This window comes from Budorcas taxicolor, chromosome 6, assembly GCF_023091745.1.
Source record: "Budorcas taxicolor isolate Tak-1 chromosome 6, Takin1.1, whole genome shotgun sequence".
Classification (NCBI taxonomy): Eukaryota; Metazoa; Chordata; class Mammalia; order Artiodactyla; family Bovidae; genus Budorcas; species Budorcas taxicolor.
The window spans coordinates 77,126,277-78,279,709 of NC_068915.1; the positions used below are offsets into that span (position 1 = coordinate 77,126,277).

Consider the following 1,153,433-nt stretch of genomic DNA (forward strand, 5'->3'; position numbering starts at 1 on the left):
CTGTTGTCTGATTTCCAAACAAGCCAGGGAGTAGTACACTGTGCTGCCAGATCCCCTTTGGTATTCATTATAGCATCCTGACTGGGTCATAGGGGTGAGAGCCCAGAGAGTGAGAGGGGCCGAGGTTGTGACGTTTTGTTTATATGTTCAGTTCCACTCATACATGTATGTATTTATGACTTAGTATACTGTCACAGCCTTTTATAAATTCATAAATTAAAAAAATCATTGCTAAAAATTTTATGTACTTTATAATTAAAGTTAGCTTCAAATGCTTTGAGCTTTTACATATAAGTTAGTTAATTTATCTCTGTGAGGATTGAACCAGGTGATCTCCAAAGGCAGTTCTAAATCTCTATGTTTCTGTAATACTGGTTGTTTTTCTAAACTTTAGCCTCCAGTTTGATTTTTTTACCTTTGTTTAATTTTTGGCGTAACCATTATTCTGATCAAAGTGCTGTACAAGCAATCAAGGTGAATTATGAATATTATTGGTAAGAACAGGAAAGCTTTTTACCTTTAGCTTTTGCTGTTTTAACTACTTCTCAACCTCCTTGTGCGTTTTTTGTTTGCTTGTTTGTTTCATTTACAGGAGTTGATTTACATTCAGCATCTTCAGGTTTAGTCAAAGTGCATGGTTACTCTTCCATCCCGCTTATACCCTCCATCCTATAGAAGTATGTTTGTGGCTCAGTTCTTTGAAAGTTTGAAAATGGGATCATAAACTCAGAAGCTTCAAGATCTAAGCAGAAAGTCTTAATAAACTAGGCATATATTGTGTAAGCGCTGCCAGCTCCTCAGATTATTTTACTAGAAACTGGAAACCTAGATTTTTACTGTAATATATTTTACCTACTTGGTGCCATTTGAAATGATTTTAAAACTCTGAGGGAAAAAAGATAAAAGAAATTAAAAGTGATACGACTTTGGAAGACCAGGTCTACTAAGTCTTTTAACTTCTAAACCTTAAACCTTAAAAGGCACACTTTTCAGCTTTGTGCTGATTGCTACTCTGTTGTGAATCAACTCCCCAGTAGACCCCTCCTCTGGGGAATCTCCATTCCTGAGTGCTATGTTTTACAAGTGTGAACTTGCCCAGGAACTATAATTATCCCTGGACTTCAACATGGGTTCCTCAGTAGTAGTTGCCATGCTTAATAAGTTCCTGAAAAATGTCTGTCTCCTGAACTAACATCAATTTCACAGGCATCCAGGGTTGATGCTGATCCTTAGGTCATCCTCACACTCAAAGCTCTTCCTTTTTACTAGTCACTTGTCTTTCTGTCTACAATATTTTGCATGTTTTCTGATTTATTCTTCATTTTTCAGAGTCACTGCCACTCCTGACTCAGTGCTCATCTCAGCACCGGTGATTGCTTTCATTCTTGTTATCTTTTCACTTCTGTCATTGTGTACTCCTTCTTACTACTTTTTACACTCTTGAACTTTCTGCATGAATGGAGAAAATGGAAGGGATAATGACAATAAAGTAACTTAAGTTATAGCATAAATATAGCAACCACATGTTAGATTAAAGAAGGAAGGATGCTGTGGGTTAGTATTAGAATGACATTACCTGACCACTGAATGCATTTGTTGTTGGCAGTCAGGTTTGATATCCCATTGTTCTTCAACACAGACTTGCTCACTTTTGTGAAATTTTGAAAGTGCCAAGTTCTCAAGAAAAGAGCTTCTGTTCTGAAGTAGCTTTTACACACAAAAGTTAAAGTATACACGGGTATACTGTATATATATTCAGTATACATAGACTGGTGCATTAGTGGTCCTGAAATGATTCAGCTGGCCCTCTTATTAAATGCTTTTTGGGTTTCTCTTACTAAACTTGCAGCATGTCAACACTCAGCTAATTCACTTCAGTCATATCCAACTCCTTGTGACCCTGTGAACTGTAGCCCTCCAGGCTCCTCTGTCGATAGGATTCTCCCGGCAGGAATACTGGAATGGGTTGTCATTTCTTCCTCCAGGGGATCTTACTGACCCAGGAATCAAACCCATCTCTCTTCTGTCTTCTGCATTGGCAGGTGTATTCTTTACCACTAGCACTGCCTGAGAAGCCTTGGCTTGATTTTATTTCTGTACATCCCATTGTGAGGACAAGACTGTCATGAGTGATCTCGCCAATTGCCTTGTGTTGTTGTTTAGTCTCGAAGTCATGCCCGACTCTTGTTGTTTAGTTGCTAAGTTGTGTCTGTCTGTTTTGACACTCCTTGGAACCGTATTCTGCTAGACTCCTCTGTTCATGGGATTTCCCAGGGAGGAATACTGGAGTGGGTTGCCATTTCCTTCTCCAAGGAATCTTCCTGACCCAGGGATCCAACCCATGTCTCCTGTATTAGCAGGTGGGTTCTTTACTGCTATTTCACCAGGGATAGAACTGATTAAACTCAATCTTCTTTGCTTCCCTCTTTACACATCTGCTTTGTTTAGAAAGGATGATGTTGTAGTTAGAGATGCCATTTTAAATTATTTATGCTGAAGAAGACGTGCATTATTGTTTTATGTCATCACTATTAAATACATTTATTTTTCATAACTCTGTTATGAAGAGGTCCTATTATTACTGTTATATAAATAGGAAATCAAATTGTAGGGAGTGGAAATTACTTGCCTGGATCACACAGGTTGTACATAATTCCTAGGAGCTCTCACTGTTCACCATGGTTCTGTGCTGTCTGTGTCTCAGTACTTCATTTTTGATAACTCATGGTTAGGGTAGCCAGGTGGCCCCTGGTAAACAAGAAATCCTTTTCTAGCACCATACAAATCAATTCCTAATAAGTTGTTATGTAAGCTTTTAAAAGAATAATGTAAAATTCTTATGTCGATATCTTGAAGAATTTACTGTTCTCTTCTTTTGCAAACTGAAAATGCATTTGTCTGAGTCTGCCTGGTGACTCAGGCCCCTCTCCAATCTTTTAAGTTCCTGCAAAGATAACTGCGTTCATTGGATCTATTTTGCAAGTCCTTTCAAATAAGCTGCTCTTTAGTCAAATGGTCTAGGAGATTGGAATACTTTCCTAGCAATACAATATTTCTCAACACATTTTCACATTTTCTTACCTTTAGCGCTATTTTTCCTTCTGACCAGTTTTTCTTCTGCTCTTTACAGTCATGTGATCATTCTCTGATAGAGAATTCTGAGGCAACATGAACATTAGTTGTTTGGCTATCTTTTAATCATAACTATCCTTTATCATTTATATCATTAATTTAAAAATGTATGTCTCCCTTGTCCTCGTTTGTGGGTATTTGCTTATTGCTTTAAATTGTTGCAGCACATAGTTAGTATTTAGTTGTTAGAGAATTTAAAAGTAAATCAGAAGTTATTTTCCTGCCAAACTGAATAGAATTTACTAGAATTATGAGTCTTCTCTGAGATATTATCAATAATTACAGATATTTTTTTCCTCTGCATGAGTCAGTAAACGTACTTGACATTTTTAGGAACATCATATCTTTCAAGATAAATCTTCAAAGTTTAGCTTCTTTTGTTTATTTGTGTTGTATGAAGGAGTATTGTGAGTTAATCAACACTAAATCAACCTAAGAAAGCACATTTTTACTGTGCTTTGCTAGTGATTTACTTTCTATTAATTTTTACCTTTCATTAACTGTAATCTAGAACAAACCAAGTTTATAAACTCTAAAGATGATGAAGGACATCTAGGGTAGAATCACATTTTAAAAATGCAAAGCCAGCTAAGTGTGTCATGCATTTGACTATGTGTATTCTCACATCCTGTCATTTGTATTTATGGAAAAATATTTATATTTGAAAACTAACTTTAATAGGTGGTGCACTGTTAAAGAATCTACTTGCTAATGTAAGAGACACAAGAAATGTAGGTTTGATCCCTGGGTCAGTAATGCCCTCTGGAGTAGGAAGTGGCAACCCACACCAGTACTCTTGCCTGGGAAATCCTATGGACAGAGGAGCCTGGCAGGCTACAGTCCATGGGGTTGCAAAGAGTCAGACATGACTGACACAGCATATACATTAAAAATTCTAACATTTTTGTGATTACTTTTCTCATTTCTTCTGTTTATAGCTTTTTATACACACAATCAAATTTTAATATGAACTGAAATGTGAAAATTATAATATTTCCAGCTGTGCACAAAAGTACGGTGAAAAAGTCTTAACATGCTTAGAGTCAGTTTAATTGTAAAATATATTGAGTGCTTTTATTTCACCTTTCACTATTTTGAATTCTTTGGGATTGAAATCCAGTATTTCCATTAGGTCCATATTTCCAAGTCTATTCCTAACATGCTTGCCCTCCTATGAATAATATCATAGTAGTTTATGATAGATCACAGTGTCAAAAAAGATCATAAGATCACACTGATCTTGGTCTAATTTTTCGCTCGGTTGCAAGAAATAAGAAATTCAGTTTGCTTCCAGATTTTGGAGAGAGGATAATGTTATTCAAACCAGTGAAGTGGCTCAGCTGTGTCTGACTCTTTGCTATCCTATGGACTGTAGCCCACCAGGCTTCTCCATCCATGGAATTTTCCAGGCCAGAGAACTGGAGTGGATTGCCATTTCCTTCTCCAGGTGTTATTCAAAACAATAGTTTAAATATTTATTCATGATATCTAATTAGTGCTATTTATAATTGTTATTTTAAAACCATAATAATCCTTTGGTATCAAGTTTATATTGTGCGGACCAGTGAATCTATTTGTTTAAGGTCATAGACTAGGTATATGTTTAGACAGATCTGTGTTCTTTGAACTTAGTTTTAGACACACTGACTGGGATAGCTTAGGAATACTTTAAATCTATTCTCTGAGTACCAAATTTAAATAGTGGTGATAAATATTAAAATTAAGTTAGAAAGCCTCACTACTGAAGAAAACAGTCTTGAAATAAAAATCAAATAAAATATTGTAATGCTCTTATGTTGTCCTTGCTCTATAGTTATGTCATGTGAACTTATTAAAGATTATTTCATTTCATAATATTTTTGGATTCATTTTTCTCACTGAAGGTATGGATGTATGTGTGTGTGTGTGTGTACCTGTGTGTACATGTGCATGCACACTTTTGGGCAGAAGGCATAGTGGTTTGTGGGGAAAATGTGTATGTGGTTTCAATTGCCTGTTTTTCTCCAAAGTAGAAAGAGATGTATGAACAGGTACAGGTTAGAGTGCTTTAAGGTCTTCATTTTAGCTACCAACTGCCTTGGGACCCCCAGGACTAATATTTTTGTAAACCTGAGTGTTACAATTTCTACCCCACCAATACTAAAATATTGGTAATACCGAGAGATCTTGCTTATTAGCACTGAATGAACTAATGGACCAGGTCCCTTGATAAAATTTAGTCTTGGTTCCAGTAAAAAAAAAAAAAAGGAAAAAAAAGCCCTTATAACATCAGAGGATCCCCAGGTGAGGATATACTTTGCCCTATAAGCCTCCATGGTTTCGGTATTGATGATTTTTCCAACTGTAATGGAATCTGCATATTGCTCTTGCAATATTTAGGACCCGCCAGAACCCTGGGGTGTGTTAGCATGTGTGTTACATCATCCTAATGTGGTTCATGTGGCCTTTGGATCAAGTTTTTGATCTATTCTTCTGGGATGTGTGACATTGGGGGTATTATTTTACCTTCCTGATTTCTACCTTGTAGAAGGGGAATACAAATAGTAACTGCTTCTTGATTAGGTTAAATAACAGAATGCATATAAATTGATTAGTTCTGTATCAGGCACATAGTAAGTGCTCAGTATTATTGAAATCAACTAATTGTCATTGACACTCCTGAGATGTTGTCAGACTGCTTGAAGAGTAAACTTACAGTACTATTCCAAACTACTCGTTGTAGCCCCTAAACCTATAAAATTAGTGTGTCCATAAACAGCAGGTAAGGTGTTTACCTCAGGATTAATCACATATTGTTCTTATATGAATATATAATAAAAATAAAGTAATTCAGTTTTGAAATATAGATAGGTATGTTGGATATTACAAGTATTAAAGAAAAGCCCTCATATACTAATACTTTGCATTCTGAAATCCTATGTCCAAGATAAGAGGATACAAATTTGGCCTTTCTTTTCTGTCATGCCAAGATTTTTAAGCATTCCCATATTTGCCTGATTCGCTCCCAGTATCACTTCAGGCATGCTTCTTCATCAATTGAATTTATTTCAAAACTAATTAATGATATATTCCAATAAAATCTTTCACCAGCATCCTCCCATTCCCACCATATTTAATTATTTTAAAACCAAGACAAATAACATTTTGATATAAGATCATCACTATTCAGAACTGGTCAGCCTTCTTCCTCAATGTACGCAACTCAGCAAAGCAGTTTTCCTTACAGCCTGGAGTCTTGCAGTTTTATCCTCACAGTGTTTGTGTTGCATAAAGACTGACTGAAATGCAAGTTAGTCCTTGTGTCTCACTGACATGATGACATAAAGGAGAAAAATGGCATAATTAGCTTTTTGTATCTTTCTCTTGTACATTTTTTTCTTTGAACATATTTATGTTCTAAAACACTCACTTTCATTGGAAATATATGAGTTTCTGTTATAAAGCGATGCAAATCAATGCATACTCAAATAGGTTACCAAGATATATGCCATTGACACATACGATTTCCTCTTTTCTACAGTTTTAAAAATCATTATGATTCAATTTAGAAAACATTTAAATAAGTACTTAGTATCTAACATTGTGCTAGAGGCTTCAGGGATTTGCAAAGAAGTATAAAAATGCTTCTTGCAATCAAGGAACTTCCATAAGATGTGTATGATTAAATGTCAAAATATATGATGAGCATGAAAGTGAAGTCATTCACTCGTGTCTGACTGTTTGCAACCCTATGGACTGTAGCCTACCAGACTCCTCTGTCCATGCAATTTTCCAGGCAAGAGTGGGTTGCCATTTCCTTCTCCAGAGGATCTTCCCAACCCAGAAATCAAACCCGGATCTCCCACATTGCAGGCTGACACTTTACCTTCTGAGTCACCAGGGAAGGCCATGATGAGCATAGTAGAGATTAATACCACACAAGGTCAGAGTTGAAAGAGATCAGAATGATTTAGATATTTGAAGATGGTTTCATTGCATATTAAACCTGTAAATTTGTGCAGCTTATGAAGAATATTGGAAACCTGATAATGGTTTGGTTGTTTTATACTTTTTGGACAAGAGAGAGACTAGATAGAGCCTCAAATTTTATATCTCCTACCAAAACATTTAGCTAAAAGCTGTTTTTACTAGGAAACAAAATGTGCTTTTCTGTCTGTTATTTTCTCTGGGCATTTCTTGATCTACTTGTTAATAAATAATGAAGCCTAGAGACAGTCTAGCATAGTACATTTGATGGAGTTAATGGTAAGATCAAAGGCTTTGATGTAAACAGTGTGATTTTGGCTCTTAATTTTAATACTTACTACCTTTCCAATTTTGGAAAACTAATTAATATCATCATGTCTCTTTTTTCATACATAAATAGTATTTCGTGGTAGTTGTGAGAATTAAATAAGGTAAGTGAAAAGTACTTAGAGCAAAGTGTCTGACACACAACACACCTCAACACATACAAATTTAGCTCTATGTTAAACTAAGAGCCTGGTTTAAGATCTTTGTAATTGTATGAAACCAAATCTGGTTTTTTCATCTCTATGAAGAGGACAATAGCGATTTACCAAGGTGTTTGAAAGGATTGAATAGATTGGTATTTTGAAATTGGCCATGGAGTGTGTACGTATGTGCAGTGCTGGCAGGGAGAGAATGTTTTGCCATGGAAATTGATTAACACTGCAAATCAGAGATCCTTATTTGTTTCAAGAGTTGACTTACAAGCACACTGCTGGATAAAAGAAACATATGATTAAAGAATCACTGTAAAGACTATGATACAACTGTAATACAGTGTTTCAGTTTAGTATTTACAAGGATGTTGAAACCAGCCAGGAATGTCAAGGAAGAGTATCTCCTTTGAAAAAGAGTAACGTCTATATTGAATATTTGCCGTGTAATAAGTGAGGACAACAGTTTCTGAAACAGAAGGTAATAACCTATGTGAGGTTCTAAAGCTAAGAGAGAATTGTTCTTTCAAATAGCTGAGTTAAGTCGGGCTTAGACTTCTATGGAGATAGAGATGTTAGGAAAGGAGAGGTCGAAGAAGTAAAATAGAGATCAGGGAAGGACTTAGCCATGGTTAGAAGATTTGACTTTTAACATTATTCCATGTTAAAGTATAACAATCCAGCCTTATTCATGAGAATCATCTTTATAATAGTTATAAAATTTATTATTTGCAATTTTAAGCAGTTCCACAATCTGTAGTAATTCATAGCCATCTATGTGGTGTGGTCATTCAGCCATCTCTACATAATTATGTTTTTCATTCTTTTGTATTATGTGTTTTATTTTTTTAAATGGAAGACTTTATGAAATTAAATATATGCATATCTGAATTCTACCTGATAATATTAACTCTCAAAATTAGAAAATGAAGTTAGTTTGCTATGACTTTCCTAGGAACCTCTATAAGTGCTCATTCTATTTTATACCTGTTTCAGTTTTGCCAGGAAGAAATATTAACCTCAGAATTGTGTTATTTCTAGGCTTCACTCTGCTGAAAAAAACTCAACTAATGCTTCCTTTTACATTCACTAAACAGCATATTAGTGATCACCACTGTTAGATCTTTAACTAACCTGGCCTGCTTCTTGCCTGGCCAACCACCCTGAATTAAAAAAAAATAAAATAAAAGTGTGCCTTGGTTTCTTTTCATTATATTTTCAATTTGGAACACTAGTTTCTTCCTGATCATATTTATTTTATAATAGTTTTACAAGCATTTATCTTGTTATAGAAAGAAAAAAATAAAAGTGAAGGACTTCTGTCTCCTCTAATTTTGCCCTACTTCATACAATGCCACCTATACATCAAGAACTAGACTTGTTGTCTGTGTTATCTCGAATAATAAGGAACCAGTTCATTATTTTTGTCCTGTGATGCACTACCACTCTTAAAAACTTCTATGACTCAACCATAAAGGAGTGTATCTTTAAAAATATTTCTGGAAAAACTATCAGCATATCAGCTTTTAAATGGTAATGCTAGGGAAGATTTAAAAAATAGTATTAGGAACTGTGCATATTTAGATGAGTTTAAAATGTAAAAGTGGGGATTCCACATTTAAAGTTTCTGAAAATTGTTCAATACAATCTTGATATAAAGAGTCATTGGGTAAACAATGAATTCCTGGATGGCTCAGTGGTAAAGAATCCCCCTGCCAATGCAGGAGACTGTATTCCTGGGTCTGGACAGTTTCCTGGAGAAGGGAATGGGTACCCACTCCAGTATTCTTGTCTGGGAAATCCCATTGACAAAGGAGCCTGGCAGGCTACAGTCCATAGGATTGCAAAAGAGTTGACTTAAGACATGACTTAGCCACTGAGCAACAACAACAAACTGAAAAGTTAGGTAAATGTAAAATCATTGCAGAAACGATTCATAGACTGCTTTCTGCTGTGTTATTTTCCAAGTAAAGTATGTACCATTTTGTTAGCATTAAATGAAAATAATTGGAATGAAATCAACAGTATGCAATATATTATTTAATAGGAATTGAGCTTTGTAGTAAAGATATCCCTAATTTTCCCAGAAAGAAGGGATTTAAAATAGTTCATTAATTCACTTTGATATTTTGAAAAGTTAGGAAATTCTTAAGAGGAAGAACCTTGTGGTTGGGGTTTAATCTTTTTAATCTTAGCTGTAATTAAATATTAATTATAAAACACTTGTCTTTATATATAGTACCTTAAGGAACCTGGAAAAGCCTGATTTCCTTGAATTTTTATGTATAGTTCTAGCTCTTCATTTTGCAGGAAGAAAAAATACTTCTGAAACTTTCATATTTGGATGGAATATCTGTCTATTCTGAAATGCCAGAAAAAGCCTTAAGTGACGTGTAATGTGCTACTAGTCATCTAATGAGGCGTTCAGTGCAATGTGATTATGACTACCTTACATGGGTACTGTGGCTACTGGTTTCTCAAATGAATCAAAAAAGTTTCCAGGGACTGCAAGTACTGAAATAGTGCTGCTGCTAAGTCGCTTCAGTCATGTCTGACTCTGTGCAACCCCACAGATGGCAGCCCACCAGGCTCCCCCGTCCCTGGGATTCTCCAGGCAAGAACACTGGAGTGGGTTGCCATTTCCTTCTCCAATGCATGAAAGTGAAAAGCAAAAGTGAAGTCACTCAGTCGTGTCCGACTCTTCGCAACCTCATGGACTGCAGCCTACCCCTGTCCATGGGTATTCTCCTGGCAAAAATACCAGAGTGGGTTGCCATGCCCTCCCGGAGGGGATCTTCCTGACCCAGGGATTGACCCAGGTCACTGGCCAACAGCAAATGTAACAGAGAGAGCATTGTGATTGTGGATAAGATAGACTGTATTTGTCCATTTAGGGTGGACTTTTACTCATTTGCTTCAAGATAATTTTGACTTTCCTTGAAATAAATGGAAGTTATAGACTTGTTGGTATCTTTTATTATCCATGTGGTGTCTGCATGAAAGAAGAAGCAAGTAGATTTCAGGAAGTGTCCATAGCAGTAACAGATGCAATCAAACCGGCCAATATTGGGAATAATTGTTCCATAAGTAATTGTGGTTGGTTTCTAACTTTGATTTTATTCAGTCTAATAACAAGTATTGCTCTAAAGATAATTGTTGATGGTTGCAGACACTGATTTCATTCAATTAAGCTGGTAACCTTTTTAAGAAACTGCCTGGGAGAAAGCCAAGAATTCCAGTCAACTGATTTCTAGGGGAAGTGAATTGCAGTTGTGCTAGCCTAGAAAATGTTCCAGGTAGACACAGCTGTGTTAATTAACCTTTTCTTTAAACTACCTTCTTTATACAGAACTCCAGATGAGCAACATAGCTGAGGACCATGTTATCTGGATTCAGATTTTGCTCAGAGTGATTATAAAGTTGGTAAGACATTATAAAATATGTTTGAGACATATACTAAGAGTGTAAAGGATGGTCTGTCTTTGTAAATCACATCAAAATTCAGATTCTCCCTCCTTTCTTCCTTTCTAAAAATCACTGATGTGTGTATTCAACAAAAGCAGAACCAGTGTGTATTATACAAAGGTTTGCTTTCTTTATGTCAAATTATAAATCCATAATGATAGATAATATGGTTGGAAGACATTGGAAACTTGGTCTAACATACTTTTTCTTAATGAAATATAGAATTATTTGAGTAGTATGATTGGCCTATGACTAATATGGACAATACTGAAATTTTGCTGTTTATATCTTTTTTGTTTCCCAGAATGGGAGAGGAAAAAATAATTTGTGTTGAAAGTATACATTATATCTGGGGAAAAATGTTTCTTTAAATAAATGAAGCCTTTTGTGTAGGTACCAATGCAAACTAGGAAAGCAAAAGTCATAGGTCCCAGTGACCATGTGTGTCAATAAAGGGCATTTATTTGTCATAGCTACACCTAGTCATCTATGAAGTTGTATTGTCCATCGTACTAGTAAGAGGCAGGGAAATATTAATGGAATTCCACAACCATCCATCCTTGCCTAGGTAAGGAAGGAAGAAAAACTGATAAACTCTTCAAAATATACTCATTTGAGTGATCTTTTTATACAGAATCAGTTCAGTTCAGTTGCTCAGTTGTGTCCAACTCTTTGTGACCCCATGAATTGCAGCACGCCAGGCCTCCCTGTCCATCACCAGCTCCCGGAGATCACTCAGACTCATGTCCATCGAGTCGGTTTGAGCTAATTCTTAACTGTATCAACCTGATTAATATTTTTATATTTTTGAAAAAATAGAATCTACCAAAGAACAACTTGCTAAAAAATCCATTCCTGGCATTGCTATTGATACTGGGTTTTAGTACGTGAAGATTCATCATCTGCTGATGATATTCATGTTCACAATTAAAAAGATTATGTCCAAGGTGATTTTGATTGATTGACTTTTCCCTGGCTCATGGCGAGGGTTGCAGCATATGTGAATTTCTAGGTTGTATCTTTTAGGTTTTGATCTAACTCATGACAGCAGCAATTATTTCCTATCTTCCTGGGCTGAATAAAAGGAGGAGAGTAGTTAATAAGGTGACTTTGAACAGTGACAGAGGAATGTAGTGGGTATACCTTATGCTGTAAACAAGTTCTAATCTCTCTAAGAGCTGTAAGTAATATAAGATAAAAAATATAAATCAGGAGTTTTTACTTGGGGAGGGAAAAGTAAGATAATTGCCTAAAATGGACAAGTTTTGAAATTTACTAGCCTTAAACATGATGAGAAGTTTAATTCAAACTGGTTTTGGAATCAAAGCAATATAGCATACTGTGGGGGTCAGTCAGGTCCAGTAAGTGGGAGGTACTGGCACACATAGTAAGATAATGTAAAAAATTAACTACAACCCAAGATTTTTGACCTTCAGTGCAATTTCAAAGTTGGAAGAGATTAACTTAAAATAATGATCTTTTTAATTTGCATTTTGGAATTTATGTTTTCCTTAGTTCTTGCAAAAGCACACTGATGCACATAGATATTTGGGATATTATCTACAGTGGTATAAAATTAATAAGGAATTTTATCATATTACCTTTTTAATTTTACCTCTTTTAGTCTTTATGTGTTTCTAGAATTCTTCTTTGGGCAGTTACAACTTGATAACAAACCCAAAAGTAATTTGTACCATTTCAGGTTAGGCTTTTATTTTTGTAATGAGTCCATTTTCAGAAAGTTTGTCTGGTCTTCCTCCTTCATGCCTCTGCTAGCCGCCTGGCACAGCTATATCCTAAAGGGCTTGGACTTGATTCTCCACTTCATGTTTTTTCTGACTCAGGACTATTTTAGAAAGAGCTCTGTTTTCTAGGCTTTTCCTGTGCTTCACTACAATATTACCTTTAAAAAGTGCATTTAGGGATACTTTAGAAAGATTAAATTGTACTCATACATATTCAAAAGGCAGAATAAAGAGCTGACTCTTATTTGGGGAGACTTTAAGAGAGTAGGGATTCTAGGCTCTTAAGAAGATGCCATTCAATTTTAACATACTTTTGTAGGAAAGGAGATTTGTTATATATTGCTTTGATTCATTAAATCTTTACTGGATGTTTTTGGACATGTTTGAACAAGCATTCATGCCTGGAAAATCCCATGGGTGGAGGAACCTAATGGGTTACAGCCCATAGGGTCGAAAAGAGTCGGACACGACTGAGAGTCCCAACATATAGACTCGTGTGAACTAGGACAAGCATTTGTGGGCAGGGAATGTTCTACAGTGGATCTTATACTGCGATTTTTCTTACATACAATTTACAGACTGTTCTGAAAATATAGGGATAAAGATTCTCAGGAAGTAGTTTTTCTACTATAGTCACTCATTCTTATAGAATGAAATAGTTTTATATATAAGAATAATCATTCCAAAAATATTTTATGCTTGACAAAAATTCTTTTGATCTGAATTGGGGCTTCCCTGGTTGGCTCAGATGATAGAGAATTTGCCTGCAATGTGGGAGACCTAGGTTCAATCCCTGGGTTGGGAAGATTCCCTTGAGAAGGGAATGGCTACCCACTCTAGCATTCCTGCCTGGAGATTTGCTTGGACAGAAGAGTCTGGTGTGCTGCAGTCCATGGGGTCACAAAGAGTCAGCTATGATTGACACTTTCACTTTCATATAGTAGTCCACTAATTAAAGTAAGCCATAGGCAGTGTCAGTGCCTTTGTTTTTAATAATAGTCATAGAAACATTACTGCTGTAGAGCAATGGAGAGTTAGTGTTCAGAATTGTATGTTCAATGATGAAAATGTCCTGGACTATTGCTAATAAATGAATTCAGTTTAGTTTTGAATAGTATTTTTGTCAATATTCTTCATTTTGATGTATTGTATTTTGTCTAAGTATTATAATTCTGAGCTCAGTAGCAATTTTGATGTGTTGAATGCCATGTTTTTAAAAACATTTAAAAGATTGAAACAAACTCAAACAAGTTACATAAAAGCAATTGCAGTTCTTGTTTGAAAATTAAGCTTTCAACTCTGTTGGAATATATTTTTAATAACCTTTACTAAAAGCAAACACCCTATATAATAAATTACTGGCATGTGATATTTAAGAGACATCAATCAGGATTTCTTTTTTTTTTTTTTTCAGAGAGGGTCCCAGCTACAACTAGCATGAATAAAAATCTCTATCCCTTTCCCTCAGAGAGAGTTATATGGTTAAAATATGAGTTATATAGTGAGTTCTTATATCACCACTGATCATCATTGATCTCAGAGACTGGCCAACCTGTAGACTTCTTCCTCATTTCTGCTGTACAGTAGGCCTGAGAAGATGAGGCAGCCCAGATTTTATTCATTTGCACGTAGAGGATCAGTTTTCTTCTTTACCCTTCAGCATTCCAGTACAGACTAGAAAGAATATTTAAAGTGAGTTGCTGTCAGCTTGGTAAAAAAGAAAAATACTGTCCATCTACTATACCATGGTTCAATTAAAAAAAAAAAGGAGGAAAAGATGTTTTCTTTTCTCTGTCTCTCTCTTATATACTCACAGAAACTGAGAGCTACTCAATTAAAAGGCAGGCTATACATGGACTAAGTCTCTGGATCTGTTTCAGTAAAGCATTGTCCACCTCAAATTTGGATAGGGTGTAAAATATTTTAGTTGTCTTCACTTTTTATTTTGCTACTTTGTTTCAAGTATTGTAATTATATAATAAATAGTGTACTGGTATTTTTGGGGAGGTATTGAATGAAATTCTTTTGAAAATACAGAATATTAAGTAAGTTTTGTGGAAGTATATGAGCATGTTCTTGGTCCAAAATCTCGGCAAGAAAATATTGATAACTGATTTTTAAAATTATGAATATGTATAATTATTAGTGGCCAACATGCCATTTTTAATGAGCCCATGTAAATGATTGATTTCCTAAAACATGGGCTTCACTTTTTAGTCTATAAAATTTAGTTTGCTTTTGTTATGAATCCAATGTATTAACTGATCCAAATGGAAAAAATATAAGTAGTTTATGGAGAAGTTAATATTGCTTCAGTTCTTTTGAAAGTTATTCATATTTTGAGTGGACAGTGTCAACTTCTTAGTGTAAAAGTCACAGGCCTAATATTCTAATTCGAAATCACTGCAGGTATTCTCTCCTGAATTCAATTTTTCCCTCTTTGTAGATGCAGGGTAAAGAACTTCATCCCAAGATTAGCTATCTGTTTTTACTTGCTGATTAACCAAATTTATATCTTCCTACTATCAGGTATGTTTTAGTCTAGGGTCTAATAAAGTATATAAGAATGTATTGGACTGAGCTATTTTGAGGGAGGTAAATTCTATGATTTAAGGAAGATATTTGTATATCATAATCTCCTGTGGAAATGCCTTGTGAATTATTTAACATCAAGTTGCTAGCATACCTTTTTAGTACTTAGTACTAACAGCTTCCTCTAAAGAAAAAGAAATGGCCTTCCTTTTCTTTTTATTCTAGTTGTGTGTGATGTATTAAAATATGACACATATTTGGGAAAAAACATGTAAAATTAAATGTTAGACTTGTAGCATCATTTATTAATTGGCAAGATAATTTCTTGAGAAACACTGCTACAATACTATAGAAAGTGTGACCGAGTTTCTCAGATAGCAGAAACTATCTTAATTCTTTAAAACAAAGGACATTTATTTGGAGAGCACTCTTGGAAAAATGAATAATTTTGTCAGCTCATTCATTAGTTGCCCGTTATACTTAGGGCTTTAAGAAGTGAAAGGCAGGTGATAGTATATCCACTGTTTCTTGGTCATTCAGATGGTAACTTGTTCAATTAAAAATTCTTGTTAGGTCAGACATAATGGATTCTTGTTGTTACTTTAGTATTTATTCAATGAAAGGGATCAATATTTTGGGCCCGAGGGAGCTAGATGGATAAGAGACTCTGCAGTAAGTCTCTCTGTTCATTATAAACTTTTGGCTGGTTGGCTGGCAGGTGCAGTGTCTGCTGTAGGACTTATTTTAATTAGAAGATCAAGGTGGAATAAAAATTCGCATATTCTTTTTCTCCCTTTTTAATAGCACATAAGCTTTGTTATTGCATTTTACATTCTCCTCCCTGTTCTCTTCTGTGTGTGCTCTTTTTAGAAAGGATTTCTAAAAGAGAATTTGAGAACAATAGATCTGATTTTGAGAAATTTAACTATCGTGCACTTGAACTCTGTACAGAGCCCATTTGTTTCGAGTTTGAATAGATTAAATCTTATCGTGGTAATGTACACTCTGGTGGTACCTGATAGGTAGAGAAGTAATCATTCTTCATTAGCATAGTCACCTTTGCCAAGTTTTAAATGTATCTTTGTTTAAATTTAATGAAACTGATTTGTGATTTTTCTGAAGCATGGCATTAAATAAAGCTATAATAAATTCTATTTTGCTTTGCTAGTTGAAGTACTTTCCAAATATGGCCTAATGCTCTATTCAAGTAATAATGTCATTTGCAGAACAAGCTGTCAAGTTAGACTTGCTCTAAATTTGGCAAGAGCCAGTATTTAAAAAAATTAAACCAAAATGCAAGTCCTTGCCATTCTGCAGCAAAACCTTACTCAGACCATTACATTCAATCTAATAGATGATTTATTAACTTGCCATTTAATTCATCTGAGTAAAAGATTTAAATGAGATCATCGATCTGAGAGCTGGCACGAACCTTTCCAAATCCTTTAGTTCTGCTCCCTTGTTTTACAAATGGAGAAACTGAGACCAGGAGAAATTAAGTGGCATGCCTAAAATTACATAGCAAATGGTTGCCAAGAAAACCCGGTTCCCTCAACTGAGTCTTCTTTTCAAAACATCATGTCAAAGAGATTGGTTGCTGTCTATAATAAACAATAATGGTTTAAAATTTATTTATGTGAGGACTTCCTTGGTGGTCCACGGGGTTAAGACTTTCTCTTCTAATGCAGAGGGTGTGGGTTCGATCCCTGGCGGAGGTAAGGTCCCAAACGCCCTGTGGCCATATATAACCAAAACATAAAGCAGAAGCTTTGTAACAAATTCAGTAAAGATTAAAAATGGGCCACATCCAAAAAAAATATGTAAGCCAGTTTGTCTTCAGATCCCAATTTACTTAGAATTATCATAGTACAAATAATTTAGACATGTGCAGCTTGCAAAATCCATCATATTTAAGGGTCAGAATATGTAAAGAATAAATGTTAGAGGCCCAGAAATGTTAGGTATAGCCTATAAGACTAAATTTAAAATTATAGGCTCCTGAGTGCAGGGCCTCTTCCTGAGTGCAGGTTTACTTCCACGTCTTTATAAAAGAAAAGCTTTAGGGTTAAAATTCTAACAGGATGCTGTTGCATGACTGATTAAATTCCATAAAGGGTGAGAATTTGAGAAAATTTTACTTGTGACTAGCACCAATATTTCCCACATGGGAATCACATAATTTGTATCACTTTTCAGTTAATATTCTTAATAAGAAAAAAATTGTTTATCTGAGATTAAACATCCCTGGAAGCATATCTCTGTCTAATTGTGAAGGTCCTAAGCATCATAGGAGAGTGGCAGTCATAGTAGTTTAGATTTGCTTGTGAGATAACACTGCATCAGAGGAAAGAAGTTTGAAATGCAAAGGCAGTTGGAGAGGTTGTCAGGAAATTAATGTTATCCGAAGCGTGTTTTTATTATTGCTGCCAATAGGCAGATGAAATGTAAGAATGGCCAAGAAAATCAGAATGTCCTAAACACCTGCCATTTATAGCAGCTAATACAGTAAGAAAGCAAGCATTTCCTTAAATATGGAATTGAGCTCTTGCTATGCCATGAATATCTGATATTACTTGAATGACTTTTCTGATCACTTCCTTCATTGGCTACAGTTATGTTGAAACTTAATTTTGAAAGACTTGATGCTGGTAGATTCCAGATTCTTTTCATATCATGTGTATGGGAGATGATAATATTTGTATGGCATATGTAATTCTAGAAAACTCCATCTCTTAATAGACTGTCAAAACCTGGTAGTTAAAGGAAACAACAGAAAAGCAGTGGTGGTTATTGAGCATCTCTTATATGAGAGGAATATGAACCCTTTTCTTGGAAAGTGATAAAGATGTGTATCAGTGTTCTTTTCCTATAAAATTAATGCTCAGGAAATACAGCTAAGAAGTAATAGAACACTAATTCAAATCCAGGTGTTTAGTATCCAAGTCAGGGCTATATAAACTCAAATGTCTTTAGGATACAAGAATGTAAAATGAAACTGAAATTTATATATGTTGTAAATCTTTGCTCTTTACTATTGTATTATATTGATTGTCCAAGTCCTTGATCTTAGACAAAGATTTGACAGAATTGAATGTTGCCCAGTTTTACAGATATCTCAAATGAGGTCATACTATGGCATTAAGAAATATAATTATCCTAGAGCTTCTGGTTTCTCAGAGTAAGTATTGTTTAGGTTTTGTTATTATTTCAGATATTTAAATAAATGGGAAAAGTTTGTGAAATACAATCTATCTTATGTCCATATCACTTCCATATACACATCAGAGTGAAGCAGGTCTTTCTACAATTGATTTTGTGGCATTTAAGAAAAGAAAGTAAATTACTAAAATCAGAAATGGATAAGGAAACAGAGAAGCCTACTCTTCTCTGAACTCTTTGCTGAAGGCAGCTGCACTGCATCCCACAGCTAACTAATTTATGGGAGAGTATTCACTGCTTTTGAGCTTCAGATTATTCAGAAGCAGCAATCAAGGCCAGCCCAGAATTAATGTGCAAGTGACCTTTCTCAGAACTGGGACAGAGGAAAATGTCACTTATCATTGGAAGAGGTAGATTTTCAGATGTCATGAACTTCTCTTGCTTCTGTTTAAGCTAAATGGTAGAAGGGTTTCCTTTTCATAGATGTTCATTCTTAGTAGAGAATGAAAGGGTGATATAGATCCATCTAATTCTGAATTCTTGCTGTTCATTTGTGTGACGTTTAATGCAAAGCCATAGGGAAGAAAGTGATGTGTCCATTTAACAAAGGACTTTTCAGTGCATATTAAATTTACCATTAGAGGTGAAAATACATTGTTTTTTAAGTGCTTGATATTTGTGAGATCTTCAAATACAAGAACTAATTCAGTCAATTCCAGGTAATTTGAATATGTGGGAATTATTTGGAACATCTGATTTCTCTAAGTAACGGTGTCTCATAGGACACTGAAACATTTAATTTTCTCATATAAATTAGTGCTTATGCTAAAATAGAGCTTCTAGAGTTTTGAAAATGATATGGTTTTATGATACTAAGTTTAAAATTTTTGTGTTCATTTTTTTGATTTCTGTGACAAACTTAAAATGTTAATGAAAAAACTATGCCTAGAAGCAGAAGTATGTTCAGAAGTCATGATTTAAAAATAAGCAAAGAGAGTGAATCTAAAAAAAAGGGGGAGGTAGGGTAATAACTTACATTTTTCAAATGAAATTAAAGTAATTCATTGGTAAGATTAATGTTGCGTTCATGTGTATAAATCAAATATCTGTATAAGCCTTGTATTCTGTGTAATGAGGGCTTTGGATAGATTTTACTTTTGAACAGCCTTTTAAAATTAGAAAACAATGTAGTCATGATTTTCATGAAATAAAAACCAAAAAACCTGTTCTAACATTTCCCCAAACAGCTTGGGATACACAGCTAGTGAGAATACTACAGACTTTTAAGTCTGGCTTCTACAGACTTTTAAGATGAGATGGTAACTAAAACCAACATGGATATGGCTATGCTGCTGCTGCTGCTGCTGCTAAGTCGCTTCAGTTGTGTCTGACTCTGTGCGACCCCATAGACGGCAGCCCACCAGGCTCCCCCGTCCCTGGGATTCTCCAGGCAAGAACACTGGAGTGGGTTGCCATTTCCTTCTCCAATGCAGAAAAGAGAAAAGTGAAAGTGACATCACTCAGTCGTGTCCGACTCTTCGCGATCCCATGGACTGCAGCCTGCCAGGCTCCTCCATCTATGGGATTTTCCAGGCAAGAGTACTGGAGTGGGGTGCCACTGCTTTCTCCTAATAATAATCCTAATTAATACTTAGTATGAAAAGTAGGTTTTGAATAACTTTAACTGTCAGTCATATTGAATTTATTTTGCTATTATTAAGATAGGACTCTTCATTTAAAGTAAATTAGGGAAATTTTGTGTAATCAAATGCCCATTGAAGAGCATTCAGACTGCTGTATATGTATAAAGTATATTCTTCATAGACAGTAAGTTGAAAATAGATAAAACTTTGCTCTAAACTATTATGTAGTATTCTGGAGTGATTTTTTGGGTTGACAAAGAAGTTCCATAACATCTTATGGAAAAACCCAACCAAATTTTCTGGTCAATCCAATAATATATTTTGAATTCTATTGTCTGCTGTCTAGATTTGCTTCCTTCCCATACATGCTAGCTGTTTGAGTAAGTTACTGTCTCAAGTCTCAATATCCTCAGCAATATATAGGAGATAATGAGGAAAACTACTTTTGGCAGGACATGGGGCTGAAATGGAGAGGGGAATGGGAAACCACTGCAGTATTCTTGACTTGAGAACCCCATGAACAGTATGATAAGGGAAAAAGATAGGACACTGAAAGATGAACTCCCCAGGTTGGTAGGTGCCCCATATGCTACTGTAGATAAGTAGAGAAATAACTCCAGAAAGAATGAAGAGATGGAGCCAAAGGAAAAACAATACCCAGTTGTGGATGTGACTGCTGGCAGAATTAAAGTCCAATGCTGTAAAGAACAGTATTGCATAGGAACCTAGAATGTTAGGTCCATGAATGAAGGCAAAGTGGAAGTGGTCAAACAGGAGGTGGCAAGAGTGAACATCAACGTTTTAGGAATCAGTGAACTAAAATAGACTAGAATGGGTGAATTTAACTCAGATGACCATTATATCTACTACTGTAGGCAGGAATCCCTTAGAAGAAATGGAGTATCCATCATACTAAACAAAAGAGTCTGAAATTCAGTACTTGGATGCAATCTCAAAAATGACAGAATGATCTCTGTTCATTTCCAAGGCAAACCGTTCAATATCACAGTAATCCAAGTCTATGCCCCGACCAGTAATGCTGAAGAAGCTAAAGTTGAATGGTTCTATGAAGTCCTACAAGACCTTCTAGAAACTAACACCCCAAAAAGATGTCCTTTACATTATAGGGGACTGGAATGCAAAAGTAGGAAGTCAAGAAACACCTGGAGTGACAGGCAAATCTGGCCTTGGAGTACAGAATGAAGCAGGGCAAAGGATGATAGAGTTTTGCCAAGAGAACGCACTGGTCATAACAAACATCCTCTTCCAACAACACAAGAAACGATTCTACACATGGACATCACATGGACACTGAGCATGAGATGCTCAATACCGAAGTCTGACTGATTATATTCTCTGCATCCAAAGATGGAGAAATTCTATACAGTTAGCAAAAGCAAGACTAGGACCTGACTGTGGCACAGACCATGAACTCCTTATTGCCAAATTCATACTTAAATTGAAGAAAGTAGGGAAACCACTAGAGCATTCAGGTATGACCTAAATCAAATCCCCTATGATTATACAGTGGAAGTGAGAAATAGATTCAAGCGATTCAACCTGATAGACTGAGTGCCTGAAGAACTATTGTTGGAGGTTCCTGACATTGTACAGGAGGCAGGGATCAAGACCAACACCTAGGAAAGTAAACACAAAAAGGCACAATGGTTGCTGATGTGGCCTTACAAATAGCTGTGAATAGAAGAGAAGTGAAAGGCAAAGGAAAAAAGGAAAGATATACCCATTCGAATGCAGAGTTCCAAAGAATAGCAAGGAGAGATAAGAAAGCATTCCTCAATGGTAAGTGCAAAGAAATAGAGGAAAACAACAGAATGGGAGACTAGAGAACTCTTCAAGAAAATTAGAGATACCAAGGGAACTTTTCATGAAAAGATGGGCTCAATAAAGGATGGAAATGGTATGGACCTAACAGAAGCAGACAATATTAAGAAGAGGTGGCAATAATACACAGAAGAACTGTACAAAAAAGATCTTCATGACCCAGATGATCACGATGGATTGATCACTCACCTAGAGCCAGATATCCTGGAACGTGAAGTCAAGTGGGCCTTAGGAAGCATCACTATGAACAAAGCTCGTGGAGGTGATGAAATTCTAGTTGAGCTATTTCAAACTAAAAGATGATGCTGTGAAAGTGCTACACTCAATATGCCAGCAAATTTGGAAAACTCAGCAGTGGCCACAGGATTGGAAAGGTCAGTTTTCATTCCAATCCCAAAGAAAGGTAATGCCAAAGGATGCTCAAACTACCACACAATTGCACTCATCTCACACGCTAGTAGCTCAGAATTCTCCAAGCCAGGCTTCAGCAGTACATGAACCATGAACTTCCAGATGTTTAAGCAGATTTTAGAAAGGGTAGATGAGCCAGAGTTCAAATTGCCAGCATCGCTTGGATCATTGAAAAAGCAAGAGAGTTCCAGAAAAATGTGTACTTCTCCTTTATTGACGACACCAAAGCCTTTGACTGTGTGTACCACAACAAACTGTGACAAATTCTTTGAGAGCTGAGAATATCAGGCTACCTGACCAAGCAAAAGTTAGAACTGGACATGGAACAGCAGACTGGTTCCAAATAGGGAAAGGAGTATGTCAAGGCTGTACATTGTCACCCTGCTTATTTAACTTATATACCAGTACATCATGAGAAATGCTTGGCTGGATGAAGCACAAACTGGAATCAAGACTGTGGGAGAAATATCAATAACCTCAGATATGCAGATGACACCATCCTTACGGCAGATAGCGAAGAAGCAAAGACCCTCTTGATGAAAGTGAAAGAGGAGAGTGAAAATGTTGGTTTAGAACTCAACATTCAGAATATTATGATCATGACATCTGGTCCCATTCAGTTCAGTTCAGTCGCTCAGCCGTGTCTGACTCTTTGTGACCCCATGAATCGCAGCATGCCAGGCCTCCCTGTCCATCACCAACTCCCGGAGTTCACTCAGACTCACATCCATCGAGTCCGTGATACCATCCAGCCATCTCATCCTGGGTCGTCCCCTTCTCCTCCTGTCCCCAATCCCTCCCAGCATCAGAGTCTTTTCCAATGAGTCAACTCTTCGCATGAGGTGGCCAAAGTACTGGAGTTTCAGCTTTAGCATCATTCCTTCCAAAGAAATCCCAGGGCTGATCTCCTTCAGAATGGATTGGTTGGATTTTGCAGTCCAAGGGACTCTCAAGAGTCTTCTCCAACACCACAGTTCAAAAGCAGCAATTCTTCAGCACTCAGCCTTCTTCACAGTCCAACTCTCACATCCATACATGACCACAGGAAAAACCATAGCCTTGACTAGACGGACCTTTGTTGGCAAAGTAATGTCTCTGCTTTTGAATATGCTGTCTAGGTTCATCATAACTTTTCTTCCAAGGAGTAAGCGTCTTTTAATTTCATGGCTACAATCACCATTACTTCATGGGAAATAAATGGGGAAACAGTGGAAACAGTGACAGACTTTATTTTGGGGGCTCCAAAATCACTGCAGATGATATCTGCAGACATGAAATTAAAAGACGCTTGCTCCTTGTAAGAAAAGTTATGACCAACCTAGGCAGCTTCTTAAAAAGCAGAGACATTATTTTACCAACAAAGGCCCGTCTAGTCAAAGCTATGGTTTTTCCAGTAGTCATGTGTGAATGTGAGAGTTGGACTATAAAGAAAGCTGAGCACTGAAGAACCGATGCTTTTGAACTTTGGTGTTGGAGAAGACTCTTGAGAGTCCCTTGGACCACAATGAGATCAAAGCAGTCCATCCTTAAGGAAATCCGTCCTGAATATTCATTGGAAGGAGTGATGCTGAAGCTGAAACTTCAATACTTTGGCCACCTGATATGAAGAACTGACTCATTTGAAAAGACCCTGATGCTGGGAAAGATTGAAGGCAAGAGGAGAAGGGAACGACAGAGGATGAGATGGTTGTATAGCATCACCAACTCAATGGATATGAATTTGAATATACTCCGGGAGTTGGTGATGGACAGGGAGACCTGGCATGCTGCCGTCCATTGGGTCGCAGAGAGTCGGACATGACTGAGTGACTGAGCTTAATGCTAAAAAGTACTTTTGGGGGTGGGGTTGGGCTGAAATGAGGTAGATGGTGCATGTAAATGCTTAGTACAATTTCTGGTATAACTCACTTATTGTTTTGTTTGCTGAAGTTGTTTTTAATAGAGTAAGGACACATGTTGATGCACTCAGGGCCAGATTTCAGTTTCCTTTGTTGAATTTATTTAATTTGGAAAGGAACATAAATATTTAAGTATGACCACTGCCATTAGTCCAAACCTCTCTTTCCTAAGTATCATATTTGGAGGAAATTGTGCAGTACGTTGTCTTTCTACAATTGGCAGAGGCAAGGCAGCACTAAGACCCGTGTGCTGTGTATGGAGACAGCTGGAGTCATGACTTTGCCTCCATATGAGTGGCAGAGTTGCCACTTTTGCCTCCCATATGCCTGTCCACCCAGCTGTTTTTGCAGAATTATACAAAAGTCCTGTATTTGCTGAAAAATATGCTTGTATGGAAAAGACTTTGTGACATACTTTGTGTCTTTGAATTACTTCCATCTGTTTCTTAGTCAATGTTAAAAGACAAAGAAAAAAAAAGAGAAATGGTGTTAGAAAATGGAAGTGTAGTTTTATAAAAGCTGTGGTAAAATGTTTGTTTATGACCCATTCCCCACCCTTCACCATGAGGCATTTGAGAAGAGAATGGCTGCCACACTCACAATTTCAATTTTACCAATTCACAGCTGCATATAATAAAAGCATTTAGAGGTTTTAAAGAATACCTTTGCTGTTAACTAACGTCTGTTCCCCCAAATGGAATTTGTGGTGCAAGTCTTAAATGGTTCTTTGTTATTTACCTAATGTATATTTTAAATGTATTTCCTCCTACAAACATATCTGTTTCTAGGCATAAAGAATGCCATTTTAAGATAAACTGATGTAATATATTTTAGTGGTTTTAAAAATTGTGAAAACTGTAACTGTTTCCATATAATCTATTGTCTTCAGCAATCTTGACTACAATAAAAGATCCTAAAATAACCTTCATCTTTTTAGTAAAAGGAGAATCTACATGCAACATAATAAAGAGAAATTAAGAAACTTTAAAGTGCATATGTAGGGATATTAGAGGAAAGTTTCTATAATTTGGAAAGGTTTGGCAAAAAAAAGTTAAAGTGTGGAAGTCAGAAATATTTGATGACAGAGTTCTGGCAGGAGTGGTTTTCTCCTACCTTTCAACATGAAGAGTCTCTAGCAGTTTAATGAGCAAATATAAAAATGATAAATGCTGGCATTATTATATAAACCACAGGAGAGACTGCTATCTCCACTATGAAACTGAAGAGTTTTAAATTGTATCCCATTAGTGGAAGATGAGAAGGGACGAATATGTTACAAGCTTTCAACTACATTGGCTCCAAGTTGTAGACATCTAATTCCCCAGGGTACTGCCTTTCCATGAGGGCAGGACTGTTTATGTTGTGTTTAGCAACTTAAACCCAGGGTCTAGCCTAGAACTCCTCAGCAAATGTGTTGAATGAATGACTGTATTTATCAAAATGAATGATTTAAAAACTAACATGTTTAGGGTTCATAATCTGTCTTCTCTGTATGTTTATTTTGTTATCATAGGTACAGTGCTGTTTAGGGAAGAATGCAAGATGGACACTTAGAAATTGGTTCCTGGCTTTGTCTCTCACTTGTTTTGTGACTTTGAATAAGTCAGTTTCTTTTTCTGGGCTCTTTCCTGGAAGACATTGGTCTAGAATTAAAATTAGGACAATTTTAACCTTCAGACTTTTTTTTTTTCCTCCAGCTTTATTAAGATGTAATTTGCATAAAACATTATGGAATTTTAAGGTGTACACCATGTTGATTTGATTCATTGATAGACTGCAAGATCATTACTGCCACCCAAAGGAGGTTTTAAATAAGGGTCATTACATGGTTTAGGGCCACGTGTGTGACTGTATTCAACTTCACCCTGGTTCTTAGCCTTCAGAGGATAGGGTAAATCTATGTCCGTATTGTCCTACAAACTACATACTCTCCATACTGCTGGAACTGTTTATTCCTTTCTGTCAGTATTGGCTGCTGTACTACCTAAGCCTAAACTTCACTACCTTGCATTTTCAGATAACTATCTTCTCTGTGACACTACAAGTTTATCGGAAGGTAGGAGTTTTACCTTTATCAACTTTGAATGGTACCTCTGCTGTGTTATACCTAACAAAATACATTCTTCACTAACAACAAAAAGTACCTTTTAGTAATAACTATTTTTTTTCAAGAGCATCTGTACCAGCTGAAGGGTATTTGCTTCTAATTTCTCAGGATGTGCATATACAAGTTCATATTGATAAAGGGTCTGCTATCCTGTCACTGTGTTATCTGAAAGGGAATACCAGGTCTCTGGTTCTTTTCTTTTCTCCAGGCATCACAGAATGTCCTGCAGGGTCTACCCTGTCTGCAAAACTTGTCTCTAAGTGCTCTTTACAGATTTTAATGAGATCCCTGTTGAGGAGCATGTGGGCTTTAGTGTACTTGAGTTTTCACTACTTCTCTTTGCTTCTGCCCTGTCCACTTGACTCATTTAAACAACCTGCCTGGTTCCTGCAGGGCCTTGTGTTTGAACCATGTCTAGACAGATCAGGATGGGCATTCAGGTACTTATGTATCTAAAATAAAAGCGATGTCTGTTGGCCTCAGGGGACACTGTTGAATTTATTGATTCTCTTAAAAGTAGAAGTAGAAAACTAAATAAGGATTTAAGAAGTAGACATTTGTGTCTCTACATTTTTTCTTTAAGCAAAAGGTCTGAGACTGTTCCACAGGCCAAAGACAGATGTTAGGGAAAAGACAATAAGCTGCCATCAGAGTTCATGATAGAAGAGTGTGTGCCCAAAACAGAAAGATGGGAGTTATTCTGCTAAATGAGGAGTAGGTACCTGGGGGCAAAGACTGAGAAAAAAAGTTGATTATCTTATTCAGCAAAACAATCTATTTCAATAAAGGTCATGATGTTGGGCAGAAAGGAATATATGATTTTTAACATCTTCAAAATGTTACTGTCCACAACAGAGGGGTCTTTCCTTATCTTAAATTTAGAGCTTTCCTGACCAACTCCATTAAAGGCAAATCATCCATAAATTTAGACATTTTAAAGCCATTTATCATTTCAGTCCATACAACTTCTTGGGTTCACATTTAATGGTTTCAGTATAGAGAATGTCTTTTTGTTTGTTATGTATTTACCTCTTTCAAACTTAAAAGAATGGCACTCAGTTCTACAATATGTGGCTTTAGTAAATTCCATGTAGTCATGATTTTACAGGTCATATTTTGATTGTATTTATTTTTTTGTTTTTGGCTTTCTGGGCTATATGAAATAGTTCATTCTTTAGTGGAGTTTCCACATATGTGTTTAAAAGATTATTTTATATCATAGATTTTAGAATTCTTGCTGTTCATTTATAATTCCTTTTAATCAACTTAGATGGTAATGTATAACTAAGCTCTGAACTTTATTTTATGTTAATATGCCTATTTTTCTTATTTAGACAGTTTTCTCTATTCTTTTTTCAAGCTGATATGTTAGTAAGAAGATATCTCAAATTTAGAAAAAGCCTGCATTTAATTTTTTTCCTAAAAATTTTTAACCATCAAATCTTAAGCTTATTACTTAACTTTTTAAAATGACAGTGTACTCATCTATAAAATAGGGATAATATACATAATATTGGATTAGACAAAAAGTTCATCCAGATTTTTCTGTAAGACAACATAGATAAATGCAAATACAGTTTTTGGCCAACCCAGTAGATACTGGTATGCACATAATTTGCAATAATAGGTAATATATATAACAGATATAACCAATACACATGCTATACATAGTAGATACTGTTGTGAGAATCAAATGATTTGTGAAAGAAACTGGAAACTGAAGGACTAAATATTTGATATGCTTTTTTTTGTTTTTAATGTAGCTATTGTTAAAAAATAGTGTCTGGACTTTCAGCAAGTGTTTTTTGATCATTTCAGGCTTCCTATGGGTGGTGTTTATAACATATACATTTTATTTACTCAAACTTTACTAGAACCAGCAACCTGATTTCAGTTTCTGATATTGCCATATAATGGATGTGCAATTTTGGGAAAAATAAGTCATTTAACTTCTTGAGCCTCAAGTTCTATATTTTGTGGATGATATGATAGGAGTGACTGATATGGGTTAGAATTATGCCTGTGAATCTTAGAATAGCACATGGATTAAAGTAGTTCAGCAGGGGTTGATGTTGATTTATCTTGATGAATTTGGGTAACATATAAAGCACCTAGCATGTGACAAGATCTAGGTAGACACACATCAAAATTAATTCTGTTTCACTTTCTTGTTAAGTTATGGCATTTTTAAAAACTATGAATGCCATTTTGGTCAAATTTTCAGTTACTTAGATAAGAGCCAACATCTTGGCCTAGAATTTCAATAGAATCCAGAATCTAAAATCACAGGGATGTAGTGGAAAGAATCTTCAAACAGAGAGTCTCAAGATCTTAATTCCAGTCCCACAGCCACACCTTACCAGCTGTGTTGTTCAGAACAATTTACTTCACCTTCCTGAAATCCACTTCTCATTTACAAAAATAGGATAATAATATCTATCCTGCTGCTGCTGCTGCTAAGTCACTTCAGTCGTGTCCGACTCTGTGCGACCCCATAGATGGCAGCCCACCAGGCTCCCCAGTCCCTGGGATTCTCCAGGCAAGAACACTGGAGTGGGTTGCCATTTCCTTCTCCAATGCTTGAAAGTGAAAAGTGAAAGTGAAGTCGCTCAGTCGTATCCGACTCTTAAGCGACCCCATGGACTGCAGCCTACCAAGCTCCTCCGTCCATAGGATTGTCCAGGCAAAAGTACTGGAGTGGGGTGCCATTGCTTTCTCCGAATATGTATCCTATGTACCAGCAAAGATTGTTGTGAGAATTAAATGAAATAAATACATGTCAAAATGTTTCGTTAAGTTCCATTGCACTATAAATGATTCTGTTGTTCCTTTGGAATGCAAAAGTTAAGAGGGAACACTCAGAATAAAATAGGTATACCCTCAGACCTATAGAAGAAGCAGTGATGGGTTAATTCCATGAGGGAAGCCAGCCAAGAATTTATACCTGTGGGGTAAATTCTCAGTTGTAAGGGTTTGTGGCTGTGAGCAGTCAACAATTTTCAAGAGGCTGGTTAGGAAATTAAGAGAACAGATTAAAGTAAAATTGGGTGATGTTTCCCCTAGATCTTTATACTTGAAAATTTTCAACTGAGACACAGCTGATCCTTTCATTTATTTTTTAACGGTAGCTGAGTTTGGCTGCCTGGGGTTACACCATGAATCATGTTTATATTCTGAAAAAAATGGTCTCTTTCATCTGCCCTTTCTCTTGCTCCACAACATGCAACTAAGATCTAAAAGTATTTTTTTCTCAAGGGAATTTTTTTCGTCAGATCAAAACTCTGGAGTTCTGTGCAAAGATAATGAGCTAGTAGCAAATTGAATTTTAGCTTTTCTAAGACTATTGAAACATTTCTTATAGTATATCTGGTAGGGTTCAGAAGTGAAAATATGATATGTGACATAAAATTGCAAAATATCTTAGGAAACATTGCAGTGGTGTTTTGAAGGGAAAATGAAGCACTTCATTAGTAAGACATGGTTTTGAATCCATATACAAAAGGACCAGATATGAGCATGTACAGTATCATTCTGATATACCACAGGTTTTAGTTCATTTGTGTACAGACATGCCAACTCTTAATTCACATTGAACAAGACTCCTTTAATAATAAAGTCCTTATGTGGCTACAATTTAGTGCCTTAAGTTTGTTGCTGCTCCATGTCTGTTCATGATCATAAAAGAAAAATATTTGAGACTCCAGCAGATTCTGTTTGTCTAGACTGGTTTCAAAAAAAGTATTGCTTTATTTGATAATGGAAGTTGTAATATTTCAGCTTAGAGGCAGTTCTTTTTAAAATATAGATCTAGTTGGGCTGTCTTGAAGCCAAAAATGTATCACTTCTGAAACTTAGTTTACTGGTACACAAGTAAACTGCTGCATTGAAAACTGGGTATTCATTGACATTTCTGAGTGGGCTTTTGTTTTGTGTTTATTAAGTAAAAATATTTGTTTCCCTGAATTAGATCCTGTGTTTTGTATTAGCCAGCCGACTGTCTTCTGGTTCATCTGCTCAGAGTACATTTACTGAACACCTTATACAAATGGCATAATAGCAGAGGTTGTTGAGAGGGTGAGCAAGGAAAGCATCTTTAAAGGGATGACATTTAAGGTCAGGCCTAAAACATTAGAGCTGGCCCTTCATTTCTGTAAGGCTGAACTTAATGATATCTAAAGTCGTATCTGTGATTCTATGTGTGCCTGAGTAATAGAATTATCTGCTGTGACTGACTTTATCATGTCTCGTTATGGCCTTATATTCTGGTTTGAGAACTTAAGAGGTTTCTGCTGGTGTTTTTTGTTTGTTTTGTTTTTTGCCTCATTTTCCATCTATTATTTATTTTATCCCATCTTCCCTTTCTTCTTTACCTTGTGACAGAAGCTCTTGGCTTTACAAGATTAATATTAAATGTGTTGTTCTTATATTGGTTCTCTTAATAAATGTATGCTTATGGCCAAGTCACTTAACCTCTTTGGGACAAAGTTTCCTCATCTGGAAAATGAAGATAATTAAGCTTTGTAAACTACTTCAGAGTATTCGAAGGTTACTGATAGTTCAGTATTAAATGTACCTGTGAAGGATTCTGAGAAGTATAAAATATATGGGGAATATAATGTGTGTTGGTAATTTCACCCCAGGAGACACTAACACTATCAAAGAAAATTTAAATCATTTGATGTATTGCTCTCTAAAATATGTTTAAAGTATTATTTTTAAGAAAAAGGACAATTTAATGGAAGTAAAGTAGGTTTCTTGGAGAAGGCAATGGGAACCCAATCCAGTACTCTTGCCTGGAAAATGCCATGGATAGAGGAGCCTGGTAGGCTGCAGTCCATGGGGTCGCTAGGAGTTGGACATGACTGAGCGACTTCCCTTTCACTTTTCACTTTCATGCATTGGAGAAGGAAATGGCAGCCCACTCCAATGTTCTTGCCTGGAGAATCCCAGGGACTGGGGAGCCTGGTGGGCTGCCGTCTCTTGGGTCGCACAGAGTCGGACACGACTGAAGCGACTTAGCAGCAGCAGCAGCAAAGTAGTTTTCTACATAAGGTGCTGTTTGTTATCTCTAATCCATCTATATACAGTGTTGACCTTATAAACCACATGTAATTTTGGGAGATATTAATAGGGATTACATATTGGATATGTAAATTAAATGTTAACATTTTAATGTGAAATTAAAATCCCCTCTACAAAATAGGGCTTCCAGGTGGCACAGTGGTAAAGAATCCTGCCAACGTAGGAGATGCAAGAGACACAGGTTCATTCCCTGAGTTGGGAAGATCCCCTGTAGGAGGAAATGGCAACTCACTCCAGTACTCTTGCCAAGAGAATTCCATGGACAGAGGAGTGTGGAGGGTTATAGTTCATGGAGTTGTGAAGAGTTGGACACAACTGAGTGAGCATTCCAATGTATAGTTTCTTATTATCTGATATTATTTTTCCTGAGAAGATTATTTCAGAGTAGATAGGCTTTCTGAATTACAGCTTTGTTATTGTTTAATGATTCAAAAGGTATATCTTTTTTTAAAAGTAAAACACAGAAGTCCATGAAAAGATATATATTTTAATAGCAAATATCAGAATCAGTTTGTTTGCCTAACAAAAGAGCTTAATTAAATGTATTGTGAAACATTCACTTAGTGAAATGCTTTGCAGCAATTCAAACTTTTGATGTGAAATTTAAATATGTTGACCCAGAAAACAGCTTTTAGTTGATTGACAGATAAATGTAAAAAGAAGATCTGGTATATTGCACACACTCAATATTACTCAGCTTTAGTCCAGAAAAAAAAAAAAAAAAGAATGAAATAGTGCCATATGCAACAGCATGGATGGGCCTGGAGATTATCATACTAAATGAAATAAGCAAGACAAAGACAACGTCGCATGATATTGTTTATAGGTGAAATCTAAAAATATGATACAAATGAACTTATTTATAAAAATAGGCTCTAAGACATAGGAAACAGTATTCTGGTAAGGAAGAGGAAGACAGGGATACATTTGGAGTTTGGGATTAAAATATACATATGCGCTGTGCTTAGTTGCTCAGTTGTGTCTGACCCTTTGTGACTTCATGGACTGTAGCCCCCAAGGTTCCTCTGTCCATGGGATTCTCCAGGCAAGAATACTGGAGTGGGTTGCCATGCCCTCCTCCAGGGCATCTTCCCAAACCAGGGATTGAACCTAGGTCTCACACACTGCAGGCAGATTCTTTACCATCTGAGCCACCAGGGAAGCCTAAAATACGCATACTGCTGCTGCTGCTGCTGCTGCTGCTAAGTCACTTCAGTCGTATCTGAATCTGTGTGACCCCACAGACGGCAGCCCACCAGGCTCCCCTGTCCCTGGGATTCTCCAGGCAAGAACACTGGAGTGGGTTGCCATTGCCTTCTCCGAAATATACATACTACTATATATAAAACAGATAACTAACAGGGACCTACTGTATGACACAGGGAGCTATATTCAGTATCTTGGAATAACCTATAATGGAAGAGAATGTTAAAAATGAACATAGGTATTTATATATATGTATAATGGAATAACTTTATGGTAGATGTGAAACTAGCACCACATTGTAAATTAACTAATTTCTATAAAAATTAAAACAAAATATATTTTAAGAAAATTAAAAAAAGAATGATGAGTCTCATAATATGACCAACTTTGTAATAAGCATATTGATATATAGGATATTGAATATTTTTGAATATTGTATATCAAGTAGTATTTTAATTTGTACTTCTGGAAATTTCTGATAGTACTCATTTTTATATGTGACTTTATATATGTCTAATTTTTTGAAAGGTAGCAAATACTACTTTATTATCAGACAAAACAATAAAGCTGCTTTCTGTTTTTCTTTTTCGTGCTACATTTATTTTAAATGTAGCAGTATATGGATTGAAATGAGTTTGAGCAAACTCTGGGAGATAGTAAGGAACAGGGAATTCTGCTGTGCTCGTCTGTGAGGTGACAAAGAATTGGGCACAGCTTAGGACTGAACAACAGCAACAGTGTATACATGTCCATCCCAAATTCCCAAACAATCTCCCCACCCCTTCCCCCTTTGTAACTCTTAAGTTTGTTCTCTAAGTCTGTGAGTCTGTTTCTATTTGGTAAATGAGTTCATTGAATCATGGTTACAGTTTATTTGGAAAAAAAAAAATAAAAGATTGGACTGTTTGAATTACATTTCCTAAACGGGAATGTTATTCCAAAAACCAGTGAGATTATGATACTCTAAACCAGATTTTTGTTGTAATTATTGTAGCAAGTATTTTTTAAGCTTTTCACATGTAAAGCTCCTTGTGTTATGATTCTTGCAGTATTTCTCTGATCTAACCTTTTGGTACCTCAAGAATAGTATTTCTTGCACATTAAATTGCATTCTGATGAGAAGGTAATATTTTAAGATGATTTAACATACTTGGGAGTAGTTATATTTTTGCAATAAGGAATTGTTAATTGTTAAGAATATCTATAGAGATATGTTTCTTGGATGAAGCATTAAGAACAAGGTGTGGAAAAGAAGGCAGGATTTAGACTTTGGAATCTTCAGACTGATACACTCTTTACCTTTGATTTCTTCTAAATGCCTTAAGGCCAAGGGAGCAAAGGCAGGAGAGAATCCTGAGAAGCAATTCTATAGCATTGGATTTTTTATATCTGAGCAAGGTGGCTGACCTCTACTGAGCCTTGGTTGTTTTTCTGGTTACAGTTTTCTTGTACAGCATTCCATTTCTTTTATTTGACAAAACCATAATAATGGTTTGGGAAATGATTGGGAAAAAGCATTTTTAATGAGATATATTAAATGACAAAAGTAGGTATGTTTCAAAGTTTAGAAAATCTTTTCAGTTTGTTATTGTCAATATCTATCCAGAGTCACTGAAGTGAATGTGACTTTCAAAACACCTACTTAGTTTCTCTGTGTTGGTAAGGTACTTGGTCCTTATTCTCTGGGTCTTCCAATTCACAACTATATCCAACCTATTTTTTTATTTTGCTATCAAGATTCTAAATAGGGTAAGGTAGCTCCTTGTGTTGCCTCCAAAAGTGGAGCATTGCATAGAATCAGTTCAATTCAGTAGCTCAGTTGTGTCCGACTCTTTGTGACTCCATGGACTACAGCACGCCAGGCCTCCCTGTCCATCACCAACTCCCGGAGTTGACTCAAACTCATGTCCATTGAGTCGGTGATGCCATCCAACCTTCTCATCCTCTGTTGTCCCCTTCTCCTCCCACCTTTAATCTTTCCAAGCTTCAGGATCTTTTCAAATGAGTCATTTCTTTGCATCAGGTGACCAAAGTATTGGAGTTTCAGCTTCAGCATCAGTCCTTCCAATGAATATTCAGGATGGATTTCCTTTAGGATGGACTGGTAGGATCTCCTTGCAGTCCAAGGGACTCTCAAGAGCTTTCTCCAACACCATACTTCAAAAGCATCAATTCTTTGGCACTCAGCTTTCTTTATAGTCCAACTCTCACACTAACACATGACCACTGGAAAAACCATAGCTTTGACTAGACTGATCTTTGTTGGCAAAGTAATTTCTCTGCTTTTTTATAATCAGTCAATAGATTGATTATCGGAGAAGGCAATGGCAACCCACTCCAGTACTCTTGCCTGGAAAACCTCATGGACGGCAGAGCCTGGTGGGCTGCCATCTATGGGGTCGCACAGAGTTGGACACAATTGAAGTGACTTAACAGCAACAGTAGCAACAGGTTGATCATAGCTTTTCTTCCCAAGGAGCAAGTGTCTTTTAATTTCATGGCTGCAGTCACCATCTGCAGTGATTTTGGAGTGCCCCCAAATAAAGTCTGTCACTGCTTCCACTGTTATCTGATCTATTTACCATGAAGTGATGGGACCAAATGCCCTGATATTAGTATTCTGAATATTGAGTTTAAAGCCAACTTTTCACTCTCCTTTTTCAATTTCATCTAGAGACTCTTTAGTCCTTCTTTGCTTTCTGCCATAAGGTTAGTGTCATCTACATGTCTGAGGTTATTGATATTTCTGCCAGCAATCTTGATTCCAGCTTATGCTTCATCCAGCTCGGCATTTCTCATGGTGTACTCTGCATATAAGTTAAATAAGCAGGGTGACAATATACAGCCTGAAGTTCATCTGTAAGTTCACAGTTCACATACTGTTGAAGCCTGGCCTGGAGACTTTTGAGCATTACTTTACTAGCGTGTGTCGTGAGTGCAATTGTGCAGTAGTTTGAGCATTCTTTGGCATTGCCTTTCTTTGGGATTGGAATGAAAACTGACCTTTTTCAGTCCTATGCCCACTGCTGAGTTTTCTAAATTTGCTGGCATATTGAGTGCAGCACTTTCATAGTATCATCTTTTAGGGTTTGAAATAGCTCAACGGGAATTCCATCACCTCCACTAACTTTGTTTGTAGTAATGCTTCCTAAGGCCCACTTGACTTAGCATTCCAGGATGTCTCGCTCTGGGTTAGTGATAACATCATCGTGATTATCTGGGCCATGAAGATCTTTTTTGTATAGTTCTTCTGGGTATTCTTGCCACCTATTCCTAATATCTTCTGCTTCTGTTAGGTCCATACCATTTCTGTCCTTTATTGTGCCCAATTTTGCATGAAAAGTTCCCTTGGTATCTTTGATTTTCTTGAAGAGATCTCTAGACTTTCCCATTCTGTTGTTTTCCTGTATTTCTTTTCTTTGATCACTGAGGAAAGCTTTCTCATGTCTTCTTGCTATTGTTTGGAACTCTGCATTCAAATGGGTATATCTTTTCTTTTCTTCTTTGCCTTTCACTACTCTTCTTTTCATAACTGTTTGTAAGGCCTCCATTTGCCTTATTGCATTTCTTTTCCTCGGGGATGGTATTGATCCCTGCCTCCTGTATAGTGTCATGAACCTCGATCCATAGTTCTTCAGGGACTCTATCAAATCTAATCCCATGAATCTATTTGTCACTTCCACTGTATAGTCATAGGGATTTGATTTAGGTCATACTTGAATGGTCTTAAAGAGATGGGAATACCAGACTACCTGACCTGCCTCTTGAGAAATCTGTATGCAGGTCAGGAAGCAACAGTTAGAATTGAACATGGACCAGCAGACTAGTTCCAAATAGGAAAAGGAGTACATCAAAGCTATATATTTTCACGCTACTTACTTAACTAATATGCAGAGTACATCATGAGAAACACTGGGTTGGAGGAAGCACATGCTGGAATCAAGATTGCCAGGAGAAATCTCAATGACATCAGATATGCAGATGACACCACCCTTATGGCAGAAAGTGAAGAAGAACTAAAGAGCCTCTTGATGAAGGTGAAAGAGGAGAGTGAAAAAGTTGGCTTAAAGCTCAACATTCAGAAAACTAAGATCATGGAATCTGGTCTCTTCACTTCATGGGAAATAGATGGGGAAATAGTGGAAACAGTGGCTGACTTTAGTTTTCTGGGCTGCAAAATACTGCAGATGGTGATTGCAGCAATGAAATAAAAAGATGCTTACTCCTTGGAAGGCAAGTTATGACCAACCTAGATAGAATATTAAAAAGCAGAGATGAAACTTTGCCAACAAAGGTCTGTCTAGTCAAAGCTATGGTTTTTCCAGTAGTCATGTATAGATGTGAGAGTTGGACTATAAAGAAAGCTGAGGGGTGAATAATTGATGCTTTTGAACTGTGGTGTTGGAGAAGACTCTTGAGAGTCTCTTGGACTGCAAGGAGATCCAGCCAGTCCATCCTAAAGGAGGTCAGTCCTGGGTGTTCATTGGAAGGACTGATTTTGAAGCTGAAACTCCAATACTTTGGCCACCTGATGCGAAGAACTGACTCATTTGAAAAGACCCTGATGCTGAAAAGATTTAAGGCGAGAGGAGAAGGGGATGACAGAGAATGAGATGGTTGCATGGTATCACCAACTCAATGGACATGAGTTTGAGTACACTCCAGGAGTTGGTAATGGACAGGGAGGCCTGGCGTGCTGTAGTCCATGGGATTGCAAAGAGTTGGACACTACTGAGCGACTGACCTGACTGATGTTTAACAACTGCTCTCAGAAGATTGAATTCAAGACTGTATAATGAGGTTTTACATCACATTTAAAATCCACCTTTGGTTATTAAGTTCATTGGTAATATTTTAATTTCAATATAAGACAATTGTGTTAGAGTTTTTTGGAATGTGTGCTAGTGTAGCATAGTGTGAAGTTGGCTTTAAGAGTGAGGAAGTTAAATTCATAATGCTTTTAAATTCATAACATTTTAGGTGTTTTTTGGATATTTTGTGGATTCACTAAAGAGGTCCCACAACTTTTATTATAGTTAACATGATATATCCTTTGTAGTTCCTTTTTTAATAATCTCTTTATGTTATATCAGATGAACTGTTTATCAATGGTGAATACAGTTGATATAAATAAAATCTGAAATTCTACAGCAGCTGACATTCAAATTTGATCTTTAGACTCACAATTCAAGTTTACTGAATAGTTGGAACCTCTTGCCTGAAGTGTGACAACCAGTGGTTATTTCATTCATTCACAATTACTTGGCAAACCTAAAGTTTTTGTTATCCATTGAAAGTCTCTGAATGTGAAGGACTTCCTTATAATATGACATAAGTTTTCATATTTGAGATTATTTTATTTAATCATGGTCCAGCTAGTTTTCATAATGAAGAACACATCTTTTTTTTTTCCCCTTTGTTTAGTCATGGTTCAGCTATTAAAAAAAAAAAAAGATCTACACTATTGTTTGTAATATGTTCTCATGCCAAAAGAATCCTAATAGAAGGTTGCATTTAGCTTAGTAGCCAGTCACACATTGTAAATGTCTTCAACAAAGCCACCAATAATTCTATCACATACTGCCTATTATAATTTGGAAGAATGAAAGTATTCCTCTCTGATTCCTTTATGTTTATGTTTTTCTTGCAAATAAAGTAGTGAATGTATAACTTTGGTATATTGGAATTGGTTAGCCTTCCTGCTCTTCATAACTGTAGGTAGCACTGGCTTGATGGCTAAAACTTACTTTCCTCAGAAATGGCTAATTAGCAATTGAGATTTTTTTTCAGGGACCCCTTTTCAGTGGTAGTCATGAATAGGACTTTCAGGTCTTTTAATTCCATCTTTTTCTATTTTTTAACTTTTTCTTTCTATTTTTTTCCTTCTGCAGTAGCTGCCTCACTCAGGTGTTGATGACCTCAGTTAGACTTGCCCTAGTCTATTCCTTCAGCTCTGCTGGTTATAAATTCTGTTACCTTTTACCTAGGAATTCAGAGACACTGCTCTCTGTTAACTAACTTTCAGAAATGGTGCCGACTCTTCAGTTCTCCAAAGTATAGTAGAGAATCGACTCCAGTGGTTTAGACTTTACTGGTAAAGTTCAAGGATAACAAAGGAAAAATAACACACAGTTCAATACAGATGTTAAAGAAATTTCATATCTCAAAGGCTTACATTCATCCTAAGTCTTGTAGCTTCTTACCTGTTTCCAGAACCCTGGGGCAGCTTACTCTACCAAGTGGAGTACCTTATGCATCCACCTCACTGCCCTCTACATTTTGGTACAAATTTGTGAGGACCGTGTCCTGAGTCCTTAATCTCTCCGGATGTTGAAATGATTCATAGTGCTAAGGTCCACACTCCAGAGCATCCCCCTACAATTATGTAACTATATGCATTTAATCCATAATTACACAGTTGTGGTCCTGTCCCTAATACATGATCGAAGCCAGTGCATTCTGGATTGTTTATTCTTAATAACATATCATGACTATTTCAGTGTCTTTCCATGCATCTTAATTGATGTGAAGTGACACCGAATGATCTTTAATTCCAAATCTCCTACAAACAACTATTCAAATAAGCGGGAATTTCCATAGAGCCTTCTCCAGAAGGAACAAAACAGCATAACCTGTAACACATTTATACTTAAGACATGATTGCCTTTCTTTACCAGAGTCCACTGTCTCTCTTTCTAAAATATCTGTATCAAGTGATTCTATTGCTTTTAAGTCTCCTGTGAGAAATAATAGACAGTTGTTTGCTTTATATTAACCTAATAGGGCCATATTCTGCACCTAAATGTCCAGAAAAGTGTGTGGCAGATATAAATAAAAGCTCAGTACCTACTCTCTACCGAAGCATCTCACCACATATTATTTATGAGCTACATATGAATGATGGATCCAGAGATATATTTTTCCTCATTCTAAAAGTATGCAGCATTTTATCTATTAATTGGTGTTTTTTGATTATCAAAGAAATCAGTTCCCTATTTATAAAAATATTTTCATTGTATTACTATGGAAAGTTTAGAAATTATTATCAATTGCTCTTAAATTAACTTTATCTAGCTGTAAAAATAATTTAACTTTATCTAGCTGTAAAAATAATTGGTGGAACATATCCAAAGTTTTAGCATTGGAGTATTCACTTATATAATGGAAGAATTCATTGAAAGAATGTGTGTTTTCTTAAAATGTCTAAAGAAATAGTGAGATCTCATCATATTGATGTAGGCAGGAGATCAAACTGGAAAATATATCAGCATATGTGAATCGACAAGACACTGTCTGTGCTTCCTTTCCTCCCTTTCTTTCCTCCCTCCCGCTGTCCCTTCCTCTATTCTCCTTCAAGTTATCCTGAGTTCTCCTTATTTTATTGTCTTATTTTACCAATGGCTTTGTTTCATTATGCCATGTTAGCTTAATGATCTTAATGTTTAAAAATATGTATTTGTGAGATGGTTGGCCACAGGTAGATGGATATGGTTTCAGGCAATGAAAGAGAAACTACTTAATCTGTCAAGAAAGAAAGAAATATGACCCTGACTTTATTTAGTATAGTGCTTTAGCCAGCTGGAATACCATACATTAAAAAGAAAAAAAAAATGAAAAGAAAAAACCACATCTCCAGATGCTAATTACAACAGAACGGTTTACCACCTGCACTGATTAAATCAACCTTAAAAAACTATGCATTTATCTTACTGAGTAAAAATATAGAATATTTATCAAGTGGAAGAGCAGATATATGGGGATATATATATATATATATATATATATAGTTTTAGTTTTCATACCTGGAATACTGCTGAGTTTTAAGTTATATATATAAAATGAGGGGTATATTTCTTAAAATTTTCGTTGGTTGCTAGAAATAGTTAAGTAATTTTCTTGACGTTAAGCTTGACAAAATATAATTTCTAAAATATAAAGTGCGTATCAGTACCCTTTTTTAGTTTCCCTGGCTGTGTATCTAGACTGCCAAATAGTGCATGGATTGATCCTCATGTTGTCCCCTTGTCGAGCAGCCTTGTCCCTCAGTCCCACTTTGCAAATCCTAGTGTCAGTGTCTTGCTCAGTGCCTTTCGGTGCCACTAACTAAACATGCTTCAGGCTTATGAAACAGGCCAGTCATTCATTGTTGCAAACAAAAGAAAATGTCATCTCCAGACTCACTTTTTACTTATCCTTGCTTCAGTCAGAGGTTCAAAGGGATCCAGTCTGGAGCTCAGCATTATGTTAAAAATCATCTTAGGTTTTATGAAATACTTTCTCCTTTTGGTGCTTTCCCTGCGTTCCAGTGATCTTGAATCAATTAATATGGTACCATTAAGAACAGAGAGGGGGCTATTCCCTCTTAGGAATTTAAAAATCATTTTCTTTTACTTGGTGCTTCCACTTGGACTTTTAGTTTAACTTTCCTTATCTTTTTTTTTCTTTTTTTTTTTCCTGCAACTCATGCATAGGAGAACTGAAGAAGAGTGTTTAGTTCTCTTAAAATTTAAAAAAAAAAATTAAACATGATCTTAAATATATTAAAATACTTTGATTTATTCTGCTGTAAAATTAATTCTCTTTGTGGTCAGCTGTTTCACAGCATCTTGGCATGGGGATATATAGTGTGTTTTTAAAAATATAGTTATTTGAAACTTGATTTATCATTTTGGCTCAAATATGTGAACCCATCGAATATTTCACATGGATTGCAGTGCCAAATTCATGTCATCCCCCAGAACAAACACGAAGTTTGTTTTTTGATTGGACCTTGGAGTCACTTGTTTAGTATTTTTTTTTTTTTTCCCAACAGTTAAGATTTTTCACTTTGACATGAAAGCTGATTGCCCTTGGCAATGGAATTTTAAAATAATGTTTGACTTTTAACAATCCTCTTTTTGTGGAAGTAAAATTTAAAAGTTTTTTCTAGAATATTTTAAAGCATTTCAGATGGTGACAGAAGTCATAAAATGAGAGAAGATAAATTCAGTCTGACACTTTAAGATGGTATCTGTGTAACTAGGGCAAATTGGTGAGTTGTATGTAAATACCCAGTGAATTGGGAAACTGCAAATAGTTAAATATAATAATTCAGTCCGACATGAATTTTTCCCTCTTTTGTATACCCAGATGGACCCTGTGTATCTTTGTAAATTCTTTTGTAAATTCATCATATTCATTGAATTTTTTACCAGTATGTTTTTTCTAGAAGTCCTAATTTGAATAAGGTAAGAAAAGGAGGGGAAAAAATCCCCAAAATTCAGTACACACACATTCTTTCTCTCAATATAGAGTGTTAGAAATAATATTTCTTTCAAAGTTATAAAATCCACAATTTTTCTTTTTAAATATGGTCACCAGGTTTATGCACATTTCTTTTTTTCCCCCAAATTTTATCCTCTTGTTTTTGGTAAACAAGGTGTCTGTGAAGTGAAAGTTGCTCGGTTGTGTCTGACTCTCTGCGACCTCATGGTCTATACAGTCCATGGAATTCTGCAGGCCAGAATACTGGAGTGGGTAGCCTTTCCCTTCTCCAGGGGATCTCCCCAGCCCAGGGATCGGACCAAGGTCTCCTGCATTGCAGGCAGATTCTTTACCAGCTGAGTCACAAGGGAAGCCCAAGATGTCTGTATTCTTTTGTAATTACTAAAGGACTTAAATTGGAGAAGGAAATGGCAACCCACTCCAGTGTTCTTGCCTGGAGAATCCCAGGGATGGGGGAGCCTGGTGGGCTGCCGTCTGTGGAGTCACACAGAGTCGGACACGACTGAAGTGACTTAGCAGCAGCAAAGGACTTAAAATTACTAAAGTAATTTTGTAATTACTAAAGTCAAAGGACTGCTTAAATTTATAAGAAAAAAAGCAGTGTCCAGCTTTACTTTCACTCTTATTTAATGACTGAATATCAGCAATAATTATGGAGCTCTTTATAGTCATGATTTTGCATAGGTAGAAGAGACCAAGTTCTTAGTTCTTGAATAGAAGATACATTATAACACACCAAGGTAGAAACAGTCCAAGCACAAACTACTTGTGGATATTGTAGTTATATTGTAGAAGTGTAGCTATGTAGAAGGTGCACTGCAGTGATCATTTGCCCCCTTTAACATCTTAGTATTTTAATAATAGACCGTTACTAATGCAGTCTTCTGTACTGTGGTCTTGCACCAGAGTATAAATATGTTTGACGCTCTTGTTAAGGTGACACATCCTTTTCTTGTATATTGAGATTTTCATCTTAATGCATTATACCTGTCCGGTGAGGAAAACTTTAATGTGCTCTTCGGACGTGGGTTTGGGTGAACTCCGGGGGTTGGTGATAGACAGGGAGGCCTGGCGTGCTGCAATTCATGGGATCACAAGGAGTCAGACACGACTGAGCGACTAAACTGAACTGAACTGAAACATTAAAAAAAAACACAAAAAACCTGGAAAGTAAAAATGTCCACTCTAAGGGATTAGAGGTAATTTTACTGACTATTTTTTCTGTATTATAGAAAAATGATTGTTTGAATAAATGTTACTATTTTGTATAGATTTATTAAATTGTATAAGAATTCTGTAAGCAGCTTTCTCAGTAGTGATCAAAAGCATAAAAATATGGGCTACGCTTGTGTGATGCTTTTCAAAGGTACTGTTTATAGCTCTGCCTCTTTAGGAGAAATTGAAAATATAGGATGATGGACACAGATTTTTTGGTAACTTGAGAAAACTTATCTTTGAGGACAGATAGTACCTGTCTTTTGATATATAACTTTAGTAAGTTAAATTGTTTAATATGATTAATGGTTTTGAGGTTTTATAGTTGAAGTAGTGATAATGATTTTAGGAATAGGTAAAAATCTGACCTAGGTAACTTAATAAAATATGTGAATGTATTGATTTTACTAGTGAGTTGAAGGATATATCTGGCTTCAAGCAGTATGATCAGAACTAGCATTTCTCTTTCTCTATTTCTTGGTGCTTCTCCCTCACTGTTGACTGTGTGCTCTAGTGACCCAAAGATGGTGTGGCCACAAGCTGTAGGGCTACAGGATTGTTTTTTAAAATCCTGATCGAGAGGAGAAAAATCTGCTTCCCATGTTTTGTAAAAGTCCCAGGATCAATGCTATTGACTTCAACTGGCCTGACTGGGAGAAGAGACCTATCCCAGTCCATCTGTAGGTCAGTGAGGATGGCATGTACTAATTCACCTCAATCAATAAAGGGTTATGTTTCAATGAGTATGAGACCAGTTTCCTATTGCTGAGAAATTTGGGGTACTATTTAGAAAAGATAATGGATGCAGGGTTGACAACACAGATTTTCACTGTAGTCTTAATTGTTTTATTTTTGGAGCTCATGGACAGTGAGACTACTGATGGGTTGAGTATGGCTTAGCATACTTGTTTTTTTAATGTTTTGAACACTGACATTCACCTCTTTGTCCTTATTGTTATTTAGTCACTAAGTAGTACCTGACTCTTTGCAACTCCATGGACTATAGCCCACCAGGCTCCTCTGTCCATGGAATTCTCCAGGCATGGATACTGGAATGGGTTGCCACTCCCTTCTCCAGGGGATCTTCCTGACTCAGGGACTGAACCTGGGTGTCCTGCTTTGCAGACAAGTTCTTTGTGGTCTGAGCCACTAGGAAAGCCCAGAAGCAGACTATAACATAATTCTTTTAGACCTTACCCTAATGGGCTGCTGGAGAGGACCATTTTCTCAGTTCTATGCCATCAATAGTAATAGTATGCCATCAGAAGTTTTGGTGGGAGAAAAATGTTTCTCTGTGCTTTCTAGCTGCAATGTGCCTCCCTTCATAAATGGATTTTTTTAACCTAGTTCTTAAGATATCTCCTTGGTTTAGCAGCTTTTGGCTCTATATAACAGAAGATCAAGCTAGCAGTGGCCTTATCCAAAGGACACTTGCATACTTCAAAAGAATTCCGAAAGAAGGTGGTACCTGTGATGATTTGGTTTTTCAACTGAATCATCAAGAACCTTTTCCCTTCTCAGAGGCTTTGGTATATAATTTTGCTAGCTGTAGGTAGTAAAATGGCTTTCAGATATCTTGGCATCAGGTCCTGACATAACAGCATTCAAAAACAGAAGTATAATAGATTACACAAACATTTTTCTAAAGTCACCCAGTACTCCACCCATGCCCCCAATTCTATATCATTAACTAGAACAATAGACTGTAAATAAATGTTATCATTTTCTATATTCATAATAGAGACTGCCAGGTAGAGTGTGACTGAGAGCAGTTGTGTGGCTGATATCTCCCACAACTGCTCAAAGTAAAGAGGAGATAATTCCTTCGTTTTATGTAGAGTCATACAGAAGACTTTGTAATGAAAAGCACTTTTTTATCTGTTTTAGTTCTTGTGCTTTTTCAGTGGTTCTGAATCTTTAGAATAATGTCATTTTAACAAAGTATTTCACATAATAGAAGCAAGTTCTGCTAAACTTGTTATCCTCACCTGCTTCCTCCATCAAGATGCTAATGATGAAAACAGGATAGGTCAAAATAAACTAGGCAAAAAATTAAAATTATGCATATATGTGCATATATACACACAGAATGTTATATACACCTAGATATGTATATGTATTATCATGTATTTTGGAGGTGCGCATTGCCATGATGTAGCACAACTGAAGAATTCTAGTAATTTAAAATAGCCTTATCATGTTTTCCTTTCATTTGCTGATTTCCAAGCTTTTCTTCTTTCATAACCTCAGATACTGCTCTCTTTCCATTCAAAATCACCCACAGAAAGTATTAGCATCATCTTAGAGAAGTGTTTGCTTATTACACTTTGCACCATCTTTCTCTCTCACTTCATGTCTGACTAATAAGATACTTATCATTGCACCAGACGTAAATAATTATGAGGCAGATAATTTTGCTTCCCTGGTCACTTCCAACATTAGAAGACTACTGACATGTTGTGTACTAAATTATATAGATATAAATTCTGGCAATAGTCGTCTTTATGACATGGTCATGATTTATATTATAGAAGACATGTTTATAGGTAAGTTATAGCAGAAAGTGAAGAGGAACTAAAAAGCCTCTTGAGGAAAGTGAAAGAGGAGAGTGAAAAAGTTGGCTTAAAGCTCAACATTCAGAAAACTAAGGTCATGGCATCTGGTCCCATCACTTCATGGCAAATAGACGGGGAAATAGTGGAAACAGTGTCAGACTTCATTATTTTGTGCTCCTAAATCACTACAGATGGTGATTACAGCCTTGAAATTAAAAGACGCTTACTCCTTGGAAGGAAAGTTGTGACCAACCAAGATAGCATATTAAAAAGCAGAGACATTACTTTGCCAACAGAGGTCCATCTAGTCAAGGCTATGGTTTTTCCAGTAGTCATGTATGGATGTGAGAGTTGGACTGTGAAGAAAGCTGAGCGCCAAAGAATTGCTGCTTTTGAACTGTGGTGTTGGAGAAAACTCTTGAGAATCCCATGGACTGCAAGGAGATCCAACCAGTCCATGAGGTATGGCAAAACCAATACAATATTGTAAAATAATTAACCTCCAATTAAAATAAATAAATTTTTATTAAAAAAAAATAAAGGAGATCAGTCCTGGGTGTTCTTTGGAAGGAATGATGCTAAAGTTGAAACTCCAGTACTTTGGCCACCTCATGCGAAGAGTTGACTCATTGGAAAAGACTCTGATGCTGGGAGGGATTGGGGGCAGGAGGGAAACGGGATGGCAGAGAATGAGATGGCTGGTTGGCATCACCGACTTGATGGATGTGAGTTTGAGTGAACCCCGGGAATTGATGATGGACAGGGAGGCCTGGCATGCTGCGATTCATGGGGTGCAAAGAGTCGGACATGACTGAGCAACTGAACTGAACATAATAGTAATTTTTTCTCATGCTATCGATTCAGAACTTCTAAGTCAATTTTTTCAAACTTTTGAGTGAGCCAGATATTTAGATGTTGCTCTACCAAAATTTTTCTCCATGATTATTATCTTTGTTCAGGTGAGATATATTTTTAAAAAGAAAGAAAAGGCAAATTTAGTGATTCCAATATAATGTAAGGAGATAGTAATAGGATACTAAAGACAAAATGTTTTAATCAACATTAATTGTTAAGTCTAATCTGCCTGCAATGCAGGAGACATAGGTTCAGTCCCTGGGTAAAGAAGATGCCCTGGAGAAGGACATGGCAACCCACTTCAGTATTCTTGCCTGGAGAATCCCCAGGACAGAGGAGCCTGGCGGGCTACAGTCCATGGGCTCGCAAAGAATTGGACACAAGTTACCAACTAAACCACCACCTTCAATTTTTAAGTTATGCAACTAAGAAGGGAGAATCAAACAGTGCCCCCATTAGAGTAGAGTAAATGAGATGGAATTGGAGTTTCTCCAGTGTCCATTGACTGGTTTAGAGTTTGTAGGGTCAAAAGTATGGAGCCACAATTATAATGTAGTCAATATAAACCTCAATAAAAAATAGTTATAGAGTGTCCGTGATCTCTTCATAATTAAAACTACCTTATATATACTGAAATATACTTATTTTTCATTATGGCTCAAGTATAAAATATCATTCTGGATATTTAATCCAGTTTGTTTAGTTCAAAGAGAAAGTCTTCTAACTTTGATGAAAGAAAGCAAAGTAATAAAATAATCTCTGGGGGTTTGGGGACTATAGTTATAAAACTAGTAACATTTATTGTGGTTTATACAGAAAGTACCGATAGTGTTTGAAAATTAGATTATTGTTCAACTAGATGACGAGCTTGTACGTGTTTGTAATTACCTTTTGTTTATATGAAAACATCTTTGTGTATGTATGTGTAACTTTGTATCCATAATTTGAGCATTAAAAAAAAAAAAAAGGCAGTCTTAAGACTGCCAACAACATAGTTTTCATGACTCTGCTGTGCATCTAATGAGTGCTTGGTGGTATAGGAGTGAATCAGTCAAATAAAGAAGGTCTGCCCCAGGGCTTTTCTTTGTTAATAGCAAAGTAAGAGACCTGGAGTCTGAGAAAATCCTGAAAGCTAGAAGGAAGCTGGAAGGCAGGAAATAATCTAGCTGACAAAGGAGGAGAGTTTTAGGGACTCTGCTATGTTCTCTTAGATGCCTTTTCTCAAAATGCCCCTTCAGATTGCAGCACTGGGAAAGCAAATAGAACCTCCTTGACCAACAACCAAGATTCATTTTAACAAAATATCTGCCCAAGTGGCTTGACTATAATTTCCTGAGACCACCTGTCCTATTTGAGGCTCCAAGGGAACAGTAAGGAGAAATTTCACAGACTGTTCAGGTGAACCTCTTTTCCCTCTGTTTCAATTGCAAACACAGCTCGTTATCAGCACCAAGCACTTGCCTCAGCAAAGCCAGGATGTGCAGAAAACAGAGGTGGTGGATTGCTGAGATAGGTTATGTACCAGCTGGAGGTTTTGTGAAATGAAAGACACCAAGTCAAATCCAAGCACTGGTTATACTGGGGAAAAAACATGGAGCGGACTCATCAGAAGGAAGAGTGAAGGTATCTGGAGTGGCAGGAACAGTAGCATTCCCCTTCCTCTTTTGTCTTTTAAATGCTTATGACACCTAAGATATTCTACTAGGTTTATATTAAATATGATTGTTGAATAAAGCTTTCTTGATTCAACTTGCAAGTCATATGATTTAAAGCAGTTGCTCAGACATTTCCAAATGGATTTATTTTCATTTCCTCACAATGATATTGAAACTCTACCTTTTCCTGTAAATGGAAGTATTTAAATAGATGAGGTACTCAGAATTTAGACTTATGACTTATTTTACTTGTGATGATATATACTGCAGTACTGAATATGATGTTAGCAGATACCTTGCCTATCTGTGTACATCACAACTGCATTCATTAATCAGAAATTAATAAACTCAGATACGAATATTCTGGTTGGTGCTAAACTAGTTGATAATACTTAGAAGAAAGTGACAAAATACAGAAGCATAATCTATTGGCCCCAGGTATTTGTTTGCTCACTTTTTAATAAGTGAATCCAATTTCAAGTCTGTTGATGAGAATTCAGACCTAGCAAGCGTAGGAATTGAGGAAGGTTCAACCAATGTGGGACTAATTTAACATCCTAACTGTGACCTTCCTACTTGTTCTGTTAGAACAAGTAAGTAAATCTCCCTCTGCCAGTTTCTCTACTTCATAAGTATGGAATGCTCTCTTGTGGTTTTCAGGGATAAAACGGTAATGACCTTAAGAGTTTTGTACAGTGACTGGAACATACTATAATTTATCCACTCAAAGGCATACATTATATTCGTATTTTTGTGTATCTGAAAATGGATACCTTATAATATTTGATAGTCTATCAATGTAATTGGTAACATGCATTTCCCCTTAATGGTGCATAAACTTATGTTCTATCGTATAAACAGTGGCATCGTGTGTTTTTTGAAATATGAGTCATAAAATGCCTTCTAAAATAATACTTCACCCTATAATGAAAGGTGTCTTAATGTTTTACAAATTGGGAATAGATGTACCCAAACTGTTAGTTCCCGTTCCTTTTCCATAGAACTGTCATTTGATGTTAGCCACTGTTTAATACTAATGACTAATTTAAGCCTCAGTCTATGCTCCTTTTGTGATGTTTCAGATTATATATATATATATATATATATATATATGTGTGTGTGTGTGTGTGTGTGTGTGCGCGTGTGTGTGTGAATTATTCTCAATTAATATAGACATCACAAATATGAAGCAAGTAATAAAAATAGTTAAATTCTTGTAATTGCACTTGTTAGTAATAGCTGTGCTTTGATAAAGATATTTTCACACATCACCAAGTTTCTGATTAAACAGCTGATCTCTGCATAATACATGGGGGCTAGAAACAGAGTGGAGAATGGCGTGGCAAACCACTCTAATATTCTTGCCTGGAGAATCCCATGGACAGAAGAGCCTGGTGGGCTACAGTCCATAGGTCACAAAGAGTTGAACACTACTGAAGTGACCTAGCGCTCACACATGCATTAACAGAGACTCCATTCAGTATGGAATTGATAATATATGTTATGTGTTTTTAAGTGGACTTTGCCATGGTGTCTCATCTAAAGTAGACTGGTTTTTGTGACTGTGTTGTATGGATGTATGCAGTATGAAAAGGATGCTGTGAAATAGAGGCTATTGGATTTTTCTGATAAGAAATTAAACAAAGCTAGCTTAATAACACTTTTTTTTTTTTTTCCCTGCCACTTCAGCAGATGATGTGACGTAGGAAACTTGAGTGCAGTGATGAAATATCAGGACAAGAACATAAAAGGTTGAGTAATAGGAAATGAGACAGAAGGTAGACTGACTCTTTACCCAGAACAAATCTCAGGTTAACTGAAATTCTGGTGCTAGGAACAAAGAAAAACTCATTGCCTTTTCATGGTAAATGTCTGTAAACCCAGTCGTGAGGGAACTTCTGAGAAGCCCTGGTGTGCTTTTCAACAGATTTGTAAATTCAGTTGATACATGAAATAAAAATCAGCAGTTGGGAGTCAGTGTTTTGCCTTATATTTTGGTAGATCAATTGCTTAAGGATTTAAAATCCATCTGCAGTAAGGATGGTACATACTGGATTAGAATTAAGGGATTTATTTGGTCTTCTTTTCCCAGAAAACCAGGATTACTTCATGTCAAAACAGTGTCTTGAGAAAGTGCAAATTCAAAAGGCTTTACTTGAAACTCCATTTGGAGATGAAGACTTTTATTTCCAAAATATATTATCATTATATGATTTTGTGTACCTGTACTTTTGAAAGTAAGTAGCTTGCTTTATACAAAGCAAAGCTTGTTAAATTGTGTTTATAAAATGCTACTTGTGAAAGTAGCAGTGCTCAAATTCATAATTTATATCTCTCTTCTTTGGCTCCCTACTTTAAAGTTACATTAATTATACCTATGGAATTAAAAATGCTTTATTATGGTATATTTGACATATTGATATTATTTGAAAACTCTCACCAAAGTATTTTGCAAAGAGAACATGTTTTATAGCAGTTGATATTCTCCCTATACCTCCTTAAACTATGCCTGTGTGTGTTTGCATATTTGCTCAGTTGCTCAGTTGTGTCCAACTCTTTGCAACCCCATAGACTGTAGCCTATCAGGCTTTTCTGCTCATGAAAATTTCCAGGCAAGAACACTGAAGGGGTTGCCATTTCCTTCACCAGGGGATCTTCCCAACCCAGTTATCAAACCTGAGTTTCTTGTGTCTCCTCCATTGGCAGGCAGATTCTTCACCACTGTGTGTCCTTGGAAACCCTATAAATATTAATAACATGAAAACAATAGATCAGGTACCATAATTGATACTGTTTGTTGTGCTTTTTAATTGCATAGGTAGCTATTTATTTTTAAAGTGTTGTTTTATTTCCTGGATAAAATGGATAATTCTGATTTCTAAATAGGTACATTGAAAATCATTGCTGGATACCAGAGATGTTTCTGGGGTCCCTTTAATTGCATTGAATAGACTGTACCTAATCAGTTTTTGTATTTGGCCCTATGCCTTCCATAATATATGCCAAGTTACAGATTTCAAGTCTTTTGTCAACAGAATGGTGATGTTTATATGTACTTTGAAAACTGTAGGGAACACAAAAACACTGAAAGTTGATTTCTAATTTATTAGTAATGGTGATAAAAATTTGCTGCGTTTTTAAGTTTCTGCCTTGAATTTCTGTAAAGTATGAGACTGCAGATCTTATATACTAACATAAGATTAACAACAAAAGATTTTTCCCCTTCTGTTTTTTTTTAAAACAATTATTTATTTTTAATTGTAGGATGATTACTTCACAATACTGTGTTGGTTTCTGCCATGTGTGTGCATACGCGTGTGTGTGTTAGTCACTCAGTTGCGTCAGACTCTTTGTGACTCCATGAACTGTAGCCTGTTAGACTCTGCTGTCCATGGAATTCTCTAGGCAAGAATACTGGAGTGGGTTACGTATGTCCCCCTCCCTCTTGAACCTTCTTCTCACCTCCCACCCCATCCCACCCCACTAGGTTGACAAGGAGTACTGGGTTGAGCTCCCTGAGTCACATAAGCAAATTCCCAGTGGGTATCTACTTTATATATGGTAATGTATATGTTTCCATGCTATTCTCTCAATTCATCCCAGCCTCTCCCTCCCACACTCTGTCCCCAGGTTTGTTCTCTATGTCTGCATCTTCATTGCCACCCTACAGATAGGAGCTTATCAGGACCATCCTTCTAGATTCCATATACATCCATTAATATACGATATTTGTCTTTCTCTTTCTGACCTACTTCACTCTGTAGGTTCATCCATCTTATTAGAACTGAATCAAGTGTGTTCCATTTTATGGCTGAGTAATATTCCATTTTCTATACGTTCCATGACCTTTTTAATCCATTCATCTGTCCATGGACATCTAGGTTGCTTCCATGTCCTAGCTATTGTAAATACTGCTGTGATGAACATTGAGGTACATGTGTCTTTTCCAGTTATGGTTTTCTGAGTGTATATGCCCAGTAGTGGGATTATTGGGTCATATGGTAATTTTATTCCTAGTTTTTAAAAGAATCTCCGTATTATTCTCCGTAGAGGCTGTTATCAATTTGCATTGCAACAGTGCAGGAGGGTTCGCTTTTCTCCAAACCCTCTCTAGCACTGAATGTTTGTAGACTTTTTGGATGATGACCATTCTGACCCATGTGATGTGATAACTCATTTTAGTTTTTATTTTCATTTGTCTAATAATGAATGGTGTTGAGCATCTTTTCATGTGTTTATTAGGCATCTTTATGTCTTCTCTGGAAAAAATGTCTGTTTATGTCTTCTGTCCAGGTTTTGATTGGGTTGTTTGTTTCTCTGTTACTGAGCTGAGTGAACTGCTTGCATATTTTGGAGATTGATCCTTTGTCAGTTATTTCCTTTGCTATTTTTTTTATCCTATTCTGAGAGTTGTCTTTTCACCTTATTTATAGCTTCCTTCACTGTGCAAAAACTTTTCATTTTAATTTGGTCCCATTTGTTGATTTTTGTTTTTATTTCCATTACCCTAGGAGGTGGGTCATAGAAAATCTTGCTGTGATTTATGTCAAAGAGTGTTCTGCCTGTGTTTCTCTTAAGAGTTTTATAGTTTCTGGTTTTACATTTAGGACTTTAATACATTTTGAGTTTATCTTTGTGTATGGTGTTAGGTGGTGTCTTAATTTCATTCTTTGAAATGACAATGAAAATGAAAAATGCAGCAGATTGTTTTCATCATTACTAATAAAAGCTGTCTAGATTTTCCTGTACCACGTATTGAAGAGACTAATTTTTCTCCATTGTATATTTTTGCCTCCTTTGTCAAAGACAAGGTGCTCATTTGTATGTGATTTATCTCTGGACTTTCCATCTTGTTCCATTGGTCTGTATTTCTGCTTTTGTGCTAGCGCCAGACTGTCTTCATTATAACTTTGTCTGAAGCCTGAAGTCGGGCAGGTTGATTACTCCGGCTCCTTTCTTTTTCAAAATTTGTTTGGCTAACTGGGATCTTTTGTGTTTCCATATGAATCTTGAATTTTTTATTCTAGATCTGTGAAAAATATCATTGGTAGTTTGATAGGGATGGTATTTAATCTTTAGATTACTTTGGTCATTTTCACAATATTGATCCTTCCAATTTAGGAACACAGTATATCTCTCCATCTGTTTGTATCATCTTTGATTTCTTTCATTAGCATTTTATAGTATTTTCCATACAGGCCTTTTGACTTGTTAGGTAGGTTTATCCCTAGGTATTTTATTCTTTTTGTTGCAGTGGTGAATGGGATTGTTTCCATAATGTCTCTTTCTGATTTTTCATTGTTAGTATATAATAATGCAATGGATTTCTGTGTATTAATTTTATATTCTGCAACTTTGCTATATTCATTGATTAGTTTTAGTAATTTTCTGGTGGCATCTTTAGGGTTTTCTATGTATAGTATCATGTCATCTGCAAACAGTGAGGGTTTTACTTCCGCTTTTCCAATCTAGTTTCCTTTTATTTCTTTTTCTTCTCTGATTGCTCTAGCTACTACTTCTAAAACTATTTTGAATCATAATGGGCACTCTTGCCTTGTACCTGATTTTAGAGGAAACACTTTCATGATGGTGTGATCCCTCACACTCACCTAGAGCCAGACATCCTGGATTGTGAAGTCAAGCGGGCCTTAGGAAGCATCACTACAAACATCTAGTGGAGGTGATGGAATTGCAGTTGAGCTATTTCAAATCCTGAAAGATGATGCTGTGAAAGTGCTGCACTCAATATGTCAGCAAATTTAGAAAAGTCAGAAGTGGCCAGGACTGGAACTCAGGACTGGAAAAGGTTAGTTTTCATTCCAATCCAAAAGAAAGGCAATGCCAAAGAATGCTCAAACTACCACACAATTGCACTCATCTCACATGCTAGTAAAGTAATGCTCAAAATTCTCCAAGCCAGGCTTCAGCAATATGTGAACCATGGACTTCCAGATGTTCAAAATGGCTTTCGAAAAGGCAGAGGAACCAGAGATCAAATTGCCAACATCTGCTGGATCATGGAAAAAGCAAGAGAGTTCCAGGAAAACATCTATTTCTGCTTTATTGACTATGCCAAAGCCTTTGACTGTGTGGATCACAATAAACTGTGGAAATTTCTGAGAGAGATGGGAATACCAGACCACTTGACCTGCCTCTTGAGAAACCTGTATGCAGGCCAGGAAGCAGCAGTTAGAACTGGACCTGGAACAACAGATTGGTTCCAAATAGGAAAAGGAGTACATCTAGGATGTATATTGTCACCATGCTTATTTAAATATATGCAGAGTACATCATGAGAAACACTGGGCTGGATGAAGCGGAAGCTGGAATTAACATTGCCAGGAGAAATATCAACAAACTCAGATATGCAGATGACCCCACCCTTATGGCAGAAAGTGAGGAATAACTAAAGAGCCTCTTGATGAAAGTGAAAGAGGAGAGTGAAAAAGTTGGCTTTAAGCTTAACATTCAGAAAAGTAAGATCATGGCATCTGGTCCTATCACTTCATGGCAAATAGATGAGGAAACAGTGGAAACAGTGGCTGACTTTGTTTTCCTGGGCTCCAAAATCACTGCAGATGGTGACTGCAGCCATGAAATTAAAAGACGCTTACTCCTTGGAAGGAAAGCTATGACCAATTTATACAGCCTATTAAAAAGCTGAGACATTACTTTGTCAACAAAGGTCCATCTAGTCAAGGCTATGGTTTTTCCAGTGGTCATGTATGGATGTGAGAGGTGGATTATAAAGAAAGGTGAGCGCCAGAGAATTGATGCTTTTGAACTGTGGTGTTGGAGAAGACTCTTGAGAGTTGCTTGGACTGCAAGGAGATCCAACCAGTCCATCCTAAAGGAGATCAGTCCTGAGTGTTCATCGGAAAGACTGATGTTGAAGCTGAAACTCCAATACTTTGACCACCTGATGTGAAGAGCTGACTCGTTTGAAAAGACCTTGATGCTGGGAAAGTTTGAATGTGGGAGGAGAAGGGGGCGACCGAGGATGAGATGGTTGTATTGCATCACCGAGTCAATGGACATGGGTTTGTGTAGACTCCGGCAGTTCTTGTTGGACAAGGAGGCCTGGTGTGCTGCAGTTCATGGGGTTGCAAAGAGTCAGACACAACTGAGTGACTGAACTGAAGTGAACTGAACTGAACTTTCAGTTTTCACAACTGATAAGCATGTTTGCTGTGGGATTATTGCATTCAGTGTTTAATATGTTGAGGTATATTCCTTCTTTGCCTACTTTCTGCAGGGTTTTCATCATAAATGGTGTTGAATTTTATCAAAAGTTTTCTCTGCATCTATTGAGATGATCACATGAATTTTATCTTTCAATATGTTAATATGATGTATCTCACTGATTGATTTGCATATATTGAAGAATCCTTGCATCCCTGGGATAAAGCCCACTTGATTATGATGTATGATGCTTTAATGTCTTGTTGGATTCTTTTTGCTAGAATTTGGTTGAGGATTTTTGCATCTATGTTTATCTGTGATATTGCCTTGTTTTCTTGTTTTTGTGGCATCTTTTCATGGCTTTGATATTAGCATGATGGTGGCCTCATAGATTGTATTTGGGAGTTTTACTTCCTCTGCTATTTTCTGAAGACCTTGAATAGGATAGGTGTTAGCTTTCCTCTAAACTTTTGGTTGAATTCACCTGTGAAGCCATATGGCCCTGGGCTTTTGTTTGTTGTTAAATTTTCTATTAGTTTACATTTCTGTACTTGCGATTGGTCTGTTTATATTTTCTGTTTCTTTCTGGTTCAGTTTTGGAAGGTTGTACTTTTCTAAGAATTTGTCTATTTCTTCTAGGTTGTCCATTTTGTCATATAGTTACTTGTCATAGTCTCTTATGATCCTTAGTATTTCTCAATTGTCTATTATAAATCTTTTTCATGCAATTTTATTGATTTGGGTCTTCTTTTTCTTGATGGATCTGGATAATGATTTTTTAATTTTGTTTATCTTCTCAAAGAATTAGCTTTTATTTTTATTCATCTTTGCTATTGTCTCTTTCATTTCTTTTTGCACTGATCTTTACAATTTATTTCCTTCTACTGACTTTGGGGTTTTCTCTTTTCTTTTTCTAGTTGCTTTAGGTGTAAGGTTCAGTTGTTTGTTTGAAGTTTTTCTTGTTTCTTGAGACAGGTTTGTATTGCTATAAAATTCCTTGCTATAGACTTACCTCTTAACACTGCATTTATTGCATCCCATAGGTTTAGAGTTGTCGTGTGTTCATTGTCATTTGTTTCTTGGTATATTTTTGTTTCCTTTTTGATTTCTTCAGTGATCTGTTGGTTATTAAGCAACTCATTGTTTAGCATCTGTAAATTTTGTGGGTTTTTTGGTTGATTTCTAGTAGTTATATATTCTTATAGCATTGTGGTTAGAAAAGATTCTTGAAATAGTTTCAGTTTTTTAAAATTTACCAAGACTTGATTTATGACCCAAGAAGTGATCTATCCTGTAGGCATTTCTATATGCACTTGAGAAAAAAGAGGAATCTATAATTCTAGTATTGGCACACTTAATATTGTCCCAGAGATCTCTGAGATTGTACCTATTTCTTTTTATCCTTTTTTGCTGTATTCTGCCCTGCTTCAGTGTTTCCGCCATTCTTTCTTCCAGTTCACTTATTCGTTCTTCTGCCTCAGATAGACTACTATTAGTTTTATTAATCTCAGTTATTGTGTTGCTCTTTGCTGATTGTCTGTTCTTTAATTATTCTATGTTAATCATTTCTTGTATCTTTTCTGATCTGTGCCTCCCATCTATTTATCTGTTCCTCCATTTTATTTCCATGGTTTTGGATCACTTTTGCTATTGTTACTCTGAGTTCTTTTTTAGGTAGACTGCTTATTTCCTCTTCATTTGTTTGGTCTTGTGGATTTTTATCATTTTCCTCCATCTGTTGCATGTCGCTCTGTCTTTTCATGTTGTTTAATTTACTGTGTTTGGGGTCTCCTTTCTGCATGCGGGGTGGGGGGTCATAGTTCCTTTTAATTGTGGAGTCTTTCCCCTCATGGGTGAGGTTCGAACAGTGACTTGTGAAGGTTTCCTTGTTGGGAGTACTTGTTCTGTGTTCTGGTGGATGGAGCTGCATATTATCTTTCTGAGGAGCCTTGACATGTCCACTGGTATGTCTTGGGGTATCTATGTGCTCGGTATCACTTTGAGTAACCTTTCTGCTATGGGGGAGGGTTATGTTTCTGTTTTGCTAATGGTTTGGCATGAGGCATTCAGCACTGGAGATTTCTGGCCTTTGGGTGGGGCTTGGTTTTAATGTTGATATGGAGGCCTTTGGCAGAGGTTTCATCGATTAATGGTCCATGATGTCAGGAGTTCTCTGGTGGTCTAAAGTCCTAGACTCGGATCTCCCACATTGGGGATTCTGGCCTGTCACTTTATTGTAGTATGAAGACTTCACAGGCCTCACAGCACAGAAGACAAAACCCCGAGGGTAACAATGAAATCACCCCTCAATAGCCAAGGACACCCAAAGAAACTTGCGCACTTACAAAGGGAAAAGAATAAAAAAGAAGAAGAAGAAGAAGAAAAGGATAAAAACAAGAGCCAAAAAAGAAGAGATCAATACTGTAGAAATAAGGGAGAACAATTAATGAATTTATTTAGAAATAAGACTTCTAAAAATAGAAAAAGTAAGTCATAAAAAATAAAAATTAAAGGAATAATAAAGAACATGAACAATGTGAAAAAGAAAATACTAAAGGGAAAAAAGGAAGGAGAAGAATGTATATAAGTGGCAGCTCCACCTCCACCTCCCTAGAAGGCCCTCCAATACTGTACTATTCTCTGGACCTGCTGTGGGGACAACTTAGACTCTAATTTGACTCTGCTTCTATGTACTTGCCTTCAATGTCCACGGTTGCCAGAGCTAGGGCTTTTTCTTCTGTGTGACCACTCATTGTCCTCTTATATATTCCATGGATACAAAGTCTACTTAGTTGATCATGTGGATTTACTCTGCAGCTTGTACAGCTGGTGGAGTTTTTTGATCCTCTTCCTTAACTAGAGGACCCACATCCCTGTTGAGGTTTTGTAGGGCTGCAGTACAGATTTTCTGTATGGTTCTCACTCCACTCAGACTGTCACAGATCAGCTGCTTCACTCTCCAACAGCCCATATGCCTCCGCTCTGTCCCAAACTATTACTTTGATGTGGGAATCTCACCCCTGCTTCAGTTCCTCTATCCCCCAGGTACAGGTCAGGTCCTGCTCTCTCTCCTCTTTCTTTCTCCTCCTCATTTTCCCTTCCTTCCTTGGCTCTACCAAGTTTTGTGTGGATCCATATTCATTTCTGGTGGTTAGGGACTCCTGCCAGCTTTCAGCTGGTCCTCTGTGAGATCCTGTGCTTTTGAATATGTATTCCTAATGTATCCCTGGAGAGAGAAGTAGTCCATGTTCAGCTATTCCTCTGTCATCTTGATGTCTTATTCCTTTCTGTATTTTTCTTGAATCATGTTTCTATAACTGAAGGCACAGGGTATCCTGGGGAAAAGGAGGGTTTTTGAGGAGACAAAACTTACTGAAATTTACTACCTTATTTTTCACCTTAGTTAGAATACCCTCTTCTCTCCTTTCTGATGTGTGGGTATAAGGGAGGAAAAGTAATTTTCCCTCTACCCTTGTAAGTTCACAGCTGTGTCTCCTGTAATAAAAGACAGATAACAACAGAAAAACAAAAAGAAGTTTATTACCTTGTATAGCTCATGTGTATTTAGGAGATACCCAGAGAAAAATGAGTAGTAACTCCCTGAAGTGGCTTAGAATTCAGTCTTGAATGCCATCTTAATAGAGAAAGGGTAGGGGGATTTAGATCTATAAGTTGGAGAGAATAGATGATTTTAGGGAAGATGAATGGGCCCTTAGAAAAATAGATGTGGGGATGATAGTTTGGACAAACTTTGGTTTGTCTTGGTGTGGTGTCAACTTTTAGTCTCCTATCCTGTGACAAAAGTCAGTCTTTCTTGGGGATGAAGTTCCCAGGAAGTGATTTCTGATGTTGAGTTCCTCTTGGGAATTCTATCATTAGGCAGATGAGAGAAATTCAGGGAAAGCCTCTCCCTACATTTGCTGTTGTTCATATGCCTATAGCTGAAACTAATCAGTGTTTCAGAGCAGTATAATTTGTAGTAAGATATCTTGAACTCCTGTAGTCATATTTTGGGGTAGTATATTTTGATATTCTTCAAGGGTTTGTTTTAATTAAGTCAGGAGATTCTTTTTATTTTATTTATTTATTTATTTATTTTTTAGTCAGGAGATTCTTATGAACTTTAAATAAGATACCTTCTAGAATGGTCCTTAATACTCATATATCACTGTTACCACCACCACTCAGTTATTAAAACACTTACCATTTGCCAGGCTTTCTCTTATGTGTTTTATTTTTTATTTATTTATTTATTTATTTATTTTCCAAGACAATTTTTTTTTAAATCCAGACAAAACCGTCTCCAAACAGACACTGAAAAAAACAGTTGTGAGGGAGCACAAAAATAGGGGCAGTGTGCTACCTGAAGGGATGGGTGAGGTAGGGGCCAACTGGTGGCTTGGTCTTGCTCGTTGTCTGGGTGGGTGTCCCAGTGACTCCCCAGCAAACAGCACCCTCTTCTCTACCCTGGACTTTAGAGGCATTGAGAAATAAAAGAGGAAAGAAAAACATCCCCCTTCTTACAGAGAGGGGCCAGCTTGGAGGATAAAACTCTGTGTCAGGCATCTTGCTAATACTGAACTCCAGAAAGGGGCAGACTTTGGGAGCCTGCCTGGACCTGCATGGGTGTGGGAATAAGGGTGCCTCTGTCTCCTATGGGCAGGGGAGTAAAGGAGGAGGGAGAGGCCAGGACTGTGCTTGGAAAATCTTTCCCACCAGGAGTGAGGAAGAGTCCTTCCCTCTTAACATCAATGGTGGTGGGTTTGGGGGTGCTCGTGGGTTCCTGCATACTTGTAACCCCCAGTTTTTAATTAAGTAAGTATGAGGCATCTCTTATCCCTTCCTTCTTTTTGTTTGAAACATTGCCTATATGATACCATGAAAATGTTTCACTCAAGAAAAATGGTACTGATGAACCTATTTATTGGGCAGGAATAGAGATACAGACACAGAATGAGCATGTGGACATGTTTTATTTTTAGAATTTTGTATAATCTTCCAATTTGTCATTTTACATGCATGGAAAAAGGTTTGAGGAGAATCAGTTCCTCAAGATTACAGTTAGTACATATTATAACCAAGGATTTCAGCTATTTAAAAAACAAACAAACAAACAAAAACAAAAAAAATTTTTTAGTGATTTTTGACGTTTGTTGTAAACTAACTTGAGCATGTTTTAATTATTAAATGTTCTGGAATTCATTATAAACTTGTTCATGTGAAAGTTATTTAAATTGTTCCTATTTCTATGTGCTTCTTTTTTTTTTTTTGAGTAAAAGCATGAAGATATTAAGAAAGCTGTCATGAGAGTATCATAATAATATTAAGGGGATAGAATCAGATTAATACTATCTATGCTGTGTTAACTGGCCTACATTTGTGATCCATCTCCTTGGGCACACAAGCTGCTTGCTGTATTGTGCTGGTAAAGATAACCCTTAATTCCTCTGTATCCTGTTTTTGAATCATTTCATTAAACAAAAGCCTTTGAGTCTTCTTTTGTTGTGGAGAACAAATGGTTAGATTTCAGGAACTGTAGCTACTTTTGTTGTTAACAAATTCCGGAGCCTTTCAAAATTTATCATTCACATTCTCAACTCTGCACACAATCAGTCATTATGTCAGCAGCTGCCCAGGGAGCCTCACTTCAATTCATTCAGCCAAATAATAACCATCAGGACAACCATTGGTACATTAAAAATAATAATAAAATCAAATCCTTAAATAGCAGAGTTCTTTACTTCTGTAGCTAAAAAGCTTATATTGAGTAGAAAACCCATTGTACATTTTGACAGGAAGAGAAAAGTAATATCTGTTGAAAGTTAAATTGATTAGATTGATATGTTTTAATACTAAGAAAGGTTAGAAAGGGTTCCATTTCCAAATAAATGACTTCAAATGATTTATTACAGGCTACCATAACTTAATCAGATGTTGGCTTTGGTTTTTGTAGTCTAGAGAGTGAGCAAGCAAAAATCTGTAACCATCTGAATAATTATACATTTTGAAATAACTTCAGCGTAAACGGATATCTTTTTTACTTCATTAGCAGTAATGGACACATTGTATATCGAACATTTACCTTGTTTTTGAATATGTGATATAATCTATTTGTAATTAAATAATTAAGAAAATAATTTCTAAAATTATAACTTGAGTGTTTGTCTCCATCCTTCTTCCACCCTGTACACTCTCCTCATCTTTTTTCTCTGCTTTCCTGTGATGTGTCAATTCCTACATTCCGTGGCATATTGCTGTTTAGAACACTGAAGAAGCACTTCATATATTGCAGGCAAAGCATTAACATAAATATTAATTTATCAGCATCATTGTGAGGCTGTGTCAGGAACATGTTCGCTGAACTCTTTTGTGTAATGTCAGGTTCTCCTTATTTTAAATGTCCTTGATCATGTTCTTTACTGGTGTCTTAAAAGAAAACCTATGTTTTTGTCAGCATCTTCACTTAATTTCCTTCTTATGCTAGAAATAAAGAATGAGAGGTAAGTGCTGATTCAGATGATCAGTTTGCTGGCAACTTGCTTTTAAGTCACATGGAATTAGAGCCATTAATTTATGCACAATGTTTCCACCTTTTGCCTAAAACTTTACATCTTTGAAAAGATCTGTTTTACTTTCTGAGTTACTATTAATTTGAAAAAAAATGAGGTTTTATGTGAATCTAAATTCAGTTTTGGTTATATGAAAGTTAGATACATATGTCAGGTGATATGAAGACTTCTTTTTTTGGATATATATAAGGTCTATTGTTAAGAATCTGGATAATTTTCCTTAAAGATTAATGTTGTATATTTTCTCAGTTATAGGCAAAAACTTAGTAATTAACAATTTCACTGTTCATTAGCAAATCTGGTATAACAGATGTGATTTCTTAAAAGGTAACCAAGATAATTTTGGTGTTTATAGTAGAAAATCTATATGGTATCTTTTATTATTTATTACTATTATTATTATTACTCAAGAATTCAATGGGCAGAGAAGCTTGGTAGACTGCAGTCTGTGGGATTGCAAAGAATTGTACATGACCAAGAGACTGAGCCCCTGGAGAAGGAAATGGCAATGCACTCCTCTATTCTTGCCTGGGGAATCCCATGGACAGAGGAGCTTGGTGGGCTACAGTCTTTGGGGTCACGAGAGTTGGATACTACTTAGTGATTATACCACCACCACCAAGAGACTGAGCATAGCGCAGGACATTACTATTATTTTTACCTTGAATGTTTTTAGTTACTGTCTCATTTACCATCAAATTTGGGATCCAGTTTTCTATTTTAGACAAGCATAGCAGCTTGCTGAAAAGTGGCTTTTTAAATTTAAGAATTATTTAGTTTACGCTTATTAATACTGGATAATTCTAATATTTTCTTTCATTAATCTTGAAAGAAATAACTCATTTAGTTGAAATACAAGAACTTCTTAAGTTATATTTACCAAGTAAATCATTCTCATATATAATGCCAGTGTTTTATCTCCATTTAATCTCAGGTTACAGCTGTCATAGCCTTCATTCAGTGTTTCAATGCAAATGTTTCTAAAGGGTTGTTATGATTTTGCAAATACTTTAAAATCTGCCAAACAAATATAGATGCTCTAAATGCATAAATCTTCCAAACAGATCTGATATTAACATGAAACTGGAATAGACCAGACTAATGAATGCCAAACTTAATGTAAGTCTTTTTTGAATAAATTTTGCAGGAGAATTGCAGAGTTTGTAAATTACATAGCCGTCATAAATCAATACCCTTTAGATTGCTCTGCCTTAGATAAGGAGTTGCCCTGCAAACGGCCATGGCATACTTGAAAGTGAATGTGAAGAAAGCAGTTAAAAGGAGAGAGGAACACCCATTAAGGAAAAGGAATGCTTAGGAAATTATTATAAAAGTTGAGGACACAAATTACACATTCCTGGGCACTGGTTATCTTATGCAGAGTGCATGGATGGATGAAATGGCTCATGCTGGTTTTTACTCTAGACTGTTATAGGATTAAGATGTTTTTGAACTGTTCTTGTAAATTTGCCCTAATGCTTGAGAACGAGTCCTCAAATCTTAATGTTGTTAGTTTCTTAATAAAGATTTTGTACTTATTGATAAGGGGCTTCCCAGGTGACGCTAGTGTAAAGAACCTGCCTTTCAATGCAGGAGACGTAAGAGACAGGGGTTCTATCCTTGGGTTGGGGAGATCCACTGAAGGAGGGCATGGAGAATCCCATGGACAGAGGAACCTGGCGGACTATAGTCCACAGGGTTGCAAAGAATCAGAAACTACGGAATCAATTTAGCACACATGCAGTTATTGATAAAGCTGTAGACATAATCATTTTATTATAATAGCTTACTCTGCTATCCACTTTACAATTTTACTAAGTGAAAAGTATTAGCATAAAAAGATTGTGAGGTTAAAACACTATTTAAAATACTGTCTATAGTGGCAAAACAAGTTTTGTGAAGAGATGTGAACACTTTTTTTTTTTTTTTTTCTTAAAGCTTTTTCACAGGATCAAATTAACTGCCAGGAAGTTTTGCCAAACAGATTTTAAGGGGAAAATCAGGCTATCCTAACTGTCCAAATGTTTTCTCACGTTTCAAACAAGCAGCTGCCGGGAGTTCATGCCAGTAGTAAACCTTTCAGGCAGAATGTGAGCAGCTGTCAATCTTGTGTCAATATTTTAAATTCACTTACAACTATCTTAACTGGTGTAAAAATGTCTCTTTCCCCCAAAAGGACTAATAGATAATTCCTTTTCATACTTTGCCTCCTTTTACTCCCCTAGTGATGAAAGAGCCAAGTAAGCAGCTTTGGAAGAGAAAGAGAGATTTCTTTTGAGTATTAGGAATAAGAACAAATCTCAATTTGTCTCTTGATGAGGGTAAATCAAAAATACCAACAGCAACCAAAATATACTAACAATATGAAAAGTGTTAAAAATTATAAACTGTAAATAGTTTAGCAAATATTTGCATAATAAATTTTAGGGCTTATTGCTAGAGCTTTTTTATTTTTAGTTTTTTGTAAAGACAGTCTAGAATTTGACCTTCAGAAGCTTATATGTAAAGATTGACAGAAGCAAGAACAAAATGCTTAGAAATTAGTTTGAAGATATCTGGTGCATAATTATCACCTTGACTCTTAGATTATAATATAAAGATTATATTGTAATCCTTGGTCTTAAGAAGTTTTCTTTGAAATAGATAAGACTCAAAAGTGTCAGATATTATTGTGTATGTAAATTGAGAGGAAAATGTAAAAGATTGTGCTTGAGATATGATTGTATAAATTTTGTTTGTTAGAGTAGGAGGATTTTATTAAAAGCATGATGATGGATAATCATAGGGTGAGTAATGAGGGGAAAAGATGAAGAAACAGCAAACTGCAGCCACTTGTTTGCCTGGAGAGTGAAGATTTGTACAGAGCTAAATGGCAATCCACTCCAGTGCTATTGCCTGGAAAATCCCATGGACAGAGGAGCCTGGTAGGCTGCAATCCATGAGGTCACAAACTGAGCCACTGAGCCACTTCACTTACTTACTTCCCAGATAGGGAAGTGAAGGCTATCGATGGAGACACTGAAGCAAATGGTTAAATCTCATCCTGTTCTTGAATGTTTTTATCTAACAAGTAGGCATTGGGGGAGTTTTTTTTTATAAAAAGCTGAATGATTTATGAACTAAGCATTGTCTACTTCTCCTTGAACAACTTTTCACTTTCTGTGTTTTTTTTTCCCCCTGCTTAAAACTGAAAAAAATTCCTTTAGTCATGGAAAATTTTTATAAGATTTAATTTTACCTCTAATGTTACATTTTTGCTATCCAGGTTCAAAAGCTATTAACATACATTTGATGATGATTAAAAAATGGCCATAAAACAAAATCCTAACTCATTTTCATATTGGATTATGGGATTTAACTACAAAGTAATGATATTTAGAAAAAAAATTCAGAATTGCAACGATTAATGTAAATAAGACAATCTTTTAAAATAGTCATTTTGAGACACTATACTCTTATTCTAGGGATAAGGATATTGCTAACTCATTTTTGAACTTCTCACTGGAATTGTCTTTATAACTGGTAATAGATAAGAAAGTAAGAACCACTGTTTTGTCAATACTTATGAAATATTTCTGTCACATCATGATCTGACTTGGCTCAAAATATATTTAGCCTTTCAAATGTGAAATCTATTCCTTACAGTTACTATGAAATGTAATATGGACCTCATCAGCATCCCTGAAACTTTAGTGAGAAATGAATATGAAAATGAATTCTGTCAGAGCTGCTAAATTGAAAAAGAGATTCCAACATGTATCTTTTAAAATTAATGGAAAAGTTGCTGTATTATTGCATAAATTCTTAAGGTAAGTTATAAGGAATCATTCACATTCCTTATCATGTATACATTCTAAGAAACTGTTAAAATTTTCTTTTATAATATCAACTCATATGACTATTCAAATTTATAACTTTTCTTCATGGAGTTAAAACAACAAACATCTGCATCTTGAAAGAATAGTTATATACTAGTTGTGTGGTACTTAGGCTCTCAGAGCTTGTGAGATAGAATGGCTACAGCTTTTACTGATAAAAGCCACCTTGGCTTCCCAGGTGGTGCTAGTGGTAAAGAACCTGCCTGCAAATGCAGGAGATTCGATCTTCGATCCCTGGGTTAGGAAGATCCCCTGGAAGCGAGCATGGCAACCCACTCCAGTATTCTTGCGTGGAAAATCCTATGGACAGAGGAGCCTGGTAGGCTACAGTCCATAGTGTTGAAAAGAGTCAGACACAACTGAAGTGATTTAGCACGCAGCACACACACAGGTTTTACATGCTGTGTATTCTTAGGGGAAAAATATCACTTCTTCTTCCTGTAACTCCGATTCCTCATCTGTGTATTGGGAATAATAAGAGTGTCTCATAGGTTGTTTTAAAGATTAATAACAGTGTATGTGAAGTATTTAGAATGGTGCCTTGAACATGGGAAATGTTATCTAATGTTGACAGTTATTAATACTGATAAATTTGAATTTTTTTTCTTCACCAGCAAATTTAATATTAAATGATCCTATGTATGATTTTCATCTGAAAGTAGTTATGACAGAAACTCTTTCTGGAAGAGCACTGTTATAATGCCTAAATCTGTAATTTCCTTTTATTGTTAGGAGTCTTACACTTTTGTAGTAAAAAATTAATTAGATATTTATACATTTTTTGCATTTCAGGTGGCATCATTAAATGCCTATAATGTGAGATTTTTAAGTTTAGCATAGCTTTCTTTCTCAAGGTTTTAAAGTAAGTCATTCTGTGTTCATATACTACAGTAGTGAATTTTATGCATGGTTCCACAAACTACCTAGTATAGCTTGATTTCCTCATTTAATTTAGTAAATACTGAAAAGTGCATAGCAATCTTGGATGGCTACATAAAACATGGATATGATGAAAAATAAAGATATGTTAAACCTTGCAGAAATCAGTTTAACTGCAACACAGAATCTTTACTCTCTTCACAGGCATTATGTTCAGTATTAGCAGATGATAATAGATAGCTTGTTTTTTCGAGGGTGTGAACATGTTCATTTCTGTGCCTTGGGTAGCAGCTGTGGCTGCTGTGCACAGATGTGACAGACTCTCCAGGTAAATGAGAGCTACAATGTTGTTTGTGTAGCTGCTGCTGCTAATTGTAGAATATTTGTGCAGTAGCCCTGCTGCCTGACTCTTCTGCTGCTTTCATAGTGGTGAAGACCTCATTGTGTGATTGCTCTTGCCCTCATGTAATTGATTCACTTCTTGTTTTTTGTTTTGTAGTGAAATGCATTTGATTTTAGTCCAGTAGTTGTGCAACTCTCAAGGGAATAGACATTGTTCTGTTGTAGGTGAAATACTCCCTGTGCTCTTGAGGTCTTGGGACTTCCAGTTTGTTTGTTTATATTATTTGGTAAAGTGATTAAATAATTCACCCCTCCTTTAGGTTATGCCATTGAAAAACAAACTCCTGAATTGTAACAGGCAGTGAGGAGCCCTTATTTATTTATTTTTAAGTTTTATACCTGAGGTCACTGTGTGCATTCTTACATTTAGTAGCTTTGAATGTTTTTTGGCTTTTGTATACTAATTAGTGCTTTCCTCTTCTTGTGTTGGTTAAAATTTTCAGATTTTCATTTTAGAAGTTGTCTGTGTGTGTGTGTGTGTGTGGTGCACATGGTGGAAGGCAGAAGGGGGAGTGCTTCCTTGTAACAACATGTTTCTGATCATTTCTGTTTTAACAAGCTCCAAAGGACCTTGGTATAACGTTTCCTGGGTGTCTTATTGATTTAAATCTCAGTATTATTAATACAGAGAGTGTTTATGGAAAATCCCAGAGCAAAGTAATTTTGATAGGAAGGTTCTTCCATCTTAAAAATCACCTGAAATAATCCTGGTAGTCTTAGCAGTGAATCAGTTTCAACAGTGGAACAACAGTGCCTACCCTAGAATCCTTTGTCTTTGGCTCAAATTTCAGTCAAAAAAGCAGAGTTCTTGGTCATATGTATTAAGTTATGAGGCAAGATTAAATTGTTAAATTATGAAGTCATATTCTGTTATTCAAGATCAAACAGCTAGTGTTTGTTATCAGTCCTAAGCCTTATGCCTCACATGAACCATTCACTGGAATAATTTGAACCATTGATTTTTTTGAAACAGCAGATTTTACAAATAATTTTTTCCAACTATTTTACTTGAAGTCTATAATAAACAAGACATAGTGTCCATGCTTAGTCACTTCAGTTGTGTCCAGTGACTTTTTGTGACCCTATGAACTGTGGCCTGCCAGGCTCTTCTGTCCATGGGATTTTCCTGGCAAGAATCCTGGAGTGAGTTGCCATTTCCTTCTCCAAGGATTTTCTTGACCCAGGGATGGAACTTGTGTCTCCTGCATTGCAGGTGGATTCTTTACCACTGAACCACTAGGGAAGCCCCATACTTTAGTTCCAACACTTAAATTGTGAATATTTTTCCATGAAAAGTGAGTTTTAATCTACATTTGGAGCTTTGGTAGTAGGAAATACTAATGCTCATGTGTTAAAGTTTCTATATTATTATATCATTCCAGAACCTATAAAGCATCTCGTGCTCCTTCTGAGGAAAGTTCAAGTCTAAAGTAACAAAACAACTATATTATATATTGTTGTAGATTGTATTATAATATCAGTGAGAATTTGGTTCACAAAAGTATGGTATGTTGGTGTAGGAAATGCTAGAGTTGGTAGGGTCTGGGGAAACTCTAAAAGGTTCTCTTTTATTTGTCTTTCAGTTCAGTTAAGTTCAGTCGCTCAGTCGTGTCTGGCTCTTTGCAACCTCATGGACTGCAGCATGCCAGGCTTCCCTGTCCATCACCAGCTCCTGGAGCTTACTCAAACTTATGTCCATTGAGTCGGTGATGCCATCCAACCTTCTCATCCTCTGCCGTCCCCTTCTCTTCCTGCCCCCAGTCTTTCCCAGCATCAGGGTCTTTTCAAATGAGCCAGTTCTTTGCATCAGGTGGTCAAAGTATTGGTGTTTCAGCTTTAGCATCAGTCCTTCCAATGAATATTCAGGACTGATTTCCTTTAGGACTGATTTTAAAAGAAAAGTAGGGCATCTAGATTTCCAAGTAAATTTTCCTATTTTAAAAAAAAAATTGTTTAATAATATGTGGTTCATAGAAGAAAAGATGTATAGTATCTTTCCATAAAGTGTTTTGATTTTCTGAGTCTCAGATTAGCTTAAATTAAAAAAAATGGGATTGTAATTAACATGAAATATACATACCTCTTAAGCCATCTCTTTAATGACTTCTGACAGTATACATACAACTGGATAATCACCACTTAAAACCAGGTTCAGAACATTCTCACCACCCCAGGCAGTTCCCTGGTGCCCCTTTCCAGTCAATTCCCTATTCTCCAAGTGTGCAACCATTTTCTGGAACATTTTCATAAAGGACAAAGAAATTCTGTCTCTCCATCAATCTTTAAAGCCCAAGGGCTAAAACTTCCAATGGCCATTTTCTGCTATAAAGAAAACAAAATGAACTCAACGTGAACTTCCTTTGGTCAAGGGAAGGAGGGAAAGGAAGTAACATTTGTTTAATGCTTACTCTGTGCTGACCACTTTACATCCATTATTGAAGCCTTGTGTGCAAAATAATGCAGTTTTTAAAGCATCCAGATGCAGGGACTGATGCTTGCAATGAAACAATGACTTGCCCAGTGTCAAACAATTAGTAGGTAAGGTGAGAAAGAAAAACCAGAATCATAATATTAAGGATTTCTTTTTCCTCGTATAAACTTGGAAATGTGTTTTTGAAAATTAATATAATAATGAAAAATGGTTTTCTATGGTTAGATTGCCACATGGTGACAACAGCATCTAAAATGTTAATGTTGTTGTTCAGTTGCTCAGTCATGTCCAACTCTTTGCTGCCCCATGGACTGCTGCACGTCAGGTTTTCTTGTCCTTCACCATCTCCTGGAGTTTGCTCAAACTCACATCCTTTATGCTGATGATGGCATCCAACCCCCTCATGCTCTGTTGCTCTCTTCTTCTCTTGCTTTCAGTCTTTCCCAGCATCAGGGTCTTTTTCGAAGAGTCAGTTCTTCGCATTTAGGTGTCCAAAATATTGGAACTTCTGCTTCAGCATCAGTCCTTCCAATGAATATTGAGGGTTGATTTCCTTTAGGATTGACTGGTTTGATCTCCTTTCAGTCAAAGGGACTCTCAAGAGCCTTCTCCAACACTACAGTTTAAAAGCATCAATTCTTTGGCACTCAACTTTCTTTATGGTCCAACTGTCACATCCGTATATGACTACTGGAAAAAATGATAGATTTAGCTATATGGATCTTTGTAGGCAAAGTGATGTCTCTGCTTTTTAATAAACTATCTAGATTTGTCATAGCTTTTCTTCCAAGGAGCAAACATCTTTTAATTTCATGGCTGCAGTCACTATCTGCAGTGATTTTGGAGCCCAGGAATATAAAGTCTGTCACTGTTTCCAATGTTTTCCCATCTATTTGCCATGAAGTGATGGGACTGGATGCCATGATCTTAGTTTGTGGAATGATAAGTATTAAGCCAGCTTTTTTTCACCTTCACCTTCAATAAAATATTAATATGTTCATTTATTAATTGTCTGATGCTATTCTGACATACTATATTTGACCTCACAATCAAATTTAAGAGGTAGTATTTTTATTTGTGTTTCATAGATGAGGAAAATAAGGACTACAGAGTGTATGGTCAGGCCACTCAAAATGGCTGCTGTATGGCTTTCTGTATGTCTCCTTCCTGACCTGGGCCTTGCTTCACTTGTATCCTACATATATGACTGACCTTCTTAGATACTTGCCCCAGGACCTAGCTAGTGATTGTTCTCATCAAAGGGGCTGTGAGGGCATGTGCCCATCTACTGGTTTCCCTGGTAACTAGTGAGACCACCTGACATCAGTTCCCCTCTCTAACTGGTAATCTCACCCCCCCAGCATGCCCTATAGTGCCACCGTGTCCTTCCTGCCTTGGGATGCAGAAGATGGGGTGTCGCTCTAGGACTTTGCTTCATCCATCCAAGCTTCCCTCATTCATCTAAACAACTGACGTTTCTGTTGCTGACTCCAGTCTCTCTTATGTCTTAAATCTGGGCAAGTACAGATCTTGTAGGCCTGGGAGTGGTGGTGCAGCCCAACAGAGATATTAATTACCTTTTTCAAAATCACATATCAAATGAATCAATTAAACCAGAATTTAAACAGGGATCTTTCTAAGGATTGTACTTTTTATAAAACTATTTTGTTATTTGTTATATTTTAATAATTTAATATTACTGACTTTTACTTTGAAAGAAAACTTGACTTATTCTGTGACAAATGTTTATGGATTACAGATAACAATTTTAATGGGATATGAAGTGTGAAAGTAAGCAAACACTATAAATGTTTCTAAAAGTGTGGAAACAATATGGGTGAAAGATTATATATTTTATATATGTGTAATATAGTAAAAAGAAACTGTTTAAAGTACAATTAAGATGTATATCATAATTTACTGAATGGTGGTGTCTGTAGTCCAGATATTAAATAATTAGCAATTTAATGTTTTGTCTCATTGGTGGGGTTGAATAGTACACAAGTCCTGCCTTGGTTCTGTCTCATTTAGGAACTAACTGGCAAATTAAAATCAAACTATTTTTTGAATCATCAAGGCTAATTTAAGAGAAGGTAGCTTGACTAAAATGTGCTGTTTTAAACTATCCCCCTGAAATGGTCTCACCTACCTCTTTATAGAGGAAGAAGCTGGAGAACCATGATCTCCCTGAAAGCAAGCTCAAGACTTGTCCTAGTAATTCTCTTCCCAGTGGGAAGAAAAGGATGCTTAAGGGCATAGTGGCATGTGGAGAAGGGAAAGAGCCCAGGGACAGACCCACATAAAAGTGTTACCTTAACATTTTTACCACTGCTGAAATTGAGTACATGACGTACTTAAAGTTAGTGTCTTGCCAATTCTATTTCTCCTATTTGGGGAACAAATACAAGATGGAGACATAGTAGGATTTTCCAGTGATTCTGCCCCTGAGAGTGGAAGGGTGTTGGGGGAACGCAAGCACCTTCTTGCAAGGATGGAAGAGAACAAAGGGGCGGAGGGAGGGTGGCCCATTTTATTAGCTATTCATTATTGTTTTCATGTACCTTGAAGTTTCCCTGTGAATGACACTAAAATGCTTGTGTGTTTATAGTTTAGCGTTTTTAAGACTTCCTTCCGGGACACTTGCTGTGCTTCACCTGCTCATTCACTTCAGTCAGCTGCTAGTGTGTTAATTCACCCTGACACTATAAGTGCATTTGAAGTTCACAATAAAATAAAAACCATTAGTGAAGGTATCAGTCAGCAATAAAAATAAGATCTGCAAAACTTGTACTTTAATTAAAAATGGGGGCTGTTGAAATGAGAGATTAATGGAGCCATAAAGTAGAAAAATTAAAATGCATATGTAAAACTGAATGGAATAATAGTTCCTAAGATTTACCTTGTCTTAAAATGGTTTTTGAAACCTTACTCTCATTAGATTGTAATTCAGAAGGTCATGAAGCCACAGAGGCAGGAATTTGCACAATCATCATTATTGGATTGATGATAGGTATTATAGTTTACTGTCTTATTTAAAAAGGTAATAGTGGAAAAAAATACTATTTTGCCTTTGCATTTTATTTGTCTTAAAAACAAAGTAAAATATTTATTTGTTTGGGAAGTTCTTTAATTATATTTTTGTTGCACATATAGAGAAAAGACTCCTTCAAATTATATGGCCTCAAAGTATATCAAAATGTTTTGAGTCATTCAAATGTAAATCTTTAAATGATGCTCATTTCTAATTGATTTTCCAGAAGGGAGAATGATAGGAAGGAAGAAGAAAAGTCACATCTGTCAATTACTTCCCTGAAATCCATATGAATTTGGTAAATTAAGAGATGCCTTGGTTCTTTGTGTGGTTCAGTATCTGAGGTCAGGACATCTGGTGCCCTAATTTGGCTCTGTCATATTTGTAAGTGGAGATTTGAGTCAAACCATTTAAACTCTTTTTGTTTTGCCCTCTACCAAGCCTCTACAGATTTAACATGCTGGAGGGTAAAAGCTGGGGTATGATACTGGCATCTTATCTACTCCTTGTTTATGTCTGAAATTAATAAGACATTTACTTCCATCTTGATGCTTCCTTATTGCTATATAGCAATGATCACTTATCCTACTAAAGAATCTCTGATACATGTACACTACTCTAATAAATCATGTTTAGCATAACAGTGTCTTCAGATAAGAATAACAACCTTATTCTTTAAAGAGGTTCCTGCTGCTGCTGCTAAGTCCCTTCAGTCGTGTCCAACTCTGTGCGACCCCATAGCCGGCAGCCCACCAGACTCCCCCGTCCCTGGGATTCTCCAGGCAAGAACACTGGAGTGGGTTGCCATTTCCTTCTCCAGTGCATGAAAGTGAAAAGTAAAGAGGTTAGCAGGAAAAAAAAAAAAGACAGATTGCTGATAATTCACTGATTCGGAGTACTGGTTTTTAGGTATTTTCATCAGTGGACATTCTCCATAAAAACCTCCCTACAAAGTCTTCCACCCCTCAGAAATGAAAGATATGAGTTGGTTATCCAATAAATCATCTTTCCAAGAAAGCGAGCTGTTCTTGCAATAGGATGGCAGATGGAACAGCTTTTTACCAGTGGGGGTTTGTTCTCTGCTGCCAAGTATACTGAGGAAAGAAGGAATTATGTTAATTTGTCTGTTATTCTCCTTTGTAAGCAATTTTATATGTATAAGAAGCTCATTCATTTGGGGATCTAAGTTATTATTTTTGGCACTTTGTGTGCTGAATGTATATGCACTGGTTAACCTTTAAACAGATATAAATGCAATACACTATTAAAGAGTCTTCTGCTTGTTGAATTTCAAAAAGTCATGGGAGGTTAAAGTATAGAAAGCATTATAGGTAGTCTCTCTTGCTGCCCAGTTTCTCAAATGTGCAGAGTAGAACTCTTATGAGAGGAGAAGTTTTCTTTACCCTGGCTAAAGCCTAATGAAAAAAATAAATAAATAAAATGGTCCAACTCTTACTCTGATTAAGCATGCGAAGATTATTTTATTAAATGACCAGATTTATAGAGGAATAGAGTGCTTAGGCTCTTGGTAAACTTTATTCCTGGTATTGACTTTTGATATACATACAGATAGTTTTACTGTTTCTCCTGACTTTATACAATGACTACTTAAGTACAGAATCTGTTTTCTCTCTGTGAAGTACAATACCAATGTTCTATTCTTTGCCAAGGGCATGGGTTATTCCAGGGTGTACTCAAGTGAGCAGTCCATCAGGACATATAATTATATCCTGCTCTTTGGTGCCATCAAAGAGAATATTTTGAGAGAATTATTAGTTTTCTCAAACAGCCACACATGTATTGAAATAACAAGATCAAGTCCAAAATCCTATGAGCTCTTTTGCTAAAAAAGATAATATGTGAAATGCTGCACATCTTCATTATAGTTACTGCTTTCTAAGAAACCCCTTTTCCATGCTGTCTAAGATCAGCTTATTTTTTTAGAGTTCCTATTTTCTTTTCTCTTTCTTTTTTTCACTTGTCCCACTTGAGGGGAAGATAACTGAATCACCTCAGGCTCTGTGCTTGTGGACCCTATGAATTTAATGCCAATAAATAAATTATGCATGTTATATAGCAGTTAGAAAGAATGAAATGGGTATCTTCCAGTCTAGGTTGTGAGTAGTTAGTATCTTAGGTGTTTTGTGTTATTTGATAGGGAGAAGATAAAAAAGGATATCCAGATCTTAGGAAGGGACATTCTGCTTTGTTCCAGATTTTAACTTTAAGTAAAATACTGTGTTTTCAAATCGTATTTTAAAATACTCTCTTCAGTGTTCTGAATGCGTATAAGGTGATTTTCTTGAGTATTTCTCTAATATCTTATTTGTAGATCCAGGTTACTTCCATTGTGTTGTTATTCTTTCTGGAATATGTGGCTTCTAATATTGCTGTGGGGTTTCCCAGGTGGTTCAGTGGTAAAGAATCTGCCTGCCAAGCAGGAGATGAGGGTTCAATCCCTGGGTCGAGAAGATCCCCTGCAGAAGGAAATGGCAACCCGCTCCAGTGTTCTTCCTTGGGATATCCCATGAACAGAGGCGTGTGGTGTGCTACAGTCCATGGGGTTGCAAAGACTTGGGCATGACTTAGTGACTAAACAAGAGCAAGAACATTGCTATGGTAGTATAAAGAGAGCTAGAAGACCAAGAACTATATTTTGCGGGGCAGGTCTCACACATTTCATAATGCAGAACTTACTTATTCTGCAACCTCACTGCAAGGAGAACTGGGAATAGCCCTCTTTTGGTATGTCTAGGAAGAAGTAGCAACGGGTCGCTAGGCTTTATTGTCTCTGCCAATAGTTAGTGCTTTTATAAATTCATAACACAACCTATAATATTATCATCAGAGTCAATTTGAAATTATGTTACTCACACCTGGATACATTATGTATCTTAGTGTTCATAAAACTCTCTAAGAGAAAACTAGAACTTAAGACTGACACTACTCAACTTCAAGATTTAAGAAAGCTACAAGAGTTAAGGTAGTATGGTATTTGGTGAAGAGTGAACAGACTGTTTTTGTCAAGATTAATGGAACAGAAAAAGAATCCAGAAGTAGACCCACAGAAATACAGTTAACTCATCATTCATAAAAGAGCAAAGACAATTTAATGAAGAAAAGATAGCTTTCTAACAAATGGTAGTGCAGCAACTATATATCCACATGCAAAAAATATGAAATTAGAAACAGCCCTTAAACTTGTCACAAAAATTAACTCAAAAATGGATCAAAGACTTAAGTCTAAAACCAGAAAAAAACTCCTACTTGATCACATAGGATAAAGTCTAGGTGACCATGGGTTTGGTGAATAATTTATATACAACAACTAGAGCACAGTATATGAAAGAAAAATACTGACAAGTAAGGCTTCATGGAAATAAAACCTGCTCTGTGAAAGGCACAGTTAAGAGAAATGAAAAAAGATATTATGTCTGGTAGAAAAATCTGTAAAACCTATGGGTGACAAAACTGATATCCAGTATATGGAAAACTCTTAAAAATGCAATATTGAAACAAAAAATCCAGTTAAAAAGTGAGGAAGAGAACTGAACAGACTGCTCTGCGAAGATGATATGTAGTTGGTAAATAAGCCTATGAAAATATGCTGAGCATCATTTGTCATTAGAATATTCTAAATTAAAACAGTGAATTACTATTACACACCTTTTAGAATGATTAAAATCCAAACCACTGACAGCACCAGTTTGTTGACAAGGCAAAGGAGGAACAGGAACTCTAATTCATTGCTGATGGGACTGCAAAATGATACAACTATTTGGAAGACAGACAGTTTAACAATTTTTTTTAAACTGCATTATTACTGTATGATACAGCAGTCATGATCCTTGGTATATATTCAAATCAACTGAAAACACATGTTACACAAAAACCTGCTCACAAAAGTTTATAGAAGTTTCATTCATAATTGCTAAATCTTGGAAGATATCCTTTAATAGATGCATGTATAAACAAACTATGGTACATCCAGACAATTGAATATTATTCACAGATAACAAGAAATGAGCTATCAGTGTGGTTCACTGGTTGAAATTTCACCTTCCAATGCAGGGAGTGTGGGTTTGATCGCTGGCTGGGGAGAAAAGATACCACATGCCTCATGACCAAAAAACCAAAGTATAAAACAGAAGCAATATTGTAACAAAATCAATAAAGACTTTAAAAACTGGTCCACATCAAAAATAAAATCTTAAAAAAAAACAATGAAATGAGCTATCAAGGCACAAAAAGACATGGAGAATTTTAAACACATGTTGCCCAGGAAAGAAGCAGTTTAATTCCATACTGTATGATTCCAACAGTGTGGCATTTTTGAAAAGGCAAAACTTACCAGTAAAAAAAATCAATGAGTGATGTTGAGCATCTTTACATGTGTTTGTTAGCCATCTGTATGTCTTCTTTGGAGAAATGTGTGTTTAGTTCTTTGGCCCATTTTTTGATTGGGTCATTTGTTTTTCTGGAATTGAGCTGCAGGAGTTGCTTGTATATTTTTGAGATTAGTTCTTTGTTAGTTGTTTCATTTGCTATTATTTTCTCCCATTCTGAAGGCTGTCTTTTCACCTTGCTTAGAGTTTCCTTTGTTGTACAGAAGCTTTTAATTTTAATTAGGTCCCATTTATTTATTTTCGCTTTTATTTCCAGTATTCTGGGAGGTAGGTCATAGAGGATCCTGCTGTGATTTATGTCGGAGAGTGCTTTGCCTATGTTCTCCTCTAGGAGTTTTATAGTTTCTGGACTTATGTTTAGATCTTTAATCCATTTTGAGTTTATTTTTGTGTATGGTGTTAGAAAGTGTTCTAGTTTCATTCTTTTACAAGTGGTTGACCAGTTTTCCCAGCACCACTTGTTAAAGAGATCGTCTTTTCTCCATTGTATATTCTTGCCTCCTTTGTCAAAGATAAGGTGTCCAATAAATGCTGGAGAGGGTGTGGAGAAAAGGGAACCCTCTTACACTGTTGGTGAGCCACTATGGAGAACAGTGTGGAGATTCCTTAAAAAACTGGAAATAGAACTGCCTTATGACCCAGCAATCCCACTACTGGGCATACACACCGAGGAAACCAGAATTGAAAGAGACACATGTAACCCAATGTTCATCGCAGCACTGTTCATAATAGCCAGGACGTGGAAGCAACCTAGATGTCCATCAGCAGATGAATGGATAAGAAAGCTGTGGTACATATACACAATGAAATGTTACTCAGCCATTAAAAAGAATACATTTGAATCAGTTCTAATGAGGTGGATGAAACTGGAGTGAATTAAGCCAGAAAGAAAAACACCAATACAGTATACTAACACATATATATGGAATTTAGAAAGATGGTAACGATAACCCTGTATGCGAGAGAGCAAAAGAGGCACAGATGTATAGACAGTTTTTAGACTCTGTGGGAGAGGGAGAGGGTGGGATGATTTGGGAGAATGGCATTGAAACATGTATAATATCATATATGAAATGAATCGCCAGTCCAAGTTTGATGCAGAATACAGGATGCTTGGGGCTAGTGCACTGGGATGACCCAGAGGGATAGTACGGGGAGGGAGGTGGGTGGGGGGGTTCAGGATGGGGAGCACATGTACACTCGTGACAGATTCATGCTGATGTATGGCAAAACCAATACAACATTGTAAAGTAATTGGCCTCCAATTAAAATAAATACATTTATATTAAAAAAAAATCAGTGGTTGCCAAAGACTCAGGAAAATGGGACAGGATGAACAGGTAGAGCACCAGGGAGCTTCGGGCAGTGAAAATAGTCCATAGGACACTCTACTGTTGGATCCGTGTTATTATATATATTTAAAGTCTAAGAGTGAAAGTTCTAAATATGAGATGAGAAAGATTATGGTGGGCAAAGGGTATTCCAAGTGGAGCTCACATTCTCAGAGATTTGTAAAAATCAGGTTAGAGTTCTCAAGATGACGAAGTCTGCTCAATTCTTGCCCAAAATCTTAACTCACAGTTGCCTTGTCTCTGAATCCCCTCCCTTCCTTCTAATCTGAGATCTAAACCCTTGGTTGTCTATGGACAGTATGCGTTTGATCCTTTATCTCATTTCCACAACACAGAATTAATGACTATTCTTTTAACCCATTTATGGGAGTTGAGTGGAAGTTCTTTCTAACCTATATTAGCCACAAACACACTAGTGATCAGCCTTGGGATATTAGACAAAGGGTCTATATAACTAACACCTTCTTCCCAGGTGGTTCAGTTGGTAAAGAATCTGCCTGCAATGCAGGAGGCCTGGATTTGATCCCTAGGTTGGGAAGATCTCCTGGAAAAGGAAATGGCAACACACTCCAGTATTCTTGTCTTCAAAATCCCATGGACAGAGGAGCCTGGCATGCTACAGTCCATGGGGTTGAAAACTACAACCAGGCCAGAGACTAAGTCTCCAATGGTAGTGTTAAAGTGTAGTTCAAGTGATCTTGAAGGATGTGCTGCAGAGTCAAGGAATCAGGCTAGTCTTGATTTTAAGTCTTGGATATATAAATTAACAGGTACCTTTTGCCATCAACTTCTGGAAACCATGAATGATCAAGGTTAAGGACCAACAGTCATATAAATGTACTAGGAGTTAGACTAGGTTGGATTTCGTGCAGCTCTTGACTGCTGTAAACAATCATAAGACCATATTCAGATCTCAGTCTAGGTACTAGAGTCATCAAGATGACACTATTTTTTGGCAGCAAGTTAAATGAACCAACAGAATAAATGTGTCTCATTTTCTCTCTGTTTTCAAGATATGTACCATGTGTAAAAATAGTTTTGAAATATCATAATTTAGAGTTTTCACAGATATTAATTGAGTACTATGTAACAGATATGTTTAAGGCACTGGAATATTCTCGTTCAGTCACCCAGTTGTGTTCGACTTTTTGTGACCCCATGGACTACAGCATACCAGGTATCCCTGTCCTTCACCATCTTCCAGAGTTTCCCCTAGTTCATGTTCATTGCATCAGTGATACCATCCAGCCATCTCATCCTCTGTCACCCTCTTCTCCTTCTGCCTTCAATTTTTCCCAGCATCAGGGTCTTTTCCAATGAATTGGCTGTTCTCATCAGGTGACCATAATGTTGGAGCTTTAGCTTCAGGATCAGTCCTTCCAATGAGAATTCAGGTTTGATTTCCTTTAATATTGAATATAACAGTAAGTAAAATTTACCCTTGCTATCATAAAACTTCCTCTGTTTGAAGAAGACTGATTATGGAAAACGTTTATAAATAATCTAGTGAATAATTCCCGGAGAAGGCAATGGCAACCCACTCCAGTGTTCTTGCCTGGAGGATCCCAGGGACAGAGAAGCCAGATGGGCTGCCATCTATGGGGTTGCACAGAGTCGGATACGACTGAAGCAACTTAGCAGCAGCAGCTTCTTTTTTATATATTTTTGGAAACTACATAAATGGATGTAGAGAATTTTAGACCATTTTTAATGTCATTTTTCCAAGATGTGCTTTATTAAAAATATTAGGAAAATTATTGATAATGTAGAACTTGAGCAGTGTAAATTGATTTTTTTGAAGTTTTTTTCTTCAGGCTGAGGAAATGTTAAGCATTCACCCAGACTTACCTTTTGGGGGTATATATTTTATTATCCAGAAATTTATAAGAGGGACACAAACTCTGAAACTTGTAGAAATAAAAGCACTACTGAGAACTTTGGTCACGTTCTGATGCGTGACCATTGTGGAATAAACCATGAGGCTGGATTGTATGTGCTTTAAGAATGCTAGTACATTTTTGTGAGCTAAATCTGGGGGTGGATCTGGCAGACCAACACCCTAGTTTCTGATATCACTAAAGAAGTAGCAATTATTTTCAATTTTTAAAATATAAAGCAGATTTTTGCTGGAAGCATGTGCAAGTACCCAAGTAGATTGCAGAACAGTTTCGGCCCAAAGATTAATGGGACCATTACAAAGGCTTTCACCAGGTTGTAATTCTAAGGGTGGTTAGAGTACATTCATTATGTACTTCCAGGATACTTAAGGGGTTTTTGGGAGAGCTGGCAATGGATCTTTCTACATCAAAAGCTATTAACTTGTTTTTCCCTTCTTATGTAAGGCATACATTAGTGACTTTTTAAAAAATGCATTGAATTTGCTACATTTTTGAAGCACAGAGTAAAAATGAATTGTGAAATATGAGTACAGATTAGCGGAGAGCAAATTAACTTAGTTCCCAATCATATTTTATCACTGTGTAAAGAAATGCAAAACTGAGAAGTGTAGCTTCTATCTTTATAGAATAACGAGGGACTGTATTAGCTTTCCAGTCTGCCACACTGACAGTTTAAAAACTGAATATCTTCTTAATATCTTTTTTCCCCTCTTCTGTACCCTGATGTAACACTCAAAAAGAGAGCTATTATTTTCTGTACACTATAAGAATAGGATATTATTGTAAATAAATGATTTTTTCAAATTCAGTCCACTCAACTTTGGAAGAAGATTGTTACAAACACCACCACATGAGGAGACTCAAGATAAGGATTTTAGCTCTGGTTTTGCTCATGGGCCAGAGTATTACCTTCTTAGAAATCCAGTTCCCTTAGCAGCAAAAGGGCCATAGTATTAGGTTGCTGTGAACATAATTGTGGTTTCAGACCATGCATTTTAAATCATTATAACTATGCTCAAACAGATCTTTATTAATCAACATAGGAACTCTTACAATCAACACATTTTTGCCAATGAGAAAGAAGTTTGTTTATTCCTGTAGTGTAAAAAGCATGCTTCAGGATTCAACGAACCTTTGAAAGCATTTTCTGCCTCCTGCTGGCTGTGGAAGCATTTTCGCTAAAAAATGTCGAGATGCTTGCTGAAGTGGTCATTTGTCGGTGAGTGGTCAGAAGAATATGGCAGATGAGCAAATCTTTCTAGCCCAAACATTCAACTCTTGTAGCATTGGATGTGTGACATGTGGTTGGACGTTATCTTTGAGAAGAATTGTGCCCATTTTGTTGACGAATGCCAGCTGCAGCCCTTGAAGTTCTGGGGGCATCTCATCGACTTGCTGAGCATACTTCTCAGATGCAATGGTTTCACAGGAAATTAGAAAGCTGTAGAGTTTCAGACCAGCAGCAGATCACTAAACAGTGACCATCGCCTTTTTTTTGTGCAAGTTTGGCTTTGGGAAGTGCTTTGGAACTTCTATTCCATCCAGCCACTGAGCTGATCATTGCTGGTTGTCCCATGCAATTCACTTTTCATTGCAGTTCAAAATCCGATTGAGAAATGGTTTGTTGTTGTGTAGAATAAGATGACACTTCAAAACAGTGATATGTTTAAGTTTTTGATCAGCTCATGAGGCACCCACTTATCAAGATTTCACCTTTCTAATTTACTTCAAACTGCAAATGACCATAAAATGGTATGGGTTGAGTTCTTGGGCAACTTCTTCTGTAATTGTAAGAGGATCAGCTTCGGTGATGCTCTAAGTTGGTCATTATCAACTTCCAATCACTGGCCAGTATGCTTCTCTTCAAGGCTCTTGTTTCCTTGGCAAAACTTTCTGAACCACCACTGCACTGTACATTTGTTAACAATTCTTAGGCCAAATGTGTTGTTGCTGGTGCAAGGTGTCTCTGGTGGTATGACCCATTTTGAACTTGAATAAAAAACTTGCTTGAATTTGGCTTTTATCTAACATTATTTCCCTAGTCTAAAATAAATATAAAATACACAGCAAGTGATAAGTCATTAGCAAAACAAAATAAAGCGAGAAATGTACATAAAAATTATGTGTGACATAGCCATATTTATTTAAGAATGTATTCCAATATCAAAAGGCTAAGCTCAACAATGCAAAACTGCAGTTACTTTGGCAAAAGCCTAATATATGCCTTGCCTTCCTGTCAAGACATTTTGAGGATCAAATGAGGTAATTCTTGGACAAGTTTGTGAATTATGAAGTAGTATAATATCATTATAGTTTTCTTGATTTGAGTCAGCACTCCTTTTCAGAAGAATTAGCCACACACTGCTGCAGTTTTGTTCTGTGGAGTTAACCCCTGGTAGTCGACAGAATGACAGAGGCACTATGAATTAGTCTCCAGATAAGCATCAGATCTCTCATCAGTGTAACAGCTCTGTAATCACCCCAGGACACTGCAAGTACAGTTATAGTGCACAGTTTTGTCCAATTATAAACAGTTTCGTTTTGCAAATATGAAAACTCCCTCAGTTAAATTTTCTGTTTTTTTCTTGACAAATTTAATGTTCTAGAGAATTTGAAATATTTTAAATAGAATTATTATGTTGACAGTGACAATGCTAACTAAATGTCATATTTATTTAGTAATTATTGGTTGTCAGATATTTGACAAGTCCTGTAAATTCTCAAATTTAATCCTTACAACAACCTTGGATTATTATGCCCGTTTTAGCTAAAGGAAATCTGAATCTTTAAGATATTAAATAACTTGTGCAGTTTACAACTGGTTAAATGGTGTAATTAAGAACCAGACTGCCTGGTTTTAAAATATGCACTGAAATACTACCTTTTAATACCTTCCTAGAGTCATTTTCTGGTAAAAATATTTCAGAAAAAAATTAGATAGAAATGCAGCATTTTCATAAACTCAAAGAAAATACCACTTAAGAAAAACACATGACAGTTCTTCACTTTTATTTCGTTCTGGGGAGAGAAAATTTTAGTCCTCTCTACAAACACTTGGAATAAGTTATTAAGTCATTTGATAGAAATCTTCACATTAGTATTACTTTCAGTCCCATATGCCCAATATATTTAAAGTTTATCTTTTATTCTATTAAGAACTCGATAAATTTACATATTCATACTTGACTTAGGATACTCTGAGCTAAGAAATAAATGGGAAACTCTGAATAATTCTTGAAAATTGACTTTATTATGTTAGTCTCTATATTCTCCCACTTTCTCTCTTGTATCACAGTTGATGAGTATTTGTGAATATGCAGAGCCTATGGTATTTAGAAGCAATGCATGTAGGCTCAATTCCAGCTTGCTCTGTGTGAGACTATAGTATTGAGATTTAGTGTATCCCACTGAATTCTAATTTGATCATACATAACATGAGAATAACTATTAAATTTTTCCAAATCTGAGAGAATTTTATAAAGTTTTAATGCTATATAAATTATTATATTATATGATAAACCATAGGTTTATAAGCAGTTGATTAAGATAAGGTGTTCATATCTGTGTAACTGTCATAAATTTTAAGTATGAAAGCTACTAAAATATGTGCATGTGCTTTGAAGAACTGTTACTCCTCTGCTCTGGACTGAATTGTTCTCCATTCTTATGTTGAAGTCCTAACCCTAATAATGTGACTGCATTTGGAGTTAGAACCAATCGAAGAGTGATACAGGTTAAATGAGGCCATAAATGTGTGGCACTAATCAAATACTGTCAATACCACTGCCTTTATAAGAAGGGGGTTCCCCTGGTGGTTCAATGGTAAATAATCCGCCTGCCAATGCAGAGACGTGGGTTTGATCCTTGAGTCAGGAAGATTCCTTGGAGGAGGAAGTGGCTACCCACTCCAGTATTCTTGCCTGGTAAATGACATTGACAGACGAACCTGGTGGGCTACAGTCCATAGGGTTTCAAAGAATTGGACGCAACTGAGCACAGATGCATACACACATGTGTGTATCTATAAGAAGGTGAGAGACAGCACCTTCTTCTTCCATAAGAGGGCACAGTGGGAAGCCAGCTGTCTGCAAGCCAGGAAGAGAGTCTCACCAGGAACCAAGTTGGCTTGCACTTCAATTTTGGACTCCCTAACCTGTGAGATATAAATTTCTGGTCTTTAAACCACCCAATCTGTGGTGTTTTGTTATGGCAGCCCAAGCTCACTAATATACTTTCCTAAGTATACTAATAAACCTAAGGATAGTTGTAATACATAGGACTAGGAGCAAGTTACTAGTAGTAAGTTAAACATATAGTGTGAGATTGGGTGAGGGGGAGAGAAAGAGAGAGAGCGAGATTGACTTTAAGGAACTGGCTTAGTCTGGAGAGTCAGTCAGGTAAGAATTGGTGTTGAATTTTTAAATTGCAAGACAGGTCATCAGAATTTCTATGCTGCATCCTAGAGGTAGAATATTTTATTCTTTGAGAAAACATAGTGTGTGGTCCAAAGGCCTAAATCTTATTGTGTAAGACCCACCCATATTATGAAGAATATTCTGCTTTGCGTAGTTGCTGCTGCTGCTAAGTGGCTTCAGTCGTGTCCGACTCAATGCGACCCCATAGATGGCAGCCCACCAGGCTCCACCATTCCTGGGATCCTCCAGGCAAGAACACTGGGGTGGGTTGCCATTTCCTTCTCCAGTGTGTGAAAAGTGAAAGTGAACTCGCTCAGTCGTGTCTGACTCTTCGCGACCCCATGGACTGCAGCCCACTAGGCCCCTGCATCCATGGAATTTTCCAGGCAAGAGTACTGGAGCGGGTTTTGCATAGTTAACTGATTATAAATGTAAATCACATTTATAAAGCACCTTTACAGGAACATCTAGTCTAGTATTTGGCCAAACAATTGGTAAACCATTTGGTTAGCCAAGTTAACATACAAAATTAACCATTGTATTGCTGTAACAAATAAGTATAAATTTAGTAGCTTAACAGCACAAATTTATTATCCCACAGTCTGACAGTCAGAAGTCTGAAATGGTTCTCAGTTGCCTAACACAAAGATGTTAGCAAGACTCAACTTCTGGAGAATTTGTCTTTTTCAGCGTCTAGAGGCTGCCCCCATTTCTTAGCCCATGGCTTCATTCCTCTGTCTTCAAAACCAAGTATGTCTTACATTATCATCTCCCTATTTCTCTTTCTTCTGCCTTTTTTTCCATTTATAAGAATCTTTATGGCTACATTAGCCTTATACTGGTAATCTTAGATATTCTCTTAATCTAAAAGTCTGAAGAGTAACTTCCTTAATTCCATTTGTAATCTTAACTCCCCTTTGCCATGTAATTTAAGATATTCACAAATTTGAAGGGTTTGGAAGATGGATATCTTGTGGCAAGATGGGGTGGCTTCTTCTACTGACTTCACTACCTGACTTATGTGGCCTAAGAAGGGTATGGTAATTGTTGAAACCAGACATTTAAGCAAAAGCACCTAAATTGGTAGTTCTAGCTCTTCCTTTGAGTTCAACGGGCAGATGACTTTATTTTTTCCCAGGTTGAAGTGATAGTTGCTAAGTTATGTTTGACTCTTTGGGACCCTACGGACTGTAGTCTGCCAGGCTCCTCTGTCCATGGGATTCTCCAGGCAAGAATACTGGAATGGGTTGTCATTTCCTTCTCCCGGGGATCTTCCAAACCCAGGGGTTGAATCTGGGTCCCCTGCATTGCAGGCAGATTCTTTACCATCTGAACCAAGAGGTTTGCTCATCTCTAAACTGAACTGAAAGTGTTTGAAAGGATTAAGTGGTTTGATACTTGTAAAACATCTAGAAGACTGATTAACACATAATAAGAAATCAGCTCATTTATCTGTTATTATTTTGATTACATAGTTCATCTGTGTTTTTTTTAGAAAATTAAAAGTAATATAAATTGGTTAGGGGAAATGAGAGATACATAATTATTATCACTGTTCCATGACTTTTCTTTAGGTTTTATGCAGTCCAAGATAACTTACTTTTTCTGTTTTAAATTATCTTAAAATCTACAGACACAATGATACTTTATGCATATACATATGTATCTAGTAAATAAAAGATACTTCATGCCTGGCAATGGAAACAGAAAAACAAAGCATCACCAAAAATATTGAGCACATTAAAATAAGAATTTGAAAGAAAGATTGATTTTTTTCCCACCACTTTCTTCTGATTTGAAGCAGGTGGAAGTTTTAGGAAAAACTTAGACTGAGGCAGACTTGATTATTTTTAAGAATATATAACGTTATAATTAAATGTAAAATATTCTCAATAGAAAGTCTAAAGCAAAACCAGACTATATTACAAAATCAACTTTAGTCATACATATGTGTTTGTGTGTGATTTTTATTGTTAGAAATGAGACTTAATGTGCCAAATGTTTTACCTGTTAGGCCCTGGCAGCTCAACAGACAAATATGGAAGCCACAAAAATGATATATCTTTATTACATTGAATTTATAAATATTTACAGAACATTTTGATGTGCACTTTTTAGATTTAATATTTTTGACATCCGCGGCCACATATTGAACTTTTCTATATTTTTCTTTCTTGGCTTTGACAATTCCTATCTGTAATAAATTTTGTGAATTTAGTACTTGCTTTGACATAGCTAGGTACCTGGATAATGTAATCCATTAACACATACATGAAATAGAATGTTAAATTCTGAAAGCCTCAAGTAATAACCTTATTATCACAATCATAATAGAATTCTTCTGTGTGGACCTCTCACTTTAAAGAGTACTGAATGCGTTGCTTAAGAATAGTGTATGCAAAATCTATAACAGATTTTGTACTGATAATTTTGTTTATGTTGTAGTCCAGTATTTAGATATTGATATATGGTTATATACTAAGGTGGAAGTACTATTGAAATGTGAGTAGAAAAACATTTTTAGTAGCTTAATAGAATGCTATCACTTTGAAAGTTACGTATGAGTTCTCATTTTACAGGCTTTTTCTTTTAAATGTTTTTCATTTAACAAATATTTGTTGAGCATGTTCCAAAACAAATTCTAGTGGTTGCTGCTGCTGCTAAGTCGCTTCAGTTGTGTCCGTGTGTGCGACCCCATAGACGGCAGCCCACCAGGCTCCCCCGTCCTCTGGATTCTCCAGGCAAGAATACTGGAGTGGTTGCCATTTCCTTCTCCAATAAATGAAAGTGAAGTCACTCAGTCGTGTCCAACTCCTAGCAACCCCATGGACTGCAGCCTACCAGGCGCCTCCATCCATAGGATTTTCCAGGCAAGAGTACTGGAGTGGGTTGCCATTGCCTTCTCTTCTAGTGGTTGAGGAGAAGTTAACAAAATAGAAGATACACTTTTTCTATGCATCTTATATCCTAGCCTTTAAAAAAACCAATATGATGGCTTTTAACCTTTTCTGGTAATTTTATGGTAGTATTCCTCTGTTGTTGGATTAGAGGAGTAAACATATATTTAATATAATTCATTATATAAGAAGTTAATTTTGAACTAATAGGATTAAATAGATTGCTGTGAAATAGAGAAGGGCTTCCCAGGTGGTAGGTGGTAAAGAAACTGCCTGCTGAGGCAGAAAACATAGGGTTCGATCCCTCGATGGGGAACGTCCCCTGGTGGAGGAAGTACACTCCTGTATTCTTGCCTGGAAAATTACATGGACAGAAGAATCTGATGTGCTATATAGTCCATGAGGTCGCACAGAGTTGGAGATAACTGAGCATGCACAACCTCAAACACAAAAAGAGAAGGGGGTCATTGAGCAACTAGTTATTGATTACTTACATATTTAAAAGGATTATGTCCTTTAAGGAATACTAAAACCTATTATACTGAACAGTATAACTTCCTCATAGCAAACTAAGAAGTAGGGCCCATACAGAAGCTGGGACCTTAGAAACTGAATTATTTGCTGTGGTTGTACATTTGAAGAAGCTGAGTCCAGAAACCAAGTATGTTTTATTCCAGGATAGAATACTCTTGACCCAAGTGCAATGTGGTATCTAAGTTTGTAAGTTTTTTTTAAGTATTTTATTGAAATATCATTGATTTATAGTGTTATATTGATTTCTGCTGTGCAGCAAAATGATTTAGATATATATATATACACACACACATATATTATTTTTCATATTATTTACTATTATGGTTTGTCACAGGACATTGAATATAGTTCCCTGTGCTATGCAGTAGGACCTTGTTGTTTATCCATCCTGTATATAATAGTTTGTGCTTGATAATCTCAAATTCCCAGTCCTAAACTCCTGCACCCTCCTCCATGTTGGCAAGCATGATTCTATTCTCTATATCTGTGTCTGTTTCTGCTTCACTTATACATCCATTTGTGTTGTATCTTAGATTCCACATGTAGTGATATCATGTGGTTTTGGTCTTTCTGATTTATTTCACTTGGTATAATAATCTCTAAGTCCATCTATGTTGCTGCAAATAACATTGTTTCATTCCTTTATACGGCTGAGTAGTAGTCAGCTCTATGTATGTTTGTATACACGTGTGTGTGTGTATCATATATCTCATATCTTCTTCATCCATTCATCTGTCAGTGTACATTTAGGTTATTCCCATGACTTGGCTATGGTAAATAGTGGTTTTGCTAGAAACGTAGAAGTGTATGTATCTTTTGAAATTATAGTTTTGTCTGGATATCCCAGGAATGGGTTTGCTACAGCATATACTAAGTTGCTTTAGTCATGTCTGACTCTGTGGCCCTGTGGACTGTAGCCTGCCAGGCTCCTTTGTCTATGGGATACTTTAGACAAAATACTGGAGTGGGTTGCCATGCCCTCCTCCAGGGTTTTTTCCCAACAAAGGATTGAACCTGTGTCTTTCATGTGTCCTGAATTGGCAGGTGGTTCTTTACCACTAGTGCCACCTCTGAGGCCCACGTGCAGCATATGGCAACTCTGTTTTTACTATTTTGAGGAATTTCCATGCTGTTTTCTATAATGGCTGTACCAGTTTACATTCCTACCAACAGTTTGGTTTGTAAATAACTCATTCTCTTGAGTGAGATGTTTCTACTTGTTAATATGTGTTGTGTTACGAAGAATTTGGAAGTCTCTTTGGCCATGGTGCTTGTATGTATTATCATACAGAAGAAGTCCTCTGACTTCAAGCCATTACAACCTATTGGAATCCACATGCAGGGAATAAAATGGTCTCTTTTATCTACATGTCAACGGGAATTCTAGGAAATATATGATTGTATATAAATTTCAAGTGAGCACTTAAATATTTGAAAATTGTATAGAAAAATTACTATTTATTACTTGTCTAATTTGTAAGCTGTTTTTTCATCAACAAATTTAAATTTGAATTTCCATAAGCATGAACTTACTTTCTGTAGTTGAAATTTATTTCTAGTTTTTCTCTTTAATTTTTCATACATGGAAAATTTTTGTCAATGTAATAAAAAGTTACTTTGTTTATGTGAAGAATACTACATGTTTAATATGTTGTTAATGTAAAAAAACTGGAGAAGGAAATGGCAACCCCCTCCAGTATTCTTGCTGGAGAATTCCATGAACAGAGGAGCCTGGTAGGCTATAGTCCATGGGGTCGCAGAGTGGGAAATGACTGAGCTACTATCACTAATGTAAAAATAATATGTGTTTAATAAGATCTTCAGTTCAATTCAGTCACTCAGTCGTGTCCGACTCTTTGCGACCCCATGAATCGCAGCACGCCAGGCCTCCCTATCTATCACCATCTCCCGGAGTTCACTCAGACTCACGTCCATCGAGTCAGTGATGCCATCCAGCCATCTCATCCTGGGTCATCCCCTTCTCCTCCTGCCCCCAGTCTCTCCCAGCATCAGAGTCTTTTCCAATGAGTCAACCCTTTGCATGAGGTGTCCAAAGTACTGGAGTTTCAGCTTTAGCATCATTCCTTCCAAAGAAATCCCAGGGCTGATCTCCTTCAGAATGGATTGGTTGGATCTCCTTGCAGTCCAAGGGACTCTCAAGAGTCTTCTCCAACACCACAGTTCAAAAGCATCAGTTCTTTGGCACTCAGCCTTCTTCACAGTCCAACTCTCACATCCATACATGACCACTGGAAAAACCATAGCCTTGACTAGACGGACCTTAGTTGGCAAAGTAATGTCTCTGCTTTTGAATATACTATCTAGGTTGGTCATAACTTTCCTTCCAAGGAGTAAGCGCCTTTTAATTTCATGGCTGCAGTCATCATCTGCAGTGATTTTGGAGCCCCAAAAAATAAAGTCTGACACTGTTTCCACTGTTTCCCCATCTATTTCCCATGAAGTGATGGGACCAGATGCCATGATCTTCATTTTCTGAATGTTGAGCTTTAAGCCAACTTTTTCACTGTCCTCTTTCACTTTCATCAAGAGGCTTTTTAGTTCCTCTTCACTTTCTGCCATAAGGGTGGTGTCATCTGCATATCTGAGGTTATTGATATTTCTCCCGGCAATCTTGATTCCAGCTTGTGTTTCTTCCAGTCCAGCGTTTCTCATAATAAGCATTTCTTGGGTTATTACTATTTGGTCTTTGCTGGATGTGAGGAGGTGAATTTGCCAATCTCTTTCCTCAGGAGGGAAATATTTAGAAATACAGTCATTTCATTTAAATGCTGTCTGAGACACAAAAATACGTATCTGGTCATATGCTATATTTTATTAGAATTTTTACCAGAGAAAGTATTTATAGTCATAACTATTTTGCTGTTTTAAAACTACTATAAAAAATAGAAAAATTTAGGTAGCTATCTGATATTACTCCTGCTGCTGCTGCTGCTGCTAAGTCGCTTCAGTCGGGTCCGACTCTGTGTGACCCCATAGATGGCAGCCCACCAGGTTCCCCCATCCCTGGGATTCTCCAGGCAAGAACACTGGAGTGGGTTGCCATTTCCTTCTCCAGTGCGTGAAAGTGAAAAGTGAAAGTGAAGTCACTCAGTCATGTCTGACCCTCAGCGACCCAATGGACTGCAGCCTTCCAGGCTCCTCCATCCATGGGATTTTTCAGGCAAGAGTACTGGAGTGGGGTGCCATTGCCTTCTCCAATATTACTCCTAATAGTAGCCAAAATTAAGTTTAGTATGACAAAGTCTATGAAATTTTATTAAATTTTATTTAGAAGAATTATTTAATCATTTTTTTTCAGTGTTAATAATCTCCAGGTAGCAATTATTCCAGTTTAAGAATGTTATTACAAAAAAAGAATTTAAAATTTGATATTTAGAATATGTTTCACTAAGAATTATTGAGAATTATTACCATCTGAATATTTTTTGCCAAACTATTATCATAGGCAACAGAAAACCATTTAGTGAAAGTTGCATATTCTGGTAAGGACAAGATTACTAAGCCATCTAATTTTTGAGTGAAATCTCCAATTAAAATATTTGGAAGAGTTTCTCAATGAGATTAATCTTAATGGGGTACAGACCTATACTTATTAGAACTTGCTACTCCTTTATTTTCACTTTGAAAATTAAATGATTATTTTTACGGAGAAGAATTTATATTCTGAGTTCAAGAATGGTGAATTGTAGTTATATCAGAAAAAGATAGATTTGTGTTGGAAAATTTTAAATTTCTTTTGGGGAGCTTTTGTTTACATGCTTTGGGGTAAATTTTCAACACAGTGTGTGTTAAGATTGAACCATGCAGCTCTTACTGATGTTATTGGGAATCTCTAGGCTACATTTGGTCATGCTGTGCTGAAAATGTACCTCCTAATGTTTGAGTAGTTTTCTGGCTATCATAGATGCTAAAATAGAGTGATTATGGCCCACAGTATAAATATATACTTAGATAGTTTTAAAATATGTGTTTGATAAAGTGTTATGTGAATTGTTATATAGAGCTCCAATCTAATACACTACAACTTAACATTGAAAATAGTAGTGTTCAGTGAATTATAGCTTATATTTCACCAGGACCAGATGATATGCTTCATTTTGACTTCATTTTACTCCTTGCTATGATTCTGAACAGAAGCCACTATGGCACAAATGGAGAGCACCCCAATGGATTCATTTATGAAACGCCATATGCTAAGAGTATTCTTAGAGCTTCCCCCTCTTTCCCCTTGTCCTTATTTTTAATCGGTACATCCAAGGCTTCAAGAACAAGGCTTCTATGTAGTGTAAGCTACACAATGAATTTTGCTAATTTTTATTCTTCATTTTGCTTGTTGAGGCAAAGTACAGAAGTATTTTCTGGAAAGTGTGTCCCTAGATTACTTTCTTTTTCTATTTAAGTGCAAGTAGATGCTTTATCCAGAGAAGGCAATGGCACCCCACTCCAGTACTCTTGCCTGGAAAATCCCATGGATGGAGGAGCCTGGTAGGCTGCATGCAGTCCATGGGTTCGCTAGGAGTCGGACATGACTAGTGACTTCACTTTTACTTTTCACTTTTATGCATTGGAGAAGGAAATGGCAACCAACTCCAGTGTTCTTGCCTGGAGAATCCCAGGGACGGGGGAGCCTGGTGGGCTGCCGTCTCTGGGCTCGCACAGAGTCGGACACGACTGAAGAGACTTAGCAGCAGCAGCAGATGCTTTACCATTAACATCCTTCCCCATGATTGATTTAGAGAAATTAAAACTTATTGTAAAACTGATTTATCAGATACTTACTGTTTTTTGTGTGGTTTTTGAATGTTTTTTATACTTATAGAACTCTGTGACTCTTTAAATAATAAAGAGTCTATTATTTTGGTCATTGAGGAATAATTATAGAATGTTTCTTATCTAGTACTTTCGGGTTAGTAAGGTTCAAGTGAGAAGCATCCTAAGTTTTGCTTTGTTAGTGTTTAGCATTTACTCAAAGAAACATTGATATATGAAATTTTACAAGCAATATAAGAAAGAAATGTAATCTGAAAATATACCTATATTAAGCCATATGCATTTATCATTGTGATATATTAAATTAAGGAAAAGGAAATGGAGAAGATTGATGATTTTTTTTTTTTTGTTTGGAAGACAAATCAGACTAATTCCACAACATGTCTGATTTTAAGTGTTTGGCTTTCTCCATGTCAAAAATGTTTTCTCTTTTATACACTTTACTGAGGTTATTGAATATTACTATCCAGGACTAAAGTACCATTAGATACTCTCCAAGTTAGAAAGATGAATAAAGCCCTTGGAATTAGAGCAAGATTACACATTTAAGAGTGATGAAAATGAGTTTGAACTTCTTCAATTCATCAAGCCTCTTGATGCCATAAGGAAAATCTACCAGCCTGATTAAAACTGAATGTCTTGGATTTGGGGGGGAAAGTCAATTCAAGGGACAGATGTAGATGTCACAGAGTTGGTAGCTGAAATTCTGGGATTAGAGTAGATCACTCAAGAAAAGGAAGTAGAATAAGAAATGAAACATCTAGGGAAATCATACAAATAAAGAGAAAGAAAAACAGAGAAAAACAAGCAGAATTTGAAGAGTTAAGAGACTGTGAAAATGATAGACAAGAAAGAAGCAATTTTAAGAAAATGAAGAGCTCAAATATCTAATGTTTCATGTTGTTTTTGGCATATTGAGTGAGAAAGGGGAATTTAGTTAGTTAATTCATGGATATATTTAGTAGCTTTAAAGAGATATACCTTGAGCCCTAAAATATTGAAGCCTGAATGGAAAATAAAATGGAAACTGCAATTAAGACTGTCAAAAATTATTTCAATACATTGGCCAGTCCCTTAGACTGCAAGGAGACCAAACCAGTCAATTCCTAAAGGAAATCAACCCTGAATATGCATTGGAAGGACTGTTGCTGAAGCTGAAGCTCCAATACTTTGGCCACCTGATGCAAAACTCTAAGTCATTGGAAAAGACCCTAATGCTGGGAAAGATTGAAGGCAGGAGGAAAAGAAGGCTGCAGAGGGTGAGATGGTTTGATGGCATCATTGACTGAATGGACATGCGTTTGAGCAAATTCCAGGAGATAGTGAAAGACAGGGAAGCGTGGTATGCTGCAATTCATGGGGTCGCAATGAGCTGGACACAGCTTAGTGACTGAACAACATTGGCCATGAGAAGAAGGAATCAAGTATGATGGTGGTATGAAACAGAGCAGGAGTTGTGGGAGGATGTTTTGTTGTTGATTTGTTTCTTTTTCATGGGCAAGATTTGCACTAATTTTTCACTAGGAAGATGTGTTAATTTATAGTCCACTGTCACCTCTGACAGTGAAAAGGGGCTATTAGTATTTGTTTCAGGATGATAGGCATATACAGGAACTCTGAGTAGCAAACTAGGATATAATAGTTACCCTATTAGGTAGAAGAAATTAAGCCTAATAATTTTCAGTTCTAGACAGACTAAGGTAGCATAAAAAGCTTTTAGGTGTCTGGATGACATAGAGAGCAGAAACATTGCCACATTCATTCCGGAGATAATTGGATACAGTGACACTTTCCCAATGATTGACTGTAAAGTAGAGGCAAAACATATAAGGCCTATGCCAATTTTTTCATTATATATTTTAAGGAGTATCTTCTTTGCATGAAAGGGAAAGACAGAAACAGCATTTTACACTCTAAACAGTTGTTACAGAGGCATGTATACGCAACCCATAAACGAAAATGACAGAGATTATCATCCATTACAAAAGAAAGCAGACAGATTTGCAGTTTTGTTTTGTTTTGTTTTTTTTTTCATTTGTTTGTTTTTAAGTTCAGGTTAACTTTTTTGGATATATTAAAGGAAATTATATGAGATTTCAGTGAAACTTTATTTGCATATTTTAAGGTTTTTTTCCTAAGGCAAAATGTTTCTCTGTAAATATGGTAGGAATGTTAGGTGATACAAATGGCCTCTTTTTATACTAAGAGGATCACATTTGGTTTGTTTTGTTACACTATTGAATTCTCCTGGTCCTCCTCCTGCCTTATTGTGTGCTGTTCCCCTTAGTCCCTCAAGCTGAAAATTGATCTCCAGTCAATAGTGTGCATTTATTCAACCTGCTTCGTAATCGGTCCTGCTCTGTGAATGAAATTCATCGTGGGAGACTTGTTTACTATCTCTGTTAGGACTGACCTGGTTGAAAGCCCTGTCAAGCTGTCTGAATTTGGATGCGTTGGACATTTGCCGTAAGGAGTTCTTTGCTCACCAAAGGAGCTAAATTGAGCAGAGATGAAGGACTAGTGTTCATTGATTTTTTTCCTCCTTGCTTCTGAACAGCTTAGAGGACAGGATACAAATTTAAAAGCTGTACCATAAGCATTTAAATAAAATACTCTTCTATTCTTACAAGCCTGACTGATGTGGTTTCAAATAACTTTATAAAATAAAACAGGTTTATAATTGGGAAAGCATTTAGCTGGCTAATAGAAATTCAAAGAAATCTTTGGCAATATTGTATCATCTCTTGTACCTGCTCTTGAAAGCTGTTAGTAATGCCAGGGTTTCCTTCTTAGAGGGATCAAACCATCCTTTGTTTGAAATTAAAATTCAGTCCTTTGATGTTTCACTGGGCCGTTTCTTCCTCTTGCTCTTTTTTTTTTTCTTTTTTTTATTTTATTCTGATTTATTTTAAATGTAGAAATTCTATTTTTTCTGACATATAAAAAGATAAATGCTCAATGAAAAGCCAACAATACAGGATATTATAGAGGAGTTAAAGTCATCTGACATGTCTGAAAAATTAATTTTGTTAAGCTTAGGTCACTATCCCTCTGTGCACATATATTGAATTGATGGTGTTCTGTAATCTGCTGTTTTTTTTTTTTAAACTCAACAGTGTGTTGTGACCATTTTCTAGAACAATAAAGATAGGTCTGTGGTATCTTCCTATGACTTAAAGCATTCTGATTTACAGGATTCAGATATTTTACTGATTTTCTAAAGATGGACATTTCTAAAATCATAGAAGAATAACTTTGTGTTAATCCTTGTTTCATATCAGAAGAGAGCTATTCATGCTGTCTGAGCACAGGGGAATGTGTTAGCCAGGGACAGGTGCACCTCAGAGAACCTGAGGATATTCAGTACAGTTGGGTCTTCTTTAAATTCTGGAATCAAGGAATAAATTTGTAATACCTTTTTGGCACATTTCGTTGTCTTAGCTTCTTTTCTTGCATCTGCTCACAGTCTTTACATCTCTGTGGTTGTTCAGTTGCCCAGTCCTGTCTGACTCTACGTGACCCCATGGACTGTAGCATGACAGGCCTCCCTGTCCTTTATCATCTCCTAGAGTTTGCCCAAGTTCATGTCCATTGCATTGGTCATGGCATCCAGTCATCTCATCCTCTGACACCCTCTTCTGCCCTCAATCTTTCCCAGCATCAGGGTCTTTTCCAATTAATTGGCTCTTCACATCAGGTAACCAAAATATTGGAGCTTCAGCTTCAGCATTAGTCTTTCCAATGAATATTCAGGGTTGATTTCCTTTAAGATTTACTGGTTTGATCTCCTGCAGTTCAAGGGACTCTCAAGAGTCTTCTCCAGCACCACAGTTCAAAGGCATTAATTCTTTGGATGTCATGCTTTCTTTTCGGTCCTGCTCTCACAACCATACATGACACTGAAAAGACCATAGCCTTGACTATATGGACCTTTGTCAGCAAAGTGATGTATGTTTTTTTTTCAGCACACTGTCTAGGTTTGTCATAGCTTTCCTGCCAAGAACCAATCGTCTTCATGTCTGCTGTTACCATCCACGGTGATTTTAGAGCCTAAGAAGAGGAAATCTATCACTGCTTCCACCTTTTCCTCTTCTATTTGCCATTAAGTGATGGAGACAGATGCTATGATCTTAGCTTTCTTGTTTTTTAGTATTTAGTTTTAACCCAGCTCTTTCACTCTCCTCCTTCACCCTCATCAAGAAGCTCTTTAGTTCCACTTTGTTTTCTTCTATAAGAGTGGTATTATCCACTTACCTGAGGTTCTTGATGTTAATTCTGCCAGTCTTAATCCCAGCTTGTATCTCTTCTAGCCCAGCATTTCTCATGATGTGCTCAGCGTATAGGTTAAATAAACAGGATGACAACAAACAGCCTTGTTGTACTCCTGTCTTAATCCTGAACCAGTCAGTTGTTCCATACAGGGTTCTAATTGCTGCTTCTTGACCCACGTACAGGTTTCCCAGGAGACAAGTAAGATGGTCTGGTAATTCCATCTCACTAAGAGTTTTCCACAGTTTATTGTGATCCACACACTTGAAGGTTTTAGTGTAGTTGATGAAACAGAGGTAGATGGTTTTCTGGAATTCCTTTGCTTTCTCTATGATCCAGCGAATGTTGGCAATTATGTCTCTGGTTCCTCTGCCTTTTCTAAACCCAGCTTGGACATCTGGAAGTTCTTGATTCCTGTAATGCAGAAGCCAAGCATGCAAGATTTTGAGCATTACCTTACTAGCATGGGAGATGAGTGCAATTGTCTGGTGGTCTGAACATTCATTGGTACTGCCCTTCTTTGGAATTGGGATGAGGATTGATTTTTTCCAGGCCTGTGGCCATTGCTGGGTCTTCCAGATTTGCTGACATGAGTGCAGCACTTTGATAGTATCATCTTTTAGGGTTTTAAATAGCTTTACTGTAATTCCTGGAGAAGGAAATGGCAACCCACTCCAGTATTCTTGCCTGGAGAATCCCATGGATGGAGGAGCATGGTGGGCTACAGTCCACAGGTTGCAAAGAGTTGATTACAACTGAGTGGCTTCACTTTCACTTTCACTGTAATTCTATTGCATCCACTAGCTTTATTGACAGCAGTGCTTCCTAGGGCCCAGTTGACTTCATACTCCAGAATGTCTGGCTCTGGGTAACTGACCACATCATCATGTTTATCTGAATCATTAATATCTTTTTGTGTGTGTGTGTAGTTTTCCGTGTCTGTGTATTCTTTCCATCTCTTCTGCTTCTACTAGGTCTCTACCATTTCTGTCCTTTATTGTGTCCATCTTTGGGTGAAATGTTCCCTTGATATTTCCAATTTAACTAAAGAGATCTCTAGTCTTTCCCCTTCTGTTGTTTTCCTCAATATCTTAGCATTGTTCACTGAAGAAGGCCTTCTTGTCCCTCCTTGTTATTCTCTGCTGCTGCTGCTGCTAAGTCGCTTCAGTCGTGTCCGACTCTGTGTGACCCCATAGATGGCAGCCCACCAGGCTCCCCCGTCCCTGGGATTCTCCAGGCAAGAACACTGGAGTGGGGTGCCATTGCCTTCTCCGTGTTATTTTCTAGAACTCCACATTTAGTTGCGTGTACCGTTCCCTTTCCCCTTACTTTCTACTTCTCTTCTCTCTTCAGCTATTTGTAGAGCCCCCTCAGATAGTCAGTGTTTACAGATTTTCCCAGTGTTTCTTCCTTCTGTTTAAATTTCACAGATGAATTTCTGTATGATCATCTTTGGCTCAATTTGCAGGGCCTTTTTTGGTTAGCATTTGGGTTATTAATACAGTATCATTGATTAGAAATTATTTTCCCACTTAGACGTTCAGCCTTGTTTATAATAGCTTTGCTATATGGGCATCTAAATTTTTTTATTTCAAAAGTTTTTAAGCATGACAAAATTTTGGGTTAGAGGAATATATATTCCAAGTAAAATTACCTTTAGCTGTAAGTAGTAGTTTCTGTTGTTGCTATGTATAAGTTGCTAATGCCAATATAAAAGTGTATGTAATTACTTGCTGAATTTAGTCATTATTCTAACTTGAATGTACATTGCAATTCCAGACCAGTCTTTTCCTTTTTGATTTGGGGAAACAGGAGCACAAACTTAGAAGCTCGCTCATAGCACTGAGACTTAAAAAGGTGGGCACATTTACTGTGTTGAAAGTAGACGAATCTCTTAGATATCATGGGTTTCATTTCATCTGTTGTAAAGCAAGGCATTTGGAATTGTAATCTCTACAAATGTGTATTGAGCATCTATAATTTATTAGTCTATTTACATGTGGTCTTTATTTATTCATCATTTCAACTGTGTAAGATGAGTGTTTCTACCTGCTTCCCATGTGTTGAGAATCTAAGGTTCAGAGAAATGAATTAACCTTTCTTATCATCATATGTTTAACAAATGATAAAACTTAAATATGAATTTAGTTCTTTCAGAATTTAAAACCTGTTGTTTTCCTGATTATATCATCTATTTATATTAATTTGATATACTCCATGTGCTCCAGAAACTTAGTTTATAATTGACCAGAGGGAATATTGGGTTGGCCAAAAAGTTCATTTGGGTTCCCAGAGTAACTTTTTGACCAACCCAATATTTATTATTTGCCATCCAGACCAGTGATGCTTAACTAGAATGGTACCACCCCTGGAGCATTTGAGAATGTTGGAGAACATTTTCATTTGTTACATTGACTGGGAGTTGCCACTTGCATTTAGTGATTGAGACCACAGGAATATTAAACATTTTGCAGTGTCTACTTCAGGCTCCTGGAACAAAGAATTTCCCCCCACAATTGTGCCCTTGGTGGCCATGTTTAGAAACAGTATTTTTCTGTGAAATCTGTGAGGGCAGGAGACATTTCTTCTTGTTGTATTATTCTAGTAGAAGTATAATGCTTTAGTTTCTCATAATGTGTCCTGAAAACTTCCTGGAGTCATAGCCACAAATAGCAGTATCCATACCAGTAGGATACTACCACTTAACATACAACCCAGCATTTCAGTGCTGAACACATTTGTTTACTAAGAGATGATCCAAAGCCTTCATGATATTATGAATTTTACATCATAAACTCTCTTACAATATTAATTGTTCTCTGCCAGAGTATTTCACTGGTTATTTCCTTCACACTTATATTCTGTTTATAGTTATCTCCCAAAGAAATTGTTCTTTCAGGTTACCCTTTCTTGGGTCTTTTTCTATTCTATACTGGGAAGGGGAAGTGTAAGTTGTTCAGTTGTGCCTGACTCTTTGTGAGTACATGGAGTATAGCCCATCAGGCTACTCTGTCCGTGGGATTCTCCAGGCAAGAATACTGGGGTGGATGGCCATTTTATTCTTCAGGGAATCTTCCCGACTCAGAGATTGAACTTCGCTCTCTCACTTTGCAGGCATTCTTTACCATCTGAGCCAGATTCTCCCTTGGCATGCAGTTCCCATTTTTTATTACCTTGGTAGATCTAACTCACTTTTCCTTACCTAGTTTAGGTTCTTCTTGCACAATTCCAGAATACCCTGCTCATACTGCTATTAAGGTGTTTACCACAATACTGTGCTTTAGCTTTCTGATCTTGTTCTTCCTCTTGCCTGTAAGCTCCCTAAAGGTAAGGGATTGTGTTTACTTCAGTAGCTAAAAGACTATAGGTTACTTTCCCCATAACTTGAACTATTCCTGATGAGAGCAGTTTTATAACGAGTAGTCCTTCAGCCAGTTCAGACTATCCAAATTTTGTATTATGTCTTGGCATTCTTTTCATTGGAATGAGTTGTAAAAATCTGAGTATATATTCTCTTCACAGAAGATATATTTATACAGCTTTAAATCCATCACTGATTTTTAAGTCTGTCATCATTTGGCAGTAGACACATTTTTTTTTGGCTTAATAAGGCTAATTTTTCATTAAAATTTACTCTCTGTAAAGGCTCCATCCCAAAAATATTTAAATCATTTGCTTTAAATAAGCATTTAACCAGCATAGAAGATAACCGCATATACTTTGAAAGTAAAGTACGAACAGGAATTAACAACTGTGAATAGGAGCGAACACTTGAAAATTTATTATTTCTATTTTGTACTGCCATGACAAATTGACTTAAAAGCAAATTGTTTCTTGATTAAATCCTTAAAAGGAAATCTTTAGTGGGCCTGTGCCACTATTAAAAATGCAAATATTTTAAATTCAGACTTAAGAGAAACCACTTATAAACAGAATTCTTGGATAATTAACTGCTCTGACTTAAAGGATCTTCAAATTTATCACAATAAAGTATAAACCAGTTACCTCAATTTTTCAGTTGTATTAAAAATACTTCTATAATACTTTAGTCCATTAAATTAAGGATAGAACACTATAGAAATGATATATCCTCTTTGATTTAGGCTCTTACAGTATTTGATCAATTTTTGAAATATGAAGTTCTTAATTGTAATTATGGGTTATAAACAAAATTATGTTATACATTTCTTGAGTCTAGGATGTACTCTGGATGATAATGTTTTAAAAATAATAATTTATAATATACTTTCTTGTGATTTATCTTTTTCTTAAAAACTACATACAATAAGAAAGAGTTTATCTTATTGGGACTTTGTTGAAAATTAAGGTTTTAATATGTCTGTTAAATATAAGCTCATTTGCTGATGAGTGCTAATGACCAAAATGAACTATGGAAATATTAATTCAAATAAGTGGCTAGAGGATGAGAAAAATAGTAAAGTATCACTAAAATTAGTGAAATGTTCTTTCCTATTATGATATATATATATGTATGAGCTTATTTTATCTTAAAATTATGTATACTTACAGTAATGAAGGAAATCAAGCTATTCCATAATTCTCTTTAAAATGGTGTATTATTTTATTCTACTTTTTATAATTAAATTGAAATAATGTGTATAAACTGAACTTCAGTGAAAATAAAGTTTTCATCTCAAGCTTTGTGGATTTTGTCTCAAAAAAACACATGATTAAACATGTTAGATCAAGGTTAATGGATGTATTGTCTTTGAAGGCTCTGACAGTTGGGTTGCTGGCATGGTAAAAGAATTTGTATTCCATTAATGGGTGAACTTCTTACCCATGTAATAAATAATGTATTTTACAAAGAAGTAAAATAATGAGATTTATTTCCTTTGCTTCAGGAAGATGAGGCAAGGTGCATATGGCTATCTTGACTGACAAAGTTGTCTCCTTTTCAAGAAATGACAGGTAAAAAGGCTAAATTCCCAATCATGAGCACTTGAAAATATTTACATATTTACATATCTTATATGTAATAATACATATAAAAATAATACATTGTTAAATTTTAACTCTGATAAAAACAATACTGATATTGTTGACAGTATTAATAACTTTGTTATAAGTTAAGTAAATTCTATGTCTTTAGTACATAGAGCTGTGATAACTCAGGGAACATGATTTGAAATCTGGAACTTTTGCATCCTTATAAATATTAACTAATGGAATTTTACTTTATTTTTTGTTCTGTTTCTCAAAGTACAGTAAAACAGCATGAAATAAGTAATATAATAACTTGGGAATGTACTCAATTGGAAGCTGCACTGTTTTATTTTGGAATGTCACTTAAATGTGTTGTGTTTAATCTGGGTATGTTGAATTCTTACTTAACCTTTCAACTTTATTAAATGTCCTGATCTTCTTATTCTCAAAATATCCTTTAATATAAATTCTATTTGCAAAAAATTAAAATAGATTTCCATAGTTTGCAGATAATTTGAATTTATTTCTCTCTTCAAGGGTGGAATAGATTTTCTGGAGCACTGGGGAGAGAATGTCCACCCTCAGAACTAGTTGGTCTCCTTCCTCTGGTATGATCAGGAAAGAAGCTCTGAGAAAATTGTATTGTGAAGAGATATTAATTACATGTAGCAAAATGTAAAAGTGTGCATTTGGCATGAAGTGAAAGTGAAAGGAAACATTTCAAACTTTAGTTACCTAATGCATTCCAAGAAAAAAAACAAGAGATGTGACTATCAAGAACCATCAGTAAGTGTTGTCAGGGACAACCTTTTCTTCCTCATACAAACTGATCCTTCCCACAGATCTAGAAAATGTACCTCAGAAGCAAGGTTTTTCTAGTTACATTTTAGGACTCTAGGGAAGCTTCTGTAGATGTCTCCGCTTGCATTTTACTGTGTTAATCTCCCCCTCCCTTCCCCTTTTTCTGTTTTTGGTTAGGAATAACCAATATGAATAGAACGTTATACATTTTAAAAAGATTCCTAGACAAGACTACAAAGTATGTCTTTTTCAAATTCTGTTGAGTTAGACTTGTGACAGCTTTGGTTGAATTTTTCTATTTATCAAATTGGATTTAGAAAGAGATTTATCACTAATCTGTTAAATGAGGACAAAAATCTCATCTTAAGTTGTTTTCAATGAATAAAAGTTATCGAATTTATATAGTAGATACAACATTTGCTTCCTCATTGAAGAATTCTTATTATAATCCATATGAAAAATTCTTAACTCTTCCTTTTAATGGCACATTTATAAGCTATTCTTATGAAAAAAGTAGAATGATTTCTATCTTTTCTTGGTGGAGATTGCTTAAAGTAATGAAACTGGTTTGTTAATATACTAGTATAATGCTCAGTTAATAACCAATTATTGTGGTTTTTGTTTGAAGAGACATTTAGATGAACCTCATCTCTTTGTAGAGAATTTACCTCTGGGATATGACACTGGACTTTTCTCACATTTCCGGGTAATACCTAAAAAGCAGTGCCTAATGCATAGATTCCTTTTCATTCTGTTTTACTCTAAAAGTTATTCAGCTTTTAAAGGAATATCATTACTGCTTGAGATTATCCCTATAATGAGAAATCACAGCATGCATCTTGAAAAAATGGTCCCACTTCATCTTTTCTCATTCATCTCCTTGTGAAATTATAAATGCATGAGTGCAGTGTATGGCTATTCAGGTCAAATTCTCTTTCAGGACTGATGTTCCTGTTATACAATTTATCCATCTATTAGCATGCTGAAATGTCAAAAGCTTCATTTTTTTAAGAGTAGAATGTCAGTTCCTTTTTTCACTTAGAGCAATTTACCCAGGGAAAAAGCAAGAGATTTGACAGTTATAGCCATCAGGGCAAAGTCTGGCTGGTGATTTGAGAAAATAGGAGTAAATGTTCAGATACAGGGTGCTCTAAGTTAATATGTTTTCAGGATGGTGTATGAGGTAAAAAGGACAGTGCATGGGATAAAAAGTAAATAAAGATCAGAATAATCTGTGCCTGTGTATATAAAAAGCTGCATCTCATTCCTAAATTTCAGGTTTTGAGAACTATTTTTTTCACTCCTCTAAACTCTTGAGTTCAAACTCTTGAGTGACTTTTGAGTTGCAGCCAAGTGTATCATTTGGTTGCCTGAAAGTAAAGAAGTTTTCAGTCAACTGTTGTTTACATCTAAATATTTAAAACTGTGATTGAGAGCTTTTCATTGATAATTAGTTTTATTTATTGTAAAGATAGCATATGTATGTGTAAAAGAAATTGGATAGAGTACAAAGATTCTGCATATTAATGTAGAATATATAAGATGTATTCAACAAGTGCTTCATTAGAATATATAGTGTGAAATTATTTTAAAAGTACTATAAATATAAATATTAACTGAGTTGTATTGATCATTCGGCAGATAGTATTGGGATCAGTGAAAGATTACACAAGAGCACAGTTTTCAAGGTGCCAGTCAAAGCCAAACAATGAGCTTCCCCTCAAATTTCTGAAAATTCTCCCTTTGTGAGATAATGGATTGGGGTGGCTCTTTTTCTTTCCCATTTAAAAAGTCAGTTGGCACTGAGGAATGATGTGGTTGTTATCCACATTCCACATGGATTGAAAATCCCTTCCTGCATGCCCATGCTGTGGGATCTGTATGAGTCCACGAGATCCTGTACGGTCTGTGAGCCTCTGCTCCTTTCTTTTATGTTCTGTCTCTGGATGGGACTGTGCTGTCTTGAGAGGTCTATCTGTTGAGAGTATTTCCCCCATGAAAGGAAAATGAAGAGCTTGGAGGGTAGCAGGTTATTCTGCAAGCTTCTGAGCCTCAGTGTATAAGTGTGTGGGGAGGTGTTAGGGTGGAAATTAGGCTCATTATGCCTTTCAGTTTATTCGTTTGTTGGTTCCCTGTCAACCTGCCAGCCTCTCTGTGGGACAACTGCCCTTTGTATCATAATCTGCCAACATTCATGGTGGTTGCATTCACTGTACCCATTGTACTTTGGAACTCCATTACAACTGGGGTTTGAATGCAAAGCTTCATGATATCTGGGTATACAGACAGTGTGCTGAGCCACAAAGGCATCCTTTGTATTTCTTAGTCTTATAATCCTTTAAAACAAAACAAAACAGAAAAATGCCCAAGCCAGCTTTGAAGAAGTGATTTTCTGAGAATAGGAAGGAAAATATGCTTTCACCACGCTGTTCCATACTTTCATAAAACAGTGTTTGGGAAGAAGGGGAAATTTCTAATATTAAAGCTAGATTTGTTTCTTCGGCTACAGTTGGCTATGTCTAAGAGTAATTTTCTACTTGTGGAGATGTGGGTGACTTTGCACCTGTCTTCATCTGTTACCTTGCCTGGCAGGTGGCTATATTGATTATTTTTGGCATATGCTTTAGAAGTACCTCTGTGACCCTTGTGAGTTCCTGCATTGTCCACAGCAGTCCTGGACTATTCTTAACTTTGAACTCCCTTTTCAAAGGAAGATGTGTCTCTGACCTCTTTATGGCCACCTCCTCTGAGTCTCTTGTTTATCTTTTCTTTTCTGTGAGTGTGCAGTTTGGTTTTGAGAATAAAGAATGACAGAATCTTCAATCAGCAGACAGGTGACAATTACAAATGAAATAAAGAAGGCTTGTTTTTCTTTGTTCCACACCCCCTCCCATTACTTTAGAGACAGAATTCCAGTTCTGAGTTATGAGGAAAAGCGACACAATTGGGGTGCTACAGCAACCTCAGATAAATGCTATGCTCTGCTTCTGTCCTTCCTCCCTCTTCTGGGGGCTGACACAAGCTTTGTGAGGGTCAAGGTACTCTCTTCCTTTCTTCCTCCTTTCTGTTGAAATACTTGACATAATTGGAAATGTTATATTTACTCTTTTTGTTAAATATCAGTGTAAACTGATATTTAAGTTAGTGCATTAAGGCACTGAGCACTTGCCCAGTACTCTGGTTCACATGTACTTTTCTCATTTAACTGATAAGCTTACATAGGACCATGGAAGTCAGAGATTCCTTTAGAGATTCTTCAGCTTCTTAAGAATCCTAAGTCTGTTCATGCTGCTGTACCTTGTTGTTTTGGCAGACCATTGACTTTCATAAATTCATACAAATGCACGTGCACACATGCGTGCACACACACACACACACACACACACACAGAATACACTAGTTATAGTACCATCTATTACGGTCTTCATCAGTGCAGATGAATACAAGCAGATCCTAGGTCTTTTAGTTACTGTAATTAAAAGAAAAGAAAGTCCCTGTTACATGGTGGTCTCTCTAACATTGACTTTTACTACATCTTCAGAGTGGTATTTTCAGGACTTCAATGACAATATATAAAAGAAGGAAGGTGTCTTTCTGTTCTTCCTGTTTGTATGTGGTTCTCAAAATTTATTTATTTATTTTTTTTGTTTGTTTTTTTTCAGTCATTCTTTTTTTTGTTGTTTTTTATTTTTTTAATTTTAAAATCTTTAATTCTTACATGTGTTCCCAAACATGAACCCCCCTCCCACCTCCCTCCCCATAACATCTCTGTGGGTCATCTCCATGTACCAGCCCCAAGCATGCTGTATCCTGCGTCAGACATAGACTGGCGATTCAATTCTTACATGATAATATACATGATAGAATGCCATTCTCCCAAATCATCCCACCCTCTCCCTCTCCCTCTGAGTCCAAAAGTCCGTTATACACAGCTGTGTCTTTATTTAGTGTGCATTTAGTTCACTTGTGTTATGGTATGTGTGACAGAGATGAGACTGATCTGATTTAATAGCTATTAAATGGCACAGAGATATGTATATTAAATAAACATTCTAATTTTCAGACAAGAGGCTCAGAAGACATAGTTTGTGGACCACTGAGGAAAGCCTTCCTGTGTGGTCTCTAGTGTGTTATAAATGAATCATTCTGTGTGAGGCTTTGATCATCTAAGCTAGTTTAACTATCATTTCTAAGTTTGATCACTATAAGGGCCATTTAATCTATATATAGTCATTATATATATATAAATATATTTTAGATAACAGCCTATATTGGTTTGCATTCATAATTCAAAATTATTGACTAACTATTAAATGAATGTCAGTGTACAAATCATAATGAACATTTTATATGAATGTGGGTTGTTATAATCTGGTTGTTAGAATCTTCTGACATTGTAGGTAAACTAAACGAATAGTACATTATTATGAAATTGTCTTTTACATTAGGTAGAGCTTATCAAGTAACTCTATTTCCATGTGTCTACAACTTAACTCATGATCATTCCATTTCACACATATGTATGATTCCTAATCCATACCTCCTTGCTCATTAATGAGTACTGAAAGATTTTGCTCTTTGTAGGCCCACCAATAAAACATTTAAGTGCTTTCTCATCAGACTGACTCCAGCAGTGATTGATACAAACTCACTCTTTTCTAGTCTTTGCTTAAGATCCTTAACTTCTCAGTTGTTGCTGTTGTTCAGTTACCCAGTCATGTCCGACTCTTTGTGACCTGATGGACTCAGCACACCAGGCCTGTCTGTCCCTCTTCTTCTCCCGAAGTTTGCCCAAGCTCATATCTAGTAGCATCCAGCCATCTCATCATCTTATGCCCTCTTCCCCTTTGCCCTCAATCTTTCCCAGCATCAAGGACTTTTCCAGTGAGTCAGCTATTTGCATCAGATAACCAAAATACTGGAGTTTCAGCTTCAGCATCAGTCCTTCCAGTGATTCAGGGTTGATTTCCCTTAAAATTGACTGGTTTGATCTCTTGTTGACCAAGGGACTCTCAGGAGTCTTCTCCAGCACCATAGTTTGAAGACATCAATTCTTCAGACAACAGAGGGTGAGATGGTTGGGTGGCATCACTGACTCATTGGACATGAGCTTGAACAAGCTCTGGGACATGCTGATGGACAGGGAAGCCTGGCATGCGGCAGTCCATGGGGTCGCAAAGAATCAGACACGACTGAGCGACTGAACAACAAGAACTGTCCAGCTCTCACAACCATATGTGACCAATGGGAAAACCATAGCCCTGACTATATGGACCTTTGTCAGCCTTCTCAGTACTTGGCATTAAGAAACTATAAGAATAGTTCCAACTTAAAGGTTTATTTTGATGCTTGATGAAAATATATTTGCAGAACCCTTAGCACAGTGCTTCACACATATTGAACCTTCCATAAATGTTTAGTTAGGTGGTCAAGAGTGTCTAGGAAGCACATACTGTCTCTGGATTTTTTTTTTTCTTTTTGATTGTGGGTATTAGCAGTTTTGTTTTTTATTTAGGTATTTGTCAAACTCAAGAAAGCAGTTAGATTGGTTCACTTTATACTAAAATAGATCTTAGAGATGTTTATATGAACAGCCATGCCACCATTTTTCATTTCAGAAACTGAGGAACTTCATGTAGAATAGTTAATAAGCTGGCACTGGAACTGGTTTACTTGCTCCAGCAATGGAATACTCATCTCCTAGCCTAATTATACTTCTGAATATTTAAGTATGGTGTTCGATACATGATACAGGGTGCTCAGGGCTGGTGAACTGGGATGACCCAGAGGGATGGGATGAGGAGGGAAGTGGGAGGGGAGTTCAGGATGGGGACTACATGTACACCCATGGCAGATTCATGTCACTGTATGACAAACCCAATACAATATTGTAAAGTAATTAGCCTCCAAATAAATAAATAAATAAAGTGAAAAAAAAAAGTATGGTGCCTTAACTCACAGAAATTGGGCTATAATCACTTACACTGTATAAGATATTTTGTGGTAGTGGTTGGTGGTTTAATCATTCAGTCACGTCTGACTCTTTGTGACCCTATGGACCATAGCCTGCCAGGTTCCTGTTCATTGGATTCCTCAAGAATGCTGGAGTGGGTTGTCATTTCCTTTTCCAGGGGAACAAAGACATTTTGTATGTATTTTAAATATTTGCAGGAATATAAAACTGTTTTATACTAAATTTTTAACATTTTTCTCTTTGAGTTGGGTCTAATAACAGCATACAGCATTTATCAAACAGCCTTGTAACTACAGTTGTCTTGCGCTTTGTATATTAATCAAAATTGGAAGACCCGGTTCTATAGTTTGGCAGTGGTTTTGCATGATGATGGAGCCCAGGGGGACAGTCTTAAACCTCTTGGTCCTTGGGTTTGTGAAGCTCAGGTGTTTTGGAGCCAGTTTGCTGCCAGCTGGCTTATTCTCAGAGGCGGTGCTCTGGCAATAATTATTCAGACAGATAGAAGCAGTCAGATTGGTCAACAAAACAGAACCAAAGTTTTGGAATTCCTGTTCAGGATAATTCCTTTTCAGTTGACACTGGCTGCCATGTAAAGAAAAGTACAAAGTTGGAGGGGTATTGACAGAGCTTGTTCTGTACTTCATGACATAACTCCATCTGAAAATGCAGTGTTTTATTTTGGCAACTGTGATGTGGTGATTAGGCACATGTTTTAGACAGGACATGCATCAGAGCCACCGTCCCTCAGAATCAAACTAAATTGGGCATTTTGCTCTAGGGAGTAATTCTGCCCTACTCACATCTTACTACTTGCTGCTTATCAGAGAGTGGCCCGACTGGCCCCATTAATCCTCATTTTAAAGTCCAGACCAAAATATTACCTTCTTAGTAAACCCTTGTCCACTGTCCTCTTTTATACAATATCTGCCATGCTGCTCTCTATTTTAGCAATCACTGATTTCTTTGTCTCACTTTCGTCTCACAGTGTAAATGATTATGAGAAGGTTGTTATTTGATGACAAGTGTGAGATGGGCATTCTCACATTCCTACTGTACAGCTTAATTTTGGTTTTTCAAGTCCCCAGTGTAATGTCTGGTACATTCGCAGTGCTTAAAAACAGTGGAATGAATGAATGTGCCATTTGGATACTTCTTTGTAAGGTAGAATTTAATAGATATAGCTGATCTTGAGTGAACAGTGTTGCCATTGTACAGTGTAATTAAATGTACTTTATAATGTTCCATCTCAAACTTTCTTGCTCTGAAATAGTACAGATCATCTGGAAAATTTTGCTCAACTTTCTCCTTTAAAGACACTTTTACAAAGCTATTTTTCATGTTATTTAACAGTAAATCAACATTCACAAAGCTAAGATCATGGCATCTGGTCCCAACATTTTACGGCAAATAGATGGGGAAACAATGAAAAGAGGGACAGACTTTATTTTCTTGGGCTCCAAAATGACTGTGATTGTTGACTGCAGCCATGAAATTAAAAGACACTTGCTCCTTGTAAGAAAAGCTACAAAAACCTAGACAGTATATTAGAAAACAGAGACATTACATTACAGCAAAGGACCACGTAGTTGAACCTATGTTTTTTCTAGTAGTCATGTACGGATGTGAGAGTTGGACCATAAAGAAAGTTAAGAACTGAAGAATTGATGCTTTCTGAACTGCGGTGCTATAGAAGACTCTTGAGAGTCCCTTGGACTTCAAGGAGATCAAACCAGTCCATCCTAAATGAAATCAACCCTGATATTCTTTGGAAGGACTGATGCTGAAGCTCCAATACTTTGGCCACCTGATGTGAAGAACTGAGTTATTAGAAAAGACCCTGATGCTGGGAAAGATTGAAGGCAGGAGTAGAAGAGGATAGCAGAGGATGAGATGGTTGGATAGCATCACCAACTCAGTGGACATGAGTTTGAGCGAATTCTGGGAGATAGTGAAGGATAGGAAGCCTGGTGTGCTACAGTTCATGGGGTCATAAAGAGTTGGACAAGACTGTGTTGACTGAACAATTGAAAGACAACAGTAATAAATAATGATACACCAAGAGCCAAAGGACTTTCTTTAGGTTTTTTTGTTTTTATAGCTTTCTTTCTTTCTATTTTTAATGCAGTGTGTCTGTGTGCAAGGGGTCATGTGGTACGAACAGTGGCAAAAACTGCATTAGTTTGAGGAATAAAGACCATTTTGAAGTGAAAGATTTAATATCAGTTCTTTAAAGGGAGTTTGCTTTAAATGTACCCTTATATGAATTGTACCAAGGTAACACTGAGGTTTTTAAGATTTGTATTTGGTATAATGATTTGTGTGTATGTGTATTTTTGTTGTTCTTATATTTATTGCAAAGCTATTTTGTTTATAATCTATTGAAATTAGTACAATTCTGAGGAATAGCTACTTTCATATTTTCAAAGCAGTTAATCTAGGGAGATATTTGTTAACATTGTGATAGTAGTTACTATTTCCTTTGGGAAAATTTCATTTTAATATATTATAAAATAATTATGAAACTAATTTATAAATACTTCTAAAAATTAAGGATTAGAGAGGTGTATCAAGCTGAGTAAAAATTCCCAACTCCTCTTATTGGCCATAAGTAAATATGGTAAATGATTTAGTATGTATTTTCCTGGATTTTTCTTTATGCATACAGTCATATGTGTGCTCAGTTCAGTTCAGTTGCTCAGTCATGTCTGACTCTTTGCGACTCCATGAATTGCAGCACTCCAGGCCTCCCTGTCCATCACCAACTCCCAGACTTCACTCAGACTCATGGCCATCGAGTCAGTGATGCCATCCAGCCATCTCATCCTCTGTCGTCCCCTTCTCCTCCTGACCCCAATCCCTCCCAGCATCAGACTCTTTTCCAATAAGTCAACTCTTCACATGAGGTGGCCAAAGTACTGGAGTTTCAGCTTTAGCATCATTCCTTCCAAAGAAATCCCAGGGCTGATCTCCTTCAGAATGGACTGGTTGGATCTCCTTGCAGTCCAAGGGACTCTCAAGAGTCTTCTCCAACACCACAGTTCAAAAGCATCAATTCTTCGGCACTCAGCCTTCATAGTCCAACTCTCACATCCATACATGACCACAGGAAAAACCATAGCCTTGACTAGACGGACCTTAGTTGGCGAAGTAATGTCTCTGCTTTTGAATATGCTGTCTAGGTTGGTCATAACTTTTCCTCCAAGGAGTAAGCATCTTTCAGTTTCATGGCTGCAGTCACCATCTGCAGAGAGTGAAGCCCCAAAAAATAAAGTCTGACACTGTTTCCACTGTTTCCCCATCTATTTCCCATGAAGTGATGGGACTGGATACCATGATCTTCGTTTTCTGAATGTTGAGCTTTAAGCCAACTTTTTCACTCTCCATTTTCACTTTCATCAAGAGGTTCTTTAGTTCCTCTTCACTTTCTGCCATAAGGGTGGTGTCATCTGCATATCTGAGGTTATTGATATTTCTCCCGGCAATCTTGATTCCAGCTTGTGTTTCTTCCAGTCCAGTGTTTCTCATGATGTACTTTTGTGTCAGGTTTTATTTGCAGCAAGCAAGATCTTCAGTTATGGTGTGTGGGATCTAGTTCCCTGACCAGGGTTTGAACCTGGGCCCCCTGCATTGGAAGCTGAGACACTTAACCACTAGACTGCAGGGCAGTCCCTATGTGTGTGCTCAGTTGTGTCCAACTCTTTGTGACCCTTTATACTATATCCCACCAGGCTCCTCTGTCCATGAAATTTTTCAGGCAAGAATAAAGAAGTGGGTTGCATTTCCCTCCTTCAGGGGGTCTTCCCGACCCATTGATCAAACCTACCTTGCCTATGTCTCCCGCATTGCAGGCAGATTCTTTACCACGGAGGTATCAGGGAAGCCCTATATAGTCATATATAGGGTAGTGTATTTACATATGGACTTCCCAGGTGGCACAATGGTAAAGAATCCACCTGCCAATGCAGGAAATAGAAGAGATGTGGCCTCGATACCTGGATCAGGAAGATCTCTTGCAGTAGGAAATGGCAACCCACTTCAGTATTCTTGCTGGAAAATTCTTTGGACAGAAGAACTTTTCAGACTACAGTCCAAATGGTTGCAGAGTTGGACATTACTGAGCACACATGCACACAAACACATTCATATATGCAATATATGTTTATACATATATGTGGTATATACCTATAAAGCTAATAGAATATTCATTAAAATGGAAATGGTATTGTTATTCATAGCATTCTCAGATGTTTTTTTGCTTCAAAACTTACCTTAGAAATCTTTCTGTCTTAGTGTAGATAAATTTGTTTCTTTTCTTTTTATCAGCCTCTGAAAGTGAAAGTTGCTCAGTCGTGTCCGACTCTTTGCAACACCATGGACTGTATAGTCCATGGAATTCTCTAGGCCAGAATACTGGAGTGGGTAGCCTTTCCCTTCTCCAGGGGATCTTCCTTCCCAATCCAGATATTGAACCCAGGTCTCCTACATTTCAGGCAGATTCTTTACCAGCTGAGCCACAAGGGAAGCCCAAGAATCCTGGAGTGGGTAGCCTATCCCTTCTCCAGGGGATCTTCCTGACCCAGGAATTGAACTGGAGTCTCCTGCATTGCAGGCAGATTCTTTACCAATTGAGCTATGCTCTAGTGGTTCTTTATTTACCAGGTCCACAGTATAGTGATTCAGTCTCCTTTTCTTGGCCTTTTGCATTGTTTTCAGGTTTTTCCTACTTTGATTTCTGTTACAGCAGACATCATGGGCATATTTATTGGTGCAAGTATTTTGGGAGATTGTATTTGTAAAGTGGAATTATAGGGGAAATTATGAAATATATAATAAATGCTTTTGCTAAACATTGCCAAAACACAATGCAAATGCAGGAGTTCTTTCTTTCACATGGTCATTTTAATAACAGGATGTTGCTATTTTAGAGTAAGTACACTTTTTTCTAATTATAATATAATGTATATCCATTATAGAGAATTTAGAATTATAGAAATGTCAAGGGATAAAAAGAAAAGCTTTATAATCCTACCATCTAGAAATAAGCACTGTTGCTCTTTAGATACGTTTAGTTCCAGTCCATATTTTCCTATGCATAATTTTTACTGTATTTATACCTCAGATTTTCTTATTTATCATTATAGTGCATTTAACTCTGCATCATTAGAAATATTAAAACATTGATATACTGATTCCCTCATTGTTCAGTATATAGTACTAACATGATACTTAAACTATATTCCTCTGTTTTATATTGATACTTAATATGTCTCCATTTTCAGCAGTCATAGATAGTAAGAAGTATCTTTCATGTAAGCTTTCTCTGTGTTTCGTATTAGTCTCCTAGAACACATTAAAAGTCATGTAAATACTGGGTTAAATAGTAGTAATACTGTGACGTACTTAGATGCCAAATTATTTCCCCCAAAGACTGTATCAGTTGCAGTCTTTTTTGTACGGTTTAAGTATGCCTATTTCAGCATTCCCAGGCTGCTGCGGATGGGTTTTAATGATGTTTTGGAAGGCTACGATCCATTTCATTTTTAGCCTTAGAATATTATTTCTTATTTGTTTTAGGTACTCCTTTATAGTTTTGGCTTAAAGTTAAAACTTGTTTTAAACATCTTGAGCTTTGCCAGTTGGCCCCAATTATTAGACATTTCAGAACTATTTACTTATTGCGTAGTTTTACATGCATCATGTGTAGTGGGGTAATCAATGATGAACAATTCAGTAACATAAATGTTTAATAGTAATAATGAAAACCTAGAGTCCCCAGAGAAATTCAATATGCATGAAAGTTCCTTTCAACTTTATGTATTTCTTGGTGCTCCCTTCGGAGACCATGTCATCTGCATTCATTTGTCATATACACTGTGCACCTCAGAGAAGGAAAAAGTGTTAGTTTCTTTTTCTGTTGCCGTTTCCTCCTTCATATATGTCTTCTTTTTGTGGTAAGCCATATTCCCTGGTGGCTCAGATGGTTAACAATCTGCCTACAGTACGGGAGACCCTGGTTCAATCCCTGGTTCAGGACTATCCTCTGGAGTAGGAAATGGCTACCCACCCTGGTATTCTTGCCTGGAGAAGTCCATGGACAGAGGAGCCTGGTGGGCTACTGTCCATGGAGACGCAAGATTCAGACACGACTGAGCGACTAAAACTGTGTTTTTTTGAAGCTTTTGTCACTGAGCTTTACCACTTTCTTTCCTTTTATTGTTGACATGACTGAGCTCTTATCATTTTCTAATTCAAGGAACCTTCTAGGATTATTCTCATAGCTTTCATCTTACTGAACCTGTAACTTCAACAGCCGTGATTTCAATACAGCTCAGTTATCAAACTATCTCATATAAATTTACCCATCTACCATGATTATCATAAATCTTATCACCAGATTATTTCAGTTTTCAAAACCACAGAAATCAGACCTACCTCTGATTACAGTCTTCTCTTCTTCCAATTAACTTTCTCAGGTACAGTCATAATATCAGTACCATTAATATGTTGATTTTTGCCCTCACCATGTTCGATTCATTGATCATCATTTTTCTTACAGTCTTGCAAATACTGTCAAAACCCTTGTTGCTCTGTTTTCATCACACTAGTCTGGCAAGATGCCTTACCGTATGTCAAAAATGATGTGTTGGAAGGACCCTGGCCACATCAGAGTTTAGTCCTTGCTCTCTGTGCTGACTAGCAATATAAACTTGGCAAGTCACTACACTAATCTAGCCTGTATAAATTGTAGTGTTTAGACTAGATCATCATTTTCTAAAATATAATAGACACTAGATCCAGATGTTATATATAAAAAAATTCCATAGTCAAATACATTTGGTAACACAGCATATTATTCCCTCTTACAAACTCACTCTGCATAATAGCATTTTAAAGGTTCTGAGGAGTCCTATGGGGAGGAAAAAGCAACTTGACATTATTTATCCTACTATTTGACTATGGAGCCTCACACACTTAATTTCTATTTGCAGAACTTGACTCACATTGACCACACATTTGGGATTGCTGGGCCAGATTATCTTTGGCATTGTTTATTTCTGATCTTTAATTTCATGATTCTGTAATTTATGTGCTTGTTTTAGTCACTAAGCATATCTAGGATAGATACAATCCAGTGTGTCCATAATTCAGTGAGATGGATTTATACTACATATCACCCACAAATAGTGCTTGACAGTGGTCCTTCTTAGGAAGTATTTTTTTGAGATCAGTGATATTTTATATACTGTATTAGAGAGAAAGAGAAACAATGCCTATGACTTATTAACAACAGTGTGGCGAGTAATCTCTTATTCCACAGTCATCAGTCAGTGAATAAGAAGGTTTCTTTAAGACCTTCCTTCAAAGTCACTTAAATGAAGAAGTAGATGTGGGGGAGGCAATGCATATATGTGAGAATTGCCAATACTTGCTTTGCATAATGTAGTGATTCTGATAGGTTGCTGGAGTAAGTACAAGTTAAAGAGATGCATGAAAGTACAGGATTGTAAAGTTCAAACGAAATGGAAACTTGATTAACAGAAGTCACTGTCATAGACTAATTGTAATTCTGCAGCATATGAATCCTTGAAAAATGTCCCCTAAAAGGTCAGCCAAAAGTCCTGCTTCTGTCTACTGTTCCCCTGAAGAGAATTTTCAAACTTAGGTATTTCCTGGCATGGTAAAAAGCAAGGGACCTTTAAAATAATTTTTAAAATATGTATATAAGTTAAAACAACATGAGTTTGGTGGAAATGACAGTAGAGCCTTTCTGGTCATTAAATAATATGAGATTTAGCTTTCAATTTAGTTAACTAAATGTACTGTATGCAGGAGACCTGGGTTTGATCCCTGGGTCAGGAAGATCCCCTGGAGAAGGAAATGGCAACCCACTCCAGCATTCTTGCCTGGAAAATCCCATGGTCAGAGTAGCCTGATAGGTTACAGTCCATGGGGTCACAAAGAGTCAGACACAACTAAGAGATTTCACTTTCATTATATGTGAATGAGAGCTCTTTAAACTGTATATATCTCTTTATTTTTTGTTTCCATGTTTCGTTGTCTTTAATTTACTTTTTTGAGAAAATATTTCTAAATTTGTCCTTTTTCATGTATTAAGTTTGCATATAAAAGATTCATGTAAATGTTATTAGTTATGCATTTTAAAATAATTATGTTGGCTTTATTATAAATATGGGATATAATTCCCCAAGAGCATGGCAGAAATAATGAATTAGTACTTAGAGATTTTTCTAGTGCTAATGATTAAATGATTGCTTCAGTAGTGTAATTTTTCAACTCTACATAATTAATGACTCTGAGTAAGCAATTAAATTATGTTTAATTTTGATAACTGTTATGATTAAATAATTACATATTTTGTTATTTCTAAAAATTAATTGTTTTATTGGCTGTGATGTTGATTGAGTCCTCACTTAATTTATTGATTTTTGTTGTATGGGAAATGTTTTCTAAGTCAAACAAAATCCCATGATACAACTAGGCAAAATCTCTACACATTTACTACACAGGCAAGAATAAAAACTGTGGTTCAAATACAAGAGCAGTTCCATTTATTACTAACTGATTCACGAATTATACCAAGAGGATGGTCATTGATATTTTCTGAAAGGAAGTCCTTAAGTGGAATATTGCAATTTTCTGTCTCTTTTGTCCTCTTACAAAAAGTTCAACATTTTTTTAATGATTTGAAGAAAGACATCAAAGGGAATATTTTCAAGATTTGAGGAGGACATTTATTTGGTAGCAAAATGTCATGTTTCAGAAATAAATTCTAAAATTGGTCTCTATAGACTATAAAATTTGTTTGAGTTATACAAGAAGAGGCTTATGGCATCTTATTTCTTCAAGAAACCATCTGAGAAAATACTCTATCACAATGAAGTGAGTTAGGAGCTGCAAGGTGGGATAGGACTAAGGATTTTTTTTTATTCATTCATCAAACCTGATTGAGTGCTAACTACATGCTAGGTTCAGCTCTTCCCGAGCCCCCAAGAAACTCGTAGAACAGTTGAAATAGGTGTTCGCTAACTGGTGGTGTTAGTGAGAATAGATGCTCTTTCAGAAGTAGAAGGTCTGCGTAGACACAAAATTAAGATAGTTTTAATACGGACATTACTTAGGTTGTTTGAGGTTTCAATTACCATACCACATTTTGACCTTGTGGTGCTATCATTAATGACAATTATTAATATTATTCAGAATAAAACATTGTATTAAAAATTAAAAATTCAAAACTTAAGAATTAGGGCCATTATTACAAACCCTAAGTATGAGAAATATAGTGGTGTAGAAGGTCTAGACTGTATTAGATAAAGAAATATTGAAAGACTGCTTAGCCTAAGCAAGAGAATGTTTAGGGATATGAAAGCTTTGTACTGATGTGTGCAAATGCCATAATCCATGTTTTTACTATTCTTTGTGTCCTGAACTGTAAATGTCCTGAAGATGTGTGAGAGTTAAAACACTTTTCAGTTTAAAACTGTTTAAGTTATAAACAGTGAGGATAGTAGGAACCATAAGCTTCTCTATTGGTATGTGAAACTTTCTTTGAAATGATTGTGAGGAAAATTGCTTTAAACTCTTTATGTACCTTTCATTACACCAAAGTGAATATTTCCAACTGTAGGAAGAAAGTAAAGAGATATAAATATATATACTTCATGATATTGAGTAGGAAGACAGTATATTCAATCTGATTAATCCTTGTAACTAAGTCTCTTCCTATTGCTATCGGAAGGCATATTAGCTCTTTTAGGCCAGCAGGTATCATTCAATGCATTATTCAAATAATAGAGCCCATTGATTAATTCACCAATCTTGTTTTCAGTATATAACTCATAACTACTTAGAATGGTTCTTAGAACTACAGTCTTAGAGTATGATGACTGAGTTCACCAAAACAAACGAAAAAAAATCAGTGTATGCCTGGGTTAAACCTGATTCATGCTTAAAGTCTCAGGGAAGGCAATGACTTGAATCAGATCAAAGGACCTATCATAGGTACTTGAAAGTCTTGGATATTCTGGGAGGAAAATTGCTGAAGTTTTACACTTGCTCAAACCAAAATCAAGAGATGCTTTCACCAGTTTGAGCCATGCTGTATATCTTCATTAAGCCATATTTTTACATTTTATGTATCAAGAGTTTGTATTTGTTTAATCATGGTAAACATTCAACTGGAGATACTTGTTAAAATATTATTAGAACTTTTATATCTTTATACTTTCTATATCTATGTATATAAGCTCTATGAAGAATTTTTTCTTCTTATATCTTAAGAAGAGTCTGTTAGTGAATTATTGTATCCCTAATGGATCATTTGTCTATCATTTATTAAAATCAGACAAAATGACTTGTTAATATTTCTTCATCACCTGAAACCATTGTAGAGCACTCTTAGGGAATCTTAGCACATTTTCTAAGCTTGTAATAAAAGCAGATATTATTGGAAAAGCAGAAAACACGATTACCAAAGACAAGAAACCAAATCAAACCCCCAAACCCAAGGACAGACACTTTTTATTCTTAAATGTACATATGAATGTTTTAATCAAAATGATTACAAAGTGATTATTTTCCTATGTAATTGACTCTGTATTGTGTATATATTTATATCATAGAATTTAAAATACCTCAAGGGTAATTTTTGAATGTTCATTGAGATATTTGTTGATATTTTCATTTAAAACATAAGTCACAGTTGCTCATTCAACATTTTGTAATATTCTTCCAGGAGTACTTCAATGAGATCATGTAATAAACAGTCTTTATTATTGCAGAGCAGAGTTGTGGAGAAAGCATGGTATATTCAAATGAGTATCCTAGTAGTACTATCAGAATAAATCTATGTTCTTAAAAAACAAAACTTATGTTCTTTGGGACGTAGAAGCCTAATTCCTAAGTTAAATTTTTACAAGGCAGAATTAAGATTATTTAATTGGTGAAAATAAATTTCTGTAATACAGAAAGCTTAAATCTGAGAAAATGAATAGTCAAAGGTGTAAAATATGGTAGAAATAAAAATGAAATAAAAAATCATAGTAAGTCATGACTCTGCTATTTTATTAAACTTTGTTTCATAAACTGGAAGACTTGGCAATCTGATAAATTTGCCTTTTAATATTCAATGGTTAATTTTTTAAATAAATTATTCCTTTGTCTTCTACTGCAGTAGTTAGCTAAATCTGTCTTAAGGAATGTGGAAATCTGCAGTCTTGACTAAGTAATAATAGAGATAAAAGTAGAAAAGTTCTGGACTTAAATCCAAAACTGTTATTTTAACCATATTCTTGATATAATTTAAGAAGAGAATTTGAAATGAAGATGAATGAGTTGGACGGGTAGTTATTTAGGATATATGCATTTCATTTAACTGCCTTAAGGTATTTCTATAAGATCTGATTATGTTTGAGTGCAAAGAAAAAAGCTTGTATCACATTACTAGTTTCAAATACAAAGGTAGTGTTATTCTTAAAAAGTTACGGAACATTTTGAATCTTATAAAGTAGTGAAACTTGATAAACAGACTTTCAATTTTATATTTAGATATATGATCCAGATTCCCTGGTGGCTCAGAGGGTAAAGAGCTTGCCTGCAATGTGGGAAACCTGAGTTCAATCCCTGGGTTGGGCAGATACCCGAAGAAGAAAATGGCAACCCATTCTAGTATTCTTGCTTGGAAAAATCCAATGGATGAAGGAGGAGCCTGGTGGGCTACAGTCTGCAGGGTCTCAAAGAGTTGGACATGACTGAGCAACTTCACTTTCACTTTCCACTTTTGTATGTTGATTCCTTTCCTATATTCTCTGAATTGCAGAAAAGAATAACAATTTTTGAATATTTTCATTCTACTGAGAACCACTTATGATACATTTTTACTTTAAAGATAATTAAGTGTTTGGTTATTGCTTTTCTGTGATTATAGAAAATACAATGCAACAATAATACCCTATGATTATTTTAGAAATAAACCTCTTCCCTCTTCCTAAAATGCCACACCATAATTATCTATATTCTCTCTATTTGGGTCACCACACTATAATATAGAGTGTCCCTTTATAAACTTTGTTCATGTCCAGAATCCTGGCTGCATCATACACAATGCTATGACATACTTCTTTGATCATCTGTTAGACAGCACAGTATTAGTACTTGTCTTGTAGCTTGTAGAGGGAAACGATGAAATAAGGCTTCATAAATACTAGTACCTTTACATAAAGTAACCAGTCAAGAATGTTAGATGCCATTATTTTCCTTTAAATTATGGGTCCATGTGGCTTCATTTTCTGTAATATTTATCCATGACTTCCAAAAGTGTGCCTCCCTAGAGTCAATGATTTTTAAATGAATCAGAAAATAAATGAATGAGTGGTTCATAGATGGACTTTTCATACTATACCTCACTCCTACTCATTTTTGAGTTAGCCATTCAAAATTTAAAAACATGCTTTACTTCCTACATTTATTCTACAAATGCTTATTGAGTAATAACTTAGATCCATGACACAGTCTGAGGTTGTCTGTAAATTGGTGGTGGTGTTCAGTCGCTGAGTTGTGTCTTACTCTTTGAAACCCCATGAACTGCAACACACGAGGCTTCCCTGTTCTTTACTATCTCCCAGAGTTTGCTCAAACTCGTGTCCACTGAGTTGATGATACCATCCTACCATCTCCCATCTCACCCTGTCACCCCTTTTTCCTCCTTCCCTTAATTTTTTCCCAGCATCAGGGTCTTTTCCAATGATTCACATTGGGTAGCCAAAGTATTGGAGCTTCAGCTTCAGCATCAGTCTTTCCGATGAATATTCAGGGTTAATTTCTTTTAGGATTGACTGGTTTGATCTCCTAGCAATCCAAGGGACTCTCAAGTGTCTTCTCAATCACCACAGTACAAAAGCATCAATTCTTTGGTGTTCAGCCTACTTTATGGTCCAGCTCTCACATCAGTACATGACTACTGGACAAACCATAGCTTTGACTGAACAGACCTTTGTTGGAAAAATGATGTGTCTGCTTTTTAATATGCTGTCTAGCTTTGTCATAGCTTTTCTTCCAAGGAGCAAGTATCTTTTAATTTCATGGTGGCAGTCATCGTCTGTAGTGATTTTGGAACCCAAGAGATAAAATCTCTCATTGTTTCCATCCCCCCCCCCCCCACCCATCTATTTGCCATGAAGTGATGGAACTGAATTCCATAATCTTAGTGTTTTGAATATTGAGTTTTAAGCCAATTTTTTCACTCTCTTCTTTCACCTTCCTCAAGAAGCTCTTTAGTTCCTCTTCGCTTTCTGCCATTAGGGTGGCATCACCTGCATATATGAAGATATTGATATTTCTCCCAGCAATCTTGATTCCAGCTTGAGCTTCGTCTACCATGGCATTTTGGATTATACACTCTGAATATAAATTAAATGAAATAGTAGATTAGGATGTATTTATTTATTTTAAAGGTTCATTCATTTTATAAATGCAGATTGAGTATTACTGTCGGTTTGGGCCAGGTGTGGTAGAGAGTGTTTCAGAAGGGACTCAAACTGGAAACAGGGAAAAAAATTCAAACACAATGTTGATAAAAATTAGAGAACACTATTTGAGATCTGTTGTCAATGGAGCATGAATCCGTATCTGTAATATTTTCAGTTAATACAGACTTTATTTTCGTTTTTGTATTTTGAAATTTATACTGAAGAGTAATTGCGAAGAAGAGAGTGTATTTTTCCAAAAAAAGTATGCCTTCTCCCAAATATTCTCATGTAGAATATTTTCTTTCTGTTTAGGCAGATGTATACCTTTGTAAGAATTGTTCTGTCAGAACTATAAAATTAAAACCACTGAGGTGGTGCTCTTTCTGTTATTCATAATAACTACTTTAGTACATTCAGTCACCTAATGATTTAAGTTATGAATTGAAAGTACTTTTAAAGGTGGCTTAGAGGTGAAGAATCCACCTGCAATGCAGGAGATTTGGGTTTGATCCCTGGGTTAGGAAGATTCCGTGGAGAAGGAAATGGCAACCCACTCCAGTATTCTTACTTGGGAATTCCCATGAGCAAAGAAGCCTGGGAGGCTACAGTCCTTGCTATTGCTGAGTCGGACACAACTGAGCGTGCATGCATGAATTAAAATATTCAATGCATGTTAGTTTCCAGACATGTCATTTTGACATGACTGGAAAGGATCTGAGTCTATCCATCTCTTTAATTCATGGCTCAAAAGTCACAAGAGAGAAGTCTTTTCTGTCTAACTGCTATAGCTTAGGCTGGTCCTAGCATTTCCAAGGAGGAGTTTGGCGATGTTCTGGGCAAAGTGCTCCAAGTTTTCTAAATTGTCATTTATTTGTGTACAGGTTTTTTTTTTTTTTTTTTTAAAGCCACATCACAAGACTTGTGGGATCTTAGTTCCCAACCAGAGATCAGATCGACGCCCCGTGTAGTGGACTACCAGGGAATTCCTTTGTGTGCTGTTTTGAATAGGTGCTGCATGTACTTATATATACACACATTCAAATATATAAGTATATGTATATGTCTATGTGTGTATAGCTATATACATATATAAATTATGTTACACTGTGCCATTTTACAGAATTTCTGTTTCTTGTGCATTTTAAATTTATAAGTTCAGTTCAGTTCAGTTCAGTTGCTCAGTCATGTCCAACTCTTTGTGACCCCATGAACTGCAGCATGCCAGGGCTCCCTGTCCATCACCAACTGCCAGAGTGTACCCAAACCCATGTCCATTGAGTTGGTGATGCCATCCAACTATCTCATCCTCTACTGTCCCCTTCTCTTCCTGCCCTCAATCTTTCCCAGCATCAGGGTCTTTTCCAATGAGTCAGCTCTTCACATCAGGTGGCCAAAGTATTGGAGTTTCAGCTTCAGCATCAGTCCTTCCAATGAACACCCAGGATTGATCTCCTTTAGGGTGGACTGGTTGGATCTCCTTGCAGTCCAAGGGACTCTCAAGGGTCTTCGCCAACACCACAGTTCAAAAGCATCAATTCTTCTGTGCTCAGCTTTCTTTATAGTCCAACTCTCACATCCATACATGACCACTGGAAAAACCATAGCCTTGACTAGATGGAACTTTGTTGACAAAGTAATGTCTCTGCTTTTGAATATGCTATCTAGGTTGGTCATAACTTTTCTTCCAAAGAGTAAGCGTCTTTTAATTTCATGGCTGCAGTCACCATCTGCAGTGATTTTGGAGCCCCAAAACAGTTATTTCCATAAAAATCCTTGTTAAAGGCCCATTGCTTGCTCCATCACTTCAGTCGTGTCTGACTCTCTGCAACCCCATGGACCATGGCCCGCCAGGCTCCTGTGGCCATGGGATTCTACAGGCAAGAATGCCGGAGTGGACTGCCATTTCCTTCTCCAGTGATAAAGTATGAAGTGAGTGAAGTGACGTCGCTTAGTCGTGTCCGACTCTTTATGACCCCATGGACTGTAGCCTACCAGGCTCCTCTGTCCATGGGATTTTCCAGGCAAGAGTACTGGAGTGGGTTGCCATTTCCTTCTCCAAAAGCCCATTTGAAAGTGAAAGTAAAAATGAAGTCGCTCAGTCGTGTCCGACTCTTTACAACCTCATGGACTGGAGCCTATGGGACTTCTCCGTCCATGGGATTCTCCAGGCAAGAATACTGGAGTGGGTTGCCATTTCCTTCTCCAAAAGCCCATTTAGTAGTTTAAAAATGTTTATGAACAAGAATTGTGTGCTCAACCATGTCTGACTCTTTGTGACATCATGGACTGTAGCCTGCCATTCTCCTCTATAGACTTTTCCAGGCAAGAATACTGGAATGGGTTGCCATTTCCTTCTCCAGGGGATCTTCCCAACCCAAGGATCGAACATGTGTCTCTTGTCTCATGAATTAGCAGGTCGATTCTTTTACTGTTGTGCCACCTGGGAAGCCCAGAGAGAGAGAGAGATTTGTATTCATGTGGATTAAAAAAATTATATAAAATGACCATTAGTACCCCAAGGAGGCGCCTTAATAGGTACCTTTATCTTTCAAACTGTTTTCCTGAAAATATCTGTGTTAGTTTCTCTGGGCATTTTCTAGTCAATTTTGTATAATTTTCTAAGTTACTTACAACTTTGAGGATAAAAAGAAAACTATTTGGTTTTCTATTCATCATTTTAATGTTTATATTTAGGTTTTGATATTAAATTTGTTAATGGATAATAGAAAATGAGGAATTTGATATGTGACATTACTGAATATAATTAATGAGAGCTGTAAATGTTAAGTGATTGGTAAGAATGTGAAACAGTTGTTCTGATCCTGTTTTGGGAAGTTGTGCTTCTTTTGGTGGGTGTGTTGAGAGAATTGAAAAACTTGGAAAATTTTTGAAAAGTATTTTTGATTAGATTAATAAATCTGAAAAGAATGTTGTATAAGTCTAAAATAATTGGTGGTTGTGGAGTATTAATAAACTAGTTAAGATTAAATAGGAAAGATATAACATTAAAATGTACTACTGTGGGAGAAAGTCTCTTCTAGACTAAAAAATCATTAAAAGCCATATTTAAATATTAACTATAAACCGTTTTAAGATACTTTTTGGATAAATCAGCAGTAAAAAATAAATTAATAATGCATGATACTAAATAGTGATTGTTAAATCAGGTTTGAGAATAGAATGTTGGCTAAATAGAAAGTATTCTTGTTTTTTGATTATTGGGAATGAAAGGCATTCTGAATGTAGTTAAATTTAAAATAACCTCCAACCACCATTCTGAAAGAGATGAAGAGACAAGATACTTAGCAGTTTTCAATATGTAGATGATTTATATAAATTCATACTTAGCATTTTTCTCTATACTTCTCTAGCTGGAATTAATTTTTTGAAGTAATAATGTCTACCAGTATGATTTCCTACTTTTCTTTCTAATACCACAAATGGGTTAAAAGGACCATTTTCATTTTCTTGGTAGAACTTACCCCCAGCCATACTTAGTTTTAGAGTCTGTCTTTTTTTCTCTCAAAGACATACTATATAAATCATAACAAATACCAGCCATTTAATTGGTTGCCATTTGCCAGATATGGTTTAAGTGATTGACTTCTGTTAAATCTTTAAATCCTCATAACACCCCTATGAAATAAATAATGATATATTGCCTTTTCAAAGGGGAACACCTTGATATACAGACAATCAAGTGGCTTATTTTAGGTCACACATCTAGTCATTGGGGCATCAGGGATTGGAGTCATTAGGCATCTAACTACATTGATCATGCTATCAACCATTGAACTATTCTGCTTCTTATGAAATATTTTATTTCATCACAATATAAAATTTACATTACAATATAAAATTTGCATTACAATATAAAATTTACTTCCAGAAACAAAATTAAGAAAAAAAGATGTGTCAAGGGCAATGCAAATAATTGTAGAAATGAAGGAAAAGTTAATGGCCAAGATTATTTATTTGGGTATGAAAGCATGATGGCATATGTTACATACTTATATAAAGTTCTCTACTATTCACAGTGGATAAGACTTTTTTTTCCCAGTGCTTTACTGACTCAAATTAAATTCCGACTTTGAACTCTGACTCAATAAACTATTGTAATATATATAACATTTAAAAAATTATTAATCAGGAATGTGAATGATCTACCCATTACCTGTGGGTTCAGAGAGGCCAGGACAGTGGTTTCTGAAGAAATTAGCATGATTTATTAGTAGTTCCAAGTTGTATTCATTTCAATTTATCAGCATGACCTTGCTTAGACTCTTTAAAGAGCTTCTAGTTCACCTTGAGCCTCTGTTCTGCCTTGGTCTGAACAGTGGTATAGTTTTATGGCCTCTTTTCAGTTTATACTTGCTAGAGCAGGTCAGTCTCTGGTTTCAACATTTCCTTCTGTCATAGTCTGAATTGATCAGAATACTTAAGGTCAGTGGAGCAGAATAATTTGTCCTTGGCCCTTTCTTTAGTTCCTTAAAAGTAAAAATATAAAGGCTAGTTTCATTTTATAAAAATAGGAGTATAGAGATCTCCTTTCTCTTATCAATTCTTTAACTGCCTGATGGGTAATATTAGATGAGACACTTAACTAAGCAGGATTCATTCTCATCTGAAAGTCTGGTAAGATGAAAAGTTTACTGTTCAGAAATGTGAAACCCAAGTAAGATAAAACATATTCATCAGCTATAAACAAATCCCATATTGTATTATTATATTATTATTATAACTGATTTTTGTTCTTTTTTAAGCCTCTTCCAAAAAGACTTCCTCTAAGATACACATTTTACTTTTAGAATATATATATATTTACATATATGTGTGTGGATGTGTGTGCATAGTCTATCTTTTTTGATAATTTCTTAATCTTTTAATAATAGTAATGTATTATTTATGTAAATGAAGTTAATTCCTGTTATATAAGCACAGCTATTGTGCTTGGTTTAAATGCATTTCTAAGTTCTTGAATGAAGAAAGTACATATCCAACTATGGAAATCTCCTTTAGTAAACTAGAAAAGTAATAGATAATATCTTTCTAAGGTAAAGGAGTACCTGTCTAAGAAAGCTGATAGATAGATGATACTTTTCTAAAAGTGATAATTTGGCGATTAAATTGAGTGTTTTCAATTTGTGGAAGAAATGTAAATGACTCCTTTTTGGCCATGTTTGTTGACAAAATATGCCTTGGCATTCAGAGCAGACACTGACCCACTCTCTTTAAGTATATATGTACTTTTATTTGCTGATCATTTCATTTCTTAGCACAGCTATATGAACTTTCCTATGAGAGTAATGTATCTAGTAGAGAAGAAAAGGAATGAAAGATTTTCAATAAATGTTGCTTAAATGAATGAAGAGTAAATTCAAGTTGATGTTTCACTGGTAGTCTTGTGGCTTCAGATATAATTATCATGGTTATATTCAGATTTTGAAGTGTTATCCTAAATCTGTTACTTCATTTCAGTTCAGTTCAGTCACACAGTCCTGTCCCACTCTTTGTGACTCCATGAACTGCAGCACGCCAGGCCTCCCTTGTCAATCACCAACTGCCGGAATCTACCCAAACCCATGTCCACTGAGTTGGTGATGCCATCCAACCACTTCATCCTCTGCCGTATCCTTCTCCTCCTGCCCTCAATCTTTCCTAGCATCAGGGTCTTTTTCAGTGAGTCAGCTGTTTGAATCAGGTGGCCAAAGTATTGGAGTTTCAGCTTCAGTATCAGTCCTTCCAATGAACAGCCAGGACTAATCTCCCTTAGGATCGAGTGGTTGGATCTCCTTGCAGTCCAAGGGACTCTCAAGAGTCTTCTCCAACACCTAAGTTCAAAAGCATCAATTTTTTGGCACTTAGCATTATTTATAGGCCAACTCTCACATCCATACATGACTACTGGATAAACTATAGCCTTGACTAGATGGACCTTTGTTGGCAAAGTAATGTCTCTGCTTTTTAATATGCTGTCTAGGTTGATCATAACTTTCCATCCAGGCAGTAAGCATCTTTTAATTTCATGGCTGCAATCACCGTCTGCAGTGATTTTGGAGCCCCAATAAATAAAGTCAGCCACTGTTTCCCCTATTTCCCCATACTATTTGACATGAAGTCATGGGACCAGATGCCATGATGTTAGTTTTCTTAATGTTGAGCTTTAAGCCAACTTTTTCACTCTCCTCTTTCACTTTCATCAAGAGGCTCTTTAGTTCTTCACTTTCTGCCATAAGGGTGGTGTCATCTGCATATCTGAGGTTATTGAGATTTCTCCCGGCAATCTTGATTCCAGCTTGTGCTTCATCCAGCGCAGCATTTATCATGATGAACTCTGCATATAAGTTAAATAAGCAGAATGACAATATACAGGATTGACATACTCCTTTTCCTATTTGGAACCAGTCTGTTGTTCCATGTCCAGTTCCAGCTGTTGCTTCCTGACCTGCATACAGATTTCTCAAGGGGCAGGTCAGGTGGTCTGGTATTCCCATCTCTTCAAGAATTGTCCACAGTTTATTGTGATGCACACAGTCAAAGGCTTTGGCATAGTCAGTAAAGCAGAAATAGGTGTTTTCTAAAACTCTCTTGCTCTTTTGATGATCCAGTGGATGTTGGCATTTTGATCTCTGGTTCCTCTATGTTTTCTGAAACCAGCTTGAACATCTGGAAGTTCATGGTTCACGTATTGCTGAAGCCTGGCTTGGAGAATTTTGAGCATTACTTTACTAGTATGTGAGATGAGTGCAATTGTATGGTAGTTTGAGCATTCTTTGGCATTGCCTTTCTTTGGGATTGGAATGAAAACTGACGTTTTCCAGTCCTGTGACTATTCCTGAGTTTTCCAAATTTGCTCACGTATGGTATTCATTTGGTTCTTTTTAAAATTTACAATTATTGATGTTAATAATGTAATAATTTTTGATATACACACACACACACAGTTCATGGGGTCACAAAAATTCAGACACAACTGAGCAACTGAACTGAACTGAAGCCTTCAGAAATTTGTTAAGTGGAATTTTTTAATGCAAAACAGTTAAGATTCCACCAAATATACTGTGTTCTGGCACCTCACTAGTAAAATGGTACATTGTTTCTGTGAATACAGAAAAATTATTCCACATATTAAGAGGAGAAATCCAAGACTGTTTTTCTTCAAAGAGGAATAAACTTCAGTTATGTAACTAATGGCTATATACAGTAGCTTTTTTTCTTTTCCGTAATACTAATTATAGCTTTTAATTCATTTTGAAAGCATGTTTTAATACTCTCGTGAAGCAAATGCAACTCATTCCATGTGATATTTGACAAGGTCATTGCATTAAATGGCTTCTTTAGTTTTTGCTTCTTAATTTTCTTTGCTTGGTCTCATTTTAAATTAAAAGCAAACATTGAAATTTTCCTTGCAGCTTCTCTTCATAAACAAAATAGTTTGCAAATGCAAATGCATTTTATCATTACTCATAGGAATGGAAAAGATAAGTGTGAAAACATAACCAACTAAAATATCAGGACTGCAGAGTCCTACCCTGAAAAGGTCTATATTTTTCTGCAGAACACTACTGCTTTTTTTAAAAACTGGGCACTCCTTCCTACCTGAATACTGTAAACTGTAGTTCAACTTACTTATTGGTACTTCGTAACTTCCCATTACACTTTTGACAAAGTGTAGTGCCATATATATAGTTTTTCAATAAAATGTTGGTGAGATTAAATGTGCAAAGATGATTGAATTAGTCAATTAAAGTAGCATTGCTTTAAACCTTGTCATCGTATATTCAGTTCATTATCCACTGATGCTAGGGAATTTTAAGTTTTATTTTATTATGTTGCTCTGGGGAAGGTAAAGACCCATAGCTGCCTTTTATCAAATAATTATGTTTTTGATTTTATAATATGAATATAAAAATTAGCTGCTTAATGAAGATTAATATATGTTTCTTCATATATGATGTTAACTAGAATAATGATATGAAATAAGAAAATGTTGTTGGGTATGGATTTTGGTATAATTAGAATTAAATAATATGTTAGAATTTTTTGACTTAAACTGAATAATAGTAGAGCATGTTGATATTTTTCCAGTATAATATTAATGTATGTCTGCTGCTGCTGCTGTTTAGTCGCTAGGTCATGTCTGACTCTTTGCAACTCCATGAGCTCTCCCACTAGACTCCACTGTTCATGAGATTCCCCAGGCAAGAATACTGGTTTGGGTTGGCATTTCCTTCTCCAGGGTATCTTTCTGACCCATGGATCGAACTTGCATCTCCTGCTCAACAGGTATATTATTTTCCACTGAGCAACATGGGAAACCCAATGCATGTCTTTTAAAGAACAAATAGAGAAAAGAGGAAAATGAGAAATCTTCACTTTCAATATCACCAATTTTTAAAATATTTAATATATTCATTCTTTTCACAGCTATTTTTAAAGCATATTTTCAATAATTACAGAAAGAGCTGACTCATTGTAAAAGATCTTGATGCTAGGAAAGATTGAGGGCAGTAGGAGAAGGGGGTGACAGAGAGTGGGATGATTGGATGGTATCATCAACTCAATGGACTTGAATTTGGGTAAATTCCAGAAGATAGTGAAACACAGGGAAGCCTGTCATGGGATCACAAAGAATTGGACATAACTTAATGATTGAACAGCAACAATATCTACATTACATATGTGCTTTCTACTTTATTTGGTTCACATTGTATTATAAGCCTTATTAATTGTGAAGGTGTTTTAACATTTTTCATATTGAGAGTGGTTTCATTTAGGCATAGAGACCCACACTTTTGGCAGCAATTGGCACTAATAACTGGGGAGCATCTTGATAAATATCTAAAACTGTATTTTTACATATTTTCAGACATACATGAAAAGTTCTAAAACCCATAATGAGCTGTTTGGGGAAAAGCAAAAGATCACTTAAGAATCCATATTAATACATACCAATGGAACATTTCTATGGGAAAAAAAATTCTAATCAGAAGCAGTTACTTACAAATTATATGTGAAAGAAACTTCATGGCTTGAAAAGGAAGTATAGCAGTGTGGTTAAGATATAGACTTTAGAACCAGAATGGCTAATTATTGACAATTTGCTTAGCTTCAGTATTTCCACAGTGTTACAAGTAGTTATGGGGGTGAAAAGTACTAGTAGAACTTTCTTGCAGTCCAAAGGACTCTCAAGAGTCTTCTCCAGCACCACAATTAGAAAGCATCAATTCTTTGATTCTTATCTTTCTTTATGGTTGAACTGTCACATCTGTACATAACCACTGGAAAAAAAAAACTAACACATCTTTGACTATATGGACATTTGTCGGCAAAGCAGTATCTCTGCTTTTTAATACTGTGTCTACATTTGTCTTAGGTTTCCTTTCAAGGACCAAGTGTATTTTAATTTTATGGCTGTAGTCACTGTCTGCAGTGATTTTGGAGCCCAAGAAAACCTCTATCACTTTTTCTATTGTTTCCACATCTATTTGCATGAAATGATGGGACCAGATGTCGATGATCTTACTTTTTTGAATCTTGAGTTTCACATCAGCTTTTTCACTCTCCTCTTTCAGCTTCATCAAGAGGCTCTTTTATTTTTGCCATGAGGGTAGCAAAATCTGCATATTTCTGGTTTTTGATATTTCTCCCAGCAGTCTTGACTCCAGGTTGTGATTCATGCAGCCTGGCAATTTACATGCTGTGTTCTGCATAGAAATTAAATAAGCAAGGTGAGAGTATACAGCTTTGTTGTACTGCTTTTCAAATTTTGAACCAGTCTGTTGTTCCATGTCTGTTTCTAACTGTTGGTTCTTGACTGGCATAAAGGTCTCTCAGGAGACAGGTAAGGTGGTATGGTACTCCTATATGTTTAAGCATTTTCTGCAGTTTTTGTGATCCACACAGTCAAAGGCTTTCACGAAGTTTACAAAGCAGGCATAGTTGTTTTCTGGAATTGCCTTGCTTTCTTGATAATCCAATGGATATGGGCAACTTGAACCTTGGTTCCTCTGTCTTTTCTAAACCTATGTATATCTGGAAGTTCTCTGTTCATGTACATCTGAAACCTAGCTTGAAGGGTTTTGAGCATTACTTGACTAGCATGTGAAATGAGTGCAATTGTATGGTAGTGTGAACATTCTTTCACATTGCTCTTCTTTGAAATTGGAATGAAAATTGACCTTTTCCAGTCCTCTGGCCTCTGTTGAGAGAGGGCAATGGCAACCCACTCGAGCACTCTTGCCTGGAGAATCCCATGGATGGAGGAGCCTGGTAGGCTGCAGTTGAGAGTTCCAAATTTGCTGACATATTCAGTGCAGCACTTTAACATCATCATCTTTTAAATATCTCAGCTGGAATTCTGTTACCACCTTTAGGTTTGTTAGTTCTAATTTGTCCTAAGGCTCACTTCACTTCATACTCCTGGATGTCTGGCACTAGGTGAGTGACCATACCATCATGGTTATCCAGGTCATTAAGACTTTTTTTGTATAGTCCTTCTGTGTATTCTTGCCCCCTCTTCTTATTCTCTTCTGCTTCTGTTAGGTCCTTACAATTTCTGTCCTTTATCACGTCCATCCTTGGTGCCTCCAGTTTTCATTGGAGACATCTCTAGTTTTCTCCATTCTATTTTTTCTCTCCATTTCTTTGCGTTATTCATTTAAGAAGGCCTTCTCATCTCTTCTTGCTATTCTGTGGAACTCTGCATTCATTTGGGTAAGTATATCTTTCCCTTTTTCTCTTGGCTTTTGCTTCTCTACTTTCCTCAGATATTTGTAGAATCACCTTAGACATCCATTTCACTTTCTTACATTTCTTTTTCTTTGGGATAGTTTTGATCACTGCCTCCTGTAGGATATTATGAACCTCCATCCATAGTTCTTCAGGCATTCTGTCTACCCGATCTAATCCTTTGACTCTAGTCATCACCTCCACTGTATAATCATAAGTGAATTGATTTAGGTCATACCTGAATGACCTACTAGTTTTTCCTGTTTTCTTCAGTTTGAGGCTGAATTTTGCAATAATGCATTCATACTCTGAGCCACAGTCAGCTCCAGGTTTTTTTTTTTACTGACTGTGTAGAGTTTTTACATCTTTGACTGCAGAGAACATAATCAGTCTAATTTCACTGTTGACCTTCTGGTGATGTCCATGTGTAGAGTCACCTCTTGTGTTGTTGAAAGGAGGTGTTTGCTAGGACCAGTGTGTTTTCTTGAATAATATAGATTAATATATAGTAATATAGGTTAACATTGAACATTCTCTAAATTCTCATTTTTCCTGAATTTTATCTCTGGCCCAACCATTTACACCAAACTGACTCATATATATACTCCCTTTCCACATACCTAAGATCAGTTTGTCTGAAGCCTTTTCAGTTCAGTTCAGTTCAGTTCAGTCTCTCAGTCGTGTCTAACTTTGCGACCCCATGAACCGCAGCATGCCAGGCCTCCCTGTCCATCACCAACTCCCGGAGTCCACCCAAAACCATGTCCAGTGTGTCAGTGATGCCATCCAACCATCTGAAGCCTTTACAGTATCACAATTGCAACTGTTTGCTTTCCACTGCAATAGTGAAAAATAGATAAAAAGATTTTGCTATCTCTCACAGCATATATATAATTCACAGGCAAATCCTAATGGCTCTATCTTATATATGTATCAAAAATTCTACCACTTCTCATCTTTTCTGTCACCACCTTGCAACCAAGTCACTTTCCTCATTCATCTAGATTATCATCACTTTTCTGACTAGTGCCGCTGGCTTCCTGTAATCTGTTCTTAACACAGCAGCCAGAGTCATTGTTTTAAAATACAAGTTGTATTATTTTCTTCCTCTGCTCAGAATCTTACAATCAATGCCAGAGAATGAATAATACGCTACACAGTTCCATTTGAGTTAGGATTCTGTACCCCTTTCCCCTATTAGCTGTCTAATCTCTGCTACCATCTCCTCCTCACTCAGGATGCTTCAGACCTTTAGGCTTCTTGATGCTATTGAAACATCCTTTTCAGCTCTTGCCTGAGGGTCATTGTAGAAGTTCCCTCTGCGTAGCATGCTCTTGCTATTGACACCCAAGTAGCTTGCTACCTTGGTCCCTTCCTTTAGATCTTGTACTGAAATGTCACCTTCTCAGTGAAGGAGTCTTTCATTATATGATCTAAAAATTTATAAATCTATATGTACTTTTATTATCACTGTACTGTGTGAAACATGCAATATACTTTACTTATCACATTTTGTTATCTATGTTCCATGATAGGAATATAAGAAAAAATGTCAAGAAGACAGGAAAAGGTCAATATATTTATTGAAATAATCAGATATTTTTTGATGAATGCATTTAAAATCACTTAGTGCATATTCAGTTTCCACTGTGTATTATTATTGTGTTATTTTTTCATTATTATACATAATATTATATATAGTACAAATTAGCCTACATCTGAAGTATGGGTTTCCAACTGTTACTGCTTGGGACCAAGAATTTCATGTTGTGATTTTAAGGATTATAAATATTTCTAAGATAAATAGGAATACAGTTTATAATATTCAATCAATGTAAAAACGGACTTTTTTTTTAGACATAGGAATCCTAAAAATGACCAAAACCCTTAGGAAAGATGATACATGTTAAATTTGTAAAAAATTGAGATTATTAAGAAGAGAAATGTCATATGTATATGACAAAGGGTATGATGAAATGGTTTCTATAACTACCAAAAACAGAAAAAAGTAAGGTAAGAAATGATCTTTGGCCCCAATTGTATTACTTTCCTTTAAGATAGAATTGTTGAATATGAGGATATTAAAATAATAAAATTATCTATATAAGAAAATTATCTTTCCATGATCAGTTCAGTTCAGTAGTTCAGTCATGTCCAATTCTTTGTGGCCCCATGGACTGTAGCATGCCAGGCTTCACTGTTCATGACCAACTCCCTGCTGCTGCTGCTGCTGCTGCTGCTGCTAAGTTGCTTCAGTCGTGTCGGACCCTGTGCGACCCCGTGTGACCCCATAGACGGCAGCCCACCAGGCTCCCCTGTCCCTGGGATTTTCAAGACTAGAACACTGGAGTGGGTTGCCATTTCCTTCTCCAATGCATAAAAGTGAAAAGTGAAAGTGGAGTCGCTCAGTCGTGTCCAACTCTTAGCGACCCCATGAACTGCAGCCTACCAGGTTCTTCCATCCATAGAATTTTCCCCCACCCAGAGTACTAGAGTGGGTTGCCACTGCCTTCTCCTACCAACCCTCTAGCTTTCTCAAACTCATGTCCATTGAGTCAATGATGCCATCCAACCATCTCATCTGCTGTTGTCTCCTTCTCCTCCTGCCTTCAATCTTTCCCAGCATCAGGGTCTTTTCAATAGAGTCAGCTCTTGACATCAGGTGGCCAAAATTTTGGAGTTTCAGTTCCAACATCAGTCCTTCCAATGAATATTCAGGGCTGATTTCCTCTGCGATGGACTGGTTGGATCTCCTTGCAGTCCAAGGGACTCTTAAGAGTCTTCTTCAGCACCACAGTTCAAAAGTATCATTCTTTGGTGACCAGCTTTCTTTATGGGCCAACTCTCACATCCATACATGATTAAGGGGGGAAAAAAAAACATAGCTTTGACTAGAAAGATCTTTGTCGGCAAAGAAATGACTCTGCATTTAAATATGCTGTCTAGGTTGGTCATAGCTTTTCTTCCAAGGAGAAAGCGTCTTTTAATGTCAATGCTTCAGTCACCATCTATGGTAATTTTGGAGCCCAAGAAAATAAAGTCTGTCACTGTTTCCATTGTATCCCCATCTGTTAGCCATAAAGTGAAGGGACTGGGTGCCATGATCTTCATTTTTTGAATGTTGAGTTTGAAGCCAGCTTTTTCACTCTTTCACTTTCATCAAGAGGCTCTTCAGTTCTTCTTTGCTTTCTGCCATAAGGGTGGTGTCACCTGCATAACAGATTATGATACTTCTCCCGGCAATCTTGAGTTCAGCTTGTGGCATCCAGCCCAGCATTTAGCATGATGTACTCTGCATATAAGTTAAATAAGCAGGGTGACAGTATACGGCTTTGACGTACTCCTTTCCCAATTTGGAACCAGTTTGTTGTTCCATGTCTGGTTCTAACTGTTTTTTCTTGACCTAAATGCAGATTTCTCAGGAGGCAGGTAAGGTGGTATAGTATTCTACTCTCTTTAAGGATTCTCCACAACTTGTTGTGATCCACACAGTCAAAGAGTTTGGCATAGTCAATGAATCAGAAGTAGATGTTTTTCTGGAACTCTCTCACTTTTTCTGCTATTATTCAATGGATGTTGGCAATTTGATCTCTGGTTCCTCTGCCTTTTCTAAATCCATCTTTTACATCTACACATTCTCAGTTCATGAACTGTTGAAGCCTTGCTTGGGGAATTTTGTGCATTACTTTGCTAGCGTGTGAGATGAGTGCAATTGTGTGGTAGTTTGAACATTCTTTGGCATTGCCTTTCTTTGGGATTGGAATGAACCCTGACCTTTTAGTCCTGTGACCACTGCTGAGTATGCCATATTTGCTGGCATAGTAAGTGCAGCTCTTTAATAGCATTATCTTTAGGACTTGAAATAACTGAGCTGAAATTCTATCATCTTCACTCTTTTTGTTCTTAGCTACGCTTCCTAAGGCCTGCTTGACTTGAGACTCCAGGATGTATGGCTCTTGGTGAGTGATTACACCATTGTGGTTATCTGGGTCATGAAGATCTTTTTTGTATAGTTCTTATGTGTATTCTTGCCACCTCTTCCTAATAAATCTGCTTCTGTTAGGTCCATTCCGTTTCTGTCCTATATTGTGCCCATCTTTGCATGAGATGTTCTCTTGGTATCTCTAATTTTCTTATAGACATCTCTAGTCTTTCCCATTTTATTGTTTTTCTCTATTTCTTTGCATTGATCACTGAGGAAGGCTTTCTTATCTCTCCTTGGTATTCTTTGAAACTCTGCGTTCAGATGGCTATAACTTTCCTTTTCTCCTTTGTCTTTAGCTTCTCTTCTTTTCTCAGCTATTTGTAAGGCCCCGTCAGACAACCATTTTGCCTTTTCGCATTTCTTTTTTAGGAGATGGTCTTGATCACTGCCTTATGTACAATGTCAAGAACTTCTGTCCATAGTTCTTCAGGCACTCTGTCTATCAGATCTAATCTCTTGAATCTATTTTTCACTTTCACTGTATAATTGTAAGGGATTTGATTTTTGTCATACCTGAATGGTCTATTGTTTTCACTACTTTCTTCAATTTAAGTCTAAATTTTGCAATAAGGAGTTCATGATCTATGCCACAGTCAGCTCATGGTCTTGTTTTTGCTGAATGTATATAGAGCTTCTCCATCTTTGGCTGCAAAAAATATAATCAATCTGATGTCGACATTGGCCATCTGGTGATGTGCATGTGTGGAGTCGTCTCTTGTGTTGTAGGAAGGGGGTGTTTGCTATGACCAGTGCCGTCTCTTAGGAAAACTCTGTTAGCGTTTACCCTGCTTCATTTTGTACCCCAAGGCAAAATTTGCCTATTACTCCAGGTATCTCTTGACTTCCTACTTTTGCCTTCCAGTCACCTGTGATGAAAAGGACATCTTTTTTCATCTTTCCATGATAGGTTTTTTTTTTTTTTAATGAAAATCCTTTTCCTGAGATTGATCTATAAACTAAACTCTTAGAATGATTTGGCTTTTAGGTTATTAATAATAGTTGCTCAGTCGCAACATACTTAATTGGGCTTTCTCTCATAAAGTAAAAATAATGAAGACTAAAACCCTTCAGACATTTATCGAGATCTTTTCCTTGCATACTGAATACTGATATGCAACATTTTTGAGGAAATGAACTTTCAAGTAGCTATTTCCCTAGTAAATGACATTGTCATGTAAATAGCAATTATATTACTAATAATAGGTAAATTTTATGTATCAGGGTCTTTTAGGGAATATGTGCCTATGTTATTTCATTTTTTTTCTTCAAATAGTACTGTTAAGTAGATACTATTTTTATATTAATATTCATACCATTAAAGAAATTGAGGCTTAGAGGTACAACAATCCAGCAAAGGCTGTGGATATAGTAAGAGACCTAGATATAAGCCCAGAGTTTCTCATCCAGTTCTTTTCTTTCCAGTAGCAATGGAATATTGTGTGCTGTGTGTAATGTGGGAAGCACAGCTTTTTAGTTTGAATTTCTACCAGCTTACTGTGATCTTTTAAATGCCTTAGGTCTTCCTTTGTTACATTTATACAGTGGAGATGATTATATTACCTATATCATTTGTTAGGTGACTCATGTATAGAAATAGTGCCTAGAATATAATGAGTATTAATAAGCATAAGGGATCAGAGAACGGCTCCAATGGATAAGGGAGAGAAGCAAGCTTTGTTTTGACTGATTGCTTGATATTAAAAAATAATCTTTTGAAATATCTACTTTTGATTTGAGTCTTGATGTAATTGGAACAGTAAAGAAAGGAGAAAGCGAAATGAAATGGTTAAACGTGTAGGCATTGGGGTTAAATAGGCTTGATTTCTAGTCCAGGTCCTGACAATTACTAACGGATTTCTAGACCTCCATTGCTACATCTTAAAACCGGGACAGAAATGACAGCTTCCCTCATGTTGTTGAGGGGCTTCTGTCGTGGCTCAGATGGTAAAGAATCTGTCTGCAATGCAGGAGACCCGAGTTTGTTCCCTGGGTCAGGAAGACATCTTGGAGAAGGCCATGTCTACCCACTCCATCCAGTATTCTTGCCTGGAGAATCTCATGCACAGAGAAACCTGGTAGGCAACAGTGCATAGGTTACAAAGAGTCAGACATGACTGAGTGACTTAACACTTCACATGATGTTGAGACGATTAGATGAGTCCCTGCATGCAGAAAGGCTTAGTGCGTGGCCCAGCATATAATAAAGTTAGGCATTTTATTTAAAAATTTACCTGTATTTTAGAAAACATACTGTGGAAGCAATAAACAGTGTGAATCAGTAGAGAATGGGAGATATATTAGTTAAAAACTTTGATCATGCTAAGTCTCTCAGTTGTGTTCAACTCTGCGACCCCATGGACTATAGCCCGCCAGGCTCCTCTGTCAATGGGATTCTCCAGGTAAGAATGCTGGAGTGGGTTGCCATTTCCTACTCTAAATAAATAACTATGATAGATTTCTATAAATTAAATTTAGCAAAAATGTTATTAAAATACCATGGAGCTTATTTAATATTAAAAAAAAATAAACATAAATGGTGAAACATACACATTTGGTCATAAAATTGAAGACAAATATACAGAAACAATTAAAGGAGTTATGAAATCTTGTGTTAATGTAGAAAGTATTTTGAGGAAGGATGTATTTTCTTTTATGCTACAAGGATATATTTGAAAGTGCTATTTTTATTATATGTGTGTAAGCAAAAAAGGTTCAGTTCAGTCAGTTCAGTTCAGTCGCTCAGTCACTTTTTAGTATTTCTGTTGTAATATATCCCAGGGTCTATTGTTAGTGTCTATTTTTAAAGTTTGTTGAGACATTTACCAATGACAAGCTCATGTTCCTGTATTTTAATTCAGAGCATGACATTGACACCAGTGTCCAAGGGCTAGCCCTTAACTACTTTTTCTCTGATTTTAAATTCTGTATTGTTAATACAACTGCCTAGCATGAATAATTTAAAATATTTTTTTTGCTGCTGCTGCTGCTAAGTCACTTCAGGCGTTTCCAACTCCGTGCGAGCCCATAGATGGCAGCCTACCAGGCTTCTTTGTCCCTGGGATTCTCCAGGCAATAAACTGGAGTGGGTTACCATTTCCTTCTCCAATGCATGAAAGTGAAAAGTGAAAGTGAAGTCACTCAGTCGTGTCCTACTCTCAGTGACCCCATGGACTGCAGCCTACCAGGCTCCTCCATCCATGGGATTCTCCAGGCAAGAGTACCAGAGTGGGTCACCATTGCCTTCTCTGTACAATATTTCTTTTAGAACTTTATATTGGATGCATGTTAGAATTACAGTTTCTCTATTTAAACAATTTGTCAATAATATGCATTTTTATATCTAAATTTTATATGATATAGTCTTACTCCAAAAGACTGAAAGATATTAATATCAATTTAAATATTTTACAATAGGCATAACATAAAATATCAGAAGTGATTACTTAATGTTCTTGTTTGTTTACTAATAAAGAATGCAATGATATCTATATTTTGTCTAGATCCCTGAGACAAGAGTCCCAATCAAAAAAAATCTAAAGCTAATGGTATTTGAATATTCAGGATTTTTTTTTTAATGTTTGAAAAAGAATGTGTTCCTTTGTTTACTCTGGCAAGTTTTTTTTTTTTTTTCTTGTAGTGATACTCACTTATTTCTCGAAATTGCTAGAATTGTAAGCCCATAACTTATGATGCCTGGCATGATATAAGCATGTCATTTACTCTGTCCTTTTTGAATACTGTAGAGCTATATTATCTTTTGACTCTACCATTTAGTATTTATCTCAGGATTTGTAAGTTTTACATTCTCTATGTGGTACTCTTCTTTACTTTGTAAAATAAAATTTAAAAAAATAAAATAAAAACTTACACACATAAAACATGCAGTGTAACATTTATAGCCTTGATAGCAAAAATAATTGTGCCTATTATGTGCTGAAAAGGATTTCAGATTTTTCATATCTTTTTTTAAAAATCTTTTCAATAACACTTTAAGATACTCTAAAATAGCTCATTTTCCAAGTTTTACAGATGAACAGATAGGAACATAAACAACTTAAATTAATGCAATTATTGTCAGAGTCAGAATTTGTAACCAAGTAGGCTGGTTCCAGAGCATAACTTTGTTTCTTTATTTTTTTTTTTTTACTGTTATTACATAGATATTTTATATGTTGTATGTATAATTTATGATAGGTAATTGGGGGTGTAATAAATCACTCAGTAGTGATATATCGTATCTTCTATAGGTTTATCATGTGGTTCTTGAAATATGAAATAGAGTATACAGAACAAGACAATATTATGCTTATCTTATATAAAACCCTATTGTGCATCTTTGCTGCTTTCAGTTCTTTTTCTATAAAACAAGATATTTACCTTATGTTTTTGAATATTTATTTATACACGTTTCCTTGTTTCTTCCGTTGGGTGTGGAGCTTCTTAGTAAGCCAGGTTCTCATTTTTTAATTTTGTATCACACATTATAGCATAGTGAGTACCGCCCAGTAGATTTTGAATACATTTTGTAGGTTGAATGAGTGAACAAGGAAATGAAACCATTAGCATAAATGGAGAATTAGGAAAGGACAGTCTAAATATTTCTCATGATATGTATAATACAAACAGGTTGGAGTTTGAAATGGGGACATTTGCTAGATAACCAAAATGCAGTAATAATACTAATGGTTACTGTAATGTTACTTGCAGTAGTCTTTTCATTAATAAGTGCACCTTGATGTTATCAAGTTTTGAACAGCTGTATTTTGGGTAATGTTGTAGTAGATGTAATACACAGAAATTGTGCACTCATGTTCTTAAAATGATGAGATGGTTGAATGGCATCACTGACTCTATGGACATGAGACTGAGCAAGCTCTGGGGGTTGGTGAAGGACAGGGAAGCCTGGCATGCTGCAGTCCTTGGGGTTCCAAAGAGTTGGACATGACCGAGCGACTGAATGTTGTCATTCTTAAAACCATTGTAACAAATATGATAAGCCCTACTTTAGCCGTAGGTTGTATTTCTAGAGGGAACATTAAGCAGCAGAATATTCTCTAAATGACAAAAAAACCAAAAATTGTCTGGCAAAGGAAGTGAAAGATAAAATATAACCTGATATCATTATACCCAAGCCATTAAACAATGGTTATGATCTTATTTTCGTGCAGATGCCACTGCCTAGGTGTTCTAACTAAAGTTGGTTGTTCTAAACAGGAGAGAGGTGAAAAAGACACTTTTAGTCTTGAGTTTACTTGACAACTTGACTTTGGAGATGACAATGCCAAAAGCTACAAAACTTCAATCTACCACCTGAAGGTTGGCTGACTTTTCTAAAATGTAAAAATGTATATTTTAGCTCTAAAGAGACTGCTGAAAAGACTAGTACTCTGGGAATTAAACACTTATAGAGAGCCTCTCAGCAAAGACAGGCTAATTGATGTTCAAGACCATTTGAACTGAACTACATCAAAAGAAGAATTACACCCTCCATGTACTGAAGCCACTTACCATGTCCTCGGTGCCACTCTGCAGGGATAGTTTGCTGTCATCCTCTTGCATGTCAGAAACTCTCAGTTTTTGGATCAGCCAAAGTTTTGAAGGGGTATTTCATGGTAGCAAGTCTAAAATTGCTTCTGCTTCAGAACTAAGAGCAATTCCTAGAACTCCTCAGCTTCTGCACTACAATATTTTTTGTCTAAAGTATATGTGTGTATGTGTGCTTAGCTGTGCCTGACTCTGCAACCCCATGGGCTGTAGCCCCCCACACTCCTGTGTCCATGGGATTTTCCATGCAAGAATACTGGAGTGGGTTGTCATGTTCTTCTCCATAGTATCTTCCTGACCAGGGATTGAGTCTTGCATCCCCTGCATTGACAGGTGGATTCTTTGCCATTGTGCAACCTGGGAGGTGCCTAAAGTGTAAACTGTAGAACAACAGTTAGTATCCTTAGAAGTTGCAAATGTTAACCCCAAAATATTTTGCCTTCTCTTTCTCTCTTGCTCCCCAAAAAACATTAAAAAATGCTTATTTCTGTTTTGTAAGAATTCTATATAATGGCTGCAACAGTTTCAACACATGATGAATATAAATTCATGAGAATAATGATGAAGGGAGCTTTAGGAAAGCTATTATCCTAATTGTGTTATGAAGTTCAGTCAGTTTTTCAACAAAGTAGACTACTTATTGAATAACTGATTTGAATGGGAGTTTACAATTTACAATATAACGAAATGCCAGATAATTTTTCCTAAAAGTAGGGTAGTAATTTTAGGGGGAGAAAATTCATTTTATTTTATTTTTTAAAAAGAGATAATGGTACTTAATAACTTTATTTTAAAACAACTCTTCTCCTTCCAAATTGTATAATCACTAGAAATGCTGAAAATTTCAAGATTTCTATAAAGCCATAATTTTATGGAACATTTAAGTGTCAGTAGTTTGACTTGCTTTACCATTAGACACATAAACATCAGTGTCTGTTGACACACTGTAAAGGCACAAGTGGAATGTAGCCTGTCTTGGTGCTGTCTGTGCTGAGTTTTAATAGTGCATCTGCATCTATTTTTCCCAGTGGAAAATGACTGCATGTCACATTGTAGTTTTTTTTTTCTTTTTTATAACTACTGTATAATAAAATATAGCCACGATAAATAGCATATAAGCAAATAAAGCAGATTTGGACTGAATCCATTTTGCCTTCATCACTCAGGCTTTTAAGTAGTTGTGTATCCTAAATCGGTTTAATTGGGTCATATTGTATTTGCAGTGAAGTTGAGAAAGATTTTATTTTTATTTGTTGTCTAGGTAATGTTTTCAGTATAGTTTCCTCTGTACTCCACTGTGTTTGTCCAGATTGTAATGTAAATTGCCATTTAAGCTAATTGACCTCTTCAGCTATTTTCTTCTCTTTTTTGTTGTTACTATTATTTGTTATTCCTAATGAAGGAAAGAAAGTGAAGTTGCTCAGCAGTGTCTGCCTCTCTATGACCCCATGGACTGTTTGTTGCCTACCAGGCTGCTCCCTTCATGGGATTTTCCAGGCAAGAGTACTGGAGTGGCTTGCCAGTTCCTTCTCCAGGGGATCTTCCCGACCCAGGGATCGAACCCGGATCTCCCGCACTGTAGGCAGACGCTTTACCATCTGAGCCACCAGGGAAGATTCCTAGTGCTGGTAATTAAATAGCTCCAAATCAAGGTGTTGTACATTGTTAATAATTTGCAAAATTGCTCTGAGTGTCCTGGGAGCAGGAGTAATGTTTGATTGAATTTTGTAGCTGTTAGCTAACTCAGCATCAGATTTTCCGTGGTTTTGTATATTGGATTGATTATTGAATGAAAATGACTATGAATAGTTTTCTTAGTTAAAAATCTAAATATATAAATAGGTTTGCTTTATAATATATTTAAAATTTCCATACACTTTAATGTAAAATTACAAAGTGAGATATCTAATTTAATTTTGTGGGTGAAAAATGATTCCAGCCGTTTTTCAAACCCTTTCTTACTTACTCTTCCAAAAATACTTTATTCATCTTTGGTCTTGATTTTTAACTATAATAACCATAGCATGCTATGTTTGCAATTACAATAGGTATACAATAGTCATATAAGAGGGAATAGATATATGCCCGTGTTTTCTATAAGGCATGGTCTTTTAGCTCTAAATGCTATTTGAAGGAATGAGAAACATTACAAACTTTATTTTCACTTAATAGTTAAAGGTAAATTTATATTTGCATATTTTATCACATATAAATTTAAGAACTTAGCTTTTTTTGTTAAGAGGAAAATACAAAATTTTTGTTTGAACAGTTAGTATTAATATTTTCTGTATGTTTTGCCTCCCGAAAGCATAATTTACAGCAAATTGATTGTATTCAGTAACAATGGAGACTAAAATCAATTCCAAGTAAATTTTAAAAGCTCAATATTTGTATTTGGTGATTTTTTTGTGTGTTATAGTCTTTGATTTGTTAATCTGAAAAGTACGATTTTGGTTTGATCAACCTTACTTTTTAAAGATTTGTATTGATTGCTTGCAAGCAATATGTATTACTTTTAAAAGATCTGTGAATAAATATGCTTTCTGCCTGTCTCCTCCCAAAATTCCAACTAATTAAAAAAAAAAAATTTGCCTGGACAATATTTAGAAGGAGTGATATGAATTTCCCCCTTCATGGGTATGTGATATTTAAATAACTTAAAATGTGGGTTTATATGCTCTTCTTTTGATATACATAACATATATAAGTAAAATAGATATACTTAAAATCATGTCTTGAAAAGACATGGACAAAACACACTTACATATATACATATCCTTTAAACTTTATCAAGGGTGTTAACTTTTAATTGTATTTAATACCAGCATAATTTGACCTTACTGAATTGAACATGAATAAAAATGCAGTTGTATAGAATCGGGTTTGGGTATTGTGTACTTTGCAGAGAAAAGCTTCCGAAAATTGGAAGCAACCCCCACCTGATAAAAATGGCAAAACTCCAAATGGTTGATACTTTGAATAAAACCATTTCCAAACTTCTTTGTAGGTAGATTTCAGTTTTCCTTAGAGCTTTAGGTGTTTGTGGTGGTGGTTAGTCTGTCAGTGTCACAGTGCTGCCTCTTCTGATTTCTACTTGATAGGCCCTCTAGAAAATAAACAATAAGAGTTGACTGAAGTCAAGCTCACTGAGTTTTAGTGCACTGTATTTTCTTTTTACACCGTATTTCTTGATTAAGGACTGTATGTTAGATTGATCTGATTTCCAGATGGTGGAGTCTCAGATAAGGGATTTATTTCAGTGGCATATAATGTACATCATTGTAAAGATCTCAGTGCTCAAAATTTTCTGCTTGAAATCTTACACAAAGTGAGGAATAAAGCTATAGGCAGTGTAAGAATGGAACAGGAAAAAAAAAAAGGAGAAAGCAGAGCAGTGTGCTGCAATGGAAATCTGATATTTGATATGTTAGCTAATCTCTTTTGGTCCTGCAGCCAGATTTTTCTCTTTTTTTCTCTTGTGAGAAGAATTTCTTTATTTCTTTCTTTCTGCTTTTTGATCCCATACTCTGCCCCTTGCACAGTTGGAATGTCCCCAAAAGACTTTGGCAGAGGTCACTTCTCAGAAGCTTTTTAAACTTTAGTTAGAATACATTTATTGATTTTTTTAATGACCAGTGGAATGAGAATTTTTGGAAAAAAGCTCATCTGAGATTCAATGTCTGACTTGGCAGTCCGAACTCTTTTAAACCTTTGAGAACACTTCATTAGACGCCAGGTCTTCATCGTTAGTAAAACTCTGTGAGGATTCTGGCATATTGGATTTTCCTTGGGATTGATATCAGCTGACAATTTGGCCTCACAGACATTGGAGATAAAAAGCATTTTTCTGGAGCTAACAGTCAAAAACTGCATAAGTATGTGAAGTTCAGTAACAGTTGAAAAAAAATTCAATCATGTGCCTGTTGACATTATTTCGTAGAAAGAGTTGGCACAATAACTTGTTCTTAGACTCTTTTCCTTATTTATAATCATTTGAAATTAAGCTGTTTTGTTTGTCTAAATGAGCCATGTAGGGAAAGTACATTTTTGTCAACTAAGAATCGGATAATACTTAAAAAAATATATCTTTTTATATTTCAGGATTTCTGCTTCAGTGTACTTTAAAGTTTTTGTTAAAATTTTAAACATGAGATAAAACATGACAAAATTTTCTACACCAGTATTTCTGAGATAATTCTCATATGAATCCATGAGTGTACTAGCTAATTTATTCAAGTTAATACCATTCTAACACTCATGCTTCATGTTAGGCTCTAGTGTCTGCTTGACTGGTATCAAAGGTAATAAGATGTATTGATTGAAGGGTATTTAAATAATATACATTGAAAGTTGATTATTGTGCATTTTATTTAAATGTTATTTGGGGATCATTTAAATAGCAAGTATCTGTAATATATTCAAAATGAATGAATTCATATGCAGCCATTCAAAACTACCTATAAAGAATAAGGTGACTGTATTTTCTTTTTGTAATCTACCTTTAAAAGGACACATTATGAGCTTTAAAATGTATATTCAAAGAAGCAGTAGCAATCAGTATCACTTTATTGAGGTATGTATTTTGAAAATTAATTCTGTATAATTTAGGAATCAGTTTCATATTTTAAAAAGAATTCTGAGACCACATTTTTTGTAACTCCTCTATTTAAAAGAAAACATTTATTATTCAAAATTTGATATTATATATTGCTACTGAAGTTGAAGCAAATGGACATGGATCTAAATAATCCTCTTTTTAATAAAAATTCTTAGGTAATCAATTATTATATATTTCATTACTAATAATACAAACTGTTCAAATTATTTTCACTGCTCTGTTAAAAACCATATAAATATGTATATTTTTTTAACAGCTGATACTTCATGATATAAGTAATGAAGTGGATTTTAGTGTATTTTACCAGAAAATGATTATTTAAAAGTATATAGAGTAGGTACTTTTTACTATAAATGACAGAAGCTAGATAACACGTCTTATTATAGAACTTGCAAATCATGACTAGGAAGCAAATATGTGTTATTATGGTTAAAACATAACCATTTTTGAGGGTTAGAAAGAGATTAAATTGGATAATTGTTTTTTATATTGATAACTTGAAAGCTATTTCTCAAGCAGAGAATGCAAAAAACATTCATTGCTTAGGAAATTATCTTCCTAGAACTCCACCAACTCTTCTTAGGGTTAGAGCAATGAGCTGCTGACTACTTGTAATGCAGAAGTGTTAAAGGGAAAGCAGGAAACCCTTCAGACCTCAGCCATTAATCCATCTTCCCTACACAAAGTTTCTATTATGAACTGAGTCCTTTAAAGTATTGGTTCTACCCTTCAATAGTCACATCTGTTGTATATTTTACCAACTTTTCTGCCATCATAGGAACTTTCTCATTTTTCCTGTAAGCATTAGAGTGCTTGAACTCCTTTTGATGGTGAATTATTCACAGCGGGTCATGTTTTCTTCCTTATGCCATAGGGTGATAGCTGCAGAGCCTTACATAGGAACAAGCTAAAGCATCTGTGACTCAGTGCTAGGCCAAGCCATAAGAAGGAAGTACCTGTGGGTGTGAAAACTTGAGTGAGATTGATACTCTTGCCTTTTAGTATCATAATCAAGGCCAAAAGAATACAGTGAAAGCAGACCCCTGAAGGAATTCCCAGTCAAATGCAATGCCTTAACCAGGATGACAGTTTTGGTATTATATATGCCATGAACTTTTAATTAATCAGAAAATTACCATTTCTGTGGGGCAGAAACAATCTTTGTATGTAATTGAATTACAGACAAAGTAAAAGGCTTGTTCTTTGGGTTTATTTTTGATAAATAAAAATTGTTCTCTGTAAGAACTTTGTATACGTTGTTCTAATCCTTGATATTAACCACGGAGACTGGGTATACAGTGGACACTGATGATGAGCTTTTCCTTTTCCTTCCTTGTGTCTATTTATCCTATACTCTTCTACTTATCTAACAATCCTATTCTCTATGTGTAGGCAACCAATGTACTTGTCACCATAATATTTCTTCCCTTGTCTTGTTTTAGTTATAATTTACTTTTTATTCATCTAAACAAAATGTGAGAAATTCAGCATTTGATCAGTAAAAATGTTGGATAATATATTGATCTTTGAAGTCTATTCTCTATTTTGCATTATCTGTGTACTTGTCCCCTAATAAACTATGAGTTGTCATGTACTGTATATAATTTATATCCTTTGTAGGTCTGTTGACTGTTCCAAAAAATATGTTATTTTTTTTTTCATGGGGAAGAAATTTATGACTAATTTATTCTAATTTATTCACATTAAAAATGAAGACACTTTAGGTCTAAAAAAGACATGGAATTTTTTGTAACATAAAATATATAATTAGTGGGAGTGTGTTCATCTTAACATTGGTCTTTGGTCAACATTATCCCTTCTTTCCTTTATTATTCTCTCATTTTTGTTAAGCTTGCATTTAGTTTGCTCTTTTTTTCAAGATGTCAGCTTTAGTTATTGATTTAGAAACTTCTTTTGTAATATAGGTGTTTAAAACTATATATTTGCTTTTAAGCAGTACTTTAGCTGCAATCCATAAATTTTGTCATGTGTTTTAGTTTTCCTTAGTTGAAAATATTTTTAAATTTCTCTTGTGATTTATTCTTTGATGCACTGGATATTTAGAAAAATTTTTTAAATTTCCAAATATCAGGGATTTTCCAAACTTCTTTCTTTTTGATTTGATTTTAATTTTATTTTGGTTTGACAACTGACTTTGTATAGTTTTTAGTTCTTTTAAATTAGGAACGAGATGGTAAAATTCCCAGGTATAAATGCCACAGCATACCTACTGTTCTTACCAAAAGTAGGATAGTTTTTCTGACTTAAACACTTAATCTGTTGTATAACTAGTCAATTTCCATGCTCCTGAAATAGCTAATTTTTGACAGTGTTGTCTAGTTTTATAATTGATTTAGAAGCCTGTCTTAAGACACTCTCCTTTATATGTGCTAGGTCACTTCAGTTGTGTCTGACTCTGTGTGACCTTATGTACAGTAGCCCACCAGGCTCCTCCGTCCATGGCATTTTCCAGGCAAGAATACTGGAGTGGGTTGCCATTTCATATGTCAGGGGATCTTCCTGACCCAGGGATGGAACCCATGTCTTTTATGTCTCCTGCATTGGCAGGCGAGATCTTTACCACTAGCGCCACCTGGGAATTCTCCTTTTTACAATGGCATACATTCTTGAGTCCTTAAACTATCATGTGTGAAAAATATGGTGCATTTAGAACTAAACTTTGTACTCTCAGTTTCAAATGCACCATGAGTCAAATGCACCATGAGTTTAGAGATGTATTTGTACCCAAAGTATTCAGGCTAAATTCATGGGGTTTACATTAACAAGGTACTCTATCTTAGCTGTATTCTATCTGAGGAGCCAGCCAGCAACCCAATCTGGCTGATGGGAAAATTCTATTTAATGGTGTAGACAGTGTCAAAAAGACTCTATGGAGAATAATAGGGACATTTTTGGATTAGTGAGGAAAATGAGATCCTAGATTATTCTGGCAGATAGATTTAAGAGAGGGATAGATGGTACTCCAAGAATATCAAGGCCTATTGCAGTATGACAGATGGAGGGGCCACATGTAATAACAGGTGGCCAAAGTAAGTGTCCAGTGGTTTGGATTCCTATTTTGGCACTTTTACTTGAAAGCCATGATAATCTTTATGAGTTGCCTTTTCTAATCTGTAAAATAGGGATTTTCTTTTGTTTTTTTTTTTTGGTCTCTGCCTGCTTCACGTGACTAGGATGATTATGATACTGGAAATAGAGATGAAAAGCAAATCTAAACACTCCACAGAGAGAATAATATAGTGATACATAGTAATGCTCATCCATAAGGACTTAAAGTAGAAAATATTTGAAGATAACTCATAGACTAGTAGATTGAGAGACTGAAAGATGGTAGTTGGAAACTGATTTGAATAATACGATCTTATGGAGGTAGAATGTCAATAGTGTTGTTACCGTATCTATTTATAAAGCTTTATCTTATATTTTCTTAACTTTCAAACAATTTGAAATGATAGATATGAAGACTATATACTTCCTTTTACAGTAAGATAATAAATTGTGGTACCCAGTGTTTATTTGTTTAATTTAAAAATGAATTGAGCTCTAACTCTCATAGATAAAAATTTGCCTTATGATAATTTTTTTGATTCATTGTATTTTTATATGAATTTAAGTTCTCATTGATCTTTTAAAAATATCTTTCATCTTAGGCTGCAGATCATCTATTTACTGACATTAAAATGATCTTTTAATTATATGTTTGTACATGTCACTTCTTTATCGCTTCATGAACCTTTCCTGGACAGTTGACTAGGAGTTGTCAAATACTTTTGAATTAATGCCACACAAGGATATGGTGGTATTATAAAAAAATGTTATTTCATCTTAATTCTAGACTGATTTTTACTGAGATTTCCTGGGGAATCTCATTTAAATATCAGAATATGAGGGTATTTTCTAATAGTCATGAATCTTAGGAAATTCTGAGATGACTATTTCCTGAAAAATTCACTTAAGGAAGCTTGTTTTCTGTCTTCCATTGTAAATGTGCTCTTAACATATATCGACAGTAATAATCAGTATAATGCTATTTGAGTAGCTTGAGGGTTTAGACTCTGAATCTGGAATATTTGTGATCAGATTCTAATTTTACCATTCAGTGTTTCAGAATATTTATTTGTAAAATAAAGGAGATAACATTTATACCAACCTCAGAAAATTTTTCTAAAGATTAAACAGAAAATAAAATTTTACAGTATTTAAATATTTTTAAGTTCACTGAGAATATTAATTGTTCAGGAAATAGTGTTTAAAGTTTAAAAATGTTTTCAAAATGTGTGAAGAATATAAAGTCAAACTTACTCCCTTCCTCTTCCTTTCTTTTTCTCATTTTGTTCTTAGTTCCCATTGAGAACAAAGTCTAAACTCTGTAAGTGATATTTTTGTCTGTTTGGTTCATTTCTGAATCCATAGTACCTAGATCAGTGCCTTGACACAGGGTAAATAAATACTTAATTGCTGTTGGAAGGAAGGAAGGAAAGAAGGGAGAAAAAAAAGAAGCTAGTCTATTTTTTAAACTTGCTATCTCAGGATCAGAAGATTTATCTTCAACTTTCATGTCTTTATCTTGGTTTTTTTTTACATTAGACACTCAAACTTTATTGTTATGTTATTTTCCATTTTGATATATATGTGTTTGTTTACAGCTTATCAAGAGTGGGGTCTAATTTAAATTTATTTTTTAATTTAAGCAATCTAGTATTCATATCCAAAGTACTTCATCTAACTAACTCTTACAACTGGCAGTCAATTTCAATAATTGATCATGAATTGGTTTTTATGTAACTTTTATTTTTGGATAGGGAAACTTTTCATTTTTAATAATGTTTTCTGGTGAACAATGAGTTCCTATTTTAATGCTATCATATTTGCAAAATATTTACTTTAAAAATATACCTTCTTTTTACAGAAAAGAAAGACCTCAAAACAAATAGAACAGACCCCAAAAGTATATTTTTAAAGTAAAGAATGCTCAAACTACTGCACAATTGCACTCATCTCACACGCTAGTAACGTAATGCTCAAAATTCTCCAAGCCAGGCTTCAACAATACGTGAACCGTTAACTTCCTGATGTTCAAGCTGGTTTTAGAAAAGGCAGAGGAACCAGAGATCAAATTGCCAATATCCGCTGGATCATGGAAAAAGCAAGAGAGTTCCAGAAAAACATCTATTTCTGCTTTATTGATTATGCCAAAGCCTTTGACTGCGTGGATCACAATAAACTGTGGACAATTCTGAGAGAGATGGGAATACAAGACCACCTGACCTGCCGCTTGAGAAATCTGTATGCAGGTCAGTAAGCAACAATTAGAACTGGACATGGAACAACAGACTGGTTCCAAATAGGAAAAGGAGTACGTCAAGGCTGTATATTGTCACCCTGCTTTTTTAACTGATATGCAGAGTACATCATGAGAAATGCTGGACTGGAAGAAACACAAGCTGGAATCAAGATTGCTGGGAGAAATATCAGTAACCTCAGATATGCAGATGACACCACCCTTATGGCAGAAAGTGAAGAGGAGGTAAAAAGCCTCTTGATGAAAGAGGAGAGTGAAAAAGTTGGCTTAAAGCTCAACATTCAGAAAACGAAGATCATGGCATCCAGTCCCATCACTTCATGGGAAATAGATGGGGAAACAGTGGAAACAGTGTCAGACTTTATTTTGGCGGGGGGTGGGGGGGGGGGCTCTAAAATCACTGCAGATGGTGACTGCAGCCATGAATTAAAAGATGCTTACTCCTTGGAAGGAAAGTATGATCAACCTAGATAGCATATTCAAAAGCAGAGACATTCCTTTGCCAACTAAGGTCCGTCTAGTCAAGGCTATGGTTTTTCCAGTAGTCATGTATGGATGTGAGAGTTGGACTGTGAAGAAGGCTGAGCACCGAAGAATTGATGCTTTTGAACTGTGGTGTTGGGGAAGACTCTTGAGAGTCCCTTGGACTGCAAGGAGATCCAATCAGTCCATTCTGAAGGAGATCAGCCCTGGGATTTCTTTGGAAGGAATGATGCTAAAGCTGAAACTCCAGTACTTTGGCCACCTCATGCAAAGAGTTGACTCACTGGAAAAGACTCTGATGCTGGGAGGGATTGAGGGCAGGAGAAGAAGGAGACGACAGAGGATGAGATGGCTGGATGGCATCACTGACTCGATGGACGTGAGTCTGAATGATCTCCGGGAGTTGGTGATGGACAGGGAGGCCTGGCATGCTGCAGTTCATGGGGACATAAAGAGTTGGACATGACTGAGCGACTGAACTGAACTGAAAGTCAATATTTGGTGAATTTGATAGCATTAAAATAAGAATTCGATGTTCATCAGAAAATATTAAAATTAGTGAAACAATAGGCCACAAATAGAAGGTATTTGTACCATTTAACCAAAAAAAGATTGCTTTCAGAATTAGTATATAACCCTAAAAGTCAAAAAGGAAAGACAAAAGAAAGTTTATGGAAGTCATGAGTAGACACTTTATTAAGTGTAAAAGTGAAGTCGCTCAGTCATGTCTGACTCTTTGCAACCCCATGGACTGTAGCCTACCAGGCTCCTCTATCCATGGGATTTTCCAGGCAAGAGTACTGGAGTGGATTGCCATTTTGTGAAAGGGCAATGAAATATTGCAGTGATTCTCAGTTAATTGTATTTATATAAATTTTGAACACTAGTGAAAACATGTCAATATAAACACATTGAACTGTTATGTCCTCCATGAGTGTTTTCCTTCAAAGTAATCACTTTGATCAAAAATAATGCTAGCAACTCTTCTTTTAAAAATCCCTTTTAGACATGTTTACTAATTAGAAAAGAAATTCAGCCTTATTGCTCTATACTGATAGAACAGTGTTATTTGGTCTGGTATCTCTGTTTGCTTTTCTAGTCCCTTTATCAGGTCTGTTTCTTTCACTGCTTTGGTTCTGGTCTTATTACAGCAAAGATTTGAAATGATGGGCTAAAGGGTTTAAACCCACAGAGAAGCTACAGCTCAGTTGCAGCTCAAGCAGACAGAACTTTTGTTCAATAGACCCTACCAAGACATGGGAGCAGTCCAACCCTGAAGGAGTCATAAAGATCTCTCTTGGCTTCCTTTTTCATACTTCAAATCTCATTCTCTTGGTTGTGCACTGTGTAAAATGGGACTTGTACCCATCACCAGTCAGGAAAGGGAATGCAAATGGGCATATATATGACTGACTGACAGTTGCAAGTTATATAACAGGCTCTGTTGTGTAAGTCTTCTCAAAATTCAGTCTGTTATAATCAGATGTATGTATGTATATAATATTTATATATCCTTAATGGGCTCCTAGCTGCCTAAGGTTACTTGAGGAAGCACCCTTAGTTAGTTTGTATCTACTGTGTGCCTAGGGCCCAAATGCAATAGTTGGAAAAGTCTCTGTGTTTTGTTTTTTTTGTGTTTTTTTTGTAGCATTATCTGTGAGCTCTCCTGGGTGTGTCTGGGATGGGTTTTAAAGATCAGCTTGCAATCCTTTTCAGCTAGGCCACTCCTTGTTGCTCATGCCTAAAATGAGTTGATGTTCATGAAGAAAACAACCAGTCCCATTGCTTTAATGTTGTTAAATCCTGAAACAAAATATAATGCTTCTATTAGTGAATATTTTTCCACTAGTTGTTTTCATATATATCTGATGGTAATCAATAAAGTCTGTAAATAAAACCTCAATTTTAATTTTATGCTAATTGCTTTCTGCCTATAACTAGTTCTTAATCCATTTGAGGGACAAGATACTAGAATAGATAATAGATTTTGTCATTGTTTTGACATGTACATGATTACTTAACCTCTGCTAATAGCACAATACTAACAGCATAAAGAATACCAAATATCATAATTGATATAATTGATGCTTGTATAAAGCATTAAATGGATTCACTGTAAATTTCAGAAATTGAACTTGTTGCATGACACTGAAAACACTGAAATACCAAAGAAAATAACCTTGGAGGACATTATTCCTTTTTTTTTTTTTATTTCTTTTTTTTTTTTTAATTTTAAAATCTTTAATTCTTACATGTGTTCCCAAACATGAACCCCCCTCCCACCTCCCTCCCCATAACATCTCTGGTGGGAATGCAAACTAGTACAGCCACTATGGAGACATTATTCCTTTTAAAAATTTATATATACATGTGTGTGTGTGTTTATATTATTTCTTTTTTGATAAAATATCTGACATTGATAGTATTTCAATAATAAGATAAATAGAAACTATAGTAATTTACAGAAAATAAAGACTAAAATTTGCCATTTAAGGAAACTTTAATGTTATTGTTTATTCCTTCATAATATTCTTAAAGTCTGAATTTCTCTAAATTATTATAATCACATTCTGTGTGTGCTGTGCTGTGCTAAGTCACTTCAGTCATGTCCTACTCTTTGCAACCCTATGAACTGTAACCCATAGGCTCCTCTGTGGGATTCTCCAGGCAAGAATACTAGAGTAGATTGCCCTGCCCTTCTCCCTTCTTCCCAACCCAGGGATCAAACCCTGCTCTCTTATGTCTTCTGCATTGACAGGTGAGTTCTTTACCACTAGCGCCACCTGGAGAATCCCAGAGACGGGGGAGCCTGGTGGGCTGCCGTCTATGTGGTCGCACAGGCACAACTGAAGCGACTTAGCAGCAGCAGCAGCAGCGCTGCCTGGGAAGCCCCTAAACACTATCTATTTATTCAGAAATACACAGAGCATGCATATTTTGGGGGTTTGTGTGTATATGTCTGATAGAGTAGCAAGATATACTAAGGCCTTCCTCCAGTATTTTCTCACAATAGTTCTAGTAATAAAAGTGATTAAACATATCCCAGGATCTTAGCTAAAAGTCCCTATGGCAAGAAATAAGAAAGTTTCTTGGAAATCTCAGAATTTATTGTAAAACCCTGTGTGTTCATTTAATTAGGAAAATATTTAAGCTCCATACCTATCAAATTCATTCACTTTTCCCACTGAACATTATAGCAAATTAGATGGTACAGGAAGGTAAATCACATGTGAATTGAATTCTGTTTTTATATGTGGTTCTGCTGCTCTGGACAGAGAAGCCTGGAGGGCTACAGCCCATGGGATCGCAAAGAGTCAGACATGACTTTGTGACTAGCTGCTATACCCTAACCTTTGTTGGAGAAATACATTTGACAAACAATAAGAAATACATGTCTACTCAAATAGTCCTACACCTATAACTATAAAGTGTATCTTTTTTCTCATCATCTAATTAATTTCTTTTTTTGCAGAAATGTTTAAGTGTTCAGTAAATCGGAGGAAAAAAAACATGGAGTTTTAGCAACTGAAGCTCAAATTAAGGTAATTATTAGATTATTGCTGCCAATCATGATTGTTAGTAATTTCAAAGTATATTTAATATATTCAAGTTAGTATATGCTTTTATGTGTTTCACTGAAAATTGAACATATTGTTTGATGGGCTACTGAAATGCAATTTTACGTAGTCTTGGAAAATAAATTGACATCGGTGGTGAACAAATATGTAAATAATATACTACAAAGTACTTGTGAAGAATTGTACTCTAAATATTTGAACACTAAATGGGCTACTAAAAATAATTTTAGCAGTGTTCTACTTTTGAAAAGCATATGGCTATCTTACACTTCTAAGTAATATTGGATAACTATACAGAGTTTAAAAAAATTAGTACATGTATATGACAATTCATTAAAGTCACTTTTGCTTAATTTGTTCTATTTGCTCTCAATTACCTATCCATGATGGTGAAAATGAATATTAGGAAATAAAATGTATGCATGTTATAGACCAGACTATTTAATGTAAAGCACATTCTTTTCAAAAGTAATGTTTTTATTTATCATAAATATATGTATGCAGTACAACATAAGAGCCTTTAAGGAGTATGACAGTAGGTCAGTATATGTAGTTTGTTTTGCAACAAATCATTTGAAGACAAAATAATTAATCAATGGTAAAATTGGAATTTCCTTTCTTCTTAAAGTTACTAAGTTAAATTCCTTAAAGTGATTTTGAAATTTCTAAAATGTACACTATTATAAACATGTACCTTGAAAATAGAAATATTAACTTTATTTTCCTTATATTAAAATTGTATTAATCTACTTTTGAATTGAGGATATAATTGGTATGTATTATAAATCATTATAAGCCTGTTTCAAAGATTCTGTATTTTGCTTTTTACTCTAAGAATATTGAGTGACTTAAGACTGTAAAAGCACTGCACTCACCTTTGTAGATACTAAATTTTCCCCTTGATTTTCTTTCTTATAGATATTTCATTTCAGTTTCTTTGTCACTGTTCTCTTCTGCCCATTCCTTTACAAATGCAAGCAAATAACATTATCCCTCTTTTCCAGTATAGATATGATTGAATCTACTAGCTTATCTATACATTGACATATAAATTTCACAGAAGTTCTTTTATTGACGAGTAAAGTGGTTTTTCTGGCACTTAATGGAAGAAATAAATTTTAAAACAGTCTGAATCATTTTTTAAAAAATTAATCCAAGATAAACTTAGATGTGCTTGCTATAGAGAAATTAAGGCTAATGAGAAAGACATGAAGCTCTATAGAAATGATTATATATATTTTAAAAGCATCAGTAGCAAACTGCTAAGGAAACAGACTTGGGAGAGCTTACTTTTGCTGGAGGCCCTTGAAACCTTCATGCATGCTGTGAAACTCACTGAGAGGGGTTGCTGATACAGAGAAAGGGAGGCCATGTGGGAGGCCATGCATTCCAGATCAACACAATACCTTGTGAAGGAGTGCATAAAGGAGAAAGGGATGGCCACTGAAGGACTGAGGGATTACATATGTGATAGTACTATGTTAAGAGATGAGTCTGGAAAAGTAGATTTGGAGCAGCTCATGTACTATATCATGTTTACCAGACGAAAGCTTAATTTTCCATCTTAGCTGTCTCTAGAGAACTTAAGTATCCATAAGGTTGTAAGAAAAAATTTTCAGAATCTCTCCTGATGCCTATTTTCATTAAGAAATATAAGAAACAAAAAAACCTTATAATATTTAATATCATGATTGCTACTGGCCCCCAAAATATGAAATTTCTGGAAAATTTTTGAAATTTTTACAGTATTAAATAGTAGTATTTGCTTCCTGGTTTTTTAATTGACCTATAATACATATACCATAGGTTCACCCTTTTAAAGTGTATAATTCTGTGATTTTTAGTATATTTGCAGAGTTGTGTACCTGTTACCGCTATCTAATCTAGAATAATTTTCTCATTCCTAAAAGAAACACTGTACCCATAGCCAGTTACTCCCTTTCCTCCCTCATCTCATCTGCAGGAAGCCATTAACATAACTTCTGCTGCCGTGGATTTACCAAATAAAGGGAATCATACAATATTTTTGTATCTGCTCTTTTCACTTAACATAATGTTTTCAAGTTTCAACTCTTGTGTAAATTAGGACAGTTATTTTATGCATGGATAATAGTAATGAAATCACATTTTGTTTATCCATTTATCAGTTGATAGACTTGGGTTTGTTAACACTTTCTGGCTATTATCAATAATGATGCTATGAACATATATGTCCAAGTTTTTGCATAGACATATGTATTACTTTCTCTTGGATGGATAAGTGGGTTGGAATGGTAACTGTATGTTTTACCTTTTGAGGAATTTCCAAATTGCTTTCCAAATTGGAAGGATTTTACATTCCCACCAAAATTATGTGTGTTCTTATTTCATCATATTCTTGCCAAAAGTTTTTATTGTCATTTTGATTACAGCCATGGATATCAAGTGGCATCTCATTGGATTTTGATGGCAGTTGTATTTTTAAGAGTATTTTAGTATACTGATGTTACAAGTGTTTTGATATGTGTGTTAAATAGAATCATTGTCTGTTTTCAACTAGACTGATTCTCATATTTTGACAATAGTCTTTACAAAAGTAAAAGTGAAAGTCGCTCAGTCATGTCCAACTCTTTGCGACTCCATGGGCTATAGAGTCTGCAAAATTCTCCAGGCAAGAATATTGGAGTGGGTAGCCTTTCCCTTCTCTAGGGGATCATCCCAACCCATAGATCAAACCCAGGTCTCCCTCATTGTAAATGAATTCTTTACCAGGTGAGCTACAAGGAAAGCCCAAGAATACTGGAGTGGGTAGCTTATCCCTTTTCTAGTGGCTCTTCCCGTCCCAGAAATCAAACTGGGGTCTCGTGCCTTGCAGGTGATTCATTACCATCAGAGCCATCAGGGAATTTTGAGTTAAACTTACAAAATAAAGGTTATTTGATTAATCCCATGCATAAATCAACAACAAATGGTATAGCTGGCATCATTTTCTCTATTTTTATTAAAGGATATTTTCAGATTCATTATAAGCATTGATAATCACCTTAAATTTATTCCGGGTTTCAAAAACAACATAATCTCTTACATGTGATTAAACTTGGCCTAAGAGTGTATTTGTCTTGAGGTATAGGTTAGTGACAGTACACAGCATCATTAATACCAAGATTTTAATAATATCTGGAACACAACTGCACCCCTTTCTGGGTTTTTCAGCAATGTTTGAAGTCATGCTCAATCTAGCCATTTACAAATTTTCATTAAATTTATGATAAATGTTTGGAAGTTGTATTTGAGATTTCCTACAGGGAAGGAATGAAATCATTGGAGAAACCATAGTTCTTCCTGCTGTGGTAAAGATGGTTGAAATCACACAAGATAAATTACATGACAACAAATAAAATTATGTTAGTTTATCACTAAATATTCTTAGAAAATTACACGAGAAACATTGCTTTAACCAGAAAAAAAAAGTAATGTTAGAACAAATTATGTAGTATGAGAGATTTGTTTTGCCTTTGGACAAAACCTGTTTTTCCAGTATCAATCAGTTTATGGTATTTGCTAGATTTCTTTTAAAATTCCTATTTATTGATCTATAATTATGTATATTAAATGCATTATTTTTAATGTATTATATTTTGATGCATAAAGCTGTGTTAGAATGTACCACCAAAATCAAGATGTAGACTATATCCTTCACCACAAGTTCTCTTGTGCCTGTTTGTAGTCATCCCCTCCTGCCAGTATCATTCCTGGGAATCTCTAGATTGCTCTTTAGTAATGAAATACAACAAAACAAAAACAATAACCCCTGAGAGGAAGCTGACTGAAGAAGATGCTGACTAGTTTTGAAGAAGGATTCTATATATGACCTTTAAGGTGTTACTTATCTTCTCTCTGCTTCAATTTCTTTACTAGAAATACAGAGTTAACAACATCATCTACCACATATCATTTAGGGTAGAGCTAGGTATATTTAAACACTTCAGGACAGTCATGTTTTTAAAATTGTAATGTTTTGAATCTTGTACAAAAGATTTATTGGAGTATATTTTCCACCATAAATGACTTCTTAGTATCGATTCAGTCACAAAGAATCAAATCACATTTTTCAAAATAATACAAGTAATTCAGAAGCATCATGCTCACACAAGTTTTGGTTAATGGTTCCATTCTTCCAATTCCTTCAGTACAGATACTAAGAGTGACTCTTGAATTTTCTTTCAAATGCATTGTATATTCATCAGCATCTTTTGTTGAGCTACTGAGTGCCTCTTCTGCTACTGCCTTCATCCAATCACAATCCACTTGACTGGAGAATTGCAACAGTCTCCTGTTTTTCTTGCTCCACTGTTTTCTCTCTGCAACACTCAGTCTTTCTTGCTCTACCTTCAACCTTATCTAAACTCCAGCTGCCCTGGCACCATTTTCATTCACTGACCACAGTAGCCCTCTCTACCAAGGAGCCTTATCCCAAGATATCCCATGGCTTATTTCCTAGGCTTTAGATACCCTCTTCTCATGGCAGCCTTCCTTGAACAACCTATTTAATATTGAAACTGTCTGGGGGCATACCCTACCCTCCTCTCTTGCTTTCTTTTTCTCCAGATCATATAATACCACATTACACACAATTCTGTTTAATATTTGAAATATTTCCTCTTTATAGCCTCCTTTTAATTTTTACTTTAATGTGTCTTTTATATTGTACCACTGGCCTTGCTCATGACTTTGAATATTAGAAAATTAATTCTGGAGGCAGGCAGTGTGGGGCATTGTCTGACTTGAGGCAGGAGAATTGTCTGGGAAATATTTGCAATATCTTGTGTAAGAGATAATAAAGATTTGATTTAAGGTGACAACACTGGGGATTGAGTAGTAGTAATGGATTTGAGACTCTGTATTTAAAGAAAATTGACAAGTAATAGTGACTGATTATATCTGATTAGTGAGAGTTGAAGTCTCAGTGGGACAAATCTCAAGAAGCTTGAAACTGATGTCTCTCTCCGTGGATGGTGGCACCATTTACTGAGCTTTAGGGAGCAGGGTTCTAGAGAACCCTGTGTGTTTTTTACAGAAAAACAATTGTCTTCATAGGAATAATAGAGCTTGTTTTTTTACAGAAATTATTTCCAAAACTAGATGTTAATTTTTATATCTAGGTAGGAATGATCTCTGAAAATAGAACACTTTAAACTGAAGGTCAATTCATTAATTGTCCCAAATTATTTACCCATTTGTTTATAGAAATTGAGAAAAAAATGTTTTGGTATGCTCTGAAATTACATTTTCTAGTTTCAAAACCACAGTCAGAAAGTGTAAGATGTATAAACTGGCCATGGGCAGAGTAAAAACACATTAATTATTCAGACAGTCATCCTTACTTATTCCATTCTTGGAGATACAGTGGCTGTCAGAATCTGTCAGCTGTATAGTTAGTACCCTTCAGAATTTACATGCATAAATGGTGACCTTTGGAAATTTGCATAAAGATCAGTCTGGCATTGGAATGATAGCTGCCAGTCAGTTTTGCAAGGCAAAAGTTGTCAGCCACCATTTAAACCACAAAATGGGCAATGAAGCAGGGATAGCAAATGGAGTATATACAAAAACAGCAATAATACTTATTTGACCAAAACAAAAATATAGCTTGTTTATAACTAGAGCTTTATGAAGTTAAAAAAGTTATAACCAATTACTAGATATCTTTGGAACAGTATTTTTGTTTTTCTCATATTTATTCAAAGTTTTGTTTTAGAATATAAGAATTTAAAAATTTAATCATTTAATATGTTTACTAGATTTTGTATTATAAAATCAGTGTATAATTATCATAGACAATTTAGAAATATTGCAAAGAAAGCTAATAATTATCCATAGCCTCACACTCAGAGAAAGCCATAGTTAATGTTTTACTGTAAATTCTTATTTATCCCTTTAAATAGATAAATATACACATACATATTTATTTATTTAAATAGATAAGTATATTCATAGCCCCATAAATGGGCAAGTACTCTCTTACTGTCATTATACTATATTTTATTCACCATAAATATGACAGATAAACATGTATAAATCCTTTGATACATAGTGATTATTTTTTGAATAGATTTTTAGTGGTGGAATTATTTGATTTAATTTATAACTCTTTTTAAAACTTTTGATGTATAAAACTCCTAGAGGAGAACATAGGCAAAACACTCTCAGACATAAATCACAGCAGGATCCTCTATGATCCACCTCCCAGAATTCTGGAAATAAAAGCAAAAATAAACAAATGGGATCTAATTAAAATTAAAAGCTTCTGCACAACAAAGGAAAATATAAGCAAGGTGAAAAGACAGCCTTCTGAATGGGAGAAAATAATAGCAAATGAAGCAACTGACAAACAACTAATCTCAAAAATATACAAGCAACTTATGCAGCTCAATTCCAGAAAAATAAACGACCCAATCAAAAAATGGGCCAAAGAACTAAATAGACATTTCTCCAAAGAAGACATACGGATGGCTAACAAACACATGAAAAGATGCTCAACATCACTCATTATTAGAGAAATGCAAATCAAAACCACAATGAGGTACCACTTCACACCAGTCAGAATGGCTGCGATCCAAAAATCTGCAAGCAATAAATGCTGGAGAGGGTGTGGAGAAAAGGGAACCCTCCTACACTGTTGGTGGGAATGCAAACTAGTACAGCCACTATGGAGAACAGTGTGGAGAGTCCTTAAAAAATTGCAAATAGAACTATCTTATGACCCAGCAATCCCACTGCTGGGCATATACACCGAGGAAACCAGAACTGAAAGAGACACATGTACCCCAATGTTCATCGCAGCACTGTTTATAATAGCCAGGACATGGAAACAACCTAGATGTCCATCAGCAGATGAATGGATAAGAAAGCTTTGGTACATATACACAATGGAGTACTACTCAGCCGTTAAAAAGAATTCATTTGAATCAGTTCTGATGAGATGGATGAAACTGGAGCCGATTATACAGAGTGAAGTAATCCAGAAAGAAAAACACCAATACAGTATACTAACACGTATATATGGAATTTAGAAAGATGGCAATGACGACCCTGTATGCAAGACAGGAAAAAAGACACAGATGTGTATAACGGACTTTTGGACTCAGAGGGAGAGGGAGAGGGTGGGATGATTTGGGAGAATGGCATTCTATCATGTATACTATCATGTAAGAATTGAATCGCCAGTCTATGTCTGACGCAGGATACAGCATGCTTGGGGCTGGTACATGGGGATGACCCACAGAGATGTTATGGGGAGGGAGGTGGGAGGGGGGTTCATGTTTGGGAACACATGTAAGAATTAAAGATTTTAAAATTAAAAAAAATAAAATTAAAAAAAAATCTATTCTACAAACTTCAAGATTAAGAAAAAAAAAATTTCCTTACAGAAAGTCAATTTATTGAAATACCTTCTCCCTTTAATCATTTTCAGATGTTATATTTTAAATATCTGATTAAAGATTGCCATTTAGGGAATGTTGTACTAAAATAAAAATCTACATAATGCATAAAATCATTTTCAACTAAAAGTATCTTTTCTTTTATTATTGTTACTAATTTCAATTTCTATATTTCTATGTATGCATGTCACTTACTACTTAACATACTCATCACCCTAAACCTGAAACATTCATATTTCAGAACAGTGCTGAATACCTAAACCAAAGTAAAAAATAATGAGAAACAAAATTAAAAAACTTTATGCATTCAAAATAATTATATATAAATCGTGTGATTTTTAGAATGTCTAGAATATTGAGATTTGTCCCACTGAGACTTCAACTCTCACTAATCAAATACAACCAGTCACTAAGGCTTGTCAGTTTTACCCTTTAAATACAGAGTCTTAAATGCAGTACTGTCACTCAGTCCCCAGTGTTGTTGCCTGACACTAAATCTTTTTTATCCCTTACATGGGATATTGCAAATATTTCCCAGATAGTTCTCCTGCCTCAAGTCACACAACCCCTACACTGCCTGCATGATTTATGGCGTTGGAAATATTGTGATGGTTCAGAAAAGACTGGTCATTTCTGCCTGAATTAGAGATATTATGTGGAGTATAGAGAGGACTGCTCTAGAATATAAATATTTATAAGTTGGAGGGAATGGAATTTTTATTTTGTGCCATAGTGAAAAACTAAAAATAGTTTATTGCTGATGATTTTTATTTATTTTTTGCAGGAGAGGGATTTTTAAATGATTTTTAAATTGACTATATATATTTAAAATGTTTTCCTAAGTACATGTATTTCAAATTATGAAGTAATTTGAAAATACTGGAGGAATTTTATCAAATGTGTACACCCATGAAACTGTAACTGTTCCTTCCTCGTCTGTCTTTATATCTGTCTAGATATCTGACTATGTATCTATGCTTATAGTGTTTCTTTTGTTTTCTACATTCTATTCTGAGATTTAAGACTTGTATAGAACTATGTTTTTATCACCATAAGTAGGATACAAAGTAGTTATAGCACCTAAAAGTTTCTCCTTGCTGCCCATTTTTAGTCATTTTCTGCCTGTGTCTCTAATCCGTAACAACCACTATTCTGTTCTTCATTCCTACATTTTTAGGTTTTTTAGAATACCATATAAACGAATCATACAATAAGCAGCCGTTTGAAACTGACTTTTTTCACGCATAATGCCTTTGAGATTCATCCTTGTTTTTGAGTATATCAACAATTCATATGTTCTTTATTGCTGGCAGTATTCCAATGTATAGATGACTCACAGTTCATTTATCCATCTGTTCCCTTGTTGAAAACATTTGTGTTGTTCGTAGTCTTTGGTGAAATTAAAGTTCCTGTAAAAATTCATATGTATGTGTGTGTGCATAAATTTTCATTTCTTTAGTTTAAATACCTATGGATTGCAGTGTTGTGTCATGGTAAGTGTATTTTTTTTTTTTTTTTTTTATTTTTTCTGTTTTGTATTTCCAGGCTTATTTTCTTCCTGTTGCTATTTTATTTGTATCTTATGTGACTTTGTTGTTATATAAATTGGTGCTATGCAAAGATTTTAATATTCAAGTGCTAAGTTAACCTGTTACTTTTTTAATGCTAACTTCAAGACCTGCTTTTCTTTATCTCTGAATTTAAATAGAAAAAAATTCTATCATCCAAGTGGAAAATGCCGCTTTCATGATATTTCCTTCTATAATATTTTTCACTTTTCTTTAGGATATGTCTTGTTTCCTTTAGTAATTGATCCCCAAACAATTAACTATAGGAACTGCAGTTTAACTGTTTATCCACTAGGTACAATATTAGCTTGTATTCTAATTAAGCAAATTAGTTTTATTCTAACTAAAGCACTTTTTACATAGAAAAGATCCTCACTGAAAAAAAATACAATATATTCTAACAAATTTGGTCATTTAGCATCCAAGACTTAAGAAGTGAAAATTTTAAAAAACCACATATAAAACTTTAGAAATACTAAAAGCTAAATGTTAATCTGTTTATCAAATATGAGGCATGAATAGCCCTTGAAAGTCATCATAAAAAATCTTGTAAATGTAACACTCTATTATATTTCAGAGTAAAGTTTCCATATGTACCTAAGTGTCTCTGAATTATACATATTTTAGAAATATGGTTCCCATTAGGAACACCTCTGAATCAGGTTCTGTTCCCTCTAGGCTTGGTCTTGCCATTAACTTGCTATGAGACTCAGGGTACATCATATAATCTCTCTGGATTATAGTATTCTCCTTTGTCCAATTAGTGAGGGTAGTGCTAGATTATCCATAAAGGACCTACTTGCTCTTAAAAAAAAAATAGGATGCTGCAATTCTGTAGTGATCTTGGGTCATTAAGAAGAAAAGTTAGTTTGTATGTGTTTAATATACTTTGTCACAAGGCAAGGATATATACAGTATGTTGTAAAAGACTTAAAAATATGTATAACTTTGAAAAACAGTATTGGTACTTGGAAGAAATCCACTAACTATTCTAGGAACCTTGCTTATTATCAAATCATTAATTTTCTTACTGTTTTTCAAAAGTTAAGTAATTTTAAAAAATTCTAGAATTTCTAGAATTTGTTTTATATTAAGTATTTACTTGAGTAAATATAAATTGATAACTCCTTTTTTAGTACTGTAGAGCTTTATTGAAAATAGCATTTGATCATTTTTTCCAGAATTTCTGTCAATACAAATTTATTGAATTAGTACTTCTCCTTAATTATGAAACATAGACTTCATAATGATTTCTCAAATTTTTTCAGAGTAAATATGAAGTTTCTTTGAAACAATTTTCACTTATATAATCACAAGGAAAGGCGACTGATTAAAAACATCATCTTTGGTTATATTTACTTAATGCTGGGTAACTACTACCTCATTAATTAATATATTTCAAATGCTGAAGAATGTCATTGTGAATCTTGAAGAGAAATAAAGGTTGAAACATTAAATTTGTTTTTAAAAAGTGATTTAGTGGGTATTATGTTAATATCTGGGATACTTAAGACCTCTGGTGTGGTCTAGAGGGATTGTGTTGTCCTTGTCCTGACACAGAGGAAATCACAGCTCTAGCAGGGGATAAAGGATCATGTAAAACTAGCTACATTATAATGTCCTAAATACTATAATAGGAACATGAGAAAAAGGACATAATTAATTCTGAATAAAAGGCCTTAGGAAAGCTTTGCAAATTGCTAGCGTATGGGAAGGATTTTACTTTCTGAGAACAGAGAATGGACATTCTAAAAGAACAGATATTCTTTAGAAAATACTGTGTTCATTAGAAAATAGTGAATATTCTATTTGAGGGAATATAGTTTTCCTCAGTGATGGAGAATTAGATAAAGATACCTGAGGAAATTTAAGAATAATAAGAGATCCTTTTGATATGACTATATATTAAGTAGAGAACTAACTATATAGCTATATTGTCATGCCTTTTTTTTTTAAGAACTTCATGCCTTTTTTTTTTTAAGAACAACATCTCTTGGAAGTGTGGGAGTTGTATTAAAGGTGGGATGTAACCATCAGATAGGATCATTAACTAGAGGGCTAGAACTGATAGGTACTATCTTCTCTAAGCTGATCAGAAACACTAGTGTTTTCAGCATTGATGAATTCCAAGTGCTTAACTTCCTCCCTTGTATTTTTATATAAAACTTCGACATATATACCTTTAGAACATACCTAGTTGAGGAGGACTACAGTTTTTCTTCTTTAAAACACTATAAATTTTACACATAAATACAAATTTCTTTCATGTTTCCAATTCATCTCACGTACATTATATACATTTTGTTATTGAGTGCTAAAAATGTGTTAGTGGAGGAGAATTTAATTCTTTAAGAAAAAAGAATAAAGAAATTGAATTTCTTGGTTTGGCTTAGTGTTGCCTTCAATGTTCTGAGAACAATAATGCAATTAGATAAAATGTTTATCTACAAAATTTAATTCCTGGGGAGTAGCTTCTCAAATTGCCTCTTACAAGTGTAATGGAAGCAAGCAGTTGTTTGCTGGCTTTGTTGCCAAAAATTGTGAATGGCTAGATTTTTATAAAACATGGTGGTAATGCATATATAATCATGTAAACTCTCCATTGTCAATTTGAATGAAGAAACTGAATTTTGTAGACAAACACTTTTTGTTATATTGTCTCAGTGTTCTCAGCCATGAGTGAAGAAATCTTTGATGTTATTAATTATTCCACAAATGAAGTTCTTAATAGAGTTCTTTTTCATTTCAATTTAATTTCATCCCTGATTAAATACACTGAATTAGTACTATTTTGGATTGTTATTTTATGGATAATCTAGTGATAAGTAGTTGAAAATGAAAGTTTGATATTTATTCTGGAATATGTAAATATCCAAAGAAAACAAATGCTTCTTATCATTATACCTCTATCAATGAATATTGTAGCAGTAATTCCCTCCCATTGGCAGCTAATGATGACATAGCTGAATATATTTTAATTGGCATGAACTTCCATATAATGACAAGGAATAAATTTAATATAAAACAATTTGGGAAACATTGATACGGAGGGGAATAGCCCAACTGTTCATTTAGAAAGAGTGACAGTGAAAGTTGCTCAGTTGTGTCTGATTCTTTGAGACCCCATGGCTATACAGTTCATGGAATTCTCCAGGCTAGAATACTGCAGTAGGTAGCCTTTCCCTTCTCCAGGGAATATTCCCAACCCGGGGATCGAACCCAGGTCTCCCACATTATCACATTACTAGAGGATTCTTTGCCAGCTGAGAGACAAAGGGTAGCAGGGTTTTTAATCCCATCTTTAAGATTATCCTACCTTGGGCTAATGCTAATAGATCAACAAGGAATAATGAGCTAATGGAGTGTCCAACAAACTGTATTCATCATAAATTGAAGACAACATCTGAACTGAGATCATTTCCAAATTGCACTTACTATAGCTTTTGTTACCTAAAGGGGAAATGATGTGTTTCTGAAGTGCTATTATGTGTGTTTTTACTCAAATGCTTGATACATTTCCTGTACATACATGATGCCCACTGATAAAATTCTTTTAACTTTAATTACAGCAGAAAATAAACATGTAGCATAGTTTAAATTAATGAAATAATATTAGATTTTGTTATGATTATGTGTATTTGTCTTTAATACATTTAGAATGTAAACTCAAAGTTCTGGTCCATTTCTGCCATTAATGATGATAAAGTCTTAATTTTTATTTATGTATTGATATCTTTCATAATGTCATAGATCAACAAAACTTGGGTACTCTGAAACTTTTTAAAGAACATATATATATCAAGTTACATTAAAACACATTTTTTTTTTACCATTTTAAAATTTTTTTGAAGGATAACTGCTTTACAGAATTTTGTTGTTTTCTGTCAAAGCTCAACATAAATCAATCATAGGTATGCAAATACGCCCTCCCTTTTGAACCTCCCTCCCATCTCCCTGCCCATCCCACCCCTCTAGGTTGATGCAGAGCCCCTGTTTGAGTTTCCTGAGCCATACAGCAAATTCCCATTGGCTATCTATTTTACATACAGTATATAAGTTTCCATATTACTCTTTCCATACATCTCACCCTCTCTTCCCCTCTCCCTGTGTCTATAAGTCAGTTCTCAGTGTCTATTTTTCCATTGTCACCCTGTAAATATATTACTTTTGTTTTTATTTCCCTTACTCTAGGAGGTGGGTCATAGAGGATCTTGTTTGATCTTGCTCTGCCTATGTTTTCCTCTAAGAGTTTTATAGTTTCTGATCTTACATTTAGGTCTTTAATCCACTTTGAGTTTATCTTTGTGTATGGTGGTGGAAGTGTTCTAATTTCATTCTTTGATCAGTAGCTATCCAATTTTCCCAGCACCATTTATTGAAGAGGCTGTCTTTGCCCAATTGTATAATCTTGTCTCGTTTGTCAAAAATAAGGTACACATAGGTGCATGGGTTTATTTCTGGGCTTTCTGTCTTGTTCCATTGGTTTATATGTCTGTTTTTATGCCGGTACCATATTGTCTTGATGACTGTAGCTTTGTAGGATAATCTGAAGTCAGGAAGGTTGATCCCTCCAGCTCCATTGTTCTTTCTCAAGACTGCTTTGGCTGTTCCGGGTCTTTTGTGTTTCCATATGAATTGTGAAATTCTTTGCTGTAGTTCTGTGAAAAATGCTATTGGTAATTTGATAGGGATCACACTGAATCTGTAGATTGTATTTGGTAGTATAGTCATTTTCACAGTATTGATTCCTCCAACCCAGGCACATGGAATGTCTCTCCATCAGTTTATGTCATCTTTGATTTCTTTCATCGGTGTCTTATAAATTTCTATATACAGTTCTTTTGTCTTCTTAGGTAAGTTTATTCCTAGATATTTAATTCTTTTTGTTACAGTGGTGAATGGGATGATTCATTAATTTCTTTTTGTGGTTTTTCATTGTTGGTATATAGAAATGGAAGTGATTTCTGTGTATTGACTTTGTATTCCTGCAACTTTGCAAATTCACTGATTAGCTAATTTTCTGATACTATCTTTAGGGTTTTCTATGTACAATATAATGTCATCTGCAAACAGTAAGAGCTTTACTTCTTTTCTGATCTGGATTCCTTTTGTTTCGTTCTCTTTTCTGATTGCTGTAGCTAGGAATTCCAGAACTGTGTTGAATAATAGTGGCAAAAATGGCCACCCTTTTCTTGTTCCTGACCTTAGTGAGAGTGCTTTCAGTTTTTCACCGTTGAGAATAAAGTTTGCCATAGGCTTATCATATATGGCCTTTACTATGTTGAAGTAGGTTCCTTCTGTGTCCATGTTTTGAGGAATTTCAATCATAAATGGGTGCTGAAATTTGTCAGAGGCTTCTTCTGCATCTGTTGAGATTATCATACGGTTTTTGTCTTTCAATTTGTTAATATGGTGCATCACACTGTTTGATTTGCATATATTGAAGAATCCTTGCATCCCTGGAATAAACCCAGCTTATTCATGGTATGTGAACTTTTTGATGTATTGCTCAATTCTGTTTGCTGAAATTTTGTTGAAGATTTTTGAATCTATGTTCATCAGTGATATTGGCCTGTAGTTTTCTTTTTTGTGTTGTCTTTGCCTGGTTTTGGTATCAGAGTGATGGTGGCCTCATAGAGTGAGTTTGGTAGTGTTCCTTCCTCTGCAATTTGTTGAAAGAGTTTTAGAAGCATAGGCATTAGCTCTTCTCTAAATGTTTGATAGAATTCTCCTGCAAAGCCATCTGGTCCTGTGCTTTTGCCTTTTGGGAGATTTTTGATAACAGCTTCAATTTCAGTGCTTGTGATTGGGTTGTTCATAATTTTTATTTCTTCATGGTTCATTCTTGGAAGATTGAACTTTTCTAAGAATCTGTCCGTTTCTTCCAGGTTATCTATTATATTGTCATATACTTGTTCATAATAGCCTCTTAAAATCCTTTGTATTTGTGCATTGTCTATTGTAACCTCTCCTTTTTCATTTATAATTTTGTTGATTTGATTCTTCTCTCATTTTTTCTTAATGAGTCTGGCTAAAGGTTTGTCAATTTGTTTACCTTCTCAAAGAACCAGCTTTTAGTTTTATTAATTTTTACTGTTGTTTCTTTCATTTCTTTTCAGTTTATTTCCATTTGGATCTTTACGATTTATTTCCTTCTACTAATTTTGGGGTTTTATTGTTCTTTTTCCAGTTGTTTTAAGTGTAAAGTTAGGTTGCCTATTCAATGTTTTTCTTGTTTCTTGAGGTGGGATTATATTGCTATAAACTTCTTAGAACTGCTTTTTCTGCATCACATAGGTTTTGAGTTGTCGTGTTTTCATTGTCATTTGTTTCTAGAAATGTTTTGATTTCCCTTTTGATTTCTTTAGTAACCTGTTGGATATTTAGGAACATGTTTAATTTCCATGCGTTTGTGTTTTTTACAGGTTTTTTTTTTCTTTCTTGTAATTGATATCTAGTCTCATAGCATTGTGGTTGGAGAAGATGCTTGATACTATTTCAATTTTCTCAAATTTATTGAGATTTGATTTGTGACCCAAATTGTGCTCTATCCTGGATAATGTTCCATGTGCACTTGAGAAGAAGGTGTATTTTTCTGCATTTGGATGGAATGTCCTGAAGATGTCAATGAAATCCATCTCATCTAATGTATCATTTAAGACTTGTGTTTCCATATTAATTTTCTGTTTTGATGCTCTATCCGTTGGTGTGAGTGGGATTTTAATGTCTCCTACTATTATTGTGTTACTGTCAATTTTTCCTTTTTGTCTATTGGTGTTTGTCTTATGTATTGAAGTGCTCCTATGTTGGGTGCATAGAAATTTCTAATTGTTGCGTTTTCCTCTTGAATGATCCCTTAATTATTATGTAGTGTCCTTCCTTATCTCTTGTAATCTTCTTTAATTTAAGGACTATTTTGTCTGATATGAGGATTGCTACTCCAGCTTTCTTTTGCTTCCCTTTTCCATGGAATATATTTTTCCGTCCTCTCACTTTCAGTCTATATGTGTCTTGGAGTCTGAAGTGGTTTTCTTGTCAATAGCATTTATGTGGGTCCTATTTTTATATACATTCAGTTGCCTGTATCTTTTGATTGGAGCATTTAATCTATTTACATTTGAAGTAATTCATTTCAGTCCAGTTCAATCTCTCAGTCGTGTCTGACTCTTTGTGACCCCATGAACTGCAGCACACCAGGCCTCACTCTCCATCACCAACTCCCAGAGTCCACCCAAACCCATGTCCATAAAGTTGATGATGCCATCCAACCATCTCATCCTCTGTCATCCCCTTCCCCTCCTGCCCTCAATCTTTCCCAGCATCAGGGTCCTTTCCAGTGAGTCAACTCTTCACATCAGGTGGCCAAAGTATTGGAGTTTCAGCTTCAACATCAGTCCTTCCATTGAACACCCAGGACTGATCCCCTTTAGGATGGACTGGTTGCATTTCTTGCAGTCCAAGGGACTCGCAAGAGTCTTCTCCAATACCGCAGTTCAAAAGCATCAATTCTTCAGTGCTCAGTTTTCTTCACCGTCCAACTCTCACATCCATACATGACCACTGGAAAAACCATCTCCTTGACTAGGTGGACCTTTGTTGGCAAAGTAATGTCTCTGCTTTTCAATATGCTATCTAGGTTGGTCATAACTTTTCTTCCAAGGAGTAAGCATCTTTTAATTTCATGGCTTCAGTCACCATCTGCAGTGATTTTGGAGCCAGAAAAATCAAGTCAGCCACTGTTTCCACTGTTTCCCCATCTATCTGCCATGAAGTGATGGGACCAGATGCCAGGAACTTAGCTTTCTGAATGTTGAGCTTTAAGCCAACTTTTTCACGCTCCTCTTTCACTTTCATCAAGAGGCTCTTTAGCTCTTCACTTTCTGCCATAAGGGTGGTGTCATCTGCATATCTGAGGTTATTGATATTTCTCCCGGCAATCTTGATTCCAGCTTGTACTTCCTCTAGCCCAGTGTTTCTCATGTTGTACTTTGCATATACGTTAAATAAGCAGGGTGACAATATACAGCCTTGACGTACTCCTTTTCCTATTTGGAACCAGTCTGTTGTTCCATGTCTTGTTTTAACTGTTGCTTCCTGATGATATATATGTTCCTATTTCCATTTTCTTAATTTTGGGGGGTTGATTTTGTAGGTCTTTTTTATTCTCTTGTATTTCTTAACTGTATTAGTCCTGTTAACATTTGTTGTAAAACTGGTTTGATGATACTGAGTTCTCTTAACTTCCCCTTATCTGAAAAGTTTTTTATTCCTCCATCTATTTTGAGTAAGATCCTTGCTAGGTACAGTAATCTTGGTTGTAGATTTTTCCCTTTCAGTACTTTAAATATATCCTGCCATTCACTTCTTGCCTGCAGAGTTTCTGCTGAAAGACCAACTTAAGTGTATGTGGTTAAGTGTATGAGGTTTCCCTTGTATGTTACTTGTTGCTTCTCCCTTGCTTCTTTTAATATTCTTCCTTTGTGTTTAGTCTTTGTTAGTTTGACTAGTATGTATCTTGGCATGTTTCTCCTTGGGTTTATTCTGTATGGGGCACTTTGTGCCTCTTCAACTTGATTGGCTATCTCCTTTTCCATGTTGGGAAAATTTTCAATTATAATCTCTTCAAAAATTTTCTCATACCCTTTCTTTTTCTCTTCTTCTTCTGGGAGCCTTATACTTTGAATGTTGGTGCATTTGATATTGTCCCAGAGGTCTCTGAGACTATCCTCAGTTCTTTTCATTCTCTTTTCTTTATTCTGTTCTTCAGAAGTTATTGCCACCATTTTATCTTCCAGCTCACTGATTGTTCTTCTGCTTTAAATATTCTGCTATTAATTCCTTCTAGAGTATTTTTAATTTCAATAATTGTGTTGTTTGTCTCAGTTTGTTGATTCTTTAATTCTTCTAGGTCTTTGTTAATTGATTCTTGCATTTTCTCCATTTTGTTTTTAAGGTTTTTGTTCACCTTTACTATCATTATTCTGAATTCTTTTTCAGGTAGTTTGCCTATTTCCTCTTCATTTATTTGAATTTCTGTGTTTCTAGTTTGTTTTTTCATTTGTGTAGTATTTCTCCACCTTTTCACTTTTTGTTTTTATTTAACTTATTGTGTTTGAGGTCTCCTTTTCCCAGGTTTTAAGGAAAGTTGAATTCTTTCCTTGAAGAAGTTTGAATTCTTTCTTCCTCTTGGTTTCTGCCCTCCTAAGGTTGGTCTAGTGGTTTGTATAAGCTTTGAATAGGGTGAGATTTGTGTTGAGTTTTTGTCTGTTTGTTTTTCCTCTAATGGGCAAGGGTAAGTGAGGTGGTAATCCTGTCTGCTGATGATTGGGGTTTGCATTTCTGTTTTGTTTGTTGTTTAGCTGAGGCATCCTGCACAGAGTGCTACTGGTAGATGGGTGATGCTGGGTCTTGTATTCAAGCGGTTTCATTTGTATGAGTTCTCACTATTTCTTACACCCTAGGGTTAGTTCTCTAGTAGTCTAGGGTGTTGGAGTCAGTGCTCCCACTCCAAAGGATCAGGGCTTGTTCTCTTTTCTGTTTTCCAGTCTGTCTTGGACTCAGCCAGTGAGGCATGAAAGATTCCCAGTGAACAAATGAAAGACAATCACTTTCTCCTCAGGGTCAAGGGCCCCTCCCTTCTGTCCCTGTAAGTTCTAGATCTCTGGCTCATTACAAAAGATTAATCTCAGTAACAGCCACGTGGGAAAGGTGCAGTGTGGACAGGGTCTGAGAGGGGAGGACTCTTTGCAGGCTGCCGTTCTCCCCAAATCTCCACATGGTCACCTGAAAACATTTTTAATATTAATCTTGGAAGAGAGATTTTTGACATATATGAAAATTATTTCCATCATGACTCATTTGCACTGAATTTTTGAGTAGTTTATCATCTGAAAGTCTTTGATCTCTGACAACATATTGTGTAGTATAGGTAAAAATGGAGAGTAACCGAGACGCTTTGGCTTTCCGAGGCACTGCATTTTCTGTAATATCCAAGTTTAACTCATCTAACAAGAAAATTGTATTTGTTGTTTTATTAATGTATACTGTAGTTACTGTAAATTTATTCTAAATCTAGATTTTTTTCTAGATAATTAGTTTTTAAAGTGACATGATAGCATGTATTTGTGCCATGCTTTGGTGTTTCTGATGCTTTTCACATTCAAATTCATATCACTGAGTATCTATTATTTCCCAGATAGTAGGAAACATATTTTAATGAAATTTGTAGTAACTCATTACCTAGTAAAGAAGAGATTGTCACTCTAGACATTGCAAGGAATGGAAATTTGATTTAGTAGAATAACATTTGATATTTCATAATTAGTTTCCAATATAATAAAATTATATTAAAACTATAAAATAATACATAGCAATAATAATAATGCAGTTTCCAGCATTTATTTTTTATTATTATATTAAAAATTAATCAAATCATTACATCATCATTCACCAATTATTACAAAATTATATAAAGTTAGGAGTTTTAAGCAATGAACTTTTTCTTTGTTGCATGTTGGTATAACTTATGGTTTTTGTCCTATGACAAAGCCTTCTTGTTCTCACAGAACTTTCTCAATTTTAAATTTAAATGGTTTTACAAGATCAGTTAAGGAATAGAACCAATGTGACTGAAACAGAATTCCCCTTCATTTCTGTGATCTGGCCAGCATTAAACACTAAATGGTAAAAAAGATACCCAAAAAGGAAATGGAGCAAATGTGGGAATATGAAAATATGAATGTACATTTTGCCTTTTAAAACTTGTTTAGATACCGCCTTAACCCTCCAGAGATTTTTGAGTTTCATAGCATCTTCCTACCTCTTAGTGCCTAGTTAGCTATGTTCCCTATGTCTTCACCAACTTTTCTTCCCTCTTTTGTATCACAAAGTGGAACGCCAGTGTTTCTAAGATGCTCCTTAAAACTAATTCTATTCTATTCTTTATGTTTTCTGAGTGCCACATGTGAGTACTATCTTTAGAAAAATTAAGTAACTGCAGGAGTTTCTAAGCTGGAGTAAAAAAATTTTAAAAATAGTAAATGTTTTTTCAGGCTTCAGAGAAGTATACTGAATTTCTTATCTCTTAAGAATCATTTCTTTAAAGAAGGAATTTTAAAGCATAAAGATTCAACTTCTTCTCTGTATTGTACTCCAAGGATATTTTGAGTGTATATTTGTAGAAATAGAATGGATGAGTAATAAATTGTTCACTGGAGAACAATACTAAACCATATTTAGAACAGGTGAATAAATCTGGAACTGTTGAAAGCTCTACAGTGAATCATTTTTCATAATATTTTAGAAGACTTTATCACACCCAGCAGGTTAGACTCTCAATGATGAAATAATAAAGTTATGTTAGTTTTGATATATTTATTTTGCCTTGAGAAAAAATTTCAATAAACAACGTTTCACTAAACTATAATCCTGAAAATTTGTCAGTGCTCTTTGTGAAATGTCAAAAAATTAAAATTAAGTAAGTAGTTGAATGTGATAAAGTAATTATAAGAAATCAGCCTTTGTGAAGCTGAAATTCCATATAAAATTTGAGATTTTAACTTTGGATTTTGGGTTTTTATCAGTTGAAAATACACATTTAAGCAGACCTTTCATTAGATATCAGAAGGTGAGAAATTTTAGCCTCTGTAAATATATTGATGGTGAATAGCATCACAGTTCAACTTGAACCATATTTTTTTCATTGAAATAAATTACCTTATCTTTTTTCTTGTCTATTAGCATTTAAAGCATGGCAAAGAATATCATATTTAAAGTCATCATCTGAACTTGGTTAGCAAGTTCAATTCATGATAATCCTGTCCATCAACTTTATTCTGATTCAGTTAATACCTGGGAAAATAGTATCTCCTTTTCTACCTTTCCTGACTTCCCTAGGTTTGCTGACCAATCCACCTTTTTGGCTTCCTTTGTACTTTTGCCCTCTGACACCATATATGGAGCTGGTGGTACTAAAGACTTTCTACACATTCTTTAAAAACATGTTTTACTTTATTGGTATACTGCTGAAATATGAACCAACATATTCAAACGATCTGTCAAAATCTAATATTCAGTTAAAAAAGTGAATCAGATCTGATGTCTAGAACATTTAAATAAAGGAATCGTCTCTTTTTTTCCTTTTCTCCTCTTCTCTTTTGCATTGTGTTTTTCTCCTTTCATAACTGTCTCCCTAACACACACACACACACATATACACACCCAAGTGCTTTTTTACTTGTTTATTTTTTCTTACGGTAAAGAAAAGAATAATGTCTACTAGGGTTACTTGATTGGAGAAGGGAATGGCAACCCACTCCAGTGTTCTTGCCTGGAGAATCCCAGGGATGGCGGAGCCTGGTGGGCTGCCGTCTATGGGGTTGCACAGAGTCGGACCCGACTGAAGTGACTTAGCAGCAGCAGCAGCAGGGTTACTTGAATTTATTCACATATTCTAATTAAAAATAACAGCACTGAATGGACCATCTATAGGACAGGACAATTCCTTACTTGTAAGTAGGAAGTATATCAAAATAGAAATTGTCCACAGAATTGAACATTACTAAAATTATTCTTATTCAAATATCAACAGGATATTTGATATGAAAGTTTCTTAGTTCAGTTAGTATTCTGTTCTTCATTAATATATAAATAACATGAAATGAACTGTGTGAAACTCTCAGGAACAGAGATGATTTTTTTATGTGTTTCACAATAGAAATTAAGATTATTTGGAAAAGGCCACTGGTGACTAGTTGACATTGACTTTGAAAGTGTGTTTTCATGGCTAAAGATTTAATCTTTAAAGCAGATTATTTTCCATATGAAATCTAATTTTTAGATGATATAGATCATATATTAGACTACTTTATAGCAGAATTATTTATTCATTCTTGTTTCATCTTTTTGGCTAATTTGATTAAGTTTCAAGATCTATTTTAAAAATACTATATATACTTCATATTTTTAAAGTTTAAAGTTTTTAGGTTTGTAAGCAAGAGTAGCAAAAGGTATCAATTAATGATAAGATATTTAACTCTTCATAGTGAATAAAAACGCTAAATGAGTATTTAAAACTACTAATACTGATTCTTTCACTGTACGTATTAAAGACAGGGTTTCATTTCCATGGACGTGAGTTTCTGCTGTAAATTTGAGAGCACTGAACTTAATGACTGAGATATCTTTCTGATGTTAAATGTTTAATATTTAAATTTTCCTTTGTGCTCTACAAACTTAAACTCTTCCCTTTGGGAATTTAGAAGTGAGAAAGAATGTCATTTATGTTTGCTCTTATATATGATAAAGTAGACAAGAACTTCAGTCGGAATGGCAGGGTATAATTTCCAAATTTAAAATGTTGTATTGACAAATGCAATAAATTTATACTTAGTTAAAAGTAGAGGCAGTGAGTAGCAGGACACATGATAAGTGCAAATATGCTCCTGAGATAATATAATTTTCTATAGATCAAAATAATCAAGAGAGCATATATTTAATGGAATATGGAGAGTTTATCAGCTTCTATTAGAGTATTCATTAAAATAAATGAAGAAAAGGGGAAAGATCTAGTTGAATTTTTAAATCTCAGTTACTTAGAAAAATTTTGCATATATAGTATCTTAATGATTAACATATCTGGAAGGATGAATTCCATGTTGAAAGTAGTATAATAATGATAGAAATGAATATAATTATTAAAAAAAAGCTTTTCCTCCAGTGAAAGTCAACTGAAATATAAGAACTAAAGACTTACAGTATAAGAAGAAATATTATATATACATATATATTTTTTTGTAGAGGAGACTAGTGAGACAACTAGAAATGATTCCTGTTAAAACCTGGCATTTAGTAAAAGAAGACCATCACTATATATTGTCTATGAGATTCCTTGTGAATAACTGGCAATGTGAGGCTATAGTAGTCAGAGCTCTTTATTCCTTCCAAACCAGTTATTGTGCTGCTAATTAGAATTGGATATTGCTGGTAGTGGAAATGAGGGAGACTATCAATGTTACTTTGTGTTAAATTTTAATCACACAAGTTAGGACATTCAGAATTATGGTTTCCATGGTAACCACAACACTAAGCCCTGTGTGAAGGCATTACAGTGGGGGTCTTTGATTAAAAGAAAGTAAACCAGAAGTGAAACAAAATACTCCATATGTGCAGCTAAAATTACAAAAAAAAAAAAAAAAAAGTTCAGCTCCCTTGTCCTTAATTATATTTGTTTAATAGTATGTCACGTGTTTGTGCAGTATACTGAAAGGTCTGTTGTAATTCTCGTGTGGATGCTGTGTTTTCATTAGGTTTCAAATGATTATTTTTATAGCAGCTTTTGCATTTTTAAAATTTATTCAATTTATGATTTTCATTTTTAACATCTGCAGAATCTGACCCTAGGGAATTCATGATAATTCATGTGGAAGAGAAGTGTTTTTCAGTGAAAAATTTTTATCAAATGTGTAGATAGAATTGTGTGTTGTGTGCTAGTCGCTCAGTCATGTTCAACCATTTGTGACCACATGGACTGTAGCCCACCAAGCTCCTCTTGTCAATAGGATTTCCCAGACAAGAATATTGGAGTGGGTTGCCATTTCCTTCTCCAGGGGATCTTCCCAATCCAGGGACTGAACCCAGGTCTCCCACATTGCAGGCAGATTCTTTACTGGGTGAGCCACCTGAACTTTTGCTTATAAGGCTTTTATTTTTTTAAAAAAATATTTAGGTTGACAGCTATTTAAAGTTCCATTTTTAGTAAGTTAATTTTTACCATCAAAGTGAAAAGAGTCCCAAGGAAGAAATGAGATTGACTAATTAAAGGCATTGAAGAGCACTGGAACCATAAAGAGAATGTCCTGGTGGTCTAGTAGTTAGTAATCTGGGCCTTCACTTACAGGGGCTTGGGTTCAGTCCCATTGGCCCATTGGGTTCAATGGCCAGGGAACTAAGAACCTGCAAGCCAGGCATTGCAGCCAAAACAAAAAACCACAAAACAGTGAACCCATAAAGAGATTGGTATAGTTAAAAATTAGTTGAAGACACAGATCACTATAGATAAAATGTATTTACAGAAGAATTTATTTTTGAAGAATACATTTTGTTCAAGAATGGGGATAGAAATCACTAAACCATTGTGTCACATTCATGTCTCATTTTTACAGAATATAATATTTAGCATATACTGGAAAACAAATGTGTTTCATACAGTTGAATAAAAATACACATATATGTATAAGCATGACAGAGTAATGTTTGTGCTGTAAAAACAGAGGAGATATACTCTGATGAGGATTTTTCCCATTTACTATAGTGGTGATTTATTGAGCATCTATTATAGGGTTAATTATGCTAAATTTGTCATTATCAAAATTTAAGTGCTTTAAGAAACAAATGATATGGTGACATTTGACAACAATAAGTAAAAATAAGAAAAATATTTTTCTACATTTTCATCTGTAAATATAAAACATACTAATCATACTACTACTTCCCATAAATATCTCAAAATATAGACTATAACATATATTCAAATCAGTAACATAGATAAAGTACTTTTCTATGAATACCTAATCATGGAAGAAATGCCAATGGGTCAGACTTTGGCCCATTGTTATACAGACAGTTAGTCTGTTGCAGATATTAGCAAACTTTTTCTATAAGGGCCAGATAGTAAACATTTAAGTTTTTGCATGACATATGGTGTCTGTCCTAACTTCTGAGCTCTGCTGTAATAGTGCAATGGCACCTGAGTCAATATGTTAAAAAATAAGCATAGCTCTGTTCTAATAAAATTAAGTAGATGAAATTTGAGTTTCATCTAATTTTCACAACATGAAATCTTCTTCTTCTTTTAACTACTCTAAAATATATAAAGTAAATCTGAGTTTGTGAGATGTACAAAAACAGGAAACACGGCAGGTTAGTCATGTGGGCTGTAGTTTGCCAAACCCTTGTCTTTATTACATTCCGATTTTTGTTTTATTTTTATATTTGGAGAGGGTTTGTTTCTTGGTTTATCGAAATACAAATATAATTTAAATACAAATATACTATCTACCTGCATGACAAAAATTAGTACTAGAAACACTGGACACTAGACTAGACACTTCTGTATTCAAAATTCCTTTTTAAAATTCTACATCAATTTCTGTTGATGATGTGAATATTTTATGATCCATTCTATTTTGAAACAATGGTAATATCATCTACCTAGATTTAATAGTATCCCAAAATAACATATTTTTCCTCCACTTATGAAGTTTAATCAAGGTAAGAGCTGGGCAGATATTTGGGTAGGTGGAGATCAAAATGTGAATAAAGTGATTGGAGAAGGTAGTGTATACAAATAGGTGCAATGCGCATTGCAGCCCAGAATTAAGCAGATGAATACATATAGGCCTCCCCATGTAGATTGTTGCTGCTGTAAAATTTATTGAATGATACGCTAGAATCTGTGTTTCCAGTGTGTGTGTGGCTGCTCACAGATGGAATAGAGAGAAGAAACTAGTCAGGTATGTCATGTTCCTTTTCTGAACTCGTCAGATAAGTCTCAATGTTTTTTTCCCTATAGCAGAGTGAAGAAAAGCTGGCAAATGCCAGAAAATTACATTAATGCTATTCTTTGACTGAAAAAATACATTTAGAGGGAAGGCTTTTGTTTTTCCTATCTTTTATTCCTTCATTTATTCAATCCTTCAACACATCTTTTTAGTTACCTACTCTATTAGTTGTAGTTACCTACTCTATTAGCCTTACAAATAGCTGTGAAAAGAAGAGAAGCAAAAGGCAAAGGAGAAAAGGAAAGGTATACCCTTTTGAATTCAGAGTTCCAAAGAATAGCAAGGAGAGATAAGAAAGCTTTTCTCAATGATCAATGCAAAGAAATAGAGGAGAACAATAGAATGGGAAAGACTAGAGATCTTTTCAAGAAAATTAGAGATACCAAGGGAACTTTTCATACAAACATGGGCACAATGAAAGACAGAAATGGTATGGACCTAACAGAAGCAGAAGATATTAAGAATAGGTGGCAAGAATACATAGAAAAACTAACAAAAAGGATCTTCATGACCCAGATAACCATGATGGTGTGATCACTCACCTAGAGCCAGACATCTTGGAATGCAAAGTCAAGTGGGCCTTAGGAAGCTTAACTAGGAAAAAATCTAGCAGAGGTGATGAAATTCCAGTTGAGCTATTTCAAATCCAAACAAATGATGCTATGAAAGTGCTGCACTCAGTATGCCAGCAAATTTGGAACAGTCAGCAGTGGCCACAGAACTGGAAAAGGTCAGTTTTCATTCCAGTCCCTAAGAAAGGCAATTCCAAACAATGTTCAACTACTGCACAGTTGCACTCATCTCACACACTAGCAAAGTAATACTGACAGTTCTCCAAGCCAGGCTTCAACAATACATGAACTGTGAACTTCCTGATGTTCAAGCTGGATTTAGAAGAAGCAGAGGAACCAGAGATCAAATTGACAACATCTGCTGGGTCATCAAAAAAGCAATAGAGTTCTAGAAAAACATCTATTTCTGTTTTATTGATTACACCAAAGCCTTTGACCATGTGATTTACACCTAACTGTGGAAAATTCTTAAGGAGATAGGAACACCAGACCACCTTACCTGCCTCCTCAGAAATCTATATGCAGGTCAAGAAGCAACAGTTAGAACTGGACATGGAACAACAGACTGGTTCCAAATCACGAAAGAAATACATCAAAGCTATATATTGTCACCCTGCTTATTTAACTTATGTGCAAAGTACATCCTGAGAATGCTGGACTAGATGAAGCACAAGCTAGAATCACCATTGCCAGCAGAAATATCAATAACCTCAGATATGTAGATGACACCTCTCTTATGGCAGAAAGCGAAGAAGAACTAAAGAGTCTCTTGATGAAATAGAAAAAGAAGAGTGAAAAAGTTGGCTTAAAACACAATATTCAGAAAACTAAGATCATGGCATCTGATCCCATCACTTCATGGCAAATAAATGGGGAAACAATGGAAATAGTAATAAAGTTTATACAGTTTATTTTTTGGGGCTGCAGATCACTGTGGATGGTGACTCTAGATATGAAATTAAAAGACACTTTCTCCTTGGAAGAAAGTTATGACCAACCTAGGCAGCATATTAGAAAGCATAAACACTTTCTCAACAAAAGTCCATCTAGTCAAATCTATGATTTTTCCAGTAGTCATGTATGGATTTGACAGTTGGACTATAAAGAAATCTGGGTGCTGAAGAATTGATGCTTTTGAACTGTGGTGTTGGAGAAGACTCTTGAGAGTCCCTTGGACTGCAAGAAGATCCAACCAGTCCATCGTGAAGGAGATCAGTCCTGAGTGTTCATTGGAAGAACTGATGCTGAAGCTGAAGATCCAATACTTTGGCCACCTGTTGCAAAGAACTGACTCATTTGGAAAAGACCCTGATGCTGGGAGAGATTGAAGGCGTGAAGAGAAGCGGATGAGAGGATGAGATGTTTGGATGAAGTCACCAACTCAATGGACATGAGTTTGAGTAAGCTCTGGGAGTTGGTAATGGACAGGATAGCTTGGCGTGCTGCAGTCCGTGGTTTCGCAAATAGTCAGACATGACTGAGAGATTGAACTGAACTGAATGTTATTAGTTGACTCTAGCTGCCATAACAAAATATCATAGTCTGGGTGGGTTACACAGCAGCAATGTTATTTTTTCACAATGTTGGAGGCTAGAAATCCCATCTCACAGTGCCTGCTTATTTGGTCTCTAGTGTGTGCTTCTTCCTGGCTTGTGGCTGCTCTCTCACATGATCTTTCTCCATATGTGTTCATGGAAGGAGAGGGAAGAGGGCTCCCAGGTACTCTTTTTATAGTTATACTGTCCTATCAGATCACAACCTCATCCTCGTGTTCTTTACCTTAATTGTTTTTTTAGAGGCCCCATATCCACATACTATCATATATGATTTTTTAAAGGGGACAACTTATACCATAACAACTACTCTGTGCCTGGCTCTGTTATAGTTAATGTGCTTATATTAGTTAGCAAGTTTCAGTGCCATGATGTTTATAGTCTGTTGGCAGAGAGCGATACTACTCAAGTAATTTCACTAATTAATGTATAATAGAAAGTGAAATAACTTCTCTAAGGAAAAAAACCACTATTTTGAGATCATTATAATTATATAGAGTATATATATATAATAAAAATCCTAACCCAGATAGGTTCAGAGAAGGTCTCCTTGAGGATTGAAGAGGAATCTTCTAAAGAAAGAAAGCAGCTTGTGAAAAATAAAAAAAATCCTTGTTACAGTGGGGAGCATGCTCCTGTAGTCTTTCCTGTTCAGTTACTATGGGGAATAGTACCTTGCTTTTTTCCAATTGTAGCTTAATTTTTGATCTGTAGAAATAAAAAGAAATAAATCCATAGTCTGAAATATTTAGTTGCATTTGAAACAAATTATCTGAAGAAATTTAGAATCACATCATATGATATTTGTTTATCTTGGCTTTAATGCTTATTAACAGAGGATGCCTCAACTAGGTGTTGCTGCTATGAAGTAGAACATTCTTTCAAGTGATCCATTTTTTATTACCACTCGGAATGCAATATAAAAATCCTGATAGTGTATATAAGTAGTTTAGTCTAAGCTGATAGCGTATTTCCTCTTTTCATTAGCAAAAAAAGGAAAAAAGAAAGTCTGGTTAATATTAGTCAAAGGGAAAAATATATTATTATTTAAAAAATTCAAGTCAAAAATATCAGAATTTAATATTTTTGATCAGAATATCAAAATATCAGAATATCAGAATCATTAGATAATGTCTTAAATAAAAGCTTTGTTTTTTTTTTGAACTCTAGTGTATTAGTAGTCCTAATATTGCCAAAGAATATAAAATAATTGAAATATTCATGAAAATAACATAGAGAGTGATGATAAATACATATACCGACAACTGAGATATAACTAAAGATGTGGTGAAAGTGAAAGTGAAGTCGCTCAGTCCTGTCAGACTCTTTGCGACCCCATGGACTGTAGCCTACCAGGCTTCTCCGTCCATGGGATTCTCTGGGCAAGAATACTGGAGTGGGTTACCATTTCCTTCTCCAGGGGATCTTCCCCACCCAAGGATTGAACCCGCCGGGTCTCCCGCATTGGAAGCAGACGCTTTAACCTCTGAGCCACCAGGGAAGCCCATATACTTAAAATGTACTCCGTTTGACCAGTTCTTTGCTAGAGCTTGGATTGTTTTCATATAACTACTTAACATCTTTGAAAAGAGATGGGGTTATTTGAGGAGGGAAGATGTAGATGTCAAGAGTCTTTGGAAACACTGCTACTTGCTTATTATGGGGAATACTAAAGATTGGCAGACTAAAAAACAACATGATTTTATAGTGAATAAACAATTTCATTTGGAAAGGAAGCATAAAATTTCATATACTTTGATAAATTTTTCCATGTGTGACAGGAGCTCAGTCTTAACTGCACTTAGTATTGTAGTAACTATTTACATTGCTTATTACTATGTGTAAAAGGGCATAGTTCTGTAAGAGGTACAATTTGTAGACTCCTAGCCCTTAATCTTAATTGTATTAGTTATGACCTACCTAGTCCAGATACATATCTGAAGTAATACCCAAAGGAGCTCTTTAGCTTGAGATTTATGATGACAATAAAAAATTTGTTCAGAGTGATTTAAGCATTCCTATGGCGTGAGAACTATCCATGAAGCCCAATGAAACACCAGGTAATATTCTGGTATACATCACTTATTGTAGTTGATTCAAATTCCTCCTAATTGTGAAAAATATCTGATGTGAAATTACAAGTGAATATTAGTACTGACTATGAGACATAGATTGTTTTTTGAAATTTAGGGATGCCAAATGAAATTTAGATTTTATCCTGTCTTTACCAAATTCTTATGTTGAAAGGCTTCTTTATATTAAATGCAAAATATGTTTTTCAGATTGCCAAATGCTAACCTTTCTAAGTAATGAATGTTACCCTATGGTCAGCCACAACAGGAAAATAATGCATTTTGATCTGTATATTTCAACATCTGGTTGTCACTATGATGCTAAACCTATCAGAAATACTCTGCCAGATGTGACTTATGGTTACATTATATTTTATTTAGTTCAGCAAAATGTATTTGAAAAGAAATCAAAGATATTACAGGGAATAAGCAAACCTAAGCAGTTTATTCATTCATTAATTAAAACAGTAAAACATTCATAATGAAAACAGTTAACATTTATTGAGAAGGACCTACACACCTTCTATTTGTATGCATAACAATTGTTTAATTTTTAAATCAACTGTATGAGAGCAGATTCTATTTGTTCTTCATGGTATAGATGAGAAAACTAAAGAGAAAAAAGTTGTGGGTAGTCATATAGCTAATGTGGGCTTTCCCACATTATATGGCAAGCTTTAAATCTGAGCTGAGGCCAAAATGCTATACAATACAACCTCAATGTATGCTGCTTTAGTTTCTACTTGACTTTTGACCCTACCTAAAAAAGAACGAGTGGTTAAATTTTACAGGTCAAATGACTTTTTAATATTAATGAGGACTATAGGCTACTTTTATGAATAACTAATACATTTTAAAGATGGTACATATTGAGGGAGATAGAGAAGGCAATATTTTATTAAGGTATTTTTCTCTGATGAACATACACTTTTTTTCTGTATTTAAAATTATTTCTAAAATGTGTTGATAGATAATCCACTTGTATTTCTAAAATGTCATTTCTAGATTTGTATTATTTTAAGTTTAAGTCATTTTCTTTTCTTATTTATGAAAATACAACAGCATAAATAATGTGGCTGATAAATCATTGAAATTATTAAACCTTTTCAATATTACACATTCATGTTTGAAGAGGCAAAGGTAGTTCAAATATTTTAACTATAGTGTTTGTGGAGTAAAATATTCTGTGCAACTTATTCATCATGTCAATTTAGTAAAAATATAAAACACTATTAGTATTGTTCTTTAATAGGTGAGCTTATCTAGTGTAATGGCTGAATGATGTCATTGGTATTTCCTTTAGCTAAGAACAGTATGCGTTATGCCACAAATCATTCCATGGAACCAACTGTCATAAAATACTGTATAGGGTTTTACATTACAACTAAGGTTAAAAATAACAAAGTAGAATGTTATGAATTTGATTACTTTAGTCAGATTTGTATAGATTTTATTTCATTCCAATGGTATATGAGTTAGGCAAGTAATTGTATAAGTAATTCAACAGGACTTCTATACTTGGATTTCAGTGATAAAATTTATATTCAATGCCTAAGTCTGATACAATGAAATCTCATAGTACTTTATTGTATTTTTGCAGAATTAATAATAAAGATAATTTGAGGTAATATTTTTCTAACTGGAAGCCAAGATTTGAGCCATATGGAAAAAACTGTTGAAGAATTATACTAAAGAAATATGCTTTAAAATAATTTATTTTGATATTGCAAAAGAGGCTGTGTCATTAGTCTTTCACATATTAATTTTCTCTTTGCTCAAATCATGATAGAATAGTGCCAACCCTTTAAGATTTGGACTTTGTCTGACAGTGTAATTCAATAGCTATAGTAGTTAATCCTTTAATTTCCCTCCTTTATATCCTATGAAACCCTCAAACTTCTAGGTTTGAGGTTCTCATAACCTTTCTTTATTTGTAACATCTTGATTATGTCTTAGAGTTGCCCATAAGAAACAAAAGAAAACGCCAGCTGTGTAAACCAATTCTGAGTTTACATTGCATCTGGTTTTACCTTCCAAACAAAGATCTCTATAACAAGTTTCTCTGTCATCATCATAGCTTGAAGGATTGGGAAATAATAGAGAGTCGAATCCCAAGAGATGAAGGAGACTGGATTAGCTCATACATAATGTATATACTTTGCCATTAATTTCAGAAATGCCTGTACTTAAAGCTATAAAAATTATTGGGGGCTTCCCTGGTGGTCCAGTAGCTAAGACTTCAGGCTCCCAATACAGGGGGCCTGGGTTTGATGCCTGGTTAGGGAACTAGGTCCCACATGCTGCAACTAACACCTGGCATGGCCAAATATATAAATAAAAATATGAAAAATTCTTTTGACTTCCATTCTCATGTTTATATGTGTATAAATTATAACTGAATGAATGAATTCATTAGAGAATAACAATATATTAGTAAATGAAGGGACTCTTATAAATCATAAATCATAGACTCAAATTATAAATTAGTTTTCCATAACAAACATTTTATAGACTATATTCATAGAAATGCATCTGAAAAAAAAGAAAAAACATTTAAATACAGAAGATGGTGAGCCTACAGTGCATCATATTTTCTAACACAGAGGACAAAGGACAGAAGGGAGAAGAAAAGTAAAAAGATAAAACTTTAAAATGAGGAGTCTTAACTGCTGGTTCTAAGATGAATATGTGATTATCAAAGAAATTTTACAAAATTTAACATCCAGCAAAGTTCTTTTGAACATTGCACTAAATTGACTATTATACGCTTCTCTATTCTTACTCTTTTGGGTAAAGTTTCCCTGCTCTTTGCCTGCAATGGATTCCAAATGTGCTAGGCCTATTAGTTTGGCCCTTACTTTTCTTCTGGGCCCCAGTTAACCATTGAGAATGTTATTTTAAACTACTAAAGCTGCACCTGGGTGTTTGTAGCCCATGGAGATATTAGATCTTTCCCTTTCTTGCTTGCTTGTAAAGATTTGCCTGGGTGCATTAATAGACTATACAGAAATTAATTTGATCATTCCCTGCTTATGAGAATAGGTTACCAGAAGCTGCACATCAATTTTTCCAGCTCTTACTGATTTTTGACTGAATCGTGGTTTTGCCTCTTTAAGCCTTGTGCAAATGTCCCATGCATATCAGTATTTAACTTGGAATTTGCTTTTTAAATGTAGATTATTCAATTTATATAAGTTTCAAGATAATCAGTAATGATAAATCTCAAGAACACCAGAGTGGATTGCCATTCCCCCCTCCAGAAATATACTATTAAATTTACTTTTTTCTGAGTTTTATAAATTATTCTTATAGATTAATTTAGAAGAGTCATTAGTAATGCAGAGAGCTGCTGATCAGATTTACATATATTGACTTTTAAGTCTATGTAATGTAGTTTACTTATTAATTTTGTTTTCTTTTCTCTTAGTGTGTCAGAGCAATTATTTTGTGTATGGAACTCAGATACTGGCATTTGATGCCTCATGACTAGCTCTGCCTGGTTCATTAGTTTTTTTTTTTTCCCCCCAGTTTTTTATACCTTATACCAGTATTTTATATTTTATTATATTATATATTTATTTATATTATTTATTTATTATGTAACTATTTTATATTTATATATTATATTTTATATCTTATTCCAGTATTTTATATCTTATAAAAACAAAGATATGTTTAGAAAAGTCTCAAAAATTCTAATTTTGTTGAATAAATTTATGAAGATTATGTCTCTTCTCAAACTTTCCTTTTAATATTTATCAAGTCGCTAAATCATGTCTGACTTTGCAACCCCATGGATCCCTCCAGGCTCCTCCTTTTGTGGAATTTACCAAGCAAGAGTACTGGAGTGGTTTGCCATTTCCTTCTCTAGGGGATCTTCCTGACCCAGGAATCGAACTTGTATCTCCTGAATTGCAGACATTCTCCTGCATTGAAGGCAGATTCTTTCTCATCGAGCCACCCAGGAAGTCTGTACATCAAGAGTATACATACCATTTATTTTACTTTTTGATATGTCTTAAAATTAGGCATTGTGAAAATCTTATTAATTCATAATCCCAAAACTCTTGACCAGTTGAGCCAAAAAAAGGAAAAGCATTTTAAAAACAAAATTGTGTACAGAGGTCTAAATGTTTCAGTCATATACAAAGTAACCTCTTTTTATTCTTTTAAAGTAATATCTAAAAAAAATTAATAAAAAGCCATTTTAACCAAAATTTGAACCAGAAAAAATGTTATACTTTCTTTTTAAGGTGACTTGTAAACATGACATAATACCTTTACTGGGATTCAGAAAATGATTACACTTATTTTTATGCTTGATTTATATTCTTAAACTTTAGAATATTGATAATTTGATCTGTAAAGTTAATCAAAAGGAAGAATGGATTTTGTTGTGCCTTATTTTTAAAGAAGTGTTATTTCAACATTTTTAAGTGAACTTTTTGAATATTTATTCTTTCATAGGATTAAAACTTAATTCAGAGTTTAATTAAGGGATTAGGAAAAGGAATTTTAGGATAGAGGAAATGCATTACAGTTATATTTTTGTCTATGAGTATGTACCGCATGCTGCATCCACTTCAGTCATGTCCGACTCTTTGCAACCCCACTGACCATAGCCCACCAGGATCCTCTGTCCTTGGGATTCTTCAGGCAAGAATACAGGAATGGGTTGTCATGCCCTACTCCAGAGGATATTTCTAACCCAGGGATCGAACCTGTGTCTCTTACATCTCCTACGTTGGCAAGTGGGTTCTTTACCACTAGTGCGACCTGGAAAGCCCCAAGATATAAATATACTTGATTTTTATAATAATCAATCCATATTAAATTGTGTGTGCATGTATGTAATGTTCTTTTGGGGGGAAGAAAAGTGTCAATCAGCACCTTGGCAAATGAAAGGGAAGAAAAAACTCTGAAACTTATTTGTTTCCACTTATTCATTAAACAAATTGGTATTGGACATTTAAAAATAGCATATTTTTCCATAAATTTATATTTGTAATTCTTTAAACCTAAGCTATGAAAATGAAGTTTTGAGAGGTAAGCTGGAAAACATGATATTTTTTATTCTTTTAATTTGTCATATTTCAAGAATTATGCAAGAATTTCTGTATATTCTTCAACCACATTCCCCCAAATATTAAACTTTTACCTGTAACCACAGTTCCTAAAAAAAGAATAACTTTTTTTAACATAGTGACATACATGGTTTATCATTCTTTTCAGCTTCATGTGCAAACACAAATGCAAAGATAAAATTATGAAAAATTTCAAAATGATTTCTGAAGAGCATTTAGCCTAAAGTGCTGAGTGTTGAGTTCATGTGACTGCATTGGTTACATGTCCATGATGCCATCACTGTTTATAAACCTCAAATATTGTCCATTTTACCAGTAATCTCCATTATAGCAAGAGAAAAATCCCTAATCATGCATTATATTCAGTGATCATGCCCCTTTAGACTTTTTTCCTTTTTTTTTTTTTGGTGGTGTTTTCTCAGCCTTTCTTTGTATCTCATTAAGTAATATTTGTAGATTCTATAAGATAGTTCTTTTATAAATGCCCCTCAATCAGAGTTTTTCTTATTTTTTCTCATGATTAGATTTATGTTAGACATTTTTTACAAGAATACCACAAAAATCATATGATGTTCTCAGTACATCATATTAGGAGGCAAGTGATGTCAATAACAAAAGTTATTCCTTCCTCTGTTCAGTTCAGTTCAGTTCAGTTGCTCGGTAGTGTCTGACTCTTTGTGACCCCATGGACTACACAGTACACAAGGCTTCCCTGTCCATCACCAACTCCTGGAGCTTGCTCAAACTCACGTCCATTGAGTCGGTGATGCCATCCAACCATCTCATCCTCTGTCATCCCCTTCTCCTCCTGCCTTCAATCTTTCCCAGCATCAGGGTGTTTTCCAATGAGTTAGTTCCTTGCATCAGATAGCCAAAGTATTACAGTTTCTGCTTCAGCATCAATTCTTCCAATGAATATTCAGGACTGATTTCATTTACAGTTGACTGGGTTGATGTCTTTGCGGTCCAAGGAACTCCCAAGAGTATTCTCCAACACCACAGTTCAGAAACATCCATTCTTTGGTGATCAGCTTTCTTTATGGTCCAACTCTCACATCCATACCTGACTGCTGGAAAAACCATAGCTTTGACTAGATGTACCTTTGTTGGTAAAGTAATGTCTCTGCTTTTTTTTTTTTTTTTTAAGCTTTATCATAGCTTTTCTTCCAAGGAACAAGCACCTTTTAATTTCATGGCTGCAGTCACCATCTGCAGGGATTTTAGAGTCCAAGATAATAAAATCTGTTACTGTTTCCATGTTTCCATATCTACTTGCCATAAAGTGATAGGACTGGATGCCATGATCTTTGTTTTCTGAATTTTGAGTTTTAAGGCAGTTTTTTACTCTCCTATTTCATCAAGGTTTCATCAAGAGGCTCCTTAGTTCTTCTTCCCAACAATCAACAGAAAATTGGATTAAAGATTTACTGAACATGGCCCTCCCCATCAGAGCAAGAACCAGATTCCCTCACAGCCAGTCCCTCCCATCAAGAAGCTTCCAGAACCTCTTATCCATCAGAGGGCACACAAAATGTAAACCACAGTTGCAGAATATTATGCAAACTGATCACTTGGATCACAGCCTTGTCTAACTCAATGAAACCATGAGCCATGCCATATAGGACCACCCAAGACAGATAGGTAATGGTACAGAGTTCTGAGAAATCATAGTGCACTGGAGAAGGGATTGGCAAGCCACTTCAGTGCTGTTGCCTTAAGAATCCCATGAACAGATTGAAAAGGCAAAAAGATATGACACTGAAAGATGAGCTCCTCATGTTGGAAGGTGCCCAATGTGCTACCAGAGACAAGTCAAAATATAGCTCCAGAAAGAATGAAGAGATTGAGCCAAATGAGAACAACACCCAATTGTGGATGTGACTGGTGGTGTAAGTAAAGTCCGAAGCTGTAAAGAACAATATTGCATAGGGAGCTAAGATGTGAAGTCCATGAATCAAGGTAAATTGGAAGTGGTCAAACATGAGATGGCAAGAGTAAACATAGACATTTTAGGAATCATTGAACCAAAATGGACTGGAATGCACAAATTTAATTCAGATGACCATTATATCTAGTACTGTGGACAAGAATCCCTTCGAATAAATGCAGTAACCCTCATAGTAAAAAAAAGAGTCTAAAATGCAGTACTTGGGTGCAATCTCAAAAACAATAGAATGATGTCTGTTTCCAAGGAAAACCATTCATTATCACAGTAATCCAAGTCTATGCCCCAAAAACTAATGCCAAAGAAATTGAAGTCGAACGGTTCTATGAAAATGTACAAAACCTTCTAGAACTAACACCGAAAAAGGTGTCCTTTTCATTAGAGGAGCCTGAAATGCAAAAGTAGGAAGTCAAGTGATCCCTGGAGTAACAGGCAAGTTTGGCCTTGGAGTACAAGATGAAGCAGAACAAAGGCTAACAGAGTTTTGTGAGGAGAATGCACTAGTCATAGCAAACACCCTCTTCCAACAACACAAGGGATGACTCTACACATAATCATCACCAAATGGTCAATATCAAAATCAGATTGATTATATTCTTTGCAGCCGAAGATGGAGAAACTCTATACAGTCAGCAAAAACAGACTAGGACCTACAGTCAGCAAAAACAGACTGGGACCTGATTGGGGCTCAGATTTTGAACTCCTTATTGCAAAATTCCCTCTTCTGTAAAGATGATATTGGAAAAGCAGAATTCTTTCTTAAAAGTTTGCCACAGTTTTGTGCACTTCTTATGTGGATAACTGTCTGATTCACACTAATATAATACATATTAACACAAGACCAGTATTTAGCTTCAAGGTTTGAATCATTAATATTTCATTCTTTCAGATTACAATTTTAGCCAATACCTCTTTCAGTCTTTATCTTTTTTGGATGAGTGATCAATTCTCTTTATCTTATTTTGAAATTTTATTCTTTACACTTTTCTGACTTGTCAGAAATTGCAAGTATATCTTAAGCTGAACTGCTGAAATGACTCCTTATATGTTACTTACTGGACATCAGGATATACTTGGGAGATTTCAGAGATTTCCTGAACAGTTTCAAATGTAGTGATATTACTGAGAAAATCACTTTAACAATTCAGCTAATGGAGTGATAATTCTAAGATGAGAACCAATTATTGAAATGATTTAAATATAAAGTCATTAAAACTTTTCTTAGTTTTTAAATTAAATAATAAAAATGTGTTAATATGAATTCTAGCACTCATTTATTCATCTTAATACACACAAATTGAGTTCTGGGAATACGTCACCTCTCAAATGTCCCCGCTTGATGACTACGTGCTGTGATAGCTTGCTTCAAAAAGCTCACTATTTGGCTAGAGTCATAGAAAGGTAACTCAATAATTTTAGTTCAGTGGGGCTAATTCTTATGACAGGGGCAGTCAGAGGATGTTCCTGTGCACTGATATGGGTGCCTGACTCAGCTTAAAAGTGTACTGAAGTGTTATGTTTCCCAGTATGATTGCCTGAATATTTAATAAATTTTAAAGGATGACTAGAGGCTGGGGGCCGGAGAAGGCAACGGCAACCCACTCCATTACTCTTGCCTGGAAAATCCCATGGATGGAGGAGCCTGGTGAGCTCCAGTCCATGGGGTCGCTGGGAGCTGGACACGACTGAGCAACTTCACTTTCACTTTTCACTTTCATGTATTGGAGAAGGAAATGGCAACCCACTCCAGTGTTCTTGCCTGGAGAATCCCAGGGACGTGGGAGCCTGGTGGGCTGCCGTCTCTGGGGTTGCACAGAGTCGGACACGACTGAAGCAACTTAGCAGCAGGAGCAGAGGCTGGGGGCAGCACTCTAAATAGAGTAAATAAATTGGAGATCTCATTCTTTTATCATCTCTAATGGTTATTCACTTTATAACACTGGTTCTCCAAAAGAGGTTCCATAACTCTGTGAAAAATACTCCACCTACCCTATGCAGAAGCAGAAATTTATGATTAATAAATAATGTATGACCAACCAAGATAGCATATTAAAAAGCAGTGACATTACATTGCCAACAAAGGTCCATCTAGTTGAACCTTTGGTTTTTCCAGTAGTCATGTATGAATGTGAGAGTTGGACTATAAAGAAAACTGACACTGAAGAATTGATGCTTTTGAACTGTGGTGTTGGAGAAGACTCTCGAGAGTCCCTTCGACTGCAAGAAGATCCAACCAGTCCATCCTAAAGGAAATCAGTCCTGAATATTCATTGGAAGGATTGATGAAGTTGAAACTCCAATACTTTGGCCACCTGATGCAAAGAACTGACTCATTTGAAAAGACCCTGATGCTGGGAAAGATTGAAGGTGGGAGAAGGGGACAACAGAGGTTGAGATGGTTGGATGGCATCACCAACTCAATGGACATGAGTCTGAGTAAACTCCAGCAGTTCTTAATGGACAGGGAAGCCTGACTTGCTGCAGTCCATGGGGTCACAAAGAGTTGGACATGACTGAGTGACTGAACTGAACTGAATTGAGCTACACTGAATCTGTAACTAGTGCTACAGCAAATATGTGGATGTATATAACCTTTTAGAGTTAGGGTTTTTTTGTACTATTTGAATAAATAATCAATAATCCGAAGTATAATTGCTTGATTATATAATAGTTCTGTTCTTAATTTTTTTAGCAACAGTCTTCATTTTGTTTTCCATTGTGGCTGCACCAATTTACATTCCCATCCACAGTGCACAAGTATTCCCTTTCCTTCACATCCTTGTCAACACTTTTTTTTCCCTGTCTTTTTGGTAAGAACCATTCTAACAAGTGTGAGGTGATTATTCATTGCAGTTTTGATCTGATCATCCCTGTTGATTAGTGGGCTTTTACATTCTTACTTCACTCTACTATAGTTTAAAGTGAAAAGTTAGATTTTCTTTAAGGTAGTCTTTTTATTTACTTGTTAATCTCAATTGAAGTCTCCGAAATGTTTTGGGTTTTCAAGGAAACTGATTAAAAAGATGATGTGACATTATTGCAACTAAGCTTTGACACCAAGCTTGTGATATTCCAAATAAACTTCACCATCTTGGGGAAAATTTTCCATACACTTTAAAAGGTACATAAAATGTTTAATATAGTGAATAATTTAAAAAGTGTTGTCAGTTTAGTTCAGTTCAGTCGCTTAGTCATGTCTGACTCTTTGCGACCCCATGAACTGCAGCCCGCCAGGCCTCCCTGTCCATCACCAACTCCCGGAGTCCACCCAAACCCATGTCCATCGAGTTGGTGATGTCATCCAACCATCTCATCCTCTGTTGTTCCCTTCTCCTCCTGCCCTTGATCTTTTCCAGCATTGGGGTCTTTTCAAATGAGTCACCTCTTTGCATCAGGTGGCCAAAGTATTGGAGTTTCAGCTTCAACATTAGTCCTTCCAATGAACACCCAGGACTGATCTTTAGGATGGACTGGTTAGATATCCAGATTGCAGCCTATGACAGGAGGCTTAGGTTTGATAATGCTTTGTAAAGTAATAAAAATAAAAAATACTATAAAATTACCCACATTAAAACATTTCCACATATTAACTGAAAACTTTGGTTTATTGATTTCATACTAAGGAATTTCAAGTACATCAAATATATTCAATATATATATCATTGCTTAATATTTCCATAGCATACAGTGTTTGGCATCAACCATGTACTAAAAAATATAATTTTTTTTAGTAAATTACATCAATTTTATAATTTACATTTAATTTTAAGTAGTATGTAAACAGAAAGAGACAGACATAATTCCTGAAGTTATCCTTACATCTTTAGAAATGATACCAATACTTTTATTTTTGTGATTTAAGAAATAATTAATGATGTGAAATTTATTTTTAAAATAATACTAGAAGTAATTAAGTTGTCTAATAAATATATAATTACTTTTATTTAATTTAAAATTATGTATTGTAAATGTTTCTATTTTGAAATACTGTATGTTTTATGTATATAGCTATAACAGTTGAATATGTATGCACATTTTAGAAATTTAATTACACAATTTCCCTAGGATTTAACTTTACTAATCATTTTGGTGAATATTTGAGGATTTTATTACTTAGATCAAATTTTTGATGTCATTGTGAAAATTATTGGAAGAACTTAATATTTGTATTAATTTACAAATATGCATAATTATAGTGCCTCATTATTCCATATTACAGTTCCTATTGAAGGCCCTGTAGTAAAGTATCATAAGCAAACATTAATTTAAACAAATTTTAATATTAATTTTTATTTTATTTTTAATTAAAAACATACAAATTTTACAGATAGATGTAGGTTGACATGTAACAAATACTATGGAGAGACTTCCTTTACTAAGTTTTTCCCAATAGTGATACATGGCAGAACTACTGTAGACTATTATAGATTGGGTTTGACAATGGTTCAGTGAAATACTTTTGCTTTCTATATGCCTATCTGCTTATATCAATATTTGAAAAGAATATCTTAAAGATACCATATCTGCCAATCTTTGTATTTAATTTGGTTTAAATTTTCATAGTATAATTATTTAATATGTTAAGGCTTGCAACTTCACTGTTGTTGGTTTTGTGTTGGCTATACTGTACAACTTCTGGGATTTTAGTTTCTTGACCAGGGATTAAAACCTAGACTCTTGGCAGTAAGAGTGTAGAGTCCTAACCACTTGACCAACAGGAAAATGCCCTGTCTTTATTGTCTTTTATGTGTTTTTATATAGTTTCTTTCTTTAGGCATTATATTATATAAAAATGACATCATGGTGAACTGTTGTCAACTTTTTACCGGTACAAGTTTCTCCACCAAAATTGCCAAGACTTTATATCCCTTATCATCCCTTTACCCTCCCTCATGTATAAATAGTTGTCTTATTTTCTCTCCATACGTTCAGAACCATATCAGTGTCAAAATTGTGCTACTAAAGTCAAATATAATTTAAGAAGAAAAGGAAAATCTGTTTTATTAACACATTTTTATCTTACTGTTTTCCTTTATAATCAGTGATCCCTACTTTTATTATTTCCTTTCTATTTTGAGAACCACTTTCAGGCATTCTCTTAGAATAGTTTGTTTGGCAACACATTTCTTTAGGATACTTTTATTCCCTGTGGTTCCTGAAGGAAATGTTCATATGTTCCTTGATATATAGTGTAGTGTGTTCACAGGTTCCACTGATTAGTATTTTTGGGGGGTTGGGGGGGGAATTTTGTGTCTATCAAAATGAGGATAGTAGATCTTTTATTATAGTTTCTAAGATTTTTCAAATTTTTTTCATTTTTTTCTCCTCTGTGGTTTAAGTTTGATAATTATTTTGCTCTATATAAAATTATATATCAGTTCATTTCAGTCACTCAGTCATGTCTGACTCTTTGCGACCCCATGAATTGCAGCACGCCAGGCCTTCCTGCGGAGAAGGGAATGGCACCCCACTCCAGTACTCTTGCCTGGGAAATCCCATGGATGGGGGAGCCTGGTAGGCTGCAGGCCATGGGGTCATGAACATTTGGACACGACTGAGCGACTTCACTTTCACTTTTCACTTTCATGCATTGGAGAAGGAAATGGCAACCCACTCCAGTGTTCTTGCCTGGAGAATCCCAGGGACGGGGGAGCCTGTGGGCTGCCGTCTCTGAAGTCGCACAGAGTCGGACACGACTGAAGCGATTTAGCAGCAGCGGCAGGCCTTCCTGTCCATCACCAACTCCCGGAGTTCACTCAAACTCATGTCCATAGAGTCGATGATGCCATCCAGCTGTCTCATCCTCTGTCATCCCCTTCTTCTCTTGTCCCCAATCCCTCCCAGCATCAGAGTCTTTTCCAATGAGTCAACTCTTTGCACTGGAAAAACCATAGCTTTGACTAGACGGACCTTTGATGGCAAAGTAATGTCTCTGCTTTTGAATATGCTATCTAAGTTGGTCATAACTTTCCTTCCAAGGAGTAAGCATCTTTTAATTTCATGGCTGCAATCACCATCTTAAAAATCTCAAAGAAATTAAAAAAAAAAATCAGATGATGTCAATAAAGTGATGACATCTGACTAAGCTTTTAAGGTGACTATCACAAAAAATGTCCCAAGAGCAATTACAGAAACACCTGAACCAAGTAAAACAATCATAGCAAAGAAACAAAAAGTTTCAGTAAAGGAACATAAGATGTAAAGAAGAACCAAACAGAAAATTTAAAGCAGAAAAATACAGTAATCAAAATTTAAAAACTCAATGTATAACCCCAAGAGCCTAACAGATAATTTTCTTTTTTTATTTCTTTGAGATTTTATTGGTTATTCATATGATGAATAATTTTCTTTTAAACTTGAACATTTTGTGTATTATGTGATGAAGCTCTGGATTTTGTTTAAATCTTCTCTTTTAGCTGATTTCTTTGGTTACTGCCCCAACTGGGAAGATTGAGTACTGCTTTGTTATTTTATTACGGAGATAGAAGTTCTCATTTGGCCGTTGTTAAAACCTGAAGGGGGGCCCCTTATCACTGCTGGATGAGGCTGGAACATGCAGTTCCCAAGAGTCCTCTACTGATACCTCCCTGACTGGGAGGAAGAAGAGTGCTCCATTATTACTAGATATGTGGCTTCCACTTCCTGTGTGTACTGGTAAAAGTCTCGCTTGGCCTCTGCTCACGGACCTTATAAGAGGTATTTCATTACTCTTGTTGAGTGTGGATACCCAAGTTCCCCATGTAGCTTTTATTGATAACATGGAGTTAGGAGTTCTTATTATTGCCTAGAGGGGATGAAAGTGTGACCTCTCCACTATACCTTCTCTGATATCACCCTTGTGGGAAGAGTATTAAGCTATATTGTTATAATCTAGTAGGAGCTGAACTTCAGACATTTCTTGGTATTTGATGATATCAATGTTCATGGGGTACAATGAGTTCTATGTTGTTTGCCTTGGATAGAGTGTTTCTGTTAAGTTTCTGGCATTGCTGTGATATGTTTTTCCTTATTCCTTGGTTCAAGAGAGGAAGCTTTAGTTGAACAGTTTGTTGTCTGCATCTGTTCTGTTTTTAGGTTCCCAGGTTTTTGTGTTCCAAGCCTAAGTTCTATAAATCCAAGAGAAAACCCAAGGATTCACCACCATGTTATTCCTTGAATCTTGAGGACCCTCGCTTGTCTGCCTATTCTCTCCAGTTTTCAGGGTCTTCTTATATTTGTTTATGTATAATGTCCATGGTTTTACTTAACTGAAGAAATTAAAAAAAAAAAGGCAACAACAGCAAAAACTCATGTACCTTCTCCCTGGGATCAGAGTTCTCTTTACCTTGTTGTTAAGCAGATCAATCCCAGATACTGCTCTAATTTCCAAATATCTGTCCATTTGGATTTATTTAATATTCTGTGTGGACTCAGGATCAAGGAGAGTGAATTGGTTATTGCTAATTTTTTGACTATTAATGAAAAAATATTAAAATCATATCCCACTGATATGAAGTATCTTTGTGTATAAAGGCCAGATTAGTATGAAACTTTATATTTAATGGAATGCTTTCTTGTTACCAATCTACAACTTTACTCTTAGCTTCTAGCTTTATATTGTTTTAATTTTATTTTTGTTACCTTATTCCCTTTCTATGAGAGTATTTACTTTTGTGATTCATACTAATTCAGTCCTTTGACAAATTTTTCATTCTTAAGATATTTGTATGACCAAGTTTTTTTTTTTTAAATCCTTGCTATTAATGTACTAGCAGTTTAATGATGAATATGTTGAAGAATGAGAAATTATTGTGGTTTTTATTTTGGAAATATGAGAAAATATACATGTAAACTTAATTTCCTTCTATTTGCTTTATTTCTTTCCTTTGTATTAAGTCTTGGTACCTCAGATTAAGAAACCAAACAAGAGTCAAATGTTCACATGGCATGTCATAAATCTTATTGTTTATTAAAGATATGCACTTTCAAATAGTAAATGTACATTTGGCAGCTATGTGTGATTTTCCTGTATTTATTGGGAATATTTATGCCCCCAAATCCTATTTTTAATATTAAGTTAAACCATATTGTTGTGACTGAAATTCATCACTTTCTGGAAAACATTTCAGGAAATTATCCAGAAGACCCTCTTAGGCTGTCATAGATAATTGTGAAGAGACAAAAGCATTACATAGAAATAGGAGCCCAGAAGCTAACTCATCTGGAAAAGTGGAAAAAATAATATCAAAGGATTTCACTTTCATAACAAGTTTCATAACTAATGAAGTGAAAGTCATTCAGTCATGTCTGACTCTTTGGGACCCCATGGAATATACATCCATGGAATTCTCCAGGGCAGAATACTGGAGTGAATAGGCCTTCCCTTCTCCAGGGGATCTTCCCAACTCAGGGACTGAACCCAGGTCTCCTGCATTGCAGGTGGTTTCTTTACCAGCTGAGCTATGAGTGAGACAGACAAAGTTTTATCAACTCTTCAATAAAAATGCCTCACTAACTTAAGATACATCGTCCCTTGTATGTAATATAAAGAGGTACTGCCAAGACTATTCTTTCTACTACTCAGTGCATATTTATTATTTTGAACACTGGAGCTGATAATTAAAGATTTGAACATTTTATTTATTCTTTTATAAGTATATGTCACTCTTTTTCCAGAGAAGAATTTTATTGCTTGAATTTTCTTCTCTTCTGATAAAGGTAACATGATCCAAGTGAATATTTTCAAAAGTTTCTCTTATTATGTTTGATATTTTGCCTAACTCTTTGACTACTCTTCTATGCTCCATGTCAGTTTTTGCATTTTGTGAGGGTTTCCTTTTTATTTATTTTGTTCTTATTCCACCTATAAGTGAAATCATACAATATTTGTCTTTCTCCATCTGACTTATTTTATGTAGCATAACACACTCTAAATCCATCTGTGCTGTCGCAAATGGCAGATATATAGCACATGCTGTTTATCCATTTATCTATTGATGGGTACTTAGGTTGCTTCCATATATTTACAGTAAATGATGCTGTGATGAACATATACAGTGCTTTACAGTAAATGATGCTGTGATGAACATTTATCTTTTTCAATTAGTGTTTTCATATCCTTTGGATAAATAGCCAGAAATTGAAATATTAGATCATATGATAGTTTTATTTTTAATTTTTTGAGGAAACTCCATACTGATTTCCATATTGGCTGCAGCAGTTTACATTCCCACCAACAGTGTATGCTGCTGCTGCTAAGTTGCTTTAGTCGTGTCCAACTCTGTGTGACCCCAGGAATGGCAGCCCACCAGGCTCCCCCATCCCTGGGGTTCTCCAGGCAAGAACACTGGAGTGGGTTGCCATTTTCTTTTCCAATGCATGAAAGTGAAAAGTGAAAATGAAGTCGCTCAGTCATGTCCGACTGTTAGCGACCTCATGGACTGCAGCCTACCAGGCTCCTCTGTCCGTGGGATTTTCCAGGCAAGCGTACTGGAGTGGGGTGCCATATCGTCACCAGTGTGTATCATCTTGCCATTTTGATAGTAGCTATTTTAACAGGCATGAGGTGATACCTCATTTTGGTTTAGATTTGCATTTCCCTACTAATTAGTGATTTCAATATCTTTTCACATGCCTATTACCCCTCTATATGGCTTCTTTGAAAAAATGCCTATTTATCTCCTCTGCCCAATTTTGTTGTTGTTGAGTTACATGGATTCTTTATACATTTTGGATATTGGATATCCATTTTATTTGGATATATAATTTGCAAATATCATTTCCCATTCCATAGGTTGTCTCTTTGTTTTGTTAGTCATTGTTTAGTTCCTGGAAAGTTATTAGTTAACCTGTGCTTATGCAGTTATATTAAGGGAAATGGAGGAGAGGAGACAGCAACAAAGAAAATATGAGAATGGGTTTGTTTTTTGCTCAAGCTAGTGGGAAAGAATTTGCCTGCCAATGCAGGAGATACCAGACACGGGTTCAGTCCCTGGGTTGGAAAGATTCCCTGGAGAAGGAAATGTCTACCTACTCCAGTATTCTTGCTTAGAAAATATCATGAACAGAAGAGCCTGGTAAGGTATAGTCCATAAATTTGCAAAAAGTCAGACGTGACTGAACACACAAATACTTAACTTTGCAATAATATAGTAAATCCAAGAATTGTATTTATGGATTTTTCCTTTTGGTTTTTCTCTGCTTGTTACAGGAGTTGATATTTGTTATAAACTGTAAAAGTTTTTTTCACGTAATTTTTTGTAAAAGACATAAAAATTTTATTTTTCCAACTTTAGTCATCAAAATAATGATATGGAAGTTTTTCTGTTATCATTTCAGCTTAAATTCTCCAACCTTTCATGGCCATCTTAAGCAAATACAATATTTACTTGGACTTCCTAGATTGCTCAGTGGTAAAGAATCTACCTACCAATGCAGGAGACATGGGTTTGATCCCTGGGTCAGGAAGATACCCTGGAGAAGAAAATGGTAACCAACTCCAGTATTCTTGATTGTGAAATCCCATGGACAGGGGAGACTGTCAGGTTACAGCCCATGAGGTCACAAAAGAGTCAAACAAGACTTAGCAACAACAATAATAATGTTTACTTAATCTACCTTGTAGCTTTCTGGTTATCATAAAATAATTGGAAATGTGCAAACCAATATTCTAAAATTTCTAAATTTTACCTGAGTGGAAGGAGATGCTGTGTTTTTATTTCCAGCTATTTCTTTTTTTTTTTTTTTTTGCTTTGACTTTAAATAAAGTTCTATATGTCTTGAATAAAAAGATGAGAGCCATTAAAATAGGCTTTACTAAGATATATCTACTAAGATATATCATTAAATGCTAACTAAATTTATTGTGAAATACTTTAAAACAGTATTCTATGTCAATTATATAGTAAATTAATTAAAACTAGGAATTGATTAAATTACAACCTACTTGCTAGGAGTCACATAATAAGAAACTTATATTTATGTTTGTTTACCTTTGATGTATTGGTAATTCACTTTTGAAAATTTTATTTATTTGTAAATAGTTGCCTATTTTCATGAATTCTTTTTATTTTAGGCAGACTTTTTTAATGAGGAACTAATGAATTATTGAGAAAAGACAAAAATTTTTCTTTTTTTTCCCCAAAGTTGTGTATGTCAAGCAATTTTTGTAGAATGTTAATACTAACTAGTTAGGAAAACTTTAGAAATTTATATCCTGAAGGCAACAATAATTTAAATTTGTACCACCTAGTACATCATATACTCAGTTCAGTTCAGTCGCGCAGTCGTGTCCGACTCTTTGTGACCCCATGAATTGCAGCACACCAGGCCTCCCTGTCCATCACCAACTCCTGGAGTTCACTCAAACTCACGTCTATCGAGTCTGTGATGCCATCCAGCCATCTCATCCTCTGTCGTCCCCTTCTCCTCCTGCCCTCAATCCTCCCAGCATCAGAGTTGAGGTGCTATTTTTATAAAGATGATAAAATTCTAATGAGTACTAGTAACACATATAATTGACCATGTTAAGTTTATCTCATTTTCCTCTGTCTTTGTTTCTACTTTTTACCAATCTTTTCTTTTTCTACTTATTCCTCTTCTTCATCCCCATTAAAAAAAAACAAAAATAAAAACACACACCTCTATCTAAAGTACCTTTTTTTCCCCCAATATAGTATATATTTTCAGCTTTTCAAATAATCACTTTATAGAGCCAGGGACATACACTTCAATAATAGGGGTTGTGATATATCTCCGTGTAAGGAATCTAGATGAGGACATTTTTCCCATGTCCTGACACTAACTATTATTCTCATTTTTGAGCTATTCTCCAGCAGTGTTTCAGAAGTTAATAGTAGTCTATGCCTTTTAAAGGCAATTTTTCCCTTTCTTCTGTCTCTTTTGTGGTTTAGTTAGACATTCATCAATATTCCTCAGTCTCACTAATAAGAAGTTTAGGATATTATAGAAAGTAATTTTCAGAATATTAAAAAATACATCTTTCAGTTATGTGCTCATTTTTAGAATTGGTAAATTATGTAAAATATATTATAATATGTTATTTAATGTTATTGTTAGTATATATTCACAAGCATAATATTGACTTACATCAATCTCAATTTTGGCTGAAAACATAATTGGAGATAAGAAATTAGTATTTTTTCAGTAAAAGCTAAAATGTTGAGTATTTTTAATATTTATATACCTATTAGAAAAAATAAATAAATAACTTTAAACTTCTTTCAAAAGTCATTGAACTTCCTTTTATTCTTCATCCAAGCCTTCCCCAGATTCCTCAAAATGATGCTGCTTTATTCAGTTTCAACTTGTGATAAAGAAAAAAGGATAACTGAGTACTAAACTGGGTCAACGTATGTAAGAATCATGTTTAGAAAAATATTTTTGCTTATATTTTTGAATTCCAATACAAATGATTTTGAAAAATGGTATAGTAAGTATGGCTTTGGATCAATTCCAAAACGCTAATAACTGCTTATTTCTAGTGTGCAACAAAGCAAGAAAAAATTGAGATTAATTTTTGGGAAACTTGTATTGCACTTTGATATCTGTTGCAATCTCTAAACATATAATCAGTGGGTTTGTTTTGTTGAGAGGGATGTATTTCATAAAAGAATTGGTCTGTGACACATTGTATTGAAAAAAAGAAGTCCTTCACCACAGATAGTTTGTAAAACAATGGTTTATAAAAACAGTACTCTTGTCTAGTTTGAATGGCTATTTTTGAGAAAACAGAAACGTTTTCCTTAGTGGTAAATAGAATGATAACAGATGTTGTAGTTTAAGTTAAATTTTATTTTTTAGTTTAAATCAAATTTTATTTTTTCATTATAAGAGGAGTTATATAGAAATATAATTGAGAATGCAATTTTGTGCTTAAACTCTGTCTAACTCCATGACTGACTTACGGAGTTTGAACTTTGGTGAGGCAGATAGTTTTAGAGCAAAACCTTTGACTGCTGGAGTAATAGACCCAAAAGAATCAAATTGATTGCCTGATAGTAGAGAAGTGAAGATTTTCAGTAAAATATAATTTCATTTTTAATGAGATACACATTTTAGGCACAATTACTAGTTAGCAGTTGAACTTGGTCCAACTTAAGTAAAGATATAATTTTAATTTTTTTACTATGATGAATCATACAGACACAGGGAAACAATGTAATTTCCTAGGACTAAGCTTTTCTGTTGTCCTTAGTATGTAGCCTTCATTCTCATGATTGCAAACTGGTTACTATCTAGTGCCAATCACCATGTTCTGGCTGGAAAGGGAGAAGAGCAGGATGCAAAAGGCATATTTCATCTAAAGGTACCATTCATTTTGGAGATTTTCTAGATGTTGTGCTTAATGCTTAATAGCTTTTTTATTGTATCCTTTCATATCTGAAAGAGTTGAAAATATTTCTTTTTTTGGGTAGAACATAGCTTCTGCCACAAGAAATGAAGTTCTGTTAGTAAGGAGACAGTAGAGAAAGGATAAGGCAATGGCACCCGACTCCAATACTCTTGCCTGGAAAATGCCATGGATGGAGGAGCCTGGTAGGCTGTAGTCCATGGGGTCACTGAGGGTTGGACACGACTGAGCGATTTCCCTTTCACTTTTCGCTTTCCTGCATTGGAGAAGGAAATGGCAGCGCACTCCAGTGTTCTTGCCTGGAGAATCCCAGGGACGGGGGAGCCTGGTGAGCTGCCGTCTATAGGGTCGCATAGAGTCGGACACGACTGAAGTGACTTAGCAGCAGAGAAAAGATATCGGGTAATCATCTGGAAGTGTCTGCCATCACAATGGCTTGATATTCCCCAGTTCAACATATGTTGACCTCTGAACATCTGGCCTGCTTATGTCTTCAAAATGGCAAAGCAAATTGATATAAAATTTTGTTTAGGGCTATCTCTGTTCATTACTTCAGTATCTTGAGTAGTATTATTATTTTTTAATGTTCTTGCAGTACTTTATTCCTGACAGTCTTCCTGTTAACACTATATCTTTTTCACTTTTTGTTGGTCTTGGCAAGGGCTACGTTCTTTGATAAAATGATATGTATTGATACATTATATAAAAGAAAACACTTTAAATGAAAACAGACCACTTGAATAGGGAAATAACATCCTGCTCAGAAAATTCTCAGTAAGGCCCAACGTTTGTTTTGTTAATTTTCTCATAAAATGTTCTTTTCATATCAATATGCATTCATATAATATGCCTCAGTAGTAATTATATTAACTATGTTGAATATTCATGCTTCTATGAGTAGAGTTTAAGAGGAAATTCTTGATTGGATATACAGGTAGCATACAGTAAAATTTAAAGGCTATGTATTATTAATATATAGGAAGAAAAAGTATATGATTTAATTCAGATACTATCTACATGCATACTGATTATAAATTGAAATCCTTTGTCATATGTCTCAATAGTATACTTGATTTAGAGTGGTTTCCATGGTTTTATACTTTTATAAATTCATATATGATACTTATTTTATTAAAATGTATGTATAATACATGTATGATACATGCAGGTAGATTTTTAGAATTATACTACTATATTTTGATATTTTCAGAGAAGTAAAATATATTCAGATATGTTAAATATCTATGTTTTACAGCTTTATATAGATCTGACTGTTCATGACTACAAAGTTAAAATTTTAAGATACACCTTTCTATTTTCTTTATTTTTTTTTTTTTCTTTACATGATATCTTTTACGTTAGGGAGCCTGACTCTGTGAATGTGCTTAAGAGTTACTAATCAGGAATTTAAAACATTTTGGTCTCTGTAAATGCACACATGGGTTAATAAATCTTTAGACATATTTTTATCATGGTAAATTCTAATATAATAATAAAACATTTGCAGTGGATAAAAGTGTGGTGATTTATTCAAAGTCTCATTTCTATAGATGAAGAAACTAAAGCATAAAGTAATTCGGAGTCATACCCAAATTTATAAAAAGTGACTTATTGGGTGAGGTCAAATAAAATTTCATCCTCTCAATCTTTATTTTTCTATCACCTGTCTCAAAGAGGAAACTTGCATGCCAGATAAGAAATGCCACTCTGGTTGTTTTAGAATACTATTGGAAGACTTCAAGTTTTAGCTCTGGTTCTTAAGAACTGCATAACTTGGAGCAAAATACTTGTTATCAGTTTTCTGTGAAACTGGCAGATGCCATCTTAGTAACAAATTCACACAATTGCTGTGAAAATCAAATAAGATGTGTGTGAAAAGCGTTAGAAGTCTTATAATAGTATCCACAACAAGAGTAATTTATATCTCTGTGGCACTTTTAGAAAGTACTGTTTATTATTGCTCTCATGCCTAATTCATTTGATCTGCTTACTTATCTTTCACTTTATGGAATTGTCAGGTGAGCGTATTCTCCTTGGTTCTGTCTCTTCTCAACAAAAATTTGAAGCGAAGGACATTTAAGCCCTCAGTGCATCACAGCTCTTGGACAGACCGTGTTATAGCTCTTAGACAGATCAGTGTTACAGCTCCAGGTTATAGGTCAATTTTATTTAGAAAATAGCAGGAACATACATCCTTGAGGCGTGAGGGCATGCAGACCCAAAGACGGGAAGAGAAGAAAGGGCGAGCATGTGACTGCATGTGGTGGGGGGGTGGGGAGAGAATGATCACAGTAGAGAGAGAGACCCCCAGCTCTATGGTTCCTCTTTTTATATGTTTTTTTCCTTCCCCCGGGGCCTGCCGTATGTAAATTGGGCTAGCCAGGAGTGCTGTTTGTTCTACCTGAGATCCTCACTCCAGTCCTTGGACCTTCCTTTGACCTTCCTTTGTTCTATTTTTGTGGGCTTTTCCCTTCCTTGTCTTTTGGCCACCGCCATTTTGGACTCCAGTTTCTTATTTTAACTACCTAACAGATATATAACTGTTTTTATGCAAGTGTTAATTTTAGTATCGGTAAAAAGGTTGGGTAAACTCTGGAAGTTGGTGATGGACAGGGAGGCCTGGCGTGCTGCGATTCATAGGGTTGCAAAGAGTTGGGCACAACTGAGAGACTGAACTAAAAAAGGTTACCAACTAGGATATCTTGTTTAAAACATCTTCCTTAATACATTCTTAAAGATTTGGTTTTTCTAAATGTTAGTTTGATTTCTTCAGTTCAGTCGCTCAGTTGTGTTCAACTCTTTGTGACCAATGGACGGCAGCACGCCATGCCTCCCTATCCATCACCAACTCCCAGAGTTTACTCAAACTCATGTCCATTGAGTCAGTGATGCCATCCAACCATCTTATCCTCTGTTGTCCCCTTCTCCTCCCACCTTCAATCTTTCCCAGCATCAGGGTCTTTTCCAATGAGTCAGTTATTTGCATCAGGTGGCCAAAGGATTGGAGTTTCTGCTTCAGCATCAGTCCTTCCAATAAATATCCAGCACTGATTTCCTTAGTCTATTTGATTTCTTATCACGTATGTTCAGTTAAAATTTTAACAAACATATGTCATTATTATGCTTGTTAATATATGCAAATGTATTCACAAACATAACCTGTTTATGTATACACACAGATAAGCCTAAATGGTTTATGGTTAAATTATGGAGCATCTTTCTTTTTACTTGGTTATTAAGTACTAGGGCTTCACTAGTGGCTCAGTGTTAAAATATCCAACTGTGATACTGGAGACATAGATGATACAGGTTTGATCCCTGGGTTGGGAAGATCCCCTGGAGGAGAAAGTGACAACGCACTCCAGCATTCTTGGCTTGAAAATTCCATAGTTTGAGGAGCCTGCTGGGCTACAGTCCATGGGTTTGCAAAGATTCAGACATGACTAAGCTATAGAGCATATTGTGTACTAAGGATTCCAAGATATGTTTTAAAACATGATAAAATCAAAATTGATCCGAGAAATTTTTCTGTATAGTATATTCATATAAGAATTTTTGAGGCTAATATGAATGGTGCTGATTATCTAATTTATTGGTATTATAAATTTTGATTAAGTGGCATGGGGGTATTACATTGTCTAATTAATTAGTAAATTTTTGATTGTCATTGGTGGTTTTATTTTCTTATGAATAGTTTTAAGAACTTATATATCATTCATATATAAACTCTGCCCATATGATTATATATACTTAAGAATAGGTCATATGATTGAAAGAAAGAAATTAGAAGTCACTGTTTGGCTTTGGCCAAAAAGCATTTTGTTAAACAGATAATAGGAAAAGTAACAATTTTATTTGTGAAATTTTGATAAATATAAATATAGATGAAACATTAAAACTTAGCCTTAATATTATGAAGAGGTATTGCTAAAAGTTCTAAGGGGATTGTATTTTGTGATTTTTAGCATTATTTCTGGTGTGTGGGGAAGCATGCCTGAGACTTTTTAAAATTAAGAGCAACTAGATTTTGTTTTGAGTTAATATATAGTTTGTTTGTATTGGCTACATCTTGTTTACTCCCAAAGTTTTACACTTCTTTTAATCTGTTATGCATAATATTTGTATTGCACATAAACCTTGGAGTTGAGAGTCAACTGCTCAGAAAAAACAAGAAAGGCATTGATCATTTCACTAAAGAAACTGAGTTATTAAAATTCTGTTAGGTAGAGAAGTAACAGTGGGAACAGTAGGATAAAGCAGGAAGCCATGAACTTTCTTTGTATTCGGGGGAACGTTGAATCTGGTATGGAGCAGATTAGCAAGAGATGAGCTAGAAAGGTATACTGAGGTTGAATTTCAAGAGTTTTTGAATGTTATGGTGGGCAGTTTGGGTTTCATGCTACAGCAGTATGAAGTCATTCGAGACTTAATGAAGAGATAGGGAGAGACCTTTTCAAATAAGCCTGGCTGACAGCAATGTAGAAGATAAAAGTCAGACAAGAGTTCACAGGGCCCTGAACTTGTGGAATGATGGATTTGAATGAAGGAGATGTTGTTAAGAGGTATTCTGGATTTGGTTTAAAGGAATTCAGAGGCTTATATGTGGAGAAGAATGAGGAAGAGGGAAATCTCCACAATAATAGCAGGATTTGTAATGTGACTGACTAGAAGACCAGTGATGTTATTTTAATAGGTTGAAATCACAGGATGTGAAAGAGTTGGATTACTGGGAGAGGGTGATGATTGTGGGATGTTTCAGAATTGCTGAAGATCTTGGTTGTTTTGTTCCTTACATGGTTGGAAATGTGTTGTTTTGGAACTTAGAAACAAGGCCACAGTTAAATCAAGATATGAAGAATGGGATGCAGTGTTCATAGTAGCCATAAGCCAAGGATGAATTGTAGGGTAAAACCATGTTTAAAAATGGAACTTTGATGAAAACTTCCCTATAAAGATGAAATAGAGGATGAGGTGTTAAGTGAAAGAAGCTGAGAAGGGTTAATGTTAGAGATTCAGAAGGAAACACAGAAAGGGAGGACAATGTCACAGAGCTAATATTGAAGAAAGATTGAAGGAAAACAACCCACAGTGTCAAAGGTTACAAAAGATAGATCTGAAAAGATTCTATGGTCTGAAAATAGAGTTTGTATTTAGATATTGAGAAGAAATATAATAGCATATCAAGTGAGAGTTAGCTCAAAGTCCCAGGAAATAAAGGAGATTGGTTGTTGAAAATTTTAAAATGAAATTTGGCAAAGCAACTTTTGTTGCCTAAAAAAATACTTCCAGCAATGAATGGGGAAACAGTGGAAACAGTGTCAGACTTTGTTTTTTTGGGCTCCAAAATCACTGCAGATGGTGACTGCAGCCTTGAAATTAAAAGACACTTCCTCCTTGGAAGAAAAGTTATGACCAACCTAGATAGCATATTCAAAAGCAGAGACATTACTTTATCGACTAAGGTCCGTCTAGTCAAGGCTATGGTTTTTCCTGTGGTCATGTATGGATGTGAGAGTTGGATTGTGAAGAAGGCTGAGCGCCGAAGAATTGATGCTTTTGAACTGTGGTGTTGGAAAAGACTCTTGAGAGTCCCTTGGACTGCAAGGAGATCCAACCAGTCCATTCTGAAGGAGATCAGTCCTGGGTGTTCTTTGGAAGGAATGATGCTAAAGCTGAATCTCCAGTACTTTGGAGACCTCATGGGAAGAGTTGACTCATTGGAAAAGACTCTGATGCTGGGAGAGATTGGGGGCAGGAGGAGAAGGGGACGACCCAGGATGAGATGGCTGGATGGCATCATGGACTCAATGGACGTGAGTCTAAGTGAACTCCGGGAGATGGTGATGGACAGGGAGGCCTGGCGTGCTGTGATTCATGGGGTCGCAAAGAGTTGGACACGACTGAGCGACTGAACTAAACTGAACTGAATGGTAAAGTAGACACACAAGAGTATCTAATGAAATGTCACCTTCAAGATTGTTTCCATTGTGCCCTGTCACTCCAGAAAAGAGTGTGTAGGTAGAAAGCACGCTGAAAAATTAGAGGTGAAGGAAGATCAAGCATGTTAAGTAAATAGTTGGAGAAAGAAGACTCTTCAGACCATCATCTTTAGGAGTATGTGGGTTCATATATTATGTAAGATATATTATATTCTAAAATTGCATGTGGTCATTTTACATTCAATATAGTTGAACTGATTTTTACCCCAGTGCTCTTGTTTAGAGTTGGGGAAATGCTTATAGCTTTATCAGTTTTTCTGTGAACATAGGAGGAAGCTCTGTAAATTCTCATGTCTGCATTTCAAGAATGTCAATAAATGTTTTTTTAAAAAATTCCTGTTTGTAGGCATTATGAGTGAAGAAATCAGGGCATTAGCTTGCCTGAGTACTGGATATTCAGACTCTCAAGTTATTATCAATTACAGTTCAGAAATATGGATGGGAAATAGTCATTTTAATTAGGAAGAGACTCTTGGAAATGAAGTTATTTTTTAAGGTAATTTTCTTGGTGAATGATCACTTGAATTTATTTGTCACATGAACGTCACAATGAAATAGATATTTATTGGGTAGTTTTTAATTAGAAATAATGGCTTGTAGAGTTGAAGTGCTGAATCATTTTATCTGTATCATGGCTCAAGTGTCCCTAGTGAAAGATGATTCCATTGATAGCTTTGGAGTATGCTACCTGAATGCTTTGTCTTCTAAAACACAGAAAAATCAGTCTTATATTGATATTCAAAAACTCTACATCAACAGTGAAGTACAAAGATAATCAAATTATTAACCTGTACTTTGGAAGCAAACAGGTAATTTTGCCTTTCATCATAACTGAAGCACTTTATAAATTAATAGAAAAATAAGTTATATGGCTACCTATTTCTAAATGTAAATAGGATTGGAAGTGAATCAACCAACCTTGTCAAATTTATGAGCATGAGTGCAATAGTGTAACTGATGAGATGGCTTCACTGGTATGAAGGATGTGTCATTCGGAAGGACACATTGATTCAAGTTAGTTCTTTTCTGTTTGTTTGCATTTAATTATGTCCTAAAAAGATTGGTATAGAGAATAAAATATACATGAACTAGCACTTCTGATTTATAAAAGTATATCAATGACATTTCAATTTTGAATGCAACCTCTGTAAGGAGAATAGGACTGAACATGCAACTTGCATTAACAATATTGAATTCAAATGAAAATTTATTCCTATTTCTCATTCATCTTTTAGCCAAGATATTTCATCCATACTGAAATGTACATTTTAACATTGCTTGTACTTAAAACCCACAATCAATAAAACTGAGATATAAAAATAAATGAAATTGAAAAAATTATGTACTTAGTTTTATTATTTGTTCGTCCTTTATATAAATGTGGTGTTTCTCAGTGCCCTTTAGGAAATAATGGGATTAAGGAATTGAATCTGCCACTAACTGATTATGGATAGTTAAATTTTTTCTGTGAACACAGCATATATCTGATATGTTTATATCATATCAAAATATATCCAACCTAGTATTTTGATATTAAGGGTAGAAGAGGTTTAGTGGCAACATTAAAACCTCAAGCTCAGGAAAACCTCAGGGTGATTATAAAAAGAATAAGGAATGTTAAACAGTAGTTTCAATCATAATGTCTTAGATGTTTAAGTAGTCATTGAATGCTACTAACAGCCTTCTCCTTCCATAAGTCTTGGTTTGTTTCTCAAAAGTTTGAGCTGCACCAGGGTAAGATAAACTGGGTCTCTCTTTAATTTTAAATTATTTGCCTTTGTAATCATTATTATCATCACTTGAAAGCAAAGAAAAGAGGTGGATTGGGAATGCAGTCTCTCTATAGTTTCTGTCATTTTAATTGAAACAATCTGTCTTTGTGAGGAATCTAAGGTAAACTGTACGAACCATGAAATAGGATCTTTGAAGTGCTTAAACAATCCCTCTATAAAACAAAACCAATGGACGTGAGGGCCATCTGGCAGAAGCAGCTGTCCCCTGTCTCCCCTTCAATGGCTATTCTCATTCCACAGTAGGTACCATTCCTTTGTCCAGGGAAGCTGTTGTCTCTTTTGAGACTGAACACTCAACACAAGATGACCTACTGAGATAGACAGCTATTTGTTGTAGGAGTGTTCAGCCTCAAAGGGACTTGAGACTGATTCTGATGGCGCAGACAGTAAAGAATCTGCCTGTATTGCAGGACACCCGGGTGCTATCCCTAAGTGGGAAAGATCGCCTGGCAGAGGAAATGGCAACCCATTCCAGTATTCTTGCCTGGAGAATTCTATGGGTAGAGGAGCCTGTCAGGTTACAGTCCATGGGGCTGCAAAGATTCGGACACGAATGACTAACACTTTCAGTCTCAAGAGCCTGGACATTTTGTTACCTATAAGTTCTACTGATATTGAACTGTTCTAATTTGTGTGTGTGTGTGTGTGTGTGTGTTATACAGAGAGCAAACTAAATGTAGTTGACTGTGGAACAATACCAGTTTAAACTGTGTAGGTATACTTATAGGAGTTTATTTTTCAACAGTAGATACTCCAGGACTAAGTCCTTGATTGGTTTAAATTATATATGTAGGGGAATGGAGGTTACCTGCACTAAATACAAATTATAAGAGGACTAACCTCTGCATTGTTCATAGTTTATATGTATCAACAGAATGAATTGGAATAAACAAATGTCTATTGTAAATTCACCATGTAAGAAATGATTGGGAAAGAATGAAAGCAAGAAAACCTGAAAAGATTGATTTTAATATTAAAATCCTCAGGAAGGAAGATATTTTAAGTCATATTTTAAATGTCATAGTAGCTCATAATGTACTTTTCTCATAGAGTCAGTATTTTTAAAATAACTATAAGCTCTTGCCAACAAAGGTCCATCTAGTCAAGACTATGGTTTTTCCAGTGGTCATGTGTGGATGTGAGAGTTGGAATATAAAGAAAGCTGAGCACTGAAGAATTGATGCTTTTGAACAGTGGTGTTGGAGAAGACTCTTGAGAGTCCCTTGGACTGAAAGGAGATCGAACCAGTCCATCCTAAAGGAGATCAGTCCTGGGTGTTCATTGGAGGGACTGATGTTGAAGCTGAAACTCTGATACTTTGGCCACCTGATGCAAAGAGCTAACTCATTGGAAAAGACCCTGATACTGGGAAAGACTGAAGGTAGGAGGAGAAAGGGACCACAGAGGATGTGATGACTGGATGGCATCACTGACTCAATGGACATGGGTTTGAGTGGAATCTGAGAGTTGGTGATGGAAAGGGAGGCCTGGCATGCTGTGGTTCATGGAGTCGTGAAGAGTCAGACACAACTGAGCGATTGAACTGAACTGAACTGAATAAATTAATAGCAATGCTATCCTCTGTTTCAGTGACCATAGGTAAGGTAATTAATTTATCTCTGTTTCAGATTTCTCATAAGTAAGATAGGGTTAACAATAGGTACTTTATATTTTTGTCATGGCAATTGAGCCAGTATATGTTGAGTATTCAGAAGGGTTCTAGGGAAGTAAGTTAAATATTTGATATTATTTTTAAAAAGTAATAATAGCAGAATCACTTGTTTTGTTTGATGTATGTAAGCCAATTGATCTTTTCCCCTGAAAAACTAGTGTAAGACCAAGTTCTTGAAACTGTCTTATTTTAAAACATAACTGAAAATGTGCTGCCATTTTATGATTCTGTAAATGTAATAAATTTTTGCTTATAGTAACTGCACATATAAAAGTTGACTCTTTTAAATCAAGTTATTATGTCATGTTGGCCGGGTTATGACTATTCAGCTATGACGTATTTCATCAATGCTCATCCATTTTTAGTCCATTTCACATATCTAAATTACCTATTATGCAATAAGATTATAAGGCAGGCTTTAACTTTTAAAAGACAAGAGAAGCCTGATAAATAGCAGGTACATTAGACCTTGTCCTAATCCTAAATTAGTATTGCTAATGTCTCATTAATTATAATACTTTTCTTACTCAAGCTTGGTGTTTTTTGTGTTTCTAATGCTCCATTTAAGCAAGAAGTTACTAATTTCCTTAAGCAAAGGATCAGGGTATGCTACAAGACCAACAGCCTTATAAGGAGGGCTCTCTTAACATTTAGGAGTGGCATTTCTAGAATAAAAATATATAGAATAGAGATATGACATATTTTCCTGCATTCCAATGATCCCAGTACTTCGTTATGCACTGTTTCTATCTGGTATTTTCAGTGTTGCTTATGTATATTTTTTCATGATGTTTTGGGCTCATTATATGTAAGGATTGTATATTGTGTATTATCCCTCTGAGTTGCCATCTCACAGCAGATGACTTGTCAGTAGAAACTTAATAAAAGTTTGTTAAGTTTAATTTATGAATGTATACATGGTGGATAAGATATCTAGGTATCATATTAGTGAAATGTATACAAAGGCATGACATGATAATTTAGAGAGTCAAGATTGCGAGTGGCTTTTTCTTTTTTAAATTGACCTAGCAAGCCACCTAACTCAGCACAATACTGTAACTTCTGTGTTGCTAAATATGATGGATAATTTCCAGTCTCTTCTTAGTTAAGTGTCAGTAGTACTCAAAACACTTAATAACTCCCCTTATTTCTGACACCTTTTTTTTTATGCGATGAACTAAATCACATCTCTGGAATTCTGATATCAGTTTCAGGCACCACCATTCAGTATCCCCCTTTGCCTGTTTACTGAGTTCTTTCATTGAGTTTTTTTTATCCTCCTTGACTTCTTGCATTCCTACTCTGTAAATACTATTTCTGGCTCACAAATATATATATATATATATGGACTCTTGAGATTCCCTCGGACTGCAAGAAGATCCAACCAGTCCATTCTGAAGGAGATCAGCCCTGGGATTTCCTTGGAAGGAATGATGCTGAAACTGAAACTCCAGTACTTTGGCCACCTCATGTGAAGAGTTGACTCATTGGAAAAGACTCTGATGCTGGGAGGGACTGAGGGCAGGAGGAGAAGGGGACAACAGACGATGAGATGGCTGGATGGCATCACTGACTCGATGGACGTGAGTCTGAGTGAACTCCGGGAGTTGGTGATGGACAGGGAGGCCTGGCGTGCTGCAATTCACCGGATCGCAGAGTCGGACACGACTGAGCGACTGAACTGAACTGATATGGACTTCGTTCCAGACTCATATTTAGCTATCTCCTGACATCTTGATTTGGGTGTCTTATAGTCTTCAAGAGAAACTTTCATGCAAAGATGGGAATGATAAAGGACAGAAATGGTATGGACCTAACAGAAGCAGAAGATAAGAAGAGGTGGCAAGAATACACAGAAGAACTGTGCAAAAAAAATATCTTCACAACCCAGATAATCAGGATGGTGTGATTACTCACCTAGAGCCAGACATCCTGGAATGTGAAGTCAAGTGGGCCTTAGAAAGCATTACTACGAACAAAGCTAGTGGAGTTGATGGAATTCCAGTTGAGCTATTTCAAATGCTAAAAGATGATGCTTTAAAAGTGCTGCACTCAAAATGCCAGCAAATTTGGAAAACTCAGCAGTGGCCACAGGACTGGAAAAGGTCAGTTTTCATTCCAATCTCAAAGAAAGATAATGCCAAAGAATGCTCAAACTACCACACAATTGCAATCATCTCACACGCTAGTCAAGTAATGCTCAAATTCTCCAAGCCAAGCTTCAGCAGTACGTGAACTGTGAACTTCCAGGTGCTCAAGCTGGTTTTAGAAAAGGCAGAGGAACCAGAGATCAAACTGCCAACGTCTGCTGGATCATGGAAAAAGCAAGAGAGTTCCAGAAACACATCTATTTCTGCTTTATTGTTTATGCCAAAGACTTTGACTGTGTGGATCACAATAAACTGTGGACAATTCTGAAAGAGATGGGAATACCAAACCACCTGACCTGCCTCTTGAGAATAATCTATGCAGATCAGCAAGCAACAGTTAGTACTGGACATAGAACAACAGACTGGTTCCAAATAAGAAAAGGAGTATGTCAAGGCTGTATATTGTCACCCTGCTTATTTAACTTCTATGCAGAGTACGTCATGAGAAATGCTGGGCTGGAAGAAGCACAAGCTGGAATCAAGATTGCTGGGAGAAATATCAATAACCTCAGATATGCAGATGACACCACCCTTATGGCAGAAAGTGAAGAGGAACTAAAGATCCTCTTGATGAAAGTGAAAGAAGAGAGTGAAAAAAATGGCTTAAAGCTCAACATTCAGAAAACGAAGATCATGGCATCTGGTCCCATCACTTCATGGGAAATAGATGGGGAAACAGTGGAAACAGTGTCAGACTTTATTTTTGGGGGCTCCAAAATCACTGCAGATGGTGATTGCAGCCATGAAATTAAAAGATGCTTACTCTTTGGAAGGGAAGTTATAACCAACCTAGATAACATATTAAAAAGCAGAGATATTACTTTGCCAACCAAGGTCTGTCTAGTCAAGGCTATGGTTTTTCCAGTAGTCATGTATGGATGTAAGAGTTGGACTGTGAAGAAGGCTGAGTGCTGAAGAATTGATGCTTTTGAACTGTGGTGTTGGAGAAGACTCTTGAGAGTCCCTTGGACTGCAAGGAGATCCCACCAGTCCATTCTAAAGGAGATCAGCCCTGGGTGTTCATTGGAAGGACTGATGCTGACACTTAAACTCCAATACTTCGGCCACCTCATGCGAAGGGTTGCCTCATTGGAAAAGATACTGATGGTGGGACACATTGTGGCAGGAGGAGAAGGGGATGACAGAGGATGAGATTGCTGGATGGTATCACCAACTCAATGGTCATGAGTTTGAGTAAACTCCGGGAGTTGGTGATGGACAGAGAGGCCTGGCGTGCTGCAATTCATGGGGTTGCAAAGAGTCGTACAGGACTGAGCCACTGAACTGATAGTCTTCTCACGCAAACATTTTCAAAAAGATAAAAAGTAAAAAAAATAAAAAAACAAAACCAAAAAAATCCCTCTTTCACTCCTGTTCTAACTGCCAATCTTTCCATATCAATAAATAAGATTTCCATTATGCCAAAGACTACATTCAGAAAACTAAGATCATGGCATCTGGTCCCATCACTTCATGGTAAATACATGGGGAAACAGTGGAAACAGTGTCAGACTTTATTTTTTTAGGGCTCCCAAATCACTGCAGATGGTGACTGCAGTCACGAAATTAAAAGACGCTTACTCCTTGGATGGAAAGTTATGCCAACCTAGATAGCATATTGAAAAGCAGAGACATTATTTTGCCAACAAAGGTCCGTCTAGTCAAGGCTATGTTTTTTCCACTAGTTATGTATGGATGTGAGAGTTGGACTGTGAAGAAAGCTGAGCACCAAAGAATTGATGCTTTTGAACTGTGGTGTTGGAGAAGACTCTTGAGAATCCCTTGGACTGCAAGGAGATCCAACCAGTCCATTTTGGAGGAGATCAGTCCTGGGTGTTCTTTGGAAGGAATGATGCTAAAGCTGAAACTCCAATACTTTGGCCACCTCATGTGAAGAGTTGACTCATTGGAAAAGACTCTGATGCTGGGAGGGATTTGGGGCAGGAAGAATAGGGAACGACAGAGGATGAGATGGCTGGATGGCATCACTGACTCAATGGACGTGAGTCTGAGTGAACTCCGGGAGTTGGTGATGGACAGGGAGGCCTGGCGTGCTGCAATTCATGGTGTCACAAAGAGTCAGACACGACTGAGCGAGTGAACTGAACTGAACTGATTGAATCATTTATGATAACTCTATCTTGATTGGACACTGCCAGAATATGTCTTAAATGAATCCTATTTTCATTATATTTCTAAAGACCATCTGCTTAGTCCAAGTACTTAGTTTTCTTATTTAGTCTCCTTCACTAGCTTGTAACCTCTTAAGCACAATACTTAGATATGTTGAGGTTCTTGTTATTTTTCAAGTGATTAACCCAGCACCGGGCTCACAGTAGTTATTTGAATATATTTGTGAATGAATGGATTTATTAGGGCTTCCTGGAGGAAACTCTTCTATACCACTCTTAAATGATACTTTGATAAAAGTTTGTCACAGTCATGGTAGAAAGACTGCTGGGAGATAGTGTATTGACCCTAATATTATTTGAAATAAATTTCAATGCCCTTTTGATGAAATCTCTCTAGAACTTTGACAAAGTGATAAGTTTTGACAGAGCAATTCATGATTTAGATAAAAGTGTTGTGAAAGCCATGAGCGTATATATCTTTAACTCAAAACATATGCTTCTCACTGTGAAATTCTATACATTTAATAGTAATAAAATCAGGTGATATTCTGATTTTAATCCTTTTTTTCTATAGTCAGAATAGATAATATATTCATAGAGTAGTTTCTTTTTTTAGCATAAATGAGAGCTTAATGATTATCCTGTATCTTCCTATTTTTAAACTTCTCAATTTGACATGTAGTAAGTTTGAATCAGAAAGAATAGTTTATACTACTGTATTTAGTGAATATTTATATTCTTATTCATTGAGTAATTTCAAAATTAACCAAAGTACTTCAGATATGCTGTTTTGTTTTTTTTTTTTTTTTAGTTTTTTTTGTTAGAGGTGATTTTAAAACATACACATAGCTTGATTTTAACTAACATAAACCAACAAAATGAAGATTTGTAAATTTGAACATGTGCATTTATCACTCCCATTTTTTTTATTCAATCAGACTTTACAAATATTTTTAAATATTAATTAATAATAACTTACATTTATAAAACAGAACTGATTCATTTGTGATATATTCAATTGAGATAAATAATATGGCCACTGAGACTTAAGAATGATATCACTCATGTTTTGAAGAGAAAGTTTTCAAACATTAAATTGAAGAACATAGATTTTATATTCCATGTATTGTAAATTGTGAAATAAAAATGTAACTCTTATTTTTAATTGTAAGAACAATTTACCTTATTAATTATGTTAAAAGTATTTTAATGCTTTTAGTATTTTAATATTTTCAATAATTTTTGTTAATTTGTGTGATGTGATCGTTTAAATTTAATATCCTTTATGTAGCTAGAACTATCATTTTTATGGATTGTAGACCCTGAAATTAAAAAAGAATCATTGATTTTGCCATTTATCTCATGTTTTTTCATGATTATAACTATTTTTCACTGTCTGTAAAGGAGTTCAAGGTTATGAATAAATATAAAAGAAAAAAATAATAGCAAATATAGAGAGCAAAATGTAGAGATCACTTTCTAATCCTCTGCTTAAATTTCAACTACCACCAGACATTCATGTATTCATCATAAATATATTAAGTTCTCTATACCAGTTTATTTCTTTGTGCATGTATCAATACATGTGCCCGTTTTCAATGTGAAAATAGAAAGGTTAACTTAGGTTTCTATGTATTGTATAGAGTTCGCAATGTATTCTATTCTGTACAGTGTATTCTATTCTGTATTCTGTTATCTATATAATATCATCTCTTTCTAAAATATGTATTAATTGGTATAGTATTCATCATCTCCTTTAATCAGTGCATAATCCAAATGTTTAATCCCTCACCTAGGAAACTGTACAAATCTTTTTTCTGGTCCTCTACCTTGTTCCCTGACAGTTTTTCATCCTTAAAACAGCAAGTGATGGAATTCATTGATGATCCAGTGTTTAGGACTTTGTGCTCTCATTGTCAATGTCCTGGGTTTGATCCTTGGTTGGGGAACTAAATTCCTACAAGTCACGTGGTATGGACAAAATAAATACACATAATATAAAACAGCAAAAGGAACCTCTCAATTTTTATAATCTAGCATATTTCAAAGAGTGTATAAGAATTTCAATTAATAGTAGTTCCAAACTTATATGTATACATAAACAGAACCTTGCATAATAGACACTTTTTATAAATTTGGAGTTTATTCTAGGAATTTAATTAGTATATAATTCTTGCAGACCTGGTGTACTCTGAATAACTTCATTAGTATGAAAGGCCAAAAAAATTAATTTCATTTTACATGTAATTAAAGTAAGCCATGATGGGTATTGAATAAAGCTTATGATTCCAGATGTGAGCTTTTCATAATAATAATTTTTTCAATACTGATTAATTCCCATCATTAGGATCTATTTGTTGGTTGATTAAAATTTGTTTTTTGGGAAAATCAAAGATGACAGCTTCAATTCATTTTTGCTTTTCTTTGAATTTTAAAATATTTTAAAATTTTGATTTTATATATGGAATAAATGTTTGCTGCTGCTGCTGCTAAGTTGCTTCAGTTGTGTCCAACTCTGTGCGACCCCAAAGATGGCAGCCCACCAGGCTCTCCTGTCCCTGGGATTCTCCAGGAAAGAACACTGGAGTGGGTTGCCATTTCCTTCTCCAATGGAATAAATGTTTATGGATATACATTGATCAGTACCTCATGCTATAAGAGAACGTGATTAATAGATCACTCACCATGTGGATAAATTCATTCCGGTTCTTCTGTGTTCATTCACGTGTTTATCCATGAATAGTTCCTGAGTGTCAGTCTGTTTTCTGTATTAGTACTTGTGATGCCCATCTGCCTGGACAGTTTCTGTTCTCAAGAAGCTCATAGTTGAGCATGTCATAGTTGATATGGGAAGGCTGACATAAATAGTTACAGAAAAATGTAATGAGTTTTTTAAAAGATTTATGTAAAAGGCTTTGCTGAAATTTAGGACAACAATACACTCTTCAAAGTTTACAGAGAGAAGAAGCAAGTACTAGGAGATTATGATACCTAGCATTGGCAGCTGCCCATTCCAGGGAGTATGTTCAAAAACACAGAAATGTGAAACTGTGTGGTGGTAGCCAGAGTTAAAATACAGCAGTAGAGCTGGCTCGCTGTAACTGTTGAGGGCAGTTTTCTGGAGACTCTAGTGGTAAGGTTTAAAGATGAGAAAATTAACACATCATATGAAATGCAGGGTCAATACAAAGTCATTGAATGTATGAAAGACTGAAAAATGTTTAAGAGTTTGTAAGATTTGACATTGAAGAAAGAGGTCTTACCTGGAGACAAACATTTGAAACTGGTCAGCTGATAGGTAAGAGAGATAAGTTGGGATTGCCTGAAATTCTAGGAACCTTGAACTTTATATGCCTTTGAAAGTGAAAGTGAAGTTGCTCAGTCATGTCCAACTCTTTGGGACCCCATGGACTGTAGCCTACCAGGCTCCTCCCTCCATGGGATTTTCCAGGCAAGAGTACTGAAGTGGGTTGTCGTTTCCTTCTCCAGGGGATCTTCCCAACCCAGGGATCAAACCCTGCTCTCCCTCATTCCAGGTAGATGCTTTAACCTCTGAGCCACCAGGGAAGCCACCAGGAACCTTGAATTTTATATGCCTTTAGCACTTTCCAAACTTGTTTCTTTGGTTCAGTTCAGTTCAGTCATGTCCGACTCTTTGTGACCCCATGAACCACAGCATGCCAGGCCTCCCTGTCCATCACCAGCTCCTCAGAACTAATTGAATTACTTGATGTATACAGATAGAAATCCATGAACAAAGTTGTCCACAAGCAAACCTCCCTTTCAGTACAAGTGTCTCCTTCTACAAATACAAGTATCTCCTTCTACATAAGTTACACTTCAGACAGACTTTCTCCGTACTTAGTTCATCCTCTTATTTCTGCTTACAATTTTCTTTGTCCTCCTCCCTCTCTTTCCAACACTTGCTCTCACTTCATGCTCCAGATCATATCCTATTCTTCACTGGACATCAGTGACATTTTTCTCTGAATTCTTTTGAAACTCATCCACACTTAGAAGTTAATCCAAATGAATTGTTAACATTATTAACAAATCTCCATAATTGACTTCTCAGCCCTGTGTACCTTGTTTTTCCTGGCTACCTGGAAAACTCCACTAGGGCTGGCTGCACATTTTTTTCTGTTCTTGGAGTTCCTCATACTTAGTGTTGTGTCTGTCAAAATACAGTGTTTCTTTAAGCATTTTAGGATGGAATGATAAGGCAAATGTGCCCTCAGTGAAGTGATGAATATGAATATGACACAGTGGAAAGAAACTATGAATATTTTAATACACTTTTTAGGAATTTGCATGCTAAAATGCATGCAAACCTATAAAACTGTCTGTAGGTATTCAAGTCACTCTATCACTCTCTTTCACATTAACCTATTTCAATTCCTTCAAAGTACTAAGTATCAGGAATGAAATTATTTCTTTACATATTTAGTTGTATTTCTGTCTCCCTTTTTATCCATTTTGATACCTATTTTACACATGCACATATACATGAATATATACAAAAGTAGATTGAACATGTATGCATGTCATATGCAATAAATATCATTGTATTAGTTGTTTCCATCAATTATATATCTGTCCTATCTTTCTTGTAATATAAAGTTTATGGTTCTTAAATTTAGAATATTTTTTTCACACTTCATATGGAAACTGACAAAGTTTAGAAGAAGCACTTAGTAATTGGGCTGCTCAAGTCATGTAACAGGTGATTCAAATCCTATTTATAAAACACCATCTGTTGTCTCAAGGGACTTCTCAGATGTATTAGCCATGTCAGTAGATTTCTTAAAGTTTGTCAGTGGCTTTTCTTAAGAGAGCATGAGGCAGATGATTTCGTAAGAGGGTAACATCTGCAGATGGCAGAAGTTGAGTTGCTATTTGAAAATTTGAAATAGAAATACCTATAATGTATCATAATGTGTTGTTGACCTAAGATGTCTAACTCAGTTTTCCTGTCATGGTTTGTATTGTGCTAAGTGTTCTGCACCAGACCACCTGACCTGCCTTTTGAGAAATCTTTTTGTTCTTTTTTTTTTAAATTTATTTATTTCGGTTGGAGGCTAATTACTTTACAATATTGTAGTGGTTTTGCCATACATTGACATGAATCAGCCATGGGTGTACATGTATTCTCCATCCTGAACCCCCCCTCCCACCTCCCTCCACATCCCATCCTTCTGGGTCATCCCAGTGAACCAGCCCTGAGCACCCTGTCTCATGCATCAAACCTGGACTGGCGATCTGTTTCATATATAATAATATACATATTTCAATGCTATTCTCTCAGATCATCCCACCCTCGCCTTCTCCCACAGAATCCAAAAGACTGTTTGTTACATGTGTGTCTCTTTTGCTGTCTCTCATATAGGGTTATTGTTACCATCTTTCTAAATTCCATATATATACGTTAGTATAGTGTATTGCTGTTTTTCTTTCTGGCTTACTTCACTCTGTATAATAGGCTCCAATTTCATCCACCTCATTAGAACTGATTCAAATGTATCCTTTTTAATGGCTGAGTAATACTCCATTGTGTATATGTACCATAGCTTTCTTATCCATTCGTCTGATGATGTATATCTAGGTTGTTTCCATGTCCTGGCTATTGTATTGGGGTACACATGTATTGGGGTACACGTGTCTCTTTCATTTCTGGTTTCCTAAGTGTGTATACCTAGCAGTGGGATTGCTGGGTCATATGGCAGTTCTAGTTTCAGTTTTTTAAGGAATTTCCACTCTTCTCCACAGTGGCTGTACTAGTTTTCATTCCCACTAACAGTGTAAGAGAGTTCTCCTTTCTCCACCCCCTTTCCAGCATTTATTGTTTGTAGATTTTTGGATAGCAGCCATTCTGACTGGCATGAGATGTTACCTCATTGTGGATTTGATTTGCATTTCTCTGATAATGAGTGATGTTGAGCATCTTTAATGTGTTTGTTAGCCATCTGCATGTCTTCTTTGGAGAACTGTCTGTTTAGTTCTTTGGCCTATTTTTTGATTGGCTCATTTATTTTTCTGGAATTAAGCTTCAGGTGTTGCTTGTATATTTTTGAGATTAATTCTTTGTCAGTTGCTTCATTTGCTATTATTTTCTCCCATTCTGAAGGCTCTCTTTTCACTGTGCTTATAGTTTCCTTTGTTGTGCAAAAGCTTTTGAGTTTAATTAGGTCCAATTTGTTTATTTTTGCTTTTATTTCCATTACTTTGGGAGGTGGGTCATAGAGGATCCTGCTGTGATTTATGCTGGACAGTGTTTTGCCTATGTTTTCCTCTAGGAGTTTTATAGTTACTGGTCTTACGTTTAGATCTTTAATCCATTTTGAGTTTATTTTTGTGTATGGTGTTAGAAAGTGTTCTAGTTTCATTCTTTTACAAGTGGCTGACCAGTTTTCCCAGCACCACTTGTTAAAGAGATTGTCTTTTCTCCATTGTATATTCTTGCCTCATTTATCAAAGATAAGGTGTCCATAGGTGTGTGGATTTTTCTCTGGGCTTTCTATTTTGTTCCATTCATATATATTTCTGTCTTTGTGCCAGTACCATACTGTCTTGATGACTGTAGCTTTGTAGTAGAGCCTGAAGTCAGGCAGGTTGATTCCTCCTGTTTCATTCTTCTTTCTCAAGATTATATGCAGGTCAGGAAGCAACAATTAGAACTAGACATGGAACAACAGACTGGTTCCAAATAGGGAAAGAAGTACATCAAGGCTGTATGTTGTCATCCTACTTATTTAACTTATATGCAGAGTATGTCATGAGAAACACTGGGCTGGATGAAGCACAAGCTGGAATCAAGATTGCTGGGAGAAATATCAATAACCTCAGATATGCAGATAACACCACCCTTATGGCAGAAAGTGAAGAAGAACTAAAGAGCCTCTTGATGAAAGTGAAAGAGGAGAGTGAAAAAGTTGGTGTAAAACTTGACATTCAGAAAACGAAGATCATGGCATCTGGTCGCATCACTTCATGGCAAATAGATGGGGAAACTGTTATGAAGGGAAGTGGATGATGAAGTGGAAGGGATTTTTTTGGCACTCCAAAATCACTGCAGATGATGACTGCAGCCATGAAATTAAAAGACACTTGCCCCTTGGCAGGAAAGTTATGAACAAACTAGACAGCATATTAAAAAGCAGAGACATTACTTTGCCAACAAAGGTCCATCTATCAAGGGTATGGTTTTTCTAGTAGTCATGTATGGATGTGAGAGTTTGACTATAAAGAAAGCTGAGCACCAAAGAACTGATACTTTTGAACTATGGTTTTGGAGAAGACTCTTGAGAGTCCTTTGGACTTCAAGGAGATCCAACCAGTCCATCCTAAAGGAAATTGGTCTTGAATATTCGTGGGAAGGACTGATGTTGAAGCTGAAACTCCAATACTTTGGCCACCTGATGCGAAGAACTGACTCATTTGAAAAGACCCTGCTGTTTGGAAAGATTAAAGGGGGAGGAGAAGGGGATGACAGAGGATCAGATTGTTGGATAGCATCACCAACTCAATGGACATGAATTTGAGTAAACTCTGGGAGTTGGTGATGGACAGGGAGGCCTGAGGTGCTGCAGTCTATGGGGTCTCAATGAGTCAGACCTGACTGAGCTACTGAACTGAACTGAATTGAACTGAGTGACTGAACTGAACTGAACTGAACTGAAGTTTTCCTGATTCTCATTGTTCCTTCCTTTCCTCTTTTTGTCCCTGACGGTAGGGGATGTGATAATGATTATTATAACAATATAGCAACAACAGCAAAAAGTAATGATCAAATTGTGTTAAAAACTATAGTCCTAGTATGTAATAGGTCATGTGGTATTTAATTTAAATATTGTGACAACTGATCATCATTACATTTTAAAATTTATGTTAAATAATTTGTGCAGTGGTTGTATGTTCAATCACTAAGTTGTATCTGACTCTTTGCGACCCCATGGTCTGTAGCCCACCTGGCTCCTCTGTTGATGGGATTTTTCCAGGCAAGATTACTGCAGTGGGTTGCCATTTCCTCCTTCAAGAGATCTTCCTGACCTAGAGATTGAGCTATCGTGTCCTGCATCTCCTGAATTGAAGGCTGATTCTTTAAAACTGAGGCACCTGAGAAACCCATTTGTCCTGTATTGTGCAGCTAATAAATATCAGAACCAGTGTCTGAGTTCAGTTCTCTTTGAGAGCCTAAAGAGTGACTCTGTAAGCTTTATTTTTTCCAGTTATTCCTCTTCTTTTTGTACTTCTTATTTCCTGCCAAACTAATTCATTCTTGAATCATCAATTTTTATGTCTTTGTAGATAATTTTTAAATTGATATCTACAACTCCGTTCTTCTCTTTCTTCTGACATTTGTGTCTCCAAATGTCTGACCAATGCCTCTGCCTGAAAATACTCTAGAAATATCACAATCTTTCTACAGTATTTAAAATTAATTCTTCTTGGTTAAATTATCCTTATCCTTATCCCTCACTCACGACATTGTCTTTGTCTCTGTTCTCTCTTTCAGTTGTTGTCTACAAACAGGAGGCACACAGTGTTGATTTTTATCTTGTTCCCTAGTTTCTTTCATTGTTCTTCAGATATATAGCGTTCTTTTAAATATTGCTATTCAGCATGTTCTAAAGCCTACAAATAGCCCTGCAAATTAAGTCTACATGTCACTGCTGAATAATCTTTCTGCAATATTGAAAAGATTCTCTTTATGCTCTTAACAGTCTTCATTGCCTACACATTTTCAAAAATAAATAGAGAGGGCATGCTTGCCATATTCCATTTTGGTATTTACTATCTTATGTAATTGCAAGCCAACACATATTGGTTACATCCAGAAATCTCCTTCACAATTCATAAACTGAAGCTGGACAACTTTTCATTACTTATCAGTGTGTCCAAGTCCTTGGGCATGACTCTTTCATCTTCCTGAATGTCCTATACTCCCCACCCTCTGCCTTTCTGAATTCTACCCTTTATCCATTCTATTTGGGTAACTTTTCCAATGGGAAGTAATCTCTCCCATGAACAAATTGACCCTGGCTGGCTGAACTTTCTTCTGTCTTTTCTAGATGTTTAATGAATGTCTATTGAATTGAACAGGCTTCATCTAAATTCTAAGTTTGGGTATTAATATATAGATAATTTTATAGTTCTAAGTTCACATATAATACTGTTTTTGCTGTCATCATATTAATTCTGATTTTGAGCATATTGTTTGAATATGCTTTCATTTTTTACTACATGAATATAGTTTGAGATGATGTTCATGAAACTCTTGTTTAAAATCTGAGAATATTTTTTACTATTCATTGAAAATTTGGAAGAGTAGTTTCAGCTAAAGGAATAATTTGATTGCAGTGAGCAAATAGTTTTCTTCATCAAAACTATTAATATTTTATTTTAGTGCTTATAAAGTATTCAGTTCAGTTCAGTTCAGTCACTCAGTCGTGCCTGGCTCTTTGCGACCCCATGAATCGCAGCACGCCAGGCCTCCCTGTCCATCACCAACTCCCGGAGTTCACTCAGACCCATGTCCATCGAGTCAGTGATGCCATCCAGCCATCTCATCCTCTGTCGTCCCCTCCGCCTCCTGCCCCCAATCCCTCCCAGCGTCAGAGTCTTTTCCAATGAGTCAACTCCGCATGAAGTGGCCAAAGTACTGGAGTTTCAGCTTTAGCATCATTCCTTCCAAAGAAATCCCAGGGCTGATCTCCTTCAGAATGGACTGGTTGGATCTCTTTGCAGTCCAAGGGACTCTCAAGAGTCTTCTTCAACACCACAGTTCAAAAGCATCAATTCTTCAGCACTCAGCCTTCACTAAACTGTAAAACGTACTAATTCAATTTTTTTGAGCTTGAGAAAATATTTAGAGCACTTAGTAGGTGCAGTGTTCTGAATGTCAGGAAGATGAAAAAGAACCCCAGTCTGTACTTAAAATAGAACTCCAATTACTAACAACAATCCTTTGATAATAACTATAATAATATTTCAAATAAAGTATTTGAGAAACATTGAATAGATACAGTAGTTTATTTCACAGAAAGAGTTATATCTGAGTTGAACCTTGAAGCATAAACCTGAGTATAGGAAAGACATTACAAGTAAAAACTATTAGTCGTTCAGTCATATCTGATTCTGTGACCCTATGGACTGTAGCCCACCAGGCTCCTGTGTCTTTGGGATTTCCCAGGCAAGAATACTGGAGTGGTTAGCCTTTCCTTTTTACAGGGCATCTTCCTGACCCAGGGATGGAATCCTGGTCTCCTGCAATGCAGGTGGATTCTCTACCATCTGAATTAGTAGGGAAGCCCTATCTATGATAGAAGCCCTAGTTCTATCATTACAAATAGAGTAGAGTATATACAACAGTTTTTGGAGGGATGACTAGTGTGTTGTGCTAGAGAAAAAGTAAGTTGAGCTGATAAGGTAGAGTATTAGATATGTGTGAAAAAATGACAAGCGGTTAGGCTTAAAATAGGCTGGAATAGGTCAAAGAATACCAGGCTCCTCTGTCCATGGAATTCTCTAGGCAGGAAACTGGAGTGAGTTGCTGTTTCCTTCTCCAGGGGATCTTCCCAACCCAGACATCAAACTTGTGTCTCTCATGTCTCCTAATTGGCAGGCAAGTTCTTTACCACTAGTGCCACCTGGAAAGCCACAAAGAAAGCCATTAGATCCTTTTAAGCAGAGAGACAACACAGTCCTAGTTATAGCATTATAAATTCTGGATTTGAGAGAGAGAACTGGTCAGAGAGATCATTTAGGAACCACTTCCAATAATTTTGGTAAGAATATCATGCTTAGACTGGGATTTAGAACAACAATGGGATGAGAAGTGTGGAAAGTCAAAGAAAATAGTACTCCATTGAGTAAGCATTTAAAGGAGAGAGTTAGGTTTCATCTTGAATTCTAGCTGGATCGTAATAATACTGCTTACTTAATAGAGCAAGCAGGGGAGTTTAGGAGGAGAAGCGATCATAATGAATTTGCCTCGAGTTTATTAAATACTTAAGCTTATATGTAGGTTCCTTGAAGTCAAAACATGCTTATGCATCTTAAGCAGTTCAGTCACTCAGTCGTGTCTGACTCTTTGTGACCCCATGGACTGCAGCATGCCAGGCTTCCCTGTGCATCATCAACTCCCAGAGCTTACTCAAACTGATGGCCATCGAGTTGGTGATGCCATCCAACCATCTCATCCTCTGTTGTCCCCCTCTCCTCCCGCCTTCAATCTTTTCCAGTATCAAGGTCTTTTCACATGAGTCAGTTCTTCCCATCAGGTGGTTAAAGTATTGGACCTTCAGCTTCAGCATCAGTCCTTCCAGTGAATATTCAGGAGTATTCAAGACTCAGTTTTCCCCACAGTCAGTCTTTCCCATCAGGAAACTTCCATAAACCTCTTATTCTTATCCATCAGAGAGCAGACAGAAGGAAAACCAAAATCACAGAAAAGTAATCAAACTGATCACATGGACCACAGCCTTGTCTAATTCAATGAAACCATTAGCCATGCTGTATAGGGCCACCCAAGACAGATGGGTCATGGCGGAGAGTTCTGACAAAACATGGTCCACTGGAGAAGGGAATGGCAAACCACTTCAATATTTTTGCCTTGAGAACCCCATGAACAGTATGTAAAGGCAAAAAGATAGGACACTGAAAGATGAACTCCCCAGGTCAGTAGATGTCCAATATGGTGCTGGAGATCAGTGGAGAAATAATTTCAGAAAGAATGAAGAGCTAGAGCCAAAGCAAAATAAATAAATAAATAAACCACCCAGTTGTGGATGTGACTGGTGATGGAAGTAAAGTCTGATGCTGTAAAGAGCAATATTGCATAGGAACCTGGAATGTCAGGTCCATGAATCAAGGCAAATTGAAAGTGGTCAAACAGAGATGGCAAGAGTGAACATCAACATTTTAGGAATCAGCAAAGTAAAATGGACTGGAATGGGCGAATTTAACTCAGATGACTATTAAGTAGTAATGACTACTACAACTGTGGGTAAGACTTCCTTAGAAGAAATGGAGTAGTCCTCATAGTCAACAAAAGAGTCTAAAATGCAGTACTTGGATACAGTCTCAAAAATGACAGAATGATCTCTGTTTCCAAGGCAAACCATTCAATATCACAATAATCCAAGTCTATGTCCCAACCAGTAATGCTGAAGAAGCTAAAGTTGAACGATTCTATGAAGACTTATAAGACCTTCTAGAAATAGCACACAAAGCAGATGTCATTTTCATTATAGGGGACTGGAATGCAAAAGTAGGAAATCAAGAGATACCTGGAGTAACAGGCACATTTGGCCTTGGAGTACAGAATTAAGCAGGGCAAAGGTTTACAGAGTTTTGCCAAGAGAACGCACTGGTCATAGCAAACAGCCTCTTCCAACAACACAATAAGAGAAGACTCTACATGTGGACATGAACATATGGTCAATACCGATATCAGATTGATTATACTCTTTGTGGCTGAAGATGGAGAAAGCTCTATGTCAGTTGGTTCAGCTGCTCAGTCATGTCCGACTCTGTGCAACCTCATGAACCACAGCACGCTAGACTTCCCTGTCCATCACCAACTCCTGGAGTCCACCCAAACCAATGTCCATCGAGTCAGTGATGCCATCCAAGTATCTCATCCTCTGTCGTCCCCTTCTCCTCCTGCCCTCAATCTTCCCAGCATCAGGGTCTTTTCAAATGAGTCAGCTCTTCGCATCAGGTGGCCAAAGTATTGGAGTTTCAGTTTTAGCATCAATCCTTCCAATGAACACCCAGGACTGATTTCCTTTAGGATGGACTGGTTGGATCTCCTTGCAGTCCTGGGACTCACAAGAGTCTTCTCCAATACCACAGTTCAAAAGCATCAATTCTTCGGTGCTCAGCTTTCTTTATCGTCCAACTCTCACATCCTTACATGAGTACTGGAAAAACCATAGCCTTGACTAGAAAGACCTTTGTTGGCAAAGTAATGTCTCTGCTTTTTAATATGCTGTCTAGGTTGGTCATAACTTTCCTTCCAAGGAATAAGCGTCTTTTAATTTCATGGCTGCAGTCACCATCTGTAGTGATTTAGGAGCCCAGAAAAATAAAGTCACCCACTGTTTGCCCATCTATTTGCCATGAAGTGATGGGACTGGATGCCATGATCTTAGTTTTCTGAATGTTGAGCTTTAAGCCAACTTTTTCACTCTCCTCTTTCACTTTCATCAAGAGGCTATTTAGTTTTTCACTTTCTGCCATAAGTGAAATATCTGCATATCTGAGGTTATTGAGATTTCTCTGGGCAATCGTGATTCCAGCTTCTGCTTGCTCCAGCCCAGCGTTTCTCATGATGTACTCTGCATATAAGTTAAATAAGGAGGGTAACTATATACAGCCTTGACATACTCCTTTTCCTATTTGGAACCAGTCTGTTGTTCTATGTCTAGTTCTAACTGTTGCTTCCTGATCTGTATACAGGTTTCTCAAGAGGCAGCTTCTCAAGAGGAGAAGCTCTATACAGTCAGCCAAAAAAGGACTGAGAGCTGCCTGTGGCTCAGATCCTGAACTCCTAAGGCTACCCACTCCAGTATTCTGGCCTGGAGAATTCAGGGTCACAAAAAGTCAGACAGGACTGAGCATCTTTCACTTTCTGCATTTTAATAATTCATACTTTAAAAAATACAACATAACCATTTACTTGTTAATAGAGTTTTCCATTCATAAGCTAGGAATTTTTTTTTTAATTTTAATCAGGAAAAGTAAATATAAAATATTTTTATTCAAGGCAGTTACTGATATGGGGCATTTTTCAATTTGAATTCTTTTTTATCTAATGTATCTTGCATTGTGTAGCATTTTAAACAGTAGTTGAAAGACTCTAATACAAAACCATTTTGTTCTAAATCTAGTGTACCATTTCTGACCCCTTTCCTACCAAATTCAGCCAGTTATGTCAATGAAATCATATAATTTTCTCAACTAAAGGCTACTTAGTTTTGTTTTGTGCAAAACAGTCTGTTTACCAGCAAATGAAGTAATCTTCCAAATCCCTTGCAGCATACACAGCTACATTCTTTGCAATTACTCCACTTATTTTTAGATGTTAAATGAGGATTTACAGGAACTCATGCTCTAAAGAACATTTCAGGACTCGCTATTTAATCTTACTTAAAATTTAAGTAATTTTTTTATTTAAAGCATTAGGTTCCGTTTAGTTTTATGTTTAACAGGGATGTTATATATTATCACTGTTCAGTCTTTATGGTTATTATCTTATCTAACTAACCCTTTAAAGAGCCCAGGAACTTCCCTGGCAGTCCAGTAGTCAAGACTAAGTGCTGCCAGTGCAAGAGGTGTAGGGAAATGGGAACCCACATGCCATACAGCAAGATAAGAAAAAATTAAAAACTCCAAATAAACTTAGCATATAAACCAGCCAGCCTTTAATTCTGTTATTTAAAAATATTTCTTTAAATTTGAACATATTTTTGATCATGTTTTTGTACTTCACGTGATTGTGGTTTTCCTTACTTTAGACCAGCGGTGTGTGAGCAGTATACTGGGTTTGCCAAAAAGTTTGTTTGGGTTTTTCTGTAACAACTTAAGGAAAAAACTAATGAAGTTTTTGACTGACGCAGTAAAAATTTGTTCACACATTTTGGCCCTTCCTACTCTCTGTAGTCTTTGAGTAACCACCTATCAATTTTTCAACAAAAAACAGAATGAAGATAAGTCATAACTAACTTCTAACATTAAAGCCTTTTGTTTTTGTTCAGAGTAAATGTGTTTATAAGGACAGAATTTCTTGTGAATAATGTGAGATTTGTATGAAAAACATTAATTTATTAACACTAAATTTAGATGGTTTCATTCTCAATGGATATCACTTTAAATATATTGCAGATATATCTGATTCTGATGGCTGAATCAGTGTGTGCTGTTAGATGAAAAACAATGACAGGAATTTATATTATGTAGTATAGGCAAAGGACTCCCTTATTGCTGGAATAAAAAGACATTCCTTCTTCATAGTATCAGATCAGTTCTATGCATTTAATAATCATAATAATTTGGGATGGAATGACATTCCATATATGAAGCCATATTTGGATTGCTTCTCACTTGGTGTTTTTTTTTTTAGTGTAATGTCATTAATTCTTTCAGGTGAGCAGCTTTTAGAAGTACTTTGTCTCTGGTCATAGGCCTTTTATTCTTTTTTCCCAGCTTATGAATTGTTGAATCCTTAGCTTTGTCTGCTTTTCAAACTCTTGGATTGGGCTATGGACCGCTCTATCACCATGCTCAATGCTCCCTCTCAGGCGCCAAATTCAGTAAGTGACTTTTATCTTGATATCTGGGCCCAGCCTCTGATTTGAACCCACTTTGGCTCAACCTAAATTTTTTTCCCCTTACTCCAGTTTGTGTATGCTTAGATCCCTGCATTCATCTCTTTTTTAATCTTCTGATAAATTACAAAGATCTTGGTCATGGCCCTAGATCTTACCTTAAGGTAATTCTTGCATTCTGTATATCATGTACTTACATAGTTTAATCTCCTATTATAGATGTTCCTTTGGGTCACTATTTCTCAGTTCACTCAATTGCACTTTATTTTTTTTATAATCCATCACTGGCATTCAACCAACCCAGTATGGTCTGTATTACCAGAGGCCATACCATGGTTATAAGCTCATCATGAACCAAGTTTCATGATTTTTTTCCCACCTTAATAATCCATGGATTCTTAGGACAAATACTTTAGATTAGCTTTCTGGAATCTATGAGATGGAATTGACAGCTGACAAATTACTAAAATGTGCTTCTTCTATATTGAATTTCCTTTCATGTTTGTAGGTTCTGCATCTTGAAAGACAGTCTAGGCCCCAACCCAGTCTCAGTGCCAGTAGCTCTGCCTGTTGGAAAAGATGTATTCTGTGTGTCCTGTCTAGGGTGGTTGAAGAAAATATAGATGAGCATGAGGGAAGTCAGAGATTTATAGAAAAGCAAGGGCAAACTTCTTTTTGTTTAAATCCCCAGAATTTTCCTCAGTGGCAGGCACAGAGCAGTGATACATACTGGTTGAAATCACTAATATTGTGTTGATATTACACATTACACAGGAGAAGCAGGAAGCTTCTCCTGCTTCCTTCTCAGTTGTTGGCAGCCAGGTGTATATTTATTTAACTGCTTTTAGGCTTAGCCTGGAACAACAACAACAACAAAATGTATTTGCTAGCAAATCGTTTGCTGCTACAAAGCTGAAAATATACCTATTAAGAAGAAGTGGACACAGGGACAATAGTAAGAGATAAAAGACCTTGGACAATAATTCTAAGCAACCTAGCTGTTTAGGATGAGATTCTCTTGGGGAATTTTGGGCAAGTGATTTACCTGCCTGTGCTTCAGTTTCATTCCTTATTTGTGGAGTGAAAATAATAAAACTGCTTTATAGATTATTGTGAGGTTTAAATGACAATTGAAAGTGCTTAAAACACCTCTCAGCATATGCATCATTTGATCAGTCTTACACCTTCTGTCCTGTGGACTTCAAATAATTAAGTTGAAATTAGATTCAAATGTACTTCATTAGCAGCTTTAAAGGGCAAAAATGGCATTGAAGATTGAGTGTTGGGAGGTTGAAAAACCCTTCATCATTTAATTTTTTTAAGCAGACCTAGATTCTTAACTCATCTTGATAATTATTTACTGATAAATTTATTTTTAGAATTTATCTCGATAAATTGCTTTTAGAATTTGGAGTGATGCTGTTAGAATATGTCAGGCCAGAGAATAATGTACATATAGAAAAAAAAATAACCTATTGGTTTTCCAGTCCTTTGGAGTCTTTGACCACAGGTATTTGTAATCTGTAGAGTGTATGACTTGCTAAGAATAATGGTGTATGAAACCACCATTTTATTTACTTTGTCTTAAATAAAACAAAATGAAAAACTTTGAGAACATATAGAATAATATATACATACATATATATAGATTCTCTTTCTCTCTGCTGATGTTCCATTTGATTTTTCTCATAGCAGTACAGTTTCATAGTCAGTTAACAGAATATGTAATCTTATATTTTGGACAACATTTTCATGTGCATTGCTTTCTAATATTTGCAGGGTTGTCATGTACAATGTATAGTTTGTTTACTGTGCAAGTCAAGGAGGCAAATAAAGTCTGAATCCAGACTCTGCTTTACTTCCCATATGCTCTAGTATGGGCACAGATGGGGCATCTTTCTCTAATGAATTTGCAGTTACCCTATGGGCTAAGAGCAGCCCTGTATATTTGGGTTTGATATTCATCTAAGTTACAAATAACAGTAAGCATTAGATAATATAATTGAATTCTGTCACAGATGTGTTATGTCCTAGAGTTATTCAATGGCAGATTTAATTATTCTATAGAAATACTTCTCCCCCAAAATATGGCACATTCTTATACTCATCTTTTAACTCTGGGGGGGAAAAAAAAAAAAAACAAAACAGAAACTCTTTTTAGACATTTTATCATTCTCCCTCTGTTAAATAGATGAAGATGGATCATGCAGTTATAATCATGACTAGAACTTAGTATTGTAGACCAAGAGTTGAATATTAAGATCAGCTTATTTTTTCTTGATTGCTTTAGGCTGATAAAATATTCAAACAAATAATATTAAAGTTCCTAGTAGAGTGTTAAGAGAAAATGTCAGATTATAAACCATTGATGTGTAATCTGTGAGAAAATGGAAATTCTTCATGTGGTTTTTTTTTTTTCACATTGCAAGGGAAGCAAAGGGAATTTAATGAAATATGAAAAATATGAAGTGACTCTTTTAAGCTCAAACTTTATAAAATGAAGAGAAATCATATAGCTTCTTTTAATTGTGGATATACTAAAATTTCCAGACTTTTAATATCATTGCAGAGTTTGATTTATAGCTCACTATTTGATTAATTTACTTTGCTCCTTGGTTTCACAGTTTATAAAAAGAGGATGATAATAGTGTATATTGTTTGGATTTTTCTAAAAGTTAAATATCATAATGGACGTGGATAACTAAAAACAATGCTAGTTAAAATGTGCAGACTCAAAATGTGAGATATTATTTTTATAATTATTGGTTTTAACTACATCTTGCATAACTGTTTATTTACTCTGTCATCTATAAGTTTAAGCCAATGCTTATTTTAGCATTTTAATACCACACCATATAGTAATATGATAGAAATACATATATTTTCTCTTCATTGTCACTTTCAGTTTAATGAGAGCATTGGAGTTGGGGGATGTTTAAATAACAAATGAATAGACATGAAAAAAATAATCACCAAGAATTCATTCTTTAAAAGGAAATTATTGTATTATCATTACCTTCATCATGCTGTGCTGTGGTGTGCTTAGTCATTCATGGTGTCTGACTCTTTGCAACCCCATGGACTGTAGCCCACCAGGCTCCTCTGTCCAAGAGGCAAGAATACTGGAGTGGGTTGCTATGTATTCTTCCAGGGAATCTTTCCTGAACCAGGGATCAAACCCAGGTCTCCTGCATTGCAGGCAGATTCTTTTCTGTCTTAGCCACCAGGGAAGCCCAAGTCGGATGCCATGGACTACCATTAATTGTATTATTGAAGGTGTTAAATATGAAAACTTTACTTTTTGTTAGTTTCTAGAGTTCTTATTTAGTCAACTAAAAATTAGATATATAAAAAAAGCTTTAGCTAAAGAAATTACATTTCTGCTATCTAGATGATAACTTGTGTGAACATACTTTAAGTAATTAACATCATGTTAGAGAGTGTTACATACCACAGTGTTTTATGTTCATGGTCCAGGCTGGGCATCCAGGAAGTTGTGTGATTTTGAGCAAGTCGTATCTCTTTATTGAATCTAGTTGTGCTTTGAATAAATAAGTTAGACTTGGAGAAGGAAATGGCAACCCACTCCAGTGTTCTCGCCTGGAGAATCCCAGGGACAGGGTAGCCTGGTGGGCTGCCGTCTATGGGGTCGCACAGAGTCGGACACGACTGAAGTGACTTAGCAGCAGCAGCAGCAGAGTTTTCAAACCATATCTTCCTAGTCACACAGTCCGATAGTTATTTATTTTTTTTCTTCCAGATAATGTTTAACTAAAAAAAAAGAAAAGTAAAAAAAAAGGACAGTCTTGCAAAGGCAGGGGAGCCTTTGTTCAGGTTCAGGTTCCCCTGCCTTTAAATTCTAAGTGCTCTAAATAAATTATTTTGTCTCTTAAAAATTTCTTATTTAAAAAGGGAGGGAGCATAAATCACTATTATGAACATTGTTTTCTCTCCCCAAATCTACCAATTATTTACTTTATTAGTTTTTGCCATTAGTGCTGTTTTCTGTGAAGTTAGCAATTTGGAGATGCATACTTATAATACAAGCTATATATATATATATTTTATTATTTCACTTTAAATTATTTGTGTCTTTTTGTATAGATGTATTCTTTTAAAAATATGTTACTTTTTGTTACATGACACAATTTTGTGACGATGTTTATTTTAGTCTTAACCTTTTATACAGTTTATCAATCTCTCCTGTTGAACTGGCATGTTGAGTTTTGTTGTTGTTCATTCACTAAGACCTATCTGGCTTTTTGTGACCCCATATTCTGCACCACCCCAGACTTGCTTGTCCTTCACTGTTTTCCAGAGTTTGCTCATATTCGTGTCCAGTGAGTCAGTGATGCTATCTAACCGCCTCATCCTCTGCCACTCTCTTCTCCTTTTGCCTTCAGTCTCTCCCAGCATCAGGGTCTTTTCCAGTGAGTCAGGTCTTTGCATCAGGTGATGAAAGTATTGGTGCTTCAGCATTATATCTAATATAATTATTTATTTTGGTATAAGACTATTATATTCATGATTCATATCTATTTGCCCCATCTGTTTTTGTTCTCTCAGCTCATTTAAAGTGCAATTGTTTATTATTAAAATCTATGTTTAACAAAGGCATCTGATAAAAATAAAGATAGAAAGTTTTATTATATATAGACTTAATATGTATAAGCAAAATAATTTTCAAATTTTGCTGTCTAGAAATTTCTGTACACTACAGTCTTAGACATTTCAAACATTTATGAATAACTAATAAAAATATTTGAAAACCATTTAATGATCACTTATTGTTTGCTGACTCTTTTGTTTATTATCTAACAGGTTAAATATTCTTGAAGGAGTAAATCTGATACAAGAATAGTCAGGCAAATCATTAGAATAGAATAGGTAGCCTAGAAATTGACCTTGATTTGTGTGTGATCAGATTATATCATAAAATAGATGACTCAAACAAAAGAGATTGAAGTATTTCAGAACTGTTGCTCTGTTAATTTGTTAGACACCTCTATAAAAATATATTCCTCTCTTTCAAACTGTATAACTAATACATTTAAAAGGTATAACATTTTAATGAAAAAAAGGGGCAAAGAGTAATGCAGCACTTTCTCTGAATAGTGAAGGTTGTTATGAGCTTGCAGGTAATGAAAAGTATCACGAAGGCTATACAACCACTGTGTTGAATATCAATAGATTCAACAATTTCCAGATTGATGGATTGGCCAGGTTAGATACTGCTAAGGTACGTAGAGGGGTTACTTATATAACATGTTTTTAAAAAATCTCAGAGCAGTCTGGATACAGAGAGATGGGCAATATTTTCTATATAAATAGACATTCAGACTTTTAGCTCATGTTCCACACCAGAGAATACAGTGGTGAAGAAAGTAACATTTGTAAAGATTACATTATGCCTTTGGAAATCCAACTGAAAACCTCCAACTCTCTCTATAGATGAATGCAAATGTCCGCATGTTCGGAGTAGTCAAAATCATAGCCTAATCTGAACATATTCTGGACACCACTTCAACTGGCCAGCCTTCCTTATCATTTCTGCTCTGTGTGGATCAGAAAGGGGTCAGCTTCCCAGAAGTCATAAGAAGTCACAGTAACAAGACCAACTAAAGAGTTTTTGCTAAAGTAGACTAAGGTTAATATGTACTGAACTCTGATTTTGTATCACATCATTTTCAAATCCCCTTTTTTTCTCCCTACATAAAAGAGATCACTGATTGGTGATTTATGTTTTATATAGGGTCCAGAGTCCTCTCCTTTAGAGCCGATTCCCCTAATTGCCTGGAGTGTGGCTGCTTTGGGCTGACAGCCAAATCTCTGAAGGAATTTTCCTTAGACTGGGAGGTGCCTTGATCAAGGTTTTGTCTCTGTCCTAAGGAAGTCTTCCTCTAATGAATGGTCAATGCTCGGGTACCCAGGCCTTCTCCATTGCTGTATATGACTGCCCTCAAGGGCCATCTTGTTTTGAAGTCTCTTCATTATTAGCATGAAGCCTCTGTACTCTTATTACAGTTCAACCTTGTCCTCTGCTTAGCTCAGCTTTCCTAATTTCTCTTGGTTCCCCAACCCCACCCCCAGTATTCTTCCTGCAAGTATATCTTGTACTCAAGGTGTGCTTCCCAGGGAATCTGACCTAGAACTCTAGTCATATTCATGATAATATTCCAAACCTTGCAGATATTGTTTCAATTTTTGTTGATTCCTAGAACAGGAAGACAAACTTGTTCTTAGATGAATTTGGAGTGATGTTTGAGAATTTTTTAAATGTACCTTACTTGGTGTTTGAAATTATTGTTGGCATCTTTTTAATCCTTAGCAGGGCTTTACAGCACAAAACATGTAAGACTAATTCTGTGTTCTCCTCATTCTCACTAAAATTGTATGCATAACTAGAATGATTATGATGTGTTCACAATCTGTTTTGAGATTTGGAGTGTTTGTGACATGAAATTTCATGATGTACTTTCACTTGATAATGGAATAGGCAAGTGAGACAGCTCTTTTTTCACAAAATGCCTGAAATAAAGATGACAGAATGTAAAACAGCTTGGCAATTTATGGACAATTTATTATTATTTTTTCTTGATTTTTAAATTCTATTTTATAGATTACTTTGGAGAAATTCTCCAAAAGTTTAATGTTGACTTTGCAATGACTTAGAGAGACATGCATATATTGCTTGTTCAGTAATCATAAATGAGAACTGATTAAATTTGTAAGTGCTACTGTAGTTCAGAAGTATCATACTATATGATTGGAAGACTGTCATAAGAGACTAGTTCAGTAGTGAAAGATTTGGATACAGCATTGGGAGAACATCTTGAGTTTGAATAAGGTCAAGTAAAATGGGAGTAAGTTTAAAAGATTTTGACTGTTAGTCTAAGGATACTGAACTTTTCCTTTTAGGGAATATGCAGTTTTAAACAATTTAAGAGGCAGGTTAGGTAACATATGAGAAATACAGATGAAAAAGTGATACGTACAATGAACAGGTAAAGGAAGAGAATGGTGGAAGGGCCCTATTTAGGATGTGATCTCAATAAGACAGGATATAAGTCTTCTTGATTGTCATATTTTCAATTCCATTATTTGGAAATCTTACAAATATATTTATGTTACATATCCCTTGGAATGATTCCTATGGTTACTGTTGATATGGATTATCTCATATATTTGTGTGGCTGACAGACCCCTTTTTGGCAGGGGGACATTGGTGTATTTAGTCACAAAATTATAATTTTGGGATATAATGGTTATTTTATTGATTAAAACCAAAACAGTCACTGAAGTCCACAGATTAAATATACTGCTTTCTCCTTATCTTCATTGCCTCAGAATTTATCCCAGGAGAAAATTAAATTGGTTTGGAAACTTATGTTTTACAAACCCATGTTGGATTTACCTAGTATCTCATGCTTATGTAAATAATGAAAAATTGATTTGAACTTAGATATACGTTAATCTGTACTTAAAATTATTGTCCATTTCTTATACAAAGACTCAGTTTATCACTAGATTTCTGTTGTCTCCACTATCTTGCTTATTTCATTTAAAGATATTTTGCTAGGTAGTAGCCCTAGGAACATGGACATGGAACAACAGACTGGTTCCAAAAGGAAAGGAGTACATCAAGGCTGCATACTGTCACCTTGCTTATTTAACTTATATGCAGAGTACATTGTGAGAAATGCTGGGCTGGAAGAAGCACAAGCTGGAATCAAGATTGCCAGGAGATATATCAATAACCTGAGATATGCAGATGACACCACCCTTATGGCAGAGAGTGAAGAGGAACTGAAGGCCTCTTGATGAAAGTGAAAGTGCGGAGTGAAAAAGTTGGCTTAAAGCTCAACATTCAGAAAACAAAGATCATGGCATCTGGTCCCATCACTTCATGGGGAAACAGTGGAAACAGTGTCAGACTTTATTTTGGGGGGCTCCAAAATCACTGCAGATGGTGACTGCAGCCATGAAATTAAAATACGCTTACTCCTTGGAAGGAAAGTTATGACCAACCTAGGTAGCATATTCAAAAGCAGAGACATTACTTTGCCAACAAAATCCCGTCTAGTCAAGGCTATGGTTTTCCCTGTGGTCATGTATGGATGTGAGAGTTGGACTGTGAAGAAAGCTGAGCACCGAAGAATTGATGCTTTTGAACTGTGGTGTTGGAGAAGACTCTTGAGAGTCCCTTGGACTGCAAGGAGATCCAACCAGTCCATTTTGTAGGAGATCAGCCCTGGGTGTTCTTCGGAAGGAATGATGCTAAAGCTGAAAGTCCAGTACTTTGGCCACCTCATGCGAAGAGTTGACTCCTTGGAAAAGACTCTGATGCTGGGAGGGATTGGGGGCAGGAGGAAAAGGGACGACAGAGGATGAGATGGCTGGACAGCATTACTGACTTGATGGATGTCAGTTTGAGTGATCTCCAGAAGTTGGTGATGGACAGGGAGGCCTGGTGTGCTGCAATTCATGGGGTCACAAAGAGTCGGACACGACTGAGCAACTGAACTGAACTAAACTGAGCCCTAGGAATAATACTAGGTAAAACTTGTATAAAAATTTCTATAGAGACACATTTCTTACATATATGCTCAAACAAATATATATACATACACCCAGATTCATTGATGTATAAATATGTGTTTATAAATATAAATATACTTATAAATGTATTACATTTATACAATTATAAATGTAGACCTGTGTATATAAATAAATAAATATTTGTATATATGTATTATAAATTTAACATATTATACAATAAATGATTTACATTTATACGATTATAAATGTATGCTGCTGCTAAGTCACTTCAGTCATGTCCGACTCTGTGAGACCGCATACACGGCAGCCCAGCAGGCTCCGCCATCCCATGGGATTCTCCAGGCAAGGACACTGTAGTGGGTTGCCATTTCCTTCTCCATTATAAATGTATAAATATGTATATATTTATATATACATATGTTATAATATGTATATGTATAAAATGTACAAATATATATAAGGTCAATTATAAATGTATACATATGTGTGTGTGTGTGTGTGTGTGTGTGTGGTGTGTATATATATACACACCACCAGGGTCCTCCATCCATGGGATTTTCCAGGCAAGAGTACTGAAGTGGGGTGTCATTGCCTTCTCCAATGTATATGTATAAAATTTATAATTATGTATATACATAAACATTTATACATTTATAATGTATAAATGTAATACATGCATTGTATAATGTGTTACATTTATAATATATATACACATATTTATACATATATATATTTATAATTGTATAACTGTATAAATGTAATACATTCATTGTATAATGTATTACATTTATAATATATATACACATATATATTTATACATTTATAATTGTATAAAAGTATACATTTATAAGGAGTAGGCAATGGCAACCCACTCTAGTAGTCTTGCCTAGAAAATCCCATGGACGGAGGAGCCTGGTGGGCTGCTGTCTATGGGGCCGCACAGAGTCAGACATGACTGAAGCAACTTAGCAGCAGCAGCAGCATACATTTATAAATATATTAATTTATACAAATACAATTGCATTTATACAACGTGTGTGTGTATATAAATGTATATACCTGTACACCTGTGACTGATTCATGTCTATGTGTGGTGAAAACCAACACAATATTGTGAAGTAATTAGCCTATTATTAAAAAATAAATGTATGCAATTATAAATGTATTACAATGTACACTTCTACAAGTATGAATGTATAAATATGCATATATATGTATGCATATGTATATATGTATTATAAATATAATACATTATATAATAAATATATTACATTTATACAATTACAAATGTATAAATATGTTTATATAGATATATATATTTACTTTAATTCATTTGGCATCAGATAGCTAGCATTTCAAAATTTAAAAAATTGTTTGGCATCTGCATTTATATTTCACTTTTTTAGATTCTATGAATTCACATTTGCTAACTTGTTTTCCATGTGGTTAATGGAAATAAGTAGTATCACCTTTCCAACCACAGATAGGCATCACTCTTAATGAACTTGTATCTTTCTAATTCCCAGATCTGTCACTTAATTGTAAATATGTCATTATTAAAAGCTATGTGACTAATGTAAGCAGAGATCTTGTTTATGTTAACAGAGGTATCATTAAGAGAAAAGTAAAAAGTAAAAACTTGAAGTAAATGTAGGTAGAATCTTTCCAACCTATTTCCAAATGTGAATAGCAGCCCCAGTGAGAAATAATTATCAGGCTTGCCATGACTCTACAGTGGCATGCTTTGTTCCACCGCTTCACCTAAAAATAAAGCAGCACATTTTATGCTATTTTTTTCTGAAGTGTCATTTATCCTTAATTTTATGTATACAACACCAAGCCAGCTATTACTTACTAGCTATTTTGAATATCAATAAAAGTTATTAATGCTCACAATTTTTAATGTAATATTCTAAGCAACAATTCTACCTGTGTGCTCAGTTGCTCAGTTGTGTCTGACTCTTTGAGACTCCATGGACTGTAGCGCTCCAGGGTCCTCTGTATATGCAATTTTATAGGCAAGAATACTAGAGTGGTTTACCATTTCCTACTCCATGATTTGACATTAATAAAAGTTCTTAGGGGGCTTCCTGGGTGGTGCAGTGGCAAAGAATTCACCTGCTAATGCAAGAGATGCAAGAGACTCGGGCTAGATCCTTGGGACAGGAGTATCCTCTGAAGAAGGAAATGGTAACCCACTCCAGTATTCTCACCTGGAAAATCCCATGGACAGAGGAATCTGGTGGGCTACAGACCATGGTGTCACAAAGAGTCAGAGACGACTGAGTGTGGGCATAAACATGATCATGAGCAAGAAATTTTTATAATGCAAAGTAAAATGTCATAGTGAGGAGAATGGATGTGGAACATTCAGGTCTTAAATACTGGCCCTGCCAGCTACTTGGTGAGTGAGTGGCCTTGGGCAAGTCACTTATAGTCTCAGTTCTTATCTTATTTGCATAAAGGTTAGGGATACTAAAAGTTCTACTTTGTAAGGTTGGGGTGAATATTAAAGGGATTAACACATGAAGAGTACTCAGCACAGTGCCTGTTACAGAGGAAAACTTCAGCTATCTTGTTGCCTATCCTGAGTTATAATTCTCCCTACAGCTGTAAACCTCCATGAGGCTCTATTTAAATAGTTCCTATAATTAAGTTTCACCTTCACTTAGTGAAATTGGAAAAGAATTGAAGAGAATACCCTAGCAATCCAGCAGTTAGGACTCTGTACTTTCACTGCAGGGGCCTTAAATTCCATCCCTGGTAGGATCCTATCAAGTGGCCCAGCCATAAAAAAAAAAAAAAAAGAAGAAGTAAAAATTAAATCTGTACTACTTTCTGAATACAGGTTTCACTGAGAGAAAAGAGGACTATCTTTAGGAAAGATAAATTCTTTTGCTCAATTTTTTTTTTCCTTGCTTGAGTTGTTTTTCATTCCTACCTTCTGTTTAGGATAATATTTAGATAAATTATAATATGACACAAATATTTTACATTTTAAATTCAAAACAAAGATTTATTTTTAAAACAAACCTATGAGAATGTATGCAAGTAGGATGGTGTTTTTTGCAAAAAAATGTGATCTATTATTACATTGTACTGGAGTGTGAAGAGCTTGATTTATAACCATGGATAGTTAATATGAATAAATCATACGTTACAACAGTGAGCATCTTCTGAGATTTAGAATGCATTTTTTGCATATAATCAGAATGAATTTGGCTGAACAAGTGGTAGCTTTTTGTTTGTGTGATATATATATATATATATATATATATATATTTGTGTGTGTGTGCGTATGGTAAGTATATATGTATGCATACCCATAGTCTACAATCTTTTGTCCATGTAGATTCATGTATAAATATATATAATCACAAACTAAATCATACAAATACATGATTGGGCAGAATGTAAGATTTTTTTTTCCTCTTTAATCTTTGAGAAGAGTATTTATCTTTGGAATTTCTTTTGTTTAGAACTCACTTTATCAGCGAGCATGAAGGCCTTTCACATTGGAAATCCTTCCTCAGTGACAGTGGTATTGTAGTTTAAAGATGAAAATTTTAATTATGTAGCTAGTAATATATTTTAAGGGCTTCCCTAGTGGCTCAGAGGTTAAAGCATCTGCCTGCAATGTGGGAGACCTAGGTTCGATCCCTGGGTTGGGAAGATCCCCTGGAGAAGGAAATGGCAACCCACTCCAGTATTCTTGCCTGGAGAATCCCATGGACGGAGGAGCCTGGTGGGCTACAGTCCACGGGGTTGCAAAGAGTTGAACACGACTGAGCGACTTCTCTACCTGTTTGTTAAGGCAAAACAAAAGAAAACTCTTAAAAAGTTACTTCGTTATTTTGGACTTATTATTTAATCTATTTTTCTTTACATAACTAAAAGTAATCAGTCAAACATAGTGGTGGTGGGGTGGGAAAAGACATTTTAGATTTGAAAGACTCCAACGACATTATTTTCTAACTAATGATGACAGTTGCAACAGAAGGAATATCCCATTAAGGCTGGAGGACTGGAAAAGGCAGTGGAAAAGCATCAAAGCACTATTATTAAAAATAAAAAAGAAGACTTAATCATAACTTTGGAATATTTTCAAATTTGAAAATGTTTCCCTATGACAGGGATTATAGATGAGGACACTTATAACTAGAAAAGGTAAAAATATGGCCAGAGCTTAGCTATATCTTGAGGCTGAATGCCAAGACCATTGTATTCTAAGTAGTTTATTCATTTATTCAACTCATGAGTATCAGCCATGTGCCTGGCCCAGAGCGTGTAGGTATGAATAAAACAGACAGAAAAAATGCTTTTCTGTAACTATTACTATATTAATATAGTATATGCAGTATATATATATATATTATATGGAGTATATATAGTACATGAGGTATATGCTGTAGTAATATAATAATAGCCTATACATATTCAACTATAGTAATAGTCTTATCTTTGGGCTTCCCTTGTAGCTCAGTCGGTAAAGAATCTGCCTGCAGTGCAGGAGACCCAGGTTCGATCCCTGGGTTGGGAAGATCCCCTGGAGAAGGAAATGGCAACCCACTCCAGTATCCTTGCCTGGAAAATCTCATGGACAGAGGAACCTGGTGGATTGCAGTCCATGGGGTCGCAAAGAGTCGGGCATGACTGAGCGACTCACACACACAATTCAACTCAGCTATTTTTCTATTCTGTTCTATCCTATTCTACTACATTTTCTTCTTTATTTGGTTATGAAATAAAAGCATTTCCAGGTAATAGCCCTATTGTACTTAAAGAAACTCATTCTTTTACATAACTGAGGTATTTCAAATTGAATAAACCTGTTACTTCAGAATTAGATGTAAAGCACCTTTGATCTATAACATTATAGATATATGTGTTTAGTTGTTTGGGGCTTCCCTCAGGCTCAGTTGGTAAACAGTCTGCCTGCAGTGTAGGAAACCCCTGTTCGATTCCTGGGTCGGGAAAATCTGCTAGAGAAGGGATAGGCTACCCACTTCAGTATTTTTGGGCTTCCCTTGTGGCTCAGCTGATAAAGATTTCATTTAGTTATTTGTTACAGACAAATTTCACTCAAGTACTAGGCCTTAAGGAGATCCAGCCAGTCCATTCTAAAGGAGATCAGCCCTGGGTGTTCTTTGGAAGGAATGATGTTAAAGCTGAAACTCCAGTACTTTGGCCACCTCATGCAAAGAGTTGACTCATTGGAAAAGACTCTGATGCTGGGAGGGACTGGGGGCAGGAGGAGAAGGGGACTACAGAGGATGAGATGGCTGGATGGCATCACTAATTCGATGGACGTGAGTTTGAGTGACCTTTGGGAGTTGGTGATGGACAGGGAGGCCTGGCGTGCTGCGATTCATGGGGTCACAGAGTCGGACACGACTGAGCGACTAAACTGAACTCGACTGGACTGAACTAGGCCTTATATCTGTATTATTCATTTTATCTCTACTAAATTGTCTTTTTGTTTCACATGTATTTAATAATAAAACTGATGATTGTACAAAGTATTATGAAACAAACAAATGTTAAAGGAACTCAGTGACTTATTTATCCCATACCTACTGCCTGTCTTTGCTTTGTTACTTAGAAAGGTCAAATATAATGTAAAACACAGTCCCTAGAGTTTTGGGAGGGCTTCCCTGATGGCTCAGTTGTTAAGAATGCACCTGCAAGGCAGGAGACTGAGGTTCTTCCCTGGGTGGGGAAGATCCCCTGGAGGGGGAAGTGGCAACACACTCCAGTATTCTTGCCTGGGAAATTCCATGGACAGGCGAGCCTGGTGGGCTACAGTCCATGGGGTCCCAAAAGGGTGAGTCACAGCTTAGCTACTAAACAACAACAACAGCGGAGTTTTGGGAACAAGTGAGGACAGACAAGATGATATGTTGCTCAGATAAAACTATGTAGGTTTACTTTTGGGTCTGCTGCTGCTGCTGCTGCTGCTAAGTCGCTTCAGTCGTGTCCAACTCTCTGCAACCCCATAGATGGCAGCCCATCAGGCTCCCCCATCCCTGGGATTCTCCAGGCAAGAATACTGGAAGAGATAAATAAGAGTTTTTAAAAATTGTGTAATGATGCGAGTCCCAAAATATGCATAAGCATTTGTCAAAAAGCGAAGATGGTTAAAATTTAGTCATACAAATTTTATTATATAGTAAAAGGTCGAGCTTTCCCTGGGGCTCAGTGATAAAGAACCTGCCTTCAATACAGGAGACACAGGAGACTTGAGTTTGATCCTTGGTGAGGAAGAATCCCTGGAGTAGGAAATGCTTCCCTGGAGAATCCCATAGACAGAGGAAGCTTGTGGTCTACCAGTCTGTGTTGTTGCAAAGACTCAGACGTGACTGAGTGAGCACTCACAGCACAAAATGTAGGGAGTTATATAATTCACTTTCTCTCTAAATTCCTTTTTGATGTCTTCTACCAGTGCTTATCATTTATATTTTGATATACATTTTAGTCTTCTGAAAAAAAAATGTACCTATAATATTTTTTTCTAATATAGCATCATTATAGATGAGAATGCATGCATAGTTTGTATCTTTTACTTAAGTCAAAATATATCATGAAGTACTCTGCATCCCCATAAATGTTTTTCAAAATGTTATTCAGTGGCTGTTTGAATTGTTTCTAAAAAACTAGTGTCCCTTTATTAAACCATGGTTTGAAAATATATAATTGCCCAAGTTAATATCTTTTCCAATGTAAAATGGTTACATAGTAATTAAAAAATTTGTTTCACTCGATTGTAGGTAGTTATCCTCAAATACTTAGGGGTTGGCATATGGTGGTCATAGTGCTTAATTTGGAAAATGGTTGGAAATTGATCATTAAACATAAATTAACAAAAATATAATTTTTCTTAAATTACCATTTTATATATTAAGAAAAAGTCAAAAAAATTTAAAATTCAGAAGACTCTGTTCATTGTCTTACTCTTTTCTGAGAATACAATTTTGAAAGCAGAGCCCCCACCTTAAATCATGTAATAGTCATGTTCTGAAGTAGCTTAGTTTGAAAACCTCTGTTAAAATGCAATTGCATAGTTTAATAATGGAAATTTAATCAAACTAATAGAGCCTTAATTTACATTTTTAATCCCTTCTGACTTGTTTTTTGTACTTTGTGACTTGTTTTTTGTTCTTTTGTAATTTTAGATTCTGGAATATAAACTGGCAATTAAGATTCATGTATTAGCTTTTAAGGTCTGTGTCAGTTTTAGGAAAGTCATTTAGCATTTCTTATTTTACTAACAAAATGATTCGATTGGACAAGGTTAGAATTTCTTGGTTATTCACAAAGATCTTGAGTTTTTGGAGTTCCCAATATAAATAAATAAACATTGATTTATAATGCCTCTTGTACATATAGAATTCAGTCTTTCTGGAACTGTTCAGATTTCATGAAATGCTTTTTGCCATAAATTTGTCAAGATACTTTGTCAGAGTTAATGTGTTTATACATGGTAAATATCTAAAAATAGTTTGCAAGTGATAACATTTTTCTTTTTCTCATAATAAGCAGGGTACTTTGCATTATGATTTCGACCACTGCAATTTAATTTGTATCTTTTTCATGGGAAGTGAAACAAACTAATTGGATATGTCCATAGATAGGAAAAGTGGTGTTTCAGTTCATTAAAATATCATGAAAGGATTGTTAGTTCAGGTATAAAAATTCAAATTTTCTTTATTTTTAAAAATTTGAATTAAATGAATTATTCTGCTGGATTTTCATGGAGATTTCTAAAAATGCAGCTAGTAAAATCTTCATTAATCATTGGTCAGAAGAATTAATATAATTTCAAGACTAGAAATATCAACTCCAATGATATTTCTTTTTCTATTAAATATGTTCTAGATACATGATTTATAAATGTTCTTAAAATACGAGTGTGATCTAATAATATTCTCCTTTGCTTTCAAATAGTGATGTGTCTTAGAAGACATGAACTTGGAAAAATAATAGAAATAGATAAATTCCTAAAATTTAATCTTAGTTAGTTCAGTTGCTCTGTCGTGTCTGACTCTTTGCGACCCTGTGAATCACAGCACGCAAGGCCTCCCTGTCCATCACCAACTCCCGGAGTTCACTCAGACTCACGTCCATCGAGTCAGTGATGCCATCCAGCCATCTCATCCCCTGTTGTCCCCTTCTCATCCTGCCCCCAACCCCTCCCAGCATCAGAGTCTTTTCCAATGAGTCAACTCTTCGCATGAGGTGGCCGAAGTACTGGAGATTCAGCTTAAGCATCATTCCTTCCAAAGAAATCCCAGGGCTGATCTCCTTCAGAATGGACTGGTTGGATCTCCTTGCAGGCCAAGGGACTCTCACGAGTCTTCTCCAACACCACAGTTCAAAAGCATCAATTCTTTGGCTCTCAGCCTTCTTCACAGTCCAACTCTCACATCCATACATGACCACAGGAAAAACCATAGCCTTGACTAGACGGACCTTAGTCGACAAAGTAATGTCTCTGCTTTTGAATATGCTATCTAGGTTGATCATAACTTTCCTTCCAAGGAGTAAGCATCTTTTAATTTTGTGGCTGCAATCACCAAAAATTTAATCTTGGATACCCATTTAACTTAAAAAAAAAAAGTTTTCTTGCCCTGTAATTGAATTTTACCTCATCAAATTACCCAACACAAATTATTCAGGTCATCTAATGTTACTGACCAAAATTAATTTTAAAATATATAAGAAATGCAATTTTAAATTATGGAGCTTTTATTTGTTTCCTTTTTGGAAACCCATTATCCCTAAGTGTTCTTGAGATAATTTATTTTTTGAAATAGTGATATTGTAATGTGACGTGGGTGACACTAGCATCTCAGAAATTCAGTTCCATTTATTTTTCTAATTCTTATTTTTCATGTTTTCTTTTAAAGCATTTGATACATTTAGAATATCACCAAGAGATAGTTATTCAAAAACATGTTTATATTTAATGATATAATGGATGGTAATTTGTTAAGGTTGAAATTTATATTATAGTCAAAAATAAATATTTCTCTTATTTAGCTCATCTTCTACTGTATATAAATTATCTTTATAAATTTGTCTCATTAGATATTAAGGATACACATTTAATCTTAAGTTTTAAACCTTTTCTCATTTTTTGACATTATGTTTTTAGGTATTTATCTTAAAAATCAGTAGTAATTCAAGTAGTTAGGAACCGAATTGTTTCATCTTTCTAAGTCACCAGCACAGATCTTTGTAGACACGATATTTCATGGATCTATATAAATGTGGTATGGTAACACATAAAACTCAAGACGAATCAATGATTCACCTCCAGATCACACCTAGTGTAAGTTCCATGTGTGATAGCTGATATAAGTCGGCTTACAAGTGCATTCTTTATTTTTTGTTTCATCTGTTCAGAGAGGCTTCCTTTTCCTAATTAATGAAAAGAGTAATTTAAAAAAAACAAACAGACAACAACGTCATAAATGCCTAAGCATGTATTATTAACTGCATGAGATAGAGTAAAATGTAATATTTATACATGCAATTAAATAGCATCTTCTTATAAAATTTACATTTGACCTTTAATTTTTATAGCCCTTTTAGGAGCCTGGTTATCTTCATTGCATATGTAAATGGGGATAGGAAGAAATATGATTTCATCAAGTGTTTCTAATTTGACCTATTCTTAATAATAGCCATAGTAAATTGTTGTCTATCTGTTGTTATTTCTCAAGGGTTCCAGAAGGGCCCTGGACCCACTAATCCCTTCTTTTCTCATGAATTTAATCTCCAATAAGATCAATTCCTGGTTTTCATTGAAATGCAGATGTTCCAGGTGAGGATAACAACTTGAGCCCTAGAAGAACTTTATGCTTTATAAAGGAACTATTCACATTATCCTCTAAGTAAGGCAGGTAAGAAAGGAGTGAGAATTTGAGAAAAGGGTGCCTTTAAAAGAAAAAGACACAGTGTGGGGACAATAAGTTTGAAATAGAAGATATTGGGCATCAGTCCCCTGGATGCTTTGGGCTTGGTTTGGTCCAGTTCACCAAATCAGTAAAAAAATTTTGTTATGTTCTAAAACATAAACTAAAACTCAAACTACTGCACAATTGCACTCATCTCAAATACTAGTAAAGTAATGCTCAAAATTATCCAGGCCAGGCTTCTGCAATATGTGAACCATGAAATTCCAGATGTTCAAGCTGGTTTTAGAAAAGAGGAACCAGAGATCAAATTGCCAACATTCGCTGGATCATCAAATAAGCAAGAGAGTTCCAGAAAAACATCTATTTTTATTTTATTGACTATGCCAAAGCCTTTGACTGTGTGGATCACAATAAACTGTGGAAAATTCTTCAAGAGATAGGAATACCAGACCACCTGACCTGCCTCTTGAGAAACCCGTATGTAGGTCAGGAAGCAACAGTTAGAAATGGATATGGAACAACAGACTAGTTCCAAATAGGAGAAGGAGTACATCAAGTCTGTATATTGTCACCCTGCTTTTTTAACTTCTATGCAGAGTACATCATGAGAAATGCTGGGCTGGAATCAAGATTGCCGGGAGAAATATCAATAACCTCAGATATGCAGATGACACCACCCTTATGGCAGAAAGTGAAGAAGAACTAAAAAGCCTCTTGATGAAAGTGAAAGAGGAGAGTGAAAAAGTTGGCTTAAAGCTCAACATTCGAAGATCATGTCATCTGGTCCCATCACTTCATGGCAAATAGATGGGGAAACAGTGGAAACAGTGTCAGACTTTACTTTTGGGGGCTCCAGAATCACTGCAGATGGTGATTGCAGCCATGAAATTAAAAGACACTTACTCCTTGGATGGAAAGTTATGACCAACCTAGATAGCCTATTCAAAAGCAGAGATATTACTTTGCCAACAAAGGTCCGTCTAGTCAAGGCTATGGTTTTTCCAGTAGTCATGTATGGATGTGAGAGTTGGACTGTGAAGAAAGCTGAGTGCCGAAGATTTGATGCTTTTGAACTGTGGTGTTGGAGAAGACTCTTGAGAGTCCCTTGGACTGCAAGGAGATCCCACCAGTCCATTCTAAAGGAGAGCAGTCCTTGGTCTTCTTCGGAAGGAATGATGCTATAGCTGAAACTCCAGTACTTTCGCTACCTCATGCGAAGAGTTGACTCATTGGAAAAGACTCTGATGCTGGGAGGGATTGAGGGCATGAGGAGAAGGGGACGACCAAGGATGAGATGGCTGGATGGCATCACAGACTCGATGGACATGAGTTTGAGTGAACTCCGGGAGTTGGTGATGGACAGGGAGGCCTGGCGTGCTGCAATTCATGGGGTCGCAAAGAGTCCGACATGACTTAGCAACTGAACTGAACTGAAAACATAGTTAGGAAAAGATATGATGACTTGAGAGTGTCCTTGTCCCTTGATAAACTGTTTCTTAACTGTCAACAATAATGGATCTGATTAATTGAGATTAATTTAAAAAATAGTAGAGAAAGAAGATAGAAAGCTTCTTTTGAGTTTTGTTTTCGCCTTGCCCTAGTATATTGGGCCACTCAGCCTGGCAAGATGACATGGTGTTACTCAGGATACACAGTCATTGTTCAATGAGTATAATGGTTGTACAGTACCTGTTTCTTGGCAAAAGGCAGATGGCCAAAGCCAAGTAGCACAATCCCTATAACCAAGGAGATTTAGACTCAGTCACATTTGAGGCTAATGAGAACTGTTTCAATGACCTCCTGCTCAGATGTTTGCTTGTTCTCACCTCCAGGGTGTTTGGTAGAAAACTAAAAACCTTTGTTACACCACTAATATTCTTCCCAAGGTGGAATAATTTAAAAGTACAGTGAATGTAGAAAGGAAATGTGAAAAGGAGCAGACGAAGCCCCTTTTAATTTTTCTCTTTGGAAGTTCAAGGGATTGGCAGGGTATGTGTAATCACTGGCAATACTCAAGACGTACAGGTATACACCATATAAAAGTATATGCTGTTCCCTTGAAATTAAAATTTTACCTAGCATCCTGCATGTTTTACTATAATCTGGCAATCCACATTTAGGGAACACATTAAAAAAAAAATAAAGCAACAAAACACACACAATACATATGGTACTTTACCTTGAAAAATATTTTAAATCTATTATGGAAGTAGGCATTAGTTTGTGAGTTGTGAGGAAAGAATTGATATGAAGTTTATGTGAAATTGGATAGAAAGTTTCAATGTCATATTAGATACTAAAGCCACCTGTGGACATTTGAAGTTGTGTCTGTTCATATTCCTTGAGCTAGAAAAGGCTGTGGTCCAAGTGATCAGTTTGGTTAGTTTTCTGTGAGTGTGGTTTTCATTCTGTCTGCCCTCTGATGGATAAGGATAAGATTCTTATGGAAACTTCTGATGGGAGAGACTGATTAAAGGGGAAACTGGGTCTTGTTCTGATGGGCAGGACCAAGTTCAGTAAATCTTTAATTCAGTTTTCTGTTGATGGGTGGGGCTGTGTTCCCTCTTGATCTGAGGCCAAACTATGGTGGAGGTAATGAATATAATGGTGACCTCCTTCGAAAGGTCCCATGCACCCACTGCTGCACTCACTGCCTCCGACCTTGCAGCAGGCCAGTGCTGACCCAAGCCTCCACTGGAGACTTCTGGACACTGATGAGCATGTCTGGATCAATTTCTTGTGGGTCACTGCTCCTTTCTCCTGGGTCTTAGTGCACACAATATTTTGTTTGTGCCCTCCAAGAGGCTGTTTCCTCAGTTCAGTACAGTTCAGTTCAGTCACTCAGTTGTTTCCAGTTCTTTGCGAGCCCATGGACTGCAGCACACCAGACATCCTGTCCATCACCAACTCCCAAAATGTAACCAAACTCATGTCCATTGAGTTGGTAATGCCATCTAACCATCTCATCCTCTATCGTCCCCTTATCTTCCCACATTCAATTGTTCCCAGCATCAGGGTCTTTTCAAATGAGTCAGCTCTTTGCATCAGGTGGTCAATAGTTTCAGCCGTAAGATCATTGCTTCTGATGAACACTCAGGATGGCTCTCCTTTAGGATGGACTGGTTAAATCTCCTTGAAGTCCAAGGGACTCTCAAGAGTCTTCTCCAACACGACAGTTCAAAAGCATCAATTCTTTGGTGCTCAGCTTTTTTTGTAGTCTGACTCTCACAGCCATACATGACTATTGGGAACACCATAGCTTTGACTAGACGGACCTTGGTCAGCAAAATAAAGTCTCTGCTTTTTAATATGCTGTCTAGCTTGGTCATAAATGTCCTTCCAAGAAGTAAGCTTCCTTTAATTTCATGGGTATAGTCACCATCTGCACTGATTTTGAAGCCCAAAAAATAAACTCAGCCACTGTTTCCACTGTTTCCCCATCTATTTGCCGTGAAGTGATGGTAGCAGATGCCATGATCTTAGTTTTCTGAATGTTGATTTTTAAGCCAAATTTTTCACTCTCCACTTTCACTTTCATCAAAACGCTGTTTATTTCTTCTTCACTTTCTGCCATAAGGGTGATTTCATCAGTGTATCTGAGGTTATTGATATTTCTCCCGGCAATCATGATTCTAGCTTGTGCTTCATCCAGCCTGGCATTTCGCCTGATGTAATCTGCATATAAGTTAAATAAGCAGGGTGATAATAAATAGCCTTGACATACCCCTTTTCCTGTTTAGAACCAGTCTGTTGTCCTATGTCCACTTCTAACTGATGCTTCCTGATTTGCACACAGATTTCTCAGGAGGCAGGTCAGGTGGTCTGGTATTCCCATCTGTTGCAAAATTTCGCATAGTTTATTGTGATCTACACAGTTAAAGGCTTTGGCATAGTCAATAAAACAGAAATAAATTAATTTCTGGAACTCTCTTGCTTTTTTGATGATCCAGTTGATGTTGGCAATTTGATCTCTGGTTCCTCTGCCTTTTCTAAACCCAGGTTGAATATTTGGAGGTTCATGGTTCACATATTGCTGAAGCCTGGCTTGGAGAATTTTCAGTATTACTTTCTAGAATGTGAGATGAGCGCAATTATGCAGTAGTTTGAGTTCTTTGGCATTGCTTTTCTTTGGGACTGGAATGAAAACTGACCTTTTCCAGTCCTGTGTCCACTGCTGAGTTTTCCAAATTTGCTGGCATATTGAGTGCAGCACTTTCATAGCATCATCTTTTTGGATTTGAAATAGCTCAACTGGAATTCCATCACCTCCGCTACTTTGTTTGTAGTGATACTTCCTATGCCCCACTTGACTTCACATTCCATGATGTCTGGCTCTAGGAGTGATCACAGTATCATGATTATATGGGTTGTGAAGATCTTTTTTGTATCATTCTTCAGTGTATTCTTGCCACCTCTTCTTAATATCTTCTGCTTCTGTTAGTTTCATACCATTTCTGTCATTTTTTAGATTGCATCCAAGTACACATTTCTGTCATTTCTTAGATTGCATCCAAGTACTGCATTTTGGACTATTTCGTTGACTATGATGGCTACTCCATTTTTTCTAAGGAATTCTTACCCACGGTATTAGATACAATGGTCGTCTGAGTTAAATTTATCCATTCCTGTCTGCTTTAGATCGCTGATTCCTATAATGTCGACATTCACTCTTGTCATCTCCTGTTTGACCACTTCCAATTTGGCTTGATTCATGGAGCTAACATTCCAGGTTCCTATGCAATATTGCTCTTTACAGCATCAGACCTTGCTTCCATATCCAGTCAAATCCACAATTGGGTGTTGTTTTTCCTTTGGCTCTGTCTCTTCATTCTTTCTGGAGTTATTTTTCCACTGAACTCCAATAGCATATTGGGCACCTACCAACCTGGGGAGTTCATCTTTCAGGGTCCTGTCCTTTTGCCTTTTCATACTGTTCATGAGGTTCTCAAGGCAAGTTCACCGAAATGGTTGGCCATTCCTCTCTTTGGTCAGTCCTCTGCAAGTTCTGTTGGTTCCATTGTTGTATTAATGGCAACCTCCTCCAAGAGACCTTATGCCATACTCAGGTCTGCTGCACCCAGAGCCCCCGCACCAGGCCACTGCTGACCTGTACCTCCACAGGAGACACTCAGACACAGTTCTGGATCAGTCTCTGTGGGTTGGACATGCATTTCGTGCCCTTCCCAGGTCAGAGAACCTCAGGCGACCAGGTGCTTGGTGAGCTCACTGTCCTAGGTGGGCCATGCATCTTAATCACTTCCCTGGGTGCTGCTGCTCGGTTTCCTGGGTGCGCCGTGGGAGCACTGTCTCAGGTGTGCCCTATGTCTTCTCTGGAAAGCTGGAGGCATCACTAAAAACAAAGCTGCTGCTGCGGCGGCTAAGTCACTTCAGTTGTGTCTGACTCTGTGCAACCCCGTAGATGGTAGCCCATCAGGCTCCCCTGTCCCTGGGATTCTCCAGGCAAGAACACTGGAGTGGGTTGCCATTTCCTTCTCCAATGCATGAAAGTGAAAAGTGAAAGTGAAGTCGCTCAGTCGTGTCCGACTCTGAGCGACCCCATGGACTGCAGCCCACCAGGCTCCTCCGCCCATGGGATTTCCCAGGCAAGAGTACTGGAGTGGGGTGCCATCGCCTTCTCCGAAGAACAAAGCTAGTGGAGGTGATTGAATTCCTGTTGAGCTATTTCAAATCCTAAGATGATGCTGTGAAAGTGCTGCACTCAGTATGTCAGCAAATTTGGAAGACACAGCAGTGGCCACAGGACTGGAAAAGGTCAGTTTTCATTCCAATCCCAAAGAAAGGCAATGCCAAAGAAAGTTCAAACTATGGCACAATTGCACTCATCTCACATACTAGCAAAGTTATGCTTCAAATTCTCCAAGCCAGGCTCCAACAGTATGTGAACTGTGAACTTTCAGATATTCATGCTGCATTTAGAAAAGGCATAGGAACCAGAGATCAAATGCCCAACAGCTGTTGGATCATTGAAAAAAAATAGAGCTCCAGAAAAACATCTTTTTTTTGCTTTATTGTCTATACTCAGTCCTTTAACTGTGTGGATCACATCAAACTGTGGAAAATTCTTAAAGAGATGGGAATATCAGACCACTTGATCTGCCTTTTGAGAAATCTATATGTAGATAAGGAAGCAACAGTTACAACTGTACCTGGAACAACAGATTGGTTCCAAATAGGGAAAGGGGTACATCAAGTCTGTTTATTGTCACCTTGCTTATTTAACTTATGTGCATAGTACATCATGTGAAATGCCAGGCTGGATGAAGCACAAGTTGTAATCAAGATTGCTGGGAGAAATATCAATAACCTCAGATACTCTGATGAGATCACCCTTATGGCAGAAAGTGAACAAGAAATAAAGAGCCTCTTGACGAAAGTAAAAGTGGAAAGTGAAAAAGTTGGCTTAAACTCAATGTTCAGAAAAGATCAGGGCATTCTGTCCCAACACTTCATGCTAAATAGATGGGGAAACAATGGAACTTGTGACAGACTTTATTTTTTGTGGCTCCAAAATCACTACAGATGGTGACTGCAGCCATGAAATTAAAACATGCTTGTTCCTTGGAAGAAAAGCTATGACCAACCTAGACAGCATATTAAAAAGCAGAGACATTACTTTATCAAAAGAGGTCCATCTAGTCAAAGCTATGATTTCTCAATAGTCATGTATGAATGTAAGAGATGGACTATGAAGGCTGAGTGCCAAAGAATTGATGCTTTTGAACTGTGGTGTTGGAGAAGACTCTTGAGAGTCCCTTGGACTTCAAGGAAATCCAACCAATCTATCCTAAAGGAAATCAGTCCTGGATGTTCTTTGGAAAGACTGATGCTGATGCTGAAACTCCTATACTTTGGCCACCTGATGCAAAGAACCGACTCACTGAGAAATACCATGAGGTTGGGAAAGATTGACGACAGAGGATGAGATGGTTGAATGGATCACCTATGTGATGGACATCAGTTTGCGTAGGCTCCAGGAGTTGATGATAGACTGCGAAGCTTGGATTGCTGCTGTCCATGGATTCGAAAAGAGTCGGACAAGACTGAGTGACTGAATTGAACTGAATTAAACTAAACTGTTCATTTTGTGTGTTCTTCTGCAGGTGGGTTCAGTTTAGTGCAGCCTAAAGGGGTTGCACTTAAAGAGATGGGAATATCAGACCACTTGATCCGCCTTTTGAAAAATCTATATGTAGGTCAGGAAGCAACAGTTACAACTGTACCTGGAACAACAGATTGGTTCCAAATAGGGAAAGGGGTACGTCAAGTCTAACCCCTTTTATCTAAGAGGCTAGAGAGGTCAGTTAAAGTTATTGGACCTTTAAGCCTGAAAGTAGTAGACAATACATGAAATGATGGTCCTAGCTGTCTTCCAATAAAACTTTTTTAAAAATAAAAACAGGTCACTGCTGATTTCATATGGGTTTGTAGATTTTGGCTTAAAGTTTTCTGCCTACCAATTCTTAAATAAGCAAATCTAAAAACTGCATTATGTTCAAATGGTTCCTGAACCACATCAGTTGCATCAGAACAAATTTATGTTTTCAAAATGAGTTTTCAATTTCATTCTTAAGTTTGGCATATTGGAGTACATGGACATATGTATATAGCAAAAGAATAAAATTTCAAGAGTCATTAATGCCTGTACTAGGAATATAAATATGAACATTTGTTCACTGCAACATACTAAGTCAGGTTACTCTCTCTGCCAAGGTGTCTTCATATTTTCATTTCTTAAATTTAATTTCTTAAATTTAACTTTTGGCTTACACTGTTTATATATGTGGTATTTAAAAGTGTCTATTTACTCTAGCAACCTTGGTAGTGCCTTTTGCATTTAATTTAGACATTCGGAAACATTTTAACTAAAGTTATAAAATCCAAACATTTAAAATATATATTTCTATTATTTTAAAATAACATATAACTAATATTATAATTCCTAAAGAATGTTTGTTTTGTAATACACAGTTTAATATTGGAACTAGAAATATGTATTGCTTGCATTTGATATGGAAGGTATTGTTTCTTCACCTCCTGATTTAAGATTGCTTTATAATTTAGGTAGTGTATTTATTAATTATATATTCCTTAGAATACTTATCAAGGTTGGAAAATATAAATACTTTCTTTACAACCTTCTCTAATGCAGGCAAGCAGTTTCTGTTTATGATATATATAATTGAATGCCCCTAATACTACTATAGGGATATAGTATATTATATATATATATATATATATATATATATATATATATATATATATATGCTGCTAAGTCGCTTCAGTGGTGTTTGACTCTGTGCGACCCCATAGACGGCAGCCCACCAGGCTCCCCCGTCCCTGGGATTCTCCAGGCAAGAACACTGGAGTGGGTTGCTATTTCCTTCTCCAATGCATGAAAGTGAAAAGTAAAGTGAAGTCACTCAGTCGTATCCGACTCTTAGCGACCCCATGGACTGCAGCTCACTAGGCTCTTCCGTCCATGGTATTTTCCAGGCAAGAGTACTGGAGTGGGGTGCCATTGCCTTCTCAGATATATATATATATACACACACTGATATTTTTCCTTTGATATCTGTATCTTCTGAATCTTAAGCTGCAACAAAAGGCTCTGGGGTAGCCTTTAGAATTGTTCTTTATAAATCATTGTCATAACTGTTCCTCAACACTGGGATCCTGATGTCATTGAATGTTTTAGGAAAATGCACTTAATTAAGTATTAACATATGTGATTATTTTAGAATATCCATGTAGACAATACTTAATGCTGCATTTTGAGTATTTTGTATATCAATAAAATATCAGGAAAATATATCTGCAAATGTTTTCTTTGTGGGTGTATATATGCAAATATAAAAATAGTGTTATTTGCAAGACTGAAAATATATTTCATTTTAATAATTTTTTTTTGTTTTAAAATTAGTAAAGCTTGTCCAGTAGAAGATTGGAAGGATTTTAAGAAATAATTGTGAGAAATTTTTAAATAGTCTAAATACAACCAACAAATAGCTACCTTTTTGTCCTAAACAAGCATATTAAGCTGTAATACAATTCATAATCTTATGATTAAATATAATTGGGATACAATTGCAAATATATTTATTTGTCCACTTTATAAATAATCTTGATAAATTTTTATTGTAGTTTATTGAAAAGATACAAATATTCTTTATGCTTCTATTTCTTAAAATTTTAAAATTAAATGTTCAAAAAGTCCAGTAATTACTTGAGCATGAATTATTTCTAACTGCCAAATGATTTTTCCAAAAACTTCTTTTCTCTTGATAAGTTAAGTTAGTTCAACAGGATTGTGGAAAATTAAACTGTGGTTTGTTTTGTGTTTTGGGGCTGGTTCTTGAATGGTACAGTAATATACATCTCAATATGAAATACATAGTTTGGACACATTGTATCCAATTCAATAAAGATTACTTCAGCTTTAATGTGAGAACTAAAATTATTTAACATTTGACAGTAATATTTAAAATAATTTCTATTTACTGATCTTTTTCAATCTTATTTTTAGATTGTCTCATATATTAGCCAGTATCAGAAAACAAAGCCATGGGGAAATTTGTCATCTCTAAAATGGCTGTAAAATACATTTCATACATTATTTTCTTATATGAAAAATTTTTTGAAAAATTCTGAACATTTTGTATCATTAGTATCTCATGTGAATATAAAGAATGATGAACACTGGATGATTCTGCTGTAGTTTGTCTAGTTTGGTAGACCAGGGAGGATACAAAAATTAGATTATGAATGAGTATGATTTACATTACCTTCTTCATGTTATTAAATTGCCAGTCAATGTGTCCAATACCATTGGAGAATTCAATATCCTCAAGAGACTGTATGTTCCATAAGCTCAGAGACTGCTAGCTTCATTCTCTGCTCTCTCCTGACTTAGAATGTCTGGTATAAAGTAGGCACTGAGTAAATATTTGTTGAATGAATGATGTCTTCCTGGGTTTGTTAGACCAATGAAAGTTCAATTAAACCAATAAATCATTTGTGAAAATTTAGTATATGAAAAACAATGAAGTCAATTTAAAATCAAATAGAACCCAGCTTGACTGTTAGCTGTGTTGATTTTAGAAAAGCACGTGAGTGGCCATATTAATAAAGTACGGATGATGATATGTAAATTATAAAACTATTATAAGGACCAAATGAAAAAAAATTATTTTAAAGCATTTAACTGTGTGTATAAAAGATAGAAGGGCTTCCCAGATGGCTCAGTGGTAAAGAATTAGTGTAGGAGACACAGGAGCAATGGGTTTGGTCGGAAAGATACCCTGGAGAAGGAAATGGCAACCTACTCCAATATTCTTGCCTGGAAAATCTCTTGAACAGAGGAACCTGGAGGGCTACTGTCAATGGGGTCACAAAGAGTCAGACAATACTTAACGACTAAACATCAACAGACCATACAATTAGTTTAAGCATTCCAATGCATAATATACATTTAAAGAAATTCAGTGTCTGCTGCTCTATAAATAATTTTTGAATGAGTGAATGAATGAATAAACTCATTAATATGAGGTTTGATTGCATTTGAAGTGTGGACACAGTGAGTGAGTTAGTGAATGAAAGTCGCTCAGTCATATCTGACTCTTTGCAACCCCATGTAGCCTGCCAGGTTCCTCTGTCCATGGAATTCTCTAGTTAGGAATACTGGAGTGGATTGTCATTTCCTTCTCTAGGGGACCTTCCCCACCCAGGGATCAAATCCAGGTCTCCCGCGTTGAAGGAGGAATCTTTACCATCTGAGCCATCAGGCAAGCACATATATATGTGAATAAATGAAATTTTAGGCTTATATAGTTGGAGAAGAGTTTCTTTAAGAAGTGAGGCAGTGAAATACATTCTTATTTCAAGTTGGAACACTAGAGTAGAAGTGATCTGTAGTTCTCTTTTCACAGTTAATATGAATGTAGCTCAATCACCTCCTAATTATTTTACACCTTTTTCTTCCATTTGTAACTTTGCAGATCTTACTTTCATTGAACATTTTCCCTTTTTCATTAAAAAAAATCTTTGATTTATTTTCATGGTTCTCCACCTCTCCCTCTCTGTCTCGCTTTTCCTCCCTCTTTCTCCCCCTCTTTCCTTTCATCAACATTTGATTTTTGGACCACTGTAAATATTTATGAAAAACCACCTATATTTTCTTCTCTATGCATAACTATTGGCTGCATGTTTGTCTGTTTATGACTGTCTTATTAATCACTGAATTGACATGTACACCTGGGAAAATGTTCTAATTCTTGTAGACAATTATGTTCTTATTACCTAAAAATGTTTTGTCTATTCTTTGACCTTTGTCAAAGGAAGAATAGATTAGACCTTGTATAATCAGGCAATTATACCATGATATCTCAGGTAACACAGATAAAAAGGGACAGGGAGACGAACACAGGTCTCCAGAGAAGAGAACTTGGTGTAAGGGGGTGAACTGGAGTAAGAAGTAGCTGCCTTAGATATGATCTATTAAGCATTTGTCGATAAGACAAATGTGTGAGACAAATGCTCATATTTTAAACTTCGGAGTAATCTGGCTGGTCAAAATACCTCTTTTATATGAACAAGTCATAACTGTGGAAACAAGCCAACATAAAACCTTGAGAAAGCTTTAAAATGGTAGCACTGAATATTGATGCAAAGTTTTAAAGATATCAATCAAATTATTTGCCTTTGTTTCTTTGAATGTCTGTTGTTTTCGTTACAAAATATTGAGTTGTAGAAGTTCACATATAATAGTTCTATGCTATGTACAATGTACAATACTTTAGGATTAAGTAATTGAAGATACATGAACTTCTGTTCTGATACATTCATATGTAATACTTACTGCTTTCCTTTACTTGTGTGCTAGGGAAGCAATAAATAGCCAGGCTCCAACAGGTTTTTAGCCTGTAGTCTTTATACTTATAAAATCACTTCAGAGTAACAGCTTTCTAAATCATAGCAGCATATAGTATATTGCAACAGGTGCTACAGAGGAAATAAGCATAAAAGGGAATAAAAAAAGTAAAAACCCCATTGTTGAAAAACAGTTATTACCTCAGGCATAATTTCTTCTACACCTTCCCCTGAGCCCCTGCCTGTATAACCATCACAATCTCTTAAGCAGCAGTCAGGTCACTTTGTGAAACTGTGTCTGTGTTTTACTGCCTAGCATATAAATACCAGGTAGCTCAGCTTTAGCAGTTGTTTTCCTGACTTCATAGCTTTGGTAAATCATTATGAGGTGCAGCTGGAATGCCAGTGCTAGAAGGCTAGAGAGGGATCTCTTTTTTCAAAAAAGGTCTGCTTTTGTCAAACCACCCTGAAAGGAACCATTTTTCTCAAAAAGGCTTTTTCACAATGTCCCAAATAGTCTGTCATATACAGGATGACTAGAGTTTAGAGAAGGATTTTACTTTATCAACAACATCTTAAACTCAACTGAGTTAAAATTCTTTCCTTTGTCCAGAATAATAGTATCTTAGGAAGCTACATGTTGGAAATAGTGGAGCATAAACTGAGTGAGACTTGCTAGAAATAGGAATAGGATGATGATTAACTGTAAGAAGCCATTGTTTCTTATTTAATGGACTTAATAAAAAGGGCTCTGTTGCAGTGACTAGCATCAATAGAGGGAATGTCATTTAGCAGAGCCTACACTGCAAGGAGATCCAACCAGTCCATTCTGAAGGAGATCAGCCCTGGGATTTCCTTGGAAGGAATGATGCTGAAGCTGAAACTCCAGTAGTTTGGCCACCTCATGCGAAGAGTTGACTCATTGGAAAAGACTCTGATGCTGGGAGAGATTGGGGGCCGGAGGAGAAGTGGACGACAGAGGATGAGATGGCTGGATGGCATCACTGACTCGATGGACGTGAGTCTGAGTGAACTCCGGGAGATGGTGATGGACAGGGAGGCCTGGTGTGCTGTGATTCATGGGGTCACAAAGAGTTGGACACGACTGAGTGACTGAACAGAACTGAACATGCAACCTCAAGCATGGGAAGGACACAGCTTTTCAATTTCAATCATTGGCTATGAACCCAATTGCCTGTTAGTACTGACAGAGCTTCTCATTTCTCAAGTAATAGGTAAAATGGAAGATAAAAGTAAAATAGGTTACTAAATTATAAACATGTTGTAATTAAACTCTTCCTACTTCTTGGTGTCCCTGGAGCCAGACAGATTTCTGGCTTGTGTGCCCTATTTGGCTGGGCTTTGTCAACTTACCCTGCCCTTACTCCAGGGAGTACGGCATTTTCCTTTGTTCTTATGCGAGGTCTAGCTACCATTACTCCTTACTGATTCCCAGTCAGTCTTCAGATCTTAAAAGGGAAGGCAGTACACTGCCTTGTGGTCCTGAGTTTAAACTCGAATCAGACTACCTGGTTTGAATCCCTTTTGGCCATTGTGTAACTAGGTGGACAGAGATGTCTTCTTTGAAAATTCTTAATTGTTCTATACTTCAACTATTTTCATCCATACAGTGATGAAAATAATGTTTAAAGAATGTTCATGAAGAATGAATTCATTAACCTTTGTCAGGTATTTTGAATGAAGTTGAGTGCACTGTAGGTATTCAGATAGGAAAGGCTTTCCTAATTATAAACCTCTGTTTATGAGCACATAGCCCCATAGATTTTTGTTTAGAAGCATTGGTCAGAGTTGCACTTTTCTGTTTGTGCGTGCATATGTGTGTGTTTGTGTGATTCAATTTTGTCCCTTCATTTGAAAGCTATGCTCTTTGACATTTAAAAACCTGTTTTATATTAAAACTTGCTTTTTGCATCATCCTAATAACATTTGCATTGGAGAAGGAAATGGCAACCCACTCCAGTATTCTTACCTGGAGAATCCCAGAGACAGAGGAGCCTAGTGGGTTGCCGTCTTGGAGTCGCACAGTCGGACATGACTGAAGCGACTTAGCAGCAGCCGCAGCAGCAATAACATTTTATCCCTTGTAAAATATTTTCAGTTTCTCTTTTGAGATTGAATTTAGATAGAAAAAAAGATAAATTTGGCTGTATGAAGGTTCATAATTTTTAAATGCTATCTATTTTCAAAACCAATTGTAATTTACAGCATGAGACTATTACACAGAATACAAGTGACAAGAGACTATGTAATGTGGGCATTAGTGTAGGATATAGTTATTTATGAATTGTTTTGAGAAGTCAAATAGAACTCTAGGGCCCTACCTGTATGTGCTTAGGAAGGAAAAGTAGATATTATCTTTTCTCATGGTTGTGTGCTCCATAAGAATGTTTCTCTGTATCTTATTTGTTTAAAGAAGAAAAATACACTGAAGGAATGGTTTGATATTCTACCAGGTGGGTGCCTAATTTTTCATTATTAACTATATACATTGATTCAGTTCAGTTCAGTCACTCATTCGTGTCCAACTCTTTGCGACCCCATGAATCGCAGCATGCCAGGCCTCCCTGTTCATCACCAACTCTGGGAGTTCACTCAAACTCACGTCCATTGAGTCGGTGATGCCATCCAGCCATCTCATCCTCTGTCATCCCCTTTTTCTCCTGCCCCCAATCCCTCCCAGCATCAGAATCTTTTCCAATGAGTCAACTCTTCGCATGAGGTGGCCAAAGTACTGGAGTTTCAGCTTTAGCATCATTCCTTCCAATGAACACCCAGGGCTGATCTTTAGAATGGACTGGTTGGATCTCCTTGCAGTCCAGAGGACTCTCAAGAATCTTCTCCAACACCACAGTTCAGAAGCATCAATTCTTCAGTGCTTAGCTTTCTTCACAGTCCAACTCGCACCCATACATGACAACTGGAAAAACCATAGCCTTGACTAAACGGATCTTTGTTGGCAAAGTAATGTCTCTGCTTTTGAATATGCTATCTAGGTTGGTTATAACTTTTCTTCCAAGGAGAAAGCGTCTTTTATTTCATGGCTGCAATCACCATCTGCAGTGATTTTGGAACCCAAAAAGATAAAGTTTGACACTGTTTCCACTGTTTCTCCATCTATTTCCCATGAAGTGATGGGACCAGAAGATCCCAGTGATGGGATCTTCGTTTTCTGAATGTTGAGTTTTAAGCCAAGCTTTTCACTCTCCTCTTTCACTTTCATCAAGAGGCTTTTTAGCTCCTCTTCACTTTCTACCATAAGGGTGGTGTCATCTGCATATCTGAGGTTACTGAGATTTCTCCCAGCAATCTTGATTCCAGCCTGTGCTTCTTCCAGCCCAGCACTTCTCATGATGTACTCTGCATATAAGTTAAATAAGCAGGGTGACAATATACAGCCTTGAAGGACTCCTTTTCCTATTTGGAACCTGTCTCTTGTTCCATGTCCAGTTCTAACTGTTGCTTCCTGAGCTGCATACTGGTTTCTCAAGAGGCAGGTCAGGTGGTCTGGTATTCCCATCTCTTTCAGAATTTTCCGCAGTTTATTGTGATCCACACAGTCAAAGGCTTTGGCATAGTCCATAAAGCAGGAATAGGTATTTTTCTGGAACTCTCTTGCTTTTTTGATGACCCAGTGGATATTGGCAATTTGATCTCTGGTTCCTCAGGTAAGACTAATTTAAATGCTGCTTTTTATTCTAATCACTTTGTCACACTTTTAGACAGCACATCATAGTAAGATTCTAGACAGCTCATAGGAAAGCCTTTTCCTAAAATTGGAAAAACTATGATTTTGAACATCTATTTCTGCTTTCTTGACTATGCCAATACCTTTGACTGTGTGGATCACAATAAACTGTGGAAAATTCTGAAAGAGATGGGAATGCCAGACCACCTGACCTGCCTCTTGAGAAGCTTATATGCAGGTCAGGAAGCAACAGTTAGAACTGGACATGAAATAACAGACTGGTTCCAAATAGGAAAAGGAGTCCTTCAAGGCTGTATATTGTCACATTGCTTATTTAACTTATATGCAGAGTACATCATGAGAAATGCTGGGCTGGAAGAAGCACAGGCTGGAATCAAGATTGCTGGGAGAAATCTCAATAACCTCAGATATGCAGATGACACCACCCTTATGGTAGAAAGTGAAGAGGAGCTAAAAAGCCTCTTGATGAAAGAGGAGAGTGAAAAAGTTGGCTTAAAGCTCAACATTCAGAAAACGAAGATCATGGCATGTGGTCACATCACTCATGGGAAATAGATGGGGAAACAGTGAAAACAGTGTCAAACTTTATCTTTTTGGGCTCCAAAATCACTGCAGATGGTCATTGCAGCCGTGAAATTAAAAGACGCTTACTCCTTGGAAGAAAAGTTATGACCAACTTAGATAGCATATTGAAAAGCAGAGATATTACTTTGCCAACAAAGGTTCATGTAGTCAAGGCTGTGTTTTTTCCAATGCGAAGAGTTGACTCATTAGGAAAGACTCTGAAGCTGGGAGGAATTGAGGGCAGGAGGAAGGGGACGACAGAGTATAAGATGGCTGGATGGCATCACCAACTCGATGGACATGAGTTTGAGTGAATTTTGGGAGTTAGTGATGGACAGGGAGGCCTGGCATGCTGCGATTCATGAGGTTGCAAAGAGTCGGACACGACTGAGCGACTGAACTGAACTGAAATATGATTTTGAATGGGGAGAAAAATCTTGATCCTCAGTACTTTCTGAGGTAGAGTCATTTTAAAAAGAGAACAGGTTGAATTTTAGGTTCTGGAAATTATCTTAAAGCTATCTGTATCCTATACCTTTTAGAGAGTCTTTCCATATTCCCAGAGTAGGCGTACCTGAGTTTATTTTACAACTTCGGTAACAACTGAAAATAGCAGTAGAACAGATGATACAGGGTGGCTCTTATCTGATTGACAAAACATTTACCTAACAGTGTTTTCATAGAATTGCAGAAGTGGTTGATGTAAATATTATTGTACAGAAGTTTTGTTATTTTTGAATATTTTAAAATAATATATAAATACCTATTCTATAAGGTTGCAAATGTTCCAATAACAAATAGCAGATAGAAACCACGGTTTATATTTCAGAAACAGTAAACCAGTTAGCACAAACTGGAAGACTTTGGTTGTCTTTGGGTACTAGATTCAGTATTTTTAATATATCTGTGTTTGTTACTATTTTCATGACATTGCTTATGGGACATTGAGTAACAGAAAAACATCATGTGTGTGCTGGTGTTGGAAGGATAATGGGGTAGAACAATACAGTTTAGGGTGAAGAGATACTTGAAGTAATAATTTTACAAGTAGTTTCAGGATAAGATGTATTATCTTTGATGCATGAGAAAAAATTACTCAAAAATAAGCATTTTCTTGTAATTTGGTGGGTTATGAGTCTTAGTGTTACTTATTTGAGTGTCTCTAGCTTTGTCTGTCTCAGGAGATTGCAGTCAGGCTGTTGGACTGCAGTCTCATCTTTAGGCTCAACTGGAGGAGAATCCACTCTAAGATTACTCACCTGGGACTCTCTACTGGCTATATCATGATGTCATGACATCATACCAGTTACATCGTGACCTTACATCATATATCATGACGTGGCAGTTGGATTCCTCCAGAGTAAACAACACAAAAAGCCTAAGATGAAAACCATAGGATTTTTATAATCTGATCTTTAAAGTGACATCCTATCACTTCTGCCATTCTCTTTCTTTGAAGTGAATCAGTAGATTCATTTCACCTACAAGGGGATGGATTATGTGGGAGTATAGATACCTGCAGGCAAGAATCATTGGGGGTTCATCTTGAGGCTGCCCACCACAGATATGAAAGCCTGAGATATAGATTTGGTAGAAGTACTGAAAGAAGATCTATATTGAAGAAAGTGTTGATAGACTTTGAAAAGATAGCCCTAAATTTTAACCATAACTCTGTGTCAACACAAGAACCTTGAAATAGTTAACTTAAGAGTTCCCATTGTAAAGTGAAATGTTGGGTTCAGTAAGTTTTCATTATTATTTCATATTTCCTTTTATCCTTTGCATATCATTGAATTTTAGGAACCAAGGAATCTGATTGGTATAAAGGTCTTCTGTGGTACTAATACATTAAATAGATTGAAAACTATGAAGAGGCTGCTGGATTTGACAATAAGGGAATTTTTTTGACAGAATTCTCAGTGAGTGAAGAAGACAGACCTGACTGGAAGTAATTAGAGGGTGAAGTGGCTGTGAGGTATTGGAACCAATAATTTTTGGTTTCTAAGGTGAGAAATTTGACAACGAAATGAAAAAGATATGTATGTTTTTGAATGTATGTCTTTTTTTAAAGCATTAGAGACTTACATGGATTTCTGAGAAGGATGGTGACCAGAGAGCCTCAGCTTTAGTCACCTTTGTGCCTTAGATACTTGTGTAGTGCCTGAAGCAAAGCAAATGCTGTCCAGGGGATGGTAGATGAATGAAAGCAGCTTTTCCTTCTCCCTGCATTAGAGGAAGGTCTGTGTGCCTAAGAGCAGGCACTAGACTGAGATTGCTTGGACTGAATCAGTTTGGTGACAGGTGTTGAGCAAGTTCCTTAAAGGTCTTGTGGCTCACCTTTTCCATATGTAAAATGGGTATAATGAATGAAGAAAAACAAAGACAAACCAAAAACATTTATATTGTTTATAATAGGGCATAAGACCTTAATATATGGTAAATTTTATTATTACATACTTTTACTTAAGAAAAATATTTACAGTCATTTTCTCTTTGACCTAACCAGCTCTTACTTTTCTTTTATCTGAAACTTTAATCATTGGCTTAATTCTATTACATATTAGTGAAGCAGAAATTTATTCACCTTCTATTAGATGCCAAGCTTTGTGCTAGTTGATGCAAATGTAGAAATGAATGAAGTATGACCATGTACTTTTAGGCCTCTCTCTAGGAGGAGACACATACACGTGAACAAATGAGAATAGTAAAATATTCTTGATCTTGTGATCGCATGTACACCCGTGGTGGATTCATGTCAATGTATGGCAAAACCAATACAGTATTGTAAAATAAAATAAAGTAAAAATAAAAATTAAAAAAATATATACAATTGTGAATATAAATTTTTATGAATTTGTCAGAAAAAATGTTACAGGGAAAGAGATTTGTAAATATTATAGAAGATTTACTTTGTGATGGATAAGATTAATGAATGTATTATTAATATTGATGATTGTGGAGCTATCCCTGAATCTTTAATTTTACAATAGAGCAAGCAGAAAGAAAATTTTGCAAGGCTCAAGTTCTAGTGTACAATAAGAATGTTAGGATTCTGATGTACAATAAGAATGTTGTGCAAATCCCTCTGAAATATTCAGAATGTAATCTTGACATTTAGGTACAACTGTCTTATATGAATAACTTTTAACTAAGGGAAAGAAAATAATTTGAAGATCCTATTTTATCTTTTGTGAATGACAGTGAGAACAGTTAATTTGAGTCTTTTCTATGGGAGGCTTTGTTTTTCCATAGGATGTTCTAAAAGTTAAGGACACATATCAACAATAACAACAACCAAAATATCAGTATTATGGTAAATAGTACTTTTGGGACACAGAGATGGCTTATTTACATTATTTTTTTTTACCGCAAAGGCTTTATAGAATATTATTAGTTGCTAAATTCTTAGGAAACAAAGTCATATCATTGAACTTAAATGCTGATAGTATTTTTTAAGGGAAAATCTGTAACAAGAAGGAAGAGTGAGAACATTTCAAATAGTAAAATAAACAAAAAATCAGAAATGTCCTCATTGTGTTATTTTTTGAGTTTTTCCACCCTAAATAGTAATGAGTATATTAACTTACTCAATACTGTAATAGATTTTATTAACAGGAAAAGACTTGCCTATCTTAAAGCTATAGCAATAAGGAATTACCTGCTGTTTAGTATCTAAAGCATTAATTTATTTCACTTGAGTGCTATTATACTTCATCTATTTATCCAAATGCAGTGTATCTCCTCCAAAGATAAATCTATTTTTCCCTGCAGGATTTTGTTGCTGATTAAATTAATATAAATTGCTGTCCAACTCTGATTAGGTCACTGTTGTCCAATTGTACAAAGTTACGTTTTATTTGAAATGATTATTTTCTCGCTAAAGAACGTGTGTGCTTAATAACAATCCAACTATTTTAGGCTAATCTAACAAACTATTTTAGAATGCGATGGAAAATGTAAAATAAATATCACCTCACTGTGCTCTAATTGAACATTCTGAAGAGAATTTTCACAAGCTGGGGCATTTTCTTGTGCTTCTTTTTTTACTATTGATTTGTTCTATAGTAATATCTATTGCATGTCACATGTCAAAGGGTCCCTTGATTCTCTGTGTAAAAGATAATGATATTTGAATCATGAAATTTTAAGCATTTTTTATTGGAACCTGAAGGAGGTAAAATAAATTGGGTTACTGTTAACAGCACTGCTATGTTACTTTAGCTAAGAGAAAAAGAATACGGCTCATTATGATTGAATTCAGGGCTCATTTCTAAAAGTGACATAGATTTATAGTTTCTTTTCTGTCAGTCCTGCTTGGTCTCCCTGGTACTAGATCTTTTTTGAAGTATGTAAGAAAGAGTTAGTGCTAATGGCAAGATTTTTTCCTATAAAGTTGTATTTTAAAGTTAGATTTGGGAAATGTTAGCAAAGCCACTCTGATTTTTTGAAACTGTGATGAATTATGACTACCAAATATAGGTTTTGATTAATATTCGTAAGACAGATCTTACATTTTCTTTGTTTTGTCAAAATACCTGCCAAGATCTTATGTTAACTGCTGCAACCATAGAGATTCCTCAGAAGCCTTGATAATATTTCAGGGATTTAAACTTCAATTCAAGAATATTAAATCGGGATAAATGAAGGTTCTAAATTCTATTACCTCAGTAGATTTACAGACCATGTGTGTTTAGTACTGAAATCTATAGACATCATCCTATTCATATTGAAGCAAATATGTAGACTGTATAATGATGAAAAAAATAATGACAGCCTTTAATTTCAAAAAGCACATGATGTTACACAAGAATTTTAGTTAAGAATGTAGACTTTACTCTTAAAAGATTAAATGGCTTTTCAGAAAAATCTGGCAGCGTCACAATCAGTCTTGGCCCAGGGGCATTTTTTGGGTTGTGTTCAGTTTGGGTCATAAGGTTCCTAATATTTATCATTGTATTTATACATCATATTTTCTGTTGTGTAATAGCTACTCTTCTATCTTCTGGTGAATTCCTTTCTATATTAAGTATTTGAAAACCTTTGTTAACGTAATCAAGTATTCAACAAATATCCTTGCATATCAATACTTTTAAGAGGGATTATTGCTTCTAGGGAATTTCAGTCCCACCTCCTACTTCCCATTTTATTTATTTATTAAGCAAAAACTTGAACTCAGTTCATGCAAAAAAATGATGACATATACAGAAATAAATGAAAAGATAATGCACTAAATCTTTGTAGTTTGAAAAAAGAAGTGTACTGTAATATGTCTGATACCTAATTTTAAAAATCTTTTATAGCTTTTCAATAATTTTTTGTTCAATTTATCTAGTTTCAACTGCAGTGTGGGTCTCCATGTATGTACATGCTTGACTCTTGCAATCCCATGGACTGTAACCTGCCAGGCTCTTCTATCCATGGTGTTTCCCAGGCATGAAAACTGGAGTGGGTTGCCATTTCCTTCTCCAGGGGATCTTCTCCTACATTGGCAGGCAGATTTTTTTACCAAGAGCCACTTGGGAATCCCATAAAAATAGTACAAAATCAAAAAAGTCAACTGCATTAGAGACATTAATGAAATTCCTCATTATTATGTTAGAGTATTCATGGTCAGAATTTTTATCTGGTAGTATGGTCAAGCTTTGGCCTGGTGGCCATTTATGTGTTGTTATTAATAAGCTACAGTAACATTTATTTTATTTAAAGAGGTAATGATCCACATCAATAATTATCAAAAAGAGTTGAACCAAAAAAGACTGAAACTTTTTTTTTCTTTGTGAAATCATTAATGTTACAAGAACAATTTAATTCTCTGAACAAACCTACTTGGTACAAAAATGTGTGGAATCAAGAATTTGAACTATACCCTTTAGCTCCTTGGCTTCCCTGATGGCTCAGCTGGTAAAGAAGCCTCCTGCAAGGCAGGAGACCTGAATTGGATTCCTGGGTTGGGAAGATCCCCTGGAGAAAGGATAGGCTATTCACTCCAGTATTCTTGGCTTCCTGGTGGCTCAGCTGGTAAAGAATCTACCCACAATGCAGGAGAACTAGGTTCAATCCCTGGGTTGGGAAGATACCCTGGAAAGGGAAAGGCTACCCACTCCAGTATTCTGGCCTGGAGAATTCCATGGACTGTATAGTACATGGTGTCGCAAAGAGTCTTGGACAAGACTGAGCAACTTTCACTCTCACTTTAGCTCCTTGTAAACAGAAATCTATTCCTACTGTATTTATATTTTCTTGGTAAACGTATTGCAATACTAAGAAGTGTGTATAGGAGAAGGATGCAGAGAGCTTAGGGAAGTTTATAACATTATCTCCTTCTCACTTGGCTTAGGGGATTTAAAAGTTTGTGCATATATACTACTGTACATAAAATAAACAACAAGGACCTACTGTATTGCACAGGGACCTATACTCAGTATCTGGTTAGTAACCTATCATGGGAAAGAATTTGAAAAAGAATAGATAGATGTGGGGTTGGGGTGGGAGGTCTGGGGTGTGTTTGTGTGTGTATGTATAAAATTGAGTCACTTTGATGTACACCTTAAACTAATATGGCATTTTAAATCCACTATACTTCAATTAACAATTATTTTGAAATATATTTTGTGTTTGAGTTATTACTTTCTATCTTACTCTTATGGTTCCTCTTTATCTTTATTAATTTAAAAACTATACTTTGACAAAAAATGTATAAAAGCTCATTGACTTTTAATGTTTAATTCATTATATTTCTCCTCTTTAAAAAAAGCTTGGAGAAGATGATTGCAAGAGTTTTCCTTTGTTCTGACACATCAAAATTACCCAAATATGGAATTTGCACTTTTTACATCTATAAAATAATTTCTAGTTAATTTCTCCATAGAATATCTTAAGTGTCATATGTTTCATTTTTATTTCTTTATAAATTTTCTTTGAGAATAGAACATAGAATAATAATTACTTCACTTAGAATATGATCTCCCAAAACCAATAAATTGTTGATCCTTATCAGAGTAATTTTTATAGGTGTCTAGGAATAACACTATGCTAAAAGGATTAATGCTATATTTCTTTCCAGATAATTTTGTGTCTTCTTGTTAATTTTTAAAATACACACACTCACACTGAGACATGCATTTGTATCACAGGGGGATTCTGGTAATGGGGTTAGTGATCCTTTGCTTTCTTGGCTTACCACTAAGTCAACAAAGCAAAAGATGAAGAAAAAAAGAAGGAAACTTAGTGGGGTCATGTCTGAGAGGGGCTAATGGATGCTTTTGGTTTAATGATATCTGAAATGTATTTTTCAGTGCTCCTTAGAATTCAAAGAAACTTTTCCATTAACTGTTTTAGTCCCAGGGAATACTGATGTTCTCCACAATGCCATTCTGTCTCTGCTATGTATTTTCATTTCTGAATCTTTAATATTTAAGAAATCCAGTGTGGGGCTATTTGACTCTTTTCTGTTTGAGATGAAGTGAATCCTTTCTGTATCTTTGTCTTGGATTTGGATGGTGAAATTGTTTTACATTGGAAGTTTCCTGGCAATATTCAGCAAATTTTCCCTTAAGTACTAATTTGTAATAATACATCCATTTCCATCTAAGATTTTTAAAGGTGCCTGTGAGTGCACATGTGTGTATGTTTTATGTTCAAATGAAATAATACTATAATTATTTCAGGTCATATTTCAGTGATGTAGAAAATGTATAGATACACTGTAAAAAATGCTCTTTTCTTTCTATAGCATGGGTCACATAGGAAATATTCATTGTCTTTTCGCTATTTGATTGTTTGGTTAATATTTGTTGGTATACTTCAGCTGAACTGGTGAAGTTTTTCCTTTTTTTTTAAATCTTAGTTATGGGCAGATTAACTCTATACAAGATTGTCAAAGAGATGCCTCTTTGACATCTTGATTCCCAAATAATTTTTTTCTTTTTTGACACCAGGCTGCCAAACAGATTGAAATTTTTCTGTTAGAAGAAAATTAATAAACCACAAATACCTCAGTGTAAATCAACTATCCATGCTTTGTTGTTATTGTTGTTCAGTCGCTGAACCTTTCGAGCTCTTTGTGACCCCATGGGCTGCAGCACGCCAGGCTTTGTTGTCCTTCACTATTGCACTGAGTTTGATCAAACTCATATCCATTGAGTCAGTGATGCCATCCAATCATTTCATTCTGTCACCTGTTTCTCCTCCTACCCTCAATCTTTCCCACCATCAAGTGTCTTTTCCAGAGTAGACTCTTCACATCAGGTGGCCAAAGTATTGGAGATTCAGCATCAGTCCTTCCAATGAATATTCAAGGTTGATTTCCTTTCAGTTCAGTTCAGTTGCAAAGTTATGGGTGACTCTTTGTGACCCCATGGACTGCAGCACACCAGGCCTCCTTGTCCATTACCAACTCTCAGAGCTTGCTCAGACTCATGTCCATCCAGTCAGTGATGCCATCCAGCCATCTCATCTTCTATCTTCCCTTTCTCCTGCTTTCAATCTTTCCCAGCATCAGGGTTTCTTTTTTTCCTAAGGAGTCAGTCCTGGGCATCAGATGGTGGAAGTATTGGAGTTTCAGCTTCAGCAAGGGTCCTTCCAGTGAATATTCAGGACTGATTTCCTTTAGGATTGACTGGTTTGATCTCCTTGCAATCCAAGGGACTCTCGAGAGTCTTCTCCAGCACCACAGTTCAAAACTATCAGTTCTTCAGTACTGAACCTTCTTTATGATCTAACTCTTACATCAGTACATGAGAACTGAAAAAATTAAAAAACAGCAACAACAAAACAACCATCGCTTTGACTGTACGTACTTTTGTTGGCAAAGTGTTGTCTCTGCTTTTCAATACACTGCCCTGGTTTGTCATAGCTTTCCTTCTACATAGCAAGCGTCTTAATTTCATGGCTGGAATCACCATCCACAGTGATTTTGGAGCTGAAGAAAATAAACTGTCACTGCTTTCACTCTTTCTCCTGTTATTTAACATGAAGTGATTGGACTTGATGCTATGATCTTAGTTTTTTGAATGTTGAGTTTTAAGCTAGCTTTTCCATTCTTCTCTTTCACCCTCATTAACAGGCTCTTTAGTTCCTTTTCACTTTCTGATATTGGAGTGATATCATCTGCATTTGAGGTTGTTAATATATCTCCCTGCAATCTTGATTCCAGCTTGTGAATTATCCAGCCTGGCAATTTTGCATGATGTACTCTGCAAAGAAGATAAATAAGGAGGGTGACTATATACAGGCTTGTCATACTCCTTTCCCATTTTTGAACTAGGGTGTTCTATTTCTGCTTCTAACTGTTGCTTGTTAACCAGCATACAGATTTCTCAGGAGACATTAGGTGATCTGGTGTTCCATTCTCTTTAAGAACTTTCCTTGTTCATTGTCATCCACACAAAGTCTTTAGTCAATGAAGAAAAAGTAGATGTTTTTCTGGAACTCCCTTACTTTCTCCATAATCCAATGAATGTTGGAAATTTGATCTCTGGTTTGAGAGTGTATTTATCTGTGTTTTTTTTCTTCCTGTTTTATTAGATAAAATTGACATAATACCACTGAACATTAGTTTAAGTTGTGCAGCATAATGATTTTATATATATATAAATTTTATATAAATATATAAAAATTATATATAAAACACAAAATGATTAATATATATTTTATGATACATATATCATATATATAATGATTATATATATATATATATCATATAATGATTGCCACAATAAATTTAGTGAACATCTATTGCCTCATACTGGTATAATATTTAAAACGATTCTTTTTTTTTTTTTACAATGAGACTTCTTAGGATTTACTCTATTGATAACTTTCATAGATAAATACAACAGAGTTAATTATATTGATTGTGTATTATATCTCTAGTATTCATTTATCTTATAACTGGAACTTTGTGTCTTTTCACTACCTTTGTCCCCATACAAAGATACTAAATTGTTATTGACTATGTTACCCACTCTGTACATTTCATCCTCCTAACTCATTTATTTTGTAATTAGAAGAATCAGATACTAAAGTATACATTTTCATTAAAGGTAATAAATAAGACTTATCATAAAGAATAAAAGAAAGAAGAGACCCTTTTCAAAAGGCCATTATTTTATTTGACTAAATAATCTTATTGCTTTACAGAGAAAAATAATTATCTGCCTTTTATTTTAAGAGGTTTAGGAAAGAAAAGCAAGGGCTATAAGCTTTGTTTTTAAACTGTGTTATGTTTCATGAATAACATTAAAAATTATTGCAATAGTAAATATTCCTAAAAGCAAGAGTGTGTTTCTTTGGAAATGCAAGTTTCTGAGATATATCAGAGCATACCTTATTTTTTTTTAATATCCTTGAAAGGTAAATCAATGTCTGCAAAACATGAAGAAATAGTCTTTTGCGTGCCTTCAACTATATCTTTTTCAGTAGTTATAGATGTACTAGGAAATGAAAAAGCCAGATAACACAGATAATTGTTGCTTCTAAAAAGTAAAGTTTTATAATTATTCTAATTCACAAAATTTTAACTGCTCCAAAGTTAGTGCAAATATAGTTATTGTTTCGAAAAATATTTTTAACCTAAAGATGCCTCAGCAGTTTCCACGGTAGAAAATCATGCACTTTGGCTCTTTATCTGCCTTCACTATGAATTATATTAGAAGAATAGTTAAATAAAATGTTGGTTAAAAAGGTCCAGATATTACTGTGTATGGTAATCTGCCAGCTTTGTTGTTTCTGATGGATTTTCCATCACAGTTGATCTGTGTTTCTTTACTATATTTCTAGCTAGAGCCAAGTGTTGAACAATGATGCTATATATCTTTTTTGTACAATTTGCCAATTTTGGTTATTTTAGAACCTAGGTGTTCCTGAATTGTCCTTGTGAATCATCACCATTCTGCAGAGAAAGGACTGAAGAAAGAAATGATTTATGTACTGAAGCATCAATGAGATTTTTAAACTACATAACTCAAAGATATTTTTACCAAAGACAGGGAGAAGAGCTTTTTCTAGGGGATCAAAACTGCAGTATCTTTAAATAAATAGAAGCCATTAAGTCATTTTAGAAATATTAATTATTATTTTATATTATTATTAATTAATTATTTTATTATTATTATATTATATTATTATTTAAGTCAAATTTTATGAGGAAAGTTTCTTACAGGCAATGTCTTAAATAGTGCTGTTTGTCCCAATAATTTTAGGCAGCTACTTTTGTACTGCTCCTTTCCAACTTTTGTTTCCTTATGCTTTTTCAGTTGCATAGTTTCTAGAATGGATTACTTTTAGACTAAACTCAGTTAAATATAACTTAGAAGTAATTCTGTAGCATCTTCTTATCTAATGAGAAATAAAAAACCAGTTACTGTATATTAAAGAATATCTTGCTCAAATTTCATTTGATTTCATTGATGTGTGTAGATTTTGAACACTGAAAAGTATAGACAACCAGAGGATGGAGTGTCAAGACTTCTAGGTGAGATGTGTATGGTTTCTGTGGCTTGGTCTTCATGCATTTTCACAGTTCTTAATGAGACCATTTTTTTTCCACAAAAACAAGAACAACTTGATTATTCTTCCCACTAAACAAGGCTCTCTTTTTGTTCCTTTGTTTTTACCAGTTGTCATAATTAAATCACCATATTTGATTGATTTAATTATCTTTCTACATCAGAAAATGTGTGCTGTTATTTGTGTAGACATCTTTAGGAGTCATTCAGTTTAATTTTTTAAATGAAAATTCTTGACATTATTATAATTTAAGATGACACTTATTTTTAACATTATAAAATATTCTAGATATATAGAAAGTACACTGAGAGTTAGAAATTGACTATTTGAATGATAATTCTCCAGTACTCTTGCCTGGAAAATCCCATGGACTGAAAAGCCTGGTAGGCTACAGTCCATGGGGTCCCAAAGAGTCGGACAGGGCTGAGCGACTTCACTTTCACTTTGTTTTATCTATCATATGCATTCTGTTTTATTAGGTCACTAAAATCATAATATTTATCAAATAAAAATGAACATGATAAAAGATTATATGTTATCACTTATTAATATTATATGACATTTATATAAATTATGTGTTATATATACATGAATCAATAAATTAGTATATTAATGACTAAGTATAATAAGTTCTGTTATAAAATTATTTAATTATGGGAATCTTAACAGGACCTGACTTACATTTTTTTTTTTTGTCTAAAAACATCCTTTATTATTCTGTAGTTAAGGACATTCGTGAAACCATTTCCTTTTCTGCTGAGGTACTGCCACTAGGAAATTTTCAATTTACTTCTTTTCCTTGACATTTTCTTTCCCAGGCTGTTGGTTACTGAGTCCCAGATGTAATTGCTTTTTAGTTTTTCCTAGTGTTGCTCAGGTCAGCTTCTATAGTGATAGGGCTAGAAATATGATGAATGGAACATAAAGATGGTTTCATTTTTGTTTTGTTTAATTCCTGTTGACCGTTTTGCCTACTAGTTAAACCCTGGAAGTTGAGGAAATGTTGCTGATATGAAAATAAATTTCTTTACCCTAAGCAGCAATACCCATAGCTCCATCATATACTTGTTTTATAACTCCTTGAGAATAGATGTTATAATGATTATTATTTCTACTAAATTATACATATTTTATTATAAAGATTAAATATAGTTTAGATATAATTTTCTTCCCCATGAAGAATATAATTTGAGGTACAAGCAGCTGTCTTAAAAGTTGAGTTTTGTAAAATGACTGTTTCATAATTTGGTAGCTATCTGTAAATGCTAAATCATCAAAATATTAATATAAAAATGTATTGATACATTCAAATTTTTAATCTGCTTTTTGGTGTTATATTAAACCAGACTATGGTAGCTATTGATTTTAAAACCATTAAGTGTATATTTAAATAAACTCTCAGTCATGTTAAAGTTAAAGCATAAATATTGCATCATATGCTACAACCTTAGAAAATCTCCCTTAGCATTAATGGTCCCTGACTCCCTTTGGGTATTTCAGGAATTGATACTCCATAATGGGCCATTAAGGAAGATGTTTAATTTGAGACCTATCCAGGTGCACCCTACTGAGATGAGATAATTTCAAAACCTCTGTTTCCTCCTGCCTGCTTACTACTGCTACACTAACTGCAAGGAATGAAACATAGCAAAGTTAACTGTATGACTCTTAAAGGGCACTACATTTCTTTCATAATCTCAAGAACAAGGCATGTAAAATATATAGATATCCTTATGTTAGGAGGTTCTAAAGGAATTATTTTTAGACCTCATCTGTTACACATTAAAAAAAAAATCCACTGTTGTATATTGTTTAAACTTCTTTTGAAAAGATAAATACTGATCTTTTTTTTTTTTAATGTGAATATCAAGGGTTTAAAGTCAAACTGTTTATATGAAAGAGATGAATGGGACTGACTAGTCATGATAACTAAACCACAGTGAAACTCTGATATAAGCATCTAGCTCATAATGAGATTTAGCTTCCCCTGCATTCCACTTGGTTTTGGAAAATCGTCAAAGAAACTGTAAGTTTTTTTGTAGTTTTCTTTTTTTTTCTTGTGTGCCTGAAGGAATTGGAATAGAATGAATTTGATATTACTACCTCAGTTCTTATAGCTTTTCTATTCTAGGATTTACTTTTAATTAAGTCAGTTACTTAGTAACTGTCATTGTTTTCAGAGAAGTAGTGTTAAGACTCCCCACCCTCCCCATTCAGCCTCCTAAACTCATTCTACAGCTTGATATGAGTCTAGCATCTAAGTTGACTTTTAAGTATTGTTCCCAGCTATGCAAATAGCTTTTTACCATTGTCAACTGTATTACTATCTGCATTGGTGTGATATTTTTAAAATTTTGCTAGAGAAAACATAATCATGTTTTTTATTTCTCCAGAAAACCCTGGTACTTAATTTGTAACTAAAACTTATGCTAGATATAATATATTATCATGATTGTCAATTATGAAGTACCCAGGTGATTTCAGTTATACAACTGTCAAAAAGAAAGCAACATAAGACAATACTAATCTATCCCAATCATGAAGTCAGGGCAGATAATAAAAATCCGATAAATATTAGAAATGTTTGAGGTTCATGACCTAATCACCTCTCAAAGCCCTCACCTACAAATTCCATCACATTAGTATTTGTATTCAACATATGACTCGTTGGGGAAGGGGGACAAACATGCAGGTTATAGTATGTAGGCTGTAGAGTCAGTAGTCAATGGAAGTGATGAGATAGAGTAGGATCTTAAGAATGAAAGTACACATCATGTATCTAGACTATTCAGGTGCAAATCTGAGCATGTTTATTTTTAGCTTTGTGACCTCAGCAAACTCTTTAACCTCTTGGTCTTGCAATTTCCTCATTTGCCAGTTAGGAATAGTAATAGCCCCTTTCTTTGAAGTTGTTACAGAATTAATATTAATGTTTATTTTTAAAATAAATTAAGGGTGTTACAGCAGTGCCTGATAGTAAGGAATCAGTAAATGTTCATTGTTATTATGAGGAGGACTATTATTTTGCCTCATGCTCTAGATTTTGGAATAGATTCACCTTCTCGTGTCAGAAGTAGAATTACTTACTTTGAAATAAATCTGCTTGTGTTAAATATAGCTTGCTTGCCTTTGTTAATTTCTACTTCCCTTGGAAATAGAAATCAGTCCTTGAATATTATCATAAATGACATATTATAAAACTGTTGTTGATTTTTTGAATATCCTTTTAAATAATGGCTGCATTCATCAGGCTTATTTTTTCACAGCTTAATAGTGATGATAAAAGTTTGAGATTCTATTGATGACAAAAGTTTTCCTTTGTAAAGACCATAGTATCTATTTTACAAATCATGTACATAGAAAGAGTGTGAGATCCAGTTTTAAGTTTTCCTTATCTCATTTCAAATAGCATTATTTTTCAAACTGGTTGCATTAATGCTATTATTTATACTTATGTTAGTTTCAAACTCACTATTTTATTTCCTGTTGAACATATAAATGGAGGCAAATATCTTATCCATAGCCTATTGGAAATAACCAGATGCTTTGTGGAATCTCAGGGAAAAGGTTAATTCAAGGACACTTTGCAAGGAAATGATCCTTAGTAAAACATCAATCTATTTCATGGCTAAATGATATGCTGCCCTAAAGCTAAAAATAGCATTGTTCATTAAATCCAAATTTGTTCCTAAACATTAATAGACACTTGCTAGATCATAACATTATCTGAAAGACAATTAGATGGGACTTTTACTCTAGAGGACTTTCTTATAAAAGTTACCTTTCTGGATTACCTATTTTCTTACATAATATCAAATTATGTTTGAAATATAAGGCAATATGTGTTTTACTTAAGCAGTAAAAAAAAAAGTACTTTGTTAGTATTTCAGACAGTGGGTAGAGACTTAGCATTTCATTGCTTGAAAAGTTTGGTGGGTAAATAAAAAAAAATTAATTGAATACAAATGGGTCTTTTTTCTTATCGCTATGGAATTTGTGAGACAATAGTAGGGAAGGAATGAGGAAAGAATGAAGACTTCAGGAAAGTTCTAGTGAAAGTGTAGTTTTACTTTGGGACTATTTCTAATTTTTTTTTCCTGTATCTTAACTATCTTCCATTTTTTCTTTTTCATCCTGATTTATTCTTTTTCTTTCCTACTCTTACAAAATATATAACTTTGATATTCTGTAATATGAGAAATCGTTGTCTTGACTTTCTTCAAGTGATCTATACTTTAAATCACAGTTCTACGCTTGGAGGTCACTGTGAACTCCCAAAGTACAAACTCTGGCTAATATTGTTACTAATACCACTAGCCTAATTTTCTTTCCTCTCTGTTTTTTTCTCGGTATGCCAGGACCAATTTAACCTTCTAAAAGTGTGGTGTTTACATTATGCTTTCTGATTCTATCACAGTTCTCACACAGCCAATCATCCATTCCTATTGAACATTCTTCTGTCCCAGTCACCACCAAATGTAATCTCATTTACCATTTATAATCCTACTTTTGAATATAAAACCCTTCATTAAATAAAAACAAAAATTTTTCTCACATATTAAATTCCTGCTCTTGCCAGGTATCTTTGTAGGTCATGTATGTGTATAACTTTTATTTAAGCCTTCTAACCATCTGGTGGAATAAGTATTAATTTTAGATGTGAACATTAGAGTATAGAAAAATTAAGTCATCTGCCTGTGGTCATACAGCTCACAGCTTGAAGAGAGAGAATTTTAAAACTTTCTTACTCCAAAGCTCATATTATGCCTTCTATTCATGCTGATTCTGATGGCTCTGTTTAATACTTGATAATAGGAGATTTTTTTTTTTTAATTTGCAGAAATAAGAGACTAAGAAAGATATGGCTGCATCTGGTTCTAGGTCAATGCAAATATACTTAGTGTATGTGAAATTTCTTCCAGGTTGTATTTGTCTTGAATGTTGTATAAAATATGCATCTGAACAGATAAGTAGCAGAGTTAAACACATAGTCTGTTATTTGGTTGTAATACGCTTCTGAATGCACACCGCTGCCATTGTATCTGAAAGTGTGGTAATTTTCTGAAATCTGTATTTGATCTCAGATAGCATGACAGCTGCTTAGAGATGTTATGCAAGTTTAGAACCCTGACAAATGTATCATATTATGAAAATGCAAAGTCTCTGATATTTTTGTGTGGTGTCATGTTAAGTACTATCTAAATACTAGTTAGTTTATTAATTTGATGGTTCACTTAATACTTCTGTTTTATTTAATATCTTAACTCAGTCTCTTTATATCAAACCAAAGATGATTCACATAAATTACTTTCAGAGAAAAATGCTCAAGTGTTTAAGAGTAATTTAGAAGATTAAAAAAATTTTAAATATACTTTGTATAAATATTTGACTTCCCTGGTTGCTCAGATGATAAATAATCTGCCTACAATGTTAGAGACCCAGGTTTAATCCCTGGGTTGGGACGATCCCCTGGAGAAGGGAATGGTTACCCACTCCAATATTCCTGGGGCTTTCCTGGTGACTCAGAAGGTAAAGAAACTGCCTGCAATTCAGGAGACCTAGGTTTGATCCCTCCATGGGACAGATATCTTGGAGAAAGGAAGGGCTACCCACTACAGTATTCTTGCCTGGAGAATTCCGTGAATTGACTAACACTTTCACTGTAAATATATACCCTTGTTTTTGAAAGATAATGTTTGCAGTGATTTGTATTTGTGCAAATTTTGCTTTTAAAATAAAGAAATTAAAATTTCAAAATTCATCGTTGGAAACTAAGTAAATTGAATTCAAATTCTTTGTATAGCTTTCACAACCTTTTCTCTTCTACCCAAATCTTTCTTTATATTATGTTCCCTTGCTCCTTACTTACTCAGTAGACCTCACATACTAGACAAATTAGAGTTCTATAGCTGTTCTTTATCTGCTCTTAACTTTCTTCATAACAACTCATGACCTAGAATAATCCTTCTCCAACCACTGTTTAGCCAAATTTTATCTACTCATGCTCTAGCACAAGTATCCTTACAAACTTAAAAATTCCATAGTCTACTCAAATGCACTCTCATTTGAGAAGTTATATATAATAATTCTCTTGGCCAGCAGCAAGAAAACTTTAAAGAAAAAGTACTCTTTTCAAAGTTTTAGACCTTGTAAATTATAGCTCATATTTAAAAAAATATGTATTTTACTCAATCTGAACTTTAAACCTTATTTTGCTTCTACCCAGTGATCATTAACACCAGACGTTTAAACATTTTATAGGATGGTGATGGGAGGAAGTTGTGTAATAGTCATCTAATTTTTCATTTTACTGCTCTACTTCTTTTCCCTAAGAGTTAATTATAACTTGGAGCATCCATTCACAGCAGAATGAGTCTTCCATGTAGAACCATGTTGGAAGGGCATGTTTGTGAGAATAGACACCATCCATCGTTTTATAGGACATGGATTATGGAGCACTGACCTGTATGTGCTTATGATTGTGTAATATTAATAAATCATGGAAATATTGCCATATTAAATTTGAATATTTAGCACTTAAACCCCCTATCTAAGCATCTATGCATAATTAAATACTGTATTTGAAATATATTTTCCAGCCTTGTTAAATGAATATTTCTCAGAAACACTTGATCCTTTTTGGTTAATATGGATAAACTTTTTTTGAAAATGTGTCACTTTCATTAAGTTACCATATGTCAGTTTTATATTGCTAAGAAGTTAATATTTGTTAATGAATGTAATTGCAAATCATTCAAATTTCAAAATCTGTCTAATAACCTGGAAGAATATAGATTACACTCAAACAATATTTATAAACATTTCTAAAGTAAGAGTTTTTTTTTTTGAAAATAGCTGCAGTTTAGCTATTTGGAATGAGGAAATGTTGCTGAATGGGAAACTGTTGTTTTATAATTAGCAATGGTGTTGTAGGACTATGTACCGATCAGTTATTAAAACAGTGCCACAAGGCATTTTAAACATTCGGCGTGTGCCAAACATGTAAAAAAAAATCAAGCTCTAAAAATACTTAAATGGCAAAACATGTAAATATATAAAATGAAAGGTGGATTAATATGAACTTTTAAAGAAGATATGGAATACAATTTATAGTTAGGAGAATTTGTAATAAGTGAATATTTAACCAGTAGGAGGATATAAAAACATTATAAAGAAGATATTACAGTGTCTTCGCTAGGTTATTATGAAGGAAAAGTACAATAATGACATGCAATGTAATTTGGAAAAAATTGAGCTTCAGTTAATTTTGTAGATATGTGGTTAAGAATAGCTTAAAAGTAGAAGCAACAATTCCAAGATGAATGGCATTCACAGGCTAATACTAATCTTTATTTAGAGTGTAGAAAGAAAGCAAATATAAAGTAAAATTTCAAATATGATTTGAGAAGGATATATGAAAAAATTAAATTGAGAAAAAATTATGCCATCAGAATTTAAGGTACCAGTTTCCTCAAAGTAAATCAATGTCCAAGTTCAGAAGAACTTTTATTTCAGCAGTAACAAAAAAATTAGTTTTAGCATATAATTGTTCTAGATATGAATTAAGTTTAATCTGAATTAAATAAATTTTATTAAATTTTAATCTGAACAAATAAGGAATTTTCCATGTAATTTATGAGGAAAGATTTTACTTACATAAAGCATTCATAGAATGTTTTCTGTATTGTGAATTTTTTTAATGTTTAGTTGAAAATTAGTCAAACCATAGTTTCCTAATTATAATCTTAAATATTAGTGATATAAATTAGAACACTTTCATCAGACTCAATATTTCCTTTCTAATATTGTTAAGTGTAGTGAAGTTATACAGTTTTGATGGAGGACAGATAACCTAATGAAGATAAGTATATTCCTTCCAAGTTTTTGAGAGCTTCTCTGGTGGCTCAGACAGTAAAGAATCTGCCTGCACTGCGGGAGACCCAAGTTTGATCCCTGGGTTGGGAAGATACCCTGCAAAAGGAAGTGGCAACCCACTCCATTATTCTTGCCTGGAGAATTCCATGTACAGAGGAGGTTGATGGGCTACAGTCCATGTGGTTGCAAAGAGTCCTTCATGACTGAGTGACTTTCACTCACTCCAGATTTTTGATACCGTAACAGGGAAAACTGCCTGCCATCATCTGATAATCTTTGATATATGTTAGAAACTATCTTTCAGTAGTAATTTTTTAAGTAATTTAATATGTTTTATTACTGGAAATTAATATCCTAAGTAACAGTGTATTTCAAACAAGAAGAACATACTGAAAACTCTTTTTAAAAAACAAAATCCTACATTGTTTTAGTATCCATTATTCATCCGTAGCTTTCTTAAGGACAGTGTACCTCTCTCTAGGAGACTGTGTATGATTTTCCTAAATATGTAAGTGAGAGGTGTGGGAGTCAAGCATATGGTCTGTTCCTCAGTTTTGAAAAATTAAGGAAACAAAGGAATTGGTGAATTACAAACAAGCACTGGTAGACATGCATGATGACATGACATCTCTGCATCATGCAATGTGCGTGCTAAGTTGCTTCAGTCTGACTCTGTGGACACTATTGACCATAGCCCCCCAGACTTCTCTGTCCATGGGGATTCTCCAGGTAAGAATACTGGAGTGGGTTGTCATACTCTCCTCCAGGGGATCTTTCCAACCCAAGAATTGAACCTGCGTCTCTTACGTCTCCTGCATTTGCACGTGGGTTCTTTAACAAGAGTGCCACCTGGGAAGCCCCAGTAATTTATGGTATTGCTAATCTTCTCAACAAAATACAGGTATATATTTTTCTCTTATGCAGTTGAAGAAACCGAAATTCAGAGAGCTTTGTAAACTTGCCTAGCACCAGAATGTTCAGTGTGTTTTTAAGTCCTTTGCTGTTTCTTTCAAAAGACAATTTGGCAAGTTGTATGTGTGTGTGCACATGTTTCTAGAATATCTCACTTAACACATATCACATTTTGCACAGCACTTTAAATTATTGGTGAGTACACCTTCTGGCATCCATATTTTACTGAAAGTTGTTTAAAAATGGTGATATTTTAGACTTTCAGCCACATTCTCCTTATTTGACCCATAGTATTAACATAGAGCTTTGTACATGGAAAAGTTTAAAGAAATTCTTTAGAGTTGGAAATATATGTTGAACTTGACTTGTCAAATTCTTTTTATTAGTAGTAAATTTTTTTGAGTAACCATTTTGTTCAAATGTGATTTAATGAGTCTTATGTCTTTCCTTATTTTTTCTTCTATGTGTTTTCTTCTATGTGTTTCTTCTATGTTTTCAAAATGATTTGAGTAAAAATCCCCTTTATATGAAAACTGATCAGTTTGGCTAATAGCAACATGTAGCTGGAAAAAAAAAATTCCAAAAAGTTTTCTTTCTTTCTTTTTTTTAATGTTAGTATTGAAAGAGTAATGGCTTATTTTTCTGTAGATTATGAACAGTCTGGTCTGGAACATTATCTACTAAAATTTCAATTTTATTCTTTGTACCTCCAAATTAGCATATTATTGTGGAACTGTGAGTGAAAGGTCCATGGATGGTGAGGCTAGAGTGTGAGAACATGTCACTGTCCTCAAATAATAGCTTCCATTCATCTAAATTCCTTTCCCTACCTCTGTTTACACACAGGTGTTTACATAGTAAACAGTACATGGTTACACTGTAATCATGAAAACAAATTTTTATGCATAAATCAAGTTTAAAATAATCTTAGTAGACATGGCTTTATGCCCTGCCATGATATCCTAAAATAAGTCATTGTTACAGATAATCACTTTCTTATACTTTTCATAATTTTCTCCTGTTCCTTCATCAAGTTGAAAATACATGAAATAAACTGCTGGTTTTCACTAAAACTAGACTTAATTTACTTCATAATTGTGATACTCATATTTCACTATGGAAATAATTTTTTGATTCCTTCACAGGGTACAATATTATAATTAGTCCAGTTTCCTTTTTAAGCATGTCTATCTTCTGCTATCTCTTTGTCCCTCCAGACCTACTTCATATATTCATGTTGTTCCTTTGTTCTTTACTCAGCACAACTGAGTAACATGTTTAAGCAAAGCCAAAGTCTTTCCTTGGTGTGCTGCGATTCATGGGGTCGCAAAGAGTCGGACACGACTGAGCTACTGAACTGAACTGAACTAAAGTCTTTCCTCAAAAGCTTGGTATATTTTGTCTATTCCTTTCCATAAGTAACACCCCTGATTATGCTCATAAGTAAGTAAGTGTTATTCGCTCAGTAGTGCCTGACTCTTTGTGACCCCGTGGACTACAGCCCACCAGGGTCCTCTTGTCCATGAGATTTTCCAGGCAAGGATACTGGAGTGGGTTGCCATGTCCTTCTCCAGGGGATTTTCCCAAGCCAGGGATCATACCCAGGTTTCCTGCACTGCAGGCAGATTCTTTACCAACTGAGCTACAAGGGAAGCCCCATACATCTTGTTTATTTCTACCATAGAGAGAAGCAAGAGCACTAATGTTGGAGGCAGACGTTCAGTTTGAAATTCTTGTTCAGTAACATGTCTGATTTTCCTTCTCAGTAGACAGGAGACAGTATTATCTGCATGATAGATCTGTATGAATAATTTAATCATATAATTGTGTAATACCTAGAAAAGTAGTTGTCATATGAAAAGAACTGAAAAATATTAATTCTTCTCTTTATACTGAGACTTCATTTATTATGATTTTCCCATTACAGGAAAAGTTGTGGGAAAAATTTTTCTACTTTAGTTGCATACTCAATAGTATCCACCAAGGAAGATATTTAGTATATATTTTAGAAATAGTGAATAAATAACTCACCTAGATGAGTTGCTATTAAAATAGTACTGTATATTTTATGGGCTTCCCTGGTGGCTCAGAGGTTAAAGCATCTGCCTGCATTGCAGGAGACCTGGGTTCAACCCCTGGGTCAGGAAGATCCCCTGGAGAAGGAAATGGCGACCCACTCCAGTACTCTTGCCTGGAATATTCCATATGTGTGTGTGCGTGTGTTTGTCTGTGTACATATACATGTCCCTTAATGCTACAGTTATAGAGTGGAAGAAAAGATAATTGAATGTTGAGGGGGATTGTTTACTTGTTGATGGGTCAGTCAATTTACGTATCCTTATTTAAGTATCCATAATCATATGCATGTAAAGGAAGGCTATTTTAAAGTAATACCTGCTTTCAAATTTATTTTCAGAAAGAGTTATATACTTGTGACATGAGGGGCGTTCATGTTTGGGAACGCATGTACACCCGTGGTGGATTCAGGTCAATGTATGGCAAAACCAATACAGTATTGTAAAGTAAAATAAAGTAAAAATAAAAATTTAAAATAAATATATAAATAAATAAATATAAGTTCTAAATGTTTTCTTATAAGTCAAAGTGTTAATTTAAAAAAACAAGCAAAATGTTGCACAGAAATTATTTTCACATTGTTTATCTCAACCTCATTTTTTCTTGTCAATGCTTTCTCTGTTTGTAAAAGTAAAATGTTATGAGAGTGTTTATTATGAGCTTAGTTTTTCTATTATGTCTGTGAGTTTAGAAAGAAAATTATTATATCTGTTGTTTCCAGATTTAGTTTAGTCCAAGCCTATCTGTACAATAGTGACTCAGTAAATATTTTTGCTTGAATTTGCAAATGTCTTGCTTCTTACACAACCACATTAAAAAGTAAAAGTAAGATCAAATTGAAAATTCATGAGATGTATAAGAATTGTTAATATATATAAGACTTTCATACTTATTGTTCTGAACAATACATATTTTAGGTATTGCATATACTATATGACAAATTTTAACATATTTAATGTTCATGTAACCATATGAATTAAGTAACATTGCTTCTCCATTAACAGACAGGAAATCAAGAAACTGAATGCTTAAAAGACTTACCCAATGTCTTAGTACTAGTAGAGTTGTGTGTATGTTAGTTGCTCAGTCGTGCCCAACTCTTTGAAACCCTATGGACTGTAGCCTGCCAGGCTCTGCTGTGCATGGAATTCTCCAAGCAAGAATACTGGAGTGGGTTGCCATTCCCTTGTCCAGGGGATCATCCCAACCCAAGGACTGAACCTGGGTCTCCTAAATTGCAGGCAGATTCTGTCTGAGCCACCAGGGAAGCCCACTAGTAGAGCTAATAATTCAAATTAGATGGTCTTGCTTCAGAACCCGTGCTCTTAATTACATACTGTGTAGGGCCAGAAATTCAGATAAATATGTGTAATTTTGCCTTATAATGAAAGGAAGCACTTCAGGAATATTTTCCAATGTGTTTTGATAGAATGAGGGTTATTACAATCCTCAGTAAGCTATCTCTATTTTGAATATTTCTTTCCAGAAAAAAATTTAGATTTATAGTCAAAATATGAAATATATTTCATACTATTTCATGATAGTGAAATATATACTATCAATAATTGTTTGAATAGAGGGAAAGAGAGAGGAAAGAAAAGAAAGAAAGAAAAGGAAAACCCAGTTAGTACTTGATTGATCAGTTTTAAAGATGCTCACTGTGAAAAACAACATCTTCAGAATTGAGGTCATGTACCTTCAGTACTTTTACTTTCTAAATATATATATGCGCAAACTTTAAAGAGAGGGCAGCTATATCAGTTTGATTCAGTAAAATAACTTTACAATGCTTAAAATTTATAGTGTCTTCTATATGTATTTAATACTTTTAAGCAAAATTACTCATTTTGAGTTGTAGGATCCTGGAAGATAGGTTGCATGTTTTATTCAATATTTTGCCCTATTTTCTTAGCACAGTACTTTGTAATTTAGAGGCTACTCAGTAAACTTCTGCTAAATGAATTGATTTTGATTGAGCATAATTAATTAACATAAATTATAATTTTCACAACTTTAATTACAAAATAATTAGAAAAATAATATAGTTAAAATTTAGAATAATTTCTGAATTATTCTCAGGGTCTGGAATGAAAGTAAGACTCATACATTTAACTTTTTTGTTTACACATATAGTAATCATAATGAATGATCTTTTATCTATTATTAGTAAAAATTATACTTGTGGATAATATTTACCCTGAGTAAACACCAAATGTTTAAATGTATTGATAAATTATGCAAATTAATTATTATACTAATGAGTATAGTTTATTTATATTAATTTGTTCAGTGAGAGTGAATTATTTGTGTCAGTTTGGGGGTTGGGAAATAAACACTGTGGTAATGCATAAGTTAATAATGTCTTTTAGGTTACTTACTTATTTTTATGTATGATGTGTGTATTCATTACAATGAGGAAGGGAGGAAGTGTACAGATGTTCTTGTCAGCAAGGAAACTTTCAAGGAAATGATAAAACCTATATTTGATAACTTTTTTTTCTCTTGTTTGCAGGATTCTGAATTGGGTATTGGTGTTTCTGTTTTGAAGAATATTTCTTTTTGAGCTGTTTTGTTTTTAATCATCCATCTTGGGATACAGAAAAAGAATCAGAGAGACACTTATTTTAAGTTTAGAATACTCACTCCTGAGGCACCCTCACTGCCGAGCTCACGACCATGTGGCCATCACAGCTACTAGTCTTCATGATGCTCTTAGCACCGATAATTCATGGTAAGACTTTTAATTATATTTTTCTGTGACACTTAATGTTGTCTCAATAATTTACATTAGATCCTTTATTTTAAATTTTTGTGCTATGATTTTGCAGTTTTTGCCTACCATGTAATAATAGCTGTAAGTAATGTACTTTAAGCTGTAATAAATAGAATGTTGTTTTATTTCTTAAAATACCATTTAAAATGTGTATTTAACCAAACAATTTTTTTACTTTCATGTTTTATTATTTTTATCACCCTTAAAGAGTATCATTTGAATTATTAACTATCTTTTCTTATGAACTTAATTGACCTATTTTGCTAAGTAAAATAGCTTTTAATATAGTAAATGCCCTTTTGAAAGAAATCAATCCAAAATTCTGCTTTCCTGAACCCAGTAATTATTTGCTTCTGAGTGTTTAGTACCCTGCTCAATCCTTAACACGCAAAATTAAATTGAAACCTCTCGTTAAGGCAGAATTGTGATATCCCTTTTAACGAGAAAAGAGACAAAAAGCATTATCAAAACAGTATCAACATAAGGAAAAATGTATTTTTCCTGAAACATGCTAATATACTCATAAAAGACTGTATACATTGTTCATTTAGACATCTTGGTACTTATAGGATGAGTATGATAGTTAAGAAATGCTCTATCTTCCTTTGTAAATTTTTATAAAACATCTAATTAGTCAATAAATAAGCAAAACAAATTCTGTACCACTTAGAATAATATTTATTTAATCCTTCTAAAAATTGCCAGATTGAAGTCTATACATATGTTACTTTTTCCCAATTTAAAGTTTTCTACTGATTATCATTGATTTTGCCCTTAAATGAAAATGGCATAATACAGTCACTGTCGCATATGTTAATGATAATTATAGCAAAGAAAAAAGGACACAGCTGTACTTGCCACTGCTTAGGAGGTCTCAGAGTATTATAGTTTAGCAGGTGCTGAAATGACTTTTTAGCCTCCTTGGCTCATTTTTGGTTTTTGATTGACTATAGAAATCTATTGTAGTTTTTCAGTGATGCAGTTCTTAATTTGACTCATTCATATGTTTTAACATGAATTGCATTCTACTGTCATTATAAAAACAGGATAAAAATCACTTGTCTTTTGACATTTTCCCTAAAATTTCCCTGCTTGCACAGCTTTATTTCTAACAAATTGCTATAAGAGAGTGCTTTTTTAAAAAATAAAAGTAAAATTATACCACCATCTCATTTTAAACAATGTAAAATTGTTAAATATTTCAAAATTTTCCCTTACTTCTTATACTGATGTGACACTTGCACAATCACATACTTGGGCATGTATGACACTCTGTGATATGGGACAGTATAGGAATTACGTTCCATTAAACAAATGCTTTTCTAATTGTCAGTGTACCTAAAGATGATTCTACTTAGCCTTTTGATTTTATGAAAATGTATCACTCGTAAGGTTATTTGAAGATTAAATAAATAGGATATGTAAAAAATCTAGCACATAGCATGACTGATATTAAGTGATTGAACATGTTAATTTCCTTCATCATGCTATCTACCCTTCCAGTATATGTTTGTTCCAGTAAATTGTAATGGCTAAGAATTAGCTTACCCTGAGAGCTTCTTCATTTGATACTGATATTCAAGAAAAAAAACTCTAAGTATGTATACAATTCATGTTTACAAAGTCAGTCTAAAATTGTACTATTAGAGCAAGGTAGGTTAAAAATAGCAGAAATACACATTGTAAGAAAAACTTTCTGTTCAGAGGTGTAGTTTCTGGTCTCCTAAACCTGACACCTACTTTGTATCTCATGGGTCCCAAAGATCACTGAGCCTTACACCATGATTCTTGAGTTGAGACCTGTATTGAACAAGCATGCAGAAACACACATATAATCTCTTCAAGTAACTAATAACTATTTAAAAACTAATAAAGTAGAGAAAATATTGACCCTGGTATATAAAAATATATAAAATATTTTGACTAAAAAACTAAAATAATGTTTTCATTTTCTGTGAACTTCTTTATATCATCCTATGCATATCAGGCTAAACAATATAGAAACTTTCCACTTATAAACTTTATTCTTATTACCTTGTGTAAGTATTTTAAAATTTTTCACCAGAGAAAATGCAAGTCAGTTTTGGTTGCCTCCTATGGAAGGCTTTCTCCATTGCCTTGTGGTGCCACTTCAGACCTGTAAATGAAGGGCTCCATGTAAGCAGATTTTTTGAGTTCAGCTTGCTCATAAACAGAAAGTGTGTGTGCCTTTGATCAATGCAGAAATATAATAGTATTAGACATTTTTGGAGTCCCCACCAGTCTTGGCTTGAAGGAATACCATATAGCTTGAAACCTGAGAGGACTGAAATAAAATAGATGTCTTAATAATAGAGGTTCTTTATATCCAAAACATCCCTGGATAGCATGTCCTTGCCTACTAGCTATATTTCTTCTCCTGATCAGAGAGAATTAACTTTTCTGGATATAACCCAAATTTCTGGCTTTTTCTCCAGAGCAAATAATAATAATGACTACTTCCCTGGTGGCTCAGACAATAAAGAATCTGCCTGCAATGCAGGAGACCTGGGTTTGAGACCTAGATCGAGGAGATCACCTGGAGAAGGGAATGTCTACCCACTCCAGTATTCTTGCCTGAAGAATTCCAAAAACAGTGGAGCCTGGCATGTTACAGTCCTTAGGGTCACAAAGAGTTGGATATGACGGAGTGACAAGGACATAGTGATTCAATATCCATAAACTTTAAATGTGTTGGTACAGTTAATTATCACAGCATTCTCATGGGTTTAATATTATTTATTATTATCATCATTACCATTAATTTTTTATAGTGAAAGTATTGGGGTACCAAGTGACCAAACAACTTGAGTAAAGTTGCACATGAGACCCCGAGAGGTCTTAAAATGAAGGATTTATCTTCTTGAGCTCTGATTTTAACTGCCAGTAAATAACAGTTCCTGTTAAAGCCATTCTTCCCTGTAGAAAATCCCACATCAGCTCTCCTGGTTCTTGTGAACAGATGAGGTAAAAGGTAGATTCTGCCTCTTCCATGTTCTGGGCATAGACTGACTGGGCTTTGAAGTCTTAACAGATCTGAGATAAAATTTCAGCTCTACTGCCTACAAGTTCTGTAACAGTTACTTGGTAAATTAGTTAACAAATAACATTTATCATAGACTTTGAGTCAGATGACTGTGCTAGCTACTAAAGCTATGATAATGAACAAGGGATTCTTAATTCTTCCCTCAAGTTTACAGTAAGTTAGAAATTTGTAAGCCTGCTTTTTATCTGTAAGAACAAACACTTACTCCATGTAGGATAATTTTAAGAAATGAATGATATACACATAGTTCCTAACATAGTGCTTGGCACTCAGTTAATCTTATTTCTGTTTTATTTTCCTACCCCTAATTACTTTGAAATAGAGCTAAACCTCTCAGCATTAGATAAGGAAGATATACAATTATCCTTATTCTTATCCTGAGAATTGAAGTCTTTTGCTACTAAAAGCTCAACATTTTGATGTTGCCAGAACATTTTAATACTAGTATCTAAACAAAATTATTGTCAAACTGATTATATATATGAGACATATATAAAGACAGTGTATAATTGTCAGTATATTATATTATAGTATATAATTCTCAGTGGTAGTAGTATGTAATTGTCAGTGATGCATTTTTTGCATGATTTCTGCATGGGTAAAATTATAAGCTAAGCTAAATAATTAATTCTGAATAATATTTACATTAGTTGAGTAATCTCCCACATCATCCTAGAGAGTCTGGCCAGTATTTTTTATAGGAAAATAAAGTTAATTAGTATATCCACATTTTGTGTATATTTATATTTATATATATATATACAAATTTAAACTTAAGAAATGTCCCTGGTTCTGTGTTTATCTGTCCATATTTTATGTCTCTGTGTACCTCTGTATTTCTATTTTTCTGTTTTCCATGACTGTGTCTCCTTCCTGTATAACCATAAAATCCTTATCTATAATGCAATGAGACCTGGCAGAAGTTAAGAGAAGTACTGAAAGCAGATGGCCAGTTCTTTGGTGTTAACTAATGTAGTGTTGCATGAAGATAAAAGACTTTTTTGTTCTAATGATGTGGTTGGGAGCAAGGGAAAAGAGAGGGATCAGAGAACAAAAATCCAGTGATAACATGAGCACCTGGGAGTCATCCTGACTGGCGGTAAAACAATATCATGGTTCGGTATAGGACCCACACTAGGAGATCTGTCCTAGGGAGGGACGTCACCCAAGCCATAATGGGTTGGGAGTTGAGAAGGTGATTGTGATGCTCAAATATTTTAACTGCATCTTATGTTAATTAAACTATACTTAGCAAGTGTATCACAATGATAGAGATAGAAAACAGGGTCATTGTAGCTTATTGTGTGTAAAAGGAAACAGTATTTTTAGTGATATCTTTGCAGAAAAAAGTAGAATTTAAAAAATTCTTTCACGAGCCACCATATATGTACTTTTTTCCCCAAGTCTATTTTGTGTTGGTAAAGTTGCATCTGTATTTATATATTAATGAACTTTAAAGCTAACAAATTAATTATTATAAACAGTTCTTAGCAAGGACAAAACAATGATCAAACACATATATCTTGTACTATTATGTTTTTATGTAATTTGTTTTATTATTAATCTATTTTTAGTTATAGTAACATTTACTGTCAATAATTTAAAATAATAATTCAACAATATGTGAAGCTTGAGAAAGTACCAAATTATATTTTACCGCAGAAAATATTAGCATATAATTTTTTTATGAAGTCATGTTTTATTAATGGTGAAAAAGGTAGGTTGACTTCTAAGCTCTGCTTTGCTATTTTTTTTCTTTTCTAGAAATTAATCATCCTTTAAATGTTTACAATGCTTGCCAGCCTAGATAATTTGTAATACTTGTAGTAATATCACTATCTGTATGGTCAAATATGTTATACTGAGAAATCTTTGTCATCATCATGATACATGAGATTATTGAGAACACATCCAATAGCATCTGTTAATACATTAGCCACTTGGTACTTAAATTCAAATCAATATTAATACATATTGCAGAAGTTAACTATGCAGTCTCTAATACAACAGTATGTACTACCAATATGTACACCTGACAGCTTTCCTTTATAAGAATGTGTTTAGGATTCTTCCCTATGCACTCAGTATGCAGTTTGGCAATTGGAAAATAATTTTATTTTGCCTTTGCATCTGCAAAATATGTTATGTGTGAATTTTATTGTAGTGACACTCCTCTACAAGTAACAAATGCGCACTTTGAGAGCAAAGTAGCATTTTCTATCTTCAGATTTTATGTACTGTGACTGTTTTGAGGGTGTAGAATCATGTATTATTTTTCGTGCTTCTTGGCTTTGGGGTAGACTGATTATACTAGGATGGTCGTTGTGTACTTGATGTTGAATAAATTTCAAGTAGTTTGATATGTAATATATAAGTATCTAATTATCTGTCTCCCTCTTCTTTGCATTGCTATTTTCATTCTCAATGTAAGAATAGTGCTCTTACATTTATAATTTCATGTAAATAGCCATAGGACTTTTTTCATACAAATATTTCCTGCATGCAGATTGGAAAATAATTGCTTAATGACCAATCAAAAAATTGAAATGCAATAGGAAAGATCTCATCATGAAAATAAGATGCTATATATCAATGTTATATTATGATCTGTTTTGACAGTTTAGAATAAGGCCCTGTTGAAAACTAGGGTTAAGTCATTCTCTAATTTATTTCAGATTTTTAATTGATGAATTAAAAATAAACTTTTTATTTTAATAATTACATTTTTATTTTATTTGAATCTATGTTTCTTTACCATTATAGCAGAACTCATTTCTTTAAATATAAAAACTTGTCTTTGTATCAGAAAAACTGTGTATGAATGATTTGACCAAAGGAGTTAGGTTAGCTAAGGATTTGCAAGAGAAATATGCTGGTTGTATTTCCAAAAGTAATGGATATACACCTTCAAACAAAACTAGGCTCTCACAGTGACACTTGATAAACTTTCTGTGTTTATTTGATCTATACAAACTGTAGTTTGTGGTGATATGAATGTCATGAAGTCAAGGTTATAGCTTGATAAAGTATAAGAACATAGTCTCATATATTTCTTTGTCATTACCAGTGTCACCTATTTTATTGTCTAAGTAATCTTCCTCAAACAAATTTAAATCAGAAGGCAAAAATTCAATAGTCCCATGACCTGGTGGTACAATTAATACTAATGGTTAGATATTTTTTACAGTCATGCAAATGCATATTTTTTAAAAGTGGAATAACTTTAGAAATAAAAGTTGTATCTTTAATACTGATTTCACCTTAAAATGACATTTCTAGCCCTTCACTAAAGTTTAAAAAATTATGATAGCATGTTATATGGAGGAATTATTGTTTATCTAAACATATATTATTGGCTTAGCATTGAAGGTCATTGATACATTACAGTTACAAATCGCAGTATAAGGGACCATGGTTATATATAAAATTTGACTGTATCTTTGTACCCATGGAAGAAAATCTCTTGATAATAAGGAAAGTAAAAGAATGACTCATTTTTGATTAATTCACAACTATCTAAAATAAATGGTCATAAAAGATCAAAACAGCCTTGCTTATTATCACCACCATTTGTTTAAAATAATTACACAAGTTTTGGCTACTATAATAATCAATAAATGTAAATAAGAATAAATATTCAAATATTAAGATTTAATTGTTATTTGTAGGTAGATTATGATGCATTCAGAAAATCAATAATATAATAACTTTCTCAGAATCAATGAAAGCACTAAGTTCAAGTTTATGATTCATACATGCATATATGATTACATCACAGTGGAAATGAAATGCCTGAATTACTTAGGAAATATAGGAGGAACTACATTAAACCTAGGAGAAGAAAACTGTGAAACTTACTGTGAATTGTAAAATAAAACACCCAATATACCATGTTCCTGAATAAAAAAAGACTAGGAACAGCAAAATTGTAAGTTATTTCCCAGTTAATTTTTATGTATGTTCACACAACTGCTTTCAGAGTACTGATGTGAGCTTTTCCATGTAGAAATTTAATAAAATTATTCTAAAATATGTATTGATACATATAGAATATTAAGCAAAAGTTTACAAAAGTGAAAAGAGTAATAGGTAGATATAATTTAACATAAATATTGTAAAAGAACAGTAATTAAGATATAGTATCAAAATTAGGATAATCAATTGTGAAAATGAGATTCCTGAAAAATCACTGCATTCTATATTTGTATTATAATTTTCAAGGAATGACTCCTCAGAAAATCAAATATCTAAGACAAAAAAGAGTCAAATAAGGATCAAATCAACTGTGTGTGTATGTGTTTCCAATTGTATATTATGGAACTTCTAGAGAAAGACTTCCTTGAGTTGCCTACTTTAATTTCCATTCTTAATGTATTAGATAGCGTAAACTTTGGCTGTGGTCACGGTAGAATTCAAAATGAATAATAGCTTCTAGAGAATATATTCTTGTTCACCAAATGTTTCAAGAAAGGTAAATGTTTCTGGTTGGGCAGTATATGTGTGTGTGTGTGTGTGTGTATGGGTGTGGGTGTGGGTGTGGGTATGGGTGTGTTTGTGTGTGCGTGTACATGTCTCTGTGTTTGAAGGACAGAGGGGATGCCATTCTCTTGTTCTCACAGTTATTTATAAACTCAGTCTATTAATGGCAGAAGAGTTCCAATATCTTTCTGAGACTCATTGTCATTCCTCTCCACAGAAGGAAGAAGAGTATTGGGAGGATTCCAGTGGGAGGTTCTTATATGCATATGCTTGGAAATAGAGCACATTACTTTTGTTTCCACTTCCATTAATTAAAACTGTGCCTCATAGCCATACCAATAAATAAGTCTGAAAATTGTAGTCCTCTTGTGATGAAGGAAGAAGAAAATATTTATAAAATATATTGTAATTTTTTAAAAAACTAGATTTGATGCATCAATATCTTTTTTAATGTATAAATGGGTACTTAAAATATCTTTCTTGAGATATATTTCACATACCACAAAATTTAGTTCAGTTGATTTTAGTGTTTGCATAGTTGTGCACCTTTTAGAATGGAATTAGTCCTCCAAAAAGAAATCCTATATCCATTAATAATCACATCCATCTTCCCCTTGGGAAGACCCCATCCCTGACCATCAGTAATCAATGTCTCTATGCATTTCCCTATTGTAGACATTGCAACTTGCTTCTTTCATTTAGCATAATATTTTAAAAATATATGTATACCATGGCATGTATCAGCAGTTCTTATTTTATTTCCAGGTAGCCTGTTGTATAAATATACCACATTATATTTATCAGAGGATGGAAATTTATATTATTCCCCACTTTTTGGCTATTCTGTATAATGTGGTTATGAAAATTCATGCATAAATTTTTGTGTGGACGTTTTCACTTTTCTTGGGTATAAACCTAGGAGTGGACTTGCAGAGTCACATGATTACTATATGTAACATTTTGAAAAAGTGCTAAACTGCTTTCCAAAGTGGTTGCACAGTTATACGTTGCAATCATTCTTGCATTCTCAACTATATTTGTTACTGTCTTTTTTGTTTTAATCAATCTGGTCAAAATGAAGTAGTATCATGTGGTACTTTTTTTTTTTTTTTTTTTTGCTACTCAGTAGTTTCTTTTTGGTGATCTATTTTTAATATAGTAGTTTGTACATGTCAATTCTAAACTCCCAGTCTTGACTTATATTTCTCTATGGCATAATCTTGAGCCCATTTTTGTATACTTGGTTATTTGCATATTTTACTTGAAGAAATATTATTTAATCATTTCTTTTTATTTTTCATTTCTAAGTATTCTTTATATAAATATTTTTTTGTAAAAAGATCACAGGGTACCATTGTTACAGTACACTTGGATTTAAGAAATCTTTAGGTTGCATTTTCTAAGACTTTTTTTGCTTGGATTTGCCCACTTACATCTCAGCTATTTTAAATTCACTTTGAAATCGTATATCATTTGTCTAGCCCCATTCCACCTTCTTTTTTACTTATGAATTTGTGTCCTAAAAATAGTTCATTAACTTTTTTTTTTTAATGATTGCAAAAACTTCTAATTGACAATGATTGTAAATTTATTCTGATATGTGAATTGTATAGTGGTGAATGATACACAGAATAGTTAGGTAATTCACTGGATTCTTCTAGTCAGTTTCCAATTACTCCTCCTTAAGAAAATGCTAAGGAACATTAAGCTTTAATTGTGATGACCAGAAGCGTTTCTATTTTTGTGCAAGTCTGAATTCTTCTACCAGATTCAGAAAGTCCTCTTTTTTACATTTTTTGTATCTTTGCTCAAATTATAAACAGTGCATCTTTTATTTCCATAGACTTATATTCTCTGGTATGGTCTACAAACAACTCAATGCCTCTTTAAATCTCAAGAAAGTTATGCGATTTGTTGTGTCTGTCAAATCTACATGTTACTTAGTATCCTTTGGACTCACTCATATCATATCTTTAAACAAACAGAAAAAGACAAGAAATGGAAAAGGACTTGAAGTATTATTTGGAAAGAATCCTAGTCAACTTGCACTATTTCAGCCCATTGGACTTTTCTGAAATATTACTATTTTGGGAGAAAAGATTAGGACATATAGATAATGATTTATAAATGTTACTACTGAGCAGCTGTTACATTTTTAAGACACCCTGAATAATGGAAGATGTCCTATTTAGAAAGTAATGCTTACATGAAGCCCAGAAACTGAAGTTTATAGTATTATTCAATTTAAACTGCTTTGAAATTCTAATTTGCATGGTTCTATTGAATGAAGTGAAAAGATTTCAGGCCTTAGAATCTAATTCCAATTCTGTTACTGCTAAGAAACATGACCTTAACCAATTTGAATCACAGTTTCCTTGTTTTTTATAAGGGTAATTAGGCCTACTTTGTTGTAGTATGAGGATTAAGTAAAATAATGTATAGAAAGGCCTTAGCACCAAGCTTCACACATTTAATCTTGGGAAAATGTGGTCATTAAAACATACCTTCAGGAATTAGACCTAAAAACCAAATGACCTGGATAGTTAGCAAATTTTAAAATACTACAGTCTTGGGTCACTTACTTTCCATAGTGTTTTTCAAAGACTGCATTGTATATTCTTAACCCCCAAATGTGACAGTTTCTCTAATTATGAGTCTACACATTTGTACACACATTCCATCATTATATTCAGGACTCACCCATTGGACTGTAACTAAGTCTTTAATGAGTTACTAATGAACATCTTAAGCTTAGATAAGCAAGAAAAGAAAAAAAGTTTGAGCATTTTGAAAAACTATTCATAGTTAAGGCTGTTGCTTTTAATTAGGCTATAAGCCCAGTGAAATTTCCTGTCTTTACTCATCTTCCCAGGTTTGAAGAAATTGAATAATAAGTGACAGATGTACCCTCCCTTTGATATTATTAATGTAATGTGAAGTAAAAAGGGATAAATACATTGAGCTAAAATAGAGAAATCATTGTTTGATTAAACACAAAGATAATATACAAATTCAAAATAGTATTTTTCAATGATTTTTTTTTTTCTTAGACTCTGATGACTTTAAAACCAGTTAATTTTGTTGTTGAATTAGAAAATAACAGATGTCATGAGGAAAAAAGATCCAGGCATGATTATACCTTGTAGATTAAAAAAAAAAAAATCCTCTATATGGATGAAAGAACAAACAGCTTTTACATATTACTGCTTCTCTCCAAGCTGTTAGAGATACTGTTAAAGTAGTGATCACAGACACTACCTGAATTAGATCAGGACTATTATTTTCTGTAGCTCTTGTTATAAGTCAACAATGATGGTGACTGTTTAGCAATGATCCATTTTAAAAATTCCTTTTGATAGTGAAGTTAGTGAAACCATTCAGACCTTAAGGGCACATGATTAAATAATGAAGAGAGATAATACATAAAATTCAAAGCAACAGGCTGGCATGATGCTCACTCCAGGGAGCACTCATATTTGCTTAAAAGAAACCCTTTTATATTAGTCACAGTGGCTCAGGACAGTGGGAAGAGCTGAGATAGCCCAGATGTTTTATGGGTTACACACTGTTGTTAGAGGCAGGCTTGACATCGTGCCTCCACACACAAATTAAAAATCAGCATGTCAATTTTTAAAAGTAAGTGCCCAATAATAATCACACTCCCTCTATATATATCATAATATAAAAACATAGTCAGTTGTTTTGACCTGTGAGCCTGTTACCATGTCTGCTTTCTTGTGAACCAGCATGTAGGCATTCATTTTGTATATGTACTGAGGGATGGGGTTGATTGGTAAAAGTTCCTTATTATTTGAAAAATAATACCAAAAACATTTTCATTCTTCTCAACTACCTTCAAAAATGCCAGTTATGATTAGCTTAGGATGGGGAGAAAGCACTCACTAACAAGACAGATCTCTGTCAAAATATGTATAATTTTTGCTGGTTTTTTTGCCCTACCTGTCAAGTACAGGTGTCAATGAGATTAATGTAAAGTGCCTCATTACTATAGTTATAAAGATTTTCAAAGAAATTATTAAGAACATTCTGAAGGCACATTTTCTATACCATTAACATGTTAGCATTCTTTAAGAGGAGAGTAGACGGAGGGAAATCAAAGGAATATATGTATTCTCCAGAGAACAAATTCCAGATTTATACTTTTGTTATCAATGAATTGAAATCTGTTTGTATTATGTTTACAAAGAGACAGTTATGACATTTTATTTAATTTAAATAAAAATAATGTGCTTTCAAGAGCTGATTCTTTTTACAACTGTGTATCAGTACCAGAATTTTATTCTCTGCTTATTCATTTTAACCAATATTTGAGATATTTCTATTGCAGTATTTCAGTGCAAGCAACCATTACAGTAAGCCACAATTTTTCTTTTATTTTCAGAACATAGAAGATATCATGGTTGAAAGACAATTAAAAATAATCTTTTAATGTTGTTTCTATTGTTTTTTTAACACTGGGAACTTAATTTCCCTTTAGCTTTATTCATAACAGGTGTTTGCTTTTTCCACTAGTCTCAGGATGTCTTATGTTGCTTTCAGAACTTGAACTTTCAGTCTTTTGATGAAAGTTTAAAACATTTGAATGTGTTTTATTTTCCTGTAACAAGCTCTGTTTTAGAAAAGAGCAAGAAACTCAGTTTGAAAGGAAAATTGCATATACACATAGAGCATATGAACACTACATAAGACAAGCGTTAGAAGAATCTGTTGAGTTAAATAATATATGCATATACTCTAAAAGTTGCTTTATCGTATACAGGTAGAAAAGTCATCACTTCTGAGCCATTTCTTCTAAGACCCAGAATTAAATCAGAATTTTCTCTGTATTGGAACTCTCATGATGTAGTTTCTACCTGGTAGTTTCTACCTTAATCAGGTAGAAGTGGAACATTTATGACAATTGTTAGAGATTACTTCATTGTTGTTAAATTGCTAAGTCATATCCGACTCTTTGCCACCCTGTGGACAGCAGCACCACAGGCTTTCCTGTCCTTTACCATCTCCTAGAGTTTGCTCAGATTCATGTCCCTTCAGACAGTGAAGATATCTAACCATTTCATCTCCTGCAGCCCTCTTCTCCTCTTGCCTTCAATCTTTCCCAACATCAGGGTCTCCAGTGAGTCAGTTCTTCATATCAGGTGGCCAAAGTATCTGAGCTTCAGCTACAACATCAGTCCTTCCAATGAATACTCAGGGTTGATTTCCTTTAGGATTGACTGGTTTGATTTCTTTACAGTCCAAGGTACTCTCAAGAGTCAAGGGACTCTCTGGCACCACAATTTGCAATCATCAATTCTTTAGTGCTCAGCCTTTCTTATGGTCTGAGTCTTATATCCATACATGACTACTGGAAAGATCATAGGTTTAACTGTATGGACCTTTGTCAGCAAGGTGATGTCTTTACTTTTCAGGTTTGTTATAGCTTTCTTTTTCCAATGAGTCAACTCTTCGCATGAGGTGGCCAAAGTACTGAACTGAACTGACTGATAGCTTTCCTTCCAGGGATCAGGTGTCTTTTAATTTCATGGCTGCACTCACCATCCACAATCATTTTGGAGTGCAAGGAAATAAAATCTGTTACAGCTTCCACTTATTCCCCATCCATTTGTCACGAAGTGATGGAACTAGATGCTGTGATCTTAGTTTTTTGAATGTTGAGTTTTAAGGCAGCTTTTTCACTCTCCTCTTTCCCCCTCATCATTAGGCTCTTTAGTTCTCTTCACTCTCTGCCATTAGACTGGTATCATCTGCATATTGGAGTTTGTGGCTGTTTCTCCTGGCAGTCTTGATTATAGCTTTTGATTCATTCAGCCTGGCATTTTACATGATGTACCCTAAATATAAGTTAAATGAACAGGGTGACACTACAACCTTTTCTTATTCCTTTCCCAATTTTGAATGAGTCTGTTATTCCATTAAGGTTCCAACTTTTGCTTCTTGACCTGCATACAGATTTCTCAGGTGACAAGTAAGGTGAGCAGGCAGGTAAGGCCTCATATTCTTATCGTTTTAAGAATTTTCCAGTTTGTTGTGATCCACACAGTCAGTGGCTTTAGCATAGTCAATGAAGCTGAAGTAGATGTTTTTCTGGAATTTGCTTGCTTTGTCTATTGCCCAACAAATGTTGGCAATTTGATCTCCGGTTCCTCTGCCTTTTCTAAATCCAGTTCGTACATCTGGAAGTTCTCAGTTCACATAGTGCTGAAGCCTAGCTTGAAGGATTTTGAGAATAACCTTACTAGCATACGAAATGAGTGCAATTGTACCCAGCCTATAAAGTAATTTTGCAGCTGTCATACTTACTTTAGGGAGAAATCAGGAAAGAAGTAATTTATTAATATAGCCAAGATGAAGGCGATGGCAGAAAGGTAGAGTCTTTCAGGTATGCATAAAGAAGCACAAAAAATGGGAAATGACTTAAAAAAAAAGAAATAATAGCAATCATATCTCTCCCTCTCCTCCTTTTTTCCTTCCTGCTTCCTCCCTCCTCTTCTACACTGTCTCTATGGATAGATAGATAGATATACATATGGCACTAAATTGGATTAGATATTTTGTATCACTCAGTCATTTTTTGTTAAGAAGAATTTCAATATAATTTGTAGCATTTATGTAGCATGTTGCCATTGCTGCTGCTGCTGCTGCTGCTGCTGCTGCTAAGTCACTTCAGTCGTGTCTGACTCTGTGCGACCCCATAGACGGCAGCCCATGAGGCTCCCTGGTCCCTGGGATTCTCCAGGCAAGAACACTGGAGTGGGTTAGTTGAACACTTTTTCACACAATAGCTCAGTGACTACTCATAGCAACTCTTTGAATCATACATAGTAGTATCATTAATTCTAAGAGGCACAAATAAACTTGGAACTGTCAATCTAATGATTCAGTGACATTTCAATAGGTATTAGACAAGCAACTCAAATCAAAATCCCTTAACCAGCTCTTAGAGGCTTCTTCCAAAGCATTTTAATAACCTATTGAGAATCACCTTATTTTGTAGACCTGTGATTTTAATTAGAAATAAACCAATCAGAGCAGCATATGTTACTAGAAGAATGAACTAGAAATAAAAGAGGAAAAGGAAAGAAGTAAAGTTTGTAAAGTTTGATTTAAGGAAAGCAGTATTGTATTTGCTTAAATCTTGGAAATTAAAAGACAAATATTTGAAGACAGGTGTCTTCTAGAAGTAGATTAATGTGTTTTGCACATAGCCTATTTGCATTGAATTTAGACAGTGGGTGGAGAATGCCATAGTATAGATATCACATGTTTCTCAACATGAAGAAGGATTTGCTTCTTCATATGTAATTGGGTGGGTGGCTCAAGAACAGAGTGAATTTGTAGTCACAGTCTCCTCATATGAAACTTAGTGATTTTTAGCAGGGATAATCTTAGAGTTATTATCTATTGTATGAGTTGAATGGTTCTTCCCAGACTTGAGATTGCATATTTTTAATAGAAAGCCAGACATATAACTGCAATATTTATCTTGAAGACTTAGTTTTATAATAGCTTCAGGAAGAAAAATTAGATTTATATTTATAACTCAAATATTTCCCCAGAATTTATATAATACCTTAAGGATAAAATATATACTATTTTTTAAAACAAAAGTTAAGATTTTAGCTCTGTCCTAAGAATATTAGAGATACCAAGGGAACATTTCATGCAAAGATGGGCTCTATAAAGGACAGAAATGGTAGGGACCTAACAGAAGCAGAAGATATTAAGAAGAGGTGGCGAGAATACACAGAAGAACTGTACAAAAAACATCTTCACAAGCCAGATAATCACGATGGTGTGATCACTCACCTGGAGCCAGACATCCTGAAAGTCAGGTGGGCCTTAGGAAGCATTACTACAAACAAAGCTAGTGGAGGTGATGGAATTCCAGTTGAGCTATTCCAAATCCTAAAAGATGATGCTATATAAGTGCTGCACTCAATATGCCAGCAAATTTGAAAAACTCAGAAGTGGCCACAGGACTGGAAAAGTCAGTTTCCATTCCAATCCCAAAGAAAGGCAATGCCAAAGAATGCTCCCACTACCGCACAATTGCACTCATCTCACACACTAGTAAAGTAATGCTCAAAATTCTCCAAGCCAAGCCTCAGCAATACATGTACCATGAACTTCCAGATGTTCAAGCCGGTTTTAGAAAAGTCAGAAGAGCCAGAGGTCAAATTGCCAACATCCACTGGATCATGGAAAAAGCAAGAGAGTTCCAGAAAAACATCTATTTCTGCTTTATTGACTATGCCAAATATTTGACTGTGTGGATCACAATAAACTGTGGAAAATTCTGAAAGAGATGGGAATACCAGACCACCTAACCTGCCTCTTGAGAAATCTGTATGCAGCTCAGGAAGCAACAATTAGAACTGGACATGGAACAACAGACTGATTCCAAATAGGAAAAGAAGTACATCAAGGCTGCGACTGTCCCCCTGCTTATTTAACTTATATGCAGAGTACATCATGAGAAATGCTGGGCTGGGAGAAACACAAGCTGGAATCAAGATTGCCTGGAGAAATATCAATAACCTCAGCTATGCCGATGACACCACGCTAATGGCAGAAAGTGAAGAGGAACTAAAGAGCCTCTTGATGAAAGTGAAAGAGGAGAGTGAAAAAGTTGGCTTAAAGCTCAACATTCAGAAAACTAAGATCATGACATCTGGTCCCATCACTTCATGGCAAATAGATGTTGAAACAGTGGAAACAGTGTCAGACTTTATTTTGGGGGGCTCCAAAATCATTGCAGATGTTGACTGCAGCCATGAAATTAAAATACTCTTACTCCTTGAAAGGAAAGTTATAACCAGCATAGACAGAATATTAAAAAGCAGAGGCATTACTTTGTCAACAAAGCTCCATCTACTCAAAGCTATGGTTTTTCCAGTAATCATGTTTCAGTGTGAATGTTGGACTCCAAAGAAAGCTGAGAGCTGATGAATTGATGCTTTTGAGCTGTGGTGTTGGAGAAGACTCTTGAGAGTCCCTTGGACACCAAGAAGATCCAACCAGTCCATCCTAAAGGAGATCAGTCCTGGGTGTTCATTGGAAGGAGTGATGTTAAAGGTGAAACTCCAATACTTTGGCCACCTGATGTGAGTAGCTGCCTCATTTGAAAAGACCCTGATGTCTGGAAATATTGAGGTCAGGAGAAGTGGACGACAGAGGATGAGATGGTTGGATGGCATCACCGACTCAATAGTCATGGGTTTGGGTGGACTCCAGGAGTTGGTGATGGACAGGGAGGCCTGGTGTGCTGCGGTTCATGGGGTCACAAAGAGTCTGACACGACTGAGCTGAACTGAACAGACTTCGTCCATGTGGGCCACGTTACAGCCCCTCCACTTTTGCTGCCAGTGGTGACTCAGATTCCTTTGTTGAGATGGTCAATTTAAAGATTAGTTTGATCTATTCAGCCATAAGATACTCTGGCTTCATGGAACACCTTGCAATTCATAGTATTTTTGTGCTTCTCCATCTTACCACATGAAATAATTTTATTATCTGATCCTAACCCATTCTTTATAGGTCCCCAGACCTTGCTTTCTAGTAGTTTTAGCAGTCTTATTTCTTGTTCAAGCTGAGATTCTTTCATTTAATGCAGACACTCATGCTTTTCAACTGATAGTGATTCCATTCCACATGCATTTTCAATCAGTTAGTTTTCTGCCTACTCTAGCAATTTACCTTTCCTGAAATAATTGATCTCTAGTTCCATTCTTATGTCTTTTTCCCTTTCCTACCCTAGTCCTTTTTTCCCTAGAAGCTCTATTCAGTATTCTAACCAAGTGGCTGGTTGTTCCCAAACTAGACTCCTTACCCTGGTTTACAATGCCAATAATCTGGCTGTTGCTCACCTCTCTGATCTCAGTCCAGAACATTCTTCTCCCAGTGTACTGTACAAGTTTCATTGGTCATTGTGATAATTCTTGATCAGCCCAAGGCGGTTCCAGATTGAGGCCTTTGGAGTGCTCTTTACTCCTGATTTTTTATGACTAGCAACTTCTAATTTTGCTTCCATATGTAAATCTGTAAAAATCTAAACATAGTAGAATTTATGATTCTATTTAAACTTTCTGTGGATTACTCATATCTATATGATATTAAAATTATTAATATATTTGCATGTTTTCTGTCTCCCACACAAAAAATGGGTTATTCATTAAAGTAGGTATATGATCTCTCTTTTTCACTAAAATCTCCAGCACCTAGAAAAGGACTTGACATATAATTGAAACTCAAAACATATTTGTTGAATGAACGAACAAGTAAACGCATGTTCCATCGTTCCAGATCTTCTTGTTAATTTGGCAAAATCTCTTAACTTTATTATAACTGAAGCTTGAAGGATACATAATAGCTTCATAATCTTTTCCTAATTTCCTTCCATAGACCATAGATATTTTAGAGAAAATATACTTGTACATGTTTATGTGGCCTGACCTGGTGGCTCAGCAGTAAAGAATTTGCCTCCAGGGCAAGAGACATGGGTTTAACCCCTGGGTCAGAAAGATCCCCTGGAGAAGGAAATGGCAACCCACTCTAGTGTTCTTGCCTGGGAAACCCCATGGACAGAGGAGCCTGGTGGGTTACAGTCCATAGGATCACAAAGAATCAGACATGATTGAGCAATTGAGCAAGCACATATTCATGTAAAAATAATTTAAGAAATAGTCACATTGTCAACCTGGGTACAAGGAGAATGATATTTTGGAAGTTGAAAGATTGGAAAAGATGTCACTGGAAGTGATTTTTTAGTATTTTAATTTTTGTCACAGCTGTATTTGGCCTTAAAACTTGTTACTTCTTTTGATACCTTTTCATTCACACAAACTGTCAAAATAGCATTCAGATTACCTTTTGGCTAGATATTTTAGTGTACATACATTATAATGAGTTTAAATAAAAATTTGTTTTAGGGTGGTGCCTTAAAGATATATTTTAAACTTTGTCATTGTGGATGGATTGTTTGACAAATTTCTTAATATCATTTTTGCTTTTTATAAGAGCTATATCATTTGTCATGAGTTGGAGGAGAATGTGTTTGTCACTCTTAATTTTCAAATACTTTAGACACCAAGAGATTGTAGCACTACTGTATAAGCTTCTAGTATTAGAAAGATGATTATAAAATTCTCTTTATCAGATTTCTTAGTTTCTCTCCTGACTGTTGAATATAGCATCATTATCATGTTTTTAATATGCATGTTATAATATGTTAAAATAGTTCTGTAATACAAAATTGTTTTCCCTGTAAAGTCTTTTTCTTTCTCTTAGCAGGAACATTATCATTATCACTCCTATTTATTACACTAGTTGCAATTAGTATAGAAAAGTATATCTGTACCAATTCACACACACAAAAAAAGAACTCCTGTACTTAAACTGTTGTTTTTCATAGCATAAAATGTATGACTGTTCTGTGAATATTAAAAAATAGTCATGTGTGTAATTTTATTTTTTCATTATTGTCTTGGTCTTCCATATTTAACCATTTATGTAATATGTACCATTTGTGAGTAAAATCACTGTGTATATATATATGGCAAAAAATGTATGTATATATTTTTCATCCTAATGTCTATCACAAACCTTAATACAGCATCTTTCCAAAAATGTCAAATAACCTGAAACATAAAAATAAATATAAAACAATCCATGTAACAATTCAACAAACAAAATTAATAAAAATACTTTCTGAAAGTTTCTTCACCCATTATTATATCAAGCTTTTTGTGTGTAAATATATAATTCAATAACCAATATTTTCATTGACACAGACATGAGTGCCCATAAATTAGAACAGAAGGCAGTGAATCTATAACAAATATAATCTATATTTTTTTCAGGCAGCTTTTTCTGCTTTTGATAATTTTCGTTTATTTTCTAATCGTTTTTAGGAGTTAGGATGAGGTTTTTGGCCTACTTAAGATGGTGATTAACTAGGACAGAGTTGCACAGTCCATATCACACTAGCAACCAGGAGATGTGAGCTCCTTAGCTCCAAGGTTGCCTGTGGGGCCTGGGGTGGTGGAGTCCACGGCCTAGGGCCCGCAGCAGAGAGCAGCCTTGGGAATAGCCCCAGCAGGGCTCCTCTGAGGCCGGCCTGAGCTAAGCGGAGTCTGATGGTGCGCCCTGCGGTCCCCGCAGGTGGCAAGCACAGTGAGCGACATCCAGCCCTTGCTTCTCCACTGCGACATGCTGAGCGCGGCCCAGGAGGCGCTCTACCTCCCAGACATCTCCTTCAGCAGCCAGCTGCGGAGCGCGCCACTGCTCATCGCGGACCAGGGCCCCGTGGAGCTACCAGAGGAGTTCGTGGTCCAGGTGCCCATGGAGCTCAGATCTCAGCCCAAGGTGCGGCCAGCGGTGGGGAGAGAGGGCTGGGGGTGGCTGGGTAGGGGCCCCTGGGAAGCTCGTTCCCAGGCAGTGCCCCAAACGTGTCTTCTCTTAAATCTCTGCATTCACTCATTGTGGCCGATGTTTGCACCAAGTGAGATACCGACATGTTGTTGAACAATGCATGCTTGTTCTACTTTAGTACCTCATCGCTATTTGAAAATGTTTGACTTTAAATTTCCGATTCGGTTTGAAATATTTTCACTGGAAGTTTAAAATTACTCTTAGTGACCATGTCAATGGTTGTAAATTTGAATGGTTGTAAAAGACGCATTTTAACATTTCCGATCATCTGTTTGAAAAAATATTCCCATCAATGGAAACTGGAAAGATTTTTGAGGAGATTATGGTGAAAACATCTTGGTTAGGAATTGTATGTAGTCATTTAAAGAATCCATCCTGATAGGAAAGTGATGGTTGAAGAAGCAACCAAATTTTTTAATGGAAATGTTGGAAAGTGCTTTATTTTTATTATTGTCTCTTCAGTTAGCAAGTACAGTGTGAGACACCCAGCCTTTGAAGTTCCAACGAGGAAAATTATATAATATTTTTAGAAAATCCAGTTTTATTCTTTTCCTCAGTACTATATATATATATATTTTATCTTTACATAATATTTAGGCAATAGAGTTTTTTTTTCTTTTCACTCATCAAACTTTATGAAGACACTCTTATCTCTCTAATTTCCCTCAGGGAACATAATGTGTATAATGAATATAAAATAATATATACAAATATTATATAGTAGTTATGTACATATAATACACTATTTATATTAATACTTTATTTATAATTTTCTATGTGTCTGCAACATGAAAAAGGTTGAGAAACATTTGGCAGGTGGAACCATGAGTATCAAGCTTTATCCTAAAATACACTCACATCTCCTACACCATGATTTAATAATACAGGAAATACTGTCTAAGGAACCTGAAATGCCACTATATTAACTGAGCTTATCTTCTGAGCACCATTACAGAACTCTCTGGTAAAATACATTGGAATACTGTATTTTAGTTCAGGGACTAAAGGTTATTCATCACCTCTTTATCAATTTGAGATTTAAGAGACCTGTGATATTTAAACCTAATTCTTCAATTACTTCAGGCGCATAGAGTAAGTGTGTGGTGATGCTGGCACTCACAGTGGCTCTTTCCACTCAATCACATATTTTAATCAGTGGCCTAGAGTCTTTCAATTCAGATTAGCACTACTTCCCTGATAGTGATGATTGGGGGTCAGTGGTGGGAACTTTGTGCATATATTTCTACAGAAGCACATAGAATTGACTCCAGTGTTTTTGGAAAAATCAGGGAAAAGGTATAATAAATATTCTTTAAGAATTCATTTTTTTTTCTTTCCTGTTTTGTATTATCATTTTAAATCTGAAATTCTCTAAATTGGGTACAGTTATTTTTTCACAAAATGTGCTTTAGCAATCAGAAAGTTTTCATCATGACATTGGCTTTTGATTTATATTATGAAACAGTAACACTAATGTTTTTTTTTTTATTTGCTCAAATACATATGTGTTCATCACAATTTCTAGTGCTAGTAAAGAAGAAATCTAGAAATGAATTTTACTTTTTGAGATGTTATAAATGTTTAAATCAGCAACTGTAACATAAACACAGAAACACACACCAACACCTGCTGGCAATTCAAAATAGCAGTCAATTAGCATAAGTTTTTTCCTATAGTACTTTTACTAAGATGTTGGCTGAATTTATATGTTCACTAGCTTTTATAGCTTAATAAGATTTTTCTGTATTACTAGCTTTTACATTTTGCCATGTGTGTGTCAGGTTACATTGTAGTAAGGAGATTAAGTCACATTTTTCTATCTATTTACAAATAGGGAAATTGAATTATATTCTATTTTGGGCAAAGACAAAAATGAGAGTATCAGGAAACCTTTACTTGATCTTATAAATGAACACTGAGATAAATATCATGTGATTTAAAAGGAGCCTAGGTTATTATGTTAATCTGCTATGATGAGGTAATACTTTCTGAAAGTCACTTTTGTGCAAAAGTAATTTTATCAGTCAGAGAGCAACTAAAGGTCATCTTTGAAAGCTCTCTATAGAAAGAATAAAGAAGATGAAGTAAATATTACAGGGGCATAATCTTTATTGATATGGAAAATAGTACATACAGCTAGAACACACGAACTGGTATTAAGTATGAAATTAAAATAAGAGATATTACATTAGTTTGAGCTCTTCAAACTGAAAAGACATGAAAGAATTCAAACTGGAAAATGTCAACGAACTCCAGCTTCCTCCCTTGTTCTACCTGCCTTTCTAAAAGAAAAACAATAGTCTGTTACAGAAACAAGATATTTTAAGATACAGAAAACTCAGAAAAATATAAATAGTAAAGCTTGATATTAATGCAGTCTTTGATTGGAATACAAAATTGTTATTACTTTAAAAAAGTTAACCTCTGTTTGTTCTATAGATAGCCAAAGGAGCAAATAGAAACCCAACAAACCCAGCCTTCATAACATAACAAAAACCCTTTTATTTGTTTGAAATTAAACTTTGCCCTTTTTTCCCCTTTATATTCATTTGATTCCAGATAGCTAATAGCATTTCTTGAGAGTTAACAAGTGTTTGGATTCACAGGAATTAGGACTTCACAGTAGAGCAGCAAAGCATAAAGAATTAAAAAACATTGTTCTCAGAAGACATTTTTCTCTTTAGCATATTAAGGCAGAAGGATGTCTGAGGGCAGATTGCATGGTTAATGACTAGATAGCAAGAGTTTTCCTTGAAGCTGAAGGAATGTTAATGTGTTTTTTATCAGCATTTTCCTTGCTTTAATTGTGATTTTCATGCAGAAGCATAAAAAGTTCATTGAGATGATCTACAAATAAGCCTCCTGCAAGCCACACGTATTGTGTGCAGGGTTCATACAAGTGTTCTCTCAGAGTACAGCTGAAGCATTTCAATCCTGAGAGGTTATAAAAACTCTAGGAGTCTGTGATTATTTTTAAACTTACCTTTTGCGGGAGTCAAAATGCTTTTCAATGTGGTTTGTGTAGTCTCTCAGTCTCTTGAGGAATTACATCCACTTCTGCCATCACTATTCTTTTTTTCCATTTTCTCCCATTCTTTCGTCCATCTTATTATGTTTATAGACGGTAATTCTTTCATGCTAATTAAACTATATTTGATTTTTTTTCCTTTTTTAAATATAGATTTATTTATTTTAATTGGAGGTTAATTATTTTATAATATTATATTGGTTTTGCCATACATCAACATGAATCCACCAAAGATTTTTTTTTTTATTGCTTTAAACACAAGTTAGTCTTTAAATTAGTCTGCTGCTGCTGCTGCTGCTAAGTCACTTCAGTCATATCCGACTCTGTGCAACCCCATAGACGGCAGCCCACCAGACTCTGCCATCCCTGGGATTCTCCAGGCAAGAACACTGGAGTGGGCTGCCATTTCCTTCTCCAATTAAATTAGTCTGAATACTGGTAATTCCTTCATTCATTCTTGCCTTCACTATGTTTTCCTCTTTCGATTGTTCATAGATGCATGCTGGGCCTTGCTCTAAAGTGGCAGGAAGGCAGAGATGGAGAACTAACAAACTTTAATGGTATTGGGAGATAAAAATAATACATTGTGACAAAAGTTTGCTAGAGGATATCTCTTCCTTGCACCCAAAGAGTCAAGAGATTTGTTTGTAAAGTAGTGATTAACGGATGCTTTTGTATATGTGTATTTGATGGTAGGTGCTACCTGTAGGAGCAGTGTTTTAGGAATTCATAATTCTGACTTCCCTGGTGGTCCAGTGGTTAAGAATCTGCCTTGCAATGAAGGGAACACTGGTTTGATCCCGGGTTGGGGAAGATCCCACATGCCACGAAGCAACTAAGCACACATGCCATGGCAATTGAACCCATGGGCCAGAACTCTTGAACTGCAGGAAGAGAAGCCACCACAGTGAGAAGCCCTCACAATGCAACTAGAGAGTAGCCAAAGAGCTTGTTTGCTGCAAGTAGAGAACGTGAAAGTGAAGTCGCTCAGTCGTGTCTGACTCTTTGCGACCCCATGGACTGTAGCCTATCAGGCTCCTCCATCCATGGGATTCTCCAGGCAAGAATACTGGAGTGGGTTGCCATTTCTTCAGGAGATCTTCCCAACCCAGGGATTGAACCTGGGTCTCCCACATTGTAGGCAGATGCTTTACCATCTAAGCCACCAGGGAAGTCAAGTAGAGAAAGTCCAAGAGCAAAATTAAGATGGAGCACAGCCAGTAAATAAATAATTAATTAATTTTAAAAAAAGAACATAATTCTTATGGAAATCTAAGGACTATTAAGCACTGGACCTTGGTTATCAGTAAATGATACCAGGGAATTTTTTTTTCCCCCAATGGGCCTAGTTCCTCTTTGATTCTTCTCTAGCTTTCTGACAGCTTTCTTTGCTCATTTACCTTGTAAATGACTGCCTGCCTGAATTATACACCACTGCACTTAGCAATAGCACTAACCACCAACTGGCACTTGTCTTACCTTTTAGTTTGAATTTCCAAAAAGAACATTTAATCCTCAATGGTTAGGCCGGATTAAACCCCTGATTTAATTATTCATGTCACTGGCCATCTTAGGATGTAGGGCCACATAGAAGCAGTTTTGTAGTAAAGAGGAAATACTGAGACCCTATTACAAAAGTGAGTATAAAGTCCTATGGTACACATAAGGAGAGTATCAACTCAGTTTTGGAAGACTGGAAAAGATGCTCCTGAAGATACATGACATTTAACCTGGGATCTGACAGGCAAATAGTAGTTAACCCAGTATAGAGGTAGAAGAAGAAAGAAACTATTAATTTTTAAAGAAATGGTATCAGGCCACCTTACCTATCTCCTAAGAAACCTATATGTAGATTATGAAGCAACAGCTAGACCCAGACGTGGAATAACTGACTGGTTCAAAATTGGGAAAGGAGTACAACAAGGCTATATATTGCCATCCTGCTTATTTAATTTATATGCAGAGTACATCATGTGAAATGCCAGGCTAGATGAATCACAAGCTGGAATCAAGTTTGTGGGGAGAAGTATCAACCTTAGATACTCAAATGATACCACTCTCATGGTAGAATATGAAGAGGAACTAAAAAGTCTCTCAATGAGGATAAAAGAGGAGGCTTGAAACTCAGCATTCAGAAAACTAATGGCATCTGGTCTCATCACTTTATGGCAAACAGAAGAAGAAAGTGTAAGCAGTGACAGATTTTCTTTTTTGGGGCTCCAGACGATTGAGCGACTTGACTTTCACTTTTCACTTTCATGCATTGGAGAAGGAAATGGCAACCCACTCGTGTTCTTACCTGGAGAATCCCAGAGATGGCGGAGCCTGGTGGGCTGCCGTCCATGGGGTCGCACAGAGTCGGACACGACTGAAGCGACTTAGCAGCAGTAGCAGCAGAATCACTGCAGGTGGTGACTCTAGTCAGTCATGATATTAAAAGACACTTGCTTCTTGGAAGGAAAGCTATGACAAAGCTAGACAGTGTATTACACAGTAGACATTGCTGACAATGACTGTATAGTTCAAGCTATGGTTTTTCCAGTAATCATGTATGGTTGTGAGAGTTGGAACATAAAGAAGGCTGAATGTTGAAGAATTGATGCTTTTGAATTGCGGTGCTGAAGACTCTTGAGAGTCCCTTGGACTTCAGGGAAATTCATCAGTCAATCCTAAAGGAAATCCGTCCTGAATATTTATTGGAAGGACTGATGCTGTAACTGAAATGTCAGTACTTTGGCTACCTGATGCGAAGAGCCAACTCACTGGAAAAGACCCTGATGCTGGGCAAGGTTGAAGGCAAAGGAAGAAGGGGGCAGCATAAGATGGGATAGGTAGATAGTATTACTGACTCAATAGAAATAAATTTGAGTAAATTTTGGGAGTTAGTGGATGACAGAGGAGCCTGGTGTTCTGCAGTCTATGGGGTTGCAAAAGTTTGATATGACTCAGCAACTGAACAACAGTAACTAATATAGATAGGAAACAGTAGTACACAGGCCTAATTCAGAAAGGATAATTTCTATTTGTTTGCCCAGAAATAATCTACAGAAGGTAAACATGGCATGATATAATGTCATGAGGAGTTTGGAATTTCTCTGATGGCAGTAAGGGTAATATTAAGTTAATTTTAGAGGAATTGAGGGAAGAATGAACTGCCACCTGCATTTGACAAATAAACTAGAGGCTTCAAGGCTTGAAATGGGAGATTATTCTATTAATTCAGATAAGAAATGATGTGGCACTGACTCTGCAAACCAATGACTTTGGTGATAATGAAGATCTATTGACAGGAGATATAGGATTCATTGGATAAGTGAGTAAGACAGAGGGAAAACCCAAAGAAGACTACCAGGTTTCTATCTTCCATGAGTATATGAGGAATGATCCTATCACTTACTGAGATAAGAAAGACAAGAGGAAACAGAGAATGTTGATAAGGAATGATGGTGGTGTTACCCAAACATTTACAAATGACTTCTTCAATACATTCCTTTGAATAGAAACCCAGGTTTCTGGCTCTGAATTTAAGAATGCTCAACTTAAAAATAATGTTAGTCTGAAAAAATATATTAATGCTATTAATTGAGCATGATATTCTCATTAAAAAGAAGAAAAATATTATTATTCTTCATTAGATATTCTATTTTGCCTTAGGTGTAATAAGATTCTTCAACAAATGAGTGTCTGGTAGGCATTCAGGCATTCCTTCTATCTAATCCTTCCCAGTAATACCTAGCAGGGCTGTAATGGAGCCAAGATGAGATTTGATTTTGACCTCTCCTGTGTTGCCATGAAACAGCTGGAAGAATTCTTCCTATATATATTCTTTAGGAATGTATACTTTTCAGTACTATGGAAAAGAGGCAAATTGAATGAAGTTAAGACAGTTGATCTGCAAGCCTAAATATATTTGGCATTCATTCAGTTCTTAGTACAATGTTCCATGTCAAAATTCAGATAGGAAGTAGGAGACTAGTCTTCTCATATTTGAGCTCATTAACAATGTAACGGAGAACATTGTTTAATGAAATAATAACAAAAAATAATCTTCATGCGCATGTGAGAATACCTCAGAAATGAATCTTTATTTATACTTTTGCCTAATTAAAAATGATTAATAAAACAATATCTCTTGATGGCATTGTAAAATGATGTTTTATCTTAAGGAAATGTTTAATCAATTATTACTCCACTATTAAAAAGAATACATTTGAATCAGTTCTAATGAGGTGGATGAAACTGGAGTCTATTATACAGAGTGAAGTAAGTCAGAAAGAAAAACAGCAATACAGTATATTAACGCATATATATGGAATTTAGAAAGATGGTAACAATGACCCTATATGTGAGACAGCAAAAGAGACACAGATGTAAAGAACAGACTTTTGGACTCTGTGGGAGAATGCGAGGGTGGGATGATTTGAGAGAATAGCATTGAAACATATATATTATCATATGTGAAATAGATCACTAGTCTAGGTTCTATGCATGAGACCGGGTGCTCAGGGCTGGTGCACTGGGATGACCCTGAGGAATGGGAGTGAGGTGGGAGGGGGGTTCAGGATGGGGAACACATGTAAACACATGGCTGATTCATGTCAATGTATGGAAAAAACCACTACAGTATTATAAAGTAATTAGCATCCAATTAAAATAAATTAATTTAAAAAACCAATTGATTAAAAGTCCCCCCAAAATAAACACTTTCAAGTCATACGTCCAAGACCACAGCTGCAGAACTCACCTAGTTATACATGAACGTGAAGTTGCTCAGTCGTGTCCGACTCTTCGCAACCCCATGGACTATAGCCTACCAGGCTCCTCTGTCCATGGGATTTTCCAGGCAATAGTACAGGAGTGGATTGCCATTTCCTTCTCCAAGTTGTACATATGAAGGCATTAAAATAAACTGATGGAGGCAGGGGGAGGTTAGCAAAAGCTCATTTACTCTGATAGTTGTAAGACAGTGATTTGGAAATGGAGCCAGTTATACCATGATCTCATCAACATCATAGGGGAGGTCATGGACACTGAAATAAGGGAAGAACAGGAAGAGGTAACATGGGATGCTTTAAAACTTACAAGCCAAAGTACATGCATCCAGTAAATAAGATTAGTTCATGCATGCTCAGTCATTCAGTTGTGTTGAACTCTTTGTAACCCTGTGGACCATGAGATTCTCCAGGCAAGAATCCTGGAGTGGGTTGCCATTCCCCACTCTAGGCAATCTTACAGACTCAAGGATCAAACCAGCATCTCTTGCATTGGAAAGCAAATTCTTTGCCATTGAGCCACCTGAGAACCCCCAAACAAGATTAGTAGGTAGCGCACTTTTTTCTTACCTCACACTACATCTCCTTCCACACTTTTCTTATCTTTCAACCTCATGGAGTTTCTAACAATTTGTTAGACAAGCCCTGCCCCCTTCCTTCCACATCTTTGGCAATTAATCTTATTTTTGCTGGTTGGCCTGTCCTATACTACCTGATTCCTCCTAGCTCAGCTAAAATTTCAACGTAGGACTGCCTTGAATTGACTTTTCTCTCCTTGCACTCATCCTTAGGTGTATTCTTGACCAAACAATTTCTATCTTCCCTCTAATTCTGAATTAGAGTGGCCCTAAGTTGTGTGTGTGTGTGCATTTGGTAAATAACTTCACTTCCTCTTCGCTTTTATATTTTCATTTTATATAAGTAATGATCACAGGAAAACCTGACACTTTTTTTACTCTTAATATGTTTATATATGTCATTTATATTGACTTTGATGAGTTATCCTTCTAGCATGTTCTCATGTTCTTACTCCCCAAATTTTGAAAATCTGGTTTTTGTTATTACATTGCAGTCTGAAGTGTATAGGTTAAGTCCAGGAATTCAGGGGGAGCTAGAGAGATGAAAAAACTTATAACAGAAGAACAGAGATAAATGTTGCTACAAAAATGGAAACCCTCTGTTTTACAATCTCAGTCTTTTGGATAAAACTGTTACTACAAGAGAATAGTATAACATGGCCTTCAAAGTGCTGTGTTAGCTTCTTATTTTACATGACAGTATAATATTTTAAATAAAAGCCCCTGCTCATGTTTGTTTCTTTCAATGAGGTTTGCCAGTTTAAACAAAATGTCAGGTCGAATTGATATGCAAAATTTATCATTTGGACAGCACCCTTTAGAATTATTGTGTGTGTGTGCTAAGTTACTTCAGCCGTTTCTGACTCTTTGCAACCCTATGAACTGTAGCCTGCCAGGCTCCTCTGCCCATGGGTTTCTCCAGGCAAGAATACTGGAGTGGGTTGCCATGCCCTCCTTCAGAGGGTCTTCCCTACCCAGGGATCCGACCTGAGTCTCTTAAGTCTCCTGCATTGACAGGCAAGTCCTTTACCACTAGCACTAACTGGAAAGCCCTTTAGAATGATTAGGTACACAATATTATATTTTTATATGAGAAGGATAATAGGTATTTAGGAAAATAGGTAAAGTATTGAGGTTAAAAAAATAATAAACTTTCTGGCCTAAAACGTGATATTTTGAAACATTTCTTTAGGATCTTGTTTCTTCCCCCAAATAGTATAATTACTAGAATGATGTATCCAATGAAAAATAAATGTATTAATGAGATTGGCCTTCAGATATTTCCAGTAAAATATGATAAATACTTTCGTTTCTTTATGTTTCTTAAATTGTAAATTATTTTTCCTTTCCATCTGTCAAGTAAATTTTTACTAGCTTTTCAAAATGCTCATAGAAATTATATTTTTTGCCACTGAAATTTTCTTGTTACCAAGAATTTGTATCATGAAAAATATTCAAAACCTTGACATTCTAGCCCAAAAGAGTTAATTAGGGATATATAAAGTGTTTCATTAATTTATTGAGTGTTTGCCACATAATAACAACTGTGTATATGTTCCAAAGAAATAGGTTTTACTCTTCCAGTCACAGGTGCTTTTCAGAATAAATTATTTACTGGAAAATCTTTTCCTTTTTCTTATGTTTCCCTTCAACTCAAATAATAGGTGATAGTGAGAAAGATCTGAAGTATATTTCAGATACAGAGAGAAAGCTTCCATTATATTTATAAAAGCCTTAACTTCAAATTAAGATGAAAGGGAAGAAGAGGGCAGGTGTTGTTTTGCATAGACTATCATACGTTCATAGATTGGTTTATGTCTGGTTTTTAGATTTTTGCATTATTCATGTATGTCTCCAGCACAGAAATGAAAACATTTGGCCAGGCACTCTAATTTATTATTTTTCTCTTTCATATGTATAGTTAGCTAAACTGATAATTTCCCTCCCGAGTAATACATCCTAAAGAAGCAATTCCTTTTTCTTAATCATTAAACATATCTTTAACTCGCCACCATTTTGTTTTTATTGCGATTATAAGAGTAGTAGTATGGAATTACAGTAAATGTATGAAATTTAGAGTCTGACAGTTTGAGTTCATTCTCACCAGGGCCTTCCCTGGTGGCTCAGACCCCACCTTCAATGCAGGAGACCATGGCTCAATCCCTGAGTCGAGAAGATCCCCTGGAGCAGAAAATGGCAGCACAATCCCATATTCTTGCTGGGAAATCCCATGGACAGAGGAGCCTGGCCAGTACAGTCCATGGGGTCACAAAGAGATGGGTCACAACTGAGCGACTAACACTTTCAGCTTTATTGTTTATTAACTGTATCAACTGAGGCCAAGGACTTATATTTTAAAAAATCTTCGTTATCTCATCTGTATAGTGTACTAATAAAAGTATATACATTGTTGTTCTTATGATTTGATTAAGCATCATATGTAAATATATCAAATATGATTAAGCTCATAGCTTTTGAGACCTGGTATGCATTCCTTTTTTTGGTGTCATTTTATGATAATCATACCATAGATAAATAATACAAGATCCATGAAAATTTTTCAATGAACTGTTTAGTTTCTTTTAATATTTTTGTTGACTTTGGAAGAGACAAAACGCTGTACTCAATTACTGGCTTCATGTTTCTGTCACAATCATGGGTTCATAGCTAGGGTAATTGAACACTGAGTGTAAGTATTCTGATGAGAAAATAACTTCAGTTAATTTAGTTTACATGTTGTTTTTTTCTGTATTGCACATAGAACCCTCTATAAGGCTATTTCTTTCCTCAAGGGTTTCCAGTCAGTTGCTGGTGACAGAGAGAGTTGGCAAACCATAGGCATTTGACTCAATGGTTTGGTGAAATGTGGTGGTATACAACCCCTGGAGAATGGAATGGCTACCCACTCTACTCTTCTTGTTAGGAGAATCCATGGACAGAGGAGCCTGGTGGGTTACAGTACCAGGAAATAATACAAATGCTATAGTATTTTAAAGGAGGAAGAAATGGCTTCCCTGGTATGAGCTGGGGATTTTGGAGAAAGGAGTACAGGTAAAGCTAAGACAATGTGGTATTTTTTTATTGCTAGATTTTGATGTGAACAATTTTTAAAGCCTTTATTGAATTTCTTATGATATTGCTTCTGTTTTATGTTTTGGTTTTGGCTGCAAGGCATGTGTGATCTTAGCTCCCTGACCAGGGATTGAACCCACATGCCCTGCATTGGAAGGCAAAGTCTTGAAGCACTGAACCACCAGGAAACTCCTGATAATGTGATATTTTAACAAACTCTTGAAAAATCCTCAGAATCATTTACAAGCTTAGATGGGAGGTGCTGGCAGTGGAGGATGCTCCAGGGAATTGAATTATGTGAACAAAGTTATAGGTGAAGAAAATTATGACATTTTCATCAAACAGTGAATAGTCTAGTTTAACCCACAATAAGGGAATGAGGAAAAAAGTAGTGGGGCAGGAAGTTTGAGAAGTAGTCCATAGCCATCTTGTAGGGGGTCTTAAATGCCTGGGTGAGACTTTGTATGTAATTTTGTCTGTCATAGGGATTGTTTGGAAGCTTTTGATCAGAGTTGCAGTTTAGAACTTGTCAGGATTATGTAGGAAGGTTTGTGGTAGAGAGAGACTTGAGCATGGAGAGATCAGTTAGGTTATTGCCCTAGGGCAGAAGGTAATGAGTGTCTGAACTGAGGAGAAAGCAATGGGAATGGAACGAAGAGGAACGATGTGAGAGATGCACAGAAATTGAATCTGCAGTGCTTGACTACTAATTGGACGTAGGAAGTGAGGATGAGGGAAAAATCAAAGATGCCTAGATGACTAGGCCATTCATAGAATTAGGATGACAAGAGTAAGCTTTGGTTTTCAGGGGGAAAATGATGAATCTGATCTTAGAAATATTGAGTTAGATGTATAAATGAGAACCAGACTTTGAAATATTAATCTAAATATTGAGAGAAGTTATTGCTAGTAATAGAAGTTAGAAATTTTGAACATAAAGGTGATAGATAGTTAAGGTTACTGGGGTTTAGGAGATTGTCAAAGCAGAAAAGAGAATGAGTAAGAAGATATCCTGGGGGCACGCTTTCATTTAGAAGAGGGAATATTATAAGCCAGTGGAGGGGTAATCATATCATGAATTGATACAACTGGCAAAGAGAAGTCTCAAACTTTTAATATGCTTTACCACTCTGGCAGCCTCTGCTGATGTTAATCCACAGAAAGTTCATAAATGCATGATAAGATGATGAGAGAGTGTGAGCTAATAAGTGACAAAATAAAAGTATTTTTGATTCTCACTGATAGATTTGTGATGCGACGATCTTTCTCAAATATCTTCTAGCAAGTAGAGCATATGATAGATGATTAGATTTATTAGTATATATGTTAGAATTGGAGGGGAAATGATTATGTCTAGTGATTTTCTTCTGTTCTGGAATTTTCACATATTCTTTTTTCATCATGGTTTAGTTGTCAATTATCAGGCTAAAGTAGTGCTGGGTTGGACACATGTTACAAGTATGTAAAATTTTTTGAAATTTTAATTTCTAGAATGTTGTAATACTATTTGAGATTAATAGAAAAATGCTGGGATTTTTTTGATGAGACTTGGAAATTAGTAATTAAGCTAAAAATTATGTACTGTAATAAGTTTTGACTGGCTGAATCTAAATATATGCAGTCAATAGCAAAAAAAAAAACTTGTTTAAACACTTATATCACTTTAAAATTTAAGAATTATACAAAGCAGATTGATTTTCAAATTTTATTTGAAACTGCTGGTCTTGTGAAAGAGTAATTTATTCCCACAGTTTCACATCTGAAAGGAAAAAGATACCATTTGTTCATCTGGTGTTCATAAATTTTCTTTTATTTATATTAAGTAATGTGATTATTTATAGCATTAGAAAACTAACATGATTATATTGGGAAGATATTCTATCAGAATTATTTGACTAGCCTATGAAGATATATGTTTTGTTGGTTTTCTTCTTACCTCTTACCTATATTTTATTTGTCCTGTTATACAGATTTGTTTACCATCTTAAACATCTATGACAGCATAGTATTGTTGAAAAGCTACTTGTATGAGGTCCATTTTTTCATTTCTTACATTTTTAGTCAACATATACATAAATTCATATTCACAGGAATTTAAACAAAATAAACATAGTTATGTAACACATGGTTAGGACTATACTAGACTAGATGTAAGTTAAAATCTTTATTTGTATTGCATTGTAGTTCAGATAATGTGAAATTTTTATAAGATATTGCCTTATATTAAAGGAAAGTCTTCACTAATTGAAGACTTCGAGGCTTGTTTTATTTTTTGCATTTCATTCCACATAATGTATTTACTTGTTTTCCCCTTAAAATATTGTAATGTACACATTGAGTTATGGGGACACATGACAAGGAAGGTGATGAGGCATTTTGATAAAGCCTATGGTAATCTCCAGAGAAGGCAATGGCACCCCACTCCAGTACTCTTGCCTGGAATATCCCATGGGCGGAGGAGCCTGGTAGGCAGTCCATGGGGTCACTAAGAGTCGGACACGACTGAGCGATTTCACTTTCACTTCTCACTTTCATGCATTGGAGAAGGAAATGGCAACCTACTCCAGTGTTTTTGCCTGGAGAATCCCAGGGATGGGGGAGCCTGGTGGGCTGCCGTCTATAGGGTCACACACAGTCGGACACGACTGAAGCAATTTAGCAGCAGCAGCAACAGCATGGTAATCTCAGTTTCTGAGCCCCACCTAATTTAACAGCTTCATCTCTTTCAATTCCTCATATCTGTGCCATGTTTTTAACTCTGTTGAAGTATGGTGGTTGTCTTAATTCGGATTCTCACTGTGCACTTTTCTCCCTTTTTTACATTTCTAATTCCCATTCATGTTGTAGTGCTTGGCACCTGGGATATGACACAGTGTAATTTGGTGATGAAGAGGGTGGTTTCTTGGGCCAGAGAGCTCTGCATTCAGTCCTGACTCTTCTACTTGGTAAATGTGTCCCCTCCCTATGCCTTCCTTCTCTTATTTTTCAGCTAGGAATAATAGCAATACTAATTCATAGGGTTGTTATGAGCACTAAGTGAGTTAGAAAATGGTACAGCATGCAGTAACAATAAATGTTAGTCTTTGTTTTCCTTCTGTTCTGTTTTGTTCTATACTATATTTTTTTGTGTCCCTTTCTCTAGGAAGCCTTCCTTGATCCTGGGAGGCTAGGATATAACAACATAATTGTATCTTGTCTGTTTGCTCATGTGTTTTCCTCCTTGGACTCTGTTTAAGAACAGAGGCTGTGTCTTTCATTTTTATATCCCAGGCACCCAGAGTTGAGCATGCTGTGTGGTAGATACTCACATTTGTTGAATGAGTAAATAAATTGATGAGATTTTAGAGATATGTGCTGTTGTGTGGGAATTTATATCAGTGCAGTAAAAGCCTCTACATAACTACCAGACAAGTGAAATTATGACGGCGAGACACTCAGACCAAGGCATCAAGATTCTGGAATTGCATGCTTTATATATTCTGTCGTGGGAAGCGCATTACAAAGCTGTAGGATACATTTGCACAGATAGGAAGAGTTCCATTGGATGGTTGGAAAGGTCACACTTTTAAAATTCTGTTTATGCAGTATCACAATATCTCATTCACTTTCTGCTTCATCAGCTATTTCTGCTACTGATGTGGTTACAAAAAACAGATAAACAAGGAAGTTCAATGTTTGGGAGGTATCTACAGGTAACACTAGCTTACTTTATTGGAGAGATGCAGAGACTTGTACACTTGACTGCAGCTTATACCCTGCTGTTTAATGTATTGGGCTGCTGTAGCTTATATCTACCATTTTCAAGAGAAGAACACATGGAATCAGAAATGGACCATAACAGATGTAACTAAGAGGTACAGATGTAGCTGCTGCTGCTGCTTCTGCTGCTAAGTCGTTTCAGTCGTGTCCGACTCTATGCGACACCGTAGACGGCAGCCCACCAGGCTCCTCTGCCCATGGGATTTTCCCGGCGAGAGTACTGGAATGGGATGTTGTTGCCTTCTCCGCAGATGTAGAGGGGAGGTAACTATTAATCTAGAGGTGATATAATGTGGGCTTTATGAATGTTTAAGATGTATGGTCTTTAAATCTCTTTCTAAGTAACACTCTTATATGTTCCATTCTTGTAATTGTTTCATTGATTGTGTAACATGTGTAAGGGTTACTAACTTACTCTCTATTTTTCATATATTTTATGAATTTTGTCTGTATCTCCCAAGTTATTTGCTTATACTTAATGCATATTTAACATATAAGTTTTACCTATGCATTTGTTTCTTATATCTATAGCAGATTAAATGTTCTCAATTGAAGTAGCAAATACACATTGCATGTGTTATGGCTAACCATAATCTCTGGTTTCCAAAGAGACCCAGTTTATACCTGTTGTCCTCCAATCATCCTTAATAGTATCCTCTCCCATTCTCAAAAGTGTCCTGTTTTGAATGATAATGAATTAGGTTGGCCAAAAATTTTGTTTGGATTTTTTCATATGATGTTGCAGAAAATCTGAATGAACTTATTGGCCAACCCAAAATATTGCCTCCTTAGTATTAATCCACCATCTGTTACTTGTGAAACTGTAAATTGAGGTAAGTTATGAAATACCCCATCTATACAATTAGTGGATTAGCTAATATTTATAAAGCCCTTGTGAAATCTAAATGTCTTTGATATTTAGGAAAAATATGTAAATGATTTTACTTCATTGAATCTATTCATATAACTACTACCCTGAAGACAAGAACATTTTTTCCATTAGAACTGGACCTAAATGAAGGTTGCATGTAAATGTTTGCATTAACTACTTTGAATTGTACAAAATTACAGTTTTAATTTATATTTGAGGTGAAATATTTGAGACATTGTGACCATCGACTTTAAAGTTCAAAAACTAAAAGCACTTTTATTAATTTATTTAAAAATGGAGTATATTAAATAAAACATTTTGAAACTATTATATGTGGTTTTTAAAATACTTTATGGCTGTGAGTTCAACCTCTGCTTGTATTCTATCTATATATTGAATTAAATGGTTGGCAAGGAATACTGTTTTTTGAGGGAGGTAATAACTTCAGTTTTCAATGTGATATATTTTCAGATATCCATAGCCAGTTCTGTAGGGATTTTGAGGATAATGGGAATTAAAGTAAATCAGATTTTTAGCACAGATATGGATATCACCTACAGAGAGGAAATCACATAAATATATGATTTGTCCCAGAAGGGTTAGTATAGATGTAGAAGGGAAGTGAAGAAAAATTTGGATAACACGTTTTTTACTGGTGAATCAATTCTTGCTTTGTGGGTCTTTCAAGATTGACAACTAAAAATCTTACCAGAGAGTAACTGAATTTTCTCTACTCTGTAAAAAGAAATCTTCCTAAAATATATGGATATCTGAACTATTTCATTTTAATGCAACACTGTTTATTTTAGTTTTTTTCATGGGTAGAAAATCCCATGGCCCAGGATTGAGTTTGTTGAACACAAATTATCGAGAGGTTTTGCTGTTTGGAATTTTGCACTTATATATGGTTATTCCAGTTTGAAGGGGCTTGGGTAATACAGTCATCTATTATTCAAGTGTCCCTACACCCCTGCTTAGGTGATGACCTGATACCACTGAAAAAAAATGATTCTACCAGTGTGCTCTTGTACCACATTAAATTTGAAAAATCCAGGAGATTTCATGGGTGATTAAATGACATGAGCTCAGTGGAAACCCTCCTGTTTGTAGGTGGATGGAGAAGCAAGATTGATGGAACTGTATTGATCTGTGTATACCTAGCAGTTTATAGGAATTCATATAGTTGTAGATGGTAACACTTGGCACTCAAATGTAGTAGAGAATTTATCACACTGTCACATTATAGTTATTTATATATGTACCTTTTCCTCCTTACCTGATTAGAAAAGTCTTGAGGAACTTTTACTCATCATGCATTTGCCTGGGTTCTTAATATTATATTATCTATGATGTAGGTATTTATCCAATAAATATGTCTTTAATCATATATTAACTGTAATACAAATAGCACAATGTTTGTGAGCTGTAGACAACCATTTATGAAAGCAGGAGTTAACTGATAAAATACTGATATTCTTGTATGGCATATCACTGATGAGCTTATTAAGCAAATAAAACAAGTGGGCATGTTTGCACACATGTTCTTTCACAGACCCGAATCTTACTTAAATAATTAGATGCTTTGCTCCCATCTCTACCCTGCAGGAAACATGTTTTTCTCCTAGTTTAACTTGTGTTATACTAACAGGCTGCAGTTCTGATTTTAGTTGTTTGCTTCTGGGCTTTGTGGAAGCTGCTCATTAATTCCTTTGGGGTTGTGGAGGGGAGTGAAGGTAAGTACCTTTCATCATTCTGTGATAGCCTCGGGGGTTCATTCAAGAACCTTAGTGGCTTGCTGTGGTGAGAGCAATGAACAGCTTTCTAGTTAGAAAGACATTATAATTAAAGCATTTCATTTCCTTCATTCAGCAAGCATTTACTATGAACCTAGTGTGTGCAAATGAATGACTCTTTTTTAGATAAATAATAGGGATCTGAAGATTTGACTCTTGCTTGGGAAGAAATCACAAACCAATAAATAAGACAGAAGATGGAATAGAGAGCAGAGCAACCCTGTTGTAAATCATTAGAGGAGAAGGGATGATTGTTGGAATAAAATTCCCGTATATGATGTACCCTCTGATTTTCTAATAGTATGCCTTGTGTTTCCTCCTGTCTGCTTGACTTTGCTCTTAGTAATTCCTAAGAAAAGCAGACAGGTCTTTTTATTCTCTAGTATACTTTTGTTAGCCTGTGGAAGTATTATGTTTTACCTCCCATGATACAGTGTCTGTGTTTCAAATTAAGGTGGTATGTTTTCTACCGCATGCATGTAAAATAAGGAAAGGATTATTTTGGCTGTCTGAGCAAACTACCTATTTGATTCAGTTCTCTCTGTTTTATAATACTGAATCGTTAACAAGCTAAAACAAGCTAAAAATATTTGGCAGAGTTGGCAATCGCTTTCCTTAGGTGAGCTCTTGGAATCGGAAAGCATGCCTCAGTTTATATGAAGGTCACCGGATTATACTGAGTGTGTGAGGAAAGGAGGCAGTCAGATATGCATGGCTGCATCTGGACAGGAAAAGTATTGTGCATATAGCCACACCAGCTCTTGCTTTATCTTCAAAGTTGGAATAAAAGCTTGTGTGACTTGGAGTGGAAAAAGGTTTATCAGCAAGATCATTAATAACTTGGTACTCAGCTTTTCAAGTTACAATTAGCTGCTCAACAGCTGTGACCTTCAAGAACTACTCATTATTGTTGGTCTGATTGTTCACTCCCACTCAAGATCTCCTTTCAGAAATAGTTTCTCTGACATCATTGACCCCCAGGGGTCAGAGTGAGAAATGAGTCTTCAAGCTTGCATTTGTAAGTCTTGCTTTTGCAGGATGCTATATATGTGTGGATGTGTGTGTGTGTCTGTGTGTGTCTGAGGAATTCAGCCGATGGTTAATGTTTCACTGTAAATCCAGCTGTTTGGTCAGATCCCAATTAGGATGATGCCTGTTGGAAGAGGGGGCACCCCTGGGAGTAGGGAGAAGATTTAGTGGCCTCAAAAACAGTAAAACTGATGGTAACACAGATTCCATTTTATTTAGATTTTTTTTGAAGTCTCAGTGTACATGCTTGCCAAACTCTGTCATGCACTGTGTAGCATCTCAACGGATCAACAGGGATTTTAAACATGCTGTGTGTTTGGAATACACTGCAACCCAAAGAGAAAGTGAGGATTAGAGCAACTGTAGTGAAGTATGAAATGAAAGCTCAGCTGGAAAAGGCGGACTGGATTATGTTCAGCTTCTTTGCCTCAGTTCCTTTGGATATTAAGAACATGGTGCTCTTAGGAAAAAGGGATTTGCTTTCTCAAGGTGCAGTGGCTAATCTCTGTGTTCTGAAAGGAGGCTTAATTAGGGAAAAGCTATCTGTCATAAAACAAAGAATGAATAAATCAACAAGAAGATTGATAGAATTTGTTGATGAAAAGGACTGTTCTGCCCAATTATGACTCAGAATCATATCTTTTACTCTTTAGGGAGTCTGGTCAGTAAAATGTATATATAATGAAGTTTGTGAAAATGCAGTCTTGGCAGTTTCAACCTAAGATTTCAAACATGTGAAGTCACTGTGACTCTAGATGGAGACCTCTGGAGAGGACAAGATGGTCTGGTTTCTAGTTCTGACTCTGCTTCTACATCATGTGGTCCAGGACAGCATCTCTGGCCTGAGTCCTTTTTAGCCTGAGAAGATGGTGGGACTGGGACTGGGTCAGACTTGCATAGTTTGTAAAGTTTTTGGGGAACTGCAGTTCTTGGCATTGTAATCTCTCTGAGGGCATTTGTATTTCTCTATCACCTCTATTTTAACCATATTCACTGGTTTTACTATTACTAGCTTTAGTGACCAAAAGAACCACCAAATAAAATCTAAATAAATTTCAAAGGTCTCTTCCTTTGTTCTCTGACATTAGTTTTTCTACCACAAATCTGTCATTTCTTTGTCATGTCTAATGTCAAATGGTTAGATTACTATTTCCTGTTTTTTGAAATGTCCATATTCATGAATTTTTTCAAATTATGATTTCTAAAGCACAGCTTTTTCATACTGTTCATGGGGTTCTCGAGGCAAGAATACTGAAGTGGTTTGCCATTCCTTTCATGAGAAATGCTGGGCTGGATGAAGCACAAGCTAGAATCAAGATTGCCAAGGGAAATATCAATAACTTCAGATATGCAGATGACACTAACCTTATTGCAGAAAGTGAAGAAGAACTAAAGAGCCTCTTGATGAAAGTGAAAGGGGAGAGTGAAGAAGTTGGCTTAAAGCTCAGCATTCAGAAAACTAAGATCATGGAATCTGGTCCCATCACTCCATGGCAAATAAATGCGTAAACAGTGGAAACAGTGGCAGACTTTATATTTTTGGGCCCCCAAATCACTGCAGATGGTGATTACAGCCATGAAATTAAAAGACACTTACTCCTTGGAAGGAAAGTTATGACCTAGACAGCATATTAAAAAGCAGAGACTTTACTTTGGAAACAAAGATTCATCTAGTCATGGCTATGGTTTTACTAGTAGTCAGGTATGGATGTGAGAGTTGGACTATAAAGAAAGCTGAGTGCTGAAGAACTGATGCTTTTGAACTGTGGTGTTGGAGAAGACTCTTGAGAGTCCCTTGGACTGCAAGGAGATCCAACCAGTCCATCCTAAAGGAAATCAGTTCTGAATATTCATTGGAAGGACTGATGCTGAAGCTGAAACTCCAATACATTGGCCACCTGATGCAAAGAGCTGACTCATTTGAAAAGACCCTGAGGCTGGGAAAGATTGAAGTCAGGAGGAGAAGGGGACAACAGAGGATGAGATGGTTGGATGGCATCACCGACTCAATGGACTTGATTTTGAGTAAACTCCGGGAATTGGTGATGGACAGGGAGGCCTGTCGTGCTGCAATTCATGGGGTCGCAAAGAGTCAGACACGATTGAGTGACTGAACTGAACTGAACTGAAAGCATGGCTTCGCATTCAAATATCTAAGTATCCTCTAAAACATAACTTATTAATGATGAAATTGAACTTCATCATTAAAGTTGATACTTTTAGCTAAAAGACTATACAGATGAACAGCCGCAGCAATAAAAATAGCTTACTTATTAAAAATGTACTGTGTACTAGGTGCTTTTTGTTAAGTACTTCACATTAATATATGTACTTCATGCCAACCTATGATGTAGGGACTATTTTTATTCCTTTTACAAATTAAGAAATTGAGACACAAAGAAATTAAATACCTGCAAAGTCATTGCAGAAGTAAGACTTAACCCCACGCAATCTGTAGCAAAGTCTGAAATCCTTACCTCTATAACCACACTAATACTAAGTGAACTAAAAGGACTTTCTTCAGGAAATCTAATATTTCCATATGTTTTAGATATTAGAATTATTAAACACATTCCTAAAACTGAATTGAATATAGTAAACTCTTGAGGGATAAGATTAGAGAATATAGCAAAATTGTTGTTGAATTCATTGCATTTGAAAATTAACCTGAATTTAATACCCCAGGTTGATATTTCAAAGGTATATTTTAAGAAAGTTTATATTTGTGCATATTGGAAACCTATCACTGATCACTGCAACTGATTAATTACCAAAAGGGGCATCCTTACATGTAGAAAAGAAGTTGAAATATACAACATTCATTCACTAGATTTTTATCAAAGGTTTGATATGGTTAAAAGGGAAATAGTCACCAAAATCGGAGAAGTCAATGGCACCCCACTCCAGTACTCTTGCCTGGAAAATTCCATGGACAGAGGAGCCTGGTAGGCTGCAGTCTATGGGGTCGCTGAGAGTTGGACACAACTCAGTGACTTTACTTTCACTTTTCACTTTCATGTACTGGAGAAGGAAATGGCAACCCACTCCAGTGTTCTTGCCTGGAGAATCCCGGGGACCGGGGAGCCTGGTGGGCTGCCGTCTGTGGGGTCGCACAGAGTCGGACACGACTGAAGTGACTTAGCAGTAGCAGTAGCAGCAGCAGTCACCAAAATAAAGAAAAAAAAAAAAAATAGCCACACACCTTTAGTCACAATGTAATTAGGATCAGCTGGGTTGAGCTGGGACATTAATGACTTTGAAGCTTGGTAAGCGGAAACCTCTAGGACATTGTTATCAGAGACAGAATAGGAGAAACTTTCCAAGTTCATAGAAATTGCTGGCAGCCTAGAGAGTCCTAGGAAATGAAGGTCCAGGGCAAGATGGGCAGAAGGAGTTCATGGCCCCAGCAGCAAAGGAAAAGCACTGAAGCAGCTTGATTGCTCAGGGTTGGCTGTTTTTATTTGTTTCACCCCTAGTGGGAGTTAATCCTGAGAGAACCTGGCCAGCAGGTGAGAATAACCAATAACAGCTGGCTGTTATGAGGGCAGGGCTTAGAGCAGATGCTATTTTCTGGTAGTTTTTTTTTTTTTTTTTTTTTTTTACAGCTGGACAAGTCACATGTAGTTTACTCTTTCAGCCAGACATTTTAGTGGTTCTTCCAATAATCCCATACCCACGAGCCTGCCATTTCTTACGTGATTGAAGCCTGATCTAAGGCATTATAAAGGAAGAATTGGGACTGAAGCATTGATATTCTTCAGTAAGGTTGATTTACTTCCATCTCATAGTTAACCTCCAAAGTCATCTTGACAGGGAAGCTCTCATTGGAAAGAGGAAGAGAGTTCCCAAGAAAGCGAGAAGGGATAAGTGTGAGTTCTATTCAGCTGGACTACCTGGAGAGCAGTTCCTCTGTACATTTCCAGAGGGAGCTCTGGGCTAAAAGAACTAGATGGTGATACAGAGTTCCCTTGAGCCTGTAAATGTATCCTCTTCCCTCTTTTCAAAGCAAGCAATCTATAAAGAAAGACAACCAACAAGGCAGATGGAATGGATATATTGAGACATATACACACATATATACATATCCTAGTATTTCAGTGGCCATGCTGGTTGAGTTTTGAAATCGTTTTATTTTAATTATATTTATTTTTAATTTTGTTTTTATCACCAAAAACATTTTGTATTGGGGTATAGCTGATTAACAATGTGATCATTTCAGGTGAACAGCAAAGGTACTCAGCCATACATATACATTTATCCATTCTCTCCTAAAACCCCTCCCAACCAGGCTGGCACATAACATTGAGCAGAATTCCATGTGCTATACAATAGGTCTTTGTTGGTTATCCATTTTAAGTATAGCAGTGTGTACATGACCTTCCCAAAGTCCCTAACTATCCCTTCCACCCCACCCTCTGGCAACCATAAGTTCATTTTCTAAGTCTGTCTCCTGTTTTGTAAGTAAGTTCATTTGTATAATTTCTTTTCAGATTCCACATATAAGGTATGCTATATGATATTATTTAAATTGGCTTAAGTCTATCCTTGCCTGTGACCATATTTAGTGACATAGTCACTGTGGGGTTATGGCAAATGCATCCAAACTTTCACAAGCACTAATTACCAGAAGTGTAGTCAATGAGAGTGTCTTTTTTTCTGATGATTTCTGATCTAGGTAAATTATATGATTTTTTTTAGTGTAAATATATAATAATTTATTCAACATTTGAAGTTGACAAGTAATGTCATGTCTGCACATAAATCTTATTTCATTTTTGCCAGTGTATTTTTTAGATAAATCTTTGAAATTTGAATTGCAGGCTACACAGGTAAAATGCATGTATTCATTTCGCTAGTTATTTCCAAACCAGCTAGATCTGAGAGTATTTGCTCTCTCATAGCCCCACCAAAAGAATATACTGTCAAAGTTTTAGGTTTTCCAATCTGATAGGAGATAAATGAATATTTCAATGAGTTTTAGTTAGCAGTTTTCTTAATGTGAGAATGCTGGACAGTTTTTTTTATCATGAAAGGCTTGAGATTAGTTTCTTAAGGTTCAGGTCCATTTCCATTTCTTTTTTGTGGATTATTCCCAGTTTTTCATTTATCTTTTAAAGATTTTTAGATAACAATTTTATATAAATAAAAATTTTATAAATATTTTTATAGAAACAAAAATCTCTATTTCCCTATTTGAATTTGAATCTGGATATTCTCAAAAATATTTAAGCTTAGAAGGATCGTTTGAGATCTTGTCTATAATCCACTTATTTATAAATGAGAAAATTGTGGCTCAGAAGCTTCATGTAATTTCCCCATAGTTAATGGGCTGACACCAGACCCAGTTTCATCTCTAAACAAGTTTTAGTTTCATCATTGTGAACACATATTTTTTTAAGTGAACTAATTATATTTTCATTTTAGTTGTTTAAACAAAAACAATTTTGAGGAATCTAACTATGTCTAAACATTTACATTATTTCTAGAAATTAAAAAATAATTCATGGGCATAATATTGGAAAAATGTAGGAAACTTAAAGAAAAAAAGCATAAATCAAGCTGCTAAAAGCAATCACTATGAAGAGCTCTACATACTTTTTTATCTTTTTATCTATGCTGTTTATATATCTATATATTTAATGCAGTTGTGATTATACTATAGTTTTTATCTTTTTTCAAGAGTTTGAAGACCTCAAACTTGTTAAAAGTGTTGATAAAGTTGTATTTGCATGATATTCCATTAAGAAATAGAATAATTTGTGTGTTGTCTATTTTGTGACATTTAATTTTTACTAATAGGAGATTTTTGCTTAATATAAATATACCTTTGAGAAGTGACATTGTGTTTTCACACCATTTCTACACCTAACGTTCTCCTTAATTTTAATTAATTACTTAAATTCACTTTAATTCAGATTCATTCACTTTAATCTTGCATTCGTTGCTACCACTGTACTCAGATTGCTTTTCGTCGGTTCACCAAGAATTTCCATTTTGACAAATTCACCATTTGTTTCCTCTGTCGTCATCTTAATTGACTTTTCAGCATCATCTGACATAGCTGACAACACAACAATCTCATAGTCCTCTTTTTTCTACACTATTTTAGGATATCAGGTACAGGGAATTCAGAGATCATTTGATTCCTCATGGGTGTCACACTGTCATTACTCTTCCAGCTTGTTCAATCTTTATTTTTATTTCTTCATTTTTACCTTTCCCTGTGGTGGGCAGAATAATGGCTTCCCTAAGTGATCATCATTCTAATTAATTTCTAACTACTATATAATCCCTAACTACTTTCCTAACTACTCCAGAAAGGAACACAACCCTACTGGATTTTAGTCTGTTGAGAACCACAGCAAATTTCTGAATGTAGAACTGTAGAATGACATTTGTGTTGTTACAAGCCACGTGGTTCATGGTAATTTGTTACTTCAAAAGTAGAAAACCAATATATGCTTCTCATCTTCCTTTCTCAAACTAATTCTCCTTCTCCACTCTAGTGCTTTGGATATATATTCTTTTAGTCATACTTTCCACATTTGTTTAAATGTACCTATATTCTTATAAAATGAGGAAATATTTTGTGACTTTTTTTTTTTACATAGATGAATGCAGAGATGGTTTGTGCTATTCATCTTATTTATTGCTTTTTTTTTTCACTCACTATTATTGTTGAGCTTTATCCATATTGATGTAATGTTTGTTCAGTGACTCAAACATACTCCATCATCAGATATTCCACTGTTGTATCGTATTTCATCATATGAATGTACTGCATTTACCCATCCAGTCTTGTAGTGATTCTGTCTGCTTATCTTAGCCCATTATATGTGTGGTTCACATTTTACTAATCCAGTAATGGATACTTAGGATGCTTCTAACTCTTCATAATCAAAACCAATGTGCTACACGTTGTCCTAGTTGTCTCTTTGTGTATCAGTATAAGTTTCCTTGCAAACAAATATATTCCAGGGTAGATCACACACAGATAACTAACTTCACTAAGCAGCAACAAGTTGCTCTCCAGAATGGTTGCAGCAGTTTTCACTTCAACAAACAGGTCAGAATTTTTCTTTCTTCTTAGCTTCACCAAAGCTTAATTGTAGAAGCCAGCTTTTTATTTTGTCTATGGATAGATGCTGAGACTTCCCTGGTGGCTCAGATGGTAAAGTGTCTGTCTACAATGCAGGAGACCTGGGTTCGATCCCTAGGTCGGGAAGATCTGCTGGAGAAGGAAATGGCAATCTACTCCAGTACTATTGTCTGGAAAATCTCATGGACAGAGGAACCTGGTAGGCTACAGTCCATGGGGTCGCAAAGAGTCAGACACGACTGAGCGACTTCATTTCACTTCACTTCACTATGGATAGATATTAAGTGGTATTTCAGTGTTTTAATTTGCATTTCTCTGATTACTAGTGAGAGTGAATATTCTCTTTCAAAACTAATTGGCCATTTGGACAGTAACTTCTGTAAATTGACTCTTCACAGTCATTACCTGTTTTTCTCTGGGGTTGTTTTTTTCCCCTTAGGTTGTAAGAACTGCTAATGGTAAGTCTTTGAGATTTTTAATTGTGCAAATATCTTCTTCCTCACTTTTTCCATTTAGATAGGTTTGAGCGTAAATCTTTCATCGAAATATAGTCAGAAGATGCCATTTTCAACCTTTCGGTTTGTGTTAGGAGGTATTTCAAAAACCATTCCTCACCCAATATCATACATATTTAACTTTCACATTTAGAGCCACTCCTAGAATTCAAGTAAATTAGCTTGAAGTTTTTAATATGCTATGAGCTAGAAATAAAATATTTTTTGGATGTAGTGAGCCATTTTTTTTCAATACACATTACCAAATAATACAAGCTCTCTTCAGTGGTTTGTGATGTTATTTCTATGTAACAAATTCTCATGTACTCATACCTTTTTATTCTTTTTCACTGGTTCATTAGCCTGCATCTAATCCAGTATGCCACTATGATTTTGTAATACTCTTAATATCTGTAGGAGCAAGTTCCTTCCTTTTACTCCTTTTTAAAGTTGGCTTAGGTTTTTTTAAACTAGATTTTCAAGTTTCCATCCAGATTTTATGATTAAGTTTTAATTAGAAATACACCGAATTTAGATTGATTTGTGGGACACTGATAAAGTGAATCATATTAATATCTAGTAAAAATTCTAGAAGTTCTCTTCAATTTTTATTTTTGTTTACCTCCTGCTAATGCTATGTTGTCTTTAATATTTGTGGAGCTAGAACAGGGGCTTATGTGGAAGCCTGCATATCATACATTCTAGTTGAAAGTTATCAATTAAGCTATCTTCCATACTCTGCCCGTGTTACTACCCTGAAATATAGAGGCTAAAGGAATTCCCCTCCTTGTGGGACAAATGCTAATAAGCGTGAAGGTGGTTCTGTTCTGCTTGTAGGAAATGCTCGGAAGCTGGGCTTATCCAGGATCTACCCAGAGGCAGGACTGATATCATCAAACTCTAATGAGACAGGGTGGGCAATGCCTTTCCTCTGTATCTCACTTTTCCTACTTTGGGTTTCCAAGCAGTCCTAGGTTCTTGCAAGCAGAGGGGAAAAGAGAAGGAACTCTGTCTTCCTAGACATTGACTCCAGCTAATTTGAGAAAGACAACTTTAAGCAAAAGCAGCCACTCTTTTCCCTAATTTACTACTGCACAATTTTTCCTCAGTTTTCTCCTTCTACCACCACTGTCCCACCCTTCCCTTCCAGTGCTCAGCCTTGCAGGCACTTTGGAGACAGTTCCTGTATCTCTCCCTGTGATTCTCTTTGGGTATGGAGCTTTCAAAAAATCTTTCTTATGACCTACAAAGGAGTTTCTGTGAATGTCAGATGTGGATCTTCTTAGCCTGACCCAAGGGCTCTGCTGTCTCCACCTCAAACCATCAATAAGTGAAGTTCCTTCCAAAACATCATTGCAATGAGTACTTTCTTCCCTAAGCCATTATTATCTCTTACCTAGGCTTTCATAGTAACTTCTTTCTGTTCTCCCTGTATCTGTTTTTATGCTTTTGAAATTAATTCTCCAGAGTACTGAGAAGGAATGTTTTAGAACACAAATTGTCACAGCTCTCCCCTGATTCCCACACTCTAGTGGTTTTTCCTTATTCTTTCAATTAAATAAAAACTCCATCCATTGGTTTATAAAACCTTTACCTGTTATGTCCCTGTTTATATCTGCAGCCTTGTTTATATCACCTTATATCTACATTGAACTGGAGCTGGCTTGCACTGACTGTGAGAATGAATTGATAAATTTTCAAAAAATTTGCAAGTCAGTTGTTAAAATGAACTATTAAAATATTACATAAGCTTACAATAAATTAAATTACATGCTAAAAAATAACTAGTTCAAGCTCAGTCAGTTCATTTGCTCAGTTGTTTCCGACTCTTTGCGATACCATGAATCTCAGCACGCCAGGCCTCCCTGTCCATCACCATCTCCCAGAGTTCACTCAGACTCACGTCCATCGAGTCAGTGATGCCATCCAGCCATCTCATCCTCTGTCGTTCCCTTTTTCTCCTGCCCCCAATCCCTCCCAGCATCGGAGTATTTTCCAATGAGTCAGCTCTTCGCATGAGGTGGCCAAAGTACTGGAGTTTCAGCTTCAGCATCATTCCTTCCAAAGAACACCCAGGGCTGATCTCCTCCAAAATGGACTGGTTGGATCTCCTTGCAGTCCAATCAAGAGTCTTCTCAATTCTTCGGTGCTCAGCTTTCTTCACAGTCCAACTCTTGCATCCATACATGACCAGTGGAAAAACATAGCCTTGACTAGACGGACTTTGTTGGCAAAGTCATGTCTCTACTTTTGAATATGCTATCTAGGTTGGTCATAACTTTCCTTCTAAGGAGTAAGCGCCTTTTAATTTCATGGCTGCAGTCACCATCTGCAGTGATTTTGGAGCCCCCCAAAATAAAGTCTGACACTGTTTCTACTGTTTCTCCATCTATTTCCCATGAAGTGATGGGACCAGATGCCATGATCTTCGTTTTCTTAATGTTGAGCTTTAGGCCAGCTTTTTCACTCTCCTCTTTCACTTTCATCAAGAGTCTCTTTAGTTCCTCTTCACTTTCTGCCATAAGGGTGGTGTCATCTGCATATCTGAAGTTATTGATATTTCTCCCAGAAATCTTGATTCCAGCTTGTGCTTCTTCCAGCCCAGCATTTCTTATCACTTCCTAATTATTTTATTGCATTTTATTATACTATTGTTTAAGCTCTTGGGGTCTTTTCATGTATATTGTGTGGGTATTGTTGAATACTTTCTAATGGTTTTACTTAGTGTATAGTGAAGTCATGTTGATAGCTTGATATCAGCTCTTGAGAGAGAATTTTCACCATAAAAAAGAACAAATATTACAAATCAGTGCTTACTTAATGTTTTGTTGATTGTCTAGACATAAAAATGTATTGTAAACAGTTGTTAATGCAGAGTAAACTATGAGTGGGGCTTCCCTGGTGGCTCAGATGGTAAAGAATCTGCAATGCAGGAGACCAGGGTTCAATCCCTGTGTTGGGAATATGCCCTGGAGAAAAGAATGCCTACCCACTCCAGTATTCTTGCCTGGAGATTTCCATGGACAGAGGAGCAAAGCAGGCTATAGTCCATGGGTTGCAAAGGGTTGGACACAACTTGAAGGACTAACACTTTCACTTCACTTCAAACCATGGATAGCACAAAAATTTGAGGAGATATTCCAGAATTTAGAAGCTACTGTGCAATATAACTGGAGAAGGCAGTGGCACCCCACTCCAGTACTCTTGCCTGGAAAATCCCATGGATGGAGGAGCCTGGTAGGCTGCAGTCCATGGGGTCGCTGAGAGTTGGACGCAACTCAGTGACTTCACTTTCACTTTTCACTTTCATGCATTGGAGAAGGAAATGGCAACCCACTCCAGTGTTCTTGCCTGGAGAATCCCAGGGACGGCGGAGCCTGGTGGGCTGTCGTCTATGGGGTCGCACAGAGTCGGACACAACAGAAATGACTTAGCAGCAGCAGCAGTGCAATATAATACAGAAGTTACATTACTGATGAACTAGTCAAGTTTCAACATTTATGTTTGTTTTCATCTTGCTCATTAAATAAATAGAAATATCAATCAACATTAACTTTAACTACACTTGTTCATTAGTTACAACCTTACCTTGGCTATAGATATAAGAAGTTAGTGACAGCATTCCGTGAGAGTCAATTGGTTGTATGGAATTTATAACATAGGGTATTATATGTGTTACTATTGTTTACAGATTGTACACTGTACATCTTTTATATCAGTAACATTTATAACAAATGTAATATTTGTATATACCCATGGTTTTCTAGAAAGCCAGTCAAACATTTATAGCACATCATTGCTCTTCCTGCAGTATTTTTATCTTTGTAAGTAATATTTTTTTATTAGAATCATTTCACTTTGGAATTCAGTTAAAGTCCAAAAGATAAGTAAATTCATGGAACTAGGTTGTTTTTTCTTCTATTGTGGTTTCTGAGTTAAGAAAATTAACTGAAGGGTGCTAAGAAAAGATAATACTGTTAATAATGACAGAGTCAGCATGACAAATTGCTCCCCAGGTTGCTTACTGGTAGATAATATGCCTGACAATGCAGGAGACATAGGAGATGCAGGTTTGATTCCTGGGATGGAAAGATTCCCTGGAGGGGGAAATGGCAACCTACTCCAGTATTCTTGCCTGGAGAATCCCGTGGAGAGAGGAGCCTGGTGGACTACAGTCCATGGGGTCACAGAGTTGGACACAACTGAGCAACTGAGCACACACACATACAGTGTGATAAAGTAATTCACTTTTCTTAGACAATTTTGAACTTGTGTACTTTTGTTATCAACTCTCTCACATTATTCCCCAGCAAGAATCCTTCTGCCTAGTGTTTGAGCTAAGAGAATGAGACTGAGTTTGGTTCAGAAACAAAGGCATGTTTCATTCTTTGATCAGAGGATGGAGGGATGCTAGCTCATCTTTAGTCCAAGCTCTTTCCCACAGGCTGTGGGAAGAGCTGCTCATAGGGCTCTCTTTAGTGGGGAGTGGTTGCTTTGGGCAGGGGCAGCTGTGCTTGCTTACCCTTCATATCCCAGCAGCAGGCACAGTGTTTTATTGCCTGCTGACATCATCTTGAGTCTATGTGTCCTCTGGTTTGCTTCTGCACAAACCTGTCCATTTAGGTATCGAGCACAACCATTTTATAGGAGGAACTCTGGTCTGAAATAATGGGTTTGAGGCTCCTGTGCTCAGCACCCTATGAACACAAAGGAAAAGGAAGAAAAAGCTTAGACTTTGTCTTATTACCCAGATTTTTATTATTTCTTGAGAAGTGTTAATGGATTTATGCCACTGACACTTTCTCAAAAGAGGCATGCCTTATTTGTATAGGAATTTATATGCTGATTCACACATGTGTGTGTTTTCTAATTGATAGACCAATAAAATATTAAAGGAATACAGATTGCTTCAATGTCCTATAATCTTTGTTGATTTACTTTATGAAGCAACAGACAAAACATTTTGTATATTTTGCTGTGGTGACTGGTGAATCAAGGATAAAGGCGCTGAATCCAGAATAACAAAGAAAGGTGTGTATTGATAAATATGATTCCAGAAGTATTCTTACTTGTGAAGCTAATTGATTTTGAGGGGCTGACTAAGGCATAGTTTTAAAGTTGCAATATATTTATTAATTTATGGGTCATTAATCTAGGGAGCTGGCCAACTAAGTAGTTATCCTGTTAAATAATAGTGCTATAAATCTAGGTAATTCTTAAATATCTCACTATTTTCATTATAAATTATACTAGTCATGTGATTTTTCAATTCTCAACTGTCAGCTCGTGTGTGTGTGTGTGTATTTATGTGTGTGATTAGACACTTTTAAAATTTTACATTAGAAATATTTATCACATTTTATTAATAGCTACATAATACTCATTTCAACTCCACAGTTAATACCCTGTAGCTAAACACCTGATCAAAGCGTCACTCTGCATATTGTTTTGTAGATTAAGGACTCTATGGCTATTTTCTAGCATCAGGTCTTGAGGCATGTAACTATTTGAAATTATATAGTTCAGTTCAGTTCAGTCACTCAATCGTGTCTGACTCTTTGCGACCCCATGAACCACAGCAGGTCAGGCCTCCCTGTCCATCACCAAGTCCTGGAGTTTACCCAAACTCATGTCCATTGTGTTGGTGATGCCATCCAACCATCTCATCCTCTGTCATCCCCTTCTCCTCCTGTCAATTTTTCCCAGCATCAGGGTCTTTTCAAATGAGTCACCCCTTCCAGGTGGCCAAAATATTGGAGTTTCAGCTTCAACATCAGATTTTCCAATGAACACCCAGGACTGATTTCCTTTAGGATGGACTGGTTGGATCTCCTTGCAGTCCAAGGGACTCTCAAGAGTCTTTTCCAACACCACAGTTCAAAAGCATCAATTCTTCAGTGCTCAGATTTCTTTATAGTACAACTCTCACATCCATACATGACTACTGGAAAAACCATAGTCTTGACTACATGGACCTTTGTTGACAAAGTAATGTCTCTGCTTTCTAATATGCTGTCTAGGTTGGTACATCCTGATTAATTATTTAGAAACTTGCCTATCAAGTATTAGCAGATTCCTAGTGATGTTTTGTGTAATTATAAAACCAGTTATGTGCCTGTTGGGGAAGAAAATTTTTCCTTTCTTCCTTTTTAGGTTCTCTGGTCAAATAATTAAGTTGACATAAAACAGATTAATAGGAGGAATACAGATAACACTACATGTATATGCAGGAGCCCTATAAAGATGAAGACTCAAAAGGTAGCCAGGTAATTGAAGATTATATAACATCCTAAGCTAAGGAAAGGGCTAAGGGTATGGGGATACAGAAGGATGGAAGACCATACATAGGAAAGCAGAGATGTTTAGAAAACAAAGGTTGCTGTTATCAGTTTCTTAGGTAAAAAGATAATTTGTTAACAGCTCTCTTCCTGGTACAGGCCCCTTTTTCCAATGGAAATTAAGGCTATTGCAGCGGGCAGGGTAGGGGGCGGTATAGGGAATTGTTCCTCAATCTGTTGTGTCTTTGATTACATTTCACTGAAAATAATCTTCCGGCAAAAGCAGCATATTTTAGGAGGACTGACAGAATCTTTTCCCTCATGGTCAGTGAAGAAACGTATACCTCAAATGTCATAATTTGAATTCTTCATTTTAGCTAGAGTTGAAAGTATTTACAAAATCATGATACTGTGGATATTTTAGTGTTTAAAATATTTTGGTCTTCTTCTTTGCTTTCAAATATGAAAATTAAGAGTAATAACTACGGAGGAGGCTGAAGGGACTGTGATGACTGAGAAACAGTAGCCCGTTTTATTCATAGAAGGTACTGTCAACATTTATATAAGGTGTGATTGCATTTATGCATAACTCATTACTGTTGACCCTTTATCAACATGGGTTTAACTACTCACATTCACTTATGCAGACTTTTTTCAGAAGGTAACATGTGACAAGCTGGTTTTAGAAAAGGCAGAGGAACCAGAGATCAAATTGCCAACATCCACTGGATCATGGTAAAAGCAAGAGAGTTCCAGAAAAACATCTATTTCTGCTTTATTGACTATGCCAAAGCCTTTGACTGTGTGAATCACAATAAACTGTGGAAAATTCTGAAAGAGATGGGAATACCAGACCACCTGACCTGCCTCTTGAGAAATCTGTATACAGGTCAGGAAGCAACAGTTAGAACTGGGCATGGAACAACTGGTTCCAAATAGGAAAAGGAGTACGTCAAGGCTGTATATTGTCACCCTGCTTATTTAACTTCTATGCAGAGTACATCATGAGAAACGCTGGGTTGGAAGAAACACAAGCTAGAATCAAGATTGCCGGGAGAAATATCAATAACCTCAGATATGCAGATGACACCACCCTTATGGCAGAAAGTGAAAAGGAGCTAAAAAGCCTCTTGATGAAAGTGAAAGAGGAGAGTGAAAAAGTTGGCTTAAAGCTCAACATTCAGAAAACAAAGATCATGGCATCTGGTCCCATCACATCATGGGAAATAGATGGAGAAACAGTAGAAACAGTGTCAGACTTTATTTTGGGGGGCTCCAAAATCACTGCAGATGGTGACTGCAGCCATGAAATTAAAAGACGCTTATTCCTTGGGAGAAAAGTTATGACCAATCTAGATAGTATATTCAAAAGCAGAGACATTACTTTGCCGACTAAGGTCCATCTAGTCAAGGCTATGGTTTTTCCTGTGGTCATGTATGGACGTGAGAGTTGGACTGTGAAGAAGGCTGAGCGCCGAAGAATTGATGCTTTTGAACTGTGGTGTTGGAGAAGACTCTTGAGAGTCCCTTGGACTGCAAGGAGATCCAACCAGTCCATTCTGAAGGAGATCAACCCTGGGATTTCTTTGGAAGGAATGATGCTAAAGTGAAGCTCCAGTACTTTCGCCACCTCATGTGAAGAGTTGACTCATGGAAAAGACTCTGATGCTGGGAGGGATTGGGGGCAGGAGGAGAAAGGGACGACAGAGGATGAGATGGCTGGATGGCATCACTGACTTGATGGACGTGAGTCTGAGTGAACTCCGGGAGATGGTGATGGACACGGAGGCCTGGCGTGCTGCGATTCATGGGGTCACAAAGAGTCGGACACGACTGAGCGACTGAACTGAACTGAACTGAACTGAACATGTGCTAAATACTAAAGGACTACACTATCCATGGTTGGTTGAATTAGGTGTAGAATAGTGGAAATATAGAAACTGTGCATATAGAGAACCAACTATCAGTTATATACAGGCATTTGAGGGCACAGAGCTTTGTGCCCCTAACCTCCATGTTGTTCAAGGGCCAACTCTATATAAAGACTTAGAAGGTCAGGAATATGGTTTTATAGGTGAATTCTATCAAATATTTAGAGAAGAGCTAACACCTTTCCTCAAAACTTCCAAAAAATTGCAGAAAGAAGAACACTCCCAACCTTAAGAGGCCACTATCACCCTGATACCGAAATCAGACACAGATATCACAAAAAGAAAATTACAGTTAAAATCACCTATAAACACAGATGCAGAAAGCCGCAACAAGATACTAGGAAACTGGGATTTTATCTCGGGGAGGCTAGAAATCTTCACTCTATGCAGATCGATCAATGTGATACACCATATTATCAAGGGTTCCTTTGGACTTATTCACATAGTTACATTTTCGAAGATGTTTCAAGTGAAACTGGACCTTATAAATTCTGTTCCTGATAATTTAGAGAACTCTTCTTTTCAGTTGTTCATGAAACAACAATATTTATATCTCCCACAGATCGCCTTTGTCAAAGTTAATTTTTCTTTAAGTCCTATCTGGAATCACCTTCTTTTGCTCAGAGGCAAAGAGCTGGAAGGTGGCTCTTTGGAAAAGAGGTAAGTGCCAATTTGTAAGCCCTTGGGATAAGTTGGACAAGAAAGGCAATTAAATAAATCTTATCTTGATGCTCTCAGGCCATAACAGCTAATTTGAAAAGACTGCATGAAGTCTTTTAGGATGAAATCTTCAAAGAGAACTCAGGATGCAATTGGTAAAGAATCTGCCTGCAAATGCAGGAGATTCAAGAGACATGGTTTTTCAAGTTCAATTCCTGGGTCAGGAAGATCCCCTGGAGGAGGAAATGGCAACTTGCTCAGCATAATACTGAATACCTACCCACAGCAAATATCATTCTCAGTGGTGAAAAACTGTAAGCATCTCCTGCTTGGCCACGTCCAATTTACCTTGATAAATGGCAACCCACTCCAGTATTTTTGCCTGGAGAATCCCAGGGAAGGGGGAGCCTGTGGGCTGCCTGCCGTCTATGGGGTCACACAGAGTCAGACACGACTGAAGTGACTTAGCAGGAGCAGCATGGACCTTACATTCCAGGTTCCTGTGCAATATTGCTCTTTGCTACTTTGGATTTTAGTTTGACCACCAGATATACCCACAGCTGAATGTGATTTCTACTTTTGGCCCAACCAATTCATTCTTTTCTGGAGCTATTAGTAATTTGCTCTTTGCTCTTGCCCAGTAGCATATTGGACACCTCCAACCTGGGGTGCTCATCTTCTGGTGTCACATATTTTTGCCTTTTTGTACTGTTTATAGGGTTCTCATGGCAAGAATACTGCAGTGGTTTGCCATTCTGTCCTGCAGTGGTTCACATTTTTCAGAACTCTTCATTGTGACCTATCCTTCTTGGGTGGCCTTGCCCAGCCTGGCTTATAGCTTCATTGAGTTTTATGCAAGCTCCTTAGCCACAGCAAGGTCATGACTCATGAAGGGGACAGAAACACTGCTGTACTTATAAATTTTTAATCCAGATCAAAACTAACAATAAAAATAAGAATAAATGTTTTCAATGCATAGGTAAAATGGAAAAATAGATATAGATTTGTTTTAGGAAGAGGAGAAAGAATTGTTTTAGCTGGATAAAATATTATAGCACAACTATTATGCTCCTACAAACATACAAATTGTAAAACTTCTCAGAATGCTAAATGAAGAAAATTAAACTGTATAAATGATTTAGCATTAAAATAGAGCCAACCTCCCCAGTTGATTGTACAACTGGTCGATTTCTGTGACTTTTCACCATCATTTAATTTTATTTTTTCCCATATGGACTAATTAATTATTGGCTAACTTTGCAGTATAATAGGGCATCCCTAGTGGTTAAAATGGAAAAGAATCTGCCTGCAGTGCAAGAGACCCGGGTTCAATCCCTGAGTCAGGATGATCCCCTGGAGAAGGGAATGGCAACCTACTCCGGTATTCTTGCCAGGAGGATCTCATGGACAGAGAAGCCTGGCCTGCTACACAGTCCATGGAGTCACAAAGAGTCAGACACGGTTGAGCAACTAGCACTTTCACAATATAATAGAAGGGATGGTTTTTAAGTATTATGATCAAGTGTAAGCATGAAATAAATGACAATAATTCTCATTCATTGGGCATTTTTCTATCATGTTCTCTGTAACAGATTGCCAGATATTTCTCTAGCAAAGATAGATTTATTCAGAATCAGCAAACAATTATAATTTGGAATCTGTGACAATGGTGCACCACAGGCAGTTATGTATACAGGAAGGAAAGAAAAAGGAAAATTTTTTTTTTTTTTTTTTAAAGGAAAGCACTTTTTTAGAGGAGAAAAGGAAGTTGGGAGAGCTCAAAGTGTCTGGAGGAAGAGGTGCTTTTTTTTTTTTTCTTCCAATATTGGGCTCTGTTATCATCATAAGGCATGAGAGCTCCTCCTTCTGGTTTCTCAACTCTATTTAAATGAGGATTCTGTATTAAATTTTCACACTGTTGTTCTAAACACCTCACCAAGTGGAAGTATTTGGTTAATTAGTGGCTAGGCAACAGGATGATTTGTAGACTTGCTAGAAATTTTCTGAACTTCTCAATTAACTTCTGCAATTGATATCTTTGGGTTTTTAGATTCTCAGTCTTGAAACAGAGTTAAAATCCCATTTTTAAATTAGTTTATGCAAATGAAGAGTATTTGAGCTGAAGCAATCAGAATTTACATATCAATGATATGTGGAATTTCCTTTAAATTAGCACTAGGGTAGTGCCTCTGCTTGTTGGAGGACCCTGGAGAAAGTTTTTAAGTGAAAGCTATTAAAAGGAGAAGTAAAGTATCCATTTTTTCAGTCTTTGTTTTAGGCATTCATGGTAATCCTCATTAATTCATGATTATTAGGAAATACTTTTAGCTCAATTTGGAATGATAGTTCTTTAATCAGTATCTCAAAGTCACATTAGCTGCAGATTTTTTTTTCCTGTAAATTAGACTTGGACCTTTAAAATGTTTGATTCTATTTACTTGTAAAAAATTTTCTCTCCTGATTTAGGTTTTTAGTTCTGTCATTTATATTCATATTTTCTGCTGTTTCCTCATCCACCATCCATGTGTATGTTTGTGTGTGTGTGTGTGTGTTCCTGAGAGTGAGAAACTGAAAACAGGTGAAAGAAGGAAATTTGATTACATATCTAAGTGTTTAAAAAACAATTACAGTTTTTTTTAATGGCATTTCTACATTTTAATTTCAGGGTCTCATTGAATTAAATTTTATGTCAGAGACTTCCCTGGTGCTCCAGTGATTAAGACTTCATGGTACTGATGTGGTGGGGCAAGGTTTTGATACCCAGTCAGGAAACTAACTTTCTGCATGCCATAAGGTGCAGCCAAAAAAAAAAAAAAAAAAAAAAAAAAACAACAGTAAAACTGAGGGTAAAACTTTTCTTTCTGTTTTCTTAAATTCAATATTTGGAGGCTTCACATTAAAGTGACACAGGACAGATTAGCAGGAGAGAAGTTATATGCATATGCATACTCGTATGCATACAAGGGGACAACACAGAAAAGAAATGAAATCCCCACAAATGAGATATATGTGGGGGCTTACATACCATTTTAACAAAGCATGATAAAGTGTGGATAAGGGACTTTTTATAGGAAATGCTTTGGGGATTCTAGTGGAGAGAAGGAATTGTAGGAAGGTGACTGAGAAAGGTAGGGTAATGAGGGTTTTCTAGAAGGTGTATTGTACAGACTCCAGTCATCTCAGGTAAGAGTTGTCTCCAGATTTGTACACTCACTCCTGGAAAGGGAGAGGAGGACACATTTGCAAGTGGAAATTTCCTTGATATTTTCTCTTCAGAAAGGAAATGTATCTCCTGCTTTTAGGTAGAAAGTGGAAGGACAACTCCTCCTGAGTTGTGTTGTTGTTCAGTTGTTCCGTTGTGCCTGGCTCTTTGCAACCCCATGAACTTCAGCATGTCAGGCTTCTATGTTCTTCACAAACTCCTGGAGGTTGCTCAAACTCATATCCATTGAGTCAGCTCTTTCTTAATAGCTTTCAGCTCAAGATAATCCTTACACCAATGTGGCTTATTTTGGGGTGACATGTTCTGGTCCTTTTTATCTGCTTTAGAATGTCCAGTAAGGGAGTGTCCAATAAGGGAATTTTCTCCCAATGATAAAGGGATGCTTTAATTTTAACATATTGTATACCTTAGCTGTTTGTGTGTGCTAAGTGGCTTCAGTGTTGTCAGACTCTTTGAACCCCTTAAGACTGTGGCCTTCCCGGCTCCTCTGCCCATGGGATTTTCCAGGCAAGGATACTGTAGTGGTTTGCCATGCCCTCCTCCAGGGAATCTTCCTGACCCAAGGATCAAACCTGAATCTCGTGTCTCCTGAATTGGCAAGCATGTTCTTTATCAGTAGCACCACCTTAGCTCTTTATTTCCTATCTTAAAAGTAGCAGAAATCTATATTTTAATGAATGCAAATGACAAATAAGCATATTAAAAAATAAAGCCAGGGTTATATACATTCTGCCTTTTTTCAGTAAATATTCATTGACTACCATTGTACTCTAGGAGCTCTTCTAGATTCAAGAACAAAATAATGGGATAGAAATAAGCAATAGACAATATTCTGTTTTCTTCAGTAGGCAGCCTTGGGAGAGCAGATAGAGAAAACAAGATTGGAAATAAAATTCATTGGTATACTATATCAAAGGAAAATATTCCTATACCCTTCTAGTTTCTTCTGGTATTATAGAACCTAACTTTCATCCATGTCTGATACACAGCAAAACATTTAATGCAGGGTACCAAGCAGGGAGAATGGACAATGCTTTTCAAATTACTTGAACTACCTGATGACTTTCATAGAAGGGTTTTTAAAGGCAGTGTCTTGAGTTAAGGTTATAGGATACATTACTTTCTGATTGTCTGGTGATGAGGTAACAGGTGGTATTTTGGGAATCTCAATCATCAACCGTATAGTTCCAACTAGTCTGGGGTCTACATGCTTATGGTCACCATATTCCCCCTAGATAGAGGTCTCAGTTTTTGCCTAAGAACTTAACGTTATCTATCACATTGTTATATGTATCTTTTGAGGCAGAACTAGGACTTTTATTTAATGGCTGAACTACTGTTCAAGCTGCCTTGCTTAACTTCTTTTCCTTTGTTTCTGCATTCCCTCACTTCTCTATTTAGTAGCTGCTCTTTGGAACTCAGCAAAAGCCTAGGAGATTAAAACCTTTTTTCTGCAAATAAGAAATGAGGGACATGGAAGAGATATTGTACCTGGGAGGGTTTTGTAGGGACCAGATTGGTTTCAATGCCCTCTCTTTTGATACTCATCTATCCTAAGGGGAGCAAGGGTGAGATAAAAAGGGAATAAAGTTTTGAATAGAGAAGTTAATCATAAACTTGACAGGGGAACTTGTTTTTAGGGGGACTCTGTTTCACTGGATGTTCTAAGAATAAAACTGACATGAGACATGAACACAAGAAAATTGAATTTAATTTCATACATGCATTAACCCCATATACATGAGAGGTTCAGAGACAGAATGGTAAAATGAACTATACATGACATCCTGGGCTAAAGAATGGGATAAGGGCCTGAGATTCTCAAGGACATGAGGGTCATTCACAGTGCAATAAAAAGAAAAGGTATTGGGTAATTAGATGTTTGCTCTGCCATACAGATGGAATCATTTAAACAAAATTTCTCTCTGGTAATAATTCTGTTTTGGGGGGGAAAAAAAAACAACACAAATTCTTCTAGGTAGTTAAAAGGAGGGCAGTGATTTCTCTTGAACCTCAAGGTCTCCATTGCCTTTAGCATAAAATAATCCACATACCAAGTTGATATGTCTCTGGGAGGCCTGTTCTGAAGCTCTGCAATGAAAATGAAAGTGTTAGTAACTCAGTCATGTCCAACTCTTTGCAACCCCATGGACTGTAGCTTGCCAGGCTCCTCTGTCCATGGAATTCTCCAGGCAAGAAAACTGGAGTGTGTTGCCATTTCCTTCTCCAGGGGATCTTGCCAACCCAGAGGTTGAGGCTGGGCTTCCTGCATTGCAGGCAGATTCTTGACCATCTGAGCCACCAGGGAAGCTCATGCAGTATTGTATATCAAAAACCATGGTATATCTTTCATCAAAAAGTAATATAAAGAAAAATGTTAGGGTAGATGAAAAAGGTTGCAAATATAAATAATATAATCAGGAAAGAATTCAATGAAAAAGTGACTTCTGACTAATATCTTAGGGGAGATCATTCCAGACAGAAGGAACAAATAGCAAAAGAAGGCTGAGAAAGGAGTGTATTGAAGAACAGCAAGGAGATTGATGTAACTAAAGCAGAACGAGCAATGGATGCGTGTTGAGGAAAGGGAGCATTATGGAAATGGGAGTTGTGTGTTGAGGGGGTTGGTTGGGTCAGAGTAAGGAGTTTGCATCTACGGAAAATGAGACTTTGAGTAACAAGACTTGACTACCCTGTTTCCAAGGATCATTCTGCCTATTATATAGAGAAGAGTAGGGAAGGGCCTTCCGTATTTTGAGATGGAAAGTTTTCCTAATGCTCTACTGAAAACACTTAGATGCATATAGGGCTTGGAGTTAGCATAAAAGAGTAAAGTTTAGTATTGAAAGCGGCTGAGTATTAAGAGGATTAAGGAAATGGGTGCTTTGCCTCAGTGATAAGCATTTTAACCTGTGGTGAATGATGAAGCACATTGTGAAAGGGCTGTCATTGCTCACCTCCAGTTTTCACAGTATGATAACATGGGCCCAAATGTGTCTAGGTCTTCAGATTTTTTACAAGAAGCCGAAAAAATATTAATTTTTGTGTTAAATCTGCTGAGCTTTAGAAGTATGGCCTGTCACTCATATTTAAAACACTCAATCACCCAACACTATCTCAGCTGATTATAACATTTCTGAGGGAAGAGTTTAAAGGAAGGTTTCCAGTTTGCATTTTCTAATCTATATGTAGCAAGATGAAGCCGGTGAGTTCAACAATGATAAACAAGAGATGAGATAAAGATGAAGGGAAAGAGATATGCTCTTATATTCTGATCTTTTTAGGTAAAACGCTTATCAAAATTTTCTTCTTAGACATATTTCATCATAATCCAATATTGAGTATGACCTAAATTGTTTTACCTTTAATAATCTTCAATTTCTATCACAATAAAATGATTCTTAAGACATTCAAACACAATAAGACTTTATCCTTAAATAAGAGGAACTCATCAGTTCAGTTCAGTTCAGTCGCTCAGTCATGTCCGACTCTTTGCGACCCCATGAATCGCAGCACACCAGGCCTCCCTGTCCATCACCAACTCCCGGAGTTCACTCAGACTCACATCCATTGAGTCCGTGATGCCATCCAGCCATCTCATCCTCTGTCGTCCCCTTCTCCTCCTGCCCCCAGTCCCTCTCAGCATCAACGTCTTTTCCAATGAGTCAACTCTTTGCATGATGTGGCCAAAGTACTGGAGTTTCAGCTTTAGCATCATTCCTTCCAAAGAAATCCCAGGGTTGGTCTCCTTCAGAATGGACTGGTTGGATCTCTTTGCAGTCCAAGGGACTCTCAAGAGTCTTCTCCAACACCACAGTTCAAAAGCATCAATTCTTCGGCGCTCAGCCTTCTTCACAGTCCAATTCTCACATCCATACATGACCACAGGAAAAACCATAGCCTTGACTAGATGGACCTTAGTCGGCAAAGTAATGTCTCTGCTTTTGAATATACTATCTAGATTGGTCATAACTTTTCTTCCAAGGAGTGTCTTTTAATTTCATGGCTGCAGTCACCATCTGCAGTGATTTTGGAGCCCCCCAAAATAAAGTCTGACATTGTTTCTACTGTTTCCCCATCTATTTCCCATGAAGTGATGGGACCAGCTGCCATGATCTTTGTTTTCTGAATGTTGAGGTTTAAGCCAACTTTTTCACTCTCCTCTTTCACTTTCATCAAGAGGCTTTTTAGCTCCTCTTCACTTTCTGCCATAAGGGTGGTGTCATCTGCATATCTGAGGTGATTGATATTTCTCCCGGCAATCTTGTTTCCAGCTTGTGTTTCTTCCAACCCAGCGTTTCTCATGATGTACTCTGCATATAAGTTAAATAAGCAGGGTGACAATATACAGCCTTGATGTACTCCTTTTCCTATTTGGAACGAGTCTGTTGTTCCATGTCCAGTTCTAACTGTTGCTTCCTGACCTGTATACAGATTTCTCAAGAGGCAGGTCAGGTGGTCTGGTATTCGCATCTCTTTCAGAATTTTCCACAGTTGATTGTGATCCACACAGTCAAAGGCTTTGGCATAGTCAATAAAGCAGAAATAGATGTTTCTCTGGAATTCTCTTGCTTTTACCATGATCCAGCAGATATTGGCAATTTGATCTCTGGTTCCTCTGCCTTTTCTAAAACCAGCTTGAACATCTGGGAGTTCATGGTTCATGTATTGCTAAAGCCTGGCTTGGAGAATTTTGAGCATTACTTTACTAGCATGTGAGATGAGTGCAATTGTGCGGTAGTTTGAGCATTCTTTTGCTTTGCCTGTCTTTGGAATTGGAATGCAAACAGACCTTTTCCAGTCCTGTGGCCACTGCTGAGTTTTCCAAATTTGCTGGCATATTGAGTGCAGCACTTTCACAGCATCATCTTTCAGGATTTGAAACAGCTCAACTGGAATTCCATCACCTCTGCTAGCTTTGTTCATAGTGATGCTTTCTAAGGCCCACTTGACTTCACATTCCAAGATGTCTTGCTCTGTATTAGTGATCACATCATCATGATTATCTTGGTAGTGAAGATCTTTTTTGTACAGTTCTTCCATGTATTCTTGCCACCTCTTCTTAATATCTTCTGTTTCTGTTAGGTCCAGACCATTTCTGTCCTTTATCGAGCCCATCTTTGCATGAAATGAAAAACATCTTAAAGAACTGTAATTGAGTTCAGTACTTTTTCATGAGAATGGATTAACAGATTGCCTGTATGACAATATTTACAAAACAGATGAGGTAATATGGATCTTTATTATAAAATCTTGTGGGAAAGTAATGTTTAAAAATGGCACCTTTGATATAATGGCTTGTGAAATATGATTTAAAAAGTGCCCTAAATTTGGAGAATGTCACAATATATATCTTGAATTTTATTAAAGTACCCCTGTTTATTTCAGATTTTGATTTTATTGATTTATATTCTTTCCCATCACAACATATTTAAATTTCTGGTTACAAAATATGATCATAGTCTGGTTGAACGGAGCTTTGCTAGAACTCTAATATAGTTAAATAATTTTTCTTTTGTGTTTCTAGCTCCTTTCCTCATGGACTTTCCCAGTCTATATTTGATGACCGTTTTAGAAGCTGAGTGGAAAAAAGTAGCACTGTGAGATTGGTGTTTAGCCCTTTGGTAAACCTCTAATAGATAATATTGCTTTTAGTTCTACTGTCTTTTACCAGTACCAGAGATAAGATAGAAGTCTCCTTTTTCCCTAGGTACCTATCTACCTGCATAGATTCACTGCCTATAAAATTGCTTGGAGGAATTATTGTTATTATCCAGTTGTTTTTCAAAAAATCTCAAAATTCCTCCAACATAAACTTTTTATTTTAAAAATGCATCATATTAAGGTTCTCACTGAAATAGATACTATTTCTAGGTCCTGAAGGAAGTATTTGACGTATTCAAGTGTCTTATAAAGTTTCAAAGTGCCTTGAACAGTGGTGGATGACTTGAACTTTCTGAGTGGACTTGAACTTTCTTCTTTTCTCATTGGGAAAGGCAGATTCTAATACCCCTCAGGTTATCATAAGCGTTAAAGGAGCGTACTGCTGCTGCTGCTAAGTCACTTCAATTGTGTCCGACTCTGTGCAACCCCATAGACGGCAGCCCACCAGGCTCCCCCGTCCCTGGGATTCTTCAGGCAAGAACACTGGACTGGGTTGCCATTTCCTTCTCCAATGCATGAAAGTGAAACGTGAAAGTGAAGTTACTCAGTCGTGTCCAACTCTTAGCGACCCCATGGACTGCAGCCTACCAGGCTCCTCTGTCCATGGGATTTTCCAGTCAAGAGTACTGGAGTGGGGTGCCATGGCCTTCTCCGAAGGAGCATACCATGTGTACATAATAATAATATTGCAAATTAAGTGAGATTAATGGTTAGCACAAGTCCTGGTGCAGGATAACTGCTTTGTCATACTTTGCGATTATTTTCATGACATATTGTGCTATACATGGCATAAATGAGACAGGTTGCATAATCCATTTAATGCTGTCTTGCGCAACATAAGCTCTCTGTAGCTTCTTATAATTGCCACCCCCACCATCATCCCTAACCATTGGCACTTGCTCCATATATAAATTCCATATTTTATTTTTTGATTAAGAACTAAAATAATCTCTCTGTAGAAACATGAGACAGTCAGTACAACTAGTTTAATTCCCTTTAATTTTTGTGTGGAGACTTGAAAGTCTTCTGTAAGTTGTTCTCCCTTTGCCAATATAAGCTGCTTTTGTTTATGGCCTAGCTGAATACTTACGTAAAAATTCGAAAATGAAAAAGTTTAAAAATAAAACCTTGGCTTGCACCCAGCATGGCATTTAGTGTTATTAGGCTGAGTTTGGCTCTTTCTTGTCTACTAATAGTCAGTGCATCTGACACACTGGCAGTAGGTTTTTCCAGCACAAATGTTCATGCCTTGTAATATTTTGTACTCAATGTGTGGACATATTTGTTATGTGTTACTTTTTTTTGGCAGTACCATAAGGGGATGAAAGTGTGACTAAAAATGTTGGAAACAAGAAAAGCATGAGTAAAATATTTGTGTCTCTCTTCCTTATTTGCTTATGTCCGTATTAGGGTATACAGTCCACTGACCTAAAGAGAAGATAATGGGATAGTTACACATAATCATACTTATGTTATGTTTATTCTAGTTTTATAGAACAAAAATGAGCTTTGATGGAATTGTGGAACTGAATATGATATGCGATGTATGTGTTACCCTTTGTGAGTGCTCTATTCATTCATGCCCATTCTGTCTGTATAGCATTCTCTTCTCTCTCTTTGATCCTTAACCATACCCCTCTGATTCACATGACAAACTCCTAATTATCTTTCAAGATTCAGCTTCAAGACTCATTATATCCTCCTGTGCTATTACTTTTTCCCTGGACAGGGAAGATTAGAGAGTCCTCTCTCTGCTCCCATGGCTTGCCTTCCGCAGTCTGTTATGACACTTAGCCTGTTATATTGTTGTTGATTACTTGCCTGAAGCAAAATAAAAGTATGAACTGGGGAAGAATGCTCGATGTGTCTTTCTGTTGTTTTAAATCTATTATACCTAGCACAGTGATTAACTTATGATATACAATAAATGGTTGTTTTATGAAACAATGCATGCTAACTACAATAGTTAATAAGGTATCTTTTATGTATCCAGAAATTACAGTAATATAATGTCATTTCCCTACATTTCAAAGTAAAAATGATAAAAACTAATGGAGACCCAGGTTCAATCCCTGGGTCGGGAAGATCCTCTGGAGAAGGAAATGGCAACCCACTCCAGTACTCTTGCCTGGAAAATCCCATGGACGGAGAAGCCTGGTAGGCTACAGTCCATGGGGTCGCAAAGAGTTGGACACAACTGAGTGACTTCACTTTCACTTTCATTTTCAATGGTAAACTATGTTTGACCTTTAACTGACCAGGAGACTCTAAATATCCTGAAGACTCTAATACCCAGGAGACTCTAAATATCCTGAAATTGTTGTGATAGTTAGCTTTCTTTTTTGGGAAATGGTGTGATAATCTGAGCACGTAAAATGATTATGGTGGATACCTACCTTTAGATGTCACTAAGTGTGTAGGGATTGAGAAAACCAGTCCTACCAAATATGTCCAATATTTTGGATCCCACTGCATTTCCCTGGTTTTTTTAAACCTTACTTTAAAGAAAGTAATCTTAAGGAGATTAATCTACTAATCTCCTAATTAGTTATCTACCCCTTCATAAGAACCTAAATAAATCTTTTATCTTCATCTGGCTGATTTCACATGGCCTCCACACTTTGACTTGCTATCCATGGATCTCTTTTACTGTGACAATAAGACAGTGGGAAAACAGATATGCCTATTTGTTCTCCAGTCATAGTTTTGTTTTCATTGTCACTAAAATACAGACTCTGATTTATTTATGGTTACAGCAGTTTTCTTTTAGATGAAGTATCATGATAACTTGTGTTGCTAATAAGTTTAAAAAAATTGAGAAAGATACAGTACCATATAGATAAATGAATGTGGCACCTTTTATTTTAACTTTCAAGGTACTTAAGGAATACAGTATGCTTTATTAATAATACTGATCAGTACATACATTCTAAGGTTTTATATCAAATTTTTTTTCCCATCCAGGGAGAATTAATTCTGCCATTCAAGACTCATTTCTATTGGGATGCAGTGCTCCATATTGAATACCTTTTTTGGCAGTAGATAAAAGAAAAAAATAATTCTGCTTGTCTTATTTAACAATGTGATTTAAAAATAATTTTAAAAGAACATATTTTGTTGCCATTATTCTTACTGAGAAAAATGTCAAGAAAAGAATACATGTTCTGGATGAGATAGATATTTTAATTATCAATATTTAATTATTTCAACATATATCTCATTTATAATCTCATTTACCTCTAGGTACATTAGATTTCTTGATACATATTTTCTTCAGAAAGAAAAACAAGTAATTTACTGCTTTCTTTTTTTAAAACAGATGATTCAAGGAAATGGGTAGATTTTTGAATACCTGAAATTTTCATAGCCTTATTCTAAATAGTTATTAGTTAATTTCTTACACAGAAAGGTGATATTCTCTGCATGTTTCTTTCTATTACTGAACATACTAACAATTGTTCCATTTCCACTTTATGGAAATTATAAATTACAGTCTAGAAATCTCATAAATCTACCAAATAAATAGGAATTATTAGTTTACTTCTCAGTAAGATTGACTTTAGAAATTATTTTTCATTATATATCATAATGTTTGCTTTTATCTTGTCATTTCATCTATCCTGTGGTTTATTAATTCTAAGCTCAGGCCTACCATCTTGAGAATTTATTTATTACTCATAAGATGACCCTAACTCTTATTAGTGTTCTGAGTAAAGACTTATAATTTATATTTAATCACATATTATTTTGGCACTCTTGATGATCACTTTAGTTCAGTTAGTTGCTCAGTTGTGTCCTACTCTTCGCAACCCCATGGACCACAGCACGCCAGGCCTCCCTGTCCATCACCAACTCCCGGAGTCTACTCAAACTCATCTCCGTTTGTCAGTGATGAAATCCAACCATGTCATCCTCTGTCGTCCCCTTCTCCTCCTGCCTTCAATCTTTCCCAGCATCGGGGTCTTTTCAGATGAGTCAGTTCTTTGCATCATGTGGCCAAAGTGTTGCAGTTTCAGCTTCAGCATCAATCCTTCCAATTAATTTGCCTGGGCTGCTGTAATAAAGTATCACATAGTGGCTTGAACAACAGAAAGTTATTTTCTCTTCAGTTCTGGAGACCACAAATCTGGGAACAAGGTATCCCCAAAATTCTTTTCCTCTAAGTTCTGTGAGGGAAGGACCTGTCTCAGGCCTCTCTTTAACCTATTGATGGTTTTCTTCTCTCTGTGTCTCTTCACGGAATCTCCCCTCTATGTTTTGTCTCTGTGTCCACATTTTCTCTTCTAGGGACATCAGTCATATTTGATTTCACTCTATCCTAGTAGCTTCATTTTAACTTGATTATATTTGTAAAGATCCTATCTCCAAATATGGTCACATTCTGAGATGCTGAGGGTTAGGATTTCAACATAGAAATTTTCCTTCAATATGTGTAACAGGAAGGAAAATTCGCATTTCAGAAAAACATCTGCAGCTTTTTTTCCAAAAGGGCTGGATCTGCTATTTAAAGTTGTTGTTGTTGTTGTTGTTTTTTAATATGAACGATTTCTCTTAATATCTGTTAAAAGAAATTTAACAAAATGTGTTTTGGCATAGACTCAATAGTTTTATTGTGTCTGATGATGATAAGACATGTATCGTTAATAAATAAAATTAAATATTATTTATAAATGCAGTTTTGACACTTTATGCAAGAAATTTTTGTTCTTAAAGGATATTTTTAAAATAATTTAGTATAAAATTGTATAATTTTACTATCATTAGTAATACATGTGTGCTCATTTTTATTAAAGAAATGAGTTCTTTATATGAGTAAATATGATGTATTTGCTCAACAGAAATATGACATTTTAACTCGTAGAATATGGAACTGCCTGTATTTTATCCGTCACCTATTCTACTTGAACTCTAAGCTTGGACAACATTCTTAATCATTTATTTACCATGTTTAATGAGAAGGAAATAGATTCCTGAAGCAGAGAAGCAGCTTGTCATATGCTAGGCAATTAATTGAAAACATCCGGCAAGAAACCAAAAATTATAGAATAAAAATCCAACAAATTTTACAACTTTAAATGACCTTTGAGTTCATCAGCTTTGTAATTTTCCAAATGAGGGAACTAAGGCTCAGAGAAGTTGAATAATTAGTCAAAATCATACAGTTAATTCAGTGACAGAGTAAATACTAAAATGCATGTTTAACTAGTGCACTCATTTCAAAATCAGTTCAAGCAATATCAATGTCATGGGATGTTTTAGGGGCCACTAGGAAACCTACTCTGATCTTCATCAACCCTTTCTCCAAAGACCCCTATAGGTAAGTACTAAAAATAGTTCAAGCAAATATATACATAGATAGGGAAAACAGGCAGAGAATCTGCAGTCTTCACACTATTGAAGTCACAGCTCACTTTGTACTACCACTGGTATCAATAACCAGTCATTAGGAAGAAAAGCATATTAAAATTTAAGGACAAGACCCTATGTTCTTCTACCTTCTAATTATCCAAGTAGATTGACAGTCCTTAGCTCCGTCTGAAATCTCTATTGAATAAACTGATGATTCCCATACACCATTCTTTTCAAGGCAGTAAGTAAATTAAGTCTAATAATTAATTTGTTTTGTTGTGATTTTTCTTCTTATGGTGCCTTATGTTCTTCCTCATTCAGTTTCCATTTATCTTCTAATCTACCTAATTATATTAGTATATGATCTGATTTTGTTTGAAAACTTCCTTTCCTATCAATATGTAAACTTATCTCCTTTCATTTTGAATCTTTTTGCATGGCCCCATACCAAATATTTATAAACACTTTAAGAATTCTCCAGCAAATAAGCAAAGAAAACAAAATAGTAGCAATTATAATTTCTAAAATTTGTCTACAATACCCTTCAACCTATTTTCTGCTGCTACTTTTCCATCAAATCATACTAATAATTTGAAACTAAATTTATTCTTTATCTTTTGTGGGTTTAAATTCCTGTTTTTCATTCTTTTAACTATACTATAAGACTAATTCTTGCTACATGGAAGCAGTAGAAGAAAGGAATTATGAAATAATTGTTCACAGTCATAGCTGAAGCTCTGAGGAATTGAGAAATTATACAGTGGTTATAAACTGAACAAGTGATAAGTCAGGACTCGGTAAAAAAGAATTTTTCCAGAGTTCATATTAGTCCCACTGTAATGCTGCCACTGTAATATATTAATGCAAATCTATCAGCTAAATGTCTTAGTCCGTTTGGATTGCTATAGCAGTTATATACCATGGATGGGGTGATTTATAAACAACAGAAGTTTGTTTCTCATAGTTCTGCCGAGTAGAGAGTCTAAGATCAAGGTGCTGGCAAGTTTGTTGTTTGATGAGGACCTGCTTTCTGATTCATAGATGGCCATCTTTTTGCTATATTGTCTCATGGTATTAGTGGTATAGGTGGAAAAATCATCTCTGGAATCTTTATTAGGGAACTAATCCCATGTGTGAATGCTTTGCCCTAATGATTTAATCACCTCCCAAAGACTTCCCACCTGCAAATACTATCATATTTGGAATTAGATTCCAACATATAGATTTGAGGGGAAAGGAGATATTTAGCCTGTAGCACTAAGTTATAGGTCTTTTTCACTCTTCATCATCAGTGAATATTCTACATTACTTGATATTAATTGCTAGTTCTTTCATGATCCCCTTCACTCCATCCGATTTTGTAAAGTATAACCATGGTTCTCCTCTTGCTTCTTTAACTCTCTTTTCCCTTCACAATTCCTTCTTCTATTTTTACCCCTTCTCCTCCAAATAAATCTACTTCTGAGGATAACTCTCAGCTTTCTTATCTTTTCTAGAATTGTGTTGTTGTTTTTTTTAAATCTGTAGATTATGATTGATGATTGATTTAGAAAGTCAATCTAAAGGGTTGAGTTTAGAATTATTTTAATGTACAACGATAGAATAAACCTCATATAGTGAGCATCAGTATTAGTTGGAGAGGCTTCTTTCCACTGTATGTGTGTGTGTGCGTGTGTGTGTGTGCGTGTGTGTGTGTGAGTGAGAGAGAGAGAGAACTTTGTATCAGGTTAAGTAAAAATGTATTTATTTCTAGAGAGTCATGGTCAAAAAAGTTTCAGAAATACCTCCCTGTATAGATTGTTTTCCTTGGCAACTGAAAAAAAATAGCTTTATTTAAAAGTAGTTCACATGCAGTAAAATCTATCCTCATAAAATACACAATTCTACACAATTCAGTGATTTTTCATATGTTCACAGAATTAAGCAAGTGTCATCACACAGAATTTAGAATATTTCCATCACCACGATAGAAAATCTATAACTATTAGCAGTCACTCACCATTTTTTTTTTCAAATTCCCAAGTGCTAAGCAACCACTAATCTACTTTCTGTCTCTATGGATGTGACTGTCTGTATATTTAATATAGATAGAATAATAGAATATATTATATCTTACAAACTGGCTTCTTTTACTTGGCACAGTGTTTTCAAAGTTCATATAAGTTATAGCATGTATTGGTACTTCAATTTTTTATTTTTATTTTTCTACTGAGGTGAAAGTCACATAAAGTCAGCCATTTAAAACTGAACACTTATATGGCATTTAATACAATCATTATGATGTGCAATAACTACATATATCAAGTTGTAAAAGTTTTTGTCACTTCATTCCTAGTTATTGCTGGAGGATCTTCGGCATTTTGTTTATCATTCATCAGTTGGTGAACATTTGTTTTATTTTCATTTTTGGCTATGACTATTGCTGCTATGAACATTTGCATCACATTTTTAATGGCAACTTTTTACAACTGTTGTACGTCATGTATTATTTTTAATTCAGGTGATTATCACATGTCGCCCAAGATTAATTTACACAAGCACTTAAAGTTTAAGGGCTAAATAGTTACTGAGTCTTTATGTATATAAAAACTTAAAGTGAACTTATCTTTGTCTCCTTTCCCAGCAGTTTGAAAACTCCTGAGTTTTCCATTCTCTGCTATTCCTACCCTTTCTTCTCACTATTGAAAGTCAATCAGTTCAGTTCAGTCACTAAGTCATGTCCGACTCTTTGCAACCCCATGAATCGCAGCACGCCAGGCCTCCCTGTCCATCACCAACTCCCAGAGTTCACCCAAACTCAGGTCAGTCTAGTCGGTGATGCCATCCAGCCATCTCATCCTCTGCCTCCCCTTCTCCTCCAGCCCCCAATCCCTCCCAGCTTCAGTCTTTTCCAATGAGTCAAATCTTTGCATGAAGTGGCCAAAGTACTGGAGTTTCAGCTTTAGCATCATTCCTTCCAAAGAACACCCAGGACTGATCTCGTTTCGAATATACTGGTTGGATCTCTTTGCAGTCCAAGGGACTCTCAACAGTCTTCTCCAACACCACAGTTCAAAAGCATCAATTCTTCGGCACTCAGCCTTCTTCACAGTCCAACTCTCACATCCATACATGACCACTGGGAAAACCATAGCCTTGAATAGACGGACCTTTGTTGGCAAAGTAACGTCTTTTCTTTTCAATATGCTCTCTAGGTTGGTCATAACTTTCCTTCCAAGGAGTAAGCGTCTTTTAATTTCATGGCTGCAATCACCATATGCAGTGATTTTGGAGCCCAAAAAAAATAAAGTCTGACACTGTTTTCCCTGTTTCCCCACCTATTTGCCATGAAGTGATGGGACCAAATGCCATGATCTTTGTTTTCTGAATGTTGAGCTTTAAGCCAACTTTTTCACTGTCCTCTTTCACTTTCATCAAGAGGCTCTTTAGTTCCTCTTCACTTTCTGCTAAGGATGGTGTCAGCTACATATCTGAGGTTATTGTTGTTTCTCCCCACAATCTTGATTCTAGCTTGTGCTTCTCCCAGCCCAGCGTTTCTCATGATGTACTCTGCATAGAAGTTAAATAAGCAAGGTGACAATCTACAGCCTTGACGTACTCCTTTTCCTATTTGGAACCAGTCTGTTTTTCCATGTCCAGTTCTAACTGTTGCTTCCTGGCCTGCATATAGGTTTCTCAAGAGGCAGGTCAGGTGGTCTGGTATTCACATCTCTTTCAGTATTATCCACAGTTTACTGTGATCCACACAGTCAAAGGCTTTGGCATAGTCAATAAAGCAGAAATAGATGTTTTTCCTGCAAGGCTCTGTTTTTCTTTATTATCATTGTCATTTCTTCTTATCTGGATGATTACAGTTAGCATCTTGTTTTTTGTTTGTTTTACCGTTTTTACACTGTCAATTCTCTCAAATCTGTCTTGCTCATCTCAAGCAGATTATTTTTCTTAATGTGCAGTTATGACCAAATCAAGACTCCATGCAAAGATCTCAATGCCTCACATCTGAAACACCTCCTTGTCCATCAGAATCTGTGTTCCCTGGGTTCAAGCCTACTGATGGCCATGCTCTCAACTAGGAACACCAGAGACATTCACTTGAGCATGTATTATTTATAGTTAGCCCCACAGACATTTCTGGCACTGGGCCATTTTCATGGCTGGAAGGGCCTTGTGCTTCTCTCTGTTATCTGAGGAATCAACTCAGCAAAATCATCAAGGGACTCTGAAGAACTAAATTTATTGCTCAGAGGTCCTCCAGGGTACACACCCATGCAGGAGCCACATAGGAAGGTTGTAGGAGACAGAGGGCAAACATGGACCTGGGGTTCAGCCTTTATTAGTATCCCTGGGTTCACTTTATTGGCTAAGTTGAACTATAAAAGTGGGAATTAGGGTCCAGGAAGGGAGATGCAGGGTCACTCAAGCAGTTAGTTTTCTAGATTACCAAGGGTTTTCTAAAAGAGGGATCTTAATGAATGGGGGTGGCCTAGTTCCTTATCTGGTTGTGTCACACACCTGGGGAATATGTTTACTGAAGATGATTGTCTTTTGAAATGGGCATCTCAAAATCAAAAGTTTAGCATCAGACACTTGCACTGTAATCAGAAAGATTAATGCCAGGATCAAACACTGCAGTCTGTTATATTTTTTGCCATTATACTTACCATTAATGGATGCAACATAAATTTATGGTTCATTTTCTATCTCTCCCAATCAGAAGTTAGGCTCCATGAGGTTAGATTTTTTTTTTTTTTTTTTCTGTTAGTTTACTGCTATGCTTCAGCTTTTTGGACGGTGTGTAGGAACTCAGTGATTATTTGTTAAATGAAGTAAAAATCAAACCCAGACCTCTCTTTAACATAAATTATTATATATTTTCATGTATTATTTCTTGCCTTATACCTGTAACTATAGCAAAAGTAGACCTCGTGCCATTTCCTAAATTAATTTCTGTGTTAATTTCAATTTAAATCAACTGGAGAAGTGGGTGGTAATGGAAATTGCTGAGGCTACAGGCTATGGCTCTGGAGTATGGAAGAGGGTTGATCAAAGTGGTTCTGAAATCAAGGTTATCTGAAAAGCCATCATTAAACAGTGGAAACACAGAAAAGGACATAAGTATGATCTAAAAAAAAAAGCGTGAAAACCAAAGAGTATTTATACTGAAGTGGAGACCACAAACATAAGGTACTAAATAGTAGACATCAAGGCAATTAGTGGGCTCAGATAAGAGGAGTGTGAGAGTTTGGGACAGCATGGAAGCAGGTAGCTGTTTTACTGGATGCCTGTGTAAACCTCCCAGGCCCCAAGATGATGCTCTACAGCTTTATTCATACCATCTAATCTACTAGGAATTATTTTGTGTATAATTCTCATATCCACTTAAAACTCAGTCAGTATTGAAATTTACTAGATGTATAACTTTGATCAAGCCCTTATTATGTTCCTGGCACTATGCTTGACAATTGACTTAATTCCTATGAAGGAGATTCAAATTATTATCTTCATTTAATACAGAAGAAGACTACTACTTGAAAAGTTTGAGAAGGTTGTTCATGAATAGATAGCTTTGGATAGGAAACATGACATTTATATTCATTACACTCATATTCATCTCGCAGAGAATAAAGCTTATTTCTTGGCATATAATAAAAATCAACAGCTGTTTGTTGAATTAATGGCTGAGTAGATAGATAAATAAATTGTATTAGCTTACAAATAATAATAAGATGTTCACATCAGATGATGTTTCCCAAGTGAAGAGTTTGAGTGTTTTTGAATATTTTAATAATATTTGTTAGAGAGTTTTCAAAAAATTTTTTGGCTTGTTTTAAATCCTTTTTCTTGGCAAAACTTGCTTTAATCGATTTAGTGTTATGGTAAACAGACCCGTAAACCATAGAAAACACTATAATTATGCAATTCACCACTTTTTAAAAAGTGCAAATATTATTCCAGTAGGCTTATATTTCCTCTACAGTAACTGATCAGGGGACCACAAATATTGAAGAAAAGACACTTTGGCTCTTCATGAATCCTATCTGTGCAGTCATTCTTACTTGTGTTACTTTTTTGCTTCAGTGAAGACCACTTTTAATTCAGCCTCACTTGGTCTTCTGTTTTATCTTGCAGACCAATTTATAGCCCAGTTTGTCGTTAGACTTAATAGTTAAAATTCGTTTATCCAAATATTGTAATGTGAGAAAACAAATATGATTTAAATGCTTATGTTTTTAAAAAGAACAATTTATGAGACTGTGAATTATCTAAGGGACTACAGATGAATCCCTTTTTAGTTATACTTTTAAAAATACATTTCCCTATCTTAGAAAACCAAAAGCATGTGACATGATATTCATGGCAATGTAGTATCTCAAAATACTACAAATTAAATAACATACCAGCAACTTATCATTTATAAAAATGTCACTTATTTCACAATTTCCCTCCTAAATAACACTGCATTAATTTGGGTCATGTGAAATCAAATATGGCAAAGATTATTACATATGTGAAAATTGCGTGTGTTCTCAAGGCCCCATTCTGTGATATGACCTGTTCTTTGAGACCATTGAAATAAAGAAATGCCTTTGACAATTCGAATCTCCAGGCATCTTTATGTAAATGATCATTTTTTGCCAAAAGTTCAGGATTTCTGTGACAAATTCTTAGTATATTTCTGAAATAAGATTTATAGGTCATCTGAGCAAAGCTATAGGACCAAAATAACAGTTGTTCATTAGTGCAGAAAATCAGCAATAGAAAGACACTTATTCAGTAATATGTGCTAAGGCATAGTACTAGGCATTGAGATCTGGTATTATTAGGTATTATATTCTTTGCAAATTAAATCAAAGATCTGAAAATCATTTGTCTACAAATGTCAGTATTTCTATCAAGTTTGTTTAAACATACTTGTAAAATGACATGGTTTGATTGAAGTGGGATCAATATTGCAGTTTATCCCTTCATTTTTTTGGCATGAATCACAGAAAGCCAATTATGAATATAATCATCCTTTTTGCTCTGTTCTTCAACAACTTATTGATTAAAGTCAATTTCTGTTTATAACAATACATTTTTGAAAGCTTCCTCTAATAGGAACTTGAGCAAGACTTAATGAAATTATTTTAAATAACATTGAGCTCTATAAGATTTTAAAATTGTGTTTTAGTAACTTTAAAAACAATCTTGTTAAAATCATTTTAAACACTCTCAACTTCCTTGGATAAACTAGAGACAGACATTTGTTCAGGCTTCAGTTGGTGAAACTATGCTCTGTTTTCTCAAAGTATCATTTTTTTACATTTCTTTTTTCTTCCATAGTCCTCATGATTATCTGGGGGTTAGTTAACCACTTGCATATTTAATTGTTCTTAATGTGTATTCCTTTCTTCCATTTATGTTATAAATTCCATAAGGTCATGAATCAGTGTTTTATTGACCATTGAATACCCACAACCTGGAACAGTGTTGGGCACTTCCTTTAACGATCAATTTATTTTTGTTGAATGAATAGATGAAATTAATCACTGATTGATATTTATCTTTTAAGCATGTCACAATATGTATTTCTCAACCATCACCTTGACAGTTTTTATTTCACAGCTTTCTTGTTTAATAATTTGAGGAACCATCAAGGTGGATGCTCAGAGAAGGCAATGGCACCCCATTCCAATACTCTTGCCTGGAAAATCCCATGGGCGGAGGAGCCTGGTAGGCTGCAGTCTATGGGTCGCTAAGAGTCGGACAGGACTGAACGACTTCACTTTCACCTTTCACTTTCATACACTGGAGAAGGAAATGGCAACCCACTCCAGTGTTCTTGCCTGGAGAATCCCAGGAATGGGGGAGCCTAGTGGACTGCCATCTATGGGGTCGCACAGAGTCGGACACAACTGAAGCGACTTAGAAGTAGCAGCAGCAGAAGGTGGACGTTTAGAACTTTATTTCTTTGGTTTTAATCTATTTCAAAAAAGTTGCCTGTGGTCCTGAAAATACATAAATACTTTGTATTAACTTTTTTTATCGGTGGGAAAATTTTATTAACCTCAATAATGTATTTTGAGGTTGAGCTGAACAAATAAAATAGAATGCTGGACATGTCTTATATAATTTCATGACACATATACAATTTTTATCCACATATACAATTTTTATCCACATATACAATATTCTTTGGTATAGCCTTTATCACCTGTACCCTGTGATTTTTTAAAATGTGGTTTTTGAAATCAGTTCATAAGAATTTTGAAACTTAAGTGTGTGAGGTGAGTTTCTGCCTTCAGAATATTTTTGTTGTATTTATTGTTGTTAGAGAAAAGAGAAAAATCTATTCAGAATCCGTCTGGTCGCTTTGCCTCGAAGTTGGGGAGAGGTGAAAGTTCACTTCTGACCCAGCCCCATGTATTTCATTTTCACTCAAAAGATCTTCTCTAATGTTCAGAATTATTCAACGTGTGCTTGGATTTTTGTTTGTATGTTGCTTTGCCTAAGATTTAGAGTTTCATTTTAGCTAGATTTTTTTCCACATTCTGATTCCTTGTTTTTCCTAATTTGGAGATGAAATCATCATCAGTATTTATGAAAAAGCATGTTACTATTCTTCCTAATCCTACAGTTTGCATGTTTAGCAAATATCTGAACTTTCATAGGCTTATAGGTTTTGTTAGTTAGTACATTCCTTATTTACCGATATCACTAAGTATTGATTTCACTGTATTTAAAACTAGGATTTACATTCAGTATTTAGTGTTTAGTCAACTTCTTCATGAAATGTATTCATTTGAAAGAATTGTTAATAAAATATTCACTGGGAATAAAGAATAATTCATTTTGCAAACAGCATTGTCTATTTGCAACATTTGTTAGCTTCTGTAAACAGGTAGTAGGAAACGTGGGCTAAAAATCCAATGAACATGTAGACGTGGATTTGGTCAGGCTCTTCTTGATTAGGTTTTTTGTTCTAATCTCAGGTGTATTACACAGACACTAATGCTCAGCACTGGTTTGGCAAGTTTATATATGTGAAAGCTGTTGTAAATCTTGTGGATAAAGAAATTATAAATATTGTTCTATATGTTTTTCGATACTGAAGATTACCAAAGAGGATATTACAAAGTCTTATCTGTTGAAGATTTGTGCTGCTGAATTAGAAAGAGATGTCTTAGCATTGCTTTCCTTAAGGATAAAACAAAACAAAAACATATAAGCCACTGAAAGCTCTTTATCCTTTCAAGTGAATATACTGTGTTTATGGGAAATTTGGAGGAGGGGAAAAATGTGAGTAGGTGCTGCTTGTGTATTTCTGAATGGTGTTTGCAGTGCATTTGAGAGTTCATTCACTGTTTAGAAACAGTGAATTGTAATTCCCTTTACAATTAAACATCATTTGGTCTTAACCTGTGACATCACTGTTTGTTCAAAACTGATATTTATCCTTCTCTAAATTTCCTGTATATTTCTTATTAAAATCTGTATGACTACAGATTTTCTCTGGTGTGTGACAAGACAAACATATATTTTAAACTTGGTGATTTGCAATAAAGAAAATCATTTTTTTATATACTGTAGTAAAAATATAATTGCATTTGAAAATTAATGCCTTATTTTAAAATCAGTGATTTTCCATCTTACCACAGTAGATTTTCACACAAAGGAAATTTTCACATTAGTTTTTGTGATATAATATTGAAATGTATTGAATGTTAGAAAGAAATTTTAAGATTCTTGAAATAATAATAGTATACTGTTATATTTTGTGCTATTAAAAAAAGGCTCTGTCAGACACAGTAAGTGGAATAATAACTTGCATTTTGATTCAGACATTAGGCTCAATTTCACTAAAGAAATGGCAATCCATAAATTTTATATTATTTATAACTAGTGTGATATTGTCACATCGCCTTATGTATCTCCTGACATAACCCCCCCTTCCTTTTTTCTCTGTGAAACATACGAAGAGAGTCATTGCATCTTTTTTCCTATATGACTTTCTAGTTAAATCCTCTCATTCTTGCAATTTTAGACTAAACCATTTGCCTGGAGAATCCCACGGACAAAGGAGCCTGGTGAGCGACAGTCCATGGGGTCACAAAGAGTCAGACATAACTGAGCAACTAACACATAGTTTCTTTGTGTACACCAAATAGGGATGATGACGTTGACAAGCTTTGTAGTTTGGAGTTTGAAATACAATGATATATAAGAAAATAAAATGATACTTTCAAAGCACCTGATATATATCAGCTTACCATCATCATATGATCTTAGAGCTTATTGCAATATTTGTTTCATCAATTTCTAGACTTATTTTTCACTCTGTTCTTTTTGAATAATCTTTTGGCTAGGGCTTTTAGGATTAATTTAATTAATATTATGTTATTCTTTTAGGCTGTAATTTTCCACTATCCTATATCAGTTCAATTAAGTTGCTCAGTCGTGTCTGACTCTTTGCAACCCCATGAAGCACAGCACACCAGGCCTCCCAGTCCATCACTAACTCCCGGAGTTCAACCAAACCCATGTCCATCGAGTGAGTGATGCCATCCAACCATCTCATCCTCTGTCGTCCCCTGCTTCTCTTGCCCTCAATCTTTCCCAGCATCAGGGTCTTTTCAATGAGTCAGCTCTTTGCATTAGGTGGCCAAAGTATTGGAGCTTCAGCTTCAACATCAGTCCTTCCAATAAACACTCACGACTGGTCTCCTTTAGGATGATCTCCTTGCAGTCCAAGGGACTCACAAGAGTCTTCTCCAACACCATAATTCAAAAGTATTATCTCTTCAGTGCTCAGCTTACTTCACAGTCCAACTGTCACATCCATACATGACCACTGGAAAAACCATAGCCTTGACTAGATGGACCTTTATTGGCAAAGTAATGTCTCTGCTTTTATTAAAAAGACATGCTGTCTAGGTTGGTCATAACAGAGACAAGCGCTCTAGGTTGATCATAACTTTCCTTCCAAGGTGTAAGCGTCTTTTAATTTTATGGCTGCAATCACCATCTGCAGTGATTTTGGAGCTCAGAAAAATAAAGTCAGCCACTATTTCCACTGTTTCTCCATCTATTTGCCATGAAGTGATGGGACCGGATGCCATGATCTTAGTTTTCTGAATGTTGAGCTTTAAGCCAACTTTTTCACTCTCCTCTTTCACTTTCATCAAAAGGCTCTTTAGTTCTAATTCACTTTCTGCCATAAGAGTGGTGTCATCTGCATAACTGAGGTTATTGATATTTCTCCCGGCAATCTTGATTCCAGCTGGGCTTCCTCCAGCCCAGCATTTCTCTTGATGTACTCTGCATATAAGTTAAATTAGCAAGGTGACACTATACAGCCTTGACGTACTCCTTTTCCTATTTGGAACCAGTCTGTTGTTCCATGTCCAGTTCTAATTGTTGCTTCCTGACCTGCACACAGGTTTTTCAAGAGGCAGGTCAGGTGGTCTGGTATTCCCATCTCTTTCAGAATTTTCCACAGTTTATTGTGATCCACACAGTCAAAGGCTTTGGCATAGTCAATAAAGCAGAAATAGATGTTTTTCTGGAACTCTCTTGCTTTTTCCATGATCCAGCAGATGTTGACAATTTGATCTCTGGTTCCTCTACCTTTTCTAAAACGAGCTTGAAAACCTGGAAATTGACGGTTCACGTATTGCAGAAGCCTAGCTTGGAGAATTTTAAGCGTTACTTTACTAGCGTGTGAGATGAGTGCAGTAGTTTGAGCATTCTTTGGCATTGCCTTTCTTTGGGATTGGAATGAAAACTGACCTTTTCCAGTCCTGTGGCCACTGCTGAGTTTTCCAAATTTGCTGGCATATTGAGTGCAGCACTTTCATAGTGTCATCTTTCAGTATTTGAAATAGCTTAACTGATATTCCATCACCGCCACTAGCTTTGTTCATAGTGATGCTTCCTAAGGCCCACTTGACTTCCCATTCCAGGATGTCTGGCTCTAGATGAGTGATCACACCATCATGATTATCTGTGTTCTGACATCTTTTTTGTACAGTTCTATGTATTCTTGCCCCCTCTTCTTAATATCCTATATGATTTGGACTATATTCTGAATCTGATTTCAAGACTCTTTCTGAGTTAACTACTCTTTAGTTCTTTCTGCCATCTACTGACCCTCTTGTGAATATATCTTCTCTTTCCCACATTTGAAATAGAGTTGACAACATTATGTTTGTTTAAGGTATACAATATGTTGATTTCATACACATGTATTTTGTGAAGTGATTACCATAATAGAGTTAGTTAATACCTTCATCATCTCATATAATTGTGATTTGTTTTTTGTAATGGGAACATTTAAAGTCTACACTCAGCAAATTTCAAGTATATAATACAGTTCTGTTAATTGTACTCACCATGCTGTACATTAGATTTTCAGAATTTATCCATCTTATAAATACTAGAAATTTAAACTCTTTGAAAATATATCTCCGTTTCCTTAACTCCAGCCCCCAGAGACCACTAATCCATTCTCTGTTTCTATCAGTTTGGCATTTTAGATTCCATATATCAGTTCAGTTAAGTCACTCAGTAGTGTCTGACTCTTTGTGACCACATGGACTGCAGCAAGCAAGACTTTCCTGTCCATCACCAACTCCCATAGCTTACCCAAAATACTGTCCATTGAGTTGGTGATGCATTCCAACCATATCATCCTGTCATCCCCTTCTCCTCCTGCCTTCAGTCTTTCCCAGCATCAGGGGTTTTTCCTACCAGTCACTTCTTTACATCAGGTGGCCAAAGTATTGGAGTTTCAGCTTCAGCATCAGTCCCTCCAATGAATATTCAGTACTGATTTCCTTTAGGATTGACTGGTTTAATCTTCTTGAAGTCCAAGAGACTCAAGAGTCTTCTGCAACACCAAAGTTCAAAAGCATCAATTTTTCAGAGCTCTGCTTTCTTTAGGGTCCAACTTTTACATCCATACATGACTACTGGAAAAACCATAGCTTTGACTATATGGACCTTTGTCAGCAAAGTAATGTCTGTACTTTTTAATACACTGTCTAGGTTTGTCATAGCTTTCTTCCAATGAGGAAACATTTTTTTTTTTTTAATTTCAAGGCTGCCATCACCATCTTCAATGATTTTGGAGCCCAAGAAAATAAAGTCTCTACTGTCTCCATTGTCTCCTCATCTATTGGCCATGAAATGATGTGACCGGATGCCATGACCTTTGTTTGCTGAATGCTGAGCTTTAAGCCAGTGTTTTCACTCTTCTCTTTCACATTCATCAAGAGACTCTTTAGTTTCTCTTCATTTTCTGTCATAAGGGTGGTTTCATTTGCATATCTGAGATTATTGATATTTCTCCTGGCCATTTTCATTCCAGCTTGTACTTCATCCAGCCCAGTATTTCGAATGATGTACTCTGCATATTAGGTAAATAAGCAGGGTGACACTATACCAACTTGATGTACTCCTTGCCCAGTTTGGAACCAGACCATTGTTTATGTCCAGTCCTAACTGTTGCATCTTGACCTGCATACAGATTTTTCAGGAGGCTGGTAAGGTAGTCTGATATTCCCATCTCTTTAAGAATTTTCGACAGATTGTTGTGATCCACACAGTCAAAGACTTTGGCATAGTCAATAAAGCACAAGTAGTTGTTTTTCTGAAACCCTCTTGCTTTTTTAATGATCCAACAATGTTGGCAGTTTGATCTATGGTTCCTTTGCCCCTTCTGAATCCAGCCTGAACATCTGAAAGTTTTTGGTTCATGTACTGTTGAAGCCTAACTTGTAAATTATGAACATTACTTTGCTAGTGTGTGAGATGAGTACAGTTATGTGATAGTTTGAACATTCTTTGGCTTTGCCTTTCTTTGGGATTGAAATGAAAACTGACCTTTTCCAGTGCTGTGGCCACTGCTAAATATTCCAAATTTACTGGCAGATTGAATGCAGCACTTTCACAGCATCATGTTTTAGAATTTGAAATAGCTTAACTTGAATTCCATCACCTCCACGAGATTTGTTCGACCTCTACAGACCACTTGACTTCTCATTCCAGGATATCTGTCTCTAGGTGAGTGCTCACAGCATCATGGTTATCTTGGTCATTATGATCTTTTTTTGTCTAGTTCTTCTGTGTATCCTTAAGCTGTATTATACAGTAGTTGACTTTCTCTTGTCTGACTTTCCTTACTTAGCATAATGTCCTCAAGGTCTATCAGTTTTGCAAATGATGTGATTTCCTTTTTTCACCTGACTAAATGATATTCCATTGTGTACATATACCACATCTGCTCTTTTCATCCATCCATTATTTTGTACATTGTAATATAATTACACTGTTTCCAATTTTTGACTATTGAAAATATGCTGTAATGTACAAGAGGGTACAGGCATCTCCTGAGATCATTACTCAGGATGTTGAAAATATCTTTCTTTGCTCCTAACTTCTGCCTGGAATATTATATTCTCTTTTCTCCTATATTCGTATATTATTTCATCTTTAAAGGATATCTCATGTTTGCTTTCTTAAGAAATCTATCTTAAGCACCCAAACATGTTTATTGCTTTGTTACTTTGCATTTGTTTCCCATTTTCTTTGTATTTTGGTTTGGTTAAACTTTTCATAGGTTGTGCATTTTCTTATCAACTATAAACTTCCAGAATGGCAGGAAACACTTAGGAAGATTCTCAGTTCTTTTGCTCTGGACCATCTGTCTGTCTGCTCTCTCCTGCTATGAAGTTTTACCCATCGGATCTTGTCATTATTCTGTAACCTTTGGTTTTAGTAATCATGGATACTGTCTTTTGGCTTTGGGGATTTTGCCACACTCACATCATTAGGTCTCTCTAGATTGTTTTCCAGTTATATTCATGAGGAATGAAATTTCTAAGCTGTCATATTTCACATATCATATTATCCATATTATCTTTATATCAAGTCTATCTCTATTATCTGTATCTATGTTTATCTGTCTATTAAGAGATCAGATCTATTAATTGTGTGAGGGATTGACTCACACAATTATGAAGGCTGAGAAATCCCATGATTTGCTGGTTTGCAATCTGGCAGCCTGGGAAATGCAGTGATACAGTTCCAATCCATGCTTGGAAACCTGAAAATCAGAGGGTCATTGATATATGTCCTGGCCTGTGTCTGAGGGTCTGTGACCAATATTAGAGGGTGTAAGATACTTATTCCAGCTCATGCAGAGAGAAAATTTATACTTCTCCATTTTTGTTGTATTCAGACCCTCAACAGCCCACCTTAAATTGGTGACAGTGATTAGTCTTCAGAATCAAATGCTAAAGTCTGTTAATCTTTACTAGAGAGGCCCTAAAGATACTCTCAGAAATACTGTTTGAGCAGCTACCTGGAACATCCCTTTGCCCAGTCACATTGACACAAACAATTAACCATCACGTACAAATGTCTGTCATTTTCTTGATTTCATATGATCGCTCTGAAGGTCTTTTTGCCAGACTTTTGGAATCCCAATCTGTAGAGGACCACTGCTAGGCCTGAGACCCATGTGGATGGAGAATTTAAACAGTATCCATGTCTTATGTTTAGTAACATCCAGCAGCCGCCTTGTTGTTGTTCAGTTGCCCAGTCTTGTCCAATTCTTTGCAACCCCATTGACTGCAGCATACCAGGCCTCCCTGTCCTTCAGCATCTCTCAGAGTTTTCCCAAGTTCATGTCCTTTGCATTGGTGATGCCGTCCAGCCGTCTCAGCCTCTTACACCCTCTTCTCCTTCTATCCTCTATCTTTCCTAGCAACTGGGACTTTTCCAGTGAGTCGTCTGTTCACAGCCACCTTATAACTGATAAATATACATTTCAAATTAAATTGGCATATCTTTTAAAATCTTTTGAACTGTATATTTTTTTTTAGTAGACTCTTGTTTATCTTGAAATTATAATTTTTAGTCTTAAGAACATTTTGAACAGCCAGGTTGGTGTTTTTGACATTTAGAAAAAGACTGGGATAATTGTGATATGTAAAATTTGACACAGTTTTAGACATTTTATCCCTCATGAATATAATTGGAAGGAATGTCGAATATAATTTTATTAAATGTTGAAACTTATAACAAGTAGATATGAATTCATTTATTCAGATACTTCATACATTTTTTAGGCAACCTTCATGTGGATAATTTCACTTAAAGGTCACCAATTTGTATATGTATTTTTAAAAAGAATGATTAGTGTTACTCTCATGTTGAAGCTTGATAATTCAAAAGGATAGCTTTGCATTAATTGTTTCATGATATTAATCTCTTTAGAATACTTTAGAAATTACAGGAGTAATTTAAGAATTGTAAATGTCATGCTTTTGTTTTTAACCTCAGACCATAATTGGCTTTGGTTATTTCTTTATGATGTCAGTTTTAATTGTCACTGTTACACTTAATTAAATACTAAAGTATTTAAATGATATGTATTCTTTATTGAAGTAGACTTGTTGAAATTCAGTGTATTGGATGCTTGCTGGTAGTAGATGTCCTTTTATATAAAGTAGACGATAGGTTGATATTTCACTGCGTTTCCAATATTATTTTTGCAGCCAAACATTTCAGACTAGATCTTCAGAGCACATTTTTAAAAATTTGGATAAGTATGTTGGCATGTAAAACAACACAGAGAAACTACACGTATTTAAGAACATTATGTCATAGGCTCTGTTGAAACTTAGAATTGGAAATATTTGCTTTTTGGCAGCATTTAAGTAATGAAATAAAAGGCATTACTGATAATTTATGGTAGAAAGTAGCCCACTCCCAGATATGTTAGTATTCTTTATAATTAAATTCCTTTAAAATCATTAGCTTTGACTTATAAATGGTTTAATTTACTTCTTTCTCTTAAGGAAAGAGATCTATATATAGAGAGATTTTTTTATTTTAAAGTTTCCAAAATAACTTTTCTTTTTTTTTTCTTTTATTATCATTGGAATACAGAGGAAGAAAATTAACACCTATTAGTAATCTGTTTTGGTATCAAAAATTGATTATTTATGTATCATAAATAATATAAAAATATGTGTATGATAAATTGGATAATAAAATACAATTATATATATAGTTGTATTTTTAAAAATTAATTGCCTGAACTGTGTTTAAGCAAAGGGATGGTAATATTAGACTGTTTGTGTGGGTCATTCATAGTATTTTCTTTTATTGATTTGGTAATTCTTTAATATCGTCCAACAGTTTCAATATCCACTCTTTAAGTATTCCTTCGGACTTGATTCTACACTCTTTTATTAATAGCTCCAAAATTACTGGCTTAAAAGAATAAACATTTATTATTTTCTATGATTTCTTTAGGTTAGGTATCTGGAAGTAGCTTAGTTTGCATTTGCTGGTTCTGGTTCAGTCTCTCATGGGTTTATAGTTCTTCTTTCTGGTGGCTGAAAGGTCAGTCTCCAAGATGCCTCACTCACCTGCCTTACGAGTTCATTCTAGCTGTCAGCATAGTGTGCAGTTCCTTTTCTGGACCTCTCCTTGGGGCTGCTTCAGTGGTTTCAAGATTTGGTAACTACCTTTGTACAAAGTGAGTGGTTCAAGACAGAGGTTAAAGCTGCAGTGTCTTGTTAAGGAACTATTCTTGGAAAGCGTACACTCTCATGTCTATCAAGCTATGTTCATTTGAAGTGAATTACTACAGAGGATAAGATGGTTGGATGGCATCACCGACTCAATGGGCATGGGTTTGGGTGGACTCCGGAAGTTGGTGATGGACAGGGAGGTCTGGCATGCTGCGCCTCATGGGGTCACAGAGAGCTGGACACAACTGAGCGACTGAACTGAACTGAACCGAACTAAGTAAAGCACACATTCAGGGTAAGGACGATGAAACTGGAGAAGTAGCAAAGAATTACGAACATATTTTAAAACTGTCATATAGACCTCTTTAGTAAAATCTGTTCTGCCTCTTCTGGGTTGTTTTTATTTACTGCTTTGGTTTTAAGTACTACTTTACACTTCTCAAATTTATAAAGATCTCTTTTCTAAATCATGACCTTTTCAACTTCCTAATAGATTTTTTCATGGCACTGTACTCTAACTTGCTTCTTCCAGAAACCTGGCTGTCATCCTTGTCACCCTCACTTTTACCCTTCATGTTCAACCAATCATTAGTCATGTAATTTTTTTTTTTTGTCCCTAAACATAGATATATTATCTGTCATTACCCATTTAAAGCAACCATTTTATCTTTATTACTGCAAATATCCTTCTAATATGCATTTTCCTCTCTATGCTTAATTTTTTCTTAGTAAATTTAATTTTGTTTAATACATGGGATAATATGCTTCTCAGGTGGTGCAGGAGAGAATCTGCCTGCCAATGCAGGGGACACAAAGATGCAGGTTCAGTCCCTGGGTTGGGAAAATTCCCTGGAGAAGGAAACGGCAACCTGCTCCAATATTTCTTTTCTAGAAAACTCCATGCACAAGGAGACGGGTAGGCTATAGTTCATGGGGTCGCAAAGAGTCCGTTGCGACTGAAGTGACTGAACATGCATGTAGTCACACATACTTGATTCAGCTGTCCTGAAGCCAAGTTATAGTGGCAGGTATATTAGTCCTTTTAGTCAAAATCTTCAAGTAGATAAATAGTGCTTTTCTCTATGTTATAGATATCCAGCATCTAATCAATACACTCATCTATGTGTCTTCTGCGGCCACTGATACTCCAACTTCTGCATTTATCCTCTTCTACTCTATATGTACTCCTCAAGCTATTTTGTGTCATTACCATGGTTTTAGCCTATATTCTATTCTTGAATTCTAGACTCATGAATCCAAATGAGAATTAAACATTCCTGAGTATTATCATGACACTTAAATTCAATGTGTTTAAAGACTTCATTAATTATACTAGATTAATGCCCTCAACCAACTAACTGATCGCTTTCCTCTTAATCTGTTTAGTCTTTTACTTAGTTGCTATCTTTTGTCCTGAAATCCTGTGTTTCAAGTTCCACCCCCTTCTTTGAGTGTTCCCCTCTATAAAGCTCTAAAGTTATTCTAGCAAGGCTCTGATCCCTGTTCTTGAGTCCAGGTGGAAGCAATTAACTCTGCTGTGGTCATTAGCTTTTAGCACCCAGTTTCCAGCCTCACCAACCACCTCCCTGTGCCCCCGACCCCTGACCCCATTCTGCCCAGGCAATCTTTAGATTGGTATATTTAGTTACCCAAAACTCACCAAGAATTTAAAGTATTTTGAGTCAAATATCATCAACCCAGCATTATGATAGGAAAGCAATAAGAAGTTTCAGTAGCAGAGTGGCCAAAGTCTCAGAAAATGAAGAATCAGAGTGGTTTGTGCTGAACCCAGTGAGCAAAAACTGGGATCTAATTTTATTTTATTTTTTTGGCGGGGGGAGGGGGGGAAGCGTCTAATTTTCTTGTTGTTTAATCCCTGGTTAGGAGCACTATTAATTAAGGATATTTTTCACATAGAACTTGGGCACTTTCTGAGGTTCTGGCCATTGGTAGCAGAGAAGTTCATTTTGTCCCATGGTCAGTGGGTAGTCCCAAACTGTAGTATCCTATCAGAAGTCTACCAGGTTTCACGTTTAGTTTTTCCAATTTATTCCCTCAAAGTCTGTCTATCACATACATAATAGGTAACACTCATTACTACAGAGTAAGTCATGGTAAGAAAGTGGGATGGAGCTCAAGAATATGTCTTCTTTGCCCCATATTATTTTTCCATAGCCTCTTCACAATGCCCAGTACAATATATCCTGATTAAAAATATGGTAGATGATTTCACTGGCTAAATGCAGTAAATATACTATGAAAATACTATGACATTTTCCATGTCATGCTATCTTTCTATAGTAACCAAAGTCTCTCCATTGTTATCATGATAAGTGAATGGAAAGCAAGACAAAATGATGAAAATAAAAACTTTTCACTTAAGCATTTTATTTTTACATTTGAATTGCTTGCTGATTAAAGCATTTAGCAACATAATTAGAAGTAATTTAAGTAGCTAATCAGATAATGTTATAAAATAGTTTCCAGTGATACATTCCTTTAAACAAAGCATCCACATTTAGGAATGTAATTTATCACTGAGTTATTGATACAAATGCATTGTATGTTACATAGAAGAAAGCATCCACAAATCAACTGTGAAGCCTTGTAAAAATGTTCATATCCGTAACTTTTGAATAATTCTCATAGGGTTAAAAGAGATACATGGGAAACTGGTCCTCCACATTTTAGCTCTCTTTGCATTTTTTAGTGTCTGGTTCTATATCATATTTTGACAGTTAAAGACAGATAAAGCTATATCTGTGTGTGTGCTTGCTTTAGTAAAATTGACTGATGAGTTTAATCAGTCAAATTGTCCACTTAGACAAATGCTTTGACTGTATGATTTGCTTATTTGCTTTTCTTTATTAAATTAATTTGTTTTAAACAATTTGATTTAATTGGTTAGGTTAACAAAACATAGCAAGATCAACTCAATGTTTGGAAACAGTTTCGATGTGATTTTTTAAATAGTTATACCAAAGTTAAGAAAAAAATTATCTCGTAGCAAATGCTCAAGAGTTTACTGTAAAACATTCTGAAAAATTCAGATTTCAAGAACGTTTTGTAAATAAACAAGCAAAACATTTCTATTATTTTATTTTAACTGATCAAAGTTATGAAACTAGATTCCAAAATTGGAGCATTTTTATTGTTCAGTGATTTTATTAATTAAAATACTATATACATTAATGAAAATGTCTTTTTCCTTGAAAGAATCTCAGTATTAAAAAGAACTTCAGGTTTAAAAATAGGTATCTAATTTCTAAATTATATATATATTTATATTTTATAATACAAACCATAGAAATGCACTTTTTAGAAATTCAGTGTCTGTTGTGAGACTACCCTGTCAAATATTGACTCAAAATCAAACTTTAAAAATAATGTTACCTCCAATCTCTATGTTCATTCTCTTTGATCAGTGCTGTGGCTGTGCTAGATTTGTGTGTGTGTGTTTGTTTGTGTGTATCTGTCTCTCTGTGTTTAAAGGTGACGGAGGATGAAATAAGAAAGATGCTGAGTGAAAAGAATGGAATTAACTGTACAGTGTGGCTTGAGTGACTTACTTACTTGGAAGTTATGCATGGGGTCTTTGGGGGTGCTTATGGGTTTTCCAAAGTAGTATTGAGATAAAAACTAATGTCAGTCTCAATTTAGAAATGAGTTATGGTTTCATAAAACAAATCAGTATTTTCTCTAAGTTTCAAGTGAAAATGTTTATAGTAATAAAATCTCATTTCTCCATTACAATTCTTTTTACACTTTCTTGTTTCTCTCCTCTCTTCTTTGCTTTTCAGGTTTCATACTTAATGTAAAAGCCATAAGAAAAGTTGAATGTATTTCTTTAAATACATTTTTATGTATGTACACACTGAGTTAATCAACCATCAATTAAAATGTAATGGTATCATGTGTTTATCTCTATAATTAATTCTCTTATGTGAATATCAACTTAGTAATTGGTTGGTAAACACTTAATTTTGGAATTTCAGTCATGTGCTTTTAAAAGAAGACTTGACTTATTCCAATTAAACATTTGACTCTCTTGCAATAATGTACTGATTATGTTCACAGTCTTGGATTATGAAACTGTTAAATCTGAAATGAAAAGATAGATGGTTTGCTGTATGAAAATGAAATATATATGCACAGCAAATATCTGAAACCAAACAGCAAATGAAAAAACACAAAGGACAAAATTTCAATTTTCTTGCTATGCAAAAAAGCTTTGCAATAACAAACTGTAAATGTGAGAAAGCAGTTCACAAATGAAATATATGTAGAGGATTAATAAACATATGACAATATATTTCATTGTATAAATAAAATAGTGAAAATTAAAATAAGGATGATTGTTATATCATTATTTGTCTATCACTGGCAAAATATAAAACAGTTCGTAATCCGTAGTTTTAAAGACTGAAATGACTTAGCAGTAGCAGCAGCACTTTTAAAGAAGAAAGTACTGCTGATAGAAGTGTGCATTTATATTAAGCTTTTTGGACATTTAGTTGATATTTGGCAAACTTCATATATATTTACCCCCCCATAAATTTTATTTATAGACCTATACCATAAAATATATTTAGATAATTATATTTTTTCTAAAATATCATAGCCAAGTACACAGGTTTGTACTTCTTTACAATATTATGATACAAAAACACTGGGACAATTCTAAGTACCTTTTAACATAAGACCAGTTAAATAACATTTTATGTGTATATGTATATGCAATGCAGGTGTTAAAAATGTGAGATTCAACTTGAAATGAAAAGATTTCCACCATATATTGTTAAATTAATAAGTAAAATAAATCAGTGTATCAAGCAATATGTATAGTGTGATACTACCTGACTGAAAGTTACTTAAGTAAAATTAAAAAAGGGAAGGGAAGAAAAATACAGTTTTTTTTCTGTAGACAATTTTTATAGAAAGGTCACCACATTGTTAACTAGTTACCTCCTGACACTGAAAGATAGATACAGCAAGGGACCTGAAGGAATTGTAATTTGTCTCCTTACAAATCTCTATCTTCTAAAAGAACATTGACTCTTTCTATCATTAACTGAAAAAGTATACTGATTTATTTTCATTATTTCTTAAAATAATAAAATAATTTAAAAATTGAAATAGATTGCCTTTTTAAGTAAGTATATATAAGCTCAAGAACAGTACTTTTTTGGAGAGGGATAATGGTTTCTGTCGAAAAATGAAACAGGTACAGTATTCCTGAGATTAATTTGAGACTCTTGTTTTACAAATTGGATGCTATTTCTGTATAGTCTTTAACTCATCTACCAGCCAGTGCTTTAGAAAATCCAGAGTGCTTTGTTTCCATTTATAAGGGGGAAAAACAAACAAACAAACTGTAAGACTAGGTTTTTAAGAAATAATTGTTATAGTTAGATTTTTAAAATTTAATTTTATTTTTTAACATCAAAAACATTTTTTATTGCAGTATAGCTGATTAACAATGTTGTGATGAAACAACACATCACATGAAGTTCTTAACGTTCATGTTTCACATGAACAGTGAAGGGACTAATCCATACATATTCATGTATCCTTTTATCCCAAATCCCTTTCCCATCCAGGCTGACACATAACATTGAGCAGAGTTCCATGTGCTGTACAACAGGTTCTTGTTGGTTATCCATTTTAAATATAGCAATGTGTACATTTGCTTCCCAGAGTCCTTAACTGTGCCTTCCACTGGCAGTCATTTTCTAAGTCTGTGAGTCTCTGTTTTGCAAGTAAGTTCACTTGTATAATTAGATTTTTTAAAATCCTGTCAAGTTACTGAAGTGAAATGCTCCATTTTTAGTTAAATTTGTGAATAGAAATTGCTTTATTCTTTTGTGTTAGTAGACCAAAAACACATATTTTTCTTCTGTATGTAACAAAGATGTTTTATTTTTCTTCCTCCTTTTGGTAGCTTTCAGCCGTGCCCCCATTCCAATGGCTGTGGTTCGCAGAGAGCTCTCCTGTGAGAGCTACCCCATTGAGCTCCGCTGTCCAGGAACAGATGTCATCATGATTGAAAGTGCCAACTATGGGAGGACTGATGACAAAATTTGTGACTCTGACCCTGCTCAGATGGAGAATATACGATGCTATCTGCCTGATGCCTATAAGATTATGTCTCAAAGGTATGATATTTCTAATATTCTTTCTGCATTTAGTATAGACAGTCAACATGCATCTGTGTGGCATATTAAGCATAGGTAAGAACATAAAATCCTGTACTTTAGAATACTTTACAGTGCTTTTTCAATATCAAACTGTTCCCCATATCACTAAAATGCTAGTGCCAGAAATTGCAAATGGCATTGGAAAATATTAAAATGTATTAGATTATTTATTTTTTCATATGTTCTCTTCTGCATTCTCTAGACCTAGATTCATTAGTTGAGAAATCAACTTAATTTTTCAGTTTTCAAAAACAGAATTATGTAATTTTCTCCAGAAATTACAGAAAAAAATATGTTACTGCTAACAATACTTTTCCATCAGTGTGGGAAAAGCAAACAAAATTTAGATTCATGGGCAATTTTATTAAAAAATATATAGTAAAGACTGTTTATTAATGATTATTTGACCTTGGAAAGCAATTTTAAAAGTTTTCCTTAGATATCTAGTATATGAATTAATTTATTTAATACATTTAAACTATCTGAAGTATTACAATATTAAAATAAATATTAATTAAAGTATCATGCAATATCATTGGATAAGTAAAAGAAAATCTTCAATTCTAAAGAGACTGGTTAATTCAAATTTATAGTTTAGAAAGTTTATATTAGAAGTTCTTAACGTTGTTATTCAGTTATTCAGTCGTATCTAATTCTTTGTGACTCCATGGACTGTAGGCTTCCCTGTCCTTCACTGTCTTCCTGAGTATGCCCAAACTCATGTCCATTGAGTTGATGATGCCATCCAACCATCTCATTCTCTGTTGCCCCCTTCTCCTCCTGCCCTCAATCTCTCCCAGGATCAGAGCATTTTCCAGTGAGTTGGCTCTTCACAACAGGTGGTTAAATATTTCTTAAAAAATTAGTTAAATACTAAATATCATTCATATATTTGCTCACTGTTATCATTTATCAGAAATCAGTAACAAAGTGATTCATCTTTGACAAGCCTTTATACTGTCTGACTGCTTACTCACAAAGTAATTTTTTAAAACTTAATAAATGATTTAGTGAATTTGTTTTTAATTAGAATTTCTATTCAGGCATTTCTTTCTTTTGTTTAAGGATTTCTTAAAATATGGAGGAAGTCATACCATATGTAAAAATAAATTCAATTAAAACTACAAAAACCGTGATTTTCAGGATTATCTTTCCTGTGCTTATGAAAGATTTCCTTATTTTTAACCTTCTTGATACTTAAAATTCAGGTATATAAGTCTATATTTTTATAAATTACTGTTGTGTAAATTATTCAGAGAAATTATAACATGCCAGGATTTTGATGATAGAGCATCTGGGGTATAATGGAAGGATAGTTAGTGGTCTCTGGGCAAATCTGAGGGCTCTTATTTGTCTGTTTCTAAAATGCTGGCTTATGGTAAGGTGAATGTTAATGGGAAATAAGATTTTAAAATTAGGAATTCCATTTGATACAAGTTTCGTGATTAGAAAGCTAATCATTTTGTTGCATATAGGTGTTAATATCATCTTTCAAGAACAGTTTTTCCACAAGTAGTATGGAATTGGCACCATGACTAAATTGTTATTTTATTTGTTTTGGTTAGAAAACCAAACAGGATTTTTCAGAATCCTTTTTGGGAGTGGGTTGAGGAGGAATTTCTGCTTTTTGGTGATTACATTTTCATTTAAAATGTAGAGAAGCATTAACTTCTCTAGCTCTTTGATCTCTGTATGATTTTTCACAAAAAATTGTCTTAATCCTTTCATTGATATTATTAATGGCTCCCAAAATAATCCCTTAATCTTATAATTATTACAAAAAATATCATTACAATGGATTTTCTGGAGCTACTGAATTAGATGAGATGCATCTGTAAAGTGACAAATCTGCAGAGGAAGATTGCTTTAAGCACCCTAAGTAAATCATTTACAGAATCCCTGCAGGGGGGCTCTCAAATAAGAATTGTCAGTTAACTGTAATAGCTGCAGTTAATTCTCCATGGAGGCAAGATTCTTGCTTGTATTTGAACTATTAAATGTGCTACATTTACACCTGTCCAAAATAAATGGAGAGAAGATATCTGGTTCCATTTTGTAAGCTCCCAAGATATGGGATGATCACGTCTACTTAAGCTGCCTCATAATGAACTCTCACTGTCATGCCAATGCTAGCATGTTAAATAATGCTCATAATTACTAAGTAGCATATTAATTATGATGTTGACAGTTTAAATAATATGTTTGAATTAAAACCATAATAGAAAACATCTTTTTAAAAGGTATTTTAGATTAATTATTGTGTTTTGTTTTATTTAAACTTCTAGAAGGACATTTTATCAGTCTACAATTTTTAAGCATGTCTCTAATGGGTGAAATATTACTGAAGTCAAAAAATTATATATGTATCTTTGCAAAACCTTGTTTAAAAAGCCTTCATGACTTCAACCTCATAAATTAGACAGATGTCACAGACAAGGACAGGCATGACATGTTATTTCTGTGGTTGTTTGAATACACATTCAATGAATGCATAAATAAATTGTATGCTAATGTGTACATTTGGTGTGAAAAATTGGGGACTTGAATCAAAAAGGGTATGACACATGATTTCTACATTTTTTTTCCCCAGTAGAACTATAGAATCTGCTCTGGAGAGTTCAGTTTCCTTACTGCCTTTCAGATTAAGCCTGCTGTTCTCAAATCCAAGTGTGTTTTCATACCATTCTTCCCCCAATTTCTCTGAGTATTTTGTGCTTTTTTTTTTTTTTTCATTATATTGCTAGAAGACTTGTTAAAATGTCAGAACACATTTACTTTCCCTTCTCATAACTTCTCATGCTGCCCCTCACCTATTATCATCTACATCCATTTGTTTTGCATCTAAATAATAGATGCGTATTACCATATTTTAGATCATTTCCTTGTCTAAAGTAAACAGTAGGCTTCTAGTGTGCAGACTTGCCCTTGATTTTACCTAAAAGTAAATTTTGAATGTAGTAATCATATATATGTATATATTTCAAGTCAAGTCAAATACATATATCTTAAATCAAATATATGTATTAATGAAGAAATACATATGCTGTCCAATTTTGTCATGCCAATTAAAAGCTTTCTTAAATTTATTATCTGATTCACTTTTGTGTATTTTCATTTTATGTTTATACAGTTGAGTTTAAAATATAATATATATAACTTTAGAATCTACATGAACATGACGGCAACTAATAACTGCAGGACTTTTACATTTTGAATGCAGCTGTTATCACCATCTATTAATGGAAATACTTGTATTTTTTAATTCTACCAGTATCTAAAAGTTCATGATATGAAGTTCATTGTGAGAGTTACTCTGGAGTTTGGTGGATAAATACATCAGTCATGAATCTCATTCATAAAACTATATATTTTTGTTCAATAAAAACTAAATTGCTATATCATTTGTTCAGTAATTTATTCTTATCTCATTTACATTAATTGAAGAGTTCAAACAAGAAGTTCTCTTTTACCTACATGGTATTAGGGAGCATGCAGCTGAAGTGGCAGAGAAGGCAACGGCACCCCACTCCAGTACTCCTGCCTGGAAAATCCCATGGACAGAGGAGCCTGGAAGGCTGCAGTCCATGGGGTCACTGAGGGTCGGATACGACTGAGCGACTTCACTTTCACTTTTCACTTTCATGCATTGGAGAAGGAAATGGCAACCCACTCCAGTGTTCTTGCCTGGAGAATCCCAGGGACGGGGGAGCCTGGTGGGCTGCCGTCCATGGGGTCACACAGAGTCGGACACGACTGAAGCAACTTAGCAGCAGCAGCAGCAGCAGCTGAAGTGGAAGTGCTAGACTGGTCTTTGAAGGATTGCAACATTAGTGGAACTGGAAGAGACCAAAGCGATGTTAGATATAGAAGTGGATGAATACTGAAAAAGAACATGGGGTGCAGCTTCTATTCAATAACCATCCACTCATCCTTTTCTGTCAGGACTTCATATGATTATTGATGTCTGATGTGCACAACTTAATCTCTCTAGTTCCTCTTCCCAATGTGCCTGAGGCCAGCATCTCACCACCAACCATTCCTGTGGATTCAACACTTACGCTCTAAGGAAGCCTTGACGATTTGCCAATAAACTAGCTTGGATGCTATTCCCTTATTAATAAAACTACTAGTGTCCATCTTATAAACTAAACACAAATTCCATGTAAATGTGGGAAGTTTGAAAATCATATTTTATGACATCCTCAGCTAACTTTTGACAAGTATTTTAAGTATCTGATATAATAGCCTTATGTTACATACAACTGACCATAATGTTAAAGTTGAAAATGAAATTTGAGTAAACATATGTATATGAATGGGCTTCCCTGTGGCTCAGCTAGTAAAGAATCCTACTGCACTGGGGGAGACCTGGGTTCAGGAGAATTGGGTTCAATCCCTGGGTTGGGAAGATCCCCTGGAGAAGGGAATGGCTACCCACTGCAGTATTCTGGCCTGGAGAATTCCATGGACTAGTCCATGAGGTCACAAAGAGTCAGATACGACTGAGCAACTTTCACAGGATGTATATGAATATGTATATGAGGGATTCCCTCATAGCTTAGTTGGTAAAGAGTACACCTGCAATGCAGGAGATCCCAGTTCAATTCCTGGGTCAGGAAGATCCACTGGAGAAGGGATAGGCTACCCACTCCAGTATTCTTGGACTTCCCTTGTAGCTCAGCTGGTAAAGAATCCACCTGCAGTGTTGGAGACCTGGGTTTGACCCTGGGTTGGGAAGATCCCCTGGAGAAGGGAAAGGCTACCCACTTCAGTATTCTGGCCTGGAGAATTCCATGGATTGTATAATCCATGGGGTCGCAAAGAGTCTACAGGACTGAGTGACTTCCAATTTCAATATGTGTATGAAATACTGTAATTTATTGCAGTATAACATACATACTGCTAATTGCACACTGCTGTTGTTCAGTTGCTAAGTCGTGTTGGACTCTTTGTGACCTCGTGGACTGCAGCACACAAGGCTTCCCTGTCCTTCACTATCTCCCGGAGTTTCCTTAAACTCATATCCATTGGTGATGCCATCCATCAATCTCACCCTTTACTGCCCCCTTTTCCTCATGCCCTCAATCTTTCCTAGCATCAGAGTCTTTTCCAATGAGTCGTCACTTTGCATCAGGTGTTGAAAATATTGGAGTTTCAGCTTCAGCAGCAACCCTTCCAATGAATATTCAGGGTTGATTTCCTTAGTGTTCTCTGGTTTGATCTCCTTGCTCCAAGGGAGTCTTGAGAATCTTTTCCAGCAACAAAATTTGAAAGCATCAATTTTTCGCCACATAGCCTTCTATATGGTCCAATTCTCACATCTGTACATGACTGCTAGAAAAAACATGGTTTTGACTAGACATATCTTTGTCACCAAAGTGATGTCTCTGTTTTTAATATGCTGTCTAGGTTGGTCATAGCTTTTCTTCCAAGGAGCAAGCATCTTTTAATTTCATGGCTGCAGTCACCGTCTGCAGTGATTTTGAAGCCCAAGAAAATGAAATCTGCCACTATTTCCATTTTTGCTCCATCTATTTGCCTTGCAGTGATGGGACCGGATGCTGCTGTCTTAGTTTTTTTAATGTTGAGCTCAAGCCAGCTTTTTCACTCTTCTCTTTCACCTTCATCAAGAGGCTCTTTAGTTCCTCATTAGTTTCTGGCATTACGTTGGTATCATCTGCATATATGAGGTTTTTAATATTTCTCCTAACAGTCTTGATCCTAGATTGTGATTCATCCAACCCGACATTTCACATGATGTACTCTACATATAAGTTAAATAAACAGGGTGACGGTATACAACATTAATATACTCCTTTCCGATTTGGAGCCAGTTCATTATTCCATGTCTGGTTCTAACTGTTGCTTCTTGACCTGCATACAGTTTTCTCAGGAGGCAGGTAAGCTGATTGGTATTCCCATCTTTTTAAGAATTTTCCAATTCATTGTTATCCACCCAGTCAGAGGTATTAAGATAGTCAATGAGGCAGAAGTGGATTTTTTTTTTTTTTTAATTTTATTGCCTTTTCTGTGATCCAGCGGATGTTGGCAATTTGATCTCTGGTTCCTCTGCCTTTTCTAAATCCAGCTTGAACATCTGGAAATCCCCAGGTTCACATACTGTTGAAGCCTATCTTGAAGGTTTTGAGTGCTACCTTGCTAACACGTGAAATGAGTGCCATTCTACAGTAGTTTGAACATTCTTTGGCATTGCTTTCTTTGGGATTGGAATGAAAACTGACCTTTTCCAGTCCTGTGAACACTGCTGACTTTTCCAAATTTGCTGCAATAGTGAGTGCAACACTTTAAGCACATCATCTTTTAGGATTTGAAATAGCTCAGCTAGAATTCTATGACCTTCACTAGCTTTGTTCATAGTAATGCTTCCTAAGACCCACTTGTTTTACCCTCCAGGATGTCTGCCTCTAGGCGAGTGACCACACCACTGTGGTTATCTGGGTCATTAAGACCTTTTTTGTATAGTACTTCTGTGTATTCTTGCCACCTCTTCTTAATCTCATAAGTGTACATCTTAGTGAATTTTTACAAACCAAGCTCATCTAACAGCAACCAAGTGAAGACAGAATATTAAATATATCTCAGATATCCCACCTTGTGCTCTGTACCAGCCATATTCCCCCCAACCAAGAATTGCTGCTACTGTGTTGTCTATTACCTTAAATTAGTTTTATTCAATTTAAATTCAAATAAATTGATTCATACAGTATATGATTTTTGGTGTCTATCTTCTCTCACTCAGTGTGTTCGTTTAAAAATACAACTTTATTGAAGCATTTTTATATACTGTGTAATTCACTCATTTTGCATTCATGATAACTTTTTTCTGGTATGTTATCAAGAGGTGCAATCATTTCCATAAATAAGTTTTAGGATGTGTACATCACCACAGTAAGATTATTCATGCTCTTGTTAATCTCCATCTCCTTCTCTACCCTGTATTGTTTCTACTGTATCTTGTCTTTATGTCTATCCTTAATGCATTCTTTTTTATAGCTAAAATCTGAATATTTGAAGTCCAGTTAGATTTAGTGGGTGTTTCAATGGGGATATTATCAAAGAAATTTTAGCAGTTATTTCTGGAGGCATGGACATAAATATGTTTATTACCTTTTGAATTATCTTGGAATCAAATATCATGAATCTAGACATTTAAAAAGTACCCTCTTTAGAGTTTTCTATCAAGAAGAGATGTTAAATGTACAAAGTAGTAATTTTTTTCTAATTAAATAAATGATTTAGGTTTTACTTTTAACCTGCCAGCACCATTTTAGCAATATTACATTTCCACATGTCATAGTCACATCAGGAACATGCCAAAAACAAACAAAAAAAAAACCAAGGGGTGGGAGAAAGAAAATCGTTTCTCACTTTTCTGAAAAAGTTCTGTTTCAGTTTATATCAGTACCACTGCAGGGGATTTTACAGTGTACAAAAATGGCTTTGTTTTTGTTGCAGTCAATCCTAGTGGCGTTAAGAACTCTTTCAATAGCAGTAAAGGAGGAAATGCCAGTGACAGTTTGTGTGTGTACATAGCCGAATATATTCTGCATATTATAGACATGAATTTTTCAGTTTGAGTATTCTCCTTTGCTCCCTTGACAGATTCATTGCATTATGTCCTGTATTTCTCTTGAAAATTATAACAGATCAAAAACAATTCCACATTTTCAGGAATTTTTTCATTGAATACATATTTTAATGCAATAAAAAGAACAAAAGAATATAAGGATATAAATGGTAATATATAACCTTTTGCTGTAGTATGAACAGTAATGTTCGTATGTATGCTTATTAAGGAAACACAAAGAAAAAAAAGAAGAGTGAAGGAAATGAAGAAAGGAAGAAAAGTCCCATTCCCAAAGCCCAAATGTAGAGACTATGGAAAAACTGAAAAGTTTATATCTGAAAGGCATTTATCTCTTCTCTTATATTTTGTCCCATTTTGATTCTGAGAATACCTATTTGATAATACTCTGCTAAAATGCTTCCTATTCCTCCTCACTAGTCATCTGATTTTGGATGAAATTATATTATATATGTGAAATTTGAAATTTAAAAATTAGTAAATTATTCAAGTGTTTCAGGAAAGATTAGGGGAAAAGTTAAAGGGGGTTGTGTTGGCTGTCTCTTATAGGCCTTGGGGAGTGTTAACCCCTTGTGCAGCCATTCTCTAACACTGTTCATGGAAACTTGTAATCTTTGGGTTCTTTCTTGACATTCCACAAGATCAAAACTATTTTCATAAAAATTCTGACATAATATTTGCCATTTTTGTTGTATTTACTGCGGGCACTGATGGTGCAAAAGCAGTGGTAGGTAACATTAGCAGGGATCAAGGCACTAGCAACAATGTACTTTTGAAAATTTCTCGGTAATTTAATTTCTAATATGGTAAATATTGATAGATGTAACTCATATAAACTGATAGTTTGGGAATCTTAATTATTTTAAGAGTTAAGAAGGTCATGAGTCCAAAACTTAGAAAAATTGATGATTTTCCAAAGATTTTTTTTTTCATTTCTAATAATTGGGTGAAATTAGTGATTTATGTTATGTTTTAATTATTCTTACATTGCATAATACTCATTCTATTTGTTTTAAAATCATGTAGACATTTTCTATAAGTGAATTATTTTTGAAGAGATTAATATCTCTGTGTTATACATTACCCCCTGCTAATATAAAATCAAATGAGAATTAGACTCATGTCTAAAACTTACTAATGTAATTTTCTGTTCAGATACTCATAACTTTCATAAAATTATAAAACCTGCTAAAAATACAAATAAAGTGATTAAAACAATAGAAAGTTAGAATAGCTATTTTTTTGAATAAAATTACTACACAGGTTAGCAGTATGATTTTGTGGGAATGACGAGATAGCCCTGTTACGATATTATCCTAAACACAAATATTTTAGAGAAACTAAATTTATGTAAGTATGTATAGTGGAAAATATTTTTCATTTTTGTGTATTGTTGATATCAGTTTTCTATTTTAAAAAGAGTCAGCCTTGTAAAGACAAAATTGAAGAATGTTTGGGCAACTGTTCCCTGGCACTCTTTATATTTTCTGACTTCTTTTTAATTGTTTTAATTCATGCTAATTCCAGTGCCTGAAGCCATCAGCAAATGCACTGGGAAATATGCTAAACAAAATAAACCTAATAGCTACCTCAAAATAGAGATAGAGTGAGAATGATAGATTTACCTAGGATTTGTTCTGTTTCACATTTGATTTATAAAATATAAGAATCACTTTTTTTCATTAATAGTGAAAGATCATCATAATTGTTTTCCCACTTCTAGATTTTTTAGAAATTTTACACCCTGTGGTCACTATGTAGAACTTGACATCTTATGTAAAATGTTTAGAAGATACTAACAAGAGAAGAAGGATAAGGATTTTCTGAAAATTAGAGAACATAAGATAAAAACACTGAAGCTATTATCTTGAGTATAATTTCAATTGAAATGGAAAACAACTAACAGTTATGAGCATAAATTTTGTTACTGATTAATGCAATGTAACTGGACTCTGAAGGAAAATAAGTTATAGTGATATGTAGCAGATATTCCAAATAAATACCTCAGTTTCTCTTATTAAAGTGATTTTAAAAGTTGCTAAGGATATTGTGGGAGTGGCTTTCAGAGTATATTTACTGTCTTTCATTATTCATTTTACTGATGAGAAGGCTGAGTTGTACAGAGTTAAGAAATTTATCTGAAATTAATTACTGTATGATTGTGCAAACATACCTGCTCTCTTTGGGGACAAAGCCTATGATTTTTTTTTTGCTGTGCTCATTTGTCTTCTTCTAAGACACTAAGAGTACCTTTTTATCTTTGTAAATTAATGTGTAGTTGATTTAAACAATTAGTTTAGTTTCAACTATATAGCAAAGTAATTCAGTTATACAGATATATATATAAAAATATATATTTCTGATGGTTTTTCTACTATAGGTTATCATATGATATTGAATATTGTTCCCTGTGTCATACAGGAAATCTTTATTGCTTATCTATTTATACATAGTAGGTTATATTAATATATGTTAATCCTATACACCTAATTCACCCCACTCTTCCTTTTGTTACTGTAAGTTTGACTTCTATTTCTCTGAGTCTGTTTCTGTTTTGGATATAGATTCATCTGTGGGACTTTCCCAGCAGTCCAGCAGTTAAGAGCTCATGCCTCCGAAGCAGGGGGTGCAGGTTTGATACCTGATTAAAGAACTAAGATTCTATAGGCCATATGGTATGGACAAAAAAAAAAAAAGATTTGTTTGTATTATTTTTTAGATTCCACGTATAAGTGATACAATATTTTGTCTTTGACTAACTTCCCTCAGTATGATAATCTCTAGTTCATCCGTATCAATTTTAAAAGGATTATTTCATTCTTTTTATAGCTGAAAAATGTTCACATCTTCTTTCACCCACTCATCTGCTGATAGACACTTAGGTTGGCTCTTGACCCTTATAAATACTGCTGCTGTGAACATTGGGTTAAAGTATCCTTTTAAATTAGAGGGTTTTTTTTTTCTTTTTTCCTGGATGTATGCCCATGATTGGGAACACTGAGTCATATGGTAGCTCTATTTTTTTATTTTAAGAAACCTCTATACTGTTTTCCATAGTGGCTGCACCAATTTGCATTCCTACCAATAGAATAGGAGAGTTATTATTTGTAAACTTCTTGATCTGTTCTGACTGGTTTGAGTTGATACCTCAGTGTGGTTTTGATTTGCATTTCTTTGGTAATTAGTGATACACTAAGAATAACTTCCATCATAAGGAAAGGTCTTTTTACTTTTTTAGTATATCAGAAAAAACAAGTGAAATATTCAAATCTGTCCACATTTCATATAATTCAATCTATTGTTCAAGCAAGAGAAGGGTTTTAATGAAACCAACCTTACAAAATTGATCAATATAGCCATTTAGTTTCATCTTTGGAAAAATATCCTTTCTTTCCTTCTTGGTTTTACCTTTTGCTGGAGTATTAATGTCTAGAATATTATGTGTGTGAATAAATAGAAAGCACATTTAGTTGTTATTGATAATAATACCTGGACATGTGTATGGGTGCTTTTTATTTGCTATATATTCTAGCAGTGATTTGTACCTTTCATTAACTCATATATTCTTCTCAATAACACTAGGAAATACATTTTATTATTATTTCCATTATACAAATAGATAATTAAAGCACATAGAAATTAACTTATGTTAGAATTTATTTTAACCCCATGAAGTGCCTTAGTTGAGAAATTTGAGGTTTTGTTTACTATAGGAAGAATGATAAAGTGTTAAGATTAGTTAAGAACAGTACTCCTGATTGTGTTCGTGATGGTGAGTAAAGAAACTCATTATCTCTCATGGAAACACTCAACCAAATATTGGGTTGGTTTAGCTCAAGTTTTATTAATATTCAATTATAGCCACAAATTTTTATCATTGAAGTTTTTGATAGAAAAATTTATTTTTTGTGAATCTGATACTCTCCAGCCTCTCAACCCCTTGTTTATTTGAATCAATTATATTTATAGAATGTTTAATACAATGTTATATATTGTGTAATTTGAGCTGGTGGCTCACAGGTTAAAGTATCTGCTATATCTTGTATTGATAAATACATGCATTGATAGAACAAATCTGATTGAATTACTAAATATTACAGCTATAACCATATATCAAGCATTATTTATTGAGAACTTCATATTAGCCAGACAGTATTCTAAGCACATTACATGAGCTAACATATTTAATTCTTCTCTCACTTATATAAAATGGGTACTATTATCATTCTTCCTTTACTTATCTGGGAACTAAAGCATAGAGAGTTTAATTAGCATCCCAAAGTTATATAGTTTAATGTCAAAGTTGCAGGGTTTTTTTGTTTCGTTTTTTTTTTTTTTTTTTAATTTTAAAATCTTTAATTCTTACATGCGTTCCCAAACATGAACCCCCCTCCCACCTCCCTTCCCATAACATCCCTCTGGGTCATCACCATGCACCAGCCCCAAGCATGCTGTATCCTGCGTCAGACATAGACTGGCGATTCGATTCTTACATGATAGTATACGTGTTAGAATGCCATTCTCCCAAATCATCCCACCCTCTCCCTCTCCCTCTGAGTCCCAAAGTCCGTTATACACATCTGTGTCTTTTTTGCTGTCTTGCATACAGGGTGTCATTGCCATCTTTCTAAATTCCATATATATGTGTTAGTATACTGTATTGGTGTTTTTCTTTCTGGCTTACTTCACTCTGTATAATCGGCTCCAGTTTCATCCATCTCATCAGAACTGATTCAAATGAATTCTTTTTAATGGCTGAGTAATACTCCATTGTGTATATGTACCACAGCTTTCTTATCCATTCATCTGCTGATGGACATCTAGGTTGTTTCCATGTCCTGGCTATTATAAACAGTGCTGCGATGAACATTGGGGTACATGTGTCTCTTTCAATTCTGGTTTCCTTGGTGTGTATGCCCAGCAGTGTTAACATAATAAATCCAGCTTCAAACTCATGATAGCTACTATAATCTATTGTCTGATGTGCTCTGTCTAAAATATGTACTATTATTAATAAAAGGCCTTAACCAGGAAAGAAGTATGAACCAGTCACTGTTCCTGAAAAGAAATCAAACACACACATATGTGTGCATGCTCACCCCCCAAACATATATATACCATTAGTGCTTAGCTGTCATCAGTTCAGTTCAGTTCAGTCGATCAATCGTGTCCAACTCTTTGCGACCCCATGAATTGGAGCACGCCAGGCCTCCCTGTCCATCACCAACTCCTGGAGTCTACCCAAATTCATGTCCATCAAGTCAGTGATGCCATCCAGCCATCTTATCCTCTGTCGTCCCCTTCTCCGCTTGCCCCCAGTCCCTCCCAGCATCAGGGTCTTTTCCAGTGATTCAGCTCTTTGCATGAGGTGGCCAAAATATTGGAGTTTCAGCTTCAGCATCAGTCCTTCCAATGAACACCCAGGACTGGTCTCCTTTAGGATGGACTGGACTGGTTGGATGTCCTTGCAGTCCAAGAGACTCTCAAGAGTCTTCTCCAACACCACAGTTCAAAAGCATCAGTTCTTTGTCACTCAGCTTTCTTCACAGTCCAGCTCTCATATCCATACATGACCACTGGAAAAACCATAGCCTTGACTAGACAGACCTTTGTTGGCAAAGTAATGTCTCTGCGTTTTAATATGCTATCTAGGTTGGTCATAACTTGAGACATGGCATGAAGTTTATTAAATTATATGATATTCATTTTCTCCCTAAGGATAAGTTTTCAGAAAAAAATCACTCAACTGTGAAATATTTTTTCTTAAAAAATAATGAAATCAGATTTTGTTATTCTTCTTAACATTTTAGAATTTATAGGGAAACAATTATGCATAGAAATACTTCAGTAAAGATGAACTTATAGGTAATAATGGGGAATAATATACCAGTTTCTGTATGTGTATGGAAATAAATGGAAATAGATATCAGTTGATGGGCAGACTTTAGCAAAGTGAGGCTCATGAATTTGAAACTAAATATATCCCATGGGAATTTGAAATACTTATAAATGAGAAAATGTATCATGTCAATCTTTTTAAAATCAAACTTGAGTAACAGAATATATTAAAATTTCTAATGTTTTATGTAATGAGATTTTAGGTAGCATAAATCTCTATAAGGCTTTTGATAACAGTTAGAAAACAAAGTGGGTCTTTATTTATGCCACTCTATGGTAAGTTTGTTTTATTTGTGGTCAGTTTATTCTGATTTTCTATTTTATTTTGCATATTCTGCCACATCATGCTGAAAACATATTGGTAATTTTGCCTCCATGAATAATATGTTAGACACAAGCTTAAACTGATTTATTTTCTCTTCATTAACAAGTCATTCTGTGTAATACATTTTGAATTTCTCATTATGTTATGTGATTAATTTATAAAAATGGTATTTCCCAAGTTACTGGAGAATAACCATTACTCTAACATTTGTTGGTATGAAAAATTGCATTAACTGATACCAGTTTCTATGAAATTAAGTATTTATAATACTTTGTCACATATGTTACAGCAAGATATGTAAATCATATTTATTTGTAACTAGACTTATAAATGGTAAAAGAAAAAAATTTTTTTATGCATATGGGCTTATTTCCATATATAAATATATGTTAAGAGTTTTGACTTGAAAAGACTTTCATCTTTCCAAAACTGTTAGTACTCATGACTATTAGTACTATCAACCTTATGAAAATAAACATTTGGAGCTGTTTCTTGGACATGTTAGTTCATTCAGGATGTAATATTATGAAAATAACATAATTCTAAAAAATATTTCCATATGTAAAGAGAAAAACATACTTCAAATGTATTATAATATACAAGAGGATATGGTTATGAGCTAATATGAAAAGAGGAATATAAATGGCTATGGGTTTGAAGTTAACAGTATAGTAATGTTACATGAAAGATTTATAAGTCTTCTACCAATATGAACATCTTACTAAATATACTATTCTAATATTATTTACTGATTTAACATTGAGTTTCTTATTTCATTGTAATTGGTTTTGCTTCAGTTTCCGAATTATGCCCACCACGTTCTGGCAACATGCTACATCCTTGAGCATTTCTGTTGTCTATTAATATATATATATTAATACACATATATATATATGATTCTGATATATTTCAATGCTCCTCATTTTGTTTAGATACTATTTTTTTAAATCTTATTTCTCTCCCCAAACCACAACTTTTTGTCTTTCCATTAAAATATAGAGTAAAAATAGTTATAATCAGTTTCATCATTTATAATCATCTAGACAGGGTGAGTTATTTCTCTGACAGTATTTTAGTAATTAGGTTCACAAATATGCACACCTTTTTCACAAATTAGTCTCTGCAAATTTGCTGCAATAAAAGATCTTTTACTTTTGCAAGGATTTCAAGTAGATCATTTTTGCCTAAGGAGATAGGATTCTGAATTACTTTCCAAGTTTGGATCTTAAAAAAAAAAAAAAAAACAGTGGGATCTTCCTAATAACTTTAAATTCAATTATTTCTTCCAATAGCATTTCCCTACTGTGACATTAAAAGAAAACACTGCAACTATAACAATAATAATTATATAAAATATTTTAATGAAAGTCATAGAAAGTATAAATTAATAAAAGAAGCACAAGTCCACATGGATATTAGAATGAAATATGACCCTTATTCTGCAAACTAATGGAAATAAAAATGTGTCTTAGTGTAAGTTATGAGGTACGTAACATATATCTCAAATGTTACATTATTGTATGTAAATAAAAGATGATTTTCCTATATGATATAATTGGATATATATCTTATAGCTGTAATTGCATTATAATAGGCTGTCAGGAACAAATGACCAAAAAGGAGCTGCAATATAAGTCATATCTTCCAGAGTCCTTTAGTCTGTTGTACCACAGTTCTTGTAGGAACCAGTTGAAGAACATGTTGCTTTGATGGTTGTGGCATGAACTCTGTGTACCCTTAGTTTTGAAACTATTATGTCAGCAGTGTTGGCATGTACACAAATATAAATAAATAATATAACTTCTGAGACATAAGTGTATAGAGCATTTATTTTATGTATTTCTTGGATGTTGATTGATTTTAGGAAAAAAATAATGTGTCTGCCCTGGAATCACGTTGTTATAACATTATCAAAATTTAATGTTTACTTTTTCTTTCATTTATTAATAAGTAGAGGGATATGTTTCTCATCCATTTCTTTGATTGTTTTATTTTAAAATATATTTTATTTGCTTTAGGATGATGGAGAAGACATTAATTTTATTTTGCTATTTATGATACTGATACTCAAACAGATAAAATGATTAATCCAGAGTTAAATATGATCCTGTGCCTTGAAGTTTAGATATATATTAATCTGTTTTCATAGCTAGTTTATTTGGAAAGCAGATTGACTTATCTTTAGTTTTATTAATAAAAGTATGTATTTTATTAACAAAATGAAAAAACAACAGTTTAAATTCTTAGACTTTTGAATTCAGAAGTAAAATTTCCTAGTATAAGTGGAAACAAATTGGAAATGAAATATTCAGCAATGGTGTAGAGACATTTTAAGAAAATATATCTTTGAAGCTCCAAAATCATATTAATATCTTTAAAAAGACATTTAGAAACCACCCCCTTACTCTCAGATATGTATGCCCCCTCTTGTAGGTTCAATGCTTTGATTTTTTTGCTTTGAGATCTTTGAAGCAGACTTTGGTTTCAAATCCAAGCCATGCATCCCAGTACACATGGATTTCTGAGCAAGTTAGAATTAAAATACTTGCCTTGAAGGGCCATAATGAGAATAGAAAGTTTGTGTTTTTTTTCACATGTGTAATAGCATGCTGCCAAAGTGATTGTTATTATGACTAGAGAAATGTTTTCTATATTATCTTCTATTGTTGAATAGATGTTAGTCTGGATTTTGATGTTTGTTTTCTTATGAAAGTCAAAGTTTTTAAATAATTCCTGTCTCCCTCTATCATCAAGTTCATATTCCAAAGAAATATGATAGTATGTGTTTACGTTTGTACATGTTTTTCTTGCTGTAGTTTTTAAAAATGTTATGGTCACTATGTAAAGAGTTCTGGTTCTGGGAAAATCCTTAAAGCACATGAAGTTTATCTTTAAAGCCAGAAAGATTTTTAGGGGTGGATGTGTTGCAGACTTTTACTTCTTTTTGTTCTGGGACCTTAGACCTCATTGTTTTAGTATGTTTAGTCTCTCTTCCCTACCCCACTCCTTGCTTTATAGTCCTATATAAGAATACCATTACTTTCTTACTTTAAAATTCTAATTTCAGGTGAAGCACATGCCTCATAATGAAGGAAGAATGCTAACCAAAGTTTTATCTGTCTGGAGAGGAAAAAGAGAAATACATGCTGAGGAGATAATCCAAACTAGCCACCCCTGTTCCAAAGACAAATTTAAATTTATGTGGAATATCACAAAATGATTTATCTTTTGTGGCTCAGCTGGTAAAGAACCTGCCTGCAGTGCAGGAGACTTGGGTTCCATCCCTGGGTTGGGAATATCCCCTGGAGAAGGGAATGGCTACCCACTCCAGTATACTGGCCTGGAGAATTCCATGTGCTGTATATCCATAGGATTACAGAGTCTGACAAGACTGAACAACTTTGACTTGACTAGATTAATAACAGGCATAATACTGTACAATATGTTACAGATATAAGCAAAGCTATTATTTCTTGAAAGTGTTTCTCTGAGTTCACCTACATACTTAAAAGAGGCTATATTTTGCATTATGAAAATGTCACTTGTCTGAAAAGAAATGTTGCTTCTGAATTTCTCCACAAGTCACTCCTTTAGTCTTGGCATTGAATAATCAAGCTTTGTAGATTTTTTTCTCCTCTGTTTAATTATTGTATTTCAAGCAGTAATCTTTGTAAATTTTTAAAGGAAGTCTTATACTTGTGAATTTTGTCTCACCAGTGTCATTTTATTCTGTCAATATTGTTGGAAACATCTTGATAGACTACATAAGGAATAGTCACCCACACACTGTTTACATTAGTAATAAACAGAGATAGAATTTTAGGAGGGAGTATAGGCAATACCATCTTTCCAGAATCTTCCTCTTAATGAAGTAACTAGCACAATGGAGAGTCAGCTGTATTTTTAAACCCAACAGGCAAAAGTGTCGAATAGAAACCGTTAAGTGTCAGAAGGAAGGGTCTGAATATAAAGTTTGCTAAAACTGAGCATGATAAGTTCTCCTCTAAGGAAATGCCTCTTGGGCAATCCAGTCTAGGAGCTTAGAAAACTAGGACTCTTTCCAAATTCACATTACCACACAATTTCTTTTATAGCTGGACAGTTTGTGGGCTAAGGCCACAAAGCCTAAATAGAATTTATAATATGATACTTAATTATCTTTGAATTCTGAAGACCCTCCTCTGTAAGACTAAAACCAGAATTATTTAAGTAGGCTCTTTTACATATGCACATAGGTTTGGGAATAAAGTAGTTATCTCTTCTGCATTGAGATATTTCCAGAAGGAAAAATTGAACAAGAAGCAGCTATTTAAACTTATTCCCACTTCTCTTATCCCTACCCCCCTTTCCTGACATCTGGCCTTTGGTTAATAGAACCAATGGCTAAAAATAATTCTGATCTCAGGGAGGCTCATGGGTACAAATAAGGGAAGAACACTCACCACTGCAAATCTGTATATTCTTGACAGAAAATGAGGGATAGATGGTGGGGTGCTTGTGTGTGCTGGTTGCTTCAGTCATGTCTGACTCTTTGCAAGCCCATGGACTGTAGCCTGCCAGGCTCCTCTCTGTTCATGGGATTCTCCAAGCAAGAGTACTGGAGTGGGTTTCCATGCCTTTCTCCAGGGGAATCTTCCCAACCCAGGGATCTAACCCATGTCTCTTATGTCTCTCTCCTGTTGTTGGCAAGCAGCTTCTTTACCATTAGTGCCACCTGGAAAGCACTAACTGGGAAAATCCTGGGGAGATAATCACTACATATCACCTACTCCAAGCACAGTTTAGTATTTTATGTGAAATAGCATGAAACAGTTTCCCCTTTACTGAAATTAACGATGCTAATCACAAAGACTTGGAATCTCAGAATCTTTCAGGCCTCCACAGTACCACCTCCCCTACAAAATCTAAACTAAAGATAAATCTTGTTCCCACAGGCAGTACTTCAATTCTGAAAGAAAAGCAGTGTCTCAGTTTTAGTCTCATAGCACCGGATGCTCTATGATCTGACTGAAGATCCTGCTTTTCAAGAAGAGATTTGGGAAATTAGTTAAACTTGAATTCAGATTTTAGTTTCGTTACATGTTTTACATGACCCTTTGTGAATTTGTCCTCACTTTTCATCACTGATCTGAGGAGACTAATAATGAAGCCCTGGGCTGGAACTTACTGGAATGTGTGCTGCTACTTCTGACCTGAGACCTGGCTGCCTCTTTTTTCTTTCACCTTCCCTCCACTCCAGGTTGCTGAGGTCAGACTAATGAAAGAAACTGGATATGGGAAGCACCGGTCAGGCTTCATGCTAACCACAATCTGTAAAATTACCTAAAAATTTTAAAATCAGTGGTATTTTTCCCTCTGAAATGAAATGTTGTTCACAAAAGGTAAAAAGAAATGTTGTCACATTAAAGTGAAATAACTAGTGAATTCCATGCTGAAAAAGTTTAAATATTTAAAATTTTTATTACGAATAGAAATAAACTTTTAAAACAGTGTAAAACTTCAAATAATCCCTTCTTCCCCATACTTTAGTTTAAATTGCAGTTTTAAATTTGATAAAATTCTGTATGTTCTACCATAAAAATAATTTCTGCAATTTTTACAGCATCCTGATTTCTATTGTTAACATATACTAAATGAACCATTGTTAGTAAATGGTATAATTCATTTGTAACAGGAAAAAATACATATACATATATGTATGTGTATATATACACATATATGTATTTATATAGTTCTTGTTCAGTCGCCCAGTCATGTCCGACTCTTTGCGACCCCATGGACTGCAGCACACCAGGCCTCCCTGTCCCTCACTATTTCCCAGAGTTTGCCCAAGTTCACGTTCATTGCATCAGTGATGGCTTCTGGCCATCTCATCATCTGATGCTCTTTTCTCCTTCTGCCCTCTATCTTTCCCAGGATCAAGGACTTCTCCAGTGAGTCGTCTGGTCACATCAGATGACCAAAATCCTGGAGCTTCAGCTTTAGCATTAGTCCTTCCTGTGAATATTGAGGGTTGATCTCCCTTAAGATTGACTAGTTTGATTTCCTTACTGCCTAAATGTCTTTCAGGAGTCTTCTCCAGCACCAAAATTCAAAGGCATCAATTCTTTGGTGTTCTGCCTTCTTTACGGTCCAGCTGTCACAACCATACATGACCACTGGAAAGACCATAGACTTGACTGTATGGACCTTTGTCGGCAGAGTAATGTCTCTGGTTTTCAACACACTGTCTAGGTTTGTCTAGCTTTCCTGCCAAGAAGCAATCATCTTTTGATTTTACGGCTGCAGTCACTGTTTGCAGTGATTTGAAGCCCAAGAAGAGGAAATCTGTCACTACTTTCACCTTTTCCCCTTCTATTTCCCATGCAGTAATGGAGCTGGATGCCATAATCTTAGGGTTTATATATATATATATATAGTCTTAAGCTGACTCTTTCATTCTCCTCCTTCACCCTCATCAAGAGGCTCTTTAGTTCCTCTTTGCTTTCTGCCATTAGAGTGGTATCAGCCACATATTTGAGGTTGTTGATGTTTCTCCCACCTATCTTGATTCCAGCTTCTAATTCATCCAGCCCAGCATTTCTCATGATGTGTTCAGCATAGAGGTTAAACACATAGGGTGACAGAAGATAGCCCTGTTGTACTCCTTTCTCAATTTTGAATCAGTTTGTTCCATATAGTGTTCTAACTTTTGCTTCTTGATCCTCATACAGGTTTCTCAGGAGACGGGTAAGATGGTCTGATATTCTCATCTCTCTAAGAGCTTTCCACAGTTTGTCATGATCAACACAGTCAAAGGCTTTAGTGTAGTCAATGAAACAGAGACAGATGTTTTTCCAAAATTCCCTTGCTTTTTCTATAATCCAGCAAATGTTGGAAATTTGATCTCTAGTTACTCTTTCGTTTCTAAACCCAGCTTGTACATCTGGAATTTCTTGGTTCGCATAATGCTGAAGCCTAGCATGCAAGATTTTAAGCATGACCTGACTAGCATCAGAGATGAATGCAATTGTTCAATGGTTAGCAGATTCTTTGGTTCTACCGTTCTTGGGAACTGGGATGAGGACTGATCTTTTCCAGTCCTGTGGCACTGCTGGATCTTCCAAATTTCCTGACATAATGAGTGGAAACCCTTGATAGCATCCTTGTTTAGGATTTTGAATAGTTCTGCTGGAATTTCATTGCATCCACTAGCTTTATTAACAGCAGTGCTTCTTAGGGGCCACTTCACTTTGCACTCCAGAATGTCTGGCCCTGGGTGACTAACCACACCATCGTATAATCCGGTTCATTAAGATCTTTTTTATACAGTTCTTCCATGTATTCTTTCCATCTCTTCTTGATCTCTTCAGCATCTAATAGGTCTCTACCATTTTATCCTTTATTGTGCCTATCTTTAGGTGGAATGCTCTCTTGATATTTCCAGTTTCATTGAAGAGATCTCTAGGTTTTCCCTTTTGTTGTTTTCTTCTATTTTTGAACACTGTACATTGAAGAAGGCCGTCTTGTCTCTTCTAGATACTCTTTGAAAGTCTGAATTTAATTGGATGTACCTTTCCCTGTCTCCCTTGCTTTTCTCTTCTCTTCATTCTTCTGCTATTCATAAAGCCTCCTCAGATAACCACTTTGCCTTCTTGCTTCTCTTTTCCTTTGTGATGGTTTTGTTTGCTGCCTCTTGTACAATATTACAGACCTCTGTCCATAGTTCTTCAAGCACACTGTTACCGAGATCTAGTCTCTTGAATCTATTTGTTACCTCTACTGCAAATTCATATGGGATTTGATTTAAGCTGTGTCTGTCTGGCCTAGTGTTTTTACCAGTTTTGTTTTTTTTTTCTTAAGTCTGAATTTTGCTATGAGAAGCTGATGATTTGAGCCATAGTCAGCTCCAGGTCTTGTTTTTACTGATTGTATATAGCTTCTCCATCTTAGGCTACAAAGAATGTAGTTGATTTGATTTGATTATTGACCATTAGGTGATGTCCTTGTGTAAAGTCAACTTATGTTGTTGAAAAAGAGTATTTGCTATGACTAGTACATTCTTTTGGCAGAATTTGGTTAGCCTTTGCCCTGCTTCATTTTGTTTTCCAAGGCCAAACTTGCCTATTTCTCCATGTATATCTTGACTTCCTAGTTTTGCATTCCAATCCCCAATGATGAATGGAACATATTTTTTGGGTGTTAGTTATAGGAGGTCTTCTAGGTATTCATAGAACTGATCAGCTTCAGCTCCTTCAGCATCGATGGTAGCGGCATAGACTTGGATTACTATGATGCTGAATGACTTGCCTTGGAAACAAACAGAGATCGTTATGTTGTTTTTGAGGTTCCACAGTTCCAAGTACTGTATTTCAGTTCCAAGTACTGTATTTCAGACTCTTTTGTTGATTATGAGGGCTACTCCATTCTTTCTGTGGGATTTTTGCCCACTGTAGCAGACATAAAGGTCATCTGAATTAAATTCTCCCATTCCTATCCATTTTAGTTCCCTGATTCCTAGGATATTGATGTCTATTCTTACTGTCTCCTGCTTGACTATGTCCAATTTTCCTTGATTCATGGAGCTGATATGCCAGATTCCTATGCAATACTATTCTTTGCAGCATCATATTTTACTTTCTTCCCCAGACACCTCATCAACCAAACTTCATATCTCCTTTGGCCCAGACACTTCATTCATTCTGGGGCTATTGGTGACTCTCCTCCACTCTTCCACAGTAGCATATTAGACACCTTCAGACCTGGGGGACTCATCTTTCGGTGTTACATCTTTTTAGCCTTTTATACAGTTAGTGGGATTCCCATGGCAAATATACTGGGGTGATTTGCTATTGCCTCCTCCAGTGGATACCATTTTGTCAGAACTCTCTGCTATGACCCGTCCTTCTTGTGTGGCCCTGCATGGCATGGCTCATAGCTTCATATCTTACGCAAGTCCCTTTGCCTTGGCAAGGCAATGTGTATACTCTGCTTTTAGCAGCAACAAAAGACATGAAATCATTGTCCATTCCAGTCTGAATAGAAAAAAAAATAGTATATAATAAACACATGAAGTCTGTTTATCTACCAAAAATTAGGAAACTTGGTCATTATGGGAAAAAAAAATACTGTGCATTAAAATACAAATAAAAAGCTAACTCTTTTTTTTTTTTTTTGAAATGTTTAAACTTAACTCACTGTGAAAAGATAGGAAAGGAGAGAGTCAGGTATTAGAGAAAGAAGAGAGGTATTTTTATCTAAAGCCTCAGCCTTCAAGAATGTAACTATTAGCTGCTTCTGATTCCTCTGCCTTGTTACCTGGATATAGTTTCCAAGCCAGAAATGGGGAAAGATAATGAGGGATTCTTCACCATAAGGACAGGATAGAAAAGGGAAACATGTACAGGTTAAAACCAAAGAGTGACAGCTTCCTTATTTGTCCTATATTGTGCCCATCTTTACATGAAATGTTCCCTTAGTATCTCCAATCTTTGGAACTCTGCATTCAGATGGGTATATCTTTCTTCTCCTCCTTTGCCTTTCACTTCTATTTTTTTCTTATTTAATTTTTAGGCCTCCTCATCAACCATTTTATCTTTTTGCATTTTTCTTGAGATATGGTTTTGATCAACAGCCATCTGTTTAATGTTAGGATCCTCTGTCCATAGTTCTTCAGACACTCTGTCTATCAGATCTAATCCCTTGAATCTATTTGTCACTTTCACTGTATAATTTAAAGGATTTGATTTAGGTCATAACTGAATGGCTTATTGGTTTTCCCTACTTTCTTCAATTTAAGTCTGAATGTTGTTATAAGGAGTTCATGATCAGAACCACAGTCAGCTCCTGGTCTTGTTTTTGCTTTCTGTATAGAACTTCTCCATCTTCAGCTTCAAGAAATATAATCAGTCTGATATTTCTACTGACCATCTGGTGATGTCCATGTGTAAAGTTTTCTCTTGTATTGTTGAAAAAGGGAGTTTGCTATGACCAGTGTATTCTCTTGGCAAAACACTGTTAGTTTTTACCCTGCTTCATTTTGTACTCCAAGGCCCAACTTGCCTGTTAACTCCAGGTATCTCTTGACTTCCTCCTTTGAATTCCAGCCTCCTATGATGAAAAGGATATATGGGTGCATATGTCTTTCTGAACTATAGTTTTTGTCTCAGTGTATTCCCAGGAGCGAGATAACTGGATCAAAATGGTAATTCTATTTTTAGTTTTCTGTGGAAACTCCATATTGTTCTGCATACTGGCTGTGGCAGCTTACATATCCACCAACAGTGTACAAGCATTCCCTTTTTTCCATATCCTCTCCATATTTTTTATATATAGATTTTTTAATGATGGCCTTTCTGACCAGTGTAAGGTGTATTATAGTTTTGATCTGCATTTTTATAATAATTACTAGTGTTAAACATCTTTTTCTGTGCCTACTGACCATCTGTATGTCTGTGGATAAATGTCTATTAAGGTCTTTTGCCCATTTTTCAGTTGGTTTTTTTTTTAAATTGTTGTTGAATTGTATCAGCTATTTGTTTATTTTGGAGAATAAGCCCTTGTCTGTTGCATACTTTGCAAATATTGATATTTTCTCCTACTCAGTAGATTATCATTTTGGTTTTGTATGGTTTTATTTGCTAGGCAAAAGTTTGTAAGTTTGGATTATGTCCCATTTTTTTATTTTTATGTTTATTGACTTGGAAGACTTAAAAAAACCTAAAAGTGCAATTTATATCAGAGAACATTTTAACTATGTTGTCTTCTAGGAATTTTATGTTGTCATGTCTTATGTTTAAGTATTGAGACATTTTAGTTCCTTGTATCACCTCAACAGAACTTTTGCCAGGCTCTCCTCTTACCTTTTGTGCTTTGACAATGATTCTTTTTGGCAAGATGCTTTGGTTGATAAAACGTAATTTGGAACACAGGATTAACTGGAGTGGATAGGGGAAAAAAAAAGAAACAAACAAACTAAGTAACTTAAAGAATTTGTATCATTAAAAAGTGATTTTTTTTCACTTTTTGTGTATATCCATTGAGTAAATAAAATTGTTAATTTTATTTTGTTAGAGAGACACCTTGATGTTTCACCAATTCAGTTCAGTTCAGTAGCTCAGTCATGTCAACTCTTTGCGACCCCACAGACTGCAGCATGACAGCCTTTCTTGTCCATCATTAACCCACACAGCTTGATCAAACTCATGTCCATCGAGTTGGTGATGCCATCCACCCATCTCATCCACTATCATCCCCTTCTCCTCATGCCTTTAGTCTTTCCCAGCATCAGGGTCTTTTCCAATGAGTTGGCTCTTCATATGAAGTGGCCAAAGTGTTGGACTTCAGCTTCAGCATCAGTACTTCCTATGGATATTCACGGTTGATTTCCTTTAGGATTTACTGGTGGTCTGATATTCCCATCTCTTTAAGAAATTTCCACAGTCTGTTGTGATCCACATAGTCAAAGGCTTTAGCGTAGTTACTAAAGCACAAGTAGATGTTTTTCTGGAACTCTCTTGCTTTATCAATGATCCAATGGATATTGGCTATTTTATCTCTGCTTCCTCTGCCTTTTCTAAATCCAGATTGATCATCTGGAGGTTCACAGTTAATGTACTGTTGAAGGCTAGCTTGGAGAATTTTGATCATTACTTTGCTATCTTGTGAAATGAGTACAATTGTGTGATAGTTTGAACATTCTTTGACATTGCCTTTCTTTGGAATTGGAATGAAAACTGAACTTTTTCAGTCCTGTGGCCACCGCTCAGTTTTCCAGATTTGCTGGCATATTTAGTACAACACTTTCAGAGCATCATCTTTTAGGAAATGAAATAGCTCAACTGGAATTCCATCACCTCCACTAGCTTTGTTTAGCGATGCTTCCTAAGGCCCACTTGACTTAGCATTCTAGGATTTCTGGCTCTAGGTGAGTGATCACACCATCATGGTTATCTGGATCATGAAGATCTTTTTTGTATAGTTCTTCTGTGCATTGTTGCCACCTCTTCTGAATATCTTCTGCTTCTGTTAGGTCCATACCATTTCTTTCCTTTATTATGCATATCTTTGCAGGAAATAGTCCCTTGGTATCTCTAAATTTTTTGAAAAAATCTCTAGTCTTTCCCATTCTATTGCTTCTTCTCTTTCTTTGCATTGATTACTTAGGAAGGCTTTCTTACCTCTCCTTGCTATTCTTTGCGACTCTTTGGAACTTATAGGGATATGATTGTATTATGGGTAGTTCAAGATCCTTAATTTCAAACTAAATGCATAAGAAAAACAAAAAGCCTGCTGTTTTATTTTGTCAATAAAATTACTTTCATACAAGAAGTGCAAGTTTTAGTTTTCAAACATTTAACGAATAGCCAGGGTTTCTATATTGCAGTCAACCTTTATAGAAAGCTTATATATATGAAATGAGTATTGAAAGCTGAGGCTGAGCAAGTCCAGGCTTGATGGCACAGATATATTAAATTAACCATAGAAATAAGCTATTCCTAAAGATTCTCCCACTTAATGCTACTATGCCAGGAATCTTGATAAGTGCCAGGCATTTAAGCATGACTAAAATAGTCCTTCATTATAAGGAGGTTTAATGGAGAAGATTATATAAGCAATTACATTGAAAAAAAATGTAGTAGATGCAGTAAGAATGATGTGGATAAATGATACATTATCCATTTATTATTGTTGCAGACACATGTTTGCTATTGAGAATTGTTATGAAACATCAAGGTGTCTCCCTCACAAAATAAAATTAAAAATTTTATTTACTTAATGATATACACAAAAACTGAAAAAGATATTTTTTAATGATACAAATACTTTAAGGACTAATCAAAAGAACTCCTGTACTAGACTGAGAAGCCTAAAGTGTGAAATCGTAGCTAAATCTTAAAGTGTATATGAAAAAATCATCAGAAGAACATTCAGGGTTAAGGAGAGTTATGGGATTGCTTAGATGGGAACGGAAGTAAAAACTAATGCAGTTCAGTGACACGGAAATTCTTTCTAGGAAAAGATGAGGTATATAGTCACAAAATAATGGCCTTGACTATCATGTTCAGAATATTGGATTTTATAATGGCTGTAGTAATTTGCTAGGACTGCCATAAGAAAATACCACAAACTGTGTGCCTTAAACAAAAAGACATTTAACTCTGAACAGTTCTGGAAGCTAGTTGTTTGAGATCAAGTTGTCGGGAGGTTTGCTTTCTCCCAAGGCCTCTCACCTTGACTTGCATATGGCTTCTGTGTGCTCTCACACAGTCTTTTTTCTGTGCATATGCATCCCTGGTCTCTTCCTTTTCCTATAAGTACTTCATTCTTATTGAATTATTGAATTGCATAATGGAAGCCTGAGAGCAAGTTAGAATTCCTATTGAATTATAGCCTCATTTGATTTTAGTTCTTTAAAGTCCCTATTTACAAATATGGAGTTTAGGGCCTCAACGTATAATTTGGAGGGACACAGGTTTGTCTATAATGATAAACATGAAGAGAGTTGCCTGAAAGACTTTAAGAGAAGAAGCACATTCCTACATTTGTAAAATTTGTGTCTAGATACATAATGAAGATAGATTTGAAGGTAAAAAATAATGGAGGCCTGAGGACAAGTTTGAAACATAAAACAAGCTGTCTGTTATGAGAAACTTAATCTAGAGCAGTTGTAGCATGAACAGAGAATGGCAGACAGAATTGAGAGGAATGTATCATTAATTGGATGCAGATGAGAAGGGAATTAAAAAATAAAATTAAAGTCCCAACTTCTGTCTTACAAAAATAGTGGTTTTACCTTAAGAATACAGGTTAACATAGAAAGAGAATTTAAAAATGGCCTTCAAAGCTGGACCAGCCTGCTTCCATTTCCCGCCTCCCACACTTGCCTACACAGCTTTGCTTCTTTGATTTTGCCTCTTTGTACTCCCAGTCTTACTCCTTCTAATCCAGCCGTGATTGTGCCCTTGAATAAGACTGACACAAATGCTATTAGTTCTTCAATTAATCAAGTTAAAAGCATAAGTATTGTTTTTGTTACCTTAATGTGGAATGCTGTAAACAGTTTCAAAAGTATATACAGAAAAACCTCCTAAGTACAGTCAACATTATAAATAAACCAAGGGAAAAAAAAAATCCCAAAACAATCAAACAAAAACTGAGGCAATATTAGAAATGCAAAAGCAAAAGAAAACCAGCACTTTGCAGGCTCATTCAATCAATATTTGTTTATTTATGTATTGAATTATAAAGACAGACTGTTAGCTTTAGGGTGGTAATGATGGCAGAAAGCGAAGAGGAACTAAAAAGCCTCTTGATGAAAGTGAAAGAGGAGAGTGAAAAAGTTGGCTTAAAGCTCAACATTCAGAAAACTATGATGGCATCTGGTCCCATCACTTCATGGGAAATAGATGGGGAAACAGTGAAAACAGTGTCAGACTTTATTTTTGGGGGCTCCAAAATCACTGCAGATGGTGACTGCAGCCGTGAAATTAAAAGACGCTTACTCCTTGGAAGAAAAGTTATGACCAACCTTGATAGTATATTCAAAAGCAGAGACATTACTTTGCTGACTAAGGTCTGTCTAGTCAAGGCTCTGGTTTTTCCAGTGGTCATGTATGTGGATGTGAGAGTTGGACTGTGGAGAAGGCTGAGCACTGAAGAATTGATGCTTTTGAACTGTGGTGTTGGAGAAGACTCTTGAGTGTCCCTTGGACTGCAAGGAGATCCAACCAATCCATTCGGACGGAGATCAACCCTGGGTGTTCATTGAAAGGACTGATGCTAAAGCTGAAACTCCAGTACTTTGGCCACCTCATGCGAAGAGTTGACTCATTGGAAAAGACTCTGATGCTTGGAGGGATTGGGGGCAGGAGGAGAAGGGGACAACAGAGGATGAGATGGCTGGAGGGCATCACTGACTTGATGGACATGAATCTGAGTGAACTCCAAAAGTTGGTGATGGACAGGGAGGCCTGGCGTGCTGTGATTCACGGGGTCACAAAGAGCTGGACACGACTGAGCGACTGAACTGAACTGAACTGAAACTAAAGATATGAATACTCTTCAGAGGTTTACTGTAGGAATGCTAGCCATGTGCAGCTAACTTTTTTATTGTTAAAAGAAGTCAGAAATTGGACTTTTACAAATGTCTCCTAAATTCCATTGAATCAATTAAGGTGTGGGTTGAACAAACTATCTGAAGAAGAGATTTACCTTGTATTTGACTGCTGTCTACTAGAATCTGGGAATTCAAATATGAATTATCATGGATAATGATTATTACATCAAGAAGTCAGTAAACAAGGCTCTATTTAACCTTCTGTTTAAAATGCTTTTCAATCATTCAAGGATTTTAATAAGTGTAGACAATCTCTTAAGTTCACAGAACAGACAGTCTCCGGGTTTGTTTCAGTTTACTTTCAAATTCAGTAGCATGCACATAAGTTCCAAGTTTCTGGGTGGTGGTAATGAAAGGAGGAGTAAAGACCATCAGAGTATAGCTTTGAAACACAAACTGGGGTTATGTCAAAGCTATGTTTTCATAATTACATTTGGTTAGCACCAGATAGCAAAATGATAAATGATTATAGGCTTATTAGAAATGTTTTCCCTCAGACATGATGTCATTAGAAACAGTATGCCTTCACTTATTTGTAATTTGAGAAGATGCTGCCTAAGTAGGGCAAATGAGGCAGGACAAATTATCTTTGATTTATCAAAGTTGAAAAATATAGAAACATACTGTTTATAAATTTTCAAATATAACAGCTATTCAGGAGGGAAAAACTTCAGATTTGTTACAGAGTATTCTTTATGATTTGGTTATTTTGCTGGCAGTTTCACATAGTTTACCCTATGTATGTGTGTAAGAGTGAGAAGGAGTTGAAATTTTCATCTATGAGTATTAATCCTTTAAACCTGTGCCTGTTTAACTTTATGAGGTAAGTCATTAACGGGAAGCACTGGAAGTTCATGGGTATATGGAATTTACTATACTTTATATTTAGAGAATTGTCTAAATCATTGATATATGCAATATCATAAAGACGTGACTTAGATTATAAATACACCTGCTGTTATTGTTAGTGGCATCTAGTCAGCTCAATAATATGGCAATGTTTGAAACAATGTATTATATTTTATGGAGAATTAATAATTCACTGACTTACCCATGAACTTATTTGTAATTTCTTGCTTAGGATTATGATTAGAAAAAACTGATAGTTATTTTTGTGTTAAAATTGTGCCTTTATTTTGCATTTTACAGTTTAGCATTCTGTTAAATACATGATAATGTTTATTTGTTTCTGTTTATATAGATAGGCCTTATCAACTGTGAAGCTATTCACTGTTCAGAGGAAGTCACAGCAGGCATGAGGCAAGGAAAGTCCTTGCCAACAATATTCTTATTGGTTATTCTGTTTGCCAGTATTACAACGAAAAAGATATCTGAGTTCCAAATTTTTTAATGTTGAGATTAATTAAAATTTACTCATCAGTATTCCCAGAGAAATCTACACTATGTGTTATTCTGCATCTTCAGAAATAATAAATTTTAACTCTGCAGACTTGTGCAAATAAATAATTAAAGAGCAAGGTACAATATGCTGTATATACTATTTTGGACTACACCCTAAAGACTATTTTAAAACCTTTATTGGGTTTCATAAAGTCATTTATGAGTAAGAATGTGCCTGATTAATTTTTATAGCTATTAATATTTAATAGCATAGCTCTTAAAATTAAAGAAGTAAGCATTGTTCATGGGGAAAATACCCCATTTTTGAAGAATTGTTTCATACATATTATTAGCATATTATTTAGTTCAGTTTCTCTGTATTTTCAGAATTCTGCCTTCTGAACTTTCTTTCCTATATTTATACATACAGTCCTGATTAAGCAACCCAGCTTCACCTAATATTATTATGTCTTAATCTTTCTTCCCTTTGGCATGCCCCATGTTACTTTCAAATGTGTAACATTATGATAACAAATATTTCAAATTAGGATCTTCTGGCTTCTGATATGAATTTTAAAAATTGCCCATGAGTAGCTGGTTTTAATATGCAGATAAAATGGGCATAAATTATCAATGGTTTTTTTTGCTGCCTGAGATAAACTCTCCCCCCACAAAAGAAAATGAAATGAAACAAATATATAATAATTACTAAAGACATGTCACATGTAGGCTGATAAATATTTTTTTTAAAGAAAGACATTTTTGAAAGTCAAAGTAGGCATTGTTAGTAATTATGTCAAGATTATAGGAGTATACAAGTAGCGTGGGTGCTAAGTCACTTCTGTCGTGTCTGACTCTTTGTAACCCTATGGACTGTAGCCCACCAGGCTCCTCTGTCCATGGTATTCTCCAGGCAAGAATACTGGAGTGGGTAGCTTTCCCTTCTCCAGGGGATCTTCCCAACCCAGGGATGGGAACCAGGTCGCCTGCATTGCAGGCAGATTCTTTACCAGCTGAGCCACAAGGAAAGCTGAAGAATACTGAAGTGGGTAGCCTATCCCTTCTCCTGAGGATCTTCCCTACCCATGAATCAAACTGAGGTCTCCTGCATTGCAGGCAAATTCTTTACCACCTGAGCTATGAGGGTAGCCCACTGCATTGGCAAACAGGTTCTTTAACTAGCACATGTTCTTTAACTAGACATTTATCTAGCTTCCAGAATTAATCATCTTTTTATGAGCATTTCATGTTAGAATAAGAGAAGTGATACATGTGTCTCTTTTATAAAAGAAACTGATTACATTTTTATTTTAATGCAGGAAAATCTACGATTCAAACATTTGATTATAGATTTACTGACTCTCTGACTTAGCACTTTTCTTTAAGACAAGTATCACATTCCTAAAATCCGTTCTTAATTTAAAACTTATTTGAGTAATGCATTGATTCTTCATATCTAATGTATCCTATTTCCAAAGATTGCCAAGAGGTAAGTCAGCAAACTACATTTTAGAAGATGCGTAATTTCAAATTTGTACATATTAACTCAGCTTCTTATATCAAAACTGAGCTTTAAAAGATGTCCTTGACCTCGGGGAAATACCACTTAAGGTTTTGATACTGTAAGTGATCTGGCAGATTAAAAGAACAACCAAAATATAAGTATTTGTTGAAGAGAAAGCCTCTAAAAATAATTTCATGGAGATAACAGAGAAATGGCCAAGTGATTAGAGTGGATCATATTTTTCCTTGATTTTTAGCAAGAATATAGACAAATATTCAGATGTTTCAATTTAATTCTTCTAACATCTGCTTGTCAGTGCAAAGAGAAAAGAAAATGGTTTTAACCATGGGGAACAGAACACTACATGAGTACTTTGAAAGAGAAAGTCTTTTATTTCTTTTAGATTAGAAATTCATTTCATAGAGGTCAAAAAATAAATACTAAATAGATAGTGAGGTGAAGAATGTTTGCATATAATCAGCATTAGCAATTTTTCCAAAAAGCGACAACTACTTATAAAAATCTTTTAATATTCCTTGGCATAGGGAAAATATTCTGTTTCTTTTTGTGTCTCAAGTCCATTATGTCAAAAATGTCAGTATATTCAGGGATATTCTCTTTTAGGGAAATGGTAGATGCTCTCACAAATAAACCCCCAAACTTCAGAGGCTTAACACACTGAAGTGTATATGTATTTCTTGTCCTTATAAGAATTCAGAGCTGATGTTTTGGTAGGCTGTTTTCTCTCATATGGTTATCAAAGAACCTGGGCTCCCTCTAACTGGATTCCCATCTTCTCTGGTGCCTAAGAATTCCCTCCATCCAGCTGGCATGGTAGACGGGGGACATGGACTAGATACAGAGGAACCCCCCAGAATTGAAAGTGTTAGTTCAGTCGTGTCTGACTCTTTGTGACCCGTGGACTGAAGCCCACCAGGCTCCTCTGTTCATGGGGTTCTCCAGGCAAAAATACTGCCGTTCTCTTCTGCTGGAGATCTTCGTGACCCAGGGATTGAACATGGGTCTTCTGCATTGCAGAAGGATACTTTGCCGTCTGAGCCACCAGGGAAGACCTACAGCTCCTTAAAGCTGTGACCTGGAAAGGTTACCACTTCCAATCATGATACTCTGGTAAGAACAAGTCACATAGCCAAGAATAAGGAAATAAACAGTCATAAACAGTAGATAAAGCTGTCTTACTGGCCTATAGTTTCTGTGAGTGGCTACTTCCCACACTCTGGAGTAAAGAACACAATTTTTTGTTGAATAACTAACTGTCTCTATCAGAGTAACTATGATAAATGTAATTTGATAGTAAAGGTCCATTCCAAAGATGAGTATTAACAAGCAGTCAGAACGGTACCTCTAGGTGGAGTAAGCTGAGTCCCCAAGGGGAAAAATATCTTCAGTTACTACCTTTTCACAGCTTGAACTAATACCATGTGTGTGAATTAATTATTAATTATATTTTTAAATGTTTCTATATAAATTTAATGGAAAAGAATTTTAGTAATCAGTAACTCATCTATCCTAGTGTTTTACTGTATATCATACACATTTTCTATTTACTTAGCCATTACAAAGTGGGAATTTGATGATTTGAAGAGATAAAAGTTAAAAAGATGAAATAGGGTTTGCTTAATTTTCCTGTTAGAAAACATTTCCGTTAGTTCACATGATGAAAGAAAAAAATCCCTTTATTCTGGTCAGATTGAAATCTGGCCAACTTAAGCACATGATAAGTAATTTAGACACAAAAGCAGATATAGCACAATACAGTATAATTGGCATGATTTTGATATTTTGATATTTTCAGTCTTTCATCATTGTGAATTTTATCAACTGAAGCATTTACCATTGGGGAGTCTGCTCTCTTTACCTTTGAGAAACCTGCAAGTGATTCATTCTCCTAAAAGACTCATGAGAAAACAGAGATGATACTCAAAGGCTCACTAGATATTAGATAGTAAAGGTAATCACAGTGACTCTTGTAATTTATCTTGAAAACATACACCTTTACTTATTTGTGGATCAACCAATAATATGAAGAGTCTTTTAACTAGTTCTAAATAATTTACCGTACAGTAATGACTTTTTCTTTACTTTTTACAAGATGATTATTACCCTTGTTAGAGATATGGTAATATTCTTTGAGAGAGAATAAAAGATGAAGGCACTCAAAAATATACTTAATACAATTATCAGTCTTTTGCCATTGAGAAAATGGATTATATTACTATCTACAAACAGGGGATGGACTTAGGCTTTTGCGACGTAGTATGCAAAGGTCCATCTAGTCAATGCTATGGTTTTTCTAGCAGTCATGTATGGATGTGAGAGTTGGACTGTGAAGAAAGCTGAGCGCTGAAGAATTGAAGCTTTTGAACTGTGGTGTTGGAGAAGACTTTTAAGAGTCTCTTGGACTGCAAGGAGATCCAACCAGTCCATTCTAAAGGAGATCAGTTCTGGGTGTTCATTAGAAGGACTGATGCTAAAGCTGAAAGTCCAATACTTTGGCCACCTCATGCAAAGCGTTGACTCATTGGAAAAGACCCTGATGCTGGGAGGGATTGGGGGCAGAAGCAGAAGGGGACGACAGAGGATGAGATGGCTGGATGGCATCACCAACTCGATGGGTATGAGTTTGAGTGAACTCCGGTAGTTGGTGATGGACAGGGAGGCCTGGCGTGCTGTGATTCATGGGGTCGCAAAGAGTCAGACACAACTGAGTGACTGAACTGAACTGAACTGATACAGAATAAAGGACCATTTATAGATTTCACTACTCTGAGCACTGCTAAATTATTGATTATTAAACATGGGATGTCTCGAATTGTATGCTTACCAGTTTAGTCTAGCCAATGTGTATATAAAATTGGCAGTCCCACATAAAGTAACCTCAAGAGCATGAATGGAAGTTGATATCTGCTTCAAGGAAGAAAGGGGAGAAGAGGAAATCTTAAAGCTTCTTTAAATCTCAAGAGGGCTAATTTATTTGTCTTTTTATTTTCATCATCCCAAATCATTGTATAGGATATATATTTAGGCCAAGTCTTTACCCTCATAGAGCTGAAGTAATTAAAAAAAAATGTTGAAGGAGCAGATTATCCCTTAAATTATCATATTTTTCTGACTTACCACGGCCCTTAAGGCTCAATATGATATGGACTCCTGTCTCATTTTATCTCCTAACCATGATCCCTATTCTTCCCATATTCCCTTCAAATGTTATGATCCTAGATTTGCCCCTTTACCATTTTCTTTGTGTGGTCTGGGGAAGCTTTGAAGCTGGCTTAAATAAGAGCATAATTTTAATTACTCTTCTCTATTTTTCTAGGCCTAAGCATAAAATTCCGAGTTCTCATGAGAATTTCACTGATATTTTTGATGAACTATTTCTTTTAAAAAATTGATTAAGAGTGGGTCCTGGAGACGTGTTGCAGTAGTAGATTTAATTGTAATCAGTACAGTGTTACATGAAATACATAAACTGAGATTCAGTTATGGAAACATTTGTTTTGTTCAGTCATTCAGTTGTGTCTGACTCTTTTCAATCCCATGGATTGCAGCACGCCAGGCTTCCCTGTCCGTCACCATCTCCTGGAGTTTGTTCAAACTCATGTCCATTGAGTTAGTGATGTCATCCAACCATCTTATCCTCTGTCCTATTATGGAAACATATCACGTGTGAAAATATAGAATGCGATAGCAGTGCTGCAACTTGACACTATTGAGTACAAAATTCCAACTGCAAAGACAGAGGTGCTTGTTAATTCCTAAATGGTATATGCATCAAAATCATCAGTGTGAATTTGTCCAGAATTTATTGGTGGAGATGCATTATGGGTAGTGAATTAATTCCCCACATGTTTAATTTTTAATAAAGTTGAAAACAATTATTTTTACAAAGGAAATAAAATATCCAGGTCTCAAGAAAAATATTGCAAAGTAAAAAGTTCCTACTGCTAACTGTATTTGCAATATTCACAGCCACAGAACTGAAAGCTGTCACTGGAAGATTCAAAAGCTGCCAGCATACCATACTCTCACTAATAGCATTATGCATGCTTACATTGAGAGTGATCTCAAAAAATTGAATTTATCCCAAGTGGCAAACTTCAGAAGGCTCTCTTTCCAAACTTCATAGCATGCAGTTCAGAAAGTGATTGATCTTATTAAGCAGCTGCTATTGTCTGCTATGAGGCAGTGATGCTTAAGGTCACTGCTTATTCTGTGCACCATTTATCCCTACTGAGAATATTTGTACTGCAGGATGTGAACAATCAATTGGGATCATGATGGCTAAAATATAAAGGCTAGCTTCTGATAGTCTCAATAAGCTGCACTAGATTTAAAGCACATTTTAGCATAGTAATCACCCTAGTGCTCTGAGAATTCAGATAAATTCATCAAGTCTAATACAGAGAAAAAATCCAGGATGCCAAGAAATGATGTATTGGATGTGGAATGATACTTTAGTCTCTGCTGAAAAATCATCTCTTAAAGACTTCTTTCCTGACCTCCATATCTGAAAGAACAATGGTGACCCCTACCCTCAAACACACTTTGTTTCCATCTTCTCATTTATTTTTCTTCAGATATAATTACCAATCTGTATAACTATTTAAATGTATGCATGTATGTGTATGTCTCATCTGACTAGAGTATCATCTCTATGAGGGTAAGGACTTTGTCTTTTTTAGCTTACTGCAAAATACTGTTGCCTAAAACAGTACCTGGAGTATGAGGCACTTTAAAAATAAAAGAATGTTGTGGAGCAAAAAGGAATGTATTATCCTTTTTTCTCACTGGAGCTGAAGTAAGGAATTTTTTAAAATAAACAATCTCAGAGTATGAGTATAGATAAGAGTTTTACAGAGAACCCTTTAAAATGGACAAAAAGCTGTTAATGTATAAGATAATGATAAAAAATACAGTTTGAGAGAAAAATGAATATTTATATGAGATATACATAAGGATGAAGATTTTAAGAAATCTAACATCTTGAATTATGATTGCTAATATGTTGACTTTTAGTAATTATTAAATTATCCCTACTATGCCTGACATTACTTTAAACCTTATGCATAATAAGATTAATAGAGCATATGTCCTGCCCTTCAAAGGTCCACTATCTGGAGAGAGTTGAAAGCAGCTAGAGTATATTTGAATCAATAATGTATGTGTTAAAATAGAAGCTAGTATAAGGCACTGTGGGAACAAAGTGAGGAAATGCCTTGCAATATTGAGGGAAAGCTTTGAGAAAGAAGTACTATTTAAATTTATTTTTGAAATATGATAGAGATTTGTGTATCGGTTAGACATAAAGGATCTAGGTGTGAGAAAGAATTTGCGTATTCTGGTCGGAATCACATGTCTAACGTGACAGACTGTCAGGAGACTGATAAAGAGGGAACAAATTATGGTTTTGAGTATCAGATTAAGAGAGTACATTTTCATTTTATTCTCTAGCTGGTAGGAAGCTGCCAAAGAATTTTAAGCAAGGGACTATAACTTGAACAAAATTGTATTTTTAAAAAATGATTTCTATGTCCAGAATGTGGTGAATACATTGGAGGGAGACAGTGGCAAGGTGGGAGATTGATATCTTAGACCTCTGGTTTTCCCCCAAAGTTTTTTCAGTGGAATGCTGGCTTTGGGGAATGACTGTTGAGAGCGGATGAAAAAAATATTGCAAGGTCAGCTATGTTTTGGGCATATTAAGCAAAGATAAAAGGTTTATTATTTGCTTTATTATTTTATTATTGCTATTACTATTATTATTATTATTACAAAACTTTTAGCAAATTCAGTACTGTTGTGTGCCTCATGAATCTCTGAGTTGGGGGAATGTTATGTCATATTTCCAAAAATGATTAACCATGGAACTATGTATCTTCCTTCCTCCTGTAAACTGCCACCTCTAGTCTATGACATTCTTGAATCATCATTAGAGCAAGTACTCAGGAAGACTCTCTCAGCTGGGCTTCTATGAGAAATTAAGTCCTATAGAAAGTTATTTGAGTGAGTCTTTTGGCAATTTTTCCAGTGGTTCATAGGTAACACCGTTCTAGATTCATAAAATATAAGCTAATTCCTTACATACAGTAAATGCCCTTGGATATTAGAAATTGGTTCTTTAATGTGATCCCAATTGTAAGAACACACCTTAAGGGCTGGAGTTAAAGCAGTAGGAGTATTAAGAAAGTGGCTATGCCAAATACTTTAGTGAGTTATTTTGATATGGACAGGAATTTATGGCTTGGATAGACAGCTGTTATCATAGATTTTTTTTTTATTATTAAAGATAAATGAATAATGCACCAAAAATAATCTCGATACATATATATTTCAATTTAAAAGTCTGACATTTTCTTCCTCATATTTATATGGAATCAAGGCAGAGTTCTGTTCTAAATGATTTAGAGACATCTTAATATAAGGAACAAACTTTTTCTATAGAAAATGATGGCTAAGGAATGTTTGCATCTCAGAGAGTCTGTGAACATATGTTTCAACAAAACTGAACATTTTGTTCTATCACAGGAAGGACATAAAAAATATACTAAAGCTCCCATTGGAAATTATGAGAAAATTAGACACTGAGAAAAATGGTGCAAAATATTTATTTTTTAAGGTTGACAATATAAGTGGTAGAAAAAAAAACATAGACTCAAGATATTTGATCAAAATGATTAATTGTTGCATAATAGCTGTGAAGTAGGGATATGTTGAAAACAAACATTATTAGAAATAAAGCTTTTTAAAAGCAATGTCTTATGAAAATATTAAAATTTGCATAACAGATGCCTAAAGCTGATGCAATTAACATTATAAACTATAATTTAAGGTCATTTATATTTTTATTTTCAGAGTGAAAACCATTGAATAGTTTAGTGGGAAAAAACAATTTTATCACTACTAGAAATTAATTTTCACTTCTGTAATCAGAGAAAGGATTTAAAATTTTCTGTCCTGCAAAGATGTTGTGTAGAATTTTAAGCAACACAAAGACTGCATGAGAAGGCTTGTTTTTCACAAGCAGCTTGATTGATGGAAGATTTCTTTTTCTTTTAAGTAGTGCTGTCTTGCCAGTGAGATAGTCCCAATCCAATTATTGATACAACCTCCCATGTTGACAAATATTTTTTTTCTTTTTAATTTTTATTTATGATTTTGATTGGTACCTGGAAGAAAAAGCTAGATTTCTGATACTACTTTTTTACTTTCAATTCTGTTATCCATACTATATAGTGTGACTGATGTTTAAAAAATAAGCTTTTATAAGTATGTTGTATTCTTTTAGAGTGGTATCCAAAATTAGAAAAAAAAAGTAGCAATAGGTGGGTTGCTAATATTTAAATATTATTCCATAATTTTTGCTTTCTTCCTATATAAAAATCTGATCATTATGATACAGTAGATATTTATTTTGTTTAATCCATTTCATGGAAATCTGGAATTACTGGGATACTTTCATAGATATGGGATTAATTAATTTTGATTTCTAAGGAATTTGATCACAGATGCAAATGATTTTCCCTTTGTACTAAATGTGTTAAAATACAAATTACACATAAGAATACTGCATTTTTATTTAATAGTGGGCCTATCAAGTTTGATGTTTATACTATTCAGGACAAATACTGGCCTTTAGAATTTCTGATAATTGCTTGAATACATTCATTTTTCCATATTGTATTTATTTTTTTTTAACTTTTGTTTCCATTATATGATTCATATTTTCTTAAGCGTCAAAAATCCCTAAATGTCTGCTTTATCTCAGCTGTTTCAATGACCACTTCCTTTCTAGGTGTTTAATTCCTCTCATTATTTTTGGTGGTCATTAATTGGCCATTCCACCTCTTGCTTTTTTCCCTAAACTAGTTTGAGTGCTTCCAGTAAGATTGGCACCTCTCAATCAAAAAGAACCTTATTTTTAAAGTTGCTCCAAATATAAAATGGGAAAGTCTGAGGCAGCCAAGAATTCAAACAGCATCCGCCCCATCTCAAGTCACTTGAATGCTTCTTGTTCAGCAACTCTATTTTTATTTTTTCAATATGAATCTTATTGACATAGCTTGAATTCTGAAGATGTGCTTAATATTTCACCCTGACCTATCTGTTCTGTTAATTTCTGTTACAGACCCTACTTGAGTGTCTACTTACTTCTATTATTTACCTTAGGGCCTCTCTGACTGCTCTCTAACTGTCAAAACAGGGAACTTGTTCTAGTAAGTTAAGCTCAGTAACATCATATGAATATCTACTATTTTAAAATCTTTAATTGGCCTGAGTTATTAGAGCTCACTGATAATATGACATCTTCCTGTCTTCGAAGAGATAAAAATCTAGTAAAAGTCACATACATAGATAACTTCAGCCTAATATTTTAAGCCCTGTAATTACAGGTGTGATCAGGATTCTGTTGGAATCTAGAAATAAATATTTGCTCAATATTGAAATTGAAGACTAATAGGTTGGTGCAAACATAATTGTGGCTTTGGATTGTGCAGTTCAAATCATTATAGCTAGGTTCAAACACATTTTTATTAATCAAAATAGGAACCATTGCAATCAACACATTTTTGCCAACAATAAATAAGTTTATTTCTTAGCATAAAAATCTTTACTTCAGGATTCGACAGACTCTTGGAAAGCATTTTCTGCCTCCTGCTGATTGTGAAAGCATTTTCTTCCAAAAATTTGTCGAAATGGTTAAAGAAGTGGTACTCAGTTGTTGAGAGGTCAGGTAATATGGTGGATGAGGCAAAACTTTGTAGCCCAATTCATTAAACTTTTGAAGCTTTGGTTGTTTGATGTGTGAGTGGGTGTTGTCCTGGAGAAAAATTGGGCCCTTTCTGTTGACCAATACTAGCTGCAGGCATTGCAGTTTTCTGTGTGTCTTTTTGATTTTCTGAGCATACTTTTCAGATGTAATGGTTTTGCCAGGATTCAGAAAGTTGTAGTAGATCAAATGGGCAACAGACAACCAAAGAGTGACCATGATCTTTTTTGATGAAAATTTGGCTTTGGGAAATGCTTTGAAGCTTCTTCTCAGTCCAACCACTGAGCTGGTCGTCACTATTTGCTGTGTAAAGTCCACTTTTCATCACCCAACACAGTCCAATAGAGGAATTGGTTGTTGTTGTTGTGTAGAATAAGAGAATATGACATATCAAAACTGTTACCAAGCCCAAGCTCATTCTGCTCACCAAACAACAGGTCAGTAGATCAGGAGACTAGTTGTTGGAGCAAGGAGTGATGGCTTTAATTGAAAGGCCTGCCGACCAGGAAGATGGCAGACTAGCATCTGGAAGAACCATCTTATCTCATTCAGGATACAGAGTCCTTTTATATTCTATGCAGAGAGGGGGAAGGGACTTTCAGTTGCACTGCCGAATGGCAGAGCAAGACTGTTAACTGGTTGCTGCTTGACAGTTACTCACTTGGTTGGGAGGCGGGGCCCACCGGGGTGCCCAGTAAATGGCTGAGTAGGATTGTTATAGCTGGTGTCTGTCTCAATGGAGCATGCCAGCCAGAGTGAGGGACAGAAAAGTCCCTTATGTCTGAGGTCCCATCTGAGACCACCAGTGCAAAACAAGAATTTTTTGATTTGTGATCAGCTCATGAGGCACTCACTTATTGAGCTTTTCATCTTTCCAATTTGCCTCAAATGCCAAATGACCTTAGAATGGTTGACGTTGAGTTCCTCAGCAACATCTCATGTATTTGTAAGAGGATCATTTTGGCTCTCATTTGGTTGTTGTCAACTTCTGATGTCCAGCCACTGAACTCAGCTTCAAGGCTCTTTTCTCCTTTGCAAAACTTCTTTACCCACACCTGCACTGTACCTTCATTAGCAGTTCCTAGGCCAAATGTGTTGTTGATGTTGCTAGTTGTCTTCGCTGCTGTATGACTCATTTTGAACTTTAAAAGAAAATCGCTTAAATTTGTTTTTGTCTAAAATCATTCCCTGCTGCTGCTGCTAAGTCATTCAGTCGTGCCCGACTCTGTGCAACCCCATAGACAGCAGCCCACCAAGCTCCCCCGTCCCTGGGATTCTCCAGGCAAGAACACTGGAGTGGGTTGCCATTTCCTTCTCCAATGCATGAAAGTGAAAAGTGAAAGTGAAGTTGCTCAGTCATGTCCGACTCTTAGCGACCCCATGAACTGCAGCCTACCAGGCTCTTCCCTCGACCGGATTTTCCAGGCAAGAGTACTGGAGTGGGGTGCCATTGCCTTCTCCTAAAATCATTTCCTAGTCTAAAATAAATATAAAAATAAGCAGCAAGTCATGTCATTAACAACAAGAACAACAAAACAAGCAAACAAACATGAAGCAAGGAATGTGCAATAAAATGGTGTATAATATTCCAACAGTTATTAGAATGTATTCCAATATGAATTGACAAATTTCAACAGTGAAAAACCATGATTACTTTTTCAATCTAATAGCTTCCTGAGAAAGATTCTGTCTTAGAAAAGTAAGCAAGATATAGGAAGATATTTCTAATAGCAGAACCCCAGATATGAAACAGAATGAATGTGAGAAAAACTATAAGGTTTATATTTTTATTTAATTTATAAATTTTTGTATTATTATTAATACTTGCCTTAAAATGTTATGTTTAAAAGTGAAATTTAATAAAACTAAGATAGTGCATAAAATTGCCATTAACAGGAGTTACTATTTAACAAATCATCCCAAAACTTAGTGTCTTAAAATGATAAATATTTATCAGATTCGCGGTTTTGTTGGTTAGCTGTGTGATTTTTTTTTTATCAGATCTTGGCCTGCTAGGCTGAGGCTTGAAGGTCTACAATAGCCACCCCTATCGTAGGTGGTAGTGGTTGGCAGAACAAGTCCATTGGTTAGAGGAGAGTTGGAGGGATTAGATGGAACTGGTTGTCTGAGCTTTCCCTGGCCTCCAGTTCTCCAGACTTCTTTAAAAGGTGGTCTCAAGGTTCCAAGGGACTGCAAGGTAGAGTAAGTTGCAGTATTCTAGCACTTTTCAAATCTCTGCTTGAGTCATGTTTTTTAAAAGTGAACTATTAGCCAAACCAAATCACTTTGGCCAATCCTGGAGACAACTGTGGAGAAAGAAGCTTCACCGCTTTTTAAGGGAATAGTTGCAATTCAGATTTCAAACATTATTTGTATAGGGATAGGAATGATCTGTGGCTATATTTGTAATTTACAGTCACCCTGTAGATTTTAATTTTTATCATTTTATTCTTTTTTTCTTATTTCATTGTGTTTTTTTCCATCTTGAAAATTGCATTCCAGTTTGTCTCAGGACTAATTATTAGTTATACATTTACAGTATAAAGAGTGGATCTGTTTTTTTTTTCTTTTTTAAAATTGGTTTCCCTTTTTATTTGAATGTTAAATTATCTGTATTTTATTTTTAATTGGAAGGTAATTGCTTTGCAGTGTGTTGGTTTCTTCCATAGAACGAGGCACATCAGCCATAAGTATAAATGTACCTCCTCCCTCTTGATCCTCCCTCCCTCTCCCCATCCTTGCCAAAAGAATGAATGTGAATCAGCTGAATTGAGGTGGATGAACCTAGAGTTTGTTATACACAGTGAAGTAAGTCAGAAAGAGAAAATAAAATATTTATATTGACACATATATATGGAATCTAAAAACATGGTACTGATGAACCTATTTGTACAGGATTAGAGACACAGACATTTGTTTGCTTTTGTTACTATTAATTGAACACATTTGCTTCCTTACAGACCTCCTTTATTCTTTCTACTTGGTCTTTTTAAACGCACTCTTCCATAAAAAGATTTCCCCAAGTAGATTTTTTTCTAGAAATCAAAGCAAGAAAATAATTATTTTCTTTGGAAGGAGATAGTAAAATTATTTTTAAAAGACATTGTGTGCTACTAAGTATCCACATTTGAAATATTCTGTTTTTGTTTGGTAGCTTTATTGCTAGGCTTCTGCAGAGTATGTTGCGTGTATGTATATATATATATATATATATATATATATATATATATATATATATGTAGTCATGCTTTTGGATATGTAGCAACTCTGATTATATTTTTTATCCTATTTGCCCCCAGGTGTCCAAAGTAGTCCTAGCTAGTGATTGAAGCTCACAAGGCTCATTGCTGCTTTCTGGCTACCCAGGTGCCATTCAGAGCAGAGACACTGTAGCCACTGCAGTTCACACTTAGAAGTTCTAGGGACTGAAACTTACCTCACTTTTTTCTTTCTTTCTCTACTTAAAATATACCATCAGTTTCAAAAGAAACATATCCTTCCAAAGGATTTTACATTCTGGAGAAAACAAATTTAATGTCAAGAGGTTACTGCTGATTAATCAAAAATATGCTGCTACTTCTCCTAGTAAAGAAAAAAATAGTTAAAATTTCTCTGCATCAAGTTTCTGGTGGAGTTTTTACCAGTAAAAAAGAGACAAGTGGAGTAAAATTATAAGCGAAATATTTAAAATCTGTTCTTAGATAATTTTGGGTACTTTTTTCAATGTTTTAGATATATGTATATATATGTACATATATACATGTATTTGATGTAGATATATATATACATATACAGTATGTATAAATAAAATGAAGCTTGCTTTATAGACTTTTTTCTTAAATTGTTGGGAGTTCTTTTATAATATAGGAAGGTACAAACAAGAACAATTTCCAGTATATTTAGCAGATTTAACTCATACAACAAAATGCTTTCCCTTCAGAAAACCATAGTAATGACAATGAAGAGATTTTTTTTTAAGATGTAAATGCTACAAGAATGGAAAGAAAATAAAGAAAAAGTAGCTAGGTAGGTTTTGAAGCTGGAAAGCAGGTGGATGAAGAGTAAATAACTATTTGAGTATAACTGATAAATTTCAGTTCTAATGTTGCAGAAAGCCTAAAATCAATCCCATCCAAAGGTCTTAAGGAACTGATGGTACTGGTCCAACTGGTGGAAAAGAAAATAAAAATAGCTATTTAATAAGCCACACTCTTAGAGAAGCCTGGACACTTGAATCTACACAAGTGTCTCTAGTTTGCCTTTTATTCTTTCACTCATCTCTTAAGCAGTAATAGACAAGGAAATAGTTTGGCTGACTTATTTTCTACCCTTTTGTATAATGTATGTAGTGTAAATTATGCCTTCCTGTAGAATAGTTCATTTCTGTATCTTATTTTATGGATTTACTTGGCTTTTTTTTTTCTTTCTATTGTCCCCTTTCGTTTTTTGTTTGTTCTGTTTTAAACAATTAAGCCTCCATTGGACTGTGGAAGATTCCCCTCATTCAAAGAGTGTAAGTCAATAGTGAACAGTCTTATAGCTTTATTTAGTATTGATTAATGATTAATGCTTCCAGAGGTTCAAGCTGGACTTAAAAAAGACAGAGGAATAAGAGATCAAATTGCCAACATCTGTTGGATCATCAAAAAAGCAAGAGAGTTCCAGGAAAATATCTACTTCTGCTTTCTTGACTATGCCAAAGCCTTTGACTGTGTGGATTACACATTGTGGAAAATTCTTGTGGAGATGGGAATGCCAGACCACCTTACCTGTCTCCTAAGAAGTCTGTATGCAGGTCAAGAAACAACAGTTAGAACTGGACATGGAACAACAGACTGGTTCCCAAATGGGAAAGGAGTACATCAAGGCTGTATATTGTCACCCTGCTTATTTAACTTAAATGCAGAGTACATCTTGCGAAATGCCAGGCTGGAGTCAAGGCTGGAAGCACAAGCTGGAGTCAAGATTGCTGGGAGAAATACCAATAACCTTAGATATGCAGATGATACCACCCTTATGACAGAAAGTGAAGAGGAACTAAAGGGCCTCTTGATGAAAGTGAAAGAGGAGAGTAAAAAAGCTGGCTTAAAACTCAACATTCAAAAAATGAAGATCATGGCATCTAGTCCCATAACTTCATGGCAAACAGATGGGGAAACAATGGAAACAGTGACTAACTTTATTTTTTCAGGTTCCAAAATCAGGATCGTGCCTGCAGCCATGAAATGAAAAGACAGTTGCTCCTCGGAACAAAAGTTATGACCAACCTAGACAGCATATGAAAAAGCAGAGACATTAAATTACTTTGCTGACAAAGGTCTGTCTAGTCAAAGCTATGGTTTTTCCAGTAATCATGTTTGGTTGTGAGAGATGGACTATAAACAAAGCTGAGCACTTAAGAATTGATGCTTTTGAACTGTGGTGTTAAGAGAAGACTCTTGAGAGTCCCTTGGACTGAAAGGAGATTAAACCAGTCCATCCTAAAGGAAATCAGTCCTGGATATTCACTGGAAGAACTGATGCTGAAACTGAAACTCCAATACTTTGGCCACCTAATGTAAAGAACTGAAGTATTGGAAATGACCCTGATGCTAGCAAAAATTGAAGGCGGGAGAAGGGGACAACAGAGGATGAGGTGGTTGGATGACATTACCAACTCGATGGACATGAGTTTGAGTAAAGTCCAGGAGTTGGTGATGGACAGGGAAGCCTGGCATGCTGCAGTCCGTGGGGTCACAGTCAGACACAACTGATTGACTGAATTGAACTGAACTGAACTGAATGCATTTCAATCTTGTTTTTATATTCTAACTTTTTCCCTAGCTTCTTTACCTATATCCTTTCTTTATTATATAGCTTATTTTAATAAAATGGATGAATTGAAGCTGATGATTATAATGAAATTATCACAGATTAAATTCTTATCTGGAATTTAAATAATAACAATGATGACAAGCACACAGTGATCTGTAAAAAGATGGTTCATGCCCCACCTGCACTGCATTACCCCAGTGGACCTCAAGTTGCAGTTGGCTCTTTTGGAAATTTCTTAGTGCGTGTAAGTGTGACAATACTTTAAAAAATTACTTAATTTATTTTTGGCAAGTCTGGGTCTGTTGCTATGTGTGGGTTTTCTCTATTTGGAGTGAGCTGGGGCTACTATGGGTATGTGGCTTCTCATTGCAATGACCCCCCACTTATTGCAGAGCATAGGCTCTAGGAGTTGGGTTCAGTAGTTGTGACAGACAGGTCTAATTGTTCCATTGACATGTTGAATCTCCCAGATCAGGGATCAAGCCCTTGTCCCTTGCATTGGCAGGCATATTCTTAACTACTGGACCAACAGAGAAATCCTAGGAAAACTTTCTATAGTAAATTTGTAAAATTTGTGTGGAAAGGAAATTTGTTAATCTTGAATTTTATTATGACCCAGCAATCCCACTACTACACATACACACCGAGTACATCAGAATTGAAAGAGACACATGTTCCCCAATGTTCATTGCAGCACTGTTTATAATAGCCAGGACATGGAAGCAACCTAGATGTCCATCAGCAGATGAATGGATAAGAAAGCTGTGGTACATATACACAATGGAGTATTACTTAGCCATTAAAAAGAATACATTTGAATCAGTTCTAATGAGGTGGATGAAACTGTAGCCGATTATACCGAGTGAAGCAAGCCAGAAAGAAAAACGCCAATACAGTATACTAACGCTTATATATGGAATTTAAAAGATGGTAACGATAACCCTGTATGTGAGATAGCAAAAGAGACACAGATGTATAGAACAGTCTTTTGGACTCTGTGGGAGAGGGAGAGGGTGGGATGATTTGGGAGAATGGCATTGAAACATGTATAATATCATATATGAAAGGAATCACCAGTCCAGGTTCAATGCATGATACTGGATGCTTGGGGCTGGTGCACTGGGATGACCCAGAGGGATGGTACTGGGAGGGAGGTAGGAGGGGAGTTCAGGATGGGGAACACATGTATACCTGTGGCAGATTCATGTTGATGTATGGCAAAACCAATATAATATTGTAAAATAATTAACCTCCAGTTAAAATAAATAAATTTATATTTAAAAAAAATTATTCAATGTTGGGATTTTATCATGTTTTAACATTTGCTCCTCTTCACTGAACTGTTTAAAAATATTATACACTTAATAACAATAAAAGTCTTTGTAAGTATATTGTTTGTTCTCAGTAAAACCAACATTATCCATTATTGCTCATGTGTGCTTAGTTAATTCTTCTAACAGCTAATTTTCCTTTTACATACTGTCACTAGGACAGCAGAGCTAATTAATTTGTGTGCAAAATGGCAGTTTCTAGGGGTTTTTTTGATGCTTTTAATTTTTGCTGTGAAATTTAAAATTAAAGAAAAAAATAGTTGTATTTTCGTTTCCTGTTATAAAATGGGAAAAGGGAAATTAATTTTTACTTACATAATGTATTCAAAGGTGGAAGGGTAAAAGAAATTGCTGTTTTCATCTATGTCTGTACTTGTAAGCAAAATTTTGGTCAGACGATTAGACCACTTTAATTATTCATCAAGACACTGCTTATATTTCTGTTACTACTCTTGGTATATTTATATCAAAGTAGTCAGTATTTCTTTAGCATTTTCTGAGAGTTTATAGAACCAAATTTGAGGCATATGCACAAAACAAAGTTTGGAAGTGCATCTCTTTTATATATTGAAAAAATATGTATCCTAAAGAATATGATACAATCATTGATCTGATATTAGTCAGCCAGTTGTATTTATTTTCATTCAAAAAATTCTATAAATTCTATTGAGGGTATTCTGTTAAAGTAAGATAACAGTAATCTAAACCAATATTGATATTATGGCTTCAGGGTTAAAAATTGTCCATATGAAGTCCTCCTTGAGCATTATAAAGTGGTCTGTCTTATCATCATTGCCTCCCGTTTCCCCAAAGCTCTTATAAATTCAATCTGATTTGTTAAGATAACTTTTTATACATTTTGTAGGATAATAATATTAAAATAAGAATACACTAATAATATGAAAATCATGATAAAGGTGAAAAGAATAGCTAGAATTTATTAAATATTTGCCAGATGCAGGCATTCTAGTAGGTGCTTAATGTGAACATCTTCATTTAATCTTCACTATTAAGTAGATAAAAATTTTGTTTCCATTTAGAGCAACTGGAGCAGGGAAAATTTTTAAATATTTCAAAAGTCATAAGGCTAGTGAGCAAAGAAGCTGAGAATGAAATCGAAGCAGTTATTTTCATGGATATACTAGAACCATAACATTCTTCACTTCCTTCTTAGTGGCAATTTAGTCCAATCATAATGTAACTATAATAATGCTGTTTTTCAGGAAAAATTATGAAAAACTGAGAAAACCAGCTGCTTAGTTCACAGTCTTTACATCTCAGAAGAAAAAAGAAAATATTGAAAAATAAATGTTTAGTTTCCTTCAATGGTCATTTTAATAGGAAAGTGAATAGGAAAATATGTTAAAAGCTAATTTGAAGTTGACAGTTAACCAGGATCATTCTTACCCATCATGACCTAATGTAACATTTTTGCACTTTAAAAAAATTACCCAGTCTTACTTCTTTCAAACTTATTCTACTGTTTTATTATGTCTTTGCCACATATCTTCTCTAATGTAAGGTCCTAACTTCTTCCCTAACTTATTTATCTATTTGCTTCTTGCTAGTAAAACCAGAGCTTACTCAGCAGTCTTAATTTTCTAAGACCCCATCCTTCAAAAAAAAGATAACTTGAAAAAAAAATGAAAAAGAACATGACCATGTTCAAACATAGCTGAGCTTGAACTCTAGGTCACAACTCTACAATTTAAAAAGATTTTAATATGAATTTATTGTCAAACACAAAAATCCTCTAATATCTTACTTCATGTTTGAATCATATGATGTAATCCTTTCTAAAATAATTTTTTAGGTTTTTCCAAAGATAAAACACATTTAATCTTCGAGAACTGATACAATCTCTTCCATCATTACCTGTCAGTCAGTTCAGTTGTTCAGTCATGTCCAACTCTGCGAACCCACGGACTGCAGCACGCCAGGCTCTCCTGTCCGTCACCAACTCCCAGAGCTTACACAAACTCATGTCCATTGAGTTGGTGATGCCATCCAACCATCTCATCCTCTGTTGTCCCCTTCTCCTGTCTTCAATCTTTCCCAGCATAAAGGTCTTTTCCAGTTAATCAGTTCTTCACATCAATTGGCCAAAGTATTTCTGCTTAAGCCTCAGCATCATCCCTCCAATAAATATTCAGAATTGATTCCTTTAGGATTGACTAATTTAATCTCCTTTCAGTCCAAGGGACTCTCAAGAGTCTTCTCCATCACCACAATTCAAAAGCATCAGTTTTTTTGATTCTCAGTCTTCTTTATGGTCCAAATCTCACATCCAACATGACTGCTGGAAAAAACCATAGCTTTTACTATATGGACCTTTTTCAGCAAATTAGTGTCTTTGCTTTTTAATATTTGTCTACTTTGGTCATAGATTTTCTTCCAAGGAGCAAGAATCTTTTAATTTCATGGCTACAGTCACCATCTGCAGTGATTTTGGAGACCAAGAATATAAAGTCAGCCACTGTTTCCACTGTTTAGCCATCTATTTACCATGAAGTGATGGGACCAGATGCCATGATCCTAGTTTTCTGAATGTTGAGTTTTAACCCAACTTTTTCATGCTCCTCTTTCACTTTCATCAAGAGGCTCTTTAGTAATTATAAATGAGCAATAAGAGCTTAAATTACAGTTTGACATCTTAACCTGCTTGCAGGGAAAATTCTGTTTGGCTCTCTAGTATGAAAGATGGTTGCTTCTTTTCTGTCACATTTTATTCTTTCCATTTTTTCTTATTCTTTTAAAGTTTTGAGGGCAGTGTTCATTTCTGAAAGAGATGGCTGTAAGGAGGTTGAGAACTGTTTTACCATAACTCAACTTTTTCTGCTTCAAATAGCTTAGGGACAGTCCCACTTAATAATCTTAGTTTTTAAGAAATAAAATTGGACCTTGTTCTTTTTTGATAACATGTAAATTACCTGGAGAATAAGTGCTGCCACAGAATAGTTGTGGTGATTTCTGTTTACATAGCACCTATTCCTGCAAAGCAAATACAACCTTGCTTGCCTGAGAACCTCTGGGTCTCTGAAATGTGAGATCTTGCTACCTCACTCAACTAACAAATCCATGCAGAAAACGCAAGTGAGACTTTAGTGAGAATCATATGATTTGCAGATCAGCAAAGTGAGAATAACTGAAATTTACCCTATACAGATTGAGATTCTCTTTAGGAACCTTTTTACCTTGAACATGCTATGCCAATAGAAACAGTTCCTTTTCATTTTGTAAAAGGACAACTTGTAATAATCACAGGCAACTGGTGCCGATACTATTAGAAATTCATAGGGCTAAAATGTGTATTCATGCTGATGTAGAAAGATTAGTTATTTCTGTCTCCATTGTTACTTATTTAGTGAACTTCCACTTGTAGTTCAGTAACATACATCTTTCCTTGTAGGGCCATACATTATTAGTATCTGAAGAGGTACTACATGTTTTTCCTCCATCTTTAAAACAAAAATCCAAGAAATTTGGATTCACCAGAATCAGTCATTTGCATTGAACATGTGTCTTAATTGTATCCATGTGTTGGCACGATATTCTGTAGAGACTAATTCTAATCAATTCTGTCTAAACATTCTGGATTTCCCATAAATTACTATGCTAAATCGTTGACAGAATTCCTGCCAGTCTTTGGGCAAATGCTTCCCAATACTGCTATTTTAACATCCCAGAATGAGAGCAGCTTGACAGATCTCTTTGTCTATGTATTTTACATACCCACCTTATTTAAATGTGAAAGATTACTCCTGTGAAATCACTACTTCAAGAGCATTATATTTTTAATGGATTTTATTGTACTGTGTATATTTGACGCATATATTATCCTATTTTTTGAACTGAATGGGCAATTGAAATATTAAAGCAGATTTATACATATGTAATATTCAGGCACATTTTAACTTTCTAACTGGCATGCATGAATGAGTGCTAAGTCATTTCAGTGGTGTCCAATTCTTAGTGATCTTATGAACTATAACTCACCAGGCTTCTTTGTCTGGGAGATTTCCCAGGCAAGAGTACTGGAGTGGGTTGCCATGACCTCCTTTAGGGGATTTTCCTGACCCAGGGATTGAATCTGCATCTCTTACATCTCTTGTATTAGCAAGGGAGTTCTTTACCACTAGCACCACCTGGGAAACCCTCTAAATAATATAATGCTAATCAAAAGGTGAAGTTCAGTTCAGTTCAGTCGCTCAGTCATGTCCAACTCTTTGCAACCCCATGAATTGCAGCACACCAGGTGTCCCTGTCAATCACCAACTCCCGGAGTTCACTCAAACTCATGTCCATCGAGTCGGTGATGCCATACACCCATCTCATCCTCTGTCGTCCCCTTCTCCTCCTGCCCCCAATCCTTCCCAGCATCAGAGTCATTTCCAAAGAGTCAACTCTTTGCATGAGGTGGCCAAAGTATTGGAGTTTCAGCGTTAGCATCAATCCTTCCAAAGAACACCCAGGGCTGATATCCTCCAGAATGGACTGGTTGGATCTCCTTGCAGTCCAAGGGACTTTCAAGAGCCTTCTGCAACACCACAGTTCAGAAGCATCAATTCTTCGGCACTCAGCTTTCTTCACAGTCCAACTCTCACATCCATGCATGACCACTGGAAAAACCATAGCCTTGAATAGACGGACCTTAGTCGGCAAAGTAATGTCTCTGCTTTTCAATATGCTGTCTAGTTCGGTCATAACTTTCCTTCCAAGGAGTAAGCGTCTTTTAATTTCATGGCTGCAATCATCATCTGCAGTGATTTTGGAGCCCCCAAAATAAAGTCAGCCACTGTTTCCACTGTTTGCCCATCTATTTGCCATGAAGTGATGGGACCAGATGCCATGATCTTAGTTTTCTGAATGTTGAGCTTTAAGCCAACTTTTTCACTCTCCTCTTTCACTTTCATCAAGAGGTTTTTTAGTTCCTCTTCACTTTCTGCCATAAGAGTGGTGTCATCTGCATATCTGAGGTTATTGAGATTTCTCCCAGCAATCTTGATTCCAGCTTGTGCTTCTTCCAGCCCAGCGTTTCTCATGATGCACTCTGCATATAAGTTAAATAAGCAGGGTGACAATATACAGCCTTGACGTACTCCTTTTCCTATTTGGGACCAATCTGTTGTTCCATGTCCAGTTCTAACTGTTGCTTCCTGACCTGCATACAGATTTCTCAAGAGGCAGGTCAGGTGCTCTGGTATTCCCATCTCTTTCAGAATTTTCCATAGTTTATTGTGATCTACACAATAAACTATGGAGTCAGTTGTCCATTTATGACATTGAAGCCTTTTGTTAACCATTGACATTGTTGTAATTTCATATTTATATAATATTAACCATGACGTTTCTCTGTTAATCATAGGTCTTTTTAGTGAAAGAAATAGGATCTTAGTAAAAGTAGTTTGATTGAGAAAGTAGTTATTTTTTAGAAATATATTGTGTTGTCTACTGACTACATTTTCCTGAAATAAAGAACTGTTAAGACTTCATAGACTGAGTAAGCTATGGGTCTTTCTCTCTACCATGCACTTTCTCATTCTTTTTTTCTCCATTACTCTCTTTTTAATTCTATTTTTTTCCTTAGTTTTCCAATGTTCAATGTTTCTTACAGTTACTCTGTGTAAGGATTGAAAAAGATCCCATTGAAATCAAGTTTACGTGTCTGCAGTTCAAGAAACCAGCCAAAACTGGCTAACCAAGCACTCAGGAAAGAACATTTAGGTTGGATTGTAAACCTTGGTCACAGAGAGTCACACATTCATTTTCTCGTGAATGTGTGAAAAGTACATGCATAAATATGGAGCCTTTTTAATGGACAATAATATAGGTGGTAGTTCTCAAAGAAGAGGTGGGCAGACACTATAAGAGGTGTTCAGTTATATTATCTTTTCAAGAATATTGTATTCAGTCATTAAACTATGATACATGAAACTAGATGTTAGTTTATTCCTCACTGGCCACCTACCTAGCCTAAATAATTCTGAATTCTAAATAAATATTTATTGTTTGATTAAATGAATGAAGTAGTTGGCAAGCTAACATACCTATTGGTATCTCAATTTATGTTGATAACTTCATTATTTTCCCATTTCGCAGGCTAAACAACATGACAGTTATCTCCTTTATGCCTCTTTAGTACAGTCTCAGACATTTTTCTTGTTGCTGTCCCTTCAGTATGCTTAATAAATTTGTACCTTTCTCAGTATTTCCAATGACATCTCCCTAATCCTGACTTCTCCTAGATCAACACTTTCTAAATTGAGTTTTGTGGAACAGTCATATTCAGTGAAGTATTAATGTGTGTTCTGGGAAAAAATAATAAAAGGTTTCTGTTTTCAAGTAAATTTGGAAAAGATGCATACTCTATCACCCCTTGGATATTCACAGTGAACATTAGTGTTTTGATAAATTCTACAATAAAGAAACTGCTTTTAATGTTGATTATCCTAGCATTTCTTTAAACATTTGACCAATTAACTCTTTTATCATGGAGTGTCTGTTTGAATCTCATGAGACTGGTGTTCTATATATCAATGTTTGGGAAATATTGAGGTGTAGAGTGTTAGAAGGAATTAAACACTTTCTCTTTGTTTCTTGTCTTGTTGAGTCTCTGCACCCTATACATTCCTGTTGAAACAGTAATTATGAAATAGCACTATGTAATGGGCATATAGAAAGTGGTTACTAATTCTGTTGACCATATTTAACACCTAGAGAAAAAAGAAAATGAGTTTAATTAAAGTCAGATATTATTTGCTAGAATATAACATTTATTATATTACTTGAAATAAGCTTAAGGTAATTTCAAAAAGGATAACTAGTACTGTTTGCCTTAAAAAAAACTAATTATTTATGTATCTAAATGAGTAAAGTTCTCATAAGGGAACTATGAAACAAAATATCTAAATAGCTTCTTATACATACCATCTCAAAAGTAATAATCGCTACTGGGACAAAATCAAACTGCAGTCATTTTGTTCATAACTTCCTTAACATTTAGTTGCCTCTGTATATGTTATTTTATTTTTAATGATGATATTGGGAAATGTTTTACATTTTAAAATTCCTGTCCAGAAAATATATTAATTTTTGTGTACCAGAAATATTGTCATAATAATTTTCCATTTTAAATAAAACATTTCTCTAAATATTATGAAAGTCACACTAAGAATTTGTTATTGAGCCTTCAAATCTTCATGAGTATTAGTTTGTTCCTTTAAGTTAATGAAAAGAAGCAATAGTGATCATCAAAGCATGCAGAATTTAAAAAACAATAAGGGATCTGCTCTCTGTTTTGCTCTTTGCACTTTAATTTTTTTCCTCTGCCTTGAAGCTTAGGAAGACTCTTTTTTGAGCATTTAAATGCCCAGTCTGTTGTCATGCCTGTTAAGTCCATGATAAAAATGAACCACGGTCTCAGTCTAACCTAGATACTGGTCCTTGATGTTTTATACCTGGAAGGTAATTATTGTTTCGCTTTTCAGAGCTTCATTACCCCCAAACAACTTTCCTCTACTCATGCTTATTTTATTCCTCTTGCTAAGGATGATTGCATATAGTCTTTATTGCTATCCTTAAAGGTGTATATATAAATTTTCTATACAATGTAATTGTTGGCTGAGGTAAATGACCTTTCTGGGTTTCCAAAATGTTTTCACCTTAATTGATCTACCGTATATGGCTCGCATTGATTTACTATATGTGACTTCACATTATTAATAATTTAAAAGGTTCCTTACTTTTTGTAGGAAATATCATTGATAGCTTTTGAAGTTTGGAGCTTCCTGATAATAACAGTGATGTTCGCAGATTATATTTGAAAGTAATTTACATGTTTGCAGATGTGCTTTCACATATATTATCTTATCTTGTCCTTGCAGCAACACTGAAGATCATAAATATTGTTATTCCAAATAATGAAGGGATGAACTCATTATTGGAGAGTCAATTACATTGTGTCCTCATATGTATAGTACGTTTTGGAGCTGGGACTCCAAAGCCTATATTCCTTACTCCTTTATTCCTGAAGTAGTAATTTAATAACACTGACCCATGTTACAAATTTTTGTTTTAAAGAATGATTATTGTTTGGCATACACACTTGGGTTTAACATCTACTTCATGTACAGTCCTGAGTTTGTTTTACCTTTTGCAACTTAATTTTACAGTGCAAAAATCAAGTGGAGAGAATCCCAACATTAATGATAATTTCAAATCACTTCTGAGTTACCATACTTTGTAAGCATATTCTTTCACATATTCTAAAGGCAAAGGAAAGAAACAAATATTACGGTGCTAGGAAGTAAAAGCAGTATTCTGATCAAGATTGAGGGCAGGAGGAGAAGGGGATGACAGAGAATGAGATGGTTGGATGGTGTCACCGACTCAACGAACATGGGTTTGGGTGGACTCCGGGAGTTGGTGATGGACAAAAGAGTCGGACATGACTGAGCGACTGAACTGAACTGAACTGATCAAGATAACCTCTAAAGTCAGAACGCATGGGTTTTAATTCCCTCCTTCTAAGTGAGCTTTGTGATCTGGCCTACATTACTTAAGACTCATTTTTCTTACATGTAAAGGGAATGCCATTAAAGCATTTCCCTTGTTAAATTGTTCTGAAAAGGTAATGACATAGTATGTGTGCTGTGTGTGTTTAGTCACTCAGTCATGTCTGACTCTTTGAGACCCCGTGGACTCTAACCTGACAGGCTCCTCTGTCCATGAGGAGACAACCCTCTCCAGGTAAGAATACTGGAGAGGGTTGCTATCCTCTCCTCCAGGGGATTTTCCCAACCCAGGGATCGAACCCAGGTCTGTCACATTGCAGGCAGATTCTTTACCATCTGAGCCACCAGGATAGCCCATAATATGTGTAATTCACTTAATACAGTGTTTCTACTTAGTAACCACTTGCTAATTTTTAGCCGTGAAAATAGTTTTCATGGAATTGAAATGGAATTGAATTGCTGGTCCTGTTCATGATGCTAGTTGTCTTGCTGTTCACAGTGTTCACTCTGTTCACTGAACCAAGGGTAGGCAAGGCATGGTCTAGGAGGCTGGAAGAAGACTCTAGGAGCCATAGGAATTGCAGACATCTTTATTTTCTCCTGGCTGGCACAGCAGCCATACACAGCCTCTCTCCTGGCTGATACAGCAACTGTAGCAACAGCCATAATATAAGCATAACATAGCCATAATGTGGCCATAACATAACCTCATATAACGTAACCATGGTATTGCTCCAATGTAGCCCTGATGCAGCAGCAGCCAGGGCTTTCATGGTGAAGCTCATACAGGCATACTACATGCAGTAGCCCATGAGCAAGTGAGTACGTCGTGACATTCATGCACAGTGCTGTAAGTGATCTCAGATCTCAGCTGTTACATAATCATTATTTACAAAACATGGGGCAAGAGTGAGAGGCTGTGGGGCAAGAGAGCCTGACCACGCCACCTTGGCTAATTTGCTCTTTCCCTATAGGAATGAAAACTTAAAACTATATTGAGACCCCTGGAACATCAAAGCATACAGGCATGCAGAGAAGGGGGAAATGAAAAGGGAAACAGGGGGATGAGATAGGGTAATTAAAAAGAAATGCAAAGGGGCTGCTATTTCTAATGAGGATGTACAGTGTTGCAGGGGAATGTCCCTCCAACCTAACAAGGAAAAACAAGCTGAATAAACTATAAAATCAGTGAGTTTAGCCCATCAAACAATCAGGCCCAAAGCAATTGAATAAATTAAAATCCAAAATTTGACAAACCTCTCTTAGGATATATAGCTGCTTTCATTTTTGAAATGTGGGAGGAGGAACTCACTAAAGTAAAAATAAAGCAGCTGAACTTTTAAATTTTTAAATACTGAATGTGGGCTGGGCGTAGGAGTTTAGAATTTCTAGGAGTCCTAGATACAAGAGGAATCTTTGCTCTCTCCTCGTCTTCTTTCTCATGGGCCTTCACTTGAGAGCCCATGAGAAAGGTCAGGATAAGGTCAGGAGAACTGAGAAGTTCATCTTACAAGGAGAAGGCTCACCAAGTCTGCTATCGTCTCCATGTGCCGATGAGAACTAAGAGAAATGCTTCTGCATTTAGGGACTCATGTTCAATAAGCAGCAGACTCAGCCCGCCTCAGGAGAGATCCCCCTGGCCCCATCTGAGGTTCATTGGCATAAGGCTGAGGCAGGGTATGGTGGTGGGGAGGTCTAGGAGAGCTGAGACTTCCTGTAGAGCCCACTTAAGTTTGAGGGCAGGCAGAATGGAGAGAAGCCCAAAGGCACCCTCCCCTGAGTGAGTCAATGTCTGTCTTCCTTTAGGGGAGGGAGAAGAGAGTTGAGAAAGAAGTTTCCTAAGTCACAGGTGCAGAGATGCTGTTGAATGAAGTCTGAAGATGGAAAAGGAATGAGTGTCACCAGCGCACTGGGTTAAAGATCAGAACTGAGAGAACTCTGACAGGCACTCTGGGCCCTTGCTATTAAGAGTACCAGGAAGTGTTTTTATATCACTGGGACAGGATATAACTCTGGGACATCTGAAAGCAGACTATGACAACTAAGACAAAATCTGCTGTCACTTAGACTGTAAAGTGAAGTTTCTAATTCTACTTTCAACATTTAAGCCTGTGGTAGACTGAATTTAAACAACACCAAAGCTCTGGTGCATTGTACTAGTTTGATAGATATGCTATTACAAACAACTATAGCCTGAGTGACTTAACAGAAACTAATTTTCTCATGATTTTGAAAGCTGAAAGACTGAGATCAAGGTGTCATCAGAGTTGGTTTCATCCTAAGGCCTTTTTTCTTTGGATCATAGGTAACAGACTTCACCATCTGCCTTCAAATGGTTTCCCTTCTATGTGTTTCTGTGTACAGATTTCCTCTTCTTAGAAGGATACTAGTCGTAATGAGACAGGATCCAGGCTAATGAGTACCTAAATCCTAACGTAGCTATTTAAAGACCATTTCTTTAATCACAATCATATTTTGAAGTACTAGGAGTTAGGATTTCAACATATAAATTTTGAGGTTACACACTTTAGTTTATAATGTCTATGTAAATTGTTCCAACTTCCAGTCCAAACAAGAGTTGTAATGTACCCTTTTCTTTGTATAAATATTATTCATCTCAGTCCTTATTGTTTTTTCATATGATGTTCATTTTCAATCCAAAAATTACAATACAGAAGAAAATATCCTTTGTCAAAGGAGGAAAGAATCAATAGAAGGAGATCCAAGATATTGCAGTTATCAGTCTGATTTTAAAATACCTCTAATAACACAGACATAGAGAACAGGCTTGTGGACACAGCAAGGGGAGGAGAGAATTGAACAAATTGATGTAGTAGCATTGACATATGTGCAATATAGTGTGTAAAATTGATAGCTAGTGTGAAGCTGCTATATAACACCAGGAGCCCAGCCTGGCACCTCTCTGGGAGGGGTACAGGAGGCTCAAGAGGGAGGGGGTATATATATATATATATATATATATATATATATGACTTATTTGTGTTGCTGTACAGCAGAAACCAACACAACATTGCAAAGCAAATATCCTCCTGTTAAAATTATTTTAAATACCTCAGAGCTTAAAGCATCTGTCTGCAATGCGGGAGACCTGGATTCGATCCCTGGGTCGGGAAGATCCCCTGGAGAAGGAAATGGCAACCCACTCCAGTATTCTTGCCTGGAGAATCCCATGGAAGGAGGAGCTTGGTGGGCCACAGTCTATGGGGTCACAGAGTCGGACACAACTGAATGACTTCACTTCACAATATATTAAGAAATTTTCTTGAACAAAGGATAACATTTGTGAGCAGATAGGGAATTTCAGCAGATAGAAACTATCAAAAAAATAAAATGTGAATTCTAGAGACAAAAAAAAAAATACTGCATTGGAGTTAAATAGTTCTTGTGATCTTTTCAGTAATCTAACACATGAAATAGTGATTTTGGCCAACACTGAGCAATATAAATTTTATAGCTTAAAGCACAGGAAGAAATATAACAAAGTGACTAATTTCTGTAAGACTATGTTTAATTAGCATCCCAAGATGTAAAAAGAAAGAGAATGAGAGAAGAAATACTTGAATAAAAATTGATAATTTCCCAACATTAATGAAAAACATCAAACCACAGATCAAAACACTAGAGAACTTCAATCAGTGTAAATTCAAAGAAAAACATACCTCCAATATCCTAATCAAACACTGAAAATCAAAGATAAGAAAGAAAACTCAAGGAGGCAACCAGAGAAAGAAGTGTTAAATATAGGACAAGTGATGCAAATGTTGCTGTTTTTCATCAGATGCAGTGGAATCCATGAAATAACAGAATAGCATCTTTAAAGTTCTGAAAGATAGATCTGGCAACTTAGAATTAACACCTCACAAAAATATTTTTCAGAAAAGAAAGTGAGTTGAAGACTTTTTTTCTAAATTAAAAAAGCCAAAATTTTCTCTGAGTTCTCCATTACAGATATGTTAAAATTAAAAAGAAAAAAAAAAGATTCTTCAGCCTCTTGGAAAATGATAGCAGATATGTATCTGGCTTGCTTTTAGGTGAAGAATACCTTAAAGATATGAAATATATACATATGAATATATATATATATATATACAGGAATAGGTATGCATGTAATATATGCATATTTTATATAACACATAGAAAGACATTGAATATGTTATCAATCTAGTTAGACATTTGTGTGATTAAGGAAAAATCTATAGAAGTTAAACATATGATAATAAGAGTACAGAAGATGGGTGGATGATAATTGGAAATATATGGTTGTAAGGTTTTTATGTTTTATTTTTATAAGTAGTGATAAATTAAGGATGCATATTGTAATGTTTTGAGCAATAACTGAAGTGAACAGAGCAAGGCATTTATATGGATTGAATTCTCCCCAAATTCAAGTCCTAACCCCAATATCTTAGAATGTACCCTTCTTTAGAAATAGCATCACTGCAGGTATAATTAATTCAGATGAAGTTGTATTGCAGTAAAGTGGACCCTTCATTCAATGTGATTGTGAGCTTAGTCAATCAACCATATCCAACTCTTTGCAACCCCATTGACTATAGCTCATCAGCCTCTTCTGTCCATGGGGATTCTTAAGCAAAGTATACTGGAGTGGGTTGCCATGCCCTCTTCCAGGGGATCTTCCCAACCCAGGAATTGAATGCAGGTCTCCTGCACTAAGGTGGATTCTTTACCATCTGAGCCACCAGGGAATCTGTATAAAAGGAGAAATTTGGACACTGACAGGAATGCTGGAGAATGCCATTTGAAGATGAAGGTAGAAATAACGGTGATGTTTCAACAAGCCAAGGAACACCAAAGATCACCAGCAAACCACCAGAAGGAAGGGGAAGGATATAGGACAGATTCCCTAGCAAACTAATGAAGACACAAATAAAAAGTCAGTAGAGAAGATAAAATGGGATACTAAAAATATTTGGTTAATGCATGCCCAAAACAAGAGAGGAAGAAGAAAGAGGAAAGAAGGAAGAAAGAAACAATACAGATCGCATGAAACAAAATCAAACACCTGAATAGTGAATTAAATTAAATGGTGCAGTAATTGCAATGAAGATAAATGGACTCCAATTAAAAGGCAGAAATTGCCAGACTGGATCATAACAGTTCGTCAGATTCTTATAAAAGTTAACAGGTATCAACTTTATGACTGAGTAATTCCAATCCTAATGAAAAATGAAGACATATCCACAAAAATATTTGTATACAAGGGTGTTCATACTAGATTTGTTGATAATAGCCAAAAACAGGAAACAGCCTACATGTTTATCCATAGGAGAATGAATAAACAAACTGGTATATTGCTGGAATATGATATTACTCACTGATAAAAAGGAACAAACCTCTGATGGATGCCACAGAAAATAAAATTCTTAAAAACATTATTGAGTAAAGGGAACAAGACTGATAAATATATACTGTTTGATTTCTTGGTAATAGAAATCAGATGAGTTGTTTGTTTGTTTGTTTTAAATGTGTGTTCCAGCAGCATAGGGATGCAGTGAGAAAGGCATATATGGGTCCTGGGGTAATGGGAATAACCCATGTGTCATAGTGGTGTGGGTTAGGTGAATCTAGACATCTGCCAAAATTGATTGAAATAGATTTAAGATCTCTTTATGTATACAACTTGAAAAAAAATGGAATAGGAAACACATTTACTTATATTGGCATGCAATCAATTTTTACTTGACTTTATGTTGAGTGAACAATGTGCACTATGTTTTAATCCAGTTACTACCACCACTACTAGGGCTTCCTTGGTAGCTCAGATGGTAAAGCATCTGCCTACAATGTGGGAGACCTGGGTTCAATCCCTGAGTTGGGAAGATCCCCTGGAGAGGGAAATGGCAACTCTAGTACTCTTGCCTGGAAAATCTCATGAATGGAGGAGCCTCGTAGGCTACAGTCTATGGGGTCACAAAGAGTCGGACATGACTGAGTGACTCACTTTCTTTCTCTTTCTACTACTACCACAAATATTTAATATTAATGTTTATACTAAGTTTCAGTTTACAAAGTGTTCTGCATATATAGTATTTGACTCGGGCTTCAAAATCACTCCAAGTTAAACAGGAAAGGCTCAGTATGATTATCCCTGTTTTATAGAGAGGATGATGTCACTCGTTTATTATTCCAGAATCAATGAGATAAGTGGACAAAATGAATCTTAAATGAAAATATTTTGACTCTGTCTCATTTCAGTGAATTTCTTCTACTGAAAACATAATTGTATGTAAATTGAGTTCCTCCCTCACTCAACTCTCACTTAACCTGCCTGCTTATGTTTCGTTTATGTAAAGTAGTTCTCTTGGATCACTGAGTGCCAAAGGGCTTGGTGGTTTATTGCACTGATCCTGTATTCTAGGACTTCCCAGATGGCTCAGATGGTAAAGAATCTGCCTTCAATGCAGGAAACTCAGTTGTCTTAAGCCAGTCATATTGCACCTCTGTGTCCCTGAATCAAACCTAGTTATTGAAAACAGCCAATGACAAGAGTGAGATTATTTTGTTGTGTGTGTAACAGGTTTAGAAGTAGAAGAAATGCCAACTCGATAAGTCTTTGTACTCTCAAGTATGAAACCTATATGTTTTTTAACCATATTCTTTTTTCTGTTACCCTCCTTCCTCAACCTCCCCAAGGCTGTTAGATGTGTTGTGATGATTTTTTTAAAAAATATTCATTTATTTGGCTTCATTGGTTCTTAGTTGCAGCACTCTCGATCTTCCTTGTGTCACGCAGGATCTTTAGTTGTGTAGCAGTAACTCTAGTTGTGGTGTGCGCGTGAGCTCCGTAGTTGCAATGCATGGGCCTAGCTGCTCCACAACATGTGGGATTCTAGTCCCCTAACCAGGGATCGAATCCACGTCCCCTGCCTTGCAAGGCAGATTGTTTAACCACCGGACCACTTGGGAAGTTCCTATTGTGATGATTATTAAAAGATCTTGGGTTGTTGACACATTAGGTCTTAACAACTTTCTTAAGGGAAATGTAAAACTTTGGAATAATGTTTAATGTAGTATGTGAATAATGCATATCTTAATAAGTAAAATGATATGCACAATTTAAAAAAAATTGGAAAATGTATCTTCCAAAGTAGTATAAAACATTACTGCTATGTTCTGAAATCGATCATCAAAACTTATATACTGGTGAGATCATAGAAATGACATTTCAATAGTTACATTTGTAACTCAAAACAGGAAAGACTGAATATAAATTAGAATCTCCCTGGAAAGTAGGTTTATCATGCAAAATAGGACAGATTCATTAGGAGGATTTATTTTACTCAATTAATAAAATATAATATCCTGCTGAAGACAATGGCTGAACAAGTATAAACTGGTAGCAGAGAGGTCATAAAATCTCATTAAAAAGGATTTTTAAATTGTAGTCTCAGTAGTGAGTTAAATGAAAGAAAATGAGTCCAGATATTTCTCACCCAGAATTATGTGTTCATAACCATAATTTTTAAACTTTAGTCATAGAGGCCATATTAAGTTCTAATTAATACTGACCATTTTCTCAAATAATTTTAGTATCTATCTAGATTTCTACTTAGTCTTTCATGTTACAGATTACATAAAAAAACAATTGAGACCATCTGTATTTCACAGAGGCTAACGGGTACTCCTCGCTCATTAAAGGAAAATGGAATTGTCTGAATAAATTATTTCTGACTTTACTCTTGACAGCTGGAATCTAGAGAACAGTTCAGAGTGTAATATCCTTACCTCCCTAGGCAAGAAGTGGTCAGAATAGTTAAACCTCTTTTTACTTTTTGCAAACTTACTACTTAGAATCATTTAAACTGCTGTGATCAGATAATCAGATCATATCATGCTGCCGCCACCAACTAAATCTATTCAGAAAGCAGAATATGAAAGAGAAAAAAATATGTCTTCATTTTGTATAGAAAAAAAGTAAAGGAAGTAGTAATTACATGACATGTTTTTTTAGCAGATGTCATCTTTTGAGAATAAGTTACATAACAGATCCTTCTGCCACTGACAGTATCCATTGGAGGATACTTTTGCCTTCTGTAGTGTGAACTAAGAAGGTTAATGCTACCCTGCAGAAGATTGCTCTTATATAGTTAGTCATAATTGCCTTTTTAGGGAACACAGTTTCATAAAGTGGGCTTTTGGGAGCAAACCCTGGTTCACTGTATTCTCCATATGACCATATAGTTGTGACAGTATCCATCATATACTTTTTAAATCTATTTGTCCATATCCATGTCTTCTCCATAGCATAACTCTGGGTGTGAAAATTCCTTTTTATTAATTTATCAGTTACAGTGATCTCTGTTAGAACTTTGTGACACGTATTAGATACTCAGTAGATAGTTTTTATTTGTATGTGATACTTTCTCTTAAAATAATATTGATTTCCACCAGTCAGTACCTAGAAAAAGATACTATTTTTATAGGTCATTGGGTTTCATTATCATTCTTGAGTTCTGCTTTGATGGGCTTTTTTTTTTACCATCAAAAAAACAAAAATGATTTATTTTTCTAGAATAAATTTGTTTTCCTTTGTGAATTAACCAGAGTTTGACATAACTGTTTCATTTTCTGTTTGACTAGTCAGTGTTTGAGATTAATGGATATAGATCTTTAAAAAAAAATTTTTTTGTAATTTTTTAAAAGCAAGTTTAGGTTAACAAATCAAGAGGAAGGTACAGAGATTTTGCTTGTTATCTACTCATACCCCCTGTGCTCCATAGCCTCCCTATCATCAGCCTCATTCACCAGAATGATACTTTTTTTTTTTAGTTAAGGGTGAACCTATATTGATACATTATAATTATCCACAGTCCATCAATTCATTTCAGTTCAGTTGCTCAGTCGTGTCCGATTCTTTGCGACCCCATGAATCGCAGCACACCAGGCCTCCCTGTCCATCACCAACTCCCGGAGTTCACTCAGACTCACGTCCATCGAGTCAGTGATGCCATCCAGCCATCTCATCCTCTGTTGTCCCCTTCTCCTCCTGTCCCCAATCCCCCCCAGCATCAGAGTCTTTTCCAATGAGTCAATTCTTCGCACGAGGTGGCCAAAGTACTGGAGTTTCAGTTAGCATCATTCCTTTCAAAGAAATCCCAGGGCTGATTGCCTTCAGAATGGACTGGTTGGATCTCCTTGCAGTCCAAGGGACTCTTCAAGAATCTTCTCCAACACCACAGTTCAAAAGCATCAATTCTTCGGCGCTCAGCCTTCTTCACCATAGTGTGCTTTAAAGTTTCCCTTTGGTGTTATATAATCTATGGGCTTGGACAAAAATATACTGACATACATGAGTCATCATAGTATCATAAAGAATATTTTCACTGCCCTAAAAGTTCTTTGTGATCTTCCTACCCACCCCCACCTTCAGCCATTGATTATATTTTTTATTGTCTTTATAATTTTACCTTTTACAGAAGGTCATATAGTTGGAATCATACTGTCTGTAGCCCTTGTCGATTGGCTTATTTTACTTAGTCATCCACATTTAAGGTATCTCCACGTCTTTTCCTGGTTTGAGAGCTGTTTTGTTTTTATAGCTGAATAATATTTATCATTTGGATTTGCGAGAGTATATCCATTCACCTAAAGAAGGCCGTCTTGAGTGCTTCTGAGTCTTGGCAGTTATGTGTAAAGCTGCTATATTCATCTGTGTGCAGACTTTTGTATGGACGTAAGTTTTGAGTTCATTTGAGTAATTACCAAGGAAAGTGATTGTTCGATCCTCTAGTATGTTTGTTTTGTAAGATACTGCCTAACTGTCTTCCAAAGTTGGTTATAAATTTTGCATTCCTACCAGCAGTGTATGAGAGTTCCTTTGGCTCCACATGCATGCCAGCATTTAGTGTTGCCTGTGTTCTGGTTTTTGATCATTCTAATATGTATGTAGTAGTATCTGGTTTTATTTTTCTCTAGTGACATAGGATGTGGAACACCTTTTCATATGTTTATTTGCCATCTCTATATGGTCTTTGGTGAGATGACTTTTATGATTTTTGGCTCATTTCTTAAATTGTGTTGTTTTCAACAGTTCTTTTATGTTTAGTATGCATGCGTGTGTGCTCAGTTGCTTCAGTTAAGTCTGACTCTGTGTGAACCTATGGACTGTAGCCCACCAGGATCCTCTGTCCATAGAATTTGCCAGGCAAGAATTAGTAGAATGGGTTGCCATGCTTTCTTGCAGGGGACCTTCCAGACCCAGGGATCCAATCCATGTCTCCTGCATTGCAGGCAGATTCTTTACACACTGAACCACCTGGGAAGCCCATGTTTAGGATAGCAGTCCTTAATCAGATGTTTATTTTTCAAATATTCTCTCCCAGTCCATAGACTGTCTCTTCATTCTCTTGACACTGTCCTTTGCAGAACAAAAATTTTTAATCTAAAATTTTGGTGAGCAGGTTTGAAGAATTGGGGAATTAAATCTGCATATATTTTTAAGTAGAAAATAGCTCTTAATGAGTGATTTCCTGTTCAGCAATGTTGGAATGACGCATTCCTTTCTCAGATACTCAGTTAATCAAGTTACGGATTTGTCCCATTACCATTCCTATCAGTTACAGGTATTATTGGTACTAAGAGGGTTTTGTTTTGTTTTTTGGTTTTTAAAAAATGCCTTTTCCTCTTTCAAGTCTGTGAAGCTACGTATCTAATAAGCTATGTGCCTATTCTCTAATTATGGGAGAAAAAACAGTCTAGAATATGAACAGTATTGACTTTCACTAATGAAAAAGGGAGGAAAATGAGTAAACTGGTATTCATGAAGTAACTGCTGTGAGCCAGACACTGTTAAGCACTTTTCATATATTATTTCAATTGCTCCCCATCTAAGTCAGGCATTTAGATGAGATGAAGAAATTCAGTTTTATTGATGAAGAAATTGAGGCTCATTGGATGTGATAACTTTTAAAAACAGCTTTTCACCTTAAAAGTACTAGAGACATAGTAGGAATGCAGTTTCCTAGAACTTCAGCCTTCTCTTTCCATTATTCTTTATGCTATCTTTCTCCCTCTTAAGTAATTTAACTTACAGAAGTAATGCCCCCCCCCCAAAAAACACATTTTAGTCCTTTTAAGTAACCACTTTTAACAATCAGATATGAATATATTTAAGAAAATGAGATCTTCCTCTAAACATTGCTCCAGATATAAAACAGTTAAAATGGATATTAGCTGTTAAAATAAGTTTTGGAAAAGAATGCTAGTAAAAATAGTGCTATCTAATTTTTTTCTGATTGTTACATATAGAAGAATCATCACTGACTAGTTAATGAGAAAATCAAATTCATAAATTTCTATAATAATATAACAAGTTATATCCTTCTGATATTTGGTATTTTGTTAATAAGATAAACATCTCTAATTAATTCATCTTTAATAGTGGCAATATCTAAATTTGCCAAATAAATTTTTAAACCTTTAGGCTTCTTACTTTGGGCATGTTTATGTTTTATTTGTATGCCTTCAGTTCTCAGTAAATTTATAGGTTCAACTTTGCTTTGTTTTTTATATTATTATTTATTTTTTAGAGGTTTTTCATTTCTGAGAATAAAAAGAGGTTTCTTATTTACTTTGTGCAAGGGTTTAACCTTTTGTCACATCTCTTTATTTTAATGATCTATGATTTTTTTTTTTAAGCTCTAAGCAAAATACAGAATGTCTTTTGGGCTAATGCTAATGATTGGTTTCTTATCATTTTACACCCTTTGTTGTTTATGATGAAAGTTTTAGAGAAAGTTCAATTACTTTTTCTTAGATGAGAAAATTAACATATCAATACCATATTTCTTTGACCTGTAAATAGCAAAGTTAGAAGCACTCTCTAGTTATTATCTCTGGAAGATATCCATCTACACACAAACATGAAATTGAGTCCACATCTCAATTTGCATTCCTATTACAGAAATCCTTCTAAATTTAGGAGAGAACTGTGATTCTTATTCCAGTAAATGTGGCATACATTTACTAATCTACCCTTGTCTAGCCTTCACTGTGACCTATTTCAGGTTGAGCAGTTGGAGTTGGAGTTGCAATCCATTGTTTGGTGTCTTTTCCACCCTTTTAGAACAGTATTGTTAATAATTACATATAGTAAAACCAGCTAAAGGTGTGAAAATGAAGAAGCGATTTAGGGCAATTAAATCTACCAAAAGTAATAATACCTTTTAGTCTTTGTCTTAAAAATAATAAATATATTTGTATATTTTATGTTATCAGGATTTACAAGGAAAATTTATTAAGGAGGATAATCAAAGAAATACAATGCTATTTTATAAAGTATAATCAAAATTATACTTTGAATCTTATTCAAAATACTACATTTTAAGAAAAAAAATTATAATTGTTGGGAATACATACTCCATAACTTTAGGAAAATTGTTTTGAATGGAAGCACATTATAAGACCTCCAAAAGTTTTATCAGATTCCATATGCAACAATCTTGTAAGCATTCTTTATCTTGTCTGAATTTTCTCTATTTTATATTTTGTAATGATATATTCCTAAAACTTATATAATAGTATATTCCTAAAACTTAAATAATAAAGGCCAATTTTAATGTTTTCATAACTGTTTATTTTAAAGTTATGACTACTATCCCTCATGTTTCTGAGTTTGGCATTTTTATTTTAATATGTATTTTGGGGTTTTATGATAATTCTTTTCTTTTGTTTTTGCAATTTTTTGGCCATAGGTGATTATCAAGTGAACTAGTAAATAAATGATATTAATTTGACCTGTATCCTTATCAATTGAAGAAGATGAATCTGACTTTCTAACTACAAAGTCATGATGGAGAATAACAGCTATTGTCACCTTAACCATAGTGTATAAAATAATCAAATAAAATAAACTATGAAAATAGTTAAAATTAATGTAGCCCCTATATTTATACATGAGTCATCAGTGACGTGGCAAAATCTATGCTGATTGTGGCCAAAGAACAATAAATAATTTTTCAGTTCAGTTAGTTGCTTAGTTGTGTCTGACTCTTTGCGACCACATGGATTGTAGCATGCCACCCTACCCTGTCCATTACCAACTCCCAGAGCATGTTCAAACTCATGTCCATCGAGTTGGTGATGCCATCAAAGCATCTTATCCTCTGTCATCCCCTTCTCCTCTTGCCTTCAATCTTTCCCAGCATTGGAGTCTTTTCTAATGAGTCAGTTCTTTGCATCAGGTGGTCAAAGTATTGGAGCTTCAGTTCAGCATCAATCCTTCCAATGAATATTCAGGACTGATCTCCTTTAGAATGGACTGGTTGAATCTCCTTGCAGTCCAAGGGACTCTCAAGAGCCTTCTCCAACACCACAGTTCAAAAGCATCAATTCTTCGGTGCTCAGCTTTCTATATGGTCCAACTCTCACATCCATGCATGACTACTGGAAAAACCATAGCTTTGACTAGATGGACCTTTGTTGGCATAGTAATGTCTCTGTTTTTTAATATACTATCTAGATTGGTCATAGCTTTTCTTTCAAGGAGCAGGATCTTCTAATTTTATGGCTACAGTCACCATCTGCAGTGATTTTAGAGCCCAGGAAAATAAAGTCTGTCACTGTTTCCACTGTTTTCCCATCTATTTGCCATGAAGTATGGGACCAGATGCCAAGATCTTAGTTTTTTAATGTTGAGTTTTAAGCCAGCTTTTTCACTGTCCTCTTTCACTTTCATCAAGAAGTTCTTTAAGGGTATTTTTTGAATATCTGATTGCCTGCTTAGGAAGAACAAAAAGTAATAATAATAATAATGATAATAAAAGGCAGGGATTAATGACATGACAAAAGATATTTAAATAGTATAATTAACTTCAATCAATATAATTCTTGAATAAAATAATTTTTCCCACTAATGTTGTAGTTTTAAAATGTTGGGAGGAAAGGTTTTAGCTTATGCAGGCACTTTCCATATGAGAATGAGGTTAAATATCTTAGCAACTCATTACTGGTCCATTAGAAAGGAGAAATGAGTATTTTTTTGGATCATATTACATGGATAATTGCAATCACCAAACAATGCAAATGGGATGATGAAATGATGAAAACTGATAAATAAGGTAATAAATGTGCACAATGACTATAAATCCTTTGTATTTAAACTATTTCCTAAATCACTAAATTACCACTAGATATATTTACATTATTTATTGAATCAGTAAAAAAAAAAAAAATGACTGATTTATTACCATGTCTTGTCATTAATTGTTATATGAGAACATTTCTAATATCCTTATCTAATAGCCTTATCCACCAGCTGCAAATTTGAAAATATATTCCAAGTAGTTGTGCTGTTTAGTGCCTTTTACACAGAGACCAGTATTACTTTGGGAAGGGCTTAAAAGTTGTATTGAGTAATGTTTTAAAATAAATTACTTATTAAGATAATATTTCAGATAATTTTAATGTTTTAAACACAAAATTGTTATTAAAAATATTTAAGCCAAAGAAGGCAATATAATTGAGTTAACTTATTTTTCAGTCTTTCTGACAAAGTTTGCATATGCATATTAAAAATAATTTCCTTAATACCATCTAAAGGAATTGAAAAGTATATAGGAGAAAACATAATTTATTCTCTATGTTTTGCCAAGCATCTAAGGGGTAGCCTTAGTACAATTAACTTCAACAGAATATCACAGAACACTGAAATGTTTTTTGTTGTTGCTGATAGTGGTTGTGTTTTTTTGTTTGTTTTGTTTTAGATATCAATATATGCATGGAATGCAAATCTATATAATTTTAAATTGGGGGAAATTTTAAAAGTATTACTTAATGGTGGAATGCTTTGGATTTTAATAAATATTGTTCATCTTATTTTTCACCCAGTCAAAAAGTTAAAGGTAGCTATTATGGTTGAAATCAAATAAAGAGGTTCTTTAGGTTCATTGATTAAATAAAGCAGGGGAGATCAAGCAATGCCATACTAGACCTCATTCCAAACTAGACCTGTTGTAACACAACTTATGTATTTGTTTTTTGTCTGTGGAGACTTTCTTGCTACAATGACAGAGCTGAATAGTTGTGACAGAGCCCATCAATCCCAAAAGGCCTAAAGTATTTACCACCTGAACTTCAAAGAAAATTTATGCTGACTTCTCAAAGGAATACATACATGTATATCATATATAGATTATTGCCATATTATAGTGTGTTTTAGAAATCATTTTGAAGAAAAACACTTGGCTACAGAATATATAAACTCTTCTAAGATTATCTCTGTTTATGCTTCCCTGATCCACAATATTTGTATTTCTGTCATAATCATCTTTTTTCTTGTAAGAGCATGTTTTATATAATGTCTGCCAATGAAATAATTAATTAATGCCTTAATTAATTACTGAACACTTGCTAGATACAAAAACTGTAAGTACTAATGATATCAAAGTGAATAATTTTGTTCACAGTCCACCGAGAGAGTCAGAGATAATCTAAATCAACACATGCATTATATGCAATGGGCAAGATGTAGTCAGGCATGAAGGAGACTCAGCTGTTTACTACTCTAAACTGCAGGGAGCTCAAGCCTAACTTAAAATGACTTACAGAGAAAGGAATTACTCTCTTACCTGAAAAGCCCCAGATTTAATTGACTTTAGGTCTCTCTTCATCTACGTGCTCAAGTGAAGCCGCCAGAAATCTGTCTTTCTCCACTTCTGTTGTACTTTGTATTGGGCTTCATTTTTAAGTGTTAGCATATTGGCTTTAAGCAGCAGCAGGATTATGTACTTGAATTTTTAATCTCAGTTTTAGATTACCAGCATTTTTTTTCCCCCCCAGTGTTTTCAGCAAAAATTCCAAGCTTGGATATTATTGATTTCTGTTGGATTGCAAGCCCATCCCTGATTCAGTCAGTGTGACCAGGGAGCTTCATTAGGCAGATGTGGCTCACATGTCTAAATAGACTGAGCTTGTGAGCAATGATTCTGCAGAGCAAAATTTTCTGCAGAGCAAAATCCAGATACTCTAATAGTGTGAGTGCTAGGTGGACAAATTGATATTGACTGCATTCAGTTAACCTGAAAACCTCTTCTAGGGAAACTTTTCAATAATATGTCATTCTATATAACTAGGATTTTCTTTGTGATATTTTGGGCTAAAAATAATATGACTTTTATATTTGGTCATGGAGAATCAATCAATAGGGAGAAGACTACACTATTTTTTGGTAAAAGTTTGTATTATGTATATCCTGGTGATTAATTAATTTAGAAATTTGAAACATTTTTTAAAAGTTTCAATTTTTTAATCACTGCTAATGAAAAATTTATAATGATGTGACTTACATTAATATATATATATATATTTACATATATATGTATATATATGTAGGAACATCTTAGTACCCAAATTTAGGTATAAATATAAATACAGCATTATTATTAGATTGGATTCTCTATTTCATTATTCCCTATGAGGTAAGATTGACATATTTCTTTGCTCAGTTGTGTCTGACTTTTTGTGACCCTTTGGACTATAGCCCTCCAGGATCCTTTTTCCATGGGATTTTTCAAGCAAAGATACTGGAGTAAACTGCCATTTCCTCCTCCAAAGAGTCTTCCTGACCCAGGGGTCAAACTTGTGTTTTTCATGCATCTCCTGCATTGCAGGCAAATTTTTTACCTGCTGAGACATCAGGGAAGCCCAGAAATATTTCCAGGGGAATATGTAAGATTGTTAATATACTGTAAGATAAGTACCAACTTGAAAATTAAAGATGAAAATGATTTTAACAGTTTTGTATTTCTTAGAATTCTCTTTCGTGCTCTATTACTTCCTAAAATAAAACTGATTATGAAATTTTTATTAGATAGCAAAAGACCTGACATTGTCTATATAAGTATATAAAGAAAACTGGAAAAGAAACTATTTTGAAAATGCAATTATTCTAGAATAATCATGACCTTTTTACATGAGCTGCCTTCCATATATATATATATATATACATATATATATATATATACATATATATATATATATATGTATATATATATATATATTTGGCATGGCTTTTGCTATCAGCACTATTAATACCTAAAAGAAAGTGTCTTCTTTTTAAGCAATATTGTACTTACACTTAATTGTACTATATGGTTGACCTCTTTTACTTCATACAGGAGCCCTGTGAAATATGGATACTATTATCTCTATTATATAGATTAGGAGTTTGAGGCTTGGAGAGGTTAAGTAACATATAAATTATAATAGCTGATAATTGACCTGTGATAGATTCTCAAGTTTACATAATTTTTAAGCAAATGTTTTTAAATTGTGCAAGACTTCCTCCAATTTCATGGCAAATAGATGGGGAAACAATGGAAACAGTTAAAGACTTTACTTTTGGGGGCTCCAAGATCACTGCAGATGGTGACTGCAGCCATGAAATTAAAAGATGCTTGCTCCTTCCCTGGTGGCTCAGATGGTAAAGTGTCTGCCTTCAATGTGAGATCTCTTACCCGGATATCTGACCCAGGTTCAATCTCTGGGTTGGGAATTTCACCTGGAAGGAAATGGCAACCCAATCCAGTACTCTTGCCTGGGAAATCCCATGGACAGAGAAGCCTGGTAGGCTACAGTCCATGGGCCACAAAGAGTCAGATATGACAGAGCGACTTCAGTTTCAGTTTGCTCCATGGAAGAAAAGTTATGACCAACCTAGACAACATATTAAAAAGCAGGGATATTATTTTGCCAAAAAAGGTCCATCTAGTCAAAGCTATGGTTTTTCTAGTGGTCATGTATGGATGTGAAAGTTGAACCTTAAACAAAGCTGAGCACCAAAGAATCAATGCTTTTGAACTGTGGTGTTGGAGAAGACTCTTGAGAGTCCCTTGGACTGCAAGGAGATCCAACCAGTCAATCCTAAAGGAAATCAGTCCTGAATATTTATTGGAAGGACTGATGTTGAAGCTGAAATTCCAATATTTGGCCACCTGATGTGAGGAACTGACTCATTGGAAAAGACCCTGATGCTGGGAAGGATTGGGGGCAGGAGGAGAAGGGGATGACAGAGGATGGGATGGTTGTATGGCATCACCAACTCAATGGACATGACTTTGAGTAAGCTCTGGGAGTTGGTGATGGACAGGGAGGCCTGGTGTGCTGCAGTCCATGGGGTCTCAAATAGTCAGACATGACTGAGCTACTTAACTGAACTGAACCTCCAATTACCTCTGTCATGTAATTTGAAAATCATGAATTTTAAAATATTTATAATAAAAGCAATAGTATATATATAAAATCTTCATTCAGTTCAGTTGTTCAGTCAGAAAAGGAAAGATATACCCATTTGAATTCAGAGTTCAAAGAATGGCAAGGAGAGAGAGATAAGGAAAGCCTTCCTCAGTGATCAATGAAAAGAAATAGAGGAAAACAACAGAATAGGAAAGTCTAGACATCTCTTCAAGAAAATTAGAGATTAAGAAATGGGAATACCAGACCACCTGAACTGCCTCTTGAGAAACCTATATGCAGGTCAGGAAGCAACAGTTAGAACTGGACATGAAGCAGACTGGTTCCAAATAGGAAAAGGCGTACGTCAAGGCTGTATGCTGTCACCCTGCTTATTTAACTTATATGCAGGGTACATCATGAGAAACGCTGGACTGGAAGAAGCACAAGCTGGAATCAAGATTGCTGGGAGAAATATCAATAACCTCAGATATGCAGATGACACTACCCTTATGGCAGAAAGTGAAGAGGAACTAAAAAGCCTCTTGATAAAAGTGAAAGAGGAGAGTTAAAAAGTTGGCTTAAAGCTCAACATTCAGAAAACGAAGATCATGGCATCTGGTCCCATCACTTCATGGCAAATAGATGGGCAAACAGTGGAAACAGTGGCTGATTTATTTTGGGGAGCTCCAAAATCACTGCAGATGGTGACTACAGCGATGACATTAAAAGACGCTTACTCCTTAGAAGAAAAGTTATGACCAACCTAGATAGCATATTCAAAAGCAGAGACATTACTTTGCCAACAAAGGTCTGTCTAGTCAAGGCTATGGTTTTCCCTGTGGTCATGTATGGATGTGAGAGTTGGACTGTGAAGAAAGCTGAGCACCAAAGAATTGATGCTTTGAACTGTGGTGTTGGAGAAGACTGTTGAGAGTCCCTTGGACTACAAGGAGATCCAACCAGTCCATTCTAAAGGAGATCAGTCCTGGGTGTTCTTTGGAAGGACTGATGCTAAAGCTGAAACTCCAATACTTTGGCCACCTCATGCGAACTGTTGACTCATTGGAAAAGACTCTGAAGCTGGGAGGGATTGGGGGCAGGAGGAGAAGGGGACGACAGAGGATGAGATGGGTGAATGGCATCACCGACTCGATGGACATGAGTTTGTGTGAACTCCGGGAATTGGTGATGGACAGGGAGGCCTGGTGTGCTGCAATTCATGGGGTCGCAAAGTCGGACACGATTGAGTGACTGAACTGAACTGAAGTGAATATTTCATGCAAAGATGTGCACAATTAAGGACAGAATGTATGGACCTAACAGAAGCAGAAGATATTAAAAAGAGGTTGAATGAATACACAGAACTATAAAAAAAAAAAACTTCATTAGGAAATCCTCTATGATTGGATTGAACAGTAGTGTTCTTCCTCAGGCTTACCATTAAGTCAAATTAATAGTAACTAAGTTAAATAAAATAAAATAAACATTTTAAATGAGAAAACATTTTAAATAATCAAAAACACCTTGACATTAGGGGAAAATAACCTAAAAACTGAGTTGATTTTAGGCAAATGCCTGTCTTCCTAGTTAAAGCTTTTTGCCTCAAGCTTGAGGTTGTTTTTAGCAGCAACTAAGTCCCTTATTTTTCTCTAAATTGATAGGTTCATTAAAAAAAAAATTTAAATCAATTAGTTCTATATGGTGGCTGATATGGTAAATTATGATATAAAAATTGGCAAATTTGGCTTCTGCAGAAGTCAAGTTTCTAAAGATTTATTATTTTTTTCTTATGAAACTCAGCATCAGCCTATTATACAGTTGACTTGAATTTAATTCAAATAAAATACATGTTACCATAGCTTTAAATTTTGAATAAAAACATGTATTTCCTTTAGATGTATGAGATTCTGTATATATATACGGAATATATTTTTCTAACTAGTATTAAAAAAAAAAAACCTACTTCCTTGTTAATGTTAAAATTCAAGATCATTGGTTGACTTGGTCCCAGCTGTTTGGTTTTCTCCAGTGGCTTTTCATGCATTTTCTTAATCATGCGTTTAATGTTGAAGTAAAGCATTAAGTGTTCATTATATTGCTAAAAGGATGTTTATCATTTTAGTGAGTCATATATTTCATCTTTCAGCAGACAGAGATACAAATTTCATGAATGTCCCTTAGTACTCTCTTTTGGTACGACAACTTATATGTATTATTGTTGAAGTCAACATCTTAAAAATCTTTAAAAGATTAGTATGAATCTGTAGTTCAGGTTTTTTTCTATGAAATTAAAGTTATATATGATCATTTGTTGAGTGAAATACGTTGCATTATGCATACATAAATTGGTTGAAACATATAAAAAGTATTCCTTGTTACACTTTATTTTTTTTCCATTTACTGATGCATGTAGTGAACTCAAGTCCTTGATGATAAGAATAAATATGTATTGGAACCCGTATCCCTTAATTTTGAAATCTAAATTTTAAAACTGCGTGTTATAAATGACTATATAAATGAGTTATTTTGTCCCTAGGTAACATTTAAGTTGAGAAAAAGTTTATTTTGTTTTTATCTCACTAGTTTGTAAATTTTGGCAAGTTGAGATGCAATAGTTACATCCTACACTTCTAGAGTGGGTCTCCATTGATGGGGACAAAAAATGCCAATGTATAATGTAGAAAAAACAATGAATTTCCTAACTTTTGCTGCCTTCTCACCCAGGTTATACTTGTTAATTGACTCCTTGTTCATGTCCACTTAGATATTTCATTTTTTTTTTTTTTTGAAATCAATGGAGCAACTCATTTTTCATTCCGAAATGTGCACACTAATATTTAGTTTTTTTTCTTTTTTTGTGGATAATATTAAGCACTTAACTCTGAAATGTTCTGAAAGTTGTGTCAACTAAAGTGATACTATTCAGGATGGTGGAATATCCCCAAAATATACATGTGTGTGGGCTTGCCTAGATTACTATGTTTCATAGTTAATCTTCTGTCTTTTGCGGTGCTCATGACGTGTGGGACGCACGGAAGGCATTGCTGTGGTCAGTCTGTTTAGTTTTCCTTTGTAGCCCTTTTATTATTTTGGTGTATTGGTTATGAAGATACTACTATCTCCTTGTAAATTGCTACTTTGTATTTTATGCATGCTCTGTAACTTGATTTTTTTTTTTTTAAAGTTACTGATTTGGAATATATTCACATTCTAATAAACAGTTATAGGGGGACTATTAAAAAAAAAAAAAACACTTAGATATTTCAGATTCACTTAGCCATTGCTGCTACTTAACTTTTATCCCCTGCTATTTCTCTCTTTGGTGAACTTCCACTGATTTTTCTCTGTTGATGTGTTAGTAATGGCAGTCTCCCAGTACTCTTCTCCCCTTGTAAAAGCAGCAAACACATCCTTCAGTTTGCATACATTCGCCAAATGTTGACCCTTTTGATATATTTGTAAAAGTCTATTTACTTATCAGGTGAATTAAAATTCTTGAAATATGGTAAGCAGTAAAAAGCATAATTTTTTTTTTCACCTTTGCTTCTGTCCATTCTTTTTTTTTTTTTAATTTTTATTTTTACTTTATTTTGCTTTAAAATACTCTATTGGTTTTGCCATACATTGACATAAATCAGTCACGGGTATACATGAGTTCCCAATCCTGAACCCCCCTCCCACCTCCCACCCCATATCATCTCTCTGGATCATCCCCGTGCACCAGCCCCAAGCTGTCCATTCTTATACTTTCCTTCAGGCTTCTCCATTTTCTTTCTATCATTTTTATGTAATTTGCTTCCAGCTGAGAAGCCTCAATGGGAGTGCCTTTCTCTCAAACTGAGGAAAGTATTGCTGTATAATTAGACCACAGGGAATGCTGCAGAAGGAAACAGCCACCTTCTTCCTTGTCTTTAGGGACTACCTATCATCTGTGAAACATGCTCAGACATTATAATCCTCAAGAGCCTAATGCTACAGACATACATATATGCCATATAAATGCTTATTTATAATTGCATATGTTCAAAAATATATTGCTAGCTGATAGTAACTTTAATCAATATCTGACAGTATGGGATTTTATTCACTTAAGTACTGTTCTCTCTGGAGACCCAGTTCTTTAAAATTTGTTGTAAAAGTTCTCGTTTAACACTAAAGCCAAGAAACAAGATTGTCCTTTTAATTCTGTAGCTAACTGACTGCCTCAACCACTTCTAATATTTGTTCTTCTAGGAAATGTGAATCTTTCTAATTTTGAAAATGTTTCTTTGTTTGGAGAATGAACAAACAACGAAATCTGGTTATTTAAATGTGTATATTGCAATAAAAATTGTTAAACATTATGTATTAGAAATCCAAAGGGTGTATACCCCAGATATTTCTGTTGACATATGAGATTTAGATTTATATCTTAATCTCTTTAAGGATAATGGTAAACATTGGAGAACAAGAGAATCTGTTTGGAGTCTGTTTAACAGAGTGATACCTTACAGCAGAATATAGCAGAGAAACAGTGCTTGTTGAAGGACATTGGAGGTTTACCATTAACCATTTAGAGTTCCTATTGTATACAGGGACTTCCCTGGTGGCTCAGATGGTAAAGAATCTTCCTGCAATGCAGAAGACCTGGGCTCGATGCCTGGGTTGGGAAGATCGATTCCCTGCAGAAAGGAATGGCTACCCACTCCTGTATTCTGGCCTGGAGAATTCCATGGACAGAGGGGCCTGGCAGGCTACCCATTCATGGGGTCACAAAATACACATCAACCCAGAACCAGTGCTTCATGTATCATTTTCCTAATGTAGATCTATTATAAATTATGCCCCCTGTGTTCTCTGCCTTCTTTTCAATATTTTTTAATAATTGGAGGATAATTGCTTTATAATGTTATATTTTTTCTGCCATACAGCAACATGAATCAGTCAAAAGTATAGATATATCCCCTCCTTCTATTCTCTGCTTCCTTGTGTTGTTCCACCACTAGACATTTAATTTCCAAAGCTAGAGTCTTCAACCTTGGTTCCTCCCTCCTTTTAAGTCTTGACATTTCAAGCAATTATCAAGACTTTTCAGTTTTGCCACCTTAAATATATTTTGAATCCACCTATTTCTCCATCTTTGTTATACAATCCCCATGCCTATAGGCCTGTACTTCACAGATTCATTTTCTATAGAAATGTCAGATTAACCTATACCAAAAATAATGAGAGCTTATTATTGGATGGACAAAAAAGTTCATTCGAGTTTTCCCATACGATGTTATGGAAATGCTGAACAAAATTTTTGCCAACCCAATACTTCCTTGCTTGTAACACATTCTGGGATCTCACTTAACCAAATAGACTGACTCCAGACTCCATTAATAACTAACTGGATAATGTGTATACAAATAACAATTTTTCAAAGCCTTGCTTTTCTCATATACACATGTATATAATTCTATTAATGTCATTGTGAAGATTATTACAAGATAATGCACATAGAGCACTTTGCACAGTGTTGAACTTGGAGGAAGCGATTGATTCATGTTAGCTACTCTCTTTATTAACATGTTATACAAAATCTCTGCATTTGAGCCTCTGTTTGCCTCACTGACCTCTTCTGTTGTCAGACTGTGTCCTCTACTCCAAGAACAAAAAGTGGCTTCTACATCTGTAAATAGTTTCAATTTTATTTCTCTTGTCATCTGTCTGAAATGCCTGCTCTTTTCGTCTAATAATTTCACCAAGGTGACTACTATTCATCTCTTAACACTCAATTCTGATGTCATATCCAGGAAAGCTGCCCTGATATCCACTGTTCTGTCCCATAAGATATCTGTATTTCCTAGGACTGCCAAAACAAAGTACCACAAACTAGGTGCCTTAAAACAATGAAAATCTGTCACTGTTCTGAAAGTCAGATGTGCTAAATGTCATCTAGGGGTCTGAGGTCCTGGGTAGAATCCTTCCTTGCTTTCCTAGCTTCTGGTGGTAGCCATCAAACTTGGTACTCCTTGGTTTGCAGCCTCATCACTCTAATCTCTGCCTCAGTTATAGTATGATGTTCTATCTGTGTGTCCAAATTTCTCTCTACTGTGATATTGGATTAAAGGCCCACCCTACTCCAGGCTGACCTCATTTTTCCTAGTTGAATCTGCAAGAAGTCTAAGTCCAAATTAGGCCACATTCTTAGGTGCTTGGGGATTAGCACTTAAACACATTTTTTGAAAGACAATTCCACCAACAATAGTGACTCTCATGTGTACTTTCATATCACCTATTATACAGCTGTTTTTGCATTTAACTCATCATGTTTTAATAAACTGCTCATGTTATCTCCTCTAATAGATTTCAAATTCTCTAGAGCATGTGCCAAGACTAATCTCTTTGTCTTCCTAGCACAGGACACATGATAAGCTTTTAATACATATCAATTAAGTAAGTATATTATTGTTCACTATTTAAAAATAGGTTTTGTGATACAAAAGATTACAAGAGTTGATAATGTCACATAATACCTAATAATCTGATTTTTTATTTTCTCATTACTACAAAGAGAAAGAATATAGAAATACCTTGAATCAGAAACAAACAGAATATAGTTCTTTTCCCTGGGACCTCATTGTTAGTGTAGCTTTGGGGAAAATATCTAATTACTTCATGCTTATTTATAAAATATAAATGAAAGAAATTATAACTTACTGATTCATTTTCAGGCATCATACACTTTTTTTCCCAGAACTGTCAGAGACTTAATTTAATCAGAAAGTAGAGTCGACTTATGAAGAGTGATGTGTCATGTTTAGTTCTTAATCTGAAGGAAATGAAGAACCATAAAAGTCAAGTAAGGATTATGAGAAAAGCTGAGATAAAGCAGCAGTAGTGAAGTCTGGTTAAGAAGGGATACTGGAGATGGGTTGAACACACAGGGAAGGGGCTGATTAAATGTTGCGAAGGACGAGAAAGAAGTTTAGGAAGCAGTGTTGAATGAATTTTTGAACCTGTTATCAAATGGCAGATATCATGACATGGATGTGTGAGTGTGCTCAGTCATTTCTGACTCTTGTGCCTCCATGGACTATAGTGCACCAGACTCCTTTGTCCATGGAATTGTCTCCTTTGTCCAAGAATACTGGATTGTGTTGCCATTTCCTATGCATATGTTAGTTGCTTCCAGTTCCAGTTCCAGCTCAGTCCCTCAGTGGTGTCCAATGCTTTCAACCCCATGAATCGCAGGAAGCAAGGCCTCCCTGTCCATCACCAACTCCCAGAGTTACACAAACTCATGTCCATTGAGTCAGTGATACCATCCAGCCATCTCATCCTCTGTCATCCCCTTCTCCTCCTGCCCCCAATCCCTTCTAGCGTCAGAGTCTTTTCCAATGAGTCAACTCTTCGCATGAGGTGGCCAAAGTATTGGAGTTTCAGCTTTAGCATCATCCTTCCAAAGAACACCCAGGACTGATCTCCTTTAGAATGGACTTATTGGATGTCCTTGCAGTCCAAGGGACTCTCAACAGCCTTCTCCAACACCACAGTTCAAAGCATCAGTTCTTCGGTGCTCAGCTTTCTTCACAGTCCAACTCTCACATCCATACATGACCACAGGAAAAACCATAGCCTTGACTAGACGGGATTTTGTTGGCAAAGTAATGTCTGCTTTTCAATATGCTATCTAGGTTGGTCATACCTTTCCATCCAAGGGGTAAGCATCTTTTAATTTCATGGCTGCAATCACCATCTGCAGTGATTTTGGAGCCCAAAAATATAAAGTCTGACAGTGTTTCCACTGTTTCCCCATCTATTTGCTGTGAAGTGATGGAACCAGATGCCATGATCTTCGTTTTCTGAAAGTTGAGCTTTAAGCCAACTTTTTCGCTCTCCTCTTTCACTTTCATCAAGAGGCTTTTTGTTCCTCTTCACTTTCTGCCATAAGGGTGATGTCATCTGCATATCTGAGGTTATTGAGATTTCTCCCTGCAATCTTGATTCTAGCTTGTGCTTCTTCCAGCCCAGCGTTTCTCATGATGTACTCTGCATATAAGTTAAATAAGCAGGGTGACAGTATACAGCCTTGACGTACTCCTTTTCCTATTTAGAAATGCTATCTAGCATCCCACAATAGGCATGCATTTTAATATATCTAACCAGACTCTGTACCTTAGAATGCATATAGTATATGCTTTCAAAATAAACTATTATGTTTTAAATTTGAATAATGACTTATTTTTATGTCCCAATATTTTTGATAGCTGTGCTGAAGGCTTTATAATATTTTTATATGAGATGCTTTTCACTAAAGAAGGAATCTTGAGAAAATGGTATATCTACATGTTTGCTTGTGACAAACCCATCCTCACTATCAACCACAATTTATTCCCTCTTCTGTAAGTGGCTAGTGCATCAAAGGAGCCTGCTTGCCTCTCTAGCCCTCTGATGAAGAACCCTCACTGGGTTAAACCAGTCATGTGGATTCCCTTTGTGCTATTGTTTTAGGTATAGGCCTTTTTTTGATTTTGGCCACTGTTCTTTAAGGACTGCCTATGGAGTGGCTTTTGGTGTAGAACATCCTTACTCTTAAAATGAGACACAAGGTAGGAATTTTACTTTTTTGGATTTAACTTATTCATGTAAGAACTACAAATACAGTGCCCATTTTAAGACCAAAGGACATAAATCCAATAAAATTTCACAGAATCCAAGTCAGAGCCATGATGTTAAATGTTCAGTGTTAAATCTCTGAATTAATGAACGTGAATCAATTCATCTTCCAAATTTAATATGTGAGATGATACAACCCTTATTTTTAAGCTACTTTAATTTACATTTGCTTTTTTTGTTTATAATAGCCTAAATTTTTCTGATAAAAGTAGAAATGTCCTTGCATTTATCTTGTACTTATTGCTTTCTGGAAATACCTTAATTTAAAGCAGGTAGGATGTACGCTATAGAAGAGTCTCTGTCTGAGGTCATGACTGGACCTAATTCAAAAGAGCCAACCCAACCAGGCCAGGTACCAGAAAGGAGAGAAAAAGCATCTTAGAGGAGGCTGACCTGTGAGATTTAATGGTCTTCAGAAACTGGCACATGTGGGCTTTCTTTCACAGTTTATTATGCTGCGCCATGTATATTATAGTTACACACCATAAAGATGGCTAAAATTATTTTTTTGTGATATAAATCTTACTCTTGCACTCTTCAAAAAGCCCATGTATGAGGACAGTTAGACATGAAAGTTTATTTCTGCTGTATATTCTCCTTTGGAAGTCTTCTTATATGCATCCTAATGTAGGCATGTGCACACATACACACAAAGTTACTCATTTGCTTTTATTTGGCACTTCATTAAAAGCAAATGTGAAGAAATCGAAGACATCTTTCTGAGCTCATGTCGTTCCTTTCATAAGCTTTCATGTTAAGTGATTTCAGGCACCAACATTAGTGAAATACCATTTGCAATTTTCTTTCTCTGGATTTGATTTTATTCCTTTTTATTTTTATCACACATAAATAGTTTGATCTGAAAATATTACACATTGAGAAGACAAAAGACTAAACTGAATTAGTATGACGTCTCTAGTCTTAGTCCTGTCATGGCAGCTAGGACGTTCTTGTAGCTTGAGGAAGAGAAGAATGCTTTGCAGCACGCACAGGAAGTGTAATCAATTATGTCTGTTTTTAACTTAAAAAAAAGAAAATCTGTCTGCAAAGTGAACATTGTCTTCAATAAGAAAAATACATACATGCAAATATTGTTCCTCTTTTAGAAGAAAACAAGTTATACCTCCATTTACTATACTTTAAGATAATATATTCAGACACACATTGATTTATTTGGTTAACCAAACATGCAACTTCAAAAATGTTCAATTCTGATATGCAGCTGCAAGTAGATGGTTAATAAACTAATATAGAGGCAATTCCAATTATTTTTAAATGAGAAGTTTGTCATAATTCTATATATCCATTGTTGTAGCATTCAGCTAGTACTAGAAGATTACAGCTTAGAAATCACTGGCACATAACTCAGAACTGAAATGCTTTTCCAAACAATGCTTGTGAGCATGTTAATTTTAAATGTACATTTCCATTTATTGTGAATGCATGCTTCTATGAGTTGTATTCATGTCTGACATAGCTAATCATTTTGTTTTTGGAATGGGCTCCATAAATATTCTGTGGATGGTGACTGATGATTATGATAATTTGTTCTAGCAAATATTACCCAGAGATATGTGGAATATTTGGCGATTGGACTTCCTTGCAAGATTACTGCATTTTCAAACATATTTCTGTACTTTCAGAATATTACTAATATTACTAAGGCAATTTGAAAAAATATTCCCAGTAATAAACCCTTAAGGTTCATAAATTTGTTCATACTATAGTAAGACAATCTGAAAATTTTTCTTTTTTTAAATTGCCACAGCAATAGTTTAGAGCACAAGCAAACAGTATCTTTTTAGTGCAGTAGAAAATTAGTATATTAAATTGAATTTTGTCAAACTAAAACTGTTTACTTAAGTCTGTAAACTTGAAATAGTCATAAAATAACACTGATACATGAATTAATACATCAGTTGGATCTCATTAATAATTTCTTAATGTTTGATATTTCACATTTTATAAAGTTTTATTTGTAATATTTTATACTTTATGAAATAAAAAAATTGAAACAATGACCTAGTTTCTGTAAAATGCTTTAATAATTGCCTTTGTTGGTCAGGCAAACCTAGCTCATTTTCTCACATCTATTGCAATAAGCTTTATCCACTGAAAATCCCATTGTGATCCAAAAAAAAAAACAAGTATAACATGATGTCTTTTAGCCAAGCTATAATCAAAATGTTTGTTTGTACTGAAACATTATATATTTAAGTGTAGGCCTATGCATCATTTTAATAAATAAAACTGTATATTATGGAAATGTTGAACATCTTAGCTCTACTAAACAGGCTCTACTATAATAACATGCATCTTCCTGTGTAAGACTTCTATAAAGTGACTGCCACAGGAAGCAATTTCAGTGAGTCTTTTTGCTTAAGTGCTTAATGGTAGGCTGTATAATACTGCTTCAATGGTCTTGACATCTTTATTCCCGTAGCCTGTGAATTTTACTTTATATGGATAAAAGATTTTTATGTATGCAACAGTATTAAGACTTTTGAGGTGGAGGCATCATCCAGGATTATGGATGTGGGCCTTAAATATGATCACAGTGTCCTTATAGTGGGAAGCAAGAAAGTCAAAGAAGGAAGAAGGTAGTGCTGTGTCAGAATCAGTATGAAAAAGGTGATGTGGTGTGGGGCTACAAGCCAAGGAATGAGGGCAAGCCTCTAGAAACTGGAAAAAAAAAGGCAAAAAACAGATTCTTCTCAGACCCTTTATGGAACAAACTCTGCCAACACCTTTGTCTTAGTCATAGAAGACTATTTTGGACTTCTACTGCCAGACCTATTTTGTGGCAATTCATTCCAGAAGCAACAAGAAAACAAACACAGTATCCTAGTTTCTGTGGTCCTCCTTACTCCTCATTTTGGTTGTTTTTACTTGCTTGTGTCATATCACATTTGTAATGTAAAGAATGTGAAATAAAATATAAAAATATAAAATATGAATGACGGGGTTAAAGAATTACCTTGTGAATCATAGAACTTGATTTAACTTCATTGTTACAGTGTCTTCTGTAAGACATTACAATACTGTTAGTTATGGTTTAGAATCAATGTTCTCAAAAATATAAGTAGCAAATAAGAACCTTATCACTTTTGTTGCTCTTTTTAAATTGTCACTTAAAGTGTATGTAAACAACTTTGGCAGATTCTGTTGTTAATTTTAGCTGTAAAGCTAAACCATAAGAATTAGAGAATTTTTAAAAATATTGATTTATTTTTCTCTGACCATTTAGTTATCATACTAATTGAGACCTGTGTGATTCCTTTATGATACATATATTCATATTCTACCAAAAGATAGTTGCCTTATCTTCCTAGGCAAGTCCAAACTGAATGATGTATTTGTAGGCCTCAGAGCAATGGACAGTGAAACACAGGGAAAGTAGCGTCTTAAGGAAAAGATAATTATTCTGATTATGGACATTGAGCAAAATGTTATTGATATTCATTGATGAATTCATTTTTTGTATATCACTACAGCCCATCCTGAGAATTAAAAATTGCTAGTAACCCTGTTGTTGTTCAGTCAGCAAGTTGTGTCTGACCCTGCAACTCTGTGGACTATACCATGCCAGGCTCCTCTGTCCATGAAATTTCCCAGGCAAGAATACTGGTTTGGGTTGCCATTTCCTTCTTTGAGGGATCTTCCCAGATCAGAGATCAAACCTATGTCTTCTGCATTGATAGGCAGATTCTTTATCACTGAGCCAGCAGGGAAATCCTGATTACCTAAACCATTTTCAGATTTTTAACACTAATGTAACCTGAGGATAGTGCCTTGCTTTTTGCATAAATTATATGTGCTTAGTCACTCTGTCATGTTCAAATCTTTGCAACCCCATGGACTGTAGCCCACCATGCTCCTCTCTCCATGGACTTTTTTTAGGCAAGAATACTGGAATGGGTTGCTATTTTCTACTCCAGGGGATCTTCCAAACACAGGAATTGAACCCACATCTCTTAAATAGATCTAAAACATTTTACTCTTAGAACAGAATTCCTTACTCATATATGGCTCAGATATTGATGTGCCATATTTTAGATACTGTATTACTTGGGTATACTCAGTGTATGTGTTTCTCATCAGTCATGTGATAAATACTAACATAAATTCATATGACTAATTTTGCTAGCAAAAGATACAAAGTACCTATTTTTTAACATGATCATATCTTATAATTCCAATGATTTTAAATAGAATTTTATATATTTGCATGACTAAAGAATTAATTGAGAAGTTTCTGAACATTTGTTGGATTGGATTTTTTTGTACACACTAATTTAAGAGCATAATAAAAATATGTAATTGGGTTTATTAATGGAGAACCCTATGTGTCACAGTCCCAGTGTATAAATACAATAATATTTTATTTAAATTTTTTGGTTTTACCATAGTAAAATACTAGAGCCATGGAACCAACCAATATAATCTTTATATGTCTATAAGAATGTTTTGAAATACAGTTATGTTTAGTATTCATTTGATATTCTTCATCTATAAGTATTTTAATTAAATAGCAGCTAATGGGATGATAATTTTTACCTAGATATGGAAGTTAAAACAACTGTCACTTTATTAAATTCAGCGAAAAGAGGCTGATTATTTTCTATATAATTACAACTGACGGAATAGATAATATGTGCATAAACATAGCAATTTCATTTTTATTATTTTCTGCAATACATTATGGTGAAATTTTGCCCAATATTACTTTTTTATTATCATACTTAACTTTTTTTTTCTTATACTGCTATGAATAATATTAGAATGAATAAGTTAGCAACAAATGATTCTATATCTAATTTATAATCCTGTAATGATGTATATCTTCCCTGACAATCATCATAAGACATCTAAGTTAAGCAATATTAGCTTAAAATTAGTACTAATATTGCTTTAAAATTAGTACTAATAACCAATCCTATTAAACATATTATGTAATATTTTAAACTTTTATCAATAGGAAGCAATTGTGCTTAGTTTGAATCTTTGTATATGGATTGAATTAAAATGGCCTGTTTTTATCCTTTTTCTTTTTTTATGTCTGATATATAAGTAAATCTTATATATATATATATATATATAGTATATATATATATGTAAGTCTTATCACTCCTTCTAACTTATCTTCAGCAATTCATCTTTCTGATCGCTTCATTCCAACTTGAATTGAGAGGGCCTCGTTATGTCATGTTAATTTAAATTCATAACATCCTTCGAATGCCTGATTCACACCATATCTGAATGAAAACTGGGCAAGTTATATATTTCACAGCAAGTCTACCTCATCAGATCATCATCAGTTCAGTTCAGTCACTCAGTCATGTCCGACTCTTTGCGACCACATGAATCGCAGCACACCAGGCCTCCCTATCCATCACCAGGTGCCTGAGTCTATCCAAACCCATGTCCATTGAGTCAGTGATGCCATCCAACCATCTCATCTTCTATTGTCCCCTTCTCCTCTTGCCCTCCATCTTTCCCAGCATCAGGGTTTTTTCAAATGAGTCAGCTCTTTGCATCAGATGGCCAAAGTATTGGAGTTTCAGCTTCAACATCAATCTTTCCAATGAACACCCAGGACTGATCTCCTTTAGGGTGGACTGGTTGGATCTCCTTGCAGTCCAAGGGACTCTCAAGAGTCTTCTCCAACACCACAGTTCAAACGCATCAATTCTTTGGCACTTAGCTATCTTCACAGTCCAACTCTCACATCCATACATGACCACAGGAAAAACCATAGCCTTGACTAGACAGACCTTTGTTGACTAAGTAATGTCTCTGCTTTTGAATATGCTCTCTACGTTGGTCATAACTTTCCTTCCAAGGAGTAAGCGTCTTTTAATGTCATGGCTGCAAAGACCATCTGCAGTGATTTTGGAGCCCCCCAAAATACAGTCAGCCACTGTTTCCACTGTTTCCCCATCTATTTGCCATGAAGTGATGGGACTAGATGCCATGATCTTAGTTTTCTGAATATTGAGCTTTAAGCCAACTTTTTCACTCTCCTCTTTCACTTTCATCAAGAGGCTATTTAGTTCTTCATTTTCTGCCATAAGGGTGGTGTCATCTGAACATCTGAGTGTATTGATATTTCTCTTGGCAATCTTGATTCCAGCTTGTGCTTCTTCCAGCCCAGTGTTTCTCATGATATACTCAGCATATAAGTTAAATAAGCAAGGTGACAATATACAGCCTTAATGTACTCCTTTTCCTATTTGGAACCAGTCTGTTGTTCCATGTCCAGTTCTAACTGTTGCTTCCTAACCTGCATACAGGTTTCTCAAGAGCCAGGTCATAATAGTACTCCCCCAAACCTATAAGAGTGAATTACATTAGTTTCCCAGAGTGCCATGAAATATATGACACACTCACACAAGGCAAAGGGATCATGGTTTTCAGGTCACCATTCTGGAGTCCAGTGCCTATTGTTCAATTAAGAGAGTCTGAAAAGTTATTTCACATCACCACACCTATTCCCTCCGCTATGAAATTGGGACTAGTAATATTCATCTCAAAAAGAAGTGGCAAGTAAGAAATGCATGAATGTGCTTGATTAAAGAGTTACTGTAAATCTCAAGCTTTTTGTATGCTGGCAAATGTAATTTGCACACAAATAATTTATTTGGCTCAGCTGTAATGAATCCACCTACCAATGGAAGAGACATGGGTTCAATCCCAGGGTCAAGAAGACCCCTTAGAGAAGGAAATGGCAACCTACTCCAGTAATCTTGCCTGGGAAATCCCATGAACAGAGGAGCCTTGCAGGCTGCAGTCCATGGGGTTGCAAAAGAGTCAGAAATGACTTAGCAACTAAATGACAATAGCTATTTATTTGGCCTACTGTAAAAAGAAATGTAAATCTGCTTTTTTCCTATTTCTACTCTCAATCCAAATAATTTATGTGCTTTTCTGTGTGTCAGCTTTTTCTGTGTTGTAGGTTTATCTCAAAAGATTCAGTCTATCTAGAATGAAGTGTGACCAACCCATGCCAAAACAAATGACTAATGATAATAATGAGGATAGCAACAGTAATTAATAGTATATCTTGTGCATTTGTATGATACTTTACAGAGTTTTAATACAGTTTTATAAACAAATTAACTTTATGAGGTAGTAAAATAATTTGGCCTCCATGTTATATATGTAAAGACTGAAACTACACAATATTTCTTTGAGAGTTCTACCGGATATTTGTTATTGTCAACTGCTTTTTAATTCAAATGCTTTATTTGAAAATTGTCTATTGTTGATATAGAAAAATTTTATTGCCTAAATTTTCTGATAAAAAATGTTGAAATTTTTTTCAAATACTGAAGCCTTAATTCTATTATAAGATAATGGCATTTTTTTCCTGTGAATATTAGTAGATTCGATTGCATTTGACTACATTTTATAATCTTTTCTCATCCTTTATTCTGAGTTTTAAGCATATCTTTGATATCAGAGATATTGAAAATCATTTTTAAATGTATACTTGAATTAAAATGAAATTAAAGAAAAAACTGAATGTAAAACACATCAGAACATTCAATTATTTTATTTTGCTTTTATCATCAAAAGTAGAATAAATTTAGTTATGACAACTTTGATATAATTGTAAAAGTTTTCTTACTGGTATATATTGATCAATAATCTTTAATATATTAATTTAATTTTAATTCACAGTGACTGAAATCATAAAAGAAATAAGAGGATAGACTTTAATCTGCAGCTTTAGAAATGTAGATCGTTTTTAAACAATCTGTAATATATCTGATACAGAAATAATATTCTAGAAGTTGTCTACCTTTTTATTTCTAAAGATCTTAATTTATGAAAAGCATTTGATACAGGAAAAGTAATAAAATATAACCTATTGAAAATACTGTAAAGCATTGTTTTCTGTAGAACAATGATGACAATAACTGCAGTGTTATTTATGTAGCATGGTTTGGTTTATCTACCTCTTCAAACACATGTCTCATCATTTAGAAGCCTTTCTTGATTCTTCTTTGGTTACCCTTATATACGATATTTGGGACTCATGACAGCATCTAATGTTTATAATAAATGTGGCTTGCTGCCGGGGTCTAGCCCCGGTGGATCCAGGGAATTCGAAGCGGGGACGGTGTTGGCGAGGAAAGACTTATTTATTTATTAATATAAGATTAGATTAGGAAGAAATAGTGTAGTAGGAAAATTTAGTGGAGAAAAGAGGCTGAATAACTTAGTATATGTGGAAAGCCAATAAAGTTCCAGACAAGGAACTTGCACCATCAATATCGGAGAGTGCCCCGCCTTGGGCTCTCTCTCTTATGGATCTTAGAAGCCGGGACAAGTAAGTACATGGTGAGCCTCCCCGCTCCAAATGGGAACTCAGCCAGAAAAAGAAAAGAACGACATGGGGAAGCCCAGCATCAGTGCAAGACTCCAAAAACTATTTTTTAAAATCAGCTTATATACCCCAAGTTGTACATAATGGAATATGCAGAGTTATGCAGGGGCAGCAGTCCTGACCCTCATTGAGACAAGGCTTTCTTTTTGCATACCCTCCCGTGTACAAAAGGTCTCAGGTGGTTTACATTATCTTCTGGCCAAGAGGCTTGTTAACATTTTTATGGCTCTCTTCCTGGATTATTGTCTGTCAACCAGAAAACTCCTTTTCCCTAGAAGTGTTTTTTCTTTACTCTGCATCACCCTCAAAGTACTAAATAAAGTTACATTCCTGTAGAACAAAGGTGCAGTGGGTTATAACAAAGAAAGTACTTAACTCAAAGATCTAATGTTGCTAATACCAGGTCTACTACCTGTTTTTCTATACACCAACTATATCTAAAAATAGAGGATATGAAAATTTGGCAGCAAGTATTGGCTCAACAAATGAAACCTTTAATCAGTGCTATTCTAATGATTTTGACTCCTCGGAAGCCCCTACATTCCTAGGATGTTTTAAGCTTCCTTTGCCTCCCACAGTCAGGAGGCCTCAAACAATCACATGCGCAGCTGTATGAGTCCTGCAGGCAGGCTAAAAAGCCATCAGAGGGGTTTTTGGATTGAACCACTCATATTATGCCCAGGAGATTTATTATCTAAAAGCTCTAATTTTTTCCAGAAAAAGGTGGTGGAGGGACAATCCCCTGTTAATGACAGAAGAGTAGGTGGAAAGCATAACACAGTAAAGCAGGCAGATTCTGGTCTTGGGGGGTGGATGCTCAGGAATTTCCAGGGGGAATCCCTGAAGCCGAACACATCCTTGCGTTTTGTCAGGCTTCCTTCCGCATGACCCTGTCACGGGTGGGATTCCTCATGCTGGCTCCCAGCAGCCTGCTTCAGTTTTCCTATGTATACATTAATAATTAGTATTTTTGTTAATTAAATAGTATATGATATGCAGAATGATCAGTTCACATGTTTAGATAGTAAGATGGGTGGATGTAAATAATATGCATATATTTTAATATCTGCATATACAATTATAACCATGTGAAATTATTTTTGATTCAAGACAGTTTTCTTAGAAACAAACTGTCATAATTGCAAATTTTAACATTTATGCCCTACTCATAAATAACTAGTAATTTGGTTTGCTGGTATCAAACATTGATTGTTTAAACAATATACATTTGAAATTGTCCACTTGTATCTGAAAATTATAAAAATAGCACAAAGTCAAAATTAATTTCATTACTATAAAGCTGTAGTAATTAGGAAATAGGTTGATAATAGGAAGTAAAACAATAGGCCAAGAAATAAAACATTATATTTAAATATAGGGAGAGTGAAAAAGTTGGCTTAAAGCTCAACATTCAGAAAACGAAGATCATGGCATCTGGTCCCATCACTTCATGGCAAATAGATGGGCAAACAGTGGAAACAGTGGCAGACTTTTATTTTTCTGGGCTCCCAAATTACTGCAGATGGTGACTGCAGCCATGAAATTAAAAGACGCTTACTCCTTGGAAGGAAAGTTATGACCAACCTAAATAGCATATTCAAAAGCAGAGACATTACTTTGCCAACAAAGGTCTGTCTAGTCAAGGCTATGGTTTTTCCAGTGGTCATGTATGGATGTGAGAGTTGGACTGTGAAGATAGCTAAGCGCCAAAGAATTGATGCTTTTGAACTGTGGTATTGGAGAAGACTCTTGAGAGTCCCTTGGACTGCAAGGAGATCCAACCAGTCTATCCTAAAGAGATCAGTCCTGGGTGTTCATTGGAAGGACTGATGCTAAAGCTGAAACTCCTGTACTTTGGCCACCTCATGCAAAGAGTTGTCTCATTGGAAAAGACCCTGATGCTGGGAGGGTTGGAGGCAGTAGGAGAAGGGGATGACAGAGGATGAGATGGCTGGATGGCACCATGAACTCGATGGACATGAGTTTGAGTGAACTCCGGGAGTTGGCGATTTACAGGGAGGCCTGGTGTGCTGCATTTCATGGGGTTGCGAAGAGTTAGACACTACTGAGCAACTGAACTGAACCGAATATAATATATATAATATTTATTTCAATCTTATAATTACTTGAGATTAACAATAGTATTTTATTTATAGAATATTTAAATATAATCTTGTTTTTATCACGTATATTTTCATTTTTCATTATTTCTACTTTGAATTCATTCCTGATAATAGCTGATTTTTCTGTAATGATCTGGATATAACTGAGTTTATATAGCTGCTCATTGTATAAAATCCTAACACAGATTTAGGATTTTATCTTTTCAAGGTGTGATGTTAAAATTGTATTTCTTAACTGCAAAAAAAAGTCATGTCTTTTAAGACAACTTTCTCAAAGGGTTTTCTGCTGATTTAAAGAAATGTTAATACACTAAAATACTTGCACCACCTATTTTCTATGTATGTTGGTGACAGCCACATTTATGTTAATGTTATTATACAATTGTTTGATAATCATTCTTAGACCTAAATCTATGCAAGATAATTTTATAGTATGTTGACCATCAGAATTAGCTATTATTCTAATAAACTGCCTGATGAGTATGGAATATTGGCCTTTATTACTCTTTCACTGACAATGCAAAATATATTTTTAAGTTTAAGACATTCAGTAATAAATCTGTTTTAATTTAGGTAATAAATAAAAACCTCATTATGCCTGACAAATGGTAGCCTCAAGTAAACTCAACCATTTTTAGTATATATCAAAATGAGTTCTGCCCTAAATGCTCCTTATCCAGCTAGTATCCTAGCAAGGATTCAGAGGTATAGGTCATACGAGGAAATGAAACATATCAAGAAAATAATTTAAAAAAGTAATAATAAAGAAAGAAAGAAACAGAGAGAGAAAAAATCTAGCGTGAGATATATTTCTGAGAAGAGTAAGATGAGAACATAAAGCAAACGACAGTGAGAATTTCTCATACTGTGTGCTTAGCAATACTCTTTTGAGTAGGAGAAGTCATATATATATATATTTTAATAGGAATGTTTACTTCTTGATAAATTATTGAGTCTAAAAAGATTTTGAGTAAAATTTGCTAGAATGAGGCTGCTCTGAAATTGAGTGTCTTTTTCAGAGCCAAAATCATTTTCATTATATATATATGTACCCATGAGTAAATCTAGGTAGTTTGAGCATTCTTTGGCATTGCCTTTCTTTGGGATTGGAATGAAAACTGACCTTTTCCAGTCCTGTGGCCACTGCTGAGTTCTCCAAATTTGCTGGCATATTGAGTGCAGCACTTTCACAGCATCATCTTTCAGGATTTGAAATAGCTCAACTGGAATTCCATCACCTCCATGAGATTTGTTCAAACTACCACACGACTGAGCAACTGAACTGAACTGAAATCTAGGTAACCCAGATCTGTTTAGCCCAAAGCCACAAAAGATGCCTAATTTGTTTTTCTACTTCATTAGTAATGTCTGATCTTTCTCTTTGGTAATCTTCAGTTCAGTTCAGTCGCTCAGTCGTGTCTGACTCTTTGCAACCCCATTAACCGCAGCACACCAGGCCTCCCTGTCCATCACCAACTCCCAGAGTTCACTCAGACTCACGTCCATCAAGTCAGTGATGCCATTCAGCCATCTCATCCTCTGCTGTCCCCTTCTCCTCCTGTTCCCAATCCCTCCCAGCATCAGAGTCTTTTCCAATAAGTCAACTCTTAGATGCTGACATTTGTGAATAGCAATCTGCAACATTAATGTCATTATTTGGCTGATCATGAGGAATATGAGTACATTCTTAAAAGTAGTCTTACTTATGGGATTATGTATTTTTATACTAATTTATATAAATTAAATTCTTAGATTTTGATATTTAAATATTAACATTTTACTGAGTTTATTTTTTAGGTGTAGCTAAAAGTGTTTCAAAAACATATGTTCACTGCCTATAAAAGTGATATGATAATCAGTGAATGTATTTTACTACTGCCTAATAAAGTTCTGTGGTTCTATTTTCTTAATTATTATTATTTATTTATAGAATGAGAGTATTTTCCTACCAAATAGTCCTGTCTTCACATTGACAATATCCTATGGGCCAGTTAATGTTGCTTAAGCTGTGTTTTAACTTCTAACTCAATATTGTGCTGTGCTCAGTCTAATATTCAGTTAGTTACTATGAATAAACTGAATGAATTTTTTAATGTCTAGCTTTTTAAAGTATACTATAGACATTACCTTAGTAAACCTAAAATTGCTTAAATCTTTGTAATTAGAAAGTATTTATCAGATAAATTTTGTATTTATGTCAATAATTACTTAACTATATAGACACTTATTATTTTTTCTTTTCCTTTGACTTTAGGTGCAATAACAGAACCCAGTGTGCAGTGGTGGCAGGTCCTGATGTTTTTCCAGACCCTTGTCCAGGAACCTATAAATACCTTGAAGTGCAGTATGAATGTGTTCCTTACAGTATGTATATTCTTATACTTCTTTTAAAAAAGGAAAGATATTAAGCATTGCTTTGCATGCATTGACAACATATTCTCTATAAAACATAAAAATAATCACATAAATTATATTAAAAACTGGATAATTTTGATTTTTCAAGGTCATACATTATCTTCACACTTGGACTAATTAGATGTTGCCTGCATGATCTTGCAGCATTTAATTTTGACTATATTTTTCTATATATCAATCAGTACTTATTCTAAAACTCTTTTCTTAATGCAAGAATATAAAATATTTAGGAAAAAGGATGAATGAATGATATGTCAGTACTATATCCCTCTAGTTCCAACAAGCAGCAGTAAAAGTGAATAATATGCTTGTATACAGGGTAGCATAGAAATTGATACATTTTCAGTTTGATAGAAGCAATTAAATCTAAGCTTCCTCTGCTGCCAACATATTGAAAATTAAAAATATTCATTCAGAGGGAACAGGCTGGGTAGAAAATGCAAGAATTACATGAACTAAAGCACTCTTTAGAATGCATCTTTTATACTCTCAAGAAGTTAGTCTTTACAAACCTTATGTCAGAAAAAATATATACCAAGAACTTATTTTTTTCCTTCAGGTATAATAAAAAGTCAAACATTCAAAAATGAAATATTTTTGTTCCTTTTTTTTAATTCAAAGTTAGAATCACCATCTCAAAAGAAAAAATTTTGATCTAACTAGTTAATTATTCATGGAATACCTTAGTGAAGAGCACTTAGGAAATCCTGTATTCTCATACTAAATATGCAGCTCATCCTAGAGGTAGAAAACTCCTGGGATCAAAAACAAATCCCAGGTTCCAATATCCTTTGACATCTCAGAAGAAACGAACTGTCTGGGGATCAGCAAGTATACTGTGCTGAGAGATATTTCTGGGCTTCACTCATTTCTGTTTATTTAAAAAGCAGTGCATTGCTTATGAGCTGTAAGTGTGTATACTCTGATAATAGAGAGAAATTTGGCCAGCAAGAAATGGATTTAAATGTAAAAGTAATAGTGAAAGCAATCAGGAGAAAATTCCATTGTTTATTTATTTAAGATGTGATTGATTAGAAATATATCTAGTGAAGTTTTATAGGCTAACTTTATCATACAGAAGCATAAGTGTATAAGTGAAAGTGAAGTCGCTCAGTTGTGTCCGATTCTTTGCGACCCTGTGGACTATAGCCCACCAGGCTCCTCCATCCATGGGATTCTCCAGGCAAGAATACTGGAGTGGGTTGCCATTTCCTTCTCCAGGGGATCTTCCCGACCCAGGGATCGAACCCAGGTCTCCTGCAATGCAGGCAGACGCTTTAACCTCTGAGCCACCAGGGAAGCCCATAAGTGTATAGGTTTTATTGAAATCCCAGTTGAGGTTTCCCCTTATATTGTTATCTCCAGAGACTGACCATTGTATAAAAATATAAAGCTAAATGACCATTTATTGTTCATCAGTGTTATTTTAAAGAACTAAAATTTGTAGTCTATTTTAGAACTGTGACAATTATATTTGGATAGCATAATAATAATATCTATGTGAAAAATGTAGAATTGCTACTTCCGAAGGCATTTTTTTAAAAGTATGAATTAAAGTGTGCTTCAGTTTTAAAGACAGTTTTAAGAAACTTATATTCATATTTTTGAAACATAAAAGCTGAAGAAGGCTTGTTTAATATTGGTTTTTTATACAATTTTTAAAAATTAAAGAATTTCACAGCTGTTTCTTCAATTTTATATGCTTTTTCCAAATTTCTTTGAGGATAACTACTCCAAAATCCTGTGCCAAACTCATTCTGAAAAAATAATTTTCTTAAATCATTTTGATATAAATGAGAACTTGCTCCCACACATTTGTATAAAAGGATTGTGATTTATCACAGATTTCCTCTCTGTCTTATAAATTTTTAGAGTTGGGCAATTTGATTCCTGAATATCCTGTATTTACAGGTTTCTGATAATCCTAAAAATGTACTGATTACTTTACAAGTATGTCCATACTATATTAGAATATTTATCTGATTATTTCATTAAATAACAATTATAAACACAGGTGCAACCACTATCCAGGTTATACATGGTTTAATTTATATGATATAGTATGATTATGTTTATTTAAAGTATTTTCAGTCTGTTTCAGTTAAAAGTGTAATGAATAACTGGAAATTCATTTAGTAAGTTTAACTTGAATTTAAAAGAAAAGAATCCAAAAGAAGTTGAAAACCATAAAATAAAATAGAGTGACTAGTTTGAAAGGTAGGATAGTTTACTAGAAAAATGCCCAGGTAGCAGGGTCCTGGTTAACTTAACAAAAATCTGGATCTTTTAGCTCAGGTAAGCTGTTAAAATTTTCTGAGTCTTACCTTACCAACTTGCCCTCATCTATAGTACAGTCATCCCATTTTATCTGTGGTTTCATTTTCCATGATTTCAGTTACCCATTGTCAATCTCACTCTGAAATTATTAAATGGAAAACTCTAGAAATAAACAATTTATAAGTGTTAAATAATATGCCATTCTAGCTAGCTGGATGAAATCTGCTGTCCTACCGCAGACATGAATCATCCTCTTGTCTAGTATATTTACTGCGTTCATTACCCTCTTGTTAGTGTCTTAGTAGTCATCTGGGTCATCACTTCAGCTGTCTAGTGATGATAGCTATCATGCCATCATAGTACTTGTGTTCGAGTAACCGATCTTTTACTTAGTAAAGGGCCCCAACGTGCACGAGGAGTGATGCTGGAAATATGGATTTTTTTTTAATTATGACTAATTAATAAATTAAATGTTATCATAGATATGTATAGGAAGAAAAACAGTATATTTGAGGTTTGGTGCTATTTGCAGTTTTAGGGATCCACTGAGGGTCTTAGAATATATTCCCCTTAGAATGATCTTAGCATGGGTAAGTCAGTGGGAGACTATTACAAGTCCTGATTTAGGTGATGATAAGCGCCTTTACTTTTCTCCAGAATAAAAAAGCACTGTTTGTTGTTGTTGTTGTTGTTCTCCCAAAAGTGAAAATATTCACTTATAAAAAGAGCTGACATTTATTAAAATTAACTACATGTCATTTACTACATTGGTTATAGGACTCTTTGTAGGTGACCTCATGGACTACATAGTCCATGGAATTCTCCAGGCCAGAATACTGGAGTGGGTAGCCTTTCCCCTCTCCAGGGGATCTTCCCAACCCAGTGATCGAACCCAGGTCTCCCACATTGCAGGCAGATTCTTTACTAGCTGAGCCACAAGGGAAGCCCAAGAATATTGGAGTGGGTAGCCTATCCCTTTTCCAGAGGATCTTCCTGACCCAGAAATCAAACCGGGATCTCCTGCATTGCAGATGGAATCCTTACCAACTGAGCTATCAGGGAAGCCCTTTATGTTTATATACCCTCTTTTATTTAATTCTCACAATCTCCTCCCTGTTAGGTATGTGTGTCACAGCTTTACTAAAGAAGAAACAAACTCAATAGGATAAGTAGAGTGTTTCTTATAAAATGTAGAATAGCTAGAAAATGGCAGAGGCAAGAGTTGAGTCTGTTTGTAATATTTGTTCTTAAGGACACAACTCTACTTTCATCAGTACAGTAATGGCACATGATGAAGAAAGAACTTCAAGAACCCAGGCCCTTTTTCTCAGTTCTTTTGCTACTTACTTTTAAGAGGTTTGTATTCTTCTCTTAAAGCAGCTGAATCGCTGCAAACTTTTATTTTCCCAAACACCTACTGAAGCTTTATGGCAAAGACTAATTTGTGCTTTAAAAATACTACCTGCAATTTAGAATGAGGCTTTTATCTACATAGTAACTTTAAAAGTTTTTTAAATTACCTGCATTATAAGAAAAAAAAAATCCTTGTACTTAATTAAAATGTGTGTTAAAAAACCTCATTGTATTAGTAGAAGACAGACTTTATATTTAGGATTCAATATTAATATTTTAAGCTTTTCTAATGTACCACTGAATAAACAACCAAACAAGAGATGCTGTTTTGTTCTGTTTGTCATATAGTTTTATAATATCCATTTTAATTTTGAATTTAAGATGATATTTTAAAATGTATATGATGATATATTTTGTATTTATGAATGCTTTGATCTTAATATTGATGTATGGGAAAATATTGATATTTTATATTTATATGTGTATATATGTATGTTATATATATATACACACACTCTGTATTTTTCCATGGTAATATTGATTTTTAATGTGATACTTTTTCTTGGTAAAATATAGAAAAGAAGGAGATATAGAAATGTAGGGGAAAACAAAATTATGTATAAAAACATATCAATATTAATTATATATAAGCATATTAAAGGTAATATAGAAAAATTCAGCAAAGTCTGTTGTATCACATAGGAGAAGGAAAGTTGAAAATATCTAAGATAAGCTTACAATAATTTTTTCACAGAGTTTTAGGAGTCAGTAAATAGGTAGATAATTGAACAATAAGTTTTAAAAGAACCTTTACCTGAATCAATCAAATGTTATGACTTCTTTTGAAAAGATGACAGTAGGGAATAAAATAAGGAAAATGAGTAATTGTTAACTATGTAGTGAGGCTACTGAATTGTCCTACACCAAGTTTTTTGGATATCTTGTACTAAGTTTTTTTTTTTTTTTCTCAAATTGTAAAAGTTGTATTTAATCTTTTCTTCCTACTATTTGTATTCTCTTGTTTGGGTTTATAAGTACCCTGATTTGGGGTAGGATGAATTAATATTTTTTCTGTGCTGTCACACCTTAGTTCCACTGTGGCTTTGATAGCTTTTTCCTTTCCTTCTGCAACTTGATTTTCCTCCTGTATGATATTTTCTCTCCAAGAGATGACCCAGATATTCAAGAGGTTAAACCTCAGCCTTTACCAGTGCCACATATTTGCTCTCTCATCTTCTTCTCACCCTGCCCCATGACTTCTAGTCTGATTTGGGATTAAAAAAATTGTAAGCATCTTTAAGCAGAGCTTCCTTCATTTAGCCAATTTACGGGGATGACTTAGTTAGAAAGAAAACAATAAAACAACTAACCACCTACACAGAGTATTTCTGAGCAAAAAATTCTTTACTTTATATCCTGCTGACAATTTGTCTTTCTTCCAAGGGATACAATTTCACGCACATTACACTCAAAAAGTGCATGTCTTCTCTCACAGTCCAGCTTTCCTATTCAGTTGTTTCTTCTTTTTAAAAATACAAAGCACATTTTACTTATTCTAGTAATCTTCTCCTCTGGTAGATTTTCTTAGGAGATAGATGTGGGAAGCACACAATTGGAGAGGTATTAGAAACAAGTGTTTGGTTAAACCAGTCTTATTTTATAGCACTTACAGACTTTTTCACCATTCACATTAGCCATTTGGAGTTATGTATAAGATTGTGTTTATAGAAAGACGTGCAAAAAGGGCATTATCAGAAATTAATATTTATAATTATATAATCTACTTTTTTTTTACTAAAAAATGTCATAATTTCAACATTTAAAGTGAACAAAGCCTTTAAATATTTAATTATAAATAACTCAATATATTTTACAGCTTCCTTGATAGCTCAGTTGGTAAAAATATGCCTGCAGTCATGAGATCCAGGTTCAATCCCTGGGTTGGGAAGATGCTCTGGAGAAGGAAATGACAAACCGCTCCAGTGTCCTTGCCTAGAAAATCCCATGGACAGAGGAGCCTGGTGGGCTGCAGTCCATGGGGTCACAAAGAGTCGGGCACAACTGAGTTACTAACACACACACAAATATATTTTACAAGTAATGTTTAACTGAGTATATATTTTAAAATGTGCACTGATTGTATATTTTAAAATGTGCACACATTGCTTTCCTACTGGTATTTATTATGTAAATAAGTCATTGTATATTTTAAAGCTCATTGTACTGAAATTAACCCATAGGTTTAAGTTTTTAAATATAAAAAACTGTCAAGATATAATTTTATTTCCAATGCCTCAGTACATTTTCCAGCTTGATACATAGGAGATATTAAATAAATATGTACTGAATGATTGAAAGAAGAAAGGAAATGTGATCAAAATTTAATCCTCTAAAAGTATTATGTTCATTGCTAGAATGATAAACAAAAGAAACTCTTATCTATAAGACAGACCTTATTAACTCAAAGGAAAGATCTATGGTAAAAAAAAAAAAAGTATTTATTAATTTTAGTTTCTCCAAGTTATTTGATGTTTGTTACTATATTCCTCAAGAATGCTATATTGTGCTGTGCTAAGTCGCTTCGGTCATGTCCAACTCTTTGCAATCCTATGGACTATAGCCTGCCAGGTTCCTCCGTCCATGGGATTCTCCAGGCAACAATACTGGAGTGGGTTGTCATCTCCTTCTCCAGGGGATCTTCCCAACCCAGGAATCAAACTGGTGTCTCTATGCCTCCTGCATTGGCAGGCATCTTCTGTACCCCTAGTGCCACCTGGGAAGTGCCTCAAGATTGCTACTAGCAACCAATTTGTTTTCCATATTATTATTTTATAACTTCTTATAATATATCAAGTATTATCCTTCTATAAGAAGAATATCAGTTATCTAAATTCTGTTTTTAGAATGATACTTAAAAGAACATCAGAATTCTTCCTTTCCTTTCTCCTTTTTCTCCCCACTAGTTTCTTTCTTAAATATTTTCTCTATACTTGACAGTATCTTGCACCTAACATACAATTTATAAAGCTTTTGTAAGTCAGACTATTTAGCAGTTAATTAAAACTTTTATTGTATATAATAAATATGAAATATTCATAAAAATTGCTATTATACATTTGAAAAACAGGAAGGACGAGTGGACTATATACTTTCTTAGAAGTTCTCATCCTAAACTCTCTCATGCTTTTTGTCCAACTGCTTCATATGTTTATGGAAGTTAGTTTCAACTAGATGATATCAGTTGCTTTCAAGATCTCCTTCTCTTATAGTCCTTTGCTCAATCAGTTTATATTGCAGACCAGACACTGTGCTAAATAGTTGGTAGAAAGCTAAGATAAAAATTCTGTCTTTGAGGAATTTGGCCCAATGAGACTCAAGGTCCCCAAAGTTACACTGTTACTTGTTCAACAAAGCAGCTGAGCACTTCATATTCACAGCACACTGAGGAGACATGTCCGTCTCATAGCGCTTGATGTTTGTAACAGGTGGGTACATCTTTAGGGAAGGTTTTCTGAAAGAGATGGCCCTTGAGCTGAGCCTCAAAGAATGAGCAGACTTTAGTGAGAAGGGCAATCAGTTTTGGCTGATGGGACAATGACAGATAAGAAACTGTTATGGTGAATATAAAACGAAAACAGTTCGGTATTTGTATAAAAACAAAATACAAGAGTGACAGGAAATGAAGCCATAGATTGGCAGGGTAGAAATCCTGATGCCCCTCTATGCTGGGATTCTTTTGAGTCCTGATACGCATCACAGTGAGGAACACAAAGGTAGAAAATTATTTTTAATGTAATTAACTAATATATTAATTAGAAATACTTGTTTGTAATCTACAAAAAACAATTTTCACTAAGATGAAAAACAGTCTTTTGGGGGAGAGAGGGTTGGGAAATAACAGAGTAATAGTTCCAGAATCAAAAGAGGAAAAGGCAAATCTCAAGATCCAGTAATCTAGAGAGTGTTAGTGGACAGCAAGGACTCCGTGTTTGGATAAATCAGTTCCAAAAATGGTCTGTGTAATCTAAGTCCTGTAAATATCTCTGCTGGAACTCAGTGTTAATTGCTCAGTCATTTCCTAGTCTTTGAGACCTCATGGACTGTAGCCTGACAGGGTGCTCTGTCCCTGGAATTCTACAAGCAAGAATAATGGTGGTAGTGGTGGTTTAGTCACTAACTCATGTCCAACTCTTGTGACCCCATGGACTAGCTTGCCAGGCTCCTCTGTCCATGGAGTTCTCCAGGCAAGAATACTAGAGTGGGTTGCCATGCCCTCCTCCAGGAGATCTTCCCAACCCAGAGATCAAACCTGGGTCTTCTGCATTACAGGCAGATTCTTTGCCATCTGAGCCACCAGGGACTGCATGGTGGCCAGCAACCTGCAGGTATCAGGACTCCATGAAATTCAGTTGTTGCCAAGGAAGGAGAATTGGGTTGTCAAAGAGCCTACATGTAACTAAAAAGAAGCAAACTCCTCAGTAGACTGTGCAATTCAGTCACTCAGTCATGTCTGACTCTTTGCGACTTCATGGGCTGCAGCATGCCAGAATACTGTCCATCACCAAGTCTCAGAGCTAGTCCTGTGCTAAATACAGCCTGCAGGGGATTTCTTTAGGCCTCTCAGATATCAACAAGTCAGTTTTAACATTAAGTCTGGAGAAATACTTGAGCTACATTCCCTTGGGCAACTGCAGACCAGAGCTGAGTATGTGCTGCACCTTTTAAACAGGGTCTGTTCTTTGCTACTTCATGTAATTTCCATTACTTTTTGTATTGTACCTGGTACATTATGGGCTCCCCAGATAATCCACCCTCTTCCAGCAACACAAGAGAAGACTCTACACATGGATATCAGAGATGGTCAACACTGAAATCATATTGATTATATTCCTTGCAGCCAAAGATGCAGAAGCTCTATACAGTCAGTAAAAACAAGACTGGGAGCTGACTGTGGCTCAGATCATGAACTCATTATTGCCATATTCAGACTTAAATCGAAGAAAGTAGGGAAAACCACTAGACCATTCAGGTAAGACCTAAATCATATCCCTTATACAGTAGAAGTGAGAAATAGATTTAAGGGACCAGATCTGATAGACAGAGTGCCTGATGAACTATGGACAGAGGTTCATGAAACTGTACAGGAGACAGAGATTAAGACCATCCCCATGGAAAGGAAACACAAAAAAGCAAAATGGCTGTATGAGGTGGTCTTACAAATAGCTGTGAAAAGAAGAAAAGCAAAAAGCATAGGAGAAAAGGAAAGATTATTCCCATCTGAATGGAGAGTTCCAAAGAATAGCAAGGAGAGATAAGAAAGCCTTCCTCAGTGAGCAGTGCAAAGACAGAGGAAAACAACAGAATGGGAAGACTAGAGATCACTTCAAGGAAAGTAGAGATACCAAGGGAACATTTCATGCAAAGATGGGCACTATAAAGGACAGAAATGGTATGGACATAACAGAAGCAGAAGATATTAAGAAGAGGTGGCAAGAATACACAGAAGAACTGTACAAAAAAATATTTACCACCCAGATAATCACAATGGTGTGATCACTCACCTAGAGCCAGACATCCTACAATGTGAAGTGAAGTGGGCCTTAGAAAGCATCACTATGAACAAAGCTAGTGGAGGTGATGGATTTCCAGTTGAGCTCTTTCAAATCCTGAAAGATAACGCTGTGAAAGTACTGCACTCAATATGCCAGCAAATGTGGAAAGCTCAGCAGTGGCCACAGGACTGGAAAAGGTCAGTTTTCATTCCAATCCCAAAGAAAGGCAATGCCAAAGAATGCTCAAACTACCACACAATTGCACTCATCTCACATGCTAGTAAAGTAATGATCAAAATTCTCCAAGCCAGGCTTCAGCAATATGTAAACCATGAACTTCCAGATGTTCAAGCTGGTTTTAGAAAAGGCAGAGGAACCAGAGATCAAATTACCAACACCTGCTGGATCATGGAAAAAGCAAGAGAGTTCCAGAAAAACATCTATTTCTGCTTTATTGACTATGCCAAAGCCTTTGACTGTGTGGATCACAATAAACTGTGGAAAATTCTGAAAGAGATGGGAATACAAAACCACCTGACCTGCCTCTTGAAAAACCTATATGCAAGTCAGGAAGCAACAGTTAGAACTGGACATGGAACAACAGACTGGTTACAAATAGGAAAAGGAGTACATCAAGGCTGTATATTGTCACCCTGCTTATTCAACTTCTATGCAGAGTACATCATGAGAAACGCTGGACTGGAAGAAGCACAAGCTGGAATCAAGATTGCCAGGAGAAATCTCAATAACCTCCGATATGTAGATGACACCACCCTTATGGTAAAATGTGAAGAGGAATAAAAAGCCTCTTGATGAAAGTGAAAGAGAGTGAAAAAGTTGGCTTAAAGCTGAATGTTCAGATAGCTTAGATCATGGCATCTGGTCCCATCACTTCATGGGGAAACAGTGGAAACAGTTTCAAACTTTATTTTTAGGGGCCCCAAAATCACTACAGATCATGATTGCAGTCATGAAATTAAAAGACGCTTACTCCTTGGAAGGAAAGTTATGACCAACCTATATTGCATATTCAAAAGCAAAGACATTACTTTGTCAGTAAAGATCCATCTAGTCAAGGCTATGATTTTTCCATTGGTCATGTATGGATGGGAGAGTTGGACTGTGAAGAAGGCTGAGCGCTGAAGAATTGATGCTTTTGAACTGTGGTATTGGAGAAGACTCTTGAGAGTCCCTTGGACTGCAAGGAAATCCAACCGGTCCATTGAAAGGACTGATGCTAAAGCTGAAACTTCAATACTTTGGCCACCTCATGCGAAGAGTTGACTCATTGGAAAAGACTCTGATGCTCGGAGGGATTGGGGGCAGGAGGAGAAGGGGACAACAGAGGATGAGATGGCTGGATGGCATCACCAACTCGATGGACATGAGTTTGAGTGTACTCTGGGAGTTGGTGATGGACAGAGAGGCCTGGTGTGCTGGGATTCATGGGGTCACAAAGAGTTGGACATGACTCACTGTACTGTACTGAATGATATGTAAATGTAGACATGATGCTAATTATCAGTAAACAAGATGAATTACAGTTCAATTCAGTTCAGTTCAGTTCATTTCAGTCGCTCAGTCATTTCCAACTCTTAGTAACCCCATGAATCACAGTTTCCAGGCCTCCCTGTCCATCACCAACTCCTGGAGTTCACTCAGACTCATGTCCATCAACTCGGTGATGCCATCCAGCCATCTCATCCTGTGTCATCTCCCCTCCTCCTGCCCCCAATCCCTCCCAGTATCAGGGTCTTTTCCAATGTGTCAACTCTTCAAGGATTAAAAATTAATTGGATTTGGAGAGTTAGGAAAGTATTTGATTTAGGAAGCAAACTGTTATTATAGACTTGCAGTTTGAGAGGTTAACTTACCCATACTCACTTACTTCATTTGAAATAGTAAGATTATATAACTAATGCACTTAAACTTAATTCAAATAAAATTTTATAAGACCCTCAAATTGAATAACATAAACCTGACATTTAAAGAGACATGGAATATAACATTTTGTTTTTAAAATATACAGCATATGGAACAAAAAGTAGTGAAAACATGTGAAAGTGAAGGTTTTCTTTCCAAAGTGTTTGCTACTAGGAACATCTTATAGCAAATATGATGTGTGAGATCTTCAGAGTTTATTTTTCAGAAAAATTTTTTCTAAATTCTTGTAAAATCAATTGAAATACTATGAAAGGGTATTAGTATATTATAATCATTAATCTTATGAAAGCAGAAAAAATAATCAATTGTGTAGAAAGTACTTAATCCAAATATTAAAATTTTCACATCATAGTACCTCAATTAACTGTGTTATTAGTAAAGGGATAAATGTATATAAAGTTTAATGTTTTGTTTTATTTTTGAGTAATTTCTCAAAATTCCTCCTATATGTGATAGATCACAGATCCTGTGAATGTTGTAAATTTTATTAAATTGCTTAAAATTTTTTCAAAGCCCTGCTATTAAAGCCAAATTATTTTACACAATTAAATACTTATATGGTAGACTCAATATGTTCCCTTAAAGAATCCACATCTTAATCCCATGATTAGGTGTTTATAAGTGGCAGAGAGACTTTGCTGATTTGATTGCAGACTTTACAGACTCTGAAGATCTTGATAAGGAGAAATTATCCTGGATTATCCATGGAGACCCAATCTAATCATAAATGTCCTTATAAAAAGGAGACAAGACATTAACAGATGAATGGATAAAGAAGTTGTGGTACATATATATAATGCAATATGACTCAGCCATAAAAGGAGTGAATTTGATTCTGTTCTAGTGAGGTGGATGAACCTAGAGCTTGTTATGCAGAGTGAAATAAGCCAGAAAGAAAAAAAACAAATATCATATATTAATGCATATATATATATAATCTAGAAACAAATGGTACTGATAAACGTATTTGCAGGCAGTAATAGAGACACAGACATAGAAAAGAGACTTGTGGACATAGTGAAGGAAGGTGAGGATGAGACAAATTGAGTGAGTAGCACTGAAACTTACACATTACTATATGAAAAATAAATCTAGTGGGAAGTTGGTATATATCAGAGGGAGTTCAGCCTAGTGCTCTGTGACAAACTAGAGGGGTGGGATGGGGTGGGGTGTAGGGGAAAGTTTAAGAGGAGAGGGACATATATATACTTATGACTGATTCACTTTGTTGTATGGCAGAAACCAACATGGCATTGTAAACAATTATCCTCCAACTAAAAATAAAATTTATAAAAGAAAATAATAAGTAATATTCAAAAGAAGAGATATGACAGCAGAAGCAGAGATTGGAGGGATGCACACTGAAGATGGAAGCAGGGGCTACTGACCAAGGGATGCAGGTGTCCTACAAGAAGCTGGAAAGAACAGGGACATAGACGTTCCCCTTGAGCATGCAGAATGAACACAATTCTGTTGACCTCTTAAATTTAGCCCTTAAGAGCTATTTTGAACTTCTGAAAATGTATGTTGTTTAAAATCACCAAGTTTGTGGTATTTTTTTATAGCACCACTAGAAGACCAGCCTAGATAGCATATTCAAAAGCAGAGACATTACTGTGCCGACTAAGGTCCGTCTAGTGAAGGCTATGGTTTTTCCTGTGGTCATGTATGGATGTGAGAGTTGGACTGTGAAGAAGGCTGAGCGCTGAAGGATTGATGCTTTTGAAACTGTGGTGTTGGAGAAGACTCTTGAGAGTCCCTTGGACTGCAAGGAGATCCAACCAGTCCATTCTGAAGGAGATCAGCCCTGGGATTTCTTTGGAAGGAATAATGCTAAAGCTGAAACTCCAGTACTTTGGCCACCTCATGTGAAGAGTTGACTCACTGGAAAAGACTCTGATGCTGTGAGGGATTGGGGGCAGGAGGAGAAGCGGACAACAGAGGATGAGATGGCTGGATGGCATCACTGACTTGATGGACATGAGTCTGAGTGAACTCTGGGAGTTGGTGATGGACAGGGAGGCCTGATGTGCTGCAATTCATGGGGTCACAGAGTCGGACATAACTGAGCGACTGAACTGAACTGAACTGAGAATACTAAGTATAACCTATTACATTTTTTTCTGACATGATTAACATATTTGGAAAAAAAAACATTGTTTACTTATGACATAAACTAGTGAAGACAGTTTTATTTTCTGAATAATGATTGTTGTGTATTTCTCTAATGATATTTTTAACAGGTAAACATGGAAACTGTCTCTTCCATGGAATGGCTGGATATGAGATGCACAACATGTTGTTATAGACAGAAATCATTTTAATTCTATGAATATAGCAAGCCTAAAGCAAACCAAAGTCAAGTTAATCGTTCGAAAAATCACTTTTAATGTGTTACATATATCTGCTACTTATAATAAGCTGAGTGCCAAAGAATTGATGCTTTTGAACTGTGGTGTTAGAGAAGACTCTTGAGAGTCCCTTGGACTGCAAGGAGATCCAACCAGTCCATTCTGAAGGAGATCAGCCCTGGGATTTCTTTGGAGGGAATGATACTAAAGCTGAAACTCCAGTACTTTGGCCACCTCATGGAAGAGTTGACTCATTGGATAAAGTCTCTGATGCTGGGAGGGATTGGGTGCAGGAGGAGAAGGGGACGACAGAGGATGAGATGGCTGGATGGCATCACTGACTCGATGGACGTGAGTCTGAGTGAACTCCAGGAGTTTGTGATGGACAGAGAGCCCTGGCGTGCTGCAATTCATGGGGTTGCAAAGAGTCGGACACGACTGAGCAACTGAACTGAACTGAACTACTTATAATAGGCAGCAAAAATATTGAATGGGTGAATAAGTGGTTTATGGTAAACATATGAGCTAATCAGATAGGGTGAATAAATGCAGTGAGTTTCCATTTAAATTTTCTTGTACTTTAAGCAAAGAATTTTTCACAGTAACTGAGTAATACTTGAATTAAATCCATTATTTACAGACTTCCAAGTCAACTCTGCATGTATTAATTTAATTCCATTTTATCAGTACTTAGTTGCTCAGACATGTCTTACTCTGCAACCCCATGAACTGTATAGCCTGCCAGTCTGTGTCCATGGGATTCTCCAGGCAGGAATACTGAAGTGGGTTGCCATTTCCTTCTCCCAAGGGATCTTCCTGACCCAGGGATCAAACCCTGGTCTCCTGCATTGCAGGCAGATTCTTTACCATCTGAGCCACCAGGGAAGCCCAATAAAAACCTAATTATCTTCAAAATTTTGCACAATGCCTAAATGCCCCCAATATTATAAATATGATTGTTTTCTAACTTCCAAGAAACCATAATCATCTCATAATTCTGTCATCCTTAGAGTAATCATATTAACATTGAATCAGAGAGGGAAAGGAACTCAATATTCCTTTGTTTTTACAATTGTGTTTTAATAATAGATTTTGTCCTCTTTGTGCTAATTGCTTTATACTTCAACTGGAATAGAAACCAATGCAGGATAGAATAATAAGTGACATAGAGACAAAAGAAGTGACTCCTTCCAAGTGTTTTTCATGGCAATAACATATTTCTAATTACTACTTAGGCACATGGCAGGTCCTGTCAAATTTTCCATTCCCTTACCAGTTCTCTCAAGCATGAGACTATAACAGTAATAGTGAGAACCTTAGAATTTATGTTCTGATTTTGCTAATTAATAGCTGTTTTCTAGTGAAATGACTTCATTGCTCTGTGAATGAGTCTTTTCACATAGAAAGTAGGGATCATAATCAAGTCACATAGTGTCTGTGAAAATTAAAATTAAATATACATAAAAAGGTTTATCTAGTGATGGCCATATTAAATTAAATTCCCAGTATATATATTAAATTCCCAGTATATATATTAAATTCTGAGTATATCATAGCTATTAAAATTAAGATGGTTGTGACATTTTACCCATTTCTGAAGTTTTTTGACAATCAGTGCTATAGTGTACTTGGGCCTAGAATTGTTATGCTTTTAATTTATCCCAGGAAGCCCTGGGTATCCTAGCCATCTCTATTGCTCTAGACTGTCAGTATAGATTCACAGACAAGACTTTTTGTCTTCGTTCTTGTTTATGTTTTTGTTTTTGTTTTTTTTTAGATCACCTCAGGATTTTGAGTCCTTCTTAGAACTAGTTACAGAGCAATCTGTCCTATGATTTAGCTCTTGAAACAGTGCTGTTTTATGCAGTTGTTCTCTTTGACCCCAACGTGGTACTAAGACACATCAAACAATTTTTTTCTTCCACCCTCAATTCTGTGCATTCTTTTAGCACATATTCCCTACTCTGCATCCTCTTTAGACTTAACCTTCAACAGAAAATTGGATTAAAGATTTACTGAACATGGTCTGCCCGTCAGAACAAGACCTAGTTTCCCCCTCAGTCAGTCTCTCCCATCAGGAAGCTTCCATAAGCCTCTTACCCTTCTCCATCAGAGGGCAGACAGACTGAAAACCACAGTCACAAAAAACTAACCAATCTGAACACATGGACCACAACCTTATCTAAATCAATGAAACTATGAGCCATGCCATGAAGGGCCACACAAGATGGATGGGTCATGGTGGAGAGTGCTGACAAAACATGGTTCACTGGAGAAGGGAATACAAACCACTTCAGTATTCTTGCCTTGAGAACCCCATGTAGAGTATGAAAGGTGAAAAGATAGGACACTGAAAGATGAACTTCCCAGGTTGCTTGGTTCCCAATATGCTACTGGAGATCAGTGGAGAAATAACTCCAGAAAGAATGAAGAGACAGAGCCAAAGCAAAAGCAATACCCAGCTGTGAATGTGACTGCTGATGGAAGTAAAGTCCAATGCTGTAAAGAGCAACATTGCATAGGAATCTGGAATGTTAGGTCCATGAATCAAGGCAAATGGGAAGTGGTCAAACAGGATGACAAGAGTGAACATCGACATTTTAGGAATCAGCAAACTAAAATGGACTGGAATGGGTGAATTTAACTCAGATGACCATTATAACTACTACTGTGGACAAGAAGCCCTTAGAGGAAATGGAGTAGCCATCATAGTCAACAAAAGAGTCCAACATGCGGTATTTGGATGCAATCTCAAAAATGACAGATTGATCTCTATTCATTTCCAAGACAAGCAATTCAATATCACAGTAATCTAAGTCTGTGCCCTGACCAGTAATGCTGTAGAAGCTGAAGTTGAATGGTCTATGAAGACCTTCAAGACCTTCTACAACTAATACCCAAAAAAGATGTCCTTTTCATTACAGGGGACTGGAATGAAAAAGTAGGAAGTCAAGGCATACTTGGGGTAATGAGCAAATATGGCCTTGGTGTACAGAATGAAGAGGGCAAAAGCTAACAGAGTTTGCCAAGAAAATGCACTGGTCATAGCAAACACCCTCTTCCAACAACACAAGAGAAGACTCTACAAATGGACATCACCAGATGGTCAATACTGAAATCAGATTGATTATATTTTTTGCAGCCGTAGAAGGAGAAGCTCTATACAGTCAGCAAAAACAGAACCAGAAGCTAACTCTGGCTCAGATCATGAACTCCTTATTGCCAAATTCATACTTAAATTGAAGAAAGTAGCAGGAAATTGCTTTTTCTAGGGATTAGACAGAGTGCCTGATAACTATGGATGTAGGTTTGTGACATTATACAGGAAGCAGTGATCAAGAACATCTCCAAGACAAAGAAATGCAAAAAGGCAAAATTGTTGTCTGAGGAAGTCTTACAATCAGCTATGAAAAGCAGAGAAGTGAAAGGCAAAGGAGAAAAGAATAGATATGCCCATTTGAATGCAGAGTTCCAAAGAATAGCAAAGAGAGATTGAAAAAAAGCCTTCCTCTGTGATCAATACAAAGAAATAGAGGAAAACAATAGAGTGGGAAAGACTAGAGATCTCTTCAAGAAAACTAGAGATAACAAGGGAACTTTTTATGCAAAGATGTGCACAATAAAGGACGGAAGTGGTTTGGACCTAACAGAAACAGAAGATATTAAGAAGAGATGGCAAGAATACACAGAAGAACTGTACAAAAAAAGATCTTCATGACCCAGATAATCACGATGGCTTGGTCACTCACCCAGAGCCAGACATCTTAGAATACTAAGTCTATTGGGCCTTAGGAAGTATCACTATGAACAAAACTAGTGGAAGTGGTGGAATTCTAGTAGAGCTATTTCAAATCTTGAAAGTTGATGCTGTGAAAGGGCTGCACTCAATATGCCAGCACATGTGGAAAACTCAACAGTGGTCCCAGGAATGGAAAAGATCACTTTTCATTCCAATCCCAAAGAAAGGCAATGCCAAAGAATTCTCAAACTACCACACAATTGCACTCATCTCATACACTAGCAAAGTAATACTGAAAATTCTCCAAGCCAGGCTTCAGCAATACGTGAACCGTGAACTTCCAGATGTTCAAGCTGGATTTAGAAAAGGCAGAGGAACCAGAGATTATATTGCCAGCATCCGACGGATCATTGGAAAAGCAAGAAAGTCCCCAAAAACCATCTACTTCTGCTTTATTGACTATGCCAAATTCTTTGACTGTGGATCACAACAAACTGGAAAATTCTGAAAGAGATGGGAATACTAGACCACTTGCCTGCCTCCTGAGAAATCTGTATGCAGATCAAGAAGCTACAGTTAGAACTGGACATGGAACAGACTGGTTCCTAATCAGGAAAGGAGTATGTCAAGGCTGTATGTTGTCACCCTTCTTATTTAATGTAAATGCAGAGTACATCATGAGAAATGTTGGACTGGATGAACCACAAGCTTGAATCAAGATTACCAGGAGAAATATCAATAACCTCAGAAAATGAGATGACACCACCCTTATGGCAGAAATCGAAGAAAAACTAAAGAGCCTCTTGGTGAAAGTGAAAGAAAAGAGTGAAAATGTTTGCTTAAAACTCAACATTCAGAAAACTAAGATCATGACATCTGGTCCCATCACTTTGTGGCAAATAGAAGGGGAAACACTAGAAGCAGTGGCAGACTATGTATATATATTTGGCTCCAAAATCACTGCAGATGGTGACTGCAGCCATGAAATTAAAAGACACTTGCTCCTTGGATGGAAAGTTATGACCAACCTAGACAGTTTATTAAAAAGGAGATACATTACTTTGCCAAAAATGGTCCATCTAGTCAAAGCTCTGGTTTGTCCAGTAGTCATGTATGAATGTGAGAGTTATAAAGAAAGCTGAGTGCCAAATAATTGATGCTTTTGAATTGTGGTGTTAGAGAAGTCTCTTGAGAGTCTTCTCCCTTAAACAGCAGAGATATTCTGCCAGTCCGTGCTAGAGGAAAGCAGTCCTGAATATTCATTGGAAGGACTAATGCTGAAGCTGAAACTCCAATATTTTGGCCACCTGATGCAAAGAACTGACTTATTTGAAAAGACTCTGGTGCTGGGAAAGATTGACGATAGGAGGAGATGGGGACGACAGAGAATGAGATTGTTGAATGGCATCACTGACTCAGTGGACATGAATTTAAGTAAACTCTGGGAGTTGACGACGGACAGGGAGGCCTGACGTGCTGCAGTCCATGGGGTTGCAAAGAGTCAGACACGACTGAGCAAGTGAACTGAACTGAATGGTGCTGGAAATTGCATGAATCACACCCACTATTACTATGGATTTGTGCATCGTGTCCTTTAGAGTCATGTGTTTCTCACTGATGTTAACTTTTTAGTGCTTGTTTATTCACCTCCAGACCCATTTTTCTCCATAGATTGCAATAGACAGTGAAAGTGTTAGTCTCTCAGTCATGGCTGACACTTTGTGACCCCTTGGACTACATGTAGCCCACCAGGCAAATCTGTTTGTGGGATTCTCCATCTAAGCCTACTGAAGTGTTTTCCCATTCCCTTCTCCAGGGAAGATCCCAACAAGGGATTGAACTACGGTCTCCCACACTGCAAGAAGATTCTTTACTCTCTGAGTCACCAGGGAAGCCCAACACTAGATAAGATGTCAGTGTCCTCCAGCACCTCCAGGTGGATCCTGGCCATGTTCAGTTATTTCACTCAACAAATATTGGTGCAGCCCTTATTATATGAGTTTTCACATACTGGCTCTAGGTTAATAACACTAGTGAATAATTATGAAGCAATCTAAACTTTTTTTTTGGGGGGGGGTAAACATCCTAAGATTCAGAGTATAGTTGTATAGTATGATTGTATAGTTATATGTAAATTGAGCTGTCCTTTCCTCATTCTGGTAGACTTCCCTGGTGGCTCAGATACTAAAGCAACTGTCTACAATGCGGGAGACCCAGGTTCGATCCCTGGGTCGGGAAGATCCCCTGGAGAAGAAAATGGCAATCCACTCCAGTACTACTATTGCCTGAAAAATCCCATGGATGGAGGAACCTGGTAGGCTACAGTCCATGGGGTCACAAAGAGTCAGACACGACTGAGTGACTTCACTTTCCATCTTCACTTTCCTCATTCTACTCTGTTTCTTTAAATTTCAGAATAGTTTTATATAGCCTTAGAAAACAATAAAATAGGAAAGACTAGAGATCTCTTCAAGAAAATTAGAGATAACAAGGGAACATTTCTTGGAAAGATGTACACAGTAAAGGACAGAAATGTTATGGACCTAACAGAAGCAGTAGATATTAAAAGATGACAAGAATATACAGAAGAACTATACAAAAAAGATCTTAATTACCTGGATAAACACAATGATGTGATCACTCACCTAGAGCCAGACATCCTGGAGTGTGAAGTCAAGTGGGCCTTAGGAAACATCACTACGAACAAAGTTAGTGGAGGTGATGGAATTCCAGCTGAGCTATTCAAATCCTAAAAGATGATGGAGTGAAATTGCTGCACTCAGTATGCCAGCAAATTTGGAAAACACAGCAGTGATCACAGGACTGAAAAAGGTCAATTTTCATTCCAATCCCAAGTAAGGGCAATGCCAAAGAATTTTCAAACTACTACATAATTGCACTCATTTTATATGCTAGCAAAGTTATGCTCAAAAGCCTTCAAGCTAGGGTTCAACAGTTCTAGAACCGAGAACTTCGAGATGTTCAAACTCCATTTAGAAAAGGCAGAGGAACCAGAGAACAAATAGCTAACATTCATTGAATCATAGAAAAAGCAAGGGGATTTTAGGAAAACATCTATTTCTGCTTCATTGACTACACTACAAACTTTGACTGTGTGGATCACAACAAACTCTGGAAAATTTTAAGGAGATGGGACTACCAGACCACCTTACCTGCCTCCTGAGAAACCTGTATGCAGAACAAGAAGCAACCATTATAACTGAACTTAGAACAATGGACTGGTTCAAAATTGGGAAAGGAGTACATCAAGGCTGTATATGGTCACCCTGCTTATTCAACTTAAATGCAGAGTACATCATGTGAAATGCTGTAATGGATGAAGCTTAAGCTGCTATCAAGATTGCCAAGAGAAATATCAATAACCTCAGATATGCAGATGACACCACCCTTATGGTAGAAAGTGAAGAAGAACTAAAGAGCCTCTTGATGAAGGTAAAAAAGGAGAGTGAAAAAGTTTGCTTAAAACTCAACATTCAGAAAAAACTAAGATCATGGCTTCCAGTCCTATCACTTCATGGCAAATACATGAGGAAACAATGGAAACAGTGGCAGACTTCATTTTCTTGGGCTCCCAAATCACTGCAGGCCATGACAGCAGCCATAAAATTAGAAGATGCTTCCTCCTTGGAAGAAAAGTTATGACAAACCTAAGTGTATCAAAAAGCAGACATTACTTTGTCAGCAAAGGTCTGTATACTCAAAACTATGGTTTTTCCAGTGGTCATGTATGAATGCAACAGTTGAACCATAAAGAAAGCTGAGTACCAAAGAACTGATGCTTTTGAACTGTGGTGTTGGAGAAGACTCTTGAGAATCCCTTGAACTACAAGGAGATCAAACCAGTCAACCCTAAAGGACATCAACCCTAAATATTCATTGGAAGGACTGATGCTGAAGCTGAAGCTCTAATACTTTAACCAACAGATACAAACAGCACACTCATTGGAAAAACCCTAATGTTGGGAATGATTGAGGTTAGGAAGAGAAGGGGATGACAGAGGATGAGATGGTTGGAGGCTTCATCGATTCAGTGAGTATGTTTGAGCAAACTCAGGAAGATAGTAAAGTTAAGAGAAGCCTGGCCTGTTGCAGTCCATGGGGTCACAAAGAGTCAGACATAACTGAACAACTGAACAACAATAATAGAAGGATTGAGTAAGGCCTTCTTTAAAAGATATAAGTTTAAAATATATCCCCTTTAATTGATATTTGGCATTCTAATTCAGTTTCTCATATTAATTAAAATTCTTCCATGAAGATTTCAAAATTCAAAATTTCCCTCATGTAAATAACTTGGTTATTTTGTGTTTCTTTACCTTCAGTATAGCCTGTAATTAATACAATTTGCTGCTACTGCTGCTGCTAAGTCGCGTCAGTAGTGTCCGACTCTGTGTGACCCCATAGATGGCAGCCCACCAGGCTCCTCTGTCCCTGGAATTCTCCAGGCAAGAATACTGAAGTGGGTTGCCATTTCCTTCTTCAATGCATGCATGCATGCAGGCTAAGTCACTTCAGTCATGTCTGACTCTGTGTGATCCCATGGACAACAGCCCACCAGGCTCCCCTGTCCACGGGATTCTCCAGGCAAGAATACTGGAGTGAGTTGCCATTTCCTTTTCCATAATACAATTTAGGATAGCATATTGAGGCATCAAAAAACCCAACTTTCTCAATATCATGAAAGAGCAATCTTTTGTGTATACAGCGTGATTTCAAGTCTTGTAACATGTCTCATAAATTTATTTCAAAATTACCTAGAGAAAGCCAATAAGTGAACATTTTTAGAGAAGGTGGGGTGTGCCATTTCTATTTACATTTGGAAACTTTCAAATTTACATCCAAATTTCTGCAGCAAATCCTTTCTCATTTTAGTTTTTAAAGTAGCTTGAAATAGATTCACTACTCAGTTACATTGAGATTTAATAGTTTCTAAAAACTGTCTGCAGTTAAAAACAACCAAACAAAACCCAGCAAATGTAATTATGGACACAAGAAAGGAATAAATCTCTCTCAAAAGGCAGAGAGGAATGATTCTCTCTCAAAAGGCTTTCCTATACTGTGGTTTTCCTTGGCTTGCTCTCTTTCCTATTCTTAATCTTAGAAAATTCATTATTAAGTTTATCAAGACAAAAGGAAAAACTCAGATGAAGACCATATTCAAATTTGTTGGAAACAAAATGCATTTATTTCTGCAACAAGGCTTTTGAGGGATTTTTTTTTTTTTTTTTTTACCTTCTGTATTCATTCTGTTTTCTCAGGTACTAATTGAACTAGTAGCTGGCTGTGCGCATCAAATTCTAACAAACTTTTCTTATGACTGTATTCTGGCATAATCCTGATCTGTTCTATCCTATTTATCGAGCTATTTACCCAAATTCATCAAGGCTTAATTCCAGGAAAAGTGCTTCCCTAGTAAAACAACATTGCAGAGATTATCAAGGACTAATACTCATATTAAACGAATTTCAAATATCAAGCTCAGATCTCATAAATTATGAAATGACTGCCCTGCAACAGATGGTATGTGTTACTCTTTTAAAGAATGAGTGATAAGTGTAAAGTGAAAAACATAAACTATTCTTTGTCTTTAGAACCCAGCAGTCCTTTAGTCATTTTTCAACATTTGCCTACATTTGTGATTAGCACTGATTCTAACACAAAATTCAAGAGTTTGTAATGTTATATTACTTGATTGAATCTTACCAGCTGCTGCTCCTTGGGGGTGTCAGATGATATTTTCTAAAATGTTGAAATGCCTTTTCTTTATCATCAGGGAGTAGCTTAAACACTGGTTGTGACTCTTCACTAAAAATCCCATTTGTCATTGGTTCTGAAAGTGCTGAAGATTCAGAACTAATAGGGACCAATGTATGAAGGTCATTTTATTTTCCTTAAGTATTAGAAAGCTGGGATCTTGTCTGCCTCATTGATGAAAAATAGAGTTGAAGAGTCTCACTGTTTACCAGAAATATTCAAATGAATCTAGTGTTTTAAAATATGATTTATCTTTTCAATGCAAGCACTTGCATTAGTTATTTTGACTCTTCAAATAGCTATACACACAAAAGAATAAAATAATATCTGGTATGTAATTAGTGCTTGGTAAAAATTTGCTATTAATATTTTAATCTTTCATACAATATGGGTAGAGAGCTTAGTCTATTGTTGAAAACACCAAATAAATAATAAAATTCTGAACTGTTGTTGTTCTTTAGGCACTAAGTTGTGTCCTACTCTTTGTGACCACATGGACTGGGGCCCACAAAGTCCCTCTCTGTCCATGGGATTTTCCAGGCAAGAATACCGGGGTGGTATTTCCTTCTTCAGGGGACTTTTCAGAACTAGGGATTGAGCCCACATCATTTTTTACTGCTGAACCACCAAGGAATCCCCAAGCTATAATTAGTATTGTACTTTCCTGATTTGGGCTCTACAGATATTCTACCTGAGTGTGTTTTTAAGAGTTAAAATTCTGATATGGACTAGTATTCATCTATCTTTGAATTATTTCAGTATATACTATATACTTTAACAGAAATTCAAATCTAATTTTACATTAGTGATGGTTGCTAGGTAACTATTTGATGCAAATAGTTCTGAAACATTTAGCAGATCATTGTCTGATTGGAGTGGAAACTGGAGTGACTTAGAACCTGATGGTTCAGGAAACAATTGATTGAGAAAGAACATTGTGGAGTGTTTAATAAAAAGAGACTGTAACTCTTCTACTTGATTTTCTTTCTCTTTGTCAAAATTAAAATATAAAAGGGAGAAATCGCTAGAGAAAAATGAAGTATTTTTTCCTGAATAGTAGACATTGTTATCTGGGCAAGTACCAAGTGCTGACACTATGCTAAATACTTTGTATACAGTATCATTTCCTAACAACAAGGCCAAGTGCAGCCTTTAGCATGCAGTTGCTTCTGTGTGCCATTACCGCTCACCCTGTTACCAGGCAACAGGTCCCACTCAGCTACTGGTCTGCACCACAGAGGGCCCTCTCACAAGCAACCAACTGTCAATAAGTGACCCTTAGTGGTCATGCTGAGCCTCTGGTCAGCACTGCAGTGGACCCCACCCAAAAGCAGCCAACTGCCAAGGAGTGTCAGTTAGGAAGAGGATTTTAGCCAAAGGTTGGGGAAGTGGTGGCCTTAGTGGAGAGTGAGGTAAGAGGCGGATCCCAGCCTATCCCTGGGGCCCTCCAGCTCTCCCAGCCTTGAAACAGCATGTTAGCTGGGGGTTCAGGGGACGAACTGGGGGCTGTGTTTGGCAGGGCTCGAGAGCCCTCATTAAGGGCACTCACTGGCCTTGGCCCAGGCATTGAGGTAGTGGTGAATATCTTCCCTATCCCTGTCTCTGTGACCTAATAGCAGCGCAGTCTGCCTGGGTTGCAGTTTGTGGGAGCTGTCATACCGCCCTCCCCAGGCATTTTGCTGGCCTGAGGAAGCTACCAATTAAAATCTGCCTCCTCTTAGCCATGACCGAGTCCCTAGAAGGTGAAAGTATTGCCTCAGGACCTGGTCCTTTCTTGACAGGGCAGAGAAAAACTTCTGTTTGGTACAGATTTGGGGCTTCCCAAGTGGTCCTAGTGGTAAATAACCCAGCTGCCATTGCAGGAGACATGAGACAGGGGTTCACTCCCTGGGTTGGGAAGATCCCCTGGAGAAGGGCATGCAGCCCACTCCAGTATTCTAGAGAATCCCATGGATAGAGGAGCCTGGCAGGCTAAAATCCATGGAGTCACAAAAGAGCTGGACACTACTGAAGCGACTTAGCATGCATACACAAATGGCAGAGATTTACAGAAACATCATTATTGACTTCAAGAACAAAGGATCTGACACCAAGAAGTTTGCAACAACTAACCACTCCCATCTCTCACCTTTCCTAGAAAAGGGCTTTGCTAAAGCTTTCGGGAATTTGGTTTTTTTAAAGCCATGAGCCACCCATCTCCTTCTCTGTTCCAGACTCTGACATTCTGGTATTGTTTGGTCTCACTGTGCATCAGGCACACAACTTGCTTTTGGTAACAGTTTTGTCCTGTAGCAGTTTGTTTATTTATGTAGGATAGTTCCCATTTAAAAAATAAGGAACACAGGAAAATATTCTTAATCCTTATTTTGTCCAAGTTCCCATGCTTAGTAGCTGTGTGGAAAGAAGGGGTGGGGGTTTGAATACAGGTCCCTTTGACTTATGCAATTCTGTTCATTTTATTAAAGGCTGGTAAAAATAGCTTCTTATCTGGGAACTGACAATTCTTATCAGCTATCTTTTGCAAAATGTTTTACTATTCTTTAGGGCGATACCTAAAAATTAGAGTCATGTTTGCTGAAGTTAGCTTGACATGAAAACAATTTTCATCAGGAGGTGGGAATCATTGTTAGGAACCTGTGTTAGTACAAGGCGTACACGAGAGAAACCTGTTAGTGAGTAGGGTAATCACTGTCACTTTTGCTATATAATTTTATTCTTATAGCAATTTTTTTATTTATGTAGTATAATTCCCATTTTAAAAATCTTGCAAGTCTTTCTCTGAACTGAATCTGATTTATAATGCTTTGTTTCTGTTAATAATTGTTAAATACTTGCATTAGTTTTCTACTACCACTACATGGTGATAATTTTATTCCCTTACAGATGTGAAAGTCAGAAGTCTAAAATAAGGTTATTGATAGAATCCATTTCTATTAGAGGAGTCTATTTTCTTGACTTTTCCAGCTTCTAAAGGGTCCCTGAATTCTATGACTTGTGGCCCCTTCCTGCATCTTCAGAGCATATCACTCCACCCTCTGCTTCTGCCCTCAGGTCTCTTCTCTGACACTGACCCTCTTGCTTCTCTTTCATAAGGACCCATTATGGGCTCACCTGGATGACTCAGGATTGTCTTCTCATCTCCAAATCCTTAACTTAATCATACCTGTAAAAGTTCATTTTGCAATGAAAATTAAAACATGCACAGGCTCAGGGGATTATGGTATGGACAGTTGAGAAAGAGGGCATTATTGATCCTTCCACAATTTTTTTTTAAATTAAAGTGCATGATTTTATTTTAAAAAGAGTATAGTTCAGTACAGAATATACTTCAAGAATATTCTTCAAGAATTTATGTCAAGCTCTATTGCTCTATTGCTTAATAACTAAATATACTTGTTTATCAAATATCAACTATCATAGAATGCTCATATCTCATAATATCTAGGAGAAAATGGGCAGTCCTTGGCTGATTTCGGATTGATGGATTAAATTGAAACCAGTCTGCTTACCTTTTTCTTCTACAGCAAAGTGTCTTTTTTTCTGATTACATAAATAAAGAATAAGTGATCACTGAATAAAAATATTACAAAAATATAAATGAAGATGAAAGTAAAGTTTACTTGAGTTTCTATAACTGGAGGTAAATTCAGCTATCTTTGGTGCCAACCATTATTTTAGGTGTTGCTTTATACGTTTATATAAACACATGTGCTTTTACAAGAATGGAACATATATATATATATATATATATATATATATATATACATATATATATATATATATATAAAACCTTAATGATATTCCTTAAGCAGTTAGTAGCTATTTCCCCACCATATTTTCCCTCCACTGATTTACTGATAATATTTTATCAAAAACTGTGTGAAACTTTGAGTCAAATTTTATTTTCTCAGAACTTGTTTTTCAATATCTCCACAATAGTTGTGACCATTTACTATTTCCTTCTTTACTAAACTCTTCCTTTTGACTTATCAATGTTCTTTAAATTTTGAAGCACTCTCACCAATTCAATCTCATAATTATTATTTTATTTTGTTGAATTTCTTATAGAATTCCATGATCCTAATCCTTCTACAGCCATGTTACAAGTAGCTTCAGTGTATTCTTGACTACTTATGAAAAAATGTGAGTTCTTATCTTGAAAATTAACATGCTCCAGTCTTTTTGCTCCTTTGTGATTTCTTCATCTTCCCAAATTATTATATAATTTCATTTTTAGAAAGTGTCCCAGTGTGACAGTAATTTAGAACCCAGGGAAAAATGCCAGAATCCATGAATGAGTTAAGGAAAATTTTTCTTTCATCCTTACTTTTCTGAGGTTTAATGATCTTCACTTTTGTGAAAAGATTAGAATAATAACAGAAAGTGTATGCTTTTGTTTTATGCTCTTCTATTATTATACTTTAACTCAATATAGCCACTGTTATTTAGTTTCTTACACAAAATAACCAGATTAACCTTTAAACTGTCACGTTCACTCTTTTCAAGCTTCAAAGGAAATGGATCACTTTAGTGCCAAGCAAAATTTATTCCATTTTTTGTGAGAGTTTTATACAAACCAACAATTTAGCATGCCAGAATTCTAACTGGCATGCCTAAAGCTTTTAATGTTATAACCTTAAATTGAGTGTTATTAAATCACCAAGAAGTTTCAAAGTGGTAGAATAAAGATTATGTTAAGTCTGAGATTAAGCTGTCACATCATAGTAATTTCATTTTAAGTCTGGCTCCACCACCTCCATTAGTAATCACATCTTTGACAGAGACAAAGTTCATCCAATATGAGTTCTTATTGCAGACGAAGTACTGATGATTTTGTGTTACTTTGGTCAGTCAATAAAGTTAAAAGGATAAAGTTTATTTAGTTTTCAACTTGAAGTCAAATGTCTATTTAATTAAATTTTCCAGTATTTGGCAAGAAAGAACTAGTCACGTCATCTTTCTTCAGCTTGATATTAAATAGCATATTGTGAAGGTTGGTAAAGAATATCTATATTAATATGGAACAGATATACTTGGAATCTATTTAGAAGAGCATGAGGAAGTCCAACTTCTTCGTTAAGATAGTTGACAACTTCTGATAGTCCCCTAATGCTAAAAGTTTGTATTATATCTGCGGGTTTTAAGTATGATATTCATTTTCTAATTGGCTTATGTTTCTCTCTAGTATTCTACTTCTTCAAGTATTGAGTGTATATATATATATATATATCTTTTATAATTCACAAAATAATTTCTGAACCAAGCAGATGATAATGACTTTAAAACAGTATGTCTTCTACATTTCATTTCTAATCCAGACACCTATCACATAATCATCTCTTCTACCCTGTGCTATTGAAAATTTACAGTGCCTTTTTTAATATACTGATGACATATATAAAGAAGAAGTAAGTAGAAAGTATACTATGAATAATGTGTCACATTATATTTACTTGACAAGATAAAGAACCCACCTGCCAGTGGAGGAGACTTAAGAGATATGGGTTCGATCCCTTGCTCAAGAAGATCTCCTGGAGGAGGGCATGGCAACTCATTCTAGTATTGTTGCCTGAAGAATTTAATGGCCAGAGAAGTCTGGCAAGCTTTGGTCCTTAGGGTCACAAAGAGTTGGGCACTACTCAAGTAACTTAGCATTCATGCATGTATCATATCACTAAATATATATTACACTTAGTATATATTCAGTGACCAATTGAAGACTACAAAGATAACCTTAATATCCTTAACAAGCTTATAACCAATTTCATTAGAAAATACCAATTCCTGAATTACTCTTATAGTTTTATATGTGCAAAATAAAAATTCTCATGAGCCAGTTTCTATAGAAGTAGAAAGAAATATTCAAAAACAAAAATTGCCAAAGATTCAGGGTAGAAGAATACAGTGAAGTGAGTTAAAAAATTAGTTGTAATAATATTTTAAGTCAAAAAGTATTTGATATTATTTGAAAATTGATAAAAAAAAAAAATAGGTGGGAACATCCAAAAACTCAGTGAAACAGCAGAGGACCCTATGCAAGAAGTGGTAGTGATAGAGATGTTTCCAAGAAAACACTATCAACTTTTTCTGTCCATTTCTGAATTCTCTAGAAACTGGCCTAATAATTGTAGCATATAGTGGTTATGTGTAGGGTACATTACCATGTCTTTGAATTTGAGCTAGTATTCTCTTTGTAAATTCACAAAACTTCTGTGTGAGTTCTTCTTGAGATGGTCTATACTGTTAACATGGAACTTCATTTACTAATCTCAAGTTATTCTATTATGTGCATCACTTAACCACAGAGAAATTTCTGCCACATGAAAGCCAGGAGTGATTACAAGACTAGAATAAATCAATCTGATCTATACCCTTATCTCTTAGCTATGGAATAACATTTAAAATTAGTAAATACTAGAATTAGACCATAAAGAGTGCTGAGGACCAAAACTGATGCTTTCAAACTTTGGTGCTAGAGAAGATTCTTGCGAGTCCCTTAGACAGCAAGGCAATCAGACTAGTCAATCCTAAAGGAAATCAACCCTGAATATTCATTGGAAGGACTGATGCTGAAGCTGAAGCTCCAATACTTTGGCCACCTGATCAGATGAGCCAACTCATTGGAAAAGAACCTGATACTTGGAAAGATTGAGGTTAGGAGGAGGAAGAGGAAAACAGAGGATGAGATGGTTGGATAGCATCACTGACTCAATGGACATGAGTCGGAGCAAACTATGGCAGATGGTGAAGTACAGGGAGGCCTGGTATGCTGCGGACCATGGAGTTTCAAACAGCTGGACATGACTTAGTGAGTGAACAACAAAAGACTATTCAAGGAGCTTCCCCCCATTCAGGATTAGGAGCCATAGAGAAGAATATCACTCATCTTAGTTTTCTATTTTAACTTTAATGAAATTAAAAGATGCTTGCTCCTTGGAAGAAAAGCTGTGACCAACCTAGACAGCATATTCAAAAGCAGAGACATTACTTTGCCAACAAAGGTCCATCTAGTCAAAGCTGTGGTTTTTCCAGTAGTCATGTATAGATGTGATAATTTGACTATAAAGAAAGCTGAGTGCTGAAGAACTGATGCTTTTGAACTGTGGTGTTGGAGAAGACTCTTGAGAGTCCCTTGGACTGCAAGGAGATCCAACCAGTCCATCCTAAAGGAAATCAGTCCTGAATATTCATTGGAAGGATTGATGTTGAAGTTGTAACTCCAATACTTTGGCCACCTTATGCGAAGAACTGACTCATTGGAAAGACCCTGATGCTGGAAAAGATTAAAGACTGGAGAAGGGGACGACAGAGGATGGGATGGTTGGATGGCATCACCAACATGATGGACATGACTTGTGTAGGCTCTGGGAGTTGGTGAGGGACAGGGAAGCCTGGCGTGCTCCAGTCCATGGAGTCGCAAAGAATCAAACAGAGACTGAGCGGCTGAACTGAACTGAACTAGTTTTTTCTGCTTGGTTTCTGACTCATTCTTTGAAACAGTAGTATCAAAACTTATTCCACTATGTGAAATTATAAAGTATTAATGATTGTAAAATTCAGGATTTATTTTTAAAAAGGCATTTACTTGAGTTTCAGTGCTATATGCTAGGCACTTAGTGAAAAGCTGACGCAAAAAGTGAAAAAAATAGTGGGTCACTGACCTTACAGAATGAAAAGAGGTTACACACATTCAAGTTCTTGTGATATTTTCAAATGCTTAGTTTTTAAAGTCCACTAATTATACATTAAATAAATTATTTAGAGTTGTGTATTTAGTATGTGAGATTATCTCAAGAAAAAATACGATTAAATATCATAATCATTTTGGTGTGTTCTTTTTCATTCCATCACAGTGTATTGCAATCTTTGATTCCAGCCCCAGCCTATGAAATGAGGTAACTGCATATTACATAGAGTTCCAGAAAATCCACTTTAAATTATGTCTTATGTAAATGGCAGGCTGTTCTTTTGCAATGGGTGGCGTTATTTAATCCAGTTAAAATTACTTTCTTTTTAACTCTGGAGCTTTGACTTAAATTAGTTTATCCTCAGGCTTCAGCATCTCACTTAAACCATTAGTGTTCTTCTTCCTCTAGGGACTCCCATTTATACTTTCCCATCCAGAATGTAATCCTATCAGAAATGGTAATTATACTTTATACTCAGTAACATCTTTCATCCAGAGAAGTTCTTGAGCATTTTAAAATATGACCTTATTAATGTTTTCCACCTCCCTGAGATGTAGCCACTAGCTGAGAAGAATTTTTGCAGTTTTACAGATGGAAAAAGGGGGTGAAGGAGAAAAATAGAGTTCTCCAAACATGATTTTAAATGTGAGAAGGGATAAGTTGAATATCAGAGGTACTCCACAAGAATATAAATTTTTTTAGAAATATAAGCAATTATAAAATTTAATTTTCATTTAAAAATAATTTTCCAGTCATTATTCATTAACTGGCCACTCTGGCCCAGTGGTATGCTAAACACTGAGTACAGCAGAAAGCAAAACAGAACCAGGTGAAGTGGGACAAGAAGACACAAGGTTCAGATCCTATAAGGCCTATGGGCCAAGAAAAGGATTTTAGACTTGGTTTAAGTTTGTTGAAGGGCTTAGAGCATGTTTAAGCTTTAAAGAAGAATCATCCCCAATAGAATGTGAAATAGGGGATTTAAGACAGTGAGCAGAGAAAATCCATTAGGATTTTTATTTCTAATGTTGTATATTGGTTGTTTTTGCTCTAAAACTTCACCATGTGCTCAGTGGTTCCTGAACATATAATAATAACTTCTAGAAATCTGTGCAATTATATAGGAATAAGTAATGTTGGATGGATTTAATTTTTTGTTGCTTTGTTTATTCAGGAACTTCTTGAAAATTGTTTAACTTGGGAGAAAGTATTGTAGGTAAATCATGCTTTTATGAAATTGTAGACTGATTGGAAAGTTTAGATCTGTACTCAGATAACAAGTATCTACCTATCTATGTGTCTTGTTGGCTAGATAGGGTATTATAGGAGTTCTAAAAAGAAAATCATCACTTAAGGGGAAAGTGACCAGCAAAAGAGAAAGAGGTTACATATTATATGAGTCAGTTCATGAAAGTATATTTAAAAACTCACAAATAGTGGTGTCATTTATTTCCCAAACACTATGAAAAGTTATAAAGAGGATGTAAATGTATTACTCTGTGTTTGTATTCAGTCAGGTGTCAAGTGTTAGTCTCTCAATAATGTCTGACTCTTTGTGACCCCATGGACCGTAGCCCACCAGGCTCCTCTGTCCATGGAAGTCACTAGGCAAGAATACTGGAGTGGGTTTCCATTTCCTTCTCCAAGGGATCTTCCTGACCCCAGGGCTGAAGCCAAGTCTCCAGCATTGCAGGCAGTCTCTTTACCAACTGAACCACCAAAGACTTTGCCTTCAGTGGTCATAGTCTATTGGAAGGACTGCATACTTGCCCCAAACTCTAACACTAGGCACCCTACCAGAAGTACCACAAAATAGAATATGAAAGAAGAAATTTAATCTAACTGTGGAACCAAAGCAGTTTTTAAATTTGAGAATAGTAGACAATAAAATATCAAGTTTTCATTCAAGAGAGAACAGATTTTACCTTAAATATCAGTTTGAAAGAAGACCAATAGATCAGAGAACTTTAGAAAATGAAGTGACAGTTGCATTCAAGTGCCTTAAATTCCAGAAAGAATAGTTAAGTAGATGAATGCCACCATCTAGGTGTTCAGTGATTCCACCTGAACTAAACTGATGATGATGGTGAGGGGGAGAAATGAAATTAGGGTGAAGTGGTGAAGAAAATTTAACAGAAACTAACAAATTCTTGAGTGTGGTTAAAAAAAAAAAGCAAGTACTGTGTTTTGAGCCATAGAGATTATGCAAATAGCAGTACTATTATTTACAATAGGAAAATGAAGAAATGGTGATGTGTAGAATTCAGTGAAGTGGGATTGGAAGTAAGTTCTTAAAATCTGAAGTTTGAGGTGCTGGGGAAATTTATAGTGCTCAGCAGTGATGATAGCCCTGGGTTTAGAACAGAGCTTGAGGCAGGAAAGAAAAGAATAGCTTATAAAAAATATTTGAGGCATTTTTCCTGAAACCTAACTTAATTCTCAAACCCAAGGTCATACAACTAATAAGTAGACCTAAAGTTTAACCTCCTTCACCATAATCTTTTTTTAACCAAACCACTATACTTCCACTTCAGAAGGAACTAAATATTTGATAATCAATTGTAGAGAGGTACGAGTGGAATTTTGAAAGTGGTGCAAGTATCTGAAACAAACCAAAGGTTGGGGTCGGGGAGCGGGGAGCGTAGAGAACATAAACTTTGAAAACAGGATGGAGATATGTATATGCAGAAGGTTTGTCAAAGTTGAAAGACGCTAGTCCAGAACCTAGGGAAAAGGCTATTGTCACAAAAAACTAGGAGAAGAAAATTCACAGAAAAAAGGAAACACATTAGCTTGTAGAATTCTGTAGAGCAGAATTTCTCAAAATATGTTCTACGGAACATTAGCCATGCAACATAATTGAGGAGTGCAAAGGAAAGATTGCATCTATCATATCAAGTAAGTTTGTAAGACTCAAAATAATAGGTTATCACAGCCATCTTTCTCCTCATCTTCAGAATCACAGTGTAAATTAGCACATTAAAGCTATAGAGAAATATGAAAGTTAACTTCATCTTAGTGAGCATCTTCTTTTTTTTAATGTTTTAAACCTAGGAATTACATATTTGAATATATTTTTAGGAAAAGAATCATTTAGGGGTAGGATGAAGATTCTTAAAGGGGGGCTCTTGAGTCACTAGATTCTAAGAAATGTTAAAAGAGGTGTTGCAGAGATAAAAGGACAGTTTAAATCTGGACATAGGAATTGGGGTAAACAATGAAAGAGAGTTGTGGAATTGTAGAATTAGGAGGAAGGGGTGAGGCCCGCTAGATTAATGACTGTGTTAAAATTACCCTGGAGCCAGATTGTTTACAAAGCTAACAACTACTGGGACTCTGGGCTGTGTAAAGGTTGATAGGAATACCAGTCCCTGAGTTATTCTGTCCTGGCAATGACTCCAGTTTCTCTCTCCATGGTTTCTAGACTCCACTCCTTTCAAGTTTCAATCTTTGAACTCGTCCACCTTGATTATGTTGATCTCAAAAACTATTGCTTAGAACTGAAGACAGAATCCCTTGCCTTTTTCTAGGGCATTGTGTGTTTCATCTTTTCTGACAACATGATCAGAGGGTGGGTTCTCTTTGAATTTTATTCAATTGTATTTAATTTATATGAATCTTTAAAATTCTTCTAGTAGCTATCCAACTTTTGTACATGAATGAAACACCTTTTTAAGGTTATTTTATAACTTTGCATTACAATTTACATTTACATTTTATTAGTATAAGCCCTTTATCCTTGCCTGGTATTTAAAGGACTTTTTCAAATATTCATTCTGACTTTCTTTTTATGGAAGCCCCTAGCTTTGTGTGAATTGCAGATTTTACTTTTATGCCTTTGATTTCTCCAGCTGAATATTAATATTAGAGTGATCAGCATGAAGGACAACGGTTTGCTGAAAGCTGCTATAATCATTGTCCAACTTTAATTTACCCAGAAATCTTTGAGTGCAGTTATTAATTGCATCCAGCTCATTGGGTGTGGCTTTTTCTCTTAAATTAATCATCTCTGTTGTTTTATTTCTACAGTCTATCCACTTACATATTAGGATAAGCTTTTTCAAAGCCATGTGGTGTCCTGTAAAATCTTTATTCCTGTATTTCCTGATTTTCTATGAAGAAAGTGGTATTACTTTGATATAATTTGTGATTCTGTTTTCATGTACTTAGTACCCATCTCCTAATTCTAGAATCTAGCTTGTACCCTACGTCAGTATCACTAATATGTTTCTCTAAACATACATTTCCTCCCTTTCTACTAAAGGCATGTGTCTTTCCTCTTGCTTCCCCACAACTTTCCTTTGTATTTTATTATTCTATTTTTAAGGTAGTTTAGCATAGTGGCTTTAGAATCTTCATTTATGCACTCAAATTCTTTCTACCTCAGTTTTCACAGCATTGTGAGAATTAAATAAACTTAAATGCTGGAATGTACTTTGCACAGTAAATGCTGAACAAATCCTGGATATTATTCTTTCAGCATCCTAGTCTTGACTAAGAACCTAGATCCATTTACAAACCTAGGGTGAAAGTAATTTTGGGAACTGTAAGTCATTGAATACATACAAAAGTTTCTTTCAATTACTAAGCTTAAGGAGTGTGAGACTTATTCTGGGAACTTAGTCTTTAATTGTTTCTACAAAAACAGCTTGTGGGAGACATCTTTCCAGTAAAAAATATGTAATAGTGAAGGATTCTGTTTATTCATTCAACATCTTAAAATAACTTTCTGAATTTAAAGTTACAATGCCAAGTTTCAGAAAAATAGGGTATGGTTTTAGGAAAAATGGATCAGTTTATAAAAGAGATAGACATCAAGACTGTTCTTTCCATTGTTAGCGAGAGCAAATTAGGACAGTCTTGCTGGGTAGTGACTCAGAGAGGCAGATGACAGAAAATGGGTGCTAAAAAAAAACCAAACCTTGTCACCACAGAATTTATATCCACTTCCTTCAACAGACCATAGGATACTCTTTTATGATATATCTCATCTATTGTTTGCTTTAATATTTAACTATTTTTCTTTATGTAAATGTCTTTACATAAAGACATTTGTTTAGAGGCCAGAATGGAGAAGAGATGAGGAATAGTATCTGCACCTTAGGCAAGTGGTTTCTAATCATTGGGAGCTCAGAATTGCTTGCTTCAAAAGTTGAGTGGAGATACTTTCCTTGTGGGTAGCATCTATACTCTCTAGACGATATATACCAGTCTTTGGAAACTCATTAACAATGCTTCAAGGGGCAACGCTATTACCAGCTGAAGGATTTTAAGGGGAACATAAAAAGTGTAATTGCTAAAGGAGGTCAAGTGTGCCCAGGCTTTGTTATTTGGTATCACAGCACATCTGAGACTGATTGGAAATTATGTATCAAAGTCTCTCCACTTATCAATAAATACACATTTCCATAGGAGTACAAATATTTGGAAAGAAAGACAAACTATAAAGTATTTTGATTCAAAAAATAAATAACAGTGTGTTGATTTCTTTTTAATGTTTTTATATCTTTTCAATGATTTGATTTATTTTTGTTGACGTATATTTGCTTTACACTGCTGTGTCAGTTTCTGCTGCATAGCAAAGTGAATTAGCCATGTCTATACATATATCCCCTCTTTTTTAGAATTTCCTTCCCACTTAGATCACCACAGAGCACCAAGTTGAGTTCCCTGTGCTACACAGTAGGTTCTTATTAGTTTTCTATTTTATACACAGTAGTGAATGTATATCAATCCTAATCTCTCTATTTACACCTGCTTTCACCCTTGGTGTCCATACATTTGTTCTCTTAAGTCTGTGTCCTATTTCTGCTTTGCACATGAGGTCATCTTTTCTAAATTACACGTGTATGGGTTAATATACAATATTTGTTTTTCTCTTTCTAACTTAACTTCACTCTGTATAACCACCTTTAGATCCACCCACATCTCTGCAAATGACACAATTCTCTTACTTTTTTATGGCTGAGTAATATTCCATTGTACTTAGGTAGCACATCTTCTTTATCTGTTCCTCTGTTGATGGACATTTAGATTACTTCCATGTCCTGGCTATGGTAGAGTGCTTCAGTGAATATTCAGGTGAGTGTATCTTTTTGAATCATAGTTTTCTCTGGGTATATGCCCAGGAGTGGGATTGCTGGGTCATATGGTAGTTCTGTTTTTGTTTTTTTAAGGAATGTCCATACTGCTCTTCATAGTGGCTATGCCAGCTTGCATTGCCACTAACAGTTTAAGAGGGTTCCATTTTCTCTACGTAGTCTCCAGCATTTATTGTTTATAGATTTTTTGACTGTGCCATTCTGACCATGTGAGGTAATACCTCATTGTAGTTTTGATTTGCATTTCTCTAATAATTAGTGATATTAAACATGTTTTCATGTGTTTGTTGGCCATCCAGCATTCTTGCCTTGAAAATGCTATGGATAGAGGAGCCTGGTGGGCAACAGTCCATGGGGGTCATGAAAGAGTTGGACACAACTTAGCAAGTAAACAACAATGTATTCTTTAGAGAAATGTCTGTTTAGATCTTCTGCTCATTTTTTAATTGGGTTGGTTGGTTGTTTTTGATTCTGAACTGCATGAGCTGTTTGTGTATTTTGGAAATTAATCCCTCCCAGTTTCCATGAAGGCAGAAGCTGGAAGATGAGGAAGTGGGTTAATGGCTGCCATGCTCCTTGCATGCCACTCAATAACAATGCTTTGCTTCTATGGTGCCAGGGCTTCTTCCACAAACTTTTCCAGGGTCTTAATCTTTTTTATTTCTCTTCTTTTTTTCTTTCTTTCATCTTACCTGTTGTGAAGGTATTTTTCTTGTCCTTTCAGGTGTCCAAAATCTTCCACTTACATTCAGCAGGTCCTTTCTGAGAATTGTCTCTTTTGTAGATGTATTCTTGATGTATGTATTTGTGAGCAGAGACAAACTACACATCCTCCTATTCTGCCGTCTTGACTCCTCCCCTCATCAATGATTTTAAACGTGTTTGTTTGACTTTGACATTTTTAAACCCTTATTTAGTTTAGCTTTTTTCAAACATGTAAACATCTCTAGCTATCTAATCAGATCTTAGAGACACTTTTCAGCATGATTAAGTGTACTGAGAAATTTTTTAAGCAAACAAAGTATGATGAGAAAGAAATGAAAACCCTTAAGCTTCATGCGCTTGTCTCTCCTCATATGTAACCCAGCGTATACTCCTTGGTGTGTAAGATTGTCTGCTGTTTAAGACTCCCTGATGCAAGGCCCATATGTGCTTGCATATTGGCGGCAAGTCTACCAGGACCCCAATATGAGCACTGCGGAGGGCTTAATTCACCATGCCACTGCCTCTACTACTTTATTTCAAGCTTACTGTGGGTCACTTCATCTTACTTTCATTCTTTGCCCCCTTTTGTGGCTATAATGTATAATTTAAGTATGTTTTCTTCAGAATATTGCATTCAACATTACCCCAATTTCAGACATTCTTTTCTGAAATTCAAGCTTCCTGGGTCATTTGGCACAGTTATTGGCTTATTTCCAAACTTGCCATCTCCCTTTTGTTTAGAATTGCTGACATTTTCATGCTTATTCATGAAAAATACCTTGTGAATTTACACTGGCACTGGGAGAAAATGGTTGTGGTGCCAACAGTAAGTGTCATTTGGATTACAGAGGAATTTAAGGCTATAATAAATTCTCTCATTCTAAATAAGGTAATGTATCAGAGTAATAAATCTTACCTTTCAACTGCCTTTCTTTAATTGCAGTGGCTTTTTTTTTTTTCCCTACACCACTAGCAAGAAAACTTTGATTATTATTAATATCTTTAAAGATGGTTTAAAACAAGTTTTTAATGGTACTGTTTTCTGCCATGTTACTGGTTTTTTAAACCCTTAAGGTCTTAGATTTTTTAATGAGGTTTCCAGGTTGAAAATTTTGACTCTCTTAGATCTACGTTGGTCTTTTTTTATTTTTAAGTAGGAACTGAAAAACTCAATAAAATTTTAAGAAAACACATGATGCTTTCTACTTTTATTTTTTAAGTTATAAATGAAAATTGATCAAAATTAAAAGATAAATTCTAAGATTTTTAACATTTCTTAATCTTTCAGTTTCAGTCCCACCTTAACCAATAGAACATTTCATAGAGTTATATCCATTTTGCTATTACACCCTTCTTATAATTTATAGCTCAATTGTATCAACTTAAATTTAGCCCTTTATTTTAGGCTATTTTATTTTATCTCGAGTTATATTAGGTTAGTGCAAAAAGTAATTGCAGTTTCAGACTGTGAATTTTAAATCAGTATAACTAGGCGCAAATATACGTTGATTAATCAAAATAGGAACCATTCATCAATACACTTTTGCCAACAATAAATAAGTTTGTTTATTCCTATAGCATAAAAATCCATGTTTTAGGATTCAATGAACTCTTGGAAAGTTATTCTGGATCCTGCTGGGTGTAGAACATTTCCATGCAAAAAGCTGTCAAGATTCTTGAAGTAGTGGTCGTCAGTTGGTGAGAGGTCAGGTGAATATGGCAGATGAGGCAAAACTTCATAGCCTGATTCATTCAGCTTTTGAAGTATTGGTTGTGTAATGTGAAGTTGAGTGTTATGGAAAAGAATTGGGCCCTTTCTGTTGACGAATGCTGACTGTAGGCATTGCAGTTTCCAGTGTATCTCATCAATTTGTTGAGCATACTTCTCAGATACAATGGCTTCACTGGGATTCAGATCTGTCATGGATCAGATCAGCAGCAGACCACTAAACAGTGACCATGATCTCTTTTTGGTGCGGTTTTGGCTTTGGAAGTGCTTTGAAGCTTCTTCTCAGCCTAGCCACTAATCTGGTCATCAACGGTTGTCATAATAAAACCCACTTTTACTCACAGGTCACAATCTGACTGAGAAATGGTTCATTATTGTTGCATAGGATAAGCAAAGATGGCACTTCAAAAATTACATTTTTTTGATTTGCAGTCAGCTCATTAGGCACCCACTTACCGAGCTTTTTCACCTTTCTGACTTCCTTCAAATGCCAAAGATCTGTAGAATGGTCAATGTTGAGTTCTTGGGCAAATTCTCATGAAGTTTTACATAAGAGGATCATTTTGATGTTGCTCTAAGTTGTTGTCAACTTTCCATGGCTGACCACTATGCTCCTCATCTTTAAGGTTCTCGTCTCCTTTGCAAAACTTCTTGAACCATCACTGTACTGTACATTTATTGGTAGTTCCTGGGCCAAATGTATTTTGATTCTATCAATTGTCTCCACTACTTTGTGACCCATTTTGAACTAGAATAAGAAAAGCACTCAAATTTGCTTTCTAACATCATTTCCATAGTCTAAAATACATATACAATAAATAGCAAGTAATAATGCATTAGCAAAAATGCATAAAGCAGGAAAGTTGCATTAAAATGATGTATAACATAACCACATTTATTTAAGAACGTATTCCAATATCAAATGGCAAAGTTCAACAATACAACATTGTAATTACTTTTGCACCAATGTAAATATTTAATCTGGTAATTTATTTCATATTTAAATATTACTTAATTGCCCATGTATTTAAACTTCTAATTATTCAATTAGTAGAAATAATATCTTTAGCAAAATTATGAAAATCATAAAAGGGACTCATAAACTTCCCTGGTGGTTCAGTGGTAAAGAATCCATATGCCAGTGCAGGAGATTTGGGTTCAATCCCTGGATAAGGAAGATCCCCTAGAGAAAATCTAATGGATTAGTCTTGGAGAATGGACATGAATCCAGTCTTCAGCTTTATAATACCCTTAAATTTATGCCATGGAAGGTCACTCTTCAAAATGCCTATTTAATTGCCTGGAGACCCTCACCTGCAGGATGTAGTTCCCTTTTTCTTAAATCATAGTTCCTTTGATTCTTCTGCCCAGATGACAGGCCAACAGGAGTATAGCATTCTGTTGAACATCTGCATTTCCAGACAGAATTTTATAAGCACTGTACTGGGTAAGGTTATTGCAGATTATACCTAGAGTATATATTAATGATTCTGAACCTGTGTGTATATGTATATATATTAAGAAACATCAAATACCAGAACCTTGGTGGGTCTCTTGAATGAATTCAAGTTCATTGAAATATACAGCACTATATATTCACTTTAGTGTGTTCCCATCTCAACATAATACTTTTCTGGACTCCTATCCTTATACACATGTAAAATTATTTTATACATTTCAAGTAAATATTATTTGGATTTTTCTTTTTTAAAATTAAATTATCTTTTTATTGAAGGATAATTGCTTTACAGAATTTTGCTGTTTTCTGTCAAACCTCAACATGAATCAGCCATAAGTATACATATCAGTTCACTTCAGTTCAGTTCAGTCGCTCAGTTGTGTCAGACTCTTTGTGACCCCATGGACTACAGCACGCCAGGCCTCCCTGATAGGTATACATATCAGTTCACTTCAGTTCAGTTCAGTCGCTCAGTTGTGTCAGACTCTTTGTAACCCCATGGACTGCAGCATGCCAGGCCCCCCTGTCCAGCACACCAGTAAACTCCCAGTTTACTCAAACTCATGTCCATTTGAGTTGGTGATGAGATCCAACCATCTCATCCTCTGTCTTTCCCTTCTCCTCCCACCTTCTTTCTTTCTCAGCATCAGGGTCTTTTCAAATGGGTCAGCTCTAAGCATCAGGTGGCCAAAGTATTGGAGTTTCAGCTTCAACATCAATCCTTCCAATGAATATTCAGGACTGATTTCCTATAGGATGAACTGGTTGGATCTCCTTGCAATCCAAGGGACTCTCAAGAGTCTTCTCCGCACCACAGTTCAAAAGCATCAATTTGTCAACACTCAGCTTTCTTTGGAGTCCAGCTCTCACATTGATACATGACTACTGGAAAATCCACAGCTTTGAGTAGATGGACCTGTGTGGGCAAAGTAATGCCTCTACTTTTTAATATTCTGTCTATGTTGGTCACAACTTTTGTTTCAAGGACTAAGCATCTTTTAATTTCATGGCTGCAATCACCATCTGCAGTGATTTTGGAGCCCCCCAAAATAAAGTCTGTCCCTGTTTCCACTATTTCCCCATCTATTTGCCATGAAGTGATGGGACCAGATGCCATGATCTTAATTTTCTGAATGTTGGGTTTTAAGCGAACATTTTTACTCTCCTCTTTCACTTTCATCAAGAGGCTCTTTAGTTCTTCACTTTCTGCCATAAGGGTGGTATCATCTGCATATCTGAGGTTATTGAGATTTCTCCTGGCAATCTTGATAACAGCTTGTGTTTCCTCCAGCCTAGTGTTTCTCATGATGTACTCTGCATATAAGTTAAATAAGCAGGGTGACAATATACAGCCTTGACACACTCCTTTTCCTATTTGGAACCAGTCTGGTGTTCCATGTCCAGTTCTAACTGTTGCTTCCTGACCTGCATACAGATTTCTCAAAATGCAGATCAGGTGGTCTGGCATTCCCATCTGTTGAAGAATTTCCCACAGTTTATTGTGATCCACACAGTCAAAGGCTTTGACATAGTCAATAAAGCAGAAATAGATGTTTTTCTGGAACCCTCTTGCTTTTTTGATGATCCAGTGGATGTTGGCAATTTGATCTCTGGTTCCTTTGCCTTTTCTAAATCCAACCTGAACATCTGGAAGTACATGGTTCACATATTGTTGAAGCCTGGCTTGGAGAATTTTGAGCATTACTTTGCTAGCGTGTGAGATGAGTGCTATTGTGTGATAGCTTGAGCATTCTTTGACATTGGCTTTCTTTGGGATTGGAATGAAAACTGACCTTTTCCAGTCCTGTGGCCACTGCTGAGTTTTCCAAATTTGCTGGCATGTTGAGTGCAGCACTTTCACAACATCGTCTTTTAGGATCTGATATAGCTCAGCTGGAATTCCATCACCTCCACTAGCTTTGTTCATAGTGATGCTTCCTAAGGCCCACTTGACTTCACACTACTGGAGGTCTGGCTCTAGGTGAGTGATGACACCATCATGATTATCTGGGTCTTGAAGATCTTTTTGTGTAGTTCTTCTGTGTATTCTTGCCACCTCATCTTAATATCTTCTGCTTCTGTTATGTCCATACCATTTCTGTCCTTTGTTGAGCCCATCTTTGCATGAAATTGTTTCCTTGGTATCTTTAGTTTTCTTGAAGAGCTCTCTAGTCTTTCCCATTCTGTTGTTTTCTTCTATTTCTTTGAACTGATCACTGAGGAAGGCTTTCTTATATCCCATCCCTTTTGAAGCTCCCTCCCATTTCCCTCCCCATCCCACCCCCTAGGTTAATTGAAAATATGTTTATTTTGGAAGGTTTAATTTTTGACAGTGGCTGTACCCTATGTGTTATCACCTGACTCCACTCAATTTACCATTTTATCCAGTGGAATTATGTTTCTCAGTTGTATTATGATAATGATTTTGCACACTGATCAAAATTTGGCCCAACATCTGTAAAGGATTTTATATTATGAATTCCGTAGACTTTTTAGACTGTCCATAAAAGTCAGCACACATGGGCCTTAAATCTAAGGGACAACTCCCAAAATTTCAATGACCTGATTAGATCCTTTTTATTTTTTTATATAAATTTATTTATTTTAATTGAAGATTAAGATGATTAGATCCTTTTTAAAAAAAGTACAGTCTCTTCTTATATCAGAGATTGCTTTGCTCATTAAACACGTATGGTAGCGTGACTGTCAACAATATTACTTACCTGTTATAATTTGAATGGAAAATGTTATTCACTACACTAGCTGTACATGATACTTGGTTTGCAGTGTTGAGCTGCTCTTAAATAAAGAATATGCAAAGATTGCTATTGCTTCTTTTTATCCTTCTTGTCTGTTACTAAAGTTAGGATCCATTTGGCTGCAGCTATGAACCTAACAGTGCTGTCTTAAAACATATGCTTCAGAGATTTTGCTGTAATAGTACAATTATAGAATTAATAGATGCAACTATTTCAGAAAATTAATTAGAATGCCATTAGCTTTAAACAGTGTCAGGAAAAAAACATTTTTGAGGGTTTTTGGAATCATCACAAGTGAAATTATATTTTACATTTGCATTTCATTCCATATTCTATTATATCCACAAATAAACATATAGCATTTTGGTTAGAATGTATTTTTTTTATTATCTGACAAATCATTTATTAACAAATAAGTTTTTTTATTATCTAACAAAACATTTATTAAAAATGTGCTATGAGAAGTCCACCATAAGTATATCCTGATTATGCAATCATTTGTGTTAAAACTCATAACTTTTCTGTATTTCACAGATTTACTCTGAGTATCAGTATCTCATTTTCAATTATAACTAATTTTTGGAAGAATATAGGTTTTTTTAATCTTATGTATCTGGATCGAAATATCAAGCTTGTTGATCACAATTGTATGATTTATATACTTGGACTACTTAGTTCACTGAGCTTCTATAAGGAAATGAAGACCTTAACCTGATTTACCAAGATTGATAAAGAATAGGAATCTGTGGAAAAACATGAGAGGACAAAATGTTTAAATGAAGGTTGGTAAACTGGAAGTAACTTCAGTTCAGTTCAGTTCAGTTGCTCAGTCGTGTCCGGCTCTTTGCAACCCCATGAATTGCAGCACACCAGGCCTCCCTGTCCATCACCAACTCCTGGAGTTCACTCATACTCACCTCCATTGAGTCAGTGGTGCCATCCAGCCATCTCATCCTCTGTCGTCCCCTTCTCCTCCTGCCCCCAATCTCTCCCAGCATCAGAGTCTTTTCCAATGAGTCAACTCTTCACAAGAGGTGGCCAAAGTACTGGAGTTTCAGCTTTAGCATCATTCCTTCCAAAGAAATCCCAGGGCTGATCTCCTTCAGAATGGACTGGTTGGATCTCCTTGTAGTCCAAGGGACTCTCAAGAGTCTTCTCCAACACCGCAGTTCAAAAGCATCAATTCTTCAGTGCTCAGCTTTCTGCACAGTCCAGCTCTCACATCCATACATGACCACAGGAAAAACCATAGCCTTGACTAGACGGACCTTAGTCGGCAAAGTAATGTCTCTGCTTTTGAATATACTATCTAGGTTGGTCATAACTTTTCTTCCAAGGAGTAAGCGTCTTTTAATTTCATTGCTGCAGTCACCATCTGCAGTGATTTTGGAGCCCAAAAACATAAAGTCTGACACTGTTCCCACTGTTTCCCCATCTATTTCCCATGAAGTGATGGGACCGGATGCCATGATCTTCGTTTTCTGAATGTTGAGCTTTAAGCTAACTGTTTCACTCTCCTCTTTCACTTTCATCAAGAGGCTTTTTCATTCCTCTTCACTTTCTGCCATAAGGGTGGTGTCATGTGCATATCTGAGGTTATTGATATTTCTCCCAGCAAGCTTGATTCCAGCTTGTGTTTCTTCCAGTCCAGCGTTTCTTAGGCCTCTTCTTTTGGATTATTCTATCATCTCTCTGTCTTCTGGAAATCAATAGGCCACCTCTCACAAGATGGCCTTATGACCGACTTCAGGAGAGAAGAGGAAGGTCAGAGAGTCCTTCCTACACCTGAGGTTTCTTAAAATATTTAATTTGTCAAGGCACCATGTCATAGGGTAGTGTATTCTGATCCCCTTCATGTCCATACAGTTACATAGCTGATATCACAATGGGAACATTCTTGCCACCTGTTGACATTCAAGGGATGGCTGTCATCTGCACAAAGGCAAATGGAGCCGCCTTCATTGTGATTTTGGTTGCTTTTGTCTCTTGAAGTCACATGTCTCTGTATATACTTACCTTCTATGTTTCTTCTTGGAATGTTTTGTTTTCAAACTAAAATTGCCCTTTTTGACAAAAGTGACTATCATATCCTTTCAAAATTGGCCATCAGTTAAACCTGTATCTGAGTTGCATAACACCCAGATACATGGAAAACAATGAGGACTGATATTGCAGTTACTTCCAAATACCCTCCTCATTACAAAGTAATAATATATTCCTGTAATAAGACGTTATTAAAATTATTTTAGTAAGTATGAATGCCTATTACTATATTATTAGCCTGATTCTGTAGCTACTTTTACATTAATAAAGATACTATCATTTTATAATAATTATACAAGTAGTTAATGGTCATTGGTACTCATTTCCTCCAGTGAGAAACCAATTATGTTTGTATGACCAGCACTGAGTGCACTCTTTTTTTTCCCTTCGGTATTTTCTTTCTCTGTCTAGAAATTAGTTCTTATTAACTCATCGTTATGTTCGTTAAGTCAATAATTCAGCAAATATTTACTGTGTAACCAGTGCTCAAGAAAGCATACATTTTGTTGCCTTTAAATTGCTTACAAATATTTTAGGTTGCTTCCTAATTTACTGTGGTAGATTAATCGACCTTGATCTACTTCTCAGTTTAAATGATGTCCTCTTGGAATCTTAACATTTACATGGCCTCACTTTTCTGTTTATGAGTTAGTAAATGAAAATATATGAATTTAAATGAGCAGCATTGCCCATCTTTTCATTCTTTATTCAAGAATTTTAGGTTCCTTTAATCATCCTGAACTGTACATGATTTATTAAAATAACTTGACATGCTATGTTTTAAAAGGCCAAGTAGTAAGATACCCAAAAATGAATAATGTTTTTTACATAGGTGGTATTTTAATAGTTTCTTATGACACTGTCTTATGGTCTATCTAAACACGTTTTCTCTTAAGAAAATAGGAAGGACTATCAAAATCTAAATTTAAATGAATGTTGTCATAAAAAGTAGCAGAAAATAATTATTACATCTGTTGAATCCTTCCTTGTCCACTAGGTCCTAGCTGCTTGTGAAGTGAGAATATGTGATCTAGGTGATTTATCTTTCTTTTTATATATTCCCAGAATTCACATGAGAATAGACAGAATCAGCCACCAGTTCTGTTTTTCCCGTCTGCAGCGGAGGTTGTATGGAATGTGTAAATTTTAGCCCTCTAGCTACACTTCTTTTCTGAACTTTTCACTCTCAGCTGCATGTGATCAGAAAGGATGTTGCAAAAATAAGCTAGTAATATTACAGTAGTAAAGATTATTTTTTTGTGGTGGTTGGGAGAAGGAGTGAAGAAAAACTGCTATGTAAAATATCACATGAGTAACTATCTTTTCCTATATCCAAAATTGAAGGGACGACTAAATAAATTTGAAACTCAGTATTATGAGTGAATGGAAGTTAAAGATTAAGGTTTAGGTACTGTTTTTGCTTCTGTACATGCATACACACATCATGGTGGCTCAGACAGTAAATAATCTGCCTGCAATGCGAGAGACCTGGGTTGGATTGATCCCCTGCGGAAGGGTACAGCTACCCACTCCAGTATTCTCACACACACACACACACACACACACACACACACACACACACACACACACATACACAAACACACACAGAGGCATTTAGCAGATGCCTCTGACATACATGTAGCAACCCCTTTGCTCAACTGTAATTTTAGCCTTTTACTGAGTGAAAGTCACTCAGTTTGCAACTCCATGGACTGTAGCCCACTAGGCTTCTCTGTCCATGGAGTACTCTGGGAAAGAATACTGCCATGGGTTGCCATTCTCTTCTCCTGGGGATCTTCCTGGCAGAGGGATCAGTCCCAGAATTCTGCATTGCAGGTAGATTCTTTGCCATCTGAGCCAGCAGGGCCACCAAAATTTTACTCAGACCCAAAGTAAACTATTTTGTGAACACTCAGGCTTACCTCAGTTACCTCATTCTCACCTTCTGTGCTTTCTCTTTGTCTTGTAATATTCTGCCATAAGACTTTCCCCAAGTCTACAAGCTTCTATGGTTGGCACTGAGCCATTCACCTGGATACAGGGGAGCTCACCTCGTGAAGATTGTCCTCAACCACTGGGGAGAAGGGCCTGTGTATCATTACTCCAGATTTATGTTATTCACAGAAATGTCTCAGAGATCTGGACAGAATTTGGCTTTCTTTACCAAAAGTGGCAATTCCAATAATAATGCGTAGTGTGACTTTTCTTCCTTTTCAGTTTCTCTCTCCCATTCCTTCAAACTACTTTCCTGGGATCACCCCCTGAGTAACCTACCTACATCAAAGTTCTCGTCTCAGGCTCTACTTTTCAGAGATCCCTCCTAAGAAGAGGTGGGATTTCAACTAATCTTAGGTAAATGTATTGGAGAATGGGAAAGTCAGTATTAAATGATAAGTGGTATGTGCATTGTTGTTTAGTTACTAAGTTGTGTCCAACTCTCTTGCAACCCCATGGACTGCAGCCCTCCAGGCTCCTCCATCCATGGGGTTCTCTAAGCAAGAATACTGGAGGGGGTTGCCATTTCCTTCTCCAATGGTATGTGCATAGGCACAGCTATAAGAGAATCATTGTGTTTCATTTCAAAAGAGATAGCTTGAGAGAGAGTGACCCTATAACCAACTTGTTTTTTCTTATGTAAAAGGCAAGTTTGTATGCAAGAAAATAGTATATAAAAATGAAAGTAAGACATCAATTCACACACAGCTTTTCAAAAGTAAAATCAAATATATCATAATAAAAATTCTGGCATTTATCTACTGAGACATATTTTGTACTTATGCTAGGTATGTAAAAATACAGTATAGTTATGTTACAGCTGTGGGCATGTTCTGATTTAATAAAAATCAATATTTTCATAATCAAGGATAAAATAAGATTGCCACATAGAACTGGGAGAGTGCAGGTTTTATTACCTGTGAGCATTTATTCTGACTGTTGCATACTTGACCAATTGCTCAGAATGGCTCTAGGGGATTGATTATGTAAGCTTATCTATAACCATCTTCTGTGGGAGGTAGGGGACTGTAACAGGGCAGAGTTTGTCTACCTTCAAAATAAAAAAATGTTTTCCTCTATAATACTGTTAAGGGAAGTACTGACTATTTACAACATTTTGTTTAATCCCTCAATTATCAGTTTAAGAATATTGGACTAAATTTGCTTTTATTTTATTTTTATGGAAATAGTCTAGGTTTGTCAATAAGCCATTGTTATAGTAAATTTAAGGAAAGCATCAAACTAACATTATAAAATTTAGTCAATTAAGCTCTCTTGCCTCTTTCTATACTGAAGAGTTATATGGCTCGAGAAACAATAGATTGAATCTTTTAAGGTCTTAATATACTTAACATTTTCCCTTTTCTAAATATTCCCAAGTATATATCAGAAATATATATCTAGTCCTATTAAACATTAACAAAGTAGCATTTCTATCAGGAACAAAAAAAGGGAAATAACTTATCTCTCTGCCTTCTTGAAGTTTGCAAGATAAATATTTACTGATTTTAAATTAAAGTGAACATCAGCAAGCTAGACAGATTTATAGAGTTATCTTGTAGGAAAAGGAGCTTGCTCTATTTTCACGTACTTTTTCTGGTAGCAAATGTTTTAATCTATTGATGCCATGGAGAAATGATACATTAGCTGTAAAGCTGAAAGAGGACACTGATCAGAGACAGGACCAAAAATGTATATAGTGCAGGAACAACTTTGCACAAATTTAATGGCCCTGAATTCAAATAGACAATATATAGTTTACCAGTCTGAGAGAGAAGATTCATAAAAGATTCTCCAAATGCATAAACTAAACTTAGACATGAAATTAAGATAATATTTTTTACAGTGAAGGTAAAAATTAGTTGATTTGAAAAAGAAGGAAAATTCATTTTCATAGCTCTGCTGTACACTAGAATTTTGCACTCTGTTCTTCTTTTCATAGTATAAGCATTTGACCTTCACTTTTGCTGCTAAGGAGTTATAATTTTCCATCAAATCTCTCCTCTAAAATTTTTAGGCACAGTAGAACTTAGTAGAACTTAGAACATTAGGCACCCACTTAGTTCCTCACTGTTTTCTAATGAATCCATGGTACATGCATAACAAATAAACTGATGCTAAGAGAAGACTGGTGAGTTGAGATGCTGTTGTTTGAAACTGGAAAATATCAATTTGAGAAATCTAAGAAACCTCACATTCTCTTTCCAAATGCACATGTCATTTATTTGAAAGTGGATACCAAATTCTGTACGTCACATAATTTTCATGTAAGTGGTAAATCAGCCAACATTCACAACTTGAGAATTCATTCAAAATCATAGTTTTGAATCTGTTTTTCAAATTTATTGACATTTAAAATGGGCATCAAACTGTTGTGTTATTTTATTTTCTGAGTGAGAAACTTTAGTCAGTGTAAACTGATAAGTAATTCTCAGGACACCATGTAGAACCATATGATGAGAATAAGCTTTTGGAGTCAGATTGTCTTTTTTCAAATTCTAGCTCTTTTTCTTACTAAATTTGTGACCTTAAGCAAATAATTTCTCCTTATACTTCATCTGTGAAATGGTGATTGTACTTGGTGGCTCAGACAGTAAAGAATCTGCCTGCAGTGCAGGAGACCAGGGTTCAATCCCTGGGCCACGAAGATCCCCTGGAGAAGTGAATGGCTACCCACTCCAGTATTCTTGACTGGAGAATTCATGGACACAGGAGCCTGGCAGACTGCAATCCATAGGGTTGCAAAGAGTTGGACAAATTGAGCGATTAATATTTTTTCACTTTCATACTTCCGTTAATGACTTGTTTTGATAATTAAATGAGTTAATAGTAGGGGTTTCCACATAACACACATTCAGTAACTGTTAACTGTTGTTAGTATAAATGCTTCTTGTTTCAAATTATGCAGTTATTGCCATGTTTTAAAATGCCAAAAAATGTAAATTACTTTGTTTTCAGTGTTCATTATTTTTAAATGCAGTGGTTTTTTTTCTTTTTTTAAGCAATATTAATCTAAAATATCAAATGGGTTTATTATTCAAACAGCATATGTAGAAAATATTTACTTCAGTGTAGCAATTACACAATCTACATATATCAGTTAATTTTTTTCCTTTCATCTTATCTTTGGTGATTTAAGTTTTACCAGTTATTCAAGAGCATCATAGATCAAGACCCTTTGTATTGATTTAACACATTCAGAATATTTATTGAGTAGCTTCTATATTCTAGGCACTATTCTAGGAGCTAGGACAGAGCAATGAATAAATGAAAGAGGGACCTTGAATATATACAACTAACTTTCTAATTGATTAATAGAGAATGTCATATTATGGATGCTCTGAGAAAATATATAGTTTCTATATGAAATTTATTTTTGGTCTTTAGTATTTTTTAATCACCTTCTGTGGCAGATTCAATAATAACATTTTTATGTTATACCTGTAAAAATGAAATTAAAAACTTAAATAATTATCATCTATAGTCAGTTTGTGGAAAAAAGAAAAAAGAGTAAAAATGAAAGTGTTAGTCACCAAGTCTTGTCAGACTCACTGCGATCACGTGAACTGTAGCCTGTCAGGCTCCTCTGTCCATGGAATTTCTTCAGGCACGAATTCTTCAGGCAAGGATACTGGAGTGGGTTGCCATACCCCTCTGCAGAGGATCTTCCCAACCCAGGATCGAACTGCATTGCAGGGGTCTCCTGCATTGCAAGCAGATTCTTTACTGTCTGATCCAACAGGAAGCCCATTGTCAGTTTACAAGTTAGCATTTTTTTTCCCCCTTTGGTGTTTGTTTATGGGAAGTTTTTAAATTAAAAAGTGAGAAAATTATATATAATAATGTTATATTGTTTATAGTTCCTTCCTGAATGCTCTAACCAAGAAATTTGTGTTTTATGATCCTTCTACAGATAGCTCTTAAGGCAAAATTAACTAACAGACAAACAGCTGGAGTCAAGTTAAAGTAAACTGTAAAGTATCTTGCCAGTGTTCACTAGAGTAAAAAATAGTGATTATTTATTTTATTCTGCGAAACTTGCCTTTCATTTAATTTAACATATTTTCCTAAAACAAACTAAACACTACATTTAGTGAATTACTGAACAGATGTTGGCTGGGTATTATAAAGAATGGGATAACACATTTTATGCTGTTCATATTTATTTTAAATTTAATGTCTATACTTTGGGTGTTGTAAACAGTATATTCATTTGAAGAGCTGCCTGCTTATTATTTCCTTTCACAACTTTCACCTGGCTAATTTGCAACACATCTTTTAAGGAATATTAATTCCTTCTGTTATTGTCTCTCAAAGGAAGAACATAATATGACAAGGAAAGGAAGGAAGAATGTGTTCTGGTTATTAAGAGCATAAGAATATGACATAAGAATACTTCTGATGTCAAATAAAACATTGCAGAGCTAAACTCCATTATGAATGCTCTCACCTATGAGTGAGAAAAAAGTAGGAACTTTTCACTATACAATTAGCTATGTTTGACTAGACTAAAATGAAATCTTGCTGCTAAATTGTCATAGACATGCTATGATGGGCACTGAAGAATAAAGAAACAGAATGAAGAGTAAAGAAACTTCTATGAGAAGTATGCTATGTCTACAGTTTACTCTAGGATGCATAATTAATAAAACATATTTTTCTTTCTGTAGGAAAAAAAGTAGCAGATAGTTTTATGTATATCTATCAACTTTATTATTGTATCCTTAATTATTCTACCTCTGTGTTTCTTCCAAATCTCTCTGACATTATTGATTTAGGTCAGAAGCTGGCTCTTTTCTTTACAGGTGACCTGTGTGTGCCTTGTGAGTCTGGGATGTGACACTGCCCTAAAAGGAACGAAAAAAGAAAGGCTCGTGTCGCAAAAGAGATCTTAAATAGGCAGCTTTGAGAAGAGATTCTTTAGTGAAAATCAGTAAATACTTTTGTTCAAGTTAAGTTATTGCTAGTTATTAATACTAACCCTTTAAAGCTTTTGGTTGTTGAATCACATATTTTTCTTTTTTTTATATCTAGTGAGTATAATTTAGTGGATGAAGCACTACTGGTATTTAGAAAGTAATAGGGATAACTGAGATACTATTCCTCAATTGATGGATTTATTCAGCAATTGTTTGCACTTGAAAGATACTGATTAGCACTTAGGTTCTTGGATCAGAGGCCTGGCATTGGCTCCTGAGTCTGCTACTTACTATTAATTTATCTTATCTTCATTTAGTTTCCTTCTTTGAATACTGAAATAATAATGCTGCCATTTTATAATGGTAATGTGACTATTGTATGAATTGTTGTTGTTGTACCGTCGCTAAATTGTGTCTGACTCTTTATGACCCCATGGACTGTAGCAAGCTAAACTCCTCTGTCCTCTAGTAACTCTGGACTTTGCTTAAATTCATGTCTGTTGAGTTAGTGATGCTATCTATTATATGAATGGTATATGTAAATTATTTTCAGAGAAGGCAATGGCAGCCCACTCCGGTACTCTTGCTTGGAAAATCCCATGAACGGAGGAGCCTGGAAGGCTGCAGTCCATGGGGTCGCTAAGGCGGACATGACTGAGCGACTTCACTTTCACTTTTCACTTTCATGCATTGGAGAAGGAAATGGCAACCCACTCCAGTGTTCTTGCCTGGAGGATCCCAGGGAAGGGGGAGCCTGGTGGCCTGCTGTCTATGGGGTCACAGAGAGTCAGACACGACTGAAGTGACTTAGCAATAGCAATGTAAATTATTTTAAACAATAGATCATCTAGTAATTAGGAAGCCCACAGATGATATTAGTTATCCTCATTATTTTCATCATCAGCAGCTTCTTGTTTGCTAGAAAGCATAGCATAGAGGTTAAGAGTACAAGCCCAGAAGTTCAGATAGCAGCTCTACCAACTGCTAATTATGTGAACTCTGAACTCACCTGTATAACACTGACAACATTCTCATCAGGGTTGTGGTGAGGATTAAATAAAATAATTTAGATAAAGTATTCAACAAATAGCCTGATATAGGGTAAGTATTAAATAAATGTTTTAAAAATTAGAAAATCATTTGTTTCAATATCATTGAGGAGAAATTCCACAGAAATTACAAAATGTTTCTTAATAATTGATTGTAGAAGAAACATTTTGCTGTGTACAATCATTTTGGTAGATAGTGAGAGTTACAATGGACTCTATTACAGAAAGATAATAAGTAGTATCTAAGGGGAATTTTGTCTGTTTACCAGAAGTACTTTACTGTCTGTAAGATTTGCCCCTTCTCTTTTGTGCACATCATCAAATAAAGCATATGAAGTTCATATTTGGAACTATTTGCCTGTGATTTTAAAAGTGTATCAGTGCCAGCATTTTTTGACCAGCTGTTATAACAAGACATTAAGATAGACCCTTATAATCCCTAAGTGAGTGATACAGCAGTTTTGGCCTTCAACAACTTCTAAGTTCAGTTGATCCTTGAATAACTTGGGGATTAATCTGAGTATAACTTATGAATGGCCCTCTGTATCCACTGATTCAACCAACCATGGACCATGGAGTACCATAATATTTACTATTGAAATATATCTGTGTATAAGTAGTCTTGCATAGTTCAAACTCACATTGTTTAAGGGTCAGCTGTGCTTCCAGAAGAAGGATAGAAGGTTAAAATACCAAGGGCCAGGAGAATAGTAAATGAGACAGTATATGTGAAATTAAATAGAATAGATATTAGCAAACTGTGGCCAAGGGATAAATCTCCAGTGGGTTGTCTACATACTGGCCCATGAACTAAGAATATCTTTTACAATTTTAAAGAGTTGTTTCAAAAAAAGGGAGACAAAGACAACTGTGTGACAAAGCTTATAGATGGCTCAAAAAACCTAAATCACTAATTGGCTGTAAAAAGTTCGCCAATCATTGGACTGGGACATTATAGAATACCATCCTTCATAAACTCTGTTGGAATTATATACATATTCAGTATGGACCTAGAAAATAATTATCAATAGTGCTTATGAAGGAATAACCTAAACACAGAGTTTGACTTATTGAGATATATTGTGTGAGGCATTCTGGGTAGGGGCTACAGAGTGAGTAAAAGTTGAAAAATAAATATAGGTGTAAGTATATTGAAAAATATAGGTGTGAAGTATATGAAGGAAAGTGAAAAAAATACTGTGACAAAATAGTAAAACACAAAATGAGAATAATATCATAAAGAACACATTTTTGGAAGTTTATAGCAATGAAACTAAAGACCTAAAATTTATTCAGATGAATTGGTATTATTAGCATGTTAACTTTATCAAATTCCAAAATCTAAATGAGTAAGGATCTTAAATCTACTTTTCAAGAAGTTCATATGACATATGTAAGATTTTTTGGTGTAAATTTTGTACTAATGAATTCTGGATCTAACTATGTTTTTATTTATAGTTATATTTTCATAATTCTATTATTAATCTTATTCTTATTAACCATGCTATTCCCAAATGCAAAATGTTTTCTGCTCTTTGGCTACTGAATCTAGTCCAGTTTGGTTGGGATATTTGGAAGTCATACCAAGTAACAGACTATGTAGCAGCTCTTTAGATCCCTAAGCTATTTCTCAAAATGTTATTTTCTTTTTTGCTTACTGAATGTCATTGTGAGTTTTGTTGTCTTATTCTCTTGCACCAAGTGATTATACAAATTTTCAATTCCAAGAATAAGTCACAAGATCTTAAGAACTCCAGTGAAAACTGAAAGAATAATATTTAGACAACGTAAAGTAATTAGACTTCCTTCAGCTTCTGCTTTTTGCATCAATAAGATATGACAAATAGATTCAAAGGATTAGATTTGACAGACAGAGTGCCTGAAGAACTATGGACGGAGGTTTGTGACATTGTATAGGAAAAAGTGATCAAGACCATGCCCTCCAAAAAAGGAATGAAAAAGGCAAAAAGGTTGACTGAGGAGGACTTACAAATAGCTGAGAAAAGAATAGAAGAGAAAGGCAAAAGAGAAAAGGAAAGATACACCCATCTGAATGCAGAGTTCCAAAGAATAGCAAGGAGAGATTAGAAAGCCTTGTTCAGTGATCAATACAAAGAAATAGAGAAAAACAATAGAATGGGAAAGATTAGAGATGTCTTCAAGAAAATTAGAGATACCAAGGGAACATCTCATGCAAAAATGGGTACAATAAAAGAGAGAAACGGTGTAGACCTAACAGAAGCAGAAGATATTAAGAAGAGGTGGCAAGAATACACAGAACTATACAAACAAATTTTCATGACCCAGATAACCCAGTGGTGTGATCACTCACCTAAAGCCAAACCTCCTGTAGTGTGAAGTCAAGTAAGCCTGAGGAAGCATCACTATGAACAAAGCTAGTGGAGATGATGGAATTCCAGCTGTGCTTTATCAAATCTTAAAAGATGATGTTGTGAAAGTGCTGCACTCAATATGCCAGCAAATTTGGAAAACTCAGCAGTGGCCACAGGACTGGAAAAGGTCAATTTTCATTCCAATCCCAAAGAAAGGCAATGCCAAAGAATGAGCAAACTATCACATAATAGCACACATCTCACACGCTAGCAAAGTAATGGTCAAAATTCTCCAAGCTAGGCTTCAACAATATGTGAACTAAGAATTTCCAGATGTTCAAGTTGGATTTAGAAAAGGCAGAGGAACCAGAGATCAAATTGCCAACATCGTTGTATCATCAGAAAAGCAAGAGAGTTCCAGAAAAACTTCTGCGTCTGCTTTATTGACTATGCCAATGCCTTTGACTGTGTGGATCACAATAAACTCTGGAAAATTCTTAAAGAGATGGGCATACCAGACCACCTTACCTGCCTCCTGAGAAATCTGTATGCAGGTCAGGAAGGAACAGTTAGAACCAGACATGAAACAATGGATTGGTTCCAAATTGGGAAAGGAGTAGGTCAAGGCTGTACATTGTCACCCTGCTGCTTATTTAACTTCTATGCAATGTACATCATGCGGAATGCTGGACTGGATGAAGCTAGCAGAAATATCAAGTACCTCAGATATGTAGATGACACCACCCTTATGGTAGAAAATGGAGATGAACTAAACAGCCTTTTGATGAAAGTGAAAGAGGAGAGTGAAAAACCTGACTTAAAACTCAGCATTCAAAAAACAAAGATTATGGCATCCAGTCCCATCACACCATGGAAAATAGATGGAAAGACAAAGGAAACAGTGACAGACCATTTTCTTGGGCTCCAAAGTCACTGCAGATGGTGACTGCAGCCTTGAAATTAAAAGATACTTGCTTCTTGGAAGTAAAGCTATGACCAACCTAGATAGCATGTTAAAAAGCAAAGACATTACTTTGCCAACAAATATCCATCTAATAAAAGCTCTGATTTGTCCAGTAGTCATGTATGGACGTGAGAGTTGGACTATAATGAGAGCTGAGTGCCAAAATATTTATACTTTTGAACTGTGATGTTGGAGAAGACTCTTGAGAGTTCCTTGAACTGCAAGGAGATCAAACCAGTCAGTCCTAAAGGAAATCAGTCCTGAATATTCCTTGGAAGGACTGATGCTGAAGCTGAAGCTCCAATACTTTTGCCACCTGATGCTAAGAACTGATTCATTGGAAAAGACCCTTATGTTTGCAAAGACTGAAGGCAGGAAGTGAAGGGGAAGCCAGAGGATAAGATGGTTGGATGGCATCACCTACTCGATGGATATGAGTTTGAGCAAGCTCCAGGACATGGTGGTGGACAGGGAGGCCTAGCATGCTTCAGTTCATGGGGTCACAAAGAGTCGTACATGACTGGGCAACTGAACTGAACTGAAGATTAGGATAGCCATTTTTGCCCTTACAATGCACAACGTTAAGTGACTCAAAAAGAAAGTCACTTTTCTTATTGATTTAATACTATTGAGTTAAAAGGTAAAGTGAGTTGAGACTAATATATTAATTCTCTGGCTTCCTTTTTCTAATTTATAAAGTTTTCACTGTGACTAGATAAACACACACACACACACACACCTTTCAGCTGTAGAACCCGAGGAGAATTAATTGTAAGAATTAACTGTATTTACTAACTGAGATTAGATTCAGATTCACTTTGAAATATATTTTATTTTTAAATATACAGAGCTGGATCCATAGAACCTAGTAACAGGCATCAATCACAAATATATTTCTCAAGAGCAAATGGATGACATTTTCCATAGGAAATTTGATTGTAGTCAAACTGTTATGCCTTGTGTTTGTAACTCCTGTTTCTCATAACAGTTCCCCCTTTCTCTGCTCTTCACTTCTATTCTTTCTCATCTTTCTATATGAGTTTTTTTGAAGACATTTAGAAAGAACTTATCATCGGTAAAAAAGTATTTTGAAAATCACTAGTTATTGGATCGTAAGCGTCCCTAAGGCAGAAATCAGTATCTCCTTTGTAACATGTTCATAAAAGTACAACCAAGTTCATCTTTTTGAGGATTAAATTAAATGATCTACTGAATAATTATTCACATAGTACATATTCAGTAATTGTTAGGTATTTTGATTGTTATTACTTATTTCTGTATTCACATCTCTGAGGGCCTTGCACATAGCAGATACATTTAGTGGATCTAATATATAAATATGAATGTATAGTTGAAGACACACTAAGGGGACTGCCTTTGCTTTTTTTTTTAACAACTCTACTTGCCACATGGTTGTTACATAGTGTGACAAATCGTTATGATAAAGGTACATCCTTGATGAACCAAATGTGACGTTGACTTTACTGTTACCAATAATAACTTTGAAAATTATTATTTTTTACCAGAAACTACTATAATAGAGTCACAAAAGAGTCAACCAGTAGCACCGTTTTATTGAAAGGGTCTAAATTAACAGTTTGAAGGATTTTACAAGTTAATCAATGGAATAGAGAGTTAATACAAAATAAAAGACAGTCTCAATTTCTGTGGCATCTATAGACATTGTACTTAAGTGCTTAAATTATAATGTGGCTAGTGAAGGGATTCTATGAATTATTGATATTTTCAATCTACATACTCCAGGATGAAATTCATTAGGAGGTGATAGTTTAGGAAACACATTATATAAAGCCATTGTAATACAAGCTGATTGAGCAGCACTTTTATTCACTGGTGCATGGGTATCATTTAAAAACATAATTTAGATGCTGAGCTGCAGAGATTACACTTGTCTTTCATTTAAAAAAAGTATTAGCACTTTATTTATGGAAAGAGACAGATGTCTTTCAGAATTTTTGATACACAGTATACCAAAAATTAATGAACATCACAGATCTTTTTATTTCTGTTTACTGAAGTGCTTTTGTATTTTCTTGGTGGATGTAAAATGCATGAGGAGAGAATTTTCTCCGCTTCAGAATAATAATTAATAGGACTGAGTTACTCAGCACTGGTTTGTTTCTGGTGATAAGAAATATCTTGTTTCCTTGGCCAAGAAATGAGGATGCCATTTTTTTTCTATTATTTTATCTTCTCTGAAGAGATACATTACATCACCATTCTGAAGCCTGCTAGCACTGCAAAGTATGACATTTGGTTCCTTTCTTTGAAAATACCACAGTACAATTCATCATTGCATGGTGGTGTGAGAAATATTAATTGAGCTCTTTCTGTGTGCTGGGTATTGAAGATGCAGTGATGAATAAGACCAGAACTTGGTTTTGAATTTCAATTCTACTACTACTTAATAAAAGAGCCATATATCTTTGTACCTGTTTCGTCATTTGAAATATTAAGATAATGAAAATATCTACCACATAAGTTTGTTGTGAGATGATTAAATTAGTATATATGCAATATTGACATATAGTACATGCTTAATTGTTGTTCAGTCACTCAGTTATGTCCAACTCTTTACAACACCATGGGCTGCAGCATGCCAGGCCTGCCTGTCCTTCACTATTTCCTGGAATTTGCTCAAACACATGTCCATTGAGTTGGCAATGCCATCCAACCATCTCATCCCCTTCTTGCCTTCAATCATTCCCAGGATCAGACTCTTTTTGGGAGTCAGCACTTCGCATCAAGTGGCCATAGTATTGGGGCTTCAGCTTTAGCATCAGTCCTTCCAATGAATATTCAGGGTTGATTTCCTTTAGGATTGACTGGTTTGATTAATATGCTTAATGAATGTTGAGTTTATAGCAGACCCAGTGCCTGCCCTTAGGGAGATTCCATTTGTGTTACTTATCTCCTCTACACCCCTGCTTGGATTTGGTCACAGAAAGGAAATGGAGAGCAAGAACGCAATAGTGTTTCATTAAGCTTAAATGTTGTGAGAACCAGTATATGATATTAGACGAGTGCTCGGAGTCTGCCACCTACCAGTGTTGACCTTGGTTAAGTTTTTAAACCTTTTAAGTTTTGGTTGACTTTTATGTTTGATATGGTAGTAACTAGGACCATGTCACATCAAAATATTTTGTTAACTTCAGTTCAGTCGCTCAGTCATGCCAGACTCTTTGTGACCCCATGGACTGCAGCATGCCAGACTTCCCTCTCCATCACCAATTCCTGGAGCTTACTCAAACTCATGTCCATTGAGTTGGTGATGCCATCCAACCATCTCATCCTCTGTGTTCCCCTTCTCCTCCTGCCTTCAAACTTTCCCAGCATCAGGGTCTTTTCCAGTAAATTAGTTCTTCTCATCATATGGCCAAAGTATTGGAGTTTCAGCTTCAGTATCAGTTTTTCCAGTGAATATTCAGGATTGATTTCCTTTAGGATCGACTATTTAGAAAGTACTGTACTAATATATTATTGTGAACTTTTGGTTATCTGCTTATAGGAGATTTTCTTTGTAAATAATGCACTGGCAATTTTTTTTTTTTTTTGAAGACTGATTTGTTTATTACTTTTGTTTGCTTTTAGCTTAACTGCTCAGCTGTCCTGAGAAGTTCAATTCAGTTCATTAGCCCAGTATGTCCGACTAATTGTGACCCCATGAACCGCAGCACGCCAGGCCTCTCTGTACATCATCAACTCCCAGAGTTTACCCAAACTCATGACCATTGAGTCAGTGATGCCATTTAACCATCTCATCCTCTGTCGTCCCCTTCTCCTACTGTGTTCAATCCTTCCCAACATCAGGGTCTTTTCAAATGAGTCAACTCTAAGCATCCAGTGGCCAAAGTATTGGAGTTTCACCTTCAACATCAGTCTTTCTAATGAACACCCAGAACTGATTTCCTTTAGGATGGACTGGTTGGATCTCCTTGCAGTCCTAGGGACTCTCAGGAATCTTCTCCAACACCACAGTTCAAAAGCATCAATTCTTCGGCACTCAGCTTTCTTTATAGTCCAATTCTCACATCCATACATGACCACTGGAAAAACCATAGCCTTGCCTAGATGAAACTTTGTTGACAAAGTAATGTCTCTGCTTTTTAATATGCTGTCTAGGTTGGCCATAACTTTCCTTCCAAGGAGTAAGTGTCTCTTAATTTCATGTCTTCAATCTGCAGTGATTTTGGAGCCCCAAAAAATAAAGTCAGATACTGTTTCCACTGTTTCCCCATCTATTTGCCATGAAGTGATGGGACCAGATGCCATGATCTTAGTTTTCTGAATGAGCTTTAAGCCAACTTTTCACTCTCCTCTTTCACTTTCTTCAAGAGGCTGTAAGTTTTTCTTCACTTTCTGCCAAAAAGGTGGTATCATCTACATATCCGAGGTTATTGATATTTCTCCCAGCAATCTTGATTCCAGCTTGTGCTTCCTCCAGCCCAGCATGTCTCATAATGTACTCTGCATATAAGGTAAATAAGCAAGGTGACAATATACAGCCTTAACGTACTTCTTTTCCTATTTGGAACCAGTCTATTGTTCCATGTCCAGTTCTAACTATTGCTTCCTGACCTGCATACAGGTTTATCAAGAGGCAGGTCAGGTGGTCTGGTATTCTCATCTCTTTCAGAATTTTCCAGAGTTTATTGTGATCCACACAGTCAGACTTTGGCATAGTCAATGAAGCAAAAATAGATGTTTTTCTGGAACTCTCTTGCTTTTTTCCATGATGCAGCAGATGTTGGCAATTTGATCTCTGGTTCCTCCGCCTTTTCTAAAACCAGCTTGAACATCTGGAAGTTCATGGTTCACATATTGCTGAAGCCTGTCTTGGAGAATTTTTTTTTATTTTTTAAAAATTTATTTTATTGAAGGATAGTTGATTGAAATATTGTGTTAATTTCTTTATTAGTGTGTGAAATGAGTGCAATTGTGTGGTAGTTTGAGCAATATTTGGCATTGCCTTTCTTTGGGATTAGAATAAAAACTGACCTTTGCCAGTCCTGTGGCTACTGCTGAATTTTCCAAATTTGCTGACAGATTGAGTGCAATACTTTCACAGCATCATCTTTTAGAATTTGATATAGCTCAGCTGGAATTCCATCACCTCCACTAGTTTTATTCATAGTGATACTTCCTAAGGCCCACTTGACTTCACATTCCAGGATGTCTGACTAGGTGAGTGGTCACATCATTGTGTTTATCTGGGTTGTGAAGATCTTTTTTGTATAGCTCTTCTGTGTATTCTTGCCACCTCTTCTTAATATCTTCTGTTTCTATTAGGTCCATACCATTTCTGTCCTTTATTGAGCCCATCTTTGCACACAGTGTTCCCTTTCTTGAACACATCTGTTAGTCTTTCCCACTCTATTGTTTTCCTCTATTTCTTTGCACTGATCACTGAAGAAGGCTTTCTTATCTCTCCTTGCTATTCTTTGGAACTCTGCATTCAAATGGGTATATCTTTCCTTTTCTCTTTTGCTTTTTACTTCTCTTCTTTTCACAGCTATTTGTAAGGCCTCCTCAGATAGCCATTTTCCATTTTTGCATTTATTTTTCTTGGGGTGGTCTTGATCCCTATCTTCTGTACAATGTCATGAACCTATGTCTATAGTTCATCAGGCACTCTGTCTATCAGATCCAGTCCCTTAAATCTATTTGTCACTTCCACTGTATAATCATAAGTGATTTGATTTAGGTCTTACCTGAATGGTCTAGTGGTTTTCTCCACTTTCTTCAATTTCAGTCTGTATTTGGCAATAAGGAGATCATAATCTTAGCCACAGTCAGCTCCCGGTCTTGTTTTTGCTGACTTGTTTTTGCTGTCCTGTGAAAAGTGTACCCAAATGCATTTTAATAATCTAAGCCAAATGTAACCAAGAAAATAGTTTGGTTCAAAATACTATTACATTTCAATAAAAAAAAATTTGTTTATAATTATTTAATATTTTACAACTATCTTATTCTCTTCATAAATGTCATTTCTAAATATTAGATTAGGTATATTAATTGCATAAAATTCTGCTCATTTAGAATGTTTAAATTTTAGATAGAAAATGGGTTGTATGACTTGCAGTTTAAACGGAAAGAAATTTTAAGCTACATTAGCATTAGATACAATTTCATAGTTCTCAGTTATGGCAATTTAGTTCTAACAATTTTTGGCATGCGACAATTTTATTTCTCTGTAATTTGTCACACTATTTGAAAAAGGTTGGCAATGCATGCATATGCTCTCTCATCCATACATTTTATAATTAAAGAATGCAATCCCAAATATTGCATATGGTACAGATATGGACAGAACTAATATAGAACTAATAACATCTTATTTTTTCTAAACAATAACATGATTGTATTATATTTTATGAATTGTTGTGGGATGAAGGGGAAATTTGCTAGTCTTTTTTTTTTTTTCTACTGTTTCTTCCTTTTATTCAGAATGCAGTTACCCTTAATTTGAATTTGCCCTGTAGCTAACCACAGGATGTAGCTTATGACATTAAGTTTGACAAAGGACAACAAGAAAATCACTTTAAGGCAGTATATAAACATATTTATGGAGGTTGCATGAATGAAAAAAGTAGTTTGGGTATTAAAATTGAAGACAGAAAAGTAGAGAAACTACTTCCAAGGAGGTTTGGAAATGAACAGCAACAGCTAAAATGTCAGAATTCAGGATATTGGATCAGAGTAACAGACAAGAGGTCCTTAAGACCTAGCAGGGTTGTCATCATACAATTCATTTGTTCATGATCCCATAACAGAGAGAAGAAAAGGGAGTATTTTCCACTTTTGTTTCTAGATTGTCATAGACTGCTTTATAGTGACAAATTTCTCTTGCCATTATAACCTCAAGACCATGCTTTTTTTTTCCTTTTTTTCCTCTGGTTTTATATTTAATGAGTTGAAGATGCAAATTGCTTATAAATTTACTTTTTTTCCCATCCTTTAATATATTCAAAGACATCATCCCATGTATGAGTCTATATAACAAACCCAGATTCTTCTTTGCTGTTTTTTTCTTCTTATCACATGCTATAAATATCTTCAAAACAATTAATTATCTCTGTGTGGATTGTGTATTAATTCAGTGGATGTTCATTGAGTATACATTATGTGCCAGGCATTGTGAGCTTGTGAAGGATACAGGGGTAAGCATGGTTTTTATATACAGGCAGTTTGTTTGCATTTATTTCTTCAGGTGAAGGAAGCATCTAGAATTAGATGATGAACAATGACTGGAGAATCCTAAATGTTACTTAGCTTTTCAGTGACAAATTATGTTTGCCATACTAGTTTTTGTTATGGGAATATGATTTGTATGTACTTAACTCAACTTAAATTACAGGATTGTTTTACTTTAGTCTTAGAAATGGCAAATAAATGATGAATGAACTACAGCTAGTTATGACATAGGCAACACCATAATAATTTTCTCTGAAATAGAATTGCCTAATAAATCTTAATTTAAAGTAACAAGCAGTGCCAGAGGTGCACCTTACTTGGGCTACAGTTTATGACAGTTTCTTCAAATTAGACCAGGACCAGAGAATTAAAAGTTAAACTTTACCTAATGACAGTTGAGAAAATAAACGTAAAATTTATTTGAAAAATAAAAATCTCCATTAAATTGTAAAGTAGTAGTTATAAATTGTAATAAATATGCCTTATTAATACTTTTTGCCACATATCCATATTGCTCATTAAGTATTTGTTGGAGAGAGAAATACTAGTCACCAAGAAGTTAGAGTAATTGCACACAAAAATAAGATGAATTTTATATGGAATAAGACTAAAGTTGTGTGATTGTATATTTTATGTTGTATAATATAACCAGCTTCATATATAATCCAAAGCATATATATTTAGAGCTATTTCAAAGAATGAAATTAGTTCTAGGAATCCCTTGGTAGACTAGTCCTTGACAAATGTCAACTTCAGTGTAAGACCCCACTCTCAGCCTCCACTTTCATTGTGAAATGAGCCTCCAGTACAAACTTTTTGAGACTATTGATTAATTTTTAGAGTGCTTACTTCCGTTTCTTCTACTTGTCAGTCTGAGCTCAGGTTTGCTAGTAATCTAGTCATGAAGTTCATCTCTTAGGTAAAGTATTTGAATGGACTACATTGAAGTATACAGTCCAGTAAATACTACATTTACTTGATATAGGTTTAATTAATGTGGACGATGATAAATTATAACAAGAGTATCATGAGTTTTTTTAAAAGTCCTAAAAATCCTGTTAAAAATAAGATTTGTAAATTAATGACATATCTTAAAAAGGATAACCCCATTTACAACCTCCTAAACATAAGGTTTCCTATATAACATTTTTGTCTTCTAACACATGTGATTTTGAGCTTTCAAAAAAGTTAAGGAGAGAAATGAGTGTGATTTTGCTGGTAATTGAAGACATGAGCTTAGGTCAAAGCACAAAATCTTACCTGAAAGTAAATATCCAAAAAAGTATTTCTCCCTTGTTTTAAAATTTTCCTAGATTTTTATTTATTGTACATTGTAGCTCAGTTTATCCCTTCCACTGAAATTATCCTAGATTTATATCACTTGGAACCTATTATTTTTCTTTTTAATGTTTGTATTATGAGCCCATTCTTTCTTGAGTCTTTCCCTCTTTTTTCCCCACTGATCCTTTTTTTGTTTGTTTGTTTCCTTGTTGTGATCTTGGCAAATTCTCTCTAATGAGACCAATATTAATTAGAAAAAGATGTCTCTTGATGAGTTTCATGAATATGTTACAGTTTCCCAAAATTTTCCTCTACTTGTAATAATTGATACCTTAAAATCATAATGGAATCTAATTTGAAAGATACATAACCATAACGTGTTTGAGAATCTCAATTTATTCTTAAAAGAGTTTGTTGAAAGACTTGCTTTAGAATTTCAGAAAAGCCCAGAGCAGGTGGCTCATTATTTGTATCAACCTTTGGATATATTTTTTCCTGAAGATAGTATTTTTCCACAGTAACATAAAATACTGATGAGTGGGAGGCAGAAAAGCTTCTTCAGTAAGGATTCTAAATATATTTATTCAGAATGAGAGCATTTCCTGTTAATGTGTCATCTCACAAGGTATATTTCTCATTAACTACAGAAAATATTAGGCCCTCAGAGATTAGTTACAGAGTAGTTTCTTCCAAAGAGATCAATTCTTGAGATGGGTAAAAAGCAAGACTATTTTGTAAGTACTGGTATAATAATAATTAATAAATGAGACTATCCAAACTATCTGAAAGCTTTCTATGTATAATTACCAACCTAACTTTCAAATAGAAAATCCTTGTGTTATTATTATGAATATTGTATTTCCTATGTCTATAGTTTGGAATGATATATTAATTCAATCTTAGCTTGATTAACTTTTGGCTTATTTTTTTTTTTCAAACTTATACTGTATTTTTAAGCGTATAATGTGGTTGTTTCTTAAAAAAATAATTTTATAGAGGAATGGGTTCTTTTAAGAAAAACATAATGTTCAATAAATCAAGTTTGAGTGCAATAAATTATTTACTTTCAGTTTGCAAGAGGTGAATAAAAAGTGCTTGGCCAATATCGTACCATTAATCTATTCTCTTTTCTCCTTTCTCTCTTTACTTCTCTCTCTCCAATAGAAGTGGAACAAAAAGGTAATTAAATACCTTTCATAAATTATATACTATTTATAGGCTAAGTTATTTAACAGTTTAACATCTAGTTAAAATAATTGTTATTAATTTTTATCTATTTTCTGAAAATTTATTTACTATTTCTGCTGCTCAACTTCACTTTAATCTGTTGTACTGACCAGTGCTGGTTTGATTATTTTTATCCTAAAACAGTTTAACAGTGTAAAGTTTTCAGCCATGCATTTTTTTCCTCTTTATTTTTAAATGAGTAGTTAGAAATCCAGTAGATGCTGATGCATAATGACTGCTTCAGATTTGTTTTATTTCTAGACTAGATAATTTTCCTAGCTCTGGAGTGATTCCCTGTTCTTTTGATTTTTAACTATTAAGGGAAAAGGGGAGATGGTTTTCTGAAATACATTAAAATAAATTGCTTTTGTAAGCAAGGGCTGATTATTAACTAACATAAAGTTTATATACAATTTTGACAATAATACCTACCCATCCTTTATAATTATAGACATATTGCGTGTGTGCTAAGTCATTTCAGTCGTGTCCAATTCTTTATGACCCTATGGACTGTAGCCCGCCAGGCTCCTCTGTCCATGAGATTCTCCAGGCAAGAAGATGTAATGAGTTGCCATTTCCTCCTCCAGGGGATCTTCCTGACCCAGGGATTGAACCTGCATCTCTTATGTCTCCCACATTGGTTGGCGGGTTCTTTACCACCACCTGGGAAGCCCAGGCATCATATTAGAGTCCTGAAAAATTCTTCCAATAATGAATTTTATTATTAAGTATAATTTGATGGTCTTCTATCCTTGCTATGGAAGATTTTGACAGTTAAATTTTCCCCTAAATGTCTCATTTTCCCAAAATTGAAACTTTGGACATTTTTTAACAATAAACTTTTGTTCTTAATAGCCTGCAAACCCTAGTTGAGTCTCATCTTAGATTTTCTCTTAGATGTAGGTTTATAATTGCTATTAAAGAGCTAATCACTAATATCAAGACAATAATACTTTAATCATTAAAATACGAGTCAACCTCCAAATTTCTTGTGATTTCCTAATTTCTCTTCCCAATATACTTCTAATCATTTCAAACATAACAGTGGACTACATGATTATTTTTCAATGTGTTTGCTCTGCAAAAATATTGGAGCAGTGTTTCCCATAGCAGGTTCAGAAGAAAATTACATCCCATCAGGCTCTGTAGAAAGGGTTCTGTGATCAAATTAATTTGTGGAAATTTGCTCACACTCCCTTCTTCTGCCTTGCAGAGTCACTAATGTACCTCAGTACTTAGAATCCTGATATTATTTTAATTAAATATTTCTTGAGCATGTGTGGCTAGGAATCCCTGTTTTTGTGTTTTTTTTTTCTGTGTATTATATATCTAAACCATATAAATAGGTATTTCAAGGACCTCCTTTTGGGAAACATTGCTTTTTAGCCCCCTTTTTTACAGATGCATCAGTCAAGCTTTCCTTACCACCACTCACATGATGTGCTACTGAAAAATAAAACGAATCAGACAAGTCCTGACCATTTTCAGTCTGAAGTATGAGCAGCAAAATATTGTAGCTAGTAATCTTGTTTTTTTAATGTTCTTCTCATGTAACAGTAAAAGGTACATGTTTTTAAGTTCCAATTCTACTGTATTTAACAGGACATTTTTAACTGATTAAAATCTAGATCTTGGGTTCTCCTCTGTAACTTTTCACCTTTTCTTCTTCCCTTATTTCTTCTTTCCTTTCTTTTTCTTCCTTTCTCTTTTTCCTTCCAGTATCCATCCATCACTCATTTTTAATTGTGTGAGTTGCATGCTCTGTGTGTGCTGTAGCAGCTTTAAGGGCTTTTTTAAGATTCAGTGGCCTGTATCACAAAGTTTTTCTTTCCCCTTATTATGTTTTTAATTACTATTATATTTTCATTTGCTTCTTAATGATAAGTATAGTTACTAGCATCAGAGTGAAAACAATATTTTTAAAAAACTTTCAAATAAGATATATGAAACCATCATGTGTAAATGTTTATATTTGTTATATATCTATAGACTACACAGACATAAGTCACATCTATGTAGATAGCATATCCAAAATTATTGCAACACTCTTGCAAAGGTAAAATGCAAAGGAAAAATGCAAAGGAAAGCACAGCCACTCATGAAAAGGCCAAATTTCATCAGCAAATCAAATCAGAATGATTCTAAAGAAATGTCAAAATTAATGTGGAAAAATACTTTACGTTCTCAGAAGAATGCAGCAAAATAATTAGGTGGTGGTGGGCATTTCTTATTAGAGTTGAATTCCACTTGGTGAAAAGTAAGAATATATGACAAAATATTTAAATTAATATAATTATTATTTTGACTCTTTCCCAATTGACAGTTTTTCTTTGTCCTGGACTACTAAAAGGAGTATACCAGAGTGAACATTTGTTTGAATCTGACCACCAATCTGGGGCATGGTGCAAAGACCCTCTTCAGGCTTCTGACAAGATTTATTATATGCCTTGGACCCCGTACAGAACTGACACCCTGACTGAGTACTCATCCAAGGATGACTTCATTGCTGGAAGGCCAACTACAACCTACAAGCTCCCTCACAGGGTGGATGGCACAGGATTTGTAGTGTATGATGGAGCTTTGTTCTTCAATAAAGAGCGCACCAGAAACATAGTAAAATTTGATTTGCGGACTAGGATAAAGAGTGGAGAAGCTATCATAGCAAATGCCAATTACCATGATACCTCCCCTTACCGGTGGGGAGGCAAATCTGACATAGACTTGGCAGTGGACGAGAATGGGCTATGGGTAATCTATGCAACAGAACAAAACAATGGTAAAATTGTCATTAGTCAATTGAACCCTTACACCCTACGGATTGAAGGGACATGGGATACTGCATATGATAAACGGTCAGCTTCCAATGCATTCATGATATGTGGAATTCTGTATGTGGTCAAATCTGTCTATGAGGATGACGACAATGAGGCCACGGGAAATAAGATTGACTACATTTACAACACTGACCAAAGTAAGGACAGTTTGGTGGATGTACCCTTTCCTAATTCATACCAGTACATAGCAGCTGTGGATTACAACCCCAGGGACAACCTTCTTTATGTATGGAATAACTATCACGTCGTGAAATATTCTTTGGATTTTGGACCTCTGGATAGTAGATCAGGTGAGTTTGACTTTTGATGGTACTTTAAAGGGAACTATTTACTGCTTGAACTTAGTATGTTTATTGTATATTTTGATTAGACTTCTTTCTCCTGGTTTTTCTTCTGGCCTGTGTTTTGAAAGTTATTCATTTTTTTTTTTTTTAGCCAGAAAATATTGCTGTTAATTACTGTTAAAAAAATTTACAGGCATGAGAATCCAACTCTTACTCCTCCATGCAGCTAGTCTCCAATTTTCATCCTTTCTTTGAAGGGCATTTTCATTATCAGCTAGTTAGTTTGTGTGTCTGTGTGTGTAGTGAACTATACAAAATCTTTGCAAAAATAGAATGCTATCCCACCTAATTAATTGTGACATGCCCTACAATGTGCCCTCTACTTGGAAATGCCAAAGGGTTGGCATTATATAATTCTTCAGGAGCCCTATACCAATATATTAAACTCATTGAGCACATCGTATATGACCAACCCTACTGGGAATATTGTCAGTTAATTCATATGTATCAGTTCAGTTCAGTTCAGTCGCTTAGTCCTGTCTGACTCTTTGCAATCCCATGAATCACAGCACTCCAGGCCTCCCTGTCCATCACCAACTCCTGGAGTTCACTCAGACTCATGTCCATCAAGTCAGTGATGCCATCCAGCCATCTCATCCTCTGTCGTCCCCTTCTCCTCCTGTCCCCAATCCCTCACAGCATCAGAGTCTTTTCCAGTGAGTCAACTCTTCACAAGAGGTGGCCAAAGTACTGGAGCTTCAGCTTTAGCATCATTCCTTCCAAAGAAATCCCAGGGCTGATCTCCTTCAGAATGGACTGGTTGGATCTCCTTGCAGTCCAAGGGACTCTCAAGAGTCTTCTCTTCTCCAACACCACAGTTCAAAAGCACCAATTCTTTGGTGCTCAGCTTTCTTCACAGTCTAACTCTCACATCCATACATGACCACAGGAAAAACCATAGCCTTGACTAGACGGACCTTTGTTGGCAAAGTAATGTCTCTGCTTTTCAATATGCTGTCTAGGTTGGTCATAACTTTTCTTCCAAGGAGTAAGCGTCTTTTAATTTCATGGCTGCAGTCACCATCTGCAGTGATTTTGGAGCCCCCCAAAATACAGTCTGACACTGTTTCTACTGTTTCCCCATCTATTTGTCATGAAGTGATGGGGCCAGATGCCATGATCTTCGTTTTCTGAATGTTGAGCCTAAGCCAACTTTTTCACTCTCCTCTTTCACTTTTATCAAGAGGCTTTTTAGTTCCTCTTCACTTTCTGCCTTAAGGGTGGTGTCATCTGCATATCTGAGGTTATTGATATTTCTCCCAGCAATCTTGATTCCAGCTTGTGCTTCTTCCAGCCCAGCGTTTCTCATGATGTACTCTGCATATAAGTTAAATAAGCAAGGTGACAGTATACAGCCTTGACGTACTCCTTTTCCTATTTGGAACCCATCTGTTGTTCCATGTCCAGTTCTAACTTTTGTTTCCTGACCTGCATACAGGTTTCTCAAGAGGCAGGTCAGGTGGTCTGGTATTCCCATCTCTTTCAGAATTTTCCAAATATGTATAAGTGTATCTGATATATACAGATAAATGTTCATAACTGATACAGATAAAAGAATAGGTCTAATTATAAAAGAAAAAACAGTACAAAACTCAGCTTAAAAAAAAAAAAGACATTTCAACTCCCTTTCTTTAAAAGTATCTTTTTCTTCTCTAGGAAATACTGTTTACTTTTAATATTGTTTGAAGACAGTCATGAATTGATCCATCTTTTACATTTTTAGTTGCATAACTGAGCAGATTTATCTTAGTTTAGAAGTTAAATTGTTTTACTAGCAATTTTACTGTTAGCTTAGTTCAGTCTCTTAGTCGTGTCTGACTCTTTGCGACCCTATGGACTATAGCATGCCAGGCTTCCCTGACCATCACCAACTCTCAGAGCTTGCTCAAACTCATGTCCATTGAGTCAGTAATGGCATCCAACCATCTCATCCTCTGTCGTCCTCTTCTCCTCCTGCCTTCAGTCTTTCCCAGCATCAAGGCCTTTTACTGTGAGTCAGTTCTTCACATCTGGTGGCCAAAATATTGGAGTTTCAGCTTCATCAGTCCTTCCAATGGCTATTCAGGACTGATTTCCTTTAGGACAAACTGGTTTTATCTCCTTGCAATCTAAGGGACTCTCAAGAGTCTTCTCCAACACCACAGTTCAAAACCATCAATTCTCGGTGCTCAACTTTCTTTATAGTCCAACTCTCACATCCATACATGGCTACTGGAAAAACCATAGCTTTGACTAGATGGACATTTGTTGGCAAAATAATATCTCTGCTTTTTAATATGCTTTCTCTGTTGTTCATAGCTTTTCTTTCAAGGAGCAAGCTTCTTTTGATTTCATGGCTGTAGTAACTATCTGCAGTGATTTTGGAGCCCCCAAAAATACAGTTTCTCACTGTTTTCATTGTTTCCCATTCCATTTCCCTGAATTAATGGAAACAGTGATAATATTGTTCCTCCTGATAAAATATAATGGAAAAACAAGATATAAGTGTCTGAATTTTGACAGTGACATAGCAATTCAAAGTTCATTTTTTAAAATTCTTACAAGTTATTATTTCTTATTTTCTGCATTGTTTTTACCATGCTTTTACTAGTATCTCATTTTACTTTACTAACTTCATTATATACATATCATCTTATACAATTAGAGTCTAAGTGCTAGTAATCTTGCTTTACTTATCTTTTTATTATTTTTCATCTGACCATTATTTCTGCCTTCTTAGATCCTAGTGTACTATATAGCATAAAGTTAATAAAGACTCAATAATTCTTTGCTGAATGAATGAATGGATGAAAGCATGAATGGATCCCTTTCTATTTCTCACTATGATAGAATTTCAAATTGGGTGGCATTTTCTCTAATGCCTTAGAAGCTTCTACAAGACTGAGAGCTGTTCTTTCCATGGCCAGCATGTTGATATTATGTTGAACTGCTTTTCGTAGAAGAAAAACCCTAATATGCAATAGCAGCAAAAGCAACTTCTCATTATTAGTCCTGAAAAATACCCTAGACCTAGCTAACCTCTGTACAGGTAAGGTTTCTTAAACCAACACACATTTCAGTTAAAAAGCTAAGCATCTGAAATATTCTGGGAAGACAATTCTTTCAGGTCTGTGATATTCTTGAGTATTTTGCCAGTGGAAACTCTATTGTTAAATGGTTCTTAGCCTTTTTTACTTTTAATTGTAACCAAAGTAATTTCTAATTGCCTTAAAAGAAATGATACATAGTAACATAATCATCTTTTGATGTTAGTGAAATAAGGGCAGTAACATACCTTAATTTTATTTATTGGTAAAAGCATGCATTATTTTTTAGACTAATAGATAAGTTTATATTAATTAGCATTCCAGATTTTAACCCAATGGACTGAAGCAAATTCTTAACTTACTTTTTGTAAATTATCCTTAAAGATGATACTATAGCCCCATGTATTTAGAGACTTGTCAAAAATATTTCTGGCATACATTAATAAAATTATATTTTTATCTCATACATGTATCCCTATGTATGATAATAATTCATTGTAATCATGGACATAGGAAAATTATACCACTCACTTAATACTTTTTGTTTGCTTATAGAAGTTAGATTATGAGCCATCTTGCCCACTTATAATAGTTATCATATTTGTTAAAAGGATATTATTAAAGTGGCAAACACTGAGAAATGAGAAAGCTCAGCTTTTGAAACAAATCACTATCTTAATCCAGGAAATTCAGTTTTCATTCTTTTAAATGACAGTGAAATTGTTTCTGATTTTGAAAAAGTGAAACTTCAGCTGTATTAAACTTAAGCTAGAACTTGGGTGTGTTCCTATAGTGGAGAGGTAGAAAGAAAAAGTAGAGAATAAGAATGTATCCATTTTATGCATCAATATGAGAATTTAAACTAGCATTAATGGAAGTAGTTCACCCTATTATACAAAAACTGTTTCAACTGAGTGTTTTTCTTTAGTATAAATTATACTGACATTTTTCAAAGAAATTTCCTTTTGACCATTTTTATGGACATTTTTATTTGTCTGTGTAAGGAAACGAACTTACTGTAAATATTTAGGGTCAAAAAAACTACTCTGTAGATTAAAATATCTGGGTTTTAGAAGTTGAGACAAATATGTTCCCCTGGTGTATAAAAGTCCCCAGGTGAAACATCCATGGAGGTAGCATACTGCTTCTGAACATGAGTCTGGGAGCCAAAGGACTTGGGTTTTAATTCTGCCTCTAGTGCTTGTTTGACTGTGGGCCTCTTGGTCTTAGTTACCTCAACTATAAAGTGTAAAAATAATAATAATAATAGTAATAATACCTGGGTCCAAAGATTGAGTTTCCCTGGTGGTTCAGTTGTAAAGAATTTGCCTGCAGTGCAGGAGACCTTGGTTCGATCCCTGGGTTGGGAAGATCCCCTGGAGAAGGGAAGGGCTTCCCATTCCAGTATTCTGGCTTGGAGAATTCCATGGACAGAGTTGTCTGGCAGGATAAAGTCCATGAAGATTATTGTTAGATTTTAATGAGATGATATATGTATAGATATAGCAAAATTAACATAAAACTACATACCAACCCTACAAGGACCATTATTATCCATGTTAACTAATTTAGGGGCTTAAGGTACTACTGCTCATATAATTTTATTAAAAATCACCAGCTACTAAAATGCAGCATGAACTTCAAAGTCATGGTCCCTTCTGTGACACTAGAAGTGGAAAGTATGCCTAGTGAAACAATGTGTGCAAATTCATTCACTTGATAGAAGTGATCTCAGTATCCCCATGTGCCAGGCACTCTCCAGATGTCAATCTAATTTGTAGATCTCATGATTAGATAATTACCATAGATCTGCACTCCAAAAAAAAGTGCTTCTGATTTTCAGTGGTGAAATCATATACTCTGTGAAGATTTGCTGAATAATTTAAGAAATAAATAATTGAATTATAATATATACATACATATTTTATATCTTATTATTCAGAATATTATGGTAATTGGAGTAATAGTCCAACAATGTATTTTATTAAGATTATACATATGCTTCTCATGTAGTCCCGTTCACTGTTGGCCATGCACTCCTATGATCTGGAAGTTATTATCTGGAAGTCACCCCAGTTATTCCCCACCCGCCACACACACTTGCTTCTTATCTTCACTCAGATCGTAGTGATATTTGGTAATATAAAGGAAGGTTTGTGTGGTAAGAAGTGCCAAAGCACGTTACAGCACCTAGTGCATTTTCTTCTGGAAGTAATTATAGCAGTACTCAATAGTTTTACAATGGGAAAGAAAGTGAGTTCAATGGATTTTGTTTTCAGAACATCTCAGATTTTTCCATTGATGAATTGCATGAATCTTTTCAGCTTAGAGAAAATTAAAAGTGTATCCATTGAGTACACCTGTGTATTCAAGTGAGTAAGTGTGTTTCTTTGAAAATATATTTTGTCTGCAGAATAGGTGGTTAAGTTTTGGACACCACTATCTAAAATGCTTGTAAGCATTACCACCTGAGCTAAAAAGTAAATATGTGAAATTGCTTTTTTTTTCCCTAAACCAAGGACTAGCAAATATACAATTTTCCTGAAATGTACTTTTAACTGAGCCTTTTTCCTCTCATAAAATATGATAAATTATGCATTCATCATTTCCTTCAATGGCTATCTTTTGTAAGATATACTTTTAAAACTTCCAAACAGTAGTTAGCTATTTCACTTGTTATTTGAGTGATTCTCATGTTGCCATCATGATTCTAAAATTCTACTTGATATCTTCATATGTCTGGTGTGAGGGAATCAAGTAGTTACTTTACTTGTCCTTAGTTCACTGCTGTTTAATGACTTTTATTTACCCTTGGAGTTCTTTCTCTCAAATCATATTGTGCTGAGTTCATAATTCATTAATACAAAAGAGATGTGAGGTATTATCATTTATTCTCTCACTTTGTCTCTAAACTGTCGACCGAACAATCTAAATGTTCATTGTCAAATATACAAATATTTTCCACTATTTCATCCTGAAGAAAGAAGAAATATGCACAGGTTGATAATAAGAATATACAGAGAAGGTCAATGCCAAAATTCCTAAAATTAGTACATCTAACAGATCTACAACCCTATTGGTTGAGATTTAGTGAAACACACCAGGCCGTCAGTATGAACATCAGACAACAATGACATGTAGCTACTGTCTAGTGCTTGCTCTTGTGCTTTCCAAACGCAATCCAAATTTTGAAAGCCATTTTAGATTATGTAAATGTAATCATTTTGTATACGCTTAAGATAGTAGAATCTAAAACAACAAAAAGCCTACACATAACAGTTTAATAATGCAGATAAGGTAAACCTTCTGTCCTTATAATATGCTAATTAAGTGGATTTGTGTCTCCAGTAAAAGCTGCGGCTATGTAGTGATGAATAAGAACTTTAAACACACATGACACCTCGTTAAAACGTAATTTTCACATCATATATCTGAACCCTTTACTTTGACAGCTGAGTAATGTGAATGCTGGGCAGAGAATCTTGAACATTTTGAAGCTGTCACGTGCTTAATAGGTAGCTGAATCTGCTTCCTGAATGGTTTATTTAAATATGTTGCATCCTAGTCACAAAATAGCCTGAAAGTAGTGGGATGTTAAATCAAACTTGCCCTCAGCATATAAGTTATGATTGCTTCATGGTTCCACTTGAGATATCACATTGTCTCTAAAGTTTAATTGATGTAAATCTCAGTAACTGAGTGAACTTCACTAAAAGAAAAAAATAGCTACTTGTTGCTAATTTCATCCAGGTCTTTATTTTTATGCATCAGCTGTTTGGCTGTCTGCAGAGGTGCCCCCTCTCTTTCTCTCCACTGCTGCTGCTTTGCTTTTAGTGACAGCTTCTGATGGAAGGTCATTGCTGCTGGTGACTTTTCAGGGAGCACAGCCAAAACTTAAATATTTTGCAAAAGCTATTCTATTGCCACTTAATGTCAGCTGAATTCTCTTATGTTTGTTTTTACATTTCTTATATTTTTCTTCTTTGTAATTTTAAGGCTAAACCTTTCCAGAATGACACTCTCTGCTTTTCAGTCTTGTAATATCAAAATCTCAGTCCTGTACAAAGCAAAACTTTACTGGGTTTCTACAACCAAATCCAGTGTTAGCCTTTCATCCCACATAGAGGTGACCTTCTTAATAAAGGAGACAGATGCAAGGGACAAAAATGTTCAAAATTTTTATTAATTTTTTTCCTACATAGTGACATTCTTGAAAAATGTATAATTATTAGAACAGTAATCAGAATTATTTATACAAGCAGCTCACAGTCATAAAAGATGACTTATTGTGAATAAGCTTCCCACTCACACCAGCTGTCTTTTCTGTAACCATTTCACTGTTCATTAGCATGTCCACCAGAGGGCAGACAGGTGGAACTGAAACAGTTTGGCTGTTCATTATTAGCACATCTTGTCAGGGTTGGCAGTAGTGATTAAAATGGGATTTCTGGTTATCAAGGGATTCCACTTTAGAATACTCTGCTTCTATCCATACTACCATAGGTAAGTGAGAACTGACTTTATTACATAGTAAAGTCTGATTTTTGCTTTACTTTTCCGTTTTTTTTTTTTTATTTTAGACAACAAACAGAATAGGGTTGCCAAGCAAAAATACAAATTTAAGCAGAAAAACATTTCCCCCTTAATAACTACTTTTACACCACAAAGTTAAATTCTCAGATAATAATGATGAATGACCAAAAATTTAAGATACCTAAATTACAGGAATAATCAATCATACTATATAATTTTATGGAATGAGACATGTTGTCAGATATCCCTGAAAACAAATGGATTATGTATTTTTGTTTACTTTAATAATAATTATTCCTGGTTTTCTTCATGCCCTTCAGTAGTACAAATCCTTGGCCAAACTCTATGTATCCACTTACCCCAAAGAAGACACAAATTGAAAGACACAAATTGCCTACTGTCATGTGACTGAACTAGTTTACCCTAGAATTTGGATTTTTAAAACTAATTGTTAAAAAATGAAATTCTACCAAAAATATAGAAATGCATGTGAAATTAGGTATTTGTTAATTTCATGGCTTAGAATTATCTCTTTGAGAAAAAATGGCACTTTATTTGTAAATGCTTTGTTCCATAAAAATACAAAATGATAAACTTTAAAAATTTTTAAAACAAACTTTCAAAATCTATGAAAATTTTGCTATATAGCATATATATTTGCATATTAAAAATATACTTTTATATTTTATAGAGAAGCCCACTGAGATAAATCTGAGAGAAATAGTGATAATAGTGGGGAGCAGTTCTGAAAATTTATTCTTCATTTTGATACAGAAAAATAAATCCCTTGACCTGTTTGTGGAGAGGAAGCTTGAAAGTGGAACTGAAAAATATTTATTAAGATAGAGGTGAAAAGTGAAATTCAGGCACAAAATCAAGCCTGCTATAGAAAGCCAAAGCAGGGAGCCAAACTGGGCTTAATTCAGAAGTCCAATGATTAATAATTGTTTCTTCCCCTCTTTCTCTCTTCTTCCTCCCTTCCTTCTTTCCTTTCATTCTTCAAGACACAGGTCTTTAGGTAGCTCAGGTATGCTCTGTGGTTACAACTGTTGAACAGGCCAGGCATTGACCTGTTCTATAAACTTATAGAATAGGGAAAAGTTATAAGAAGAAACAGAAAAAGGGGGATGGTGTGTCAGAAAACAGTGCTACTGATTAGCTACTAATTTTTGACTATTTTATTTTCTGACCTTTTACATAGATTATCAAATTTAATCCTTACAAAAATCTCGCAAAAAAAAGCATTCATTTCCAGTTAAAGAAATTTAGGATCAGAGACAGTAAATAACTCAAATGTCACATACATAGTCCAAAGTTGCGGTTAAAGTATTAATTGTCCGACTTTCCACTGTGTCGTGTTGCCTCCATTGGTAATTAAAAAGAATACAGGTGCCATAGTTAAGGAGCAAGGGGAAAGCAGGAAGGCAGTGTACAGGTGGTACATAGACTATAAGCAGATAAAGTGAAGTAGCAAATGCAAAGCCACAAGGCCACATTAAACTCACTTAGAATAAGGACAAGCAAACAGCAGCTAGTGTTGCAAACTACCTAGTAAACAATGCCCTGTGTGTGCTGTCTGTGCAGGGGGGTAGGGCCTTCCTTTGCATATGCCTTGCCCAAGTGCTTGGCAAGCAGTATTAGCGTATGACAACAGGGCAACTGTCAGACAAGCAGACCTTCATCACCTTGATCTCTGGTTTCATTTGCCTGAAGGATAAGAGCATGCAGTCTCCACTGCTTTCCTGTGAACTCTGCCCACCCGGCTGAGATCTGCTCTCATAAAATTGAGGTGCACTGGTCTCGTCAGGAAGAAGGTGTAGGATAAGGAGCTACAGGTGTTTCTGGAGAGAGATTTGGAGAATTGAAGAGATCATTCCAGAACACTTCTGTTTTCTAAAAGAAGTACCTGCCATCCCTCCACATTGCACTAGGTTTCACATACATACCTTAACACTTAAAAAAATACTGTGAAGTACAGATGTGAAAACTAAGACTCAGAAAAGTAAAGTCATCTGTCTGGAGAAATCCAGTTTGTGAACATAGATATGAACTTTAAAGAAGCCCAGGTTTATTTAACTAAATCATGAAGCTGAGACACTTCATATTTACAATGAAAAAATTGTAATGCACACAAATATACAGTAGAATGTGATATAATAGTGTATGGTTTTTCTGTGTGCATGTGTATGTGTGCGTGTGTCTTCTTATAAATGCTTGAAGAAACAGATTTAATTATTGAAGGATTAGAAGACTTAGAAACTTGCAGAAATTCTGAGCAATTTAAAAGACTTTAGAGATTTGGGGACTGGCTCTTTATTAGATTTACTTTACTTAACTTATACTAATTCCATTTCTTAATCTAGATGTTTTGCTAGCAATACTTTCATGGTTACTATCTATGAGCAAGAATAGTAAAATGGGGGAAAAATGAAGAAACAAAAGAAAGGAGGTGGTAAGGCAAGAAATGAGGGAAATAAACATTTTTCTCCTAAAAGTAAATGGACAAGAAATATGGCATACTTATGCCTTTCTGGTTGAAATATAAATTATCATTAGCCACCTTTGAGGGAAACTTGGCAATATCTAGTAGAGCACATGGAGCTTCCCAGGTGACACAAATGGTAAAGAATCTGCCTGCTGATGCAGGAGACACAGGTTGGGTCCCTGAGTCAGGGAGATCCCCTGAAGGAAGAAATGGAAACCCACTCCAGAAATCTTGCCTGGGAAATCCCATGGACAGAGGAACCTGGTGGGCTACAGTCCATGAGGTCGCAAAAGAGTCAGATAAGACTGAGTGACTGAGCATGCATTTAGTAGAGCCCATGTCTAAGTGATACCTTATATACTAGCAAGGGGCTTCCCTGGTGGCTCAGATGGTACGGAATCTGCCTGCAATGCAGGAGACCCAGGTTTGATCCCTAGGTCAGGAAGATACCCTGGAAAAGGCAATGGCAACCCATTCCAGTACTCTTGTTTGGGGAATTCCATGGACAGAGGAGCTTGGCGGGCTGCAGTCCACCGGGTTGCAAAGAGTCAGACACGATTGACTGACTAACACACACAAATACTAGCCAATCCACTTTTAGATTTGCTTCTGGAGAAACTTTCTTACTTTTGTCCTAAGAGAGCAAGGTTTGTGTGTGGTTGCCCAAGTGACTAATAAGCAGCTGGTATAGGAGATATGAATGTGACATCTATCTTCACTTGCACCAGAAACTATAAAAGCCCTGGTCAGTGTTGAAAAGTGAAAGTGTTAGTAGTTCAGTCAACTCTTTGCAACCCCATGCACTGTAACCCCCCAGGCTCCTCTGTCCATGAAATTCTCCAGGCAAGACTACTAGAGTAGGTATAACAGTTCCCCTCTCCTTAGATCTTCCCAAACCAGGGCTTGAACCCAGGTCTCCTGCTTGGCAGGCAGATTATTTACCATCTGAGTCACCAGGTCAGTGTTGAAGGTAGAGGGAAGCATTATGTGATCAGTTATCTTAGAAAGAAATATACCAAGTCAGGTACTGGTACCCATGAAATGATAAATAAGAAAAAATCTTGAGATTTACTCTTTCTAGTAATATCATCCATCTGGTTTCATGCTGGCTATAATAACTCAAAGAAGCCAGGATTACAGTTTCCCAAGCACCAACAGCCTTTAACTCCTGTTAACTCTTTCTCAGAAATCATTGCACTGTTAGTAAAAGAAGCCCACTTTTGTCAGAAAAGGAAATTTTACTCTGAAATTTTAATTGAGTGTGACTTATTATAGTAACTCATGTGTTTAAGCCACTGTGCATATTAAACAATTCTTAAGATTTAATTCCTTAAAATTTGTTTTGTATCACCTTCACTGAATTTTCCCATGAGTATGAATATATTAACCTGCCGTACATTCTAACCTGCCATATATTCCATATTCTTATAACAGCTTTTAGTATAATTTTTAAACTGTCAGGATAGTGGCAAAATACTTAAGGGACTGAACAGGATGACTGAGTTGGTTGATCATGTTCAAGTTAAGAACTTGCAATGCCATGCCATAAGCTCAAGAGCCCAGATTTTGAAAGCATGGAAAATATAAAATTTTCTAAACCGAATAGGGAACTAGCGGATTTACATGTGAATGAAGGTTGAGGTTTTAATTCTCTGAGTTACAGTAGAAAAAGCTGAGTTAGTCAGAAGAGATTTGTGCCATAAAAGTATTGTATTTCAGGACAGAATATCACATAAGGAATTTAAAAAATAATTATCTAGTGGAGTTGAAAAGTATATTGGGTTAGATTCTAAAACCATCTATTAAAGTAAAATTAAATATTACCAAATCTATTTTTGAATCTCTTGTAGTAGTTTATAGAATATAATGAGGTTTTAAAATATATATATCCCTAGAGTACAGAGATAGCGTTATCTGTTACAGTGTAATGTATATTGTACATAATAAATGGTACCTTTACAAAGTATACTTTTACACTAATTTAATCACATAATAGCACTACATGAATTCATGTAAATTGAGTGTAATATCTGTGATACAATTCCTTTGTATTAAAAAAAAAAGAGTTCCATAGTTATTCCTGTGTAAATCATTTACATGAGAACTTTTCCCCCAAACATATATTAATTTGTACTTTTCCATTAAACTTATATGGATAGAACACTTATTAAGTGCCTAAATAATACAACTACAAAAGTATTGTGGTATAAGAATACTTAATGATATGAGAAATGTTCATTATGTATTGCTAATTCTTTTTACAGCAGGTTTAAATTATTTAGAATTTAGGTCATTATACATTTTTCTACTTTCATTTGTGTATGAAAAATTTTATACAAAGCTTTTAATGTGGAATAAACCTACTCATTATATCTAATACAGTTACAAGCATAGAATCCAAAGTTTTAATGGCAGCTAATTCTTTTTTATTTGGCCTTGCCATGAGGCATGTAGGATCTTCCTCCACCAGGGATCAAATCCATCTACCCTATGCTGGGAGCACAAAGTCTTAACCACTTTATTTCTTATTGGTTCAGATTTGAGCTTATCTGGGATTCTCCAGATTTCTTTAATGAATATGTGTGGTCTTCAAAATATATGAAACACATTTTTTAAAATTAATATTCCACATCACTAGAGTATAATAATCTTTAGAATTCTATGATGAGATATTAAAAGGCCTTCTAGTTGTGTTCAGGACAATTGCCCAACTGATTCTCACCCACTTATGACTAGGACACACAAACAAGAAAGTGCCAAAATATTCTTGAGAGAATGAAACTGAAAGAGGGGAGCCTTGCTCTATTTCTAGCTTTTTTTTTTTTCTTTGCTATAGAAGAAAATTTGTAGTTCTTAAGGCAGTGGCAACCCACTCTAGTACTCTTGCCTGACAAATCCCATGGACAGAGGAGCCTGGTGGGCTGCAGTCCATGGGGTCGCTAGGAGTCGGACACAACTGAGCAACTTCACTTTCACTTTTCACTTTCATGCATTGGAGAAGGAAATGGCAACCCACTCCAGTGTTCTTGCCTGGAGGATCCTAGGGATGGGGGAGCCTGGTGGGCTGCCGTCTATGGGGTCGCACAGATTCGGACATGACTAAAGCGACTTAGTTAGTAGAAACTTTACCTCTACCCCTTGATTACTGAGACATTATTTGGTTTAGTGGTACTTTCTGTCAATTTTGACTTTTAAACTTTTTAAACAATCAGTTTTCACTAAAAAAAGAGAACCATGTATTTAAATGTACCAGCATTGAAGTTGAGTAAGAGTCAACCTTCCTAATCAGAGATGTAACTTAAATATTTTACTTTTAGCTTTGACAGTAAGAAAGGTTAATTTGCTCATCTATGACATTCAGTATTATTTTCTTATGTATAAAACTGTCCCCTTTTTGTGACACCCTCTAGATGACTCAGTGGTAAAGAATCTGCCTGCCAATGCAGGAGATGCAGGTTCAGTCCCTGGGTTGGGAAGATCCCCTGGAGAAGGAAGTGGCAACTCACTCAGGTATTCTTCCTTGGGAATTCCCATGGACAGAAGAGAGTGTCAGGCTATAGTCCAATGGGTCACAAAAGAGTTGGACACAATTTAGCAAGTAAACAGGAACAGCATGCTTATATTTTCTAAGAAGTAGAAAATAAGTATGTTTATTGAATATTAACTGTTCAGGTCAGTTCAGTTCAGTTGCTTGGTCATGTCCAACTCTTTGTGACCCCATAGACTGCAGCTTACCAGGCTTCTCTGTCCATCACCAACTCCTGGAGTTTACTCAAACTCATGCCCGTTGAGTCGGTGATGCCATCCAACCATCTCATCCTCTGTCATCCCCTTTTCCTCGCATCTTCAATCTTTCCCATCATCAGGATATTTTCAAATGAGTCAGTTCTTCACATCAGGTGGCCAAAGTATTGGAGTTTCAGCTTCAGCATCAGTCCTTCCAATGAATATTCAGGGCTCATTTCCTTTAGGATGGACTGGTTGGATCTCCTTGCAGTCCAAGAGGCTCTCAAGAGTCTTCTCCAACACCACAGTTTCATTAAAATAAGATATCAAGAAATACTTTAGATGACTGAGAAGTGCTAATGGTTGTTATCTTTGTGTAATTATATTAAAAACTGTTGATAAACTATTAAAATGTTTTACTGCAGTTTTATGTAATTATTTTGGGAGACAAATAATTTTGTTGTGATCAGTGAGTTTAAATACTCTGATGAATTAAAGCCTCTGTTTATATTTCTTTGTATAACAAAACTTCAGTATTTGCAAGTAGGTTATAGGCAAGAGATTGCTAAGTTATATAGCATGCTGCTAAGTCACTTGAGTCGTGTCCGACTCCGTGCGACCCCATAGACGGCAGCCCACCAGGCTCCCCCGTCCCTGGGATTCTCCAGGCAAGAACACTGGAGTGGGTTGCCATTTCCTTCTCCAGTGCATGGAAGTTATATAGCATAATGGATCTCAAAGCATAGTCCAACAGAAATTTTTTAAAATGCAAGTTCTCAGGTTTCACCCAAAATTAAATCAGAAACTCTGGGGGTGAACTCAGTAATCTATTTTTAATAGGCTGCTAAATTTGAGAATTGCTATATAGGCCATAATCCCTCAATTATATAAGCTAGGATAGTATATACTACAAAGTATAATAAAAATATTACTTTTTTGCTTCCTAAATTTCTGATTGCATTTAAGTGTTTCCTAATCCCCTGTCTGAAAGAAGCTATATAAATCACTAAGGGAACACGTTAAAATGCAGGTTTCCTATCTCTCTCAAATCACAGCCCTAAGATGTTGCTTCAGTGTCAAGTGGGATCTGGGGACGGTAGTTTTAAAAAGTGATTCCGGGTTTGAAAAAATATATCACTACTTTAGATTCCCTAAGGTATAAATAAAATTTGTATCTTAGCAGGAATATTATTTTAATGCATTAAGAATCTGTGGAGCGATATATACTATCTACCTTCTCTCTGAGCTAAGGCTATTCTGGCAGTGAAATGCATCACTTTTTTTTTTTTATTAAATGACCCTGTTTTGTGTCCTCATAGAATTACTACCTGTGTGGTTGACAGAGAAGAACAGTAGCCTAATACAGGATGGAAACATCCCCTCACAGGCTTGTCCTGGCAAAGCAAGGTGCCATACATCTTCACCTTGGGTAGCTGGAATAAATTAACACAGTGAGAAGAGCAATGAGACAGTTTATAATCATGCAGTGCCTTAGGAACACTCATGGTTAATCATGTGTTTGGAAACAAACACCAAAGGTAAGAAAAGGGGCAGGAAAACAAGTAAGGACTTTCCCTATAGTTGAAGGACTGTATAGTATAATCCTATGAGCAATACCTCAGACTTCCATATTTTAATTTAAGGCTAAGTTATATTTCATACTCAAAAGTAATGGTAGCTAGAATTTTTCATTAATGTTCATAATTTTCCAAGTATATTAACACATAGTCAGGAATACACGATAGTCCTTCTTCTGTCCATTCCCACTAACTTTCATAAACATGGACAGATGATGAGATGTTTTGAAATGCTATTTTGCTCTCTGAGTCTGATCACCCTTTATGACTATTTCTTTTGGCTATTCAAGGCAGGCATGAATGGCACTCAGCTTTTCCAGCTGAGATCTGAGTGGAATCAGAAAATATGCCCATGCTGAATCAAACTGATGTGTAAACTTTCTTTTGTCCAGCCCCCTGCTGCTCTCCATTTTTTCTTTTTTAAGACAGAAACATCTGGTGGCTTTGACTCAATAAGGATGTAAAATTTAAAAGCACATTTTCAGATATGAACCTGTTGAATAAATATGCTAACTCACTTAAAAGGCACTCAAAGTTTTATATCATTTTAATTTTTAAATTAAAATTGTGCTTAGAAGTGCTGTGTCACTAAACAAAGTAACTATTTTTAAGAAAAACTTTTCTTTATGTTAAATCCTCCCTTCATTTTTAAAAATATATCTATTATTAGAGTTATCCCTAGAAGTGTTTGGCTTAGTAACTAGGTTGAGTAGTAGTTGTTTATTCTGAAGATATTTTTGTTCAGTTTCCTGTAATTCTTTAAATTTTATACTGTCTCTTCCCCCAATTTAGAGCTGAAAATGCAGTCATTCATTCTTCTTGCATTGAAGTTTGATTTATTTGTTTTGAATGTACTCTATTCTTATTAGGATGAAAGGTAATTCTGCTATTTTTCCTGTTTAAAATAATATGAAATAGCAAAGTAATAAAATAATATGAAGCCTCACACAAGCTTTTGGGATTTTTTGCATTTCTAAACTGTAGGAAAAAGGAAAATCGAAGAGATGGAAAATCTAAAAATCATGTTTCACTAATAGCCATCATGATTACCTATTTTAGATTCTAAGTATCTCCTCTTCGATATAATTCAGAGGCTTTTTAGATTTCTTTAATTATTTTACGTAACAAGGCTAAAATTTTATGTAATTCAACCTGTTAACAAATCGTTATTGAATTCTTATGCCCAGCTCTGTACTCAAGATCTTAAATTAATTAGAATGAATATGTGATGGAATTGATCCTTTTAAATTTCAAAGCAATTCATTTAAGTGTTAAAGTGGACTGATTATACTGCTTGAAATGGGCTGAGGAGGACACAGTTATCATTTTGCAGAGTATCGATGGGTACTATAAGCAGAGGATGTAACACTGGCTGCATCTTAAATATATGAGCTCCTTGCTGTTTTGATATTCTAAGGTTTTACTAGATTCATTTCTTTTTCCATTAATGAGAAGGAATAATATTCACTGATTCAGTCTGTAGCACTTGGCCATTATATGCTGAGCTGTATAAACAATGAGCAGCTGTATCATTGTTTATATTACATGATTTTGTTTATTCATTTAAAAATTTTATGACGGCAGTATGGCTTAGCAGCATGCTTATGATAATGAAGAAGTTAATTAGTAATGTTGAGCAGAATTTCAAGAGATGACTTTTAGTAAGTAATACTGAAAATATTATAGTAGTCATCCACAGATAAACACAAGCTTTAGACAAATGGGAAACATGGTCAGATTACAAAAATCATATTAGAATCTTTGGCTTTAAGTTTCCAAAGAATAGTGCAGATAAACATACTCACCCACGTACCACAATTTCCCAGGTTTTTTTTTTTCCCCTAACAGTAAACTAAAGTAAGCAATCATCTTTAAATAATAAATTCACTCTGATAGAAGACGATGACTCTGCCAGTAAAAGAAGCAGACGGCTTACCAAGAATTCTGGAATTGCATGAGCTTTCCAGTCCAGAAATATTGATAGACATAGTCTGAGTGTGTTAGTCTGCTTCATTTTAGAGCCAAAGAAGTCTTAATTCAAGCACCAGGAAATCCATAATTGGAAAGAATCCCACAGTCACTACTGATATTTTCCTCTAATTATAAGTGACTTTGTGTGTCATAAGTCCACTTAAGAACTCTGGATTCTGATAAGAAAAGTATTCTCAGTCTCCATTTACTAGATCTGGTGTTATCAGAAATTCACTTCTGCTGGCTATGCATTAGAGTGTCATGTAGTATTTGATACAGTGATATGAAAACGCTTATATTGGTGTATTTTAATGCAGCGTCAATTTTTGCCTGAAGGCTAAACAGAGGTTAAACTTACATTTCTTGATATTTGTACTTTAGTGGATGCTATGACTCATTCAGGAATTCATTGTGATTGTGGCAGGTGACATTACTTTATTCTTGTGTCATGTCACCTTCACCAGTAACGCCATATCTGAGCCAAGCCCACTGTGTGATTAAATATGGATTCAATTATCATAGACCTGAAGAGGTTACTTTTAATGAGGAAAAAAGATATTTTTCTTGTTTATAAATATCATAGATATGTGTGTGTGTGTGTGTCTCATCCGAGTGGGAAGTGCCAATGTTATTAAAGCTAAGAGAAGTTAGAAGCTTGGTGATATGAGATATTTTGAAAAGAGATAATGCCAGGAATTTGTACATAAAGCCTCTCAAGATTTTTTAGTTAGATGGGTTATAAGCACACTCAAAATATCAGATTTTATTTATTCAACATTTCATGAGTATTTATTATGTGCAAAATACTTGGCAGAAATGGCTAGAAAAGGAGGGGGAGAGAAAGAGATTATTGATAAATAAATAGAATGGTTTAGGAGAGAAATCAGAGGTGTCTTCAAAGACCTGAAGTCTGTGGATGAAAAGATCTTCATACTTCATTCTTCCTACAGTGAGCACGAGCAAGTATTTAGAAACCATAGGGTGAAGACAGATTACATTATGTTATAAAATATAACTTAAAATTTAAAAATTTAGTCAGTTATAATTTTGAAGTCCTTTCCTCCGTCCTAAATTTTGGTAATTTCTAAAATGATGCAGAATTGGCAAAATTAGCTTCAACAACCCTGCAACCTGACAGCTTTCATCCGAACTAGGTGGCAGTGTTTTTAAGGTCTAAATAAATCTCAGAAATATTGTCAACTCCAAATATGGAAACAAAATTTATTCTAATAATGATTTGGAACGTAACTGAGTACATGCCATGTTAGGGCATGACTGCCTACTAACTGATAATATAGCTGGTAACCAGAGGTGGTAGGGTCTTTGTTCCAGCAGTGCTTCGGCCAGAGATTATCTGAATATATTCAAATAATTTTCTTAGCCTCTGTTTTTCTGTAACCAAATAAAATCTCATCAGTACAGTGTTATTACTAAGATTTCTTATAGGAACAAGTCCTACTATAGCGACTTCTTCCTTGGACTGTTCTTCATGGATTTACTGAAACCTCTCCTGCTAACATTAATATAATGTAACATTTTCAAAGTAAAACCATGGTTATGAAGAAAGAGGAGCTTTTGAATTGGTGTTTTTAAAAATTGTTTCCTTAAAAGGGAATTGTTTTTTTTTTTCCCCTCTTGGTATTCTAAGCCTACAATATTTTTAGGTTATCCAAAAATAATCCAGAAAAATAAGTGTTAGCACATCCACTTGAAGGCTATATACCTCAGATAGTTGTATGTATACTAGCTGCAGTATCACAGCTTCATCTATAGAATGTTAGTGCTGTTTCTCCACTGATACATATCTACATTTATGCTACTAGAAAGCTATGTAATGTTGATTTCACTGTTTTCAAAAAGGGCAATTTTCCCCCTATTAGGCACATGTAAGATTAGGGTTGTGATTAGTAAGCAGTCAATTTTCGGCATTCAGTAAGTTCTCTTATTCGTAATTAAGTTCACATACTCATCTTCATACAGTTTAAACATTTATTAATTACTTCACTGTTTTCAGTGAAGATACTTGGTGGGCACTGTGTGTGAATTTAACAGTATAGAAAAACATTTTTCCCCAAATGAATGCAGGCCAGTTGGGGATGCAAGCAATAACTGAATAAACCAGCTGGAGAAAGAATAGGAAGAACATTCATAAAATGATGATATAATACTCAAAAAGGAAAAAGGCATGAATGACTCTGGGAGAAGGGGAGATATAAGATATTTGGTGAGAAACTCATTCCTCAGTTGTTCTTACCCAACAAAGTACTTTATTTCTCATAGTTTTATATATTTTTTATTTTTTAACCAATAACCTATCCAAAAGGGTATTATATTAAATAGTATAAACAATGGATTTTTAAAAATTGCAGTTCTTGCTCACAGATGAGCTTCTAAACTAATAATATATTTTTATCCTAAATAAGTTCTTGGTCTGGTTCAATTCAGTTCAGTTCAGCCACTCAGTCATATTCGACTCTTTGTGACCCAATGGACTGCAGCATACCAGGCCTCCCTGTCCATCACCAACTCCCAGAGTTTACTCAAACTCATGTCCATTGTGTCAGTGATGCCATCCAACCATCTCATCCTCTGTCATCCCCTTTTCCTCCTACTTTCAATCTTTCCCAGCATCAGGGTCTTTTCAAATGAGTTAGCTCTAGGCATCAGGTAGCCAAAGTATTGGAGTTTCAGCTTCAACATCAGTCCTTCCAATGAACAGTCAGAACTGATCTCCTTTAGGATGGACTGGTCGGATCTCCTTGCATTCCAAGGGGCTCTTAAAAGTCTTCTCCAATACCACAGTTCAAAAGCATCAATTCTTCAGTGCTCAGCTTTCTTTATAGTCCAACTCTCACATCCATACTTTCACTTCAGTTCAGTTCAGTCGCTCAGTCGTGTCTGACTCTTTGTGACCCCATGAATCGCAGCACGCAAGGTCTCCCTGTCCATCACCAACTCCCAGAGTTCACTCAGAGTCGTATCCATCGAGTCAGGGATGCCATCTAGCCATCTCATCCTTGATCGTCCCCTTCTCCTCCTGCCCCCAATCCCTCCCAGCATCAATGAGTCAACTCTTCGCATGAGGTGGCCAAAGTACTGGAGTTTCAGCTTTAGCATCATTCCTTCCAAAGAAATCCCAGGGCTGATCTCCTTCAGAATGGACTGGTTGGATCTCCTTGCATTCCAAGGGGCTCTTAAAAGTCTTCTCCAATACCACAGTTCAAAAGCATCAATTCTTCGGCGCTCAGCCTTCTTCACAGTCCAACCCTCACATCCATACATGACTACTGGAAAAACCATAGCCTTGACTAGACGGACCTTAGTCGGCAAAGTAATGTCTCTGCTTTTGAATATGCTATCTAGGTTGGTCATAACTTTTCTTTCAAGGAGTAAGTGTCTTTTAATTTCATGGCTGTAGTCACCATCTTCAGTGAATTTGGAGCTCCCAGAAATAAAGCCAGCCATTGTTTCCCCATCTATTTGCTATGAAGTGGTGGAGCCAGATGCCATGATCTTCATTTTCTGAATGTTGAGCTTTAAGCCAACTTTTTCACACTCCTCTTTTACTTTCATCAAGAGGCTCTTAGTTCTTATTTATTTTCTGCCATAAATGTGATGTCATCTGCATATCTGAGGTTACTGATATTTCTCCCAGCAATCTTGATTCCAGCTTGTGCTTCATCCAGCCCAGCGTTTCCATGATGTCCTTTGAATGTAAGTCAAATAAGCAGGGTGACAATATACAGCCTTGACGTACTCCTTTCCCTATTTGGAAACAGTCTGTTGTTCCATGTCCAGTTCTAACCATTGTTTCTTCACCTGCATATAGATTTCTCAAGAGGCAGATAAGGTGGTCCGGTATTCCCATCTCTTTCAGAGTTTTCCACAGGTTATTGTGATCCACACATCAAAGGCTTTGGCATAGTCAATAAAGCAGAGGTAGATGTTTTTTTCTGGAACTCTCTTGCTTTTTCGATGATCCAGTGGATGTTGGCAATTTGATCTCTGATTCCTCTGCCTTTTCTAAATCCAGCTTGAACTTCTGGAGTTTCATGGTTCACGTATTGCTGAAGCCTGTTTTGGAGAATTTTGAGCATTACTTTGCTAGCATGTAAGATGAGTGCAATTGTGTGGTAGTTTGAGCATTCTTTGGCATTGCCTTTCTTTGGAATTGGAATGAAAGCTGATCTTTTCCATCCTGTGGCCACTGCTGAGTTTTCCAAATTTGCTGGCATATCGAGTGCAGCACTTTCACAGCATCATCTTTTAGGATTTGAAATAGCTCAACTGGAATTGCATCACTTCCACTCAGTTCAGTTCAGTCGCTCAGTTGTGTCTGACTGTTTGTGACCCCATGAATCGCAGCACACCAGGCCTCCTTGTCCATCACCAACTCCTGGAGTTTACCGAAAATCATGTCCATTGAGTCAGTGATGCCATGGAGCCATCTCATCCTCTGTTGTCCCCTTCTCCTCTTGCCCCCAATCCCTCCCAGCATCAGAGTCTTTTCCAATGAGTCAACTCCTCACATGAGGTGGCCAAAATATTGGAGTTTCAGCTTCAGCATCAATCCTTCCAATGAACACCCATTACTGATCTCCTTTAGGATGGACTGATTGGATCTCTTGATCCAATCCAAGAGACTCTCAAGGGTCTTCTCCAACACCACAGTTCAAAAGCATCAGTTCTTCGGAGCTCATGTCCAACTCTCACATCCGTACATGACCACTGGAAAAACCTTCCACTTCCACTAGTTTGATCCAAAAATATTCTCAGGCTTGCCCATTATTTTTTCATGTATTTATTGTAATATGATTTATTGAGAGTCATTCAGCTATCTGAATAAAATAGGCAGTGGTTTAGTTGCTAAGTCGTATCCAGCTCTTGGGACCCCATAGACTGCAGCCCACCAGACTCTTCTGTTCAGGAGATTTCCTAGGCAAAAATACTGAAGTGGGTTGCCATTTACTTCTCCAGGAGATCTACCAGACCCAAGGATAGATCTCTGGTCTCCTGTTATGCAAGCATATTCTTTACTGACTGAGCCACCATGTGGTATCCCGCAAATACTCTTTATATTGTGACTATGATAAGCCTTACATCCAAAATAGTCCTTTATTAATAAAAGCAAATGTTTTTTATTTAAGAACTTTCATTTTTAATATGAATAACACAAATTAGATTTTTGTGAAGTCTTATCCTGATTACTTGAGTTTCTTTAGTATTAGAAAAGGAAAAAACAAAATTTGTCATACAAAGTGATGCTAATTCTTTTGGCATTCACCAGTATACAAAAGTGGAGAAGGAAATGGCAACCCACTCCAGTACTCTTGCCTGGAAAATCCAAGGGAGCGGGGAGCCTGGTGGGCTGCCGTCTATGGGGTCGCACAGAGTCGGACACGACTGAAGTGACTTAGCAGCAGTATACAAAGATAAAGAGAAATCGAGAATATAAATTAATTACAAAATGCATTAAGTTTTCTTAATTTCCCATATTAGATATGCCCTGGGAGGTTGCTGGGGCATGTGATGCTCCTCTGTCCATGGGGATTCTCCAGGCAAGAATACTGGTGCAGGTTGCCATGCCCTCCTCTAGGGGATCTTCCCAACCCAGATTTCAAACGCAGGTTTCCCACTTTGCTGGCAGATTCTTTACCATCTGAGCCACCAGAGAAGCCCCCTAAAAAAATATTTTTTCTTTATTTCCCATACGAGATATGCCCTGTGAGGTTGCTAAAAGAAAGGAAATTGCTGTAATATCCTATAAATGTCAAAATTTGTAAATAATTGACTAACTTCACAATAGAAGGTATCATTTCTCTTTGATTAATATGTCATATAAGATTTAAAACCAAAAATAACATAATGGATTTTAAAAAGTATAGGGCTATATAGGGCTTCCCTTTTGACTCAGATGATAAAGAATCTGCCTGCATTGCAAGAAACCTGGGTTCAATCCCTGAGTAAGGGAGATTCCCTGAAGAAGGGAATGGCTACCAATCCAGTATTCTTCCCTGGAGAATTCCATGGGCAGAAGAGCCTGGCAAGCTCATGGGTCACAAAGGTTGGGACATGACTGACAGCTAACACATTTCACTTTTTCATAGGACCATATAACACTGAATTTGGATTAAATAATATTTTGCCACTGTGTTCTTTGAAAATCTTATTGTATGCACCTTCAATATTATAAAGTAACATCATAGAAAGTGTTTGACAGATTTCAATATTAGCTTAAGCTTGTGAAAAAAGAAAACAATCCAGTGAAATTTAATATTGAAAACAAACCCATTCCAAATAATTCTGTTTTTCTTGAAATTTATCATTCATTGAAAGTTTGCCAGAACTCTTTGTATGTTATATTCCTTATTTTTTTTTATTAAGGCCCTACCTTACTTAAAAAAGATTTTTTTATTTTTTAATTAAAGAATTTAATAAACTATATAATTTATATATTATATATGTTATATGAAAGTATAAATTATAAATTTATGATTTATAAATATAAATTATTTAAATATTTATATAAATATATAAATTATATACAATCAAATTCACCACTTTAGTATAGGTTTCTGTAAATTTTATAAAATGTTTTAAATTCACTGCTATAATCAAGATATAGAATTGCTATTGTTCAGTTGCTATATAATGTCCTACTCTTTGCAACTCCGTGGACTATAGCATGCCAGGCTTCCTATCTCCCTAAGTTTGCTCAAATTAATGTCCATTGAGTCAGTATGCTATCCAACCATCTTATCCTCTGTCGTCCTCTTCTCTTCCTGCCTTCAATCTTCCCCAGGATCAGGATCTTTTCTAGTGAGTCAGCTCTTGGCGTCAGGTGGCCAAAATATAGGAGCTTCAGCTTCAGTCTTTCCAATGAATATTCAGGGTTGATTTCCTTTAGGATTCACTGGTTTGATCTCGTTGCAGTCCAAGGGACTCTCAAGAGTCTACTCCAGCACCACAGTTCAAAAACATTAATTCTTTGGCATTCAACTCTCTTTATGGTTCAACTCTCACATCCATACATGACACTGGAAAAAACGTAGCTTTGACCATACAGACCTTTGTCAGCAAAATGATGTCTCTTCTTTTTAACATGCTGTCTAGCTTTGTCATAGCTTCCCTTTCCTTGTCATAGCTTCCTTTCCAAGGAGCAAGCATCCTTTAATTTCATGGCTGCAGTCACCATCCACAGTGTTTAAAATCTGTTCTGTTCCCATTGTTTCCCCATCTGTTTGCCATGAAGTGACGGGACCAGATGCCATTATCTTTCTTTTTTGAATGTTGAGTTTTAAGCCAGATTTTCACTCTCCTCTTTCACCTTCATCAAGAGGCTCTTTAGTACATAGAGTTAAGAGCGCATAAATTAAAACTGAAAAGGACTAAGAAAAACAATAAAAAATACAGTGAAGAAAGTAATGTCCAACAGATGTAAAGAACAGTCTTTTGGACTCTGTGCAAGAGGCGAGGGGTGGGATGATTTGAGAGAATAGTATTGAAACATGTATATTATCATATATGGAATAGATCACCAGTCCAGGTTCAATGCATGAGACAAGGTGCTCTGGGCTGGTGCACTGGGATGACCCTGAGGGATGAGATGGGAAAGGAGGTATGAGGGGGTTCAAGATGGGGAACACATGTACACCCATGGCTGATTCATGTGAATGTATGGCAAAAACCACTATAATATTATAAAGTAATTAGTCTCCAATTAAAATAAATTAATTAATTAAAAAAGGAAGTAATGTCTAAAAAGACATATTATATAACCTAATATCTGGCCACAAATTTGACCATAAAGATCTTTTCCTATTGATGACAATATCATAAAAAATTATTTGTGTATGTTTACGTAACTGAATTATCAAATATCAAAAATCATTAAATGTTTTATATATATTATATATATATTACATTATATATTTAATAGGGCTTCCCTGGTGACTCAGAGGTTGAAGCGTCTGCCTGGATTGTGGGAGACCCGGGTTCAATCCCTGGGTTGGGAAGATCCCCTGGAGAAGACCCAGGTTCAATCCCTGGGTTGGGAAGATCCCTTGGAGAAGGAAATGGCAACCCACTCCAGTACTCTTGCCATATATATTCCATTTCTGAGAATGGATTCCACTGTCAAGAACTGATTCTATTTTTTCATTTCAATAATTTTTCCTTATATGAAATCAATTTCTTTTACCAGTTTAAAAGATGTGTTCTACTTCCCTTTGGAGCAGGATATAAAGAATCAACTTCCCTTTAAAAATAACATTCATCACAAATGTAATAATTGCTTTTTCTCAGTCTTCTCCAGTCTGAACATCCTTAGTGTTCATTCAGCTATCATCATAACAATGTTCTTAAGACTCCTTATTTCCTTTTCTCTTTCTATTCTCAGAACTGGGCACCACATAGAGATATAATGAGACCACCAATATACAGGTGGTTTGACTATCATCAGTGGTTCACCACTAAAATTTATTGAGCTTTTCCAATGAACTGTGAGGTTTCATTTTTTTCCTTTTTATGTATAAAGAAACTGGAAGTTACAAGGATTGAACTATGTATATCTCTGTGATCACGTAACTCAGCTTAAGAACTGAGATTTCCATCTACATTTAACTTTGTACAGAATACTAAATCATTATAATGCAGACTGAGTATAGCAGAGTTTAAGCATCTGCATTGTTCCATTGGTTCATGATGAATTTATGGGTAAGAAACCAAGTACTATAAAACTTTCCAAAAGATGATTTCATTTAAAATATAAAAATATGTCTCCTCAATCCTATATATACATGTACAATCCACATTTTAAAACAATTTCAGAGTAAGTATGAGATCCTGAAGGAATTCTTCACCTTAAAAACAGAAGTAGAGAATAGGAAACATTTTACTAAATTTTCACCTTGTATTCAGAATATTAGAAATTTATATATTTATGGCATGAACACATGCATTAAAGCTGTGCTATTTATCTTGACTGTGTTTGTAGTTTTTCCTCAAAATATTTTTCTTAAAATATATCTTAAGTTTTATCTATTTTTGGAATGAAAAGCAAGTGTTTATATAGTGAATTTATATTTTCCTGGAATACTTTTCACTAAATTATACAAATAAAATTATAGATATAAGTTAGTATTTATTAACAAAGGAAGAAAATTTCAAATGTCCTTTGAGGACTTAATATGATACAAACACATAGCAATTAATTGTCAGATGTGCTAAATAAAGTAATTGCTTTGTCACTTGCTCAAGGAAAATCTTACATTCCACATCACTTTTTCTAAGGCTTATCATATATGTGGGCAGATATTTCAGGAATCTTATACATTTTAAAATTTATTTTTTCTTCAGAATTTAAAATGTATTACTGTTTTAGATTTTCTAATTATGCATGAGATAATATAACTAAGTAGTATGCTAAGCTTCCCTTTAATTGACAGGTTTGAACTTTAAGTACTTAATTGGTACTTCATAATGAAAATGACTGAAAGTCCACTTTCAGAGAATTCTCTAAGGGATGAAATGTCTTCATTACCAGCAAGGTGTAATTAATTTTAAATTATTTCCATTTTTGCCAAGATATATTCATATACTAGAATATACATTCCATAACCCCAGTGGTAAAGATTCCAAAATGACACCAAAAAGTGTTGTGTAATCAAAATTGGAATGTGCATTATAAAGTGTAAATGCATAAATGAACCATGCCCTTTTATCGGCACTCGTTATTAAAACTGGAATGAAAGTTTTCCTATTTGAATCTCTCAGAAAATGAGTCATTTTGAATAGCTGAATTCTCTATCTAAATGAGAATGTTTAAGTAGCCAGAACATTTAAGACACATTTTAATCTTTTTGAAGAGATTCTTTCTGTAAATTCTTCTGTACACTATATATATTTAACCACCCTTTTTTTCCTGTAGCCAAGCTAGTTCAACTTGAATTGACTGTTCTAGATTATCATTATGTTTGTGGCTTTTGACGTGACTTACATCAAAGTAAGTGGGTTATTTTTACTGTGATACTATGGGAAATTAAGTGCCTATAACTAAAAACATATATATTCATTACAAACATTTATAGTTCTAAGTTAAACTTTGACATCTCCTATGACAGTAGATGGCTGTGCATTTATTTGTGTAATCATAAATTACTTGGGTTACATTGAATGCATTTGTCATATTTAAAATAATAAAAAGCTGAAGCTAGAACAGTATTGTTATAGTGAATTACCTCACTTGCATCCATTCTCTTTAAATTCTAGGATATTAGATTTATTTATATATTTTTAAATTACATAACATTGGCATCCCCCCTTTTACCCCACTGTCACTGTTTTACTTCAGTCCATTGATCCTCTATTCAGGTGGGAGTAGGGGTATTACAAATTATGTATTACAGTCACCTGAACACATGAAGATTCCAAAACCACCTCATCCTCCAGAGTTTCACCTGTTGAGAATTATTGCTGGGTGAATCACTGTTTTTGATGGAAGCGTGTCTTCCTTACATATTTAGAGACTGAAATGTGGGAGATTGGTTGAGGCTCCCAACATCACTTTCCTATCATCTTGTAGCAACTGATTCATGTTTCAACTTCTAGTCTGAACAGACTCCTCTTCACCCTCATTCCCATTGTCAGTCCGTCCTCCACATAGCTACCAGATGATTCTAAAACTCAAAACAATTATTTAAATCCTATAGTTTATTTTCTTGACTTCCTATTGCTTTTATGGTTAACCTTATGAACCGTATCATGAGAAATATAACCTCAATATTCATCATAAACAATGTGTTGTCATAATTTCATCTAAATTTATACTGTAAATTAGAATACATCTTGTATTTTTAGCTTCTAAATAAGGATATTAAGGTAAGCTCATTTTAATGGATTTTAAATACATTAAAGAGCTGTAAAAGCTAGAATAATTCCCTGATAATGATCCGCATATTCTTTGTGCTCATGCTCAGTCACTCAGTCATGTCCAACCCTTTGCCACCCTGTAGACTATAGCCTGCCAGACTCCTCTATCCACGGGATTTTCCCAGTCAAGAATACAGGAGTTGGTTGTTGTTTCATAGGAAATATGTTTTACGAGAAAGGATGCTAGGTGCCATCTCCATGATGTCATAACCTATTTTGCAGACAGTCATAGTTGATAAATTTATATTGCCTTTAGAGAACCAAGTAGATCATATTTATTTTTGTAGCTAAAACACTCTTAAACATGTGATATACTCCAGTTGACAATATCCACACAAAATTAGCCATTTTTCCTACTTATAATTTTGTTTACCATTGGAGAGTGGGGTGGATTCCCTGTCACCTGAGCATTGCTGCTGCTGCTGCTGCTGCTGCTAAGTCACTTCAGTCGTGTCCGACTCTGTGTGACCCCATAGACGGCAGCCCACTAGGCTCCCCCGTCCCTGGGATTCTCCAGGCAAGAATACTGGAGTGGGTTGCCATTTCCTTCTCCAATGCATGAAAGTGAAAAGTGAAAGTGAAGTTGCTCAGTAGTGCCGAACTCTTAGCAACCCCATGGACTGCAGCCTACCAGGCTCCTCCGTCCATGGGATTTTCCAGGCAAGAGTACTGGAGTGGGTTGCCATTGCCATCTCCCACCTGCACATTGGCTGGGGGTAATTTTATCCTCAGAAAAGTAAAGATGTAAGTGGATGAATTATTACAGCGTACAGTCTTTAGTATTTTTCCACTGTAGAAGTTTATACTTTTGTGATGTCCATTACTAACTTCAAAACAAGAAGGAAATTGCTGCTTGTAATAGTTTCTAAAAAGAACAAATTGGTTAGTTTTTAAACCAATTAATCTAAAAAAGAGAACACCTGTCTCTTGTTAAATAGTGTGATGTTTTCCTATGAATTCAGTTTGAGATAATGCAAATCCGCATAGCCATGATTCATTTCTAGTTGTCTGTTTCTTCCAATTTAAAACAAATGAAAGCTTCCTGTTATTGAGTTTCCTGGAAAGGAAAGACAAGTGATTGTTCACTTGCCTGTGGAGATATTCTTAGTGAAGAGGAACTCAAATGCACTTGGCGATGATTGACTGACTTTAAGAATAAGGTAGCAGAGTTTAAGAGGCACTTGCTCATTTGTAAGTCATAGAGTCTAAATGAGGAAAACCATTAGGTGATGGCTTCTTCAGTTTTCTGTCATGTTTGCTTGTGAACTAATGACCATTTTAAGCATAGATCTTAACTGAAAATTATTCTAAAGAAAGTCACTCATCACGGTTGCATTCACAATTACTTCCACATGAATAACTTCTTATCTCTTAACCTCTTTTCATGCCTAAGCAGCTCAAAAAATTCATATGCAATAAATGCATTTTACATGAATGGCTTTATGTCAGGCCACTGAGGAGAAATTGAAGAGCTATTCATTGGATTTTTCTGTATATCAAATAGAAACAATAATAGCTATTTTCTAAAAATGAAAAAAAAAATCAGTGTGAGCTCAACCTAGATTTAAGAAAAGAATGGATCAAGAATGATTAAAGAGTAACTACTGATTAGAATTCTTGAGTTTCATTTCTTTCAGTTTATATGTGACCTTGAGGAAATCGTTTGAACTCATCCCTGTTTAACTATGACTATAGAGTACTTACATTATGCAAAATTTAAAAATGAAATATAGAAACATAAAGGAAACGAATAACTTTTTCAGCTTATCAGCTACCATCTGCAAGTGAATACTTTACAGCTACTCACAGTAAATAGAAGTCACTTTTCTAGCTTATCAGCTAATCTGTTCAAAGGAATACTTTTCAGCTATTTGTAAGGGTTTTCATTGTTCCTTAGAATTATATGTAGTTCAGAAAAAAACCCAAAGATCCTTTTTAGAAAAGGATTTTTTTTTTTTACTCCCCCGAAAGATTATTCTGTGACCTTTTCAGAAAATATATCCAAAATCTGCTCTTGCTTATGTCTCTTATCCCACGTCCCACTTCTTATTCCTTGCAGTTGGCACTCAATACAAAGATGGCCCTGTACTACTTCATGTAAATGAACTTCCCCATTTTCTGGTACCTTGATGCTGCCTTTCTTTCTTCACTCAGGAAGCCAAGTCCTCTGTACCTTTTGAGATTGGGATGATCATAGAATTAATCGCCCAAATTGGGACATTTGAGAAGAAAAGGAGAGCTAGTGAGACAGGAAGTGCGAAAATTGATGTCAGCAGGGCCATATGGAACCATTACTTAAGAGCCATCTAAAACATTAGCTCCTCTGTGATGGTTTCTCCCCAAACAGAAATGCTTGTCTCGTTTTTATTGCTGTTGACCTCCATTATGGCACTTAACACATTGTATTGGGTTGGCCAAAAAGTTCATTCAGGTTTTTCCGTAACATCCTTAGAATAAACAGTAATAGATTTCATCCTAACAAAGTAGAAACAGATTTCAAAAGGAAAAAAGAAAACAGTTTGCATCCCTTCTGGTGTTTTCAGTTTTATAATCGAACAATTTGATTTTGTGGTAGAGTTGTTTTCCCCTATTCTTTAGAATTTTTAAAAGGTCAGCACTTAACAGCCTGTGTTTTTTCTTTTTTCTTCTCTCAGGATCACTTTATTTTTTCTTCTAAAACACAGCACCCTTTGCTTTTCCAAAGAATTAAAAGGATTTCTCAGAAGTTCTTGGCCTTTTTTCATTACATGGACAATTAAAATGAAATTTGGTACTGCTTTCCTTCTTTCAGTTCTTTGATAGCTTTTCATCCACACAGAAGTTAAGCAATGTAAATTTTTAACAGAAGAAATTAAGAACTCTGATGTCTAAGAAGAGTTAGATATATTCAGACTCAATGCACATGATAAAGAATGTTCTAAAGTATCAACTGTTTAATTTTAGACCAATGTTAAGGACCCTACAGAAGGGTATATCCAAATTAAAGTCCTTAGTTTTAATTTGAAGGTTATACTTTCTTTGAAATTACTACAAATTTGAGGCAGAGAATATGGGGGCAAAACATATTTAAACTGAGACTTAGTTGTCTCATTTGTTAAACAATGATAACTAGAGCAATTACTGTATTGATTTGTTGTCAGGATAAAAATGGATTTATAAAATCCTTAACAGAGGACTTAGCAAAGTATTAAATATTCAACAAATATCACCAACATTATCATTATCCTTATTTTTATATTATCTTTTGTAGCAGTTTATCATTACCCAAACCAATTGATAAACCAACTGAATTGGTTTATTGAATATTTAACCAAATGTTCACGCTATTAGGGGGAAAACCCCAAACACGTATTCCTTTTTAGATTAAATTTGACCATGTGAACATGAATGTGAAAGTGAAAGTCACTCAGTCATGTCCGATTCTTTGCGACCCCATGGGCTATGCAGTCCATGGAATTCTCCGGGCTGGAATACTGGAGTGGGTAGCCTTTCCTTTCTCCAGGGGATCTTCCCAACCCCAGGGATCAAACCCAGGTCTCCCATATTGCAAGTGGATTCTTTACCAGCTGAGCCACAAGGGAAGCCCAAATTTGACCATAAAATATATGAATTCTCAGTTCCGATCATTTCCTAATCACCAAGTTAAACTACTCTGTGCTCAAAAGTTTTAATGAACAGTAATGATACTGTCTCCTTTGTCTCAGAGAAAAAAAATGTAAAATAGCCATGACTCAAACAGTAATGATGACAAAAGTTTAACATTCAGGCCTTATTATGTGGCAGGCACTCTGCCTCATATTTGTGATTTTTTTTAACCCTCACCACAATCCTAAGAAATGGCAATGCTATTGTTTGCTTTTTGTAGATGAAATGAACACTAAAAGACTAATACACCCACTCCCCAGAATCCATAAGTGATATAACTGTATGGGTACCCACAGGTCTTATGTCTCTACAACCTGTGTTCATAACCATGGTACTACACTGCCTCACTACTGAAACCCATGTGTTCTGGGATATGTGGCTTTGATTAGAATTAGTGAAACATAGCTCAGCCTTGTAAGCGAGGTCTAGCAAAGACCAAGCTTCTTAACCATCTAGTAACAATAAGCTACTGCTGCTGCTCCTGCTGCTGTTGCTTCAGTCATGTCTGACTCTGTGCAACCCCATAGACTGCAGCCCACCAGGCTCCCCCGTCCCTGGGATTCTCCAAGCAAGAACACTGGAGTGGGTTGCCATTTCCTTCTCCAATGCATGAAAGTGAAAAGTGAAAGTGAAGTCGCTCGGTCATGTCTGACTCTTCACAACCCCATGGACTGCAGCCTACCAGGCTCCTCCATCCATGGGATTTTCCAGGCAAGAGTACTGGAGTGGGATGCCATCGCCTACTCCGAATAATAAGCTAGGGAGTGCAATAAATATAGGGAAAAAAATACACACATACATTCATGTATGTTTATTTTTTTAAAGATTCCCTTAGTACAATTGAAGCAAGACATATGCTGTCAACATGAGATTCAGCAGGAATAATTGTTGTATAGGGATATTGAGTGATACTTTAAGCAACTTGTCAAAATTCATTAGCTAATTATTTTCATATTACTTCATATTAATTCTGCTGTAGGGGGTCCATTCTTGCCTGCACCCTTTTTGGCTGTTGCTCGATAAGAAGAGTGGTATTTAGATAAGGATAATTTGTAAAGTTTCCAACCTCAACTGAGATAAATTCAGGTCAGAAAAAATTATAATGTGTCTGGTCATTGGTGTATTGAAAATCATTAACTCAGAGCTGAGATAATGACAACAAAAGTTCAATATATAACTGAAACCCTTCACGTTGTTTTGATAAGTAACCCTGCATGAGCAAGAAGTTTCCCTGGAGTTTTCTTGAACTATAATTGAAGATATTTGTTTAAACATCTTTGGTCATATTCTAATAATATAATTCTCTTTAATGAATTATGAGTATCTAGGCTTGGGCTTTCCTGGTGGCTCATCTGATAAAGAACCCACCTGAAATGCAGGAGACCTGGCTTTGATCCCTGGGTTGGGAAGATCTCCTGGAGAAGGGAACGGCTACCCAGTCCAGTATTCTGGCCTGGAGAATACCATGGACTGTATAGTCCTCGGGGTCGCAAAGAGTCAGGCACTACTGAGCAGCTTTCACTTTCACGCTTGGACTAAACTCCTCTGGAGCTGGTTGTAGGCCATCAAACATAATTCTATGAAGGATTTTCATGAAAATAGTCCTTTCATGTATATAATATTATATAGATAATGTGATAATCATATTCTGTAATAACCACATACCATTTTTCCTTTAATAGTGTACTTTATGGCAGATAAGTAAAATTGCTTTTTTGTGACCAACTTTTATTTTCTCAGCCATGTTCTAGTACTGATGTTCTCCTTCATACTGACGTATAGGACTCCTGTCCTATGCAGTTAGCTGTGCAGTTTGATCAGACTGAAGAGATAATTGAGGATCCACTAGGCTCAAACCTTCCATGAAGTTAGCACACTATCACCTTTGATATTCAGTGGGAGATAACTCAGCTCATCAATATTCAATATTGCTTTTTTGATTTTGAAACTGTAGGTAAGACCTCATGCTCTTCTGCACAGATAATCTACTTCAGAATATGTTTATTTTCAGAAATAAGATTAGTGATGGGTAATCGGTAAAGTCATCACTAAAGTAGAGGCTATAGATAATCACTTTTGGAAGGTTTATGTGATTTTTTTTTCTTGAGATAACATTTCTATGAGCATTTAGAACATAATGGCTATTTGAGTATAGCACTAGCACTTGATGTAAAATATTAATGGTAAGACACAATGATTTATATATACCAAAACATGGAAGAAACTTTGAATTAAATTGAAAGGATTTGAATTCTATTCATTCTCTAGCTATTATTTTTTAGTAGATTCTCACATTTATCTCACAGAAATAAGATGTTGGATTCTAGAATAAAGTGAAGAATTCTAGAATTCTTTGTTATTCTAGCAATGAAATACAAAAAAAGAAAAGTAAAAATATTATGATGCCTCATGGTATCATGATGGTGGTTGTGGTTTAATCACTAAATAGTGTCTGACTCTTGCAACCTCGTGGACTGTAGCCAACCAGGCTTCTCTGTCCATGCAATTTTTCAGGCAAGGATACTGGAGTGGGTTGCCATTTCCTTCTCCAAAGAATCTTCCCAGCCCAGGGATCGAACGCTGGTTTCCTGCATTGTAGGCAGTTTCTTTACCAACTGAGCCACCAAAGAAGCCTTTGGTATCATAATATAAGGCTCAATTACTTGTTCTGTACTAAAGGAGGATACAGCAACAAGTCCAGCACTTCTATATAATATCAACAGTTCATAGTAGGATTTAACGATATTGATTGACCGCTAATGTCCCTAAAAATGCTTTTTCAAGATATAAAAGTATTTTGATATAATTTCCAGAAATGAATATTCTCCTTAATGAGTTAATGCTTTTTCATCACCAACATTTAGTGATTTAACTAGTTTCTCTATTTTTTGTAGACATTTTTGTCTAAAGTTTCTAAGGCATCCCCCCTTTATTGCCAGTTAATAAGCACTTTAGGAGATATGATAATGAGCAATTTTTTTTAAAAAATTGTATATTAGCTCTCCATATATTCCCATTCAAAAAGTGATAAATTAAGATGTGATAGTTGAGTTATAGGTTGTTGAATAAATTGAATTAAGACTATGTTAGTAAGTTTTTAAATGGCCAAGGGAAAAAAGCTGAAGTGATTAGCTTCCTTTTGTAAGGTGTGCTTATTAAGGGAAGAAAATACTTCTGCTACCCAGACACATTTATACACACACAAGGTGATTTTATTTAAATTAAGAAAAACTCAAATTGGCTAAAGCTAAAGGAAGGAATTAGATGTCTGACATACGTAGACTTCCAAAGAGAAAGGCTTGCTTCAGACCTAAAAAGGAAGTGTTCATTTGTGTTATCAAGGCTCTATCCTACTCATCCCTAAGCTCAGCTTGCTTGTGACTGACTCCTGTTTCAAATATACTTCCTCCACATGCAGCGAGATGATCACTGGCATCTCCAAACGTAACTTTTTCATGGAGCTCAAGTTCTCTTCAAAAGAATGTTCTTTCTGTCTATTAACACTAGCAAGTTCCAGGGAAAATCCTGATAGGATCTTCTGATATATTTGATAGAACTGTCTGAGTAACCAACTTCAGTTCAGTTGCTCAGTCACATCCAACATTTTGCAACCCCATGGACTGCAGCAGGCCAGGCCTCCCTGTCCATTACCATTCCCGGAGTTTACTCAAACTCATGTCCATTGAGTAAGTGATACCATCCAAACATCTCATTCTCTGTCGTCCCCTTCTCCTCCTGCGCTCAATCTTTCCCAGCATCAGGGTCTTTTCAAATGAGTCAGCTCTTCACATCAGGTGGCCAAAGTATTGGAGTTTCAGCTTCAACATCAGTCCTTCCAATAAATATTCAGGACTGATTTCCTTTAGGATGGACTGGTTGGATCTCCTTGCAGTCCAAGGGACTCTCAAGTCTTCTCCAAAGCCACAGTTCAAAAGCATCAATTCTTTGGTGCTCAGTTTTCTTTATAGTCCAACTCTCACATCCATACATGACTGCTGGGAAAACCATAGCCTTGACTAGACAGACCTTTGTTGACAAAGTAATGTCTCTGCTTTTTAATATTCTGTCTAGGTTGGTCATAACTTTCCTTCCAAGGAGTAAGTGTCTTTTAATTTCATGGCTGCAGTCATCATCTGCAGTGATTATGCAGCCCTAAGAAATAAACTCTGTCACTGTTTCTACTGTTTCCCCATCTATTTGCCATGAAGTGATAGGACTGGATGCCATGATCTTAGTTTTCTGACTGTTGAGCTTTAAGCCAACTTTTTCATTCTCCTCTTTTACTTTCAGCGAGAGGCTCTTTAGTTCTTCTTTCAGTTCAGTTCAGTTCAGTTCATTCGGTCAGTTGTGTCCGACTCTTTGCGACCCCATGAATCACAGCACGCCAGGCCTCCCTGTCCATCACCAACTCCCAGGGTTCACTCAGACTCATGTCATTGAGTCAGTGATGCCATCCAGCCATCTCATCCTCTGTCATCCCCTTCTCCTCCTACCCCCAATCCCTCCCAGTATCAGAGTCTTTTCCAGTGAGTCAACTCTTCGTATGAGGTTACTTTCTGCCATAAGCATGATGTCATCTGCGGTTAGAAGATATCTAAGGTTATTGATATTTCTCCCGGCAATCAAACTGTATACTTTTACTTTATAAATATTTTCACTTTTATGACAACTTTAACTTTTCATAGATAAGTATAATATAAATGCCAAGTACCTCCAAATTATGCTAATAGTGCTTTGCTCTTCTTTGAGTGTAAAGCTAAATTCTAACTTTTTCAAATTCCTTTGATTAAGACTGCAAACATAAAAGTGGGATAAATCTGCCAAAAATGAACAATTTGCACAAAGAGTTCAGACTTTTCAGCTGACAGCATTTTAGCACACAGAGGGGTGTTGTCAAAATTTCGCTATAGGCAGTTTCATTCTATACAATGATATATTTCAGAGTTTATGAAAAAAATCACGTGGTAAAATTCACTGTCGTCATCCTAGGAGAATATCCATACCCTTTTATTTCTTGATGTACAAATTTAGTCTTATCATGTTTGAAGCACTCTGGTTCCGCTATTGAAAGCCTATACATGAAATACCTTTTGCACAGAAATTTCTGAATTCAGGTCTTTCGTGGGTGCATATTGATCTCCAGCAACTAACTGAACATGCTGGCAGATCCTGCTGGGCTCTCTTCATGATCGATCTTCTCACAGAATCCATGGATTAATGAAAAGAGAGAGAAAAAGTTCTGACCTAATTGGCCTGATTGTGGGGAAAATAAGCGTCTCCTTATTTCTTTTCTTTGGAGAAAAAAAAAATTATGATCAAAGTGAAAGTGAAAGTCTCAGTTGTGTCCCACTCTATGACCCCATGGCCTGTAGCCTGCCAGGCTCCTCTGTCCATGGAATTATCCAGGCAAGAATACTGGAGTGGGTAGCCATTCCCTTTTCCAGGGGATCTTCCCAACCCAGAGATCAAACCCAGGTTTCCCTCTTTGCAGGGGGACTCTTAACCCTCTGAGCCACAGGAATTGAATCTGGGCCTCCTGCTGTGCAGGCAGATTCTTACTGCTGAGCCACCAGCGAAGCAACTATATCATTACACATATAAAGAACTTCTTTGAACACTGGACCTATAATTAATATATTTGAATTTTTCAACTCCTCTCATTTCAGAAATAACTTGAGGTAAATTTATTATACTATAGTATCCAAAGTTCTCATTCTAATTCTCTATAGGTATGCCTTCTCTAATTTTTACTGACGTAAGAGCTGTGAGGAAAAATGCCTGAAGGGTATCATTTGAGAGTAACACATGCTCAGTAGCTTTTACTTGGAGATCTGTGCTGTCTCACTTCTCCATTGATAGCATTTATTCAACCAAATCCAGGCTGTTACTGTTCATATTCTGTACCCCTCTATGGGGATCAGGGCTAAGGGCAAAGTGTAAGCATTTTGTTGCCATCCACCTATGAACTTTTTTTTTCAAGTACATTTAACATGCATTCTACTTTGTGAATAAGTGTTGCTGTATATTTTCTATCAGCAGGGAAGAAAAGAAAATTTAACATGTTATGTTTTTCTTAGCATGCTAAGATAATCTTTGAAGCAGAACTCTAAAAATACAAGCACAGCAGGTCATCTTCCTGGCTCTGTACTCCAGGGAACAAACTTCTTTATTGTGAAGACCCTAATCTATACTTTTCTTGTTGCTACTCGCTTCTGTGATTCTAGAAGCAAATTTTCATTTGCTAGTTCTCATTTAAAGTAATTCGAATAACGCTTTTCAGGCCATAAATGAATTTTCATCAGAAATGCATTGAATTTTACAGTGACTAAGACATTCGAGTGAGTCCTACAATAGCACAGAAGACATGGAATGTTGTTACCCTTCCAGCTGTCATGGAGTCTTATACCTGGATTGTCCTATGTAAAGTCTTTGTGTGTTCAGTGAGCTTACTCTTCCAGTAAAGGCAGGGAAGCCTGGTGTGCTGCAGTCCATGGGGTCACAGAGAGACATGACTGAGCAACTGAACAACAAAGGCAAATTAGAGAAGTGAAAGGGTGTTTCAGTTTTAATATTTATAAAATTGTAACAAATGTTTAAACAGGTTTAGAAATCCTAGAATAATTTGAGGGTGTTTGTTTATGTGTGCATGTGACAATAAATATAAATGTATGCACACAATTGCTACTCATATTTTCCCACATAGCACACAGCTTCTGGAGAACATATATTTATAAATATTATATAAGTTTTTATTACATAAAATGAGTATAAAGCCTACATCATCTTATGTATTCTTTAGAATTTTATGCCTAGGCTGCATGTTGAAAAGGTTAAATAACTGTTATCTTTTGATATTGTTTTGATAGTTGAATTTAATTATAAGAAAAGAAGTGGATTCAAGAAATGAACAGAATGCCCTTTATGCATTTATTGCCATAAATCAGATGCCATGGAAAACACCTCTTTTTCTCTCTCTTGAAAAGCACTTTTTAATATGGTGAATCATATTCCCAAATATCATAAGAGAATTAGGAGAGTGAACATGACAATTTTAGTCTTACAGAGTCACAGTATCTGCGTTGTGCTGGTCCCCTGCCAGTCTTTCCTGAGTCACCTGAGGAGATTTTACATGTTAATAATCAAGGTTATTTTTGTCTTTCTTATAAATACAATTAATAAGTATTTGTTGAACACTTACTCTGAGACACATGCATATTTATTGGGCTCCCTTTACCTTAACAAGTGGATTTTTCACTTAAATCCCATAGTTTTTACCTCTGATTGTAGATTCCAAGAGTTAACAGTTTGCTTATTTCCAACACTTGGTATCGATCATAAAGAGTGAAAGTTGCTCAGTCCTGTCTGACTCTGTGACCCCATGGGCTATATAGTCCATGGAATTCTCCAAACCAGAATACTGGAGAGGGTAGCCTTTCCCTTTTCCAGAGGATCTTCCCAACCCGAGGATTGAGCCCAGGTCTCCTGCATTACAGGCAGATTCTTTACCAGCTTACCAGCTGAGCCACAAGGTATAGTAGGCATTCATTAAATATTTGTCCTAATGAATAAATGAGTAATTGAGGAAATTAATAAAAGCTATTCACCATTTCTTTTTATTTTGCCATTATTTGAGTTAAAGAGTTATTTTACTCAGTTTTGCAAGTTCCATGATCAATAACTTCTATAAAACTAACATTTGGTATTTTATTTTAAAAATTTACAATTTTTGAACAATGATGTATCATCAAGAACATGATAATCACTTTATTATCACAATGCTGCACAAAATTATATTCTTAATATACCACAATATATATGAATATTAACAAGAAATTCAGCTGATACATAATAGCCCACATTTTAATATCCCACTGAACAATTAGAGTCTGAGTGTTGGAAAAGATGACAAAGAATGATTCCAGTTTAATCCAAAATTTTCCTGTCTTAATTTCCTCCTCCTCAAAATTAGGTAATAAAAAGCAATTTTAAAAAATAAATTATTTTTCATTACTTACACTTATCATTTATATTGACTGATGAATTAGGTATCAGAAAATCACTACACAACAATGAAATGATCCAAAAGGAAATATTTAGTAAAGGGGTAGGAGTGGTGAAGAAATGTGTGTTTAATGAGCCTTGATTCTGTACTAGACACTAGTCATCTTTATGTCACTACTGATTTTATTCTCACTGTAAATCTGTGACCTAGATAATTTTGTGACAGTGTATTGATACCATGTCTCCCTTTTATATAAAACTTAATTTTCCTATAATACAGCATTCCTGGCCTTATTTTGTCCAACCTAGTTGCTACACTTTCTCCATTACTGTCATAAAAATAAGAGAAATAAAGGAGAAGAGAGGATGAGTCAGCAAAGCACAGAGAATTTTTAGGGCTGTCAGTTCAGTTCAGTTCATTTGCTCAGTCGTGTCTGACTCTTTGCAACCCCATGAATCACAGCATGCCAGGACTCCCTGCCCATCACCAACTCCCGGAGTTGACTCAGACTCACGTCCATCAAGTCAGTGATACCATCCAGCCATCTCATCCTCTGTCATCCCCTTCTCCTCCTGCCCCCAATCCCTCCCAGCATCAGAATCTTTTCCAATGAGTCAACTCTTCTCATGAGGTGGCCAAAGTACTGGAGTTTCAGTTTTAGCATCATTCCTCCCAAAGAACACCCAGGACTGATCTCCTTTAGTATGGACTGGTTGGATCTCCTTGCAGTCCAAGGGACTCTCAAGAGTCTTCTGCAACACCACAGTTCGAAAGCATCAGTTCTTCGGCACTCAGCCTTCTTCACAGTCCAAATCTCACATCCATACATGACTACTGGAAAAACCATAGCCTTGACTAGATGGACCTTAGTTGGCAAAGTAATGTTTCTGCTTTTGAATATGCTATCTAAATTGGTCATAACTTTCCTTCCAAGGAGTAAGCATCTTTTAATTTCATGGCTGCAATCACCATCTGCATGGGAACCTGGAATGTTAGGTCCATGAATCAAGGTAAATTGGAAGTGGTCAAACAGGAGATGGCAAGAGTGAACTTCAACATTCTAGGAATCAGTGAACTAAAATGGACTGGAATGGGTGTATTTAATTCAGATGACCATTATATCTACTACTGTGGGCAGGAATCCCTTAGAAGAAATGGAGTAGCCATCATGGTCAACAAAAGAGTCCGAAATGCAGTACTTGGATGCAATCTCAGAAACGACAGAATGATCTCTGTTTGTCTCCAAGGCAAACCATTCAAGATCACAGTAATCCAAGTCTATGCCCCAACCAGTAATGCTGAAGAAGCTGAAGTTGAATGGTTCTATGAAGACCTACAAGACCTTTTAGAACTAACACCCAAAAAAGATGTCCTTTTCATTATAGGGGACTGGAATGCAAAAGTAGGAAGTCAAGAAACACCTGGAGTAACAGGCAAACTTGGCCTTGGAATATGGAATGAAGCAGGGCAAAGGCTAATAGAGTTTTGCCAAGAGACCGCACTGGTCATAGCAAACACCCTCTTCCAACAACACAAGAGAAAACTCTACATGTGGACATCATCAGATGGTCAACACCAAAATCAGATTGGTTATATTCTTTGCAGCCAAAGATGGAGAAGCTCATACAGTCAGAAAAAACAAGACCGGGTGCTGACTGTGGCTCAGATCATGAACTCCTTATTGTCAAATTTAGGGCTGTGAAAATACTCATATGATACCATAATCGCGATTCATGGGGTTGCAAAGAGTCGGACACGACTGAGCGACTGAACTGAACAGAACTGAACTGATATCATTATACATGTGTCCAAATCCGTTGGCTATACAACACCTAAAATAAGCCCTAATCCTAAATGGACTTTGGGTAATTATAAAGTGACAGTGTCAGTTCATCAGTTGTAATAAGTATACACTGCGGTGGGGAGCATCGGTAATGCCTATACCTGTGTGGGACAGGATATATGGGAAATCTCTACCTCCTCCTTAATTTTGCTGTAAATTTTTAACTTTTCTAAAAAATTCCTCATAAAAAATGATAAAAAAGACAGAATAGTAAAATTTGTATAATTATTATGCTATCTGCCTCTGCCCTTAACTAGAGGGTGACCTTAGGTGAGTCCTATATCTTCAGTTCAGTTGCTCAGTCAAGTCCTGACTCTTCGAGACCCCATGGACTGCAGCATGCCAGGCTTCCCCGTTCATCCTATTTCCTCCTGTAAATCACAATAGTTGGGCTAGATGATTTCTAAGGAAAGTATTCCATCTCTGATTTTTGTTTTGCCTAATTTTGTATAGTTGTGTTTTATGCTTATCATTTATTTATAGTCATCAAGTTATGTTGCCTTGTGAAATGAGCTCTTTTTTGATTAAAAGAACTTTATCCTGTCTATACTATTGGTTGTATTTTAGGTGATTGTACATTCTTAATAATGTAATATAGGAATTTATACACATTAGAAAGAAGTGGTTAAGCAGTTGAAGCTCTAGAACTGTCATTTAGAGCAGTCCTGACAAAATGCAGAATATCAGTGTGTTACAATATGACAGCAATTCAAATAAATAAATACATGGTAGATTGTGTGTATGTGAGTGTGTTATAAGGGCATAGAATAACTCCAGAATGATATACTAGATAAAAGAGATTGCCTGTGGGAAGTATCAATATGATTAAATGCTATCATTTTATCACAGTTAAATATGTACCACATCCATGTATTAGCTAGTCAAATAATTAGTACATTTAATATGAATGGGATGTGTTTAAGATATACATAAGGCTTCCCTGGTGGATCAGACAATAAAAAAAGCTGCCTGTAATGCAGGAGGTCTGGGTTTGATCCCTCGGTCAGAAAGATCCCCTGGAAAAGGGAATGGAAACCCACTCCAATATTCTTTTCTAGAGAATCCCATAGGCAGAGCAGCCTGATGGGCTGCAGTCCATGGCGTCTCAAAGAGTCAGACATGACTGAACAACTAAGCACATCACTACTTCTTGTATTGTGTCTTAATTTTCTATCACTGATGGAACAAAGTACCACAAACTTAGAAGGATAAACAATGGTAATTTATTATGTCTTTATATTTCTCTAAGATGGAAGTTCAACATGGGTCTTATTAGACTAAAAGTAGTTCTTTCTGTAGACTGTAAAGGATCTTTATGTTTTTCAGTTCTAGAAGCAGCCCTGATTCCTTGATTCAGGTCCCCTTCCTCCATCTTAAGAGCCAGAAATGACTTATTTAGTGTTTCTCACATTGCATCAATCTGACTTACTCTTCTGCCTCCCTTTTTGACTTTCAAGAACTACTGACATAAAGATAATCTCTCTGTCACCACCATAATCACATCTATAAAGCCCTCCTGCCACATAAAATAACATATTCACAGATTCTGAAGACTAGGAGATAGGCATCTTTGGAGGACTGTTGTTCTATCTACCATAAGCAATAAGCAGAATATCTGAGGAGACTATAATTCCTAAATCAGAATTGCTCTGAAAGAGAAAAAGTCTTAGAAACAGCCTCTTGTATGGCCTGTGCTGATTGATCAACTGAAGTTTATGACCCCTGTTTTCATGCTAACATCACAATTCTGGTCATTAGGTTTCCCTATGTTTTTTTCCAATCTAGCTTTTCACAGTTCTCCACCCTGAACACATACTGTCAGTGGAATAGGTCTGAATATTACCTCCTTCAATAGTATTTTCTTCTTATGCAGAGCATGGGGTTAGTACAATGATGATAAACATTAGGAAAGATTTGAGTTTGTGTATGGAGAGGAAGACTGCCTCAAAACTCTTTTTTTCTAGCTTTTGGATTCAAAATGTTTCAAGGAGATCTGTGTTACTGAACCTTATCATTTTTAAGACCTCCATTAAAATAAAATTAAAAATTCCAGGGGACGACTAATACAGTTAACCTATTGTTAAATAGTACATAATGTTTTGTCCATTGTTTGAGGAAACTGGTTTTAGAATCCCAATTGTTCTGTGATTTAGTAATGTAAATACTTAGTTTTAGGTTAGCTTAGAAAAGGAGAACTATAAATTTCAGAATTTTAGTGTATTTGCCTCTCTCCGCCCTCGTGGGTATATTTATAGGATGTGGAGGCAGTAAGCTATATTCTAAGAACATGGTCTCTGGACTTGAAACCTGATTCCCACCCACACTGTTGTGTAACCTTTGAAAATACACTTAACCTTATAAAGCTTTAGTTACTGCATTTCTATAATGGGAAGCAACATTTACCTCACACGGTGCTTTTTGATATTAGTCTTATAGAAAATAATCATTTTTATTAATATGATCTTCAGTATTCAAAGTGTTCATTCCTCTTTGTTCTTATAGGACTATAAAAACTACTAAAAGAGGACTATAGTTTTTCTATAAAACCTAGAAATTCGGGAAAGAGAAATGCTCTGATTCATTTTCCTTTTTCTATTCTCTTTCTAGTTTATTTTTGTAAACCTTGCTACAATAGGTTTTTGAGACTTCAAGGAATAATTTTGAAGTGATGCCTCCAAAATTCAGTGTTTGTCATTTTAACCACCAAGTCTATTTTTCACACTTGTGAAAGAAAGGGAAGCATTTGTATGGTTTTGTAAAATAGATTCCCCCTCTATATCTGTGAGCACCTGAACTTCATCATCAATATAAAACATTCCTCCATCCAATACAATTTCAAACCTACAACCAGCGAAGTATTTTGCAGGCCAATAGGTTTCATTTCTCTTGGATATGAAAGGCAATTCTTTCTGAAAATTGCTCCATTGAATTTTACATTAAATTCCTTTCACAGTGTATCTTCTTAATTTTTAGGTATCATAATGGTATTGTGGTTGTTTTAAAGAACTCTTATTTTAAAGACACATACTCAAGTAATTTACAGATGAAATTATATGATGTTTGGAGTTTGCACCCCATATTTTGGGATGGGGAAAGAGGCTTGGGAGGAAACCAGTGAAACAATATAGGCCATGATATAGGAAACAACATTGCCTCCAAAAATATGACTCAGGGAATTGACCATTATAAGACAAAAAGGTATGAACATGGAGCAGTAAATTAGTGAAGAAGTAACAAGGCTTGTTTATGCAGCTTTTTCAGCCCTGTTTCTGGGACAGTGATGCCTTCTGTCTGTCCTCCTGGTACAGAAAGGATACCTTTCGCATGGGAGATTTATGTCCTGCTTTCGGGGAGACCAAGAAGGGCCAGAGTATCTTTATGTATCATTTGTTTCTCAAGTAACTTTAATTCAGAATAATCAATAAATCAGAGTGGCATCCTTTGGGGTGGTATAGTCTATTCTCCTTCACATGTATTTTTGAATTCTTTCCTTTCTAATACATTTTTGAATGTTTATATTATTTTAATGGGCTTTTTCTGTCTACCCTCCTTTATGGATTCCTGTCCTGTATCCCTCCCACTCATTTTATTGGCAGGTGTTACCGCATATCCTTCCTTATACTGCCCCGTGCCTGCCATGCTCATTAACTGCACTGCTACTTGCTGTTCCCTCAGTCTCATCTTTCTTCAGATCCTGTTCTTCCCTCCCTTCACTTACTTCAGTCCAGTGCTATTGTTGTGCTCTGGCTCTCACCTCTATCTGGGTACATATCATACTTCACTGCAATTACCTAAACATGTGTTCAAGCTGCAGTCTTTTTATTGAATCATTGTAGTTTCTTGTTCCTACGGTTACTGTTAATACTGATCACAGAATGGAATCAGGTACTGAAGAAATATTTGCTGGATGAAATACACACCAAACATAAACAAAACGCACAGAAGTTACCTTTGCTTCAAATTACTCTATTTGTTTTCTGTGTGGCAAGTGATATCTGCAGAGAATCCCATCAATGACCTTTGAGCCTCCTTCAATGACTATACCCTCAATAAGTCAAGCATGTAGTTGTTTCTCTGTTACCGCATATCTTACTAAAGTCACTGAAAATAAGTGTGAGTAATTGGATGAAGGTGGGAATGGAAACCAGAGTGAAAAGATAGTCATTAAATTGGCAAATATAAACTCTTTTCTTTGGTAATTACTTTTGATTGGTGTTACATCTTCACCTGAAAGCTAGCTTTTTGAATGCCAGATGATTATAGTCAGACTATATGAAGACAGAAAAGCAAGCTGTTGCGATACTAGGCACACCCAGTTTTCCATCAGCACATACAACACACTGATCTCTGGTATTTTTTTTTTTTAATCAGTAGCTGAGATTATTTTCAACAACAACAAAAAAATTAAGCTCTTTTTTGAGGAGGCTCATCTACTTTCAGAGTATTTGAAAAACTTAGAAAAAATCTCATATGCCATTCTTTTTTTTTTTATCTTTTGCATTTTTGTTTTTATTATAAGATTTCATATTTAATTTTATTTACTTGGGACCACTCATTTTTTTCTTGATGAACCTGCCTAAAGTTTTTTTTTTTTTTAATAGTTTTTTATTTTTTTAATTTTAAAATCTTTAATTCTTACATGTGTTCCCAAACATGAACCCCCCTCCCACCTCCCTCCCCATAACATCTCTGTAGGTCATCCCCATGCACCAGCCCCAAGCATGCTGTATCCTGCGTCAGACATAGACTAGCGATTCAATTCTTACATGATAGTATACATGATAGAATGCCATTCTCCCATATCATCCCACCCTCTCCCTCTCCCTCTGAGTCCAAAAGTCCGTTATACACAGCTGTGTCTTTTTTCCTGTCTTGCATACAGGGTCGTCATTGCCATCTTTCTAAATTCCATATATATGTGTTAGTATACTGTATTGGTGTTTTTCTGTCTGGATTACTTCACTCTGTATAATCGGCTCCAGTTTCATCCATCTCATCAGAACTGATTCAAATGAATTCTTTTTAACAGCTGAGTAATACTCCATTGTGTATATGTACCACAGCTTTCTTATCCATTCATCTGCTGATGGACATATAGATTGTTTCCATGTCCTGGCTATTATAAACAGTGCTGCGATGAACATTGGGGTACATGTGTCTCTTTCAATTCTGGTTTCCTCGGTGTGTATGCCCAGCAGTGGGATTGCTGGGTCATAAGGGAGTTCTATTTGCAATTTTTTAAGGAATCTCCACACTGTTCTCCATAGTGGCTGTACTAGTTTGCATTCCCACCAACAGTGTAGGAGGGTTCCCTTTTCTCCCCACCCTCTGCAGCATTTATTGCTTGCAGATTTTTGGATCGCAGCCATTCTGACTGGTGTGAAGTGGTACCTCATTGTGGTTTTGATTTGCATTTCTCTGATAATGAGTGATGTTGAGCATCTTTTCATGTGTTTGTTAGCCATCCGTATGTCTTCTTTGGAGAAATGTCTATTTAGTTCTTTGGCCCATTTTTTGATTGGGTCATTTATTTTTCTGGAATTGAGCTGCATAAGTTGCTTGTATATTTTTGAGATTAGTTGTTTGTCAGTTGCTTCATTTGCTATTATTTTCTCCCATTCAGGAGGCTGTCTTTTCACCTTGCTGATATTTTCCTTTGTTGTGCAGAAGCTTTTAATTTTAATTAGATCCCATTTGTTTATTTTTGCTTTTATTTCCAGTATTCTGGGAGGTGGATCATAGAGGATCCTGCTGTGATTTATGTCTGAGAGTGTTTTGCCTATGTTCTCCTCTAGGAGTTTTATAGTTTCTGGTCTTACATTTAGATCTTTAATCCATTTTGAGTTTATTTTTGTGTGCGGTGTTAGAAAGTGATCTAGTTTCATTCTTTTACAAGTGGTTGACCAGTTTTCCCAGCACCATTTGTTAAAGAGATTGTCTTTACTCCATTGTATATTCTTGCCTCCTTTGTCAAAGATAAGGTGTCCATATGTGTATGGATTTATCTCTGGGCTTTCTATTTTGTTCCATTGATCTATATGTCCGTCTTTGTGCCAGTACCATACTGTTTTGATGACTGTGGCTTTGTAGTAGAGCCTGAAGTCAAGCAAGTTGATTCCTCCAGTTCCATTCTTCTTTCTCAAGATTGCTTTGGCAATTCGAGGTTTTTTGTATTTCCATACAAATCTTGAAATTATTTGTTCTAGTTCTGTGAAAAATATGGCTGGTAGCTTGATAGGGATTGCATTGAATTTGTAAATTGCTTTGGGTAGTATACTCATTTTCACTATATTGATTCTTCCGATCCATGAACATGGTATATTTCTCCATCTATTAGTGTCCTCTTTGATTTCTTTCATCAGTGTTTTATAGTTTTCTATATATAGGTCTTTAGTTTCTTTGGGTAGATATATTCCTAAGTATTTTATTCTTTTCGTTGCAATGGTGAATGGAATTGTTTCCTTAATTTCTTTTTCTACTTTCTCGTTATTGGTGTATAGGAATGCAAGGGATTTCTGTGTGTTGATTTTATATCCTGCAACTTTACTATATTCATTGATGAGCTCTAGTAATTTTCTGGTGGAGTCTTTAGGGTTTTCCATGTAGAAGATCATGTCATCTGCAAACAGTGAGAGTTTTACTTCTTCTTTTCCAATTTGGATTCCTTTTATTTCTTTTTCTGTTCTGATTGCTGTGCCCAAAACTTCCAGAACTATGTTGAATAGTAGCGGTGAAAGTGGACACCCTTGTCTTGTTCCTGACTTTAGGGGAAATGCTTTCAATTTTTCACCATTGAGGATAATGTTTGCTGTGGGTTTGTCATATATAGCTTTTATTATGTTGAGGTATGTTCCTTCTATTCCTGCTTTCTGGAGAGTTTTTGTCATAAATGGATGTTGAATTTTGTCAAAGGCCTTCTCTGCATCTATTGAGATAATCATATGGTTTTTATTTTTCAATTTGTTAATGTGGTGAATTACATTGATTGATTTGTGGATATTGAAGAATCCTTGCATCCCTGGGATAAAGCCCACTTGGTCATGGTGTATGATCTTTTTAGTGTGTTGTTGGATTCTGATTGCTAGAATATTGTTGAGGATTTTTGCATCTATGTTCATCAGTGATATTGGCCTGTAGTTTTCTTTTTGTGTGACATCTTTGTCAGGTTTTGGTATTAGGGTGATGGTGGCCTCATAGAATGAGTTTGGAAGTTTACCTTCCTCTGCAATTTTCTGGAAGAGTTTGAGTAGGATAGGTGTTAGCTCTTCTTGAAATTTTTGGTAGAATTCAGCTGTGAAGCCGTCTGGACCTGGGCTTTTGTTTGCTGGAAGATTTCTGATTACAGTTTCAATTTCCGTGCTTGTGATGGGTCTGTTAAGATTTTCTATTTCTTCCTGGTTCAGTTTTGGAAAATTGTACTTTTCTAAGAATTTGTCCATTTCTTCCACGTTGTCCATTTTATTGGCATACAACTGCTGATAGTAGTCTCTTATGATCCTTTGTATTTCTGTGTTGTCTGTTGTGATCTCTCCATTTTCATTTCTAATTTTATTGATTTGATTTTTCTCTCTTTGCTTCTTGATGAGTCTGGCTAGTGGTTTGTCAATTTTATTTATCCTTTCAAAGAACCAGCTTTTGGCTTTGTTGATTTTTGCTATGGTCTCTTTTGTTTCTTTTGCATTTATTTCTGCCCTAATTTTTAAGATTTCTTTCCTTCTACTAACTCTGGGGTTCTCCAATTCTTCCTTTTCTAGTTGCTTTAGTTGTAGAGTTAGCTTATTTATTTGACTTTTTTCTTGTTTCTTGAGGTATGCCTGTATTGCTATGAACTTTCCTCTTAGCACTGCTTTTATAGTGTCCCACAGGTCATTTTCATTGGTTTCTATGCATATTTTGATTTCTTTTTTGATTTCTTCTGTGATTTGTTGGTTATTCAGAAGTGTGTTGTTCAACCTCCATATGTTGGAATTTTTAGTAGTTTTTCTCCTGTAATTGAGATCTAATCTTAATGCATTATGGTCAGAAAAGATGCTTGGAATGATTTCGATTTTTTTGAATTTATCAAGTTTAGATTTATGGCCCAGGATGTGATCTATCCTGGAGAAGGTTCCATGAGCACTTGAAAAAAAGGTGAAATTCATTGTTTTGGGGTGAAATGTCCTATAGATATCAATTAGGTCTAAGTGATCTAATGTATCATTTAAAGTTTGCGTTTCTTTGTTAATTTTCTGTTTAGTTGATCTGTCCATAGGTGTGAGTGGGGTATTAAAGTCTCCCCACTATTATTGTGTTATTGTTGATTTCCCCTTTCATACTTGTTAGCATTTGTCTTACATATTGCGGTGCTCCTATGTTGGGTGCATATATATTTATAATTGTTATATCTTCTTCTTGGATTGATCCTTTGATCATTATGTAGTGGCCTTCTTTGTCTCTTTTCACAGCCTTTGTTTTAAAGTCTATTTTATCGGATATGAGTATTGCCACTCCTGCTTTCTTTTGGTCTCTATTTGCGTGGTATATCTTTTTCCAGCCCTTCACTTTCAGTCTGTATGTGTCCCTTGTTTTGAGGTGGGTCTCTTGTAAGCAGCATATAGAGGGGTCTTGTTTTTGTATCCATTCGGCCAGTCTTTGCCTTTTGGTTGGGGCGTTCAACCCATTTACGTTTAAGGTAATTATTGATAAGTATGATCCCGTTATCATTTACTTTATTGTTTTGGGTTCGGGTTTATACACCCTTTTCGTGTTTTCTGTCTAGAGAATATCCTTTAGAATTTGTTGGAGAGCTGGTTTGGTGGTGCTGAATTCTCTCAGCTTTTGCTTGTCTGTAAAGCTTTTGATTTCTCCTTCATATTTGAATGAGATCCTTGCTGGGTACAGTAATCTGGGCTGTAGGTTATTTTCTTTCATCACTTTAAGTATGTCTTGCCATTCCCTCCTGGCCTGAAGAGTTTCTATTGAAAGATCAGCTGTTATCCTTATGGGAATCCCCTTGTGTGTTATTTGTTGTTTTTCCCTTGCTGCTTTTAATATTTGTTCTTTGTGTTTGATCTTTGTTAATTTGATTAATATGTGTCTTGGGGTGTTTCGCCTTGGGTTTATCCTACTTGGAACTCTCTGTGTTTCTTGGACTTGGGTGATTATTTCCTTCCCCATTTTCGGGAAGTTTTCAACTATTATCTCCTCAAGGATTTTCTCATGATCTTTCTTTCTGTCTTCTTCTTCTGGGACTCCTATAATTCGAATGTTGGAGCGTTTCATATTGTCCTGGAGGTCTCTGAGATTGTCCTCGTTTCTTTTAATTCGTTTTTCTTGTTTCCTCTCTGATTCATTTATTTCTACCATTCTATCTTCTATTTCACTAATCCTATCTTCTGCCTCCGTTATTCTACTATTTGTTGCCTCCAGAGTGTTTCTGATCTCATTTATTGTGTTATTCATTATTTTGACTCTTTTTTATTTCTTCTAGGTCCTTGTTAAACCTTTCTTGCATCTTCTCAATCCTTGTCTCTAGACTATTTATCTGTGATTCTATTTTGATTTCAAGATTTTGGATCATTTTCACTATCAATATTCGGAATTCGTTCTCAGGTAGATTCCCTACTTCTTCCTCTTTTGTTTGGTTTGGTGGGCAACTCTCCTGTTCCTTTACCTGCTGAGTATTCCTCTGTCTCTTCATCTTGGTTATATTGCTGCGTTTGGGGTGGCCTTTTTATATTCTGGTAGTTTGTGGAGTTCTCTTTATTATGGAGCTTCCTCACTGTGGGTGGGGTTCTATCAGTGGCTTGTCAAGGTTTCCTGGTTAGGGAGGCTTGTGTTGGAGTTCTGGTGGGTGGAGCTGGGTTTCTTCTCTCTGGAGTGCAGTGGAGTGACCAGTAATGGGTTATGAGACATCAAAAGTTTTGGACTAATTTTGAGCTGCCTGTATATTGAAGCTCAGGGGAGTGTTCCTGTGTTGCTGGAGAATTTGAGTGGTATGTCTTGTTTTGGAACTTGTTGGCCCTTGGGTGGAGCTTGGTTTCAGTGTAGGTATGAAGGCATTTGATGAGCTCCTATTGCTTAATGTTCCCTGAATTCAAGAGTTCTCTAATGTTTTCAGGCTTTGGATTTAAGCCTCCTGCTTCTGGTTTTCAGTTTTATTTTTACAGTAGCCTCTAGACTTCTCCATCTATACAGCACCGATGATAAAACATCTAGGTTAAAGATGAAAAGTTTCTCCACATTGAGGGACACTCAGAGAGGTTCACTGAGTTACAAGGAGAAGAGAAGATGGAGGGGGTAGTTAGAGGTAACTGGAATTAGATGCGGTGAGATCAAAAGAGGAGAGAACAAGCTAGCCAGTAGTCACTTCCTTATGTGTGCTCTATAGTCTGGACCACTCAGAGGTATTTACAGAGTTATATGGGTAAGAGGAGAGGGAGGAAGTAGACAGAGGTGACCAGGAGGATAAGAGAGAGGAATGAGAAGGAGAAAGACAAATCCTGCCAGTAACCAGTTCCTTAGGTGTTCTCCACTGTCTGGAACACACAGAGATTCACAGAGTTGGATAGAGAAGAGATGGGGGAGAAAAGAGACAGAGGCCACCTGGTGGAGAAAAAGGAGAGTCCAAAGGAGGAGAGAGTGGTCAAGCCAGTAATCTCGCTCTCAGGTAAACTTGGGTAGTGAAGTTTGGGTTTTTAAATGTACAAAATTGACAACAAAAACCTAAGAGCAAAGATTAAAAGTCTAGAGTAGAGGTTGGATTTTAAAAAATACAATATTAAAGAAAAGAAGCAGAAGGAAAAAGGAAGAAAGAAAAAAAACAAGAATTATTAAAAAAACAAACAAACAAACAAACAAATAAAACCAAAAACCAAAAAACCACCAACAACCATCCAAAGGCTATATATGGTGTTTGCCTTAAAAAAAAAAAAAAAAAAAGTCTTTTTTTTTTTTTTAAAATAGTAGGTTATAGAAATAAAATTTAAAGGAGAAATAGAAGACTTAACAATTAAAAAAAAGTTAGAAAAAAAAAGAAGAAGAGAAAAAAAGAAAAAAAAAAGGAATGATTTTTAAAATATTAAAAATATATCTGGCCCTTCTCTGATGTTTTGGGCCGTGTGGGATCACTTCCAAGGTGGTTCCCTCTGTTTAACTTCTTCTGTTTGCTGGTTTTTTAGGCTCACTAGTTCAGTCGCACTGTGAGGAGGGGGGATGCTGCAAACAAATAGCACTGTCGTGTGCACAGTGTCTCAGCCCCGCCTGACCTGTCCCTTCTCACGGCGCACAAACCGCTCCGGCTCTACGATGCTCAGCCGGGAACCGTCTGGGGCCGGCCCTAGGCTGCGTGCACTTCCCCAGTCCAAGCCGCTCAGTTTCGGCGCTCAGGCCGCCCTCAGAGGCACAGATTCGGCTGGGACTGCGCTTTGTGCCCTTCCCAGGTCCGAGTAGCTCAGGAGTTTGGCGAGCGCGATCGCTGCGGCGTGTCACCTTTTCTGCCGCTGCTGCTCAGCTTTCTGGGTGGACCGCTGGCGTCCCCCGTGAGGCAGATTGTGAGTGTCCAGCACCTCCAGAAGTCTTAGCAAAGAGGCCTGCTTGCAGTTAGGTAAGTAATGTCTCTCCGGGTCTGCAATTGCCCCTTTCCAGTCCTTACGGCTCTGGCTGCCTGTCCCCGGCGGGGGATGGTCTGCAGCCGGCTTTTTCCGTTCCGTCCTTTGTTCTGTGCTCGGTCCTGGCGCTGTCTTATGTTCGAGCTTTTCGTGCGGTAGTTATCCCACAGTCTGGTTTGCTAGCGCAAGTTAGATCGTTCTGGTTGCGCGTGGGGCGTTCCTGCCCGATTCTTACAAAGCACTGCAGCCCGCGCCTCCCGCGCGTCCCTGCCCTGCCTCCACTTCCCAATGGCGGATGCAGGTGTCTGTGCTGCTTTTCCTCTGGGGGAGTTACTGTTGGGCTTGTAATCTCTTGGTTTTAATTATTTCTTTATTTTTCCTTCCTGTTATGTTGCCCTCTGTGTTTCCAAGACTCGCCACAGACTCGGCAGGGAGAGTGTTTCCTGGTATTTGGAAACCTCTCTTCTTAAAATTCCCTTCCCGGGACGGAGCTCCCTCCCCACCTCCTTTGTCTCCTTTTTCGTCTTTTATATTTTTTCCTACCTGTTTTTGAAGACAATGGTCTGCTTTTCTGGTTGCCTGATGACCTCTGCCAGCCTACAGAAGTTGTTTTGTGGAGTTTGCTTAGCGTTGAAATGTTCTTTTGAGGAATTTCTGAGGGAGAAAGTGGTCTTCCCGTCCTATTCCTCCGCCATCTTTATCCTGTCCCTCTCATATGCCATTCCTAAAGGTAGCATAGTGTGTGTCGGCCCCCTCACCCATTTCATGGATCACTGCCTTCTTGTGGTGATGGGCCTTGCATAACTCAGTGAAGCTGTGAGCCATATCGAGCAGGATCATCCAAGACAGACAGGTTAAAGTGAAGAGTTCTAACAAATGTGGTCCACTAGAGGAGGAAATGGCAACCCACTACAGTATCCTTGCCTCAGGAACCCCATGAACAATATGAAAAGACAAAAAGATACAACACCAGAGATGAGCCCCTCAGGTCAGAAAGTGTCCACTGTGCTACTGGGGAAGAGCAGAGGACAATTACTATAATAGCTCTAAAAGGAATGAAGAGGCCAAAGTGGAAATGACACTTAGTTGTGGATGTATCTAGTGGCGAAAAAGCTGGCTTGAAATTCAGTATTCAAAAAACTAAGATTATGACATCTGATCTCATCACTCATGGCAAGTTTGAAAGGGGAAAAAGTAGCGGGAGTAACAGATTTTATTTTCTTGGGTTCCAAAATCACTGTGGGTGGTGACTGCAGCCATGAAAGTAAAAGATGCTTCCTCTTTGAAAGGAAAGCTATGACAAACCCAGACAGCATATTAAAAAGTACAGACATCACTTTGCTGACAAGGGTGCCTATAATCAAAGCTGTGATTTTTTCCAGTAGTCATGTATGGATGTGAAAGTTGGACCATAAACAAGGCTGACCACAGAAGAATTGATGCTTTTGAATTGTGGTATTATAGAAGACTCTTGAGAGTCTTTTGGATTGTAAGGAGGTCAAACTAGTCAATCCTAAAGGAAATCAACCCTGAATATTAATTGGAAGGACTGTTGCTGAACCTTAAGCTCCAATACTTTGGCCACCTTATGTGAAGAATTTTCTTACTGGAAAAGACCCTGATTCTGGGAAAGATTGAGGGCAAAAAAGATGGGGCTGGTAGTGTATGATATGGTTAGATAGCATCACTAACTCAGTAGACATGAATTTGAACAAACTCTGGGATGTAGTGGAGTTGGAAGGCTGGCATGCTACAGTCCATGGGATCACAAAGAACTGGGCATGAACAACACTGAACAACAATGATAGGTTCCCACCTCCCACATGGAATCATTATTATAGTAGGGCAGAGAAATGGAGAGATATCACTTGCTATCATTCTAAAGCTTGTAAAAGGAAAATGAATATCATTAAAAACCCTGTGAACAAAAATATGAGATCTATTTTATTGTTTGTAAGAAGGGGAAAATGTCATATCCCTAGAGGAAACAATTAAATTCAGAAGTTGAAAATTTAAAGCAAACGAAAAGAAGGCATGAAATCTACCTGGATGGCCATAAACTATTAAATTTGTTTACAGCACTGTATAGAAAATGAGGAAAATTTTATTTGAAAGTTGGTATAACTGGAGAAACCAGTTATTGTTATTTGTTATTAAAGTGTGTTTTTACTTCAGGAACAAAGTTGTATTGCCAACTACATACTGCTATATTTTATTTGTGTCCTCTTTTACTTATAAGCGACATTATTAATGTGTCTGCGTGTAAAATGTGAAATAAATATGTTAAGAAAACCATCTGATAGCAGCACATTTTGGTCTTTCATTCTTAATTAATAGAAATAGATTTGGACTCATCCATATTTTTATCTTTTTACAATTTCCTATAAAAGTCAGATAGTATCTCTTGCCTTTTCTTGAACTTTTCAAATGCTATTCATAGAAATTAAATTAGGCCTTCCAGATCATTGTTTAAAATTGCAACCTGCCAGTCCCACTTCAGTTCCCCTTTAGCCTATTTTAATTTGTTTCCATTGCCTTCAGCATCTCACATATATAATATTTGTTGTATTAATTGCTCATTGCCTATCTTCCCCTATGTAAGAGTGTGGATTATCATTTGTTATGTGATATATGTCAACCACCTAAGAAGGCACCTGTCACATATTAGGCACTCCATTTATTTTGTGTGATGAATTAATGAATTAATGAATTTATAATATTAATAATCATAAAGCTAAAAATTCTAAGCAATTTGCCACGCACCAAGCACTGTTCTAATTGCTGAAAGTGTGTTAGTTCCTCAGTTGTATCCAACCCTGTGACTCCATGGACTGTATCCAGCTAGGCTCCTCTGTCCATGGAATTCTCCATGTACGAATACTAGAGTGGGTTGCCAGTCCATTCTCCAGAGCACCTTCCCAACGCAGGGATCAAACCCTGGGCTCCTGCATTGCAGACAGATTCTTTACCATCTGAACCACCAGGGAAGCCCTATATGTATAAATTTAATTTTCAGAATACCCTATGAGCTCCCTGCTATTATAATCCCCCTTATCCAAATGAGGAAATTACGGCACATAGAAGTTAAACAGCTCTACAGTTAACTGGCTAATAACTTATGTGGCTAATAATTCTATGGCTCAAATGTGGCAGAATCCCAATAGTAAGACAGGCAGTTCTGTGTCCTGGGCATGATTTTACCTGTTACACTAAGCTGCCTTTAGTTTACAGACCTAGCCAACTAGGAATAAAATAGGTACATATTTTTGTAAATAAATGGTTTTCAACCCTTAAGGTCTCTACACCTGAAAGTTCATGACCCAAACACCTTGAGAATAATGGCTTGCTGAGGCTTCAGAGGTAAGAGGGAGCTGAGGGCAGTTTTCTGCAGGCTACTGCATCCCCTTTATCACTGTTCCTCTAACATCACTCTTGACAACCACTAGTTTGATTTGGCTTTTGAAAGTCACCGATTTCTCAAGATGTCAGTATTCTTATTTTAAAATGTTTGGGACTATATGCTATCAAATGTCTTCAGACGTCCAAATTCTATGGTTCTAAAAATGTATTTCTGTGCTCTGATATGCAAATAAGGTATTGACAGAAAGAGGGGGGAAAAGCCTTTTCCTGTACCTAGTGCTGGCCAAGTCTTTTCTATATTTGAACTTCAGTAGAAATCACACAGAATTCCTAAATGAGATGCAAATTAAATGAAAGTTGAAACAGAGATTGAAGATAGAAAAAAATGGCTTTTCCAAAATGCAAAATGGCCCTTCAGGTTCTACTAACAAGCACCCTTAATTTTTCTATATTTTGGGCATGCCTAACACTGGATGGTTCACACATTTTCACTTCAGAATATGAGCTGCTCTTTCTTTTCCTGTGTGTATGTGTGTTTTTTGGCCAGATCATTTTTTCCTCTTCTCTATCAATGTGGATGAACTATAGAAATTTGACCAAAATCTTGTTTCTATGTTTATTTGGTGAGATTATTTCTTTCCCAGTTGTCTTAATATTAATTATTTCAAGGTTTTATCAACCCTAACTTGACTACACTATCAGCTTAAAATGAACAAACAAGCAAAAAACCCCCAAAACCATCTCTGTGATAGGGGAACCCTAATATGAAATGAAAAGTAAAATGGTACCTGGTGGCTCAGTGGTAAAGAATCCACCTGCCAGTGCAAGAATCACAGGTTTAATCCCTAATCCAGGAAGATCCCCTAAAGAAGGAAATGGCTACCCACTCCAGTATGCTTGCCTTTGAAATCCTATGAACACAGGGGCCTGGGCTTGGGGCGATATAGTCCATGGGGTTGCAAAGAGTCAGACGCACCTTAGTGACTGAGTAACAACTGCTTCTTTAGAAATCATTTCCACAAAAGTTTAAAACATAGAATTTACTGTGTGACCCAGCAATTCCAATTCTAGGTGTATATATTCAAAAAAATTGCAACATATGCCCACACAGAAGCTTGTAGATGAAGGTTCATAGCAGAATTTTTCATAATAGTGAAAAGGTGAAAATTATTCCCAAAGTCCATCAACTAATTAATGGATACAAAATACATGGTATGTTTTACAGGGAAATATCTCCAATTTCCTTGAAGAGATCTCTAGTCTATGTATATACATGTGTACATAAATGCATATATATGATACCTTCATATAAATGACGTCTTCATACAATGCCATCATACAATGATATCTTCATACAAATGCATACAAATGTATTCATACAAATGCATACAAATGTATGCAGGTGAATGTTAACCTGGGAATATATTTCTTATAAGAAACAAAGATCACAGATCATAATCAAAATGCTATTATAAGTGTATATAGTTCTAAGGATCTAGTAAGGTAGAATCAATAACTAATTATAACAATGAAGGTCAAAAAATATAAGTGAAAGTCACCAAGAAAATTTAGAAATTTTGTTAAAAATAGAGAAAATAGAATACTTGCACAATGAAATATTCTTATAACCAAAGTATAGAAAACTTCAGAAAATATTTTATTAAAAAGCAATTCAAACAAAAATCAATCCATTTAAAATATATGAAGACAAACTAGTTAGAATGTTTATTCAAATTGTTTACAGAATTAATGTAATTCTAATAAAATTTCAGTATGATTTTTTTTGCTTTGAAATTTAGAAAACTGCATTAAAATCAGAAGGAAAAATAATCAGATATGTATCCTTTTTAATTTGGAAAAGTAAGGAGAATATCATATATACAAAGCTGTGGTTACAAGGACGAGGTGAAACTAGGTATCAGTTCAGTTTACTTTCTCAGTCGTGTCCGACTCTTTGCGATCCCATGGACTGCAGCACACCAGGCTTCCCTGTTCATCACCAACTCCTTGAACTTGCTCAGACTCACATCCATCGAGTCAGTGATGCCATCCAACCGTTCATCCTCGGTCGTCCCCTTTTCCTCCTACCTCTTAGTCTTTCCCAGCATCAGGGTCTTTTCCAATGAGTCAGTTCTTCACATCAGGTGGCCAAAGTATTGGATTTTCAGCTTCAACATCAGTCCTTCAAATGACTATTCAGGACTGATTTCCTTTAGGATTGACTGATTTGATCTCTTTTGCAGTCCAAGGGACTCTCAAGAATCTTCTCCAACACCACAGTTCAAAGGCATCAATCCTTCTGTGCTCAGCTTTTTTTATACTTCAGCTCTCACATCCACAAAAGGCCACTGGAAGAACTATAGCTTTGACTAGATGGACCTTTGTTGGCATAATAATGTCTGATTTTTAATATGCTGTCTATGTTGGTCATAGCTTTTCTTGCAAGGAGCAAGTGTCTTTTAATTTCATGGCTGCAGTCACCATCTGCAGTGATTTTGGAGCCCCCCAAAATAAAGTCTGTCACTGTTTCCATTGTTTCCCCATCTATTTCCCATGAAGTGATGGGACCAGATGCCATGATCTTCGTTTTCTGAATGTTGAGTTTTAAGCCAACTTTTTCACTCTCCTCTTTCACTTTCATCAAGAAGCTCTTTAGTTCTTTGCTTTCTGCCATAAGGGTGATGTCATCTCCGTATCTGAGGTTATTGATATTTCTCTGAGCAATCTTGATTCCAGCTACTAGGTATAACACTAGTTATAAGACTCAATTATGGTGAAAAATGTGTCAGATGTTTAAAAACATGTATTTGATATGCTTTTTACTCTTTGCTCTTTTTGAAGCTGACCACATTGTTCTTGAATATTATTCACCATAAATCCAAGAGAAAATTTTATGGCAGTTATTTATGGTTTTAGCCGGTTCTGGGGTCATTATTTGACTGATGATGGGCAGCGCTGCAGACTAGTATGTTGGCCATAGGGACCTAGGGTACCAGGCCTAGTGCCTGTGCACTGATATGAAGGACCATATCCTGGGCCCTCTGGAGTACAGGGTGGTATCCTGGGGAGGCTGTGGGCTCAGGGGATCTTAAGGCAGCCCCACCCTTGTGGGATTACTTGTCCTGATGCATCCCAGTACTGGTATAAACATGCTGGTGGTCAGGGCGAGGTCCCATTGCTAACAGACTTGAGGAAAGATTCCAAACTGGCGCTTACCAGTACCATTGTCCACATGAAAGAATGAGCTCCCCAGAATGACTGCCACCAGTATCTCCACAGTGAGCTTCAGTTTCCTTCTGCCTCTTCTCAAGGCTCTTCAAGGTGAGCTGGTGGGTCTGACCTAAAATTACTGCTTCCGCCTTGAGTCCTGGAATGTGAGAGATTTTGTGTGTGTCCTTTTGAGGGGAGTTTCTCTTTCCCACAGCCCTCTGACATTAAGCCCCTACTGGCCTTCAAAACTAAAAATGTTCTGGGGGTTGGTACAATACTCCCAGACTGCAGAGCCTAATGTGGGGCTCAGACCTCTCACTCCTTGGAGGGAACCTCTGCAATTGTAATTATGCTACCCCTGCACTGCCTAAAATATGTGGGTGGAACACTCTGAAGTTACATGTTTATCCCAAGAGCAGAGGCAAATGTGTCATTTAAAGGGACCATTTACTTCATTTTGAATATAGCGGTGACAGTTTCAAAGGCAGTTACTTGTCAGAATTTAATCACTAAAATCTACACACATTATTTCAAGGTTCAGTATGCTTTCTTTGAGAAACATTATGATATAGAAGAACAAACTTCAAATTTGTTTGTCAAATGCTTTTGTCAAAAGTCAAAATGCTGCTGGCCTTGCTATTCGCCTATTAGTTACTTACATTTTTGATTTAAAATTTTGATTTAAATTTGATTTAAAATTTTGATTATATTTTTTATTTAAAAATATGTGTATACTTATATAGTACCTACCTTTGAAACTTTATAGTGATACTGGTTGCATAAAATGAGATGCTGTATGTATGAATACATAGTGGTTATTATGATATGTAGTAAAAGCCATGTTCCTTAGTTAGGCATAAAATCAACACTATTTTATATGCTGAGGTTATTTCGAACCAATATAAAATGACTCTTATTTTCATTTACATAATCAATAAAGTTTGAAACTGATTCATTTGTAACAACACAGAACTTTAAAAATAAAAATGTTTTTGCAATAAAGTATGCAACATAAGTAAACATCAGATGTTTTTATAATTAATATAATCTGAAATTTTAAATAAGGTCTATTACACATGAACTTCATAACAGTGCACAATTGCTCTCTTATTATTTTTATAATAGTGCTTTTAGTATTCCGCTGAAACATAGCCAGTGAATGCACAATATTCTTAGTTACCATTATGAGGGGCTCTGTATATTACAACCTTTTCACTGTGTCTGCTGTTAGCTAGAAAAATGCTGGGAGCAACAGCAGCTACTATCAACAGGGAGCCATATTAATTATTTGAAATGTGCCTCATAAGAGGAATCAGCAGACTTTATTACAAGTCGAATATTACTTGAAACGGGAAGGTTACTCTAACTGTTATCATAATCTATGTATCGTTAACTTTCCTTGTTTAGGAAAAGAGATTAACAGCCCTATAAAGTGCTTTAGTAAATGTATAAAATACAACTGCATATCCCTTGTAGAAAGAAAATGATCGGTTCTCTACTTGTACCCAATTTTTCTTTCATATAAAGTGGCTTTAGTAATTGAACTCTGTAATTATACTTTCTTGCCTTAAAATTCTAATTGCTTACTGGATTATCAGTATACAAGCTATAGCTACTTTGAGCATTAGAAAATCCTTTTGTGTTTAAGTTAGAGTTTATTTTTTTTTTTTTTCAGTCAGCAACTTGGTCTTCAAAAGAACTAACACTTTAACTCATACAACAGAAAGTATATTACAAGTTTGTGTGTGAGCTGGCAAAATACAAGAAACAGAGAATGAATCCATTTACCTGCTTTTTATATTGTAGGTAGTTATTATTTTTCCATCAAAGACAATAAGCAAGTTGGAATAGTTTTAAATAATAGTAAAATGTTAAAAAAGTAATAATAAATATAAAGTTAATTTGGATTGTAAATAAGTGCTATTAAAAGTGTTATCTGACATGGATGCCTGTCTGCAGATTGTTACTGATCTGATTTGAAATAAGTGCAAAAATTAAAAGTGATAGAAACATTTAAAGCAAACTGAGAGTATTTAATGTCTCTTTAGAAATGAAAAATGGGGACTGTATTTTGTATGTCTTGTTTTCAGTTTTTATATTTCATCTTTTTTGCCAATCACTTTTATGGGGTTTTTCAAAGTGTCATTTCACTATAAACATGATTTAAAAGCAACAAGAACAAAATTGGAGAAGGAAATGGCAACCCACTCCTATATTCTTGCCTGGGAAATCCCATGGAGAAAGGAGCCTAGTGTGATTGAGTCCATGGCATCACAAAAGAGTCGGACACTACTTAGCAACTAAACAACAACAATAAAATTAGCTTAAGAAAGAGTGTTTTAATTGGTTGATGTTTGGATGACACATAGTGTTTGCATTCTATAAGGCTATGAATTCAGTGTGAAGAGAGATGTGTGAAATCATAAAACTAACCAAAAAGTATAAAGACATTATTATAATATCTTAACATTTATTTTTGGGTCCACAGGGCAGGCACATCATGGACAGGTATCATACATCTCTCCACCAATTCACCTTGACTCTGACTTGGAAAGACCCCCTGTTAGAGGTGAGTTGTTGTATTCTTTTTTTTTAATATATTATTATTTAAAGAAAAAGAGATTCTATTCATTATTTGATGAAGATAATCAATTAAAGATGATTATAAATATGTATGTTACAGTGCAGTGCCTGTTTAAAAAACAGAAGGAAAATGGTTTGTAAGGAATATGATAACAGAGAGTAAGTCTCATTTATAAAATAAGATGTGAAATATTTTTTTGAGAAATTCTTATAAAACAAATAAGAGATGTGGCTCCATAGTGAAAGAAATACTAGTTGAAAACCAGCCTAGATTTAAAGATTATCATATAATCATTACCTTTTTTATTGGAACTTTCTTCTTCTACTATCTTTTTATATTTTTTTTAGTAAATTAAGATATCGTAAACTAAGTTACATTGACAAATTTATTTCCTTGCAAATTGACATCTTATGTTTTATTTTTCTTTTAAAAAGTCATTTTAGTATTAATAAAATTTATTTTTAAATTGTATAAATTTAAATTATATATTTAAATTGATGCCATATGTTTAAAGATTTTTAAAAATAACTAGTCATGCAAAATAGAAATTAAAAGTAACATTTATCTTATCTACAGAATTTATCTTTCTACTTTTAAAGGATTATTAACAAATTTTAATGTTGTATAATGTTTAATCAGATGTAATAATGGACACAAGTTTTAGTTTCATAAATACCAAATATCCTAAGGTTAATTTTTTTTATTTAAAGTAATACAGTATATTTTCTTATACTTTTAATAATATGCAATAGAAATCACTAGATCTGTCTTTTATGAGCATGTTCTCCATACAGTTTCCTCTGCTAGGAGTCTCATTTTTTTCTTTTCTACCCATTAAGTTTCTACCAGTGTTTCAATGCCCTGCTTTATCTTTACTTCCTCTGTTAAGCCTTTGCTGACTATGTATTAGGCAGAAGCTAAGTTCATGCCTTTGTCCTCTGTGCCTGCCTCAGTTATTGTACCTAAATCATTGCATTTTATTTTTTCAGGCTGAATGTTTCCCTTTCTTTTTTATAAGGTCCTTGAGGGCAAAAGTGTCATAATTATTATTTCTCCTCCAACCACTGGTCTGTGCTTGGCACATAATGGGAAGTCATACAATGATTTCTGAATGTGACAATCTATATTGTGAAGGATGCATCCTCAATTTTTTCAAGAAGTAAGCTGAGCAGGGATAATAAGAAATTTCACAAAGGGGACACAGAATGTACCAAAATATGGGTTTGTAAAAGTTGTGATATTTTTAAGGAAATATGCTAGGTGCACAGTAACATGAAAGCATATTTAGAGGAAGAAACTGGAAAGATGTAATGAGGCAGACTGTAAAGGATTCTGTGTCATATGCCAAGGAGTTTGTCTTTTATCCTGGAAAAAGAAAGTCAAATATTTTTAGATAAGTTAATGGGGTGTTACATTATAACATTACCAGTTCTTGATATCAGAAAAATATCGCTGTCAATGTAGATGATGCAAGATTGACAGAGAGAGGCTGATTCAATAATCTAGGTAAAGATGAATAGGAAATTAACAGTGTATTGATGGCAGTGGTAGGGTCTGAGAAGTATTTTGAAGAGACATAGCATTGATTGAACAGATACAAGGGAAAGAGTAGAAATACCTCTAAGATTGCTATACTGATTAATTACCTGGATGCTTATAATGTAATTTCTCCTCATGAGGGAAATATGAGTTTTGAATGGATGCCTTGTTTTAACCTTGCTTAGTAGAATGTCATTTCCACCAGAGGTGGAGGCCTACTTATGCAAGTTAGTGATTTTAATTCAGTTCTTCATATATAGTCCCAGTATAATTTGGGAAGAGTACTGTACAGTCATGAGTAGAGTAGTATAATAATCTACTCCGAAATTTAGTGGCTTAAATTAAGAAACATTTTTTATAGTTCTCAGAGTTGGTTCCACTGCATGTGTGCTGACTTGACTGAGACTGGATATTTAGTAGTTAGCAGACTGGTCGGTTTTTCAGGGGAGAAAACTTACTAACAGGTTTGGTAGCCATTGATGTCATCTTGGGGCTTCCCTTGTGGCTCAGATAGTAAAGCATCTACTGCCATGGAGAGACCCAGGTTTGATCCCTGGGTCAGGAAGATACACTGGAGAAGGAAATGGCAACCCACTCCAGCACTCTTGCCTGGAAAATCCCATGGACGGAGGAGCCCGGTAGACTGCAGTCCACAGGGTCGCAAAGAGTCGGACACAGCTGAGCAATTTCACTTTCTTTCTTTGATATCATCTGGGTGGTAGCCATATGACTCTCATCTTCTAGCAGGCTAGCACCAGCTCATTCCCATTGTGACAGTATTCCCAGCAGTAAGTAGGAAAGTCCCAAAGTTCAAGTATTGTTCAAGACTGCTTGTGCCATGTATGTTATATCCTATTAGCCCAAGTCAGTCACATAATCATCCCCAGACTTGAGAAATAGACTACATCTCTTGAAGAAGGAACCACAGTCTAAAGGACGATGGACAGAAGAAGGAGAGGAATTCGGGCCATGTCAACCTATAGAATTCTTGCCTGGATAATGCCATGGACAGAGGAGTCTGGCAGGCTACGATCCATAGGGTCGCAGAGTTGTACATGACTGAAGCGACTGACCACACACACATACAAGCAACCTATTATAGCTAGGCAGATAGAATAAAATAAGTTTAGAATAAAATCTGACAAAAATTGAGTGATAAAGGGATTAAGAGACAATAATTTTAAACTTGGGAGTTCTAGAACTTTCTTGTCTTTAATTCCTCAACTGCTACACAGAAGACAGAAATAAGAACTCAACAATGTCTTTGTGAGGATTAGGGATAATATAGACTAGAGTCTGACATTTGATAAGCCCTAGATAAATTGTGGCTATTAGTATGTACTTTTGGGTTTGCTGTTGTGGCATATGGGAAGAACTTTGGCCTTGAGGCCAGACAGACCTGCATGGTCTTCAGCAGCTTCTGTCTGTCATCTGTAGCACAAGGCTAGTAATGCAACCCTGGCAAGTTTATAAGGATGATTAAGTGAAATAGTTAGGGTCAATTGCTGGCAAATAACTTGACATAAACTAGACTCTGAAGAGTCAGTTGGCATTATTAAGAGCTTCACTTTAAAGTGGCATCATCTTAGTAAAAGTAGTGATGACACTGATGTGGTAAAGAATGAATTACTAGAATCCAACAGTGTCCCTGCTTTATGAAAAAGTGAAAGTGTTGGTTTCTCAGTCATGGCTGACTTTTTGTGACCCCATGGGCTGCAACCCACCTGGCTTCTCTATTCTTGGAATTCTCCAGGCAAGAATACTGGAGTGGGTAGCCATTCCCGTCTCCAGAGGATCTTCCCAACCCAAGGATCAAACTCGGGTCTCCTGCATTGGAGGTAGTTTTATTTTTTACCATCTGAGCCACCTCAAATTGTGCTCTCGACCTTAGAAGGATTGTCCTGATAACTTGTAGTTCTCAAATCTTCCTTCTATATGCCTAAGGCCTTCTTAAACTATGCTGATTAATACAATTACAGTTATTAGCTCATGTGTTATAGTTCTGAACCTTTTTAAATGAACATTTAATTAGATAAAGAGATTTGTATAAATCACCAAAATTGTAGTACACAAGATCTTGTTTTTTTATGAAAACTATCTAATATTTAATTTAAAAACAAATATTGGAAATAGTGTAGAGTAGGCAATATTGTTACTTTGGAACCAAAAATATTTCAACTATCACTCATTTATTGTCATTTACTATTTTTAATTGTACTGTATATTTTTGATGTTTTTATGAAGTCAAATGACTCAAATGACCTATAAATTATCTTTATATAAGAGTCTCTCATGCATGTTATAGATTTTTATTTGAATATATGCAAAAAGATAATTAAAATTCTTTATTTTGGAATTCTATGTCTAATAATTTTTGTTAGATTATATAGCAATATACTTTGAACTACCTGAAAAACCATACTAGCTATTTTAGCTTTTCTTTTTCTGCTTTTCTTCCATAACTTTATATATGTTGAAACTGTGAGAGCTATGTCTTGATATTCCTCTCCCGCCTACTAATTTACAGTTCATTGTATTCTTTCTCTCCCTTTCTATACCAGTTTCCATTAGTGTACATGGATGTTCATATTTTAGGAATTCTTGCTATATACATATTAATTCCTTGAGTATTTTACAGACTTGACTATATTTTCATAGAATATCATACTTAAGTTTTTGACATCAAAAAAGCAATACAAAATGATATTTAGAATGTAGGAAAGAAAGCTGTGACAAAGCTAGACAGCACATTAAAAAGCAGAGACGTCACTTTGCCCACAAAATTCCATACAGTCAAGGCTATGATTTTTCCAGTAGTCATGGATAGATGTGAGAGTTAGACGATAAAGTAGGCTTAGTACTGAAGAACTGATCCTTTCAACCTGTGATACTGGAGAAGACCCTTGAGAGTCCCATGGACTGCAAGGAGATCACACCAGTCAATCCTGAAGAAATCAACCCTAAATATTCATTCAAAGGATTTTTTCTGAAGCTGAAGCTTTAAAACTTTGACCACTTGAAGTGAAGAGCCAGCTCATTGGAAAAGACCCTAATGCTTGAAATGAATGAATGCAAAAGATGGGAGCGGCAGAGGATGAGATTAGTTAGCATCACTGACTCAATGGATATGTATTTGAGCAAACTCCAGGAAGATAATGGAAGTCAGAGAAGCCTGGTATGCTGCAGTCCATGGGGTCACAAAGAGTAGGACACAACTTAACAAATGAACAACAGTAATAACAAAACATTTACCAATGTTATCATAGAGGATTTTTCAGTAGAAAGTATCATTTATCCAACATACAATTATATATCAGATTGCTTCTGATATTTTGCCATCTTACACTATTCTCACCCCCAAAATTTTGTATTACTTGCTACTTTTTTTTAAATAATGATTTTGCTTTTAGTATTTGAGATAGTGAACTAATTATTGGTAATTTTGGAATTATTAAACTGATATTAAACTGATTTTTTTAAAAATAATTATATAATTGTTTTCAAATATCTATATTACATTTCCATTTATTTTTCATGCTGTTAAATTTTATATAATGTATGAATCACTCCAGTTTTAATGTACATGTCACCATACTACCTCCTTTCAGTTTTCTTGATTTCTTTCACTTTTGCTCTCATTTTTAGGGGCAAAAAGTGTATCTTTCAAAATTGATTCATTTGTTTGTCATAATATATTTCTTCTTTGATAATGTGTATTCTGTGACCAACATGCTTATTGTAACCATATGGAAAATGTAGTAGCACGTTACCAAATAACCTTAAATAAAATGTTGAAATTTATATTTCAGCGTAGCTGAAGTATATAAATTCAGGAGCACTTACTCAATGATGAGTAAATTTGAGAGATGCTGTTCTTTAAATCTAATGTGATCATACATGGCATTTGGTCACATAATTTATACCTGTGATGATTATATATGCATTCTTCAATTTACAGATTTTATTACTGAACAGGGGTGTAAATTCGAATAGTTTACTAGTGCATTAATGTCACAATACATTACAAGGTAGTTAACCAGAGCTGCCACTATAAATAGAAAAATAGTCACTGCCCTCACTATAAACTACTTAATAAAAATAAGATCCTGAATCAGCATTCACCATTATAGTAATTTTAGTCACCACACATCTCATTAATCAGGACTTAAAAAGAAATAGTTTTATCTAGAAGCCTTATTATTTTTAAGCCCTTCATTATTAAAATGTTTGTTACAATTTGTACTTAATTTAATGGGGTAGATTATATATTTCTTATGCATATACATTCTCTATGCTTTTCAGACATATTTCCCAATTTTTTGTATTAAATTGGAACTGAAAGTCTACTTTGGTAATTTTGTAGCAGATTTATAAATAAGGACAAGGGAATTCTTCAGTTCAGTTCAGTTCAGTTGCTCAGTCGTGTCCGACTCTTTGCAACCCCATGAATCGCAGCACGCCAGGCCTCCCTGTCCATCACCAACTGCCAGAGTTCACCCAAACTCATATCCATCAAGTCCATGATGCCATCCAGCCATCTCATCCTCTGTTGTCCTCTTCTCTGCCTGCCCCCAATCCCTCCAAGGATCAGAGTCTTTTCCGATGAGTCAAATCTTTGCATGAAGTGGCCAAAGTATTGGAGTTTCAGCTTTAGCATGAGTCCTTCCAAAGAATACCCAGGACTGATCTCATTTAGAATGGACTGGTTGGATCTCCTTGCAATCCAAGGGACTCTCAAGAGTCTTCTCACAGTTCAAAAGCATCAATTCTGCAGCAATCAGCTTTCTTCACAGTCCAAATCTCACGTCCATACATGACTACTGGAAAAACCATAGCCTTGACTAGACGGACCTTAGTTGGCAAAGTAATGTCTCTGCTTTTGAATATGCTATCTAGGTTGGTCATAACTTTCCTTCCAAGGAGTAAGCATCTTTTAATTTCATGGCTGCAATCACCATCTGCAGTAATTTTGGAGCCACCAAAAATAAAGCCAGCCACTGTTTCCACTGTTTCCCCATCTATTTCCCATGAAGTGATGGGACCGGATGCCATGATCGTCGTTTTCTGAATGTTGAGCTTTAAGCCAACATTTTCACTCTCCTCTTTCACTTTCATCAAGAGGCTTTTTAGTTCCTCTTCACTTCCTGCCATAAGGGTGGTGTCATCTGCATATCTGAGGTTATTGAGGTTTCTCCCGGCAATCTTGATTCCAGCTTGTGCTTCTCCCAGCCCAGTGTTTCTCATAATGTACTCAGCAAAGAAATTAAATAAGCAGGGTGACTATATGCAGCCTTGATGTACTCCTTTTCCTACTTGGAACCACTCTGTTGTTCCATGTCCAGTTCTAACTGTTGCTTCCTGACCTGCATAGAGGATTCTCAAGAGGCAGATCAGGTGGTCTGGTATTCCCATCTCTTTCAGACTTTTCCACAGTTTCTTGTGATCCACACAGTCAAAGGCTTTGGCATAGTCAGTAAAGCAAAAATAGATGTTTTTCTGGAACTCTCTTTCTTTTTCCATGATCCAGCGAATGTTGGCAATTTGATCTCTGGTTCCTCTGCCTTTTCTAAAACCAGTTTGAACATCTGGAAGTTCATGGTTCATGTGTTGCTGAAGCCTAGCTTGGAGAATTTTGAGCATTACTTTACTAGCATGTGAAAGTGAAAGTGAAGTCGCTCCATAGTGTCTGACTCTTTGCGACCTGTGGACTATAGCCCACCAAGCTCCTCCATCCATGGGATTCTCCAGGCAAGAATACTGGGGTGGGTTGCCATTTCCTTCTCCCGGGGATCTTCCCAACCCAGGGATCGAACCCAGGACTCCCACATTGCAGGAAGACGCTTTAACCTCTGTGCCACCAGTGTGAGATGAGTGTAATTGTGCAGCAGTTTGAGCATAACAGGGCTCAATAGAAGTTGCAGTTCTGAAGGTCATCTGTCCTCACCAAGGATCCTTTCTCCCTAACCTTTATTTTGCTTCCTAACTACTCACAAAATACTCTGCACCAGAATAAGATCTATTACAAACAGAATCACTCAATCTCTCAGTGTTTAGGAAGGAGTTTATTTCAGGAACTGCATCAGAATTCTAAGCAGAGGTGAATATTGAGATTCAGCTATACCAGTTGAGGCACCCTCTTCAGTTGAAACTGTTGTTTCATGGTTTGGTTTGGTTTGGTTTCATTGTGTTTTCTATAAAATTGGCTGGCAGCTTTAGCAGTTAATGATAGAACCCTTCGTATAAATTCTTCACAACATCATTAGCAATTCAATTCAGATAAGTTCCTGTCAATAACCAAGGAAAGACATTAACTTCTGAAAAATGTCTTCCTTGTATGTAACTAATGGTGATATTTTGAATATTATGCTACAGAAAAGTTTGACTGTTCCCAGATACATTCTGCCTTCCAATATGACAAGACTCGAGTAACAAATCTGTCAAAAACTTTGTTATATTTTGTATAGTATTGGGTATAATCTTCTTTTAGGTAAGTTCTTATATTTGATCATAAGCCTAATGTGACATGACAGTCATGTCCAACTCTGCAACCCCTTAAATTGTAGCCCACCAAACTCCTCTGTCCATTGGAATCTCCAGAGAAGAATACTGGAGTGGGTAGCCTTTCCCTTCTCCAGGGGATCTTCTCAACCCAGAGATAGAACCTGGATCTCCTGCTTTGCAGTCATATTCTTTACCATCTAACTACCAGGGATGCCCCAAAGGGGATGTTGCATAAATCTAATAATACTCAATACTCAATACTAAAGGGTGTGTTGCATAAGCCTAATACTCAGTACTCAATACCAATTTATACATTTTTAAACTTCTTTTTCTGTACTTAAATGAGTAATATAAACATGGTTCCATTGGCAGATAATCAATGAATAGAATAATGTCAGGCATTAAGTTTCACTTCCAAACTGAATTACATTCAGCAAATCCACACACAGAAAATATTTTTTCAGCTCAAAATAAACAGATGGTCCTGTGTGGTGCATATATATAAAAAATAGACTATAGCCAAAGATATAGAGTCACAAATTTGAGACATTAACATACAATATTATTTAGTGAAATATAAAAACATTTTATATTGATTAAAATAAAATAAGATCAACACATCTGGTATTCTTACTGAGGAGTCCCCAGGCTTCTTTAATGTGCTGTGATAATGTTTTCCTAACTAATTTGGTTAACAAATATTATATGGTAAAACATAATTCCCAAGCTTTATCCACCCTTATCCTAAGGTAATAAAAATTAAACTTGCATATAATGAAGTACCTTGACCATGTTGGATAAACTTCCTACAGTTGCAAATGCCAAGCTTTTTTTGTTCTGTTTAAAGTACACTGTGAACACATACAGAATAGATACAAAGAGTATATAGCTTGTTATTATTAATGGTAAACACCACCCCCTTTCATTAAGTATGTATCTTATGTCAGACACAGGAAAAAATATTTTATACCCATTGTCTCCTTTAGTCTTACAAGGATCCTGTCACTTTTTATTCAGACTTATTGGTCATCATCATTCTATTTCTAGCATCAAGCATACAACTATAATACAATAAATTAATAATTGAATTTGGGCTGAATTTAATTGAAGTTAAATTCTAACTCAATGGTAAAATGTACTTTTTCCCCAATATCTTTAGGAATAAGTCGGAGGGTTTTGTAAATTGTAATCTACTTTCAAAGTATAAATTATTGTTGCAAAGTCAACATTTTCATTTGAAATAATTTAGTATACTCTTGAAGGCCCCTTGTGGAAAATAATTTATGTGTTGAGAATAATTATCCAGAGAATAGTGTGATCTGGTAGGTTATCTCATGAGGTTCCTAGTCAGCTTATCTTGGTATTCTCTCAATGAACCTGATTGAGAAGAGAGCTTGTTTGAACTCTTCTTCCCCATTGGTTGATTAAATAGTATTAGTATCCAAAGGATATTACGTGAAGACAGAAGCTTGATACTGTTATGATATGTACATTCTCCTTCAGATTTGGTGTGCCGAATGGCAGATCCAGTGATAATGGTCCTTGACTTGAACATGAAGATTCCTCCATTGGAGCTATTGTTCAAGGCAAGGAAAAGTCTATGTGTTAGGATATCTCTAAGAAGCTATGACCATGGTTCAGTTCACTGAACTTCACACTTCCCCACACCTCCCAACCACCCCTGGCTCTCTGTGCTCCCTCTTAAGATTGTTCAATGGCCCAGCTCTCCTAAGAATGCTACCATAGGTTCCAGTACTTACTTCTCTTTGTCTTGTTTTGATTTTAGTCTCATTAAGATACATGAGGGTAGAACTGCTTTATTTTGTTCAGAAATAAAATATTTAATGTTTTCCAGATGTCATAACTTTACAGTGAGGTAAGACTATTCATTAATAATAATAGCTAACTTTAATCATACAAATTAACCTTAAGCCATATGATCACGTAAAAATTATCCATATGATCCCCTTTCTCCCAATTCTGAAAGACAGCTTCTCATAGTATTCGTCAGGATGTTCCAGTAGATACTACTCTTTTGAGTTGACTTGGTATGAACACTTGATATTTATATTTAGTGTTTGTGTCAAGCTCTATTCTAAGTACTTGACATGGATTAGTACTTCAATAATTTCCCAAATCCCGTCAATCAGGTAGTATTTTTGTTGTAACTTATGAATGAAAAAAACTGAGACATAGAAAATTTCTTTAACTTCACAAATGTCAGACAAGTATTAAGTATTGGAGCCAAGATTCAAATGGAGGCATCTAAAATCTGGTATGACAGTTTTTCATTTATACAAACTGACTTAACTTATAAAACTACATATTATAGCAAGTATTTAGTAATAAAATATTATCAGCAAGCAATGGGAGTCTGACCATCCATAGTAGGGTATTTTATAAAACAAATTCACCACTCTTAGTATTCATCTCAAGAACACAATATGAGGCAAGCAGTTCAGATACTTATGTACTACTGCTCAATGAGAAATAATTTGTGTGTGTGTGTGTGTTTCTTTTTCTATAAAATAGAATATTTTGTTCTGTTGCTATTCTTGTTACCTTCTACTCTTCATAAAATGTATTACTTTTTCCTTACAAAAGGAGTGTATACTGTTTTCCAGTATTCTCTCCCCAAAATGGTTATTTATGTAATCACTAAAAAATAATGTTTCAAAATAATTGTACTGCCAGAAGCAGACAGCTATCAGTTGTATTCACCACCACCACCAGAGCCTGGGATGGGGAAGAAGGAATTGGCTTGAACTCCAAATATAGCAGTCAACTGCATCCCTACCTGCTGAATACTCACAGCTGCAAGGTTCTCATTTTTTTGGTATACCCCCACAACACATGCATACACATACATATGCCATTCAGAAGTACCATCTTTAAAACCAGTTCTTGACAATTGATTTAGAAGATTGGTATGATAAGGATAAAATGTATAGTAAACCCTTAAACTTTAAAATATCTTCTACTTTTACAGTCAGTTGCCTGAGATGTGATAAAATCTCTTTTCTCCAGGTTCATCTTTTTTATCTGGATGGTAGTAAGTGAGGCTGTCACAGATACATCATATATATTATAGGAATGAGGAGAGTGAGGATCATGTTTTCTTAGTTCTGAAAGCTATATGTATGGGAAGCATTGACTTTGGGTATTATTAATCTCATGACACCCAAAAGCAGCATTTCCCTTTACACTAAGAGGCACTTGGCACCCTCAGTACTGAGAAATACTTTTCTCTTAGCTAATTATAGCTTTGGGTCCAGCAACAATTTCCAGTTCCTCAGAGGCCACCGGGGGGGGGCGGGGGGGGGGGGGGCGGGAATTCCCTCACTGGAGCAGTTAGTCCTGTTGTTTGGAATCAGGTTTTTCTGGGTGGAATATGAGGAAAGCATGCAGCTCCAATTCTAATTCTTGTATTTATTCATGATAACCTTAGTTTACATTAGGCTCAAAATCCTAAAAGCTAAGCGTCAGCAGTATGTGAACTGAGAACTACCAGAAGTACAAGCTGGATTTTGAAGAGGCAGAGGAATCAGAGATTGTGGAGAAAGCAATGGAGACTCGGAAAAAAAAAATCTACTTCTGCCACACTGACTATGCTAGAAGCTCTGATGGTGTTGAATACAACAAACTGTAGGAAATTCTTAAAGAGATGGGAGTACCAGATGACCTTACCTGTCTCCTGAGAAACTGTATGCAGATCAGTAAACAACAGTTAAAACCAGACATTGAACAAAGGACTTTGTCAAGGCTATATATTGTCACCCTGCTTATTTAACTTATATGCAGAGTACTTCATGCAAAATGCAAGGCTTAATGAATCACAGCTTGAATCAAGATTATTGGAAGGAATATCAACAACTATGTGAACCGTGAACTCCTTGATGTTCAAGCTGGTTTTAGAAAAGGCAGAGGAACCAGAGATCAAATTGACAACATCTGCTGGATCATAGAAAAATCAAGAGAGTTCCAGAAAAACATCTATTTCTGCTTTATTGACTAGGCCAAAGCCTTTGACTGTGTGGATCACAATCAACTGTGGAAAATTCTGAAAGAGATGGGAATACCAGACTACCTAACCTGCCTCTTGAGAAATCTGTATGCAGGTCAGGAAGCAACAGTTAGAACTGGACATGGAACAACAGACTGGTTCCAAATAGGAAAAGGAGTACGTCAAGGCTGTATATTGTCACCCTGCTTATTTAACTTCTATGCAGAGTACATCATGAGAAATGCTGGACTGGAAGAAACACAAGCTGGAATCAAGATTGCTCGGAGAAATCTCAATAACCTCAGATATGCAGATGACACCACCCTTATGGCAGAAAGTGAAGAGGAACAAAAAAGCCTCTTGATGAAAGTGAAAGAGGAGAGCGAAAAAGTTGGCTTAAAGCTCAACATTCAGAAAATGAAGATCATGGCATCCGGTCCCATCACTTCATGGGAAATAGATGGGGAAACAGTAGAAACAGTGTCAGACTTTATTTTTGGGGGCTCCAAAATCACTACAGATGGTGACTGCAGCCATGAAATTAAAAGATGCTTACTCCTTGGGAGAAAAGTTATGACCAACCTAGATAGTATATTCAAAAGCAGAGACATTACTTTGCCAACTAAGGTCCGTCTAGTCAAGGCTATGGTTTTTCCTGTGGTCATGTATGGATGTGAGAGTTGGACTGTGAAGAAGGCTGAGTGCCAAAGAATTGATGCTTTTGAACTGTGGTGTTGGAGAAGACTCTTGAGAGTCCCTTGGACTGCAAGGAGATCCAACCAGTCCATTCTGAAGGAGATCAGCCCTGGGATTTCTTTGGAAGGAATGATGCTAAAGCTGAAGCTCCAATACTTTGGCCACCTCATGTGAAGAGTTGACTCACTGGAAAAGACTCTGATGCTGGGAGGGATTGGGGGCAGGAGGAGAAGGGGACAACAGAGGATGAGATGGTTGGATGGCATCACGGACTCGATGGATGTGAGTCTGAGTGAACTCCGGGAGATGGTGATGGACAGGGAGGCCTGGTGTACTGCAGTTCATGGGGTCGCAAAGAGTCGGACACGACTGAGTGATTGAACTGAACTTAGATATACAGATGTTACCACTCTAATGGCAGAAAGTGAAGTGGAGCTAAAGAGCCTCTTGACGATAGTGAAAAAGGAGAGTGAAAAAGCTTGCTTAAAACTCAACATCCAAAAAACTAATATCATAGCACCAGTTCCCATCACTTCATGGCAAATAGAAGGGGAAAAGATAGAAGTAGTGACAGATTTTCCTTTTTGGTGCTCAAAAAATCACTGTGAACTTTGCAGCCATGAAATTAAAAGATGCTTGCTCCTTGAAGAAAAGCTATGACCAACGTAGGCAGCATATTAAAAAGCAGAGACATTTCTTTGTTGTCAAAGGGTCTTATAGTCAAAGCTATGGTTTTTCCAGTAGTCATGAAGGGTTGTGAGATTTGGACCATGAAGTAGGCTGAGCACAGAATTGATGCTTTCAAACTGTGGTGCTACAGAAAACTCTTGAGAGCCCCTTGGACTGCAAGGAGATCAAACCAGTCAATCCTAAAGGAAATCAACCCTGAATATTCATTGGAAGTACTTATGCTGAAGCTGAAGCTCCAATACTTTGGCAACCTAATGCGAAGAGTGAACTTATTGGAAAAGACCCTGATGCTGGGAAAGATTGAAGGCAAAAGGAGAAGTGGATGGCAGAGGATAAGATGGTTAAATAACATCATCAACTCAATGGACATGAATTTGAGCACACTCCCGAGATTATGGAGTTCAGAGGATCCTGGCATGCTATAGTCCATGGTGTTGCAAAGTGTTGGACATTACTTAGTGATTAAACAATAACAAACCTTAGTTTTCTAACTATATATGATCATGGACAAATCCAATAACAGCAACAAACTCTCTCCCAAGATTTTTTAAGTATCAAACACCAAATATGATACTATATGTGAAAGTGCCTCATACACTATAGATTGCTATACATATATTATTAATATAACTTAATACCAGTGCTTTATTGCTTTAGTCTAAATCTCATTATACCTCATACACATTAAGATCAAGAATATAAGTCCTCAAGAGGGTTTACAATGTTTTAATACTCCTTAAATCCTATTGGCATGTCTATGAAATTTTCACATTAAAAATATCCATGTTTACCCTGTGAATTTCTGTACATTTAAAATCTCAAAAATGTATCAGACAATAAAGCTATACATCAGCTTTTTTGTCCTTTCCTGAGAGATTGATTTTTATTTAATATTCTGTGCTGTTACATCTTATGAATAGGGTACGTTCTGAGCTTATAGGGTAAGAGTAGAAAAAACCCACAAAACCCATCTTGAGATACCCTCAAAATTATGCATAAAATATAGCTTATCCAACAGTGAGTTGGATGTCAGAAAATGTGAATAAAAATACCTCAGTTTTCTCTTGGGAGTAGAGGTATTTTTGTGATGATCGTGTGGGAAGACATAGAACCAGGAAAACATAGCTCTTGAGGTCACTCTGGGCCATGTGTCCCTTGAGTAAAATGGCAAATGGACTCTTCTCTCAAATCCTTTTTGAGTTAATATCGTTGAATTTAAGTCAAATTAATTTTGCAATAACTATACTATAGGAAATAATTAGAAGGCAATGGCACCCTACTCCAGTACTCTTGCCTGGAAAATCCCATGGGTGGAGGAGCCTGGTAGGCTGTAGCGCATGGGATCGCTAAGAGTCAGACATGACTGAGCGACTTCACTTTCAGTTTTTACTTTTATTACTTTTATGCCTTGGAGAAGGAAATGGCAACCCGCTCCAGTATGCTTGCCTGGAGGATCCCAGAGACGGAGGAGCCTGGTGGGCTGTCGTCTATGGGGTTGCACAGAGTCAGACACGACTGAAGCGACTTAGCAGCAGTAGCAGCATCAGGGAATAATTATTATGTGCCGAACACTGTAGAGGAGATGGACAATACAGTGATAGACAGGAGAGAAAACCTGGGCTTAACCTGGTATTGGAGGAAGTTACCAGTATATAAATATAGATTCAACAACCAAGGTTATGAATAGGTTTTGGTTAGAACTATAAAGGAGGTATATAAGTGGATGGTCAATAAAAACAGTTCTAGAAAGATAAATATTGAGCTGAACTGTGAGATCACAATGAAAATGAGTTAACCATGATTAAAGTTGAAGGATAATATAATCAAAGCCCCTGACATAGACAAGTCGTGGTGTTATTTTTTTACTAAGCAAATACTGATTAGAGCTTCATATGTGCCAGGCACTCCTGGGACTGTGCAGTTTAAAGGTCTGTGAACACTTCTGTTCTCATGGAACTTACACTCTCGACAGTGAAAGATAGAGTAAATGAACAAAATAATTAACAAATATGAGGATGTGATTAGTTCTGAACATAGAGGGATGACTGGGGATATAGACAATCTGTTTAGTCAGGACTCAGACTATACAGGACTTTTTAAAGGAAAAACCAGAGTTGGACAGTAAAGTGGTCAAAAAGTTTCTTTTTTAGAACTATTGCAGTAGAATAAAAGGCCCCTGGTATAGAAGGGGCCTCCTCTTCAAATACAGCATGAACTAGTGAGAATTTATAGCCAAGGAACAGGGCAGGGATCAGTGGATGGAAAATTACTAAAAGAAAACATCAGAGGTGAGGATAATTCTGGAACCAACTTCATAGGATTCTAGCTGAAGACGGGTCAGGGAGATTGGACATCATCAGATGTCCAGTGGTGGAAGACGAGGAATATGATCAGATGTGGAAGGCAATCAGATACTGAGGGTGAGGTTATAATTAAACTAATTTAGCAGAGTCATTGTTAAAACTGGATTTTACAAGTACACAGATGGACCTGAAAGAAGGTTCAGGAGTCTAATTAAAGTTTATTCAAGCAAAGAATCTCTGTTGTCCTTGTAGGCCATGCAAGGAGTTTGGGTTTTATATTAAGATCTTTAAGGATCCCTGAGTAATCTTTACACAGAATTTTGCATAATCTGATTTTGATTTTTAAAAAATAACTCTAGATCCAGTGTGGAAAATAGCATAAGATCCAACCATATTGTTGTGGCTTATTTAAATTTCATTTAGAGAGTTCCCTCCTGCCACTTGATTTTTTTTTTTCTTTCTAAGATTCTCTTTCCTACTTCCCAATCCATTTTTCACCTTAATGGCCTTTGGGTAATGTGTGACTTCTCTGATCCAGAAGTAGAGAAAAATTTGGAAATTGGCTGTAGGGCTAACTACTGAGCCCTTTAGAAGCAGGACCTGAGGGAACACATGCCTGGATTCCAGAAATGCATAGGAGTTATAGTCCCTGGAGAGAAGAAGGACATTAGCTGATAACAGATAGCCCATGAAAACACTGTATTTGCTATGCCCAGGCTGGGTACACTGAATATTGACCCTGTTAAAGCAAAAACAGGCTTAGATTCTTGGCTGGTGATTACTAGACTGTTAACCTATTGGTCAGGTTGGTCTGCATTGCCTCTGGAACTGGGAAAACCTTCAGTGTTCACAACTGATCTGATGTGAAATGAAAAGGCAGAAGCTAGCATGAGGGATTATAGCAGATCTTGGTGTACTAATCCTAGCAATTCAGTGTATCCTATAGAAACTAAAAATTACTTTGGGTATAGAAGGCTTCCCAGGTGGCACTAATGGTAAAGACCCCACGTGCCAATGCAGTAGATTTTAAGATATGAGGTTCCATCCCTGGGTGGGGAAGATCCCTTGGAGGAGGAAATGACAACCTACTGCAGTATTCATATTGCCTGGAGAATCCCATGGACAGAGGAGACTGGCAGGCTACAGTCCATGGGGTCGCAGAGTCAGAAACGAGTGAAGCAACCTAGCACACGTGCTTAGGAGGCATTAATACCACTATTTTGCATAGAAATTTTGAGTACATTGTTTAGGATGGATTGAGAATAAAGAAAATTAGTAGGCTATTTCAAGATAGGATTCTTGGGGCTGCAAACTTAAAGACAGTAGGTTTGGGAAAACAGATGACATGATGGATTTATAGACTCTGCAGTTTAAGTTATAATAGGTCATGGTGAGTTTTTGGATATATTGGGGAGAAAAAATATGTAATTCCTTGATTTCTAATTCGGATAATTTGGGTGAATATTGATACTGTCCTGGAAGACAAGGGGAATTCATGTTCAAACTAAAGATCACCTGTTATTAATTCTTTGAATATACATGCAAAATGAAACGTGATTGGAACTTGTTTCCTTTCAGTCCACAGGAGATACGAAAAATAATTTCAGGAGTGTCTGAGATCTTTAACCTCTTACAAGTAATTGAATTGGCCCTTTGGTCACCAGGTGGTTAGTTATCCCAAGATGTAATTTATTTAGAAGAGTATGACTAGTGGATTTATGGGGTACTGAGTCTGATAAAGTTCTTTCCTGGAACCTGAAAGGCATGCCTGCCAAATTTTATTTAGGTTTTAATGAATGAATAAATGAAGGCAAAGCTATAGAGTGAAAACCACCTCTGTTCATCAAATGATCCATGCCTTTCCTTTGTTTCATTCTTTTGAACAATTGTACTCCTTCATTTCCAGTGTGTATGTTCATTTGAGAGGGGCACCTCAGGGCATACTTGTTTCCTTTTTTGTTAGATAAAACCATTCTTGAAGATGAAACACATAACATACAGGCTGCACTGCAAGCACATAAAACCTGGGATACCAGCTGGAAAATGTCTTAGCCTTGTACTTCTGATTTCTTAGTTAAAAAAAAAAGGGGGGTGGTGGTGGATAAACATTCAAATTTTGTGTCTGTTGTCTTTCTCTGTTATATAAAAAGGTGATGTTGATGTCTTACAGAACAAGAATTTTTAGAAGCAAATTCTCAGAATTTTAACACCCCCAAAAATATGTGGTATTATTTTTCTTTATAAAATTTATCCAGCTAAAATATTTTCTGATAAGTTTAAATGTATATGAATTAAGCCCTGGATAGTTTCTTAACTTTCTTCATTTTTCTTTTTTTTAAAATTTTACTTTATAATACTGTATTGGTTTTGCCATACATCAACATGAATCCGCCATGGGTGTACGTGAGTTCCCAGTCCTGAACCCCCCTCCCACCTCCCTCCCCACACCATTTCTCTGGGTCATCCCAGTGCACCAGCCCCAAGCATCCTGTACCCTGCATTGAACCTAGACTGGTGATTCGTTTCTTATATGACATTATACATGTTTCAATGCCATTCTCCTAAATCATCCCACCCTCTCCCTCTCCCGCAGAGTCCAAAGTCTGTTCTATGCATCTGTGTGTCTTTTGCTGTCTCGTATACAGGGTTATTGTTACCATCTTTCTAAATTCCATATATATGTGTTAGTATACTTTATTGGTGTTTTTTTTTCTGGCTTACTTCACTCTGTATGATTGGCTCCAGTTTCATCCACCTCATTAAAACTGATTCAAATGTATTCTTTTTAATGGCTGAGTAATACTCCATTGTGTATATGTACCACAGCTTTCTTATCCATTCATCTGCTGATGGGCATCTAGGTTGCTTCCATGTCCTGGCTATTATAAACAGTGCTGCAATGAACATTGGGGTACAGGTGTCTCTTTCCATTCTGGTTTCCTTGGTGTGTATGCCCAGCAATGGGATTGCTATTTTACTGAAATGTGTATTTTGAAAACATTGGTGAAATTTGCCATTTCCCACCTTGCCCGAGCAGCAGCTGGAGCCTGGACCATTTTCAATGGCCGACATTCAGGCAGCACTAATCTAAGGCAAATGGCACATTAAAAGCTACCTTGCCACCTCTTCTTCTATTAGATGTGCCTAAGGTGAAAGAAAGAGGATAATATTGTATTGAAGTTCCAGCTATTTTCCTTTTTCTCCTCTTCCCTTTCCATTCCTATTACCTTAAACCTATTAACTACTGGTCATGCTCTTAACATCAAAATACTTACAGGAAAAGATTTGTTTTGAATAAGCAGATGGACCAGTTCTAAGACAAGCTGCTATATTAATAAACATGTGTGGTGCTTTATCTGCAAAGGAGCCTATTTTGACATTTCTCCTGGATGATTTGTATAACCTATCACTATCACACCTGGAGCAGGGACAATAAATGGGCACTTAATAGTCAAGCAGTGTGTGAACACCTTCATTATAACTTCATTATGTCAGATATAATCATCTATTACTGAATGTCAGGCATTTAATTTATGAACAGTTACCCTACAGAATTAGTGGCCACACAAATGACTGGTCCCTTCATATCACTTTTACTGTAAATTTCCTTCTCCCAATACCATCTCCTTTTTTAAACAGATAGTATAAATATGATATCTTTGGAGGATTTTAGAATATAAGATGTCTTGTTTATATTTATGAAATTTGAGAATAGGGTAAATGTGAATCACATGTGATGTACAATTGCATATATTAATATGCATATCTATTTAAAATAATAGTACAGTTCTATCATTTACTTATGAACTTTTATTTGATTTTGGTAAAGAAGTGATAATGCTCTTAGGAAAAATCAAAAGTTTCCCTAGAAATCTACAATGATATAAGGTGCATATCATTAATAATACTGTTCTTTAGTCACTAAGTCATGTCGGTCCTCTGTCCATAGGATTTCCCAGGCAAGAACCCAGGGATTGAACCCATGTCTCCTGCATTGGCAGATTGATTATTTATCAGCAAGCACCAGAGAAGTCCTAACAATACTGTACTGTACATCTAAATGTTCATTGAGAGTACATTTTCATTCTAGTATTTTTAGCACAAAATAATAATAATAACAAAAACAATAATAATTCCATTGGACCATAATCAGCAGTGAAAAGTGAAAGTTGGTCAGTCGTGTCCAACTCTTTGCAACCCCTTGGACTATATACAGTTCATGGAATTCTCCAGGCAAGAAGACTGGAGTGGGTAGCCTTTCCTTCTCCAGGGGATCTTCCCAACCCTGGGATAGAACCCAGGTCTCTGGCATTGCAGGCAGATTCTTTACCAGTTGAGCCACAAGGGAAGCCCAAGAATACTGGAGTGGGTAGCCTATCCCTTCTCCAGCAGATCTTCCCAACCCAAGAATCAAACCAGGATCTCCTCCATTGCAGGCAGATTTGTTACCAACTGAGCTATAAGGGAAGCCCAATCAACAGTGGCACTACCTAAATGATATGTATAAGAGAGATAGTGAGAGATAGTGAAAAGAGAAGCTTCAGTTTGTGAGAGAGAAGCTGAGGGAAATAGGAGAAACAGAACTAGCATTTTGTAATTTTTCATAATTGATGTTCCTACTGGCATCTACAGAACCCTACAGCCCTTTTCTTTGGACTTAAGAAAATATAGCCAGAGCTTCACCATATCTGTTTCCACGTTCAGTATTAGAGAGAGCTTCAGTTGTTATGAAGACTCCAGATCTTCAGATTGAAATTACTATCTGTGAAAAAGTTCTTTCAGAGATGTCTCTACTGCTGTCTGTTTAGAAACTTAAGACTGGGGTGATGGTAGGATCCAGTACATGGAAAGAGAAATCTCAAAGGCTATTAAATGATCAGTGTCACTATTAGACCTTGACCTTTCAGATTAGAAGAAAATGAATGATACAGACAGGAAATTATTAACAAACTGACAACAGAATTGTATGGTATGAGGATGAATCTACATTAATACCAAAACCATATTACAGTTGCCTTTGGCTGTTTGAAAGGATGGAGCTGCCAACAAGAAGCTTCCTCCTATATATTAATAATACAGACCTGTTTTTCTTCCACCCAGTTCCAGCTTTCAATGTGATGAATGGTAGCATTCACACAGGAAACTAGGTGGCAGAAGATTATGAATTTCTTCATTAGAACTATAAACTTAAAGAAACCATGTATTTTGGAAGGATGTCTCACATAACTGAAAAATATCGAGGATAAAGAAGAGGAGGATATTTAGTTCTAATATCCTAAAGAAACAAAAGGCTCTGGTGGTGTGACAGAATGCATTTGCAAAACCTGGCTACACTGACACATCTCTAATTGGCATGGACATAGCTGCCTTTGATTTCTGTTCTCTGTAGATATCAGTGATCAATAGTCATATTAGTCTATAGACTATTTCCTTGACTTGAATGACTGGAAAGTTCATTAAGGGACCTGGGTTGTACAAGATGATCTTTTAACAACCAACCCAAATAATATGGTTAAGATTTATTTGATGAAAACTCATGCTAAAGATGACATAGAATGATTTTGGCCAAGACTCTTCAGGGAAGCAAGCTCCCCAAATGAACTGATTAGACTTCTCTCTTTTACAGATCTAAACCCTTGAGCAAGTGTAACCAGAATCAGGGGAGGCTGGTATGAAGGCTCAGTTGGTTGGCAAAAAAATTTCAAAACCTTCAGAGTAAGCTTCACATAGGAGGGCCCTGAGACAGTCAAAGCACTAGATAGCTGACTAGACCTCCATGCCTATTCTAAACTACCAGACTGTACTTTGCAGGAATCTCATTCATTTACTTTCCTTTCCCCTTTGTCTTACATGTATCTTTCTCACAACTTCATTAGATCTCCACTATCAAAAATTTACTTCATTTGGGACCACATTGGAGCATATATCATGATATATAATTGGTACGAAAAATATGGGTTACCCTGAAATTTCATGTAAAATAACTAGCATAATTTTTGCAAGGACACTTAGTTCATACTACATTTAAAAATGTATAAAGGTGAATACCTTGCCTTTTTGCTTTCAGCTATTATTGCAGTCTTTAAAATCCATGTTACTGAGTAATTTTAGTTATCATCCTTACTGAAAGTGGGCTTAACTCCTGCTAAGATATAGGAGCCTGGCACGCTGCAGTCCATGGGTCACAAAGAGTCCAACACTACTTAGAGACTGAACAATAAGATACAAAGAAAATTCAATAAAATATATGATCAAAGATTTTAAATGTTGAATAAGAGAAGTGGAGATGTTAACAAAAATAGAATTTTTTTTTAAATTTTAATGAAATAGTTCATGGTAGAAAATAGTACAGTTATAATCTGTAATAATAACAGTGGAAGTCTGTGATCTAACTATAATTTTTTCAAGGTGTGTACAATCATAGTGAAAAGACTTTAAATTTACAAATCTTACCTTTAACACTAACCATTTGACAAATGTTTATGGAATTCAACAGAAAATTTTAAGATATAGCATCTATTTTAGGCCATAGGGTAGCAAAATGTAGATTGCTATCCATCAGCAAAAAATGGAATAATTCTAAAAGGTAAACAGCATTCTTTTCCCTCTAATATACTTACAATCATTATTAAGTCAGATACTTTAAACTGCTGGGAATTTGGGGACAGTAATTAGATTTATTTACAGAAGTTGATTGACATATACCCAATCTAATGAAAAATTATATACATCTTTGAGAATTAAAGCTTTTTAATGATTTTATTCTTTTTGCATGTTTTACATAGTTTGGGGCTTAATCTTTTCATCTTCTAAACTAGAAATACTTGCTAGATTAAAGCTCCAAAATTCTATGTTCTCTGAGGAACAAATATTGTATAATTAGGGTCCTATCAAATTATGTAAACTCATTATTGTATGCACTGTTGAATAATATATGCAATGCAAATAATTGAAACCTTGGAGTCATAAAGTTGTAAAAGCTAAGTGGAAACAATTTAAGTGCTTTCATTCTTTTATCAAAAGCACTAGAATTTTTTTTTTCCTTTTTGTAGTCTATGTTTTAGAATAGCCAGTGTTAGATTACTGACATGAAATGTTATAGTCTCTTGTTCATTTTACCAATCAAATTTGAATGTGTGATATTCAGGCCATTATACATTTCTAAATCTGAAGTACCCATAATTTCAAATCAAGAGACATGTAAAACCCAAATGTCTTCCTTATGCTAATATTTTCCTTGAATAAAAATATTATTCATGAATGCTTATTATAGTACTCATTAACATTTCATATTTAAGTGACTGTATTTATCATGAAACAAATTTATTTTTGTGGAAATTTTTGATGTCTTCTCAATTAAGAAAAGAATTAGTGAGTGGTTTTTATTTATTCTGTCATGTGAAATCTTTGCCTTTATACACATGTAATTTAAAATGACTTTTACTCAGCTTCTATCCAACTGTAACTGTAGGAGTAGTACTGAATAATAGAAAAAAATTTGAAATCTAAGACTTAGGAAATATCTTTAAAATGCTATTAGCAAATAAAATAAGAACAAGAAAGGTCACCACCAACTGAATGGTAGTTTTAAACCTGGTACAGTGTTTGGTGCTTCACATAGGTTATTTCTAATTCTTATGAAAACTGGGGAAAGTAGGTCTCTTTATCTTCTTTACAGAAATAAGAAGCTGAGACTTAGAGAAGATGCAGTAACTCAACCAGTGCTGTACAGCTATTAAGTGCTAGAGCTGGAATCCTGGAGAAGATTCCAAGCAGTTGCTGTTCTTGTGTTCAGTCGTTGAGTTGTGTCCACTCTTTGCGATCCCATGAACTGCAGCATGCCAGGCTTCCCTCCCCTTCACTGTCTCCTAGAGTTTGCTCAAACTCGGGTCCATTGAATCAGTGATGCCATCCCATCATCTCATCCTCTGTCGCCCCCTTCTCTTCTTGCCCTCAATCTTTCCCTGCATCAGGGCTTTTTCCAATGAATCAGCTCTTCACATCATGTGGCCAGTATTGGAGCTTCAATTTCAGCATCCGTCCTTCCAATGAATAGTCAGGACTGAATTCCTTTAGAATAGACCAGTTTTATCTCTTTGCAGTCCAAGGGACTCTCAAGCGTCTTCTCCAGCACCACAGTTCAAAAACATCAATTCTTCAGCCCTCAGCCTTCTTTATAGTCCAATTCTCACATCCATACATGACCAGTAGAAAAAACATAGCTTTGACTATATGAACCTTTGTCACTAAAGCAATGTCTTTGCTTTTTAATATGCTTCAGTATTCTTGCCTTGAGAACCGCCCCCACCAAGAAAAATTCAGGACAGTAACCACATTTTTATAGTCAGTAAAATATATAATAAAAGTAGCAAAATACCAGTATCTCTTAGGAAACAATGTAAAAACAAAAACAATTGTGATAACCTTCTAGAAAGTAAAGATCACACACTATTATCAGGTAATAGTAATCTCCTAGACTTGGAGTTTGAAAGAACGGTATTGAATTTTTATTTTAAAGTGAAATGAAGGAAATGAATCCCATTTGTCAGCATATACTATATGCAATTAGGAGTAAGCTTTAGAACTGTCTTGTTTGTTGCTGTTGATAACATTTGTTTCTCATCAAACTCTCATTATCATTGGTCACATTACCCAGACCCCAAGTTGTAGCTATATGTAAACCACATTTTGATGGTATTAGTAATAATTACACTTGCTGGATTATATCATGGGGCAAAGAGAAAGAAATGTGTTCATAAATCTCTTTGGTCATCTCATTATGTATAAAGATAAGTATCCAATTAAAAATCAAGAAACCTTGTGAAGTTTCTGAAAAATTAGTGCTATTTTATTTGGGTTCATTGCAGTTTAAAATTACTTAAATGTGAACCTAGCTCTATAAAAAGGAAACAGAAATGAACAGGAAATTTTTCATAAGTTTCTCATAGCAATTTAGCATTTGTCATATTTAAAGAAAGATTGTCAAGCAGGTAAATTCGAGACCATTCTTGTATTTGTTGAAACTTCAGGTTTCGCTTCTATGAAGTAAACTAGAGCTACAAACATGTACAATTGAATTACTTTGGTTGCATATAGATATGGGTTTATCTAATATGTGGAACATCTTGAAGAATCCCCAACTCTGTTTATATTAATGAGTGAAGTTTTAACACAAGCAAAGCTGTAACTTCTCTGGCTGGAAGTAAAACAAGGTCTGTGCCATTTATCTTAAAGAAAATGTCTGAATATGCAAATTCATTTAACTTCTTCCTTTTGTTATATTTTATTGTGAAGGAGATAAGGGAGTTGGTTTAATTTAATGACAAAATAAAAGGCTCTGTCTGTAACTCTCATTCATTCATGTGTCTTAAGTGTCTAGAGAAAATGAAAATGACCTTTTAAGAACTATGAGTTGAATACTAGTGACACTACTACAGAGGTGTTCTTCAGAATCACTTAATATAAAGGGTTGTGTTGATAGCTGCTGCTGCTGCTAAGTTGCTTCAGTCGTGTCTGACTCTGTGCGACCCCACAGACAGCAGCCCGCCAGGCTCCTCCATCCCTGGGATTCTCCAGGCAAGAATACTGGAGTGGGTTACCATTTCCTTCTCCAATGCATGCATGCATGCTAAATCACTTCAGTCATGTCCGACTGTGCGATCCCATGGACAGCAGCCCACCAGGCTCCTCTGTCCACGGGATTCTCTAGACAAGAATATTGAGTGATTTTCTATTAAGGAAACTTCATAGGTAGGGTGGAGTGAGGGAGACCAGGAAGGAAAAAGGCATGTGCTGGACTATTTAAAACTCTCATACTTTGTGCAATAGTTCTAAAATTCTTAGTTTTTATATAACTATAAAATTTATAGTTGAAAAAAAATACCATAAGAATACATTTTTCCTGTTAGTATTCTTATGCTTTTTTTTTTCTTTTTAATTGTCATTATTTTCCAGATTTTCTTCTTTTTAATGATTTGGTTACTTTTGATTTACTTATAGGTTTTAGAGATAAGAGATATGAAAAATTACAGAGTATAAAAGCATGGTTCTCATATAATGGTATAGAATGTCATCTATTTAACTTTCCCAAAGACATCTAATGTGATTTAAAAAATCCAATTTACATATGTTAAAAGATAAACTAAGACATATTAAAATTTAACAATTTATTTGAAAAAAAAATTGATCAAATCAGGCAACATCCAATCTAGCACATAGAAAGGAGATCTGAGGAGCTATACAAAATGAAAGACTTTTACAGGCAGAAGAGCATGAAATCAAGGAAGTTATACTAGGCAAAAATGTAGACTAATTATTGCAAGGTTACTTTCCTTTAGGGGATGGCAAGGGTCTATGCGGAGAAGGCAATGGCACCCCACTCCAGTACTCTTGCCTGGAAAATCCCATGGACGTAGGAACCTGGTAGGTTGCAGTCCATGGGGTCGCTGAGAGTTGAATATGACTCAGTGACTTCACTTTCACTTTTCACTTTCATGCATTGGAGAAGGAAATGGCAACCCACTCCAGTGTTCTTGCCTGGAGAATCCCAGGGACAGTGGAGCCTGGTGGGCTGCCGTCTATGGGGTCGCACAGAGTTGGACACGACTGAAGCGACTTAGCAGCAGTAGCAGCAAGGGTCTATGAGCAGATATCTAACTAGTGTGCATGCCTGTGTGTGCTCAGTTGTGTCCAACTCTGTGATCCCATGGACAGTAGCCCACCAGGGTCCTCTGTCCATGGGATTATCCTGGCAAGAATACTAGAGTGGGTAGCAATTTCCTTCTCCAGGGCATTTTCCCTACCCAGGGATCAAACCCACATCTCCTGCATAGGCAAGCAGGTTCTTTACCACTGCACCACCTGGGAAGCTATCAGGCAATTCCCAACTGACTAAGATTCCATTTCTGGGAGAGACAAAACTGTACTGGGACATACCATAAGCAGCTCCATTTGGGGCTTGTTGTCTTTTTTTTTTTTTTTTTTTTTTTACACATATAAGGTAAGGGAACCTCTAAGACTTTGTCACTGATAATAACACATTTTGAGTATACTACCCTTTGTAAGTCTAAGTCTGAGTTAACTCTTCTGAATCAATAAGCAGTTCCATGTATTGCCTTTCAGTCAGTTCAGTTCAGTCTCTCAGTCATGTCCAACTCTTTGTGACCCCATGAACCGCAGCACAGGAGGCTTCCCTGTCCATCACCAACTCCCGGAGTCCACCCAAATCCATGTCCATTTAGTCAGTGACACCATCCAGCCGTCTCATCCTCTGTCGTCCTCTTCTCCTTCTGCCCTCAATCTTTCCCAGCATCAGGGTCTTTTCTAATGAATCAGAGCTTCACATCAGGTGGCCAAAGTATTGGAGTTTCAGCTTCAACATCAGTCCTTCCAATGAATATCCAGGACTGATCTCCTTTAGGATGGACTGCTTGGATCTCTGTGAAGTCCAAAGGACTCTCAAGAGTCTTCTCCAACACCACAGTTCAAAAGCATCAATTCTTCCGGGCTCAGCTTTCCTTATAGTCCAACTCTCATATCCATACATGACCACTGGAAAAACCATAGCCTTGACTAGACGGGCCTTTACTGGCAAAGTAATGTCTCTGCTTTTTAATATGCTGTCTAGGTTGGTCATAACTTTCCTTCCAAGAATCAAGCATCTTTTAATTTCATGGCTGCACTCAGCATCCATAGTGATTTTGGAGCACAGAAAAATAAAGTCAGCCACTGTTTCTACTGTTTCCCCATCTATTTGCCATGAAGTGATGGAACTGGATGCCATGATCTTCGTTTTCTGAATGTTGAGCTTTAAGCCAACTTTTTCACTCTCTTTCACTTTCATCAAGAAGCCCTTTAGTTCTTCTTTACTTTCTGCCATAATGTATTGCCTTTAACTGATCTTTTCTAGCTTTGCTTTTCTTTTTCATTGTTTTATTTTACTAGTTACTGTGCTAGGGCCTTTAGTAATAGTAATAGTAGTGTTAGTTACTCAGTCGTGTCTGACTCTTTGTGATCCCATAGAATGTAGCCTACCAGGCTCCTCTGTCCATGGGATTCTCCAGGAAGAATACTGGAGTGGTCCATGCCCTTCTCCAGTGGATCTTCCCAAACCAGGGATCAAACCCGGGACTCCTGCATTGTACGCAGATTCTTTACCATCTGAACACTGAACCCTTTAGGAGGTTATAATAGAGGTGTTTGTTGTTTGCTTAGTTTTCTTGCTGTCCCTTCTTGAAATGACATTTTTTCCCAAAAAGAATGGGTCAGATAATTAGGGAAAGCTATATTCCTGGGTTTACATCTGGATTTGGATGAAGGAAAAGGTTAAAGAATGCCTCTGGATGATCTATCAAAATATGCTACTTAAGGAAGTGACTACACCTTCAGCCAAGAGGAGAGATGGTTCATGTGTTTTGGTTTAGATTATATTTTTCTTAAAGGATTGCTTCCTTCCATCCTTCCTTCTCTTTTTCTTTTCCAAGGCTAATAAAAATTTCCTTCTTGAACTTCTCTAATCTCTAGGGAAAGTAATAACTAAATTCCAGGTGTCCTTTATCAGTATAAACTGAAAATGTACATTGGCTAAGTTTTAAAGTCAGATATTCCATATTTTACATTAAAGGCAGTCTTTCCACCACCAGCCTCCTCTTTTCTTTCTTCACTATGGTTTCTCCATTTTTTTTCCTCTCCTGTTTTGCCTAAACAAATGCAACCATGGCAACAATAAAAATCCTGGTTCAAACCTTCAACATTTGAAAACTCAAAAGTATGACAGTCTTTTGGCAAAACTGAAAATCATTGGTCTCCATCAGTCCTTTCCAATATGCTGGAGGCTCACTTAAGTATTTGCATATAAATTATGTAGTTTCTTAAATTTCCATATACGTCCTCAGGCCTAACAGATAGTCGCAGGTGATTTTCAAGTCAAAATCACAATAACCAGTACCCTTACAGAAGTTCTTTTAAACTTTTCTGTTCTCCCTACCTTTTCATCTCACTGCTCATCTTAGTTGACTCAAAACTTCATGTCAGCACCACATAGTAGCTGGTAGAGATTTTGAGAATGAAAACTGAGGGAAAAGGTTAACAAAGCAACACAGATTTGTTACTAAGAATATTTTACACAAGAAGGACAAACTGTCTTTCCAGAGAGGAAGGAACACATCCATTGTTGTTGTTTAGTCGCTGTCATGTCTGACTTTTTGAGACCCCATGGACTGCACCTTGTCAGGCTTCGCTGTCCTTCACTATATCCCAGAGTTTTCTCAAACCCATTTCATTGAGTTGATGCCATTCAACCGTCTCATCCTCAGTCATCCCCTTTTCCTCCTGATCATTTAAAACCATGAGATAATTTCAAAACTGTAGAGTGGGAGAAAAAAATTTTTATTGGACAAATAAATTATCATGAGGAAAAAAATTCCAGAGTGAAGTCATTTGTACCTGCTTGCTATTTTCTTGAATATTTGAGTTCCTTGCTGCCTAAAGGTCTTCACTCTTATCTTTGTACACACTGCTATTAGAGTAATACTTGTAGTGGGAAAGAAGAGGGCATGGGAAGAGGCCAGCATGTATAGAGAAAAATGACTGAAATTTGACTTTAGTTATCCCTTAGAAGCCAGCAAAGTTGACACTGTGGGTATTTTGCAATCATTTGTTTAATTAGCTGAAACTCCTAAGGGAAAATTTTATGAAATGGCAAACTCCCAAAGACTAATTTAAATCTGTTTTTCTATGTATGACAGAACTTTTGTAATACAGAGCTGTTAAAAAGGTACCAGTGTATAAAAGTCCATAGAGTCAAAACCTTTAATACCAAAAGCAATATTTTACAAAGAAATGTGAAAGTAAGTTCTATAGGTTAAAATATTATTCACCTGAGAGAATTGAGATCCATGCTTGCAGGTGGCTAAGAAAATCATATTTTGAGTAAGAGGATTTTTTTTTAAACAGTCTCCACCCCACCCCCACCCCTTTCTTGTTTCCTGTGGATTTTTCTGTGTAGGTAAGTATATAATTAAGTTTACATTCTGTTTTTACCTAGTGGATTTTTCAAGCTACAAGATAATTCATTTTTGTAACAACTAGAGGCTATTAGGTTTTCATCATCCTACTTTAGTGCTTTCAGAGTTTAGATTTAGGTAACTGGTTGATTTGGGAAAGGCAATGGCACCCCACTCCAGTACTCTTGCCTGGAAAATCCCATGGACGGAGGAGCCTTGTAGGCTGCAGTCCATGGGGTTGCTAGGAGTCAGACACGACTGAAGCGACTTAGCAGCAGCAGCAACTGGTTGATTAAAGAGGCTAGAGAACTAGGTTTTCCTTTGCATTTGGTTACAAAGACACAAAATTACTGTGAGTCATCCTCCTAGGGGATAAAACAGCAACTGGCCATTAAGCCTACTCCTCAAGTGTTTTTAGTTTTTGTGTTTTGTTTTTTTTTTAATCTACTGTATCATTTAGAAAATCAAAATCTTATTAATGTACTGATTGCAGTTGAATAAAATCCATCAGATTTGTTATAATCCTGAAGTTAGAGGTTGACTTTATATAAGCTCTGGTTGAAAGCAGTTTGCATTTATGTGAAGCTGCATCATTTATTGTTTGCAGTAGCTGATGAATTTTCTTGAAAAGATCAGCTAAATGGAAGCTTCTAGTCATGAATGCATGTAGTATACACTGAAGATGTAGTTTACACGCTGGAGATTGGAAACAGGTGTTCTGGCACTGGTTCTATATGGGATTGCTTTCAGTAGGAGCCTATGAGGAAACACACACAAGAAAAAGAGCAACTCATAATTCTTATGATTATTACCTCATCCATACAAGTGCCAAATGACTCAAATGGAAAACGGGTACCATAGCATTAAAGCTTTCAAAACAGGCCTAGGTGGGAAGGGTGTGATAGTACAGACGCAAACAGAATTGTTGTTCATGCTATGAAATTGTTTCATTTCCTTCACTCTCAGAAGTTGTCTAGTTGACATCATTTCTAAATTTATAGATATAAACCTATAGATATGTAAAATCCATGCATCAGAGACAACTGGATGTCCAGTGCCTGTTTACCTTTTCTTCAGTGGTAATGGCGCTTTCATTTACAGTTGGACCCTTGGCTACTGGGAATAAAGCGATTTTCCCTTACAGGTAAGATATGTCCTAGCCAACAGTACATAAATAGAGGTGGTTTGTGAAACTTCTAAGAAGTGTTCTTGGATGAAGGTGGCATTCTCCTTTCCTTCTTTTATCCTCCCCACTGGCTGGTTGCAATATTCTAGGGGAGCCATTATAGACCACAAAGTAGACTCTTAATGTGTTAGAGAAGTGAAGAACATGATAGAAGCTGCCTGCTTCAATATTAGCCCTGGAAAGCTGTTTTGTCTTAAGAGAGAGATGAAATGGTCTCTTGAGTTAACCATTCTTAGGTTGGATTTTTGAATCACCAACAGCTGAATCTCATTCTGTTATACTCTAGCATGAGATCCAATAATAATTTCACTAGTAGACTGTGCCTATTGTCAATTCATGAGGGTCTCTGATTCTCAGAAGTGTATAAAAATGCAAAAATTATATTTTTATGTGGTTTCTCTTTCATCTGTGCTTTCCTTTCTTTTTTTGCAGTTCTAGTTTTACCATAGCAATTGCATTCAAAAAAGTTTTCAGAGAAAAAATTAATTAAAAGCTATATATTTATCTTATTAATTATTTTGGGAAAAGACTGGCTAAAAGTGAATAATGGCAAGAAATTTTCTGTTTTGTAGGTTGAACATTACTGCTTTAAAGATTGTCATTGATTTAGCCTTTGTATCCATTCCAACTGTCCTTGCCTTTTGCAAACCTCTTCATATCTTTATGTGCGGCTCAGTTGTAAAGAATCCCCCTGCCAATGTAGGAAACACAAGTCACGGGTTCAATCCCTGGGTTGGGAAGGTACCCTGGAGGAGGAAATGTCAACCCACTCCAGTTCTTGATTGGAAAATCCCATGGACAGAAGAGCCTGGCAGGCTAACGTCCATGGGGTGGCAGTCGGACACAACTGAGCTCACAAGTACCAGCCTTATATCCATTCCAACTGTCCTTGCCTTTTCTGCAAAACTTCTTCATATCTTCATAGATAAATAATTTTAAAAATTTATTGTATTACAATTGCTTTTCAATGTGTTAGTTCCAGATGTACAGCAAAGTGAGCCAGTTATACATATAAATATAGCCACTCTTTTTTATTTTAAGATTATTTTCCCATATAGGTTGTTATAGAGTATTGAGTAGAGTTCAGTTCAGTTCAGCTCAGTACAGTCACCCAGTCGTGTCCGACTCTTTGTGACTCCATGAGTAGAGTTACCTGTGCTAAACAGCAGGTTCTTGTTAGTTACCTTTTTTATATGTAATTGTATGTATATATCAGTCCCAAACTCCTAGTTTAGCCCTCCTCACCTTATTCCTTAGTAATCATAAATTTGTTTTCTGCATCTGTGACAGTACTTCTGTTTTATACATAAGTTCATTTGTACCTCTTTTTTTTTTCAGATTCCACATATAAGCCATTATCAAATGCTATTTTCTTTCTGTGTCTGACTTACTTGACTCAGTCTGACAGTCTCTAGGTATATCCAGGATGCTGCAAATGACATTATTTTGTTCTTTTTATTTGCAGTGTTCCAGGAGACTCAAACTGCATTCACAGCTTTTGGACTATTTTTTTTGCCTTATCTGACCAGCTTCCTCATTGCCTTGTGCTGTGGTGTATCTTTCACACTTAACAACACTTTGTGTAGTTGCTATTTACATGCCAGTCAAAAACAATGGAAATGTTAGTTCCTACATGCCAGTTATCTGTCTAGACTAATGCACACACAGTAGCTACCCATTAAATATTAGGAAAGAAAAAGGGATGGAAGATAGGAAAGAAGGAAGCAGTTGTTCTTAGAGTAAGTCAGCCTTCTTCTTTATATTAATCAAAAGTATTATGTAGATAGGTGTAGTCATATATACTTCTAGTGTGTACAATAAGCTTATTTTATTATAGTTTTGTACTTTGATAGTTTAATTCTTGGTGTCTTAATTTTATTTTTTAGACATAAATTCTCTTGGAATGATCCCTTTACATTTTTGGAAAATTTCTTCTGAGGAAAAGTAAGAAACTATTCATAACTATTGATCATAAGTCCTGTTATATTTTTCTTCTATTTTATTAACAATTATTATACTCCACTATGCTCTATTTAATGACCCAGAATTTGCTTAGTGGTAATATTAACCCTTAATGATAGAAATCAATAACTATTGTGGGAATAGTATGGCATTTTGGGGGAAAATTGAAGAGATTATAGGGATACAGTAAAATAGTTAAACTGAAACAGTGTGAATATTTATATGATGACATGTAAACCAATTTCTGTGAACAATTACCTCCACCAGTACTATTCTATTAATGTATACTGCTCAGTGCACTTTTATAATATTTATTGTCATTACATTATTTTATCAGTGATTCTTTCATTCTTTGGTTGCAAAACTTTATATTTACATAATATCTTTATTAAAAATTATGTACTTGCTCATGTAGGACATGTTAAAAATTTAAAAAGAGTAAAATTAAAAATTACTCATATATACACTTCCCAGAAAATTACAGTGTTAGTGTATGTATAGCTACCTTACCTCCTGTTTTCTTTGTACAGGGAATATTATTGTACATTCTATTTTTCAATCTATTTTATTAACTTCAAAATAGATCATGAAAAAAAGCTCACATCAACAAATATTTTTCTACAGTATTATTTATGTTTGTATTATATCTCATTTGTATGGGTATATTTAATGGTTCTCATATTATGAGATATTTAGGATAATTCCAATTAATTCATATTATAAATAGCTCTGCAGTGAATATTCTTGCAAGGTGTGGGATTATATCTTTTGTGCCCATCTGTGACTGTGTCCTTAGACTAAACTCCTAGGTTATGAAATTCCTAAATTAGAGGATAAGCAAAATGCTACCACATCTTTTAAAATATTCATTGACAGTTGTCCTGCAGAAATGTTACACTGATATACAACCTAAGTAGGGCTCTCTCCCAAATCTCACTAATTATTTAGAACCACTTGGAAACATGTTTAACAATTTAAATGGAGGGATGTGTGCGTGCGCGTGTGTGTGTGTGTGTGTGTGTGTGTGTGTGTGTATCACTTGAAAGTAGATACTATACTTTTTGTAAGAAGAATCATTAAATTTTTATCTTAGAATTCTATTTGCTTCAAATCCCAGTTGGGAATTTATGTTAAGTGAAAAAATATTTATGTATTAAATGGTAGTAGAATGGAAGAATATTTTTAAAACATGTACTATATCTAAAAATTTTATATTATGAACCATAGTCTTTTTTTTTTTTGAAATATATTAGCTCTTCTAACTCTGAAACCACATAAGTTAGTTTCCTAAGGAGGCTATAATAAATCATCACTACATATTTTAAAGACTTCAACCAACAGAAATTTATTCACTCCATAGGTCTAGAAGCTAGAATTCAAAGTCAAGATGTCAGCTGGACTATAATCTCTTCAAAGCCTCTAGATCAAGATCCTTTATTGCCTCAGCTCCACAATTCCTTAGCTCAGTTTAGTTCAGTCGCTCAGTCATGTCCGACTCTTTGCGACCCCATGAATCGCAGCAGGCCAGGCCTATCTGTCCATCACCATCCCCCGGAGTTCACTCAGACTCACGTCCATCAAGTCAGTGGTGCCATCCAGCCATCTCATCCTTGGTCGTCCCCTTCTGCTTCTGACCCCAATCCCTCCCAGCATCAGAGTCTTTTCCAATGAGTCAACTCTTCGCATGAGGTGGCCAAAGTACTGGAGCTTCAGCTTCAGCATCAGTCCCTCCAAAGAAATCCCAGGGCTGATCTCCTTCAGAATGGACTGGTTGGATCTCCTTGCAGTCCAAGGGACTCTCAAGAGTCTTCTCCAACACCACAGTTCAAAAGCATCAATTCTTCGGCGCTCAGCCTTCTTCACAGTCCAGCTCTCACATCCACACATGACTACTGGAAAAACCATAGCCTTGACTAGACGGACCTTAGTCTGCAAAGTAATGTCTCTGCTTTTGAATATACTATTTAGGTTGGTCATAACTTTTCTTCCAAGGAGTAAGCGTCTTTTAATTTCATGGCTGCAATCACCATCTGCACTGATTTTGGAGCCCAAAAAAATAAAGTCTGACACTGTTTCCACTGTTTCCCCATCTATTTGCCATGAAGTGATGGGACCAGATGCCATGATCTTGGTTTTCTGAATGTTGAGCTTTAAGCCAACTTTTTCGCCCTCCTCTTTCACTTTCATCAACAGGCTTTTTAGCTCCTCTTCACTTTCTACCATAAGGGTGGTGTCATCTGCATATCTGAGGTTATTGATATTTCTCCCAGCAATCTTGATTTCAGCTTGTGTTTCTTCCAGTCCAGCATTTCTCATGATGTACTCTGCATAGAAGTTAAATAAGCAGGGTGACAATATACAGCCTTGACGTACTCCTTTTCCTATTTGGAACCAGTCAGTTGTTCCATGTCCAGTTCTAACTGCTGCTTTCTGACCTGCGTGCATATTTCTCAAGAGGCAGGTCAGGTGGTCTGCTATTCCCATCTCTTTCAGAATTTTCCACAGTTGATTGTGATCCACACAGTCAAAGGCTTTGGCATCATCAATAAAGCAGAAATAGATGTTTTTCTGGAACTCTCTTGCTTTTTCCATGATCCAGCGGATGTTGGCAATTTGATCTCTGGTTTCTCTGCCTTTACTAAAACCAGCTTGAACATCAGGAAGTTCATGGTTCACATATTGCTGATGCCTGGCTGGAGAATTTTGAGCATTACTTTACTAGCATGTGAGATGAGTGCAATTATGCGGTAGTTTGAGCATTTTTTTTGCATTGCCTTTCTTTGGAATTGGAATGAAAACTGACCTTTTCCAGTCCTGTGGCCACTGCTGAGTTTTCCAAATTTGCTGGCATATTGCGTGCAGCACTTTCACAGCATCATCTTTTAGGATTTGAAACAGCTCAACTGGAATTCCATCACCTACACTAGCTTTGTTCATAGTGATGCTTTCTAAGGCCCACTTGACTTCACATTCCAAGATGTCTGGCTGAGGATTAGTGATCACATCATCATGATTATCTGGGTCGTGAAGATCTTTTTTGTACAGTTCTTCCATGTATTCTTGCCACCTCTCCTTAATATCTTCTGCTTCTGTTAGGTCCATACCATTTCTGTCCTTTATAGAGCCCATCTGTGCATGAAATGTTCCCTTGGTATCTCTAATTTTCTTGAAGAGATCTCTAGTCTTTCCCATTCTGTTGTTTTCCTCTATTTCTTTGCATTGATCGCTGAAGAAGGCTTTCTTATCTCTTCTTGCTATTCTTTGGAACTCTGCATTCAGATGCTTATAACTTTCCTTTTCTCCTTTGCTTTTCGCCTCTCTTCTTTTCACAGCTATTTGTAAGGCCTCCCCAGACAGCCATTTTGCTTTTTTGCATTTCTTTTCCATGGCGATGGTCTTGATCCCTGTCTCCTGTACAATGTCATGAACCTCATTCCATAGTTCATCAGGCACTCTATCTATCAGATCTAGGCCCTTAAATGTATTTATCACTTCCACTGTATAATCATAAGGGATTTGATGTAGGTCATACTTGAATGGTCTAGCGGTTTTCCCTACTTTCTTCAATTTGAGTCTGAATTTGGTAATAAGGAGTTCATGATCTGAGCCAGTCAGCTCCTGGTCTTGTTTTTGTTGACTGTATAGAGTTTCTCCATCTTTGGCTACAAAGAATATAATCAAGCTGATTTTGGTGTTGACCATCTGGTGATGTCCATGTGTAGAGTCTTCTCTTGTGTTGTTGGAAGAGGGTGTTTGCTATGACCAGTGCATTTTCTTGGCAAAACTCTATTAGTCTTTGCCCTGCTTCATTCTGCATTCCAAGGCCAAATTTGCCTGTTACTCCAGGTGTTTCTTGACTTCCTACTTTTGCATTCCAGTCCCCTATAATGAAAAGGACATCTTTTTTGGGTGTTAGTTCTAAAAGGTCTTGTAGGTCTTCATAAAACTGTTCAACTTCAGTTTCTTCAGCGTTACTGGTTGGGGCATAGACTTGGATAACTGTGATATTGAATGGTTTGCCTTGGAGACGAACAGAGATCATTCTGTCATTTTTGAGATGGCATCCAAGTACTGCATTTTGGACTCTTTTGTTGACCATGATGGCTACTCCATTTCTTCTAAGGAATTCCTGCTCGCAGTAGTAGATATAATGGTCATCTGAGTTACATTCACCCATTCCAGTCCATTTTAGTTCGCTGACTCCTAGAATGTTGACGTTCACCCTTGCCATCTCTTGTTTGACCACTTCCAATTTGCCTTGATTCGTGGACCTGACATTCCAGGTTCCTGTGCAATATTGCTCTTTACAGCATCGGATCTTGCTTCTATCATCAGTCACAGCCACAACTGGGTAGCATAATTCCAATCTCTGCCTCTATCTTCACATACTTTCTTCCCTGTGCATATCTACCTCTAAGTACCAGTCAAAAAAACAGAAAAAAAGATAAACACCAGTAAGTTGGATTTAATGCCACCCTTCTCTAGTATGACCTCATCTTAACTTGATTACATCTGAAAAGATTCTTTTTTAATAAAGTCAAACCACATTCACACAGGGTCAGGAGTTCAGCCAAGCTCTCTTTGGAGGACATATTTTAACCCATTACTCCATATATCTTAAAACTTATCCAATCAATTATCTATTTTGATAATGAGGTAATAGTAGTTCTTACTTGTAGGTCAATACTTATAATAGTATTATCTCATACAATGAGAAATCAGTTCAATCACCAAACCCTTCACCTTGTGACTACTTTTGTTCCAGAGACCCTCTTATATACAAATAATAGGAAAATCAAACTTCACTGAGGATTTTCTGAGACATGCCACTGATATCACAGGTGACTGGATTATGACAGACAGCAATGAAGAAAGTTCCAACCCATTCAATCCTCTGTCCATACCAGTATGTAGAGAAGTACTTTATCAAGCTGTCCAAATACTTTAAAATAACAAAACCAACTCATATAGATAGTATATGCATTTTAATAAGTTCAGCTTTTAACAGCATACAGTAAAGTTATAGTTATGTTTTCTTCTAGTGAAAAATCAGCCACTGTTACAAAAGAAAATCATATTTAGCTGATCTGAATATCTTTTTTCTCTGCTTTAAGTTCTATTGATTCTTTTCTCATTTTGAAAAAACAAATTCCTACTATTTTTTTTTTAATAAGGACACTTAACTATTGTCTATAAATGTCCTGAGTGCTTATAGAGATGCTCAAATTTCACTTTAAATCCAGTGATATTTAGCTTTGTATTACCAATGAATTATTGCTTCCTTAGGGCACAAACTTCTAAATGCAGCCTGCTATATTTGTTACCTGGCTTCAGTTAGTGTCAAGTTCTCTGTATCATTAGGATAGATTCTAATAAATATTCTGCTTTTCTGTAAAAAGAGGAATATTGTATACAATTTTTGTGAGATGTGATTCAAAAACTGGATCTCTCTTCTTTCATCGGGCACAGACTGGTATATATTTACTCTTCCTATGTAACCCCATTCAAAACTCCCTCTGCAGTGCTTGTTGGGGGGTCTTTTTATCCATTTTATATAGAAGTTATGTATGTAACCTTCATAAACAGTTCTGTATCTTCTTGTTCTCATCTCTGATTTTGTCTTTAGGTTAAATTTTCAATTCTTTTCTTACAAATATTGTATTCATTTAATATCTAAATGCCAGCAACAACTTTATTTCTTACAAACAAAGAACAAATGCAGTCAACATAACCAAACACATTTAGTTTATTCTTAATTTGAAGACTGCTTTAAATATTTTCATACTCCAGTGAATATTGCCGTGAGTATTTTAGGTATAAGCACCTTACATGTAAACAAAATGCTTCTGCAAAGCAGATTGACTTAAAGAATATTCCTTTGAATTATGATATACCATATTGACAATTTTTGGCATTATTTTATTTTCCTAATTTCTCTTACTGAGGACATCAGAATCTTAACTCCTAAGAGATAAGTAGTAATATCCTCTGATCCAGGTATTAATGAAAACAGTAACTAGGAATTCTTTAACTCAGGACAATGACTGGTCAGTTTATCTTCTCTTAATATTTATTGGGCACATGCCATGGGCCACATGCACTCTGCTTCTTAACCTTATGACTTACTCCTTTCATCCTCACAATAATTCTGAATTATTATTATTATTAATTTTTTCCATTTTAAAGATGCAGACACTGAATCTTAAAGAAACTGTATTTTCTTTCCCAGCGTTAAGTTTATTATTCAGTTTACTAGATACTTACCGTCAGTGAAATACAATGAGTAGAACAGATGTGATATCAGACTTTAGATTGTCTTACCATTATTATATGATAGCTTTAGTGACTAATAGTACTGATCCTGGAGAAGGCAATGGCACCCCACTCCAGTACTCTTGCCTGCAAAATCCCAAGGACAGAGGAGCCTGGTAGGCTGCAGTCCATGGGGTCCCTAAGAGTCAGACACGACCGAGCGACTTCACTTTCACTTTTCACTTTCATTCATTGGAGAAGGAAATGGCAACCCACTCCAGTGTTCTTGCCTAGAGAATCCCAGGGACGGGGGAGCCTGGTGAGCTGCTGTCTATGGGGTCGCACAGAGTCGGACATGACTGAAGTGACGCAGCAGCAGCAGCAGCAGCAGTACTGATCCATTTTAGATCCTTTGTCTTAATTTTAATTCTATTATGCAGGCAAACTGTATTGTTAATTATAGAAAATGTCAGCATAATTGTGCTAGTTTCCTGGGATCTTTCTAGAAGGCATTTTTTTTTGTAGCATTTTGCCCTTAAAGAAGATACAAACATTAAATACTGAAGAGGGTGTGGAGAAAAGAGAAGCCTCTTGATTGTTGGTGGGAGTATAAATTGATATAGACACAGTGGAGAACTGTATGGAGTTTCCTTAAAAAATGAATAAAACCACCATATTAACAATAATCCAGTACTGAGCATATACCCTGAGGAAACCATAATTGAAAAAGACACATGTACCTCAGTGTTCATTGCAGCACTATTTATAATAGCCAGGACATAGAAACAACCTAGATATCCATCAACAGATGAATGGATAAAGAAGTTGTGGTACAAATATACAATGCAATGTTACTCAGCCATGAAAAGAGACACATATGAATCAGTTCCAATGAAGTGGATGAATCTAGAGCCTATTATACAGAGTGAAGTAAGTCAGAAAAATATTGTATATTAATGCATATATATAGAAAACAGAAAGATGATACTGATGAACTTAACTGCAGGGCAGCAGTGAAGATGCAGACATAGAGAATATACTTGTGGACAAACTGGGGAAGAAGTTGGGACAAATTGAGAGAGTAGCATTGAAACATATATATTACCATACATAAAGCAGAAAGCCTGTGAAAATTTGCTTTATGACACAGAGAACTCAAACCTGGTGCTCTGTGACAACCTAGGGAGATGGGATGGGGTGGGTATATTAAATAAATTAATTAAAAACACAAGCAAAACAAATAAACCAAAAAAAGAAGATACTCTGGACCAGGCTATTACTTCTTTATAATAGCACTAATTTTTTTCCATTTTATATAAGATTGTACTTAAGTGGAAATTTAAATATAGATAGAAAATCTGAATTTTTTGTCAGTAATCTATATAAAAATTATCCTCTGTGCATCAAAAGGGAAAATAAAAAAAATGCTTTAGATACAACAAAATATAAATTATCCCCATCGAGATATACTGCTATTGAAAATTCTGTCCCCACATGGAATTATCTTTGCCAGTAGCATTCCGCATTGAAATAAACAAAAGCATATTCCCTAATAATGAAAGTGAATTAAAAAGTGAACCAAATGTCATTTTTAACCATTCATTAGTAGAGATTTGAATTGAATGCTTGTATATTTTATTCTAAAACACACATAACTTTATCTGCTTTATCTACTATTTTTATTTTTTATATTATGTTGATATTCAAGTCTTTTATCTATTTCTTTTAAAATATAGTGATTTATCCAAAAGTCATATTATGCAGAGAAATTATGAAATCTTTAGTATTAAGTGAACAAAGATGTATAGATCAGGAAAGATATATATTAATTTCAAGAGCATTTATTAAGTACTTATAATGTGAATAACAAATTAAGGTTCTTATTCAGTGCATTCAAGTGGCACTTTTAGGGGGTAGTTACTATACAGTAACTTTAATCTTGTTAAAAATTTCACCCTAGCTCCATTTCTCCTGATATTATATTTAAAATTGTTTTTTCATTTGAAGTATTATATAGAATAAACCTCTCCAATGACATGTGATACTGTTTGTGTTTTTAATATAACATAATGAATATAGTGGGTTTACTTCTTTAAATTTTGAATGACGTTGTCAACATACTATAGTAAAGATTTGTTTTGCTATACAACTAGAAAAACATAGACAGCTTTTACTTTGTCAGGAACTGATGATATAATTATGTGTTTATGGAGGAAACAAATGTCATAGTTAACATATATATTGTTAATGTCCAAATTTTTCCTAAGCAATTTAAAATTTAGATCTTTATGTTTACATGTTAAGAGACTGCCAGGATGGTGGCCATATTATTAGGTTTTTGTTTACTTATTAGGACAGTTTTTTAAGAGTTTTATTTACTTTTTTTTTAATAAAAAAAGGGGGAGAGTTTGTCCTGGTTTCTCTAAACTCTGCTTCATTAGCACTGATATTATATTGGTGTGCTACTTAATACAATTAAAAACTGTTTTTAAAATGTAGATGCCATGGTTATTTAATCTGCTTGTTTCATTTAGTTCGAATGCGTGAAGTTAAAAGTGGAAAACTTTTATGAATGAAGGTTCAAAATATGTGGAATTATCAGACAGATATTTCTGCCCACAATTCAGTTTGTTTTAGAACTCACCTTCTTACTTCTTAGAACTACTTCTAACTTCCCTCTTTTGAAACCACCAGCTATTAACTATAGAAGAAAGAAACTTGTTTTGTGCCCTAGAGGTGTGAGCCTGTCTTATCCCTCTTTGTATTCCTGTTCTAAATTAGCCAGTGTCCAGGTCAGAGGTGGGGGTAGTGATTCACAAGGGCAAGATTTACTAATCTGATATTCACTGATGGCCTTAAGCAATCCCTGTTTCTTAAAGAAATAAATGTAAACCACTATCTGTTTAAGGATCTCCTGGTTTTCACATTGCAATATCCTTAAGAAATACCTGGCATGCAGATTCCCAGGATCCATCTCCCAGATTGTAACCCTTTAGACTTATGACGTGGAGAAGGAAGTGGCAAACCACTCCAGTACTCTTGCCTGGAAAATTCCTTGGATAGGGGAGCCTGGTAGGCTACAGTCCATGGGGTCGCAAAGAGTCAGACACAATTAAGCAACTAACACACACACACACACACACACACACACACACACACACACACACAGACTCAAGATGGTGGAATAGAATTTGCATTGTTAATAATGTTGATAATTGTAGCTGATTTATCTCTCTGATCTGGAGAAGTGAAGTGAAAGTTGCTAAGTCATGTCCCACTGTTTACGATCCCATGGACTATACATTCCATGGAATTCTCCAGGCCAGAATACTGGAGTGGGTGGCCTTTCCTTTTTCCAGGGGATCTTCCCAACCCAGGTATCAAACCCAGGTCTCCCACATTATCCCATCATCCCACAGGTGGATTCTTTACCAGCTGAACCACATCCCTGTAAAACTATTATTATTGACAGTTTGTGTTCCAACTATTTATTAAATACTTGTCATGTGCTTGACAACATAGCATGCACTTTTTAAAGTTGTTATTGTTGTTTCTGTTCAGTTTTAAGTCATGTCCAACTCTTTGCAGTCCCACAGACTGCAGCATGCCAGGCTCCTCTGTCCTCCTCTATCTCCTTGAGTTTGCTCAGATTCATGTCCATTAAGGCAGTGACATTATCTAACCATCTCATTCTCTACTGCCCTCTTCTCCTTTTGCCTTCAATATTTCTCAGAATCAGTGTCTTTTCCAGTGAGTCACCTCTTCACATTAAATGGCAAAAGTATTGCAGTTTATGCTCCAGCAATAATCTTTCCAGTGAATATTGAGGGTTGGTTTCCTTTATGATTAACTGGTTTGATCGGCTTGCCGTCCAGTCTCCATCACAACAGTTTGAAAACATCAATTATTTGGCCCTCAGCCTTCTTTATGGACCAACTCTCACAACTGTACATGACTACAGGAAAAGCAATAGCTTTGACTCTAGGGACCTTTCTCGACAAGGTGCTGTCTCTGTTTTTTAATAGACTATCTAGGTTTGTCATAGCTTTCTTTCTGAGGAGCAAGCATCTTTTAATTTCATGACTGCAGTCAGTGTCCACAGTGATTTTGGAGCCCAGGAAAATAAAATCTGTCACTGCTTCCACTTTTTCCCCTTCCATTTGCCATGAAGTGATAGGACCAGATGCCATGGTCTTAGCTATTTGAATGTTGAGTTTCAAGCCAGCTTTTTCACTCTTCTCATTCACCCTCATCAAGAGGCTCTTTAGTTCCACTTCACTTTTCTGCAATTAGAGTGGTATCATCTGTATTTATGAGGTTGTTGATATTTCTCCCAGCAGTCTTGTTTCCAGCTTGTGTTCCATCCAGCTTGACATTTTGTGTGGTGTACACTGCATACTAGTTAAATAAGCAAGGTGACAATACACAGCCTTGCTGTACTCCTTTCCCAGTTTTGAATCAGTCATTTCTTCCATGTCTGATTCTACTACTGTTTCTTGACCTGCATACAGGTTTCTGTATACAGAAAAGTAGGTGGTCTGGTACTGCCATCTATTTTAAGAATTTTCCACAATTTATTGTCATCCACACAGTCAAAGGCTTTTGAATAGTTAGTGAAGAAAAGTTCAGTTCAGTTCATTTGCTTAGTCATGTCCGACTCGGCAACCCCACAGACTACAGCACACCAGTTCCCTATCCATCACCAACTCCCGGAGCTTGCTCAAACTCACGTCTGTCGAGTCAGCGATGCCATCTAGCCATCTCATCCTCTGTTGTTCCCTTCTCCTACTGCCTTCAATCTTTCCCAGCATTAGGGTCTTTTCCAAGGAGTTAGTTCTTCGCATCAGGTGGCCAAAGTATTGGAGCTTCGGCTTTAGCATCAGTCCTTCCAAAAGTAAATGCTTTTCTGGAGTTCCTGTGCTTGCTCCATGGTTGAGCCACTCTTGGCAATTTGATCTCTGCTTTCTCTGCCTCTTCAAAACCCAGCTTGAACCAAAGTTCATGGTTCATGTACTGCTGAAAGCCTAGCTTGAAGATTTTTGAGCATACTAGCATGCTTTCATGGTGCTGCTGCTGCTGCTAAGTCACTTCAGTCATGTCCGACTCTGTGTGACCCCGTAGACAGCAGCCCACCAGGCTCCCCCATCCTTGGGGGATGTTGTCTATGCCCATGGTGTTCTTTTGACTAAACTCTATTATCCCTTGTCCTGCTTCATTTTTCACTCCTGGGGGAAAATTGCCTGGTACTCTAAGTATCTCTTGACTTCCTACTTTTGCATTCCAATACCCTGTGATGCAAAGCACATCTTTTATTGATGTTAGTTCTAGGTCTTGTAGGCCTTCATAAAACTAGTACACTTCAGCTTCTTTGACAATAGTGGTTGGGATCTAGACTTGGATTGCTGTTGTTGAATGTTAGCCTTGAAAAGGAACCAGTCATTCTGTCATTTTGAAATGCACCCAAATACTGCATTTCAGATTTTTGATATTGAATATGAAGGCTACTCCATTTCTTCTAAGGGATTCTTGCCCACAGTAGTTGATATAATGGTCATCTGAATTAAATTCTTCCATTCCTATCCATTTTAGTTCACTGATTCCTACAATGTCAGTGTTCAATCTTACCATCTCCTGTTTGACCATGACCAGTCTTTCCTTGATTCATGGACCTAACATTCCAGGTTCCTATGCAATATTGTTCCTTACAGCATCAGACTTTACTTTCACCACCAGACATATCCACAACTGAGGGTAATTTCTGCTTTGCCCAGTCATTCATGCCTTCTGGGGCTATTATTAATTGCCCTCACCTCTTCCCCAGTAGCATATTGGACACTTTCCAAACTGAAGGATTCAACTTCTTACTTCATATCTTTTTTGCCTTTCTGTACTGTCCATGGTGTTGTCTATGCAAGAATACTCAAGGGAGTTGCCATTTCCTATGGATCATGTTTTGCCAGAACTCTTCACTATGTACTTTTTAAAGCACTCCAAGTGGAGAAGATCCCCTGGAGAAAGGCATGGCCACACACTCCAGTATTCTTGCATGGAGAATCCCATGGACAGAGGAGTCTGGCGGGCTATAGTCCATAGTGTTGCATAGAGTCAGACATGATTGAAACGACTTAGCACACACTGCTTTTATATCCTTCTGACAACTTTTTCTGATAGAACTATTTCTCCCCTTTTTACAGACAAGGTAACTAAAGCCTAGAGATCATGGTTACCTTCCCCAAAATAGCAAAGTTAATAAGTTTGATTTATGGAAATCCTTCACTTAAATTTCTTAACATTTATTTGAGTAATCGTGTTCCCAAATGATTTTCACAAGAATGAAACAAACAAAACAGTAAACCCAGACTACTCTCATATACACATTCTATATCTGCCATGTGATATCCACTAAACAATGGTTTAATTTGTCTCATTAGAATAGCACCGATTCTTAATGTAAAAATTTGACAAAATCCCTTTAAATTCAGTTTTTCTTTAGGTTCTGACCCACTTTGGTCTAATTAAACATACCATCTCGTGTTAGAAGTGAGTTCTTCACAATCAAGAATGTGCACAGTCAGCAGTAGTTCTTCAATGAGATTTAGCAATTATTAAGTAACTTAAAGAAATATGAATGAATAATAAATAGATTTCAAAAATAAGAAATATGAATGAATACTTTGCTTTTCAGTGATAAATAATGCTGAATATATTTATCCAGCTTTGTGTCCCACCCTTGCTACCTAATATATTATTATCCTTAACATAGTTCACCCAAACTATACTAACAGTGTATGTTATATGCCCTACAGGAGCCTTTTTTTCACTAGTAGAACTTAACCAAATACATACATACATACATATATATATATATGTATAAATCAAGGATGATACACCAAGAATGACAACATTTTTGCCAATAAGAATATTAATTATATATGTATATTAAAAAAACTATTATTTGCATCAGTTTCATAAGAAGAAAGAACATTTTAGTCCCTGTTCCAGTGATGAAAATGAGAATAAAAATCATAATCTCAGAGTAAAAGATATTACTTTAAGTTATGGATGGAAGCGACATGGATTGGTATATGTTCTTACATGGGCTCTTCACAACTGCTGGTTTAGGCAGGCACTGGGTTTGTCTTTTCAAGAGCTTCCTGATGACTTATTCCTTGCTTTTGTACTTACTTATAAAAACCCACCCTTCAATTTTAAACAGTTTTTTGATTAATGCAATATTTAACATTTCTTTTTGACTTTAAGATTTTGCAGCATCATTGCTATGATGCATCATTTCCTCTCTAAGTGGCAAGCAATCTGTAGTGCTTTTTAAATTTCTATAAAAGTGCATTCCTAGTGCTTTTCTCTCAGTCTTCTACTTCCTTTTTGGACTAAGAGCATACTTGTTATGCTCTTGGTATCTAATATTATCTTTAAAAAAGGATAAAGAAGTTCTCATTTGCAATTTCAAAATAATAACAATAGTTCTTTTGTTTCAATTTCCTTTTCTTACTACTACTGCAGTAGTAAAGAATCTGCCTGCCAACTCAGGAAACACAGAGACACAGATTAGCTAGATCCCTGGGTCAGGAAAATGCCCTGGAGTAGGCAATGGCAACCCACTCCAGTATTCTTAAGTGGAAAATTCCATGGACAGAGGAGCCTGGCGACTACAATCCATGGGACTGCAAAAAGTTGGACACGACTGAGCGACTGAACACATGCTTCACTGAGGCACTAAGAAAAGGAAGTCTGGAATTAGAATATTAGGGACTGTATGGTGTGCTCAGTCACTCAGTCACATATGACTCTTTGAGAGCCTGTGTCCAACCCCGGACTGTAGCCTGCCAGGCTCTTCTGTCCGTGGGATTTTTCCTGGCCATAATGCTGGAGTGGGTTGCCATTTCCTTCTTCAGGACTACATGGTATATCTTTCATTTTTTAAAGTGTGTTTTTATATCGTTTGTGTGTATTGTTTTCTGACACAACTCCCAAGAAGACTGTCCCCCACTCAGATGCCGGCCACAAAAGAGTGTCTGGGCTACCCACACTTCTGGCTGCCTGACTACAAATTCAAGGGGTAACTATGATTCCCTTCCCCACTGCAGGTTCGATAATTCTGTAGAGCAACCCATGGAACTCTGAACTCATGAAAATGCTCTATTATTATTTAGGATTATAGCCTTACATGCCACTCAAGACAAGCCAAATTGAAGTAAGAAGAGGTGTGGGGTTCTACACAGCCTCAGTATCCTCTCTGGGTGTCACTTCCCAGCACATTAATGTGTTCAACTAATCCAGAAATTTTCAGAATCCTAGAATTCAAGAGTTTTTATAACCCACTCTCCAGTCCCCTTTCCCCTCCCAGGAGGTTAGACAAAAAGGTCTAAAATATCCACCCTCTAATCCTGTGTTTGGTCTTCCTGTAACCAGCCCCCTCCATCAAGAGATCCCACTCTGAGTCACTTCTATTAGGATGAACTCAGAATTTGTTATTAATGAGAAAAGACACTCACAATACTTAGGATATTCTGAGAATTTTAGGAATTCAATGACAGGAACCAGGGATCAAGACAAAAAATACATACATATATATATATATATATATATATTTTTTTTTTTTTTTAACTTTACCAAAGTTTGGTTTCTGAAGTGGGTGGAATATTATGATCAGATTTTCCACTCCCAAAGCATTGGTAAGCATTCATAGTGTGTTTACTGTCTCATCATCTGGTAATTTTATGTTCTACTATACAATTTCACTTTTGGCTGCAGCATAATGGCTACAAAAATACTTGGAAAAATTAAAAAGCACTCTCTGCTATAAAGTATTATTATTACTTTAATAATTTTGAAGAACATTGCTCTCCTGAGTCACTAAAGAAGCATGTTTGTGTCCCTTGCCTCTGACCCATAAGAAGGTAAACTCAAAGCCACCTGCTGAAGCTTTTTTTGCTGTTGTTGTTACATGATTTGCATTCCTTGTATTGATGTTTATATATAGTTCCTAATATTTGAAATATATTCTTAATTTCCAGGAGTCCCAATATCCATCATAAGAATCAGGTTCATTTGTAAAACTCAATAGGGGAGAGCCACATATGGAAAGTATGAACCATAATGATTACTGTACATAATTTTTATAGAAAAGGGTTCTTTTCAATAGCCCAGACTTGAGACCTATACTTTGAAAGCATATCTTTTTTTTTTTTTTTGGTGGTAGTTTTGGATTTTGATATGTTACAGTTTTCATTTGCAGATATGATTTAGTTTATTTTCTAAGAAAACTTCTTTCTTAGCATATTTATAAGCCAGAGTACTAGGGAATTTTTTGTTGTTCAGTCACTCAGTCATGTCTAATTCTTTGCAGCCCTATGGACTGCAGCATGCCAAGCTTCCTTGTCCTTCACCATCTCTCAGGGCTTGCTCAAACTCATGCCCATTGAGTTGGTGGGAATTTATTGCTTCTTTGTTGGTAGAACTACATATGTGTGACTATGCTTATATTCATATTCTTAGAAGGAGTGATGGAATAATGGTGGGCATCCAGAAAGTTGACTAGTCAATATCTTCCTTGCATAATTGAAACCAACCTCAAAAATAAAAGAAACCATATAGCACTTGATTTCTGAAATGATTCTCCAGTCAAGGAACCAGCTTCTTGGAGGAATGTCCAATTCTGGGACTAAGGCAGAAAGTGTACAGAACAAGCCTGGAAAATCTTACAGTGACAGAAAGTAAAAAAAGTCTCAAAAACTAAAACAATGGTGATGTGTCAAAGAGAGATGAGAGTGACCAAGAGGGTAGAGCTCCAGTGGCCAAAGTGGAAACAATTTGTGCAACAGACTAAATTATGTAACATTTGAATACAACTTAACAATGTAAGATGAATATCCATGAATCCATACTAATACCATTAAATGATTAAACAAGTAAATAAATGGAGGGGGAGAGACTGATTTCCTTTAGTAACTTGTTATCAAAGAATACAATATGGAAGGGGGCGGAAAAAAACCTAAGTAAGTTTACAGTGGAGAAATTTGGGAAGCACTACCTCACTCATAGGATCGATGCTAATATCTTTACCAGTCAGACATGTTAATAGCATATTCACTTGACGTAATGTGATTGAAATGACACTTCACTTCTATGGCCATCTTTCCAAAAGACTACATTCCCAGTCTAATCATGAGAGAGGGCAAGAGACAAGCCCTAATTTAGGGACATTCTACAAATTATCTGACCAGAACTCAAAATTATCAACATCCTTAAAAATAAGCAAAATGCAGGAAAATGTCACAGTCCAGAGAAAGTTGCAGAGATGTGGCAACTAAATGTAAAGTGACATCCTGGGTGTGATCATATAACAGAAAAAAGACATTTAGGAAAAGCTAATAAACTGGTGTTTATTTAACCTGAATATTCATTGGAAGCACTATTACTGAAGCTGCAATATTTTGGCCACATAATGCGAAGAGACTCACTGGAAAAAGCCATAATGCTGAGAAAAATTGAAGGCAAAAGGAGACGGAGGCAGAGCATGAGATGGTTATAGCATCGTCGATTAAAGGACATGAATTTGAACTAAATCCAGGAGACAGTGATGGACAGAGGAGCCTGGCATGCTGCAGTCTATGGGGTTGCCAAGAGTCAGACATGACTTAGCGACTGAACAGCAACAACAAATTAGTTATGACAAGTATACTACAGTAATGTAAGATGTTAAAAATTGGGGAAACTGAGTCCTGGGTATGTAGGAAGCCAGTTGCAAGGTAATCTTTGCAAATTTTATGTAGGAAACTAGAAACCATTTTTAATTGTAAAATAAAAAATTAAGAGAAAAAAATATGAAACAAAAAATATCACATTTATAAAGTTGCCTGGGATTTTATATAGAAGAACGTTTATTTTCTGGAAGCAATCAAATACAGAAACTGAAAGGTTTATGGTGTTTGCTTGCTTTCAACAGAAAGGAGTTCTGATTTAAAAGACACTATTTTATGAGTGAATTGACAATCAATGAAGAATATTGAGATAGCAATAGGGGATATCAATAAATATTTTTCACTTTTAACAATTTTTCTGGGCTATTTAAAAGATCATGACAGTTTTAATTTTGTTCTTTAGATATCAGCAGTTTGTTACTAATAAAATGCACAACTGGCCCACACTGGGACTTTAATAATCCACTTGAAATCATCTTAAAGTAGTTTTATGAGGGTTATGTGCTATGAATGAAGAAAATACTTTCCTAATATTCACTGAAAGGTGAAAGATATAATTCCTTTTAGTTTTTTTTCAACAAACATGAATTGAATGCCTACCAGTTGTTAGGCTCTGGAGATACAAACTTAGTCCCTAATTTCAAAGAAGTTATGGTCTAGTAGAGGGCAATGAGCATATAATCAATAACAGTAATTAAGTAAACTATGCCTTGGTCCATTGAGAGCACTGAAGAAGGAATCATCAATTGCAGAGGACAGGGACAGTTTAAAAAGGCTTTGCAGAACCTGTTATTCCAGAGCTTAAACATCTTTCATCATGCTAAAAATGCTGGGAAACCAAACGCATAGTCTGAAGCCTGAAAGCTTCAGATTGTTAGATTCAGGCACTGCTAGTATTTGAGAACTTCTCAGCCATGGTAAGAGTAGAAATTCTATAAGAGAAAAGCCTAGAAATACAGGCATACTTGGGGTAAAACACTGAAAAAATCTTTGGAAGAGCATAAAATTGTAGACAGCTGAGATTAAGTGTTGAATGACTGTTTTAATAGTCCACATGAGAGATCCAAATTAAGGTTTAGCAATAATGACAGAGAGGAAGACAAATATGGGATAATTTGATGAGGCAAAATCATTTGGAACTTAATCATTGATAAATAGTGAGAATAAAGATATCCCAAATGAGTTTTCATTATTGAAAGGAACAGAAGTTGGCTTATGAGGAAAGATAATGAATTAAGTTTTAGCATATTGAGTTTGAGATACCAATGGGAAGCAGAAATGACATACCCAAAAGGTAATGAATAACATGATCTAGAGCAGAAGTTGCAATTTTTTACTGTAAAGGACTAGATAATAACTCTTCTCGTCTTTGAAGGTTATATAAGGTCTCTGTCACAGCTACTCAGTTTTGTTGTTGAAACTGGGAAGCAGCCAGGGTCACTATGTAAACAAACTGAGAGAGGCAATAAAACCTTAAAACACTAAAATTTGATTTAATGTAATTTTCATGTCATGTAGTATTGTTTCTTTTTTCTAACTATTAAAAAGAAAATTAAAAAAAATTCTGCTCTCATGGACCATTCAAAAACAGGCTGGGGGTAGGGGTGGGGCAGTGGGCAGATTTGGCCCAAAATCCTATAATTTGCTGACTTTTGATCTAGAAAGAGGTCTGGCTTAGAGATGGGAACTTTTTGTTGTTGGTGGTATTAACCTATACAAAGAAGTCTGAAGTGATGGTTATGGATACCATAATGTGAATGTATTGATGGAGAAAAGAGCATAGTTAGTATGTGGTTAGGGAACCAGAGTGTATGGACAAGGAGTCAGTAATGAGATTTGAGAGGTATCAAATTAGATCTGGAAAGTATCAATAAAACAAATCCTATATTTTTTAATGAATAATCCTATAATCATTATTCTTTACATATTCTATGAATCTGAATACTATTAGCCTATAAACTCTACTGCATTTTTCTGTGTATTTTTCACTGATTAGTGAACCACCTACAGTAGAATTTGCATTTGAAAACTGTCTGAAGGAGGATGAATGGTTAGTAAAATATTTTAAATACCCTTATTTAGAACTGTTTGATTTAACTTAGGAAGTTGTAGGTTGTGTTCTTTTTCTACCTATTAATCTAGAAAAGCAAAAAGGAAACTAAATGAAAAGCTTAGAACTTTGAAATAACTTGTAGGTTAAGTAATAATAAAATAGTAATGGTAATATTGCAAATTAGTGGTTACATTTAATTTTTTCATAGTTTACTCATGATGGTCTTAAGTGTATGTTTTTCTTAATTCCTTGATGGTGAAAAATGATTAACTAAAACATTTGTTAATGAAGTCCCTCACCATTAGGTAGGTTTCAGTGACCCAAAGCTCCATATTTTTTCAATGTTCTCTTTCCAATTTGTAAGTTGTTAAAAAGTATGACATAGTAATAATAACCACATGTGGTTCTGTAAGAAGTAGAGGAAATTCAAATGTCAAAAAGTTAAAAACATTATTAAGTGGTATTTATAATTTAGTTCTGATAAAATGCTAGGAAATTAATGTGATTATGAATCCACAGTAATGATCTGTTTCAGCAGTGTGTGATATTAAAGTGGCATTATTCTTACTAAAGAGGCAACTACTAAACAGAACTAGTTATCTCATTAGTGAAACCAATTTTAAAGAAAGATAGTGCCTAATTATGTTAGCAAAATAAATGACATTATGTTTTTCAGATGCTTGTCTGAGTTAGAGAAATATGATCTTATTGCTTTTAGGTTAATAAAATACCACTATACTAAAAGCTGTTTTTCAGAGCACAAATCCTCATACTTAACTTAAAAAATAGAAGTAAATGTGTGTGCTGCTGCTGCTAAGTCACTTCAGTCGTGTCCGACTCTGTGTGACCCCATAGACGGTAGCCCACCAGGCTCCCCCATCCCTGGGATTCTCCAGGCAAGAACACTGGAGTGGGTTGCCATTTCCTTCTCCAATGCATGAAAGTGAAAAGTGAAAGTGAAGTCACTCAGTCGTGTCCGACTCTTAGCAACCTCATGGACTGCAGTCTACCAGGCTCCTCTATCCATGGGATTTTCCAGGGAAGAGTACTGGAGTGGGGTGCCATCGCCTTCTCCAAATGTGCGTGTGTTTATATATATATATATATATATATAGAGAGAGAGAGAGAGAGAGAGAGAGAGTCATTATTTTGGAATAAAACTTTTAACGACAGGGTATATTGCAGGTTTACCTGTGGAGACTTTTGATTCTGTAGCTTCAGAGTGGCAGGGCTTTGTAATTTTTTAAAGCTCTCCAGGGGTTTTCTAACTTGCATGTCAAAGGTAAGAGACATAGTTGTGTTGTGTGCAAGTATATATACAAGTCTGTGTATTGTTTACTTCCTTCCCTGCACCTGGCTTAGGACAGCTAACCTGAGAACAGTGTCATTCTCTTCTCTTTCTTTTTCCTTAACAATGTGGAGATAAACTGAAGCCAGATGAACATTTATTTACCAACACTGTCCAAAATAAAATTATCAGAATTGAAGTGAAATGTGGAATTATTTGCCATGCTGATCAGAAAGTGAACAAATTTACCCACAAGCAGAGATAGATAACAGCAGCTGTCAGCTAATCCTTTATCTCTCTGAATCTGGTGGAGTAGAAGACTTTTATGATGCTGGCATCAATGCACTGTGCTGATGCCAATATCTTGGTCCTTTTGTTAATGCCGACATTATACAAATCTTCTCATCCACTTTACTTCATCTGCAGCACTTCCCCTGGGTGCTATATCTAAGAGTTGTCACTGAATGCCTGATTCCCATGCAGTTGCCTCTCAGAGTTCCTTCAGGTTGTTAATAGCTGCTATGAGAGTGCCTGCCATGTGGCAACTACTCTTTGGAGCACTTTATGACTTCTTATTCAATAATTGTCACAGTATTACAAGACAGCTAACATCATCATCTAAAGAAAGGCAAAATTCAGGGGAGATGAACGATACTCTCCCTTTTGATAGGGGCATGGCAAGGTAGAGTAGCCAAACCTCTGTTTCCCCAGGACTTAGAGAGTTACTATGACATGAGCCTTTCAGTTTTAAAACTGGGAATGTCCCAGGAAAGTCACGATATGTTGGTTTCTCTATGGTAAGCACAAGTTCAAAAGAGCATTTGGAATAAGATAACTGTTGCTCAAGATATAATCTCTGCCCAAAACAGAAACCATGGGGCAGAGCTGTAACTATGAGAAGCCAGAGTCCAGATCAGCCAAGGCATAAACATTTGTATGGTTCAGCTGGCCTGACCCACTTTTAGTTAGAGATGTTGGTTGACATTGTCTAATGTGGGTTAGAAGAGAAAGAGACTCATCTATGATAGGATATTGAATAACCTGACCCTGGATGAAAACAAAGCAGACCGTTCATTGTCCCCTCACACATATTCCTTGGTGCTCTGTGTAGCACCACTGCCAATGGTATCCTTGGGGAAAACCTCAACTCTGAGTCTGCGTGTGCCAGTGGCCTTGCTCTCCATAAGAAAGCAATTCAGAATGTGATCTCTGGACCCCTGGGATTATCCTCCCCAGAACTTTGTTAGAACTACAAATTCCTGGACTCTATCTCAGACTAATCAGAATCACTCTGAGATAACACAGGAATTGGTTTAAACTCACTCTTCAGGTGACTATGATGTTCAACAAAGTGTGAAAAGCATGGCACCAGCAAAAATACTCCAGCCCAACTAGTAGGTTTGTGGTTCTTATTCTGGTTATGCATCCAAATAATATACATATATATATATATATATATATATATATATATATATTTGGAGGGGGGGAGCAGGATAGGAGGTATATTTTTATTTTTATTTTTTTTTAAGTTTTTTATTTTTTTAATTTTAAAATCTTTAATTCTTACATGTGTTCCCAAACATGAACCCCCCTCCCACCTCCCTCCCCATAACATCTCTGGGTCATCCCCATGCACCAGCCCCAAGCATGCTGTATCCTGCATCAGACATAGACTAGCGATTCAATTCTTACATGATAGTATACATGATAGAATGCCATTCTCCCATATCATCCCACCCTCTCCCTCTCCCTCTGAGTCCAAAAGTCCGTTATACACAAATCATCTTCCTAAGTTGCATTAATAAAGTGATTCTGATTTAGTAATTTCGGGAACCAGTAGATAGGCAAAAGAACACAGGATTTGAATTTCAGAAGCCAAAATTTGCAGCCCAGCTTTGCTACTTAAATATTAGGTGACTCCTCTCTGAAAGAACAGATCAAACCAGATGAGCAGAATGAACTTTTCCTGTTCTTACATTCTGTGATATGCTTGATATCCTGAACCCACTAACAAAGACCAAACATTACTGACAAGGAAACATTCTACTTCACTTAGTGTCTGGACATCATTCATGCTCAGTAATTCCAGTTCTACATCTTTTCGTGTGGTAAATTGGATACTTATGTTGGTAGCAGCATACAGACAAATACACTCAAGTATACATGAATTACTTTATTTTCAAACAGTATTTAACACAAGTCTTGCAAATATATCACCTTAGTTGGGGAGGAAGTTAGATATTTTATAACTTTAGGGCTATAATTTATTATTGGCAACAAAATGAAAAAAACCTCACTGCCAGCATGTGGGCACAGTTTGAAGTGATTGAAATCATACAAACATCACTTAATAAGCATTGATTTTTGAGCAGCATAGCTTCAGAAAGGATTGATTTTTAAAGGATATTTTAATTATGCTCTAACAGGTGTTTGGAATGAAATGCTATATTTCAATTATCCATATGAAGGTTTAGTCAGCATTGATTATTCTGAATGTCTAGCTTTGCAAGAGAGCAAACAGGAAAGTGGTTTTAAATAAACTCTTCCGGCACATATTTTATACTACTAGTAGTTACAGTGTCATCAAACCTTGAAAATAGTCTCAATGTATATAAGTGAAAATGGTGGACACTAAGCTGTTCTAGAAATAAGCTGTATCTTTGTAGGTTATCTAAGACATTAAATTCCTGAGTTAAAGTTCTAAAGAAAAGGTACAAGTGAACTTTTCTATAAAACAAAACTAGAGTTACAGATGTAGAAAACAAACTTACAGTTAGCAGAGGGTAGCAATGTTAGGTATAAACTGCAAGATTGGGATTGACATATGCATACTACTGTATATAAAACAGATAACTAATGAGAACTTACTTATAGCACAGGTAACTATATCTAATACTCTGTTATTGCCAATATGGGAAAATAATCTAAAAAAGAGTGGATGTATGTATAACTGATTCACTTTGCTGTTTAGCAGAAACAAACACAATACACAGAACTGTACAAAAAAGATCTTCATGACCCAGATAATCATGATGGTGTGATCACTCACCTAGAGCTTGACATCCTGGAATGTGAAGTCAAGTGGGCCTTAGAAAGCATCACTACAAACAAAGCTAGTGGAGGTGATGGAATTCCAGTTGAACTATTTCAAATTGTAAAAGGTGATGCTGTCAAAGTGCTGCACTCAATATGCCAGCAAATTTGGAAAACTCAGCAGTGGCCACAGGACTGGAAAAGGTCAATCTTCATTCCAATCCCAAAGAAAGGCAATGCCAAAGAATGCTCAAACTAATGTACAATTGCACTCATCTCACACGCTAGTAAAGTAATGCTCAAAATTCTCCAAGCCAAGCTTCAAGAGTATGTGAACCGTGAACTTCCAGATGTTCAAGCTGGTTTTAGAAAAGGCAGAGGAACCAGAGATCAAATTGCCAACATCCGCTGGATCATCAAAAAAGCAAGAGAGTTCCAGAAAATCATCTATTTCTGCTCTATTAACTATGCCAAAGCCTTTGACTGTGTGGATCACAATAAACTGTGGAAAATTCTGAAAGAGATGGGAATACCAGACCACCTGACCTTCCTCTTGAGAAATCTATATGCAGTTCAGGAAGCAACAGTTAGAACCAGACATGGAACAACAGACTAGTTCCAAATTCGGAAAGGAATACATCAAGGCTATGTACTGTCAGGAATACATCAAGGCTATATATTGTCACCATTTAACTTGTATGCAGAGTACACAATGAGAAATGCTGGGCTGGAGGAAGCACAAGCTGGAATCAAGATTGCCGGGAGAAATATCAGTAACCTCAGATATGCAGATGATACCAACCTTATGGCAGAAAGTGAAGAAGAACTAAAAAGCCTCTTGATGAAAGTGAAAGAAGAGAGTGAAAAAGTTGGCTTAAAGCTCAACATTCAGAAAACAAAAATCATGGCATCTGGTCCCATCACTTCATGACAAATAGATGGGGAAACAATGGAAACAGTGACAGACTATGTTTTTGGGCTCCAAAATCACTGCAGATGGTGAATGCAGCCATGAAATTAAAAGTAAGCCATGCTTACTCTTTGGAAGGAAAGTTATGATCAACATAGACAACATATTAAAAAGCAGAGACATTACTTTACCAACAAAGGTCTGTCTAATCAAGGCTGTGGTTTTTCCAGCAGTCATATGAGAGTCAGACTATAAAGAAAGCTGAGCACTGAAGAACTGATGCTTTTGAACTGTGGTGTTGGAGAAGACTCTTGAGAGTCCCTTGGACTGCAAGGAGATCCAACCAGTCCAACCTAAAGGAAATCAGTCTTGAATATTCATTGGAAGGACTGATGTTGAAGCTGAAACTCCAATACTTTGGCCACCTGATGTGAAGAACTGACTCATTTGAAAAGACCCTGTTGCTAGGAGAGTTTGAAGGCAGGAGGAGAAGGGCATGACAGAGGATGATATGATTGGATGGCGTCACTGACTCAATGGACATGCGTTTGAGTAAACTCTGGGTGTTGGTGACAGACAGGGAGGCCTGGTGTGCTGCAGTTCATGGGGTCTCAAAAAGTCGGACACGACTGAGCAACTTAACTGAACACAATACAACATTGCAAATCACCTATATGTCAATAATATTTTTTTCAGATTTAAAAACTAAAAATCCATTTAGACATTCTCTTCAAACCAGTTTTCTCATGATTGATTCTCAGTTATTTGCTTGAATTTATGAAATTAGCATGAAATGTTGGGAATTGATCTTTAAAAATAGCTTCTCTAAGCCAATAAAAATTTCCCTACTGAATTCAAGTCCTTGATCAGAATAGGAAGACCAACTAACTAGTTTTCCTCTCAGTGCAAAAGGCCTTTCAGGAGCCTCAGTAAATATTAGCAAGTCCAGCATAAAACCTTGCTTCTTCCTGATCTTGCATTTGATTTGAACATTTCAAAACCCCAGAGTATCAGATACTTAAGTTAAACTGAGCTCACCAGAAAAGCTTTTAGATGTTATTGTGATGTTATTATGACAGTTACTTACTGCCTAAATCACATGCAGAAACTATAGTAATGCTGGCTTTAGAAGATCAGAATTTTCATCTACTATTTCCTTTTATTTGTGGAAGAATAACTTTATACTACTGCGGCAACAAAGAAAGCTGAGGTCACTAGCAGAAACTGGAGCAAATAATGGAATTTTCAAGCAAGATTCTTTTGAATCTGGTGTTAAACTGACTGAGGGGAAAAATGTTACATTTACTGAATATATAGAGTTCTGTGAATAGTGCCCCAGAGACACATTCAAAGAACAGGTTGGAGAAACTGGTAAAGCTGTGAAACTGTTGAACTAAAATGCAGTCATTAGAAGCATAGTATATAATGTTTCATTTAACTGTATCTTGAGGTTATTTTCTTTGATGGACATACACTAACTATCACATGATAGGTACTTTGATCCAGAAAGACCCAAATATCTTAATAATGATGCAGAACCTAGTGATTTTTAGCCTGTTAGGAGAAAATGTCGAGAGTATTACTTATATATGAATGTTTGTAATCCTCTTAATAATTTATATCTCACTGAATGAGGTTGGCTTAAACTAAGTGTAAACTATGAAATAAAATTTTAGTCTAGAATAAAATGAGTATTTTAGATAAGAAACTTGAACCATTCACAAGGGTTTAAAAAAAAAACAACCAGAATTAAATGTATTGGTTTCTTCAGGGCCTTCGTCTAGCTGTCCTGTATCCTGGGCTTCCCAGATGGTGTCCATGGTAAACAGCCTGCCTGCCAATGCAGGGGACATAAGAAATGGCGGTTTGGTCCCTGGGTAGGGAAAATACCTGGAGAAGGACATGGCAGCCAACTCCAGAACTCTTGCCTGGAGAACCCCATGACAGAGGAGCCTGACAGTCTACCATCCATAGGGTCGCAAAGAGTTGGGCACAATTGAAGTGACTTAGCACAGCATGCTGTTGTATCCTGTATGATTTCACTCAGGATGTAGATTCCCAGGAAGTCTAACTGACCTAGCTTGACTCAGACCAGAGAGGGTCAGGGCATCTTGAGTGGCATTTCACAAGTTTATATAAACAAGCTAGATAGTTCTACAAAACAAAATTGAGATGCTTTTCCAAGCAGAAGAAGTGAAAATCAGGAAAGCAAAAACAATAAATATTCAACACAGAAAGCAAAGTGAGAATTAATTTTTATTAGTCCTGCTAATTTAGGATAGTTTTTGTAACCAGTCTGACACTTTTCCTCTTCAGTTAACAGATCATCAGCTATCCCTGAAACACATACACATTCTTTGTTTGATAGCAAAAATCCAAAAATGCTTATATCTGTTCCTTCTCCCTATTACCTACTGTGAAATTTCTCACCTTCCACTCTTCTGGCAGGTGCCCACTTGGCGTTTTGACATCTGGGGCAGGATGATTCTTTGTTGTAGGGTGCTGTCTTGTGTATTGTGGGATGTTGAACAGCATCTCTGCCCTCTTCCCACCGTATACCATCCCTCTTTGTTGTTACAACCAAAAATCTCTAAATATTGCTAAGTGTCCTCTAGAGGATACCATCATCCCATTGGTACCCACCAAACACTTTGACCATATTTGAGGAAAATCTCTTTTTTGTTTTTTTCTAATGAAAATAAATAGTAAGCCTTCTAATACATTTTAGCTATTTGAAAGAAATTTCATGTAGAGGAAGATTGCCCGATATACTAATATTAACATTTCTTTTTGTCATAGTTAGTCTGTAATCACACATTAGCTAAAGGTTCTGAGTCTAATCATAAAACACCTTTGTTCTAATCCTACCATATTTCTTTCCTGCCTTTACAGCCCCCTTTGCCTCACAATCATCATTTCAGTCCAAAGAATAATCTGATTTTTGAAGTTTCAATTTCCATTTACAGTTCCATAAAGAAAAGTTATGACCAACCTAGATAGCATATTCAAAAGCAGAGATATTACTTTGCCAACTAAGGTCCATCTAGTCAAGGCTATGGTTTTTCCTGTGGTCATGTATGGATGTGAGAGTTGGACTGTGAAGAAAGCTGAGCACCGAAGAATTGATGCTTTTGAACTGTGGTGTTGGAGAAGACTCTTGAGAGTCCCTTGGACTGCAAGGAGATCCAACCAGTCCATTCTGAAGGAGATCAGCCCTGGGATTTCTTTGGAAGGAATGATGCTAAAGCTGAAACTCCAGTAGTTTGGCCACCTCATGCGAAGAGTTGACTCACTGGAAAAGACTCTGATGCTGGGAGGGGTTGGGGGCAAGAGAGAAGGGGACGACAGAGGATGAGATGGCTGGATGGCATCACTGACTCGATGGATGTGAGTCTGAGTGAACTCCGGGAGTTGGTGATGGACAGGGAGGCCTGGCGTGCTGCAATTCATGGGGTTGCAAAGAGTCGGACACGACTGAGCGACTGAACTGAACTGATGATAGCAAAAGTTCCAAAGCTCATTCACAATAAAATTTCTTCCCAACTTTCCCTCTCCTCGGTGCTATAGGAAGCTTGCTGTGTGAACTGGGTGCCTAGCCTGCTTCCTCTCTGTTTCTCCACTGAACACTTCTACTTGTTTTCTGTGGGACAGACTGCCTCTAGCTCCCAATGGTTTAGCATCACAGGTGAGGAAGAGAGGACAGGTGAGGCATAGGGATTGTCTTATATGATAGATTCAGATGGGGTAGCTGATAGTTTCTCCTTAGAAAGATACATAAAATGAATCTGTCTTGGGCAGGTATCTGAAAGCTGAAAGGTCCCACTGAGAAATATTTGACTGTGTTCCATGTGAAAACAAATGATGCACTCTCTTCCAGCTGGATGACCACTCATGATTCCTCCTTATGCCCCTGGAAATTCCTTTGTACACCTCTTCTGCTAATACCATTTTTCACCTCCAAAAAGTCATCTTGGGCTTCCAGGCTGCACCCTTCCCTGGTCCTTGAGAACTTATGCAGCCTTGCTGTCATCTTTAGAGTAGAACTATAGCCAGTTCTCTGTGCATCTTGGACTTTTTTCTCTGCTTTGTCAACAGACTCTGGGGCGTACATATTAAGCTCCTGTGAATCCTTTCTCATTAGGTTTAAGTGAGAGAGAAACAATGACATAGCCCTTCCGTACCTTGATCATACTTGGTGGCATATCTCACTGTTCTCACTATAGTATATTCCTCAGGTTCATTTCATTTGTTCAAACTACCAGGCCAGGAGTGCAGAGAACTTCCTTAGGGCTGTCTGCAATTTAATGACAGATTTGTCTGCTCTGGAGCTAGTTAGCCTGTCCTCAGCATATATGTTCTCTGTGGCAGGAGGAATTCAGATTCTATTGGTACTGGCCTAAAGCTACCTTATTCTTTTCATTCATGTCTATAGTAAGGCTGGAAACACTCGGATTTCAAAATACCTCCAAGCTTTCCAGTATAACTTCTGAAACCTTATAATTAAGGAACTCCCTGTTCAGCAAGTCTCTTCACTGAAGACACCTTTCACTTCCTGGCATTAACTAAAATGCATGTCTCCCCTGAGCACATCCTCAATTCCTCTTTTGAAGGAAAACTATTTTCTTGTGTCTGTTGTAATTCTATTTTAGGGATTAAAGGTAGTGTCACATTGATCAATCTTCCACATGCTTGTTGAATAACAAAATTAAACAGGAAAAAAAAAAAACAAGAACAAAGTAAAAACCTTTTCTGTTCTTATGAAGCTCATGGCATTCAGCTGTTTTCCCTGAGAGTCAACTACAGGCCAGAGAAGGCAATGGCACCCCACTCCAGTACTCTTGCCTGGAAAATCCCATGGACAGAGGAGCTTGGTAGGCTGCAGTCCATGGGGTCGCGAAGAGTCGGACATGACTGAGTGACTTCACTTTCACTTTTCACTCTCATCCATTGGAGAAGGAAATGGCAACGCACTCCAGTGTTCTTACCTGGAGAATCCCAGGGACGGGGGAGCCTGGTGGGCTGCCGTCTATGGGGTCACACAGGGTCGGACATGACTGAAGTGACTTAGCAGCAGTAGCAGCAGCAACTACAAGCACAGTAGAGATTACGTACAGACTATAAGAATTGTATTGACTTTCTTACAGAATTTTTTTCATTACAACATGAAAAATTCTTGTGTACTTTGCCTTCAAATTTTGTTTCTTAGGTTAATCATAAAAAAGGGATTTTGATATTAACTCATATCTGCTTCTTAACAGATATGCTAAGGAATATTTGCATTATTACTAGTTAGATTAAACCAAACAGAAACCAGAAACTAACATCTAAAGGTAAATTTTTTTGAGATAATCATATCAGCACATGATAGTAAGTTAAAGAATTAAATTTAAAAATTGAAGAGGAAAAAGACCATTATGAGGGGAAGAGAGGTGGGAGGAGAAAAATGTTAAGTGTATGAGAAGGTATTCAGCCAGGTGAAAGCTAAGCAAGAAATGAGAAATAATAAAACATGGGCAAATTCAACCTGATTACTATAGGAGTTGGATAGATCTTATTTTGACCCCTTGCAATACTTCTAAGAAGTTGTATTTGGAGTTACTAGCATTGCCTTCCAAATGACAGTAAGGTTTTTTTTTTTTCCCCAAAAAAGCATTACTGAGTAATTTAAGTCAAGTTGATTTTAAGGAGGCTCTGGTGGAGTCTAAGATCAAATAGTGTGTATATCCTTTCAAGTAGGAGCAGTAAAATGCAACTTGAATTGTGCATTAATAGTACAGAGAGTCTTTTAAGCAACACATTTAAACTAGTAGATTCATCCAATGTTTATAGTAAAATATAAGCAAATATTTTATTTTGCTATATGAAAGTGTTCCAGTGAGAAAGAATGGTATCATTTGTTTATTTTTTAAAGTTATCTGAATAACCCTTATGTTAAAATTTTACCAAATGCATTTAGAGTAATTGATAAGATGTAATGGATTTTTGCTTTCATGATAAAGGTGAATTTATATACTTTATCTTCTCTATGGGAAATGTCACTTAATCAAAATGTTGCCATTGTGTGGTTTGATGACATTTATTTGTCTGAATATATGCCATATTCCAAAAAAGAAATATAAATGAACTTATTTTAATAAAGGGTACAGCAGAGAACCTTTCAAAATTACTTTCACATTCTGTGTCTTTTATTATATACAAGTTGACATGAAATGTCAATCTTTTATTAGGTCAATGCCATATATTACAGATTGATTTATGTTTTTGTTAAGTTTCTGATTAAATATGTAGAATAATAAGTGATAATATAAATAATATAAATGTTACCATTTACTTTGATAACAGTATTTAGATTTTTCACACTAAAATCAGAGTAACTTAAAATATGTTCATAAGAAGGTTGAGAAAAGTGTAACATTTTTCTTCAGATTAAAATGTTTAGGCCTAAAATGTGAACATAATGTGACTAAGTTTATTTTGTTCTCTTAAGGCAAAAATCTATTTATCACGCCATAAGGAAATTACAAGCCCGGCTTTCAGTTCTTTGTTTAAAATGCACTGTAGTGCAGTATGATTTGCATGTTAATGATGTGGATCCAACTGTATAATAAACGAGAAGGGGAAGATATAAACTAGTTTCATGTAGCAGACTTTTTTGTTTTTCATAATTTATTCCTTAAATGTTTAACTTGAGAAGACATCTATGAGATATGTTTATGTGAAAGCTGATAATTTGTGGTCATCAAATGCAGTGGCATTGAAGCCATAAGTTCCATTCTCAGATTTCTCACTCAAAAAGTAACTGGACACTAAAGGCATTTGAACATCTTTGGAAGGCAGATCTAATATAGTGAACAAGAGTCTCACAGAATTTATTCTGTGCAGTGTGATCACTGAAATCAAAAAACATGAAACCACCACAGTTTTTCTTTCTCTCACCAATTTTCCCCACCCTTGACCCAATTCAAGCATGCAGTTGAGATGCTTTGTATTTTGTGTTTTTCATTAGTTTCCTAGTATGCTGTTATGTCTATTCTCCTTAAGTAAAAAAGCAAAATACAGCCATTTTTTATATATTAATGTGTGATTTATGGAAGTGTGTTTTAGAAGCATGGAATCACTAGAAATTGAAAAGCATAATCTGTATTTTTGAAAGCCATCCAATTTCCTTTATTTACAGACTTTGACTCATTTCACAAATTGAAAAGCAATCATCCAGCCATTTCATGTTTAGATTAATATATGTTTAAAAGATTCTAAAACCATTATCAGCATGAAGTCGCCCTCTTATTGAATAAATATAGATAAGAGGTAAATGAAGAAATTCCTGCCAATCAATGGTTCTCAAATGGAGGTGATTTTCCCCAAAAAGGTTGTTTGGCAGTCTCTAAAAAAAGACTCTGATGCTGGGAGGGATTGGGGGCAGAAGGAGAAGGGGACGACAGAGGATGAGATGGCTGGATGGCATCACCGACTTGATGGACATAAGTTTGAGTGAACTCCGGGAGTTGGTGATGGACAGGGAGGCCTGGCGTGCTGCGATTCATGGAGTCGCAAAGAGTCGGACACGACTGAGCGACTGAACCGAACTGAAAGTTATGTTTGATGGTCACAACTAAGAGTAGTGAGTACTACTGGCATCTAATGCATAAAGTCCAAGGACATTGTTAAAATCCTAAAATGCACAGGACAAATCCCACTCCCTAAGACACACACATAAACCCCCCCACACACAAAAGTGTCAGTAATATCACTGTTGGGAATTCTTGCTTTCAATAAAGTTATGGAACCAAATCATATCTTAAATTGTAAATTCTAAATCACATACAACTGTGACAACAGTTAGAACTTTTGTTATCTACTGGTATATAACAATGCTGCTACAGGGGATCTTCCTGACCCAGGGATGGAACCCAAATCTCCTGGGTTGGCAGGCAGATTCTTTACTGCTGAGCCACCAGGGAAGCTCCACAAATAACTGTAGTTCTTTCTGTTTACTGTTTGATCTATTAGCTATACTGTAAAAGACATATTCTATGGTACTTAATACATATGTGATGACTGATAAAATTGCATTTTGATAGATATCAAGTATATTTTTCACATTCATAGAATTCAGTTTCTTTTTTATAGAAAATATACTCATAATGCATAATTTTAGAGACATGAAAATTATATAGTCAAGTAGAATTTTCTGTTTCTTTCAAATAACTTCATTGGACATTTGACCATTTGCATATCTTACATGGATTTCACACATACACAGAAGGTTTATTAAGCACCTATTATCTAACAGGAACTGGGTACTTTGTGTGCAATATTTCATTCTCATTCATAAGTCTATTTTGCCCATGTTTTAAAAAAGGGAACTAATACTTTACCTGGTTTAGAGGTTTGCCCAAAGTTTCAAAGCTAGAAAGTGCAACAGCTGGTACTCATATGCAAACGTCCTTTCATGTGGTTCTTCCTAACTGGTGGTGTTAAAAAAAAAAGAACACTCCCAGAAGAATGAAATCTTGAACTTTCAGTCTAAATTAATGTCCTAAAATAATAAACATACACTGAATACAATTATGAGTCATCTAAAAAATGATCATTTCATTCACTCTTCCCCTTTTTCTGATTGCAATCATTACAAATCACAGCTATCATTATGATTAGGGATTTAGCAAAATGAAGTGGGATGTGAAAGGGAAAAAATAGTTAAGACTGAGAAGAGTATGTCCCAGAAAGAAACATTTGGATCATTGAGGCTGACAGGGAGCCTTTTTGGAACGGGAAGTAAATCCAGGATTATTAGAAGGGAGAGAACAAAGGCAGGATGACTTCAGTGACGCTGGAGAAGTAGGCAGGATGAGGATTAGAGGCCTTTTAAAATCATGTTTAAGCATGTCAAATTTATAATAATATCAATTGGGAGCCTTTAAAGAGCAACAACATTATATTTGCATTTTTCAGAAATCACTCAGGTAAAAGGTGAAAGATTGCAGGTATTTTTGTGATGATTCAAGGAGATGACTTAACTATTGATAACTGCAACCACCTGGGTAGACCTCAAGAGCATTATGCTTAAAGAAAAAAGTAGTCTCAAAAGTTTCATGCTTATGATTCTACTTATATATCATTCTCGAAAGGCTGAAACTATAAAGATGCAGAATAGTTAAGAGGTTACTAGGAAATAGGGATGAGAGGGGAGTGTGTAGGTATGAATACAGATAAAACATTTCTGTGTCATTAAGGTGTAGACAAACATATCTACATGAGATACAATCACATTGAACTATATGCAGGTGTGCATAAATGAATGCAGGTGAAGAACAGTGTAAATTAAACAGTTCTTTACCAATGCCCATTTCCTGGCTTTGACATTATACTGCGGTTATATAAGGATTCACCATTGGAGGGAAGATAAAGGAAGGGACTCTTTGTACTATTTTTTGCAACTTCCTATGAGTCTATGCTTATTTAAAAATAAAAAAGAGTTCTAAAGGGCTATCATAATAGAATAGGCTTAGGTTAGAATGGGATGATGGTAAAGAATGAGAAAGGCAATGTCCTGTGGGCTCAATGACAATCACATTTGCAAGTCCCAATGTTAAGATTTTGTAATGAATCAAAGCAGTTGATGCTAGAGTGCTTTCATTGAACAAATACTAATTGAACAGCCTCTCTGTGTCCCAGGCTGTTGCAGGCACTGAGAATCACTGTTGGGCAAAACAGCAAGAGTCTGTCTTTAATGGGGCTTTTGGGCTATCAGGTGTCTAAAACATGCCTGCAGAGAATGTTATAAAATTTTGGCACTCTCCTATATAAAGACCAGGCTGTGCTTCTAAGAGATCAAGCTGCTGATTGAATTTTATTATGATTTGTGGACTCCTAAATTATGTGGGCCATCTGTAATTTTGATTTTACAACAGTTTGATCTTATTCATATCATATATTTCGATATAGATTTAAAATGTCCACTTTGAAACTAAAATCCCTCCAATTTTACTTTTAAAGCTAATTATTGAATTTAGCTTTATTGGGATAAAATGATTTGTTATACCCTGTATGTTCCCAAATTTCATGTTCTGAAATACCATAGAGCAGACATGATTTTGAATAAATATTTTCTCCTTATTTAAATTAGATATCCTAAAAAAGTCCAGACTTGTAGCAGAGATCTCAGAAAGGTGGTCATATTCCTGAGTAAGGGTCACATCCCGGAAATAAGATCAAAAGTGGTTTAGGTTATTTTTACAACATGAATCCTTAAATGGGATCCAACTGATCTTGTTTTTACTCTATCTGCTACTTGAGGAAAATTTAACCTTTGTTGCATTACTATATCCATTGTCTTTACAATGTCAAAAATATAATGTGTAGCATTCAATTAAAAATATGGAAGCATATGAAGAAAGAGGACAAATGGTCAAAAACCAAGAGAAGAAAAAATCAACAGACAACATGCTCACAAGATACTGAAGATTTTGTCAATACTAGAATGAAAAATTTTCTGGATAATGTTGTTTTTAACCTGAAAATAAATTAAATAGAATATTTATAAATGTTTGAAAATTAGTAAATAAAAATTTGGGTTCTAAAAATGTTACTGTTGTGTGTGCACTTAGTCGCTAGTCATGTCCAACTCTTTGCAACCCCGTGGACTGTAGCCTACCAGGTTCCTTTGTCCATGGGGATTCTCCAGGCAAGAATTCAGGAGTGGGTTGCCATGCCTTCCTCCAGGGAATCTTCCCAACTTAGGGATTGAACCCAGGTTTCCCACGTTGCAGGCAGATGCTTTACCATCTGAACCACCAAGGAAGCCCAAGAATACTTTAATGGGTAGCCTATACTTTCTCCAGGGAGTCTTCCTGACCCAGGAATCACACCAGGGTCTCCAGCATTGCAGGCAGATTCTTTACCAGATGATCTACCAGGAAAGCCCATGGTATTGTTGCTGAATATCTATTGTATGTCTGTATTATTTTTAATAATTTGAACACATTATAATATGTAATATATATCCTCAAGTGAATATAGGAATCCACATTTTTAAAGCTTTAATTTTTTGCTTTCTGGAGAATTAACTTGACCAAATCCACACAGCTTCCCATGGACGAAGGAGCCTGGTAGGCTGCAGTCCATGGGGTCGCGAAGAGTTGGGCATGACTGAGCGACTTTACTTTCACTTTTCACTTTAATGCATAGGAGAAAAATGGCAACCCACTGCTGTGTTCTTGCCTGGAGAATCCCAGGGATGGGGGAGCCTGGTGGGCTGCCGTCTATGGGGTCACACAGAGTCGGACATGACTGAAGCGACTTAGCAGCAGCAGCAATAGTAGATGATTATCTAATATTTGAAGTTAAAATGAATATTCTTTCCAGTACACCTCAGTGTCTTTAAATTTTTTAATATACTGTTTTATGAAGCCTTTGAGTTCTCTTCATGTCCACATAATTCTTTTGGAGTTAAAAAAACACAACTCAGTATAATCAGTGTCCATTTTATTTACTTGTTTCCCTAGCAATCTAAAATATATGTGAGATGTGCATATGCATGTATTTGTGTGTATGCTTATGCATATGTTGGAGAAGGAAATGGCAACCCGCTCCAGTATTCTTGCCTGGAGAATCCCATTGAAAGAGGAGCATGGTGGGCTACAGTCCACGGGGTTGCGAAGAGTCGGACACAACTGAGCGACTTCACTTTCAATTTATGCATGTATGTGTGTATATATATATATATATATGTATATCCATATATTTTAGTAGAGAAACCTCAAAATTATTATTCTAAATTGTAAGTTTTTCCTAAACAATTTGCTTCTCTGATCCATTTATTACTACCTGTGAAATGCATGACTCCATCTTATTAAAAGAAAAATCACCAGAAGAAAGCAAACTGGGGAGGTTTTTATTATTCTATCTGGAAGGTGTTCAGTAGGCATGGTTAGCATGATAGTGAAAAGAAAATAAACTATTTGGTATATATCTGAGTGAGGAGAAATTACTAAGTTCCCAACATGAGGACTAGTCTAAACATTTGCCTTAAAGATAAATGTCCTGAAATCTTTTCCTGAATATAAAACAGAAAATACCTTGGCCTAATCACTCAAACACTTAATTCTCTCAAGATAGACAATTTCTATGCAATATTATTCTTTATAGCATCAGACTTTACTTTCACCACCAGACACATCCACATTATCAGTTAGTGAAGTCACTCAGTCGTGTCCAACTCTTTGCGACCCCATGGACTGTAACCTACTAGGCTCCTCCGTCCGTGGGATTTTCCAGGCGAGAGTACTGGAGTGTGTTGCCATTTCCTTCTCCAGGGGATCTTCCCAGCCCAAGGATTGAATCCAGGTCTCCCACATTGTAGGTAGACGCTTTATCGTCTGAGCCTCCAAGGAGTCCCACATCCACAACTGAGTGTCATTTTCACTGCCCTCCGCTCTTCCTCAGTAGCATATTTGGACACCTTCTGACTTGGAGAGCTTAACTTTTGGTACCATATCTTTTTGCCTTTTCATACTGTTCATGTTCACGGAGTTCTTATGGCAAGAATAGTGGAGTGGTTAGCTGTGCTGCAGTCCATGGGGTCGCGAAGACTCAGACATGACTTAGCAACTGAACAACAATAAAGACAATTTCTACCCCTTCCTTTATTTTAGAGGAAACTAATGGAATTATCAGTACTATATAAATATTTAAGTTTCTCAAGAGACTAGGTCTGTATTTTCTGATACTAATCTTATGGCTTAATATTATGGAAGTAAAAGTTTGAAACTCTTGTAAATTAAATCATACAAAATTTAATCTGGAATGAACAATTACATTATTTAATCCAACTTTATTAAAACCTCAATGTAATGAGATACAGTTACATATATACATATACCTGAACATACTTCTCAAAATAAAGCATAGATAATTGTTATATCATGCACTCATCATGAATTACTGAGTATTTAATATATGTCAGATAGTATATTTGCATGGAAAACAGAGTAGAATATCAAATTTCCTTGCATTCAGTAAGCTATAGAGTTGAAGACTTTAAATGTGGTTTTGGAAGGATGAATTAATTTATCAAGTCTGTAATGTATATGCTGATTATTAAGTGACTTAAAAGAACATTTATGTTTTTACTTGAAATTAAGTATCATTTATATGACAATTTTTATGCAGCTCTCTTTCTTTTTTATAATTTTAATTATCTGAAGAAAATGAAACGTTTAGTGGTCTTGTGAGTGTTAGAGAGATGATAGGCACAGTGAAGAGCCAAGATTTGACTGTCTACAACTCATAATACAATAAGCTTGACTACTCTACCCTATAAACTCTTTGAGGAGAGGGGTCATGTCATATTCAATCTTGTATTCCTATTCTAGCAATGAGTTGGATCTCCCATTTGTGTCACTGTTAGGTTCTTTGGTTAAAAAAAGAAAAAATACTTGAGTTTGTTTAATTGTTGCTTTTAAGAAAGTGCTTAGAATACAATCTAATGACCTTCTTTTTTCCAGACCCTAGACATAAACAGCAGAACAAATAGCTGAGAACTTCAGCCACCCTGAACAAAGGCCTTACATTTTATCAGTTTGTTAGGAACTCGTGCATATGTAACAGGGATAACCACATATATATTACTTTAAGCATCTGCAATAGATCGAAGTTACTAAAATTACATTCTTAAAAAAAACTGGGGCTTACATTATGAGCTCTTCTTCCCTACTCACTTTGAGTGTTTCATTTCCAGAAACAGAGTAATTTTCTTTTTCTTGAATTTAACTTCATACTTATAAATAAATCATGTATAACCCATATATTTTGAAACCACTTTGTCTTCATAGGTAAACTACAATTCACAAACATATGTCACTGCAAATATTAGATGATAACTTCAGTAACTGAATAACAATGATGTCAAAACTAGGGAAATAAAATGCAATATTGAGGTTATAAGTAAGGAATTATTCTAAATCCTAATACCAATTCAGCATCATTACACTCTGAATGTTTTGCTGCTTGATGATAAATCAGTAAGTTCAATTCAGTTGAATTTATTCCCCCAGTTTTTTTGTGTGTGCAGTTTTGTAACCAACAAAATTTACTTAATATTCTCATAAATCAAAATTTCTGGAAATTTTACTGTAATGAGAAAATCAACATAACTCTGCTGATTATAACTCAGGAATTCTCAGAAATATGTTCATACTGTTTGAAGTTAATATGTCTGTGTGGTCATTTCAATTTTAAGTACACAATAGTATTTGAGCTGGAGCTGAAGAAGAGTTTACTTGAGAAGGACTAGCTGTTCTTTTGTTAAAATAAAGACTCAGGCATTGACTCAATTCCACCAGCATTATTGAAGGCCTAGTACGTACCAATGAGGAGCATAGTATCCATAATCAAAAGCCATCACCTCTCTTACAGCCCCATGTTCTTGTATGTATGCACGTGACCCATAGTATTCTAGTCATCTTCATCACCACTGAACCCTCAAATATATGGTCAAATAAGGAACTTGTCCTCCCTACTTCCATTCTCTTCCAATTCAGTTACTCTTGAACACAACAACCAAAGTGAACCTAAGTCAGATCGTATCTTTCCTCTGCTCAGAACTTACTGTGGCTTCCCACACCAGACAGAGTGAATACCAAAGTCCTCCCCATACCTGTAAAGTCCTATGTGCTCAGTCCCTCAACACCTCTGTGCTCTCATCTCATATTGGTTTTCCCTCATGTTGCTCCAGCCACACTGGCCATCTCACTGCATAGAGAATTTTGCAGATGATTTTCCCTCTACCTCTGGAAAGCTCCCCAGTTAGTCACATCTCTCAGTCCTCCACTTCCTTCAGGTCTCCCTTGTCACCTTAACAGCTAAGCAAAGCCTGACACCCTATCAAAAATTGTAATTCCCTCTTCTAACACTTCTGATTATTTTCCCCTGTTTTTCTTTTCTTCTTGTCATTAGCACTTTTAAATATTTAATATGCTATATATTTTAATTTCTGTCCTATTTATCATACTAAAATATAAGCTCTTTGAGAGCAGGAGTTTTTACTTTCTGTTGTTTTGTTGCGGGGGGCGCTCCGCAGAAAGAGAGAGGCAGTGGAACTTCCTTCAGCAAAGCCGAGGGGTCCCGAGCAGAGGTGAGCCTGCTGTCCACCAACCCAGCCCCTCCGCCAGCGAGAGACAATCAGACGCGACAGGGGTTCCCTCTGAGCAGTTCTGCTTTATTGCCACCAACTCTTGGTTTATATAGGCAAGCAAGGGGGTTCTGCGAGGGACCTCCCATATTTGCACCAGTCACCTTAAAGGTCAAATTATAATATGCCATAGTTACACCAATCACATTAAAGGTCAAATTATAATATGCATAGTTGCACCAATCATGTTAAAGGTCAAATTATAATATGCATATAAGGTCAAGTCGTCATGAGCTTAACAGGAGTCTATGGTAATCACACACTGTCCACGTGTACGGAAGTCAAGAGAGCCAATCAAAAACTTTAACATAGACCACGCCCCTATCTCTTCCGCCAGGCGCCATCTTGGCTTCCAACCGCAAAAGCTAGCCCCCTTTTTTTTTTTTAAGGTTTCCCACGTAGGGCCCCACATTTTGTTGTTCATATCAGTATCCCAGTGTTTAAAATCGCACATGGTAAGCAATCAATAATTCTCAGTTGTGTTGAAGAATAAATAACAATATCATGTCCTGTGCTAAGTCACTTCAGTCCTGTGTGTCCAACACTTTGCAGCCTCATGGACTGTAACCCCCAAGGCTCCTCTGTCCATGGGATCCTCCAGACAAGAATACTGGAGTGGGCTGCCATTCCCTTCTCCAACAACACCATGACTGATAGTAAATGTTTATTAATCTGTTGTTCTCTGTCATTTACTTTGCCAAGTGTGTTGGTAACACTCTTTAATAAATGTAGATCTTTCCCCACAGTGTCTACCAGTAAAAGGTTCTTTCTTGGATGCTGGTCACATGTATATCACTCGTTGTACTTACTCTTCTAAAAGCTGGCATTGAGCAGAGCCCTTGTTAGTCTTACATGGCAGTAAATGGAGGGGAAGGGATGGAGGATCAGAGACGGCTTTGAAAACAGACTTTTATTCTGCTTAAAGCCAAACAGAAAGATATGACCCTGGTTGTCGACATCTCTCTGAAGCACAGTTCTGAGGGAAAAAGTTCTATATTGATCCTTGACATTAGTATTTCTGTATTAAACTAAATAAAGTCCTTACAATGGATTTCGTAACAAATTAAACATAAAAATATAATTTTTATCAGTGTTATTGCTTCACAAAAATAATTCAATTTAAATATGATAGTTCTGAGATAAGGTCATTTGGAAAAGAGGGGCTTTGTATTCTCTCTGTTCATTTTCTGTTTGACTTGTCTCTTGAATTTTCTTAATGTAGAATAAAATGCATTGATAAAATAAATTTTCCAGCCCATCAACTGTAGATATTCTTAGATGACCTGCTTGCTATTTTCCCCATTTATCCATTCCTATCTATTGTGAAGTTTTACAATGTGGGACCCTCCCATGCTTCCTTGACCTATCCCTGATGGTCATCTATATTGGCTGGTAGCTTATTAATTCTTAGTTAGACACAAGGCTAAAAGTTGAGAAAATAATTTTGTCATAACACATTGTAACACATAACCCTGACTTGTTAAATTTGGAAAGGTCTCTTGATGGAGATGGTATCCAATCTAAACTCCACAGAATACATAGGAATTACCAGATGGAAATGGAGGTAGGAATACTGTAGCATACAAAAAGACCCTGGGGCCAAAAGAACAGGAGAGGTGGGAAACTACTGGTGATTTTGTATGGTTTAAGAGTAGAAGTAAAGATGAAAAAACGTTGTAAATGAACTGAAGAAAGAAACTCCTAAGGGGTATAGGCATGAAGAAAAAGAGATCAGCCTTTGTTTGGAAGGCAGATGGAAAACATTCAAGGATTTTAATCTGGGGAGTCACCTATTCTAATATATACCCTAAGAATGCCCCTGGCAAACAGTAGAGAATGGTTTGGATAGCGAAATTTTAGAGAAAAACAAAGAACATTGATTTTCATTATGTGATGCTATTGCTAAATATAGTTTGGTAGGATACTGTAGTCTCTAAAAATCTGAAATCTGGATCATTTGAAAAAAGCACAATGATCGTATTAAATCTATGCAAAGACAAATACATTCAAACTTGGCAAGTCTGAAACTATCGCAAGAAAAATCTTGTGATAATGTCATTACTCCTTGTCATTAACCATGTGATTGACACAGTATGCTAAAGAATCTTCTTACCACACATGTGATGCACATGTGATGATGCATCTTTGATGCACCATCTCTGATGGTGCAATCAGAGCAAACATGATTGCAAACAAATCTCTTCTCCCAGAGTGTTAATTAAAATATCTAACTGAAGAAGGGTGCATTTATTCAGAAAGCATTCGTTAGTACCTACATAATTCTCAAGAAAAAAAGGAAGACAGTTGAAAATCAATGATTGAACTAGAAGACAAAGAACTCAAAATGCTTTGCTTGAAACAAAATCTATAGCTCACTATCAATGAAAAGATTTACAGTTCCTTTCAAAAATTTTGTTATTCAAAATGACTCCTTTAAAACTCCAAATGAGAGATGGCATTATTGAAATTGGGGTCAGAAAAGATAACTTGAAATTAACTTTTAACTATTGCCTTACTACTCCATCAAGCAGTAAGAAGTCAAAAAATAACTTTTTCCATCAGCTGGAAAAATTTGCAGAGAAAATGTCTTAACATCCCAGCAATGACACCATTGACACACATTTTTAAACCTATTGCTTAATATTAATAAAATTATATCACTTAATTTTAACATTAATATCAATACATAATATTTAAACTTCATTTTTATTATTAAATTTCTTAATTTTATGTTTTCTTTTAAAAATATCCAGATAATTTTATATGCAAAAAACATATATTAAAATCATTTTTACTGTTTATTATTTTAAGAATTCAGTTTCACTTAGCATTTTAAAATATGTTGCTAAATTTTATATTTGAATTGAATTAAATGCTGGGTCAATAATTTTACTTTCTAAATCCTGAATTTGTATTTTGCAAAAGTAGATAGTGAAATACTACTGTTCACATTTTTTGCTTTTATTAGTAAAATGTTAAAAGACTGCTGTTTTCATTCACTGATGATGGTAGGCTGAATGTAGATAATGGTGACCGGGAAGAAAGAAAAGTTTTTTAATGAGATAGATTCTGCCAGACCTGGCAATTTAAGTATATTGTGTATAAGGAAAAAGACAGGAAAAAAGAATACTCTGCTTTCTTGTATGAACTTTGAGTAAATGTAGTTAAGAACATTACCATTCCCATAGAGAGAGGGGACACGAGAGAAAAAGGAGGAAGAGAGGAAACAAAAAAATAAGCAAGAAAACAAAACAGCAAATAGCACCTCTATCCTGTTTTATATCCCAAATGCACCGTGATGGATTTGGCACCTCTTCCGGATTAGCAGAGTCTAGTTGATGGCGCAGTAAAGCAGACCATGAATGACAAATAGAAGGCTCATCACAGGACTCTCTATAGTTTCTTAATCCTGAGATACTTTGAATCTGACCATAGCCAGTGCCCCTACTGTTTGTTGCCTGTAAGTGAGGTTGAGTAGTTTCTAACCTTACAGTTAGAAAGGCAGTGTATGTATGTGGAGGGCTGGTATAAGCTTGTATTCCTATGATGGGAATCTGAATGTATGTTACCAGAAAGATGATTCTCTGCAGTGGTTATTTCTAATGTATTATTAGGACATTCCTTAGTATACATGATAGATTTAATAACCTGTTAATATCTAGGCTTCCCTGTTAGCTCAGATGATAAAGCATCTGCCTGCAATGCAGGAGACCTGGGTTCAATCCCTGGGTGGGAAGATCCTCTGGAGAAAGGAATGGCTACCCACTCCAGTATTCTTGCCTGGAGAATTCAGTGCAGAGCGGAGCCTGACAGCATACAGTCCATGGGGTCACAAACAGTTGGACATGATTGAGCAACTAACACTTTCACTTTTTACTTAATATCTGGTCAAATAACCTAGCCACTTTCATTTGGAATTTGGAGTACATTGGGAAAATGCCAATTTAAGAAATCTAGTTAGTAAATAATTTATGAACACACCGATAGGAAACTACTTATGGAGACAGTGAATGACAGGGAAGAATAGCATGCTGCAGTCCACGCAGTCTCAAAAAGTAGGCACAACTTAGTGACTGAACAACAACAAATATCAAGCTTGAAAGTTCTGATACAATGGTTCAGTTTTTAAGAGCATCAGAGTAAATCACCAAGCTACTCCAATTTGTGTTAAGGAGATTCAGATTTGCTCTTTTACTTTTTAGTTTGTGAGCACTTAAATTTCTGATTTTTTTTTTTTTTTTGTCCTCTATTTGCAACATTTTAGAAACTCATGTTAAGGTTAATGTGGAAAGAATATTGCTTTCAATATATAGCTCTCTCCCTATCTATACTGAGTTTGAAAATGGTAAAGAGAGGGCTTTAAATTTTTGTAATCCCCTAATTGTTGAAAAGTCCTGAAGCTTCTTAAAGCTTACTGAAGAGTTGGATTGTGCTGTAACTTTGTTTTCTGTAATTGAAGTCAGAGAGAACCACAGACAAGACTACATTTAACATTAGCCAAATGACTTGTTTTAATACTCAAGTGACACTCTCAAATTTTTATATTGGTTTATCTTTCCCATATTTAAAGCTCCTTGAATCGTCAAATAAAAAAGACTTCTGAAGTATTAGGATGTCTTCAGGTCCTACTGTGAACCAGCAATGCAGGTGTTTTCTTCTGGATTTTATTTCAGAAATCTCTACCACAGGACCTCTTGGCACAGGAAGCACCACCACCAGTACCACCCTTCGGACCACAACCTGGAGCCCAGGCAGGAGTACCACCCCCTCAGTGTCAGGAAGAAGAAACCGGAGTACCAGCACCCCATCTCCAGCTGTCGAGGTGCTTAATGACATTACCACACACCTTCCATCAGCATCGCCCCAAATCCCAGCTCTAGAAGAGAGCTGTGAGGCTGTGGAAGCTCGTGAAATCATGTGGTTTAAGACTCGTCAAGGACAGATGGCGAAGCAGCCATGCCCTGCAGGAACTATAGGTAAGTTTGTCCTGCAAAACTAAGCTAAAGGTATATTGCTAATTTGGCTTGCTTTCCTAGCATTTTTTTGTCTTGTTTATTTGTTGGTGGTGGTGGTTTGGGGTTTGTTTTTGTCACAACATATTTTAACATTTGATTACATTCTGGACTCAGCTAAATTACAATTGAAAGCAAAATATTTCCAGAGTTTGAGAATGCAGCCTAAAGAAGTCACAGGTGAGAATCTGCTGGTAATATTTATGAGACCAGTAGTTCTCACCCATGCTGTGCAGTTTCTAGGTCAATTTCAATTAAGCTCCAAAGGGACTTCCCTGGTGGCTCAGATGGTAAAGAATCTGCCTGCAATACGAGAGACCTGGGTTCCATCCCTGGGTTGAGAAGATCCCCTGGAGGAGGGCATGACAACACATTCCAGTAATCTTACCTGGAGAATCCCATGGACAGAGGAGCCTGGGAGGTTGCAGTCCATGGGGTCACAAAGAGTCAGACAACTGAGCAACTAAACACAGCACAGCACAACTTCCAAAGAGCCAGCTCTTCTACACAAAAGCTCGGAGTTAAATCACTGGGTTAGTGGGTGCTAGTTTTCATGCCTGTCACCATCAAATGTTGATTACACAAAGCTAGACAGAGGAGGTGCTAGTTCTCATGCTTGTTACCATCAACTATATATTACACAAAACTATACTGAGGACTTCTATATTAGATAATCATTGGAACTACATGTCATTTAACAAGAGAAAAGTTTTAACTATCTTTTATTACCAGTCCTCATAGCTGGCCTTAATAATCAGAGGCTCTTTGTTGTCAGGGATGATGCTGGCAGGAGCCAACCACCTCTTACCCAGCAACCACTGGAGACATCAATCCTGCATTGTTTTCTGTAGGGAACAGTCAAGAACAGGATAGCTCTTTACCCTCCACCACCACCTCCCCGCCCCCTGCTTTTTTTCCACTCTTAATCAGACACGACTGAGCGACAGAACTGAACTGAACTGAACTGAACAGTTCATAATATCCAAAACTCAGAAATAGTTTGATTTCTTATTGTTACGTATAAATCATCATAAAATTAATACTTGACACCCTGCATAAAATTTGAATTATTCCATAAAATATGTAAATAAAACATATGCTATAGATGTCATTAGACTGGCATTGTTAGGACTCTGTCTCTGGATTCCATTGATTTGATTACTTCAACAGGTTTGTCTTAACAAAGTTTCAATGTGGATACATACTTCTGAATTCCATGGTATGTATATAAAGTGATGGGAAGATCAGAAGATGTATATTGATTTTTATAAAAGTGCACATTAAATTTTTTTCAGCAAAGTGTTTAAAATTATTCTGAAATCTCCCTTCCCTTTATGAAGGTGCACAGTGTTTAGCCCCATTGTTTTCTATGGTATTGGAATCAGAAAACATTTTTAATTTCTCTAGAACTGTCCCCCTAATTTTGGACCTCAATTCCTTTATCTCTAAAAGAGAAATAATAATAGCATTAACTTCTTCAGATGTTTGTTGTAGAGCTTAGTGAAGTACTTTTTCTTTGAAAGCAGTTAGCAAACTACAGAAATATGTTGTTATATTTCTGTGAAAATGAAGAAAGAGATTTAAAGAAAACCTGAAACCCTCCCTCCCAGGTGACTATGTTATGCTGTGGTCTTATTTTTACCCTTTCCCTGTCCCCTCTGCTGATCCTGTGTCCAGGTCCACACAGTCTTTTTTCACTTGAATTATTGTGATAGCTTCTTCATAGCCCCCGCATCACTCCCCGAAATTCATCCTCCATCCTGCTGCCACAGTTATCCTTCTAAAACCTAAATCAGCCCATTTGTCTCCTCTGCTTAATGGCCTTCATTGATTTTCCAACACCCGCAGATGACAGACAAGGGCGTTTACGGTCTGGCTCTGCCAGCCTTTCCAACTCCATTAAATACAACTCCCCTACCCAGCAGACCTCAATTCAAAACACTTGATTCCCAAAGACAGCATATTTTTCCTTTGCCTGGAATGCCCTTACCCACCTTGCAGAGTGATTCCTTTATGACTCAGCTGCTACCTTATATCTGAAAACTCAAGCAATAAGCCCCGTGGAGGCTTATTCATTTAATTCATGAAATTATTCTCTCTAGCTGGTGTAGTTGTCCGTAAATGCTTTAAAAATACTGAGTGTTGTGTTATGATTTTCTAATGATAGTTGCTTTGCTTGCCAGGCACTATAAATGGTACTTTAATAGTCATTACCTCAGTTCAATGATCACAATCTTATCTTTTGCTCATATGTAAAAATATCATGGACATAAAGTCATTATAAGAAAGATTGTTTGAATATTTGAAGCAGACCTATTTTTCTCATTATTTTAGGAGTATCAACTTATCTCTGCCTGGCTCCTGATGGAATCTGGGACCCCCAGGGACCAGACCTTAGCAACTGTTCTTCTCCTTGGGTCAACCATATAACACAGAAGGTAAACCATGCGATTGTCAAGGAAGGCTTTGACAGTTCTAGATCCTGTTGAATATAACAGCTAAAAACAAAATAGTCAATATTTGTTTTAATTAATGTGGAAAAATTCTCCCATTTTATTTTAACTCAAGATTTAATGACAGTTCTAATATGCTGTGAGCTAATTCTAGAATTTTGTTGTTCTTAAAGGGCAAATCTGTGTATTTCCCCTAAACTGGCATTATGGCTTATAATAGTTTTATTATTAATACAAATTTTATGGTATTGTGAATTACAGATATAAAAGTCTAAGAGGTATTATAAATCAAACAAGCAAAAGCTTCTAGTATTCATACATATGGATTTTCCTGTGGAAATTATAATTACCAAAAGAAAAAAAAATCTACCTTTGGAATCTTAATCCATTTGATAAATGTTCTGTAACCTATTCATTTATCAGTGTTAAAAGTATACACATGTGTGACAGAATCTTGCAGACTCAAATTTGCAGGGCTTATTTGGTTGCAATATGTTGAGCATTTTTATTATTAATGCACTGTGGAGCTTTGAACTGATTTCATTACAAACAGAGACCAGATGTGCATTTATGCCAAAAGGGCTATGGGATGAATCCTTATTATAGCAATTTGTGCAGATTTATGCACTCCTAAAATGGAGAGTCCTTCTATAGCGCATTAGCTATGCTGAGGAATTTTTGAAAGAGATTTTTCCTGAGAAATATTACAAGTGATGGCCTCACTAAAAGCCTGTCTGTGCCATTTGCTCTTTTCTCTATTTGTTTTTAACCAGGCTTATCCTCAATAATATACTGTATAATAATCCATAAATATCTACCCAGTAGATCATTTAGCAGATGAGCCATAACTATCTATTTACCCTAAATCATGGAAGACCAGTGGTTATATTGACTCCAGTTACCCTCTTACATATGCATCTCCATACTTGTTGCTATTCATAATGATGCTTCTCCAATTTCAGTACTGTTCCTGCCACAATTTTTATGTTCTTTGATTTTATTACAATGTAGCTCAGACTCCAGGGCAAATAACTCTTACTGGATGTGATCAGATTAAAAGATCAGTAGCATATCACCTTACATTAGCAACTTTTAAAAAATATTCCCTACATACTTAGCCTGGGGGTTAACATTAATTCAGTAATAATTCACCTAGAAAGCTGTGTTTTAACGTTAATTCTTGAATATGGTTGGCATATTTCATTGCAGAAAATACTGCTGACTTTAACTGATAATATTGCTTAATTCTTTCCTTTCCTCTGCAGACCTTCTAATCTTATGACAGAAGACACAGTTCCTTGCAAAGACCAGACAGTTGTTGCCCATTTGATTTAGGGATGGAATGTTTTTATTTTATAACAGATATGTTCCATTCTTTTGGAGGGTTTCTGTATAATCCTTATAGCATCTGTAAAAATATATTAAGATTATACAGTTTAGATAGTTAAAATTTATAATACCTTAGCTAGATTACTTATAAATTTGTAGAATTGTCAAACGTTTCATAGTGGGCTTTTGAGCCCTGGAAATCGATTTATGTGCTTATTGCCGGGTCAGCGCTTGAGCTGGTGTTTAACTGGTTCTACCTTTATTGAGATGTCATGCTTAGCAACAACACTAGCTACACGATGAATAGATCATGATGGCCTTTATATCCCATAACCACTTAGCTAGTCTCTCTTCACTTCTCTCCACTCTTTTCCTTGGTGTATTCATTATACCTCCGACTATTTATGCCATTCATTAAACATAATGGTAGTTGAACAGGCTACCACGAAACTCCAACATATTTAAATATTGATGTTGTAAACCTCTGAGAGAGAATCTGCATGCACTTCCCATAGTGATTTGTCTCTGTTTTCTCTCCCTCCTCTCCAAAGCATCTTCCACAGAATTCATCCTTTTACTCATTTCCTCCCTCAGTACCGAAGTCCCAACAGCAAACAGATGGAACCTGTGCAGGGAACTTGTTTACAGTGATATTGAGGGAACAAAGGTGAACTGCAAGGGATTAAGAGGAATTCCAATGCTAGGAACCCGGATGGAGCTTTTCCCAACCCCAGGCCTATGGTTGCCAGATCAAAGGCATGATGGAAAATTGGTAACAGTGTCTTTGAGAGGAAAGATGACCTCTAGACAAGAGACACTTCCTAGCCTCAGGCAACTTTTCAGAAAAGACCTAGGGGAATATTCTGATCTCACCCACCCCACACCTCTTAACTGGCTTCACCTGCCCAGCCTCCCCACTGCTGCTGCTGCGGCTAAGTCGCTTCAGTCGTGTCCGACTCTGTGCGACCCCATAGACGGCAGCCCACCAGGCTCCCCAATCCCTGGGATTCTCCAGGCGAGAACACTGGAGTGGGTTGCCATTTCCTTCTCCAATGCATGAAAGTGAAAAGTGAAAGTGAAGTCGCTCAGTTGTGTCCGACTCTTCGCGACCCCATGGACTGCAGCCTACCAGGCTCCGCCACCCATGGGATTTTCCAGGCAAGAGTACTGGAGTGGGGTGCCATCGCCTTCTCTGAGCCTCTCCACTAGCCAAACCCAAACAAAAGCCAGAGGGAGAGATGTCTTAAACATATCATGTTAAGTCCATTTCCTAAGAGAAAAGGATGGAGGAGGATGGAAAGTGGTCTTCCCTAACTTAAGAAATGGAAAGTATCCAGCAGAGTTCAGTTTTTCTTTGCTTCTCTCACCCGTCCTCCCTTTCTCATCCTCCTCTTCCTCTCCTCACTGTCTCTCCCTTCCCTCCTTCCTTTCTCTTACTCCATCCTCTTTCCTCTGCTCTGACCTCCCCATTTTTTCTTATGTTTTATGCAATGTTGAAAAACTTAAAGTGAAATAGATATCTGATTTATTCCTCCCCTCCTCCACTCACTGTAGTTCTGAGAATTTTTAAAGTAGAGGAACACTGTTTACCCCCAATAACAGTATAGATGAGGGGAAAAAAAGAGGGAGTGATTCTCTCATTTGAGCAGTATGTTCAGTTTCCGCTACCCAAGTTTGTGGGTACCACTGTAGGCTGCAAATAGGAATAAATAAATGGATCACGGTGCTTACTTTAGTTGGAAAAAAGCAAACATTATCATTTTTCTTAAGAAATGAGTTGTGTTTTTTCCTCCTGCAGTCAGGCAAGGAGGGAAGAACCAAGCACAAAATCTTGATGGTTTTGTGATTCACAAATGAAGTCAGGCCACTTATATATGGGTGAAATGATAGATTAAATTTTGAGTGATATTATAGAGTAGATTACATGTCACTAAAGAAAATGTAAGCCTTTAAAGTCAGAAGAAATTTGTTAAATGCTGGCCATAATACTTTCATAGTCATGAGATTTAATAAGAAGCCAAATTTGTGTAGAAAGGAAAAGCAAAATACAAAAAGAAAAATTTACCTCAGCAGCAGCAGGAAAGTGTAGGAGCAGAGAAGGAAGGAGAAATTGGTAGGTGAGTGGACAAATGGATGGGCAAGTGGACAGAAAGGTAGATACAAAGATAAATAGATGATTGGATAAAAAGATTAGATAGTGAAGCTGAGTACACACATCTTGAAATTAATGTTTTAAAAACATTTTCCTGTTTATGGAAGCCAATAAATTAGTTTAGAGCTCTGACTTCTCAGATACATGTGATGAAATATCTGATTTTCTCACCTTTCTCAAAGACTGTTCAACTGAAATCATAATCTCTGGCTTTAGTTTGACCTGTAGCTTGGATTCAAGTCTTCAAAACGGAGTTTATATTTTCTATTTTTGCATATCTGTAAAGAATTCATTGTACTTTACAATCCTTTATATCTTTTTTTTCAATTGAAAACTATGAAATTATAAATGTGAAGACCCTGCATATTTATAATATTTCCATGTAAAGTGAGATCTGCTTCCTACTTCATTAACTGGTCCAAGTATTATATGCAAAAGAAACACCTGAATTGTTACTGGGAAATAGTCTTTCTGTTTCTAGCAAACTAAAGTATCTTTTCTTTTGTCTGCACACAAGTTACTGACAGATTTTGAGATAATATAAGGTTCTTCCTGCATTTTCTAAAGAAGGATGTGTAGATCTAGAAATGGTGTTGCTGTTTTATAATATGTGCATGCTAAGTTGCTTCAATCATGTCCAATTCTGTGCAACCCTATGGACCGTAGCCCCACAGGCTCCTGTCCATGGAGATTCTCCAGGCAAGAATACTGGAGTGTGTTGCCAAGCCCTTCTCCAGGGGATCTTCCCGACCCAGGGATTGAACTCACACCTCTTATGTCTCCTGCATTTGCTAATTCTTTACCACTAGCAAAACATGGGAAGCCCCAGGTTCAGGTTACAGTACAAAATAAACCAACCGTTTGTTTTGGAACTGTGGTTGAAGCTTGTACCCAGATCTTAATTTCACCATTCTTTTAGCACCCATAGATCTACTATGGAATAAAAGCAAATTGCTTATTAATTTTATCAGAGATTTGTGGCATTTCCATATCTTCAAGCTTAATTAGCCTACATTCAATTGTAAGGTAGAGGCATTTTATCATCTATAAACCCACTTGACTCAGATTCATAGAAAAATAGGTAGATCTTTCAAAGAAATGGTAGCTTTGTACTTAAACACTGTATCTCCTCCATGAATTGCTTTGCCACCTAATTAATGTTTGATGTATAAAATCCCATGAAATGTCAAAGCTTATTTCAAATAAAATGGTTTTTTCTTGTGTCAAAATTTGAAATGCAAATAGTATCCATCTCTGTCATAATTATTATCCTTAACTACAGCAGCAGGGTTTCCCCTCCCCTATTCAAGCCTTAGGTATAATCCCACCATTTCAATACAGGCATTAATTTACTAATCCTCACAAAACTTATAAGATTTCTCAGTATGCATGTACTTATTTCTGAGGAATAATTTTAGCAGAATTTATTAAAAGAATTGTTAGAGATAGACATTGTAATGATGTCTTTAAGCTAGAATAAGCGAAATAACTATTTCAGTCTTGGTTCTTTGCACAGAAGACTTGAGGCAGATGTAAGATATGTGTATATTTTTGTATGCAAATAAGATAATAATAACTGTGGTGAGTGAAATAAATAGGACAATCCGAAAAAAGAGTAGCTTTGGGATGCCACTGGAAAGAATATGTTTCATGCAGGCCTGGTCTGGATAAGCAACCTTTGAACTGAGCTTGAACCTTAAAGTCATAGTAGCTATCAGTCAGTCAGTTCAGTCACTCAGTTGCGTCCGACTCTGCAACCCCATGGACTGCAGCACTCCAGGCCTCCCTGTCCATCACCAACTCCTAGAGATTACTCAGACTCACGCCCATTGAGTCAGTGATGCCATCCAACCATTTCATGCTCTGTCCTCCCCTTCTCCTCCCGCCTTCAATCTTTGCCAGCATCAAGGTCTTTTTCCAAAGAGTGAGTTCTTCGCATCAGGTGGCCAAAGTATTGGAGTTTCAGCTTCACATTTAGTCTTTCCGATGAACATTCAGGACTGATTTCCTTCAGGATGAACTGGTTGGATCTCCTTGCAGTCCAAAGTACTCTCAAGAGTCCTCTCAAACACCACAGTTCAAAAGCATCAATTCTTTGGCACTCAACTTTCCTTATAGTCCAACTCCGACATCCATATATGACTACTGGAAAAGCCATAGCATTGACTAGATGGAACTTGGCTGGCAAAGTAATGTCTCTGCTTTTTAATATGCTGTCTAGGTTGTTCATAACTTTTCTACCTAGGAGCAAGCGTCTTTTAATTTCATAGCTGCAGTCACCATCCGCAGTGATTTTGGAGCCTCAAAAAATAAAGTCTGCCACTGTTTCCACTGTTTCTCCAGGTATTTGCCTTGAAGTGATGGGAACGGATGCCATGGTCTTTGTTTTCTGAATGTTGAGCTTTAAGCCAACTTTTTCACTCTCCATTTTCACTTTCAAGAGGCTCTTTAGTTCTTCTTCACTTTCTGCCGTAAGGGTGGTGTCATCTGCATATCTGAGGTTATTGATATTTCTCCCAGCAATCTTGATTCCAGCTTGTGCTTCATCCAGCCCAGTGTTTCTCATGATGTACTCTGCATACAAGTTAAATAAGCAAGGTGACAATATATAGCCTCAACGTACTCCTTTCCTAATTTGGAACCAGTCTGTTGTTGCAAGTCCAGTTCTAACTGTTGCTTCCTGAACTGCATACAGATTTCTCAGGAGGCAGGTCAGGTGGTCTGTTATTTCCATCTCTTTCAGAATTTTCCACAGTTTACTGTGATCCACACAGTCAAAGGCTTTGGCATTGTCAATAAAGCAGAAATAGATGTTTCTTGGGAACTCTCTTGCTTTTTTGATGATCCAGCAGATTTGGCAATTTGATCTCTGGTTCCTCTGCCTTTTCTAAAACCAGTTTGAACATCTGGAAGTTCATGGTTCATGTACTGTTGAAGGCTGGCTTGGAGAGTTTTGAGCATTACTTTACTGCCATGTGAGATGAGTGAAATTGTGCATTAGTTTGAGCATTCTTTGGCATCGCCTTTCTTAGGGATTGGAATGAAAACTGACCTTTTCCAGTCTTGTGGCCACTGCTGAGTTTTCCAAATTTGCTGGCATATTGAGTGCAGCACTTCACAGCATCATCTTTTAGGATTTGAAATAACTCAACTGGGATTCCATCACCTCCACTAGCTTTGTTCGTAGTGATGCTTTCTAAGGCCCACTTGACTTCACATTCCAGGATGTCTGGCTCTAGGTGAGTGGTCACACTATCGTGATTATCTGGGTCATGAAGATCTTTTTTGTACAGTTTTTCTGTGTATTCTTGCCAACTCTTCATATCTCTGCTTCTGTTAGGTACCTACCATTTCTGTCCTTTATTGAGCCCATCTTTGCATTGTTCCCTTGGTATCTCTAATTTTCTTGAAGAAATCTCTAGTCTTTCCCATTCTGTTGTTTTCCTTTATTTCTTTGCACTGATCACTAAGGAAGGCTTTCTTATTTCTCCTTGCTCTTCTTTGGAACTCTACATTCAAATGGGCATATCTTTCCTTTTCTCCTTTGCTTTTCACTTCTCTTCTTACAACTATTTGTAAGGCCTCCTCAGAGAGCCATTTTGCTTTTTTGCATTTCTTTTTTTGGGGGGATGATCTTGCTCCCTGTCTCCTGTACAATGTCCCAAATTTCCATCCATAGTTCATCAGGCACTCTATCAGATCTAGTCCCTTAAATCTATTTCTCCCTTCCTTTGCATAATCGTTAAGGATTTGATTTAGGTCACATCTGAATTGTCTAGTGGTTTTCTCTACTTTCTTCAATTGAAGTCTGAATTTGGCAAGAAGGAATTCATGCTCTGAACCACAGTCATCTCCCGGTCTTGTTTTTGCTGACTGTATAGAGCTTCTCCATCTTTGGCTGTGAAGAATAGTAGCTATGAGAGAATCCAATTGATGGCACCACTGCCATTAACAAGAAGCCTGGAAAGACTCTTGGTGCCTCTCTCTCATTTCACTCACACATCCAATCAGAGAGTAAGCCTGTCTGTACTTGTAAATCTCTCCCAAATCAGGCCACTTCATTTCCCATGCTGTTCCAACCCTAATCCACAACAGCTTTTTCTACTGTGTTAGCTTCATAGTAGGTCCCCTTTCACTCACTCCTGAACCCTCTAATCCATTCCACTGAGTTCCGTTTCAAATATAAGCCTGAGTAGACCACTCCTATTTAGATTTTTTGATACCTTCACATCGCTCTTAGCACAATTTCCCAAAATCATCATCATGCCTTTCAAGCAGTACTACTGTTCTGCTCCTGCTCATCTCTCCAGCTGCCTGAACCCCAGTAACAAGTACCCTTCGTGCAGTGCCCTAAAGTCTCCCTGCATCTCTTTCCTAAAAGCTTCTCTCTCTGCCTAGAAGCCCCTATCCTCATCCCAACCTAATTTTCTCTTTTCTATTTCTCTTCAGATTAAACAGTCTTTCTCAGAGAAGTATTTCCTAAATTATTCCCTAACTTCAGACACCAGGCTAAACTGCCTTTAGGGCCTCCCTGGTGGTCCAGTGGTTAAGAATTCACCTTGCAATGCAAGAGACACCTGTTCAATTCCTGGTCTGAGAAGGTCCCACCTGTGTCAGGGCAGTTGAGCCCATGTGCCACAACTAGTGAGCCTGCACTCTGGATCCTGTGAGCTGCAACTAGTGAGCCCATGCGTCACAACTATTGAAGCCTGAACACCCTAGATCCTGTGCTCCACATGAGAGGTTACCGCAAGGAGAAGCCTATATATGGCAACGAGAGAAAGTCGGGAAGCAGCAACGAAAACCCAGCACAGCCAAAAATAAACGAAAAAAAAAAAAAGCTGTCTTTAAATTTGATCCGCTGCACTGGGATTCTGGATTGAATTCAAAAAAATTAAAATTAAATAATTGTGCAGTTAATTTATTAATAGCTCTTTTATTATGTGAAACCACTTTATTTACCATTTTATCCCCAGACATTAGTGTAGTGTTATTCATAGAAATTCAAATTGTGGTTAAATAACAAATGAACATATAGAATGATAGAACAGTTTTTGAAATTATAAATAGAAATGTTTTATTCTTTAAAACTGTATGTATATATGTATGACTATATATACATATGTACATGTATACATATACACAATTTCTTCTGTGTTGGTAGCAGATTGAATTCTGAAGGTATAAAATATTTTTTAAATTTATTTTCTACTTTTAGTACCCTGTCTTCCCAAAACATGGTTATTCTAGAGTTCACTTACTTATATAGCATCCTCTTGGCTCTCTCCACAGTCCCCATCAGAATTTTATCTTACTGGGTCACCCTCAACTTGTCTGTTAACTTTCAACTTATTTGATATTTTCTGTTGTTTTCTTACCTAGTTTCCAGGTCTTTATTACCCCTGTACTATATTCCCATAAAACCTCACAGAAATTATCTTATAATTGCATTTTTGAATTAATACCATCTGCTTTTATGTACCCCGCATACCAAGCAGTAGAATGTGAGGTTCCTGAATGTGAGCAAAACTACATGTAACATTTGACTTTATTTCTTTAGGAAATAAGTGTCCAAATGATTGTTAAATGAATGAAATAATTTTTTAATTTTTAATATTTAAAACTTTTTAAATATTACTACTACAGTTTCTTCAATTTTAAGAGGAAGCAGGGATCATAATAATAGTTATATCCATTTTTATTTTACTTTAAATATGGTTTTCACATTTTTATTTTAAACTTTTTTTATAACTTATCTGTACTTTTTTTTTTTTCTGTTGCAGCTTTCTTGTTAGTGAACTTTGAGTTCCAGACTTCTTTTGTGGAATTAATTTGATTTATTCTTCATAAATTCATAAACACTTCCTGAATGCAAAAACATAATAACTATTTTTAAGATAAATTACTGATGATTTTTGTATTTGATTCAGCATTTACAACAACACACTATCTGTCATTGACACATACATTGGCAACATCATTATCTTTTATGTTGAAAACAGTTATATTTTGACTTGTCATCTATATTTTCAGCTCTTTCATTACTGTATTTTAAAAAAAAAATTAAATTTTTATATTAGGGAATTATATAGCCTTCTTTTTTATCTTATCATGTCCTATCCCAATATTATAATAATTAATGTTGAAAACAAAGTTTGTACAACTACCCAGAACCAAAAAAAATTGAATTGCAATATGAAAATACCTATTTTTTTTTCTGTTTGTTAAGTAATTTTTCTTTTTATAATGTTCCCTGATAGCTGTAATGAAAGTCATTACTTGAATCTTCAGTTTTGAAGATAATGTGCTAAAGCCTATTACTTATTCTAGTAGATTCCAGCCTTTTTCCAAAAGGGCTCATTTAACTGAATCACAAGACTCCAGAGGTGCATATGCCTTTACATTTTCTCATAGAAAAAGTACTATGTGGTAATAAAGACATAGAAGAAAACAATACAATAATAATGATTAATAGTAACAATGGTAATAAAACAATTACACAAGAGCACAATGCTTAACAAAGTAAAACAATAGTAATTTCACAAATATGTTCATTTTTATGAGAATAGCATAGGTGGAACACGATAGCAAATGCAAGACTCTGTGCATGGTGCACTGATTAAAAGAATATTCTTTTGGGATATTATAGGAACTCCAGCTATCTGGATACTCATGTGCACAGGGGTTTTGTAACATTGCTAAGCAATTGTATCAGGTGTTCAGACTTAATTGATGGAATGCTGAATCTGAACACTTTGTGAATACTAGCATTTTACCAATTTAATTGATGAATAGTGAATTTTATAAATCATTAAGTGAGTTAATAGATTACCAGTAAATAGCTCTAAATTGTATATAATGATTAAATATATGAATTATAATCACATTTATATCATTTTGTGACTGCTTCAAAGTACTTTCATGATCCATCAGTGGGTCATGAATGCTACTTTGGTCTACATTGACTTTGTTACACATTTATCCTTGAACCTTATAATGTATTCCATTTGGTGTTACAAGCATCTTAGTTTTTCAGGCCCTGATATTTTACACATTCAATAAACTTAGTGCAGGTATTTCTGTCTTTTTTCATTTTAAAGGTTTTTAAAAAGTACCAATTAACCATATAATACTTTAACATATTCTTCTTGCATTATATATTCTTGTAAAATTTAAGCATTGAGGAAAATGATTCTTCTTTCGATTTCCATCTTTCAATTTTGTCCTATGTGTTTAAACATACACATATATATATAAACACACAAAAATCTACATATAATATTTATTTTTCATAGCATGTTTATATGCTACTTAAGTAATATTCATATTTCACAAATACCATGCCTATATATATTAGTATATATTTATAATTTTTATACTTGCATTTATTTTAAGTCAGTATTACATGTTGAAGATTGATGTTAACAGTATTGTTCTCTTTATTACAAAGCTGTTGTATAGTATTCCATAATTTTTATATATATGTCCAGTTTTGCACAGATATAATCCATTTTGTTTTCTATTATAAGCAAGCTGGAATGAATATATGTGAACATTTCCCTTTCGTAACAATGGGATTATTTTCTTATGGCTGATAGTGATAAGAAAAATCTCTGTCTTATACAGTCTTCACATTTCAGAGTTTAATAGACACTATAATTTACATAAGAAGTATACAAACATACACATCCAATAGTAGTTTATGATTGTCATACGCATTTATACAAATCTTTGCCAACACTTGGTTACTAAGCTATTTTTGCATATTTGAATTAGGATTTTCTATAAGCTTAAGAATGTGATTGTTAACAATTTAGGTATTCCAATTTGCTCCAATTTATTCATTTATTTCTTTAACATTTAGTCCTGCTGCAAATATATTAAGTATCCCTGCATAAATAGTGGTAACCAGTTTGAGTTTTGAAAGCTGTACCCCTTACAGCTTTCTGAATATTGATTAGGAAGATAGCCTTACAAAGAGAAGCCCTTTCTGTTTGTGATCCTAAATTCTATATCAGACTGTTAAAAACAGAAAAAGAGAAGAAAAGAAAATGTTCTAAATAATGACACTTTTGTATAAGTAATAGTAGGGCAGACTAAAATTAGGAAAGATATATGCCAAACCATTAACAATCTCTAGAAAGTGGGAATGTATAGAGTCAAAAGAAGAGACACTCATTATTTTTGCATTGCATACCTATATCTAAATTGCATTAATATGTTATAATTGTACTTTAGTTTAATTTTTAAAAAGATCAAGGACATGGTAACTTGGAAAATTATACTTATTTACCTTTTTAAAAAAAGTTTTACAGGCTTTCCTTACAAATTAGTATATATTCCTATCTTCTTATTACCCAGAGCTGTCAAATTTGTTCAAGTGATCGTAGCATATAAATTTTATCTCTTTTAACATCTTTGGATTGTTGACAATTTGAACAATTCTTATAGAATATACTTAAAAAATCAGCACGTAGTTTGAGAGAAGGAAAGTGATAGAATCTAAGCAACAGTTTGCTACCAAGTACATGGGAGGTGAAATCTCTTACTTAGTAAGAAGATGAAGACCATTTTAAATAACAGAGTTTTTATTTGGAATTACATTTTCACAGAGTTTAGCAGACAGTGAGTATTCCTTGTAAACTAAGTGTTAAACTAGACATAATGGAAAATGTGTATTGTTCTCTGAGAACACAGTTGTTCACAACACAAACTCATCAATGTTCAATTTAGAAATGCATAGAGAAAAATCACTGGGCAAACCTTAGACTTAACCCCTCAGATGGGTAAATTGAGAATCATTTCCAGAAGTTAGATTCCTCAAGAGGAGCTTCCTAAAGGCATGACTTTCAAGTTAGTTATTAAAGAAAATAATGGATTAGCAGGAAAACTCAGGGAATGTGTACCAAATAAAGAAGGAGTTTAATAACTTACTTACCTCAATGATTATAACATATGCAAAAACAATTGTCCAAAGAAGCCAATAAAATTACTTAAGATCTCTTTCCTTTTTGTTCTGTTTTCAAAATTGTAGTTGAAATCTGGAGAGACAGCTGCCAACATTGCTAGAGAACTGGCTGAACAGACAAGAAATCATTTGAATGCTGGAGATATCACTTATTCTGTCCGGGCCATGGATCAGTTGGTAGGCCTCCTAGACGTACAACTCCGGAACTTGACTCCAGGTGGAAAAGATAGTGCCGCACGAAGTTTGAACAAGGTAAGGACCTTAGTTACATGCATCTTTAAAGTTGTAGTAAAATCAGTGAGACTTCCCTGATTAATTTCTCTCTTTCCATAAAATTAGATCATTCTAAAGAAAATTGCTAGCTATATTCAATTCACTTCACTCTCTCATTATAATGCCCTTATTTGACTTTCAGTCTAAGGAACAATAAATCATAATCTCTTTAAATATATTTTGAATTATAATTCATTTTCTGTAGAATCCTGTTCTGGATGCTAAATTCTGACATGGTTAATATAGATAAATGCCACTTCTTTTATTTCTTTTTTTTTCCCCCTTTCAAGCCTTTATTAATATGATTAACAGTAAAACAAATATCTAATCAATAAAGAGAAATTTAGAAAATAACAGTGAGAAAAGATATACATAATACATTATCAGTTCATTATATTATAGATTAAAAAAATAATTTAACCTAATTCATATCACATTTAAAAGCTCATTGGACAAAGCATTTGTTTTAATTTTCCTTTTGATTTTTAAGTAACTTATTTTGCATCACTACCATTATAACTTAATAGGTTTTAATGTGTTTCAGCAACTTTGAATTGTAAGTAATAAAAATATTTTTAAATTTTAAGGAATTTTATGTGTTTTAATTTACAGCTATAAATCTACAACGTATGTTTATATACATTATATACACATATGTAAGAATTTTGTATATAACTTATACAGATATAAGCACTGTATTTAAGTGTATAAAATATGTTTTATATATATTTATAAGGAGTATCATTTATGTAACAAAATTTCACGTTGTGAAAAGATAATAGAATTGCTGCCATTAGATAACATATATTCTCTTAATGGCATTTTTGTAATAAAGATGATCAGTTATTGAAACTGGATTTTAAGGCCTTAAATATCAGGGATAATCTTAATATCAGGGATACTTCAAACAGCAAGAATTTGGCAGCAACAGACTAATATCCTGTGGAATTCACTGAATGAATATTCCCCTTTAGAATGAAAAAATAACTTTACAGAGTGGTCTTTGTTATGTTTATTTCTTTTCTGTCTTATTTGACTAAGAGTCTCATGAGATGGAAGACATTTTTTAAATGATGATTGTTTGACATTAAAGAAAAAAAAAAGCTAGATATTTTATCTAGCAGTTTTTTCTGCAACTTCATCCTCAAAAAATAGATTCAGTTTTATCAGTTAGATAGAATTTATTACTAAGGGTGGTTTTTTTTGTTATTTTCATGCTAAGTGAAAAGGAGTTATTTTTGTCACTCACATCCATGATAGAATCTCAGCCCAGCCCCTGACAGAATATAATCCACAGCTGTCTATGTAATCTGGGCATGCTGTGATTTTACCAAGGCTTACTGAATGCTGTTAATGAATATCGCTGCCAGCTATTGTTATTATAATGTACTAGAAGTAGTAATTTCTATTAATGCTACATATCCATAACACTACTTGTTATAGAATATTTTGTATCTTTATTTAAAAATGATGTTGATGTCTGGCAATATCAGGTAAAGCCGGCAATTAATGTCACATTCTAACAGGCTACAGCTAATCAGCTTGCCTAGTCTGAATATCAAATAACTACATAATGGGCAAATTTCCATTTGTGAAGCTTTTTAATGCTCTCTTTTGTTTCTTATTTGGCTCTTTTCAGTTGTTTATATAATGTGGTTTGTCATATGTTAATTTGCATGATGGGGTAAAGAGATGGAATGGCAAAGGTTATTCACATGCTTCCTGGCTTGCTACCATTTTCTGTGATTCCCACTGTTCCCTGAAGCAGTTATAACCCAACAGATTTGCAAAGTCATCTTGGTACAAATCGATTGTGTTCCACTTTGAAATACTGGAGAGTTTAGAGACCTTTTAAACCAAGACGCTAGTCAGTGATCCAATGACAACACTGGCAATTTACTTGTACTCATTACTCATTTAATTCTTTAGAGGAGTCACTACTCTATGCTCATTGAAGAATGTATGAATTAAAGTTGGGAGAGTATTAGCCACACAAAAGGTATCAGAGTAACTGCTTCTTAAAAATGGGTAATTTTCTCCTTCAACAATCAAGGCTACTGAAGGAAAAAAAATACTAGAAGAGGAGGAAAACTACAATCTAATTTATAAAATTTGCAGTCATTTATTTAAACTGAACAAATATATGTATTAATTATTCATTTTATCACCAGGAAAAAAATATTTGGTACTGAATATGAGTTGCTGATAATCTTTTTCCCAGAAAAACATCATTCTGTATGTAAACAAATAAACACAGTCTTGTTATTCCACAAAAGTTTCTAAAATATGTAAAATCTTTTCGTCAAAACCATTAAAAGAAATTCTTCAAGAAATAAAAACAGAGATAAATCAGAAGATTAATCACATTCTTTTAATCAGAAATTACTTATCTCTTGGTATTTGTCTCTTAGAATCAATGAGTCAAATGAATATGCATTTCTATTTTATCAATAAATAAAACTTTTTGTATGTATGAACAAATGGTTTGTGGTACATATTAACTATCTAAATTATCTTTAAACCACAGACAATTTACTATCTTTAAAAAATGGGTTTCAAATTCTTGACATAATTTACTTACTTCACACATCTTCATCTGTGGCCCACAAGTTAATAACTAACCTCATATGAAATGAATCATGTCAAAAAAATAAAGTATATTGATTTTTACTAACTTCTACTAAATGTATTCTAAAATTTCTTTCCATCGTTAACAGCTTTATACCATCCAGTTATCACTTGGGTTCTGGAAAAGTATTGGTTAATATTTTTCAAGCCAATGCTGACATTTTGCTGCTGCTTAGCTGTCATTCTCTTCTAGGAAGTAGTGCACAACAAAATAAGGTGTTTGTGTAGATGTGTTCTTTTATTTTTCTTGTTTTCTTCTGTCACTAATTTGTTTTTTCTATTCTGTGTTTAATCTGCTGTCTTAATGGATTCAGCTTCAGAAAAGAGAGCGCTCTTGCAGAGCCTATGTCCAGGTACTTTCTGCGTTTTTATAAATGTGTTAAGTTGTTAAATTATCTCTGTTGGCAATAGCATGTATGGGAATCTGACAGAAAGATGATAACGTATTGAACTTGAAGAATTTCAGGGAGGGCATAGAGGGTGGGAATGGAAAGCTATATGAAAGAGCATGTGCTAAAAAGAAATTTGACAGCAACAGTGCTCTATCATACAAGAGGATCATAGACTAGCAAAGAGATGCAACTTTGGCATGAGAATTTTGATCATCATTGAAAGGTGAGTTGGATATAATATATAAATCTCCAATTTCTTCAGAGGGGGCTATGAAAACATTTCATTCATATATTGATCTGGTTAATATTTGAGTAACAAGTCATCCAGAAATGACAATCAAATGAGACAACAGTTCCAGGATACTTGGAATGTTATACTTCTGTACCAAATTGATCAAGACATGCTGTAATGATTTGATTCTTTCACTCATTATAAACACATGAATCCCAAAGTGAATGTTTCAGTTGACATGTTGTAATTTGTTTCTAAGCAGGATTTAAAAAAAAAAAAGTTTCTATGTTTATGAGTTCTTGTGGAAAGGAATCCCTGAAGCAAGCTTCACAGTTATTTTTAGAAGGAAAAGAAGGGCGTGGATGTCAGAAGATAGGAGAGAGAAGAGAGGAGAGAGGTGAAGGAAAGAACAAAGGAAGGGAGGCAAGGTCAAATGACAAAAAATTTAGTAATGACTTCACTCTGCTTTATTCAAGGTAAATCAATCCATGGGTTGCCAGAGTCAGTGCCTCACCGTCAGTAGCACACTCTTCCTGAAGGACATTGGGCAAGAGTTAGTTTTATGGAGACAACTCAAAACAAAGCAAAGGAAATTAGGGATTTCCTTATAAGGATAGCAGATCCAGTTTTCTAGGGTAAAATGAGCTGGGTTAGAGGGTTGTGATTGGCTCCTTGACAGTCATTTCCCATAAATGCAGGTTTAGATTTATGATATGGGCCCAGCTACTGAGGCAGCTTCCATTCTGTGGGTTCCAATATACAAGTTAACTTTATCAGAAGGAAGAAAAATATGAAACTGTGTAGCTATAAATTTTATTCCCTATGTGGATATATCAGCATGTTTAAAAGGGAAGGTCAACTACATTTGTAAAGAAGGATGTCCTCGAGACCCAAGTTACTAGTTCTCAGATTGGTAGTCCAGAAATTAAACTGTATCCGTTTATTCACAATAAGGGCATTGTGTGAGACAGTCATTTAAAAGGGGGAAAAATATCTGCATAACAGAGGTTAGGAAGAAAACCTTTTAATTTGTATTTTTTCTTACAAAATAATGAACCGTTGTATATAAGAAACTGTTCAGATTTTTCTAATATTTTGGAAAAGAAATTACTTTGGGAGGTTTATGTATATAGACTGCTTAGTGTGTGCAATAGATAGAAAAAAATGAAGTACTCTTCAGAATTGAAAGCTGAGGATCATTTTTGAGCAATATTAGGATTATTTTTGATTACAATCTATGTTATTCTTTAATGGGGCCTTGGAAATAATTAGACTTAGCCTTTCAATATTTAAATCTATGAAATGCATGGTCATTCAAATAAGAATCTCTGATGGAAAATTAATAGCACAGTTTATTCAATGGCTGATTTCCTGTTGTTATAATTGACTGGCTATGAATAAATGTTTCAGCTATTGACCAAACATCTGATAAGACCAAATACAAACAGAATATTGGTGAAGTGGAAATGCTCTGCTTGCTAATACATGACATTATTTCTATTCCTTTTGTATAGATCATTATTCTGTGAGATTCTAGACTGAATAATACCTAAATCTTTAGTCTATTTGGCTTTTAAAGGTATGTTCTCTATTATTTCTATGTTCAGAGCACATTCTAAGCTACCTATGAAATAGGAATGAAATATGCTAGAAAGGTTTTTTGCACTAAATTTGAAAAAAAAATTTATTAAAAGATACTTAAATTTTTTTTTTCCTTTCCATGGGCACATATTCTTCTAGATATGATTTTGACCATCTAAATACATTTAGCATTTAATTATTTAGAAGTACAGTGTCTATTTTATGAATTATCTAGATCCATTCATTACTTCTTGCTTCCCACTTTTTATTTCACACACACACAGTAACAGTGAAATCTGGACTGTCGATAGTCAGCTATGATAACTGATCTATAAGTGAGCAATTAAAAGTCAGTTGCTTTGATTTTTTAAAATAATATATAAATCACCTAAAACTTATTATGCTTTTATATCAAGAATTTTAATGAAAATAAAAAAACTAGGTCCAATATATTTTATTTTTCATTATTCAGTTGCAATTTTAGATTACCCTAAAAGTTTTGTTGACTATTAAAATATAGGTATTCACATATGTCAAATTAAAATATCATTACCATATCCCAGACACAATGCATATATTCATTTAGAAGAGGGTTTTAAGTTTTATTCCAGAGAAGACAAGTAAGGCTTGTGTTCCATATGCATATTAAGTAGTTACCATATATATTATTACCAGGAGGGCCCATAGAGGTGAAGATGAGTGAATTGAAATCTGGAGAGATCCAATGACTGGAACTAGGTCACACAGCTGACACTGAAGGCACTAATGCTTCTATCCTGGTGCATCCAGTGCTTCTTCAAAACCATGCTTAAGTATAACAGTGATATATTATGAAGAATAAATCATTTATTAGGCATTGTGACCATCACTGTGAAAAGCATTTTGCATAAATTCTTATTTTATATTCTTTTGAAGGAACTATTAAAATTTACTGACATTCATTTTTTTCCATTTTAAATGCTTTAAAAGCAGAACATTTTCCTAGTTAAGAAATATGTTTTGATTTTTGCTGGCAGTTTCCTTTGTTCTCCAAATCCCATAGGTGGCGTGGACTCCCTGGAGGCTCATAGTCAATCTTGCTTGATGGTAATAGAGTCTGCCTGCCAATGTAGGAGATGTGGGAGATGGGGGTTCAATACCTGAGTCATAAAGATCCCCTGGAGGAGAAAATGGCAACCTACTCCAGTATTCTTGCTTGGAAAATCCCATGGAGAGAGGAGCCTTCCAGGCTACAGTCCATGGGGTTGCAAAGACCTGGACACAACTGAGTGACTGGGTACACATGCATCGTTATTGATGTGAATCTTTTGAGTCATTCTTTGGAAACCACTATTACTTGCATAGTTAGGCCAAGAACTGATTTAACAATTAGTAAATAGCTACAAATTTTTTTTTAAAGACACAAATCTGGTTTCTTCTTCCCATCCTTCCTTCCATTTTGCATTTTTTTAAAAGGTAGATAGTCTATGTCTTAAGTCTTACAAAGTATTTGAAATAAGCTCTCTTTTTATTAGATTTTACTTATTGTATTTTATTTGGACTTAAAATTTACTCATTTATTTATTTTGTTTGTTTCACCTTCATTATCCACTAGAAATCTGTATCCTAGGTATCATCACTGTAAAAGCAATCTCAGCTTCAACTGTTTAAAAAAAAAAAAACTCACACAGTAGTTAACAAAAACATTCAAGAATTACTAGTTGAGCACATGTGCACAATAATCTTCTCAGTACTGGGAAAACAGCAGGGCCCACAACAGGTCAAAATGCCTGTTCACTCTCATAGGGTGAAATATCTAGTAGCAGAATATAAACAGTACATATATGGTATGTGAGATGATAATAAATGTTATGGAGAAAAACAGAGCAAGAAATGCATCACTGAGGTGAGGTGACATTTCAGAAAAACTCTGAAGGGGTGAACTGTAAAGATATGTAGGAAAATGCATTCTAGCAAAGAAAACAGAAAGTTTCTGAGGTAGAAATATGCCTGTGTTGTCTAGGAAGCCAATGCAACTGGAATGAAGTGAAAGAGAAAAGGATGACAGGACATCAAGGGCCCAGATCTGATAGACCTTTGTAAGGACTTCAGCTTTTACTCATAGACAGAGAAGAAACCACTCCAGGTTTCTGAGCAGAGGGATGACATGGTCTGATACATTTGAAAATTAGAAAATAGATGATGGCAGGGAAAGTAAGGGCTGAAACAGGGTAACCATTTGGGCAATAACAACTACCTAAAATAGGATATGAGTATGGGATGCTCAAATAATGTTTCTGGTTCAAGATTTTTTCTTTTTTTTCAAAGTGGAACAAATAGGATTTACTGTGTGGATCACAATAAATGGTGGAAAATTCTGAGAGAGATAGGAATACCAGACCACCTGACTTGCTTCTTGAGAAGCCTGTATACAGGTCAGGAAGCAACAGTTAGAACTGGACATGGAACAAGACTGGTTCCAAATAGGAAAAGGAGTGTGTCAAGGCTGTATATTGTCACCCTGCTTATTTAACTTATATGCAGAGTACATCATGAGAAACACTGGGCTGGATGAAGTGCGAGCTGGAATCAAGATTGCCGGGAGAAATATCAATAACCTCAGACATGCAGATGACACCACCCTTATGGCAGAAAGTGAAGAAGAACTAAAGAGCCTCTTGATGAAAGTGAAAGAGGAGAGTGAAAAAGTTGGCTTAAAGCTCAACATTCAGAAAACGAAGATCATGGCATCTGGTCCCATCACTTCATGGCAAATACATAGGGAAACAGTGGAAACAGTGTCAGACTTTATTTTTCTGGGCTCCAAAATCACTGCAGATGGTGATTGCAGCCATGAAATTAAAAGACGCTTACTCCTTGGAAGGAAAGTTATGACCAACCTAGACAACATATTAAAAAGCAGAGATATTACTTTGTCAACAAAGGTCCGTCTAGTCAAGGCTATATTTTTTCCAGTGGTCATGTATGGATGTGAGAGTTGGACTATAAAGAAAGCTGAATGCCAAAGAATTGATGCTTTTGAACTGTGGTGTTGGAAAAGACTCTTGAGAGTCCCTTGGACTGCAAGGATATCCAACCATTCCATCCTAAAGGAGATCAGTCCTGAGTGTTCACTGGAAGGACTGATGTTGAAGCTGAAACTCCAATACTCTGGCCACCTGATGCGAAGAGCTGACTTATTGGAAAAGACCCTGTTTCTGGGAAAGATTAAGGGCAGGAGGAGAAGGGGACAAAAGAGGATGAGATGGTTGGATGGCGTCACTGACTCAATGGACATGGGTTTGGGTGGACTCTAGGAGTTGGTGATGGACAGGGAGGGCTGTGTGCTGTGGTTCATGGAGTCACAAAGAGTTGGACATGACTGAGCACCTGAACTGAATTGAAGGGATTGTAAGGTGAAGTGTCTGGAAAAGAGAGATGTTGGAGTGACCCACAGTGTTTTGCCTGAGCAACTGGGAGAATGAATTTGCCCTTTACTGAAATGGTCTATCTGTGACCAATTTGAGAGGAACATGAAAAGAACTTCACTAAGAAGTATGTTAAGTTTCTTATCAGATATGCAATATTGATGGTAAATTTGCAGTTTAGGTATATGAGCTTAAAATTTAGCTGAACGGTCAGGCTAGAAGTAATCATTTAGTAATGTTTCAAAAACCAGTCAACCCTAAAGGAAATCAATCCTGAATGTTCATTAGAAGACTGATGCTGAAACTTAAGCTGCAGTACTTCAGCCACTTGAGACGAAGGGCCAACTCATTAGAAAAGACCCTGATTCTGGGAAAGATTGAAGCCCGGAGGAGAAAGGCATGACAGAGAATGGGATGTGATGGCCTCTCTGATTCAATGAACATGAGTTTAAGCAAGCTCCAGGAGATAGTGAAGGACAGGGAAGCCTGGCATGCTGCAGTCCTTGGGAACACAAAGAGTTGGACATGACTGAGCCACTGGAAAACAACAAAAGCAAAAACAATGTTTCACTTAGAGTGGCATTTTCAGTCAATGTTTCATTTCCTAGATGAGTTTATCAAGGAAATGAGTATAGAGAGGAGAGAATCTAGAGCTGAGACCCGGGACACTGTCATATGATGACATCCGGGAGAGGAAGAGTAACCAGCAGCAGAGACTAAAGAACACCTTAAGAAGGAGGAGGGCCTGAAGAGTATGGCATCCAGGAGTCAACTCAAGTTCTTATCTCACACAAAAGAAAAGGATGTCAGGTGCTGCTGAAACTGCTCAGAAACACAAATACAGCTTTTCAGTGATAAAAGTAATGTCAACATTTGATGAATTTTAAAAGATTCTAAAGCCTGGATACATAAACGTTTCTACCTATTGCTTTCTTTTTTTTTTTTTTTTTGGTTTTTAATACATACTTTCTGTGAACCAAAGTTGCTACTTGCACCTTTGACAAAGTGAAAATTGAATTATGCCAGTTTTACTTGTGTGCCTTTGGTGGATGAGACAAGAAAAGATTCTAACCTCCATTTATACTGCTAGGAAAAAATTAATGAGTATTTTCAAGTTCCTTGTTTGGTCACTTAATTGGCTGTGTGACAAAGAGCTCTGTGGTGCATGTCAAACAAGTTTTTGAGTCTTCTAATGATTTGTGCTTTGCTTGACTTGTGATACTATTCTTTGTAGCCTGTCAGGCTGGATATCCTTGTTAAAGTGGCTAGAATAAATTGCCTAGTGGTGTGCATACAATGTAGTATATTAACTACAGCAACGGGGAGTACTTTTAGCAGCTCTTTCAAGAGATTTCGATGTTTGCCCATAAGCATCAAAGCCAACTCAAACTTTCATTTAATATAATTAAAAGGACATCTGAAAGTAGTTTGAATCGCACCAGGTTCTTGAGGTTTGGTAACCCTTTGTTAAAACACTATGAACTTAATATATTTCACAGCTTGATAAATCTGCACTTGATTTGTGTAAGAGAGAAAATATAAATCTGCACCCTGCATGTTTCTGGTGCCCTGAACCTATTGCTAAAAGACACTGAGATCAAAGAAAGTGACTTCCATGTAAAAGTAGTTTTCTTTAGATAAAGAAGATATAAGAATTCTTTTTTGTACATTGTAGTCATTAAATACTGTTGTAAAGCAATTGCTGAATCAAAAGATAGTAAAACCATATGTAATATAAGCAGTGTAAATTATACAGACTATTATTTAAGATCTTGGATAGGTCAGTTCATAAATCTAATGATGTGAAAACCTCCAAAGGATAGAGACAGATGTTGATGATGGGCTTTCTGCTTTGACGTGCAAAGAACATCATTTTGGGAATCTCTCAAAATCCCCATGGCTAGTGTGTCAGATCAGGCAGAGATGGCTGCTTTACAAAGTTATTTCCAACTCTTCCATTTTGCACATTTCCTATAAATCAACAAAATGTTCCTGTTTTCATATATATATATAGCTAGAATATATATATATATATATGGTTTATATATATGGAATATATATATAGAATATATATAAATATATACATATATAGAATATATATAAATATTTATACAGAATACACATATAGAATATATATATATATATATATATGGTTCATAAATGCTTCAGGAAGTAATTCTAATAAGGGTGGGAGTAAAAGACCTTTTATTTCTATATAAAATACTTTCACCTAAAACAAAAGTATTTTCTCACTTTTTTTTCACCAAATTTTATTCTCTCTTGTCTTATAACTTCTTGATTAAAGCCTGGATCATTATTTAATTGTAAAATTGTTCATTTAAAGTCCATTCTAGTGCATCATTGCTTTCTGAACATAAGTTTACCTTCAGAGTTTTAAATACATATATCATAAATATATATTATTTCTATGCAAACATAAGAGAGTACACATCAATTTACCTTACTATGTGTCTTTGAAGCCTTATGATCATATACCTAATGAGAAGACCAAAAATACACTTGAAATAGCATTAGAGATTTAAAATCCTACTTTCTGAACCTATCATTAGCATTTCTGGTGCAGGTTAGAAAAGAAATGGAAGCTTTAAGGTGTCATTTGCAGTAAAATAATTGCCTAATGACTTGGAACCAAACAAATGATTTTTTAATACTACTCCCAACAGAATTATAATTTTTATATTTTCACTTATCTCATGTATGAATTTTGTACAGTCAGTAGTCACAGAAACTTAACTATGGTAACTTAAACTGGGACTTTATTTTCATAAATAAAAAGGAAATGTAGTTGAAGCAGTTCAAGATTAGTATGAACACTCCATTTCAGAGACCAAGGCTTCATCTGTTTTTCTGCTATATTGTCTTTAGCACCTGGGCTTATCTTCAAAATGACAAGATGCTTACTTAGCATCCAATCATCACTTCATGCTAATTTCTATACACAGAGAAGGACAGTAAACTATTCATTTCTGTTACAACTTTCCAAAAATCTCACCCAATTACATTTAATCATTTCCCCTACTCCTAACTGTATCCCTTGGCTGTTCAGTTTACATAAGTAAATTCTTCTTTGATAGATACAGTTTTGCAGCTGGGCAGTGTCCAATGATTCTGTGTCTCAAACAAGAGAATTATTGGGAAATAGTATTCTTAGATGAAATAAAAAATACTTTTTTCATATTTGATGGTACATATTGATATATTCATCCAGTTTTGATGTGATATCTGCCAGAGAGTTATGATGATACAATACCAATGGTTACTTTTAAATCCTAAGTAGAGATTAAAATGTCCTTTTGATTGTTATAGTCTGAAGGCAATCATTTTTGTTTAAAGGGAAAAAAAAAGTTTATTTCAAATTATTTCCAGATGGCATTTCTTTCTTTATAAGTACTTTTCTGAATGGCTAATATAGGTATGTGTTAGAAAATTCAAAAAGTAGAATAATAGATATGTCTCCTTCCCACTCAGGCCACTGCACTGCTAACTCCAGTGCATGCCACTGACGTTGTGGCCTATTTCACTGGTGTCCCCTCAGAGTAGAATGGTGCAAGCAGCCCTGCCTCTCTCCCCAGTAATTCATATCTCCTTCCTCAAAACAATTACGGTATCAACCTCTTAAATATCTTACCAGGGAAGACTAGTAAGACTTTTTTGCTCACATCCATATTTTTATAATGTGTCTTTATAAATCTTGTCATACAATCGCTAAACAGTGTTTGTTCTCCTTGCCTACGACTAGGACGTTGAGAGTAGCTGTGGCAAACTCGCGTTATGTGGTAGCACTCCACCACTGAAAGAATAAACATATACTGATGATGAAAGGCAGGCTTGTATAACAGTTTATACCAATAAAGCAAGTTTATCAGTAGGAAACCAGCTGAATAAAATGCTACAAGAATCCCTTAGAAGAATTGGAGTAGCTCTCGTAGTCAACAAAAGAGTCTGAAATGCAGTACTTGGGTGTAATCTGAAAAATGACAGAATGGCCTCTCTCCGTTTCTAAGGCAAACCATTTAACATCACAGCAATCCACGTCTATGCCCCAACAAGTAACACTAAAGAAACTGAAGTTGAGCAGTTCTATGAAGATATACAAGACCTTCTAGAACTAACATCAAACAAAAATGTACTTTTCATCATAGGGGATTGGAATGTAAAAGTAGGAAGTCAAGAGCTACCTGGGTGACAGGTAAGTTTGGCCTTGGAGTACAAAATGAAGCAGGGCAAAGGCTAACAGAGTTTTTTCAAGAGAACACACTGGTCATAGAAAACTTCCTCTTCCAACAACACAAGAGACAACTTTACACATGGACATCATCAGATGGTCAATACCCAAATCAGGTTAATTATATTCTTTGCAGCTGAAGGGGTAGAGGTTCTATACAATTAGCAAAAATAAGACCTGGAGCTGACTGGCTCAAATCATGAGCTCCTTATTTCAAAATTCAGTCTTAAATTGAAGAACATAGGGAAAACCACTAGGCCATTCAGGTGTGTCCTGAATCAAATCCCTTATGATTATATAGATGAGGTGACTAATAGATTCAAGGGGCTAGATCTGGTAGAGAATGCCTGAAGAACTATGCGCAGAGCTTCATCACATTATACAAAGGCAGTAACCAAAACCATCCCAAAGAAAATTAAATGGAAGAAGACAAATTGGTTGTTTGAGCTGAGAAAAGAAGAGAAGCTGAAAAAAGAGAAGCAAAACCAAAGGAAAGAGGAAAAGATATAACCAATTGAATGAAGAGTTCCAGAGAATAGCAAGGACAGATATGAAAGCCTTTTTAATTGAACAGTGCAAAGAAGGCAGAGGCAAGCAAAGAACAGGAAAGACAAGAGGTCTTTTAAAGAAAATTGAAGATACCAAGGAAATATTTCATGCAAAGACAGGCACAATAAAGGACAGAAATAGTAAGGACATAACAGAAGTTGAAGAGATTAAGAAGAGGTGACAAGAATACATAGAAGAACTACACACACACACAAAATGTCTTAATGACCTGGATAACCACATGGTGTGGTTACTCACCTAGAGTCAGACACCCTAGAGTGTGATGTCAAGTGTGCCTTATGAAGCATTACTATGAAAAAAAAGCTAGTGGAGGTGATGAAATTCCAGCTGAGCTATTTCAAATCCTAAAAGATGATCTGTAAAAGTGCTGCACTCAGTATGTCAGCAAATTTAGAAAAGTCAGCAGTGGCCACAGGACTGGAAAATGAATGCAATGATACAGAAGTTTTGAACATTCTTGGTTCGTGGATAAAGCAAGTGGATTCCAGAAAGATATCTACTTCTGTTGCATTGACTATACTCAAAGCCTTTGATTGTGTGGATCACAACAAACTGTGGAAAATTTTCAAAAGAGATGGAAATGCCAGACCACCTTACCTGCCGCTTGAGAAACCTGTATGCAGGTCAAGAAGCAAGAGTTAGAACTGGACATGGAACAACAGACTAGTTCAAAGTTTAAAAAAAGAATACATCAAAGCTGCATATTGTCACCCTGCTCATTTAACATATCCAGAATACATAAATGTCAGGTTGAATGAAGCACAAGCTGGAATCAAGATTGCCAGGAGAAATAGCAACAACCTTAGATAGGAGGATAATACCACTCTAATGACCTAAGGCTAAGAGGAACTAAAGAGTCTCTTCATGTGGTAAAAGAGGAGAGTGAAAAACTAGCTTAAATTAAACATTCAAGAAAACTAAGATCTTGACATGCAGTCCCATCACTCCACTTCAGGGCAAATAGAAGGGGAACAAGTGGAAAAAGTGACAGATTTTATTCTCTTGGGTTCTAAAATCACTGAAGATGGTGACTGCAGGCATGACATTAGAAGATGCTTGCTGCTTGGAAGCAAAGCTATGACAAACCTAGTGTGTGCATGCTACTCGCTTCAATCATGTCTGATTCTTTGTTACTCTCTGTACTGTAGCCTTCCAGGCTCCTCTATCCATGGCATTCTCCAGGCAAGAATTCTGAAATGGGTTGCCATTTCCTCCAACAGGGGATCTTCCTGACTCAGTAATCAAACCCATGTCTCTTACATCTCCTGCACTGGATGTTCTTTAGTTCTAGCACCACCCAGAAAGCTCCTAGACAAATCTAAACAGCATATTAAAAAGCAGAGACATCACTGTGCCAACAGAGGTCCATGTAGTCAAAGCTATGGTTTTTCTTGTAGTTATGTACAGATATGAGAGTTGGACCATAAAGAAGACTCAGTGCTGAAGAATCGATGCTTTCCAATTGTGGTGTGGAGAATACTCTTGAGAGTCTCTTGGACAGCAAGGGGATAAAACCAATGCATCCTCAAGGAAATCAACCCTGAATATTCATCAGAAGGGCTGATGCTGAAGCTGTAGCTCCAATACTCTGGCCACCTGATTAGAGGAGCTGACTCATTGGAAAAGACTCATGCTGGGAAAGACTGAGGGCAGGAGGAGATCAGAGCAACAGAGGATGAGATGGTTGCATGACATCACTGACTCAATGGACATGAGTTTGAGCAAGCTCCCAGAGATAGTGAAGGGCAGGGAAGTCCATGGGTTCACAAAGAGTTGGAAACTTCTTAGCTACTGAACAACAACAGAAACAACATTTCCACTGCAGTAGAAATTCTCAAAACACTTCTCTACATCACTGTCACTAGCCCCTCTCCTTATACTGTCTCTTAATTTCACCTCATCAGACTTTGCCCTTGCTACCTTACTGCAGCTGTACTAGTTGAGGTCATTAATGATTTCATGCTGATGAACTCAGTAGTCAGATGTCAATTAACTGTACTTAACCAGTCAGAAGACACAGTTGATTTCTTTGTCTTCCTTAATGCACTATCCTGAAGAAAACTCATTCTCTCGATTTTCTTCCTCTTGATGCTTCTTTGCAGTCTCCTTTCTTCACTCCTTTTCTTCTAAATCCATGGGTTTGGGTGCCTCTTAGCTCAGTTGGCTCTTGTTTGCTCTTTGTTCTGATAGTCCTATGTGATCTAGTTGATTTAAATGGCACCTATGTGCCTAAGACTCATAGATGTTATTTACAGCACAGACCGCTTTTGTGAACTCCAAAATTAGCTTGAAGGTAACTTTTCAAATCTTCACTTTTTTAAAAATAGACATCAAATTCATAACTGAATTTCCAATCTTTGCCTGGAAACTAGTTTTATGTGCAGTGTTCACCTACTCAGTTGATTTGGTTCACCCCTGCCATTTCCTGTTTTCTAAATAAAGCTCCAAACATGGGCCTCTTTAAGATTTTGAAATATGCAAAGCATATTTCCACTTGTTGAATTGCATTCTGTTTGTTCACCCTTTTGGAATACCCCCTCCAAATATCTACATGGATAACTCTCTCAGCAACTTTGTCTTTTTTAAATCACTACATTTTCAAGGAGTCCCACCTGGGCCATCCTAAGTAAAATCAAAAGCCACCCTGTCCCCAACCCTACCCCTAACTCTGAGTCCCCCATAATGTATATTTTCCTTTTATTTTACATGATAGATAGATAGATGATTGGTAGGAAGGCCTGATTTACCCCTTGTCTGTTTGGTTAATATTGTATTTAAGCTTGAAATTCTCATGGAGCTGTTCTAATACAAAGCTTGTACTTCGTGTTTCCACTATTATAATGCTTCTCATGCTGTATTTTACTTGTTTAATTCCTTGGCTTCACTATATTGTTATCACTTTGAAGGAAGGAAGAATAACTATCTCTCTTTGCAGTATCTCAGTTAAAGGCACTTAATTAATATTTGTTGAATGAATGTTGAGTAAGCAAAAAGTTAATGGCAACCCACTCCAGTATTCTTTCCTGGAGAATCTCCATGGGCAGAGAAGCCTGGCAGGCTACATCCATAGGGTTACAAAGAGTTGGACATGACTGACTGAAGGGACTTAGCACAATTTCTGTAACACAACATAGATGTGACAGCATTCAATCATTTAATTCAGAGAAGGCAATGGCACCCCACTCCAGTACTCTTGCCTGGAAAATTCCATGGTTGGAGGAGCCTGGTAGGCTGCAGTCCATGGGATCATGAAGGTCAGACACGACTGAGTGACTTCACTTTCACTTTTCACTTTCATGCATTGGAGAAGGAAATGGCAACCCACTCCAGTGTTCTTGCCCGGAGAATCCCAGGGATGGCGGAGCCTGGTGGGCTGCCGTCTATGGGGTCGCACAGAGTCAGACACGACTAAAGTGACTTAGCAGCAGCAGCAATCATTTAATTTTATATAAGATTTAAAAATAATACAGTCAGTTACAGATTGTTAAATACATTTTTAAATAACAAGGAGTTTCTTGAAGAGGCAGAGTATTTTGTAAAATTTCTGTTTTATCTTGTTCTACTATTAAAGGTTCTTATTACTATATTCAGGTCAGTTGTGTTATACAATCATTTTTATTAAGACTTGAAAATGCCAACACTTCTCTGTAATATAAAAGGGAGTTCAGAGATTAGTGGTTTTTATATGCTTAGTAGTATTAAATAGCAGTGATTATTAAAAGAATCTTAAGTTTATTGATCAGATGTGTAAATATCAGTCACTCAGCTTGACTTCTAATAAAAAAACTTTAAGTTTAAAACTGTTTTGAAGACTTCTAACATTTGACCTTTAAAATTTTGATTTGAATCGTCTAAAGGTAGATTGGAGTACAATGTGACCTATTCAGGAGTGATATTAAACTTTTGCTCTATTTTATTTTATTCTCAAATGACAAACTTATTACAAAGTCAAAAATGAAGAGTTGAAGTTTTTTAAAATTTTAATTATAAATCAATGTAAATTATATATATATATACACATCTATATATATAGAGAGAGAGTCAGAAAGCAAGAAATTGGAGCAGAGAAGATTTGAAGACTTATTTTTCTTTCTCTGCATAGCCTGAGATTTATACATGACATATTAAACATGAAGAAGGAAATGGCAACCCACTCCAGTATTCTAGCTTGGAAAATCCCATGGGCAGAGGAGCCTAGCAGGCTACAGTCCCTAGGTCATAAGAGTTGGACATGACTTAGCACTATCTTTCTTTCTATCTATTAAAAATATATATATATGATATAGTAAGGGAAACAATGTTCAGCATGATTACTGTATATATTGAAAAAAAAATATTGTGTTCATGAGAACACAGGAAATAGACAAAGATGTGAAGGTAAAAAATAAAATTTCTTTTTTCAAAAGGATTTCAGCAATTTATTAATTTAAATTTATCCACTAATGGGAGATAATTGCTCATAATATTCTAATGGGCTGCCTAATGATAATACACACATATATGAACATATGGTTCAACAAAAGAAAAAAAAAGAAAATTCATTAAAAAATAATGAAACCTCAAGAACTTAAAATCTAAATTTATAAATCCTTTATGTAAATATATTTAATGGCTGTAGATTTTCCACAAAATACAGCCCAAACTGCTATCATACTGAAAATCTTCTAAGATCTGAATTATACTCACCATTTCTCTCACTATACTCTTTTTGTGAAGTGAAGTGAAGTCGCTCAGTCATGTCCGACTCTTTGCGACCCCATGGACTGTAGCCTACCAGGCTCTTCTGTTCATGGGATTTTCCAGGCAATAGTCCTGGAGTGGATTGCAATTTCCTTCTCCAGGGGATCTTCCCAACCCAGGGATCGAACCCGAGTCTCCCACATCGTAGACAGATGCTTTACCGTCTGAGCCACCAGGGAAGTCCACTTTTTTAAAATATATCTTTTCTTACATCATGCGTTCTTCTCACCCCAAACACAAACCACTTCTTGCCTCAATACCTTCGTTTTTTCTTTTTTAATCATTAACTTGCTTATTATGTTTCTCAGCCTCAAACTTCCTCTTCTTAGGTAAAGAAAGCTTATTTATCTTTTAACATCTGATTCAAAACCAAACACCTCTAGGATCTTTTATCCTTCTCAGCAATAATTCAGTACTTTCTGTCCCATGCGATATGTTTACCTTCTGCTTTGGAGTGTAGGCAAATTAAGAACAGATTTCCTTGTTTTTCCTAACCTTACCCAGCAGTGATTTCCCTAGTTCTTTGCATATCATACATATTTAATAAAATATGAGTTGCATTGAAAGTTAAAATGAATTCCCTTCATTCCCTGTAACTCATCCTGCCTTCCTTCCAAACCATGCTGATATCTGGTCACTCAGAAGACTTCTTGGGTGACATAGCAAAAAGTTACAGGAGTAAAAGAAGATGTTTTCAGTTTCCCTATTCTATTAATGATTTGATAGTAAAAGTAGGATATTTTTGTTTAATGAGCCTTTATTGAATACTAAAATATCTCAAAACACTAAAATTTATCCTGGAAAAATAAAAATGAACATGATATGTCCCCTGAGGACATCATAATCTAGTGAGAAAGCCTGACCAAATATGAATAATTCTATTAAAGGTGAATAAGTACTAAAAATGGGAGCCCATTGTGACATCAAGTCTCTGATGATAATGATTTGGATAATACTGGCTAATTAATAGATCTTTTCATTTGCACTTAGATAACCTTTGCTCATAAAATCAGAGATTTTTTTTTTTCCTACTGATATGAAAAGGGAGAAAACTCACTTTCATGTGAATCTTCACTAGATGGCAATAATTCAGCAAAGAGTTATGGAACACTTACTGTGTGCCAGGCAGTTTGGGGCACTTACAAATGACACAGTCACTACCTTCATGAAGTTTACCCTTTTTTGAGTGAGTGATCTACCAGTTAAATAATTTTGTAGGTAAATAAATATCTGACACACCTAAGATAATGATACCTATTACAAAGAAGACAAAACATATAATGGATTTAAGTGGGTGACTCTCCTTAGATATGCTGCTAATGGAAGACCTATATGAGCAGCTAACACCTGAGCTAAAACCTGAATGAGATCATGATTAAAAAGCTTGTCTTCAAAAAAACTACTATGATGGTATAGTTGTATATCCTTTCAAAGGCATTCATTCTGTTTGGATCTTTATTTTAATGGTTTTCAAGCAAGGAAGAAGGGTAACTAAGTTTCCCAGGTGATTTGGTTACCTAGTTTATGATTTAGAGTTTACCTTGGTAAGAAATGCCATTGATATATTTCTCACCATGGACCCTTTTATGTATTCCTGCTAAGGAATTCTAGACTATTTCACAAGCACATTCTCCTGGAAAAATGATAAAAATTGATATTGGAAAGATATACAACTATTTTTCACCAAAATTTCACAGTATTTCAACAAATAAATAAATACAAATAAATACAGTGTCCCTTTTGAAATATATGAAGTGTGATTAAACAGTTTAAAACACCTTTTAACAAACATGCTCAGTGTAAAATTAGTCAAATGAATTTGCTTAAGATCTGAATTTAATGATGAGGGGTCAGATAATATTGTGCAATGCCAATATATGTCCAGAAAGATATGGGATGTCCATAATTCTGGTATGAATCTAACTGACTTTTCACACTTCCTAATTTATGTTTGATTTTTAGGAAGGCAAAAGTGACTTTAGAGTCTAGTCTGTAAACTGCTTAATAAGAAAAGTAGTATCTTATATAGCATGCCCCTGCTGCTGCTGCTGCTGCTGCTAACTCGCTTCAGTCGTGTCCGACTCTGTGCGACCCCATAGACGGCAGCCCACCAGGCTCCCCCATCCCTGGGATTCTCTAGGCAGGAATACTGGAGTGGGTTGCCATTTCCTTCTCCAATGCATGAAAGTGAAAAGTCAAAGTGAAGTCGCTCAGTCGTGTCTGACTCTTAGCGACCCCATGAACTGCAGCCTACCAGGCTCCTCCATCCATGGAATTTTCCAGGCAAGAGTAACCACCCTCAAATTGAAATATGATGCATCTTATTTTCTTTTGCAGTTCACACTTTGTTAATTGGTTAGAAAACATCAAATTGCCCAAAGGCACACTGAAATATGTGGTGAAACCAGAATATAAATTCCCAGGTCCATCTTCTATTCAGTTTCTTGTGTTTTGAAAAAGATAGTAGGGTGAATTAACATTTAGTTTCTGGCAAAGATATTTTTAATTAAATTAACATCCCCAAATTTTAAATTATTTCAGTCTATAATGTCAAAACCATTAGGTATTTTTGTTGTTTTCCTTTTTCAACCTTTTGTGGTTAGAATATATTTTAAGATGTATCCAGAATTAGTCTTATTTATTCTAACTTTAGAATATAAATCTTAGGTCAATAAAAAAAATGATAGCAGATGAGAAATTGATGAGAGCTATTGATCAATGTCCCATTACCTCACTTTAATCAAATTCGTTGTGTATTTCCTGTTCAACTTCAGTTCAAAACTATAGTTAAGTTCATTTCTTTGGAACCAAATAAAATGAAAAAGTAACATATTTTAAAGAAATGTTTTTGAGGTAGTGAAAGCAATACAATACCTAGTTTGACCAGAAAATGCCCCAAAATGAAAGCTTTATTACCAAATGTCATCATTTGTATGTAAAATGTATAAATGTATGAATATATAGGGAAAATGAAATATAGATGTTCTTTTGCTATTGAATATTTGTGACTGTTTATTTGGTCTTCATGAAACTGGTAACAGGGACATGTCAACAACCTTTGGAAAGCTTACACAAATTGTATTAATTATAAAGCTATTAAAATTGACTTAATTGTGCTATCTCACTAGCAGAAAACAGATCAGTTAGTTCAAGCCTCTGGAATACATATTATGAGTTTTTTAAAAAAATCATTTATATATTTTTTTTACAGTTAGTCTTTATTGCTATGTGTGGGTGTTCTCTAGTTGCGGTGAATGGGGGCTGGTCTTCTTCGCAGAACGTGGGTATCTCATTGTGGTGGGTTCCCCTGTTGTGGAGCACAGGCTTTAGGGTACACAGGCTTCCGTAGTTGTGGCACATGGGCTCAATAGCTGCGGCTTGTGGGCTCTAGATAGCGCAGGCTCAGTAGTTGTGCATGGGCTGAATTGCTCCGTGGCATGCGGAATCTTCCTTTACCAGGGATCAAGCCCTTGTCCTGTGCAATGGCAGGTGGATTCTTACCCACTGTACCACCAGGGAACATTATGAACTATCTAATACACATGTTCCTCCCATTCCTCCATAGTAAAGTTGTGTATGAGTTCTGCTTATGAGATTGCATTGTAGAAGAGGCCTTCCTTCCAGATCTCACTTCAGTGTGAATATGTTGCAATTATCAGGGATGACTTGTGCTTTATTCAGTGAATACCTCTCTTCTGCCCACACTGAACTTTGATATCAAATTAAAATAAAGATAGGATTACACCTAAACACTTGTTATGAGCCAGGAGACCTTATGAAATGATTTCATTATCATCTCTAATTTACAGAAGAGTACAAAAAAGTTAAAAAACTTGCCCAATAGCACACAACTAGTAAGGTGGCAAAGTACAATTGCAGACTCAGCAGATATGGTTCCAAATCCCACACTGATTTTAACACCTGAGAATTCCGTCTCATTTCTTGTGTTGACATTTCCTTTTATATACTTAGGCAATCATAATAGGTGCTATTTTAAAAATAAATAAATACTAGATTTGTGTCTTAACCCACCCCAATTTTAGGACGTGTCATTTCTGCAATAAACTTAGAAATCATTTAGGCTTTAACAGAAAACTTCTCTAAAGACTGTCTTATTTGGGACAAAGCAGTTGTTAAAATATGCTCAAAATATATAATGAAAAAATACTGTACCTTATACTTTTTCAGTTGCAAAACTAAGATAATAAGGGGTGTGTCTGATGTATTTACTGTCAGTTTAAAGACTCAGCATGTTATGTAAAGCACCCCATTTGTAAACAGTTTCCTATGTAGAACATCTCAGAGTTGACTATAGTTGCTTCTTTTCCTTTTGCATTTTTAAATAAAAAAAAAAATCTATAGAGGGCAGAACAGAAGCATTGCATTATCTTCCCAAAATGTTCCCTGGGGTAAGGTTTAATCAATGTAAGGTGATTCATTAATGTTAAAATGGTTGGTCCATAAAGAATTGGCATAATTTTTGTCACATATGGAGTTTTCAGAGCATTTCTAATGAATTAAGAAGATCAGTGAGTCCCAGAAAGAATACTTCCTTGCACTCAAAAGGTCAGTGTCCTCTGTTTGGCTTCAGAGAATACCTAAACTTTTTTGTTGTTTGATTTCTATCCAGCATCTCCTTTTTTTGGCATGTCCTGTTGGCATCACCCCATAGAGAACTTCCTGGAAAGCAGATCAGATTGCTGTGATCCAAAAATGCTTTTGTCTGGTTTCTAGGTCATGTTTTAAACACAGAACAAATGATAGAGTGAAGCATACTATGTGGAAATAGTCATTAAACTCATGAGGGACTTTTTTTTTTAACAATGCAGAGTACTCAACTTGCAAGTAGAACTATTTTATGTACAAATCCAGTGATGTTGATTTTTAGCCAGAACTTGGAAGAGCTGGGAAAAATATCAAGAACAACTTTTATCAAAAGGCAGATTAGTTTTTGAAGCTGATGTTAATTGGCAGCAAGGTGTTTCATTATGAAGCTGAATTTTTAACAGTTGTTACTTGGTTACTATGAAAACACCAGCCGAAAGAAAACACCGCAGCTTAAGGGGTATTCCCCCAGTCTCTCCCACTCCCTCTCCCAAGGTGTCAATACTGTGAGTCCTGTTTTAGAACACCTATGTACTGCCTGGAAAGTGCCTGTGTTTGCTGTTTATTCAACTTATTTCCAGATTAGATGCATATTTCATAATCAACAGGTTCAAGGAAGATCACTTTCAAACTGTCAGTGGTGTATTTTTCTGTTGTGTAATTCTCTATGTTCGAGTGAAATCCTAAGACCTTAATGGAAGAATTGTCTCCTTGCAACCCAGAGTATTGAGCTAACTGTTGGAAATATATAAATTGTAACTAGAAAGACAATTCTTTTGGATGAAGCAGAGAGAACTTTGGTACTTTGTCTCTATGTGTGAGTGTACTTACTGCTGATTTTTTTTTTTAAGGAAAAATGCTCAAAGGCCATAGGTAGCAAGCTCCAACTGCTTACTCCCCTTCCTAGTAGTAAACAGCACAAAGGTTTCTCTTCCAAAGCCCTAGGAGTATGTATGCTTTGATTTTTTCCCCATCGTAACATTTTATTAGCTGGCTAAGAAAAAAATTGGTTTGCTTAGTGAGTTCTTGAGAGAAGGCAATGGCACCCCACTCCAATACTCTTGCCTGGGAAATCCCATGGACAGAGGAGCCTGCTGGGCTGCAGTCCATGAGGTTGCTAAGAGTCAGACACGATTGACTTCACTTTCACTTTTCACTTTCATGCATTGGGGAAGGAAATGGCAACCTACTCCAGTGTTTTTGCCTGGAGAATCCCAGGGACAGAGGAGCCTGGTGGGCTGCTGTCTATGGGGTCGCTCAGAGTTGGACTCGATTGAAGCGACTTAGCAGCAGCAGCAGTGAATTCTTAACCTATACATAACAAATTCTTGTATTGTCCTGTCTTTAGTCATCCTTTTGATTTCTATTATGTTCCGCATCTAGTTTTATGGTGATGTATAGAGGAAATCATTTTTGTGGTGATGTGATGAAAAGTCTTAGTTTGAATTACTTGCCAACAGTTTCCCAGCCAAATAATTTAATTATGTGATTATAGTCTTATTGAAGCCTTTGCTATTGATTTTAAGAAAGAAGCATAGCTCTATTTGTTGTCCTTCAGAACAGAAAGCAGGTTTTCCTGTTGTCTTGCAAAGTCTCAGCTAGGATTTTACAGCACAAAATAATGAATGCTTCCACTGTGCAGCATGTCACAGGGGAGGCTGGGACAATACTGAACTCATGCACACCAGTGATTCTTACTTGCTGGACAGCATGTATGCCTGGATTTCTGACAGCCCTGTGGATTCACTAGAGACTTCTGTCATTCTGTTCATCTTCTTGTAGGCAATGGTCGAGACAGTTAACAACCTCCTCCAGCCACAAGCCTTGAATGCCTGGAGAGACCTGACTACAAGTGATCAACTGCGTGCAGCCACCATGTTGCTTGACACTGTGGAGGAAAGTGCCTTTGTGCTGGCTGATAACCTTTTGAAGACTGACATTGTCAGGGAGAACACAGACAATATTCGTAAGTGGCTTTTGTTATACAGAAGGGCCAGAGAAGGACAAGAAAAAACTATCACCTTGTTCAGCAGAAGAGGGAAAAGAAAAAAGTATCATCTATGGTGGACCACATATTATGAGTGGTACTTTATTTCAGGGGAGATAAGTTATTGTTTTTTCTATCCCTGGATTGGGAAGATCCCCTGGAGAAGGAAATGGTAACGCACTCCAGTATTCTTGCCTGGAGAATCCCATGGACGGAGAAGCCTGGTAGGCTACAGTCCATGGGGTCACAAAGAGTCCGACATGACTAAGCGACTTCACACACACACATACTTAGGAGGGTATCACTTGTCATTAGCTTAGGAGTGTCCTCATAATCATGTATGTATCTTTCTAAGGACATTTCAATACTGATTATATTAGCCTGACCTGAGATCAAGGTCAGTGAGACCTTTTTTTTTTTTTTTTTTCCAATTTTTATGTGTGAAATTTATGTATACATATAAGTTTCTATCTATGGAGGATAGTATTTTAAATTTTACCCTATGGGTCACTTCAGTTATAATAAGAATCTCTCTGAATTATAAACTAGAAAGAAGGTAGTAATTTAAGTGAAAAGTGTTAAAAATAATTTTTTATAATTGTGTTGCTAGCTCATCAAAAGTATAAATCTAATTAGTGTGTTTAAGGATGTAGCTGACAGTTTTATTTCAGAAGATTTGATAAAGTTATTTCAAAGTTATTAGATTTAAAGATGTCAGTATTGATATAGAGCTCCAGATTATAAAAAGATTTCACTTAATTCATAAAATAAAGATAACATTTTGAAAGGAAACTGATAGTCAATGACAAATTGTATTTGAGCTTTAATTTTGAGTTCTAGACTTTATAATTGATAGTCTTATCTGATTTTTAATAACTTTTATTTGCTTTATTTTGAAAAAAAAGTGAAATACTAAAAAAAAAAAAAAAAAGAATTTCTAAAAACACTGAACTACTATAAAGTATAGCAGATGAAGATCAGCTCCAGTGTTTTGATTTCAGAAATGTTTTAGTAATTAGATTATCTTAACTTTGGCATGTTTCTCAGTGAGTACTGACATCTTTTTACCATTAATAGAATTGGAAGTTGCAAGATTGAGCACAGAAGGAAACTTAGAGGACCTGAAATTTCCAGAAAATACCGGTCATGGAAGCACTATCCAGCTTTCTGCAAATACTCTAAAACAAAATGGCCGAAATGGTAGGTTAGAATTTATTAAGTTTGATGGAATTGAACTCTTCTTTAATTCATTGAGTCTTAGGTTGGAATTTTAGATCTGCTATCTAAAATCTCTTCTCTCTTTTCTCTCCACTGATCTCTTTCTTCTCCTCTTTCTTAGCTTCTACACTGACAGTATTTTAGTGATATTTGCTCTACAAAATTCCCAGTTATATTTGGAAATTGTTACCTTTCAGATGTAGAAAAATATCAGAAACTTGAATATGAGGAAAATTGATAGACAACAAAATCCAGAAGTTCTGACTTTTTCCTTTGGAAGGAGTAACACCCACCAACTTGACAGATTGTTTCTAAAATTTCTAGTAGAAATTTTATTTATAATTTAAAAATTGTACTTTCCTTATTAAATTATTTTTGATGATGTTTTTATCTTTTCCTTTGCAACACATACAGAAAATGTAAATATAAGCAGATGCTTTTGGACAATGGAACTAGTATATACAGATCAATTTAGTACCAGATTATAGTAACTGAGTATAATTAAAATTAAGTAAATATTAAAAAAAAATCTTATAGAGAGCATGTCTCAAGCCTCACTAATATTAACATTTTTAAATAAGGAGATGATATCTTTTAACCTGCTATGTGATAGGAAGATGACTTCAGGTTGTACAACCAACTCAAAGCTGATGTTTCATATTACAAGGTAAATAGTTTTGAAAAAGAAGAGACTTAAATAATATCAAGAAAAACAGATTATGTTTGTTGCCAGCAGAACAAAATTCTTTAGTATTGGAAATTTTATCAGCCCTAACTTAAAATTGTATTTATTTTGTTATTAAGTGTGAATATTGAGGCAACGCTAAGATTTTCTGTAGAGTGAAATCAGATTCCTGATTCTTCCTAATGATTTCCCTTCTTTGGCTCTTGGCCCACATCAGTTTATCCTATTGACAGAGAGTTCTTCACCCCAACTTACACTTAGGATGAAATAAAATGACTTCACAGGCCTATCACATGCTCCCTAGTCCAGTTCCTTCCTGCCTCACCTGCTCCAGCTTATGTCTGTTTTTAGCATGCTCTCTGTGATCTAGACAGTCCGGTCTTGATTTTCTTTTTTAAATTGAGATATAATTGGCATGTAACATTATGTTAGTTTCAGGTGTACAACATGGTGGCTTGATATTTGCATATATTATGAAATGATACCACAGTAAGTCTAGTTAGCATTCATCACCATACAGAGTTAATTTTCTTTTTCTTGAGAGAAGTTTTAAAATCTATTGTTTTATCAATTTTCCAAACAGATAATCTAGCATCATAACTATAATCACCATCATCATGACTTATTTATTTCATAAATAGAAGTTTTTACATTTTACTCTCATTTTGCTTACCCTCACCCTTCACTTCTAGCCACCAGTAGTCTGTTTTCTTTATTAGTTAGTTAGCTACTTTGTTTTTTCTTAAGATTCCACATGTAAATGAGATACTTGTGTTTCTCTATCTGACTTATTTCTGTTAGCATAATGCCCTCAAAGTCCATGCATTTTATAGCAAATAACAAAATTTTCCTTTTCATGGCTAAAGAGTGTTCCATTTCCCATTTTATATCTCTATATAATTATATATATAACATTATCTTTATTTGTTCATTTATCAGTGGATACTTGATTCCATGTGTTGGCTATTATAAATAATTCTATAGTGAACATGGGGGTGCATAGGTCTTTTTCAAATCACTGTTTTTATTTGCTTCAGATAAATACCCAGAAGTAGACTTGCTGGTCATCTGACAATCCTGCTTTCAATTTTTTGAGGAATCCTCATATTTTTAATTTTTTATTTTCTATAGTAGATATATCAATTATATTTTCACCAATAATACACAAGTGTTCCCTAGTTTAGTCTCAATACTTTTTCTTGAATGTACCCAGAATATTCCCTCATCCTACATTTGTATTTTCTTTCTTCTGAAGTACAATTTTTACCCTACTTGTTCTAGAAGCTTCTCTATCATTTATTGCTCAGTATAAATCTTAACCCTTTAGGAAAGTTTTTCCTGTTGCCTCAAAGGTAGACTAGTCTTCCCTAATCATTCTTTTCCCATTAGCCATTTTCTGCAAGTGCTTCTTCATAGGATTTATTTACTTATCATTATATGAAATTATTATTAATAGTAATTATTATTTTTTAAGTTTCCTGCATATTGTCTGACTGTTTCTCTAGGAAATGATCTCCATGAGAACAAGAAGCTTTCCCAATATGTTCACTGGTGTAACCTTAGTGCCTGGCACACGGATGCAGTCACTAAGCGTTTATCAAATAAATGTATGGATTTTCAGATATAAAGCCAATGAAGATTGAAATATGTCTACATTAGTCATATAGACATATAGTTTGCATAGTCATATAATTTTGAACTCATTTTATTTACTAAATTTATGTGTGCATGTGTCTGTGTGTGTTTTAGGCTACATTTAAGCATGAATCCACATTTAAGCATGAATTCTGGAGTGGAGATTCTGTAACAATTATATATGGCAAATTACACTGGTAAAACAAAGTGGGATGACAGTCTGACACCATTCCACAAGGGGAAATTGGTATGAATTATCACCAGTTTTAAACCAATTAAAATAGCAGTTGTTTCTGTCAATGAGAAAAATACATAGCCATTCCAAAGTGTAGCCCTCCAAAGATTAACATTTTTATGTTAAATCTAGAGGAAAAGAACTAAAATTAAATGCTATGTTGTAACAGTCAAGAAGTATTTAGTACATTATTGTTTGTATTAGAAAGTATAAGAATGCCCCTTCTGTTATATGGCTTGGATAATAATCTCTTTACTTGATTAGAAATCTTATAGTATTACTGAAACAGCTAGATAATCAAGCCCGGAAAACATACAAGAGCAAAGAGGCTGACAGCAGCCAGTGTCATCACACAGAAACAGTGCTGTGATATGTCACTACTGCCTCAGGGGAAGGTGCTGCTGCTGCTGCTCCACCTCCTACTTCCTTGAGTCACTAGCTCCCCATCTGAAATCTGAGGCTAGTGCATCTGACTGGACACGTTGAACTGATGTGCCCCAAGCAACCTCTTTGAAAGGCAGGCTGGGAAAGCAAATATATGTCCCTTTTGTGTCTATAAGTATCTAAGAGTAGGGCATTTCCCAAATGTGGGAGTGCAATTTAGATATTGGACAGCCCCCTCCTTCCTCAAAAAAATGTATTAATTTTTATCTTTATTCCCACTTCACTCTAAGATTCAGGGATTTCCCTGTCTTGGTTACTACGGTGGTCAGGACAGTCCCTGTCTCTTGGGGAACCAAACTGGATTTATACTGGAAGTAAGACATAGGGCTTTAAGAAAGGAAATTATGTAAAATTTAAGAGAAACATGCTAAAAAGTTAATTTTACAGGGGATTTATAAGAGATTGTCACAAGAGAAAAAATAAGGTAGAAGGACATAAAAAGAATGTGATCTTGAATATGATAGTTGAGGTTTAAGACAGGTAAGGAATTTTTAAAATTCATTGAAATACAATTATTTACAATGTTATATTTACAATATACATATCCATTCTTTTCCATTATGGTTTATTGCAGGATATTAAATATGCTGCACTCTATAGTAGGACATTATTGTTTAATCATTCTCTACATAATTTGCATCTGCTAATCTCAAACTCCCAATCCTTCCTTCTCCCAGACTCCCTCCCCTTCAGTAACTACAGGTAAAGATTTTGAATATTTTATTTTATTTTAATTGAAATTGAGAAATAATTGGAATATAATAATGCACTTATCTTAAGTGTTTGATCTCCTTGCTTGATCTGATCTGACAGCAAACAGATCAAATAAGTCGGTCCTAAAGGAAATCAACCCTGAATACTCATTGGAAGGACTGATGCTGAAGCTGAAGCTGAATCTCCAATACTTTGGCCACCTGATGCAAAGATGACCTGATGACTCATTGAAAAAGACCCTGATTCTGGGAAAGACTGAAGGCAGAAGGAGAAGAGGGGGTCAGAGGATGAGATGGTTGGATAGCATCACAGATACAATGGACACAAACATGGGCAATTTCCAGGAGATGGTGAGGGACAGAGAAGCCTGGCGTGCTGCAGTCTGTGGAGTCACAAAGAGTCGGACATGACCTGGTGACTGAACAACAGGATCTTAAGTATTTAGCTTGATGAATTTGACAGTTATACATTTCTCTGTTACATCACATAAAATAAGATGAGTGATGTTTTTAAAGTGCTGCACTCAATATGGCAGCAAATTTGGAAAACTCAGCAGTAGGCACAGGACTGGAAAATTTCAGTTTCATTCCAATGCCAAAGAATGTTCAAATTTTTGTACAGTTGTTCATTTCACATTCTAGTAGGTTATTCTTCAAGCTAGGCTTCAGTGGTGTGTGAACTGAGAACTTACAGATGTAAAAGCTGAGTTTAGAAAAGGCAGAGGACACAGAGATCTTATTGCTAGCATTCATTGATCATAAAGAAAGGAAGGGGATTCCAGAAAAGCATCTACTTCTACTTCATTGACTCAACTAAAGCGTTTAACTATGTATATAACAACAAACTGTGGAAAATTCTTAAAGAGGTAATAATACCAGACCACATTACCTGTTGCCTGAATAATTCATATGCAGGTAAACAGGTTCATGACATTGTACAGGAGTCAGGAATCAAGACCATCCCCAAGAAAAAGAAATGTAAAAAAGCAAAATGGCTATGTGAGGAGGGCCTTACATGTAACTAAGAAAAGAAGAGAAGCGAAAAGCAAAGGAGAAAAGGAAAAATATACCAATTTGAATGCAGAGTTCTAAAGAATAGCAAGAAGAGATAAGAAAGCCTTCCTCAGTGATCAGTACAAAGAAATAGAGGAAAACAATAGAATGGAAATACTAGAGATCTCTTCAAGAAAATTAGGGATGCCAAGGAAATATTTCATGCAAAGATGGGCTCGATAAAGGACAGAAATGGTGTGGACTTAACAGAAGCAGAAGATATTAAGAAGAAGTGGCAAGAATACACAGAAGAACTATACAAAAAAATTCATCACAACCCAGATAATCATGATGGTGTGACCACTCACCTAGAGCCAGTCATCTTGGAATGTGAAGTTAAGTAGGCCTTAGGAAGCATTAGTACGAAAAAAGCTAGTGGAGGTGATGGAATTCCAGTTGAGCTATATCAAACCCTAAAAAATGATGCTGTGAAAGTGCTGCCCTCAATATGCCAGCAAATTTGGAAAACTCAGCAGTGGCCACAGGACTGGAAAAGGCCACTTTTCATTCCAATCCCAAAGAAAGGTAATGCCAAAGAATGCTCAAACTATCTCTTAATTGCACTCATCTCACATGCTGGTAAAGTAATGCTCAAAATTCTACAAGCCAGGCAGGTTCACAATAGTGAACCGTGAACTTCTTGATGTTCAAGCTGGTTTTAGAAAAGGCAGAGGAACCAGAAATCAAATTGTCAACATCCATTGGATCATCGAAAAAGCAAGAGAGTTCCAGAAAAACATCTATACCTGCTTTATTGACTATGCCAAAGCCTTTGACTGTGTGGATCATAATCAACTGGAAAATTCTGAAAGAGATGGGAATACCAGACCACCTGACCTGCCTCTTAATCTGTATGCAGGTCAGAAAGCAATAGTTAGAACTGGACATGGGACAACAGACTGGTTCTAAATCGGGAAAGGAATATGTCGAGGCTATATATTGTCACCCTGCTTATTTAACTTATATGGAAAATACATCATGAGAAATTCTGGGCTGAATGAAACCCAAGCTGGAATGAAGATTTCCAGGAGAAATATCAATAACCTCAGATATGCAGATGACACCACCATTATGGCAGAAAGTAAAGAAGAACTAAAGAGCCTCTTGATAAAAGTGAAAGAAGAGAGTGAAAAAGTTGACTTAAAGCTCAGCATCAGAAAAGTAAGATCATGACTTTCGGTCCCATCACTTCATGGCAAATAGATGGGGAAACAGTGGCAGACTTCATTTTTGGGGTTCCAAAATCACTGCAGATAGTGACTGCAGCTATGAAATTAAAAGATGCTTACTCCTTGGAAGAAAAGTTATGACCAACCTAAACAGTGTATTAAAAAGCAGAGACATTACTTTGCCAACAAAGGTCCATCTAGTCAAGGCTATGGTCTTTCCAGTAGTCATGTATGGATGTGAGTTGGACTATAAAGAAATCTGAGGGCCACAGAATTGATACTTTTGAACTGTGGTGTTGAAGATTCTTGAGAGTTCCTTGGGCTGCAAGGAGATCCAGCCAGTCCATCCTAAAGGAAATCAGTCCTGAATGTTCACTGAAAGGACTAATGTTGAAGCTGAAACTCCAATAATTTGGCCACCTGATGCAAAGAGCTGACTCATTTGAAAAGATCCTGATGCTGGGAAAGATTGAAGGCTGGAGGAGAAGGGGACGGCAGAGAATGAGATGGTTGGATGGCATTGCTGACTCAATGGACATGAGTTTGGGTAAACTCCAGGAATTTGTGATGGACAGGGAGGCCAGACGTGCTGCAGTCAATGGGGTCGCAAAGAGCTGGATCTGACTGAATGACTGAACTTAACTGAACTGAAAGTAGCAACAGTTAGAACTGGACATGGAACAACAGATTACTTCAGAATTGGGAAAGGAGTACAACAAGTCTGTATATTGTTGCTCTGCTTATTTAACTTCTGTGTAGAATATATCATGTGAAATATTGGACTAGATGAATCATAAACTGGAATTAAGATTGCCAGGAGAAATATCAACAACCTCAGATATGCAGATAATACCACTCTAATGGCAGAAATTGAGGAGGACCTAAGAATTTCTTGATGAGGGTGAAAGAGGAGAATGAAAGAACTGGTTTGAAACTCAACACTAAAAAACTAAGATCATGGCATGTGGTCTCATCACTTCATGGCAAATAGAAGGAGAAACTACAAACAGTGACAGACTTTAATTTCTTTTGCTCCAAAATCACTGCAGATAGTGACTGCAGCCATGAAATGAAAAGGTGCTTACTCCTTGGAAGGCAAGCAATGACAAAGCTGGACATCAGAGACATCACTTTGCAGATGAAAGTCCATATAGTCAAAGCTATGTTTTTTCCAGTAATCATGTACAGATGTGAAAGTTGGGCTATAAAAAAGGCTAAATGCCAAAGAATTGATATTTTTGAATCATGGTGCTGGAGAAGTCCTTTGGACTGCAAGAAGATCAAACCAGTCAATCCTAAAGGAAATCAACCCTGAATATACATTTAAAGGACTGATGCTGAAGCTGAAGCTGAAGCTGAAGCTCTAATACTTTGGCCAACTTACACGAAGAGCTGACTCACTAGAAAAGACTCTGATTCTGGAAAAGACTAAATTCAAAAGGAGAAGGGGTGCCAAAGAAAGAGGCTATTAGAGAGCATCACCAAGTCAATGGACATGGATTTGAGCAGACTTCGGGAGATAGTGAAGGACATGGAACCTGACATGCTGTAGTCCATGGGATCGCAAAAAGTTGGACATGATTTATCAACTGAACAACAACCCAGAAAATGTCCTGATGTCTCTTTCTGGTTTTCTCACCCCATCTCCCAAACTGATGAACTGCTTTATTCTCATTAATATTTCTAATTACAAATTTTGTCTGTTCTTAGACTTCATGTAACTGGAATAATAAAGTGTGTATTCTTTCCATCTGTATTCTTTAATTCTGTATAATATTTTGTGAATTCAGTCATGATGCTCCATCTATCATTAGTTTGTTCTTTATTGATATATAGTAATTCCATTATTTTAATAAGCCATAATTTATTTATTCTCCAATTGATATACTTTGAGTTGTTTCTATTTTTGGACTTTTGTGAATAAGGTAGTTATAAACATGCTTATACAACCTTTTCTTTCTTTGTGTATATATGTTTCCATGTATCTAGCAAGGGTAGATATACATTTAACTTTATAAGAAATTGCCAAATATTTTTCCAAATAGTTGAACTCCCACCAATAGTATGCAGAGGTTCATTTTTTCCACACTTTTACCAACATTAGTGTGGCTAGTCTTTTGTAGTGTGAGTTGTGGAGATTCTAGTTGGTATGAAATGCTATCTCAATATTATTTTGATTTTTACTTCCCTAATTAGGAATAATGTTGACAGTTTTTCTTGTATCTATTAGTTTTTTATATATCTATAATAAAGTATAATAATACTTTATAATAATTTTATGTTTTTCCATTTTAGTATGAAATTATTTGTTGAGTAGAAGAAATGCTTTATGTATTTATAAGTCATATGCATTTATATTTCCTAGTTTGTGGCTATCTTCTTAATTTTCTTAATATTGTATTTTGGTAGACACAGATTTTCAATTTTGATAAAATTTATTTTGCCATTTTTTTCTTTTATAATTAGTGGCTTTTAGGTCCTATCCAAAGAATCTTTGCTTTCCCGAAGATCACGTAGATATCTGATATTTTGTTCCAGACTCTCTTTGATTCGAATGAGATAGGGGTTGAGGTTTTTTATTTGTTTGTTTGTTTCTTTAGTACTGATATGTAGTTATTTTCATATCATTAGACTCTCCTTTCCTCATGAATGACTGGCACTTTGGTTGAAATGAATGTTTGAATTTTGTTGTGAATATATATAATATATAAATTTGATTATAATCTAATTATACACACCTAGTCTAAAATGGATGTACAAGCTAATTAGTTTCTTCCCAATATATATGTACTTATTTTAGGAGAGATCAGAGTGGCCTTTGTCCTTTATAACAACTTGGGTCCTTATTTGTCCACGGAGAATGCCAGCATGAAGTTAGGAACAGAGGCCATGTCCACCAATCATTCTGTTATCGTCAATTCTCCAGTTATTACAGCAGCCATAAACAAAGAGTTCAGTAATAAGGTTTATTTGGCTGATCCTGTGGTGTTCACTGTTAAACACATCAAGGTAAGAAAATGTTTATCCACATTATATTTGTTATAATTATGAAGTATATTGATTTCCTTTCATTGTCCATATTATTTGACATATAGAAATTCATTTTCTATGAAATAGTGACTTTTTTCCCCAGAGTGAGGGAGGAGAGTAATTCTTGTATATGTATATCAATTCAGTTCAGTTCAGTCGCTCAGTTGTGTCTGACTCTTTGCAACCTTATGGACTTGCAACATGCCAGGCTTCTCTGTCCATCACCAACTCCTGGAGCTTGCTCAAACTCATGTCCATCAAATCAGTGATTTCATCCAATCATCTCATCCACTGTTGCCCCCTTCTTTTCCTGCCCTCAATCATTCCCAGCATTAGGGTATTTTCCACTGAGTCAGCTCTTTGCATCAGGTGGCCAAAGTATTGGAGGTTCAGCTTCAGTGTCAGTCCTTCCAATGAATATTCAGGACTGATTTCCTTTAGCGTTGACTGGTTTGATCTCTCTGCAGCCCAAGGGACTCTCAAGAATCTCTCCAACACCACAGTTCAAAAGTAGCAATTAGGTAAAAGTATTCATAGATGGATTTATAAATACTTTTCTGTAATTAAAAAGAACTACCAATATGTTCAGTGGAACTGGGCATAACTACACATCTGACATTACAAGTAATTATGCCCTTTGTGTGTAGATATAATTTTATGCATATACAAAGATTGTAGTGTAAATTGAACAAAAAATTTTAAAGACTGTTCTCTCAGAGAGGCTTTCCTGGTGGCTCAGATGGTAAAAAATCTGCCTGCAATGCAGGATTCCCAGGTTTGATCCTGGGGTTGAGAAGATCCCCTGTAGAATGAATGGCAGCCCATAGTTCTTAGAATATTAAGTATCTTTGCCTGAAGAATTTCATGGACAGAGAAGTCTGGTGGGCTACAGTCCATGGTGTAGCAAAGAATCGAACAAGACTGAGCAATTTTCACTTTCACTTTTCTTTCACTTTCACTTTTATCATCTCAGAAGTTTATTGTATACAGCAATTCTTTGCTTTGTAGGATATATTAATTGATGTGATTCTGAGATAATACTAGTATCCCTTTAACATTATTTTTAAATGAATTCACCTGTAATCAAGGGGCATAAATAACATATATTCATATATTCAACTTTATTTAGAATTGATAAGCCCCACTTAATATGAAAACATCAGTAGACATCTCCAGAAATACTGGAACATAGTATGAAGTTTTGTTAGATGTAAATAAAATGCCTACTTAATTTGCATGATCATAAAGTAGTTATTGGCTGTACTGATTTTTTTTTTTTTTTCTGTAGCAGTCTGAGGAAAACTTCAATCCTAACTGTTCATTTTGGAGCTATTCCAAGCGCACAATGACAGGTTACTGGTCAACGCAAGGCTGTCGGCTCCTGACAACAAATAAGACACATACTACATGCTCTTGTAACCACCTAACCAATTTTGCAGTACTGATGGCACATGTGGAAGTTAAGGTAAGATATATAGCGTACGATAAAATTCCTTAGCATACAGTTAAGACACTAACTATAAAATGTCTTATCTCTGCACCTATCTTGGAGAGTATTCTAGCTTTTGTAGTAATTCTATTCAAGAACTCTCTGATGTTCAACCCATACCATAGTGGATGATTCAAAGAACTCTTTTTTTTTCTATTATCAATATAGTCCATAATCTTGAAATCTGATATGAAATAAAATTTTGCTGATAAAACTTCCCCTGTTATTCCCTGCTTTTATTTTGTATGAATAAATGTCAGACCATATCCTCATGATCTGGACAAGATAGGACCTCAGCACTACAGGTCAGGGCAATGGGGTTAGGAAGCTAGAATCTGTTAGGCTGAAGACTAAGGAGCCATATATGAGATCAAATACTCTCAAAATGAGTATTGGGAAAATAGCCATTAAACACATTGTAATAATGGTTCTGCCCATTCAGAAGACACAATTCTAAGGAAGTATTCAGGTAATAGATTGTTTCCAAAATCGTAAACATGGCTAACTTGGATTCATCAGTCTCTTTCTAGGTGACTGGTTATCATGGAAGGCAGGATGAGTATTTAGATTTCAGATATAGTTAGGATATAAAAATACAAAGGGATTACTAACTTGGCTATAGAGATTGATAGATAGGTTGTAACAAGGAATTATGATTGTAAATTCTCTTCTCATCTTCCTGATGTCAATAAAAATAGAGGAAGTATCATTCATTCTCCAAAACATCTTAAAACATAAAAACCATGGCAAAGATTTTATCTACCTGATATCATCGATCCAATAATTTTATCCAAAATTTTCTTTGGCTCTTTTGAAGTTAAAAATGATAAAGGTATCTTAGAGGAAAACCAAATCCAAGCCCACTCAGCAGCTAATAAATTACCTTAGCTGTGCCAACACAATCAGATTTGGTCTTTTAAGGACTATAAACAGTATTTTGTCAGAACTTCACAAATTGATAAGCTAAGCAAGATTGGCTACACTAACAAATATTAGATTTAAACCTGGAATGTGTTCTTATGACTCTAGGATTCTCTCTTTTCAGCTTAGGGTATAAATTCAAACACAGGAAAATGGATCATATTTCAAGGAACAAGAAAATGCAATTTTTTGCTCAGTCCATTGCAACAATCTCTACTCAGTCCATTACACAAGAATCTTGACTGTGACCATTCTTGTGTGTCAAAAAGAGATAAAATAAATGGAAATCAGTATTTTCCTTCAGCAGTCAGTAACAAAGTATGCCCTTGATTTCTTCTATCACAATCTCTTGCAGCTATGAGAGTCATTCCCATCTTGATCACGCAACATGAATTTGACACTTGAAAAACGAGAAGCAAACAGAATGATCATCCCTGAAAGTCCAAAAGGAAACACAGCAACCAAACTTACATTAGACTAATGTCTAGAAATGAAGGCTAGTTTATTCATGCACAGTGAGATATGCAGTAGCCAGTTAGAATAGATATTTACATTGTCTGGTTATCAGTTTCTAATTCCACAGGAAAATCTATAAAGAAAACAAAATTACATTGGAGAATTTTGCTTGATGAGCTTGGAAAGAGCAAGAAGAATTAGCTGAGTCTAGATGCTGTTGCTATTAATCTGTGGTGTCCTGATGGATCTTCACTCCAGGGCTCTACCGATGTACTGAGTTGCTCTTTTCTATCATCTGTGTTATCCCTGCAATTCATTCAGTACTTCCTTCTTTCTTTTAAAGAATATTTTTCAAGCACCTAAGTAAAGATATTGATGTGTTACACAATAGGTTCTCAATAAATGTAACTCATTCCTTCTGACCTGCCAGAGATACCACAAGATTCTAGCATTCCGGTGGAACTTAGGTCATTCATGATGCTTACATTGTTGAGGGGAAGGAAAGGGCAGAGAAATGAAGCTTCAGTCATAATTGTGATAAGCCTTATAATTGATACCTACACTGTGATTTAGGACACAGAAGGGCTTCATCTAAGGCAGGACTGCTCAGAGAGGTCTTATCAAAAAAGTGACCTGCACTGAAGGATAAGTGGGATGAATTTAGTAAGGTAACCTGTGTAAAACTTGCATCAACCACATTCTTGGAACACTTTGCCTTGGGTACGCTATTCTCTCTTATCTCTTTCCTACCTCAGCAACTGGTCCTTTTGAGCTTCCTTTGCTGGTGCCTCCCCATCTCCACAGCCTCTTGTTGTTGCCCTGGCCAGGAGTATAATCCTAGATGTACTCCAGGCACTATCCATTTCTCTGTAGTTGATCTCATATGGTGGTATGCTGTAACCATCATCTCATGATCCCCAGATTCTATCTCCATTTCTTAACTCCAGACTCCTAGATTCAATAGTTAACTTGATATATCCATCTAGACTTCTAATCAGTGTCACAATTCCAGAACAACACTTTTTGTGTTTTCCTATCAGTCTTTTCTTTCTTAGTAAATGGTTACTCTGTCTTTCCAAAAGCTCTGGAATAACTCATCCCCACAAAATATTGTGGGAAGTAAGAGAAAGGAGGTCACTGGCCTCAGCTAGTTGACAGTTTATCAAGGGAGAGAAGCATTAAGACTGATTTTTGAAGGAAAGGGATGCACTAAAATGACAGTAGGTCTTCCCAGGTGATGCTAATGGTAAGGAACCCACCTGCCAGTGCAGGAGACATAAGAACCATGGGTTCGATCCCTGGGTTGGGAAGATCACCTGGAGGAAGCCATGGTAACCCACTCCAGCATTCTTGCCTGGAGAATCCCACGGTCTGAGGAGTCCATAGGGTCGCAATAGTCAGACACAACTGAAGTGACTTAGCGCTCACACACATGAAGTGACAATATTACTGAAAACCTGCCTCTGTGCACCAGTTCAGTTCAGTTACTCAGTCGTGTCCGACTCTTTGCGACCCCATGAATCGCAGCACACCAGGCCTCCCTGTCCATCACCAACTCCCGGAGTTCACTCAGACTCACATCCATCGAGTCAGTGATGCCATCCATCCATCTCATCCTGGGTCGTCCCCTTCTCCTCCTGCCCCCAATCCCTCCCAGCATCAGACTCTTTTCCAATGAGTCAGCTCTTCACATGAGGTGGCCAAAGTACTGGAGCTTCAGCTTTAGCATCAGTCCTTCCAAAGAAATCCCAGGGTTGATCTCCTTCAGAATGGACTGGTTGGATTTCCTTGCAGTCCAAGCGACTCTCAAGAGTCTTCTCCAACACCACAGTTCAAAAGCATCAATTCTTCAGCACTCAGCCTTCTTCACAGTCCAACTCTCACATCCATGCATGGCCACAGGAAAAGCCATAGCCTTGACTAGATGGACCTTAGTGGGCAAAGTAATGTCTCTGCTTTTGAATATGCTATCTAGGTTGGTTATAACTTTTCTTCCAAGGAGTAAGCATCTTAATTTCATGGCTGCAGTCACCATCTGCAGTGATTTTGGAGCCCAGAAACATAAAGTCTGACACTGTTTCCACTGTTTCCCCATCTATTTCCCATGAAGTGATGGGACCGGATGCCAAGATCTTTGTTATCTGAATGTTGAGCTTTAAGCCAACTTTTTCACTCTCCTCTTTTACTTTCATCAAGAGGCTTTTTAGCTCCTCTTCACTTTCTGCCATAAGTGTGGTGTCATCTGCATATCTGAGGTTATTGAGATTTCTCCCGGCAATCTTGATTCCAGCTTGTGTTTCTTCCAGTCCAGCGTTTCTCATGATGTACTCTGCATATAAGTTAAATAGCAGGGTGACAATATACAGCCTTGACGTACTCCTTTTCCTATAAATTGAATCTCAGATGCAGAGTTTTGGGTGATTTAAGAAAGAACATTGCTTTAGCAAGTAAAGGGGGCTACTGCAGGTTAATGCCGTCAAAATTGTGCATCCCCACCTGAGGGGCTGTTGTGAGGAGTCTTAGAGTTTGTAGGCAGGGTTGCTGATAAGGATCAGGGTGCATGCGGGGCCTGCATTCCTTCAATCCAGAGGTCATCTGGCATCAGGTGGTCTTTGGATGAGCTTTTGTGGTTTTTGAGGTTCTTCTGTGACCTTCTATCTGCAATGAAGGAGGCTTCATTAAGTTAACAACTTTCATTTGGTGGGGGTTTTGGTTCTGTACAGAACTCAAAGACATTGCTATGTATATGCCTTAAGGAGGAACCAGAACCCTTTCCCGAGGCTCCACTATTATTTCTTGACTGCTCCTTCCTTGTCTCTTCATCTCCTCTCTTTTCTTATTAGCAACTGTTTGAATCTGTCCTTTGGAACTCAGGAAAGATCATGGAGGCCGAGTGAAGACTCTTTTGTACAAGAAACAGGGAACATGGAAAGACTTTTTTGCCTGGGAGCCCCACAGGGTCCTGCTCAGTCCTACACAGCTGGTTAACTACTTTTGAGTGTTCTCTGCTTCTCTTGTCTATGGAAACATTTGATTTTCTTCTCTTTTAGATTTTCTTCTCTTTCCATTATGAAAGTTTATATAATACAGTTTTATACCAAACTGTGGTAGTATGTATGGCATTTTTAAAAACTTTTCATTATTGGAATCATGTGCAGATTTGTCTGCTGTTCAGTAAAATGTTGAATACACTAAATTCAAACATCTATCTCTTCTCCTACTAGTATTTCTCTTTGTGAACAATCTGTTTGGGAGGAGTATTTTAGTTTGCAGGGTCATAAGTTTCAAACTAATTGACTAACATTTCTACTGTGGTTTTTGAGAACACAGTAACAAATGCTTTAGAAATCACTGATAGCTTTTTCCTCTATTCAAATGATAATTTTGGGGGAGAGAATTTAAAAAGTCCCCATGATCATTCCTGTCAGTTCAGCTTGATGTTGATTTTTATTATGTTTAAAAGACTTCATTTCCCTTAGTTTGATGCTTGCATCTCTCTTTTGCCCTCTCTTTTCCTTTTAGTTTAGTATATCCTATTGCTTCTACTTCAACATTACCCCAGTCCAAGTATAGGTATTATTTTTCTGTTTAAATACATTCTATTTCTTTTTTAATTTAATACTGATTTAAAACAATTTGAACAATTTCAAACAATTTTGAAATTTTTAACTTCATACCATGGATTCTGTGTGTCAGATATTTTATTGGTAGACTTTCTAGGTTAGAAGGAAATATACGGCAGGATTCTGCAGTGGAACATGAAGGAAAGTACTTGCTTTTTAAAAAGAGTAATTTTATTTTTCAAGTCCAAAAGAAAAATGAAGAGTTTAAGCGATGATTTTATTAGTGAAAAGTGGAATGTTTAATGTTTGTTGATAAAGGTTGTACACTTTCATTCCCAGTTTTTTTTATTCTCATTTTATTTATTGTCATCTGTACTGTAATGGGTTTGAGGTGAAGGTAGAGATTAAAACTCATAACTGTGCTTGGGCTCCAAAATCAATGTGGATGGTAACTGCAGCCATGAAATGAAAGATGCTTCCTCCTGGAAAAAGAGCTATGACAAACCTAGACAATGTATTAAAAATCAGAAACATCACTTTGCGGACAAAGGTCCATCTAGTCAAAGCTGTGATCTTTCCAGTAATCATGTATGTTTGTGAAAGTTAGACCATAAAGAAGGCTGAGCATCGAAGAATCGATGTTTTTGAACTGTGGTGTTGGAGAAGACTCTTGAGAGTCCCTTGGACACCAAGATCAAACCAGTCATTCCTAAAGGAAATCAGTCCTGAATATTCACTGGGAGGACTGATGCTGAAGCTGACGCTCCAGTACTTTGGCTATCTGACGTGAAAAGCTGACTCATTGGAAAAGAACATGATATTGGGAAAGATTGAGGACAAGAAGAGAAGGGGGTGGCAGAGGCTGAGATGGTTCGATGGCATCACTGACTCAATGGACATGAGTTTGAGTATACTCAGGGAGATAGTGAAGGACTGAAAAGCCTGGCATGCTGCAGTTCATGGTATCACAAAGAGTCAGACATGACTTAGAGACTGAACAACAAAAGTATATAATAGTTTAATTGATGTATTTATTCAGAGGAAAAAAAAATAAAAGTAGGTAAATCATAAATTAAATACCCTCCAAATATGTAAAATTCTATGAATACAAAATGGTTTCAAAAATGTAAAATTTTATTGAATAATCTTAAATACTAACTCTATCAAAATTTTTGACAACCTCTTAGAACCAAGAACTATTACTGGATTTTCTTATCAAACAATTTCATAGTAATATGTTCCCTTCATAGATTTATTAAAATCTGAAATTATTTATTTGCTAGTATGCTATTTTATTGTCTGCCTCCTCTGCTAGACCCTAAGCTCAGTATTTTGAACAGAAACCTGAAAGAAATGAGAATCAGTCTTACAGATCATCTAGGGAAAGACGCTTCTAGGCAGAAGGGACAAGAACAAAAGCCTGAACTGGGGGTAATTCTGATGTGAACTACAAGAACAGTGTAGTTGGAGTGGAAAAAAATTTTTTTTCGTTACTTATTTTTTATACTCTTTATAGAACTTTAATAGAAAAAGATGAAACAGTGGTAAATACTCACATACTCCTTATTTGGAATTACATTTAAATCTTTGACACATTTGACTTATACTTTTCTCTGTATGTATATAACATATATATTGTATTATTTGACTCCCTGAAAGTAAATAGCTGATTTTATAATATTTAATTCCTAAATCTTGCAGCAAATGTGTTTCAGGAAAAGTCTCTACCATTAAAACACACAAGAAATTTAACTTTGACTCAGTATTATCATCTACTGTATAATTCATACACAGGTGTTCTAATTATCCTGATAAATTGCTTTATAGCCATTGTGTCTCCACTTAGGACCTACTCAAACATCACACATTATCTTTAGTTGTGACATTTTTTTGCTCTTCTTTAGATGTAACTCTACCTATTTTTGTGTTTCATGAAAATGATATGTTGCAGAGTTCAGGTTATTTGTCCTATAGAATGTTTCACAATCTCAATCTTTCTGATTGTTTCCTCATAATTAAATCCAGGTTAAATTTTCTGGGCAAAATAATACTTTGTAGGAGATGCTGTATCCTTCCCATTGTGTAGCTCACACAATGAAGAATCTGCCTGCAATGCTGGAGGCCTACGTTCAGTCTCTGGGTGGAGAAGATCCCTTGGAGAAGGGCATGGCAACTCGCTCCAGGATTCTTGCCTGGAGAATTCCATGTACAGAGGAGCCTGGTGGGCTACAGTCTATGGGACTGCAGAGTCAGGCGCAAATGAGCGGCTAACACTTTCACTCCCACTGCAAAAGGAAGCCACTTATAGGAGTCACTAAGTTTGATCACCTTGTTAAAGTTACATTGTATGGGAACATTTAAGTTTTTAATTAAGAGAAACATGGAAGAAAAGTTAGTTTTATCAATCTCAATTTATTTCATTGTAGTCACTTTATCCCACCCTTCATTTGTTCCTCAAGTATATAAGTACTGTTTTAGGGATGGACAACATTTCTGATTTAATTAGTAATACAGATAAATAATCAGTAAAATTAGTGTCTTATGAGAAATGTCTTATTGTTGTGTTAGAGAATGATGTAGAAACACATGGTGGGTGTGGTGTCGTTCAGTCAAGTCTGACTTTTTGCGACCCCATGAAAAATAGTCGGCCAGCTTCCTCTGTCTATGGAATTTTCCTGGCAAGAATACCACAGTGGGTTGCCATTTCCTCCTCCAGGTAGGCGAAAGCCTTAATTTGACCTTAAGAAATCAAAGAAGATGAAATGCCATAACTTTAAGCAAAATGAGTGACAGAGTTGAGGTAGCATGAAATAAGGTTCAATTTTTTATGGTGTGTATTTTAAGTAAATTTTATATTATTTTAATGAGTATTAGTTGCATTCTTCCTCTTATTTGTTTTATTTTTGAGACGTGGTAGCATTTTTAAGCAAAAAAAAAAAAAAAAAAAAAATGCAATCTTCTAACACATCCTAAATCCTTACCCTTAAATTTTTCAGGTTCTTGATTGTCTTCGGTAGATAAACATGTCTAAAAATAGCAGCCGGAGCTGCATCTGCAATTCTAGTGAGAAATACTTTATAAGAAAAATAAGTAATAAAGTTTAAGGAGATTGCAAAAAGTAGAGATTTGATAAGGACTTCAGGCCTCAGAGAGGCCAGTGATAGTAGGAATTGATATAATTTCTTTAATGTCTACTTACATTGTATTATTTGATCCATAGTACCATAATAGGTATTGTCATCATAATTTATTTCCTTGTTTTATAATCTGAAGGGAAGTTAGGATAAGAAAATTTAGGAAACTTAGTGTCCTAATTCCAGCTCTTGAAGTAATTGCCTTTTCTTCTACAGCACATTATCTGAACTCCCTGTACCCATTATTAATCAGGTAAATGAGGGTAATAAAATTATTTTCTAACATTGTTTCAGGGTTAAATTAGTAATTGAACAGCAAAATCTATTAAAATCATGTTGAGAATTATAAAGATTTCTGAAAATATAAATTTTTAATTCACTATATACTCAAGTGCCCTCAAAACCTTTCAGCTTTTGATCCTAGGAGTAGCTAACTATCAAGACTCCAATATTTAATTGAGTTTGTAATAATAAATAGTCCTTTACTGGTACATGAAAGAAAGACGTTTAGACCAGTGCTTTGCATCACTGTTCTAAGTGACAGATTATTTTTTTTCACAATGAAATTGTCAAGTTATAAATAGATTTACAGCAAGATATCATCATAACTGCCCAAAACTTCCCAGTGCTTCAAAATAGTGATGTGGACATTGTGAATTCCTACAATGTCAGCACCACCAAATTCAATTTTAACTACAATCATAAGTTAGTACTAAGTATACATAATCCTTTCATTGATTGAATTTCTTCTTCATGTGTGAGATGATTTTTAAGATAAACCAAATGATGAAAAGACACTTGCTCCTTGGAAGAAAAGTTATGACTAGCCTAGACGGCATATTAAAAAGCAGAGGCATGACTTTGCCAACAAAGGTCTGTCTAGTTAAAGTTATGGTATTTCCAGTAGTCATGTATGGATGTGACAGTTGGACTGTAATGAAAGCTGAGCACCGAAGACTTGATGCTTTTGAACTATGGCGTTGGAGAAGAATTTTGAGAGTCGTTTGGACAACAAGTAGATCCAACCAGTCCATCCTAATGGAAGTCATTCCTGAATAATCATTGGAAGGACTGATACTGAAGCTAAAACTCCAATATTTTGGCCACCTGATGTGAAGAACTGACTCATTTGAAAAGACCCTCGTGCTGGGAAAGATTGAAGGTGGGAGGAGAAATATCACTATTTCCTTCTTTTTTATGTCTGAATAATTTTCCATTGTGTAAACTATATCTTCTTTATTCATTCTTCTGTCAGTAGACTTTTATGTTGCTTCCATGTTTTCACTTCGGTACAGTCACTCAGTCATGTCCAACTCTTTGCGACCCCACAGACTGCAGCACCCAGGCTTGCTTGTCCACCACCAACTCCCGGAACTTGCTCAAACTTGCTCATGTCCATCAAGTCAATGATGCCATCCAACCATCTCATCCTATGTCGTGCCCTTCTCCTTCTGCCTTCAATCTTTCCCAGCATCAGGGTCTTTTCCAGTGAGTCAGCTTTTCATGTCAGGTGGCCAAAATATTGGAGCTTCTGCTTCAGCATCAGTCCTTCCAATGAATATTCAGGACTGATTTCCTTTAGGATTGACTGGTTGGATCTCTTTGCAGTTCAAAGGACTCTCCAGAGTCTTCTCCAACACCACTGTTCAAAGGCATCAATTCTTCAGTGCTGAGCTTTCTTTATGGTCAGCTCTCACATCTCTACATGACTACTAGAAAAACCATAGCTTTGACTAGACAGAATTTGTTGGCAAAGTAATGCTTCTGCTTTTTAATATGCTGTCTAGGTTGGTCATAGCTTTTCTTCCAAGGAGCAAGGGTCTTAATTTCATGGCTGTAGTCACCATCTGCAGTGATTTTGGAGCCCAAGAAAATAAACTCTGTTACTGTTTCCATTGTTTGACCATCTAGTTGCCATGAAGTGATGCGACTGGATGCCATGATCTTCTTTTTTTGAATGTTGAGTTTTAAGCCAGCCTTTTCATTCTCCTCTTTCACTTTCATCAAGAGGCCCTTTAGTTATTCTTAGCTTTCTGCCATAAGGGTGGTGGCATCTGCATATCTGAGGTTATTGGTATTTCTCTCAGCAATCTTGATTCCAGCTTGTGCTTCATCCAGCCGGGCATTTCCCATAATGTATTCTTGCATACTTAAATAGACAGAATGACAATATACAACCTTTACATAACTCCTTTCCCAATTTGGAACCAGTCCATTGTTCCATTCTGGTTCTAACTGTTGCTTCTTGACCTGCATATAGGTTTCACAGGAGGCAGGTAAGGTGGTCTGGTATTCCCATCCCTTAAAGAATTTTCCACAGTTTATTGTGATCTAACAGTTGAAGGCTTTGGCATAGTCAATAAAGCAAAAGTAGATGTTTTTCTGGAAATCTCGTGCTTTTTTTATTATCAAATGGAAGTTGGCGACTTGATTTCTGGTTCCTCTACCTTTTCTAACACCACCTTAAACATCTGAAAGTTCTTGGTTCATGTACTGTTGAAGCCTTGCTTGGAGAATTTTGAGCATTTCTTTGCTAGCATGTGAGAGGAATGCAATTGTGTGGTTGTCTGAACATTCTTTGTCATTACCTTTCTTTGTGATTGGAATGAAAACTGAACTTTTCCAGTCCTGTGGCCACTGCTGAGTTTTCCAAATTTGCTGGCACATTGAGTGCAGCACTCTAACAGCATCATCTATTAGGATTTGAAATAGCTCAGCCTGAATTCCATCACCTCCAACTAGTTTTGTTTGTTGTGATGCTTTGTAAGACCACTTGACTTCGGAATCCAGGATATCTGGCTCCAGGTGAGTGATCACACCTGGGTCCTTAAGATGTTTTTTGTACAGTTCTTCTGTGTATTCTTGCCTCCTCTTCTTAATATCTTCTGCTTCTCTTAGGTCCATACCATTTCTGTCCTTTATTATGCCTATCTTTGCATTAAAAGTTTCCTTGGTATGTTTAATTTTCTTGAAGAGGTCTCTAGTCTTCCCCATTTTAGTATTTTCCTCTATTTCTTTACATTGATCACTGAGGAAGGCTTTCTTATCTCTCCTTGCTATTCTCTGGAACTCTGCATTCAGACAGGTATATCTTTCCTTTTTACTTTGCCTTTGGCTTCTCTTCTTTTCTCAGTTGTTTGTAAGGCTTCCTCAGACCTCCATTTTGAATTTTTGCATTTCTATTTTTTGGGGGGACGTTCTTGATTGGCACCTCCTGTACAATGTCACAAATCTCCATCCATACTTCTTCAGGCACTATATCAGATTAATCTCTTGAATTTATTTGTCACACCCACTGTATAATCATAAAGGATTTGTTTTAGGTCATACCTGAATCGTCTAGTGGTTTTATCTACTTTCTTCAATTTAAGTCTGAATTTGGCAATAAGGAGTTCATGATCTGAGCCACATCAGCTCCTGGTCCTGTTTTTGCTGACTGTATAGCTTCTCCATCTTCGGCTGCAGAATATAATCAATCTGATTTCAGAATTGAGCATCTGGTGACATCCATGTGTAGAGTTGTCTCTTGTGTTGTTGGAAGACTGTGTTTGCTATGACCAGTGTGTTCTCTTGGCAGAACTCTATTAGCCTTTGCCCTGCTTCATTTTGTACTCCAAGGCCAAATTTGACTATTACTGCAGGTTTCTCTTGACTTCCTTCTTGTGCATTCCAGTCCTCTCTGATGAAAAGGACATGTTTTTCTTTGGCATTAGTTCTAGAAGGTCTTGTACGTCTTCATAGAACCATTCAAGTTAAACTTCTTCAGAACAGTGGTTGGGGCATAGACTTGGATTATTGTGATATTGAATGGTTTGCCTTGGAAACAAACAGACATCATTCTGTCATTTTTGAGATTGCACCTAAGTACTGCATTTTTGGACTCTTTTGTTGACTATGGGGGCTACTCCATTTCTCCTAAGGGATTCTTGATGTCAGTAGTAGATACAAAGGTTATGTGAATTAATTTCACCCATTCTGGTCCATTTTAATTCACTGAGTCCTAAAATGTCGATGTCGACTCTTGCCATCTCCTGTTTGAACACTTCCTATTTACCTTGATTCATGGATCTAACACTCTGGGTTCTTATGTAATATTGTTCTTTATTGTCTTGGACTTTATTTACATGACCAGTCATATCCATAGCTGGGCGTTGTTTTGACTTTGGTTCCATCTCTTCATTCTTTCTCAAGTTATTTCTCCATTCTTCTCCAGTAACATATTGGGCACCTACCAACCTGGGGAGTTCATCTTTCAGTGTCCTATCTTTTTGCCTTTTTATACTGTACATGGGGTTCTCAAGGCAAGAATATTGAAGTGATTTGCCATTCTCTTCTCCAGTGGACCACGTTTTATCAGAACTCTCCACCATGATCTGTCCATCTTGGGTGGCCCCACATGGCAAGGCTTCTAGTTGCATTGGGCTAGACAAGGTTATGGTCCTTGTGATCAGTTTAGTTGGTTTTCTGTGAATGTACTTTCATTCTGTCTGCCCTCTGATAAATAAGGATAAGAGGCTATGGTAGCTTCCTGATGAGAGAGACTGACTGTGGGGGAAACTGGGTCTTGTTCTGATGTAAATCTTTAATCCAGTTTTCTGTTGATGAGCAGGACTGTGTTCCCTCCTTGCTTTTTGTCCTGAACCCAAACTATGTTAAGGGTAATGAAGGTAATGGTGATCTACTTCAAAACGACTTGTGCATCATGCACCTTTTTATTCAGTGCCCTGACCCTATAGCAGGCCACTGTGGACACTTGCCTCCACCGGAGACTCCTGGACACTCACAAGTTAGTCTGCCTCAGTCTCTTGTGGGGACCTGCTCCTTTATACTGATGCCTGGGGCACACAAGGTTTGTTTGTGTCCTCCAAGAGTCTCTTTCCCCAGTCCTGTGGAAGTTTTGTGACCAAATCCCACTGGCCTCCAAAGTCAAATTCCCAGGGGATTCTCAGTCCCTTTGCCAGATCTTCAGATTGGGAAATTTGTTGTGGGTCCTAGAACTTTCTTAACAGTATAAGAGTTTCTTTGGTATAATTGTTCTGTAATTGTGTTCAGTTCAGTTTAGTCGCTCAGTCGTGTCTGACTCTTTGTGACCCCATGAATCGCAGCACGCCAGGCCTCCCTGACCATCACCATCTCCTGGAGTTCACTCAGACTCACATCCATCGAGTCAGTGATGCCATCCAGCTATCTCATTATCTGTTGTCCCCTTCTCCTCCTGCCCCCAGTCTCTCCCAGCATCAGAGTCTTTTCCAATGAGTCAACTCTTCACATGAGGTGGCCAAAGTACTGGAGCTTCAGCTTGAGCATCAGTCCTTCCAAAGAAATCCCAGGGCTGATGTCCTTCAGAATGGACTGGTTGGATCTCCTTGCAGTCCAAGGGACCCTCAAGAGTCTTCTCCAACACCACAGGTCAAAAGCATCAATTCTTCGGCGCTCAGCTTTCTTCACAGTCCAACTCTCACATCCATACACGACCACAGGAAAAACCATATCCTTGACTAGGTGGACCTTAGTCGGCAAAGTAATGTCTCTGCTTTTGAATATACTGTCTAGGTTGGTCACAACTTTTCTTCCAAGGAGTAAGCGTCTTTTAATTTCATGGCTGCAGTCACCATCTGCAGTGATTTTGGAGCCCTAAAAAATAAAGTCTGACACAGTTTCTACTGTTTCCCCATCTATTTCCCATGAAGTGATGGGACCAGATGCCATGCTCTTCGTTTTCTGAATGTTGAGCTTTAAGCCAACTTTTTCACTCTCCTCTTTCACTCATCAAGAGGCTTTTTAGCTCCTCTTCACTTTCTGCCATAAGGGTGGTGTCATCTGTCTATCTGAGGTTATGGATATTTCTCCCAGCAATCTTGATTCCAGCTTGTGTTTCTTCCAGTCCAGCATTTCTCATGATGTACTCTGCATAGAAGTTAAATAAGCAGGGTGACAATATACAGCCTTGACGTACTCCTTTTCCTATTTGGAACCAGTCTGTTTCATGTCCAGTTCTAACTGCTGCTTCCTGACCTGCATACAGATTTCTCAAGAGGCAGGTCAGGTGGTCTGGTATTCCCATCTCTTTCAGAATTTTCCAGAGTTTATTGTGATCCACACAGTCAAAGGCTTTGGCATAGTCAATAAAGCAGAAATAGATGTTTTTCTGGAACTCTCTTGCTTTTTCCATGATCCAGCGGATGTTGGCAATTTGATCTCTGGTTCCTCTGCCTTTTCTGAAACCAGCTTGAACATCAGAGAGTTCAAGGTTCATTACTACCTAAAAGTTACAGTTACTACTTAAAAGTTACAGTTAGTATTTAATACTAATTAGTAGTAGTGCTAATATTGTGAAAACCTATAATTATATTTTTAAATGCTTCTTTCTGTCCCCTGATACAGCAAAAATCTTTACTGTATATTAAAATTTTAGGGTATATTATTACACATTTTATAAATGTGAGAATTAAATAAGTTAGTACAACAAAATAAACAGATATGATATATGTTTAATAAAAATAACTATGACATGTTTTTTTTTCTATTTGTAGTCTTTATCCTTTTTTTGATAGTGTTAAAACTGAATATAGTGTATAGTAAAATTCACTCTAACCTGTAGTTTTCATCTTATGAAACCAGATTACATTGATTCTTAATGTCAATACAATATGATGGCATCAAAATAAATATCTGCTCAACAAAACTTTTCAGCAAAGAATCCTTAGGACTTTACTTAATCACTTTGCTTAGTAGGTTTTTAGACTTGTGGGTATTAGTTCCCAGCTCTCCAAAAATTCCCATTCACTTTAAATGTTCAGGCTTGTTTTGGTAAACCAGCTGTTTTTTAATTTATTCCTTTGCATCTCTGAATTCATCATATAGTCTTTCCATGTCCAAAATATTCATGATTTAGAACCATTTTCAAGCACCTCGAATGTCAGCATAAGATAAAACACTATCAGAGATAATGGCTTTAAAGCACTTTAATAAATAGTTGTGAAATTATGAAATAAAAATTGGAATCCAATAAAGTTTTAGTTTTAATATAGAAATCATAAAGTCCTATTTAACATAACTGCTCTTTTCTGGTGAGATTTTTTTTGTAAACATTCTTAAATCCCAAAATAAGCAATGTTTTTCTCTGTAATTTTTTTTTTTTTCTAACCTACACAGAAGTTCACACAACTTGGGTAGAATAAGATAGAGTATCTTTTACCAGATTCCTCATAGCTGCTTCAGAGCTCATCAAACAGTTTTGGAAAAACATATAAATGTGTCATATTGTAATGTTTTTCTCCATTGTCATCTGTCATATATATAAAATTTAGAAAAGACATTTTTCTTGCTCCATACTTTGAAAATAGGATTTTATGAAAGTCAGTATTATAGCATCTTGTCTATGGCTGGCCCCAGTAATAGTCATCCTGAAGGCACATGTCTCAAGGAGACTGTTTCCTTCCATTTTTAGAAAGTGAAAAGGCTCATTAAGTACTTCTACACACTTTGAGGAAACTGAAAAGTGACCAAATAATTTCATTATGAATCCTCATTATCACAAGTAAGCAAATCACATCCCTTTTTAGAAGCCTTTTCTACAAGGTGTACAGGACATTAAGTGGGTAAGAGCTGTTCATTTTCTTTTGTAAAGAGTTTATAGGCTGAATGACATTTTCCAGAATTTACATTTGCAATGTCTATCAAGTATGCAGATAGATAAGCAAAGTCTATTTTATGTCTGGACAAGATATTAACAGTCTTTTGTGTCTTCTGAAGTTTGATCAAAATCTTCATGGAAAGTAAGAAGACAAATGAAACTTCATTTTTCAAATTGAAATATATAAGACCTAGGGGACACATTATTTTGTTTCTGAGATTAAACACATCACTTTTTTGTCATTAGTAAGATCTGACAGAATCAGCTCTACACTATAAGGAAGCAAAACATTGGTTATCAAAATTTCCCCTTTTGTCTACCCATAGGACATTTCATTTGCAACCTCTGAATCTGGAAAAGTACATCAGGAAAAATGCACCTTTACTCAAGCGTACAGACAAATCAAGGAAACAAAGCATTAATGCATGTTTACTCTTTTGGAATACTCAAGCTTATCCCATCGTTAATTTCAACTGACCATTGGTACCATTTGAGGGGAGATTGAAAAAAAAATAGCTTTTTATCTTACAAAAACATTCTTGTCTCATTTTAGGTTTGTGAGATTCAGCCTCTATACATACATTCACACTTACGCCTGGTCACAAATTAAATTCAGCCTTTTGTGCAGTATGCTTTGTTTTTGTTACCTCTATAATCTAATTTCATGTATTTTTAATATAGCATAGTTGTTTAGCATTCTTTTTCAGTATTGTCATTATATTATAGCTGTTCTCAGTTTCATCAGTGAACTCTTAGAAACATTGTCCCAGTACTAACAATGTTAAAAATTAATCTAGCAGTCTTGATACAAAGTACAACAATTAATCCAAACATTTAAGTCAAAGAGGAATTGAGGATCACAAGACGCTAAAGTGGCATACTTAGGTTTCATCAGTCAGAATGATGCAATCATGTTTGACTCTATACTAGGAACTGCAAATCAGGGTTTCCAACATCAACAGTCAGAGGAAGAACAGCAGAAGTCACTAAGGAAAGTGAATATTCAATACCACAGACATTTGATACTAAAAAATAGTGTTGCCTTCAGCCTCTGTTTTCTAAACAGTTGTATGGATTTTATATTTTTCTTTCAAACTGAGCCTATCTCTGATCTCTGGAATAGTTTCATTGTCTTGGAGAACATTTTTCCAGGATACCAAATTTGATTGCTAAAACTAGGACATTCCTGAGCAAACCTGGATAGGTAGTCACTCTGCCATTGATGCTGTATCTGCCACATTACTAGTTGAATAATCTTGGGTAAATTAATTCTCTGTGCTCCAGTTTATTCATCTGTAAATTGGAAGTAATAATAATATAATATCATATTGTTTTATAGGACTAAGTGACTACCCTAGTAAAATAAATTAGCACTTCTAGAAGAATCTGGTATTTTGAAAGTTGTGTGTCAGCTATCATTATCGTCATCATTAGTTATCACCATCATTATCATCACTGTCAGAAATGTTAAAGATGAAATTTTCTCTCTACCTAACTTCATTTCTTACCCTCACCCCACTTCTCTAAAATCTTTTTCTTATATATTGCTTGATTGCATCATTTACTTAAAAATATTCTAATTGGCCAGTTTTTTTTTAATCAACTATACTTTTTAAAAACCTATATCCCCATTTAATTCTCAGCTACTGTATGATACTTAGCTTCCACATCTCCTACTATTTTTTTTTTCTGTTTCCTTCATTAGTGTAGTTGTGAATCTGGCTCACCAAATGTGATGAAATTTAAAAAATAATAATAATTCAAATCAAGGAAATCTTACATAAGTTAGGCATACAATGCTGTGCTTCTAAAACCAAAGAGGTATTCTGAATAAGTTCTGTTGAACTCTGAAGACAGTTGGATATGTATGTTTTTGTGTGCTCTTACTTGCCAGTGTTTGTCTCGGCAATTAAAGTCTGAAAATATTTGATTGATTTTTTTTTTCAATTTGATATAAATTTGGAAATTACTGCTGTGTTATTTTGGTTAATTTACATAAAATCAGAAGAAATGCAGCCTAATCATTCTTTTTACTGTTACTCAACTTTGACCTTCACCTTATTCCACAAAGAAAATCCTTATTTCCTCAAACCATTGAGCCCTTTATTTTGCCAAGTATTTGTGGGGTGACCTTTGTGTTTGATGATCTGTTACAGCAATGCAAGAAACTTATTTCACAGAATTCTTACCACATTTATCAGAAAATAGGACTTTCATAACCACACTGGCTTCAGTAAAATTCTTGAGTCAGAACAATGCCTTATGCTGATGTGATACATTAATAACAAATCTAGTGCTCCTACAATGGCAAAGAATAAAAAAATCAAACTCATTTTAGCTATATTACAATTACTTCAGAACAAGATATGTTTGAGAGGCAATTTAAAAACCATATTATTACACCTTAGCAAATCTGACTCAACATTAAAATAATACATTTTAATACAGAAAGTAAAACAGATTCTTGAAAATTACTGACCAACAAATAATAATTATTATACGGTAATTGTTTAAGCAGTGTCTGGAAAATTCAGCTTTCTAAAAATGTATAAAAGAGAAAACATACAGAGGGGTTCAGAATTAATTCATACAGTTTGTGTCCCATCTGGAAACACTTATGAAGTTAAAATGAAAAGCATTTCAAAATCTATTTCTCCTTCTTATTTGCTGACTTACTTTTTGGAAAATAAAGTTGAAAATATCAAAATTTACATAAGGGTCTGAGTTATTTTTATATTCTGAGGCAAAGCCACATTTCCCTATTCCATGAATTTGGGCTTTGTTTCATTAAATATACCTATTGGTTTATTTAAGAGTTTTATATTGACAGAGTGAGTTTCACAAAGCATCATTGTTTAAGCCATCTTTTTCCTTTGTTGAAGTACTTATTTCTTTCGTGGTATTTGAATTACTCAGTTACCCAACAGTGATAGCACAAAGCAGATTCACTGAGATGAAGATAAAAGGGAAATCAGAAACTTTCTGCAGCCTTTACAAAATATCTGCATTTCATATGTGAATATAAACTTCATAAAAAGCTGGAAAAGCAAGTGTTATTTTCATAAAAATTTCTTTCTAAAATGGAAGAGTCAATGAATTTCTTAGAAGTATATTCTGATGAATCATTCTGCTTATAATGATTCTACATAGTTTTCCATCATCTTTAAGAGGTTAATTGCCTTGAAGTTTTTTAATTTTTTTTGTTTATTTTTATTTTTTGTGAATTTTCCAAATGTTTTATAGTAACAAGCAGTTTATGGTACACTGGTACATAAGCAGTTTATGGTACTTGAAAAAATATGTATAGAGGTGAAATTAAGTACCTTTGGGCTTTGTTATTTAAATATCATAAACAGAATTGTATAGTAATGAAGGGCTTCCCAAGTGGTCTTAGGGGTAAAGAACCCATCTGCCAATGCAGGAGACTTAAAAGATGAAGGTTCAATCCCTGACCTGGAAAGATCCCTTGGAAAAGGGTATGGCAACCGACTCCAGTATTCTTGCCTAGAGAATCCCATGAACTGAGGAGCCTGGCAGGCTACAGTCCATAGGGTCACAAAGAGTTGGACACGACTGAAGCAACTTAGCACAAACATATAGCAATAAAGGTTGAATTCAGATTCTAAAGTTAAAATCTCTCTCCTCATATGCTATGGACATATTTTGCTCTTAATTTATAATAATGCAAATATTATTAATGATATAAAGTAAACTGACAATGTTATAAGAAGAAATTAGGTAATTCATTAGTTGGTTGCAATAATGTTTGATACACTTAGGCAAAATAACATTAACATTTGTTCTTGCTACAGTTATTATTTTTCTGTTCTACCCTGTATTATTCGTATAGACTTTTGACTTTTAAATGAAGGTTGCTCTCAAGCATGAAAAAATTTAAGAATATTTTTAGATTAACCAAGAAGAAAGAAATATTGACTTCCTTTTTTTAAAAAATTTTTATTTTTACTTTATTTTACTTTATAATACTTTATTGGTTTTGCCATACATTGACATGAATCCACCATGGGTGTACATGCATTCCCAAACATGAACCCCCCTCCCACCTCCCTCCCCATAGCATCTCTCTGGGTCATTCCCGTGCACCAGCCCCAAGCATCCTGTATCCTGCATCGGACATAGACTGGCGATTTGATTCTTACATGATAGTATACATGTTTACTTTCACATATAGTATCTTACTTACCACACAATAATCTGAATCCTCTGTTATTTTATCTCTATATGTATGAGGTTTTGATACTGTAAATGGTAGGTAGTTCTTCAAGATAACAATTGCAAAATTAGAGTGACAAGGTTAAATCCGCATCTTTTGACTCTCAGATTTACTCTGTAGTCCTCTTATTTCCATGCAGAGTTTTGCCTTCCTTGTCATATTGATATATCCACATATTTTAAGATATTGTGGTTTAACAGCCTCCTCATTCTCCAGCTCTATTTTTTTTAATATCTTACTCAAGATTTTAGAGCAGATGATTTATGAACCAAAGTGGGTGTTCCCTGCTGGTCCCATGGTTAAGACTCTGCTTCCACTGCAGGGGCAGGGATTCAATCCTTGGTCAGGGAACTAAGATCCCACATTCCTGCATGTTGCATGCCATGCGATGTGGCCAAAAAAGTCCCAAAGATTGGGGAGCATGATACAACTTTTAGTTTATAATCTAAGGCCATTTCAGAAGAGAGGAATAATTACAGAGAGATTCATTTATTCAGTTCATATATTAATTGTACATCTATTCTAGGATGCAACTTCATAGGACCTGAGGATACACTGGGGATCAGAAGATAAAACAACTTATTCTCTTGGAGTGCAATTTCTAGTAGAGGCCACAGATGATAAACAAATACTAATAAAGTATCTAATATAGGTAAATGTTAAGGGGAAAAATAATGCAGGAAAAGTAATAGAGTCAGTTGGGTAAATGATCTTTGCAATTTTAGATGGGATGATTCATAAAAAGCTCTGTGAGAAGGTGACATTTGAATGAAGTAGTGAAGGAAGGTAGTGGATCAAATCACACAGCTATCTTTTGGAAGAGCATTCCAGACCAAGAACACATCAAGTACAAAGTTTGTGAGGTTGGAATGTGCTGGACATATTCATGGGCCAAAGGAGGCCAACTGGGGTTGAGTAAACTGAACGAAGGGGAGAATAGAAAATGTTTCCACAGAAGCACAGATTTCTGGGACCTTGTAGATCTTTGTAAAGACTTTGGTTTTTACTTTTATTGAAATGGGAAACATTGGATGCTTCCATCAGTAAGTCTTATTACCTGACTCACTGATGGAAGCATTCAATGTCTCCATCTTGTTGAATAGAGAGGAAAGGGCAATAGAGATGAAGGTCAAAGTAGGGAATTCATTTAGGAGGCTGTTAAAAAAAATCAGGTGGTTCTAACCAGTGTGGTACAATTGAGATGACTGGCAGCTGTCAGAGAAGACAGGATCTATGAGATTTCTTGATGGATTAAGAATAATTTGTGTGTGTGTGTGTGTGTGTGTGTGTGTGTGTGTGTAAAAGGAATCAATATGATTCTTAAGTTTTTGGCCAGAAAACTTCAAAGAATGAAGTGTTGCTATTTACTGAAATGAACAAAACAGAGGGAAATGTAGATCTGGGAGTGAGAGTGGAGGGAGAAACAGGATAAAGGACTCAGTTTTTAACATAATGTTTGATATTGATCCTTTTTAAATTCCAATGGAGATTAAATGGAAGCTAAAGCTGTACTGATGTAAGAGGGTCCAGCTCCTAGGACATTTGGTCTAAATGGTGCAGGGTTATAACCATTCAAAAACAAATATTAAGCATTTTTTATGTGTCATGTCCAGTACTGAGTACTGGAATATAATAATAAGATATATGCTTAAAAAGATCTCAAGTCACATAATGATATGTAGTTCATGTCAAAGGTGATTTGAATTATTTAGTGTTCACAAACATGAAACCTTGGAAATAAGAATACTTGATCTCTATAGCACTGGTAAAGCTATACTCCTATTTGGAGTTTTAGTCAATTGACCATCCTCTTGAAGAAGGGTTGGTTTTTATCATGGCTTGGTCTCCTGAAATTTCTGATATGACAGATATAAAGAATGCTAAACTCATAGATCTTGTTCACATTTAATGCCCATCATTCTTTCTCCTTCATCTTACTGATAAAATTCAAGTGGTGAGTTGCATTCAATCACAGTATGGTATATATAAGGTTGTTGATGTTTATGTTTTCTGAGCTAGACAGTATTACCTGAAAGATGATTATTAATTGCTAGACATTTTTGTTCTTCATTTGAGTATTTTGTACTTTTTGTACTGTTGTTTTGACATTTGGTACTCTTAATAACTCTGCATGAGGTTAAGACCTGTGAAGGCACTGAGTATAGTATATATACGTTTCTAATAATGCAACTACCCAGGAAAGGCAGAAGTTATTTGGTTTCTTTTTTTCTTTTTTTTAGTTTTATAGGTCTTTAGGATACATTTGAGAATGTATTATATCTGCCATTTATGAAAGACTGCTGTGCTGAACATTGGTGCTTGATATTCAATTACAGCGTCTTTCCTTTAAGTCAAAGAAGAGAGCAAATAGCCCTCTGTTCAGGGAACCAGTAGCACTAACCACTTTCCAATAGTAACAGTAATTTAAGCTGTCAGAGACCAACACTAGTCTGTGTTCCCTGGAGAAAAAAGCAGTTAAAGCAAAATTTCATGTGGTTTTTCTTTCATGATTTGAGCTCCTTCTGAGAAATACATCTAGAGTTATGCAGGAATATATGAAAACTGTTTCATTGACAGTGTCCTAGCAGAGTTCTTTATCAGATAACAACTGTGAAGTTGTATCTGGCGGTATGTGAAGTGCTGTGATTCAGGTTGCAGCATGGTGGCTCACTTGTAAGGAGAATTTCTACATTCAGAATAATCTTTGTATGAAGTTTCCATAAAACATAAAACGACAAAGTCTGGATAAAATAAAAATTTTTTAAAAAACTGTATGTGTGTGTGTGTATATATATATATATACATATATATATATATATATATATATATATATATTTCTAAGGTGAGCTAACAATGTGGGAGTCAATGAAATGTAAATAGTAACTCCATCCTAAAACAAAAATCAATGTGTATGATCTCTACAGTTGAGAAGATGTCAATTAGAAACACATCTCTTTGTTCTCTGCTAAAAAATTTCCTATGCACATGTTATTCTTTTTTCTACTTATGTATAGACCCATAAAAATCAGTGTAATTGAATTGTGTCTTTTAAAATTTTACATAAATGGAATCATACTGTATAGGTACTTTTTCCACTTACATTTTTTAAAGTCTAATATTAGATTTTTGAGAAGTATTCATGTTTGGGACTGTACCTCTAGAACACTAATTTTCTACTGCTCTTTTGAATATCATTTCCTAAGTATCAACCACTATTTATTTATTCCCCTTTTGATGGAAGTTAGGACTTTTCAATAAACCTAGAAAGAAAAAAGGAATTGACAGTCAGAAAATTTCTCAAGTCTGCTCCAACATGTTGGCATATCAATGTGTTGCTACTGCTAGGTCGCTTCAGTTGTGTCTGACTCTGTGCAACCCCATAGATGGCAGCCCATCAGGCTCCCCGTCCCTGGGATTCTCCAGGCCAAGAATACTGGAGTGGGTTGCCATTTCCTTCTCCAATGCATGAAAATGAAAAGTGAAAGTGAAGTTGCTCAGTTGTGCCCGACTCTTAGTGACCCCATGGATTGCAGCCCACCAGGCTCCTCCATCCATGGGATATTCCAGGCAAGAGTACTGGAGTGGAGTGCCATTGCCTTCTCAATGTGTTGGATTACTATAAATTTTAAAGCTTCACAGAAGTGGTTTTGGATGGAGGTAAACTATCATAGAGTAGAAATAGGGTTTTAAATCTTAGAACAAAGACACAAATGAGATTGTGGAAAAACCAAGAAACGTGTCAGGTATGAAACTCACAGGTCTATAACAGAGCCACAAAATGCAGTTTCAGTGTGGAAGGTCTCATGAGCATATTTATTTTTCATAATTCTACTATCTGTTTTGGGCTTCTTATATAGTATAGTAATTTTGAATGCTTACTTTCCCTCTGTATGTAACAGGTTCTATTCATGTAAAACATTTTAGGGATCACAATTCTTGATCTCTTTAAGCCCTTCAGTATGAATATAAATCTAATGACTATCCTTTTTCTTTTAGATCTTCTACTAAATAAATGGTATACATATGTGACTGTCCTTCAGAATTAACTGGGGATCTTTATAAAATCACATACTTTTATGAACTCAACCTTGGAAATTCTGATAAAGAATTTATAGAACAGATAAGTTATAATTTTTATTTAAAAAACAACAATAATTCAGAGAACATTTCAGTTAAGATACCACTTCCCTAAATGTATAACAATTTTTAAAGAAAATATTCCCTAACAAGAATTGTTTAAAAGCAAGTTGTAAAAAAGCAACATGGTGTAGAAAAATGAAAAGCTTTACCTTGAAATCTTCGGCCAGAACTAAGTTGTTTTGCTTCAGCTATTTATATGCTGAAAATGAACATATCTAAGTAAGGTGTGAACACTACTGACAAACTGATTTACACCTCAGAGTAAAGATAAAATGCTTTACCTGTGGACTTGGAAAAAATAAATAAGTCGTCTTACTCATTGTTTGTGTGGAGGATTTTTAATACATTTTAAAAATCATGTTTCATGAATCCAGGCCCTTATAAAACTTTGTAATTGGTTATGTATGATTGGAACTTATGTATTTTCTGTCATGTTTCTAGCATAGTGATGCTGTCCATGACCTTCTTCTGGATGTCATCACCTGGGTTGGAATTTTGCTGTCCCTTGTGTGCCTCCTGATTTGCATCTTCACATTTTGCTTTTTCCGTGGGCTCCAGAGTGACCGTAACACCATCCATAAGAACCTCTGCATCAGCCTTTTTGTAGCAGAACTGCTCTTCTTGATTGGGATCAACAGAACAGATCAACCAGTAAGCAACTTATGTTGTTATCAGAAAACAATTTCTCCACTTGTAGCTTTCCAATACTCAAAATATTCTTGTTTTGAAAGTGTCCTCTCTTCCAGTTGTCTTAGTTACAAATTTTCATATCTTATTCAGTTTTCCCTTTTTCATGTCAATTGTCATAAAGAAGTAGTGAATATATGGATTTATGAATGTACATTTCTTGAGAAATTCTGCTCATAAATTTGCCTTTCTAAAGAACCATGTTTCTTTATTAGTCTTTATTTTTTAATCACAGAGCTGAATATTGAGGAGAGTTAAGTCATTTAGGGAATGGAGGAGTACCTTTTCTAACATGTATTTGTTGTTCTTTCATAATAAACTTTTTAAAGACAATGGAAATTATGTTGAAAATTGCATGTCTAACATGACTTTTTTTAATATAAGTTATTTATTTCAATTGGAGGATAATTACTTTACAATATTATATTGGTTTTGCCATACATCAACATGAATCTGCCACAGGTGTACACATGTTCCCCATCCTGAACCCCCCTCCCACCTTCCTCCCCAACCATCCCTCTGGGTCATCCCAGCAAAAGAGACACAGATGTATCGAACAGTCTTTTGGACTCTGTGGGAGGGGGCGAGTGTGGGATGATTTGGGAGAATGGCATTGAAACATGTATAATATCATATGTGAAATGAATCGCCAGTCCAGGTTCGATGCATGATACAGGATGTTAACATGACTTTTCTCATTGACTTATTTTGGAAAATAGTTCAAACTGTACATTTTTTTGTAATTTATATACTTGTCCCATATTTTGTTTTACATTTTTTATTTTTTCAAGTTCTGTTTACATTTTAAATGCTAACATCATACTTTATTACTAATGACATTTAGCCATATCAAGAAAGGAAGGGAAGAAAGGAGGAAGGAAGGGAGGTAAAGAAATAAAAGAGGATAACAAGGAATAGTACCAGCCAACTCTTCTTGATAAAAACCAAACTGAAAATATGATCAACAGATAATATCTAATATATTAAACAAATTTTATGCCCACTTGTAACTTTCATGAGGCCCTTTCTATGTCCTTGAGATTCATGAAAATAGCTAAATGACTAAAACTACAAATGAAAACTCATATTTTAGGAGTCTTTTAGGCATAATAAATAATTCATTCACTTAATGCTGTTCTCTGGTATGAGTCCATATGTATAGTCTTTACAATGAAAAAGCAGTTGAATTCATGTTTGTGATTACACATTCATGATTAATTAAAGGGTGCAATTACAGTGATTATACTTTTAATTGGTTATCATATACAAATGTGACAATTTTTCTCAGAAATGCATATAGATGAATAAGCAATCAAAGTGTACATCTTTTTCTCCAAAACTACTCTCTGATAACAAAAGTTAGTAGTTGAAGCCCTAACTGTAAAAATCAAGAAACTGTGATATTTCCCAAGAAGAAATCATTTCATTCTCTTTTTAACCTGCAATTCAACTGCTCTTTGATTTTTCCTTTCCTTTAGAAACATTCTTATTTTTGCTTCCTGATGATACATATGGTATGATAAACTTCTCCAAATTTTGCAGACTGCACAAAACTAATTTCTGACAATAGCATGAGGACAATGATTGATATGAAACTTGGATAGGTGCAGTTCAGCCCAACTGTCTTTACTCTTGTTGCTGTTATGTGTCCTCTTCCTGCATCTTATCTGGCAGTTAGGCTTTGCTTTCTCTCTCTGTAGGCCTCCCTGGTGGCTTAGACATTAAGGAATCTGCCAGCAGTGCTGGGGATATGGGCTCAATTCCTGGGTTGGGAAGATCACCTGGAGAAGGGAATGGCAACCCACTCCAGTATTCTTGCCTGGAAAATCCCATGGACAGAAGAGCCTGGTGGGCTTCTAAAGTCCAAGGGGTTGCAAAGTGTCAGACACAAGTGAGTGACTTTCACTTCCCTATTCTCTCTCTAGCTCCTTTGGTGCCTGACTTCTTTATCACCCATTCATCATCATCTCTCTAACCCAAGGATATAGACCTGCTTTTTGCCTCATTTCTCAAGGATCATACTCATCATTGAATCCATACTAATCAGATCATTTGTATGAATTTACTGCCCTTTTTTTTATAGGAACCACAGATTTTACTTCAGTCAGTTCAGTTCAGTTCAGTCACTCAGTTGTGTCCAATTATTTGTGACCCCATGAATCGCAGCACGCCAGGCCTCCCTGACCATCACCAACTCCCGGAGTTCACTCAGACTCACATCCATCGAGTCAGTGATGCCATCCAGCCATCTGATCCTCTGTCGTCCCCTTTGCCTCCTGCCCCCAATCCCTCCTAGCATCAGACTCTTTTCCAATGAGTCAACTCTTCGCATGAGGTGGCCAAAGTACTGGAGTTTTAGCTTTGGCATCATTCCTTCCAAAGAAATCCCAGGGCTGATCTCCTTCAGAATGGACTGGTTGGATCTCCTTGCAGTCCAAGGGACTCTCAAGAGTCTTCTCCAACACCACAGTTCAAAAGCATCAATTCTTCGGCACTCAGCCTTCTTCACAGTCCAACTCTCACATCCATACATGACCACAGGAAAAACCATAGCCTTGACTAGACGGACCTTAGTTGGCAAAGTAATGTCTCTGCTTTTCAATATGCTATCTAGGTTGGTCATAACTTTTCTTCCAAGGAGTAAGCGTCTTTTAATTTCATGGCTGCAGTCACCATCTGCAGTGATTTTGGAGCCCCCAAAAATACAGTCTGCCACTGTTTCCACTGTTTCCCCATCTATTTCCCATGAAGTGATGGGACCAGATGCCATGATCTTCGTTTTCTGAATGTTGAGCTTTAAGCCAACTTTTTCACTCTCTTCTTTCACTTTCATCAAGAGGCTTTTTAGTTCTTCTTCACTTTTGCCATAAGGGTGGTGTCATCTGCATATCTGAGGTTATTGATATTTCTCCCAGCAATCTTGATTCCAGCTTGTGTTTCTTCCAGTCCAGCGTTTCTCATGATGTACTCTGCATAGAAGTTAAATAAGCAGGGTGACAATATACAGCCTTGACGTATTCCTTTTCCTATTTGGAACCAGTCTGTTGTTCCATGTCCAGTTCTAACTGTTGCTTCCTGACCTGCATACAGATTTCTCAAGAGACAGGTTAGGTAGTCTGGTATTCCCATCTCTTTCAGAGTTTTCCACAGTTTATTGTGATCCACACAGTCAAAGGCTTTGGCATAGTCAATAAAGCAGAAATAGATATTTTTCTGGAACTCTCTTGCTTTTTTGATGGTCCAGTGGATGTTGGCAATTTGATCTCTGGTTCCTGTGCCTTTTCTAAAATCAGCTTGAACATCAGGAAGTTCACGGTTCACATATTGCTGGAGCCTGGCTTGTAGAATTTTGAGCATTACTTTACTAGCATTTGAGATGAGTGCAATTGTTTGGTAGTTTGAGCATTCTTTGGCATTGCCTTTCTTTGGGATTGGAATGAAAACTGACCTTTTCCAGTCCTGTGGCCACTGCTGAGTTTTCCAAATTTGCTGGCATATTGAGTGCAGCACTTTCACAGCATCATCTTTCAGGATTTGAAATAGCTCAACTGGAATGCCATCACCTCCACTAGCTTTGTTTGTAGTGATGCTTTCTAAGGCCCACTTGACTTCACATTCCAGGATGCCTGGCTCTAGGTGAGTGATCACACCATCGTGATTATCTGGGTCATGAAGATCTTTTTTGTATCATTCTTCTGTGTATTCTTGCCACCTCTTCATAATATCTTCTGCTTCTGTTAGGTCCATACCATTTCTGTCCTTTAGGACTCATAAAAATAGACTTCCCCTCCAGAAGAGTGAGAATTTCAGGAACAGACATAAGAAAATTAATATATGGCCAGCTGAAACTTGTGGTACCTTAGAAAATATGACAGAGTAAGGGCCAGCTGCCTTTTTTGCCAAGCTTGTGTAGACCAGTATTTAGCAAAATAACATAAAAAAATAAGAAAATGAAAGCACTTATAGAACAGTTTATTTTTACCAGATCTACTTTTACATCTTTGCAGTACAAACTTCGCAATTCAGCTTAAATCCTTTCTGAAACAAGGCAAGGAAGAAATAAACAATTAATAATAAGTAATAATCTCATAAACTATTTTAATTATTATATTTTCATTTTGAGCTATTTTTCTCCTTGGTTTTAGTGTTTCTCCTTCATTTACATTGAAGAATTTAGTATGTTAATAAATACAGGATTATTTATACAGGACCAAGAAAAAAATTTGTGAGATCTATTTTAAAACCTTTAGACTAATCTCCAGTATAATTACATGTTATACTTTTTCTTACATGTTATACTCTTTTCTTATTATAATGCTATGCTTTCATCCATGTATATTATTAATAAAATGTTAAATATGGCAATAGATGAAGAAACAGTGGAAACAGTGACAGACTTTATTTTGGGGGGCTCCAAAATCACTGCAGATGGTGACTGCAGCTATGAAATTAAAAGATGATTGCTGCTTGGAAGAAAGTTAGGACCAACCTAGACAGCATATTAAAAAGCAGAGACATTACTTTGCCAACAAAAGTCTGTCCAGTCAAAGCTATGGTTTTTCCAGTAGTCATGTATGGACGTGAGAGTTGGACTATAAAGAAGGCTGAACGCCAAAGAATTGATGCTTTTGAACTGTGATGTTAGAGAGGACTCTTGAGAGTCCCTTGGACTTCAGGAAGATCCAGCCAGTCCATCCTAAAGGAAATCAGTCTTGTATATTCATTGGAAAGACTGATGCTGAAGCTGAAACTCAATTACTTTGGCCACCTGATGCGAAAAACTGGCTCATTTGAAAAGACCCTGATGCTGGGAAAGATTGAATGCAAGAGGAGAAGGGGATGACAGAGGATGAGATGGTTAGATGGTATCACCGACTCAATGGCCATGAGTCTGAGTAAACTCCAGGAGTTGGCCATGGACAGGGAGGCCTGGCGTGCTGCAGTCCATGGGGTCTCAAAGAGTCAGACACGACTGAGCGACTGAACTGAACTGAACTGATGATTTTTAAATATAGGTTATATTTGATTATGTTTTAATATATGAATTAAGTATATGAATTTTAAGAATCTTATCTCAATTCTTTTGCAGACCTATTTTATTACTGTAGTCTTGATAAATATTTATTTTAACTTTATGGCAATGGGAACTTCATTTGATAGTTATCTGATTGACTCATGTATTCCTTTCCCTAGATTGCCTGTGCAGTTTTTGCTGCCTTATTACATTTCTTCTTCTTGGCTGCCTTCACCTGGATGTTCCTGGAGGGAGTGCAGCTCTATATCATGCTGGTGGAGGTTTTTGAGAGTGAACATTCACGAAGGAAATACTTCTACCTGGTCGGCTATGGGATGCCTGCCCTCATTGTGGCTGTGTCAGCTGCTGTAGACTATAGGAGTTATGGAACTGACAAAGTGTGAGTTTATATTTTCTATCCTTTTTCCCCTTCTTTTTAAGTCTACTTGAAATGGAAACTTTTAATTTTCTCAGAAACTAAGATCTTTATATCACCTTACAGCAATAAATGACAGAACTATAGAAGCAAATGAGGATAATTCAATTCATGGGTTGTACTTTTGTTATGATGTATAAAAAAGAGGTAATATTCTGAGATTCCACATCTACATCACAAACTTGAGTAATTGTAAAGGGACGATACTTTTAATATCTTTCAGAGCATTGAGACTTTTGTCAAATCAAGAATTAGCTATGTTAAAGATGTATACTCAGAGGAGAGTGTAGTCTCTGACACTGAAACCTTGTCTCCTTCCTGACATATCAAAACTAGTCACTATAAAGTAACTTATACCATTAATAGAAAGGTAGACTTATAGGATCAGGGGCAACTTGTGGTTTCCCTTTTTTCCCTGGGTAGCTACTGTGGTCTAGTGATGACTTTTATTTTCAACATACCTTCAAATTGGTGAGACATACCCAGAGAGATGTTAAGCATACTTATAGAAAGAAATTTAGTGAAAAATATTCCTGTAATTCACATCATTATAACTGGGATCCTGAGAATTAATTAGTTTTCATAGAAGAAAGTTTAGAAAGAAGAACAAGATAGATCTCTGATGAATACTCACATTTAAGACATAGATTGAGGAAAGAAAATAAAAATAGGGAAGGAAAAGAGGTGAAAGAATAAAGCCTCTGAACTATGGAGAAGGTGAGAAAAAGTTTCAAGGTGGTGCTTAATGTCCAAGATAATGTAAGTAGGGTAAGCATGGAGGAAAAATCATTTGTCCTATTTTGATAAAGTGCTAGAAACAGAAGCCAAATTGGAAGATGTGAAGAGATAAGTCAGTGGCAGTAGAGTCTTCATGTGTTATCTACAGCTTGAAAACATTTAATTGAGAAATAGTACAAGTATTAATTTATGATAGCAGTGATGAAGAACTTTTAAAAGTGAAGCTGCAAGAACATCTAGGGTGTGAAGAATCAAGTTGGAAAGAAGAAATTAATAGAGAGAAAGTATCTTATGCCTCATTTGTAGGTGGCTCAGAGGTTAAAGCGTCTGCCTCCAATGCAGGAGACCCGGGTTCGATTCCTGGGTTGGGAAGACCCCTGGAGAAGGAAATGGTAACCCACTCCAGTATTCTTGCCTGGAGAATCCCATAGATGGAGAAGCCTAGTAGGCTACAGTCCACGGGGTCACAAAGAGTCGAACACGACTGAGCGACTTCACTGACTTCACTATATAGGCTGAATGAAAAGGAAAGGTCCTAGGGGGATAGAAAAGCATAGATTAGACATAAGATGAGAAAAACCTCAATTCAGTACTGAAAGTGGCCTTAGAATTCACCTAGTCCAAGGCATTAATTTTACAGATGAAAAAATCAGAAGCCAGGTAAATTGCCTTGTCCATGATGATAGAGGTAGATGGTGGCAGACATGTAATGAAATAAGTCAGGTTTATTTTGAAATAGTCAGATGACCCTTGTCTTCTGAGGTGTGAAGAAAATAACAGATAAGATAAATTTGGAAGTGGAGGAATTTTTTCATCACGTAGGAGATGCTGATCTTTGCTGAATGGATAGGTGAGGTCATGTTAAAAAGACAGGAGATTTGAAAAGCTTTGAAATGAGCACTACGGAAAATGTTTTAAGGAGCCAATTAGATATTAATAAAAAGATTTCCAAGCAATAGTAAAGGCTCAGATGAGGTTAGATAACATCAATTTATACAGAAGTTAATAAGCCAAATTTCATGACTTTCCACCAGCAGTCAGCAGCCTGAATATACTAGCAATAAAGCAGCTCATTTCCCAGAAGAGAAGATTCAGGAGGGAATGACAAGAGGACTCCACAGTTACAAGGAGCATAGTTAAAATAGAATATGCTTTGGTGTAGAAGCACCAACAGTGTATTTAAAAGACTATATCACTTCTGTTGAATTTTTTATTGAGAACAGTGACAAGCTACATAAAACCATTTGCCTAATATTGCTAGTAGTAATTATTTTTTAATTTAAACCTTGTGAATTGTAGTCAAATCTAAGGTCATTTTGTATATCTTGGTGGCAATCATGGACCAGGTTAGGATTAGATAAAAAATATTGTCTATATTTTGCTGTAAAGATATTTTAGGAGAGGGAAATTAGATGGATGATAGAATTTAATTTAAAATCTTTTATTGATATAATTTACATGCCATAAAGTTCACTCTTTTAAAGAATATGCTTCCATTGTTTTTAGTATATTCAGTGTGAGGCATCCATCACCACTATCTAATTTTAGAATATTTTTATCCTTTCTAAAAGAAACCCAAAAAGAAATAAAAAATAAAAAAAATAAAAGAAACCCATTAGCAGACACTGCCCTTAAATCATAGGATTTTATGTTTTAATTAATATGTTTCCACTCTAATATTTTAAGTTGACTGACATAGTTATTTGTTATCTATCTTCTCTTAGAATCAATACTATATATTCTCTTGTGACTTTGTTAAAGCCTTGGCTATCATTACTTTAATTTCCTGCACCATACCTGGAAGCTCTCATTTACTGTCATTATTACTTTGTAAGAATAGAGGCTAATTTATTTCCCAGGCACTGATTTGAAACAAGCCTTAATGATAATTCAGTTTCACCATTATGATTTTTCCCAAAACAAGGAGAAGTAAAACAGATACAGATAAAATAATAGATAAATGAAAGAAGTATAGAAAAGAATAGGGAGAATTGTACTAACTCTATCACAGGTGGGCACAGAGCAGTTAGTGTCTCAATTTTATATTTTCAATAAATTGTCCAGAGAGAGACCTTCAAAATACATGGAAAAAATGTTGACTTATCTCTTTGGGACTTAATCCAGCCCAGTGTGTATAGAGTTCTGTTTTGCTCTTTGAGGAAGCACGTGTTGAAAAAGAAATGTTATTCAGTCATTTGTATGTACTTGATAAGCTGAAACGAAGAGACCATGTTTTTGTAGGAAGTTTAATCAAGATATCGTTTAAAAATATATATAAGCAAAGAATTTGTATACAACTAGAAGAATTTCTGTATATAGAATTATGTATCTTATTGCTTCTTATTAAATTTGTCTTTGTTGTCTGATTTCTGTTACTATTGCTTATTTCTTTTATTTCTAATGGTATTTTCTTCTTCCTGCTCATCATACTTAAGTGTTTATTTGGGGTTTTTTGCCAGTGTTACCTCTTTATGTGCTACATTGATGTTTTTAGTACAAATATGTAAGTCCACAGTCATAATAAACAGCAATTAGCCAGAAATCAAAGACATATTGTCACACATATTTTTTTGTAAGTCTGTAAAATTAATACAGTAAAATTTTTGTCTTAGAAGTCTATTTTACTTATTTTTGGAATTTTATTATCATGCATTTTTACTTGTTAGCCTCGATTGCTTGATTACATCTAGAATAAAACCATTGAATATATATTAGAGTATTCCAAATAACAGGCTTCTCTTTCTTTTTTTCTCACCTTAGTGTTATTAATGTATTTTATTATAGTAGCAATGAGGTTTTATTTCTGAAACCTTTAATAATAATAGCTTACATTTCTAAAAAGTACAGAATCATATCAATGGTAGGAGATAAAATTGGAGACAAAATTGTTTTTGTAAGTTAAATAAATGTTATTTGATACAGATAGAGATAACTATCATATTCCATCTGGCTGATGGATTATGATGTGTTTTTCTGTGAAAGTTATTAGGGTTGTTGAATTGATTATTATGTACAAAACACATACTGACACACAAAGCATACATAATTTGATTTTGAGAAGTTGCTTAGTTTGCCATCAATTTGCAAAGTTTATAAAAGAATCTCATTGTTTTATGATAGTGTTTAATGAAATCTTTTAATCTATGTTGACATTATTCTTGAGACAATTAGAATTACATTTAGTCAGAATTATAAGATACTTAAAAAATCAAATTAAAATTTCAATACAATTGCTAAAAAAAAAAAAAGAAACACCTCAGCTAGTAGACCACAGGTCTAAATTGTTCTCACTATGGGATTTTTTCCATTTCTCTCTTCTTTTATATCTTCCTTTAGTCTCTCTTATACTATTATTTGGGGCTTTCCCAGTGGCTCAACAGTAAAGAATCCACCTGCAGTGCAGGAGATGCAGGAGTCACCGGTTTGATCCCTGGTTTGGTAAGGTCCCTTGGAGGAGGGCATGGCAACCTGTTCCAGCATTCTTGCCTGGAGAATCCATGGACAGAGAAGCCTGGAGGGCTACAGTCCATAGGATCACACAGTGTCAGACATGACTAAAGCGACTTAGCATGCAGGCATGCATCCATACTATTATTTATATAGATATTCAGTGAAGCCATTGGGTATGATTCTGTCAAAAGATAAAAAGTCTGTCATTGACTTAATAATTCAAACAGAACTGATTTGGAAATTCTGTGATAAATAGTTTGATTTTATGACCTGAAACTAATCAGTTCCTGTAAACTTTATTTACCTCAGTATTACCTCCCCAAATGTAAACTGTTTGAACAGTTAATTTTTATTCAAAGGAAAAAAATACATTTATATTTTATAGCGCTTTCCTTGAAATCTAAGTTTAGGGCAGTAAATGCAGTGGTTAAAGTGATGGGTAGATTGAAAAAAGGGCTGGAAGGAAGTAGGTTCCAATAGGAGGAGAAGGAAGAGTGCTGGGAAGTAGTAAACCTGAGAGAATAGCCCAGGAATTAAAGTGCAAGTTCAAAAATTGGTAAGAGGTTTCTGAAAGACGTTGATTAGGTCATGAACATTTATAATGGACCAGAACATCCTTGAGTTCTTGAAGCATAACTGAGCTCTTAAAGATAATTGAAATCAATTTTATGATCTGAAAATTATTATAAATCATCTATTAAGTCTTAGATTTGTCTTCCTAGTGAGCTTAACAACAGCTCTAAAAAGCATAGTCTCTCCTCTGCTAGTTAAAATCCCCCTTCCAGTTTCTTTATTTCAGCTTCATTCTCTAACCTACATAATCATTTGAATAGAAAACTGATTATTGATTTTTAAAATACTGGATTATATTATCATTCAAGAAGGAAGCCGGCCAAGGAACATTATGCTTGATAGAATCTGAAAGTTATATGCATAGGTTTATTCAATACATTTACAATGTCTAAGCACTTCATCCTACTCACAGAACATTATATATTCATCTGAAATATTTCTCTAATCATATTATTATATGTAAAATATTCCTACTTGTAATATTGCAACAACATGAAGTATTTACCTTATTGAATATGTTGTCAACAGGCATGTTTGACTTTAAGTTGGCCAGGGGGAAATAATATAGATAATGAAGAAGTATTTATCATTGACATACATCAAGCTAATCATTCAATATGTGGGTGAGGAGTGCTCGGTATGTTATATGTTATGTTGTTAAAGCCAAGAGCGTGTTTTATGTATGAATTACAGAGATTGAGGGCTTATTATATCATCATTTCATCACCCAGGAACCTGCATTGAGCATGAGATTCTCATTGTATGCAGTATATAAGAATTTAAGGTTCAGCATTTTTTTGTTTGTTTGTTTAAAGATTTAGCTGTATCACAGAACATCAAGACTACTGTCTTGTTATTTAGAAAATGTAACTGATGTCAAATTAGGACTTAACTTCTTACTGGAACCAAAGAAGTATAATATCTTATCAAGAGATCACTTTATAATTGCAAAAATCTAATATTTTTACTTGGGCAATCTGTGATTTATATGCAACATATACATTTCTCATCTAATCATTTAGAATTTATAATTGTCAACAAAACTTAGATTTTATTATTTTATATCTTGTGTATTTATTCTTTTTGAGAAAAACTAGGTTAAGGGACTTTGGAGTCAGGTAGACTAGAATCAAATTCAGGCACAACTAATTATGAGTCATGTGGCTGTGAGCAAGTCAGTTTCACTTTCTAATTCGTAATATGAGGGTTATTATTATATAAGTACCTTGCAAAACTACTGCAATATTTGAAATTGTGTGTGTATGAGTAAATACATATGTGTATGTATGTGTGGGCATATATATGTATAAATATTTAATTATGTGTACATGTGGGCTTCCCTGGTGACTCAGTGGTAAAGAAGTTGCCTGCCAATTCAGAAGATGCAAGTTTGATCCCTGGGTCAAAGTTTCCCCTGGAGAAGGAAATGGAAACCCACTCCCGTATTCTTCCCTGGGAAATCCCATAGACAGAATAACCCAGCAGGCTGCAATCCATGGGGTCTCAAAAGAGTCAAACATGACTTAGTGGCTAGACAACAACAGCAACAAATGAGTGTGTGTAAAATATCTAGCATATATAAATATTTATTAAAATAGAAGTATTATTATTACTGGTGCTATTATTCAACTGGGATACAAACTATGATTAGCAACATAGTTTTAATTGCAAAATAAATTTTATTAAAAGCATCCATTTATAAAAGTAGTGATTGCAATTCTTATGCTACTGCCTCCTGTTAGTTTAAGCAACATGGGACTATAGGGATTATTCCAACATTTACTATTAATAAATTATAATAGCACTTTTCTTACCTTTGTAGTCCACCATAAAGTTATAGGATGTATTTTGCTGAATAAATAATGAAACACTTATTTTTAAAAAATAAGTGCATATTGGGTACATGAAGACAACATAACCTATATTTGGTGTATGAGATGTATCAGATGCAAAAGTGGAGCTGAACTACAAATGCTAGTCTGGAGTACCAGTGGATCACATTCTAGTCCTACATCACTCTGCCAATCTATTTTCCAGTTTATGCGCTTACAAAGTATTTCAAGTTTAGAGGGAACAGTGTATTATGATACAAGTTACATTAAAAAAATCCTTAGCAGGTGTATTATTCAGTAAGCTTAGAACTAGATTTATGCTTTAAGTAAATATCTGTCCTTTTTCCTCTTCTCTCCTTTCTTCCCTCAATTCTCCTTATTTCTTCTTTTCTCTCTCAGTCTTGCCAGATATATGTAGTACAAATATACAGAGATCTGCATATGTTACAGAGAAAAGACAAATATGCAGTTTACAAACTTTCATAAACAACCTGATGTGATGAGACCATGCAAAGTTCATGATCTACCAGTAGCGAAGATTGTTTACTGGTTACATTTAATACTCATCAAGGACAGTTTTGTCTGTGATTTAGAGTATGCAGAAAATGAAGCAAATACCATTGTTAATTTACACTACTTCAAAAAAAATGGTTCATAGTTAGATGTCTACTTTGATAAGAGTGAATAAACAGGCAAAAAAATGCAGTGCACCATGGCCTCTTAATTAAGCAGCACTGTATTAAACATGGTAACTTTGAATAAGGATGCGCTAATGTAGTATTTCTGGTATCTAAACACATTATAAGTCACATGTATTTGGTAACATTTATATATATTGGGAAATTGGTTTTACCATTTTTCTAAACACAGAATCATTCATCTCTGTGTGCATGTGTTTATTACTTTATTTTTTATTGAAGGATAATTGCTTTATAGAATGTTGCTGTTTTCTATTAAACTCAACATGAATCAGCCATAGGTATACATACATCCCCTCCCTTTTGGAACTCCTTCCCATCTCCCTCCCCATCCCACCCCTCTAGGTTGTTACAGAGCCCCTGTTTGAGTTTCCTGAGCCATAAAGCAAATTTCCAAATTCCTGTTGGCTATCTACTTTACATATGGTAATGTAAGTTTCCATGTTCCTCTTTCCTTACATCTCACCCTCTCCTCCCCTCCCCTGCCCAGTGTCCAAAGTCTATTCTCTACATCTGTTTCTTCAGTGTTGCCCTGTAAATAAATTCTTCAGTACCAATTTTCTAGTGAAAGAAGGGCTTCCCTCATAGCTCAGTTGGTAATGAATCTGCCTGCGATGCAGGAGACTCTGTTCCTGGGTCAGGAAAATCCCCTGGAGAAGGGAAAAGGTACCCACTCCAGTATTCTGGCCTGGAGAAGTGCATGGACTGTATAGTCCATGGGGTTGCAAAGAGTAAAAGAAAAACAGTGAGGAATATTTTAGTAAAAAAGAATTAGCTTTAGAAGTATGGTTTTCTCTGGTCTTGTTTTGAGAAATTGATTTGTTTCATTATTTTTATTTTTCTGTTTTCTGAGTAAACTTTAAGGTAGTACTTGCTGGATTGGTAATTGAAATTTTTATGTGAGACTGATTCAGATGCGATGGCACCCCACTCCAGTACTCTTGCCTGCAAAATCCCATGGACGGAGGAGCCTGGTAGGCTGCAGTCCATGGGGTCGTGAAGAGCTGGACATGACTGAGTGACTTCACTTTCACTTTTCACTTTCATGTATTGGAGAAGGAAATGGCAACCCACTCCAGTCTTCATGCCTGGAGAATCCCAGGGATGGGGGAGCCAGGTGGGCTGCCGTCTATGGGGTCACATAGAGTCAGACACGACTGAAGTAACTTAGCAGCAGCAGCAGCAGATCCAGATATCAATACCTTTATTATCATCTAATTTGCAAATGTTTCTTATATTTTGGAAGAAGACAATTCTAGAAGAGAATGATAATTTAGCCATGTAAATTAGCATTACTTCTTTAGCATATTAAACCAATAAACTTGAATTAATGTAGTAAGAGTTTTTCAAATATTTAGCAGTATATGCTGATTTTATAATTTTTTAAAATTGCTACAAAAAAATTTGATGACATCTTTGTATAGGTACATGGGAGGAAAAGTCAAAGTTTATGGTTTGTGACAAGTTCTTTTGATTACAGGATATGTCTAGTCTTACAAAGTTTTCCAAACTTGAGTCAAATAAGCATGTTTTATCATCAGAATACATTTGCTCTTTAAAGAGCGGGTTATCTTTCTTGTTATAGTACTGCTATAAACCTAATGTATAGATTATATGTAAACAACAGAAGTTCGTTAGAAAAGAATTGGTATAATCTTAAAAATTAAACAAAAATGGCTTCCTGGTGGCTCAGACGGTAAAGAATCTGTCTGCAATGTAGGAGACCTGGGTTTAGTCCCTGGGTTAGGAAGATCCCCTAGAGGAAGGCATGGCAACCCACTCCTTGCCCCTATTCTTGCCTAGAGAATCCCCATGGATGAAGGAGCCTGGTTGGCTACAGTCCACGGGGTCACAAAGAGATGGACATGATTGAGTGACTAAGTACAAAATTAACAATTTCACGAATTAAATGATGCTTAGTGAATAAAGGATATTTTCAGATAAATCATATTTTTCAGTGGCAGATCTATGCAATCATTTGCAAACTAGACTTCACTGTGTTTAGTGCAATAAATTGTTCCTTTAACATTTGTCTTCCCTTAATTAATGGTTATATATTATATCTAAGTGGCATTGAATTGTCTAGACTTGTGGAATACTATGAGGTGGATTGTATGTGTCCAGGCATGTAAAACACCCACATAATACAGTTGGCCTTCCAGATCCATGGGTTCAGCATCTGTGAATATGGAGGACCAGCTGTAAGGGACCTGAGCATCTGTGAATTGAGGGTTTGGGGTCCTAGAACCAATTCCCATGGATACTGAGAGATGTCTGTATTCTCCCTGACCTTAAAACCAGGGTGAGTTCTTTCAACACTGGCATAGGAAACTCAGGGCACAAATCACACAAACTTTTGAGATAGTTAATGAGAAAGAGAGGAAATACAGAAACTTTTGAGAAAGCCAGCATGCAGCCAGAAACAGCAGGTATGGCCATATGGCAATTGAATTAGAAAAGGAATTCTTGCCACGTTGCCTTCCAGAAGATAGTCAGGCCCAGGCAGCCCTTAGGGATGGATGATTTATTCGGCACATGTTAAACCTTTCATATTGCCTCATTCGTTGTTTAGTTCTCCAAGGAATTTAAATCTATTGTACTGAATAGATATTGAAGAATTTTCTTTCAAAAAAAAAAACACTTATACAATAATTTCACTTATACCAAATAGATATTGAAGAATTTTTTTACCCCCCTCCCCAAAGAAAACTTCTAAAGTAATTTCACTTCTACATTTAGAGATCACTATGCATTGGAGAAGGAAATGGCAACCCACTCCAGTGTTCTTGCCTGAAGAATCTCAGGGACAGGGGAGCCTGGTGGGCTGCCGTCTGTGGGGTCACGCAGAGTTGGACATGACTGAAGCGACTTAAAAAAAAAATGCCAAAAGCATATCTATTTCCAAACAAAGCATTTGCTAAGTAGAGACATTTTTTTCAAAAAAGTATAAAAGTTTTATAAGAATAAAATTTAATGATGTTATTTTAACAACACATTTGGTGAGATTATGTAAAGTTTTTTTAAAATTTCCTACTTAATCCAAGATACACTGCAATATTGTAATTAAAATTACTTATATAAGAACTACTTAACCTGTAGAGTTTCTGTTTTCAGAAATCCTCAAAATACATTTCCCTTTGAAAACAATTTGCAGAGAATTTGTTTTGGTTCTCAGATTAACTCTCAAAAACTTGTTTGACCTACACATGGACAGGGGCTATACTAATAACAGTCATTCTTAAATGTGCTGTTAGAATATCATACTGCTATAATTTCAGAGGGCTTCACTGGTAACTCAGATGGTAAAGTATCTTCCTGCAATGCAGGAGACCTGGGTTCAGTCCCTGGGTTGGGAAGACCCCTTGGAGAGGAAATAGCAACCCTCTCTAGTATTCTTGCCTGGAGAATCCTATGGACAGAGGAGCCTGGCTTTTTAGCAACATTCTTGGACTCTGTGTCTGTGTGTGTGTATGTGTGTGTGTGCACGTGTGCTTATGTATGTTTTAATCTGGGAAAATGTTCATGCTTTGTCCTTTATTAATCTTACTTTGTGGGAAAATATAATCCTGGTTGAAAACCCCAAAAGACCCATGGATATTTCCTCTGCTTTGGTCTCCTGGCAACACGTACGAATTCATTATTAGAGAGGTAACAAAGTAGCCTACAGTCAGAATGAAGACAGTGTTCGTATTTCAACCATTGAGTTCTCTGGTTTGTTTCTGCTTATTGCCAGTACCACACTTTTATTTTTCCATGGCCAAATTTTGTTAACAGCACAACAAAAAGATTACTAAGTACTCACACAAATTAATGGCTAGTAGTTTGAGTATTGATTGCTTCTCTAACATTCTTTTTCAAATATGATTATTATGTTTATTGTGAATGAAGAGAAATTATGTAAAAATATGAACTTGTAGTCAGTTTCTTATTGGACTGCAAATATATCCCAATGTAAATTATTTCACAAATATTTTACTTTATAGAATAAAGCCAAATTTTCTTGTTTTCTCATCATGTTTTTTCAGAGCATTTGGTTATTTCTTTACTTAAAAAATCTAACTTTTAACCTTTATAAAAAAGTTTAAGTTACTTAAAAGTAAAAAGAAAAAAAAATAGTAAACCTCATTGGCTCTATTGCTCAGATGATAAAAACTGTTAGTATTTTGGCAGATAGCTTTCAGTAGTTTTAAAAACAAAGCATATAGCTAATGCCTCTTTTGTGCACTTCTAGTTCTCTGTACTAATATAAGAGGCAATCACTAACCTGAGTTTGGTGATTTTTCCCAATTAATTTAAAAAATTGCATTCATATATATATCTGTCAAAAATATGAATATTATAGTTCATATAGATATGGCACTTTAGTTTTTCACTAAATTTTGTTATTGTGATCTATTTTACTGACATAAAAACCGTCCCTCTTCACTACTTTATAACATTTCATCACATGAATAGAAATTTTTTTTATTTGTTGCTCTATTGACGTATAAATTTCTTCATAGCTTTTCTAGTTTTCCATTGTTGTTGAGATTTAATGAGTAGTTACGTAATGAGAAATATTTACATACTTCAGACAACATGCATGCTGTTTTAGAACGCTTAGCACACCACTGAACTATTTTCCAGTTTGTTTTATTTTAAATTATGTTTCAAATATATCCAAATGACAAATAATTTAAGATATGATTTTTAACATTAAAGGTAATTTATTCAAGATTTACGTTAATATTTCTCATAACTAGTCACTTCCATTTTGTCTTCCTGTCATCCTGAAGAAAGAAAATGTAATTTCCCAAAGGCTTTAAGAATTGGGGGAGTATTAAATGTAACTGAAATTAAATGATTAATAATTTACTTTGGGGTCATGAATCAACTTCATGGGATGCTAAGGATCATTTGCAACCTCAGAAGCACTAGCAGTAACAATGCACTGTTTAAGACTCAAGAACTCTCAAAGGTTGGCTGCCCAACCTAATTAAACTTCAATCTTCTGACACCAAATTTATTTCTTCTCTGTACTGAATTTCCTCAGATCTTCTTGACAGGAAAATGTCACTTTACCTGACAGCTGATAGGCAGGTTATGTAGCACCATAATTGGAGAGAGAAGGATAGCTTAAAGCTACTCGACTTAATGGCTATATGTATGGCTCTTTCTTTCTTTCTTTTTTCTAAAGATTTCTGTGACAGACACAAAAGGCCCCAGCAAATAGGCCCAGTGCCATTTATTCCTGCTTCCTCCAGGGGTAATTATCTTATTCCATCAATAGTGCTGTCAGAAATTGGGCACATAATTCAGCATTTAAATGAACAAGCAATGTAATATTTCCTGTCTCCCAGTGGAATGCTTTGCAGCTCACATTCTTCTCTGTCACTCGCTCACTCTTGATGTATGTCCCATAGCCAGTCCTTGAATGCCTTCTCTCCCTGTGTTTCATTGCAGATGTTGGCTCCGACTTGACACCTACTTCATTTGGAGTTTTATAGGACCAGCGACCTTGATAATTATGGTAAGAACTCCTAATTAACTATGTGTTTCCCAGGTCAAGAAATAAAACTTTCACTCTCCCTGTGCTGACTCTCTTTAATTTACATAGATTAATTTGGGGGTAAGCAAGTATTTATCTGACCCTAAATAACTCAAGCAATTAGACACTCATTACTCTACTTTTATATTGTAAAATGCTTAATCAAAACCCTCGGGAGCAGAAAACATGCATTTGCACAAGTTTATGCAGTACTATAGCTCCTCAGGAAACTGATCTAGCATAATCCGTTTAGTTGTATAGGTTTTAAACAGTGATGACTTTGTTTGACAGTAATACATTTTCTTTTTCATTTGGATAATATGAACTATGAATGGAATCAAATTGGAAATGTGGCAAAAAAATAAATAAATAACCTTCCTGTTCCTTCCAATTCTGTTTTTATATAAATTTCAAAAACTTTAAAATTTAAAAGGATTTTACTTGAGAATGACAAGTAAGTTAGGTAAACATTCTGGAATCATGCTTTCTTTTTTTATTTTTAAATGCATAATATCTTTCGAATATGAATTATTTATCCTAATTTAGATACTATTGTTGGTATCATTATTTATATGCTTATCATTTTAAAATACAAGGTTGCCCCAAGTTCTGAAGTATAAACAAAGCAGGTAACAAGGGCATTTTAACATGTGGTTTGTTTTATTTTATTTCTAGTCATATGCTCTTTCTTGGTCCAGTGATATAACAAAGTCATTGGGGGTGCCCACTACTTTAATTCTAATTTGTTGTAGCATGAGAATTTAACCAGCATTTTATAACCCTTTTGATCTAGCTACTCACAAATATTATGATTTTGAATATTAGTTTTGTAATGCAGCATTTGAATAATAAGTTAAGGTCCATGTTTGGAGAGTGGATATAATATCCACCTGGAATAGGTATTGTCTTTTTTATAAACATATACTTGACTTTGAATTGTTTTATAGTTTCTACAGCATCATTCTAACTGCTGCTGATTTTCTATTTGCATTTGGCATATCAATGCTTTGTAATCCTTTGGTATCTCAAGTTTCCAAGCTGTCTTTACAAAAAGACTAGATGATTATCTGTGATCCAATTATTTTATGAGAGCTAATTTCCCAGAACAACTCATCTGTCATAGAAAATCGACTTACTTCTTTTTTTTCTACTCCAGTTATGCTACATAACAGTACCTTTTACATTCCAGCTTAATGTAATCTTCCTTGGGATTGCTTTATATAAAATGTTTCATCACACTGCCATTCTGAAACCTGAATCTGGCTGTCTTGATAATATCAAGTAAGTAACTTTTCTTTTGCTTTTCTTCAGTCTACCTTAACTTGATACACTAAACTATTCAAGCTTTTAATTGTATTGAGATTTTTATGACAAAATGATAAAGATCAATGTGTTTTCTTTGCTGAATAAGATTATTTACTGACTACTTAGGTGACTTGATCTGCCTGAAAATAAGTATAGTGAAGCTTTGTCTTCAAAGAAACTTTTTTCTCCTAAATTCCAATTTAAAAAATGATAAGTTTTTATTGAAAGTGTGTTAGTCTCTCAGTCATGCCTGACTGTGACCCCATGATCTCCCCAACCCAGGGATCGAGCCTGGGTTTCCTACACTGCCGTCAGATTCTTTACCAACTCACCTACCAGGGAAGACCAAGTTTTTATTAGATGCATTTATTTATTTTGTCCAGGAAGCAAATATATAGTTACTATATTGGGCAGACTCTTGTTTCTTAGAGCAGTAGCCACACCAGTGCTCAACATTCCATCTCCTACTTCAGAGCAGTGGGAAGAGAGCAAGATGGTGCCACCTGGAAAGGACCAAAGGAGGGTGTTTATACTACAGGGGAGGAACCCAGAAATTATTAATCTGGGTGTTTACAGAGGAATTCTTATACTGCTGCCCTTCTTTCCTCCTGAGAGAGAAAGAGAAACTTCACATCTCCCTAATGTAAAATCCTATGGTATACAAATGTAAGGTTCCAGATTTTACTTTCTTTGAAATGTTAACAAATCTCTTGGGAAGTAAATACCACCAGAAGACTCTCACTATGCGATCATCTTTTAACTCTCAAGGTTTATCCTTTAACCAAAATCTGCTTTTTTATGTTCAAAAAATCTGAAACATGCAGAGATAAGAAAATATCCACACTCCTTTCCTCTCTAGTAGTACTTCTTTTATATATACACACAAAAAATCCAATTTACATTTTCTGGAAAAGAAAAAGTTCTTTAGTATAACCAAGAACTTTGTCTTATTCCCTTAAAGGCTGTGACATTTGAGAAAGAATAGTGTGGAGATGTACTTTAGTCATTAACATATAGTCTGTATTAAGTAGCTTTTGTATGTGATTGCCTATGCTATGTGTAAACTGGTTAAATGTTTTTATTTAAATGAATGTACTTTCAGAGGTTTAATGAGGTTGCCTACACTTTCATGTGCTACTGACATTCTCCTTGAACTACCTCAGATTGCAGCTCTGACACCCATTTCTCATCTACTTATATTTAGCACCTGACATAGTTCCTTGCCCAGAGTAAGCCCTCAATGTGTTTTCAGAATAAAGTAATGCATTAAAGACTGTAGTGACAAAAGTGCATTGAAATTAAGTGCTTAGTTTGGCTTAAGGGATCTTCTGTCTATAACAGTTGAAAAAGTAGCTAAAGGGTTAGAAAAAATAAAAATATAATGGAGCAAACTAGAACTTATCTACTGTGAGTAGTCTTTTGTAGTTTAATATTACTTAGTTGAGTCATTACACTTTTGAATTATGTACAACTAGACTGCCCTTCTAAAATGTCATTATAGTTCCTTGGACTCTTTGTTCCTAATGGTATTGAATTTAGATCAACTATATAGGCACATAAAATATAACTTCTTTATCTTAGTATATTTGTACTCACTTTCGTATAAATTATATCTTTATATGTATCTTTATGTAATATAAAAATGCATTTAATATTTTATTATAATTTTGTTACATTTTAAAGTACTATCAGAAATAAGTGAATAACACTTGATATTTATGTGACAGCTTTTACCAAATTAAAAATTTTAGAAATATCTTGAACTTAGTACAGTCACATATTTTAAAAAATATATTTGCTTTCTCATTATTCATATGTATTTCTTTAGGTAATATGAGTTGAATCTCTGTGATATTACTAATTAGAAAAACAAGAACACAAAAGCAATAATTACATGTAATAGTATAGATGGCATCAAATTTTAAATTATAAAGGAAAATAAAGCCTTAAATGATGCTGTCTTGATTTGAATTCTATATAAATTCCTTTATAGTTTACAGCCTTTGGCAAATTTGAGCCTTTCTCTCTTCTTTAAAATGGGTATAATATATGAAGCATGAAGTGAAGTGAAGTGAAGTCGCTCAGTCGTGTCCGACTTTTTGCGACCTCATGGACGTCGTGTCCGACTTTTTGCGACCTCATGGACTGTAGCCTACCAGGCTCCTCTGTCCATGGGATTTTCCAGGCAATAGTACTGGAGTGGATTGCCATTTCCTTCTCCAGGGGATCTTCCCAACCCAGGGATTGAACCCGGGTCTCCCGCATTGTAGACAAACGCTTTACCGTCTGAGCCACCATGAGCAGAATAATGTTATCAGGAATGTAATAATGTAATGATGATGGTTTTTAAGGAAAAGTTAATAAAGTACAAGGAGATAAATAAGGTAGCTGTTATAAAGAATATAGAGGGTAGTTTTAAGATGGAAAGATATGCATATGGATATGCTGATAGGAAAGAACCAGTTTTAAAAGTGGTTAGAAAGAAAGGAAAGGGAATATGTGCTATAATCATGATCCAAGGAACTGAGGGGAATGAGATCCAGAATAGTGGGATGGTAATTCCACTTCATTCGATTTCATGAGAAACTTTTGTACTGAGATACCATAAACCAGCTAGGGGAATTCTTTTCTACTCAGAATGGATAAAATAGTTAATAGGTGTGATGTACATATGTGGTAGAACCAGAGTGGAACAGTAAATTGAGGAATTTCTGTCTATTCTCCTCTACAAAGTAAGAAAAATGGTCATCTACAGGTAATGAAGACATGTGGGAGAGAGAAAATTAAGAAAGATGTCTCAAGAAAATATTTCTTAGAACTTTATAGAATTTGAGGAACATTTTATTTCATTCAAAATATGTTAACTATTTAATAGGTGCTTATATAAAAATCACCAGGGCATAATTAAAAGGAAAAAAAGAGAATTTAAGAGAAAGCAAAACACAAAATCTGGCATCCTTTCTGTTTTTAGTAAAAATAGGGATCTGTATAATATAAATTTTTAAGTGGTATGGGTGATATGAGGGTATTTATTTTAAAGGCATAGATGATTTATTTGGAAAATCTTTTTTAGTATGGAGAGAGGGCATAAAAATGTATGTTTTCTTACTATGTTTTGTTTTATAAAGTAATGAATAAGATCCACCACCTTACACAGTTTGCTGAGAAAATAAGCTCACCATATAAGGCCTTTTGCCAGACAGTGTCTTTCTAAAACTGTTCATTCATTCATTTATTAAAAATGTGTTCTTTTTATTATGTATGTTCTTTCACAGAGAAGAAATATCTTCTTTCTCCAAAATTTGTTGCTTCTTCCCATATTCACTACCACCACTTCCTTTTATGCCACAGTGAACTTCTGCAAAGCTGCTTCAGTGGTCTTCTATTTTCCCCACATTGATTCTTGCCCTTGCCTTCATTAGCTAGAACGATCTCTTAAAAAGTTTAAATCTGATCATGCACCTCTCTTGAGTAAAACTCATCAGCAGTTTCCTGTTACTCTAACACCGAAGTCCAAACTTCCTACCATGGCCCACTAAGCCCTCCTAATCTAGTTGCCCCTTTCTTTCTACAGCTTCATTTTAAGCTATGTGCCCCTCTGGCCATTCTAGATGCACTCACTTTTCCTTCAGGTCTGCTATTTCTCTACAGACTTTCTTTTCCCTAACACTGCATGACTGATACTACTCTAATTTAAAAACTAGTTATATTTTAATTTAAATTTTCTTCATAGTCATCATATTATTGATACTTTTTTGTTGTTGTTGTCATGGGGAGAATATTTGCTAACCAGCTGACATGAAGTATTCCAGCCTACTTGACAGTTAATTCTTATTATAAGTGGATAAATTAGTGTTTGATTTATAAAAAAATAAGTAAATAAATACATTTTGATGTTAGTATATGGTATTCATTTGATTTGATCATGACTATATTAATGATATACTCTGGGAAAAAAAATAATATATTAAATTGCTATAGTTAACATAATTATGGAGGTAGAGGTACGCCACGTCTCAGATATAACCAAAAAAATACTTAAAACTACATTTCTGTTTGCTCTTTTCTTACTTGTCCTTTGTCTTCTTTTCATCAAAATAGGTAATTATATTTGGAGGAAAAAAATAACTCCAGTCACTTGAATTTTCGTGTTGAATTTCAGACATAAGGAAAATCTAGCCTAATTTTTAAAAAATATATATAAATATAATAAAGCAATTAATGAATTGTTATCAGCACAAAAGTAATTTATAGTATTGCTGAAGTATTATGACATATATAACTTTAACTTTTGAGGAACATTTATAGCACTTGTGACATTTACCTTAGAAATAAAAATTAATCATTTCTATAGTTATCAACTACTTGTATTGTTGAAAAAACTATTTAACAGCATCACATTGACTTTGAATTTCAAAAATAAATAATGGGAATTTTTAGGGCAAAGAGAGAAAATTGGTGCCCATATGGAGAGAAAAAGAATCTGCTAGATTTCCCTTTTCTATATCTGTCCCTTTGCCCTTTTCCAGGGACAGATATCTTCTGCATCCAGACTTCTTATCTTGACCTAGTCCTGTTTTCCAATTTCTGGTATCTCCCCTTCATTATGGTTTTGCATGAGTGATGAATTGGCAAACACAATGTCAGATAGTTTAAAGAAACAGTTTTCACTTTCCTTCCTTCCTCCCTGTACTCTGATTCTTAAGGGAAGGTATAGTGCTGAAGAGAAGCAACAACTCACGTTATACACAATTTCAATTTGAATTGGTTATATGATCTCACAAGTTACATCATGGCTCTAAAGTCTTAGTATCTCCTCAAAATTAGGAATAATTGATTCTGCTTTATTGAGTTTTGTTATAATTAAAACTATCATATATATGAAGAATACAACACATAATTTAGTGTTCTTATAGGATGGTTTGATTATTTTTAACCAATCTATGTGGAAATCATTTCTGCCTTTCGTTCTTAGTGTTTTCCTTAATGAAATTTGCTCATTCTCCTATCAAAATCGTATTAGAATTTGACTGGCTTTGTTTCTCATGTAGAACTGGCCTGATATGATTCTCTCTTTTTTTTTTTTCTTCTTTTAAGGCAAAAGTTATCCTATTATGAAAGAATTGGCTCCAGGAGTGAAATGTTCATTTGATTAATAAGTAGAAAGTTCTGTAGTTAGTTTTAAATTAGGGGGGAAAAGAAGTGTCTCAGTGAACTTGGACATCTGCCACACATAAAGAAAACTAAGAAGGCTTCTGAGTAGCTTCAGGGATGAATAGAAAAATGTTTTGCCTTACCGGTATCCATAGTAACTTACTTATTCCTTAACGAGGTAATTTTTGCTTTGTACTGTATTTCTAGATATTAGTAGAAATAAGTCATTTACCTTTGCTAGTACTACATTAGTACTTCATGGAGTTAAGTGTGGTAGATTCTTAAAAACTGAAAGTGGAAAAGCAGAATGATACAATCATGAAAAATTTAACAATATCACAAAAACTTTCAATACTCTGATTTTTCTTCTTTATATTAATATATTAAGATGAAATTATATATATATATATTCCTTGCTTTTTAAAGTGGTATCATTTTTATACTGAAGTCAGTACAGTATCTTAAAAAGAGTTTGATCTTTTATGAAAATTGGAAACCTAGTTCTGAATTATGTGTAATAAATATATTCACCCACTTCAATGCCTTCTGGATGAGTTTTGAGGAAAATATGTATAGTACTTTCTCATTCTTCTTAAAATATTAACTTCTTGTTCAGTCACTAATTCATATCTGACTCTTTGTAACCCCATGGACTGCAGCATGCCAGGCTTGCCTATCCTTGACAGAAGTTTGAGTTTGCTCAAACTTATGTCCATTGAGTCAATGATGCTATCTAAACATCTCATCCCTTGCTGCCCTCTTTGCCTTTTGCCTTCAACCTTTCCCAGCATCAGAGTCTTTTCTGATGAGTCAGCTCTGCATCAGTTGGCCAAAGTATTGGAGCTTCAGCATCAGTCCTTCCAGGGAATACTCAGGGTTGATTTCCAGGTTCCTATGCAATATTGTTCTTTACAATATCAGGTTTTACTTTCACCACCAGACACATCCGCAACTGAACATCATTTCTGCTTTGGCCAGCAACTTCATTCTTTCTGGAGCTATTAGTAATTTTCCTCTGCTCTTCACCAGTAGCTTATTGGGCACCTTCCATCCTGGGGGCTCATCTTCCAATGTCTTAACTTTTTGCCTATTCATACTGTCCCTGGGGTTCTCTAGGCAAGAATACTGGAGCTATTTGCCATTCTCTCCTCCAGGGACCATGTTTTGTCAGAACTCTTCACTGTGACCTGTCTGTCTTGAGCGGCCCTGCACAGCATAACTCATAGCTTCATTGAGTTACTCAAGCCCCTTCACCATGGCAAAGTTGTGAACCATGAAGTGAAAAATATTAGCTGTGAATTAAAAGGCTGAAATATTGTTTTGGGCTTTTATAAAGGAAGCTCAGTATAGTTTATATAGTCCATGAAGACTTAAAAAAAAAAAGAAAAACTTGTGTCTCTATTCAGCTAATTTTATTCATTGTTTACCTTCCACCACCCAAATTACTATATTTAAATGAAAATGCCGTAGATTTCTAATTATTTTAAGCATTTAGAGATGTGTTTAGAAACTGTCACCTCTTGTAAAAAAAATTCCTCGGCCAACACACTTTACTGAGATGTGTTTTTCCAAAACTTTTTAATCAAATATAATTGTCAACATCCACACACACTGTGAACACTTTAGTTCTTAAAAGAGAACCAGTAATTGATTTACTTTATTTACTGTAATAAAATAATTTTTAAGAATATTCTGAAAAGAATATCATTCAGTATCTCATTTTCCCCACCTTCCCTCCATTTCCTTGGTCTGTGGTTAAACATCACTGAAAATGTTCCACAAAGTTATCATAAATGATCGAGGTATACTTGAAGAGTAATACAATCTAAACAGCACTGTTTGAGGTTCTGTGTATTTTTATGACACCACTAGATTTACTTCAAATAAGTTAAGACTTTCCTCAGGTGTTAGTTAGTCCTTTACTGATTAACTTAATTTCAACTACAAACATATAACAATCACTTCTATGGAAAATTAACTTTAGCCACCAGTTCACAAAGCTGTGCATTTGGCCAGTCTTGTTGCCAGCCTCACTGTATCATGCATTTTAGGCTGTAGTTTTAAGTTTTGTGAAATATTAGAAGTGTTAGTCTCTGTCTTCAGGCATTCTCTTTAAAATGCATTCAGATCCCCATGAGATCTTTCTAGAACCAGGTGTTTTTTACATCACTGTGTTTGGCATATTTCATTTTCTGGGAGCTGACACTGAGAGAAAAAAAAAAAAAACAGTTTGAAGGATGACAGTCACGGGCTCACTGTTAGGCATTAAAAAATTCTTTTACTTTTTCCCAAAATGATCAGGTTTATGTCAAGATTAGGACAATCAATTACAGCCTAAGGATGAAAAAGCCTAAAAGACTACCTAAGGGGGGAAAATTATTCTTTATGAGAAAACTTAAAAGTTAGTAGCTCCTGTATTCTTTATATGTTGGCTAAACTCAGATTTCTTTTGTATCCTGTATGAAATGTGCAGTCAGACTTTGGGAAAGCTTGGTAATCAGAATTGTTTCATGAAACCAGCATTTCTGTAGTAATTATACATGCAACAGCATAATTAATCTAAAATAAGTAATTATAAAAAGGCTATAGTTTTTCCCCCCAAATAACTAAGAGACAATATTCACTTAAACTTTCATTAGGTTGGAAGAAATACAAGAATAATAATAAATAACATTTATATTCCATATTATTCACATATTTTATTTATATTTAATGTATAAATAGATTTTATTTTAGTCTTTTATTCACTCATTAATTTATTTAATAAATGAGAAATGATAAAATTTTGCATATATATTGAAGATATAATTTACTGAATTGCTAATTTATTTACACAGACTATAAGAAAAAGGAGTAGAGTATGATTCCAAGGTTTTTGGCATTGGGTATTGAGATATGGAACTGTAGAAAAAAGACATACTAGGGGCAGATTAGGAGATTTGGGAGTGGAGTTGAACAACATAACTTTGAAAGACTTACTAAATATTGAAGTGTTGATGATGCATAAGCAGTTGGAATAATGAAGAGAGCTGAAAATTTAAATTTGAAATCATTGGTATATAGATTTGATTTGATTTTTGCATTTAGTGTTTTTCAGGTATTAAATATTGATTTTGTTTTATATATCTTTATTCCTTTCTATAGTGGTAAATGATTCTGCTTTCTTTTCCATTTATGACAATGATATATTTCCTGTTAAACCATTAAGCAAAGTGAGATGATTTTTAAAAAATTAATAATGTAAAGGTGGTAATGCAGACATGACCAAAGGTTAAGATAGTGATTTTCCAGTCATATTCTGTCACTTGTCATGGTGTGTTACTGTTAGGATATCCTTGCTGTGAGTATACACATCATAATGATCCTGAAGTAGGTGTCTCTGTAGCTGGTTTAATAGCTCAGTGATGTTAGTAAGTACCTGAGCTCTTTCCCTTTTCATTTATCACCCTTAGCATATTGGCTATTGTCACTCACAGTGCCAACTTGTGGTCCAGAAATGTCTCCTTCAGTTCCCACCATCTTATCTTCAGCAATTGTGTTCAAAAGCAAAAACAAAGAGAGAAAAGACTGCTATCATCAAAAGCCTCTTCTATACAATGTTACAAACATCTGTCCTTAGTACCTCCAGCACTCAGTCTATCAGATCTAATCCCTTGAATCTCATTGTTACTTCCACAGTTTAATCATAATGGAATTGATTTAGGTCATGACTGAATAGCCTAGTGGTTTTCCCTACTTTCTTCAATCTAAGTCTGAATTTGGCGATAAGGAGTTCATGATCTGAGCCACAGTCAGCTCACAGTATTGTTTTTGCTGACTGTATAGAGCTTCTCCATCTTTGGCTATAAAGAATATAATCATTCTGATTTTGGAATTGACCATCTGGTGATGTCCATGTGTAGAGTCATCTCTTGTGTTGTTGGAAGAGGGTATTTGCTGTGACTAGTATATCATTTTGGCTAAACTGTTAGCTTTTGCCCTGCTTCATTTTGTATTCCAAGGCCAAACTTGTCTGTTACTCCAGGTATCTCTTGACTTCCTAATTTGCATTCCAGTCCCCTGTGATGAAAAAGACATCTTTTATTAGTATTAGTTCTAGAAGGTTTTGTAGGTCATCATAGAACTGTTCAACTTCAGCTTCTTCAGCATTAGAGGTTGTGGTATAGACTTGGATTACTGTGATATTGAATCGTTTGCCTTGGAAATAAACAGAGATCATTCTGTCATTTTTGAGATTGCACCCAAATACTTCATTTCAGGATCTTTTGTTGATTATGAGACCTGCTCCATTTCTTCTAAGGGATTCTTGCCCACAGTAGTAGATATAATGGTCATCTGAATTAAATTTGCCCGCTCCAGTTCATTTTAGTTCACTGATTCCTAAAATGTCAGTGTTCACTCTTGCCATCTCCTGTTTCATGACTTCCAATTTACCTTTACTCACAGACCTAACATCCCAGGTTCCTATGAAATAATGTTTTTTACAGCAGCAGACTTTTCTTCCACTACCAGTAACATCCAAAACTGGAGACTGTTTCCACTTTGGCTCAGCCACGTCATTCTTTCTGGAGCTATTTTCTCTGCTTTTCTCCAGTTAGCATATTGGGCACCTACCAACCTGGGGAGTTCATCTTTCTATGTCATATCTTTCTGCCTTTTCATATTCTTCATGAGTTCTCAAGGCAATAATACTGAAGTGCTTTGCCATTCCCTTCTCCAGTGAACCATGTTTTATCAGAACTCTCCACCATGACCTGTCCATCTTGGATGGCCCTACACAGCATGGCGCATAGATTCATTGAGTTAGACAAGCCTGTGATCCATGTGATCAGTTTGGTTAGTTTTCTGTAAATTGTAGTTATCATTCTGTCTGCCCTCTGATGGATAAAGAGGAGAAGCTTATGAAAGCTTCCTGATGGGAAGGATTGACTGTGGGGCAATTGGAGTCTTGCTCAGATGGGCGGGGCCATGCTCAGTAAATCTTTAATCCTATTTTCTGTTGATGGGTGGGGTTGTTTTCCCTACTAGGAGTAATGGGGGTAATGATGACCTCCTTTTAAAGGACTTATCCCAGGACTACTGTATTCAGTGGTCCTTACACCATGCAGGCCACTGGAGACTGCAGTCGACCCACGCCTCCACTGGAGACTCCTGCACACTCACAGGCAAGTCTGGCTCAGTATCTTGTAGGGTCACTGCTCCTTTCTCCTGGGTCCTGGTATGCACAAGGTTTTGTTTGTGCCCTCCCAGTCTGTTTCTCCAGTCCCATGGAAGTTCTGTAATCAAATCCCACTGGCCTTCAAAGTCAAATTCCCTGGGTTCTCAGTCCCTTTGCCAGATCCCCAGACAGGGAAATCGGTTGTGGGCCCTAGAACTTTCACCACAGTGCAAGAACTTCCTTGATATAATTGTTCTCCAGTTTGTTCTCATGTCTAATTATCTATTATTAAATGTCTGTTGTGGATATGTCTACATTATGAAAATTCAGGTAAATCTTAGGAAAATGGAAGTATTATATTATTGCAGTTCACTCAGCCCCAAATTCTTTGACAGATAGAACTTATACTAGTCTTTGCTTTTATTTATACCATAGAAGAAATTAATGTAAGAATCTAGTTATTATTTAGGAATTAAAAATGTTGAAACTTACTGTTTTAATCTTTTTTGTTCATTTTTTAAAAATGTAATTGCTGTGCACTTTCCAAACAGGTACATGTATTTAGCATTATCTTGTTTAATTCTGTCTTGTAAAACAATCTTGCTTGCTATTGGTTAAACTTACAAATTTTATCCTAAAGCGTTTTCATTAGTTTGTAATATATTTATTTTAATATACTTTCAGCTTATAAACAATTATAAAAGGAAATAATAGATTTGGACCTATATATTTCAAATATAAATAAAGAGATTTGAGTCACTTTGATTTATTTCCACAAAGATCATCTTCCTTTTAAACATATAAGTCAGTTTTTGCCCCAGTGATTACTTAGGGCCATAATTCTTTAAAATATGAAGTACAATCTATGATTGCTTAAAGGCTGAATGAAATATATGAAATCTCATGGATATCACAATTATGTGGCTTTTAAGAGCTGTCTTGGTAGCTATAATCAGAACCAAGTCGTAACAACATTTTCTCCTAATAGAACTCTAAAATGACTCTGAGAGAGTCGGATATGACTGAGCGACTCAGCACAGAACAGCACAAAGTGATACGAATTATTTTAAACTGAAAATTATATTTGCTACAATGATTATCAGCCTATAAGTTTGTCTGAAAGTTGACCAAAACTTACGATTTAAAAAATTTGTTGTGAGAAATTTTGCATAAATATTATTGGGCTCAAAGACTTTTTTACTTGCAAATCCTAATCAACCCATATTTAAAATGTTTCTTGGAGATGTTTAAAGAAAATTTGTGGGTAATATTAAGTTAAATATTGAATTACATTTTGAGTCACATACTGCAGGTAAATATTTAGTCATAGATTCTGAAATAAATGACCTAAACCCTCTGGTTCTGCCCTTCAGTGTTCAGTTCAGTTCAGTCACTCAGTCATGTTGTACTCTTTGCAACCCCATGGACTGCAGCATACCAGGTCTCCCTGTCCATAGCCAACCAACCCCTGTAGTTTACTCAAACTCATGTCCATTGAGTTAGTGATGCCATCAACCATCTCATCCTTTGTTGTCCCCTTCTCCTTCAATCTTTCTTAGCATCAGGGTCTTTTCAAATGAGTCAGTTCTTCGCATCAGGTGGCCAAAGTGTTGGAGTTTAAGCTTCAGATTCAGAGCTTCCAATGAATATTCAGGACTGATTTCCTTTAGGATGCACTGGTTGGATCTCCTTGCAGTCCAAGGGACTCTCAAGAGTCTTCTCCAACACCACTGTTCAAGAGCATCCATTCTTTGGCTCTCAGTTTTCTTTATAGTCCAACTCTCACATCCATACAGCTACTGAAAAAACCATAGTTTTTACTAGGCAGACCTTTGTTGACAAAGCACTGTCTCTGCTTTTTAATATGCTGTCTATATTGGTCATAACTTTTCTTCCAAGGAGCAAGGGTCTTTTAATTTCATGGCTGCAGTCACCATCTGCAGTGATTTAGGAGCCCAAAAAAAGAAAATCTGTCACTGTTTCCACTATTTCTCCATCTATTTGCCATGAAGTGATGGGACCAGATGCTATGATCTTAGTTTTCTGAATGTTGAGTTTTAAGCCAATTTTTTCACTCTCCTCTTTCACTTTCACCAAGAGTCTCTTACTTTTTCTTCACTTTCTGCCACATCTGCATATCTGAGGTTATTGATATTTCTCCCAGCAATCTTGATTCCAGCCTGTGCTTCCTCCAGCCCAGCATTTCTCAAGATGTACTCTGCATATAAGTTAAATAAGCAGGGTGACAATATTCAGCTTTGACATACCCTTTTCCCAATTTGGAACCAGTCTGTTGTTCCACGACCAGTTCTAAATGTTGCTTCCTGACCTGCACATATGTTTCTCAAGAGGCAGGTCAGGTGGTCTGGTATTCCCATCTGAACTCCCCAGGTCGATAGGTGCCCAATTTGCTACTGGAGATCAGTGAAAAAATAACTCCAGAAAGAATGAAGAGATGGAGCCAAAGCAAAGACAACATCCAGTTGTGGATGTGCCTGGTGATGGAAGTAAAGATCAATGCTGTAAAGAGCAATATTGCATAGGAATCTGGAAAGTTAGGTCCATGAATCAAGGCAAATTGGAAGTGGTCAAACAGGAGATGGCTAGAGTGAACATTGACATTTTAGCAATCCACAAACGAAAATGGACTGGAATGGATGAATTTAACTCAGATGACCATTATATCTACTACTGTGGGCAAGAATCCCTTATAAGAAATGGAGTAGCCCTCATAGTCAACCAGAGAATCTGAAATGCAGTACTTGGATGCAATCTCAAAAACAACAGAATGATCTCTGTTCATTTCCAAGGCAAACCATTCAATATCACAGTAATTCATGTCGATGCCCCAAACAGTAATGCCGAAGAAGCTGAAGTTGAATGGTTCTATGAAAACCTACAAGACCTTCTAGAACTAACACCCGCAAAAGATGTCCTTTTCATTATAGGGAACTGGAAAATGAAAGTAGGAAGTCAAGGAATACCTAGAGTAACAGGCAAATTTGGCTTTGGAGTGCAAAGTGAAGCAGGGCAAAGGCTGATAGAGTTTTGCCAAAAGAACACACTAGTCATAGCAAACACCCTCTTCCAACAACACAAGAGAAGACTCTACACATGGATATCACCAGATGGTCACTACTGAAATCAAATTGATTATATTCTTTGCAGCCAGTGATGGAGAAGTTCTATACAGTCAGCAAACACAAGACCAGGAGCTGACTGTGGCTCAGATCATGAACTCCTTATTGCCAAATTCAGACTGAAACTGAAGAAAGTAGGGAAAACCACTAGACCATTCTGGTATGACCTAAATCAAATCCCTTATATTACAGTGGAAGTGACAAATAGATTCAAGGGATTAGATCTGATAGACAAAGTGCCTGATGAACTATGGATGGAGGTTCGTGATATCATACAGGAGGTAGGGATCAAGACCATCCCCAAGGAAAAGAAATTCAAAAAGGCAAAATGATTGTCTGAGGAGGCCTTACAAATAGCTGCGAAAGAAGAAAAGTGAAAAGCAAAGTAGGAAATGAAAGATATAACCCTTTAAATGGAGAGTTCCAAAGAATAGTAAGGAGAGATAAGAAAGCCTTCCTCAGTGATCTATGTAAAGAAATAGAGAAAAACAATAGAATAGAAAAGTCTAGAGATCTCTTCAAGAAAATTAAAGATATCCACAGAGAATTTCATGCAAAGATGGGCACAATAAAGGACAGAAATGGTATGGACCTGACAGAAGCAGGAAATATTAAGAAGAGGTGGAAAGAATACCCAGAAAACTATACCAAAAAGATCTTCACAACCCAGATAATCACAATGATGTGATCACCAACCTAGAGCCAGACATCATCCTGGAATGAGAAGTCAAGTGTGCCTTAGGAAGCCACACTATGAACAATGGTACTGGAGGTGATGGGATTCCTGTTGAGCTATTTCAAATCCTAAAAGATGATGCTGTGAAAGTGCTACGCTCAATATGCCAGCAAATTTGGAAAACTCAGCAGGGGCCACAGGACTGGAAAAAGTCAGTTTTCATTCCATTCCCAAAGAAAGGCAATGCCAAAGAATGGTCAAACTACCACATAATTGCCCTCATCTTACATGCTAGCAAAGTAATACTCAACATTCTCCAAGCCAGGCTTCATCAGTAGGTGAACTGTGAACTTCCAGATGTTCAAGTTGGATTTTGAAAAGGCAGAGGAATCAGAGATCAAATTGCCAACATCCTTTGAATCATTGAAAAAGCAAGAGAGTTCTAGAAAAACATCTACTTCTGCTTTATTGACTATGCCAAAGCCTTTGACTGTGTGGTTTTGCCCTTAAATCAGCCCTAATAGTTGCATTTGATCCAAAATCAATTTAAGATTTCATGTGTTTTGTCTGTTTGAAACTGTGAGCAAAATAATGAGACATTCTTAATTTATTGAAGTTTTGCTATATATCAGGCACAGTTTAAATTTAATCTTTGTAATAAGTCTTTGAGATATCAAAAGGGATAATTAACTTACCTTGAGACCTTACAGATAGTTAGTGCCAAAACTTGAATTCCAATAGGCCATCTGGTTTGAGTCCATTTCCTAATTATTACCATATATTCCTTATTGTATCACACTGTACATCTACAAATAAACTGTATTTCATAAAGTTTTTTCATAAGGATCATTTTAGAATGAAGACATGCTTAAAGAAGATTTAAATTCAAATATGGCCTGGAATACATGACTCAAGAACCCCATCTTCAAAATCTTGTGATTATTTTAATATTTTAAATAATGAGCTGAAAAGGTTAGTAACGTGCAGTTTTCAGGAATCTTAATGTAACAGTGGTCTTAGAATTAGAGATAGAGATTTCAGAGTAACTAGAATTTAAAGTGTATTACTGAATGAAGCTATCCAAGAAGGATGTGGTTTTGGTAAAAAGTCACTTTGGTGACTCATAAAGTATAGTCAACATGATAAATAAAAAATTATGCCATAGAAGCCAAAAAATAGAAGGGGATGATCAACTATAGGATGTTCCTGAGTACTCAAGTATGATGAGATGGAAAAGTTGACAAGGGATTTGGCAATGACAGGACATTGTGGAGTTATGAGGAATGTGTGCCTAAGTCGAGTGGCTTTTATGAAAATGAGAAGTGAGCCTGTATGAACTATATATTTAGAAAACTCTTGACAAATTTTTCGGTAAAGATAACACCAAAGATTCTTGGAGAGTCTGTGGGATATAAAAGGTGTTTTGTTTTGTTTTTTTAAGTAAGAATTACTGAAGTACGTTTGTTGATGGGAACGAACCTATAGACGAGGAGATAATTCATAAAAAGCAGGAGAGAAGAATCCTCAAAGGAGCACGGTTCTTGAGAAGCGTCAGAATGAGTGGATATGTTGCCATAATAAGAAAGAGGCATTTCTCTCATTATAAAAGGAGGGAACACAATGTGTGTGGGTACTGTTGAAAGTAGTTTATAGATTTGGTTTCAGAAAGATGAGGACGTTTCTGTCAGTAGTCTCGTTTGAGTTCTCCCAGAAGTGGACTCTGAGCCAAGGATTCAGCACAAACAATTAATGAAGGAATTCCTTTCATAGGAAATCAATAAGAAAGTAAGGGGAAGCAGGATAGATAAGAAGAAGAAGCTATGCAAGGTTTTCATTCTGGTGAAGTCTCAGACTGACCCTGATCCCAAAGGGAGCTCTGGAGTGTAAATAACACTTTGGAACTGTCCAATGTTAAGGCATAGGAACTGGGATTCTATAATTTCAGACCTGTTAGTAATGGACTACAGTTTTGCTGAGGGGCATGGGATGGGTTGTGAGAGTGGAATGTAAACTCCCAGGTACTTCTGGCTGTATGGGCCTAGTAGCTCTGGTACACAAAAACAGTCCTCTGCAGGTCACGGGACAAATCTTTATCAGCTAAGCATGCAGCAGATGAGGGATAAAGTCATGATCTGTACAAGGGATTGTGAGGTCCAGACAGTGCACCAATGCATTTGTAACTATCAGATTGCTTTTTTTTAAAGTAAATAGGAGGCAATATTCAGCTGAAGGTGTTGGGATAAAAAGGAAGTTTGAGGTACAAGGAAGATGTTAAATATTCCTCTTGGGGTAAGGGAAAGCACATTGATAGGGGAGTTTAGTTGACTTTCTGGATATTGTTAAATGTTATTAGACATCTTTTGTTTGTTCAATACTCATCTAATCAGGGTTGCATATTTTTTCAAATCATTAAAGATGAAAGGAGATGCAAGAAGTTAAAGATTATAGAATCTAGTCTGGTCAGGCAGGAAAGGATGAATACAAAATGGGGGATATATGGTGAAAGTGTGGAGGGACTGATGGGATGTCTGGAGATGCTAGCAAATAACAACAACAAAAAAGAAAATAAATGGTGATAGTATATATTTGATGGCAAGACTCTCAAAGGAGCTGGGGTTTTGACAGAGGTAAAAATCATGGTTTGGCAGTATTACTTCTACTGCCTGATTTGTGAGAAAACCAATATTTGAGTTTGTGTGGTCTTCAAGGAAAGCACTGTCAGCAGACAACAATGTCACTTAAAGCATGAAGATGACAAAAACACACCCAGGATGGAATATTAGAATGTAGGGGAATTTGTTGATATTAGATTCTGAATTTCAAAGGATAGGATGGAATTTTGGGAGAACAAGGGAAATAGTGAAAATTTGGATTGAATTAAAAGATATGCATATAAATTTTAAGTAATTAGATGGAGCAAGCTTGGAACCATTTTTATGGTACCCATTCATTATTTACTGTCTTCTTGTAGTCACTTATAATCTTAGATAATAGATTTTGTACCCCATACCAATGGAAAATCCCCCTAGATAGATGAAAGCACTACTTACACTCTGCCTTAGATACATACATTTTCTCCTCAAATTCTAGAAAATACCAAGGTACTTAATCTTAAAAATCACATCTCAGGCTATTTACCTATATTCCAATTCATTAAAGGAGACTGAAATGCTCTATGATTAAAGATAATAAATAGATGATCACTGACAGGCAAACTAATCATCACAAATTATGGTTTACGCAATGAGGCTAAACAACTTACCAGCACACTCTGGGTGCATATCAGTTCAGTTCAGTCACTCAGTCATGTCTGACTCTTTGCAACCCCATGAATCACAGCACGCCAGGCCTCCCTGTCCATCACCAACTCCCGGAGTTCACTCAGACTCACATCCATCGAGTCACTGATGCCATCCAGCCATCTCATCCTTGGTCGTCCCCTTCTCCTCCTGCCCCCAATCCCTCCCAGCATCAGAGTCTTTTCCAATGAGTCAACTCTTCGCATGAGGTGGCCAAAATACTGGAGTTTCAGCTTTGGCATCATTCCTTCCAAAGAAATCTCAGGGCTGATCTCCTTCAGAATGGACTGGTTGGATCTCCTTGCAGTCCAAGGGACTCTCAAGAGTCTTCTCCAACACCACAGTTCAAAAGCATCAATACTTCAGCACTCAGCCTTCTTCACAGTCCAACCCTCACATCCATACATGACCAATGGAAAAACCATAGCTTTGACTAGACGGACCTTAGTTGGCAAAGTAATGTCTCTGCTTTTGAATATGCTACCTAGGTTGGTCATAACTTTTCTTCCTCCAAGGAGTAAGCATCTTTTAATTTCATGGCTGCAGTCACCATCTGCAGTGATTTTGGAGCCCCCCAAAATAAAGTCTGTCACTGTTTCCCCATCTATTTCTCGTGAAGTGATGGGACCAGATGCTATGATCTTCGTTTTCTGAATGTTTAGCTTTAAGCCAACTTTTTCACTGTCCTCTTTCACTTTCATCAAGAGGCTTTTTAGTTCCTCTTCACTTTCTGCCATAAGGGTGGTGTCATCTGCATATCTGAGGTTATTGAGATTTCTCCCAGCAATCTTGATTCCAGCTTGTGTTTCTTCCAGTCCAGCGTTTCTCATGATGTACTCTGCAATTCCAAGGGAATACCTCTCATTTAAATAAGAACAATATTAAAGCAAAAACACTTTTTCAAACTTCAGCTTTTCTCATTCTCCTCCTTTCCAGGAGTACTTTTTTAATAGGAGTGTTACTTTGTTTTTATTAAGTTTACCTCATATTAACAAGTAGTGAAACAATGTAAGTCACAGTTATTTTAAATAAAGGACTGTGTAGTAAATCCCTGGATTTGTAAATAAAATGTGCAGACAGTATAGTGGAATGTTAGGTGTCTTGAGCTGCTCAGTCCACAGCTGAAAACTTCCTAATCTAATTTTCTCTTGGCTGAGTCCCAATTGTTGCTGGATTTTTCCACTATATACAATTATGTATTTTAAAAAGATCTGTCATTCAAGTCCCCTGGCTCTTTTATAAATGTATATTTGAGCATGTATTCTAGAATACTCAGAAATGTTGTTTGTAGAAGTCCATATTTTCAATCAGACATTTAAACATGCTAACACAAAAATCCTCTCAGTTCCAGAACTGAGATTAATGGTTTTAGCTTTAATTTCAAGCTGTTTATGAGATAAAGAAAGCAAGCCATGAGTATAAAAAGTAGTAATATATCAGTGAAAAATATTGACATAACTGAATATTAACATTACATATGCTAAGAAGTAAAAAAATGGCTAATTTTCTTTGTGATAGTCATTGTCATTGCACTTTTCTCATTTTTCTGCCTTTGAATTTACAACATCTTGTTCAGTTAGCTGTAGAAAGATATCTAAAATTACCAGATCTTCCACTCAGTTACTTTCATTAATGTAATATATAAAAACTTAAAGCAATAAAACAACAAATATTCAACATGTCAGTTCATACTTACAGGAACCCTATTAGTAAAATGATTATGGTCATTTTTTTCTATTTTTAATCTTTCTAAAATCATTTTAATTCCCCCCCCCCACTTTTTTTTTTCAATGAGCCTTTCTGTAAACTTTCTCATTTACTTGCTAATATACACTTTAAATACTTCAGTTATTGCGTGTAGCTCCTCCATTTGTCATGTCTCTGTTGATTCTTGTTTTACTACAGAGAACAATATTATATATTTAAACCATAAACTTTTCCTCTGTAGTGTGTGATTTTGAGGTCTTTGGAGGACATGTTGTGTTCCTAATATGACCAGCCAAATTTCCAACATTGTTCGCAAAATAATCCATCCTATTCCTCAAGATTTTTGCTGCTTCACTGTCCCAAACCAAATCTCTGTGTGCTCTCTTCTATTCCATGGACATAGACTTCATTTCTCTACCATTACTTCCTTATTACCAGCCTTGCTTAGTATCTGGTAGCATGAGTCCTCCCATTTTGATCATCTTTCAAAATTGCTTTATCTTCTCTTAGACTTTCATCTTTCTTCAATGTAAATTTCAAAATCAGTTTTTAAAGTTCTTCTTCACCATTATGTAATAATTGATCATGATGTTTATGCACCATTAGATTTTGCTATCTAATAGCTTATTTAGGATTTTAAAGTAAGATTTTAAATAAAATGTTCTTTTTTATTCTCTTAAATTTTACCTACCTAGTAAGTTATAGTAGTCTCATAAAGCTTTTCTTCTTTTTCATGTAGGCCTGACCTACATGAAAAAAGGATTATTTGTTGTTTTAATATTAAATAGAACTTATTTGTAAAATATTCAAGGTCTTGAGGTTTCTTTGGAGATGTAGCAGCAGATGGATAAATGTTCATGTATATCTATGCATGTTTTATAAGTTACTGATTTCAAGATTTGATGTCACAATCATCAGAGAATGCAGTAGGTTCGATATTAATTCTTAGTATTTTATTAAGGTTGCCCTTTGGCCTAACGTGTGATTGATTTAAGAACTGTTATTTTGGAATTTGGAGTTTGTATACCTTTAAAGTTTGATTTATGTGCATATTTGCTTAAATTTTCTATACCATTTCTCAATGTTTTTTTGTTGACATAATTTTAAGATTATATTCAGATTTCTAGTTATAAATATATTTAAGGACTACAACATCTCACAGAGCTTCTGTGTTAGAAGCAGACTTGCAGCAGAGATTGTGGGTCGTTACCTAGGTCTACTCACTATTCAAGAAACTAGTTGAGGCATAGACTATTCTTTCCTTGGTTGCATTCAGCTCTAAAAAGATCGTAGTAAGACACTCCAGTATTCTTGACTGGAGAATTCCACAGACAGAGGAGCCTGGAGGGCTACAATCTATGGGGTCACAGAGAGTCTGACACAACTGAAGCGACTGAGCATGCACGCATGCAAGATTATGTCATTCATTGTGAAAGTGAGTAAACTAGGCCTGATGAAAGTTCCATCACTTGACCAACATTAAATAAGACTTGTCTGTATCCTATTGTGTTTCAAGGTCTGCCTTGGTTCTGTTTATTAGAATCTTTAGTAAATACCAACATGTTTAAAATACACAGTTGTACTTTTTTTATGTTTTAGTTGTTCTGCAAGCAGTTTATAATAAAGTGTTTATTCACAGATAGGCTATGATGAATGTTTTTCTTACAAGTTGTTGAAATGAGAGGTGATGATACCATATGGTATGAGAAAGATATAACAATTCAACGTGTCAAAACACATTTGGCAAGAATGTCTAAAATTTATCAATTTTTCTCTCTTATTTTACTTAACTTAAAAGTTTTTATATCTTCTAAATTGAAAAAAGAAACCTTGAAAGTATGTTATACATTCTTTAAAGTACTTCCTCTCCTTGCATTCCAATGATCAAGCTTATCAGCTTGAAAAACATTGATCCTTAAATAATGAGCCAGGAAACATGATTCTATCTGTAAGTTTTAAAAAATAAAAGATGTCAATTTGTTGCCGTTATTTTAAGATCTTGAGATATTTCTATCACATACTAGAACTACCGTTTTCAAGGATTACAAGACAAAATCATTAGTAAGAAATGCAAACTTATCTTTATATAGTTTGTCATTTACTTTATCCTATTCAGAGTTTCAAGTTTTCAAAAAATCATGAGGAACTATGTAATTCAATTTTATAACAGATATCTTAGTGAATTTTCATCAACATTTCACATATAATTTTATGTTGTTTATATCTTTTTTTTTCTCATTCAACTTTTTTTAATGGGTCTCAAATTCTGTGACAGATTTTTGGTCAAGTTATTTTCATTAAAAAGTACTGATTTTAAAAACTAATAACTTACACTGCCACACACAAAACATATGGTCCACAAAAACATTCTCCTTTCCTTCTGAAGGTTTTATGATACATTGTTATCATTAACCAGTCTTTTACTATTAAACTTAAATGGCCAATTGAGACAAACATTTCTGAGACCGTTCTTCCACCACTGATTAAGACTGGAGTGGCAGGTATTGGGGATAATATTCATTTAGCCTTCTGAGCTTTCTGGGCAGACTTGGTGACCTTGCCAGCTCCAGCTGCCTTCTTGTCCACTGCTTTGATGACACCCACAGCGACTGTCTGTCTCATGTCACGCACAGCAAAACGGCCCAGGGGAGGATAATCAGAGAAGCTCTCGACACACATAGGCTTGCCAGGAACCATATCAACGATGGCAGCGTCACCAGATGTCAAGAATTTAGGGCCATCTTCCAGCTTTTTCCCAGAACGACGATCAATCTTCTCCTTCAGCTCAGTAAACTTGCAAGCAATGTGAGCTGTGTGACAGTCCAGCACAGGTGCATATCCAGCACTGATTTGGCCTGGATGGTTCAAAACAATCACCTGAGCTGTGAAGCCAGCAGCTTCCATGGGTGGATCATTTTTGCTGTCACCAGCCACACTGCCACGACGGACATCTTTGACAGACACGTTCTTGACATTGAAGCCCACATTGTCCCCAGGAAGGGCTTCACTCAATGCTTCATGGTGCATTTCTACAGACTTCATTTCAGTTGTTACATTGACTGGAGCAAAGGTGACCACCATACCAGGTTTGAGAACACCAGTCTCCACACGACCCACAGGGACAGTACCAATACCACCAATTTTATAGACATCCTGGAGAGGCAAACGCAAGGGTTTGTCAGTTGGGCGAGTTGGTGGCAGGATGCAATCCAGAGCTTCAAGCAGGGTGGTTCCACTGGCATTGCCATCCTAAAGGGTGACTTTCTATCCCTTGAACCATGGCATATTAGCACTTGGCTCCAGCATGTTGTCACCCTTCCAGCCAGAAATTGGCACAAATGCTACTGTGTCGGGGTTGTAGCCGATTTTCTTAATGTAGGTGCTGACTTCCTTAACAATTCCGTCGTATCTCTTCTGGCTATAGGGTGGCTCAGTAGAATCCATTTTGTTAATGCCAACAATTAGTTGTTTCACACCGAGGGTGTAAGCCAGAAGGGCATGCTCACGGGTCTGCCCATTCTTGGAGATACCAGCTTCAAATTCACCAACACCAGCAGCAACAATCAGGACAGCACAGTCAGCCTGGGATGTGCCTGTAATCATGTTTTTGATGAAGTCTCTGTGTCCTGCGGCATCAATGATGGTAACATAGTACTTGCTGGTCTCAAATTTCCACAGGGAGATATCAATGGTAATACCACGCTCACGTTCAGCTTTCAATTTGTCCAAGACCCAGGCATATTTGAAGGAGCCCTTTCCTATCTCAGCAGCCTCCTTCTCGAACTTTTCAATTGTTCTCTTGTCGATCCCGCCACATTTGTAGATCAGATGGCCAGTTGTGGTAGACTTCCCTGAATCTACGTGCCCAATGACAACGATGTTGATGTGGGTCTTCTCCTTTCCCATTTTGGCTTAGGTTTAACGGTGGTTTTCACGACACCTGTGTCCTGGCGGCGAACCCGTTGCGAAAAAGCTGTTGTTTATATCTTACTTGATGATCAAAGGATTACATTTAGTGAAATATTGCAGTTATTAGTATACTTTTTGACACTGAAGATACAATATATTTATCAATTAAATTTGGATTTCTCATGTAATACAAAGAACTATTGGTTTCTATTTTAATGTTCATTAGGAATCTGGATATATACTCCAGTTCAAATGAAAATGTAGAATTTCATAGCATATACTAAGCCTAAAGAAATCCAGAATAAAACATCAAATAGACTGAGGCTTTCTCAATCTAAATATTGATTTCAGAAAAAGGCAGTGATTCTCCCTTGCTTTTTGGATTTCTAGTTAATATATGAATTTCCAAAACACTTAAAAGAAAAACACTTTTTTTCCCTGTAGCTCTTTTTTTGAGGTCAGAAGGTCAATACATAACAGCAAATGTAATAACAAATATGTGTATGGTACTTTTGTATATTAAAATTATATGTTGTTGAGTAATTTTTTGCATATTAAATAAAAGGAGCTTTTTGGAACTTTTTTGATACACGTAACAGCCCTACGAACAAAGATCTATACTTACACACATTTCAAAGATGAAGACTGTGAAGGTTAGAGTAGATGAATAATGTGCCAATGTTGTAAAATTCTCATCTAAGTGCAGGCAGATTGATTCACAAATCAGTGCTTTCAGTTTCTAAGATACACTATCTTTCATGTATTAATATTGATAATCAAACAATGATCTTATTTGCTTCCAATATGATTCCAAAATTTTATATCTTAATTGCACATGCACGTTTGTGCTTAGTTGCTCAGTCATGTCCAACTCTTTACAATTCCATGAACTGTAGCCTGCCAGCCTACTCTGTCCGTGAGACTTGCCAGGCAAGAATACTGGAGTGGGTTGCCATTTCCTTCACCAGGAAATCTTCCAGACTCAGGGATCTCCTGCATTGCAGGAGGATTCTTTACTGTCTAAACCACCAGGGGGAAGAAGCATCTTATTTTCATGGAAACTACCAATTCATTTTTATAAATTTTCATAAATTCATTTTTATAAACCTACTAATTCATTTTATAAATCTGATAGATGGAGATACTAAAGTGTGATAATTTTTTGCTGTTTGTGTCCAATATACTAATTCATTATTCATTCTCATAATTGATGCTTCTAATGTCTTTCATATAAGTTAGCTCTTTGACCATATTGTACTGAGTTATAAGAATTTGTATAGGATTGAGTTTAGAGATAATATAATTAAAGTTTTATTATTCATTTATTTAATATTTATTAATCCTGATTTATTATATACTCAATTCTTCCTAATTTCAGACTTACCCAATTTATCAGGAGTGTGAAATTCTCTGATTCACAATTTAATATTGGTGTTTACTCTCCTCAACTCTCCAATATTATTGTAAGGACATTGAGGGATAGGAATTAAAATGTTTATGACGTATTCAAAACCATTTATTTTCTTTATTTGGTTCATTTCACTCTCTTCTTAATATTTTTATATAAGCAAGTATAAAAATATAGCTTTAATGTTAATAGTAATAAAATCCACAGTTGAAATAATATCTATTTATAAATTTTATATTCATTATATAATTTTCATATTTTTCAAAGGACTTTAATATCTTTAATGTTAACTAATTTAAACATATGAGCATGATGAAACATTGTTTATATTTTACTCGAAAATATTGAATTACATTCTAAATGATTTTTCCTTTTAATCTTCCTATACTGGTTAAAAAAAGATAATGGAATAATAATTCTAGGATGGTATTGTCCCAGTAATATAAAGTATATGTGAAATAAACATGTATTTTCCTTCATTTTCCTTCACACCAAACCTTACCCATTCTACTATTTTTTTAAAAAAAGAAAAAAAAATTCTGTGTATCTAATATAATGAAGAGGAAATTTTAAAACTAGTTAAACAATCTTCTTTTTATCTTAAAGTTTAGGTAATATGTCCTTTAAAAATTTCATTAAAAATAATATTCTATTTTGAATTGTTAAAGTCAGAGAAAGAATGTCATATAACTAAATTGATTCATTATGTCCATTTGTCATCTGTCTATATTGATGTATTATATTATGAGACTTTTGGCAAACCACTCCAGTATTCTTGCCTGGAAGATCCCATGGACAGAGGAGTCTGGAGAGCTGCAGTCCATGGGGTCACAAGACTCGAATAAGACTTAGCAACTAAACCACAATTATAGCATTAATTTATAAGTTAATGTTTTGGTTATGAAATCTTTTAAAGATGTATTTGTCTTTTTTTAGCTAAGCTTCTAGGGGGCTAGATTTTAATAGCCTTTTTTGTTCTTTGGAATTGTTGGAGAAGGAAATGGCAACCCACTCCGGTACTCTTGCCTGGAAAATCCCATGGACAGAGAAGCCTGGTAGACTACAGTCCATGGGATCTCAATAATTGTTATAGACTATATAAACATATGCATAAGTATTTTCAATCTATGTGCATACATGCTAAGTCGCTTCAGTTATGTTCAACTCTTTGTGACCCTATGGACTATAGCCTGCTAGGCTCCTCTTTCCATGGGATTCTCCAGGCAAGAATACTGGAGTGGGTTGCCATGTTCTTATCCAGGGGATCTTCCCGAACCTGGGATCGAACCCATGTGTCTTATGTCTCCTACATTAGCAGGAGGGACTTCCCTGGTGCCTCTCATGGTAAAGAATCTGCCTACAATGTGGGAGACCCGAGTTCAGTCCCTGGGTTGCGAAGATCTCCTGGAGAAGAAAATGGGAACCCTCTCCAGTATTCTTGCCTAGAAAATCCTATGGACAGAGGAGCCTCGTAGGCTATAGTCCATGGGGTCTCAAAGAGTCGGACATGACTGAGCGACTTCACTTTTCACTTTTCTTTACCACTAGCACCCAAAAAAATTCTCTACCATAGAGGCCCCTAAGAATTCTGAACTTTATTCTAAAGATCACTCTTAAAGATAATATTATGACCTTAATATTTAAAATTTTGGATTTTAAATGTAAGGATAAAATGATAAATGTCTGATAAAAGGAAAATGGACTTACTAAGAAAAATGGATATTTTTTCTTATTTGTACCTTGAAAACTACATAATATGTTTTATTTCATTTTCCATGTCACAACTTGTAAATTCTAAGATAACTTGTAAGTTCCTATTAACATCACCAAGAACATCTTAAGCCCTTGTATCCATATTTTCATAAAACCTTAAAATAATTACAGTAAAATTGTTTCAGTCTTACAACTTGGGATGAATTTTTGTATCAGTGGACTTTCATTGGTGAATCAGAATGAAAATTGTTCAGCTTTAGAAACTAGCTATTTAGATTTTTTTTAATAAAAAGTGAATCAATAACATATATCTTTGTCACCATAACAGGTGGCAACATTATCATCAATTTAATTTAGATTTGATGGAAAGACATTCTGAAACTAGATTCTTTAAGCCAGTAGAATATCTGACAAAATGATGGAAAATAACTGACATATTATAGATAAACTTTAGTGATATTTAGATTTCAAACTATTGTATATTATTCATGTCATACTGGAGGTAAAATTAATGAATAGTTCTTTGTCATTAGCATGAATTTCTATATTGCATGTGAACTAGGGATTCTTATAGCTAAAACCTGCTTTAGTAATTATTGCACAGGCTAAGGTACAAAATTACTCTATAATAGCTTAAATTTACATTAGAGTATAGAAATAGGTGATCTAAATCTAAAAGGTGGCTCCATCAATAAGTTCAGTTCAGTTCAGTTCAGTTCAGTCGCTCAACCGTGTCCGACTCTTTGCGACCCCATGAATCACAGCACGCCAGGCCTCCCTGTCCATCACCAAGCCCCGGAGTTCACTCAGACTCACTTCCATCGAGTCCATGATGCCATCCAGCCATCTCATCCTCGGTTGTCCCCTTCTCCTCCTGCCCCCAATCCCTCCCAGCATCAGAGTCTTTTCCAATGAGTCAACTCTTCACATGACGTGGCCAAAGTACTGGAGTTTCAGCTTTAGCACCATTCCTTCCAAAGAAATCCCAGGGCTGATCTCCTTCAGAATGGACTGGTTGAATCTTCTTGCAGTCCAAGGGACTCTCAAGAGTCTTCTCCAACACCACAGTTCAAAAGCTTCAATTCTTCGGCACTCAGCCTTCTTCACAGTCCAACGCTCACATCCATACATGACTTGTGGAAAAACATAGTTTTAAATTGATGGGCCTTTCTTGGCAAAGTAATGTCTCTGCTTTTAATATGCTGTCTACAATTGTCATAACTTTTCTTCCAAGGAGCAAGCATCTTTTAATTTCATGGCTGCAGTCACCATCTGCAGTGACTTTGGAGCCCAAGAAAATAAAGTCTCTCACTGTTTCCATACTTTCCCCATCTATTTGCCATTACGTGATGGGACCAATGCTATGATCTTCATTTTTTTGAATGTTGAATGTAAGCCAGCTTTTTCACTCTCCTCTTTCACTTTCATCAAGAGCCTCTCAAGTTCATCTTTGGTTTCTGCTGTAAGGGTGGTGTTATCTCCATATATGAGGTTATTGATATTTCTCCTGGAAAACTTGATTCCAGCTTATGCTTCATCCAGCCCAGCGTTTCTCATGATGTCCTCTGCATATAAGTTAAATAAGCAGAGTGACAACATATAGCCTTGACATCCACCTTTCCCATTTTGGAACCGTTCTGTTGTTCCACATCTGGGTTCTGTTGCTTCTTGACCTGCATACAGATTTCTCAGAAGGCAGGTAAGGAGGTCTGGTATTCTCATCTCTTTAAGAATTTTCCACTGTTTGTTGCAATCTACACAGTAAAAGACTTTGGCATAGTCAATAAAGCAGAAATAAATCTTTCTGGAACTCTCTGGCTTTTTCTATGATACAATGGATATTGGCATTTTGATCTCTGGTTCCTCTGCCTTTCCTAAATCCAACTTGAACATCTGCTCATGTTCTCGGTTCATATACTTTTGAAGCCTCACTGAGAATTTTCAGCATTACTTTGCTGTCATGGGAGATGAGTGCAGTTGTGTGGTCGTTTGAACATTCTTTGGCATTGCCTTTCTTTGGTATTGGAATGAAACCTAACCTTTTCCAGTCCTGTGGCCACTGCTGAGTTTTCCAAATTTCCTGACATATTGAGTGCAGCACTTTAACAGCATCATCTTTTAAGACTTGAAATATCTCACCTGGAATTCCAAAACCTCCACTAGCTTTGCTCGTAGTGATGCTTCCTAAGGCCCACTTGACTTCGGACTCTAGGGTATCTGGCTGTAGGTGAGTGATAACACCATCGTGGTTATCTGGGTCATGAAGATCTTTTTTTGTGCAGTTCTTCTTGTCACCGTTTCTTAATATCTTCTGCTTCTGTTAGGTCCATACCATTTCTGTCCTTTATTGTGCCCATCTTTGCATGATATGTTCCTTTGGTATCTCTAATTTTCTTGAAGAGCTCTCTAGTCTTTCCCATTCTATTGGTTTCTATATCTATGCATTGATCACTAAGGAAGTCTTTCTTATCTGTTTGCTATTCTTTGGAACTCTGCATTCAAATGGGTATATCTTTCCTTTCCTCCTTTGCCTTCAGCTTTTCTTCTTTTCTCAGCTATTTGTTAGGTCTCCTCAGACAACCGTTTTACCTTTTTGAATTTCTTTTTCTTGCGGATGGTCTTGATACCACCTCCTGAACAGTGTCAGGAACCTCTTTCCATAGTTCTTCAGGCCCTCTGTCTATCAGATCGAATCCCTTGAATCTGTTTGTTTCCACTGTATAATCATAGGGATTTGATTTAGGTCATGATTAAATGGTCTAGTGGTTTTCTCTACTTTCTTCAATTTAAGTCTGAATTAGGCAATAAGGAGTTCATGATCTGAGCCACAGTCAGCTCCCAGTCTTGTTTTTACTGACTGTATAGAGCCTTTCTATCTTTGGCTGCAAAGGATATAATCAATCTAATTTTGGTATTGACCATCTGGTGATGTCCATGTGTGGAGTCATCTCTTGTGTTGCTGGAATAGAGTGTTTGCTATGATCAGTGCATTCTCTTGGCAAAACTCTGTTAGCCTTAGCCCTGCTTCATTTTGTACTCCAACTGCAAACTTGCCTGTTACTCCAGGTATCTCTTGTTTTCCTACTTTTGCATTCTAGTCCCCTATGATGAAAAGGACATCTTTGTTTTGGACATCTTTTTTCTAGAAGGTCTTTAGGAGTTCATAGAAACATTCAACTTCAGCTTATTCTGCATTAGTTGTTGGGGCATAGACTTGGATTACTGTGATATTGAACATTTTGCCTTGGAAACGAACAGACATCATTCTGTCATTTTTGAGATTGCACCCAACTGCTGAATTTCAGAGTCTTTTATTGACTGTGAGGGCTACTCCATTTCTTCTAAGGGATTCTTGCCCACAGTAGAAAATATAATGATCTTCTCAATTAAATTTGCCCATTCCAGTCCATTTTAGATCACTGATTCCTAAAATGTCAATGTTTACTCTTATCTTCTCCTATTTGACCACTTCCAATTTACCTTGATTCATAGACCTAACAATCTTGGTTCCTATGTAATATTGTTCTTTACTGCATCGGACTTCTACTTCCATCACCAGTTCCATCCACAACTGGGCGTTATTTCCACTTTGGCTCTGTTTCTTCCTTCTTTCTGGAGTTATTTCTCTTATGATCTCAAGTAACATATTGGGCTGGAGAAGGAAATGGCAACCCACTCCAGTACTCTTGCCTTGAGAATCCCATGGAGGGAGGAGCCTGGTAGGCTACAGTCCATAGGGTCGCAAAGAGTCGGACACAATTGAGTGACTTCACTCACTCACTCAACATATTGGGCACTTACTGACCTGGGGAGTTCATCTTTCAGTGCCCTATCTTTTTGCCTTTTGATACTGTTCATGGGGCTCTCAAGGCAAGAATACTGAAATGGGTTGCCATTCCCTTCTCCAGTAGACCACATTTTGTCAGAACTCTCCACCATGACCCGTCCGTCTTGGGTGGCCCTACATGGCATGGCTCAAGTTTCATTGAATTAGGCAAGATTGTGGTCCGTGTGATTAGTTTGGTTAGTTTTCTGTGACTGTTTTTCATTTTGTCTGCCCTCTGATGAATTGCTCAGTAAATCATTAATCTAATTTCCTGTTAATGGGTAGGGCTGTGTTCCCTCCCAGTTGTTTGGCCTAAAGCCAAACTGTCAACCCATGCCTCGACTGGAGACTCCTGGACACTCACAGGCAAGTCTGACTCAGTCTCTTGTGGGGACACTGCTCCTTTCTCCTGGCTCCTGTGTGTACAAGGTTTTGTTTGTGCCCTCCAAGAGTCTGTTTCTCCAGTCCTGTGGAAGTTCTATAATCAAATCCCTCCGGCCCCCATAGTCAAATTCCTTAGGGTTCTCCGTCCCTTTGCCAGATCCCCATTTGGGAATTCTGTTGTGGTTCCTAGAACTTTCTGAACAGTTCAAGAATTTCTGTGGTATAGTTTTTCTGCAGTTTGTGTGTAGCTAACTCTAAGTAAAATTGGAATTGAAATTGCAGTTTTTGCTACTGAGTATAGCAAGCAGCTGATCCCCAGAGTTGCCAACAAAAATCACAGAATAGCCCCCTGATATCTCTCTTTTTTGGTATTTCTCATTAAGGCAGACATCTCACTCTAGCAATTATAGTCCACTTCTATATATGTATGTGTGTGTGTGTGTGTGTGTGTGTGTGTGTGTGTGCGTGTGTGTGTATAACATTTTTAGTGAGCCATAGTTGCTTTACAATGTTGTGTTAGCTTCTGCTGTACAGCAAAGAGAATTAACTGTATATTGTTTTTGAAACATTTAGGTAGTTTAATATAATTTTGTATAGCATTTTTGTAGGTACCCCTACATGTTAACCTCTGTAACTTTCTTTACCTAATATTGTACTGTGTAAATTAAAATAGAGTCATTCTAATAATAAATTTAGCATCATAGGTGGAAAATGTTGATACCATGGAGATGCATATAGTAGAATAAATATCATGCTATTATCTTCTGTAAGTTTTCAATATTAATATAAGTACAGGATTTTCTTTTTAGGCACAATTTATAAGTGTTAAATATGATCAGTTCTTAGAAATTCTTCTCTTTCTCTTTTTCCATATCCATGGCATTATTTAAATATTTCTTAGAATTTCATTTCCTGGCTAAAAACTCTCTTTGAATCTTCTAGTTCAGCACTGTCCAATAGAACTGTCTGTGATGACAGAAATGTTCTAGAACTGCCCTGTTCAATATGGTAGCTACTGAAGTTTCCAAGTATTTGTAATGTAACTAGTGTGAGCAAAGGAAATGAATTTTAAACTTAATCTCCTTTTAATTAATTTAAATTTAAGTATAAATAAACCCACGTGGCCAGTAACTCCATATTAGACATTATAGTTAGTCACTCCCTGCTCCATCTCCAAACTTATTTTCACCACATCTATTTTACAGCATAATATTTACTCCTGAAGCATCATCAAATGAATTTAACTGTTCAACATTTATTATTTTCTGTTATGTACTTTGGGGTGGTAAGAAACTCTGTATTTTTAGAATGAAAATGGTCTAATAGTAACCATGGAATATTTATCAAACAATATGTCAGGTACTATTCTGAGCACTTGATACATAATGTATCATTTCATTATCACAGGAAACATAACATTATAATTATCACCATTTTATAGATGTAAAAATTGGACACAACCACAGGTAAATTATTAATCATTTTTGCCTAATATCAAATAGCTAGTAAGTGACTAAGTTAGGATGTAAACCTCAGGCAAACTGGCTTCAAATCCCAGGCTGTCACTCTGTTCTTTCCTCTTTTATCACGCTGGAGAGTGAGATTTTTTATCTGTGGTTTGCTTTGTTCAAAATGCATCACATTTGGAGCCTTTCTAAGAGCTTTACTTTGTATGCATGATATCAGAAACCATTGCCTCTGGCAAGAGGTAAGAGAATAGAGGACCGAGGTTTCTGTTTCTTTTCAGTCCTGTCACAGTTCACTGAGAAGCAACTATGTTAAAAAAAAAAAAAAAATCCAAAATATCCCCTAACTTATCTCTACTAATTTGGTGCTTGAATCTCATTTTATGTGGATGATACTAAATAGTACATATAAGTGATAATGGACAGGTGCTGTCTGTTTGCTCCTATTACTACAAAAGATTGTTCAAAAATTTTTCTCAATGTACCATCAGAAATAATTTTAAAGTAGTCTTGTTGATTATTTTCAATGGGCTATAATGTTCTGATTTAACTCAGGTCAATCATCTGCAAGTTAAAATTACTCAGAAGTGTACTGTCCATAGTTAAGTAATCTCATCTACTAATATTATAGAATAAAGAGACCTTTAGGTGACATGAAATCTGTCATTTTAAGTATGCCCCCAAGCCTTTTCCAGGTTGCTCATAAGATTTCTCATTCTCTAGAGAAATGTGGTCTCTTAGAAATAAATGTCTCTGTCAAGTCACAAGTAATATGTGCACATGATGAAAAAAAAAATGGAATTTTTTAGTCTCATAAGGGATATTGCAGTATTGTAAAATTGATTTTGTTCCTTGTTATTTAGGTTCTCATGGTCATTTTAGGATTTACGTTCTGGATATAAAGGGAAGATTATGATGCCTTCTAGGGAGGTGGGCGACAGAGGCCTTTGGGAACCAGGAGAATATTTTTCATATGAAATTCTTTGTCATAAAATGCTAATGTTGGTGTTCTTGTCTTTATGTCTATGCATTCTTTAGCTATGAGGATAACAGACCCTTCATCAAGTAAGAATGACCTGAATGGCTGATAAATTTCATTTATCAGTGTGGTCCCATGAACCAGCTGTCAGATCAGTACTGAAAAATCATTAGAGCTTCTGTCATTCACATTGAGGCAGAAGAGCAAACTGTGCAGGAAAATAATCAGGCATATACCTTCTCTGCAGAATAAATATGCTGCAGGTGTATTGCCAGAAAAATTCTGCTTCACCTCTTTTAATTGGATATCACCTGAACTTAGTGCCACAGTAATAGCAACTTCATGTGGTACAGACTTGTTTTGCTTTTATTAGCTTTCTCCTTTCATTGTGATGTGCTCCTCCGTGCTGCATATGTCGTCATTTCTGTTGCTTGTTCGGACATCATTCATCTAAAGCTATTTCATGATTTAGTGTTATTTCTTCAAATGATTTTCTGGATATGAAACTACTGAGTTACAAATGATACTAATGAAGTTCTTAGGCTAAATATCCAAAAGAAGGGGAAATACCTCCTTCAAAAATTAAATCTTGCATATGCGAAATAATCTCTTCCAAATTTGACACATATCTTGATTATCGATCATATCTTTTAAGCTTCTGAAACAAAGCTACAAGTCTGTACTAATCTAATAAAAATAAATGTAAATGTTAAGATTTGGGCTTTTTCTCCTTTGTACATTTTAAAATTCTATGTCCTGCAGCAATAAACAAGATTGACAACCTTTCGGTGATCTTGCTGTAGACTTTCAGTTTGTTCTTCTGGTGAAGAGTCCTTTGTTTTCATTTTCTCCAGTACCATTTCACTTACTTCTTCATGCTCTTCTTTTTTCTTTAGAATTGGGCTCATCACTGTTTTATATCATTAACACTTGAGCCTATTATGTGTTTTCTAGGGGATAGCTGACTTGAATATTTTATCCTATCATTTTATTTCTAAAGCTGAATAACAATTTTGTCTTGGTTTAATGGCAGCTCTTCCCATTTTTCCTTTTTCCAATATCTGTAAAAAACTGAGAGCTTTATCTTGAAAGTTCTCATACTTCTGAATCTGCTTATGAAACAAGATATTAACTTCTAAGATGTTTTCTAATTCTTATATACAAACATGTCACATACATGTTTGTGGCATGGCAAACTTCCTTTAGGGATTCTTTATTCAAGATTATTAATGTTTTAAATTAAGCACATTAAATTTAGTGGATGTTTGCATCTGAAATATAGTGGCTGATGGTTATAGAAGGAAAATGGTAAATATTTGAGTTTAACTTTAATAAGACTTTAATAATATTTAACTACTCTGGGACATATCTTTCTTAAAATGTAGTTCTCTCTGAAAAATTTATTAAACCCAGCTTCAGATTATAGTAAATATATGCAATTTTCCATCCTTTGTTTTGCAAAGTTTCAATCCCCATAAATATTCATTTCTTAGACAATGTAAGTAAAGGATAGTAGTCTGCTGAAAAGGAGTATTAGTTTACCATGTTCAGGAAAGTATACTGGGAAAGGAAAGGAAAGGATGGGCTAAGATTATAGAAATCTAGACTGTTTTGGTCCTATCGTATGTACATAGAAGTTGAGAAGATTCCATTTTCAATTATTGGATTCCTATCTATTAGAAAGATTTATTTTATGTTGATAGTGAATACATAACCACAAATATATGAACTTTTGTCTCCCATTTACTAGTATTGTGAATGGCAGCTTGGAGGAAACTAAGGGAATGGAGTGAGAGTGGGAATTTTTCTTCCGTTCTGGACTACTTTGTTCATACCTCTCCATCCCATTTTCAACTTCATTTTCTCCCATGAGTTTACAGACACTTCAAAGACATGAAGGTGTCCTGAGCCTTTAGGCTTCTTTTCAATAAAGCTGCCAATTGCCTGATTTCCAAAGTCTAGTCCAACATAACCCAGAAGACAGCAATCCAAAGGCTGAAAGAGTAGATGGTGATCTAGAGGGGAACTATTTTTTTTTTCCATCTACTGTATATCATATTTGTTCTACATAACTATAGAATCAGACAGAAATTTATATGTGTTCCATATATTGGTTCCTTCTGTTTTTATCAGTACACATTAAATTTTTTATGGAAAAATAGGAAATTTGGAAAAATGGGGTAAAAGTGTATCAAGTGAAGCACTAATGGAAAGAGTCTAGTCAAATAAATGTTATCATACCAATGAGACCAGTGGAGACTAACATAACTTTACAGACTTTCCCACCTTGCCATTAACCATAACTACATCTCCATATCATTCACATATGTGCTGCAAATATGTGAATAGTTTAATAGTACAAATCTGCTTTGCTTAAATGAATTTCTGTGTTCATAACATTTTCATTCATGTATATCTCCTCAAGCTTGAAAACTTGTAAGTTCTCATTAAAATCTTGAAGTACTTATACCACCTGTCTTACATTTCCTGTCAATAAACTTACCGTAACATTTTTTTCAGTGTCAGTATTGTTGATACAATATGACTATGTTAACTAAAGACAAACTATTTGATAAGTCTTAATTTTCTCTTCTCTTTGCAGATCATGGGTTATAGGTGCAATAGCTCTTCTCTGCCTATTAGGATTGACCTGGGCCTTTGGACTCATGTATATTAATGAAAGCACAGTCATCATGGCGTATCTCTTCACCATTTTCAATTCTCTACAGGGAATGTTTATATTCATTTTCCACTGTGTCCTACAAAAGAAGGTAAGTTAGAAATCTCTGTTAAGGAACAAATGGCATACCAAAAAAAAGAATAAATGGCATATATTCTATGATAACAAAACACCCATAATATAAATCATTCTTTATCTTTTTGTATCTAAAAAATAAATATATTATTTGGTTAATTTCACTTTTATAATAGAAAAGAAAAGCAAACAGAAAATGCAAGTGTAAAAGTTGATGAATGTGTTAACAACAAAAGACAGAATCATATTTTGATTTAGACAGTGCACAAAAATAATATTCTTATAGATTTGACCTTAATGTCTTTTATATCATTATTGGCAGACACATGGAATTTGTATATTAGGAAGTAGATGTTCTAAGATGTATGGAGGCAAAGAATATACATATGTATATATTATATGGCATGGCATAGGAAATACATATTTTTCTATTTTTTAAAAAACTAGTTGTATATTCTAAGAAATGTAAATATCTAAACAATTTATGATAGAAAGCATTTATTATTTTAGTGAATGGTAAAACACTTAGTAAATATCTCTATGTGTGTGTTAGTTGCTCAGTCATGTCTAACTCTTTGTGACCCCATGGACTTTAGCCCACCATGCTCCTCTGTCCATGGGATTCTCCAAGCAAGAATACTGGAGTGACTTGCCATTCCCTTTTCAAGGGGAGCTTCTTGACCCAGGAATCCAACCCAAGTCTCCTGCATTGCACACAGATTCTTTACTGTCTGAGCCACCAGGGAAACCTGAAGATCTTTGAACTTCTTTAAAAGCATATTTTATTAAAATTTATGATTTTGATGATCAGAATGCAATATTTAATTTTTATAATGGTCTATTTTTTTATTATTTTTCACATCTACCAGGACCTAAAGTGCTCATTTTAAAAGTTAATTTTAGCAACTAAACACTTACATTGCTTTTTTTTTAATCTCAACATTGATTTTCTCATCTTATACTTTTTAACTCAATTGAAAATGTGGTCTTTATAGTTCTGATCACATAGACCCCTGAGCCAAGACTGTGTCCGAATCCTAGTTCCTCTACTTAATGGCTTATGTGACTTTGGGCCATTTAATTAGCATGCATGTGCTCCAGTTTCCTCATGTATAAAATGGAGGTAATAAAATAATTATGATATATTGAGATGTGGCACTGAAGATGAAATGGGAAAATGTGATTTTTTTTTCCCTAAGCAACAACAAGACCTACAGTTTTTCTTTGGAAAATGAAAAGTAAATATATCAGTCTGTATGATATTTGGTTTGAAAGACTAAACAAATTTGAGAAATGTGTGTCCGCTTATTGAAATGAGTTCACTTTTATCCTGTTTTCAGCTTTATATGGTGTTAGATATTAAAAATATGCTGGCATGATATTAAATGTAAGCTAGATTAACAATGTTTACTTAGGACAGTTAATGTAGGTACAGAAAACAGGTTATGATGTTAGAATGGATAAATCTTCCTAAATACTTAATGTGCATTCACCCCAAATTGCAATCATTTAACCTAATAAATATTTATTCTTTTTTATTCATGGCCCAATTGATGCAGGTGCCTAATGGAGGGACACAGCCAGTGACAGCTCAACTAACCTCACTATTTTATTTCCATAGTTACTTTGGGTGTTGGTATCTGGCAGATAATCTGAGAAAAAGAGAGGGGACCTTGTATAAAAAGTCTGGAAATGGTTCATATCATTTCCACTCACATTCCATCAGATAGGACACCATTAGTAGTACCACCCAAACTGCAAGCAAGGCTGGGAAACAGTGTACCTCTTGTACCCCAGGAAGATGAATAATTGGATATTATAATACAAACAGCCAGTAGTTGATCACACTTGGTCAGTGTGAAGACTTGGAGACATGAGTGACGAGTAAGAATAGAAATGGAAGAAAGTGTCTGAGGAGAAGAATGAAAAGATAGTATCTGAATTAAAGATAGGGGGAAGTGTCCAGAAGTAAACAACAGTGGTCAGTATTATAAAACACTGCAAAGAAGTCAGAAAGACTTGAAAAGATTTCTAGATTTTATTAGAAAGGAGCCATAACTGATTGTCAAGAGAAATATGTAAAAAGGTGGAAGCAAAATCAGGAAAAGGTAGCATTTGTTCATGTAAATAAGGGAATATTGGGCCATCATAGGTAGTTATACTAACATTTTCAAATAAAGTAAATAATTTGCCAATTCTTTTCTATATTAGCTGGAAATTTTGTTTCAATGTGAGTATTGAAATTTCCTATAGAACAGAAAAGATTTTTATGCTTTATGCATGAATTATTTTGATTGGGATTACTTTCATTAGCCAGTACCTATTAGAGTTTTCCCAATTATTATTTTATTATGTCCAAAATACACATCAATGTTTTGATATCCAGGTAGAGATACCAAACCTCAATCCAAAAACAAATTATGGTTTTTAGTATATTGAAGGTATTTAAAAAAGGTGAATTTTTAAAAATACATGTTATCAAGCTCCATTTTGTGATTGATTATAATAGCGTACAGCAAACTACAGTTTTCTTCTTGATTCATTCATTCACTGATGGACAGTTTGGTTCCTTCCATATCTTGGCTGTTGTGAATAGTGCTTCAGTGAATATGGGTGTGCAGATATCTCTTTAAGATCCTAATTTTTGTTTTCTTGGGATATAAGCCCAGAAGTGGGATTGCTGAGTCATATGGTAGTTCTTTTTTCAATTTTGTAAGGAACCTTCATATTGCTTTCCATAACAGCTCTATTTATTTATACTCTCACCAATAGGGCACAAAAGCTCTCTTTCCTCCATATTCTCACCAATTCTTATTGTGGTTTAGTCTCTAAGTCATGTCCAACTCTTTGCAACCCTATGGGCTATAGCCCACCAAGCTCCTCTATCCATGGAATTTCCCAGGCAAAAATACTGGAGTGGGTTGCCATTTCCTTCTCCAGAGGATCTTCCTGACCCAGGGATGGAACATGTGTCTACTGTGTCTCCTGCATTGCAGGCAGATTTTTTACCCCTGAGATACCAGAGAAGCACCAATTCTTATCTCTTGTCTTCTTCATGATAGCCATTCTAACACATGTGAAGTGATATCTAATTGTGATTTTGATTTTCATTTTTCTAATTAGTTATATTGAGCATCTTTTCAAGCTAGCCATTTGTATGTCTTCTTAGAAAAAATGTCTATTCATTTGAGTTATATGAGTGCTTTGTATATTATTGGTGTTAACTACTTATCAGATATATGATTGGCAAATATTTTCTTCCATTCTGTAGACAGCCATTCAACTCTGTTGTTTCTTTTGCTGTGCAGCAGCTTTTTAGTTTGATATAGTATGACTTATTACTTTTTCTTTTGTTGCTTTTTCTTTCTGTTTGTGTGTTAGTCACAGAGTCATGTCCAACTCTTTGCGATCCCATGGATTGTAGCTCACCAGGCTTCTCTGTTCATGAAATTCCTCCAGGCAAGAATACTAAAGAGTAGGTTGCCATTTCTTCCTCCAGAGGATCTTCCCAACCCAGGGACTGAACCTGGGTCTCCCATATTACAGGCAGATTCTTTACTGTCTGAGCCCGTAACAAACATTTGGTGAGGTACAGTCCTCTCCACTAGTCCACAGATGGCTTCTTTTGTATTGGAACCCACCTCATGTCCAGCACAGTTGCAGCTGCTCATGCGACCAGACTTCAGGAGAAAAGAGGCTCATTTACTTATGTATAAGCATAAGCAGCCTAAGGGGCAGGTGTCTAACTTAACATGTACTTCCAAGAGCTTTTGGATGCCCTCCAGTGAGGGCACCAGGGGTTCCATCTTAGGCATATCCTTCTACCTGCTCTAGCTCTGGGGTGCCATCTTTTTTCCTCTCCACAGGTGTCTTAAATTTGTAAAAAAAAGTTGATTGATTGGTTTAATAAATTCCAGGCCTGGGAATTCCCTGGCGGTCCAGTGGCCAAGACTCAGCACTCCCAATGCAGGGGGCCCTGTTTAATCCCGAGTCAGGTAACAAGGTCTCATACATGGCAACTAAGAGTTTGCAAATTAGATGTTGTGTATGGTATAAGATAGTGAGGTTCAGTTTCATTCATTTACATGTGGTTATCCAGTTTTCCTAATGCCATTTATTAAGAGACTGTATTTTCCCCATTATTTATTCATAGCTTTCTTATCAGATATTAGTTGACAATATCAGTCCAGTTCAGTTGCTCAGTCCTGTCCGATCTTTGCAACCCATGGACTGCAGCACCTCAGGCTTCCCTTTCACCAGCTCTCAAGCTTGCTCAAACTCATGTCCATCTTGTCGGTGATGCCATCCAACCATCTCATCCTCTGTTGCCCAATTCTCCTCTGACCTTAAATCTTTCCCAGCATCAGGGTCTTTTCCAAGGAGTCAGTTCTTTGCATCAGGTGGCCAAACTATTTGGGCCAAAGAGTTTCAGCTTTAGCATCAGTCCTTCCAATGAATATTCAGGATTGATTTCCCTTAGGATTCACTGGTTGGATCTCTTGACAGTCCAGCAGACTCTTGAGAGTCTTCTCCAACACCACAGCTCAAAACCATTAATTCTTTGGCACCCAGCTTTCTTTATAGTCCAACTCTCACATCCATACATGACTACTAAAAAATCATTGCTTTGACTAGATGGACCTTTGTTGGCAAAGTAATGTCTCTGCTTTTTAATACTAGGTTTGTCATAGCTTTTCTTCCAAGGAGCAAGCATCTTTTAATTCCATGGCTGCAGTCACCATCTGCAGTGATTTTGGAGCCCTCCAAAAAATAAAGTCTCTCACTGTTTTCCATAGTTTCCCCATCTATTTGTCATGAAGTAATGGGGATGGATGCCATGATCTTTGTTTTTGAATGTTGAGTTTTAAGCCAGCTTTTTCACTCTCACCAAGAGGTTGTTTAGTTCCTCTTCACTTTCTGCCATAAGGGTGGTGTCATCTGCATATATGAGGCTATTGATATTTCTCCCAGCAATTTTGATTCCAGCTTGTGCCTCATCCAGCCTGGTATTTCTCATGATGTCTACATATAAGTTAAATAAGCAGGGTGACAATGTACAGCCTTGACATACTCCTTTCATGATTTGGAACCAGTCTGTTGTTTCGCATCCGGTTCTAACTGTTGCTTCTTAACCTGCATACAGATTTCTCAGGAGGCAGGTCAGGTGGTTTGGTACTCCCATCTCTTTAAGAATTTCTACAGTTTGTTTTGATCTGCACAGTCAAAGGCTTTGCCATAATCAGTAAAGCAGAAGTAGATGTTTTTCTGATATTCTCTTGCTTTTTCTATGATGCAGTGTTGGCATTATGATCTCTGGTTCCTCTACCTTTTCTAAATCTAGGTTGAATATCTGGAAGTTCATGGTTTACGCACTGCTGTAGCCTCACTGGGAGAATTTTGAGCATTGCTTTGCTTGTGTTAGATGAATGCAATTATGCTTAGTTTGAACATTCTTTACTATTGCCTTTCTGTGGGATTGGAATGAAAAGTGACCTTTTCCAGTCCTGTGGCCACTGCTGAGTTTTCCAAATTTGCTGGTATATTGAGTGCAACACATTCACAGCATCATCTTTTAGGATTTGAAATAGGTCAACTGTAATTCCATCACCTCCACTAGCTTTGTTCATAGTGATGCTTCCTAAGGTCCACTTGACTTCACATTCCAGGATGTCTGGCTCTAGGTGGGTGATCACACCATTGTGGTTACCTGGGTTATGAAGATCTTTTTTGTGTAGTTCTGTGTATTCTTGCCAACTCTTCTTAATATCTTATACATCTGTTAGGTGCATACCATTTCTGTCCTTTATTGTGGCCAACTTCACATGAAATGTTTCCTTGGCATCTCTGACTTTCTTGAAGAGATCTCTAGTCTTTCCCATTCTATTGTTTTCCTTTATTTCTTTGCATTGATCACTGAGGAAGGTTTTCTTATCTCTCTTTGCTATTCATTGGGACTCTGGATTCAAATGGGTATGTGCTTCCTTTTCTCCTTTGCCTTTCATCTCTCTTCTTTTCTCAGCTATTTGTAAAGCCACCTCAGACAACCATTTTACCTTTTTGCATTTCTTTTTCTTGGGGATGGTCTTGATAACTGCCTTCTGTTCAATGTCATGAACCGCCATCCATAGTTCTTCAGGCTCTCTGTCAGATCTAATTCCTTGAATCTATTTGTCATTTCCACTGTATAATCATAAGGGATTCAAATTAAGTCAAGCCTGAATGGTCTAGTTTCCCTACTTTCTTCAATATAAGTCTGAATCTGGCAATAAGGAGTTCATGATCTGAGCCACAGTCAGTTCCTGGTCTTGTGTTTCCTGACTGTATAGAGCCTCTCTAACTTTGGCTGCAAATAATATAATCAATTTGATTTTGGTATTGACCATCTGGTGATTTCCATGTGTAGAGTGATCTCTTGTGTGTTGGAAGAGGATGTTTTTACTATGACCAGGTATAGACAAGGGTTTATTTATGGGCTCACAATCTGTTCCATTGGGCTTGAATTGTGGCTCAGCTGGTAAAGAATTTGCCTGCAATGCAAGAGACCTGGGCTTGATCCCTGTGTTGGGAAGATCCTCTGGAAAAGGGAAAGGCTATCCACTCCAGTATTCTGGCCTGGAGAATGCATGGACTGTGTAGTCCATAGGGTCACATAGAGTCAGACACGACTGAGCGACTTTCACTTAAGAGTCTGATCCTGTGTCTATTGATCTATTTTTCCAATACCGTACCGTTGTGATTACTATAGTTTTGTGGTATGGTGTCCAGTCTGCAATGTGATGCCTCCATTTTGTTCTTTCTTCTCAGGATTGCTTTGGCTGTTTGGAGTCTTTGGTGGTTCTATACATATTTAGGGATATCTTTTTCTGTATCTGTGAAAAATATTGGAACTTTTATAGAAACTGCATTGAACCTATGGATAGCTTTGGTTCTTATGGGCATTTTAACAGTCTTATTTCTTGTAGGAGGTTTTTCTTAAGCCATCTGACTGATTTCAGTAATATGCTCATCTTATGTAGCTACTCATATTTGAGTTGAGAAATGTAAAATGTTCCATTTTTGAGATCATTTGTTTTATAGGATTATTTGTTGATTGATTCAACTCATTAACAACAAAAAAATCAAACTTTGAACTGTCAGTCATTTTCTAGAGTGTAGGTTGCGAGATGTGTCACCAGCATCTCTACTTTGTCATTAAGGTTGTCACGTTTTCTTTGTTGTTAATTATGTGAAACATCTCAGAAAGTTTCATAATTATTTTATTTCTGATCAGAGAGTATAAAAGAAATATTTCTTTGGGCAGGTATATTTTCTTTCCCATCTTTATATATTTTAGAACAACCTCATGTTGAATAATCACGTGCCATATCTGATTGGGATAAGATGTTGTATCATGTGAAATAGTGGATTAGAATATGCAAATGACTAAATTGTCAAATAAATTATATTATAATCTGCAGAGATACCTCTCATGGAGATGGTGCCTGTTATTTTTGCTTTTTTCTTTTTAACATACATGCTCACCACTTCAGATCTAATCACAGAAAAATAAAGTCTGTAATGATTCAGTAAGTAATATAGCTAAATGTGGGACTAGGTATCACTATATACCTTTATTTACTGGTTATTTATATAATCAGTTCAGAACATTTAACATTTTTTGGTAAATTTTCATGGTGAATTCCTGCTTATACAATATTGCTCCCTTTGTAAGTAACAGAAATGGAAGTGGTTCCCTTTGTTCTTTCTCTAATAGCCCCTCTCTCCCCAAAATATCTGTTTAGATTTACATCACTTTACTAAAATCACTTCCTTTTGTAAGGAGAAAAGCATCACTTGTTGAGTTCATTAAGAAAAACAAAATAGGATATAAGTTATGTGAAAATTTAGGTTCTAAGAGATATTTCATAAATTGAATACAAATTACTAAACTGTAATTGATAATGCCTCCCTATAGGTGGAGATTATTTTAAGTTTCCTGAAATTATAATTAAATATGTGTCCTCATTTTTTCCAGAGACAAAGAATAAGATAATCTAATAGATTAATAATATATAATACCTTATGTTGGTCATATAAATATTAGAAATGTGGCATCTTAGTGAGAGCTTTCTGATCATAGAGCACCCATGAGATTTGGGTATTTTCATATAATGCATATCACTTAACCTTTTCAGTCTTTCAGTTTACTTTAATTGCTTAATCTTTTTAGTGTTCGTATTTGTAAAATGTCAGTAATAATTATTTTCTAGATTCATTTCGAGGGAGGAGCCTAGCATAGTTTCCAGCAAAGAATGTTTAAGATGGAGAAGCTTCTTCATCTTACCCTCCTATCTCACCCTCACGCATATCTTCACACACACACACACACAGAAGCGGTCACAGACTTATTTTAAAAAACAAAATATGAATTGGCTTGTAAATAGTGAATTGGCTTCTTCTCTGGGAAGCCTTTCTTGGTACCTCTCTACTTCTATCAGGCACTCCTTCTCATGCTTTGATTCACATGACTTTGTATCATTGTTCCTATCACATAATTTAGTGAAAGTGAGTTCTTCAAACAAATCTGAATATAGTCAGTCTCTGATTTTGCCATATTATAGATGGAATGAACTGTAATTGATTGAGATAATGTTTAATTTCAAATACTAACTTTAGTATATCATGCACACTCCTTATTTTTCTCTTGATTCTAAGTAAGATTTCTCAGGAAAGCATGTTTTTATAAGTTTGTTTTAAATGATATTACATTGTCACAAAATCTGGAAATTATGAACTCATGTGAAATCAATGAAATGCTAAAGATAATATATATACAATATTATTTCATAATGAATGTAAACTTTGTGAATGTAAAACCAGTAAGTTATCCTATAATGTGTTTTAATTGATGAACAAGTAATTTGCACTTATTTTTCTTGATGTTACTAGTGGAGCTATGATTTAGAACAATTTCTGTTTATTTTTGTAAGTCTTGTCTGATTAAATTGATTTCCCCCAGAATTGTTGATATATTTTCTTTTTTGAAAGTATCAGCTAAAAAATGTGTATCTCCTTTTATATTGTGATTTTTATACTACAAGGATTAATTAGTTAATTGCAGTGCTATATAGGAAAGCAATCATATTTCTCTGTAATTATTTAATAGAACTATTTTAATGAAGGTCTTCCTTCACAGTTCAGTTGGCAAAGACTCTGTCTGCAATGCAGGAGACCCAGGTTCAATTCCTGGGTTGGGAAGATTCCCTGGAGAAGGAAATGGCAACCCATTCCAGTATTCTTGCCTGGAAAATTCAATTGACAGAGGAGACTGGCAGGCCATAGTCCATGGGGTTGTAAGAGTTGGAGATGACTTAGTGACTAAACCACCACCATTCTGAGGGAATAAATTTTAAATATTTTGAATTTTATATTCTCAAATTGACAATTTCCCTCTTTTAAGAGAAATACATTTCAAAGAAATATAAATTATTTTAAAATGCTTAGCCCAACACATTCTTGTTTTCTGCTCTGTCTTTAAATAGTTTGTCTCCTTTTTTCCCTCACCTATTTCCATTTCCTCTTCTGTCTCAATTCCTGGCTAGACCTCTGTCTAAATAATAGTTGCACCAATAGGGATATTTTGTATCAGATCTATAAAGCTAAAAATAGTGTAGAAAAGTCTTAAATTTTTGTTTTTTTCAACTAAGAGATTATATCATTATGGTGTGATTGGGCATATGTGTGTTTATGTGTTTTAAAAAGTCCAGTTATACAAATTTAAGTCTTGACAGTATGGATATTATTTTACATTGTAAAAAACATAGAAAATGTATTCTGAACAGACTTTCTTATTTATATGTGTAGGGAAAAATGTTTTAATTATCTGAAAATAAAATTCACGTACATTTATATTCCTAGCTGAAATGAATTCTTTGATAATAGAAGCTAATGTTTTTGACTAGGTACGAAAAGAGTATGGGAAATGCCTACGAACACATTGCTGTAGTGGCAAAAGTACAGAGAGCTCCATCGGCTCAGGGAAAACATCTGGTTCTCGAACTCCTGGGCGCTACTCTACAGGCTCACAGGTAAACAATATTTGTTAATTAAAATGAACTAGCTCTTATCTGTGTTCCATTATGAGTTGCTGTCCTATCTTGATGAGATTTATTTTCTATCCAAAGCATTTAACACAACACAATTTTGTTGTTTTGTTTTAGTGTGTCTCAAATGAAAATGGTTATGACAGAAATTTAAGAAACCAAACTGCAAAAAAATTTGAAGTTTAGAGTCTAAGTTTGAATAGTAATTCATGATTTCAGATTGTTCCTAGTTGAATGAAAAATGAAGGTGAGGAAAGGAATTTGACATTTCACCTAAAATTCTAAGAAAGTAATACTTTACATAAATGTTTCTGAGTTAATTACTTCTTTTAACTAGTCTAGTAATTCTTTATTGAATACTGAAAATATTTACTTATTAAATAGGTTTAATAAAAAGTTATAACTCATTTCATGTTGTATGCTAGTAGGTCAAAGGGCAATTCAGAATACCAAAATAGCATCATTAATTTAACTGGTCAAAGTGCTTACTCCCATGAGTCCAGCACTTCAGTTCAGTTCAGTTCAGTCACTCAGTCTTGTCCGATTCTTTGCAACCCCATGAACTCAGCATGTCAGGCCTCCCTGTCCGTCACCAACTCTCGGAGTTTACCCAAACTCATGTCCATTGAGTCGGTGATGCCATCAACTATCACATCCTCTGTCATCCCCTTCTCCTCCTGCCTCAGTCTTTCCCAGCATCAGGGTCTTTTCAAATGAGTCAGCTCTTTGCATCCGGTGGCCAAAGTATTGGAGTTTCAGCTTCAACATCAGCACTAGATATATTAATAATGACTGTGTCACCCCTTTCAAAGGAAATTCTGAACTTTTAAGTAACTTGTCTTCTATTTTCCACACAATGTCAGTCCAAAGATTACTATGTAGAAATTTCAGCAACTCTAGGATGCTGAAATGTGCCAAATAAAAGACATATGTGGGTCAAGCATGAGTGAGTTTGAGTTCCAGTTACCAAACTAATATTTCTAAGAATATATGATTTAGTGGGAAAAACAATCATTTTTGTAGTGTTGTTAATTGAAATTTTCTGAAGAAGACTTGAATTGAAATTCCAAAACAAATTTATAAATCAGGAGCATATTTTAACTCTATTAACTCAACCTTCTAAATATATTTAATTTGGTGATATACACATATATATAATAAAAAAGATCATTTGTTCTTTGACTAATTCCAATTGGCTTATAAATATAATAGGTTCAGTTTCTCTAAACAATTCCATTCATATGCTTAGAAAATTAAATATCCTTGGAACCTTTAATTATAATAGCACTTGCCAAACTAATATATCTGATTCTCTAAAACACATTCATTGTCAGGCTGGACAGTTGTACACACTGAACTAGCACTTGAAAAACTCTTATAAACCAAAGATAATAAACAATATTCTCAGAAGTGTTTTCATCACACTAAAGGAGTTATGTTTTATTTTATAAATAAAATCACATATCGCTATCAATCTAATAGTTCCAACTAAACATTTTAAAACTAACATGCAACTGTCAAACCTATCAGTTATATGTTAGTTTTAGAATGTTTATTTTTATTTTGACAAGTTATCCTGACACTTAACAACACAAATTATCATAATACATAGAACTTATTTCCACATATAATAGGCAGTTATTTAAAATTTGAATTTATTTTATTATTTCTATGCCTTAGTAAGGTTGCACAGTTGTAAATTAAGGAAGCAAATGTACCAAATTAGATGGACTGAGATTTCTGAGTCAGGACTAGTAAATTTGCATTCAGAATCTGAGTTTCATGTAAGAGTGGAGGCACACCTGGATACTTTCTGTATAACCTTCTTGTGATCCAGTCCTTCATTTTCAACCTGATAATTCTTACCTCTCTTTTTTGTAACAGTCTTTTCAACAATTTTAAATTGAAATTTCTGAGATTCTGTATGTCATTTAACTTGATTTGTTTCTGCATTCCTTTCATAGAACTGAACTTATCAACCATTATCCTACAGCCATTTTATTGACAAATGTCTTCAGTGAAATCATAATATTTCGGAGCTTTATGCTTTATGTTAGAACAGAGTTGTGCAATGTTTAGCATTACTTCTAACCCACAAGATAAAATACTGCAGCTTAAAAGAACAATCATAAAATTTGTGAGTGGGTAGACCTGGTCTTAATTCTAGCCTTGCCATATTCTTACCAGCTGTGACACAAAACAAGTCATTAAATCTCACTAGCCCTCAGTTTTTTCATAAGTAAAGTGGTTTCTGACTTCTTACATCATTAGGCAGATTAAGCTAATTTTACAAAACATGACAAATTGTATATGCTCAAAAAGATGGAATAGATATCACTTACTAGTGTAATTTCAGGTATATATTTTAAAGTTGTCTTTTTTTTTAACTTTTATAGTTATAACATCACAATTATAATATTGGGAAGAAAAACCTCACGTTGTTTTCTTGTGCTTAATATAATACAGTTCTGTTTAACTTTGACAGTCTTAACACTACACAAAGTACTATTACTTAAATATAGTCTGTTAGGTAGACATAATAAACATTTTACATTAACTGTGAAATTCCATGCACAACATCTAAAACACTCACTGATATTGAGGTAAAATTTTGAGAGTATAGGTGTCTTTTTCCACATCAGAGAACTTCTAAAATCACAATCATTATTTTTTGTTGTTAAGAAACATTGGATTTATGTTATAAAATGCCAAGCAATATTATAAGCTCCTGTGATAAAATGGTTAAAAGACAACTTCCTCCAAGATCTGGGGCTTTCATACTAACTGTAAAAGGCAGAAAATTTATTAGCAATCAAATAAACCAACAGAAAATATCAGATTATAAAAGTTGGTGCAGAACCAAATATAGCCATATGATGTATAAAGTCCAGGTGGTTACTTGGATTAAGTGATAGGCAAAGACTGTTTGGAAAAATGACAGGAAGGGTGTTCAGGAAAAGAGAATTTCAGGTGACAGTGTATCAGATATAAAGCCATTTAGGTGGGTAAGAACTTGAAACTTTGGGAGTAGGAAGAATGTCATTGGTTCAAGTGGTATGTGAATGGGAGATGAAGAAAGCTGGAGACGGAACCTTAGGTATTTGTAAGAGAACTGGAGTTTTTATTTTATTTTGACTATTTAGAAAGTTAAGAATATAATTTAGAAAAGGAGGTGACAGGAAATCACCCACAGGTAATAAAATCATGTGGCTACTGTGTAGGTAGTGGAAGGATGTGATTTTCAAAACTAAAAAGTAAAAATCCTCTCCATCTATTAATCTCCCAGTGGTAATCACTTATAAAAGATTGGTTTATAAAAACTCTGAACTTAAGTATTGTTCTTTCTACCTTGACCTTTCATTAATTGTTCTGTCATCTATTTTCAGTTGTTTTGTTGAATTTGTAGATGTATTTACTTTTGTTATACAGTATTTTAAACAAAAAATATACATACCATATTGTGAAGTGTAGTAATAATGCCTGTGAACTTATCATCAAACTTAGGAAATAGAGTATTTGCCATATGTTTTCCCTTCTTGAAACTTCTCTTTAAGCAATCCCTGTATCTCCCTACCAGAGACAATCTACTAACCTTTGTTTATCATTTTCATGACTTATTCTAAAAATTTCTTCACCTCTCCAAAAGATATTAATTACTTCACCTTCTTAAAATATTTCTTTAAAATGGTATCTTATTGCGTGTAATATTCTGCGACTTGCTTTATTCACTGGCATATTCTAAAGCTTGTCCTGGTCCTTTCCATGAACATTTAAGTATAAGCTTAATGCTACATATTATATATTTTTCTCTGATTGCAACACTTTACCCTTATCTCCTTTTACTTTTTCAATTATTATTTGATATAGTGTAACTTCATGGGAAATAGATGGGGAAACAGTGGAAACAGTGGCAGACTTTATTTTTTGGGGCTCCAAAATCACTGCAGGTGGTGACTGCAGCCATGAAATTAAAAGACGCTTACTCCTTGGAAGAAAAGTTATGACCAACCTAGATAGCATATTAAAAGCAGAGACATTAGTTTGCCAACTAAGGTCTGTCTAGTCAAGGCTATGGTTTTTCCTGTGGTCATGTATGGATGTGAGAGTTGGACTGTGAAGAAGGCTGAATGCTGAAGAATTGATGCTTTTGAACTGTGGTGTTGGAGAAGACTCTTGAGAGTCCCTTGGACTGCAAGGAGATCCAACCAGTCCATTCTGAAGGAGATCAACCCTGGGATTTCTTTGGAAGGAATGATGCTAAAGCTGAAACTTCAGTACTTTGGCCACCTCATGTGAAGAGTTGACTCATTGGAAAAGACTTTGATTCTGAGAGAGATTGGAGGCAGGAGAAGAAGGGGATGACAGAGGATGAGATGGCTGGATGGCATCACTGACTCGATGGATGTGAATCTGAGTGAACTCTGGGAGTTGGTGATGGACAGGGAGGCCTGGCGTGCTGCGATTCATGGGGTGGCAAAGAGTCGGGCACAACTGAGTGACTGAACCGAACTGAACTGAATAAGTTCTAATCTCCTAAATCAGGAGCCAAATGATTGAAGTCAAATATTAGTTATACCACTTATTAGGTCTGTGATATTGTACATGTTAACCTCTAAATCTCAATTTTGTAATGAATAGGAGAGTACATACCTCAGGGAATTCTTGGGAGATTTCAGTGAGTGAATACATGAAAAACACAGGAGAGAACCTAGAAGAATTAATTGAAATATTTGTTATATTTATAAAATGTATTTTATATACACACACAATAATTATTATATATCAGGTACCATTTCAGGTGAACAAAAAAGGACAGAATTTTTATTTTACTTTTTTCTTTTGGCTGCATAATGTGGCCAATGGAATCTTAGTTCCCTGACCAGGAATTGAACCTGGGCCCTCAGCAGTGAAAGCGTGGATTCCTAACCATTCAACCACCAGGGAATTCCCAAACTTTCTGGTTTCTAGAACCTCAAACCTATATGCAGACATTGGACATTACTGTTTGGGCATTAAATATAAATATAAGAAATGACTATATTATAATAATATGTTGTGTGTAGAAAATGGTAAAGCTATGAGGGCAAAAAGTTGCAGAGTTGGGTGCATGAAATACAATTCTATATAGGATGATCAAGTTAGGTCTCTTTAAAGAGAAAGTATTTGAGCAAAGATTGAAAGAGATGTAAGAGTTATCCATACCCGTATCTGGGGAAAGAGTACTCCATGCAAAAGAAATAATCAAACAAAACCTAAGGCAGAAGCATGCTTGGCTTGTTACGAAAGAGCAGGGGAACAGGTGTGGCAAGCCCAGGTTGAGAGATTAATAGAAGATAATAATAATAGAAGATAATGGGGCCAGCTCAAATAAATGTCACCTAAAAAATAGACAGGGAGGCCTGGCATGCTGCGATTCAAGGGGTCGCAAAGAGTCAGACATGACTGAAAGACTAAACTGAACTGAAAAATAGGCAGGCTTCCCAGGTGGCTCAAATGGTAAAGAACCTGCCTATCAATGCAGAAGGCACAGGAGACATGGGTGTGCAAGAGCCCCTGGAGGAATGAAATGACAACCCACTCCCTAATCTTGCCTGGAAAATTCCATGGACAGAGGAGCCTGGCAGGCTATAGCCCGTGGAGTCACAGAGTCAGACACAATTGAGCACACATGCAAAAATGATCATAATTTAATCGACCCTCAGTTGAGATGTCACTTCTTCACTCCAGTGTTCTCAGATTTCCTCGGTTCACTTCAGTCGCTCAGTCGTATCTGACTCTTTGCGACCCCATGAATCGCAGCACGCCAGGCCTCCCTGTCCATCACCAACTCCCGAAGTTCACTCAAACTCATGTCCATAGAGTCGGTGATGCCATCCAGCCACCTGATCCTCTGTCGTTCCTTTCTCCTCCTGCCCCCAATCTCTCCCAGCATCAGAGTCTTTTCCAATGAGTCAACTCTTCGCATGAGGTGGCCAAAGTACTGGAGTTTCAGCTTTAGCATCAGTCCTTCCAAAGAAATCCAAGGGCTGATCTCCTTCAGAATGGATTGGTTGGCTCTCCTTGCAGTCCAAGGGACTCTCAAGAGTCTTCTCCAACACCATAGTTCAAAAGCATCAATTCTTTGGTGCTCAGCTTTCTTTACAGTCCAACTTACATCCATACATGACCACAGGAAAAACCATAGCCTTGACTAGACGGACCTTAGTCGGCAAATAATATCTCAGCTTTTGAATATGCTACCTAGGTTGGTCATAACTTTACTTCCAAAGATTAAGTGTCTTTTAATGTCATGGCTTCAGTTACCATCTGCAATGATTTTGGAGCCCCCCAAAATAAAGTCTGACACTGTTTCCACTGTTTCCCCATCTATTTCCCATGAAGTGATGGGACCAGATGCTATAATCTTTGTTTTCTGACTGTTGAGCTTTAAGCCAACTTTTTCACTCTCCTCTTTCACTTTCATCAAGAGGCTTTTTAGTTCCTCTTCACTTTCTGCCATAAGGGTGGTATCATCTGCATATCTGAGGTGATTGATATTTCTCCCGGCAATCTTGATTCCAGCTTGTGCTTCTTCCAGTCCAGCGTTTCTCATGATGTACACTGCATAGGAGTTAAATAAATAGGGTGACATTATACAGAATTGATGTACTCTTTTTCCTATTTGGAACCAGTCTGTTGTTCCATGTCCCGGTCTAACTGTTGCTTCCTTACATGCATACAGGTTTCTCAAGAGGCAGGTCAGGTGGTCTGGTATTCCCATCTCTTTCAGAATTTTCCACAGTTTTATGATAAGGCTTTGCCGTAGTCAGTAAAGCAGGAATAGACTTTTTTCTGGAACTCTCTTGCTTTTTCGATGATCCAGTGGATGTTGGCAATTTGGTCTCTGGCTTCTCTGCCTTTTCTAAAACCAGCTTGAACATCTGGAAGTTTACGGTTCATGTACTGCTGAAACCTGGCTTGGAGAAGTTTGAGCATTACGTTACTATCATGTGAGATGAGTGCAATTGTGCAGTAGTTTGAGCATTTTTTGGCATTGCCTATCTTTGGGATTGGAATGAAAATTGACCTTTTCCAGTTCTGTAGCCACTGCTGAGTTTTCCAAATTTGCTGGCATATTGAGTGCAACACTTTCACAGCATCATCTTTCAGGATTTGAAATAGCTCAACTGGAATTCCATCACCTCCACTAGCTTTGTTCGTAGTGATGCTTTCTAAGGCCCACTTGACTTCACATTCCAGGATGTCTGGCTCTAGATGAGTGATCACACCATCGTGATTATCCAGGTCATGAAGATCTTTTTTATACAGTTCTTCTGTGTATTCTTGCCACCTCTTCTTAAAATCTTCTGCTTCTGTTAGGTCCATACCATTTCTGGCCTTTATCAAACCTATCTTTGCATGAAATGTTCCCTTGGTATCTCTAATTTTCTTGAAGAGATCTCTAGTCTTTCCCATTCTGTTGTTTTCCTCTATTTCTTTGCATTGATTGCTGAGAAAGGCTTTCTTATCTCTCCTTGCTATTCTTTGGAACTCTGCATTCAGATGTTTATATTTTTCTTTTCTCCTTTGCTTTTCACTTCTCTTCTTTTCACAGCTGTTTGTAAGGCCTCCCCAGACAGCCATTTTGCTTTTTTGCATTTCTTTTCCATGGGGATGGTCTTGATCCCTGTCTCCTGTACAATGTCACAAACCTCTGCCCATAGTTCATCAGGCACTCTATTTATCAGATCTAGTCCCTTAAATCTATTTCTCAGTTCCACTGTATAATCATAAGGGATTTGATTTAGGTCATACCTGAATGGTCTAGCGGTTTTCCCTACTTTCTTCAATTTAATTCTGAATTTGGCAATAAGGAGCTCATCATCTGAGCCACAGTCACCTGCCAGTCTTATTTTTGCTGACTGTATAGAGTTCCTCCATCTTTGGCTGCAAAGCATATCATTAATGTGATTTCAGTGTTGACCATCTGGTGATGTCCATGTGTAAAGTCTTCTCTTGTGTTGTTGGAAGAGGGTGTTTGCTATGACCAGTGTATTTTCTTGGCAAAACTCTATTAGCCTTTGCCCTGCTTCATTCCGTATTCCAAGGCCAAATTTGCCTGTTACTCCTGGTGTTTCTTGACTTCCTACTTTTGCATTCCAGTCCCCTATAATGAAAAGGACATCTTTTTTGGGTGTTAGTTCTAAAAGGTCTTGTAGGTCTTCATAAAACCGTTCAGTTTCAGCTTCTTCAGTGTTACTGTTTGGGGCATAGACTTGGATTACCGTGATATTGCATGGTTTGCCTTGGAGATGAACAGAGATCATTCTGTCGTTTTTGAGATTGCATCCAAGTACTGCATTTCAGACTCTTTTGTTGACCATGATGGCTACTCCATTTCTTCTCAGGGATTCCTGCCCATAGTAGTAGATATAATGGTCATCTGAGTCAAATTCACCCATTCCAATCCATTTTAGTTCACTGATTCCTAGAATGTCGATGTTCACTCTTGCCATCTCTTGTTTGACCACTTCCAATTTGCCTTGATTCATGGACCTAACTTTTCAGGTTCCTATGCAATATTGCTCTTTACAGCATCAGACCTTGCTTCTATCACCAGTCACATCCACAGCTGGGTATTGTTTTTGCTTTGGCTCCATCCCTTCATTCTTTCTGGAGTTATTTCTCCACTGATCTCCAGTAACATATTGGTTTCAGATTTCTTAGACAAGGATATATTTTTTTGTTATGCGCACTTAAAAATTATTTCAATTGTGTATCATAATAGATATTAACAAAACCACAAAAATTTAATTGTATGGCATATTGATTTACCCTTCCCCAGATCAATTATTAGAACATTGGCAGTAACTTAGTTACCCTTTGAATGCTTCTTAATCAGTCACCTCAAGACATAATCAGCATCTTAACTTTTAACAGTAGCTTTTCTTTTGCATATATTTGGTACTTATCCACATGAAATCATCCTGTACATATTCTTTTGTTTTCCTTCTTTCCTTGGGCATTATGTTGCTGCAGGTGACTATATTGCCCTTTTATTTTCATTACTGTGTGTGTTCAGTCCATTCAGTTGTGTCCGATCTTTGTGACTTCATGGACTGTTGCCCACAAGGCTCATCTGTCCATGGGGTTCTCTAGGCAAGAATACTGGAATGGGTTGCCATACATTCCTCCAGGGAATCTTCCCAATTGCAAGACTGAACCTGTGTCTGCCTGCATTTTGTGCATTACAAGCGGATTCTTTTCCCACTGAGCCACCTGGGAAGCCCTTCATCACTATACATTATTCTATGATCTATGTGTCCATCGTACCATTGATAGTCATTGAATTGTTCACAGTTTTCAGCTATAATTAGTAATGCTTCTATAGAGATTTGTGGACATATTGTACTTTTGCATTTATTTGTTAATTTATATGTGATTAATCTGTCACGTATTAGTCTAGCAGGACCATGAAGGCAAAGTGTTTGTGTTTGCCTTTCCTCTTTGTATCTTCTACATTAAAGAGGTCAATTAATATGTTTATAGTTAGTTAATCAATAAAACGAATGTGAGAAATTGATTCCAAGTATTTCAGTTTGAATTTTGAAGTATTTTTCAATAGAAACATTTTTTAATTGTCAGTTTTATTGCATCGGTTTTCTTATTGTATTTTTATTACTTTTGTTTTGTTTGTATGTGTAATATGTGTAGTTTCTGACCTATATAACAAAATAGACAGTATTTCTAAGGGATAAACATGACCCAATATTCATAAAACCAATCATCTAATATTTGAGGATTAGGTACTCCTATTATTTGAGTTCAAATATATTTGAAACATAACCCTTTTGTGAGCTTGGTTTCACCATTAGTACTAGTTAGTACTAGTTAGTATTATAACTTTTTCATCCTTGGAAAAGCTCCTGAAAATATTTTGTTTCCTGTTCACAAGACCATTATTTCATTTTTGATCCCTAACTCTAATAAAGTAACTAAACAGTAAACCAGAAAAAAGTCTGCCCCCACAGTGGAAAAATCTTGAATTATCAGACAGTTAGAAAATTGAATTTGAGAATTTATATAATGATGTAAGAATTTCAGTTCTCTATAAAACTTCCTACTATATGGAAATGAATAAAGATCAATTGACTTCCTTTGTTTCCTTCAAAAGATAGAAAAGTCAAGAGAGTATGTAACCTGTAAAATTATATTGATCTTCTTACAAAATTTATAGAAAATGTTGTTTAGTAGCATCTTAATAATATTCTATGTTCTTTTCATCCCAAACTATTTGTTCTTATAAGATTCTGAATTAAGTAAAATTTTTGTTACTAAAGCTTTAATTTAATGCACATTTAAATATTAAATTCCCATAAAATTACAGTGAAAATAACTTGTTTTACCTTAGAAATTAAAATTACTAAATTCTATCTACAGTATACTTCTATGTATCTTCTATGTATCTACATATACATCATATGTATCTTTTAAATTGGCATATCATATTCCATTTGGGGCTTCCTTGGTGACTCAGTTGGTAAAGAATCCTCCTGCTATGCAGGAGACTGACTGCAATACAGGAGACACGGGTTTGATCCCTGGGTCAGTTAAATCCCCTGAAGAAGGAAATGGCAACCCACTCCAGTGTTCTTGCCTGGAAAATTCTATGGACATAGGAGCCTGGTGGGCACAGTCCATAAAGTTGCGAAGCATCAGACACAACTGACCAACTAAACCACCACCATTACATTTACTTCTTTTAAATAGTTATAATGACTTCTGGCATACGCATTTAAGAATACACTTAATAAGAACCAATGATTATCATTAATTTAGTTCCTGATGTTCTCATGCTCCTGCACTACAAGCATGTGGAAGCTGTGTATTTGCCAGATTCCAGAAATAAAAGCCTCATATAAGCCTATATTACAGAAATAAAAAAAAAGAGTGACTTGTGCGAAGGTTCACTGTGTGGTGATTTTATCTCCTTTTTCCTTTTTCTTCATCCAGAGCCGAATTCGTAGAATGTGGAATGATACGGTCCGAAAACAGTCAGAGTCTTCCTTCATTACTGGAGATATAAACAGTTCAGCGTCACTCAACAGAGGTAATTAGAAATAATTTTTCATATTTACTCTTTTTGTGATTACTTTAAGAAATTCCTACATGCATTGCTTTATTTTCAACTTCTGGACTTTGTTCCATGTGATAGAAATATTGCAAAGATATAAAACGTGGTTGAGTGTAGCAGTGTATTCCATTATTCATAAGGCTTCTTTTCTCAATCCTGAATTTTCATATCTTTTCTGACAGTAAGTTAAAAAGTGAAAAATTTCTTTCTCTAATCATCTGCCACTGCTATAAACTGGTGAGTTGTCAGGCCTCATTGGAAGCTGTGAAAATGGGCAATTATGTGGCTATATAGTCTGCTAAGCATCATAGAGTTCCACACTGTCCCAAGTATAGAGCAATTTCTTAGTCTTTGTGGAAGTAAAATTATACTGTCTAATATACTTAAGGCAACCTGTGTATTTTTGGAAAAATCCCATCTAATCTTAATATCAATAAGATGTGTTCAGATAATATTGGATATTTAAAGATACAGAAGGAAAAACCCACTATATGTAAATTTTATACATATATGTATATAATAATTCTTTCAGTGTGTATATGCTTCTGGTTAAAATTTTTCTGGAATACCATTTAGATTTTAAAAATGATGTTCCCTTAATCTACTATTTTGTTTGTGCTTGATCTTTCTTACTCCCTCTGTCTCTCTCCCTCTTATTTTCTCCCTCTCCTCCCCCTCCCCATCGTAAATGTATGTGTGAGTGTGAGAGAGAGATATTAAAATTAAATTGACTGCAGTAAAAATGGGTAGAAACAATGTTTGTGCAGAGCTGGGGTACACTACAGTCTGTGCTGGGAAATCTTTAGAACATAGTTTTATCTTGGGGATGGTGCTGGCATGAGCACATTTTAATTAGACTGTCCTAAAAGAGACATTTTTTGATGCATACATTCTGTGGTTATTTTCATGATTTTTTATGATCAATATTGTTATTTTTATTAGCTCCAAACTAGAATTGTTTGCTTTAAACCTACTTCTGTCTACTTTTTGTTACATCAAATGCTACTTAAAAACAACTAATTCACTAATTATGGCTTATGATTAAGAATGATTCAAATACTGGTGTTCTTGATTACTTTTAGTCAAATAAGTTGCATCTTGTTTATATAAAAGAAGCTATAAAAAATAGTGTCTAAGTTAAATTTGATTTAGGGATTCATCCATGTTGTATAAATCTTGATTGACTTCCATGCTTATATGTGTGGTAGTGATAAAGTAACTCTAACCTAGTGATGATTTTAAATTTTCTACAACACTTTTGCTTGTTAGAACAGTGAGTGCAAATATTCTTCCAAATATGAAGAAAATACATTAAAATAAAACAATTACTTTCTTGTATTTTATTTCATTTTCAGTTTATTTTACATAGTATCTCACAAGTGTTCTCTTTTTAAGTTTACTTTTATGATTAGTTTTATGAAAATTTAAATATGAATACTCTTAACTCTTTGAAATACTTTCTAAATCAGAGCAAATATATTATCTACACATGCCTCCAAAGTTTAGGAAATAAATTGCTTTCATAGTTGCAGATTTTCTTTTTACTTTAAATAATACATAGAAATAATACATTGAGAATGTATAGTATGCTCCTTTAAGAAAACTATTCTTTTATTCAAAGCTATTCTTATTAATAAGATTTTTTGTTAGGAGTATCTTGCATCTAATGATCACAGAAACGATAGAATGTATTGTTTAAACAAAAGATGAGGTTTGATTATAATAATGCACCATTTATTTGCTTACTGTGAAGACAGAGAAAACATGTAAACTACTTGGCTTAGCATTGTGATCTAGATTTATATTGATATTAAAGTATGTAGCTTTATTAAAAATTATTTTAACTGAATAATTTTTATGACCTTGATTTTAATGTCAATTGCACTATATAAGATTGCTTTGCCCTTTTTAGTTCCTTCTCAGAAATTTCATCAACTTGGAATATGTGCTATGTATGACTAGGTCAATTTAAAATATATTTAAAGAAAATAATAAGATTTTATATTGTCTGATTATATATTAAATCTTTTTTTTAAAATCTTCAGTTTTAAAGGATACTTCTTAAAGTTATTGAAGAAAGGGTACAAAATTTCTTGTGATATCCAGTAAGTTATTTGGCGATGACTTTGGGGAGAGGGTAAAACTGACTTTATGGTTTGTTTGAAGTATGCCTATGCAGTGATCTTTTCCTTCAGGATATATATTCTTCCTTTCACTCAGTGACTTTAATGGGGAGACATCATAGTGATCTTCCTGATCTCCTATATTAATTTCCTAGTCCCCCGAGTCAGAAACTCCTCATTTTATTCTCATCTCATTATTTTTTATCTTAGATGAGTGCAGTACTTTAAAATTTTATTTCTTCATATAATATCTCTGAAGCTAGTCTTTAACTTCCTTCTTTAATCTTGTCTTATTCCCCAGGGTCCTATCTTCCCTGCATTCAGGCGTGTGTATCATATTTAGGTAGGTGGCATATAAGATTCACCTTCCAGATAAACACTTCAGTCACCTCAGCAACATAATTATTTACATCTATAATTCAAAAGATTATATTCTCTATTATTAAAATAAAAATGTTAGGCACTACATCTTTACATCTTCATATATTCTAACTTCCCATTCATTCTTAGTTTCTTACAGTTATAATATTTTTATTTCCAACTTCATTTTCCTTTCTTTCTAAATTAGATATTTTAAATCTCTTATGTTTGTCTTTAGAATACTTCTGACCTTTGAAAACTACAAGAAGTTGTCTAAAAATTAGTCCCACTTTCAATTCAGGATTTCTTTTCTATTCATACCACTGTCCAATTCATTAAAAGAAAATTATCTTAAAATTTAATAAGAACCATTATTATCTTTGGGATTCATTAAGAATAAAACATCTACCATGCAGTGAATAAATCCTTCTCAATTGTTTATATTTTTTCAAATTATCCTTAATGTTTGGTTCTTGAACCAACTTGTTATTTCCTATGTATCAGATTATCTGTCTAGAATCTCCGATGTGATAAATTTGATTACTATTGGGGTTGTACTCCTTGGAATCAAGCAAGACTTTGGAAGATTTATTGATAATTTTCAAATTTATGAAATCATTCTTAGACGTTCTCTTGGGGATTTTGTTATTTGGTCACCTCATCTCTTTAAAAGCTTTCATTACATTGTCCTTGAAATTTCTATATTTTGAAGATGTTTTCCAAGTGTTCCCTATACATTTTCAGACATTTTTCTTCTGATGACTTGTTTGCCACAATGCTACACACTCATACAAATCCAGAATTTCATGAAGCCAATTCCCCAAATCCCAGAACTAACATCAAGTTAACTTCACCCATTCTACTGTATAAACAGGGAGAAGGAGCTTTTTGAGAGCCCTGTGGTGATGGTTGTTTACAGAGAGTTTCAGAGAAAGCTAACTCTGATCCAAGACATGTTTCACAAACCCCACTGGATAGTTTGTTCCTTTGTTCATTTAAATATATACAATTTGCATATACCTTGAAGTCATCCTCAGTTCTCAAGCTGCTCCCAGGACAATGGAACACTAATTAAAATTTTTGTTAGCTCAGAATTCCTGATAGTAGTAGAAACAATTTGTAGCTAAGGTTAGGTTTCCCACCTGTATCCCCTACCCAGTCTCTACTGGCCAAACTGTATTCAGAGTGATTTAGATTAGCAAACTTGAGTTTGATCCAAATATATAGCATTTGATGAGAAATTCTCTGGTAGTTCAGTTATAATAATTGTTACATGTTTCCACTCTTTTTGTAGATATATATAGAAATTGTGATATTTTCTGAAATGAGATCTTATTAGGCTCTATCACATGAATAATATTTATATCTCTCATTTTCTTTTTGTTTAATAAGTTGAATTGACATCAGAAATTTCAATTTAAAAGCAAGGTTTGGTAGGTAGCTGCTACCAATATGTCTGAATTATCAAAAGATGCCTCCCCACTTCCCAGCTGTGGACTGCAAAAATGTGTCCTGTTTGAGTGGGAGAACCACCAAAAAGGCATTTCTCCTTCTGAAACAATGACTTGGCTAGTACTGTGAATTTTATTTTCCCTTATTTCCCATTCTCCTTCCCATCCACATCCCACACAACGTAGATTTTTCTTCATGGAGTTATGACCAGTAAAGCTGTATATACGTAAGCCAAGTTTAAGTGTTACATGGCAGAAGACTGTCTAATCTGTAGCTGTATTTTACGGAGCAGTTTTGATTATGAAGTGTTAACCTAGGAACTTTCAGTAAATTGCTGAACTTTTCAGTGTCTTTGCAGTAGGGATATAAATAGTGTCTACTTCAGAGGGACCTTGAAAGGATTGACTTAATATATCATAGTTGCTTATAACATGCCAGGAACATAATAAGTACTATTATTATCATTGTATTCACAAGTTCATTAATATTTTCTAACAAATGAAAACTGATACTTGCCAATGATCTCAAGTAATCAGATATTAAAATTCATCATTCATTGCAAAGGTTTCTTTCACTTTGTAGTTTCTAGTAATAGGTGGGAGGAATGAGGTAATTACCTGAATGTCAAGCAAAAGAAATAATTTACCTAGTATGGTGCTCCCCTTGACACTAACAAAAGGAAATAAACTAATAAAACTGAATTGTCTCTTTTGAATTAGAAATTAAATGCAAATTATACCTGTGTAGTTGCATTTTCTATTTTTGATTTGTATCTATATTTTAGCATTGAGGAAATAAATGTAAAATACTTTTTCTCCCTATCTTAGATAGTATAAACAAACACAACCTTCTCTTTCCTCCAAGCCCTCCTGTGCTTCAGAGGCTTAGAGACACTAGCTCAATGTAGACAGGTCCTCTAGATAACCAGATACATAACAGAGTAGGAATATGACTTGCTCCCTTTTTAAATTCATATCTTCTCAGAACCTATATTGTCTTTCCCAGGAGGTTGGTCACTGGGACAGATGAAACTTCACAAGAAATCACTGGCTGTCTCCTTAAATTTAGGCTACTAAAAACATATTTTATTTTTATATATTTAAAGAAAAATGCAAATGAAAAGATATAAGTGGTCTTTCACTGTACTTAATGATTTGTATATATTAAAACTACTAGGGTGAATACTCAAACTCATTCATCACCTTATTAATGTCAGTAAGTATAATTTGGCTTACATGCATGTGTCTTATTGCCCCCAAAGCCTTGCTGTTTTGAAGGATTATAAAATCATTGGCTGCAAATATTAACCAGATTCTAATATAATCTAATATCTATTTGTGAAATTTGTAGACACCATTATCATATGCCTAAGAGAACTGGCATAGCTAACAGATCAGACTGGGCTATATAACAAATTACTTTGTTATGAACAAGTATTATGATGACATGAGTACAAATGCAGTAAGTATCCCATGCATGGACACATTTTTTATTTGAGATTCACCATTTTATTTATATCTAGTATTTTTTACTTTTATATTTGTGATTGTTAATGAGGTAACAGCGACTTCTGTGTTTCTTTCCTTTCTATGTGTCTTCAATATTCTGAAAGTATATGATAAAATAAGAGTATCTCCTGTCTTAGGAAAATCAATTCAATACACAAAAGCAAAATGATACAGATTTTAAAAGTGAAATATTGCATCAAATAGATAATGTAACAATGCTACTAATAACCTGATTCCTTGATTCCTCAAGGAAGACCAAGTAACTTTCAGAATGAACTTTCCATTGCAATATGAGATATATTAAATATTGATCTCTAATCAGTCTGGGGCATATGTTCTTGCTATCAATTGTTAGCAGGAACTGAAAAAGAAAAAGCTTTAAAATGCTTTCCCAGTGAGTCCTACTTATGTTTTGCTCTTAACTTTGTCCCTTTGTTAGGAATCCTTGAAATCATCCAGGCTGTTGCAGCCAACTATACAATAGTAAAAATGGTGTTATTACTATTGTTATTATAATTTTTAAAGATCTCTTCATAAAGAAGGTTATTTATGTAGAGTAGATTTCTTATTTTTATAGAATATGATCTTTCTCCCTTTATATTTAATTTATAGTTAGCAGTATCTCTTACTGCTTTGTTATAAACCAAACAAGCCACAGTGAGATACCTTGATAACTTCTAAATATGGTGCTATAGAACATTTCCAATTAGTTTTAAAATACTACTGTTTTCTGTAAGTTGCTGAGGATGTAATTTTTTTCTTTTAGGGAATAGTATCTTTTTTGAGAACTAAATATAAGTACTCCAGCTTATCTTCAGAAATTACTGGTGTTCTTTTCTCTGCTAAAACACAGTATTCTCCTTTTTAGCCTTCATAAATTTGAAATTTCTCTGTTATTATGTGTAACTGTCATTTTCTTATTGTACACTGTTCATTATTTATTATCCATTATCTTTATATCCATGAAGAACTTGGGTTTCTTGGTAACTTGTCCATCATGTGGCTAATAAAGTACTAAATCTAAATTCCAAACAAGGTCTTTCTGACCAGAGAGCCCTACTTATAGCAATACAAATTTTCATTATTTTCTTATGATGACAACTTTTCAGGAAGCTTACTGAGGATTAGAATTAGAGATCTTTTCCAAGAATGTATTTCAGAATGATTTTTATTACCTTGTATGGAAATATGTTGTTCTTAAAGCACAATTATTCACATCTTTATTTCCTAATTGCCTTGATATAATATTCATTTTCTTTCACTTTATTTTGTTCTAAGCACAGTTCTTTAGCATGGATTCATTCATCCTATTCACTTAGGGAAACTGTATGATATTGTGAGTAAATTGGGAGTGACAATACAATTTTTTTACAAAATGATTTGATATTGAATATGCAGAATTAATAAACATAACTGTTTAACTATATATTTAAAAATAACTGCAGGACTTAGGTTGCAAGAATTTTATGATCATTCTTTTTTTCCTGGAAGTTCTCAAATACACAAAATATCAAGAAATTTTATTAGTAGAATTCATTTCTATTTTGTTTTTAATTTCTTGTGTTTCAGTAAAAGGATGAATATTTTGATTGGGGCAAAGATTGTGTTAAAAAAATCTGGTAAATAGCTTCTGCATATAATAATTTAGTAATAGAACCAAAGATATAACTTTCCAAATCTCTATATTCCTGAATTTGATGTTCTTGAACTGTGTCCTCCCAGAGGGATGTATACTAATACCGAGAAAAAAAATTGGAAATTTATTTGAGTTGACTGCAATTAGGTAGTGTTAATGTTGTAAGTTTCCACAGGACTGGAAAAGGTCAATTTTCATTCAATCCCAAAGAAAGGCAATGCCAAAGAATGCTTAAACTACTGCACAATTGCACTCATCTCACACACTAGTAAAGTAATGCTCAAAATTCTCCAAGCCAGGCTTCAGCAGTACATGAACCGTGAACTTCCAGATGTTCAAGCTGGTTTTAGAAAAGGCAGAGGAACCAGAGATCAAATTGCCAACATCCGCTGGATCATGGAAAAAGCAAGAGAGAAAAACATCTATTTCTGCTTTATTGACTATGGCAAAGCCTTTGACTGTGTGGATCACAATAAACTGTGGAAAAGTCTGAAAGAGATGGGAATTCCAGACCACCTGACCTGCCTCTTGAGAAACCTGTATGCAGGTCAGGAAGCATCAGTTAGAAATGGACATGGAACAACAGACTGGTTCCAAATAGGAAAAGAAGTATGTCAAGGCTGTATATTGTCACCCTGCTTATTTAACTTATATACAGAGTACATCATGAGAAACACTGGGCTGGAAGGAACACAAGCTGGAATCAAGATTGCCGGGAGAAATATTAATAACCTCATATATGCAATGACACCACCCTTATGGCAGAAAGTGAAGAGGAACTAAAAAGCCTCTTGATGAAAGTGAAAGTGGAGAGTAAAAAGTTGGCTTAAAGCTCAACATTCAGAAAATGAAGATCATGGCGTCTGGTGCCATCACTTCATGGGAAATAGATGGGGAAACAGTGGAAACAGCGTCAGGTTTTATTTTTGGGGGCTCCAAAATCACTGCAGATGGTGATTGCAGCCATGAAATTAAAAGACACTTACTCCTTGGAAGGAAAGTTATGACCAACCTAGAGAGCATATTCAAAAGCATACACATTACTTTGCCAACAAAGGTCCATCTAGTCAAGGCTATGGTTTTTCCAGTGGTCATGTATGGATGTGAGAGTTGGACTGTAAAGAAAGCTGAGTGCCGAAGAATTGATGCTTCTGAACAGTAGTGTTGGAGAAGACTCTTGAGAGTCCCTTGGACTGCAAGGAGATCCAACCAGTCCATCCTAAAGGAAATCAGTCCTTGGGTGTTCTTTGGAAGGAATGATGCTAAAGCTGAAACTCCAGTACTTTGGCCACCTCATGAGAAGAGTTGACTCATTGGAAAAGACTCTGATGCTGGGAGGGATTGGGGGCAGGAGGAGAAGGGGATGACAGAGGATGAGATGGCTGGATGGCATCACTGACTCGATGGAAGTGAGTTTGGGTGAACTCCGGGAGTTCGTGATGGACAGGGAGGCCTGGCGTGCTGCGATTCATGGGGTTGCAAAGAGTTGGACATGACTGAGCTACTGAACTGAACTGAATGTTGTAAGTTAAACTTATTAGTTTCATGTGCTAATTTCAGGTTGAAAAAATCTATGAAACATCTTGTAATTCAAAATCTAAAAACAAACAAAACTAAACTGTCCTTCTCATCTGGAAAAATGTTATAAGCATAAATGTTGTGATGGTATAAGTGCAATATATAATATCCAAAATTAATTGATTCATCACTTGTTCAGATTTTTTTCTAATAAATAGGTTATATTAACATATCTGCTATTCTGAAAGTGAATAGAAGCTAGTTCATTTACATGAAAAATTAAAATGTGGAAATGGGGTATGTTCGTAGCATAAATAGTCTTATTAGATAAAAAAATACTTAAATTGTCATTGCCAATAATTCTGTAGTATCCAATAGCCCCTGTTTATTGCATAGTGAGTCTTTTGTTTTATATAGTTCAATCTTATATACAACATGCCATTTAAAAGTATTTATGTGATAGGCACTCCTTTGATCTTGTAATAGACTTTCCTCATAACTTATTATTATAAAAGATGTGGGTTCTTCAAAAACTAAAACAAGTTACCCTTCACATTCATAGAGTAATTTACAACCCCAGAAAATCACTGGAGAACAAAGATAGGTTTAAGATGATATTACAGATTGAAGGAAGAGAGTTAGTCTTGATGTAGGAAAATAGAAACAATACATTTCCTGAAATAGCCTCAGTCTAAACAAAACAGAGCTGAGCTGATTACGATTATATGACAAAATAAGTTTTCTCTGAAAAACATTATCAAGAATCTCTGTATTCATAGACACATTGTTTTAATTCATATCTACTTTTCTCTAATACTTTTTAAATAATAAGTGTCCAAATTTAAAATTCAAACTTTAGCTGGTATAGGCTTCACCTTGTGGCTCAGATAGTAAAAAATCTGCTTGCAATACAGGAAGCCCGGGTTTGATCCCTTGGTTGGAAAGATTCCCTGGAGAAGGGAATAGCAGCCCACTTCAGTATTCTTGCCTGGAGAATTCCATGGACAAAGGAGTCTGGCAGACTACAGTCCATGGAGTCTCAAAGAGTTGGATACGACTGAGCAACTAACACTAACTTTCACAGACTTTCTGCATGTGAGTTTAGATAATTTGTACACTATAAGTATGCCAATATAGGGCAAAAATTCTATGAAAAGTCATATTTTCTTCAAATTGATATTTTAGGTTGTTTAATTATTATATTTTCCTTTGTTCTGAAATTTGTTTTATTCAGCAAAAAATCACAAGCAGTTTGTGATTTACAAATGAATATAACTCTGGGAATCACATACCACATTTGATACACTACATTCTTACTAAAAAGAAATGTGATTTACTGCTATTTTACCTGTGGTTAAGCACTTTGGGCCTATTATATTTGGGCTCAGTATTCTTGTTTTGAGTACCTTGCCAAAGTGTTCAAAATGTCTAAGTTAAAAGCATACAGAAATAAATGGCTCTGACCACAAAAGATGAGTTTTAGAGATGAATGACTGAGTAGTATAGGTTCATCATTTCTACTTGCAGACCAAATACTTCCTATTTTGTGAAGCAAAGACTCACCAAGAATTCTGATTTCCAGCCCTGCCACCATTGACTTGAGTGGTCCAAAAACATAAGATCTCTGAGTAGCTTTCTTTCAGCTAATTATGTAAAAAACAACAATGAATATCTACTAGCATAAGTTTCTTCAATAGAGTACAACCAAGTTGTGTTGCATTGCAGAGGAAAAAAAAAAAAAAAATATATATATATATATATATATACATACATACATAAAATGATACCTTAAAGCTTTTAGAAGAAAATATATTTTAGATTTTAGGTTAAAGGAGTTTTTAAAAATAAAATAACAAACATATACTACAAAAAAATGATAGGATTCTCATCTCGAAATTTAAACAGTACTCAAAAAAGTGAGCTACTGGAAGGAGATGTAAACAGTACATGTAACAACAAAATGTTAATGCCTACATTGCAATGAATGTCTTCAAATTATTATATAAAATTCAACAACCTAATGTGTATGTGGGCAAAAGATATGAATCAACAATTCTCAGAATAAAGAACATTTACAATCAATAAATATATGAAAAATCACTCCATCTCTCTAGTATTCAGGAAAATACAAAGTATAGGGGTAGTATGATATATTTCATACTCTATCAAATTGGCAAAATGTCAGCCAAACAATACTAAATCCTGGCAAAAATTTAAGAAATACGCACTACTTGTGAAAGTGTGAATGGATACACATGTATTTGAAAAAACTGAAAATGTGGGCAACATATGACCCAGTAATTTTACTTCTAAGTATTTATTGTAGAAAAACTCATGTATCTGGACAAGAAGACATGTATAAAGCCAATTAGCACAAAATAAGGGAAAAGAGAATAGGTAAAATCTAGGCCTCCTGACTCTAAAGCTCTGAATTTACATATTAAAATAGAGGCAACACCTCTACATTCAGAATATTCCATTTTATACTGAACTAACAATAATCCAGTCTTTACTCTGGAGACAACATGTCATTGAAATCCATATTAATAGATTTCCAGTGAATGAATTAGCTATTAAAAGAAACTGAAGTATCTCTCAACCATTTGAAAGAAATTTAATAGGCAGGTTGATTAAAATTTAGTAGCAAACTTGTTGGCTATTAAAAGTGCATAGTGTGATAAATCAAGATGTCAGCTCTTCAATTTATGACTTCGGGAAAAAGTGATGAATGAACTTTTGAGTTTCAATAAAACATCTCTTCTTTGACACTTTGTAATTTAATTAACTGTTTAAATAAAAACTGAAAAAATATAAAAATATGGTTTCTATATCTTCAAAATTTGTATCACTGTAAGGACACCATGCAGATTATTTTACTTTTATCATTATAAAAATCTTGGTCTTAATATGTCTGTCTCTATTTTATAAAACAGCCCTTTAAAATTGATTTAATCATTGCTTGCACTGTCTTTCAGTAAACTGCATTTGTGTACTGATATTGTTTTATTACACAAAAAAGCAGAAAAGTAGGAAACAAAATATTTCAAATAGAAACTGCCTATTGAATCAGTTCTCCATAGTTCTAGAAGTCACTTTTATCTACTTTTGTTTGTTATGTAAATTAATATGTGAATATGAAAAATTAACTGAATTTACAGAAAAGCATATGATGAAAAAGTAATACACTACTATAAGGTTCCTAATAAAATTTTATTGAAACATATTTTTGAAGAAGATGCTAAAATATGTTTGAAAGTCATTGACTTAAATATATTTAAGAAAAACTACCAGAGTAATTTTGGCCACCTGATGTGAAGAGCTGACTCATTTGAAAAGACCCTGATGTTGAGAAAGACTGAACGCAGGAGGAGAAGGGGATGGCAGAGGACAAGATGGTTAGATGGCATCACCGACTCAATGGACATGAGTCTGGGTAAACTTCTGGAGTTGGTGATGGACAGGGAGGCCCGGCATGCTGCGGTTCATGGGGTCACAAAGAGTCAGACACAACTGAGTGACAGAACTGATAGCTACTGATACTGACCAGAGTCATGTGTGACCTTGCATAAATTATGAATGTCTCTGAACCTGTGTTTCTTTACATATTGTGTGATGATGGTCAGTTCAGTTCAGTTCAGTCGCTCAGTCGTGTCCGACTCTTTGCAACACCATGAACTGCAGCACGCCAGGCCTCCCTGTTCATCACCAACTCCCGGAGTTCACCCAAACTCATGTGCATCGGGTCAGTGATACCATCCAGCCATCTCATCCTCTGTCATCCCCTTCTTCTCCTGCCCCCAATCCCTCCAGCATCAGAGTCTTTTCCAATGAGTCAACTCTTTGCATGAGGTGGCCAAAGTACTGGAGTTTCAGCTTCAGCATCATTCCTTCCAAGGAACACCCAGGACTGATCTCCTTTAGGATGGACTGGTTGGATCTCCTTGCAGTCCAAGGGACTCTCAAGAGTCTTCTCCAACACCACAGTTCAAAAAAGATTTAGATAATGTTAAAATCTCATTCCATTGTAAACTCTTAGTTATAACCTTTTTCTATTGTTACATTGCAATTGATTAGGTGATACTTATATATGTAAGGTATACTTTGGGTATATCTGAATCATTTCTTCCAGATTTCTTGTTTATGTTATAGGTCCCTTGCTAAAGGGACCTGTATACCACTTTTTTTTTTTCCTGTATACCACTTTTCTTAAATATTTAAAAAGGAGGTAAAAGCCACAGTACTCCCATTCTTGTATAAGCACAATTGAGCACAAAAACATACACCTATTTTGCATACAATTTTAAAGGTTTCACAACTTTGTAGAGACCATTTCCTTGTGAAAGCGTCCTTGCTTTACACTGAAATTAGTATTGTGAATTTCTATAGAAAATATATTATTGGTGAAAATATTTTTACTTATACAAAACGAAGTCTCTGCTGTGGGCCAGTATTATTATCTGAAGACAAAAGCACAAAGACATCACTCAGGCGTAAGTCTGCTTTGTGTAAAACTCTGACTTATGTGCATTGGTCAATATATATAATGAAAGTGACCTCATAGAATACAAAACAAAACTATGCCAAACCAAAGGAGAGAGAACCATGAGGGAATTGAATGGAGGATGAGGTATATTAAGGAGTGAGGAATCATCTGGGTAAAGCTATTTTATTGAAATAAACCAAACAGAACATTTACTATGCTGTATATTTATACAGAAGAATTTGAAAATTGAGGTATATTGATATGTGATTATTAGAGAATGGTTGTATTCAATTGGTTCATTGGATCACTGCGGTCTTAAATTATACAATTTTTCCCATTTAATATGATCAGTATGAATGTAAGTGCATTTTTTTTAATGAAGTGTGAGGGGCAAAAGAGAGTGATAGTTCTAGTTATTTTAAGAGCTTTTCAGTATAGTTTTGTTAGCCTGCTGTCAAGAAGAAACATTGTTTGAATTATGTTTCTGAATCATATAATATAGATTCAAGTGAGATCCAACTGTGATCTTGCTTCAGATCTGTTCTTTCCTTCACAATTTCAAAGCAGGTGGATCTGCCTTAGATTTTCAGTCCTCAATTACAGATATCACATTGAACTAGCCTAGGCAGTGCTGTCATTCAGGGCCTCCCAGTGTCAGAACACATATTTTAGTTTCCTAAGGAAAGAAATGTAGCAGGTTTGCGGTAAAAGACTACACATTTGAAAAGAATATACTATTATTCCATTCAAATTTCACTCATTCAAAAACTTTTATATAAACCTCAATATTTAGATTAAAAAAAAAAGCCTCTTCTTAAAATGACTACCTTTGATTTTACGCTTAGTCTTTTTCAGTAGCACAGGGTCTGACAAAAAGCTGTCAGAAAAACCTCTAAGTTTTCAGTGTGGAATATGAAAATCCTATTTTGTTTTCTATCACGCTTTTACCAAAAATAAAGATTTTGTGCTTAGTCCTCTGTTGACAGCCTCGTTGATGAGTCATGTATGTTGAAATTCAATACTAATTCCTTTCCTATGGTTTTATTAAAGAGCAATGCCTTGTTTCTGATAGCAAATAATCAAGTTTGACTAGACTGTAGTCAGGATGTAATGAGTCAAAGAATTAAAGAATAGCTATTTTTACATAGCTGCCTTAAACTGTTTTACCCTATTTAAGCTTTTTGAGTCATAGCAGTCTGTTCTGTTTTTTTCCGCTCTAATTATTATCTGCAGTTAATATTCAGGTAACATTTACTATTTACAAATAATTATATGAATATTGTCTTTTCTTTAATAATTTCAGTATTTCATGGCAGGCAGTGCTGTGTTTTTCTCCCCCTCTAATTATTATCTGCAGTCGATATTCAGGTAGCATTTACCATTTCCAAGTAATTATATGCATATTTATCTTTGTTTTAATAGTTTCAGTATTATGGTCATCAGTGTAGTTTTGGAAGGAAATAAATCACAGTACATGGCCAAATAGGTGGAAAAACAGTGGAAACAGTGGCTGATTTTATTTGTTGAGCTCCAAAATCACTGCAGATGGTGATTGCAGCCATGAAATTAAAAGACGCTTACTCCTTGGAAGGAAAGTTATGACCAACCTAGACAGCATATTAGAAAGCAAAGACATTACTTTGTCAACAAAGATCCGTCTAGTCAAGGCTATGGTTTTTCCAGTAGTCATGTATGGATGTGAGAGTTGGACTATAAAAAAAAGCTGAGCACTAAATAATTGATACTTTTGAACTGTGGTATTGGAGAAGACTCTTCAGAGTCCCTTGGACTGCAAGGAGATCCAACCAGTCCATCCTAAAGGAGATCAGTCCTGGGTGTTCATTGGAAGGACTGATGTTGAAGCTGAAACTCCAATATTTTGCCCACCTGATGTGAAGAGCTGACTCATTTGAAAAGACCCTGATGTTGGGAAAGATTGAAGGCAGGAGGAGAAGGGGATGACAAAGGATGAGATGGTTGGACGGCATCACCGACTCAATGGACATGAGTTTGAGTAAACTCCCGGAGTTGGTGATGGACAGGGAGTCCTGGCATGCTTGCAGTTCATAGGGTCGCAAAGAGTCGGACAGGACTGAGTGACTGAACTGAAATCACAGTAGGAATTATACAAATGACACTCTTAAAGTTTACTCAAAGTATAAAACTACTTATAGTTGAAAAAATTGACTTGTTTTAGTTTTTATATTTTACAATATCATGGGTTTCACATATATTTTTTCTTTAATTAAGGAAATATTTATTGAGCTCTTAAGGACTATACTAGACATGAGATACAGAGCAGTGGAAAAAAAAACCCTATATATTCTCTGTTTTCTGGGGTTTACATTACAGTGACATTAGCACATGAACAGGATTTTTCCATACATAGTGTTATAACTATCTTCCTCTCCACCTCCCACCATCAATTTATTTCTATCTTCAAACTGACTAACCAGTAGGCTTAACTTTTTAGTGGCAAATTAGTGACAGATGGTTTGTAAACACTGATCTTCTTGGAAGTCTTCAGCAATTTCACAGTTATTAGAAGGGAAGTTTACAAATCAAAAGTTATTTGGAGGGAAAGGGAAAAGACAGGATGGACAGAACCTTGGAAAACAGTATCAGAATTCAAAGTGACCCAGTTAAATTGGAAAAGCAGCCAGAAGCAAACAGAAAAGACTTGGGCAAAAGAGAAATGAAATGCAATGCAATGCAGAGAAAAGACATAGGCATAACTGTGCACGTAAAAGATGAAGGCAAGTAGATTCTGTGCAGGTGTTTAGATAAAAGATTGGGCATTAGCAACAAGCAGAGTTTTTTAGTACAGCCAGTGCTATCTTTCATAAGTATAACTTAAATGCCTAAATTTGAGTGGGTACTGTGAAAGTAAAAGTGTTACTCGCTCAGTCTTTGTGACCCCAGGGACTGTAGCCCTCCAGATCCTCTGTCCATGGGATTCTCCAGGCAAGAATACTGAAGTGGGTTGCCATTTGCTTCTCCAGGAGACCTTCACAACCTAGGGACTGAACCTCATTGCAGGCAGATTCTTTACCACAGAGCCACCAGGGAAGCCCAAAGATAGGCATCACTTTCTAGGAAAATTGCACTTGTTTGGCATCACTTTCTAGGAAAATTGCACTTGTTTGCCACACCAACAGGAAACATGGCCTCTTGAGATTACAACAGCTAAGAGTGTCCATGGAAAGGTATTAACTTCTTACACAAGATGAATCCAGTGAAGCATAATTGTTGAGTTATTCAGATATCACCCTCAAAATTTCAAACTAGCAAACTCATAGAGCTTATCCAAAACTTTATAGTCTTTGCAAAACATTGATCACCAAAGGGCACATCCTGCTCTGTAGTTCCTACAACTGAAGCCATACTTCTTATAACTCTTCGGTTTCAGAACTAAAGTCAGTTTCAGTGACACTAATTATATTAGATTTAAATGGTGCATGAGGTATAAAAATGAATGATAGTAAAAAAGCCAACAATGTAAATAGCGATTCTTTTTCTATCAGGAAGAAAGGTCCTTAACACCAACGATAAAGAGAAAGCTGATTTTAGTTTTAAGTTTAATTTTTTTTAAAGTTTTAATCTGGCTTTAGATTCAACAGCAGGTGGATCTCCAATAATGTCACTCATTAGGGCTGTAATTTAGTAGCTGATTCTTCCTTGCCCTCAGACTTGAAACAGCCTACCAAACTCTTGTGGTAGAGATGGATAGTCTACCATTTCAGCAACACTGTATCATAATACAGCTGTATGCCAATCCATTGCTGCTATTATTGCTGGCCTTTTCTAACTTAGCAGGAATTGATGATAAATAAGAAAACTTTAAAATTCAGTCTTCCTACATTAGTAGATTTCACTGATGAAAGTGCTTTATTTAAAGATTAGGAAACCCCTAAGAAAAACAGATCAGGAACTTTATGCTAGGAAAGCTAGAACCAGATGGGTTATCTGTACAGATTTTGATAGTTTCATTAGAATTCCATTATGGAATTCCACTTTTTGTTCTCTTATTATTAGCTTTTTTGAAAGCCAAATTCTAAACAGAAACCAAAATTTGAGTCACCTGCTTCCTGCTTATGCTTGATTCTTTCCAACTCAATTGTTTACTTGTTCTCTAGGTTATCTTTTTTAAATTGTATTTTTATTATTTATTAGTTTTTAAGTTCAGGTAAATTGACATATTAGTTTTCAGTGTATGGCATAATTAACTTCTTGTATATATTATGAAATGATCACCACGATGAATCTAGTTCACATTCTTTGCCATTCATAATTAGTTTTCTTCTGATGGTAACTTTTAAGCAGATTATCTTTTACATCGGCATAGGAAAAAAAGGGGTATTTTCTTTTATAAGCTATGTGAAGTAAGGAAAAAAAGTGACAGGCCATCTTCCCAGCCTACTGTTTGTTTTCCTATTACTTTAAATAATGTGTAGGAATGAAGGGAAATACATAGAAATGCACATGTAAATCCCAGCGATAACAATCTTACCCTTATTTGATCCTTGAGAAAATATAAAGAGTTTGAATAATTTCATATTTTTGTTTTACCCTAGTTCATTTTAAGTTCTTACACCTTTCATTTTTTATTTAAATTTTCATTTATAGTAACTTTAGAAAACAATTACTTGTATTAGAAGACTAACCTTTTTTATTTGAGAAAAGGTTGCAATAATAAATATTACATAAATACAATATACAGGTAGTTTGTTTATAGAAAATGTTGGGCAAATCAAATCCTGTCTCAATCAGTTTATCTTAAATTTGTGCAATATCCGTGTTTAAGATTAATCAATATTCAGTTTCTTATCTGAAAGACCACTATAGCCAACTCATTTTAGCTTTCCTTACTAATATACCATGTATTTAATTCATCAATGAAAAATAATATCCTGATGTACCCATTTTATAATAAGCTGAAGATCTGTCATCTCACTGTGTAAAGACATGTAGATGTATATGAAATACAAGTTTAACAAATATTCATCAAGCATATAGTAAGTGAAAAATTGTGTGCTAGTTGTTTGCAGAATGTATAGGATGTAAACATATGGCTTATTTCCTAATATAACTGAAATCTTTCAGTTCCACAGATCAGACAAGCTTTGTCTGGCCATGAAATTCCTCAGGCCAGAATATTGGAGTGAGTAGCCTTTCTCAGGGTATCTTCCCAACTCAGAGATCGAACCCAGATCTCCCACATTGCAGGAGGATTCTTTACTGTCTGAGTCACCAGGGAAACCCAAGACAATGTTTATTGTCCTTTAAATCAAGAGGTCACTTTCCCAATTTTGAGGTTAAAATATTTGACTGGTAATTTACTGTATAACAGTATGATTTAAAAAAATGAAAACTGCCATGGAAAGTTTTCCCTTTTCACTTTTTTAACATTTCTATGAGCAACTGAATGTTCCTATTTTATGCATTCAGTATAGATTACTTTTTATTTTGAGACAGTTGTAGATTCACTTGCAGTTGTAATGAAATACTACAGAGGTCATGTACCTTTTTCCCAGTTTCCCTCAATAATATCTTGTAAAAGTATACTACAGTGTCATAGCCAGCATATTGACATTGAAACTTCCCACCAATTTTGCTCAGATTTTTTCAGTTTTACTTGTATTTAATTGTATTTGTGTGTGTGTGTGTGTGTGTGTGTGTGTATTTAGTTCCCTGTAATTCTATCATAAGAACAAGTGAGTAAGTGAGCGAGTGAAAGTCGTTCAGTTGTGTCCGACTCTTTGCGACCCCATGAGTAGGTTTGTTTATCCACCACCAGAGTCAAGATACAGAGTCATTCCATCAAGGATGCCTCACGTTGCCCCTTTATGACCATGCCCACCTCCTTCCCACTTGTATTTTTCAACCCTGGAAGCCACTAATCTGTTCTGCGTTTCTATAATTTTGTCATTTCTAGAATATCATATGCATATTGATGGAATCATTCAATGTAAATCTTTTGAATTGTCTCTTTTACCCAGTATAATTCTCTAGCAATTCATCCAGGTCATTATGTGTACTGATAGTTGTTCAGCTTTATTTCTGAGTAGTATTCCATGGTATGGATGTGCCACAGATCATTTAACCACTCACCAGATGAAGGACATCTGGACACTTTCCCATTATGGACTATTAAGAATAAAGCTGCCAAGAATCTGTAGGTTTTAGTGCCAGCATGAATTTCCAGTTCTCTGGGATAAATGTCCAATAGTACAGTAGCTGGGTGGTATGGTAATTGTACATTTAGGGTTTTTTTTAATTAATTATTTTAATTGGAGGCTAGTTACTTTACAGTATTGTACATTTAGTTTTATAAGAAAGTCTAAACTACTTTTCAGAATAGCTGTACTACTGTATACTTCCATCAACAAAGTATGAGTGATCTCATTTCTCTTTATCCATGCCAACATTTGATGTCATCACCATTTTTAAGTGTATAGTGATATCTCATTATGGTTTTAACCTGTTCATTTTCCTAAAGCATTCTTTCTCCTTTTCTCACTATGAACTTGTTTGCCTCCTGTGTACTCTTTTCCATGACACATCTGTTTATACCTTTGGTCCATTTTCTAATTGAATTGTTTTTGGTTTTGTTTGTTGTTGGTTGTTTATTACTGTTGACTTTTTGGAGTTCTCCAAAGTCCCAGATATCCCAGATACTAGTCCTTTGTTGGACTGCAAACATTTGTAAATTGGCTTGCAAATATTTTCTCCTGTTCTATTTATTATATTTTCATTTTCTAATATATATATATTTAAATTAATATGCAGTGCTTTCACCCTACCCTTATACAGTTTGTATTTTCCTTTATCATCTAACATAAATGCATATAAATCTATGATTTTCATATATGGCCTAATTCTATTTAAGAAAACTGTCTTCTAAAGTTTTTGACTTTTTGGTTAAATTGTTATGAAAGATGGGAAGTTGTAATGCATGCTGACAGTTTGGTAGAGACTAAGTACTTCTATTCATAAAGAAATGAAAGAGTTTAACTTTCTTACTTTGCTATGCCAAAACCCACCAGTTGGAAAATGGAAAATGTAATTAGATGTATAAATAATATCCTTATGATCATTTTATCAGATATGAAAGTTCACCTAATGCTTACTATGGTGAACTAACAAGTATGATTGCATTTTATTTTATTTCAATTTGAGTAAGTCTTCTTCATAGAATTGTAAGTAATGTCAAAATCTTCTGTTGTGTCCACAACTGCTCTCCAAATGAGTGTTTTATCATAAATGTCGCCTTTTATTATTTTCATTGGAAACAACCCAGTGGTTTCTGTGATTGAATGAATGTTTTAATTTTAGCTTTTCTTTCTGTGTTTTAAACTTTCTTTAAGCTTTTGTGTTTTGTGTTTCATTTATATGGAAGACTATATTTTGCTTTTTAAAAAAATCTTTCATTTTTAGCAAGCATGGGAATATATTCTTGCTTACACTCTGGGAAAGAGAACACCCTAAATGTGGCTTAACATTATAAATCATCTTCTTTCTTTCCCATTGACTCAGATATGTGCGTTGTTGGAAACATGTGTGCTTTAGTGGCATATATTTTTGAGTCTGACTAGCTGCCTGCCTGTAATCAGGACTATATCAACTGTTATCATTCTAAATGTTTCTTTTCTTTTTTTCAAACACATTTGCCTGATTGACCTTTTTTTTTTTTTTTTTTCTCTGTCTTTCTATGGGGCTGCTCCAGGAGCCATGGCTAATCATCTTATAAGCAATGCTCTGCTTCGTCCGCATGGTACTAACAATCCCTATAATACATTGCTTGGGGAACCGGCGGTCTGTAACAACCCTTCTGTCAGCATGTACAACGCACAAGGTGTGCTGGAGTTTATCTTAATTTTTTCAAGTGAAAGTCCCATTTTATGTAGCTTTTATGGCCACATTCTATTTTTCTTTCCTTCCTCCTGCCTTTTCTTTCTTTTGGAAGCAGACACACAGACTCTTCACCTTTCACTCTTCTTGGTACTTTTATTTTCCATTTTCCTTAGGTTTTCCTTAGTAAGAAATGGATTTTTTTCCTTCTGATAAACAAATGCTTGATTCACCAATATGTGTTTGTTCTCTGTAATGTTATAAAATGTTTTGTGGTTTGTCAGTACTTTTCTTGTTGTTGATTGATTTCCGTACTAAATACCTATGTATTCACTTTGAGAAATGAGCTATTTGCCTAAGGTAAGTAAGATAAAGAAGACTTGATTCAGTAATCTTAATGCTATAAGATCAAGAAAGTAATCTTACTCTCTCCTACCGTGAAGCACACTCTAGGCACAAATATCAGTACTAATGAAAGCACTTAGATCAACTTCATGGAAAACACTGAAATAAGCTATGGAGGAAAGAACAGTGAACTGAACAGATCAAGTTCTACCCTGTCTTAATATTGCCTATATGCACTGACTCAGGAAGGCTGTGAAATGCTTTTTCTACTGTGACTGCATGTTAACAGCAAGGGTTTTGGATATGGCTCCTCTGTATATCCTCCAACTTTAAATTATATCTCAGATAAGCATAAGTCTCTTTAAAACCACTTACAATCTAAGCATTTGTATGTGACACTACCTTTTTTAAGATAAAAATATATTGAGGGCACAAGAAATTAAAAATATTCATATCATAAGTAGTAAAGTGACCACAGAAAAAATTACTCAAGTAAAAGTTTTGTAAAAGAAAAATTTTAGTCAGTGATCCAACTATTTATATTTGAAAATAACTCACTATAACAAAGAGACTTCAGTAGTTCCTTCAAGCTGGACGTGATAAATGAGATATATTTTAACTTTCCTAGGCAATCTTGAGTAAAATGTCTATTATCCTTTTTTGGGAATCCGTGTGTCTGTGTGTGTTTCCTTCTCAGGGGTAAAATATTACTGGCAGGAATGTGAAAACTTGGTGTGAATGTTTATTCCAAAAAAAAAGTGTGTTTGTTGCAACATGGTCTTTGGGTATCTCTCTCAAATCATCTGAGTTTCCTAGGTGACACCTTGTTAGATACAAAAAGTGATTATAAATGATTTCAATAATTTCAAAGCCAATAATTCAGAAGTGACTTCAGGAATATAGTCAAGTTGTTTGTCAGTAGGAAAAATAATTAAGCAAACTGTTAATTGTATCCAGTTACTTAAGATTTACACCTAAGAATCATAGACATTAAAAGAAGGGAGAGAACACACTGAATCCTCTTTGCTATACTATGGACATTCTGTCAGCCTGTGCTTAAGTATTTCCTCTAATGACGCCCTTCCTAGCTCAGGATCTTAAATATTCAATTGTTGAAATGTTCCATTTGATATAAATATTTTTCTTTCCACCAAGCCGAAATTTTGCTTCTGGATGCTTAGCTTTGCCTTCTCGAACAAAGACGAGCAAACCATTTTTCTGCTGTCTGTGGCATCCTGTAAATACTTGAAAGTAGTTAATCTGGCTTCTTTTAGTCACCTTTTTATTCTAGTAAAGCAGCCTTAGTGCTATCAATAGAAGAAAGTTTCTTCGTGGTTATCCCCCTTTATATCATTTAGCGTTTGCCAATATCCTTATTTCGTTGTAACACTCAGTGATATGTATATTACACAATGCAACAAATGTGGTTTGGCAGAACAATTCTGCAGACTTTACAGAGGCTTGTCTGGGGCTTTTCTTTATTTTCATTAGTCTAAATGACAGATAACCGTGTCGTTAGAAGCATTTTAAAGTATGCAGACATATTAAGTTTTCAGTGATACTAAATGAAGATTTACACCATATTTGCAAATTTTATCTATTCTACATTATTCACCTTACACGAAAAATTGTTGGAAATTGGTTTAAAATAAGTAATATATTTAGAACACATTTTGTTTAGCTCTTCTGACTATTCAGATATAATTTCTAGTGTCATACATAATGAAAAAGTTACAATCATTAATCTATGTTTTCCCTAATTCAGTATTTGCCTTCTTGTCTTACTTTATTACTGGCATTCTAAATTAGATTTTTCTAAGGATGGAACACTATTATATAAACACTTTCAACGTGAATTTTTCATGACAAAATTTAAAATAATACCATATAAATCCAAAGTTTTATTCCTGTCAAGCCTATTACTGAATATTGCTATTAAGATTATCAATAAATACACAAATGTTACTTCTCAATGGATTTGTTGTTTATGCCAGTAAATTACATTCGGCTGACTTTTCTTAAAAACAGAAATAAATAATTTTATTATTGGTTTTCAGAATCAAAAATGGAATTGTTCAACTACTTTATGTTTTAGTATTTTTTAAGATGTTAAGAAACTATGGTAGTGCTTAAAATGATGTTTTACCACTGACCAAAAATAAAACTTGGTGACTATCATATTGCTACTAATCTTATGCTTTCAGATGAATGCACTTATATTCTTACTGGCAAGGTGAAATCTTACATGAAATATAGGTGGCTCGGTATGTACTGGAGTGGTTTGTGTTGAATTACGACTTGGTTCTGTTCTGTTGGTCCTTTAATTCTGTTATACCAATGCCATCCAAGCAAAGAAGCATTTGGATTTAAAGTATCCATTTTTGTTTTTGATGCCTTTATTTAAAATATGTAAAGATATATTATATTGTTCCTGATGCATATAGACTTAGGAACAAAAATGAATAATACACTTTTGTTAGATTGGATTCAGATTCTCTTTGTGGAAATATTTAAAAATTCATGCATAGTATTTCTGGACCATTATCTTCCTATCAATATTGGATAGTTCAGTTTTTGTTAGATAAATCTTATTATAGATTAACCTGCCAACAAAATGTAATATATAGAGAAGTCATGCTTTTACAAGTTAATTTACATTTTAAGGTGACTTGATTCAATTCTAAAACTTCAAAGAAAGACATATCTTTAGGATGGGATACATGAAGAATACATTATAGTGGTCATGAATACAAGGTTACAGTATAAAGTATATAATTAAATATTCTGTTACAGCTCTCAAAGTCTAAGGCAGGATGTGAAGAGAAAGAGGTAGAGGAGAGTAGTGCATGAAGTCAATCAAGATTCCCTTTCTGATCCCAGTTCTGCCACTGTTAGCAGAGGGGTGTTAGATAAGGCTCAGTCTCTCTTGGCTGCAGCTTCCTCATCTTGCAAAGCAGGAGCTGAACTTCAGTTACCTCTCCTGTGCTTTCCACTTCTAAAATGTTATCGTTTACAGAAGGGGCCATAATGAGCCTACAAGCAATTTACATCTGTTGCTATACTAATTTGGCTTTTTATTCAAATTCTTCTTCTTTAAAAGAAATTTTCTCTGCACTTTGAAATATTGTTGGTCTTTTGCTGAGAAGCAAATCAACTTTTAAAGTACAAAAACAGTACCTCTAAAGCAGTAGTTAAATTGTAACAAGTCTGCATCTCTTGAAATTATCTAGCCCAGTGACTTGGCTGGGTTTTATTTTGTGATGATTTAATCCTCTTATAAAGAAAATCAGCAAGAGCAGTTTTTTGACTGGATTAAAATATGAGAATTTTTTAAAATAATGTTTTTATAGTTGTTTTTAAAGTATTAACTTTTAAAATATTTGCTTGCATATGATTATGCAACAATCCAGAGGAAAACTTGATATTGATTGCTGGTATTTTTTCCCTTCACATTTTCATGATACAGAATAATGGTTGGATTTAACATTTTTCTTTCTCCATAGTTATACAACTTTTGAATATGAGCTCCAGAAATGACAGTATTGATCAGTATTATTTACAAATGATAGAAAGTATTTGTATAGGTACAGTGGGGAAAAAATAACCTTTGTACATGAGAAGATACATAAGAAAACAAACAGAAAAACTAAGAAAAGTGTTTTTCTTTTCTTGCTATACAAACTAAAGAATTTACTTATACTCTAACTTAAAAAAACTTAAAGTGACATTCCTTAGAAGCAAATATGTTCTAACACATACACACAAATATATATGTAATATTGAATTAAAGTTGCGGAAAAAGTCATGGCCTGCCCTCAGGATTTTACTCTTTTTGGTTGATGTGATAATTTTAACTTTAAAATAAATGTGTATTTGTTTGAAATTTACAAACTGACTAAATGCTTACTACTCATTTTATTAGCATGTGTTATGGGGGTTTCTTATTTTCTAACATTTCAGTATTTTTAATTATGATAAGCCATGTAACACAGACTCATGAATTTTGGGGCAGTGGAATTATTTCCTTTGACTCTTTTTTCTGCATATCATCAATTTGCTTTTTACTCATGTTTCTTCTACTGTCGCTGTAAGCTTACTTGTTGTTTTTTCTTTCCTTTTCTCCATGCTGTCGTTTAGAGCCCTACAGAGAGACAAGTATGGGAGTAAAGCTAAACATTGCATATCAAATGTAATTTTTTTTAGTTCACTTTTATTGCATCACATATAGATGATGTAGTTATTAAAAACAGTTCATCTCACAATTTAAAAACTAAAGAACCTATAAATCAACTTATATAAATATATGTTAACAGAGATTAGACGCTTTTGTTGTCTGATTCTTTTATTGTGTCACGTAACATAGTTGTTAAGTCTCATGTAATGTTTGTGTGAGTTAAATTGTTTTTAAATTAAGCATTTATTTTTGCTAAGTAAGTCATAAACTTTTAATTTTCATTACTACATTCCATCATACAAATACATGTCATATACAATGTGTCCACCTTCTTTTAGTATGGCTGTTTTCAACCCGTACCTAATGCATTGACAACAGAAATAATAAACACGTTTCAATGCATCAGTTGCTCAACCATAACCATCAAGCATACCATAGCAGCCTCTGCAGCAGCAATCACCCATCACATATGGCCCTTTAAAAAACATTTACTTTTATTTTTTCTTAACATTGTGGATTTGTCTCAAAGATATCTTATAACATGAAAATAAATCGCTTCACCCTATGTCTGTGATGGCTGCTTTTTTAATGTATTCAGTGCATTGTTATTTTTGAAAACTGTGTTACTTGAATACAGAGTATGCATCAGAAGTCCATATAAAAATTGATATATTTGTAACACTTTATTAAATGAACTAGCTCACTTTTGGTAAACATAACTGCATCACAGATATAGAATGAATGCTATATTTTCACAAGTTAATGATGTATTGAGAAGTTTAATGAAATTCTTAAAAACAATTGTTCTATAAAGAAGTACCCTTATTTAGCAGTATTGGTTAAATGTTTGTGTTTTATTTTATTTTGTGGTTGCATTTGAAATAATTTATGTAATTATTATTGATTCTTGGATTCTTGTTCATTCAAGAAAATGCAAAAACCTTGAAGAAGCATATGGTCAGATTTATATCACTGCAGCTGTTTCTTCCCAGAATAAGATGTTTAATCTCTTTTAAACCCAAAGTTTAATATGCACACAAAGTCATCACTCATTATGAAATGGAACCTTAAATACTGACACTATGTTTTTAGGAATTAGATCCCCATGTTTTATACATTTTTTTGTAAAATTATCTAATGACCTTAACAATTACTAATGGATATATAATAGTAACCAAAGTGCTTATAACAGAAAAAAAATTGGAAAGTAAATAAAAATATTTCTGTTTTGAAAGTTCCCATTTGCAAATTATTTTGATGTGCCATTTATTTACCTAGGCATTATTTCATAACTATATCATTCTGACAATTTAACATAATCCTTTTGTGGTTTTTATATAGAGATTTCTCAGTTTTACAAAATTACATACCAAATTATTAGACAGTGCTTGAATCTTCTACTTTGATTAGTATATTCAAAGTACCACACCATGAATTATGTTAATTCTATAACTATTTCAATGTTAAGGCAACACATAAATTTAAAAGGTAATGAATTATTGATTGACTTTGGTGTGTATAAATTGAAAGCTGTGAATGACTACAGAAAATTTTGTGTTTTTTTCCTAAGTTATAACCAAATATGTTTCAAATAGTGTCAGGCAATGTTTGTATCGAACTTTATAGTGTTTTGTGCAAATTTATAGTTTTAAAATTCTTTTAGAGATTTACTGTAAATACTTATTTTCTATTTATAAGATTTCTATCAATTGTCCAAGTATATGTATATATATTATATAGATATGTACATATAGATTTAATAGTACTTTTTTATTTCTGAACATTTTATACTTAATTAAAATTGCTACCAATTTATACATATTTCATAGTCGGGTGTTTTTGCTTTTGTGTCTCTGTGTATGTGTTCTATCGCCAATTGGACATGAATGTCATAATGTTTTGTGATCTTTTTCAGAGGGGCTTCTGAACAATGCCAGGGATACAAGTGTCATGGATACTCTACCACTGAATGGTAACCATGGCAATAGTTACAGCATTGCCAGTGGCGAATACCTGAGCAACTGTGTGCAAATCATAGACCGTGGCTATAACCATAATGAGACCGCCCTAGAGAAAAAGATTCTGAAGGAACTCACTTCCAACTATATCCCATCTTACCTGAATAACCATGAGCGCTCCAGCGAACAGAACAGGAATCTGATGAACAAGCTGGTGAACAACCTGGGCAGTGGGAGTGAAGATGATGCCATTGTCCTGGATGACGCCACCTCCTTTAACCATGAGGAAAGTCTGGGCCTGGAATTGATTCATGAGGAATCAGATGCTCCTTTGCTGCCCCCAAGAGTCTACTCCACAGAGAACCATCAGCTACATCATTACACCAGAAGGCGGATCCCCCAAGACCACAGTGAGAGCTTTTTCCCTTTGCTAACCAACGAGCACACAGAAGATCTCCAGTCACCCCACAGGGACTCTCTCTACACCAGCATGCCAGCGCTGGCTGGTGTGCCCACTGCAGAGAGTGTTACCACCAGCACCCAGACCGAACCCCCACCGGCCAAATGTGGTGATGCTGAAGATGTTTACTACAAAAGCATGCCAAACCTCGGCTCCAGAAACCACGTCCATCAGCTGCACACCTACTACCAGCTAGGTCGCGGTAGCAGTGATGGGTTTATAGTTCCTCCAAACAAAGATGGGACCCCTCCAGAGGGAAGTTCAAAAGGACCAGCTCATTTGGTCACTAGCCTATAGAAGATGACAGAAATTTAAGCCAACAAGACTGCTAACACCTGATAGACTGTGCTGAGTTGATATACGCAGTGGTAATAATGTGTGTACTTTTAAATCTTTATGCTGTTCTTGAACGACAAACACAAACTCTCAGACTCCTTTTTTTTTTTTTTTTTAAACTGGGATTTTTAGGTCAGCCCAGGGGAGAAAGATAACTGCTGAAATTCCCCTGTGCCCTCTCCTTTCTTGCCCTTCACCCCCCACACCCAAGATGGAGACTTCATTATGTTAATGAACGAGATTTGAAGAAAATGGCACTCATTGTGGCCTTGTTGAATTATGTTGTGTTTGTTCTAACATCTCTGATGCTCTGTTACTATAATTACAAGGACCTGATTTTTTCAAAGGCCAGAACACTTGTTTGAAGTTAGTAACAATGCTGCATCTAGACTGGAGTGCTGCACAAACATAAAAGCAAAGCAAACTGTATCACATAGTGGTTTTTAGTCACTCACAACCTGAATTCACCACAGTGGGAATAGCTGTGGTATACAAAATCAAACAACAAAATCGATAATGAAATGGAGGAGAATTCTAGAATTATATGCTAAATGCATATTTTATGATTTGCTGTATTAACTGATGATAAACTAATGGCAGAAAAAAACTGAACAATTTCTATGTAATGTACAGATACTAGCATTGCACATGTAGTCTGCTTTCTGTTCCTCCAGAATTTGAGTCCTGTTAATGTAGTGGAAAAAAAAAGAAATTTTCTTTTTCTTTCGTGCTGGTCTTGCAAGTTTGTCTACCAGTAAGAGCAAAGTTTCCTTCCTTTCTTCTTTCCTTTCTTTCTTCATTTCTTTCTTTTCTTTCCTTTCTTTCGTTCCTTTTTTCTTTAAAATTTCACCTGGCAAAAAATAAATAAATAAATAAATAAATGAAGCTATCACTTTATAAGAATCATTTTCTAGTAATGCAAACAAATTATTTTTTACAAAAAAATAAAATAAATAAAATTAGACTTCCTTCCCTCACTATATATCTTTATTCAGTCAGAATATTTCCAAGAGCATTTTTGCAAGTTAGAGCAGGAAGAACTTTTATGTTTACAGTGCACATCTGTTGTAATGCAAAGCATATTCGGCAAGCAGTTCATCACTAAGACAGTAGCTATGATTCTAGAAGTCAAGAGATGTCAGTAGAACTAGTGGGGCTTCTGCATGTGAAAAACGGTATCCCATAGGTGTGAGAGTGCTGAATACTCAGTCTGTTCCCCAAGTGGGCACCTGCACTACCAATTTTTAAAGGAAATTCACTCAATTGTAGTAAGAATCAAAAGGTCAAGTTATTTTGAAGTGATTTAAAAAAGAAAACTCTTCTGTTTATTAACAGGAAAATTATTTATTTGACAGGATTTTAAGTAATGTAGGAATATAAGAGGTAAATTAGCAGCACATATAATTTTTTTTTAAGTTTACGATCCATTTTGTATGGTCTCAAAGTTGGATGACCTCATTACTAATACTTGTTGTAAAAGTGAAACTTGTTTGCCAACCAATAAACAACTGATTGAGATTTAGAAGATATCGTATTGATGTATGTACTATATGATTAATTATTCTTTTCATTTTTCTCACCTTTCTTTCCTTCTGTTCTCAGTATATAAATTCTGCTAATCCTCTGTGGTCCAAATGAGCCATGCTAAAGAAATCAGTCTGCCTAGGTGAATAAACTAAGCACAAAATTAGTTTTTGCAGACAAAGTATGAGAGAAAAATGAGATGGGCATTTTTATGTTGGCTGAAATAAGATGCATAACTTACTTTCAAGCAGGTTAATATATAGATTACTATGTGCTAATTTATAAGCCAGCTTCAGTCACATGGCTTATTATAAAAGTCAGCTTCAATCAGAGATTTAAAGTATTTGGAAAAGAAGGATCATATTTTTTCCTCCCTTATATTCTTCATTTTGATGTTGAATATTTAAATTCATTCCATTGGCTAAAAATACAAGAATAATGGCAAAGAGAATACCTATTTTGTAAACATGAGACATTTTTATGCTATTTTTTTGGTTGTTTTTCTATGTATAGATAAAATGAGAGGGAAAAAGTCCTTTCAAAGAAACTTTCTAGATCTCCAATTACTGAAGAATCTTTACCAGCAGTGTGCAAGTATGGGGACCCTCCTAGGGCAAAGTTAGAATGAATTTGCCAAATTATAATTTCTAATTGTATTATATGATTTCTTGGTGATTTTTTTCTTTATTTTGTCAAAAAATTTAAACATCACCCACCTATAAGTTAATTTCTTGAATTAAGATTAGAAAGAGTAGTTTAGAGAGTAGCCAGTAATCTATGTATACAGTTTTAATATAAAACAAAAGAAAAAATTCTGTACTGGGCCAGAGTATATCATAACCTTAAATTAATAGCACCTCAAAATATCTTATGCATCATTCCTTTTAGTCACTTGACATAAATATTTTTTAAGTCTACACATTGTCTCTAAGTTACAGGAGAACCACAAGCTTTATGAGTAATTAGGTTTTCAATTACCACATATGGCAATATTAGCTTCTAAAAGGTGGTTAGTCTATCTGGTACATAGAATACATTTGATAATGAAAGAATCCCTTTTAGATATGCTTACGGTAACTTCAGAAACACGAATGTAGTCTGTGGATTTATGAGTACTTACGCTAGTTTTGCCAATCCAACAGTAATCTATATGAAAACAGCTCCATCAATAAGACGCTAGTTTCACAGAATAATGGGGAAACTACCTCAATTCAGCTTGCTGATGATGCCAATTCTGATTTTCTGCTATTGCTACCTCCCTGACCATTATTTTTTGTGTTTCATTATATGGAAATTTGAAGCTGATAATCTCCCAGCTCTACATAGTCCAAGTTGAAGGAGATCACTTGAATACATAGACTGATATGGAAAGCCATTCAGTCCTGTTGGTAACCACCAAGCGCTTATGTCAAGATGAAAGGGTCAGATTTTTGAACTTGCATTCATCATAATTGGTGTGCTTTCAGAGAGACTTAAGATCCCAAAGACTTTCACAAGAAGAGATTATTCCCCCAGATTGAATGTGACTATAGTGAAGACAAAATAGTGGATGAAAGAGTTAATTATGTATACATTTCAATAGAAATTTGTGTATGTCTATCATATATTCCTCTAGTCCTCTTTACACTAGCAAGGGTTGAATTCCTGAATTTGAATCTTCTTTCACATGCATTTTCATGTGTGGCAATTGATAATAACTTTAAAATTTTCTTAATCATATTTGGCTGACCCTATATTTTCAGTACTTTTGTGACATTCATCACCCTCTTATTTGCATATTTTGGTGTAATTATCTGATTTTCCATCAAAAAAAATTTTCACCAAACATACTATACTACATTGCACATTATTTGGAGAGCTGGAAGTAAAAGTTATGTCAGTGAAACAAGTTATTATTTCCAAGTAAAATAACATTTTTGTAACATTTTACAATTTTGTTTCCTTTTTGAGGTCTGTTTCACATGATACTTTAATAGGACATTAGCTTACAAACCTCATGTCTAGTTGATTTAGAAAATGTTGGATTGTTGCAAAGCCCATGTTCCTAATTGATAATATTTATGGAGAAATATAAATTTTGTGAGGAGAAATAGGTGGGAATTCCAATTACGTTTTTGGGCATCTTTTGTTTTCACTCTATTGAAATTAACAATAGTATAGTTAAATAATAAATTGTTATGCTAAAATATGCATAATGGCAAAAAATAACTGGCATGAAAAATTATCTTTGGGTTAAAAATAGTCAATATAATGTAGTAATTAAATGCAGGTAAAGGACACCCCTTTACCTCCTGTAATACAAATTTATAATGACTGAAATTAAAATGTAGTTATGATTTGTATTTTTAAGTTACCATTAGTCTAAAAATGTTGACATTATGAGGAAAGGTTTTTAAGATTTCATATTTAAAATTTTAAATATTAACAGTTGGTATAACAAAAGTTTTCATAATAATGGAAAAACGTATATTATAAATGAATTATTTAAGAACCCATAAACTTAAAGTCAGGCAATATCTGCAGCTTTTTCCCTCAAACCTGTTCAAATCCATTGTAATTTGCCTGCTTTAAAAAATGACATTAAAAACTTCAAAACTAACTTTTTGCTCGGTTGTGGAGACCAAAAAGGAGAGGAAAATATTTCTTCTAGGTTGTCTAAAGATCAACTTCAAAATTATCACCTCCTATTAATGAAAGAATAACTCATTTTTTTAGAAGTTGTCCATCAATACTGTACCAAAGTGCAACTGCTTATGGCTTTTTTCAAAAAACACTGTAGAACTAGTATGTAATCAGTTCATATTTAGAGAGAGAAAACTTTAGAAAGAAAAAAAAAGAACCCAAATCCTAATTTGATTTGATTTTGAGTAACTGAAAATACTGACAAGAATGTCCTTTCTTCTTTAACAAATATATATTTTAGATAAAATAGCAATATATATGATCTCCCTAATGTACTATAATAATAGTATCAAGATATTAAGAATTAATTAGCTCATGTTTAGCAATTCCTAATTATAGCTCACCGTATAAGTAATTATTATGCATTTCTAAGTAATACTTTAAATATGTCTTATGTTAGATTTCTACACATAAATTAGAAACATGGAAGCACAAAAGTAAAGCAGCAACATTGCAAAATAGCTTATGGAAGCAATTTTGTGCAAATGAATTCTACATGAGAATCATCTTTGAGCTTGTAAAACAGATTTGATGGATCCCAACCATATATTCAATTTTGTAATCAGTAGTAAAAAGGTCCATATATAATCATCTGAAGAATATTGACAAATATCTAAATTTTCATTTCCAGACTAAAATAAGTTCAAGTGTCGATAGCTTCTTCTTTACTGCTTAAGCCATAAGAGAAATTTTCCTATTTGCTAATTAACTTGATTACTTCCTTTTTGCTTTAAAAAGGAAATCAGTCAACTTTCATCTGTACACATACTTCCATATGCCATTTATTTTACTTCCTGTTTGCTGAGGAAATAGCTTGTTTACATTATTGCAAACTTTGTGATTTTTGCAATGAAACAGGTAGTTGTTATGGTTTTGCATCTTCTCATTTGAAATAAAGTTATTGCCATTCCCTATTCTTAAGAAGTTAAAAGCCAGCAATTCTTTAATATCTAGGATCTTTAAGTTATCATTCAAATGTGTTGATTTCAATATTTCTGTCTCTTAATAGGACATCACACAAATCTTTCTAAACTCATATCCCCTTAGAGTATTTCAATGGTAAATACAAACTATGATTTTTAAGAAGGCATGTGAAAGGAGAACTCTGATTTATGTGAAGAAGTCATAGAAGACTATATAAGGAAACAAGCCTCTGTTGAGGTAATAAAGTGTTTTCAACCACAATATGAACAGAAGAGCAGAACCAAGTTGAATTCATGGTGAGGTAACTAGAACTAAATTAGAGATACAGAGAAAAGTTATCCAGGAAAAAATAATAAAACTACTTAGAGTGATAAAAATCTTAAACACTGTACCAAATGTTATTGATGTATTGAAAAAAATCAAATTTAGGTTTACCATATTATAATTTTTACCACAGAAAACACTAAACACTTTTAACCCTCTTTAGATATTTCTTGTTTAGTCTTGTCTCAAGGAAACATGAATATTTTATAAATGTCTCTTAAATAGAAGTATTTTTGCCTCAATTCACATTCACTCTGTAGTCTGCTTACTCTATTGTATGTCAACATAGTTAATGCTACTAGTAGCCTTGTACCTTTTAGAGCTTTATTATGAATCTTTCTAATAAACATTAAATTAACATTAATTGGAATTATGTACATTGTGCAAAACAATTCATAACCAAGCAATAAATTCATTATAAATATATATATGATTAAACTTTGAGACTGAATAATACAAATAATTACAATGCTGAAAATAGTACTCTCAAGTCCTTCTCTCTCTTCAGTTATTGTAGTCAATTCATAAAATTCTGCAAACAGTTGTACACATGATGTGTTATCAAAGTACTCCATAATCCAAGTATGTCTAAAAGTTCTCAGTGCTTCTTTCATTCTAAAATGCCAAGGGAAAGAGCTTGAAAGAAGAAGAAAGTAATGCCTTCTAAGGATCTTATTTAGATAAACATTGTCATTCAGAATGAATAATTTTAAAAGGAAAATGTTCCATTTTGTGGTCTGAGGGAAAGGTTATTGAAGTTTACAGTTAGCCCAATATTGGATAATTTTAAATTTTAAAGGAGTTAAGTTTGTCTCAATGGCCCGAGTGCAGAATTTCACAATATATTGGCAAGAAAATAGGTTTAAAATCCATACCTAAATTGGCTTTTAAATGTTAAGAATTCCTCTGATTCTTCTAAAAGTGGAGCAGGTAAAATAGAGCGAGATTCAAAACGAAATACATTGGTTGACCTCAAAAAAAATGGCAAAATAACAGCAACTCTTTAGTAGTAGGTAGAGGTCTTTGGGGATGGAACTCAGGATACAGTGACTAAACAGAATGTCTTCTTACGCTGACCACTGTCTTGTCCTCTAGTACATTTTTTAATGCCTTGAATTTCAACTTGTCACCATGTCTTATGTTTTGAATGACATCATGAATCAAGATATTAAGAAAAAACATTTAAAATTGGTTTTCATGCCTCATTTGAAAATAGAGATTTCCTTTCCTAAGTAATATAAGATGATACGTCTTGAAGCAGCTGTGGACAATCAGAATGTGTTCATTTATAAACAAGTCTTATTTGTATATTCTAACACTGATCTTTGCCTATGAACTACAAAGTCAAGAATTGTAGAGAGGGTCAACTTGATTTCCCGTAATGGCTTCTGTGAATATATTGGAAAATGGAAGGATAATTAGAAAAGTTTTTTCATACTGTTTTCCCACTTGCCAAGCATTAAGTCTAATTCAAAATACATCTTTTGAAAATTGATAGTTTATTTTAAAAACTAACAACTAATGAACCATTTCTCATTGATAAGAAAAATCACTTTTTTAGAAACTAGAATATAGCTATTGCAGGCTTTGGTCTCTACATTCTCATATGTTTACACATGACATTAAAATTATCATATACACCTACCAGATTTCAATCTATTGGATTTTTTTCCCTTGTACGTTTCCAACTTTTTTCCCCCTTAAATCTTCTGTACAATCACATGTAAAATCATAAGCTACAAACCTCAATAAAAAATATCAGTAAACAATAAGTGATGTAGTCACTGTTATTATATGGTAATACCCAAACTTTGGTTTGGGAACAGTATTTCAACTGCAGGATAATAATTGAAACATGGACCTTTACTATCCCCACCCCTTCAATCTCCTCTGACAAGCTGAAAATAAAGCAATAAACTATTTTGTTTATGTTTTCAGAAAACTGCTGCCATCTGAGGTGTCTATGAATTGATTCGTTATTTCCAAGAAAACAGAAAATTAAATTTAGAACTTATTGTTTGCCCTTAAAGTTTGCCAATGATGTGATATAATCAAATGCAGTCCTGTATCTGCTGCCTGATCAATTTCTTTTTCCTCCTCTCAAACTGGCAAGTAGGAGAATTAGTCACTAATGAAACTTTGGCCCAAGGGAGAATTAGGTTCTCTGTGAAAGTGAAGGTGTTAGTTGCTCAGTTGTGTCAGACTCTTTGCGACCCCATGGACAGTAGCCCACCATGAAAGGCTCCAGGTGAGAATACTGGGGTGGGTAGCCATTCCCTTCTCCAGGGAATTCTCCCAACCCCGGAACTGAACCTGGGTCTTCTGTATTGCAGGCAGATTCTTTACCATCTGAGCCACCACTATTCTTCTTTTGAATAAAAGGCATGATAAATAGTAAATGTTGTAGATCGCAAAGGTAGACTTTATATAATCATCATTCTGTACTGTCAGGGATTCTGATTATTTGGTTTACTAACTCTTAGCATCAGTAAAAATTTCAGCTAGAGGAAATGTAATTTGGATGCCTCTACTTTGTAATATTGAAAATACATTTTCATTAAAAAAAAAAAATACTTTGAAAAGGAAACAGAAATCAGGAACTCTTGAGTGACTAGTGTGTACCTGACACTTTACACTGCCTCATTTGATTTTTCCAATCATATGGTGAAATGGATTTTTTCACACAAAGGAAATTGAAATTCAGACCTCAGAGTCATAGAACTAATGAATTTTGAACCAAAATCTCTTTTTTGGTTCAAAAAAATAGATTTTGGGGGGTCTAAAGTCTATTGTATTAATCTCATCAACTAAATGATTAGTTGAAAAGAGGTGGCTCAGACGGTGAAGAATCTGCCTGCAATGCACGAGACCTGAGTTGGATCCCTGGGTCGGGAAGATCCCCTAGAGAAGGAAATGACAACCCACTCCAGTGTTCTTGCCTGGACAGTTCCATGGATAGAGGAGCCTGGTGGTCTACAGTCCACTGGGTCACAGAGTTAGACATGACTGAGTGACTAACACTTTTACTTTCACTTCTTATTTAAATAAAGGAGTGGAAACAGATATTCAAGGAAACTTTAAGAAAAATGTTACACCTGCTTTTTAAAGAGCTCAAACTTTATGCAAACTCCATTTTACTAAGCAGTTGGCAGAAATAGAGAAGTGCCACTGACTGTATGCCTGAAAAATTACTTTTCTAAGAATAGAGCATCTCATCTCTAAAGTAAATGCAATACCTAATTTGTATGGGATGTACTTGACACACATGAAATTCTCAAAAAACAAAAAACCTCTTAAAACAGATTTTTCATACAAAATAAACTCTTATGTGTGTGCTGTTTTTCAGCAAGTTTCATTTGATGAAAAAAAAATGTCTTTGAGTTTAAATGTTTTGGGGAGATGTCAGGCTAAACAAGGTAACGTAACTTTTTATTATAAGATTTCAGAGAATGTACTGCAAAGTAAAAGAGGAGTATTGTGTTGTTTCCTAAACTTATTTGGCCCTAAAATCCTCAAGGAATCTGAAGAGCAACAATTTAAAACTATTAACCTATGGAACTCAGTTGGTAAAACACTGCCCAAAATATGTTTGTTACAACTGCATTTTTTATTTTCCCTGAGTATTTTACATCAATGAAATGCCGTAGGTGTGGTTCCTTCAATATTAATTGGTTTTATAACTCATTATAAAATAATGTTACAAAAGTATTGGCCCTAAATGTCTGGTCCCATTCTGCAGGTGGAGAAAGAACAATTAAGATGAATGACACCTTAAGAATTCTGCCTAATCACAGAATCCCTTTATTTTAATATACCTTCTTATTTTCTAACATCAAATATCCATTTGGCAACAGACACTGGAGACAAAGAGTTTTTACTCAACAATCATGTTTCTCATTTACAAAGAGAGACTAATTCAAATCCCTATGAAACACAATAATTGTGCTACATTTCATTATCTTATTTTGAAGAGGATGATTAAGCTTATCTTGCTATTTTCATATGTTATTATAAAGGTCAATGAAATAGTTAGCTCAGTATTTCTCAGCCCTGTCATCAATGAGAATGACCTAGAGTATATTAGGAAAAGAAAAGAAAACAAACAAACACACACCTCATTCCATAGCAATTAAATCTGAATCTCTGGGTGGTGAACAAGTATAAATTAATCCCCAGAGCCCACAGTTTAATAAATATTGGTAAGTATTAACATTAATAAAATGTTTAAATATGCTCAAAATATTATAAAATTTCTCTTTAAAGCAGAAATGATATACAGAAAATTACAAAGAATTTCTTATCCTCAGGTGAGTGTGATTAATCATCTAAATGGTTTTTCTCTCAATTTATGAAGATAATTTATATATTGTTCAAATATAAATCAACTGGATTACGAAGTATATTTTTCATTATTTAATTCATAGATGAAAAACTCTTGTTCAGAATATCTGGGTTTCTATCACCATTTTCCAGTCCATGAATATTATCATATACAGAGAAGTGAGTTATTAGCTTTAGATCATGCAGAATTCAAAGATAAATACCAGGAATTAACTGCATGGAACAAAAGTATCTTGAAGTTTTCCCTGGAAGTTTAACTACTACCAAACCATATATGTACCTGGTATTTTGCACAGCTATTTACAAATCCAGCTATTCAAAAATCTACTCACTGTAAAAATGAGTTGCTTGTAAAATGATGAAGGATATACTTTTTTATTATTAACAATGCATAACAGTAAATGAAGTTTCTTCAATATAATGCCCAGCTAATATTTACCTGTTGGTCATCCAATTCACATTTTTATTTTAAGTTCTAGTAAACAACTAACATTGATTCCTAAATGTTTCTCTAATCAGGAATAGCATGGAGGACCGCATGGAAGGTAAGAGAAAAATCAGCAACCATTCATTAGAAATAACCTGTTATGTTGGGTTCTCACAGCCACTAGTATTCTCCTTCAATGGTTAGCAATAATACATAGAATTACTACATCTAAATTACTAACATACTTAACACATAACTTTCATGGATAAAATGATAGGATGTCAAATAGTTTTTACTCTAGTGACAACTGATCAAATGTTAATGTCTGCTTGGAACATACCTTTTGAAAGCTGCATCTAAGATTAGTAAGAAGGAATCCCATAATGAACTTTTTACGTCTGCTATAGTAAGGGGGAAAAAAAAAACCACAGGGGTAATAAATTAACTCGTGCAATTTACATATTTATATAAACATATAGTATATAGAGAGAGTCTGGTGGGCTCTAGTCCATGGGTTGCAAAGAGTCAGACATGACTGAGCAACTAACACTTTCAATTTCACTTTTCATCTCTTATATACAAGTTGTTAATACAAATATCTGATACATATTTAGAAGGACAGCTATTTCAGTTATGCAATGATAGAAAATATTTTAAAAGGGGAGCAGAAAAATTATTTGTAATAATTCATTCTACCTCTTTCTCATGTTTCCTTTATATTACTTATTGAGCTATGTTTAGAAAATTTCCATTCCCATTATTTTCACAAAGCTATACCTAAGCTCTCCTCTCTTCTATCTAGTCCTTACTTCCATCTTATCACATGCCTGTCTGGTCTCCCTCATACTCAGGCTATATTCTATCTATTCTCATAGAAATATGAGATCTCTTTTCTCTTTAATATTTTCCTCCTTATCAACTTCATTCTCGGTCTCTCTGTTATCTTTACTCTTAGCCTTACTCATTTTCCCCTCTTAGGTCTGTGTTTCACAAATGTCATTTCTGCCTTATCTGATGTTTCTTATCAACAGCATGTTCTCCCACTCAGTCTAAAGACTTACTCATCAGTCAATCCTTTCATTTCCCTTCCTTTCCTTTCAATATTCCCAGACCCAATTTTGATTTAGTCCTCAACCAAAATTTTTTTTCTAGGTCATTTTCATCCATCTCTCTGGACTTCTTTGCTCATCACTTTAAGCCATTTGTGTCCCCAGTGTACAGGGTAAATTCACAGAATTGCAGACCTGAGACAACTCTTGATATCATTTAGTTCCATCCTTTTACTTCACAGATAAGTAAACTGAGGACTACAGAGGACATGGAAGTGTTCAATGTCATAAGATTCATGCTGGAGCTAATTCTTGAGTCAGGGTTTCCTGATAAGCACATTTTATGCTATGTTATTTTTAAAATGTTTTCCTGGTTTACCCTTTCTATGACAATATGTCTACCTCACATGTGATATAGTTTCTCCTCTCTTACTATAATTTCAAGATCCTTTTTTTAAGAAACAGAACCAAAACTCAATCTTTCTTAAGCTAAACAAATTAAAAAAAAATCAAATATTTAATGGGATTTATTGATTCATGTAATCATGAAGGAAAAGGGTGAAGACAAACCTAATTAGGAACCAGGACAATGAACACAGTAAAGACTTGCTCTGTGTCTTCTTTTTATCTACTTTTCCCTACATGCTAGCTTGATTTCCCTACTGAGAAGCAGTATCTGATGGTGGCTGAGTTTCCAGACTTTGAGTCTACAATGCTTGAGTTAAAAGCCTGCTTCTCCATTTTCTAGTCCTGTGATTATGAGCAAGTTCTCTATAGTTCAGTCCCCTCCTCTGTTTATATATATATATATATATATATAAAATGTACTGAATGGGGTTAGTGAGATAATACAGTAAAATTGTAAGTTAATAAAATGCTTTTAGAACAGTGCCTTACATGTAATACTTGCTTAAGAACTGTTTCCTATTCTTTCTGTTGCAACAAGACAGTCTCTTTTTATAGAGAGTCATGTTTGGCAGCAGCTTTGGACTTTGAATCAAGCAGAGCCATGAAAATCTAAAAGAGCATTTGGTTAGAAAAATCACAAGGAAGGATTCAGATTCACCATGCTTGGTTCTCATAGCTTACCCTGAACCAGTTTTCCCTCTGGGATTATGTACCATGATTGGAATAGCCTAGGTTACTGTTCCTATCTCCTCTAGGACAACAAAGTCTTAACAGGAGCTAATGTGAGGGGGATGCTGGAAAAACACACTTGGAGTAGAATCAGTTCTTACAGTGCTATGTCTCATCCAGTCCATCTGAGACATGGGCCTTGTAAATGTCACTCTTTCACAGCTAAATCCTGCTTTACATCTGACTGACCTTAACTGATTATTTTGATTTAGTTTCAGTTCTATCTCACAAAAGCACCTAGTAAACCCAAAATCCAATCAATATAACAAAAGTGGCATATTTCCCTCAGTTACAATTAATTTCTCTCCTCTCCTTAATAAGTCTAATTATAAACATTAGAAAATCAGAAGTGAATGTTTCATTCTTATTCTTCTCTCAGTCGAGTCTTGAATTTTACTTTGTAAGTTTGAAAATTTCAAGTAGAGAAATACTACTTTTTCTAACACTTATGTGTCCTTGAAAAGATAATTAAATTGGATTTGATGAAAACTCTTTCTCAAAAAAGGGTAGAGATGAAAATGCTATTAGGTTTAATCCAGGATTAGCAAGAGACAGCCAGAGAAGCTGTTATTCTCATCCAGCCTGAAGGTTTAAAACTGAGGGATACACCCCACTGCAATACATACATCTGTACAAAAGAATAAATTACATTTCAATTCCAACATGCTGCCACCAGTTGAAAACAGTCTTTCAGATAAAATGGTCAGGACTTTTCCCAAGGTATGCCTTGCACAAAAAGCAGTTTATTTGAATATGGAGTGCTGATCTTACCTTCCAACACACATACAAACACACAACTATATATATGTATATACGTGTGTGTGTGTGTGTGTGTGTGTGACTACGCTAAGTCGCTTCAGTCATGCCCTAATTTGTGACCCCATGGATTGCAGCCTTCCAGGCACCTCTGTCTATGGGATTTTCCAGGCAAGAATACTGGAGTGAGTTGCCATTTCCTACTCCAACATATATATATAATTCTAGCAAATGCAAATCCTATCAGCTTTCCACCAATTTCACCGATGCTACTGCTAAGTGACTTCAGTCATGTCCGACTCTGTGCGACCCTATGGACAGTAGCCCTCCAGGCTTCTCTGTCCACAGGATTCTCCAGGCAAGAATACTGAGTGGGTTGCCATTTCCAGTTTCACTAAGGAGGAATATATATGCGTCATACTCTGGGGTGTTCTATATTCTTTAGGTTAAAAAATAGATCCAACCCCTTGTATAATGCCATAGGATTTTCAGTTCTACAAAAAATAAGTCAAAAGTGAAACACAATTATAGTCCTACCTCTTCTGCTTCATGATCCATATGACTGTATAGTTGTGTTTTATTTATTAGTTTCTTCAGTTTTAAGTGGAAGTAATTATTGAGAGTTTTATGAATAAACAAACTAGAAGTGCTGCTAAATTTTGATTTTTCTTTTGAAGCATTTCCAGAAATATTAAAAGCTAGACAAAAATAAAAACTAATTGAGTGGTCTCATTAAAAAATAAAATAGTTTGAAGTGTTCCAAATCTGAGATGCAAAAACTTGGATATACATAGGAGGAAATTACTATTTCCAGTAGACTTAATTTCAAACAAGCTAGAGGGGAGACCATCATAAAGAAATGATGCAAATCTTTAATTAGAAAAAATTAAAGCCTAATAGTGATTTAATTACAGATAAGATTAAATTTTGTCATTTAAAAATAAAATTCAATTGAATGTTAATGCTCTATTGGGAGTTTGCCAGATTTAAAAGCCTGGATTTTGGAATTTTGGAACTTTATTACTAAAAAAGTCCTCATCCTTTATCTATACAGGCTTTACATTAAAGCAGGTGCATAATCTCAGTATGCTAAAGTTTTTAAGATGATAGAATGTTCACCCATTTCCTGTCACCCTACCTAAATACTAACAATATACAAAGTCAACACATACTTTCACTTTTCTTGAGGGAATATCAACTTCAAGAACAATGGGAAAATACTAAGGATTAAATCACACTTGGGGCTTATAGAGTTGCATGCTCCAAATGTTTGAAAACACTTTCAAGAGAAGGGAATGCAGAAAAGGATTTTTTTAAAATATAAATTTATTTATTTTAATTGGAGGTTAATTACTTTACAATATTGTATTGGTTTTGCCATACATCAACATGAATCCACCACAGGTATACATGTGTTCCCCATCCTGAACCCCCCTCCCATCTCCCTCCCCATACCATCCCTCTGGGTCATCTCAGTGCACCAGCCCCAAGCATCCAGTATCATGCATCAAACCTGGACTGTTGATTTGTTTCATATATGATATTATACATGTTTCAATGCCATTCTCCCAAATCATCCCACCCTCGCCCTCTCCCACAGAGTCCAAAAGGCTGTTCTATACATCTGTGCCAGAAAGAAAAACACCAATACAGTATACTAACACATATATACGGAATTTAGAAAGATGGTAACGATAACCCTGTGTGCAAGACAGAAAAGGATTTTAACTCTCAAGACTATTGTAACTTAAGCATATTGTGCTGCAAATAAATCCTGATGTGATTGTCATGGAAAATAGATGCTGTAAAGACCATTCTTTAGAGGGTAAATATAAACTGTCTATGCAAATAATGAAACCTTTTTGATTAAATGAGCTGAAGCTCGGCTGTCTCCTGAGTTTTAGAATGTTCTTCAGCAATTATGTCCCTCAGTTCAGTTCAGTTCAGTTCAGTTGCTCAGTTGTCTGACTCTTTGCAACCCCATGAATCACAGCACACCAGGCCTCCCTGTCCATCACCAACTTCCGGAGTTCACTCAACTCATGTCCATCGAGTCGGTGATCCCATCCAGCCATCTCATCGTCTGTCGTCCCCTTCTCCTGCCCCCAGTTCCTCCCAGCATCAGAGTTTTTTCCACTGAGTAAACTCTTCGCATGAGGTGGCCAAAGTATTGGAGTTTCAGTTTTAGCATCAGTCCTTCCAAAATTATGTTCTTAGTGAGATTTAATTATCTCATTAGATATGTATTTACTACTATATATTAAGTTCCAGTGCACCATTATAGTTTGTGGACTAACAAATACATAACTGCTACTAGATAGAAACAACTTACCAAAATAAGTATTTCCAATTATTAATATTTCACAAATATTTAACAATATCCCCAGAACAATCAGTTTGAAGTACATTAAGCAGGCTTGTGGATGGAATATAACATAGAGGAACAGAAGATTGTAGAGGGTCACTTACAGGGTAAGTGACTTTTTAAATACATCCTGCTAGGGTTATTTTTTTTCTCTCAAAAGCTACCCTAGCTTGGCAAAAGAATGTTTAAGATGTTAAAAACTGAGACACAAAGTATTAGAGATAAAGTTTTTGAATAACTATTTCCTTTTTGTAGTCCTTAGAGGAAAAAAAAATTGATCTACTGACCTCAAACTAATCATAGTGGTCCTCCAGTAAATGAATGTTTATCTTATACCTCTTATTCAAAGAGTTTGGAAACATTATCAGGCCTTCAAAATAATCTCTGTCATGATGACATTTCTGCAGCAATGAAGTGTAAGAAAGTCAGTGTTTCCCAAACTATTCTGATAATCTTTGGTTCTTTAAGATATGTATGTGTGTGGTGGGGGAGGGGAGGTGGGAAGGAGGATTTTCTGTGAGTCAAATAAATTCAGATTAAACAGATTGAAACACATTTTTTAACCCAAGGTTTTCAAAATCTGTAATAGTGCTGTGTTTTCCCCAAAACAGCATAAACTAAATATTCAGTTCAGTTCAGTTCAGTTCAGTTCAGTTGTTGAGTCGTGTCCAACTCTTTGCGACCCCATGAATTGCAGCACACCAGGCCTCCCTGTCCATCACCAACTCCCAGAGTTCACTCAGAACCACGTCCATTGAGTCAGTGATGCCATCCAGCCATCTCATCCTCTGTTGTCCCCTTCTCCTCCTGCCCCCAATCCCTCCCAGCATCAGAGTCTTTTCCAATGAGTCAACTCTTCGCATCAGATGGCCAAAGTACTGGAGTTTCATCTTTAGCATCATTCCTTCCAAAGAAATCTCAGGGCTGATCTCCTTCAGAATGGACTGGATGGATCTCCTTGCAGTCCAAGGGACTCTCAAGAGTCTTCTCCAACACCACAGTTCAAAAGCATCAATTCTTCAGTGCTCAGCCTTCCTCACAGTCCAACTCTCACATCCATACATGACTAATGGAAAAACCATAGCCTTGACTAGACGGACCTTAGTCGGCAAAGTAATGTCTCTGCTTTTGAATATGCTATCTAGGTTGGTCATAACTTTACTTCCAATGAGTAAGTGTCTTTTAATTTCATGGCTGCAGTCACCATCTGCAGTGATTTTGGAGCCCCCAAAAATAAAGTCTGAAACTGTTTCCACTGGTTCTACTTTTTCCCCATCTATTTCCCATGAAATGATGGGACCAGATGCCATGATCTTCATTTTCTGAATGTTGAGCTTTAAGCAAACTTTTTCACTCTCCTCTTTCACTTTCATCAAGAGGCTTTTTAGTTCCTTTTCACTTTCTGCCATAAGTGTGGTGTCATCTGCATATCTGAGGTTATTGATATTTCTCCCAGCAATCTTGACTCCAGCTTGTGTTTCTTTCAGCCCAGCATTTCTCATGATGTACTCTGCATAGAAGTTCAATAAGCAGGGTGACAATATACAGCCTTGACACACTCCTTTTCCTATTTGGAACCAGTCTGTTGTTCCATGTCCAGTTCTAGCTGTTCCTTCCTGACCTGCATACAGATTTCTCAAAAGGCAGGTCAGGTGGTCTGATATTCCCATCTCTCTCAGAACTTTCCACAGTTTATTGTGATCCACACAGTCAAAGGCTTTGGCATAGTCAATAAAGCAGAAATAGATGTTTTTCTGGAACTCTCTTGCTTTTTCAATGATCCAGTGGATGTTGGCAATTTGGTCTCTGGTTCCTCTGCCTTTTCTAAAACCAGCTTGAACATGAGGAAGTTCATGGTTCACATATTGTTGAAGCCTGGCTTGGAGAATTTTGAGCATTACTTTACTAGCGTGTGAGATGAGTGCAATTGTGTGGCAGTTTGAGCATTCTTTGGCATTGCCTTTCTTTGGTATTGGAATGAAACCTAACCTTTTCCAGTCCTGTGGCCACTGCTGAGTTTTCCAAATTTGCTGGCATATTGAGTGCAGCACTTTCACAGCATCATCTTTTAGGATTTGAAATAGCTCAACTGGAATTCCATCACCTCCACTAGCTTTGTTCGTAGTGATGCTTTCTAAGGCCCACTTGACTTCACATTCCAGGATGTCTGGCTCTAGATTAGTGATCACACCATCGTGATTATCCAGGTCCTGAAGATCTTTTTTGTACAGTTTTTCTGTGTATTCTTGCCACCTCTTCTTAATATCTTCTGCTCTGTTAGGTCCCTACCATTTCTGTCCTTTATTGAGCCCATCTTTGCATGAAATGTTCCCTGGGTATCTCTAATTTTCTTGAAGAGATCTCTAGTCTTTCCCATTCTGTTGTTTTCCTCTATTTCTTTGCAATGATTGCTGAAGAAGGCTTTCTTATCTCTTCTTGCTATTCTTTGGAACTCTGCATTCAGATGCTTATATCTTTCCTTTTCTCCTTTACTTTTCACCTCTCTTCTTTTCACAGCTGTTTGTAAGGCCTCCCCAGACAGCCATTTTGCTTTTTTGCATTTCTTTTCCATGGGGATGGTCTTGATCCCTGTCTCCTATACAATGTCATGAACCTCAGTCCATAGTTCATCAGGCACTCTGTCTATCAGATCTAGGCCCTTAAATCTAATTCTCACTTCTACTGTATAATCATAAGGGATTTGATTTAGGTCATACCTAAATGCCCTAGCGGTTTTCCCTACTTTCTTCAATTTACGTCTGAATTTGGCAATAAGGAGTTCATGATCTGAACCACAGTCAGCTCCTGGTCTTGTTTTTGTTGACTGTATAGAATTTCTCCATCTTTGGCTGCAGAGAATATAATCAATCTGATTTCAGTGTTGACCATCTGGTGATGTTCATGTGTAGAGTCTTCTCTTGTGTTGTTGGAAGAGGGTGTTTGCTATGACCAGTGTATTTTCTTGGCAAAACTCTATTAGCCTTTGCCCTGCTTCATGCCTCATTCCAAGGCCAAATTTGCCTGTTACTCCAGGTGTTTCTTGACTTCCTACTTTTGCATTCCAGTCCCCTATAATGAAAAGGACATCTTTTTTGGGTGTTAGTTCTAAAAGGTCTTGTAGGTCTTCATAAAACCATTCAACTTCAGCTTCTTCAGCATTACTGGTTGGGGCATAGACTTGGATTACAGTGATATTGCATGGTTTGCCTTGGAGATGAACAGAGATCATTCTGTCGTTTTTGAGATTGCATCCAAGTACTGCATTTCAGACTCTTTTGTTGACCATGATGGCTACTCCATTTCTTCTCAGGGATTCCTGCCCATAGTAGTAGATATAATGGTCATCTGAGTTAAATTCACCCATTCCAGTCCATTTTAGTTCGCTGATTCCTAGAATGTTGACATTCACTCTTGCCATCTCTTGTTTGACCACTTCCAATTTGCCTTGAATCATGGACCTGACATTCCAGGTTCCTATGCTATATTGCTCTTTACTGCATCAAACTTTGTTTCTATCACCAGTCACACCCACAGCTGGGTATTATTTTTGCTTTTGCTCCATCCCTTCTTTCTTTCTGGAATTATTTCTCCACTGATCTCCAGTAGCCTATTGGACACCTACTGACCTGGGGAGTTCCTCATTCAGTATCCTATTATTTTGCCTTTTCATACTGTTCATGGGGTTCTCAAGGCAAGAATACTGAAGTGGTTTGCCATTCCCTTCTCCATTGGACCACATTAGCCTACAGTTATCAGAGGAGTTTCCTTACAAGGTTTTAATCATCATGAAAATGAAGTGAAGTGAAGTGAAGTGAAGTGAAGTGAAGTTGCTCAGTCATGTTCAACTCTTTTGACCCTGTGGACTGTAGCCTACCAGGCTCCTCTGTCCATGGGATTTTCCAAGCAAGAGTACTGGAGTGGGTTGCCATTTCCTTCTCCAGGGGATCTTCCTGACCAAGGGATCAAACCCAGGTCTCCCGCATTGTAGGCAGATGCTTTACTGTCTGAGCCACTGCTAAGTCGCTTCAGTCATGTCTGACTCTTCGACCCCAAAGACGGCAGCCCACTAGGCTCCGCCGTCCCTGGGATTCTCCAGGCAAGAACACTGGAATGGGTTGCCATTTCCTTCTCAAGTGCATTAAAGTGAAAAGTGAAAGTGAAGTTTCTCAGTCGTGCCTGACTCTTAGCAACCCCATGGACTGCAGTCTACCAGGCTCCTTCGTCCATGGGATTTTCCAGGCAAGAGTACTGGAGTGGGGTGCCACTGCCTTCTCTGGCCTGAGCCACTAGGGAAGTCCATTATGAAAATGACAATGCACTGTTTAGTCAAAAGATAGTGAAGTTCAAGTAAAACCTCATAGCAACACAAATCCTTCGTGTCTCATGAATGAAAGCTGTTTATATCAACATTTGACTACTCAGTTAAAAATGAGCACTAGATAAAATTTAGCAAGATTCATAATGGCAAACACATCAGGAAATGGCTATTTAACAAATACTGCAGTATCTTAATAGGGGGTGTGATGATCAGGTATGTGTTTTTTTTTCCTCTTGATAAAGCCATGCCATTTTACCCAAAGATGTCAGTAAGGTACAACTCTGTCCCAGTCACACAGGACACTCATCATGATACAATCACTTGCAAATGATACACAATTGGTTGGTAAAGTCACTTTAGGGTAAAAGTATTCCTTAGATGGACATTTCTGAATGTCTCTGCACACATACAAATAACTCTGTTACTTGAAATTAAGAGGAACAAACAGGAAAAGTATAATTATGTGTACTAGCAGGTTAAGAAACTAGTTTTAACAAATGATTACAAGGAAAAATAGTGAAGATCATTAGAGCTTAACACATAAGTATTTAAAAGTGACTGAAAGATTGATGTGATAGGTTCTCAAACAGATTACTGCCAAGTGACAGCCAGGCAGATGCTTTCCTTTTCTGCAAATGGTCACCTTCCAAATTAAATGAAGACAACCACAGATGTCTTTTATAAGCATCAGTATTTTCACGTGTGAATGATACAAACTTATAAAACACCAAAATAGCTACATAAGAAAAATCCCCAAACTAGTATTGCAAATACAATAAAACATGTCTTATGGCCTGTTTCACCTCACCCAGCGTTAAAAAGTCCTTAAAGACCTTCAACATTAGGTACTCGGTTCCCTCTAAATTCATCTTCTATACTCCTCTCTTCATTCTTTCCCTTTGGCCACACTGTTCTTGGTGCCAGTCCTCAAGGATAGGTGTGTTGTTGCAAAAAACCCTTGCAATTGCTGTCCTTTCTGCTGCAGGTCTCTTTGCTGAGAAAATCCCCAAAGATACCGCCCACATTTCCTCAGTGAGGCTTCTGCAGGCCAGCCTATCTAAAAATTCAGCAATCTTCTCCTCCCACTCTTCCTCTGTTTAATTTTTCCTTTGACATACTGTCATTTTTACTTATTTATCTGGCATCTTATCTGTCTCTCCAGATTTTATTTCCATGAAGGTCGTGAGTTATGTCTGCTGTTTATTAGTGTATTCCCAGTACCTGGAATAGTATATGGCATGTGGCAGCACTAAATAAATATTTGATAAAGGAATAGGTCAATGACTGGATAGGCAATAATGAAAAACTTTAAAATAGCACATTATAAAATTTGCCACTGATATCAATTTGGTGTGTATTCCTTCTAAAAATTTTCTAAGGATATGCCAATGTGTATACACAGCCTAGGTATACATTCATACATGTATATGTATGTTTACATGCAGATATAGGCATGCCTTATACTTTATATAATTATATATTCTACATTGACTTACATTTATATATTATCATTTAATATGTTATTATCAGCAAAAGACTTTTTTTTTACATTTTGAGTAGTTCAATGACAGCTTCCTATGTGATACATGAATGTTTCTATTATTTTTTATAACAGTAAATTTTTCCAACCAGGTTCAAACTCCAATTTAAGTTAATTCTAGCTTATGGTAATTCTTTTTTACACATATTCCTTATACTATATTAATGTATCTATAGATAAACTCCTAGAACCAAAATTGCCAAGTCAAAGATGTGTGCTGCTTTAAACGTGTTATAATAAATAAACATAAACCCCCAAGTACTTCCCAACCTCCACTATCATCAAGCATTGGCCAGTGTGTTCATCTATATCTATACATCTCCTTCCTTCCCATTTTATTTTGAAATAAATAATTTTTGTGATTTACTTTCCTTCTCATAAAGCAAATCATGCAATTATATCTATACATATATGTCTCTTTAAGAAATTACTGTTTCATTTAGACATAACTGTGATATCATTTACATGCCTTAAAATAAAAGAATAATTCTTTTAAAATTCTCAAATACCTAGCCAGTGTTTATATATTCAACTGCCAATTGTTTTACATGTTTTGGAATCAAGAATCAGTTAAGTCACTCACTAAGGCTGATTAGGTCTTTAAGCCATTTTTTTTCCCTTTATTAAAAAAAATTTTTTTTGTTTTTTGTTTGTTTACTATGTTATTTGTTTATAACAATCAAGGTTTTACTTGATGCATCACTATGATGTCTTTTGCTAGTTTCCTCCATGCTGCACTTCTACAATGAGTGTTGGGTCCAGAAGCTTGAGTATATTCATGTACAGTGATTTAAGCAAGATTACTTTATAGGTGATGTTTCACTCCTTTCTTTCATCAGGAAACAAATCATATCTGTTTGTCTCTCTATATATAGTATGAGTAGCCATTGATAATGACATCACTATTGATGTCAATATATGTGCAGTCATTTTCGTTATCTGAGGCTTATTTCCCTAATGGATTTCGCAAAAAGGGGCATGGGCATGAGAACAGAGTTCATAGAAGATTTAAAAAGCTGAACTGTGACTTTTATACGAAAAAATTTGGCAAGAAAAATGGAGTCAAATTTGCTTTTCTTGAGTATCTGAAATATGATGAATATACTGAGTAGTATATTCAAAGACAAAGGAGTCTTGAAGGTCTTTTGGCATAAAATGCTGCTATTGAAAATTAGGTGACAATCAGGTCTTCTTTACTCATATGTAGCTTGGTCGTTTTGACTTAATGTTCACAGGACTTCTTTTGCTTAAAATTTCTATGATGTTATTACAATATGTCTTCAAGGGTGGCCATTCTGGGTCAAGTTTTTCAGTATGCATTCCTTTTCAATATGGCTTGCATTTTCAGATAGTTTTCCTGAATTATAACTTTTTTTTTTCATTTCTTGGAATTGATTTTGTTTTTGTTGAGGACATCTATTATAGCTTACTTCTATTTCATTTCAGTGTTTTTTTCTTCAGGGATTACTATTATAGATATATTGAAACATATTTGCCGACATCTTTATCTGTGTTTTCCTTAATTTCTTATTGCTTTCCTCACTTTTTGTTTTTACAATTTTCCTTTTTTCTTTGTATTTCTTTTAAGAAGTTATCTATTGAGTTTAGTAGCTCAGATATTCTTTATAATTATTTTTATTACTGAATATATTTTATTTCTTTTTTTTTAAGTTCAATCACTTTGTCTGAACTTATAAAATCCTAACATATATTGTTCTTTCACAACTTATCATTTTATTATTTATTCCACTTTATTTTAAAATTATAGGTTATAATTTTTATCTTTTTGGAGCATATCTATCCTGCTTTAATGTCTGTGGGAAGTTCTGCTCCACATTCTTTCCTTACTTCCAAAAGTTTTGTATGAGTTTCAAACCAATCCCTGTCTGTGTCCCATTTTTATCTGAAATTAGTTTTCCTAAACTTTTAGAAAGAAGTGGATCAGAATTTTTGTTTTAGCTTTGTAGTTTCAGGGGTCCTTCTCATTGCCACAAAGTGTTATGAGAAATATGATTTTCTGAACTCTTCTGATCTGGCACCCTTCTATTTTTATTCAGACCTTCACTTTTCTTATCTTGTCCCTGTCTTGCTCACTTGGAATCTATTCCCCAAACTTTCTTCTCATTGTGGGACTTTGTTCTAGATGGTAGCTTCGCCTGGTTAGTTTTGAATGTTCACAGAAACCGTACTGCTCCATCCTGTCAGAACTCACCACGGGACTTGTGCACCCAAGAATTGGAATGTGCAAAAACTCCCCCACTTTTAGCTTCTGTGCTTTCTGGTAAAAATCTTTTGTAATTCTGGAGTTCTCCTCCTTTCGGATCATTCAGATTCCCATTTGGTTAATTTTTGTCCCTTTAATGAATGCTATGAATTGTAGTTTATAATTATTGGTGATCTACTCCTATCTGCTATTATTTGGGAGTCCATGGAAATACTTTGTCAATTTTATTGTAGCTGCTAGCTGTGAGGTTTGGGGTTTTTCTATGCAGTTTCTGCACCTCTTTTTATGATGGGATTTTGGAAGGTCCAACATTGCACCACTAAAAACATCATTTCATAATATTCTAGCAAAGATGGTACATGGATTTTTAATTTTGACAGGTGGGGCAAATTTTCCTTAACAAAGTCTTAGTCCTTGTACTCGCACATATAGTTTATGAGAGTTTCTTTCCCCATCCCATGGCTAACATTAGATATTATTACTTTTCATCTTTGGCAGTCTTTCAAGTGAACAGTTGTAGATCACTGTATTATGTTTCCCTGCATGAACGCAATTTATGAAGAAAGGGTATTGAGCTGTATTTATAGATATACTGGACAATAAGGTTTATTTCCTGAGAACTAATGTTTTACACATCATTTGAATGTATTTCTAACAGGGCTGCCTGGTCTCGTTTGTACTGGTTTATTAATTTAATATATCAATAAATTGGTTAAATCATTTAGAGAATTTTAATGTAGTAATTCATATTGTCTTAAGTGTTCCATGTCATTTGTTTTTCACAGATCATTTTGTTGTTTAAACCTTATTATCCAAATATTCTGTTTTCTTCCATGGTTTCAAATTCCACGTATATTATTCTCAAATTGCAGAACTGTATTTGGATTAATTAATGAGCATTTAATTCTGATTCACTGACATGCCTGCTTACTCTTTTTTCTATTAAAATCCAATTAATAAATTGTAAAATTATTACAACATATAAGGTATAATGTAAAATTATCTATACAACATATTTTAATCTATAAGGACTATGTTCCTCTAAACATTTTTTCCTTAATGTTTCTTTCCATTATGTGAAACTTAATTGTAATTTTTGCTTTCTAAGGAAGTAACTGGCTTGCCTGAGGATACATATCTCAGGGTGGGCAGAGGCAGCATTTGAAATAAAATCTGCCTGGCTCCAAAATTTATACTCCATATACATAGTTCTTGTTTTTTAAAAATTCAATTCACTCAGTAAGAAAAACAACTCTGTGGCGTGTACTATGTGCCAGATTCTGTGTTAACTGCTAATGCTACAAAGATAAATTATTTTGTTTTTGAGCTTGAGAGCTTATTGCCTAATAGCCTATTGTAATCCTTTTTTATTGCCAATTTCCCTCCAGAAAAATTATATATAAATCTTTATAAAATCTTTTAAAACCACAGAAGTAGTCATTTAAAATATCATAAATACATCAGTTGGGCACAGAGACAGTTTCTAAAATAATTTTTTTTGGAATCATTTTTATGGGAGCAGAATGCTTAAAAAAGCAGAAGCAAGCTCTATATTTTAAAAATAACAGAGTAAATATAATCTTTGCTACAAAACAGCCCCTTTAGAGTTTATATGTAAAGATCCTAATTCATGTTCCCTAATTCTGCTTTAAAGATTGTCTAAGCTATTGGAAAACATGGCTCAAAAACCTCAAAAGGTTTCAAATCCTTCCTCCTTATATTAGTTATTTATAGCTGCATAAAATATTACCCTGAGATTGCCTTAAGACAACAATATTTATTATCTCCCAGTTTCAGTAGGTCAGGAATCTAAGTGAGGCTAGGCTAAGCATTCTGTTTCAAGTTGCAATCAGTCAAGATGTCAGTCAGAAGAGCAGTCATTGTCAGGTTCGAATGACAAAGGGTCCACTTCCAAGCTCACTCACCAAATTGTTGGTAGGATTTAGGGCCTTGGTTTTTCACTGGCTGTTGGCCAGTGGCTGCTTTCAATTCCTTGCCACTTGGACCTCTCTATAGTGCAACTCAAAACAGGGCACCTTGCTTCATCAGAACTGTCAAGCAAGCAGACAAGAGAAAGGTGTGTCAGCAAATTGCAGACAGATCTGAATCTAGTCTTGGTAGTACCATCCCATGGCCTTTGCTGGGTTCAAATCATTAGAAGCAGATTACTAGGTTCACCCCACATACAAGTAAAGGGGATCATAAAATGATATAAATAACAGGAGGCAGGCATTACTACAGATCTTAGGAGTCTGCTTATAACTATTCTCTCTGTACTGATTTTGCTACCCTGACTTGTCTGTGTAACAGAGTCATAGAAGAGAAGAAATAATTTACAAATTATTATCAATAAAATTAAATCTAGATATTCTTAGAATAAAGTTTTGTCAATATATTCTTTAGTTTTGCTATTACTGATAAAAGTTAACAGCTAGTTAATGACTTACTGCATGGCCAGTGGCGAACTAAGTTTTGTACAAGTTTATCTCTTTTAGTATTCACATAAGGTCATTAATAGTCTTAAGAGTTAGGTGATCACTATTCCCCCATATTATATTTGACAAAACCAGGGCACAGAGAATCTAAGTAACTTGGCTCAAGTCATACAACCAATAAAACAACTATCTCCAACTCCACAACCGCCATCACTACATTATAAACAGAAAAATGTGTTTATTTTTAAGCTCTCTCTAAATATTGTGAGCTGGAAACTCTCTACTACATCTCTGGTGACTAATTTTGAGACCAAAATCATCATCTAGGTAGGACTTAGGGTATCTGTTTGAAAAAAATAGATAAGTAAAAGCCAACTATTAGTTAAAGTTCAGATATATATCCTATAGTAAGACTTTGCTGCACAGAAATTTTATAAGCCTACAGCAGCTATTAGCCTGAACTGTGAAGAAATCTGAACAGACACAAACCATTTGGAGATAATTGTGCTGTCATTCCCACTTCATTACTTTTAATAGAATTGAATTTGTGGTGCTCATGCCCAGATTCATGAGTGCACCTTCAGGACGAAGACACGTCAGGTGTCTTTATTCCTAAGTGAATGGAATGCTTTTGGGAGGAAGTCACTGTGCAGCACAAAAGACACACTCATTTAACTAAGGGACCATCTTCATTAAAATAAAATAATTTTTTTTTTTTTTTAATTTTTATTTTTTTTTTTATTATTATTATTTTTTTTTTTTAATTTTAAAATCTTTAATTCTTACATGTGTTCCCAAACATGAACCCCCCTCCCACCTCCCTCCCCATAACATCTCTGTGGGTCATCCCCATGCACCAGCCCCAAGCATGCTGTATCCTGCGTCAGACATAGACTAGCGATTCAATTCTTACATGATAGTATACATGATAGAATGCCATTCTCCCATATCATCCCACCCTCTCCCTCTCCCTCTGAGTCCAAAAGACCGTTATAGACAGCTGCGTCTTTTTCCTGTCTTGCATCCAGGGTCGTCATTGCCATCTTTCTAAATTCCGTATATATGTGTCAGTATACTGTATTGGTGTTTTTCTTTCTGGCTTACTTCACTCTGTATAATCGGCTCCAGTTTCGTCCATCTCATCAGAACTGATTCAAATGAATTCTTTTTAATGGCTGAGTAATACTCCATTGTGTATATGTACCACAGCTTTCTTATCCATTCATCTGCTGATGGACATCTAGGTTGTTTCCATGTCCTGGCTATTATAAACAGTGCTGCGATGAACATTGGGGTACATGTGTCTCTTTCAATTCTGGTTTCCTCGGTGTGTATGCCCAGCAGTGGGATTGCTGGGTCATAAGGGAGTTCTATTTGCAATTTTTTAAGGAATCTCCACACTGTTCTCCATAGTGGCTGTACTAGTTTGCATTCCCACCAACAGTGTAGGAGGGTTCCCTTTTCTCCACACCCTCTCCAGCATTTATTGCTTGCAGATTTTTGGATCGCAGCCATTCTGACTGGTGTGAAGTGGTACCTCATTGTGGTTTTGATTTGCATTTCTCTGATAATGAGTGATGTTGAGCATCTTTTCATGTGTTTGTTAGCCATCCGTATGTCTTCTTTGGAGATGTGTCTATTTAGTTCTTTGGCCCATTTTTTGATTGGGTCATTTATTTTTCTGGAATTGAGCTGCATAAGTTGCTTGTATATTTTTGAGATTAGTTGTTTGTCAGTTGCTTCATTTGCTATTATTTTCTCCCATTCAGAAGGCTGTCTTTTCACCTTGCTGATATTTTCCTTTGTTGTGCAGAAGCTTTTAATTTTAATTAGATCCCATTTGTTTATTTTTGCTTTTATTTCCAGAATTCTGGGGGGTGGATCATAGAGGATCCTGCTGTGATTTATGTCTGAGAGTGTTTTGCCTATGTTCTCCTCTAGGAGTTTTATAGTTTCTGGTCTTACATTTAGATCTTTAATCCATTTTGAGTTTATTTTTGTGTGTGGTGTTAGAAAGTGATCTAGTTTCATTCTTTTACAAGTGGTTGACCAGTTTTCCCAGCACCACTTGTTAAAGAGATTGTCTTTACTCCATTGTATATTCTTGCCTCCTTTGTCAAAGATAAGGTGTCCATATGTGTGTGGATTTATCTCTGGGCTTTCTATTTTGTTCCATTGATCTATATGTCTGTCTTTGTGCCAGTACCATACTGTTTTGATGACTGTGGCTTTGTAGTAGAGCCTGAAGTCAGGCAAGTTGATTCCTCCAGTTCCATTCTTCTTTCTCAAGATTGCTTTGGCAATTCGAGGTTTTTTGTATTTCCATACAAATCTTGAAATTATTTGTTCTAGTTCTGTGAAAAATATGGCTGGTAGCTTGATAGGGATTGCATTGAATTTGTAAATTGCTTTGGGTAGTATACTCATTTTCACTATATTGATTCTTCCGATCCATGAACATGGTATATTTCTCCATCTATTAGTGTCCTCTTTGATTTCTTTCATCAGTGTTTTATAGTTTTCTGTATATAGGTCTTTAGTTTCTTTGGGTAGATATATTCCTAAGTATTTTATTCTTTTCGTTGCAATGGTGAATGGAATTGTTTCCTTAATTGCTTTTTCTACTTTCTCATTATTGGTGTATAGGAATGCAAGGGATTTCTGTGTGTTGATTTTATATCCTGCAACTTTACTATATTCATTGATGAGCTCTAGTAATTTTCTGGTGGAGTCTTTAGGGTTTTCTATGTAGAGGATCATGTCATCTGCAAACAGTGAGAGTTTTACTTCTTCTTTTCCAATTTGGATTCCTTTTATTTCTTTTTCTGCTCTGATTGCTGTGGCCAAAACTTCCAGAACTATGTTGAATAGTAGCGGTGAAAGTGGACACCCTTGTCTTGTTCCTGACTTTAGGGGAAATGCTTTCAATTTTTCACCATTGAGGATAATGTTTGCTGTGGGTTTGTCATATATAGCTTTTATTATGTTGAGGTATGTTCCTTCTATTCCTGCTTTCTGGAGAGTTTTAATCATAAATGGATGTTGAATTTTGTCAAAGGCCTTCTCTGCATCTATTGAGATAATCATATGGTTTTTATTTTTCAGTTTGTTAATGTGGTGAATTACATTGATTGATTTGCGGATATTGAAGAATCCTTGCATCCCTGGGATAAAGCCCACTTGGTCATGGTGTATGATCTTTTTAATGTGTTGTTGGATTCTGATTGCTAGAATTTTGTTGAGGATTTTTGCATCTATGTTCATCAGTGATATTGGCCTGTAGTTTTCTTTTTTTGTGACATCTTTGTCAGGTTTTGGTATTAGAGTGATGGTGGCCTCATAGAATGAGTTTGGAAGTTTACCTTCCTCTGCAATTTTCTGGAAGAGTTTGAGTAGGATAGGTGTTAGCTCTTCTCGAAATTTTTGGTAGAATTCAGCTGTGAAGCCGTCTGGACCTGGGCTTTTGTTTCCTGGAAGATTTCTGATTACAGTTTCAATTTCCGTGCTTGTGATGGGTCTGTTAAGATTTTCTATTTCTTCCTGGTTCAGTTTTGGAAAATTGTACTTTTCTAAGAATTTGTCCATTTCTTCCATGTTGTCCATTTTATTGGCATACAACTGCTGATAGTAGTCTCTTATGATCCTTTGTATTTCTGTGTTGTCTGTTGTGATCTCTCCATTTTCATTTCTAATTTTATTGATTTGATTTTTCTCTCTTTGCTTCTTGATGAGTCTGGCTAATGGTTTGTCAATTTTATTTATCCTTTCAAAGAACCAGCTTTTGGCTTTGTTGATTTTTGCTATGGTCTCTTTTGTTTCTTTTGCATTTATTTCTGCCCTAATTTTTAAGATTTCTTTCCTTCTACTAACTCTGGGGTTCTCCAATTCTTCCTTTTCTAGTTGCTTTAGTTGTAGAGTTAGGTTATTTATTTGACTTTTTTCTTGTTTCTTGAGGTATGCCTGTATTGCTATGAACTTTCCTCTTAGCACTGCTTTTATAGTGTCCCACAGGTTTTGGGTTGTTGTGTTTTCATTTTCATTAGTTTCTATGCATATTTTGATTTCTTTTTTGATTTCTTCTATGATTTGTTGGTTATTCAGAAGTGTGTTGTTCAACCTCCATATGTTGGACTTTTTAGTATTTTTTCTCCTGTAATTGAGATCTAATCTTAATGCATTATGGTCAGAAAAGATGCTTGGAATGATTTCAATTTTTTTGAATTTATCAAGTTTAGATTTATGGCCCAGGATGTGATCTATCCTGGAGAAGGTTCCATGAGCACTTGAGAAAAAGGTGAAATTCATTGTTTTGGGGTGAAATGTCCTATAGATATCAATTAGGTCTAATTGATCTAATGTATCATTTAAAGTTTGCGTTTCTTTGTTAATTTTCTGTTTAGTTGATCTGTCCATAGGTGTGAGTGGGGTATTAAAGTCTCCCACTATTATTGTGTTATTGTTGATTTCCCCTTTCATACTTGTTAGCATTTGTCTTACATATTGTGGTGCTCCTATGTTGGGTGCATATATATTTATAATTGTTATATCTTCTTCTTGGATTGATCCTTTGATCATTATGTAGTGGCCTTCTTTGTCTCTTTTCACAGCCTTTGTTTTAAAGTCTATTTTATCGGATATGAGTATTGCCACTCCTGCTTTCTTTTGGTCTCTATTTGCGTGGTATATCTTTTTCCAGCCCTTCACTTTCAGTCTGTATGTGTCCCTTGTTTTGAAGTGGGTCTCTTGTAAGCAGCATATAGAGGGGTCTTGTTTTTGTATCCATTCGGCCAGTCTTTGCCTTTTGGTTGGGGCGTTCAACCCATTTACGTTTAAGGTAATTATTGATAAGTATGATCCCGTTATCATTTACTTTATTGTTTTGGGTTCGGGTTTATACACCCTTTTCGTGTTTCCTGTCTAGAGAATATCCTTTAGAATTTGTTGGAGAGCTGGTTTGGTGGTGCTGAATTCTCTCAGCTTTTGCTTCTCTGTAAAGCTTTTGATTTCTCCTTCGTATTTGAATGAGATCCTTGCTGGGTACAGTAATCTGGGATGTAGGTTATTGTCTTTCATCACTTTAAGTATGTCTTGCCATTCCCTCCTGGCCTGAAGAGTTTCTATTGAAAGATCAGCTGTTATCCTTATGGGAATCCCCTTGTGTGTTATTTGTTGTTTTTCCCTTGCTGCTTTTAATATTTGTTCTTTGTGTTTGATCTTTGTTAATTTGATTAATATGTGTCTTGGGGTGTTTCGCCTTGGGTTTATCCTATTTGGAACTCTCTGTGTTTCTTGGACTTGGGTGATTATTTCCTTCCCCATTTTAGGGAAGTTTTCAACTATTATCTCCTCAAGGATTTTCTCATGGTCTTTCTTTCTGTCTTCTTCTTCTGGGACTCCTATAATTCGAATGTTGGAGCGTTTCATATTGTCCTGGAGGTCTCTGAGATTGTCCTCGTTTCTTTTAATTCGTTTTTCTTGTTTCCTCTCTGATTCATTTATTTCTACCATTCTATCTTCTATTTCACTAATCCTATCTTCTGCCTCCGTTATTCTACTATTTGTTGCCTCCAGAGTGTTTCTGATCTCATTTATTGCGTTATTCATTATATTTTGACTCTTTTTTATTTCATCTAGGTCCTTGTTAAACCTTTCTTGCATCTTCTCAATCCTTGTCTCTAGACTATTTATCTGTGATTCTATTTTGATTTCAAGATTTTGGATCATTTTCACTATCAATATTCGGAATTCCTTCTCAGGTAGATTCCCTACTTCTTCCTCTTTTGTTTGGTTTGGTGGGCAACTCTCCTGTTCCTTTACCTGCTGAGTATTCCTCTGTCTCTTCATCTTGGTTATATTGCTGGGTTTGGGGTGGCCTTTTTGTATTCTGGTAGTTTGTGGAGTTTTCTTTGTTATGGAGCTTCCTCACTGTGGGTGGGGTTCTATCAGTGGCTTGTCAAGGTTTCCTGGTTAGGGAGGCTTGTGTTGGAGTTCTGGTGGGTGGAGCTGGGTTTCTTCTCTCTGGAGTGCAGTGGAGTGACCAGTAATGGGTTATGAGACATCAAGGGATTTGGAATAATTTTGAGCTGCCTGTATATTGAAGCTCAGGGGAGTGTTCCTGTGTTGCTGGAGAATTTGAGTGGTATGTCTTGTTTTGGAACTTGTTGGCCCTTGGGTGGAGCTTGGTTTCAGTGTAGGTATGAAGGCATTTGATGAGCTCCTATTGCTTAATGTTCCCTGAATTCAAGAGTTCTCTAATGTTTTCAGGCTTTGGACATAAGCCTCCTGCTTCTGGTTTTCAGTTTTATTTTTACAGTAGCCTCTAGACTTCTCCAACTATACAGCACCGATGATAAAACATCTAGGTTAAAGATGAAAAGTTTCTCCACATTGAGGGACACTCAGAGAGGTTCACTGAGTTACAAGGAGAAGAGAAGATGGAGGGGGTAGTTAGAGGTAACTGGAATTAGATGTGGTGAGATCAAAAGAGGAGAGAGCAAGCTAGCCAGTAGTCACTTCCTTATGTGTGTTCTATAGTCTGGACCGCTCAGAGGTATTTACGGAGTTATACGGGGAAGAGGAGAGGGAGGAAGTAGACAGAGGTGACCAGGGGGATAAGAGAGAGGAATGAGAAGGAGAGAGACAAATCCTGCCTGTAACCAGTTCCTTAGGTGTTCTCCACTGGCTGGAACACACAGAGATTCACAGAGTTGGATAGAGAAGAGATGGGGGAGAAAAGAGGCAGAGGCCACCTGGTGGAGAAAAAGGAGAGTCCAAAGTAGGAGAGAGTGGTCAAGCCAGTAATCTCGCTCTCAGGTAAATTTGGGTAGTGAAGTTTGGGTTTTTAGATGTACAAAATTGACAACAGAAACCTAAGAGCAAAGATTAAAAATCTAGAGTAGAGGTTGGATTTTAAAAAATACAATATTAAAGAAAAGAAGCAGAAGGAAAAAGGAAGAAAGAAAAAAAACACACAAGAATTATTTAAAAAACAAACAAACAAAAAAACAAAACAAACCAAAAAAAAACAAAAAACCACCAACAACCATCCAAAGGCTATATATGGTGTTTGCCTTAAAAAAAAAAAAAAAAAAAAAAAAAAAGTCTTTTTTTTTAAAAAAAATATTAATAGTAGGTTATAGAAATAAAAATTAGAGGATAAATAGAAGACTTAACAATTAAAAAAATAGTTAGAAAAAAAAAGAAGAAAAAAAAAAGGAAAAAAAAGAAAAAAAAAAAAAAAAAAGGAATGATTTTAAAATTATTAAAAATATATCTGGCCGTTCTCTGATGTTTTGGGCCGTGTGGGATCACTTCCAAGGTGGTTCCCTCTGTTTAACTTCTTCTGTTTGCTGGTTTTTTAGGCTCACTAGTTCAGTCGCGCTGTGGGGAGGGGGGATGCTGCAAACAAATAGCACTGTCGTGTGCACAGTGTCTCAGCCCCGCCTGACTTGTCCCTTCTTGCGGCGTACAAACCGCTCCGGCTCTAGGATGCTCCGCCGGGAACCGTTTGGGGCCGGCCCTAGGCTGCGTGCACTTCCCCGGTCCAGGCCGCTCAGGTTCGGCGCTCAGGCCGCCCTCAGAGGCACAGATTCGGCTGGGACTGCGCTTTGTCCCCTTCCCAGGTCTGAGTAGCTCAGGAGTTTGGCGAGCGCGATCGCCGCGGCGTGTCACCTTTTCTGCCGCTGCTGCTCAGCTTTCTGGGTGGACCGCTGGCGTCCCCCGTGAGGCAGATTGTGAGTGTCCAGCACCCCCAGAAGTCTTAGCAAAGAGGCCTGCTTGCAGTTAGGTAAGTAAAGTCTCTCCGGGTCTGCAATTGCCCCTTTCCAGCCCTTACGGCTCTGGCTGCCTGTCCCCGGCGGGGGATGGTCTGCAGCCGGCTTTTTCCGTTCCGTCCTTTGTTCTGTGCGGGGTCCTGGTGCTGTCTTATGTTCGAGCTTTTCGCGTGGTAGCTATCCCACAGTCTGGTTTGCTAGCCCCAGTTAGATCGTTCTGGTTGCGCGTGGGGCGTTCCTGCCCGATTCTTACAAAGCACTGCAGCCCGCGCCTCCCGCGCGTCCCTGCCCTGCCCCCACTTCCCAATGGCGGATGCAGGCGTCTGTGCCGCTTTTCCGCTGGGGGAGTTACTGGTGGGCTTGTAATCTCTTGGTCTTAATTATTTCTTTATTTTTCCTTCCTGTTATGTTGCCCTCTGTGTTTCCAAGATTCGCCACTGACTCGGCAGGGAGAGTGTTTCCTGGTGTTTGGAAACCTCTCTTCTTAAAATTCCCTTCCCGGGACGGGCTTCCCTTCCCGGGACGGAGCTCCCTCCCCACCTCCTTTGTCTCCTTTTTCGTCTTTTATATTTTTTCCTACCTGTTTTTGAAGACAATGGTCTGCTTTTCTGGTTGCCTGATGACCTCTGCCAGCCTACCGAAGTTGTTTTGTGGAGTTTGCTCGGAGGTGAAATGTTCTTTTGAGGAATTTGTGAGGGAGAAAGTGGTCTTCCCGTCCTATTCCTCCGCCATCTTTTCGCAAGCCCCAAATAAAATAATTTTTAAAATGGCTTCAGATGACCCTGTATATCTAGCCTGACTCTAGGTACAAGCGATGTGATGATAGAAAACAATTATACAATGGAGCTCTCAGGGCAAATTTGGTATCTGTTCCAAGAAACCCTCCTCCTGCCTTCAATCATTCCCAGCATCAGGGTCTTTTCAGAGAGTCAGTTCTTCATCAGGTGGCCAAAGTAATGGAGTTTCAGCTTCACAATCAGTACTTCCAATGAATATAGAGGACTGATTTCCTTTAAGATGGACTGGTTGGATCTCCTCGCAATTCAAGAGACTCTAAAGAGTCTCCTCCAACACCACAGTTCAAAAGCATCAATTCTTCAGCACTCAGCTTTCTTTATACTCCAACTCTCACATCCATACATGACCACAGAAAAAACCATAGTCTTGACTAGATGGACTTTTGTTGGCAAAGTAATATCTCTGCTTTTTAATATGCTATCTAGGTTGGTCATAACTTTTCTTCCAAGGAGTAAGCGTCTTTTAATTTCATGGCTGCAATCACCATCTGCAGTGATTTTGGAGCCCAAAAAAATAAAGTCTGACACTGTTTCCACTGTTTCCCCATCTATTTCTCATGAAGTGATGGGACCAGATGCTATGATCTTCATTTTCTGAATGTTGAGCTTTAAGCCAACTTTTTCACTCTCCTCTTTCACTTTCATCAAGAGGCATTTTAGTTCCTCTTCACTTTCTGCCATAAGGGTGATGTCATCTGCATATCTGAGATTATTGATATTTCTCCAGCAATCTTGATTCCAGCTTGTGCTTCTTCCAAGCCAGAGTTTCTCGTGATGTACTCTGTATATAAGTTAAATAAGCAGGGTGACAATATACAGCCTTGACTTACTCTTTTTCCTATTTGGAACCAGTCTGTTGTTTCATGTCCAGTTCTAACTATTGCCTCCTGACCTGCCTACAGAGGCAGGTCAGGTGGTCTGGTATTCCTATCTCCTTCAGGATTTCCCACAGTTTATTGTGATCCACACAGTCAAAGGCTTTGGCATAGTCAATAAAGCAGAATAGATGTTTTGCTGGAACTCTCTTGCTTTTTCAATGATCCAGCGGATGTTGGCAATTCGATCTCTGATTCCTCTGCCTTTTCTAAAACCAGCTTGAACATCTGGAAGTTCACAGTTCACGTATTGCTGAAGCCTGGCTTGGAAAATTTTAAGCATTACTTTACTTCCGTATGAGATGGGTGCAATTGTGTGGTAGTTTGAGCATTCTTTGGCATTACCTTTCTTTGGGATTGGAATGAAAACTGACCTTTTCCAGTCCTGTGGCCCCTGCTGAGTTTTCCAAATATACTGGCATATTGAGGGCAGCACTTTCACAGCACCATCTTCTAGGATTTGAAATAGCTCAACTGGAATTCCATCACCTCCACTGGCTTTGTTCGTAGTGATGCTTTCTAAGGCCCACTTGACTTCACATTCCAGGATGTCTGGCTCTAGATTAGTGATCACACCATCATGATTATCTGGGTCGTGAAGATCTTTTTTGTACAGTTCTTCTGTGTATTCTTGCCACCTCTTCTTAATATCTTCTGCTTCTGTTAGGTCCCTACCATTTCTGTCCTTTATCGAGCCCATCTTTGGGTGAAATGTTCCCTTGGTAACTCTAATTTTTTTGAAGAGATCTCTAGTCTTTCCCATTCTGTTGTTTTCCTCTATTTCTTTGCATTGATAGCTGAGGAATGCTTCCTTATCTCTCCTTGATATTCTTTGGAACTCTGCATTCAAATGAGAATATCTTTTCTTTTCTCCCCTTGCTTTTCATTTCTCTTCTTTTCACAGCTATTTGTAAGGCCTCCTCAGACAGCCATTTTGCTTTTTTGCATTTCTTTTCCATGGGGATGCTCTTGATCCCTGTCTCCGGTACAATATCACTAACCTCCATGCATAGTTCATCAGGCACTCTGTCTATCAGACCTAGTCCCTTAAATCTATTTCTCAGATTTGATTTAGGTCATATAGTTGTCTCTTTAGAAAAGACTCTGATGCTGGGAGGTCGCAAAGATTCAACTGGCTAGTTTTCTGTGATTATGGTTTCAGTATGTCTGCCCTCTGAAGCCCTCTTGCAACACCTACCATCTTACTTGGGTTGCTCTTACCTTGGACGTGGAGTATCTCTTCACAGCTGTCCCAGCAAAGTGCAGCCACTGCTCCTTACCTTGGACGACTCACCCCTCCTGACCTTGAACATGGAGTAGCTCCTCTGGGCCCTCCTGCACCTCCACAGGAAGGATTGGGGGCAGGAGGAGAAGGAGATGACAGAGGATGAGATGGCTGGATGGCAGCACTGACACGATGGAGATGAGTTTGGGTGAATTCTGGGAGCTGGTGATGAACAGGGAGACCTGGCGTGCTGCAATTCATGGGGTTGCAAAGAGTTGGACACAACTGAGCAACTGAATTGAACTGAACTGAATGGTCTAGTGGTTTTCCCTACTTTCTTCAATTTAATTCTGAATTTGGCAATATGGAGTTCATCATCTGAGCCACAGTTAGCTCCTGGTCTTGTTTTTGTTGACTGTATAGAGCTTCTCCATCTTTGGCTGCAAAGAATATAATCAATCTGATTTTGGTGCTGACCATCTGATGATGTTCATGTGTAGAGTCTTCTCTTGTGTTGTTGGAAGAGGGTGTGTGCCATGACTAGTGCATTCTCTTGGCGAAACTCTATTAGCCTTTGCCCTGCTTCATTCCGCATTCCAAGGCCAAATTTGCCTATTACTCCAGGTGTTTCTTGACTTCCTACTTTTGCATTCCACTCCCCTATAATGAAAAGGACATTTTTGGGGGGTGTTAGTTCCAAAAGGTCTTGTAGGTCTTCATAGAACCATTCAACTTCAGCTTCTTCAGCATTGCTGGCTGAGGCATAGGCTTGGATCACCGTGATATTATATGGTTTGCTTGGAAACTAATAGAGATCATTCTGTCATTTTTGAGATTGCATCCAAGTACTGCATTTCTGACTCTTGTTGAGCATGATGGCAACTCTATTTCTTCTAAGGGATTCCTGCCCATAGTAGTAGATATAATGGTCATCTGAGTTAAATTCACCCATTCCAGTCCATTTTAGTTCGTTGATTCCTAGAATGTCGACATTCACTCTTGCCATCTCTTGTTTGACCACTTCCAATTTGCCTTGATTCATGACATTCCAGGTTCCTATGCAATATTGCTCTTTACAGCATTGGACCTTGCTTCTATCACCAGTCACATCCACAACTGAGTATTGTTTTTGCTTTAGCTCTATCCCTTCATTCTTTCTGGAGTTATTTCTCCATTGATATCCAGTAGCATATTGGCACCAACCTGAGGAGTTCCTCTTTTAGTATCCTATCATTTTGCCTTTCATATTGTTCATGGGGTTCTCAAGGCAAAAATACTGAAGTGGTTTGCCATTCCCTTCTCCAGTGGACTACATTCTGTCAGACCTCTCCACCATGACCCATCTGTCTTGGGTGGCCCCACATGCATGGCTTAGTTTCATTGAATTAGACAAGGCTGTGGTCTGTGTGATTCGATTGGCTAGATTTCTGTGATTATGGTTTCAGTATGTCTGCCCTCTGATGCCCTCTCTCAACACCTACCGTCTTACTTGGGTTTCTCTTACCTTGTTCATGGGGTATCTCTTCACAGCTGTCCCAGCAAAGTGCAGCTACTGTTCCTTACCTTGGACGAGTTGCCCCTCCTGACCTTGAACATGGCGTAGCTCCTCTGGGCCCTCCTGCACCCGCGCAGCCACCTCTCCTTGGATGTGGGGTTGCTCCTCTCGGCTGCCGCCCCTGACTTCAGGTGTGGGGTAGCTCCTCTTGGCTGCCGCCTGTGACCTTTTCCATGCGGTAGCTCCTCTCGGCCGCATTTCCTGCATGTGAGATGAGTGCAATTGTGTGATAGTTTGAACATTGTTTGCCATTGCCTTTCTTTGGGATTGGAATGAAAGCTGACCTTTTCCAGTCCTGTGGCCACTGCTGAGTTTTCCAAATTTGCTGGCATATTGAGTGCAGCACTTTCACAGCATCACCTTTTAGGATTTGAAAGAGTTCCACTGGCATTCCATCACCTCCACTAGCTTTGTTTGTAGCGATGCTTTCCAAGGCCCACTTGACTTCACATTCCAGGATGTCTGGCTCTAGGTGAGTGATCACACCATCGTGGTTATCTGGGTCATGAAGATCTTTTTTGCGTAGTTCTTCTGTATATTTTTGCCACCTTTTCTTAATATCTTCTGCTTCTTTTAAGTCTAAACCATTTCTGACCTTTATTGTGCCCATCTTTGCCTGAAATATTCCCTTGGTATCTCTAATTTTCTTGAAAACATCTCTTGTCTCTCCCATTCTGTGGTTTTCCTCTATTTCTTTGCACTGATCATTGAGGAAGGCTTTCTTATCTTTCCTTTCTATTCTTTGGAACTCTGCATTCAAATTGGTATATCTTTCCTTTTCTCCTTTGCCTTTCACTTCTCTTCATTTCACAGCTATTTGTAAGGTTTCCTCAGACAACCCTTTTGCCTTTTTGTCCTTGGGGATGGACTTGATAACTGCCTCCTGTCCAATGTCACGAACCTCTGTCCATAGTTTTTTCAGGGACTCTGTCTATCAGATTATATTTTTCTGGAAAATTATACTTATTCTCTTCAATAACTAGCTGTACTTTTTGACATAAAGTCTATTTTGTATTATTTATTCAACAACATCCACTTTCTTAAGAATATTGTGAATTATAACTTTTTAAGAATTCTTTTTTTCTCAAGTATCTATTTTCCAATTCTAAACCTTTCTCCTATCAGTAACAAAGCCCTTTGAAAGTCCTTAAACAATGTATTCATTTACCTTATGTTTTGGTTAAATTAAATATCATGGCCATGGAACTCTGGGGAATTCAGCTAAGGAGATAAGTATTTTGGGAGTAGAGAATTTTGTTTATGTGGTTAATAGAGTTACTTTCTTGGATTTTTAATTCTTGTTTGCCTTGTTTGTATGGGAATGCCTTCTAAGAGTTCTCCAGCCACATATGGTATAGTCTTACCTGGCTTCACCACACAGAACTTATGGCCCTGAGGCTGAGCTGCCATGTGAACTTGTCCTACAGTCCCTAGCAACAAAGATATATGTGAAGTGGATGAGAAAAGTGTTTTGAAAAACATGAATGTAGAAACTTACTTATATATATATTAAAAAAAAAAATCTTCCAATCAAATTGTAAGTACAGGATGTTGTCCTTCTTGGTGCTTATTCAAAATAGAAGCTCTGTCCTGTCTGGTACATATCCAATAATTTACATGTACAGTTATAAATACTTTAAAAAAGTACCTTACACAACAGAATTCAGTGTTCAGCAGGGCACAGACCTGTAAACATGCTGTAAATAAGCACACCAGCATGTCCACCCTTGTTTTATGCATCTCAACACAGGGAGCACATCTTAGTATATTTGATACATTTGTCTTTTAAGTTGCAGTTGTATGGCTTATGCTAAAAAAAGAAAGGTTTCCTGCTGATGTGACCCAAAATACTAACATTGATGAATATACCATAAAATATGCCCCACAATAGTTTGTAAGTAATGTGGTTAATGAATACATAATTCTTTAATGTATTTCCCTGTACAAGAAGATTTTAAAGCCTCTGAAACCTCACAGCTCATATATAAAGCAAACAGATAGGTTTTCCTAATTTTAACAACAATAACAAAAAAAAGTCTAAATGATATTCCTAATGATAAGCCATAAAATTGAAACTTTTCTACTTTACCAATATTAGAAACAAACTTCAATCATGCTTTAAAAATTGGAATTGCTTTTCTTTCTGTTCACTAAAAATTTTCCAAAATCTTTATTCTATGAAAAGCAATACAAAATATTCAGCCAAAAAGTTTAGGACATATAAAGATATGTCCAAAGGAGACTTCTAAAGTTCATTTGTTTGTTTTGGCTTATGGTATTTGTGATGTGTGTGTTCTAAGTCACTTCAGTTGTGTCTGACTCTCAGTGACCCTGTAGACAACAGCCCATTTAGGCCTTTCTGTCCATGGAATTCTCCAGGGAAGAATACTGGAGTGAGTTACTATGTCTTCCTCCAGGGAATCTAACCCACTTCTCTTAAGTTTCCTGCATTGGCAGGCAAGTTTTACCATGAGCGTCAAGTGGGAAGCCCATCTGTGGTTTTTGCCAGCTCTTAAAATTTAATTTGTTATAATTTTTCATTCTAAATAAATATTAAATTTTATACCAGATTTGTTATTAGTTATTCTTTATCTCTTTTTCTTAGAGAGAGAATCTCAAATTAAATAAGCCCCTGGATTCTTACAAAATCTGTATTTCTGTCTATCATTTTATTTTATTTTGTCACATAGTATATATAAAGGTATTTCACTGCAAGCTTTTTTCTGTATTTCCATGTCCACTGCTAATATTTTTATTGGTCATGTGAATTTTTTTTCTTTGAAAAGTTTCCATCCATTTTGACTTATTTTATCATTTAAAATTTTTTCATATTTTACTTTGTGAAAGTCTTTTTATATGTAACATCTTAGTACTTCATTAAGTATATTGCAAATATTTTATCCCACTTTGCAACATTTTGACTTACTTTAAAACATCTTTTGATAAATATGTTCTCAGTTTTGATATAGTTAGATTTATATCTTTTTATTTATTTATGGTCAACTCTTTTTTTTCTAAAGGTTGTATGTTTTTTTTCCATTTTTACCATGACTGACATGTCGCAAAAACAGTGAAGACTAACCTGGCTACCTTTGCAAGACTTGGCAATGATTCAAAACTAGTTTATTTAAAAAAAAATAAAAAAGGATCATATTTTGTAATTTATCTTCAAGGTCTTCAGGAGAAGGTTTGAATTCTATACTTTATTACTAAAGCCAACAATTCAAGACCAATATATCTCTCATCTTAAAATAATTATTATTTTATTTATAATAATAATTATTAAAATAATTTATAATAATAACTTTCTGTCCAGAGGTTTTAAAAACAAAAAAAACAGGAAAGAAAAGAAAAATAAGATTTCCCACTGGCTGGCAGTGTAGCCATCACCTCAGCTCTACTTGGCAGTGACAGTGTTTTCCATTAAAGGCTCTGTAGGGGCCCAAGACCCTGTGGGACTGTGGCTGGTCCCTTGACCGCTTTGCTGGGGGCTGTCCCCCACCAGGCTTTCCTCTTCCTCCTGGGCCAGCGGACCCTGTAAGGACATGACAGGGACACATACCCTGACCCACTGACCCCTGCAAGGACCAGAGGACCCCTGACTCTGCTGGCAGGCACTAATTTCTGAGAGTTAGGACATTCAGAACAGGAGTAGAGTGGGGGAGATGGAAAAGTGTGCAGAGTCCAGCGGAGACCAGCCAGACTTCATTTGGGGGCATTTTCAACAAAGGAGAGAACTCAGTACTGAGAAGGTAAGCATCTGGGAGACTGGGCACAGCCACAGATAGGTGGGTGTCTGGAGGCGGGGACAAGGGCTGCTCTAGGAGAGCCTATATTCCCAGGGACCTACTTCTTGAAGCCTCTCTGTTTCCCTTCAGCCTTAGGCTTCGAGGAGATGCACACATCAGCAACGCCCAGAGTCAGGGTGGATGTTGAGCGTGGGCAGCCCTGCCTCATCCACATTGAGGGGGGGTCCTCAGAATTCTGGGCAAAGTGGGGCCAGGAATGTCACCTTAGCAGCGGAGGACTGGTCTGGTGTTAGGGCCTGCATGCTGGCCTTTGCTGCCACAGCAACCAAGGAGTCTGACAGACTGCTCCTGTGAAGCTCCGCCTTGTAGGAAGGGTCAGGGCTGCAGCTGGTTTCTAGAACCCTCAAGCTTCCTGGTACCTGGCTGACACAGGATGCAAAACTTCTGGGGGAGTGGAGGCAGGGGAGCAAGATAACTGGCCAGTGGGGTTAAACACACCAAGGTGGGAGGTCAGGGCAGGAGCCTGCTCTGCCTTCTGTACCTGCACACCCACAGGGTGACAAACACATTTGTCACCAGCAGTAGGTGGCAAACATACCTTGACCTGTTCTACCATAAATAGGGTGTTTTCTAAAAGAAGTCCAAGGCACTGGTCTTCCCACAGGCACCCTCAGACAGCGGTGCACCAGCCTCTGCTCTGTCACCCAGGGTGTCCCTTAGAGACACTGATTGACAAGGCAGGACCCTACTCAAGTGAGATGTGCAGATTTTGGGGGTCTGGGGAAGGTCCCAGCCAAAGTGACTGGCACATCTGTGCTTCCGAGCTTAACAGGAACTGGTCCACACAGTAAATAGAAGTGGAGACTCTGAACACAACACGCTTTCCCCACCTCCGCCCAGGGTCCTACCTGCATAAAGGAAGAAGCAAAAAGTTCTGAAGCGGGAACACAGGTGAGGGCAGAACAAGATTAAAGATATTTAGCATCATTTTTCTGGGCATGAACACTAACCCTTGACTCAAGGATGCAGACACAGGGGCCTCTCCGGATCCCATACTCTGGTTGGACTTGAATATACCACGTACCCCAAGCCAGCCAGGGCCCTGGGGAAGAAGCCCCAGAAACATGAACACAGAGCTGGTTTTCCAGAAGCCTTGGGGGTGGGGAGCCGGGGGTCCCAAATTTCAAATTTCTGTGGTTGTTTTGTTATAGTTAAAAAGCACGGGGGTGGGGGGGGCACATTTTCACATTTAACGGATGCTGGACACTTATGAAAGAAAAAAATATATATATATCAAGTTTCGGTCATAGCTCTAAGGCAAAGTTACATTTCTCACATGGACAAAAATGAGATACCTAAAGTCGGACGTTAAGGAGGTGGGTTCACACGTCCCTCACAGCACCTTGGCCTGGATGACGATTTCTGGGTTCTCTATGTCCTTCTTGCTCTGGATCATCCTCAGCTCCAACTGGGCCAGGCTGTGCTTCAGTCCTTCCCCAGAGTGGATTTTGCACATTTTTTGATGGTCTGCTGCAGAACATGGGGCATGGCTGATGGAGTCTTCTTGCAGGCCACCTTGAGATTGTTGGGGACCACAGGTCTGAGCTGGTGATGATCACCCTGTCAGTGCCCACTGAGTGCAGCATGTCCATCACCACTAAGGCTTTTACCTGGCTCCCACACAGCAACTCAGTCTCAGACTAGTTGGGAGTGATGATGTCTGCAACTTGCACTACTTCTTTATGTAAACAGAAAGGAGATCGCCACGGCGGTACATGGACCTTCTCCGTACCACTTGTGTCCCATCTCAGGGTCTCATGTGCACACAAGCCTGGAGTTCTGCTGCTTCAGCTCTGCACGATGCCCACCACCATGGCCAGGAAGAACAAGACTTTCGTGTAACTGGGAGCATGCAGTCATACTGGTTCACGTTGTTCAGCTTTAGCCCGCCATATAGCTCCTGGAGCTCATCTGAGTTCAGGTCTCGGCCCTTCCCGTGTGAGCAGCCTGTGTGGTTTGACAACTAAACAGTTTAGGGCATCTACCTCAAACTGCAGAACCTGCAGCAGGAACGTGGTCACTCGCTTGGGCACAGAGCTGTGAACCTTGTGGCACCCGGCATACCTCCACTCAGTGGGGTGGGGCGGGGCGGGGGGAAAGTGGGATTCAAGGTAGAGGCCGGGCGGGGTCAGCGTCTCAGCCACAAGCAGGGGCTGGGCTGTGGACAAGCTCTGAGTGGGCATGCCAGACAGCCTCCCTCTCTAGAGGTATTTTATTTAATTAAAAAAATGCATGTATTTATTTAGTTTCCACTGTGTTGTTGGGTCTTAGTTGCGGCAGCCGAGCTCTCCCTTTTAGCCGCGTGGACTCTTGCTTGCAGCTGACTGGCTTGACTGTCGCTGTGGCCCAGAGCACTGCGGGCTCCGTAGTTTTTGCAGCAGGCTGCTCTCTAGTTGAGGCACGCCGGCTTCATTTCCACAAGGCATGTGGAATCTTCGCTCACAACCAGAGATGGAGCCCCTGTACCCAGTGTTGGAAGGCAGATTGTTTACCACTGGACCACCAGGGAAGTCCCTAAAGGTATTTTATAGAAATTTTCATGGCACTAAATCTAAAATCTTTTAAAATAGGTTCTTCTACCAGACACTTAAAACATTTGATTTTTGACATTTAACGCCTTAAATTTTTACATTCTATGTTTATACATGGAATGAAGTTGATTCAAGTTTTATCTTTTTTACATATGGATAGTCGTTTTTTCTCTAAACATTTTCCTTTCCCAACTAATCTGAAATTAAATCTCTGTCATGTATCAGCATGTGTGGCTATGCTTCTTAGTTTTCTATTTCAGTTGTTATTAATATTTTGTTTATCCTTGTACAAGTTTACACTTCTCACTTATTGTAGCTCTATGACAATTACTGATAACTTTCTGGGCAGTGCCTTTCACTCTGTTCTCTGGCTCTTACTGGCCTTTCAATCCTCCATGTAAAGTTTTAGGATCAGATTATGTTTCATGAATAACCTTGGTGTACATTGGAATTGTACTGGATATAATCTTTATCAGGAGATATAATTATTTCCAAATATCAGTCTTTCGACCACAGACATGATATATGACTTCATATATTTAGATGTTAATAAATACCTGTTCATAAAGCTTTAAAAATTTCCCTGTTAGCAGTCTTAAACATTTAAAAAGATTATTGATATAGTATTGTAAATTATCGTATCTCATTGTATTTTCAAAATGTTTATTACTGTTAATATATTTCCTATTTTACATTTGATGTCTCATTCTTTTTCTTATTACCCTTGCCTAAGACTTCAAATCAATGTTTCATAAAAGAATTGGTACTATGTGTCCTTGTCTTAGTCCTGATTATAAAGAAAATTATTCAATGTTTCAGGATGGTATTTATCTTAGATCTGTTCTCTTTACAAGATTCAGGATGTTTTACTATAAATTTTTGCTTACTAATAATATTCATTATGATGTATATTGGACTTTATTAAACACTTTTTTAATCTAAATAGATGATCATGTTTTTCCCCTGTAATCTGTTAATGTGTTGAAATAAATATATGACTTTGAAAATATTGACCTAATCTCCCATAACTGGTGTATCTTTTTGGCCAACAAATATTATTTGAAAAATACATTTGGCTTCCATTTGCTAATATTCTGTTTAGGATATTGCATCTATATTAATGAGTGAAACGGTTCTGGAATTTTCCTTTCTGATAATATAGTTTACTGGGTTTAATATCAGGCATATCCAAGAATAGTAGAATGAGTTTGGAGGATTTTCTCTTCTCGATTGTCTGTGATATTGGGTGTGATCTGTTTTTTGGTTTTTTTTTGAAAAATTGAAAGAACTCTATCTCCTGGTTTCTATTTTTATTATCAAGAAGTAAACTATCTAGTGTTTATTCCTTTGAAAAGAACCTTTTTCCTCTATCTCATTGTAATATTTTTATCTTTTTACTTGCTTTCTGAAGTTTCATTAAAATATTTCTTTGGATGGATTTCTTTAATTTATTCTGTAAACCCCACACTTTGAATCTTTTTGAATGTTTTGTTTGGCTTCTTACATTAGTTATAGAATATTCTCAGCCACACACTGTTTACCAATTAATTCCTTTCACTTTATCTGGACTAGTAATTGATGGACCAGTAATTAAACTATGTTAGACTCTCTCAATTATTTTCACCATCACTTAACCTTTTTCATAGTTTCTGTTTTTCTTCTCTATGGTACGTTCTGGGTGCTTTCTTCTTACCTAGCTTCAATTGCAGTAATGCCTTGCCTCTATTGTGTCTAATCTGCTATAGTCACTCATTGAACTTCTATTTTCATTTTTATATTTTAACTTTTTGTTAAGTTCTCTTTGAGTTTTTTCCAAAGCTGCTTGCTTCCTTTACTGTTTCCAGTTTCCTGAAGATAGAGTCAAACTTATATTTTGTTTCTTTAATTGTAGCCTGCATAATTACTTTTATTCAAATAATATGAATATTTGATGAATTCATGGTTTACTTCCATGATATGATTCTTTTTTTTTGTCTTTTTTGCTGATTCTTACATATAGTGTCTTATTCCATTGAATACGTTTGATTAATTTTTCTTAAACTACTTATGTTTTAGGGGGAAACTATCCATGAGAATTCTGAGCCCTAAAATGAAGCTTTTCTCCTCTAGAGAAGATTTTCATTTATTTCTTTCAAATTCCTAGTAGTACTAGAAATCTCCATCTTTACTGTAAATTTATGACACAGTTTAATGTATTAACTGTACAGTGTGAATTTTTGGCCACAAAGTCACCTTGGGACCAGTCTGAGTTACTACTTCACAAAATCAATTCTATATTATAGATTGGCTCTGGAAATTTAATTTTGCTGATTTATTTAAACAATGTTATTGGTTGTGTTTGAGTTTGCATACTTTGAGTTTGCACTGCAGTTAGTCTAAACACTTGAGAAATAGGACATTTGTTCTTTCCTTCAGATCCCAGTTATAGCTCTATAACACCTGTGTTACTGAAATGATCTGATTGCTATATATGTGTGAATTCAGTTAAAGATTAATGTTGGATGGGTTTATTAGCTATTCAATTATAGAATTCATCATTGAATGTTTACAGAAAGTTGATTTGGCCAGAGTCCAAAATGTGGAGATGTTTTTATGGCATTGCTTATTTGTAAATGTTTTGCTTAATCAGGCTAAACTTTTAAGCTGTTAAATATGAATAGATACTGTGAATAATAATCTAAGCACCAGAGTAGTTTAAAATACCTTTAGCTAAAGGAAAATTCCATTCTGGTGCCTTTGTTAGCAATCAACATATGTATTTAATGTAAGATTTTTCATCATTGTAATTAACTACTGAGCTTCTGAAAGATGAAACACACACATTTTTTAAAAGCAGTTTGCCTAGCTTATAAAGATATAATATTCAGTCTTATATATCACTTAATAGATTTTTCTATCATTGCACATCTTTAAGTTTAATGATTGCTATCTTTATTTATTTAGAACCAAATATAAAGCAGCAGATGTACTGAAATGATATATCTGATGCAAATATTCATTACAACAATGTGCATGTAATATATATTACTATATACATACTTGTGCCTACTTAGCGCAGATTTCCAGCACTACACATAAATGAGGCAACTATGATTATGACTCCCAAGCTCATGTGCTTTTAGATGTATAATGATAAAGTACATTACACTTCAGAGTATAAAGTTAGCAGTCCTTAGGTTGTATGAAACGGAAACTTTCTCAGCTTGAGCAAAAAGCTAATTTGTTAGGACAGCAGTGTATTTGGGCCTCAGGGATAGAAATTAGAATGGAAACACACTAAAGAATACATTAAGTTAATCCCTTGGTGCCTCTTCTGTCTATCTTTCTCTGAATGTCATGCTTTATTTTTCTCCTTCATTGAAAGACAGTTTTTCTCTTGCTCATCCTCTCAGTAGAAAATGACACCAGCATTTGCTCTGGAATTTATGTAAAGTCATGAGGTAATTGAGAAAGACTAAATTTGCTCTCTCCGGGTCTCAGTTCTCAATATTTGACAAGGAATTGACTGGCTGAATTCTGAGCTCACTCCTGGGGTGTGAATCAAATAGAATCTTGATGGTTTCCACTGTACCAGGGTTGATGGAGAGAAAAGGGAATATTTGGAGGAAAGAGTTGCTGGAGAACAATTTAGTAGTATCTCTTATATTTGACCAGAGGCTGCATTCCCTGACTCCTTACCACTCAAAATGTGGTCAGTGGAATAATAACACTGGTATTACCAGGGAGCTTGTCAGAATTTAAAATCTCTGCTGCACGGTGTTTCTTATGAAATTTGGATTTGCATTTAACAAGATCCTCAGGTGATTTGAATGCAGATTAAAAATTAAAACATGGTTCTAATCTGGTAAAAAGTCAGGACCAGGTGTATAAAAATTGATTTTATTCAAGTATCTTTTACTCTTTTAGCTTCCTAAGTTAACCTTTTAACATTCTGGCAGAATCCCCATCAACTGATATACATATATTTAATATATACGTATTTATATTTAATTATAAAGGTCACCTTGACAGCGTGTCAGTCACTGCAAATTCATTTTCATTAATGGCAAAATCAAACAGTTTAAGATTTAGATCCTAATAATTCAGGTCAATAGTTCCAATTTTATATATGGAGGATGGCATAATGTGTCTATTGACAATGTATTTCTAGTATTTTAAAATTTTACAGATATAACTCATTTATATTAATTTCTGGGGAAGGAAATGGAAATCCACTCCAGTATTCTTGCCTGGAAAATCCCATGGACAGAGGAGCCTGGAGTCTCAGTCCATGGGGTCTCAAGAGTCAGACACGACTTAGCAACTAAACAACCACTACCACCATATCAATTTCCAAAAAAGAAAAATAATTGATTGGACAACTCAAATGGAAACAACTAATTCAGGCAACCTTGATGAAGATGTTTAAGATCAATTTTTCTGTAAGCACATCTTATGGAATAAAATATTGGCTGAGTGTCATTGATGTTTATTACACACTAAAACCTTCCTGAATAATATATATAGATTTTTCTGGTTTATATTTTGTGATGTTCAGATTGTGGCCTGCCATTAACTGAATGTTTACAAATATAATTATTTTTATCTAGGCTTTCTTTTCTGACTTTATTATAGTACTATACATTTTAATTTGGGCTTGGGATATGGAGCTGGACTGACTTGGATTTGAATTGGGGTCAACTTCTTACTAGTTTCATGGTCTTGGGCTACTTACATGAGCTACCTAAGCCTTGGATCCTTGTCTGTAGAGTAGAAATAATCACTATAATTTTTTTTCTATAGAATTGTGAGACTTGAAAGAGACAGTGATTATGTCCTGGCAGAGAGTTAGCATGGTGTTTGGTCAGGCCACTCAAGGTGGCTGTGTTCTTGTTCTCTGTATATAATTTGCTCGAGTAGTCCACGCTACATGTATACCCTACTGACATGAACATGCTTGCCCTCAACCCCAGCTAGTGATTGTTTTGATCCTTAGGGCAGATGCAGCTCACCTGCTAGTTCATTAAAGTGAAAGTCCTTGTCATGAGCCAATCTGCTGTCAATTTTCCTTATAAATTATAGCCTCCTTCTCCCCAGAGTAGCAAAGATGGCTGCCTATCCTGTCTATTTGCTGTCCATACTGAGATATCACTCCAGAATATTTTGCTGAGGACAGGTAAAATTTCCTGTCTAGTATGCCATCCAGGGTTTCCCTTCTGTCTCAGTAGTAAGGAATCCACCTGCCAATGCAGGAGATGCAGGAGACGTGGGTTTGATCCCTGGTTCAGGAAGATCCCGTGGAGAAAGAGACGGCAACCCGTTTCAATATTCTTGACTGAGAAAACAAGGATAGAATAGCCTGGTGGGCTATAGTCCATGGGGTTACAAAGAGTCAAGACAAGACTGAGCACACACACTTGCTGTTAACATCTCTGTCACTGTCTTCCAGCTCTTTCATTGGTCTTGGGGCTGGGTAACAATAGCTCAACATATAGTACAGATTTGTTGTGGTTATTGTTTGGCTACTGGATCTTCATTGCTGTGCACAGGATTTCTCTAGTTGGAGTGAGTGGGGGCTACTCTCTAGTTGCGGAGCACAGGTGTCTCATTGTAGTGGTTTCTCTTATTGTGGAGGACAGGCTCTATAGCACACGGACTTAGTTGCCCCTCAGCATGTAGAATCTTCCCAGACCAAGGATCGCCTTGCAAGGTGAATTCTTAACCACTGGGCCACTAGGAAAGTCCTCAATTAGTTACTATTATAATTATTTACCTTTATATGCTCACCTTATTTCATTTGGTTCTTGACAGCAAGTTTTTCATGTTCCTTTTGGAAACATTTTTACCTTATCTAATCACCAACAAAAGAAAGCTTTCTTCTTTGTTCACAATGTTTTTTACTCAGTGGCTAGTTTGGGTTAGAAATTTATTGCCAATAGATCTTCTTGAATGGGACTTTGAAAATTGTATGTGTTGCCTGTATTTGGTTATAAACTCCATTGCAGTTTTCAACTTGATTCTTATTTTGGTTCATTTCATGTAATTATATACCACTGTATATACTGTATCAGAAACAGGTAAGCATAGAAAAGTCAACGTGGAAGGGATTCTTTGATGTTTATATATATATTTTAAACACAAATAAATCTCTAGCTTCCTTACTTCCTGATTGGTTATTAGATTTGCCACAGATAATTCATGCAACATTTTAGGTGTTGGAACCTCCAGGTTAGAAGTTTTGTAGTAAATTTATACTTTTCTGTAATCATAGAGGCAATTGTTGATCTCAGAAATGTTTATCTTTGCAAATATCCTTTTACTATTTAGGTGAAATATTTTCTGATTCAATATTGTTGTTTCTCATATATTCCCTAAGATGAAAAATTCAAGTAGAATGTATCTCACATTCAAACACACTGAATTTTCATTTTTCAAAGTTTATTCTTTTTTTCAAGTTTGGAACCAGTGGAGAGATAGAGGTCAGACAAAAAGCAAAATGTCACATTCATTTCCCTCATGAGTAACTGGAAAAGGTAAATTTAGATGTAAAGCTAAGTTAGCTTACTAATAATCCATCTCTGTATTAGACTAACTCACCCCATTAATGGGAGACCTGTATAATCCCAGAGTGGACATATCAGACTTTTTCCCTCTTATGAATAAGACAATAAATAGACCAGAATACACGCCTTCTGCAAACACAATAGAAGCACAGAAATTGCCAAGAGACTTGTGCTTCTTTCTTCCAGAACCATCATCATCATGAACATCATTACTCTTTCTATGATCAAGGTAATTTGAATTTTACTTTATTTCAAGGTAATACAGTGAAATAGCACAAAACTTTAATATTACCTTGGAATTGAAGACATCTTTAGTGCTGGTAAATAATAGCATTCTCACATTCTGGTTAGTTTTCAAAATCTAAGCATAGATTATCCACCTTAAGTATATTATCATTTTTAGCTTATGTAAGATTAAATAGAGATTTGTGACACCCTCAGAAAAGTAAAATCTAGCCCACTCTTTGGAACTGTCAATTCAAACTTATTTTAACTTTGAATGTTTAATTAAAATGCTGTAGGTTTCCTCTTACCATCGACAAATGGTACACCTTCTTTACTACACCTCTGCTAACTTCATATATTTCCTTCTGCCCAACTTTTGTTTCCCTAGTATATCAATAATTTCAGGGTGGGAGGAAGCTCACTGCATAGGATCCAAGGCAAACCATCAATTACAATGAAATTGCACTGAAAAAATCTCAAATCTCAATTTTATTTTTACATTTTTTCTTCTTTGGATCAACTCAGTTTACTTTGATTCCTCTGGCTCCAACCTGAGGTAGACTCATTATATCCCTATAAGAAGCTAATCTCTTCCTATGACATTATGTGTATGGAATGCATAAGAAAACCACAAAGACAAGATTTATTTGTCAAATATCTAGCTCTAAGATTTCAAGAGTGGACAAATAAGTTGAAGTTCTGTTTGTCCTTTGCATTTTTATATCTTAATTGTAGTTTTCAAGATATTGTTTTTCCCCCCCCCCCTTTTTTTTTTTAAGGAAAAGCTGCAATTTTTATCATTTAGTTTAACTGAACATTGTCTGAAACAAATTTGAGGACATCATTTTTTTTTCAATATAAATACCCATTTAAAAATACATATGTTGGTTATTAGTTACATTCTTAAAGATGATTAAACTATCCTCTCTGGACAGTTTAACAGCATTATTACTGCATTCACATTCAGCCATCTGGTTTACCTAAAGAAAATTAAAAGGATGATGTCACCAGAGTACCTCATCTACATTGCAAGAATTACACTGCATACACAAGAGTATTATTAGAAACATATGTTTAGTTTAAAAACGCCTTCCATTTCATTCACTGTGAGCCAGATTATATCAGTGACAAAAATTTCTCAGGAAGTTAGATAGCATTTGAATTTGTTAAATTACCACTAAAAGGCACAGTACCTTAAAACTAGTTTCAAATATCTATTGCACCAATCAAAATACTTGATTTACTCTAAGGGGAACATTCTCCTCTTAAAACAAATAGAACAAAACAACACAACAACTGTATTATAGTTGAGAAGGCATAGCAAAGATTTATACAATGTACAAGCATTTATATTGTTTCATATTTAAAGAAAGGAAGATCAACATTTAATCTCACAGTGAAATTATTGACTTATTTCCACAAAGGGTTAAACAATTGAAAAATTGTCTGGCTTCTGAGAAGAAATGCAAAAGACATAGTGAAACATCTGAAATAAGCAATCAGAACAAAGCATTGTTTGGGGCTGACCTAGTGTTTCAGCAACTTAATCTTAAAATAAAGAGCTGTCTATAATATTATTTTAGAACTCCCTCCTCCAAATCAGTTGCTCATAATTTCTTTTTAAGATATTTTTTCCTAACAGACAAAAACTTTAGCAAAACTCATCTTACTTTAAAAAATAGTCTGTCACTAGCCTGGAAGAGGGGTGGTAGATATCAAACAATGACATATTTCTGAGAACAAGGATAAACATGGAATGATTTTTAGATAGGCAGTCAACTACATCTGCTTCTAAGGGCTTATATGAAATTGATTTTAATGTAGTCAAATTATTCAGTGTACTTGAAGTAGTATAATGTTACTACATTATACATTAATGTATTAATTGCTATATTCTTGTGAAAGCTACATCTCTCAAAATAAAATGCCCTCATATTTTCCAATGTAAAATAACAAGAATATACCTTAAAGCCAATGAAACTGATAATATGGTACAAGATATAAGTGACCTAGAAATAATGAGGTCTCCTAAAAGATTTTGTTTGTTGATAAGCTTAGGTTACATATATAAAATGGTCTTTGATATACCAAATATTATAAACTTAATGTCATATTAAAATGTGGTTTATTCTGTAGGCTTGTGAGTATCCAAAAATTTTACCAACTTCTAGACTGGGATACTTATAGGAGATAACACGCAGTAAAGTAAATGGCACATGGGTTTTGGAAAAACAAGCAAACAAAAAGCCCCCAAACAACAGCCTGAGTTTTAAGCCTGGTCTTGTTATATACTAACAGTATGGGTCAGAATGAGTCATATAATCTATCTGAGTCTGTTTTCTGTTTTGTAAAATGAGAAAATGTTAAGGTGCTGTGTATATGACATGGGCTTCCCAGGAGGTATTAGTAGTAAAGAACCCTCCTGACAATGCAGGAGACATAAGAGATACAGGTTCAATCCCTGCATCATGAAGATCCCCAGGAGGAGGGCATGGCAACCCACTTCAGTATTCTTGCCTGGAGAATCCCATGGACAGAGGATCCTGGTGGTCTATAGCCCAAGTTGCAAAGAGTCAGACACGACTGAAGTGACTTAGCACACACGCACATATATGACATATACTTATCACACTTTCTAAGGCTTCCTAACAAATCACCCCAAAACTTAATGGTGTACAGTTGTCCATGTGTTCTGTGGCTCCAGAATTCAGCCAGGTCACAGTTGGAATGGTTTTTTACCTGCTCTGCTGTCCTTCACCTTAGCAATTACCTCTTCCCATGAATCTCTCTTTCATGTTGTGCTTCCCAGATGGTAATGAACCTGCCTGCCAGTGCAGAAGAGGTAAGAGATGTGGGTTCAATCCCTGAGTCAGGAAGTTCCCCTGGAGGAGGTCATGGAAACCCATGCCAGTATTCTTGCTGGAAAAACATAACACACACATGGCATAATGTCTGGGTTGCTAGAATGAGTGTCCTGAGAGAGCGAACTCAGTAAGATTGTTCTACCATACTCCATTTGTTAGAGCACTTACAAGTCCCTGCCCAGACACAATGGAACAATACCTCTTAATGGGAAGATTTTCAGTCATGTAGCATGAACATGTGGGATGGGTTAAATACATTGACCAATTTTAGAAAATAAAATTGCCTGCAGCACTCAACATGTAGAAGCTATTATTATATAGTATGGAATTGTTGAAAAGGCATGGATTTGGGATCAGGATATTTTACCACTTAAAAATTCTTGTTACATATGTCTCTTACAAATTCTTCACCTATTAAATTAGTATGATACACTTATTTTGAAAGTTTTTTGGTGAGGATTAAAGAAATAATATGCAGAAGTATTTGACAAATACTGCATGCTCAGTAAATGCTTCTCCAGATTTTGGCTCAGCAGGTAATGGCACTAAAATTCCCTCAGTCTGAGTCTGCTACAGAATCAGAGTTCCCAACAAGGTAAAGCAGTTGTGAATAGGCCAAATGGATGGATTTCTGTTTAGAATCAAGCTTTGAGCAGTGTATTCAGAACCAGCAAAATATAACTTTCTATCTGGAAAAGTCCAGTTTCATCAACAAGCTTAAGGAACAAATTGAATCACAGACTCCTAGAATCTTAGAGAAGGAAGTTGACTGATACGGCAAACTCCACATTTTATAGATAAGAGAATCAAGAGAGGTTAAATTGCTTATTCAAGGTTGTACTCTAAGGAGAAAGTATGTGGCTGAAATTCATGTCTGCTAACTTGTAGGTTCAAATCTTTAATAATCAACTATGCATATAATGAACATTATACCTTTATTCATCTGGAATGGAATCATACATTAATTACAGCTAAGCATATTATGTGTGTGAATTTAATAATAATGTGATTGCAATAGTTAATAAATTAATATGACTTATGAGAGTTTAAAAAAAATCTTTATTAGATGAGTAATTATTCTATTATGGGAAACAATCAGGAAACTGAAGCTGAAAAATAACTGAAAAAATTTTCCAACTTTCCAAAAATATACCTTTCCAGTTTTGAATGTTTGATATTGGCTAATCAAAAACACAAATATGATTGTATACATGCCTTGCTCAGCCACTAAGTTATGTCTAACTCTTTGCGACCCATAGACTGTAGCCTGCCAGGCTCCTCTGTCCATGAGATTTCCAGGCAAGAACACTGGAGTGGGTTGCCATTTCCCCCTGCAGGGGATCTCCCTGACCCAGGGCCTGAACCCACGTCTCCTGCATCTTCTACATTGGCAGGTAGATTCTTTACCACTGAGCAACCTGAATTGATCATAGGTATATACTGAGCATGTCAGTCAATTTTCCCATGGAAATCAGACTTCCAGGACTGGATGCAGACAACTGAACTGTACTTCCAATCATAGCTGGTACATGAGTGGTTGTGAGAACTAAGTAGTATATTAGTTCCCTCTTGTAGCTGTAAGGAATTACCACAACTTAGTAGCTGAAAGCAATACAAATGTATTTTCTTACAGTTCTAGACTCAGAAGTCCTAAACAAGTTTCATTTGGTTAAAGTCAAGGTGTTGGCAGGTTTCTCTGGAGGTTCTTAGAAGATATATATATATATTTGCTTTTTTTCAACTTCTAGTGGCCATCTGCATTCTTTGTGATTATATTTAGAACCACATAGATAATCTAGAATAATCTTTCCATCTCAAGATATTTAATCACATCTGTAAAGTCTCTTTGGTCATATTAGAAAACATTCACAGGTCCTAGATGTAGGAGTCTTTATTCAGCCTAGCAGAAGTGGCATGATACATACTTATTAGTTTACCTTTTGCCTGGCTCTAAGTGAAGGCTCAATAAAAAGTAACAGATTATTATGTAATACAGTGATTTTATATTTATACACATAGTCATCATTTGCATCCCTGGAAAGACACACTGTTGTGTTATATTATTCAAAGACTGTGGGTGCCAAAACAATAAAGTTAAAAATTGTCTCTGAGCATCACCTAGTGGAATGACTAGAAACCAGGAACACTCCCAAGCCCTTCCCACCCCTCCTCACATGATCTTAAGAAGGCACCTCTGTATTCTATGCACTTTTACACCTTCTTTCCACTTCTCTCCTGATTCTCACTCTTGATGCCTTGATCTGCAGAGATGTCCACCTTCACCTTTTCCTGTGTCATTGCTGTTTTACTTCTGCTGCCATTGCATCATAGCTCTGTCCCTGCCAAGTGGATTTGCTCCACTCTCCAAGAACCCTCAACCATGGGTGAAATGCCCAACCCCTTTCTCTCTTCATCACTCTGATCATTCAACACCAGTTTTGAGTCCTTCTCTTCCCCTATATTTCTATTTCTTCTTTCTTTTAGCAACTTGACTGTTGTGTACTCCATTATTATTAATAATTGCTATCTATAGATCTCTTATAGCTGTCTCTTGTAGAACACTTTAAGCAGCTTTCCCTAGGCTAAAATGGAAGACATTACCTTCAGCTGTTTCACTGACACAAGTTCAAGATGAAGCCATTCTTTTCCCAAACACAGAGTGAGTTTTATGTTGTTCAAGGATGCGAATAATGATTTAAAATTTAGTGTGTATAAATCATGTGTTGATAAACATGAAATCCACAATCTCTGCCCAAGAAGTTTGTTAAATATTGGAAATAGAAAAAAAATTTAAAACATGATGCAGGTAATTATAATCCAGAGTGACATGCTAGAGAATGTTAGACATTTAGGGTGTGATAGAAGCATGTAGGAGAGGCACCTATTGCTGATTTGAAGGGTCAGAACTTGGTTCCTGGAGAAAATGTTCTGTATGAGGAGACTTCAAGGATCAACACTCCTTAGACTAATGAAGTGCAGAAGAGGACAGGACCAGTGGATGCATGGAGAATACAGTTTTCAAAGGAAAAAGAAAAGCCTAAAGCAGAGACTTAGAGAATAAGAGAGGATGTTGTGTGTAGAGTTCTGAGTGAATTTCAGGATGCTAAAGCATTGAGTATGGCAGGAGAATGGAAGAGAGAAGGCTGGATAGGTTCACAAGATCCCAAGAACTTTGAGAGTGATATAAGAAGTTTAGATTTTATATAAAGGTCAAAGAGGAATTCCTGAAATGAAGTGGTATTTTAGGAGTGGTGTTTAGGAAGATCATTCTTTGACTCATACTGCAATGGAAAAGGGCAAAAGGCAAGACTGGAGATGAATTGGGTGGGGCAGGGTAGAACTTATTACAGTAAAACAGTTGATCTTCTTTCTAAACTTGTGATTCTGACAGGTTAAAGTGGACAAATGGTTTAGTTCAGTTCAGTTCAGTCGCTCAGTCGTGTCTGACTCTTTGTGACCCCACGAATCGCAGCATGCCAGGCCTCCCTGTCCATCACCAACTCCCAGAGTTCACTCAAACTCATGTCCATCGAGTCAGGGATGCCATCCAGCCATCTCATCCTTTGTCGTCCCCTGCTCCTCCTGCCCCCAACCCCTCCCAGCATCAGAGTCTTTTCCAATGAGAGAACTCTTCGCATGAGGTGGCCAAAGTATTGGAGTTTCAGCTTTAGCATCAGTCCTTCCAAAGAACACCCAGGACTGATCTCCTTTAGAATGGACTGGTTGGATCTCCTTGCAGACCAAGGGACTCTCAAGAGTCTTCTGCAACACCACAGTTCAAAAGCATCAATTCTTTGGCACTCACCTTTCTTCACAGTCCAACATTCACATCCATACATGACTTAGAGGTAAATCTCACAGTATTTGATGCTTGTTAGAATGTGAATGTTATGGTGAAATGAGAGAGAGGAGTTCCTGGTACCTGTCATATATAGATTCTTGGTTGTGAGGTTACTTGTCAGACTTTAGAGTCCTTTCTCAGTTTGTCTAAGGAGACCCTTCATTTTTGCATGAAAAGAATTGACAAGCTGGAGATCATGGTGCACTCACAGATTTTGCCCTTCAATTAGGCCCCTGTTGCACATCTACTTTTTTTTTTTTTAATGTTCCTTATTGTTTAACCATTGCATGGGATTCATTTCTCCAACCCTCTTCTGTTATGACGGGAACTGGTAAGGTCTGTGGTTGCAAAGCTCTATAGATGGCTAGCATGACTCATGGCTTTCTCAAGTGTGACAGAATTCTTTCATTTTTCATTAAAGGATGTAAACAGTTTACACAGTTGTCTGAATTTTCTAACAGAGAAAACCAAGCAGACAAATTTCAGAAAAATATGAAGTACTCTTTTGGCATGCCAGTGTATTTTTCTTTTATGCCCTGTGGAGGACCATGAACAAATACTATAATAAGAAATATAAAACAAAAATGAAAGCAAAGCAATAAATAATACAAATATAAATATGTGGATAATTTTTTTATTGTATTACATCAAGGACTTTTAAAAGCACAAAACAAATGAAAGAAATAACAAAAGATGGTTAATTTATATCCCTTAGAAAAATTTCTGTATGCAAATGTTCATCAAATCAAATGTAATGACAAACTAGAAAGAAAAAATATGAATAAGAAATTTGACAGAAATATAGTCTAGAACCTTAAGATCATATTCTTTAAAAAGCAAATCCACAAGAAAATTTTAATACTTCAGGACATAATTTGGAAATAACTCACAGAGAAATACCAATAGCCTTTAAGTATATTGTGACTACCATTTGTTTTTCCTTGAACCCTCTAGCAGTTCTTTTCTTCTCTTCTGACATCACTCCATGAAGTTCATTTGAGGACTCTCCTCTGCACCCCTGACCCCAGTGGTGAACCACGTATTCTAAGCTCAAGCCAGTCAATAGTTCAGGGCTGGGCATATGTCCTAAGACGATCCATTCAATTCCTAGACTGTTTCTGGGGTCTGCCTATAAACAAGCTTTCCTACCGAACTCGAACCCAAGAATATATCATGTTTCAGTTACTGCAGTTATCTTGCCACTCTGAGAATAAAGTGTACATATAGAAGAAAGAAGAGCATAGCAAGTAAACAAATAAAAAAAGACTAGGAAAGGATGACATTGTTTGGAGTCTAGAAATTCAGCTGTCCTTGGAAAGTAGTTACAACCTTTCTGCAGAACAATATGTTAATATTAGTTTATATGACTCAGAACATATGTTAATACACTAAAAGGTTAATAGAATCATATTGTGTATATCTGGTTGATATAATTAGTAATCCTTTTAATTTCCTTTTTTATATTCCATTTTATTTCCTAAATTTTTGTAAAATGACATGTATTTTGCTCTTTAATTTTTATCTTTTTATATTACTTTTATATTTTGGAAAAATATATTATTATATTGTTAATTATATATTAATTATATTAATGCTAATTAATTTGTATGAGCAACATGACAATATAGAAAAATTTAGTTAGACTTAAAAAACATTTATTCTCATAGATATGGTAAAATTATACAAGTTATCCATATTGTGAAGTTTGAGGATACATACTTCTGGACTGCCAATTCTGCTCAAGACTGCTGACATCAACTGCAAGTTTTGGAGGTTACCATAATCAGTCTAAATTTGAGCAATTAGCTAGAAGAACTCACAGCACTTGCTGAAAGCCAGTATACTCATGATTTCAGATGACTACAGGGAAAGACAATATATGAAAACAACAGCCAAAGGAAGAGATGCATAGGGCAGAGTCTGGGAGGGTTCCAAATATGAAACTTCTATTGACTTCTGGAAAGATCTACTCTCCAGGTATTGATGGTGACAGTACACCTGAAATATTGTCAAACAGAGTTCACCTGAGTTTCAGTGTCCAGAGTTTTTACTGTGGCTTTGTTACATGGGTATATAATTGATTGATTGATTGCCCATGTGGTTAACTCAGCCACCAGGTAGATTATTCTGCTTGGACTGCCATAACAAAATACCAGAGATGGGATAACTTAAACAACAAAAATTTATTTATTCTAGTTCTGGAGGCTGGGGTGTCCAAGATTAATGTCTTGGTAAGTTAGATATCATTTTGAAGCTTCTTCTCCCAACTTTTAATCACCATCTTGCTCTGGGCTCACAGAGAAAGAGCTACCTGATGTCTCTTATAAGAGCACCAGTCTCATTAGACCAGGGCCCCACCCTCATGAACTCATCTAACCAAAATTACCTCCCCAAAGCCCCATCTCTAGATACCATCAAGTTGCGGTTTAGGGCTTCAATATATTAAATTTGAAAGAACAAAAACATTTAACCGATAATGCCAGGTCAGCTGATACCATGAAATTCCAAAGCTCCCACCTATCATTCCAGTTTTAATATATGTGCTGTTGAAACAAGCACAAAACCCCTACTCTAAATCACATGGTTGGTTTTCTAGCCAGGACCAGCACCACAGTAAGGTCCAATGTGGTCAAAGACCCCATCTTTGAATAAAGACATAGAACACCTGGCACAAGCTTAGGGCAAAGGCCAACCTCTTTGGGGGCAAGGTCAAATTCTTTACCACACAGAAGAGCTAGTTTTATAAAAATAGTTTAGCTTAGTAAAGTACAATAAAAGGACAGCTTTGTTCTTTCCCCTTTCTGTGTTTTAATATAGGCTCGTCTTTCCTGACCTGATGGCAATGTTTGTGGCAGATTGTGTGGATATATAGTCACTGTCAACTATAAAAATGGTCTTGTTTAATATTAAAAATTTTTTTTAAGTTTTTCCTCTCCCTTTCCTCACACCAAATCTGTGGACTATTTCTTCTTTTTTTTTTTTTGCTTTTGTTGTTAGGTGTCTAAGGGTTTATGATATCTATCTTCTTTGTGAATTTTACCTTTTATTATTAAAAACATTCATCTTTGTTTCATTAAAATAAATAAATTCAAACAAACAAACCTAAGAATTGACTCTCTCACTGCCAATGTAGGGTTTAGATGCAACAGAGAAATAGAGTAGATATTTTCATTGGTTGATACTGGTATAAACTGACTCTCAATACACTCTGACATATCAGGCCTGCATAGGTCTATGTAGGCTCTTACACAATAGAAAATTGTTTTGTGCTCGTCTCTTTCACCCTTTTATTAGTTCTGTCCCCCAGTCATTCTGTCCCTTAGTCCACAACTCCAGATCAAGCCACTTACCCACAGTGGTATCCTTATTGTCCAAGGGAACTTATGCCTTCTAGCTTATAAAATGCCACGTTTAGTTAAATTTTTCAAGTTGATAGGAAATACCCTATTCAGCATCCCATCAAATGTCCCATAACATATGGCATATGTTACTATGCTCATTTACTGCCCAGAAGAACTAAGGCATATGGTTGCCTACTTACTGTACCATCTTCTCTCTTCCCCTTGTCACTGAGTGTTACCAAGGCTGGCATCATCCTCTCCTCTGAATTTCCCAAAAGAGGTATGTATAGTCTTTCTCTTCACATTACCCACAAATCCAGAAGACTCACATCAGTTTTTCTTAAGAATTCTTTCTTGCTTTATGTCATTAGATCTGTAATTTCACAAGCATAAGATACAAATAGCGAGAGAGATGCTGTAGAAAATTCTTATTTATATGAATAATTTTGAGGATTGCCTCTCTTTACTTGGTGGTGGTGGGACAGTGGATGCACTCTTTCCGTTCCACAGAGTGAGGCACAGCCTTCTCTACTCTTATGAATTTCCTTTAAGTAATTTCCTTGTGAATCTTCCAATCGTTTTTAACAAAGACTGAAAGTGTGTGGTGGGAGTTGTTAGTCAAAGAATCAATTTAATCACATGTTATTAAGTTCTGTGGGAATACATAGCTCTCTTTGAGTCAGGGAGTTATATATTACCTACTATTTACAACTTTAGGGATTTCACCAATTTTTTAAAGTTGAATCGAAATATCCCATTTGGCATCTTAAAGCATGTGACAGACATTACTGTGCTCATTTGCTGCCCCCCAAAACTAAAGCCTATTGAACTAACATAGACTTAGGGAAAATATTACTTCTGATTGATTGTCTTATTCTAATCTAGAACTTCTTAATGCTGCTTTAGAGAAGGACTCTTCTAATGGAGGGATTCTTAGGCTCCTGACATAATAAGATTCTGAGAAATGATCTGTACCTAATCACCCCAAAATTCAGTGGATTGAAATAACACATTTAATCTTGTGTATCGTTTGTCTTTTGGGACTTGGCTGATCTCAGTTGAATTTGACTAGATGGTGCTCTACAGACAGTGGTACCTCAGATCCTGCTTATAATTAAAGGTCAAAGGCAGAGTGGGCATATTCAGTGTCTCTTATTTCCCTTGTGTCAGAGATGTCTCTTCCTCTTATAGCATTGGCATAGGGGTGAAAGAGAATAAGCACAACATGTATCCTGCTAAGATCCAGGCTTGGCACTGCCATATTACCTCTGCCCATAGACCCATAGTAAAAGGAAGTCATACGGCCAAGCCAAAGTCAAAGGGTGGTGAAACATACTCATGATGAAGCCTTGGAAAAGTATGGATGATTGAGGGGAGAAGAAGCAGGGCAGTAATTCAATTCAATCTAAAACAGCATTGTTTGACAAATATTTTATAAACTTTGGGCTTCCCTGTGGCTCACCCGGTAAAGAATCCACCTGTAATGTGGGAGACCTGGGTTCGATCCCTGGGTTGGGAAGATCCCCCAGAGAAGGGAAAGGCTACCCACTCCAGTATTCTGGCCTGGAGAATTCCATGGACTGTACTGCCCATGGGATCACAAAGAGTCAGACAGACTGACTCTTTCTCTTTTAGTCATGAATGACTCTTTTTGACCCCATGGACTATAGCCTACCAGGCTCCTCTGTCTAAGCTGACCACCAAAGAATCGATGCTTCTGAATTGCAGCGCTAGAGCAGAGGCATATTCTGGGGGTAGCATATTCTTATGATCTTCACATTACTTATTACAATGACAAGGTTATATTTCTTTGTGTGTTTGCTTAATTAAACAATGTTTCTGTTACTAACTTGAATATGGGCTCCAAGAAAACAGGAAACATGCTGTATTTAGTTACTGTGATATCACTAACGTCTTGTGCAAACCACCTCCCCCAAATTCAGGAGATACATTTATTAGATTATTTTGACTTATTTCTTATAGTGTAGGATAAAAATAGTTTATAATATCTGAGGTTATATTATTGTAGCATGAGTAAAAAAAAGGAGGTATCTTGTATAGATATTCATATATTGTCACGGAATGATTCCAACTTTCCCCCTTAGTCTTGTTTCCTTTTTAAATCAAGTTTTCTCTTAAATTAAACCTCACCAAAGAGGTTCCATCTTTATAACTTCTCTTTCTTCCTTCTTTCACATCATTCTGTTCTTTTATCTTTAAAACTATCTTTTAATACTGAACCGTAAACTAACCTGATTCCAAACCCTAAAAGCCTGAAATTTGGTAAATCTCAAGGGCTTCCCCATCAAGCTAAAGAAAAACACTGATTTGCATGAGTGGATAAAGTTTTACCATTTCAAATTCCTGTTATAATTAGTTTCAGAACAGTAGATCCATGTTATGTCTATTTCTATTCCTTTCCTCATCTGTGGCAAGGGAATGAGTCATTAGAATTTTAATGTTTGCATTACATGCCAGCAGTGGTCTGTTGTTATGCTTTTACTTAAATATTCTGAATTCTGACTGGCTAATCCATTCTACCTTTTATTGTAAGAAAACTGGAATGGGCTGCTAACTCAAACAAGAGAGCCTGGAAAAGGTCAAATGAGTGCAAAATCGGCTGTCAATCATTAAATGGTGACAGAATTAGAAGGCTTGCTTTTGTGACTCAGATTGAAATTGAAACATAGAATGTCACCACATGAATTCTCTAAGATTCACAATGAATGTGGTTGGAGTAATAACAGGGAAGAACTAACAGTTTTTAAAGGATTATGTTGCCTTTGATTCTAAATTCCAAAAGGATGCATTCTTTAACCATAGGAAATGGCGCAAATGATAATGGGGTGGTGATAGTGTGCTGTTCTGAACTTAACCAAATGCAGATTTTTGAAAATAATTTGATTTATTTGATTTTTATTCTCTTTGGCTGTGCTGGGTCTTCGTTGTTTTCTCCAGGACTTTTTCTCCAGTTGCTGCAAGTGGGGGCTACTCTCTAGTTGAGGTGCACTGGCTTCTCATAGTGGTGGCTTCTATTGTTGCTAAGCATGGGCTCTAGAGCATGCAGGCTTCAGTAGTTGTAGCTCCCAGGCTCTAGATACTGGCTCAGTAGTTGTGGTGCATGGGTTTAGCCACTCCATGCCAGGTGGGATTTTCCTGGGATCAGGGATTGAACCTGTGTCTCCTGCATTGGCAGGTGGATTCTTCACCACTGAGCCACCAAGGAAGCCTCAAATGCAAAATATTTTTGATAAAAATCTGAAAAGAAGCCAAAGCCTATTCTTGAAGCAATTCATAAATTTCACTGCTGAGATAGTATGCCTTTTCAATTTGGTCTAGTGCTTATATTTTTTAAATTTATAAATAATTGCTCTGATTTGTAAATTATAGGTGCTATTTTTAGAAATGAATTTGCTTTAATTTCATTTACTTTTTGGCTACATTTTAATCTTCAGACTCACTTCTTTTTTTTTCCAGAAAGGCTTCCAAATAATACTCCTTTAGGTTTCTAATTTATCATGTATTTAAATAGACTTTCAAAAAATAATTGTACATGTTGTCATTTCTTTTGCTGTGGATTAGTTCAAATTTGCTCTTATTTTTCATTGCTTTTAAAAGTCACAAAAATAGATCTCTGCCAGCATTTCAGGGCTGAAAGCAATGTAGCAGTCACAAATTTAGTGTTTTTTTTTTTTTTTAACACTCATGTTATCTGTGGATTATTCAGAATAATTCTTTTTCCTTCCACTCTCTTCTGCAAATTTCCTTTTCTTGCCATGCTACATTTCCGAACCTTCATTGTAGGAAAAGAAGTTTCAATCTAATGATTGAATGGACTTTGTAGTGTTACCTGTATGGTTTGGTCTCCTACTCCCTCTATCTCCCTTAGTCTTTGGCAATTAAATTTATTTAAATCTTTGCCAGTGTTGAGACATTACCAAACTCAGGTTTGGCTGCTTGTCCCTCAAAAGATGATACTCTAGAGGCAAGTGAGGAAAGGTTGCTTTAATCAGAAGGCTGATAATTTGGGTGGACTCCTGTATTCAAAACCAATTCTGAAAATTCTAGTTCATGGAGAGTTTTTAAAGGGCAAAGGGGGAAAGAGTCTCAGTGAACTGTTGAGGCAGGAGGTTAGATTTTGTATCAGTCTCCATTACATGCAGACTGACTCCTCATTATCTTTCTTCAGATTTTATCTAGACTGCATGATCTGCCCATGGGATTGCTGAGGAGATTTTGAGGGGTGGAGAGCTAATCATTCTTTAACTACTTAATTCTTCATTCCCTCTTCTTTTAATCTAGGAAAATAGTCCACAGGTTTGGTAAGGCATGGTGTGCACTCAGTAGAGCATAAATCAGCAATTAGGCTAAGTTGCCTAGTGATCTAATTTCTATAGTTAGGGTCTTCTAAGGTTAAAGGGGAATGAACAGGAAAGGGCAAACGGCAAAGGGGCAAAAGCGCTGCTTTCAAGATTTTCAAGGTCATCTGAAAGGATCTTTTCATATATGGATAACAACTCATAGCACTTGACTGTTTGTCATATCATCATGTCTTTGGCTTAGCAATTGCTTTGTTACTCAGCAGGCTCAGAGAAAAATTTTTTGATCATTGGTGTTGTCCACAGACATGCAATCTGTAACAGCAATAGAAATACTGGAAATTGAAAAGCAGCTGTAAATAGAAGTACGAGATAAATTATTGTTACTCTCATAACAAAAGTAAAGAGCTAAATTAGCTTATCCAGGAGAAAATCAGAACTTCATGCTTAAGGATATAATTTTGTATTTCATGGAAGTTGAGAGGTAAACAACAAAATCTTATGTGCCAACTAATAGAAAGATAGAGAAGGCCCAGAAAATAGAAGTTACTATTAAAGTGTGTGATTTATAGGTCTGCCAGAGGGGACTCCAAGAGTCTCGATTTCAGTGAAATTATTAGAAAAATCTATTCAGAGATGTACTATGTCGAGGGCCAGGGAAGAGTGGAATAAAATAGAATCCTTCATCTTCACATGCTCAACATACGACTTAAAGTCTCAGTAAAAGAGCAGTTGGCAGTATTTTAAGTCCATGATATATAAAGGAAGCCGTGTTACTGTTATGAATCTTCATTAAAACTGACTAAAATTCACAGTTAGATTAGACAAGTTCAGTTTGTTCAGTATGTATGCATATTGATTATAGTGCTCTTTTTGACATTGCAGAGGGAAAAATAATCAAACTTGTAGAATGCCGTGGACCTCGGACTTTATGTTTATAGATCCAATTTTCTTTTCATTACACCCCCTTTATATTGTTTTAGTCTTGATCCATAAGATGAATGGTTCAAATAAAGGAATGCTTTGTGGATATGGATTACCAAGAGTAAAAAAAAAAAAAAAAAAGAAGAAGAAGAAGATGAAAAGCATAATTTGATAAGGCATGAGCAATATATGTGCTGTGGTAATAGAGTGTGGCTCAGTGACAACAGATGTTTCATAATTACAAATACCTAATTTAATGTACTATTTCAGCCTTGCTGAGTCTGAAACATGCATAAGAGCATCTTAACATCACTGGCCATGGTTGGAGGAGTCTAGGTCACTTTGTCAGTTGTAGCTGTAGCTCTTTAATGATAATAAATTCATTAGTTCACTAAGACTGAAGTAAGAATCAGAAGTAATCACAAAAATATACTATTTCTATAGTCTTCACATTTTTAAAGGGCTCTTAGGGGTAGCTGACAGAGAAGGCAATGGCAATCCACTCCAGTACTCTTGCCTGGAAAATCCCATGGATGGAGGAGCCTGGTAGGCTGCAGTCCATGGAGTCGCTAAGAGTCAGGCATGACTGAGTGACTTCACTTTGACTTTCCACTTTCATGCATTGGAGAAGGAAATGACAACCCACTCCAGTGTTCTTGCCTGGAGAATCCCAGGGACAGAGGAACCTAGTATGCTGCCGTCTATGGGGTTGCACAGAGTCGGACACGACTAAAGCGACTTAGCAGCAGCAGTAGAGGTAGCTGAAGAATCAATCTGTCAAAAGAATTGAGTACATATTAAGCTAGGGGCATTGCATCAGGTGCATAAACAGACTACAAATAAACCATAAAACCCAGTCAAGACTCTGAAACAACAGACTATCTTGCCTGAGAAATAAAATCTCAAGAAAGAGTAAAGAACAATTCAAATCTCGGACACCCAGCCTATCAGTGCCTAGAATATACTGACCATCATTAAATATTGAGTAAAATTCACTCTTTAATTCATTCAAGGACTGAAAACACCACTGGAGTGAGCATAAAAGTACGCACTTCTGTGCGGGGAGGAGGTTGCATAGGGGTTGGCAAGAATGACCTTTCAATAATCTCTATTTAACTCAATTGCACTTGGAAATTAGTGTAAAAAATTAAGAATATAGATGTAGAGGAGGAAAGATAATGTTTCCTCTGAGTTCTTGACTAAGACCCTGTAATAAAAGAATAACAAAAGAAAAACAGTTTATTTATGTGTACAACTCATATGTTGGGGTAGAAAAAGGCAACCCACTTCAGTATTCTTGCCTAGAAAATTTCATGGACAGAAGAGCCTGGTAGACTATAGTCCATGTGATTGCAAAGAGTCAGATACAACTAACTGGGAGCAATAACTACTTGTGTATACCTAAAAGATCCAGGAAAGACTGACTAATGCTCTGGAGTGGTTTAGAACTCAACCTTGAGTATCATTTTAAGCCAAAGATAAAAGAAAGAAAGGTATGTATTTGAGGGAGGCCAGTTATGGAGAGGTTACTAGGAAAAGCTTGATAAATAAGGATAAGATTTGTTAGGAAGACTTAAGCAGGTGTTTTCTCTATTGATAAGATTCTCTTGTGACTTTAGAATCATCCTCCTCTTTCTGGTATAGAGAGGGAGATGCCTTTACACATGAAAATTTGATTTATGAAGATTTGATTTATACATGTAAAATTTTCTTTCAAAAGGGTACTTTCTACTTCTTTGCAGATCTTTTCCTATTGTGCTATTTCTCAAAATAATGTATTATGCCAAAGAGGTATATTTTGGGGTAGAATATTCTTATATCCTTTATAGAAGAATATTATCCTTCCCTGGTGGCTCAAACATAAAGAATCTGCCTACAATGCAGGAGACTTGGGTTCAGTCCCTGGATTGAGAAGATCCCCTGGAGAAGGGAATGGCTACCCACTCCAGTATTGTTACCTGGAGAATCCCATGGACAGAAGGAGCCTGGTGGGCTACAATCCATGGGGTTGCAAAGAGCTGGATGTGACTGAGCTTAATTAAATTAAACTTACTTATATAGGTCATTATAATCTAGTTGAAAATTTAAATTACACTTATATGTGTTGATTTAATTAATTTTAATTTTTTTTGAATTTGCAGGAAAAGTGTACAAATGTGTTAAGCAGTTAATGAATACAACTATTTCCCCCCCCCCCTCATTTTTATGTTTGTGCCACAATCAACTTTTTGAAAGATGTTAGTTTGTTTTTCTTCAATTGTTGTTTAGTCACTAAGTCATGTTCAACTTTTTGGGACCCCATGGACTACAGCATGCCAGGCTTCCTAGTCCTTCACTATCTCCGGTGTGTGTCTGTTAGTTGCTCAGTCTTGTCTGAGTCCTTGCAACCCCATGGACTGTAGCCTGCCAGGCTTCTCTGTCCATGGGATTTTCCAGGCAAGAATTCTGCAATGGGTTGCCATTTCCTTCTCCAGGGGATCTTCCTGACCCAGGGATCAAACCCAGGCCTCCAGCATTGCAGGCAGACTCTACCATCTGAGCCACCAGGGAAGCCTCATAGTTTGCTCAAACTCATGTCCATTGAGTCAGTAATGCTACCTAATCATCTCATCCTCTTCCGCCCTCTTCTCCTCTTGCCTTCAATCTTTCCCAGCATCTGAGTATTTTTCAGTGAGTCAGCTCTTCACATCAAGTGGCCAAAGTTTTGGAGCTTCAGCATCAGCATCAGTCCTTCTAATGACTATTCAGAGTTGATTTCCTTTAGGATTAATTAGTTTGTTCTCCTTTTCTTCAGTACAGTCTCCCAAATTATATGAGTATTAGGCCTCATAAAATTTATTCATCCCTTATTATATAATAATAATAATTTAAAAATACATTTGGTTAAAAAACATGAACTCTTAGTTAACCAGATATAAATTAGGTTTTTGGCATAGTTTTCTATTAAGCTTGTGATAATGAACCTATAATATTGACCCAGAAATGACAGAAGTGCCACTGTAAGTAACAGGGAAGTTAGTTATTAGGGTCATTAGATAAATAGGAAAAAGGTCATAAAAATGGAATTGTTATGAGTATCACTGGATAATCATGTATATAAAACTTGCCACATATTTGCATGAAAAGTCTCAGTATAGGTAAACCCATATTGATATCTATTAAAGTATAATTATTTGAACTCCTCAACATCATCCTATTTTTAAAAACTGACTTTTAAAATTTTTTTATCATCAGGGCTCATCAAAACTTCAGTGCCTTTGAAATAACTTAGGAGATTTGATAGAAATTCTTTCATAATAATTTTCTAAAAACAAAAAGTTTCCAAAAGAATTGGTCTATAATCATATTTTCCTAGATGGTGTATGGTATGATGTATACATTTTTTTTATAGTGGTAAACACATCGGGCTCTAACATGAGGCTGATACTTCTCTTTTTTATATCATTATTTTGAATTTATAGTTCTGTGATTTTTTATTATTGCGATGTTTGGAAAAATAAATCTGCATTTACAGAAGTGATTCTTTCATCCAACCATGTCTCCCTACAATTGTTCTATTCTTCAAATTCTGCTTCTCAAAGACTTCCCCACTGATCCTCTTTAACTCTCTCTGTCTTCTGAAATCTTATATTACTCATTGCTTTGCAAATACTCTATAAATTATTCCTCACTACTGTCTAAATCTTTCATTTTTCAAGTCTAATCTCCCCAATTAGCTTTTTTTAAAGATTATAAATTTATTTATTTTAATTGGAGGCTAATTACTTTACAATATTGTATTGGTTTTGCCATACATCAACATGAATCCACCACAGGTATACACGTGTTCCCCATCCTGAACCCCCCTCCTTCCTCCCTCCCTGTACCATCCCTCTGGGTCGTCTCAGTGCACCAGCCCCTCTATCAAGACGTGGCCTGTGTCTTTTGACTTCTTGGTACTGCTCACAGTAATATGTAAGCAATTAAAATTGAATGTGAATGAATTTAATTTAATTTGATGTAGATTCCAATGGGTTTTTTTTTTTTTCCAATTAGATGGTTTGAGATTTTTAACTATTAAAAATATGTAACTATTACTTATTTCAGCCCGTTAAGTGTAAAACTTATCCAAAAGATGAGCCAAGACTTGTTATATTTTGCAGTCTTGAGATACACTTCACAGGCTCTTCATCTAATCACTTTTCTATTCATTTTCTACAAATCCCAGCCATAACATATAACATGCCATTGGCTCAGCTTGGATTTATTATAAATCCTTGTTCTACAATAAACCATGTATTTATATATTCATGAAAAACATGTCATTAACTATAGAAGAAAGGACATATTGATAAAAATTCAAATATATTATTGAAGAAAAGAGATAATAAGTGTATCAGGCCAGATTTTAGTACTGAAGAGAGGGGATAACTTCTTGATTGGGATGAATCTGATTACTTGGTGTCTGCCCCTCTCACAATTTGACTACTTTCTTCAAATATTTTTTTTTAATAGATATATATTTAAAACCATTTAAGGTTTATATAACCAGTTTGTTGAGCTGTATAAGTTTACCTGTTTAAAAAAAATGAAACAGCTTTATTTTTCTTCAATCACTGTCATTAGCTGTGCTGTAACATATCTCCTTTTCTGGTCCCTTAAACAATATTTAAGAGAGATTCCCTAGTCCCAGTCAATCTCACTTACTATAACCAGTGAAGTTAGAAAATTGAACCATAAACTCATTTTAAATCTCATCTCTGGGACTTCTCTGGTGGTCCAGTGGTTAAGAATTCACCTGCCAGATGAATGGATAAGGAAGTTTTGGTACATATACACAATGGAATATTCAGTTCAGTTCAGTTCAGTCGCTCAGTCGTGTCCGACTCTTTGCGACCCCATGAATCGCAGCACGCCAGGCCTCCCTGTCCATCACCAACTCCCAGAGTTCACTCAGACCCACTCAGTCCATAGAGTCATTGATGCCATCCAGCCATCTCATCTTCTGTCATCCCCTTCTCCTCCTGCCCCCAATCCTTCCCAGCATCAGAGTCTTTTCCAATGAGTCAGCTCTTCACTTGAAGTGGCCAAAGTACTGGAGTTTCAGCTTTAGCATCATTTCTTCCAAATTACTGAGCTATAAAAAAGAACACATTTTAGTCAGTTCTAATGAGGTGGATGAAACTGGAGCCTATTATACAAAGTGAAGTAAATCAGGAAGAGAAACACCAATACAGTATATTAATATATATATATATATATATATATATATATATATATATAATTTAGAAAGATGGTAATGACAACCTTATATGCAAGACAACAAAAGAGACACATATGTAAGGAACAGACTTTTGGACTATGTGGGAGAAGATGAGGGTGGAATGTTTTGAGACAATAGCATTGAAACACGTATATTACCGTATGTAAAATAGATGACCAGTGCAAGTTCCATGCATGAAGCAGGGCACTCAAAGCTGGTACTCTGGGACAACCCAGAGGGATGGGGTGGGGAGAGAGGTGGGGGGAGGGATTCAGGATGGGGGATGCGTGTACACCCATGGCTGATCATTTTGCTGTATGGCAAAAATCACCAAATTTTGTAATTAGCCTCCAATTAAAAAAAAAAAAAAGAATCCACCTGCCAATGCAGGGGACATGGGTTTGATCTCTGGTCTGAGAAGATTCCATATGCCTCAGGGCAACTAAGCCTGTGGGCTACTTCTGAGCCTGAGCGGTGAAACTACTGTGCTCTGCAACAAAAGAAGCCACCACAATGAAGAGTAGCCCCAACTTGCGGCAACTAGAGAAAGTTCATGTGCAGCAACAAAGACCCAGCATCGCCAAAAAATAAAAAGTTCTCATCTCCTCACCTCTACTTGTTGCAGAACAGATTCCTGGCTCCATTACCTGAAAGGAACACTGAGGAGCACAGCTCTGGAATACATCCGTCCCCTCGCTATTCCAGGTCCAGATTTTTTTTTTTCCCCCTCAGGAATTGAAGATACAGTTTAGGGGACAAGATTGTCCTCATCATTTCAGAGGGAAGAGATAAAGTACCCCCCCCCCCTTTCTTCTTCTTTTGCTATAAAACTTTTCTGGATAGTTGGCCATTAGATGAATAATTATCCTAAAAAGATATGTCCAAGTCCTAGCCCCTGGCACCTATGAATGTGACCACATTTGGAAAGAGGGTATTTGCAGATGTAACTGAGGATCTCGAGATGAGATCATTCTAATTTTATAGGAAGGCCCCTAAATCCAATGATATGCATCCCTATAAGAGAAAGAAAAGGGGAAGACACAGTGACATACAGAGATGGATGTCATTTGATGATGGTGATAGAGATTAGAGTTTTATATCTTCAGGTCAAGGGTCTTCAAGTATTGCTGGCAGGAGAGAAAAACAAGGAATGAATACATTCTTCCTCAAAGGTCAAAGAATTCTCATTCTCTTTCTCAAACCTTCCAAAAGGAACCAACACTTCAGACACTTTGATTTTGGACTTCTGGACTCCAGAACTGGGAGGCAATAAGTTTTTTTTTGGTGTAAGTCACCTAGTTTGTGGTAATTTGTTACGACAGCCATGGGAAACTAACGCAGACTCATTCTTGATGCCTGTGTGTGGCAAATGTTTGCCCTGTCAGGGTGTATCTGCAAATTCTTAAGATAATTCTAGGCCTTCTTTCACTGTCATTTCCCAAATCTGAAAGGTCAGCTTCAAGTTCAAATTTCCCTCCTAGTCTTAATCCATGTAGCAGACAGTATATTGAAAACTTTGTGCTGCTCTCATCCTCTGGCCTTGAGGCCAGTCCTCATTTACGGCTTACTGAGAAGATAGCTAAGACACTCTGTTGTATTCCACTGACAAACTCTGAAAACAGGTTGCTCTAATTCTTTCGTTTCTGTCAGTTCAGTTCAGTTCAGTCACTCAGTCATGTCCGACTCTTTTCAACCCCATGAACTACAGCAAGCCAGACCTCCCTGTCTATCAACAACTCCTGGAGTCCACCCAAACCCATGCCCATCGAACCGATGATGTCATCCAACTATCTTATCCTCTGTCATCCCCTTCTCCTCCTGCCCTCAATCTTTCCCAGCATCAGGGTCTTTTCAAATGAGTCAGCTCTTCACATCAGGTGGCCAGAGTTTTAATTTCAACATCAGTCCTTCTAATGAACACCAGACTGATCTCCTTTAGGATGGAGTGGTTGGATCTCCTTGCAGTCCATGGGACTCTCAAGAGTCTTCTCCAGCACCACAGTTCAAAAGTATCAATTCTTCAGCACTCAGCTTTCTTTATAGTCCAACTTTCATATCCATACATGACCACTGGAAAAAGCATATCCTTGACTAGATGGACCTTTGTTGGCAAAGGAATGTCTTGGCTTTTTATTATGCTGTCTAGATTGTAGACAAGGAGTAAACGTCTTTTAATTTCATGGCTGCAATCACCATCTGCAGTGATTTTGGAGCCCAGAAAAATAAAGTCAGCCACTGTTTCCCCATCTTTTTGCCATGAAGTGATGGGACCAGATGCCATGATCTTCATTTTCTGAATGTTGAGCTTTAAGCCAACTTTTTCACTTTCCTCTTTCACTTTCATCAAGAGGTTCTTTAGTTCTTCTTCATTTTCTGCCATAAGAGTGGTGTCATCTGCATATCTGAGGTTATTGATATTTCTCCCAGCAATCTTGATTCCAGCTTGTGCTTCCTCCAGCCCAGTATTTCTCATGATGTACTCTACATATAAGTTAAATAGGCAGGGTGACAATATACAGCCTTGACATTCTCCTTTTCCTATTTGGAACCAGTCTGTTGTTCCATGTCTCGTTCTAACTGTTGCTTCCTGACCTGCATATAGCTTTCTTAAGAGGCAGGTCAGGTGGTCTGGTATTCCCATCTCTTTCAGAATTTTCCACAGTTTATTGTGATCCACACAGTCAAAGGCTTTGGCATAGTCAATAAAGCAGAAATAGATGTTTTTCTGGAATTCTCTTGCTTTTTTTAATGATCCATCAGATGTTGGCAATTTGATCTCTGGTTCCTCTGCCTTTTCTAAAACCACCTTGAACACCTGGAAGTTCATAGTTCACATATTGCTGAAGCCTGGCCTGGGGAATTTTGAGCATTACTTTACTAGTGTTTGAGATGAGTGCAATTGTGTGGTAGTTTGAGCATTCTTTGGCATTTCCTTTCTATGGGATTGGAATGAAAAGTGACCTTTTCCAGTCCTGTGGTCACTGCTGAGTTTTCCAAATTTGCTGACATATTGAGTGCAGCACTTTTACAGTGTCATCATTCATTTCTGTACCTGTCCCTAATTTTATTGTTTTGCTTGGCTGAACTAGTGCCTAATAGACAACTGACCTAGGAGTGGTATACCAGCTCTTTATCCTGCAGGAAAGTCATTTCTAGGGTACTGCATAGTTTCAGATTTTTTTTGAAAAGCAGTACCTTCTTCCCTGTTGTGGTGGTTGAAGTTAATAATATTTCTCTAAGAACTTATGGTTTCTACAAGAAAAAATAACCTGCTATCTTTCTCTCTCTTACTTCGTATGGACCCACCCTCTTTCTTAGATTTGGGAAGAAAATGGAATAACAGTTTATGGTAGTTGAAACTGGTTCTCCAAACTCATAATTAACTCAGGAGTGGAGGTGGTGGTAGACAGTGTCTTCCCTCAACTGTTGACCAACCCTCCTTAGAATTCATGGTAGTTAGTGTTTCTTTGTCTTCAATTTTGGATGCCGTGATTTGCGGGGCACTGGGAACCATTTTACTCAATAACATTATAAAAGTTATAAAAGCAAGATTTGCTTTTACTATTTATTTGATATCCAATTGAACTCTTCAGTTTACTTTGTAAAATAAGAGAATTGGACAAAAATCAGTTATTTCTTACCCAAGTGATTTTAAGAGATAGAAGGGAAAATAGACACACAAAGTCACTGTGAATGGGGGCTGTGACCAACTTAAAAAGTGTCAGTACTTACCTCATATATTAACATTGTTTGCAAGCCAGGTTTCATCCTCTGCCGGATAGCCTTTAATGGCCATTCCACATTAAATTGTCCATGCATCTGTTTCCATAGATCTATGCTCTTTACACAATCTGAGAGCATTTTTCTTGTCATAATGACTGAAAGTGGGAGATACTAGTCTCTTTTAGTGAGAAGAGACCAGAAATATTATATATGCAATTCACTTTTGTTCCACATGATTTTCAAATGACTAACAGGGCATTCATGTGGGGGACATATTTGTTCATATTTATTCAAATTGAAACTCAATTCTGTTTTTTATATAGAGAGATATAGATAAAGACTTCTTGCATAATTTTATAGAGATACTTTCCCAGAAATATGTATTACTGTGTATTTTGAGGGATTATTACACTTCATTTTGTTTAAAATCTTATCCAGCATTATTTAGTATCAGTCACTTTTTGACAAAATCACTTCAGCAACAGCAAGCTATTCATAGAATTTGAGTCCCCAGTGCCTCTCACCTGAATCAGGTAGCATTTGTTGTTTAACATTTATGAAGTTATAGGGACAAAGGCCAGCATCTGACTATTTCGTGAGATCTTATCTAGTTATACTTAGGAGTGTACATAATCTTTAGATTTTTTCTAAATAAAGTGGTTTCTTATTATTTATATGTAAATAGCAGGTATGAGTTTGAGTAAACGCCAGGAGTTGGTGATGGACAGGCAGGCCTGGCATGCTGCAGTCCATGGGGTCACAAAAAGTCAGACATGACTGAATGACTGAATTGAACTGAAATAGCAGATAGGGCATTATATAGATTTTTAGGAAAAAAAAAAAAACTACATGTAGTTAGATTTTCATATCTATGATCTTAACTTTTAGGTGATAAAGCAAATATTGCAAATTATTTTCTGTAAAAAGGGAAAATTGGCTTGATAAAACTAATCTACACCTACCTCCAGAGAGCTGAAAAGTTTCAAAGATCATCAGAATTCTAGTGTACATGTATATATACATATATGGATCTTCACTTATTCCTTGCAGTATACATGTTCAATGTCCTTTACCATGCCATTGTCCTCACACTATGAAATTCTTTTTGGAGTCATCAGGGGTTTAAATAGTCTATTTTAAAATACTGTATTACTATTTAAAGTGTGTGTGTGAAAGTCACTCAGTCATGTTTGACTCTGTGACCCCAAGGACTGTTTAGTCTGTGGAATTCTCCAGGGCAGAATACTGGAGTGGGTAGCCTTTCCCTTCTCCAGGGGATCTTCCCAATCCAGGGATCAAACCCAGGTCTCCTGCATTGTAGGCAGATTCTTTACCAACTGAGCTATCAGGGAACTTCAACCTGATACCAACTTCCAGATAACCTATTCATTTGATGGTTTCCTGAATAGAGGCAGTTTTTCAATTTTCATTTTATTTTTATTTTTTTTAGACTGTGTACTTTTTAGCACTGTTTTCTTTTTATTTATTTATTTTTAAATATTTTTTATTTTAATTTTTTTAATTTTTATTTTTACTTTATTTTACTTTACAATGAGAGAAGTATAGCTTCCTAAATATTGTCTATGGTTATTTTTAGATTTTTACAAAATTCTTTTTTGCCACAATTACGATATTTATTAGACTGAGGAGTTTTAAAATTCAAACTAATACCCTGGAAACTCAGTATTAAAAGACAAAGTATTTTTGGCATTATAATGAGAAAGGATCATTTTATTTTCCAATCATTTTTCTTTCTAGCTGAATTTATAATTAGTGAGCACATGTTAAAAAAAGGTGAGAATATTAATGAGCTATTGATAGATGTCTCATAGAATGAGGTCAAATATTATATATATATATATATATATATATACACACACACACACACACACACACACACACATATATTCCAAAGAATGTTCTCATTATGCAAGATAATTGTCATTTGTCACAGAAGATTTCCATAGAATTACAGGTGGCATAAAATTACAAGAAGCTATTTATCTGATCTCTCCCCTTTCAGTTATTTACTCCTTTTTGTCTATAAATGTATCTTCCCATTTGCTCACATCATTACTTCCCTTTAATTACAACTAAAACATATAGAGAACAATTTCTACTACAATTTTAAACTAAAATCTGAGGATTCTGCAAACATGTGATGAGTACTTGATATAGTTGAAAGTTAATGGAGATGTAGTCAGTGATAGAAAGTGTTGGAGAAGCTTTATATCTCTTATTTTTCTCCATTCTGCAATTATAAAATAGATAATTCACATTTTAAAAAATTCACATATTTGTTTTATTTGTTAAGTTGGACAACAAAAACAAAGTGTTTTTTAGGATAAGTATTTCTATATCTTCTTTCTCCCTAGTATTTTCATTGTTTTTACATTATTTTCACTTCTTTCATAAAGTTATAGATATCTGTGATATAATGCATAAATTTGGAGATTGAAATAAAACCCAGGTTGACACTAATTGTAAGCAGGAATATAATCCAGAAAGAATACCTTTATATTGTTCATAATTGTTTCTATTTTGGACTGTAATTATTAAGGGAATCTGCTAACAGAAGATTGTTTGGCAGAGAATTTAACTACACTGTTCTGTAACACACAAATTGCTCCTCAAGGTAGAAACCTAGCTTGAAGGAATATAGAATTGTCATGTCCTTGAGGGGTGCTTAATCTCTAGTTCATGGCTGAAATTGTATGCCATATTTTAAACATTCTTCTCTGTGTGTATGTATGTTTGTGTTTTTTTGTAAGTGTGGGGTGGGGTGTAGCCTATTTAGTATTTTTAGACTCTCAAATCTGATGGCCTATGACCCTCTGTACCTTAAGACTGCTGAAATCTTAGCTTTCTGCCTCTAGATAATTTACAGGAAAATATTTATTTTTCCCTCTATTTTAAATATTTCACTGAATAAATAAATTATCCTGCCCTTTAACTGATAAAGGTGATACACTCATTTGGTCATTTAAATCCTCTAACAGTATTGGCTTTAACAGCCTTTACTCAAATAAAAGCTAGTTCCACTTCATTTTTAAAGCCATTAAGCTTTATCCAAGTAACATTCCTGAAAGCTGTACATTTCATTTGTGCATTCTAATGGTTTGATTTAGTAACTTAATAAGCTTATCTCCAGTCAAAGATAAAATGGCATTTATATAGACTCTAGGGTATGTGTTAGGACTGAATTCTTCCTGCTTCAGTTTCAAACTAGACTCGATTTTGATTATATCAGATACCAAAGTGAGTGAGACAAATTTACCCATGAAGATTTTCAAAGAAATGGATTAAGAACCTACTCTTTTATTTCGTGAACATCTCATGTACTTGGACATTATGAGGATGGATCTTATGAAAGGGTTTAGTAAAGCAGTTTCTCTGGAGCTGTTGTACTGCTTGGTTGCTCCATCTTCTTTTGAGGAAGAGGCTTTAGGCAGGGAGTTACTCTCCAACCCCAAGCTTGAAGAGGGCAGGCTTCTAGGCTCACATTTCTTATCCTTTGAAATAGTCAGGAAACTTTGACTATTTGTGCCTGACCAAAACAAAGCAAGGTAAAACAGAATGAACTCTTGAGTTTCTTCCTGCTCAAGAAATCCGGTGGAGGAAAGAAGGTTCTATTAACAACTTTGATGGCTGCACTGGGATAGGCCCACCCTCTCCAATCTTGCCAAGGAAAAAGAGGTATGATTATTTCTAGTGAGTCAGATGTGAACCACTCAATGAGGATTTGGTGGGGGGTGGGGTGGGAAGTGTCCACTCGGATATCAGGAGGAAGCAAGAAGGGCTGGAAGTGTACTCTGGATGCTCTGGGTCCAGGGCTGAGTCATAAGTCCACGTGTAGTAGAGACAGATCAACTGAGGACAAGGGCATTTTAGGCAAGAGGAGGAGCATGGAAGCATTCTGAAGCTCATAAAAGAAAATTATGAGAGAAGGAGTTGGCTTTGTTTTTCAGCTGGGTATGCTGAAGTCACCAAGAGATTTACCCATCTATTCTGCCCAGACAGCACAAAGTCACCCAGTCAAGCAAATCTGGTAAGAAGCTAAACTGCAGCTTGCAAGTAAAGAGAGAAGCTAATAGAGAAGTGGTGCTTACCACTCTCATTCAGCTTCCTTGAGCTTTCAGTTTGTGGAAGAAAGAGATTTCAAGCAACGTCAGGATTGAACTGTTTTGAGTATCTGATAGTAGATATTCTAATTACTGAAATAAAATATATTTGTAAACCGAAGTAACCATATTGTGATTTACTCCCCTTAAATGTGCAAAAAAACCTTGGGACCTACTGCGTTTCCATCCACAGCTACAGGAAGATGGTCTTTATTATAGAAAGTTTGAAGGGGTGGTGGGAGAGCAAAAGAAAGTTGTATTTTATTTATGTCTTAGGTTCTGTTCGTTCATCATACTAGTTATGCTGCTGACAAGGAATTCAGGCCATTAGTACTTCTTGAAACTGATTCTTTTTTTGTGCAACATACTATTTTTTTTTTTTTTAACAGTGCCATAGATGAATAGATGGGTAGAATTTAATAGTAGTTAGCTTTCAACAGATATGTTTTAGTCTCCATCATTTTCACTATTATTCAATAAACATAAGCCATGTGTGCTTTATCCTTGATATCTGTGCCATACTATTTCAAGTTATGATATAGTTCATTTCCAATCTTGATTCTCAGAAGAACATAATCACTTATGTTAGTGAGAGTGTGTCATCCAGGGTCAGTATTCATGACTCTACACAACTATGTCTCCCACCTCACTAGCTGGAGATGAGAAAACTCTGAGTTTCAGAGACAAACTGTATTAAAGTCATAATGTAAAACTGCTTTCTAAACTAATTCAGCTAAATCAAATTAAATATCAGATTTTAGTGACTTTCTCATGACTGTCAGCTATCCAAGCTCCCACATGACATTTTAATTAATTGTTCCTCCTTTAGTGGCTCGTCTTTGGTCAGATCTTTCCTTAGAGCAGTGTTCCCCCACACCTCTTTACACACACCATGGCAGAAATGTTGTCTGAGATTCCACTATTGTTAAATGTAGCCCAGTATCATTTAAATATGTTACCTTGATGATGGTGATGCCACTCAGGTAGTTGGCCTACAAGGAACTAGCACAATTTCACTTATTTCATTTTAATGGGTCCCCTTGGCTTTGAGGCTATAAACTAAAATACCACTGCAGTCTCCTCCAGCAATCTCAAACTTAATTATTCCACTCCAGGAAGCCGTCTGATGGCCCTGCAGAGACTTGCTTTTGCTCTCAAATGCAGTCCCTTATTGTGTGGCCAAATTACCTTTGTTCGTTTCTTTCTTTTTTTTTTTAAATTTATTTACAAACAGCATGGAAAAGTACTCCTCAGTACAACTTAATAGGTGATTAGCACAAATATGATTTCAAGAGTTTAGATTGGGTATTTGTCAGGGTTTTCTTTTTATTCTTTCCCATGTAATCACTAAGACTTCTTACATACTATTCCAAGTACTGGGCATTGTGGGTAATGTGGTATAAATTGCTAGGATAGCTGACTCAAATCTTTTCCTCTACTAAGTTTTGATATTATTTATTAAGTTTCACAGTTCGGATGACACTTCTTATATGCCTATCTCTACCAATATCTTTTTTTGCTGCTTTGAGCAAATTTAGTTTTCTAAGCTAAATTTCTAACCGATTTTGCAGAAAACAGAAGAGAGACAGAGACACATTGTAGGAGAAAGAGCCAAAGGGTCAGAGATTTGCAGATGCTGTCGTCTGCAATACACATTTATCTGTGAAAATGGAAATAGTCACTAACATATTTGACGAGTGATATAATTTTTTTAAATTTCATATTTATAATCTGAAATAATAGTAATATGAATATTTTCACAATTTGAATAATAACAAAGAAAAACTCAGCTCACAGTCAAAAAGAAGACTGAACTGAAACCCAGAAATGCTGTAATAATATCCAAAGGAATATTTGGACTCTATTCAATACTTTGTGCTATGAAGACTAATAGGAGTCTTATTTCTTGCTTCTGTCTCACAGTGTTTAAAGATAAAGGGGTAGCTCAACATATGCTGTGTTTCCTACTAATAACATTTTCTTTCTGTTGCTAGTCTTAGGCTTTAGGGAAGAAATGGTAAGATGAGAGAGGAAAAAGTGAAAAAGCCTGGCTTTATTGTACTTTAGGTGTGCAGGTAGTTTTTAATTTTGTTCTTTTCAGCATAATGCTTTTATCTGTGCAAGAAATTAAGTGCATGAGAATTAATATGCTCCAGTCAATAGATGAAGCAATAAAATATAACTGAAGAGAAAGGACCCCCATCATGCACATGCTTTATAGACATTTACTTCCCCATGTGGATGCAATATTTACTTCCGTGGATTGAAGCTTCACACAAAACAAGAATTAGATTTTCTTCATTTTGAGCTTACAAGCCTACTTCATTTAACAACTGTGGAACTGAGAAGGAAAAAAAGATGGAGGGACAGATAATATTTGGAAAAAGAGCCAGAATGAAGTCGAATTCCGTGTTTATTTTGAGTTTTGGAGAATGTGGAGAAAAAGAGATTGAATTTAAACACACAAAACCTACAAACACTTTTTCTAAAACTCATTTTAGTTTATCCTCCCTGAACAAACTGAACAATATTTATGCAACTCTGTCTTAGTCCCATTGACCACTTTTGAATAACTGGATGGTCAGGAGAGAATCGGTGAGCACATCAAAGATTGGCAAGTCATTGCAGACAGAGCAGGCTGGTGCAGGTGTCACATAATCTATTGATTCAGCATGCATGATTCTTTATAAAATGAGTTCCTATACTTTTCAGACACATTGAAAAACATACAGGTATTGATAGATGTTATTTGCTTAGGCTTAGAGACAAATAAAAGCAAATATTAAGATTTTACTCTTAAGAAATGCCAATTTAAATAATCTCCCTATGAACTAATATCAAATACTTTATGATTGAAGGCCAGTATACCAAAATTTAAAGTCTATATATTGTTACCATGTAAGTGAAACGTATACTTTCCTACTCAAAGGGAACTAACAGGTTAAAATGACACAATAGTCTTGACAAAACTTTGAAAATATTTAAATAAACCTATAGTTTGGGCTTTCATTTTGGTCATAATAAATTTCACCCTCTTACAACTCTTCCTGAGAGATTATTTTCCATATTCAACAAAGTAAAACATATTTTAGGCAACTATCTTTCTGTTATGAGGACTGATTTATTCAGCAAATATTAATTAATGCCACTTGGTGCTGTTTGACTAGGTTTTTTTCACTCCTGGTCCATCAAACAGAAAAATTTTAGGGAGTACAGATACCATTTTGTCATGTCTGAAGTTTCTAAATCTTTAAAGAAATGAAGTACAGAATTTCAAACACATACTCACAGGACACCTCCTAGGTTCTTGGAAGGGATGTGGTACAGTGTGGATCCCAATTTTTAAGCTGTATTAGCCTCATAGTTAAGCTTACCCTGGTCTCTTGTAATCTGACAGAAAGCACGATTGTCCTGTTCTGTGAACTGGTAACAAATGGCAGCAATCTGAAAAAAAGAGAGAAAAAAATTCACTCTCCTTTGCTTTTCAGTACAGTGCTGAAAAAGTCTTTCCTCAACTTTCCAGCATCAAATTGTTATAAGTATGCCTTTCCCTACTTCTTTAGTAGTATTACCACAGGGACATGTTGTTTGGGGTGTATGTGTGCTCGGTTGCTTCAGTTACATCCAACTCTTTGTGACCCTGTGAACTGTAGCCTGCCAGGCTATTCTGTCCACAGGATTCTCCAGGCAACAATACTGGAATGAGTTGCTATGCCATTTTCTAGGGGATCTTCCTGACCCAGGGATCAGACCTGCGTCTCCTGCATTGCAGGCAGATTCTTTATCACTGAGTCACCAAGGAAGGACAATTGAGCTAACTAACGGGTAGCAGGAGGTGAATCCCACAGCATCAGAAAGTGCATTATGGAGATATAGTCTAATATAAGCAACTTTAGTTCAGTTCAGTCACTCGGTCATGTCCGACTCTTTGTGACCCCATGGACTGCAGCACGTCAGGCCTCCCTGTCCATCACCAACTCTCGGAGTTTACCCAAACCCATGTTCATTGAGTTGGTGATGCCATCCAACCATCTTATCTTCTGTCGTCCCCTTCTCCTCCTGCCCTCAATCTTTCCCAGCATCAGGGTCTTTTCCAATGAGTCAGCTCTTTGCATCAAGTGGCCAAAGTATTGGAGTTTCAGCTTCACATCAGTCCTTCCAATGAACACCCAGGAAGGATCTCCTTTAGTATGGACTGGTTGGATCTCCTTGCAGTCCAAGGGACTCTCAAGAGTCTTCTCCAGCACCACAGCTCAAAAGCATCAATTCTTCAGCACTCAGCTTTCTTTATAGTTCAATTTTCACATCCATATATGACTACTGAAAAAACCATAGCCTTGACTAGATGGACTTTTGCTGACAAAGTAATGTCTCTGCTCTTTAATATGCTGTCCAGGTTGTCATAACTTTCCTTCTAAGGAGTAAGCGTCTTTTAATTACATGGCTACAATCACCATCTGCAGTGATTTTGGAGCCCCCCAAAAATAAAGTCTAACACTGTTTCCACTGTTTCCCCATCTTTTTGCTGTGAAGTGATGGGACCAGATGCCATGATCTTCGTTTTCTGAATGTTGAACTTTAAGCCAACTTTTTTACTCTCCTCTTTCACTTTAATCAAGAGGTTCTTTAGTTCTTCACTTTCTGCCATAAGGGTGGTGTCATCTGCATATCTGAGATTACTGATATTTGTCCCGGCAATCTTGATTCCAGCTTATGCTTCTTGCAGCCCAGCTTTTCTCATGATGTACTCTGCATATAAGTTCAATAAGCAGGGTGACAATATACAGCCTTGACATACTCCTTTTCCTATTTGGAACCAGTCTGTTGTTCCATGTCCAGTTCTAACTGTTGCTTCCTGATCTGCATACAGGTTTCTCAAGAGGCAGGTCAGATAGTCTTGTATTCCCATCAACTTAAGACCCTGTAAATATTAAGAAATAGTGTGGAGCCCAAACCAGGAGTGAACCTAGGGTGTTAGAGCAGGGATTCAGGCTAGGGAAAATGTGGTCATGACAATTATTCATTTACTCACTGAAACTGGGTTTTGATAGCACATTTATGGAGCAACTATTGGGCTTCACTGGTGGCTCAGAGGGTAAAGCGTCTGCCTGCAATGCAGGAGACCCGGGTTCAATCCCTGGTTTGAGAAGATCCCCTGGAGAAGGGAATGACAACCCACTCCAGTACTCTTGCCTGGAAAATCCCATGGACTGAGAAGCCTGGTAGGCTACAGTCCATGGGGTCGCAAAGAGTTGGACATGGCCGAGCAACTTCACTTTCACTTTCTATTTATTGGCCGTGTGTTATGCCAGGCCCTAAAGATATATGTATAACTAAAACTGACTATCAGGGAATTACAAATCTTGTGGGAGTAGTACCTTCTCCAACACGTAGCATAATTGATTTATAAATTATAAAAATCTATATAAATCATGAAGTGCCTTGAGTGATTATAATTTGTTTACTTAGTTCAGAAATCACTTCCCTCCTCCACTCTACCTGCAACCTTGATTCAGGAGGCACATCTTAGATTACCTCCGCTGCCATTTCATCCAATGTCTATGCCATTTCAGTTTTTCACAGATGCTGGAACTTGGTTAGCTCTTAGAAGGTGCACCTAGGCCAGGACTTGCTTTGCATGGTAAAGTTAGTTGTCCCACATTTGAATGTGAGAAAAATTAAAGAATAGAGAGATGGATCATTTTATTGGCATGCTTCCTTCACTATAGAAATGATGGGATATCTGGCTTCATGATGTCAGGAAAGAGGAGGTTCCTGGTTTCCTTCTTCACATGAGACTACCCTTCCCTAGAAAGTCACCCCATAGTCTCTGGAGAGAAGATGCCTTCATGGTGCTTTGCACTCCTTGCAGCTTTGAACAACACCAATGACTTTAGTTAAATGCTGACTTCAACCATCAGCATTGTAGGGAAAGAAAAAGTGTTCCTCAATCCTCTTATAGTCCCTTAACTGGTTTGAAAATTAAGCTAACAAAAAGCAATTAACAGTAGAAAAGTACACAAACTATGTGACACAGGAGCTTTCATTAAGGAAATGAAGACCCTAAGACATATACCCGAGTATTTTATTGCTAGGTTTGATGAAGAATACACTGTTGTGCAGATACACAGTAGGTCAGAGTATGAGATAAGTATAGCTCACAGGGGAAACACAAGGATTGTTTGTTCAGATTCTTCTTGGTGTCCCATTATCTTTGGAGATAAGGATGCCCCTTTCCTCTGGGTATAGGGAGGACACGTCTCACATAGGTATTTCATGGTCTGTTTCAAGGAAAAAGGGCAAGGTTGAGGTTGGAGTATCATCCTGCTTTTGCCCTTTTTTGAGACTCCTTCAGCTTAAAATATTCAATATGCTGAGGTTACGTGTTTTAGGTTAGCAAGTCCTGAGCCCCATCAGCAGCACTGCAAACATTTGATCACACCCTTCTCCTGAAAACATTTTCTTCTCCTGACTTCTGGGACAAAGTTTTCTCCTGGTTCTACGCTACCTCATGAAGTTGTTCCTCCTGGGTCTACTCTGTTAGCTTCATTCTTCTCAATGTCTGCAAGTTGGAGTGTTTGAGACTCATTCTTGAAGCAACCTATCCTGTCAACCTATTGAGACACTTCCAGTGATCTTATCAGATCACATACATGGCTTCAAATAGCACTGATATTGTTATGACTCCAGTATCAGAGTATATATCTCCAGCCTGAACCACTTCTACATAATCCAGAAATGTATGTCAGACTTCCATAGACACCTCCACCTGCTGCTGCTGCTGCTGCATCGCTTCAGTCCTGTCCGACTCTGCACGACCCCACAGATGGCAGCCCACCAGGCTCCCCCATCCCTGGGATTCTCCAGGCAAGAACACTGGAGTGGGTGGCCATTTCCTTCTCCAATGCATGAAGGTGAAAAGTGAAAGTGAAGTTGCTCAGTCATGTCTGACTCTTAGCGACCCCATGGACGGCAGCCTACCAGGCTCCTCCATCCATGGGATTTTCCAGGCAAGAGTACTGAAGTGGGGTGCCATTGCCTTCTCCTCACCTCCACCTAGATTTATCAAATTAATGTATCAAAAATTGTGTTCCTGATTTTCCTTCTTAAACTAATTTTTATCACTTGTACTCCTGCCTTCTAGTCAGTCAATTCCATTATTCTGACTGCCCAGACAAAAACTTTGAAATTATCATTGATTTCTCTCTACCCTACATCCAAACCAACAGTAAATTCAGTCGTCTCTATTTTTGCAGTCCAATATACATATTAATTTTTACCACCTCCATTGCTAACATCCACATCCAAAACAACATTATTTCTTGCCTGGACTTTTGCAATAGCCTCATAATTGGTCTCTGTTGTCACTTTTGTGTTACTACAGATTAGTCTCTTCACACAGTCAGGGTGATTATTTCTGACATGTCAGATTACATCATCCCCTACAAAGCCCTACAGTGGTTATCCATCTCCACAAGGCTAAAATCTAAAGTCCCAATTATGAGTGTCATTCCATTTTTATGCTCTCAACTCCTCTTATCCTCCTTGCTTGCTTAGGTCCAACTTGCAGCTTTTTGAACATGTAAAACATGTTTCAACCTCAAGACTTTTGCATTTGTTCTTATTGTGTTCTTCACCAAGATATTTACATATATCATCCCTTACTTGATTCTTAACTATCCTCAGACAGAGAAGAGACAACACCTACCACCTGGAATTCCCTATTTATCTTACCTGATTTATTTCTCTTTGTACAAGTTATCATCATTTAGCATAACACATATATTGTTCTAAGTTTTATTGACATATGACTTTGTATAAGTTTATGGTGTACTGCATAAGATTTGATATGCTCATTTTGCAAAATAACTACCATAGTAGGGTTATTTAACATCTCCATCACCTCATATAATTACCATTTCTTTCTTTGTGGTGAAAACATTTGAGATCTACTCTCTTAGCAATTTTCAAGTGTATAACACAGTTATTACTAACTATAATCACCATGCTGTACATTAGATCTCCAAAACTTTTCATCTTATAACTGGGAGTTTGTACCTTCTGACTGACGTTTCCCCATTTCTTCCACACTCAGCCCCTAGGAACTATCATTCTACTTTTTCTATGAATGTGATTTTCTAGATTCCACATAATAGTGATATATACAGTATTGGTCTTCCTCTTTCTGACTTATTTCTCTTAGCATAATGTCCTCAAGGTCCATCTATGTTGTCACAAATGATAAGATTTCCTTTTTTCTCTCTGCTGAATAATATTCCATTGTACATATGTACCTTGTCTTCTTCATCTGCTCATCTATTGATGAACAGTTAGGTTGTTTCATATCTGGCTACTATGAATACTGTTGCAATGAACGTGATAGTGCTGGTATCTTTTGGGGATCTTGATTTTATTTCTTTTGGATTTATACCCAGAGGTGGGATTGCTGGATCACATGTTAGTTCTAGTTTTAACTTTGTGAAGAAACTCTGTATTGTCTTCCATAGTGGCTGAGCAAGTATACATTCCCATCAACAGTACACCAGGGACGCTTTTTCTTCTCATACTCGCCAACATTTCTTTCTTTTATCTTTTCAATAACAGCCATTCTAGCATGAATAAGATGTTATCTCATTGTGATTTTGATTTGCATTCCTCTGATAATTAGTAGCAGGGAAGGCAATTGCACCCCATTCCAGTACTCTTGCCTGGAAAATCCCATGGATGGAGGAGCCTGGTGGGCTGCCGTCCATGGGGCTGCTAAGAGCCAGACATGACTGAGCAACTTCACTTTCACTTTTCACCTTCATGCATTGGAGAAGGAAATGGCCACCCACTCCAGTGTTCTTGCCTGAAGAATCCCAGGGATGGGGGAGCCTGGTGGGCTGCCGTCTATGGGGTCGCACAGAGTTGGACATGACTGAAGCGACTTAGCAGCAGCAGCAGCAGATGATTAGTAGTGTTGAACATGTTTTCATTTACATGTTGGCCATTTAGATGTCTTTATTGGAGAGATGCCTATATGAGATCCTCTGGATGGAGGATGATCCTTTGTCCATTTTAACATCAGACTTTTTTTTTTTTTTTTTTTGCTATTGAGCTGTATGAGTTTCATATATATTCTAAATGGTAATCCCTTATCAAATAATTGATTTGCAATTATTTTCTTCCATTATATAAGTTACCTTTTTATTTTGTTGATTGCTTCCTTGGTGTGCAGAGGCTTTTTTGTTTTTAGTTTATTGTAATCTCATTAGTTTTTGCTTTTGTTTCTTGTGCTTTTAGTGCCAGTTTCAAAAACTCATCTCCAAGACCAATGTAAGAGAGTTTTTCCCCCATGTTTTCTTCCAGAAGTTTTATAGTTTCTCATCTTATGTTTAAGTTTTTAATCAGTTTTTGTTAATTTTTGTGCATGATATAAGGTAAGGGTTTTATTTCGTTTCATGTGATTATCCAGTTTTATCAACACTATTTATTGAAGACACTACCTTTTCAACATTTATTATTCGTGGTTCTCTTGTTAAAAATTAGTTGACCATATCAGTGAAGAATCCACCTGCAATGCAGGAGACTCCAATTCGATTCCTGGGTTGGGAAGATCCCCTGTAGAAGGGATAGGCTACCCCCTCCATTATTCTTGGGCTTCCCTGGTGCCTCAGATGGGAAAGAATCCACTTGGAATATGGGAGACCTGGGATTGATCCCTGCATTGGGAAGATCCCCAGGAGGAGGGCATGGCCCTCCAATATTCTTTTGTGAATATCTACTCCCATATTCTTGCCTGGAGAATCCCTATGGACAGAGGACCTGGTGGGCTAGAGTTCATGGGATTGCAAAGAGTCAGACATGACTGAGCGACTAAGCACACAGCACACATATAACTGAAGGTCTACTTCTGGGCTCTTGAATCTGTACCATTGTCTATGTATCTATTATTATGCAAATTCCAACTGTTTTGATTACTATAATTTTCTAATACAGTTTTGAAATCAGGAGGGCTTCCCTTGTGGCTCAACTGGTAAAGAATCTGCCTGTAATGCAGGAGACCTGAATTCAATCCCTAGGTTGGGAAGATCTCCTGGAGAAGGGAAAGGCTACCCACTCCAGTATTCTGGCCTGGAGAATTCCATGGACTGTATATAGTCCATGGGGTCACAAAGAGTCGGACACGACTGAGCAACTTACACTTTCACTTTCACTTGAAATCAAGAAGTGTGATACTTCCATTTTTTTTTGTTTTCTCATGATTACTTTGACTATTTGGAGTATTTTGTGATTCCATATAAATTTTAGAATTCTTTTTTCTATTACTGTGAAAAATGCCATTGGAATTTTGATAGGAATTGCATTGAATCTATAAATGCCTTTGAGTAGTATGACAATTTAAAATTTATTAATGATATTTGTTAACAATATATAGAATTAGCCATAATATTTGCTATAGGTCTTAAAGGATGCTTAAAAAGATTTGGAAAAAATAATTCTAATATCCTATTATTAACAATAAAATAGTCTTAATGTATTTTCAGGAAAAGAGTTCTAAAAGAATATGCCTTAAATGAAAGGGGCTATTTTCTGGACAGTGTAAATAATGGAATGTAGAATAACTTCTTAGCCATCTGGCTTTTCCATTTTCTACAGCATGCATGAAGAAGACCCATGTCAATTTGGTCAGTCACTGTGTTACTGATGGTGCATTTCCTTTATAACCTTAGCAGATTTTATTTGAATAGATGGCATGCAAACATATTTCTATGATGAGCTGGATTTGATCACTTGGTTTACAAACACCCAGGGATGTTGGGTTTAGAAGCTGCGAAGACATTCAGCACCCACGAGGCTCTTTTTGCTCTGTGTCATATTTACTTCTCAGGTGGGGTTAATGATGATTCTTTTAAGAACTTGACAGTTGTATTTCAGTATGCAAAGAATGTTTCTAACTGCTTTTAGTGATAGGCTTAATCTAAGAGTAAGAAAAAATCTTATTTTTCTTTCCCTGGGGCCCTTCAACACTTCAACATGTGGAACCAAGAAACTGTCTTTTTTAAAAAGTGACAGAAATTGCAAGTATCTCTAGCAATTTTGGGGAAATATCATCTGTGAAAATAGTTTCATTATTCAACACTTCTGAAATGTGAAAATGAAATACACAAAACAACCAAAAGCACCATGGGACTGAAGAGTTTGTAAAATACAATATAATATAGATGAATAGAAAATAAAGCCTGCATATTATTTATTGGTGGCTTCATACTCTTAACATGGGGCTAATACAGAAGAGCATAAGCAGATGTCTTCATGACAATATACCAAGAATATAAACCTATAAATACTGATTTTTTTTAGTACCTACTTAACGTGCAGAATTTGTCAAATTTTTTAAGCTTATACTTGTCAGAAATATCTGTAGAACAGTTGCTTGGCTTACTTAAATTTTAACTTAATGTTAGATATATTTTTACTTGTTATGATGGAGTTGAAGAGCAATTCCATTATGCTTTATAATTACAAAATATTTTTGTAAAAAAAATGTTAAAATTTCAGAAAGATTGAAAAAGGTAAAAATCTTGAAAGGTCTTTGAAAGGTCTTTCCTTAATGTTATAAGGAAATGAAAATTAAGATCAGTTTGTCAATGAAATGATTTAAAGTATCAGTTCAGTTCAGTCGCTCAGTCATCTCTGACTCTTTGTGACCCCATGAATCACAGCACGCCAGGCCTCCCTGTCTATCACTAACTCCCCGAGTTCACTCAGATTCATGTCCATCGAGTCAGTGATGCCAACCAGCCATCTCATCCTCTGTCGACCCCTTCTCCTCCAGCCCCCAAACCCTCCCAGCATCAAAGTCTTCCAATAAGTCAACTCTTCACATGAGGTGGCCAAAGTTCTGGAGTTTCAGCTTTAGCATCATTCCTTCCTAAGATATCCTAGGGTTGATCTCCTTCAGAATGGACTGGTTGGATCTCCTTGCAGTCCAAGGGACTCTCAAGAGTCTTCTCCAGCACCACAGTTCAAAAGCATCAATTCTTCAGCAATCAGCCTACTTCACAGTCCAACTCTCACATCCATACATGAAAACTGGGAAAACTATAGCCTTTCAGAAAAACATCTATTTCTGCTTTATTGACTATGCTTTGACTGTGTGGATCACAAGAAACTGTGGAAAATTCTGAAAGAGATGGCAATACCAGACCACCTGACCTGCCTCTTGAGAAATCTGTATGCAGGTCAGGAAGCAACAGTTAGAACTGGACATGGAACAACAGACTGGTTCCAAATAGGAAAAGGAGTATGTCAGGGCTGCGTATTGTCACCCTGCTTATTTAACTTCTATGCAGAATACATCATGAGAAACACTGGACTGGAAGAAACAGAAGCTCGAATCAAGATTGCTGGGAGAAATATCAATAACCTGAGATATGCAGATGACACCACCCTTATGGCAGAAAGTGAAGAGGAACTAAAAAGCCTCTTGATGAAAGTCAAAGAGGAGAGTGAAAAAGTTGGCTTAAAGGTCAACATCCAGAAAACGAAGATCATGGCATCAGGTCCCATCACTTCATGGGAAATAGATGGGGAAACAGTGGAAACAGTATCAGACTTTATTTTTTTGGGCTGCAAAATCACTGCAGATGGTGATTACAGCCATGAAATTAAAAGATGCTTACTCCTTGGAAGAAAAGTTAAGACCAACCTAGATAGTATATTCAAAAGCAGAGACATTACTTTGCAAACTAAAGTCCATCTAGTCAAGGCTATGGTTTTTCCAGTATTCATGTATGGATGTGAGAGTCAAACTGTGAAGAAGGCAGAGCACTGAAGAATTGATTCTTTTGAACTGTGGTGCTGGAGAAGCCTCTTGAGAATCCCTTGGACTGCAAGGAGATCCAACCAGTCCATTCTGAAGGAGATCAACCCTAGGATTTCTTTGGAAGGATTGATGCTGAGGCTGAAACTCCAGTACTTTGGCCACCTCATGCGAAGAGTTGACTCATTGGAAAAGACTCTGATGCTGGGAGGGATTGAGGGCAGGAGGAGAAGGGGACTACAGAGGATGAGATGGCTGGATGGCATCATTGACTCTACGGATACGAATCTGAGTGAACTCCGGGAGTTGGTGATGGACAGGATGGCCTGGTGTGCTGTGATTCATGGGGTTGCAAAGAGTCGGACACGACTGAGCAATTGAACTGAACTGAGCTGACTAGATGGACCTTAGTCGGCAAAGTAATGTCTCTGCTTTTCAATATGCTATCTAGTTTGGTCATAAATTTTCTTCCAAGGAGTAAGCGTCTTTTAATTTCATGGCTGCAGTCACCATCTGCAGTGATTTTGCAGCCCAAAAAAATAAAGTCTGACACTGTTTCCACTGTTTCCCCATCTATTTCCCATGAAGTGATGGGACTGGATGCCATGATCTTCGTTTTCTGAATGTTGAGCTTTAAGCCAACTTTTTCACTCTCCTCTTTCACTTTCATCAAGAAGATTTTTAGTTCCTCTTCACTTTCTGCCATAAGGGTGGTGTCATCTGCATATCTGAGGTTATTAATATTTTTCCCAGCAATCTTGATTCGAGCTTCTGTTTCTTCCAGTCCAGTGTTTCTCATGATGTACTCTGCATAGAAGTTTAGTAAGCAGGGTGACAATATAGAGCCTTGATGTACTCCTTTTCGTATTTGGAACCAGTCTGTTGTTCCATGTCCAGTTCTAACTGTTGCTTCCTGACCTGCATACAGATTTCTCAAGAGGCAGGTCAGGTGGTCTGATATTGCCATCCCTCTCAGAATTTTCCACAGTTTCTTGTGATCCACACAGTCAAAGGCTTTGGCATAGTCAATAAAGCAGAAATAGATGTTTTTCTGGAACTCTCTTGCTTTTTGCATGATCCATCGGATGTTGGCAGGGGCTCAGATGGGAGGAGCCACCCGGTGCCTGAGGCTTGGGGCGGCGGCTGGGAGGAGCAACCCCACGCCTGAGGCCAGGGGCAGCAGACTGGAGAAGCAAACCCCATGTCCAAGGAACAGTGGCTGCGTGGGCACAGGAGGGCCTAGAGGAGCAATCCCACTTTGAAGGTCAGGAAGGGTGGCGGTGAAGAGATACCCCTCATCCAAAGTAAGGAGCAGCGGCAGCACTTTGCTGGAGCAGCCGTGAAGAGATACCCCTTGCCCAAGGTAAGAGAAACCCAAGTAAGATGGTAGGTGTTGCAAGAGGGCATCAGAGGGCAGACACACTGAAACCATAATCACAGAAAACTAGTCAATCTAATCACACTAGGACCACAGCCTTGTCTAACTCAATGAAACCAAGCCATGCACGCAGGACAACCCAAGACAGGCAGGTCATGGTGGAGAGGTTTGACAGAATGTGGTACACTGGAGAAGGGAATGGCAAACCACTTCATTATTCTTGCCTTGAGAGCCCCATGAACAGTATGAAAAGGCAAAATGATAGGATACTGAAAGAGGAACTCCCCAGGTCATTAGGTGCCCAATATGCTGCTGGAGATCAGTGGAGAAATAACTCCAGAAAGAATGAAGGGATGGAGCCAAAACAAAAACAATACCCAGTTGTGGATGTGACTGGTGATAGAAGCAAGGTCCGATGCTGTAAAAAGCAATATTGCACAGGAACCTGGAATGTCAGGTCCATGAATCAAGGCAAACTGGAAGTGATCAAACAAGAGATGGCAAGAGTGAATGTCGACATTCTAGGAATCAGCGAACTAAAATGGACTGGAATGGGTGAATTTAACTCAGATGACCATTATATCTACTACTGCGGGCAGGAATCTCTCAGAAGAAATGGAGTAGCCATCATGGTCAGCAAAAGAGTCCGAAATGCAGCACTTGGATGCAGTCTCAAAAATGACAGAATGATCTCTGTTCGTCTCCTAGGCAACCCATTCAATATCACAGTTATCCAAGTCTATGCCCCAACCAGTAACACTGAAGAAGCTGAAGTTGAACAGTTCTATGAAGACCTACAAGACCTTTTAGAACTAACACCCATAAAAGATGTCCTTTTCATTATAGGGGAGTGGAATGCAAAAGTAGGAAGTCAAGAAACACCTGGAGTAACAGGCAAATTTGGCCTTGGAATGCGGAATGGAGCAGGGCAAAGACTAATAGAGTTTCGCCAAGAAGATGCACTGGTCATAGCAAACACCCTCTTCCAACAACACAAGAGAAGACTCTACACATGGACATCACCAGATGGTCAACACCGAAATCAGATTGATTATTTATGTTCTTTGCAGCCAAAGATGGAGACGCTCTATACAGTCAACAAAAACAGGACCAGGAGCTGAGTGTGGCTCAGATGATGAGCTCCTTATTACCAAATTCAGACTGAAATTGAAGAAAGTAGGGAAGACCGCTAGACCATTTAGGTATGACCTAAATCAAATCCCTTATGATTATACAGTGGAAGTGAGAAATAGATTTAAGGGCCTAGGTCTGATAGATAGAGTGCCTGATGAACTATGGACTGAGGTTCGTGACATTGTACAGAAGACAGGGATCAAGACCATCCCCATGGAAAAGAAATGCAAAAAAGCAAAATGGCTGTCTGGGAAGGACTTACAAATAGCTGTGAAAAGAAGAGAGGCGAAAAGCAAAGGAGAAAAGGAAAGATATAAGCATCTGAATACAGAGTTCCAAAGAATAGCAAGAAGAGATAAGAAAGCCTTCTTCAGTGATCAATGCAAAGAAATAGAGGAAAACAACAGAATGGAAAGACTAAAGATCTCATCAAGAAAATTAGAGATATCAAGGGAACATTTCATGCCAAGATGGGCTCGATAAAGAACAGAAATGGTATGGACCTAACAGAAGCAGAAGATATTAAGAAGAGGTGGCAAGAACACACAGAAGAACTGTACAAAAAAGATCTTCATGACCAAGATAATCACGATGGTGTGATCACTCATCTAGAGCCAGACATCCTGGAATGTGAAGTCAAGTGGGCCTTAGAAAGCATTGCTATGAACAAAGCTAGTGGAGGTGATGGAATTGCAGTGGAGCTCTTTCAAATTCTGAAGGATGATGCTGTGAAAGTGTTGCACTCAATATGCCAGCAAGTTTGGAAAGCTCAGCAGTGGCCACAGGACTGGAAAAGGTCAGTTTTCATTCCAATCCCAAAGAAAGGCAATGCCAAAGAATGCTCAAACTACTGCACAATTGCACTCATCTCTCACACTAGTAAAGTAATGCTCAAACTTCTCCAAGCCAGGCTTTAGCGATATGTGAACCATGAACTTCCTGATGTTCAAGCTGGTTTTAGAAAAGGCAGAGGAACCAGAGATTTAAAGTACAGGGCCTAAATTTAGTTCATTCTCAGTTTTTAACATATCTTAATAGTACTACTGGTTAAATATTAATCTTTTAAACTATCTTAAATATCTTGTTTTTTATTTTTACTTTATTCTACTTTACAATACTGTATTGGTTTTGCCATACTTCTCTCATATAATTTATATTAAATATTAGATACAAGGTAGACATAAGATGATGTCTTTTAAGGGAAATTCATTTACTTCACATATGTTTTCTACTTTACAAAATAATCCCAAATTTATATATATTTTCAATATAATCTGACCGGTTTTGGAGTTGGTGATGGACATGGAGGCCTGGCGTGCTGCGATTCATGGGGTCGCAAAGAGTTGGACACGACTGAGAGACTGAACTGAACTGAACTGATGGTTAATCAGTCTGCATTCTGGATTGTAAGCCACACTAACAATAATTAGCTAACTTATCTGAAAATGAATTTCTTGGAAATATAACAGGCCATCAGGCTTCCCACATGGGTCAATGGTAAAGAAGCCGCCTGCTAATGTAGAAGACGCAGGTTTGATTCTTGGGTAGGTAAGATTCCCTGGAGTAAGAAATGGTAACCCACTCCAGTCTTCTTGCCTGGAAAATTCCATGGACAGAGGAGCCTGGTGGGCTAAATCCATGAGGTTGCAAAGAGCTGGACACAACTGGGTGACTGAGAACACCTACAGATATAGGCCATCACTCAGATTTATTGGGCAGACTGAAAAACCAGACTCAGAGAATGAATAGGAAACAAGGAAGCTTCAGCATCAAGATCCCTAGCTCTGGTCACACTGCGAGGTTGTCTGATCTGATCTCCATGACAAAATACTGATGCTAGTGAAAGTTGCCCCTTGAGAATTTATTAAAACTTAGGCCTTTGTCTTCATACCGCAAGATTTCATGTCCACCCCAAGACTCAGTATTATAAGTAATACCATTCACTTGACTGATACTAGGTCAAGTGCCTGGACCCTTACTCTCAAGATAACGGAGAAACAGTATCTGATCTCTTCAGTGTGACAATTTACATTTCATCCAAGACTTAAACAATGGAAGAATCCCCTCCACCAAATAAGAAGAAACACTGAATGATGGGAAATTAAAGATGTTCTTTAAACTTGGCATTCTATAGTAAATAGTGTTAGTGTTACTCAGTCATGTCTGACGCTTTGTGACCCTAAGGACTGTAGCCTGCCAGGTTCCTCTGTCCATGGAATTCTTCAGGCAAGAATACTGGAGTGGGTGGCCATTCCTTTCTCCAGGGCATCTCTCCAACCCAGGGATCGAACTTGGGTCTCCTGCATCACAGGCAGTTTCTTTACTGTCTGAGCTACCAGGGAGCGCATGGTATATAATCTTTTATATACTAAAAAATTTTTGTTTAGTATATAAAATTTTTATATATAAAAATGTGGATTATTGTTATTGTTATCCAAGAGCATCTGGCAAATTAAACATATCAAAGCATAAATAAGGCTATTTCCTGTCAACACTGCCACTTTTGATTTCATTCTGGACATTTGCAGAAAGTTGGTGTGACTTAGTGCTCTCTGTATGTTAATGTTTTCAGTCTTTTTCAGCTTTTTCTTTGATCTCTGACTTTTGACCTTTGGTTTATGCCAATGAAAGTGATAATAATATATATATTTTATAAAGAAATGAGAAATAACTCTCAGGTCCATAAAACATGTTCTAGATAAGAAAACTTGCCACCTCTATAGTTAATGTTGGTATTGTTGATAACTCTGGCAAAGCTGGATCAAAAGGATAGCATTAGGACTGGTTTGAAGCAAAGGTTTTGATCAGGGATATAGTAGACTTTTACATCAGTGTGAGGCTGAACAAAAAAATCACTATAGGTAGGAGTGGTATGCTGAACATCTCGAATCTAGACTCTAAAGAAATTTCCCCTGAAGTATATCAAATGGTAGAACACCTCAGAAATCAGACAATGAATATGATTGCTTCTAGAAATTGCAGCCTGGTTGGCCTCTGCTCCATTTTATACTACCTCCTGCAGTGGGTAGGCTTGAGTCTTGAGATATCATTTTAAGCAAAAAAAAGAAGAAAAGGTCAGGAGGTTTCAGGAGAAGGTCAGACATGCTAAAATAATCTTTTGAAAATAATAAGTCTACAATAACATTAAGTACAAGTGTATGAATTTCTGAAGGGAAGTGAATTTAGTTTTGGAAAATAATGAAAAATGGAGAAGGCTCTAAGACCTAATATCAATATTTCATATATTCATTTATCTGAAATGAAAGCAATTTTTTTATATCTAAAATAAAGAAGACTATTGTAATTCATTGATTCTAAGATGCACTTTTTCACATTTTTAACATCTCTGAAACCTGGAAGCATCTTATAATCAATGGCATCCTATAATTAAAATTGAATAATGTTTTTCTTTGTGAAGTGTAGAATAATGAGATGAGTTACAATTGAACATAACTTTGATTTGATTAAATATAGTAATATGTCCAAATTTAGAAAAAGATATTCATTAATAAAAATAATATTAATAAGCTACACAAAATAAACATTAAAAAAATTAGCAGAATATGTTACAGTTTAACCCTAGAGCTCAATGGACCTCTTTCAAAGATCAACTTTCCGTCATTTTGTACACAAGTCTTTTTGTATATGTGTATGTGTATTTTTCTCCATAGTCTGTAGTTTTCATCCAGTACTAACTTGGTGTAATGTAGTAGTGTTAGTTTCTCAGTCATGTCCAACTCTTTGTTACCCTATGGGCTGTAGCCCAGCAGGTTCCTCTGTCCATGGGATTCTCCAGGCAAGAATACTGCAATGGGTATCCATTCCCTTCTCCAGGGTTTTCCCAACCCAGGAATCAAACCCGAGTCTCCTGAACTACAGGCAGATTCTTTACCATCTGAGCTACAGGGAAGCCCACAGTACTGGAGTGGGTAGCCGTGGGTAGCCGTTCCCTTCCCTAGGGGATCTTCCCGATCCAGGGATCCCACTTGCGTCTTTTGCATGTCCTACATTGGTAGCAGGATTCTTGACCACTGCACCACCTGGGAAGCGGGTTCTAAGTTGGTATTCAAAAACTGAAAAACATCTTAAGTAATTAAGATGATTAATTATAATATTCCAAATGATGATTATGTAATAAATATTTTCTAACTACTACATTAAACAGTTTATATAGGTAGCATTTTTTTCTTTTTTGATTTTCATTGCTCTTCTAAGATCACACATCCTAATAGTCATGAATCCACCTAAATGTGTAGTTCAGTCTATCACTTATACACAGGAAGAAAAAGTAGAAAGTACCTTCTACTGTTCAAGTTCTTCAGCGATCAATGCAAAGAAATAGAGGAAAAGAACAGAATGGGAAAGACTAGAGATCTCTTTAAGAAAATTAGAGATACCAAGGGAACATTTCATGCAAAGATGGGCTCAATAAAGGACAGAAATGGTATGGACCTAACAGAAGTTCTCAAATATATTCCTACATTACATTTTAGTGTCTAGAAACTGTCAATTTTCATTTTGACATCTAAAAAACTAAGTTGAAATCTGACTTTATAATTTAGAATAATATCTTCTAATTTTAAAAATGATTTTTTTTTTGGAAAAATATATACAATAGGAAAAAATACCGAACAAAATTTAATTGTATTCACACTGTCATTTTAGGGGAAAAAAAGCACTAATTAGGGGTAGATAAATTTTTTTAAGAGGGAAAAGTAGAATAATAGTCTTTAGTAGTTATGAAGTTCAAATGCCAGACTGCTTTGGAGAGGTAACAAATATGGTCTTTCTTCAAAAGAGTAACCAGAGTTGTTCTTTGCCTATCAAAGACTCAAGAGGGATGAAACTAGTTTGCCTTAAAAGATTGTAGGCACAGAGGAAATGGGAAAGGTGGCCCTAAAATGGAAAGAGCAAAGTGAGGAATTGGAGAACAAAGAGAGGAACAGGAATGTAAGAGGTCTTTTTTGGCAGAGATGGCTAGGAATTTAGGAGCAATACTGGCTGCCATTTTATCTTTAATCTTTAGTTTTTTGTTCTGTAGTAATGGTGTTCCAGTATTCTATGAATTTTGTTGACATTTCACACAACACCATTATGTATTGCACCTTGGGGAAAGGAGGCAGCACAGACATGTTTCAGAGTGCAACCTTTGCAGCCAGGCTTGCCTGGATTCAGATCCTGACTGCATGTATAGCTGTCAGCCTTTTTGTGCTTCATTTACATTAGCCCCCAAAATGGGAGTAAAGTGTGCTTAATCCATGGAGTTGTTTTTAAGATTCAATCTGTTAATGCATATAAAGTTCTTATACCAATGCAAGGTCTAGTGTTAAAATTAAAAACAAGTTTTGGGATAAAAAACACACACAGATTCCTGGAACACCCTGAGGTAGTATTGGGTTTTACTAAGTAATTTAAAATTGAACTGGGAACAGAGGTTTAGATTAAAGCATCTGTGCAAGTCTAAGGGTCCCTTCTGCAAATGTCCCTTCTAATTATGTGTGGTGTCTCAGGAATGCTCAGAAATAGTCAGCAGAAGAATGAACCTGCTCCCTTTTTCCTGGAGTGAAGACTTTTAAAGGCTGTTAACGAAGGGTAACTCAGGTGTGCTGCAACTCATGAAGTCACAAAGAGTCGGACATGACTGAGCGACTGAACTGAACTGAACTGAACTCAGGAAGAATGCATTACGTCAGACTCTTCTGGTTATATATGTAACATGGAAAGTGAAATATCTCAGTCATCTTGCTCTCAGAAATACCCTCTGTTGAGAATTTAATGTACAGAATATGTTTTTTTGCATACTCTTAATAAAAGTATTTTACTTTTAAAGGAAGAAAAATATGTGCCCAATAATCATTTTCATTTTCCTGAATTGACCCCTCTGTTTTCATTGCATACAAGGTAAGATGCTGCTTTGAAAACTGCAAGGCATAATGTTACCAAACCAAACTTAGATGCTCTCACCCATGCACAATAAAGCTGATTTACTGTCACTGGGTGGTGCTGACAGAAAGGGCAACATTCATTGCAGGGCATACATCAGTTAGTTCAGGGCAACTAGTGCTCATAATACCCAAACCCCCAGTGGAATTCAGGAAAGCATTTTTAAAGGTAAGGTGAGAGAGGGGCACCCTGGAATGAGAAGTCAAGTGGGCCCTTGGAAGCATCAGTACGAACAAAGGTAGTGGAGGTGATGGAATTCCAGTTGAGCTATTTCGAATCCTGAAAGATGATGCTGTTAAAGTGATCCACTCAATATGTCAGCAAATTTGGAAAACTCAGCAGCAGCCACAGAACTGGAAAAGGTCAGTTTTCATTCCAATCTCAAAGAAAGGTAATGGCAAAGAATGCTCAAACTACCGTACAATTGCACTCATCTCACACGGTAGTAAAATAATGCTTAAAATTGTCCAAGCCAGGCTTCCACCATAGGTGAACCGTGAACTTCCAGATGTTCAAGATGGTTTTAGGAAAGGCAGAGGAACCAAAGATCAAATTGCCAACATCCGCTGGATCATCAAAAAAGCAAGAGAGTTCCAGAAAAACATCTATTTCTGCTTTATTGACTATGCCAAAGCCTTTGACTATGTGGATCACAATAAACTGTGGAAAATTCTGAAAGAGATGGCAATACCAGACCACCTGACCTGCCTCTTGAGAAACCTGTATGCAGGTCAGGAAGCAACAGTTAGAACTGGATGTGAACAACAGACTGGTTCCAAATAGGAAAAGGAGTACGTCATGGCTGTATATATATTGTCACCCTGCTTATTTAACTTATATGCAGAGTACATCATGAGAAACGCTGGGCTGGAAGAAGCACAAGCTGGAATCAAGATTGCCAGGAGAAATATCAATAATCTCAGATATGCAGATGACACCACTCTTATAGCAGAAAGTGAGTGTCAGACTATTTTGGGGGGCTCCAAAATCAGTGCAGATAGTGATTGCAGCCATGTAATTAAAAGACGCTTACTCCTTAGAAGGAAAGTTAGGACCAAACTGGACAGCATATTAAAGAGCAGAGACATTACTTTGTCAACAAAGGTCCATCTAGTTAAGGCTATGGTTTTTCCAGTAGTCAGGCATGGATGTGAGAGTTGGACTATAAAGAAAGCTGAGTGCCAAAGAATTGATGCTTTTGAACTGTGGTGTTAGAGAAGACTCTTGAGAGTCCCTTGGACTGCAAGGAGATCCAACCAGTCCATCCTAAAGGAGATCAGTCCAGGGTGTCCATTGGTAGGACTGATGTTGAAGCTGAAACTCCGATACTTTGGCCACTTGATGTGAAGAGCTGACTCATTTGAAAAGACCCTGATGCTGGGAAAGATTGAGGGCAGGAGGAGAAGGGGATGACAGAGGATGACATGATTGGATGGCATCACTGACTCAATGGGCATGGGTTTGGTTGGACTCCGGGAGTTGGTGATGGACAGGGAGGCCTGGCATGCTGTGGTTCATGGGGTTGCAAAGAGTAGGACATGACTGAGCGACTGAACTGAACTGAACAGAGAAAGGGTCATGTCAGAATATGTAACCAGTTTCTGAAGAATTCTCTGGTTGTTGGTGAGGTAATATGATGGTGTCACAGGGGGTTAACATTGTCAATCCCTAGGCTCCAGTAGGCCTGGGGACTATGTACTAATGATCATCAAGTAGTTAATGTTTTCCAGTGGTGTGAGTAAAAGTGTGTGTAAAATCACATGGTATCTAAGTATTTCAGAGGGGAGCTAAAGCGTAGGATATGGCAGGGAGGAGTTTGTCCCAGGAAGGTCCCATAGAGTCCTGCTTGGTTACAATAGGTCTTCTGGTTATTCTATAACTTGCGTTATTCTATATAAATTGTTTTTTATTTCAAGGACCCAATTTCATCGGATTTTAAATGAAAATATTTAGCAAATCTTCCCTGAAATACCTTCCAATCTAAAATTATATAATTTTAAGTAGTCAATAAGTAATTTGGTTGATTGGATTATAGCAAAAGGACTTTTACATCTAAAAACAAGTATTTTCTTTTTTGAAAAATGGTTACTTAATAGCCCATAGTCCACAACTTCTAGGTTTTACAAAACAAATCACAAGTCTAAATACTTCAGGTAACTGAGAACATGATTCTTAATGATCTTTCTCTGTATTTGGTAGCATTACATCTCCATTGTATTTAATTTTTTTTTTCATTTTATTTTTATTTTTTTTCTTTCTTCTCTTTTATTTTTATTTATTTATTTATTTTTTTACTTTATTTTAATTTACAGTACTGTATTGGTTTTGCCATACATTGACATGAACCCACCACGGGTGTACATGCGTTCCCAAACATGAACCCCCTCCCACCTCCCTCCCCATAACATCTCTCTGGGTCATCACCGTGCACCAGCCCCAAGCATGCTGTATCCTGCGTCGGACATAGACTGGCGATTCGATTCTTACATGATAGTATACATGTTACAATGCCATTCTCCCAAATCATCCCACCCTCTCCCTCTCCCTCTGAGTCCAAAAGTCCGTTATACACATCTGTGTCTTTTTTCCTGTCTTGCATACAGGGTCGTCATTGCCATCTTTCTAAATTCCATATATATGTGTTAGTATACTGTATTGGTGTTTTTCTTTCTGGCTTACTTCACTCTGTATAATCGGCTCCAGTTTCATCCATCTCATCAGAACTGATTCAAATGTATTCTTTTTAACAGTTGAGTAATACTCCATTGTGTATATGTACCACAGCTTTCTTATCCATTCATCTGCTGATGGACATCTAGGTTGTTTCCATGTCCTGGCTATTATAAACAGTGCTGCAATGAACATTGGGGTACATGTGTCTCTTTCAATTCTGGTTTCCTCGGTGTGTATGCCCAGCAGTGGGATTGCTGGGTCATAAGGTAGTTCTATTTGCAATTTTTTAAGGAATCTCCACACTGTTCTCCAAAGTGGCTGTACTAGTTTGCATTCCCACCAACAGTGTAGGAGGGTTCCCTTTTCTCCACACCCTCTCCAGCATTTATTGCTTGCAGATTTTTGGATCGCAGACATTCTGACTGGTGTGAAGTGGTACCTCATTGTGGTTTTGATTTGCATTTCTCTAATTTCATACCTCTTCATTCGTTTACTTGAGAAAGATTTGATGAGAGGTTGAGTTTTTAATCTAATAGCTGTACTTGGCTACAAGTACACATGACAGTTTCAGTAAACTAGAGCCCATTCGATTGAGGTGGACTTGTTGCAGGAAGTGGACCCCTTCCATGGTCTGAGAGTGGGTGGGCTCTTGTCTAACATTTGGAAATGAATTGTTAGAGGAGACACACGTACTGACAAAGCAAGAGACTATTGGGAAGGGGCAGCTGGGCAAACAGCAGGAGGGTAAAGGGACCCAGAACTGTCCTGCCACATGACTCTCAGTCTCAAGTTTTATGGTGATGGTATTAGTTTACAGGTTGACTTTGGGCAGTCATTCTGACTCAGGGTCTTTGCTGGTAGTGTTTGTATTGCTCACTTGGCCAAGATGGATTCCAGCAAGAAGGATAATGGGAGGACACATGAACTGCTCTCTGCTGTCTCCTTTTGATCTTTCTTCTGGTTGATGGTGGTTTGTTATTAATATTGATAGTTTAATGTTCCTTACTAGGACCTCCTATTGTAATATAACTCATGCAAATGGCTACTGCGGTGCCTGCCCAGGGTGTGTGGTTTGTCAGTGTTTCCCCTAACATATTAACTTGCCCTATTTATTTTTAAAAAGCCTTCAGTCAGAATGATCAATTTATTGGTGTTAATGACTGGTGGTATCAGTGGAAGAGGAAGCAGAGAGATCTAGAACATAATCTGGGAAAATAAAAGGAAAAGAAAGGGTTAGTCAGAGATTACAGTAGATAAAACATTAATTGCTAGAATTTTTTTTCTCCAGCCTCTTATAGATTTTGCCTTAGTTATCCACGTTGACTTAAAAAATATACACAGCCAAAAAATTGAGTTATCGTTTATTTGGTGAAAGTTTTTAGGACTTCAAGCCTGGGAAGCAGCATCTCAAGCCAACCTGAGAGAACTGCTCTAAGGAGGTGAGGTGGGACATGCCAGGTTATATAGAAGTTTTGCAACAAAAGGCAGGTAGTCTGAATGTCAAAAAATGATTGTAAGTTAAAGAAAATGAGATATGTTAAGGAATTTAGCACTTTTCTAGTATGAGAAGATGGAAGAGTCTGGGCTCACTGAAATCCTTTCTTTGATATACACCTCAGCTATATGGGGCCAGTATCCTGTGTTTTCACATTCTGAGTTTCCTCAAGGTTCACCATAGGGAGTGACTGCAGTTTAATGGCTGTTAAATGGCCATATTCTTTCCTTCCTGAGTTTCCTCAGGGCTCACTGGCTCATATTGGAGGGCTGCATGGCTGCCATTGTTGATGACTGAGACAGCCTTTGTTTACTGATATGTAGGAAATATTCCATTTCTCATCCATCACCACCTAGTCTGCTGTTGTGGTATGATTTGTTGTAGGTAGATGTTCTTTAGAATGAGTAGCACGTAAAGACATTATTCAATCAACTATTAGCATTTAAGTTATCATGTTTGTTTTTGGCATCAGGACTAGTAAACGGAGACAACTTTGGGGACTATTGTGGGAATCCAGAGTTGGGAGGGTCCATGGTAAGTACATAAATGAATGAGAATTATAGACACATTGGTGGGCAGCAGGATTGGTATGAAGAGAAGGGGCATGGAGGGAAGAGAAACTTGCTAATGCACAAGTTCTCTGAAAATTATCTTTGAATTTTAATTATCTGTGAAAGCTGGCCCCCAGAGTTCAGAAGGAAACTGGGCTAATTCAAAATGTAGATGCTCTAGTCTGAGATGCTTTGAATATGTTTATTCAGCTCAAGGCATTTGCTCTCTACATATGTTAGTTTAGGATTATGATGCCAGATGTTTCTTATGGGGGATGCTGGCAATGAAATTCTTCACATATTTACCTTTTGATTTTTATCTAGGAGGGTTTGACTGAATGCCACATGATCAGAATTAAAATAAATACACAATCAAATTTTTTAAACTTAAGAGTTAGTTACTCTTCTCACAGAGATATTCTTGTTAAACTTAATATCATTTATAGTAGGCAATTCTCTCAGTTTTGTTGATTTTATCTTATCTGCAATTATATGCTGTGAAATAAAATTAAAAATATATAATTACAGTCCTCTTGGTAGGCTGTTGACTATTTTGAGTTAAAAAGCATTCTGTGCTGGCAGCAGAAACACAGCAGCAGTGGTCTAATTTCCTCTAATCCACTAGGTGCCTGCTTAATTACAACCTTCCATTTACTAGCTCTTTGGCTGTATTCCATCTTTGCTTGTATATTTTTTTCATTCAGTTTATTGTCCATTTCTATTTCATCGAGTAATGTATAATACAGACTTTGCCTGTTTTGCTCCCTCAGTTGCACACGTTGTTGAGTCATTTCTATATTTTGCTATGTAATTCATTTTAACTTTTATTTTTTATTGGGAGAAGAAACACATTCATAATAAAGTTTAGTATTTAAAGTTTTTTTTTTAAAATTGGAACATTATGGAAAGTAACAGAGGAGTTTAAAAGTCATTTCATCTGTCAGATTGATGAGTTAGGTGGTAGATACTGGAAAAAAAAACAGATATTGGTGAAGGAGTTTTGTTGTAATATAATTTGTTAATTGGTTTAATGAAAGACTCAGAACTACTTTTCAAATCCTATGAATGTATAATGATTATATAATTCTTAAAACCAAAAAAATTAATTTAAAAAATTAATTGAAATGTAATTGATTTACAATGTTGTTTTACAAATCAACCAAATATTGAATTAATTAAATAAATGAAAAACATACAATTTTGTATTCATTTAATGTACAGTGATTATGTAAGTATTATTGATTATGGGCTTTTAATTATATACATGTTAAATATATGGAGTTTCTATCTGCTGAAACAGTTTTGTGATTTTTGTGATGTTAGATTTGTACGGGATGTGTTAGAGTCAATAGAATTAATGGTATAGGATTTGGTTTCCAGTAAACTTATTCAATTTAGCTTGTAATCCACATAAGGGTGGGGATCTTGTCAAACTTTAGCATCATAGTCTGAGATTAGTGCTAAATATAATACCTGGCAAATAATATGAGGATTTAAGTAAAACTTTCCTTTACAGGCATAAGACCTGCACTTATAGATTTAACAGCAATACACAGCCAGATATACACAATGAAGTTTGGCCAAATACAGAATAAGTTTGACCTTGTGAAGTCTGTTGTCAGAAGTTAGAAGACAAAATCAGGAACGTAGAGAGAAGCAATGACAAAAATTCTATCTAGAAGCTAATGGTAAAATGTTAGCTTTTATAGGGACTTCCCAGGTGATAAACATAATTCTGCCTGCTAATGCAGGAGATGCAAGACACAGGTTCAATTCCTGAGTTGGGAAGATCCTCTGGAGAAGGAAATGACAACCCACTCCAGCATTTTTATATGGAAAAAGTTTAAAACACAAATGTTAACTTTTCTCAGATTAAAATGAATGATAGCTAGGAGTTAGGGAGGTATCAAATAGAAAGGGGAACAAAAATTAATTTAAAGTTTTATATCTAGATTGTGATGATGGTTACATATGTGTACAACATTTCCAGAACTCAGAACTTATTCACTTGAAATGGGTACTTTTTACTGTTTGTAGTTTATATTTCTCAATATGGTTGATTTAAAGAATGTTCTTAGAGAGATGGATAGATAGCTGATGCCTGATAATCTGCTTTGTAAAAAACTTTAGCTTAAGAAACATTTTACAACCTGACTGGAAGCCTAACCTGGAAATAATTTCTTGACTAGAAAATCAATGACTGTTATTTTCATTTTATTTTTTCACCTTTCCTGGCTATTAGTCACTGTAGAAGCAATGCATAGAAAATAGTAAAGGCTCAAAAGGACCAAGAAATCTCCTTAAGCTCTTTAATTACTATTAAGAGTGAGTTAGAAAATAAGATCACTCGATATAACTCATTGCAATTCTGAACAGACATTTTCGTGATGACATAAAAATTCTTTTTTTTTTCCCCTTTGAAGAGAGTTATTTTATCTCTAGTTTTGCTGTAATTGCTCACTTTTACTTGGTCAGAACAGACCTGCCTCATTTTCTGGGACTGTACTATGAGAATCTGTTCATAAAGTCCTGTCTGACTTCAAATTATGTGCTTCTTTAAGCTTTCCCACTAGAATGCAAGCTCACTCTTCTAACTTTAGTGCTTAGCAATGAAGTCATCATGTCATATGCTGCAAATAAATAATGCGGAAAAGTTAATTACTCTCTTCAGCAGAATTTTTTTAACTTCCAGTGAGATAATCTAGATCAGACAAGCTGGGGTTTTGTTTTGTTTGCTTCTATATTCTCCAAAACTATGTAATATATTCTCATTTGAATTTTAGTCTCCATTATCTTAAATTAGATGCCAATTCCATTTGAATCTAGGATCTCTGGGTATGTCATAATGACCATTTTTCATGCTCAATGATTGTCCACCACTCTTTGAAAACTCCTTTTCATCTTGGAGGAATATTCTTCTTTATAAGCCTTGTATTCTTTTTTCTAAATTAATTAATTAGTTAATTTTAATTGGTGGCTAATTACTTTACAATATTGTAGTGGTTTTTGCCATATAAAGTCTTGTCTTCTTAATAGATTACTAGGAATGTATTTTTTTAGCCTCCCTTGAAAATAGGCCATGAAATTAGAGATCTCTGCGAATTAGAAGCATTCATTCAAAATTCTGATTTGTAAGAGGAGCCAGCATTACATGTTGGACATTACCTGTAGTGCCAAGCTTCCACCATCATATGAGTTTATCCATTCCATTAATTTATACCTATGATTTCATAAGAAGGTCCCAATGAGTAACTGACAGAGGAAGAAAAAAAAAACTGAGTTCGGTTTGGTTTATAGACCATCCAGCATAGTATATCAGAAATGTGGACCTCTGCAGTGTTACAATAGTACTCAGGGATGTTCCTAAATAAGAGTGGCAATGAATTAATATCTCAATGGGGAGAATTTGGGGATACACTTCCAATTGTTCATTTGTCTTAGAAGGAAAGAAGACATTAGACACCTTTCACACCCATTCATAGATGCTGAATAAAAGTAAGATTGTATCAGTTCAGTTCAGTTCAGTCACTCAGTCGTGTCTGACTCTTTGTGACCCCATGGACTGCAGCATGCCAGGCCTCCCTGTCAATTGCCAACTCCCGGAATTTGCCCAAACTCATGTCCATTGAGTCGGTGATGCCATCAACCATCTCATCTTCTGTTGTCCCCTCTCCTCCTGCCTTCAATCTTTCCCAGCATCAGGTTCTTTTCAAATGAGTCAGTTCTTCACATCAGGTGGCCAGAGTATTGGAGTTTTAACTTCAGCATCAGCCTTTCCAATGAATATTCAGGACTCATTTCCTTTAGGATGGACTGGTTGGATCTCCTTGGAGTCCAAGGGACTCTCAAGAGTCTTCTCCAATACCACAGTTCAAAAGCATCAATTCTTTGGTGCTCAGCTTTCTTTATAGTCCAACCCTCACATCCATACATGACTACTGAAAAAACCATACCTTTGACTTAGACGGGCCTTTGTTGGCAAAGTAATGTTTCTGCTTTTAATATGCTGTCTAGGTGTGTCATAACTTTTCCTCCAAGGAGCAAGTGTCTTTTAATTTCATGGCTGTAATCACCAGCTGCAGTGATTTTGGAGCCCTCTCCCCCGGCAAATAAAGTCAGTCACTGTTTCCCCATCTATTTGCCGTGAAGTGATGGGACCAGATGCCATGATCTTAGTTTTCTGAATGTTGAACTTTAAGTCAACTTTTTTCACTCTTCTCTTTCACTTTCATCAAGAGGATTTTTAGTTCTTTTTCACTTTCTGCCATAAGTGTGGTATCATCTGCATATATGAGGTTATTGATATTTCCCCCAGCAATCTTGATTCCAGCTTGTGCTTCATCTAGTCTAGCATTTCTCATGAAGTACTCTGCATATAAGTTAAATAAGCAGGGTGACAATATACAGCCTTGATGTACTCCTTTTCCAATTTGGGATCAGTCTGTTGTATAGGTTGTATAGGCAGGGGCTTTTGAAGGAAAAATAATGGTGGATTGCTGGCAAGGCATTTTAAGGAAGGGCTGTTTAGATAGGAAATAAAATTTACCTAGAGTGTGAGATTATTTGTTTCCCATTAAAATGATGAAACTAAGCATGCTTTCTGTGAAGGAGTTTATTAATACTCAGATACAGAAGATGACCCAGCTAATACAAATGTGAGTAGCCATGCCAATACAAATGAGTTCAGTTCTTGTTTTCAATAGGAAAGATATACACTGAATCAACAAATCTTTCTGTTAATACAATCTGACTAGTTTCTGACTATGTTAGATTTCTGGTTCACCAACCTTGTAGGGTAAATCCCTTACCCCCTACATATAGATACCATCCATATTTGAGGGTAGAGTCCAAATTAGCCAAGAAGGGATAGATGACTTACCATGAACTGTACAACTTGGCCTTACTAGATTTGGCCTTACTGGAATAAATTGCTCTTTGAAATCTGTATTTGCCTTCTCTCTTTTGCATAATTAATATATGTGGCTAATTGAGTGCCTAGTCTTCCACTATGATATCCATGTACCAGTGCTTCTGATCCTGGAATTGATTTTATAGGAACAGAATTAAGGCACAGATATATACTCACTGGATTTGTAGGTCTAGCTATGTACTGTGTCAACCAAAAGTTGCTGATCTTGCTGTGTGCAAGATTATTGAAGACACATTATGGCACCAATCTTATGAGGCCATTCTGCCATCTTGCAGAATATGGCATCTGTTATATACCACATGGTAATATAAGGTGTTTTTTCTTAGAATCTGGGAGCAAAGAAATTGGGAGTCAGAATATAAGCTCTCACTTTTATACCTTATGATCTATTGACAAAAATTATAGTGCATGATCCATGATTTTTGGCTTTGCTGATTCAGAAGTCTGAGTAGTCAAGAAAAGATTATTTCCACCCTGGGACACAACTGTGTGTGTGTGCTCAGTCACTCAGTCATGTCTGATTCTTTGTGTCCCCATGGACTGCAGAATGCCAGGCTTCCCTATCTTTCACTATCTCCCAGAGTTTGCTCAAAGTCATTTCCATTGAGTCAATTATGCCATCTAATCATCTTATCCCCTGTCACCCCTTCTCCTTCTCCCCGCAGTCTTTCCCAGTATAAGGGTCTTTTCCAGTGAGTCAGCTCTTTGCATCAGATGACCAAAGCATTGGTGCTTCAGCTTCAACATTAGTACTTCTGATGAGTATTCAGGGTTGATAGGGGAAAAAGTGGAAGTAGTGACAGGTTTTATTTTCTTGTACTCCAAAATCACCATTGTAGCCATGGAATTAAAAGATGCTTGCTCCTTGGAAAAAAGCCATTAGAAACATAGGCAGCATATTAAAATGCAGAGACATCACTTTGCTGACAAACGTCCGTATAGTCAAAGTTATGATTTTCCTTGTAGTCATGTACAGATGTGACAGTGGGATTACAGAGAAGTCTGAGTGCTAAAGATTTGAGGCTTTCAAATTGTGGTGCTGGAGAAGACTTAAGACACCCTTGGACAGCAAGGAGATCAAACCAGTCAATCCTAAATGAAATCAACCATGAATATTAATTGGAAGAACTGATGCTAAAACTGAAGATCTAATACTCTGGCCACCTGATGTGAAGAGTTGACTCATTGGAAAAGATCTTGATGCTTGGAAAGAATGAAGACAGGAGAAGGGAGTTGCAGAGGATGAGATGGTTAGATAGCATCACCAACTGAAAGGACATGAATTTGAGCAAACTCCAGGAGATAGTGGAGGACAGAAGAACCTGGTGTGCTGCAGTCCACGGGCTTGCTAAGAGTTGGACACAGCTTAGCCACTGAACAACAACAAAACACTTCCTAATTTTTTTTGTACTGCAATCATGCATACATAATTTATGAAAATAAATTTATGTAAAACTTACTCTAGTAGATGTTTGCTATGATTTCTTCTTATTGTTCATCAAGCCCCCTTACTCGGTGACTGAATTGTACAGATTTTGAGTGAATTAAGGAGCATCTAAAACAGTAAGTTATTAACCATTTAAGCAAATGCATGTGTGCCCAGTTGTTTCAGTTATGTCTCACCCTTTGTGAACCTGTGGACTGTAGCCTGCCAGCCTCTGTCCATGGGATTCTCTAGGCAATAATACTAGAGTGGTTTGCCATCCCTCATCCAGGGGATCTTGCCAACCCAGGGATCCTTCTAACCCAGGGATCCAGCCCATATCTCCTGTGTCTCTGCCTTGCAAGTGGATTCTTTATCACTGAGCCACTGGGAAAGCCCATTTTAGCAAGTAGATCATGTCAAAGACAACCTTTTCATTTGTTCCACCCAAGCTAATAAACTGCTCATGTTCCAGTGTGGTGCTTGTCTCTGAATGGCCAGGTTCTCACTCAGGATGCTCTTCTTCAGCCTTTACTAGGCTCTCACACTTCAGTTAGAAATCTGAGAGGCACAATCTGTGCAGGTTTATATGCCTAAGGGACTGTAGTGTTTCTTCTGCAGTTTAGAGTGGAAACTATTTACAAAAAGGGGGGGAAAAAAACCCCAAAATAACAGAAACAAAACAAACAACAGAGAGCCTTTCATAATGTCTACTTTCAGGCCTCTTGCCACTTACATACGTCTTTTTCCGGGTGTTCTGCCTTTGTTTGCTCTGTTTTCTAGTGCTTCGTTTTATTCAAGCATTTAAAGAGAAAGCGCTTACATAGACCAAAGGAATCCTGTTCTAGGTGGATAGATTCAAGACCTCAGTTCTGTTGTCTTCAGGGCACACAGAGCAAAACAGCAACTGAGCTTAAAAAGGTTTTGGGAAAGTGCAAGGAGCCTGGAAATAATTCAGCTCTTCTCATTAGGGTTTGTGTGTACGTCTGTCATCAGCAGGGATTACATGTGAAGTCTCTACTTTGCTCACTGGGTGCTCAACAGGCACAGCATTAAATCTCCTCATCTCTTCTACTGTGAATTTTAATTGATGGGGCTGGTACACAGCATAAAGCCATTTTGGCAAAAATGACATGTGTGGGCATTTAAACAAGACTGGCAATTTTAATTTTATTTTCACTCCAAATTAGAAAGGCAAAAAAGAAAAAAAAAAAAAAAGGAAGAAGAAGAAAGAAAATCTTTCTTTGTCAAACAAAAGGGGGTGGTTTTTGTTTTTTTTCATTTGGGTTCCAGGAATAAAGAAAAAAAAATACTTAACATAAAACTTGTCTATGTCCTTTTAAAGCAGTTGGTTAATAAGCTCTGGCTTACAATTTCAATGTGGAATTTCCCTAGACTACTCTATTTATGATAGAGGCTGGATTTTATAGTGGCATTTTATGTGCCTGGTTTACATTTTAAAGCCCATCCCTGTTGTTTAGGACCAGAAGTGGACACAATTTAATTCTGTTTATTATAGAAATCAAGTGCTTTTGGAGAGAGACTTGTGAGCAGCTGTTTAATATTGTCTTTCGGCTAATATAGAGGTTCATTTCTCTTTCCCTCCAAGGAAATAGCAATTCATGATATTTCTGGAGGTTCTTTTCTACAGAAATGTAGGTCTGTTGCCAGGATTTAGGAGAGAAAAAGATATGCTGTTAATTGGTGGGGCTGGCTGTCTCTGACAGATGTCAATTTAAGACCTGTATTGCAGTAGGATTTCAGAGGATTCTGCAAAGAAGATATCAATAATCAAAATAGAAAAGGAAAACATATTTTTGTTATATAATTTCTCAGCTATTTTTAAAGTTCTTGTAGCTAAATTTAATAGGAAGGATATTTTTGAAACAAAGATGGGCAAGAATTATCTACATTCCTTGGAGACTATGTTCAATAGTTAAGGAAAATAATTTTCTTTTGAAAACAGTATGGTTAAAATAATTGAACAAGTTTAAAGGTGAACAATTTTGAATAATTAAGTTTATGGTGGTAAATAACTGAAACAGTCTCTTGAAACAGGGCCTTGAATATAGCATTAGATGTGTTTTACAGTGATGTAGAGGAGACTATTAGACTTGGAAAATTAAATGGCATTTGGTTCTTCATTTGGTGTGTATATATGAATAAAAAAGTTACCTCCAGGAGGAGCCATTCTCATATTCTCTTCAAGGGTCAGTTCTGGCTCTAGATTCACTATCTTAAATCTAAGGGTCCATTCTGTTAGTGTTAAGAGAGAGACAGCCAACTGACTAAGAATTTCAGTGATGCTCTGAGTCAAAGAATAACAGTATCCAGATGATTGCCTTATTCTTCAGTGAATTGTATGAATATAAACTAAATGTGAACTACTTTGACAGTTGGAATAATGCTGAGGAATTATTAAATGGAGTAGGATTTGTACTACATATAAAGTTTGGGCCAAATGCCCATTTAAGATATGTCTTGAGAGCATACATCGGTAGATTGCTACAAGAATGTGGGTGGTCTCGTAGGTGCATGTGCTTTCTGCATTAAGACTATGTGGAGTGAGGTTATTTCTTTTTGTGTTCCATAATTACTTTTTAAAAAATCGTACGTGATTTTGGATGAACTAGTTTGGGTTTCTTCTCTCATGTTCTTTCTTTCCATTAAAAAAAAGTTACTAAATTTAAAATCTATTGCATAGACATCACATTTTGACTGAGTTGTGTAAAATGATTCAGAAGTCAAAGTAGTGTTTGTCACCTGCCTGCCTGAGAAGTTGATGTATTAGAATACAGATTTTCTCTCTTACTGTGGGAAGCACCTTGTGAAAATACATTCCAGGAGCCTGCTTTCTATATCCAAATCAAAGAAGAAGTATTACTGAATTAGGTGGTAATCAAAATATATAGGATGTTAACCTTGAAAACTTGGCTTGCAAAGAAAGCTCTTTGAAATAAAAGATAATAGATATATGTTATAATGGAAAAGAAAAATTTTAATAAGAAATTTTGGTTCATGAGGATTTTTGGATTTCAAGGAGGCATGAAATCTCAAGCTCTCAGAAGCAAGGATGTTGGAATAAAAGGGAGGAGAAACTTGGGAACTTGATGATGTGTTGCTGTGATCTCCATCTTGGACTGCCTGTTAGAATTACAATATTTTCTTGTTGTTGTTAAGCCCTATAAGCTCTGTTTCATTGTGTTGTTATATAAAGGTGAACACAATATCAAGTGAAATATTTGTTCAAGTAAATTGGAATAGGCAAACTGCATGAATCCATCTCTCTGTCTTTCTCTCTCACTTTCCCTCTCATCTCCTCTCCTTTTGAGTTGGAAAGTGAGGTGTCATAGTCATACACATACCAAAATACACTTCAAATAAAATGAAATAAAGCTTAACTTTAAGTTTTAGTCTCTGAATACACATGTAACAATTCTTGCTTCTCTATATGTGAACAAATTGGGTGCTTAAGTTGGCTGTTTTCACAACTTAGGAGAAAGCTATCACGTGAACTATTCACTTTTCACTCCCTTGAACTGTCACATGAGAATACATTTATAACAACTTGAACTTTGTATATGAGCATGACCTAACTTTAGTCTTGTCCTGTATTTCAAAAACATGTGGGCAATTTTCATCAATTACTTTTACATATGTTTCTAGTCCTCCGGCTATATCAAGAAGCAAAACTTGTGGAAAGAGTACCAGGCAGTGATCCTGTTTTAATAAGATTTTTAATCTAATTATATGTGTTATAAAGTTCAAATAACATTTGGATCAACTGCCAAATTTTAGGGGTGCTTAGCTGAATTGAACTTCTGAACTTAGGAACAAGTTCACTTTTCAATGCTTAAAAAGGCTCTTCTTGTGAAAGCAAATCCTTTGCTCTGATCAGAATTTATATATATATATATATTTAAAGTCTAGCCTGCTACATTTGACATATATATTAATATATTTATTCATAGTCTATTTATCTTACTACTAAGGAAGTTGAACCATTAATTTTAGAAAATGCCAGGTATTTATTTTTCTAAGATGGTGAATATGTGTTTTGAATGGTATCCTATTATATTCAGATTGGGAAAGAAAATACTTCCTTTTTTATGTTTGCAATTTAAATTAAACTGATGGCCAGGTGATGTCATCTCTGACTAGAAAAGATGTTTTCCAATTATGGATAACAAACAAGCCCTATATGGATTTTATAATGCCCTCTCCATTTGTTTTAATACATATGTGATGCTAACAGCTTCGTGTAAAATTTCTTATTAATCATGTTTTACAGGAAATATAGGAGTATTAGAGGTATAATGACTGATTGAACATCTGAGTTAGTTGTTGAATTGAGGTATCTGACTTTTGGTCCATTTTTCATTCCACTGTGTCACAACTATCTCATGTGATTAGTCTTTTTCAAGAAACAGAAGAAAACACAATGAGTAATATGGAAACAGGTAAAATTTTTTTGTGAGGTACCAAGTGGCAAGTTTAAGTAAAGCTGGACTCAGAGCTAGCTAAGCCATACACAAATCAAAATTATGGGGGAGAGGAAGTTGTGATTGACAGGAAGTGCCTCCAACAAGACAGAGGCGATGGCCCTAGTTTTCTATTTTTTAACTCCAGTCTGTGTACCACCTGAACCATGAGGTTCTTCTCTACAGTTTTTTTTTTTTTTTAAAGAAAATAAAAAGAATAGCAACATAAGGTTCTGATGTTCTTCAGTAAGTGTTAGATTCAAAGGCATTTAAAATTTTATTTTAATTTTTAGAAGGTTGAAAAATAGCTCTCTTTCCAACATCTCCACCCAAAGAAAATTTTAAAATTCTAAAGTATTTAAATTATTTAAACTAAATATAGAAAACCAGTCATTCAAATGCTGTCATAGATCCAGTTAATATATTATTATGAATTATTGCAATTGCTTGAAAAATATTTCTCTGGCTGAATTCAACCATTTAAAGGTGTCTCTGTTTGTGTGTATGGTGTTAGAAAGTGTTCTAGTTTCATTCTTTTAAAAGTGGTTGACCAGTTTCCCAGCACCACTTGTTAAAGAGATTGTCTTTAATCCATTGTATATTCTTGCCTCCTTTGTCAAAGAAAAGTGTCCATAGGTGCATGGATTTATCTCTGGGCTTTCTAGTTTGTTCCTTTGATCTATATTTCTGTCTTTATGCCAGTACCATACTGTCTTGATGACTGTGGCTTAGTAGTAGAACTTGAAGTCAGGCAGGTTGATTCCTCCAGTTCCATTCTTCTTTCAAGATTGCTTTGGCTATTCGAGGTTTTTTTTGTATTTCCATACAAATTGTGAAATTATTTGTTCTAGCTCTGTGAAAAATATCGTTAGTAGCTTGATAAGGTTTGCATTGAATCTGTAGATTGCTTTGGGTAGTATACTCATTTTCACTATATTGATTCTTCCAATCCATGAACATGGTATATTTCTCCATCTACTAGTGTCCTCTTTGATTTCTTTCACCAGTGTTTTATAGTTTTTTATATATAGGTCTTTAGTTTCTTTAGGTAGATATATTCCTAAGTATTTCATTCTTTTCATTGCAATGGTGAATGGAATTATTTCCTTAATTTCTATTTCTATTTTCCAAATTTATCAAAAATCTAAACATAAGACCAGAAATTATCAAACTCCTAGAGGAGAACATAGGCAAAACACTCTCAGACATACATCACAGCAGGATCCTCTATGATCCACCTCCCAGAACACTGGAAATAAAAGCAAAAATAAACAAATGGGACCTAATTAAAATTAAAAGCTTCTGCACAACAAAGGAAACTATAAGCAAGGTGAAAAGACAGCCTTCAGAATGAGAGAAAATAATAGCAAATGAAGCAACTGACAAACAACTAATATCAAAAATATAAAAGCAACTCCTGCAGCTCAATTCAAGAAAAATAAATGACCCAATCAAAAAATGGGCCAAAGAACTAACAAGACATTTCTCCAAAGAAGACATACAGATGGCTAACAAACACATGAAAAGATGCTCAACATCTCTCATTATCAGAGAAATGCAAATCAAAACCACAATGAGGTACCATTTCACTCCAGTCGGAATGGCTGTGATCCAGAAGTCTACAAGCAATAAATGCTGGAGAGGGTATGGAGAAAAGGGAAACCTCTTACACTGTTGGTGGGAATGCAAACTAGTACAGCCACTATGGAGAACAGTATGGAGATTCCTTAAAAAACTGGAAATAGAACTGCCTTCAGTTCAGTTCAGTTCAGTCATTCAGTCGTGTCCAACTCTTTGTGACCCCATGAATCGCAGCACGCCAGGCCTCCCTGTCCATCACTATCTCCTGGAGTTCACTTAGACTCACGTCCATCGAGTCAGTAATGCCATCCAACCATCTCATCCTCTGTCGTCCTCTTCTCCTCCTGCCCCCAATCCCTCCCAGCATCAGAGTCTTTTCCAATAAGTCACCTCTTCACATGAGGTGGCCAAAGTACTGGAGTTTCAGCTTTAGCATCATTCCTTCCAAAGAAATCCCAGGGCTGATCTCCTTCAGAATGGACTGGTTGGATCTCCTTGCAGTCCAAGGGACTCTCAAGAGTCATCTCCAACACTACAGTTCAAAGGCATCAATTCTTCGGCACTCAGCCTTCGTCACAGTCCAACTCTCATATATATATACACACATACACATATACATATACATACATATGGTGTTCCAACCCTGAATGATTTCAGAATTCTGCAGTTAGAGCTGCCCAGTGGTGAACCAATTGCAGAATCATCTCAGGAAAAGAGCATAAACAGCACCCTATGCCCCCAAGGACAGGACTTTTCTCAACAACCATCTCAGGACCTTTCTGTGAGTTACGATTATGCTTTCTCCCAAGTTTTTCTTACAGCATCCTTAATTTTGAAGACTTCATACAATGCTAGAGATGCAATGACACAAATTTTAGATGAGGAAACCAAACCCATCAATGTGAGAAAGAATTTGAACCAAAGAATTAAAGCTAGAAGGAATGTCAAAGATTCAGAGTGAGGGAAACAGAGAAAGAGAGAGACTAAAAAGGAGGAAAGTAGGGAGGTTGAAGATATATTTTGTCTAAGTTAATATAACACTAGATGACTTTATTCCAAAGATTTGACACTAGAATTTCTCAGATTTAATTCATATGACACCAGCAACAAGAGTGCAAAACAAAACCACTCAGTTATAGTGACAGAGTTACCAAGTTGCTGTCACAGTTGGTTCTGCACAATCATCCACCAAGGATGAACCCAAATGTAGACTGTTACATGCAGTTTTCTGCACTGTCAACTCTGTTCATCCCCATGATGGTTTATTGAAGTACCTGACACTCCTGGATCATTTCTGGACCATGCTCACTAAGATCAAAGCTGTTATGCTCTTATGACCCAGCAATCCCACTGCTGGGCATACACACTGAGGAAACCAGAATTGAAAGAGACACATGTACCTCAGTGTTCATTGCATAACTGTTTATAATAGCCAGGACATGGAAGCAACCTAGATGTCCATCAGCAGATGAATGGATAAGAAAGGTATGGTACATACACACAATGGATTATTACTCAGCCATTAAAAAGAATACATCAGTTCTAATGAGGTGGGTGAAACTGGAGAGTGAAGTGAGCCAGAAAGAAAAACACCGATACAGTATACTAATGCATATATATGGAATTTAGAAAGATGGTAACGATAACCCTGTATGCGAGACAGCAAAAGAGACACAGATGTATAGAACAGTCTTTTGGACTCTGTGGGAGAGGGAGATGGTGGGATGATTTGGGAGAATGGCATTGAAACATGTATAATATCATATAAGAAATGAATCGGCAGTCCAGGTTTGATGCAGGATACAGGATGCTTGGGGTGGGTGCACTGGGATGACCCGGAGGGATGGTACGGGGAGGGGGAGGGGGTTCAGGATGGAAAACGCGTGTATACCCGTGGCAGATTCATGTTGATGTATGGCAAAATCAATACAATATTGTAAAGTAATTAGCCTCCAATTAAATAAATTTAAATTAAAAATAAATAAAGGTGTCTCTAAATACAATCTCAGGCGACTATTTCCTCTTCTCTGAGGATTCTTCTAAAATTACAGAAAAACCTTAACAAAACAACAGACACAATATTGTCCTTGTTGTTGTTATGTAGTCACTAAGCTAAGTGGTGTCTGGCTCTTTGGAGACCCTATGGACTGAAACCCTCCAGGCTCCTCTGTCTATGGGATCTCTCAGGCAAGAATACTGGAAAATTAAGAAAAGGTTTTACCAGAACAACAAAAGGTTAAAGGGATTCTTGCAGGATAGAAAGCAAGCGATGAGCCTGAAGGAAGAGAAAACAAAAACTGGCCCTGGGCACTAGACAGAAGCTTAGATCCTCTCCAGAAACTCCAAGATCTGGATCTACATGTCCAAGTGGTAGAGAGCCAGCCAGGGACTGGCACCGTGATCGTTACAGCCTTGCCTCTTTCTCCTGTGAATAAATAGGCTGGCAGAAATGACTTTTACCCTTGGGCACAAGCCAGGGAACTGCTCCAGAGAGAGTTTGTCATTGGCCTCAGGGGTGAATTTATTGAGTCCAGAGAGAGAGATAGAGAGAGAGAGAGGAGAGAAGCACAGTGGAATCATAGGTTAACAGATTCAAATAGTGTATGCAAAAAAAGACTCCCCCATCTTCCCCCATCTTCCCCCATCTTCCCCCTCATCAAAAATTCCCACAAACTATATATATTCTTTAATTTGTAAAATGTTGTTGGAGGGGAGTTTCCAGTTGCCTACCTAGTGGTTCTATATTCATGTAACCTGTTTGTATATCTGTCACTAGACCCAGCCCAATAAACTAAAACCACCAACTAGTGTCTCCCATTCAAAGAATGTGGCTCATTGTGGGGGGGGGGGGGGGGGGGGGCAGAATCTATCAGTCTATCTATGTTTGATATCTCTACTCTCTCTGTCTCATCATCTTCTACATACAGAGAAAACTCATACAAGCCAACTTACTAACCAACTTAGTATTTAATTCAAAGTACCACTGACTCCATGTGTAGTGGGTAGATTAGACAAGAAAAATTCACAAGTTATAATCATGAAAGCAACTTTATTTTCATCTTCCACTGTCCTTTTTATCCTACTGGTCAGGCAGAATAGATTTTCCAGACTCTGTCATGAAAACTCGTGATTCTTTCATTCATTCTCCAGTGACAGAAAAGTGTTTTGGTTGCTATAAAGAGTCTGGATTCATGCCTTAAAGTTTCTAGTTTATTTTATTAATTGACTCTTCAATATTTGTTCAAAGATAAGACTTTCCAGATCCCTCAGTGTCTGTCGGTGGGCTGCCTACTTTAAAGAAAGGAGTTATTTTAATTCCTTTCTCTCTCTCACTTCTTTCTCTTCTGATAAATTGTTTTATCTCACCCTTCAAAAGTTTTAGATGAAATATAGTGGTAAATATCACTTAGCTCATAATATTGTTGTGAGAAATGAACTTATAAACCATATTTAGAATCTAGACTCTAATGATTGTAAACTACGCTTATATTATATACCACTAAAATAGGAAAAATGAATTTTGCTGCTTAAACTATGACACACACTTTTAAAATCTCTTCTACTTTTCAATTATGGAAAGAATTCCCTTATGTTTGTTTATACTTAGGTATTTTTTGACCATTCTAATATATATATATAAGCTCTAAGTGAAATACATTTATTAATACCATGCTTATTTAACTTATATGCAGAGTACATCATGAGAAACGCTGGGCTGGAAGAAACACAAGCTGGAGTAAAGATTGTCGGGAGAATATTAATAACCTCAGATATGCAGATGACACCACTTTTATGGCAGAAAGTGAAGAGGAACTAAAAAGCCTCTTGATGAAGTGAAAGAGGAGAGTGAAAAAGTTGACTTAAAGCTCAACATTCAGAAAATGAAGATCATGGCATCCGGTCCCATCCCTTCATGGGAAATAGATGGGGAAACAGTGGAAACAGTGTCAGACTTTATTTTTGGGGGCTCCAAAATCACTGCAGATGGTGACTGCAGCCATGAAATTAAAAGATGCTTACTCCTTGGAAGGAAAGTTATGACCAACCTAGATAGCATATTCAAAAGCAGCGACATTACTTTGCCGACAAAGGTCCGTCTAGTCAAGGCTATGGTTTTTCCAGTAGTCATGTATGGATGTGAGAGTTGGACTGTGAAGAAAGCTGAGCACCGAAGAATTGATGCTTTCGAACTGTGGTGTTGGAGAAGACTCTTGAGAGTCCCTTGGACTGCAAGGAGATCCAACCAGTCCATTCTGAAGGAGATCAGCCCTGGGATTTCTTTGGAAGGAATGATGCTAAAGCTGAAGCTCCAGTACTTTGGCCACCTCATGTGAAGAGTTGATTCATTGGAAAAGACTTTGATGCTGGGAGGGAATGTGGGCAGGAGGAGAAGGGGACGACAGAGGATCAGATGGCTGGATGGCATCACGGACTCAATGGATGTGGGTCTGAGTGAACTCCGGGAGTTGGTGATGGACAGTAAGGCCTGGCGTGCTGCAATTCATGGGGTCGCAGAGAGTCGGACACGACTGAGCAACTGAACTGAACTGAAAGCTTCACTTACAGTCTAACAGGACTGAATCACTTTTGACTCAGTGTCATTGATATCTGTGTTTTTCTACACCCTTTCCTTTCTGTGCCATAGATGTCACTAGTGATATAGCACTTCTCAAAGAATGTTCTGTTACGTTTATGGTATTTATCCTTCTTAAAAGTTTCAATGAAGGTTTCTTCTTAATCTTATCAAGTTATCAACAAAGGGGTTTTAGACAACAATCAGAATTCACATTTTTTTTTTTTTCTCAAAAGATCCTTAAATAGTTTATTGGTTAAAATATTTAGAGGGGCAGTTGTCTAGTTATTCCATTCAGTTATGCCATAGAAGTAACCAAATAAAGTTATGACAGACAATGACAGCTGCAGTAAAGGCTAATTAAGAGTGAACCACTGAACTCTACTGACTGTCAGATACATCTGGATTTCAGAAGTGTTACAGTATGAGAATGTAGACATCTTGAAATTGATGCAATATAATGTACACACTGCTGTATATGTGTGTCCATGTGTGAATCATGTCTAGCCATAGTTAAACCTTCTATATGTATCAACTGCAATTACTGTGATTATTATTTGAATTTGAATGATACTCTAGAAGAGTGGTTTTGTGTGCTCTGGAACAGGTGTGTATTTAAAACTAACTTTTTCTATTCCAGGAAATTGTGAAGGGATTTTGAAGCTTCTTAGAAAAATGTGACTCTACTCTGTGATATGGTTGATGCATTTCTCTCTAGCTGCCAACTGTTCACTTTTTGTCAGTCCTACACAGATATTCTTTCTTGTAGCCAATAGCACCCTCCCATTCTTGGGAAGAATTTAAAACTTCCTTCTCTTATACATAGTGTACCTCTGGTCCATGAGAAACATTTGGGTATCCTGTAACCAACCTAATCAGAAATCAGACTGATCTTAAGGGACTATCTACTTTCCATTTTGCCCCTTTGCAAAGCAGCTGGCCAATACAACATTCTGCATCTATGTTTTCAGAATACAAGTCATACCCAGTTCGGTTCAGTTAGTTCAGTCACTCAGTCATGTGTGACTCTTTGAGACCCATGGACTGCAGCCTGCCAGGCTTCCCTATCCATCACCAATTCCTGGAGCCTGCTCAAACTCATGTCCATTGAGTTGGCAAAACAATCCAACCATCGCATCCTCTGTTGTCCCCTTCTCCTGCTGCCTTCAATCTTTCTCAGCATCAGGGTCTTTTCAAATAAGTCAGGTGGGAGAAATATCAATAATATCAGATATGCAGATGACACCACCCTTACAGCAGAAAGCAAAGAGGAGCCAAAGTATTGGAACTTCAGCTTCAGCATCAGTCGTTTTAGTGAATATTCAGGACTGATTTTATTTAGGATTGACTGGCTTGAATCCTTTCTGTCCAAGAAACTCTCAGAGTCTTCTTCAACACCACAGTTCAAAAACATCAATTCTTTGGCACTCAGATTTCTTTATGGTCGAACTCTCACATTGATACACTTCTACTGGGAAACCCATGGCTTTGACTAAATGGACCTTTGTCAGCAAAGTAATGTCTGTGCCTATTAATATACTGTTTAAGTTTGTCATAGCTTTTCTTCCAATGAGCAACTGGCTTTTAATTTCATGATTGCAGTCACTATCTGCAGTGGTTTTGGAGCTCAAGAAAATAAAGACTCTCACTGTTTCCATTGTTTTCCCATCTATTTACCATGAAGTGATGGAACCAGATGTCATGATCTTCATTTTTTGAATGTTGAGTTTTAAGCCAGCTTTTTCTCTTTCCTCTTTCACTTTCATCAAAAGGCCCTTTAGCTCCTCTTTGCTTTCTGCTGTAAGGGTAGTGTCATCTGTATATCTGAAGTCATTGATATTTCTCCTGGCAATCTTGATTCCAGCTTGTGCTTTATCCAGCCCAGCATTCCACATGATGGACTCTGCATATAAGTTAAATAAGCAGGGTGACAATCAACAGCCTTGAGGTACTCCTTTCCCAATTTGGAACCAGTCTGTTCCATGTCTGGTTCTAACTGTTGCTTCTTGAGTTGCATATAGATTTCTCAGGAGGCAGGTGAGGTGGTCTAGTAGTCCCCACGCTAAGAATTCTCCACAGTTTTGTGAACCACACAATCAAAGTTGTTGGCATAGTCCATAAAACAGAGGTATATGTTTTTCTGGAATTCTCGTGCTTTTTTTATGATCCCACAGATTTCGGCAGTTTGATCTCTGGTTCCCCTGTCTTTTCTAAATCCAGCTTGAACATCTAGAAGTTCTCGGTTCATGTACTGTTGAAGCCTAGCTTGAAGAAACTTGAGCATTACTTTGCTAGTGTGTGAAATGAGTGCAATTGTGTGGTAGTCTGAACATTCTTTGGCATTGCCTTTCTTTGAGATTGCATAGAAGACTGATCTCTTCCAGTCCTCTGCCCACTGCTGAGTTTTCCAAATTTGCTGGCATATTGAGTGCAGCACTTTCACAGCATCATCTTTTAGGATTTGAAATAGCTCAGCTGGAATTCCATCTCCTTTACTAGCTTTTTTCGTAGTGATGCTTCCTAAGGCCCACTTGACTTCACACTCCAATATGCCTGCCTTTAGGTGAGTGATCTCACCATTGTGGTTTTCTGGGCCATTAAGATCTTTTTTGTATAGTTCTTCTTTATATTCTTGCCACCTTTTCTTAATATCTTCTGCTTCTGTTAGGCCTGTACCATTCCTGTCCTTTATTGTGCTCATCTTTGCCTGAAATGTTCCCTTGGTATCTCTAATTTTCTTGAAGGGATCTCTTGTTTTCCCCATTTTATTGTTTTTCTCTATTTCTTTTCATTATTCACTTTAAAAACTTTCTTGTCTCTCCTTGGTATTCTCTGAAACTCTTCATTCAGATGGGTATGTTTTTCCTTTTCTTCTTTGCCTTTTGCTTTTCTTATTTTCTGAGCTATATTTAAGGCCTCCTCTGAAAATCATTTTGCTTTCTGCATTTGTTTTTCTTGGGGATGATTTTGATTGTTGCCTCCTGTACAATGTTATGAACCTCTGTCCATAGTTTGCCACATTCGCATATCTCAAATAACTGTGCAGTGTAAAAGTGCAGTGTATGTCACAAGATTGTCTACAGTGCCTATCTAATTATTTATGTCCTTTTGGTCATTAAAATACATCTTGACTCTGTCAAGTAAATCATATCTCAAATGTACAGTTCCTTCTCCTAGAGGAATGATAATTAGTTTTTGGATATACCTGTGACCAAAAATTTTTTTCTGTTAATACTTAATTTTTTTTTTTAATAGATGAGAAAGAGTCAAAGGGGAGAAATTTTCAGAAAGGAAAATGCTGGAAATATTTGCAAACTTTTGGAAAAAATTTTCTCTCCCTCTTTTTACATTAATATAAAGTATAAGAACCCTCATGTACTAAACTTGCAGCTTCTGTGAGTCAAATATGGAGCTATACTTAGAAACAGATGAATCGCCAACAATATAAAATTATTTGGTTTGTCCTGAAAATAATAAATCTCCCAGCTCCCCAGTTCCAAACAGATTATTTTGAGGTATTGCTAATTTACACAGTGGATAGTGCATCAAGCAAGAGAGACATGTGCTTGCTTTCAAGGTATATTCTTAAGGGGTTTAAGTGGTCTTTGTTATGTGTCTTCCTGAATGACTTGGAGGAGTGGTTTTTCTTTGGAGTTAGCCCAGGGTTCGAGTGAGACCAAGATGTGGAAAGATGATATAATCTTGTTCTTCTGGCAACCAAATAAGTTGGTTTTCAAATTAGGGTCACATCAGGTCACTTCAGGAAACAGGAGTGGTGAGTGATCTCAGCACCTAGTAGCTACCACTAATACCACATTTGGGAGATTTTGCTGTGGCAGCTGAATCAACAGCTGGGATTCTAAAATCCCTAACTTGCACATAGGATTTAGTTTTTCTCACCCACAAAATTATGGTCCTATATTTACCATCTGTGTGTCACTTTATATTTATGAAATTATAAAAATAAGGATTTGTTGGGAAAGAAATATTTTTGAAAATAATTTAAAAGCATAATTCTTGATAAGACATGGTCCATTAGACATAACAATAGATCATTAACAAACAGCTGCTATTAGCTAATAATTTTTGAAAGAAATCATTATTAATTAAAAAAAAAGACGATTTGTTGAAAAGACTATGTCCTTTTCCAGTAATAGCAAAAAGCCTTCAAAATTATTGCAGAGCTCATCCAATGCTTTATTCTTTTTAACTATATCAATGTCAGTGTACAATGGAAAGAACAATGAAAGCTAACCTTGTGCCACCCTTGAATGTCTTTTGTTTTTTGCCTTGCATTCAAAGGGCATGTACTTTTTGCTAGAGGGTTTGAATTGAAGGAACTGACTGCAAAAATGCAGGTCACTTTGTCAGGTGGAGGACAGTTTGAGAAACAAAGAAACATGATTCTACCAGGCTAATATACACAGGTGAGATGCAAATCTCCTACCAGTTGTTCCCATTTGTGTCATTAGCCCTCCTGTCCATAAATAAACACCCTCTGTGTGAAAAAGCTTCTAGGTATTATGCTGTGCCTTCTGAACTCTATCAACCTGCAAACAAGGAAAGAGTGATCAGAGAGAAAGTGTTCCCCAAATAGGCTGTCACTATAGACTGAGGCACTGTGCTGATCTTGGGAACAGAGGGCATGACTTCTAGGTGCTTCTATGGAGAAGTGTGTCAGTTTTCATATGTGTTCTTCTCTTAATAAGGACTCAGTGAGTGTTGGTACATCTCTGCAGTACAGTCATCTTGTGTTCACTGTTCATAGTATTTCATAGCTATGAGGAAACTTACAGATTCACCTCTCACAGAGGAGAAATATTTTCACATTTGCCTTTTCCAGGAACTTATTTTTCTTATTGCAGATGACTGACTTCAAGTGAGAGTGGATTTTTATTTTTTTTTTTACATTTGGAGAATTATCAATTGAAACATACTGTTTAGTGCAGGGAAGAGAAAAACTAGGTAGAATTCTAATATTCAGCTACTCTTTCTACAGATTTTTAGAAATAACACTAACTTTTACAAAGACACATTTTCATTGTTTCAAAATAGCTTTAAGTTTTTAATCTGATGTTAAAATTCATTAATAATCAGAGATGGCTTTGTTTTTCATGAAAGATTTCCAGTGTTGGTAATTCCATAAGTGTATGGTCCTAATTTAACATAATTGCCCTGAACTAAAAATAAGCAACTATGTATCTGTAGGGTTTAAAACAAGGGCAGCCTTCCAAGTAAATTGTAAACAAATTGACTATCTTAAGATTTTCATTCTTATTTAAAAACTCATTCTTTGCCAGTAAGGTTCATAATTTTCTTTGTGGCTAGAAAAGCATAGTTCTTAATGGCTCAGTGTCCTTAGCCTTCTTAATCTAGACAAGTAAATGCAAGCCCAAGCCTCATGAAGACTGATTGATCTAGTTACATGAACATAATTGTTCTGTTAGGAAGAATCAGTTTGTTACAGCTTTAGGGGAATACACATAAATTTCTTTACTCTTACAATATCAACTTGCTTCTATAAGATGCTCCTTTATCCCTTGTAAACCTCAATAAAACAACCTTATCTACAAAGAGAGGTCTGCCTTGGCAGTATTTATAAAATATAAATACTAGCAGCTAGATGTAGCTAGACATGGAGACAATCAAGTGAGGGGAAATCAATTGCCATCTATTTAATACTCTATGATGTGTGAAAACTATACCAAGAAATTGTTTCTTTTTCCTTCTTTTTTTCCTCTCAAAAGGGAGAAACCAGTACTTTTAGTAAAAATTTATATCCGATTTTTAAAATAGAGTTAAGAAGATTTAAAGGTATATTAAGACTCTTGAGAGAGAGAGAGCTTCATTCTAATTTATATTTTATGAATATTGCCAAGGCAGACTTCTCTTTGTAGATAAGGTTGTTTTACTGAGGTTTACAAGGGATAAAGGAGCATCTTATAGAAGCAAGTTGATATTGTAAGAATAAAGAAATTTATATGTATATAAAACTGTTATTCTGTGCACATTATGATATACCACTCATAGATTTACAAGGTTATAGGGCTTAATAACAATACATTGAATTTTGCAGTTTTTGCAGGGATATGCATTTTCACAGAGACACTGCAATTTAGCCACTTCTATGCAATCCCAATTACTCATGTGGAAACTGAATTTCAAGGTCATCTTGATTGTAGTAACCAAACCCGGGCTTGCTTCTAGGCCTTTTGGACCTAGAGGATATCTAGGTAATCTTATTATTTTATATTTAATGAAATAAAATTTTTAAGATTGTTCAAGATCCTAGCTTAAGTTTACTCATATTAAGGGAAGTTTTCCTGAATCATTTAAGAAATTATAAATGCATTGTATTATAAAGAACTTAAACTATATGTATTCAAAATTTATTGGGTTGGCCAAAAAGTTCATTTGAGATTTTCCACAAGATTCTTGGCCAGTCCAGTGAAACAGGAAGTCATCTTATTTCTCAGTCTACAACTTTTGTCAGACTGCTGTGAAACATTTCAGATACAGCCATATGGATTTAACTACAAAGGAACATATCTAAATACATCATGTAGCCTCTCTCCCACACAGTGTATGATTCATTTGTTTATAAAATTAGTAATATTTTTATGTTTTTTTCTGTAACCTGGTTTTTAACCTTAATACATGCAGAGAAATTCTTATATTTAGAATAGATATATTATTCTTTAAAATTACTACAAATATTACATAATATTCTAAGAGAACACACAAGTTATAGCAAACACCCTCTTCCACAACACGACTCTACACATGGATGTCACCAGATGGTCAAACTGAAATCAGATTGATTATATTCTTTGCACCCAAAGATGGAGAAGCTCAATACAGCGAGCAAAAATAAGATGGGGAACTGACTGTGGCTCAGACCATGAACTCCTTATTGTCAAATTCAGACTTCAATTGGAGAAACTAGGGAAAACCACTAGGCAATTCAGCTATGACCTAAATAAAATTCCTTACAATTATACAGTGGAAGTGATAGATTCAAGGGATTATATTTGATAGAGTGTCTAAAGAACTAAGGATGGAGGTTTGTGACATTGTACAGGAGGCAGTGATCAAGACCATCCCCAAGAAAAACAAATGCAAAAAGGTAAACTGGTTGTCTGGGGGAGGCCTTACAAACAGCTGAGAAAAGAGAAGTGAAAGTCAGAGGAAGAAAGGAAATATATAGCCATCTGAATGCAGACTTCCAAAAAATAGCAAGGAGAGATAAAAAATGTCTTCCTCAGTGATCAGTGCATAGAAATAGAGAAAAAAAACACAATGGGAAAGATGAGAGATCTCTTCAAGAAAATTAGAGATACCAAGGGAACATTTCATGCAAAGACGGGCACAATAAAGGACAGAAATGGTATGGATCTGGAAGAAGCAGAAGATATTAAAAAGAGGTGGCAGGATACACAGAAGAACCATTCAAAAAAGATCTTCATGATCCAGATAACCATGATGGTGTGATCACTCACCTAGAACCAGACATCCTGGAATGGGAAGTCAAGTGGCCTTAGGAAGCATCACTAAAAATGAAGTTAGTGGAGGTGGTGGAATTCCAGTTGAGCTATTACAAATGGTAAAAGATGATGCTAATTAAGTGTTGCACTCAATATGCCCACAAATTTGGAAAACTCAGCAGTGGCAATGGGACTGGAAAAGGTCAGTTTTTTTCCAATCCCAAAGAAAGGCAATGCCAAAAATGTTCAAATTCTCACACAATTACACTCATCTCACACACTAGCAAAGTAATGCTCAAATTTCTCCAAGCTAGCCTTAAGTAGTACATGAATTAAGAATTTCCAGATGTTCAAGCTGTATTTAGAAAAGGCAGAGGAACCAGAGATCAAATTGCCAACATCTGTTGGATCATAGAACAAGCAAGAGATTTCCAGAAAAAAAAATCTACTTCTGCTTTATTGTCTATGCAGAAGTCTTTGACTGTGTGGATCACAAAAAACTGTGGAAAATTCTTAAAGAGATGGGAATACCAAACCATCTTATCTGCCTCCTGAGAAATCTATATGCAGGTTAAGAAGCAACAGTTAGAACTGGACACAGAACAACAGACTAGTTCCAAACTGGGAAAGGAGTACTTCAACGCTGTATATTTCCACACTGCTTATTTAACTTATATGCAGAGTACATCATGAAAAATGCCAGGCTGAATGAAGTGCAAGCTGGAATCAAGATTGCTGGGAGAAATATCAATAACCTCAGATATGCAGATGACACCACCCTTATGGTAGAAAGCAAAGAATAACTAAAGAGCCTGTTGGAGAGTGAAGAACCTGGCTTAATACTCAACATTCAAAACACGAAGATCATGGCATCCGGTCCCATCACTTCATGGCAAATAGATGGGGAAACAATGAAAAGAGTGAGAGACTTTATTTTCTTGGGCCCCAAAATCACTGCAGATGGTGACTGCAGCCTTGAAATTAGAAGACATTTGCTCCTTGGAAGAAAAGCTATCACCAAACTAAGCAGCCTTTTAAAAAGCAGAGACATTACTTTGCTGACAAAGGTCTATCTTGTCAAAGCTATGGTTTGTCCAGTAGTCATGTATGGTTGTGAGAGTATGACTATAAAGAAAACTAAGCACCAAAGAATTGATTCTTTTGAACCGCTGGGTTGGAGAAGACTCTTGAGAGGCCCTTGGGCTGCATGGAGGTCCAACCAGTCCATCCTAAAGGAAATCAATCCTGAATATACATTGGAATGAATGATCCTGAAGCTGAAGCTCCAGTACTTTGGCCACCTGTTGCAAAGAACTGACACATTGGAAAAGATTGTGATGCTGGGAAAGATTGAAGGCAGAAGGAGAAGGGGACGATAGAAAAGGAGACGTTTGGATGGCATTGCTGACTCAATGGATGTGGGTTTGAACAAGCACCGGGAATTGGTGATGGACAGGAAGCCTGGCGTGCTATAGTCCATGGGGTCACAAAGAGTTGGACATGACTGAGACTGAATTGACTACATAATAGTTGCATGTGTCCTAAGTTGCTTCAGTTGTGTCCAGCTATTTGCAACCCTATGGACTGAAGTCCGCCAGGCTCCTCTGTCCAAGGGATTCTCCAGGGAAGAATACTGGAGGGGGTTGCCATGCTCTCCTCTGGGCATTAGTGCTGACTCATGGATCAAACCCGCATCTCTTATGTCTCCTGCATTGGCAGGTGAGTTCTTTACCACTAGGGCCACTTGGGAAGCCCCTACATAATAGATAAAACCCCTTATTTATGTGATCTCTAAACTACATGTTAAATAAACTCTACATTTCATACTGATTTCAAAGGTCAACTCAGCAATGTGTTAATTTCTTTAGTATATGTAACATGAAGTGTATAATCCTATGATTGGGTCTGAGTCTTTTAGTGAGCCTGCACCTCTGGACTGTATACTTGACAAGGGTGTCTCAGCGCCCCTCCTCCCTGCCCAGCCCCACCCCGTTAGGTGGCATAGCTTGGCTAGAGTGGACTGGAGTTGAATATTCTCTTTCTCCAGTTTTGTAATAGAAATTTCCCTTGCCCAGTCCAGTTAGGCTGTGATAATACCTATCAGGTTCAGTTCAGTTCAGTTCAGTCACTCAGTCGTGTCCGACTCTTTGCGACCCCATGAATCGCAGCACGCCAGGCCTCCCTGTTCATCACCAACTCCTGGAGTTCACTCAGACTCACGTCCATCGAGTCCGTGATGCCATCCAGCCATCTCATCCTCTGTCATCCCCTTCTCCTCCTGCCCCCAACCCCTCCCAGCATCAGAGTCTTTTCCAATGAGTCAACTGTTCGCATGAGGTGGCCAAAGTATTGGAGTTTCAGCTTTAACATCATTCCTTCCAAAGAAATCCCAGGGCTGATCTCCTTCAGAATGGACTGGTTGGATCTCCCTGCAGTCCAAGGGACTCTCAAGAGTCTTCTCCAACACCACAGTTCAAAAGCATCAAATCTTCAGCACTCAGCTTTCTTCACAGTCCAACTCTCACATCAATTCGTGACCACAAGAAAAACCATAGCCTTGACTAGACGGACCTTTGTCGGCAAAGTAATGTCGCTGCTTTTGAATATGCTATCTAGGTTGGTCATAACTTTTCTTCCAAGGAGTAAGCATCTTTTAATTTCATGGCTGCAGTCACCATCTGCAGTGATTTTGGAGCCCCAAATGAAAGGTTGTTGTTGAATTACGACACCGAGATTCTTGGCCCCCGGAGGAGAAGAATTCAATCTGGGGCCAGAGACGAGGCTTGATCGCTCAGAGCTTTTGTGTAACAAAGTTTTATTAAAGTATAAAGGAGATAGGGAAAGCTTCTGACATAGGCATCAGAAGGGGGCAGAAAGAGTACCCCCCTGCTAGTCTTTAGCTGGGTGTTATATAGTCATCAGCAGTCTGTTAATGAAAGAAAGGAATGTCTCAAAACTTAGAATGGCACCAGGCCCCTCACCCATAGGATGTATTTTGGGATAATCTTGGCTCCAAATGGTTCATCTTGGACCATAAAAGGATTAACTTGAATCTTGAAGAAGGGCAGAGCACCATACAAATAGTGTTATTTACATAGATTAGAGGAACAATATCTGAGTATAACATACTGGTTTATCAAGTAGGTTCTGAGCCAAAATGCGGAACCAACTTGAAGACAGAGTTTGGGGTAAATGCATAGTACATTAGCATAGCTTAAGATAAACATTTCCATAAGAAAAAGGCATTGGTTAACTTCAGGTGAAACCAGATATTATTATGACAACACAGAATTTTAAGAGAAACCTCCTTTTAAATGTGTATAGAGAAGGGAAAAAATATCGCTAGTTTGTTTCCTCCTGCCGATTAAGAGAGATAAAATGTCTGACACTTGCAGGCTATTTCCTCCATTTGGAGACCCCTGGCCTTCCTGCCTGTTACCCTCTCAAAAAAAAAAAAAAATGAAGTTTGACATTGTTTCTACTGTTTCCCCATCTATTTCCCATGAAGTGATGGGACCGCATGCCATGATCTTAGTTTTCTGAATGTTGAGATTTAGGCCAACTTTTTCACTCTCCACTTTCACTTTCATCAAGAAGCTTTTTAGTTCCTCTTCACTTTCTGCCATAAGGGTGGTGTCATCTGCATATCTGAGGTTATTGATATTTCTCCCGGCAATCTTGATTCCAGCTTGTGTTTCTTCCAGTCCAGCGTTTCTCATGATGTACTCTGCATAAAAGTTAAATAAGCAGGGTGACAATATACAGCCTTGATGTACTCCTTTTCCTATTTGGAACCAGTCTGTTGTTCCATGTCCAGTTCTAACTGTTGCTTCCTGACCTGCATACAGATTTCTCAAGAGGCAGGTCAGGTGGTCTGGTATTCCCATCTCTTTCAGAATTTTCCACAGTTGATTGTGATCCACACAGTCAAAGGCTTTGGCATAGTCAATAAAGCAGAAATAGATGTTTTTCTGGAACTCTCTTGCTTTTTCCATGATCCAGTGGATGTTGGCAATTTGATTTCTGGTTCCTCTGCCTTTTCTAAAACCAGCTTGAACATCAGGAAGTTCAAGGTTCATGTATTGCTGAGGCCTTGCTTGGAGAATTTGAGCATCACTTTACTAGCGTGTGAGATGAGTGCAATTGTGCAGTAGTTTGAGCATTCTTTGGCATTGCCTTTCTTTGGGATTGGAGTGAAAACTGACCTTTTCCAGTCCTGTGGCCACTGCTGAGTTTTCCAAATTTGCTGGCATATTGAGGGCAGCACTTTCACAGCATCATCTTTTAGGATTTGAAAGAGCTCAACTGGAATTCCATCACCTCCACTAGCTTTGTTTGTAGCGATGCTTTCTAAGGCCCACTTGACTTCACATTCCAGGATGTCTGGTTCTAGATTAGTGATCACACCATCATGATTATCTGGGTCGTGAAGATCTTTTTTGTACAGTTCTTCTGTGTATTCTTGCCACCTCTTCTTAATATCTTCTGCTTCTGCTAGGTCCAGACCATTTCTGTCCTTTATCGAGCCCATCTTTGGGTGAAATATTCCCTTGTTATCTCTGATTTTCTTGAAGAGATTTCTAGTCTTTCCCATTCTGTTCTTTTCCTCTATTTCTTTGCATTGGTCACTGAAGAAGGCTTTCTTATCTCTTCTTGCTATTCTCTGGAACTCTGCATTCAGATGCTTATATCTTTCCTTTTCTCCTTTGCTTTTTGCCTCTCTTATTTTCACAGCTATTTGTAAGTCCTCCCCAGACAGCCATTTTGCTTTTTGCATTTCTTTTCCATGGGGATGGTCTTGATCCCTGTCTCCTGTACAATGTCATGAACCTCATTCCATAGTTCATCAGGCACTCTATCTATCATATCTAGGCCCTTAAATATATTTCTCACTTCCACTGTATAATCATAAGGGATTTGATGTAGGTCTTACTTGCATGGTCTAGCGGTTTTCCCTACTTTCTTTAATTTAAGTCTGAATTTGGCAATACGGAGTTCATGATCTGAGCCACAGTCAGCTCCTGGTCTTGTTTTTGTTGACTGTATAGAATTTCTCCATCTTTGGCTGCAGAGAATATAATCAATCTGATTTCAGTGTTGACCATCTGGTGATGTCCATGTGTAGAGTCTTCTCTTGTGTTGTTGGAAGAGGGTGTTTGCCATGACCAGTGCATTTTCTTGGCAAAACTCTATTAATTTTTGCCCTGCTTCATTCCACATTCCAAGGCCAAATTTGCCTGTTACTCCAGGTGTTCCTTGACTTCCTACTTTTGCATTCCAGTCCCCTATAATGAAAAGGACATCTTTTTTGGGTGTTAGTTCTAAAAGGTCTTGTAGATCTTCATAGAACCATTCAAGTTCAGCTTCTTCAGCGTTACTGGTTGCGGGCATAGACTTGGATAACTGCGATATTGAATGGTTTGCCTTGGAGATGAACAAAGATCATTCTGTCCTTTTTGAGACTGCAGGTTAGGCTTTGTTAACTAGTCTCCCCTGAGGGCAGCCTTGGGAAGGAAGATAAGAGTGCTCTGGTATATTTCACAATGGCTCTTTTTCCCCTCCCTTTGCAGGATGTTTAAGGGTATTTTCCTAAAATATATACTGCGGGAATCTGGTCAAGCTTCTAGACTGATCAAGCTCACAGTCTCACGGAGCCCTCATCTTAGAGGATTTCCTTGGGTCTTTTAGGGGTCAGAGTTGCACCAATTTCAAGCAATTGGTCAATTACACTTTAGGTTTTCCTCCCAGGGCTCTGCTTCTGGCTACATGTGTCTTTTGCTCCAGAAAGAAACCATTCCCTGTATTCCCCTGTCTCTCCATTTTTGGGGGGCTGCAGGTTGTCCTTTCTTAAGAATCCTTGAAGAGCTGTTGATTTTTTTGAGTCTGTTCAGCTTTTTATTTGTTGATAGGGTGGTGTGGCAATTGTGAACAGTATGTTTTCTTTTATATCTGATTGTTATTTATAGGAAGATATTGATTTTCACCTGATTAGTATATGGCAAATTTGATAATTAGTAAATTTAATACTCTTTCAGTTTATATTTCTATTCTCAAGATGGAAAATTATATTTGTAAAAATGATAATTCTCATTTTCTTTTAAGCATGCTTATATATTTTTGTTTGTTAAAAAGCCAATTTGGTTTTATTAGTATATTCTGTTGTTTATTCTAGTTTGCTTGCTTTTTTGTTTTATAGTTTAAGAATTTGTGCTTTAAGATTTGTTAATTTCCTTCTGTGTCTTTGAACTCCTTTTCTTGTATATCTGAAAACATTTCAACTTGGGGGATTGTTTTGATTGAATTCAAAGTTAAAAGAAAATATGTTCCAGGATTCAATATTACTGATGAAAGGATAGCAATATGACTCTGATTCTTTTTAAGTATCCTAGGTTAAAAGAAAGAGATAGCAACTCTTCCCACCCCAAAAAAGGCTGTTATGAAATGCAAGTAAGGGAAACTCAAATGACCAACAATTTCATGAAAAGATACTCCCATAACCTAAAGTATGCTGTTGTACTCTCAGACTGGAGGAAAAAAAAAAAAATAAAGGATAGTTTTAAAATAATGGAAGATACTCAGATAGAAATCTTGTGCACTGTGTTGAAAAGACAAACTGGTTCAACCACATTGACAGGATATCTTATATCACTTGATGAAATTATGTGTGCCCTCACCAAAATCCAGCAATCCAGCTCCTAAGTGTATATCGCAGAGAAATTCTATAAAGCATGTAAGGAGACATTGATGGTGATTCGTAGTAGCAGAGAGTTAGAGGCAATTGTCTTTTGCTGGGAGAGTGGATGTGTGTGATGTGGTGGTTACACTCTAAAATGTATCATGAAGCAGCTAGAAGCAATGACTAGATATACAAATAAAATCTGATAGCCTTTTGGGAGAGTGTTGCATGAAAAAAAAAAAAAAAAGGAAAACATAAGGCTTCTAACAAAATGCCATATATATGTTTTAAACATTTAAATTCAGAACATAAAACTTTATATGCTCTTATTAATATGGAAAAATAAAAGGCCAAGAATAATCAAGATGTTTCTGAAGGATGAAATTAAGAATAGAAGACTAGTCCTATAAAATATGTTGAGGGCTTATTTTGAAGCTTCAATCATTAAAAGAGGTGCTCTTGTAAGGAACAAAATAGAAGTTTGAAATTGTAGTTCAATTTATGACAGAAGTGAGATCAGTAAATGAAGACTGGAAGGACATTTAATTAGTGAATTATAAAAATGCTTATTGATATGGAAATATCAGCATAGTGAAGTAAAAACTATGTACCCAGCAAAAAGGGAAAAATAGAATATTTATGAATAATCCTAATTATTGCTAAAATTATATTCTAAATAGTCAGACATTTAAGTTCTTGTGTATTTTTAAATTTAGGAATAGTTTAAGATAATATTTCCAATTGGTTAGATACTTTGTTAATAAATTTGAAAAGTTTTCAGAATGATTACATAGTTAGCTAACTGAGTCTGTAGTTTAAAATATAATTTGCAAATTATTGAGGATTTCATATGATCAATGTGTATACATGTTCCATCATCTGTTGAAAAGAAAATGTGATATCTATTATCATGGTAGTATGTTTGTATTCAATATGAATTATATGTCATACTTCTGTCATTTATGTTTTTTGTTTTAGTGTTTTGCTTACAGATTCTGCCATTTTGTTTTAAATATTTTTATTTTTTTTTAGTTTCTTTCTAATTCTATTTTGAGAGTTTATACTTTTATTTTGGTACTCATTGAAAGTAAATTTATAAATTTCTATAATATGCTTAAACATCTATATGATTTACAGACTTAGAGAGTATCTTCTATTGACTATCTACTATGATAGTTAAAATAGTACATTTAGTGTCCCTTCATATCTCTTTATGCCCACTCCAGTTATTTGGTCATTTTGTTGATTTTCATAGATATTGAATGCCATTGAATAAATTGGTACAAAGCAGAACAATTATGGATCTGTTTTTATCTTGTCACACAATGCGCCTTCCTCAGTTCTTTTCAGATAGGGTTGTGGAAAAGTGATGATTGCAGTTTTGATCCTTGCACTTATCCTCTTATAATTTTGTTGAAAGTTCTACTTTGAGGTTCAGTTCAACTTCCTGAGGGTATAACTTGTGATCTTAAAATTGCCTTTGTATTTTCTTCATGCCCCCCCACCCCCCACCACTTAAGTCATTAACTTCATTGAATACATCAATTCTTTCAGTCAGAAGATGCAGAAGATGGCAGAACTGAGGTCTCTGGCCAAGGAGCTAGTAGGGAAGAACATAGGAAATGGAGTATCCTTGAACATTTTGCTCTTAGTCATTCATTCCCTTAGAGCTTCTGCTCTATTTTCTCTTTTGAACTCTGTTCCAACTAAATGTGGCTTTCAGGATTCAGGCAAATGTTTATTTTATTTAAAAAAAATTAGCATTGTAAGTCTTGTTTTTAAGAAAAAATAAACATATTCAAAATAAACAAAATTATACAATACGTCCCATATATTTCTCACCCAGCTCCCTATAATTATCAACTCATGTCAGTTGGACTTATCTATATTCCTTTCCTGTTGCTCTTTTCTTGGATTACTTTGGAGAAAGTATCACATATTTTCGATGTATCTCTAAAAGATGACTTATTTCAAAAAATATAACCTTTCTTATTACATAAAAGGCTAGGAGATATTCCTTAATATAATTGAACATACAAAGATTGTTTCAGTTCAGTTCAATTCAGTCGCTCAGTTCTGTCCAACTCTTTGCGACCCCATGAATCGCAGCACGCCAGGCCTCCCTGTCCATCACCAACTCCCAGAGTTCGCTCAGACTCACGTCCATCGAGTCAGTGATGCCATCCAGCCATCTCATCTTCTGTCGTCCCCTTCTTCTCCTGCCCCCAATTCCTCCCAGCATCAGAGTCTTTTCCAATGAGTCAACTCTTCGCATGAGGTGGCCAAAGTACTGGAGTTTCAGCTTTAGCATCATTCCTTCCAAAGAAATCCCAGGGCTGATCTCCTTCAGAATGGACTGGTTGGATCTCCTTGCAGTCCAAGGGACTCTCAAGAGTCTTCTCCAACACCACAGTTCAAAAGCATCAGTTCTTCGGCACTCAGCCTTCTTCACAGTCCAACTCTCACATCTATACATGACCACTGGAAAAACCATAGCCTTCACTAGACAGACATTTGTTGGCAAAGTGATGTCTCTGCTTTTGAATATACTATCTAGGTTGGTCATAACTTTTCTTCCAAGGAGTAAGCATCTGAATGTTGAGCTTTAAACCAACTTTTTCACTCTCCTCTTTTACTTTCATCAAGAGGCTTTGTAGTTCCTCTTCACTTTCTGCCATAAGGGTGGTATCATCTGCATATCTGAGGTTATTGATATTTCTCCAGGCAATCTTGATTCCAGCTTGTGTTTCTTCCAGTCCAGTGTTTCTCATGATGTACTCTGCATATAAATTAAATAAACAGGGTGACAATATACAGCCTTGACGCACTCCTTTTCCTATTTGGAACCAGTCTGTTCTATGTCCAGTTCTAACTGTTCTTCCTGACCTGCATACAAATTTCTCAAGAGGCAGGTGAGGTGGTCTGGTATTCCTATCTCTTTAAGAATTTTCCACAGTTTATTGTGATCCACACAGTCAAAGGCTTTGGCATAGTCAATAAAGCAGAAATAGATGTTTTTCTGGAACTCTCTTGCTTTTTCCATGATCCAGAGGATGTTGGCAATTTGATTTCTGGTTCCTCTGCCTTTTCTAAAACCAGCTTGAACATCAGGAAGTTGAAGATTCAAGTATTGCTAAAGCCTGGCTTGGAGAATTTTGAGCAGTACTTTACTAGCATGTGAGATGAGTGCAATTGTGCAGTAGTTTGAGCATTCTTTGGCATTGCTTTTCTTTGGGATTGGAATGAAAACTGACTTTTTCCAGTCCTATGGCCACTGCTGAGTTTTCCAAATTTGTTTGCGTATTGTTTAGATTCCCACAATTATATATCACTTTTTAAAACACTTTAGCTCTGTCATGATCCAAATAAATTCCATGTGCAGCAATTGGTAGATAGGTCTTTTAAGTCTCTTTTAATTTATAGCTTCTATCTTCATCTCACTAGTATTTTTCTCACAATTATTTGTTGAAGAAACCTTATAACTTCTGTTATAGAATTTCCCACAGTCTAAATTTTCTGATTGCATCCTGTGATGTATTGAAATGGGTCCTCTTTTTTTTTTTTTCCTATAAATTGATCAGACTGAGGCTTGATGCTTTTGGACAAAGCTACTTGATAGGTGATGCTATATTTCCATTAGAAGTGTCCTTATGGTGAATTTAGCAGATGACCCCTGCTAGATCCATTATTTCATAAAGGGTTGTAAAAGGGTAGCATTCTTATTCATTCATTCCTTTTCAATTATTATCTAAAAATCTTATTTGAATAAAGCATTCTCCCCTATCAACCCTTTGTTTATCTGAATTCAGAGCATATGGAGATACAGCTACTTATGCTTGAGCCTTTTCTCTGTTTACTGGATTTCTAGATAATGTGTTGGCTTTTTAGCATCTGCAAAAACATGAATTAGTTTTTTTAAATGTATTTTTAAAAAGCTATGAATTTAAACATTTGATGGGCTTTGAGCAATTCAAATTACTATTCTTATTTATTTTCAAATTTTCCTAGATTTGTATAGTAGGAGTATCCCCCAGTTAGCTTCTGAGTCCTTTTGACATTATTTCAGTAGTGTTTGCTTCCTTACTGTTTAGGTTGATAGCATGCTCCCACCTCAACCCACATTTTCTAACCCAGCTTGAAATTAAAAAAATTTTTGAGGCACTCCAGTTGCTTTTGGATAAGTGGTATTTGAAAACCAAAAAGATTTTTATTGCTCCTGTGTAGGACTTTTAGTGAAATGACATATTAAAAAAAATCATTTATTCATGTTTATACTCCAATTAAAATTTAATTAATTTAGTTATTCTTCATTTTTACTTAACCAAATTCTTTTTACATGTAAGTTTTCTTTTCTCATGACCAAAATTCCAATTTTCAATGACATCATTATTATTAATTTGTCCTATATAGCACACTAAGGGAAACAATACTAGCTTTCAAAAATAAGATTACTGAAAATAGTTTGATAATTCTTTTCACTTATTTTTACCCTTTTAGTGTACATCTCATTAGAAAAGAACACTTAATTTATTGTGCTTTAAAAATCACTTGAAACAAATATTTCCTCCAAGCATAGTTATTTTATCAGCTACACAAAGCTGTGCTCAATTTTTTTTTTTTAAATTTTCTGTTGGGATTTTAAGATTTTTAAGTTATTTTTTGTATTTATGAAAACTACTTGTCATTGTATCAACTCTTATTTTTTTTTTTCAAAAACATTTTTGTTGTTTTTATTTCCTTATTTAAAAAAATATAAGCAAATATGTTCTCTTTGGTCAATGGTAGGTTTTAAAACATCTAACATCTGTCTCTGTGTTTGTGCATATGTGTTTATGTATGAGAGGTGGTGGGGGAAAGAGAAAGGGAGAGCAAGAAAGGAGAAAAAGCACAGTTTCAAGAATGTGTGCTAAAATTTGGCATGGCAAGCAAATTCGAATTTATGGGAACTTCCCAAGAAGTGTTCACTGCACACATATTTATAACTAGGAGTCTGTTTGATATTAAATTTAATTTGACATTTGAAATTAATAATTTACATGACTTTTTTTTCTAACATATCCTCTGAGATTATTTGCTTTACAAAGCCTATGTAATTTCAGTGAGTTTGTTTAAATAATTGTGACTATTATCTTCATTTATGTTTTAATGAGTAAAAATATCTTTGACAAACACAGTTCATTTGGAAATATTTTAGTAAAACGTTGCATTTAGTTATGAGTTGAATGTGACTTGATAATATTTACTTTTAACTGAGAATGAAATAAGCCTATCATTATTATATATAAACATTACTATATTGATTCTTCAAATTTGACCTAACATAGCTCTAATCTTCGAGAATATTTTTGCTAGTTTGCCTATTTTATGACAGCCAATGATCTTCGCCTCCTTCTATTTATACCCTTAAGTTGTCTCCTTCCACCTTAGACGCAGCTTGATTCAGTACACTTTTCTCACGAATTGCTCATTGATTTTAATATGTGTTATCAGTTCAGTTTAGTCGTGTCCAACTCTTTGCAACCCCATTGACTGCAGCACGGAAGGCTTCCCTGTTTATCACCAATTCCTGGAGACTGCTCAAACTCATGTCCATTGAGTCAGTGGCGACATCCAACCATTTCATCCTCTGTCGTCCCCTTCTCATCCTACCTTCAATCTTTCCCAGCATCAGGGTCTTTTCCACTGAGTCATTTCTTTGCATCAGGTGGCCAAAGTATTGGAGCTTCAGTTTCAGTCAGTCCTTTTGATGAATATTCAGGACTGATTTCCTTTAGGATTCACTGGTTGGATCTCCTTGCAGTCCTAGGGACTCTCAAGAGTCTTCTCCAACACCACAATTCAAAAACATCAGTTCTGCAGTGCTGAGATTTCCATATAGTCCAACTCTCATGTCTATACATGACTACTGGAAAAACAATAGCTTTGACAATATGGACCTTTGTTGGCAAAGTAATGTCTCTGCTTTTTAATATGCTGTCTAGTTTGGTCATAACTTTTCTTCCAAGGAACAAGAGTCTTTTAATTCCACGGCTACAGTCATCATCTGCAGTGATTTTTGAGTTCAAGAAAATAGGCTCTGACTGTTTCCATTGTTTCCCCATCTATTAGCCATGAAGTGATGCGACTGGATGCCATGATCTTCGTTTTTTGAATGCTGAGTTTTAAGCCAGGTTTTTCACTCTTCTCTTTCACTTTCATCAACAGGCTCTTTAGTTCTTCTTTGCTTTCTGCCATAAGGGTGGTGACATCTGCGTATCTGAGGTTATTGATATTTCTCCTGGCAATCTTGATTCCAGCTTGTGCTTCATTTAGCCTGGCATTTTGCATGATGTACTCTGCATATAAGTTAAATAAGCTGGGTGACTATATACAGCCTTGATGTACTCCTTTCCCAATTTGGAACCAGTCTATTGTTCCATGTTTGGTTTTACTGTTGCTTCTTGAGTTGCATACAGATTTCTCAAGAGGCAGGTAAGGTGGTCTGGTATTACCATCTCTTAAAGAATTTTTCAGTTTGTTGTGATCCACCAGCTAAAGTCTTTAGCATAATGAAATAGAAGCAGATATTTTTTCCTGGAATTTTCTTGCTTTTTCTGTGATCCAGTGAATGTTTGCAATTTGATCTCTGGTTCCTCTGCCTTTTCTAAATCCAGCTTGAGCATCTGGAAGTTCTTGGTTCACATACTCTAGAAGCCTTACTTGAAGGATTTTGAGCATTACTTTGTTAACATGTGAGATGAGTGCAATTGTGCAGTAGTGTGAACATTCTTTGGCATTTCTTTTCTTTAGGATTGGAATTAAAATTGACCTTTTCCAGTCCTATGACCACTGCTGAGTTTTCCAAATTTGCTGGCATGTTGAGTGAAGCACTTTCTCAGCATTATCTTTTAACATTTGAAATAGCTCAGCTGGAATTCCATCACCTCCACTAGCTTTGTTCATAGTGATGCTTCCAAAGAACCACCTGACCTCACACTTCAGGATGTCTGGCTCCAGGTGAGTGATCACACATCGTGAATATCTTGGTCATTATGATATTTTTTGTATGGTTTTTCTGTGTATTATTGCCACCTCTTCTTGATAATCAGCTTCTTTTAGGTCCATACAATTTCTGTCCTTTATTGTGCCCATCTTTAAATGAAATGTTCCCTTGATATATCTAATTTTCTTGAAGAATCTCTCGTACTTCCTATTCTATTTTTTTCCCCTCTATTTCTTTGCATTGATCACTTAGAAGGCTTTCTCATCTCTCCTTGCTATTCTTTGGAAGTCTGCATTCAGATGAATGTACCTTTCCTTTTCTCCTTTGCCTTTCGCTTGTCTTCTTTTCTCAGCTATTTGTAAGGCCTCCTCAGACAACCATTTTTTTCTGTTTGCACTTCTTCTTGGGGATGATTTTCATCACTGCCTCCCATACAATGTTACAGACTTTTCATAGTTCTTCAGGCGTTCTATCTGTCAGATCTAAACCCTTGAATCTATTGGTCACCTCCACTGTATATTCATGAGGGATTTGCTTTATATCATTACTTGTTATAGTAGTTACATATATTGATAAGTGTCAGATCAATGACATGTTAAAAATAAAACTTTATTTACTATGATTCTAGGCAAAATGCTCAAGAAATTCAATTAATGGATGATTGATGACACTTTCCAAGTGACTTGTCATGGTTGAAAATATGTCAAGATCTGGAGGAAATGTGATGAGAGGTGAGCATTGTGACAGTGCAGCAGTGTAGAGACACAGTGGAAGGGAAGAGAAGTTCTTAATACCCTGGAAATGGAACCTGGGAGTGTGAGAGTCTAACGGAAATTATATATATGTGTGTGTATATATATACACACACATACATGCTTTTATATATATATATATATATATATATATATATATATATATATATATATACACATGCTTACCAGTGTGATGGCACAGTTTGTGATATTCTTGGTCATACACTCAAGAAAACCTATAGTCAAACCCTTCTGACTAGTCAGTATGTAAAGAATTAAACTCATATTTCTTTGTAGTGGATCCTGGTTTTTGCAGCCAGTGCATGCTGGCCTAGACTTACATAGATTTTACCTATTGTTTCATCTTTCTTCTTCTCTGAACTCATCCTAGCCACAGTTCACATCTGCTCATCTGACCCTCTGTATCAATGCGTGAAGATACCATCCAACTGAGGACTCAAAATGGAAACAAAACAGCTGTCCATAACATTTGCACTCTTTTATTTTCGTATTCATTGAGTCTTGTCAAGATTCTTGCTGAAATACCTCTCAGATTTGTCCTCTCTGATCACAACCTCACAGACATTGCTTTAATTTAGTAACTCCACAGCTGTGTTGTGGTCTATTAAAATAGCTTCCTGATTCTTGTGCCTGTGTTCAGAATCTGTCTAGCTCTAAACTATTCTCTCCACTTCAATTAATTTTTGTTGCAAAGCATAGATAAAATAACTCCAAATTTTAGATGAAAATCTTAAATGGTATTGAATTACCAACTGTTAGAAGGCCAGATACCTCAGGATGTCATGCAGGTTTTATCCCATTGGCATTATATATCTTTTTAAAATTAATTTTTATTGTAATATAGTCAATTTACAATGTTGTGTTAGTTTCAACTGTACAGCAAAGTGAATCAGCTATACATATACATATATCCCCTCATTTTTAGATTTCCTTTTCATTTAGGTCACCACAGAAAATTGAGTAGAATTCCCTGTACTGTACAACAGGTTCTCAGTAGTTATCTATTTTATACACAGTAGGATATATATGTCAATCCCAATCTTCCAGTTCATCCTCCGCTTCTCCCTTTGGTATCCACATGTTTGTTCTCTACATCGGTGTTTCTGCTTTACAGATAAGTTCACATGTACCATTTTTCTAGATTCTACATATACGTGATATTATACAATATTTGATTTTACTTCCCTGGTGGATCAGATGGTAAAGCGTCTGCCTGCAATGCAAGAGACCCGAGTTCAATCCCTGGGTCAGGAAGATCTCCTGGAGAAGGAAATGGCAACCTACTCCGGTATTCTTGTCTGGAAAATCCCATGGACAGAGGAACCTGATAGGGTACAGCCCATGGGGTCGCAAAGAGTCAGACACGACTGAGCGACTTCACTTTCTTTCTTTCTGACTTACTTCCCTCATTAAGACAAATCTCTAGGTCCATTCACATCTCTGCAAATGGCATAATTGTGTTATAATAATACACAATTATATTATATATGTAATTATATATATGTAATGTGTGTATATATATGTAATGATAGTATACAATTATGTATTATAATATATACAATTATATATATGTTTTATATTATAATACATAATTGTGTACTATCATTCCTCTGAATTTGTTCTTAGGTAGATTGCCTATTTTCTCTTCAATTATTTGTTCTCATGGGTTTTTACCTTGCTCCTTCATCTGCAATATATTTTTCAGTTGTATCATTTCATCTAACTTCCTGTTTTTGTGTTCTCCTTTCTGCAGACTTTGGGGTCTTGTTCCTCTTGCTTCTCATGTCTGTCGCCTGGTGTGTGAGGTCAGTCCAGGGGCTTGTGTAGGCTTCCTGGTGGGAAGGACTGGCACCTGTGTCCTCGTGGATGGAGCTGCATCTTGTCCCTCAGATAGACAGGGCCACATCAAAGGGTGTATTTTGGGGTGTTCGTGAACATAGTGTGACTTTTGGCAGCCTGTTTGCTGATAGGTGGGGCTGTGTGCCTATCTTGCTGTTTATTTGACCTGAGGCATCTGGTATTGGAGCCTGCAGGCAGGTATGACCCACTATATCTTTGGGGATTACACTACTATCCAAAAGAATTCCCTAACTGTATAAAGAATCTATTACTGAGGGTCTTGTTAGCATTTGATTGGTCCAGGAATGGGCAAAAAACAATGCAAAGGCAACCCAAAACCTTTTTTGGGGGGAAAATGGGAAAAAAATTGGAGTTGGGCTAAGGGCATGGATAGAGAGAAATACAGAGATTGAAACTTGGTCTCTCCGCATATGACTTGGCCTCTTTCATGTAAATTTAAGAGACTGTTGGCAGTCATCTTCCTTCTTTCACGTGACCTGAATAGTATCAATAGTGGGTATGTGGAGAAAAATCATTTAGACAGGTTATCAAAAGAAGCCAATATGCAAATTACAAAGCTTGCTCCTCAGGACCCTTGAAACCTTCTAGTTGTTGATTTCCTGAGACATGGGTTTCTACTTGTTATGGAAAAAAGAAAAAAAAAATTAAGCCAATGAATATGGTGGTATTGGGGAAAAATAGAAGATACAAGTAATTCTGCTAATTACTAACTGAGAAGGATAAATTTATTTGCTTGTTCAATTTTAACACAGAGATAATTAAATTAAACACACAGGTAATTTAAATTAAATTTAACCCACAGAGATTTGAAATTTATTATCTCTCTATAAAAAGTTATATATACGTATATTATATTGATTGTTTTTTTTTTTTTTTAATTGTTAAAGTTAGACAAGGAAGCCATTAACAGGACAGTAGCACAGTTATTCACTTTCTTTTCTTTTGTTTAACTGAAAATTTAAATCTTTGCTATTAGTTCAGAAAAACAATTTTTTTTCTCTGCAAACAACACTTAATGTGTAATTGGAATGAGGTGCATTTTCTCAGCCAGGTGTGAATCAAGGCTCCACCTTTAGCTTACCTATTCCAGAGAAGGCAACGGCAACCCACTCTAGTACTCTTGCCTGGAAAATCCCATGGACGAAGGAGCCTGGTGGGCTGCAGTCCATGGGGTCGCAAACAGTTGGATATGACTGAGCGACTTCACTTTCAGTTTTCACTTTCATGCATTGGAGAAGGAAATGGCAACCCACTCCAGTGTTCTTGCCTGGAGAATCCCAGGGATGGGGGAGCCTGATGTGCTGCTGTCTATGGGTCGCACAGAGTCAGACACGACTGAAGCGACTTAGCAGCAGCAACAGCAGTAGCAGCTTACCTATTCATGATTACATGTTAGATTCTTGTCAAATGATAACATCAGTGGAAGTTATGTGGAACTGCTCCTTTGTCCCCAGATGTATAAGGCTTAATGCTAAAGATAAATGGGCTCTGTTACCCAATTTCTAAAAAAAAAAAACAAAACCTACTGTCAGTTAAGTTTAGAATCTTCCCACGTTTCCCACTCTAATTCCTGGATATTCATCTTGAGTCATGTCTCCTATACTGGCTAGACTGTACTGGAGACAGATATAAATATGTAACTAATGATTTAATTAGAGTAATTTCTGAGAGTGATAAGTACTCTGAAAGCTACAAACACTGAATGTGATAGAATGTGACTGGGGCAGAGATTTGGGGTAGGGTGGTCACAAAAACTCTGAAAAGATAATAGTGGGCTGAGATATGAGTGATGAGATGGATTCATCTACCTGAACATTCACAGGAAGAGTATTTCCTCCAGAGGAACAAGTGCAAATATTAGGAAGTTGGAACTTATCTGTAGTAGTTGCAGGACAGAAAGAAGATCAAGCAACATCTAAGAGGCATCAAGCAAAAGTTAGTTTCATGACTTTTAGTGTATTTCTTAAGATAAATCTGACTGTAATAATATAAACTGTTTGGGCTTTTCAGTGTTTTAGTGTTTATGGGCTGTAATCTTTCAGGCTCCTCTGTCTGTGGGATTTCCCAGGCAAGAATACTGGAGTACGTTACCATTCCCTTCTCCAGGGGATCTTCCCAACCTAGGGATAGAACCTGGGTCTCCTGAATTGCAGGCAGATCCTTTATGGTCTGAACCCCCAGATAATCCCCATTTGAATTATTATGATAAATATAAAAACTGTGAACGATTCTTAGATACTCTTTGCATGATCAAATAGTATGTTCTAAAGATAAAATAAGGCCTTGTTTTCATAAGAAGTACTTTTTGTTATAGGCATGATGTCCAGAAATTTTATATCACATTCTATTTAGCACTTTACAGTGAGAAAAGAAACAGTTAATATCATTCAAATACTTTCATTTAAATATAAAAGAAAATAATATCTATTCATCATATCAGCTATTGAACAATTTGAACTTGCTAACCTAATGTGGTTACCAGGTAGGATTTTTCTCTTTTGGGTGGTGGGAGGGGGGGCGGGTCAAAATACAAAATTCTTTTCCTTTCCCTAGAGGAGTTGGCAAGTATATACTTTTAAACTTACTGTAAAACTTTGAAAGTCATCACTTTGAATAGATCTTTATTTTAAGATCTTAAGATTATCAATGACTGATTAAGTAACACAGGACTTTATTCTGTTGATGACTTACAGGAAGTTATTGTGAGTCAATATACAAGGTTCATCAGCACACTAACGCAGCAGAAATTGACTTGCAGGCATACGTGTACTTCAGTACTGTAGTTATTAGCTCCATTTGTCAATATGGAGAAATGAAAGCTAAGAAAGATTAATTGGGTTTGCCAGGGTTACAAAACATTGGAGTGACAGAACCAGAAAAAGAGCCTGTGTTGTCTGACACCCAAATCTTAGCTCAGAGTCCTACATAATTTTGCCTCCAGCTAAATACTACTGGTTTGGTGGATAACAGGCTCAATGCATTGCTTTTTATTGTGACTTTTTGGTAATTAATGACTAGGAATGCCTTTTCTGTTCTTTCTAAGACGTTAAACTATTTCTCAGTGAGTTCTCAGTCATGAATCTTTGTTCTGTGCTTGCCTATATTTCTCGCCCCATTGACTTCACAGCGAGATGGAATACAGGAAAGATGTAAAGCCTCTGCCCTTTTTTCCATTAGTGGCAATATTTTTCCAGTTCACTTACAGGTTTAAACATAGGCTCTTTGTTAGCCAATTCATCCAACACCTCACTCACATACAGTCCAAACTTACAAATGTTTCCTAAATCTTTATGTTCTTATTCTATTAATTTCAGAGAAAAAGTAATGCAATAGTTTTACACTGTCTTTTTATCATGACATAGATGAGTTCTGCAGTAACTTATAGATAAAATGGGTTACCAAGGATTATTGATCACATCCTATTCATTTGTGAATGACTACATTTTAACCCCATTTCTCATGGGCCAGGATTTGTTTCATAAACCAGATATGCCTTTGTGAAATGTAGCAATATTTTGAGAAATGTAAATAATGACATTGAAGTTTTCCAGTCAATAGTATAATATATTTAATTAATTTTCTTACCACTCCCCAGGGACAATTGAAAATGGAGGATTTTCCCTGTTCAAAATATGGTGAACCCACTTGCAATAGTATATATATATCTTGATTTAAGAAAAAAGAATATGGCAAGGTGCAAAGGAAAGAAAATGCAACAAAATGCTTGTTGCTCTAGAAGCAAAAGTACCTGGATAATAAGTTGCCAGTCGATTGAGATTTCACCCCAGATAACAGAACAAGACATTAGTAACACTAAAGCTGGAGAGAATATACCCATAACTGATTCTTAATTTGTGACTTTTTATATATTTGAGTGATATATTTGTCATTTGTAGTTTTTCTTTTAAAATACATGAGTTACAAATCCTGATTCCATCTAAAAGATTTGAAACTAAGGTTTATTTTTCAGAAATTTCACATACTTTGTCATTGCATTTAACCAACCTGATTTAAATGATAGTTAACATGCCTGTTTCCATACAGTTTCATTTTATTACATGTAATTCAATTAACAGTATTTCAACAAAATGAATACAACTCAGTAAGTTTTTCAGAATATGCTCTTCTGATTATTACAGTACCTAGGTTTTTCTTGCATGGGGACTATTTGACATAACTACATGCATCTGTTAAAAAGTTAACATGTAATCTAAAGAATTTTTTTCTCCTTTGATTGATGGACAATTTGTAAAGAATGTAGATTGTCAAGAAGCCTTTCCCTTTTCCTTCCTGAAATCCCTGTTTTAAACCATTGCTAGCAATTTCCTGTCTGTGCTGGCATTCAAGGCATAAGATATCCTTGTCTTTGACAGCAAAGGACATTTGTTTTGTTTGAGCTGCATTCTTATCAGGGACAACAATAAAATTGTCAAGTGTGTTATTTGAAACATCAAATTCGATAAGAACCTTTGTGTAAATAAGGGACATTGGATATAATAATGTTTTCTTTCTTAACCAATGGAACATACAGCTAGACTTTGGAATATTTGGATTAAATGATAAATACAATATAATTACAAAAGAATGTAGTTACAAGGAACCAAGGAAGACATTTCTGTAAATGATAGAGTAGAATTTCAATTATTAGTTGAATTATATATTTGGAATCAAGGGAACTGTAACAACATTTGCATTTAAAAATGCAAATAAATTTTAGTTCTCAACAAAGATTTGAAATTAAATATCTGAGATGTCACTAAAAAAGTGAATGAAATAAGATAAAATTTACTCATCTATATCTCTTTTTATTTAGAAAAATCTCACTGTCAGTTGGAAATAATAATAGTCATTCATTCATTTTCCATGTTGGTTGAATCCATGTCCTTCCAACCCAGCTTAGACCCATATCTCTGAATGAGTTCAGTCTTTGTAAATAAAAGAAAATTTACCTAAGTATCTTATGACTTTTTGAGGTAAATTAGAAGAAAAGAATTTTAAAGATTAAATTTAAGATTCACAAATTTTAAAGTCTTAAAATTTGTTCTACATCTGCAAAAATCATAATGATATAAAATCTTAGAAAAAAATTCAGTTAGAATAAAATTCATAGTCTTATGAACATGTAACTATATTTTGTTAAATTAAAATAGTGGTAAATCTGTTCACAGTATAAGATCCTATGCACAGTATAATAATTACAGAATTATTAAAACAGTTACCAGTAATTTTTATTTTTTATTTTTATCATCTGTGCTGCATCTCTAAATTACATTAATAATTATAAGTAGATTATATTTTTATTTTATAAGCACAGACATACCTCAGTCTTTAATTTATTAGTTTCTTGCCTTGCAAAATTCCTAAAACATAAATTTAGACAATGTACCTTAAAATACAAAATTAATTAACATATATGATGGGGATAGGATTATATTATATTTTATGTGTATTTTCTTATGTAAATTACATTTTCTTGGAACACAATAGCTGAAAGAGAAAAAAATACATGATATTGTAATCCTTATCAAAAAAATTTTAGGTAAGAATTATCATATCATTTTTTCTTTAGCATAGCTAAAAAATACCCTCTGAAGTTCTATTCCTTTTGGAGTAATGTAAAAGCTACATGGGTCCAAAGACAACTTCTTTTCAATAGATGGGGTTGAGGTGAGTATAATGTATTAGGGCTTCGCTGATAGCTCAGTTGGTAAAGAATCCACCTGCAATGCAGGAGATCCCGGTTCAATTCCTGGGTTGGGAAGATCTGCTGGAGAAGGGATAGGCTACCCACCCCAGTATTCTTGGGCTTCCCTTGTGGCTCAGCTGGTAAAGAATCCACTTGCAAAGTGGGAGACCTGGGTTCAGTACCTGGATTGGGAGCATCCCCTGGAGAATGGAAAGGCTACCTGCTCCAGTATTCTGGCCTGGAGAATTCCATGGATTATATATACAGTCTATGGGGTCGCAATGAGTTGGACATGACTGAGTGACCTTCACTTTCATTTTCATAATGTATTAACTTATTTCCTATGGGCAAACACATCTGAAGGGGTGTCCAGAATAGAATCCACTAATGTTTAAACTGTACCTGGAGTTGCTTGTGTCTAAAGTGGAGAAAAGGAGAAGGGTAAGATTCTTATCATTATCATTCTTTCTCTTCTTCATTCTATTTCTTCTTCGCTCATGTCTTCCTCACTCACTTGATCACCTGTGTACACTCCTGATCATGTGTAGTCCAAGACTGATGGCTAGATTCATTTCTAGATTTGCTACTGAATTGAATCAGTTTCTCTGCTACTGAATGAACAAACTGCAGGAAACTATTTAGGCATGTGGGAAATAATGGTTTTATTTTTAAAGATTTTACTGAGAAAGAGTGTTAGCTCTGAATTTTGTTGTTGTTGTTCAGTTGCCTAGTCCTGTCCAGCTCTTTGTGACTCCATGAAAAGCAGCATGGCAGACTTCCCTGTCCCTCACCATCTCCTGAAGTTTGCACAAGCCCATGTTCATTGCATCGATGATGCCATCCAGCCATCTCATCCTCTGATGCCCTGTCCTCTTTCTGCCATCAAACTTTCCCTGAATTAGAGGCTGTTTTAGAAGTTGAAATTAATAGGTGAATGCATAATTAAAGTTAGTTAATTTGAGAGCCATATATCCTTCAAGGTTTTTTTTCTAGCCATGAAATATTTAATTGGTAAAGTACATCAGAATGAAAATGTCTCAGACCCATTTACTCTTTATTTTAAAGAATTTTTTTATTATTTTTGCTGAGCTGGATCTTCATTGCTATGCACGCTTTTCTCTAGTTGTGTGAGCAGGGGCTACGCTCTCGTTGCAGTGTGCGGGCTTCTCACTATAGTGGCTTTTCTTGTTGCAGAGCATGGGCTCTAGGGCACAACGGGCTTCAGAAGTTGTGACTCTGGAGCTCTAGAGCACAGGCTGCATAGCTGTGGTGCATGGGCTTAGTTGCTCTTCGGGTATGTGGGATTCCCCCACATCAGGGATCCAACCCAAGTCTCCTGCATTGGCAGGTGGGCCTTTTACTACCAAGTCATCAGGGAAGCCCCCCATTTACTCTTTTTTTTTTTAATTTTATTTTTACTTTATTTTACTTTACAATACTGCATTGGTTTTGCCATACATTTACTCTTTTAAAACATGTTAATATGTATTAGCAACAAATATATGTGTTATGTATGAAATTACTAATCTAATGATAGTGTAAGCCAAATATCCTAGAATTTATTCAATAATCACCTGATTTTTCCCTCTCGTGCACAGTGTACAAATAGTTGCTATTTCACCTGACTATGGTATGTCCAGACTTTTACCAGATCACCCTACTTCTGGCAATCTTCAGAGAATGCGTATATATCTGTTCTATTCCCTGTTTGCACACGAGCAGCCACCTGGCTCTAGAATCTAACTCTCCACTCTGCTCAGTTTACCATGTGCTCTGTAGTTTGTCATCTCACCCTTTGTCTTAAGACTAACTTCTCTCAGGTGACTATTATTGGTCCAAAATGCTTCATTTTATATTTGGGCAGAGAGCTGGCTTTTTGGCTCCCCCCAGGAATCACTGAGAACAGGTTGCAATGTTTAACACTTTACTGAAGACCTGGGAACAATGGAAGAAAAATTTAATGTGAAGAATTTTTTAAAAGGTATTTTCTAGAACCACCCTCAGTAGAAGACAGGATCAGTTCAGTTCCTCTTACACCTACCACAAACACATACAGAAAGGTGCTGGGTCAGTGATGTTTTTGTGAATTCCTTAATGGAATTAAATGTTTGCAAAAATGCACATATTCAAATATATTCACAGAGTTTTTGAATTAGGAGCCTCTTGATCGAACACTCAGAGAAGGCAATGGCACCCAACTGCAGTAAGGCTTCAGTGATACGTGAACTGTGAACTTCCAGATGTACAAGCTAGTTTTAGAAAAGGCAGAGGAACCAGAGATCAAATTGCCAACATCCGCTGGATCATGGAAAAAGCAAGAGAGTCCCAGAAAAACATATATTTCTGCTTTATTGACTCTGCTAAAGTCTTTGACTGTGTGGATCACAAGAAACTGTGGAAAATTCTGAAAGAGATGGGAATACCAGACCACCTGACCTGCCTCTTGAGAAACCTATATGCAGGTCAGGAAGCAACAGTTAGAACTGGACATGGAACAACATGTCACCCTGCTTATTTAATTTCTATGCAGAGTACATCATGAGAAAACCTGGGCTGGAAGAAGCACAAGCTGGAATCAAGATTGCTGGGAGAAACATCAATAACCTCAGATATGCAGATGACACCACCCTTATGGCAGAAAGTGAAGAGGAACTAAAAAGCCTCTTGATGAAAGTGAAAGAGGAGAGTGAAAAAGTTGGCTTAAAGCTCAACATTCAGAAAACGAAGATCATGGCATCTGTCACGTCACTTCATGGGAAATAGATGGGAAAACAATGGAAACAGTGTCAGACTTTATTTTGGGGGGCTGCAAAATCACTGCAGATGGTTACTGCATCCATGAAATTAAAAGACGCTTACTCCTTGGAAGAAAAGTTATGACCAACCGAGATAGCATATTCAAAAGCAGAGACATTACTTTGCCAACAAAGATCTATCTAGTCAAGGCTGTGGTTTTTCCTGTGGTCATGTATGGATGTGAGAGTTGGACTGTGAGGAAAGCTGAGCACCAAAGAATTGATGCTTTTGAACTGTGATGTTGGAGAAGACTCTTGAGAGTCCCTTGGACTGCAAGGAGATCCAACAAGTCCATTATGAAGGAGGTCAACCCTGGAATTTCTTTGGAAGGAATGATGCTAAAGCTGAAACTCTAGTTCTTTGGCCACCTCATGAGAAGAGTTGCCTCATTGGAAAAGACTCTGATGCTGGGAGGTATTGGGGGCAGGAGGAGAAGGGGACAACAGAGGATGAGAGGCTGGATGGCATCACTGACTCGATGGACGTGAGTCTGGGTGAACTCTGGGTGTTGGTGATGGACAGGGAGGTGTGCTGCTATTCATGGGGTCGCAAAGAGTAAGACATGACTGAGCGACTGAACTGAAATGAACTGACCACTCACCTGCCAACTTGCTTCAGGGTTCAGTTTACGTCCTCTCTGAAAGAATGACTTTGAGATATTCTCTAATCCAGGCTTATCTCTTGAAAGCTAGCTGTAACTAAGCCATTTTCTGCTCCTCTTCCAAGTAAGAAAATTACTTCTGAAGTAGAGATTGTGATAATGTATTCATTATTCTAATATCTGCCATTGTTGTTATTGTTTGGTTGCTAAGTCATGTCCAACTCTTCTGTGACTCCACCAGGCTCCTCTGCCCATGGGATTCTTCAGGCAAGGATATTGGAGTGGGTTGCCATTTCCTTCTCCAAGGGATCTTCCCAACCCAGGGACTGAACCTGTGGCTCCTGCCATATCTTTTACATTGCAGGCAGATTCTTTACTGCTGAGCCATAGCAGAAGCCCCCAGTAGTGTGATACATTTAAGTACAAAAAAGCACATGTTGTTTCAATTGGTGTGATAATCAGTCAGCAACTCCATTCCCTTTTTAAATTTCTTTCCCTTTCCTCTGCCTGAGTGAGTGATAGTCACTCAGTTGTGTCCAACTCTTTGCAACCTCATGTACTACATAGCCTGCCAGGCTCCTCTGTCCATGGAATTCTTCAGGCAAGAATACTGGAGTGGATTGCCATTTCCTTCTCCAGGGGATCTTACCGACCCAGGGATCTAACATGGGTCTCCTGCATTGCAGGCAGATTCTTTACCATCTGAGCCACTGGGGAAGCCTTTCCTCTGCCTACCCCCATTTAGTTTTCTGACTCAGTCACCCTTGAAACTTGGTACTCTCACTGTCAGTCCCTTAACTATTTCTCTCCACATAGTTGCTACCGGTTCCATTTCTCCATGATTCCCTCCTGTCTGGCAAACCTAGCAGCTCTGCAAGTTCATCTTTCATCCAAAGAAGGGGAGAAATTAGTCAAAAGAAGGGATATTCTGTAATCAGATCATCTGCAAAATTGCCCTTAGGAAATTTCCGGAGAACTTATGTCAGGATAAATAAACATGCCAAGGAATTCTGAAGCCTAATCAGCCCAGCTCTCCCAGAATTGGGAATTCATTCTGAGGCTGCCCTGGGTGTACTGGACTGAAGTTAAAGGGAGCAACTGAGCCTGAAGCAGCCATCAACTTAAATTAGCATGATGATAACTGATGCACAGGCATATATGAACATTGATATGTTACTTGATATTTTCTTTAAAGTAAAATTACTTATGTTTTCATGATTTCTAACACAGTATTAATATACAGTAAACTGCTAGCAACTTTTTGTATTTAGCTATTTCTTTAAGAAGTTTTAAGTGTGCATATACTTAATTTAATAATCTTTAATTTTCAATAAAAATGGAGTATAAAGATTAGAGAATTACAAAGTTTATCATTAATAATATTTCTTGATTTGCTTATTCACTACTCATTAAAAAATGTATCATTTACTCATGCAGATTATCAAAGGAATGGTGTTTGGGTCCTTTGGGAGGGTTCAGTTCAGTACAGTCACTCAGTCGTGTCCAACTCTTTGCGACCCCATGAATCGCAGCACACCAGGCCTCCCTGTCCATCACCAACTTCTGGAGTTCACTCAGACTCACGTCCATCGAGTCAGTGATGCCATCCAGCCTCTCATCCTCTGTCGTCCCCTTCTCCTCTGCCCCCAATCCCTCCCAGCATCAGAGTCTTTTCCAATGAGTCAACTCTTCTCATGAGGTGGCCAAAGTATTGGAGTTTCAGCTTTAGCATCATTCCTTCCAAAGAAATCCCAGGGCTGACCTCCTTCAGAATGGACTTGTTGGATCTCCTTGTAGTCCAAGGGACTCTCAAGAGTCTTCTCCAACACCACAGTTCAAAAGCATCAATTCTTTGGTGCTCAGCCTTCTTCACAGTCCAACTATCACATCAATACATGACCACAGGAAAACCATAGTTTTGACTAGACGGACGTTAGTCGGCAAAGTAATGTCTCTGCTTTTGAATATGCTATCTCGGTTGGTCATAACTTTTCTTCCAAGAAGTAAGTGTGTTTTAATTTCATGGCTGCAGTGACCATCTGCAGTGATTTTAGTTTTCTCCAAAGTGGAGTAGAACTCTGGTCAGTGTTAGAGGTAGGAAAGAATTTAATATTATTTTTTAATTGAAGTACAGTAGATTACAGGTTATATTATAATTATATTTAATATAAATTTATTTATTTTGATTGGAGGTTAATTACAATATTGTACTGGTTTTGCCATACATCAACATGAATCTGCCACAGGAATACATGTGTTCCCCATCCTGAACCCCCCCTCCCTCCTCCCTCCCGGTACCATCTCTCTGGGTCATCTCAGTGCACCACTCTCGATTTGAAATTTTTATAGATCATATTCAGTTTAAAGTTTTTATAAAATGTTAGTTATCTTCCCTGTGCTATATATTGCATCCTTGTATCTTATTTACTTATTTATTTATTTTTGTTTTATTTATTCATTTTTGGCCATATGGCTTGTGGGATCTTAATTCCCCAACCAGGAATTGAACCCAGGCCCACAGCAGAGAAAGCTCCAAGTCCTAATCACTGGACCACTAGAGAATTCCTGTATTTTATTTATTTTAAACCTTGTAGTTTGTACCCCTTGATCTTTTTGCCCTATCACACCCTTTCACACACTAGGAGGCATTGTTTTGATTTCTTCATGGATGAATCTGTTTCCGTTTTGTTGTAGTCTTTCATTTTCTTTTAGATTCTACATGTAAGTGAAAACATACATATTTGTGTTTGTCTGACTTACTCTGCTAAGTATAATAATCCTTATGTCCATCCATGTCATTACAAATCAAAATTTCATTATTTCCTATGGGTGAGTAATATTCCATTGTGTGTGTATATGTTTGTGTGTACATATGTATGTCACATCTTATTTATCCATTTGTTTGTTGATTTATACTTAGGTTTCTCCCATGTCTTGGCTATTGTAAATAATGCTGTCTGAACATTGGGGTTCATGTATTTTTCAAAGTAGTGTTTTCTTTGAAGAGAACTTAATTTAGAGACAGCAGTATATATTAGTTAGCCAAGGCAGCTGGAGAAAGCAACGGCAACCCACTCCAGTACTCTTGCCTGGAAAATCCCATGGATGAAGGAGCCTGTAGGCTGCAGTCCATGGGGTCATGAAGAGTCGGATACGACTGAGCGACTTCACTTTCACTTTTCACTTTCATGCATTGGAGAAGGAAATGGCAACCCACTTCAGTGTTCTTGCCTGGAGAATCCCAGGGACGGGGGAGCCTGGTGGGCTGCTGTCTATGGGGTCACACAGTCGGACACGACTGAAGCAACTTAGCAGCAGCAGCAGCAGCAACCAAGGCAGCAGTGGGTACTGAAGAGTGATGGGAGGTACATTTGGATTAATATGATTCTCATTTTAAAATCAACATATAAATTTTTCATTGAGGGAAGCAGGAAATATTGAGTTCAAAAGCTTTTAGTTTGTTAAAGAAATTACAGAAATTTTACAACTTTTTAGTGTTACCTAACAAAATGGCAACGTTATTGTATATTATGCTCTCATAACCAAAGGAATAAAGGAATAAAAATGAATGCCTCTGTCCATTCTAGAGTTGAAATTATGGTGGGGCACCCTATTATTTCCCTAAAATTCCATAGTAAAACTTAAAAAGGATAAATTTTGGGAAAATATCCAAACCTCTGAAGTAAAACTCCAGTGACAAGTATTTAGGACACAAATCCCAAGTGCAAAAGTTTTTGTGAAAAAAATGTTCTGAATCATTTTCAAACATTGGATAGAAACTGTGAATCTCCTTTGTGAAGCTATAAGAGAAAAAAAAATGTAATGATAGCAACTGAAAGTTAGCATCTACTTAGGATTTAAAAATATTCCTCTATATGTACTGTTTGTGTGTGTGTGTGTGTTTGTGTGTATGTGTATACCAGATCTTGTTTTCGATTTTGTTACTAATGTAGGAAGCATCATAAACCCAAGCATCCTATGACAGTTAGAGAGATACAAACTAGGAGTATATTATTATTTCAACTTTGTGACAAATATTGTTGCAGGTGCCAAAATAGGTGCAAAATTTTCAAATTATCACCTGTGTTTGTTTACAAGAAGGAGAAGTGTCATGCTGCTTAGTGGAATGTTATAGCATTGTGATGCTAACATCTGCACTCTGCAAGACAAAACCTTAAACTCTTCCATCTGTGATGGTACCATATTTTATTGAGAAGAATTCGTGCCAATTGTACAGCTGTGTGATGGCAGCCAAAAATAAAGAGATTTTGTAGTTCAAGGATTATAATCTATTAATATCTTAATTTTAGAAACTAGGGATTCATTTTGGTTTCTTTAGATCATGGATTTGTTGGATTTCTAAAAATAACCCACAGTTGAATCAGTGAAGGATTCACTGTTCATACCTTCAGTCCTAAATTAAACCTATATACCAGAGTAAAAAGAGAACAGGATTGTCATTCTTTCTTTTTAACATAAATGTATTGCACTGACTTATTCTAAATACTCACAGGCTGGTTAATTAGCTATCTTAACACTCCTATGTGATTGACTGCTCACATTGAAAGTATAGCCATTTGCTTGTGTGGCACTCTTCTTGGGAGCTACTGATACTCATAAAAGACAAAGAAATATAGTGCATTTAGATGTTGGAAAATCTTATGCATTATGTAATATCCAGTTGTAACAATAAGAGTGAATATTGATTAGCGGCGTATGTGCCCTGGTTGTTCTAATAACCTGCCAGTTTTAGAAACAAAATCATACATCCATTTCACATTGGTATAAAATGTCTATGAATTGCTACAAGGAATAGTCTACAAACTAAAAAGATGTTAAGCATGTCTGTCCAGATGGGTAGGAGCGGGAGGAATTTGGAATTTTAAAGTTTATATAATCTGTATAATGGCTGGCTGCCCATAAGCTGTCTGCTAGTTCCATCACCTTGATTTTGCTTTCTATCTCCTGACCGCTCATTACACTTTGTGTAAATATTTCTTAATGACTACTCAATGTCAATAACGCTCCTTTCTCTCTCATGAAAACCCCTCAAGGTTCTCCATAGCTTTGATCGTTATCCTCATTCGTTACCCATCTAATTCTCTATTTCACACAACCAACATCACTTGCTCTATTTTACACTTTGGAGAAGGAAATGGCAACCCATTCCAGTATTCTTGCCTGGAGAATCCCATGGACTGTAGCCTCCCAGGCTCCATTGTCCATGGGGGTCACAAGCGTCAGACACAATTTAGTGACTAAACGACCACCATGCTTTATTCTCCCTTCAACTGAAAGTGCAGAACCAAATATATCTGGCATCTGGATATAGAGTGTGCTATGTATCTTCAGATTTAGATTTCATCAACCAAAACATTTATAAGTTCTGGTTAGATTGACATGCTGTTTATGTTATGATTTGCATATTAAATGTCTATAAATGCACTACTTTGAATATGTTGTCATACAACTGTCACATTAAGAGTAAAATAATTTTTGCATCTCTATCTTTTTGCCATTTTTATTTCCATCACCATTTTACATATATATATATATATATACATACATATGTATATATATATATATTTACACACACACATACTCCCCAAATCCCTCAGTGAATTAGATCTGGGGAAGAATCCCTTATGATGCTACATAGAAGAGAACAGAAATTTTTACCATCACTGAACCGTAGTTTGGAGCCTGAATTTATTTTCTATGAGCATCTTGAACCACTAATTTAAAAAAAAGATAGACTATTTAATGCTAGCAGCTTTCAACTATTTTTGCTTTAGACTTGTTGAATATTATTACATTTTCAGTTGCACTGGCTTTATAAATTGATCCCTGTGGAACTATCTTTTCCAGAGGTAGTGTGCCTTCTTTCAAGCCTGGATTAATGCCACTGAATTCACCCTTTGATGTTAATAATTAAAAAAGAATAAATACTCCTTGTGGATTTTTTCTTCAATGTAATTTAAGCTTCATTTCTTTCTCAGTAATACCTATCTGATAAGATTTACATCAATGATGAAGACTAGTTGGAGCCAGTGGTTCATTTTTGAATTGTTGGCAATAATACTAAGTGTGTTTCTGTAGTCTGTCTGGACTCATGAGGCTCTGTACAGAAAATCTATTGATTTTCTCAATGTATATTTGGTTTCATTCAGTCTAGAAGTATATATTGTGCATGAACCATTTTGACTGGTGCTATGTAGGAACCAAAGCAAAAGCTATATGGTAACTTTCTCAAGTTACTACAATGTATTAGGGAATATAGGTAGTTGCAAATAACTGCATTAAAAATAAAACAAAGAATATGTTCTAAAAATGATAAAATTCATTGTAGGAGTAGAGACAGGATAGTTTTTTATTGTTATTCATTCCCAAGTAATAATCCATGAGTAGTTCTAACATATTTGAGGTTTTGGTATGGCAATTCATTTTAAAGTTATCTTCTTCAAATTTTACTAAATAACCATATTCTTACTTTCAAAATATTCTTGGAGAAAAGCGATTTGTAAGTTCAATACCTCTAATTTAAAGGTATACAATTGTTTCTTTTACTTGATTTTAATATAGTGAAAACTGTGGAATATCTTAGATAGAGTATATAACTCTGAAAAAATCTAATGTGAGTTTTAATCTCACATAAATTATTATAAATTGATGAAGGCGGAAACCACTGGTATAAATTATTTCATCTCATTGAATGATATTATGACTCATTGATGAAATGCTGGGCCATTTGTCTATTTTCAGAATCCCAATGGTATTGAAACTACCACAGCTACACGAAAATGAAACAAATGTGAAAAGCCTGTAGGAGATACACAGTGGTACTAGAAGTTTCATTAAGTAGAGCTCTAGGGCCAGAAATCTTGTTTGTGAACTTACCTTCTAGCTGCGTTTACTTAGGAAGCCCATTATTTTTCCTTATAGTATAGATGTGTTGGAATGGCTGTGGGCTGACAGAGAACTGGGAGTGAGAAACCCCATCTTCACAACAACCCACATCATAACCCCTGCATGAGATCATTAATTGAAGATTGTATTGTGTTAAATAACCTAACTTATGATTTGTTTCTTGGGAGAATTTTCCATTGGCCTGAACAATTGAAATTACTTTCAATGGCACTAACTGAGAAAGAATATTTTTTTACAATAGTATTTGATATCCTTCCTTAATAGGCATGTTTTCAACACGCACATCTCACCTGGACTTTAACATGATCTCTGATAAATGTGATACATTTCTTATACTGTTATGGTGCATTTGCTCTTTAGACAAATTCTAGTTTGGGGCACGTTTTAGTTTCATAAGTCTACTATTACAAAACACCACAGACTGAGTGGCTTTAAGCAACAGTTCATTTTCTCATAATTCTGGAGGCTTGAAGTATAAGACCAAAGATGTCAGAAGTTTTGTTTTCTCTAGAAACCTCTGTTTTTGGCTTGCAAAGTGGACACCATCTCATGGTGTCCTCGCATGGCCTTTCACTGGTGTCTTGCCTTGTAGGTCCTAATCTCTTCCTCTTATAAGAACACCAGACATATTGGACCCTATGACCTCATTAACTGTCATTCTCTCTTTGAAAGGCTTGTGTCCAATTGTAGGCATGTGTGGGCTAGGGCTTCAACATATGAATTTGAGGAGGACATAGTTCAGTCCATAACAAAGAGTTAAGGGTTTGGATTTGCTGAACAATGAGAAACTCTAAAAAGAACCCCAAGTAACTAAGGAAATAGTATAGGCTATGAAAAGAGGCTTTGTTTAATATTTATGGCTGTTTTACCCATGAAGAATGGCAACAGTTGTTCAAATTAGGAACCTTTGAATCATTCATTACTCTTCACTCTACTGCTATTTAGTGAATTACTTGGGAGAATAAATCTCTCTCCTAAAGATCTGTCCAGTCCTTCAGCTTTCCCCCAGTCTTAGTGCGGATATGTTAATTTACATTGTCGCTAGATTAATCTGGAAATTTCCCCATTGTTATCAATAGTATTGATATTTCTACCATTCTCCCAATTTTAAATCCTTCCAATTCATTCCCAGTTCAACATCCAAAGCAGTTTACCTTGACCACAGAACAGAGTGAAACTGCAAGCACAATTTAATAAGCTTCTGTCAATGTCTGTACCCTCATCCTCTGTCTCCTTTGCATCTCTTCTTTTCTTGCTCACCTCTTACATTCTATGTTTCAGCAGACTAAGCTGGCATTTCTTGAGAAAGATCATGTTCCCTCTTGTCTCTGGTACTTTATATTGCACAATGTATATACTTTACACACGTGGAAATTTTAGCCTGAAGCCCTTTCTGCCAAGAATCTTGTTCATATTTAAGGTCTTAGTTACGATAACATTTTCTATAGGGAACCTTTCAAGTGAAAAAAAAGTGAAAGTGTTAGTCGCTTAGTCATGCCCGACTCTTTGTGACCCTATGGACTGTAGCCCACCAGGTTCCTCTGTCCATAGGATTCACCAGGCAAGAATACTGCAGTGGATAGCCATTCCTTCTCCGAGGGATCTTCCCAACCCAAGGATCGAACCTGGGTCTCCTGCATTGCAGGCAGATCCTTTACCTTTTTTAAGTTACCACCGGAACCTTTTATTTGTATTTAGTTGATCCCTACTTCTCTCATAGTATTTCTCTGATTATATTGGAATTACTGTTTTTTTTCTTTTAAATAGTATTAAAATATAAGCTCCTTGAGAAATAGCAATCCTGTCTTCCTCACTGCTTTATCCTAGCAATATTGGTTAGCCTGGCACATGGTAGGTCTTCAGTAGGAAGAAGTTACTGAAGCAATAATCAGATTATGAAAGTTCTTCTAATTTATATCAATTCTTAATAGGTCAGGGTTGATGGCAGGGTAACAATTCCAAAATTATAAGTTCTCTTTAATTATATTACTTTTGCTGTATATTCTTCTGTTTCTGTCATTTTATATACTAGAGAATGTTCTATATTTTTAATCCCAAGAATTAGGTCATCGCTTTTTTTTTTTTTTCCACCTTGCATGATACAAAGTAAAGCTTGAAAGATGGTGATACAGTGTATAAATTGACAACTGGGATGAATTGAAAAACTGAAGCCCAGCGACCAAATTAACCAAGAGAAAGAAAGTAAAAGGACAATCTGTGTGTCACAGGGAATGCTTTAGGGAGGCTGAGGCTGCTGTCGTCAAGTTTATGACTGATAACAGAACTGGTAGCTATCATTACCAGATTGCTTTCAAAAGACTGGAGAGTCTGCAGCTGTATGTACGTGTCCATTTTAAGAGAAGAAATATCCACCCAAACATCAAGGCTGTAAACTGTATGTGGCAATGAATTAGAGCTTTATTCTTCAAACAATGAAACTGATATGTGATTGAAAGTGAGTGAAGCATGAAAAAGGAACTTACATGCAAAACACTCCAGGAAGAAAGCTATGTAATGACTGCGCTAAAAATGTATCATTTCTACATGTATGTTATCAGGTTCATCAGGAATTGGGCCCCAGTTTGTAAATATTTAATCAAATAATACATTTCAGAATAAAATTGCTTTTTACTTTAGATAGACTTTGACTATATAATTACTATGAGAAATGCTTGTGATCTTTGTTCCTTGTGTCTTATATGCCCTGAATTCTTTAGAAACCTTTATGATATTTTGCTACTATATTCTTTTAAATAAAGTATATATTGGGCATATCAAGTCCTCTGTGGACTGTGAGTGAAAATGTTTGCCAGTCATACAGATCTTGCTGCTTTTGTGAGTTTAAAGAAATTTCCTTGTTGCCCCTGAGAACAAAGTTTACCTTTTGGACTACATGGGTTGAGGTAATGTCCGATATGGTAATTTTACACCTGGAAAGGGAAATCTTTGATAAGCAAAGTACACATGACTAGAGAAAATATTTGTCCAGTCAGAAGTAAGAGACCAACTGTTTAAATCTTCCCCCAAAGAACTAGAGCATCGCCAGTAGTAGGCTAAAGGTTGCCTTCGGTGTACTGTTTTCATAACTACTTTGATATCAATAATTAAACACACATTTATCAAGTAATTACCATGATGTCTAGGACTGTGTTGGGCAATGGAGATGCAAAAATAAAGATTCCAGATATTATTCTTGCCATCAACTTGCTCACATCCCTTTGAAAAGCTTGTGATTTTTCTTACTAATATTGTCTTTTCAAAATTTTAGTCTCATCATGTTACTTTGTTGTTAGCCTTCAGTGTTTTCCCTTTGCATCTGGAATAAACTAAACTAGACACCGTGGTTTATAAGAGAGCAGCTGACCTAGTCTAAGTTTCTGGTCTCTCCCATCATCTCATGCCTCACAGTGTTCTTTCTGGTCTTTGTGTGGTCATTACTCACAGTGTTATTCTCTGTTGCATGTTTCTTCCTCAGCGAGATTTTCCTTCATCATAATATTTAACAATCACTTGTGGCTCAGTGGTAAAGAATCTGCTAGATAATGTAGGAGATCTGGGTTTGATCTGTGGTTTGGGAAGATTCCTGGAGAAGAAAATAGCAACTCACTCCAGTATTCTTGCCTGGGAAATCCCATGGACAGAGAAGCCTCAGGCTACAGTCCATGAGGTTGCAAAAGAGTGGGACACCACTTAGCAACTGAACAACAGCTGCCCTCTATACACCCTTAAGTCAGTGACTATCTCGTTTCACTGCTTAATATTCTTAATAGCTTTTATCACTATCTGAAATGTTTGGTTACATTAAGAAAAGTCCCAGTGAAATTAAATTTGATTTGGAATAGATTTTCTGGTAACTGCTGAACTTGTGTCATATAAATGTGTGGCTTATAGAAGGTGCTTGATGAGTACTGTTATGTGAATGAATGACATTCTGGAGAGGCTTTGGTGGTTCAACATATGGTGCCACAGCCATCCATACACCAGTAGTTTCCATACAACTGCAGAAATGGAAAAACCTCAGGAAGTCAATCAAAGCATTTATATAAAATAGTTTATCCAGTCTCCCATTAAATGCATATTTATAAAATATAACTGGACACTTAGGTGTAGGAAGAGATGCAGAATTCCCTGTCAATGAAGTCCTCAATACTGAAAAACTTACATTGGCATGAGATCTTTCCCATGAAATTATATATTAGATGAAGTCCTGAACATCCATTTCTTGAAAATGAACATATTCCTAAAACCTTGGTTATGAAATCAATTTTTATAATATATTTTTAAAAGTCACGAGTTTGGATCAATAGACCTCATATTAGTGTGCTATTTATAAAAATATATAGATATTCAGAAAGTATATTTTCATGTAAGAATTTCTTAAAATAGAGTATATCTATAATAGGTATATATGTTGTAAAATTAAAGTGAAACTTCTGGTTATCTTAAAGCATGGCCGGGTTTCAAACTTTACAAATGCCTTACTACAGTGAAGCATTTTAAAATTGGTTTAAATTTTAAAAAGTGGTTTGGAGTAAATATATACATGTTAGGCACTGTAGCACATGTTGTTTAAACTGCATCCCTTTTGTTAAAGACTTCACTTGCAAATACTAAGGGTGCATTGACAATGTTTATTATCTACCAATTTCCTTTTTAGCTTGAGAGACAGTATTCAATATGATAAATTACCTTTATGGTAGGAAATCCATTCTAGAAAAGCCCTCTGAAGTGAATACCTGTTAAACTAAAAGAGCTTTAAAATGAATAATACATTTTATAATGAGAAAAAGGAATTGAAAGATGAAGCACTGAAATAAAATGCCTGATGCTTGAAGGAAAAAATGAAACTGGATAACATTTAAAATTTACCTTTGTGAGTCATGCCTTATTAAAAGAAAAATATATGACAGTAGAGGTAACATGAAATGGCAAAATGGCATGCTCAAGATAGATTTTTGCTGCATGTAATTATGTTATTTTAGTCCATATGATTAAACTGTAGTCTTATAGGTTGTTTTTAGCTAACTTTAAAAATCTGATATTGTAAACTCAGTTTTGGGGAGGACATGATTCATCGATAAGTTTCCAGTTGTTCCACTGGTCAATACTCAGATTGAAGTCTTCCGTTTTCCATCTATCCTTCAGGTTCCTCAGAGCAAGTATTGTTGAAAAACATGCCTTGGTAATATTTCCTTAGAAACATAGTCACTTCTGGATAGAAAAATAGCCTATAACACCTAAATAAGTTGCTTCTGTGCTAACCTCTCTCATTCCCTTTCCCACCTTCTTTCCACCCTCCTCCCCCAAGTCTGTCTCTCTCCTCAAACTTCCTTTCTGACAAGTTACCTTTAAAGTGACTCAGTGGCTGTTTTCTCATTCAAGTCTCAAGTCAGATGCAGTGGGGTTTGTCAGAAGGAAGTCACTCCTGAACTGCTGTAATAAGAGAAGCTCTCCTAACTTGAAGTTTGCAACATAAAAGCTCTCTAGGAAGAATGAAATGGCAGCTGGGAACAGCACTTCAGGCACTGGAAGCAATATAACAGCTGTTAGTGGACAGCATTGCTCTTATAGACCTCTATGCGATTTTCTTAGCCAGGGCCACATCTGCAGGGCATTATGAATCTGCCAGAAGATTAAAAAATTCATTTACCCTTATCGAAATGTCTGAGGGAACTATTTGAAGGGTGAGAGTCCTTTGTAGCTTTTACAAGGAGGCTTTTCGGAAGCAAGAAAAGTCATGTATTAGAAAGGCCAGTTTTAAATTTAAACTAAAAAAAAAAATCTTATTTAGGACCTGAGTAGTAGAGTGAATGTTAAAAAGTGAAAAAAAAAAAAAAAATGTAGCTTCTATGAGCTGAGCAAATTATTATTAGGAGAAAGATATCAATAGTCAAAATTCTCTTAATATTCCAACTGAGGTTATCATTTATGTATTAATTTCTGTCTCTGAATATATACATATAAGTATACATATAATGCACATATATATTCTAAAATAGTACACACCTGAGACATCTGTTCATATTATGTAAATTGTATTTACATAAGGCTTTTATGATTTTCAAAAAAATTAATTTAAAATTTGAACTTCAAAATAGAAAGGTAAAATAGGGCAAATATTTTTGTTTTCATACTACAGACTGGAATACTGATATTATGAGAATTTGTCTTTTGTTCTCCAAAATCACCACAGCAATTGAATGTAATACTTCTAGTTCTAAGTCCGTGTGATGCCTAGTACAATACCTAACACAGAGTATATATCCATTTCTTTTACATTAAAGAGAAATATTGTTAATATTGAAAATTATAACATGAAAAATATAATTTAATAATATCAGTTATAGTGTTGCAGGAAGGGATACCCCTTTCAGAGCCTGAGGGTGGGCTCTTGTCTAACACTTGGAAATGAATTATTCAAGGAGATACACTTGCTGACAGACGAAGAGACTTTGGGAAGGGCTACCAGGGTGGAGGACAGCAGGGTTAGGGAACACAGGAGAACTGCTCTGCCACGTGGCTGGCAGTCTTGGATTTTATGGTAATGCGGTTAATTTCTGGGTTGTTTCTGGCCAATCATTCTGACTCAGGGTTCTTCCCGGTAGTATGCATATTGCTCAGCCAAGATGGATTCCAGTAAGAAGGATTCTGGGAGGTTGGTAAGATGTATGGACTGGCATCTCCTTTCTGCTTTTGACCTTTCTCAAATCCTTCTAGTTGGTGGTAGCTTGTTGGATCCTTGTTGCTTATCAGGACCTCCTGTTGTAAAGTTGTGCAAGTGGTTACTATTGGTCCTGGGCAGGGTGGGCATCTTTGGTGAGTAGTTCCCCTAACAATATAGCACTGGTAAACATAAAAATATTGAGAATAAATTTATGTGACTTTTGATGGAATTTACCCTGTTCTTGGAGAAAAATAGGTAAGTGGCCACAGGTTACTGCTTAATGTATATGACTAGAAGATCAAGAAGGGGCATGTATTAATACTAGTGGAAGTCATCTGCCTCCATAGAAAGTTATGATTTCTTGCTTATAAAGTTCCTAGAGATGAGACAATTCTCAGAGCCAGAAATCATAGACTGAACAGCAGTCCCTACCCTCTCCCCTAAAAGACCTAGGACCACTTATTTGGGTAACCATACAGTGGGGGATGAGAAATAATAGAGGACCCTTGGATGTAGGATCTGAATTGATGATGACCCGAAGTGTTATTATGGAGGGTTGAATATGATCAGGTATCAAATAGAGCCGAGGTCCATCTCACAGTGGGCCCACTGGATTAGTTTTGGCTCTTTTCTCTGGTACATAAGTGGATATTCTAAGTTGTTGGCACAACCTTCATACTTCTTTCTTGACCTAATAGAGTAATAGCTAGAAGTAAAGAACTAGAAGTCTTGAAACCTAGCCTTCAAGATAGTAAACTAAAAAACACTGGCTATTCTCTACCTTGAAGAAGGTGATGGCACCCCACTCCAGCACTCTTGCCTGGAAAATCCCATGGACAGAGGAGCCTGGTAAGTTACAGTCCATGGGGCCGCTAAGAGTCGGACACAACTGAGTGACTTCCCTTTCACTTTTCACTTTCATGCATTGGAGAAGGAAATGGGAACCCACTTCAGTGTTCTTGCCTGGAGAATCCCAGGGACAGGGGAGCCTGGTGGGCTGCCGTCTATGGGGTTGCGCAGAGTCGGACACGACTGAGGTGACTTAGCAGCAGCAGCAGCATTCTCTAACTGGCAGTGAGATGGGGCCAAATCTTCAGGGCAGTGATATCCCCAAGCTTCCCTACAGGATGAGACTGAAGCTAGTCTCTAGCTGAGACCACATTCTTACTATGCCTTTTTCCTCTGTGCTTCCCACTTTGAGTGCTTCCTTTCTCTTGAGAGCATTTTCCCACTAAGTAAACTGAACGGTAATTCCAGATTTAGGCTCATCTCTAGGGAACGTATAATATATATTTTTTAATTTTTTATTTTATATTGTAGTGTAGTTGATTCACAATATTGTGTTAGTTTCACATGCTAGTAAAGTAATGCTCAAAATTCTCCAAGCCAGGCTTCAGCAATATATGAATCGTGAACCCCCTGATGTTAAAGCTGGTTTTAGAAAAGGCAGAGGAACCAGAGATCAAATTGCCAACATCCGCTGGATCATGGAAAAAGCAAGAGAGTTCCAGAAAAACATCTATTTCTGCTTTATTAACTATGCCAAAGCCTTTGACTGTGTGGATCACAATAAGCTGTGGAAAATTCTTCAAGAGATGGGAATACCAGACCACCTGACCTGCCTCTTGAGAAATCTGTATGCAGGTCAGGAAGCAACAGTTAGAACTGGACATGGAACAACAGACTGGTTCCAAATAGGAAAAGGAGTGCGTCAAGGCTGTATATTGTCACCCTGCTTATTTAACTTCTATGCAGAGCACATCATGAGAAACGCTGGGCTGGATGAAGCACAAGCTGGAATCAAGATTGCTGGGAGAAATATCAATCACCTCAGACATGCAGATGACACCACCCTTATGGCAGAAAGTGAAGAGGAACTAAAAAGCCTCTTGATGAAAGTGAAAGAGGAGAGCGAAAAAGTTGGCCTAAAGCTCAACATCCAGAAAACGAAGATCATGGCATCTGGTCCCATCACTTCATGGGAAGTAGATGGGGAAACAGTGGAAACAGTGTCAGACTTTATTTTTTGGGGCTCCAAAATCACTGCAGATGGTGACAGCAGCCATGAAATTAAAAGACGCTTACTCCTTGGAAGAAAAGTTATGACCAACCTAGATAGCATGTTCAAAAGCAGAGACATTACTTTGCTGACTAAAGTCCGTCTAGTCAAGGCTATGGTTTTTCCTGTGGTCATGTATGGATGTGAGAGTTGGACTGTGAAGAAGGCTGAGTGCCGAAGAATCGATGCTTTTGAACTGTGGTGTTGGAGAAGACTCTTGAGAGTCCCTTGGACTGCAAAGAGACCCAACCAGTCCATTCTGAAGGAGATCAACCCTGGGATTTCTTTGGAAGGAATGATGCTAAAGCTGAAACTCCAGTACTTTGGCCACTTCATGAGAAGAGTTGACTCATTGGAAAAGACTTTGATGCTGGGAGGGATTGGGGGCAGGAGGAGAACGGGACGGCAGAGGATGAGATGGCTGGATGGCATCACGGATTCGATGGACATGAGTCTGAGTGAACTCCGGGAAATGGTCATGAACAGGGAGGCCTGGCGTGCTGCAATTCATGGGGTCACAAAGAGTCGGACATGACTGAGTGACTGAACTGAACTGAACTGAACTGAGCTTCCTGTATACAGCAAAGTGTTTTAGTTATACATATTCATATATCTATTATTTTTCAGATTCTTTTCCCACATAGGTTATTACAGAGTATTGAGTATAGTTCTCTGTGCCAAATGTTAGGTCCTTGTTGATTGTCTATTTTTCATATAGTAGTGTGCATATGTCAGTCCCAGAGACCTCCCAGGTGGCTCTAGTGGTAAAGAATTTGCCTGCCAATACAGGAGACACAAGAGACGTAGGTCTGATCTTTGGATCAGGAAGATCCCCTGGAGTAGGAATTCCCACTAGAGTATTCTTGCCTGGAAAATTCCATAGGCAGAGGAGCCTGATGTGCTACAGTCCATAGGGACACAAAGAGTCTGACACAATTGAGCAACTGGCACATTTTCTAATCCTAACCTTTCAACTCATTCCCTCTCCCCGTCTTTCCCCCTTGGCAGCCACAAGCCCACCCTCTAAGTCTTTAAGTTGGTTTCTGCATCCCTTTTTTTCACCTGTATCATCTTTTTAAATATTCCACATAAAAGCGATATCACATGGTATTTGTCTCTCTCTGTCTGACTTACTTCACTGAGTATGATAATCTCTAGGTCCATCCATGTTGCAAATGTCATTTTTCATTCTTTTTTATGGTTGAATAATTTTCCATTGTAAATGTACCACATCTTCTTTGTCCATTCATCTGTTGATGGACATTCAGGTTGCTTTCATGTCCTCGCTATTATAAAGAGTGAAACAATGAACTCTGAGGTGAATGTATCTTTTTGAATTATTGTTTTTTCCAAATACAAGCTTAGAAGTGGGATTGCTCAATTAAATGGTAGCTCTATTTTTAGTTTCCGATGCTTTTGAACTATGGTGTTGGAGAAGACTCTTGAGAGTCCCTTGGACTGCAAGGAGATCCAACCAGTCCATTCTAAAGGAGATCAGTCCTGGGTGTTCTTTGGAAGGAATGATGCTAAAGCTGAAACTCCAGTACTTTGGCCACCTCATGCAAAGAGTTGACTCATTGGAAAAGACTCTGATGCTGGGAGGGATTGGGGGCAGGAGGAGAAGGGGACAACAGAGGATGAGATGGATGGATGGCATCACGGACTCGATGGATGTGAGTTTGAGTGAACTCCGGGTGTTGGTGATGGACAGGGAGGCCTGTCGTGCTGCAAATCATGGGGTCACCAAAAGTCAGACTCGACTGAGTGACTGAACTGAGCTGAACTGAAGGAACCTCCATAGTGTTCTCCATAGTGGCTGTACCAATTTATGTTCCCACTAACAGTGTAGGAGGGGCAAATCTATAATATTTGAAATAACATCCTCTGCTCTCTACCACCTTTCATTTTCTATCCTATCACCTATTTTAATTTTGCTTTTTACGTACCTCACAGTTACTTTACATTGTTTTCAGTGGGTAGTTTGCTAATTTATTCCTAAAAGGGAAATTTAGTAATTCAATTTAACATATACTTTTTCTATTCTTACTGTATGTATAGATTTGAAGAGTAATAAAATTAAATAAAGCCATAAGTAAGAGTTTAGGAATCTATATTTTTATAAGTTTAATCTAGTTTTGGGCTTCCCTTGTGGCTCAGCTGGTAAAGAATCCTCATGCAATGCAGGAGAACTGGGTTCAATTCCTGGGTTGGGAAGATCCCCTGGAGAAGGGAAAGGGGGCTACCCACTCCAGTATTCTGGCCTGGACAATTCCATGGACTGTATAGACCATGGAGTCAAAAAGAGTAGGACATGACTGAACGACTTTCACACCCCCCCACAATCTAGCTCTAAACTTAGATTATTTTTCCATATTTAAAAAATGAGTTATTTCCTTTTTATGTTGATAATCTATATCTTGGATTACCTAAGATATACCATATATCTTAAATACTATGGTATACCTGTACTCTAAAATACAGTATGTTCCTAATTGCTCCCTATTGGTTAACAGTCCTTTTATAAATAGAGTAGTATGATCTTTAACTATCCCAAGATGCCATCCATCTAAATAATGTCAACTTTTTGCACATTTAAGCTTCTGAAACATGTAAAAGGTAGTGAATATAGTTTATTATACTGAGTAAGTTTTTAAAACCCTTATAATTTTTGGAATTGAGTAGAATTTTAAAATTGTTATAGTCTTTATAGCAATATTAACTTTGATAAATATATCTTTTTCTCACTTCAATTGATTGAAATATTTCAGAAAATATTTTATAGTAACCTTTAAAATATAGTGACAAAACTTAAAAATATAGCACATTAAATCAAGAAGTTTACATATACTTAGAGAAAGCAGACACTCTGGGTTTATCTGAAGTTGTCTTGAATATTGTTTTTGTTGTTCAGTTGCTAAGTTGTGTCTGACTCTTTTGTAACCCCATGTACTATAGCCCATGAGATTCCTCTGTCCACGGGATTTCCCGGGCAAATCTATTGGAGTGGATTGCCATTTTGTTCTCCAGGAGGTCTTGCTGAACCTGGGATTGAACCTACATCTCTTGCATTACAGGCGGATTCTTTATTATTGAGCTACCAGGGAAACCTGTCCTGCATATTACAAAGCCTAAAGATTTAAAACCTTGAGACAGTGTTATTTTGGTGGGAGTTTATAGGAAACAACAACCTGAACAAAGACAGGACAATTCAGCACTTTTAAAAGTATTAATATCATCAAAGAATTAAGTCCACTGATGGAAGCATTAGAACTGATTTTTTCTTTGCTTTATCTTGCTAGGTGATCTGAGATACAAGTATTGTCATCAAAAAAGGGATTTTATTTGATCAGCATTGAATGAATGATAATATAAATTGCTACTTACTGTGTTTTTCCTCCACTCCACTCTTTGCTTTAATCCCATGCATGAGCGCATTTGAGTTACAAGGTCATAGTTGCTCATATGGCCACAGTTGGCAAACCAGTAAACAGAAAATGTACATGTTTGATTTTTAAGTAACAGTCCATGGATGAAATTAAGAGATCTGGAAGAATCCTTCCAAGATGCTTCCCACCGAGTGTTTGTAATTCCCCAAATTCATATATTAAATCCTAACTCTAAATGTGATGGTATTAGTAGATAAGACCTTTGTGATGTGATTAGCTCATGGGAGGGGGACCATCATGAATGGGATTAATGGCTTTATAAAGAGACCCCAGAGAGTTCCCTTGTCTCTTCTGTCATATGAAAATACAGCCAAAAGGAGCCATCTATGAACCAAGGAAGAGGCTCTGTGCTCTAACCCCTCAACCCCTGAGACTTACCATTCAAGTTTGGGATAATAAAACTGCCAGATAAATTTGGGCAGCAATGAGTTTAAAGGAGCTGTGCTTTCCAAATTTATCTGTAAACTGGAAAACTGCAGCCTTGCAGGCATTTGCTATACCATTATGGCATGAGAACAAGAGAAGATAGATGGTTATCAGAGTTGGACACAGGGTAATTACACAGCCTGGTTTGCCCAGGACAGTCCTGATTTACATCTGCTTTTCAATAGCATTTGTCTCAGACAACATGTCCCAGTTTGAGATGATAAATTAGATGATCACTCTTGCTGTAAATGGCAAATAGGATTTGAAGTAGCCCTATGAAATTTCCCATAGCACTAGATAGGAGTGAAAATGTGGCTGCATTTTACGGTTTCTCATTCTACTTAAGGAGAGGCAACAGTTGAAAGAGGCATACATGAGACTGCATTTAACTCTGGGCACCTAGATGAATAGATAGATGCCCACAACCATGTCAAAACTTACCTGGCAGTAGATACAAGTGGAAGCATAGTAAACAGTATAACAAAATATTATTACCCCTGTCCATTAATGTCATCATGGCACTGTCAAATCCCTATAAAGGGAGTCTATATTCACTGCAGATGGAGACTGCAGCCATGAAATTAAAAGATGCTTGCTGCTTGGAACAAAGGCTATGACCAAACTAGACAGCATATTATAAAGCAGAGACATTACTTTGCTGACAAAGGTCCATCTAGTCAAAGTTATGGTTTTTCCAGTAGTCATGTATGGATGTGAGAGTTGGACCATAAAGAAAGCTGAGAACCAAAGAACTGATGCTTTTGAACTGTGGTGTTGGGGAAGACTCTTGAGAGTCCCTTGGACTGCAAGGAGTTCAAACCAGTCCATCCTAAAGGAAATCAGTCCTGAATGTTCATTGGAAGGACTGATGCTGAAGCTGAAATTCCAATACTTTGGCCACCTAATGCAAAGAACTGACTCATTGTAAAAGACCTTGATGCTGAGAAAGAGTGAAGGCAGGAGAAGGGGATGACAGAGGATGAGATGATTGGGTGGCATCTCTAACTCGATGGACATGAGTTTGAGCAAGCTCTAGGAGTTGGTGATGGACAAAGAAGCCTGGTGTGCTGCAGTTCATGGGGTCACAAAGAGTCAGACATGACTGAGCAACTGAACTCACCTGCTGCTGCTGCTGCTAAGTCTCTTCAGTCAGTCCAACTCTGCACGACCCCATAGATGGCAGCCCACCAGGCTCCCCTGTCCCTGGGATTCTCCAGGCAAGAACACTGGAGTGGGTTGCCACTTCCCTCTCCAATGCATGAAGGTGAAAAGTGAAAGTGAAGTCGCTCAGTCATGTCTGACTCTTAGTGGCCCCATGGACTGCAGCCTACCAGGCTCCTCTGTCCATGGGATTTTCCAGGCAAGAGTACTGGAGTGGGTTGCCATTGCCTTCTCCAAACTGACCTGAAATGAGTGTTTATCTGAGGTTGAATCAGATTATGTTTTTAGCTATCTTTGGAAAGTAGGTTCAAACTAAGTTACAGTTTAAAAAGAAAAAAAAAAAAGTGTATATAGGTTGAGGAATGTGTTACCAACTAGCTACATGTGTTTTTCAAACTGTTCTCTGAGACGGTCTATAGGACCAGTCCTCAGAGGGATGTCAGGGGCAATGGGGTACCTTGAACAAGGGATCTGAGCTCACCACCTCTGCTTAAATTAGTTTGATTCTGTTCCTACTTATTTAAAAAAAAAAGGCTTAGTTGAAGAAAATATTTTGCTCCTAATATAATGATATTAGAATCACCTGTATTCCTCTATTTTTCTCACAGCCCATAACCAACACAAATTTTACTGGTTATGTTTTCAAAAGTCTGATCATTTCTTGCTCTCTCCACTGTTAACCATCATGTTCAAAACTATGATCATTTCTCACTGAGATTAATGCAAGAACCTCCCAACTGGTTCCCTTTTCCTACCTTTGTTACCCAATAGCTTGTTCTCAAAAGACCAGCTGGAATTATCCTTTTAAAAAGATAAGTAAAATCAGGTCATTTCTGTGCTCATGTATCTTCAATGGTATCCCATCCCTCTTAGGTCCTACACAACCTGCCCCATATGATACCTCCTGTCACAAGGCCATATTTGAGCTACCCTCTTCTACCTACTATCTCTGATCTTGTCCTTTTCTACACTTTCTTATTCTCTCTGTTCAGTTGAATTCTGATCATCACTCTTTACACAAATATGCTAATTATTTATCTACTTCAGAGTTTTTGCATTTTTTTATTCACTCTGACTGGCCCACCCTTCCCCCAGAGCAGGCACTAAAAAATAAGTTTAAAGACCACTATACTCAGTTATTTCTACAAAATCGGTTTTATGACTTTAGTTCTGTAATTATAAAAAATTTATTCATTGCAATACCTGGAATTGAACCAAGCATTCTCTTAAAACCTCTAAAGTTGAAGAACTCTGAATCTGTTATATGGTTTTATGTCAGTTTCCAAAATGTCTATTTATCTCCTGATAGGAGAATTTGGGACCATTGATGTCAATATTAAAGAAATTACAAATAGCATAGATTCAACTACCAATATTTATAGGATAAGGATACCTTGGCTATCTTATGTCATGTAACAAAGAATTTAAATTGATTTGTTAAAAGTTACAGACTTTAAATCTTCACCATAATAAATTCAAGGAACCCTGTTTTGTGTTCATGTTAGTCTTTCTTGTAGTCGTCACATATTTAGACGTTGCTTCTAAAATTAATTTTAAGATCAAGCCAAAACTACTGTCCAAAAATGTTAAGTAACCATGTATTATTTCTAGAAATAAACCGTTCAATGCAAACTTCTCAAGAGAACAGTGTTCAAATGATCAAGTCAGTGAGCTTTTTGAGGACCCAGCTAATTTGTTTTTCTCATATGGTAGGCAGCCAGAATGGAGAAGGCAATGGCAACCCACTCCAGTACTCTTGCCTGGAAAATCCCATGGATGGAGGAGCCTGGTAGGCTACAGTCCATGGGGTTGGTAAGATTCGGACACGACTGAGTAACGTCACTTTCACTTTTCACTTTCATGCATTGGAGAAGGAAATGGCAACCGACTCCAGTGTTCTTGCCTGGAGAACCCCAGGGACAGGGGAGCTTGGTGGGCTGCCGTCTATGGGGTCGCACAGAGTTGGACATGACTGATGCGACTTAGCAGCAGCATCAGCAGGCAGCCACAACAATGGCCCTGGATTGTTCATATCTCCCAGTGTTCACACACTTGTATAGTCCTCCTCCCTTGACTGTGAGATGGACTTACTTCTGATGAATAGAATATAAGAAATGATATATAGTCATTTTTGAAATTAGGTTATAAAAAGTCTATGGCTCTGTTTTGGGTTCCCTCCCTAGTGCTCTCTTACCTTGCTGGTTCTGGGAGAGGTCAGTCTGATATCCTGAAGCAGCCTTTGGAGGATCCTACCTTACTGAGCTTGGAAGATCTTCCGAGCCCTGCCAAAAACTATGTGAGTGAATTTGGACATATATCTTCTGAGGGCTGAGAACTTTGTGAGTGGACTTGGAAACAGTTCTTCCCAGCTGACTGTTGATATGATACAGCAGTCCTAGCTGCCATATTGATTGAAGCTTTGTGAGAGCTGCTGAGATTCAAACACTCAGCTAAGCACTTCCCTGGTGACTCAGATAGGAAAGAGTCTGCATAGAATGCAGGTTCCATCCCTGGGTTGGGAAGATCCCTTGGAGAAGGAAATAGCAACCTACTCCAGTATTCTTGCCTGGAGAATCCCATGGACTGAGGAACCTGGTGGGCTACAGTCCATGGGGTCTTAAAGAGTTGGACATGGCTGAGTGACTAACCTCTCTTGAATCACTGACCATTAGAAACTATGACATAATAAATGTCTATTATCACACAATATCAGTTCAGTTCAGTTGCTCAGTCGTGTCCGACTCTTTGCAACCCCATGAATTGCAGCACACCAGGCCTCCCTGTCCATCACTAACTCCCGGAGTTCACTCCGACTCACGTCCATTGAGTCAGTGATGCCATCCAGCCATCTCATCCTCTGTCGTCCCCTTCTCCTCCTGCCCCCAATCCCTCCCAGCATCAGAGTCTTTTCCAATGAGTCAACTCTTCGCATGAGGTGGCCAAAGTACTGGAGTATCATGCTAGGGGTATGCTATCTAAGAATGACATTACATATTACTGTAAAGTTCTTTCTTAAATCCTGCCCTGCTTTTTGGAAATTATCAGGCTATAAGAATTGTTATTCTCACTAGTGAGAGTGAAGTTGCTCAGTTGGGTCTGATTCTTTGTTATTCTCACTAGTCAGAGAGTAAAAATAACAAACTTGAGAGGAAATCCGATTTTGCATTGTGATAAAACTCTTAAATGGCCACTGGGCACATAAAATATGTTTATATGAATTTCTTCCTAAAACTCTAGACTTTCAAAAGTTGATTTCCTACTTCATTTGCCCATCTTTAGTGATGGTGATAAAATTAACCGACAATCAAGCCTGAATGACTGCTCTAGCCCTCTTGCATAAGAAAGGTCACCCAGAGGAGACTCAGTTCTGTTGAGATCAGGGCTGCCTCAAAAGGACAGCAAGAGACAGTCTGGTGAGAAGGCAGCGGCCTTGATCTTCATGACTGCTGTCCTAACATTCCAAACTTACACCAATGCCCTTTGAAATAACATAGTTTGATCCTTCCGGTCCATCCACATTGGTGTTGTTTTAATTGGTCAGCATCCATTGATATCAGTCCATCACTCATGGCCTTGCTATATTATGGCTCTGATACCAGGGACCTCTAGCATTACTGATCTTTTTATTTGTATAAAAGGAGAAATCTTTCAACATTATTTATATAACTAGCACCTCCATGACTCAAAGCAGCAGCCTGCAGCCTCAGCTTTATTCCAATCTTTCACAGTTTCCTGAGTATATGGAAGTGTCAGTATTTTTATCTCTACCATTTTCTCATAGCTGACCTTAATGTGTATTAATATACAGGCAAACATGATCATACACTTACACAAATATAATATTTTTAAATTTTATTCAACTGACTGCAGTGTAATAATTATGTGACAGTTAATAAGGCAGATAAACTAATAATTGTGGTAGTTTTGATATAAAATAGGTGACACTTTATATTAAAATGTACAGAAGCACCTTAACTGTAGAATTAAATTAATCAATCTGTTTTTCTAACCCCACAAAATAGAAAATAATAGAATGCTGTCTATTCACACACACTTGCATGCACACACACACACTTTTCTCCTTGCAGAACATTTCCCAACTACATTTTGTTATTTTTTAAAGTATTTGCATAAGAAAATAATCTTTAGCATTCTCTGATAATAGTCCCCCAGTGCATTTCTTGGGTTATTTTTAGCTGGGTGTTGACATATTATATGCTAGCAATTCTCAGTTTTCATATGTTTGAAAAAATGCTGGTTTGAACAAGGTGAAATAAAAGTTGTCATTTTAGGAAATTTTAGATTTTAATATGCTTATATGTACTATGAATGTGCAATGGGGGACTGCAGGATGCAGCATTCCTTGGAAGAATGAATCAACAAATTTTTTAGAGAAAACATATTTGGGAAAGGAAAAGGAAGAAAAGAGAGAAAGAAAGAGGAAGCAAGGAAAAAAGAAAGGAAGGACAAAGGAAAGAAGGGGAGAAGGATGAAAAGGGGACACATGTTGCTTTTCAAATCAATTAAAAGATGGAAAAAATAGATTATTTGCTGGCTGAAATCTACCTAGCATGTTACTGAGCTTTTATATATATGACTATCACTTCGTAAGCAGCTCTAGAGACAGCTATTAATGTGAGAAAGAGAGAGGGAAAGGGAGGGAAGGAGTGAATAAGAGAGAGAGAGAGGGACTTACACTTTTTGGATGAAGCACTGAAGCATTTAGAAGTAGAAAATTGTTAGAGGACATATTCAGCTCATCTTCTAACTATCCAGCAACTGGAGGTCAGACTTGGGTGAGGTGCAAAAATAAACATTCATCGCAGACTTAGGAAGGGAGCAAGGTGGTGAAAATACACAATACATTTTCCCCACTTAGCCATTTTGCTTAGACCTTTTAAATAAATGTCACTTTTGTCTTACAAAAATGATCTATTAGAGTACTTAATTATATAAAATATTTTATCACATAAAATATTCACTTGATGATGTAAGCTTTCTTGATGAATAGGTTCTTGTGGTTGAATATTGATAGGTACATAAAACGTGATCAGGAAATAGTTGTTTAATACAATGGCTGGAATCCTGAAAGTGTTCATGAATTTCTTTCTCTGTTGAACCCATCTCTTAAATCCTTCTGCAATATTAACAGTATCTCCATCGGCTAATCTCATACCTTCCTTACTTCCCTTCTACACTCTTGTCCCTATCTCATCTTCCTGCATGCAGCTTTATCCCTCTACAACCATTTTCTACTTTATCATCAGAATTTTTTTCTCAAATGAAATCTGATTATGTTGCTTCAGTGCTTATCTGGAGTGGCTCTCTGTTACCTACAGGGGAAAGTCTATACTATTATGTTGTGTGTATACATTATTGTAATAGTTCAATTATTTCACAGCTTTATGCTTTTCTACCTCCCCTTCCTAGTTTAAAATGCCCTCTCTAGTTCTATGCACTTGATGAGTTCCAGAACTACTTTTAAAAAATTGAGATTTTTTTTTTTTAAGAACTATAATGGGTAAAAGCTCCTTAAGGTGTACATATAACCTTTTTAACAGGCTTAATTTCAAGATGAACCCTTATTTACATTCTTAAAGACATCTTCATTTCTTTTTTGTTCTTTGGAGAAAGCTTTAAATCACATCAATGACCTTCAATTATAAATAGCCCCCATGATTCTAGGAAATAAAATAAAAATATTATTAACCAGTTCTCCAACTTGAGAGACGTGAGAGAGTTCAGAGAGAGTAAGAACTGCAAGTGTTTAATGAAGATATGAAATGTGAAACACCTAGTTAAGTAGTTCTTAATAATAATTATGACCAACCCAGTATGGTGCCAATTGGTATTTTATTATGCTATAAATCTTGTAGCTACTTCCCTTCATAAATACTACAGTGTGCAATTTAAACTATTTGCTGAAAGGGCTTGCCAGAAGCTACACAAAGGAAAAATAAAAACCAAACACCAAACAATTACTTCTATAAACAGAGGAATTCATTCTAACACCTCACTTTCCAGTTCAGCTAGCATAGGGATCATGGCACATAAATAGAGATGATTTGGTATTATAAGAATATCAGTTACTTGAGGCATTACAAAGACTGAATATCATATTAAATGGATATTTATCCTCAATTACATCAGTCGAAAGATATAGTCAAATCTATACAGGCCACCTTTATGATTGTCTTGTGCAGACAAAAGAGTAGGTTTTCATTTTAACATTTTTGCTTGGGTTATCATCTGTAAAATGAAGCATTTCTCATGCCTATATTTCCATCCACTCCCCCTCAAATGACAGTGGAACAATAGGTACTTTTTTACGTGTATTAAAACATTTGAGCGCCTTCCTGTGGGAACTGCCATCTTCCAATAATTTACCAAAATGAGTAACACAGAGAGAGGAGAGTCACCTGCTATGTATTTTCTAGGTATTTTAGAAAATATAGAGTTGTTCTTTTGGCAATTTTCAGGAAAGGTGATATGGTAAACATTGGGGGAATGGACACTGTTCAGAAAGAAATATGCCATAAAGGCTACCATGGCAAAACTGAAGATTTTGGAGTATACCCAACAGGCTGTTAGCACAGCTATCACAAGTTAAGGTCAATATTCTTGCCAAAAGAAAGATAGAAGCCAAAGAGACAGATATCTGGGTTCACTCGAAGCCCCAGTCTGCTCCAACCAGAGGAGCACAGTTTGTGAGCACCCATGTAAAGGGCCTGAGTGACTGGAACCTCTTCCCTATGAATTCATGGATTGTAAATTTTAGGTCATTTTTTCCCCCCTTAATTGAAGAGGACACAGTCTCTTCTCCCCCAAGGAAATATTTAAAGCAAACCTTATGTCCTAATTAATTAATTATGTACTATTAATTTAATAGTAATATCTTTACTATTAAAATTTAGTGTTTTTCTTGCTTAACAAAAAGAAGCTTGAGCTACTCTCTGGTTTGCATAGAACAGTATGATTTAAACATTCTGCTGCCTTTCTGGCTCAAGGAGTCACCATGACCACAGAGTGTGCTGAATAGGGCAGATATGGCTTCTTCAAGTCATTTTGCTCTTCCATATTCATAGAAAACTTCCCTCGTTTGTCAGATCTATTTACTTCCTTCTGTTATTTTTTTCTTATTAATTATTAACATCCATTTTCCCTACTAATCTCTTCCCTCTGGATTTTTTCTTTAGAACTCCACTCATATTTAGTCAACTTCACTCATATTGTTTACCACTCCTGGAGATGAGGAAAAGATAAACAAACATAATTGGAGAGATTAAAAAGATAAACCAGAGATTTAGGGGTAGCGCTAAAAGCCAGAAATATAATGGGAAGCAAATTGTAGAGATACAGCTGAAGCTTTTTCTCTCTAGAGGAAACAAAATCCAATTCACAGATTAATAACTTGTTCTCCCTTCTGCCTGATACAAATTCTTCTAAATCAATGTGTGCTCAACCCTTTCTTATAAGTTAGGACTCAGCTATAAATTGCTTTCTTTGAGCAGCTTTTCTTAATTTTCCCAATATAAAATAATGCCCCTTCATCACTTATATCACATCAACATCTTTTAATGTCTGTACATCACTTGAGGTTATCTGAATATACTTGATATCATCATATATTGGCTTTTTCTTTCAAATAAAAAGTAACCTCCATGGGGACTAGATTCTTTTTTTTTTTTTTTTAACTCTCTGTCACTAGTATCTAAAGAAAAGACATACTCTTTATAAAGCTAACTGTTTCTCTTCATAGAAAGCTATAATTTAATTAGAGAGTGGAATAACTAGGAAAAAACTTAATAGTACAAAGCACCTTATGAGTCATCAGTCCAGGTTCAAGGATGAGAGAAGTTGATAAGGCTAAAAACATTTGGGGAAGTCTTCATAGGGGATGTGAACATTAAAAAGGGCCTCTGAACAGGCAAGGAGAAGAAAGAGCATTCCCAGGGAGGGGAATAACATGCACAGAGATATTGGGGTAAGAATTAGCCTTAAATGCTACTAAGTGGTTTATTTCACATTACCCACTTCTAATTTCTGTCATGTAAGAGTTCCACTTGAGATTATCTTCCTGAATTTTTACAAATATGAAGCCAGATATTTAACATCATGGCTTCCTCAAGGAACTGGATGTAAAACCATCCCTTGTCTTTGTGCTCAACTGTAGTGCTCAATTAGCCTGTGTTCAATGAGGTGCTGTCTTTCTAACAAGACAGATATAGCAGCAACATTGTGAGTAGCATTGTCGACTGTGTGGGCTGGGGCTTTCACACCAAGGATTTGTCAGACTAGTCTGGATTTCATTTGGAAAATCTTAAGCACATTTTTATGAGGATATCTACCTAGACTGCATGAGAGTTTCTCACTATTGGCCAGGCCAGAGTATACACATAGCCTTCACTCAGCTTTTGATTTAGAGGGTGACTGTCAATTTACCACTTTCTCCATCAGGATAAAGCCCCTGTCTAAGGATCATTTTATTTCACAGGGTGTTTAGTTAGTGGAAGGGAGGCAGCTAAGTACAAACTTTTTCATACTGGGGAGCAGGGAATTTACACAACTCAATTTTTTCTTGCGACTACCTTTGATATTGTATATTTGTGACTTTGTGTGGATGCATGTGTGTGTTTTATGTTTGTGTGTGTATGTGTGAGCATGTGTTTTCCTGCTCATTTTCTTCTTTTATTGCCCTAACGACAGAACTTTGCCCTTCTGGGACTGCACAATGTCAAAATAGAAAGCAATCCATTTTGAAATGGCTGTTTCAAAGAATAAATGCCTGGTGGAGATGTTGCCACTAGTAGAAAAGAAAAGGAATACAGATAGTAAACTACTAAATATCTGAATGTTACAGCCATTAAGGATATTGAAACATTAACAATATTAAGATGTTTTGATTTACTAAATAACAATGAAAGTCTATATCAGAAGCATCATTTTCTTGATTTTTTTCTTGGTCACACCCTGTAGCATGTGGGATCATATTTCTCCAACCAAGAATTGAACCTGTGCCCACTGCAGTGGAAGCACAGATTCTTAACCACTGGATCACCTGGGAAGTCTCATTTATTTCTCATTAAAAAAAATATTAGGGCTGACATAGAGGCTGAGGTACCACAATACTCAGAAAAGATAATCCTTTGAAAGCTTCTATCATTATGAATGGCATTTTTAATGGCTACTAGTGATGTCCTTAAATTTTCTGTAAAACACTTCTAAAAATTATGATGATAAGCTGAATATTGGGTTAACTGTTATTTAAAAATCTTTTCCCAATGTGCATATACTCACATATGTTCAAGAATACGTTATTGTGGCATATTTTTATAAATGTACTATGGAGTTTCTAAACACAGTTCAGTTCAGTCACTCAGTCATGCCCAACTCTTTGTGACCCCATGGTCTGCAGCACTCCAGGATTCCCTGTCCATCCCCAACTCCCAGAGCTTGCCCAGACTCATGTCCATTGAGTTGGTGATGCCATCCAATCATCTCCTCCTCTGTCATCCCTTTCTTCTCCTGCTTTCAATCTTTCCCAGCATCAAGGTCTTTTCCAGTGAGTCGGTACTGATTTCCTTTAGGATTGACTGGTTTGATCTCCTTGCAGACCAAGGTACCCTCAAGATTCTTCTCCAACACCAGAGTTCAAAAGCATCAATTCTTTGGCACTCAGCTTTCTTTATGGCCCAACTCTCACATCCATACATGACTACTTGAAAAAACCCATAGCTTTGACTAGACAGATCTTTAAGCTGTCATTCAAAATGAAGAGTTACTATCTATGATGAATATTGGATGACATTTAAAAAATAAAAATAACAGCAATATTTAAATCTTTTTAGAGATATTTTCCTTTAAAAGAAGAAATTGTAGAAAAAGGTAAATTAAGCAATGGTATTCTGAGTTTACATCAAATGTAAATGGTAAAGCAGAATAAAACAAATAACCAACCTGGTGTACTTGGTTTAATAAACTCAACTTGGAAATGTGTCACTGGTGTTTTCAAAATATAACCCATTTTGTGTGAACATTTAAAGAACTTGTGGAGAAATACCTATAAAATTTTAAAAATTCAATCACAAATGAAATATATTTACTTTGAAATGTTATATGTTTCAAATTAGTGGATTTGCTAGAACAGAGAAAGTAAAAATGCTGAAAAGATTTCTAGCATTCAGACATCATTACAGCATATCTTCCCAATTGTGATCAAAGATTTACAGGCTAAAGTACTGAACTGTATTTAACTGTCTTTCTGTTTATTCATTTATTCAATTCTTCTTGCATTTAAAATTTCATTGTGCTTGTTAATAGAGTATTTGGTTAGCTGATTGAATTAATTAGTTTATTTAGCCTAAGTTAAGAATTTCCTAATTGCTTCTGGTTGGATTTGGGCCAAAATTTCCATGATTTCCTTCATAAAAGAGGTTATGGTCTGTTTACTAGTTCTGGTTCACCTAAATGTTAGATAGAACAGTAAAATACATTTGTCTTTTGTGACTATTGTTTTGCTTTCTGAATGTTTTCTCACTGTTCTTCCATATTCCCTGTATTTACTGATACACTTGCGTCCTCAAACCCATCTCCTCTGCTCTTTGTTAGTCACTTTATATAAGGTAAGTATTTCACTTGTTAACAATAGCTGTAATTTTGGAATGCTACATTTTTCCCTGATAAGAGAAAGCCAAGCTTTAAGTAGCTAGTGGTATAGAATTGGGGGAGGTAGGAGTGAATTGTGGTATTTAGGAGTGTCTGTTTCACAGGGGAAAATATTAAAGGAAAAAGGAAAACTAACATTTATTAAATCCTATTATAATGTATGGGCTTTCCAGGTGGCACTAGTAGTAAAGAATCCACCTGCCAATACAGGAGATGCAAGAGATGTGGGTTTGATCTCTGGGTCTAGAAGATCCCCTGGAAAAGGAAATGGCAACCCACTCCAGAATTCTTGCTGGGATTCTTGATGGCTACAGTCCACGGAGTTGCAAAGAGTCAGACACAACTGAGCACATTATTATGTAGTAGTTACCCTGAACGTGCATCTATTCTATTTTATTTGATGCTCCAAAGAATCCCATGAGCTTGGAATTATTGTCATCACATTACAATTAATACATATTTTTGGTAATGAAATCTGAAAAATTTACCTGAGATGGCGGTGGAGATATAACCACATGCTATAAAAAAACAAGCTCCATAAGTCAAGAGTTCCATGATGGTAACACAGTCCACTTTGTAAATGGATGATATATAATCTCTTTACATTGCCCTGTGGGAATTGGCAACTAGGGAATTGAAATAGGAATGTGGATACTCTGGCTAATGCTTATGTGAGTAATATACTCTTCTTCTCTGACCCGAGTCTCATATCTTCTACCTGTGTTCAGGAAACTGTGGAAAGCCAATTTGTTAGGGTCCAAATACAGAAAAATTGTGCACTCTTTACAGTTCTTAACAATTATTTCATGATTTAACTGGTACCTTTATTTTCTTAGTGGAACATGAAATAATGGTATATTGAGAAAGTAATGGCTTCTTGGATTCAATGACCTGTTGAATCCGAATATATATTCTAACATCATAATTGGTATCAGTGACATCCATACTTTCTTTCTAAGAATCCTGTCAGATTTCAAGTTCTTAAGTGCAGAGTGGACCAGAACATTGTATGATCCTAATATTTTCTTTTAAAATTAGACCCAGAGATAAATGTCACATTAGCTTTAAAGGTGAGCTCTTCTTAAGTCCTGCTTGAGTTCTGCTTTGGAAAGCAGATTCCCAGGTGGCATTAGTGGTAAAAGAATCCACCTGCTAATTCAGGAGACATAAGAGATGCAGGTTCAGTCCACAACTGAAGTGACTTAGCACACACTCAGTTAATCAACTTATAGTTTTATTTTCTCTTTCTATTCCCACCTCGATATAGTCTCCTGAGAAACTTCTCTGAAGGAAATTTGTTTGAGAAAGCTGGCTTTAGGAATTTTTGGCTGTGATACTATTTTCCTTACTCTTTCTTAATGAAATCTACAGGAAAATTTATAACTTGAGTGAGAAATAGCTGTAAAAGAGTCAAGACACTCTGGCTTTATACATTATCTCCCTGTGGACAAGCATCATGGGAAGACACAGCATCATTACAAGGTTTTATGGAAGGCACAAAATTAGAGTAAACAGTAGTATGTCATTATGTGGTTTACTAGCATCTGATTGGAAAAACACACACACACACAAAAATAGCAAAAACCATTGATATCCTTTCCCCAGGATGCCAGTGCCCAGTGTATCACTTGTCCCATTGGCTTAAACCTTATCTCAATGGTTTCATTTTTTCAGCATAAGCATATTAGTTTTGGACATGAGAAAAAATTCAGGCTGTTAAGATATGAAAGGGAGGAGACTGAGGATTTCTGAAAAAGATAAACATTTCCTGTGGGCATAGTTTGAAATGGGCATTTGGAGATGTCTGGAAATGGAGTAGCCATCTTCAACTATGTCCAGAAGTAGCCTGCAGACAAGGTCAAAATATTCAGAGGTAGCAAGATGGAAACAGTAAATTTCCAAATCACTAGACGCCAATTCTGTCACTCTATGTATGTGCAGCAGATAACTTTCCAGGGCTAACCTTGTGTCTTTTTTATTTTTTACCTTCCCTCCCTGGCAGATTTTGAGGGGAGTAGTGGGATAGAATATATTTGAGTAAAAGATGGTAATACATGGCTCTCACTTATTTCTTATCACAGTTCTTTTCATTGTCAGCCTAGATTAATTCTTCTCTAGCTGAGAAAAGAGATATGTTTCCTTAATTCACATGTAATCACTGATTTTTTTTTTCTTCCTTGCTGATTCCAGGCATAGAATTATTTTAATATTGAAGATTGTTACCATAGTGTTCTTTTCCTTCAATGTCTTTTTGAGGGACAGGAAAAGAGTATTGAATGGAAATGAAAATAAACCAGTGTTTGATATAGCAAATTTCTAACAGCCACAATGTATGATCTATGTATTATATTTCTATATATGTCATTAACCATTATTGTTGTTGTTGTTTAGTCGCTTGGTAATATCTGGCTCTATGCAACCCTGTGGACTGTAGCCTGCCAGGCTCCTCTGTCTGGGAAATTAACCAGGCAAGAATACTGGAGTGGGTTGCCATTTCCTTCGTCAAGGGATCTTCCTGACCCAGGGATCATGCTCACATCCTCTGTAGGTCTCCTATACTGCACGTAGATTCTTTACCATTGAGCCACTGGGAAGCCTTTCTATCTATGTCACTAGCCATTACATTTTCCTATTATGTTTGGACTTTTAATCATTATTCCTCTAAACAAACTATGGCTTCATGCAGTTCTTACTCTATTTTATGTAATTTCTGTTAGTTCTTATAAATTTTATCATACCTCTTTACTTTCCTAAATATATTACTACATTTATTCTATGGTAGTTGATTGAAAGTTACAACATATTAGATATTGAAACTCATATTTTTCAGACCATTGCTCTTAATGGACTTACTATCTGATTGAATCTTTTTTCTGTTTTACACTTTAATATTTGTTCTTACTGATAATCATAGAAGTTACAAGTAAAAAATAATTTTCCCATTTCATCCATGCTAGGTGCATTGTTCTATAGGGAATAATTCCCTTTCAAAAGCAAAAAAGTGCCTCTGAAGATAGTTTTGTACAATTTCTTTTGAAAGGGTCTTTTGAAACACAATATTTTCATGACCACATATAATTTCCTGAAGCCTTTTCATAACAGGCTAAATGGTAGCTTTTATCTCACTTTCTTGATACAATTTTTCACATGTCTATCACAGGTTTTAATTTTCTTTCAGCAACTTTATTTTTAAACTTCAAATAGTAGTAGAATTCTATGTCACTTCCAAACCATTGATCAGGCTATTATAAGTAACACTTCATTCTCCATCATGATTCTCTGCTACTTTACTTCACACTCACCACAGTTATAAATGAACCACAGTTATATAAATGAAAGAAGGATCAGAGTGCGATCACTTCAATTGCTTTGAATATGAGTGAATAGTGACCTCTGCAAGGTAGAGCCAAAGCTTGCTGTTTGAGGATGGCAACAAATAGAGACCTGTTAATTCTGGGGTGCCAATCAATAAGTGAATCAGAGTAAGTTAAATATTGAGGATCAATGAACAGGCCAGCAAGACTAAATAGATTTGGAAATACGTTTGAATTCTAGATCCAAGAAGCTGTCATCATTATTATTTGATAGACTCTGAAAAGTCTTGCCAATACAATAAGATAGTACATAATAAGTGGTTAAAAAAGAAAAATATTGTCATTATTTACAAATAATATAGCTATTTGTTTGAAATTGCATCTCACATTAGAGTCCTGAAAAATAGTGGCTTACAAAACTGGTGTTTATTATTACTATTATTATTATTGCACATAAAGAATACTAGGGGTAGAATTTTACTATTGATGAGTTTTCCTGACATCATCAGAGAATAAAGCTTCTTCTAGTTTTTTCTCTTTCTTCCTTAAGGTGTGATTGTTGTTAATGTTTTCAAGATAGCTACTGGACAGGAAGGATGAGGACAAAGGGAAAGAAAAAAGAGAAAGATGATACTAGATGAGTCTGTCCTGCTCTTTAAATTTTTTTTTTCCTGGAAAGTTCATTAAAAATTTCAGCTTATATAAACTGTGTCCCATGATCTCTACTCTCCAAGTGAGACTGAAAAACAGCATTTAAAAATGCAGTGATATATCAAATAACATTAGAGATTTTTTAATATAAGAGAGGAGGATAACTATTGATTAGGAAAAAAAACAATGGTCTCTGCCACAATTAAACATTAGAAAACCAAAGAGAATCAACTGAAAACTCAGAAATAAGGAGAACATTTACTATATGAATTATGGTTAAGACAAATACACAAAATCAAAATGCATTTTTGTATGCCAGAAGTTGAAATGTAGAAATAATAACAGGTACTATCCAAAATAATCTGCAAATACTTGAAAATTACTTTAAAAATTTCACAATACTCGTTTGAAGCTCTTCACACAGAGAAATATAAAAACATATTAGAATGATTAGAAGCACATGCCATATTCTTGGATGAAAAATAGAATGTTTTCAAAATATCAATTATTTGAAAATTAGTTTATTGGCTTAGTATAAAGTATTCCCCCTCTTCAATTCGATTCTCAACATTAACAGAAGAAATAATGACAGATTAGTAAGATGGTTCTAAATTGTGACAAGGATAGATTTGCCCTACAAAATATAAAGGCATATTATCATGTTATAAAGACAAAATGATACAATTATGAAAATATCATAGTACTGAGCAAGCTTTAGAAACCAGATCAATAGAACAGAACAAGTTGTCATGAAACAAAGTAAAATATATGCATATATTGTATTTATCATATTCTATCATTTTCTTAGAATATAATAAGGGCTTCCCAGGTGGTGCTAAGATATCATTACAAACTATTAGGAATGAAGTACAGATTTTTCAACAAATATCTGAAAAAGTGTACTTAAAGGTGGATAATCAAATCAGACCATGTTTATATCCAAAACACCCAAACTCCAAATGAATTGAAGTATTGAAAGTAAAATACATAAAAAATAAATAATAAATGAATTTTAAAAATCTACAAAATGCTATTAATTTCATGATCTTAGATCAGAAAGGGCTTTTTGAGAAAATTGTGTCACAAGGAAAAGACTGATAAGTTTGTTAGATTAAAAATTTTGAAACTATCTTGATGTTAAAATATCAATGCCATAGAAAACACTTGAATGTTCAGAAACATATTTGAAGTAAACAAGAGAAAGAAAGAGGATATATAGAGACATGATGACTGAAGACCAGACACTGGGAAATGGAGTCCAAGTTACAGAAATAACTGGCAAATATTTTGTTGATATTATAGTGTGATTAAGCACCACAACAATTTGTGGAAAAACCTTAATTTCAGTTTATAAAGGACTTGTAATTGGCAGGTTTTTTACACAGTATTAATAGGTTTTCTCACTATGGACATATCCATGACATGTGCATAATTTCATCACCCTGAATTATAGTAAATCATAGCTTAAATCTCATAAATTCTGATAGAATAATTCAGTGGCATTTGTCCTAATGTATATATGAAACATCAGGTGTACAAGCTTGTTCATCTACTTTATTACCTCTCAAATTCTGTTACTATGTTCTCCCCACTGGTGTATTTTAGCTTGGTATATTTTATTGCTTTGCTGCCATCCAAGAGATTTCTAGAGTTCTCATATTTCTGTTTATTCTCAAAGTGCCTATGTGCATATATTTTATTTTGACAACTATAAAATATTTGCTAACTACTTGAAACTTATTACATTTTGGAAAAGAAAACCATCTTTAAATCAAATTGAATATGTATGGATCTTTAAAAGGTCTGACCTTATTTGAACAAATGTTACCTTAGCAGAACAGTTGCTCTGAAGGAGAATCAATTATGATAAAAATCACTAACTTCAAAAGAGAAGTCTTGTCTTTGGACATGACCATGGAATTATTTCTCTGAATTCTAATAATGCATATGCCATTAGAAAAATGAAATATTTTTACCACAAAGAAGACATGGAAATGTATGTGAGAGAATTAATTATGTAATAATTAGTTTCTTGGTCTTGACTTTCATTAGTATTATTCATGGAATAAATAGACCATATATGCCAGAATGAGTTGTTTTCTAAATTCTATGAACTGTTTTAAAGGAATAACTACCTTTATTCTTAGGGAAAATTTTTCTTGACTCAATTAATGGCTTTATTTTGGTTAAAGTTAATTTAAGATCTAAACTGATCATTTTTCTGGATATATTAGTTTTGAACATATTAGGGGATGAAATACTTCTTTCAGATAAGAGAACTACTTGTAGATATAACTGTAAAATAATATATCTTTACTATTGTTAAAACAGTGGCAAAAATTCTCATTTACCATATTATCTTACTTGCTGAAAGTAAAACTGAGTCATGTCAACACAAGCTAACATATAAGTGAAAATTAAAAGTTTATTTTAAACTTTGTAAATATTTATAATTAACCAAATATGTGGAGTTAAGTAAATAGGGCCTTAAATCATTGCTTATGTATTACACAAAATGTAACAGCAATTAAATGGTTGAACTTTCATTCTTTTCCACATTTCTAGCTTGTGTGAAAGTTGCTCAGTCATGTCTGACTCTTTGCAACCCCACGGACTGTAGCCTGCCAACCCTCTCTCCTTGGAATTCTCCAGGCCAGAATATTGGAGTGGGTAGTCTTTCCCTTCTCCAGGGGATCTTCCCAAACCAGGGATCAAACCCAGGTCTCCCACATTGCAGGTGGATTCTTTACCATATGAGCCACGAGGGAAGCCCCATTCTAGCTTAAACACATTTTTAGACACATATTTAAATATTAATAGATATTTTAATAAGTTAAATGAATTTGTCTTTTCAAAAACATGCCTTGTTCATAGGAAAATGTTTTTTCCTTTAAGGGAAGATATAGGTGCATATAATACTCACTGCTTGTGGTGCACAGACTGTCAGAGTTTTATGATTATGAGTTTGAAATGATTAAATGAAAGTCATTCCTAAGTTTCTGGAGTTTGAAGACTGAGAAGAAGGCAATTTAATGGGCTTTCAAAAGAAATGCTATGATGTCCTGGTTTGGCCAGTGTAGTTGTGTTTCCTGCTTAGACCTTGAATTACTTTGCTAGGGTTTCCATAACAAAGTAGCATGTACTGCATTGTTTGCCTTGGAAATGAACAGAGATCATTCTGTTGTTTTTAAGATTGCATCCAAGTACTGCATTTTGGACTCTTTTGTTGACTGTGATGGCTTCTCCATTTCTTCTAAGGGATTCCTGCCCATAGTAGTAGATATAATGATTATCTGAGTTAAATTTCACCCATTCCAGTCCATTTTAGTTCACTGATTCCTAGAGTGAACGTTGACACTCTATCCTAGAGTGAACTTTCTAGAGTGTCAACGTTCACTCTTGCCATCTCCTGTTTTACCACTTTCAATTTGCCTTTATTCATGGACCTAATATTCCAGGTTCCTATGCAATACCAGACCACCTAACCCGCCTCTTGAGAAATCTGTATGCAGGTCAGGAAGCAACAGTTAGAACTGGACATGGAACAACAGACTGGCTCCAAATAGGAAAAGGAGTACGTCAAGACTGTATATTGTCACTGTGCTTATTTAACTTATATGCAGAGTACATCATGAGAAATGCTGGGCTGGAAGAAACACAAGCTGGAATCAAGATTGCCGAGAGAAATATCAATAACCTCAGATATGCAGATGTCACCACCCTTATGGCAGAAAGTGAAGAGGAGCTTACACTTTCCTCTTGATGAAGGTGAAAGAGGAGAGCGAAAAAGTTGGCTTAAAGCTCAACATTCAGAAGACAAAGGTCATGGCATCAGGTCCCATCACGTCATGGGAAATAGATGGGGAAACAGTGGAAACAGTGTCAGGCTTTATTTTTTGGGGCTCCAAAATCACTGCAGATGGTGACTGCAGCCATGAAATTAAGACGCTTACTCCTTGGAAGAAAAGTTATCACCAACCTAGATAGTATATTCAAAAGCAGTGACATTACCTTGCCGACTAAAATCCGTCTAGTCAAGGCTATGGTTTTTCCATTGATCATGTATGGATGTGAGAGTTGGACTGTGAAGAAGGCTGAGTGCCGAAGAATTGATGCTTTTGAACTGTGGTGTTGGAGAAGACTCTTGAGAGTCCCTTGGACTGCAAGGAGATCCAACCAGTCCATTCTAAAGGAGATCAACCCTGGGATTTCTTTGGAAGGAATGATGCTAAAGCTGAAGCTCCAGTACTTTGGCCACCTCATGTGAAGAGTTGACTCATTGGAAAAGACTCTGATGCTGGGAGGGATTGGGGACAGGAGGAGAAGGGGACGACCGAGGATGAGATGGCTGGATGGCATCATGGACTCGATGGACGTGAGTCTGAGTGAACTCCGGGAGATGGTGATGGGCAGGGAGGCCTGGCATGCTGCGATTCATGGAGTCGCAAAGAGTTGGACATGACTGAGTGACTGAACTGAACTGAACTGATGCAATATTGCTCTTTACAGCACTGGACTTTACTTCCATCACCAGTCATATCCACAACTGGATATTGTTATTGCTTTGGCTCCATCTCCTCATTTTTAATGGAGTTATTTCTCCACTGATCTCCAGTAGCTTATTGGGTACCTACCAACACGGGGAGTTCATCTGTCAGTGTCCTATCTTTTTGCCTTTCCATATTGTTCATGAAGTTATCAAGGCAAGAATACTGAAGTGGTTTGCATTCCCTTCACCAACGGACCCTGTTTTGCCATAACTCTCCACCATGACCCACCCATCTTGGGTACCCCTACACAGCATGGCTCATAGTTTCATTGAGTTAGACAAGGCTGTGATCCATGTGATCAGATTGGTTAGTTTTTTTGTGCTTGTGGTTTTCAGTCTGTCTGCCCTCTGATGGAGAATGATAAGAGGCTTATGGAAGCTACCTGATATGAGAGACTGACAGGGGGAAACTGAGTCTTTGTTCTGATGGATGGGGCCATGCTCAGTAAATCTTTAATCCGATTTTCTGATGAAGGGTGAGACTGTGTTCCCTCCCTCTTATTTGAACTGAGACCAAACTATGGTGGAGGGAATGGAGATAATGGCAACCTCCTTCAAAAGGTCTCATGTGCCCACTTCTACACTCAGTGCTTCCAACCCTACAGCATGCCACCACCAACCCACACCTTCACCAGAGACTCCTGGACACTCACCGGCAAGAAGTTGAAGTTGAACAGATCTATGAAGACATATAAGACCTTCTAGAACTAACAGACAAAAAATATGTCCTTTTCATTATAGGGGAGTGGAATGCAAAAGTAGGAAGTCAAGAAATATCTGGAGTAACAGGCAAATTTGGCCTTGGGGTGTGGAATGAAGCAGGGCAAAGGCTAATAGCCTTTTGCTGAGAGAACACACTGCTCATAGCAAACACCATTTTTCAACAATAGAAGAGAAGACTCTACACATGGACATCACCAAATGGTCAATGCTAAAATCAAATTGATTATATTCTTTGCAGCCAAAGATGGAGAAGCACTATACAGTCAGCAAAAACAAGACTGGGAGCTGAGTGTGGCTCAGATCATGAACTCCTTATTGCCAAATTTGGATTTAAACTGAAGAAAGTAGGGAAAACCACTACATCATTCAGGTATGACCTAAATCAAATCCCTTATGATTATATAGTGAGAGTAACAAATATATTCAAAGGATTAGATTTGATAGTCAGAGTGCCTAAAGAACTATGGACGGAGGTTCCTGATATTGTACAGGAGGCAGTGATCAAGACCATCCCAAAGAAAAAGAAATGTACAAAGGCAAAATGGTTTTCTGAGCAGACCTTACAAATAACTATGAAATGAAGAGAAGTGAAAGGCAAAGGAGAAAAGGAAAGATATACCCATGTGAATGCAGAGTTCCAAAGAACAGCAAGGAGAGATAAGAACTTCCTCAGTGATCTGCAAAGAAATAGAGGAAAACAACAGAATGGGAAAAACTAGATATCTCTTCAAGAAAATTAGAGATACCAAGGAAACATTTCATGCAAAGATGGGCACAATAAAGGACAGAAACAGTATGGACTTAACAGAAGCAGAAGATTTTAAGAAGAGGTGGCAAGAATGCACAGAAGAACTATACAAACAAGATCTTCATTACCCTGATAATCATGATGGTGTGATCACTCCCAAAGAGCCAGGCATCCTGGAATGTGAGGCATCAGTACTCCCTAAGCAGTACTGATGCTTAGTGAGGATCAGTACAAACAAAGCTAGTGAAGGTGATGGCATTCCAGTTGAGCTATTTCAAATCCTAAAAGATGATGCTGTGAAAGTGTTGCACTGAAAGTACCAGCAAATTTGGAAAACTCAGCAGTGGCCACAGGACTGGAAAAGATCAGTTTTCATTCCAACTCCAAAGAAAGGCAATGCCAAAGAATGCTCAAACTACTGCACATTTGCATTCATCTCACAAGCTAGGAAAGCAAGCTCAAAATTCTCCAAGCTAGGCTTCAACAGTACATGTATTGTGAACATCCAGATGTTCAAGCTGGTTTTAGAAAAGGCAGAGGATCAGAGATCAAATTGCCAACATTCGGTGGATCATCAAAATAGCAAGTAGTTCCAGAAAAAACATCTACTTCTGCTTTATTGACTATGCCAAAACCTTTCACTCTGTGGTTCACAGCAAACTGTGGAAAATTTTTCAAGAGATGTGAATACCAGACCACCTGACCTGCCTCCTGAGAAATCTGTATGCATGTCAAGAAGCAATAGTTAGAACTGAACATGGAACAACAGACTGATTCCAAATCGGGAAAGAGGGTATGTCAAGTCTGTATATTGTCACCCTGCTTATTTAATTTATATGTAGAGTACATCATGAGAACCACTGGGGTGGATTAAGCACAAGCTGTAATCAAGATTGCCAGGAGAAATATCAATAACCTCAGGTATGCAGATGACACCACACTTTAGGCAGAAAGTGAAGAAGAGCTAAAGAGCCTCCTGACAAAAGTGAAAAAGGAGAGTGAAAAAGTTGGCTTAAAACTCAGCATTCAGAAAACTAAGATCATGGCATCTGGTCTCATCACATAATGGCAAATAGATGGGGAGAGAGTGGAAACAGTGGCAGACTTTATCTTGGGGGGCTCCAAAATCACTGCAGATGGTGACTGCAGTCATGAAATAATAGACATTTGCTCCTTGGAAGAAAAGTTATGATCAACTTAGACAACATATTAAAAAGCAGAGACATTACTTTGCCAACAAAGGTCCATCTATTCAAAGCAACGTTTTTTTCCATTAGTCATGTATGGATGTTAAAGTTGGACTATAAAGAAGGCTGAATGCTGAAGAATTGATGCTTTTGTACTGTGATGTTGGAGAAGACTCTTGAGAGTCCCTTGGACTGCAAGGAGACGCAACCAGTCCATCCTAGGGGAAATAAGTCTTGAATTTTCATTGGAAGGACTGATGCTGAAGCCGAAAGTCCAATATTTTGACCAACTGATGCAAAGAACTTACTCATTTGAAAGACCCTGATGCTAGGAAAAATTGAAGGCAGGAGGAGAAGGGGACAACAGAGGATGAGATGGTTGGATGGCATCACCAACTCAATGGACATGAGTTTGAGCAAACTCTGGGAGTTGGTGTTGGACATGGAAGCCTGGTGTGCTGCAGTCCATGGGGCCTCAGAGAGTTGGACATGACTGAACGACTAAACTGACTGACTGACTGCATTGTTTGAACAACAGAAATTTATTGTCTCATAGTTTTGGAGGCTAGAAGTCCAAGATCAAAGTCTCAGCAGGTTTCCTTTATTTTGAGCCATCTCTATGACTTAGAGATGCCATCTTTTCTTTGTGTCTTTGCATGTTCTTTCCTTTATGCCTGTCTGTGTTCTAAATCTTTTCTTCTTATAAGAACACCAGTTATGAAGAATTAGAATCAACTTCAATGACCTCATTTAACTTTAATTCCCTTTTTAACAGCTTTATCTCCCATATAGTCACATTCTGAGGTACTGGGAATTAGCACTTCAACATATGGAGTTTGGAGTGACATAATTCAGCTCATACCTGGAACAAGATATGAGTCTATCTGCCAAAGGAATTTAAACATTTCTGTCATCATCATGGTAGGCAAAACTGTGATGATGATGATAATGCTAACTAGGGAATAAAGAATAGCTTGTTTCAGCACAGAGTAAGAAAGCTGAAATTAAAGAGTGTATCAATATCCCACCATTCTTTTCAATTAAAGAAGCTGGCAGTCACCATTTTGGATAACATATTTCAAGGAAGGAAACTGATATGATTAGTTCTACTAACTTAAGGTGTGAGAACTATTATGCTTAGTTATTTGCCTACATACCAGAATGCCCAAATGGTCCTAGAAGACACCAAGATCAGGTGGCAAAGACACCAAGTAATCAGGTGGCAAGTGCTTTGGTCTTATAAAGTGAAATGCTACATACTTATTTATAACAGACATACAAATTAAGAGGTCAAAACTCAACTTTGTGATCATTGGTTCACTAGCTACCTCATGCTCAAAGGTTGAGCTTGGGAATTAGAAAGAAGATTTTTTTTTTTTCAGGAGAGGCTTATACTTGTTTCACAAGAGGTAGGGGAGATTATGCTTTACTTCACCTCAAGTCATGAGTGATGGTCTTGACTTTAGTACCTGAAGTATGGGAGCATATTGAACTGTTATCAGATGTATATCTAAACACTCTTCCTACTTACATTCTCTCAAAAAGTTTTAAGGACAGAGGCTGGCTGAAATGGCCTATAGCATCAGAATAGAGTGCTGTATTAGGACAGTAATTGCACTCTTAACTCCCAACAAAATAGACCAGAATTATATGTTATTTGTGGACCAAAACTGAGCCATATACACAAGAGAAAGCTGGCCATGGGCTCACTTAGATATAATCTAAGAGCGTGAGACATCTCAAGTAATGGGAAAGAATCCAGAGAACCATAATGCTACTCTGTGAAAAAAAGTGATAGCTTTAAATACATTCCTGGTCCAGAATGTACCATGACTCTCCTAAGAGTACTAGCCATATTTGACCTTCCTACTAGCATCATGCCTAAGTTAGGGAAGAAGGGATACATTAAAATGTAATTAAGATTTCTGACTATTAGATATAATAGACATTTAAATTCTTTGTGTGTGCAAAGTCACTCTTTGTAACCCATGGACTGCAACCCCATCAGGCTCTTCTGTCTATGGGATTTTTCAAAATACTGGAGTCTATTTCCATTTCCTTCTCCAATTGATATTCCTGAACCAAGGAAACAACGCAGGTTTCCTGCATTGCAGGCAGATTCTTTACCACTGAGTCACCTGGGAATTGTATAAATGAGATTAAATTCCTAACTAAAAATGAATTGAAAGCTTTTATTTTCTGAGTCAGGATACAGGATTTAAGGACCACCCAATATGTCACTTGGTGACAGGGGACAATCAAACCTGCAGGATCACTTTGAAAGCATACTAAAGAGAAAACAATATTGGCTCCTGAATTACATGCATGGCTCCATTGTTTAATTAACGCTTGTGTGTGTGCTCAGTCACTCAGTCATGCCCGACTTTCTGCAATGCTATGGACTGTAGACCTAAAGGTTCATCTGTCCATGGGATTCTCCAGCAAGAATACTGGATTGAGTTGCCATTTCCTTCTCCAGGGGATCTTCCTGCGTAGCCCTAGGTGATTCCAAGTGGCCCGGTGGTAAAGAATCTGCTTGCAAATGCAGGAGATCCAAGAGACATGGGTTCGATCCCTGGATGAAGAAATGGTTAAATAAAATTAAATTCTGCTGAAATCACTGGAATTATGAAGGTATTATTGTAGGGCTCCCTTCTTGCTGGTTTATTCCAGAAACCTGACAGGGTTTCAAAAGATGAAAAGTCCACCTTATACATGCTTGTGGATTTGGATTTGCCTATCTGTGTTTCTCTGAGTTATTGTGACAAGTTCCATGTGTTTCCATGGTTGAGTCTTCACTATATGTAGTGCATGAAATTTGTCTAGGCTCGAGTTCCCAGGAGAAGCTAACATGACCCCCTGAAGGTGAAGAATTGTACTTGTTTATAGTATTTTCCACTCAGAAAAGTTCAGCTAGATTACAGCCTGTTGTCTTATGTGATTTTTAACAATATGCTTAGACATCATTGTCTAAGGCCAAGGGCGGCGGCTGGGAGGAGCTACCCCATGCCCAACGCCAGAGGCAGCAGCCGAGAGGAGCAACCCCACATCCAAGGAGTGGTGGCTGCACGGGAGCAGGGGGGCCTAGAGGAGCTACTCCACATTCAAGGTCAGGAGGGACAGCGGTGAGGAGATACCCCTCATCCAAGGTAAGGAGCAGCGGCTGTGCTTTGCTGGAACAGCTGTGAAGAGATACCCCATGCCCAAGGTAAGAGAAACCCAAGTAAGATGGTTGGTGTTGCAAGAGGGCATCAGAGGGCAGACACACTGAAACCATACTCACAGAAAACTAACCAATCTAATCACACTAGGACCACAGCCTTGTCTAACTCAATGAAACTAAGCCATGCCCTGTGGGGCTAACCAAGATGGGCAGGTCATGGTGGAGAAGTCTGAGAGATTGAGGTCCACTGGAGAAGGGAATGGCAAACCACTTCAGTTTTCTGCCTTGAGAACCCCATGAACAGTATGAAAAGGCAAAATGATAGGATACCAAAAGAAGATCTCCCCAGGTCGGTAGATGCCTAATATGCTACTGGAGATCAGTGGAGAAATAACTCCAGAAAGAATGAGGGGATGGATCCAAAGCAAAAACAATACCCAGCTGTGGATATGACTGGTGATAGAAGCAGGGTCTGATGCTGAAAAGAGCAATATTGTATAGGAACTTGGAATGTTAGGTCCATGAATCAAGGCAAATTGGAAGCAGTCAAACAGGAGATGGCAAGAGTGACCATCAACATTCTAGGAATCAGCGAACTAAAATGGACTGGAATGGGTGAATTTAACTCAGATAACAATTATATCTACTACTGTGGGCAGGAACCCCTTTGAAGACATGGAGTAGCCATCATGGTCAACAAAAGAGTCTGAAATTCAGTACCTGGATGCAATCTCAAAAACAACAGAATTATCTCTGTTCGTTTCCAAGGTAAACCATTCAATATCACAGTAATCCAAGTCTATGCCCCAACCAGTAATGCTGAAGAAGCTGAAGTTGAGCAGTTCTATGAAGACCTAGTTAGTTTTTATAACTAACACCCAAAAAAGATGCCCTTTTCATTATAGGGGACTGGAATGCAAAAGTAGGAAGTCAAGAAACACCTGGAAAGTGAAAGTGAAAGTGAAATCGCTCAGTTGTGTCCAACTCTTTGCGACATGTGGAGTGTAGTCCACCAAGCTCCTCCATCCATGGGATTCTCCAGGCAAGAATATTGGAGTTGGTTGCCATTTCCTTCTACAGGGGATCTTCCAGACCCAGAGATCGAACCCAGGTCTCCCACATTGCAGGCAGATGCTTTAACCTCTGCACTTGGAGTAACAGGAAAATTTGTCCTTGGAATACAGAATGAAGCAGGGCAAAGACTAATAAAGTTTTGACAAGAGAATGCACTGGTCATAGCAAACACCCTCTTCCAACAACACAAGAGAAGACTCTACACACGAACATCACCAGATGGTCAACACCGAAATCAGATTGATTATATTCTTTGCAAAAGATGGAGAAGCTCTATATAGTCAACAAAAACAAGACCAGGAGCTGACTGTGGCTCAGATGATGAACTCCTTATTGCCAAATTCAGACTTAAATTGAAGAGTGTAGGGAATATCACTCTACCATTCAGGTATGACCTAAATAAAATCCCTTATGATTATACAGTGGAAGTGAAAAATAGATTTAAGGGCCTAGATCTGATAGATAGAGTGCCTGATGAACTATGGAATGAGGTTCGTGACACTGTACAGGAGATAGGGATCAAGACCATCCCATGGAAAAGAAATTCAAAAAAGCAAAATGGCTGTCTGGGGAGGCCTTACAAATAACTGTGAAAAGAAGAGAAGTAAAAGCAAAGGAGAAAAGGAACGATATAAGCATCTGAATGCAGATTTCCAAAGAATAGCAAGAAGAGATAAGAAAGCCTTCCTCAGCGATCAATGCAAAGAAATAGAAGAAAAGAACAGAATGGAAAAGACTAGAGATCTCTTCAAGAAAATTAGAGATAACAAGGGAATATTTCATGCCAAGATGGGCTCAATAAAGGACAGAGATGGTATGGACCTAACAGAAGCAGAAGATTTTAAGAAGAGGTGGCAAGAATACACAGAAGAACTGTACAAAAAAGATCTTCATGACCAAAATAATCATGATGGTATGATCACTCATCTAGAGCCAGACATCCTGGAATATGAAATCAGTGGGCCTTAGAAAGCATCACTATGAACAAAGCTAGTGGAGGTGGTGGAATTCCAGGTGAGCTATTTCAAATCCTGAAAGATGATGCTGTGAAAGTGCTGCACTCAATATGCCAGCAAATTTGGAAAACTCAGCAGTGGCCACAGGACTGGAAAAGGTCAGTTTTCATTCCAATCCCAAAAAAATGCAATGCCAAACAATGCTCAAACTCCCACACAATTGCACTGATCTCACATGCTAGTAAGGTAATGTTTAAAATTCTCCAAGCCAGGCTTCAGCAATACATGAACTGTGAACTTCCAGATGTTCAAGCTGGTTTTAGAAAAGGCAGAGGAACCAGAGATCAAATTGCCAACATCCAATGGACGATGGGAAAAGGAAGAGAGTTCCAGAAAAACATCTATTTCTGCTTTATTGACTATGTCAAAGCCTTTGACTGTGTGGATCACAGTAAACTGTGGAAAATTCTTCAAGATGGGAACACCAGACCACACAGACTGGTTTTTCCAGTGGTCATGTATGGATATGAGAGCTCAACTGTGAAGAAGGGTGAGTGCCAAAGAATTGATGCTTTTTCACTGTGGTGTTGGAGAAGACTCTTGAGAGTCCCTTGGACTGCAAGGAGATACAACCAGTCCATCCTAAAGGAGATCAGTCCTGGGTGTTCATTGGAAGGACTGATGCGAAAGCTGGAACTCCAATACTTAGGCCACCTCATGTGAAGAGTTGACTCATTGGAAAAGACTCTGATGCTGGGAGGGACTGGGGGCAGGAGGAGAAGGGGACGACAGAGGACGAGATGGCTGGATAGCATCACTGACTCGATGGACATGAGTTTGAGAGCAAAAAATTAAGATCATGGCATCCAGTCCCATTAATTCATAGCAAATAGATGGGGAGAATTTGAAACAGTGACACATTTTTATTTTCTTGTGCACCAAACTTTCTGCAGATGGTGACTGTAGCCACAAAATTCAAAGATGCTTGCTCCTTGGAGAAAAGCTATGACAAACCTAGACATTTATTAAAAAGCAGAGACATCACTTTGCTGACAAATGTGCATATAGTCAAAACTATAGTTTTTCCAGTAGTCATGCATAGGTGTTAGGGTTGGATCATAAAAAAGGGTGAGTGCTGAAGAACAGATACTTTCAAATTGTGGTTTTGGAGAAGATTCTTGAGAGTCCCTTGAACAGCAAAGAAGTCAAACCAGTCAGTCCTAAAGGAAATCAATCCTGAGTATTCATTGGGAGCACTGACACTGAAGCTGAAGCTCCAATACTTTGGCCACCTGATATAATCAGCTGACTCATTGGAAAAGACCCTGTTGCTGGGGAAGATTGAGGGAATGAGGAGAAGGGGGCAACAGAGGATGATATGATAGGGTGGCATCATCGACTCAATGGACATGAGTTTGAGCAAACTCCAGGAAATGGTGAAGGGTAGTTCATGGGTGTGCTCTAGTCCATGGGTTGCTGTAGTCCATGGGGTTGCAATGTGTCAGACATGACTTAGCAACTGAAAAACAACAACAACATAGATATCATTTTCATTCACCCTGCCGTCTTTCAGGTGCTATACCAGAGAGTCCAGCAAGATGCTTTTATTGCTGCCATTCATCCTAGGAGATCAGGCAGGTTTCACTTGGCTGCCATTCAAGGATGGCAGTCAGTTACCCTGATTCCCTCCTGTAAAGATACAATCTTGTCATTCCTGTCCTAGGTTTCCCATCTCCACCCTCTGCTAGTAGATATTCATAGAGAAAGTTGTGGAAATAAATGACAGCTCTCCTAGTCTTCAATGAATCACTCTACTACATCAACTTTTTAAAGATCTGGAGCTTGATTTCTTTCCTTTCAACAAATACATTTGAAATAGTAATAAGGTCCGTAAAAAAAAAAGTATACATCCTATTGTAGACAGTCTAGGGCCAACTACAACTGGAGCCAACCTGTAATAGGAAGTAATGATTTGAAACTTTCATAAAGAAATCCATACCATATCAGAACAGAAAGAATGATCTTAACAATACTATTTAAAGATCATTAAGTTTCCTTACTGAGAAAGTGAAATAGATTTGAGAATTTTCTAAACATCACATTCACACACATATGCATAGTATTCTAAATTTCGTTTTCTCATTATGTGATCACAATCCATTCAGTTTTAATAAACGCTTTTATCGTCTTCATAAAATGATGTTAAAAAATTATTGGTTTAGGATGTGGCCATCCTGCAGGAGTGAAATCCATTTGATATGTTGTCTTGGTTGAAGTATATTAAAAAAAAATCTGGCCTCACAGACATAAAGTTAAAGAATGGAGAACCCCAGACAACCTTGGACCACATTTTGAAATTCACTAATGTGCAGGAAATTCAAAATAATTAAGATTAGAAATTAAAGGATTGCCTTCATTTAGAAAGGAAAAGAATAAAAGCAGAAGAAAAAAAGAGAATCACAGCAGGGAAAAATAAAAGCAGAAAAAAAATATAATCAGAAACGAAAAGGAAAGTACTGACTAGATCCTCATAAATAGCATAATTATTCCTTTTCTATTCATCTGATGACTCCACCCCACAAATAAGGCAAGCCCAGGCAGCTGTCAGTGAAAATCCAACAGCAAATCAAAAAGCAAACTGGATTAAACGTTTGTACCTAAAATTAGAAGAAATGGAGAATCAAATATATTACAGAATAATGTATTCAAGAGGTTAAATTCCACCTGGTGTCAACATAATGGCAAAATACATTCCATGGTTATAATTGTCTGTATTAAGCTAGAAAACTTAATTATGACTGGCAGATGAATTTTTATGCTGAAGCAAGTATATTTGTGAAAATATTAAAAATGCTAGGGAAGGTAGATAACTATCTAAATTTGCATCTGATTTATTAAATATTAAATACTTTGGAAAGATGGGATGAATTTGCACTAAAACCTAATTGATCTTGATTAAACACATGAAAGTCTTCAGAATTGATAAAACTGATCTGAGGAGTTAGAACCAGGACCAATACATAAAGTACTCTGTTAGGCAATATTCTCTAAGCAACAATTCGTTCCTTTTCAGCTCCTCAGATATTTGCTCTATTATAAACTCAACACAAGAATTAGACATACAGCAAACAGGAACTAATTAAGCAAAACTAAGTATAAACAATTCACAAAAAAACTATTGGGGTTGGAGTGGCTGAAGTGTATCATGGATATTATGTGTACAACATAACTTTATTTATAAGTTTTCATAGCTTTTAAAAGGAAACAGAATATTACTGTTTAGAAGGGGAGAAACCCTAGGAAAAATTTGCAGTGTTCTATTCTCTATGTTTTCAGATATTTTTCAGAAAGAAATGATAACCAAAATAGCAAAACACATTTACCAAACCTCCATATTCCTTACATTGTAGACAGAGAGGTAGAGAAAAATGATAAACAGGGAAAATAGTAATATATTAGAAGACAATATCTTAAAGGGGAAGGAAGCAAACATAACAGTGTTCTTGAAATGTTGCATGCCACTAATGCATTTGTTTCTTTCTTCAACATTTCTGTACTCTGAGAACGGCTTATCTAATGCATCATTTGTGTGTGTGTGTGTGTGTGATGGCAGCAGCAGAAGAGCAATTGGGTGGTCACATTCTGACTGTCTTCAGTAACACACAAATAACATTAACACACAATCCTCAGTCTAAGGCAACCGACTATGATGTACCAGAAAACACAAATCAATCAGAATTTGAGTTCCTTTTATTCTGACAAGGTTTCCTAATGTAGCTCATCAAAAGTAGTTTAAAACTCAGTAGTCTTGCCACTCTGTAATAGAACAGGTACATACCTCAGCTGCTATCTTTCCCTTTATTGAAAAACTGACAAAGCATTACCAAATATATCTGCCTGAAATATTTGAGGCTAAGTAAAAAACATCAAGATACGTGATAACAAATGCATCTGTGATGATGTGCAGTGAAAAAAATTATGCATAAAACTGTCAAAGGCCAACAAAGCACTCCCCAACTTGGACAGCAGTATTGAAGTTAGAAAAATAATTTTGCCCAGAAGGCAAACATTTAATGGAAAATAAAGGCTGCAGGGTGACATTACTTCTACTCTTTCCATGAGGAGCTAAAACCTGGGTAATATAGGCAAGTTGCTAAGTCTATCCAGGCTTCCCTGCACACATCTAGAAAAGAAGGAGGCAGACTGGAATGATTTCCAGGGTTCCTTTCACAGCCAAAAGTCTTATGAATTTTTAGTGATTTGCACTTGTTCGGAAGAAGAAGAGAAAATTCGGATTCTTAACAATCCTCAGTTGAAAATGAAGTTTTCTTTTTTAACTCCGGGAATTATAATTGAAATACAATGGCCACAACTCTCTATAATGTATTTTTTGCAGCTTATTTTTCCAGCACTTTATGAAGAAAATAAAATGAGCTAGATGTATGCAGATCTATTTCTATGGTTAACTACTTTTCCTTTCCTATCATAGGGAGTTTGCCTTCTTTGTTATGTGATTAACAGCCACCAGTTTAAAATAAATGCTCAACCTGGACAACTGGACACCTGTTCCCATACCCAACACAGAAACCAGCTTAACCCAATGGATGTAACTTCTGTGTTGTTCCATCCTGTCCCAGTATGTTCCATTTCTACTTAAAGTTGGAATTTAAAATATCAAAATGGATCTCTAGGGCAAAATCTGCAGACAAAATTTCCCACTTTAATTAATGTACTGGATGGTGAAATATTTATATGAGAAAGGCTGATTAATGTTAATTTGATATTTTTTTCCCTTTCTATACAGACTTGTACTGAGATAGGGTGAGTTTTGAGACAATACTATACCTTACCTTTTATTATTTGGATTTTCTTTATTAGGTACTTTTTGGAGATGTATTACCTGAAAATATAATATGATTAGTGGAGAAGGAGGATTAGTGAATGAGTGCCAGACTAGACGTGGTCTCCCAAAGGAAACTGACAAGCCCTTGATTTTCTGTGCAACAGCTGTTGAAACAAGGAGCACCCTAGGCTGTTTGCAATTCCCCATTTCATTGTGTGAATAAGAATGAGCTTTTCCAGGCCATCATTCTTTGGGGACTCTTCTTGTTCTATGTTGAAACTCTCTAGTTGCCACTTGAGATGGAGTGAGCTCAATCCTGTGGATTGGTGCTGTTTATTGCTTACTTAGTTGCAGGTGCAACTTGACCTTTGAGTTAGATACTCAACCTAGTTTTGAGGGGAATTAGTACCTTCTAACATGACACAGAGAACAGATAATTATTAGTGGTCAGACCTGAAATTGAATCCCAGTTCCAAACCATTCTAATACTTCTATTACCAAAAATAAAAATCATGATAATAAGAGCTAATGCAAATTGTTTTAGGCAAGTGCAAAATGCTTTACATGTTTCTCAATTAATATTTGCAATAACCCATGGAGGCAAGTACTGTTGTTCCTTGGTATTTTAAGGGGAATTGGTTCCAGGACACCCGCTGATACCCAAATTCAGTTGCTTGAGTCGCTCATATAAAACAGCATAGTGAAGTGAGCACTTGGCATCCAAGGATGTGGAACCCCTGGATACAGCAAGGCAAGCTGTATTATTATTAGCACAGAGAGATTAAATAATTTGTTCAAATTGAAAGTGGTCATTTACATGTAGGTTTTTACTTTAAATTATCTTGTTCCTAGCCACTATGTGTGACAGTGTTATTGTTTTCCTTAGAGTCCTAGATTAGTTTCCTTGTGTAAAATAAGAATAATAATGTTTATTTCTTATCATATATATGAGTGCTATATACCTAAATATATGAAGGCTTCCCCAGTGGTGCAGAGGTTAAAGTGTCTGCCTGCAATGTGGGAGACCTGGGTTCCATCCCTGGGTTGGGAAGATCCCCTGGAGAAGGAAATGGCAACTCCATTATTCACTCCAGTATTCTTGCCTGGAGAATCCCATGGACGGAGGAACTTGGTGGGCTACAGTCTACTGGTCACAAAGAGTCAGACACGACTGAGTGACTTCACTTTCAAATATACATATATATTCATACAGACATATCTATGTCTGTCTCCTGTCTCTGTCTCTTTATCTCTTTTTCTCTGTCTCATCATTTAGCACAAAGCCTAACCAATGATAGGTTCTTAAAAAGCAGAAGCTCATCTTTTCTTTGCTTGTGCAAGATGCCTACTCTAATGTTGAACTGAACCCAGAGAAGAAAGCAAGAATTTGGTATGCATCAGTGACAGACACATTTGGTTTAGTGTAGGTCTGACAAATTCATTGAATTTACTGAAGGCAAAATCAAGTCTGATTTTTTCTGATTCTTCACACAATGGCTAGGCTATAAAAATATAACTACCAGTCATTTATGAATTACTACACATTCATAATTTTTATTCATACTAATCAGTTCAGTTCAGTCGCTCAGTCGTGTCCGACTTTTTGCGACCCCATGAATTGCAGCACGCCAGGCCTCCCTGTCCATCACCAACTCCCGGAGTTCACTCAGACTCATGTCCATCGAGTCAGTGATGCCATCCAGCCATCTCATCCTCTGTCGTCCCCTTCTCCTCCTGCCCACATTCCCTCCCAGCATCAGAGTCTTTTCCAAAGAGTCAACTCTTCGCATGAGGTGGCCAAAGTACTGGAGCTTCAGCTTCAGCATCGTTCCTTCCAAAGAAATCCTAGGGTTGATCTCCTTCAGAATGGAATGGTTGGATCTCCTTGCAGTCCAAGGGACTCTCAAGAGTCTTCTCCAACGCCACGGTTCAAAAGCATCAATTCTTCGGCGCTCAGCTTTCTTCACAGTCCAACTCTCACATCCATACATGACCACTGGAAAAACCATAGCCTTGACTAGATGGACCTTAGTCGGCAAAGTAATGTCTCTGCTTTTCAATATGCTATCTAGGTTGGTCATAACTTTTCTTCCAAGGAGTAAGCGTCTTTTAATTTCATGGCTGCAGTCACCATCTTCAGTAATTTTGGAGCCTCCCCAAAATAAAGTCTGGCACTGTTTCCACTGTTTCTCCATCTATTTCCTATGGAGTGATGGGACCAGATGCCATAATCTTCATTTTCTGAATGTTGAGCTTTCAGCCAACTTTTTCACTCTCCTCTTTTACTTTCATCAAGAGGCTTTTTAGTTCCTCTTCACTTTCTGCCATAAGGGTGGTGTCATCTGCATATCTGAGGTTATTGATATTTCTCCAGGCAATCTTGATTCCAGCTTGTGCTTCTTCCAGTCCAGCGTTTCTCATGATGTACTCTGCATAAAAGTTAAATAAGCAGGGTGACAATATACAGCCTTGATGTACTCCTTTTTCTATTTGGAACCAGTCTGTTGTTCCATGTCCAGTTCTAACTATTGCTTCCTGGCCTGCATACAGATTTCTCAAGAGGCAGGTCAGGTGGTCTGGTATTCCCATCTCTTTCAGAATTTTCCACAGTTGATTGTGATCCACACAATCAAAGGCTTTGGCCTAGTCAATAAAGCAGAAATAGATGTTTTTCTGGAACTCTCTTGCTTTTTCCATGATCCAGCGGATGTTGGCAATTTGATCTCTGGTTCCTCTGCCTTTTCTCAAACCAGCTTGACAAAACTATTATTATCACTTCCCTTTTTAGATAGAGTGACAGTTACAGAGATGAAATGATACAGAAAGTGACAGTAAAAATTGTTGTTGTTTAGTTCTTAAGTCATATCCACCTCTTTGCAACCACATAAACTGTAACCCACCAGGCTCCTCAGTCCATGGGACTTCTCAGGAAAGAAAATTGGAGTAGGTTGCCATTACCTTCTCCAGGCAGTAAGGCTATGTTAGTACAACTACAAACCTCAAGATTTTTCCTGTAAATCAGATCTCCTCTGTGGCAGACAGATCCTAGGATTCTCTGCCCCAGATGTGCATGTGCTTTGAGTGTCAGTGGGACCTGTGATTTGCTATATCAATAGAATATGGCAAACTTAAGGGATTTTGCAGATGCAAAAAGGGTCATATATCAGTTGATTTTGCATTAATCAAAAGAGAGATTATATTGGGTGAACCGGACTTAATCATACAAAAATGCTTAAAATAAGGATGGGGCCCTCCCTGAGGTGAATGATTCTCTTGTGGACTTCATGAAGTAGGCAGCCATATTAGATAAACCTACATGGCAAGGAACTGTGGATATCCTCTAAGTGCAGTCTCTAACCATGTGCCAGAAAAAAAGCTGAGACCCTCAGTCATACAGCTGCAAGGAAATGAATTCTGTCAACAACTTACATTAGGTTGCAAGTAGATTCTTTGGGGAAGGCAATGGCAGCCCACTCCAGTACTCTTGCCTGGAAAATTCCATGGGCAGAGGAGCCTGGTAAGCTGCAGTCCATGGTCGCTAAGAGTCAGACATAACTAAGTGACTTCACTTTCTCTTTTCACTTTCATGCATTGGAGAAGGAAATGGCAACCTGTTCCAGTGTTCTTGCCTGGAGAATCCCAGGGATGGGGAAGCCTGGTGGGCTGCCGTCTATGGGGTCTCACAGAGTCGGACACGACTGAAGCGACTTAGCAACAGCAGCAGCAGCAGTAGATTCTTTCCCATTCAAGATTGAAAATGAGAAAACAGCCTAGTTGAAACATTGATTGCAGCCGTATGTATTCCTGAGTAGAGGACCTATCTAAGCTGTGCTCAGTCTCAAGGTACATATAAAGTGTGAGATAATAATATGTGTTGGTTTAAGTCACTAAGTTTGCAGTAATTTGTTGCATAGCAATAGAAAACTGTAGCAATATAAGAAATATTCAACTAATATTTGTGGAGTATTTTCTATGTGCAAAGTACTGCGCTGAGGCCGTATTAAGTGCAGATAAAGTTGTTTTCTTGAATTATTGTTCTCCAGAAAATTACAGCTACAATAGTAGAATCACACTGGTATCATTTGACTTCTAGAACATTTTATTAGTCTTTACTCATAGTCCTGTTAATCAGAACATGATAGTCAGCCAAGTAGTAGCATGTATTTCTTGAATTTTGATAAGAATTGGGATAAGAAAACTATTTTTGAATATAAGGACATTAATTTGGACATCAGTTCTCTTCTAAGTTCGTATGAAAATATGATATTTAAAGTTAGCTTAATTAAATAGACATTTTAAATGATAATTTCAGGTTTGGATCCATTTGAAGGTTATAGATCTTTTGAATTTCTTTTTAATTAAATATCAGTATTTATGACCATAGTTAAGTCTTATTGTCCCCTGAATTGGATCAGCATAGTTCCTAAATTAAGTGAATAAGAACAGATGATATAAATTCAATACTAATTTGCATGAATTTTTTAGAATGAGTGTTCTTTGGATTCCAATCATGGAAATCTTGGGGAGAAAAGAAAAATTCCAAATTAAATTCAAAGGTGTACAGTGCTAAATAAATATGTTTTTATTGTGATCTACATTTGTATTTCTTAACTGCCATAGGATTTTCAACATTGACTTTCATTAAAATTTGTTTACATACTGTAAAAATCAATTAAGCTGTATAGGTCTGTCTTATGTTAGAGGGCACAATTTAAACTCCAGAGAAAATCTCCTAATTCCTATATAGGATGATTTTAGATCTTGGGCTTTTAAGAAAGAGCTATAGAAGATACTTTTTTAAACTTTGTTAATCTCAAAATAAACAATTGTTGTAGGAGATATCCATGTTTTGGTCTTTTCTGAAACCCAGGTACCATCCAGATAATATTAAACATCAATATGCCCAAACTGTTTATAAATTAAGTGTTCAGTTCAGTCACTCAGTAGTGTCTGACCCTTTGCTACCCCATGGACTGCCAGGCTTCCCTGTCCATCACCAACTCCTGGAGCCAAGTGTGCTAACATCAAATATAGAAAAAGTGCTAATTAGCACCAATAAATTATCAATAAAAGGTTAATATTCTGAAGTGAATTTATGTAATAGTGGGTACGCTAAATCCAAGATTTCAGAATAAGTGAGACAGAGTTTATAGTAAACAGAGGAATGAATTTAAGTTTTGTTCTCCTTTAAATATAACTTTTTAAGCTCTTTACTGTCTACATCCTTAACAAACAAAAAACAACTTTCGTGGAATATCTCACATTATTGAAAAATATGCGTTCTTAATCCTAATCTATGAGACAAAACTCTCTTCCCCTCATTTCTTTTCTTGATTTGGACTGAAAATTCATAGTGAAAGAAGGGGGAAAATATCCTTTATTCTTAGAAAACCCAAACAGTAACTGGTAGGTAGCTTTGAAATACCAATATAATTCCTTTTCTATGTAGCCAATTTTAAAGCAAAGCATGCGTGCACATACAAACAGACGCACAAAGACTTTAGTCATTAATATGACTGATTTTCTGTTTTTCTGAGTCTGTCACTTCTACTAGAAGTAGCTGCTAGGCTTGACTTCCTCCATTAATGAGATCGGTTCAGGAAGAGTGTAATTTTCCCAGTAATACTCTTGGAGAACTTTTTGACTCAACAATCCCATGCTTCAAAATCTCAAAGTTGCAGTCCATGTGTACAAACGTGTACCATCAAGAGATTTCATGTCCTATCAGTTCTCTTAACCACTAGTGTCTGTATTGCCTGTTAATGTAAAGGATAAAAAAAGGGAGAAATTGAAGTGAACATCTTTTTCCTCTCAGTTTATCTGTGTTTAGAAGACCTCTCTTTCTGAGTAAAATACATGAGAGAAAACATAACTGCTTGCATGCTACCTGCATTTCATTATTTTTCAGTTTCAATTTTTGCTTGCTTTATCTTTCTCCATCATTATGGAAATTTCTCTCCGGGTTTCTGAGTTACTGTGTTTTGCCAGTTAAATCAATAAAACCCTTTATTTGAAGAAGGAATTGCATTACAGTATTGTCAATAAAGAATGGTTATTGCAAGAAGAGGCTCAGAGAAAATAATTAAGAGATGGAAATCTCTGAAGAAACTTTTGCAAACCAATTGTAGATGTAATCTATTTATGTAAATGATGGGTTTACATTTGTATAGCACCTTTCATCCAAATAAATTGCTGGGTACTTAACAATTGTGACTATTATATTCTTGAGTATGAGTATATTCTTTCCTTTCTCTTAAGTTGTTTTCATGATGAAATCTTGGGTCTGCTTGATAAAGTTTGATATGGGTTATTTAAGGCAAGAAACGTAAAAGAACAGATGATCCATTTGAGACAATTAAATTACATCAATGTAGTTCAATGTGCACAAATCCCAAAACTTTGGGATTGCAAGGCTGTAATTGGCCCTGTCTGACTGTATAACTGTCTGACTCTTTGCAACCCCATAGACTGTAGCCCGTCAGGCTCCTCTGTCTAAGAGATTCTCCAGGCAAGAATACTGGAGTGGTTTGCTGTTTCCTTCTCCAGGGGACTTTCCTGACCTAAGGACTGAACCGTGGTCTCCTGCATTGCAGGCAGATTCTCTACCATCTGAGCTACCAGGGAAGCCCTATAACTGGGCCTAGGGAACAAAAAGTAAGTGCCTTCACTCTGTTATATTTTCTTTCTTATAACCATGACTTGACGTATTTACCCACTAACACTACCTCAGCTTTCCTTTGTGCCTTTACTTTTGCCTTTCTCAATCAGAAGTGTGAGGGCTTCTATTTGATGTGGTAGTTGCAACTTTCTCCTCACCAAACTGCAATTGTTTCCAATTATTTGTTGTACTTATTGTCCCTATATGGGGTAAAATTCAGCTTTCTCAGATTCTACTTTGGTCCTCCATCCTCCCTTTCTCTTCACTCATTTTCTTTCTTGAAAAAAATAAATTTCTTTACAGGTGTCAAAAACTCCACCATAAAAAGTAATACATTTGAATCCATTCCAATAAAGTGTATGAACCTAGAACCTATTATACAGAGTGAAATAAGTGAGAAAGAGAAAAGAAACAAATATTATATATTAGCACATATATATGGAATCTAGATGTTCAAGCTGGATTTAGAAATGGCAGAGGAATCAGAGATCAAATTGCCAACATCCAGTGGATCATTAAAAAAAAAAAAAAACACACAACAAGAGAGTTCCAGAAAAACATCTACTTCTGCTTTATTGACTATGCCAAAGCCTTTGATTGTGTGGATCACAGCAAACTGTGGAAAATTCTGAAAGACATGGGAATTCCAGACCACTTGACCTGCCTCTTGAGAAATCTGTATGCAGGTCAAGAAGCAACAGTTAAAACTTGACATGGAACAACAGACTGATTTCAAATAGGAAAAGGGGTATATCAAGGCTGTATATTGTCATCCTGCTTATTTAACTTATATGCAGAGTACATCATGAGAAATTCTGGACTGGATGAAGCACAAGCTGGAATCAAGATTGCCAGGAGAAATATCAGTAACCTCAGATATGCAGATGACACCACCCTTATGGCTGAAATTGGAGAAGAACTAAAGAGCCTCTTGATGAAAGTGAAAAAGGAAAGTGAAAAAGTTGGCTTAAAACTCAACATTCAGAAAACAAAGATCATGACATCTGGTCTCATGGCTTCATGGCAAATAGATGTGGAAACAATGGAAATGGTGTCAGACTTTATTTTCTTGGGCTCCAAAATCACTGCAGATGGTGACTGCAACCATGAAATTAAAAGACACTTGCTCCTCAGAAGAAAACCTATGACCAACCTCGACAGCTTATTAAAAAGGAGAGACATTACTTTGCCAACCAAGGTTAGTCTAGTCAAAGCTTTGGTTTTTCCAGTAGTCATGTATGGATGTGAGAGTTGGACTATAAAGAAAGCTGAGTGCCAAAGAATTGATGTTTTTGAACTGTGGTGTTGGAGAAGACTCTTGAGAGTCCCTTGGACTGTAAGGAGATGCAGCCAGTCCATCTTAAAGGAAATCAGTCCTGAATATTCATTGGAAGGACTGATGTTGAAGCTGAAACTCCAATACTTTTGCCACTTGATGTGAAGGACTGACTCATTTGAAAAGACCCTGATGCTGGGAAAAATTGAAGGCAGGAGGAGAAGGGGACAACAGAGGATGAGATGATTTGATGGTATCACCGACTTAATGGACATGAGTTTGAGTAAGCTCTGGGAGTTGGTGATGGACAGAAAACCCTGGCGTATTGTAGTCCATGGGGTTGCAAAGAGTTGGACAGAACTGAGGGACTGAACTGAATTGAATACATATATATGTAAAATATGTAGCCAGTGGGAATTTGCTGTATGATGCAGGAGTTCAAACTGGGCTTTGTGACAACCTAGATGGGTAGGATGGGCTGGGAGGTGGAAGGTAGAGGGAGGTTCACAAGGGAGGGGACATATGGATGCCTATGACTGATTCATGTTGATGTATGATGGAAACCAACACAATGTTGGAAAGCAATTATCCTCCAATTAAAAATAAGTAATTTTAAAAATATAGAAACTTATACAATGACTGTATATTCAAACCAAGAAGAATTTGTAGTGAAAAATAACTTCAAGGTATGTTGTTTGCTGCTTGGATGAATTAGTTGTAAACTGGATTGAGTAAATACACCAAAAATATGTGAAAGTTGTGTGTTATTCAGAGGATGATTGGCTTAGGATAGTGAAAGCAAGCATTAAGAAATAACTGCTGCCTCTCTAAAATGAATAGTAAGAGGAGTATTGAACTGTTCTCTGGGAGTACCAGTAAATGAAGTGTGAAACTAATTGGATTCTCAAAAATTGACCCTATCAGTATTATTATTTGAGTTTTGTCAGTGTGAGCATAGAGTAGGCAGAGACCCAGTCACTGAGGACTGACCATGTTCTGGGCACTGTGGATAAAACAGAAACAGGGCGCAGCCTTTGCTTCTGATTAATTAGTGCATTGAAGCTTATGTGGCTAATTGCAATGATAAAGAAAATGAAGAGAAGTTCTTTATGGTTGCAGTTACACAGAGTAAAAGCCTATTACCCAGGATTAGAGAAGGAGAAGTATATTGTATTATCATTTTCCTGGCTAATTTATCATTTGTGACTTTAAATATATCTTGATAGTAATGAAGGTATACCTTCAGTTCTAAGCATGAAGTCTTCTATAAGGCAGAGTAATAAACAAAATTCTCTCAGGGCAGGTACATGCCTATTTTATATCTTTCTGACTTTAAAAGTTAATTGGCTCTTAAAACATGACATCAGATATATCTCCTTACCAGAGTAGTTGAAAGGAATGATTTAAGGGTAACTTGAAATTACAAAGGGCTTCACAAATTAAATTAATTCTCTCTTGCGATTGCCTTTCTCAGTAGAAAAATATTGTCCTCCTATAAATGACAGTTAAAATGGTAGTTAAAATAAATAAGTTAACACAGAGGAAAAAAATAAAAATTAACATTATATTGGCCTTATGGCTTGATGATAAAATTTCTTCTTCCCTATTAAAGGTAACATCTTTAATTATTAGAGTTACGGCTTTCTTAAGGCATGTACATCTTTTTATATCATCAACAGCAGCAACAACGTTGTTATCATTATTTTCTTTGTTACTACAACACTAGTCACATTAGCAGTTTGTACTAAAATATTTAATAACTTTGTCCAGATACTGACTATATGTGATAGATGGACCGCTTCTAAATTGCTGCAGTCCAGGCATTCTCTGTTCTGGTCTGTGTGTCAAAATATAGTGAAAAAGAGAGGCCTCGAAAGCAGAAGGACAATGATTCCTTTGAGATGACTGTCATAATTTGAGCTAGGGAAGCAGTAAGTAAAACAGCTCCTTGTTGACCTCTGCACTTTATCTTTCTCTCTTTTTTTCCCCATAGGTCTAATTCTGGATTTAATTCCTTCTGTTGTTTTGCATAAGCAATGTTAAGATTTGTCCTGAGATCCAGCACTAGGGGATATTTTAGCTCAGAGTCCTTTCAGTTAAATTCTGGTATAAAAAGATGCTTCTATATGATAGGGTGATATTGTATAATTTTGTTGTTCTAGCTTTTCCTTTTCTCTTATGTTTTTTGAATTATTAGGTTCAGTTGATTTGAAGTGGGGCCGTTTTGCTTATTCTAAGAATTTTGTATATTCTTATTGAGAATTAGGACAGGTGATTAGGTTGGTTTACTTATTTATTGCAGATGCAATCCAGAAAAAAACAGTATTTTCCAAACTGATCAGCAGTGACAATGTTGAACTAAGCCTTGTCATCTTGGAACAGTGAAGGTTAAAGAAATTCCCCAGACTTCTTGTGTTTCTGAAAAGGTCTGACTTGGAAGAACCATCCCTCCCACATGACATTGATAAGACTCATGGGTGCCTCCTAATTTACTGATGACAAGCCAGACACAGACCTACCAGATTCCTAGTTTTGCCTCCTAAATGATTAGCTGAAAGGCTTGCCCCATTGATCAGTCAGAACAAAATGCTAGTTAACAGACTTGGGTTAAATTTCTCTCCTGTCAGTTCCCTAAATATCAACACAACCTCAGCCTGAGCAGCATGCAACTTTCCTTAACAATCTTTCCCAAGGATTTTTAAGACCTCAGGAGAAAGCACATTCTAATCTACTACCTACTATCGTGTCACCCCAGCTGTGGTGTGTGTGTGCGCTCAGTCACTCAGTTGTGTTAGGCTCTTTGTGACCCCCATGAATGGTGGCACACCGGTTCCTCTGCCCATGGGATTTTTCAGGCAAGAATACTGGAGCGAGTTGCCATTTCCTTCTCCAGGGGATCTTCCTGAGCCAGGGACTGAACCCAAGTCTCCTTCATTGGTAGGCGGATTCTTTGCCTTTGAGCCATCAAGCTTCGGAGAAGGCATTGGCAACCCACTCCAATACTCTTGCCTGGCAAATCCCATGGACGGAGGAGCCTGGTGGGCTGCCGTCCATGGGGTCGTGAAGAGTCGGACACGACTGAGCGACTTCACTTTCACGTTTCACTTTCGTGCATTGGAGAAGGAAATGGCAACCCACTCCAGTGTTCTTGCCTGGAGAATCCCAGGGGCGGTGGAGCCTGGTGGGCTGCTATCTATGGGGTCGCACAGAGTCGGACACGACTGAAGCGACTCAGCAGCAGCAGCAGCAGCATCAAGCTTACCACAAAAGGAACAGTATATAAGCTTTGTATACACTGGTTGTTGGGACACCTTTTCCTCTCTGTATTCTTCTCAACAGAGCCTACTGGTTGTGACTTTAAACCTGAAAGACAAGCCATTTGTCACAAAGCTACAAAGCATTAGAGTTTTTTTTTTTTGCATTATAATTTTAGTATTGGTCATTAGTTGGCATTATAAATCAATAGCCAAAATCATTGTTCTACTTTATTTTGTTGTTAGCTGTATTCAAGACCAAAGAAAAAACACTATAGAGCTAATAACTTACATATTTATGAAGCCTGTCCATTAGTTGAAAGGTCACCCCTTTCCTTTAATACATCCTTTAAATCATGTGTTATATATTGATTACATAAGCCTTGACTTGTGAACATTGACTTCAGAAGCCAGTCAGAATATTCAACTACAGAGGACTGGTGAATATTTATTGATAAACAGATAAATAGAGAGGGGGGCTCTGTTTTAACAGTAATATTGATTCTTTTTGAAAGGGGTAGAAGAAACTTTGAATGAGATTACCACACCTCCTAAGATCAAAATAAAGAAAGCTTGCTTTGTTGTGGAAAATCTGTTGGCACTAAAAGAGTGTAAGAATTTTGGACATCAAAGAAATTTCAAGATGTTAGATGAATGAAGTTCAGAAAATTACTTAAATTCTGGAAATAGCAGCAAGCACACTGGGAAAGTATCAAGGAGTATTAGAGAAATGAACTTAAAAGAAGGCAAGGTCACTAAAGCCAAATTAAATCTATATGACAGGCTAAAAAAGAGTTTTATATATTCATTTAAAAAGTACTTAAGTGCTTGCTATGGCTCAGCTGGTAAAGAATCCGCCTGCAATGTGGGAGACCTGGGTTCAATCCCTGGGTTGGGAAGATCTCCTGGAGAAGGGAAAGGCTACCCACTCCAGTATCCTGGCCTGTAGAATTACATGGACTATATAGTCCATGGGGTCGCAAAGAGTCAGACGCTACTGAGCAACTTTCATCATCATCATCATACCACACAGAAAAAAGAGCCCCAAACCCCTGCCTCTATGAGCTCATGCTTTATCAGATATACTCAGAAATTACTGCTCTTAAAATGATGTTATAAGGGCAGCTATATGTGAGTTATTACTAGGTTGACTGGAGTCAGAGAAATCTAACAGAAGAGCCATGGTCTCAAGGAGTGACCTGGAGTGATACCCTCAAAAAAAACCTGGATCCAAGGAAGTACACTTTTGAGAGACTCCCTGTTAAACTTCAGACATGGAATATGTAATTAAAACATTCTTGGGTTAATCATTCATTGAGGAATGTGATACATTAATGTAGTAAGAAAAGATATGAAGGGAGGCTGAGAAGATAACCTTGGCATATCATATCATTTTTAGGTTAGTTTCAATAGGACATTTATCCTTGAATAATGCACCAGGGAAATGTGTGTAGTTAGGACGCAAAGGATTGGAGAAGGAAGTGGCAATCCACTACAGCGTTCTTGTCTGGAGAATCCCAGGGATGGCAGAGCCTGGTGGGCTGCTGTCTATGGGTCACACAGAGTCGGACATGACTGAAATGACTTAGCAGCAGCAGCAGCAGCAGGACTCAAAGCAAAAGTACAGGGAACATGAAACATACCAAAGGGAAGCCAAGTAGGATATTAACAGATGGAGCCTAGTCTTGAGTTAGTTGAGCATTTAATAGTAACAATAATTAAAAAAAAATAATAATAACTTGACCCAAATGCAGAGTGAAAAAATTAAAATATGTATACTTCAGAGAGAAGAAAAGTGATAACTGAATAAGGTTAGAGTCCGCTGAGCCTGCCTAAAAAAGGAAACAGAGGAGAAAAACATTAGAGCGACATCCTATTAAATCAGAAAAAAATCATAATTGGCAAAACAAAATGTTTCTGCTGTTGCCAAAGTAGTGGAATTACTCAAAGTACGGATAATGGAAAAGTTGTTAGAAGGGTAGTTTTGACATAAGTTTATGGCCCTCTTCAGAATTTTTTTATTTTTTATTTTTATTTTATTTTTTATAGTTTTTTATTTTTTTAATTTTAAAATCTTTAATTCTTACATGTGTTCCCAAACATGAACCCCCCTCCCACCTCCCTCCCCATAACATCTCTGTGGGTCATCCTCATGCACCAGCCCCAAGCATGCTGTATCCTGCGTCAAACATAGACTAGCGATTCAATTCTTACATGATAGCATACATGATAGAATGCCATTCTCCCATATCATCCCACCCTCTCCCTCTCCCTCTCCCTCTGAGTCCAAAAGTCCGTTATACCCAGCTGCGTCTTTTTTCCTGTCTTGCATACAGGGTCGTCATTGCCATCTTTCTAAATTCCATATATATGTGTTAGTATACTGTATTGGTGTTTTTCTTTCTGGCTTACTTCACTCCGTATAATCGGCTCCAGTTTCATCCATCTCATCAGAACTGATTCAAATGAATTCTTTTTAACGGCTGAGTAATATTTAATAGCAAATGAAGCAACTGACAAACAACTAATCTCAAAAATATACAAGCAGCTTATGCAGCTCAATTCCAGAAAAATAAATGACCCAATCAAAAAATGGGCCAAAGAACTAAATAGACATTTCTCCAAAGAAGACATACGGATGGCTAACAAACACATGAAAAGATGCTCAACATCACTCATTATCAGAGAAATGCAAATCAAAACCACAATGAGGTACCACTTCACACCAGTCAGAATGGCTGCGATCCAAAAATCTGCAAGCAATAAATGCTGGAGAGGGTGTGGAGAAAAGGGAACCCTCCTACACTGTTGGTGGGAATGCAAACTAGTACAGCCACTATGGAGAACAGTGTGGAGATTCCTTAAAAAATTGCAAATAGAACTCCCTTATGACCCAGCAATCCCACTGCTGGGCATACACACCCCTCTTCAGAATTTTGAGGCAAGTGTTTCAAAATGCTCATTTGTACTTTTGATTCAAGATTCTGCTGAGGAGCATTTTTTAGCTGGGGGAAAAAATGATGAAAGGCTTTTCTTTACTCGGCAGATTTCCTAGGGCTAATTTTCAGAGCAAGAAGCCAAAGTAAGTAAATGGGTTAAAATTCTAGAAGAGAAAGCAGGAAATTCACCATGTAAGACTCAGAGACTGTGGGGATCACCACTGCAGATTTCTGCATCTTACATGAAAATGGGTTATTATTTGCCAGGAGAGGAGGTGGACGGAATAGTTGGTCCTGCCCCACCTTCCTTCCCAACCTCCCAAGATAAGATAAATATGTGTCATAATGAGACACTTGTTTTATTCATTGATATTAAACTTATGGATTGTAAGCTGCACAGCTAATTGGCACCCTGCTGAGGTGAAGCCAAGAAAATATTTCCTTTATTCTCATAGCATCTTGGTAGTCTGAACCTTCCTTCAGATAAAAGGAAGCTTTAACAATATTATTATAGAGTGCGACAACACTAAGAATGAAAGATTGCTTATGGACACCTGGGAATTTCTTGTGTTCTCCAAATTTTGTGTCTGGTTTTGCAATCACAAGACATAAACTTGTAATTATTCAGGGCCCTGTAATACAGACATACATGTATGCATATAATAATACTATTTTTATTGATCATTCTTAGTGTGTATGTCTTAATCTAAAATATGAATAAGCTTAGGGTTCAATTAATTCAACTTTAAAGCCTAAAATAACTTTTTAAAAAAATTCTGGGGAAAACCAAGTCATGAGAATAATTATCTGGGATTTCATGAGCGCCTCTGGCTGAGAGTAAGCAGAGTAAGAAATGAGGATGGTAACTTTGGATTTCATTTCTTGAGATTTTAGTAATTTTGATGCGTAATTCAGTTTTGGACTTTAATTTCTTCCTGGGCTTTGATAGATGGGAGAGGAATTAATAGTATTTAAATGTTGCTGCTACTGCTGCTAAGTCACTTCAGTCGTGTTCGACTCTGTGCGACCCCATAGATGGCAGCCCACCAGGCTCCCCCGTCCCTGGGTTTCTCCAGGCAAGAACACTGGAGTGGGTTGCCATTTCCTTCTCCAATGCATGAAAGTGAAAAGTGAAAGTGAAGTCACTCAGTCGTGTCCAACTCTTCACGACCCCATAGACTGCAGCCTACCAGGCTCCTCCATCCACGGGATTTTCCAGGCAAGAGTACTGGAGTGGGCTGCCATTGCCTTCTCCGATTTAAATGTTAGACATTTGAATATTTGTTCTTTGAGGTGTGTTTCATTGAACTGATTTCCAAATTTCTAGTAACCTCTATCTGTCCTTGGGACAAATATGAAATATTTAGGATGGAAATTATTCCAGGAAGCAATTTTATTTTTACTTTATTGGCCAATGAGGATAGTGTGGTCTTGAAATTAATTCTGTGTAATATTTTGATTTAATCTAATATTTTCTTGAGGCAAAAGCTAAACCCACATCCAGTGGTCCCAGGATGATATTCCAAACAAGTTGTATTCTCAAAAAAGGAGGTGAAACTCACTCAGTTGTGTCCAGCTCTTTGTGACCCTATGGAATATATATATAGTCCATGGAATTTTCCAGGTCAGAATACTGGAGCGGGTAGCCTTTCCCTTCTCCAGGGGATCTTCCCAACCCAGGGATCAAACCCAGGTCTCCCATATTGCAGGCAGATTCTTTACCAGCTGAGCCACTAGGGAAGCTCAAGTTGTATTTGGTATATGGCAATTATATCAGGAAATGGGGGTAGGACCAACCTGAGAGAATAATGGTCATTTCCACCCAGGGGCACAGACACATCCTTGCTTTTAATTATTAAGGGTTAATTGTTAAGACCCACAGGTTAAAATAATAAAATCTGGGGAGTGATAGAGTGCAACTTATTTCCTGATAAATCTTTTTCCTGGAAAAATAATTTATTACAGTCCCTGGGAGAGAACAGTATTCTGAAGTTAACTTTTGCAATTCTTCCGACCTTCCAACTCTTTCCCTTGCTAATTGCCTAAAGCAATTTAAGAGAAGACAAATTGATCAACATAATAATTATTGTTGAGAATTGACTCTCGGTTATTAGTGTTTGGAGCACTGGCAATTTTTGTGTGGCTTCTGTTGTAGTTTTTGTAAATTATCATGGATCTCTGCTTAGTTTATTTTTATATTCCCTCAGTTTCATACTTTTGATAATTAATTTTAGGTCAGTTATACATACATATCACTATCTGTAACATAAAAATCCTTGCACTAATTTTAATACAAACAGTAGGGCGTTAGTTAGAAAATCGAAAATAATCTGGGTTGAACAACTTCAGTAAGATTGGTTTACTTGAAACCCTTCAAAGGTTTTACAAATGATGTGATAACTTATGTAAAATATGATAATGTGACTCAAGTCAATAAAATTTAAATATAGACTAGGATTTGGAAATATAAAAATCTAGGTTATATCAGTGGTGGTATCTGCATACATGAAAATGTCTGGATGCATGGGACTTTTCCTATGAATTTTTTTCACTTAATTTTATCTTAATTACTCTGTAGTAAGTTTTGCATTTGTAATAAGGAAAACTTAGAATTAATCTAAAAATAAAATTTTCTATAAAATGAAAATAAGTAGGTTTGGGTGATTAAAAACTGTAATTCATTATAAACCAATTATTTCACTTCTGCTGGTTTGCTCTGTTTTAATTTTATGCTTAGGTGTAAAAAACAGTTTGTTCCAATTAATTCCTCTTGTTGGACATTTAATTTTACTTCCCAATTAAACCTATATTATTGGATATTGAAGTTGTGCCAAATTATTTTAGTTAATTCACCAAGCAAATGTATAACTCTTTAATTGAAATTAAAGGTTTTAAATGAATTAGAACATAATTAAAATACAGCTTAAAAATGTATGTATGCTTATATCTTAATTCTGCATAATAAAGCTTTATCTTTTTATTATTTTGATTCCATTTTAGGAAATTATGTAGTATCATGCTTCTTTTTCAGTGCCTTTACTATATATTACTCAATTGTTATTATCTTCTATTATGTCCACCATTTCTATTTGTCCTTTCTCACTTCCATCCCTGCCCTGGTTTCTTTCTTTCTCTCTTTCCACTAGCTGTTTCCTTCTTCACTTTCTTTCTCCTTACTTCTACTCTGTCAATATTGTATTCTCTACTTGAAATTAAAGATTATGTTGTGGTCAAAACTATATTCCTCTGGTGGGAATTATGAAGTATAAAATTACCTCATTTGTATGTTTGTTGACACTAAATGAATTTCCTTATTATTTTCATATAATAAAATACGGTGATTGAAATATGAGTAATAGCTTGATGAATACTTTCTGGTAACTTTGATATGTTCTTTTAGATCTTTCATTCTTTGACAGTAATTCTTCAGCTGTTTTACTGTTTTGTTTTTTCTTTTTTATTATAATTCTGTCCAGAATGTAGAGAAGGCTTATTACATCAACAGCAGAGAAGCCTTCATGAATACACTCAAGCCACCATTTATGTCCGTAAAGTTGTGGATAATAAGAAGGTACCAGTCATTTTTGTGACTGTGACTAGTAATGATCCAGTTTGCTTTCTGACTTGCTGTTGGATTTTCACTGAGGGCTGCCTGGACTTGCCTTATTTTATGGGGGAGGAGCCATCAGACTGGAACAGAAAAGGAATGGTTATATGAATCTAGTCAGTACTTTCTTTTTTGTCTCTGATTATATTTTTTATGTTTTTTAAAATATTTTGCTATGATCCTCTTTTTTTCTCCTCCTGCTTTTGTTCTTGTCCTTTATAAATGAAGGCAAACCTTTAATTCCTAATCTTAATACTTTTGAATTTCCTCCATAACAGTCAATTTCAAAATGTGATACAAGGTTGTCTGGGGTTCTCCCTTCTTTAACTTATTTCTGTGAGGCCAGAATTTTTGAATATACTTCAAGCAAGATAACATACCAAATGGATTTCACTCTTGTTAGATGGCCACATCCTAATCTCTGAAACTGGGGAATGTTTAACCTTAAGGGGATCAAAAACTTACAGGTGTGATTAAGTTAAGGCTTTTAGGATGGAGAGATTATTCAGGTGGCCCCAATGTAATCACAGGTATGCTTGTAAGAGGGAGTCTATAGGACAACATCAGAGAAGTGAAGATGGAATCAGAAGTTGGGAGTGGTAAGGAATGTATGCTTGCCAAAAGCTTCCAGAAAGAAAACAACTTTGATTTGCTTCATAATACCTACTTCAGATTTCTGACCATCAGACTGTAAGATAATATGTTTTTATTGTTTTAAGCCACTAAGTTTGTAGTAATTTGTTACAATAGCAATAGAAGACTAACACAGGATTTGTGTTAGAGTGGCTGTGTCAGGCTGGTTATTGAAGAGCTTTAAAGATCACAGAGTAAGATTGTTTTCAGATATGGAAGGGGAATTGGATGCTATTACTGTTGGTGTCTTGGCCCTGATAATTTGAGATGTTACCTTTATCATATGTAAAATTTTCATATGTCCTTGAGCCTATTTCTGGACTTTCTATACATTTATACTAGTCTCATTTCTATTTCTAATGCAGTACCAAATTATTTTAATTATAAATGTCTTAGAATATGCTTTAATTTCTCGTGGGGCTAGTCATGTCTAGTTTTTCATTTTAGTGTTTTCCTGGCTATTTTTTTTTTGCATGCTTTAATTTCCACTGTAGAATGATCTTTATATATCTCTAAATTATTTTTAAAAGTTCCCCATTTGACTCTAGAAATCAGATAGGTTTAAGAACTGTTGGTGAAGAGCACAGGTGGAAACTTTAAGGGCAGGTATGTTCTGTATAGGGGAAATTAAACTGGATCTGTGACAATTGCAAATTGAAAATATCAGTAAATAATTATTTGTAATCCACATGTTAATAATTGTTTTAAAAATCCAGTCTAGGCCAATTGATTTAGGAAATCTTTTAACGTTAATAATCTCTGCTGAAATTGATTAGCCTTTGTCATAGAAATTTCCCATTGACATGTGAGAAAAATACAAAGGTTAATCCTTTTCAGTAATCTATCCAGTGTAATTTTCCACAACTACAATTTTTTTCTCTTATATTTCTAATTTTTAAACAACTATTGACTCATAATAAATTGACAATGTTAATTTGTTTAATCTGAAAGAGTAAGGAAACCAGAGATGAGATGGAGAAGATTGTAAAACAGTAAAGGAGATTCAAGGATGTCATCTTTTGCTTATAACAAAAATGTGTTTCTTTAATACAACTCATACACACATATGAAAGCAGAATTCAGGAATTGATATAGTTATTAAAAAATGCTATACATGTAAAAAAGGAAAAAGAATAAGCTCATTGCTCACCCAAATGACTATTACTGGGTTATAATTGGCAAAACAGGTTTTTAACAATAAAATGAGTAAATAGTAATTTCAGATATTAGCTTACTTTTGAGAATGAAAAGTAGCTTATAAGTACTGTGGTGCTGTGTTAATGGAAAGTCTCTCTAGGAGTAATGCCTAACAGAACCTTCTGCACAATGAGGGAAATATTCTGTCCAATATGCTGTCCAATATGATAATTGTTAAGTATGTGAGTCTACTGAGCATAAGGAATGTGGCTAGCACAACTCAAGAATATAACTTTTAATGACATTTAACTTTATGTAAAGTTTTATTTAAAGTGACATGGAGCTAGTGACTACTGTGTACACCAACATTATTACCTCAAATAGCTGATTCAGTCTTCTTTGTTAAGAGTGGTAGTGCAATATCTAAGGTATGTGGAGTAAAGTTGTCTCTAAAAGTAACCGACTACCTTTCTTTGACCATTGCTAGTTGATCAGTGTATAGATAGGCTTGCTTGTAACCTTTACTTAGCTATTTATTAATACAAGAGCTATTTGCTACACCTTTTTAATGATCTAGTTGTAACTCATGATTTCCTGTGGAAAATAACTCTGTTAAACAATTCTTGTCTTAGGCAATCTGTACCGAACTGTCCTCTAGTAATAGTGCAAAATGAAAGTGAAGTCGCTCAGCCATATCCAGCTTTTTGCGACCCCATGGATTGTAGCCTATCAGGCTCCTCAGTTCATGGAATTTTCCAGGCAAAAGTACTGGAGTGGGTTGCCATTTATGTTACATCTAAAAATGCTATAAATTCAGACTATGTGCTCTGTTTGAGCTCATAGTAAAAGTCAGTGGTGTACCACTAGACTTGGTTACTGCTATTTAATCTACTCTAGTTATTCTAATACTCTCCTGTGCCTTACAAGGGAGAATATAAAACTGAATCTTTGTGCTTTGTATGATGTGATATTTCCTAGGTTGCTGAAGACCTTTTCTAAAGGGTTTTTTATGACTTATATTCTAATCATACAATTTATGTCATCATAAGAATCTGAAAACTGAATGCTCATTGCTTTGTGTTCATTGTTCATAGGGTATTTCTGAATTATTTCATAGATAAGGAATTTTTGATGCCAAACTAAAAAAAAAAAAAAATTGTCAACTTTTTGAAAATTCATGCCTGCTTTTTAAATAGAACACTAAAAGGATATAATGAGAAACTTTTTGGAGTTGTATATATAGTTAGAGACAATAAAATATTTTTATTATAGAAAATTTGAAACATGAGTAGTATTAAAGATAATGGTAAAAAGAACACGGCATACTCATCATCCAGTTTCAGTGATTATCAGGGCACAGCCAAACTTGTTTCATCTACTGTCCCATCATTATTCTCCCACATGAAAGAAAATACCAGACATTATATTGTCATCTACTGATATTCTATCATGATTTTTAAAGCTGAGAAAATCTCATGGAGAGAGGAGTCTGGCGGGCTAAGGTCCATAGGGTTACAAAGAGTCAGATGCAACCAAACACATATGATCTTTAAAATACAAAGTCTTTTTAAAAAGGACAATGACAAATCAAGTATCACGTCTAAATAATAACAATTTCAGTATCATCAAATCCAGTTAGTATTCATTTTTCATCATTGTTTTAGAACCCACAATTTGTCTGTTAAATGCAATGTCAAAATAAGTTCTATCCATATAGATAAATGTTTGTTTCTTGAGTCTTTTGGATGAATGTACTTTCTCCATTTAACATTTTTTCTTTAGAATTTTTCTACAAAAGAGAGGAAGGTGTTTCCTGTAGAATTATCTGCAGCCAAAATTTTAGTGATTTCAGAGCATTAACTAGACTTTGAGTAATACTGCCATAATTTACTCAACAAATATGCTAAAGATAGACTTTTGAGGGGTTTATATGCTTTATGATTGCTTTAGACAGTGGTGTAATAAATTACTTTGCTGATACTTAGTCTGCATTTTTCTCAGGATGTATTTTGTATAGATACCTAAACATGGGATCATAGGGTCAAAAAGTAAAGTATATGAAATTCCAAGATACTGCCAAATTCTCTACCACTAGAGTTGTTCCCCTTTGAATTTCTACTAGCAGTGTCTTAGTATGCTTGTTTCTCCACAACTTTGCCCAGACTACATAGCAAAACTTGGGTTTTTGCATAATAGTTGAGAAATGTCATCAAAGTGTAGTTTTTCTTTGCATTTATCTCACTATAAGTTAGATTAAACATACAGATGAGATAACTTTATGCTATCAGGGCATTAAGTAGTAATTTTTTACCAAAAATAACATGTATGTATGCAGTGGAAGTGACAAATCAATTTTAAGGGACTAGATCTGAGAGATAGAGTGCTTGATGAACTATGGATGGAGGTTCATGACATTTTACAGGAGACAGGGATCAAGACCTTCCCCCCAAAAAATAAATGCAAAAAGCAAAATGGTTGTCTGAGGAGGCCTTATAAATAGCTGTGAAAATAAGAGAAGTGAAAAGCAAAGGAGAAAAGGAAAGATATGCCCATCTGAATGCAGAGTTGCAAAGAATAGCAAGAAGAGAAAAGAAAGCTTTCCTCAGTGATCAGTACAAAGATATAGAGAAAAAAATAGAATGGGAAAGACTAGAGATCTCTTCAAGAAAATTAGAGACACCAAGGACACATTTCATGCAAAGATGGGCACAATAAAGGACAGAAATGGCATAGACCTAACAGAAGCAGAAGATATTAAGAAGAGGTGGCAAGAATACACAGAAGAACTGTACAAAAAAGATCTTCATGACCCAGATAATCACGATGGTGTGATCAATCACCTAAAGCCAGACATCCTGGAATGTGAAGTCAACTGGGCCTTAGGAAGCATCAGTATAAACAAAGCTAGTGAAGGTGATGGGATTCCTATTGAGCTATTTCAAATCCTGAAAAATGATGCTGTGAAAGTGCTGCACTCAATATGGCAGCAAATTTGGAAAACTCAGCAGTGGCCACAGGACTGAAAAAGGTCAGTTTTCATTCCAATTGCAAAGAAAGGCAATGCCAAAAAATGCTCAAACTACCACACAATTGTACTCAGTTCAGTTCAGTCGCTCAGTCATATCCAACTCTATGTGACCCCATGAATGCAGGACACCAGGCCTTCCTGTCCATCTCCAACTTCCAGAGTCCACCAAATGCCATGTCCATTGTGTTGGTGATGCCATCCAACCTTCTCATCCTCTGTCATCCCCTTCTCCTCCTGCCGTCAATAGTTCCCAGCACCAGGGTCTTTTCAAATGAGTCAGCTCCCTGCATCAGGTGGCCAAAGTATTGGAGTTTCAGCTTCAACGTCAGTCCCTCCAATGAACACCCAGGACTGATCGCCTTTAGGATGGACTGGTTGGATCTCCTTGCAGTCCAAGGGACTCTCAAGATTCTTCTCCAATACCACATTTCAAAAGTATCAATTCTTCAGTGCTCAGCTTTCTTTATAGTCCAACTCTCATGATCCATTACTCATCTCACAAGCTAGTAAAGTAATGCTCAAAATTCTCCAAGCCAGGCTTCACCAATACATGAACTGTGAACTTCCAGATGTTCAAGCTGGTTTTGGAAAAGGCAGAGGAACCAAAGATCAAATTGCCAACATCTGTTGGATCATTGAAAAAGCAAGAGAGTTCCAGAAAAACATCTATTACTGCTTTATTGACTATACCAAAGACTTTGACTGGATCACAATAAACTGTGGAAAATTCTTCAAGAGATGGGAATACCACACCACCTGACCTGCCTCTTGAAAAATCTATATGCAGGTCAGGAAGCAACAGTTAGAACTGGACATGGAACAACAGACTGGTTCCAAATAGGAAAAGGAGTACACCAAGGCTGTATTTTGTTACTCTGCTTATTTAACTTATATGCAGAGTACATCATGAGAAATGCTTGTGCTGGATGAAGCACAAGCTGGAATGAAGATTACTGGGAGAAATATCAATAACCTCAGATATGCAGATGACACCACCATTATGGCAGAAAGTGAAGAACTAAATAGCCTCTTGATGAAAGTGAAAGAGGAGAGTGAAATAGTTGGTTTAAAGCTCAACATCCAGAAAACAAAGATCATGGCATCCAGTCCCATCACTTCATGGCAAATAGATGGGAAAACAGTGGAAACAGTGGCTGACTTTATTTTTTGGGCTCCAAAATCACTGTAGATGGTGACTGCAGTCATGACATTCAAAGATGGTTGCTCCTTGGAAGGAAAGTTATGATCAACCTAGAGAGCATATTAAAAAGCAGAGACATTACTTTGCCAACAAAGGTCCATCTAGTCAAAGTTATGATTTTTCCAGTATTCATGTATGGATGTGAGGTTTGAACTATAAAGAAAGCTGAGTGCTGAAGAATTGATGCTTTTGAAATGTGGTGTTGGAGAAGACTCTTGAGAGTCCCATGGACTGCAAGGAGATCCAACCAGTCCATCCTAAAGGAGACCAGTTGTGAGTGTTCTTTGGAAGGACTGATTTTGAAGCTGAAACTCCAGTGTTTTGGCCACCTGATGCAGAGAGCTGACTCATTTGAAAAGACCTTGATGCTGGGAAAGATTGAAGGCAGAGGAGTAGGGAATGAAAGAGGATTAGATGGTTGGATGGCTTCACTGACTCACTGGACATAAGTATGAGTAAACTCTGGGAGTTGGTGTTGGACAGGGAGGCCTGGCGTGCTATGGTCCATGGTGTCGTAAAGAGTTGGACACGACTGAGTGAACGAACTGAACTGATTTTTTAATTATTTTTTTTTAAATTGAAGGATAACTGCTTTACAGAATTATGTTGTTTTCTGTCATGTATGTATGTTTGTATGTATATATGTGTGTATGTGTGTGTATATATATATATATATATAGTATAAAAACTTGTTGACTATAAATTGGTAAAGGTGCTTTTATAATCTGTCAACTATTTTTCTTTCTTGGAAAAAGTAGAATTTAGGTTTTTTTTTTTTTAAATTCTTGATGCTTTAGTATGGCCTATGGCTTCTTTAATTTGATTTTGCAAACTTTTTAATTATCTGATAACAGTAGATCACTTTGAAAACTAAGATTGAGAAAGGAAAGAAAGTATCTTTCTTTCCCATCTCAAGAATGAAAGGCTAAATAGGCAAAATGCAATCTTTAATATATACTGTGGGTCTGAGGTTTAAGAGGGCAGAAGCAGATGGGAAAGCTAAGAAAAACTCTCTCTTCCAAAAGGCATACCTTTTTGGTATTTCTTCATATGTCTAAAGACTGTTTGTTTTGTAGTGTTTTCCTTTCTGGATTTCTTTTTTCTTCTTCTTCCCCCTTACCATGTATGCATCTTCCTTCCTTTAGGAGGTCCCATGAATGCTTGGAGAAGTTAGGGTGGGATGTGGTGAAAGTCAGGTAGAAAATTGGTAACTCAGGAAAATTTTGCTCGAGAATGTTTTAATAAGTTCTGGAGTAGTGTTGAGGTCCTTTAATGGACCAGAACCTTGTAGTCTGGAGTCGATGATAAGAAAGTAGAAGAGAGAGAGAAAAAGGCTGATATTCCTTGGTTTACGCAGAAAACCAATACAGCCCTTGACATAGGGCTTGTGTCACTCATGAAGGCACCTGGCGCCCTCTTTAAGGGGTGAAGTGTGCCTTCACCAGAGGGTCTTAGAAGCCTGGGCAGGAGAATGAGCACGACGGGTCTCTGCTCTCCAAAGAAGTAGCCTGAGAGAGAGAGAGAGAGAAAGCAAGACACAGGGACCAAAGCTCTGATGCAGCAAAGGTGTTTTAATCAACATGGTGTGGGCATATATACTGTCTTACAAGGTAGTTATTCTCAGCAAAGATAAAGATTAAAATTCCAGACTTACAAAACATAGGTGATTCATATTAAAGAAAGAGGGATTTGTAAACAATCGCTTTTACCGTATGGTTCATAAGAAGGAAGAGGGTACTTATCACCGTATTGAAAAACGAATGAAGGAAATGCCTGGATTCCTCAGCCCCCTTGGAGAGGCTTACCTCTCCTCCTGAATATTCAGGAATTAATAAGGAATAGAGGATTCCTAACAGATCCAAAACAGCACACAGGAAGCCTCTTGTTAAATGCTTCCTGACAGAGTAGTAGATACCAGAGCCTGGCTTTGACTTCAGAGAAAGCAGACAAGTGTATCGCTCAATCAACAATTTGAACAACTTGGTGGGTCAAAAAGAAGTTTTGAAGATAACAAGGCTAAAATACTACTTACTCATCACTCTGGGGCCAAAGGACAGTGTGGTGTTGCTCCCTTTATAAAACTTCAAAATTTATCACACAGCAGGCTTAGACCTTGGGTTTCCCAACTATTGTTTTTTAATGGAAGTAAAATTAATGTCTTCCACATGCCTGGAAGTTTATGAACCAGCTTCTGAAGATATAAAATAATAAGAGATTTAATCTGCTCAAAGAGGCACTAGAGCACAGTGATTAAAATACGAATCCTGGAAATGTATCCTTAAGTCTGAGTGACGTTTGGGCAAGTTATTTAACCTCACTGTAACTCACTTTTTCTAAAAAATTTTTAAATTTAACTATTAACAAACTTAAAATTGCACCTTGTATATAGTGAATACTTAGTCATGATTATAGTTATTTGAAATAGATCCTTTTTAAAAAATTTTCCCCTGTAATAAATGGATATGCTCTTAATCTTTTCTAATATCTCCTGTTCTACCCATAAGGCCAAGTGCAGATAGTCTTCCCTGATCACCATTCCTGTTTTTCTTGGTAGATGAAGATAGTGCTTAGTGCAATAAGTACTTTTTTTAGCTGCACAGTATTTTTTGTGCCCCGAATTAGCTGTACATCCACAATAAAGATGTATTAACCAGATATCTTGGGCATCCATGATAGCTCACTTGGTAAAGCATCTACCTGCAATGCAGGAGACCCCCAGTTTGATTCCTGGGTCTGGAAGATCTGCTGGAGAAGGGATACATACCCCACTCCAGTATTCTTGGGCTTCCCTGGTGGCTCAGCTGGTAAAGAATCCACCTGCAATGCAGGAGACCTGGGTTCCATCCCTGGGTTGTGAAGATCCCCTAGAGAAAGGAAAGGCTACCCACTCCAGCATCCTGACCTAGAGAATTCCATGGACTGTATAGTCCATGGGGTCACAAAGAGTCAGACACAACTGAGCAACTTTCACTTTATTTCTTCTTCAGCCAGAGATCTTAGTTTATTCATTTACAAAATAAAGACTTTATCTTTAAAGATCACCATATATGTGAAACTCATCATTAATGAATAGTCTTTACACAAAAATACGCTTTCTTTAAGGATATTTTTCTTTAAGTATATTTATAAGGAATTTCACAAATTTTCAAATACAACCCTGTATACTCTACCTACTAAAAATCTTGCAGTCAGTTATTGCTAATTCTTGGACTGGGAGGAAATTTTAGATCTCAAGTTTATAGTCCACTGAGCTTAGAGTTAATCACAGGGTGTTCTAAGATTAAATGCTATATTTATAGAATTAACAACTCTCTTTAGAAACATACCCCAATTGGTTTGCCACACATGCCAATCTCTTCAGAACCTGCAGATGCAGAAGGCCGACTGTACAATGCTGTTTTATACAAGAGACTTGAGCATCTGCAGATTTCGGTTTCCACAGGAGAGTCATGGAATCAATCTTCCACAAACATTGAGAGAACAACTGTGATAAAAATATGCAATCATTGGTTCATGGTACTAGTTCTCATATAGGTTAGTGTGTTTAGGTGTGTGTATATATATATGATATGTGTTTTTGTATGTACCAGTAATATATATATGTGCCTATGTGTACATACATTTACACATACATGTGTGTTTGTTAGTTCAGTTGTTCAGTCATGTCCAACTCTTTATGACCCCATGGACTGGAGCATGCCAGGCTTTCCTGTCCATCACCAACTCCCAAAGCCTATTCAAACTCATGTCCTTCGCATCAGTGATGCCATCCAACCACCTCATCCTCTGTCATCCCCTTCTCCTCCCATTTTCAATCTTTCCTGAGAAACAGGGTCTTTTGCAATGAGTCGATTCTTTGCATCAGGTGCCAAAGTATTGGAATTTCAGCTTCAGCATCAGTCCTTTCAATGAATATTCAAGACTGATTTCCTTTAGGATGGACTGGTTGGGTTTCTTTGCAGTCCAAGGGACTCTCAGTGAATCTTCTCCAATACCACAGTTCAAAAGAATCAATTTTTCAGTGCTCAGCTTTCTTTATAGTCCAACTCTCCCATCCATACATGACTACTGGAAAAACCATAGCCTTGACTAGATGAATCTTTGTTGGTAAAGTAATGTTTCTGCTTTTAAATATGCTGTCTATGTTGGTCATAGCTTTTCTTCCAAGGAGCAAGCGTCTTCTAATTTTGTGGCTGCAGTCACCTTCTGCAGTGATTTTGTGTAGACTCACATATATTTGTCATACACATGTATACATACATGGCATACAGAGATACATACAATGATGGCAATAGTATGTGTATATATCCTTATATTATTGATGATTAAATCATTGAAGATTTCCGATTTACAGAAGTCAGTCACTTATAGACTGAGTTATCATTTTGAACCTATTATTTTCAATATTACATTCATTTGGCTGTATTAGGTCTTAGTTATTATGTTGGGATTTTTTTAGCTACAGTATGTGGAATATTTTTTGTTTTTAAGTTGTGGCATGTGAACTGTTAATTGCAACACATGGGATCCAGTCGCTGACCAGGGATCAAACCTGAGCCACCTGCATTGGGAGCACAGAGCCTTAGCCACTGGAACACCAGGGCTCAAAAACACTTAAAATATTGAGCTCTAATATTTCAATTACAGTTTTTTATAATACAAATAACTCAACGGTATTAAATATCAGTAGTCTAACATATTATGGTGAGGTAAAATACAAGAACATTTGATAATGATATTTATAAACGCTTCTACTAAAGATTAGAAATAGAAAATATTTATAGGGATTGGTTCATATCTGTAAAAGGAGACTTTCCACTAGTGATGGTATGGTTTAAAGTATATGAGGCATACGGTTTGTGAGAGCTTTTCAAATGGACTACAGGAGCAAAACTGGCTTTTTCATTTATTAGCAGTGTGATCTTGGACACCATTTCTTCATGTGTCAGGTACATGTAAGGGGTGTGGGACGGTGCTGGGTACATCCTAATTGTAATGAAATAGTGGAGATTCTTCCAGGTCTATAATTCATATGAAATAGTAATGAGGGTTTCTTTAGCCATGTGATACTGAAGAGTATGAACTCAATGAAATAAACACTTCAGTTCTTATTTTATCATATGCATTTATAGTATAAAGGAATAGCTTACAGAACTTAGCTTGAAACTTGGTACAGTTGGAGGTAATTTGAGGAGGGTGATGTATTTTTTAGGGTTCTCCAAAGAATAGAATCCTGTTCTGGGTGAGGAGAAGTGTGTGGGGAGAGAAGAGGAGTATTATGAGGAATGGGCTAAAGTAATATGGATGTTGTGAGTGCCCTCACTAAGCCGAGGATCCAGAGGACTGGCAGTATAATTCAGTCTGTTTCTGAAAGCCTGAAAACAAGGAAAGCTGAGGTTTGTAAATCCCAGTCCTAAGGCAGGAAAATATGAGATGAGATGTCCCAGCTGATGTAGGAATCTAGGAAAAAAGGGCAAATTCCTTCTTCTTTCACATTTTGTTCTATTTAGGCCCACAATGGATTGAATAATGTCTACTTACCTGCATTCTAGGGCTTCTCAGATGGTGCTAGTGGCAAAAAACCTGCCTACCAATGCAGGAGAGGCAAGAGACACCGGTTTGATCTCTGGGTTGGTAAGATCCCCTGGAGGGAAGTGCATGGCAGCCCATTCCAGTATTCTTGCCTGGAGAATCCATGGACACAGGAGGCTGGCAGACTATATTCCACAGGGTTGCAAAGAGTCAGAAACGACTTAAACAACTTAGCACAACATCTACATATAGGAGGGCAATCTGCTTTGAGTCCACAGATTCAAATACTAATCTCACCCAGAAACACTCTCGCAGATACAAATAGAAATAACATTTAATTTGGCACACCATGGCCAGTCGAGTTAACATATAAATTAACCTCACAGGTGAATATGGTGATAACTGGAAGAATTATACAAATTTATATCTCTAATCCTCACATATGAGATGAAGAACCATACAGAAGTTACTCTTCTTTTATATACTATTAATTTAGCTTTGTACTGAGTCAGACTCAGTAAGTATTAATAGCTGTTTGCTGTGCCTGAATTCTTTATAAACAGAATTTTAAACCTGAGTATCAATTAAACAATATAGTTAAGGAATGTACTTGATGGAAATGGCCAGTGTCTGTATATCTGATCTTTAACTCTCTTTTCTGTAGAGAGTTAAACTTTATAAGTGACTGAGGAATAGAGATAAAATTTGATAATTTTAATGATACTAGCTATTGTTCCCCTAGAATAATTCAGTTAATGTTGCCATATATTGAACATCACTGAAACAATTTATCTTTCCTTTTAAGTTCATGCTGTATAAAGAATGAAATGGGGAAAAATAAATTCTAGATCACTTTTACAAGGCCAATATTTTTTGGCCAGTGTTTGAACATTGCAAAGAGTTGTGTAAGTAAAGATTATTCATTTAGACAGTGTTCTCATTTTAACAATAGCTCATTTCTTGTATTTAATTACATGATGTTCCAAATGATACCATTCCAGTAGAATAGGAAAGCTTTCTCAATCACAGTTTTGAATATCTTATCGAATTAGAGGATAGAACTTTTATGTTGTGAATATAATGTAGAATATAATTTCTATTTTGAAAGTGAGAGCCGTTCAGTAGTATCTGACTCTTTGTGACCCCAGGGACTACACAGTCCATGGAATTCTCCAGGCCAGAATACTGGAGTGGGTAGCCTTTCCCTTCTCCAGGGGATCTTCCCAACCCAGGGATGAAACCCAGGTCTCCCGCATTACAGGCAGATTCTTTACCAGCTGAACCACCAGGGAAGCCCAAGAATACTGGAGTGGGTAACCTATCCCTTCTCCTGAGGATCTTCCCCAATCCAGGAACTGAACGGGGATCTCCTGCATTGCAGGCATATTCTTTACCAACTGAGCTGTCAGAGAAGCCCCAATTTCTATTTCACTATTTGGATAAAGAAGATGGGAGAGATTAAGAAAGAAATGTTTGAATAAACATTTAAAACGAGTTCAAATGCTGAAATATGCTTTTTGTTAATGTGAAGTAAGTTATATTAGAATATAATTGTACATTTTGTAATATTACTAGTCTTTTAGGATTATATGAATAAAATGCATACATTAAAAACTTTTACCAGAATCATAAAACTAGTGAGAAAATTAATATGACCAATTCCAATAATTTATTAAAACAAACTTTAGATCCAGAAATAGGCTCCCCAAAATACTGATTTTAATTTTTGGTGAAAGTACAACAGCAATTTAATAGAGAAAGAGTAGTCTTTTCAACAGATGGTACTAAAGTAATTTAACATCTATGGACAAAAATAATAACCTCAATCTGTATGTCACACCTTATCCAAAAATTAACTCAGAAGGGATAACTCTATAAACTTTTAGAAAATAACACAGGAGAAAAACTAGAGCTTGGTCAAGTGTTTTTTAGACATGACATCAAATGCATGATAAAAGAAAAAAATTGTGAATTGAATGATTAAATTAAAACTATAATCAAAATGAAAACCATTAGCTCTGAGAAGGATGGCTAAGAAGATTAAAGGACGAGTTGAATGCTGACTGAGAAAAGAATAGTAAACCCCCATTATCTGTTAAAGATTAATATCTGGAACATAAAAAGACCACTTAACACCCTTTATCAGTAAACAAGCAAACAAAAATCTCAAGCCATTCCAAACAGAAAATGGGCAAAGAATATGAAGAAACATTTAACTGAAAAGGATTTAAGGATGGCAATAAATACACGAAAAAATGTTCAACATCACTAGTCATTAGGGAAATAAAATTTTAAACCAAATGACATATCTTTTGCAAGAGCTAAAATACAATAATAGTGACAATACTACATGCTGATGAAGATGCAGAGAAAGGGAATCCCTTATGCATTGCTAGTGGTATTGTAAAATCCCCAGTTCTTCTGATATTTCAAAACAAAAGAAAAACTCAAGATTATTATTTTTTCCATGATTTACTACCAACAGCACAATATTTTAGTTAAAGCATGGCTTGAGTCTAATTTCTTATGAGTTAAACTTTAAAAATGTTTACATTATGCAACATTTATTATGCTGCTGCTGCTAGGTCGCTTCAGTCGTATCCGATTCTGTGCTACCCCATCGACGGCAGCCCACCAGGCTCCCCTGTCCCTGGGATTCTCCAGGCAAGAACACTGGAGTGGGTTGCCAGTTCCTTCTCCAATGCGTGTAAGTGAAAAGTGAAAGTGAAGTCGCTCAGTCGTGTCCGACTCTTAGCGACCCCGTGGACTGCAGCCCACCAGACTCCTCCATCCATGGGATTTTCCAGGCAAGAGTACTGGAGTGGGGTGCCATTGCCTTCTCCATTATTATGCTACATATTGTATATAAAATATGGGTGAAACCATCAGTGTTTCTACAAATTTTAAAAATAGTATAAGTTTTAGTTAGCTAAAAGAGCTTGTAATAATAATTTTTAAATGAATAACTGCTGTAATTGGTTAAGCCTATGAATACTTACAGTGTTACCAATGATAAAGACAATGTATCCACTTAATTTTAGACTATTACTTTAAGATTTTATACTCAAATTTTATTGAGTTAATAACTTAATCTTTGGACACTTGGACAATTTCTAAGGAAAAGATGCAAAACACTGGTCATTAGTCCTTATCTATATCTATGCTTTTCTTTATTTTTATATTTTATATAATGGGTATAGTAAAAGTATATTCAATTGCCTTGGAATGATCAACCTAAAAGCTTTTCTGATATAGGTTTATGCTTATGAAATAATATTTTTTGGCTTTCTGCTATTACAAACTGATACATACTGAGTCATTTAAGTAACATACTTTTATTTTCTCACAATTCTGGAGGCAAAAATTTCGAGATCAAGGTGTCAACAGGGTTGGTTTCTTCTGAAGTCTCTCGCCTTAGTTTGTAAATATCTATGTTTTCCTGTGTCCTTACATGACCTTTTCTTTCTGTTTGTGTTCAGATCTCCTCTTCTTGTAAGGACACCAGTCATATTTGACTAGGGCCCACTCTAATGATCTCATTTACTTAATTACTGCTTTAAAGACTAGACCATTGTTGTTGTTCAGTCACTAAGTCATGTCTGACTCCTTGTAACCCCATGGACTACAGCATGCCAGGTTTCCCTGACCTTCACTGCCTCCCAGAGTTTGCTCAGATTTGTGTCAATTGAGTAGGTGATGCTATCTAACCATCTCATCCACTTCTTAAAGATCCTATATCTAAGTAATCACGTTGTATATGTATATTTACATATACAGAGATAATGCACATACATATACGTGTAACATGCACACCAGATGATAAACATGCTTTGATAAATACCCCAGTATCTCTTTCTAGTTGACTGATGAAAGGATTGTTCTCTTGGCTTAATTTAGGCACTCTTCTGGTCTAGAAGAAAACTACTTTGCCTCAGTACTCAAATGTATGACCTCCAGAGTCTTAAATGCTGTTATATAGCTAGAGTCCCCAAATATACTAAAAAGGGTGAGAAACTCTAAAGTTTGTAGAGATTGAAATGACCACAACCAGAATTTGTTATATGATCACACTCCACAAAGAGTGGTCCAGACTTGGACTGGTCACATCCCTAGATTATATTGATTTATTGTCAGCACATATGATAATATAACAGAACTCTGTCCCAGGAAGTTCTTTCCCAGGAAGGTAAGAGTGTAAACCGGAAAAAAAAAAAAAAAAAAAGCTTTACTGTTTACTTCAGGAAATTTCTATAAATCAAAATTTCTGGGCAAACAGCTTGCTCCTCTGGGCAAACAGTTTTCTTGTCAGGAAAATAGAAAGATCACTGGTGCAAAAACTCACATGTCATGTAAGATTTTACTGGTCAAAACCCTCACCATATTATGTCCATCAATTTCAAAATTATTATGTCACATTCCATGTTCAATTTGAACCAATTTCTTATCTTGAACTTTGAACCTGGTGTCCCAAATTTTGTGAGTATCCTTCATTCATTTCTCTGTTGAGATGCAACTAGGACTGTCAAAGTGTTATTCCCTCATAGAGTTAAAACTATAAGAAACTTCACTTTGCCAGGATAATAGATTTATATGTTCTTTTTGGGGATATGACAGCTAAGTACATTTTAAACCCAAATTATGAATGCTAATGTTGGGAATAATCTGATATATTTCCATTTGGTTTTGAGTACTTAACTAGTTTTTATTTCCTCAAAGTTAAACTTTTTTGTCAGATAAGTAAAAGCTCACACAATTTATACTTTGATGATTTAACACTTAATTCATTAAACTGAGTGATTAATGGAGAAAAAAAAAAGGGAAAACTCCACAGAACTGCAAAAGCCCAATGCAGATGCAGAGGTTTATAACAAAAATAAAAAGTGTGACTGAGGAAAAAAAATTTTTTTTCAAAAGCTTAATTGGGTTTCTTTGTGCCAATAAAATCAACAACTGCAATGGGGGGGGGCGGTGCGGGTGGTGGGGAGAGGGGAAAAAATAGAAAAAAAAAAAAACCTCCAAAAGAATCTACAGAAATAAAAAAATAAGAATAGTAAATGCTTTTCTTGAGTCACTGCTGTCAGAGTACTTTCCCTCACTGGGAGTCAAAGTCCCTCTTACTTCCCTAGGATGTCTTCCAACACTATGCTATCTCTGGACCTGCCGTTGGGACAGCTCAGATTCTAATCTGGTTCTTCTCCTGTGTGCTCTTGCCTCCAATGTCCACAGTTATCAGAACTAGTGTGTTTTCTTTTGTGGGAGCTCTCAATTGCCTTTATATATTCCATAGACACAGAGTCTGCCAAGTTGATCACGTGGATTTAATCTGCAGCTTGTACAGTGGATGGGAAGGTTTTGAGTTTTCTTCCTTCTCCACTCTGCCCCTGGGTTTCAATTGTGGTTTTATTTCCACCTCTACATCTGGGTTGTCCACTGGGGTTTGCTCATCAGGCTTCCCTGGAGGACTTGGGTTTGCTCCTGTGAGGGCCAGATGTGGACGTGGTGCAGCTGCTTGGGTTGCAGGGGTTCTGGCAGCACCAGGTACTCAGTAGGGGTTGGCAGCTAGGGCAGCAGAAATATAGTGCTCTAGAAGGGTATGGAACCAGTATTGGCCAATATGCTCTTGTATTCTTGCCTGGAGAACCCTTCTCCCTGACAGAGAAGACAGAGAAGACTGGCAGGCCACAGTCTACAGGGTCGCAAAGAGTTGGACATGACCGAAGCAACCCTATATGCATAGACACAAGACATTTTTTTAACCTGTGGCAGCTCTGGCCAGTGAGAGTTGAGCGTGAAAGTGGCACAGCTGCTTGGCTTGTGGGGACCCTGGCAGCACCAAGTATGCAGGGACATGGACTGCCTCCACTGTAGAAGTTATGGCCCTATCAGAGTCCTTTTTCCAGCCTCTTGTAGCTGGCCTTCAGAAAGCTTCTTTGGCCCGTCTTTCTCTGTAGCTCCATCCATTCAGGCACTTAGAGCTCTCCCTTGCTTGGAGCCCTTCTCTGTTGTTCAGTGTGTCAGACACATAGAGAGGGCCCCCCTGGCTGGGGTCCTACTCTGTAGATAGGTGCATCAGGCACTTAAATATGCTTAAAGGGGCACCCTGGGTGAAATCCTTCTTTGTAGTTCATGTGTCAGGCCTTTGATGGTAAGTGGGGAGAGAGAGGCTATGATAATAGCTCCACCCCGTATGTGTGACTCAGCAGTATCGCCTTGCTTCCATGTCTGTCTGGCTTTCTTCCACTAGCATTTCCCACCATGATCTCCTCCCGTGTGGCCCCTGAATCCATCAGTCCACAATCAACAGCAACCCTTATCTTGGGATTGCTCCACAATCCCTAAACTCCAGCTCCCAGCTGTCCAAGAGGCACAAAGAGTCCCATACAGGATAAACTGAAGGAGAAATAAGCCAAGACACATACTAATCAAACTAACAAAGCCTAAACACAAAGTAAGAATATTAAAAATCAGCAAGGGAGAAGCAAAAACTAACATACAAGGGAAACCTCATACGCGTAACAGCTGATCTTTCAGCAGAAACTCTGCAGGCCAGGAGGAAATGGCAGGATATATTTAAAGTACTGAAAGGGAAAAATCTATAACCAAGATTACTGTAACTGGCAATGATCTCATTCAGAGTTGATGGAGAAATAAAACGCTTTTCAGACAAGCAAAAGTTAAGAGAATTCAGTACCACCAAATCAGCTTTCCAACAAACGTTAAAGGGACTTATGTAGTTAAGAAATACAAAAGAAGAAAAGAGATCTGATAAACTCCAAACAGTTAAGAAAATGGCAATAGGAACACATATGAATAATTCAAATGTAAATGGATAAATGCTCCAAACAGAAGACAGACTGGCTGAATGGATACAAAAACAAGACTCATATATATGCTATCTACAAGAAACCCACTTCACACCTCAAGATACATATAAAATGAAAGTGAGAGGATGGAAAAATATATTCCATTCAAATGGGAAGCAAAAGAAACCTGGAGCAGCAATCTTCATATCAGACAAAGTAGACCTTAAAATAAATAAGATTAGAAGAGATAAGGAAGGATACTACATAATGATCTAAGGATCAGTCCAAGAAGAACACATAACAATTGTAAATATCTATGCACCCAACATAGGAGCACTTCAGTACATAAGACAAACACTAACAGACATAAAAGGAGAAACTGATATGAACACAATGATAATAAGAGACTTTAACACCCCACTCACACCAATGGACAAATCATCAAAACAGAAAATAAGGAAATGCAAGTCTTAAATGATTCATTAGATGAGATCTCATGGATATCTTCAGGACATTCCAATGCAGAATAAAAGTGCACATGGAACATTCTCCAGGATAGACCACATCTTGGGTCACAAATCAAGCCTCAGTAAATTTAAGAAAATTGAAATCATATCAAGCATCTTCTCTGACCATGATGCTATGAGACTAGTTATCAATTACAAGAAAAAAAATAAAACTGTAAGAAACACGGAGATTAGACAACACATTTCTAAATAACCAACAGGTTACTGAAGAAATCAGAAGGGAAATAAAACAATTTCTAGAAATACAAAGACAATGAAAACATGACAACTCAAAACCTATAGGAGACAGCAAAAGCAGTCCTAAGAGGGATGTTTAAGGCAATGCAATCCTACCTCAAGAAACAAGAAAAACATTGAATAGACTACCTAACTTTACACTTAAAACAACTGGAAATTGAAAAAAAAAAAAAAAAAAAACCACCAAAATTAGTAGAAGGAAAGAAATGATAAAGATCCAAGCAGAAATAAATGAAAAAGAAATGAAAGAATACTAAAGATTAATAAAACTAAAAGCTGGTTCTTTGAGAAGATAAACAAAATTGAAAATCCTTTAGGCAGACTCATCAAGAAAAAACAGAGAAGAATCAAATCAATAAAATTAGAAATGAAAAAGGAGAGGTTACAACAGACAATACAGAAACACAAAGGATTATAAGAGACTATTATGAACAATTATATGACAATAAAATGGATAACCTGGAAAAAATGGACAGATTCTTAGAAAAGTTCAATCTTCAAAGACTGAACCAGGAAGAAATAAAAATTATGAACAACCCAATTATAAGCACTGAAATTGAAGCTGTGATCATAAATCTCCCAAGGAACAAAAGCCCAGAACCAGATGACTTCACAGGAGAATTCCATCAAACATTTAGAGAAGAGCTAATGCCTATCCTTCTAAAACTCTTTCAAAAAATTGCAGAGGAAAGAACACTTCCAAACTCATTCTATAAGGCCACCATCACCCTGGTACCAAAACTAGACAAGGACAACACACAAAAAAAGAAAACTACAGGCCAATATCACTGATGAACATAGATGCAAAAATCCTCAACAAAATTTTAGCAAACGGAATCAGCAACACATCAAAAATCTCCTACACCATGATCAAGTTGAGTTTATTCCAAGAATGCAAGGATTCTTCAATATAGGCAAATCAATCATTGTGATACACCATATTAACAAATTGAAAGATGAAAACCATATGATAATGTTAATAGATGCAGAAAAAGCCTTTGGCAAAATTCAGCACCTATTTATTATTAAAACTCTTCAGCATAGAAGGGACCTATATCAACATAGTAAAGGCCATATAAGATAAGCCTATGGCAAACACTATTCTCAATGATGAAAAATTGAAAGCCTTCCCTCTAAGATCAGGAACAAGACAAGGTTGTCCACTTTCACCACTCTTATTCAACATAGTTCTGGAAGTCCTAGCTACAGAATCAGAGAGGAAGAAGAAGTAAAAAGAATCCAGATCAGAAAAGAAGAATTAGAGCTCTCACTGTTTGCAGATAATATGATACTGTACATAGAAAACCCTAAAGTTAATATCAGAAAATTACTAGAGCTAATCAATGAATTTAACAAAGTTGCAGGATACAAAATCAATACACAGAAATAACTTGCAGTTCTATATACTAATAGTGAAAAACCAGAAAGAGAAATTAAGGAATCAATCACATTCACCATTGCAACAAAATGAATTAAATATCTAGGAATAAACTTACCTAAGGAGACAAAAGAACTGTACACAGAAAATTATAAGACACTGATGAAAGAAATCAAAGATGACATAAACAGATGGAGAGATATTCCAAGTTCCTGGGCAGGAAGAATCAATATTGTGAAAATGACTACACTACCAAATACAATCTACAGATTCAGTGTGATCCCTATCAAATTACCAATGGCATTTTTCACAGAACTAGAACAAAAAATTTCACAATTTATATGGAAGCACAAAAGCCATCTTGAAAAAGAAAAAGGAAGCTGGAGGAATCAACCTTCCTGACTTCAGATTATACTACAAAGCTACAGTCATCAAGACAGTATAATACTGGCATAAAAACAGAAATATACACCAACAGAACAAGAAAGAGAGCCCAGAAATAAACCCATGCACCTATGGGTACCTTATTTTTGACAAAGAAGGCAAAAATATACAATAGGGCAAAGACAACCTCTTCTATAAATGGTATTGGGAAAACTGGACAGCTACATGTAAAAGAATGAAATTAGAATACTTCTTAACTCCATATGCAAAGATAACTCAAAATGGATTAAAGACCTAAATGTAAGATTAGAACTATAAACCTCTTAGAGGAAAACATAGGCAGAAAACTCAATGACATAAATCAAAGCAAGATCCTCTTTGACTCACCTCCTAGGGTAATGGATATAAAAACAAAAGTAAACAAGTGGGACCTGATTAAACTTAAAAGCTTTTGCATTGCAAAGGAAACTAGAAGCAAGGTGAAAAGGTAACCCTCAGAGTTGGAGAAAATAACAGCAAATGAAACAACTGACAAAGGATTAATTTCCAAAATACACAAGTAGCTCATACAACTCAATGCCAGAAAAACAAACAACCCAATCAAAAAATGGGAAAATGACCCACACAGACATTTCTACAAAGAAGACAAACAGATTGCCAACAAAGACATAAAAAAGATGCTCAACATTTCTCATTATTAGAGAAATGCAAATCAAAACCACAATGAGATATCACCTCACACCAGTCAGAATAGCCATCATCAAAAAGTCTACAGACAATAAATGCTACAGAGGATGTAGAGAAAAGAGAATGCTCTTGCACTGTTGGTGGGAATGTGAATTGATACAGCCACTAAGGAAGATGGTATGGAGATTCCTTAAAAAATTAGGAATTATTAGTATACATATATATTCCTACTTGTGGGTAAATCTAGCAGAGAAAGATTCTAAGATAAATAAATTCTTATATAGTCAAATATATAGCACTCAAACAGTGGCCTCAAAAGAAATCATTAAGAGACAAACTCCAGTGAACTGAGAGACAAAAGTAAAGTAAACATTTTTGTTAAATAGACTTAAATAGTTTGTAAATGTATTTACTATAAAAATGGTAACTGAGTTAATATTATAATGCTACATTGTATTTTTGCTCCTGGTGTTTAGACTTCTATGTGATAACTGTGTCATGATTTCTAGAAAAGATTTGAGTACCTAGACCTCTGTGGTTGAAAGAATAGATGATTAAATTTTTTAGTTTGAGATTTTGCATTTTAAAATGGACTTTTGAAATTTCTGGCATAGATGATAGTCTGATGTCAGAATATCCAGAGTCAAATATATACCTTAATAATAGATTTTGGAAAACTATATCATTACTGAGAATAAGATGCCCTGCTGTGGATGTAAGATGGAAAGGGAACAGACTGGAGAAGATAGATAACAGATTCTCTAACAGGCCAAGAAGGGCTGGGGTCTCCCCAGCTTTGATATGGGGAGGATTTGAGGACAGAAAGGAGATATTTTCTCATTTTTTAGGTGTTTCCCATAAGGTGAACAGTCTTTTGGAGTTGAGTTACATTGCTCTAGCATAGTGCCCCCAGGAGAATAAACATAGTAGCATGTGTTTTTGTTTTGTTACATAAAAAAAGTTCTGATGCCAACAGGAAAGTGGCTTTCAGTGACTTTCAAAGGCAGCTTATTCCTAATGTAGTGATGCTGTATAAACCAGCTGCTCCTCTCAAAATCTACTCCTAGATGCCATCACAAGGCAAAGGAAAAGTAAAGACCAATTCCCTAGTGACATATTTAAAAACTGAAATTATTAGTTAACCTCAGAAGTTACTGAGTTTACTTGAAAATGCCTAGGTTCAGTTTTTTTGCAAATCACATGAAACAAGGGTTTGAAGTAGACTCTAATTTCAATTATAAGAATATTTTTAAAATAACATTTTTGCATACATCATTTTATGATGAGAAAATATAACTGCTAAAGGCTGAAATTTCAAAAGCTAGGGCGGTCCTAAGATGGCAGAGGAATAGGAAGGGGAGACACTTTCTCCCCTACAAATTCATCAAAAGAACACTTGAAAGCTGAGTAAATTCCACAAAACAACTTCTGAATGCTGGTGGAAGACATTAGGCACCCAGAAAAGCAGCCCATTGTCTTCGAAAGGAGGTAGGCAAAAATATAAAAGATAAAAAGAGAGACAAAAGAGGTAGGACAGAGATCCGTCCCAGGAAGGGAGTCTTAAAAAAGAGCTTTCCAAACACCAGGAAACACTCTTCACCGGCAAGTCTGTGGTGAGCCTTGGAACCTCAGAGGGCAACATAACCAGGAGGAATAATAAGTAAACAATTAAAACCCACAGATTACATGCCCAACAGTAACTCCCCCAGCGGAGAAGCAGCACAGATGCCTGCATCCGCCACGAGCAAGTGGGGGCTGGGCAGGGGGGCACGGGCTGCATTGCTTAGAGTAAGGACCAGGCCTGAATGCCCCGAGGGTAATCTGAGGGAACTAACTTGAAATAGCAAACCAGACTGTGGGATAGCTACCACACAAAAAGCCCTAACCTAAAACACTGCCAGGCCCACTCACAGGACAAAGGATTGACTAGAGCTAACCAGCTGCGGACCAGCCCATCCCCTACTGGAGACAGGCAGGCAAGGGCAGCCAGAGCCGGAAGGGGCAATCGCAGCCCCAGAGAGGCACCCTCTACCAAAGTGCAAGCAGGCTTCATTGCTAACCAAGACTTCTTGGTATTCTGGATAGTCGACATCCGCCTGAGAAGGTGGGCCAGTTGTCCACCCAGAAAACTGAGTGGCAGGGATGGAGGAGGTGATGCAGCTACCATGCTTGCCAAATACCTGGTCACCTGAGCTGCTCGGACCTGGGAAGGGCACAAAACACAGGTCCAGCCGAGTCTGCACCTTTGAGGAGTACCCGAGTACCTGAACCTGAGTGGCTTAGACCTGGGAAGTGCATACAACCCAGGGTCAGCCTCAGACAGTTCCTGGTAGAGCAGTCTAGAGCCTAAGCAGTGTAGACAGGGAAAGCACACATGCCGTGAGCGGGGTCAAACCCAGTGTGGCTGAGACACTGGGAGCACATGCCAGTGTTATTTGTTTGCAGCGTTCCTCTCTCCCCAGAGCACGACTGAATAAGTGAGCCTAAAAAAGTGACCACCACCACCCTCCATGTGTCAGAGCAGAAATTAGACACTGAAGAGGCCAGCAAACAGAAGAAGTAAAAACAGAGGGAACCGCCTTGGAAGTGACAGGTGCAATAGATTAAAACCCTGTAGTTAGCAACAACTACAAAGGAAGGGTCGTATAGATTTTGAGAAGTATAAGCCAGTTCAAGGAACTATCTGAAAGTGAAGTATAGATGGAGAAGTCTTGAGCCTAATGTAAGAATAAGACTGAATACCAGGGGCAGTAGGCTTAAGTCTAAATCCTGAGAACACCAGAGAACTCCTGAGTCCAGGGAACATTAATTGATAGGAGATCATCAAATGCCTCCATACCTACACTGAAACCAAGCACCACCCAAGGGCCAAGAAGTTACAGAGCAAGACATACCATGCAAATTCTTCAGCAACACAGGAACATAGCCCTGAGCTTCAATATACAGGCTGAACAAAGTCACTCCAAATCCATTGACATGTTATAACTCATTACTGGACACTTCATTGCAGTCCAGAGAGAGAAATCCAGTTCCAGCCACCAGAACACCAACACAAGCTTCCCTAACCAGGAAACCTTGACAAGCCACCTGTCCAACCCCACCCACAGAGAGGAAACTCCACAATAAAGAGAACTCCGCAAACTGCTAGAATATGAAAAGGCCACCCCAAACACAGCAATATAAACAAGATGAAGAGGCAGAGAAATACCCAGCAGGTAAAGGAGCAAGATAAATGCCCACCAAACCAAACAAAAGAGGAAGAGATAGGGAATCTACCTGATAAAGAATTCCAAATAATGATAGTGAAAATGATCCAAAATCTTGAAAACAAAATGGAGTTACAGATAAATAGCCTGGAAACAAGGATTGAGAGGCAAGAAAGTTTTAACAAGGACCTAGAAGAAATAAAAAACAGTCAATATATAATGATTAATGCAATAAATGAGGTTAAAAAACACTCTGGAGGGAAACAAAACTAGAATAATGGAGGCAGAAGATAGGATTAGTAAGGTACAAGATAGAATGGTAGAAATAAATGAATCAGAGAGGATAAAAGAAAAATGAATTAAAAGAAATGAGGACAATCTCAGAGACCTCTGGGACAATGTTAAAAGCCCCAACACGCGAATCATAGGAATCCCAGAAGAAGAAGACAAAAAGAAAGACCATGAGAAAATACTTGAGATAATAATTGAAAACTTCCCTAAATTTGGGAAGGAAATAATCACCCAAGTCCAAGAAACACAGAGTCGCAAACAGGATAAACCCAAGGCAAAACACCCACAGACACATATTAATCAAATTAACAAAGATCAAACACAAAGAACAAATATTAAAAGCAGCAAGGGAAAAGCAACAAATAACACACAGGGGGATTCCCATAAGGATAACAGCTGATCTTTCAACAGAAACTCTTCAGGCCAGTAGGGAATGGCAGAACATACATAAAGTAATGAAAGAAAATAACCTACAGGCCAGATTACTGTACCCAGCAAGGATCTCATTCAAGTATGAAGGAGAAATCAAAAGCTTTACAGACAAGCAAAAGCTGAGAGAATTCAGCACCACCAAACCAGCTCTTCAACAAATGCTAAAGGATCTTCTCTAGACAGGAAACACAGAAAGGGTGTATAAACTCGAACCCAAAACAACAAAGTAAATGACAATGGGATCATACTTCTCAATAATTAACTTAAATGTAAATGGGTTGATTGTCCTAACCAAAAGACAAAGACTGGCTGAATGGATACAAAAACAAGACCCCTATATATGTTGTCTACAAGAGACCCACCTCAAAACAAGGGACACATACAGACTGAAAGTGAAGGGCTGAAAAAGCTATTCCACGCAAATAGAGACCAAAAGAAAGTAGGAATAGCAATACTCATATCAGATAAAATAGACTTTAAAACAAAGGCTGTGAAAAGAGACAAAGAAGGACACTACATAATGATCAAAGGATTAATCCAAGAAGAAGATATAACAATTATAAATATATAAGCGCCCAACATAGGAACACCGCAATATGTAAGACAAATGCTAACAAGTATGAAAGGGGAAATTAACAATAACACAGTAATAGTGGGAGACTTTAATACCCCACTTACACCTATGGATAGATCAGCTAAACAGAAAATTAACAAGGAAACACAACCTTTAAATGATACAATAGACCAGTTAGACCTAACTGATATCTATAGGACATTCCACCCCAAAACGATGAATTTCACCTTTTTCTCAAGCGCGCATGGAACCTTCTCCAGGACAGATCACATCCTGGGCTATAAATCTAGCCTTGGTAAATTCAAAAAAATTGAAATCATTCCAGGTATCTTTCCTGACCATAATGCATTAAGATTAGATCTCAATTACAGGAGAAAAACTATTAAAAATCCCAACACATGGAGGCTGAACAACACGCTGCTGAATAACCAACAAATCACAGAAGAAATTAAAAAAAGAATTAAAAATATGCATAGAAACAAATGAAAATGAAAACACAACAACCCAAAACCTGTGGGACACTCTAAAAGCAGTGCTAAGGGGAAGGATAATAGCAATACAGGCATACCTTAAGAAACAAGTCAAATGATAACCTAACTCTACACCTAAAGCAACTAGAAAAGGAAGAAGTTAAGAACCCCGGGGTTAGTAGAAGGAAAGAAATCTTAAAAATTAGGTCAGAAATAAATGCAAAAGAAACAAAAGAGACTGTAGCAAAAATCAACAAAGCCAAAAGCTGGTTCTTTGAGAGGATAAATAAAACTGACAAACCATTACCTAGACTCATCAAGAAACAAAGGGAGAAAAATCAAATCAATAAAATTAGAAATGAAAATGGAGAGAGCACAACAGACAACACAAAAATACAAAGGCACATAAGAGACTAACTATCAGCAATTATATGCCAATAAAATGGACAACTTGGAAGAAATGGACAATTTCTTAGAAAAGTACAGCTTTCCAAAACTGAACCAGGAAGAAATAGAAAATCTTAACAGACCATCACAAACAAGGAAATTGAAACTATAATCAGAAATCTTCCAGCAAACAAAAGCCCAGGACCAGACGGCTTCACAGCTGACTTCTACCAAAAATTTAGAGAGGAGGTAACATCTGATCCCATCACTTCATGGGAAATAGATGGGGAAACAGTGGAAACAGTGTCAGACTTTATTTTTGGGGGGCTGCAAAATCACTGCAGATGGTGATTGAAGCCATGAAATTTAAAAGATGCTTACTCCTTGGAAGGAAAGTTACGACTAACCTAGATAGCATATTGAAAAGCAGAGACATTACTTTGCCAACAAAGGTCTGTCTAGTCAAGGCTATGGTTTTTCCAGAAATTGATCATTCCAGAAAATTGCAGAGGAAGGTAAACTTCCAAACTCATTCCTATGAGGCTGCGATCACCCTTATACCAAAACCTGACAAAGATGCCACAAAAAAAGAAAACTACAGCCCAATATCACTGATGAACATAGATGCAAAAATCCTTAACAAAATTCTAGCAATCAGAATCTAACAACACATTAAAAAGATCATACATCATGACCAAGTGGGCTTTATCCCAGGGATGCAAGGATTCTTCAATATCCACAAATCAATCAAAGTAATACACCACATTAACAAATTGAAAAATAAAAGCCATATGATTATGCTAGATGCAGAGAAAGCCTTTGACAAAATTCAACATCCATTTATGATAAAAACCCTCCAGAAATCAGGAATAGAATGAACACACCTCAATATAATAAAGGCTACATATGACAAACCTGCAGCAAATATTATCCTCAATGGTGAAAAATTGAAAGCATTTCCCCTAAAGTCAGGAAGAAGACAAGGGTGCCTACTCTCACCACTACTATTCAACATAGTTTTGGAAGTTTTGGCCACAGCAATCAGAGCAGAAAAAGAAAAGGAATCCAAATTGGAAAACAAGAAGTAAAACTCTCACTGTTTGCAGATGACATGATCCTCTATATAGAAAACCCTAAAGACTTCACCAGAAAATTACTAGAGGTGATCAATGAATATAGTAAAGTTGCAGGATATAAAATCAACACACGGAAATCCCTTGCATTCCTATACACTAATAATGAGAAAATAGAAAGAGAAATTAAGGAAACAATTCCATTCACCATTGCAACGAAAAGAATAAAATACTTAGGAATATATCTGCCTAAAGAAACAAAGGGCTTCCCTTGTAGCTCAGTGAATAAAGAATCTACCTGCAGTGCAGGAGACTGGGCTTTGATCCCTGGGTTGGGAAGATCCCCTGGAGAAGGAAATAGCAACTCATTCAATATCCTTGCCTGGAAAACCTCATGGACACAGGAGCCCAGCTGCAGTCCATGGGCTCACAAAGAATCGGGCATGACTGAGTGACTAACACTAACACATACTAAAGAAACAAAAAAACCTATATATAGAAAACTATAAAACACTGGTGAAAGAAATCAAAGAGGACACTAATAGATTGAGAAATATACTGTGTTCATAGATCAGAAGAATCAATATAGTGAAAATGAGTATACTTCCCAAAGCAATATATAGATTCAATGCAATCCCTATCAAGCTGCCAGCGGTATTTTTTTCACAGAGCTAGAACAAATAATTTCACAATTTGGTACGGAAATACAAAAATCCTCGAATAGCCAAAGCAATCTTGAGAAAGAAGAATGGAACAGGAGGAATCAACCTGCCTGACTTCAGGCTCTACTATAAAGCCACAGTCATCAAAACAGTATGGTACGCACAAAGACAGAAGCACAAAGGCAGAAATATAGATCAATGGAACAAGCTAGAAATCCCAGAGATAAATCTACACACCTATGGACACTTTATCTTTGACAAAGGAGGCAAGAATATACAATGAAAAAAGACAATCTCTTTAACAAGTAGTGTTGGGAAAACTGTTCAACCACTTCTAAAAGAATGAAACTAGAACACTTTCTTACACCATACACAAAAATAAACTCAAAATGGATTAAATTTCTCAAAGTAAGACCAGAAACTATAAAACTCCTAGAGGAGAACATAGGCAAAACACTCTCCGACAAAAATCACAGCAGGATCCTCTATGACCCACCTCCCAGAATACTGGAAATAAAAGCAAAAATAAACAAATGGGACCTAATTAAAATTAAAAGCTTCTGCACAACAAAGGAAACTATAAGCAAGGTGAAAGGACAGCCTTCAGAATGGGAGAAAATAATAGCAAATGAAGCAACTGACAAAGAATTAACCTCAAAAATATACAAGCAACTCCTGCAGCTCAATGCCAGAAAAATAAACGACCCAATCAAAAAATGGGCCAAAGAACTAAACAGACATTTCTCCAAAGAATACATACAGGTGGCTAACAAACACATGGAAAGATGCCCAGCATCACTCATTATTGGAGAAATGCAAATCAAAGCCACAATGAGACATGATTTCACATTGGTCAGAATGGCTGCTATCCAAAAGTCTACAAGCAATAAATGCTAGAGAGGGTGTGGAGAAAATGGAACCTTCTACTCTGTTGGTGGGAATGCAAACTAGTACAGCCACTATGGAGAACAGTGTGGAGATTCCTTAAAAAACTGGAAATAGAACTGCCATATGACCCAGCAATCCCACTGCTGGGCATACACACTAAGGAAACCAGAATTCAAAGAGACACATGTACCCCAGTGTTCATCGCAGCACTGTTTATAATAGCCAGGACATGGAAGCAACCTAGATATCCATTAGGAGATGAATGGATAAGAAAGCTGTTGTATATATACACAATGGAATATTACTCAGCCATTAAAAAGAATACATTTGAATCAGTTCTAATGAAATGGTTGAAACTGGAGCCTATTATACAGAGTGAAGTAAGCCAGAAAGAAAAACACCAATACAGTATACTAACACATATACATGGACTTTAGAAAGATGGTAACAATAACCCTGTATGCGAGACAGCAAAAGAGACACAGATGTATAGAGCAGTCTTTTGGACTCTGTGGGAGAGGGTAAGGATGGGATGATTTGGGAGAATGGCATTGAAACATGTATATTATCATATGTGAAATGAATCACCAGTCCAGGTTTGATTCATGATACAGGATGCTCGGGGCTGGTGCACTTGGATGACCCAAAGGGATGGTATGGGGAGGGAGATGGGAAGGGGGTTCAGGATGGGGAACACATGTATATCCATGGCAGATTCATGTCAATGTATGGCAAAACCAATACAATACTGTAAAATAATTAGCCTCCAATTAAAATAAATAAATAACAAACAAAAAATAATAATGAAAAATAAAGCATATTGCCAGGATTATTAATTTTAGACCAAGTCTGCCATTAGATACATTGTCCTGGGTGTCAGGATTGGTGAATGAATGTACCTAGTTAGTCGTTAAGTTGTATCTGACTCTTTGAGACCCCATAGACTGTAGCCCACTAGGCTCCTCTGTCAATGGAATTCTCCAGGCAAGAATACTGGAGTAGGTGGCCATTCCCTTCTCCAGGGGATTTTCCTGAACCTGGGATTGAACCCAGGTCCTCTGCATCACAGGCAGATTCTTTATTCTTAGAGCCACCAGATGGGTTAAATAGAGTCCCCTCCAAAATTCAGGCCTCCCTTAAACTTCAGAATATGATCTTATATGGAAATAGGGTCTTTGAAGATGTGGGGTCATACTTGATCAGTGTGGGACCTAACCCAATGGCTGTGGTCCTTATAAGAAGACTGAAAAAGAGTACAAAGAGGAAAATGCACACGATGATGGAGGCAGAGGTGGGAGTGATGTGTTTACAAGCAAACACACAGCATGGACTGCTGGAACTCACCAGAAGCCGGGAGAGAGGCAAGGAAGGATGCTTCTTTGAAGAAGGTCTGGACCACTGGTACCTTGATGTCTAATCTTTTTAAGCCACTGAGTATGTAGTGCTTTGTTATTGTAGCCAAAGAAAACAAATACAGCCTCTCTGTGAAGTCCTTCAAATAATCCATCTTAGGGGGTGTGATAAAACGTATGCAAATACCTGGAATTAAATCAGTTCAACCACAACAATGGACTCAGACTGGATTGCCTCCTGGAAATATTAGGCATAGCTCTTGATTTACCTCTAGGCTGATGTTAAAACTTCTCCCTCCTGATCACTCAAGCTGGGTGAATTTATTACTTGACATTCTCTTGACATTGAGCATTTTTAAATTTTATTTTATTATTTTGTAAAACACATCAAATATTTTATCTGTACAAACAAATTAAAAGTTTCTACAAAAAAATAAAATAAAATTTCAAAAGCTACTATTCAAAATAAAACAAAAAAAAACATAAAATGTTAATAATAAAATTCTAACATAATATACACAAAAAATAAAAGTGGCTATTCATTTATTTTTACTTCCCAGTGAATCAAGATGCTTTTTCATCTTGATAGTGATTTAAGAATTATGTCTAAATATAAATTTAACGTCTTTACATCCTTGTAAAAGTAAAAACAATATGTATATGATATAAATTACAAGAATGAAAAATCTAAGATAATCTTGTACATAGAATAAAATATAATAAAGGACTAGCAAGACAGTACAACAAAAAACAAGAAGTACAATAAAATGTAGAAGAAAAGAAAGTGCATTAACTTTGACAGTAAATGTGAAAAGGTTGAAGTTGTTTATAGAAGAAGTAGTTTCTTGGCATGGGTTCCAAATAAAATCCATGTATATGATGCTTGTACAGCTACATTTAAGATGATACAGAAAACTAAAATGCAAAGAATGAATAAAGCCAATCCAAAATGAAAAAAAAAAATTAAAAGTGGGTGTTAGCATATTCTTAGAGAAAGTAGAATTTAAAATGGAAAATGTTAAATTGAAAAAGACATTCATATTTATAAAAAGTATAGTCCACAAATTGTCAGGGAACGTTTAACAGGAAGATTCCTACGTGCTGTTTCTCATGAATCCTCTTTTCCTTATCAGTGGAATGGCAAGCTGCTCCCAGGACTGAGGTCATTATATGAGACAGGCTTGAGTCTCCTTCAGTAAACATTCTCCTTACGACAAAACTGCTTAGTCTCAATCCTCTTTCTTGAGCTATGATTGTTTCCTGACCTTGTGACTATTATTAATCCCTTGTTCCCTTGGTAATGGTTGCTGTATGTTTGGTTTTCTGATCTGTATCATTGTTGAAAGAAATTTCTTGTACAACAGCCTATATATACTCATAGAAAGATCACTGAAGCACATTTGCTCCATCAGAGCTTGGGTCCCCGGGTCTGTCTGTCTGTCTTTCTTTCATTCTTTCTTTCTCTCTCTCTGGATAATTCTCTGGAGCATAGAAACCCATCATGCTCACTCTCCTGCGTGGGCTTCCAAGACCCCCTTGAGAGAGAGCCCTGTGCCTTCGTGAGTGATACAAGCCCTGTGTCAAGCGCTTTATTGGTTCTCTGTGTAAACCAGGGAATACACTTTCTCTCTTTCACTTTCTTATTGTTGACTCTGGACCAGCAAGTTCTAGTCCATTAAAGGACCCCAACAACGAATCATCTATATCTGTCATGAAACTATGAACCACCATGCAGCACATAAATATATGTAAATATAAAAATATAAAAGGATAGATAAATAGTAGAGAAAGAGGCAGAAACTCTATTCTACTATGAAATGTCACTTGATCTTTTATGGTTTGTGGAGGTAAAATTAAAACAAAAATAACATTAAACATCCTGTATACCTTGCACTATTCTGAATGCTTTGAATGCATTAGTTTCATCCTCATAACACCTTTCAGGTCATATAATTACCCCAGTTTTTCATGTAAGAAGAGTGAGTAAGAGGCCCAAGCTCTTAGGCATAAAATAAGCTACAAGGATATATTGTACAGCATGAGAAACACAGCCAATATTTTATAATTATAAATAGAGCACAAACTTAAAGATTGTGAATCACTATATTGTACACCTGTAATTTGTATTTAAAAGAGTTCCCAGCTGAGAGAGGGAGAAATAGGTAAATATGTATGTGAAAAGAGCATGGAACAGGTACTCTGATTCAGCCAAGAGTGATGAGCAAGGAGTGAGATGATGGGGAAAGCCATGTCAAATCAGAGTTATTTCTTCAGAACTACACACATGGCTGGATCAAGTAAGAGGTTCATGAAAAGCAAGTGAAGGGCGGGCCTTCCGGTCCTTGAAGAAACTGATCCAACAGTGTTAAACAGGAGATGGTATTAATTTAGCCAGTCCCAGTGAAAACCACCTAGGATTAACCTCTGGGTCTGCTGTTTTACAGTTGCCCAGATTTCTCTTTACTGGAAGAAGTAGTTCATTTGTCCCATGACAATGAAGTCCTTTGTGCTTGTCTTTCTCATTAGCTAGTCTTCTGAGTTAGTTATTAAGTGGTTCTCCTTCCAAATTCACAAATGCACAAAATATAAGCCAAATAAGAACTATGAAATCTCTTAGAATGGCCCTTAATTCCCAAATGATATTTTCTTATAGAACTGTCAGTTTTAAGATGACTTGAATGTTTGTAATTAATTGAAACTGTGGTGATTCCATTATTTGGTTAAACAGTCAACCTGGTATTTGTTGACTGCAGGATGCCAAGCTTTGTTTTAGGTATGGAGAATTCCACTGTGAATGAGTCAAATCCCTGATGCATAGTATCTCTAGCCTGGTAAAGAAAATGAACAATTAAGCAAACAAATTAATTTGTGGTAATAAGTACCTTCATGGGACAAGTTCAAAGTTCAAGAGCTCAAACCAGCTGTGTAAGGGAAGAACCTAGAAAATATGATATATAATATAATCTTGGACCTGAAAAAGCAAGATAATCAAGTGAAGATGTCACAGACCCAAAGAGAAGGAGGAGGGGAATGATAATGATGGAGACTATTCTTGTAGACTGAGCATGAGACTGAAGGGCAAGGGGAAATGTGACTTGATTCAGAAGAGCTGAATTGTTTAGTATCACTGAAACTTAAAGTAGAAAAGAAGAATGTGAACAGTGTGGCTAAAGGGGTAGCAGGGGTCCAGGCAGAAAAAGGTCTAATTAACCATGTTACAAACTTTATATCATTGAGCACTGAGGGCCAATGGAAGTAGTAAAGCCATGATTATGTTATGGAAGTGACTTAATCAAATTGTTGTTTTTGAAAGCTCACTCAGGGTGCTTACTCTATGGGAGAATAGGTTGGATTGGGACAAGAGTTAGGCAGGGAAACCAGTTGGAGATTTTTGAGCCTGTGAAGACTTCTAGATATGGATATTGTCATTTTCTTTAATATCCAAACCTCAATAAAATAAGATAAACCCCATCCTATGCTAAATCACTTCAGTTATGTCCCACTCTTTGCAACTCTATGGGCCATAGTCCACCAGGCTTTTCTGTCTGTGGGATTCTCAGGCAAGAATACTGGAGTGGGTTGCATTGCATTCTTCCAGGGGATCTTCCAGACCAAGGGATCAAACCCACGTTTCTTATATCTCTCGTGTTGGCAGGAGGGTTCTTTACCACTAGAACCACCTGGGAAATCCCAAACTCCGTCCTACAAACCTAGAATAAGGTTACATTGCCTCATAGTAGTACATACTTCTAGTTCAGAATTCTTCTTCAGAGACAGTTCTTATCGATTTCCCTGTCACTTCCTGTCGTCTCTACTGTGCCTTGCACCAACCATTTGAGGAGGAGGGAGCAGACCAAGAGAAACTACCATTTTCTGACAAAAGTGAGAGGAAAAAAAAAGTTAAACTCAATATCAGGTGATAAATATCCCCATGTGATAAATATCCCCATGCAATATTTGGCATGCACAGAACACAAAAGTCGTCCACTCTTCTGTACAATTTATAGACCAAGGGAAATGAAATCTCGGCTGTGTCCAGCCTGTGGAGCGGGATTCAGACAAAGGGAAAGATGCACGGCAGACAGAAGGTGAGTGTGCAGGGAATGAAATGGCCCAGGAAAAGCCTCATAAGCACAAGACAGGTTTTGGGAAACCACTATAAATTAGTATTGTTGGGACATTGGTACAAGATGTGAAGTCAGAAGAGATAAGTTAGAAAAGATGATCAAAATCAATCTTTTCTTTAATGGGTTTAATTCTGAAGTACTTATCAAAATTGAAATATTATTTCCATCAAAATAATGTATCAAGTTTAAAAAGTAAAATTTATACTATAAGGATTATAAAAATAGCAGGCCTCTGTCTAATTCCACCTAGAAAGCTCCACTTTATGGTGTTTTTTGACATGTATTTATATATTCTAAATAGCATGCATATATTAATGTGTTTTTTTTTTTTCTTTCTTTTTAAAATTTACTATGGACAGGGAGGCCTGGTGTGCTGCGATTCATGGGGTCGCAAAGAGTCGAACACGACTGAGAGACTGAACTGAATTGAACTGAACTTAGTTTTCTGGTCATATTTAAAAGATACTTCCCTGCATTTAAGTTGCATATTCCTCTACCTTGTCTTGTAGAAATAAAAACATAAAGTTTAATCATTTACTTAAAGTCATAACAAACATTTTAAGTAAAGCCAGATAATTTTCAACACAAAGTAAATAGGAGGCAATATGATAAGGAAAATGAGAATTATACCATTATTTTATTATTATTATTTGTGTGTGTGTGTGCATGTGCTTGTTTTTCTGTAGAACAATAGTGCCATTTGTACAATATTTCATGATGAATTCTATATAATCTTGCAAGTGTGATATGTTGCATCTAATAATGAATTCCTTCTTGAAGGAATAAAATACCAAAATATTTTACACTGGAATTTATTTGATGCTAATTTTGCTTTTGTGGATTTATATAGTGTGTTAGATCTCTGGGACTGGTTTTCAAACTGAATTTCAGGAGAGAGTGAGGAATGTTCTTATATGATCCCCAATATTTGTTAAAATTTTATTTATGGTTAAAAAAATGGTTTAGACATTGATATCCACTGAGAAAATGAATCTTCATCTTTCTTTCATCCTGTCCCCCATGTATACAGATTTGCTTTCTTCTATTCTGCCAAAGCTTTTGACTGTGTGGATCACAAAAAACTGTAGAAAATTCTTCAAGAGATGGGAATACCACACCACCTGACCTGCCTCTTGAGAGATCTGTATGCAGAAGCAACAGTTAGAACTGGACATGGAAGAACAGACTGGTTCTAAATAGGAAAAGGAGTATGTCAAGGCAGTATATTGTCACTCTGCTTATTTAACTTATATGCAGAGTACATCATGAGAAATGCTTGTGCTGGATGAAACATAAGCTGGAATCAAGGTTGCTGGGAGAAATATCAATAACTTCAGATATGCAGATGACACCACCCTTATGGCAGAAAGTGAAGAACAACTAAAGAACATCTTGACGAAAGTGAAAGAGGAGAGTGAAATAGTTGGCTTAAAGCTCAACATTCAGAAAACTAAGATCATGGCATCTACTCCAATCACTTCATGGCAAATAGAGGTGGAAACAGTGGAAACTGGCTGACTTTATTTTTTGGGCTCCAAAATCACTGCAGATGGTGACTGCAGCCATGAAATTAAAAGATGCTTACTCCTTGGAAGTAAAGTTATGACCAACCTAGACAGCATATTAAAAAGCAGAGACATTACTTTGCCAACAAAGGTCTGTCTAGTCAAGGCTATGGTTTTTCCAGTAGTCATGTATGGATGTGAGAGTTAAACTATAAAGAAAGCTGAGTGCTGAAGAATTGATGCTTGTGAACTGTGGTGTTGGAGAAGACTCTTGAGAGTCCCTTGGACTGAAAGGAGATGCAACCAGTCCATCCTAAAGGAGATCAGTCCTGAGCATTTATTGGAAGGACTGCTGTTGAAGCTGAAACTCCAATACTTTGCCCACCTAATGCGAAGAGCTGACTCATTTCAAAAGACCCTGATGCTGGCAAAGATTGAAGGCAGGAGGAGAAGGGAAAGGCAGATGAAGAGATGGTTGGATGGCTTCACCAACTCAATGGACATGAGTTTGGATAAACTCTGGGAATTGTTGATGGACAGGGAGCCTGGCGTGCTGTGGTCCATGGGGTTTCAAACAGTCAGACACAACTGAGCAACTGAACTGAACTGATTGTTCCAATATACTTATACTACAATTTTTGGTTAAATAGTCATTAAAAAGATTGGACATTTTTTTTTACAGCCTGGACATATCATGTACCCTGATTATTTTCCCTTTGTTTTGCATTTCAGTTCTTTAATATAGTTAATAATATATTTTCATTTGCTTGCTTTCTGTCTACCTATCAATACTTTATCCCTATGATCTCTGATAAAAGTGAAAATAACTGATATATTAAAATACATCAGTTTAATTTTCTTCTAGCAGACAAGACTCTCAGGACATTTTATCCTGCTGTAGTTTCAGTTGTTCCTTTGACTTATTTCTCACACTACTATCTATAAAATCCCTTTCTTTGACCAGCATTGCATCTATTATTTTTTGAATTCTTGTTTCCTCTTTACTGATTCCTCCCCTCATTTTGGTAGACTGCATTTACCATTAGCTTTCTGAATAGAATTTCTGAGTTATGTGTTGGTTTGCTTCTATTTGACCTCATCCCTTAGGGGTTTAGGTTTCAGTTTTCTTGCGTTACTAAGTCATCTTAAGGGTTTAGCTTATAGTTTTTTTCTAAGCTTTTAAATCATGTTCTATTAGTGCAGCTACTTTCTCTATTTCTTGTCTGCTGTTGTTGCTTTTTTCCACTCACTTTGTCCTGCTGGCTTAAGCCCTGTTTTATTCTTTTATTGTCAATTCAAAGGGTTTGGTAGGAAGTCTTTGAAATGGCCACTGATAGTCACTGCCTTTTGGTATTTATGTGCTTATGTAGCCTTTTCCCCTTATATATGGGCTGGACCTAGTGAGTCATGTATAAAGAACAGTGTATGACAAATGTAATGGGATTTCACCTCTGAGATTAAGTTACAAAGAGACCTTGACTTGGGTCTGACTTTCTGTCTCTGTTGCTCTCATTCTCATTCTTACTCTCTCACTAGCTCTGAGGAAAGCAGGTTTCTGTTTCCTGCCTTATATACAGGAGCCCACATGGCAAAGAGCAAAGGGGGATCTTTGGTCAAAAATCAACAAAGAATTACAGGCCCTCAGTGCAATAGGCTGGGAGGAACTGAATTCTGCCACATGAATGAGCTTAGAAGCAGATCCTCCCACTTTCAAGTCTTCAGATAAGACTGTAGCTCCTGTTGACACCTTGGTTATTGGCTTGTAAGAAACCATGAGATGAAGGTACTCAGATAAGCTGCACCAAATTCCTGATTTCTATAGACCGAGTGTGTATGTCACATTTCATATATGAAATCCTCATTGACAAGATGATGGTGTTAGGAGTGGGGCCTTCGGGAGGTTAGACCATGAAGATAGCCCTCATGCATGGTATTAGTGTCCTTATAAAAGGACCGACCCCAGAGACAGCCCCTGTCCCTTCGACCATGTGAAGATACTGCAGGAAGTTGTCTGTGAACCAGGAGGCAGGCTTTCAGCAGACACCAAATCTATTGGTGTCTTGATCTTGGACTTTTGACCTCCAGAACTCTAAGAAATAAATTTCTGTAGTTTATAAGCTAGCCAGTTTATGGTGGTTTGTTATAATAGCCTGAACAGATTAAGGCAAAATAATAAATGTTGTTTTAAGTTGCTAAATTGGGCTTATTTAATTCATAATCATAGATGGCATATATAGAGAGATTTTAAGAAGGAACAGAGGGACTTCCCTTGTGGTCCAGTGGTTGAGACTTTGCCTTCCAATGTAGGGTCTGCAGGTTTGATCCCTGATTGGAGAGCTAAGATCTTACATGCCTCATGGCCCAAAAACCAAAATATAAAACAGAAACAATATTGTAACAAGTTTAATAAAAAATTTAAAGATGATCCACATCAAAAAAAATGTTAAAAAAGGAATAGAGATTATCACATGTGTCTGATTTGTCATGTCTGAATATACACCTGCAGATTTTTCATTAAAAACCATCATATAATTTTTTAAAGAGAGTGAAATAATAATTATTTTAAAATAGTTATTACACACAAATATTGTGGAGAACTTCCTGGAGAGAGCTAGACTGGAATAAAGGAAATATTGCAATGCTCCAGGTGGGAAATGATGAGGACTTAATCAAGTCAGTATCAGAGGATATGGAGGAGAGAAGGCAAATATAAGAGCTTTAGTTATTGATGTCAATACAGTGTGATTCCTGAGTAGATGTTATGATTAAATAATGAGCATTAAATAATGAGCAGATTTCTCCTGGATTCCAATCTTGATGGAATGCAGTAGATCATGGTTCTGTCAGGGTAAAGAATAGAGAAGAAGTAAAAATGGAAAGGATAAGAATAAGCTTAGTTTGGGACATTCTGAATTTGAGATGCTCTGGTACATCTGCATGAAAATAATGGTAATGTTGATATTAACAAGCAGCTTGCATTAAGTGCTTAATTATCAATAAGCCCTCTTTGATGATTCCTACATGACTTACCTTGTTTTATTCCTATGACAGCATTGTCTATAGTTCTTATCATTATTTCCATTTAATGATAAATAATTTGAGGATTAGACAGGTCAAATAAATTTCCCAAAGGGCATAGAGTGATTTTGAGATAATAACTTAAATATAAGCAGTCTGTTTCTAAGCTCAAGCTTCTCTCCCCTCCACACTGTTCTTATAGGACCAGCTCTCAAAAGAAAATAATTGGGCATTGTCTTCAAAATTTTTGAATTCCTTTTGGTTGCCCTGAACAGTTTTATAACAAGACAATTCAGGTTCTAATTAATGACTGGGCCTACAGCCTAGAGCATAATTATAGTTATTTAAAATTTTCTGGTGACTTATTATATTTTGTGAATCAATTACATGTAAGATATGTTGTTGATAGATATGGAAAAAGACAGACCTGGTTTTTAGTGTTAAATTTAATTATTATAGTACAAGCCTCCTGGGTGATGCATCTCATATTCATTTAAGTGGATTATGACAGTGACTGTTTAAATCCAGGATCTTCAGTACAAGAGGTTGTACAGGATAAAGGTCTCTTGATCTTAATTATGCTATTGAGAAATTATGACCCAAATAGTGTTACATAAATATCATTGAATTTGGTTTACTTTGACTCTGCCTTATTTAAAAAAGAAAAAAAAAATTCAAATGGCTGTTTCGAGGGAACAGGAAAATTTATTATATTTTCTGGAATAATCATCAATTTGGCAGAACATTGAAATTTTCAAAGCTATATATAAAGGGAGAAAAAGAGATTTGTACTCTGGTTGTTCTCTTTGGACTGCTAGAAGATGATTTTTATCGTTGAAATGAGTAAGTGAACTTTGGTGACAATTGCAGATGCTGATGGAGAGTGTAAGAAGATATTTAGATAAAGCTATAGAGATACAGAATGTTCAAGTTCAAGGGCATTAAGGGAAGACTGCACACAGGCATTAATTCAAAGAATTTCAATTCATTCAGTGACCTCTTCTCTATACTGTTTGCACTGTGTCTTGTCTTATTTTTGAATCCATGTCTTGAACTGATCTTCATGCTGTCACCTTATGAAATTTGAATGCCTCTTTTAATCCAGCATTTTTATTATAAAAATGTTAAAATATACAGCAAAAAATAGTGTAATAAATCTCTAATACTCTTCATCTAGGTTTAGAAATTGTTTAATTTTGCCATATTAGCATGTATGCAAATGTATGTGTGTATATTCTAATTCATCCTTGAGTATCTCAACATGCATGTTTAGGATTAAAGAGTTCTTTATGGACTCTTCATCGCTTATAAGAAGATAATTTGATGTAATGATTAAGAGTAAAAGCATTAGAGAACCAAGTTTGCATCCTGACCATGCTACTTAACTATCTATATAAAATTGCTTTACCTTTTATGACTTGTTTTGTCATACATAAAATGGGAATGGAATGCTTTTCAACCTGACAGGATTACTGCAAGATCAAATGAGAGGGTAAGCAAAATGCCTCAGCATTATGTCTCATACAAAGTGAGGGTTCAGTAAGCAGTGAAATTTTGATTAAGTACTTGTCATCTTTTTCCATCCTTGCCTCACTGCTACCTGTGTTTGCTCTGCAGACATTATATACTCACAGCCAATATGAAATCAAATTAAGACTGAAAATAGAAATTTGAAGAAAAGTTTGGAGAAAGTATAATTCTGTTGGTTAACATATCTTTACTCAATTCAATTTGAACTACTTTGAAAAGCAAATAAAACAGAATACAAAAGAAAGTATTGCTTTCCTATGTTGTCCTTTGATGAGAATTAACAAATCTGAATTTCCTTCTGCTCAAGTTAAATTTGCATTATTTAGGAAGGATTTCATAGATAGATTTGCCTTGGAAACAAACAGAGATCATTCTGTCGTTTTTGAGATTGCATCCAAGTACTGCATTTCAGACTCTTTTGTTGACTATGATGGCTACTCCATTTCTTCAAAGGGATTCCTGCCCGCAGTAGTAGATATAATGGTCATCTCAGTTACATTCACCCATTCCTGTTCATTTTTGTTTGCTGATTCCTAGAATGTCGACGTTCACCCTTGCCATCTCTTGTTTGACCACTTCCAATTTGCCTTGATTCATGGACCTGACATTCCAGGTTCCTATGCAATATTGCTCTTTACAGCATCGGATCTTGCTTCTATCACCAGTCACATCCACAACTGGGTATTGTTTTTACTTTGGCTCCATCCCTCATTCTCTCTGGAGTTATTTCTCTACTGATCTCCAGTAGCATATTGGGCACCTAATAACCTGGGGAGTTCCTCTTTCAGTATCCTATCATTTTGTCTTTTCATACTGTTCATGGGGTTCTCAAGGCAAGAATACTGAAGTGGTTTGCCATTCCCTTCTCCAGTGGACCACATTCTGTCAGACCTCTCCACCATGACCTGCCCATCTTGGGTGGCCCCACAGGTCATGGCTTAGTTTCATTGAGTTAGACAAGGCTGTGGTCATAGTGTGATTAGATTGACTAGTTTTCTGTGATTATGGTTTCAATGTGTCTGCCCTCTGATGCCCTCTTGCAACACCGACCATCTTACTTGGGTTTCTCTAAAAAATGACAGAATGATTTCTGTTCTTTTCCAAGGCAAATCATTCAATATCACAGTAATCCAAATCTCTGCCCCAAACAGTAATACTGAAGAAGATGAAGTTGAACAGTTCTATGAAGTCCTACATGACATTTTAGAACTAACATCCAAAAAAGATGTCCTTTTCATTATAGGGGAGTGGAATGCAAAAGTGGGAAGTCAAGAAATACCTGGAGTAACAGGAAACTTTGGCCTTGGAATATGGAATGAAGCAGGGCAGAGACTAATAGAGTTTTGCCAAGAAAATGCACTGGTCATAGCAATCACCCTCTTCCAACAACACAAGAGAAGACTCTACATATGGACATTACCAGATGGTCAACACCAAAATAAGATTGATTATATTCTTTGCAGCCAAAGATGGAGAAGCTCTATACAGTCAACAAAAACAAGACCAGGACTTGACTGTGGCTCAGATGATGAACTCCTTATTGCCAAATTCAGACTTAAGTTGAACAAAGTAGGGAAAACCACTAGACCATTCAGGTATGACCTAAATCAAATCCCATATGATTATACAGTGGAAGTGAGAAATAGAGTTAAGGAACTTGATCTGATAGATAGAATGCCTGATGAACTATGGACTGAGGTTCGTGACATTGTACAGGAGACAGGGATAAAGACCATCCCCATGGAAAAGAAATGCAAAAAAGCAAAATTGCTGTCTGGGGAGGCCTTACAAATAGCTGTGAAAAGAAGAGAGGTGAAAAGCAAAGGAGAAAAGGAAAGATATAAGCATCTGAACGCAGAGTCCAGAGAATAGCAAGAAGAGATAAGAAAGCCTTCTTCAGTGATCAATGCAAAGAAATAGAGGAAAACAACAGAATGGGAAAGACTAGAGATCTCTTTAAGAAAATTAGAGATACCACGGGAACATTTCATGCAAAGATGGGCTCGATAAAGGACAGAAATGGTATTGACCTAACAGAAGCAGAAGATACACAGAAGAACTGTACAAAAAAGATCTTCATGACCAAGATAATCGCAATGGTGTGATCACTCACCCAGAGCCAGACATCCTGGAATGTGAAGGCAAGATGGCCTTAGAAAGCATCACTATGAACAAAGCTAGTGGAGGTGATGGCATTCCAGTTGAGCTGTTTCAAACCCTGAAAGATGATGCTGTGAAAGTGCTGCACTCAATATGCCAGCAAATTTGGAAAACTCAGCAGTGGCCATGGACTGGAAAAGGTCAGTTTTCATTCCACTCCCAAAGAAAGGCAATGCCAAAGAATGCTCAAACTACCACACAAATGAATTCATCTCACATGCTAGTAAAGTAATGCTCAAAATTCTCCAAGCCAGGCTTTAGCAATATGTGAACTGTGAACTTCCAGATGTTCAAGCTAGTTTTAGAAAAGGCAGAGGAGCCAGAGATCAAATTACCAACATCTGCTGGATCATGGAAAAAGCAAGAGAGTTCCAGAAAAACATCCATTTCTGCTTTATTGACTATGGCAAAGCCTTTGACTGTGTGGATCACAATAAACTGTGGACAATTCTGAAAGAGATGTGAATACCAGACCACCTGACCTGCCTCTTCAGAAACCTATATGAAGATCAGGAAGCAACAGTTAGAACTGGACATGGAACAACAGACTGATTCCAAATAGGAAAGGGAGTACATCAAGGCTGTATGTTGTCACCCTGCTAATTTAACTTATATGCAGAGTACATGAGAAACGCTGGACTGGAAGAAGCACAAGCTGGAATCAAGATTACTGGGACAAATATCAATAACCTCAGGTATGCAGATGACACCACCCTTATGGCAGAAAGTGTAGAGGAACTCAAAAGCCTCTTGATGAAAGTGAAAGAGGAGAGTGAAAAAGTGGGCTTAAAGCTTAACTTTCAGAAAACACAGATCATGGCATCTGGTCACATCACTTCAGGGGAAATAGATGGGGAAACAGTGGAAACAGTGTCAGACTTTATTTTGGGGGGCTCCAAAATCACTGCCATTGAGATGGTGCCTGCAGCCATGAAATTTAAAGATGGTTACTACTTGGAAGTAAAGTTATGACCAACCTAGACAGCATATTGAAAAGCAGAGACATTACTTTGCCAACAAATGTCCGTCTAGTGAAGGCTATCGTTTTTCCAGTGATCATGTATGGATGTGAGAGTTGGACTGTGAAGAAAGCTGAGCACTGAAGAATTGATGCTTTTGAACTGTGATGTTGCAGAAGACTCTTGAGAGTCCCTTGTACTGCGAGGAGTTCCAAGCAGTCCATTCTGAAGGATATATGCCCTGGGATTTCTTTGGAAGGAATGATGCTAAAGCTGAAGCTCCAGTACTTTGGCCACCTCATGAGAAGAGTTGACTCACTTGAAAAAACTCTGACGCTGAGAGGGATTGGGGCAGGAGAAGAAGGGGACGACCGAGGATGAGATGGCTGGATGGCATCACTGACTGAATGGCCGCGAGTCTGAGTGAACTCCGGGAGTTGGTGATGGACAGGGAGGCCTGGCGTGCTGCGATTCACGGGGTCACGTAGTTGGACACAACTGAGTGACTGAACTGAACTGAACTTCATAGATAGGCAAGGCTTCACAGCTTCTATACAGCCCACATTCAAGTAAGGCTATAACTCGTATTCAATGTTTGTCATTAGAAAGAAACCTTTTGTCATCAGGCTGTTTTCACAGAGAATCACAACGAATCTAGTAATACTTTTGGAGGCAGTTGAAGCCCTTTATAACTTTTAGAAAACAGGGAAAGATTGTGGAAAGATTACTGCATGTGCTGTGCCAAGTCGCTTCAGTCGTGATAGTCTCTTGGTGATCCCATTGGCTGTCGCCCTCTAGGCTCCCCTGTCCATGGAATTCCCCAGGCAATAATACTAGAGTGGGTTGCCATGCTCTTCTCCAGGGGATCTTTCCAATCCATGGATCAAACCCCTATATCTTTATGTCTCCTGGATTCACAGGCAGGTACTTTACCACTACCACTACCTGGGAAACTCAGAAAGATTGCTAGAAGTACTATATTTAAGAGAAAGAAAACCTATTTTGGAATTGAGTCAGTGATGCTGGCTTTGCTATAGCCCAGAGTGGAGAGGTTGTTGCTTCTTTCTGAAGAGGCCAACTGAGCTGGAAGAGCAGAGAACATTTATAGAATACTAGACAGCATATTGAAAAGTAGAGACATTACTTTGCCAACAAAGGTCTGTCTAGTCAAGGCTATGGTTTTTCCAGTGGTCATGTATGGATGCGAGAGTTGGACCATGAAGAAAGCTGAGCACCAAAGAATTCATGCTTTTGAACTGTGGTGTTGGAGAAGACTCTTGAGAGTCCCTTGGACTGCAAGGAGATCCAACCAGTCCATCTAAAGGAGATCAGCCCTGCATGTTCTTTGGAAGGAATGATGCTGAAGCTGAAACTCCAGTACTTTGGCCACCTCATGCGAAGAGTTGACTCATTGGAAAAGACTTTGATTCTGGGAGGGACTGGGGGCAGGAGGAGAAGGGGACGACAGAGGATGAGATGGCTGGATGGCATCACTGACTCGATGGACGTGAGTCTGAGTGAACTCCGGGAGATGGTGATGGACAGAGAGGCCTGGCATGCTACGATTCATGGGGTCGCAAAGAGTCGGATATGACTGAGTGACTGAAGTGAACTGAACTGAACTGCTTTAGTCATATACTGGCCTAATATTGTGTGTGTGTGTGTGTTTCTAATTTTAATTGAATCCCCACAATGACCCTAAGCAGTGTTGATTGCTGTCTTTCATATATACAAGTGAGGGATGAAGATTAAAGACACTGAGTCTTTTGCTCCATGTCACACAGCAAATAAAACAGTTGTAATTCAGACTCAAGCATTTGTTTCTAAAATCAGTATTCCTTACAGTCTAAAAACAGGTTTCAAAGTGAGGTCCTCAGTCTAGCAGCATTGATATTACTCATGAGAAATACAAGTTTTCAGCTGTTGCTGTTCAGTCACCCAGTTGTGTCCAACTCTTTGCAACCCCATGGACTGTAGGACACCAGGCCTCCCTGTCCCTCACTATCTCCTGAATTTTGCCCAAGTTTATGTTCATTGCATCAGTGATGCCATCTAACTATCTCATCCTCTGATGCCCTCTTTTCTTTCTGCCCTCACTCTTTCCCAGCATCAGGGACTTTTCCGATGAGTTGGCTGTTTACATTAGATGACCAAAATACTGGAGCTTCAGCTTCAGCACTGGTCCTTCCAATGAGTATGCAGAGCTGAGTTCCCTTAGGATTGACTGGTTTGATCTCCTTGCTGTCCAAGGGTCTTTCAGGAATCTTCTCCAGCACCACAGTTCAAAGGCATCAATTTTTTGGCACTTTGACTTCTTTACAGTCCAGCTCTTAAACTGTACATGATCAACAGGAAGACAAAGGAAAATCTTTGTCTGCAGTTTTCAGACCTCAACCTAAATCTTCTGAATTAGAATCTCTTGGGATGGGGCCTGGCAATCTGTGTATTAACAAGTCCTCCAGGTAATTTTGAGGCACACTAAAAAGTGAGACCCTCTTGCACTATATTTTCACTATATCCCATTATATTAGTATTTGAAATTTTGAGAAGGAAATAGGTGTCAGTGATATGCAGTCCCAACTTGGCACTTACTGTTCTGATGAAAATTCTCTGAAGGCATTTTAACCACAGGCTAGATCAAGGCAAAAACAAGGTTTTTTTCCTGGTTAATATCTATGAAATGTCCAGAGTATTAAAATGGAGAAAATCCATTGAATTAAGTCCTAACTCCCAGCAAAGGAGCACATTGGTGGAGGGGAAAGGAGGGAGATCAAAAGATGGTACATGATGGTACATGATGAAGAACACTCAGCAGAGGATATGTTAGCTGATCCTCTTGGAATTATTGATTCTAATGCTCATTAGCAATAGATTCTTCAGAGACTACTTTGGAAAATATTTGACATATGGGGTACTGTGGTAGCTGTGATGTGCCTGATGCAAAATACAAAGTACTTGTTTCTTGTATTTTATCAACTTTTAATAGAATTTGCTTCTAATCCACTGTCACCAGCATCTTGCAAGTTACCCTACAGATGCCAGACTGCTACACTATTAACACTATTTGACAAATGAGTATAGCAGATCTACATGAGACTAGGCAGTGGACAAACAGAATAAATTTCCTTATTGAGGAGCTAAACCAAAAGAAGAAAGACACATAAATGAAAAAAATTTTTTTTTTTTTTTTTATCCTAGAATCTTAGACAAAAGCAGGAGGGTAAAATTCTGTTTTCTGACTGTGTATACTAACTCCAAACTGTAAGCTAAAGGTTTAGGCTTGAAGCTGTCATTTATCACAAATCAATTAAAAATAAAGATGGTAAGCAGATGTGACATTATAACTAGAGGAAATAGAAGCAAGAATTAGACAATTTCACTTAAACAAATGAACAGATGCAGGGAAGAAAGCAAAGCCAGCAAAACAAACAAACATTTGAAAGAAGAATTTTTAAATTAAAAAATGAAGTAGAAAGGAACTATGTTCCTAAATTGGGATATCTGGTTTGGTGTGGTGTTTTCTATCAGTTTCTTTGGCAAATATAATTTTTTAGGCATCTGTGATCAGCAGAAAGACTGCTAGGTTCCAGCTCTGAACCTAGCATTTAGATCTCATACATGCCTGAGTGTGGGAGGAGTATTAACACTGATCCAGGATTTCTGGACATTGACAATTCAAGATAGTGAGTGAATGTAGCAGACCTGGAATGTGGCCACTGAGGCCATGTTCGTGATTCCCACATTCCTGGAGTCTTTGGACTGCCAGATTAAATTTGACACAACCAAGGTGGTTTCCTGCCACAAGTAGGGTTAAGTCTTGCTTGAATCAATTTCCTAAATATCTGGTTGATTGAGAAATTTCCTTCCTAACACTAGTGTACTACATAAGGAAAATACAGAAATATGTTTAAAACAATTAAACAAGATTTAAAAGAAAAAAAATAAAAAGATGTAGAGAAGCTTTCTTGTCTTCTAGTTTCCTGTAAGTAGAATTGCTGAGCTACAGAGTTGTATAAGTTCCTCTTTAACCTCTTTTTACCATCTTTGGGCAATCTGTGTATTAACAAGTCTTCTAGATAATTTCAATACACATTTAAGTGTGAGAACCATGTGGACAAACCTTTCTTATTCAAATATCTACTCTTTCTTCTGTAATAGCAATAACATCTATGCAATAATTAATTTTCAAAGCTAAATTACAGCCTTCCAGCAGAATGATACATTTGTAGAGAAATGTATAATATCCAATGGCAGTGCAACAGAGCAGAGAAAGGACTGAATTTGTAATTGAAAGATCTGAATTTGAATCCTGGTTTGATCATTGACTATCTCTGCTACATTGGAAAAGTCACCTAATATTTCTTATATTTTCATACTTTTAAAGTAAGATTATAATTAATGATAACTCATAGAGTGGTTGTGTTACTAATGAAAAAAATATTAATGTATTCAGCTGACACTTCATGAGCACCTACTGAGTCTGGAATGGTGCTAAGAGTTAGAGTAAACAAGAAAACAATCTTGTCCCTTAAGAAATAGGCAATATCAATAATGTATTATTATTATAATAATTAATACTATAATAATAATGTAATCTAGAGGGTAAGCTAAGAACATAACCTATTCTGTGTCTATATGGTGGGCAAGAATCAGGAAGACTTCTCAGAGGGAATGTTCTGTTGAGAGAAAGATGCAAATTAAGTAGGAAGATGCAAGTAAAGAAGGGTGGCTCAAATGGTAAAGAATCTGCCTGCAATGTAAGAGACCCAGGTTAAATCCCTGAGTCATGAAGATCCCCTGGAGAAGAAAATGGCAACCCATTCCAGTATTTTGTCCTGGAGAAGCCCATGAACAGAGGAGCCTGGCAAGCTACAGTCTATGGAGTGGAGAAGAGTCAGACATAACTAACACTAAAGTGAGTAACTAACGCTGCTGCTAAGTCACTTCAGTCGTGTCCGACTCTGTGTGACGACAGCCCACCAGCTCCCCTGTCCCTGGGATTCTCTGGTCAAGAACACTAGAGTGGGTTGCCATTTCCTCCTCCAATGCATAAAAGTGAAAAGTGAAAGTGAAGTTGCTCAGTCATGTCTGACCCTCAGCGACCCTATGGACTGCATCCTCCATCCATGGGATTTTCCAGGCAAGAGTACTGGAGTGGGGTGCCATTGCCTTCTCTGAGTAAGTAACACTAAAGTAAGAAGAAAAATTTTTAGTGGAAGTAGGTGGTGGGTGGGGCATTCTGGGTAGCAGGAATAACATGGAAAAATTTGGAGGTAACAAAGAGCTTTGAAGGTTAATAGGACTGCAAGGAATTGGTGTACTAACTGAGGCAGAGATAGAGTCTAGAGAAATAAACACTATTATGTAAACAGCTGCCAAATCTGTAAGGGCACCATTATGTGTGGAATGTGAAGTCAGTAGTGAGGAATTTTAAAAAGACATCAGCACAATGAGATGGGCATTTTATAAAGATGATTTAGCTATATTACTTAAGACAGGGAAGGAGTGTATAGGTAGTCATTGAGGTAATCCAGTCAGGAGACAATGATGACCCAAACCAAGACAATGACAATGGAGATTTGAAATGATAAGGATATAGTCTAAATGACATTTGGAAACTAATAGGATATGCTTGAGAAAATATATTAATACCAGTTTCCCAGATCTTGTCAACATGTTGTTACAAAATTATTTTTAATGCCTAGATTGCATGTATTGAACTTTCACTGGCCTAATTGTTAGCAATCCATCCTCCTCAAAATGACTTTCACCCCAGAGGTAGTTTCCAGAATGCTGATTCTTATTTGCTCCAGGACAAGTCCCTGAAGTCCTTTTGCTCTGTCCTCTGTTTTGCCCTATGACTGCCTATAGTCTGTTTTTGGACACACACCTTTTCTACTGGATTCATTGTTGCTTTCCCCATCCTGGCTATGAGAGACCACAGATCTATGGTTCAGATCTCTGTTACTGTAACAGATGCATGGGACAGCATCTGATTTCGGGGTACTAATTCTACAAAGCCCAGCAAAATGCAACTGAGAGCAGTCCATAACTTTAAGGATATTTTTCCAAAGGTCTAGGAAACCAGGTTCTAGGGTAATACAATACAGAAATTGATTTACAGCAATATGTGGATTCCAAGTCATTTTACAATTCCTTATCTTGCCTCATTGCCCACTATTCTTCGCGTGATCAGGAATACTGAACTCCTGCATTGAAATTTACCAAGATCTCCACAATTTAAATTCAGACCAAATCTTTCTTCAACTCTAAAAGGGAAAATAAGTTTTTCCCTCACACCAGACTTGTGACTTACTTCTGGAGCCTGAATGATAGCAAGTATATCCATTTTTCTTCAGAAGAAACCTCATCTCCATACACAGTTTTATGTTCTATTCCCAAAACCTTAACAGAAAAAGTAACATAATAGAAAGCATCAGTGTATTTCTCAGAGACTAGATTATTTGGTTTTAACATTAAACAGTCTTACCCTGTGTTCTAATAGTGCAGTTTCCTTTTTGTCTCATTTCACCTGTGATTCCATAACCTTGGGGTTAAAACTCATTCATGGTAACCTTGTTATTTATATATCACTTCTTCCATGTGTGCTTGGTTGTGTTCACCTCTTTGGGACCCTGTAGACTGTATCCTGTCAGGCTCCTCTGTCCACAGGGTTTCCCAGGCAAGAATACTGGAGTAGGTTGCCATTTCCTTCTGCAGGAGATCTTTTCCACCCAGAGATCAAACTCATATCTCCTGCATTGTCAGGAAGATTCTTTACCCACTGTGGCACCTGGGAAGCCACTACTTAGGAGCAACCAGTTTCTTTAGTATTCACTGAATTGCATGAAATTTTTTTTACATAAAATTAATAGCATTTGTTTTTGTTCAGTGTATCATAGTTAATAAACAGCACTTATAAATATGTTTCAAGTTATATAAACATTTAAAGCTATATACACTTATATATAAATATAAGTGCTATTTATTAACTGTGATACACTAAACAAAAATAAGTGCTATCATTTTTACATAAAACACAATCTAAATTATTTCATACAATTCAGTGACTGCTAAAGGAAGTGGTGCTCCTTACCCAGAGTAACGTGATATAAAGCACTATATTGAGTTTATTGCTATAAGATATCAGGAATAACAATATCTGAAATACAACCTGTTTATGACAGCTTGCCTTACTAAGTCACCAATATCCTAAGCAGACGTGAATATATCTGATAATAAATTTTCAGTAAGGTGAAATGAAAAGGAAACTATTACACCTCTGTCAGACTCATTCTTATTCTTTTTATTCTTCTATTAGGGAATGGACATCACTCTTTTCCTGAAGTTAAAAGGAATTTTTTAGTTTTCACATCAATTTTTATCAAACTTAGAGGCAAGAGCAGCTATAAATCCCTGGTCCTAGAACCTGGACATTATAAGTCATATGGCAAACATTTCAAGCTTCTAGAAATTGATAGCTAAAGCTAAGTAATACTGATACAAGAGATAGAATCATTTTTAAAAACAATCAGAAAAAGAATAACATATCATTTAGTAATTAAGGATAGTCAGCAATTAAAACTGACTCTTATAGAAGCTCTGGAGTGGGATAGAAAAAATTCCTTTATATTGGACTCAAATAGGAAAATGTTATATATAGAGTCCACAGAGTGTTAGAAACGTGAAAACACTTTCCTTACACCATATATTTTATGTACCACACCCCCATCCCCACAAGGCTCATTTTCTCTATAAAATTTAGGACATTAACTTTCTAATTTCAAACCTACTTGTCCATTCCTATTAATACTAAGCAAAACTCCTTTTATTTTCTAGATCCCTTTCACCTCTCTTTCCCTATTAACTCTCAGCCCACTTGAATGATTTTCTGTCCTATTGAGAATCTTTTTCTGGCTTCTATATTCAGTTATTTGACTCCCTCTCCTTCCACTGCTGATTCAAGATGACAGATGGAAGGGAGATTGGAAATGGTTCTCTGATTATGAACTGGACTAACAATGGAATAGAAGATTACCCATGTTTTCTCAATATCCAGAAAATTCCTGGTTTCGTGTTTCTTCTATGATAGGAAAATGATGCCTTTCTCCTCTGTGCTCAAGAAGAGGCCAGGGCAGTGGACCAAACACTGCTCTACCACCTGCTGCCCTGGTTGAATCCCTTCAGTCTTGACCACTCCCTATCTTCATAGGAGATAAAAGAAGAAATCACTCCAACTATTGCTTGCACACAACAGGGAGTTAATAGTTTTCCTGCCCATTTAGCTGGCTGGTTTTAGGTCAGCTGGGCTTCCCAAGTGGCACTAGTATTAAGGAACCTGCTTGCCAATGCAGGAGATGTAAGAGACACAGGTTCAATCCCTGGGTTGGGAAGATTCCCTGGAGGAGAGCATGGCAATCCACTCCAGTTTCTTGCCTGG

The 1,153,433-nt window shown here is 36.1% G+C and overlaps 1 protein-coding gene and 2 pseudogenes across 1 annotated transcript; 1 reads left to right on the forward strand and 2 right to left on the reverse strand.

Annotated features, from left to right (window-relative positions):
• Nucleotides 1-295,513: 295,513 nt before the first annotated feature.
• Nucleotides 295,514-874,903, forward strand: ADGRL3 (adhesion G protein-coupled receptor L3). The gene is made up of 25 exons (XM_052642093.1): nt 295,514-295,568; nt 315,337-315,540; nt 388,673-388,886; nt 484,771-484,880; nt 551,327-551,341; nt 553,713-554,513; nt 616,951-617,031; nt 694,053-694,355; nt 696,726-696,829; nt 709,360-709,545; nt 712,509-712,547; nt 733,750-733,933; nt 735,032-735,154; nt 743,907-744,115; nt 745,425-745,601; nt 770,151-770,360; nt 775,590-775,810; nt 788,580-788,646; nt 789,854-789,945; nt 822,848-822,874; nt 825,391-825,559; nt 835,485-835,610; nt 846,618-846,714; nt 867,545-867,673; nt 874,104-874,903. The coding sequence occupies exons 1-25, from the start codon at nt 295,514-295,516 to the stop codon at nt 874,901-874,903; spliced, it is 4,743 nt and encodes a 1,580-aa protein (XP_052498053.1).
• Nucleotides 811,597-813,050, reverse strand: LOC128049779 (elongation factor 1-alpha 1-like; annotated as a pseudogene).
• A 43,451-nt stretch (nt 874,904-918,354) lies between the features above and the next one.
• On the reverse strand, nt 918,355-919,204 carry LOC128049522 (pyridoxal kinase-like; annotated as a pseudogene).
• Nucleotides 919,205-1,153,433: the final 234,229 nt, after the last annotated feature.

Excerpts from the sequence above, each read along its gene's own strand:
- ADGRL3 (XM_052642093.1), top strand. The coding sequence starts at position 295,514 with ATGTGGCCATCACAGCTACTAGTCTTCATGATGCTCTTAGCACCGATA. Across the intron at positions 617,032-694,052 it reads GGAAAGACCCCCTGTTAGAG|AAATCTCTACCACAGGACCT; the intron begins GTGAGTTGTTGT and ends ATTTTATTTCAG. Across the intron at positions 770,361-775,589 it reads TCAACAGAACAGATCAACCA|ATTGCCTGTGCAGTTTTTGC; the intron begins GTAAGCAACTTA and ends TCCTTTCCCTAG.